The 1,153,433-nt window shown below is 37.4% G+C and overlaps 20 protein-coding genes and 1 long non-coding RNA gene across 51 annotated transcripts; 8 read left to right on the plus strand and 13 right to left on the minus strand.

The window, feature by feature from the left end:
* Nucleotides 1–67,807: 67,807 nt before the first annotated feature.
* Nucleotides 67,808–126,201, plus strand: LOC137234039 (kelch-like protein 5). Its single transcript, XM_067757704.1, has 8 exons — nucleotides 67,808–67,938; nucleotides 67,992–68,127; nucleotides 68,202–68,559; nucleotides 68,620–68,991; nucleotides 100,854–101,155; nucleotides 125,522–125,723; nucleotides 125,810–125,899; nucleotides 125,969–126,201. Exons 2-8 carry the CDS (start codon nucleotides 68,003–68,005, stop codon nucleotides 126,167–126,169), a joined length of 1,650 nt encoding a protein of 549 aa, XP_067613805.1. The 5' UTR covers nucleotides 67,808–67,938; nucleotides 67,992–68,002; the 3' UTR covers nucleotides 126,170–126,201.
* Nucleotides 126,202–231,859: 105,658 nt separating this feature from the next.
* On the plus strand, nucleotides 231,860–232,783 carry LOC137252773 (charged multivesicular body protein 1b-like). 2 transcript variants are annotated; one of them, XM_067788864.1, is made up of 3 exons: nucleotides 231,885–231,923; nucleotides 231,988–232,078; nucleotides 232,143–232,783. In XM_067788864.1, exons 1-3 carry the CDS (start codon nucleotides 231,902–231,904, stop codon nucleotides 232,264–232,266), a joined length of 237 nt encoding a protein of 78 aa, XP_067644965.1. In that variant the 5' UTR covers nucleotides 231,885–231,901; the 3' UTR covers nucleotides 232,267–232,783. The 2 variants fall into 2 exon arrangements, 1 of the variants encoding a protein (XP_067644965.1); XR_010953659.1 differs by having other exon boundaries at nucleotides 231,860–232,082.
* A 9,885-nt stretch (nucleotides 232,784–242,668) lies between these two features.
* LOC137233839 (charged multivesicular body protein 1b-like) lies at nucleotides 242,669–244,070 on the plus strand. The gene is made up of 3 exons (XM_067757313.1): nucleotides 242,669–243,100; nucleotides 243,184–243,649; nucleotides 243,713–244,070. The coding sequence occupies exons 1-3, from the start codon at nucleotides 243,079–243,081 to the stop codon at nucleotides 243,834–243,836; spliced, it is 612 nt and encodes a 203-aa protein (XP_067613414.1). The 5' UTR covers nucleotides 242,669–243,078; the 3' UTR covers nucleotides 243,837–244,070.
* On the minus strand, nucleotides 243,911–244,680 carry LOC137233840 (uncharacterized). Its single transcript, XM_067757314.1, has 2 exons — nucleotides 244,484–244,680; nucleotides 243,911–244,429 (listed from the first exon to the last, which is right to left on the minus strand). Exons 1-2 carry the CDS (start codon nucleotides 244,582–244,584, stop codon nucleotides 244,063–244,065), a joined length of 468 nt encoding a protein of 155 aa, XP_067613415.1. The 5' UTR covers nucleotides 244,585–244,680; the 3' UTR covers nucleotides 243,911–244,062.
* A 1,390-nt stretch (nucleotides 244,681–246,070) lies between these two features.
* Sgf11 (SAGA associated factor 11kDa) lies at nucleotides 246,071–247,208 on the plus strand. The gene has a single exon (XM_067786755.1). It carries the CDS (start codon nucleotides 246,192–246,194, stop codon nucleotides 246,843–246,845), a length of 654 nt encoding a protein of 217 aa, XP_067642856.1. The 5' UTR covers nucleotides 246,071–246,191; the 3' UTR covers nucleotides 246,846–247,208.
* Nucleotides 247,209–253,163: 5,955 nt separating this feature from the next.
* On the minus strand, nucleotides 253,164–255,156 carry LOC137253492 (cilia- and flagella-associated protein 45). The gene has a single exon (XM_067790489.1). It carries the CDS (start codon nucleotides 255,085–255,087, stop codon nucleotides 253,426–253,428), a length of 1,662 nt encoding a protein of 553 aa, XP_067646590.1. The 5' UTR covers nucleotides 255,088–255,156; the 3' UTR covers nucleotides 253,164–253,425.
* A 4,065-nt stretch (nucleotides 255,157–259,221) lies between these two features.
* Nucleotides 259,222–295,737, plus strand: LOC137253793 (gram-negative bacteria-binding protein 1-like). Of its 4 annotated transcripts, none has more exons than XM_067791255.1 (5): nucleotides 259,222–259,472; nucleotides 281,379–281,958; nucleotides 286,296–286,483; nucleotides 291,312–291,616; nucleotides 295,340–295,737. In XM_067791255.1, exons 1-5 carry the CDS (start codon nucleotides 259,340–259,342, stop codon nucleotides 295,592–295,594), a joined length of 1,461 nt encoding a protein of 486 aa, XP_067647356.1. In that variant the 5' UTR covers nucleotides 259,222–259,339; the 3' UTR covers nucleotides 295,595–295,737. The 4 variants fall into 4 exon arrangements, with proteins under 4 accessions (XP_067647356.1, XP_067647355.1, XP_067647357.1 ...); XM_067791254.1 differs by lacking the exons at nucleotides 281,379–281,958; nucleotides 286,296–286,483; nucleotides 291,312–291,616; nucleotides 295,340–295,737 and adding exons at nucleotides 267,121–267,733; nucleotides 275,948–276,117; nucleotides 276,186–276,562; nucleotides 279,905–280,169; XM_067791256.1 differs by lacking the exons at nucleotides 281,379–281,958; nucleotides 286,296–286,483; nucleotides 291,312–291,616; nucleotides 295,340–295,737 and adding exons at nucleotides 267,121–267,733; nucleotides 275,948–276,117; nucleotides 276,186–276,485; nucleotides 279,905–280,169.
* Nucleotides 295,738–300,329: 4,592 nt separating this feature from the next.
* LOC137233739 (zinc finger protein 706-like) lies at nucleotides 300,330–303,735 on the minus strand. Of its 2 annotated transcripts, none has more exons than XM_067757067.1 (3): nucleotides 303,549–303,735; nucleotides 301,394–301,546; nucleotides 300,330–301,330 (listed from the first exon to the last, which is right to left on the minus strand). In XM_067757067.1, the coding sequence occupies exons 2-3, from the start codon at nucleotides 301,535–301,537 to the stop codon at nucleotides 301,241–301,243; spliced, it is 234 nt and encodes a 77-aa protein (XP_067613168.1). In that variant the 5' UTR covers nucleotides 301,538–301,546; nucleotides 303,549–303,735; the 3' UTR covers nucleotides 300,330–301,240. The 2 variants fall into 2 exon arrangements, with proteins under 2 accessions (XP_067613168.1, XP_067613167.1); XM_067757066.1 differs by having other exon boundaries at nucleotides 301,394–301,576.
* Nucleotides 303,736–309,623: 5,888 nt separating this feature from the next.
* On the plus strand, nucleotides 309,624–322,642 carry ssp2 (short spindle 2). Of its 5 annotated transcripts, none has more exons than XM_067790119.1 (8): nucleotides 309,624–309,729; nucleotides 310,021–310,212; nucleotides 310,289–310,386; nucleotides 312,221–312,291; nucleotides 315,534–318,362; nucleotides 318,428–318,469; nucleotides 318,676–318,873; nucleotides 318,956–322,642. In XM_067790119.1, the coding sequence occupies exons 2-8, from the start codon at nucleotides 310,166–310,168 to the stop codon at nucleotides 319,187–319,189; spliced, it is 3,519 nt and encodes a 1,172-aa protein (XP_067646220.1). In that variant the 5' UTR covers nucleotides 309,624–309,729; nucleotides 310,021–310,165; the 3' UTR covers nucleotides 319,190–322,642. The 5 variants fall into 5 exon arrangements, with proteins under 5 accessions (XP_067646220.1, XP_067646221.1, XP_067646224.1 ...); XM_067790120.1 differs by having other exon boundaries at nucleotides 310,058–310,212; XM_067790121.1 differs by having other exon boundaries at nucleotides 309,663–309,729; nucleotides 310,064–310,212.
* A 13,943-nt stretch (nucleotides 322,643–336,585) lies between these two features.
* NUCB1 (Nucleobindin 1) lies at nucleotides 336,586–339,801 on the minus strand. Its single transcript, XM_067792383.1, has 4 exons — nucleotides 339,395–339,801; nucleotides 338,819–339,317; nucleotides 337,913–338,250; nucleotides 336,586–337,844 (listed from the first exon to the last, which is right to left on the minus strand). The coding sequence occupies exons 1-4, from the start codon at nucleotides 339,638–339,640 to the stop codon at nucleotides 337,164–337,166; spliced, it is 1,764 nt and encodes a 587-aa protein (XP_067648484.1). The 5' UTR covers nucleotides 339,641–339,801; the 3' UTR covers nucleotides 336,586–337,163.
* A 2,095-nt stretch (nucleotides 339,802–341,896) lies between these two features.
* Nucleotides 341,897–343,859, minus strand: LOC137234036 (CDAN1-interacting nuclease 1). Its single transcript, XM_067757702.1, has 4 exons — nucleotides 343,264–343,859; nucleotides 342,888–343,164; nucleotides 342,597–342,808; nucleotides 341,897–342,535 (listed from the first exon to the last, which is right to left on the minus strand). The coding sequence occupies exons 1-4, from the start codon at nucleotides 343,545–343,547 to the stop codon at nucleotides 342,310–342,312; spliced, it is 999 nt and encodes a 332-aa protein (XP_067613803.1). The 5' UTR covers nucleotides 343,548–343,859; the 3' UTR covers nucleotides 341,897–342,309.
* A 2,098-nt stretch (nucleotides 343,860–345,957) lies between these two features.
* On the plus strand, nucleotides 345,958–959,771 carry LOC137252482 (uncharacterized). Its single transcript, XR_010953569.1, has 3 exons — nucleotides 345,958–346,209; nucleotides 756,163–756,348; nucleotides 959,514–959,771. It is a non-coding gene; the product is annotated as an uncharacterized lncRNA (long non-coding RNA).
* Nucleotides 358,968–387,973, minus strand: meru. Its single transcript, XM_067787633.1, has 5 exons — nucleotides 387,834–387,973; nucleotides 368,365–368,704; nucleotides 366,397–366,556; nucleotides 365,691–365,818; nucleotides 358,968–360,868 (listed from the first exon to the last, which is right to left on the minus strand). The coding sequence occupies exons 2-5, from the start codon at nucleotides 368,680–368,682 to the stop codon at nucleotides 359,906–359,908; spliced, it is 1,569 nt and encodes a 522-aa protein (XP_067643734.1). The 5' UTR covers nucleotides 368,683–368,704; nucleotides 387,834–387,973; the 3' UTR covers nucleotides 358,968–359,905.
* pHCl-1 (pH-sensitive chloride channel 1) lies at nucleotides 435,088–676,693 on the minus strand. Of its 14 annotated transcripts, none has more exons than XM_067756708.1 (16): nucleotides 674,170–676,693; nucleotides 576,624–576,736; nucleotides 516,005–517,771; nucleotides 513,006–513,026; nucleotides 508,782–508,870; nucleotides 500,838–500,912; nucleotides 500,396–500,460; nucleotides 500,083–500,303; nucleotides 495,617–495,699; nucleotides 492,382–492,519; nucleotides 486,981–487,133; nucleotides 473,439–473,653; nucleotides 468,614–468,664; nucleotides 459,910–460,707; nucleotides 446,265–446,402; nucleotides 435,088–445,209 (listed from the first exon to the last, which is right to left on the minus strand). In XM_067756708.1, exons 3-16 carry the CDS (start codon nucleotides 517,759–517,761, stop codon nucleotides 445,063–445,065), a joined length of 3,951 nt encoding a protein of 1,316 aa, XP_067612809.1. In that variant the 5' UTR covers nucleotides 517,762–517,771; nucleotides 576,624–576,736; nucleotides 674,170–676,693; the 3' UTR covers nucleotides 435,088–445,062. The 14 variants fall into 14 exon arrangements, with proteins under 14 accessions (XP_067612809.1, XP_067612808.1, XP_067612805.1 ...); XM_067756707.1 differs by having other exon boundaries at nucleotides 446,265–446,375; nucleotides 459,910–460,752; XM_067756704.1 differs by having other exon boundaries at nucleotides 459,910–460,752.
* On the minus strand, nucleotides 697,755–820,325 carry sff (sugar-free frosting). 6 transcript variants are annotated; one of them, XM_067788246.1, is made up of 17 exons: nucleotides 820,223–820,325; nucleotides 819,577–819,622; nucleotides 757,392–758,415; nucleotides 752,847–752,941; nucleotides 736,041–736,267; nucleotides 732,789–732,939; nucleotides 711,567–711,782; nucleotides 708,159–708,358; nucleotides 705,456–705,680; nucleotides 704,505–705,115; nucleotides 702,110–702,268; nucleotides 701,880–702,046; nucleotides 701,669–701,773; nucleotides 701,518–701,593; nucleotides 699,382–699,551; nucleotides 699,176–699,312; nucleotides 697,755–698,946 (listed from the first exon to the last, which is right to left on the minus strand). In XM_067788246.1, the coding sequence occupies exons 3-17, from the start codon at nucleotides 757,477–757,479 to the stop codon at nucleotides 698,862–698,864; spliced, it is 2,712 nt and encodes a 903-aa protein (XP_067644347.1). In that variant the 5' UTR covers nucleotides 757,480–758,415; nucleotides 819,577–819,622; nucleotides 820,223–820,325; the 3' UTR covers nucleotides 697,755–698,861. The 6 variants fall into 6 exon arrangements, with proteins under 6 accessions (XP_067644347.1, XP_067644345.1, XP_067644344.1 ...); XM_067788244.1 differs by having other exon boundaries at nucleotides 820,180–820,325; XM_067788243.1 differs by lacking the exon at nucleotides 819,577–819,622.
* On the minus strand, nucleotides 838,000–971,692 carry Pka-C3 (Protein kinase, cAMP-dependent, catalytic subunit 3). Of its 4 annotated transcripts, none has more exons than XM_067788249.1 (10): nucleotides 971,378–971,692; nucleotides 962,022–962,237; nucleotides 929,971–930,594; nucleotides 882,848–883,016; nucleotides 879,630–879,739; nucleotides 879,147–879,392; nucleotides 870,260–870,441; nucleotides 866,022–866,045; nucleotides 851,327–851,404; nucleotides 838,000–838,251 (listed from the first exon to the last, which is right to left on the minus strand). In XM_067788249.1, the coding sequence occupies exons 3-10, from the start codon at nucleotides 930,521–930,523 to the stop codon at nucleotides 838,126–838,128; spliced, it is 1,488 nt and encodes a 495-aa protein (XP_067644350.1). In that variant the 5' UTR covers nucleotides 930,524–930,594; nucleotides 962,022–962,237; nucleotides 971,378–971,692; the 3' UTR covers nucleotides 838,000–838,125. The 4 variants fall into 4 exon arrangements, with proteins under 4 accessions (XP_067644350.1, XP_067644349.1, XP_067644348.1 ...); XM_067788248.1 differs by having other exon boundaries at nucleotides 962,022–962,386; XM_067788247.1 differs by having other exon boundaries at nucleotides 962,022–962,652.
* Nucleotides 971,693–997,215: 25,523 nt separating this feature from the next.
* GXIVsPLA2 (phospholipase A2 group XII) lies at nucleotides 997,216–1,000,042 on the plus strand. Its single transcript, XM_067792184.1, has 2 exons — nucleotides 997,216–997,595; nucleotides 999,226–1,000,042. The coding sequence occupies exons 1-2, from the start codon at nucleotides 997,346–997,348 to the stop codon at nucleotides 999,696–999,698; spliced, it is 723 nt and encodes a 240-aa protein (XP_067648285.1). The 5' UTR covers nucleotides 997,216–997,345; the 3' UTR covers nucleotides 999,699–1,000,042.
* Nucleotides 1,000,043–1,000,513: 471 nt separating this feature from the next.
* On the minus strand, nucleotides 1,000,514–1,005,005 carry LOC137254044 (keratin-associated protein 19-2). The gene is made up of 2 exons (XM_067791721.1): nucleotides 1,001,029–1,005,005; nucleotides 1,000,514–1,000,914 (listed from the first exon to the last, which is right to left on the minus strand). Exons 1-2 carry the CDS (start codon nucleotides 1,001,333–1,001,335, stop codon nucleotides 1,000,832–1,000,834), a joined length of 390 nt encoding a protein of 129 aa, XP_067647822.1. The 5' UTR covers nucleotides 1,001,336–1,005,005; the 3' UTR covers nucleotides 1,000,514–1,000,831.
* A 143-nt stretch (nucleotides 1,005,006–1,005,148) lies between these two features.
* On the minus strand, nucleotides 1,005,149–1,018,936 carry LOC137254043 (kelch-like protein 5). Its single transcript, XM_067791720.1, has 7 exons — nucleotides 1,018,565–1,018,936; nucleotides 1,018,112–1,018,469; nucleotides 1,017,691–1,018,059; nucleotides 1,011,750–1,012,048; nucleotides 1,010,189–1,010,399; nucleotides 1,005,528–1,005,614; nucleotides 1,005,149–1,005,456 (listed from the first exon to the last, which is right to left on the minus strand). The coding sequence occupies exons 1-7, from the start codon at nucleotides 1,018,720–1,018,722 to the stop codon at nucleotides 1,005,253–1,005,255; spliced, it is 1,686 nt and encodes a 561-aa protein (XP_067647821.1). The 5' UTR covers nucleotides 1,018,723–1,018,936; the 3' UTR covers nucleotides 1,005,149–1,005,252.
* Nucleotides 1,018,937–1,050,262: 31,326 nt separating this feature from the next.
* LOC137233617 (glutaminyl-peptide cyclotransferase-like) lies at nucleotides 1,050,263–1,052,195 on the minus strand. Its single transcript, XM_067756782.1, has 2 exons — nucleotides 1,051,848–1,052,195; nucleotides 1,050,263–1,051,317 (listed from the first exon to the last, which is right to left on the minus strand). Exons 1-2 carry the CDS (start codon nucleotides 1,051,947–1,051,949, stop codon nucleotides 1,050,400–1,050,402), a joined length of 1,020 nt encoding a protein of 339 aa, XP_067612883.1. The 5' UTR covers nucleotides 1,051,950–1,052,195; the 3' UTR covers nucleotides 1,050,263–1,050,399.
* An 18,616-nt stretch (nucleotides 1,052,196–1,070,811) lies between these two features.
* On the minus strand, nucleotides 1,070,812–1,072,679 carry LOC137251740 (glutaminyl-peptide cyclotransferase-like). The gene is made up of 2 exons (XM_067786529.1): nucleotides 1,072,387–1,072,679; nucleotides 1,070,812–1,071,866 (listed from the first exon to the last, which is right to left on the minus strand). Exons 1-2 carry the CDS (start codon nucleotides 1,072,486–1,072,488, stop codon nucleotides 1,070,949–1,070,951), a joined length of 1,020 nt encoding a protein of 339 aa, XP_067642630.1. The 5' UTR covers nucleotides 1,072,489–1,072,679; the 3' UTR covers nucleotides 1,070,812–1,070,948.
* Between the last annotated feature and the right edge of the window lie 80,754 nt (nucleotides 1,072,680–1,153,433).

Raw genomic sequence — 1,153,433 nt, forward strand, 5'->3', positions numbered from 1 at the left:
GTGCTGTTTCACTGGAGCACTCTATGTCCGTACAGAAACTTTTCCATGAGTTTCTCTTCGCCCTGGTAATTTCACGCTTGTAGATCCTCAGTAGATCCCTGTACTCGTCCCGACACGCTTCGCTTTCCGCGGTCTTTGCGAGTTTAAACATTTCTTTTACCTGTCTTCTTAGAAGACTCAGCTCATTGCTCCACCATGGCGGCTTTGCTTTTCCTCTGAATCTTCTTAGAGGGCAAGCTTTGTTATACGCAGTCATAAGCGTCCTTGTTAGGAATTCATTCGACTCCTCCAGTTCCTCTACATTAGCAACCTCTTTGGGTTGTCCCAGTTTCGTTTCTACATGTTTCTGGAATTTAGTCCAATTCGTTGCCCTAGGGTTTCTAAAGGTTCCTCCCTTCTCTACCCTCTTTAGTGGGATGCTGAAGCTTATATACGCATGGTCGGAGAAGGATGGTCTATCGAGAACCATCCAATCATACCTTGATATATCACGCTCGGAGCTCAATGTAATATCCAGAACATTGCTGGATGTTGGACCAATGTATGTAGGAACATTTCCCCTGTTGGCTATCTGCAAATTGGTTTGCAGGATGTAACAAAAATAGAGATTCGCCTCTCTCGTTCGTATCTGCTCCTCCCCACGCTTTGTGGTGCCCATTTTCATCTGCGCCTATGATCAACCGCCCTTTGCGCCCTTCCTCCTGTACTAGCCTTTTGCACTCCATCGGTGGAACCTCCGCAGCATGGGCCATGTAGCAGGACGCCAGGATAAATGCCTGCTTATTCTTTTGCTCAACGGCCACCGCTACGAGATCCTCGGTGGTGTAATTAGGCAGCATATATGAATGCAGCTGTTTCCTTACCATTACTACAGCTCGCACCCGTCCTTCCGTTTGTGCGTAGTAAACGCCAAACCCGCGCGCGCTAAGTCCAGAAACCTTTCCTCCCGATGAGAGCCACGGCTCCTGGATCAGCGCCACGTCAAACGAACCCTCCTCAAGGGTTAGGAGGAGTTCGCTCGACGCCACTTTACTGTGTTGGAGGTTTATCTGTAGGACTCGCAGCACCATTGGGCTGTTTGTCCCCCTCCAGCACCTTCGTCTTGACGTCGTCGTCCTCCTCTTGCCCTTTTGGTTTAGAGTATTCGAGGCCCCCTTCAGCCCCTCGTGAATGTTGTGCCGTGTGTAACTACTTCTTAAATTTCAGTTAATTTAATTGAAGGAAAAAATATATGTCCATAAATGAGCCCTTAAAATGCAAAACAAGCAAGTACGCTCTTGACTTAAATAAATTAACATAGCTAAAAAATAATTAAAAGGTGTGGTAGTTGAAGCAACTTGATATTTTTATGCCTGTAAAAGAAATCCTTTACTAATTTTCCATTCATTTGCGTCAGCACAAAATTTTATTGGCTTACATAGCAAAATCGTGCGACTGACTATACTAACAGTATATATTGGCCAAAGCATTTTCTTAAAATAATATATCAAAAGAAACATAAAAAAACATCATGACTGAAATGATTAAAAGCTTTCAATTGAATTAAAAAAAAAATCTGCATTTCATTCAAACTTTCAAAGCTAAAATTTGCCTGCTTTTTATTAACGAAAGTATTTTTAAGATATGAGTATGTATTTAGGACGGTACCAACAAAAGTTCGTTAAGTCCAGAAGTCTGCATTCCATAGCATATCCATATCAGTAGCGCGATAAATGACGCCACTTGAGAGCAACAAGTGAGATCAAGTCTCCCCAACTTACTTGTCTCTTTAAACTCAAGTGAATACTTCGCCTTCCTCTATAGCCAAATACGAGTGTCAATTGTAACACTTTCTATGGCATATCAATACCTAGAGCAACTTTCATCCGGATATTTTCACCTAAGTGGATACTTTTGCACCGGATGTGACGAGCTATAAGAAATTCTACGGGTAATCTATAATCTGCCATTTTCAGATGTGTCTCACGTTAGCCGAATCAACGCAGGAAAACACTTCCTATAGCAACGTTCCATATTTTAGCGAGTAAGCAGAAGTCATATCATATAAACTCAAATCGTGTTAAAATACATCGTCTAGTCATATCATATTATACTTAACCAAGTCACATCGTATCAAACCAAATGCTATATCATATGGCATCAAATTATATCAAATTAAATCATATTGTATTATACCATATCACATTGTACCAAAAATTGTCATATCGTATAAAATGATATGAATTCAAGTCATACTTACGCGATATCCCATCATATCAGTCCGAGGAATATCATATAAAATCAAAATAATTCACATTATATAACATCATATAAGGTCACTACGTAATATATCATATTTTGTAAATTTAAAACGAGTATATCATTTGAAGTCCTTTCACATCACATCCACTCAAAACTTGTTATGCAGGGTAAATCTAAGCAATTCATATCATTTCGAATAAAATAAGTTTACCTGGCACCATGTCATACCAAATCGTATCATATGATACCGCATCAGATAGTGGCATATCATATCGTATGCAATCACTACGAATAAAATCATTTAATATGACATTATACTATATCAAATTGTGTGATATGATATCGCATCAGATAGTGGCATATCATACCTAATACAATCATTTCGATAAAAATCATATCACAGGGTATCATATCATATCATATGATATCAAAAATTGTGTAAATATATGAAGCAAGAGGAAAAGGATTAAAAATGCATACAAAATCAAAGACAGAGCTTTTGTCTATTCTGTTGAGGCGACGAACTCTGCTGGAATGCGAGTTCGAGCTCCGCTGAAAGCAGACAATTTTTTGGAAAAGTTTACAGGCTATAATCAGAAAAACGTTCATCACCTTGACCGTCCAGCTGTTGTTTTTTGCTAAAAATGTTTCACAAAAATATAAAAGCTAACTTTTGTTAGTCTCTACGCATATTCGAGTATGAATGCGCGAACACTTCGCAAAGTCTGTTACGATGGGGCGTTCAAAGTTTATAGTTACATTTTTAGACGTTGTTGCTGTTGTTGTCTTCACTATTTGTTAGAGATAGCCTCCGTTGTTTGTTCGTAATTTTCGTAAAACTACTTAAATGCCTGCAAATATATTTACAAAAATAAATATTTGCCAGCATTTGCTATTGTATATATGTATGTGTTAGTGTATATTTATGCTTAACTTCGACGACTTGTATGTGACGTTAGAGGCGTTCTAACGTAACGCTAAAAGTTAATGGCCTAGAAATGTTACTTTAGCTTTTACTTTCCCCCCCATATTACACATATATACATATACACATGCATAAAATACAGCTGCGGTTGCCTATTTTCGCAAAACGTTTCCCTCTTTGCTATTTCAATCAACATTTGCTATCAGCATGCCATAGAAGCATGCGGTTCCCCCTTTTTTTTGATTTTCCACTTTCATTTTCTTTTCAATTTAACAAAATCTTCTTCATTTTCTCTTTATTATTCTCGGCGTAGCAAGAAGAATGTTTCCTTGTTAGTTGTATATTTCAAGGCGTTTCCTTCTTGCGGTTTTCTTTCCGTTTTACGCTAAGTGTTTGCTGCTGCTTTTGTATTGCTATTGTCTCTAAAACCGTTATACACTTGTACAGTTGTATGCGTGTTGTTGGTTGAATCGACGTTGTTAAATGGCGTTGCAGTGCTTTAAATTACAGCGCTACTTAAAATTCATCAGCTCCATTATTCATGACCAAATGCCGAGAAGGTCATGCGAATGCATACAAAACCATAATCATCATCGTCATCAACGCCATCACAAGCAAGAAATGCATAATGAAAAACAAAAGTTTTCAATTCAACTAAATTTAATTCAATTCAATTGAATAGAAAGTGTATCAAGGTTATTTGAGTGTGTGTGTGCCATTATAATCAATGAAACATGAATACTTCAAAAGCATTTTGTGCAAATAATCCATGTTGAATGAACTGGCTCTATTGGTATTGGTATTGAAGTGTAAATTTATGTAGAAAGGAAATGGATTTTTTTAAATGCAGAGGGAAATAATTTTTTTCATTCAACTTTAACTAACTTGTTTATGAAAAGCTAACAACTATTACATTCATTGGAAATTTCAAATGCTTAGTATTTTGTTGTATTTAGTTAACATTGAACATGTAAGAGATGAGTTCCATAGCTTTTTCTTTCTTTTTTCGTTCTCCTTCTCGCCTTGTATATCCACTTCTACATTTTCTTTCCCTTCTTCCTCTACTTATCCTTATCCTTATCCTTATTCTCACTGTGAAGAATTTCGTCTACTTGGGAACCAACATTAACAGCAAAAACAAAGCCAGCTTAGAAATCAAATGGAGAATAACTCTTGCCAACAAGTGTTACTTTGGCCTGTGTGGGCATTTGAAAAGTAAAGTCGTCTCTCGACGAACAAAATCACGTTCTACAAGTCGCTCATCACACCTGTCCTGAAGTATCGCTCGGAATAATGGTCGGTGTCGAGATAAAATGAGATACATCTTGAAGCGTTCGGAGAAAAGTTCTCCTGAAGATTTATTGTCCTGTCCGTGTTGCCGACGGTGAGAAGGAATTACAATGTATGAGCTTTTATCAGATATGACGATAATTCAGCGAATAAAAACCCAAAGGCTTCGCTGGCTAGGTCACGTTTAGCGAATGGACGAAGACTCTCCGGCCAAGAAAGTATTTAAGTCGACAATGCAGTTTGGACGCAGAGGAAAGGGGAGACCTCCACTAAGTTGGGAGAGTAAGGTGAAGGATGACTTGACCTCCCTTGATGCTCCTAATTGGCGTCAGTTATCGGCCAAAATCGCTAAGGCGTCAATTAATGATGACAAATCCTTAATTTCATCTACACGCTTATCTTTATTATCATAAAATTTGTTATCCTTAAACTTATCACTATCCTAATCCTTATACTTATCCGCATCCTTATCGTTATCCTTATCCTAATCCTAATGATCTATATGCTTGTCATTATTCTCATCAACTTTCTTATCCTTAAACTTACCCTCATTCTTATTTTTATTCTTACACTCTTTATTATCCTAATACTGCTTGGTAGCTTGTGCCAAATTATGTATTTAACATTGTAGTGCACACGAATTATACCGTTGCTTTTTTTCTTGAACTTAATTTAAGAACATTGTTCTTAATTTAAGAACATTGTTCTCATTAATAGAACATTTGTTCATATTTTAAGACCAGCCGTTCTCTTTTCAAGAAAATGGTTGCCAGTTCAAGAACAAGGTTGTTGTTTTAAGAACAGGTCGTTCGTTTTTCAAGAACAAAAAAGTAAGAACATGAAAAGCCTGAATTGAGTCCGGTGGTGCTGGATTTTACACGGCGTTTTTCTTTGAGTGCAACAGAGCCCAAAATGATCCCGAAATAGTCCCGAAATGACCCTGAACGGATCCCGAAAACCATCCAGAAATGATGCCAGAAGGGTCCCCAAATGATCCCGAATTAGCCCAAAAATGTTCAGAAATTACCCTGAAAACTATCCAGAAATGATGCCTGAAAGATACCGAGAATGTCCCGAAATAACCCCGACGTGATCCCAGATGGATCCCGAAAACTATCCAGAAATGATGCCTGAAGGATACCGAGAATGTCACGAAATAACCCCGATGGGATCCCAGATGGATCCCAAAAACCATCCAAAAATTATTCAGGAGGAATCCCCAAATAACCCTGACATAATCCCGAAAAGTCCCAAAATAATCCCGACGGATCCAGAAAACCATCCAGACGGGATAAAAAGTATCCTATGTTCGTCTCCTGGTTCTAAGCTACCTCTCGCACCAATTTTCAGCCAGATCGGTTCATCCGTTCGTGAGTTATAGTGTAACTAACACCACTTTCTTTTATATACATATATAGATTTTTCACGGCCAAATTCAACGGTGAAAAAATATTGGTTAAATAAATATAACTTTTTTTTTTCAAACTGAATCGCATATCAGATGAAGTGGTGAAAAATGCTTTCACTTCACAACTTCATAGAACGTGAAGTGACCCCCAGATTTATTTACCTTTTTCTGAATTGTATTAACTCGTGAATTGATTTATACTTTTCTGATATGCATTCTTCCTCTTCTAAAATTCATTCATTCATTTTCTGAATTTTATTTGTCCGTGCCCGACTCATGTTGTAGTATGACTAGTATGACCTTTTTTACAATATTTTTATTTCTTGCAAGTAACAAAAGTTCGTTAAGCTTTTGAAAAATTACTCTTACTTATTATACTAATTTGTATTTATTAATATTTTTTTACAAGCAACCTCTCAACCTTTTCCTATCTTCTTAAATACTTTCCATTCAGCACCCTCATTACTCATACACTTAATCTAAATTTCTCTACAATTACACATAAATCATTCGAAGTATTTGACAAATTGTCAATGCTAAGTATCCGTACATCATTTACGCTTCATATTTCCTTAGCTATGTATGTATGTATGAAAGTGTGCGCTCGATTACTTTGCATTGCTGCAGCAGTCGTCGTACGCTATTGCGTCATTGTAATCACATCATTCAACATCATATTTCATGATATCTTGTGACACGTCTTGTACTAGCGACAACTGTGTCAGGCAACCGCGCTAACCGATGTTTAACAACAAGCGGTAGCTACAAACAACGGAGAGGATGAGTGTGTGTGTGACATCTTGATAGCAAACGAGAAAGGGAATTTAACAACCATCTAACCAGCCATCACTTGCACATTTTCTTTTGCTGCACTGTTGCTTTTGCGATGCTATGTAAGCGAGTATGGCTATTGCCTGCAGCAATGAAATCATTATGCTCCTTAGACTGATGCACTAACAAAAATTGTATATGCTTAAATATGTCAGTATGCACACACACCCTGTTAGATAATGTGTTTCAAGAAAAAAATGTTGCACTATTTCCCACTACATTTCCACTAAATTTTCATTCATTTCTTATCTTGTCTGCAAGCAGCTTATACATCTAGTATAGTGTATGTGTTTATGTATGTGTGTAGTTCTTCATGGAACTTAAAACATGCGATTAAGCCACAACCCAATAGGGGACATTAGCAGTAGGCACACAATTTTGGCATTTCACGATGCATGGCAATTTATACATGAATACCGCTTTTATAAAACTAAAACAAAATTTATGAAACTTTTTGATATCATAATATAAAATATGGGTATTGCGGCCGCCAGCAGGGCCGTAGAGAGAAAATCCGGGCCCAGGACCAAACAATTTACGAGCCCCCTATAAAAAATTCACTAATACATTTGATTAACTTGAACTAATGACGTCTCATTCATGAATCATTATTGATGGATTACATCAAAAAAATTTTTGCTACATCACTAAATGATTTTTAAACTAAGAGCTGACAATAAAATTAACACAGAATATTTACTAGTTATACTATTTTATTGTAAAGTAGAAATAAAATTCTCTTTTAACAGCCACATATTGTTTCAAATAATCTTTTCTGGTTTTTTTTGTAACATTTTAATACATTTCTGCAAAATTTTTATAATAATATCAAAATTTAACTGTCTTGCCAAAACGGATTCAACACAGTGCGTGGCACTGAAACTCGCTCTTCAGATGAACACGATCTATGAAAGCTTTTGATTCTTGAAAGGACGCTGTAAGAACGTTCTGCACCAGCAAAGCAACACAAATGTTGGGGAAAATTGTATATAGATTTTAAACACAGATGGCATTTAGCAATTCCAATGGTGACGGACCTTTATCAAAATTTGCTTCGCAAATGTGTTTCAAGTGAAATATTTCGCTTTCTAAGTTTTGAGCAATGTCCGACCTGTATTTTTCGACAAATTTTGCTGCGCTCGCCCGAACCGTAGTTTCATCCATGTCTTGAAATTTCCACAAAAACGAAAACGTCTCGCTCAAATTTCTCATAGCTGCAAATCATTCAGTAATGCCAGTGATTACCGAATCAACGATCACCAAGAATGTATTGTTTTTAAAATCAGACTCTGGATCATCCGTATAGCTGGATTTCGTATAGCTTCTTCCATACCTGGAATTTCGAATATCCTCAGAACAAATTTTAAGTCGATTTAAAATATTGGTGCTGAATAGACGACATGGTAGGCAATAAAAAGCATTGTTACTGGCACTCCACACTAACCAGTCACGAGGTAGGAAATGCCTCGTCAGGACAATCACGTGGAAAAATAACAGTACACTTTTGATGACCTCAACGAATTATTTCGTAGACTTCTTCAGATCGCAAAACTCATTATTCACGGTACCGATATCGAAGTCGCTTAAATAATCTGGGCTTTGATACATAGTTGGCAGTATTGTTGGAATACTTTTTGAAGATGAACCTTCATCAGTGTCACCACGAAAACTTTACGATTTCGGATTCATGTAAACATACATTTTTGTTGGATGTTTTTTATATCTCCTCAGGCCCAGGCAAAAAATCATTATCAATATTCGTTGCTTTTTAAATTCGGCTTAAAATATGCACATGGAACAACCAAAGACTCTCCTGAATTAAAAAAAAATGTCTTAGTACCTCTAAATCGCGGGCCCCTAAGAAACCCCGGGCACGGGGTGAATCCCTCCCCGGGCCTGGCCGCCAGTATAGTTCTCTATTTCTCAAAATTCACTCTAAATGTATAATTCGGCTACATATTTATAACGCGTTCAACAAAGTTTAATCAAATTTGTTTTTGCTTATTTTAAATTAATTCAGTAATAACATCCTGTTTGGTGCCTCGGAGAGAGAGGAGAATATTTTTTATCCTTTTTGAAAAGCGAGCAAACAGCTTACATCAAATAGATTTAACGGCTTGGCAAACCCTTCGATTGCGTTTCTGCCATGAAAGTTTCTCAGCAAAAAAGTCATCTGCCTTAACAATTGCTTATGTCAATATAAACCGGAAATGAAACTAAAACCATTTGAATTATGTTTTATTTTAAAATGGATTACATCGGTGAGTATCATTCTACTACCATTGGGGTTAAAAATGCGCCTGGTACCTATTTGAGTACTTATTGAAACGAAAATGGACTAGTCTTCATATGTTCCCATATGGGTACAAGGGGAATTGGTCCTATCGATCCCTTTCGGGTATAAATGGGTACAAATGGTCTCTTCATAGGACATGCTCAAACAAAGGAGAACAGTTCAACTCTTATAAAGAGATCAAAACTGGCATTGGTCGCATAGTCCTTTGCGACTCATCCCGGATTCATCTTAGACTAAACGCATTTATTGCAGGGCACTCTTCACATATCCTTAGATAGAATAGTTCGTATGAATGTATATGTGTTTGTATATATGTATTTGAACTAAGCTCACTCTGCTGCTGACCCCAAAAAAAAAGTTACGTCATTACAATTACTCTATTAACATTACACGTTTCAGAGTGTATTAAATACTCATACATTTACATATTTATGAGTATGTTTGCTGTTTGCTCTTACATTCGTGTGTATGTATATGTAAGCTAGCATATATTTATTGCTACTTGTTTGCATATGGTTAAAGTTTACATATGCAATTACTTACCAAATTACACATATTCATAAATATTTATTAACAATTTCGAACTTTAGTTTTCCTGTGCAAAAACTATGTTTATATAAATTTTGTTAATATACATGTTTATACCAAATTTTTGCATGTGTAAAATGAGAGCCCTGTAGGGAAATTAATTAGTTATGTACTAATTTGTTTTTACCCTACGGATAGACAGGTGGAGATTTCCAAGCAAAATTATTATACTCAGCTGAGCAGAGCTCACAGAGTATATTAATTTTGTTTGCATAACGGTACCCCGTAACGGCATAAGCTAATAGATATAGACTTCTATATATCAAAATGATCTGGGCCAAAAAAGAAATTCATTTAGCTATGCCCGTCCGTCCGTCTGTCTGTCCGTGAACACAATAACTTGAGTAAATTTTGAGGTATCTTGATGAAATTTGGTATGTGAGTTCCTGGGCACTCATCCCAGATCGCTATTTAAAATGAACGAAATCGGACTATAACCACGCCCACTTTTTCGATATCGAAAATTTCGAAAAACCGAAAAAATGCGATAATTCATTACTCCTATTACTATATACGTTCAAGATAAAAATTAGCGAAGTCGGATGACGGACACTACCACTTAAAAAAAAAAGATTTAAGTCAAATTTTTACAAAAAATTTAATGTCTTTACAGTATATAAGTAAATTATCTCAACATTCAACTCCAGTAATGAAATGGTGCAACAAAATACAAAACTAAGAGAAAATTTAAAAATGGGCGTAGCTCCGCCCTTTTTGATTTAATTTGTCTATAATACTTTTAATGCCATAAGTCTAACAAAAATTTACCAATACATGAGAAATTTGGTAAAGGCAAAGTTTCTATGATGGTAACTGTTTTCTGTGAAAATAGGCGAAATCGGTTGAAGCCACGCCCAGTTTTTGTATACAGTCGACCGTCTGTCCTTCCGCTCGGCCGTTAACACGATAACTTGAGCAAAAATTGATATATCTTTACTAAACTTAGTTCACTTACTTATCTGAACTCACTTTATCTTGGTATTAAAAATGGGCGAAATCCGACTATGACCACGATATCCAAAATTTGGAAAAATGAAAAAAATGGCATAATTCTATACCAAATACAAAAAAGGGATAAAACATGGTGATTGGACTGGTTTTTTTACGCGAAATATACATAAATTTAGAAAAAACTTTGTAAAATGGGTGTGACACCTACCATATTAAGTAGAAGAAAATGAAAAAGTTCTGCAGGGCGAAATCAAAAGCCCTTGGAAATTGCAGGAATACTGTTTGTGGTATAATATATATGTATAAATAAATTAGCGGTACCCGACAGATGATGTCCTGGAATACCCTGGTCCACATTTTGGTCGATATCTCGAAAACGCCTTCACATATACCACTAAGGGCCACTCCCTTTTAAAACCCTCATTAATACATTTAATTTGATACCCATATCGTATAAACACATTCTAGATTCGTCCCTGGTTCACCTTTATGGCGATATCTCGAAAAGGCTTCCACCTATAGAATTAAGGCCCACTCCCTTTTAAAATACCCATCAACACCTTCCATTTGATACCCATGTCATACAAACACATTCCAGGGTTACCCTAGGTTCATTTTCCTACATAGCGATTTTCCCTTATTTTGTCTCCAAAGCTATCAGCTGAGTAATGTTCTGTTACATCCGAACTTAGCCTTCCTTACTTGTTTTTATTTAAATTTTTTTTACTAGTTTCCAGGTCAGCATATTCTTGGGACTTCTTCCGTAGAATTTAAGAATAATTTCGGAGTTTTAGTCGTTTTAATTTCGAGTTGTTTTCTGAATCGATTCAGGACTATTTCAAAAGGATTTTGCTCTTACCGCTACTACATATCTTATCGATGATTTATCGGCTTAATATCGACGCGTGATGGGCATGTTCTAGATTTCTTTTCAACAAATTATCGGTTCGCTATATGTAAGTGTGTTATCGATGGGGCATATACGAGTAATCGATTTATTATGGCAATTTTATAGCATGCTATCGATAACAAAGCTTATTGATGTGCTAATGGTCTTATCGAAAAGCTATCGATATAATATCAAAAGGTTTTTGATTTGTTAAGAATACTCCCCGAAGGATTTGGGGAGTATTATTGCCTTTGTCCGATATAGGTCTGGTACGTTCCGGTAGCAAACACCATTAAGGTACAAGCCCGACCATCTCGGAAACGATTTAATATGACCACACTGAACCGCCTGGGCCATACCGTCCCCAACCCCCTGTTCTGTGAGGAGTTTGGCGTCGCCATAGCCTTGCTTGCTAAAGAAACAGGACTAGCCACAGGTAGGTGAGTTAGAAAATTGAGTTTAAAAATCTATAAATTGCGCTGGCAACTCCTAGAAAGGTTTGCGCTACACAAATCCATTGAATCCTGCGTAAGTGAAGTCACTAACTGTGCCCTAATGTGGGAACAATAAACGTGGTAAAGTTGTTATGAGAGAAACGGTTTTGATAACGGTATGGTATCGAAGAGTTATCGGTGTTGTATAGATGGGTTATGGGCGCGTTGTCTATTTCTTTTCAACGAGTTTCCGGTTTCAGGAGTGTTATTCCATAGAGTTATCAATTTGTTATCGAAGTATTATTTCTGTCGATAACAATGCTTGAGCTACCAGTTTATTATCGATTTATCGAAAAATTAATGATTTATTAATTATTTAAATTTTTCGACATTATATCAAATTGTTATTGATTTGCTATCGAAAAGCTGTCGATTTATTGTCACAGCGTTAAACATTTTTTGCTGGTATGAAATCGATTTGCTCTAGAAAAGTTATCGATTTCTTATCAAAAAGTTATAAATATATTATCGACATAATACCGAAAAATTAGCAAATATTTATCGAAAAGTTATCGATTTCTTACAAAAAATTTATCGACATTTTATCAAAACGCTATCGTTTTTTTATCGAAGAGCTATTGATTTGTTATCGGAGTGTGATCAATATGTTTTCAGCGTATTATCGATTTGCTATCAAAATTTTTGGGCAAAATTTCGACTTACTATCAAAATAACGAAAAATTTGTTATCTCAAAGTTATCGATTTCTTATCGAAGTGATATTAGTCTGCTACATGCGACATCTAAGCTTGTTGACGTTTCGGAATAGTTTTCGAAGACATTTCGAGGCTTTGCAAGAAGCATATCGGAACCATTTCGAGATGGTTTTTAAAGTAATTTCAGGATTGCTTTCGAGACTTTTTTGAACAATCGCCGCATCATTCTGTGATTGCAATGAAACATTTCGAGGATATTCATAGCTACTGGAGCGGTGGCACAGATTTCTCAAAATAGTTAATGAAACTATTGATCGATCTAAGTAGTTGAAACAATATTGGTAGCCTCTACGTCAACCGATAAGCGAGCTCTACTCTGTGCCGACTTTTTTCGAAAGCGCCACTACTTTTTACTGTGGCCCTAGGCGATCTGGCTGACGAGTCGCAAAATTTTGTGAACTGTTTGATTAGTCTTATTTGAAAACTCTGTACGTTTGTTTTTGTGGAACTAGCAAACAGTATAAGATCATCATAGTTCATGTTTTTATTTTCCTACAGGGTGTACATTAAAATCAAGAGAAAGTGTAAGTGTTGAAGGGGTTTCTTCTTCTGTTTATATGTACTTTGCAGAAATGTGTAAAAGTTTGCATATTTGTAGATTTCTTGTAAAATACAAACTTGCTTTAGTATCGCACATAATTAACACGTTTTTGATACAAATATTCAATTATCCATTAGCACACCAACAGGTATATGCAAATTATATTAAACTTGCTAAAGTTGTATGATAGTATGTAGTTATATTAATTTTCGTTGTATATAGTTTTTGTTTGTGATAGTTGCAATTAAAAATTATTTTGTAGATAAATGTTTGATGTAAATAGTTCACGTAGATAGAAGTTCTTTCAGAAATCCCGAAATAGTTCTAAAAATATGGAAAAGTGATCGCGAATTTCACCAAAAATTGCATTGAAACGATCCTGAAATCAAAAAGGAATATTTTTGTAAAATCATATCGAAATTGTCCCAGAAGCAATCAAGAAGCGATTCATATATTGTCCATAAATAGTGCGAATAAATCCCGAAATGATTCCGAAGTGCCCAATTTGATTACGTTATTATCCAAGATAGTCTCGTGACTATCCAAAGAGCTCCGAAGTTAGCCCAAAAGGTACCAAAACTAAATGATCTGAAGCCAATATAAAACACGAGGGTGCCTCAAGTGCCCTTTTTCCATATTTTTTTAGATCATAGTTACCTAGATTCATAAAACCGTTAAAGTATCTAGTATAATCTCAGAGTTAGATCAGTTTCAAAAAAGAGGTGCTTCCGGGAGGATATAACATCCAGTTTTTCTAAATTGCCTAGACCCTGACCCATGTGACCCACATAAACTTTATATCATTGAACCGACCAATATACGTTAAGTTTCAATATTAAAAATAATTTAAAAAAATAACAAATAGAACTCTCCAGAATATCAGCTCTCTTCATTCTAAAGCTCGTGAAAATCGGTTAAGCGTGTGTCGTGATTAAATCACAAAAATGATAACAATGTAACTGTTTCCCAGGTGCGAGGGATCCTACTAGACTCTTGGCGATCAATTTTCATCTAAATTCGTTAAGCAGTTGTGGCCTGGTTGTGACCCTAAAACAAGCGCTTTAACAACTCCATAAACAAACAAATATTACACTGAAGATGGAATAATACCCTAACCGTTTTACTGGAAACCAAATTTGACAAGATTCAAACAGAAAGAAAAATTACACTGAAGATGGCATAATGTCTATAGCGTTTTGCCTTCAACACAAATTTGATAAGGATGTCATTTTCAGTTTGAACAGAACGAAAAACGGCATTGAAGTTGGCATAATGCTAAAACGGGTTGTATTAAAACCAAAAATTGACAAGGGATGTCATCTTCGGTTCCACTAGAACCGAAATGACATTGAAGATGGCATCATATTTAAACCAACCAACTTTGACAAGGGATGCCATCTTCAGTCCTAACAGATCGAAATATGGCATAATACCAAACTCAATATGCTTTAAAGTAAAATTTGAGAAGAAATGTCATCTTTGGTTTGCTTTCAAACCAAGCCTGACAAGGGATAACGTCTTCAGTTCCAATTAAACAGAAAACGGCACTGAAAATGCCATGATATTGAGAACGGCTTACCACATTTCACCAGGGATGCCAACCACATTTGCCATGAACAGAACGAAAAATGGTACGGAATATGGCGGAAAATGCACATTTTTTCTTTCCTTTGGTCTTCCACGCTGTTTCACAGTATTATAAATTTTCAATTGATTGCAACTTATATAATTTAAATTTAAAACAATTTAAATATAATTTTTGTTAGATATTTTACCAGTAAAATTTATTGCATATCTGAATTTATTAAATACACATACACAAAATTGATTTTAATAAACTTAAATTTATTATAGCTACCAGGCATGAAAAAGTAAGCATATACAGCTGCGAAGAGAAAAATAGCAGTGTTGATTTTTATTAAAATAAAATTTAACTCTTCTTTTTTATCTTACTTATTTTAATAAAACAATTCTGTGAGTTTTTTAACTGAGACTATGCAAACTAATCTAGAAAATATTTTCGAAAAAATTCGATAACTCGAAAAAATATTTGGAAAATTTCGAATTTTTATTTGAAGTTTTCAGAATTTATTTTAGTACGCAAATTGATAGACCAATCTTTTTTGGTTCTATAAAGCATAAGTTATAGGTTTCTCAAAATTGTCTGACAATTTTTGTCTCGAAGGGTGTTTCAAACTTTTTCCATATAAAAAATTATTAGCACTTTGTATGAAGCCAAATCTAAAACACTCCTCGGAAAAAAACAAGTCAAAAGTCAATGTAATTTTTGAAAACGCTTTCGAAAAATTTCGAAAACTCAAAAAAAATTTTGGAAAATTATGAATTTTTTATTTGGAGTTTTCTGCAACCTTTGATTGTGATTTGATTCCTAAAGCTCAACCAATTTTAGTCTAACAAAGTACAAGTTATAGGTCTCTCAAAATTTGCATTGGTCTTCGACCTCTTTTCTCCGAAGTGGTTTAGATTTTCTTCCATAAAAAAATGATTGACTGTTTATATGGAGAAAAATTATTTTTTTTTTTATTAATGAGAGTTTTGAAAAACGTTTCGAAAAAATTCGAAAATTTCAGACAATTTAACAAAAATGTCGAGCTTTTTATTTGGAATTCACTGCATATTTTTGAGTATGCTGTTTGGTAGCACAATCGATTTTATTCTATCAAAGAACAAGTTATAGGACTCTAAAAATTGACATTGATTTTTGACAATTTTTTTCCGAAGCGTTTTTCAGATTTTTTCATAAAAAAAGCTTATTGCCATTTTGTATGGAGAAAAACCTGAAACACCCTTGGAAAAAAAAATTTTTTTAAAAGTCAATGCGAATTTTGAGAGACCTACAAAGCAATATCATAAACGTTTAAAAAAAGTTCGAAAACACGAAAAAAAATTTTGAAATTTTCGATCTTTTTTTTAGTTTTTAAATTTTTTGAGTATGCAGATTTATAGCAAAATTAATTTTAGTCTATCAAAATACACGTTATAGGTCTCTCAAATTTTGCATTGATTTTTGAATAATTTTTTCTAAAGGGTGTTTCACATTTGCTTCCATATATGTACATATATAAGAAAAATTGTTCACACCTTGTTTGCAGGAAAATCTAAAACACCCTTCAGACAAAAAATTGTTAAAAATTATTGCGAATTTCGAGAGACGTATAACTTGCGGTTTATTGGAATAAAATTTATTGGGCTACAAATCTGCATACTCAAAATAATTCAGACAACTCAAATAAAAAGTTGGAAATTTTCGAAACATTTTCTGAAATTTTCGAATTTTTTTGAAAACGTTTTTGGGACTGGCTTTCACAGTTTTAGTTAAAACATTCATAGAAGTTTTTTCTTAAAATATCGAAAATAAAAACAAGAAGAATTTAACTGACGAAATTTTATGAAAATCGCCACTGGTATTTTTCTGTTCGCTGCTGCAAGTCAGTATATTGCCAATAAAAATGTTTGTGGTATATATGTATGCGTATTATTGATAAAATAATATAGTAAATAGTTTGGCATTTTTATCATTGATACCGCATATTTCACGCAAATCCACAAATTTTACTTAAATAACATCAACTACTAGACTAATCCAGGCAAACAAATTTAAAATATTTATAGCAATATATAGGAGTGCATATATGCATTTATGCATGTTTTTATGTACCTGCATGGTTGGAAAGCATATGACCATCTAATTTTATTAAATTCCCAATCATTTGAATTTCAGTCGTGCAACATGTGCCTCAATGGAATTAAATTATCTTAAGCGTATGTACATATGTGTGTAAGCTTGAAAATTTATGTAATAAATTATAAAATAAAGCAAAAATATTGTTTTTTCATACAATGCATGTAATAAAAGCAAGTAAATATTTGTGTTTCAACCTTTTTAATGTACACTTAACTCTTTTTTTTTCAAAGGCAAGTAAATATTTACGCGTTTACATATGCAGAAACAAGTGCTTATGTACGTATGTATGTATTTACATAGTTCAATGGCAAAGTTACACAAAAAATCGCGATTTACACATATATTAAAAATTGCAGTTTTGAATTTTAAATGAAATTATACTTTGAGCCTCTTTTCGCGCTCGTTGCACATGTAAGCCAGTTATACGGGCAAAAAAGTAATGCAATTACATACGAAAATGATTAACTTCTTTACTTTTTTATATGTTTTATTCTGTCAACATTATGCTTGATTAAGCGGTCAAAAATTATAGGAAATGAAGTAAAGTGGATTTTTTGAATGTTGGTTGATATTTCTGTCTAAATATTTCATGCACTTAGGGTACACCATGTCGTATGAGTAACTTTTTACTATGCAAAGGAATTTAAAAGACAATCGGATAGACCTAAGCAAAGTAGCATATTTTTAGCCTAATTTACTTTCAAGCAAATATTGATAACGTTTGCCAGCTACTAAATTCAGGGATGAATCAAAAAATTGTTGACTTGAGCGCAGAACTGAGATTCGTTTCGAAAAATTGCAAATTTTCCAACACAAGTGGATTTGTTCTGGAAAATTTTCCTTTTTCATATGTTAACATCTGATGTAGAGAAGATGAAGCCGAAGAAAAGAAGGGAGAAAAAAAACAGTATAAGAACAATGTCGATAATTATGTTGTTGAAAATAGCAATGCCTATGTTTGACGCCACGTTTGCAAAACTATTTCCAGGCAATAGAAGGAAAGGAAAGAAAAGTAAGGCAGGAGAAAGATTTGAAGTCAAAACTGAAGCCATCACCAAAATCGTACGGTGTGTTATCAATTTGTTTTCGAAGCATTAGCGAGTTGTTATCGTGCAGTTATCAGCTTGTCAAAGTTGTGTTATCGACAAAGTATGAACAAAATATCCAGTTGCTGTCGAAATGTTTTAAATTTGTTGGCGAATACAAAGGTTGTCAATGAATTAATGTTTTTTTACGACGAGTCATAAGTTTTTTTATTAAAAATTATCGATTTATTATCGAAAAGTTGTTGATATGTTATCGAAAAGTCATTGACTACTTATCGAAAAGGTATCAAAAGGTTACACAATTGGTGACAAGGAGTGATTGATTAACGGAGCATAGTCTTACGACGGGTCCAAAAAATGCTTTTAAGAGCTGATGTATATTGGAACGATTTTCCGTCATTCCTTGTCAAATTTGGTTTCGAGACAAACCGGTTCCAATATACATCATTTATATACCCTGTCGCAAAATCAATACACCAAATAAAGGCTTCTAAGAGCATTCTGCTTGTCCTGTGATTTAATTTTGTATAGGTATTGTTTCGAAGTCTTTACCTCGCCAATACTTCTAGAGCTCCTGGTCCTAACATCTTTGGTGAGTTTCGCTGTCCATCTACCTCGTTTTTCATTAACTTAGGAACTATGAGCTTAAAACTATTCCTCTTACAAAGTGTGCTTGCCCAGAGTTCGGAGACATGCAGTGACGTGGATAGGATGGTGTCTATCATCTTATGCTTGTTGCTTTTTGTCGCGAGTCTAAAATAGTTGACAACCCTCTTTGAGGTTATTTTCCTACTACTAACGATATGTTCTTTTTTGAGAGGTGTATCAACTCTGTTTTTGTATGGCTAGCTAGGGTTCGTGCGAGTGTAGCCACTTTTTTGAGAGTGTCATGACCTTTTGTGCTTTTTCTATATATCTCGGGCTGTAATGACTACGGCTATGTCGTATGCCTATCTGACTAAGAATGAATCACCGAGTATTTCTAAATTAAAAATTTCATCGTAACTGATGCTCTATAGGTCCGGATGCGGATTTGATCCATGTGCTGCTCCGCACGTGACTTTCATGGTCCTCGGGCCCTAAAGGTTTGCACATAAGGATACGATAATTGAAATAGCTTCTGATGACGCACAATAAATAGCATGGGGTTCGAAATCGCTGCTCTAAGAAATATCTACCCACCTCGCACTGTTGAACGCGTTTTTTGCGTCCAAAGCAGGACAACTCACTTTGATTTGGTAGTAACTTTCTGTGTTAATTCTACGCTAGGAGAGACATCTTCGATTTCACTATAAGAGCATTTTCCAAGTTTGAAACCAACCGCGTGATAGTCTTCCCACTTTTCTTATAGCGTCTGCGATACGTAGACTTAGAAGCCCTCCAAAAAGTCGTCTGGCTGTGTCGAGTATAGTGCCGGAGTTTCGGTGGCTTATTCGGGCTTCCATTGACTTTACGCTGCTGCTTTTTCCATATTTTGTGAAACAATACGTCTCCAATGCGTTTTACATACACAAACTGCCATCCTTCATAGCCTGCACTAGCCGTGTCGCAAGCTGGAGCTTGCTGCGGTAATGTAACAAAATCCAGGCCAAATTTCGTCAATCTCATCTTACCAAAGGCACCTTGGGAGAATATGATTGAATGGTTCCATTTTATCAAACTACACTCAGCTTCCTCATAGTAAAGCTATACCGAAACATGCACTGCCAAACGGAATTATCGAAGTGGCTAGATTATTCAATGCAATTGCCGGAATTTAAAATGATTTTTATAAATTAAGTTTTTAAAAAAAAAAATGCACAAGCCTATGTGAAAAATTATTTGAAAACTTTTAAATGCGTCAATCCAATGATAATTAATCATTTAATCCACTCAATCAAATGCACACTAACAAACAAATTCACATTTCTAGATTAGTTTCCAATTTCAGCAATAACAACTTAAAAAAAAAAAGCTTATGCAATATCGTTACTGATATAGTTCAATAACGAGCCTTTCATAAACACACGTATACAGCGGCGGAAATTTTTATCAAATTTGCCATTTAAATTGCCTTTTTTAAATTTCTATATTTAAAAAAAATCTTCCATGAATTGTTCAACTGATATCATGGAAATAAATCTCAAATACGTTTTCGAAAATATTGGAGAAAATATTACGAAATTTTTGAGCTTTTTATTTGGAGTTCTCTAAATTTTGTTTAGTGTGCAGTTTTGTCGCCAAATGAATTTTAGCCCAGCATAGTGCAATTTATAGGTCTTTCAAAATATCTACTGTTTTTTCAAATTTTTTTTTTTTCGAAGGGGGTTTTATAATTCCATCCATACAAAGTTTGAATTTATGGAAGAAACACTCTTGAAGAAATACTGCCGAAAACCAATGGGAATTTTGAGTGACCTATAGTGTGAAGAATTTAAAAGACGAAAACTGTTCTGTTTTCTGTTCTCTGGTACATGAGAGCTCAATTACACGCGCGAACACACACACACACACATACATGCATTCCCACAAAATCACACACATACTTTTAGGTTACTGAATTGCATAAAACTACTTTATAATTGCGTTTGAATAAACAATGGCCGCACACAAAATGTGATTAACATAAATACGAATTTTGTATCCAAAAAGTAGTAGAGGCAACAGACAAAACACATTTTTTGAGCGGATTTGAGTTACTCGTAAAATGGAAATTGTTGTCATTTCTAATGGTGGTTCTTGTTATTGTTGTTATTGATGGTGCACGTTAGTATCCGCTTTTTTATTGTGATTATGTAGGCAAGTGTAGTTAAACGATTTCCATATCATGTGAGGGCATTTTGTATTGCTACTAAATTTTTGTATACCCAGTTGTGATATTTATTAAAAAAAGTTTTTTTAGAGTATTGCCACCTGCTAGAAAAAGTAAGTATATTTTAGTTATAACCTCAATTAACACTTGTTGCGGAGATTCAGAGCAAGTAATTTCAAAGAAGCTTTATCTTGAAAAAAACAAAAAAATAACACCAAAGGTGTTGCCATCTGTTTCAAAAAATTTTAAAGTTGGGATAGTAAAAAAAAAATCTTGATTTGTGCTAAATAACCCAGTTATACCCAGTTGTGATAATTATTGGAAAATGTTTTTAAGAGGGTTGCCACCTGCTAGAAAAATTAGGCATAATTTAGACATTCCAGAAGAATCAACCCCAGAATATACACTTAGAGTTAGAATAAATATGAAACCACGTATCTTTCGAAAGAAAAGATGTGCAAAATCACTAAGACATTATGGTGTTAAACTTTTCAACAAACTTCCAGTTGAAGTTAAAAATGCAAGAAATGTGCGATGCTTTAAATTCGAGGTCAAACGGCTACTTCTTACAAATTTTGATTTTAATATCTAGATGCAAAGTACGTTCTACACTATATTTTTAATTATACTCATATGATATTAAATTATTAAGTTAAATTTTGGTTTTAATTAAATTTTAATTATTATTATTTACTTACTGTTGTCTTTCATTGTAACCTCTCATAACAATTGATAACAAATAGAGTAAAATAGAAATAAGCTATTTTCTCTCGCAAAAACTTCGCTTTTTTGAGAAATCCTGTAATAATTTTAAACTTTGTTGTCAATAAAGAAAAAAAAACTTAAATTAACACTTGTTGCGGAGTTTCAGAGCAAGTATTTTAATTGAAGCTTTATCTTGAAAAAACAAATTATCAAAGGAGTTGCCATCTGTTTCAAACAAAAATTTAAAATTGGGATAATCCAAAAAATTCTTGATTTGTGCTAAATAATCCAGTTATACCCAGTTGTTATAATTATTGGAAAAAGTGTTTTAATAGGGTTGCCACCTGCTAGAAAAAGAAGGTAGATATGATTTCAAAGTTCGGAAAATCATAAAAATTCTTCATTTTTGCTAAATAATCCAGTTATACCCAGTTGTGATAATTATTGGGAAACATTTTTAAGAGGGTTGCCACTTGCTAGAAAAAGTAGGTATATTTTAGGTAAAACTTAAATTAGCACTTTTTGCGGAGTTTCAGAGCAATTACTTTCAATGAAGCTTTATCTTAAAACATAAAGGTTCCAAAGGCGTTGCCACCTGTTTCAAAAATTTTTTAAGTTGGGAAAATCAAAAAAAATGCTTGATTTGTGCTAAATAACGCAGTTATACCCAGTTTTAATAATTAATGGAAACAGTTTTTTAGGAGGGTTGCCATCTCCTAGAAAACGTAGGTATATTTTGGTTTTAACTTATATTAACACTTGTTGTGGAGTTTCAGAGCAAGTATTTTAAATGCAGCTTTATCTTAAAAAAAGTATTATTACTATTAATGGAAACAAAATTTACCACAGGTGCTACCACATGTTTAAAAAAATTTCAAAGTTGGGAAGATCAAAAAATGGCTTCATTTGTGCCAAATAGTAAGTGTTGAACTATGTTTTCGTTCAAAACATTTTCCAAAGGGAATTTTATGAAAAAAAAAAACATTGTTTTAAAGTTAGTTGCCACCATTCACTGATTAAAATAAAATACACTACTGTGATGAGCCTAACTTCAAAAAAAGTTGCAAAGGAAATATTTAAAGCAGCAATAAAATCAAGACTTGGAAAGTGTAATTTATAGAGAAGTGGTTCAAGATATATCTGTTTTGGTATTTTCGAGAAGAGTTGCCACCTGTTTTATAACTAAAATCAAAAAATAAGGGGACACAGTTAAAGAGCTCAATATGGACAAAAAATGTATTATATTCTGTAAATTTTTGCATAGAAAAATAAATCTAAAAATAAATAGAACTACATTTAAAAAAGAAATAAACACATATGGGGTCTACTCTAGTAATCAGCTTATCTGCTTATGTGTTTATATTTTTAGCACAGTTTGTAAAAACAAAATACATTCGACGCAAATTATTTTTAAAGAGATTTTTAAAGAGATAATGAGCTGACGCGTATGCCCCAAAATTTTCTTAAGTGTTGCCACATTCTAAAATTAAATTCAGCCACCAAACTGTGGAATATATGTAAGTGGTCACTCAACAAAAGAGTTTGGAGTTACTCGTACGAAAATCGTACCAAAATGGTTAATTTGGGACTTATTCGAGAAACAATTATACTCAGTGATGCCACCATTTTAAAAAACTGCATTCAATGTATTTGATTTTATGTATCAAGCAGAAGAGAGTTTTGAATTAGTTTGAAGTGTTAATAGTAATTAAATTAAATTTCGGTTGTCATTCGAAAAATGATGAACGAACTTGTGTTTCGGGAAATACTGGAAGGAGAGTTGCCAGCTGTTAAAAAAATTTGTATTACTAAATTCGTCTGAGTGATGAAATATAACTTTATCAATTTGAACAATGAGGTTTATTATCTTCAAAATTAACTAAAATTGGTTCGAAAAGGGTTGCCATCTAGTTAAAATATAAATACAAACTTTTCATAAGAACAAAGTTAAATATGTATTACTTTAAAAATTTAGAGAAAAGAGTAGCCACCTGATGCGTTTCAAACGAAAGCTAATAAGGAGCTAAACCAAAGAAGGTTGCCACCTGTATGAAATTAATATAAACCTTTTATATTATTTTAGTAGTTAAGTCAAGTAATATATCAACTATTTATAGTGCAACCACACTATAAAAAAGTTTACATCGCTACCTCGAATAAAATTGGCCATGTACAGGAAGGCGAAAAACTGATGACTTGCTCATAAGCGCCAATGGAATATTTATTTCTAACCAAGGTCTCTCTGATTGAGTAGTGGTATTTATTAGTGTATACAGATCAGTAGGTATTGAATTGGGGAGCGCTTCAAAATTTCAGTTTTTTCACTAAGCTCCCTTATTACACATTCAATTTCGTAGCAATATTTCGGTCCAAAAAGTTTTGAAATGCCTATTTTGAAAAAATTAGCAAACAGAGTATCCACCTGCTTAAAAATGAACAAAAAAGTCTTTAATTAAGGAAATTAAATTAAAAAAAAAAAAAACGTGCAATATGGGTGAAAATTGGAGATGCTAAAGATAGCTAAACTTTGGAAATTTATTTATTTATTTATTCCCTTAGTTTAAAAATTGCTTACTGGTGATAAGTTATATAAATTAAAAGGTACAATTTACTTTTGGAAATTCTTCTAAAGAGAGTTGCCACATGGGTTAAATAAAAAAAAAAGTTTAATCACTCAATGTCTGTATATATGAAGTTATAAAGCAAGGAAGCGGTACTGCTTCTTAACTCTTACACACAATTTTGTTAATAAAGTTTTACAACTGGGTATAGCTTTTTTCATTATTGGTGAAAACAGTATTTTCTTGTTTCTTGCATATAAATATTACCTTTACTAGTTACGTAATGATATAGTATAGAAATATGGGGTTTAAATAAAAGAAAATAAATATGCGTAATTTTCAAAGTATTAGGAACAGTGTTACCAACTGCTCAAGAATAAATAGCTAAATTTAAAGAAAATTTAATTAAATTAATGTTAACAAATATCTTAAAGTATTAAAATAATTTTTGGTATATTTTCAAAAGGGGTTGCCACTTGTTTATAATTTAAAATTGACTTTATTGAAAGTAAATAAAAATTAATGAAATGCTCTAATATAGCAAGGTGTTTAAATAAGGTGTTTTTTTTTCTCTTTTAACAAAAATTTGTATAAACAATTTTGCAACTGGGTATAAACATTTTCGAATATACGCTGAACACAGCCTTTTTCACTTGCAGTTTCTCCATTACCGCTAATTCTAACTAACAATTATTTCAGCCACTACCAAAGAGTATATATTTGTTAAGAGGCGTCACTCGATACTTTTGTTGTTGCCAAAGCAACCCTGTCATGTCGAATGTGATTCTCAAGGAAGTTTTGTTTAGTTTTCTTTAACTGCATCCTATATATTTATGCGGTGAAGTGACTTTGCATAATTACAATTTTTGGAAAGAGAATTAATTAATTAATTTAATACAATCAATAAAATAAACACAAATACCCCACGAAAATATATAGAAGGCGTTTTTATAAATACATCTGACAAAAAAAACCAACGACTACCTTGAGAAAACATCGAGTAATTTGCTTTTGTAACAAGAAAAGTATCGAGTGACGCCTCTTAACAAATATATACTCTTTGCCACTACATGAATGCACATCATACACTCAAATCAACCAATGAATGCTAAAGCGCGTATTAATGTCATATAGTAAAATATGCAAAACAACACAGCGGCAACAAACGGCGGTTGGTGGCGAAGGCATAAATGGAAATTACAATGTTATAAATGTTACATACAAGCGGTAACGGTAGTGGTATTGTTGGTGATATTGTACAAACATACCGCAAAATAAACGGGTTTGTACATACACATACAAGTAAAGCACACATACACTAAAAACTCACATGCATTCAAACAATGCAACAACAAATTGGTATAAAATATTACAATCAGCTGCTTTTGAATTTGTGTACGTGATAGCAATGAGCTTAGCTGCGTATGTGAGTGGCGCTAGTGGTAAGTTAATGAAATATTGTTGTTGTTGTTGTAGCCTCCATTCATGAAATATTAAAAATGATCCGTTTTACTGCTAGCAAATACACACTGAGATTTGGCCTATTAGTCCCGCGCTCTTTATAAAAATTCTGAGCACGTTCCACATAGTTGCCTAGAATGCGTGAATAGAGTTGTATGCGCGCAATCGCGCTACTTTTCCGCATTTACCACATTTTCCGCCTTATTTGTAGTGGTTTACAATAGACTAACTGACTGTTTAGCTACGGCCAAATGAATGAAATTGTGTATGGAATGCATGCTGTTTTGCGCCTAAAAGTATGCAACATACTTTGTGTATTGCGCTATAGCTTTAACTACTAACGCTTGGAATGGCATTTGGGCGTCTTTATTTAAATGCCTTTAAATGTCTATTAAAAAATTCTGTGAATTTAACATGCGTATGACGTGTTGCAATTGCTCTCAATTCGAGTTAATCACCTAAGGTCGTTGTGAAGTTAAATCATTTAATCAGTCAGTCAGTGAATGTCTTATCTTTCTTTGTTGCTATTGTATATATTTGTGCGCATGTCTATATCCCGCCGTGAAACACTAGAGCTACTCTAGAACTACAATTTTCTGACTGCTATCGAACTACTCTGAAAAAGCTCGAGCTTGAAAGGAACTGTAAATCGAGTACTCAGACGACAAAACCGAACCGTTTCGATTCGCTTCCTTTTAAAAATAAGCAAGCTGCACTACATATCTTACAGCAACAGTATGTTTTTACAGTAACGGTATGTCTTTCGAAGTATTATATTCCACAGATTGGAAGATCCATAAGCCAAAACACTTTCTCCTAGGCTTTGCATACAGTTTGTCTGCATGAGACTGCTCACAATGCTGTCCAGCTGTTAAAAAAGTGTTTTAGTAAATCTGGCAAGCTTTGTTGTAGGCTTAGCTGAGCTGTTACCAATAATAGACTGCACTCAATTGCTACCCTCGTTAATAAGCTCAACAGTTCACTGTACTACCTATCCTGTCTCAATATTAAGCAATTTCTGAATATACTATCAATGCTAGTAGGTTGGTATTCCAATTTTTGAGGTTTAACCATACGACTTGGTACAATGGCGACCAGCTGACCCTTGGAGACAACCACAAAGGGTCGGAAAAGTTCCATGCCGCTAATGGCGCGGCGAGCCCTATCTTCAATGTCAAACATTGGAAACTCGCAACTGAAGAAAGCAGACTTCGAAGAAACATACGCGTCACTCTGGCACAACTTCGATCTGGATACTGCAACAGGTTGAAGTCTTACTTCTGCAGAATCAACCCCGGATACATATTGTATGTCCTGCATGTAATGTGTCTTCATATGACACGGATGGAACCAACGCTTCATACATAGATGTTTTGTGAGTGATTTCACTAATTAGATGGCGCGAAGCACTGCCAAAAGAAGAAGAAGAAGACTTTTACTAGTATCTACTGCATTTGAGGGCGCCATGCAACTTTAGGTAAAAAAGCTTTCCCAGTTGGTTACTTATCTGATATTTTATCAAGGTGCTTAGAACAGAGCTCAATAGTGTAAATTTTCATTTGTTTTAACAAACTCTAATGCGAAATTAATTACACTGTGAAAATACACTCATCAAGTGACCTAGCTAAGATTGTTTATCTAGTCAAGTGTAACACAAAACGGTATTTGAAAAATCCGCTATACCCTCAAATTTTTTTTTATTGTTAAAAACCCGTTATTCCATGCTTGTGGGCACATAAAAGTTCCTAGAGGGGCTATTTTGAACCGATTTCAATTTTTCCAACGGTTTCGGAAAGTTAAATAATGGTCTTCTTAATATATAAACAGCACTTAGTTAGTTTATAAGGTATAAGAAGAAATTTTTCCACTTAAATCTGAAATTTTCGTAAAATTTTTTCGTTTTTTCGAGTTCGACGCTATTTTTTTGGTACAATTCGAAAAACATGCTTTAATTACAATAAATATTATTGTTCTGCTATTAATTCTGAGTAAAACCAGACCTTATTTATTGAAAAATGTTAAAAGTTGACGAAGTTACAACGCTTTTTCGGAAACAAGAATTTCAACCTTTTTACCACCCACTTCATAGTAACGTATGGTTGGACATGCTTGGTCGACAGGTCGACCGGCCAGCGGTAAAACTGCATGATATCACCCCATGATAGCGACCTTTTCAGCACAACAACAGCAACAAGTGATTCCATTGATGCCAAAGGTATCATTGCCCTAAACGAAACTTTAAACGTTACTTCTTTTTCGGATGTTAAGCAGATACAAAGTCAATTCTTACGTTTAAAGTTTAAATAAATTAAGTTTTTAAGTAAAATAAAGCGTTAAGTGTTTCACTTAAGTAATACTTAATAAGCAACACGACTAGCTTAACTTGTGTATAGGTAAGGTATTAAGCGACCTAGCAGACATTGTTTATCTAGTAAAGTGTAATACGTTCTAGGTTTGAATATAAGTCATTACATAATAAGGTAAGATGTGTGATAAACGCAACAACTTTTGTTATGCTTGCGGTATATTTGTCGGTAGACAACATCGCGTAGGGCTGAGAAAAAATAAGGCAGTGATTGAAGCGTTCAACCTTTTTTTCAAATGCTCCTACGTGTAAAGTGCTTGGTTTGAACCCGAGGTTGTATGTTTGGCGTGCTCTATGCACCTTAAAAAATGGAAATCCGGTAAAGATAATGACCTGGGTTTACCATTTGTGGCTCCTATGGCTTGGCATTATCAAACATATCACAAGCCCAATGATTGCTACTTCTGCCAAACAAATATCGATGGTTACCGCTATAAATCTCGTCACTGCATAAAATATGCTATGTACTGTCTGATTCAAAACCAATTCTGAGAGTAAAAGTGGATGAGGAGACTGTGGACAGAAAACCAGAAAGTGTTTCTGAATCCAGCCCTCAATTTTCCAACGAACGAATTGACCAACCGTATATTCCAACTGGGACAAGAAGAACGGAACGTCATTTTGTGACCCATCAGGACTTTTGAGATCTTGTGCGGGATTTGGAATTGTCTACAAGGCAAACAGAGAAGTTGCCCTCTCGATTGAGTTACACTTGGCCGGGATAAAGAACTAACATGTTGTTGTAGCGATTAGGTTACTCCCCGAAGGCTTTGGGGAGTGTTATCGATGTGATGGTCCTTTGTCGGATACAGATCCGATACGCTCCGGTAACTCAGCACCATTAAGGTGCAGGCCTGACCATCTCGGGAACGATTTATATGGCCACATTAAACCTTCAGGCCATCCCTTCCTCCCCACCCCCAAGTTCCATGAGGAGCTTGGGGTCGCCAGAGCCTCGTCTGTTAGTGAAACGGGATTCGCCGCTCGAAGGTGAGGTTGGAAATTGGGTTGGAGAAGCTATATATTGCGCTACACAACCCCTTGAATCCCAAAGACCTAACATCGTTTGAACGAGTTTTCGATACTGATGATACCGACAATAATCTGGTGTATTGCGTTGATGTGGATAAATTGTTCGCCGCACTCGATCACGAGCATTGCGATTGTTTCTTGACGGTTTTTGCAAAAGTGACTATCTACTATTTTGTGTATGTGAGAGAACAAAAATCAAGTAAGTATCATTCGAAAATTAATTCCCAATTCACTAATATCATAGGCTTGAAAGCAGTATTGTTGCACAACAACAATCAGCTACCATCTGTTCCCGTAGCATACGCCACTGATATGAAAGATACATACCAAACAATGGAGAAGATTCTTCGATTAATTAATTACAATAAGTATAACTGGCAGATTGTTTCGGATTTTAAAGTCCTGACAATTCTATTCGGAATGCAAGCAGGCTACACCAAAAATCCATGATACTTTTGTGAATGGGACAGTCGTGCCAAAAATCATTATATGTGTAAAGATTGGCCATCGAGACAGTTTTCCAACTAGGCAGGAAAAACGTTCTCAACGTTCCATTAGTAAAGGCTGACGACATCATTTTACCGCCACTGCATTTGAAACTGGGCTATATGAAACAATTTGTCAAAAGACTTCACAAAGACAGTGAGGCCTTCCTATATCTGAAATTAGTTTTCCCTAAATTGAGCGATGCCAAGATTATAGAAGGTACTTATAAAGATTCTCCTCCCTTTACTATTTAAAAAAAAGTATTATCCAAATGTATTTATTACGATAATGAATTGCAGGCATTTTGTTGGACCACAAATTCGTAAGCTTATGGTAGATGAAGTTTTCGTTGAAAAATTGAACCAAGTGGAGAAAAGAGCATGGCTTAGTTTTATTTCTTTATGTAAAAACTTTCTTGGAAACGTAAGAAGTGCTAACTATGTTGAGGTGGTCCATGAATTTTTGGAAGCGTATGGAGAAATGGGATGCAACATGTCTATAAAAATTCATTTTTTGCATTCCCATTTGGAATTTTTCCCAGACAAACTCGGTCAATTAAGCGACGAACAAAGAGAACGTTTTCATCAAGAGATATTGACGATTGAAAAACGGTTTGCAGGAAAGAACTAAGTGAGGATGTTAGCTAATTACTGCTGGTCACTTATACGTGAAACCGATGATTCGTCATTTAAACGAAAAAGATCAAGCAAACATTTCTAACTCGAATCTATTTTGAAAAAGTTAAATTTTTCTGTATACAAAGAACAATGAAATCAATAAAACTAATATAATGAGGTGATATCATTCAGTTTTACTGCTGGCCGGTCGACCGGTCGACCAAGCATGTCAACCATACGTTGCTATGCAGTGGGTGGTAAAAAGGTTGAAATTCTTGTTTTCAAAAAGCGTTGTAACTTCGTCAATTTTTAACATTTTTCAATAAATAAGGTCTAGTTTTACTCAGAATTAATAGTAGAACAATAATATTTATTGTAATTAAAGCAGGTTTTTCGAATTGTACCAAAAAAATGGCGTCGAACTCGAAAAAACGAAAAAATTTTACTAAAATTTCAGATTTAAATGGAAAAATTTCTTCTTATACCTTATAAACTACAAAGTGCTGTTTATATATTAAGAATACCATTATTTAACTTTCCGAAACAGTTGGAAAAATCGAAATCGGTTCAAAATGGCCCCTCTACGAACTTTTATGTGCCGACAAGCATGGAATAACGGTTTTTTAACAATAAAAAAAATTTGAGGGTATAGCGGATTTTTCAAATACCGTTTCGTGTTACACTTGACTAGATAAACAGTCTTAGCTAGGTCACTTGATGAGTGTATTTACTTTTTTTTGTAGCACTGTGTTATGAATGCGGATTCGAAACCGGAGAGAAGGAAAACATTAACCATTATAAATTTTAAGGAACAAAGTGGGAAAAATTGCAACCGATTTCAACACACTGGAGCGAAAAAGTCAAAAACTATCTTAGTTTTGGGGAAAGAAATAGGAGTTGAAACATCTTGCAACACGAAACCGGTACAAAGTCGAAAACTATGCTAACCTGCTGGAAGTAAATATAAATTGAACGATACCGGAACGTACTCGAAATCAAAACTAATTTTCAAAAACTAGACGTAGGTGATGCCGAAATTGATATTCATTCGGAAGAACGAAAACTTATTTGGAACAACGAAGCCAGAACGGAAGAACTGTGCAAAATCAAAACTGTTTTTTAAGTTGAAGAACAAAGCTTGAGCGAATGCGGAACCGGGACCGGAATTAGTTTTGAAGAACGAAAATGATTTAAATACGAAATTGGTTTCAAAGAAAGAAATGGGAACGAAGCTAGAACTGATATTACTTTTGAAGAACGATACCGGAGCGAACCCGAAATAGAAACTAGGTTACAAGTACTAGAACTGTACGATGCCGAAATTGATATTTGTTTGGAAGAACGAAACCGGAACGAGTTCTAAGCTATATCAACGGAACCGAAACCACAGAGCTGTGCAAAATCAAATATGTTTTAACTTTGAAGAACAAAACTGGTGTAAACTCGAAGCTAAAATTAGTAGAAGGAAGCTGTAAATATACCGAAATCGGTACTAATTTTCAAAAACAAAATTGTTAAAAATTCGAAATAGATATTAATGTAAAAAAATCGACCAACCAAAGAAACTCGTTTAAAAGATGATTTTTGAAATTTTATTTTAACCTTGTTTGTTTAGACCCTTCAATTGCGCCGGAGTTTCTGTGAAAGCCGTTTTCTCACTGTTCGGTTAACGTCAGCCGGCAGATTATTTGACAACATTTATTTGGTTTGGTGAGAACATATACATATGTATGTAAGTTAAGCATGTTACATTATTGGTTAGTTAGTTACATAGTCATTGGTCTTTCTATTTGGTTAGCCCATGAGCTCTTCGGATGGTTGGTTGACTTAACGTTTAGTTTCAGCGCTTGCATACAAATGCGTCCTACTCACTGGTGGATACTTATTTCCTTTCGTTGTTGCTGCCATGAAAAATTTTGCTGTTCAGCTGAAATGTGTAGCGCATAGTGGATTATATCAACTGACAGCGTGACATGCCGCAAGCTTGACAAAGCGATCACTTTGTATTTTTTGTAACTGACAGCACTGAGCTGCGAGCGGAACAACAATCATATGCGTGTATGAATATGTAGCACAATTGGTGATTTGTTAAACAAAAGATATATATTTAAAAATAAACACAAAGCATGTTTTTCATGCACGGACCTGTAAAGTAATATGTATGAACTTGTGTTGATTGTGCACTGTCGATGGGGGTGGGGAGCGGAACTTTGAAGTAAATCGTATAAATTTGAAATGTATATGAGTTGAAAATTCTACCAGTGCCAACAACCAACTCATAATTTGCAAACAGTTGGCAAGGTTGGGTGACATAAGGTCAAAGGCCGTAATGTCAGATGATCGTATATCCACTTCAAATGGCCACAAGGTCAGTAGGCCTTATGACCAGTTTAAATGGTCATAAGTTAAACCGACTGTATGACCTTTTTAAGTTTAACCATTTAGGATATTTTCGCTTGACCTTATGACCATTACGGGAAACAGGAAATAACCTAACCAAAGCTGGAATTACGAATAAAACTCTAAATTTAAATGCTCAAATGGTTCTTATTTCGAAGCCTCTCTTAGCCGGACGTACTTTTCAATCAATAAATGCACAATATTGAAAAAGCAGCACCACAAGAAAAAATTTTAAATAAAAAATTACGCGATTAGAAATAGTAAAGCTATGTATGGTTATGGCCCTTTACACCATAGTGGTCATAAGGTCAAAGAGAATTTTCTTGAATGGTCATTAGTTGAAGTTTAAAAAGGTCATAAATTCAATTGATGTTATGGCAATTCAATATTACCATCAGACCAACTGACTTCGTTACCATCTAGAGTGGACATAGGGTTAACTGATCCCATTGCGATTTCAAGTGGAAAAAAGATCAACTGACCGCATGGCATTTGACCTTATTCACCCCAGGAAGTGGCACCCAATTGACTTTGTTGTCATTTAAAGCGGACATTATGTCAATTGACTTTATGGCGTTTCACCTTATTCACCCCACGAAGTGGTAACCCAATTAAAGTGGACTTAGGGTTAATTGACCCCATAGCGGTTTCAAGTGAACAAAAAATCAGTTGACCTTATGGCGTTTGACCTTATTCGCCCAACGAAGTGATAACCAAATTAGCATCCAAGAACGCCGTCAGACCAATTGATTTCATTGTCATTTAAAGTGGACATTATGTCCATTGACCTTATGGCCTTTGAACTTATGCCACCCACCAGTTGGCAATACAATTAAAATCTAAACGCCGTTTAAATTAGTATCAGTTAATTTTTTTACTCTATGTTTGAATAAGTAGACTTCAAGTACATCCCCAAAGCTTTATGTCGCAAGATATAAATGCGGGCATACTTTGAACTCGTCTGTGAAAGCGGCCGCCGCGTTGTAGAGGTAGTGTATTGGATTAACTAACCACAGTAGTAAGCAGGTCGTGTTTGAAGTGGTGTCCTTGGACTTTCCCTCCTGAAGCGCATATAAATTAATTTTTTAACTTTCCCATGTTCCGTTTTCAGTATATCTTCCGCCTGCTTTTAGTGTTTTAAGGTTGTTTTCCTCGGGACTTCTGCTCGCGAGGCAAAGAGTTGGGTTGGAGATTCATCTGTAAGACCCGCCACATTAGGCTGTTTGTCCTGCTCAAACATATTTGATGTGACGCCTCCGTCCTCCTCCTATCCCCTTCTTTTACGGTTTATGAGGTCCCTTTACACCTCGCCCGCTTCTAGTGTGTTGGGATTATTTTCATTGGGAATTCGCACATAAATTCTGCCTGTGCCAAAGGATCGAGATGTGATGTTTGGAGACCGTAGTACTGGCGCTCCACCGTAAGTTGAGATACATTCCTGTGCCTGTATATTCAGATTTTGGCCCTCAAAAACGCAACACATCCACCAACTTTATCACGCTTGTGGTAGACACTCAGACCTGTAGTATGATCTGAATCAACCACCTTAATCCGTATGCTCGTGTTTTGCCCTCGCATGTTAGAAATAACTCCTTCTAGCAACCTGAAGCTAGCGATAATGTTGCACGCCATCACCTTAACACCATTGCACTACTTCCCAGAATCAAAGGTTGCCTAAGGGTTTACTCGCTTCATCTTAAGCATAAGCCCTATACGTATCTCCATTTTTTGGTAGATAGCTGTCCGAAGGGACTGCTTTTAATGAATCAGCGCCAAAGTGAGGACCTGCTTCGTCGCGTCACTCAACCTCTCGGAAACAGCCGGAGGATTAATTTTACCTCAGTTTTGCCTCTCTGAACAAGCTGGATTCTTAATGTGATCTCCCGTTGCCTAATCACCCTCTTCCACATCTGTGCCTTTTTTTGGTATACCGTCATATTTTCTCCTCTTTCTGACTTGGAGCTTTCTAGCTAGCTGCGTTATTTCCCAGTTATTGAGGTCCCTCTGTATTACAGCTTCATACTCAAATCTCTTGTCGGCACTGAGAGCCTGCCTCAGGCTCTTTGATTTGGTTTAGGGTTACGGATTATTATTTCAAGAGGTTTATAACGCAATTTACAGCTTATCGTCACCCTCGTCAACGCGGTCTTATCAAATCGTTTCTCCGATGACGCTATTTTCCGAAACGCACCGGAAATGATAAACGATGACATCTATAAAACTCCGAAAAACCGTAGAGAAGTTTCCTTATCGTTACAAGAAAGTAGGCTTATCAACTTCACAAGATTGCTCATTCTTTATTCTGCCATAAACTCTTTTCTCAAAGTAGCGGTTGCAATACCAACGGTTTCTAGTAGCACTTACGAACGGACTACCTTTGACCTAATTCTAAGCCAAAACCTTACTCTAATTCTAACCAAGTGTTTACTATGAGAAGGCTACCCTACTCTCCTTAATTACTCTCTTGCTTGTCGGCCTTTTTTTTCCTTTCAGATTCACCTGCTATGTCATTGACTTTCTGCTACTTTCATTTAAGCCCGACCCATCACTTGAAATCCACTTATCTTCCCTGGCTTTCGACACTAGTCTTAATGATAATAGTTAATGACATAAGAATGAAGAGAAACAGCAAAAAACAGGAAAAAGTAGAAAACAAATTTAGAAATTTTTAAACGGAATTTTACGAACGAAAAGGGGCAGCCAAATTTAAATCCGCTTTACACAGTCTGTCTGCAACTTTAATGATTTAGCTTTCCTATGGCGCCCAGTCGCCAGCACTAGCTGATTCCCAAGTAAAGATAGATTGGAATAAAATACTTTGTAGAAAGTTAAAACAAACACTTTTGTAAACTTTGTAATTTACATAATTGAAAAATGGATTTCATTTAAGACATTTGCATATTTTTAGGCGCAACATTCACCCCTGAAGCTGGCCTGCGTCACACACTTCATTTATCAATTCCGCAGCGACGGAGTAAAGGTAAATAAATCAAAAAAGCCGCACAGCAAGATGTTGAGAGAGAAAAGCAAAAAGAGCAGGGAAGTAGATATAACGAAATGCGCTGAGGAGATGCGCAAAAAAGGAAATGAAGCTAGAAATGGATATAGCGTTAATACCACTAAAATATGCAGAACATCAACAACCGAAATCAATGTCAATGAACCAATTCATTGCCAAACAAATCGAAAAATATACCAACAACTTTGGTTTGTTGCTGACATCAACTATATTTAGCCAAAAAGTTCATTTTAAATGCTAACACGGAAATCTATTAATCATACTGATTTTGTTTACGAAATTGAAATCTTTGTTTACTTGCCTGCTGGTTTGGCTTAATACGTGATTTTTTTATTTTTTATTTTTTTTTTGCTTTTTTTTATTTTGCTTTTGGATAGCAATTTAGAGACGCAACATTGATTTGAAGTAAATATTGAAAATAAATAGCTTACATTAAAATAATCCACAATTAAATCGATTAATCAGATTAAAACTTTCAAATAACGTTTGAAGTGATCAATTATACCTAAGTTATTGCATAAACAACGTTTGTGTTATATCCTAGTAACTTAAACCTTAAAGCCATGATGGCTCTCATTTTGTTAAATGATTCGCCATCAAAGCCCTTTTTCTAAATCACCATAACTCTGCAATCATAAATCGAATTAATGACTTATGTGAAGTAGTGAGAACGTGTACTAAGTTTCACAAATAGTTGGATACCTTCATATTTATTGTTTCAGTGAAACAAAAAACGAAAACGAAAAAAAATTGGATTGAGCCATGTCCGTCCGTCCGTCCGTCCATCCGTTAACACGATAGCTTGAGTAAATTTTGAGGTATCTTGATGAAATTTGGTACGTAGGTTCCTGACCACTCATCTCAGATCGCTATTTAAAATGAACGATATCGGACTATAACCACGCCCACTTTTTCGATATCGAAAATTTCGAAAAACCGAAAAAGTACGATAATTCATTACAAAAGACCGATAAAGCGACGAAACTTGGTAGATGAGTTGAAATTATGACGCAAAATAGAAAATTAGTAAAATTTTGGACAATGGGCGTGGCACCGCCCACTTTTAAAAGAAGGTAATTTAAAACTTTGCAAGCTGAAATTTGGCAGTCGTTGAAGATATCATGATGAAATTTGGCAGGAACGTTACACTTATTACTATATGTACGCTTAATAAAAATTAGCAAAATCGGAGAAGGACCACGCCCACTTTTAAAAAAAAATTTTTTTTAAAGTAAAATTTTAACAAAAAATTTAATATCTTTACAGTATATAAGTAAATTATGTCAAGATTCAACTCCAGTAATGATATGGTGCAACCAAATACAAAAATAAAAGAAAATTTAAAAATGGGCGTGGCTCCGCCCTTTTTCATTTAATTTGTCTAGGATACTTTTAACGCCATAAGTCGAACAAAAATTCACCAATCCTTTTGAAATTTGGTAGAGGCATAGATTTTATGGCGTTAACTGTTTTCTGTGAAAATGGGCGAAATCGGTTAATGCCACGCCCAGTTTTTATACACAGTCGTCCGTCTGTCCTTCCGCATGGCCGTTAACACGATAACTTCAGCAAAAATCGATATATCTTTACTAAACTCAGTTCACGTACTTATCTGAACTCACTTTATCTTGGTATGAAAAATGAACGAAATCCGACTATGACCACGCCCACTTTTTTGATATCGAAAATTACGACAATTGAAAAAAATGCCATAATTCTATACCAAATACGAAAAAAGGAATGAAACATGGTAAGGTAATTGGATTGTTTTATTGACGCGAAATATAACTTTAGAAAAAACTTTATAAAATGGTTGTGACACCTACCATATTAAGTAGAAGAAAATGAAAAAGTTCTGCAGGGCGAAATAAAAAACTCTTAAAATCTTGGCAGGTATTACATATATAAATAAATTAGCGGTATCCAACAGATGATGATCTGGGTCACCCTGGTCCACATTTTGGTCGATATCTGGAAAACGCCTTCACATATACAACTACCACCACTCCCTTTTAAAACTCTCATTAATACCTTTAATTTGATACCCATATCGTACAAACTCATTCTAGAGTCACCCCTGGTCCACCTTTATGGCGATATTTCGAAAAGGCGAACACCTATACAACGAAGGCCCACTCCCTTTTAAAAATACTCACTAACACCTTTCATTTGATACCCATATCGTACAAACAAAGTCTAGAGTCACCCCTGGTCCAGAAAGGCCCACTCCCTCTTAAAATACTCATTAACTCCTTTCGTTTGATACCCATATTGTACAAACGAATTCTAGAGTCACCCCTGGCCCACCTTTTTAGCGATATCTCGAAACGGCGTCCACCTATGGAACTAAGGATTACTCCCTTTTAAAATACTCATTAACACCTTTCATTTGATACCATATCGTACAAACGCATTCTAGAGTCACACCTGGTCCATCTTTATGGCGATATCTCGAAAAGGCGTCCACCTATAGAACTAAGGCCCACTCCCTCTTAAAATACTCATTAACACCTTTCATTTGATACCCATATCGTACAAACAAAGTCTAGAGTCACCCCTGGTCCACCTTTATTGCGATACCTCGAAAATGCGTCCACCTATAGAACTAAGGCCCTCTCTCTCTTAAAATACTCATTAACTCCTTTCGTTTGATACCCATATTGCACAAACGAATTCTAGAGTCACCCCTGGCCCACCTTTATGGCGATATCTCGAAACGGCGTCCACCTATAGAACTAAGGCCCACTCCCTTTTAAAATGCTCATTAACACCTTTCATTTGATAGCCATATCGTACAAACGCATTCTAGAGTCACCCCTGGTCCATCTTTACGGCGATATCTCGAAAAGGCGTCCATCTATAGAACTTAGGTCCACGCCCTTCTAAAATACTCATTAATACCTTTCATTTGATACCCATATCGTACAAACGCATTCTAGAGTCAACCCTGATCCACCTTTATGGCTATATCCCTAAATGGAGTCCACCTATAGAACTATGGCCCACTCCCTCATAAAATACTCTTTAATGCCTTTCATTTGATACACATGTCATACAAACACATTCCAGGGTTTCCCTCGGTTCATTTTTGTACATGGTTATTTTCCCTTATGTTGTCACCATAGCTCTCAACTGAGTATGTAATGTTCGGTTACACCCGAACTTAACCTTCCTTACTTGTTTTCTTTAATTTTCTCAATTTAATTCTTTCATTTTCGATATATGCACATATCTTAGGAAAAAATTTTTACGAATTTCGTAACTGAAACTATGCAAACCAATCTCAAAAACAGTTTCGAAAAAGTTCGAAAACCTTACAAAAATTTCACACTTTTTTTTGGGAATTTTTTCGAGTATGCAATCATGTTGTCCAATTAATTATAGTAAAACAAAATACAAGTCACTTGAAATTGGCATTAAGTTTTAAGAAATTTTTTCCAGAGTGTGTTTCAGATTTTCTTACATTTAACGCAAATCTCTCATACTTTGTATGGAAAAAAATTGTCAAAAATTAATTCGAACTTGGAGAGACCCATAACTTGTACCTATTTCATTTGACTATAAAACTACAAAGCAACATCAAAATTTTGGAAATATTGTTTTTCAATTAAAAGAAAATTTTTCTAAGCGGGGTTCCCCCTCGGCAGTGTTTGGCAAGCACTCCGAGTGTATTTCTGCCATGAAAAGCTCTCAGTGAAAACCCCTCTGCCTCGCAGATGCCGTTCGGAGTCGGCATAAAACAAGTAGGTCCCGCCCGCCAATTTGTAGGAAAAATTTAAAGGACACGACGCGATTTGGAAGAGAAGCTCGGCCCAAAATCTCTTCGGAGGTTGCTGCGCCTTAGATTTATTTATTTAGTTTTTTATAAAACTACAAAACTGCATACTAGCAAAAATTTAGAAAGCTCCAAATGAAATTTTTGTAAAATTTTCTCGAGTTTTCGAATTTTATTGAAAATATTTTTTGAGATTGGTTTTAGTTACAAACATCATAGAAGCGTTTTCTTAAAACATCGAAAAATAAACAAAAAAAGCCCCTGAGGATGCCAAGGAGCTTGGCGAAACGTCGGGTTTATAAGTGAAGTTTAATCTTGCACTGTTCAAATATCTGACCATAAAAGCCTATAATAATTTTGAATTTAAAAATGGATTTTATTGGTGGAATTTGGATTAAAAATTTGCCACTGCTATTTTTCTGTTCGCTGCTGTACCTAGAAATATTTCAAAAGCAAGATTCTTTTTATTTATTTTTTTTTTTTTTTGTTTTAAATTTTTAATGCATAGACTACGTTGTTTGATAAAGTTATGGTTTGTCTTCAGTTAAGGACGAAGGTGCAAAAATTCGTATTTGGCACGTAGCAACCATGGAATGCTCCACTAAGTAAACATTTTTTAATCATATGTACGTATGCATTTTTATGTACCTAAAAGAAAATGAAATGGAATATTTTGCTGCAGGTCAATTGGAAAATAAATTGCAGGTATAGAATAGAAAATATTAATAATAATAATAATAAGAATATTAATTGATTGTGAAGGACCGAGAGCCTGAATAATTGTGCAATAAAGATGCTATTTCCTTTGACGTGTTCACGTATGTACGTAAGTGATATGTAGAATGTTAAGATTTTGAAAGCAAGTTGATTGTGTATAAAGCAAATGTAAATCCCAACGAGGGGTGGGAAGTATGGAGTACCTTGACATCGACGGTTAGGAATGCTAGGAAAAATAAGCGGATTTGGTGAGGATATACAAACCGAAAATTAGCAGAGGAAAGAACTTTAAATGAAGTCCTATTCGAGGATCGAGGTTCACCGGGCGCGTCCTGGCGAAGGCAATAAACGAGTCTGTGTGCATTTTGCCTAAGCCCTCTTGTGCTATTCTTAGGAGCGGGACTAGATAAAGCAGTTCTTTGCTAGAATTGTCCAGGTTTGTGACAATTAAGCAAAAACTGTTCGTTCAGCATTTTGTTACGCTCTCTAATATTGAGCCCTTTAGCCTCGTTATGTAGGAGATGTTCAAGGGTCATAAGGAGACATCTTGTGGCGGTTCAGAATACAGCATTTTGACAGGCCTGCAGACTTTTCTGTGCCTTTTTTAGACCAGGCGACCAAACTGCTGACGCAACGTTTCTTTATCATTTCCTCAAGTGCTGTCGGCAAGCGGGAGATGAAACGAAGCGGCCGATACAGAAAACATACTTGCTTACATTTTGGTCTCGGAGCGAAAATAGAATATTCACTACTATCAATGCCTGGCGAAAAAAACGTAACATGGCTGAAAATAGTATTTGATCGGTGGATAGGATTGAATAATGCCCGGCACCCTTGGAGGGGAATGAAAGTTTTTTAAAACAACTGTTATTTTCCGACCAATATAAAAAACTCAAAAAATAACTCTTATTTTTGGACCCAAAATAAATGTATTCAAAACAAGTAAGGAAGTCTAAGTTCGGATGAAGCCGAACATTACATACCCAGCTGTACACTTGAAATGATATTGTTGTTTATTTTGTGTGCTTAACAGGTATGGTTCTATTCTGAACTAATTTTTCTTCGAGTTATGGCTCCCGAAACATAGAAAATTGCTTAGTCATAAAGGGGCGCTGCCACACCCATTTCTTAAAATTTGAAGTTTTTCCTATTTATTGTTATAACTCCACTTGAAAAATGAAATACCATTGATATAAAGCTTTTTTTTGCAAATATATAGCTTATTTTATTCGTCCAAGAACCCTTTAAAAATATTTTATATAAAAGTGCGCGTGGTCCTTAACCGTTTTCGTTAAGGACCAAAGCATTCCTTATAGTAAATGCATCCTCTCTGCCGAATTTTGTTACGATAGGTTTATCGATTTTTGATTTATGATTAATAATATTTGTAAAATTTACTTTATCACAAGTGGACGGTGCAACGCTCATTTTAAAATTTTTTTTCAAATTTTTATCAAGAGTCTAAATATCAGTCCACATGTCAAATTTCAACATTCTAGATGTATTATCTATTATTTTGTGTTTTCCAAAATTTTATATATATAAAAAGTTGGCGTGGTTATCATCCGATTTTGCTCATTTTCAATACCAATCTATTCTGGGTCCAGATAAGGTCGTATACCAAATTTGGTGAAGATATCTCAATATTTACTCAAGTTATCGTGTTAACGGACAGACGGACGGACGGACATGGCTCAGTCAAATTTTGTTTCGATACTGATGATTTTGATATATGGAAGTCTATATCTTTCTCGATTCCTTTATACCTGTACATTGTACAACCAACCGTTATCCAATCAAAGTTATAATACCCTATGTAGAAATACAGCTGGGTATAAAAAGAGTCTTTGATGGATGGATAAGATTGAATAATGTCCGGCACCCTTGGAATAAAAATAACTGCTATTTTCCGACCAAAATAAAAAACTCAAAAAACAACTCTTATTTTCGGACCGACACCCTTTGAGGGAAATGAAAAATTATAAAAATAACTATTATTTGCCGACCAATATAAAAAAAAAAAAAAACTCAAAATATAACTTTTATTTTTGAACCAAATTAAATTTCTTAAGAAAAATTATTATTTTCCAAACGAAATAAAAGATCCAAAAAATTCAAAGTCTGTTTAATTGGTGTACTTCTTATGTAGGTGGAAAATGAGATTTTTACGGCCTCAATTTTGACCAAGAACAGTTATTTGCAACCGCTTATTCTAAGCTTCTCACGACAAGTGTATACCGTTACAGTCCAGCGTAAAGTGATTAAGATATTCGTAAATTAGCATGGCCCCTGCGCAAGAATGACACACAAAATCGTGAAGCGATCCACAAAAAACTGAAGCGAGCTATTGAGGCACCCTGTGCACACTTACACACAAATCGTTACTAACCTAATTTTGAACTTTAAAGCTTTGTAGTAAAATTATGTTAACGTTGTCTAAGTAATATAGCCTTCACTGTACTTGTGAGATTAATTTTACTTTCTTGCAAATTTACAAAATCTACTTGAAATGGTAAAAAATAGAAAATGAATTTTAAAAACTTTGCCAATTTCAATTGAATAACATTCAAGTATAAAATTTGTATGATTACAAACTTGCCAAACAGAAATATCCAAAATTTGGCGGTCAAACTAATGCAATTTGAATTGCATTACAATGGCAAAGAGAGAGTGAGAGCGAAAAGAGGGAGCAGGAGTGAAGGAGAAGTTTGTGTGTTGGTAAAGTAACTTAAAATGTTCAAGTAGTTGCATCTACTTACTAAAATGGTAAGATGCACTTTTGCAAAATACTTTTAATCACTGTGTAAATGGGCAGCTGGAACATAGTTTGAGCGAAAATAGTTGGGTATACACCTGCATTCACTGCTTTATAACAATTTTTAATATGATCAAAATGTTGCCTAAAATGTGTGTAACCCTTTAAAAGTTTAATAAGTTTACTAAAACGAGATGGCACTTCAAGTTTTTCAATTTGTTTACAAAGTGAAAATTAATCAAAATTTGACTTGGGCAGGCTTTGGTAATAAGACAAGTTGAGCTAAAATGTTGTTAAAATTAGTTGGACTGACTTGGAGAGGTTTTTCTTCGAAAGATACTTAAATTTTCCTGATGGTGTTAATACTTGGGGTTTGTCAGAAAAAGGTTGTGACACAAACAAAAAATTTTTAATTGACCTTAATAACAGAATACGGCAAGGTCTTTTGCTGGCATAATTTAAAATATTTTGCTTGTGGATGAAGTTTATAAGTGAATAAAAAAAGGTTGAAGCACTTCATTTTATAAATGAATATAAAACACAGCGAAATATGTGTCCCTGAAGATGATGAATTTTTATTTGGAAACTGTGGAGCCCAAGAAACGCACGGCTCGCCACTTTCTTCTTGAACCCTGCTGTTTTTAGTATGTGCTCCGTTCAGAAAGTAATAGCTATCTAATTGTGCCATCTTCAGTACCATTTTTTGTTCTTTAAAATGTATATCGCATCACCTTGGTTCTTTTTTTCCAAGTCGCAATAGTGACTTTTGAAGCACACTGATATTGATCAACCAGAAGTAAAGCAATTGAGCCTTTAATTTGATACGCACCTAATTCGGTCAAAGGGAGACCGTGGCTTACAGAACTGGAACGATTAAGTTCCCAACCAACAATAACGGTGGGAGTTATCTTGTCACGCGTTACCAAAAATTGGAGCGGTAAGCTTCCTGAAGATGAAGGGAATTATACTGTAGCAAATTTGAAACCGTTTCAGCAAGCTATGCTAAAAAAATACCAAGACTCACTGCACCTTCAAGCTTATCAACAATATGCGCCTATGACAGTACCTGTGACCAGCTGTTTTAATCTGCCCAGATATTAAAACTTGACGAAATAAATCTAGCAAAGAAAGATGTTCACCAAATGTCAATCAAATTCAGTACCTAAATATATAATCCTCTAAATTGTACCTTGACATATACAAATTGTATTAGATGAACAAATTAAGCTCTTACCCACCTGTTACCAGCTAATCAAAAGAGAGTGTGCAACACATTTGCAGTACTTAGACAGGTCGAAATAAGTTTTTTAAATGAATCAATCAACTACTGCTGTTAATGTGTGGCTAACCAAAGGTTTTGTCTTATTAAACACCAAATTAGTTGCTCTAATTCACCCAGCTGTCAAGACAATATGTGCACTAGACTGGGTCGATTTATTAACCGATATCGCGCCATCGACTTTTCGATAGGATTTGGGCTCAGGAAAAAAGTTCCACTACGCATACCCAAAAAAATAATTTTCGAGCCTGCGAAATTTAATTTTTTTTTTACTTTTTTTCGTCTTTGATTTTTAAAGTTTTTTTCATGACCTACTAAAGAAATTTTATTTGATTGTAAAATTTTGATGTATACCCTGTCCGACCCAAAAATGTCCGCTAAACACGTTTTGGCGATAACAATTTTTAGTAGGTCATGATTATCATCATTATTTTTTTGGATATGCGTAGTGGAACTTTTTTCCTGAGCCCAAATCCTATCGAAAAATCGATGGCGCGATATCGGTTAGCTTTCGTCCATACAAATCGACCTACCGTAATGTGCACGACTGTGAACAAAAGCCAAAGGAGCCAATTCATAGAAACTTTATTGTACATTTGGACTTAAACGTATACGTATATACTTACTATACATACATATATACAACGGCGAGCTTGAAAATAACAGTGGTCGTTTATACCAAATTTAATTAGCTAAATTTTTTATTTTCGATAATTTAAGAAAATTTATTCAAGTATTTAAAAATGTCCATGAATTTTGTGAAGGGAACTAGGCAAACCAATCTCAAACCCATTTTCGAAAAACTACGAAATCTCGCGAAAATTTTTCGAAATTTTCGGAATTTTATTTACAGTTTTCTGAATTGTTTTCAGTAACAGTAACCCAATCAACTTTAGTCCTACAAAGTATAAGTTATATGTCTTTTAAAACTCGTATTGATTTTCGACAATTTTTTTTGGAAGGATGTTTTATTTTTTCTACCATTAGAAGGACGCATATATAGCTGGAGTATGGAGTATGTAGCTTTGTGGTACAATCGATTTTTGTCTAACACAATACAAGTTACGTGAACCAATCTCAAAAAACATTTTGGAAAATTTTCGAAATTCCGAACAATTTTTTTCGAAAATTTTAAACTTGTTTTTATGGTTTTCAAATTTTTTTAAAAAGTATTTCAAGGTAGCGTGCTCCGCCATTAACATCGAAGGTTTTAAAAACAAGTTTTTTCAATTAGAAGAAAATGTTTCTAACCTGGGTCGCCCCTCGGCAAGCACTCCGAGTATATTTATATCATGAAAATCTCTCAGTGAAAACTCATCTGCTTTGCAGATGCCATTCGGAGTCGGCATAAAACAAGAAGGTCCTTCCCCCCCAATTTTAAGAAAAATTAAAAGGAGCACGAAGCAAATTGCTGCTCTTCCAATCGGCCTAAAATCTCTTCGGATCGCGCCTTAGATTTATTTATTTTTAAGAGGCAACTATTGCTTCTCCAAACCAATTGTCAACCTCACGTATCCATGACAAATCATGTATTTAGGAGACGAGCTCTGGCGACCCAAGTTCCCCGTGATATTAGGGAGTGGGTGGCGGGATGCCCTAAAAGTTTCAATGTGGTCATATTAAATTGTTCCCGAAATGGAGCTTGTTACCGGATCTTACTGAATCTATATCCGGCAAATGAGTATCAACACCGATAACACTCCACAAAACCTTCGGGAAGTGTCTTTGTCACTACAGCAACAACAAAAAAATATCCCCCATACCATAAGAAAATATGTCTACTCGTAAAAAATCACTACATAGATTTTTCGTAACTTTTCAAAAGCATCTAGAATGTAATTTAAACGCCTTTGAAATAGGAATTCCATTGTAAATATATTGAAATTATAAGAAATAACACACATACATGGTTGAAGCATTTCCCTATTATGTGGGCTATACATGTAAGTAAATTCGGTATTGTATTGTATACATTCATAAAAAAAATTCTTCACATTTACTTGCATTAAAGGCAATGACTTTGTTAACCTCTTGCAATTAATTTCATTATTCATGCACACACACACACGCCTTCAAACGCCTATACAATTATATGAATGTCATCATAAAATAAGTATATAAGTACAAAGTGTATGCAGAAGTACAAACAATATGAGTAAGTAAAATATATTCACTTATAAAGCAAAACGTGCCACAGATGCCTCATTTAAATAGACACTCAATCTTTGTCGCTTCAAAGGCTATAATTTGCTATGGCAGCCTCCTAGAAATTTTGCCACCAACAAAGTGTAACGTCCAAGTAGCAAGCGACAAGGTTGCTGTTGTGGCCAACAAACAACAAGAACTAAGCAGTCAAATAATTTATTCATACAAATGCTTCTTCATATTTTGCATACAATCAAACAAGCAACCGACCGTTCATTCATTCAAGCAAAATCTAATATTTCTAGCAAACACCTGTGTTCTTTTTTAGTTTTTTTTGTTCTTTCTTTCATACTTGGTTTTTATAATCAGCTGCACAAATTTTTTTAGAACTTTGTTCTTCTACATATCCATACATATTTTTTTCATACATCTATATTATTAGGACAATTATAGAAATTGATTGAATCATAACTGTTTCTCTGTTACACCCTGTATTGGCCACGCCCACATTTTCGATATTAAAAAAAAATTAAAAGTGAAAATAATGTATAAGAGCTCCTTATTACCCTACCAAGAGATAGAAATAATTACACCGTCCCTCCTAATGGAAACTATTCCACCATGAAGACTAGCACATTTCCTTTCAACGGCCACGTTCCCGATTCTTTCCATTTGTTTTGCAATCTGTTATCGTCTCAGCGGTCAGCTGGCCGCCATTTGTTACCGTAACGATCCTCTCGACTGCTCACTATGATCATGAGATGTTTTAGTTGTTCGAACACTAAATCGATCGCTGATATTTTTACTAAAGTACTCAGCCCATCGTATACTGATAAACCAGGTCACCTCACTCTCCAGCTATTCTTTTGGTATGCTTTAATTTAGTGGGGTTTATGGAAACTCTACTTGACCCTGTATTGATTGAAAGCTACCTCAGTCTTCGACAAAACTTAACTCATAAATGGGTCCCGAACAGGCACAGTAAAAGACTGAAATATGAAACCCTGACCACAAAATGTTGGCCTGCGTTGGAGTAGTAAAATGCGCTAATCTTCCTTATTAATCCTCATTCAAGGCATTTGAATCGAAGGTTAAAAAAACTTAGTTGAAACCGAAGGGTCCCGACTAGTGGCTAGTAGAACCTCTCAAGGAGGCGTAATCTGAGGCAACCTAAGAAGGCTACCTGTGCTGAAAGATTTCACAACATCGTAGCGAAGACGTTGGTGAGAGCCTACAATAAATCCTGACGCCTGAGGATATCCAAGTGCATATTAAAGCCGCCAAGGTGACGCAAACAGCTTGGAATTCTCCAGAAACATAGATGAATATTGTAAAGCTAGCAAAAGTCGGGTACCATGAGGAATGATGGGACAAATTTGTTGAGGATCTAAAAATGGAAAATTGGCTAAGTAAGGAAAATTGGCTACGAAAAACAAATGGTATCAAGTCCCATCTAGAGGCGAAATAGTTCAGGGACGGATGAAGAAAGGGCATGCAACAGTGGAAAGCTCCTTTAAGGGATAACCGATGCACCTTTTCCATGTTAAAAACAGAGTTTGCAATTTTACCAAAATCGAGCGGGTTTTGGAAAATGTTTCCCCAATTTTAAATCGTAGGGTCCAGATAGAATATTCTCTGCTCTGAATCATGCACCGCCACTTTCGAGAACAAAATTTTGAAGCGTCGGTAACAAACACGCTGATAACAAATTGCTAACACTACAGTGAGATGTCGATAACTTTTTGACAACATCTGATAACGACTCGATAACGAATCGATAACTTTTGTTTAACAAACGGAAACTTTATGATAACACATCGACAATAAATAGTTAAAATCTATAGATAGATGTTTTGATAGCAAATCGGTAACTTTTCGAAAATAAATTTATAACCTTTCGATAAGACGTTGGCAAGAAATTGGTAAAAATTCGATAAGAAATCGATAAATTTTCGATAACAGTTCTATAACTTTTTGATAATATATCGATATTTTTTCAATAAATAATATTTTTTAATAATAAAAATAATAAATAATTTTTTTTTAATCGACAAATTTCGCTAATAAATCGATTATAAATCGATAACTGGTTGTAAAGAAATAGATAACTCATCGAGAACCGATAGAAAATATATAACAACTCGACTCCAAATCGATAACTTATCCGTAAATTGTCTATACATCGTCAATAACAGACCAACATATAACAAACCGTTGCTTCATACAAAAAAATGAGTTTCTCTTCTATTCGCAAGTTCTAAATACTACAAAGTTACACCTGCGTATAGGGTACTCTATTTCACCCTTACTTAGTTTCCTTAATATTTTATATATTGTCGTTTTTGATTATTTATTTCTTTCTTTAAATTATGCCACCTTTTTTATGCCTTTATATGGACAAAGGCAGTTTCAGGCAGGCAAATGACGGTTGTGCTTGCTTCCAATACAAACATTATAACGCAAATATGTACATACATACATACATACAACTAATATTTGCATTTGCATATATTACATATATATATAATCTACATCTAATAGGTGTGACTATGTGGCAGTAGCAAAGCACAGCACAGCTAACACAATCGTAGCACTTGCTTAGTAGCTTGTTTGGTGGCCAACAGGGCGTATGAGAGCCGAGTTTACGACCGCAAAAGCAATGCCAAAGAGCTGAAGGTTGTCTGGTTAGTTACATATTTGGCTGCCGCTTGGTTTTAGCTGCAGTTTTTGCTCCTCGGTTACGGTTGATGTTGCTCAGCTTTGTTTGTTTGGCAGGCTGGTCGAGTTTAGCTTGCTTACTTGGCTACTGGACTAGCGCACATTGGCTGACTGGCATACACAGTGGCCCCATTTGTTTTCATCATCATAGTTAAAGGTTGAATATTATCGCATTTATTTATCGCATCATTTCACTTTACATACTTTGTATGCCGCAGACGTTTAGCGGTGAGCAAAGCTAGCTTAGTTCTTTTTTTGCACGAAAGTCGGTTTCTATGTTACTTTGTGTGGTGTGGTGTGGGTGTGTATGTGCATCACATGCAAAGAAAAGCATGTTTGCTACGATAAGCGAAAGTGCGCAATGTTTGTTTAAGTTATTACATATTTCTTTTTTTTCACATTCTCAAACAATGCAATCACCTCCGCCTACTTGGAAATCAGCGGAAAGTAAAAATATGCAAATGTTACTATAAAAATATTTTATTAGGAATTATTTAAGTGAAGTAATAGATTTTAAGTTAGTTTCTTTGATACATCTTAAACGAAGGATATGGCTTGTTTTGGTATATCACTTTACTAAAGTGGCGACTTTGCATAATCGCAGAGCTCGCAACAAACAAACAGGCTTCACTGCATAAAAAAATGTCCCTGCTCGGGCGCCACTCATGCTTTTAGAGTAGCGATTTGCAATTGTGCAAAAAACCAACATGTTTCATTCACCGTCAAACTATCAGTTTTAAGCGAAGAAAACGTTTCCTGAAACAAAAGTCTGTCTCCCTTTTCGGGCGCCAATCAAATTTATCGCACAGTGATTTTGCACAGTAAAACAAAACAAGCAATTCATAGTTTGAGTCAAAAGATGAAGGCGTTTCTGAGTATGAAAACTGTGCCTTGACAGACGTAGTTCAAACTTTTCGCGGAGTAATTTTGCATTGTCAAAATAACAAACAGGATATTCTCGATCAATACTGATTCGTGTCAAAAGAAGAAGTTTGTAGCTATAAAAGACTGTTCTCTCGTGGGCACTACTCAAACTTTACCGGAATTATTTTGCTTAGTCAACGGAGTTATTTTGCATAGTCGAAACAACAAAAGGATTCATAGCCAATCGTGATTAGTGCTAAGAGAAGAAGGAATTTCTGTGAATTTAAGACTGGTCCTTTTCGGGCCCCACACTCTATCAATCCTGATTTGTGGCTATAGAAGAAGACATTTCCAAGTATCGAAGAGTGTAGCTGTTCGCCGTCAAACCTTATAAATGGTAGGTGAAGAAGGCAGTTATGGGTATAAGAGACTGTTCCTGCTCGGACACCACTCAAACCTTATGAATACTTATTTTGCGTTAGAATAACAACAACAATATAAAAGGTCAGAAAATTGCTTTTTGACCTCTACTGTTGTCTTTATCCGAACGCCGCGTCTGATAACAAGCGCAATGCTCGAATTGAAAAACTTTTGAGGAAAACTACTGTAGTAACTGGCATTCAAACCAATGGGCATATACTGTGAGATAGCGGAAAATCATTCCAATATAATTCTGAAAAAAGTTCAAACCTGATACTATTCTCTGTACTCTAAGTTAAGACGTTGTCTACTGACTCGTTCGCAAGATTTCCCCATAAGAAATGTATGTTACTGTATCTAGTCAGCGTAGCGAACGGACGTGTTCTTTCGCGCTCTGAGTCTTTTTCTATTCTCGCATTTTAAAGGTTTTGTTTACAATGAAAACGTGTCTAAAATGTAATACACAGTGTTTGCAAGATAACCATTTTCAATGTGGTTTTTGCAAGTCTAAAACTCATTTAAAATGTGCAAACATATCGGCAAGTTCTTTAAATTTGTTCAAAAACAATAAAAATATAATGTTTAGATGTGACAATTGTGCCATTGTGTTCTCTCAATCAAAAATCTATAAAGCTCTTAGAAATATCAGTGCATTAGACACATTTTTGAAATTGTTTAATTGCGGTGAGTGCCAGCAAGAGGACAATAATGATTATCTTACTGTAGACGGCGCCATGGTGACGCGCTCTAAGGCGAAGGTTATTGAACCGAAATCAGCAACGTTGCAAATCACTAATCTCCCGTCAAATGGTTCATCTGGTATGGCTGTCACAGAGAGCCATTCTTCTGCTAAGCCAAGCTCTCATAGCAATATTCAACCACCAACAATATCATTAGATGACAAAAATGCAAATGTCAACGCTATCTCCAATTCGTCTAACACACCGAGTGTTTCACCTCGCTCTTACTCTGATGATGCTGCCGCCGGTGCTGCTACTGCTGCGTGCTCTAAAGCTATCTCCAATTCGTCTAACACACCGAATGTTTCACCTCGCTCTTATTCTGATGCTGCTGCCGCCGGTGCTGTTTTCGCTGCTACTGCTAATGCTGCGTGCTCTAAAGTTCTTAACAGTCATAACAAAAATTTGAGAAAGGGTGATAGTGATACAGCTGATGCCAGCTCTGCCGATCTCGGCATTAAGAAAAATATGGAGAAAAGCGCAACAAAGAATGCAAAGAGTCGTAGAGTTGTTGTTGGATGCAATTTAAGCGAAGAACTTGCTGTTGCTTCTCCCATAAAATGGTTACACTTGGCTTCTTTTAAACCGTCAGTGACTGTATGATATAGTGGAATACGTCTCCAAGCATACGTCAATTAAATCATCAAACTTATATTGTAATGCGCTTATTAAAAGAGGTATCGATACTAACTCTTTAAGAAGAGTAAATTTTAAACTTGGAACCTCTCCTATACTTTGCGATAAGCTCTTACACTCTAACATTTGGCCAGCCAATGTAACAGTGCAGCCGTTTAAATTTTTTCAAAACGGGGAGAGGCAGCAACAATAACATAAATGTTGTGGTGCCGCAAAATATCAACGTATCAATTAGCTCAAAATACTCTTTATACTATCAGAACGATGGTGGCATGCGCACCAAAGCGGGCCAAACTCGTCGCGATACATCATTGCATGAATATGACTTCGTGGCTATTACTGAAACTTGGCTAAACTGTGCCATATCTTCAAGCGAATACTTCGATGATCACTATAATGTGTACCGAAAGGATCGGGATGTTCTAGCTACTGGGCACGAGAAGGGTGGTGGTGTTTTACTGGCTGTAAGAGCACATTTGTGCAGTAACGCAATCAGTCTTGATTTATCCGATGGGTTGTTAGATCAAATCTGTGTTAGAGTTAAATTTACTAGCAACAAATCATTAATACTTTTAGTTTCTTATATTCCTCCTGGTAGTGATATAGAAATGTATGTAAAACATTTAGAAAATGTGATTGCCATCTCAAATTCTCTAAAGTCTGGTGATGAAATTATTTTCTTAGGCGACTTTAATCTACCCAATATCTCTTGGGAAAATCATAATAAAACTTTAATACCGCATAATCTCAGCTCCAGCGTCGAAATCTATGTCGTAAGCACTTTGCTCTCTCATGGTTTCCTGCAACGTAACGGAGTTCAGAACGACAATAATAAAATCCTAGATCTAATATTTGTTACTACTAATTTAAAAGTATCATGCCATGAATGTCTATCTCCAATTTTGAATAATAGTTTTCACCATAAGGCTATTTTTCTTAGTATTATGTTTTATAGTTTCGATACCGTAAAAGATGAACCACTAGCTCGGCGTGATTACATGAGTGCCGATTATGAGTCTATAAATAATTTTTTGCACTCTTCCGATTGGGAGTTTCTGAAAAATTCCGGCTGTCCCAATACTTCTTACGAGATATTGTGTTCCATTTTTTCTGAAGCCATCTCTAATTTTGTTCCCCTAAAAAGATGCGCAGTTAAAAACAAGCCACCTTGGTTCAATGTAAGACTCTCTAACTTGAGAAATAAAAAGAATAAGGCTTTTAAGAAGTTCAAGAATAATAGTTCTGAAATCAATCGTCTTAACTTCATTCATTTAAGAAAGGAGTATGATCATCTTCATAACTTCTTATTTAGGCACTATATGTATACCGTTGAAACGAATTTAAAGTCCAATGCGAGAGGATTTTGGAAATTCATAGATTCCAGGAGGAAAACAAATGGATTTCCAACGAACTTGGAATATGATGGCGCTATCTCTGATAATCCTGTCGAGTCCTGCGACTTGTTTGCAAAGTTTTTTCAGAAAGTTTATGAGAAGCATAGCATTCCTATATCGCCTACATTTCATTCCATACCTTTACCTTCTATAACCTCCTTTTCAATCGCCGAAGAGGATGTACTATCCGTTATTTCATCGCTAAAGTCCAGTTCCAAACATGACTCCGAGGGATTTGCGCCTGTATTTTTCAAGCGTTGCTGCTATACTTTAGCTAATCCCATATCCTAGCTTTTCCAGCATTGTATCAATAAGGGTACTTTTCTCGAACAGTGGAAGTTATGCCACATTGTTCCGGTCTTTAAGTCTGGTGATCGTAATGATGTTTGTAATTATAGGCCTATCGTTATACAGGGGACACTGCCCAAATTGTTCGACTACATAATCCAATCAAAGTTATTTGACCATGTTCGGGATTTTATCTCTAAAGATCAACACGGCTTCTTTCCTGGAAGATCAACCTGTTCGAACTTGACCCTATTATCGAATAGTATAGTGAGTGCGTTCGGAAAGCAGGCACAACTTGATGTGATTTACACAGACTTCTCCAAAGCCTTCGATAAGGTATGTCATACCATACTTTTGCAGAAGTTACGAAGTTACGGAGTTAGTGGCATTCTCATTAATTTCTTCGCTAGTTTTCTGTCAAACAGGAAACTATTTATTAAGTTAGGGAATACAACCTCAAGACTATTTATCGACGCGTGGTCAGGTATACCTCAGGGTACTCACTGCGGACCACTGCTATTTCTTTTATTTATTAACGACCTACCGAGTTGCTTTAAGTTCGCTAAGTGCCTAATGTTCGCGGATGACGTCAAACTTTTTTGTACCGTTCGTGATGCAAGTGATAGCCATAAATTACAAGTCGATCTCAATTCACTGAATCAGTGGTGTACTTTGAATTGTCTCAAACTGAACATCAATAAATGCTGTGTTGTCACCTTCTCTAGGAAGTCTAACAACATAATATTTAGTTACAATATAGACAATTGTGCTCTAGCTAGAAGTACCAAAATGAAAGATTTGGGTGTTATTTTCGACTCAAAGCTAACATTTTCTCAACACATTGACTTAATAGTATCAAAAGCTTTTTCTATGATAGGGTTCATAAGAAGAAATTCAATGGATTTCAGAGATCCTTGCACTTTAAAGGCTTTTTACATATCTCTTGTTCGAAGCAGACTAGAGTATTGTTCTCTAATATGGTGCCCATACTATGAAACCCACTCAAACAAAATCGAAAGAGTTAAAAAAGTTTTCACGAAATTTGCTCTAAGAAAGTTACCGTGGCAAGGTAATCTTCCTTCTTATATTGGTAGACGGAAACTAATGGGCTTGCAGTCCCTATATGATAGGAGAATATACTTCTCAATACTTTTTATTTATAATGTCATTAATAATAACATACACTGTGACGACTTATCTAATTTGGTCAATTTATATGACCCGCCTCGTAACTTAAGAAATAATCGCTTATTGGTAGACACATTCCACTCTACTAATTACGCCATGAACGAGCCGATTGCTAGGAGCGTTAGATTATGCAATACCTATGCAAGCGTTATTGAGTTTAATGATAGTATAAGTATATTTAAATTAAAATTATACACTATTTTTAATTGATTAACTGCGTACTATATCTAGTCTGTAAGAATTAAATTCTGTAGACTGAACTTAAATAAATGAATAAGGAGAAGCTCTTCTTTACCAGTGCGTAACCACTCCTCGTTTTTGCACAAGACTTTATATGTAACTTACTGATTTCCCTTTTTTTAATCTGCAAAAGATTCCTATACTTGTCTCAGCCACCTCGCTTTTCGCAAACTTCTGCGACCATAAACATTTCCCTAACCTTTCTTTCGCAAAAGACTGACCTCCCTACAATACGGGCTTTGCCTTCCGCTAAATCTTATTAGAGAGATATTAAACGTTACTTTGCGTCCTTTTTCATCCGCAAACTAAATGTTCTGAAGAAGATGAGGTGGCCTCTAAATAATTATGTCCCTGCTCTTTCCCTCATTCGATGGCTACCCCGCTAGGCTTTTAGTTATGAAAATGGATATGACTCCTGTATCAGCGTTACATCAAACATATCCTAATAATGATTGAAGAGGGGTTCCTTCGATACCATTTTACTGTTTTGAAAGTTTATCAATAAAACTCGCACAATCATTGAACTGTTTAGCTTATTAAACTATTCTACTATGACTTACCTTTTTTTGCCGCTAATCGCTGTATTATAATTGTTGTGCTTAGAACATCTTTTCGCAAACTCTGGCTTTTGATATCTTCTCAACACTCTATTTTTTCATCTCATTGCTTACCACCTGAAAAATTATTAAAATCAATATTTGAACTCTTTTTAATGTTGGAAATAAATATATAATAAACTATTTGATAATATCTTTTAAGAAATTTATCAAAAAAAAATCCGAAATTTTCAAAAATTCTTAGCTTCTGATTAACTTACAAAAAGATTTTGCTATCCATCGGTAGAGTGTGTTGATATGGCATGTCCCATACACATTCCAAAGCGTTATAACCCCGACCAAAAAATACAAATTCCACATATTTGCATATTTTCCACTAATTGTACCTACTAATCTCATTTTTGGTATGAATGCTCAACTCATATTACAATACGACTTTATATATTTTAATATAAAGCTTCTTATAATTACTAAATATTCCAGCGCATTTTGACAATGCAACACGTTGCAAGCAAATATATTTTCGGAATATGGAAATTTATTGTTGTAAGCATAGCTATAATATATATAGAGCATTTGTATTTTTTTTTTTTTTTGACATATGCACAAATGCGTGCTGGCACTTATACAAACAAATATGTATATGCCAATCCTTTATAACTTTCGTATGTGTTGGTGAATATAAATGCCACAGTTAAAATTGTTGTGCTTTGCAATCAGATTTTCTACGTAAATTTCATTATTACTGACCACACATAGTAATTTAAATTTATTTACATATTTACAACATGCATTCGAAAACCTTTGTCATTCCCACTCATAAACAGCAGCAAAAATGTTCACAAACTTCTTCATAATTGTATATATGTAGTGATCAGAAATGGTATTGCTGTGGGAACGAGGATTGGAGTGGATGTGAGAGTTGGAGTGTGAGTGGAAGTGAGAGTAGAAGCTAGAGTTGAACTGGGTGTGACAGCTCGATTGGGAGTGGGAGCAGTAAAAGAAGTGGGAGTGGGAGGAAGATAACTGGAATAGGGGTTGGACAAGAATAAAAAGAAAAATGGAGGATAAAGTACACGAGAATTCTATAGAGAGAGAAGAGGGGAAGCGAGGCTCACTTTTTGAATATAGACAAATCAATTTTCGGGCGGACAAAATCTGCCGGGTTCACTTGTCAAGCATAATTTAATTGCAATTGACCACAAGTAGTAAAATTCCGTCGCAGATCAGCCAACTTACGTTCACACCTTCATTACATTTCGCCGTTCACAATAAAGCTATTCACCAACACTCTGTTTTAAACTGATCTTTTATCTACCTCTGTGGAGGTTTTTCATTTTATTGTAATTTATTTCACTTTGTTTCATTCCATTCTATTTTTATTTATTTTTTCATTTTTTTATTTTATTTTGTTTTGTTAAATTTTTTTTTATTTTATTTTATTTTTATTTTTTTAATTTTTTTAGTTTTTTTTTTTCTTTCTTTTATGCAATTTATTTCATTTCGTTTTTTTTTTATTTTGTTTTTATTTATTTCATTTAATTTTATTATATTTTATTTTATTTTATAATTTTTTTTGTTTTATTTATTTTTTTCAATAATTAGGGAAAAATTGAAACAACGTGACATCAGGACGGACAAGGCGACAGCTGTTTCGATTATACCTTGTAAATCTCTTCAAAGCCTTTTCTCCCGGGAGTGGGATTTGAACCCGCACTCCTACGATGGTTGAATTGTTACAAGCGCATTCAGCCACGTCATGCCTTAGTTGTTGTAAACCAGGCATGCTTAACCAACGAAACGATATCATTTCGTTACAATAATCAACGTTAATAAACGGAACGAAGTCATTTCGTTTCGTTTATTAACGTTAATAACGTCAAATAACGTCACATTAACGTTGATTATCGTAACGAAATGATATCGTTTCGTTGGTTAAGCATGCCTGTTGTAAACCTTATCCCTATTATATTTTTTATATAATTATATTTTATTTTTTTTATTTTTATATATATTTTTTTTGTAATTTCATTTATTTTTAAGTATTTCATTTTACGATTCAAAGTTCGATTCGAGCTCAAGGCCAGAACAATAATTTGTTTCAAATGATAATTATTGTTATTTTTTAATTTTTCTAAATTTGAAAAATTGTATTTTGTTTTTTGGAATAGTAAGTAGAAAATTTTTCAGACAACCTGCCATAGCTGCGCAGATAGATCCATTTCGAAGGGTGCTAAGCCTTCATCATCAGTACGCTTGGTAAAAAGGAATAGAAGTAGCAAATTTGCCAGTCAAACAAACCACCGCTGTATAGCTAAATGGTTAGCGCAGCATGCAATTCGGCACGCAATATATAGATTTTTAGGTAAAATAAAACATTCTTCAAGTCAAATGAAGCTTTTTTTAAAACAAATTAAACTTTTTCCAGTCAAATTAAACCTTTTACATATCAAATTAAACCTTTTTCAAAAGAAATGAAACTTTTTTTCAGTCAAATTTAACCTTTTACATATCAAATTAAACCTTTTTCAAAACAAATGAACCTTTTTTCGTTTCAAATGAAAACATTTTTCAACATATGAGATCTACAGGATTTTAATTTCGCTTTTAAACACAAAACCGTTTGTACTATTAAGAGTGGACTTTTGGTATTTTCATATATCGTCCGCTGAGGAGAGTATCACCCTTCATCGGCTGTCGCTCTGTCTCAGAAAACTTTTGAAAAACGCACAATTTTAGACACGCCCTCTGAATTTTCTCTAAACTACATTTTTTACACACTCAAATATAAGTTAGCAAACATGCGAATGGACGACAAATGAACAAATACAAGCAAGTTGTCAATGTAAAACAGTATAAAGTGGAATTCTTTTTCTTGTTTGTGCATGTCTGATGTGAATGTCTACACTCTGAACAACCAACTTAATTGGCAGACAGTGCAAACAACATTGATGACTTAGTTCACTTTTGATGATGCCTCAGCTTCGTAGTTGCAATGACAAAGTGGAGCCACTCAGGCTGTTCTTATTGGAGTATAAAATATTGTGTATGTGTGTGTGAGTGTATGCGTGCGTTAAACAATTTCATTAATTTTGCTTTAACGAAGTGTTGAATGAAACAACCGCGAATGTAACATTAAAACTGAGCAAACAAAACAAAATGTGATAAAGTGGTAAGCATTTGCATCAACAACTTTCTTACAAAGAGCGGAAGCGCGCACAAGTGCCCTACATACGAGAGCGTATGACGTTTGTAAACAAATGTGCATACAAATGACGGTCCAAAAGCAAAAAAAAAAACAATACATACATATTCGATACCAACAACAAGCACTTAGTCATCTATGCAATGCAAATAAATGTTGTCATTAGTATAGATTTTGTATTACAACAACACTTGACAAAATATGGTCGAAAATGAAATGCACAGTGGCGCAAGGTGGTTAATTCGTACGCTGGAATTAATGTAAGATGCCAATAAGCAACCCGAAGGCGATATATTATGGTACCAGAAGTAAAACTAGCGGCCGCCGTTGTGTGATGGTAGCGTGCTCCGCCTGCCACACCGTATGCCCTGGGCTCGCACCCCGGGCAAAGCAGCATCAAAATTTTAGAAATATGGTTTTTCAATTAGAAGAAATTTTGTCTAAGCGGGGTCGCCCCTCGGCAGTGTTTGGCAAGCGCTCCGAGTGTATTTCTGCTATGAAAAGCTCTCAGTGAAAACTCATCTGCCTTGCAGATGCCGTTCGGAGTCGGCATAAAACATGTAGGTTCCGTCCGGACAATTTGTAGGGAAAATCAAGAGGAGCACGACGAAAATTAGAAGAGAAGCTCGGCCTTAGATCTCTTCGGAGGTTATAGCGCCTTACATTTATTTTTTTTTAGAAGTAAAACTAGAGTCGGTAAGTGGAAAATACTTGACACCACAATAGATATTGAGATCAAAACAGAAACTGGAACCAGCATCGAGACTGTAACCGAAACGGATACATAGTATGCCGAAAGCATATATAAAGCCGAAATGCAAACTGGAATCGTAAATATAGCCCGTATAAGAAACATAACTGCAACCGAGGCCGCAATCGAAACTAGAATTGAGATCGTGAATGATACTAACATACTACTAATGATCCAAAAACATGGTTGCAACGATGTTCAATATGGCTACTTTTTAGCGTTTCGACAGGGTGTTCAATATGGCGGCGCATAGGGCCGACTATCTTCAGTGGATGATAGAAAGAGATACAGAATGAAACAGCGATAGTCAATTACAAATCAGGTGATCCAATTACTTTGGAATTTTGACATCCATGCAGAAGATATCACACTTAGTTTGATTCACAATGGGGTATGCAGCAATGCTTTGCGTATGTATATTTTTAGTGTAATTGGCATCATCGACATTCGTGCTCACTGTGAATTTCTACGTGTGTATGAATGAATTTACAATGTTCGCGAAAGAGAGAAGAAGAGAGAAAGAATAACAGTAGATAAAACGAACTAAAAGAACAAATAGAACCGAAATCGAAGATCTAGTTCACTTGTTCAGTTGAGAGACCCGGTCAGTTGAACAAGTTCAGAACGAAACGACCCAACTCTAGCCACTGCTTTGCTTCATCGTTTTTATGCGCGAGCGCTTTTCAGTTTACTGAAACGTCATAGTACATGTACCCCACTCATGTATGCATACATACATACATGCATAGTTAAGTAGTAGATGTACTCGGTATACGAAAGTATATAAATATCTATGTGAAAACCAGCCCTGGCATTGTCGCTTTAGCCGCACAAAACACAACAATACTGCATTCACATTGTTATACAGCAATTGGAAGAGCAGTAGTGAAGGCGGGCAGCGGCTGAAGAGGAAAGATCGATTGAAGTAGCCGGAGTTCATTAATCCCAATATTGCGTGCGTCTGTTTCCGTTTATGTGTTTTGCCTGGAGCGCGAAATCAACGCTTATCTTGTATATGCGAACGACTACGTACAAGTGAATGCACAAACTTTCGTTACAACACGCCTCTACCCCTCTTCTTAACACAACACACCTTCGCGTGTATATATATGAGTATGGTTGTAAAGCCTTACGCATGTTACGTATGCACATTTTGTCGATAAACATCAACATACGCTACAAATAAATGACAAGCAATGAGTTAAGAGATGCCCGGGCGTATACGTAACATCCCAACATTGCTTGGAACAAGTGACTGAAGTAAAAAAAAAAATATGTATGAATGTGTGCGTTTGCGTTCGTAATATGTCTACTGTTGATTTTGTTGATGTAATGAAACGGATGCATTGCTGACACAGTGGGACAAGCGCCACTTGCTCCACTGAGCAATAACTTGACCCCATTGTAGCATTTATTTTGCTTTAGACATTAAGACAAAAGACTTGCCTACTTATGTGCGTACATTAGGACGGTCCTTAAAATATCAAATTTACGATCTTTTTCAATCTCTTACTTACTTACTTACTTATTTAATTGGCGCTTAACCGTCTAAACGGTTATGGCCGTCCAACAAGGCGCGCCAGTCGCTCCTTCGCTCCGCCAACCGGCGCCAATTGGTCACACCAAGGGAGTTTAAATCGTTTTCCACCTGGTCCTTCCAACGGAGTGGGGGCCGCCCTCTACCTCTGCTTCCATAGGCGGGTTCCGATAGAAACACTTTCTTGACCGAAGCATCATCTTTCATTCGCATAACATGGCCTAGCCAGCGCAGCCGCTGCGTTTTAATTCGCTGGACTATGTTGATGTCTGCGTATAGCTCGTACAGCTCATCATTAAATCTTCTTCGGTACTCGCCATCGCCAACGCGTAGAGGTCCATAAATCTTTCGAAGAACTTTTCTCTCGAACACTCCCAAAGCCGCTTCATCTGCTGTTGTCATGGTCCATGCTTCTGCCCCATATAGCAGGACGGGTACGATAAGTGACTTGTAGAGTATGATTTTCATTCGCCGAGAGAGGACTTTACTTTTCAATTGCCTACCTAGTCCGAAGTAGCATTTATTGGCAAGATTGATTCTTCGCTGGATTTCAGTACTGATGTTCGTGCTAGTGTTGATGCTGGTTCCCAAATAAACGAAGTCATTTACTATTTCGAAATTATGGCTGCCAACAGTAGCGTGGTTGCCAAGGCGCATATGCGCTGACTCATTGCTCGATGACAGCAGGTACTTCGTTTTGTCCTCATTCACCACAGGACCCATCTTAACCGCTTCTTTTTCCAGTTTGGAGTAAGCAGAACTAACAGCGCGGGTGTTTAGGCCGATGATATCAATGTCATCAGCATATGCCAGTAATTGCACGCTTTTATAGTATATTGTTCCAGTGCGGTTAATTTCTGCAGCTAGTATAATTTTCTCCAGCATCAAATTAAAGAAATCGCACGATAGGGGGTCACCCTGTCTGAAACCTCGTTTAGTTTTGAACGGCTCGGAGAGGTCCTTCCCAATTCTGACTGAGCTGATGGTGTTGCTCAACGTCATTTTGCACAGCCGTATAAGTTTTGCGGGGAAACCAAATTCAGACATAGCGGCATATAGGCAGCTCCTTTTCGTGCTGTCGAAGGCGGCTTTAAAGTCGACGAAGAGGTGATGTGTGTCGATTCTCTTTTCACGGGTTTTTCCAAGATTTGGCGCATTGTGAAAATCTGGTCGATGGTAGATTTACCAGGTCTGAAGCCGCACTGATAAGGTCCAATCAGCCGGTTCACGGTGGGCTTCAATCTTTCGCACAATACACTTGAAAGGACCTTACATGCGATATTAAGAAGGCTGATTCCACGATAGTTGGTGCATTTTGCAGTATCACCCTTTTGTGGACTGGGCAAAGAACACTTAGATTCCAACCGTCGGGCATGCTTCCGTCCGCCCATATTTTGCTAAGAAGCTGCTGCATGCGCCTTACCAACTCCTCGCCGCCGAACTTGAATAGCTCCGCAGGCAAGTCATCAGCGCCCACGGCCTTGTTGTTTTTCAATCTGGTTATTGCTATTCTAACTTCGTCATAATCGGGCGGGGGGACATATACTCCATCATCATCTCTTTTATAGAGTTGTGCTCTTTCGTTCATTTCAGAGATTCGAATCTTTCGTTCTTTTTCTGATGAACGAACAAGTTGTTCTTTTTGTTCATCTGTTCCTTTTTTTAAGCAAATTTGTTCACTGCTGCTCGCACCACTCACGAAAATAGCCAACAAGTATAGATATAGATGGGGGTGTGTATGCAGCAATGCTTTGTGTAGGTATATTTAAATGTGTTATGAATAAAGTAAGTTAATATATATATATGTATAATTAACTTCAAAAAATTCACAAATTTCGGAAGACCCAGGAAATTGAAAGAGTACAGACACAAATTGGAAATATGAACTTTTCAAGTTTAATAAAAGTAATAATTAGTTTCTTACAAAACATTCTTTCATAAATAGTCCATACATATATTGTTGTAGCAGTGCCACACACAAAGATGACCACAAATATCTTTAGTGTAAGTGGCATCATCGAATTTATGCTCACTGTGAATTTCTGCGTATGTATGTATGAATTTACAACGGTCGCGAACGAGAAGAGAGAAAGAATAACATTAGATAAAACGAACTAAAAAAACAAATGAACTAAAAGAACAAATAGAACCGAAATTGAAGATCTAGTTCACTTGTTCAGTTGAGAGACCCGGTAATTGAACAAGTTCAGAACGAAACGACCCTACTCTACTCTTTTAGTTTGATTTCGATGGTCGTACAGTAAGGAAGTGTTGCACGCGCGCTTAAAACAGAGTGCCAAAGAGTGCGTGTGGCACGTGTTCACCGTTCAAGCCATTGTAAATTTTACCAAGTAGCGCAACTAACAGCTGATCGGTGAAAATTCGCACATTCACACGCACAGTTCTCGACTCAGTTTCAAAAAAAAACTTTAGATTATTTAATTCAAATTTTAAGGTGAGATAATCCTTGCCAATTTATGTATACAGAATATATATGGCGTTTTTGTTGTTATTAAAACAATAGTTTTATTTATATTAAAGCTTTTATCATTTTTTTTTTCACTTTGAAAAAACTCCGAACACCATTCCTTCATTATATGACATTCGACTGCCTAGTCCATTGCCTTCCACTCTATTCGCAACATAACCTCTACTTAAGCTGCCAAACTATATAGTAAACAATGGTTCAAGCATTGAAATCAAACTAAATAAAGCCGGAGTCATTGGTGCCGTATGTCGTATCGCTGTATCCGTATCCCTAACGTAATCAGCTGTTTATCGTTACGACGGTAAACCAAAACCCAATTGGTTGGCTACAATACGGTTACGACCTTAGCGGCACCAATAATCGATTGCATTGATTCTCATAAGGTTGGTCGAATCAGCTGTTATAAGGTTACCGATACGGTTACCGATAAAGCACCAATGTCTCCAGCTTTAATAATTGATTTTGCTTTCGTGCTCGCATGGCGGAACGATACAAGGTGGCGGCATGGGACAGCTGATTATGATCTTTTTTTATTTGATTTGATACATCAAGTTCCGGTGCAGTACGATTTTGACATTTGTCCATCGAATTTACAAAAACAAAGCACAAGGAACTTTTATTTATGTTTGTAGGTACGTCACCATGCTGCCACCTTGTATCGTTCCGCCATGCGTGCTCGCTACGCGTTCGTGTTTACTAACACATTCTAAATTTGGTAACCGTGTAAATATAGTGGTGCCCACCGCTGGTGATGCGCATCACCTTTATATAACAGCCACGAGCGCGTACAAACAAGCCAAAATCACAGCAAGCGGTGTTCCTCACACGCTTATACAACCAAACCGTTACGCGGGCACTTCGCCAGACGGACATGCAAAAAGGGTTTCATTGCAGCACACCAACTATGTGAAATACTTTGAAAGGTGAAAGTGGTAGACGGGCAAAATGTAGATGGCAGGAATAACAGAGGAGCATGCACATTTTCTCGCGCTAGGGTAGGACACCACACTGAAAGAAAAATACTGGTAGATCAACCGAAATACGGGTCAATTCAACCGAAATGTCGGTTAATTTTTATCCATCGCAACAAGACGGTACATCAATTACGCACAAATCGTTGATTCGTAATTGACCGTTTTAGTAGTCAAATGAACAAAAAAAGTTGTTGCGACAGCTTTGTACGAAAGTACCTATGTTGCCATATAAATAAATAAATGTAAGGCGCGATAACCTCCGATGAGATCTAAGGCTGAGCTTCTCTTCCAATTTGTATCGTGCTCCTCTTGACTTTCCCAACAAATTGGCCGAACGTGACCTACATGTTTTATGCCGACTCCGAACGGCATCTGCGAGGCAGATGAGTTTTCACTGAGAGCTTTTCATGGCAGAAATACACTCGGAACGCTTGCCAAACACTGCCGAGGGGCGAACCCGCTTAGAAAAATTTTCTCCTAATTAAAAAACCTTATTTCTAAAATTTTGATATTGCTTTGCCTGGGGTGCGAACCCAGGGCATACGGTGTGGCAGGCGGAGCACGCTACCAGCACACCACGGTGGTGCTTACTAACCGAACGTCAATTGGGCTTACATCAAATATGCTGGCACACATTAAACATCATACACCTTATTATTTTGTTTTATTAAACGCACTTTCCCCAAATTTTATATTTTATAATTTATTTAATTTATAGAAATGAAAATAGTAGGCACAAAACTGATTCTCAATTCTTTCGGTTGCAGCTCAGCTCATTCTCAATTTCGTCTCTCGCATGTAGTTGCCAAACTTGATTGTTTCGAACTTGTAGTAAAAATGTTTGACATAACATCTTAAATAGAGAACTTGTAAGTTATAGAAAAGTAAAGGATCAAATCGCTAGAAGGTAATTCACCACTGGAGTAACTTTACATCTAACTCGGCAAGTTTAATTTTGGTAACACTTGGTTGGAACGATTCCAAAACAACTCAAACTTTTATGTTGTCGGAAACATCAACATTAAAAAGGATGTTTTTTTATTATCTTATTAAATTCGACCGCGTAAGTGAAAACGTTACTAACTTTGGCAAAATCCTGTTCGTTCAAACAAAACTTTTGCAACAAGAGGGCGCAATTTTGCATTTCGCTTGGAGGAGAAGTTGCAAAATTGTACCCGATAAATAGGTGTCCCGGTATCTCATAATTTTTTGCACACTAAATTCAAAAAAGGGTTATTCGTTTTGTATTTTTAACTGAAAAACTAGTTTTTTGTTGTTTTCCCATTTTGTGTGTTTTTTCGATTTGGTGGTTTTCTTATTTTGGTATTTTTTTTTTTTTTAACAAGTGGCACCATTTTCTCATGTATTGACTGTTGATCGCTCTTGAAATGACCAGTGAGATCAGTTGTGTTAACAGAAACATCAGTTAGATTGACCAGGAATCTGTCAATTTTACAGAATTTTATTAACTTAAGGGCGACAATTTCTCTTCTGTTGAAATGACTAAACTAATTTGTTCGTTTGACAAAGAACTCGATCGAATTAACCGTGATTCGATCAATTTCACCGAATCTCCGTTAAGTCAAGAACAACAGAGCCGATTTGTTGATTTTACTGGCACCATTTCTTTCAGTGCAGTGGTGCTACGGCAATTAAATGGTAAGCTGCCAACCTTGTGGGAAAGAAACTCCATGGTTTAAACATAACTTGAACTTCTCATTGAGTGTCTAGAGCATGGGAATGAAATCTCTAGCAAGCCTCCAGCAGTATGAAAATCAGGTCGTTATATAGGGACTTAATCTTCTAGTATAGCAACGCCATAACTCAGCTTAAAAAACGAAATCGGGTAAGTGAGGGGTTTAGTGGCATAAGGACAACGGCCATAACGTCAATTGACCTTATGAACACTTCAAATTACCACAATGTCAAGCAGTTATGACCATGTGAAATAGGCACAACGTCAAATTTGAAAGGTTAATGCAAATGGAAAGAAACGAAAAACCAAAGTAAAGTAAGGCAAGGTGCACACGAGACTATGCGTCATAGACGCTGCAGGCGAAATTTGTACGCTTTGATGCCGAACACATGTATTTGAATGGAGAGCTGCATACGAGGCGTCAGCTGCATGAAAGCGACAAAGCATGAAATTTTCGTTAGCTAAGCGTACAGCAATGTTGGTCGCTGAGCGTACGTACGCTTGAAAAAAAGGAAGAACTTCTAGAGACAAACTTTAAAAACGCCTCTGAAATTGCTGCGCATAAAATATGTCCTACTAAATTTCAATACGCATTATACTCAGATGTAACTGAAATATGTGTCTTTGTTTCATCCTCTACACTAATTCTATGTATTCTATGTGTGTCCACAATTCATCGTAACTGATTCAGCTATATGTTATACCCTATGGCCATCAGAGGGTTGTGTCTCCGCTTCTCTGTACACCCTGTGCTGTAGCTGTAGTTATTTAACCACGAGGATAGGCGTTTTTTTTTTCACGCGCAAACGTAAACGTATACGTGCGTGAAAAAAAACACGGCTTTTGTATGACACCTTGGCCGACGTCTGAGTTGATTGGTTTTCATAAGGTTGGTTGGATCAGATGTTTTATTTGAATATGGCAAGCTTTCCAGGGCTTTTAGTCATTGTGAATCAAACTAAGTGTGATATCTTATCTGTCAACTGCCTGACAGGATGTTCAATATGGCTACTTTTTAGCGTTTTGCAAGGTGTTCAATATGGCGGCGCATAGGGCCGTCTATCTTCAGCGGGTGATAGAAAGAGATATAGAATGAGACTTATTTACTTACTTAATTGGCGCTTAACCGTCTAAACGGTTATGGCCGTCTAAGAAGGCGCGCCAGTCGCTCCTTCCCTCCGCCAACCTGCGCCAATTGGTCACACCAAGGGAGTTTAAATCGTTTAAATCGGGTTCCGATAGAAATACTTTCTTGGCCGGAACATAATCTTTCATTCGCATAACATGGCCTAGCCAGCGCAGCCGCTGCGTTTTAATTCGCTGGACTATGTTGATGTCTGTGTATAGCTCGTACAGCTCATCATTAAATCTTCTTCGGTACTCGCAGTCGCCAACGCGTAGAGGTCCATAAATCTTTCGAAGAACTTTTCTCTCGAACACTCCCAAAGCCGTTTCATCTGCTGTTGTCATGGTCCATGCTTCTGCCCCATATAGCCCCATATAGAATGAGACAGCGATAGTCAATTACAAATCAGGTGATCCAATCACTTTGGAATTCTGAGGTCTATGCAGAAGATATCACACTTAAAGTGCGTGCACACTAAGCGGTGCGACATGTAGCAGCGGCGCTTCACATTTTTGCCTATTTGATCAACATTGCCGCTCATGGCCGCGCCGCGCAGTGCTGCTGCCGCTAGGTGTGAATTGATCCATAAGAATACATGCGAAGAATATTTTTCAGCGCAGTGTAGTGCAGCTCAGTGTTGCCTTAGCTTTAGCTTATTATTTTAGAAGTCCGTTTCCCTTAAATTTAGTGATAATTATTGTCTCAACACGCCGTTCATAAAATAAAAATTCTATCACTCAACTGACGGAAACATGAGTGCAACGTATCAACAAGAATTCTGGTCGCTGAAAGCGCCCAATGTCGATCAAGTGAGCAAATTGAGGCGCCCTTGCCGCTTTATGTCATGTCGCTTAAAGTGCACGTTCTTTTATGTAAATGCACCTTTATACGGGATTTACATACAACCGATATCGATAAACAATATCTCCATTCTAATCGCTGATCACTAATGTTTTGAAAAGAAACGTATACACTTTTTTTATCTCGATCGGTCGATTCCTGGATATATTGTAACTACTTCCAAAACGTCGTTAAATAAAACAAAAAGAACCTTCCGAATAAAATACATACACCACGGAGTATCCGAGTATGTAATCTAACATCTTAAAATTCAAAATTGTAAAAAAACTATACTTCCAGACGCAATAGAAATGGCAGTATGTAACATGACTCGGCAACGCCTCTTGGAGGTAATTCCAGATGGAGCCAAGTACTTTATTGAAAACATTTTGAATTTAGTTGACGTATCATTCATATTACCAAATCCACCTTCCTTGTAAGTAAACTTTCATTTGAATTAACTCTATTCTTTGTTCACATACATTAACTACGCTTGTAATATATTCACAGAATTACAGCTCATCGCCTAATTCTATCGGCGGCAAGCCCTTATTTACGTAAACTGCTCGAAGGTGACGACGGGATATGTCGACTTATAGAAATCACCGATATCGACAGCGACACTTTTGAGCGCTTAATCACCTTTTGCTATACCGGCAAAACGCTCGTAACCATTGACAATGTAGATCGGATGTTAAAAGCAGCTTTAATACTACAATTGAAAGGCGCTGTTGCAAATTGTGCTGATTTTATCATAGAGAACATAACCGATTTTACATTGCAGCGAGCATATAGCCTGGAAAAGGAGACTCAGTGCGAGATACTAAATGAAAAAATGCTGGCTTACGAAACACGAAACTTTATGCATGTAAATAAACTTGTGTAGTGCTTGTTTGCTCATTAAATTTATTGTTGTATGATCTCGCAGGTAACGCAAAGCAGTGAATTTTTAGATTTCGACGCCAAAAAGATGCAAGCAATTATAGAAAGAGACAATTTGCATGTACGGTGCGAAAATGATGTTTTTAATGCAGTTAAACGTTGGTATGAACATAATGCCTCTGCGCGTAAACAACAACTACCAAACGTAGTTGCCTGCCTACGACTAACGCAATTTGATATTAAATTTATTATGACTGATATTTACTCGTTGCCGGGTTGTGAAAACTTGGCAGTAACGGCGGTAATGTGGAAAACCTGCCCATTGGTTCGTTCTAAGCTAACATTGAGGTATATAGAAAAACGTGATGGTCAGATTATGTTTCCTGACGAAGAATCACTTTTGGCGCTTAACCTGCAGGTAAATAATTCTGGGATATGACTCTTTACAAGTTGTTTATGATATTATTCGTAAATTTCTAAGGTAGAATCAACATACAGCCCAATTCTAAATATTCCCTCGGAATTTTGTTCTCGCGGATTTTTTTATTCCCGCGGAAAAATTCCTCCATTCTGTTTTCCTAGGGAGAACAACAATTGGGGAATAGGAATTTCGAATTTTCGAAGTCAGCTGTTTTATAAATTGAAATTTCGTTGCGTATTTCTTATTTTGCTTCAAAAATAGAAAAGTTTAATTATTGTTGCGAATTTGTTTGAAATTAAGAAATAAAATTTAAGCAATGCACAGTATTGCATTTCATGTGGTATTCACTGAAATGAGTAATGAATTGATGCCACAGCAACATCAACAGAGGAGCATATGTAAGAAGAAGAAGACAGCCGGATAACACAAATCCGCCGGGGATTCAAGGTGTTGTGTAGCGCAATATATAGCTTCTCCAACCCAATAGTCAACCTCACCTTCGAGCGGCGAATACCGTTTCACTAACAGACGAGGCTCTAGCGACCCCAAGCTCCTCATGGAACTTGGGGGTGGGGATGGAGGGATGGCCTGAAGGTTTAATGTGGCCATATAAATCGTTCCGGAGATGGTCGGGCCAGCACCTTAATGGTGCTGTGTTACCGGAGCGTATCGGATCTGTATCCGACAAAGGACCATCACATCGATAACACTCCCCAAAGCCTTCGGGGAGTAACCTAATCGCTACAACAACAACAACAACAACAAATCCACCGAAGTTGCCTGCTTTTCATTCAGCAAAGCAATTTTCTGGCGGCCAAGTCGAATTGAGTTCGCCGTTCGCCATATGCCAAAATCTATTTAAGCCTTCTTAAAAAACCCTTGCGCAATTTCTGCAGGGCTGCATCAAATATACCAAGAGCTCTTCCGTTGCTTATGATATACTTTTGACTTAAGCTGGAGTCATTGGTGCCGTTTGTCGTATCGCTGTAGTCGTATCCCTAACGTAATCAGCTGTTTATCGTTACGACGGTAAACCAAAACCCAATTGGTTGGCTAAGATACGGTTACGACCTTAGCGGCACCAATAATCGATTGCATTGATTCTCATAAGATTGGTCGAATCAGCTGTTATAAGGTTACCGATACGGTTACCGATAAAGCACCAATGCTTCCAGCTTTAAAATAAAGAATATTGTGGTTGTTGTATTAACAGTGAGTGTTGAAGTCACTGTAACAAACATCGCTTTATTGTGATGGCACAACCTAATGTAAGTTTCCCTTACGCTTATATGTATCTAATATATAAAATTCTTCTGACACGGTTTTAGAGGCTTAACTCCTCCGAAACGACTGAACCGATTCTCATGAAATTTTGTGAGCATATTGGGTAGGTCTGAGAATCGGCCAATGTCTACCTTTTTTTCGCTACGTGCCTAGGGTCTTGAGATCAAAACGTGGGCCCGGGTACCCCTAGAATGTGTTTATACAATATGGATATCAAATGAAAGCTGTTGATCAGTGCTATAGCACAGGATAATTTTCATACCCCTGGGTGACTTGGGTTTCGATATATAGCCCAAAACGTGGACCCGGGTACCCCTAGAATGTGTTTATACAATATGGATATCAAATGAAAACTGTTGAAGAGAGCTATAGTACAGGATAATTTTCATACAACTGAGAAGCTAGGGTCTCGAGATATAGCCCAAAACGTGTACCCGGGTACCCCTTGTTGTTGTTGTTGTAGCAGTGCTTCGCCCCACCTAACAGCCGCGACCGATCACAGATTGCCATCAATATCCTCGAACGGGAGTCCAAGGAAACTTGCTGTTTCAACAGGACCATAAGGAAAGGGGTGTTAGAGGCGTTGGTTCCACATTACAATTAAAGAGATGGTTGGTGTCATGTGGGGACACATTGCAAGCGGGGCATACATTTTGTATGTCGGGGTTGATTCTGGATAGGTAAGAGTTTAACCTGTTACAGTATCCAGAACGAAGTTGAGCAAGAGTGACACGCGTTTCCCTGGGGAGTATGCATTGCTCTTCCGCGAGTTTTGGATACTTTTCTTTGAGTACTGGATTCACCGGGCAATTCCCGGCAAAAAGGTCCGACGCCTGTTTGTGGAGTTCACCAAGGACCTGCTTGTGTTTTTTCGCTTCATACGGCTGGGTTCTCAGGTGCCGTATTTCCTCAAAATGCTTGCGGAGATGACTCCTTAAGCCCCTATGCGGTGCTGGCTCATCAATCAGATGTCTGTTGGCATGCTCAGGTTTGTGGGTATTCAACAGGAACTGTTTGGTCAGCATCTCATTTCATGTCATATGGGTGACGCGTAGCACGTAATCGGCTGGCTAATTGCTTTGTATGTAGTCATGAGCGTTTCTTTATCTTTTCCCCAAGTACTGCCAGCGAGTGATTTGAGGATTTTGTTACGGCTCTGAATTCTCGGAATTGCGGCTGCGTGCTCACCAAAATGTAGATCCTGGTCAAACGTCACATCCAAGATTTTGGGGTGTAGGACAGTCGGTAGCGTAGTGCCATCGACGTGGATGTTCAAGATGGTCGACATTTGGGACGTCCATGTTGTAAATAAGGTCGCGGAAGATTTAGTCGGTGATAATTCCAGGTTTCGCGAGGCGAAAAACTGGAGAGATCAGGGAGGTAGCCGTTTATTCTATTGCATAGCTCATCCATCTGTGGGCCTGGGCCTGTGGCCATTATTGTGCAGTCATCGGCGTAGGAAACGATTGCGACTCCTTCCGGTGGTAAAGGTAGCTTAGATATGTAGAAATTAAACAAAAGTGGGGATAGGACACCACCCTGTGGCACCCCTTGTTCAATTCTCCTTGGTTTTGATGTTTTGTTTCTAAATTGCACCGATGCCTGCCGACCACCCAGGTAATTTCCGGTCCACCTTTAAGACATGGGGGAAGGGTAGACCCTTCCAGGTCTTGCAGTAACGAGCCGTGGTTGGCCGTATCAAAAGCTTTTGATAGGTCTAGCGCTACGAGTACTGTTCTATGGTGGGGGTTTTGATTTAAACCGCAATTTATCTGGGTGCTAATGGCATTTAGCGCGGTGGTAGTGCTATGGAGTTTTCTGAAGTCATGCTGATGAGAGGCTAGCTGCAAATTTGCTTGGAAATAAGGGAGCAAAATGGCTTCAAGCGTCTTTGCTACTGGCGATAGGAGAGATATCGGACGATACGACTCTCCTATGTTAGCTGGTTTACCAGGCTTTAGTAGCGGGACCACCTTGGCCATTTTCCATTTCTCGGGTATGACAAAGGTGGAAAGAGACAGGTTGAAGACATGCGCTAAATATTTGAAACCCTCTTTCCCTAGGGTACCCCTAGAATGTGTTTATACAATATGGATATCAAATGAAAGTTGTTGATGGGTGCTATAGTACAGGATAATCTTCATACAACTGGTAGGCTAGGGTCTCGAGATATAGCCCAAAACGTGGACCCGGACACATATAAATTGCTTTTACGTTATGGGTATCAAATTGAAGCTGTTGATGAGTGCTTTAGCACAGAGTAAGTTTTACACCGCTGGGTGACCTCGGTCTCGAGATATAGGTCAAAACATGGACCCGGATACACCTAGAATGTGTTTTTATATTATGGGTATCAAATTGAAGCTGTTGATGTGTGCTATAATACGGAGTAAGTTTTACACCGCTGAGTGACTAGGGTCTCGAGATATAGGCCAAAACATGGACCCGGATACGCCTAGAATGTGTGTGTATTATGGATATCAAATCAAAGCTGTTGCTGAGAGCTCTAAAGTTCATTGTATTATTCGATTTAATCGCATCAACCTGGCAAAACTGATAAATATGCATGCGAAGCCGAAATAAAGACAAGTATTAATAATACCCACATACCTATTTACATACGTCCTATTCGATTTGCCTGAAATTTCGTATATAAATTTGCCTATATTAGTATCAGTGTTGCCAGGTGATGACAAAACAAGAAGCTAGATTGGTAAAAAAAAAGGTTAGAAAAAGCTAAATTTAGAAAAAAAAGAAGCTAAAAAACCGCCAGAAATTTTTTTGGTTAATTCATTAAATTTTTTTTTTACATTTGTAAATAAAAACTTATAAACATAACTTAAACATAACTTCTTGTTTCAAAACATATCAGGCACATTTTCCTTGACTAGTACATGGAATCACTTTAAATGATTGCATATGTGTATATACATAAAAAAAAATATTACAAACTAATTATTTATATAAAATATTCCCCGTCTGAAGAATCAGAAGAGCTTAAGTCTGCGTATAAAGTTTGGCTATTTACCATAAATATGAGATCATCGGTAATTTCAAAATCCTTCTAACATTTAGATAAGCGTTTTAACGAGCATCTAATATTAAGCAGCGCATTAAGCATTTTAATTTTTAATTTGTTCTTTAATTTAGTTTTCAGAATTTACATGCCACTAAAAATTCTTTCAACCTCCGCGTTACTGAGTGGTAATACTAAAAAACTAAATATGATTTCGACAAGTTCTAAAAAAGGAGGTTCGTTTAATGCATTTTTATGTTCTCGGACTTGCGACCAAAATTCCATGGTGGAGTGTACATTTTTCCATTGTATTGTTATAAGTTTTCGCCACTGCAGCTCTATTAATGCTATTTGACTTGAAGAATAACTATACTTCTCTTTTTCAAAGTAAGAAAATACATCTGGCTTTGAAACTTTCAACGAATTTTCAGCAGAAAAAGAATTAATCTTTTGTAGAGAACTCATATTATTAGGTATTAGGTGTTCACAGGAACTATTGAAATTATTTTATTTTAGAAATTGTTAAAAATACATTCGGAGTAAAAAAGGCGAGAAGAAAGTCACGAAGCTAAACCCAAAATTTCGAGGCTAAAGGCAAAAAAAAAGGCTAAATCTAGCCTCGAAAAGGCTAACCTGGCAACACTGATTAGTATTTACGATGCTTTTTTCCGGGAAGTATACCAGAGACGGACTGGGACTGGGATTAGGAGTAGGACTGGGACTGAGACAGAGACTCGGAGTGGGACTGGAACAAAATACATACCACCCTCTGGGACTGGCAATAAGAGATGAAGAAGAAGGAGAAAAACTTGAGAGAAGGGAAAAGAGAGGGGACTGAGAAAGAGATAGAATGAGACGAAGATGGAGATGAAGCGAAAAAGGAAGGAGGAGTGAATAAAAAGACTAGGGAAAAGTGTAGAGGGGTAGGGCAGAGTTAGACGGAAAAAGCTTATTAAAATGTATGCAGATTGGCCAAATTTAGGGCAGAGCAACGTCTGCCGGGTCTGCTAGTATTAATATAAATTCATGTAATATGTACACATATGTATGTGTGTGTTTGTTGCTGTGTCATACAAAATGAACAAGACTAATTGCTTTGGTTAAAACGAGATAGCTTGTATTAATACATAGTAGGCTTTGACTTTATGTATACATATATATGAATTATAGCAGGACTTATGTTCTTATTTCTTTGACTTAAATTTGATTTTTTCAGTTAAGACGCGTTCAATAAGTATATGATTTTCTGCGGCGACGGGTCGTAAAAAGAAAATAATTGAAATATAAAAATTGCTGAAATATAAAAACGTGGCGGTCTTTTTATTTATGAATCGGAAGCTGTTGAATTTAATTAAATATATTAATAGTGAGAATATTGTGGTGAATGTACATATTTATTTTAGCACAGATTTGTACAAATAAGTGTTCTTTCTTAAAAGAACCAATTTGCTTTAACTATTTTGATGCATTCCCTTTAATTTAACAAGTGAGAAAACTCTTATGAAATGCAGAGAAATCTCCCTCTCATTCATAATCAGAGCTGTCATGGGATCCAATTGTTGTCGGAATCGGATTTAAAAACGACAAAATAATTGCTTTGGTGTCATGAAATCCAATGTTATATGTTTAGTGTTCGAATTGGAATTAGTGTCGGTTTTAGGTGTCAGAGACTCCGATAATATAATATCGGAAACAATCCAATCAGTTAAATGCTGGGATTAAATTTTTTCCTAGTAGTATTTCTCTTGCAGTTGAGTACATTGTGAATGATGCCTAAGTGTGATATCTTATCTGTCAACTACCTGACAGGATGTTCAATAAGGCTACTTTTTAGCTTTTTGACAGGGTGTTCAATATGGCGGCGCCTATCTTCAGCGGGTGATAGAAAGAGATACAGAATGAGACAGCGATAATCAATTACAAATCAGGTGATCCAATCACTTTGGAATTTTGACGTCTATGCAGAAGATATCACACTTAGTTATCATTCACAATGGTTGAGTATTTTCTAAAAATGCAAGTATATAAAAGTTTATTTTATAAAAATAAATGTAAATTTATATATATTTTCATTCTTAATAGAGGAAAACATAAAAATTCAATGCAAAACAGTATTTTGACTGAATTTATGGATAAACATCCAGATATTGCGAAGGGCTTCACGAAGCACATAATCTAAAATCGTGACACCGTGCTTCTACCTACACTCATGCTAGAATCCTTGCTAACTGATCTTTGATAGGGTCCTCCAGCTAAAAATCGTAACGTAGCTACTAATTGCAGCACTGGCAGAACTTTCGAGCGAGTTAAGCGTCCTTCAATGGTGTCCAATACCATTAGGAAAGCCTCTTTGTTTATGCGATAGTATGCAATGTAACTGCAAGTACACTATAAATATTTAGAAACCCACATTAAGAAATATTTTTAAATACGCTGTCTCTGGCAACTCAAATGGATTGCTGCGATCTCTCCAAATTTTCCTTTTGACCTTCTCGCAACTTTCTTCTTCCAATAATATAAATGCTACAACTGCTGATTCCATTTTGATGTCAATAAATTTGTTTATTTCTGTTTAAATGCACAAAACAACTATTTTATAAAATTTTGCCAAAAAAATTAACATCAAAATTGCCGGTGCACCGCAAAACAGCTGATTCGAATATCGCTTTTATTTACATTCGAAAAGAGCAAAACCAATACGGTTTTATGACACCAATTTAAATCAATATTGGTTTGTAATTCCGACAAAGCGCAAAACCGACTTGGATTCCATGACAGCCCTGAATACCTACTTTTCTCCCATAACCGGTTTCCGCTTTTTCGAACATTTTTGAGAATAGGAGGAAAGGGAGAAGTGAAAAAACTCACAAGGAATTTTTATTTAGAATACGAGGAATGGGACAAGAGAAAAAACTCGCACGAAATATTTGTTTAGAATTGGGCTGATGGTCGATTTTAATCACCAGCATAAGAATAGCTTCCCGCTCGAGAACTATTATCTGCTTATATATATGATCTTAGTTATTATTTGTGTATCGCCTGCTGGCACATTCTCAACGTGTACGTTCCATTTGTACTAAAACAGTGTAAAAAGGTCTAACTTATCATTTGTATCATAGTTGGGGGTAGTGTACTAAATTTTGATGGCATTACACTTTCGTTAGCATGACACTGTATAGCAAAAATTTTAATGCGCGCTATTTTTTGTCACTACAGCCATTTTATTGTTTCACTACCACTCAGCTGATTGAAAAAAAAAAAATAATAATAATATTTATGTATATATAACAGAAGAAGAAAAGTATATATATTATTCACCGAAAGCCTGCCGGTAATAAAAATTCTGTATTACATCATAATTTCCACAACAATAAAGAACAACATAGCCGAACCATGAAGAACTACTACAACCACATGAAATATAACTATGGTGAACATATTTGTATGAATCTTAAGCATTTCAGTAAACAGAAAATCAACTCCACACTTCAAGGGAAACACAACAATATAATACTCGAACTTTTCAAGGGGAAGCACATTAGCCTAAAAGATAAACAACAATTAACCAGCACAGCAGCTACAACACCTCGTTTATATGGACTGCCAAAAGCTAGAATATCCCTTACGTCCGATTGTCTCGTCTGTCAATGTTCCATGTTATCACTTGTCCAAATACATAGGAACAATTCTTAAGTCGTTGACCTTATATAACATTAAAAACTCGTTTGAGTTAAAAGAACGACTGCAAAATTTAACTATTCGGGATGATGAGTTGTTAGTGCGATGGAATAAAGGAAAATACGAATATACCTAAGAGCAAGTTTCACAATATTTTAAAGTTCTGCTTAAAAGACAACAATTACTTCGCGCACAACAGCAACATATATACACAAACATGGAATGCCTATGGGCAACCCCCTTTCCCCAACCATTGCCGATATAATAATGGATGACGAGCTTTCATACACTTTTATTGAATTACAAAAACAACACAACCCAGAAATAAAATTCCTAGTCAAATATGTAGATGATATTTTCGCCATCATCCCAAGAAAAGACACAAATACAATATTAGATGTTTTAAATAAATATCATAATCGACTAAAATTTACGATCGAAAAAGAAGAAAACAACAACATCCCCTTTCTAGACACCCGTATACACAGGCTCAATAACAAACTAATATTGGATTGGTACTCGAAACCAACCTCTTCTGGGCGCCTCATAAACTTTATATCTTCACAGCCTTTCAAATACCAAATAAATGCGGCGAGGAACTTTATAGAGAAAATCAAGGTTTTCATGACGCAAATAATAGGAAAATTAAATTGACGCTTAAAAAGAATAATTATCCGGACCATATATCAAATTTAATAAATCAGGAACAAAACCAGACAAAGCGATACTTCAGTGTCACATAGATTCCTAGGCTCACAGGAAATTTCACACATCACCTGACAAAAACATCAAACACAAACACTACACTAGCATACAGATCAAACCATGATACAAAAAATGGAGGTAGTTCCATTTATTGTGACGTCAGCCACTTGACTTTTGCGGGGACAATGACAATTTCACCAAAAACAAGCTACCAGATTGAAAAATGTTACGAATTTTTCTAATTTTGATGGATTTCATATTAACGAATACGACTAAATTACTTTCGTAGTTATTTTAAATAAAAAAGAAAAAACAAGTCTCATGCCTTGGACATATTTTAATACGAAATATCAGCCTAGAGAAGAAGGTTTTTAATAAGTTTTTCGAGCTCCCGAAAATTGTTTTGGTGGAAGAAGCATGCATCGAAGTATGCAAAGTAAGGGAATATAGCCCGTATGTCTGCCCAGAACATTTTGACAAAACATACACGTTTGTCAATTGCTTGCTCAAAGGAGGTCCTTATAAACCAACACCGCAATTTCTTGATAAATTCGCTTAATCTTTTTATTTATTGTATAATTCAAGCGTTGCGCTTTAGGAGGGAATTGTTAAATCATTTTTTAGGGAGAACATTACCCTGTAGTTCTGCAGGTTAGCCACTAGTTATGAGAGTGTTTTTGACCGTTGTGCCAGGGGTCACCTTGGGGCAGCCCCGCCTATACACATTGTGTGCCCATTGACATATATGTGCAGACTTTGGAGGTACACTTTTTCTCAACATGCCTTTGAGAAATATCCACTATATAGGCATGATAATAGGGCCATGCTAGAACAACAGGATTTTTCGTGTATTTTTTTTTTCTGTCTAGGAGTCAAGCTGCCATAAAGATACGAGACATTAACCAATGTATGAATCATTATTCACTATTTTTCAATAAAATTGCATGGTTTACTGTATTCTCAATCGATATGTATGCACATAAATCGTACTTAAGCATATTATTATTGTCTCATATTACCATTGCGTTTTTATCCTAAAGGAAATTCCCATCCTGAAAAACCACAATTTCGCCTTAAACAGTAACGGTATGGCAACGCTTCAGGTAAAACAACTAACATTATGAAACTTCAAAAATCCCCAAATACGTCAAAAAATTTTGAGTGGAACTACCTTCTTTTTTGTATCATGGATCAAACTGCACTTGCTTTACAAAAACAAAAACACCCATAGATCTCCAACAACGTAGCAATGTAGTTTACGAAATTCAATGTAAAGGGAATGAAGAAGATAGCTGCAATAAGGTCTACAGTGGGACACCGAAACGGGCGCTCGGCACGCGGGTAGCTGACTACGAAGCCGATATACGTAAACAAAAACAAAGCACAGATTTGGCACAGCATGCAATAGAAAATAAACACAGCTGATTTTGAAAACAAAAATAATAGACACCGAAAGGAGAGAAAATGCGCGTTACACCTTAGAGAGCCTTAGAATTTCGCAAAAAAGAGGAAACACAATAAACAAAAAAGAAGATACAGGCAATATCGCCGCCGCGTACCTATTATGTTTGTAATTTAGTTTTTAGTATGACAAGTTTACCGCTGTAGGTGGTATCGATTTTTTACTTTATTAACTTTCGACAATTTTTTAATATTCAAATGTTTAAATGTTTTAGTGAAAATTGTGGTTCTCGTTAATTTCCATCATTGTAAGTAAGAAAATACTTTTTGTGCAATCAATATTTACTTGCAATATTTTAAATTAAAAATCTATATGTATCTGATTGTGTTCTTTGTTGTTTTTTGTTTTATTAAATAAATATAGTGTCACGCTCCTGAAGATGCCAAGGAAAATTGGCGAAACGTCGAGCTGAAAGGTGGAATAATCTTTGTTTTATTTGCACCCAACTGCGTAGCTTAAAATATACACAAATAATATTGGAATTTTTCTATGTGCAACTTAAACGGTCAACCTTCTTTTGAAAATGACAATAAACTATGGATATTATGAGTACGAATTGTCCCCATCTCAGTTATGTTATTACTCTGCCTCACCATCTTAAAGCTATTGTGATTTCAAAAAACGCGAAATACACGATCGTTTGAGTGAAAACAGTTTGCGATCCGTGATCGTAAAACACGATAAGGGCTCTGAGCTTCACTTCCACTATAGCTGAGTGAGGCCGTTTTTTTTTTAGTAAAACCAGTGAACTGAGTGAAGGCTGGTGCATCAGTGCACGACCCCTAACTCTGATATGTATAAACGAGGCTTAGGTATTGCAACCTCAGTAGGGCAATGCGATACTGTAGGCACTATAGAATAATAACTAAATGTGTTCAGATAGGCGGTAGCCCACATAGCCAGTTCTATACACTGGGAAGACTGTTAAAATTTCAATATAATCCTGCTTAGATTGTCACATTGTATGCCAAAAATATTATCGCTGCAGTAGCTTAAAGCAGCTGCAATGCTCTGTGCTCTCCTAATCCTGGCTTTAGTGACTCAAAGAAAAAAGCTAGATAGTGTTCGTTCGTATTCGGTTCAATCAACCTTATGCAACAGGATAGGCGATGGAACGAGTTTCTTCGGTGTTGCAAATGGCACCACCGTACAGCTTGTATGTTGATATACAGATATGAAGCCTATCTGTTGGCTTCCTTTAGCAATCTTTTGGGGAACGATAAATAATTCCACGACTGTCGGGCACTGACAGATAGTGGTAGTCCCAAAGCTTTCACCAAATCCACCAAAAGATTGCTCACATAGGCAGTGCTCCTAAACCACGTGCGTTATCTTAGCCATTACTAAACCAACAGTTGACCGATTCTGCAAGAACTCACCTCCTCCAAAAGTACCCGCACGTTAAGTCTCAGCAATATGAAAGAAACTCATCTTATACCAATGCGTCTGTATTCCTTCTTTTGTAAAAGGAAAGTTGTCTAAACCAGAGATGATATCGATAAGAATTTTGAATTAAGCTTGTCTAGAACATAAGTATCTAGTATCTACCAATTTCTGTTATAGTTTTGAGAGAGCGGTTGAGCTCTACAAGTTTGACAGAATTGAAAATACAGTTTGGTCATGTGCCAATGCGTGTCAAATTGTAGTAGCGATAAAAACTATAACCGAAGGCTTCGGGGAGTGTTATCAATGTTTATGGTCCTTTGCACCAAAAGCACCTTTAAGGTATAAACTCGACCATCTTAGGGTACGATTTAATATGACCTTCTATGCCATCCTTTCGGAGCGATATTTTTTTGTAGTACGTTCGCCTACCGTACAGAGGTTCAAGTTCATAAAGAAGCAACATTAAAATACTACATTTTGTCTAACGGAGGTTTCAACTCGGCGAGTGTATTTTCACCATTTAAAAAGTCTGAGTCGGTATAAAACATGTAGGTCCGCCCGATTTGTAGGGAAAATTTAAAGTAGCACGCCACAAATTGGAAGAGAAACAAGGCCTAAATATGGTTGAGCAAAGTGGCGATCCATAAATTACCTGACGCCCATTTTGTTGCATTTCAAGCCCCCCTGCATCTCAAATGACGAATTGTGTAGCTTGATTGCTTGCCTCCGTGATATAGCATAAAGTTGGCCTTAACCCCCTCCTCCCCAAGGCATTTAACGTAATTTATGGACCGCCCCAACTTTATTAATATTGTTTTAATCCTGGATGTTCCGGAGATTAGACCCTTTTGTCGTGGGAACGTCTTGACCTGAGGCCCGTATCGTGTTTTACGACCAGTCTTCGAAATCCATTTTCTTAAATCACAATATCTGCGAATTGGTGAATCGGATGAATTACATACGTACTCTTTAGATCCATAAGGCCGAACAAACGAATATTTTTGTTGTGTTAACAGTGCTTTGCCCCATTCAATGGCTTCGACCACTCACAAATTGTCATCAAAGTCCTCTTAACAGGAGTCCAAGGAAACTAGCAATTTCAACAGAGGTGGACCATAGTTAGAAGCGTAGGTTCCACATTACAATTGTAAATATGGTGTCTCGCTTGGTAGTATGCTTTCTTCTTCTGCAAGAGTAGGATAGTGTATATTGATAGAGGGTTTCACCGGGCGGAACCTAGCAAAGGCGTTTAGCGATTCTGTTTGGGGTTTGGCCTCCTTATGCCTGTCTGGATCAAACGACTGTGTAGACAGGTGTCAGATGACATCATAGTGCTTACGGTGATTTTCTTTATCCCTCTTGGAGGCGGGGTTAGATCAAGCAGTTTTTTGCTAGGGTGTCTCTGTGTGTGACAATTTAGCTATAACTAAATGGTCAGCATTTCGTTATGCTCTTTAATGTTGACCTTTTTCGCCTTAGTATTTAGATTGTGTTCAGCGATCAGACATCCCGTGGCAGCTCTGAGTATAGCATGTCGGCAGGCTCGCAGTCTCTTCCAGTGTGTGTTTTTAAAACCAAACTGATGACGTGTAACACATGAGCAGCCGGGCAATTGCTTTGTATGTGGTAAGAAACGTTTCTTTATCTTTTCTCCAAGTGTACCGCAAGCGACTTGGGGATTTTGTTGCGGCTTTGTACTTTATATACAATTTCGTTGATATGCGCCTTAAAGGTGACGGTGTAATCGAACTTTACCCCTAAGACGTTCAAAATTTGCGTTTATTTGTTCGGTGAAAGTACCAGGTCGTGCGAGCTGAAGAAACCAGAAAGTCTGGGAGGATAGCAGTTTATTCCAGAAACTAATTCGTCTATTGAAGGGCCAGGTTCGGTTGCCATTATCGTGCAGTCGTCGGCGTAAGAAACAATAGTTGTTGTTGTTGTTGTAGCAGTGCTTCGACCCATCCAATAGGTGCGACCGATCACAAATTGTCATCAATACCATCTAACGGGAGTCCAAGGAAACTTGCTTTTCATTGATTCTGGATAGGTAAGAGTTTAACCTGTTACAATATCCAGATCGAAGTTGAGCTAGATTGACTCGCCTTTCCCTGGGGAGTGTGCGTTCTTCTTATGCAAGTTTTGGGTATTGTTCTTTGAGTACAAGATTCACCGGGCAATTCCTGGCATAGAGGTCCAACGCATGTTTGAGGAGTTCACCGAGGACCTGCTTGTATTTTTTGGCTTCATACGGCTGTGTTCTCAGGTGCCGTATTTCCTCATAGTGCTTGCGGAGATGACTCCTTAAGCCTCTGGGCGGTGTTGGCTCATCAATCAGATGTCTGTTGCGATGCCCAGGTTTCTGGGTATTCAACAGAAACTGTTTGTTCAGCATTTTATTTCTCTCCCTGGTGGGGAGTACTATCGTCTCATTATGTAGGTGGTATTCTGGTGACATAAGAAGACAACCCGTGGCGGTTCTGAGGGCAGTATTTTGGCAGGCAAAAATTCAAACAAGAAATAAATTTGTTTATGAAATAAATGCAGTAAATAAGCATGATTTTCCTGCGCTATTTTCATCAGTATTTTGTGAATAATTTTGAACGAAAATAAAAAAGTTCTAAGTAAACGATAACATGCCGAAGCCGGTTAATTTGTGGCAATATTTTTGGTACATTGGAAAATTGTTGTTGTAATTAGACGTTTCGGTAAATTTTCGCCAGTATTTCAAGCTTGAAAGTATATACAAATTTACATGTATTTTTTTGTTTTGTTTACAAGTTTTTTTAAGTTCTATTTCCGTGAAATGTGCTTTATTTGTGTTTACAATTACATTATGAATTGTTTTGTACAAATGCAAACTGTAGCTATTGTTTTCTTGGAAAACAGATCTACCAACTTTACCACTATTTTAATTTTTCGTCTACCAACATTTTCTTTTTAAAAGTCCGTGCACTGCGTCACCCAAGATTTTGGGGTGTAAGACAGTCGGTAGCGTAGTGCCATTGACGTGGATGTTCAAAATGGTCGACATTTGGGACGTCCAAGTTTTAAATAAGGTCGCCGATTATTTAGTCGGTTATAATGTCAGGTTTTGCGAGGTGAAGAAACTGGAAAGATCAGGGAGGTAGCCGTTTATTTTATTGCATAGCTCATCGATCTTTGGACCTGGGCCTGTGGCCATTATTGTGCAGTCATCGGCGTAGGAAACGATTGTGACTCCTTCCGGTGGTGAAGGTAGCTTAGATATGTAGAAATTAAACAAAAGTGGGGATAGGACACCACCCTGTGGCACCCCTTGTTTAACTCTCCTTGGTTTAGATGTTTCGTTTCGAAATTGCACCGATGCCTGCCGCCCACCCAAATAATTCGCGGCCCACCTTTTAAGACTTGGGGGGGAAGGGTAAACCCTTTCAAGTCTTGCAGTAATGTGCCATGGTTGACCGTATCAAAAGCTTTTGATAGGTCTAGCGCTACGAGTACTGTTCTATGGTGGGGGTTTTGATTTAAACCGCAATTTATCTGGGTGCTGATGGCATTTAGCGCGGTGGTTGTGCTATGAAGTTTTCTAAAGCCACGCTGATGACAGGCTAGTTGCAAATTTGCTTTCAAATAAGGGAGCAAAATGGCTTCAAGTATCTTGGCTACTGGCGATAGGAGAGATATCGGGCCATATGAATCTCCTATGTTAGCTGGTTTCCCAGGCTTTAGTAGCGGGACCACCATGGCATTTATCATTTTTCGGGAATGACAAAGGTGGAAAGAGACAGGTTGAAGACATGTGCTAAATATTTGAAACCCTCTTTAAAAAAGTTTATGAAAGTGCGTTTTTCGGTGACGATGAAGTCGGCGGTTCGCTCAAGCGAAATAAGTGTAGGCAGGTTATCAGATGCCAATTTTACCATCGGCTGCCAGTTGACGCAGTTTACGAGTCCTGCGCTCACGATTTATGAATCTGGCGAACTGTGATAGCTTCCTACCAAACGAGTGCGGGCGTCTCCGTTTATTGTGCAGGACGGCGTTTCTTCTATTTGATCCGCCAACATCTCACCCCTACTCTCCGCCTGCAGGTTTGAATGCCATAGATCGTGATGGGCACTGAAATCGCCTAAGATAATGCGATTATCGCCAGTGAGTAGGGCTCTGATATTAGGGTGGTATCCAATAGGGCAACAGGTGGGAGGAGGAATGTAGATGTTGATGATTTCTAGGTCCGGGATTCCGTCGGGGACATTTCGGGATCATTTGGGGACCCTTTCGGCATCATTTCTGGATGGTTTTCGGGATCCGTGAGGGATCCCATCAGGGGCATTTCGGGACTATTAGGGGATCATTTGGGGACCTTTCCGGCATCATTTCTGCATAGTTTTCGGGATCCGTCCGGGATCCCGTAGGGGTCATTTCCGGACTATTTCGGGATCATTTGGGGTACCTTCTGGCGTCATTTCTAGATGGTTTTCGGGATCCCGTCTTGGTCATTTCGAGACTTTTTCTCAACTGATACGGGATCATTTGGGGACCCTTTCGGCATCATTTCTGGATGATTTTCGGGATGCGTCCGGAATCCCATCAGGGTCATTTCGGTACTATTACGGGATCATTTGGGAACCTTTCCGGCATCATTTCTGCATAGTTTTCGGGATCCGTCCGAGATCCCGTAGGGGTAATTTCGGGATCATTTGGGGTAGCTTCCGGCATCATTTTTAGATGGTTTTCGGGATCCCGTCGGGGTCATTTCGAAACTTTTCCTCCACTGATGCGGGATCATTTGGGGACCCTTCCGGCATCATTTCTGGATGGTTTCTGGGAACCGTCCGGGATCCCGTCAGGGTCATTTCGGGACTATTAGGGGGATTATTTGAGGACCTTTGCGGTATCTGTACGGGAACCCATCGAGGTAATTTCGGGACTTTTTCGGGCCTATTTTGGGATCATTTGGGGACCCTTTCGGCATCATTTCTGGATGGTTTTCGGGATCAGTCCGCGATCCCCTCATGGTCATTTCGGGATTATTAGGGGATCATTTGGGGACCCTTTCGGCATCATTTCTGGATGGTTTTCGGTATCAGTCCGGGATCCCCTCAGGGTCATTTCGGGACTATTAGGGGATCATTTGGGGATCTTTCCGGCATTATTTCTGCATAGTTTTCGGGATCCGTCCGGGATCCCGTAGGGGTCATTTCCGGACTATTTCGGGATCATTTGGGGTACCTTCTGGCGTCATTTCTAGATGGTTTTCGGGATCCCGTCTTGGTCATTTCGAGACTTTTTCTCAACTGATACGGGATCATTTGGGGACCCTTCCGGCATCACTTCTGGATGTTTTCTGGGATCCGTCCGGGATCCCGTCAGGGTCATTTCGGGACTATTAGGGGGATCATTTGAGGACCTTGCGGTATAATTTCTGGATAGTTTTCGGTATCTGTACGGGAACCCATCGAGGTAATTTCGGGCCTATTTCGGGTTCATTTGGGGTATTTTCAGGCATAATTTCTAGATAGTTTTCGAGATCCGTCCAGATCCCGTCGGGGTCATTTCAGGACCTTTTCGGGATCATTTGGGGTACCTTCCGCCATCATTTCTAGATGGTTTACGGAATCCTTCCGGGATCCCCTCGGAGTAATTTCGCGACTAATACGGGATCATTTGGGGACCCTATCGCCATAATTTCTGGATGGTTTTCGAGATCCTGGGAGATCCTCAGGGTCATTCTGGGACTATTTGGGAACCTTTCCATTCTGTATTGTTTCCGGGATCCGTCGGGGATCCCGTCAGGGTCATTTCAGGACTATTAGGGGATATTTTGAGGACCTTTCCGGCATCATTTCTGGATGGTTTTCGGGATCCGTCCGGGATCCCATCAGGGTCATTTCGGGACTATTTCGTTATCATTTTGGGTACCTTCGAGACTTTTTCTCAACCTATACGGGATCATTTGGCGACCTTTCCGGCATCATTTCTGGATAGTTTTCGGGAGTCGTCCGGGATCCCGTAGTGGTAATTTCAGAACTTTTTCGGGATCATTTGGGGTACCTTCCGGCATCATTTCTGGATGGTTTTCGGGATTCGTCATTTCGGGACTTTTTCTCGACTGATATGGGATCATTTGGGGACCCTTTGTGTATCATTTCTGGATTGTTTTCGAGATCCGTCCGGGATCCCGTCAGGGTCATTTCGGGATCATTTTGGGATACTTTCGGAATCATTTCTGTATGGTTTTCGCGATCCGTCTTGGATCCCTCGGGGTCATTTCGGAACTTCTTCTGGACTATGTCGGGATAATTTAGGAACCCTTCCTGGATATTTTCTGGATGGTTTTTGAGATCCGTCCGGGAGCCCGTCAGGGTCATTTCGGAACTCTTCCGGGACTATTTCGGGATCATTTTGGTACCCTTCAGGGATCATTTCTGTGTGGTTCTCTGGATAAGTCTATAATCGTGTCGTTGTCATTTCGGGTTTTTTGGGACTATTCCGGGAACTTTTGAAGAACCTTCCGGGGCATTTCTGAATGGTTTTTGGGATCCGGCCGCTATATCGTCGGGTCATTTCGTGGATTTTTTTGGATAATTTCGGGATCATTTGGGGATCCTATCGGGTTATGAGCTCATTTAGATATTTTTTTTTACTCAATTATAAAAATTAAATGCATTAGACGCGCCGTAGGGCACGAGCAGCAGCGAGTACTTGTTATGGCTTGCTGAGCAGCGGAGCTGCTGGAAGGTATGGGGGGGATCTAGCCCAGAACAAGCTGTCCGATGCAACCATCCCTTGCACGTGACACACTGACAAATTAAATGGGGTTACACTGAAATGACAGCCCTTGGTCGGGAAAAATCCCGAGTCGCTCCGGTACATAGAACCGGCTGCCTTGGAAGCGAAACTATTGTAACTGGTTCTGGTGGCAAATTCAGCTTTTATATGTAGAAATTTAACAGGAGCAGGGATAGTAAACTAACCTGAGGAACCCCTGTTTAATTCTCCTAATATTTGAATCGACGTTTGCCCACCGTTCAGATAATTTCACCCTTTTACTTTTTGCCGTGGGAACTCCCTGACCTCGTCCCATATTATGTAATACGATCCGTTATCGAAGTCCATTTTTAAATCACAACAGCTCTAAAATGGTGAGTCGGAGTAATGACATACAATTTGCCTTGTCCGCATATTTCTTCAAAGGTCTAGACGTTTCACCTTCTAGAATCTCCTGCTTGGTTACCAGCTATATGCGTGTGTATGTGTGAGAACCAACTTCGGCTGGTGACTACATGTGTGTGCGTGAGTTATTCTTCGGTGCCTTTTATGTACGTGTGTAAATGGATTACCACAACAGTATATGACAGATATCTTCCCCAGCGGGTTAGGGGGATTAGAATATACCCGCGGTAGGCCTGTCGTAAGAGGCGACTAAAATACCAAATAGATTCAAGAAGTTGTGTAGCGCAACCCTTCAGGTTGCCAGCGCTATATATAGCTTCTCCAAACCCAATTGTCATCCTCACCTATCCGTGGCGAATCCTGTTTCATTAACAGCCCATGCTCTGGCGATCCCGAACTCCTCGTGGATCTATGGGGTGGGAGGGCGGTATGGCCTAGAAGGTGGCATGTGGTCATAACAAATAGTTCCCGAAATGGTCGGGCTTGGAACGTACCGGATCTTCATCCGGCAAAGGACCATCAACATCGATAACACTCGCCAAAGCCTTCGGAGAGTGTCCTTATCGCTACAACAACAACAACAGATTCATATTAAATATAATTTGAGTGAAATTGGCTTTTCACTCTTGTTTGTATAATGCGACACGGGTCCTGCTATGAATATTAAAAAATACAAGTATATCGACAGCCCCACTGCAAAACCCTGTAAGTCACTATTTTTCCAAAAATAAGGTTCTGAGCCTTCCCCATGGATTGTGGACTTGCGCGCATTAAAATGCAGCCAAAATGGGGTTACAACTTCCCGTTTCTTTTCAGTGGTGAAATGTAATAACCTGTAAGTTTGAAACCTTCAAATCACAATGCAAATCCCTATAAGTTATTGCGACTGAGATGAAGCAAGACCTTGCCTCGAAAATATGAGTATTTTTGGTTTTCTTTGTAATGTAATTATTCAGAACAGGGTTCCCTTCTATTCTACGTCACACTCATCAATTGGGAGTTGTTGTAACACTGGAAAATGAGCTGGTAGTAAGGTGCCTACTGATAAAGAAACTAATGAGTAAAACTAGAGAAGTTATACCGATAAACAAATTATATGAGATATGAGAGAGTAAATAGAGTAATGATAAAAGTTGTTGGTAGTATGAGTATTATTATATGACTATATGCTAAAAAAATACCTCCCTCTTTTCGCCCTGCAACGAAAGAAAGGAAGAAACATTGTAACTAACGTTTATTGCAATCTTACACACTTATTAGTTTATACACTTTTTACATACATATTTACGTTACCGCTTCCTGTGGCTTGCTAGTTAGAAAAATGTTAATTGCTCCTACCTCAGTTCGATCTCCACAGTGGCGCGTTTGATCCGCTATATTAATAAAGTTTATAACTTTTTAAGTTTAAATTAAGTTTAATAATTGTTTTTATTAAAGTTGTGAATGAAAAAAAAAAATCATTTAAATTTTGAAAATGAGTAAAGTTCCTGTGTCATTCCCTTCAAATGAGGCCCTCTCTGTCGATGGAGGGGCTGTCATTGACGATCATAACCACGATTTGAATGAAGAATCCATTCAAGGTGCTACTGTAGATGATTTCGACACTGATTTGGATGAAGAGTACATTCCGGTAGAAACTGATAGTAGCCAGTCAGGTTTGGAAAAGGTTGATGAGCCGGGAGTGACTGGAGCTGAAAACGCAGAAGCTCACCAAGCTCAAAGTGGGCGTGAATTGGCAGTCGAACCAACAGAAATAAAGATGAGAATTTCAAAAGAAACTGCTAATGTAAGGATAAACCAGAAAAAAAGAAGAGAAATGGGTGAAAGTTACCACGGAATCAGAAAAAATAAAGGAGAAAACTGTGGATGGGACTGCAAGGTTGAGCGCCCCTCAAAACAATTACAACCTCCATAGAACTGCAAAAGAAGTTTGGAAGATAAAACGCTCCAGTGCCGCCGATTTTCTGAAGATGATAGGAAGAAAATGCGTAGTAATTTTTGGAAAAGCAAGACATGGGGAGAAAAGAGAACTACTTTTTCGTCTCTGGTGGATGTTGTTAAGCCATTGCAGATCTCTCATCGTAAATACCCTGAAAAAAGTAGAAGGAGCCGAACGTTGTACTACCACCTCAAACTTCAAGAAAAGAGAGTTCGCGTTTGCGCCAAACAGTTCTGTCAAACTTTTGATGTAACCTTTTTGTGAACAGCGATATTGACGAAAATGATCAAAATTTTGCAGACAACAACGAAGAAGTGGAAGTTGGCGTAGCTGAAGAAAGAGTTATCTCCTCAAAAGCGAGGCATAAAATTCCTGCAATGAGAGCAAAGGTTGATAATCTCAATAACTTTTTCAGCAGATTGCCTCGCATGGAGTCGCATTACTGCCGCAAAAATACAACTAAATTTTACCTCGAGCCGATATTCCAAACCAAGAGGGATGTCTACAATCTCTACAAAAGTGAGACTGGGGCATGTGCACTTTCTTACTCAAAATTTGAACAATCAACAACGTCTTTCTCGAAAAGATCAATGTGATCTTTGCGTGAGTTTCAAAGCTGGAAATATTTTGTTGTATGAAGCTCATCAAAAGCGGAAGACAAAATGAAGTTCTGCACGCACAATATCACGGTGTTCAACAACAAGAATCATCATGTTCTATGCTACGTGTGGCATAAGGCTTAGCGTGGAATAACGTCCAACGAATTTGCGACTCTCTTTATGAAATACATCCGTCGGATAGCCCCCACCCTCTCGGAAGGTCAGGACGTGATCCTATGGAGCGATTGAGCAGGATACCAAAATAGGAACCAGAACCTATCGAATGCTCTACTGAAACTAAGTGGTGAGCTCAACATGAATATTATTCAAAAATATCTCGAGGTTGGTCACACTCAGATGGAGTGTGACTCCATTCACGCTCAAATTGAACGCAAATTGAAAAACAAAGTGATATACACACCAGCAGACTATCTGTAAGTGATTCAAAATGCGCGAACCAACCCCTGTCCATATGAAGTTGAGTACTTGGACCACACCTCATTCATGGACTTCTCTAAATTGGGACCAATGGACTCCATCCGACCAGGCCGCTCGACTGGATACTCCAAAGTTTATGACTTGAGAGCCATTAAATACACGCCATCTGGGCAATTTTTTTACAAACTCTCATCCGATGAAGAGTGGACTTTGCTTGAGAAGAGAAGCAGGAAGAACTCATTTGAAGGGATCGTTAGAAGACTGTACAATTCACCATTGAAAATAAAATAGGAAAAATTTAAAACACTTACAGAATCTCAAAAATATGATTCCAAAAGATTATCATGCGTTCTATGACAATCTTAGTCATTAGATTTGAAAAGAGGCACAAACTAGACTTACGGACCTGCTGAACTTTTGTACCTCCAGTTATATAAACTTGCTAGTTTCTTTTTTTGATGAATTCATTAAGTTCGAATAAAGTTTAAGTACGTTAATAAGTGATAACTATTTATTCTCCAATGCGTGCAAATACCCGTAAGTTTGCAATAAATCTGGTGTATATTCCTGTAAGTAACAAAATTTAGCGTAGGAGGCTTATTTGGGTAAATACATAAGCAACATTGGCTCCAGAAATTGCATCGTTGCTTTTAATATGGCATTGAAAAAAGTTCGGTTCATATAATAAAATTATCACAGTTTTTTCTCTCTCCTGAAAACTTTTTGGTTTTGAACATACAGGGTTTTGCAGTGTGGCTGACGATATATTTGTTTGCATTTATTTTAAAATAAAAAAATTTTGCAGACTGGAACCATTTATCAATATTAGAAAACTGAGAACTTATGGCAGAAGTGGGTTGATATTAGCATAAATTTTGAAAGTTTTGGAGTAATTTTTATCGGTGAGAATTCAATTTTTGTGGGTGGTTATCGTGACGGCCATCGCGTTAATGAAGTACGCATCTGGAATTTCAAAACAAAAACATTTAAACAGTTGCCAGGAATGAATTTACCACGATCCTATCGTTGTGTTCCAATATTAAATGAAAAAATCTATGCAATTGGTGGATGTTCTGACGGATTTGGAATTTCAGGATCAGTAGAAATGTAAGTACGTTTTTGACAATGTTAACATAAAACGAATCAAAGCTAAATTCGTACGGAGGAAGATCGCTGTCGAAGGCAAGCGAGTTTTTGCTATATTTAACTATTCCGCACATCATACTTTTTCAGGTATTCCGTTTCTAATAGATGGAAGTCAGTAAGTAATATGATTACACCACGTTTTGGCGCTTGCGCAGTTGCTTTCAATCACAAAATTTATGTAATGGGTGGATATAATGGAAATAAATTGAAATCTGTTGAATGCTATGATCCCATGACGAACTGCTGGACTCACTGTGTTGATATGAATGAAAGACATCATTTTGCTAGTGTAAGTGCAAAAACAAATAATAAATTGTTATATGTACATGTATACATAACTAATTTCATATAATTACTATCTTCAATATATTTTAGGCAACTGTGCACAATGAACAAATATTTGTATTGGGAGGATACTCTGGCGCAGTGGAGCGTTACGACCCACAGATTAACAAATGGACCGAGGTTAATAAAACATACAAATTTGTATTGCAATTTTAAAAATCTTAACGCACATCAACCTCTTTTTTGTAGATTTGTTGTTTGAGCAACGAGTCTTGGCTAACTGGTCCCATTTTTATCGACAATCAATTGTGGGCTGTGGGTGGCGTAGATTCTAATTGTGTTTCAATTTACTATGAACAAAATGATAAATGGATCGTTAAGAGCAAAATACCTCAAAAAGACGAATACTATTGTTTTACTGTACCAAAAGTTCTACTTAAAAGTGAATAATAATTGTGAAAGTTAAACAAAATATACGTAAATACTCACACAAATTATTGAAGGTGATGTCTCATTTCTTTGTAAAAAACAGGTGATTTTCCGATTTTTAAAAATATTTCATATCGGGTTACACTTTCCCTAAATACTTCACATTTTTCATTTGAACTTTGAAAAGTCCACAATCGATTAAATCCGGGGAGGGCGTCAGATGAATTTCGACGACGGGCAACTATTTTTATTATACCACCCTTTTTAATTCGAAACTTCGCATTTTATGAACGAACGTGCTGACTTAGGAGTGCGAAGTACACAAGTTTCAGAAAAACGCACTTTCATAAATTTAAAAATAAAACTTTGAACTTATGTATGTGCGCCAAAGTATTTTGATGTCACTTCTACCGGACTGTATGTAATATTTGTTCAATGAGCCAGACAAGTACGAGTTTTTTGAATATCTCAATTCTTGCGGCACCTAGCGTGAATTTTTTTTACTAAAGCGGTTTCTATTTCTGTATGTCATATATGTTTTCCAAATATGAGCCAAATCGGACCCCAAATACGATCTTTTGACTATCTCGATCCCTGCGCCACCTGGCGGCGATTTTTTTCATGTGTCGCTTTCAATTCATGTATGCAATATGTGTTCCAAATATGAACCTAATCGGAGCACAAATACTATTTTTTTAATATCTCGATCCTTGCGCCACCTGGCGGCGATTTTATTTGTCGCTTTCTATTCATGTATATAATGTGTTACAACTATGAGCCAAATCGGACCCCAAATACGAGTTTGTTAAATATTTCGATCCATGCGCCACCTATCAGAGTTTTTTTTTTATTATGTATCGCATTGTCATCGGGTTCTGAACTATATTCCAAGTTTCAAGCTTGTAGCTTATCGGGAAGTTAATTAAATTTCAATTACAAAATTCGTAACGCTCGCTACACAGAGTCAAGCTAAACAAGTATGAGTGTCCAAGCTCAGGTGTAACCGAACATTATATAATCAGCGTGAGCTTCAATTGTACAGTTAATTTCAGATAAATTACTTTTCTATATAACACGTGGCACCGCCCATAAAAAAATTGTCTCCCTCTTACAATACAACTTGGTAAGTGAAATATCATTGACACAATACTATTTTTCGCCAAGATATAGCGTATTTAATTATTGTTAAAATTTGGCTTTACCTTTTTTTTTTTAGTGGTCGTGTTCGTCATCCGATTTTGCTAATTTTTATTTAGCACACATATAGTAACAGGAGTAACGTTTCTGCCAAATTACAGCTTGCAAAACTTTTAAATTACCTTCTTTTAAAAGTGGGCGGTGCCACGCCCATTGTTCAAAATTTTACTAATTTTCTATTCTGCGTCATAAGATCAACCCACCTACCAAGTTTCATCTCTTTATCCATCTTTGGTAATGAATTATTGCACTTTTTCGGTTTTTCGAAATTTTCGATATCGAAAAAGTGGGCGTGGTTGTAGTCCGATGTCGTTCATTTTAAATAGCGATCTGAGATGAGTGCCCAGGAGCTTATATACCAAATTTCATTAAGATACCTCAAAATTTACTCAAGTTATCGTGTTTACGGGCAGACGGACGGACATGGCTAAATGAATTTCTTTTTTCGCCCAGATCGTTTTAATATATAGAAGTCTATATCTATCTCGATTAGTCTATGCCGTTACGTGAACCGTTATGAGAACAAAATTAATATACTCTGTGAGCTCTGCTCAGCTGAGTATAATAAAATAGTTTAAAAACAACAAGAGTATACCGATTCTGCAAGAACATAACTCCCACTAAAGCAAAGGATTCTACAAGTTGGTGCGCTACTCAAATTTCGACACCTTTTAAACCAGAAAAAATTATTGTAGGTTAACATCACCACCAACAACAACCATAGGTTCATATGCAAAGATGATTATTCTGTTATAAAAAGGAGTTCCAACTTTGATGGGCTCTACCGCCTATATATTAGGGTTTATTACTTAGTTATTTAGATTAAATACCGATATACCCACAATCTCACCTTACACTAATGTCACTGTATTCCTCCTTTCAGAAACGGCAACTTGTCTAAACCTGAGTTGATATCGATGAGAACTTTTAATTTAGCTTGTCGAGACCATAAATATCTAGTATCTACCAGGAGCCGTATCGTCACTTCCGATCACGGATCGAAGACTATTTTCGATTATATAGAAAAATAAAAAAAACAAGAAAGGAAGGCTAAGTTCGGGTGTAACCGAACATTACATACTCAGTTGAGAGCTGTGGAGACAAAGTAAGGGAAATCACCATGTTGTAAAAGGAACCTAGGGTAACCCTGAAATGTGTTTGTATGACAAATGTATGAAATGGAAGGTATTAAAGAGTATTTTAAGAGGAAGTGGGCCATAGATCTATAGATGGACGCCATTTAGGGATATCGCCATAAAGGTGGACCAGGCCTGACTCGAGAATTTGTTTGTACGATATGGGTATCAAATGAAATGTGTTAATGATAAGTTCTATAGGTGGACGTCTTTTCGAGATATCGCCATAAAGGTGGACCAGGGTTGACTCTAGAATTTATTTTGTACGATATGGGTATCAAATAAAAGGTATTAATGAGTATTTTAAAAGAGCGTGGGCCTAAGTTCTATAGATGGACGCCTTTTCGAGATATCGCCATAAAGATGGACCAGGAGTGACTCTAGAATTTGTTTGTACGATATGAGTATCAAATGAAAGGTGTTAATGAGTATTTTAAGAGGGAGTGCGCCTTAGTTCTATATGTGGACGCCTTTTCGGAATATCGTTATAAAAGTGGACCAGGGGTGACTGTAGAATTTGTTTGTACTATATGGGTATCAAATGAAAGGTGTTAATGAGTATTTTAAAAGGGAGTGGGCCTTAGTTCTATAGGTGGACGCCTTTTCGGAATATCGTTATAAAAGTGGACCTGGGTTGACTCTAGAATGCGTTTGTACAATATGGGTGTCAAACGAAAAGTGTAATAAGTTTTTTAAAAGGGAGTGGGCCTTTGTTCTATGGGTGGATGCCTTTTCGAGATATCGCCATAAACGTGGACCAGGGGTGACTCTAGAATGCGTTTGTACAATATGGGTATCAAATGAAACGTGCTAATGAGTATTTTAAAAGGGTGTGGGCCTTAGTTCTATAGGTGGACGCCTTTTCGAGATATCGCCATAAAGGTGGACCAGGGGTGACTCTAGAAATTGTTTGTACGATATGGGTATCAAATGAAAGGTGTTAATAACTATTTTAAAAGGGCGTGGGTCTTAGTTCTATAGGTTGACGCCTTTTCGAGATATCGACATAAAGGTGGACCAGGGGTGACTCTAGAATTTGTTTATACGATATGGGTATCAAATGAAAGGTGTTAATGAGTATTTTAAAAGGGAGTGGGCCTTAGTTCTATAGGTGGATGCCTTTTCGAGATATCGCCATAAAGGTGGGCCAGGGGTGACTCTAGAACTTTTGTGTACGATATGGGTATCAAATGAAAGGTGTTAATGAGTATTTTAAAAGGGTGTGGGCCTTAGTTCTATATGTGGACGCCTTTGCGAGATATCGCCATAAAGGTGGACAGGGGGTGACTCTAGAATTTGTACGATATGGGTATCAAATGAAAGGTGTTAATGAGTATTTTAAAAGGGCGTGGGCCTTAGTTCTATAGGTGGATGCCTTTTCGAGATATCGACATAAAGGTGGACCAGGGGTGACTCTAGAATTTGTTTATACGATATGGGTATCAAATGAAAGGTGTTAATGAGTATTTTAAAAGGGACTGGGCCTTAGTTCTATAGGTGGATGCCTTTTCGAGATATCGCCATAAAGGTGGGCCAGGGGTGACTCTAGAATTTTTTTGTACGATATGGGTATCAAATGAAAGGTGTTAATGAGTATTTTAAAAAGGCGTGGGCCTTAGTTCTATAGGTGGACGCCTTTTCGAGATATCGACATAAAGGTGGACCAGGGGTGACTCTAGAATTTGTTTGTACGATATGGGTATCAAATGAAAGGTGTTAATGAGTATTTTAAAAAGGAGTGGGCCTTAGTTCTATATGTGAACGCCTTTTCGAGATATCGCCATAAACGTGGACCAAGGGTGACTCTAGAATGTGTTTGTACGATATGGGTATCAAATTAAAGGTATTAATGAGGGTTTTAAAAGGGAGTGGCCCTTAGTTGTATGTGTGAAGGCGTTTTCGAGATATCGACCAAAATGTGGACCAGGGTGATCCAGAACATCATCTGTCGGGTACCGCTAGTTTATTTATATATGTAATACCACGTACAGTATTCCTTCCAAGATTCCAAGGGCTTTTGATTTCGCCCTGCAAAACTTTTTCATTTTCTTCTACTTAATATGGTAGGTGTCACACCCATTTTACCAAGTTTTTTTCTAAAGTTATATTTTGCGTCAATAGACCAATACAATTACCATTTTTCATCCATTTTTTCGTATTTGGTATATAATTATGGCATTTTTTTCATTTTTCGTAATTTTCGATATCGAAAAAGTGGGCGTGGTCATAGTCGGATTTCGGCCACTTTTTATACCAATACAAAGTGAGTTCAGATAAGTACGTGAACTGAGTTTAGTAAAGATATATCGATTTTTGCTCAAGTTATCGTGTTAACGGCCGAGCGGAAGGACAGACGGTCGACTGTGTATAAAAACTGGGCGTGGCTTCAACCGATTTCGCCCTTTTTCACAGAAAACAGTTATCGTCCTAGAAGCTAAGTCTTTACCAAATTTGACAAGGATTGGTTAATTTTTGTTCGACTTATGGCATTACAAGCATCCTAGACAAATTAAATGAAAAAGGGCGAAGCCACGCCCATTTTGAAATTTTCTTTTATTTTTGTATTTTTTTGCACCATATTATTACTGGAGTTGAATGTTGGCATAATTTACTTATATGCTGTAAAGATATTAACTTTTCTTTTAAAATTTGAATTAAAAAAAATTTTTTTTTAAAAAGTGGGCGTGGTCGTTCTCCGATTTTGCTAATTTTTATTAAGCAGACATAAAGTAATAAGAGTAACGTTCCTGCCAAATTTCATCATGATATCTTCAACGACTGCCAAATTACAGCTTGCAAAACTTCTAAATTATCTTCATTTAAAAGTGGGCGGTGCCACGCCCATTGTCCAAAATTTTACCAGTTTTCTATTCTGCGTCATAAGCTCAACTCACCTACCAAGTTTCATCGCTTAATGCGTATTTGGTAATGAATTATCTCACTTTTTCGAAATTTTCGATATCGAAAAAGTGGGCGTGGTTATTGTCCGATATCGTTCATTTTAAATAGCGATCTGAGATGAGTGCCCAGGAACCTACGTACCAAATTTCATCAAGATACCTCAAAATTTACTCAAGTTATCGTGTTAACGGACAGACCGACGGACGGACGGACATGGCTGAATCGAATTTTTTTTCGATACTGATGATTTTGATATATGGAAGTCTATATCTATCTCTATTCCTTTATACCTGTACAACCAACCGTTATGCAATCAAAGTTAATATACTCTGTGAGCTCTGCTCAACTGAGTGGACGGTAAACGTGACCGCCATCGCATATTATTAATTCGAGTCACCATTTGAGAGATATTGTGATTTTAAAAATGCCTTTCGATTACGGATGTTGTTGTTGTTGTTGTTGTAGCGATTAGGTTACTCCCCGAAGGCTTTGGGGAGTGTTATCGATGTGATGGTCCTTTGTCGGATACAGATCCGATACGCTCCGGTACACAGCACCATTAAGGTGCTGGCCCGACCATCTCGGGAACGATTTATATGGCCACATTGAACCTTCAGGACATCCCTCCCTCCCCATCCCCAAGTTCCATGAGGAGCTTGGGTCGCCAGAGCCTCGTCTGTTAGTGAAACGGGATACGCCGCTCGAAGGTGAGGTTGACAATTGGGTTGGAGAAGCTATAGGTTGCGCTACACAACCCCTTGAATCCCTTCGATTACGGATCGTACATTATTGTATCTACTATGACTATAACTATGTTACTTTTAATAGTTGTAAGAGAGAGGTTGTGCCATTTAAAACAAAATTGAAAATACAGTTTGCTCATGTGAGGTTTTTGGGAGTGTAATCGATGTTGATGGTCCTCTGCCTTATTCTTAGCCCCCAAACCCACTGGGGGTAAGGCGTGTCATTGTTGTTGTTGTTGTAGCAATGCTTCGCCCCACCTAATAGCCGCGACCGATCACAAATTGTCATCAATATCCTCTAACGGGAGTCCAAGGAAACTTGCCGTTTGTAACAGGGGTGGACCATGAGGAAAGGGGTGTTAGAGGCGTTGGTTCCACATTACAATTAGAGAGATGGTTGGTGTCATGTGGGGACACATTGTAAGCGGGGAATACATTTTGTATGTCGGGGTTGATTCTGGATAGGTAAGAGTATAACCTGTTACAGTATCCATAACGAAGTTGAGCAAGAGTGACACGCGTTTGCCTGGGGAGTATGCGTTCCTCTTCCGCGAGTTTTGGATACTTTTCTTTAAGTACTGGATTCACCGGGCAATCCCCGGCATCAAGGTCCGACGCTTGTTTATGGAGTTCACCAAGGACCTGCTTGTGTTTTTTCGCTTCATACGGCTGGGTTCTCAGGTGCCGTATTTCCTCAAAATGCTTACGGAAATGACTCCTTAAGCCCCTAGGCGGTGCTGGTTCATCAATCAGATGTCTGTTGGGATGCTCAGGCTTCTGGGTATTCAACAGGAACTGTTTGGTCAGCATCTCATTTCTCTCCCTGATGGGGAGAGTCATTAATAGCCTGTTGTTGTGACATCAATAACTCTTGGACATTTTTGAAGCGCTTTTGAAGGGACATTTCTTAGCGCGCTCGCCTACCCTTATTCTTAGCCCCCAAACCCACTTGCGGTAAGGCGTGTCATTAATAGCCTGTTGTTGTGACATCAATAACTCTTGGACATTTTTGAAGCGCTTTTGAAGGGACATTTCTTAGCGCGCTCGCCTACCCTACCGAGGTTCAAGTCCCTAAAGAAACAACAGTAAAATACTTTAGAAACATATTTTTCTAAACGAGGTTTCAACTCCGCGAGTGTGTTAAAAAGTTATATGCGAAAATTCATCTGCCTTGCGTTTACTTTTCGGAGTCGGTACAAAACATTTACATAGGTTCGGCCGATTTGTAGGAAAAAATTAAAAGTAGCTCATGCTTGCTGCTTTTCAACCCCCTCCCCCCAGCGTGACGTCACGTAATATTAGGATCGCCGGCAAGTTATTAATATTATATTGTAGCGAATTTTCACATCACTAAATAAATGCACAACCACAAAAACATTAAAGCAAGCTACATAAACACATTAATCATCATTTACCCACATACATACCAGGCAACGAAGAGATAACTCACACACAGATGTCATCAGCCGAAGTCGTACTCACATATACACACGCATATGGCTGTGCGAGAGACTATAAACTACAAATATACATGCACATATATGGCTGGTAACCAAGCATGAAGTTCGCGAAGTTACTAGACCTTAGGAGAAATGGATGAACGAGGCAACAGAGAGCATAAAAGCAGCGAGATCTGAGTAGTCAGTAATCAGTTTTGATTTAAGCACGCTATTGGTTGTGAAGTATAAGTGTTATTGTGAAGTACTTTCAAAGTAGTCTAATAAAGACCATATTGCATTATTGGAGATTGGAGTTATTTATTCAACAGTTTAGCGATTCGAACGTTTGCAGAAGGTGTAAAATAAGCGGAGTTTCCCAACATTTGGTGCAATATTATCCTGGTTGTTCCGGAGCTTAGATCGTTTTTCCGTGGGAATGTCTTGACCTGGCGCCCGTATGGTGTTATATGATCCGTTTTTGAAATGAGTTTCTTTAAATCACAATAGCTTTGAAATGATGAATCGGATAAATAGAGCTTCTCTTCCAATTTGCGTTGTGCTCCTCTTGATTTTCCCCACAAATTGCCGACTCCGAACGGCATCTGCTAGGCAGATGAGTTTTCACTGAGAGCTTTTCATGGGAGAAATACACCCGGAGCGCTTGCCAAACACTGCCGAGGGGCGACCCAGCTTAGAAAAGTTTTCTTCTAATTGAAAAACCTTATTTCTAAAATATTGGTGTTGCTTTGCCCGGGGTGTGAACCCAGGGCATAAGGTGTGGTAGGCGGAGCACGCTACCATAACACCACGGTGGCTTTTCATTCGTGTTTGTATAATACATACGTTATGGGTCCTTCTCTGAACATTTAAAATTACAAGTATATATTTGTTTGCATTAATTTTAAAATAAAGAAAAATTTACAGACTGGAACCATTTATCAATATAACAAAACTGAGAACCTATGGCAGAAGTGGGTTGATATTGAAATAAATCTACGCGACTATGCAACAATTTTTATGGATGAAAATTTAATTTTTGTGGGCGGTAAACGTGACCGCCATCGCAGTAATGAAGTGCGCAGCTGGAATTTCAAAACAAAAACATTTAAACAGTTGCCAGGAATGAATTTACCACGATACCATCATTGTGTTACAACATTAAATGAAAAAATCTATGCAATTGGTGGATGTTCTGACGGATTTGGAATTTTAGGATCAGTAGAAATGTAAGTACGTTTTTGACAAGAAAATGTTAACATAAAACGAATGAAAGCTAAATTGGTACGAAGGAAGATCGGTGTCGAAGGCAAACGAGTTTTTGCTATATTTAACTACTAGCCTTTACCCGCGGCCCCGTCCGCAAGGAGAAAATTAAATATATGGGATATTCACGTTAGCCTGCTTATCAAGTTATCTGTTTAAAAAGATGTTTCTGTCTAATACATTTTATTTTTGTAATTGAGTAAAAAAAGAACTAAATGAGCTGATAACCTGATAGGATCCCCAAATGATCCCGAAATTATCCAGAAAAATCCACGAAATGACCCCGACGCTATCGCGGACAGATCCCGAAAACCATCTAGAAATGCCACGGAAGGGTCTCCAAAAGTTCCCGGAATAGTCCCAAAAAACCCAAAATGACAACGACACGATTCTAGACTTATCCAGAGAACCACAAAGAAATCATGCCTGAAGTGTACCAGAATGATCCCGAAATAGTCCCGAAAAAGTTCCTAAATGACCCTGACGGGCTCCCGGACGGTTTTCAAAAATCAACCAGAAAATATCCAGGAAGGGTCCTTAGGGGATCCACGACGGATCGCGAAAACCATACAGAAATGATTCCGGAAGGGTCCCAAAATGATCCCGTAATAGTCCCGAAAAAGTCCTGAAATGACCCGGAAGGGATCCCGGACGGATCCCGAAAACTATCCAGAAATGATCCGATACCAGTCGATAAAAAGTCCCGAAATAACCCCGACGGGATCCCGGACGGATCCTCAAAATCATATAGAAATAATGCCGGAAGGTACCCCAAATGATCCCGAAATAGTCCCGAAATGACCCTGGCAGGATCCCGTACGGATCCCGAAAACCATCCAGAAATGATGCCGAAAGGCTCCCCTAATTATCCCGTATTAGTCCCGAAAAAGTCCCCAAATGACCCCGACGGGATTCCTGACGGATCCCGAAAAGCATCCAGAAATAATGCCGAAAGGGTCCCCAAATCATCCCGTATTAGTCGAGAAAAAGTCCTGAATTGACCCCGTCGGGATCCCGGATGGATCCCGAAAACTATCCAGAAATGATGCCGGAAGGTATCCCGAAATAGTTCCGAAATGACCCTGACGGGATCCCGGACGGATCCCTAAAACCATCTAGAAATGGTGCCGGAAGGTACCTCAAATGATCCCGAAATAGTACCGAAATGACCCCGACGGGATCCCGGACGGATCCCGAAAACCATCTAGAAATGATGCCGGAAGGTACCCCAAATGATCCCGAAATAGTCCCGAAATTACCCCGACGGGATACCGGACGGATCCCGAAAACCATCCAGAAATGATGCCGGAAGGTACCCCAAAGGATCCCGAAATAGTTCCGTAATGAACCTGACGGGATCGCGAACGGATCCCGTAAACCATCTAGAAATGGTGCCGGAAGGTATCTCAAATGATCCCGAAATAGTACCGAAATGACCCTGACGGGATCCCGGACGGATCCCGAAAACCATCTAGAAATGATGCCGGAAGGTACCCCAAATGATCCCGAAATAGTCCCGAAATGACCCCGACGGGATCCCGGACGGATACCGAAAACCATCCAGAAATGATGCCGAAGGCGTCCCCAAATGATCCCGTATTAGTCGAGAAAAAGTTCCGAAATGACCCCGACGGGTTCCCGGACGGATCCCGAAAAGCATCCAGATATGATGCCGAAAGGGTCCCCAAATGATACCGTATAAGTCGAGAAAAAGTCCCAAAATTACCCTGAAGGGATCCCGAACGGATCCCGAAAACCATACAGAAATGATGCCGAAAAGCTCCCCAAATGATCCCGTATAAGTCGAGAAAAAGTCCCGAAATGACCAAGACGGGATCCCGAAAACCATCCAGAAATGATGCCGGAAGGGTCCCCAAATGATCGCGAAATAGTCCCGAAATGATCCCGGAATAGTCCCGAAAATGTCCCAAAATAATCCCGACGGAATCCCGGACGGATCCCGAAAACTATACACAAATGATTCCGGAAGGGTCCCAAAATGATCCCGGAATAGTCCCGAAAAAGTCCAGAAATTACCCCAGCGGGATCGCGGACGGATCCCGAAAACCATCCAGAAATGATCCTGGAAGTGTCTCGATATGACCCAAACGGGATTACAAATAGGGTGAAGATAATTATAAAACCATGTTAATAAGGCAACAGGCGCGTTGGAGCGAATGAAGAGTTACAAAGAAACATAAAGGTAAAGCTAACAAAAGGGTGCTAGTAAAAACAATTGAAGGAGGGAGGATGGCGGGAGGAGGAGAGTACCACTGATCGTTTTTCCAAAATTGTTTAGACCTCGATCTGTATGAGCCAGATACCAAAAATTATTGATTTTAGGACAAAATTTACATTGAGTTATAACAATTTATAGATTTTGCACGAGAGGGGAAAGGAGGGGTGGGGGGGGGGGGGGGGGGGGTGTATCACTGCTCACTTTGTAAGCCCTCGACTTATTTCACCCATTGAGTTTGTAATATTGGTGAAGGTCAGTATACGTAAAGTTATAATGTGTAAAAATTGTTAAAAAGTAATTATTCGAAGGGGTCGTCCCCCCCTTTCCATGTTCGAAAAAAATTTCGCCAGTAGCCTATTATCTCTGTCCCAAATTTCATCAAAATCCGTGAAGCCGTTCTGGCGTGATTCAGTCGCAAAGACAAAAAAATATAATAATTAAATTATAACTGTTCCTAGGGGGCGGAGACCACGCCCCTTTTGAAAAATATATAGCTAGTAGATCCTTCTAGACTATTGGCTATATGCATGCCAAAGTTCATACAAATCCGTCCAGCCGTTCTTGCGTGATTGAGTCACAAAGACAAACGTCTGGACAAACATCCAAACATCCAAACTTTGCCATTTATAATATACTAGCCTTTACCCGCGGCCCCATCCGCAAGGAGAAATTTAAATATATGGGCTATTCGCGTTAGCCGAAATGGCTCCTACGGCATCCCGGACGGATCCAGAAATTATCGTGGAAGGGTCCCCAAATGATCCCAACATGGTCCCGAAATGACACTGAGGGATCCGGCAAACCATCAAGAAATTATGCCGAAAGGGTCCCAAAATGATCCCGAAATAATACAGAAAGTCACGAAACGACCCCTAGAGGAGCCCCAAATGATCCCGTATTAGCCCCGAAAAGGTCCCGAAATAACCCCGACCGGATCCCGGACAAATCCCGAAAACCATTCAGAAATGATGCCGGAAGGAATCCCAAATGATTCCGACGGGATACCGAACGGATACCGAAAATCATCCAGAAGTGATGCCGGAAAGGTCCTCAAATGATCACCTAATAGTCCCGAAATGACCCTTAAGGGGTCATGGACGGATCCCATAAACCATCCAGAAATGATCCCTATATATTCCCGAAAAAGTCCCGAAATGACCCTGACGGGATCTCGAACGCACCCCTAAATGACCCTGACGGTATCCCGGACAGATCCCGAAATCCATCCAGAAATGATCTTGGGAGGGACCCCAATTGATCCCGAAAAAGTCCCGAAATGACCCTGACTGGACCCCGAAAGGATTCCGAAAACTATCCAGAAATGACGCCGGAAAGGTCCCCAAATGATCTAATAGTTCCGAAAAGACCCTGACGGGATCCCGAACGGATCCCGACAACTATCTAGAAAAAGTCCCGAAATGACCCCGACGGGATGCCGGACGAATCCCAAAAACCATCCAGAAATGATGCCGGAAGGGACACCAAATGATCCCGAAAACGTCCCGCAATTATTCCGACGGGATCCTGAACGGATACCGAAAACCATCCAGAAGTGATGCCAGAGAGGTCCTCAAATGATCACCTAATAGTCCCAAAATGACCCTGACGGCATCCCGGACAGATCCAGAAATCCATCCAGAAATGATCTTGGGAGGGTCCCAAAATTATCCGGAAATAGTCTCGGAAAAGTCCAGAAATTACCCTGACGGGATCCCGGACGAATCCTGAAAACCAATCTTAAATGATGCCGAAAAAGTCCCGAAATGACCCTGATGGGACCCGGAAAGGATCCCGAAAACTAACCAGAAATGATGCCGGAAAGGTCCTCAAATGATCTCCCAATAGTTCCGAAAAGACACTGACGTGATCCCGAACGGATCCCGACAACTATCCAGAAATGATACCGAAAGGGCCCGCAAATGATCCTGTATTAGTCGAGAAAAAGTCCCGAAATGACCCCGACGGGATGCAGGACGAATCCCAAAAACCATCCAGAAATGATGCCGGTAGGTATCCCAAATGCTCCCGAAATAGTCCCGAAATTACCTCGTCGGCATCCCGGACGTATCCCGAAAATTATCCAGAAATGATTCCGGAAAGGTCCCCAAATGATCCCTTAATAGTCCCGAAATTACCCTGATGGGATCCCGAACGGATCCCGAAAACCATCCAGAAATGATGCCGAAAGGGTTCCCAAATGATCCCGTATTAGTCGCGAAAAAGTCCCGAAATGACCCCGACGGGATCCCGGACGGATGCCGAAAACCATCCAGAAATGATGCCGGAAGAGCCCCCACATGATCCCGAAAAGGTCCCCAAATGACCCCGACGAGATCCCGAAAACCATCCAGAAATTATGCCGGTAGGTATCCCAAATGATCCCGACATAGTCCCGAAATGACCCCGTTCGGATCCCGGACGGATCCCGAAAACTATCCAGAAATGATGCCGAAAGGGTCCCCAAATGATCCCGTATTAGTCGAGAAAAAGTCCCGAAATGACACCGACGGGATCCCGAAAACCATCCAGAAATGATGCCGGAAGAGCCCCCAAATGATCCCGAAAAAGTCCCCAAATGACCCCGACATGCTCCAGAAAAAGTTCCGAAATGGCTCCGACGGGATCCACGACGGATCGAGAAAACGATACAGAAATGATTCCGGAAGGATCCCAAAATGATCCCGAAATAGTCCGGAAATGAGCCAGATGGGATCCCGCACAGATCCAGAAATGATTCCGGAAGGGTCCAAAAACTATCCCGGAAAAGTAACAAAAAATCCCGAAATGGCTCCTACGGCATTCCGGACGGATCCAGAAATGATCTCGGAAGGGTCCCCAAATGATCCCAAAATGGTCCCGAAATGACCCTGTTGGATCCGGCAAACCATCAAGAAATTATGCCGGAAGGTCCCCAAATGATCCCGAAATAATACAGAAAAAGTCACGAAACGACCCCTAGAATCCCCAAATGATCCCGTATTAGCCCCGAATAGGCCCCGAAATAACCCCGACGGGACAAATCCCGAAAACCATCCAGAAATGATGCCGGAAGGGATCCCAAATAATTCCGAAAAAGTCCCGCAATGATTCCGACGGGATCCCGAACGGATACCGAAAATCATCCAGAAGTGATGCCGGAAAGGTCCTCAAATGATCACCTAATAATCCCGAAATGACCCTTAAAGGGTCCTGGACGGATCCCGTAAACCATCCAGAAATGATCCTGATATAGTCCCGAAATGACCTCGTCGGCATCCCGGACAGATCCCGAAATCCATCCAGAAATGATCTTGGGAAGGTCCCAAAATGATCCCGAAATAGTCCCGAAATGACCTCGTCGGCATCCCGGACGGATCTCGAAAATTATCCAGAAATGATGCCGGAAAGGTCCCCAAATGATCCCCTAATAGTCCCGAAATTACCCTGATGGGATCCCGGACGGATCACGAAAACCATCAGAAATGATGCCGGAAGGGATCCCAAATGATTCCGAAAAAGTCCCGCAATTATTCCGACGGGATCCTGAACGGATACCGAAAACCATCCAGAAGTGATGCCGGTAGGTATCCCAAATGATCCCGCAATAGTCCCGAAATGACCTCGTCGGCATCCCGGACAGATCCCGAAATCCATCCAGAAATGATCTTGGGAAGGTCCCAAAATGATCCCGAAATAGTCTTGGAAAAGTCCCGAAATTACCCTGACGGGTTCCCGGACGAATCCTGAAAGCCATCCTTAAATGATCCCGAAAATGTCCCGAAATGACCCTGACGGGATCCAGAAAGGAATCCGAAAACTATCCAGAAATGATGCTGGAAAGGTCCTCAAATGACCCCTAATAGTCCCGAAATGACCGTGACGGGATCCCGACAACAATCCAGAAATGATGCCGAAAGGGTCCGCAAATGATCACGTATTAGTCGAGAAAAAGTCCCGAAATGACCCCGACGGGATCCCGGCCGAATCCCAAAAACCATCCAAAAATGATGCCGGTAGGTATCCCAAATGATCCCGAAATAGTCCCGAAATGACCTCGTCGGCATCCCGGACGGATCCCGAAAATTATCCAGAAATGATGCCGGAAAGGTCCCCAAATGATCCCCTAAAAGTCCCGAAATTACCCTGATGGGATCCCGGACGGATCACGAAAACCATCCAGAAATGATGCCGAAAGGGTTCGCAAATGATCCCGTATTAGTCGCGAAAAAGTCCCGAAATGACTCCGACGGGATCCCGGACGGATCCCGAAAACTATCCAGAAATGATGCCGAAAGGGTTCCCAAATGATCCCGTATTAGTCACGAAAAAGTCCCGAAATGACCCCGACGGGATCCCGGACGGATCCCGAAAACCAACCAGAAATGATGCCGGAAGAGCCCCAAATGATCCCGAAAAAGTCCCCAAATGACTCCGACGAGATCCCGGACGGATCCCGAAAACCATCCAGAAATGATGCCGGAAGAGCCCCCAAATTATCCCGAAAAAGTCCCCAAATGACCCCTAGGAGATCCCGAACGGATCCCGAAAACCATCCAGAAATGATGCCGAAAGGGTTCCCAAAAGATCCCGTATTAGTTGCGAAAAAGTCCCGAAATGACCCCGACGAGATCCCGGACGGATCCCGAAAACCATACAGATATGATGCCGGAAGAGCCCCTAAGTGATCCCGAAAAAGTCCCCAAATTACCCCGACGAGATCCCGGACGAATCCCGAAACCCATCCACAAATGATGCCGAAAGGATCCCCAAATGATCCCGTATTAGTCGCGAAAAAGCCCCGAAATGACCCCGACGGGATGCCGGACGAATCCCGAAGACCATCCAGAAATGATGCCTAAAGGGACCCAAAATAAGACCGAAAAAGTCCCGTAATGATCCCGGAAACCATCAAGAATTTATCTCTCGAAGGTATGCAAATTATACCGAAAGTACCCCGACGGGATCCAAGACAGATCCCGAAAACCAACCAGAAATGATGCCGGAAGGGCCCCCAAATGATCGCGAAATAGTCCCGAAATGATTCCGGAATAGTCCCGGAAATGCCCCTAAATAACCCCGACGGGATCCCGGAAGGATCACGAAAACTATACAGAAATGATCCCGGAAGGGTCCCAAAATGATCCCGAAATAGTCCCGAAATTACCCCGGCGGGATCCCGGACCGATCCCGAAAACCATCCACAAATGATCCCGGAAGGGTCTCGATATGACCCTTACGGGATTACAAATAAGGTGAAGGTAATTATAAAACCATGTTAATAAGGCAACAGGCACATTGGAGCGAATGAAAAGTTACATAGAAACATACAGGTAAAGCTAATAAAAGCGTGCTAATAAAAACAATCGGAGGGCGGATGGTGGGAGTAGAAGGAGAGGACCACTGATCGTTCCTCTAAAATTGTCTAGATCTCGATCTGTATGTGCCAGATACCAAAAACTATTGATTTAGGAGAAAAGTTATATTGAGTTATAACAATTTATAGATTTTACACCAGAGGGGGTGATAAGGGGGGGGGGGGCGGAGGGTGTCACTGCTTACTTCGTAAGCCCTCGACTTATTTGACCGCTTGATTCTGTGATATTGGTGAAGGCCAGTATACGTAAAGTTATAATGTGTAAAAATTATTAAAAAGTAATTGCTCGAAGGGGTCGTGGGACCCCCACCCCTCTTTCCATGTGCGAAAAAAATTTCCCTAGTAGACTATTGTCTGTGTCCCAAATTTCATCAAAACCCGTGTAGCCATTCTGGCGTGATTCAGTCGCAAAGACGAAAAAATATAATAATTAAATTATAACTGTTGTAGGGGGCGGGGACCACGCCCCTTTTGAAAAATATATAGCTAGTAGATCCTTCTAGACTATTGGCTATATGTGTGCAATATTTCATCCAAATCGGTCCAGCCGTTCTTGCGTGATTGAGTCACAAAAACAAACGTCTGGACAAACATCCAAACATCTAAACATCCAAACATCCAAACTTTGCCATTTATAATATATATTAGATACTAGCCTTTACCCACGGCCCCGTCCGCAAGGAGACGTTTAAATATATGGGCTATTCGCGTTAGCCTGCTTATCAAGTTATCTGTTTAAAATTTTCTGTCTAATGCATTTTATTTTTGTAATTGAGTAAAAAACAGAACTAAATGAGCTGATAACCTTATAGGATGCCAAATGATCCCGAAATTATCCAGAATAAGCTACGAAATGACCCCCACGCTATCGCGGACGGATCCCGAAAACCATCCAGAAATGCCATAAAAACCAGAAATGACAACGACACGATTCTAGACGTATCCAGAGAACCACACAGAAATTATCCCTGAAGGTGTTCCAAAATGATCCCGAAAAGGTTCCGAAATGACTATGACGGGCTCCTGGGCGGATCTCAAAAACCATCCAGAAAATATTCAGGAAGGGTCCCTAAATTATCCCGACATACTCCAGAAAAAGTTCCGAAATGGCTCCGAGGGGATCCACGACGGATCGCGAAAACCATACAGAAATTAACCCGGAAGGGTCCCAAAATGATCCCGAAATAGTCCGGAAATGACCCAAATGGGATCCTGCACAGATCCAGAAATGATCCCGGAAGGGTCCAAAAACTATCCCGGAAAAGTAACAAAAAATCCCGAAATGCCTCCTACGGCATCCCGGACGGATCCAGAAATGATCTCGGAAGGGTCCCCAAATGATCCCAAAATGGTCCCGAAATGACCCTGATCGATCCGGCAAACCATCAAGAATTTATGCCGGAAGGGTCCCCAAATGATCCAGAAATAATACAGAAAAAGTCACGAAAGAACCCCTAGAGGATCCCCAAATGATCCCATATTAGACCCGAAAAGGTGCCGAAATAACACCGACGGGATCCCGGACAAATCCCGAAGACCATCCAGAAATAATGCCGCAAGGGATCCCAAATGATTCCGACAAAGTCCCGCATTGATTCCGACGGGATCCCGAACGGATACCGAAAATCATCCAGAAGTGATGCGGGAAAGGACCTCAAATGATCACCTAATAGTCCCGAAATTACCCTTAAGGGGCCCTGGACGGATCCCGTAAACCATTCAGAAACGATCCCGATATAGTCCCGAAGAAGTCCCGAAATGACCCTGACGGGATCCGGACAAATCCCGAAATCCTTCCAGAAATGATCTTGGGAAGGTCCCAAAATGATCCCGAAATAGTCTCGAAAAGTCCAGAAATTACCCTGACGGGATCCCGGACGAATCCTGAAAGCCATCCTTAAATAATCCCGAAAAAGTCCCGAAATGACCCTGACGGGATCCCGAAAGGATTCCGAAAACTATCCAGAAATGATGCCGAAAGGGTCCGCAAATGATCCCGTATTAGTCGAGAAAAAGTGCCGAAATGACCTCGACGGGATCCCGGACGACTCCCAAAAACCATCCAGAAATGATGCCGGTAGGTATCCCAAATGATCCAGAAATAGTCCCGAAATTATTCCGACGGGATCCTGAACGGATACCGAAAACCATGCAGAAGTGATGCCGGAAAGGTCCTCAAATGAACACCTAATAGTCCCGAAATTACCCTGACGGCATCCCGGACAGATCCCGAAATCCATCCAGAAATGATCTTCGGAGGGTCCCAAAATGATCCCGAAATAGTCTCGGAAAAGTCCAGAAATTACCCTGATGGGATCAAGGACGAATCCTGAAAAACAATCTTAAATGATGCCGAAAAAGTCCCGAAATGACCCTGATGGGAGCCCGAAAACTATCCTGAAATTATGCCGGAAAGGTCCTCAAATAATCTAATAGTTCCGAAAAGACCCTGCGGGATCCGTTCGGGACAACTATCCAGAAATGATGCAGAAAGGGACCGCAAATTATCCCGTATTAGTCGAGTAAAAGCCCCGAAATGACCCCGACGGGATGCCGGACGAATCCCAAAAACCATACAGAAATGATGCCGGAAGGGACCCCAAATGATCCCGAAAAAGTCCCGCAATTATTTCGACGGGATCCTGAATGGATACCGAAAACCATCCAGAAGTGATGCCGGAAAGGTCCTCAAATGATCACCTAATAGTCCCAAAATGACCCTGACGGCATCCCGGACAGCTCCCGAAATCCATCCAGAAATGATCTTGGGAAGGTCCCAAAATGATCACCTAATAGTCCCAAAATGACCGTGACGGAATCCCGAACGGATCCCGACAACTATCCAGAAATGATGCCGAAAGGGTCCGCAAATGATCCCGTATTAGTCGAGAAAAAGTGCCGAAATGACCTCGACGGGATCCCGGACGACTCCCAAAAACCATCCAGAAATGATGCCGGTAGGTATCCCAAATGATCCAGAAATAGTCCCGAAATTATTCCGACGGGATCCTGAACGGATACCGAAAACCATGCAGAAGTGATGCCGGAAAGGTCCTCAAATGATCACCTAATATTCCCAAAATGACCCTGACGGCATCCCGGACAGATCCCGAAATCCATCCAGAAATGATCTTGGGAAGGTCCCAAAATGATCCCGAAATAGTCCCGAAATGACCGTGACGGTATCCCGAAAGGATTCCGAAAACTATCCAGAAATGATGCCGGAAAGGTCCTCAAATGATCCCCTAATAGTCCCGAAATGACCGTGACGGGATCCCGGACGGATCCCGAAAATTATCCAGAAATGATACCGGAAAGGTCCCCAAATGATCCCCTAATAGTCCCGATATTACCCTGATGGGATCCCGGACGGATCCCGATAACCATGCCGAAAGGGTTCTTAAATGATCATGATCCCGTATTAGTCGCGAAAAAGTCCAGAAATGACCACGACGGGATCCCGGACGGATCCCGAAAACCATCCAGAAATGATGCCGAAAGGGTTCCTAAATGATCCCTTATTAGTCGCGAAAAAGTCCCGAAATGACCCCGACGAGATCCCGGACGGATCCCGAAAACCATCCAGAAATGATGCCGGAAGAGCCCCCAAATGATCCCGAAAAAGTCCCCAAATGACCCCGACGAGATCCCGGACGGATCCCGAAAACCATCCATAAATGATGCCAGAAGAGCCCCCAAATGATCCCGAAAAAGTCCCCAAATGACCCCGACGAGATCCGGTACGGATCCCGAAAACCATCCAGAAATGATGACGAAAGGGTTCCCAAATGATCCCGTATTAGTCGCGAAGAAGTCCCGAAATGACCACGACGGGATCCCGGACGGATCCCGAAAACCATCCAGAAATGATGCCGAAAGGGTTCCTAAATGATCCCTTATTAGTCGCGAAAAAGTCCCGAAATGACCCCGACGAGATCCCGGACGGATCCCGAAAACCATCCAGAAATGATGCCGGAAGAGCCCCCAAATGATCCCGAAAAAGTCCCCAAATGACCCCGACGAGATCCCGGACGGATCCCGAAAACCATCCATAAATGATGCCAGAAGAGCCCCCAAATGATCCCGAAAAAGTCCCCAAATGACCCCGACGAGATCCGGTACGGATCCCGAAAACCATCCAGAAATGATGACGAAAGGGTTCCCAAATGATCCCGTATTAGTCGCGAAGAAGTCCCGAAATGACCCCGATGGGATCCCGGACGGATCCCGAAAACCATTCAGAAATGATGCCGGAAGAGCCCCCAAATGATCCCGAAAAAGTCCCCAAATGACCCCGACGAGATCCCGGACGGATCCCGAAAACCATCCAGAAATGATGCCGAAAGGGTCCCCAAATGATCCCGTATTAGTCGCGAAAAAGTCCCGAAATGACCCCGACGGGATGCCGGACGAATCTCGAAGACCATCCAGAAATGATGCCTAAAGGGACCCAAAATAACCCCGAAAAAGTCCCGTAATGATCCCGGCAACCATCAAGAATTTATCTCTCGAAGGTACGCAAATGATCCCGAAAGTACCCCGACGGGATCCCGGACGGATCCCGAAAACCATCCAGAAATGATGCCGGAAGGGTCCCCAAATGATCGCGAAATAATCCCGAAATGATTCCGGAATAGTCCCGAAAATGTCCCAAAATAACCCCGACGGGATCCCGGACGGATCCCGAAAACTATACAGAAATGATCCCGGAAGGGTCCCAAAATGATCCCGAAATAGTCCCGAAATTACCCCGGCGGGATCCCGAAAACCATCCAGAAATGATGCCGGAAGGGTCCCCAAATGATCGCGAAATAATCCCGAAATGATTCCGGAATAGTCCCGAAAATGTCCCAAAATAACCCCGACGGGATCCCGGACGGATCCCGAAAACTATACAGAAATGATCCCGGAAGGGTCCCAAAATGATACCGAAATAGTCCCGAAAAAGTCCCGAATTGATCCCGGAAGGGTCTCCATATGAGGTGAAGCTAATTATAAAACCATGTTAATAAGGCAGCAGGTGCATTGGAGCGAATGAAAAGTTACATAGAAACATACAGGTAAAGCTAATAAAAGCGTGCTAATAAAAACAATTGAAGGAGGGCGGATGGCGGGAGTAAAAGGAGAGGACCACTGATCGTTCCTCCAAAATTGTCTAGATCTCGATCTGTATGTGCCACATACCAAAAACTATTGATTTAGGAGAAAATTTATATTGAGTTATAACAATTTATAGATTATACACCAGAGGGGTGATAAAGGGGGGGCGGAGGGTGTCACTGCTTACTTTATAAGCCCTCGACTTATTTGACCCCTTGATTCTGTGATATTGGTGAAGGCCAGTATACGTAAAGTTATGTGTACAAATTATTAAAAAGTAATTGCTCGAAGGGGTCGTGGGACCCACACCCCTCTTTCCGTGTTCGAAAAAAATTTCGCTAGTAGTCTGTGTCCCAAATTGCATCAAAATCCGTTTAGCCGTTCTGGCGTGATTCAGTCACAAAAACGAAAAAATATAATAATTAAATTATAACCGTTCCTAGGGGGCGGCGACCACGCCCCTTTTGAAAAATATATAGCTAGTAGATCCTTCTAGACTATTGGCTATATGTATGCAAAATTTCATCCAAATCGGTTCAGCCGTTCTTGCGTGATTGAGTCACAAAGACAAACGTCTGGACAAACATCCAAACATCCAAACATCCAAACATCTAAACATCCAAACTTTGCCATTTATAATATACTAGCCTTTACCCGCGGCCCCGTCCGCAAGGAAAATTTTAAATATATGGGCTATTCGCGTTAGCCTGCTTATTATCTGTTTAAAATTTTTTTTCTGTCTAATGCATTTTATTTTTGTAATTGAGTAAAAAAAAGAACTAAATGAGCTGATAACCTGATAGGATCCCAAATGATCCCGAAATTATCCAGAAAAAGCTACGAAATGACCCCAACGCTATCGCGGACGGATCCCGAAAACCATCCAGAAATGCCCCGAAAGGGTCTCCCGAATAGTCCCAAAAAAACCCGAAATGAGAGCGACACGATTCTAGACGTACGTAGAGAACCACACAGAAATGATCCCTGAAGGTGTTCCAAAATGATCCCGAAAAGGTTCCGAAATGACCCTGACGGGCTCCCGGGCGGATCTCAAAAACCATCCAGAAAATATCCAGGAAGGGTCCCTAAATTATCCCGACTAACTCCAGAAAAAGTTCCGAAATGGCTCCGAGAGGATCCACGACGGATCGCGAAAACCATACAGAAATGATTCCGGAAGGATTCCAAAATGATCCCGAAATAGTCCGGAATTGACCCAGATGGGATCCCGCACAGATCCAGAAATTATCCCGGAAGGGTGCAAAAACTATCCCGGAAAAGTAACAAAAAATCCCGAAATGGCTCCTACGGCATCCCGGACGGATCCAGAAATGATCTCGGTAGGGTCCCCAAATGATCCCAAAATAGTCCCGAAATGACCCTGATGGATCCGGCAAACCATCAAGAAATTATGCCGAAAGGGTCCCAAAATGATCCCGAAATAATACAGAAAAAGTCACGAAACGACCCCTAGAGGATCCCCAAATGATCCCGTATTAGCCCCGAAAAGGTCCCGAAATAACCCCGACGGGATCCCGGACAAATCCCGAAAACCATCCAGAAATGATGCCGGAAGGAATCCCAAATGATTCCGTAAAAGTCCCGCATTGATTCCGACGGGATCCCGAACGGATACCGAAAATCATCCAGAAGTGATGCCGGAAAGGTCCTCAAATGATCACCTAATAGTCCCGAAATGACCCTTAAGGGGTCATGGACGGATCCCATAAACCATCCAGAAATGATCCCGATATAGTCCCGAAGAAGTCCCGAAATGACCCTGACGGGATCTCGAACGCACCCCTAAATGACCCTGACGGGATCCCGGACAGATCCCGAAATCCATCCAGAAATGATCTTGGGAGGGACCCCAAATGATCCAGAAAAAGTCCCGCAATGATTCCGAGGGGATCCTGATCGGATACCGAAAACCATCCAGAAGTGATGCCGGAAAGGTCCTCAAATGATCACCTAATACCAAAATGACCCTGACGGCATCCCGGACTGATCCCAAAATCCATCCAGAAATGATCTTGGGAAGGTCCCAAAATTATCCCGAAATAGTCTCGGAAAAGTTCAGAAATTACCCTGACGGGTTCCCGGACGAATCCTGAAAGCCATCTCTAAATGATCCCGAAAAAGTCCCGAAATGACCCTGACTGGACCCCGAAAGGATCCCGAAAACTATCCAGAAATGATGCCGGAAATGTCCTCAAATGATCACCTAATAGTTCCGAAAAGACCCTGACGGGATCCCGAACGGATCCCGACAACTATCTAGAAATGATGCCGAAAGGGCCCGCAAATGATCCCGTATTAGTCGAGAAAAAGTCCCGAAATGAACCCGACGGGATGCCGGACGAATCCCAAAAACCATCCAGAAATGATGCCGGAAGGGACACCAAATGATCCCGAAAAAGTCCCGCAATAATTCCGACGGGATCCTGAGCGGATACCGAAAACCATCCAGAAGTGATGCCGAAAAGGTCCTCAAATGATCACCTAATAGTCCCAAAATGACCCTGACGGCATCCCGGACAGATCCCGAAATCCATCCAGAAATGATCTTGGGAGGGTCCCAAAATTATCCCGAAATAGTCTGGGAAAAGTCCAGAAATTACCCTGACGGATCCCGGACGAATCCTGAAAACCAATCTTAAATGATGCCGAAAAAGTCCCGAAATGACCCTGATGGGACCCGGAATGGATCCCGAAAACTAACCAGAAATGATGCCGGAAAGGTCCTCAAATGATCTCCCAATAGTTCCGAAAAGACCCTGACGGGATCCCGAACGGATCCCGACAACTATCCAGAAATGATACCGAAAGGGCCCGCAAATGATCCCGTATTAGTCGAGAAAAAGTCCCGAAATGACCCCGACGGGATGCCGGACGAATCCCAAAAACCATCCAGAAATGATGTCGGAAGGGACCCCAATGATCCCGAAAAAGTCCCGCAATTATTCCGACGGGAATCTGAACGGATACCGAAAACCATCCAGAAGTGATGCCGGAACGGTCCTCAAATGCTCACCTAATAGTCTCAAAATGACCCTGAGGCCATCCAGGACAAATCCCGAAATCCATCCAGAAATCACCTTGGGAAGGTCCCAAAATGATCCCGAAATAGTCTCGGAAAAGTCCAGAAATTACCCTGACGGGTTCCCGGACGAATCCTGAAAGCCATCCTTAAATGATCCCGAAAAAGCCCCGAAATGATCCTGACGGGATCCCGAAAGGATTCCAAAAACTATCCAGAAATGATGCCGGAAAGGTCCTCAAATGATCCCCTAATAGTTCCGAAATTACCGTGACGGGATCCCGAACGGATCCCGACAACTATCCAGAAATTATGCCGAAAGGGTCCGCAAATGATCCCGTATTAGTCGAGAAAAAGTCCCGAAATGACCCCGACGGGATCCCGGACGAATCCCAAAAACCATCCAGAAATGATGCCGGTAGGTATCCCAAATGATCCCGAAATAATCCCGAAATGACCTCGTCGGCATCCCGGACGGATACCGAAAATTATCCAGAAATGATGCCGGAAAGGTCCACAAATGATCCCCTAATAGTCCCGAAATTACCCTGATGGGATCCTGGACGGATCCCGAAAATCATCCAGAAATGATGCCAGAAGAGCCCTCAAATGATCCCGAAAAAGTCCCCAAATGACCCCGACGATATCCCGGACGGAACCCGAAAACCATCCAGAAATGATGCCGGAAGAGCCCCCAAATGATCCCGAAAAAGTCCCCAAATGACCCCGACGAGATCCCGCACGGATCCCGAAAACCATCCAGAAATGATGCCGGAAGAGCCCCAAATGATCCCGAAAAAGTCCCCAAATGACCCCGACATACTCCAGAAAAGGTTCCGAGGGAATCAACGACGGATCGCGAAAACCATACAGAAATGATTCCGGAAGGATCCCAAAATGATCCCGAAATAGTCCGGAAATGACCCAGATGGGATCCCGCACAGATCCAGAAATGATCCCGGAAGGGTCCAAAAACTATCCCGGAAAAGTAACAAAAAATCCCGGAATGGCTCCTACGGCATCCCGGACGGATCCAGAAATGATCTCGGAAGGGTCCCCAAATGATCCCAAAATGGTCCCGAAATGACCCTGATGGATCCGGCAAACCATCAAGAAATTATGCCGGAAGGGTCCCCAAATGATCCCGAAATAAAACAGAAAAAGTCACGAAACAACCCTAGAGGATCCCCAAATGATCCCGTATTAGCCCCGAAAAAGTCCCAAAATGACCCTGACGGGATCCCGAAAGGATTCCGAAAACAATACAGAAATGATGCCGGAAAGGTTCTCAAATGATCCCCTAATAGTCCCGAAATGACCGTGACGGGATCCCGACAACTATCCAGAAATGATGCCGAAAGGGTCCGCAAATGATCCCGTATTAGTCGAAAAAAAGTCCCGAAAGCACCACGACGGAATCCCGGACGAATCCCAAAAACCATCCAGAAATGATGCCGGTAGGTATCCCAAATGATCCCGAAATAGTCCCGAAATGACCTCGTCGGCATCCCGGACGGATCCCGAAAATTATCCAGAAATGATGCCGGAAAGGTTCCCAAATGATCCCCTAATAGTCCCGAAATTACCCTAATGGGATCCCGGACGGATCCCGAAAACCATCCAGAAATGATGCCGAAAGGGTTCCCAAATGATCCGGTATTAGTCGCGAAAAAGTCCCGAAATGACCCCGACGGGATCCCGGACGGATCCCGAAAACCATCCAGAAATGATGCCGAAAGGGTTCCCAAATGATCCCGTATTAGTCGCGAAAAAGTTCCGAAATGACCCCGACGGGATCCCGGACGGATCCCGAAAACCATCCAGAAATGATGCCGGATGAGCCCCAAAATGATCCCGAAAAAGTCCCCAAATGATCCCGGCGAGATCGCGGACGGATCCCGAAAACCATCCAGAAATGATGCCGGAAGAGCCCCCAAATGATCCCGAAAAGTCCCCAAATGACCCCGACGATATCCCGGACGGATCCCGAAAATCATCCAGAAATGATGCCGGAAGAGCCCCCAAATGATCCCGAAAAAGTCCCCATATGACCCCGACGAGATCCCGCACGGATCCCGAAAACCATCCAGAAATGATGCCGGAAGGGTCCCCAAATGATCGCAAAATAGTCCCGAAATGATTCCGGAATATTCCCGAAAATGTTCTAAAATAACCCCGACGGGATCCAGGACGGATCCCGTAAACTATACAGAAATGATCCCGGAAGGGTCCCAAAATGATCCCGAAATAGTCCCGAAAAAGTCCCGAAATTACCCCGGCGTAATCCCGGACCGATCCCGAAAACCATCCAGAAATGATCCCGGAAGGGTCTCGATATGACCCTTACGGGATTACAAATAAGGTGAAGCTAATTATAAAACCATGTTAATAAGGCAGCAGGCGCATTGGAGCGAATAAAAAGTTAGATAGAAACATACAGGTAAAGCTAATAAAAGCGTGCTAATAAAAACAATTGATGGAGGGCGGATGGCGGGAGTAGAGGAGAGGACCACTGATCGTTCCTCCAAAATTGTCTAGATCTCGTTCTGTATGTACCAGATACCAAAAACTATTGATTTAGGAGAAAATTTAGATTGAGTTATAACAATTTATGGATTTTACACCAGAGGGGGAGATAAAGGGGGGCGGGCGGAGGGTGTCACTGCTGACTTTGTAAGCCCTCGACTTATTTGACCCCTTGAGTCTGTGATATTGGTGAAGGCCAGTATACGTAAAGTTATAATGTGTAAAAATTATGAAAAATAATTTCTCGAAGGGGTCGTGGGACCCCCACCCCTCTTTCCATGTTCGAAAAAAATTTCGCTAGTAGACTACTGTCTGTGTCCCAATTTCATCAAAATCCGTGTAGCCATTCTGGCGTGATTCAGTCGCAAAGACGAAAAAATATAATAATTAAATTATAACTGTTCCTAGGGGGCGGGGACCACGCCCCTTTTGAAAAATATATAGCTAGTAGATCCTTCTAGACTATTGGCTATATGTGTGCAAAATTTCATACAAATCGGTCCAGCCGTTCTTGCGTTATTGAGTCACAAAGACAAACGTCTGGACAAACATCCAAACATCCAAACATCCAAACATCCAAACATCTAAACATCCTAACATCCAAACATCCAAACATCCAAACATCTTAACATCCAAACTTTCCCATTTATAATATATTGCCATTTATAATATATATTAGATATTAGATTAGATATGTATATTAGATTAGATTAGATATTAGATACTAGCCTTTACCCGCGGCCCCGTCCGCAAGGAGAAAATTAAATATACGGGATATTCACGTTAGCCTGCTTATCAAGTTATCTGTTTAAAAAGATGTTTCTGTCCAATACATTTTATTTTTGTAATTGAGTAAAAAAAGAACTAAATGAGCTGATAACCTGACAGGATCCCCAAATGATCCCGAAATTATCCAGAAAAATCCACGAAATGACCCCGACGCTATCGGGGACAGATCCCGAAAACCAGAAATGCCACGGAAGGGTCTCCAAAAGTTCCCGGAATAGTCCCAAAACACCCGAATTGAAAACGACACGATTCTAGACTTATCCAGAGAACCACAAAGAAATGATGCCTGAAGGGTACCAAAATGATCCCGAAATAATCCCGAAAAAGTTCCGAAATGACCCTGACGGGCTCCCGGACGTTTCTCAAAAACCATCCAGAAAATATTCAGGAAGGGTCCTTAGGGGATCCACGACGGATCGCGAAAACCATACAGAAATGATTCCGGAAGGGTCCCAAAATGATCCCGTATTAGTCCCGAAAAAGTCCTGAAATGACCCCGACGGGATCCCGGACGGATTCCGAAAACTATCCAGAAATGATGCCGGAAAGGTCCTCAAATGATCCCCTAATAGTCCCGAAATGACCCTGACGGGATCTCGAACGGACTCCTAAATGACCCTGACGGTATCCCGGACAGATCTCGAAATCCATCCAGTAATGATCTTGGAAACCCAAAATAATCCCGAAACAATATCTGAAAAGTCCAGAAATTACCCCGACGGGATCCCTCACGGATCCCAAAAACTATCCAGAAATGATGCCGGAATGTCCTCAAAAGATCCCCTAATAGTCCCGAAATGACCGAAAACCATCCAGAAATTATGCCGGAAGGGACCCCAAATGATCCCGAATACCATACAGAAATGATGCCGGAAAATACCCCAAATGATCCCCAAATAGTCCCAAAAAAGTTCCGAAATGACCCGGAAGGGATCCCGAAAACCATCCAGAAATTATGCCAAAAGGGTCCCCTAATGATCCGATACCAGTCGATAAAAAGTCCCGAAATAACCCCGACGGGATGCCGGACGGATCCTCAAAATCATATAGAAATGATGCGGGAAGGTACCCCAAATGATCCCGAAATAGTCCCGAAATCACCCTGGCAGGATCCCGTACGGATCCCGAAAACCATCCAGAAATGATGCCGAAAGGCTCCCCTAATTATCCCGTATTAGTCCCGAAAAAGTCCCGAAATGACCCCGACGGGATTCCTGACGGATCCCGAAAAGCATCCAGAAATAATGCCGAAAAGGTCCCCAAATCATCCCGTATTAGTCAAGAAAAAGTCCTGAATTGACCCCGTCGGGATCCCGGATGGATCCCGAAAACTATCCAGAAATGATGCCGGAAGGTATCCCGAAATAGTCCCGTAATGACCCTGACGGGATCCCGGACGGATCCCTAAAACCATCTAGAAATGGTGCCGGAAGGTACCTCAAATGATCCCGAAATAGTACCGAAATGACCCCGACGGGATCCCGGACGGATCCCGAAAACCATCTAGAAATGATGCCGGAAGGTACCCCAAATGATCCCGAAATAGTCCCGAAATGACCCCGACGGGATACCGGACGGATCCCGAAAACCATCCAGAAATGATGCCGAAAGCGTCCCAAATGATCCCGTATTCTTCGGGAAAAATTCCCGAAATGACCCCGACGGAATCCCGGACGGATCCTCAAAACCATATAGAAATGATGCCGGAAGGTACCCCAAAGGATCCCGAAATAGTTCCGTAATGAACCTGACGGGATCCCGGCCGGATCCCGAAAACCATCTAGAAATGATGCCGGAAGGTACCCCAAATGATCCCGAAATAGTCCCGAAATGACCCCGACGGGATCCCGGACGGATCCCGAAAAACATACAGAAATGATGCTGGAAGCGTCCCCAAATGATCCCGTATTAGTCGAGAAAAAGTCCCGAAATGAACCCGACTGGTTCCCGGACGGATCCCGAAAAGCATCCAGATATGATGCCGAAAGGGTCCCCAAATGATCCCGTATAAGTCGAGAAAAAGTCCCGAAATGACCAAGACGGGATCCCGGACGGATCCCGAAAATCATCCAGAAATGATGCCGAAAGCGTCCCCAAATGATCCCGTATTAGTCAAGAAAAAGTCCCGAAATGACACCAACGGGTTCCCGGACGGATCCCGAAAAGCATCCAGATATGATGCCGAAAGGGTCGCCAAATGATCCCGTATTAGTCGAGAAAAAGTCCCGAAATAACCCCGACGGGATCCCGGACGGATCCTCAAAATCATATAGAAATGGTGCCGGAAGGTAACCCAAATGAACCCAAAATAGCCCCGAAATGACCCTGATTGGATCCTGGACGGATCCCGAAAACCATCTAGCAATGATGCCGGAAGGTACCTCAAATGAACCCGTATTAGTCGAGAAAAAGTCCCAAAATTACCCTGAAGGGATCCCGAACGGATCCCGAAAACCATACAGAAATGATGCCGAAAAGGTCCCCAAATGATCCCGTATAAGTCGAGAAAAAGTCCCGAAATGACCAAGACGGGATCCCGGACGGATATCGAAAACCATCCAGAAATGATGCCGAAAGCGTCCCCAAATGATCCCGTATTAGTCGAGAAAAAGTCCCGAAATGACCCCGACGGGATCCCGGACGGATCCCGAAAACCATCTAGAAATAATGCCGGAAGGTACCCCAAATGATCCCGAAATAGTCCCGAAATGACCCCGACGGGATCCCGGACGGATCCCGAAAAACATACAGAAATGATGCCGAAAGCGTCCCCAAATGATCCCGTATTAGTCGAGAAAAAGTCCCGAAATGAACCCGACTGGTTCCCGGACGGATCCCGAAAAGCATCCAGATATGATGCCGAAAGGGTCCCCAAATGATCCCGTATAAGTCGAGAAAAAGTCCCGAAATGACCAAGACGGGATCCCGGACGGATCCCGAAAATCATCCAGAAATGATGCCGAAAGCGTCCCCAAATGATCCCGTATTAGTCAAGAAAAAGTCCCGAAATGACACCAACGGGTTCCCGGACGGATCCCGAAAAGCATCCAGATATGATGCCGAAAGGGTCGCCAAATGATCCCGTATTAGTCGAGAAAAAGTCCCGAAATAACCCCGACGGGATCCCGGACGGATCCTCAAAATCATATAGAAATGGTGCCGGAAGGTAACCCAAATGAACCCAAAATAGCCCCGAAATGACCCTGATTGGATCCTGGACGGATCCCGAAAACCATCTAGCAATGATGACGGAAGGTACCTCAAATGAACCCGTATTAGTCGAGAAAAAGTCCCAAAATTACCCTGAAGGGATCCCGAACGGATCCCGAAAACCATACAGAAATGATGCCGAAAAGGTCCCCAAATGATCCCGTATAAGTCGAGAAAAAGTCCCGAAATGACCAAGACGGGATCCCGGACGGATATCGAAAACCATCCAGAAATGATGCCGAAAGCGTCCCCAAATGATCCCGTATTAGTCGAGAAAAAGTTCCGAAATGACCCCGACGGGTTCCGGACGGATCCCGAAAACCATCGAGAAATGATGCCGAAAGAGTCCCCAAATGATCCCGTATAAGTCGAGAAAAAGTCCCGAAATGACCAAGACGGGATCCCGGACGGATCCCTAAAACCATCTAGCAATGATGCCGGAAGCTACCCCAAATGATCCCGTATTAGTCGCGAAAAAGTCCAGAAATGACCCCGACGGGATCCCTGATGGATCCCGAAAACCATCTAGAAATGATGCCGCAAGGTACCTCAAAGGAACCCGTATTAGTCGAGAAAAAGTCCCAAAGTGACCCTGAAGGGATCCCGAAAGGATCCCGAAAACCACACAGAAATGATGCCGAAAGGGTCCCCAAATGATCCCGTATTAGTCGAGAAAGGGCCCCGAAATGCCCCTGACGGGATCCGGACGGAACCCGAAAACCATCCAGAAATGATGCCGAAAGGGTCCTCAAATGATCCCGTATCAGTCGAGAAAAAGTCCAGAAATGACCCCGACGGGACCCGGACGGATCCCGAAAACCATCCAGAAATGGTGCCGAAAGGCTCCCCAAATGATCCCGTCTTAGTCGAGAAAAAGTTCCGAAATGACCCCGACGGGATCCCGGACGGATCCCGAAAACCGTCCAGAAATGATGCCGGAAAGGTCCCCAAATGATCGCGAAATAGTCCCGAAATGATCCCGGAATAGTCCCGAAAATGTCCCAAAATAATCCCGACGGAATCCCGGACGAATCCCGAAAACTATACACAAATGATCCCGGAAGGGTCCTAAAATAATCCCGGAATAGTCCCGAAAAAGTCCAGAAATGACCCCGGCGGGATCGCGGACGGATCCCGAAAACCATCCAGAAATGATCCCTGAAGGGTCACGAGATGACCCAAACGGGATTACAAATAGGGTGAAGATAATTATAAAACCATGTTAATAAGGCAACAGGCGCGTTGGAGCGAATAAAAAGTTAGATAGAAACATACAGGTAAAGCTAATAAAAGCGTGCTTTTAAAAACAATTGATGGAGGGCGGATGACGGGAGTAGAGGAGAGGACCACTGATCGTTCCTCCAAAATTGTCTAGATCTCGTTCTGTATGTACCAGATACCAAAAACTATTGATTTAGGAGAAAATTTAGATTGAGTTATAACAATTTATGGATTTTACACCAGAGGGGGAGATAAAGGGGGGCGGGCGGAGGGTGTCACTGCTTACTTTGTAAGCCCTCGACTTATTTGACCCCTTGAGTCTGTAATATTGGTGAAGGCCAGTATACGTAAAGTTATAATGTGTAAAAATTATTGAAAAATAATTTCTCGAAGGGGTCGTGGGACCCCCACCCCTCTTTCTATGTTCGAAAAAAATTTCTCTAGTAGACTACTGTCTGTGTCCCAAATTTCATCAAAATCCGTGTAGCCATTCTGGCGTGATTCAGTCGCAAAGACGAAAAAATATAATAATTAAATTATAACTGTTCCTAGGGGGCGGGGACCACGCCCCTTTTGAAAAATATATAGCTAGTAGATCCTTCTAGACTATTGGCTATATGTGTGCAAAATTTCATCCAAATCGGTCCAGCCGTTCTTGCGTTATTGAGTCACAAAGACAAACGTCTGGACAAACATCCAAACATCCAAACATCCAAACATCCAAACATCCAAACATCCAAACATCCAAACATCCAAACATCTAAACATCCAAACATCCAAACATCTTAACATCCAAACTTTGCCATTTATAATATATATTAGATTAGATTCCGCACATCATACTTTTTCAGGTATTCCGTTTCTAATGGATGGAAGTCAGTAAGTAATATGATTACACCACGTTTTGGCGCTTGCATAGTTGCTTTCAATCACAAAATTTATGTAATGGGTGGATATAATGGAAATAAATTGAAATCTGTTGAATGCTATGATCCCATAACGAACTGCTGGACTCAATGTGTTGATATGAATGAAACACATCATTTTGCTAGTGTAAGTGCAAAAACAAATAATAAATTGTTATATGTACATGTATACATAACTAATTTCATATAATTACTATCTTCAATATATTTTAGGCCACTGTGCACAATGGACAAATATTTGTATTGGGAGGATACTCTGGCGCAGTGGAGCGTTACGACCCACAGATTAACAAATGGACCGAGGTTAATAAAACATACAAATTTGTATTGCAATTTTAAAAATCTTAACGCACATCAACCTCTTTTTTGTAGATTTGTTCTTTGAGCAACGAGTCTTGGCTAACTGGTCCCATTTCTATCGACAATCAATTGTGGGCTGTGGGTGGCGTAGATTCTAATTGTGTTTCAATTTACGATGAACAAAATGATAAATGGATCGTTAAGAGAGAAATACCTCAAAAAGGTGAATACTATTGTTTTACTGTACCAAAAGTTCTACTTAAAAGTGAATAATAATTGTGAAAGTTAAACAAAATATACGTAAATACTCACACAAATTATTGAAGGTGATGTCTCATTTCTTTGTAAAAAAACAGGTGATTTTCCGATTTTTTTAAATATTTCATATCGGGTTACACTTTGCCTAAATACTTCACAGTAGAGCTGCAAAGGTATCGATATAAATATCGATACATCGATACCAGGTTCGTGGTGCGATTATCGATGTTTTTTTCTAAATGTCGAGTGGTTTATTCCCATTTCTTATTCCTTTTTATAGCGGCAGAATTACCAGCGTCTAAAACTTTGGTAAGACAAATAAAACATGAATAAATAAAATTACATATGTACATTGTGCCAGATTTGTGTTTATTTTAGATGAATACCTAACAAGTTGGTGGCTCTGAATATTGAAAAATTCTTACAAAAGTTCAATGTGAACGTTACGTTATTTTTTCTCATATTATATACACATATATACATGTATTCGTATATGTAGATATACACGCAACAGAAGACATCATTGATTTTGAAGACGAAAATTGTGTTTTCAAAAAGCTACGAAGTACAAAGTCAAGCATTTGGACCCATTTTGACAAAATCAGTAATACTATTGCAAAAAATGTTATACAACTAGTGTTTCACCATCTAGAACGATCGCATAGAACTGCAAATTTAGATTCGCCAAATAAGATTAATTTTTATATGAAAAAATATATGAAGATCCATCATCACGTAAAAGGCTTTTTCCAGCACCCTACTGGGGTTTAGCCACCGCACACGTTCGACCTTTTCCCATAGTGGATGACAAAGGGTGTCGTAACTTTGTATATACCCTCGCTTCGCTGTATAGGCTACCATCGCGGACAACTTTGCAGAATGTGTTTTATGATCATTTCGAAGTTATGAAGACAATATTACATATATATATATATATATATATATATATATGTATACATTATATTTACATAAATGTCTGATATATACCTGATATTGCTTTTAAATTGAGTAAGCGCTTTTAACTATAACAAAAAATTCGATATATATCGCGATATATCGATACCCTCCCTCTTAAATATCGAGTATGCCGAATATCGATACTTTTGCAGCTCTACTTCACAGTGGCTAACCTGCAAAGCTACAGGGCAATGTTCTCCCTAAAATATGGTTTAACAATTCCCTCCTCATAAAAATTGCGTTTAAGTATGCTAAACTCTTTAGAAATTGTGGTGTCATCTTATAAAGACCACCTTTGGGCAATCAATTGACTAACTTGTAGGTTGTGTCAACGTGCTCTGAGCAAACGTACGGACACTTAAGGAGGCTATATTCCCTTGCTTTGTATACTTCAAACGATGTTTCTTCCACCAAAGCAATTTTCGGGAGTTCGAAAAACTTCTTTTCTGGGCTAATATTTCGTATTAAAATATTTCAAGCGCATGTGGCTAATTTTTGTTTTTTTTTTTAATAACTATGAAAGTAATTTAGTCGTATCGGTTAATATGAAATCCATCAAAATTAGAAAAATTCGTTACATTTTTCAATCTGGCAGCCTGCTTTTTGTGAAATTGTCTTTGTCCCCGCAAAATTCAAGTGGCTAACGTCACACTAAATGGAACTAACTCCATTTTTTGTATCATGGATAAAACATATTAAAATTACAAAGTTCAAAGTAACTTAAACACAAAGTTAAATAAAAATAATAAGAATCCTACATACATGAATAGAAAACGACATATGAAACAACTCGCCGCCAGGTGGCGCAAGGATCGAAATATTAAAAAATAGTATTTGTGGTCCGATTTGGCTCATATTTGGAACACCAATTAAAAAATTGCCACCAGGTGGCGCAAGGATCGACATAGTCAAAAAAATTGTATTTGGGGTCCGATATGGCTCATATTTCGTACTTGTCTGGCTCATTGGACAAATATTACATACAGTAGGGTAGAAGTGACATCAAAATAATTTGGAGCACATACATAAGTTCAAAGTTTTATTTTTAGATTTATGAAAGTGCGTTTTTCTGAAACTAGTGTACTTCGCACTCCTAAGTCAGCACGTTCGTTCATATATATTTTGCAATAAAATTGCGTGTGTTACTGTATTCTAAATCGATATGTATGCACATAAATCGTCCTAAGCGAATTATTATTGTCTCAGAAGACCAATGCATTTTCATCCTGAAGGAAATTTCCATCCCGAAAAAGCACAATTACGCCTTAAACAGTAACGGTATGGCAACGCTTCTAACAAAACAACAAACATTATGAAACTTCAAAAATCCCTAAATACGTCAAAAAATATTGAGTGAACTACCTTCTTTTTTATACCATGGTTTTATCAATATTTTAATTGCCAATAATTGTTTTTGTTTTTTTTTATTTTGTTTTTGGAATAGTAAGTAGAAAATTTACTTACTATTCCATAAACAAAATAAAATTTACTTACTATTCCAAAAACAACATAAAAATTTTCAATTATCGAAAAATTAAAAAAACAATAATCATTACAAAAAAGTATTGTTCTGGCCTTGAGCTCGTTTCGAACTTTGAATAATTTTCAATATTGATTTTTGAATTATCAAAAATTTTCATGATATAAAATTTGGATTCGAAAGAAACGATTTTTTAAATAAATATAAAAATATATTAATCAACCACGTTACTCGTATTACTACAACTGGCGATCCCGTCTATACACCTAAAATTGTGCTATAAAAATTAATGTATTTCATTAAAAAAAATAAAAAAAATGTATTTCATTAGTGCGCCTAAAATCAGGTAAAAGAACAATTTTAAATAGTGTTGTGCAAAATATAAACAGTATTAAAAAAACATATTTTAACAACATCTACAATAACAATATAAATCAATATTATCAACAACTCCAAAAACTGCATTCCTATTGTTGTTGTGGAAGCCCTCAAGTCGGTGTTTATTGTCTTGGAATTTGTCAGCAGTATCAATTTTTCGTGCTTGTGGTTGAAGTTAATAATTATTTGAATAGTGTTCTATTGAATTATCAATGTGGAATATCATCGATCAACTTTTGCTGTTGGCTGTTATTTAAAAACTATGTTTTTACAAGAAGACTTCATTTATTATTAAACTGCAATTAGCTTCTTCATTCATTCGTGATGTTCATCAACAAAAGTAAAAAACTGAGGTAAAAGCAATACAAGGCAAAGCAAAATAAAGTACAAGAAAAAAATTAAAAACAAAAAATAACCAACTGTGAATAGCTTTTCATACAATAAGTCGCTAACACCGAAAGCGCGATCAAGTCAACGATTATTAAGTGCTGTGCGCTAAATCAAACTCTCAGATTAAAAATTTAAATACAACGTCAGCAGTAGGAACCAGTGAATATAATAAAGGTGTACAACAACATCAAACTCACGAGCAATCTGACATAGCATATAGATCATCTTATTTATATCCACATTTGTCAAATGCAAATGCTTAAAATAGTGGGACAAGCATCAATCTATCTCTCAGAGACTCAATCCCTTCTAAAGCCATTGCATAATTTCTTCAATCAATTTTAAAGCCATTGCATAATTTCTTCATCATATACCATGTTTTTTTTTTTTTTAATTAAGAGGCTACTAGTAACAGAGTGAGTAAAAATGTACTGTATCAATAAAAATTAAAATGAAGACGAGCGATCATCCAAACAAAATTACGGTCCTACATATCAATGAAGAAAATTAAATCAAGAAAAAGAGACGACGATTGCAATTTTAGAAGAAGAATTGAGCGATTTTTTAAAGGGGCGAATATTAATTTAATTTAAATTATATAAATACATTTTATTTATTTTAAATAATTATGTGTCATTCTCCACCACATAGCACACATACCTCTACACCACTGGCGCGGATCTACGGGGGTTCAGAAATTAAAATATACACTTATTGAAATCATTCTACGTTCGGAATTGTTCATGCCTATTATCTATTTTCAAATTGTTAGCTTACGATGATTTGACAAACAAAACGAGAAAATCACGAAACATCATACATACAGTGAAGACTATTTCCGCGTCTCCATGTACAATTAATATTATAGAAGATTTGAAAATTCGATTTTCTCCAGAAGTTTTGTCTGGCTTTCTGTTATGTTCATTGCTCCCGAAGAATATAAAAGATACGACAACGAGTGAAATTACAAATTTAATCGAATGTTTAACACAGCGGTTCTCCACACTTTTGAAGGAATCCGATAAGCTTCTTTACTTCAGACTTCAAGGAGAAATTACTCATTGGCAATATTTTTGGAAGCAAAAGACAGCCGAAAATTCTCAAACAACCTCTAGTATACCAACTAACGCTGTGGAAACTTTGGAGTTTTGTAACAAAGATGTATACCCAACCATCCATGCTTTGCTCAAAATTTTATGTACGATGTGTGTCACGAATGCAAGCGTCGAAAGGTCTTTTTCAACATTGCGTCGATTGAAAACGTGGCTCAGAACGACTATGCTTCAGCAAAGATTGATCGGTCTGGCGTTGCTGAATATACATTCAGACATTGAAGTGAAACCAGAAGATATCGTGGAACGATTCGAAAATTTCTGAAAAGGATCACCTAAAAACGTGAATTTTTGAGCAACAGAAATATTATTTGATAGCTGTCGACAATACAAAAAAATGCTTATCTTCGATTTTTCCAAACAAATTGTGTCCTTAATAATTGCCATTTCAGTTTTTTGTCCTCTTTCTTTTGAAGTTGAGTAGCAGCCTATAGGCTTCACCGATTTTGACAATTCAAACACCAATTTGTAATTAAAAACTCTTTAAGAGCACATTTTTTATTTCTGTGAAATAAATTTCTTTTTTTTAAATTGTTGCAAAAACCGTGCAAAAAAAATTGTTCTGGAGCACATTTTTGCACACAAGGAAGACCAAATACGTAAAATTTTACTCTATGATATTCCGTTGGGGGAAAAAAATTACCCGCAGTATTGATACTAGGTATTTTCATTTGAACACCTTGGACTTGAAGAATTTCCATACAAAATTTTATTTTTCAGGAACTTACCTACAAATTGGTGTTTGAATTTTCAAAATAGGTGGAGCGTATCTGCTGCTAATCAACTTTAAAAGAAAAAGGACAAAGAAAATTCAAATGGGGATAATTAAGGATACAGTTTTTTTTTTTTGGAAAAATCGAAGATGAGCATTTGTTTGTATTATCGATAGCTATCAAATAATACCATTGTTGCTCAAAAATAAATTATGACGTTTTTCGGTGATCACTTTCAGACATTTTCACTCTGTGTCTTTAAACATAACATTTTTATTATTACATTGTTTTATTAAAATTATATAAGCATGAAATGTACACACCCAGTGATGATACAAGTACCAAATAAAAATACAACAAGTAAGGAAGGTTAAGTTCGGGTGTAACCGAACATTACATACTCAGTTGAGAGCTATGGTGACAACATAAGGGAAAATAACCATGTAGGAAAATGAACCGAGAGAAACCCTGGAATGTGTATCAAATGAAAGGCATTAAAGAGTATTTTATGAGGGAGTGGGCCATAGTTCTATAGGTGGACGCCATTTAGGTATATAGCCATAAAGGTGGATCAGGGTTGACTCTATAATGCGTTTGTACGATATGGGTATCAAATGAAAGGTGTTAATGAGTATTTTAAAAGGGAGTAATCCTTAGTTCCATAGGTGGACGCCGTTTCGAGATATCGCCACAAAGGTGGACCAGGGGTGACCCTAGAATTTGTTTGTACAATATGGGCATAAAACGAATGGTGTTAATGAGTATTTTAAAAGGGAGTGGGCCTTAGTTCTATAGGTGGATGCCGTTTCAAAATATCGCCATAAAGGTGGACCAGAGGTGACTCTAGAATGTGTTTGTACGATATGGGTATCAAATTAAAGGTATTAATGAGGATTCTAAAAGGGAGTGGTGGCTGTTGTATATGTGGTCGCCTTTTCGAGATATCGCCATAAAGGTGGACCAGGGGTGACTCTAGAATGCGTTTGTACGATATGGGTATCAAATGAAAGGTGTTAATGAGTATTTAAAAGGGAGTAATCCTTAGTTCCATAGGTGGACGCCGTTTCGAGATATCGCCATAAAGGTGGACCAGGGGTGACCCTAGAATTTGTTTGTACAATATGGGTATCAAAAGAAAGGTGTTAATGAATATTTTAAAAGGGAGTAATCCTTAGTTCCATAGGTGGACGCCATTTCGAGATATCGTCATAAAGGTGGACCAGGGGTGACCCTAGAATTTGTTTGTACAATATGGGCATCAAACTAAAGGTGTTAGTTAGTATTTTAAAAGGAAGTGGGCCTTAGTTCTATAGGTGGACGCCGTTTCGAAATATCGCCATAAAAGTGGACCAGGGGTGACTCTAGAACTTTTGTGTACGATATGGGTATCAAATGAAAGGTGTTAATGAGTATTTTTAATAGGGAGTGGGCCTTCGTTCTATAGGTGTTCGCCTTTTCGAGATATCGCCATAAAGGTGGACCAGGGGTGACTCTAGAATGAGTTTGTACGATATGGGTATCAAATTAGAGGTATTAATGAGAGTTTTAAAAGGGAGTGGTGTGAAGGCGTTTTCCAGATATCGACCAAAATGTGGGCCAGGGTGACCCAGAACATCATCTCTTGGATACCGCTAATTTATTTATATATGTAATACCTGCCAAGATATTAAGGGTTTTTTTATTTCGCCCTGCAGAACTTTTTCATTTTCTTCTACTTAATATGGTAGGTGTCACAACCATTTTATAAAGTTTTTTCTAAAGTTATATTTCGCGTCAATAAAACAATCCAATTACCTTACCATGTTTCATCCCTTTTTTCGTATTTGGTATAGAATTATGGCATTTTTTCATTTTTCGTAATTTTCGATATCGGATTTCGTTCATTTTTCATACCAGGATTAAGTGAGTTCAAGTAAGCACGTGAACTAAGTTCATTAAAGATATGTCGATTTTTGCTCAAGTTATCGCGTTAAAGGCCATGCGGAAGGACAGACGGACGACTGTGTATAAAAACTGGGCGTGGCATCAACCGATTTCGCTTGAAAAAGTTTTAAATTACCTTCTTTTAAAAGTGGGCGGTGCCACGCCCATTGTCCAAAATTTTACTAATTTTCTATTCTGCGTCATAAGTTCAACTCACCTACCAAGATTCGTCGCTTTAGCTGTCTTTTGTAATGAATTATCGCACTTTTTCGGTTTTTCGAAATTTTCGATATCGAAAAAGTGGGCGTGGTTATAGTCCGATATCGTTAATTTTGAATAGCGATCTGAGATAAGTGCTCAGGAACCTACCTACCAAATTTCATCAAGATACCTCAAAATTTACTCAAGTTATCGTGTTAATGGACGGACGGACATAGCTCAATCAAATTTTTTTTCGATCCCGATTATTTTGATATATGGAAGTCTATATCTATCTCGATTCCTTTATATATGTACAACCAACCGTTATCCAATCAAACTTAATATACTCTGTGAGCTCTGCTCAACTGAGTATATAAAGTATTTAAAAACAGAATACATACATACTTTCGAAAATACTTTGAAATCGAAAGCTTACATTTTGATATTATTAAGCGTTGTACGCAGATCAAAAGAAAAATTTTTCATTTTTCTTGAGCATGAAAATAGCAGTAGGCACAAAATTTTGGCAATTTATACATTAATACCGCTTTTATAAAAATAAAACAAAATTTATGAAACTTTTTGATTTCATTTCCCCCCACAGCCAAGCTCAGGATCCGCCACTGGCACCAACACAATGAAACAGAATGATTCGCTTATCGATTTACAAAATAATAATTTTCAAGATGAATTGATAAAATCCATATGCGAATCAGAACAGTAATGAAATTTTTGCAACATCAATTAAACTTCAAAAATTTTGGACGAGTTGCCCAGAGGCATGGTTCATCCATGCCGAAATGCAATTTAATAGAGAGAATATAACTCAGGAAGTAACACAATATGAATATGTCATAACTGTGCTTCCTCAAGATGTAATTATAACAATTTTAGATTTTGTTCAAAATCCTCCTGAGACAAATAAATTCTCTGCATTAAAACCCATTTTGATTGAACGACATTCTTTAAGTGAGAATGCCAAATTAGATAGGGTTTTATCTGATTCTGAGGTGGGAGATCGCAAGCCATCTGAATTTTATCGGTCCATGGTATTACTCTTTGTTACTAACTTCAGCCAATAAGTTCTTAAGAAACTTTGGATGAGAAAACTACCAAATAATTTAAATGTAGTTTTAACTAGTTCAAATTCTAGTGACATAAATGAATTAATAAAATTAGCTAACATATGGAGATTATCAATTTAAATTAAATTAATACTTCGTGGCTATTACTGAAACTTGGCTAAACTGTGCCATATCTTCAAGCGAATACTGGACACGAAAAGGGTGGTGGTGTTTTACTGGCTGTAAGAGCTAATTTGTACAATAACGCAATCAGCCTTGATTTATCCGATGGGTTGTTAGATCAAATCTGCGTTAGAGTTAAATTTACTAGCAACAAATCATTAATACTTTTAGTTTCTTATATTCCTCCTGGTAGTGATATAGAAATGTATGTAAAACATTTAGAAAATGTGATTGCAATTTCGAATTGTCTACAAGTCTGGTGATGAAATTATTTTCTTTAGTCTACCCAATATCTTTTGGGAAAATCATAATAAAATCTTAATACCGCATAATCTTAGCTCTAACGTCGAAATCTATGTCGTAAGCACTTTGCTCTCTCATGGTTTCCTGCAACGTAACGGAGTTCGGAATGGCAATAATAAAATCCTAGATCTAATATTTGTTACTAATAATTTAAGAGTATCATGCCATGAATGTCTATCTCCAATTTTGAATAATAGTTTTCATCATAAGGTTATTTTTCTTAGTATTATGTTTTATAGTTTCGATACCGTAAAAGATGAACCACCAGTTCGGCGTGATTACATGAATGCCGATTATGAGTCTATTAATAATTTTTTGCATTCTTCCGATTGGGAGTTTCTCAAAAATTTCGGCTGTCGCAATACTTCTTAGAGATATTGTGTTCAATTTTTCGGAAGCCATCTCTAATTTTGTTCCTCTAAAAAGATGCACAGCTAAAAACAAGCCACCTTGGTTCAATCTAAGACTCTCTAACTTGAAAAATAAAATGAATAAGGCTTTTAAGAGATTCAAGAAAAATAATTCTGAAGTCAATCGTCTTAACTTCATTCATTTAAGAAAGGAGTATGATTTTCTTCATAACTTCTTATTTTGGCACTATATGTATACCGTTGAAACGAATTTGAAGTCCAATCCGAGTGGGTTTTGGAAATTTATAGATTCCAGAAGGAAAACAAATGGATTCCCAACGAATTTGGAATATGATGGCGCCATCTCTGACAATACTGTCGACTCCTGCGACTTGTTTGCAAAATTTTTTCAGAAAGTTTATGAGAATCCTAGCATTCCTATATCGCCTACATTTCATTCCACATCTATACCTTCTATCACCTACTTTCAATCGCCGAAGAGGATGTACTATCCGCTATTTCCTTGCTAAAGTCCAGTTCCAAACATGACTCCGTGGGATTCGCGCCTGTATTTTTCAAGCGTTGCTGCTATACTTTAGCTAGTCCCATATCCCAGCTTTTCCAGGATTGTATCAATAAGGGTACTTTTCTCGAACAGTGGAAGTTATATCACATTGTTCCGGTCTTTAAGTGTGGTGATCGTAATGATGTTTGTAATTATAGGCCTATCGTGTTATAATACACTACAGGCGTTTGGTTCATAAAAAAAATTATATGTGGTTGCACAACAACAAAATTTCGATAATTTCAGGCAAAACCTGAACAAATACTTTCCCTCTAATTTCACGAACAAAAAGAAGATAAGTTCTTTGTATACAGAAAAGAGGTTTACGCCGACGCCGGCGGCGTAGGCTCTATTATATACCGGCGGAGGCGGCGTAGGCGGCGCGCCGGCGTACGCCGGTGTTCTTACTTTAAAAGCTTGATTTTTCTATTTAAAAACATAATATTTAGGAAAGGTTTTGTTTGTATATATTTAAGGAAATCAATGTTTTTTTGGCCATTTGGAAAGATCCGGGGGTTTTGCATCAAGATCTCGCAGACCGTTCAAACATTTTCACGAGTAGCTCCTTGCGAAGGGATTGTCCCTCGTTCGCTTGCTCCATGTCTTTGGAATTGGTACTGCTGCGTCTTCTGAAAAGAAATAGAGATACATAAACTAGTCACACTTTTGCCTGTATATCTCGTGCAAAGCGTAGTTTCACGTAGGGTTAATAATCGTCGCGAACACAATTTCTTTAAATCATTTGTCGCTCCTTGGCGGTCACGCATAAAGGCGATTTAGGGTTGCTATTAATGGTCTATTAATACTCATGACTCTCGTGGCACAGGGCGCCTCCAGTTTTTTCGGCTGATTTTAAGAGCTACAATTCCCGATGTGCGAACAGTAGGAATCCCTACCACCAGTCGCTACCACGCCTCCTGAGCCTCACACCACATGGCAGTACAGAAGCTATAGGACTGCGACTTCGAACTCATACCTTCGTCGACGTCACTTTCCTAGAAGCTCTAGGTGTAGCTCCGAAGACTTTCCAACGGATGCTTTTGTCGCGCTATGCTGCCGAGCTACACCAGAGAAACACCTTGAAACGTTAGGGAGTGACTATTTGGCCAAGGATGCCGCCCTCAAAATCATAAGCAGTCTAAGTGGATGTCATTGCGACATGGGTGAAAATCGTATAATCCTCGGCGCATCTACATAATTAAAATTTTACAATGACCCTGGATAAAATTTTTAAAATGTAGACCAAAGATTGCAGACGTTTGTGTTCACAACATTGATTTCAATAGTCTTCGTTAAATTAAATTTAGAATGAAAGTCGACAGATATTAAGTTGAAAGTTGTTAACTACTGTTTTCCGGCCTTACGATATTGGAGCTCATTATAGATGACCGCGTAGCTTCAGTTTTCACACAAGTTCGACTGTCCACTACGTTGGGGTAGTATCACACACGGTCATTAGTTCCACTGTCTTGGGGAAAGCTTTTGCTTCACCACTTTGAGTATTCTTGCGAAGGACAAAGCCTCACCTGGTAGATAGATGTGCCTACGTATTCACATTTGTAAAAGGAGCCGTAACGTGTAGGTGATATTTAAACTTGGTTGATAGGCTATAATAAATGTGATTCACTCCAAGGGACTAGTTTTGGATAGGGCCGCCAACTTTACGAAATGTCAAACCGGGAGACTAGGGTGTTGAAGGATGAAGTGTGAAAATCAAAATTAACATTTCAGACGCTATTGTATAGTTTCACAAATAAACAACAGATGTTTGAATGTAAGCCCAAGTGATTTTTCAAACCCTTCTCATAAGTACATATATCCTCAACTTAAGTATGAGGTAAGAATAATTTCAAAGGAGTGTTTATGCCCCTAGAACCTACCAAAGGATTTTGCATCACTGATTTCGCTTATTCTTGAGGACAATTTAAAAACATGTTCGCCTTGGGTCATTTTATTTGAATTAATTATTCATTATTAATTTTTTCAAAAATGCAAAGTGAGCATATAAATTTATTATATAACTTGTCTTTTAGTGTTTTGTTTTAATGACTTGCTGAATTGGGTGATGCAAAGTCCGTGTTAAGCTGACATCGAAAGCGCCTGTTATTTTAAATAACTTTTGAATAGTTATAGAGTTAGATTTCGCAATTAGTTTCTTATAACTGGCAGTGATGTGCATCCGTTGATACCACTTTCGACCATATCCGACCAATTTTCGACATGAACAATAAATGGCCTAAACAGTCTTAAACGAGTAGAAAATATAGTAACGCGCCGGACGCCGCGCCGCCGATATTTTTGACACTCGGCGGCGGCGTGCGAAAAACGACCAAAATCGGCGCCGGCGGCGGCGTTTATCGGCGGCGTATATCTCTAATACGGAATTGTATCTTGCGGGGTTGGTTAAGATGGCTTGGGTTTCGGCATCTCGACGACCAGGATTGGAGTTACACCTGCCGTTCCTGTGAGTATAGCTCAAGCGAACTCTATTAAAAAAAAGTATTTTTGGATATAAACGATCAAATTTTTCATGCTACGCTGTTCCTCATAATGACTAACTAGCGGTCTTGGGTGATCATTGCGATCGAAGCAACTTACTTGATTTTATCCAATAAGGCCTTCGCATCTATAACGGAAACTATCCTGACAAAAAAATGCTATTCAATGGAGTTATGGAGTGATGCGATGCTAATAAGCATGCAAACGTTAGATAGTTATGCCATCGAAGGGCTATTGATAAGGTTGGGTGATGCGATTACTTTGCAATTACGGATGCAATTGTGTTTCACGAGGTTCGTGTATTCAAGCCATCTATAAGCCAGAGGGTCGCATCCCCCTAACCTCTTTAGTAACGACTTTATGATGTTATTAACTTGAAGATCGAAATTAATTTATAATGCATGAGTACAGATGGAATTTGTAAAATGGATTTTCATTGCCTTCTGATTACCTGAAGCGAAAATTACTACTCAATCGCGGGCGCCATTTTCAATCTTCGGCGCTTTGTTAGAATTTCGTGGATTTCACAACATAAAGGATTTTGGGGTTATGTCACATGTCTCTAAAACTGGCTTGTTTATAACAGTTAAAATCTCACGTTTGGGGGTAGAAATCTCGCGTTTCAGTTTAGGGCGCCATTTATTGTTATATATCTTGTCGTCAAATATGTGTATGAGCACTTATTTACAACACCCCTTTTACTAGTCCCAATATGTACGCCCTAGCTAGCTCAGTATTTCGGGTCGGGGTTTTTAACCCTAGGTACACATTGAGATAGGGCACATATAACATAGTCGCTCTAAGTTTGCGTTCGCTTGAACTTACCGTTAGGAAGCCCACCCTACCTTGGACCGCTCCTTTTTACCGAACCATACTTACGCGATCCCCTTGGTGTCATTCCAATCCTGAATGTTCACCTACGCTTCCCTTCCCATCCTTCCCTTCCCCTCAAGAAATATTCAGTTTATACCAACATTACGTTCACGTTCAAAACAAAGACAGACAGCTTTATTAATAACAATATCTCGATTCAATAAGCTACTATACATTCATAGCCTTTTTCCCTTTTGGCTGCTCTTGGAGCTCCCTCACCAAAGAAACAGAGACCCTACGCCCTTCGGTTGGCGATCTGCTTCACAAAACAAAACTTCTAGGCTACCTGAAAGAGCTCTTTAAGTTTGGGTCAGGGAACCTACGCTCGGTGTTTCTCATGCAAATGTGACTATGAATATAACCTATGACTGTAAAATGACTAGTCAAATGACGTGGATTGACGCGAGCGTTTTTGCAGGGTAGTGTTTTGAAAAGGAACGTATACACTTTTTTTATCTCGATCGGGCGATTCCTGGATTAATTGCAACTATTTCCAAAACATCCATAAATTGAACGACAACCTTCCGAACTAAATACATACGCAACGGAGTATCCAATTAAGTAATCTGGCATCTTAAAATTCAGAATTGGAGAAAAGCTCCAGGCGCAGTAGCAATGGCAGCATGTAACATCACACGGCAACGCCTCTCAGAGGTAAATCCAGATGGAGCCAAGTATTTTTTAGAAAACCTTTTGTTTCAAATATATGAACACTTCGACGACCAGATTTTAGTGGATGTAACATTCAAATTAACAAATCCATCTTCCTTGTAAGTAAACACTGATTAATGCTATTTCAGCGTGTATGTCACATACATTACCTACGCTTGTGATATATTCACAGAATTACAGCGCATCGCCTAATTCTATCGGCCTCAAGCCCTTATTTCCGTGAACTGTTCAGAAGTGACGCCGGGATTTGTCCACTTATAGAAATCACCAATATCGACAGCGACACTTTCGAGCGCTTAATCACCTTTTCCTATACCGGCAAAACGCTCGTAACCACTGACAATGTAGATCGGATGTTAAAATCGGCTTTAATACTTCAATTGGAAGGCGCTGTAGAAAATTGTGCTGATTTTATCATAGAGAACATAACCGATTTTACATTGCAGCGAGCATATAGTCTGGAAAAGGAGACTCAGTGCGAGATACTAAATGAAAAAATTCTGGCTTACGAAACACGAAACTTTATGCATGTAAATAAACTTGTGAAGTGATTATTTGCTCATTAAATTTATTGTTGTATGATCTCGCAGGTAACCCAAAGCAGTGAATTTTTAGATTTCGACGCCAAAAAGATGCAAGCAATCATAGAAAGAAACAATTTGCATGTACGGTGTGAGAAAGATGTTTTTAATGCAGTAAAACGTTGGTATGAACATAATGCCTCTGTGCGTAAACAACAACTACCAAACGTAGTTGCCTGTCTACGACTAACGCAATTTGATATGGACTTTATTATGACTGATATTTACTCGTTGCCGGGTTGTGAAAACTTGGCAGTAATGGCGGTAATGTGGAAAACCTGCCCATTGGTTCGCTCTAAGCTGCCATTGAAGTATACAAAAAAACGTGATGGTCAGTTTATGTTTCCTGACGAAGAATCACTTTTGGCTCTTAACATAATGGTAAATAATTCTGGGATATGACTTTACAAATTGTTTATGATATTATTCGTAACTTTCTAAGGTAGTATCAACACAGTCGATTTTAATCACCAGCATAACAATAGCTTCCCGCTCAAGAACTACTATCTGTTTACATATATGATCTTAGCCATTATTTGTGTATCCCCTGCTGGCAATTTCTCAACTTGTACGATCTATTTGTACTAAAACATTGTCAAAAAGTCTAACGTATCATTTGTATCATGTTGTTGTTGTTGTTGTTGACCTTGTTGTTGTTGTAGTGATAAGGGTGCTCCCCGAAGGCTTCGGGGAGCGTTATCGATGTGATGGTCCTTTGCCGGATACAGATCCGGTACGCTCCGGTAACACAGCACCATTAAGGTGCTAGGCCGACCATCTCGGGAACGATTTATATGGCCACGTTAGACCTTCAGGTTATCCCTCCCTCCCCAACCCCAAGTTCCATGAGGAGCTTGGGGTCGCCAGAGCCTCGTCTGTTAGTGAAACAGGATTCGGCGCGGATAGGTGAGGCTTTGGAGAAGCTATATATTGCGTTGGCAACCTGAAGGGTTGCGCTACACAGCCCCTTGAATCTGGTATTTTAGTCGCCTCTTACGACAGGCATACCTACCGCGGATATATTCTGACCCCCTAACCCGCTGGGGCCATTTGTATCATAGTTGGGGGTAGTGCACTATTTTGATTGCAATACACTTTCCTTAGCATGACACTATATTGCAAAAATTTAAATGGGCGCTATATTTTGTCCCTACAGCAATTTTATTGTTTCAATACCACTCAGCTGATTGAAAAAAAAAATTAGTAATAATACTGGAAATTTTCTGTGTCACTTAAACGGTCACCCTTCTTTTGAAACTGACAATCACCTATGGATATTATGAGTACGAATTGTCCCCATCTCAGTTATGTTATTACTCTGATTCACCATCTTAAAGCTATTGTGATATCAAAAACGCGAAAGACACGTCTTCGTCGTTCCGCGTCTTTTGATAACTCACTTCGGTGGGTACCGTAAACTGCACTATTACCCATCGGCGTTATATTAGCCATTACTAAACCAACAGTTGACCGATTCTGCAATTACGCACCTCCTCCACAAGTATCTAAGTCAAAAAGGATTAGACACACCCACTGTATTCCGCACGTTAAGCCTCAGCAATATGAAAAAACTCACCTTATACCAATGCGTCTGTATTCCTCATTTTGTAAACGGAAAGTTGTCTAAACCCGAGATGATATCGATAGGAATTTTGAATACAGTTTACTCATGTTCCAATAAGTGTCATTGTTGTAGCGATAAAAACCATACCCGAAGGTTTCGGTGAGTGTTATCAATATTTATGGTCCTTTGCACCAAAAGCACCATTTAAGGTCTAAACTCTAGGGAACGATTTAATATGACCTTCTAGATCATCCTTTTGGAGCGACATTTTTTTGTAGTGTAGTGCGTTCACCTACCGTACCGAGGTTCAAGTTCATAAAGAAGTAACATTAAAATACTTGGGAAGCAAATTTTTTTTTTAAACGAGGTTTCAACTCGGCGAGAGTATTTTCACTATTTAAAAAGTCTTGAGTCGGTATAAAACATGTATGTAGGTCCGGTCGATTTGTAGGGCAAATTTAAAATAGGACGCCACAAATGGGAAGAGAAACAAGGCCTAAATATGGTTGAGCAAAGTGGCGATCGATAAATTACTTGACGCCCATTTTGCTGCATTTCACGCCCCCTTACATCTCAAGTGACGAATCGTGGAGCTTGATTGCTTGCCTCCGTGATATAGCATAAAGCTGACCTTAACCCCCTGTTGTTGTTGTTGTATTATTTATTTATTTCAGTCATCGAAACAAGATTTCTTACAGACTATGATCATGTTTACATATTTAATTAAATAGTGCAAATAGGCTTAACTTAAAACAATAAAGGTTGTCGTTAAAGTTTATTTGCGGAGCGAATGTGTTACACAGGCGAATGATTCTGGCTATCGGTTCATTAAAAGAATAAAGCGACTTATGTGAACCCTCAGTAAACTTTCTGGGATTTCTGAGATTAATATTAGATTCCTTTACTCGAAACAGAATAAATATATCTGGGCAGTCAATATTGCCAGATAAAATATTGTAGGCAAATAACAGCGACAGATATGACCTTCTGTTCGCAAGAGATTGTAAGCCAAGGAGTTTCCTCCTTGAGGCGTAACTTGGAATGTCATTTTCGATAAACACTTTTTTCATAGCAAATCTGGTAAATTTCCTCTGGATCATCTCTATTTTATCAGAGTACTTTGTGTAGTATGGGTTCCAAATGATCGCCCCATACTCTAAAAAACTCCGTACCAAAGCAATATAGAGTGTTTTCAGAGTCATAGGGTACTTAAAATCTTTGGTGTTCCTGATTATGCAACCCACCACTGAGTACGCTTTAGACGAGACTAGATCAATATGTTTAGAAAAAGTTAATTTAGTGTCAAAGATAATTCCTAAATCCTTAATTTCGGATTTACGCAACAAATCAACGCCATCCAGAGAATAGTTGAAAGTATAGACATATGCGCAGCGGCAATATGAGACAACGCAGCACTTGCTAATGTTTAGGCTTGAATTATTGATGGTACACCAATTTAAGAAAATGTTTAAGTCTTGCTGAAGTTTTTGGCAGTCGAGAAGGCTTTTAATATTGAGGAATATTTTGACATCATCTGCGAACATTAAGCACTTTGACGATATGATATGCGACGGTAAGTCGTTTATGAAGAGTAAGAATAACAGAGGGCCAATGTGAGTTCCTTGAGGAATACCCGATGTGGCATAGACTTCAATGTTCGAGCATATTGAGTTTATTCTCACCGATAATTTCCTACCAAAAAGAAAACTTCTGAAAAAGCTCAATAAAGTGCCGGAAACACCAAATTTATTGAGCTTCAGTAAAAGAATGTTATGGTCTACTTTATCAAAAGCTTTTGAGAAGTCGGTATATATGACATCGAGTTGCGAATATTGTTCCATTGCAGTGATAATGTTGTTTGAAATAAGAGATAGATTAGTGACTATTGATTTACCTGGCAAAAACCCATGTTGGCAGCTAGTTAGGGCATGCTGAACATGTTCCAGAAGTTTTTTGTTAAGTATGTGATCGAAAATTTTTGGAAAGACCCCCTGCTTTACTATAGCTCGATAGTTGGAGATGAGGCTTTTGTTTCCAGATTTGGAGATGGGTTCAATTGAGCATGACTTCCAACAAGCAGCAAAGCGGTTGTCTGCAAAGGATTTGTATTCGTCCCACTTTCCTTTTTTAAAGTTAAGTGCGTTTTTCTGTGACGATGAAGTAGGCGGAACGCTCGAGTGAAATAAGCATAGGCAGGTGGTCGGATGCCAATGTTACCATCGGCTGCCAGTTGACGCAGTTTACGATTTCTGCGCTCACGATTGAAATATTCGGCGAACTGTGGCAGCTTCCTACCATACGTGTGGGGGCGTCTCCGTTTATTGTGCAGAACGTCGTTTCTTCTATTTGATCCGCCAACATCTCACCCCTACTGTCCATAAGTTTGAATGCCATAGATCGTGAAGGGCATTGATATCGCCTAAGATAATGCGATTGTTGCCAGTGAGTAAGGCGCTGATATTAGGGCGGTATCCACTGTGGCAACAGGTAGCAGGAGGGATGTAGATGTTGATGATTTCTAGGTTTGCATCGCCTGACCGGACAGATAAGCCTTGACGTCCTAAGACACTGTCCCTGCGGTCGATGTCGGGATCAAATATATGATATTGCACAGAATGGTGTATGATAAACGCGAGGCCGCCTCCGTTTCCGCTCTCACGATCTTTTGTGTAGACATTATACCCAGAACAGGTCTGCAATGCAGATCTTGCTGTGAGTTTAGTCTCTTGAATCGCAGCAATGCGGATGTTGTGCCGCTTCATGAAATCGACCAACTCCGTGATCTACCCAGTTAATACATTACAGTTTAATTGCAGAATTCTGAAGTGCATAGGGGTAGACATCGTCACACTGGTGACGGGTGACTACGCCTGGGTTGTGGAAGGCCAGGACGCGACTGCTGTTGTGGCCCTGGGACTGGACGTCCTTGGGTAAGCATTGGGGTACCCGGTGTATTTGGGTATGCGGCCTGGCAACATGGCGCAATGAAACCCGTCGGGGGGTTGCCGTCGCGGAGACCAGAACATCTAGGAAAGTGGTACCGTCCTTAGCAGGAGCTGCATTGGGCGGATGTCGCAAACATATATATTCTGTGATGGCAGACGGTGCAACTGCTGCCGGAAAAGGGGGGCGAGAAGACGGGGGCAGGGGCTGATGCTCGGCATTGAGTTGGTGGCGCCACGGGACGCGAGCGGCACTTTCCTAGATGTTCTGGTCCCGCGACGGCAACCCCCCGACGGGTTTCATTGCGCCATGTTGCCAGGCCGCATACGCAAATACACCGGGTACCCCAACGCCTAACCAAGGACGTCTAGTCCCAAGGCCTCAACAGCAATCGCATTCTGGCCTTCCACAACCCAGGCGTCACCCGTCACTTACTCCCAGAGAGACGACGTCCCCCCCTATGTACTTCAGAATTCTGTAGTTAAACTGTAATGGATTAACTGGGAAGATCACGGAGATAGTCGATTTCATGAAGCGACACAACATCCGCATTGCTGCGATTCAAGAGACTAAAATCACAGCAAGATCTGCATAGCAGACCTGTTATGGGTATAATGTCCACGGAAAAGATCGCGAGAGCGGAAATGGAGGCGGCCTCGCGTTTATCATACGCCACACTGTGCAATATCATATATTTGATCCCGACATCGACCGCAGGGACAGTGTCTTAGAACGTCAATGATTATCTGTCCGGTCGGGCTATGCAAATCTAGAAATCATCAACATCTACATCCCTCCTGTCACCTGTTGCCCTAGTGGATACCGCCCTGATATCACCGGCGTACTCACTGGAAACAATCGTATTATCTTAGGCGATTTCAATGCCCATCACGATCTATGGCATTCAAATTTGCGGGTGGACAGTAGGGGTGCGATGTTAGCGGATCAAATAGAAGAAACGACGTTCTGCACTATAAACAGAGACGCCCCCACACGTATGGTAGGAAGCTGTCACAATTCGCCGGATATTTCAATCGTGAGCGCAGAACTCGTAAACTGCGTCAACTGGCAGCCGATGGTAACATTGGCATCCGACCACTTGCCTATACTTATTTCGCTCGAGCGTCCCGTCGAGTTCATCGTCGCAGAAAAACGCACTTTCATTAACTTTAAAAAAAGGAAGTGGGACGAATACAAATCCTTTACAGACAACCGCTTTGCTTCCCTCCCTATCCCAACTGATGCCCGCCAAGGGGAGCGTGCTTTCCGCAAGGTCATGGAATCCGCCTCGGCCCGTTTCATTCCCGCCGGTAGAACTCCCGAAATTCGGCCCCACTTCCCGGCAGAGGTCGCAAGTTTAGCGAGAGAACGTGACCTTATAAGACAGTTCGATCCCGGCGACCCCCAAATAAAATAAGGGATATAAACCTACGCATCAAATTGCTTGTGGATGAACACAAGCGGGCGAAATGGGAGGAGCACCTAAGCGGTTGTAACCTCTCTGCCGGTGTAGGTAAACTTTGGTCCACTGTAAAGTCCCTATCGAATCCGTCTAGGCACAATGACAAAGTTTCCATCGCCTTTGGCGACAAAATGCTGTCGGATGCGAAAAAAATGCGCGAGTGCTTTCTGCCGACAATACATAATGCATTCTACGGTCGACCAAAATAGACGGAGGGCCAACAGACACGCACGCAAACATAAGTTAGCTCGTCACCAATTACTATCACCGCCAAAGAGGTTGAGGATGCCATCGGTCATGCTAAACCATCCAAAGCAGTGGTCCCAGAAGGCATAGCTATGCCGATGCTTAAAAGCCTAGGGAAAGAGGGTTTCAAATATTTAGCACTTGTCTTCAACCTGTCTCTTTCCACCTTTGTCATACCCGAAAAATGGAAAATGGCCAAGGTGGTCCCGCTACTAAGCCTGGGAAACCAGCTAACATACGAGAGTCATGTCGCCCGATATCTCTCCTATCGCCAGTAGCCAAGACGCTTGAAGCCATTTTGCTCCCCTACTTCAAAGCAAATTTGCAGCTAGCCTGTCATCAGCATGGCTTTAGAAAACTCCATAGCACCACCACCGCGCTAAATGCCATTAGCACCCAGATAAATTATGGTTTAAATCAGAAGCCCCACCATAGAACAGTACTCGTAGCGCTAGACCTATCATAAGCTTTTGATACGGTCAACCATGGCATGTTACTGCAAGACTTGGAAGGGTCTACCCTTCCCCCGTGTCTTAAAAGGTGGACCGCAAATTATCTGGTTGGTCGGCAGGCATCGGTGCAATTCAGAAACGAAATATCAAAGCCAAGAAGAATTAAACAAGGGGTGCCACAGGGTGGTGTCCTATCCCCACTTTTGTTTAATTTTTATATATCAAAACTACTTTCGTCACCAGGAGTTACTATCGTTTCTTACGACGATGACTGCACAATAATGGCCACAGGCCCGGGCCCACAGATTGATGAGCTTTGCAACAGAATAAACGGCTACCTCCCTGATCTCTCCAGTTTTTTCGCCTCGCGAAACCTGGCATTATCACCGACTAAATCATCCGCGACCTTATTTACAACTTGGACGTCCCAAATGTCGACCATTTTGAACATCCACGTCGATGGCACTACGCTACCGACTGTCCTACACCCCAAAATCTAGGGTGTGACGTTTGATCAGGATCTACATTTTGGTGAGCACGCAGCCGCAATTATTCCGAAAATCCAGAGCCGTAATAAAATCCTGAAATCCCTTGCTGGCAGTACTTGGGGAAAAGGCAAAGAAACGCTCATTACCACATACAAAGCAATTGGCCAGCCATTTGGGTGCTATGCGTCCCCTATATGGTCGCCAAGCCTAAAAAATACCCGCTGGAAGAAGCTACAGGCATGCCAAAATACTGCGCTCAGAACCGCCACGGGCTGTCTTCTTATGTCCCCAGAACGCCATCTACATAATGAGGCGAGAATACTCCCCATCAGGGAGAGAAATGAGGTGTTAACCAAACAGTTCCTGTTGAATACCCAGACCCCAGGCATCCCAACAGACATCTGATTGATGAGCCAGCACCGCCTAGGGACTAAAGGAGTCATCTCCGTAAGCATTTTGAGGAAATACGGCACCTGAGAACTCAGCCGTATGAAGCAGAAAAACACAAGCAGGTCCTTGGTGAACTCCACAAACAGGCGTCGGACCTTAATGCCGGGAATTGCCCGGTGAATCCAGTACTCGGGGAACAGTACCCAAAACTTGCGGAAGAGGAACGCATACTCCCAGGGAAACGCGAGTCACTCTGGCTCAACTTCGTTCTGGATACTGCAACAGGTTAAACTCTTACATATCCAGAATCAACCCCGACATACAAAATGTATGCCCCGCTTGCAATGTGTCCCCACATGACACCAACCATCTCTTTAATTGTAATGTGGAACCAACGCCTCTAACACCCCTTTCATTATGGTCCACGCTTGTCGAAACAGCAAGTTTCCTTGGACTCCCGTTAGAGGATATTGATGACAATTTGTGATCGGTCACAGCTATTAGGTGGGGCGAAACATTGCTACAACAACAACAACATTGATTAAGGTTAATAAGGTTCTCCTCTTTTGTTATTGGAGTCGGAACCCCATAGGGGGCTCCATGCGTTCATATCGCCTACGATGATGACATGGCCATTTACATTGCGAAACATGTTTTGGAGATCAGATAGATTAAATGCTTGATCAGGTGGGATGTACACGGATATGATGGTAAATTTTATACCGAGGTTGATTTCAATAGCTATTGTTGCCAATGGAGATTGTAGGTGGATATGATTGTGCGGAATATCTTTGAGAATGATAGCAGCAATTCCTTGCTTATTTGAGTTGTTCTGTGGTAAATTTGAGAAATAACTGATATATCGGTTTGATATATGTATAGATTTATTGAAAGGCAAGTGTGTTTCTCGCAAAGATATGAAGGAAGGATTGTGTTCGTTGATTAGGAGCTTAAGCTCGTTAAAGTTGTTATTTAGTCCTTTCATATTCCAGTGCAAAATGTTCAATGACATTGGAATATTTGTAGATCAGGGACTAATTACTGTATATCAATATCGGAAACCTGAGATTCCGTGTTTTTAGTATAATAATCACTATTTTGGATTAGTTGTTGTGTAAGAGAAGAGATGGGAGAGAGAAAATTTGATAATGAAGACAGAGATGTATTATCTGCCGTATATAATAATGAATTTTTGGATGTCTGGAGAGGCGTGCCTAAACGTTTGCTTGTGGTTGCTGAGGATATTGTAGTTGTGGTGTCGGTGGGGGTTGTAACTGAGTTGTTGGTTTGATTTACCATCGTGATGGATGGCGTTGTTTTTTCGCTGGCTAGGTACGTAGCCGCTGGTCTTGTGCTGCTTATAGCAGCAGTTTTAGTAGACTCTTGAGTCTTTGGGTTGGTGGCTGGAGCAGCCATTCCGGCATAGGATGAAGTTGATGATGTACTTGGGAGTTGTGACATATAGATGGACTTTGCTTGCTTCATCGAGCATTTTTGTTGGGTTTTGATTTTAATAATCTCTTTTTGTTGGATGTATTTGGTGCATTTATTACTATTTGATGGATGCTCCTCAGCGCAGTTTGCGCATTTAGTACGTATACAGTAGGGCGGGTCGATTTAAAAATCGCTCATTGCTCTGTGAAAATCGTATTCTAGGGATCAAAATAAGAAACTTTGCCGAAGGAACCATACCTCTAAAACGAATTCTGATGTCTTTTTCTTCGTATGCCCTAGTATTTGACATGATTTGCAGCGCATTGGGTTGGGGATGTATTCTCTGCCACTAAGTTTATGCCATGATACTTTCAGCGACTCGGGTAATTTATAGAGATCGACAGTCAGTAAAATGACCCCACCTTCCTTTTGTTTATTGTCAATGAATTTCTTGTATTTATAAACTCCTACTACTACTCTACGTGGTTCAGGAAGGGAGCATAAATCGTACCTTTAATAAAATTCAAGCTATCGTGCTATTTGCACTCTATTTCGCAGAGTCCTGCTAGTTGCTTGGAAGAAATGAATTTTTCTGCAGCGGTTTTATTGCTAACAAGAAGCAAGAGGCTACCGTCTCTTAGTACGGACACGCTGATGATTTCTTTGCTAATTAATTGGAGGGAATTTTCAACCGCAAAACATGATAGGTGTGATAAAGGCTTATCTTTGTTTGTTGCCGAGACGACTACAAATTTAGGGTTAGGTGTCACTACTGTTGGCAATGGGAGCTTTGGAAACTCTTGCTGAATTGGTGGTTCTGGACCGGATTTGCGTTTTTTCTTTTTATGGGGACTGGTAGCTAACAGAGAGTACCTATTGTCCCCGAAAGTAAAAGCCCCAGGGGCCATAGTTAACTTCTAATCAAAATCACTTGGTGAGTTACACGTGCACTTGACGTATGCACTGAGAGTTTGATTGTTTCTGAACTCAGAAACATATTTTTCTAAACGAGGTTTCAACTCTGCGAGTGTATTTTCACCATATAAAAAGTTATATGCGAAAATGCATCTACCTTGCGTTTGCTTTTCGGAGTCATTATAAAACATGTACATAGGTCCGGTCGATTTGTAGAAAGAAATTAAAAGTAGCACGCCACAAATTGGAAGAGAAACGGTCTACATATGCTTGGAGGTATATCTCAAAGGAACGATCCACAAATTACCTGACGCTCATTTTGCTGCTTTTCAACCGCCTTCCTCCCAGCGTGACGTCGTGTAATTTTGGGACCGCCGGCAAGTTATTAATATTATTTCATCCTGGTTGTTCCGGAGCTTTGATACTTTTGCCGTGGGAATGTCTTGACCAGGCGACCGTATTGTGTAATACAATCCGTTTTCGAAAAACGTTTTTTAAATCACAATAGCTTTGAAATGATGAATCGGATAAATACATACATACTCATTAGATCCACAATTTAGTTTAATTTTCATAAGTAGTATTCATATTAAATATCATTTGAAGGAAATTGGCTTTTCATTCGTGATTGTATAATACGATATGGGTCCTGCTCTGAACATTAAAAATTACAAGTATATATTTGTTTGTATTCATTTTAAAATAAACAAAAATTTGCAGACTCAAACCATTTATCAATATAAAAAAACTGAGGACTTATGGCAGAAGTGGGTTGATATCGAAATAAATCTAACCGACTATGGAACACTTTTTATGGATGAAAATTTAATTTTTCTGGGTGGTAATCGTGGCGGTCTTCGCATTAATGAAGTACGCAGCTGGAATTTCAAAACAAAAACATTTAAACAGTTGCCAGCAATGAATTTACCACGATCATATAATTGTGTTGCAATATTAAATGAAAAAATGTATGCAATCGGTGGATGTTCAGACGGATTAATTCCTTTAAGATCAGTGGAAATGTAAGTACGTTTTTTACAAGAAAATGTTAACATAAAACGAATGAAAGGTAAATTGGTTCGGAGGAAGATCGTTGTCGAAGGGAAACGAGTTTTTGCTATATTAAACTATGCCACACATCATACTTTTTCAGGTATTCCGTTTCTAATCAATGGAAGCCAGTAAGTAATTTGATTACACCACCTAGTGGCGTTTGCGCAGTTGCTTTCAATCACAAAATTTATGTAATGGGTGGATATAATAGAAATTATTTAAAATCTGTTGAATGCTATGATCCCATTACGAACTGCTGGACTCAATGTGCTGATATGAATGAGAAACATAATTTAGCTAGTGTAAGTGCAAAAACCAATTTAATAATAAATTGTTATATGTACATATATACATAACTAGTTTTATATAATTACTATCTTCAATCTATTTTAGGCCACTGTGCACAATGGACAAATATTTGTATTGGGAGGAGACTCTAGCACAGTGGAGCGTTATGATCCAGAGATTAACGAATGGACCAAGGTTAATAAAACATAAAAATTTGTATTGCAATTTTAAAAATCTTAACGCACGTCAACCTCGTTTTTTGTAGATTTGTTGTTTGAGCAATGAGTCTTGCCTAACTGGTTCCATTTCTGTCGAAAATCAATTGTGGGCTGTGAGTGGCGATGGTTCAAATTGCGTTTCAGTTTACGATGAACAAAATAATAAATGGATCGATAAGGGAGAAATACCTGAAGATGGAGAATACTATTATTTTACTGTACCAAAAGTTTTACTTAAAAGTGAATAATAAATGCGAAAATTAAACAAGATATTAATACTCTGTAACTTCTATCTTGGATGGTTAATAGAACAGCAGAAACGTCCGGATTAATTAACTTAGTACTTTATTTTTCAGTCTTCAATCCAATAATGAACCGGAAGTCCACCATCTTCTCTTTCTTCCATTTCTTTCCTTTACAGTGATGTATTTTTGCTTATTCTATTAATTAGTTGACATGGTTGCATGTATGATCTTACAACTCGGCCAACCTGAAACTGTATCGACCGCGATACATTATATTAATTTCTATTTTCACTGTCGTACATTTCTTAATCTAATACAATTCGCTATTTATGTTCAGAGTTACAGCTCGTACTGTATTGACCTTGATACATTATAACGCAATTTCTATCTTTCTTATCGTACATTTCTTAATCTAATACCTAATCTAAATCTAATACATAATCTAATACAATTCGCTATTTGTGTTCAGAGTTACAGCTCGGCCAATCTGACACTATAATCGACCTCGATACAGTATAACTTAATTTCTAACAAATATTAGGCTGGTTCTACTGTGAAATATTTTCTTTGAAAACGGCTCACTAATGCCTTCAACTCATCAAGTGTTTTGGCCGGTAACAGTAGATGTGTATTTGGCACTACATTGTCTATCCCGTCTATTATGAAATCGATGATTTCTGTTTCGCATATGTTTGCCCGTTTCCCTATTGCCTGCATCAATAGAACGTAGCAATGTAATGACTCGCTCTTTTTGTCCCACTTGCTTCTTGCCAACATTTTATAAACTTCGTTCCTCTGTATCGGCACATCAAATTCCATCGTAAGGGCCTTTTTTAACTCGGCATAGCTTAACGCTTTGGTGGTGGTAAGGAAAACTTTGGCTGTTCCCACCAGGCGGCGACGAAGAGCCAGCAATTTAAATCGTTCGTCTACTCTTGACGACTTCATTACTTCTTCGAAGTCTTGAAGAAAATGTCCCAACGTCACTGATATATCATCACCACTGAACTTGGAAACAGCATGCTCTATATCGGCAAAATCCAGTCTACGTTGCTGTTGTACCCCGGTACTAGCTCTTAGCTCGTCGATTTCCTTCATTAATTTTAACATCTCTATACGTTTTCGTAGCGCCACCAATTCGTCATCCACACTTATGGTCGTGGCTCTTTCGTCAATTGGGGCAGAGTTTGATGGAGCAGCAGCAAAAACATCGTGTACGGCAGGTGTTGAATTGAATTCAACCAAAACATCGGTAGTAGAGGCAGTTGGAACTGCAGTGGCGGCAGAATAGATGGCAGTGGCAGCAGCAAAAACATCGTGAACGGCAGGTGTTGAATTGAATTCAACCAAAACATCGGTAGTAGAGGCAATATGAACGACGGTGACGGCAGAGCAGACGGTAGCGGAAGCAAAATAGACGGCAGTGGCGGCAGCAAAAACATCGTGAACGGCAGGTGTTGAATTGAATTCAACCAAAACATCGGTAGTAGACGCAGTTGGAACGGCAGTGGCGGCAGAGCAGGCGGTAGCGGCAGCAGAATAGACGGCAGTGGCGGCAGAGTAATCAATAGAAACGGCAGCGTTTATCTCAATCATTTCGTCCGGAATATTCTCCGATGTATCCGTGTTCGGAGCGGCATTCATTGTACTTGCGGAGCTATTATCTCCCACGCCAACCACATTTTTCAGTATCTGCGTAATTGTATAATGTTGGTAGTAGGAGGGAAATCCACATTATTTTCAGTTAAAATTTTGATAATGCCTTCTCGAGCATCCATTTTACAAAATAGTTGTTTATAATAGTGCTAGAGGTTCGTTAACACACCTGAGATGTAACTTCTATCTTAGATGGTTAATAAAACAGCAGAAACGTCCGGATTAATTAACTTAGTACTTTATTTTTCAGTCTTCAATCCAATAATGAACCGGAAGTCCACCATCTTCTCTTTCTTCCATTTCTTTCCTTTACAGTGATGTATTTTTGCTTATTCTATTAATTATCCCAGCAAAAATCTAGTGACCGAAAATGGCGACCAACAACAAAATGTCCCACATTGTTCCACAATTGTTTGTATGAGAAAATGAGATGGCCTAACTGCAATATCCGATCCATATTAGTGAGCTGCAATTATTCATGTTTTAAGGTTATTAGTGAACTAACCAAACAATTAGTATTAGTGCGTACACAAACAAAGAGTATCAAGCACTTATATCCACTAAAACACATTTACATAGTCATGCTTCGTAAAATGAATAACCGCTCATAAGCCACGAAGCAGTTCAGTACTCAATTGTCTTATTGAGCAAGAAAGTCAACTGTGTTATACGAAAACACTAATTTGAATCAGTATGACTAACAGTACAATAAGATGAATATAGTCATATCAGTCTTCTCATGGCGGAACGATACAAGGTGGCAGCATGGTGACATACCTACAAACATAAATAAAAGTTCCATGTACTTTGCTTTTATAAATTCGATGGACAAATGTCAAAATCGTACTGCGACGGAAGTTGATATATCAAATCAAATAAAAAAAGTTTATAATCGGCTGTCCAGTGCTGCCACCTTGTATCGTTACGCCATGAGTCTTCTGACGTTAGCAACACAACGATGTACACGAAACTAAACTGAATACAGCGCTAAAGAAAAACCGATAATAAACGAAGTATACAGTGTATTACACACGAAACCAACATGCTACTGAGTTAAAGCGACTATGATTTCAGGTTATACTCAACAATGTCATATATGTATGGGACATATGTGTTGCGGGCCACTCGTATGTATTGTAACGAATTTGCTGCAAATCCTCTTATTTGCAATCCTCTGCTAAGTTCGAATCACTAAACTGTTGAATAAATAACTCCAATATTGAATAATGGAAAAATGGCCTTTATTAAAGTACTTCACAATAACACTTATACTGTGCAACGAATAGCTTAATAACCAAACTGATAGCTTAAAGGAAACTGACTTTCAAAATAATAGTGCTATTGCTCGCTAGATATCGTCTTACTCGTAACTGCTTGACAATTCAAATCAAACTGAATTTCTTCTTACTCGCCTGCACCGCTTTTATAGTTTACGCTGCATACTTCTAGGCTCTTCGATTTCCAGAAGTTACTAGTTGTTTCGGCTACAAAATCGCCAGCCACAACTACGTGCACAAATTATTGCCCTCTCTTGTGACCACTGAGATAAGATATATGCATGTGTTTGTGCATTGCCGCTCCGCTGCTCGTATACGTACATATGTGTAGACGCAATTATTTATTCGTTTATGTAAACACATAAAGATTGAATTACTGATGTGAATGTTTGCAGTTTACAGTCTCTCGCGCGCACATAGCCGTATAAGTAAATACATCTGTGTGTGACATCTCTCTGTGCTGCCTTATATATGTGTATACTTGATTTGATTATTAACGTAAATACTGCTTGGCATGGCCTTAGCATCGCCTTAGTGATGGGATAACTTAGGGGTGGTAATATCCGTGACAGTATTTTCTATTTTATGTGCTAGTCACTCATAGTATTTGTCTGTACTTGACTAAGTACACATTTACGGCCCGATTCTTAGCGTTACCGGTAAAATAGTACCCAGAACATTATGTAACCGACAATCGTTACCAGTTGTTTTATTGGCGATTCTGGCCAAAGTGGTAACGCTGTCATCACCGAAAAACTCATCAGCGTCTGTGGTGAAATTTAAAAGTTGGTTTTCTTCGCTTTACCCATGGCGGAACGATACAAGGTGGCAGCATGGGACAGCTGAATAAAAACTTTTTTTATTTAATTTGATACATCAACTTCCGGCGCAGTACGATTTTGACATTTGTCCATCTAATTTACAAAAACGAAGTTCATGGAATTTTTATTTATGTTTGTAGGTATGTCACCATGTTGCTACCGTGTATGGTTCCGCCATGGCTTTACCGACGGTGTGTCACTCGTAGATACGATGTTAACGAATAAACGGGACGATGTATATATACATATGTGCATACATGCATACGTTTTTACATAGCTATATTGTAATATATACTGTGAAAGTACATGGAAACAAATATATATAGCAAGAGGCAACACTTTTTTACTATTATGTTTACTTATTTGCGCTCACAATTCTTTATTTTTCGGTATTACCTTTTTCTAAACAGCAGCTTTTGTGTGGTTACATCGATGTTACCACCTATTTTAGTGGGTAAACAATTATCCGGCTACTTTCGTGGGCAGAATACCAAAAGGGCACAAAAGTTACCACATGAAGAAAGTTGCCGTGGTGAAGAAAGTTGTTACCACATTAGAATCAGGCTGTTACACACAATTTTTTGGCTCATGACTAAGTGCACTAATTTTATTAGTACTCAAAGCAGACCTCTGATCCATATATGCTTGCCTTTTCTTACATGCTATGTACCCTGAAATACGTCAAAAAGTTTTCTGCAAGTCCGCCATTTCTTTTCAGCTTGAAACGCCGCAGACGTACCGCATTGAAAAAGTTGCAAATTTCCAAATAAATAGAAGGAAAAGTGTTTTAGGTCTGTATAAAAATTAAAAGTGTACATTTTTTATAAAGAAACATAATTCACAACAATATCAGCAAAAGCAATCTCCAAATTTGGTGCTGTAACGTGTGTTTGTATCTAGAACCAATTCTGCGAAGCCGCCATTGCTATTGAGAAGTAAATTTTGAGCACAGACAAGCGTGGACCTAATTTATTATAATTATTAAATTAAGTGCAATTATAAAACTGAACTAGAATAACCAAAGAAGTGTTAATAATACTTGCAAAATCAGGATCTTAATAGCTTGGTAAGTGCGTGGAAAACAACAAAAAAATGAATGAATGGATGTGTAGCGATATTGGAAAAGCCATTTTCTGGGAAATCTATGATGTCACTATGATGATAGATTTCCCAGAAAATGGCTTTTCCCATATCGCTACACATCCATTCATTCATTTTTTTGTTTAGTTTTCCACGCACTTACCAAGCTATTAAGATCCTGATGTTGCAAGTATTATTAACACTTCTTTGGTTATTCTAGTTCAGTTTTATAATTGTACTTAATTTAATAATTATAATAAATTAGGTCCACGCTTGTCTGCGCTCAAAATTTACTTCTCAATAGCAATGGCGGCTTCGCAGAATTGGTTCTAGATACAAACACACGTTACAGCACCAAATTTGGAGATTGCTTTTGCTGATATTGTTGTGAATTATGTTTCTTTATGAAAAATGTACACTTTTAATTTTTATACAGACCTAAAACACTTTTTCTTCTATTTATTTGGAAATTTGCAACTTTTTCAATGCGGTACGTCTGCGGCGTTTCAAGCTGAAAAGAAATGGCGGACTCGCAGAAATTTTTTTGACGTATTTCAGGGTACATAGCATGTAAAGCGCCAAATACACGACACGAACATTTCCGCGAACATTCCCGTTATGTCATGTTTCTGCGACCTTTTCTGTCGTGTATGGTGGTGTTTGCCAGTTCGCGCAAATGTTCGCCAAAAATCAAAATATTTTAATCTTTGGCGAACATTTGCGCGAACTGTTTGTGCGTGTATGGCGAAATAGCTCATAATCGTAGTAATTTCTGAACGGAACAGACGTGCGCGGAAAAGTAAAATGGACAATAAAAAATTTCGGAGTGAATTTATTGAAATGTATAAATCTTTGCCATCATTGTGGCAAGTAAAAAGCAAAGATTATTGTAATAGAATTAAAAAGAATAATGATTTTGCGACTTTAATCGAAAAATTAAAAGAAGTAGATCCTGATGCTATCAAAGCTATTGCCACTAGCTAGAAAGCGCAAAGTTAAAGCAAGGCGGTGATGAGGGGGAATCGCTTCTCTCATTATTGTATCCCGTTTCGTTATGAGTGGCAAAATTTTTTGTAAAAGTTGGTCAAATGTTGCCTTGCTCATACGAACGTAACTTTTAAAATCATTTTGTGACGTGAATTCCAGTTCTTTAATAAGCTCACTTTGTCCAAGAACTGCTCGTTTTTTAAACCATTCTTTGCACCAAATTCTTTTTTTGCGATCTTCTCTCTTTTTTTTACGCTTAATTGCCACAGCGAGCAATATTGCTGCAGCACAATTGTTGTCCGTATTCATAGCTGTCTGAAAGAGAACTAATGTTCGGCCAAAAGTTCGTATGGTGTATGGCCAAAGCTGCGAACAAGATTGCGGAATGTTCGTGGAAATGTTCGTGTCGTGTATTTGGCGCTTAAGAAAAGACAAGCATATATGGATCGGATATTGCAGTTAGGCCATCTTATTTTCTCATACTAACAATTGTGGAACAATGTGGGAAATTTTGTTGTTGGTCGCCATTTTCGGTCACTAGATTTTTGCTGGGTAGTGACATGGTTGCATTTATGATCTTACAACTCACAAAAATTATTTAAGGTGATGTGTCATTTCTTTGTAAAAAATAGGTGATTTTCCTATTTTTTTAAATGTTTCATATCGGGTGACACTTTGCCTAAATACTTCACATTTTTGATTTGAACCTTGAAAAGTACACAATCGATTAAATTCGGGGAGGGCGTCAGATGAATTTCGACGACAGGCAACTGTTTTTATTATACAACCCTCTTTAATTCGAGACTTTCCATTTCATGAATGAACGTGCTGACTGAGCAGTGCAAAGTACACAAGATTCAGAAAAACGCACTTCCATAAATAAAAAAAAAGAAAGTTTGACGACTAAGAAATATACTGACAATCGATTTTCTGCCCTCCCAACCCTGACCAATGCCCGGCAAAGGAAGCGTGCTTCCCGCAAGTTCATTGAATCCGCGGCAGCTCATTTCATTCCCGCTGGAAGAATCCCGGAAATCCGGTCAAACGTCTCAGCGGAGGCCGCAACTTTAACCTTAGAAGACAGTCTCAAAAGGTGGACTCCAATTAATCTGTCTAGTAGGCAAGCAACGGTGCAATTCAGGAACATAACATCTAAATGCAGAAGAATTAAACAAGGGTATCACAGGGTGGTGTCCTGTCCCCGTTACTGTTTAACTTCTACATGTAGATGCTACCTTCAGAAGGAGGACCGAAACAGTGAATGGAGCCGCTCCCACCAGAGCAGTTGGTCAATATTCATAGTGCGCCATATATTTCTATCGTCAGCCCACCATACGCTTCGTTGACTAAGGCCCTATATTAATAATTTTTACTGAGCACCTACCTATTCCTCCCCCGCTTGATTGACCGGCCGATACCACTACCTCCGAACGCCAACCTTATTTAAGCCTAAAAAAGCGAATTGGAGCGGCTGAATTCGGAGAGATCAGAGGCTTCTCGACCAAATATAAAAGAACCAACATGAGTGTAGTATATTAAGAACTATAACCTCTCTCCTGATGCAGTTAGACTCTGGTCAATCTGACGTCTGAAGTCGTTGTCAAACCCGACAACACATATCCACAAGATATCAACCGCTTTGACGAAACAGTTTTATTTGATCCAGCTTTCTGCTGGAAATTCGTGATGCATCCTTCGGTTGAGAATACCAGTCGATGAACTAAACGAACGACGCATTAACTCAAAACAACATTGCGCCTATTACCATCACGACAACAGGCCGATAAATATTTGAATAATAATCTTTGTCACACCCGATTAATTATATCGAAAAAATTTAAATTTTGGCGATAAAGTCTTGTCCGATCCGAGAGATAGCCGAACGCTTTTAGTCGGCGTATTTGTTGTAATCTTGGGTCGAGACGAAAACTTTAAATCAAGATGGATTGAACTGGGTTTGCCGCAAGATGGTGTCCCATCCCCACTCCTGTTTAATGTTTAATTTCTACATACTCTTTTCCATATTAAAAGAAGTCACAATAGTGTCCTTCGCAAGTATATGCACAATAAAGGCAACGAGCCCCGGCTTATTTATATATTACCTATGCTGCAAAGTAAGAAGTTATTCAGCCTGTTCGTTAAGCTTTTTATCTTGCTGAAGGGGTGGGGGCGTATCAGCAAGAGATGGGGACTCTCTTTATGAGGCCCAACTCAGCAAGGGTTGGGTGGACACACCTCTTGCAGGGTAGTAAAATCCTTCTTTCCGGAAGTGGATGATGGGAGGTCTGCCGAAATTATTGGGTTCAAATGCTCATCTATAAATGGTCTTTGGGTTTTGACAGTACACTGGGGATCCATGCGGCAGGTCTCAATATACTGGAAACCTCATCCTGCTGCAGCTGTATGGAGGATGATGAGGTGGAATCATCAAACCACTTTATATTTGACTGTCCAACTTTTGTCAGAATTAGGCTTACTTGGATCTCCGGAGGATTTATCCAAGGCTAAGATCGGTCTCATTCGAAACAATATCATTGCTACGCAATTACTCTCTAAGTAGCTATAGCTTACGTCACTATTATTTTATGTGGTATCATGCTATCCATGCTATCCAAATTAGTTGCCTCTACCAGGGCAGCTGCCAACTAACCTAACCTATAGAAAAGTTATCGATTTGCTATCGAAAAGGTGTCGATTTGTTTTAAAAAAGTTATCGATTCGTTACCGGAGTGTTATCATCGAGTTATTTTCTTGTTGTCAAAAGATTATTGGTTTGTTATGAAACAGATACCGATAACACTTCAATATAAAATGGGCACATCATCGGTAACAATCCGATAAAAGATTAATACCAAACCCAACTAAAACAACAGCACTTGGCGCGATTTACCTTCGCGCAGATTTATGCCGAGCTTCTTTTCTAATTTGCGCCCTTTTTAATTAACTTTTACTACAAATTGGTAGGACGCGAATTACATGTGGATTCCGAACGGCAACTGCAATGGCTGGCGAATTTCCACTGAAAATCTTCTCATGGCAGAAATGCACTTCTAGTGCTTGTCTTACCACTGCCGAGAGGCGACCTCGCTTAGAAAAACTTTTTTCTAAATGAAAACAACTTTTTTGCAAATTTTTGTTGTTGCTTTGCCCGGGACTTGAACCCAGGACCTTCGGTGTGGCAGGCGGAGCATGGCAGCATGCTCTCCATCCATCGGCCCGAAGCAGATGCAGTACGAAAAACGGCCGCTGGTACTTTTTGCTTTGCATCTGTAATTAAATATGTGTATAAACGCCTACCACACCGTATGCCCTGGGTTCACACCCCGGGCAAAGCAACATTAAAATTTTAGAAATAAGGTTTTTCAATTAGAAGAAAATTATTCTAAGCGGGGTCGCCCCTCGGCAGTGTTTGGCAAGCGCTCCGAGTGTATTTCTGCCATGAAAAGCTCTCAGTGAAAACTCATCTGCCTTGCAGATGCCGTTCGGAGTCGGCATGAAACATGTAGGTCCCGTCCGGCCAATTTGTAGGCAAAATAAAGAGGAGCACGACGCAAATTGGAAGAGAAGCTCGGCCTTAGATCTCTTCGGAGGTTATCGCGCCTTACATGTATTTATAAACGAAATTTAATATGAGCAATACACGAAAACGTAAACTAATGAAAGAAGACCAAGGCGAATCCTGAATTCGCCTTGAAGAAGACAAAGAACAAAAAAAAAATATGTTGAATGCATGTGTAGGTGATGCGCATCACCTTTATCACAGCCATGAGCGCGTACAAACAAATAAGCCAAAATCACAGCAAGCAATCATATTTCAAACATGACTTGAACTTCTCATTGAGTGTTAGAAGATTGGAATGGGATCAGTTAATCTTCTAGTATAGCGGCGTCATAGCTCAGCTTGAAAAAAAAAACAGATAAGAGATAAGAGAAGACCTTACGACCACTTCAAATGGCCACAAAAGTCACAAAGTTATGACCATGTGAAACGGCCACAACGTCAAATTTGAAATGTCAACAATGTCATTGAAATACATTACTTACGAAATGGTTATAAAGTCAGCTCTTTTTGTCTCAAGTGGTCATAAGGTCAATTATTTAGATTCGAACCTCCACGTACTAAAATTTTAAAAATCTTGATTTACAATTATGTTTTATTGTTTTCACTATATTTTTGTTTTTCGTATATGGCGCTCCTTTTCCGATATTTTGGACCCGTTCAAGTAAAAATTCGTGCAAAAAACTGGCCCAGTGAGGTCCACTCTGAGATAGTAGGAACTTATTGAACTAAAATTTTAGAGAAAATTTGAAATAACCCGCCCCCATTTTTAATAAATCTGATTAAAATCTTGGCCGATGAGAGGATTCCTTCGAATTAGAAAGAACATATTCAACTAAACGTCTCATCGAAGTTTTTGTTTTTGTGCTGATCTTAAATTGCTGTATATGATTGGCTCTGGGATTTTAGCACCCCATTTCTGGAATTTTATAAAAAAACATATGCCAAATAATTGGTCACTAATTGGTCAGCAGGTTTCAGTAATTGGTCAGCATTAGAAAAAATTGTATGGAAATCTTAAAATTTTCTTGGTCGGGTCTGGGATGTTAGCACCCCATCGGTGGATTTTCAAATCGAAAAGTATGCCAAATAATTGGTCACTAATTGGTCATAATTGGTCAGCGGGTCCCACTAATTGGTCAGCCATAGAAAAATTTTTATGGCCATTTAAAGTTTTCCAAGGTAAAAACAATTTTCCTGTCTAGATACTCTGTATACATAGATTTCCCAAAAAAATCCCGGAACGAGCCCCGAAAGATCCCGTGAGTACCTCGACGGAGTCTCAAAAACCATCCCGAAATGACCCCTTAAAGTCCCCGACCTACAAAAGGGAGGGAGTCCCGAAATTACCCCAAGATGAACCCCGAAATTACCACAAAACCCCCGGGAATACTCCCCAAAATCATCTCAATATTACCCTAAGAAGCATCAGAACTACATGCGCACTGGTTACGCATATGGGTATATTTTCAGGGCAACTCGAGGGCTTATTTTTTTATTTTTGAGTAACTGAATAAAAATTCAAATTTTATTGTTATTCCATATTTTTTAGATAATGAATACTAGCTCAACTCTTTACTCAAAATTTACAAAAATAAGAATGAGCGGTTATCATCAATCAGAATATTTTGAATAACGAAAAAACGCCCATTCCTGCACTGAAGTACAAAGACCCAAAGGTTCCAAGGATCAAAAAAAGGTTGTAATACCTGACGTGGTGGTGATGCTAATCTGTACGCTGGGCGTCAACTACTGATCAAAAGAATTGGGTCAGATGATATTAGCCCAGCGATTGCTTGAAATTGTTCAAATTTAAGCAGAACTGTTTATAAAGATGACCTTATTCCGCACACAAGACCACAAGAGTTCTCCATCCTACTAATGCCTGGAGGATATATGATAATTTAACCTAGCAACTGGTGCAGACTCCAGTCTACATTTTTTTCCAAGCAAAAATCAGAGATAAGTAAGAATTCGGCCGTCTTTATGGTTTAGATCCGGTATCACCAAACCTCTACCTTAAGATTTCATTACAGCTTGTTGTCAGGTATGATTCTGAACTATTTAACTATGTCTGCCAGTACCAGAGAAAATCTTAATTCCTCTTCTTGTAATGATAAGGAGACTCTCCAAAAGTTTTGGGGAGCTTAATCGATGTTGATGGTCCTTTCCGAATATTGATTCCGCACGTTCTGGAAAATAGCACCATAATTGTGCTAGCCCTACCATCTCGGGAACGAGAGGTAATGTACCAATAGAGACTTACGTGTAGCCACAATGATACCTCCTCAATACCAGGTAAGACCGGAAGTCATGTTCGGCAAAGGGATGATGTGTTGGTAGGTTAGAGACTCCAGAAATGATCGTTTTTACTGAGTTAATTGATTTTGCCGAGGGACTCTACCAATTATGACTTTTATAATAAAAGTCTCAAAAAACGGAAGGGAAACGAAAGGGAAAGAAAGGAAAGGAAAGAAAAGGAAAGGAAACAAGAAAAGATAAGAAAAGTGAAGGAGTGGAGAGGAAACGAAAGCCTGAAATGAAACCGGACGGCAGGTTATTAATTTGTTATCCATGTGTTAACAGTTTGTTAACGAAAGGATATGGGCGTGCTATCAATGTATTATCAACGAGTTATAGATAGTATTATAAACTTGCTAAGAACGAGTTCCCGGTTTGCCATCGAAAATTTATCGATTTATCTTCAAAAAGTTGTCGAATATTTATCAAAAAAGTTATCGATATGTTTCAATCAATTATCAATTTGTTATCGAAAAGTTGTCGATTTGTAAAAGCAATGCTACCAATTCGCGATCGGCGCGTTATTGAAAAGTTATCGATTATGTTTGAAGAGTTATCCGATTTTTTATCGAAAAGTTATGGATTTATTATCGAAAAGTTATCGGTTTTTTATAGGATAGCTATCGATATGTTTTCAAAATTAATCATTTTTTAAATTTTGCAATCGTGGTGGAATGAGAATGTATTGGCTTATTCTCCAAAGATAAATATGTCGACTCTGATGCCCCTTGCTGTTGTTGTCGCTGTAGCAATAAAGACAACCCCGGAAGGTTTTGAGTAGTGTTATTGATGTTGATAATCCTTTGACGAATATATGTAGAACCCGTACGTTCCGACAACAAGCACCATAAAGGTACAAGCCCGACCATTCCGGAAACGATTCAATATGACCACATTGAAACTTCCAGCACATCCCGCCCCAACCTGCTAGTTCCATTAGGAACTTGGAACCGCCAGACCCTCGGCTGCTAAAGAAACAGGATCCGCCACGTGTAGATGAGGTTGACACAATTGGCTTGGATACGCTAAATATAACGCTGGCAACCCTTTGAAAGGTTTGCGCTACACAACCCTTTGTATCATTTGGATATTTCAGTCACCTCTCGTGACAGGCATACCCGCCGCAGGTTTATTCTAAGCCCCCAAAGCCGCTGAGGGAAATATCGCCCAATGTCGTTCAAAAACGTTCTATCTCAGGAAAAAAGGGCCAATTTTATAAATTCAATACATTTTGACGCTAGATAGGACATTGATGAGAAATATTCTGAGATATGTCATTCGCCAGCCTGAAAAAGGACGTTTACGTCACCAGAGATAGGGTGATATTCCACTCAATAATGTGATTTAGTTACGATAACCGTAACAATTTTTGTTCGTCGTCAGTGTGGATTTTGTTTTTGTAGATCGCTCGCAAAACCTAGTTGTTTCTTGTCCTTTTGGGTATTTCAGTTTTAATATTAAAGTTGTGCTCATCTTTATGCAGTCTTCATACATCAACCGTGCTTTTATACCTCCCATATGTACATATGTATGTAAAACAGCAGGCAGGCATATACAATGTACTCGTATGTATGTATAAGTGCGCATTTCTGTAGCACACTTCTGCTGGTGGCGTACATGTTGTGCCGCCAACACTTCAAAGGGTTATCTAATATATAAAATTCCTCTGTCACGGTTTTAGAGGCTTAACTCCTCCGAAATGGCTGAACCGATTCTCATGAAATTGTGTAGGTCTAAGAATCGGCCAACGTCTAACTTTTTTTCGCTACGTTCCTAGGGTGTTGAGATCAAAACGTGGACCCGGGTACCCCTAGAATATGTTTATACAATATGGATATCAAATGAAAGCTGTTGATGAGTGCTATAGTACAGGATAATTTTCATACAACTGGGAGGCTAGGGTCTCGAGATATAGCCCAAAACGTGGACCCGGGTACCCCTAGAATGCGTTTATACAATATGGATATCAAATGAAAGCTGTTGATGTATGCTTTAGTACAGAGTAAGTTTTACACCGCTGGGTGACTACGGTCTCGAGATATAGGCCAAAACATGGACCCGGATACCCCTAGAATGTGTGTGTATTATGGATATCAAATGAAAGCTGTTGCTGAGAGCTCTAAAGTTCATTGTTATATTCGATTTAGTCGCATCAACCTGGCAAAACTGCTAAATATGCATGCGAAGCCGAAATAAAGAGAAGAATTAATAATACCCACATACCTATTTACATACGTCCTATTCGATTTGCCTGAAATTTCGTATATAAATTTGCCTATATTAGTATTTACGATGCTTTTTTCCGGGAAGTATACCAGATACGGACTGGGACTGGGATTAGGACTAGGACTGGGACTGAGACTGAGATTCGGAGTGGGAATGAGACTGAGACTCGGAATGGGACTGGGACAAAATACATACCACTCTCTGGGACTGACAATAAGAGAGAAGAAGGAGAAAAACTTGAGAGAAGAGAAAAGAGAGAAGGAGACTGAGAAAGAGGCAGAGTTAGACGGAAAAAGTTTATTAAAATGTATGCAGATAGGCCAAATTTAGGGCAGAACAACGTCTGCCGGGTCTGCTAGTAATATGTAAAAGTGTTTTAATTAAAATCAACTTTGATTGAAATATAGGCAGTATGTAAATATACCAACAATCGCATATTTTCATATGTATGTACATCTGTCGTGTGTACCTATAGAATTAAAGTTGTTTGTATAATTTTGCAAATGTTTACAAACATAAATTAGTTTTATATTTTATACTGAAAAAAAAACTTTCAAAAATGTTTATATTTTTCAGCTCTACATCCGAAATATAATCTGACGGTTTTTGTCTAGTTTTTAAATTTTTTACTATAAATGAGGATTTAGTTCCAAGCTTAAGAGTTTTTAAGATTTCCAAAAGTTTCAGAGATAAAATCATCGAGTTGAGTTTCATTTTTCGCTCGGATCTAACAATTATTTTCGATTTTTCTACGAAGGAATGTAAAGGAAAGACAAGGAAATATTTGTTATAAAAATGTTATCGGAAAGTTATCGATTATTTTTCGACAGTTTATCGAAAACTTATCGATTATTTTGTAATATGTTCCCTAAAACTGTCGACTTTTTAATCGGAGTGTTACGAAATTGTTATCGAAGTTTGCTATAGATTATTTTTCGATGACTCCTAAAAATTATCGATTTTTATCTCTTATAGAAAGTTATCGATTATTTATGGATAAAAAATCGATTATTTATCGAAAATTTATCTTTATATTACCATCAAAAAGTTATAGGTTTGTTATTGGAGTGTTACTAATTTATTATCGGCGTGCTAAGAATTTGTTACCGAAAAGTTTTCGTTTATTTTTCGACATCTTATCAAAATACTATAGATTTGTTATCAAAAAGTTTTCAATAAAAATAAATAATTAAACGTAAGGCACGATAAGAAGAAGAGATTTTAGGCCGAGCTTCTCTTCCAATTTGGGTCGTGCTCCTTCGTGCAAGACGGGACCCACTCGTTTTATGCCGACTCCGAACGGCATCTGCAAGGCAGATGACTTTTCACTGAGAGCCGAGGGGCGACCCGCTTAGAAAAATTGTCTTATTGAAAAACCTGGTTTCTAAAAGTTTGATGTTGCTTTGCTCGGGGCATGAACCGAGGATCTTCGGTGCGGTAGGCGGAGCACGCTGCTATCACACAATGGCGGTCGCCAATAAGTTTTCGATATTTCACCACAAAATTATCGATTATTGATAGAAAAAATATCGATTTGTTAACGGAGTGCTATCAGCTTGTTATCGACGTGCTATCGGTTTAAGGCCGAATATTTATCGATTTCTATGGAAAAGCTATCGTTTTGTAATCGATTCATGTTCGAAAAGTCATCCATTATTTATTACAAAAATATCGATATACTTTAAAAAATGTGCTCCTTCGTGCAAGACGGGACCCACTCGTTTTATGCCGACACCGAACGGCATCTGCAAGGCAGATGACTTTTCACTGAGAGCTTTTCATAGCAGAAATACACTCAGTGTGCTTGCCAAACACTGCCGAGGGGCGACCCGCTTAGAAAAATTGTCTTCTTATTGAAAAACCTGGTTTCTAAAAGTTTGATGTTGCTTTGCTCGGGGCATGAACCGAGGATCTTCGGTGCGGTAGGCGGAGCACGCTGCTATCACACCATGGCGGTCGCCAATAAGTTTTCGATATTTTACCACAAAATTATCGATTATTGATAGAAAAAATTTTGATTTGTTAACGGAGTGCTATCAACTTGTTATCGACGTGCTATCGGTTTAAGGCCGAATATTTATTTATTTATTTATTTATTTATTTTTATGGAAAAGTTATGGTTTTGTAATCGATTGATGTTCGAAAAGTTATCCATTATTTATTACAAAAATATCTATATATTTTAAAAAATGTATCCGTTATTTATCAAAAAAATTTTATTTGTTATTGATAAGTTATTGATTTGTTATCAAAAAGTTATAGAGATGATATCAAAAAGCTATCGATTTGTTATCGGAGTGCTGCCAATTTAATGTCAGCGCGTTATCGATTTGTTAACGACGACACATCGGTTTGTTATGAAACCTAAAAAACGTTAGTATAAAATCGTTGACCATCTGTAAACCGTCGATGACAAACCGATAAGAAACTTATAATAAACCAATGACTCTGTGAAAAGAAGTCGATAAATTACTGATAGCGCGACGATAATAGTTCTCTATCGATAATAAGCCAATAATGAAACAATAACTTGTCGGTATCGATTGTTACCGATAAGAAGCCGACGAAGCTTTTACCAGGAGGCTCGAAATTATTTGTTTCTGTCGAAGTTACCTCAGCTCTGGTTAATTTTTAACCCCTGTGTGGGCTCTAGTTTTCTGGACGTATGTATGCTGGTATATTTTCAAATCGAACTCCACAAGTACTTGGTACTCACGCTTTTTTTCATACGTTAACACCATCTTATCATACCTCTGAAGAGAGAAGACTTAAGGCTCACGATGGGCATACTGACTGGACACTGCCTTCTGGCGTCACTGGCTTATAAGTTAGGCCTCGTCAGTAACAGCAAGTGTAGGAAGTGTGAGCTGCAGGAAGAAACGTATGAGCACGTTCGCCCGGTCAAGGCTCTAGCTATTAGGGGCGGCAGAGTTGCCAGATCTCGAGGCAGCAATTAAGCTGGGTCCTCGAAAACTGCTAGTATTTGCCAAGAGGACGGAGTTATTCTATAACATATGTCCTGGCACCTGATTGGGGTTCCTCCGTTTGGTCGTCAAACAAATTCTGGTAACACTATGGACACATTCAGTCTATGTGAGGTCTTTATTGACCGGCCAGTTCAACCTAACCTAACACCATCTTATACAAAAATAGACAAATGACTGCTATTGTCCGAGTGAAATAAAAAAACTCAAACAGTAACTGTTACGATCCCTGCATAAAACTCATCTTGTCCAGGTTCAGAAAACAAGAAAGACATTTTTTTCTTAAATTTAGTAAAAACCTCCCTTTGAAACTAAACTACCTGCATGCTCGCACAAGATCCAATTTGAAAATCGTACGCTTTATCCTATTCATCAAACGGCAGGGCAGCACGTTTTTTTTTTGTCGATACCAATAGTACCATCAGCTGTTCACTTTCTGCCAGGTACCTGCCTGAGAGCATACGACGCACAAAGAACTCTTCAATCACGCTTGAATTGTTGCTACAACAAAAAAATGTACTAATGCCAGAACATGGTTAGGAGACAGCTTTAAGCAGAACAGCAAAGAATATACCCCAAAGCAATCCACTTAGGGGATGGAAGGCGGGCAATTGACGAACAAAGTTTCTAACAGTAAAAAAGCTAAAAATATAGACGTTAACAAGTGGAATGATTGAAACAAAACGTGCGCTCCAAATAAATGTTTGTTTTACTTTGCCATGGACTGCAGTGTGATAGCTGCCGGATTGACGGACTTATTGTCTTCGCCTGTCGTGCGTATGCCATTTTGATTGCTGCAACTTCACGATTGTCACAAGTGTACATTAAATGGTTCGCAAATCGGCAAAGACTTACAGTACCTACAACTACATTTGAAAAAACTTGATCGCATATATAAACATACAAGATGTTTTCCTGTAGTGACTCTTCGAACTAGTCAGTAATAATTTCAGTTCAAAACTGGAATTCCCTTAGGGAAATGCAACTAGTACGAAAATTACAGAAATCTGAGGACACCTTAAGGTTATTACTTCAACGGAGCGTTAATTTTCTCTGTGATCTTCTACTTGAGCAAACCAATATACTAGAAGCCTTAGGGTTATCGGAAGTTATACCTGCGAGCTATGAAAGGGCAATCTTTAAAACCAAGTATATTTCAACGGTCTTTTTCAGCTCTGTGCTCATGTATTCATATCACTGCTTAGGATGATAAACTTTGACGTTTTTCTAGGGTCCCGTCGACACAATATAACGCTAGCAATGTCTTCCCCGCTGTCTCCTCGACGTATGGTTTCAGGGGAAATCCATTGTTCTAGACGACCCCAATTTATTTCACCTTTTGAAAAATATATATGAGATCTCTTGAAGATTTTCTACTGGAGCAAATAGCTCACAGTCCGTTGAACATTTAAGTTCCTTGTTGTAGAGGCTTTCAAGGAAATCGGAGGAACCCAACGGCAGTCAAAGTCTTTGACGTATTCTCCAAAAAATGTCTTTGCCTATACACTTCGATGACATAGCCGCCAGACTTAGGTTAGGTTACATTTAGTGGTAGGTGTCCAGTTAAAGGATATATACTTGGATCCTTTGTGTTACAACAGACTCTAACGGCGATACTGCCTTCCTTACTAAGAGTATCGCTAGTTGACAACAATAAAGTTATCAATAAGGCATACATCGTTCTTGTTTATCTTTCCCCAGGAGAGTTGAAAACGTCATATACGAGTTTTCTACGCCTCGTCCTCGCAAGGGCTGCGTAGGTGCGTCCTTATATAGCTAACACAGGTGGCCCTGTCAAATATATTAAGGCGCACTGCATGGACTCCCATTGAGCATAAATACTAGAAAACATGGATTGTTGAACTTTATTGAACACTAAAAGCTCCACCGTTAGCCCAGCGCTAGCAAAGCTGACTCGAGCCCCACCTGTCTATAAGCATGTGGGGAAATGGGCAGCGGAAACACAAATATTCAGTTGTAGTTCCAGATTTAGCTTCACAGGGCCTGCAAGATATCAGCCTGACAGTTGCCAAGATACGCTTGAGCCCTGCTGCCAGTTCATTTCTAGCAAAAAGTAAGTAAAAGCCAATGCAAGGAGAACGCCAGGTCATGTGGCATACTCCTCACGTTTCCTTGGGTCGTCGTTCCCACCCTTAACCCTCTCTTCGAGCCTGGATCCATTCTCGAACGGATTCACCAACCTAGCGTCCCTTTTTTATTGCCCACCCCATTCCCTAAACGAGGGAGCATTAGTGGTAAAACTGAAAACAGGAGTGGGAGCCGCATAACAGTTTCTGCCAGGAATGAAGTCTTTCAGGGCAGCTTACTGTCAAGAATAATCTAAGTTACTTAACCCTCCCATACATCACCAGCGGCACTTCTAAATTGAGGGTGGTCTGAATTCAGGAAGTAGGTAAAACGAGCTTGATGCATGGCAAATTTGGTTAGGTGGAAAATCGGTTTTCGGAGAATGACACTAATGATAGCGTAACGGTGAAACCGGTTTGCCTCCAAACCATTTCGACAAGAGATAATGGAAAATCGTTCCAATATACATACATACATCACTTAACCGCACCGTCGGAATATCAACACAACGAAACTAGAATGAGCTTCCCTTTGCTAGCGCTGACAACTTATCTACGTGGCCGCCATCCCCAGGTAACCCTGTAAAAAGGCCGTCAGTGTATTCAGAAATTTGTCAGGACATCGGCACAAGCTCGCACAATGCAGTCCCTACCCATGTGGCATACTCCTACTCACCTATCTCTGAGCCTTCGCTACTCCCCAAACCGCCGTTACAGCTCTGCCACTCAGCAATCTACTGATAAATTCTATCAGAGCCGAGGGCCCATTTTATGTTAGGTGGGCTCTTGCAATGGCTGGATGGTAAGACTTACCAGTTATACTCAATTCTGCCAAAAAAAAGTTGTAGGACAGTGAATGATAAAACGGGCTCTAGGCCCCTTGATACAGTTTGAGCTGTTTCCAAAATGTCCACCCTCGTTTCTCTTTCATCCCCTTATTACTTGGGAGTAAACTCGTTGTAGTTTGAAACTAGTTGGTTTGAATACAGGAATACTGTAGAACCATATATTGACCAATGAATGCCTGTACAGAAACGCACATCCTTTTGTGCCAAAGCAAATGCAGTGATAACTCTTGTTGGCAATTGTCTCAAGCAATATACGTTTGTTCTTATACATGTACTAATATGTGTATGTGTTTGTGCTTCAGTATCACATTCTCATGCTCCATTTATTTCTTTGCTCTGTTGAGTTTTTCTAACTCGCTGCTACCTTTCGTCCATTTAACGGTAGACATCTTTGTCCATTTTATTCTCAATTTCAATTTCTAACTGTACATATAAATTATGTGGCGTAAAGATAGACACTGCAATATGACGTCACAATGATGTGTTAGTTGAATGGTATCTTAGACATTTGACGTTGGGATTTCATGTACAGAGTCAACCATCATAATTTTTGAAAGCTGAGTAACTTTTGAATTCAACAAAAAGTCCATCAAAAATTTATTAAAGTTTGAAATGTTCCGCAGCAGTCACAGTTGTCATTCAGTTCCTTTTGCATCACGTCTGCTTTTCAAAAGTTTTCGCCAGTTTATAAGTGAATATTTTCATTTATGGAAATATCTGCAGGCGAGTTGCACTTCGTTCTCTTGGATTTTATGCATAATTGGATTATGTTCACCTTTGTGCTTTCATCTCATGCCTGCACATAAGGGTAGGTCGGTTAACATGAAACCAAGCTTTGAAGTCGACTTACCCTTCCGGAACTAGCATTAACACTAACAACAACATCAGCTCTGAAATCCAGCGAAGAATCACTCTTACCAATAAATGATACTTTGTACTAGATAGGCAATTGAAAAGTAAAGTCCTCTCTCGGCAAACGAAAATCATGCTCTATAAGTCACTTATCGTACCCGTCCTGCTATGTGCTGCAGAAGCATGGTTCATGACAACATCAGACGAAGCGGCTCTGGGAGTATTCGACAGAAAAGTCCTTCGACAGATTTATGGACCACTACGCGTTGGAGATGGCAAGTACCGAAGAAGATTTAATGATCAGCTGAACGAGCTTTACGCAGACATCAACAGAGTCCAGCGAATTAAAAAGAAGCGGCTACCTTGGCTAGGCCATGTTATGCGAATGAAAGATGAAGCTTCGGCTAAGAAAGTGTTTTTGTCGGAACCCGCCTATGGAAGCAGAGGTAGAGGTCTGCCCCCACTCCGCTGGAAGAACCAGGTGGAAAGCAATTTAAACTTCCTTGGTGTGACCAATTGGTGACAGTTGGCAAAGCGAATAAGCGACTGGCGCGCCTTCTTGGACTGCCATAAACGGTTAAGCGCCAATTAAGTAAGTAAGTAACTAAAGCCCAAATTTTTGAAACAACAACAGTCTCTTTCCTTTTATCCCAGTATCGTAATTTGTAACAACATCAAAGTAAGACCAAGCTCGCCTTTTCCATAGGAAACAGATAGCTGTTGACTTATTTTCAATAGCTATAACTTAAGTATACTGACCTTGACTAATTATATTAAGTCTATAGGCAATATAAATCGAGGTCTAACAATTTTGAAAAAGTGTGGAACCGTTTATTAGATTCGGTATAACTCTTCACTTTTATGCGTAGACCAATAATATTTGCTACGTAACTTGTTTAGGTCGACGACTAAGCAATTCTTTAAAAGTAAACATTAACACTATGACACTATTTTCACATTGTGTTCGGAATTAACTATTTCGAGTCTAGTTTGGATCGTTTTGGAATTGTATTTGTGACTTTTGAATTTTGAAACTGCTTTCAGAATGCTTTTTGAACCATTTCGGGATTATTTGGGAATTGTTTTTGGAATAAGCACCATTCAGACCTGTTTCGAGATGTTTTCGAAAATTTCAGGAAACAGTTCGAAATCATTTCGGGATTGTTTCAAGTATCACATCGTAAATAATTCAGGATAAATTTGGGATGGTTTTTGGATTTTTCCGATTTTCAAGTTCTGGCATCATTACTAAACTATCTTCAGGGCATTTTACGATTGATTAGGTATCATTGCAAAACTATTTCGGAATTACTTTCGGGACCATTTCGGGGCTAGTTTTGCGACTGTGCCGGAACTAGTTCGGTAGTTAGTAGTTACTTAGTACTCAGTATATGAGTTGACTCGAAATATGGGAATAGACACATATGTATAAGATTAAATAGGAAGCAAGTTTATTTCTAATGTTAAGCTAATAAGAACAACACCAACAACACAGCTTTCTTGATGAGAACATACGCGAGTCAGGATTTGCACGCAGCTAGAGGAGAAGCAATGTCACGCTTCTAGTTTTACTTGGTCTGCTCATTTTCCGTTATCGCCAATTCATCGGCACAACAGTACCCAATTACGCCACAGAGATCTAAGAACCCATCGCACTACCGTAGCAAACAGAGAGTCCATTCGTTAAGCTTATGACTGCAATATATTGCTACCGGTTCAGGGATCCTCAAGTTTTGACAATTTTTGTAAGTGTGCGTATGAATAAGCAAAACGGGCCACTCATTAGGCTGGATAGAGGCCGCCGCATTCCTGATCTGGCCCGAATTCTGCCCTGAAGTACTGTCAAAGTAAATTGGTTCGCATTTTTTGATAGCAGCCATCGAGCGTTATTCTTATGGCTATTTATTTTACCTAAAAGACGCTGCAATGGCTTAGCAGCGCAAGGAAAGATTGTTTTGAAAATACTTTTTTTTTTTTTGGTTCTGTCCTCGAAATTTTTTTCTAGTTCGGTTTTCTTTCTAGGGTAACGCCGAACTCAAGATGACATTTTGCATCACCTGGTAATGAAACCATTTCAGTATCCACGGTATAGTCTTTGAGGCCGGTTAATGTGAAAAGTTCTCCACGAGATTCAGTGCGTTCTGCAGCTTCTCATCTAGAGTTTGAAGATGTTTACAGGTTTCCCTTATAGTTATGTCATCTGCGTAAGCCATGGCTTGGCAACTATTTCTTTGTAGTTTCAGTAATAATGTTCTCACCGCTGGGTTCCATGGAACTTAAGGACTTAGAGGGATATCACACCTCTTTGGTGAAGACCACTCTTCCAGACTTTATTGCATAGTTCTCCTTGTTAGAGATTGCTTTACTAGTTTCAAATGTGACCGATCTAGCCCTCAATTAATGTAGTAAGAACTCAATTATGGCTTGCCGATACTCCTTGTTAAACGCTTCTTCTAAGTCTATAAAAACGTTTAGTGTAAACTTCTTGAAAAAGCCCATTCTCTATTTAGCACGAAGAGCTGTCATAACGTGCTTGTCTTTTAGGGTATGCGTATTGAGAACTCGAGAGATTATGGATTCGAAAATTATTTCTAACTGTTGTACGCGGCAGAATTTGTGCTACCTGAAAATGGGTTTGCCTACATTTAAAAAGTGAACCTAGCTGGAGTGGGAGTGAGATTGCAAGTGGGAGTGGGAGTGGGATTGAGAGTGATAATGGGAGTGAAAGCGAGAATAGGAGTTTGAATTAGATAAATGGAATTGGACAAGTATGAGAAGAAAAATGGAGGATAAAGCAGACGAGAATAGGAAGTTCCCATCTTCTCCCATTCTCGTCAACATTATCCTCTATTTATACTCTTATAGATGGGATCTTCTTTCTCTATAATATTCTCGTCTACTTTATCCTCCTTTTTCCACTTATACTTGTCCATCCCTAACTCCATTTATCCCACTCAAACTCCTATTTCCACTCGCACTCTCACTCCCACTCCAGCTTTTACTCTTGCTCCAGTTCCTCCTCCAACTTTAATTGCCACTCCCATTCCCAGTCTTTAAAATATTGAAAATCTTCTTCAACTAATTACGGTGATGAAGTGAATTTAAGTTTTTCCTAACAGACCCCCCTTTTTTCCCAAAAAAAAAGGTTTTACAATCCTTGATAGCACTGGACAAGGTATTTGACTTTCCATTTGTAGTTCTGCTAGAAAAATATTACCAGACACCGGATATGTAAATGCTGCACGATGATTAAATTTCCAATGGAGTTTCAACTAACCGTAGGAGCTGTAAGTATTTCTATGGTGCAGCCGGGAAGTGCTTGTATATTAGAACTTCTAGTATTTCGCCGCTAACCTTGCATAGCCTGTTTGCTTATGAGTTTCCTTTTATGTCATAACAAAAATATTTCCTTGCGTTCCTTTGGGCCTTCTTGACTGCTTTCCTGAAGATTTTTAAGTGATCTTGCTTGACTTGTTTTAAAATCCTTCTGCTATTTTCCTGAGTGAGGTCAGTGATAGCAAATGTAGGAAATGCGGGTTGGAGGAGGAAACGATCGAGCACGTTTTGCGCTCGTGCCCCGCTCTTACCAGTCTAAGACTCCAGCTATTAGGAGTGATTGATACAGCTGTCAGATCTAGAAGCAGCAAGCGGCTTAAGTCCTAGGAAGCTTCTAGTACTTGCGAAGAGGACGGCGTTATTTTATAACATAGGTCCTGGTTTTTGATAGGGGTTTTCAGTTTGGTCGTTAAAACAAACTTCTGGTAACACTACGGACCCATTCAGTCTATGTGAGGTCCTCATGGACCGGCCAGTTCAACGTAACCTAACCTTCGTGAGTGAGAAAATTTCGTAGCTCCATCATGATTGTTTCCGTTTTCTTAGATCGGAAAACAGGGTTAACTGCAACATAATGAAACTCTGGGACTACCTCTACTGCTTCGTCCATTTCTAACGATGAATTGCACTCCCCGGGTGAAATTGACTTGTTTCCAGAAACTTTTTAGCATAATTTTGATTAATAATTCTGATCCTTCCAAAAATTACTTTTGGATTCCGAATGAATCCGGTGTCTATAAGTTTCTTGTCGTATACAGAAAACCCTGCCGTTCTTCCATTTGCGCTTCTTAAACTCTATAAACAGCTCCTGTAAGGGCTAACAATTACAACAACGTTGCCGCAAATAATCTTCTATTTATAATTGAAAACCATTTGAATACAACTTTTGTGCCAACAACAAATTGTATAATATAGAACATATAATATTTAACAGCAATATTTCGCTTTTATTAAAACACATTAAAAGGGATACTAAACATTGAAGTTCCATTAGATATGAAAACTTAGTTACCACCATCTAGCACCAGATATGCTCTTAGTGGGCATAAGTATATAACATAACGGTATTAGCGTAGTTGCCATAGCCGCTGCAATGTACCACAAATTGACAACAAAGAATGTTAAGGCAACTTAGGAATTTTGTTGTCTCTGTGGCTGCTTTGGCTCGATGGTCCAAGAGACACTTGTTAATCAAAGTTTGCTTCTTTCTAGATGAACTTTTTTATCTGCATACAAGTATTTTGTAAGAAGTTTTTGTAGTGTAAGAAGAGCGAAGTACTTAGAACAAGAAGCAGAAGAAACAGAAGATGCAAAACGAGTTGAAGTGGGTAAAATTTACATAAAAAAACGTAACATTTTTAATTACAAACATAACTTTAACGGGTTGAGTGGGTGGTCAGCACTTCCTGGTTGTTGCTCTTGTTGTTGCACTCTATTCTCAGAGTACGCACTTGTATTTAATATTAAGCTATGATTTTGTATATGTATACGTAAGTTAGGGCGGGTCGACTTTTCTTTAAAAAAATCCATGTGCGAAAAATGATCGACATAGCACGCACCAACGTGGATGAAAACCTGCTTTCCACAACACAACATCCGTACACCAAAGGCAAGTCGGTACTGCGTAGAGTGGTTATCAACATAAAGAAAGCTTTCCAATATAAGGATATGCCTTGGGAGTTTTATTCTTCATTGTCAGGGCTTTCAAAAAATGTGTCTCTAAACGGGCGATCATGGATGGTCTTAACTACATGGAAGTATATCCAGCCATAACCAGATGGATCGGCTGCATGCTTGATGGCAGGGAGATTACTTCGCAGTGGGGACTGTATGAGGCCACAAAATCAATGTACAGTAGCACAGAGGTATAGACTAGTGTAATATCACACCTGCTGTGGACGCTGGTCAACAATCAACTGCTCAGGTGGTTCGTTGAGGGACCCGTCAAACTTATGACATAGATAGATAGATAATTAATTGAGGATCGCACTGCGACCAATGGTCTATTGTACCCACAGCTGCTTCACAGCACCTCATCCAAGCCGACATCTCTGATGAACACTAGCAGTTCGCTTGGCTTGAGGGCTTTGATGTGAGAATGCTCTTGCTATTGTGAGCCCATAAACTTAACCCTACGCCTTGAGGTTGTGTCACACTCCAGGAGGATATGGTCCGCCGTCTCCGCTGATCGATCACAAAATCGGCATGTGTTGTTCGATATTATACCCAGCTTTTGCATGTGACTGTTCAGTCTACAGTGTCCTGTAAGAATAGCTGCTAGGATTCTTAGGTAATCTTTCGAGAGGCCTATTAATGCTCTATATCGAGTTGTGCTGTAACCCCCTAACAGTAACTTAGATTGTATCAGGCCTGGCATATTGCGCCAGTATCTTCCCTCTTTTCTCTTTCTTCTACTAATAGACGCCCCCTAATAATCTGCGGGCCTACTGGCAGGAACAGCTCGGCAGCAATAGGTCGTATCGTTGCTGCCTCTCTGACAAGGCTGTCCGCCTGCTCATTACCCCCAACTCCCCTGTGGCCAGGAACCCAGGCTAACAGTAGTCCCGTGTGTGCTCCAAACTGATTTAGCTTTTCAGCGCACTCCAGGACCAGTGCTGATTTTATTTCAAACGCCGAGATCGCTTTGAGGGAGGCCTGACTGTCACTGAGTATGGCAATTGTTTCATTGGAGTATTCTCGCTGAAGGTTCAGGTCAGCGCACTGGCTTATGGCGAATACTTCCGCTTGAAAAATGATCGGATATGCTCCAAGGGGTATTGATATATTGGCTCTGGGTCCAATGACTCCAGATCCAATCCCCTCTGGCATCTTCGAGCCATAACTTATGACATACGCGATTGACAAGAGTGGAAAGCGTCTTCAACGTGAATACACTAAATTGTGAAGATCTACTACCATAGTAGTGCTGTTAATAAAGACCATTTTACATAAAGAATATTTGAGTATTTTTATTCGACAGTTCAGTGACTGGGACGATAACAGAAGGCGCAAAATTAACGAGAATTTCCTAAGATTCGCTACAATATTTTGACATTCAAGCGAACCATTTTTGCTTGATCCCAAGGAAGAAAAAAGTTTCTTTACCGTCCTAATGTAACTATAAGTATATGTATAAATATTACATATATATTTGTTTCTTATAAAATATTTTGCATTGGTATAACTCATATTTAATGATCATATCGTAAGTTTTAATGACAATAAGTTATTGTTTTCAAGTTTTGCTAAAATTTATGAAACACTCATTTAATCTGCAACTTGCCGCACACAGCTTGCAACTTGCTACTTATAAGTTGTGAATGCGATTTTGCAATTTTAAAGCACTACATTCCCCTTGCAGACCTCTTAAACCAAAGGGGATATCAGCACGAGCTCGCTCTCGTTGTGTATTTGTCACAAAACAGTTATTGCTTGGAGAGATAAACCACAATAATTTCTCCTATGTTGTGGGAAACTTCACAAAGTATTTGCCACAATTTATGTATTTTGTTGTTGTATTTCTACATTTGAATGAAATCTAGTATGAAATTAAATGATAAAATAATCTACAGGAAACTTAAGTTTGTCCGTAAACAGTGCTCATAACCTACAAAAAGAGCCTTTTCTGAAACCGTGATCTGCTTATGCGCAAGATATTATACTTAGCTTGGCTAGCGCTAAATTGAATGCGCCTAGTTGAGTTTCTCAGAGGCCAAAGCACGACATGGAGAAGCCATGTGAAATATTACAAAAAATGGATCCACCATATTGCCACACTACTAAGGCCCGTGCGATCTAAGAATACCTACTTTGAGTGCGTTATCTTCTCTCTTCCCATCCCTGCGTGGTTCCAAAATTATATTTTCAATTGAAGCAAAATACCTAGGGGTAACCCAGAACAGTATTCTCAAGTGGAAAACTCATCTAGATGCTGCCTTCAATAATACAACAAGAGGTTCCCGCAGCGGGTTAGGCGCTCAGAATATACCCACGGTAGTTATGCCTGTCGTAAGAGGCGACTTAAATACCGGATTCCATGCGTTTGTGTAGCGCAGCCCTTTCAGGTTGCCAGCGCAATACTTAGCTTCTCCAAACCCAATTGTAAACCTCACCTATCCGTTGTGAATCCTGTTCCATTAACAGCCGAGGCTCTGGCGACCCCGAACTCCTCATGGATCTAGGGGGTGGGAGGGCGAGATGGCCAAGAAAGTCGCATGTGGTCATAACAAACGAGATGACGCTTGGTACCGGAACGTACCGGATCCCGGATGCAAAGGACCATCAAGTCGATAACACTTCCCAAGGTCTTCGGGGAGTATCCTTATCGCTACAACAACAACATAGGGGGAACAGTATTCTCAAGTGGAAGACTTATCTAGATGCTACCTTCAATAAAATAACAAGAGCTTTCTTCGTCTGCAGCTGACTATAGCTATCTCCCAAAATGGTTAACTGGATATTTACCACTGTCTTCACCTATGTTCATGGCCGAAGTCCACGCGAAGAAACAAAATTAAGCAAACTCCATCGACTAGTTTGTATTGGCATAACGGTTGCGATGAGAACGTCCCCTGCTGCTGCATTTTGTACCTTAGTGAGAGTACTTCCCTTCGTGTTTCTAATAGAGAATAAGGCCTTCCAAATATCTCAGAGAAAAAGAACAAAAACTTTACAGGGTATATTACAATAATAAGAAAATTCATAGAAGATCACATATTGCAACTACGTGATGTAAAAGCGCCTACGCTCATAATCTCACGGAATTTTGAGGTGTTCATTATGGACAGAAATCTTAGAAAAACTGGGAATCTATATATTGATCCAGACTGAGAGGTCTAGTTAGCGGATGAATCAACATTTTATGACGAAAAAACAGATGCTGGTACATACGCATCTACATACGACTTCTAGAAATCGATACCAACGGGGTGCTACCACACTATTTTTCGGGCAGAAATATACAAGAATGTCTACGATGAGGCTTATCCTCTAGGAGTATCCTCATTATGTCAGATAGCCAGCCAGCCTTACATACCTTCCAATTTTACACAATTGCTGCTGAGCTAGCGGATGAATGCGTTGAAGTCCGATATCATCTGGGTGCCAAAAACAAAATTTTGTTAAGATGGGTTCGCGGACATCGGACATGAATGTAATGAACAGACAGACTACCTAGCCATGCAGTGTGCTTTAGTAGCAATCTACGGTCCAGAGACGTTCTGTGGACTCTCAAAGGCACACACTAGGGAAACCATAAGTAACTGGGAAACAAAGCAGTTCAGACAACACTAGACTGAATGCCCAGTGCAAAGCAGGCCAATTTGGTTATACTACCAGCAACGAGAGTATCAGCTAAACTCATTAATCTAAGTAGAAAGGTCCTACAAATTCTCACTGGGTACTTTACGGTATAATTTTGCTAACCTAAAAACATAAGGTTTCTAGACGTACACCGTCTTGATTACACATTGAACTCCACGAGTACTTGATACTCACGCCTTTTTTATTTCCTTATCTTCTATGGACTAGACTCCTATCTGAAGCCGTTACTGTCAGGAGGCGAATATTGTTGTTTTTATAATTTTTTTTTAATTATTAAATTGATTTGAAATTTTTTCATTTTTACATTTCACTGTGGTATATTTTCAGTTCATCGCCTCTGAAAATTAACCAGTAAAGCAATTAGCAATTCCATTTTTCGTGGAATACTCGTATAGTTAGCTTAGATTTTATATATAAACGCATAATATATTTAGAGCAGCAGCAGATATAAACATTCACTTATAAACTATAAAAACTAATTAAAAACCTCTTTATGTTAATTGCACGAGCTCACAGAAAATTGGCAAAATTAATTGCAGAAATTTTGATTTGTCATATCATTATTTATCTCATATTGAAATTGTATTTTCTTGAGAGCTTCCTAATTGACTTGGTGTGTAGTTATTGAAATTGTTGCGCTATTATCGTAAGTATAATGGAAGAATTTTGTATATGCATGTACATTGTATATAGACATACTAAAGCTAATCACCGTTTACTTTTAATAGAACGTAATTCATTTTTCAGTTTCCGCACAAAAGTAAAGAATAACAAAGCAAAACCACGCAATGATGTTGTTGTATTATCGTAATTGAATGTAGAAGCATGAAATGAATTAAAATGTTGCTATTGTAACAACTTGATTATGACAGCCATTTATGGAAAATAAATGATATTTTAAAATAAGTTTACAATAATTAATCGAAAGATGTTGAATAGTGTAGAATGTCCATGCGGACCTTAGCGATTAACATCAGGGCCGAATTAATAAGTAGGCAGAATAGGTAATTGCCTGGGGCCCCCGATTTTAGGGGGCCCCCGAAAACTGAAAAAAAAGACTTCTAAAATTTTCTTACAAACATAAAATTCTAGAGAGTGAAAGAAAAATATAATCAGAAATTAAAATAAATTTTATTCAAATAAATAAAACTCAATTGACCCCATTCAGAAGGCGACGGCCGACGAACTAGACAAAGTTCCTAAAAAGGAAATTTCCGACAAATTGTATGAGCGTGCAAAGAAGTGTATCGAAGTGAAAGCAAAGTATGTTGAATAATAAAATAGAATAATCTCAAAATGTACGCTGGTTGTTTTTATTTTGAAAAATTTCGGTTATTTTTGGAACAGAGGGTGTAGAAGCCTTCATGCGGAAATTTCAACTAGAATAATGAATGAGTGAATGATGTATGACAAATAAATGAATGTATTGTAACAAATTTTGAGATTTCCTGATATTTTGCACCTTCTGCTAACGTTCGTATCGCTCAACTGTCGAATAAATAACTCCAATATTCAGTATTGTTATATGGTCTTTATTTAGTCTACTTTGGGACTAGTACAATTAAACTTCAATATCGCGTACTTCACAGAAGCGTGGTTAAATCAAACTGATTACTGATTCCTCAGCTTGTGCTGCTTTTATACTCTCGATTTTCTCGTTCACCCATCTCTACTAAGGTCTAGTAATTTCGCGAACAGTTGTAAGTCATGCTTGGTTACCAGCTATAAACATGTATATTTGTAGTTTATGCGTGTGTATGTGTGAGTAACTATTTCGGCTGATGACTACATGTGTGTGCGTGAGATATCTCTTCACTTCGAGCTGCTGGTTATATTTGTGGAATGTTCTTCGTTGACTTGTACATAAGTGTCGCTGCTTGCTGTGTTTTGTTGTTGCCATTATTACTAACAGCTTATTGATGCTAATATTCACCACAAATCATTTAGTATCATTTGACAAATACCTTTTCGTTCATGTTCGAGAATCGAAGTTAATGAACAGGGCGAGAATATCCGAGAACAATAAATGACTGGAATTTTCGATAATATTCTGAAACATTTGAATTTGTATATAAGACGGAGAATTCGCTGTTCGGGGATAGTCCAGTCTGAGAATACTCACCCTAAACAATTACATAGTGTAAAGTGAGTAAGTGAATAAGTTATCCTTGTTATTATCACGTAAAAGTCCGCGTTTTTTCTTTACCGTAGTGAGACCATCATTTTTCGGGAGTGATCGTTAGTATCTTAAGTTGTTATTATGTAAAAAAAATGTATTTTTTTATTGAAAAAAGAAGGGAACGGACTTGAAAAAAGGGGCCCCGAATTGATGGTTGACTAGGGCCCCGTTGAGGGCTAATCCGGCCCTGAGTAAGTGTTAATTTAATTAAAATTACTTTTAGCGTAATAAGACAGGTTGCAACCAGGGACCCAAACTGTTATTCTTTTTATAGTAAAAGTACTTCAGGAGGAAATTTAAATTCGGACTTTTATTTTTTAAATACAGAATAAAAGTCCGGCCCTATAACTATGGAACGGCTCATCCAAATGATACAAATTTTCGTACAGAATCATTCTAATTTCAACAGAAAGCAGTGTATCAACTTCCAAGCAAAAATCTCAATTGGATCAAACTTTATGGCGAAAAACTAGGTGCAAGTTTACTATGGAAAATTATAAGTATAGTTATATGAGATCTGGCTTTAGTTTTTCTATGACAAATTTCTGGTATTACTAACAAAAAATTTTAAACAACCATAAAGGTTTCAAATCTGGACACTTGGAAGAATTTATTGGTAAGAAATTCGTTTAATTTGGATGAGCCGTTTCCTAGTGGTAGGACCGTCTTTATTTGTCCTTAAAAAAAAATAAAAATCTGAATTTAACTTTTACTTTTGGACTTATAAAGAGCCAGAATGTCTCAATTGTGTTGTTAGTGTAGAAATGAGATAAACTGAAATAAGCAAGGAAACAAATACAAGCAGGATAGCCTAAGTGGTTAAGGCAACTGCAGTTTCACCGTGTGATTCGCGGTCCGAATCCCGGTGAAACCTTTGATAACATTACGAAATTGCCTGATGATGAATTCGTGGCGGTGTTCGAAATGGTACCATCGCAATATGCCAGTAAATGTTTCTTTCTTTTATTTTCAGTTTCTCTTAGAAAAACATAATAATTGAAAATTCAGTTATTATAAGCCGGTGTTAAGCTCATGAATTCTTAGATAATAAGTATAAAAACAAAAACTTATAAAGTAAAAGTCTGGATGTTACTTTTATTTGTGGATTTTTCTGAAACAAGAATCCCAAAAATAAAATTAATGCATAATTCGTCATGAAAATGCTAATTCTCGGGACACCATAAACTTTCATCTTGAACCGGATTTTTTAGACTAAAAAAAATACTAAAATGGCCCCTGATTGTAACAAGAGGGGATAGATGAAGATATAATACACATGAATCAAGCAGATAGACATTTAAAAAAATCTTTTGTTTTGTTTTACACGGTAGTGGCTTCGTTTATTGTTTCCACCGAAAGAGATCGTAGAAGCTATCCGAAGGCGGAAACTTAAGGTTTTTACTTGTTAAAAAGTGATCAGCGAAAACCCGTTTCATGGGGAAGTCTCCCAGGCAAAAAATATGTTTCGTACAGAATAACCAAGGACTATGTAGCCAGTATTAGACCAACGTAGGGTTGTTATACTTGGATACCTCATACGAATATTGCGGCCCAAATGTCGATGAGTGTCATAAATTGTAAACCTTATTTAGTAGATGGTACAACTTTGCATGAGGTACCAGAATGCAGGTTTTTACCACGGTATCAATAATCCAAAAGCGGAAATTAAAAATTCAATTTATTTGTTATTGTTCTTCTAAATATAGCGCAATGCAAACCCTGTTTACAAAGAATATGCCAAAAAAAATCAAAGTATGTACTGTACCAAGGAAAAAAAAAAACAGCGCAGAAGGCAATTGGGAAGAAGTTGTACAAAAACATGACGTGACTTTGGTCGTGTTTTTTTTTCAACAGATCGATCACCGCAGGAGTGCGGTTTGGAATGCCACACCTGAAAGTAAAGGCTTTTAGAGGATTTGCGAGCGATAATAGAAATAGCTGTCAAGGAAAAGATTGAAACCTACCGTGAATCGGCTGATTGGTAAATCTACCATAGACCAAGTTTGTTACCATACGCCAAATCTTGTAAAAATACCTCAAAAAAAGAATAGGCACACATAAACTCTTCGTCGATTTTAAAGCCGCCTTCCACAGCACAAAAACGAGCTGCCTATACGCCACTATGATTTCGTTTTCCTGCTAAACTAATACGGTTGTACAAACTGACGTTGAGCAACACCATTAGCTCAGTCAGAATTTGGGGAGAACCTCTCCGAGCCGTTCGAAACTAAACGAGATTTTAGACAGGGAGACCCTTATCGCGTTATTTCTTTAATTTCATTCTGAAGAAAATAGTACAGGCTGCAAAACTTAGCCGCTCCGGATCAGTATTATATAAAATCTTGCAATAGCAATATCAATCAGCCTATGCTGAATCAAGGAGTTGTGTAGCGCAATATGTAGCTTTTCCAACCCAATTGTCAACGTCACCTTCGCGCGGCGAATCCCGTTTCTTAACAGACGAGGCTCTGGCGACCCCAAGCTCATCATGGAACTAGGGGGTGGGGAGGGAGGGATGACCTGAAGACTTAATGTGGTCATATAAATCGTTCCCGAGATGGTCGGGCTAGTGCCTTATGATGGTGAATGGGAACAAAACGAAGTACCGGCAGTCATTAAGCGAAGAATTAGGGGCACTTGAAAAGTAAAGCCCTCCCTGGTCAAACGAAAATAATGATCTACAAGTCACTCACCGTACCCGTCTTGCTATATGGAAGAAGCTTGGACCATGAAAACATGGGTGGTGGCTCTGGGAGTTTGCGAGATAAAAGTTCTTCGAAAGATTTTCAAACCTCTACGCTTTAGCCACGGCGAGTACCGAATAAGATTTAATGATGAGCTGTACGAGCTTTACGCAAACATCAACATAGACCAGTGAATAAAAATAAAGCGGCTACGCTGGCTAGGTCGTATTATGCGTATGAAATATGATACTCCTAGGTAAGGTCAAGAAGATATTTATCGTAACCCGCCTATGGAAGCAGAGGAAGAGAGCGGCCCCACTTCGCTGGAAGGTCCAGGTGGAAAACGATTTAAATTTATGCGCAGAACACTATATTTGGGCCCAATCCTTTCCACCAGAACACTTTTCTGCATAGGTGTGTGTATGTACAACAAAAATATCGAAAATACAACGACTTTATGAAAATTTTAAACTATGTTTTGCTAATATATTTCGACAGAAGCAAATTTTTTAATTTGCATATTTTTACCGAGGCCATGGCTTAGCTATTTGATTTTCATGTAAAGTTTGACACAAAACCGACAAAATTTTCAGTTCTGCTCTCGATATGTACCATATGATTAACAGCTATGATTCAAAGGTCATTTCTCGGAAACCAACTGAGAGACATTAAGCTCTAATTGCTCTTTATCTACTTTTTCTTCCTCCTCTTCTTCTCTTAATTCTCCAACCTCTTCCACTGAGTATTATTTTACCCTCTTCTCAGTCTTATCGGTCTCTACCTTTATATATAAAAATAGATCATTAACTATCACATTCTCTGTCTCTGACTACTTCTCCTCCTCAGTCAATACATAGCAAATTTCAATGTACTCTTTCTCCAGAATCACAGCTAAGGCGGGTTAATAGTATCCTGGGAACCGCTTTCTTGACAAATATATCAACCTGCTAATAAAACACCACCCTGTGTTGTATCCCTCCACTATCTGCAAGCTCGTGCTTTATGATATGGGAACTCAGTTTTTAGTTGGGTGTTCAGTACCCAAAGCATAAAGATCATATATATTATTTATAATTGCTGTTTTTATGTACGGGTACTTTTTTCGCTCTTATTTGGAATCCAAATCTGTAAATAAAGTTTTGGTTGTTGTTTAAGCGACTTAAACTATGACTTTGTTTTCTTTCGTTTGTTTCATTAGCCATTGAGTGTGCTTGTAATTCTCAACTTGTTAGTGAAATATTCTAAAGACATGGTTTACATTTTTTATCCCAAAGCGGGGTTTTTCAAAGCAAAACAAGGTGGCTCATCCCGCAGCTAATACCTTGGAGCCCCCAGTGCTCGCCCCCAATGAATAAATACAAGCGTAATAGGGGTTTTTCAAAGCAAAACAAGGTGGCTCATCCCGCAGCCAATACCTTGGAGCCCCAAGTGCTCGCCCCCAATGAATAAATACAAGGTGTAACAGGTACATAGTGACCTCTCTCTAAGTAAAATAACATACAGTCCATTAAAATAATAATTTATAAAATAAAAAAAGATAATAAATTTAAAAAACGCTTGCTGCAGTGGGCTTTGAACCCGCAACCCCAAACGTGTGAGTCGGGTACGTCATCCACTGTGCCATGACTCATACGCCTACAAGCGCATCAAATTACTCCCTTATAACTCATAGTAAACTGCTCGCCCTCAACTGCCCCACGCTTAGCTAGTTGTAAAGATGTAGATTCGGGCTATTAGCGAGCTTTGGGCATTTTTGTTCGTAGTGCTTTTGTTAAGCTATATTTTGTTAAAATAATTTATTAAAAATAAACGATTGTGAGCATACAAATAAATCTATTTGTACTATGGCACTATTGTGAATATTTGCTCTGCATTACCGGCAGTTGCTACCATATGCCAGATGGCAGCGCAAAGCTGTAAGTTTTAATTGATTAATAGCACAGCTGATTTCTGTTGATATTTGATATGAGACTTTTATATTGGTTGCGCAAGATGCGCACGGGTCCGACTCGTAATCTTTTATTTGTGTGGTGTGCATTTTTTTTACATAGCGCTGCTACAGTATATCCACCACTGTAACGTTTACGCACACCAAGAAATTTCATCGAATATAATAAAAACCCATGCCTGCATTTTATTTCGCCACCGCTTCATATCCTTGAGCTCCTTTAATATGCTCTACTGTTTCTGACGTCGCTTAATGTACCTCAGCTAATATTGCTCTGATACTATCAAAATTTGAACTACGCTGTCCCCTGTATTTATATCGACTGCTGAGTGGAATATTACCCTATCTCTGATGCCGCTTCGAAAATGCCCTATATCACAAACAATTGGAATATCTCTCTTTGTCTAAAGCTAAAGATTTAACAGCATGTCTGACACCTCTACGTGACCTTGCCTTGTATTGATCGCTACTTGCAAAGTTAATACTTTCCCTTGAGGTAAAGCCCCATTTTCCCTTATATTCAAGAAGCAGTAAACGTTTCAACTCGTGCAATGGGTTTCTTGAAATAACTCTGTCTTTATGTTGGCTTTTTGCTCCATTTTGTAGTAACCAGACTCATTCTTACAACAAATAGCTAAGACTATATCATACTCTCCCCGGTTTATCGAAGTGCCTAGCCATATATTTAACATTCTCAGCAACACATTTTCCAACCCACTGTATTTATCCACCTGAGCTTCAAAAGCTATTAAATACCCTTTAGCAAATATCATTTTAAATCATTACATACCATATTAAAACTTTGTAAAAGCAAGCTATGTAAGCGAGTATATCTTTTTTAGCTTTGTACACGCGGCAGAGCAACGCCTACTCCCCCATCAACGCTTGTCATATTCAATCTACTCTCATATTTACAATCTGGTTAAGGTGCGTCCCACTCTCCATATAAGCTATGAGCATAAGTCAATTTCACTTTCAATTTTATGTTGTTGTTGCCTTAACTTACATTTTCTTCGCTTACGTTCTCGCTTTTGATTGCCAATTAAATTGTCGTTAATTAAAAATTATGTTCACTCCATGCGAGAGATAATAAATTTCTAACATTAAATGTAGGTTGCAAGGGAGCGCAAGGCATCAGTAGGCTGTAAGTAAGGTAAAGCAACGCTAACTGTAGCTAAACAAATTGAAATGTGTAGCATTATAACCAAAAGCTAACGTACATAATATAAGCCTAACCTACTAATGCATATTTGAACGGTGATATCTATATGGGGCTTTCCACGCTATATCTCCTTAAGCATTCTCGGAGCGCTCATTAATTAGGAATCCAATATGAGTCCGGAATATATGAAAAACGAGCCGAAACCGTGCACATCTTGCACAACCAATATAAAAGTATCTTATCAAATATCAGAAGAAATCAGCTGTTCTATCAGTCAATTAAAACTTGCAGCTTGCGCTGCCATCTGGCGTATGGTAGCAACAGCCGGTAATGCAGTGCAAATATTCACAATAGTGCCATAGCACAAATAAATTTCTTTGTGTGCTCACAATCGTTTATTTTTAACAAATTATTTTAATAAAATATATATAAACAAAAGCACTACGACCAAATTGTCCAAAGCTCGATAATAGCCCGAATCTCTATCTTTACAACCAAAACTTTATTTATAGATTTTGATTCCAAATAAGAGCGAAAAAGGGGCTCGTACATAACAACAACAATTGGAAATAATATATATGATGATATGAGCCTCAGAAATATGATCATAAAGAGCCTTTTATGACTCCGATGTGATGAAAATTATGAGCTATATGCGAAAAGTGTTCAGCGTATAAAGCAACTTTTTGAAGAAATATTCAAATTTAGGCTGTGTGCGAGTTGACCTAAATTTCTACCTAAATAGAGAAAAAACCTGAACCACTGGAAACTGTCGGTAAGGCAGTGCAAAATACAAATTTAGAATTTTTATGAGCATACTTTTCAACCTAAATTCAAATCACAAATTTCAAAAACAAAAATATTAATTTTTCAATATTGTAAATGCAAATAAATGGCTCTTGTCCATTCAATTTAAGTAAATCATAGATCATAGAGCGATGATCCCTGCTGCGATTAAGGTCCGATCGATTGTACGTAATGGTGAGCTCAATTTTGTTCAAGCTGATGTTGGCGACACAAGATGGATCCTTCTCAAATATGAACCGCAATCTGAACATATTTGGCAGCGAAGTGCACTAATTAGCCTAGAGAAGTTATTGGAGACGTACCAGCATCACAGTATTGAATTCGAGATTATGAAAAAGGTCATTGTGCACGTGCTCCACTATGTCCGAAAAAAAACCTTATAAAACGGAGCCACTGCATTTTCTTGAACTGCTATCTTGGGATAGGTAGTTACCGCGGACCCTAATTGACCTCTGTTCTTTTTAAGCGTGAAAACGCATCAAAAATACCAAATTTCCCGTATTGTTATTATATTCTCAGCAGAAATAAATAATTTAGGTTTTCAAATCAACTCGCACAGTTTTGACAGCTTTTTCCTAAATTATTGCAGTGCTGGAAAGTTCCAGTGGAATATTAGTTTAGGTACCTAAAATTTAGGGAACTCGCACCCAGCGTTAATTTGAAAAAGTTTTCTTTATACAACAACCACATGTAAATTTGAACCGATTCTTTGCTTATATCTAATCATCTCCGTAATGATTGGCATTTTAACAATGTAAGTATTTCAAACAAAACTGCGTGCGTGATATGCCCTGGTCGGTCTGTCGAGCCTCTCTTCAGTTAGACATGCCGTCGGTATGCCCTAAATTTATGGGTTTCCTCCAAAATTTCTGTTTTTAAACAAATATTGAGGATATTATACCCCATTTTCACATGCCATATGTCCAAAATCCGCTCTGATATAACCAATCTAATTCCATATATGCGCCACATACATGACTCCGAAAAGAGTCATAAAAGAAGAAAACTATGAACGGCATATGAGCCTATTAGGAGTCATATCGGACTCTTATTTAGGCACATATAATGTATGAAATTAAGCTCATATCGGTCGACCATGGCAAGAAGGGAAATACTTCTCTTTGACCTGAAGACTCAAAATATAAATTTTGGAAAATGGACGTGACACCCCCCCACATTTAGAAGACGAAAACAGTTTTTTAAACTCAAAAACTACTGAAGATATCATGATGAAGCTTGGCATGTGGGTTCTTCTCGCTAATATATGCACTCCCGAGAAAAATTTACATAAACTGTTGACGACCACGCCCATCTTTAAAAACAGTTGATATCAAAATTTCGAGGTATGCAAAAAATACGATCTTTCACTAGCAAAGATCGATAACGCGATAAAACTTGATACGTAGGTTGATCATATTGGAATTAGGCACCGAGGTTATTTTTTCTAATATATGCAATCATATTTTGAACTGCAATGTAGAACAAGCGCCTCTAACACCCATATATTTTTGGTCCAACCCTTTTGAAACTACAATTTTTCTCCAACTACCGTTAGAGAATATTGATGACAATTTGTGAGTGATCGCACCTATTGGATGGGGCGAAGCACTGCTACAACAACAACAACGACTGGAGAGATACCCGCGGTAGGTATGCCTGTCATAAGAGGCGACTCAAATACCGGATTCAAGGGGTTTGTGTAGCGCAGCCCTTTCAGGTTGCCAGCGCAATACATAGCTTCTCCAAACCCAATTGTCAACCTCACCTATCCGAGGCGAATCCTGTTTCACTAACAGCCGAGGCTCTGGCGACACCGAACTCCTCATGGATCTAGGGGGTGGGAGGGCGGTATGGCGGTATGGCCTAGAAGGTCGCATGTGATCATAACAAATCGTTCCCGAGATGGTCGGGCTTGCATCCGGCAAAGGACCATCAACTCGATAACACTCCTCAAGGCCTTCGGGCAGTGTCCTTATGCTACAACAACAACAACAACAACTGGAGAAGTTAAAAATATCTTGCAACCTCTAGACTTTGCTCAGTTAGTCTTTACTCTAGTACTTTTTTCCACATAACAAATTTTAGTATATGCAAGTCTATTCTCAATCGGAGTTTCAATTATAAAAAATAAAAAAATAAATGTAAGGCGCGATAACCTCCGAAGAGATCTAAGGCCGAGCTTCTCTTCCAATTTGCGTCGTGCTCCTCTTGATTTTTCCCTACAAATTGGCCGGACGGGTCCTACATGTTTTATGCCGACGCCGAACGGCATCTGCAAGGCAGATGAGTTTTCACTGAGAGCTTTTCATGGCAGAAATACAATCGGAGCGCTTGCCAGACACTGCCGAGGGGCGACCCCGCTTAGAAAAATTTCTTCTAATTGAAAAATCTTATTTCTAAAATTTTGATGTTGCTTTGCCCGGGAGTTGAACCCAGGGCATACGGTGTGATAGGCGGAGCACGCTACCATCACACCACGGTGTAATCCGATTGTGAACTAATGGCTTTTCTGTTCCGTTTGTGCTTCAACATGCAGGACACAACCTTTACAATATTTTATCCTTTCACACAAAAACCATTCATTGAATTTGTTCTTACCTTTATTAGCCGTAGCGTGCTATGCTATTTAAAATGAAACATTATTATTATTATTATTATTATTGTTGTTATTGCCTTCCGTTTCTCTTATCTACACATATTGTTTTCATTTATGGTGGCTTCATAACTTTCTATTCGGGTAGGTAAGTATTTTAGAAATGAGTTTCCGTCTTTAAGCAATTACGAAGTCATAATGGAATATTCTAACTGTAAATTCCCTCCTCCCTCATTCTTTCTCACACATAAAATAGAAGAGTCGAAATAAAGCCACACATCTTTGTACCTACTAGTGCTTTAATATATGTATATAAGTATATAAGTACTCACTCATTGATTCAACACACAAATTGAATTTGTTTGTCCACCCTGAGTTCGTATAGTTTAAGAACTTTAAGTGGAAACGTATTGCATAGTATCGTTATAAGTCACACTGTAAGAACAACGTAAAGGAAAGCCCTTCAGATCAATATTGATATCCTACCCTTGCAACTAGAAGGATACTGGGCAGCGGCATCGTCAGCCCTCGCTGTTGATTGAAACATTTCCGGATATACATACCGACGGTTCTAACAGCTCCGACGCATAAGCAGTTTTTCATATAGATGAGTTTAACACATGCTTATGCATTATGAGTAGATTGCACGTATTTTTATGGAGAATGGTAGAATGAGCGACACTAGGGCCATCTGATATTGAAAAGTAGCCAACTCCCCAATTTTGTTCCAAGCAAATCATAAGAAGACAAATTTGACATTTGCTTTGGCTAAAGGTGTTGGCACACTTTGCAAGTGAAATTATTTTTCCCACTGGTTGGTAAATTTTCTAACATTTTTCACAATTAAAAACTGCAATATAACCATCGAATACGACACAAAATATGTATGTTAGCAAGTATTCTTGTTGTATAGGGAGAATGTTTACAACAGTGCTTCGCGAAATTTTGTATGTGAACGGGCAAGGCGTAATAAACTTCAATTGCCAAGTCTGAAGTTCCTTCATATTTGCAAACGCAACATCTTGGTTGATTGTGGCGATGTTATTGGAATGCATAAGCTTGTGTTAAACGCATCTATATGAAAAATGTCATTGTGTCACCGCCTTAAGTTCAATGGTAATGTAGGAAGAGAAGTATATTCAAAGAAGAGAGACATTCAACTCTCTTTCAGACTATCTGATCACTATAGTGCCTACGAGTCAGAAGTATTAACTGTCATGGAAACCGCAGTTTGGATAGGAAACCTTTGTTTTTAGCGACAGCGAAACGGTAATCAGACTCCTTGCCTCTTTCAATTCTACAAGAGATCGCCCAACAGAACCATGTACACCTCACATGAGTCTCGCGATACAGGGACATAGAGGGAAACTGTGATGGAAACTGTTGGCAGTGCACGGCCAAGCAGATTCCTGCTGACAAAGAACGGTTAAGCGTCAGCTTTAGCACATGCAAGCTTGCGCTAAAAGAGTGCATCTGCTTTCAAGCCAAAGATATATGGCTACAAGTCCCAGTGTGTCGGACAACTTAGCAAATCTGGATAGGTCACGTTTACACCCTAACTAGGAATACAATTTCTACATTTGTAAGAGTACTATGGGGGCACTGACCCTTCGGTAGGTATACAGAAAGGCTAGGAGTGCCGTATCATCGATGCTGTAGGAAGACGACGAAAGACACCAAATTGGAACGATTTTCCGTCATCCCTTGTCAAATTTTGTTTCGAGACAACTCGGTTTCGGTGTTGCGCCATCATCAGTGTCGATTTTCGTTCTCTTCTTCTTTGCCAAACCGCCGCCATGTACTAGAAAATTGTTTTACTACTACAAGTTGTGTGGAGGGTAGTGTGCTAACCCTGCGTATGACGATTCGCTAACTGCGGAATGGACAAACTCAAACCATTTACTCGCGACTGTAGAACAATTTCATATCCAGTGCCGGATCTGAGGAAAAAGAGGTGACAGAGGAGATAACCGAAGTTTTGTTACTACAAATAGGCAAGAGTTTTTAGACCAAACGCTTGTTGCTATAGAGTTGGCCTTCCGTGTATATTGCTGGGGAGTGCTGCCTGAGTATTTATTTTCTGATGGTTTTTGCGTTTCTTTTGACGAGTTACATCTCCATAAAATATCTTTTAGGAATCCCAGACGAACTAACTGGGAGTTGCAGAGTTCTTGAACTTCGGCAGAAGCGAAGCTTTCCGAAACCGTTGTGTATGTCGTGTTTAAAAATGTAACTTTGGCATGTAGTAGTGTCTTTTATCACTCCTGTCCAATGAAAACTTATGGGAGCAGGGGTAAACCTCTGTGATGGACGACGACATTTGGTGACCTGAGGGATTCCAGCAGGTGGCAATTCAACGAGGCCAAGAAGAGTAAACTACCTTCGTACTATGAGCGATACAACGTGGGATTTGGATTTTTTAAATGAGATAAGGAGAAACAATCGGGAATCCTCGTTAAGCTTCTGAAAATACGTGGGGAGATGAAATGAGTTCGCGGAGCTGAGGAATATGCTCTCGAGGGATCTTGCTCCATTGGGATACATAAGAGATGTGAATGATGGCTGGGCGATGAGATGTGAGGAATCCTTTGGGTTTGAATTGGACTCTCATTTTCCGGTGATTAACAGCTTAAAATTGAGGAATGTTATCCATTTCCCTTGGGGAAACCCAACATGAATGAGCCTTTAACTCGTTTGAACCCTAAAGGTTACCGTAGGCAGATGGAATAATTCCTGCGCAATGTCAAAGATCTACGGGGATTTCCTGCAGTTGGCTAACTACAATTTACGCCAACTCTCTGCGATTGGGCTATGTCCCGGTTTTGGAATATGGTCAAAATTACCTTCATCGCAAAGGCGGGGAAGAGCTCTCAAATCTTTTCCAAAGACTTTAGACCAAGCAGCCTGTCCTCGTTTCTTTTAAAAACAGTGGAATGCTTGATTAATTTTTACATAGAGAGCAGGATTTCACGAGAGTGGTTTTCACATCTTAACACGCTTGTTGTGAGGGCAGGTGTATGGAAAAGGTTCCTCATTCGGTTGTCAAACCAATAGAGAAGACCATCAAAAGCAAATAATTTGTGCTGGGTATCCTTTTTTGATGTCGAAAAAGCTTTCAATAATATCCTCCCAGGGCCCTTCTAACACTGACAATTTCTGGTAGAATTCGTCCACAGATTTCGGAGTGGCAGAACTGAGACGGCGGAGTTCTGTAAGATGGTTTAGCGCACTTTATAAGTTAAATGAAGCATTTTTCAAGAGCTTCTTAGTACTTTAGAATAACTATTAGTACTGGGGAGCTTGTCAAATATTTCATATTGTATTGTGGCGAATGTTCACATCACTAGGATGTTAGTAAATAATCACGCAACAACAAAAACATGAAGCAGTCACACTTGTGTACATGAATACATCAGTCATTATTTACACACAAACATACAAGGCAGCGAAGAGATATCTCACACACACATGTGGTCATCACCCGAAGTAGTTACTCACACATACACACGCATATGGCTATGGGAGAGGCTAGACTACAGATATACATGTCTATAGCTATTTACCAAGCAGGAGATACAAGAGTTCTAGAAGGTGAAACATCTAGACCTTTGGAGAAATATGCGGACGAGGCAACAGAGAGTATAAAAACAGCGCAAGCTGAGTAATAACTAATCAGTTTTTATTTAAGCACGCTATTGGTTGTAAAGTATAATTGTGAAGTACTACTCCCAAAGTAATCTAAATAAAGACCAGTTTGCAATACTGCATACTGGAGTGATTTATTCAACAGTTTAGCGATTTGAACGTTAGCACAAGGTGCATAAAAATCGTAATTCGCTAAATTCGTTACAGTGTAATACTTTTGTTAATATACGTACAATACCATGCCACAGAAAAGCGATGTTATCTAAGCCAAACATTTTGGACCAAAAGCAAACAATGGGCTCGACGGCAACTGACAGTTGATATAAGAAATGCATGGAGGAACTGCAACTCGCGCGTCCTTGATATGAACCAAATGAATGCAACTTTCAGCACAAATTGTTGTTTCTTCTGTGTTGGATGGCTACCAGCTGAGATATGTAAGAGTATAGCAACAAAAACTATGAAATTTTTTTATTAAGGAACATCAGCTGCACATAGCGCGCAAAGCGTTGCGGCAAGCCTTCACAATGCAATTGCGGTGCGTGAGGTGAATCCATTCAAAATCGAAGCAAGCACTTCATCTATGAACGAGCCGAGTGTTCTAGCTGCAGTAGAAGTCAGTAGGACGCAAGGTGTTACTCTCCACACAATCGCACTTTTCTTGAATGCTGATGCCAACTGCAAGATAACATAAAAAGAATCAAACACAAGATCTCCTTCTAATTCCAAGGAATTGGTGGCCCATTGCTTACAAATACACACTAACAATCCGCCTGAGAAAACACAAAAACTGCAAAGGAAACAAGTAAGGAAGGCTAAGTTTGGGTGTAACCGAACATTACATACCCAACTGTACACTTAAAATGCTGTTGTTGGTTGTTTTATGTGCTTAATAGTGTTACAAGGCTACGCAACAATACATATACATATGGTTCTATTCTGAACTAATTTTTCGTAGCACGCCCATTTTTTTAAATTTGGTCTATCTGCATACATTTTAATAAGCTTTTTCCGTCTAACTATGCCCTCACCCCTCTACACTTTTTCCTTATCACTCCTCCCCCCGTATTTTTCGCTTCATCTAACTCCATCTTCGTCTCATTCTATCTCTTTCTCAGTCTCCTTCTCCTTCTCTCTTTTCTCTTCTGTCAAGTTTTTTCTCATTCTTCTTCATATCTTATTTCCAGCCCCAGAGGATGGTATGTATTTTGTTCCAGTCCCATTCCGAGTCTCAGTCCCAGTCCCACTCAGAGTCTCAGTCCCAGTCCTAGTCCTAATCCCAGTCCTAGTCCCTCTCTGGTCTACTTCCCGGAAAAAAGCATCGTAAATACTAATATAGGCAAATTTATATACCAAATTTCAGGCAAATCGAATAGGACGTATGTAAATAGGTATGTGGGTTAAGCTGGGTCGATTTATTAACCTTTCATTAACATTTCATCAAGATATCTCGAAAATTGAGGGACTAGTTTGCGTTCAAACAAACGGACGGACGGACGGATAGACGGACATGGCTAAATCAACTCAGCTCGTGCTCTGATCATTTTGGTATACCTATTGGTGGGTCTGACGGAAACATATACATAAAAAATGATTTGGAGCCTTGAAAATAAAAAAATCGATTTCAACCAAAACAAGTCCCAAAAATCAAAAAAAAAATTTTTTTAGAAACTGTTAATGCCAAGGTTTTTATCGCATAATTTTAAGTGGGATAGAAACTATGAGACAAATTCGTTTTCATCGGCAACACTTTTGCACGTTTCTGAAGAAACCCTTGAAAAAAAAATGGCGAAAAAACTAATTTTTTCACCAAAACACTCCTCAAAACCCAAAACTATTTTTTTTTTTTCAAAAAACTGTTATCGCCACAGTTTTTAGCGGACAATTTTGAGTCGGCCAGGGTATACATGAAAATTTTAAAATCAAATGAAAATTTTTTAAGTAGGTCATGAAAAAAACCTTAAAAATGAAAGAAAAAAGTCAAAAAACTCAAATTTTGCAGGCTCGAACATTATTTTTTTGGGTATGCTTAGCGGAACTTTTTTTTCCCGAGCGCAAAACCTATCGAAAAATCGATGGCGCGATATGGGTTAACTTTCGTCCATGCAAATCAACCCAGCTTAATGTGGGTATTATTAATTCATGTCTTTATATCGGCTTCGCATGCATATTTATCAGTTTTGCCAGGTTGATGCGACTAAATCGAATATCACAATGAAAATTACTTTAAAGCTATCAGCAAGAACTTTCATTTGCTATCCATAATACACACACATTCTAGGGGTATCCGAGTCCATGTTTTGGCCTATATCTCGAGACCCTAGTCACACAGCGGTGTAAAACTTACTCGGTACTAAAGCACACATCAACAGCTTTCATTTGATATCCATAATACACACACATTCTAGGGGTATCCGGGTCCATGTTTTGGCCTATATCTCGAGACCCTAGTCACACAGTGGTGTAAAACTTACTCTGTATTAAGCACACATCAACAGCTTTCATTTGATATCCATAATACACACACATTCTAGGGGTATCCGGGTCCATGTTTTGGCCTTTAAAATCTCGAGACCCTAGTCACACAGCGGTGTAAAACTGACTCTGTATTAAGCACACATCAACAGCTTTCATTTGATATCCATAATACACACACATTCTAGGGGTATCCGGGTCCATATTTTGGCCTATATCTTGAGACCCTAGTCACCCAGGGGTATGAAAATTACCTTCTAATAAAGCACTCATCAACAGCTTTCATTTGATATCCATATCCTATAAACACATTCTAGGGGTACCCGGGTCCACGTTTTGGCCCTCTAATAAAGCACTCATCAACAGCTTTCATTTGATATCCATATTCTATAACCACATTCTAGGGGTACATGGGTCCAAGGTTTGGCCTATATCTCGAGACCCTATGCGTCGATCCTGAATTTTCTTTGCTACAAACCTCACGGAGACCGATACCTTTCCAACGAATGCAAAACCGTGGAAATCGGTTCGTGAGTTCTGTAGTTATAGCGTCAGGAAGGAAAACCCGACTTATTTTTATATTATAGACTAGCAGACCCGTCAGACGTTGTTCTGCCCTAAATTTGGTCTATCTGCATACATTTTAATAAGCTTTTTCCGTCTAGCCCTGCCCTCCCCCCTCTTCACTTTTTCTTAATCCTTTTATTCTCTCCTCCCTCCGTCTTTTTCGCTTCATCTATCTCTATCTTCGTCTCACTCTATCTCTTTGTCAGTCTCCTTCCCTCTCTTCTCTTCTCTGAAATTTTTCCCATTCTTCTTCATCCCTTATTGCCAGTCCCAGAGGGTGGTATGTATTTTGTTCCAGTCCCATTCCGAGTCTCAGTCCCACTCCGAGTCTCAGTCCTAGTCCTAGTCCTAATCCCAGTCCCAGCCCGTCTCTGGTCTACTTCCGATTACAGTACCTTCTTGGGCGGAGCATCATCTTTCATTCACATGGCCTAGCCGCTGTGTTTTAATTTGCTGAACTATTCGCTGACTCTTTACTAGAAACAATAAAGCTTCGCATAACTAAGCTTGAACCTGGAGATCCGAGTGAACATCTGGACAGTCAACTATGAAAAGGCTTAATGATTCCACCTCATTTCCCTACATGCTGTTGCGGTAAGAGGAATTTTATAATATGTCAGGAAGCACCGCATGGACTGCCATTGGAAAGTGACGCGTCAAAGCTCCAATCACTATTGCTAAATAAGCTTTGGTGAGCCCAGATCTGGCGGCAAAGCGTTTGCCATCCACTTACGGCTTGAAGGCTATCGCTACGCATCAAGCGGTACTATGCGCTCGGTGTTTGCTTAGTTAAATCTAGACCCATCTACACTGGATCAGACCGCAGGTGGCCTCAAGTGAGCTGCGAATTCAAGTTCAGTTGCACCAGCGCGCGTAAAGAGATTATTGTGAGAGTGTCCTGGGATACTGCTAGTGCGCTGTACTTAGTAATCTTAATCTTAGAATAGTTTAACGCAATCGCAAGCGGGGTAAAGACCTCTCAGACCACCAAAAAAAAAGTCGAGTTCATTGCTCGTTAGCTATCCGAGTAGATGTTTTTATACCCAGCTGTACTTGTACACAGGATATTGGATAACGGTTGGTTGCACAGGTATAAAGGAATCGAGATAAGATATAGACTTCCATATATCAATATCATCACTATTGAAGAAAAATTTGATTGAGCCATGTCCGTCCGTCCGTCTGTCCGTTAACACGATAACTTGAGTAAATATTGAGTATATGTATATTGGTATAAGAACTTATCTGGACCTAGAATAGATTGGAATTGAAAATGAGCGAAATCGGATGGTAACCACGCCCACTTATTATATATATAACATTTTGGAAAACACAAAAATCTGACTATTTAGTAAATAATACACCTAGAATGTTGAAACTTGATAAAAATTTTAAAACATTTTTTTAAAAGGGCGTGGCACCGCCCACTTGTGATAAAATCTATTTTACAAATATTTTTAATCATAAATCAAAAATCGTTAATCCTATCGTAACAAAATTCGGCAGAGAGGTTGCCTTTACTATAAGGAATGCTTTGAAGAAAAATTAACGAAATCGGTTAAGGACCACACCCACTTTTATATAAAAGATTTTTAAAAGGGTCGTGTACGAATAAAATAAGCTATATATTTGCAAAAAAAAAGCTTTGTATCGAAGGAATCTCATTTCTCAAGTGGATTTATAGCAATAAATAGGAAAAACTTCAAATTTTAAAAAATGGGCGTGGTAGCGCCCCTTTTATGACTATACAATTGTACATTGATGGGGGCTTAGACAAAAATTCACAACTGGGTATGTAATAATACAACGGCGCACGAATTACTTCATTTCGCTCAGCTTTATTTTTTTTTTCACACAATTTTCTCTTTCTTCTTCTTGATTTGCTTTGATGTGGTACGCTTCGTATACGTAATATTTGGTTGCCAAGTACAATTGTTGGGTCTCACACGAACACTTACTTGTTTATTGCACAATACCGGAACAGAGCGCCTTCTGCAAGCGCTACAAATATCGAAAAGTGTATCGAAAAGAGCAACGTTGCGAATGATTGCTTTGATGGCGTTGAAAAGTGTATGCTAAATGAAAATGGTGTTGCCGTTACTGTTGGCGTTATCTAAGAACCAAAAGTGACTTTTCTGCTTATGGCATTTGCAACACAGAATTATTTTGTTTTGGGCTGGTGTTGACGGTGACGCTGATTGTTGCTATTACAGAAGCGCATTGCTGTATATGAAAAATATTTAGCATTCAATGCCACATGTGCTTGCTTGGTTACAGGCCCGTCGAGAGGGGGGGATTCCCTGGGCCCGGGGTTTCTCGGGGGCCCGCGATTTAGAGGTACTAAGACATTTTTTGGACCTGAGGAGACAATAAAAACATCAAACAAAAATGTATGTTTACATGAATCCGAAATCGTAAAGTTTTCGTGGTGACACTGATGAAGCTTTATCTTCAAAAAGTCTTCCAACAATACCACCAACTCTGTATCAAAGTCCAGATTATTTAAACGACTTCGATATCGGTACCGTGAATAATGAGTTTTTGCGATCTGAAGAAGTCAACGAAATAATTCGTCGAGGTCATCAAAAGTGTCCTGTTATTTTTCCACGTGATTGTCATGACGAGGCATTTCCTACCTCGTTGTTAAACAGAATCTTGCCAAATGGAGAGAAAGTGGAGCGTGACTGGTTAGCGTGGAATACCAATAGCAATGCTTTTTATTGCCTGCCATGTCGTCTATTAAGCACCAAAATTTTAGTTCGATGGGCGGATATTCGAAATTCCAGGTATGGAATAAGCTACACGATAAATTGCCATCACACGAAAATACTCTAGGTCACATTAAATGTTATATTCAATGGCGATCTTTACAAAATCTAATTCAAAAGGAGCCTAAAATTGATACACTTATCAATGACCAGCTAATCACTGAAACTCAAAAGTGGAAAGAAATTTTATATAGAATTTTGGACACTATTTTATTTTTGGATGAAAGATGCCTAGCTTTCGAAGGCGAAAGTATATATCTTGGTGATCGAAACGATGAACATTTTGTAGCATCTAAGATCTCATAAGCCAATATGATCCGATAATTAGAGATCATTTGGAGAAAGTTAGGATTTCACAACCGCAGCACAAACGTTTACAAGTTCACTATCTTTCCCCAGACATTCAGAACGAGTTTATAGAAATTTGTGCAAAGCACGTGAGTGAAACTATATTAGATCAAGGCAAGAAAGCCAAGTATTTTGCTATTATCGTCGATGCTATGCCTGATGCTAGTCACGTTGACTGCGTTTATTTTGCGCTAACTCCATTTCAATTCGAAAGCAACAAATTTTACAATTCAAGAACGGTTTTTGGCTTTCTTGAATTGTAACTAAAAAACTGGTCAGAAAATCGCTGATCTAATTAGCCATACTCTAGGTAAACATGAAATCCTATTAAAAGATTGTCGTGCACAAGTGTACGATAACGGCGCTAATATGAAAGGAGCTTACAACGGAGCACTACGTCACATTCTCGACAAAAATTCGAATGCTGATTACTCGCCTTGTGCAACCCATAGTCTCAATTTATGTGGTGTTGATTTTGCAGAATGTTGTACGGCTGCAATTACTTTCTTCGGAGTTGTACAAAAATGTTTTACTATTTTCAGCGGCACTCCACAATGATGGGACATCCTCAAAAAAAAATGTACCGAGCTCTCTTCATAGTCTTTCAGCCAAAAGCCAAATTTGACTGCGCACGCATACGGAGATGTTACCAGCATTCTCAAGTATATCTACAAGTTATGTATCTTGCTGTCCTCAATTTGGTTCAAAATACTGACTACCATTAATGAAAGAAACGTGGTCCTCCAAGCTAGAGACGCCACCATAGATGTGGAGGTCCGACATCTAGATGCCTTATTAGCTGATTTAAAGTTGATCAGGAACCAATGGAAAACAATTTTAAACGAATGCAAAGCAGTTGCTATTCAATTGAACATCTCGCCAAAGTTTCCGGACATTCGAAAGAGAAAACGCAAACGACGTTCTGAAGATAATTTAAATGAGATGATTACGGATGATTCAGTCTGATTTTCAAAACAATATATCCCTGGTGATCGTTGATTCGGTAATCACTAGCATTAGTGAACGATTTGCTGCTATGAGAAATTTGAGCGAGACGTTTTCGGTTTTGTGGAAATTTGAAGATATGGATGAAACTACGGTTCGGGCGAGCGCAGCAAAATTTGTCGAAAAATACAAGTCGGACATTTCTCAAAGCTTAGAATGCGAAATAATGCACTTGAACACAAATTTACGCAGCAAATTTTGATAAATGTCTTGCACCATTGGAATTGCTAAATGCCATCTATGTTCAAAATCTGTATAGAATTTCCCCCAACATTTGTGTTGCTTTACGTATCTTTTTCACTATACCTGTCACTGTAGCTGGTGCAGAACGTTCATTCAGCGTCCTTTCAAGAATCAAAAACATTCATAGATGGTGCTCATCTAAAGAGCGAGTTTTAGGACTGGCCACGCTTTGTGTTGAATCCGTTTTGGCAAGACAGTTAAATTTTGATATTATTATAAGAAATTTTGCAGCGAAAAAAGCAAGAAAAGCCACTCTTTGATATCCGAATTTTCTATATTGCATAATTAAAATTTATAGTCATCATTAAAATCAGAAATGAATTAAAATGTTACCAAATAACTAGAAAAGATTATTTGAAATAATATGTGGCTGTTAAAAGGGAATTTTATTTTTTGTTCGCATAACGGTACCCCGTAACGGCATAAATTAATCGAGATAGATATAGACTTATATATATCAAAATGATCTGGGCGAAAAAAGAAATTTATTTAGCCATGTCCGTCCGTGCGTCTGTCTGTCCGTGAACACGATAACTTGAGTAAATTTTGAGGTATCTTAATGAAATTTGGTATGTAAGTTCCTGGGCACTCATCTCAGATCGCTATTTAAAACCACGCCCACTTTTTAGATATCGAAAATTTCGAAAAACCGAAAAAGTGCGATAATTCATTACCAAAGACGTATAAAGCGATGAAACTTGGCAGGTGGGTTGACTTTATGACGCAGAATGAAAAATTTGTAAAATTTTGGACAATGGGCCTGGCACCGCCTACTTTTATTAGGAGGTAATTTACAAGTTTTGCAAGCTGTAATTTGGCAGTCGTTGAAGATATGATGATGAAATTTGCCAGGAACGTTACTATTACTGTATGTGTACTAAATAAAAATTAGCAAAATCGGAGAACTACCACGCCCACTTAAAAAAAAAATTTTTTTTAAAGTCAAATTAAAAAAAAAAAGTTAATATCTTTACAGTATATAAGTAAATTATCTCAACATTCAACTCCAGTAATGATATGGTGCAACAAAATACAAAAATAAAAGAAAATTTCAAAATGGGCGTGGTTCCGCCCTTTATCATTTAATTTGTTTAGAACACTTTTAATGCCATAAGTCAAACAAAAATTTACCAATCCTTGTAAAAATGAGCGAAATCGGTTGAAGCCATGCCCAGTTTTTATACACAGTCGACCGTCCTTCCTCTTGGCCGTTAACACAATAACTTGAGCAAAAATCTATATATCTTTACTAAACTTAGTTCACGTACTTATCTGAACTCACTTTATATTGGTATTAAAAATGGGCGAAATCCGACTATGACCACGCCCACTTTTTCGATATCGAAAATTTCGACAAATTAAAAAAATGCTATAATAGAATACGAAATAGGAAAAAAGGGATTAAACATGGTGATTGGATTGGTTTTTTGATGCAAAATATAACTTTGGAAAAAACTTTGTAAAATGGGTGTGACACCTACCATATTAAGTAGAAGAAAATAAAAAAGTTCTGCAGGGCGAAATAAAAAGCCCTTGGAATCATGGCAGGAATACTGTTCGTGGTATTACATATATAAATAAATTAGCGGTACCCGAAAGATGATGTTCAGGGTCACCCTGGTCCACATTTTGGTCGATATCTCGAAAACGCCTTCACATATACAACTAAGGGCCACACCCTTTTAAAACCCTTATTAATAGTTTTAATTTGATACCCATATCGAACAAACACATTCTAGAGTCACCCCTGGTCCACCTTTATGGCGATATCTCCACCTATAGAACTAAGGATCACTCCCTTTTAAAATACTCATTACCACCTTTCATTTGATACCCATGTCATAAAAACACATTCCAGCGTTGCCCTAGGTTCATTTTCCTACATGGTGATTTTCCCTTATTTTGTCTCTAAAGCTCTCAGCTGAGTGTGTAATGTTCGGTTACACCCGAACTTAGCCTTTCTTACTTGTTTTCTTTGAGTTTTTCAAATCATTATGCAGGTTTTCTCTTTTGTTTGAGATGTAGTTTTGGCATTTATGTAGTACGAGTATGCAGTACATGTGTGTCTGTGTGTGTGCATGTGTGCTGAAAGCATGTGCGTTTTGTTGAAAATTTGATTGGTGCATTTATTTGAAATCAGTTGCATTGAAAGAGCGTTTATTTGAAAACGATTTGAAAGCTTTTGTAGCTTCTGTTTATTGTGACATTTATGATTGCACTTGTTTACAAAAATTGATTGAGCTCTTAGTCTAAAATTACATACATGTGCATGTGTGTAGGTGCTGCAAACATATTTGAGGTAAAAATATATTGTGGTGGATGAAAGAAAGCAGACACTTCAATGCCTATGCCAGGTATCAACAATGAACGTGTTTGCGAACGCGAAGGCGATGTATGGAAAATTATCAACAAGGCGAATTCATTACAGGTGGTGTTATCCCATCAGCTCATTGCTTCTTCTTGATAATTTTCCATACATCGCCTTGTACTACAACATGTCAGTTAATCGAAATCAATGAAAATTTTCTTTAGACTTGACATTCTTCCGCACGGCAAATTGGTTGAATTCGCTTTGCCACCACCTAGTATAGATTCGCCTTGATTATCAAGAAGAAGCAATCAGCTGATGGGATATCACCACCTGTAATGAATTCGCCTTGACTTTATATGCCGTGGAAAATGAAATGTCAACTCTGTGACGAAAACGTCTTTGAGTGTTTTGAATTATAGCAACAACATGTTGTAGTGATAGTGTACAATAAGCATATCAGTTAATCAACGAACCGGCCGCTGATCAGAAGTGAGTTCATCAGTGCAGTCAGCTGGTTACGGTATCAGCTTCAAGCTTTGGCATTGACATCTGACAGATATTCAATATGCGTAAATGTTGATATCGCTGTTAAGCTGAGTGATTTATGCATTTCATTTGCATGCCAAAAGGATTAAGTATGTATTTCTTCTATGAATATTTAACTGAATGTAATTATGTGTGTATGTATGCAAAATATATATGTTAATATATTTCTGTGCGTATATAAACGAAGATTTTATATACAATCGTTAGCAATTTGAAAATCAGGCGTCCTTTGCTATTAAATTTATTGGCATCCTTCTTACGGAATGTCTCCGTATAATTATATGTCATTTACACAGGTACGCGTGTGATATTTATGTGTATATATATATGAGTGTATGTTTATGTTTGTAAGTAATATGTTAACATATTTATTTATAACAGCCTCACAAATTTGTATATAAACAGCAGGTGTACGACATTACTGAGTTTGCTGGAGGTTTCATTTTTGACGGCTATACATCTGGGGATAGACTTGAAATAGTATGTAGGATCTACTGAGATTTTCGTTGTGAGACAAATGCATTTGTCGAAAAATAGGAAAATTACAGGATCTGAAGACTGTATGGCTTGTGTGATCTGTCAACACTAATGGCATCACAACAGACAGTTTGATATTGTGACGAATATTAGCAGTTTTATACATCACTATGCTGCTAGTAAATAAATGTACAACAACAATAAAAAAGGAACCACACTTATGTACATGTACACATTGAAGCAGTGGCCGTCAGCTAGCGAAGTAATTATTCGCGCTCACTTCACACACACTATTATTCTCTTTCGTTTAGTATTTGCTGAACAAGCAGAGTAGCAACATCAACGCGTTTCCAAACAGATATTTTACGAGGTAACCGAGAGTATAAAAGCAGCCCAAGCTGGGGAATCAGAATCAGTTTGATTTAAACACACTGTTAGTGAAGTATAGTTGTGATTGTGAAGTAGTACTCCCAAAGTAGTCTAAATAAAGACCATTTTGCAATACTGAATATTGGAGTTATTTATTCAACAGTTCAGCGATTCGAACGTTAGCAGAAGGTGTATAATTAACAGGAATTTCCCAAAATTCGTTACAATATAAATGGAGGTATCGTTATGCCCCCAATAATTGTGTTAAGGAATGCAAGAAGTAACGGTCACTATGGTTCAGTATATTTTCCCCGTAAATTATCGTCTTTGCAATATATGGTCGGACATGAAGTCAGTAATCATTATTTATTGCTTTTCCTAACCAAAGAGAAACAAACAAAAAAATATCAAAACAAGGCAAAATTTTGTCAGCTTCCGTTTTTCTGCATTAAGATTCAAATTTCGTTATAAAAAAAGTTTTGACAAGTTCATTTAGATTGTATTTGGAAGCAATATGCTGTGAACTTGTTTGTAAGTATTCTTCCTACCAACAACAACAATTGCTAACAACTCACAATTGCGTACTCATCAGTAGAATAATTTCATTTTGAAGGCTAATTAGCAACGTAGACTTTAGACGAATATTACAAAAAAAATTTTTAGCAATAAAAAAGGAAACAAAAAGAGAAAAAGAATGAGCAAACAAAACAACAAAAGTGAAAAGCTGCCCAATTTACATAGGTCATTCGTTATTTATTAGGGTCAACAGCTAAGGACAACGTAATAACTGTGAACAGAAACAAAACAAAAGTTTTAATGCTAAATTTGTTAGACATACATACGCACGGTACGTACACATAAATTAAAATTAATTTACAAGTTCAAAAGTTAAGCGGAGTTGTTAAAAATTCAAAATAAAAAGTTTTAACAAATTTCCTAATAAATTCAAATTTTTTTTATTCTTTGACTAGATTTGGTAGTGTTCATAGAAATATTTGCATGTAAATGCTCAGACTTACAGCAAGATGCTGGAAAGATAGCGATAACAGTACTAGCTTTTTATATTTCGATAATGTGACGTCACACTTAGATGCACTCTTGCCAATATCGTAAATTAACAAATAATGGTCGTGATCTAAGCTTAATCTTAAATCAATTAGTTTTACCTCCATCGCATAATCACCAAATTCCGTTACAGAAGAGTTTAAAGATTTTCATAATCATCAACAGTTATCGCCTGACCTGGAAAATGGAAAACGGAACTGGAGCTGGGATGTACTCAACACGTCTACAGTTAAGCCAATCATTCCGACTTCCTGACGCATGCAGTGTATTCCAAGCCGAGGTCTATGCCATAGACAGAGCGGCAAAGCTGCTCCAAGATAGTGCGGTCTCCAAAACCGACGTAACAATCTTTGTTGACAGCCAAGCTAGAGTCCAACATGATAAAATCGGACATCGTGCGGAGGTGTAGAGCCTCTCTGGCTTCCATAAGTCATCTCAATGTATCCCTTTGCTGGGTCCCTGGGCACAGCGGCATTTAAGGTAATGAACTCGCGGATGAGATGGCTAGGAAAGGTTCCGACTTAGACATAAGTGAGGCGGGAGAATCGACGAATTTGAGAACAGGGCAACGGACTTGCTATGGGCCAATAGGGTTGACTGCGAAGTCTCAAGGTCCTTATGGCCATGCTTGGATAGAAAAGGCACCAGCTTCCTTCTCAAACTGAGCAAATCTGCGGTGAGGGTACTTACGAGTGCCATCACAGGTCATTGTGCTATCGCACCAATGCGCCGACGGTGGCGAATACCAAAAAGCTCCCTCTGCAGAAGCTGTCAGGATGAAGAGGAAGAGGAGTCGATCTACCACTTTCTCTGCCGATGTCCTGCGCTTCAAAGAAGAAGGCTCAGATTTCTGGGCTCACGCTTATTCGACAGCCTGGCAGAGGTTGAGAAGGTGGACGTTGTTGTTGTTGTTGTTGTAGCAATGCTTCGCCCCACCTAACAGCCGCGACCGATCACAAATTGTCATCAATATCCTCTAACGGGAGTCCAAAGAAAATTGCCGTTTCAACAGGGGTGGACCATAAGGAAAGGGGTGTTAGAGGCGTTGGTTCCACATTACAATTAAAGAGATGGCTGGTGTCATGTGGGGACACATTGCAAGCGGGGCATACATTTTGTATGTCGGGGTTGATTCTGGATAGGTAAGAGTTTAACCTGTTACAGTATCCAGAACGAAGTTGAGCAAGAGTGACACGCGTTTCCCTGGGGAGTATGCGTTCCTCTTCCGCAAATTTTGGATACTTTTCTTTAAGTACTGGATTCACCGGGCAATTCCCGGCATAATGGAGTTCACCAAGGACCTGATTGTGTTTTTTCACTTCATACGGCTGGGTTCTCAGGTGCCGTATTTCCTCAAAATGGTTACGGAGATGACTCTTTAAGCCCCTTGGCGGTGCTGGTTCATCAATCAGATGTCTGTTGGGATGCTCAGGTTTCTGGGTATTCAACAGGAACTGTTTGGTCAACATTTCATTTCTATCCCTGATGGGGAGTATTCTCGCCTCATTATGCAGATGGTGTTCTGGGCACATAAGAAGACAGCCCGTGGCGATTCTGAGAGCAGTATTTTGGCAGGCCTGTAGTTTCTTCCAGTGGGTAATTTTTAGGCTTGGCGACCATATGGGTGACGCGTAGCACGTAATCGGCTGGCTAATTGCTTTGTATGTAGTCATGAGCGTTTCTTTATCTTTTCCCCAAGTACTGCCAGCAAGGGATTTGAGGATTTTGTTACGGCTCGGAACAATTGGGGCTGCGTGCTCACCAAAATGTAGATCCTGATCAAACGTCACACCCAAGATTTTGGGGTGTAGTACAGTCGGTAGCGTAGTGCCATCGACGTGGATGTTCAAAATGGTCGACATTTGGGACGTCCATGTTGTAAATAAGGTCGCGGAAGATTTAGTCGGTGATAATGCCAGGTTTCGCGAGGCGAAAAAACTGGAGGGATCAGGGAGGTAGCCGTTTATTTTATTGCATAGCTCATCGATCTTTGGGCCTGGGCCTGAGGCCATTATTGTGCAGTCATCGGCGTACGAAACGATTGTGACTCTTTCCGGTGGTGAAGGTAGCTTAGATATGTAGAAATTAAACAAAAGTGGGGATAGGATACCACCCTGTGGCACCCCTTGTTTAATTCTCCTTGGGTTTGATGTTTCGTTTCTAAATTGCACCGATGCCTGCCGACCACCCAGATAATTTGTGGTCCACCTTTTAAGACATGGGGGAAGGGTAGACCCTTCCAGATCTTGCAGTACCGAGCCATGATTGACCGTATCAAAAGCTTTTGATAGGTCTAGCGCTACGAGTACTGTTCTATGGTGGGGGTATTGATTTAAACCGCAATTTATCTGGGTGCTAATGACATTTAGCGCGGTGGTAGTGCTATGGAGTTTTCTGAAGCCATGCTGATGAGAGGCTAGCTGCAAATTTGCTTGGAAATAAGGGAGCAAAATGGCTTCAATCGTCTTTGCTACTGGCGATAGGAGAGATATCGGACGATACGACTCTCCTATGTTAGCTAGTTTCCCAGGCTTTAGTAGCGGGACCATTTTCCATTTCTCGGGTATGACAAAGGTGGAAAGAGACAGATTGAAGACATGCGCTAGATATTTGAAACCCTCTTTCCCTAGGCTTTTAAGCATCGGCATGGCTATGCCGTTTGGCCCACTGCTTTGGATGGTTTAGCGCGACCAATGGCGTCCTCAACCTCTTTAGCGGTGATGGTGATTGGTGACGCGCTGAATTTGTGTTTATGTGCGTGTCTATTGGCTCTCCGTCTATCTTTGTCGACCGTAGGATGCATTGTATATTGTCGGCAGAAAGCGCTCGCGCATTTTTTCGCATCCGACAGCACTTTGTCGCCAAAGGCGATGGAAACTTTGTCTTTGTGCTTAGTCGGATTCGATAGGGACTTTACGGTGGACCCAAATTTACCCACACCGGTAGAGAGGTTACAACCTCTTAGGTGCTCCTCCCATTTCGCCCGCTTGTGTCATCTACAAGCAATCTGATGCGTTGGTTTATATCCCTTATTTGGGGGTCGCCTGGATCAAGCTGTCTTATAAGGTCACGTTCTCTCGCTAGGTTTGCGGCCTCCGCCGAGAAGTGGGCCGGATTTTGGGAATTCTCCCGGCGGGAATGAAACGTGCCGAGGCGGATTCAATGACCTTACGGAAGGCACGCTCCCCTTGGCGGGCATCAGTCGGGATAGGGAGGGCAGCAAAGCGGTTGTCTGTAAAAGATTTATATTCTTCCCACTTTCCTTTTTTGAAATTTATGAACGTGCGTTTTTCGGTGACGATGAAGTCGGCGGTACCCTCGAGCGAAATAAGTATAAGCAGGTGGTCGGATGCCAATGTTACCATCGGCTGCCAGTTGACGCAGTTTACGAGTTCTGCGCTCACGATTGAGATATCTGGCGAACTGTGACAGCTTCCTACCATACGTGTGGGGGCGTCTCCATTTATTGTGCAGAACGTCGTTTCTTCTATTTGATCCGCCAACATCTCACCCCTACTGTCCGCCCGCAAGTTTGAGTGCCATAGATCGTGATGGGCATTGAAATCGCCTAAGATAATGCGATTGTTGCCAGTGAGTAAGGCTCTGATATTAGGGCGGTATCCACTGGGGCAACAGGTGGCAGGAGGGATGTAGATGTTGATGATTTCTAGGTTTGCATCGCCTGACCGGACATATAGGCCTTGACGTTCTAAGACATTGTCCCTGCGATCGATGCCAGGATCAAATATATACTATTGCACAGAGTGGTGTATGATAAACGCGAGGCCGCCTCCATTTCCGCTCTCGCGGTCTTTCCTGTGGACATTATACCCAAAGCAGGTCTACAATGCAGATCTTGCTGTGAGTTTAATCTCTTGAATCGCAGCAATGCGGATGTGGTGCCGCTTCATGAAATCGACAATCTCCGTAATCTTCCCAGTTAGTCCATTACAGTTTAACTGCAGAATTCTGAAGTGCATAAGGGGAGACGCCGCCACTCTGGGGGTAAGTGACCGGTGACTACGCCTGGGTTGTGGAAGACCAGGACGCAATTGCTGTTGTGGCCCTGGGACTGGGCGTCCTTGGGCAAGCATTGGGGTGCCCGGATGATTTGAGTTTGCGACCTGGCAACATGGCGCGATGAAACCCGTCGGGGGGTTGCCGTCGCGGAGACCAGAACATCTAGGAAAGTGGCACCACCCAAGGCAGGAGCTGCATTGGGCAGATGTCGCAAACCTATATATTCTGTGCTGGCAAATGGTGCAAACAGAGGTAGGGACTAAGAGTCTGTTTCCCTGACCTACACGATTGCTGCCGGAAAAGAGGGGGGGAGAAGACGGGGGCAGAGGCTGATGCTCAGCATTGCTACCGACTCTACTACGAAGGTAGTAGTTATGAGTGGTAGCAGCTGTTTGAGTTGTTGGCGCCGTGGGGCGCGAGCAGCAGCGTGTACTTGTTGTGGCTTGCTGAGCAGCGGGGCTGCTGGAAGGTAGTGGGGGGCGCTTAGGCGTAGACTACGGGACGCCCTTGGGCGTGAACAGCAAGAAGCCACAAAAGATTTATAAAAGTTACGTGGACGTCGGGTTTTGGGATCAAGCCCAGAACAACCTGTCCGATGCAACCATCCCTTACACGAGACACACTGAACAGAGTATGACCGTCCTAAAAAGATTCTTTTCCGGCCGATGCAGCAAAACCATTTCTCAGGACCAGGGTCAGGAGACGGACCCGGATTGGATTCGATGCCTTCCCGGAGTAAGAGAATATGGAGCAACAAATTAAATGGGGTCACACTGAAATGACAGTCCTTGGTCGGGAAAAATCCCGAGTCGCTCCGGTACATAGAACCGACTGCCTTGGGAAGCGAGAAGGTGGACGTCTCGCTTCTTCTTGGGTTCATCAGGGAAGGAAGTGGTTCGTTGAGGACCACTAGGAGGTAATGGTGCTAAACGAATTTGCCGCCACCCTGTACAATGTACAGTGTACATACTGAGGGCACTCACAATGGACAAAAATGTCTCCGAGTGGAAGTGTGGGTAACACTCACGCACGCCCTCTTAACCTAACCTTAACATAACCTATCGCTTGACCGCTTAAAAGGTCACATCAGTCATCACTGTTTCGCGATAACTAACGCAAATTGGAAGCACCAAGGGATTACGCGTTTACCTTTACCTGTTCGTCCCAACTCAACAGGGGTTTCCGCTTCGTCTGCTTGCAAACATAGTTGATGAAACAAATACTTTTTTAGGCCGCAGCTTTTTTAACGATTGCTAACTAATGCCCTGGGTTCACACCGCGGGAAAAGCAACATTAAAATTGTAGAAATAAGGTTTTTCAATTAGAAGAAAATTTTTTTAGCAGTTAGATGAAGTCCTTCGTCTTTTGGAATTTATATCTTTCAGCAGTGTTAAATTTATTTGTAATAATATATTGCACCCTGGCGGCATAGATCTTCTGCTGGGATTAACTTCTCCACCATCAGGGTAGAGAAATCGAGCGATAAGTAGTCGGCCTATTTGTATCGTAGTTGAGTTTCAAAGGGTTTGGAGCGGTCTTTCTGTTCCGTTGCAAAATTTTTTCGAGGGGTGTACGCAGGTCATGTTTCGATTCGATATTTGGACCTCGAGGAAAGCGAACATTCCAGGACACTTGAACTATGCCTGTGTTGTCGATTACTGCGTGTTTCGTTTTTCTCGATAAAGATACATATAGCTCATCTTTTTGTACTGAAACAACGACAATATTTCGGATTGTAAGACTAAAGGTCCCTTCCTTTACCCACCCTGAGGTTCAAGGCTTGGGTTGTTATGGCCGGCTTTTCTACCGGGGCACAGATAAGCATAAGTTGAAGAATCTCGCCTTGATACGCCTCGCGGCAAGACACTCACTTAGGTATGCCTGTCGTAAAAGGCGACTAAAATACCTAAACGATTCAAGAGCTTGTGTAGCGCAATCCGTATCTTGGTGGCAGGTCAGCAGAGTTTCCAAAGTCTAGGCAATGAATATAGATAAAATAAACAAAATGCAATCATGCATTTCGAAATGCTGGTTTCACAAGTATGATGTTTTTTTGTTGCTGTTGTTGTTTTTGTATTCACTAAAACTATCCGAAGGTTTAGATAGTGTTACGGTACTAGCATTTAATACTTCGTGTCACGTCACCTTGTTTATCCGTTCTCCAAACATGTTTCGAATTAACAGTGCCACCAAACTTAAAACGAAGCAGGAGGTAGTAAGAGGTGAGAGGTATCATATCCTCGGATCGGCCATTGAGCTGCAGGTTGCCACCCATTGCGGTACCTTCATAAACGTTGTTACTGTTGTATCGTACCTCCTTGTATGTACACAATAATTTATCAACAAGTAATTGAAATCCTTTCATTACCTGCAAACTGAATGCTTGACTGCTTAGGTAATTGGTCTGTATCATGTCGACTTTGAGTTGAAAACATCATCCTTTGAGAAGCACATATCCGTTATGATGATAAAGAGTGTATTAATGTCTGTACGCATCAGTATTAGTTGGCTTCATTTGGACGTGAAAAAGAGATTACTTTGCATGTATGCTACATTGCATGTTCCCATTTCCAAAGACAAAGCGAAGCTATGCAAGAATTGGTTTGAAACGGGAAGAATGAAAAAAAGCCTTGAGCAAAGAGCACTACTACAAAAAAAAAAAACAAAATAAGATATGGCCTATTAGAAGGCTCTTGCTAGTGAGAGGGAGCGGGAGGTGGATAGAGAGAGCTAGAAGGGGAAGGGAAAGGGGGGGGGGGGGGGGGGGGGCAGAGTGAGGTCGAGGTAGAGTTAGTGGGAGATGAAGAGGAACAGGAAGAGGAAGAGGGCGAACAGGGAGAGGAAGGAGAAGAGGGAAAGAGAGTGGGAAATTGAGAGGGGAAGAGGACCCAGAACGGGAGAGGGAAGATTAGGAGGAAGAAGAAGAGGGAGAGGGAAACCGAGGGGAGATTGAGCTGGTGACGGAAACTGAAATGGAAAGGGTGAGGGGAATGAGAGAAAGAGAGAAGGAGGGGATAGAGGGAGAGGAATGTGGGAAAAGGAGGGCGGAAAGTCTTTAAATGTATGAAAAACAAAGTTCGGTATAATAAGGTTTGTCGGATCCGTTAGTTTATAGCAGGAACATTTACAATAGATAAATTTATAAGTTATAGATTAGATAGATAGCCGTCCGCCGTGGTATGGCCGTAGCGTAGCAACGAAGGTCCTGGGTTCGAGTCCCGGACAAAGCAACATCAAAAAAATTTTGATAAAAGTTCTTCTAATTAGAAAAACGTTTTTCTAAGCAGGGTCGCCCCTTTACAGCTCCCTTTCGGAGTCGATGTAAAATATGTAGGTCCCGTCCCGCCAATTTGTAGGGAAATTTAAAAGGAGCACGACACTAATTGGAAGCGAAGCTCGGCCTGATTCTCTTTGGAGGTTAATCTCGCCAAGTAATTTTTTTTATAAATTATTTGAGTATCGAATCAACGGTTTTCTGCAATTGGCCGATGACATTCTAGAAAACTCAATAACTTCGTTATCAACTTAGGAAAATCTCCTGCGTAATATTAAAGCTAGCCCAAAATTCTTTCGGTATAATTAGTGATAATAAAAAAAAGTACCTGGGCGACCCAGCTTTGCTCGGCAACATTTCGTTGTGCTGGCAACGTTTCTTTTTTTTAATTTCGAATAGGTGGCAACCTTAAATGGCAACTCTGCTCAAAAATTACCCTATTGTAATGACGAGTGAAATACCCTTCGTTTGATACCCATATCGGTATATCTCATCCAATTTTTTTTAATTTCGAATAGGTGGCAACCCTAAGTGGCAACCATACTAAAAAATGCCACTATTGTAATGCGGAGTGAAATACCTTTCATTTGATACCCATATCGGCATATCTCATGCAATTTTTTTCATTTCGAACAGGTGGCAACCCTACACGTCAACCCTACTCAAAAATGTCCCTATTGTAATGCGGAGTGAAATACCTTTCGTTTGATACCCATCATATCGGCATATCTCATGCAATTTTTTTTTAATTTCGAATAGGTGGCAACCTTGTGAAACATTCTGAGTGGCAACACCAATGCAAAAAGTCTTAGAAAGTGATACATTATCTCTGTGCCAAATTTATTTTAAATCGGTTGAGCTGTTCCCGAGATCGTTCGGCTATACAAACAAACAAGAATTGCTCGTTTAAAGTTATAAGATATTAACATCCCTATAATTTACATGCATTTGCTTATTAGTTGCCTACTTGAATCTCTTGCAGTCATTTCACGTTTGCTCATTATACTCGTAGGAGTTCTTTGTCACTGTCAATGGCTTAACGCGAATTTGTTAGCGGCACTTTTAATACAGCTGATGTTAGTATTAGTGTTGAGCAGAACCGTTAACTCGAGTCCTCTAAATTCGTCTTAGGAAGATGGAAAAATGATTCTCAATTAATCGAAATACGGGTTACAAATGACTCAAGAAGGGTTCAAAGAGTTGGCGATGTATAAATCAGTAATCGTGATAATACTGTTTCACTGAATCAATGGGCTGACCTTTAAAATATATATATTTTCTGTTCTGACGAGTACGAGTACCGGAAATCGGTCTTAAGATGTCGTTGACTTTACTTAGCCTAATAGGTACAATGTGGTCCTTTTAAATCGTTCTCGAGATGGTCGGGATACCGGAACGTACCGCATCTATGTCCGGCAAGGGACCATCAACAAAATCAATAACACCCCTCAAAACATATGGGGAGTGTACATATCTCTACAACAACAACAAAGTTAATTTGACTTAGCTACAAAAGCCGAATATAGCAGCCAACATTTATTTTAGCTAAATAGTTTTTTAAAAGGATCATGGCATCACCAACATGAGTATAGAAGCCGGAGCCGTTTACCCATCTCCTCTCGGTACTGTGTTCGACGAAACCGAAATATCCGAAATCGTACATCACTAACGAGAGTACCAATCAAGGAGATAAACCAAAGCCATGAACGTTTGAAACCGTTTCCCATTTATGATAACAGGTGGTGTCTGCCAAGTAGAAACATGTGTTTCTTCTACTCGAAGAATCTACGAGGCAATAATTCACACCAACTTCTTGAGCATTACAATGACTGCCAAGCGAAGATATATGTCATTGAGCGAGCATGTACATATAATATAGTAGACAAATGTAATGATCCTTCTTGACCACCACGCTGCTTTAAATATATTAGGTTGGAGTTTCGCTGACGATCTTAGCACTTCACAACATCTGCCTTTGTTGGGTCCCCATACACAACAATATTCAAAGAAATTGAATTTACGCATGTGATGGTCAGTAAAGATTCCGAATTGGGTATAGTAAATCAGGTGGACGTCTCATTACCGCTAGGTCTCTCTCTTGGGAAAATCAACGACGTTAGAGCAACGAACTTGCCTTGCGGATAATCAACGGGGATGATTGTTAGGTCTTAAGGTCCATATTTGGATATGAGAAAAACGAAACGACTTATTAACAATTTAAAAAAAAAATGCAATGAGATGCTTCCACGAGGGCTCTAAGGATGAGGGGGAAGAGAAGCATATTCATCACACTATCTGCCAATGTCCAGGTTTACAGACAAAATGAGACAGATTTCTGGGATGTCTCTGGTTTGACGAATTTGCAAAATATCTCTTTGTGAAAGTGTGAGAAGTTCCCATCCACGCCCTCACTACCTAACCTAGCCTATAATGCTTTTAGCCGATTTCTTGAACAAAAAATAAAAATAAATACGTGAGCCTTCCTTCCAATTTGCATCGTGCATCGTTTTAATTTTTCGTACAAATTTTTTGCCGACTCCCAACGGCAAATGCAAGGCATATGGATTTCCACAAAGAAGCTTTTCGTGGCAGAAATACACTCGGAGTGTTTGCGAAACCATTGCCAAGGGGTAGGTTGGACAGGCCGGTCCATGAGGACCTCACATAGATTGAAAAATCCGTAGGGGTAACCCCGCATAGAAAAACTATTTTCTAACTGAACAACTTGTTTCTAAATTTTGGATGTTGGTTTGTCCGGGACTTGAACCGAGGACCCTCGGTGTGGTAGGCGGAGCACCCTACCACCGAACCACGGCGGCCACATTCCATTGCTCAAATATTCAAGAATAAATGTGTCTTACTGTGCTTAGAAGCGTGACTTCATTCATTTTTCGAAGTATCTGGTCCCCTACAAGAAATTATAGACTTGCCGAGACCCTTATATAAAGAAAAATTTTCCACCGATAGTATAGGCTGGACTTACAAGCCACTAATATTGCACCTTAAACCCCTGAAATCGTCTAACTCACGCTTACGTAAAATAATTGTTAGCTCCCAACTTCAGAAAAGCTCTCATTTCACTTACCCTTCGATGGTATGTAAACCGTGAAATTACCAAAGAAATCAGGCAAAGCGGTTTAGTTTGCAGCCCACATCTTGAAGTGCAATTATAGTTCGGGACTAGACAACTTTGGCTTCATTGCCTAACGAGCTTATATTCAGTATAACATTCACTCCAGAGTTGGTACTGTATGAAGCGTACCCCTGACTCCAAGCAAGCACATCCGCTGCAAGCTTTTGAGCCCCCATATAATTTGAACCGCATTACCAGAACTGATAAAGAAAGCGACACACTTTACTAAACCGGGACTGGAATTTTATTTTGAATCGTTTTCTTTTTTGGTCGTCAGATGCTTATAAATAAGGCCACGTTAGAGCTGGATTCGATTAGATTTTTTGGAGAATCGATTTTTTCGATTCTCAAAAAAAAAATCGATTTGATCAATTAAATCGAGCTGCAAATAGTTGAGCTCAGTTGTTTACCAAGGTTGTACCACTAAAAAACCTCGCCAGTTTCTTTCTCATTACGCTGACTGGGGCTCTTTGGCAACATCAAGGAATACCACAGGGTTATTCACGGGTTCCTCCCATCGGAGTGAGATTGATAGTGTATTCCATACCTAAATATCATGCTTTCTGTGTTTTTTCTAGATATTCCAATTTTGTGCGCAGACATTTCTTCAGTTAGTTCTGCCTTCTCTGCAATGTTAGCTTAGAAATCACAAGAACAAGTTTTGGCTATAACCCTCCATTAATCTCTCATCATTGCTGAGGTATCATCAAGAGTCGATGGCATGGCGAAAATGAGAAAAGTCATGCCGGTGAATTGTGATCATCGCCGTCGAACCAGCCGATAAGTCTTGTTATGGGAATTCATGAAAAGTTTCGGCACAGCAAGTGTTCCTATCGGCATCCGTAATTGGAAACGACGAAGCGGAAGACTTCCGCCAAGAAGACTTGATCTCCCTTGGCGCTCGCAATTGGTGTCAGTTATTTATTTAATAATTTGGGAAAAAATTAAACAACAGGACGGGCAAGGCGACAGCTGTTTCGATTATACCTTTTAAATCTTTTCAAAGCCTTTTCTCCCGGGAGTGGGATTTGAACCCACACTCCTACGATGTTTGAAGTGTTACAAACTCATTCAGCCACGTCATGCCTTAGCTGTTGTTAACTTTATCACATTTGCCTTCCTTGCATATTTTATTCTTTTTGCACAGTACATACTTTGTATGTAATCAGAGAATTTATACACAATGAGAAGGAGTTTTTTTGGCATCCACTGCTTACGATCAGAGAATTTATACACAATTGTGTATAAATTCTCTGGTAAAGTTTACAATGCTTATGTTGAAGCCGGGATAGCTAGGCTGACTTGCGCAACTGCAATGACAAAATCTCCTAGCCGACAAAGCGCCAATTGTTGGTGATGATAAAATTTCTTCATATTTCTCCTTTTACTCACAGCCACCATCATAATGGCGTACAGTCATAGTATTTTTTTTTTAAGCCGAGCTTTGTGAAAATTTAAACACTATTTTATTTGGTCTGTGAATACGCGCCAATAAAGCTAAATTTATAAAAAATTACAAAAAATATATTATCTGCACGTTTTTTCAATAAATATGAAATAGGTACAGTTGCTGAAAGATGATCAAAAGGGGCTAAAAAAATCGAGCGATTCTAAAAAGAAAATCGATTCTTCATTTCTTAAAAAAATCGATTGAATCGATTAAAAATCGAATCGAAATCCAGCTCTAGGCCACGTCAGTAACAACGGCTGTAGGAAGAACGGGCTGCAAGAAACCCAGTTCCGTGTTCATGTCCTGCTCTTGCGAAATCCGAGCTTGGGCTATTGGTATGCAATTACATCGCATTCTTATAGTATTTTGTAAGAGAACGGAGGTATCTTATTATAAAATTCGTGTTGTATAATTGCTATGTTCCGTTTGGTCGCCAAACAAATTGTCGTAATACTATGAACGCATACAGTCTATATGAGGTCTTCAACCTTATAGCGCGTATAAGCTTATATCTAGCGTACACTGTGGGAAAGACTGAAGCCCAAAGTTAACGAACTTATTGGGCCTTATAAGTGCGGCTTCAGACCTGATAAATCTATTTCCGGCCATATCTTCACTATACGCCAAGCCAAATCCTGGAAAAGAACCACGATAAGAGAATCGACACGCACCATCTTAATGTCGACTTCAGAGAAGTTTTAACAGCGCAAAAGGAGCTGCTTTTGTCTGAGTTAAAGTTATTTGCCTGCAAGTTTAATAAAACTGTGCCGAACGATGTGAAGCAACTCCTCCCAGTCTCAAGACTGCAAATTATCTCTGCGGTCGGCAAGCATCGGTCCAGTTCAGGAACATAACATCAAAACCCGGAAGAAGTAAACAGAAGTACTGCAGGGAGGTGCCAAACTTTTGTTAAATATTTACATATCGAAGCTCCCTTCCACACCAGAAGTTACCATTGCGTCGTACACCGATCTCTGCACGATAATTGCGACAGGTCTTGGCCCCTTGCTGTAATATTAACGACTATCTCCCTAGTCTTTCCAGTTTTTTCACCTGGCGTAATTCGGCTATATTGGTCATCCACGTCGATGGCATTACGCTAACGACTGTCTTACATCCTAAAATTCTTGGTGTGACGTTCGATCAAGACCTACATTTTGGCGAGCATGCAGTCGAAACTGTACCAAAAGTCCAGAGCCCTAAGAAAATCCGCAAGTCCCTCCCAAAAACCTCGGTATGCCAACAGATATCGGATTGAAGAGATCCCGCCTCCCAGGAACTGAAGGAGTCATCTCCGTAAGTACTCTGAAGAAATTCGAAACGAAAGAATTCTGCCGAACAAACAAAAAAAAACCGTAAAAAGGCCCTCAGAGACATACACAAAAAGTCGGAAAATTATTATGCCAATACATGGCCGGTGAATCCCGTTCTCAACGACCAAGTGCCGAAACTCGCAGTAGTGGAAGGCAATCTCTCCAGGAAATGCACGTCACTGTTTCACAACATTGATTTGAACTTGAACCAGGTGACCGTGGAAGGCGGGATTCTTGAGTACCGTACTGAGAGTCCCAGTGTTTAGCTCTTAGTAGTGGTTTGAAAAACCCTCCGAGTATATTGGGAAACCTTCTCAGCGAAAATTCGTTTGCTTTAGCAGTCCATATTCGTAGTTGTCTAGGTCCTATCAAAAAAATATTATACGCGATGTAGCGTAAAACCTCCTAGTCCTAGTTCAAAGTTGTAGACCTACATCTCGTTTGCTATACTAAACTTTTAATAAATTGAATCAAGCATGCATGCTTAAATAGCTCTCATTGATATCCTATCCGAACGTTTTTTAGGAGAACCATCTCATATTGAGACCTCGTGATATTTACTTTCAGAATAGGAAGTATCAAGCCCCTTGAAAATTACGCGTCTCTATTAACTCAATAATCTCATTTTCTTACTGGGAGTAAAGTATATCAACTGTTTGTTTGTATAGCCGAACGATCTCGGGAACGGCTCAACCGATATAAATGAAATTTGGCACAGAGGTAATGTGTCACCTTCTAAGACTTTCTACCTAGGTGCTGCCACTCAGAATGTTTCACAAGGTTGCCACCTATTCGAAATTTAAAAAAAATAGCATGAGATATGCCGATATGGGTATCAAACGAAAGGTATTCCACTTCGCATTACAATAGGGACATTTTTGAGTAGGGTTGCCATTTAGGGTTGCCACCTATTCGAAATTAAAAAAAATTGCATGCGATATGCCGATATGGGTATCAAACGAAAGGTATTTCACTCCGCATTATAATAGGGACATTTTTGAGTAAGGTTGCCATTTAGGTTTGTTTAGGGTTACCAATTAGGGTTGCCACCTATTCGAAATTAAAAAAAAATTGCATGAGATATGCCGATATGGGTATCAAACGAAAGGTATTTCACTCCGCATTAGAATAGGCACATTTTTGAGTAGGGTTACCATTTAGGGTTGGGCTAGTTAGACGAAATAGTACTCTACTTGCTCATATTCTATTAAAGCTTTAAAGGAGAACATTAAAGTTAAAAATCTTACACATGATTCGACTTAATTTTCTAAATTTCATACACGCTAATAAAATTGAAATGCAATATCGACGCACCGTGGCAAATTCTAGCAAAATATATTTAAATGCATATTTTTGGCAAATATGAAATGAATAACTGCAATTTCTCACAGATTACTATTAGACAGATTTCTCACCGTAGCAAAAAGATATCTCACCAAGGTAATTTTCTACCGTTGAACACTAGAGGCATATGTTCAATTTGAAAACGACATCTAACCATTTAACTGATAGTTGTCATTCCTAAAATTTACAAGTTTTTGGAATGTAATAAAATTAGAATGTAATGAAATTGTGAGACTTTCATAGTGTCGCTTCCCAAGGCAGTCGGTTCTATGTACCGGAGCGAATCGGTATTTTTCCCGACCAAGGACTGTAATTTCAGTGTAACCCCATTTAATTTGTTGCGTCCCTCCCACAAATTGTCATCCTCCCAGCAGCTCCTTGCAGCGGGACTGCTCCATATTCTCTTGCTCCGGGAAGGTATCGAACCCAATCCGGGTCCGTCTCCTGACTCCGGTCCTGCATCTGCCAGAAAATAATCTTTTTAGGACGGTCATACTCTTGTCAGTGTGTCTCGTGTAAGGGATGGTTGCATCGGACAGGTTGTTCTGGGCTAGATCCCAAAACCAGAAGTCCATGCAACTTCTATAAATCTTTTGTGGCTCCCTGCTTTTCACGCCCTAGGAAGTCCCGACGTCTCCCCCTATACACTTCAGAATTCTGCAGTTAAACAGTAATGGATTAACTGGGAAGATCACGGAGACAGTGTCTTAGAACGTCAAGGCTTATCTGTCCTGTCAGGCGATGCAAACCTAGAAATCATCAACATCTACATCCCTCCTGCCACCTGTTGCCCCAGTGGATACCGCCCTAATATTAGCGCCTTTCTCACTGGCAACAATCGCGCTAACTTAGGTGATTTCAATGCCCATCACGATCTATGGCATTCAAACAAGCGGGCGGACAGTAGGGGTGAGATGTTGGCGGACCAAATAGAAGAAACGACGTTCTGCACAATAAACGGAGACGCCCCCACACGTATGGTAGGAAGCTGTCACAGTTCGCCGGATATTTCAATTGTGAGCACAGAACTCGTAAACTGCGTCAACTGGCAGCCGATGATAATATTGGCATCCGACCACCTCCCTATACTTATTTCGCTCGAGCGCAACGCCGGTTTCATCGTCGCAGAAAAATGGACTTCCGTAAACTTTAAAAAAGGAAAGTGGAGCGAATACAAATCCTTTACAGACAACCGCTTTGCTGCCCTCCCTATCCCGACTGATGCCCGCCAAGGAGAGCGTGCTTTCCGGAAGGTCATTGAATCCGCCTAGGCTCGTTTCATTCCCGCCGGTAGAATTCCCGAAATTCGGCCCTACTTCCCGGTGGAGGCCGCAAGTTTAGCGAGAGAACGTGACTTTATAAGACAGCTCGATTCCGCGATCACCAAGTAAGGGATATAAACCAGATCATCAAATTGCTTGTGGATGAACCCAAGCGGGCGCAATTGGAGGAGCACCTAAGCGGTTGTAACCTCTCTGCCGGTGTAGGTAAACTTTGGTCCACCGTAAAGTCCCTATCGAAACCGTCTAGGCACAATGACAAAGTTTCCATCGCCTTTGGCGATAAAGTGCTGTCGGATGCGAAAAAATGCGCGAGCGCTTTCTGCCGACAATATATAATGCATTCTACGGTCGACAAAGATAGACGGAGGGCCAACAGACACGCACATAAACATAAATTCAGCGCGTCACCAATTACCATCACCGCCAAAGAGGTTGAGGATGCCATCGGTCATGCTAAACCATCCAAAGCAGTGGGCCCAGACGGCATAGCCATGTCGATGCTTAAAAGCCTAGGGAAAGAGGGTTTCAAATATTTAGCACATGTCTTCAACCTGTCTCTTTCCACTTTTGTCATACCCGAAAAATGGAAAATGGCCAAGGTGGTCCCGGTACTAAAGCTTAAAACCAGCTAACATAGGAGAGTCATATCGCCCGATATCTCTCCTATCGCCAGTAACCAAGACGCTTGAAGCCATTTTGCTCTCCTACTTCATCAGCATGGCTACAGAGAACTCCATAGCACCACCACCGCGCTAAATGCCATCATCACCGAGATAAATTGCGGTTTAAATCAAAACCCCCACCATAGAAAAGTACTCGTTGCGCTAGACCTATCAAAAGCTTTTGATACGGTCAACCATGGCACGTTACTGCAAGACCTGGAAGGGTCTAGCCTTCCCCCATGACTCAAAAGGTGGACCGCAAATTATCTGGGTGGTCGGCAGGCATCGGTGCAATTTAGAAATGAAACATCAAAACAAAGAAGAATTAAACAAGGGGTGCCACAGGGTGGTGTCCTATTCCCACTTTTGTTTAATTTCTACATATCTAAGCTACCTTCGCCACCAGAAGGAGTTACTATCGTTTCCTACGCCGATGACTGCACAATAATGGCCACAGGCCCAGGCCCACAGATCGATGCGCTTTGCAACAGAATAAACGGCTACCTCCCTGATCTCTCCAGTTTTTTCGCCTCGCGAAACCTGGCATTATTACCGACTAAATCCTCTGCGACCTTATTTACAATATGGACGTCCCAAATGTTGACCATTTTGAACATCCACGTCGATGGCACTACGCTACCGACTGTCCTACACCCCAAAATCTTGGGTGTGACGTTTGATCAGGATCTACATTTTGGTGAGCATGCAGCCGCAATTGTACCGAAAATCCAGAACCATAACATAATCATCAAATCCCTTGCTGGCAGTACTTGGGGAAAAGACAAAGAAACGCTCATTACCACATACAAAGCAATTGGCCAGCCGATTGCATGCTACGCGTCCCCTATATGGTCACCAAGCCTAAGAACTACCCACTGGAAGAAGCTACAGGCCTGCCAAAACACTGCTCTCAGAACCGCCACGGGCTGTCTTCTTATGTCCCCAGTACACCATCTACATAATGAGGTGAGAATACACCCCATCAGGGAGAGAAATGAGATGCTAACCAAACAGTTCCTGTTGAATACCTGGGCATCCCAACAGACATCTGATTGATGAGCCAACACCGCATAGGGGCTTAAGGAGGAAATACGGCACCTGAGAACTCAGTATGAAGCAAAAAAACACAAGCATGTCCTTGGTGAACTCCACAAACAGGCGTCGGACCTCTATGCCAGGAATTGCCCGGTGAATTCAGTGCTCAAAGAACAGTACCCAAAACTTGCGGAAGAGGAATGCATACTCCCCAGGGAAACGCGAGTCACTCTAGCTCAACTTCGTTCTGGATACTGTAACAGGCTAAAGTCTTACCTATCCAGAATCAACCCCGACATACAAAATGTATGCCCCGCTTGAAATGTGTCCCCACATTACACCAACCATCTCTTCTTTAATTGTAATGTGGAACCAACGCCTCTAACACCCCTATCATTATGGTCCACCCCTATTGAAACAGCAAGTTTCCTTGGACTCTCGTTAGAGGATATTGATGACAATTTGTGCTCTGTCGCAACTATTAGGTGGGGCGAAGCACTGCTACAACAACAACAACAACAACTTTCATAGTGTATAACTAAAAAATGTTTGAAATTAATAATTCGACGCATGAAGATACTCGACCTAAATAACTTAGGTATCGATTTCACTAATTGTCATAACAATCCCTTATACTATAGGCTGGAATTACCCATTTCAAATTTTTCATTCCAGTTCATTTTGCGGTTAGTGTTTGATATGTTTTTGAAATCTATTTTTAAGGAAATCAAATATTGGTAAGTTAAAATATATAATATACGTGCATATAAAATAGTAGAGTTTGATTAATTATGACATGTAGAACAAAGTAAGTTATGCGGCATACTCGAAGATTGCCGAGCAAAGCTCGGAAGCCAGGGTACTATGTATTTTATATTCACAACGTCAACTTTTTATTCATGCAACAGCACTACAAAGGATATGCGTCTCAAAAATGTTTTTTTATTTCCTTGACTTGAATCCATTGTTATGTTGTACTCAAACTTGATGTTCCTCATTGTATTCATATAATTGGAAATTGTTGCTGTTGTAATCTTTTATTCATATGTAGTATTTGTCAGTTTCTTAATATTAGAACTTCTTTAAATATGCCCACCTCCCTTCTTTGTTCTTTCCTTGTATATGAACTTCTTTCATATCACGATGTAAAGATAAAGTCAATTTAGTTTCTTTGCTAAATTTTCTTATTCCTTTTTCCTTCTTTAGAGCATTTCAGACGGAAGTAATCAGCAATATGTTATAGATGAAAGCAAAACAAAAGCACTCAAAAAGCCTTATGAGGATATCGTAAAGTGGAATATGGGAATTGGAATGACACTCTTAGGGGTTGATAAGAAATGTGGTAAATATAATTTATGTACAATAATCAAGGAGCAACAAGCTTTGAAAGATTTTCTAATCAAAAGTCAAGTAAATTTCTTCATATCCTGAATCAAATGTCTTAGACTGTTTTATACTCGTCTTAGTACTTCTTATCGTTTTGGTCGCAGTCAAATTAAAAGTGCGCCGCACGTGGCTTCTGTTGCTACGTTTGTTTTCAGTATGAACAACTTAATAAATCTATTGATATTGTAACGAATTTAGGGAAATTCCCCTTATTTGAAACCTTTTTCGTAATGCAAAATGGTCTTTATTATCAAACTGCTTCGTCATGCCTCAGCTTGCGCTGCTTTTATACTCTCGGTTTCCTCGTTCGCCCATTTCTCCTAAGGTCTAGCAATTTCGTGAACTTCATGCTTGGTTACCAACCATATACATGTATATTTGTAGTTTGTAGCTATATGCGTCTGTATATGTGAGTAATACGTCGACTGATGATGACATTCGTTTGTGAGTATCTCTCCGCTGCCTTGTATGCATGTGTGTAAATGATGATTGATTTTTTTACGTACATATGAGTGGCTGCTTAGTATCGGCTTAGTGACGATAATATACGTCACAATGTTGAAGATTACTTCACAGGTCAGTGTCTAGTAATTGTGGTTGCAATTCAATCTTTCGCTGCTCTCCCCATTTCGACTGATGTCCGGAAAGGCGATCGTGCGTTCCGCAAAGTAATCACTTCACCTTCAGCACAATTCATCCCGTCCGATAAATAACTGAAAGCATACCTCATGTCCCGGCTGAAGGTGCAAACCTAGCAAAGGAACGTGACCTAGCGAGACAGCTCGATCTTGGAGACTCTCACATTAAGCACCCTAACGCCAATGCACCTTGGTGAAGAGGGAGTAAACTACCTGACGCACGTTTTCAGTTTGTCGTTAAAGTCCTTTGTCATTTCATAACAATGGAAAATGACAAAGATAACAATACTACTACTAGCACTACTTAATCCTGGAAAATCAGCTAACGATGGTGAGTCATATCGACCGATTTAGCGAAGACAGGGTGGTTTCCAAGGTCTTCGCTATTACTGCGAATCTTTGCTTAGCCACCCATCGGCATTGCTTCCGCAAGATGCATAGCGCTACCACCGCGCTAAACGCCATAAACACCCAAATAAATTATGGACTAAACTAAACTAGCGAAAGCCCCATAAAAAGGCGTTGCTCGGCCTACTGCACCTGTCAAAGGCTTTTAATATAGTCAACCACCGCCACGCTACAACAAAATCAACAACAACTACAAAGAAGTTCAACAATTTCCCCTTGCCTAGAAAGATGGAGAACCAATTATCTGAATGATCGCAAGCGTCGATTCAATTTAGTAACGAAACCTCAAACCTTCAGCACAATTCATCTCGGCCGATAAATAACTGAAAGCATACCTCATGTCACGGCCGAAGCTGGAAACCTAGCAAAGGAACGTGACCTAGCGAGACAGCTCGATCTTAGAGGCTCTCACATTAAGCATCCTAACGCCAATGCAGCTTGGTGAAGAGGGAGTAAACTACCTGACGCACGTTTTCACTTTGTCGTTAAAGTCCTTTGTCATTTCATAACAAATGACAAAGATAACAAGGGATTCAAGGAGTTGTGTAGCGCAATATATAGCTTCTCCAACCCAATTGTCAACCTCACCTTCGAGCGGCGAATCCCGTTTCACTAACAGACGAGGCTCTGGCGACCCCAAGCTCCCCATGGAACTTGGGGGTGGGGAGGGAGGGATGACCTGAAGGTTCAATGTGGCCATATAAATCGTTCCCGAGATGGTCGGGCCAGCACCTTAACGGTGCTGTGTTACCGGAGCGTATCGGATCTGTATCCGACAAAGGACCATCAAATCGATAACACTCCCCAAAGCCTTCGGGGAGTAACCTAATCGCTACAACAACAACAACAACAAAGATAACAATACTACTACTAGCACTACTAAATCCTGGAAGATCAGCTAACGATGGTGAGTCATATCGACCGATTTAGCGAAGACAGGGTGGTTTCCAAGGTCTTCGCTGTTACTGCGAATCTTTGCTTAGCCACCCATCGGCATTGCTCCCGCAAGATGCATAGCGCTACCACCGCGCTAAACGCCATAAACACGTTGCTCGGCCTACTGCACCTGTCAAAAGCTTTTAATATAGTCAACCACGGCCACGCTACAACAAAATCAACAACATCTACAAAGAAGGTTCAACAATTTCCGCTTGTCTAAAAAGATGGAGAACAAATTATCTGAATGATGGCAAGCGTCGATTCTATTTAGTAGCGAAACCTCAAAACTTAGGAGAATTCAATAGGGGTGCCACGGAGTGGTGTTTTATCCTCAGTTCTGTTTAATCCGTTCAAAGCTTCCTTACCCACCAGAAGGAATTACTATAATTTTCTATGCCGACTGGACAATAATGGCAACAGGACCTGGCCTTTCAATTTACTTACTTACTTACTTAATTGGCGCTTAACCGTCTAAACGGTTATGGTCGTCCAACAAGGCGCGCCATTCGCTCCTTCGCTCCACCAACCGGCGCCAATTGGTCACACAAAGGGAGTTTAAATCGTTTTCCACCTGGTCCTCCCAACAGAGTGAGGGCCGCACTCTACCTCTCCTTCCATAGGCGGGTTCCGTAGAAACCCTTTCTTGGCCGGAGCATCATCTTTCATTCGCATAACATGGCCTAGCCAGCGCAGCCGCTGCGTTTTAATTCGCTGGACTATGTGGATGTGTGCGTATAGCTCGTACAGCTCATCATTAAATCTTCTTCAGTACTCGCCATCGCCAACGCGTAGAGGTAGTTTCTAAAATAAATAGATATCTCCCCAGAAAATTCTAAAAGATCTTGCTGAGGATATTTATGGAACATTTCCCCTCAATGCTATATAGCAAGGGAGATTACTAACCCAATCCCGCCACCCGATTGTGATGAAGATAGAATGCCATTACCACGTTTAAAAATATAAAAAAAAGAACCTGAAACGATCATGTATCAACTCTTATAAAAGATATGATCAGGCCTAAAATTTGAACATGCTCTGTCCAATCAAAAAAGAAGGTATTCCCAAAACCAGCAGTTTGCTTAGTACCGTATATGAACGCAACGACAGAAATCGCCTGGTAGGTTAAGCACAAATTAATAAATTTAGGCTATTTTGTTTAGCTTCTCCAAAAAGAAGAGCACGATATAACGGTAAGAGCGCAAACGCCGGTATTAATTTCATATTTAATAATCAAGATTTGAAATTGCGTGAACTGCAGATAATAGTAAGATAGTTACTTAATCTGCCATCTAATAAGTAATCTAAGGCGTGTCTGGACAATGTTAAATCCGCCATGCATAACACACAAGCTTTCATTCACGGAGCACGCAGCTTGCTTATTTGGAAAAAAGTAAGTCAAGTTTACATTTAGATAGGAAAGATGTATGGAATGGCGAGTTGTAGCGGTAGCACTAGCTTTATAGCTACTCTGGATATCCAATCCAATTGTGCACCTAGCGCATACCAATACTGTTAAATATTTGTATGTATACGCATACATACTTAGCAAATAAGACTCTGGAACGAAAGGAAGTGGAAGGATGACGTCCTAGAACGTTCGACGTGGATATGTGTGTGTACACTTGGCAAACAACTGTCATCACCTACATATAACACTTCTTAAAACTTTGCCTCGTCATGGATCAGTTCTTGGAGTCACAGGCGGCGTAGCAGATGCTTAAAAATGCTGCATTGGCACCATCAAATTGTAAAACGTTTCTTTGGTATAAACGCACTTTTCGAGAGACCCTCAGACAACAAGAACATCAGTTAGGGAAATTCGCAAATAATATATACTCGAAGCTGAAAATAATGGTGGAGCATTCTTACCTTTACTTTTAAAATATTCGCAAACCATGAGTTGTGAAATCAAGGCGCTGCATTTATTTGCTTCTTTACTTATTTAGCGCTAAATCAACAAACTACAACAACAAACCACACAATTTCATTTTTTAAACACTTTGAACACTCAACACTCTTTGAAACTTTTAAACGGAAGCCAATTTCATAAATGTTTTCACTTTGAGCAGCAAACAAGTGCGAAACTGTGAAACGGAAGCCAATTATAACTGTTTGTCAAAAAATTTGTTAAACAGGAAATAGCAAAGATACAACGCGTGTGAGTTCACAATCGAACATTTGCGTTCACAGGGTGAATTCTGTGCTAGGTTTTCTCAACTTTTATCAGTTTTGGAACAATTTTTATCCAAATAAGAACCAATAAAACTGAATTCGCTCATAAAATATTCATGTATTGTGAATGTCTCGAGCTAAAAGTGCGTTTTACAGCATTGTTTGCCATGAGCTGGCAGCTGTCAAGTGAAAGAAAAGAAAAAAGAAAAAAAAATTTGAAATGCGAATTAGCGCAAATTTTGGTAATCGTATCCCCTACTCCACTTAAAAATACACAAATCAATTTTTTTCCCATCACTATCCCAGAATATTTCTTCAATTTGAAGTTTGCTGTTAAGGAGCTCATGCCTCAAGTAGATGTTGATAATCTGATACAGCGGGTGGCATTCGAAGCTGGGTAGGTTGGTTGCGTACAAATTTGTGGAGATTATTATTAAATTCGTACCATTTGCACTTTATAGCTTGGAGCTGAGTATGGAACTACCCAGTGGTGTTCACAGGCCAACTATTGGCGCATCTACACAAGTTTCGCAAGGGCAAGATGAGCCGTCACAACGACTGGCACGTTTGCGACAAGCGGAATAATTGTAGAGGCATTTTTAAATTGAATTTGCTGATGAGATAAGATGAGTAAAGATTCCGAATTGGGTATAGCAAATCAGATGGTCGTTTCAGTACGACTACGGCTAAGTCTCCCTCCTGGGAAAATCGAGGACGTTAGAGCAACGAACTTGCTTTGCGGAGAATCAACGGGGATGATTGTGGGGTCATATTACGGTCCTTGTGATCATATTTGGATATGAGAGAAACGAACTACTTATTAACAATTTAAAAGACAATATGCAATGAGAGTATTGAGTCGATGTTTCTGCGAGGGCAGAAGTTCTAAGGATGAGGGGAAAGAGAAGTCTATTAATCACTATATATGCCAACGCCCAGGCTTACAGACAAAATGATTCAGATTTCTGGGATGTATCTGGTTGGACGAATTTGCAAAATATCTCTCTGTGAAAGTGTGAGAAGTTCCCATCCACGCCCTCACTACCTAACCTAGCTTGTAATGCTTTTAGCCGATTTGTTGAACAAAAAATAAATATAAATACTTGAGCCTTCCTTCCAATTTGCGTCGTGCACTGTTTTAATTTTTCGTACAAATTTTTTGCCGACTCCGAACGGCAACTGCAAGGCATATGAATTTCCACCAAGAAGCTTTTCATGGCAGAAATACACTCGGAGTGTTTGCAAAACGCCATGGGGTGACCTCGCATAGAAAAACTGTTTTCTAAATTTTGGGTGTTGCCTTTTCCGGGACTTGAACCGAGGACCCCCGGTGTGGTAGGCGGAGCACCTACAACCGAACCACGGCGGCCACATTCCATTGCTCGAATATTCAGGAATAAATGTGTCTTACTGTGCTTAAAAGCATCTGGCTCCCTACAAGAATGTGTTGACTTGCCGAGACCCGTAAGTAAAGCTAAATTTTCCTCCGATCGTATAGGTTGGACTTGCAAGCCACTATTATTGCCCCTTAAAAACCCTGAAATCGTTTAACTAACGCTTACGTAAAATAATCTTTAGCCCCCAACTTCAGACAAGCCCTCATAACACTTCTCCTTCGATGGTATGAAAACCGAGAAGATACTAAAGAAATCAGGCAAGGTTATTTAGTTTGCAGCCCAAATCTGGAAGTGAAATCACAGTTCGGGACTAGACAACTTTGGCTTCATTGCATCGACCTTATATTCAGTATAACATTCATTCCAGAGTTGGTACTATATGAAGCGTACGCTTGACTCAAAGCAAGCACATCCACTACAAGCTTTTGAGCCCCCATTACCAGAACCGATATCGAAAGCGACACACTTTACTAAAGCAAGACCGGAAATCAAGCGGTTTCATTCGTTGTCGTTAGAGTCTCCAACAACTTTATATCATGTACCAATCTTGATGGTTTATGGCTTTGTATATTTGCATTACTTTCTTGTACCGAATTTTAACTTCATTTTGTCTATTTTCTTTCTACAATAATGAAGGAGCAACAAGCTTTGAAAGATTTTCTCATCGAAAGTCAATTAAATTTCTTCATATCCTGATTCAGATGTCTTAGACTGTTTTAAACTCGTCTTAGTATATCTTATCGTTTTCGTCGCAGTCAAATTAAAAGTGCGCAGCACGTGACTTCTGTTGCGACGTTTGTTTTCAGTATGAACAACTTAATAAATCTATTGATATTGAAGATTCCTTCACAGGTCAGTGTCTAGTAATTGTGGTTGCTATTCAATCTTTCGCTCCTCTCCCATTCCAACTGAGCGAGCGTGCGATCCGCAAAGTAATCACTTCACCTTCAGCACAATTCATCCTGGCCGATAAATACCTGAAATCATACCACATGTCCCGGCCGAAGTTGCAAACCTAGGAAATGGACATGACCTCGCGAGACAGCTCGATCTGAGAGACTCTCACTTTAATCATCCTAACGCCAATGCACCTTTGTGAACAGGGAGTAAAGTACCAGACGCTTATTTTCAGTTTGTCGTTGAAGTCCTTTGTATTCCAGAACAATGGAAAATGGCAAAGATAACAATACTACCGCTAGCACTACTAAACCCTGGAAAATCAGCTAACGATGGTGAGTCATATCGACTACCCCAGAGGGTAAGGGGATCAGAATATACCCGCGGTAGGTATGCCTGTCGTAAGAGGCGACTAAAATACCAGATTCAGGGGCTGTGTAGCGCAACCTTTCAGGTTTCCAGCGCAATAAATAGCTTCTCCAAACCCAATTGTAAACCTCACCTATCCGCGGCGAATCCTGTTTCACTAACAGACGAGGCTCTGGCGACCCCAAGCTCCTCATGGAACTTGGGGGTAGGGAGGGACGGAATGGCCTGAAGGTTTAATGTGGCCACATAAATCGTTCCCGAGATGGTCGGGCTAGCACCTTAATGGTGCTATGGTACCGGAGCGTACCGGATTTGTATCCGGCAAAGGACCATCACATCGATAACACTCCCCAAAGCCTTCGGGGAGCAACCTTATCGCTACAACAACAACAACAACAACAGTCATATCGACTGATATCACTTCTTTCGCAAGTGGCGAAGACGTTCAAAACCGTCCTGCTCCATCAATTTACTGCGAATCTTCGCTTAGCCACCCATCAGTATTGCTTCCGGAAGATGCATAGCGCTACCGCCGCGCTAAGCGCCATAAACAGCCAAATAAATTATGAACTAAACAAGCGAAAACCCCATCATAGGACGGTGCTCAGCCCACTGCACTGCACCATCAGAAGCCTTTCAAAAGACGAATTAGTTCCTAAAATAGCTATCTCCCCTGAAAATTCTAACAGATCGGGCTGAGTATATATATGGAACCTTTCCCCTCAATGCAAGGGAGATGACGAACCCAATCCCGCCACCCGGTTATTATGAAGTGAGAATACCATTATCACGGGTAAAAAAACGTGAAACGACGGTCTACCGGCTGAGCTGTTCAAACATGGTGATGAGTTGGTAGAGATAATGTATCAACGCTTATAAAAGATATGATCAGACCTAAAATTTGAACATGCACTGTCCAATCAACAAAGAAGGTATTTCAAAAACCACCAGTTTGCTTAGTACCGTATATGAAAGCAACGACAGAAATCCCGTGGTAGGTTAAGCACCAATTAATAAATATAGGTTATTTTGTTTAGCTTCTCCAAAAAGAAGGCACCGATATAACGGTAAAAGCGCAACCGCAGGTATTAACTTCAAATTTAATAATAAGGATTTGAAATTGCGTGAACTGCAGATAATAGTAAGATAGTTACTTAATCTGCCATCTAATAAGTCATCTAAGGCGGGGCCGGACAATGTTAAATCCGCCATGCATAAAGCTGGAGTCATTGGTGCCGTATGTCGTATCGCTGTATCCGTATCCCTAACGTAATCAGCTGTTTATCGTTACGACGGTAAAACAAAACCCAATTGGTTGGCTACGATACGGTTACGACCTTAGCGACACCAATAATCGATTGCCTTGATTATCATAAGGTTGGTCGAATCAGCTGTTAAAAGGTTACCGATATGGTTACCGATAAAGCACCAATGTCTCCAGCTTAACACGCAAGCTTTCATTCACGGAGCACGCACACTCAACTTGACTTATCTATGTATATCTTGCTTATCGGAAATAAGCAAGTGAAATTTACATTTAGATAGAAAATGTGTATAGAATGGCCAGTTGTAGCCGTAGCACTAGCTTTATAGCTACTCTGCATATCCAACCCAATTGTGCACCTACCGCATACCAATACTGTTAAAAATGTGTATGTATACGTACACATACTTAGCAAACAAGGCTCTGGAACGAAAGGAAGTGGAAGGGCGATTCCCTAGAACGTTTGACATGGATATATGTATGTACATTTGGCAAACAACTACCATCATCTACACATTACAATCTTCTTAAAGCCCTGCCTCATCATAGATCCGTTATTCAAGTCGCAGATGCATAAAAATTCTGCAGTTGCACCATCGAATTGTAATACGTTTCTTTGGTATAAACGCATTTTTCGAGAGACCCTCGGACCACTAGAACATACGCTAGGGAAATTCGCAAATAATGTATACTCGAAGCTGAAAATAATGGTGGAGGATTCTTACCTTTACTTTTAAAATACTCGCAAAACATGATTTGTGAAATCAAGGCGCTGCATTTATTTGCTTCTTTACTTATTTAGCGCTAAACCAACAAACTGCAACAACAAACTACGAGATTTCATTTTTTTATCACTTCGAACACTCAACACTCGCGAAAACTTTGAAACTTTTAAACGGAAGCTAATTTCATAAATTTTTTCACTTTGAGCAGCAAACACGCGCGAAACTGTTAAACGGAAGCCAATTATAACTGTCACAGCATCAGTTCTCAAGAGATTTATGGAAGTGGAAATAGCAAAGACAACAATCGAAACATTTGTTTCCACTGGGTAACTCTAAGTATTTGGTTCATCAGACCATTTTGACAAACCGAGGGTGGAGGTTGCTCCTAAAATTTAAAGCAAACCAAGTGCAATTAATTAAGACATTTTAAGTGTGTATAACAAAAATTAAAAACACCAAATATAAATATAAGTGTATGTAAAAAGAAAACTTGTATGTGAAGTGCGCAGTCCAGCGTGAAGGGAAAATTACATTTTAACTGGTAAGTTTCTCATCTTATGACATACGCAAGTGCAAATTTTACATTAGACGTTTCACAAACATAATGGCCGACGCCACGGCGTCTAAAGGCCCTGGCGAATCCAACGCTGATGAAAAGCCTGACGCAAATTGGTTTGAAGAAGGCCGAAGTCAGAAAAAGTTAGAAAACCAGAGGAAAAGACAACTAAAAACCAAAAGTGAGAGCAATGAAAATTACAGACGCACCAAAGTAGGTACAGATGACGACCCGAAAAGAACAAAAACGGACGACACTAAGAATATACAAATACCATTACAAGGCATGCTAGTGCCGAAAGGTACTTTTGCCAAATTGGCGGCAAACGCTCAAGTTTTGGCGGCAAATGCAAAGACATTGGAAAAGTCTAACACAGACACAAACAAAAAAAGTGCGGAAAATGAAAAAAACATGGAAGTAGAAGCAAACGGCAATGTAGTGACTAGCAATACTAAGACGGCTAACAACACAGAAAACTTCCAGTCAAAAAATAGAAGAATATAATGCGAAGTATACAGAACTACACAGAGGTGATTTCTGTGTCCTAATAGACACATCAAAAAGCTCGCTGTGTAACAATGAACGAATGAAAAATGGCCTATTTCTATGGCACAAAATCCAAAACTTTGAAATAAACGGCATTAAAAAAATAAATGCAATAGGAAGATTCCTTTACAAAATATACTTTCACACCTTCGAACAAGCAAACCAATGTCTAGAAAATCCCAACTTAGACAAAAATAACATGAAAGCCTTTATACCACGGAACTTAGTGGAAACAATGGGGGTTATTAGACAAGTTCCTCTTGAGTTCTCAGAGGACGAAATTTTAAAGAATATTATATCCAGCATTCCGGTAAAATCAGTGTGTAGGCTAATGAGGAGGGACCCCGACGACAGGACAAAGTTTTTACCAACCTTTACTGTGAAACTAGGATTCGAAGGTAGCGATTTACCAGAATCTATTGAGCTTTTTTGTGGGAACCTGAAAATAACTCACTTCATACCCAAAGTGCGGCAATGTTTTAACTGTGGTAGACTAGGGCATACCAGGGCAGGATGCAAAGGAAAAAACAGATGCATAATGTGCGGGAAGGAGGAAGGCTGCAGCAGCCAATGCAACAAGACAAACAACTGCATTCTATGTGGAGAAGAAGGGCACAACTCATTGAACAAAAACAAATGCAACGTATGGCAAAAGGAGGAAAAGATCATCGAAATAATGACAATTAAAAAAATTTCAAAGAAAGAAGCGCATGACATTTATAATCTATCGAACGACAGCAACAACCGGTTTGCGATCTTAGACAATTATGAAGAAAGTTTTCCGCCGAAAAGCCGAAAAACAACACCGACAATAAACAATGATAATATTGTCAACAGGAAAATGACAACAATCAAATATAGTCGGGTGGCACAACAACCCACACAAACCACCACAAATGAACCGAAACCAAAAACTCCGCGCGCTAAGCCACAACCGGTCTTCCTCAACCCCAACTGGGACAAGGTCTCAGAAATAGAAAAACTAGTCACACTACTAGTAAAAAAATTCGAAATAGATACTGATGAACCCCTAGTCAGGCTAATAGGGAACATGTGCAAAAAAAATCTAAAGGACAGAATCGATAACAATATCCACAATCATGATGATGCAAATACTTCAATATAATATACAAAGTTTTAAAGCTAACAAATCATATATTGATCAATTTAACAATTTAAACAACATTGATATTGTTTGCTTGCAGGAAATCTTTTCCCACGACGAGCAAACAAATAATCAAAAACTGATTAATTTCAATCTTTTAAAAAAAAACCAGAAACGACGGCTACGGAGGCGTAGCCATTGGCTTCAGGAAAGGCATAAAATTTACCAAAATTAAATATACTACAAATCAAGATATCATTATAGCAAAAACCACCAACCTTAGCAACAACACAATAATTTGCAATGCTTATTTTCCACCAAGCATGAACAACAGAACATTTGAAACTGAAATCAATAAAGTTTTGAATTTTCTCAGCAATCACAACAATGTAATCTTATTAGGCGACTTCAATGGACGCAACTGCAATTGGGGCGACAGTATCAACACACCCAAAGGAAGCACACTGGAGAAGGAAATCGAACACACAAACTTAAAATGTCTAAACGACGGGACAAAAACTTACAGTATCGGAAGCAACAATGGTTCAGTACTGGATCTAACGTTTACTAGTCTACCACAGGATAACATTAAATGGGAATGCATTCAAGTAAGCATAGGAGGCAGCAAATACTATCCTATTAAAATCAGCATAAACAACATCCAGAAAAGTCCAAATATCTTCATACCAAACAGCATGTTACTAAATAAAATAAACTCGATTACTTTCAGTGACTTCAACAATCTACAAAAAGACATACAAGCAATCAAAAATACAATCAGCATTGATCTCAACAAAACTAAACGAGAACCCAAAGCATGGTGGAATGAATCACTCAACAAACTATACAGACTACATATTGCCAAAAGGAAAAAAGCAAATAAGACAAACTTAATTGTTGATATGAACGAAGCTATAGAAGCCAAAAAAGAATGGGTCAAGGCTGAGAAAGAGGCGAAAAAGGAAAGCTACACCAACAAAATAGAGGAAATAAACAAATGTTCCAACACCAGAGATGCCTGGAACTTCATTAACAATGTAAAAGGCAAACAAAATAGCACCAATGACTTGGCAGAAGAAGATAATCAAACATATTTAGAAACACTCAAAAATCAAATAAGTACAACAACTGCTCCCATAAGGGTTAATTACACCTACAATAACAACGACAACTGCGAGTTTCAAATAGACCAATTCATCAAAACTCTGAACAAGAAAAAATCGACAGCCGGTGGATGTGACAAAATAACCTTCAACATGATCAAACACTTGTCGTTCGAATCAAAAGAGGCCCTTTTGAAAGCCCTCAGTACACAGTTCAACAACAACGAAGTTCCTGACTCGTGGAGGAACATACAAATAGTTCCCATACCAAAGGCAAACAAGGATCTCAACGATATTAAAAACTTTCGCCCAATCTCCCTAATTTCAGATCTCGCCAAAAGTTTAAATATGATGGTTAAAGACGCGTTAAATAAAGTCACTGAAGAAACCAACATAATCCCTCCAAAAAGCTTTGCATATAGGAAACACAGATCGGCCACAATGTGCTTAAATGAGATGCTACACCTAATAGCCACCAAAAAGAAAAACAAATACAAAGTCTTTCTCTGCGTACTCGACATAACCGATGCGTATAATTGCGTAAATATCGACATCCTACACAATATACTAATTGAGTTCAACATCAACACAAAAATAGCAAATTGGATACACAATTTTTTCTCCAAACGAAGACTAACCCTGGGTAAACAGGTCGTCGAAGTAAATAACGGACTCCCTCAAGGAAGTTGTTTGTCGCCCACACTCTTTAACATTTATACGTCCAAGCTAAACAGCATTAACGACCGAAGCACACAAGTTTTCCAGTTCGCAGACGACATTGCCATAGTCGTGTACGACAACAACATTAACACGGCGAAACTTAAGCTTGAAACAAAAGTCAACGAAATTCAAGCAATATGCAACTCACTCAACCTAAAATTTAACTTCAGCAAAACGCAATTCATGTACATGGCCACAGGGAACAACAGAAATCATAACGTCCAAATCAACGGAGAAAACATTCAGCAGACGCAAAAAATTAAATGGCTCGGACGAACTATCAATGCAAGCTTATCAATCAAAGATCACGTAAAAAACATAAAAAACAACACCAAATCCGCAAAGAATTTACTCAACAGACTCACAACAATAAAAGCCGGTCTAGCACCTGCAGTTGGACTAAATATCTACAAAACCTTTATCAGATCCAAAATGGAATATGCCAGTACCAGCTATGCGAATGCACCAAAAAGCTTCGACAAACAATTGCAAATGAATCCCTAAGACGAAGTCTAGGGGTCCCTCCCAACACACCCACACTAGCTAGATATGCCTTAGCATGCGAATTACCCCCCATCTACAGGGCCACTTGGCTAACTTCAAAAGAATTAATAAAACAATGGTACATCAACTCGGAACTCAAAAATGATCTGGAAAATGGAACCCCCATCAACTCCAGTTACAGTCATACATACAACCAATTTAAACACATAATCAACAGAATCAACACCAATGTGTCATTTACCATACACAACAAATTAACGCTTACGGAATCGGAACTTGGAGGATCCAAAAACAACATAACAAATGAACAACTCAAAGGTATATACTATGAAAAATTAACAAAACTACACAGCGAGGATAACATAACTATTTCAACGGACGCATCAGTCAGTGATACCAATACAGGCCGCGCCGTATATGATATAGCCAGAAATGTCTCTTTTCTATTCAACATCAACGACAAACTTTCATCAACTACAGGCGAACTAATAGCAATACTACAAGCAGTCGAATTAGCCCATAAGAACAACTGGACAAAAACAGTAATCTTCACGGACAGCCTCGCTGCCATCAAATTACTCAAAACAGCCACAACACAAAATTACATTATCGCCAATATTCACAATCTGGTAGCACACTCTAACATTCAAAAGCTTACAATTACCTGGGTTCCAAGTCATGTTGGAATCAAATTTAATGAAAAAGCAGATATAGCAACAAAAACTGCAACAACTATAGGCAAAAACTTAACAATCGCACTCACGCCTGATGAAGCTCTTATGAAGATGGAGAAGGAGCTTTGGACGGCAACCAAACAGGAAATAAAAACAAAATGAACTAATTGGGATGACAGTACCATTGATTGCATAGCCACCAAGATAAAGAAACCCTGGTTCAAAAGCAAAAAAATAAACATGGAACCGTACGACATTAAACTACTGAACAGAATCATCATCGGACGCACATACAACAAAACCTACTTTGGACGTTTTCACAATAATGTCACTGATATATGCAATACCTGCAATGTCACAGAAACACCGAAACATCTCATCTTTGATTGCGCAAAACATAGGTCATTGAGAAACTACTATAGCATTTTTTCCAAATTTAAAGACATTAAAGAACTCATAAACTCAAAAGACATAAAATCTTACAATGAACCAATTCAATTCCTGCACAAAGCTAAACTGGACTGCGCGCTATGAAATTACCAAATTGTCATATACATATATAAGCATTATACATCGAAAAAAAACCCCTAAATAAGAAAGGGTTTCGGAAAAAAAAAATTTTATACAAGTACCTTATATACTAAAGTACAAAAAATGTGATTTAACATATCATTATCTCAATACAAGACTGATACTACCAGGTAGTAACAAATTAAACTAAAAACACTAAAGGTTATATACCTATGCATATATTAAACATTAACAAATTTCACACCTTCATTTAATTTTAGATACGTAAGTCACTAGTTATCTAGTCATCACTTAATCTTTCATGATTCATCACATTTAATCAATATCATTGTCAAAACAAAAAATCCATAAAAATCTCATTCAATTGTAACTATCAAGTTGTAAAATACAATATCGTTTTGTAATTATCTGTAAATATATTACTTTTTGCACCTCCACCCTAATATGGCAGAAACATCACAATAAAGCAATCAACATACAACCAAGGAAATACATCACTACCCAAGTACAACCTGGTGCTATAGCGGACACATAAATATCCGTGCCATCATCAATACTCACAAAACGAGTATTCAAAGCCCCAAAAAAGAAAAAAAAAAGTATTTGGTTTTCTTATTTTAGCTCTCTATGGTTTTGCGTGGAAATATTTCGCATGCTCATAGTTGAAATTATTCAGTTAATCAACTTTAATCAGTTTTGGAACAAATTGTATACAAATAAGAACAAATAAAACTGAATTCGCTCATATAATGTTTATGCATTATGAGAGTGACGCGCAAAAAGTGCGTTTTGCAGCACTGTTTGCCATGAGCTCACAGCTGTCAACAAAACAGTGAATCATATAAGTGAAAGAAAAAACAAAATAATCAGAATTGCGAATTAAAATAATTTCTTGCAATAAAACTCAAAATCTGCAGTTTAACAAAAGCCAAACGAACATTTACCTAACGCAATCGATTTTTTAACTTTGTTTTTATATTAATAAGCCATCAAACTGGGTAACGAAATGTCTGCCGCTGCTATGGAGAGTAAGCGCAAATTTTGGCAATCGCGTCCTCTACACTCCACTTAAAAATACTCTAAACAATTTTTTTCCCCATCACTATTCCAGAACATCTCTTCAATTTGAAGTTTGCTGTTAAGGAGCTGGAACGCAATTCCAAAAAATGTGAAAAAGAAGAAAAACTCGAAAAAGCCAAAGCCAAGAAGGCCATACAAAAGAGTAACATGGACGTGGCACGTATACATGCTGAGAATGCTATAAGGCAAAAGAATCAAGCAGTGAATTATTTACGTATGAGTGCGCGTGTAGATGCGGTAGCAAGTCGTGTACAATCTGCGCTGACCACACGCAAGGTCACTAGCTCAATGGCTGGTGTTGTAAAAGCTATGGATGCTGCAATGAAGGGTATGAATTTAGAAAAAATCTCATCACTTATGGAGAAATTCGAATCACAGTTTGAGGATTTGGATGTACAAAGTTCGGTTATGGAGAATGCAATGTCAGATACATCTACCACATCTGTGCCTCAAGGCGATGTTGATAATCTGATACAGCAGGTGGCCGATGAAGCTGGGTAGGTTGTTTGCGTACAAATTTGTGGCGAAATTATTAAATGCGTGTTATTTTCATTTTATAGCTTGGATCTGAATATGGAACTACCCAGTGGTGTACAAAGTTCAACTATTGGCGCATCTACACAAGTTTCGCAAGAGCAAGATGAGCTGTCACAACGTCTGGCACGTTTGCGACAAGCCGAATAATCGTATAGGCATTTTTGACAAATCATTCTACACGCCCTAACGCTCTTTATAGAAAGCATTGGTATTACAACAAGTTGTTTATATGTATGTGAAAAGGAAATTTTTTTATTTCTTTTTTCCATTTTAATTTGCGCATCTTAAATATAAATATGCTATAGAAAGTTTTAAAAATCAAAACACATTCTAATCAAACATATTAGTAAGTTTATGTACCTATAGCCAATATTCAAATGTCTTGCTTGTACTGCACAAATTGTTGCTGCATTAGTAATTGTTGCTCTTGTTGTTCACTAAAATGCTGTTGTGGCATTTGTTGCATCAACGCCTCAGCGGCTGCCATCTGCGACATTACATTCTTCTTGGTGCGCTGTTTGCGTACTTTCTTCACTTTGCCCTCCGCTGTCGGGGTTTGCTGTTCTTCTGTTGGTATCTTTGGTTTTGGTTTGGGTCCACGTTTTTGTTCGATCTTTCGCTTGGGATGTGGTGCCACCATTGGTAATTGCCGCCATATATCATTGTGCTTGTCAAGTCGTCGCTTCAGTAGCTCCACATCGCGCGTTCGTCGCCTCAAAAGCTTTTTCATTGTGTTTATTCTGCATAGAATATGAATTATACTCAGGATTTAAATAAGCGATTTCAATACTTACCGCATCACACAGCGTTCATTTTCAGTTTGCAAATCCTGACAGCGCTCAAATACCTTTTCGGCAAGAATTTTATACTTTTTAATTTTTTCGTCGAGCAACATTTTAAATAAATAATTTCTTTGTTAAAAATAGGATATTGCAACGAAGTTTTTCGCTATGTAAACAATTAAATGAAAGACCTTGATGACAGCTAACAGAGCTGCCTCTTCTTCTTCGATGATTTCCAATCACAATGGCACAAGCTGCTGTCATGCTAAAGGGCGAATTAAACTTCCTTAACCCTAACGCCATAGTCGTAACCATACCCATATCCAATGTGATCGATTAATGATACCTTAAGGGTCAATTACTGATACTTAGCATAGACTTGACTTGACCTGGGGTAAACTTGGCAACTTAGCCACAATTATACTCCAATTAACGCATACAATCTGGCATCATAATCAGCTGTCATTTTATTGTGAAATATTTGTTACAAAAAGTGATGGTTTTTAAACAAAGTTAATTTTGAGTACTACAATTAATTTATGAGTGTAAAATTTAATAAATAAAATAAAAATAAATGTCAATTTATATGACAAAATGTCAAAATGAAATGGAAATAAACAAATGGCATCTCAAAATGAAAACTTCACTTAGAACTTACATAGAAAATCAAAATCCAACAGACTTATAAGTCAAGTTAAGTGTTACTAAGTTTTGAGTAATCAGCAACATGCAATGTTCATTTAACAGAACTTTAAGTGACAGTTCTCAAGTCAAGTCATGTCTATGCTAAGTAATGCGCCCTTTAACCTAAAAATCGTTGAAATTTCATAAAAATTAAGAAAACGCAAAAAATTACAAAAGATATTCCACAAAAAATAAGTCTCTTAGTCGTAATGTATCGAGAACAATAATCCGAAGGCGGAAAAGAAAAATGTTATCTCTGTCCGAAGATATTTGCAATTGAATTTGGCGATTTTCATGTGGTTGTTGTTGTGGTGTACCCACAAAAAAAATTGTGCATCACCGTGGCTGTAGCCACGGTTATACCACACACCCGGCCTTGGCATGGCGTAGCCCAGCGCGCGCCAAAGGCCGCCAACGCAGAAAGGTGTTCTGCGCAAAAAAACTATGGATCCCACCCCCGGTTTCGGAGTTACCTGATGGTATTTTTTCGGTTTTTCGTTAATATCTTTTGAACGAGTCAAAGTTTTTATTTTCCGCCTTCGCAGACGCGTCGTTTGACACCTCTCTCGATATTTTTGGTAGCGTATTGGCAGTCGACCCCTCAACTAGACTATTACCATAAAATCTACAAAAAGTTATTAAATTCACCAACTCAAATATTTTTAGGTTATGGATATGACGAGAAACCAAAAACTAATTGGTTGGCTAGCGTATGGTTATAGCGTAAGCGTTATGGTATGGCACCATTAATTGATTACATTGATTTCCATAAGGTTGGAACGACCAGTTGTTTTATCTGGTTATGGTTATAAGTCACCATTAATTGGCCCTTTACTTGGTCTTTCAATGCCGGTAGCCGCTTCCCCACCTTATTACACTCATTCACAATGAAACAAAACTCACACAGGTGATTTTTGTTTTACTACTCGTTGCTCATTGTTTTTGATAAGCAGAGTGTGGAGAACGTAAAAAGCCGACAAAACACAAGAAAAAGCTCAAGGACCAATCGCATTGCTACTGCATAGTGTAAGGCGTTATGGCCTCTTCCTCCAATCCACCATTGTCGAGCACCAATAACGGAAGTAGTAATGAAAAAAGCATAAATCTCAGCAGCTCAGGAAAATCATCATCGACTAATAAATTGACTGTAGCAACCATACAAAAGTCCTTCCATGACATTGTCAAGGATCCAAAGAGCTTAGATGAAGCTGCCCTCTATTTGTATCAATCACTGTTGGACGATGCTGTTGTTGGTGTATTTCTGGAAATACATCATTTGCATAAGACTGGTAATATAGAAGCATTAGATGGTGTGCCTGAAGAAGGTACTGATGCTTCCTATCGCATCGTTGATATGCCAAACTATGACATTTTCGGTATATCATCGGTGAAAAAACTAATGGACTGTACATGTCCCAACTGTGATAGACCCGTATCGGCGTCCCGTTTTGCAACGCACCTAGAAAAATGTATGGGCATGGGACGTAATTCGTCACGTATTGCCAGTAGACGCTTGGCCACCAAGGAGGGTACTAGCGCTAGCTCATCATCATCATCATCCTATTTACAAACAACTATTGGTACCGATGATGAAGATGATATTGATTGGTCATCGGAGAAGCGGCGAAAGAAGAATAATCAAAGTAGTCGTAATAATGGTTCGAAGAAGAATAATGGTAAATCATTTTAGATGATTGTTAGGCGCACCAACTAATTTATAATAAAGTTTGAAATATCCTTTCATTCTGCATACGTTCTAAGTACAGATAGATTGTATATGTATGTATTTGGTTTTATATGTGCAAAGAATACGAATTTTTGTAATTATTAACGCATATATATAATTATGTAGATGTATGTAATTATTATATAAAATCTTATGCTGTGCAAAGGATTTCATTTCCTTTGTAAAATATTGTTTTGTATTTGAAGTTTTAGTATTATAATTTTTTTTTTTTCAAAAAAAATATTGTATACTTTCGATTTATTAATGCGAATGATTTAATTCTCAAAAATGGAACTGCCGATAATAAAATTTAAACTATTAAATATTTCTAATAACTATCAAAATTGTATAAAGGCTGTTTAACTAACCTGATTGCATAGGCCAAGAGCTAGCAAAACTAGTGATGCTGATGCTGAGCAACCAGTGTTCTAGGGATACAAGGATCTTACATACTCCTCAAGATGCCAATGGCCACCTACACTACACCTTTTCCAGTTTAAGTTCAAAAAATTACAATTCAAGTTCAGAAATTTACAATTCAAGTTCAGAATTTTCAATTCAAGTTCAGAAAATTACAATTCAAGTTCAGAAATTCCAATTTAAATTCGGAAATTTACAATTCAAATTCAGGAAATTACAATTCAAGTTCATAAATTCCAATTTAAATTCAGAAATTTCCAATTCAAGTTCAGAAATTTCCAATTCAAGTTCAGAAAATTACAATTTAAATTCAGAAAATTTTAATTCAAGTTCAGAAAATTACAATTTAAGTTCAGAATTTTCAATTCAAGTTCAGAAAATTTGTCGGGTATTTTTTTTTTTCATCCAATGGAAATAAATGTATGTAAGATGGTATCTATGTGTTAAGAAAGCATAGGACATCTTAACTCGTTTAAATCAAGCATAGGACATCTTTACTCGTTCAATTAAGCGTCTACACTCGCGGAAGTAACGTATAGGTACTGTCTGCATAGATCGTGGCGCCAAATGTCAAAATATCTCAACTTATCCGCCATCATCACCATTCATCATGAATTGGCACTTAATCGCAATTTTGGCAGTTTGTAACAAATCATGCCAGCTTTCCCTGCTTCGCGGTAACTGACGGCGATTGGGAGCACCATGAGAGGTCAAGTATTCCTCCACCTTGCCAACTCTGTGGAGGTCTCTCCCTTCCACTGCTTCCAAACTGCTGTTTTAACTGAAGTACTTTCTTGGCCGTAGCGTCATGATGGACTTGTTGGAAAGAATTATCCTTCATTTGATTTCAAGGTTCGGGATGTACACACCTTGAAGAAAACTTGGGGTGCACTATACCCAAGCCGCCATTTTGGCAACATGGTCAACGAAGCATCAACACTTCCGCAAGTAACATATAAGTATAAAATTAGTTAATTAAAATAACTTTTGAAAATTAACACCCTACTTATAAATTTTTGAATTCGAACTGTAATTTTCTGAACTTGAAATGTAATTTTCTGAACTTGAAATGAAAATTCTGAACTTGAATTGTAATTTTCTGAATTTGAATTGTAAATTTTTGAATTTAAATTGGAATTTCTGAACTTGAATTATAATTTTCTGAACTTGAATTGGAAAATCTGAACTTGAATTGTAAATTTCTGAATTTGAATTGTAAAATCTGAACTGGAATTGTAAATTTCTGAACTTGAATTGTAAATTTCTGAACTTAAATTAGAAATTCTGAACTTGAATTTTAATTTTCTGAACTTGAATTACAATTTTCTGAACTTAAACTGGAAAAGGTGTATACGTGGAGTATGGAAAGTGAGTTGCGTGGACCTGCTGCTTATATCAAAAAAATCACCAAAAGAGAAATAGCGTACGATGCTCTATTCACCCTGAATTCTTTTCGGAAAGATTTCGTAGTTACATGGTTTCTGCAAATCAACGATTGATCTTACCTATATGAGATGAATCGTGTTACAATTATGAATGTATGCATACAAATATTAAACAAACAAGGTTCTTGCGTAATGGGAGAACGGCATGTCCTAGACGGTTTGGTGTGGCATATGAAATGTTTGGCACGGACACTATGGTTGTATGCCGACTTTGAACGGGTGTGTTCATGTTGGAAGGAGCTCCGAAAATTCCGTTGTTGTTGTTGTTGCAGTGATAAAGAAACTCCCCGCAAGGGGAAGTGTTATCGATGCTAGTGGTAATTTGCCGGATATAGATCAGGTACGTTTCGCTAACAAGCACCATTGCGGTACAAGCCCGACCATCTCGGGAAGGATTTAATATGACAATATTGAACCTTCTAGGTCATCCCGCCCCACCTCCTAGTTCCGTGAGGGACTTGGGGTCGCCAAAGCGGCTGTTAAGAAACAGGTTTCGCTACAGGTGGGCGAGGTTCACAATTGGGTTGGATAAGCTATAAACTGTTGTGGCAACCCTTTAAAAGGGTTGCGATACATAACCCCTTGAATCATTTGGGTATTCTAGTCGCCTCTTACGACAAGCATATCTGCCGCTGGTGTATTCTAAGTCCCATAACCCGCTGTGCGCCCGATTCTTCTTTATGGTGCCTTGGTCTGGTGGCCTGCACAGCTAAAAGTACCTATCATAAAATGCTTCAAAACGGAGTTCGGAGCTCTGCATTACCGGTGCCCTCGGCTCCACTCAACACACTGCTATACCTTCCACCTCTTGACCTGGTGGCGAAGGAAATAGCGGTCATCGCCGCTCTACGCATAAGGGAAACAGGTCTCTGGTCAAATGGATCTATAGGACATGCAACAATCCTGGGCACGAACGCCCCAGTCCCAATACCGGTACGCACTGACTACTGCACGCCAAAGAACGTCTTTGTTAAAAACTAAAGTATATATATACCATCGCGACAAGACTGGAATACCAGACAACATACGATACCGGGTGCCATCAACATATTCGCGGATGATTCTAAGCTTGACGGGAAGGTGGGAGCAGGCCTCTTTTCAACGGATCTGGGTCTAGAGGTCTCTTTTCGCCTACCAGATCACTGTAGTGTTTACCAAGCTGAAATACTCGCAATACACAGGGCTGTGAATCATCTCAGGTCTATGCCTAAGGATGGTAAACGGGTGTTTATTTTCTGAGACAGCCAGGCCGCATTAAAGGCCCTGGACTCATTCGTCGACAACGCAAAGTCGGTCACTGAATGCCGCAGATCTCTTAACGAGATGGCTCAGCACTTCAGTATCAGCCTTATATGGGTACCTGGGCACAGGCATATTGAAGGCAACTGCAGAGCAGACGAGCTGGTCAGAAGAGGCACCACCGACCATATCCTTCCGGGAAATGATTCGGTAGGTATACGCATGGCCACTTTCAGGCTTCGTGTGAACGCAAGCACTATAAGAATTGCAAATGGACTATGGTCAGCGATATCATCGTGTAAGACATCCAGGCGAACCTGGCTCTCATATGACAAGGGGCGCACAAGATCGCTTCTGATTTTAAACAAATCAGTTCTATCATCCCTGATAAGGGTTCTAACAGGGCATTGTTTAATAGGCATGCATGGTGCTAGAATGGGGGTAACGACCTTCCATTATTGATGCAGCTGCAGATGTACAGAAGAGGAGGAGAGTGTCCAGCACCTTCTCTGTCATTGTACGGCGCTTAGTAGGCGTAGGTTGGCCATCCTTGGTAAACCTTTTCTACATGACCATGCTGAGGTCTTTAGCTGTGAAGTCAAGGCTCTATCAAAATATATAAATTCTAAGAAGTGGTTTGACCCGCTTTAGGCTGGGTAGGCGTCCTCTTTGAGACCGTATAGGGTATTACATGGGCCCATTGGTGGCCTAAATGGTGAACTGTGAGGCTCTTTGTATATCTAATGTTTATCTTGAAGCTGTGACTATAGCATCGAAGGTCGCGAGGCACAAACGCTTGTTAAATAACCAGTTTAGTGTATTTGTCTTTGATAACAGGGCTCACCGGACAATCCCTGGCATAGGATGATTCCTAGGGCCTTGTTATGCTCTTTTTTCATACGGCTGAGTTCTTAAGTGCTTTTAAGACTTCTTACGGAGTTGATTTCTTAAGTTCCTGGGAGGCGGAATAAACTGTTTGTTCAGCATATCATTTCTCTCCTTTATGGGGAGTATTCTCGCCTCACTATGTAGATGATTTGGAGACATAGGAAGACATCCCGTGACACTTCCAGGCGCGGTGTTTTACAGGCCTGCAGAAGAAATTATCATCGTTGAGATAGGTATTGCCGATCACATCTTTCACAAGCCCAATGAAACCATCTCATCTAAGCAAAAACGACAGCAACGATGAAACTACCGTTATATTATTTAATTGACATCTCAGAGGTTTTCTTCCAGCGCTTGCTAAAATAAAGCGGTTTTAAACCATATTCTGACATATGGCGTCCTGGCGCTCTGGCATTATTCGAAAAAATGTGTACTTGGAGGTTAAACTCATAAAGTTTTGAGGAATTAAAAAATTTTGCAGAGGTAACAAGTTCTAAAGGGGGCCCGCTTTCCAAGGACTTAAGAAGTCATCTTCGCAAGCATTATGAGGAAATACGGCACTTGAGATATAAACCGTATGTAGAAGAACACAAAAATGTCCTCAATGATATCCACAAAAAGCCGTCAAACCTCTATGCTAGGAATTTTCCGGCGAACCCCGTTCTTAAAGATAAATACCCTGAACTCACAGAAGAGGAAAGCAATCTCCCTAGAGAGACGCGCGTCACACTAGCTCAACTTCGATCTGCATACTGCAACAGAAATTGTCATAAATATAGTCAAATGGGAGTCCAAGGAAACTTTCGCGCGTTACCCTGGGGAGTTCGTTTCCCTCTACTGCGAGTTTAGGGTATTTGTTTTTGAGAACGGAGTTCATTGGTCATTTATTGACATAGTAATTTGGCGACCTTTTGTAGATGTCGTCCGCTTTAGTCTTTAGTTGAGATGAAAACTATCCAGTAGCTTAAATTGGCTCAAATTACAGGCGCTTACCAAACTTAAAGATCATACTGAAGGAGTAACGCCGCCTGCATGCATAAGAAGTTCACCTAGTCTTTTCGATATATGGATTTTTAAACCTTTCAAGAAAACGATATGGATATTAAGTTTGGTCTAAAATCGAAAATTATAAGTCCTAAAAGGAGAAGAGATAGATCCACCAGAGAGTATCCCGAAATAATCAGGACGACGAGCTGAGTCAATTTAGCCATGACCGCCTGTCGTGTCTGTTTGCCTGTTTGAACGCAAAATAGAGCATACATTTTCGACAAATTTTGATGAAATTTTGTGAGCTGGTATAATTTGGTTCCCGATTATACATTTGAGGGAACCGAGAGGATCGGATGAATAAAGCATGTATCTTCTATGCAACAGATTGTTCAGATAAAAGGGCTTTCGTCTTTTCTTCCACATTTTTACAGGTAAAAGCTTCATCACGTGCTTACCTATAGCGTGCAAATGCGTGAAAATCGTCAAGATCGGTGGTATATATAATATATCGCACACAAACTACAAAAGAGTTATAACTTAAAATTTTTCAAAATCGGCTTTTTTCCATAAACCAATTCACAGTACACATCTCTAACTGCCCCTTAAATTTCGTTGTCAATATTTTCTTCTTTAATTGGAAAATTACCGTTATACCAGTTTTGGTGTTGATTGCATCGCTTGCGCTGTAATGAGTACTATTTTTAGTTGTTTGTGTCAATGTGCTTAAGAACAAGTGAACAGTATTTTTACGCATAAAGCGTATTATTTTAAATTCTGACTATGCAAAAAGTCAGTGCTGTTCGTACTTGCTTAGTTTTTTTATTTTTTTTATAAAAATTTAAAATAATTATTTCGCTCGGAAAATATATATTTTTTATATATAAACTCAAAAAGTAATTAATAAAAGGCGATTTTTATAATCAAACGATCCCAAGAATAAAAATTAAGTAAACACGATTACATCTAATAGTGTATACGATAATAGTTGAAGCTCATTACAAAAATTTGTGAAGTAAACCATTTTAAAAAAGATGTTAAGGCCCAATTTTTCAATGCTGGGTTAAGCACTTGACCGGAATTTATTTCACAGATCATTGAAAGATTTGTGTTAATCAAAGTTTCACGAAGTGTTACCCAAACTTTGAGAAAAAGGTTTAACAAATCTCTTTATCGCTCAAATCAGGACCCGTATTACGTGCTACGATCCGTGATCGAAACTCGTTTTTTAAATCACAATAGCTCTGAAATGGTGGATCGGAATAAATGGCATATGCGAACTAGCGGCAAATAGTACTCGTTAGATCCATAACTTATAATATTTTTAGAAATAGTTTGACAATTGCATAGTTATCGCTTGATTGAGATTGGTTTTCAGTCACTGATCGTAACACGTAATACAGGCCCAGTTTTCTCAAGTCCTGATTAAACTAAGATTAGCTTATTTAACTGTGAGAAAATGGTCCTAGCGCGTATGTCGTATTCGTATTGTTGGCGCACAAAACTAGCCCTCAAATATATTAAATCATTATTATTATGTTAAGTCTAAAATATTAAAATTTTAATCATTTGTTTTTGGACGGCAGCGCTTTTGGACCCCTTATCTTTACCAACTGCATTTCCACTTCTTTGACATACCGCTCGGGTAGGCAAGCATCACGCATGGCAGCCAATTTAGCATTAATAACAGTTTGTATATTGCGATCACGTTGCCGTTCACCTTCACGCCAATCTAAAGCTTGTGCACGATCCAAATCCAACAAGCGACGCCGCTCAAATTCTTTATCATTCATTTGCTTTATTATAGCCTGACGATAGCATTGATTCTGTTTTTCACGTTGTGCTTCGCGCTGTTTTTGTTTTTCCTCTTCCAATTTAACTTGTGACATCAATGTATCAAAGTCCTGTTCGGCGCGTGCGATTTGTAGCGCTTGCCTATGTTTAGTATCACGCAGTTGACGCTCGCGCGCCTCAGCCAAATCCTGCTCAATTTGCTTCTTACGTAGAGCGGCCTCTTTCTCTTTGCGCCTATATTCACGTTCTATACGCTCCTGTTCGCGCATATAATTCAACTCTTCGCTTGCCGACTTCGCCTCCGATACCTTTTGGGCTAATATATAAATACGTTGGCGTTTACTTTCAGCGGCCTCAATTGCCAACTTCTTTTCCATTGCCAATTCACGTTCCTTCTTTTGCTTTTCACGAATGTAGGCCGCCACACGCATATCCGCTTCACGTTCTTGCTCACAAAGCATTTTCTTGAAGAGTGCTGCCATTTCGGCAATTCTATTTAGCTCTTCACGGAATTTTAATTTTCGTTCACGTTGCAATTTCGCCTGACGTTCGTCCTCTTCACGTATCAATTCGTTGGCTTTGCGTATGCGTTTGGCCTCCTCTTCTAAGCGTTCGGCTTCGAGAAAGCGTAAATTCTCACGTTCACTCAATTGATTACGTATTTCACAGGCATACTTTAGTTTTTCTGCTTTCTTACGCTCCTCGTTGGCGTCCTCTTTTTTGAGCGCACTCGTTGCACCCTCTAATACCATACGATCTATGCGTATCTCTTCATCCCGCAAATCACGTTGGAAGTCCTCCTTCTCTTGTATTTGTGCATCACGTACTGTTTGGCATTTAGCGTTCAATATAATGCGATTGACGCGTCGCACCTCCTCCTCTTGTTCGTGCTTGGCAAGGAATGCACGCTCTAGCACTTTAACCTTTTCGCCAGCTCCGAAGAGATCTTCTTTTACAGCGTTCTCTTCCAAAGCTTTTTGACGAGCATCATCAATTTTCTTAAAACGTAAACGTAGCTCTTCAGTTTCCTTTTCCATACGATTTCTTTCCTCTTCCTGCCTCTTTAGATCTGCGAGGCGTTCTTCTAATGTAGGCACTTTGGACGCAACTTTTAAACGTTCCAATTCTTTTACCGTCAACATCGCTTGATTTCTAGTCTTTCCCGATTTTCTGCCTGTCGCATGTTTGGTCAACGTTTGTGGTGCATAACCCATTACCTTAAGGAACTCGGTACATTCTTTGGTCATCTTTTTCCTACTTTGTTCAGCTATGTCCGCTTTCAAAGATGCATTCAGCTCCGCGGTGGTGCCTACTGCAACATTTGTGCTGCTACTTTGTGAGCGGTGTGTGGTGGCAGTTTTTGCACGCTTCTTCCCAGCATTTTCCAGGTGGTCTCGCACGAGACGCAAGTTCGAGGCCGTGAAACAAGGCATGAGTGGTTGTAACTAAATATATTTATGTGCTTGGTATTGTAGTATTGATATGTATATATATATGCGTATAACTTCCTTTAGTTTATATAATAAAATAATAATTAAAATAAAAATTCTTTCAAAGGAAAAATTTTGAAAGTTATTGAAGTGTATGACTTGTTTTGAAAACCGAAATATCCACTCGTTTGGTTATGTCGCTTTGAATCAACGATTATTTTCATAAACAGGAAGTCGTCATAGAGATGTGAGCGTTGCGCATGCCAACGATAATCGATTTAATATTACATTTATTTTCAGCTTCATGCTAAACTAAAATTCTGTGCTTCTGTGTTTTTTCCCTTCTCCTATTCCTCGTATTCTAGATGAAAATTCCTTGTGAGTTTTTTCACTTCTCACTTTCCTCCTATTCTGAACAATGTTCGAAAAAGCGGAAACCGGTTATGGGAGAAAAGTAGGTTATGAGGGGAAGGGAGATTTCTCTGCCATTTCATAGTTTTTTCACTTGTTAAATTAAAAAGAATGCATCAAAATAGTTAAAGGAAATTGGTTCTTTTAAGAAAGCTTAGTTATTTGTAAAAATTTGTGCTAAAATATGTATGTATATACATTCTACCACAATCTTCTCACAGTTACAACAACAAAAACCACAATATTCTTTATTTTAAGTCGAAAAGTATATAATAAGCAAGGGAAGAGCTCTTGGTATATTTGATGCAACCATCCAGAAATTCAGCAAGGATTTTTTAAGAAGGCGATCTTCTTCTTCTTATGCTCCTCTGTTGATGTTGCTTTGGCACCATCTCATTACTCATTTCAGTGAATACCACATGCAATGCAATACTGTGCATTATTTATATTTTATTTCTTAATTTCAAACAAATTCAATTTTTTCTATTTTTTAAACAAAATGAGAAATGCGGAACGAAATTTCAATTGACAAAACAGCTGACTTCGAAAATTCGAAATTCCTATTCCCCAATTATTGTTCTCCCTAGGAGAAAAGAATTGGAGGAATTTTTCCGTGGGAATAAAAAAATCCGCGAGAACAAAATTCCGAGAGAATATTTAGAATTGTGCTGTTTGTGATGGCAGGTAGCTAAGTTTGTTTATTGTTACTTTAGGTATGCCCTTTGAGCCCCAAACAAACAAAGAAGTAGCAGCAAACAAAGGAGGACGCTGATTGCAGTTTTCTGCCCTTTCCATAGCAAAAGAACTAGCAAACGAAAAAGAATTTAAAAAGATGTTCTCTTAAGCCAATGAGAGGTGTTTTTTTTAGGACGATTTGCTAAATGCGCTCAAAATATGCTTTAGTCGAGCAATGCGCTTAGCTTCACTCCTTCAGAACTGATTTCAAGCCGGTTCAAAGGATGGTTCCCACACCCGGTGGCCGTTACTTCCCCTCTAAGTAGTTTGCTGAAATCAGACCAAACCGACTGCTTTACCTGCACCAATTTAAGATTGTCCTGCTGGGTTCTCACTAGACGATACACCCGAACAAATAACTGCTTACAGACCAATATGGGCACATCTTCCAAAGCTCTACTATGAGATCCCACAATACATAAAATAGTCGTTTAAACGGGCGGTATATTTGCAATACGTAAATACTTTCATCTGCTCGGCGAGCACCTTAATCAGTGCTCAAGTACAACGAAATTTGATTCACACTGAGTCCGATTCGATACAGTTCCTGTAAAACTCTTATCTTACGATACTAAACCCAAACTTAACTAACGTGTGTTCCGCATTTGAAATGTTCCCGCCGGAATCACAAATAACAGTTAAAAAAGAGTTATTCAATGACCACTCTTTAAATAACTGCCAAATGCGAGTGCTGCTGGTTTCACTTTCTCGCAATGAACCACCATTTTGGTAGCGAAATAAAGGGTGACCATTCTCTGAGTGACCATTGTGAGCGAGATAAAACCGATTACTGGAAAAATATATATCATGCTCTGTTAAGCGTTTTCGATGAATTTCCGGTTACCGGTTACCAGAATACGTATCATTAAAATAGGTGGAGTCCGTAGGAATCAAGCCTGAGTAGAGGTCATGTGACCTAGACTGGCGTGCACTTTCGGTGTTGTTATCAAACTCTTTTCGAATCAATTTTTCTAGTACTATTGGAATACTAAGCTTGAGCGATGCCTGGGAGAAGTCCGACTGGGGAATCATGTTAACACTTTCGTAAATGTTTTTCCACTTTTTGACCCAGTAGGAACCTTGCCTTACTGCTTCCTCTGCTACAACGTGGGGAGTCTGTTTGGAATCAAACTTAAACAGCGTGAAATATAAAGCATGTGTGTACGCAAAGTATGTATGAATAGGGAGCATAAACCTGATTCTAGGTGTATCATATAATTTGGTGGGACTGCTTAATAGTACTGGCAGAAATCTCGTTCGTCTCTTAGCTCTTTCTCCCATACTATATGCCTAACAATACAAAGTTCGAAGAACCGACAGGAGACTCCACTATAATTTTTTGTGCGCTTATTTAATGTTTGTTACGATTTGGCAAGGACTTCGGGTTTGTAATGATTTCGCCCGACATATGCTCTGGTAGAGGCTGAATTTTACTGCGAAGCTTTTCACGGTGAATTTGCACTGGAAAAGTTCCCAGCTACTGTCCACCTTTCGGCTATGCCCACCTCTGCTATGGAAAAAATTTCTTTGATATATTTTAATTTTTTAAATTATATGCCTCTCTTATACCTATAGGGCTATCATCGCAGGCTGATCCGGCCCAAAAAGGTTTTCTTATCGGCACCCACCTAGGGAAAACGATTTATGTTCCCTTGGTGCTATCAATTGTCGCCAGTTAATGCAGCAGAGATGCGACTGGTGTGATTTTTTGGTATTAAAACTAAGTTCTCTCCTAATTAATATCATTAGCAGTGCACGGACTTTACCACTTTATTGGTATATCTACCAACTTTTTAGCCCATTTTCATTTTCTACCACTTCTACCACCAAAGCCCAAAAATCTACGAACATTTGCCTTTGTAAGGAAATTAAGAAACGATTGAATTTCGAAGACGAAAAGTTACACCTTTTGGAAAATTTTGATGAAAAAAATATTAATTCTAGTCAAATGACAATGATTGTTCCCTTACTTAAAGCTTTTCCATTTCACAAGACTTCTATAGAAATTCTTAACAACGAATGGCGATCATTAATGTTATATGATAGGGAAATATTAGAAATAATAATAATAATAAAAGAAAATATGAGTGAATAAATGTGCTCCTTAGCAATATTACCTCACAGTAGTGCAGCCGCAGAAAGGTAAAAATTTCAAGCATTTCCAATCAAATATTAATAAAAGGGTATTGTATCGGACGGACTTTATTTCAGCCTCCAATTAAATTAATAAGATTTTATAAAAAATTTTACTTTGTAGAAGGTGATTTTGTTCCTTGTATTTTGTTCCTTGTACATATGGCACTAGATTTTTCTTTTGTTTTTTCTGACAATTTTTTTTTTTGTTGAAAATTCGGTTTTTATTTTGAAAAATTTGTGCGCAATTTCAAACAAGAAATAAATTTGTTTATGAAAATATTTTCCTGTGATATTTTCATCAGTTTTTTATGAATAATTTTGAACGAAAATAAAAAAAGTTTTAAGTAAACGATAACATGCCAAAGTCGGTTATTTTGTGGCAGAAAAATACTGGTACATTGGAAAACTGTTGTTGTAATGAGACGTATCGGTAAAGTTTCCTCAGTATTTCAGGCTCAAAATACAGGAAAAAAGCAAGTATGATATAGGCATATGCTATGATATACAAATTTACATGAATTTTTTTTGTTTTGTTTACATTTTTTTTAAGTTTTATTTCCGCGAAATGTGATTTATTTGTTTTACAATAAAATATGAATTGTTTTTTGCACAAATATAAAATGTAGCTATTGTTTTCTCGAAAAAAAAAATAAAAATCTACCAACTTCTACCACTATGTATTTTAATTTTTCGTCTACTTTTTAAAGGTCCGTGCACTGATCATTAGATTGCGCTCACAATGTTTCTCATTACCAGTTTTAACATAACACGTGCATCTGCTTTTGATCTTACCTCTCAAGTTTTGATTAAGAACAGATCACTGCTGTTGCTAAAATCAAATCTAAAATCAGTTTACTGCAATCACTTGATGGTAACAGTGCGGCAATATTTCTTGCTCTTGTGAGTTCTAAGTGTTTTATTTTGCATTCTTTTTAGCAGCCTTTCATACATACATAAATACGCACAAGAAAAGATGATGCGCTATTCCATTCTGAGTTTATTTTTGGCATGGCTCAATTATTATGGCTACCAAACCGTGATGTGCTATAAAATACCACAAGTCAAACTCGAGTTATTAGAGAATGGGTTTCGCGTCTCGATACCGCGTGAGTACAAAAAAAAAAAAAAAAACTTTTATCTTAAGTGCCGTGTCGATAAATGGGTTTTTTTGTTTATTGTGATGGGGGAAGAACCTTGCGGTGATGGATTATGCCAACAATAACTATCTTTCTTAATTGAAAATATCTTTAATATTGTAATCTTCTTGAAAATGCTTTTGGTATAAGCTTGCGTACAAGGCATCGAACCGATTTAAAACAATATTTTTGAACAATTCTTTTTTATACTCAGTTGAGCAGAGCTCACAGAGTATATTAACTTTGATTGGATAACGGTTGGTTGTACAGGTATAAAGGAATCGAGATAGATATAGACTTCCATATTTCAAAATCATCAGTATCGGAAAAAAATTCGATTGAGCCATGTCCGTCCGTCCGTCCGTCCGTCCGTCCGTCTGTCCGTTAACACGATAACTTGAGTAAATTTTGAGGTATCTTGATGAAATTTGGTATGTAGGTTCCTGGGCACTCATCTCAGATCGCTATTTAAAATGAACGATATCGGACTATAAACACGCCCACTTTTTCGATATCGAAAATTTCGAAAAATCGAAAAAGTGCGATAATTCCTTACCAAATACGGATAAAGCGATGAAACTTTGTAGGTGAGTTGAACTTATGACGCCGAATAGAAAACTAGTAAAATTTTGGACAATGGGCGTGGCACCGCCCACTTTTAAAAGAAGGTAATTTAGAAGTTTTGCAAGCTGTAATTTGGCAGTCGTTGAAGATATCATGATGAAATTTGGCAGGAACGTTACACTTATTACTATATGCCTGTTTAATAAAAATTAGCAAAATCGGAGAACGACCACGCCCACTTTTAAATTTTTTTTTTTTTTAATTCAAATTTTAAAAAAAAAGTTAATATCTTTACAGTATATAAGTAAATTAAGTCAACATTCAACTCCAGTAATGATATGGTGCAACAAAATACAAAAATAAAAGAAAATTTCAAAATGGGCGTGGCTCCGCCCTTTTTCATTTAATTTGTCTAGGATACTTTTAATGCCATAAGTCGAACAAAAATTTACCAATCCTTGTGAAATTTGGTAGAGGCTTAGATTATAGGACGATTACTGTTTTCTGTGAAAAAGGGCGAAATCGGTTGAAACCACGCCCAGTTTTTATACACAGTCGTCCGTCTGTCCTTCCGCTCGGCCGTTAACACGATAACTTGAGCAAAAATCGATATATCTTTACTAAACTCAGTTGACGTACTTATCTGAACTCACTTTGTATTGGTGTAAAAAATGGCCGAAATCCGACTATGACCACGCCCACTTTTTCGATATCGAAAATTACGAAAAATGAAAAAAATGCCATAATTATATACCAAATACGAAAAAAGGGATGAAACATGGTAATTGTATTGGTCTATTGACGCAAAATATAACTTTAGAAAAAAACTTGGTAAAATGGGTGTGACACCTACCATATTAAGTAGAAGAAAATGAAAAAGTTTTGCAGGGCGAAATCAAAAGCCCTTGGAATCTTGGAAGGAATACTGTTCGTGGTATTACATATATAAATAAATTAGCGGTACCCGACAGATAATGTTCTGGATCACCCTGGTCCACATTTTGGTCGATATCTCGAAAACTCCTTCACATATACAACTAAGGGCCACTCCCTTTTAAAACCCTCATTAATACCTTTAATTTGATACCAATATCGTACAAACACATTCTAGAGTCACCCCTGGTCCACGTTTATGGCGATATCTCGAAAAGGCGTCCACATATAGAACTAAGGCCCACTCCTTTTTAAAATACTCATTGACACCTTTCATTTGATACCCATATCGTACAAACAAATTCTAGAGTCACCCCTGGTCCACGTTTATGGCGATATCTCGAAAAGGCATCCACCTATAGAACTAAGGCCCACGCCCTTTTAAAATACTCATTAACACCTTTCATTTGATACCCATATAGTACAAACAAATTCTAGAGTCACCCCTGGTCCACTTTTATGGCGATATCTCGAAAGGGCGTCCACATATAGAACTAAGGCCCACTCCTTTTTAAAATACTCATTAACACCTTTCATTTGATACCCATATCGTACAAACAAATTCTAGAGTCACCCCTGGTCCACCTTTATGGCGATATCTCGAAAGGCGTCCACCTATAGAACTAAGGCCCACACCCTTTTAAAATACACATTAACACCTTTCATTTGATACCCATATTATACAAACGCATTCTAGAGTCATCCCTGGTCCACCTTTATGGCGATATCTCGAAAAGGCGTCCACCTATAGAACTAAGGCCCACGCCCTTTTAAAATACTCATTAACACCTTTCATTTGATACCCATATTATACAAACGCATTCTAGAGTCACCCCTGGTCCACTTTTATAACGATATTCCGAAAAGGCGTCCACCTATATAACTAAGGCCCACTCCCTTTTAAAACACTTATTAACACCTTTCGTTTGATACCCATATTGTACAAACGCATTCTAGAAGCAACCCTGGTCCACTTTTATAGCGATATTCCGAAAAGGCGTCCACCTATAGAACTAAGGCCCACTCCCTTTCAAAATACTCATTAACACCTTTCATTTGATACCCATATAGTACAAACAAATTCTAGAGTCACCCCTGGTCCACCTTTATGGCGATATTTCGAAAAGGCGTCCACCTATAGAACTAAGGACCACGCCCTTTTAAAATACTCATTAACACCTTTCACTTGATACCCATATCGTACAAACAAATTCTAGAGTCACCCCTGGTCCACCTTTATGGCGATATCTCGAAAAGGCGTCCACCTATAGAACTAAGGCCCACGCCCTTTTAAAATACACATTAACACCTTTCATTTGATACGCATATTATACAAACGCATTCTAGAGTCACCCCTGGTCCACCTTTATGGCGATATCTCGAAAAGGCGTCCACCTATAGAACTAAGGCGCACGCCCTTTTAAAATACTCATTAACACCTTTCATTTGATACCCATATCGTACAAACAAATTCCAGAGTCACCCCTGGTCCACCTTTATGGCGATATCTCGAAACGGCATCCATCTATAGAACTTAGGCCCACGCCCTTTTAAAATACTCATTAATACCTTTCATTTGATACCCATATCGTACAAAATAAATTCTAGAGCCACCCCTGGTCCACGTTTATGGCGATATCTCGAAAAGGCGTCCACCTATAGAACTTAGGCCCACTCCCTTTTAAAATTATCATTACCACATTTCATTTGATACCCATATCGTACAAACAAATTCTAGAGTCAGGCCTGGTCCACCTTTATGGCGATATCCCTAAATGGCGTCCATCTATAGAACTATGGTCCACTTCCTCTTAAAATACTCTTTAATACCTTCCATTTGATACACATGTCATACAAACACATTCCAGGGTTACCCTAGGTTCTTTTTACAACATGGTGATTTTCCCTTACTTTGTCTCCACAGCTCTCAACTGAGTATGTAATGTTCGGTTACACCCGAACTTAGCCTTCCTTACTTGTTAATTTTATAAATTTATGCATCGTTAATTTCTATTATGTATTTATCCATTCAGTTTATTGTTATTTAACATTAAAACATGCTTAAACTACTTTTGTGTAGAAATATTTCATAATTGCAGCTGTTTTTCCTTGAAATCACTTGCAGCCATATCAATAACCCTTAACTTACTAGCGTATCGCACACCGCAATCTAAAGAGAGCTAAGTCAAAAATCTGAATACTTGAAATTTGTCATACCACAGAGTTTCCCAATTAAATAATACACTACACGCTTAAAAATGTGTCTCTAAATCTGACATTTTTTCGAACAAACTAAATTTGGTTTAAATTTTCAAGCCCAGATGCTCTAGATCAGGGTCTTGTCCTCTCTTTACTAACAAAATATTCCTACGAACAAATTTTTGAGATGCCTTTTTTATTCCCATAGAAAAAGTTCCACCTCTAGAGTGTAATCTCTAATTGGAAGCACAAAATAAAATAGAAACTTGAAAATTTGATGAAATTAGGGATGGGAAAGAGGTAAATACCCAAATGGGAAATACCCGGTAAATTGGTTATATATGGTAAAAATGGGTAAATACCCAAATATTTAGCCAAAAGAAGGCTAAAAATTATCTTTTGGAAAATATGGGAAACAAACACACTAATTCAATCCAAAATGTACCCAATTTGTCCTATATTGCTGGGTAGTTATCTATTACGCTATCGGTTGAATTAGTTTTAATCTGTAATCTAGCATTTTTCAAAAATATTTAGCCAATAATGCATGCCGTTGCAAAAATTTAAGTTTGCCCAGTCAACATTTTAAGTCAAAAAAGAGTCGGAAAAATATCTAAATTGCAGCGTTTACAGTCGGGTATGTGCTCATTTGGGAGGCCGAAACCAATGTATTTCCCTTCTTGCAATGGTCGTGCTATATGAGCCTATTAACGTATATCATTTGAGCCTAAATAAGAGTCCGACATAATAAACTCTGATTATCTGACACATATATGGCCTATTTATAAGGCATCGTCAGCGCTTATTGGGGTCATATATAGTTCGACACACCTGGACAGAGCGTGGCAGCTTTGCGGTCACATTAGAAATGTCGAGAAGCGTCCATGAGCGGAAAAACGTCGTTGCTTATACAAAAAAATAATAGCAATGGTAATGAAATTCATTTTGTATGAAAATGAAAATTGTCGTAACAAAGTTTCAAAATTTGTTCCAAACTCGCTGTGACGTACATAAATAGTTGATAAATGATAATTTTTGCATGCTAGGTTAGGAGCTTTTAGGTCGTTAAATAAAAGGCAGAAATTAAATTTTCTCTTACCCTCCTATGCGTTTTCGCTTTTTCCTACATTGCCTACTTATTTTGGACTCGTTTCGGATTCTTAAATTATGAGCGCAGTGAGCATGTTTGAGGGGTAGCTTTGTTTGCGTAAATATGTGTATTCATTCTCTTACAGAAAAATATCAGCTTCAAAAATGCTATCACCTTAGAGCCTTTTATGACTCCAATTTGATGAAATTATGAACAAACGAAAAATATTAAAATCAGTAAACTATGCAGCTCCGGAATAAAAACTCAGAAATTTTTCTGCGACAATTTATTCTAAATAAATAATTAATTCAAATAATACTTTTTACATTTCTATCTTATCCTCACGGGAGTTTTATCACAACAAATCTCTCCCCTGTTTTCCGCTGCGAATTTATGTCAAAAATTCTTCCTAAAAGCCCTGAAGTAGTGTCATTAAAAGACTCAAAATTAGCAGTATATGACGCCAATAAGGCTCATATATGATATCGGAAGGAGGCCTGTATAAGACTTATGTTAGAGGAAAAATATGAGCATATAGCATTAGCTTCAGGCTCCTAAATGAGTTCATAACGAGTGCAAACGATCCAAAGTTTGGACTCCTTTCAGACTAATTGTTTACTCCGAATGTTTGCTGGGTTGTTTGTTTAAAATCGAAACTAAAATTTTTTAATTTCAAATGACGTATAAATTTAATTGCTGAATTGTAATTCCAAGCAGCCTCGATTCAAATGATTTTTAAATACCCAAAAAAAGATACAAAAAAGGAATATTCCGGGTATTTTCCTGGTATTTACCCATAAAAATGGTAAATACTTGATAGAATCCCAACTCTGCGCACAAGTTATTTGGTTTTTTTTTCGACTTTTGAAAACTTTCATTATTCTAGATACGTTATTAACGCAGAAACTGAACGGGCGGCAAATTTTTCGCGAACATAATGATTTTTTCACTTGATCGCTGTTTAGATCTTCTAAGTATGTGATTTGTAGTACCTACACATTTATTTCAAATTCTTGATAACACATTTTTTGCATCTAAAAGTTTTTATACCCAAAGCATAAATGCACTTAAGGCTCAACTAAATTACGCTTGAACTTATTGTGCAGTTTTTCAGAAACTCTACTTCCACGTCTTAACTTTAGACGTCATTAATAAAGTCGTGTCTCAGGAGACCGGCTTGCTACTTGGTTTCATTGGAAACCGTTTTGACGTGGCAGGCCGCAAGCCAAGCACAGAACGCATAAACCGGAGTTGGATTTTAGTCGCATAGGCATACCTACCGCGGGTATAGTGTAAGCCCCCATAACAGGACGAAAAGAAGCTGCTTGTATTATGCTACATATGTCTGAATTTAAGTTCCTTGCAAAAATAATCAGGCTCTGCCCAGTGACGTTGAGCAACACCAACAGCGCCGTAAGGATAGGGAAGAGCCTCTTCGAGCCATTCGAAACCAAACGAGGCTTAAGACAAGGCGACTCCATTTTGTGCGATTTCCTTAACAAAATGCTGGAGAAGATAATTCTAGCAGCAAAAATAAACTGTGATGGTATAATCTATTATAAGAGCGTACAATTACTGGAGTATGCTGATAATATTGATATTATTGGCCTGAACAAACGCGCTGTATTAGATAAAGCGGCAAAAAAAATTGGTCTTGCGGTATATGAGTACGAGATGAAGTACTTTCTGTCATCCAAGAAATAATAGACGTATTCGCGCCTGTACAGCCACGTCACTGTTGGCGGATATAAATTCGAGACTATGAAGGATTTCGTCTATTTGGGAACCAGCATTAACAGCAAAAACAAGGAGGATGGAGATCTCCACTGAATCGGGGAGGCAGGTTGAGAAAGACTTGAACTCCCTTGGTGCTTCCAGTTGGCGTCAGTTATCGCGAAACAGCTATAGCTGGTATGCCTTGTTACGAAACGGTCAAAATCGCGTAGGCAGTGATGATGATAGCTTTTGTCTCGAATGGCTTCCTAAAACTTGACTTTGTCATTTAACCTTATATTTATGCCCGAATATCGGGTGGTATTTGATTCTATATTTTGTATTTTTTGCTGAAGACTAGTCCGAGGGTTTTCCGGTCATACCAAGACATACATACCATTTTATCTCATCTTCCTTAAAGAGCAGAGGTTTTGAGAGAACTTTCCCGGTATAATAACCAAAGTGTAGTGCGCAACAGCTATTAATTTACCTCCATTAATATTCGGAAGAGTTGGTTAACAGTCACCATCCAAACTATTGGCGATAAAACCCCTCCCCGAGTGGTTTCATCTACTTACCAGCCATGAATCCATCTAGCCCTGTGGAGGTCTAGCTCTGCGCTAAACCTCTAAAGAGTTTAAGCTCGAAGATATCCTCTGTGTGCTATGCTGTTTTTGACTTGTCCGATACATGGATGGAGCCTACCTACAGCTAGTATACCTCCTCTGAACAGCATCTGTTGAAGGAAGTGAGTTTTTGCTTTTCATGTTTAAGTTTTAGGCTTTTTATGATAGAGATATACAATGCAGTATTAACCAATCCCTACCGAGCGGAGATCTGGTATTGTCTGCACTTTTCTGAGTGATCTAAACTGTTTAGTATTCGCTGTCACCAAAATCGGAACAGGAAAATTTTGTATGATGCCCTAAGGGCATAATTTTTTTCATAGCCCATTTGGGATCTTAAATTAGTCGATAACCTTCGCGCCAGTGATTAATTCCTATTTCAAGTGCGCAAAAAGGTTAAATTTGAGTGAACAAAGTCATAGTGCTCTTATGCAAATACATTGGATGTAAAAAAATATATCTTCATACTACTTTACCACTATTACTTATATAGATGAGTCTGGAGTCGAAAATGTGGCTTTCAATATAAATAGAAATCGACCATTCAAAGCCTTTGAACCGGGAGAATTCTCAGATCGAATACGTACTCCAGCAAGTGATAACCGTTGGTCTTACGAAAGCCGACGTCGTCTGCAAGATGATGATGTGATTTATATATGGACCGATGTACAACATTATAAAATGAGATATCGAAGTATGTCGCCACCAATCAAAGTTAGGGAAGCTTTAAATGGAGGGTCAATTGATGAACTTAATGAGAATAATCCAACATACGACAACAACGATACAACAACCACTACCATGGAATCGTTTGAAATAGATCCAAGATATGATAATTGTGAAGAATCAGTGACTATCATGAGTAATCGTTTGGTACAATGTAAAGGTCAACTAATATTCGAAGATAATTTCGATGGTACTGCATTGGATATGTCACGTTGGCGGTATGAAGTACGTCTTCCGCTTGATACCGCTGATGCGGAATTTGTTTTATATGATACAAATGCAGAACTTTCAAATGGTTTGCTAAAAATTGAGCCACATCTATGGGGTAATGATAGACCCGATGCGGATATACGTAGGGGAGAGCTAAATTTGGGCGCTAGGTGAGTATTATAAAAATAAGTAAATACATACAAACACACGTACTTATCTGGGATGATCGCGGTCGTGAATGATCACACAATTTTTAAAGTTTCTTGTTGTTGTTGTTGTTTTTGTTGTTGTAGCGATAAGGACACTCCCCGAAGGCCTTGGGGAGAGTTATCGAGTTGATGGTCCTTTGCCGGATGCAGATCCGGTACGTTCCGGTACCAAGCTCGACCATCTCGGGAACGATTTGTTATGACCACATGCGACCTTCTGGGCCCTCCCACCCCCTAGATCTATGAGGAGTTCGGGGTCGCCAGAGCCTCGGCTGTTAATATAACAGGATTCGCCACGGATGAAATGAACTGCTTAAAGCTGTTTCTACTTTTGTGAAGACCAAAAAAAGAGCCTTAATTCTCTCTGATGTTGATGAGATTGGCTATGGGAAAATTTTCGTGCATGAGTGTTTAACCAAGCGAAACAGAGAGATAATGCACCACGCAACACAGCTGAAGCGCCAGGGTTCATTAGCTTCTGCTTTTAGCATTAGAGGCAGAGTATACGTGAGAGTGCAGAGAAAAACGGAGGCGAAGCTGGTGAAAAGCAGAGAAGATATAAATGCTCTTGTCAGCGAAGGCAAACAATGATGACGAATTTCTACAACGACGCAAGCATGGGATTAATATTTATGTTTATTACTACATTTACTTTTTTGTCTTTCTCTCTTTTTCAAATATGTATGTTTATCATTTGCAAATTCCTCTTTTCTTTATTACTTTCAATTCTACAAACCAAAGCCCATTACGCAGCGCTAAGTGCATTAATCCTAATGATCAGTGAAAATGAGTATCTGAGTACTGACAACGAATGTCTCAAGACCATTTTAACCCTTGTAAGCAACAGTCATGCAGGTTTGCAGCTTTGCCACATAAATGCACGCAGTCTTAATTTACAGAAACTTGATTACATGAACCAAATTTTGCAAAATACAAAAATTTACATACTTTGTGTGACTGAGACTTGGTTTAGAGAGGATATTGAGGGTGAATTTTATAAACTACACTCTTACACATTGGCACGGAATGATAGGAAAACCGGGGCAAGAGGTGGAGGTGTTGCCATATATTGTAAAACATCGCTGAGACATCAGGGTATCTTCAAATCCAACGAAAATGATCCTGTTGAGTACTTGATTATAGAAGTTAGTGATACATTAAAGAAGTGTTTAGTTGTGTGTGTGTACAACCCCAGTAAATTCCATAAGCTAGACAATTTTTTCCTAAAATTGTCTGAATTTATATGCAAATATGAACATATTTTGGTCTGTGGTGACTTTAACACAGACCTATTAAACAATGACTTGAGGTCAATGACATTAATGGATAATTTGTATTCCGCTGGCTTAGACGTTGTCAATAAATCTCCTACTAGATTTTCACCAAATTGCAAATTTAGCTTGCTAGACCTGATATGTACCTCGGACCGTTCCAGTGTACTTTATTTTGACCAGTTCTCAGTTGCGGGAATATCGGATCATGACATGTTGTTTATATCGTATGATATAGATTTTAATTGCAATACCGAAACACAATTTTATTATAGGGATTTTAAGTCAGTTAATATCTCTGAACTAATGTGCGAAGCTGATTCTTTACATTGGAACCGCGTATGGATGTTTTCAGATATTAACCAAAAACTCAGTTATTTCATGTTTCTTTTAAATTACCTATTTACTAAATATGTATCTCTAAAGGCGGTAAAGTCCCAAACAAATAAACAGCCGTGGTTCACAAAAGAGGTTCTGCTGGCTGTCAAAGGTCGTAGTAAGTCTTACAAAATTTGGAAGCAACATCCCACAAATGAAAACTGGCAATATTATCGTCTGGCCAGAAATCATGCTACACTCACATTAAGAAATTCTAAAAGACTTTTTTCAAACAAAGCTTGACACTAATTTACCAACCAAGAACTTGTGGAAAAATCTCAAATCAATAGGGATTGCATGTAAAAATGATTCGAAATGCGATTTGGACCCTGACTCCATCAATGACTTCTTTTTAGAGTCGAGTAGTTATATAAATAATCAAAATTTCAAACTTAATGAAAACGTGATGTACACACCAGATAATAACAAATTTCAATTTTTCGGAGTTACAGAGGATGATGTCATAAGAAGTATATTCTCAATAAAGTCCAATGCCGTTGGTGACGACGGTATAAGCCTTAGATTTGTAAAACTTATTGCAATCAACATTGTTTCAACGTTAACACATATTATTAACTTTTCGATAACGACTTCAACTTTTCCCGATGCTTGGAAGATAGCAAAAGTTATTCCTATTGCTAAAAAGCCATTGGCTGTTTTGCCAATGGATTTTAGGCCGATAAGCATATTACTAATATATATATTTCTAAAATCTGGGAAAAGTTAGTGGTGGCACAAATCACCGAATACCTCAATAAGAACAACCTTCACTCAGAATGCCAGTCTGGTTATAGAGCGAGCCATAGTTGTGCGACGGCTTTACTCAAGGTAACTGAAGACATCCGCCCTGCCTACGATAGGGGTGATTTGACTGTGATGTCACTTTTAGATTTTTCGAAAGCCTTTGACACAGTAGATCATTCCATTCTCTTAATGAAATTACGACACTACTTTGGATTCTCTTCTAGCGCTTCAAGATTGCTCGAAAACTATCTTACAAATCGTTGGCAGAAGGTAGTAGTTAAAAGTGGTTGCTCTGAGACGAAGTGCCTGTGCTCGGGGGTGCCTCAGGGATCTATACTTGGACCAGTTTTGTTCAGTATGTTCATTAACGATATTACTCATTGCTGTAAAAGTGTTTCAATACATCTATATGCTGATGATGCACAAATATATCTATCTCGCCCTATTGGCTTATCTGAAGATTTGGTTTGTAGGATGAACGAGGATCTCGGAAGCATCTCTTCGTGGTCGAGTGATAATAATTTAAATCTAAATGCGTCTAAAACAAAAGCTATTTGCATTTCGCACTCTCCGCAACTAGTAGAGAATTTGCCATCGGTTATACTACAGGATATTACCATTAAGTATGAGTCGGTCGTTAATAGTTTAGGGTTCAAACTAAATTCCAATTTTAACTGTGTTGATCATATTAACTACGTTTTATCAAAAATTTATTTTGTGTTAAGGAAATTGTGGTACACAGCTTCTTTCATTCCTCCAAATGTCAAATTAATGTTAGTCAGATCACTAATAGTTCCTTTCATTTCGTTGGGAAGGTTAGTGTTTGGTGATATAGACTGCAGGTCTAGAAATGAGCTACAACTTGCATTGAACAATTGTGCAAGATATATCTACTTGAAGCGTAAATTTGACCACATATCAGAGTTTTCGTTTAAAATACTTGATTGCAGTCTTACTACCTTCCTAAACTATCGCAATCTAATTTTCCTGAATAAATTAATTTATAAAAACAACCAGAATACCTATTCCGAAATTTATGCTTTGCTAGATCTGACAGAACCTGTAACCTCATCGTTCCACGCCATAAATATCTCTCATCATCAAAGACGTTCTTTGTCAGTACTATCAAAGTATGGAACTCATTACCTAATTTTATTAAAAATGAGCCCAATGCATCGCGCTTTAAATTGGCTTTGTCTAAATTTTTTGATATACGAAAAACACTATTCTAGCTATTTTCTCGAACCTACATTGTCTATTTCTGTTATTTCTTTTATATTAATATAAATATTGTTATACTCACATTATTATATTGTACACATATCCAAATATCGATTTACTTTAAGAGACAATAGTCTCACTTGTACAAATGTGTTAAATAAATTGAATTGAATTGAATTGAATTGAATAGGTGAGGTTGACTATTGGGTTTGGAGAAGCTATGTATTGCGCTGGCAACCTGAAAGGGCTGCGCTACACAAACCCCTTGAATCCGGTATTTTAGTCGCCTCTTACGACAGGAATATCTACCGCGGGTATATTCTAACCCCCTAACCCGCTGGGGGATTTAAAGCTTCTTAATCTGTTTAGCTGCTTAAGGCCACCTTTGATGATACAAAAGTTGAGTAGATAGAACAAAAGGGAGTGTCTTCTCGCTCTACGTGATGCCCTACGCTCACAAACTCATTGAGTTATGAGGTGTCTATCGTGGAAAGAACTTTTTTGGGAAACAGGGAATCCTTATACTAGCCTACGTCTGGTTCGCGGATGGATCAAAATTTGATAATGAAAAAGTTTGAGCTGGCATCTATGGCCAGAACAAGGGACATGATGGTATTGTGCTTTAGCTGCCTTCTATGGTCCTGAGCCCTTCTGTGAGCTCACAAGGGCACGCACTAGGGAAGCCATAAATAACTGGAGAAGCAGTTCAGGGGAAAGAAAAAAGTCACCCAAAGTCTCATAATAAAACCGAGGCACCTTCTCCACCAGCTCAGCGGGAATCTAACCCTTGCTCTGCCTCCTAGGCCGAAGCATTTTTAATCGAAATCCTCCTATATCTGTCAATAGTGGCGTGGCTGCCAAATCACGAATGGGACGATTCTTTTTATGATGATATCAAAAACTTCCGCTTATCCTCGTCACCGTAAAACGAACTTTTTTTCACGCCTTTAACCAGGCCAGAGATGGTAAAATTTTTTGCGCTTATGCTACGATCACTAGTATAAATATCTTGGGACTTCTACAGGATTTGGCGTATCGTGAAAATCTAGTCAGTGGTTTTTTTATTTGGTCTAAAGCCGCGGCTATGTCCGACCGATGCAACATAGCATTGACCAGACTGATTTCGGGGTAAATGGTATGTTTTGCAGGATCACGGTCCCTCTGGACCCCAGAGATAGTTGGGCTCGTTTGACCATGCATTTAACTAACTCTTCATCTCCGCATTTTTATACTCAGTTGAGCAGAGCTCACAGAGTATATTAAGTTTGATTGGATAACGGTTGGTTGTACATATATAAAGGAATCGAGATAGATATAGACTTCCATATATCAAAATAATCAGGATCGAAAAAAAATTTGATTGAGCCATGTCCGTCCGTCCGTCCGTTAACACGATAACTTGAGTAAATTTTGAGGTATCTTGATGAAATTTGGTACGTAGGTTCCTGAGCACTCATCTCAGATCGCTATTTAAAATGAACGATATCGGACTATAACCACGCCCACTTTTTCGATATCGAAAATTTCTAAAAACCGAAAAAGTGCGATAATTCATTACAAAAGACAGCTAAAGCGACGAAACTTGGTAGATGAGTTGAACTTATGACGCAGAATAGAAAATTAGTAAAATTTTGGACAATGGGCGTGGCACCGCCCACTTTTAAAAGAAGGTAATTTAGAAGTTCTGCAAGCTGTAATTTGGCAGTCGTTGAAGATATCATGATGAAATTTCGCAGGAACGTTACACCTATTACTATATGTACGCTCAATAAAAATTAGCAAAACCGGAGAAGGACCACGCCCACTTTTAAAAAAAAATTTTTTTGAAAGTAAAATTTAAAAAAAAATTTAATATCTTTACAGTATATAAGTAAATTATGTCAACATTCAACTCCAGTAATGATATGGTGCAACAAAATACAAAAATAAAAGAAAATTTCAAAATGGGCGTGGCTCCGCCCTTTTTCATTTAATTTGTCTAGGATACTTTTAACGCCATAAGTCGAACAAAAATTAACCAATCCTTTTGAAATTTGGTAGGGCATAGATTTTATGACGTTAACTGTTTTCTGTGAAAATGGGCGAAATCGGTTGATGCCACGCCCAGTTTTTATACACAGTCGTCCGTCTGTCCTTCCGCATGGCCGTTAACACTATAACTTGAGCAAAAATCGACATATCTTTAATGAACTTAGTTCACGTGCTTACTTGGTATGAAAAACGAACGAAATCCGACTATCACCACGCCCACTTTTTCGATATCGAAAATTACGAAAAATGAAAAAAATGCCATATTTCTATACCAAATACGAAAAAAGGGATGAAACATGGTAAGGTAATTGGATTGTTTTATTCACGCGAAATATAACTTTAGAAAAAACTTTATAAAATGGTTGTAACACCTACCATATTAAGTAGAAGAAAATGAAAAAGTTTTGCAGGGCGAAATAAAAAACCTTAAAATCTTGGCAGGTATTACATATATAAATAAATTAGCGGTATCCAACAGATGATGTTCTGGGTCACCCTGGTGCACATTTTGGTCGATTTCTGGAAAACGCCTTCACACCACTCCCTTTTAAAACTCTCATTAATACCTTTAATTTGATACCCATATCGTACAAACTCATTCTAGAGTCACCCCTGGTCCACCTTTATGGCGATATCTCGAAAAGGCGGCCACCTATAGAACTAAACCCCCCGCCCTTTTAAAATACTCATTAACACCTTTCATTTGATACCCATATCGTACAAACAAAGTTTAGAGTCGCCCCTGGTTCACCTTTATTGCGATACCTCGAAAAGGCGTCCACCTATAGAACTAAGCCCCACTCCCTTTTAAAATACTCATTAACTCCTTTCGTTTGACCCACCTTTATGGCGATATCTCGAAACGGCGTCCACCTATGGAACTATGTATTACTCCCTTTTAAAATACTCATTAACACCTTTATTTTGATACTCATATTGTACAAACAAATTCTAGGGCCACCCCTGCTCTACCTTTATGGCGATATCTCGAAACGGCGTCCACCTATGGAACTAAGGATTACTCCCTTTTAAAATACTCATTAACACCTTTCTTTTGATACCCATATTATACAAACAAATTCTAGGGTCACCCCTGGTCCACCTTTATGCCGATATCTCGAAAATGCGACCACCTATACAACAACCACCACTCCCTTTTAAAACCCTCATTAATACCTTTAATTTGATACCCATATCGTACAAACACATTCTAGAGTCACCCCTGGTCCACCTTTATGGCGATATTTCGAAACGGCGTCCACCTATAGAACTAAGGCCCACTCCCTTTTAAAATACTCATTAACACCTTTCGTTTGATGCCCATATTGTACAAACAAATTCTAGGGTCACCCCTGGTCCACCTTTATGGCGATATCTCGAAACGGCGTCCACCTATGGAACTAACGATTACTCACTTTTAAAATACTCATTAACACCTTTCTTTTGATACCCATATTGTACAAAGAAATTCTAGGGTCACCCCTGGTCCACCTTTATGGCGATATCTCGAAACGGCGTCCACCTATGGAACTAAGGATTACTCCCTTTTAAAATACTCATTACACCTTTCATTTGATACCCATATCGTACAAACGCATTCTAGAGTCACCCCTGGCCCACCTTTATGGCGATATCTCGAAAAGACGACCACCTATACAACAACCACCACTCCCTTTTAAAATACTCATTAACACCATTCGTTTGATGCCCATATTCTACAAACAAATTCTAGGGTCACCCCTGGTCCACCTTTGTGGCGATATCTCGAAACGGCGTCCACCTATGGAACTAAGGATTACTCCCTTTTAAAATACTCATTAACACCTTTCATTTGATACCCATAACGTACAAACGCATTCTAGAGTCAACCCTGATCCACCTTTATGGCTATATCCCTAAATGGCGTCCACCTATAGAACTATGGCCCACTCCCTCATAAAATACTCTTTAATGCCTTTCATTTGATACACATGTCATACGAACACATTCCAGGGTTTCCCTCGGTTCATTTTCCTACATGGTTATTTCCGCTTATGTTGTCACCAGAGCTCTCAACTGAGTATGTAATGTTCGGTTACACCCGAACTTAACCTTCCTTACTTGTTTTTATTTGGATCAGATTTTTGCTCTTTCCCTTCGTTATAACCGCTAACTGGAATTTACTTTTCTTTCTTCGGGGTTGAGGTATCATAACTCAAGCGGGAGCTATGCGTCGGTTACAAGGTCGCTGGAGAACACTTCAGCTAGCTAACAGAGCTCTATAAATGATAACGTCTAGCTGGAATGTGCTAATTGGTCACACAATACCTTAAAGCTGTCGTGTGGAAGGTATGTGTGAATGCTTGCCAGTTACTGTGGTCTCCCACACGCTCACTTTGAATAAAGCTTATCCTCCATTGCTAGAAAATGCCTGGATATAAAATAACGTTTAAAGCCTACCATTTCACATTCGACTTTTCATTCAGAACTGTGACAATTCGATCCCAGAAGGTATATCCTCAGCATATATTTTGTAAGCACTATTTTACAGATGTACCGCTTATCAGAATTCTGAAATGGAATGCCAGCGCCATCCCTTCGGTCGAGTAGTGCTGCCTCCAGTGGTCACAGCACGTATCAATACCAAACATGCTTTCAGCTTCAAATATGGGCGCATAGAGGTGCGAGCCAAGCTTCCAAAAGGCGATTGGTTATTCCCACGTAAGGAGTCAAAAAACGATTACAAATTCTTAAACATAACTTCTTATTTAATTTTCTTCCGCATAAAGTTCTGCTGCTTGAACCTTTGGTAAATTATTATGGTCAACATCCTTATGCCTCGGGTCAAATGCGCGTCGCATTCCAACGTAGCAACGTAAATCTCGAAACAAATAATGGCGCTAATATCGGTGGACGTGTAATACATGGTGGCGCCGTACTTCGTCTAGAATCAAGATATCGTGATATATTTATGGTGAATACCAATCGGGATGCACATTTTGGTGACACATTTCATACTTACTCACTTACATGGAGTGAGCGTAGTTTGAGCTTGGATGTAGATAATAAAAATTACGGTATTGTAAATGGTGGGTTCGCACAAGATGCCGATGGGAATAGTAATGCTTGGGAGACTGGAAGTTTTATGGCACCATTCGATCAAGAGGTCAGTTATGTGTTTTTATACTCAGCGTGCTTTGCACACAGAGTATATTAACTTTGATTGGATAACGGTTGGTTGTACAGGTATAAAGGAATCGAGATAGATATAGACTTCCATATATCAAAATCATCAGTATCGAAAAAAAAATTTGATTGAGCCAAGTCCGTCCGTCCGTCTGTCCTTTAACACGATAACTTGAGTAAATATTGAGATATATTCACCAAATTTGGTACACGAGCTTATCTGGACCGAGAATAGATTGGTATTGAAAATGAGCGAAATCGGATGATAATGATAACATTTTGGAAAACACAAAAACCTGATTATTTAGTTAATAATACACCTAGAATGTTGAAATTTGACATGTGGACTGATATTGAGACTCCTGATACAAATTTGAAATATTTTTTAAAATGGGCGTGGCACCGCCCACTTGTGATAAAATCAATTTTACAAATATTATGAATCATAAATCAAAAATCGTTAAACCTATCGTAACAAAATTCGGCAGAGAGGCTGCCTTTATTACTAGGAATGCTTTGAAGAAAAATTTACGAAATCGGTTAAGGACCACGCCTACTTTTATAAATATGAATAAAATAAGCTATATCTTTGCAAAAAAGAGCTTTATATCAATGGTATTTCATTTCCCAAGTGGATTTATAACAATAAATAGGAAAAACTTCAAATTTAAAAAAATGGGCGTGGTACCGCCCCTTTTATGACTAAGAAATTTTCTATATTTCCGGAACCATAGCTCAAATAAAAATGAACGGATCGTAATAAAATTGGGTACACAATTTTTTCCTATAGCAGAAAATATTTCTAGTAAAAATGGACGGGATCGGGTAAAGACCACGGTAACTTAGATATAAAACAAATTTAAAAAGGGCGTAGACTAGAATAATAAGCTATAACTTAGAAAAAATAGTTTTGAATCAATGATCACTTCCAAGTTTTATTGTAAGAAGAAATTGGGAGAAATTTTTTTTAAAGAGACTATGCCACGTGTTATGCAGAAAAGTAATTTATCTGAAATGAAATGTACAATTGAAGCTCACGCTGAGTATATAAAGTTCCGTTACACCCGAACTTAGACACCCTTACTTGTTTACTTTGTATTTTAGTTTATTTGTGTGTAGGTGAAGTTTTGATTATCTGCGGAAACGAGCATTACTCTGAATGAGGGTATCATAGATAGACGCTTTAATACGCATAATTAAGCAAAATGTTACAAGGCGATAACTGTCAGAGAGCTCTTGTTTACAATTGACACAGGCCGGCAAAATAAAAAAAATGCTAGAGCCAGAAATCAGCTAATACTAGATTTTTATTTTTAATTTGGTTTTCGAGATATTCTTGCATAAAGTTTCGAAAATCCCTTTTTTGGCTGCGTTCAATGCGTAGTTTTGCAACGAAACCCAATTTTCATTAAAAATCTACATTTGGAAACGCAATAATTTCCCTCCTAAACCCTTTTTACATTTTTTCAGAAATTTAATACACCATTTTCAGTTTTAGTTCAAAAAGTTGCAACTGAGGCTGAGAAAGTCAATTTAAGTTCAGAATTTTCGATTTAAGCTCAGAAATTGCAATTGAATTTCAGAAAGATACAATTGAAGCTGAGAATTTTCAACTTAAGTTCAGAAATTGCAATTGATTTTCAGAAAGACACAATTGAAGCTCAGAATTTTCAACTTAAGTTCAGAAATTGCAATTGAATTTCAGAAAGATACAATTGAAGCTCAGAATTTTCAATTTAAGTTCAGAAAGATACAATTAAAGCTCAGAATTTTCAATTTAAGTTCAGAAATTGCAATTGATTTTCAGAAAGATACAATTGAAGTTCAGAATTTTCAATTTAATTTCAGAAATTGCAATTGAATTTCAGAAAGATACAACTGAAGCTCAGAATTTTCAATTTAAGTTCAGAAATCACAATTGAATTTCAGAAAGATACAATTGAAGCTCAGAATTTTCAATTTAAATTCAGAAATTGCAATTGATTTTCAGAAAGATATAATTGAAGCTCAGAATTTTCAATTTGAGTTCAGAAATTGCAATTGAATTTCAGAAAGATACAATTGAAGCTCAGAATTTTCAATTTAAGTTCAGAAATTACAATTGAATTTCAGAAAGATACAATTGAAGCTCAGAATTTTCAATTTAAGTTCAGAAATTGCAATTGATTTTCAGAAAGATATAATTGAAGCTCAGAATTTTCAATTTGAGTTCAGAAATTGCAATTGAATTTCAGAAAGTTGCAATTGAAGCTCAGAAAGTCAATTTAAGTTCAGCATTTTCAATTTAAGTTCAGAAATTGCAATTGAATTTCAGAAAGATACAATTGAAGCTCAGAATTTTCAATTTAAGTTCAAAAAGTTGCAATTTAAGCTCAGAAAGTCAATTTAAATTCAGCATTTTCAATTTAATTTCAGAAATTGCAATTGATTTTCAGAAAGATACAATTGAAGCTCAGAATTTTCAACTCAAGTTCAGAAATTGCAATTGATTTTCAGAAAGATACAATTGAAGCTCAGAATTTTCAATTTAAGTTCAGAAATTGCAATTGATTTTCAGAAAGATACAATTGAAGCTCAGAATTTTCAATTTAAGTTCAGAATTTGCAATTGATTTTCATAAAGATACAATTGAAGCTCAGAATTTTCAATTTAAGTTCAGAAATTGCAATTGTTTTTTAGAAAGATACAATTGAAGCTCATAATTTTCAATTTAAGTTCAGAAAATGCAATTGAATTTCAGAAAGATACAACTGAAGCTCAGAATTTTCAATTTAAGTTCAGGAATTGCAACTGATTTTCAGAAAGATATAATTGAAGCTCAGAATTTTCAATTTAAGTTCAGAAATTGCAATTGAATTTCAGAAAGATACAATTGAAGCTCAGAATTTTCAATTTAAGTTCAAAAATTGCAATTGAATTTCAGAAAGATAAAATTGAAGCTCAGAATTTTCAATTTAAGTTCAGAAATTGCAATTTAATTTCAGAAAGATATAATTGAAGCTCAGAATTTTCAATTTGAGTTCAGAAATTGCAATTGAATTTCAGAAAGATACAATTGAAGGTCAGAATTTTCAATTTAAGTTCAAAAATTGCAATTGAATTTCAGATAGATGTAATTGAAGTTCAGAATTTTCAATTTAAGTTCAGAAATTGCAATTGAATTTCAGAAAGATACAATTGAAGTTCAGAATTTTGAATTTAAATTCAGAAAATTACCATTGAAGTTCAGAAAATTTAAATTGAAGCTCCGAAAATTACAATTGAAGTACATCCACTCAGAAGTCGATATGTATTTTCTTTTTCATTTTCATTCTCATTATAGTTTTACATCACACTCGGTGTAGCCGCTGGCGGCCATGGAGATTTCCCGGATGTATGCGTCTCGAAGCCCTGGACGAATACCTCACCAAAAGCTGCACTACAATTCTGGCGTGATCGCAATAATTGGAAAACAACTTGGTCGAGTCCAGCATTACAAGTCGATTATGTGCGAGTTTATGCGATTTAAAAATGATTTGTTTTTCTATATTGATTACACTTAAATTTACTAAAGTTTTCTAAATAAAAATAAGGAATAAATCATCATATATATTATTTCTAATTGCTGTTTTTATGTACGTGTCCCTTTTCGCTCTTATTTGGGATCCAAATCTATAAATAAAGTTTTGGTTGTAAAGATATAGATTCCGGCTATTTTCGAACTTTGGGCAATTTTGGTCGTAGTGCTTTTGTTTAGCTATATTTTATTAAAATAATTTGTTAGAAACAAACGAAAGAAATCTATTTGTACTATGGTACTATTGTGAATATTTACACTGCATTACCGGTAGTTGCTACCAAACAAACCATGGGCGTGGTGCGCTCCCCTTTAACTCAGTTACGAATTTATATTTAGCTTTGTTCGGTGAGCTTGTACCAATTTATTACAGATTAACCAGCAAACATGAACGCATAAGAATGTACAACAACTGGTATATGAGTTTGTACAAACTGTCCGCTAGGACACACGATGAGGCAATACTTTCAATCTGGATCACATATTTATGCCTCATCTCTGCCATCCCCATTAGACTGGGTCGATTTATTGACCGATATCGCGCCATCGATTTTTCGATAGGATTTGGTCTCAGGAAAAAAAGTTCCACTACGATACCCAAAAAAATAATTTTCGAGCCTGCGAAAAAAAAATGGCGAAAGGGTAAATTTTTCGACTAAAACACTCCCCAAAACCCAAAAATCATATATTTTTTTAAACTGTTATCGCCAACGTTTTTACAACAGTTTTTTGAGAAAAAAAAATATTTTTTGATTTTTGGGGGGTTTTGGTAGAAAAATTTACCCTTTCGCCATTTTTTTTTTGCGGGCTCGAAAATTATTTTTTTGTGAAACTTTTTTTTTCTGAGCTGAAATCCTATCGAAAAATCGATGGCGCGATATCGGTTAACTTTCGTCCATACAAATCGACCCAGGTAAATCCCCATACACCTCTTTGCGAACGTGAGCATTTTTCTAATTTCTTTAAAAGAGTGAAAATATCTTTTCTGATAGAGAGTGAAAATATCTTTGGAAATGCCATGTTTAAAAGTAATATACAACAGTGATCAACATATTTTACCTCAAATGCTGCGAACGCATGCGAAAATCGAATTTTCGTATTTACCACGGCAGACTTTGACTTTGGGAGATTTCAAAACTCACCACACGTCCAAGCTCAGAGGTGTATGTTAACATTTAAACTTGTCTAATCTACACATTTTCCATGATTATTTTTAATGCCAAATCAACTTTTTTTTTAGATGAGTTCGGCATTGAGAGCGTAATTTTTAATATCGAAATAAATCAGCAATGCCCCGAAATATTTGATCTCATAACTGAACACAAGGGTAATTTGTGGATCAGTGAACAAACTGCAAATAAATTGAAAACGAATGATGAATTACTTATCAATGTGGTAACCCAACATGATTATGGCCTATTTGCGCGTACTGACAAAGTACAAATATCCAGCAATTATGAACCAACATATCAATCTGTCAAAGAGAGTGATCATACGATAGATGCTTGCAACATGAATACTTGGGATGATTATGCTCCCAATACGGATGGTCGTAGTATGTCACGAGCTTATTTTAATAAGCATCTATCAAAAAGGTTGTATAAGCCGAACGAACTATTATTTGAAGACAACTTCGATAAATTGGATACAAAGGTATGGAGTTACGATATGTTCATGTATTCAAATAAGATTGGTGATAATTCTGAAGAGTTCACTATGTTTACGAATGATAAAAATAATATAGCAGTAAAAGGTGGCGAGTTATTGATAACACCAACATTATCAAAGAGGCGCATCAGTGATTCATTTGATATTTCTGGGTAAGATCGATTTTTAATTTGTGAAATATAAGATATCACACTTCATAGTTGAGTTGAAATGCACGCTTTTCCTATAGTCATTTTAAATGTGTAATATTTTTACTTAGTGATTTTAGAATAGGTTAGAAAAAGGTCAATCATAGGATCAAAAAACGCAGTTTGGGTATATACAGTAAAATTTTACAAGAAATAATTTTTTAAAATATTCTAACTAGTGGTGGGATTATTTTCGAATTATATTTGAATAAACTTTATTCGATAAACAAATAAAATTATTCGTTTCAAATAATTCGAATAATATTTATTCGAACTTTTTATTCGTTTATTAGTACTTCCACTACGCATACCCAAAAAAGTAATTTTCGAGCCTGCAAAATTTCATTTTTTCAACTTTTTTCGACTTTGAGTATTAAGGTTTTTTTCATGACTTACTAAAAAAATTTTCATTTGATTGTAAAATTTTCATGTATACCCTGTCCGACCAAACAATGTCTGCTTTTTTTTTTTAGCGGACATTTTTGGGTCGAACAGGGTAGACGTGAAAATTTTACAATCAAATTAAAATTTTTTAGGTCATGAAAAAACCTTAAAAATCAAAGTCGAAAAAAAGAAGTAAAAAAAATGAAATTTCGCAGGCTCGAAAATAATTTTTTTGGGTATGCGTAGTCGAACTTTTTTTGCTGAGTCCAAATCCTATCGAAAAATCGATGGTGCGATATCGGTTAACTTTCGTCCATACAAATCGACCCACCCTAATACATACATATGCATGCTCATATGTACAAGCGATAAGCATAGGATAAACATAATTTTTTCATTTTACTATTCGAACTATTCGAATAATAAGGAAAGTAATTCGAATAAATGGAAACGAATAAACAAATAAAAAGTTCGAATAAATATTATTCGAATTACGAATACCTGGCGAATAAAAAAATTAATTATTCGAATAATTTCTATTCGAATAGTCCCACCCCTAATTCTAACCCGTTACTTCCGCCAGGTTTTTCGGCTCCTTATGTATTTAAAAAGGTATACAAAACTATTCCACTAGCGGTAATTTTCCGCTTTGAAGTATGCAACAATTCCGTAAGCTTTATATAATTGCGATTCGTTTCTACATACATTGCTCGTATGTTAGTTTGATGCATAGCTGCCTACCACACCGAAGGTCCTGCGGTCACGCCCCGGGCAATCAAACATCAAAATTTTAGAAACAAGTTTTTGCAATTAGAAGAAAGTTTGTCTAAGCGGGGTCGCCCCCTACAGTGATTTGGCAAGCATTTCTGCCATTAAAAACTTATCAGTGAAAACTCGTCGGCCTTGCAGATGCCGTTCGGAGTCAGCATAAAACATGTAGGTCCCGTCCCGCCAATTTGTAAGAAAAATTAAAAGGAGCATGACGCAAATTGGAAGAGAAACTCTGCCTAAAATCTTTTCAAGGCGCCAATTTACTTTTTTACTCTTCTCCCTATCCTTTCAGAATCATTTCGTCCGCGAGCACCATTAATGAAATTTTTTCTGCGAATAAATTTCAAGAGCATTTTAACCCTGTGCCGACTTCCGAAATAAGATTTCATTCCTACTGCCCAAAAAGAGGGTTCGATGGCCGACGCACTGCTAAGAGAAGAGATGATATTTTGTGAAATATATGTATAAAGTAATCGGCCATCATTAAAATGGGCGCCGTAGTTGAGGGATGAGTACAACGATACAACTCTGCTAGAATGACGTACTCAGAACTGTCGCGAGATGTTTCCTTATGACTTCTGAATTTTGTGTTAGCGAAAAGGAATATCAGCAGCGGAGCATGACGTCGTGGGTTAAGTAATTAATAGGCTTTCAATTGTAAAATTAGTTTTGCGGTTCATGAGGAGTGCCTCTAGATCCGTAGCAGTACTTCGCTCCATCCAATAGGTGCGACCGATCACAAATTGTCATCAATGTACTCTAACGGAAGTTCAAGGAAACTTCCTGTTTCAACATGGGTGAACCATAATGAGAGGGGTGTTAGAGGCGTTGGTTCCACAATACAGTTAAAGAGATAGTTGGTGTCATGTGGGGACACATTACAAGCAGGACATACATATGTTTTGTATGTCGGGGTTAATTCTGGATAGGTAAGAGTTTAACCTGTTACAGTATCCAGATCGAAGTTGAGCTAGGGTGACGCGCGTTTCCCTAGGGAGAGTGCGAGTTCTGGGTATTTTTTAAGAACTGGATTCGCCGGCAAATTCCTGGCATAGAGATCCAACGCCTGTTTGTGGATATCACTGAGGACGTTTTTGTGTTTTCTTCAAACGGCTGTGTTCTCAGGTGCCTTATTTCTTCGTAATGTTTACGGAAATTACCTCTTAAGCCCCTAGGAGATATTGTCTCTTCAATCACATGTCTGCTGGGATGCCGAGGTTTCTGGGTATTCAACAGAAACTGTTTGTACAGCATTTCATTTCTGGGGACATAAGAAGACAACCCGTAGCAGTTCTGAAGGCAGTGTTTTGGCAGGCCTGTTGTTGTAGCGATAAAGACACACCCCCAGAGCCTCGGCTGTTAAAGTAACAGGATTCGCCACGGGTAGGTGAGATTGACAATTAGGTTGGAGAAGCTATAAATTGCGCTGGCAACTCCTTGAATCAATTTGGTATTTTAGTCGCCTCTTACGACAGGCATACCTGCTGTGGGTATATTCTAATCCCCCTGACCCGCTGGGGTATCTGGCAGGCCTGTGTTTTCTTCCAGTGAGTAATCTTTAGGCTTGGCGACCATATCGGGGACTCGTAGCATACAATCGGCTGGCCAATTGCTTTGTAATTGGTAATGAGCGTTTCTTTATCTTTACCCCAAGTACTGCCAGCAAGAGATTTGAGGATTTTATTGCGGCTCTGGATTTTCGGTACAATTGCGGCTGCATGCTCACCAAAATGTAGATCCTGATCAAATGTCACACCCAAGATTTTGGGGTGTAGGACTATCGGTAGCGTAGTGCCATCGACGTGGATGTTCAAAATGGTCGACATTTGGGACGTCCATTTTGTAAATAAGGTCGCCGATGATTTAGTCGGTGGAGAGATCAGGGAGGTAGCCGTTTACTTTGTTGCAAACCTCATCGATCTGTGGGCCTGGGCCTGTGGCCATTATTGTGCAGTCATCGGCGTAGGAAATGATAGTGACTCCTTCTGGTGGCGAAGGTAGCTTAGATATGTAGAAAATAAACAAAAGTGGGGATAGGACAGCACCCTGTGGCACCCCTCGTTTAATTCTTCTTGGTTTGGATGTTGCGTTCCTGAATTGCCGACCAGACAGATAATTTGCGACCCACCTTTTAAGACTTGGGGGAAGGGGAGACCCTTCCAGGTCTTGCAGTAACGTGCCATGGTTGACCGTATCAAAAGCTTTTGACAGGTCTAACGCAACGAGTACTGCCCTATGGTGCGGGTTTTGATTTAAACCGCAATTTATCTGAGTGCTAATGGCATTTAGCGCGGTGGTTATGCTATGAAGTTTTCTAAAGTCATGCTGAGGACAGGCTAGTTGCAAATTTCCTATGAAGTAGGGGAGCAAAATGGCTTCAAGCATCTAGGCTACTGCCGATTGGAGAGATATCGGGCTATAAGAATCTCCTATGTTAGCTGGTTTCCCAGGCTTTTGTAGTGGGACCACCTTTCCCATTTTCCATTTTTCGATAATGCCCCGATTTAGATAATGCTGCTATTATCCATCAGAATGCAGTTCAGCCCCCATCATAGCATTGGCTCGACCACCGCCCCTGAATGAGAATTATTAAAAGCTTCCTCTCTGACGAAGAAGATTCTTTATACAACAACAACAGAATTTTCTTTTGATAACCCTGGCGGTTTCCATTTGATATATTCACCTATTCGTCTCTCTAGACCTTTTAGGAGAGAGTAAATTGAGTTAGATAGGCCCGAAGTCCTTTGGGAGTTATATTGTTGTCGACACACAAGGTTTTAGGGAGACGTGAAGCGTTCTAGGTCGTCTTACGATGTTTATCCGTTCATCGAGAAAATATTTGCAGTTAAAAGAGATACCTAACTTGCAGCCTTGTGTTTTTAATACCTCTTAATTTCGTTCTGGAATATTAAACTGCTTATCCCGCATATTTAAATGTACTAATCAATCAAACAACAAAGGCCGTTTAGTAGCTTCCAGCTGTCATGGTTGATACAGCCCGGAAATTTCATATCCATCAAAAACCTGTGAAATTAGCTCGGAACAGTTGTACTCCGAAGAGTCTCCCCGTAGTCCATTGGCCTCTGAGTTTTCTTCAATATGTATACAAGAGCTTTTATTAAATTTCATTTCATATTTATTTATAGTTGCAAAGCTCCTACCTGCTATGAAGACCGCGCGGAAATGTGCAGTTATAAAAAGCAGAAAGATAGTCATTTTATGCGTCCAGCACCCGTAGACTCGGCTAGAATTACCACAAAAGATTCTTTCAGTTTTTCTTATGGTCGTATTGAAATTAGTGCAAGATTACCCGAAGGCGATTGGTTAATACCCTGTAAGTACAGCCCTATTACTAAAATAAGATGTGTATTGTAATTGTAAATGTCCTCAGCCGAGCCCTTGCTATTGAGTCTTCAATTTCAAATAAAGTCGTTCTCTATAAATATAAATATTAAATAGAGTTGGTAAGAAGGAATAGAAGTAGCAATTTATCAGTCAAACAAATCACCGCTGTATAGCTAAATGGTAAGCGCAGCGTGCCCAAAGCGTACTGATGATGAAGGCTTAGCACCCTTCGAAATGGATCTATCTGCGCAGCTATGGCAGGTTGTCTAAAAAATGTTCTACTTACTCATGGACAGGCCAGGGTAATTTTTATAAGCTCGGCTGAAGGCCGCAAACGCAACCCGGGGTCATTTTTCGGTTTTTAAACGGTTTTATTTAGCTTGACTTGACAGGCAGGCCGCACGGCCGCATGCACGGCCGTTGTGAACAAATTTTGTAATTGAAATTTAAGTAACTTCCCGATAAGCTACAAGCTTGAAACTTGGAATATAGTTCAGAACCCGATGACGATGCAATAACGCCGCTAGGTGGCGCAAGGATCGAGATATTCGCAAAAATCGTATTTGTGGTCCGATTAGGCTCATATCACATACCTAATACATACAAGAATAGAAATCGACCTATGAAAAAAATCGCCGCTAGGTGGCGCATGGATCGAGATATTCACCAAAATCGTATTTGTGGCCCGATTTGGCTCATATTTGGAACACGTAATACATACAAGAATAGAAAGTGACCTATGAAAAAAATCGCCACTAGGTGGCGCCAGGATCCAGATATTCGCAATAATCGTATTTGTGGTCCGATTTGGTTCATATTTGAAACACATAATACATACAAGAATATAAATCGACCTATGAAAAAAATCGCCGCTAGGTGGCGCATGGATCGAGATATTCACAAAAATCGTAATTGGGGTCCGATTTGGCTCATATTTGGAACACATAAAAGGATAGAAAGCGACCTATAAAAAAATCGCCGCTACGTGGCGCAAAGAGCGAGATATTCAAAAAAATCGTATTTGTCGTCCGATTTGGTCCATATTTGGAACACATAATACATACATGGATAGAAAGCGACCTATGATGTCCGATTTGGCTCATATTTGGAACAAATATTGCATACAGTCCGGTAGAAGTGACATCAAAATATTTTGGAGTTGGAGGAGGGACAAGCATACGTGGCGCAGAGTCGAGTAAAGTCTTTGGAAGGATTATGTATTAAAGACTTAGGTTGTAACAAATTGTCAGATATGATTCCTTGTAATAATGAGTCACTAAATGACCTAAATAGAATGAGAAATAATAGGCAATTAAATAAAGACTAAAAACTTGAAAATAAAATAATTTAAAAAATTTTTTAAGTTAAACGGTTTTATTGAAAACAATACTTACATGAAGTAATAATAATACAAAAAGCTAGAAAATAATTAGGTAGGTCCTAGGTACTAGTCATCACACTCCTTATCAATCTATAGCGTTGATCAGACAATTAAATAAAAGCGTTGGACGCGTCATATTTCTATTGATAATTATAAGTAAAACCAACTGAACCTTAATCAGGTCATACTACGCCTCACATTTTTAGAAATTTCGCGTCTTTTGACTCGATATTTTTGGGCGCGTATTAAAAGTCGACCTTCTGTTCTATTAATTCCGTATGTTCGGAACATTCGTCTCCATTTAAGAATTTGGGAAATCGGTTTATATTTGGAATATTTTGTGTATACTTATTTGATATATTCGGATCTCGTGAGGTAGTATCAAATGAACGTATTCCGAATATTCTAAATTAACGGTTTATCTGGAACGCTTCCATGAATACTTAACGGAAAAGAGCTTTCCGAAATTTCAGAATAAAAAGATGAATACTCCCTGTGTAGCAGTACCGCACAAAAGCTTAACTCTTCTGTCAAAGTCAAGGTAGGAATATAAAGTTCTAAGACAATAAGCCATTTTCTTTTATTTTTGTTTTTGACAGTTCATTGCGGCTGCTGAGTAGCGTATCACCCCATGTCGGCTGCCTGTTCAAAATCCTGATATCTCAAAATATTTTTCAAAAATTTCCCAATTCAGGATTTGTCACAAAACCGCCCTATATTAGAGTTAGATTGAAGAACGCTTCATCTCAGAATGCTTTTCATTAACTCCCTCTTCTGAAAAATTGCATTGAACTTATGCTCATATAGGGACTTTTTTTTGTATTGACTGTAATGAAGTATATAATACTAATCTATTAGTAGTGTAATTTTTTTTAAATATATATAAAGAGAAGCTCGGCCTTAGATCTCTTCGGGGGTTATCGCGCCTTACATTTATTTTTTGTTTTTTATATATAATAATAACGCAAAAGAGGAAGAAAAGTTAAAAATTAGTAAAAATCCGTTGTGTAAGACACTACTATGTAGATTAGTATTATATACTTCATTCCAGTCAATACAAAAAAGCATTATGAGGAAATACGGCACCTGAGAACACAGCCGTATGAAGCAAAAAAAAAAAACAACAAACCGGTCCTCAGTGAACTCCACAAACAGGCGTCGGACCTCTATGCCAGGAATTTCCCGGTGAATCCTGTACACAAACAACAATACCCAAAACTAGCAGAGGAGAAACGCACTCTCCCTAGGGAAACGCGAGTCACTCTAGCTCACCTTCGATCTGGATACTATAACAGGTTAAACTCTTACCTATCTAGAATCAGCCCCGACATACAAATCATATGTCCTGCTTGTAATGTGTCCCCACATGACACCAACCATCACTTTAACTGTATTGTGGAACCAACGCCTCTAACACCCCTCCCATTATGGTTCACCCCTGTTGAATCAGCAAGTTTCCTTGGACTCCCGTTGGAGGACATTGATGACAATTTGTGATCGGTCGCACCTATTGGATGAGGCGAAGCACTGCTACAACAACAACAACACCTTGATAAACTAAGCAGAAAAGGCGTATAACCAAGACCGGGCTCCAATAAAGCTGGTCTTATGACTAAAACAGAGGATTCGCGATGGGCTGCGTTGTGTAGTTTAGTTCACAAATCTTTACCGCCCTTCTCAGACGCTTTAAGTTGGTGCAAATGTTTTTCATTATAGAAACATTTTTAAGTAGGAAATGCTGATGTTCCCTAAATTCAGCTAAGCAGTCCAAGTTTATTTTGATGTAGGAGATCCGAAATCGAAACCACATATCTATATATATAAAAAGAAGTGTACATTTTGATTGTCACTCCATAACTCGAGAACAGATAGAAAGATTGCCATGAAATTTTTAGGAAAGATACAGGAAGGAGAGATGATGGTTAGTTGATTTTGAAATCCCAAATCGGTTTAGCCATTCTTGAGTTATGATTTTTTTTTAGAAAGAATTCAATAGGTATATAAAATTCTTCAGTCACGGTATTAGAGGCTTAACTCCTCCGAAACGGCTGAACCGATTCTCATCAAATTTTGTGAGCATATTGGGTCTGAGAATCGGCCAACGTCTACCTTTTTTTACGCTACAAGCATAGGGTCTTGAGATCAAAACGTGGACCCGGGTACCCCTAGAATGTGTTTATACAATATGGATATCAAATGAAATCTGTTGATGAGTGCCATAGTACAGGACAATTTTCATACAGCTGGGAGGCTAGGGTCTCGAGATATAGCATAAAACGTGGACCCGGGTACCCCTAGAATGTGTTTATACAATATGGATATTAAATGAAAACTGTTGATGAGTGCTATAGTACAGGACAATTTTCATACAACTGGAAGGCTAGGGTCTCGAGATATAGGCCAAAACGTGGATCAGGGTAATACTAGGATGTGTTTTTACATTATGGGTATCAAATTGAAGATGTTGATGTATGCTTTAGTAAAGAGTAAGTTTTACACCGCTGGGTGACTACGGTCTCGAGATATAGGCCAAAAAATGGACCCGGATACACCTAGAATGTGTTTTTATATTATGGGTATCAAATTGATGCTGCTGACGTGCGCTATAATAAAGAGTAAGTTTTACACCGCTGAGTGACTAGGGTCTCGAGATATAGGCCAAAACATGGACCCGGATACCCCTAGAATGTGTGTGTATTATGGATATCAAATGAAAGCTGTTGCTGAGAGCTCTAAAGTTCATTGTGATATTCGATTTAGTCGCATCAACCTGGTAAACTGATAAATATGCATGCGAAGCCGAAATAAAGGCAAGAATTAATAATACCCACATACCTATTTACATACGTCCTATTCGATTTGCCTGAAATTTCGTATATAAATTTGCCTATATTAATATTTACGATGCGTTTTTTCTGGGAAGTATACCAGAGACGGACTGGGACTGGGATTAGGACTAGGACTGGAGCTGAGACTGCGACTCGGAGTGGGAGTGGGAGTGGAACAAAATACATACCACCCTCTGGGACTGGCAATAAGAGATGAAAAAGAAGGAGAAAAACTTGAGAGAAGAGAAAAGAGAGAAGGAGACTGAGAAAGAGATGGAGATTAGATGAAGCGAAAAAGACGGAGGGAGGAGTGAATAAAAAGATTAGGAAAAAGTGTAGATGGGTAGGGCAGAGTTAGACGGAAAAAGCTTATTAAAATGTATGCAGATAGGCCAAATTTAGGGTAGAACAACGTCTGCCTGGTCTGCTAGTTTTTTATAAAAAAAAGGCAATAAGCGACAGCCACAGTTTCGCGGTTAGACTACTCCTGTGTTCGCGATATAGTTTACCTCAGCTTCTTGTCTCCCGGACATGGGTTCCGGTTGTAAGCCTCACCATTTCCCAATACGGACATTGTTTCTCAGATTATTATTTTTTTTTTTTTGCAGATGTAATGCTTGCACCAGACAAAATGAATTGTTCGATGCGTAAGCAGATTCGTATAGCTTATGCAACGTCAAAAGACGTGAAACAATCTCGTATTTGGGGTGGACCAGTTGTGTTGACCCCCACAGTTAATCCCTCCAATCAAAAAATAATTTTCGAACGCACCAGTCATATGAACTTTTACCCGAATGTTCCACCAAATAAATATCATAACTTCACACTAATTTGGACACCAACACAGATCGCTTTGTATGTTGATAAATATAAATATGGCTGCATTTCAAACCATCATAAGTATGAAGAGTCAGTAAGTATAAGCTAAAAAGGAGGCAAATACGGAGGTCTAGGTAATATACTTTTAGCATGCGAAAAGTTGTCGAAGAAGTAATAATTGCACAAAAAAAGAATGATCCAGAGCCGAAGCATCAGAATTGAAGACCTTCGTAGCAATTTAGTTACTCATGGAACTTGGGGGTGAGGAGGGAGGGATTGTGTGCAGGTTTAATGTGGCCACATAAATCGTCCCCGAGATGGTCGGGCTAGCACCTTAATGGTGCTGTGTTACCGGAGCGTACCGGATCTGTATCCGGCAAAGGACCATCACATCGATAACACTCCCCAAAGCCTTCGGGGAGCAACCTTATCGCTACAACAACAACAACAAGACCTTCGTAGACTTAACAATGAAAAGGAGAGAACGGGTTAGCGTATAGTTGGATCTGAGCAGTGGATTGGCCAGAATTGATATTCGGAGGATAGCTGAAAAACAGTTGGACACAGAACAGATGAAATCGTCCCAAAGGCGTAACCGTTCATATGCGTTTAACTTTTGAAGGCTCGCAAGTAATCGTGTAACCGTTTAAACCTTTCATTTTTCAATACCGAAATCGTAACTGATAAACGGTTTTAATTTTCTAAACCGGAACCTTGACCGCTTATATCGGTTGCATTTTTCTAGTGATTGGTCCAAAAGCATAAACACGATTTCCCCATTTTTCACGTCGTCCTATAAAACGCAGCTATTGGCTTTCGAAGCTCCAAATTGGACCCCTCCTAATATATTTGCATAATGTAATTAAAAAAACAAAAATATAATGGTAATGTCACAACTGTGTTTCCATGCGTTTTTTTGTACTGAATCCGAACCTACCAACGGGTCTTGGTTCGGCCCTAACCGAAAACAAGTAAGGAAGGCTAAGTTCGGGTGTAACCGAACATTACATACTCAGCTGAGATCTTTGGAGGCAAAATAAGGGAAAATCACCTCACCATGTAGGAAAATTAGCTTAGGGTAACCCTGGAAAGTGTTTGTATGACAAGGGTATCAAATGAATGGTGTTAATGATTATTTTAAAAGGGAGTGGGCCTTAGTTCTATAGGTGGACGCCATTTCAGGATATCGCCATAAACGTGGACCAGGGGTGACTTTAGAATGTGTTTGTATGATATGGGTATCAAATCAAAGGTGTTAGTGAGTATTTTAAAAGGGAGTGGGCCTTAGTTCTATAGGTGGACACCTTTTCGAGATATCGCCATAAAGGTGGACCAGTGGTGAATGTGTTTGTACGATATGGGAATCAAATGAAAGGTGTTAATGAGTATTTTAAAAGGGAGTAGGCCTTAGTTCTATAGGTGGACGCCTTTTCAGGATATCTATTTTACAAAGATTTTTCTAAATTTATATTTTGCGTCAATAAACCAATCCAATTACCATGTTTTATCCCTTTTTTCGTATTTGGTATAGAATTATGGCATTTTTTTCATTTTTCGTAATTTTCGATATCGAAAAAGTGGGCGTGGTCATAGCCGGATTTCGGCCATTTTTTATACCAAGATAAAGTGAGTTCAGATAAGTACGTGCACTAAGTTTAGTAAAGATATATCGATTTTTGCTCAAGTTATCGTGTTAACGGCCGAGCGGAAGGACAGACGCACATTGGGGACGAACTTTTCAAAACCATCTACATATCACAAATATGAACCAATTTTAATCATTTTTGTACAGAAATTTTTGTAATTGAATTCTCACATCGCCCGATTTTTAAAATTAATTAGAAAAAAAAAATTTGAAAAAAAACAATTTTGCAAAATGTTCTTTAAAAAATTGTTTGAACAAATTAATTTTGCAAAACGAATGTCAATTAGCAATACCTACTATCTCTTAAAGTGTATATCATTCTCTTAAGTATTGAGCAAAAATTGTATGTCACGAAAGTGATACATACATAAATACGTATTATAATATAAAGTTCTGCAAAGGATAGGCTATTTTGCAACAAATTGTTTAATAAACAAATTAATTTGAAGAATCAAGCGATGTGAGTCTCTTCAGAATTCAATTACGAAAATTTCTGTGTAAACATTGGTGCAATCGGTTGATTTTTCGAACCTGTAAGTGGTTTTGACGGCCACCGTGGTGTGATGGTAGCGTGCTCCGCCTATCACTCCGTATGCCCTGGGTTCAACTCCCGGGCAAAGCAATATCAAAATTTTAGAAATAAGATTTTTCAATTAGAAGAAAATTTTTCTAAGCGGGGTCGCCCCTCGGCAGTGTCTGGCAAGCGCTCCGATTGTATTTCTGCCATGAAAAGCTCTCAGTGAAAACTCATCTGCCTTGCAGATGCCGTTCGGAGTCGGCATAAAACATGTAGGTCCCGTCCGGCCAATTTGTAGGGAAAAATCAAGAGGAGCACGACGAAAATTGGAAGAGAAGCTCGGCCTTAGATCTCTTCGGAGGTTATCGCGCCTTACATTTATTTTATTTTTTAAGTGGTTTTGAATGAAATTAGTGCTTAATCCCCAATGTAAGACGGCCGACTGTGTATAAAAACTGGGCGTGGCTTCAACCGATTTCGCCCATTTTCACAGAAAACAGTTATCGTCATAGAATTTATGCCCCTACCAAATTTCACAAGGATTGGTAAATTTTTGTTCGACTTATGGCATTAAAAGTATTCTAGATACAATAAAGGGCGGATCCATGCCCATTTTGAAATTTTCTTTAATTTTTTTATTTTGTTGCACCATATCATTACTGGAGTTGAATGTTGACATAATTTACTTATATACTGTAAAGATATTAAATTTTTTGTTAAATTTTGATTTAAAAAAAATTTTTTTTTTAAGTTGGCGTGTCCTTCATCCGATTTTGCTAATTTTTATTTACCACATATATAGTAACAGTAGTAACGTTCCTGCCAAATTTCATCATGATATCTTCAACGACTGCCAAATTACAGCTTGCAAAACTTTTAAATTACCTTCTTTTAAAAGTGAGCGGTGCCACGCCTATTGTACAAAATTTTACTAATTTTCTATTCTGCGCCATAACGTCAACCCACCTACCAAGTTTCATCGCCTTATCCGTCTTTGGTAATGAATTATCGCATTTTTTCGGGTTTTCGAAATTTTCGACATCGAAAAAGTGGGCGTGGTTATAGTCCGATATCGTTCATTTTAAATAGCGATCTGAGATGAGTGCCCAGGGACCTACATACCAAATTTTATCAAGATACCTCAAAATTTACTCAAGTTATCGTGTTAACGAACAGACGGACGGACGGACATGGCTCAATAAAAATTTTTGTTCGTTACTGATGATTTGGATATATGGAAGTCTATGTCTATCTCGATTCCTTTATACCTGTATAACCAACCGTTACCCAATCAAAGTTAATATACTCTGTGTGCAAAGCACGCTGAGTATAAAAAAAAAACAGGAAAAATCACTTGCGGTTGAGTGTTTTTTTGAATCCGCTAACCAAATTTTGATATTGGATTCTAATTAAATGCATCAAAAGGCATGGGAATACATATATGGCATTACATTTCCGCCAACTTCTTCCATCCATTCCGAGCAGCACGGAAATTGAGTTTACATGAGTGTCTTCAATGTATCACAACTATTCGAAGGGCTTTTGAGACGACATTCAGCATGTGAAAATGAAGGCACATACGAAGCGTATTATCTACACTTCCGTATTGATTAGCATAGATTTCTCTTCTTTTTTAACTGTCTGTGTCTGCTTAGTATCACATCGTTTTCGGAGTCTCAGCTGGAGGAAGTTTGGAATATCAAGATTCTCCTTACAAACCATGGTCAAATGGATATAATAACGCATCGCAAATCTTTTACGACAGTTTTAAGGGTTGTTGTAGTAAAGGTATTAAAGATTTAGGTGATTGTATTGATGCTGAGCCACGTAAAAAATGGAGGAAATGTAGCAGACCATGGGGTACACAATCAACTATGGCAATTGAGTACGTAAGGGTGTATGCTGTTTAAATATAAATAATAAAATATATTTGCGCTATTTATAAACATAAGATTGGTATACATGAATTGTAAAATGTTAAGACAAAATTTAATGTGCAGATTTTATCAACTCTAGTTGCATCAATAAACCTACTACATATTATATAGAATAATTTTGCAAAGAATGAATGAAAGAGAGGATTGGTTGGATGTGGGTGCTGCTTTCAAGCTTAACTTTCATGATTCTAGTATATGGAACAAAATCTTTCAAATGGTAATAACCCACTCAGCATTTAGATGATTAAATTTAGAATTTTACTACATATCAATACAATGTGATTACTCTTTCTGACTAAATAATGAGATATCATACAATTGAACAAAAGAAATAATCAAATATGAATACTTTTGATGATCAAAATCTGAAAAGCATTTTTCGATCACTTTGTGGAATCATTTTTGAAGTCCTTTGATGATTAAATTTTAATATTTCATAAAACCCGACAAAAAGAATAAACAAATACTAGTATCGCCTGTGGTCGAAATTCGACCAACTTGTATTTTTTTCAACTCAGTATATGCATCCAGTGTTGAGTTCATTAAAATTTTGAATTTGATCAAAGACGTTGTACTTTTTGATTGTATTTTCTTAAATTGTCTACAAAATTTTCAAATGTAATTATAACGTTTTGGTATCGAGCTCCTTAAACAAAAATATAAAAAATATGTAAAATCAAATGAAATTGACATAGAATTATGTTGAAATGACTTGAAATTGAATTGAAAAATAGCTTTTTCCACACCACGCTGGAGGTCCACGTTGGGGCGCTACCGAAGTTAGTTTTGGGTGCTCGGTTCCACAGTAGGCCTATATCACCCATATACATATATCGCCCATTTACTTCAATAGTGTCATAATTAAAATAACACGAACTTTTAGTAAAAACGAAGACATGTGCTAAAGGAATTTAGCCTATTTCACGCCACCCGTTAGGTATGCAATTAGCGCTTTACAGAGTTTAATTTTGTATAATGTAACGAATTTAATGCAATTCCTCTTATTTGCAACCTTCTACTAACGGGCGAATCACTAAGCTGTTGAATAAATAACTCCACTATTCGATAATGCAAAATTGCCTTTATTAAAGTACTTCACAATAACACTTCTACTGCTCGACAGATAGCGTGCTTAAATAAAACTGATTACTGATTGCTCAGCTGGCGCTCTTTTATAATCTGTGCTGTGTCGATCACATACTTCTAGGCATTTCTATTTCTAGAATCTACTACTTATTTACCAGCTATAAACTTATCAGCTATAACTACAGATGCACGCCTATAGCCTCACATATGCGCGTGTATATGTGAGTGATACTTGCACAAATGATTGCCTACTTCTGGGAGTATCTCAGATATATGCATATGTTTGTGCGTTGCTCTCAGCTGCTTGTATGGACATATGGGTAGACATAATGATTGATTTGTTGATGTGCATACAAGTCACTGCTTAGTATTGGCTTAGAGATGATAGTATCCTTTAGTGTTGCTAATTTTCGTCACAATAAATACATATGTAATATGTAAGTGTGACACAAAACGAAAATTTCGAGTAGAATAGAGGATATCTTCATAAAAAATAAAATAAAAATATGAAAAAATTATGTAATGAGAAAGAAGGCAGTTTACTAAAAAATTTTAAATGAAAGAAAAAAAAAATAAAGTACTTAAAGTGCGAAAAAATTAAGTGAAGTGAATAAACAGTTCCATATAAAAACGCAATAAGTGCACTTAGACTTTTTTCCGGGTTTTAATGTTATCATTGTGGAAATATGAAGATTCTAATATTCGGATATTTAATGTTGGGATAATATACAAATTTTAATGTTATATCTTTGTAGCAAATTTATTTATTTTTTTTTTCAGTATAAGACGTGCTATATATAAAATGAACATAACATCTGGAAATGCAAAAAACATTTTGGGTCAAATTTGCAATTAATTGTTATAAATAAATAAATTTAGTGAGTTTGAACAAAAGTTGACTTATTATTTGTCCAAAAAAATGGACCGGTTAAGTTATTACTTTTCTTTAAAAATTTTTGTGCGCTAACAATTATTTTAGAACAATGTTTTAAGGATTAACTGAAATTGAGTGAGGCAGTAGTTCTCTCACCGTTTGGCGCTTACGTATGTATATGTACATATGTAGGTGAAATATTTGAGCAACGCGACAATGCAGCTTTTGGAATTTCGAATTCAGCGGGATTTGTGTCTTAGAGCACTAACATAAGGGGTCCTATAGATGGCAATTTCGATATTTGCACAGATTGTTCGAATTTGCAAAAAACTGATTTATATTAATTATAAACAAATAAAGTAATATTTGCTAAAAAAAAAATAGGCCTATGCACTGCGGCTGATCCATACGAATCGATTCATATAACTTTTATCTGATTTTACGTATGGTAAGTATGCGAAACAGCCTGTCAATTGATTGTATGGAAATTTTGTTAGCGTATTAGTATATAGATGCTTACCTTTGATGATCAAAAACTGAATATAGTTTTTCAATCACATTTTGAAATCATATTTGAATAAAATTTGTTTACTTTAGGTGATAAAAAATTGTTAATCATTTTTAATTCAGCTTTCTGAATCTTTACTGACTATATTTGTTGACTGAATAATGAATTTTATACTTGTTAAAATTTTACTTTTCATTGAAAATCTTATTTTTTCACATACACACATTTTTTCAATCATGAAGTTCAGAAAAAATATGTATGTACATATATAAAAATTTTATTATTATATTCTTCAAGACAATATAATGCAAATGCTGCTCGTAACCGAAGATTTCCCCAAACCATTTCTCCACCTTCGGCTTCCCACAAAATACATAATAGTTTGACAATACAAAGGTTGTGAGCTATGTATTTGAACCCCAGGTAAGTGAAACTATATTGACATACATATGTACCTGGATATGTCTTCAACATCCCGTAACGTACCGTATTTTAAGATATTGACGATCATAGCTGATGTTGGATGTTGTAGTTGCAGGTGTAATCGGTCAAGTTTTTTTGCGATGACCTGTGGTTCAAATAGCTCACTTCCGCTTGCTTTCTTCCCCTGATGAAATGAGATTAGTATGTAGTATCTTATTTTGAATGAGATATGAAGAATGAATGCATCATAATCGCATTCAAAAATGATTAAAAAATCTCAACCAAAACGATTGAAATACATATGTTCACGAATATGATCAGAAAATGACTGTGAAAAGCAGTCAAATATTACTCTAAAACAATTAAAGCTCAATTTTACAGTGATATCAAATATGAATAAAAAGCGCTTCGAAATAGGAATCATAAATAATTATTCAAGAATAATCATATTTAAGGCACATTTTTCTCCCGATGATACATTAATTTTCGAACAGAGTGGTTTTAAATTTGAACGTTTTTAATCATCTTGGGGTATGATATTTAAATATTTTTTGATAAAAATTTTCAAAAAATTCTGGCTGGGAAATGGTTCAAAAATTTAAATTGTTGAATATGTATTTGTATGAAATAAAGAAGTTCGAATTTATGCGCCACGTGCATGTTTACTTTTTTAATAGTTCTTCCTGGTTGTTGTAGCGATAAGGACACTCTCCGAATGCCTTGGGGAGTGTTATCTATGTTGATGGTCCTTTACCGTCGCCAGAGCATCGGCTGTTAATGTAACAGGATTCGCTACGGGTAGGTGATGTTGACAATTGGGTTGCTATAAATTTCGCTGGCAACCCCTTGAGAGGGTTGCGCTACACAACCCCTTGAATCAATTTGGTATTTTAAGCTGCAGACATTGGTGCTTTATCGGTAACCGTATCGGTAACTTTATAACAGCTGATTCGACCAACCTTATGAGAATCAATGCAATCGATTATTGGTGCCGCTAAGGTCGTAACCGTATCGTAGCCAACCAATTGGTTTTTGGTTTACCATCGTAACGATAAACAGCTGAATACGTTAGGGATACGACAAACGGCACCAATGACTACAGCTTTATTTCAGTTGTTGTTATTGTTGTTGTTGTAGCGATAAGGTTGCTCCGCGAACGTTTTGGGGAGTGCTATCGATGTAATGGTCCTTTGCCGGATACAGATCCGGTACGCTCCGGTACCACATCACCATTAAGGTGCTAGCCCGACCATCTCAGGAATGATTTATGTGGCCACATTAAACCTTCAGGCCATCCCCTCCCTCCCCACCCCCAAGTTCCATGAGGAGCTTGGGATCGCCAAAGCCTCGTCTGTTAGTGAAACAGGATTCGTCGCGGATAGGTGAGGTTGACAATTGGGTTTGGAGAAGCTATATATTGCGCTGGCAACCTGAAGGGTTGCGCTACACAGCACCGTGAATCTGGTATTTTAGTCGCCTCTTACGACAGGCATACCTACCGCGGGAATATTCAGACCCCCTAACCCGCTGGTGTAGCTTGCTTCTAATGAAATCTAAAGTGTGACTCAAATGCTGTCATTTCAGTGTAACCCCCTTTTAATTTGTTGCGTCCTTCGTCGCACCTATTGGATGGAGCGAAGCACTACTACAACAACAACAACAACAAAAGCTGGGTTCATCTAAGAAACTTCGTCAGTATGATGAACTATTAATTAATTGCACATTGTAGAAAACAGAAGTGAAGTAGGCTATGTGGTACAATTTTTTAACAGTAGAGCGTGAAATTCCCATGTCCCTCAAATCTTCCCTGTAATAGCTTTTAATATTTTTTTTTTCATTCAAATCATGTTTATTGAATTTCATCATACATCAATTATAACATAGTTATTCTACTTTTAAAATATGTAATGTGTGTCTGTTTGCAAATTTACACGATAGGAAAAGAATCAAATTAGCCAATGTGTTGGTTGGTAGTTAATTGCAATCAGAACTTGATATACAATTTACATAGTACAAAAAATGTATTTTCACGTTTATTTATTTATTAAATGTTTTTTATTTATATTCTTTCGTTAAGCTTTATTTTACTACTCAACTACATATGAATTTTTTCAACAATTGGGATGTGAGTGGGCTTTATAAAAATCCGTAGCAAGAATTACAGACAAATGTAATCTATGAAAACGAATAGTTTTGCAAGCATTGCCGAAAGAAAAGTTGAAAAATTATATGTGTAAGTATATATGTTTTTATGTATGGATGAGAGAATTATGTATTACATTTTATAAAAAAGCGAATACAATAAAATTGCTTAATAAACAATGCTAACAACTACTGATTTGCTTGATTTTTCGAAGTTGATGATGTATCCGGAAGTAAAGCAGCGGCAGCGCGGCAGTAGCGATAGCGTCGAATGCAGCTATACTGTTTATGATCAAATTTCCGTCATCAAAATTCATATAAATTGTGTCGCAATTTTTTTTTTTGCATCACAAAAATTACTGCTAAATAAATTACCAAAAATAATAAATAAAAAAATCTGCTTTGTCATTGCAAGAGTAGATCATTTGTGTAGCTGCTCTAACTATAACAAGAATATTTCGTCAGTTAAGTAAATGTAATTGTCGTTAGACTGTTGCGCGTTTATTGAAATTTCATAGAAGCTTTTGGCGATTTTTAAATAAATGAAAAACTGCGCCTTGTGACAACTACATCAGCAAAATGCATCTTACACATCTTTCAAATCTGCTGGCATCTCATTTTTGGGATGTTTGTTCTCGAAATGTTGTTTATACGTTTTTGGATCTGGCATTTGAGACTATAAATAAAAAAAAATTCAATATTGAACGTTATAGTTATATAAAAGCATTTATTATTGTACCTTGCAAACTGCGCACACATGAACGAGCGCCTTTTGTGCTGCCTTTTTCTGATCAGTTGCACTATGACCTTGCTGCTTCTTTAATTTTGCTTGCTTCTCCTGTGCTTTAGCTTGTGATTGAATCTTTTGATGTCCTCGAGCCATTTTGTTGTTCTGTTTTTAATAAATCGTTTAGAATATTAACTGCAAACAAAATAGTACAACAATAAACCAACCGGCGTAAACTTTTATTATGAATGATGTATTTTATTATGAAGTTGGCGGTGAATGGTTGGTATAATGCGAATATGGAGGATCTGACAAAGATGTGATGATGGTGCCAACATACATACATATATGATTAAAAAAGAGACGTGAAGATGTGCAAGGGTGGTTGATGTGGAGTAGGGACGCCCTAAATAAACACTGAACATAAATGTCATTGCACAAGTCATGCCAAACGCGTTTGGAAGTTTTGGCCGTTGAAATTTTTTTGTTGCAGAATAGAAAGCGAACCGACTTCAAATATAGCGCTATACTGTTACTTCTCTCTGGGCGTTGTGACCAAATCGACTCTTACGTAGACTGTCCCCTGATATACCCTTTGCTTGTCCGGTACATTAAATATTCATTCACGATTTGTAATTTCATACATATAGCATTAAAGCATTCGTCGAAACTGTGATCCCAGAGTTCCTGCGATGTTGATAACATACCACTGCTAACCTTTATGTTGTATTGAATTATTTTAGCTCTCTCACAAGGGAAGACGTCCGCAAAGCTCATTAGAAGCAATTTGGCTCTCCCCCAGCGGGTTAGGGGGTCAGAATATACCCGCGGTAGGTATGACTGTCGTAAGAGGCGACTAAAATACCACATTCAAGGGGCTGTGTAGCGCAACCCTTCAGGTTGCCAGCGCAGTATACAGCTGCTCCACACCCAATTGACGCCCTCACCTATCCGCGGCTAATCCTGCTTCCCTAACAGACGAGGCTCTGGCGACCCCAAGCTCCTTAATGAACTTGGGGGTGGGGAGGGAGGGATGGCCTGAATGTTTAATGCGGCCATATAAATCGTTCCCGAGATGGTCGGGCTAGCACCTTAATGGTGCTGTTACCAGATCTGTATCCGACAAAGGACCATCACATCGATAGCACCCCCCAAAGCCTTTGGGGAGCAACCTTATCACTACAACAACAACAACAACCGGAAAGCTCGACGTACCTAGCAAATCAGCGGGCTAGTACCAAGGTCGTTAGAACCGCATATAGATCTTGCAAAGGACTGTCCACATCGATAACACTACTCTAAGCTACAACAACAGCAATAATATCAGTCAATACGTTAATCTCGACAACAGGTTTTCGTAAAATTTCCCTCTTTCATATATACATGTGTACATGTGATTGTATATTATAAACTTTTAAACCTAATCAAACGTGGCAGTCAAGTCGTAGATTGCAAACTGTGAAAACCCCAATAATAACATCATGATATCAACAAAGCAAATATTTAACTACGTACATCACCTAGATCAAAACAGCGATCAACTCAAAGAATAACAATGTTCAGAAAACGCGAAAAACTGACTGCACTTTCCACATGAACCAAATGAATTGGTTCCATTAGAAGGTACTCATAACATCGAAATTTGTTTTTTGAGTTAGCTGCCATTGATCTAGGTGTACGATAGGCACATCGAACCGTAGCCAGAATTTATCCGAATACAAATTTTCATTGCGCATACATTTTCATATACATAAACGTCATTTAAAGCAGGTATAAGTTACTTTGAATTTGTACCTGATTTATTTACGATTCATATGAAATTCAGAAAAATTCTTTCTTTTTCTGCTTTCAATGGAATCCCTCCGTTTAAGTCAAACATTCAGCAATATAAAGGGAAAAATATTCGCAACGACCACCTTCATCACAGCAGCGATAGTCACATTTTTCGCAATGTTCATTTACATACAAAAACATTTACCCCACCTGATGCTGAGCGACTATTTTTCTTGCCTTTCCAAAAAACATGCATTAAAAGACAACATAACAGTAATTGAAACATGTTATAACATAACTTTTCCGCAATCACAAAAGAAATTGCATGCACGAATTGAATCATTCACTGTAACGCAGATGCTACCAAACATGCAATACATCCATTAAAACTTACTTGATTTTGGTTCCTTTGCAGAAAATATAAATGTATTATTAAGATAAAATGCAAATACCGTAGCGCACACAACACTTAATTTAAATTTAGTTTTTATTATATCCGAAATTATTTCTAAATCAATTTTTATTACTCTGCTGTTGCTGTGCTTATGTTTTCTTCCTCTTTACAATTAATGAAATCGAGGATTTTGGAACCTACTGAAAAATTTGAAGAAGAAGCAATAAAAACAGTAGCTAATGTGCCAAAAGAGAAAGGCACAATTGCAAAATTTTCGCTGATTTAATATCGTATAAGGAGAGTAAGCGAGCAAACACTATTCTCGAATGTGGACTTTTTTGTGGATCTCAATCAGGGTTGCTGTTTCCTTTATTTAATGCCAGACTTACATAGGCTTTGTTGCGACGCTTCGCCTGACAGCCGACCTTAAAGTCGGAGTCATTGGTGCCGTATGTCGTATCGCTGTATCCGTATCCCTAACGTAATCAGCTGTTTTTCGTTACGACGGGTAACCAAAACCCAATTGGTTGGCTACGATACGGTTACGACCTTAGCGGCACCAATAATCGATTGCATTGATTCTCATAAGGTTGGTCGAATCAGCTGTTAAAAGGTTACCGATACGGTTACTGATAAAGCACCAATGTATCCAGCTTAAAGCGGGAGTCATTGGTGCCGTATGTCGTATCCCTAACGTAATCAGCTGTTTATCGTTACGACGGTAAACCAAAAAACAATTGGTTGGCTACGATACGGTTACGACCTTAGCGGCATCAATAATCGATTGCATTGATTTCCATAAGGTTGGTCGAATCAGCTGTTATAAGGTTACCGATACGGTTAGCGATAAAGCACCAATGTTTGCAGCTTAATGTATAGCCCAAGGCGAATCCATACCAGGTGGTTGCAAAGCGAATTCTATCAATTCGCCGTACAGAAGAATGTCAAGTCAAAAGAAAATTTTCATTGATTTCGATTAACGCCCCGATTCTAGTGTGGTAACAACATTCTTCACCACGGTAACGAAATCATGCGGTAACTTTTACACCCTTTTGGTATTCTACCCGCGAAAGTAGCCGGATAATTTTTGACCCACAAAAGTAGGTGGTTACATCGAAATAACCACACAACAGCTGTTGTTTAGAAAAAGGAAAAACTGAAAAATAAAGAATTGTAAGCGCAAATAAGTAAAGATAATAGTAAAAAAGTGTTGCCTCTTGATATACATATTTGTTTACATTATATACTTTCACAGAATAAATTACAATATACCTATGTAGAAACTTAACATGCATAATATGCATTAACACATCGTCCCGTTTATTCATTAACCTCGTATCTACAAGTGAGACATTTTCGGTAAAGCGAACACGGTTGCCACACCATGTTTTCACTTGGGGCCAAAAAATACAATAAAATACAAAATTTTAGGATGTTTCCATGTAAAACTTTACTAAACATAGTGAAGGCTTTCCTTTAATTCAAGCTGAGCAAACAAATATATGTGCATGCAACCAAAAATGGTACTACATTTTGACATAGGATAACTCTATGTCTTTCACCAACCAAACGTTGTGAACCTAGGTTTGGTCACAAAGCTTTTGGTTCTAGCATTATGTTGTTGATTACAATGAAATAAAATGTATAGTGGTGCAGTTAGGTTGTAGTAAGAAACGGTTCAAAATTTGCGTTCTGGTGTTGCCGAAATATGTATGTGGAAAACTCAGTAAACCATAAATGAGACTAAGCAATTTTGTTAGTGCTATTTTTATAGATGTTTACTTTTTCCCTTAACATTTAAGCTAAATATCAGAGCCTAGATTGACTAAGTGTGAGTTTTGACCCAAGGCCTCAGGGGTTCTGCTAACACCTACGGGAATAATTTTATACAAAACATTTCTTCCGAAATCAAATCTATTTTGCATTTGCTTCCTTCTGTCTTCGAGTTAAAATATTTCTTGTGCCAAGATACTTAGTTTTCAATTACCTTGCGTGGCTTAAGACCACAATAGCCCTGAATTCCTTAAACTCATTGAGCTGGGTGAGAAAAATTTAAATATCAACGTGCCAAACAAGAAGTAATGCATAGAATTTCTTTGTATAAGTTTTGAAAGTGTTAGGCTCACGGCAGAGTGCTCGCTATAAGCTATGCTAGGCGAGAAGCAATTTTTATTTTCATATATTTACAACAGTATGGTATAACCGATCGAAATATCTAGCCGTTATTAATATTATCAAAGAGGATAAATATAATAAGAGTCGTCACTCGTTATTTTTTAGGCATTTAATCGATGTAAACTATGAGGTAGTCGCATCTTTCGACACTTTTCTCAAAATTTTAGGATGTGAATTAAGAGGTTTTGGCTAAAGAAAAGGATTGCCAAAGTTGAAATATAATAGTTAAAACAAAATAAAGAAAAGGCCGTAAATTGAGCTCATCCGGGCTAGGCCCACATTAAGTCGCTGTTTCTACACAAACATTTTCGTAGCTGAAAGTGGAAGGGTACCGAGCTCCAAGCTCCTTCTGCTCGACGACTTGCTTTTTTCTGTTTTTCTTCCGTTGTCACACTCTGGTTTTTGTGAATTTTTTTCCGATTGAAAACTCTTTGTTTATATTGAAGACAATTTTTTTATCAGTCATATTTCTAAAATTTCCTAATTATTTTTTGAATTTTCAATAAATAAAATAAATTTTTAGAAATAATTGAAATGAAATGACAAAATGCTGCTTACGCAACACCAAAAGGAAGTTGCTCAGCAACAAGACTTTTTCCTCGTGTTCCATATGGTTCACATTTGCCGTCTTTCAGTGAGTTCCAGCTCACGCTCAATTCTCACGGGAATGCTCTGGATCATTGAGAGACTTGAGAAGCAGATGTCGTGAAATTTTCGCACACGTGAAATGTGATAGGCAGATGTCGCCGCTGTTTTTCATTTAACTCATACGGCGAAAGGCTAAGCGGCGACATCTATTTTTGAAAAAGTAGGTATACTAAAGGCTGTGTTGCCAACCTAAAAAGAAGTAATTTACAAATTATCTGGCTCACAAATTGAACCAGACTTCTATCTGGATTTATATGGCTCAAATCGTTGTTGTTGCATTTACATGCAAAATTATTCATCTGGCACAGGATTTTGCTACCGAATGATAGCTATTTTTGTTGCATTTGCATGTTAAATCTTTATCGGTATCTGGTTCATGTACCATTGGAACACGAGGGTTGTGTGTCAAATCACGTTTCTCTTTTATTTCGTGCTTCGAAATAGAGATTACACTTCAGAGGCGGTATTCGTTCATTATTGCCGATTGTCGAAGGATTTTTTTTATTTGAAATCTAGCTATTTAAACTACGATTAGAAGTTATGTTCAAGAAAATATATATAGAATGAGAATATATATTCACAGATAATATATATCTATTCTCTTTGGATAAAGCTTAATAATTGCAAAGTTATCGTTTGACTGAAAGTGATTTTTAGTCACTGATCGTTAAACATGATACGGGTCCAGGTCGTTGCAAACAACTAGTTCACCGTGCAATGATAAGCGTCCAATGGTAGGCGTGTGGTCACACTGGTTCGCTTTGAAGCTTTCACAGTGCCTTGAGAAAACTTTGAAAGAATTTGCAGCTTTCTTCAGCTACCGAAGCGTTTTTGTTAAGGGTTCAGGGCTAATTAAACTTCCTTAACCCTAACGCCATAGTCGTAAACATACCCATATCCATATCCATCTCCAATGTGATCGATTAATGGAGCCTTAACTTAAAAATTTTGAAAACTTCATAAAAATGAAGAAAACGCAAAAAATTACAAACATATTTCACAAAAAATAAGTCTCTTAGTCATAACGTATCCAAAACAATTAATAAAATCTACAAAAAGTTATTAAATTCACCAACTCAAATGTTTTTAGGGTAAAGGGCGAATTAATGGTGACTTATAACCATAAAGCCAAAACCAGATAAAACAGCTGATCGTACCTACCTTATGGAAATAAATGTAATCGATTAATGGTGCCATACCACAACGCTAACTCGATTACATTGATTTCCATAAGGTAGGTGTGATCAGCTGCTTTATCTGGTTATGGCTTTATGGTTATAAGTCACCATTAATTCGCCCTTAAGGATATGGCGAGATACCAAAAACCAATTGGTTGGCTATGGTAAGATTATGGCGTTAGCGTTATGGAATGGCACCATTAATCGATTACATTGATTTCCCTAACCCTACAAGAATACTGACTATCAAATGACAATCATCTGATGGTCAGCAATGTCAACCTAACGATCAGCGTCTCATACAAACTTTCTATCACAAACTTAAGGGGACTTGCGCAAATGTGATGTAAACAACTGTGTACGTGTGAGTTTTTGTCTCCTTCTTATACACCAACATGGCCTACTGATTAAGTATATAGCCGTACTGCTCACTCTCATTCATTTTCCTGGATCAGTGCTGACACTCTAACTATCAAAAATTGTCATAAATGATATTTTACTGTAGATATCAGGTTTGACTGTTATAGTATCATAAATGACCATTGTTATATTCCGCCAAAAATGAAACAATGCTTTTTGCTTTTTATTTGCTTCATTTCATTACGTTTTTAATTTTGTACGTGATAAAAGCATACGTGTTTCTTATTTGTTTAAAATAAATTGTTTTATAAGAATTCGAGTTCAGAATGTTCAATTTATATTCAGAAAATAACAAAACAACAGAAGAGCGTTTTCCTCATGCGGAAACACATTTAAAAATGAATCACCACTAACCACTATTATTTTTCGCGTATCAATTTTTTGAGTGCGCCCCACATATTCCGACAGCTTTTGGTATTTTTTAATATTATTTTCGATTTTTTTTCTTTTAGCATGGAGCTTTGAAATGCTTTCTTTTTCATTTTTTTAACTTATTTTTTATATGGCTTTCGTCGGTTGAAAATGGCGGAATTTAAAAAATAACAAAACAACCGTGATAATCATTTGATTGTCATATGACAGTCAGTAGTGACAACATGATTAATTCGGATAAACTGTTCTCGCATACCTAAAATTCCGTTGAGAATTATGTATCTGTCTCACATGCATAAAAGCCAAATTAAACTTCTTTAACCCTAACGCCATAGTCGTAACCATACCCATATCAATAACCATCTCAATGTGATCGATTAATGGTGCCTTAACCTAAAAATCGTGAAAATTTTATAAAAATGATGAAAACGCAAAAAATTACAAACATATTCCAAAAAATAAGTATCTTAGTCATAACGTATCCAAAACAATGAAGAAAATCTAAAAAAAGTTATTAAATTCACCAACTCAAATATTTTTAGGTTATGGATATGGCGAGAAACCAAAAACCAATTGATTGGCTAACGTGTTAGCGTTATGGTATGGCACCATTAATCGATTACTTTCCTTTCCATAAGGTAGGTTCGATCAGCTGATTTATCTGGTTATGGCTTTATGGTTATAAGTCACCATTAATTCGCCTTTAATGGTATCTGCTGTATGTTCTTTTGTTCTGTACCAGGTGTCCGAAGCTCTCCCAGTTTGAGTCCTTTTTCTTGATTATAGGCTGTCGTTGGGTACATGCGGACATGCGTGAGCGATCAAACGAACATACATAAATTTGAGTATCAATGTTTACGTCATCGCAGGATCAGCATTGTCAATTACAAGTGTGAGTGTATTAGTAAAACTACCAGCGTTTCTTGTAGGGTAAGGTAGGTTCGATCAGCTGTTTTATCTGGTTATGGTTTTATGGTTATAAGTCACCATTAATTGGCCCCACAAATCATACAAACAAGATTGCGCATTGCGCATGTAAACCAAAGATCAGGTGTTTTTTCATGCGCAATTTTTACGTCATTTTCATTTAGCTCTTGTTTTTTTCTTTCTTTCACTCGCTCAAGCAGTCAACTGTGACGTATATGCGCAGAACGAAGCAATTTTGAACTCGTGAATGCCAATCTTCCGTGTGTAATTTGTGAATTGTCCCTTTAATCCGCCTCTACAGCTATTTTTTCGACTAGCAACTCTAAAACTCGATAAAATTTTGGTAGAGGAATTTGGCAAATTTCACCCATCTCTACTTAGTTCTTTGTCATCACCCAAACAAGCAGCTGCATAAAAATTTGGAAAAAGTTGCATATTTTGTATTTTATTTATTAAAATAGGTGAATAATTGTTTTCAAAATTAGAAAATCCTTTCATCTTTACGTACAAAATAAAAGTGGAAATAAAAATTGCATAATTTTCGTATTGTGAATGAAGAAAAAGTATAGCACGTCTAAAAAAAGACCTAATAAAATTGGCTGTTTTTTTTATACTCTTTTCATAATTGGCATTTGAAGAAACTGAAACGGAGAATTGGAGTAACGCATATTATTCCAGTTGAATATTTCTATAATTCCGTTTTTATGATTTATTATACAAATATTTCGAAGAATTTATCTATCTTATTTCAGCCTTTTTTCCTTTATTCAATACATAAATACATATTAGACACAGTAGGAAAATCCCTCTACTGAAAAGCTGGCAACGAAGAGGTGGATGAAAGTATTGAAGACACAAAAGTTCAGCACGTAAAGCAAATTTCGCAAAAGTATAACTATGGACATTTTGGACATCGATGAAGCGCTAAAAGATGATTCTTTTATGTATGTAGATTTTGGGCAATTAGTAACGCTTTTGTTTTGCTTTGCATATTTTTATTGATTTATAACTTATTTGCAGTTGTTTGGAAGACAAAACACACGATGATGTTTCAAATATTTTACAACAATGGAAAAGCAACAATTGTCTTCTGCCAGCGCAATATCAACAAGAACAAGGTACTTGATAAAAACTGGTAAAATCTTACCACACCAGAAGTGGCTCATGACTTCCGTAATGTATACTTGATTGTATGTACATTACTACAAATATTATGCTGTCACTGTAGTGACAGCATGCTGTTGCGATAAAGATATGCGCCGTTTATTTTGAAAGTGGTATTAGTCATTTCATGTCGTTTAAGTTCAGGGGTAATTTGTTGGTATCTCTCCTCGCCTCCTGCCAATAGCCAAAAGATGCAATTCTTATTATTAGTATATAGTTGTAGAACCATCTATATATGCATTCGTTTAGAAATAACAATGCGTTTAAGACCATGAGTTGGAAATGACATACCACTTTCAAAATAAAGGGCTCATATATGTGTTCAATAATGCATAAATTCTTAAATTTGAGGGTATTAACAAAAGTTCGCTTGGTTGTTGACTTTTCAAGATTTTAGACGAAACATTTATAGTTCGAGCCCACAAATAGACCTAAATCTTCCTCTTATGATGACAATATAGACGAAGTCTCATGATTGCCACAATAACTTATTGGTGCATGGTCATAATCAAGTTCAGCTTTTTGACCTAATTAAATTTAGAACCTATTTTATTTTGACATTGATTATGAGGCATTGCTATTTATGATATGCAATCATAACATACCTAATATATGGGCTACAAGAAGAAACCTACTGGATGTGGTCAAGCTTAAATAAGTTTTAAAAAGTGGTTCGAGTTCCATTTTTTATCATTTCCGCTAAGGATTATCATTTACATGGTGTCAATACGGTGCAGTCCAGCAAGACTGCCGTGGTTACCCCCCAGCGGGTTAGGGGGTCAGAATATACCCGCGTTAGGTATGCCTGTCGTAAGAGGCGACTAAAATACCAGATTCAAGGGGCTGTGTAGCACCACTCTTCAGGTTTCCAGCGCAATATATAGTTTCTCAAAATCCAATTGTCAACCTCACCTATCAGCGGCGAATCCTGTTTCACTAACAACGAGGCTCTGGCGACCCCAAGCTCCTCATGGAACTTGAGGGTGGGGAGGGAGGGATGTCCTGAAGGTTTAATGTGGCCACATAAATCGTTCCCGAGATGGTCGGGCTAGCACCTTAATGGTGCTGTGTTACCGGAGCGTAAGGACAATCGATTCGATAACACTCCCCAAAACCTTGGGGCAGCAACCTTATCGATACGACAACAACACTGCCGCGGTTACAATGTTTTGATTATATCCTTACCCTACAGACATAAAACCTTTCGGTTTCAGTTTATTACAAAAAAGAAAATAAATTTCAATTGATGGTATCACAAAGCGAGTTAATAAGAATAAAATATATTTTTCTTTTTTCTGATCAACTGCGCGAACTTGGGTTAGTCTCTCATAGGCACATATCTCGTTGCATTTACGCCACAACTGCCTCATGTGGCATGATAAAATGAGAATAGAAAATAAGATCTAAATGAATGACTCATTCTTTATAGCTTACAAATTTTGTTAACCATTTTTTCTTCAGTAAATCTTTCGTTGCTTGACCATGAAGCCCACGCTCTTTTAAGCCTTTTACTCAAGTCGCAATCGACAAATAATTTGCAATTAAATATGCATATGTAGTTATGTACCCACAATTGAAATCATACAAATGAACATATACGTTTTTATAAATAATGGTCTCCATTTTCCTGTCTGTTTAGTGCTGTACCGCATTGCTTGAATGTAGCGATACTCAATGTCATTCACTAACGAATATATCTTTATTTGTATTTTTCATTTTACCTTCATAACTGTCGAACGCTCTACGTATGGACAACACGAATAAAATATATGTCAAACGTATTATTAGCCTACAAACTCAATTCTCGAACATTTACACGTCCACGCAGAAAGCCAGCGCAAAATCTAGAACAACATCTTGTAAGTATACGGCCTAGCCTTAACTTGTACGTATTCTTGTAAAAAAAAATACAGTCCGTTTGGGAGCTGTATAAGCTAGAGTGCGTTCATGTTGGAGCCTAGATAGTATCACAGATGCTGAGTGCAGGTGATGCGTTTTATACCACCTTTAACACGATATTTCTTCTATAATTTTCGAAGCTCTACTGACAGCTAGCATTGAGGCTATAACATGAACACACTCTTAGACTCAGCATTTATATATCCGAAATTATACAGTCAAGCATAACAGAATATCTATAGAATCTTAGGACATACGCATACAAATGTAGGCCGTATTGGACATCCCCGTCGATGGCATTACGCTAACGACTGTCTTACACCCAACAAGTAAGGAACGCTAAGTTCGGGTGTAACCGAACACTACGTACTCAGCGGTCAAATTACAGCTTGCAAAACTTTTAAATTACCTTTTAAAATTTCACTAATTTTCTATTCTGCATCATAAGGTCAACCCACCTACCAAGTTTCATCTTTATCCGTCTTTGGTAATGAATTATCGAACTTTTTCGGTTTTTCAAAATTTTCGATATTGAAAAACTTTTAAATTACTTACTTACTTACTACTTACTTAATTGGCGCTTAACCGTCTAAACGGTTGTGGCCGTCCAACAAGGCGCGCCAGTCGCTCCTTCGCTCCGCCAACCGGCGCCAATTGGTCACACCAAGGGAGTTTAAATCGTTTTCCACCTGGTCCTTCCAACGGAGTGGGGGCCGCCCTCTACCTCTGCTTCCATAGGCGGGTCCCGATAGAAACACTTTCTTGGCCGGAGCATCATCTTTCATTCGCATAACATGGCCTAGCCAGCGCAGCCGCTGCGTTTTAATTCGCTGGACTATGTTGATGTCTGCGTATAGCTCGTACAGCTCATCATTAAATCTTCTTCGGTACTCGCCATCGCCAACGCGTAGAGGTCCATAAATCTTTCGAAGAACTTTTCTCTCGAACACTCCCAAAGCCGCTTTATCTGCTGTTGTCATGGTCCATGCTTCTGCCCCATATAGCAGGACGGGTACGATAAGTGACTTGTAGAGTATGATTTTCGTTCGCCGAGAGAGGACTTTACTTTTCAATTGCCTACCTAGTCCAAAGTAGCATTTATTGGCAAGATTGATTCTTCGCTGGATTTCAGTGCTGATGTTGTTGCTAGTGTTGATGCTGGTTCCCAAAACTTTTAAATTACCTTCTCTTAAAAGTGGGAGTTGCCACGCCCACTGTCCCAAATTTTACTAATTTTCTATTCTGCGTCATAAGGTCCAACCCACCTATCACTTTTCATCGTTATCCATTTTTGGTAAAGAATTATCGCACTTTTTCGGTTTTTCGAAATTTTCGATATTGAAAAGCTTTTAAATTACTTTCTCTTAAAAGTGGGAGTTGCCACGCCCACTGGCCAAAATTTTAGTAATTTTCTATTCTGCGTCATAAGGCCAACCCATCCTCTTTATCCGTCTTGGTAATGAATTATCGCACTTTTTCGGTTTTTCGAAATTTTCGATATTGAAAAACTGAGCGTGGTTATAGTCCGATTTCGTTCATTTTAAATAGCGATCTGAGTTGAGTGCCCAGGAACTAGCATACCAAATTTCATTAAGAATCAAGTTATCGTGTTCACGGACGGACGGACGGACGGACATGGCTATATGAATTTCTTTTTTTCGCCCAGATCGTTTTGATATATAGAAGTCTATATCTATCTCGATTAGTTTATGCCGTTACGGGGTACCGTTATGCGAACAAAATTAATATACTCTGAGCTCTGCTCAGCTGAGTATAAAAATACGGAGTGTTACGTTCGATCAGAATTTACATTTTTTCGACCATGCATCCGCAATTGTACCTAAAATCCTTTGTCTCTTGCCGGCAGCGCTTGAAGTAAAGCTGACAATACGCTCATTACCAATTACAAAGTTGGCTGGCCGCTAGCATACTATGCGCTCCCGATATGGTCGCCGAGCCTAAAGTTTTTCACTGGAATAAAATACAGACCTCCAAAACACCGCTCTCAGGGCCGGTACTGATTTTATGTCCCCAGAACACCATCTACACAATGAGGCGAGAATACTCCCCATTAGGGAGAGAAATGAAAAGCTAAACAAACAGTTTCTGTTGAATACCCAGAAACCTGCGCATCCCAACAGACATCTGATTGAAGAGGCCCTCCCCCCCAGGGATCTAAGAGGTCACCTCCGAAAGCGTTATGAGAAAATACAGCACCTGAGAACTCAGCCGTATGAAAAAAGCATAAATAAGGCTTCAGTGAGATCCACAAAAGAGCTTCGCACCTCTATGCCAGGAATTGCCCGTTCCAAAGACAAATACCCTGAACTCGTAGACTAAACACGCGTCACTCTAGCTTAACTTCGATCAGTGTAACCCCATTTAATTTGTTGTTGCAATGTGAAACCAACGCCTCTAGCACCACTCTCTCTCTGGTCCACCGCTGTTGAAGCTGTAAGTTTTCTTCGACTTCCGTTAGAGGATATTCTTGAAAATGTTTGAGTGGTCGTATCTATTGGATGCAACAACAACATATCAAGAATCTTCTGCATATCGATAAAGGTTTGTTGTTGTTGTTGTAGCGATTAGGTTACTCCCCGAAGGCTTTGGGGAGTGTTATCGATGTGATGATCCTTTGTCGGATACAGATCCGATACGATAACACAGCACCATTAAGGTGCTAGCCCGACCATCTCGGGAACGATTTATATGGCCACATTGAACCTTCAGGCCATCCCTCCCTCCCCAGCCCCAAGTTCCATGAGGAGCTTGGGGTCGCCATAGCCTCGTCTGTTAGTGAAACGGGATTCGCCGCTCGAAGGTGAGGTTGACAATTGCGTTGGAGAAGCTATATATTGCGCTACACAACCCCTTGAATCCCTCGATAAAGGTTTCTTCCGAACCCTTGAAATGTGTATGTCTTCTCTCATGAAATGCTGAGCTTTTATTATAACCAATGGACGAGAAACACGTGAACTAAGGATATTTAGAAATCTCTGAAACTGATTATGGGCAGCTTTTAAACTTTTAGAGAGCTGCTACAAGGCACTGTAATTTGAGACTGCACGTTTCCAGCTCGGTCTTGTTTAACGCGGAAAATATTTCGTAATTTGAAACTTGTCTTTTATATGAAATTAATAAAATATATTCCGTATGATTGTATTCCTTCCATTTCATGTTCTAATGAGATTTTCACTTGCAGCCATACACTTCCGACAATAATGAACCACAAACTCCACTTTCAACACGACCCCAGCAACAAACACAACATCAACAAAAATTCACCATTGCAACACCACAACCAATGTTCGATTTGGAAATTGGCGGACTTGTCACCACAATGCATAAATCATTTTTGCAAGACACCTCTCCACCCCCTTCTATATGTTCCTCCATGGAAGTGTCAATGGATCGAATGAATAACTCCTTAATAACATCAGCTGATTTCAGTAACATCAATTTTTTACAATCAACTCAAAGTCTCGATTTTAATGAGCCAGTGCTAAATGGTGGTGACATTTTCAATTTAGCAAATAAAGCAACAAGTGATGGTTACACATTAAGCGATATGATACGTGATAGAAAAGCTCTAGAATCCTTAACTTTATCAGGTGATGGGACGCTTATAAAAGATTCACACATTGGACAAATTGATGATATATCGCTGGCTTTGAGTAAGACTGCCTCTGGTTATAGTACTATGGATAATTCTACAGAGAGCATGCAAGATGAGCAAATGCAACAGCGTAACGCCACAACAACAACGATGACAAATACAACAACAGTGACTGGTTTGGCGGAAATCAAGTGCAACATAATGCATCGTACAATGTTGCTTAGCGATGATGTGATCAGCGATACCACATTCGAACTAGTTGAAAGTAGTTTATGTGAAAGCAGCGATAATGGCATTGATGTCGCAGCTGTTACATCATTGGCAAAATCTGGCAATGAGACATTCAAAAAACCCTGGCCTATGGATGAAACGGTATGTCTTCCAACAGCAAAAGCAAATGCAACATTTGAATGCAAACAATTAACACCCGATACACGTCTAGAAACAGAAACACGTTGTGAAACGCCTGAAAATATACATGAAAGTAGAGGTGATACACACAAATTATACGAATCAACACCACATGCTGCTGGAATCAGCAATGGTGCACAGCAACACACACCAACTACATCAAAATTAGCTGGCGATGATGAGGCGAATTTTTCGCCAATCGTGTGTGCGGTGGAACAATTGAACGCCACACGCGTCTTAAGTGACACATTCAATCAAGATTTGGGCGTAAAGAAAGTGAATAGTCAAACATTTTCTGGCACTCTACCACGCCTCGAAAGCATTGAGAAAATGCTGGATGATATTGAAAATCCCAATGAGACATATGAAAAATGTTGCGCGAAAACGCAAGAGCTCCAGCTGCAACAACAAAATGCAGATGCCTTACAAATGCAAAATGTTTTAGACTTGGCATATGCAGAGGAAGAACTATTGGCTAGTAATAATGATCAAGAATTTGAGGATATGCTTGAGGAATTTAGTAAAGTGGAAGTGAATGCTGAACATGTAAAAATGAAGAAATCGTTGGAGACAATAAAACGGCGTTTTAATCGTGATACCATTACTTTGACAAAAGCGCCACCTTTACAACACGATGGCGAAATTGATGAGCTACATGAGACGCCAGCGGATATGCAACTCGATGATATGTTGAGTGTTGAGCGTAGTAATGGTAGTTATACAAGAGCAGATATTAACGCAAGCACGGAAAGCAAGCGCACACTTTTGAGCGACATTTCGGCGCCCTCTGGTCTATCGACACCAACACCAACAACAGCTGCTTCGCTAACTGCATCATCTGCGGCAAATTCAATAACGACCAGTACCGGTGGTGGTGAACGTTTACTTAGTCGACGTAGTCGCCTTTATGATAATATAAATTTATCAACAATTTCCAGCAACAACCATCATTCACACACTTTGGGTGCTTCATTTACTGTACATAAACCTGAGGATAACGATCCAGAAAATAGCGGCGCAGTTAATGTTTCGACTGAGGCATTGACAAACTATGAGACTGAATGTAAAAACGGTGAACAAGATGAAACGAGTTTTAGAAATACTGTTGAGGGAAAGAATGGTCCGTTATATAGTAATACAGCAGCAACGGTCACAAACAATTATAGCGGTATTTGCACTTACAAACTCTCTGAGAGGCGTGAACGTGATCGCGATCGTTTTAAGACAATAAAAATTGTTAAAGGCCGTAATACGTCGAGTGATGGTTTAGTTCCGGTGAATGTGCCTTGCATTGATGATGATTACATAACTTGTGTAGAAAATGGTGAAGCAACGGAGAATGCCGCTGGTGCTGCAGTCTTTTATAATAAATCTGATATCGATACTGAAATTGAAAATTCTGTGGCTCAAGTAAATCATGGCCAAGATAGCTTAAACAAACCGGCGGCGTCGAAGACATCAAAACTCAATCCTAATTTCCTAACTTATAAAAAACCGAAAGACAAACAAACAAATATTGATAATTTGCCAGAGATAGCCGCACCGCCGTTGACATTGGCAGGCAACGAAAAACTGGAGAATGTGAAACCAATAGATGCACCGCCAAGCCGGCTCCGTTCTCGTTCACGTCCACGATACATTTCGGGCTTACAAAAAATGACTGTTATTAAAGCTACCTCAGCGGGCGATTTAGATCGTGCATCTGTTGGGCTGAGGGGTCCTAACTCAAGCATTAGCAATGCAGGAATGCTCGATTGTCCTGAGACCAATGTGACGATTGGGGCGGTTGTTGTGTCTACTAAGTTCAGTCGCAACGTAGCAACGCAACCAATAAAGAAAACGGGTGAAGAAATTAAGAGTCCTATGGGCACCAAATCAAAGTCTTTCCACAATTTATCCAGTAATTTTGGTTTTTATGGTAATGGCAATAATGGTTTACCTGGGACACGTACGACTAGTTTCGGTTTGAAGAAACCCACCGTCTTGGAAAGCAATAGTACACAGGTAATTTAATTGGGCTTATGCTGATCCTTACTTGTGTAATAAATGAGGTTTCATTCTTCTTGCAGCCCGTAGTGAATGGGGGACCTACAAATGCGTCAACACAACAGGTATGCAACTTAAATGCTCTTAGTATAGCTTGAAATTAGTGTGCCCTAAGGGAAAAATGAAGCGAAATGGTCATGCTGAATCCGCAGTGCTATACTGACAATGTTCCAGTTTTTCCAGTCATTCAGCTTCTATTCAAATGAATATCAAATGTTCTTCTTTTTTCACATGTCTTATTTCTAATTGAAATATATCTTTTAATTTTTAGGCTGACGACACTGTTTTCAAAGTTCCCAAATTGATGTCAGGTCTACGTGCGCCTGGTGTTAAACGGGCTGGACTTGTGCGACCCTCTTCCGGTTTTTACAGTTTGAATAGTTTGGCAACCAAAGGTATGCCACCGCTGCCACAAGCGCCATTATCCAATGATACGGACTCAGATGGCGGCAGACATTCACCCTCAGATGTTAGTTAACTTTAACTACTTATTTACTTAATTGAATCTTGTTAATTTTTGCTTTAACGCCTATTTGTTTGATTATACCCAGAGTATGTCCTCAGCTTCGTCTCGTGGTAGCTTACACAGTGGCAGCAGCGTGGGTGTTGGTAAGCCTGTCGCAACGAAGTCAGCCACAACAGCGAATACAAACACATTACACTTGACTAAGATAACAACAGGTTCAACAGGTATACCGAAGCCATCAGGTTTGCGACCGCCAACAACGACTACACTAAAACGCAGTGGTTTGCCTAAGCCGGGCACTGTAATGGGGCGACGATAAATTTCTAACACTTTATTACAATACATTAGTTTTCTTACGATTATATCAACATGCATATATTACATGCCAAGCGACATCTATGTATGTATGTATAAATATTTACATATTGGGTAAATCCAATAGTGAAATCAAAATGAAAGTTGGCAATGTAACTACAAAATTAATTCAAAGGAAATGTGATGGAAAAGCAGCGACATTTCTTTGTGCTTTCTACATACATGGGGCACATATATTATTTTTTTAAAATCGACACGATAGAACGAAACTGAAACTACATATGTATTACATAGAATATTGTGTGTAAATTTGTATACGTATATTAATGTTATTATCTGATAAAAGATCAAATTCGAATATTTAGCAATGCATATAATGAATTTTGTTTCTTAACAGAAATTATTATAAATTTCTATTATATGTATATGCCTTTATAAAATTTAGAACAAATTTAAAACAGGAAAACAATTAAATATTTAAGAAAAGCAAACGTAGGAAAGCTGCGTGAAAGATCTCTATATCTCGGCTGACGGTTCGTATCCAAGCAAATTATTTAAGAATGTTGTTTAAAGGGTTTGCTCAAAAAATCGAAAAAATGTTTTAGAATGCCGCTATTATGTACCAATAACTTCAGCTCAATACCAAAAGAAGAACATTCTTCAATTATTTGCGGAGATGAAACCGATTGTTTTCGCACCGACAACCGAGATAGGTAGATATCCCACTTTGCGGGCGGCATATTATGAAATTGAACGAGCTTGTTATAAAAGCTAAACAGAAAACAAAAAAATTATGAAATTTATTAGCGTTACATAAGATTGCATTTACACGCTACTCCAATTGCGTATATAGGGGAAACAATAACCAAAAAGAGGAATGCCTTAATAATGCACAGTGGGTATGTTTTGGTAGCAATTTGCGTAAAAAATAAATCGTACCAATCAGAAACAATTTTAAAGCGCAAATATGAATATGATTATTACAAAATCGCAAAAGAAAAAGTATTGAGAAAAAAAAATTGTTTTCGAGATGAAAATCGCTTTTGTTAAAGACTTGGAGAAGCTGAACTGTCAACGACAACTTTGAGAAGCTGAATTCGAAACGGCAAGAACTGGTTTACAAAAAAAGCAATACTGCACGAAAACCTCACAAAATATTTTGAAGAGCTAAAAATGTGAAAAATTTCATAAAATCTCATAGAGAATTAAATTTGATTCGGAACTCGAATAGCTGGATTGATTTACCTTGAAAGGAAAAAAAGCACTCACTTTATCCTGCCTATAAGTGAATTTTCGTTTGCTGATGATCTTTTTAAATTACCGGGCGGAAAAATTTACCGGCAGCTCATCTGCCCTTTTAAATTTATTCCTAGGTTTAAATTAAAGCATATCATGTCAAGCCTAAATGTATGCAACAAAAAAAGTAGCACACTTTTAACGTAAACGTATTATAGTTTTCATATGACGTTACCGTATCTTCATCAAATGCAAGGTTTAATTTACAGGGCAGATGAGAAAATGAAAATCGTTAAAGTTGACTTTAAAGTGAGGAATATCTTATCTTCCCGGTAAGTTAATTGAGCTTTATTGGGTGGATGAGGAAAACGGCCCTAAAAGTGAAATCTCGAAATAAAAGCTGTAAGAAATTTATAACCGATTGTAAATTCTGTCTTGCTGTTTTACGTAGAAGAAACTACATATTCGAATTCGAAATCCCGGAATTTTGAAATGAGATTTTCAAATCGATATATCTTTCCTATAAATTTAGCTACAAGACACAAATTTTCAAAACTAATCCACTATGTGCCGTACAGTACTGGACGCGCAATAAGCGTACGGAAAGATATTAGGAAAAGCCGTTTACTGTAAAAAATTATGTCCTAGTTTATATGTAAAATGTGGTTGTTAAAAACTATTTAACATAAACACAAGAACTACTGCTCATTTCTATTAAAAACATATAAGAAAAGGGTAATGAAAAAAATAAAAATAGTAACAGTACTATATTTAAGCATAAACACGCTTAAAATAAAACTACAAAAAAAAAAAAAGAAATAAAATAAATGTATGCTCTTTTGTTGCTAAACTATGAAAAAACCGATTTGTGCTTATTATAAAATAATTTGTTATATATATCTGTTATATATATCATACATACATTCTATTGCATTGAAAATCACAATTGCTTATACTCGTTAAATGTATTTAGGGCTGGGACTATCCGCATATTCGAATATCCGGATATCCATACGGATATCCGTTGATACGGATAAAATCCGAACGGCATGAATATCCGGTTAATATTCGTTTGAGAAACTATTCGGATATCCAGATTTATGAAGATCCGGTTAACAACCATATTTTTGGATATCCAGTGAAAGCAACAAATTGATGTACATATGTTTATTTAACGTTAATAACAAAAAAAAAAAAATGGTGATTTTTGTAAAATTGTAGCTTTTTTATTTTATATATATTAATAATCTACAAACATATTTTGTGATATCCGGACATACGGATATCCGGATTTTCCGTTTACGTATCCGGATATCCGAACAGCTGATATCCGGATTTTCCATTTACGAATCCGGATATCCGGATTTTTTGCTTAGCTATGCAGTTCACAGCCCTTAATGTATTGTCATTTTTTTGTACTGTCGAAACGCAAAATTGTTTAGTTCCATATACATACTGCATACATACATACACACATACGTTTATTTTGTTATAAACAAATTTTGTGCCAATTTCAATTACTAAATTTGTTCATTGTAAGCCAGGCAACAAAACTAACATTTACTCTATTTAATGGTGCCCTTAAGAAAATTGTAATTATAATGTACGTATACATATACCGCTCATTTACTTCAATAGTGGCATAACTCAAAAAACACAACTTTGGAGTTAATAACATATAAACGTACCCAATATGATGATCTATGTTGAATAAAAAAATCTTTGTGATCAGTTTAAAATTTACCACGTACTATAAAAATGAAAATATGCCTTTATTTGCGCAACATATGGCAGTTAAAATCTTTGCATTGCTCTCCTGGAAAATTGTGTTTTTTGAGTTATGACACTATTGAAGTAAATGAGTGATATATGAAAAAAAAATTTAAGCATGTCTGTAGGTATACGCTAACAAATCACAGCAAATACATATATTTTGATGATTGCTGCTTCATTCTTACTATTATTATTATTACTACTATTACTACATATGTATATACACACAAACATATATACACATCTTTACATTTTTTCTTTTTTGCCAAGTTCAAGGTTGCTTCTACGCAGAAAATTATCAATGACTGCATAACAAGAGGTTACGTCAATTCGATAAGCATATACATATGTCCTCCTTCGATACTTCAAACATACATACATACAACATCTAGTATTTATTTAGTATATAGTACATGTTTATTATATATAAAAAAATATTTACACGAAATGTGATTTGTTTGCTCGTTGTTTTTTTTTCGTGGCAAATCATATTATTTTGAAAGAACGTTAGGGTGAATCAAAATTGGAAATAGATAAATACTATAAGGAATAGAGGTGGACGGTTGGCGCAAGGGTGCTCAAATGGCGGACGAGACGATACATGTGTACACAGATAGTTCCAAAGTAGTGGAAGGAGTAGGGTCTGCGGTATACTGTGCTGCCGGATTACTGTAGCGTTTTCCAAGCGGAAATAGTAACCGTAACCCAAAGCAGTAGAAACCCTGGAAGAAAAGAGCCCAAGCTGCCATCGTGTAAACTTTTATATTGACAGTCAAGCAGCAATTAAGGCAATAATCTCGCATAGCACAGCATCTAAATGCATGTTAGAGTGTAAGCAGTCCCTGGGGAGAATCGGGACAGGGAGAAGCATACATCTATATTGGGTCCCAGGGCATATGGGAATAGATGGGAATGAAAAAGCGGATGAACTAGCTAAAAAGGGCGCATCCCTTGAAGCTTGCTCCGTAGACGTCCCAATTAGACTGGGCGAGATTAAACGAAGGCAAGAGGTGCACATGATGACCAAGCAGGAAAGGCGTGCGTTCAAGCGCGGGCTGTAAAGTGTCGAAGATTATGTGTAGATGTTACAATCTTAGACTAACAAAGTTGCTTCTATCATTAAAAAGAGAGAACTGTATACTCATGACGGGTATTCTGACTGGACACTGCCTTCTGGCGTCACATGCCTTTAAATTAGGTCAGTGATAACAACTCTCGGCAACTCTGTTCGTGTGAAGTATTGTTTAAAAGTGAGCGCGTAAATAATTCAAAAATTTAATCATTTCTGTCGAGAATTTAAGATAAACTTTCAAAAGTATCAAAATCTCTAGCAACTCCCAAAGTGTGGAGCACGGAGTGCAGCTGAAACTCATAATTTGTAGTGAATTTAATGAGAATCACAATTGTCATAATACAATAACAACAGTGGTACAACAAAGAAAGTTTGATAATATACATAGCTACCAACAACTGAAAATCTCCCACCAATTCCTGTGCAGAAAGCTTTCAGTAATTCAACAATCGCATTCGCGCCATCTATCGGTTGATAGCCTAAAATAAATTATACCATCTACGCCTGTGCTGCCACCTGGTTCCAACTCATCTATTTTTTGGAGTATTTTTTTGGAACACTATGTCACAAAATTCTGGAAAGCGTCGTGGCGAGACCTTGGGCAATGAAGCTGAAACAATTAAAAAGGCTCCTCGTCTAAGCGATACATCTCCTAACCTCATCCGTACAATCGACCAACGACTCATAAAGTACAATGACTCGTTGTCCAATAAAATAATGGAAGCAGAAAAGCGTATGATGGAGTTTACATGCAGAAAACTGGAAGATAAATTTGAAGGCCTGAAGAAGGAGTTAAACGAGTTAAGTGGTAGAATTAATCGCATGGAGGGTATGTTTGAGAGGATTGGGCACCTCGAAAATGAAATAGCCACACTAAAACAGAGAGTATGTAAGCAGGAAAACTTTATATCCAAGCAAGAACTCCAAATTGCTGCATGTGACGTCCGAGTTCATGGGATTCCCTTCGAGGAAGGGGAAAACTTACAAAAGATTTTCCACCACCTCTGCTTCACGCTAAACTTACAGCCACCCCCCCTAAAAAGTGTTTTTCGGCCGAAACGCAAACTACCCCACGGTACGGTTGATCCCGCCGTTATCATTAAATTTTACACACCTGCGGACCGAAATACGCTGTTGAAAACGATTGCGAGCTTCAGGCGCCACAACAACACCAAAGGGCTGCGACTCGTGCATGTGGGAATAAATTCCAATGAGCCTATCTTTGTTAATGCATCGCTGACCAAAAACAACTATGAGATCTTCAAGGCTGCGATCCATCTAAAGAAGAGGAAAAAGGTTTCATCGGTGTTCACAATGCGGGGTGTGGTGCATATAAAGCGAAAATTCGGCGACCGACCCGAAGCAGTCCCCAGCCTGAGTTTTCTCGAGAGTCTCGACCTGGAAAACAATACTTCCTTTCGTGAAGACGTCACGCCGGTTGCGAAAAACGCCCTGGAGGGCCACCAAAGGCTTAACTAACAGCCCCCTGCTAATAAATATTTCTCTTTGCTCTCTTCTAATCTATTCCTTCTCTGTCTTTTTCTCCACCTACAACATCACAAAATCATTAATTATGTTGTTAGCCAAATTCAGTGTAAATCATTCACTTAATTATTTTTATAATGTTGGTCTGCGATAATGAGTCCCCGAGTTCCAAAGACTGTCTATCTACTTTGTTGCGCATAGTCAGTAAAAAAGCCAACGGGCTGAAAGTTATTCATATCAATGCGCAAAGCCTTTATAAAAAGCTTGACGAGTTGAGGTTTCTGTCAGAAGGCTCCGATATTGATGTCATATGTGTTTCAGAAACATGGTTTTCTTCGTTTCATAGAAATGATATGGTGAAGATAAATGGCTACCAACTTTTCAGATTTGATAGAAGTGGTCATGGTGGTGGTGTTGCGATATATGTAAAAAGTAGTGTGTCCTGTAAATTGTGTTGTTGTTCTAGTCCAGGTGATCCTGTGGAATATGTGTTTGTTCATATGTTTTCTGATAATAATAGTAGGCTTCTTATCGGCTGTGCATATAGACCGAATCGACTAATAGATTTTTCCGCGTTTATTGAATTTCTTCAATCGTTACTATTAGACTATGACAATATTATCATCGCTGGAGATTTTAATAGTAACCTACTGGTGGATGCCACTTTAAAACAAAACATGGAATCTCTGGGACTTTTTCCCACAAACTGTGCTATTCCAACGCATTTCACAAATACTAACTCTTCTCTATTAGATTTATTTTTTGTCAATGATCTTCATAAAATGATTCACTACACGCAACTATCCGCCTCCTGCTTCTCAAAACACGACCTGATATTCCTAAACTACAACTTCCAAACATCATGTAGGCCAAGTTCGTTCGCGTATCGCGATTACAGAAGTATAGATTATTATTCCCTTGCTGAGTCCGTTGAGTCGGTTGAATGGAGCTTGATTCGTACGTTAACATCGGTTGATGACCAGACAAAGTTTCTGCAGGATAATATAAATAAGTTATTCGATGATCACGTTCCACTAAAAATAAAAACACTTAAATACAAGAAGAGCCCTTGGTTCAATGCTACATTAAAACACCTTATCCACCTTCGTAACCAAGCCTACTCACGGTGGAAAAGGTACAAAACAGTCGAAGCGCATAGCTGCTTTAAAACAGCTCGGCTTATTGCAAACAAAGCCATAAGGCTGGCCAAGGCAAATTATTTTAAGTATAAGTTTAGTTCTGCTTTGAATACAAAGGAAAAGTGGAACAAAATCAAACAAATAGGAATTGGTAAGCCCAAAAGTGACCTGTCTCATCCCCCTGATGTCGACATCAACGAAATAAATAATACTTTTGTAAGACTACCAAACTCAGCCGACAATGTGTGTATTGATAACTACTCCGTGCGTGTTAATGTTGACACTAGCCCTTTCGAGTTTGTTTGTGTCGATAATTGTGATGTTATCCAAGCCATACTTTCTGTGAAGTCTAACGCAATGGGGCTTGATGGTATATGTTCAAAGTTTTTAAAAGTCATTCTTCCCAAAATCCTTCCCCACATTACTTACTTGGTCAACTCAATTTTGACGACCGGTGTCTTCCCAATATACTGGAAAGCTGCAAAAGTTATTCCAATCCGTAAACAAAATAATGAGTATCGACCAATAGCCATACTCCCTTTCCTCTCTAAGGTCGTTGAACGTATTCTACATGGGCAAATCGTATCATATGTACATGAATACAAGCTCCTGTCAGATAGTCAGTCCGGTTTCAGGTCAAAGCGGAGCTGTACAACGGCACTATTATCTGTGACAGAAGAAATTCGTGAGCGAGTGGATGAAAGTTACATTGCCTTCTTAACACTTCTTGACCACTCCAAAGCTTTCGATTCTGTAGACCACACTCTGCTCTGTAGGAAGCTGGAAAACCTATTTAACTTCTCTGGTCATGCAGTTGCCCTTATAAGATCATATCTTGGCGATAGGACTCAAGCAGTATGTATAGATGGTGAAAAGTCTGACTTCCTTCATGTCTTAAGAGGCGTCCCTCAAGGCTCTATCCTGGGTCCTCTGTTATTTGTTCTGTACATCAATGACTTACCCGATGTCCTTAAGTATTGTAATGTTCATATCTACGCTGATGATGTGCAGTTATTTACGTGTTGTCCTCGTGATCAAACTAGCTTGTGCATAAGTAACTTAAACCACGATTTGAATCAAATATTTTCATGGGCTGCTATGAATGGCTTATGTATAAACCCGAATAAGTCAAAATGTATTGTTATTCATAGAAGGTCTTTTCCCACTAATGATTTAGAGAATGTAGTGTTCGACAATTCCGTTATAGAATACGTAGATACGGCGAAAAACTTAGGTGTAATTTTTAACAAAACATTGACATGGAAAGACCATATTTTTAGAACGGTTGGGAAAGTGTATGGAATGCTTCGTACACTATGGTTAACACAGTATTTCACGCCTTTGCACATACGACTACTTCTGGCTAAAGCGTACTTAATACCTACGCTACTCCATGGTTGTGTGATTTACTCAAACTGTGACTATCTGTGCAAGAACAAACTAAATGTTGTTTACAACAACATTGCTAGATATGTTTATGGGTTGAAAAGATTTGACCACGTATCTCAACATGCTGAAAGGTTGCTAAACATTTCTTTCGAAAATCTTTTAAAAGTCAAAACACTGTCCTTCCTCCATAAATTGATACACACGAAGGAACCTGACTATCTATATCGTAAGCTTATTTTTCTGCAATCATCAAGATCGGTGCTTCTTCTTAAGCACATCAGATACCGCTCGCTAACCTCTAAGCGCCAATTCTTTGTTACTGCAATACGTCTTTGGAACTCGCTACCTACTAGTCTTCGACTCTTAAGTAATGCTCTGCACTTCAGAAAAGAGCTAACATCATTTTTTAACGACTCTTAAACTGGATCTCAAATTGTTGTTGTTAAAATGTTCATTTCTAAGTCCTTTTCCTTTCTCTGTGTCTTCTTTCTTTGTTTGTTAAATACTATTCAATCTATAACCAGCCTAAGGTTATCATCACTACTGCTGTCTTTTAATATTTATTAACTACTTTTCTTTAGTTTTAAGATTTACATTTACATACATAAATATTTCACTATTGTCCGCTATATTTAATTTAATTTGATTAATCTAATTTATTATTATAAATGTTCAATTTGTATAGCTCATGCTATTCATGACTAGCACTGTTAAATAATTTGTCAAAATTGTTGTGCTAGGAACAAATCAGGGATGCACCTTAACGTTAAGCTAATCGTTTATCAAAAAATTTCCACCGTTTCCGTTGAAACACTTCGAAATATTATCGATAAAGAAATTATCAAAATAAATTGTATCTCGTTTTTAACTGAAACGAAAAGCTTTCGTTAACGTTAAAAACGTTAACAAAAACGTGATACTTTATGTTTGAATTGTGCTGGCAATGCTATAGGAATGGTGTAGCCGTAAGGTGGCAACAACGAGCGCACATACACACACAAACTCTATGTAATTTGTTTGTGTAATTCGTTGGTGGTAATGTCAAAAATACCTTGAGAAATGTTCGTACTGTCAAAATTCATGAGAAAAGTTGCAATCAGCTTGGCTAATGCTTTCACCTTTAATGACTCCGCCATCAATCAGCTTTGCCAGCATAGTTTGAAATTAAAAATCAACATAAACGATTTGATTTCGTTTTGATATGGCAGAAAACGAAACGAAATCATTTCGTTAATTTGACGATCTTAACGTTAATAAACGAAACGAAATGACTTCGTTTCGTTTATTAACGTTGATTATCGTAACGAAATGATATCGTTTCGTTGGTTAAGCATGCCTGGAACAAATTTTCAAATAAATACATACATACATACATAACAGATGTAGGAAGTGCGGGCTGGCGGAGGAAACGATCGAACACATTCTGTGCTCGTGGCCTGCGCTTGCCAGGCTAAGATTCTAGCTATTAGGAGTGATACAGCTGCCAGATCTAGAAGCAGCAAGTGAGTTAAGTCCTAAGAAGCTTCTAGTATTTGCCAAGAGGACGGAGTTATTTTATAACATAGGTCTTGTTTTTTGATAGGGTTTTTCACTTTGGTCGTTAAAACAAACTTCTGGCAACACTACGGACTTATTCAGTCTATGTGAGGTCCCCATGGACCGGCCAGTTCAACCTAACCTAACTATAAGGAAACAAGGTCCGATCAAGTCCGTTCTCACGACAATGGTGTCTATGTACCTGTCACTTTGATTTGTAGTAAAATTATCTTTTCTCTTTTTCTACAACAAAAATATGAACTATATCACCTAGCTTATTGTGATGAGATTCTAAGTTATCAGCCCCTTCTTCTGCGTTGAAAAAACGACCGATTCAAAATTTAAACTGAAAGTGGAAGACAAGCAAAAGAACGACGTAACATCGACGCCTGAATAGAATATCACACATATCACGGCTGCCAGTTCGAAAACTTCGTATCTGAGAATTGGCTTGCAGAACGCAATTACTGAATCTAGTTCTGAAACAGGACAATATTCAATAAAACTCTTAGGTAAGGCCCTTTATATATTTAAGAGATCGAACCTCGGCCTTTTAACATAATTCAAAAAATTATTTATTTGGTAGGCGAGCCTACTAACTCCACTCGTTTAAGGGGTTGTGTAGCGCCACCGTTTCAGGTTGCCAGCGCAATATATAGCTTCTCTAAACCCATTTATCAACCTCACCTTCGAGCAGCTAATCCCGTTTCACTAACAGACGAGGCTCTGGCGACCCCAAGCTCCTCATGGAACTTGGGGGTGGGAAGGGAGGGATAGCCTGAAGGTTTAATGTGGCCATATAAATCGTTCCCGAGATGGTCGGGCTAGCACCTTAAGGGAGCTGTGAGAGCAGAGCGTACCGGATCTGTATCCGGCAAAGGACCATCACATCGATAACACTGCCCAAAGCCTTCTGGGAGTAACCTTATCGCTTAAACAACAACAACTAACTCCACACCGGTTGCAATCAAAACCTTTTTTAGAATTGGTATTTTTGGTAAAGCATCTATTGGCCTCATGTTTTTGTTGTTGTAGCAGTGGTTCACCGCATCCAATAGGTGAACAAATTCTTATCAATATCTTCTAACGGGAGTCCAGTAAATACACACTTTCAATAGGGTTGACCTTAAAGATAAGGGCGTTAGATGCGTTGGTTGCACATTACAGGCGGGACATACATTGCATATGTCGGGGTTGATTCTGGATAAGTAAGAATTTGACCTATTACAGCATCTAGGTCGAAGTTGAGCTAGAGTGAAAACAACATCAGTTTTCGTTAAAAACATTTTATATTTTAAATTTTTTTTATCTCGAACCACCCTAATAAACACGTGTACCGACCTTTATACCTAAGCATAGTTTGTGTTTGTCTCAGTTGATATTTTTGCATTTGTTTATAACACCGTCCGTTGTATGTTTCTGTACCACTTATTTCGCTAAATATGTAGGTATGGTTAGTTTTGGTACGAAATACACATGCAAAGTGGGGCTAAGAAGTGGTTGAACTTATTATACTTAGTTGTGCAAAGCATGTTTATTAATTTTATCTGGTTGACGGTACATTTAAATGGTATAAAGGAATCGGAAAAAATTTAGACTTCCATATCCCGTCGGTCAGACTGAATTGAACGAGATAACCTTAATAAATTTCGAGATATCTTATTGGTATTTATTAGTTGGGTTCTTTGAATGAGTGCCTATTTAAAATGGCCAAAATCGGAAGATAACCACGCCTATTTTATATATGTGTATATTTTTCAGAAAATCGAAAACTTTGATTTCTCAATAAAAATTGCATCTATAAATTCTACCTAAAACATTTTGAAATATTTTTAAAGGGGTGTGGCACGGCCCACTTGTGTTAAAATCATATTGGTCATAAATCAAAAAATCGTTCAAGCTGTCATTACAAAGTTTGGCAAATAGGCAGTTTCTATGCGAAAAATAATTATTAGGGCGGGTCAAATTGTATGAAAAAAATGGGGAAAAAAACTTCAGGTGCACATCCAGTTTCTGAATCTATGGGTCATACTGAGTAATATTGTCCATGGGACCATAGGTCTGAAATGAATTTCGAGCCTCCCTAATTTTGTTAGAAAATTTTATATCCCAATCCGAATAGCGGCTCTCACAAAAAAATACATGAAAATAAATGTCGAATTCGGATTGGGATATAAAATGTTCTAACAAAATTAGCCCAGCCAATCATTTTTTGAAAATTTTGATCAAAAAATATTTAAATATCATACCCCAAGATGATTAAAAAGGTTCAAATTTAAAAGCATTTTCTGTTGGAAAATTAATGTATCGTCGGGAGAAAAATGTACCATAAATGTGATTATTCTTGAACAATCATTTATGATTCATATTTCGAAACGCTTTTTATTCATATTTGATATCATTGTAAAATTGAGCTTTAATTGTTTTAGAGTAATATTTGACTGCCTTTCACAGTCATTTTCTGATCATATTCGTGAACATATTTTATTCGTTTGGTTGAGATTTTTGAATGCGATTCTGATGCGTTTATTCTTCATAACTTATTCAAAATAAGATACTACATAATAATCGTATTTCATCAGGGGAAGAAAGCATGCAGAGGTGAGCTATTTGAACCACAGAACCGCAAACAAACTTGACCGATATACACCTGCAACTACAACATCCAACATCAGTATTATCGTCTGCATCTTAAAATACGCATACGATACGGGATGTTGAACACGTATCTAGGTACATATGTCAAGATAGTTTCACTTACCTGGGGTTCAAATAGCTCACAACCTTTGTATTGTCCAATCATTATGTACTTTCTGGGAAGCCGAAGGTGGAGAAATCGTTGGGTAAATCTTCGGTCACGAGCAGCATCACATTATTTTTTGTCTTGAAGAATATCTTTTGCATAAATAATAAAATGTTTATATATTTTTTCTTACCTTCATTGAAAAAATATGTGTATGAGAAAAAAAATGAGATTTTTAATGAAAGGTAATATTTCAACAAGTATAAAATTCATTATTCAGTCAACAAATATATTCATAAAATATTCAGAAGGCTGAATGAAAAATGATTATAAATTTTTGATCACCTAAAGTAAACACATTTGATTCAAATATGAATCCAAAATGTGATTGAAAACTATATTCAGTTTTTGTTCATCGAAAGGTAAGCATATTTGATTATTGTTTTTGTTGATTTTTATGAAATATTAAAATTTAATCATCAATAGACTTCAAAAATGATTCCAAAAAGTGATCGAAAAATGATTTTCGGTTTTTGATCATCAAGAGTATTCATATTTGATTATTTCTTTTGTTCACTTGTATGATAACTCATAGTTAGTCAGAAAGAGAAATCAAATTGTATTGATATGTAGGGGAATTCAAAATTTAATCACCTAAATGCTGAGTGGGAGGGAGGCTTGAAATTCATTTCAGTATGGCCCCATGGACAATATTACTCAGTATGATCCCAGCGGGTTAGGGGGTCAGAATATTCCTGCGGTAAGAGGCGACTAAAATACCAGATTCAAGGGGCTGTGTAGCGCAACCCTTCAGGTTGCCAGCGCAATATATAGCTTCTCCAAACCCAATTGTCAACCTCACCTATCCGCGGCGAATTTTCATGGAACATGAGGGTGGGGAGGAAGGTAATGCCCTTAAGGTTTAATGTGGCCACATAAATAGTTCCCGAGATGATCGGGCTAGCACCTTAATGGTGCTGTGGAACCGGAGCGTACCGGGTCTGTTACCGGCAAAGGACCACTACATCGATAAAACTCACCAAAGCCTTCGGGGAGCAACCTTATCGCTACAACAACAACAACAACTCATAGATTCAGAAACTGGATGTGCCTTTTCAACAATAAATTCGACCCACCCTAATAATTATATATTTTAACTTTCCAAAGTCTCATAAGAAGTAATGCGAAAATATTGCAAGCTTGGAAATTGGTTCCTTTTTCACGAGCCATAACTCGTGACACATATTTTCTTCATAACGCGAAATATTTATAATAAAACTGTGCACAATGAGGTAATAACCGCACCCACTTTTTATACTACTTGGTGTCAAAAAAGTGAAGCCAATTGAACCCACAGCTGAGTACATGTATTATGTTCGGCTACTGCCAGAATAAGACTCGCCTATTTTTTTAGCATTGCTTTTTATTTTTGCTGACGCCTATTATTTATTTAGAGTAAACGCTTCGTTAGTGAAACGATACATACATACATACACACATTTTTTTTGAATCAGGTGGCCTCACCTTACCTTCCAGAGTTAAGCATTATTTTTAAAACAAGTAAGGAAGGTTAAGTTCGGGTGTAACCGAACATTACATACTCAGTTGAGAGCTATGGTGACAACATAAGGGAAAATAACCATGTAGGAAAATGAACCGAGGGTAACCCTGGACTGTGTTTGTATGACATGGGTATCAAATGAAAGGCATTAAAGAGTATTTTATGAGGGAGTGGGCCATAGTTCTATAGGTGGACGCCATTTAGGGATATACCCATAAAGGTGGATCAGGGTTGACTCTAGAATGCGTTTGTACGATATGGGTATCAAATGAAAGGTGTTAATGAGCATTTCAAAAGGGCGTGGACCTAAGTTCTATAGATGACGCCTTTTCGAGATATCGCCGTAAAGATGGACCAGGGGTGACTCTAGAATGTGTTTGTACGATATGGGTATCAAATGAAAGGTGCTAATGAGCATTTTAAAAGGGCGTGGACCTAAGTTCTATAGATGGACGCCTTTTCGAGATATCGCCGTAAAGATGGACCAGGCGTGACTCTAGAATGTGTTTGTACGATACGGGTATCAAATGAAAGATATTAATGAGTATTTTAAAAGGGCGTGGACCTAAGTTCTATAGATGGACGCCTTTTCGAGATATCGCCGTACAGATGGACCAGGGGTGTCTCTAGAATGTGTTTGTACGATATGGGTATCAAATGAAAGGTGTTAATGAGCATTTTAAAATGGAGTAATCCTTAGTTCGATACGTGGACGCCGTTTCGAGATATCGCCATAAAGGTGGACCAGGGGTGACCCTAGAATTTGTTTGCACAATATGGGCATCAAACGAAAGGTGTTAATGAGTATTTTAAAAGGGAGTGGGCCTTAGTTCTATAGGTGGACGCCGTTTCGAGATATCGCCATAAAGATGGGCCAGGGGTGACTCTAGAATTCGTTTGTGCAATATGGGTATCAAACGAAAGGAGTTAATGAGTATTTTAAGAGGGAGTGGGCCTTAGTTCTATAGGTGGACGCATTTTCGAGGTATCGCAATAAAGGTGGACCAGGGGTGACTCTAGACTTTGTTTGTACGATATGGGTATCAAATGAAAGGTGTTAAAGAGTATTTTTAAAAGGGAGTGGGCCTTCGTTTTATAGGTGTTCGCCTTTTCGAGATATCGCCATAAAGGTGTACCAGGGGTGACTTTAGAATTTGTTTGTATGATATGGGTATCAAATGAAAGGTGTTAATGATTATTTTAAAAGGGCGTGGGGCTTAGTTGTATAGGTGGACCCCTTTTCGAGATATCGCCATAAAGGTGGACCAGGGGTGACTCTAGAATTCGTTTGTGCAATATGGGTATCAAACGAAAGGAGTAAATGAGTATTTTAAGAGGGAGTGGGCCTTTCTGGACCAGGGATGACTCTAGACTTTGTTTGTACGATATGGGTATCAAATGAAAGGTGTTAATGAGTATTTTTAAAAGGGAGTGGGGCTTCGTTCTATAGGTGGCCTTTTCGAGATATCGCCATAAAGATGGACCAGGTGTGACTCTAGAATGCGTTTGTACGATATGGGTATCAAATGAAAGGTGTTAATGAGTATTTTAAAAGGGAGTAATCCTTAGTTCCATAGGTGGACGCCGTTTCGAGATATCGCCATAAAGGTGGACCAGGGGTGACTCTAGAATGAGTTTGTACGATATGGGTATCAAATTAAAGGTATTAATGAGAGTTTTAAAAGGGAGTGGTGGTAGTTGTATATGTGAAGGCGTTTTCCAGATATCGACCAAAATGGGGACCAGGGTGACCCAGAACATCATCTTTTGGATACCGCTAATTTATTTATATATGTAATACCTGCCAAGATTTTAAGGGTTTTTTATTTCGCCCTGCAGAACTTTTTCATTTTCTTCTACTTAATATGGTAGGTGTCACAACCATTTTATAAAGTTTTTTCTAAAGGTATATTTCGCGTCAATAAAACAATCCAATTACCTTACCATATTTCATCCCTTTTTTCGTATTTGGTATAGAATTATGGCATTTTTTTCATTTTTCGTAATTTTCGATATCGAAAAAGTGGGCGTGGTCATAGTCGGATTTCGTTCATTTTTCATACCAAGATAAAGTGAGTTCAGATAAGTACGTGAACTGAGTTTAGTAAAGATATATCGATTTTTGCTCAAGTTATCGTGTTAACGGCCATGCGGAAGGACTGACGGACGACTGTGTATAAAAACTGGGCGTGACATCAACCGATTTCACCCATTTTCACAGAAAACAGTTAACGTCATAAAATCTATGCCCCTACCAAATTTCAAAAGGTTTGGTTAATTTTTGTTCGACTTATGGCGTTAAAAGTATCCTAGACAAATTAAATGAAAAAGGGCGGAGCCACGCCCATTTTTAAATTTTCTTTTATTTTTGTATTTTGTGCACCATATCATTACTGGAGTTGAATCTTGACATAATTTACCTATATACTGTAAAGATATTAAATTTTTTTTTAAAATTTTACTTTAAAAAATTTTTTTTTTAAAAGTGGGCGTGGTCCTTCTCCGATTTTGCTAATTTTTATTAAGCGTACATATAGTAATAAGAGTAACGTTCCTGCCAAATTTCATCATGATATCTTCAACGACTGCCAAATTACAGCTTGCAAAATTTTAAATTACCTTCTTTTAAAAGTGGGCGGTGCCACGCCCATTGTCCAAAATTTTACTAATTTTCTATTTTGCGTCATAAGTTCAACTCATCTACCAAGTTTCGTCGCTTTATCGGTCTTTTGTAATGAATTATCGCACTTTTTCGGTTTTTCGAAATTTTCGATATCGAAAAAGTGGGCGTGGTTATAGTCCGATATCGTTCATTTTAAATAGCGATCTGAGATGAGTGCTCAGGAACCTACATACCAAATTTCATCAAGATACCTCAAAATTTACTCAAGTTATCGTGTTAACGGACGGACGGACATGGCTCAATCACATTTTTTTCGATCCTGATTATTTTGATATATGGAAGTCTATATCTATCTCGATTCCTTTATATATGTACAACCAACCGTTATCCAATCAAACTTAATATACTCTGTGAGCTGTGCTCAACTGAGTATAATAAAATTGTCCTTTTACCATTAAAAAATTTCAATTCTAAAAAAAATTTTATTTTTTTTTTTTTGAAATATGGCTTTATATAAAAAAATAAACAAAATAATTACAAACGTTTTTTAAATAAAGTATTTAACATTCATATATCTGAGTTTGAATCCCTAAGATGCATTTTCTTTATTTAAAAAGGTCACGGTACTCATCTGTAGAGCCCAAATGCGTTTGCAATGGATTAGTAACCTATATATAAATAGTCCCCAAAATTTTGGTTTGATAATTTAATCAGATTTCTTATTGGTCTATGAATCTAGCAGGCATTTTAAATGTCATCCATACCTCCATTGAACACGTTACGTGTTCTTTGCAGGCTCACCACTTATATTTCTATTTTGTTACACCGGACAAAAAACAAAAATTTCGTTTTTAAGTGTTTTTATTTTAAATTATCTCGAAGAAATTTACATAAATTCAATAGATCAAGTACAAAATATATTTCGATTAAATTAGAAAAATTTCAAAGTAATATTTACAATATAGAAATACGGAATCGATTAATAAAATCATAAGAATCAATTAATTAATGTATTGTTTCTAATATTTTTAACGCACTAAAAATTTTCGGTTCATATACAAAGTTTGATATGTGAGAAAATTCGAAGGAAACTGCAATAAGAAATGCAAATTTGTCATGGATGTAGGTACGTACATATGTGCAAATATTTATGTAGTGCATAAACATACTTAAGAGTTATTATTGCACATCGATATATGGAATTTTGTATGCGTAATATACCGACTGACATATTGACATAATTGGAGTTGGTTATGTAACACACGTACCAAAAAGAAAGTGCTCCATACATAGGTACATGTAACGTAGTGAATGTATGGGGGGTAAGGTTTTGAAAGCATACATTTGTTTGTGTTGTAAATAATTGCAGTTTTTTGTAGCTAATGTGTTACGTTAGCTCAATTTTCAAATGCGTCATTACCTTATTTATTTGGTGGAATGTTTTGTTGTTGTTGAGCAGGTTTTACGACACCAGCAACTGGTTGTTGCTGCTGTACTACTTGCGGCTGGTGTGCTTGTATTTGAGGTTGCTGAGCTGCTACTGGTAGCTGCTGCTGTACTGGAGCCGGTGCCTGTGGTTGTTGCTGCTGTAACTGTGGTTGTTGTTGCTGTAACTGTGGTTGTTGTTGCTGTAACTGTGGTTGTTGTTGCTGAACCTGTGGTTGTTGTTGAACTTGTTGTTGTTGCTGCTGCTGTTGAAATTGTGGTGCTTGAGGTGGCACTTGCTGTTGATATTGTTGTTGTGGCATTTGTTGCAAGTGTTGTTGCTGCTGTGGTGGCAGCTGATAATGTGGAGCTTGTTGGGGCACCTGCGCATATTGCTGCGGTGGCATTTGCTGGTGTTGTTGTTGTTGTCCATTTACCACTTGATATGCTTGGTTAGGATTAAGTTGAATTGGTTGTCCTTGGTATTGTTGTTGCATATATTGCTGTTGCTGCTGTGCGTATTGTTGCTGCTGTTGCAAATATTGTTGTTGTGGTTGCTGATAATGCAACGGCTGTTGGCCATGGGGAATTTCATTATTATGTGCACCACCCATTTGATAGGCATCATGTGCGCCGTTAGGATAATAGCCTTGTGGCATATTTGGATGTGGTGGTAACTAAGAAAGTTATAATTAGGAAAAAGAAAAGTTAAAATAAAAATAACTATAAAATAATTTATAAATACCAATCCTTGTGCAATCATACGCTGAACCTCTTCTTGCCGACGACGCTCAAATTCCAAATACTCTTCATGTGTATACTGAGGTTTCTCGTCGACTGTCTCCCATTCGGGATCCTTATTCCATTCATCACGTTTAGTTTGTTCCAAAAATTCTTTATAACTTATTAGGCTATCTCTATTCGTGTCTGCCTCTTCGAAAACATGTTCACGCATACGTTCCATTTCTTCAGCGCGTTCACGCATATCATCTTCAGGTAGTCCAGCCTGGTAAACTTTATCTAACTCCTTGACAAAGAGCGCTTTCACCTCCACTTCATCCCAGAAACCATTTCCGTCTACGTCTGCGAAGAGTTTTAAGTTTATTAAATTTTTCAAGAAGCTAAATTCAAATGGTTAAGAGGCAGATTGGTAAAATGAAATGGTTAAGGCGCAGGTAGGCTAAAAAACATGGTGAGTATGTTTTTTGACAGTGTCATGTAATTTCTGCTGTTGTTGCTTTGTACAAATCAACAGGAAGCATGATATCCCTAATAAAATTATTATTGGGTACTCCGAGGGTGCACCCAATTGTCAACCTCACCTGTCCGCGGCGAATCCTGTTTCACTAACAGACGAGGATATGGAGACCCCAAGCTCCTCATGGAACTTGGGGGTGGGGAGGGAGGGATGGCCTGAAGGTTTAATGTGGCCATTTAAATCGTTCCCGAGATGGTCGGGCTGGCACCTTAATGGTGCTGTGTTACCGGAGCGTACCGGATCTGTATCCGGCAAAGGACCATCACATCGATAGCACTCCCAGAGGCCTTGGGGTGTAACCTTATCGCTACAACAACAACAACCGGGTGCACAGCATACTGAGTAAAAACAAGCAATACATACAGACACCACAATAATCGTTGTACTACTTACCATGCATCATGAAAAACGCGTGTGGATCAAAATCTTTTCTATCCATTTGATCTTGCTTTTCCCAAACCTCCTCAAACTGCGCTTTATTGCCTGGATGATGAACTTTTTCGTGTTTTTTATGCTTCTCTTGCTTTTCCTTTTCCTCTTGTTCAAACTTTTTCCGTTCCTCCTCTGGCAGTGCTTTTAATTTGGTTTCCTTTTCAAATTCTTTTTGCATTTCGTATTTCTTAAATTCTTCACGTCGCTTACGGTCTGCTTCAGCTAAATCTTCAGAAGTTTTCTTAATCAACTTTTCAAGATCTTCGATTTCGAATGTATGCTGATTATCATGATCCAAATGTTCGGGTATTTTTAGATGTTCGCGATCGATTTCATTTTCTAATTCATATTCTTGATTTGCCAATTGGCGTAAACGTTCAATTTCACGGCGTTTAATTTCATCTAATTTAGTACGTACATGATGATTCACATATTCCAATTCTTGTGCGATTTTTCCATTCTAAATATGTGTGTATATATTAGGTGCGTCAATTAAGATCTTAATTCAAATTACAAACACAACACATTTTTACTTACACGTATGTCAGCTTCAGGAGCTTTATCCAACTTTTTGCGAAATTCGGGATCGCTTTCTAGCGCATCTACAACTTCTTTCAAGTATCTTTCATATTCCAATGCAGTTTCAACATCTGTTGTAGCAGATGTGCTAGAAGCTTCCTCCTTTTCTTCAGGTTTATTTTTGCTTACGGGCAGTGCCAGCGTAAGCTGAAACAATGCAGCTACACTAACAAATATTAATAACCATTTTACTTTCAGCCTCATTGTGTATGTTGTGCTGCTTTGTAGTGCGGCAAGTTGAAATCTCTATTAATCGAAAAAGTATTCAAGCAAAGCTATTTTCTAGGGTTTTTATTAAAATTTGTAAAACAAAATATGACGTGTCAGTAAATTGCATGTGCGTCTTCTTATTAATCAGTCACAATAGTAATGTAAACAAAACAAGTGTACAGCTGGCTATCGATAGCAAGCCGTAGTCGGTAATGTTTGAGTTGGAATATACTATGACGATTATTAGCAAATTCCATACATCACTACGACGATAGTAAATAAATGCTGCGCTCAAACAGCCACAGCAAAGAGGATGTATATAAAGCTGCTGACATTGGTGCTTTATCGGTAACCTTATAACAGCTGATTCGACCAACCTTATGAGAATCAATGCAATCGATTATTGGTGCCGCTAAGACCGTAACCGTATCGTAGCCAACCAATTGGGTTTTTGTTTACCGTCGTAACGATAAACAGCTGATTACGTTAGGGATACGACTACAGCGATACTAATAAATACATAAAACCATAACCAGATAAAACAGCTGATCGAACCTACCTTATGGAAATCAGTGTAATCGATTAATGGTATCATACCATAATGCTAACGCTATAACCATACCCATGGTTCAATTATGTACAGGTTGGCTCATCTCATCAGCTGATTTTATTTATGTCATTGCATGGTCGAAGGGATTGTCAAAAGGAGATGGCAAACTCAAAATGAAACCAACACATTGGCAACATTTTACTTACACATACAAAAACTGCTAAGTTTTATGTTTCCATTCCATACCATTCGCACCAACAGCAATACACAGATTTTGACAATTTGAACAGACATATTTTGTTGCTTTACAGATGAGCCAACCTGTATATAGTTGAACCATGATCCATACCATAGCCCACCAATTGGGTTTTTGGTTTCTCGCCATGTCCATAATCTAAAAATATTTGAGTTGGTGAATTTAATAACTTTTTAAAGATTTTATTCATTGATTTGGATACGTTATGACTAAGAGACTTATTTTTTGTGGAATATGTTTGTAATTTTATGCGTTTTCTTCATATTTATGAAATTTTCACGATTTTTAGGTTAAGGCACCATTAATCGATCACATCGGAGATGGATATCGATATGGGTATGGTTACGACTATGGCGTTAGGGTTAAGGAAGTTTAATTTGGCCTTAAGGAAGTTTAATTGGCCCTTAAAGGTAATTTTGCATACAAATCGCTCGAGATAATTAATTTATTTGACCGTTCAGTGATTCGAACGATAACATACAGCGAGGAGTAATCGAGAAACCTTGATATGCCTAACAGTACATTTGTGTATCGTAGTTGAAAGTTTCGTTTAAATTACGTTTTTGGTGTTATTTTAATGAAACTGTACATAAACAATATTCAGCAAGTAAGTATAAAACTCTAAATTAGCAATTTACAACACGTTCAAAATGGCATCAGTCGGATAAAGATGCCCCGGTCAAAACGCGTATTTTTCACTGCTCCCGCCGCTTTTTGGATTTGTATTAGCAGTTTACCGCTGTTGGAAAGACTTTATGTCCCACTGTACTTAAACAAAAAGATCAAAGAACTGTTTTCTTCATATTTAATTAACGCTGGCCACTAGATTAGCAAAAGTTTTCGTAGTTTTTTTTGTTTTGAGATTATCAAGGATTGTCGATGGTCTTTCAAAACAGCTAGATAGATAGTTGTGAGGTGATGCACTGCTAACTAACCAATACGTCTTTGTGCTCTCATTCTCTTCACAGAACCTCATCCAAGCCAAGCTTCCTGAATAAATTCAGATAGTGATTGACTTCAAAGAGTTTATATGCTTATTTTCCAGTTGTAATGCAAAGGTTGTTTTTTCTCGCGACGGCATCACATTCAAGAAGGATGTGTTCCGCTGCGCTGTACCGACAGAAAATATTAGACCACAGTTCGTGCATGTGGTTATTTGGTCTACAGTGACCTGTGAGAATGCCTGTCAAAATTTGAATGCTGCTTTTTGGTAGGCTAATCACGGCGTTACATCGCTTTCTGATATATCCTCCTAGCAGTGCCTTTGGCTGCCGGTGTGCTGGAATTCCACACCAGTGTCGTTTTCTGAGGCGTGCCTTCTCAAGCTTGAATTCTTTAATCATATTGTGAGACCGGCTAGCCGTCCGCTTCCTCGTTTCCATCCAGACCTCTATTTGCATAGAAACAACCACTTGCTGTAACTTTTCTTACGCAGTTCCCTATTTACCTCTTTAATTGCAGGGATACACTTTTGTTTTACTTTTTCCGATAACGATAGATGTTCATCCTTGCCGGTAGCCTTAATTTTATTTTAAAACTCTGGTACTTTAACTAATCTAAAATATAGTTAAGGAGAATGTGTTACGTAGAAAAATATAGTAAGCTAATAAACATAAAAGAATGAAATAAATGCAGTATTGTATAGAAATACTTTGTCACCAGATCTCTTATATACATAGGTAAGACGTACATACATACATACACACATTTAATCCTATAATAAATACGAACCACTAAAATAATTAACTAATTTGATTAAATTTAAAGAGTATTTAAAATCAACACAATTGTTGTAATGATGATGACAGTGTACTCCCGGAAATATTGGGGGCAGATGCCAAATATGAATTCCGACAGTTAGACCTGACTACCATCATTGATTTCCATTTTATTTAGTTTTACTTCTAAAGCGCTGGCAGATGTAGGTCCTATGTACACGTTATCATCATCGGCTAGATTGAGAAAAATCATATCTTCGGTAGATGGAAATTCAGCCAACACAGTAATGCCTACATTATTATCAGCTATATGAGGAGTCTCTTCATGATAACCAAACCAATAAATTACAATACCCGCACCAAATCTGTTTGGATAAATAACGATCAAAACAAAATGCTACATTTTGGATATGCAATTAAATGTACCGATTACAATAGCTATTTAACTGCTGTTGTATGTACCACTTATGTGTTTTAATATCGCCAAAACAAGCCTTGCTCTCAATCCAATTAACCACTTCACTTTTGTACAGGAAAGGCACAATCATTTTTATATCCGGAGTCTTATCGTAGCCCAAGCGGCGTAAATCGCTCTCCTCATGGTAATGCATGTTGGCAGCTTGAGCCATTTGTTTAAGCTACAAATAGTACAAGTGATTTGTATCATATAATGTGTTTTTGTACTTTACTGTATAAATGTATATACAAAAAACTCACCTTAAACTCATATTCTTCGCCTAAGATGCGTCGACGCAAATCAACAAGTGGCCCATCTTGTGAATCGCTACACATACATTGCGCTACATTCGCTGCTAACTTTGCGTCATCAATGAGATATGGATATTTTAGCAGTCTGCTTAGCTCTGATTTATGTTGAAATTTGTACTTTTGCTGTAGTATTAACCGACATAGTGTCATGGGACTAATGGCTTCCAGGCAGGCGATTTTCAAAAGTAGTGTCGGTAAAGGATGCGTGGCCACTTGATCTTCAAAGCTACAAATATATGTAAGTATTTAAAAAATAAAGTTAAAGGATTTATGTATATATATAACTAGTTTTCCGCTCGAGATTCATTGTACAAGTAACACTTACGCTTGCAGGTACTTTTTAGCTTTCGCTTCGTAATTAAAATGTTGCGATCTAAGACGTGTGTTTAATTCAGTCTGTTGTATACTTTTTAAAGTTTGTTTATCAATGTCCGTAAAAATACGTTGCACCATTTCCATTTCACAGTCAGTTGCAAGGCCATGATAATTTTGTATGTATTTACAAATGCTTATATACTCAGTAGCATTTAGTATACGCTTTTTGTTCATTTTTATCTTGTTTTCGCAAGTTTTTGTGATGGTTTTCTCGGCTGAAGTGCAGGCCGCCATGTTTTCACAAAGTGTTATGTAAGCCTTTTGTTTAGCATTAATGCGATTTATGCATCCAGTGCATCGTTTTGGTTTTGTGGTATTTTATTCAATTAATCAGCTGTTCAAACTATTAAGTTTGTAAACAAATTTCTTCTTCTTCCACCACGGCCCACAATAGATGTACAACAACCACCTTTGTTTAACATTTTTGTTTTAACTTAAACAGGGTGAACACCCCGTGGTTTAATCTGTAGTTGTGAATATTTTGTGGAGCAAATCACAAACGCGTGAGCTCCCGAAAAGTCGAATGTCTTTGTATCTTTAATGCTCAAAATTTACTAGATATTTGTAAATATTGTTGTTAGCAGCAGTAAGGCTGAGTAACACAGCACTGTGTTGTGTTATTGTGTTAACACTCAGTAATGTGCGGCACGCACACGCACACTTATCGATTAATTTATAACACAGTGGCACACTCGATGGCACAAAGCTGACTGTGCAATGCCGCTCAAACTGGTAAATGCTCAGAATACAGTAATACGCTATATAGCAGGGCTATTCAAAACTGAAAGTGCACCTGTATTAGTGAGAGCGCAATCGTCGCGATGATCGTGCGGATGAATTGATTTTTCATTTAGTCGCTTACTAGCAAGCAACGAGCTAACAATAAACATGTGCATCGCGCATAATTTTTCATACATATTTTACACCGATCAGCCAATACCCATAACCGATGTTGCTACCATTGTACAGGTTTACAAGTATGATATGTATGAGAGGGAGACAATTTCTTTCCCTTTCTAACACACGGCAGTTTGACACTTCGGTCAGTGTCAAACTAGCGTGGAACCCAGTGGAACCTGCGTGGAACATGAGTTTTGACACTGAACGAAGTGTCAAAATTACCGGGGTTGCTTCGTCGAAAGCGACACAGGGAAGCAAAAAAGGGATCGGAATATCAGATATGGGTTGCTGTGATGGTAAATTTCTTTTAACGAATTTAGTAGGAAATTTTAAGTGCACCCATGTGGGTCCTTCAGAAAATTATAAAAAAGTCTTCAATTGGGGTATCTGAGGACGCGTAGTTATTTCAGTATTAAGAATACAAACACGGGAGTTAAGTTTTTCTACCCGTTCAAAAGTTCTCCGCGAAAAACAGTTTGAAACCGTCGTCGACTGCAATAACCCGTCCAAAAAAGCGGAAAGAAAAATGAATAGACGCGTTTTGTCCTGTTGTCAATAGTCCGAAGAGAAAAAGTATTCGAATTATTGGAAGCGAGGCAAAAACGCGTCTATTAATACCTCCCCCGACGGTTTTGGTCGTGTTTTAGCAATCGTCCCCGTAAAAAAGTATTACAATTTGTTAATTAAAATTGTCCAAAATATATGGTTATTAAAGAGAGATGTAATTAAGTGCTCGTTTGAAAGTAAATAAGTATATTTCTTTGTAATATAAGAAAAAAAAAATTTTAAGCAGTTTTCGATAGCAGCTGCTAAACTCTGTTTGGTCCTAAGAAGTACAACAGTGCCAAATAGCATCCACAAAAAAAACGAACAAGAACAAGCATTTTATCAGGTGAGCGTGGCTGTGTATGTGCGTGCTGCTACATATCCTACTTGTAGACCTGTACAATGGTTGCTACGCCAAGTGGCAAGCGACGACTAACTCAATTAACGACGACAGAGCGAATCATATGCGTGTGAATTGAGAGGGTACAATTGTGCTATAAAATGAATAGCCCTGCTCTATAGCACAGAGAATGACACTCAGATCGTAAGTGCACATACATATATAGTCCATTGTGCTTGTGTGTTGATTGTATTGCCTTCCAATGACACTCCACTCAAAACATATTTAAACACATGATACAAATATTACAAGATAAAACCGGTGAGAGGATAATGACATTTAAAAAGATTTTAAAATTCTCACTGCGCTCTCATAATTTTTATTTTATTTTGATTTTTTCATAAAAAAATGGTGTCCACAGTGGCACTTACTATCCTCTTGATCAGATGATATGACTTTGAAAAATTGGAGTATGAAAGAAGATAAATGTTGCCATGATTTACTCTTCTAAATGGCGTCAAACGTGGCGTTAGAGGTAAGTAACACATTACTGTGCTCTGATATTGTGCCTACACTCATATCGACTTTCGATAATCAGTTATAACACAATTGTGTCAACACAATGTGTTAACACTGCAAAGTGTGCCTGTGCTACTGTGTTAACACTCAAAACATATTGTCATTACCCACCACTAAGCGGCAGTTCGTCACTAGAGGCGGGGCGGGAGGTCTTTCCATATTGTTGTGCTGTATTTGACGCGGTACCATATCGCTGACCAGCGTTCATGTCGAATTTTAGCGAATGCCTTTATTATCGGTAATCGGTGATCACTAGTTTTAGTTCATGAAATTCAAATTTCTAACGCGTGCAAATTTAGTGGAGAAGTTTAGTAAAATATAATTGTGTAATGCCTTTATAATAGTTGTAAAGAATAAGATTCAGTGTGCTTTTTTAATTAGAAAATCGATGAAATATAAAACGCGAGGCTTAATGAGTGTAAGTTGGCCGATGTACATCTTACAGGTGATTTAACTGGTTTTTGATTTTGCGATTTATTCAAAGCAATCAATATTTAGAAATTGGCGCGAAAAATGCAACATTAATTAAAGGTGAGAATTCGCTTGAAATGAATGTGATTACGTGTAGAAGCCGACATTTAGCGGGTTCGAAACTAACACGTAATCAATTTTGTAATTATTTACAATGTATATATGAACATATGTATGCTTGTGTAATTAATGTCGATTCTATTCCGCTTCAGGACTGTAATAACGCACCTTTAGATCAATAGCGAACTAACTAAAAAATCTGATATAATCAAATTCGTTACATGCCGAACTGTATACTCGATTTGCTTACAGCTCCAGTAATCAACCAGAAAATACTATGTAAAATATATAAAATGCTTTCGCGCATATGGGGAAAACCGTCAGTTTTTGCATTTACTGAAGATTGAGATGTTTGCGGTTGATCGCTATTGCTCGTTAAGATTTTTAAAGAAAGCTTCAAGCTGAATATCGTCTACCGGCAGTTCCTTTGCTAGTTTCGGTTGGTTTAGGTGTATGTTGTTCACAAAACCTCGCCCATTGTACTTATTCCTTTGTTGTCGTTGTTGTTGTACTTATTCCTACCTAACGGTGTTTGAATATTGAAACTTCACTACGACTGAAAATAACCTAACTGTATATAACTTCAACCGATAATTGAGAAGGAAGAACGCTAATATTTTACAAGACGTTGCACCACCTATTTTAAAGATTATCAAAAGGATATCAAAAGATGCATTTTTTACCTTCGATTGTAAAATCTGAATGCAAAAAATTAAAAATTTTATTTCTGTCAGTGCAAATTTTCGTGCGGTTTGTATTTTGTTAGGTTTTCTGCTCTTCAATAAAGAATTAACAAGTTTCTATAATGACCTAGACAATTAAAATACTGATTTCTTCTAAGCAAATGTACTCTATCATTCGTTTATTTTATTTATTTACTATTTATTAAATATATTATTTATTGTAACCTTTTCTTAGCCATAGTCATTAGCTTTAAGTTTCAAGTTTAAATTGTTCCTATTTTATGCCTTTTACCGACTAGCACTATAAAATAATTTTTGCCAAATTGTTGTGCTGGGATGAATTGCCTAATAAATACAAATACAAATACAAATACACACACACTAATTCAGAAAGAGGGTTTGCGTGGATATAATTTTGATCACAAAACGTTGTTGAATACACCCAGGGTTGTTTTTTTTAAATCGCGGCCGACAACAGACGGGTAGCATTTCCGGTTTTTTGCAAATATCTGTTCACAAATCAAATTTTTAATTTCCACTTTTGGTTCACAAAATCGGAGGACGAAACATGTCCTTTTTCATAATTTTTAAAACGTTACCAAAAAAAAAAAACTTAGGGATGTTATTTGGTAATAACGTACGCTTTGTTAATCGACGCAACCACTCACTGTCAACAAATTAAATGGGGTTGCACTGAAATGACAGCCATTGGTCGGGAAAATCCCGAGTCGCTGCGGTACATAGAACCGGCTGCCTTGGGAAGCGCTACTTCTACACCAACAAATAATTATGGATAAGTAAGAGTTTAACCTATAACAGTATCCATATCGAAGTTGATCTACCTGCGTAGTTTGCTTTCCTCAACTACAAATTAAGGGTATATGTCTTTAAAAACAGAATTCACCGGGTAATTTTTGGCATTGTAGTCCTGCGCCATTTGGTGCTGCTCTTTTTCTTCATACGGTTGAATTCTCAAGTACCAGATTTCTTAGGAATGCTTACGGAGATGACCTATTCCCCAGGGCAGCCGGTTCTATGTACCAGAACAAATGGGGATTTTTCCCCACCAAGGGCTGTCATTTCAGTGTAACCAACTGCTACAACAACACCTTGAGTTTCTGGACGTGGATGTCCAATATGGTCGACATTTGCATGCCCATGTAGTAAATAAGGTCGCCGAGGATTTCATCAATGACAATGTTAGATTTCGTGAGGGGCGAAAACTGTAAAGATTAGGGAGATAGTCGCTGATTCTATAGCATAGCTCATCGATGAATTGGCCGGGGCCTGTTGCCAATATCGCGTAGTCATCGGCGTGGTTGGGATATGACACCACCGTATGACACTATTTGCTTAATAATTCTGAGTTTCGAAGTTAGGTTTCAGAACTGTAGCGACGCCTGCCATCCACACAGACAATTTGCGGTCCATATTTTTAGATTGCTGCGATTGACTGTATCACAAGCTTTTGATACGTCTAGCCCTACGAGTACTGTGTGTTGAGTCGGTTTAAAAAAAAACTATTCCAAAAGTTCAAAATATGGTTCACGGCATGGAATCTTGGGCTAAACAAATTTGCGCTACGGAGAGCCCCAAAGCCTTCGGGGAGCAACCTTATCGCTACAACAACAGCAAGGCTTTCGGGAGTGTTATCGATGTGATGGTCCGTTGCCGGATACAGATCCGGTACGCTCCGGCAACACAGCACCATTAAGGTGCTAGCCCGACCATCTCGGGAACGATTTTTATGGCCACATTAAACCTTCCCTCCCCACCCCGAAGTTCCATGAGGAGCTTGGGGTCACCAGAGCCTCATCTGTTAGTGAAACAGGATTCGCCGCGGATAGGTAAGGTTGACAATTGTGTTTGGAGAAGCTGTATATTGCGCTGGTAACCTGAAGGGTTGCGGTACACAGCCCCTTCAATCTGGTATTTTAGGCGCCTCTTACGACAGGCATACCTACCGCGGGTATATTCTGACCCCCTAACCCGCTGGGGCGACATATTTCGTTGTTGAATAATTCTGTAGCAACTTCAAAGAAATCAAAACTGAATTGTCGGATATGTTTAAAAGGAGTTTGTAACATTGTATAGCAAAAAAAAAAAAAATATTTAAAAGAACTACTGGCAAAATTTAGGATAAAAACTTGTCATTTTTTTTTGTCACGGGTGGGACAAAGCTAATACTGTTTGATTTATATTATAAAATTTAAGCTGATTTAAATTATAAAAAATTGTGATCGAAATCCCCAAAAAAAGTTTTTCAATAAAAAGGCAAAAAAGAAAAACCAGAGGCCGAATCGTAACATACGACCTGTGATCGAATGCCGTTTTTTAAAACACAATAACTCCGAAATGGTGTATCGGATTAATGAAATATGTGAACTAGGGACAATGCGTTACTCACTAGATCCATAATAAATATAGTATGTTTTTAAAAAGTTGCATAGCCTAATATGTTACGCTTGAGCGAAAATAGCTTTCGATCCGTGATCGTATGTTACGATTCCATAGCAGAATTTGAAAATAAGAGAAACAGAGCACAAAGCAAGTCGCCGAGCACCATGATTCAATTACTAGAGGTTTGTTCTCTAATCACAGCAGAGCTGTGACACTCCCAAGATATAAAATCACGACGGGTTGCTTTTACGTAGTAAGAAAAACGGGGAAAATGCAATCCCCTCCACGAAAATTGCAGCAGAAAAGTATCTTAAGTAGTATATTAGTAGTGGTAGTAATTTTGTAAATGCCTACAGGTTTTGGGGAAATTAATCATTTTTTACCAAATAGTTCGTGAAATGATGAAGAGTTAAACGCTATTTCATTATTTGAAAGCTTGTTTGAAGAAAGGTGTGCTTGAGAATTTTATTCAAATAGGCACGCATTAATTATCTACTACTAATATTTTTCGAAAAATCGCGAAGAAACAACAACGTTAACGGATATCAATTCGATTTGGGACCAAAATGGCTCCATTTGTCAAAAAATTTGTCAGCCGCGCAAACATCTTGTTATTGAATCATGACCGAGCACAAAAAACTCGGTGCCCGTTCGCTTTCCTCGTCCCTTTTTCAAGTATGTATCGAGTTTCAGAAACAAAAATATTAATACGTAAACAGCGACCAGAGCAACGTTTGTATCCACTTTGTCTCCGGTTTTATAAGAAAAATTACATATTTCCAAGGTCCACTTACTCATGGAACCTCCCATATAAGGTGTTATGAGATTGTAACGAATTTTAGCAATTTTTTATTATTCTGCACCTGATTTTATAGTTAGAATCTCTGAACTGTCGAATGAATAACTCAAATATTCACTATGGCAAAATGTTGTTTATTTCCACTACTTTGTAGTAGTACTTCACGATTACAATGTTACGTATTTAAATCAAACTGATTGACCATCGCTTGGACTGCTCTGCTTTTATACTCTCAGTTCGATAAGTTCACCTATTTCTCCCGGGGTTCTAGACTTTTCGCGAACAGCCGTCTCGAATAGTTGCTTATTTATTTCTCGTTTATGTACCTCTTATTGGCTTTGGCTCCATACATGAACACCTGTAGTTTATGTAAGGTCATATGCGCACTTTATTGCCATCTACATGTGTGTAAAATATTCTTTGTGGCATTCTATATATGTGTGTATATATCAGGCATGCTTAACCAACGAACCGATATCATTTCGTTACGATAATTAACGTAATGACTTTGTTTCGTTTATTAACGTTAAGAACGTCAAATTAACGAAATGACTTTGTTTCGTTTATTAACGTTAATTATCGTAACGAAATGATATCGGTTCGTTGGTTAAGCATGCCTGGTATATATGGACTACTGTTGTTGTGTAGCATTCATTTACTAGCAGCGCATTGACGCATTGAAATTGCTAATTTTCGCCACAATATGTTGTCTTACAAAGATATAATAGCTCCGTTGTTGGAGCAAGCTACTAGAAGCCGCGGTGTTTCAAATTCAGGCCACCGCCCACTAGATTTTTTTTCTCTAGTTTCAAATTGAACCCCAGTTCTGCGTGGTAATTTTCAGGAAAATCGGTATAATCAATATTTTAAACCAAATTTAGATTGGTAATATTTGTAGTACAAAAAAGCTGCAGATTTAAGTTTAAAATTTTAACTGTTTATAGAAATATTTTAGATTTGAGCGCTATGCAACACCCCTTAATAGCCCCCAACCGCGAATTAAATGTATATGGGCAAATCCCAAAAACTTTTACTTTTTTGGATACTCGGGTTTTATACACGGGCAAAAAACTTAAGGGCAGAAAAAAGTACTCGGACATTAATTTAAGTTTGACCTTTTGACTATCCGATCTGATGATTTTAAAAATTCAGAAAGTTGATAGTAAGTTTTTGCAGAACTTCGAAACGTAAAAAACGTCGAATTTTACACTTTTTCAAGCGATACCCTTGATTTTTTATTTTTTTTATTTTTTCGATAAAATTTTGAGGTATCGCTGAAACGCTATGGAATTTAAACTTAATGCTGTTTTTTAGACGGAGATTCTAAAAGTATGAGCAAAATTAATGTGCCCCTCCAATACTCAAAACTATCATCAATCAAAGTAGCGATACCTTTTTTGTTTGTCATTTTCAATATTGACAGTTTTTTGCTTATAGCTTGTTGAGGCAACTGAGTATTGAAATTTGGATTATGCCCGATAATAGCCTATCAGGGACTAAAAACGCCTAGGTCTTCAAATTCGATGTGCCCTTTCACTTTTGAAGGCAGCGGCAGAAAAGTGGAAGCGATTGGTTGCGTAAATTTTTTTCACGAGCATGTTTTTTTGTGGGCACAGCTACAATTTTACTTTTATCACTTCATACCCGTTTGTTAATTTTTTCTCTACACCACCATCTTGGAATATTCACGCAAGGAAAGTTATTGATGTTTGTACATGGGGAAAATATACGAAATTTTCGACAAAAATTGGAATTGTCAAAAAGTGTAGACATTTTTTTTTCTTTTAAACCAGGTTTTATTAAAAGTTAATGAAGAGAAAAACAAATTTGGTACAAAAATTAAAAAAAAAAAATCCTTCAAGATAAAGAAAATAGTAGAACAATGTATGAAGTATGGCCCAATTATGGACCTATATACTTTTGCTTTATAATAACTACTCAAGTATTTTTTTTAGCTATTTTACCTGTTATATAATCAACATGGCCATCAAATTTTAGTTTGCAATCTATTTGAATGCCGAGATATTTAATCATCTGCACCTTTTCAATTTTAGTATTATTTATTTTAATGAGCAATATTCTTCCTAGTTATAACCATGTATTTAGTTTTTTCAATATTGATTTTTAGTCTGTTATCACACATCCAAATATAGAGAGCATCTAAATCACTTTGCAGTTTTTCGCTTATTTCATGTTCATTCCTACCATTTATGGAAATTAGTGCACCATCCGCAAATAGTTTTATGGTACTGAATTTCAATATAGACTTAATATCATTAATATAAATGTTAAATAAAATTGGAGCTAGCACAGAGCCTTGGGGTAAACCAATCTTAACGTCAACTTCGTCCGATAATGCTGAACCAATTATTGCTCTTTGCTTACGATTTGTTAAGAAATTATCAAACCAATCTAATTCAATATCTTTAATACCAATGCTTGATAATTTTCCTAATAATATTTTCTGATCAATAGTTTCAAAGGCTGTTTTGAGATCAATGAAAACTGCAATGATCGACTTTTTGTTATTAAGTTCTTCTTTCCATTCAGCTATAACCATGTTTAAAGCTGTTTCGCAAGTATGATTCTGTCGAAATCCTGACTGTTGTGGTATAAGTATCTTATTATTTTCTAGATATTGAACTAATTGATTTTTAACCACCAGATCTAAAATTTCCTCATCACTGGCCAAAGTATTTATTGGTCTCAGCTCCTCTGCTTTAATAGTATTTGCAACTTTTTCTATTGGGACTATAGTCGAGGTTTTCCAAATGGTTGGAAATATGCCACTGCTTAAACTTTCATTTATAATTTGAGCATAGAAAAAACCTAAATATGGTATTACATCTTTCACAACACCATCTGCTAACAATTTTTTTCCACCTCTTTTGGCTTTAAACTTACTGACAATTTTTACGACGTCATCCGCGCTAACTTGGTCAAATTTAAAAACACAATTAGTTAGACTAGGTATATTGGCATCTCTATCAAATACTTCTATATTGCTATAAATCTCTTGAACGCTATCCACAAAATATTTATTTAAATTGTTGGCAATTTGCAATTCATTATCATATATTAATTCATTTATTACTATTTTCTTTATTGATGAAGTTTCCTTTCCCATACTTATTTCCTGTTTCAAATGTTTCCACATCTTTTTACTATCATGGCTATTGCTATTTATTTTATGTTTCATATGTTTAATTTTTTTAATTTTCACAAGCTCTTTGTATTTTTTTTTATGTTTCTGTACTCATCCCATTTTCCTGAAGTTTGCGCCAGTTTATACAGTTCAAATTTATATTTATTCATATTGGCTAACTCATTGTCATAACATTTATTCATTAATTTTAATTGAACAACTTTTTCATAAGTTAGATTTTGCATAACACTCAAAATATTGGTATTAATGATTAAAACTTTATTATCCAAACTTACTCTGTCAAAATTGCTAAAATCACATATGCGCAATCGGTTTGTAAGTGATTCAATATTATAGTACTCCCATGACGTAATTTTTATAGGGCTCCTCATTCTAAATTTAGGGCTTATTTTTATCTTAAATTGTATTGTTTCATGATCGGAAATTTGGTGATCATCTAACTTTTCACACACTATGTCTTTAGTATTCGAAAAAAGTAAATCAATTTTTGTTTTGGATACATCAGTTATACGAGTATCAAAATCAATTGTTTGATACATACAGTATGATTTAAAAAGTTGAACTAATTGTATGCTATATGTTGACATATTATTTAAATTAATATTAAAATCGCCTACAAGAATGTTATTTATAGACAGCTCACTAGTACTACCTAAGACGGTACGCAAGTACTTTATGAAATCCCCATCGCTTGTGCTAGGTGAGTGATAAACCACACCGATTTGCTATTTTGGGTTAAAATGCTTCAATTTAATAAAAATACACCACATATTTTTGGCTATTGCTTTATTATACTTAATGCTATATTCGATGGAATCATGCACATACACCAGAACACCACCAGTATGCCTACTAAGTGAATCATATCTGACTAGGTTATAAGTTTGTATGCTCAACTCCTGATTCGTTATTAAATTTGTGGTACATGTTTCAGCACACAGTATTACAGCTGGATTTTTAATTTCAATCAGTGTTTCTAATTCTGCTTTGTTCCCTAAAATACTATTTATATTGAGATACAGACAAATTAGATTGCTCCTATTTGATTGCTACTTTCTAGTTTTGGTTTTAACCTGAATGTATCTTTTATATGCTGGACATTCTTTACTGAATGCAGCATGGTGTACATCCGTCTCTAACAGTTTTTTCTGTACAAGTTCGCAACAATTTACACAATTATAAGCAATTGATGTACAATCTTTGAAGTCGTGATTACCTCCACATTTACTACAACCTTTTTTGTTAATACATTCAACAGCTTTATGATTGAAACCCAAACATTTAAAACACCTAAATACTCTTTCATATTCAATAGATATACAAGAGTCCCACTCTACATTGATTCTCTTTTGTTTCATGATATTTTCATATGTTTCTCTATCTGTTTCAACAATAGCATTAAAACAATCTTCTCTTCGACTAAAATTTTCAAAAATCTTTACAACTTTAAATTGTTTACCCTCACATATACTATTTTGCTTCGTAATACATTCTACTAAGCGCTCACTACTAAGTCTCTCAGTTAACCCAACAACTTTAAATAGTTTTTTCATCTCCCTTTTATCTTTAGTTTTTTCCATCTCAAGTTCATTTCCAATTTGTTCAGCTATCTTTTTCTGCAATAGTTCGCATGATTCCTTGTTCTGGCTTACATTACTTTTTTCATGTAATAGCCTTAAGATGTGGGAATATCGATATGACAACTACAGTAAGTTAAATGTCTTTAAAATACCTTTTGTTTGATATCCATATTGCCGATATCTCTAAAACCGGGTTTCGGGTATCAACAATATTTTACCTAAATATACCCCACATAGATATGTACATTAGGGTGGAGTGAATTTATTTTTTTTCGAAATCGCTTTTGGCTGACCTCCAGAAAGTTGCCTTTCTATACCAGAAATAAAGTTGAAAATTTTTATTTCACTCATCGTTTTTTATTTTTTTTTTGTCATTGATTTACATTCGCTTGTTACTATTATGCTCATTGATTTCAAAGTCTAGTAATTTTCATGGCTTAGTATGTGCCAGTAAAACTTTTACTTATACACTTGATTAGAAACATACTATTATCAACAAAAACTGTAAGACACCATTTAAAATTTGTCGTTTTTAGTTATAATATGTAATTTTACTAAAGTTATGTATATTAAAAAAGAAATAAAATAAATATATAAATAATGAACTTTGTAAAATCGCGATTATTTTGCTCAACTTATTGGGGCTGGGGGCACCTCAAAACGCCATCCTACGAAAATAATATTTGGTGGTTTTGGTTAACTCTTATAAAGACAACTTTTCATTGCTAGGCCATTAAAAAAAAAAAAAACAAAAAAAAAAATCCAAAGGGTATCACTCCACCCTAATGTACATCCTGATACAATTTCAACACAATCGGTTAAGAAGTGTTTAAATAAATAAAAAATTTAAGGTTTTCCGGGTTTATATTTTTATCAATATCTCCAAAACCGGATCTTGGGTATTAAAACTTTTTTACCTAAACTTACTTCGTTCACATATCTATATTTTTTTAAAGTTTCAAAAGAATAGGTAGAAAGGTGTTAAAAAAAATATTTGGCGGTTATTCGGTTTTATATTTTTACCGATATCTTCAAAACCGGGTCTCGTGTATCAAAAAAATTTTACATAACTAAAAGCTGCATATATCTCCATATTTTGTTAAAATTTCGATATAATCGGTACAAAACTGTTGAAATGAATGTATATTGCGACCTCAATTTATATATATTTTGCTCGATCTTTTGACTATATCTTTTTGAGGCATTATGTAAGACGAGTAACGGCGATGCACTATACCTCCAATTTACCCCTCAATGTTGCTAACAAAGAGATATTTGTATGGTAACACAAAAAAAAAATTTTTTTTCTCCAAAAAACCAAAGTTTGGCGGATTTCCCCATATGTGTTAAGTATCTTCGACATTCGTCTTCCCGAGTTGGTTTATATGGCTTTTATGCGTAGATGTCTTATAGTTCATTTATTGTGAATTTTTCTATAATATATATTATCTTTATATATTTAGTAACAAAATCTGTAATACTATTTGGTAAAACCATACAAAATACTTAATGCTACTAGAATTATTGTCATAACTTAAGTAAATTTTACAAAATATTTGGGCAATTCACAATAGTGTCGTATTCTTGCAAAATTTTAAGATTTGAATTGTCTCCATTGTTTCCAATATAAAATTTGATCAAAGCATACCACACATGGCGAATAGGAGACCTTGTGAATGGCCTAATTGCCTTATATTTTAATAGTTAGGCATATTATTAACTATACACTCGAAGGTAGTTAAGAATATTTCAACTACCCCATAGAAATAAAGGAAACATACCGTAGGCTTATCTTCAATACCCTCTATTAGCAAAAACCCAGTTTTTCAGGAGAGCAAAAAAAAAAAAAGCGGATTGACAGCTATATTGAAAATTCCTTATAGTATGAAGTACCCTATTGGGTTATCAGAAACCCTTGGGGTATTAAGAACAGTTTTTTATTCCAAGCTCACTTTAATTAAGTTTATAAGACAGATAGAGCTTTTTGCTATTCGAATAAAAATTATTTTTATAAAAAATATTGCTGATAGAGGTTTTTGCAGAGCAAAAAAAAAATTTATCGTTTTTTGAATGTAGGGTTTATGTTGAGCAATAGTTTAAACATGAAGCCTTGTAGCAAACGCTTATGTTAGTTTAGTTGTCTTACGGCGGTACGCGAAGTACTTTAAATAGGAACAAGTAAGGAAGGTTAAGTTCGAACCCAACATTACATACTCAGCTGAGAGCTTAGCTGCGTTGGTTTCGTAGGGTTTCGTAGATGGTTTATAAGTAGGTTTTAACTCCATATCACATACGTTTGGGAAATATCGACCAAATTTTAGACGAAAGGTGAAGTTTTTTGGAACGATTTTTCTTCATCCTTTGTCAAATAAGGGAAAATCTCCATGTAGGAAAATGAACCTAGGGTAACCATGGAATGTGTTTGTATGACATGGGTATCAAATGAAAGGTATTAAAGAGTATTTTAAAAGGGAGTGGGCCTTAGTTCTATAGGGGGACGCCTTTTCAATATATCGCCATAAAGATGAACCAGAGGTGACTCTAAATGTGTTTGTACGATATGAGTATCAAACTAAAGGGGGTTTTAAAAGAGAGTGGCCCTTGGTTGTAAATGTGAAGGCGTTTTCGATATATCGACCAAAATGTAGACCAGGGTGACCCATAACATCATCTGTCGGGTACCGCTAATATATTTATATATGAAATACTACGAACAGTATTCCTGCCATGATGCCAAGGGCTTTTGATTTCGCCCTGCATAACTTTTTCATTTTCTTCTACTTAATATTTTTAGGTGTCACACCCATTTTACAAAGTTTTTCCTAAAGTTATATTTTGCGTCAAAAAACCAATCCAATCGCCATGTTTCATCAATTTTTTCGTATTTGGAATAGAATTATGGCATTATTTTCATTTTTCGAAATGTTCGATATCGAAAAAGTGGCCGTGGTCAAAGCCGAATTTCGCCCATTCTTAATACCAAGATAAAGTGAGTTCAGATAAGTACGTGAACTAAGTTTAGTAAAGATATATTGATTTTTGGTCGTTATCGTGTTAACGGCCGAGCGGAAGGACAGACGGTCGACTGTGTATAAAAACTGGGCGTGGCTTCAATCGATTTCGCCCACAGAAAACAGTTATCGTCATAGAAGCTTTGCCCTTACCAAATTTCACAAGGATTGGTAAAGTTTTGTTCGACTTATGGCATTAAAAGTATTGTAGACAAATTAAATGAAAAAGGGCGGAGCCACACCCGTTTTGAAATTTTATTTTATTTTTGTGTTTTGTTGTACCATTACATTACTGGAGTTGAATGTGGACATAATTTAATTATATGCTGTAAAGATATAACTTTGAAATAACCTTCTTTTAAAAGTGGTTATAGTCCGATTTCGTTCATTTTAAATAGCGATCTGAGATGAGTGGCCAGGAACTTACATACCAAATTTCATTAAGATACCTCAAAATTTCCTCAAGAAATCGTGTTTACGGACGGACGGACGGACAGGGCCAAATGAACTTATTTTTTCGCCCAGATCATTTTGATATATAGAAAACTATATCTATCTCGATTAGTTTATGCCGTTACCTGTACTCCGCATGCGAACAAAATTAATATACTCTGTGAGCTCTGCTCAGCTGAGTATACACATTTTTATAGTGCAATCTAAGTTAGTGTATGGATATCTGTCATTTGGAATCCCATGCATTACTACACACCATAGGCAAGAATTGAAAGGGCTCAACGCAAATTCATTCGATTTGCTCTTCAAGCTCTCTGTTTTGATAATCCCTTGCCTCCCTATACTTCGACGTGCATGCACATCAACATTTTGTACTCGAAAACGGAGACTCTGTTCAAAATTTAATGTTTATTTTCGACATTATCGCTGGTGTAACTGCCCAACTCTACACTCAGAAAAAACTTGAATGAAATGGCACTTAAGAAATTTTTTCCTCTTCGCATGGCCAAAATTTCTACAAAATGAGGAGAAATTCCTCAATTTGAAGAATTTTTCCTCATTTTGAAGAAATTTGGCCATGCGAATGAGGAAAAAGTTTCTTAAGTGCCATTTCATTCCTATTTTTCTTTAATCAGGAGAAATTTTTTTCTGAGTGTACTTCGACAAATATGTTTTAATATTCGTAATAGAACTCTCCGTTCTTATAAAATATATTACACAGAAGTTCGGAGCTCTAATTATCTTAACGTTGCCCCTTTTTCTTTGCATTTGAAAAAATATTTCATTGCTGATAGTGAAATTTTTGAAATGAGAATTAATAACTTTTCAGCTAAGTTTTGAGCCTGGAGTTGATGTCATATATGAAAGGTCAATCAGAGATCAATTTGCCATCTAAAAACCATTTTCGTTAAAATTGCTGATGGAGAGTATTGAATATAAGCCGACGATATGCTACATTCTATAAAAACTAAATATAATTTGAACAGAATTTGTATATTCAGCAGGATTAAAAATATGTTTCTGTTAAAATTTAGGCACAAATGGTGTTACCAAAAAATGTGTAGTAAATAATATTTCCATTAAAAACAAGCTCTTAAAAATTGCTTGCTGCTTCAATAAAATGTGACACAAATATTTGCTAAAAGTTGTGTACTAGTGAAGTGACGCGTGAAATTTAAGTTGAGATGAGGAAATGCCGTATAAATTTAAAATTTGATTGGGTACTTAAGAACCTTATAGGCTCGACACACAGCTTTTGATGAACAGATTGCATGTGTTTGCATGGGCGTCGGCAAATAGCGCATCACCAGCACCATCTGACATGCAAAAGTAGTCAACTTTCAACTTTTGTTGCAAGCAAAGCAAAAGAAGAAGAATTTTACCTTTGTTTTTTGCTATGAGTGCTTTCAGACTTTACAAGTGAAATTATTTTTCCCACTCGTTGATACTTTTCCAACGTTTTCACAATTAAAAACTGCATTTAAACAAATTAATAGGAGATACAACTTCGCAAAATTTTGTATATGCATGGGCAAGGTGAAATTAGTTGCACTGCTATGTAAGTCTGAATTGCTCCAGAAAATCCATTGTGACGACGCCATTAGTTATACCAACATGCTTGCATTATTATCACAAAATTCATAAATATTATCAACAAATTGCATTTCCATATTAGTCGTACCGCCAGATTTTCGCTGTTGTTGTTCCACATTCTTCACTGCTGCCTGATCTAACTCACATTCCAGAGGCACTCCACAATCATTTGCATTATCCTCTCCATTCATCGTTATACGTTTCAAATTATTTACAATCGATATATCCTGTTGTATTTCATTTTTTAATTCGAGTAATTCATTTTCGGTACGTATAATTTCTTCAGCATATTGCTCTACGCTTCGTTGTATTTGTCCAATCGAGATTTCCAATCTTTGATCAGCATTTGCGTATAAGTCATTATGTTGCTTATAAAGTTGGCATTTATGATTTAAACGTCTTGTTAATTCGTTTTCACGTTTATAGAGTGTATCGATTTCGCTGGTCTTTTGTGCCAACTTATGACGTATTGAGTTACGTAAGGGCGCATCTTTGCGTCGGCGTATGCAATTGCTCGCTTCAGTCGATTTATTGACTGGTGGACTTTTAAAACTAGCTGTAATTTTCTTTTTTGACATTCTTCTATTACGTTTTTTTTGTCGCATGGAGTTACGTGTCTCGGAGAGGCTGTAGAGCTTACATTTGAGCATTTCGGCTTTTGTGTTGCATTCATTTGTGTGGTTGGTAGCGGGCGCATGTGAGGATTCACGAAATTTGGAAGGATCTAATAAATTGTCATATTTGTTATCGGGTAATACTATAAAGACAATTTCATCGGGAGACGACGACTCTTCTTTGATGGGTAGCAGATGTGTTTGCTTCTTGTTTGTATTAGATGGCGGAGTTTTGTTGCCACGTTTCGGAAATTTAAACAGTTTTGCAAGATATCTACGTATGGACTGTAACCAGTTGTTACGTTGTTTGGGTGGTATGGGTTCTGCGACGTCTTTGTAATGCTTCATGCTTAGCCGTATCTGAAATGTGAATTAATTTTTTTTAGTCTTCGGCATTGTATGGAAAGTGATACAGTTTTGAACTATGTTTGTTCAAAAAGTACATAACATAGGAAGTTTTATAGTAAGCCCTGAAAAGTTATTCCGCATGTTCACATTTCCCTACAAGCAAAATTGATTCATATGGATTACAATAGTACTGCATTTGCATGTAACATTTTTATTGGAATCTGTCCATTAGAATGCACTTATTAAGTGTCTTGAATTGCACGGTATACACGGCACTGCATTTGTTATAAACATAGGCAATTGCCGGGGTTTTCAACAATATCTCTAAACGAGCAATCCAGGAGCATCTTAAGTACAATGAAATACATCCAGCCCTAACCAGATGGATCGGTTGCATGCTCAATTGCAGGAAGATTACTTGGAAGTGAGGGCTGTATGAGCACACAAAATAGGTGGGCAGGGGCACGGATATGGTCCTGTTTACTAGAAGTTATAAGGTACCGAATTGGTCTAGGCCTATCTAGAAGCCCCTGTAGGAGAAACACAGTACCAAATATCTAGGAATCTTTCAAGGCAATAAGTTGTCGTGGAAGCTCAACGTGGCGGATAGAGTGAAGTAGGCCTCGACGACACTTCATGCATGTAAAAGAATGCTGGTGTGTACGTGGTCTATCGCCGTCTCTCTGTCATTGGGTTGTAAAGCGTCTCCTATACTATGGAGTACTAGTTTGGTGCACGTCCACTCCAAAGAGAGCTTACCTAAAAAATTAGATTAAAAATTAGAAAATTAGTAGGCTATCAAGGCTTTGCATAACGGGAGTCCTAAAAATAAGCCCGATGGCTGCACTGTATGTCATTCTGCACATTTCACATGTCGACCAGGTGGCGAGGAACATGGCAACTTGAGCGCAGACCATACGGTAATATTACTATAGTGTCATCAAATATTGGACGGACATACTACCTAGTAACCTTTCTACGCCTCGATAGTTCTTTTAGAGCCACGATAGAGGTGGAAATTTGGCGCAAATGCGCTCAAAGGGCTGACGAGGCGATACACGTGTATACTAATGGTTCCAAAGAAATGAAAGGAATAGGGTCTGCGGTATAATGCACAGATCCGAAAATAAACAAATACTACAAGCATTTAGTCGTGACTAAAGCAGTAGAAATATTGGAGGAAAATAGCTTAAATTGCAGCCGCGTAAAATTTTACATTGGCAGCAAAGCAGCAATTAAGGCAATAATATCTCATAGCCCAACGACTTAAACTATGTTAGAGTGTAAGCAAACCCTAAAAAGATTCGGGTTAGGCAGAAATGCACATCTATATTGGGTTCCTGGGTATATGGGAATATATGGAAATGAGAAAGTGGATGAGCGGGGCGCATCGCTCGAATCGTGTACCGTAGACGTTCCAATCTTATTGGGCGAGGTTACAAGAAAGCGAGAGCTGCACATTGTCGACCAAGCAGTAAAAACGTTGAACTAAGCGCCGGGCTGCAAAGCGTTGAAGATCATGTGTAGGTATAAGAACCTTAGGTTAACTAAGTTACTCTTTTATCATTGAAAAGAGGGGACTGTAGGCTCATGATGGGGTTTTCTGATTGGACACTGCCTTCTGGCGTCACATGCTTTTAAATCGAGTTTTGCCGATGATAGCAGATGTAGGAAGTGAAGTGTGAGTTGGAGGAGTGTCTAGTTAAAGGAATTGCATTTAAAACGATTACAGAAAAGTTGCTTGTGGTACTTTGCGCCGCAAACATTTGTTGCAGATTATTAAGCTTTCTATATATTAAGTTATGCTATACGATTTTCGAAAAATTAGCGGGGTAAAAAGTTTTACTGTTCTGAGAGCAAAGAAGAAGCCTTATTATCATATACATTATTTCTAATTGCTGTTTTTATGTACGGGTCCCTTTATCGCTCTTATTTGGAATCCAAATCTATAAATAAAGTTTTGGTTGTAAAGATGGAGATTCGGGCTATTAGCGAGCTTTGGGCAATTTTGGCCGTAGTGCTTTTATTTAGCTATATTTTATTAAAATAATTTGTTAAAAATAAACGATTGTGAACACACAATTAAATCTATTTGTATTATGGCACTATTGTGAATATTTGCACTGCATTACCACCAGTTGCTACCATACGCCAGATAACAGCGCAAGCTGTAAGTTTTAATTGATTGATAAAACAGCTGATTTCTGTTGATATTTGGTAAGAGACTTTTATATTGGTTGCGCAAGATGCGCACGGATCTGGCTCGTGTCTTATAATACCAGAGGCCACTTTGAACCGATATGTTTCTAGAATTTGTTGGAAAAAAAGCAAATGCAATAAATCAATTTGATTCAAGTTCCATATGTATTTCAAAACACTTTTTGAATTCGTTTCTGATTGCGTGATTTTTCTTGCTACTACTGTTATGCCCTTTTCTTAGCATTGCGTGCGGCACCATTTATTATTTCATTACCTGTTTTTCTTTTGTAGAATAATATCATTATATGACTACGATATATAGACAGGTTCTTTGCTAACACATTGCTACCGTTACTAATAATATATATAACATTACATTTAAAGCACAGTTTGATTGACTATACTTAATAAAAAAGTATGTGCATTAGGGTGGGTCGATTTATTAACCGATATCGCGCCATCGATTTTTCGATAGGATTTGGGCTCAGGAAAAAAAGTTCCACTACATATACTCAAAAAATAATTTTCGAACCTGCGAAATTTCATTTTTTTGCCTTTTTTCGACTTTGATTTTTAAGGTTTTTTTTCATGACCTACTAAAAAAATTTTCATTTGATTGCAAAATTTTCATGAATATTTTTTTTTTCAAAAAGCTGTTATCGACAACGTTCGTAGCGGACATTATTGGGTCAGAGAGGGTATACATATGAAAATTGTTTTAGTAGGTGATGAAAAAACCCTAAAAATCAAAGTCGAAAAAAAAGTAAAAAAAAAAAATGAAATTTCACAGGCTCGAAAATAATTTTTTTGGGTATGCGTAGTGGAACTTGTTTTCCTGAGCCGAAATTCTGTCGAAAAATCGATGGCGCGATATCGGTTCACTTTAGTCCATACAAATCGACCCACCCTAATGCGCTTAGCTTTTGCAAAATTTTTATGTACATATTTCCTTTATATAAGAAACAAGTAAGGAATTCTAATTTCGGGTGCAACCGAACATTACATACCTAGCTGTACACTTTAAATGCTGTTGTTGTTTGTTTTGTGTGCTTAATAGTGTTACAAGGCCGCGCAATAATGCATATGGGGTATTCCATCCCATTTCGACCAATTTTGAACCCGACCCCTTTAGAATTGGCTGAAAGTTTTTCTTCTTTTTCTAGCTTACGAAAGACGTTTTTCAGAATTTTTTCAAATTTTTTCATCCAACTCAAAAAAAGTTATGAATTTTTAAAAAAACACCGTTTTTGTTTTCAAAATGCTATAACTTTTTCAAAAATTGACCGTTAGGGATCTTTTTTTTTTTAAATTTGTTTTTAAATGTACTTTTCGGAAAAATACAAAAAAAAATTTTAAAGTTTTTTTTTGTAATTTTTCAGTTTTTCGAGATTTTTCGAATTTCGCCATTTTTTTTTTTTTTCATAAAAAACCAGTCAATTCTGCAATCATCCCCACTAATCCCGGAGTGGGCCCATATTTTTTTTTTTTTTATTTAATTGAAAAAAAAACTTAAAATTTTTTTGTATTTTTTCCGAAAAGTACATTTAAAAACAAATTAAAAAAACAAAGATCCTAAACGGTAAATTTTTCAAAAAGTTATAGCATTTTGAAAACAAAAACGGTGTTTTTTTAAATATTCATAACTTTTTTTGAGTTGGATGAAAAAATTTGAAAAAATTCTGAAAAACGTCTTTCGTAAGATAGAAAAAGAAGAAAAACTTTCAGCCAATTCTAAAGGGGTCGGGTTCAAAATTGGTCGAAATGGGATGGAATACCCCATATACATATGGTTCTATTCTGAACTAATTTTCGTTTAAAAGAAGCAATAAGGATACAGAGGCTAACACCAATGACCTTGAGCGGGTAGTAATGCAGTTTTCCTTCAGATATGGGGATTTCCTTACTGTTTATTCTAAAATAAAGATATGTTCCTGCTATAAGGAAAATATGTGCACCCAATTTTGTTACGATTTGTTAATTTTTTTTCGAGTTATGGCTCCCGAAACATAGAAAATAGCTTAGTCGTAAAAGGGGCGGTGCCACGATAGGTTAAACGATTTTTGATTTATGATTAATAATATTTGTGAAATTGATTTTATCACAAGTGGGCGGTGGCACGCCCATTTTAAAAACTGTTTTCAAATTTTTATCAAGAGTCTCAATATCAGTCCACACGTCAAATTTCAACATTCTAGGTGTATTATTTACTAAATAATCAGGTTTTTTGTGTTTTCCAAAATGTTATACATATATATAAAAAATGGGCGTGGTTATCATCCGATTTTGCTCATTTTCAATACCAGTCTATACTGGGTCCAGATGAGCTCGTATACCAAATTTGGTGAAGATATCTCAATATTAACTCAAGTTATCGTGTTAACGGACAGACGGACGGACGGACGGACATGGCTTAATCAATTTTTTTCGATACTGATGATTTTGATATATGGAAGTCTATATCTATTTCGATCCTTTTATACCTGTACAACCAACCGTTATCCAATCAAAGTTATAATACCCTGTGTACAAGTACAGTTGGGTATAAAAAAGTATGCGCATAGCTTTTGCAAATTTTTTATGTACATATTTCCTTTATATAAGAAAAAATAAAAGGACAAATGTTAGTGAATATTACCTCATTGTGCACACGACTCCAGGCCTTCCAAACGGGCAAAATCGCCATATTGCCATCATAGCTGCGTTCGATACCGCGCCAACTTTCCGTTATAACGTAATCGTTGCAGTCACGCGATGCTGCGCCATCTATTTGTCGCATTGTTTTTATTGTTGTTGTAAGGCATACACACATATGCACGCACATATATAAAATGTTTAGCGGGTGTCAAGCAGCGTCAAACAACACCCAACGCCAAACAATAACGGAAGTAAGTCCATAGTTCGAGGAAAGCACCGGAAGCATAGTTCATGTATATAAAAATAAAAAGCCGGCATGCAGGTAGCAGCGCGCAGTTTAGTGTAGCCCACGAAAGTCATCAAGTTATAAAATGCAAAGTGTTGTGGGTGGTGTAAAATTTGTGTATTGTAGGAAAATGCCCAAATGAAATCAATAAAAATTACAATAAATTGTATGGTTAGTATTTACATATTTTGTATTTGATGGTAGCTATCAAGCATTTTTGAAGCAAATATTTAAATTTCGAAATCGAAACCGTATGATTAGTAAAAAATTGTGTGTTTGTATGTAGTATGAGAGATAAAGAGAGAAGCGGAAATGAAAGCATATTTCAACAGCGCTTGTCTTTCTTGCATTTCCCACCCTCATAAAACCTCAACTTATATCCACTAAAAATAACTATTACTGCTTGTCAGTTGTGACTTACATTTGTTAAGCTTGGCAAAATAGCTCTCATTGCCTCCATTACGGATTTCATCATCAATCAAAGCTTTGATAATGTCATTGCAGGTGGTGCGACTATTTACGCCGGACACGTAACGCGGCTCCTCGCCCAACCAAATTGGTATTTCCTTATGGCCTTGCTCCTGTAGTTAATGAAAAAAATAGCAAGAAGATTAAGTAATATTGTAAATTGAATGAAATAAATTTTTTGTATAATGCTTGTATGGATATATGTATATATATATTTTTTTTTTTTGTCAAAATATAAAATCAAAAAAATTTTATATTGAAGTGCAAATCACAATACATATACAAAATTATATGTACACTGAAACTTTTTTAAATTGAAAAAAAAAAATAAAAATAAAATAAAATAAATAAAATAAAATTTATTTTAAATGTTTAAAGAATTTTTTAATGAATAAATTTTAAATTAAAACTTTTCTTAGTGCTACAATATTTTTGAAAAATTGTTTGTTGTCAATTTGTTAGAGGAAATTTGAGTATCATACCGAAGTGCCTTGGGTTCATATGGAAGTGCGTTTTCTTTGCACTTTCATATGAAATTTAGGCACTTTCATATGAATCGAATTTATGTATATGTGAGGGCATATGGGAGTGCTATGCATTCAAAGTGTGAATTTGAACAAAAGAAAAGTGCTATAAGTGTATAAAATGAATGCGTGTTTTTTAAATTTAAATCGGACTTACAACAACTCAAAAGCATGTGACACCAGATGGAAGTGTCCAGTCAGAAAAACCCATCATAAGCTTACAGTCCCCTCTTTTCAATGATAAGAGTAACTTTGTTAACCTAAGGTTTTAAGAACGACACTTTAAAGCCCCGTGCTTGGATCCGCGCCTTTCCTGCTTGGCCGATCGTTTGCAGTTTTCGTTTTTTTTTTAATTTCGCTCAATCTGATTGGAACGTCTATGTTGCAAGCTTTGATCGATGCGTCCTGTTTAACAAGCTTATCCACTTTTTCATTTTCATTTACGATTAAAGGTTCGATTCGAGCTCAAAAACAATTTTCATTTACATATTTCCATATGCCCGGGGTTTCAATATACCTAGATGTACAGCGAAGTAGGTAGTCTGTCCGTCCAATATTTGATGCCGCTACACTACTAGTGCCGTATGATCTGCGCTCAGGCTGCCCGAGGCATTGGGCATCATTGCAATTGTTAACGCAATGTTCTTTGCCACAAGGTCCACAGGTGGAATGTGTGGAATGGCTCCCATTATGCTAACCATTGATTTTGATTTGTGTATGGCTCCATAGTATAGGATAGGCTTTACAATCGCTGTAAACACCCAAAGACAGAGGGAGGGCTATATACCCCACGTACACCCCAGCATTCTTTTACATGCATAGAGTGCCGTCAAGGTCCTCTTCACTCTCTCCTCCATATTCTCCTGCAGCTTCAGCCCTCTCAGTATATGTCAGGTCCAATTTGGGATCTTGTACCTCTTAGTAAATAAGACCATATCCGTCTTTTCCTTGTTGGCGATCATACCGACATTTCATGCATAGGTATGTTTATCCCTAAGCGACTGATCCATCAAAGAGCTAATTGTTGGAAGGCACTTACCGCTTGTGCTAATTGCAACGTCTTCTGCGTAAATCTAGTTTGATCAACAGCAAACCCCACCCTGCGGCGTGCCACTGTCCACTGATTTCGTAGCCTCATACAACCCCCACTGTGAAGTTATCTTTATTTTTAAGCTAACATGCAGCCGGTCCATTTTTTATGGCTGGATGTACTTCAGTTTAGTTAAAACCATCCATGATCGCTCATTTAGAGACATTGTTGAAAGCCTCGGCAATGTTTAAGAAGATTTCTAAGGTATACTCATAATATTCCGTCGAGACTTAAGAAAACATAATTTTGAATGAAAAAAGCACGCAAAATGTATACGAATCTGACCAAACTTTTTGTTCACACTCACCTCTGTGCTATTGACGCCGCTAAGTGACACCGTGCGACTACGACTACTCCTTCCACTGCAACTACTACCAGCATAATTACGTTTTAAATCATTACCGGTATATTTTCGGTATTTGTATATATTTTTAATTTTATTATCTAAAATCTGGTGATTATTGTTATTACCATCAGATTGCTGTTTATTGTATTTCGTAGCATGTATTTGTTGCTTTAATGGCAGTATTGGGCTATAACGACTTAGCTCTTCAGGTTCCTTGAGCAAAGAAGGACATTCATCTACATTATCGTAGATAAGTGTTGAGTTCTGTTGTATGGCCATGAGGAAGGGAAATGTGTAGCAACTGAAAACACAAAAAAAAAATATTATTGATATAAGCTAAGTTGGATTAAAACTATAAATAGACAACTAAGTGTATAGTTTTTTCGACTGTGCGACACCACTGTCAATATTCACCGTTTTGCGATTAATCTTACTAGATCATTTATCATCACTAACATTTTTGTATTTTCAGAAGTTTTTTTTCGTTGAAATTATTAGTTGGAAAATGTGGATTAAATACAAGAAAGCACGAAATTGCTTCGATTACATATAAATCAGAAGTGGCATATATTTGATACGTCTGAATTCAGAGCTATTATCGAGCGACCTGTACTGGATTCTAGGAAGAAAAGCTATGTGGTCATATATGTATGAGGCATACGCTAAAACCAAAACTTCATTTCACTATTCATTCCCCTCACAAATAAAATACGCTTGTCTTGGAAGTGAGGCGAAATTCTCTTACAAATATTTGAACAACATAGGAATAGATTACCCCCAGGGGGTTAGGGGGTTAGAAATACAGGCGGCAGATATGCCTGTCGTAAGAGGCGACTAAAATACCAAATATATTCAAGGGGTTGTGTAGTGCAACCCTTTCAGGTTGCCAGCGCAATATATAGCTTCTTGTCAACCTCACCTTTCCGTGGCGAATCCTGTTTCATTAACAGCCGAGGCACTGGCGACCCCGAACTCTTCATGGATATAGGGGTTGGGAGGGTGGTATGGCTTAGAAGGTCGCATGTAGGCATAACAAATCGTACCCGAAATAGTCGGGCTTGGTACCGGAACGTACCGGATCTACATCCTTAGGGGAGTGTCCTTATCGCTGCAACAACAACAAATTCGTATATATACTGGCAAAAAAAATATCCTTTTCAGCAAATATATGAATTGCACTTATTCTGGCAGTATATATAGCATATGAGTAAATACCGTTATTCAGCAATAAAAGCATAAATGCTACGTTGGCAACTTTGAACATCGTGTGGGGAGTCTAACGATCAATTTAGATTTGTTGTAAGCGATAAAATAAATTATCCCTGTACAATAATGCCGCGCCATATTGGCGGTGCCACCTGAAAATACAAATTTCCATAAAAAAAAAAAAAAAAAAATTACAAAATATTAAATAAGGCATGAATTGCGTTTTTGTTTCACACAAGTGCCTAGTAGCTAAATATATAGGCAAGTATACATCATATGTGCACATTTTGGGTGGTGAAGTTGATTGGGTCTATAACGGTGAGTGTACCCGTTGGTGTATTTGTTAGTTCGAAAGAATTTTTAAGCAACGCTCACACGTAATGCTGACGTGCAAATATGCATTGCGCGGAATTTCCGTGACTTGTACTTAGCGGAGCAAGTTAAATATATTTTTCTACATACTACATGTATCTATGGTGCCTATTTTGCATTTACTAACAATACAATTACGACAAAATGCATGGTTAGACTGTTTCATATGAAGCCAAAATGGTTCAGCTACTATGGAAATGTACAGGGACTATCAAAATTTTCCATAATCAAAAAAAAAAAACAAATCACCAAAAATTGGTGCAACATTACGTTGCATACATATAGGCGCACTAAGCTGAATTATGTAATTGTTGGGTATTGTCAGGTCGTAGTGTTGTTTTTGCTTTGAATTTGCTGAAAGGATGAAAATGCTTTCGGTTTTCCGCAACAGCTTAACTTGTTTTACTTCTAACACTATGACCATATTAGGAAACATTGTGCAATTTCGCCAAAATGTATTCGTCCGAAGATCTACTCCCTCGAAAATGCCAGGGTCATGCCATCTCAGATAAAAATAAATAAATACAAGGCTCGATATACCTCCATGCAGCTTTAGGCCGAGCATCTCCTTCGATTCGCGTCTTGCTACTTGTTAATTTTCCTGGAAATTGGCAATTCCAAACAACATATGCCGCTGCATTTTTGCTGAACGTTTCACACCTGCCGAGAGATTTTTCTGAAGTAACCTTCGGAGTAGTAGACGAGCACGGCCACCACCACTCCACGGCGTTCGCCGAGTTAAAGAGCGTAATTTTGAAATAACAGACCTTAATCCGTTAAAACCTGAGTCATTTCGCCACGTAGACCCGACTGTAGTTTGATTATGTTTTTCTTGGATCTACTCATCTATATCATCGACATTTAGCAATAACTTAACTACGCTTTGAAACTAGGTTACAAGGCCTTGAAACCTTATGCGATCTGGTGAATTTTCGCTTCCTTTTAAATTGAGAATTATTACTAATACCAGCATCTCAAGCCCCCCTCATAATTTCCGGCGCCCTTTCTTCTCATAGCACTTATTCTTTACTCGATCCCTCTTTTTTCTTATTTGCTATATAAAGTGTATAATATGCTGTTACTTCGTTCGGCCAGAGATCATCAGATTCATGCGATTTTTGTCTCAGACTGTTTGCTACAAATAAGTTTGCATCTTGACTTCAATATGCTGTGAGTGATTATTGTGACCTCGGCAGTTGTGCACACTCAGAACACTGGCCTTATGTCTCTTGTCAATCAGCCAACTAAATATATGTATTTCATACAACGCGTAAAACGTTTAGCCACTTTGCCTCGGAAGATGCTACATAACGAAGGCTGGTTTTCCTAACAATTACTATTGACTAGCATTGTCTTGATTGGCGGTGCACGCTTTTATATGTGCTCTCAGTCATCTCTAAGTTGTCTTTCAATTCTATGACCGTCTCGTTATTCTTATACGTTACGGCATGATGAAATAGTTCACTTTTCATAGCTTGAGCGTCAGTCTTTCATCAGAACTGCGCTTTCTTGCTTGGCTTTTCTTGTAGATGTTATTTGGTTCCATCCCGTCCATTGCTACCTTTCTTTTCACAATAATCTTTTTATATCCGAGGTCCCAAGCACACAATTCGTTTTACTGTGATTGAGTTTACTTGAAACGTTTGTTCAAAGACTGCCTGCAGTAAGCGAAGCTAAACACGGGGTGTACAACAAACTCTCGGAAAGGTTTGTCAAATATTTCGGGTCATCACCTTCTCACTTTAGTTTATAATCTACCCGATGATCAGTGGCTGAAACGACGAAATGCGCTTAACGTCGTAAGCTGCTGGGAGCTCATGCAACAGAATCGCCATTTTCTCATTTTCTGGAACTTTTTTGCTAGTTTTTCTGCACTTTTATTTAAAGTCGAATTCGCTCCAATTAGTTTTTAAATTTCAAAGTAATATATTTGGTTGACAATAAACTAAAAACTGCTTTAGTTTAACTTTAATAAAAACAAACATTTGTATATCCTTATAATCCTTTAAGATTTTGTACACCAAAGTAGGCATTTCGTTAAGAATATTAGGGCGACCAACCCAGACTACCCGTAAATGTAGGATATTAAAATATATATGTATCGTTTCGCAAGATATTAACTCCTAAAGATATGATTCGAGCTCTAAACGGCATCTGGATGAAATAGTTTGCCTGCTAAGTTTCATGCTGTGTTGCTGTAGCAGCGCTCCGTCTCATCCAATGGGTGCAATTTTCATCATTATTCTTTAGTAGGAGTCCAAGAAAACTTGCAGTTTTAATAGGGATGGACCAAAGAGATATCGGTGTTAGAGGTTAGAGCTCCACCAAGGAATTCTCTACTTAAATCACTACCTATAGAATTTGGATAAAGGCAGAATAGTTAGGACCAATACCCATTCGATGAGGAAGAAAAGTCCACATGAACAAGTTTTTCGCAGGATATTTAATATTGTTGGCACAACCCTAATATCTAGTGCGTGTGTATGTCAATTGTACATTTCCAACGACTCACTTGCCATGAATTGTACACAATTCATTCTCTATTTGACATTCATTTATATGAATTATGGTCACGTAATTACATTTGAGCTGATTTAAAATGCAAATCAGTTGAGTGTGTCCTGTGGCAGGCAGGTGGTCGAAGACTCTAATAGAGTGAAATCGTTTCAACAAATTTATACAAAAATACTGTTAGGTAATGCTTGCGGCACATTATATACCCTGTAAGAAAATCTTCAGTTTGGAACTGGCACGCTTTCTCGTTTCCATTGCATTATCGTTTTATAGTTCCGAACTGTTAAAAATAGGGTTTGCCAAAAAAATTATACTAAAATTGTAAAAACGCCTATAGAAGATAATGATTGAACTGATTTTTCCTTTTATAAAAATAATGAATTGAGTGTTTTAACAGTCAAGTAAACAAAAAAAGTTCATCAAATGAAATATAATGACTGGTAAAAAAAATTAAATACAATAATTGCTGGGCGACCCAGTCCAGAAATTATTTCTAATTGAAAAACTTTTTGTCTAAAAATATTGATGTTATTTTCACAGGCCGATAACCCAGGATTTTTGGTGTGGTAGGCATAGCACGCTTACCACCACGATGGTCGTCTGCTCCGCTCTGTTAACTAACAATTATTAGCGTTACCCTAAGACTACCAATGAAAACTGTGTTAAAATAACAGGTGTTCGTCAACAGTGGCTGTTAATATGACAGATATTTCGGTGGTACGATAATCATAAGAGCAAGGTAGTAAGCGCGCGAGCGTAAGTTTCTCCTTAAAATTAGCAGCAACGTTTGCATATTACTGACAGTTGTTCGCTGTTGAAGTGACCAGTGAAATCAGTTATATTAAAAGCAAAATCAGTTAGATTGATTGAAAATCTGTAATTTTTACAGCATATTGTTAGTCAAAGAATAAAAGTTTTTCTTCTGTTGAAATAACAAAACAAATTTGTTTCATGACGAAAAAGGTCGGTTGCGGTAATGCGATCAATTTTACTGAATGTCTGTTAATTCAAGTACATAAAACCTGATTTGCTGATTTTACTAGCTTCATTTCTTTCGGTAAAGTATTTCACAGTTGGTTTGACTACAGGGTATGCATTACAGTGAATATGAACATTTTCGATGAAGGTGGGTTAAGTAATTGGTTGTATAAACTTATGGCGTTGGTGTGGTCAATGCCGTATGCTTTTTTATGTGCTCCCGTGGAATACGCAGTAGAACCAAAATAACACTACGAAGTATTTTTAATTGATTACTTCTTCGAAGACCTGAAATGCCCCTGTGTTCCGCCCATCTACTTAATTATCGAAATATTACGGCTGTATAACTATAAGAACTCTATGTTATTGTAACGAATTTAGTGAAATTCCGCTTATTCCAAACCTTCTGCTAACGTTCGAATGGCTAAACTGTTGAATAAATAACTCCAATATTCAATAATGCAAAATGGACTTTATTAGACTACTAACTCTTACTTCACAACTAATTGCGTGTTCAAATCAAACTGTTGAGTTATGCCTCAGCTTGAGCTGCTTTTATACTCTCGGTTTCCTCGTTCACCCATTTCTCGTAAGTTCTTGTAATTTCGTGAACTTCATGCTTGGTTACCAGCTATATACATGCATATTTGTAGTTTGTAGTCATATGCGTGTGTATATGTAAGTCCCACTTCGGATGATGATGACATGCGTTTGTGAGTATCTCTCTGCTGCCTTGTATCTATGTATATCAGCATTCAAGTTGATATTTTAAAAATCTTTTATTTTGATTTTAAGTATAAAAATTTATTTTTGTTTATTTTTGAATTTAGATATTTTCCAACTAATTAGAATTTTCTTTTTTTTGAAGTTATTCAAAAATTTTAAGTTAACACGAAAACTCAATAAAAATTATTTTTAAAAATTAAAGTAAAGAATACAAAGTAGTTAACACTATATTTACTCCCCCTCCAAGAAAATTTGAAACAAACAAATTATTAATTAATATTAAATGTAACCTTTTTTTGTTTTTTGTTGTTTAATGTATTTGTATTTAAATTAGTGTTAATAAGTATGTTTGCTGGTTTAAGTAAATCAATTGAAATATTTTTAATAGTATTTTTGTATTGAATTGTAAATGTTTTATGTTTCTTAGAGATAACTTTAAAAGGTCCTTCATAAGGTGATTCTAAATTAGATTTACGAAGAACTTTAACAAAAACATACTCACAATTTTCTAATTGTTTAAGAACGAAAAAATTTTCTTTATTATGATGAAACACTTTAGAACGAACAAGTGAAAAATATTCTTTTATTTTATGGAGAGCGTCATTAGAAAAATCATGTTCTTTATTACTATTTGAAATAATTAATTCACCAGGTATTCTAAGTGTTTGGCCATAAACAAGTTCAGCAGATGAACATTTTAAATCTTCTTTAATAGAAGTTCGTAAACCAAGTAGAATGAATGGTAAAATGTCAGACCAATGAACCGAGTCGTTTGATGCTATAATTGCTGCTTTTAAAGTTCGATGAAATCTCTCTATCATGCCATTTGCTTGGGGATGGTAAGGAGATGTATGAATTTTATGAGAACCTAAAAGTTTAGTTAATTCCGTAAAAAATTTTGAGGTGAATTGTGAACCTTGATCTACTGTAATATTCAATGGTATACCAAATCGTGGTATATAATTTTGAATAAAAGTTTTTACTATAGTATTTGTTGAAATATCTTTAAGTGGATAAGCTTCAGGCCAACGTGAAAATCTATCAATAATTGTTAAAATATAACAATTTTCATTTGAAACTGGAAGAGGTCCAACAATATCCATATGAATATGTTCAAAACGACCTGATGGTATTTGAATTTTTTGAATAGATTTAGTATGTCTTGAAATTTTGGATTTTTGACAATTGATGCAAGATGAAGTCCAATCGTTAATTTCTTTACGCATGTTAGGCCAATAATATTTATTTTGAATTAATTTTCTAGTTGTTCTTATACTTGGATGAGATAATGAGTGAATTTTGTCAAATATAATTCTTCTCATAGAATGTGGAACATAAGGTCGAAAAGGTTGTAGAGAAACATCACACCATATGTTTACATTAATAACTGGAATATGAATTTCTTTCAAATTATTTTTAGAATTTTGATCAGAAATGGTTTTTGTAAAAATGTATCAGTTTGTTGCTCTTTATATAAAGTTTCTAAATTTATATCTTGAATTGAAATAGCATTTATTTCTGGAATACGGGAAAGTGTGTCGTCAACTATGTTGTCTTTTCCACGTATATATTGAATATCATTTGTAAATTGAGCAATATATTCAAGATGACGTAGTTGACGAGGAGATCTATCTACTTTAGAATTTAGGACATGAATTAAAGGTTTATGATCAGTATAAATTGTAAAAGTTCTACCTTCAAGAAAATGTTTAAAATGTTTAATTGAATTATAAATTGCCAAAAGTTCACGATCAAATGTGGAATATTTAGTTTCTGTTGTAGTTAATTTTCTTGAAAAATAAGCTAAGGGTTCTAGTATATTATTGCTAGCTTGTTGAAGAACTGCTCCAATAGCAACATTTGATGCATCTACTGCTAATGATAAAGTACCATTTTTGTCGAAATGTGTAAGTAAATTATTTTTAGCAAAAAGTTTTTTAACATTTTCGAAAGCTGTTCTGGTTTCATTTGTCCAATTTAATTGTTTGAGTTTGTTTTTAATTGCATGTGTTAACATTTCATGAAGAGGACTAAGTTCTGTTGCTAACATTTTAATATATCTGTGATAGTAATTTATCATACCTAAAAATTTTTGTAATTTATTTATAGAAATTGGTTTTTCAAAATTTGTTATGATTTCAATTCTATCTAAAGATGGTTTAATACTGGAACGATTTTCCGTCATCCCTTGTCAAATTTGGTTTTGAGACAAACCGGTTTCGGCGTTGTGCCATCGTCAGTGTCGATTTTCGTTCTGATCTGTTGTTGTCGTTTGTCCTGTATTTATAGTTCGTAGGTATATGAGCAGGTATTGTCAAATTGATGCTTGTGTATATTTAGTTATTTGTATGTGCTGTGTGTTCATTTAGAATCGAGGGTGGTTTACTAATCGATTTGTGTGGCTGACTGGGGTAGGTAGAAATCTGTGATTTTAGTCGTTTGACCTTCTTTGTCGATTTTTTGTTTTGGTGTGTTAATTGTTTTGTGTTTATTTGTTGTTGTGTGTTTGTCTGCTGTACCTGTGTGATTAAGTTGTTTCCTGTAAACAAGTTTTAAAGGCTCAAATATTGTGTCAGAAATTGTGTTTATCTGTTCGTTTATTATTCTACCGTCGAATGTTTTCTGTTTGTAGATTTCCATGTTTTCGAGTACGTTGAGACGTCGGCCCTTTTCCTGTATGTGAAGAACCCTAACTGTTTTATTGATGTTTGCTGGGGAACATTCATTCTCGACCATGTGATTCGCGAAGTTAGACTCGGGTATAATGTTTGGATTCCGAATTTTTTTGTTGTAATCTCTAATATGTTCTCTGAACCTTGTTCTTATTTGCCGTCCTGTTTGTCCTATGTAACTATGCTGGCATCCGCAGGTGAGCTTGTATACGCCGTGGCTGCTAAACCGATCCTCTGAGTTAATGTTAGTTCTTAGTTTTCGCCCTAGATTGTTCGATGTTTTGAATGCTGTGTTAATGTTGTATTTTTTGAAGAAGTTTGCCAATTTATATGTTGCTTTTCCAGTATATGTCATAGTCGTCCAGCTATTATTTTCCTTTTCATTATTTCTTTTTGGTTCTCCATTTGTCCTTCTGAGCTTGTCTACTAGTGCTTTTTTATATCCGTTGTTCGCAGCGATATTATATATGACCTCAAGTTCTCTCTTATATGCCTCTTGTGTAAGCGGTGTTCTTTCAAGTCTATGTACCAAGTGCTTTAATGCTGCATTTTTATGCTGTTGAGGGTGATTTGAGGTATTGTGTATTATTGTATCGGTGGCCGTTGACTTTCTATATATGTCATAGTTAAACCTTTTAGCTTCTTTATCAATATTTATCGTGAGGTCTAGATAGTTGATTCCTCCGTCTTTTTCGGTTTCCATTGTAAATTTTATATTTCCGTGCTGCTTGTTGAGGTACTCCAGTACAAGCTCTTCGTTATTAGTAGTTAAAACGCATATTATGTCATCCACGTATCTAGCATAAAATGACACGCCTAATTTGGACTTCAGCTCCTGTATGTACTTTCCTTCCAGATTTTGCATGAAAACTTCCATAAGAATTGCTGATGTGGGGCTTCCCATTCCAAGACCGTTTGTTTGTCTATATATTTTATTGTTGAATTGAAAATAGTTTTGAGTACCTCAACAAGCAGCACGGAAATATAAAATTTACAATGGAAACCGAAAAAGACGGAGGAATCAACTATCTAGACCTCACGATAAATATTGATAAAGAAGCTAAAAGGTTTAACTATGACATATATAGAAAGTCAACGGCCACCGATACAATAATACACAATACCTCAAATCACCCTCAACAGCATAAAAATGCAGCATTAAAGCACTTGGTACATAGACTTGAAAGAACACCGCTTACACAAGAGGCATATAAGAGAGAACTTGAGGTCATATATAATATCGCTGCGAACAACGGATATAAAAAAGCACTAGTAGACAAGCTCAGAAGGACAAATGGAGAACCAAAAAGAAATAATGAAAAGGAAAATAATAGCTGGACGACTATGACATATACTGGAAAAGCAACATATAAATTGGCAAACTTCTTCAAAAAATACAACATTAACACAGCATTCAAAACATCGAACAATCTAGGGCGAAAACTAAGAACTAACATTAACTCAGAGGATCGGTTTAGCAGCCACGGCGTATACAAGCTCACCTGCGGATGCCAGCATAGTTACATAGGACAAACAGGACGGCAAATAAGAACAAGGTTCAGAGAACATATTAGAGATTACAACAAAAAAATTCGGAATCCAAACATTATACCCGAGTCTAACTTCGCGAATCACATGGTCGAGAATGAATGTTCCCCAGCAAACATCAATAAAACAGTTAGGGTTCTTCACATACAGGAAAAGGGCCGACGTCTCAACGTACTCGAAAACATGGAAATCTACAAACAGAAAACATTCGACGGTAGAATAATAAACGAACAGATAAACACAATTTCTGACACAATATTTGAGCCTTTAAAACTTGTTTACAGGAAACAACTTAATCACACAGGTACAGCAGACAAACACACAACAACAAATAAACACAAAACAATTAACACACCAAAACAAAAAATCGACAAAGAAGGTCAAACGACTAAAATCACAGATGGTTTAATACCTTCGCCTGAAATTTCGTAACTTAAGAAATTTAATTTATTTACACCGAGAGTACATTTTGAAGGTTTAATATTTAAATTATATTCTTCAAGTCTTTTGAAAACTGATTTTAAATGATTTATATGTTGATCTTCATTATCACTGGCAATAAGAATGTCATCAATGTATGTAAATACAAAATCGAAATCAGAAAATACTTCATTAATAAAGCGTTGGAAAGTTTGAGCACTGTTTCGTAAACCGAAGGGCATTCTTACGAATTCAAACATTCCAAAAGGGGTAGTTATTGAAGTTTTATGAATGTCCTCTTCTGCCATTGGAATTTGGTGGTAGGCACGCACAAGATCAATTTTGGAAAAAAATCGTTTGTTTTTTAAATCAATTGTTAAATCGTGAATATGTGGTAAATGATACCGATCTGGTGTAGTAATAAAATTAAGTCTTCGATAGTCTCCGCAAGGTCTCCAATCATTTGGTTCTTTTTTAGGAACGAGATGAAGTGGAGATGCAATAGGAGAATTTGAGGGTCTGCATATACCAGTTTTAACTAAAAATTCAAATTCAGTTTTAGCAATTTTAAGTTTGATTGGATCAAGACGTCTGGGTTTCGAAAATGTTAAAATACCTTTTGTTTCTATCCTGTGAACCGTATGGTGTTTAACTTTTTTATAATCTGGTTCGCAGGTAATAGATGGAAATTCATTAAGTAATTTTGAAAACTTATTTTCGACAATAGGAATTTTGAGTGAGAAAATATCAGAAAATCCAGAAGATCCAGCAACTTTAATTTTTGTAGTAGAATCCATTATTTCTTTATTTTTAATATTGACAATAATTCCGAATTTTTCTAAAAAGTTTGCTCCTAAAATTGGTGTATCAATATACGCAATAATGAATGGAAATTCAAAATCTCTTCTTAAACCTAAATCAATTTTAAGTAGTTTTGTACCGAAAGTTTCAATTGAAGAACCGTTTGCTGCAGTCAAAGTAAGATCCGAATTTCTTTTATAAATTTTAAATTTAGAAAAGGGAATAACTGATACAACTGCACCGGTATCGATAAGAAAATTAAGTTTATTGAATTTATCAAATATGAATAGGCGACGAGTAGGTTTAATAATAGTTCCATTATCCGTCACCGTCATAATGGATCGTTTCAGTTTAAATTTTGTTCGTAATTTGAATTATGATTTTGATTAAAATTGCATGGGGGTATACATTTGAGAGCGTTATTCTTAAATTTTTTGTGATACAAACAAATAGGTGTTTGTGAATTAAAATTACGATTGTTTGAAAAATTTCTGGATATTGAAAAATTTAGAGATTTAGATCTATTTCTATCTTTAGATCTTGGATGCATTTGTAATTGATTAATATCATTAGAAATTTTATTTAAATTTTGAAAAATAGCCGTGGTTAATTCAGTTAAATTTTTAACGCATTGTTCTAAAATATTATTATTTATACTCGAAGCTATAGGAGATTTGGAAGAATGACGTTTGTTGATTAAATCAAAAAGTTTGTCAGCTAAAATAATTACTTCATCTTTATTTTGATTGTTACTAGAAGTTAAATGGATTTGTATTTCTTGTGGCAATTTACGAATCCATAATTTGAAAAGTAATTCTTGACTTACAATGGAGTCAGTACCTATAAGTGATTTCATAAATCTGAATAATTCAGATGGTGAACGATCACCAAGTTCAGTTTTTGAAAATAATTGTTCTAATCGTTTTTCTTCGCTAAGAGAAAATCTTTCATATACATTTTTTTTGATTGTATCATATTTATTGAAAAGAGGAGGAGGGTTAATAACGTCAAAAATTTTAGAAATAGTATCTCGTTGAAGGGTAACTAGAACATTTTGAAATTTTAAACTATCATCAGTGATATTATTAATTTCAAATTGTCCTTCAACAAGTAAAAACCAGGCATCGGGAGATTCTTGCCAAAATTGTGGTAATTTAATAAATTTAGTAGAAGAAATATTTGTAAAGTTATCTTGTGTTGAAGTATCTTGTGTTATATTAGAGATGTTGTTTTTTGTTGTATTAATGTTAGAATTTTGAGTTGTATTGTGAGTCATGATGTTATTTGTATGGTTGTTATTTTGATTTTCACAATTTGTAAAATTACGAGTTCGTATTGGTGAATGCAGAACCATATGAAAAAAAAAAATTTTAATTAAAAATTTGAAAATTAGGAAATATTTAAGAATTTTTTTGGAAAGGGAGTTAACAACTTAAATAAAATATTTATTTTTATATAAAAAAAAAGTAAATTTAAATAATTTATATAAAATTGTTAAAATATAAAAATAATCTTAAAATAAGTTTGAAAATTTAATTTGAATTATAATTGAAAATTTTAAATTTAATATTAAAATAAAAATTATACTTACATAAAATTTAATTTAATAAAAAAAAAAAAAATATTAAAATTAATAAGTAGTTGATTGAAGCGAATCAATTGCGTTTTTTTGACGTGATGATAATTAAATACATCGTTGTTGTTGTCTATGCAATGGCTTTGTTGTTTTGCAATGGCATTTATGATTTTGTTGCTCAATAAGTGAAATAGAATGTGAAAATTGATTTTAAAATACAGCAGTGAATGACGTAGATATCTATCTAGAGATGAGGAAATTATTTTGTTTGTGGATGACGTTTCAGTTTTGTTTTTTAAATCTGCACTATGATTTTTGGTTTCTGTTCAATTTTTTAAAAATTTAATTTTTTTTTTTTTTGTTGATTTTTATTTATCTTTGTATTGTAATCTCTTAAGATAAATTTTGTTTAAATGATAAATTTTTATTTTTTTATGTTGGAATTTTAGGTAAATTTAAGGAATAATTTTATTATAAATTATATTTCTTTGTTGGTGCAATTTCATTTTGTTATTGTCTATGTCAAGTTGTAAAAAAATTAAGTTTAGCACACGTTTTGATTAGTATATATATAACTGTTTGTCTGGTTACAAAACTTTTGTTATGAGCTTTCGTATATATATATATATATATATATATATAATTAAGCGGGAAAGTTCGGTTTAATTATTCATTTTGTTCATGTATTAAATGTGCTACTTCGCAAACTACACTGGTTTGTCTTCATTTTTCTTTATATATTTTTAAATTCTGTTGAGCAATTCATGATCACTTGAACTAAATATGTCTTTTATATTTTAGTTTTGCATTTAATATTGACAAGGCGACTGTTTAAAATATATTGAAACTTCTTATTAGCTTCTTTTAGAAGCTACTTTCAGTTAGATGGGAAAAATTGGGTGCGCGGAAGAATTACACCACTTTTGTCAAAAAAGATAAAATATATTGTTCTTGAATTTATTACGATTTAATTGGTTCGATTGAGGATCGCCAATATATCAACATTCAAGTTGATATTTTAAAAATCTTTTATTTTGATTTTAAGTATAAAAATTTATTTTTGTTTATTTTTGAGTTTAGATATTTTCCAACTAATTAGAATTTTCTTTTTTTTTGAAGTTATTCAAAAATTTTAAGTTAACACGAAAACTCAATAAAAATTATTTTTAAAAATTAAAGTAAAGAATACAAAGTAGTTAACACTATAGTATGTGTGTACATGATGATTGAATTGTTTGGGTACATACGAGGGGCTGCTTAGTATCGGCTTAGTGATGATGGTATCGCTTAGTGATGATAATATTCGTCACATTGTTTTAAGCATGCTCAAGCTCAGCTCATTATCTAACCCTTATACTTGGTTAGGACATGTGATGAGATTACTCAATTTCAAGCCTAACATTGAAGTGTGACGTTCTTTGATCCACGTTCAGCTTAAACTATTTCATTTGGAACTTCGTTATGTCATTTCTCGAGCACATTGATGCATATTTAACGTGTGGCAACACGAACTTCCGCAAAATTATGCCCATAATACTTTTTTAGAGCTTGAAGCTCACACCACTTGAGAGGCACCCAGACAGAAGCACTTCATGCCATTCTGTACATTTCCTTCCCAAATAAGTGCATTCGAACACAGTGTTTACAACTGCAACAAATCCAAGGACCTGGGGTAGTTTGAGTGCAAGCCGTATTGTCATTATTTGGCTACAGCTTAGAACAATAATAGATGTAAGCAGGCGCGTAGCCAGAAAAAAATTTGGGGGGGGGGGCGGAGGTTTTGGCTAAAGAGTCAGTAAATAATAATTACCTGTAAATATACACATATATATTTTTACATATTACATATTTATACTTTTATTTATTTGAAATTTTTCTTTCTTTCTACAAAACAATATTTTTCTTGTTTGTTTTGCCATTTTGTTTAGGATTTCTTCATGAGTTACTTCAATAGTAGAGTGGATGTTGAGTAGAGCCAGCCCATTCATCCTCTCCTGGCCCATTGTATTTCTTAGATAAGTTTTTAACCTTCGAAGGGAAGAGAAAGAGCGTTCGCTAGGAGCAACGGAAACTGGAAACGTCGCAGCAATTTTTATATATCGATGTACCGTAGGGGAAAAAAACACGGAACAATTATTTAATACATCAATGAACGTGCTTGGTCGCTCCTGTTGTTGTTGTTGTTGTAGCGATAAGGTTGCTCCCCGAAGGCTTTGGGGAGTGTTATCGATGTGATGGTCCTTTGCCGGATATAGATCCGGTACGCTCCGGTACGCTACTGTACCACAGCACCATTAAGGTGCTAGCCCGACCATCTCGGGAACGATTTATGTGGCCACATTAAACCTTCAGGCCATTCCCTCCCTCCTCACCCCCAAGTTCCATGAGGAGCTTGGGGTCGCCAGAGCCTCGTCTGTTAGTGAAACAGGATTCGCCGCGGATAGATGTGGTTGACAATTGGGTTTGGAGAAGCTATATATTGCGCTGGCAACCTGAAGGGTTGCGCTACACAGCCCCTTGAATCTTGTATTTTAGTCGCCTCTTACGACAGGCATACCTACCGCGGGTATATTCTGATCCCCTAACCCGCTTGGGTCTTGGTCGCTCCTCCTTTGGGATTGTCAAACAATGCCCGAAAAAGTTTTGCTATGTTTTTTATTATGGCGTAATACAAAAAAATATTCTTGATCATATTTTCATTTGATTTACTTGATGAGAGATTTCTTTCTTTGCATTTTTATTGAGAGGTGGGTAAAGCCGCGTCAAAACCGCACATATTTTTTTTAATCGATCTCTAGAATTTCAACAAAGAAGCAAAAATGTATAGGTAATGTCGATACAAAATTACACTTTTCGAGACTCCCCTTCGTTTGCAAGAAAACATTTTTTTTAATGGAACATTTTAGTGAAAAGTTAATAACTCGCCTGTATATTCTTTTTGTAGACAAAACATTTGCCTACTCTCAAAAAAATTTTATAGATTTATTGCAAAAAGCCTGCGAGTTATTAAATTTTCATTAAAATAATCCTTATTTTTTTTTTAAACACTGTATCTTGCAAACGAAGCGGAATCTCGAAAAATTGCTCAAGTGTATTTTTGTATCGACATTTCCTACATATCTTTGCAGTCTTTGTTGAAATCCCAGAGATCAATGAAATTACATTGGCGGTTTTGACGTGGCTTTACTCAGGTGAAACATACGAAAATGAGATGACTGAGCATGAAAATAATGCAAAATTCGATATTTTAAAAGGAGCGACTACCAATAACTTCTCTCAGTGTGAAATATTATTTAATTTTATTCTTTCGCATTTTCATTATTGCTATTAATGCTATTTTCTTAACAGGGGTTTTGAAGGTGAATAGAGTAATTCTTCTAGTACAGACGTATATTTTTTAATTTTCGGAAATGTAAAAGTACTACCAATAATATCAATGAATTATTTTATTAGCTTGAAAGTACAATTAAATTCCCTCAAATGTTGACGTGTTCATGTATGTTCTTTCGGCAAATTTTTAGTTGCGTGCAGACTAGCAATTAAAAATTTAGTAATGAGTGGCACTGTAAAAAAACGCCCAAAACTTACGTTAGGCAGATACTTACATACCAGAGTTCCCAGGCTCAAAAACCACCAGGACACTTGGGCGTCAAAAAGTTTTAGTAGCAACAAGTAAGGAAAGCTTCGTTCGGATGTAACCGAACATTACATACTCAGCTGCCAAATTACAGCTTGCAAAACTTTTAAATTACATTCTTTTAAAACTGGGCGGTGCCACGCCCATTGTCCAAAATTTTACTAATTTTCTATTCTGCGTCATAAGGTCAACGCACCTACCAAGTTTCATTGCTTTATCCGTCTTTGGTAATGAATTATCTATAGCACTTTTTTGGTTTTTCGATATTTTCGATATCGAAAAAGTGGGCGTGGTTATAGTCCGATTTCGTTCATTTTAAACAGCTATCTGAGATGAGTGCCCAGGAACTTACGTACCAAATTTCATTAAGATACCTCAAAATTTACTCAAGTTATCGTGTTAACGGACAGACGGACGGACGGTCGGACATGGCTAAATGAATTCCTTTTTTCGCCCAGATTATTTTGATATATAGAAGTCTATATCTATCTCGATTAGTTTATGCCGTTACGAGGTACCGTTATGCGAACAAAATTAATATACTCTGTGAGCTCTGCTCAGCTGAGTATAAAAATTTGATCTCAAAAAACGATCGATTTTGACGAAACAAAAATTGAGTTTGGACCCAAAAGTTCGGCAAAGTGAGAGAAGTTTTGAGCCACTAAGGTAGTTTTAGAACCTTTTTAGGCCCTGGCATACTTGACATATCCATATCTAATTAAACTGCGTAGCAAGAAGTAGTCAAAAATTGCCTCGCGATGCTTCCTTCGGAGAATTGTACTCATCCATATCGAGATAGTTTGCACTTTTGTCATAACAAAAGCTAGTCACTTTAAAACGCAATTATTAGGTTATTTAACCTCATCATGTACCCTCCAACATAGCTGGGGGTTTTCAAATTATTGCAGCTCATCGCATGAACTCCCGACACAATTCCAATCAAAAGTAGAGGTTAGCCTTAGTGAACACTATTAACTCCCACTATTAACAACCGCTCCAAATGTAGACACCTGACAAGAGGTGATATCAGGCTATTGCTTGCTTAGTTAACACGAGGTTCTTCTATCCAGAAACAGGCTACAAGTGGCCAGTGCAGTTCCAAAGTCCCTACTAGCAAAGAAATTTGCATGATTGTTGCGAGGAATGTCACTATGTTCTTACATCCATATAACATTGGCCATGAAGTAGATTGAGGCGATTGCGCCCCAGGTTAGGTACGCGCCGACCACCCTAGACTGCTCTGCCCGACTATCAGAGTAGGCGTTAGACTACCTAACAATTAATGCACTGAATATCATTCCGTTCACCACAGCCGAAATAGCCTGAAACATGAAGCAATATCTAGTTTCCTAAACAGTGCACAGAAATTTGTTTTGCTACGAATGAAGTCGAAGCTGGGAAAATCAAGAATCGCGTACATACCCAGCCTTATATTAAATACCACAGTCGTTGTTGTAGAAAGGGTCCACGAGGTTTGCAAGCAGAGCAGTGTATAGTACCACCGTGGCTAGATGTGATTCTTCAACGTATATTTAGGGAGGCGACCGCCGGGTTTGATGGTAGCGCCTACCACACCGAAGATCCTGGGTTCAACTGCCGTGCAAAGCAACATGAAAATTTATAAAAAATTTTTTCAATTAGAAAAAAGTCTTTTAAAGCGGGGTCGCCTCTCGGCACTGATTTGACGAATAATACCAGTGTATTTCTGCCTTGAAAAGCTTCTTAGTAAAATTTCATATGCCTTGCAGATGCCGTTCATAGTCGGCATAAGAAATGTAGGTCCTGTCCCGCCAATTTATAGAAAACATTAAAAAAGCAGCACGACGCAAATTGCATGAGTAGCTAGGCCTAAAATTTCTTCGGTGGTTATCGCGCCTTGCATTTATTTATTTTATTTACCTAGGGTATCTAAATTTGTAGATCGACGCACTCGGAGAGAATGTCAACCCTCGTTTCATCTTCCAGCTCACTACTTAGGTGATATCGTAGACTACAGCCTCGCGAATAGTACCCAGTGAGAGTTCATAGGTGCTCCCTGCTTAGATTAATGACTTTGGCTGATACTTTCGAGTATAAACAATTAAGCCTGCCTCTGCCCAGGGAATTCAATCCAATGCTGTCTGCACTGCTTTGTTTCCCAGTTATCTCCTACTTGGCAAGGCTGCCTGTCTGTTCTTTAACTTTATGTCCGAGATGCCTGCGATCCCATTCTAACCAAACCTTGTTTTTGGCTCTCAAATCATTAAAGGACTCCAATGCATTCATCCACCAGCTTAGATCATAGATAAACAACCTAATGGCGTACCCTTCTTGCGTGTGTAGGCTGTGTCTGCTTAAGGAATGCTTCACTGTTTTCAGGTGCTTAATTAAGCGGCTTTCAAATTCAAACAAATATTTTTTTCTCATTAAATATTTTGACGCGAGTTTGACGAGTGATCAACACACTAAGATTTGGCACCCAAAGAACCACAGATTATCGTTAAAGCCAACTGTGAATTCTCCCAGTGCCAAGAGTCAGCATGCGATTTTGTTTGTGAAAATATATTTTGCCTAAAAAATACTTTAAATATTTATTTTTATAAAATTGTATTAGCATTTCAGATGACCAATTTTTTCGCTTTTCTTTGTTATTGATATTAGAAAAAAATTACAAAATTTGCACAAGGCAATCGTTACTAGGACATATGTATTTCTGGCTTTCAGTTCCTCATCAGCTAGGGTTTCGGTAGCTGAGTTTTGAACTTGAAATCTCAAACATTCCGAGTTCATATTGATGATGTTCTTAATCCAAATTGTGTGGAATATTTTCAGGCGCGTTCAACAGAACTGGCGTCAAACTAAAAAATAGGTTTAGTATGCCATATTGCGATAAGTTGAAATCGGTTATACCAAACACAATTTTTTTCGATATAGCTTACTTAAAAAAAAAACTATTAAAATAAATATTATAATAACACTTTTATAAAAAATAAAAACTTACCTAAAACGATATTTTATTAAAATTTCCAAGCGCTCTTATGTTACACAAAAAAAAAAAATAATAGTCTTTTCAACTCTTGACACACAAATATTATATAATCGTTTTATTTTGCTAAAAAATAATATTCACTTTTTCACAAAATAAAAAATGCGCTTTAAGTATTATGCAGCAATCCGAAAAAAAACCAAATAAGAAAAAATAAAACAAAACTGTTGATCCTTTTTGTTGCGTTGGTGGCGCAGGACTACATGTTAAGCCTACGAATGCAAGTATTTGACTAAATGACTGGATACGAAATGTACATGTACAGACTAGGCTAGCTAAAGCCAGGCCGGCTCTGACTGACAGACTAGCGCTGCTACTAAGACGGTTGCAGCAGTAAATTCAGCTATTGAACGCGCGAACGAGGGAGGGATTTCCTTTCGTTAGCTTTACTGTTGTTGTTTTGTTTGGCTAAGGTGAGCGTAGCGCGGAACGCATAGGTAAATGAAATGTTATGTGTGTATGCGTGTAGACATGTGTGTATAATATCGACAAGAAATGGAATTGAAACAGAAATTGCGCTATAAACCGGAAGTGAGTATAGACGTTAATGTCAGCCAAAGGACTCACGAGCGTAAGGAGGAATAAGAACGAAAAATAGTTAAATGAAAAATGATATAAAGTTGAATTTGGTAACTTGCTTGTTTTTTTTAAGACCTGCTGCTATTGTTGTTGTAGTGCTAGCTAACGCTAGTCAGTTAGTTAGATAGCTGTGTAGGGCATTTCCGCTGACGTAGGATGGATGTAAATTTTAACGTATGTTTTGTTGCGTATATGTATATATTGGATATGTATGTATGTATATGAAAATATACTATGTGCAAATGCAGGAGCGTACGCAGGCTGTGATCAAGGTTTTTTTTTGATGGCCCGTTCTAACATAAGGAGCAGGAAAGGTGAACCTGCTTCTATGTTAATACCTTTGCAATTACTGCTTCATATCAATTTAGAGAACCTGTGGGACTTCAAGCAGTATGGAGATTGCAAAAGATGAAAGGGGAAGATTGTATTAGGCCTGCTACCTTTTTCTTATTCTCAATTATCTGGATAAATATATCAAAACCTCTGCATACGTTATACTTGAATAAACCGTATCATTCAGAGATTGAACGATATTCGAGCTGAAGTTATTTAGTGTAGCTCTCAAAAAAGCTGCTGAATTTAACAAGGTATTGCAAGATATTTCAAATAACCCGACCCACTGAGAAGGGAATTCAAAGGGTTGTGCAGTGCGACCCCTTCAAAGGGTTGCCAGCGCAGTGCAAAGGTTCTCCAATCCAATTGACAAACTCAGTTAACTATAGCGAAGGCTGTTTATTTAGTGGCCGTGGCTCTGGTGGTCCCAAGTTCTTCAAGGATCCGTCCAAGCCCTTATCCTTGGTTTAACATATCATGTTAAATCTTGCCCGAGGCGGTCGGGCTAGCACTTTAATAGTATTTTTTTGTACTCGTGCGGTATCAATAACCGGCAAAGAACCATCAACATCGATAAAACTCCTCAAAACCTTCAAGAGGTGTGTTTATCACTACAGAGGAGAGAAAGTACTATATTTTTGAAATCAGGAAGCACGCAGAGGCGATGCTATACCCGCGCCAGAAGACCGAGGAAATCCTATATTTAGAATTTGGAAAATGGTCCTGGAAGTAGTAAGGACAATAAAGCGATATGCGAGAGGTATACGAAGTTGGAAAGTACCTTATGGGTCCTAATGTAGCGAATATAATGTGTCGTAGTGGGAAAAGAAGATGCTTGAGTTCAATATATATAGCTTCCCACAGCATCAACAATTTAAATTATCAGCCTTACCTACATAACGCGAATCTGGCTATAAATTTGTATAAATATGTCTACATATACGCATACCAGGCTCTGGAGACAACAAGATCAACGGAAGAAGCGGTAGGAGAAGGGAAATGGATGACATGGAAGGCTCGACGTGGTCATATCAGGCTAGCACCTTATTGGCAATAGTTTCCAGAATCGCGATGAGTACCACAGCAAGTTTAGCAGAGTTGATACATATGGAAGCGTCGAGACTCTACATTTTAAAATTCTTTAAAGTAGCAACTCAAAGACCAAGCAACATGAGAGGGTAAAACAAACCCTTTACAAACTATTGGAATTCATAGATTGGAAAATTGGGCTACACAAAGCTTTTTCCACTGTAGTAGAGTTGGAGAGTTACAAGAAAACTACAGCTCCCATACCAATAATTGCTGGAAGGGATCAGGAAAATTAACATATGGCCAACATTGTTTTGGTAACACATTCAGCATTGTGTTTCGAGGCAGCGCTCATATGGTACGCACTGATCCGCTAACTGCAACCAGCGGTATTCGCACAGGAGATGGATTCGTAGAAAATATGCAATTCCAATATCTCCTCTAAAAATAACTACTTTCTTTCCCAAGCTTAAAAAATTGTCGGATTATTACGGTTGTCATCTTTGAGCTCTGTACTATCTGTCTGATGTTTCGACGATCTTGTATACAAATAAAAATCTGCATAGCATATGCCAGTATGAGAAGGAGAATTAGTGAAGCTATCACCTTCTTGGTCGGTGTTCAGGATTGCAGTTAAAGTAATTCAGATTTCGGTAGCCACTTTTCTGGATACTCTTAACAAAACTGAATGAAGTAGACCTTTGGATTCTACTAAAATTTATAAGAGATATGCAATGGGTTCGAAGTAAGAAATATCTGGTTAGAAAATTGCACTCTAACCAGGCACTCATTCAACCTCTCCTCAAAGGTGTCTTTGCACCTTATATATTTCAGTCCTTCACAGGGATAATAATGATGCCCACACTTTTGGGTGCTTAGTAACCTCTTCTATAGATGGGTATGAAAAAGCAGATGAACTAGCTAAAAAGGGCGCATCCCTTGAAGCTTGCTCCGTAAGAGAAGACGACAGGTGCACATGACCGACCAAGCGGGAAAGGTGTGGGTCCAAGCGTGGCGCTGTAAAGTGTCGAAGATTATGTGTAGGTCTTACAATCTTACACTAACAAAGTTGCTTCTATCATTAGAAAGAGAGGACTGTAGATTCATGAGGGGTATTCTGACTGGACACTGCCTTCTGGCGTTATATGCCTTTAAATTGGGCTTGGTCAGTGATAACAGATGTAGCGCTTGCCAGGCTAAGACTCCAGCTATTAGGAGCGATGCAGCAGTAAGATTTAGAAGCAGCAAGTGGTTTAAGTCCTAGAAAACTTCTAGTATTTTCCAAGAGGACGGAGTTATTTCATAACATAGGTCGTGGTTTTTGATAGGGTATTTCAGTTTGGTCGTTAAAATAAATAAACTTCTGTTAACACTACGGACTCATTCAGTCTATGTCAGGTCCTCATGGACCGGTCAGTTCAACCTAACCTAACAAATAAACAAAGACAGCAAACTCGGAGATAGGCGATCTCGTATTAGAGAGTGCCACTATCATAGCTTATCGGATTCAAACCCGTGAAAGAACTGCTCTAATTTGTAATATACCCTCAAATTTCACGAGAGTGCCTTTGCAGTTACAACAACAACAAACGCAAAAGTATATCTCACGTTTCAAGTTCAATTAAAACATTTTGGTGGTTTTGGTAAGTAAGTGGCCCTACTTAAACCCTCCCTCTGTTCACGTCCATGTAAACATGTATGTGTGTGTATGTTATTGGCTTCTGACTTACTTTTATGCACTGCACTTCACAGGATCAGCGAAAGGTGGATATTCTTAAACTTTCGCTTCTTCTTTTTCCTACAGAACTGCGAGAGCGGTGGTTTAAGCTTCTATGCGCCTTTAGCGCTTGTTTTTGCTTTTTTAATGTGCCGTTAAAAATCTCGATCATTGTTTGAGCATTTTTTACTGTTCATATTTAGTAATTATTTTCTATTGCGATTTCACGTCTCAGCCGCGGCATTGTTGCTAGTTTTTCGGTAACTAAGCCAACCAAGCTAATGACGGGCGGTATACGACGGATTGTTGGCGCCTAACTAAATTTTCAACATTAATATTTACAATAACAAAGTTAAATTAGAAAACAAAGCACCAACTACAAAAAATACCGATAAAACAACGGAACGAAACGCATCGTATCCTTGACGACGAATGACTAACTAAATTCTTATTTGCTACCACAAAACTTGATTACAACAAAGTTAAAAAAAGTAGAAATAGAAACAAAAAAAATTAAAAAAATTACAAATACGAATAAAAAAATATAATAAACAAGTAAGGAAGGTTAAGTTCGGGTGTAACCGAACATTACATACTCAGTTGAGATCTATGGTGACAACATAAGGGAAAATAACCATGTAGGAAAATGAACCGAGGGAAACCCTGGAATGTGTTTGTATGACATGTGTATCAAATGAAAGGCATTAAAGAGTATTTTGTGAGGGAGTGGGCCATAGTTCTATAGGTGGACGCCATTTAGTGATATCGCCATAAAGGTAGATCAGGGTTGACTCTAGAATTTGTTTGTTGGGTATCAAATGAAAGGTGTTAATGAGTATTTTAAAAGGGAGTAATTCTTAGTTCAATAGGTGGACGCCGTTTCGAGATATCTCCATAAAGGTGGACCAGGGATGACCCCAGAATTTGTTTGTACAATATGGGTATCAAAAGAAAGGTGTTAATGAGTATTTTAAAAGGGCATGGGACTTAGTTCAATAGGTGGACGCCTTTTCGAGATATCGCCATAAAGGTGGACCTGGGGTGACTCTAGAATGTGTTTGTACGATATTGGTATCAAATTAAAGGTATTAATGAGAGTTTTAAAAGATAGTGGGGGTAGTTGTATATGTGAAGGCGTTTTCCAGATATCGACCAAAATGTGGACCAGGGTAACCCAGAACATCATCTGTTGGATACCGCTAATTTATTTATATATGTAGTACCTGCCAAGATTTCAAGGGTTTTTTATTTCGCCCTGCAGAACTTTTTCATTTTCTTCTACTTAATATGGGAGGTGTCACAATCATTTTACAAAGTTTTTTCTAAAGTTATATTTCGCGTCAATAAACCATCCAATTACCATGTTTCATCCCTTTTTTCGTATTTGGTATAGAATTATGGCATTTTTTCATTTTTCGTAATTTTCGATATCGAAAAAGTGGGCGTGGTCATAGTCGGATTTCGTTCATTTTTTATACCAAGATAAAGTGAGTTCAGATAAGTACGTGAACTAAGTTCAGTACAGATATGTCGATTTTTGCTCAAGTTATCGTGTTAACGGCCATGCGGAAGGATAGACGGACGACTGTGTATAAAACCTGGGCGTGGCTTCAACCGATTTCGCCCATTTTCACAGAAAACAGTTAAAGTCATAAAATCTATGCCCCTACTAAATTTCAAAAGGATTGGTAAATTTTTGTTCGACTTATGGCATTAAAAGTATCCTAGACAAATTAAATGAAAAAGGTCGGAGCCACGCCCATTTTGAAATTTTCTTTTGTTTTTGTATTTTGTTGCACAATATCATTACTGGAGTTGAATGTTGACATCATTTACTTATATACTGTAAAGATATTAAATTTTTTGTTAAAATTTTACTTTAAAAAAAATTTTTCTTTAAAAGTGGGCGTGGTCGTTCTCCGATTTTGCTAATTTTTATTAAGCATACATATAGTAATAGGAGTAACGTTCCTGCCGAATTTCATCATTATATCTTCAACGACTGCCAAATTACAGCTTGCAAAACTTCTAAATTACCTTCTTTTAAAAGTGGGCGGTGCCACGCCCATTGTCCAAACTTTTACTACTTTTCTATTCTGCGTCATAAGTTCAACTCATCTACCAAGTTTCATCGCTTAACCCGTATTTGGTAATGAATTACCGCACTTTTTCGATTTTTCGAAATTTTCGATATCGAAAAAGTGGGTGTGGTTATAGTCCGATATCGTTCATTTTAAATAGCGATCTGAGATGAGTGCTCAGGAACCTACATACCAAATTTCATCAAGATACCTCAAAATTTACTCAAGTTATCGTGTTAACGGACGGACGGACGGACGAACATGGCTCAATCAAATTTTTTTTCGATCCTGATGATTTTGATATATGGAAGTCTATATCTATCTCGATTCCTTTATACCTGTACAACCAACCGTTATCCAATCAAACTTAATATACTCTGTGAGCTCTGCTCAACTGAGTATAAAAAGGACATGCTCACTATCCCTTACCACTGCAAAACTAGCTAACGCACAAATACACAAACATACATATATGTAGCTTTTATTCCTGTATTTAAATAAAATTATACCAATAAACACAAAAGCGAGGATGATATCGTTTTGAAATTTCGGTGATTCGCACAAATTGGATTTTTAGAATAAATTTTTTCGAATTTGATACGAGTTCGAAGCATTGAGCAAATAAATTTTTTGTATCGCAAGGTTGAGTTTCTTCTTATAATTAGACCTCAAATAAAAGTATTCTAATTTTGTTCGAAACAATTTTTCGATTTGAGAATCGTGAAAATCGAGAAAGTGAAAATTCTTCCAATGTCAGAGACTTCAATTCAGCAATGATACAATCTCTATTCGTAGTTGACACGCCTTGAAACTCGAATTCTGAACACGGCGAATCTGTCGTGCTTATTGGGATATGGTTGAGCTGTGATGATTAAGAAGAAGAGCAACGTATGAAGAGAAGAACAAGAAAATTATATTATTGGTAACGGCCAACAAAGCGTCAGAACGAGCGAGGGTTGAACAAAAAAAAAAAAAAAAAAAAAAAACCCACGCAACGTTACAAAACAAATTATTTTGAAATGTTATATTCAGGTGGAACTGAGAATTTTATACCCGATAGTGAATTTTCCTAATTTTCAATTTTTTAGTGTGAGACGCCTCTCTGGGTAGGGAAATTTCCCCCCTTGGCTACGACGAGGGATATGCCTACTTTGACGCTGGTTATTCCCTCACTTCTTTTGTTTGAGCCCTTACGTATCAGCTCATTAGCGATCTCATTCCTTTGCTTCCTCTATTTTCGGGAACCCAGACAATAAATATTTCCACTGTGTCGGTTATAGCAGGATGCCCTACTTGCTTTGAGCTTTGAGTGTTTGGTGCAGCTACCGCCTTTAATGCTGGGTTGTCAAAAAAAGTTAAATAAGTTGCCAGATATGTTCCGTACCGCGCGTGAAGCAAGCCTGCCAAACCTTCCCAGTGAAAGTAATAGATCCGTTGTTGTTGTAGCAATAAAAACACTCACCGGGTTTTGTGGAGTGTTATCGATGTTGATGGTCCTTTGTCGTATATGCACAGATCCGGTACGTTCTGGTAACAAGCACCATTGAGGTACAAGACCGACCATCTCGGCAACGATTTAATATGACCATATTGAACCTTCTAGGCCATTCCGCCCACCATTTCCCATGAGGAACTTGGGGTCGCCAAAGCCTCGGCTGCTAAAAAAACAGGGTTCGTCAAGGGTTACCGGCATACCTGCCGCGGTTATATTGGAAGTCCCTTGTACCGGATTCAGCCTAAGCCCACATCCCTGTGCCAACGTTCTTATAATCATAATTTCTTTAACGCTGCGAAATAGACCTGTAATTCGGATCGCCAAATCGTCAGCGTACGCCACAAACTACGCACCATTTCTGTCGAGTTTTGTTAGAATATCGTTTATTGTAATGAGTTATAGCAGAGGTGACAGCACCCATTTTGTGCTGTGCCTCTGCGGAATTTGGGATTTTATATCTGCTTCGTGCAAGTTCGCCAACTAATGTATTGTTCTGTTTCGGACCGGCTTCAGTGCTGACTCAGCACTATTCTATCCAGCTAAAGTTTGTCTGATCACATTTTTGAATACTAATCAAAGCGAACTCTGCTTGAGTATGCTTTCCGGGTCCTTAATAATGTACTTAATGGACTTTTTCTGAACCATGTATTGATAAAGGGCTGACCCTAACAGATTAGTTTGTTAAGCTGAGAGGTTTCACTAAGTGCTAGAAAGACGCTTCTTTATGGTGTTGAGGAAAAATAAACTCCGCTCTAATGATAGAAGAACCATGCTTCTAATTATTTTTTATCGTCTCTCCGACTCAGACCGACTCCCGACTGGTATGAGTATTAACAGCGTTCTGAAGTACATCGGACGGTGTGCTAAAAGAAAACCAAAAGTACAGCCCTCGTTTCTTTCGAAGACGACGTGGCAGCTGTCATAACAGCACGAAGCTGCAAGATGGCACAGCTTAAACTAAACCATGCGTTTAAGCTGGCAACAGCAAAAACGGAGATCATTATCCTTACGAAAAGGTGAAACCCCGAAACTTCAACGAAATACCTGAGGATGAAACTAGATAGCAAGCTTACCTTCGCTGATCAAACCTTAGGGGCCTGCGAAAGCGAATAGCGAATCGGAGTAGATGAATGACAAATACAGACTGTGCAAAGCCATTTACAAGGAAGCTGCTTGCATCCGCTTCGAATTATACATAGACTCGTATACGATGCAGAAATCTGGGTGGACACAATGAAACAACGCAAGTAACATCTTTAGAAGCTTTATAATCCCTTTTAATGTCCGTTTGAGCTATGGAAATAGGGACGTAGTGAAAATGACTGCAGAGCTGAAAAGAACCTCAAAAGATACTATAGAGCTTCTCAAGACCAAAACCAAAATACGAACGTCAAATGCCTATGTTACAATAAAATCAGTAACGACTATGCCGAGGACTTCATACCTTTCATGAATGGGGCGGAACAATAATTTTATCCCATTCGTAACCTCCAAATAATCGGATGTATAAGATAAAAAATATATAGTGAACCAATGTACACACCTAACCCATTTTTAAGATAAATAAAAAATAAATAAATAATAGTTTAAAAAAGCTAAAAAAACACGGTTTTATAGCTAACCGAACTAAAAAATAGAAAATAATTTTCAATTAAAAAGAGTTTATATAACAGTAGTAGAAGGTCAAACAATCATTTATAGTTAATCACCTCAAAATAAAATTATTAAAAAATTTAAGTTATTAACAGAATAATTTAAATCAGATTAAAAAGCGTGGGGTGCATTTGACTACATTTCATATCTTTCCTCTCAGATAGTTGCCAATAGAATGATCGTAACATTCAATATGAAGCACCCCACGCTTTTTACTGTGAATTAAATTATTCTGTTGATAACTTAAATTTTATTATAATGTTATTTTGAGGTGATTAACTGTAAATGATTGTTTGACCTTCTACTACTGTTATATAAACTCTTTCTAATTGAAAATTATTTTCTATTTTTTAGTTCGGTGAGCTATAAAAGCGTGTTTTTTTTAGTTTTTTTAAACTATTATTTATTTTTAATTTTTTAGTTCAAGTAATTTTAAAAGTTTTAGTCGAGAGTGATGAAACCTCGAAACGCCAGCGGTCCATGGATGAATCCAACCCCACTGTACCGAAAAGGGCCAAGACGCAGGGAGGCTGGACACGGTCTTTCGCCGAAATTGCCAAGGGTCGGCATATCATTGGCATTATAGACGAGAGCAGCGAAGATGGCAGGATACCGAAACAACAGTGGAAGTGGATCGAGGCCGCGATCGCTACGATGGCCGTTAAGGATAAGAAAGACAACCCTGGTCCACCGTCATCTTACACCGATGCAGGGTGGTTCCAGGGCATGTCAAGCTAATTGCCTGTGACGACGCCAGGTCGGAAAACCTCTATAGGGCCGCCGTCACGCTGATAGGGGTGGTATATCTGGGCGCGCCTCAAGGTAGTGAGGGCGCGTGATATCCCCTCACGACCAAGGGATAGAGCCTGGGTTCCAGTGACGCCAACGGCCCCAGCTGACATCCTGGAGCTGCTCTAGGAGTACAACCCGCCACAGGTTTGGAAGCCAACCCGAATAAAATCGAGCTTGTCCTCTTCACTAGGAGGTACAAAATACCAAATCGTACACCGACAAGAATTGGGTGTACGTTCTTAGCGTTTAGCGATCAAGTCAAGTATTTGGAAGTCATTCTGGATAGGAAGCTATTATGGAGTGACCATATAGTGGAGCGATCCAAGAAGGCAGCAGCAGAGCTATTCACCTGCAAGAGGGCAATTGGCACCTCCTGGGGATTCTCCTCTAAGGTGAACTACTGGATTTACACAGCCATTGTGCGCCCGATTCTTCTTTATGGTGCCTTGGTCTGGTGGCCTACACTAGCTTAAAGTACCTATCTTAAAATGCTTCAAAAGTTGCAACGGAGTTCGGAGCTCTGCATTACCGGGGCTCTCGGCTCCACACCAGATTCCGTAACATACATACATGGATACATAGATACATAGATAGATACAGGCCAAGCTAATAAAAGCGTGTTAAAAAGGGCTCCAGTATGCTTTTTCGTAGATGTGCTATGCATCCACTTCTATCATTAATAAAGGAATGCGTTTTTCGCATTATGTGCAAGGTTTCAAATCTATGGCCATTTGGGGTGGTCATAAGTTCAATTGACCTTATGTCACCTCACCATCACATTATTGTATTGTCTTCGAGCCTTGATACGTGTGCAAAGTTTCAATCATACTTATGGGCTTTCAAAGTGGTAATAAGGCCAATTGACCTTATGGCCGTTGACCTTATGTCACCACACCATCACATTAATGCATTGTCATCGAGCCTTGATACGTGTGCAAAGTTTAAATCAAACTTATGGCCATTCAAAGTGGTAATAAGGCCAATTGACCTTATGGCCGTTGACCTTATGTCACCATACCATCACATTAATGCATCGTCATCGAGCCTTGATACGTCTGCAAAGTTTCAATCAAAGTTATGGCCATTCGAAGTGGTAATAAGGCCAATTGACCTTATGGCCGTTGACCTTATATCACCACACCATCATATTAATGCATTGTCATCGAGCCTTGATACGTATGCAAAGTTTGTAATAAAGCCAATTGACCTTATGGTCGTTGACCTTATGTCACCACACCATCACACTAATGCATTGTCATCGGTCCTTGATACGTATGCAAAGTTCCAAATTAATCAGACTTCCAGAAACCGGTGAAAATTAAGCTCAAAGATTCAGTTACATACCTACATAGATACAGGCCAAGCTAATAAAAGCGTGTTAAAAAAAGGGCTCCAGTATGCTCTTTCGTAGATGTGCCATGCATCCACTTCGATCATTAATAAAGGAATGCGTTTTTCGCATTATGTGCAAGGTTTCAACTTTATGGCCATTTGGGGTGGTCATAAGTCCAATTGACCTTATGTCCGTTAACCTTATGTCATCCCATCATCACATTATTGCATTGTCATCGAGCCTTGATACGTGTGCAAAGTTTCAATCAAACTTATGGCCATTCGAAGTGGTAATAAGGCCAATTGACCTTATGGCCGTTGAACTTATGTCACCACACCATCACATTAATGCATTGTCATCGGTCCTTGATACGTATGCAAAGTTTCAAATTAATCAGACTTCTAGCAACCGGTGAAAATTAAGCTCAAAGATTCCGTTACATACAAGCCAAGCTAATAAAAGCGTGTTAAAATAGGTAGGTACTTTGTGTGAGGATGCAAAGTTTCACGTTTTTTGTGGTTTGGAATGAAATAGCTATGACCATGAATCACTTATCTCAACAATATATGACGTAAACGTAAGTCTTGAAGAAATTTGAAGCTACTAGCCGTTAAAAAAGGGGGCAGAAATGACAGTTTATATGGTGTATATAATATATATACCACGAATCTTTGATTTTTTCAGACAAAAATGCTATATACGTAAGCATTTCGTGCAATTTGAAGCCTCTAGCTGTTAAAATGGGCAGTAATTTCGAAAAGCTTCTTCTCTGAACAATCGGTTGTAGGGGATATATGCTATAAACACGACCGACCTCTTAGAATTTTTCAGACAACAATATCTGCAATATACGAAAGCATATGGTGAAGTTTAAAGCTTCAATCTGATAAATTGAGGAAGATATGAAAAAAATCCTCTTTTCTGAATAATCGGTTGTATGGAGGATATATGCTATAGTGGTCCGATCCGGCCGGTTTCGACAAATGTCTAATTGGGCACCGCTCACCAAATTTTATCAAGATATCTCAAAATTTGAGGGACTAGTTTGCATACAAACAGACAGACCGACAGAAGGACATGGCTAAATCAACTCAGCTCCTCATCCTGATAATTTCGGTATACCTACTGGTGGGTCTATCTATTCTTCTTTTCGGACTAACAATTTTGAGATTTGTAACAAAGCTAATATACGATTTCATTTTAATGAAATGTATAAAAAATGCTAGGATAAAATTTTTTAAAAAAAACAAAAAAATGTTTCCAAGACCCTCAAAGTTTCTCATCAAAAGCTTAAACTTTTGTAAATTTTTCATTTCGTTTGGTTATGAACCCAGTCTAGAGAACATTGTAAAGTGCCGCGGAGCCCCCTAAACTTTTCACTACCAATCATCCGAATTCGTTCTCTCTGCAATTACTGGGTATAACCCTACTAAAACGGAAACAAATGAAATGTTCAAAGAACACGGGCGTTGAACGCATAATGTTGAACACACATAGCCACGTATTACCATTATATATTTGTATTAACAAAAATTGGTAAGAAGGCCACGACAGCGTGGCATGTGGCTATGTTTGGCAGGAGAGTAAACGAAAATATATCGTGCAACTATTGCTCCTGCTGCCACTTCTGCTGCTGCTGCTGATGATGATGATAAGGGCACATTGCGCTGCCAGCGTTGGTAATGGTTCATAGTGGTGGAGGTGGCAACATTTTTAGTTGCACTGATAGTTCTAGGCAAAGTTAATAACAGAAACAATAATAATAAAGAATAGTGGTTGTATTGCCGACAGCGGCAGCGACGTTTACGCAGGTGATACACAAATGTGGGTAATACATACATATGTATTTATGTACATATGTGTGCATTCAAATTTATTCATTATAAAAAATTGCGGAGTCAGGTGTGCGCGAACCAGGTGAAATGGTCACAATGATCGTTGCAAATGAATAATGCCTGTATAAATACTCACATAAATATGTCAATTTGTGAATGCGTTGTTGTTTGGATAAAAAAGAGTGTGAGAAAATAAAAAATCAGTCAAAGAATAAAATATTATTTATGCGGAGCACAATATATACTCATGTTTGCTAAATTACAATTTGATGCAATGACTAAGTAGTTCCAATATTTATTTATAAATTAAATATTAGTTTGGCGACCTTTCTATTTCATAAATTTTATTTGCCGGCTTGAGGTCTGATGTTTTGAAAAATAAAACGCAGATGTTTTAAATTTTTTACCAATATATTTCGATAACCGGTTATCGTGCATAACCGAAATATATTGGTAAAAAATTTAAAATATCTGTGTTTTATTTTTCAAAATTTATTTATAAATTATTTAATATATATAACACCGTTACCTACATATTCCGAATCTCCGAATTTTCCATCTATTTCTTACTAATAAAATCTTACTAACAGAACCGCAGATGTTGTCCTTTATGAGAATTGTCTTTGCCATTTGTAAACATTTGCGCATTCTCACCTCCTAATTCACTGTGCTGATACGGAAATAAGCAGATCCCACAAGCTGCCACATAACTGGAGCATTTTCCAAGCGGAAGTATTAGCCGTAACCAAAGCAGTAGAAACACTGGAGGAAAATAGATTAAACTGCAGTCGTGTTAACTTTTATATTGTCAGCCAATCAGCAATTAAGGCAATAGTCTCGCATAGCACAGCATCTAAATGTGTGTTAGAGTGTAACCAATCCCTGGAAAGAATCGCGACGGGGAAAAGCAAACATCTATATTGGGTCCCAGTGCATATGGGAATAGATGGGAATGAAAATCGAATGAACTAGCTAAAAAAAGGCGCACCCCTTGCAGCTTACTCCGTGGACGTCCCAATTAGATTGGTGGAGATTAAGAGAAGGCGAGAGGTGCACATGTTCGACCAAGCGGGAAAGGCGTCGGTCCAAGCGCGGTACTTAGACATAATAAAGTTGCTTCTATCATTCAAAAGAGGACTGTAGACTCATGACGAGTATTCTGACTGGACACTAGGAAGTGCAGGTTGGAGGAGAAAACGATCGAGCACATTTTGTGCTCGTGCTATGCGCTTGCCAGGTTAAGACTTCGGCTATTAGGAGTGTTACAGTTGTCAGATTTAGAAGCAGCAAGTGGCATAAGTCCTAGAAAGCCTCTAGTATTTGCCAAGAGGACGGACTTATTTTATAACATAGGTCCTGGTTTTTAATAGGGTTCTTCATTTTGTTCGTTAAACAAACTTCTGGTAATACTACAGACTCATTCAGTCTATTGGAGGTCCTCATGGACCGACCAGTTCAATCTAACCTAACGTCCTAATCCCCTGCTTGTTTTTCCTCCGCACCTCCATCACCCGATCTATCTTCCTCTTCTCATTTCAATCCTTTTCTAATAATCTACCTCTCACCCTTCCTCAGCCTATTCTTATTCCAATTCCTTTTCTTATTCCTTTTCCTATTTCTATTCCTATTCCTTTTCTTATTTTTATTCCTATTCCCACTCCCATTCCTAGTTCTATTCCCATTCCTATTGCTATTCCTATTAATATTCCTTTTCCTACTCCCATTCCTATTCCAATTCCTATTCCTATTCCCACTCCCATTTCCATTCCATTTCTATTCCTATTCCTACTCCCATACCTATTCCCATTTCTAAACTCATTCCTATTCCTATTGCTAGTCTCATTCCTATTTCTGTTCCCATTTCTTTCCTATCCTAATACTATTCCTAATCCTATTTCTATTTCTATTTCTATTTCTATTTATATTTCTATTTCTATTCCTATTCCAATCCCTATTCCTATTCCTATTCCTATTCCTTTTCCTATTCCCATTCCTGTTCCTGCTACTATTCCCTTGGTATCTAATCATACCTGCTACATTGTTCTCTTATCATACCTGACCTGATGTATTGCTCCGAATCGTGTAGTATCAAAAAAAGATGGAGTGGCCTTTAGAGTATTCAAGAAAAAAATGTTTCGACAGATTTTTCGTTCTCTTCGAGAGAGTTTTAAGGATGATGTAAAGATGGCATGGCCCTTGAAGTATTTGAAAGAGAAGTGCTCCAGAAGATCTACGTTTCTGCTCGTGTTGCCAACGGCTTGATTCAAAGGCATTTTAATTTTAAGATGCATGAGCTTACTTTATATATTAAAAGCCTTTTCATTTTTTTCGGCTTGAACGTAGGCTAATCAATAACCACTGCGCCGAAACATCAAAGGTGCTTGTAAACCATTTGCCCAAGTTCATAGCAGTCGTGCCATTGCGTGTCTGTCGTGCGGCGCCAAATCTGGCAACGTGGTTATAATGTTGACGCCAATGAGCTAGTTTATTGTTGGTTAAATAAACTCACTGGCACGAGCGTATACATAAATATTGAAACAATAAAAATAAACAAATGCTAATAAACCAACCATAAGAAGGCAGAGGGTTTCCCCCTTCTATGCACAGGGCTTCCATCTTCCATTATTATATATGGATGTATGATCTACTTAACTATGTGGGTCTATTAAGATATCTACGAAATCGATCTATATTGAAACAGTTCTCTGTAATTCCTTGTCAAATTCAAACTGGTTTCAGCGTTGTGCCACCTTCAGTGTAATTTTTCGCTTGAAATTATGCGCCTAGTCTCCTCGGCCTAGACGTTACTCCTGTTTACACCCGGCTGCAGAGGAAGGGAGAAAATTTGATCTCGGTTCGTGCGTCTAATCGGCGCTAGTTATCGCTTAAGAGGGATGATCGGCGTACTTTCAAACTTTTCAATGACCAAAGTCCTCAAAGCGGGTGTGTTCCAATTAATGATGATGAGTCAACATCGGCTGTCTTGTCCATTGTTAATTACAATGAAGCCATTTTTTAAATACTTACACAGGCTCGTGAGCTATGATGAGTCGTATTGAGAATAGTTGGTTAACCTGCCTCCTCGAAATCAATTAAAAGCTTAAATAATATAAACCATTTTATTTGTTCAGAAAGTATGCCAACCATAAAGAAACTAGAACAATAGATCGAAAAGTGTCAATCCGGCAAAAAACAACAGGGAAACCAAAAACTTGCTTACTTTCAATCTGACATTTGATTACAATCTGTTAATGTTCATTAGCAGTCCTTGTTGTTGTAATATTAAAATGTATGAGTGCCACACCTTGTTTATGTACCCCAGTAGAAAAAAGAAATAGCAAGAAGCACCCGTTTTCCTTTGCTAAAATAAATAAACACTTGGCGCGACTTATCGTCGAGCAGATTAAGGCGGTGCTTCTCTTCCAATTTCTGTCATAAATTATTTTTAAGCTGAACTCATTTACCAACTTGCAATAATCTTATACAGCACTTCATCAAAAAGCGTTGTGGAATGCGAAGAAACATTGGAAAAATTTCGCTCAGGCCTTACATCGATACTGGGTTCCCGGTCATAAAGGGATAGAAGGTAATGAAAAGGCCGATAAGTTTGCAAAGGAGGGTGCAACACTCGCTGAAACGACAATAGACGTCACAATCCGTTTGCGGGAAATTAAAAGAAGACAGGAGCTGCTTATGATCCATCAGGCAGGAAGGCGTGAACAAAAACGCGGGGCAACAAAATTTCTAAGATCATGTGCTCACAAAGTGGCTCAAATCTCTGAAGAGAGAAGACTTAAGGCTCACGATGTGCAAACGAACTTGACACTGCATTCTGGCGTCACATGCTTATAAGATAGGGCTCGTCAGTAACAGCAGGTGTAGAAAATGCGAGCTGCAGGAAGAAACGCTTGCTCACGTTCTGTGTTCGTTATATGCGCTCGCCAGGTCCAGGCTCCAGCTATTAGGGTCGGCAGAGTTGGCAGATCTCGAGGCAGCAGCTAAGCTGGGTCCTAGAAAACTTCTACTATTTCCCAAAAGGACGGAGTTGTTCTTTAATATAAGTCCTGGCATCTAATTGAGGCTCTTCCGTTTGATCGTCAAAAGAATTCTGGCAACACTATGGACACATTCAGTCTATGTGAGGTCTTTATTGACCGGCCAGTTCAACATAACCTCACATAACCAGTGTGCTCCAAGTTCGTGATGGGTTCGTTCTGAGCTTAAGAAACGTGTAATATTTGACGGAAAAGTTCTTCAAATGAGGAGAGTTACTGTCGGTATTTCATGGAGTTAATAGGTGAAGTCTTCAACAGAGTGTGGAAGATTCTTGTTTCAAATAAAGTTTCGAATTGACGTCATCATCATCACCGCCTAGGCGGTTTTGGCCTTTTCGTAACACGTTACACCAGCTACCCCTGTTTCACAGCCGATATGAAATCTTTCTCCACCTGTCTCTCACAACTCAGTGGCGGTCTTCCCCTTCCTCTGCTTCCTTTCGATAGTCGTCGTTGGCATCACGCATAGGACCATTAATCTTTTGGAGAACTTTCCTTTCGAAAACTATAAGGGCAATCTCACCTTGTCCCGACAACGCCTATGACTCCGAGTTATACATCAGGACAGGTATGATGAGCGACGTGTAGAGCGTGATTTGTGTTCGGGGAGTGGGGAATTTACTTTTTAGTTGGCTTGTCAGTTCACGGCACCACTTGTTGGCTACGGTTATATCCTGCTTGAGTTTCTATGCGATTTTTTCTTGAATGATAGCAATTACTTCCACTTGTCCTCACTTATGACATGTCATCTAATATCATCGCATTCCCGATTCGGTTGATTTCCATATGTTGAATTCTCTTAATCATGAAGCTCCTTTCGCGGTCAATCCCTGCACGAAAATACTTGTGAGGGCATCAAGTGAAACGTTTCATCTAACCTCTCCGGAAGAGCGCTGTTCACTGCACCTGAGATACTCAAGCATGTCTAGAGGCTTTCACAAGACAAGAACTTCATATGTTAGTATCGATCCAATGACTGTATTCTACATGCCATGAATGATATGCGGAGACAGTCCTCAGTTCCTGCCGAAAGCCCTTTTGCAGGTTGCAGGTCTTTGATCTCACCTCAACTTTTCTCTTCCAGCTTTATTTGGAGTCGAGTATTATACCAAGACAAATGGCTTGAGAAAAGATATTTGGCTTCCTCGTTTCTACTGCCCTAAAGATTTCTAGAATGACTTTAACTATCAGTATCCAAAGAAGGGGCGACAGCACGCCGCCCTCAGGTGTGCCTCTGGTAGTCAATTTATAAACCAGCCAGCCAGCTCACAAAGTTGTTTTGACGACCCTACTCCAGAGCATAGAGTCGACCCATGCAACTATAGAGTCTTGGGTACCATGTCGTAAAGGTACCCTGCAGCTGGCCTGGGTTTGAAAATTGTTGAAGGCATCCTCTTGAGGAAGGCTATGAAGTTGCAATGATCTTGAAATGTCCTTTTCAAATGATTCTCATTTATAAACCATGTTGCAAATTAACGCTTGAGAGGAGTTTGAGAAAGCGTTTAGACGAGAATCCAAAAAACTATTCACATTTTCTTAAACCTTTGAGAATTTTAGTTCCATTGTTTTTTGTTGGGTATGTAAATGCACAAACGTTATTCTTTGATTGCGCTTACTTATTTGTGTTTATATGGTTATGTTTGTATTAGTTTTGTTGAGTTACGTAAGATTTTGTTTAGTTGATAGAAGGCAAATACCAGGTATCCGTCACAAAAATTTATAAATTCGCTTTCATGCATATTTGCTTAGAAACGTTTGGGAGAAGGAAATAAAAAAAAAACCTGCTTGTATGGAGCTCGGTATGAGTGTAAATATGAATGTGTATTGGGTACATATTTTTATAGGAAAGTAACAAGGCCGTAGTCGTTGACCTAACTCCTTTTAAAAAGTTCCTATCACCTACTCATATTTGTCTCTCGCTCCCCTATTCCCGACATAGCGATTGTCAAGACAGCCAGTTCTATGTACCGGAGTGACTCGAGATTTTCACCGGCCAAGGGCTGTAATTTCAGCGCAACTACCACATTTAATTTACTGCGTCCGTCCCACACATTTTTCGGTTCCTAGAGTCACTTCATTTATATGGAAAGCAACATGAGCATCGAAAACATTGTCAGGCTAGAAATTCAAGGAGAACTACTCTCGCCAAGAAGTGTAACTTTAAATTTAGAGTTATTTTTCGATGTAAAACAAAATACCTTTTATAAGCTTCTTATCAAAACTATTCTTATGTATGGCTCGGAATTGTGCTCGGCTTCGAAAGAAATGTGACGATGCGCGTTCGACTGAAAAGTTCTCCAGAAGAAGTATGTTCTTTTTCGAGTTGCCAACTGCGTGCATTTAAGAAGATTATTTCTAAGCTGTATGAGCTTTGGAAATATATGGTCAAGGAATATAAGCCCGAAGGCTCTGTTGGGGAAAGGGAGACAATTTGCGTCGCGATGACTAGTGTAATTGGCTACTTAGGTAAGGTTGAACTGGTCCGATCAGCGAAGGAGGGTAGAAGAGCTACTTGGCGACCTATCCTCGGGCAGTGTCATCAATAACATGACCTGCCGAAGAGACAGATGGAATGCGGTCACCTCATATGTGAGGCATATATGTATATACTTATCAGTAAACGAGAAGACGGATGCCTAGCCCATTAACGTGAGAGTAGCCATGGAGCTCACCTAGCGCGCACCCGTTCCCGAAGTAATGCTAAATGCGGTCCAAGATACGGGGATTTGCGCGGGCCATGGGAGCTTAGGTTTTAAATCGGAGAGTCTCGCAGTGAGGCTTAAATATCCCGGTCAGTGCATAAAGCATTTACTCCTTCCACAAAACAAAAAAAAAAAAAAAGTTGAACTGGTCGTGTCCATAGTATTACCAGAATTTTGTTTAGCGAGCAGCGGAAAAATCCGACTAGGTAAAAGGGGGTATGTTATAATACAACTCCATACTCTTCGCGAATACTAAAGGTTTTCTCCGACCCAGTTATATTGCTGTCTCGATATGTAATAACTTTGGCACCCCTAGTCGCCGGAGCCACGCAGAACGTGCTTAACTGTTTCCGCCTGCCACCCGTACTTTCTTACTGATCTGCTATCACTGATGAGGCATAATTTACATATAAGCTTGTGACGCCGGAAAGCAGTAAGTCTCCTGCTAGTACGTCCATCATCAGCCTCAAGTCCTCTCTCTTTGATTAATGGAATATCGTAAGATATGCACACGATCTTTAAGATTTCGTAGTCACTTCAATCGCTTCAATCCCAGTCTTTTCTGCTTCATTGGTCCTATGCAACTCATGTCTTCCTTTCATTTCTCCCCAATAGTTTGGTAATCCTGTCATATATTACCTTCTAACCCTTATGAACGGGAACCCAGTATGAAAGTAACATCCGCTTCTGTGCGAATTCTCTCTGATGCTAGCTTCAATTTCAGTACATTTTAGGGTGAAGATTTATGTAAGATTAGCCGGTTCCGTGCGCATCTTGCGCAACCAATATAAAAGTTTCTTATCAAATATAAACAAAAATCAGCTGTTCCATCAATCAATTAAAACTTACAGCTTACGCTCCCATCTAGCGCATGATAGCAACGGCCAGTAATGCAGTGCAAATATTCACAATAGTGCCATAGTACAAATAGACTTATTTGTGTGCTCACAATCGTTTATTTTTAACAAATTATTTTAATAAAATATAGCTCAACAAAAACTCTACGACCATAATTTTCCAAAGCTCGCTAAAAGCCCGAATCTCTATCGTTTCAACCAAAACTATATTTATATATTTGGATTCCAAATAAGAGCGAAAATGGACCCGTACATAAATAATATATATGATGATTATTGCCTTAATAGCGGCTTAACAGTTTGAGAATGCTTCCCCCAGTACTTCTGCTCCTTTTGTCACGTCTAAAACTTCGCACACTACATGATCTGGCAGTTTTAAAGGTTTGTTCATGTCTTGATCAGTTATTTCGAAGCTAAGAACCTTGATCATATAGTATGTTCTTACTGTGTGAGAAGACGTTGTAGTACTATGAGTATGACCACACGGCTTGCACTAAAGCTGCGCCACGACCTTGTTGTTGTCAAAGCCATACTCGTGGCCACTGGGTCTGCAGGTGGGACATCCTGTTGTGGTGGCTGTCCATCAAACAGACCGTATTTAAGAAGATGAGCTTGAAAATCGCCGCCAATGACAGTGCCGAAGATACTTTCTTCTTCCTCTCCTCATCTTGGGGATTCCACGAAAATGTACTGTTTAGTAGTATTCCTAGATATTTTTTAGCAAAACACTCGCAGTTTAGCAGCAGTCCAATTAATCGCCTTATATCTTCTAGTATCCAAGATTAGATCCGCTTTTTCCATATAATTCCTAGGCGTACCTCTCTACGCATACGATGTATGATAATGATTGAATTGCATACGCCTTGAATTTAATGTATCGAACCGGTTTAGCATGATGACCAGCGTCCGCACTAGATGTGATAGTAGCCTGCGGCAAGCCTCTTTTCGTGGCCCCATATATCCCCTTTTGTGAAGAAATTCTTCTAAGCTTAAACGAAGCCGATACATGCTGTTAAGGCGGGATTTACTACAATGAAATTAAGACTATCTAGGATCCATAGCCTCGGCAATGTCTTTGAATATATTCAAAGCAATGTTCCAAGGCTAATATATGTGCATTAGACTGGGTCGATTTATTAACCGATATCATGCCATTGATTTTTCGATAGGATTTGGGCTCAGGAAAAAAAAGTTCCACGACGCATAGCCAAAAAAATAATTTTCGAGCCTGCAAAAAAAATGACGAAAGGGTAAATTTTTCGACCAAAACACTCCCCAAAACCCCAAAAAAAAAATGTTTTTTTCAAAAAACTGTTATCGCCATCGTTTTTGCAACAGTATTTTGAAAAAAATTTTTTTTTTTGGGGTTTTGGGGAGTGTTTTGGTCGAAAAACTTACCCTTTCGTCATTTTTTTTGCAGGCTCGAAAATTATTTTTTTGGGTATGCGTAGTGAAACTTTTTTTCCTGAGCCCAAATCCTATCGAAAACCCGATGGCGCGATATCGGTTAACTTTCGTCCATACAAATCGACCCAAGTTAATGTGCATAACCCCCTTCTGACGTGCTTAACGACTTGCGCGGGTGGCAGACAGCTTTTTGGAAAATGTCTCTAACAAATCGAAGTTTCAGCTGTTTTTGTTGTTGTAGTTGTTTTAACCCCAAAGGCTAATGGAGTTTTACAGATAAGAGGACTACTCTTTGCCGAATTGAACTCGAAACAATCCCGCACCAGCACCATTTGGTACTAGACCGTCTGCCCGGGGATCAATATTCTTTTATAGCTCTAACCGACAAGTCCCTGGAATCTAGGCGTCTCTTATGACAAACATTCCCATGGCGGTAAATATTGTAAGCCGATAGGAATCTATGCGCCATGCAAGCACCATATCTTTTCCTCGAATAAGTTTTCTTTCCTTTCCTACCAAAAAATAGTTGCAATATTTATGCAGAGTTAATTGTGACCTATACGTCGTCCTGTAAAATCCCATTGTTAATTATAATGATCCGCACAATTCATTGGCTTTGTTAGGCAAGACGAGACGACGCGTCAAGTGTAACGCGCCTCTACAGCTGTTAGTGATTGTGGTGGAGACACAAAACAAGCGAAGGCGTGAGCAAAGTGAAATGAAATGATAAGTCAGACTTAACAACAAAACACACATCGACTAAGGGTGCTGAGGATATCGAAAAAGGCGCGCAACTATTAACTACCAACAGTCGGCAAAAGTACTTTAGGATTAATTACTTACCTGTGCATTCTTTAAACCTGTAAATATAATTCATACAAGATGTAGTACTCGCTGAACCTGCTGTGTTGGTTTTGTTATGGTTGTAGCCAGCCAGACTGTCGACTAGTTCTTTGACCGATCAACAGGGGTATAGGGGTTGCATTGATAAAAGATAATAAGTGGAAAGACGACAGCAGGTGGCAAGCAATGAGACGCTATAGTAAAGTGAATCTTAATTCAAGATGAGCTCGTGTCGATTGTTTACAAGCTGTAAAAGATCTATTAGCGTGACTTGAGTTGTCTTTAATAAGACAGAATCTTAATCGAAGTATGAGCCCAGACGTATATTCGGAAATTTTATAAAGGAAGTAGTCATTAATCATAAAGGTTGTTGTTGTTGTTGTAGCGATAAGGACACTCCCCGAAGGCCTTGGGGAGTGTTATCCATGTTAATGGTCCTTTGCCGGATACAGATCCGGTACGTTTCGGTACCAAGCCCGACCATCTCGAGAACGATTCGTTATGACCACATGCGTTTGTGTTGGCTTAAGCAAGACCTGACTACTGACAATAACTTCTGAATCCGGCACCGCCCCGAATGCCTCTGTAACGATTTTTTTTATACTCAGTTGAGCAGAGCTCACAGAGTATATTAACTTTGGTTGGATAACGGTTGGTTGTACAGGTATAAAGGAATCGAGATAGATATAGACTTCCATATATCAAAATCATCAGGATCGAAAACAAATTTGATTGAGCCATGTCCGTCCGTCTGTCCGTTAACACGATAACTTGAGTAAATATTGATGTATCTTGACGAAATTTGGTACGTAGGTTCCTGAGCGCTCATCCCAGATCGCTATTTAAAATAAACAATATCGGACTATAACCACGCCCACTTTTTCGGTATCGAAAATTTCGAAAAACCGAAAAAGTGCGATAATTCATTACCAAAGACGAATAAAGCGATGAAACTTGGTAGGTGAGTTGAACTTATGACGTAGAATAGAAAATTAGTAAAATTTTGGACAATGGGCGTGGCACCTCTCACTTTTAAAAGAAGGTAATTTAAAAGTTTTACAAGCTGTAATTTGGCAGTAGTTGAAGATATCATGATGAAGTTTGGCAGGAACGTTACTCCTATTACTATATGTATGCTTAATAAAAATTAGCAAAATCGGAAAACGACCATGCCCACTTTTAAAAAAATTTTTTTTAAAGTCAAATTTTTACAAAAAATTCAATATCTTTACAGTATATAAGTAAATTATGTCAACATTCAACTCCAGTAATGATATTGTGCAACAAAATACAAAAATAAAAGAACATTTCAAAATGGGCGTGGCTCCGCCCTTTTTCATTTAATTTGTCTAGGATACTTTTAATGCCATAAATCGAACAAAAATTTACCAACCCTTGTGAAATTTGATAGGGGCTTAGATTCTGTGACGATAACTTATTTCTGTGAAAAAGGGCGAAATCGGTTGAAGCCACGCCCAGTTTTTATACACAGTCGACCGTCTGTCCTTCCGCTCGGCCGTTAACACGATAACTTGAGCAAAAATCGATATATCTTTACTAAACTCAGTTCACGTACTTATCTGAACTTACTTTGTATAGGTATAAAAAATGGCCGAAATCGGACTATGACCACGCCCACTTTTTCGATATTGAAAATTACGAAAAACGAAAAAATGCCATAATTTTATACCAAATACGAAAAAAAGGATGAAACATGGTAATTGGATTAGTTTATTGACGCAAAATATAACTTTAGAAAAAACTTTGTAAAATGGGTGGGATACCTACCATATTAAGCAGAAGAAAATGAAAAAGTTCTGCAGGGCGAAATAAAAAACCCTTGAAATCTTGCCAGGAATTCTGTTCGTGGTATTACATATATAAATAAATTAGCGGTATCCAACAGATGATGTTCTGGGTCACCCTGGTCCACATTTTGGTCGATATCTGGAAAACGCCTTCACATATACAACTACCACCACTCCCTTTTAAAAGCCTCATTAATACCTTTAATTTGATACCCATATCGTACAAACACATTCTAGAGTCACGTCTGGTCCACCTTTATGGCGATATCTCGAAAAGGCGCCCACCTATAGAACTAAGCCCTACGCTCTTTCAAAATAATCATTAACACAATTCATTTGATACCCATATCGTACAAACAAATTCTAGTGTCACCCCTGGTCCACCTTTATGGCGATATCTCGAAACGGCGTCCACCTATAGAACTAAGGCCCACTCCCTTTTAAAATGTTCATTAACCCCTTTCATTTTATACCCATATCGTACAAACAAATTCTAGTGTCACCCCTGGTCCACCTTTATAGCGATATCTCGAAACGGCGTCCACCTATAGAACTAAGGCCCACTCCCTTTTAAAATGTTCATTACCACCTTTCATTTGATATCCATATCGTACAAACAAATTCCTAAGCCTAAGCGATTTTGGCCTTTTTGTAAAAAATCACGCCAGCTACGCCTGTTTCGTGATAACTGACGCCTGTTGCGTGCACCAAGGGAGGTCACATCATCCCCCATCTGCGTTTCCCTACTCAGTGGAGGTCTCCCCTTCCTGACAGCGATTTCGATTGGAATACTTTCTTAGCGAGAGTGTTTTCGTCCATTCCTTTGGGCTTTTATACGCTGCATCATCTTCATATATGCTTAAAGCTCATACATCTCATCATGATGCCTCCTTCGATACATGCCGCCAGCATCACGGCAAAACTATAAATCTTCTTGAGATCTTTTCTCTCGAAAACTCGAAAGAGCCATCTCATCTTGACACCGTTCATGATTTCGGGCCATACATCAGGAAAGGTATGACGAGTAACTTGATAAGCGGGAACTCACTTCTGCCCACTCAGTCTTGTTAGCAAGAGTTATTCTCCGGAGGTGCTTAAAAGTGCAAATATTCTGCAAGCATTTTGTTGCCTTTACAGTGTAAGGTTAATTGCCAGACGGGCTTTCATATTTGCTTATCCCGTCAATGGAAGCCGGGCTGGATGGCAGAATGCAATGCGGACGTGAGCTTAAGTTGATTAATAAGCTCAGGGGGGGGGGGGGGGCCTTTGTCACTCTTACAATCCGACTATTTTATAGGGAGCATATTATGGTCACCCGGAGAGGTAAGGAATAACTTCCTAATAAAATTTTCCCTGCATTGCATTGATATTAAAGCCGTCGTAAATATTTCACTAATAAAGGGCTACTAAGGAAGTTGAACCTAAGACACGTACCAACATTTCGTGAAAGAATTTTAGGCCCAAATTCCGGTATCTAATGCTCTTGAAACAATAACCAAGATATGGCATCTAGTGAGTACCAGACTCAAGTAGTGGGAGTGATAGGTATCTTGGTAGAAGTAGAGAAGCGAAACTTTTTTGTCTAGTTCGTCAAATGCCAGACAGCATACTCCGAGGTTAATCGACGATTTTACCTAGCCATCCCCAAGCAGCTAAAGTAGGAAGGGGTTTACAGTATATAGAAACTGAATGAACTGTCATTGGAGGGTGAGAAGGCCCCAGTTAACAAGAATAAATAAACCTCAGCGAACTCAATGATTTTAGCAAGCCGGCTGACATGCATTACCTGCCAAAAGGATTCATTACCCAGCAAGAGATAATAAATGTCTAATATTTGATTTCATTTCGTTTTGTTCCTTTTTAATGGCATCCATCCAGGCTAATAGATCTGCGAAGCAGAGCACGAAATATAACTAGCCTTAAACTATTACGAGGCACATCGCAATATCACCTCGATCGCACCATAGCTGAAGTGCTCACAGAAGTAGAGCGATATATAAGTTGTTACCACAGGATCCCAACCAATTTATTTAACTTCGAAACTTAACAATGTCATCTTCTAACTTCAATGACACCTTTGACATGACATGGACTAACGACTCGCTCTAGGAATGCAAGTAGGCGTAAATCCGCCGTCATAAAGTCTTATTCCCATGTGCACATACACAACCACGATTGCTATAAAAATACCGTTACTAAATCGGAGCCACGAGGGCCAATGACGCTTAACGTGATCGTTCATATACGAATTTGATAATCTTTTTCAGTGACTAGGGAGCTCCTTTGGGAATTTCGCGGTGTCAAAACAATCGTTCCCATTATAGTCGTGCTAGTACCAACGTACAATCACTGAAGCGTTCCGGATTATTATTCGATCCAAAACTTCGGGGAGTATTTTTGTCATTACAACAACAAAAACTACATTGAAAAAGGATTTAAGAGATTGCCAGCGCAATTCATAGCTTTTCCTACCCAACTGTCAACATCACCTACCCGGGCGAATACTGTTTATTAAGCAGGCTCGCCTGAAGACCTAAAGTTCCTAGGGATGGTTGGGCTAGTAGTTTGTCGGTGCTATTTTCTGGAACGTGCCGTATCAATATTCGACAAAGGACCATCAACATCTATTAAATTCCCCAAAACCTTCGGAGAGTCTTCGCTACAAGAAGAAGGAAAGGCATTGAAAAAGTAGGACGTACCATCATAAAACTTGAGTTTATTACTAAAAGTTTATTGACACCAAAGAAAAAAATGCAAAGATTTCTGCTGCCTACTGATGGGCAATGAAAGTATTAAACTATTTTTATATCATAAAAGTAGGCAAAATTGGCGGGCCATTATAATAAGAACTCACATGATTGCCACAACATTGAAAGATTTTGTTGAGCACAACGTTTTAAATTTACTGTTGTTGTTATATATAGCAGACTGAGTTTGTTGATTGAAATGCCAAAGGACCGCCCTCATAATTATTAAATGTCCATATTTGTGATTTGCATGTGTTGGGCTAATTTTCTTACGTACGTCAATACAAACAAACAAACATACATGCAACAAAGCAAAGTAGAAGTGAATAATCAAAACTAGTATTGAAATGGGTAAAATAAAAAAAAAAATAAAAAAATATACAGGGAAAAATTACAACGCGGAATAATAATCGCCACCAAGTTGGACGTCGTCACTCAAATAGAAAGGAAGTTATTTATTGTACGACTTGACGAGTAGGAGCAGGGCGCATGAGAGAAGTAGTAGGGCAGTAGTTATAGTGGCTATAGATATTAATAAAATAGTGAGAACGCTAAGCGTCGGATGGCAGCGTTAATGGTATACCCAGCGGTTTAGTGGGCTTAGAATATACTCGCGGCAGGTATGCCTGTCGTAAGAGACTACTAAAATACCAAATTGATTCAAAGGGTTGCGTAGCGCAGCCCTTTCAAGGGGCTGCCAGCGCAATTTATAGCTTCTCAATCCCAAATCTCAACAACACCTACTCGTGGCGAATGCTCTTTTCTTTAGGAGCCGAGGCTCTGGCGACCCTAAAGTTCCTCATGAATCTAGGGGGTGGGATGGCGTTATGGCCTAGAAGGTTTCATGTGGTCATACTAAACCGTTCCCGAGATGGGCGTGCTAGTGCCTTAATGGTGCTTGTAACCGGAACGTACCGGATATGCATCCGGCAAGGCACCATCAACATTGATAATACTCCAGAAAACCTTCGGGGAGTGTGCTTATCGCTACAACAACCACAACGATAATGTACCCAGTAGAGAGTACTTTGGACTGTGTAGGTAATTTCGAAGTAAGACGCTCTCTTGACAAATTAAAATTAAGCTTTACAAGAGATATTTAATTACAGCTTGAAATTGTGACTTACGTTAAGCTCCTGACAGAAAGCACCCACCAAACTTCTTCTCCAATTTCGACAGACCATGGAACTACCCACCTGGGATAAAGTCAAAGGTGGTAAACTTGCTGGACTGCTTGAGGTCAGAAAGCACATAGCCCATATCGCGCAGCCTGATTAAAACCCAGACCACATCGTCCCCATTCTCAATATCCACCAGATGTATACTCATTAATTATGATATCAATTCCAAGCTGGGTATTGGTTGAAAAGCGCAGCCGATGCTGACCAGCTCTGTCCGTTGTGATTCATGGGGTTGCTGAGCGTGAAAAAAGTTCAACAGCTTCTTCAGATTAATTTTCAGCCTATTCAAAAATATGAATATGCACCCTCAGCAAAATGGTGACAATTGCTCTAACAGTGAGGTTGAACTGGTGAAAATTGAGACGATTCTAAAATAGTGTTGAAATGATTCCGATCCCAAAGACATTCCCGAAGCAGTCTCGAATGGAACTTGAAATCAATCTGAAAACGCTTACAAACACTTGAGGAATTACCCTAAAATTAACCCAAAAATAAATCCGAAGATATCCAGGAATGTTACCGAGTTGACCTGAAACAGTTTTGAAATTTACCCTATAAACAGTGATAACATTTTTCTGAAATAGTCCTGGAATATTTGAAATTACCCCAAAATTTTGTCGAAACAGGCCTGAAATAGTCCCAAAAATATAACATTTGTCTACAGGGTATATATTTATCTATGTATAGATCTAGTTATCAAGAAGGAGACAATTTAGAAGGTTCGACGTAGTATCACCTCTTGATAGAAATAGTCGGGTTAGTACCTTAATGTGCTCATCTTCAAACGTTCGGTAACTATGTTCGGCAAAGGACAAGCTACATGGATAACACTTACCAAATCCCTTATGGAGTATTGTATAGATACAAGAATTTTAGTGATGTTGTTGTTGTAGCGATACGGACACTTTCCGAAGGTTTTGGGGAGTGTTATCGATGTTGATGGTCCTTTACCGGATACAGATCCGATACGTTCAGATAACAAGCACTATTAGATACTAGCACGACCTTTTGGTGTACAATTTCATATGACCACATTAAACCTAGGTCATACCGCCCTCCAACCCCCTAGATCTATGAAGAACTTTAGTCGCCAAAACTTCGCATGCGCATTTCTCTGCGCTCCCTTTCAGCATGCGTCAAATGCGTCATAACTATAAAAGCCATCTTGCTCACAGCAGTCCAACCATCTATTTGTCTGCACATTCGGGGAACTAAATTCCTAATGAAAGGATCCTCTCCAAAAACTCTGTGTATAGAGATACTTTCGCCGTGAAAACGAGAGCAGTAAAACATTACATGTTCTGTGCTTTCCAATTCGGAGTGACAGTGTGGGCAGAAGGGATCCTCCTCTATCCCACGCTTATGTAGATACTACTTAAAGCCGCCATACCCGCTCAATATCTGTCTGAGGTGGTAATTTAGTTCGCCGTGTTTTCGCTCGTACAATTCCGCTATATTGCGAACTAGCATGAAGGTCCAGCACTTTTTTCTCGATTCTTCCCGCCGTTCTTGCCACCTAACTATTGTTCGTGACCTTGCGCTTTTCTTAGCTATTCGTATAGCAGTAATACGGTAGCTGTTAGTATATCTTTTTGGTGGACCAAGTTAGAAGTCTGCCATACTGGTGCTGCATATAATATTATCAAGCTGTTTAAGTTAAGGACGGGTAGCTTCGCCTGGCCGCCGCTTTTGGGCATTATTCGCATGAGAGCTCCACTAATTCTAGAAACTTCCTCCACACCGCCCTGAAGTGCTCCTTAGAAGTTAGTTTTGAGTAAATGTTTACTCCTAGATGTTTCAAGAAAAGCTTTGAATTTATTTGATAGTCTCCTATGCCACAGCCCGCTTTGAGCTCACCAAAACCACTTCTATCTTATTCCTAGCCATCTCCAGCCCCATGTTCGCCAGCAAGTGAAACAGGTCCTAGAAAGCTTCCAGTATTTACCAAGAGGACGGAGTTTTTTCAGTTTGGTCATTAGACAAACTTCTGATAACACTATCTACTTATTCAGTCTTTGTGGTGTACTCATGGACCGAACAGTTTAAACCAACCTAACGTGCCCACAATGTTGGTTTCAAGTTAGTCCTTCTTTTATTTAGACATTGTGTGTACAGGCTTGTACATATTTCCATACGCACACACACACACACACACACAGCCTTCGTTAATTATTCAGCGTTGGCAACGGATTACTATGGGCGCCAATAACCACACTGGCAAATCAAAAATTAATGTACATATACCATGCATTTCCCTAATGCGTTTCAGGTAATTGCGGGAGGTGGATTTTTTATTTGCCCATATTACCCAACAACAACAATACCAACATGCATGCTTATAAGCTCACACAATGAATGCGCTTGCTTCGATTAGGTGAACGTGTGTGTGTGTTTGTGTGTGTTTGTTTATGTGTGTGTGTTTGTGTGTGTACGAACAAAGCTTAAATACGCGCCCACACTTGGGAAGTAATTAGTCTACGATTTGGTTGTGTTAAAAAATTGCATTTAATTGATTTTTGATTGAAGAGAAAAATGGTGAAAGCATAAAATTGAAATATTCGTAAGTAAGTAATGATTGTTTGACATTAATGGGTTTCTTACGAACTTAGATCTACATGGGTAGTTTTGTATATACTGCGTCGAATGTTGTTTATGTATGCCTAATTTTGTCCGTTCTTAATTGCCAACAATAAAGTCATCCCTTAATCACGCCACCACCCCACTCCAACATCACCTCAGCATTACCGTTAAAAAAAAAAGAAAAAAAAAATCAACTCACTCCTTTCTGCTTTTACCGCTCGTCCTCCATCCTTTGCCGATTATTCTAACTCATTCTCACCTTTCCTTGAATGCCTTTTAACCTCAGCAGGTGCACATACATACCTACTAATGCTGACCATTTGTTCACTTACACTCTTGCACGCTTAGTAATGCGTCTGACACGAAATCAATCATTCATTAACATAATTATACTTGGATTGTGGCACACGTCGAATACAGTTTACGATTGGCACCGAATAAAGCTATTGGACAACACGTAATTTTGATAAGGGGGTTTCAATTTGGACGGTTCGGTGTTGTAGTGGATAGCTGTGAAACTCTTTTTACAGCTCGGCGGGCGTCCGGCTCTACAGAGGGACAAAATCGAAGTAGCCCTCTTGATTGTAAGGCACAACTTCCAATGCTTGAAACAATCTAGGAGACCTTAGAGGGTTTCTTCAACTAGAGTTCTCGAAAAATCATTAACACTCTGTTGTTTTTGTTGTTGTAGCGAAAAGTACACTCCCCGAAAGCCTTGGTGAGTGTTATCGACGTTGATGGTCCTTCGCCGGATGCAGATCCGGTACGTTCCAGTAACAGGCACCGAACATCTCGGGAACGTTTTGGTATGACCACATGAAACCTTCTAGACTATAACGCCCTCCCACCCCCTAGATCTATAAAGAACTTGGGGTCGCCAGAGCCTCGGCTGTTAAAGAAACATAATTCGCCACGGGTAGGTAAGGTTGACAATTGGGTTGGAGAAGCTATATATTGCGCTGGCAACCCCTTGAAAGGATTGCGCTACACAACCGCTTGAATCAATTTGGTATTTTAGTCGCCTCTTACGACAGGCATATCTGCCGGGGGTATATTCAAAGTCTCTTAACCCGCTGGGGATTCATTAACACTCTTTTTGCAGACAGTGTGGGAAATATGCTGTTGCATAGGGATAGGGTACACTTAGGAGAGCGACATTAGGCCCATTGTGATACCACGAAAAGACACGATTACCTTTCCGCTTCGTTAAATTTTGAGGAACTGGTAAACGCTACTAAACCCTTGGAAGCCGTACTCCACGATCTACCTCAGATTATACAGAAATGGAGCTCCCCTGCAAACACTGCTTTGCACCACTTAGCGCCGTGCAGTTGCAGATGAGATTAACCACCGTTGACTCTTCGTCTTCCTTACAGCTACTGCTACAAAACTGTAAAGAGCACTGAACAGCTAGTGGCGAACTTATGGACTATGAGTAATCTAAATTTTTATGGATGCTAATAGTTATATAAACAAAATACTTGGCGCGATTAACCACCGAAGAGATTTTAGGCCGAACATCTCTTCCTATATCTTCCTATTTGCGCCGTGCTCCTTTTTTTTTTAATATTTCTGAGAAATTGTCGGGACGGAACCTACTTCCGAACGGCAGATGAATTTTCATAGAGAAGCTTTACATGGCAAAAATACACCCGGAACGTTTACCGAGGAGCAACCGCGCTTAGGCAATTTATTTTCTCATTGAAAAAACTTTTTTCAAAAATTTTCGATGTTGCTTTTCCCGGGACTTGTACCCAGAACCTTCGGTGTGGTGTTTAGGGCAGTCGATGGCTGATCTTGTCGCCAAAGCAGTGTTAAAAGAACTGGCTTAGCTGCTAAGCTACACTGTCCGTAAAAATTACTGATACGTAGTTTTTTTCTGTTATCTGGTTCAGCAAGGCTATTTCATTTGACCAGAACTTGCGATCTTCTACCGAGAAGTTATAACGAGCTGTGACGATTATGGGAAAACTATTTTCGGCGCTATGTAACCTAGGCTGTTATGCCAACGTTGCCGCTTAAAACATCTGCCGAGTTGCTGCAGCTAGCAACAGCCTTTGCGAGGGCGAAGTTACTAGAGAAGTTGTTGTTTACAAACTTTGTGCTCTGTGCCAAAAATCTCAAATTTTCCAAGAGCTGTCATCTAAGATTGCCGAATCCGAAATTCATTTAATTCATATTAGATGAACGCTTTGTAAAATATTTGTGGACTCTGACCAGAGCTAGAAACAAGGTAGCTAAAAAATCTATACAGAAGTCTCAACTTGAAATACCCTTTAAATAAAATGAGTATAATTTAACTGCGTAAAAATCGTATCCTGTCGCTCTTTACTTTATTTAATGGGAGCAAATGGAAATTTGTTGACGTGTTCTTAGCCGTTCATGCATTTTTGAGCAAGTTATGACGTAAATTTATAAGTAAACAAATCGATCTACGTAGTTCGAAGTTTGCATTGTGTACAAATCCAAGAGGAGGCTTTCTTTTTCTTGGGCTAAATTTGACTTCTCCTCTTAGTTAAATCGCCAAAAGGCCGGGATAAACTCATGTTAATTGAAACAGTTCACAATGTGGACAACGTACAGAATGAGTTGGTTGTTTCTCATTGGAAACATTAGAAGTCGCAGAAAGGGATGATCTAGCGCCCCAGCGGGTTATGGGATTAGAATATACCCGCGGTAGGTATGCCTGTCGTAAGAGGCGACTAAAATACCGGACTCAAGGGGTTTGTGTAGCGCAGCCCTTTCAGCTTGCCAGCGCAATAAATAGCTTCTCCAACCCCAATTTTCAACCTCACCTATCCTTGGCAAATCCTGTTACATTAACAGCCGAGGTTCTGGCGTCTCCGAACTCCTCATGGATCTAGCGGGTTGGAGGGCGGGATGGCCTAGAAGGTCAGCACAAATCGTTTCCGAAATGGTCGGGCTTGGTACCGGAACGTACTGGACACTGGCCTTCGGGGAGTGTCCTTATCGCTACAACAACAACAACATCTAGCGCCACTTCATGAGTTATATGTATTGATTCTGTCGTCTGAAGCTACATTTTCCCATACCGGTTTAAGTGCCGATTTGCCTTCGGCGTTCGCTCTGCATGTCTGTTAGGTCGACCATCTTTGCTTCTGAGTGCTAGACAATTCTTAATGCCGCACGGTACTCGGAAAGGCTTTATTACTTTCTCTGATTCGTACCCTTATCCAATATTCTTTGATTGTATTCAGGTGCCGTTCCATCACTGAGCTCGTTGAATTTCAGCTTATTTTGCTGTCCGGGTCCGAAGCATCGCTTGTAGCGCTTTGTTTTCTTATGCTGTTGGTGCTAGTTCACAGATAGAAGAAGCCTTCACAGACTCGAATTTAAATCCATCAATAATGACGTGGCTGCAAAGGCGCCGATTCTTTCTGTTCTATGTCATCTTCAGTTTCTAAAGATAAAGCAATTCAAAAAGCAACTTCTACGACTTGCTAAACAGCTTCGAATATTTATTGATGACGGCTTGAGGGGGTCCAGTTGCAGTTGCTTATCCCGTATAATGAAAAAGGTTGCCACGGATTGGTTTGGTTAACGTTAACGTCGGAACGCGTTATCATATTACACAGTCGTCTGCGTTGGAACTGATAGTGACTTCTTATATTGGGAAATTTCTAAATATGGAGCGTTTCCATAATTAAGCCAACGCAGATAGAACTTTCTAATTTCTATTGTCTTCTCTACAAGCGACAGCAGAGGTACAGGCATTTGACCATAGCTTATTTATCCTTGTCTCAAGTGATGTTGCAGGTCTTAAGTTATGCTTCGCATCTGTATTGGTAAACTAACCATCGGATTTCCACTTAGAGATCCCTTATGCGGGCATTACTTGTTGTTTAGTGCCGAACTTGACAACGTTCTCTCACTAGCTAGCTTGGAAAACAGGTATGAAGCGAGTGCGAGTCCTGCAGAGCTCAGTCAGAATGTGGGGGCCAGCATTAAGCCCTTATAAAGCCGTTTTGATACATCCAAGTCAGCTGATCATTTGAGAGGATTCTAGCAAGGTGTTTGGACCCTATCGATTCCTATCCTAAGCTGTCATAGCTCATCAAATATTTGCATTGTCAGCGCTGGACTTTAAAACTGCGCTGGCTGCCAACCGCTAGATTTTTTTTTTTTAATTTATAATTCCTTTCTATTTGTGAAAATCAAAGAGCTGGCCATAAGACTATAATTTTTTTCACAATAAGGCTAGACGTACATATACTATTCACAACAAAAAACAATCCTGAAAAGACACAATAAAACATTGACTGGCTGCATCTAAGGAGTTTGGCGTCTAATGTCGATTTCGGAGGGGGGCTTGCTTGTCGCGTAACCAGCGTATGGTCGTCGCTTATTATGAATTTCCTCACTTTATTCTTTATGACTCGTTCATTTGCAGGGACTCATCCGCCCAGGAATCCCACTAAAAATGCCTTCACCCCAACTCCGAAGCCAATCATCAGTCAATTCATCAGTCAAATACTGATATTTTTCTGGCCCCTGGTGCAGAACCTCCTTTATAGATTGCACTCTATTCTCAAATGGAATGGCCCTTCGGTCAGGGTGATGCGCCGGTTAACATCGTCACAAATGACGATGTCAGGTCTTAAACCGCTGGCGCTATCGTGTGAGCCCTCTTATTTTCTACTTACACTCACATTGCAAGACATATTAGAGTTTGGATCATTCAGCCTTGGATGTCGCTGTTGGTGCCGCTGTCTTTTTGGTGCTCAGCTTCAGGGGCATGGATTTGCCAGTCTAGAAAAAGTGGTGGGATACAAGGGGTTTCCTCGTCTTTCGATGGCTTCCTGGTATTCTAGCTAAGTCCCCTCATATCACTACGCCATGCAAAATCGCAGCAAATAGATAATGCGCTTAGCATTTCCTGGCTCGACAATGGTGAAACCAGTAACGCCAGGTTAGTCACAGTGGTTCTAGAACTCCGACTGCGATGGGGACGATGTCCATGAATACTTCGATCTGGTTGTTAACTCCAGGCGAAGCAGGTCTTTTTGTTGCATAGATACCCCGCAATATTCATGCGGCATGCCGGATTTTTATGCTTTTTTTATGCTGCCTTAGCGATGATACCGCCACGTTAATTACTACAGGCTTGGGCCACGATGAACAGGTCTGTCATGTCGGCCAGAGATAGCAATCCCCACTTCCCTTGTGGAGCGACATAAAAATAAGTTTGGCGCTAGCACGTTGAGGCATGTTATCAGCCACGTTAGGCTACTCTATCCACGTCTGCCACTTGCCGCAGCGTCTTTCTTTCTGCCACGGAGGTCTTGAGCGGTCTAGCACACGCACATCGAACAGCAAGCCAGCTATGGTGCTTACCAGAGTATGCCTGATATGTAAGCCAGTAGGTACTCCTGGGGGAGCAGAATGTTCTCCTGGCTCCAATGCCCTGAACTAGGAAATGCGTAGCTGTTGTATTGTTGCCCCTTGCCGATATGTGGAGCCTTGCGCATTTGGTTGCAATAGCCTCCAGGAGTTTTCTCATGTTTTCTGGAGTATCGGCATTTAGAACCACACCGTTAACGTAGGCCAAATTATTTATAACGGCGTTGCCCATTTCTTCAGCAACAGAGCGAATGGCGACCTCCAGAATCAACACTATAGGGCTCAGAGGGCACCATTGGTGTACTCCCGCCTACATGCTTATGAATAAGGAGATGTCCTTGGCAACCATTAGCTAGAAGTGTGGTACGGAGGTAAACTCTTTGGGGGAAATCGAGCCACGCGACCTTTACTTTTTTCCTCTTATTGACGTTGCGTCATACTTCCTGCAGGACATAGTTGTGTTCAAAACACCTCTCAAATTCTGAGAACTACTTCTGGACATCTATTGCCCATTGATCAGTCAGCTCTCATAGCTCGGTAGATATTTAAATCGTCGCCTCTTAATTAATTTTAATGATTGGTCGCATGAATATTGTGTCAGCTTTTAGCCCTGGAAGTCCCTGTCTCCCACAAACTAAAGGCATATCCAGTTGCAAAACATCAGGTCCTCATGCTGTAAGTCCACGGCTACCTCGGCAAATGTGTTTGTCCTTTGTGGGGGTTAGTATCAGCACTTCTGTCTGCTAGCATATTTTTTGAATATTATGACATTGGTATCGACATACGATTTTATAGAGCGATTATTATTAGGCCTGGAAGCACTGCGACATTTGTGTAGATCATTGTGCAGTACCGTTCAGCCTAATTTTGTATGTGGAGGCTTTTGATGTAGCTAAGTACCTCTTCAGGCTTTTTACTCCATATCACATAGGGATTAAGAGTCACACCACCAATATGGGAGAGTATCTGCCTTGCCAGAGCGACGCATTCGCAGAGAATGTGAACCAGCGCTGCATTATCCAGCTTGCAAAAGCGGATGATTTGTGTATCGGAAAGATGCAACTTACTTAGGTGATATCGTAGACCACAGTGTCCCGTGTAGTACCCAGTGAGAGTTCGTAGGTGCACCCTGCTTAGATTAATGAGTTTGGCTGATACTTTCGTTGCCAGAAGTATAAACAGTTTGGCCTATCTTTGCCCTGCGCAGTCAATCCAGTGACGTCTGAATTGTTTTGTTTCCCAGTTACTTATAAGTTTCCCTGGTGTGTACTTTTATGGTCCGCTCTGGATCATAGAATGCTGCTGTAGTACCCTGCTTTGCTAGGAAATCTGCATGTTCATTACCTTCTTGTTCCTGATGTCCGGGAACCCATCCTAACAAAACCTGGTTTTTGGCTTCCAGCTCATTAAGGATTTCAATGCAGTCATCCAATAGCTTAGATGTAACTGTGTAGGTTTCCAAGGAACGCAGGTGCTCTTTTAGGATGAGCCTCGCCGTATACATTATCTACCGCAAACTTCTTTGTAGAGCGATACTTACACTGGATACTGTGCCCTCAGAGAAATTCTTTAATTAATATTTTTATTTTTCATGCTACTGCCGATTACATAAAATTATCGCAAGTCATTAAACCAAATGCCGCTGAATGCATTTAGTCGACACTTGCCGCGTTAAAACGGCTACGTTAGCACGTGCGTCTGTCTAACAGGTGCATTGTCCAAACGAACTGCATGCGAAACCAAGAGGAAACTACCTACCGGGTTTGTATGTATTTATCTCATGCCGAAATTAAAAAAAATAACAATAATATAAAAAATGAGATATACAACGATCAACAAAAATGGATAACAACCTGCTACGCGCAGCTGTGCCAGACAAAAAGGCATGCAGTCAGAAGAGACAGGTTCCTCAACTTGGTCAACTGAGTTTTAGGCAAATTCAAGCCAGCTACGCGCAATCGCATTGCACTTGTTTTGGGTGAGTTGAGCGCATTGAGTTTGGCGGCAGGTCGCACTGTAATTATAGGTCGTCGCGTTTGTAACGGCTGCACAGAGCAGGAACTTGATGCAATGAGGGGTGAATATTACGTGAAGTGAAATGTTTTGTGTATCTATGCATTCCCAAATCATTTGAACCTGTTGTCTTGCCGGTTCGCCGGCGCATAAACATATTTACACACATATATGTAGGTACATGTATTGCTGAAGACTTCTACCCCTGCTTTGTGGTTGTTGACCTTAATTATTTTTTGTAATTTGACTGACGTGAACTTGGTTGTGGGGAGAGCAAGCATATGTATGTGAAATAACCGTTAAATTTTGGCGGGAATATGACCAGCACATATGCAATAGTTCACATGCAAGAAGTAAAAAAATTGTTTATGTGATATTCACAGTAGGGTGGGTCAATTTGTATGGACGAAAGTTAACCGATATCGCGCCATCGAATTTTCGATAGGATTTTGGCTCAGGAAAAAAAGTTCCACTACGCATACCCAAAAAAATAATTTTGGAGCCTGCGAAATTTCATTTTTTGACTTTTTTCGACTTTGGTTTTTAAGGTTTTTTTCATTACCTACTAAAAAGATTGTCATATGTATACCCTGTCCGACCCAAAAATGTCCGCTAGAAACGTTGTCGATAACAGTTTTTTGAAAAAACAATTAAAAGAATTTTTTTAAAAATCAAAGTCGGAAAAAAGTCAAAAAAATGAAATTTCGCAGGCTCGATAATAATTTTTTTTAGGTATGCGTAGTGGAACTTTTTTTCCTGAGCCCATATCCTATAGAAAAATCGATGGCGTGATATCGGTTAATATATCGACCCAGTCTAATACACAGCTTTTGTTTGTTTAATTGCTTCCCACTAAACAGCGGCACAACAATTCTCAAAGGTTGGAAAAAACGTTAAATATCGATTTGATTTTCGACATTGCTTATCGTTTGAAATTAAACGTTTTTTCAAGTTTTACTTAAAAGTTAATTTTCAACTTGTTTACTATTTGCGAATCATTTGAGAAGGATATTTCGTTTATTGGTCGGAAAATATTCGCCGCTAGTCTAACCATATTCGGCCTTTACACTTACCAGGTGTTGTTATCACAACAGCTGATTGCTTCTTCTTGATTATTTCCCATACAACGCCTTGAAGAACAATATGTCAGTCAATCGAAATCAATAAAAATTTCTGTTTGACTTGACATTCTTCTGCACGGCGAATTAGTTGAATTCGCTTTGCCATCCATTCCATTTCCTTCCGGCTATGTGTGAGAGGTGGTTGAGAAAATGAGACTGCTCAACTTGAGAAATAAAGTAATACCATATAAAAAATTTGTTTTAGTTGGAAAGTGCTATCAGCATTTATATCAGAATTTACATTTGAGAATAAGGTTAATTCTCAAATGCATTTCAAATTGAGATTGATCCGTGATCACACAAACGTAACAGAAAAGAGAGTCGGACTGTTATAAGTGCGCATTATTGCATGTTTTAAGTATAACGAACAACAGCCCTTGCTCGATTCTTAGTTCGTTTGGTGCTGATCATATTTTGATTCCGTCTGGACATAGATACTTTAAAAGATGCTAATGAGCACTAAAATAATTGGAGTTTTATCGCTCAAGCGGTCATATAGATTGGAAACCCGAAGTGCATGCATAGTATTGAAGAGGTAGACGATGTTGAATAACCCCAGCGGGTTAGGGGATCAGAATATACCCGCCGTAGGTATGCCTGTCGTAAGAGGCGACTAAAATACCAGATTCAACAGCTGTGTAGCGCAACCTTTCAGGTTGCCAGCGCAATATATAGCTTCTCCCAACCCAATTGTCAACCTCACCTATCCGCGGCGAATCCTGTTTCACTAACAGACGAGGCTCTGGTGACCCCAAGCTCCTCATGGAACTTGGGGGTAGGGAGGGAGGGAATGGCCTGAAAGTTTAATGTGGCCACATAAATCGTTCCCGAGATGGTCGGGCTAGCACCTTAATGGTGCTATGGTACCGGAGCGTACCGGATTTGTATCCGGCAAAGGACCATCACATCGATAACACTCCCCAAAGCCTTCGGGGAGCAACCTTATCGCTACAACAACAACAACAAAAACAACGGGGTTGAATATGCCTTCTCCAGATTAGCTCACGTTGGAGCCAGTACAACAGGCAAATGCTCGGACAATGTCATAAAGTAGTCCTGAGCGGCATAGAAGTGTGACACCAGTAGCAGCTTAGTGAAAAACGTACTGAGTGTAAAAGGGCGGAAATTGAGAAACAACAGCATCTTGAGAAATTAGAAATATGCCTTTGGCGTGGTATCAGCGACAACAAGATTTTTGATGCATTTGGAAATTTTTTGGGACAAATTTACAGTAAGCCTGACTGAATTATTACTACTTCTGTCAGATAGAATAAGTATCAGATTTACATTGGAACTGATTACTTTTTGGAACCGATAGATTTTGTAACGGGATACTGTTGCGGGAACTAGAGAGTTTTTTGAACCAGTTACTACTTAAAAGATTCGGTTACTTTTGTAGATAGGGTTACTGTTTTGGAACCTGTTACTTTTTGAAACCGCTTACATTTTGGCGCAAGTTGCTTTTTAAGAAGCGGTTACCTTTATGTTTTTGCAACCAGATCATCTTTAGGATCAGGTGCCTTTGTGAGAACAGTTAGCTATTTTTGAAACCGGTAATTTTTCGAATGAATATATTTTGGAAACCGGTTGGTTAGGTTGTACTGCCCGGTCGGCTAGGACCTTATGTTGACTGAATGATTTCATAATGCTACCCGAAATATCTCCGTCTTCTTGGCAAATACTAGAAGCGTTGAAGTTTCTCAGTTTCACAAAATTTGTATTTCTTAGAACTCCAACTTTTTTGGTGTACGCTAGTATGCCTTGATAATTCTTTGGATATTAATAAATCAAACAAATACTTTTTTATTTTCGGACTATATTTTCTCGAGGTTACGTTTTCTAGGTTCGGCTTTGTGCCATATATGAAGACTATACTGAAATCTGACTAAGTTCCTTCTTCTTCAATTAAAATGGAATCTAATAAACCTTATTCAGTTAGCATAAAAATGTAAATAAAAACAAGGCGCGATATGAATCCGAAGAGATTTAGGCCGACCTTCACTTTCGATTCGCGTCATGCTACTTTTTAATTGTTCTTACAAATTAGCGGGACCTGTCCCTACTAACATGCTTTCTGCCGATGAATTTTCGCTGAGAAACTTTCATGGCAGAAATACTCTCGTAGTGTTTGCCAAACCACTGCCGAGAGGCGACCCAGTTTAGAAAATTGTTTCTCTAATTGAAAAAGCTTTTTTCCAAGGATTTAATTTCCGGACCATGAACCCAAAACCTTCGGTGTGGTAGACGGGCACACTACCACCATACCACAGCCGCTATAAAACTAGCATAGCCATCAAACAATTCCAAGATGACTGAATCAGTATTTAAGTACAAGAGAGCTCGTAATAAATGAAGTATTGGAACGTACAGGTTGCATGTTTTTGGCTGATGTGGGGCTTAAAAAAATGTCCCTTTAAAAAGAGATCGTTTCAATAGATCTTGAAGATCACATGCCCATTTGTCTTGGAACTCCTCTAAGGAAGAATGTAATTAAGATCTCGACAATTCTTAAATACTTCTTGTTTGGTTGGTTGCTGTAATGCCCGGCGGGGAGTGACCGCACTCAAACAGGGCTTACGACGCAATTTTGATGCACATTCTCCTGGAACCAATTACATAATGTATCCTGCCTGTGCTTCTTCGAAAAATATGGTTAGATCAATTAACGTACTGATGTTTTTTATGAAGCATTTTGACTGCGTCCATAGGTCGCGGAGCACAAAACTGCCTAGAGCGCGGGATATCATGTTTGCTAGTGCTAGGCAATCGCAGAGGAAATGGGTGGCTGTCTCCTTACAACCAGCCGCACTTGCGATCCTTCACCTGTCGTTGAAGGAGATTTCCATTCTTTCCGCGTATGTACCAAACAGCTAGTGTCCTGTTATAGTAAATATGATCCCGAGTATCTCTTTCATAGGCATATTCAGTAGAGACTCTGTTCTTCTGTGGTTGTGCTCAGGCCTTTGTTGCTTGATTTTGAAGGTATGCGTAGACTATCAATTGCAAATTACGGTTTTCCTGAGATTGATAATAATATCACTATTTATTGATGAATGTGGCCGGTGCACCGTGACTGTCTCCGCAACTGTTCTCATTGACGGCAATCTTCCTATGATTGGGTATATAAGCTAGTGTGATGCGCGAAAGGTTTGCTTACCCGAATGTCTAACAGGGAAATATAGGCCATCTCTATACATAATATCCCTGTTTGGAAGATACTAGCTGAGTTTGGAAGACGGGTGCATATTGCAACTTTTAGCTGTAGAGGAGAAAACCCGCGCACCAACACCGCAGGCCATTTTGTAAACTTTGTCGCCTGTTCATGAGGTACATCTCCCCTTAAAATCCTTGTCAAAGTTCAAAGGTAATCTGTTGTCGCATCCACATTGGAGTGCATAGTTGGGATACCGCTGCGGCTATACAGCTTATCGTTCCAGCTTCTACACTTCCTTAATCTGCTGTCTGAGCTTGCAGCTGTCAGATGTATGTGGAGATCAAATGGCAGCTGTTTAACATTTAAAGCCTGCGTTGGAACCGACCTAAGTTAAGTTTTATAATGTACTGCTTGTCCAATGCTGTTCATTACACTAATGCTCCGTCCGCTAGGATGGGTCATATGACCGCTGTGTAGAGCCACATCATAAACTTTGACCATAGGCCCCAGCTCCTGCTAACTATTCTCTGACACGAGTAGTATGCAATGTATGCTTTCTTTACTCATACTACAGTCGATATTCTATTTCGGCGGTATTTAAGAAGAGCTCTTTATATCCTTCGTAAACATATGTCAAATGATAAGACTTCGACATCGTCGTTCGCCAATTCGAATTCAGCTAATTTTTTCAAGATTAAGAATCCAATTCTTAAAATTGTATTCAAAATCTCAATTTTTTGGTATGTCAAGTTTCTTATTCACGGTAACAATTATACTCACGTTTCTGTTCCCTCAACTTTCAGAAATCAGGTGGCGCTATAATGTTGGCATGTTGTCTTCATGCCAAACTTATTCTCTTGATTCCAGGCTTACAACCACTTTTTGATACACCACACCAACTTTCAGTAACCACCTGATTGCTTTCCTGAGGGATAGTTTAGATGAAATTTGTGTTGCTTAGCTACTGGGCTCCATACTGTTTACTACTATTTTAATTTTGGCTCGTTTATGTGTAGAGATAATAGTCGATACCTTACTTAGGTAATTGGTGCTTAACCGTTTAAACGGTTATGGCTGCCAACAAGGCGCGCCAGTCGCTTCTTTACAGGGCTAGCTGGCGCCAATTGGTCACACCAAGGATATTTAAGTCGTTTTCCACCTGGTCCTTCCAGCGAGGTGGCGTCGTCCTCTTCCTCTGCTTCCATAGGCGGGTTCCAATAAAATACTTTCTTAGCCAGATTGTCATCTTTTATTTGCGTAAAGCTCGCACAGCTCATTATTAAATCTTCTTCGATAATCGTCATCGCCAACGCGTAGAGTTTCGTAAATATTTCAAAGAACTTTTCTCTCGAACACTTCTAGAGTCGCCTCATTTGACGTTCCACGCTTCTGCACTATATAGCAGGATGAGTACGATAAGTTACTTGTAGAGCATGATTTTCGTTTGCCGAAAGAGGACTTTAATTTTCAGTTGCCTACCTAGTCCAATGTAGCATTTATTGGCAAGAGTGCTACTTTGCTGGATTTCAGAGCTGGTAAAAACGGCATTTTGTTAGTACCATCGGAAGTATTTGTCTGAAATTGATCGTATTTGCAACTTTTTTCCTAAAGTTTGATCGATTTTGCTTAATAATACGCTGAAAAATCGGAAATTAAATAAAAAGTCAAACATTTTTGTGGTATATTTTTTGATTGAGACGATTTTATTTTCCCATTTTTAATAAACTTCCATATTTTATTTTATTTTTTATCCTGCCAAAGCTCTTTTTTCGACTTTTATTTACAAGATTTATAAACTATGTATATTTTTATTTATTTTTGCATGGCATACATACTATTGAATCGATGAGAATTTGAAGTTGAGTTTGAAATTTATTTTAGCATTCCTATATATGTTATTTTCACTAATTTTGCGTATTTTTTTTTTGTTTGCTGCTATTTTGGTTTTAAATATTATTTAGTTTATGAATTTGCTTGCTGCCATTTGCATACTTTTTTTCTTTTTGTTATTTATACTAATAATTAATTTAATAAATATTTAAAATTTATAAAATTTTCAAAATTATCTAATCGATTTAACAACAAAATGAATGGCAACGATATCTTACAAATATAATAAATATTTATATTCGAACAATTTGAGGCAAATTGCCGACTTGTGTGTGTATGTGATATTTTTGTGCGTTTGTGTGAGTATTTAATACGTGTTTGCTAAAAAAAAGAAAAAATCACACAACTAACGATATTTTTTTTTTTTAAATTGAGTAAGTTTAAAAAAAATTATTATTTTTTTAAATATAGCGCTTTACTCGTTTTAACAAAGTTGTTTTATGTAGAATAAATATTAATATGAAATAATTGTAAATAAAAATTTTGCTTGATGATGAAGATGTATGCAAAGTTTTACTGACGATGTACTTAAAAATATATATATTTTTTTAAAGAAATTCGGTGTTTCTTAAAATTTTTTATGTTATTACAAAACTTTTTATATTTACTCAATAATTCAGTAAAAATTTAAACAACGTGACAACAGATCGAAAAAGTGACAGCTGTTTCGATTATATCTTGTAAGTCTCTTCAGTTCTCATCCTTTTCTACCTGTAGTGGGACTCAAACCCGCGCTTCTGCGAGGATTGAACTGGTTTTAAGTACTTTCAACCAAAGCCATGCCGTTGTTGTTGTGTAACTTTTCCCAAATGGCTTCTTTTGCATAGATTTGTTCTTTGTACAGTTATATTTGGTGTGCTTGCTTGTACCAAAGCTACGCTTTTGTTGTTGGTGGTTCATTTTAAGAACAGGGTTTGCTTTGTTCTACTTATAGAAATACAAAGCATAAATCAGCGCTGTCTGTTTACCTTATTAAGCGAGCAGACAACGTGACATCACCACGGACAGTGCGACAGCGATTATACCTTGTAAATCTCTTAAAAGCCTTTTCTCTCTCTCGGAAGTAGATTTCGGACCCGCACAACAACAAAGGCATGGCTTTGGATCAATGCGTTTGTAAACTGTTCAATCATCGTGGGAGTGTGAACTCAAATCCCACTACTGAGAGAAAAGGCTTTGAAGCGATTTACAAGGTGTAATCGAAACAGCTTTCGCCTGGACCGTCCTGATGTTACGTTGTTTAAAATGCTTCCCAAATTGTTAAATAAATAAAAACTTAAAAAGTGCTTCAAAAATATGCGCACGCGTCGCTTAATAATACAAAACTTTTTATATTTGACATATATTTTTATTGAACTAATGTAATACGTAGTTTATATAAGTAATGAAACATAATCTTTAGAAAATTTTTCTGTTAAAAAAATTATATTTTATGAACTTGGTTTTTTTAAATTTTTATGCAGTAATAATTTTGTGTTTTTTTGTATGTAATTTGTATTTGTGTTTTTAATAATGTAAGTACGGATTTGTTATTATTTACAACGAGTTTACTATATTTTAAAGCCTTTTGAAGTTGAAAACACTTAAAAGTTTTCATTTTTTTAAGTTCTTATATATATTTTTTTCATTTATTCAGTAGCTACTGTTTCTTTGTTGCTTATTATACCTATACATATAGTATTATCTGATTTGAATTTTTTTTTCAATTTTTAAGTTTTTTTATTTAAAAATTTTTATTATATTATTATTTTCACATTATTTTTATAAATTAGAATTGAAAGTGTCATAAGCTCTGTGCCTTAATATTAATTTCAGCATATTTATTTCTTTAATATCGTTTGTATGCATACTTAAAAGTAGAATACGCCGAAAATTTCAACAAAATTTCACTCCCTATGAGAAATTAACATGCTTAACCCACTATGGTGAATAACTATAAGTATACCACAGTGTTGTTTGAAAGCGCGTTCAATTCTATTTGTTTCTACTTTATCTTTGGCGCGTGTTTTTTGTTGTATTTGTACGTGTTTCATTTAGAAAACGATTTCGATTACTTTTAAAAAATAATTTTTGTCTTTTGCGCTAAATTATTTTTTATTATCTTATATTTCTACTTTAAAATGTGATGACAATTAAATACATATATAATGTGTACTTATATTGAAAAAAAAAAAAATCATGAAACGCAACAATTTAAATAAAATTTAAGATAAAAATTAAAAATTTTCATAAACACAAAATCTATGTTTATGGTCTGCAACTAAAGCAGGAGATACATATATCAGATGTTGAGTGGAACATTACACACACATCACGCGCAATCTCAAAATATTTCTTAAAAAATTTACTCTCTCGAGATTCGGTTCTAGAACCATATCTGCGGTATTATTTTTTGCAACAAATACTGGTTTCAAATGCATATAAAATGAGTTTATTTGAGAGAAAAGCTGAGATAGGGTGTTTTCGATCGTTTGCTATGATAGTTTCCCTTCGAATCAGACCTTTGTCATCTTTAATTTTTATTCTATGATAGATAAACAAATTTGATCTGAATGTGGGCACAATCTTTTCAGATTAATAATCATTGAAACATTTTCTTAATATTTATGTTTGTTTCTTTTTAATGGTGTGTTCAATTTGTACTTATTATTTAAGAATTCTTGAGCTTAACATCGGCTTACAATAATTGAATATTCAATTATTATGTTTTTCTAAGAGAAACTGAAAAGAAAGAAAGAAACTTTTACTGGCATGTTGCGATGGTACCACTTCGAAAACCTCTACGTAATCATCATCGGGCAATTACGGCGGTTTTCGAAATGGTACCATTGCGATATGCCAGTAAATGTTTATTTCTTTTCAGTTTCTCTTAGAAAAACATTTTTGGAATATTTTTGTTGAAAATTTGAGTTTGCATTGCAAACGATATATGAATAGTCCTAGATATTTTTTCTGATATTTGACATCGACGACATCTATACGTGCGAATTGAAAAGGTGTTATAGAAAGTAGTTGAATAACAATACCTTTTAAAGGCGCAAACCAATTATTTTACGACGAAAGACCCTACAAACACTGAAGTAAGATAAAGATTAGAGGAGGATTAGATAACTACCCTTGTTCTCGAATCACTAATGTTAGAGGACGACTCGGGAACACTGGACTGGAGAAACATAGCGTTCTCAAACTAATTAAGTCCCAACTATCAATCGAACTCTGATTTGAAATTGCAATAGTTCTAATTATTCTGGACTCGACTACTGGTCAAACAAATTTCTCGTGTAGAGATTACACTAGTTATGTGGAATATACAGCTTTGATCTCTTTATATGGGTTGGGAAGATCCATTTTGTTTGAGCATGTCATATGAAAAGCCAATTGTAACTGTTTATGCCTCAACGGGTAGTGTCAAACGGGTAATCTATATAATATATAGTATATATCCTTACGGGTGCTGTCGTACCGATCCTTTTCTACTCTCTTTTATAACGGATACAGCTCGAAACGTTCTCTTTGTATCCCCTATTTGATAGTGTCGGATAGGTTCTCTTGGTATCGCTACGGGTACTGTCGGAGAGTTCCAATGTGTTTTGTCGGGCAAGTCCGCTTTCTACCCGTAAGGGTAGACAAATCAGTCGCAGCCCTCTCTTAAGGGATTAATAATGTAAGTAGTGATACAAAATTCTGGATCAAAATTAGACCTAAAGCAGCTACATTTCGAACGCCTAGGAACTCGCCAGTGGACAACAGTTTGAGGACAAAGGTGAAATGATACACAATGCATTTGAAGTGCATCAGTTTAGATCTAAATGTTTTCCCTACAGGAAAGTTACAAAAGATTCCTTCCATCTGTCAAAATGTCAGTTTAACAGTCGTTATTTGCTATGATTACCCAACGAGCCAAATGAATTGAGAGCAATCACAGAAAAGCTCAAATCAAAAATACCTATTAGGCTTTAAATAATTTTAGAAATTTAATGAAAAAAAGTGTATGTATGTATTATGCGTGTTTTTGCTTTTGTTTTACGTGCTCCGGTTAAGGTGGGACTATAAATATTTAGAATAGCCGGTGCATATGCATAAGTATATATGTATATATTTAAGCAGTTTTTGACAATTCCCATTAAATATTTTGGACGGGCTTAGAAGGATCAAAATAAATTAAGCAAGCAAACAAACATGCTGTTAAAATACATTTTTTTTTTTGAATTTCAATAAATACATTTTCTTATTTTTGTAGTTGTTTCTTCATTTCATAACGATTGTCTTTTCGGTACAGTTTTGGTACAATTGTTATAAATAAATTAACAAGCTTGTGTAAATATATATGAAGTCTTAAATAAGTAAAGTTTAATATAATATTCCGCAATTTATTCAAAGACCAAGCAAACTCATACAAGCACTAAGCGCCGTTTACACCATCGCTAGTTAAGTAAGAATTTAACTAAAAGATAGCAATCCTTTAGATAGCTTCATTTGAAATTTTCGTTTTTACCAATATAGTGTTACTAACTCCCAGTTAAATCGATAACTGTGAATATTTTGTAGTACGGCTCGTGAATTATCAATGCACGAAAACCAACAAAACAGCTGACTTTTGTTTACATTTTTGCATTGAATATAACTGACATTGGATGCATCAGTTAACATGGAGAAATCGATAATTTCGATAGCTAATAGATAAGGGCCCAACTGAAGATGGTGAAAAAGGCCCTAAATAACATAATCTTTTGCATTGCTTTTGAGTGCCCTGTTTGTGTCCATTTTTACGATCTCCAGTTGAGTTAGATTTTACATGGAGCATAGCAATTTATCAGATAGCTTTATTTGATATTTTCGCTTTCACAAACACAGAGTGACCAACCGCCAGTTTCGTATTTCGTAAAAAAATCTATTGTCACAACACGAAAACTAGCCAAACAGCTGACTTTTGTTTACACCTTTTACTTGAACTTAACAGAGACGCGAGGCTTTAGTTAGTATAGAGAAAATTTCGATTATAAGTGACTATCTTTAGATGTTGAAAACGGCCCTAAAAATATTTAAACTTTAGCAAAATACTCATAAATTTGTATGCATGTTACGGTGGCAAATATTTGTTATATATATTTTGTTTTTGGGATTGTTATTAATTAAATGTAAACATATAGAAAAGCATACATACATACAATTATATACATAAATTTGTATATCAATAAAAATATATATTCTTCTAGTTCATAATTGTTTGCGCAGTTTTTCAACAACAAACTACTTACAAAATTTTGTATTACAGGTATATTAGCCCCTAATACGTAATCTCAAATGTGTGATTTCAAAGTTGTTATATTGATGTCATTCGAATTATGTTAAATCCACTTTACCATGACTTGACTGACACGAAACGAACACATTGAAAGATAATTGGTTAAAAATGTGTTATATATAACACAAATGATCACACGTTGTTTAACCATAATGTTCCTACTGGGTGATTTTACGAAATGTGTTTTGAAAAAATGTCATAACTTGTATCGAATTTGCTGACAAATGCGTTAAAATTTAATCAAGAACCTATGTCAATCGGTAACACAGTACTTTGTATTAGAAATATTTGATAGATATGAGGTGAATATGATTTTATGTTCATTGGGTATAATTCTCCGTATAACAAAATGCTTTCTCACCACAGCCAATCGCTACCGATTGACAAAAGCCTCAAGTGAGTAATTTTGAAAATGTGCCAATTAGAATTTTCTACCCGCAATGAATATGAAAACAAATATTGTTCGAACAAAAGTAGGAAAACATATTTATAACTTCAAAAAAAAAAAAAACAAAAAACAAAATGAGTGATTTAGAACTAATTTTCTCGGCATGGCACATGCGTTTTTATTTTTGGTGTTACAGTGCATTTTATTTTTTTACAGTTTTGAAATTTCAGAATACTATTTTCAAAATGTTTTTCATGCACAGTTTTCGTGCATGATTTACCCTTTGCAACATTCCTAGTTAAGCTTTTGAAAATAAATTTTCTAAAATTATGCGGCGCTGATATGTATTTGCTCTTTATGTGTTTTTTTTTTTATTATATCCCTTTTTCGCTTCAAGCAATCTGTGAAAATATGTGTTTTCAAAAATAACTTGAAAACAATTTTTTTAAAATTTTTATGGATAATACTTGTCGGCAATTCATCACGACAGGTTCACTATAATTCCTATTTTCATTAAAAAAATTTGATAAATGGCCATTTACCTACATATCTTAATTCATTTTGTCATTAAAATCTACAATCTGTTAGAGTTCGCACATTTTTGTATCGTTTTCTAACCTAAGTGTTTGTTGGGTTAATGGGTGTGCGCTCAGTGCTCGGACTATAAGATTTTGATTAGTGATGGGCTTGAGAAAACTGTGGTAGATTTCGGTTCAGCAATTAATATTAAAATGTGTGTTCTTAAAGACAGTCCAATACTAAGACTCCCATTGTGAGACATAATGTCTTGTACTCTCTCTATTTGAACAAAAAGCTTTTTAAAATTCATCACCACTACAACAGCATCTTGATGATCTGACTTTTAAAAATGTTTCATTATCATCATCAGCGGCGAAATATGAAACCATATAAAAAGATGCATTCGCAACGGAGATTCGGAAAAAAGTTTGACTATAGCCATAGCAGTTGTTACGAAACATACAAATAGGCGCAGATAGCCATTCTTTGTGCCCAAGACAGTCTACTGTTTTTAGAAAATGGACGTTGGGAGAACGTTTCTTATACAATATTTTTTTAGCTATCTAATAATCTAAGTTTAGGTGAAATAATGCCCATGGCGATAACTAAAAAAATTAACTTTGCTGGGTGTTTGACCTGGCAGCTCATTAGTAAAGTTGTTTCGTCGAAGTTTCGAAATATTCTGAAACCACAGAACAAAGTTAGTTAGGAGTACCAGTGAAGCAACACCAGAAGGCATGAAATCGTTGAAGGCCTAAGTACCACTCGGTATACTACAAGTATAGATCACCCTTTTTGGAATATTTTAAACTTGCGTGTTAATCTAAACTCTGTTTTGAGCATTTTTCTTTGGCTTGTAGCCTTATTATTACTGTGCTATTCTTTTAAAATATCATATTCAAAAACATAGACTATTTGCTTTTATTAACTACGAGTTACATCCTTGCCTTTATCAAATACGAACTTACTGGACAAATATGCGTGAGCGAAAAATATAGTTTAAATGGGTTTGATGTTTATGGAACGATTTTCCGTCTATTTGACAAAGGATTACGGAAAATCGTTCCAATATACATCAATCCACCCTGTCGGAAAATCAAAAAAACAAGATGAGTCAGTTAAATGGATATCTTCGTCCGCGTCGAAGTGGTGAGTATGTATTTTCGATATTTCTTGCGATATTCATATCACTAGCTCCGAAGGTCGTGATAGTATACATACGATAAAAAGAAAATGAGTGAAGTTCGTTTGTTTGTAACTGATTTGAATTTTTTGTTTTTTAATAAATTTTTTATTTTATAGAAAAAAAAAAACCAGAAGTGGAAAATTTTCAAAAAGTCAGAAGGTGAAACTGGTGGAAATTATGATGGTCAATACAAAAGTGGCAATGAGGACTTTTAGCGGTCCTAATAGTGCTAAAAATGGATTGAGTCTTCGAATGTTTGAATAAAAACTTAAGGTAGCACGATCACATAAAACATTTTGTATTACTTAATTTTTGTTATTATACCTTTTTCGCTATTGATGACAGATCCTATGTTCCATTTCGATTGTTCCATCGATATGATAAAAACTCACCACTATTATATCCCAAGGTGAATTGAGTGTGTTACAGAAACACTTTTTATATCGAAAGCAATACGAGCCTTGCGATAGCAAATCGTTCGTCATTATAACGAAGGTTACAGAAACGGGCTAAAGGTGGTGAAAAATGTGGTAGATTCAGCAGTACGAACACTACGCGTTATTTTGTTGGTTTGAAACTTCGCTATTTATTAAGGCCAGTTATGTAACACATATAAACTCAGTTTAACATTTAATCGGAAATTTAATTCTTAATATGAATTGAAGCTAAGCTAGAATGTAAACTTGGTTAAATTTAATCAGGTTTCTGATTAAGTTGGAATTAACTGGAGTATAGCAATCAGATAGCTTCATTTGATATTTTCGTTTTCACCAACGCAGGGTGTCAAACCGCCAGCTGAATAGATAATTGCGAATATTTTGTAGTAAGAATTGCAAAATTCTATCGCGAGTACACAAAAACAAAAAACGCAGCTAACTTTTGATAACCTTTTTCTCGCGTTCAACTAACAGTCGATGCCTCAGCTGGTTGGAGATAATGGGAATTTCGATAAATTATTGATAAGTGACTAGCCAAAGATGGTACAAACTGCTTTTAATTTAGCACATATTTTCACAGAGAGTTAAATACTCATGCCGTTTTCCTTGTGTGACTTTTTATTGAAAATTTATTTTCATCACACACATTTTCTTTTGTAATTTCTCCAAATGTAAGTTAATCTGATTTTCCATATACTGTTTTGAAGTAGTAAAGCTGCTGTTAAAGATATAACTAACTACATATATATTTTATATAGTTTTTTTATTTTTGTCTCATTTTTAATTTACTACTTGTTTCATTTTTCTGCAGCCATAAATTCTGTATTTGAAGTAAATATTGTTTTTTTATTCTTACGATTTATGTTTAAATTTATATTTCTTTTATGGTTTTCTTTCAGCAGTTTTAATAAAACTACTTTAAAAAATCGTTTGTTTGCTATTAGCTTTCATAATTTTCAATTTTTAAAATTAATTTACTATTGTACATTTATTTTTATAATTTTTTTCATCATCTTTAAAAAAGGCAGTCAAAATATTAGTTTTTGTTTTTTTGTTTTGTGGTTTTTGGTATTTTGTTATTTTTTTTTGTATGCAATCAATTTCGAATGACGGGTTTTAATTACATACATACATTTTTGACTTCGGAAGTTTTTTGAATTTTTAAACTTAATTTAGAATGTGAACTGATTTTTTTTTTTTTTTTGAAGTCTGACCATTTGAAGGTATACCTTTTCAAATTTTGAGTTATTCTCTTTTCGCTTAAATTTAAGTTAAATTTAGTTTTTTACCTTTTTTAATTTCAAAAAATTCCTTTGCTTGCACTTTTTGCCATTTGTATTTCCAGTTTGGTTGCATTGCTATATTTCATTTATAGTTCTTTCACATTTTTCAAATTGAGTTACAAAAAAAAAACAAAAACTTGATTATTGAGATAATTAAAAAATAAGGTAAACTTTTGGGGGAAGAAAACACTACAAATCCCATCACTAACGACGCCGACGGAGACAACGATTGAGGTAAAGGGTAACCAGTGAAAGATACACGACCGAATATTCAAGAGAGGTATAGAGTTTCTGCGGAGGAGAGCTATTGCACTGCCAGACTATAAAATCGTTTTCGCTTGAAAGCGCCATGAACTGAATTACGGTTAATCTGAGAGGTTTACTCGAATTCGATATGAAAAGTTGTTCAGAATAAAAACGATATTGTTGAACCAGGAATTCCTTCACATTCTCCGAAGGCAAACGGAACAGGCCTTGAAAAATGAAAGGCTTCGACTTTAAATGATTTAGAGACAGTTTTACCATGATATAAATGCATACCTTGTCCCGGTTTCTAAAACGAGAAAGTTACTCCAATTAAATTTGAGAAATTGTTCGGTCTTTCAAAAACAAAAGCAGATGTGAATACCCACCGAAACGAACACCATAAAGGCGTTTTAATTCGCCAAGTATTAAGTCTTTCCCATTATATGAAACACCTCGAAGGACTTTTGACCATTTTGACTTGGAGTGAAAGCCAGGTACGTTTTACAGAGCCAATGACAAAAAAAGTTCAAGAAGCTATCAGTGATGCGATCACTGGTGCTAATAAATCCTGGCTTTCGAAGGCGGCTGAAGTTGATATGAACTGATCGAAATTTTTTTTTTGGGGAAACAGCATACCACAGTGTTCCAGGCAGCGGGAGTTTGCGAGAGTTAAAGACAAAGACTTCTAGTTCGACCTCTTAAGGAAACGTTGTAAATAGTAAAGGAGATATGCTGGAATGTTATTTTTTTATTTCTCGGCAACATTTTATTATTATTATTCTTCACTACCAGGGAGTTTCGATATGACAACCCTGTAAGTAGTAAGATATCATTTAAAGTTGCATCATTTCATTAGCTGACTTTTTTTATTGCTTTTGCGTGCCGGTATTCAAATTTGTCTAGCAGAAGGCCGCATTTTCAACAAGAACGTATTTTCAACTTCATGCATGACTTTCGGTGACCATCCCTGCAATTCTCTCAACCATACCTTATCTCTCGCAAATTTAAATTTTTTCTTTAAACAAATCTAAATTTTGACATCGATTGCGTGTGTTCCTTTCAATTCTAACACTCTAACCTTTTTGGGGGATATTCCGTTGGAGCCACATCAATCGTCCGTGAAGATATACAATAGTTGCATGGTGGCTACCCTAGTCAAATATTCATCATAAGAAATAACCGAAAAAACACGTTATGAACTTTGTGCATGACTTCCGATATTCAGTGACCGTTCTTTCTAATCAGTTAAACTCGCAATCATCCTTTAGCTTTTTCAACTTGACTTATATATGTTTTGATTCTTATGGTTTTCTAGCGAGGTTATTTTTTTTATAAAACTATCGCTTTGGAGCGAACCTCCGTGTTCAATGCCACATTAGTGAGCCCAACGTTGGGCGCAATTTCAAAAATTAGGCATTTCGAACAAGACTCAAGGTTGTGTTTCCAAGCAACACGGAAGAGAGATATCTTACTAGAGACTATATGAACACTGCATTACATATCTAAAAATATATATTTTTAATAAACTCGCGAAGAGGATATTTCTTAGAAATAAGATATTCTTAGAGAGGTCCTAAAGTGAAGTTTTTTTGAACACAACAAATGTTTTTGTAGTCCGAATCTTCCAACAAGTATCATATATATTATTTATAATTGCTGTTTTTATGTACGGGTCCCTTTTTCGCTGTTATTTGGAATCCAAAACTATAAATTTATATAAAGTTTTGTTGTAAAGATGGAGATTCGTGCTATTAGCGAGCTTTGGGCAATTTTGGTCGTAGGGCTTTTGTTTAGCTATATTTTATTAAAATAATTTGTTAAAAATAAACGATTGTGAGCACAAAATAAATCTATTTGTGCTATGTACTAGTGTGAACATTTGCACTGCATTACCGGCAGTTGCTACCATACGCCAGATGGCAGCGCAAGCTGTAAGTTTTAATTGATTGATAGACCAGCTGATTTCTGTTGATATTTGATAAGAGACATATTGGTTGCGCAAAATGCGCATGGGTCCGGCTCGTTTTTTTTATTCAAAATGAGGATTTTTGGCCACTTCCTATAACAACACTGTAAATTCGTAAATAAAGCTAACGTGCTATTTTACATATTATCAGCCCAATATTCGTATCTCAAGAAACGCTCACCTGAGCACATATCTGGAAAGGGGCTTTTGGATATGTGCTATTGGATTTTAGCTCTGGGTTGTTGCCTTTGCTGTGACCTTTATTACAAACAACATACTGTGTTCATGTGCCCTAAGATGATCAACAGGATCGTGTATTTAGTAAAGAAAGGCTTATTGGATTGGCAAAGACCTCTGAGTTCATCGTCAGTCATTTAATGACAAAGCAAGTGTAGATCTCCACTGAAACAAAAAAAGACCATAAACTTCAATTTTAGCGTTTTACGCGCTTAATACTAAGCCTACGATCGCGTGAAAGGATTTTTAGACCACTTCCTCTAGCAACACTGTAAGCTCCGCAATAAAGTTCTTTTAGTGGGTCCTATGTTGGCTGTCATTTGTACCACGTTAGGCGTATCGAAAAGTATTAAGCTTGTCACGACTCATAAACAAGAAGAGAATAAAACTGCCATAATTGGCACAGCGCATACAATTTTTGATGCCACAATTTTGATAAACGCAGTAAGAGATTTAAAAACCGAGTATTTTGAACTGGAAAAAGTTTCAAAAAAGTGATTGCGTAATTTTTGCAAAAAAAAATTTTTGGAAACATTTTTTTCAGATTTTGGTTATCCTCGGTACCCTGTGTTTAGTAAACAGTTTCACTTTTCGGACAATTCAGCCTGTCTTATAATATAAAAACGTAATAATATAATGTGAAACAAATTTTTTTTTATTAAAATACTTGTGTCATAAATTATTTAATTACATATCAGTGCTTCGAATTATAATTTTTGCGCTTGATTTTAAAATTTTATTAATTAATTTATTTTATACTATTATGCGCCTCATTTGCTTTACATTCAACTCCTTTTTATATCTTATTATAATATCATTTGTTTGCTTTGTTTTGCTTAAATTAATGCTATGAATTTTTTTTCACTAATTAATTTTAATTTTACTAATTAAATTTGCTAATTCGCTGTGTGTATGTATGTTTTTATGTATAGGTGATTTATAAATTATATGCAATTGTAAATATGTATGTTAAGGTGTATATATATTTGTGTTTGTGGTGTTCTTTGTAAATTATGAATTAGTTTACTAAACGATTGCAAAGCAATAATTTTTATGAAAATCCTTTATAATGCACGAAGAAAAATATTAGAAAAATTGCGTAGGCAGTTGGAAATGTAATACGAGCTATGACATCGATTGTTTTAGCTATACGTATAGGGTGTGGCGGTTCCTTTTTACGCACTTGAACGAAGCAAGTCTGAAAGAGAGAGAGATACAAATTATGAATACAAAATTTATAAAAAAAAAAAAATTACGTCAAAATGCATTTATTTAAGAAAAAGAAACTAAAACAGGGTGGCGCATATGCTTATTAAACAAATATTTCTTATAAAATTTGCCCTTTTTGAAATATTAAAATATTTGGCGCTTAGTGATTTTATTTTCTTCAAAACTTGTATCATTTATAAAAAATTAATTGCGTAAGTAGTACCGGGTACATTATATGTCTAATTTTTAAACAAATTTTGAATTCACATCTAAACATTATTCCCTTTAAGGGGAATTTCTATTCGCTGCAAAAGTTGTGTGATGCTGAAGTTCTATGCGTCAAGCAAAATTTATTCTACTTCTCATAAATACTCATGCATTATTTGGCATTTGTGACGTATGAATACAAATACTTATATGAGTTGTTATGTGGGTCAACTTCTTTGGTGGCGTATGAATTCCGTCATCATAGCAGCTTCGAAGCACTTGACAAAACGAACGTGACTGAAATTTTTAGTCTTTTTGTGCGTTTTGCAGTTTTGTAGTACCCCACCATATTTTTTTTAGCCCTAATCCGATTTGATGTTTGCATGCTAAAGACAATGACGCACGTTCAAAATCCATAGGGAATAAAAGAATTTTAAACTTTGAATGCTTTGTAAAAATTTCGTGGAAAGTGGAGTGGAGCAATTTTAAGTTCATGCTGTTATTATAAAGCGATAACATGATTGTTAAGTACAGGGTGGTTGAAAGAAAATGTTACCAAAAGAGTCTACAATCAAAGTTTAATCTGATTATAGACTTTTGCGAACTTTTTTTTTATCCAAACTCGCGTTATATGCTTATTATTACGCTCAAATAATTTGGTCATGCTTCAATCGCAATTTTTTATGAGTTTTATTCTATGAAATGCATATGCCACCCTGTGTTATAATCAACTCATCCATTTTTAGTTCTAATAGCTACCTTCTGTTAACTTAGTAAATACCGAATTTAACAAAAAATTTTTATTTACATTCATATAATCATACATTCCCAATTTACCTCTGTTGCGCATCCATTATTTGCTGAGTGCGTACACGGGCTGCTGCTACCGCCACAAGTCGTACAAGCAACAATCTCGTTGGGGGCGCGTACATCGCGTCGCTTCTCACCCTGATATATGGCAGTAAATTTGAAAAACTTTTTGTGTTACAAATTTGGAATTTTGAACAAAATTTTACATAATACAATTTTATAAATTTACGACATTGATTATTTATTGAAATTTATAACGAATGCCAAAAAAGAAAATAAAAATTTTTATTTTCAAAATTTATTTAAAAATCAAGCCAAAATATTTAAACGTATAAACGAAGGAATCAAGTTTGCAGCAAACGTGGCAGTTATTAAAAAATATGTAAAAAAACATTGATTAATTAAAAAGTTTATTTAATATTTATATATAAGTTTGTATAACAAGTAAAAATAAAACGCAAATCAACATTGATATGCAAGCATTAACTTAAGATATTAACACATTAGAAGTTGCGCAATTTTAACATTTACATAGAAAAAATAGGCGTTAAAACTAAACATATAACTCGCATTTGACGCTTCGAGTGACTCATGAACGATTTACTGCCTAAATTGAGGCGCTGAAAATAAAGCAGCTAATTGCTTTGATATGCAAGCATTAACTTAAGATACTAACACATTAGAAGTTGCGCAATTTTAACATTTACATAGAAAAAATAGGCGGTAAATCTAAACATATAACTCGCATTTGACGCTTTGAGTGACTCATGAACGATTTACTGCCTAATTTGAGGCGCTGAAAATAAAGCATCTAATTGCTAACAATTTTTTATAAACGTAGACGCTTCTCACGCTCAAATGATGCTGAATTGGAGTTCGTTGCTGTTTGTTTTGCGACATTGTGTGTGACATCACATTATCAATTCTATCGCCAAGACTAAAACGAGAGGATGCCTAATGCTCTCACAATATCCTTTAACAAATACACCCCAGTCAGTAACTATTAAAAAAAATTCCTCTCCTTAATGGAGCGTCGAAGTCAGGAAGCTAAGATCAAAAATACGCAAGTTATGCAATGAGTGCTTCATAAATAAGTCGTGACAACCAAACAATATAGCACTCACTAACTCAAGAAGGTAATAAGGAAAGCTAAAACCGAGTCTTGCCATTCCTTTGCAAACAGCTGTGTGTTTTCGTGACTAAGCGAGGTTCTGTCAAAAGAACATCATAGCGGACACTTCGTTAAACGAGAAGATCGTGTTGAATTCCGAACTCTGCTGAAGAATCAGTAAACATAGCTTATTTTACTGAATATGGTAGCCCACCAGCTAATCAGATTCTTCTGATAGACTGTTGTAATCGGTCAATGAGAGGGAAGAAACTAAATTCGATATCAACAGTTCCTTCCATTATAAATCACCAGACCCTGACAGTGTCACTTCAGTGATTCTTCGAGAACAAGCCAACATGGGTTCCGTAACAACCACACGACGCGTATGAAGTGGGACTCCCAATTGATTAGTTCTCTAACCGATTCTTTGGGTAGTCGAATTGGATGGGATTCTTTTAGAGGTCGTTTAGCATACAAGTGGCTACGAGCGTTTCCTTGTCTTTGCCCCGGGTGCTGGCGGCAGGAAACTTGACGATTTAATTTGGCTCTGAACTTTAGGTACAATTGCGGCTGCATGCTTATCAAAATGTTGGTCCTAATCGAGAGTCACACGCAGCATTTTTGGGTGTAGGAAAGTCGGTAGTACTCTCGGAGAAAAACGCCGTTCTAAAATCCAGCACCACAGAACTCAATTGAAGCTTTTTCAAGTTCTTATTTTTTTGTTCTTGAAAAACGACCGACCTGTTCTCAAAACAACAACCTTGTTCTTGAACTGACAACAATTTCCTTGAAAAGAGAACGGCTGGTCTTAAAATATGAACAAATGTTCTATGAATGAGAACAATTTTCTTAAATTAAGTTCAACAAAAAAGAAACGGTACAATACGTGTGCACTACAATGTTAAATACAACATTTGGCACAAGCTATCAAGCAGTTGTAGTGGCCCAGCGGCTATGATGTTACGGTTGCTATCGTATGGCGCGAATTCGATCACCGTCAAACTGTGAAGTTTTTTAAAACTATTTTTTTATATTCTATTTTTTTTAACTCTTATTTTTATACTCAGTTGAGCAGAGCTCACAGAGTATATTAACTTTGATTGGATAACGGTTGGTTGTACAGGTATAAAGGAATCGAGATAGATATAGACTTCCATATACCAAAATCATCAGGATCGAAAAAAAATTTGATTGAGCCATGTCCGTCCGTCCGTCCGTCCGTTAACACGATAACTTGAGTAAATTTTGAGGTATCTTGATAAAATTTGGTATGTAGATTTCCGGGCACTCATCTCAGATCGCTATTTAAAATGAACGATATCGGACTACCACGCCCACTTTTTCGATATCGAAAATTTCGAAAAACCGAAAAAATGCGATAATTCATTGCCAAAGGCTGATAAAGCGATGAAACTTGGTAGATGGGTTGAGGTTATGACGCAGAATAGAAAATTAGTTAGATTTTGGACAATGGGCGTGGCACCGCCCACTTTTACAAGAAGGTAATTTAAAAGTTTTGCAAGCTGTAATTTGGCAGTCGTTGAAGGTATCATGATGCAATTTGGCACGAACGTTACTACTATTACTATATATGTGCTAAATAAAAATTAGCAAAATCGGGCGAAGAACACGCCCACTTTTTAAAAAAAAATTTTTTAAAAGTCAAATTTTAACAAAAAATTTAATATCTTTACTGCATATAAGTAAATTAAGTCAAAATTCAACTCCAGTAATGATATGATGCAACACAATACAAAAGTAAAAGAAAATTTCAAAATGGGCGTGGCTCCGCCCATTTTCATTTAGTTTGTCTAGAATACTTTTAATGCCATAAGTCGAACAAAAATTTACCAATCCTCCTTAAATTTGGTAGGGGCATAGATTCTATGACGGTAACTGTTTTCTGTGAAAATGGGCGAAATCGGTGGAAGCCACGCCCAGTTTTTATACACAGTCCACCGTCTGTCCTTCCGCTCGGCCGTTAACACGATAACTTGAGCAAAAACCGATATATCTTTATTAAACTTAGTCCACGTACTTATCTGAACTCACTTTATCTCGGTATAAAAAATGGCCGAAATCCGACTATCACCACGCCCACTTTATCGATATCGAAAATTACGAAAAATGAAAAAAATGCCATAATTCTATACCAAATACGAAAAAAGGGATGAAACATGGTAATTAGATTGGTTTATTGACGCAAAATATAACTTTAGAAAAAACTTTGTAAAATGGGTGTGACACCTACCATATTAAGTAGAAGAAAATGAGAAAGTTCTACAAGGCGAAATCAACAGCCCTTGGACTCTTGGCAGGAATACTGTCCGTGGTATTGCATACATAAATAAATTAGCAGTACCCGACAGATGATTTTCTGGATCACCCTGGTCCACATTTTGGTCGATATCGCGAAAACGCCTTCACATATACATCTAAGGGCCACTCGCTTTTAAAACCCTCATTAATACCTTTAATTTGATATCCATATCGTACAAACACATTCTAGAGTCACCCCTGGCCCACCCTAATGGCGATATCTCGAAAAGGCGTCCACCTATAGACCTAATGCCCACTCCCTCTTAAAATGCTCAGTAACACCTTTCGTTTGATACCCATATCGTACAAACATTCTAGAGTCACCCTTGGTCCACCTTTATGGCGATATCTAGAAAAGGCTTCCACCTATAGAACTAAGGATTACTCCCTTTTAAAATACTCATCACTACCTTTCATTTGATACCCATATCGTACAAACACATTCTAGAGTCACCCCTGGCCCACCCTAATGGCGATATCTCGAAAAGGCGTCCACCTATAGACCTAATGCCCATTCCCTCTTAAAATGCTCAGTAACACCTTTCGTTTGATACCCATATCGTACAAACATTCTAGAGTCACCCCTGGCCCACCCTAATGGCGATATCTCGAAAAGGCGTCAACCTATAGACCTAATGCCCACTCCCTCTTAAAATACTCAGTAACACCTTTCGTTTGATACCCATATCGTACAAACACATTCTAGAGTCACCCCTGGCCCACCCTAATGGCGATATCTCGAAAAGGCGTCCACCTATAGACCTAATGCCCACTCCCTCGTAAAATGCTCAGTAACACCTTTCATTTCATACCCATATCGTACAAACATTCTAGAGTCACCCTTGGTCCACCTTTATGGCGACATCTCGAAAAGGCGTCCACCTATAGAACTAAGGATTACTCCCTCTTAAAATGCTCAGTAACACCTTTCATTTGATACCCATATCGTACAAACACATTCTAGAGTCACTCCTGGCCCACCCTAATGGCGATATCTCGAAAAGGCGTCCACCTATAGACCTAATGCCCACTCCCTCTTAAAATGCTCAGTAACACCTTTCGTTTGATACCCATATCGTACAAACATTCTAGTCACCCCTGGCCCACCCTAATGGCGATATCTCGAAAAGGCGTCCACCTATAGACCTAATGCCCACTCCCTCTTAAAATGCTCAGTAACACCTTTCATTTGATTCCCAAATCGTACAAACACATTCTAGAGTCACCCCTGGTCCACCTTTATGGCGATATCTCGAAACGGCGTCCACCTATGGAACTAAGGATCACTCCCTTTTAAAATACTCATTAACGCCTTTCATTTGATACCCATATCGTACAAACATATTCTAGAGTCACCCCTGGTCCACCTTTATGGCGATTTCTCGAAAAGGCGTTCACCTATAGAACTAAGGCGCACGCCCTTTTAAAATACTCATTACCACCTTTCATTTTATTCCCATTACGTACAAACACATTCTAGAGTCACCCCTGGCCCACCTTAATGGTGATATCTCGAAAAGGCGTCCACCGATAAACCTAAGGCCTACTCCCTCTTAAAATGCTCAGTAACACCTTTCATTTGATACCCATATCGTACAAACAAATTCTAGAGTCAGCCCTGGTCCACCTTTATGGCGATATCCCTAAATGGCGTCCATCCATAGAACTATGGCCTACTCTCTCTTAAAATAATCTTTAATACCTTCCATTTGATACACATGTCATACAACCACATTCCAGGTTACCCTAGGTTCATTTTCCTACATGGTGATTTTCCTTATTTTGTCTCCATAGCTCTCAACTGAGTATGTAATGTTCGGTTACACCCGAACTTAGCCTTCCTTACTTGTTTTCAGTTCCATTCAAATATGCACAGGTAATGCTCAATCTTGTTATGCAATGTTTTAAATATATATTCAGATTGCATCATCAAATGAGAAGAATTTCTCAATAAGAGAAATATATGAAAAATGCATATTATGCGTTTTTTCTAATCTTTTGGAATTTTAATAATAATTTTTTGTTTGTTATTAATATTTTTTTGTGACTGACAAAAAAATTATTTATTAATAAAAAAAAAACAAATAAATGGTACCTTCCCATTCCCACCAATGATCAAGCACAAACTGTTCTTGAATTGAAACCCAAAACTGCTAAATCGACCACAAATCGTTCTCGAAGGGTGACAAACGAAAAATCTTGAATCAAGCCGTAGTGCTTGAAATGAGCACAGAATGCTCACACATCAATACCAAAAATACGAACGGTGTGCTTGGAAAAACTGATCTTAAAACAAGCCCATCTGTCACGAGTTAAGAAAAAACGTACTTAACAGGCTTTTGTTAACGAATGTTCTTAATTTTAAACTCTTTTCGTTCTTTTTAGAACAATTTTTTTCTCTGAGTGTAGGTAATACCATCGACGGACGTGAATGTCCAATATTCCCGACGTTGGCCACACCCACATTGTAAATAAGGTCGACGAAGCTATGGTCGGTAACAGTATTTTTCGGTATCTTTTGAAATTAAAATTTTCTCCTTAAATTATTTATGCATAATTTTAGGCACCCTTAAAAGCTCAGGGTTGCCAGCCCATTAAAATATCTCGGTGAAATGTTGTATGGGATTACGAGTTAAATGCTTAGAGATAAAAAAAAGCATCAACTATGCTAATTTTTTACACTAAATACAGATATTTATTAATCTAGAAACATACACATTTATATACATATTTGTATATATTACTTACCGGCTTTTTGAGTTTAATGTACAAGGCGGCAGCATTTAAAATTTGAGAATTGAAGAATTTATAAGCTAATTTTAGTTAATTGTTTAAGGGTTTTTGTAGTCATGATATCTATATATATTTTTGCCAATTTGCTTCTTTTTTTGTTGCATTTGAAATTCCAAATTTGACACATGTACATGTCGAAGGCTTAGTGGAAGAATGGCTTAACTTAGTCAAATTTCAATAAATATGCAGCCCGAAATTCCAGCTTTCGTTAAGCTAAAACTGCAACGTCAAAAATCTCGACAACAATAAAGTGCGCAGAAAACTATGCAACATTTAGTACCATATGCTCATAAGCTATAGTTCTATCAAATACTCTCTAAATATAAGATGGTACATTGTAGAGTTCTAAAGCTTTGTGGAAATTGTGGGACGGCTGCACCAGGAATTCACCATACTTTTTGCTATGCTGTCCGCCTCAACATAGCTGATTTTATAAGGCTGTTTAACTCTGTAATCTTTGCTGTCATTTTTTTTGCTTTTGGAAAAATGACCTATTTGAAATAAGCTGGCCGAAAAATATTGGCATAACAGCTTAAGTTAGATCAACAATGGAAAATTTGAGCAGATGTGACAATTTCGCACGTTCGTTGAACGAAATATTGACAATCTATAGATCATCACTAGGAAATTAGCTACATTCCATCAACTCAGCAGCACTTTAGCAATACTCTGTTATTATTTGGCTGTTCAAACACACCCATATTAATTGTGCATTAAATCTAAAATATAAAACTCAAAAATGACTGCTTGTTATGTCCGCAACATTTATTTAGTTCAAAGTTACAGTTAATTTACACGGGTCATCAGTACTTTCTCTGATTCAAAAGCTGAACCACCAGCGCTACCGTCATCAGCTCAGTGTCATCATTGCCAGTAGCGCCAATAACACCAAACTCGTGCCTGACACACAAAAATCGTTTCACTCAAAAGCGCAAGTGAAATGTACTACGCACTCACTACTAAGTAGCGCCAAAAATTCGCTTGGAGTCATTGCGTGAATGAGCTACCATTGAGCTGGCACCGCATTGGCGCTGGCGCCATGCAATTTACATCACTAAAATTGCGCGAATACCCAGGCTCATGACTTTTTTAATCCCGATGGTGAAAACGAAAAAGGGGCAAAACGTATGGTGTATTCCTGGTGTAGCCTTAAAAAGTCAGCTATGTTGAGGCGGACAGCATAGCAAAATGTATGGTGAATTCCTCGTACAGCCGTCCCACAGTTTCCACAAAGCTTTAGAACTCTACAATGTACCATCTTATATTTAGAGAGTCTTTGGTAAAAGTATCTGAGTTAAGCTGTTATTGCTTATGACCATATGGTACTAAATGTTGCATACTTTTCTGCGCACTTGATATTGTTTTAAAGATTTTAAGCGATGCAGTTTAGCGTAGCAAAATCTGGAATTCGGAGGCTCGTCAGTTGCGGAGTTCATCAACTAATCTCTGAAATAGTTAGAGCGCTTTTGAAACGTTTTCGAAACGAACTCTGAGTTGTGACATTCTTTCACTCAATCGTCGATGTACATATGTGCAAATAATTAAAACCGAAATTAGTACAAAAGCTAATAATTAATATTAAATTTTTTATTGATTACAATTATTTATATTAATTTTGAATGAATGAGCTTCAATTGGGTGGCATTTTAGACAACGAATATTATTTGGCGCGCTTTTGTTAAAGTATTTTGCAACCAAATTATTCAAAACAATTTAGAATTTTAAAAACATATTTATTTATTTACTAATTTAGCACGAACATTTACTTTGAAATGAGGGCGTGGTATGTGTTTTAGCAGAGGAGCATTTGGTGGAAAGGGTGCATGATTAGATGAGCGCATTTCTTTGTGGCTGTATAAGTGAGGCTGGTGGATTGTCTATTGCGTAGTATGGTACTTTTGTTTGTTGTGTGTGAATGTGGCAACGCTAAGTGGTTAGAGAGAAATATATTTTTGCAATTGTGGTCAGCTTTTAGGCGCGATAACTAAGCTAATGATGCTGTTTATGGTTATTATGTTATGTTCAAAAGCAAAAACTGCGTTTTGCTATTTATGCTTAAGCAATATTTGAGTAAAAAATTTAATACTAAATTAAAGTGAATTTGTAAAAGAAAATATTTCATAAGATAGTTCTAATATGTATATAGGTACCAAAGCAAATCTATACAAGGTGATGGCAAAGCGAATTCAACTTAATTCGCCGTGCAGAAGAATGTCAAGTCAAAAGAAAATCTACATTGATTCCGATTAACTGTCATATTTTTGCACTAAGGCTTTGTAAGGTAAATAATCAAGAAGAAGCAATCAGCTGTTGGAATAACAACATCTGGTGTACTGAATTCGCCTTAGTAAATACTTGATAGAACTGAAAGATTTCTAAAAATTGAAAATGTCAAAGGGTACTTAATGAAAAACAAATCATTTAAAACAAGGTGTTGACTGTGAATTTTAAATGAAATAAAACCTAAATAATTTTAACAAAAAAATTAAATTCGCGAAACCTACGCATAGACACTACTATACACTGCGCTACTACTACATTAAGCAGTACAAAGGCATAGAAATCAAATCTTTTTAAACATTTATTTTATTTACAAGAAATTTAAAAAAAAAAAAACCTTTTTATGAAAGGACGAAAACTCAAAAGAAATTTTATATCATAAAGAAAGAATAACTTTTAACGCCATATCAGGTATTTAGATTTTCGTTTTCTCAATGAAAACTGATGCATCGACTATCACTAGTAAGAGCAAGGCAAAAGTGTAAACAGAAGTCAGCTGTTTTATTGATTTGCGCGATTTCTACTGCAACATATTCACAACTATCGATTCAACTGAGTGTTGGTCACCCTGTGTTGATGAAAACGAAAATGAATGATCAATGACATAAACCATTGTAAAGGCAATATGAGCAAAGCTCGCTAATTAAATACATATGAAAATGAAGCTATTCGAAGAATTGCTATTAATATCCCTAAGAGCCGTTTTCACCATCTTCAGTTAGTCACTTATCTATAAGTTATCGAAATCAACGTTTTTTCTCTGCTTACTGAGGCATCCACTGACAGTTAAGCGTAAGACAAAAGTATAAACAAAAGTCAGCTGTTTTATTGATTTTCGGATATTCACAATAGACTTTCGCGATTTCTGCTACAAAACACTCACAATTATCGATTAAATTGAGGGTGGGTCGGTCACCCTCTGTTGATGAAAACCGAAAATGAAGCTATCTGAAGAATTGCTATTAAATGTACTAAGTTTCGTTTTCGAATCTTCTGTAAGCCACTTATCTTTCAGTTATCGAAAATTTTGTTTTTCTACATGCTAACTGAAATGGGCTCTCAGTTAAGTTTAAGGCAAAAGTGTAAACAAAAGTCAGCTGTTTTGTAGGTTTTTTTTTATTGACAATAGATTGTTGCGATTCCTTCTACAGAATATTCACATTTATCGTCTTAATTAGGAGTTCGTAACATTGTGTTGTTGGAAACAAAAGTGTCAAGTAAAGTTATCTGAAGGATTGTTATTCTCCAGTTAATTTCTAACAAAACTAGAGATGGTGAAAACAGCCCTAGTAGCCTAACTGGGACTTGCAGTAGTTCACTACTTTGTTCGCCAGATTCCCTGTCCACCCAGCTTATCTTATTCAATCGCCATTAGTTTGGCAGCAGCATATCTAAAAATGCTTCTTTTAGAGCTGCCATATTTTTTCTAACCATACTGCAACTTCTTCAAATAATGCCCAATTCCATCATTTAAAAAAGTAATTTTGATTTCGATGAATTTCCCACAAAACATAGAAATTATCGATTTCAGCTTACCTTTGGTCAATTTTTGAGAGAGAGCTGAGAACAGTGCATTAGGAAAGGGGGAAATTCTAACTTTTGCCGCATATGTAGGAGCTTCGTATGAAATCCCATGACGATTTTAAAAGATTTTGGGTTGGTGGTCTAATTTAGGAACTTTGTCCAGGGAACGATAGCAACGTCCTAGAAATTCCACTATGGTGGCGGTGTACGGATTGAATAAGGGGGAGGGGGAGGTTTGGGGGTTGTAGTCTTGCTATCTATTTTTGAGAAGACTCGAAGTGAGCTGCAGAGTTTAAAGCTTATCCATATTAAGTTTGGGACAGAATGACAATGCAGTCCCAAAGAAACTATCGAGACATATAAAAATTCATACGAAATTGGAAATTTTGGTGAGCTATGGATATTCGGGTTATGATCCAAACACCGTCGACGATGTAACAAAGGAAAAAAAAATGTTACGTGACTCACAGTTGAAGGTTATTAAAAAATTGTACGGGATTTGGAACGATGCTCACAGGCTATTAATATTAATGGCCTTAACAAACGCGCAGTAAGTTCTCCCTTTTGTGGATTATAAACAGTGGCTAAAAGAGTGGATCTCACGGTAAATGAGGACAAAATGAAGTACTCAAGAAAGAATCTGCGCTTTTGCCCCTTAGCAGCCACGTCACTGCTGACGGATATAAATTCAAGACTGCAAAGTACTAACTCTTGCCAAAAAGAGGTACTTTGCACTGATTATGCAATTGAAAAGTAAAGTTCTCTCTCGACGACTAAAAATCACGCTCTACAAGACGCTCCTCTGTCCTGATGTGTAGCTCGGAATCATGGACGGTAAACGAGTTAAGATGAGATGGCTCTTGGAATGTACGAAAGAAAAGTTTTCCGAAGCATTTATGATCCTGAGCGTGATACTGACAGCGAAAATCAAAACAGGTATAATGATGGGATGTATGAGCTATCCATCATGAAAGTATTTCAATCGAAATGGCAGTAAGGAAGCAGAGGAAAGGGAGATGTTTCCACTGAGTTGGGAGCGAAAGGTGGAGGAAGACTTGATCTCCATTGGTGCTCGTAATTGGAGTCAGCTATCGCGAAACAGAAATAGCTGACGTGACCTGTTACAAAACGTCAAAAGTCGCTTAGGCAGTTAAGCACCAATAATTGAGGATGATGTCCACAAGCTGATGGTGGCGAATACATTTATGTGTGTGAACCTGTGAACAACCGCTACGACTCCTTTTTTAAGTTTGGCTGTAAGTAAACTGATTTAGCTGACCTGCATAGCTAAAACGTGTGTTCCTACTGCGTACTACGCAAAATACCTTAAGATATTCCTCATCTTAAAGTCGGAAATATTCGAAACATTTAAAGACACTTCAGACATTCATAAATAAGCCTTTGCTACAATTGCTCTCTGACGGATCAGGCGCTTCGGGATGTACACTCCAAGGCATCTAAGGTTGGATTAACCGCCAACGGCGAAAACCCTGATCTAGTATTGTTTTTCTAGGAAGGGTATGATCCAGCATAAACAACAGCTTCAGGAGAGCTAGGGTGCATGCATTACCCTTTATTTGTACTGTTCTCGGTTGCAAAAGGATAGAAGGTCGGTAAAGTAGAGCGCAGAACTCGATGCATCTACGTAGACGTCCTAGCCGGTTTGGGGTAATTATACATATGTGAACTGAACCGCTGGGCTGCAAAATCTCTAAGTTCAGGCGAATGTCATGTACACGCCTTACCATAAAAGACTTACAAAGCTCTTCCCACTTCTATAGGGACAAGACACAAGGTGCATGAATGTCGTAGTAATGGTGCACAGGTTTCTGAAGTTGGATCCCGCGCATGAGAAAGACAAAGGTAATGGATTGACAGATCATCTTGTTAGCATTTCATGAGGTGTGTTCTTCTTTTATGACTATCAATAACATGGAGTTTTGACAATCTGGGCTGACTGGATGCACGGGCCAAATGCAGGTGAAGTTGTTACTACTTAAATTCAAATGGACATTAGCCAAACTCGTGAATATGAGACGAACTACAAAAACCGGCAGTGCACTCAGAGAAAAACGCCGTTCTAAAATCCACCACCACCGGACTCAATTCAAGCTTTTCATGTTCTTACTTTTTTGTTCTTGAAAAACGAACGACCTGTTCTCAAAACAACAACCTTGTTCTTGAAAAGAGAACGGCTGGTCTTAAAATATGAACAAGTGTTCTATTAATGAGAACAATGTTCTTAAATGAAGAACAACGTTCTTAAATTAAGTTCAAGAAAAGAAACGGTATAATTCGTGTGCACTACAATATTAAATACCACATTTGGCAAAAGCTATCAAGCAGTTGTAGTGGCCCAGCAAAAAATAAATGGGTATTACTTGAAAAAATTACCTCCCTCCAAAGATCAAGCACAAACCGTTCTTGAATTGAGACGGAAGAATGTTAAATCGACCACAAATCGTTATCGAAGCGTGAGAACGAAAAATGAAGCCCAAGTAATGCTTGAAATGAACACAGAAGGTTCACACATCAATACCGAAGTGGTCACAAAATACGAACGGTGTTCTTGGAAAACTTGGAAACTGTTGTTAAAACAATCCCATTCGCCACAAGTTAAGAAAAAACGTACTTAATAGACTTTTGTCAACGAATGTTCTTCATTCTGAATTTGTTTCATTCATTTTAGAATTATTTTTTCTCTATGTGTGGATACAGGAGTGGAATTTTTTTGGTGTGCATTATCTCCTAATATGCTTAAAGTTCATTCACAATATAACATCTTGAAAAAGGTCACAACATTTTGTATAAGGCGTAGTAAAGAAGCTCTCCAGCTCACTCAAAAGATAACATAGCTCAACTGGACCCTAGATTCTTTAGACCGAAATGGTGAAACTTTTTGCAAAAAAAAAAAAAAAACAGCTAGCTGGAAGAACCGATAAAACCATTACGGTTCTTCCTCACTGAAAAGAGCTCTGAGTAACATTTAGGGGTTAAGCTTAAAATTTGTCGACTTTTTACTCTAGTTAGTCGCAGTTCTCTTATTGTAATGAAAAAAAGCGCTTTAAGTTAGTCAATCAGCTACTATGGCATTGAATTAAGCTGCTCTATTGTTCTCATTTGCTTACCTGCATCCGAAGACAATTGACATTCATGTACGTCGCATACCCTCTCCAAGCTTTCAAGTTTTAGTTTACAACTCACTCATTGCCTTTATCTCCTTCACTTGACGGATAAGCACTTAATTCTTCTGTTTAAGCGTCATAAAAGTCAACAATTGCTTGAAGAATGAAATAACAATGGTTTCTTTTGTTGTTTACAATTTTAAATGCCACAAACACACTAACAAAATAAGAACGATTGTTGTTGCACATAGACTTAAGTGGTAGGATAAGAGGATATTAACGCTTAATGCTGTTTGTTTTTGTTTTGTCAAGCAGCGCAGTTGATTTCTTTGCGGTTGCAACTTAAGTCGTTATTTACATAAATCAATTAAGCATCTTATGCATCTTAATCCACGGGATTAGTCTTATTAGTAAGCATTTCTCATGCGTAAATCGCACAGAAGTGCAAACACTTAAACTTTTTTGTTTTTTTTTGGGTCAGCATACACAAATTTGTTAGTTTATTCAATAATGCACTTACAGTTTCGTCTGCGTAAGCGCTACGCCCATTTGCAGCGCTCTCCTGAATTTGCTCGTATAACGGTGCTGGCGAACTAGAACGCGAACGCTTGCGACGCGGCGGCTTCACTGGTAAATGTCCACTAGCATCTGCGGCAGTATGAGCGGCTTCCGTTTGTGTTGCATCTTTTTGAACAGCGTTTGCTTGGTCTAACGTATTTTCTGTTTCTGTTTTTGCAGCATTAGATGTTTTCTCCTCACGCTCTGTTGGCTTAATAGTACTCGTAATCAGTGGTGGTGTATTAGTTGAGATTGTACGACTACGCTGTTCAGTTGGCGCTGTAACATCTACCGCTTCAGGCGCCGTTGGCTCCATTTCAACAGTCACTGTAGTATCACGTTGTCCAATGGACACTGCCGTCTCGAAAGTGGGCTCATGATAGACCGGCTCTACAACTGGTGACATAGATGTTCTTCCTGTGCGTCCAGTTTCTGTATCCGCATATGAATTTCCTGCCGATGTTACGGAACCTGGCGATCGTGTACGTCGACGTATAGAACGTGCGCGTAAATTTTGCATAGCGACGCCTATTATACCGCCATGTTGCTCTTCCCAGCGTATACGTGGTGCATCAACCGTACTCACACCAGTTGACGTTGTCCCATATGATGTGGGTGGTGGTGGTGGTGGTGCTGTTGGTGCCCATTGCTGCTGCTGCTGTGTATGCGTCTGATAGGTATGCATCATATGCGGTGTTGGCGTAACTGGTATACTCGTGCCGGCATTTGTTGAGCTGCTGGATGCGCCTTGTGTAGCAGCCTTTTCAGATGACAAAGCAGCAAGAAATTCTCGTTCGATTATACCCTACATTTTGGTACTATTACTTGGTAGACGCACATGGTATTTCGATATTATGTATGTATGTAACAGTAGTAGTAGGTATATATACCATACATACTTATTAATTGGGTATAATTGGTTTTGAATGGACTTCATTTCACAATTGATTGAATGTTGTGGAATTTTGAGTTAAAATGACTTTAAAGCTGCGGTTGAGGCTGCATAAGGGGCGTACATACATTGATACATACAAATAGGTATGTACGTAAGCTCTGAAAACTGGGTAATAATGTTTAACGTTAAATTGTGAAGATGCGTCGGAGCATAGCAAGCATTTGTGAGTGGTTTCAGGGGGGTTAATATGGAAGGCCTACTTGGTTATTAGGTACGTTGTACAGGTGGATAATGTTATGACACATATTATAGAACTAATATATAAGTTAACCAAAACCAGAAAAAGCTGGGCACAGCTCGAGCACGTACATATGTATGTACACATCACAGAAAACGTATGTAGGCGTCAAACACACGATCAATCAGAGGGGGTTAAAACTCCAAGAGTGTTGAATATTGTGCACAAGAAGAAGTGTGATATCTAACTGTCAAACTGAAAGGCAGGATGTTCTAGCTGCAGTTTGATAGCCTTTGATAACATTTTGACAGGGTGTTCAATAAAGCGCACATATGACCGGAAATCTTCAACGAGTGATGGAAAGAGAGTAACTTAAAATTTTGTGGCGAATATTAGCATCACTGATGTTAGTAAATAATCACAACAACAAAAAAAAGCGAGCAGCCACACTTATGTACATGTACAAAATAAAGCAAGCAGCCACACTTATGTACCTGTACAAAATAAAGCAAGCAGACACACTTATCTACAAGGCAACGAAGAATATTACACACATATAACCAGCAGCTTGAAGCAAGAGATCATTTCACATATGCATATGATGGTACCAGCTAAGAGCAGTTATTACACACACACACACGCATATAGCTAAATAACTAAGTATGAGATATGACTGTTCCAGAAGACATGTTCGTAAAAAGTCCATTACCATTACGAGAAATATGCGAACGAGGCAACAGAGAGTATCAAAGCAAGCGCGAGCTGAGGAATAACTAACCAGTTTGATTTAAACACGCTTTTGTGAAGTACGTGATAATTTTGAAATAGAGTTGTAAATAAAGACCATTTTGCCATACTGAATATTGGAGTTATTTATTCGACAGTTCAGCGATTCGTACGTTAACAGAAGGTGCCTAGTAATCAGAAATTCGTTACAATATCATATCGATATCTCACTTATGTATTCACAGTGGTGTCGAAAGGAAAGTTCTGTTTAATGTTAGATGGTTGCTGTAGATTTTCGTTATCTTTATGAATATTGTTTTTCACTTCGATGATTTTAAATCTTGCTGAAAAATCTTTCCTCTGAACTCTATCGATACTTATATCAAGGCTTAGTTATAAGCACTTAAGGAAACATGAGAAGTATTATTAACAAAATCCCGAAAAAGCTGTAAATGACAGATGATACAAATACATAAAGAGCTCAACTCAGTGCCCCTTGAGAAGCTATAAAGGCCAGATTTGCATATAACGCTTTGCTTCACTTTGACAAGTTCATTGTATGAATGAGGTGCGTTCTGGCTACCCCGTATTTCTGGAACGTAAAGCGAAGCAAAAAGTGGAGTTATTTTTCATGCATGATGCGCTTATTAGTAAAAGCGAAAGCTCTTGGCAAGGCTTTCTATGTTAATTCGCCTCAAGACCCAGTTTTTTCATAGCGAGTATAATCTACAGTTGAAGTAAACCTTATAAAATCAATAAAATGTAAATCCAAGTTCAAAGGGGCATAAAGGACCTCGTGAGTTTAAGGAAATGATGGCTCAGTGATAGAATACATGTATAAAGTGTAGAGTAATCCCACTTGCTAACTGGAGATATGCACTAGGGTTCTTCAAGTAAAACTTCTCATTTTTGATGGCGGCCGATGCAAGAGAACTACAATTTACGCGCACGTACTTCGAAAGTACGAACACTCTTAGGGGAAGGTAGCGATGTGCAGCTGTTCCTGTCCTCATCAGGGTAAGGGGGGGGGGGGGGGGTAACATCACCGCAATACAATCTAACTTTTATTTGTGCGCCAGCGACAATAGACGACGCTAGCGGCGAGGAAAAGGATTCTTGTACTAGAAAAGACATGATGACTGCCGTCGCCATTATATCGAAATCTCTGACAGCAAAATATACGTTCCGCGACCTGGCTGACCAACTGACGGCATATTCCACTAGAAATCCGATCACGCAAACTACTCTAAGCAGTTTTTTTATAGCTCAAAACGGAGTTGCCTATATACTGCTATGTCTAAACATAACTTTCCTGTGAATGTAATAAAGCTTTGCCAATTAACGTTGACCAACACCCATAGCTCCGCGAGGTTGGGCAGGACCTCGATAAACCATTTGATTTGAGACAAGCCTACTCCTTATGTGTTATTTTTAATCTGGTGCTGAAAAAGATAATTCTAGTAGCAAGTCAAGAAGACAATCTAATATAACGGCTGTATATTGTTGTTGTTATTGTAGTGATGTAGACACTCCTCGAAAGATTTGGTGAGTGTTATCGATGTTGATCGTCCTTTGCCAGACATAGATTCGGTACCTTCCGGTAACAAGGCACAATCTTAACCATCTCGGGAACGATTTAATATGACCAAATTGAACCTTCTGGGCCATTCCGCTGCCCCACTTCCTAGTTCCATGAAAAACTTGGGGTCGCGGCTGTTAAAGAAACAAGATTCGCCACGGGTAGGTGATGTTGACAATTGGGTTACCCAATTTGGGTATATTAAGCACCCTGTATATGTTTCTATTAAACGGTATTTCATATTTTAAAAAGATAAGTTCTCTTTCGTCGCCGACAGTGTGTTTGCGCTGTAAACGCATTTTGCTAATTTTCAGTTTTTTCGCTAGTAGTGTTGGCCAAAAAGCGATAGTATAGATAGTCGGAAACTATAGCCATCATCGATACTTTAATGTAACTATGGATAATTTTTTTTGTTTTTTATCTGGGCAAAAGAGCATTTTTCTTATGCCTTGTTGCTTTATTTCGATTTGAGCCTCCCATCGAGAGCGAGGCATAATATTTCTGATTGGCTGGCAGCCATATTGGTTTGTGTTTGAGAAAAAAAAATAGCAGTATGGTTGCCCGGAAACTATTTCACTATTTTCACGTCATACATATCAGCTTAAGATAAAGGCGATCCTATATATATTGTACGATTTTATTTGTCTGCCTGGGAATGTTTTTTTCGAATATGTCTGGACCACTAAGTTCTGCGTAAGCAGCGTAGTTTTTCTAGGAGTGGTGTTGTGACCGGTTTTCGACTGCGCCCCCATCTGTTTTACTTGTCTGCACAGTCCCTAAAACCAACGCTTGATGTAACACCAGCCTACCAAATGTCTTTTTTCTTCCTAACTTTCCTTGCTTTTCCTTAGGTACTGCAGAAAGGTTACTCAGCCCAGTTAACCTAAAATAAAAACTATTGAAAACTATCGGCAGTCAATTGAAAACTATCGCAAACTATCAAGAGCATTGACTTTTCATCAATTATACATCAGTTGTGGGAACGTCAACTATACAAAATGAATTGATCAGATAGATTAAGACTGAGCCCCAATCAAAAAAGTATTAGCAAGAAAATATCTATTTGTTCTGATGAGTAGTGAAACTGAGAATTTTCCGTACTATTTCCGTCTCTTGTTAGTAGATTAGTGCAGTTTTACATGCAAACAACCCTTGCTTTATTTGTATTTCAATTTCTTTGTTAGTGTAATTACTGAAACTACGTGAGAAGAACATAAATATAGTTTAAAATAACTAAAAAACACGCCCTAGCACAGAGGTTCGTGTCTACGCTATTAAGCACAACTCCTTTTGTAGCGAGTTATTTAACCACTGCCGCGAGTCTTCAATAATTGCCGCTAGATGGGTCTAACTATCTTTTGCACGCCTAGCCTAGAGAGTTACAAACAAGCAAACATATAAGTGAAGCTTTTATAAGCGTATTAAAAACGAGCCAGGGACTGTTAAGAGTATTATGTTAAGAGTATTCAAAGCTTCGCACTTATCGAAAAAATGCTTTATAAAATGTGTACTGCTTTCATTCTCTCACGAAAGAATTTCTACAACATTTTTTAAATTTTTATTTACATTAGTGTACTATATCTAAAAGCGTGTTAGAACAAAACTTAAAAACATATGCAAACTAGAGGCAATCAAGGGCGATAAATGAATATTAGAAGCCAATTAGTATACACAAATAATATATATCATAATTAATCTGAAATAAAAATGTTTACGATTAGGGAATCAATAAATACTATGCTAGACTATACTAAAGAGCTACGTTATAGCTATACGTGTTACATTTTATACGCCGGTTTTAGCCGCTCATTCATAAAAGTAACAAAAAGTATATGGAGCTTTTCAAACTGATATTTTCAAACAAATTTTCAATTATAAGAGCTTTATTAACCGATTTAGTTGTCTTTTTTATGAATAAGGCAGTCAGTCTACAAAACAGTAAGAAACACTTACTTGACAAGAATTTGGGTATCATTTTGAATATTTTGTTCAACACCTGAATTGAGATTTGTTTCATATCAAAAATTTGAAGTAACTATTATGGAAATATGGTATTGTATATTTTAAGCAATTAGGTTGTTTTTGTGCCTTATGCTACTTTGGTGCTATAAAGGGGTTTTTGAAGCAAACTATTTTCAAAGGAAGAGATACCTCGTAAAAAGCGCTTTTTACTATACGTAAAAGCTTGGCGCTTTTTTGTCGAATAATTTCTTCGAAGATTCCATACTCCAGTTGTAATTCTAAATATTTTATATTGACTTTAATAACGTAAACACACGGTGCGGTGCGTCTGGCTCGCGAGTCATCTGTGTAGTTGTTGACTCACTGCAATATCAACTTCGTTTTCATTTTCACGAGTTAGCCAGAGCCATGTTATGTAACGAATACTACAACATTTTCACAAACACAACGAAACTGGCGCTGGACTCAGACTCGTCGTGTGTAGACCCTCAAAGTGGCTTCACATTTTATTATTATTTTTTCTCAAAGAACTCATAACATTTTTCCCAATTATAAGTGACCTTAAAGTGTGTTTTTTTAAATCACTATTATATACTTAATGCATATTTTAGACCTACAAAATGCAATTTAATGTGTGACACGATAGTTACTTTTACAAATACCATAGTTTGACATTTGAAAAAAATTAAATTAAAAATTGATTTTTGGAAACGAAAACCTAAGTATGAGGGCCGTTCTCACCATCTTCAGTTAGATCTTTTTTTCATGCTAACTACAGCTGTGCGTCTCTGTAAAGTCCAAGCAAAAAGTGTAAATAAAAGTCAGCTGTTTGACTAGTTTTTGTCTATTCACAATAGGTTTTTTTCTATTTGTTTCACAAAATATTCACAATTATCGATTTAATCACGGTCACTCTGTGTTGATGAAAACGTCAAATGTCAAATGAAGCTATCTGCTAGATTGTTTCCTATTGATAAAATCTAACTTAACCGGAGATGGTGAAAACGGGCCGTTTTGTTAAGTGGCGTTGTAATCAAATGAAAATTAAAAATATACCAAAACTTTAAAAGCTGTAATTTGTTAACGTAAAAATGCTAAAATGCACAAAATGTCAAGAACTTTGAATTGAAGACGGTAGAAAAAGCGTCTAGCTGACATCGAAAGCGTGCAACTACCAAGTGATTAAAAATGCGTAAAACTTTAAAACTTAAATGGAATAAAATGAAAAGAATGTTGCTGGACTTTGCCAACAGTAAAGAAAATTCTTTTTCGAAATTAACTTAAATCAAAAGAAAACCAAACGATTAAAAGTTTTTGTTAGGGGGATTCGCTTTGTCGCGCAAGGTGCACATATTGCACGGATTGTTTATATCCTATGCAAAACTACGAAAGCACTCTATTGCGCAGTTATCGTATGTACTAGTAACAAGCGTCAAAATATTGACATAGAAAATATCAAAATACCACGACAAATCATAAAATACAAATATTTAATACCGTTCAAGCAGGATTGCGTTTGCAGTTACTACAATTCTTGGGACGTAAATATACCTAGTCCTGAGCATAGCATAAATTGCATGGATTGCATAAAATTTGTGCGCGTATTTTGTAGTTGTGACCTTACAATCTGTGCAATCTATGCATTCCGTGCACCGTTTGCAAGGCAAAGTGAATCCCCTATTGAGTATGCGGTAGCGAAAATTACATGCCACTTCATGGAAGGAGGGCAATTTTTTTGTGAATTCGAATTGTTTTTGTAGTTGAAGTTAAGTGCCAAAGGTTATATGCATAATGTAGATGACGGGTATAAAAAAAAAATTACAAGTGAGTGGCAGATGCAAATTTATGTCTGTTGTCTGCTCATTGTTGTGCTGCTGCATGCCGTAACGCCGATGTCAATTGATAATGTTGATGATGCAAGAGGATGATGACTTGATATGGTGATTATGCTGTTGAAGATGAAGAACGATTTTTATATATATGTATGTACTTTAATGTAGATGAGTTCGACAATGATATAGGATTGGTTTTGTTGTGGTATATGCATTTGTTGTTGTTGAGTATGTTGTAGCGTATGTATACATCAAATACTTTGATAAAATTTAAATTTTTTCGTCAAGCGAAAAAAAAACAAGCTTTGTTGGAATGTAATTTATTTGTAAAATATTTTGATTTGATAACAAGTACCAAATATATTTGAACGTTCTTAAACTTAAACAGCCAATTTTACGAAACAAGTTAAAATAAAAATATTATAAAGACTGCCGAGTGGAATATTATCGGATCGGATACCGTTTCTAAAACGCCCTATTTTAGAACTGGTCTCAAAAATGCCCTATCTTATAATTCGGTTGAAAAGCGCCCAATATCATAATTTGTTTCAAAAACGTCCTATCTGAGCTCAAATTCAATATATTTTGAGATTAAATGGGGCGTTTATGAAAAACATTATGAGATGTTAAGTTCCTCAACTGAATTCTGAGACAGGACGTTCTAAAATAGGAAGTTTCTTAAAAGTTTTCTGAGATAGGGCGTTCTCGAAACGGCAAACGAGATAGCGTGATATTCCTCTCAGCAGTTCTTATGATGTAACTAAAAAAAAATAACTTTTTGATTGATGTTTTTTACATGAAACTGGCTGTTATTATTTATTTGGTAATGAAGCTTTCCAAGCGATCAAATGAAGACAAAATAAAGAGTTTTTTTCCTTCTGCGCGTTTCTCTGAATTGTTTCTATCTTAATCGGGAATACTATATATTTTAAAATAACAAACAGGCTCCCTGATGGAGATGGAACAAATTTATCGAAACGCGTAGGAGGAAGAGGCAACTTTTTATTTTATCTTCTTTTGGTTATTGATGTGGTTATGTAGCTTTTCGGCCAATCAAATCAAGAAAAACAAATTTTTTCTGTTCCTTCTACGCGTTTCGTTAAATTTTTTGCATCTTCATCAGGGTACTTGTATATTTAAGCAAAACATACAGTATCCCTGATGAAGATGGAAAATATTCCATGAAGCGCGTAGAAGGAAGAGCGGAATTTTTTTTACCTTCATTTGCTTGACCAAAAAGCACCAATAAACACGAAAATAACCCAAATTAGGCCCAGAATAAATATAATTATAACTTAGTTTTTACATTTTTAGTTTTCTTGCTTTCCAACGCTTGTTGTTTTGCTTTTTATTTTTAAAATTACTTTGATGTAAAGTAAACGAGAGATGAAGTTTTTGTGTATATTTTGAATTTGTTGTTGTTTCATAGCTTACCAAAGGACTTGCAAGAATTACTCCAATCCTGCTTAGAACCGCTGGAAGACGCTGTAAAAATTTACACAAAATAATTCGAATATTCATACTAAAACACACTTTAAGTTTGATTTTAAATTAGTTTTAATTATTTAAAAAAAAATTCACTAAAACTAGTTTATGTAAAAAAAAAAAACTTTCAAAATGCATAAGGAGTATTTCTAATGGGGACAAAATATTTTGGATTAATTGAAAAATTGTTGGTTTTTTTAAGCGCACTTGGTCTTATGCAATTGTGTGTGCATGGCTTTATTAACAGCGTTACTCAATGCTTGGATCGTTTATTTTTCTATTTGACTGCTCATAATACAATTAATCACGAAAATTGGGAACAATGTTAGTTCTGTTTATGATATTTTAGTTTTGGTTTTTTCTGCACTTCCTGCGAATATTTTATATATGCATCATTTCTTTGCTAGTATGTTGAGTTCAATTATTTTTGTTGTTTATAAAGGCTATGCGGGTTGAGAGAGATTGGGGAAATTTTTTTGTACTTAGGTTATTTTTTCGTTACATGTGAAGTGTTTCCATAAGTTTTGAGTCATTCAATTTCGTTTTTAAATAGCCATTTTCAAGCAAGTTCAACCCTTTTTAAATTCTTAGATAAGATGAATCCTCCTGTCAAAATATTTTTGAACTCCATTTGACCCGAATGTCATGATAATGGAAGAAGTGAAGTTTTGTGAAGCATTGAACAAGGCATGTGAATTGCTACATATCCTTAAACTCGATTAGCTGGGCTTTCAGTTGTGCCTAACCCGTTGAATGTCGTCTTTTATTCGTGACAAAAAACAAAAACTAGCTTTTAAAATCGCATAGCGGCCTCTTCATCATCTTCAGTTAAACAATTGTGGCGAATATTAGCAAAGCCGACACATAACTATGCCTCTATATACTATAAATGCTGCACAACTACAACAACAGTGTAAACAGATGACACAACAAACGGCTACGCACACAAGCACACAGCAGCTTAGAGCGTAGGCGACGTTACACGCACATATACACAACAACAAAAAAAGATAAACCACCATACTCATTGAAGGCAACTGTGAATGTGAGAGGCAGAGAGATGAGAGATGTAAATAAGCACTAATCGAGAAGGCTGTACGCGAAAAATCTAGAACCTGTGCGAAATAGGTGAACGAGGCAACGTTTATATTAGCACGTTGGAAGTGAAGTACAATAATAACTTCAGTTGTGTGGTATACTGAAAATTTGAATTTATTAGTTCGGCAGTTCCGTTATTCGAACTATGGCAGAAGGTACGAAAAAATCGGGAATCCTTAAGATTCGCTTGCAGGACGCAGCTCTCAAGAAATTTCTACTCAGTTCACACGGCAACTCGGGCTTTGCCAAAACGCAATTTCTTTAAGAAAATGTTAAATTTTGGACGGCAAACAAATAAATAATATTAAAAATTCATTAAAATCCATTAAAACTCAATATTATATGCGTATTGTGCATCAATCACCAGGTGCGGCCAAACGTTAACAATTATTGGCTCACTATTTCTTTGCAAACAAATTAATTTAATCTACTTCATAAGCGTTTAACATGGCGCCCCTTAACTGGAGATGGCGGAAACGCTTCTTAATGTCATTGATGTTTCTTCTTGAGTTCCTCAAGTTAGTGTGCAAATTTTCGGTTGGTTGTGTTTTTAAAACCCTCATTTAAGCACATATCGTTTTCCGTACCCGAGTTTCAGCATTAAAAATCGGTTAGTTCTTTGCTGTAATTTCTACCCAATAATATTTATTATATCTTCTTTTAACAAGCATTTGTACACATAGAACCTATACTCATTCGATTTTTACATAGATGCTGCATTTTTCTCTGTAGCTGGGGAGTTGTTGATCTCGGCTCTCAACAAACCTCTGTACTTTCACCGAATCGTTGAAAGGAAAAAATCATGCCCTACATTTTTACTGAAAAAATGCAGTTATTATTATTATAATTTGAATTCTCAAATCAATGAATCTTCTTTTTCCTTTGTTGTCATTCGCAATCGTTATTTTCTCTTAATATATTTTGCACTCGAATCTCATGGAAACACTTCTCTTCAAATTGGGAATCCCATATATATTTTTCATAACAGGAATAGGAAATTGTTAATCCTATTTTGAGCTGATGATCGGCAGCTGTTTCAGAAGGGACAAGCTAGTTTTTGGTTATATATATTTTTTTGAAATTCATGCATACATCTATCAAGTTATCTAGTTGTTATCTGTTGCTAAGATTTTTATATGTACCTAAAAATAAAATTCTGTATACACTCATTTCAACTAGGGAATAGTATTGCCTTCATTCTTATAACATGATTTTTAGTTACACAGTGTTACAAAAAAGACAAAAGTGACAATAACTGGGAAGTGATGCCATTGTAAATCTTGAAAATCTAAGGATGACTGCATATAAGATTTTCCCCGGACACCTTCAAAATAGTGTGTTACGTATAAAAAACCGGGTTTCGTAGCATTAGACCCTTTCGAGCCTATAACCTTGTGTGTTATTAAACAATTCTCAATTCCTTTCCGGGTCTTATAAAAGTGTGTATGCCATTTTAGCGAATGAAGTTTTTTCTACCCAAAATTGGTAAAAAGCTTAATATCGGTTGAGAACATCATAAGTTACAGTCATATTATACAACAATTACCAAGTATACATTTCTAAGTCGTTTTGTTACAATTTTATATATATTTTTTTTTCAAATTTCGTTTTCATGAAAATTTGGAGATCCCAGTCAGTTTTGAGTATATTTAAGAAAATGAATACTCATTGAACTCATAATTAGTTTTCAATTCTGATGCAAGTGAGTGTTGGTGCAGTCTGCATATAAATTAGTGCATGCAGATAGCACCTAAGTTGAGAAACCCCGAAAAAGGTGAACAAAAATTTGGTTCATTGGGAAAATTTTCGCTGTTATGTTATGTGTTCCTGTTGATATGTATAGCGTTGGAATTTCTTCTTATGAGATCCGTAAGTAAGCTGACAATCGGTTTATAACCAACATAAGTTATAGACTCGTAAGGGTCCAAAGGTACGAAAAACTGTTTTTTTATCCGTAACTCACGGTTTTGGAGATGTCCGGGAAAAATCTTGTATGCATACATTCTTAGAACTTCAGGATCTATTAGAAAAATGCTTTCACTTTTCAGGTACCGTTTTGGTGTTATATAACAAAATTAACGATATAATGATCTCACGATGTTGAGAAATAATAAAATGCAGGATAATGTACAAAACACATTCAACTAAAATTTAGGAGGTAAACATTTCAGTTAGAATTCAAAAAAATGACAGTAGGGTCTCACACAAGACTGGTATCAACACATAAAAGACAAATATGATATAGCAAACTTTTCGTGTTTTCAAATATGATAAAAAATCAAGAGTCAATTTAACAAAGAGAGGTTTAAAGAAAAATAACAAAAAAGTGCTAACATGGACGCTAAATTTAAAAATTATATGAAAAATAATATAAAAAAATATATATATCAAAAGCTAACGCAGATAAGGTATGTTGTGGTAGAAAGAAACTCGAAAAATTATTGAGAATGCGTTTTTAGGTGAATTGTTTAAATGTCAAGAAACCTTCTGGGGTTTAACGTATGTATATTAACCTGGGTCAATTTGTATGGACGAAAGTTAACCGATATCGCGCCATCGATTTTTCGATAGGATGTGGGCTCAGGAAACAAAGTTCCACTACGCATACCCAAAAAAAAATAATTTAAATTTAATTGTTATCGCCAACGTTTTCACAACAGATTTTTGAAAAAAAAAAAAAATAATAATAATAATAAAATATTTTTGGGTTTTGCGGAGTGTTTTGGTCGAAAAATTTACCCTTTCGCCATTTTTTTTCGCAGGCTCGAAAATTATTTTTTTGGGTATGCGTAGTGGAGCTTTTTTTCCTGAGACCAAATCCTATCGAAAAAGCAATGGCGCGATATCGGTTAATAAATCGACCCAGTCTAATATATACGAAAGAAAAAGAGACAATACTGTGTTTTTTTTTTACATCTATATATATATGCACTTAAACTTTATATGGAAAAATTAGTAAATTTCGTTATCTAAGTTATGATAAGCGTTTTTTTTTTTTGTAACCGCAAATGTAGATGTATATACATGTAAAAAAACACGGCTAATAAAGTTTAAAAAGTCGCGCCTATGCTCTCTTTTCTAAAATATAAATAGAGAAAAGATAGCGTTTAAAATGGAGAACAATGCTGAAGAGCGTGTATATAGAAAGAGACAGACTAAAGGCTAAAAAAGGCACCGAATAAGAATAAGTATGAGAAAACAAAAATTAGTGGTAAAATGCGATTGTAGAGAGTATAAAAAGAATGCTGGTTTGTAAGAAAAATTATTTGGCGCGAATTTTCAAAAGAGTATGAACAAGAATGCATATAATGAAATTCTTATAAAATTTTAGCACTTTTCCTAAATAACTTGATTGTATACTTCTGAAATGAATCAAAACTTTATTCAACGCATTCTTTAATATAGTTAACATTTAACAGCTTCTGATTATTTGTCAATGAAAAATTTACAGTAAACTAAAGTTTTCATGCTGTTTTTGCTTTTTTGCGCAAGTGACAGCAAAAGAGTAGAAAAGTAAATTGTGTGTTTTAAAATGTATGAATAATGAATGATTGAATGGTAAGAGATATAATATGACAAAGAGAAAGAGGTAAAGAGCGGGACAGATACATAGATCGAACACGAAAAGGATATATAAAAGAGATTTGTGTACATGTGTGTGTGTGTTTTTTATTACCTGTGTGACTGGATTCTCGCCTGGTCTATAGACAGCATTATGTTGCGGTCTCTTTCGACCCATATAATTAACGCATACAAACTCCAGTAGCGAGGCATAGATGAAGCACATACAAACACCGTCCCAAACATTCATAGCGGTAAGGTTGGAAACGACGGGTAATGTGCTGCGGAAACCGTTGGATGTTGTGAAGAAATTCAGCATTGTTGTTACACCTGTTTTGAAATTTTTAATTTTAAAAGAAAAATTTTAGAAAAATATATTAATATAAGTATTAAATATGTGTGAAATTTTGAATGTGAGTATGCATATTTTGTTTTTCTTGTATTTCTTGTTTGCAAGTGAAAGTGTTCAAGATGAATTACACGGAAATAAAATTATATACTAAGTATAAAGAATATATGATGTAGTTGTTATATATTTATATATACTAAAACTTAAAATTGTATTTACAAAACTGGCAACTTCAAAAAAATAATTCAAAAACTGTGCTTATATGAAATTATCTATTTATTTGGCTTAAACCACTAAATCAAAAAAATTTCTAAGCCGATGTGACGAAAAAGGGATTTAAGCGTGCTTTAACGGCAAGCAGCTAGCGAAAATTATATTTGTTTATATAGAAAATGTGTATAAAAATATTTGGATGGTTTTCTTGTATTTCTAACAATTTTTAAATTTGTGTTCGCACTGCTAAGATAAATCGTCCCCTGGAAATTTTTTTTTGTATTGAAAATTATTAAAATTAATGAAAGCCTCAACGTCTAACACATCACACGTTCCCATGCACACATTGGCCAAATGGCTACACATGCACGTATCAATTGGGACAGCACATCACTCACATCATAAGAACATTCTTACACCGAAGGAAACAGGGTGCTATAGCAGCATTTTACGGTCAGAAGCCCCTCTGTGGATTCACAAAGGCACACATCAGAGAAGCCATAAGTAACTGGGAAACAAGGAAAACATTGTATTGAATTCCCAGCAAAAAGCAAGACCAAATTGTTAATAATCTCAGCACCGAGAGTATCAGCTAACCTCATTAATCTAAGTAGAGAGAACCTACGAACGCTCACTGAGTACTATGCAGTTCACTGTAGTCTACAAAACTACCTAATGCAACTTACATCTTTCCGATAGACAATTCTTCCGCTTTTGTGAGCTGGATAATGCAGAGCTGGTTCACATTCTCTGCGAATGCGTCGCTCTGGTAATACAGTGGCACTGTTTCATCTAGATGGCGTGACTCTCAATCCCTTTGTGATATGGAGCAGAAAGCTGGAAGGGGTATTTAAATACAATAAAAGCCTCCACATAAAGTAGTAGGCTGAAAGATCAAGCACCATGATTATAAATAAAGGGCGCAGTGCATCGAGGGCTTATGTTAACAGGCATAATACAATGAAAGTAATGATGCTTGTAAAATCAACAGAAAGTATTTGTTATTCTTGAATTAACAGACATTCGGCAATATTTATTGCAATTATGGTTAATTAAACCGAGTTTTTTTGTGAAGATAATAAAAATGTATAGTCATTTCACAGAATAGAAACTGTTGGCCTCAAGTTAACAATATCCTGTAAGATAAATTCTCAATGAATTGAACTAATTTTGCTGTCAAAAGAACTGATCTCATTGGCCATTTCAACAGCGAATAACTGTCAATATTATGCGCAAATACATCATCAAATTTTAATGACCAACTTACGCTCACGGCTCTCATTACTCTGTTCTTATAACCATGGTGCCGCATAAAGCACTCTGTCATATCAACAGCCTTACTGATTTCTCATGTTGATGTAATTATGTTATTTTAACAGTTTTCATTAGCATTTCCATATCAGCAAGCATCATTCCACGTAGCTATTATAAGCTATAAGATAAACTGTTAACTTTATTTTGATTTTCCTCAAACTATCTTTTCGGTTTACAAACATTTTTATAACTTGTTCAAATAAAAAAATGAAATGTAAAGAATACATCACAAACCACAAAACCAAATTTTGCTTCTCTTTGACAGCGGAAGTGATAAACCGCAGCATTGTAGTGTGGTTACAGTAAAGTTCCGGCCACAAATAGGTTCCTGTTTTTTTGAATGTAAAAATCGTTGAATGAGGACTATACATAAATAAATATGAGTAAAAGAAATATGTGTTATACTTTAAACAAATTTACAATAAATAACACACATTTTTGGTAGAGTTTATATAGTAGATCTTTAAAAAGGGTAAATGAGTAAGGTTATCACGGGTTGATTGAAAGCAATCCTAACTGAAAGTTTCATTTATCTCGATAAAAAGTTCGGCCTTTCCGCCAATTTGACCGTACAAAATAGGGTCGTTTTTGATCCTTTACATAAAAGTGCGTCAAGTTTGAAAGCACCATGAGTATATACTCGGATCTGGATGCACTACCCTGATATTTGAGAGTGTGTTATGTGGGAGTAGCAAAATCACGCTTACTAATCGCCATGCTTCATTAGCTTCAATATCTCAAAAGGACGTGTTAGTAAATTGTCCTCGGATATGGTGATGCATGAGTCTGGCTAACGTTTTTAGAGGGAAATATGAAAGGTTCGTCGAACTTAAAAAGTGTGGCTTATAGTGAGGGTCTTTTCCAGCTATCGCATGGATAATATTACTCATATCTTTCCAAGTGATATGACATTTTGCAATTATGACATACAGGCAGTTTTAAAGATCACATCATATTCCATAGTGCTGTGATTTGATTCAGCAGAAACATTGATGAATTTTAACAAGTGCGCTCGTTGTGACGCGCTATTATATGATTTGCAATAGCTATGGTAACATTTGATGTAATGAGATTGCATCAAATGATATCACAGCTAAGGCAAATCAAATCAAAGCGCATCAGAACAAGCTTATGTGTCAAAGTTTAGTACTGTTTCTGTCGAATCAAATCACAGCACCGAAATCAGTCCACTTACTTCCTATGCCATTGTGCTCATCAGATATATGATATCGATTCGATGCTCTTCTTTGACTAACATAAATCATATCATGTATATCGTATATCAATTTATATATTACCTATGTCATATCAAGCCGCATTGAAGGCACAAGCGAAATACATTTCATCGGATATCAAAATAATTTATTATCAAAACTGGTATAAACACTTCAGAAGCAATTAAAGGTTCATATGCATGAAAATTGAGAAATGGCTTCTCCTTAGATCCTTTGTATCCTTTTTGCTCCGATCAGCCCATAGCAGTGCGTGATTTTGTTTGACATTGCAGCTAATAGCCAATATGTTACTACACATTAGATCGAAGTTTATGACCATAAAAGATCATATCACTCATCAAAACGTCATATTTTAAACTTAAATGTTATCACATAAAATATCATATCATATGAAAACATCACGTCACATCAATTTCAGGCATATAGCATCATATGAAAGAAAACACATCACATTCAATCAAATAATCTTATTTGACACATTCAGACGAATAAAATCATATGAAAACACATCACGACACACAAAATTCAGACATGAAAACACATCACCTCATGTCACATCACATTGAAGCAAACCACCGTATATAAAATCATATCTTAAAAAACCCATCACGTTACTTCATAGGACTTACGTTATCTCAAAAATGTATGTTAACGCAAATGCCTATATTTGCGATTTAAAGGACATTTTAGCCAGCTAGCTAAATCACATCACAAGAAAAGCCATCATATCACAATACATCATTTATCAAAATATCACATCATATCAATTATCATCCTAAAAAACGAAAGTCAAAACTGATGATGGCGCAACGCCGAAACCGGTTTGTCTGCAAACCAAATTTGACAAGGGTTGACGGAAAATCGTTCCAATATACATCCCGAAAAACGCTCAGAAGGGAAATCTGAGTAGCTTTATTTTTTTGTTGCTTTAAAAAGTTTAATCAAGCATTCCACTACGCATACCCAAAAAAATAATTTTCGACCCTGCGAATTTTTTTTTTGTTTTGTTTCTGATTTTTAAAGTTTTTTTCATGACCTACTAAACGCATTTTCTTATGTATACCCTGTCCGACCCAAAAATATCCGCAAAAAAATATTTTTTTTTTTTTCAAAAAACTGTTATCGCCAACGTTTTTAGCGGACATTTTTGGGTCGGACAGGGTATACATATGAACATTTTTTAGTAGGTCATAAAAAAACCTTAAAAATAAAAAACCCAAAAAAAAAAGAATCAAAAAAATTTTTTCGCAGGCTCGAAAATTATTTTTTGGGTATGCGTAGTGAAACTTTTTTTCTGAGCCCTAATCCTATCGAAAAATCGATGGCGCGATATCGGCTAATAAATCGACCCAGTCTAATGTAAGTAATGCATTACCATCATTAAATCCCGTCCACGCAATATCTCATCTACGCTAGCACATCATTATGTCGAGCAAAGTTTCACAGGAATTGGAAAGTGCATAAAAAGAAAGTGCATGAAGAGGAGAATTTACGAAATGTAATGCACTTTGTTATTAACTTTGCTTTTTGCTAATCAAGTGCGTTCCTACACTTCAGCATATCTGACAAAATGACGTAGCATGATGATATTTGTTGGTGGTGACTTTGCTCTATTTCAATTTGATTGTGCTTCAGCTGATGTTGGCAACGTTTTGTGGTAATTATGTTATGTTGTCAACAGTTTCAGCTCTCAATACGCGAATATTTGCACTGCATTGCGATACAGTTAAAGCAAAGTGTATGCTAGTAACGTTTTTACTCACTTGCAAGAGCTTAATTGTTCTGAAGTGTGCTCTTGAACTTTTTGAAAGTGTGAAATGCGCACAAGAAAAAAATCTCAAACTGAGTGCTCTAAAATTAAAAGTGTGGTGTGCGGCAAGTACATAAAGACTTTCTAGTTAAAGGGTGTTGTAATTGAGCGGCATTGATGGTGACCAGTTGTACGGCCACGCAATATCGTACGCATATATGACGTCATCATAGTACTAAAGTCACTAGGAATTTCACAAAAATTGCATTATCTTTAAAAAAATTCGCCTTCGTGCACACCTTGCGCGTTGAAATGAGGTCTACCCTTACACATAAGTAAGCACTTTTGAAGATATTCTCTGTTATAAATTTGCCTTTTTTTGGAACCCTTGTGCTTCATTTGTGCCAAGACTGTCCACGTTATTACATTCTAATAACGTCGTTCTCACAAATTAAATTCACACCCCTTCAATTCAACTCACATCAATTCTCATGATCTCTCAGCATACAAATATCACCTTATGAAATCCCATCATAACATGCAATACTGTAACAATCCCGCCTAATATAACGTTATAAGGAAAATGTGGTAACACTTTATTAAGACATAATCCTCTATGAATCTTACTAAAATTTTAAATTGCATTGGCTTAACAATATGCAGCAGTGGGAGGCTTCATATTTGATCTCACCAAGTGATGTGACTTTCCGCTCTTATGTCATATTATATCATTTAAAAAAAATCAGATGAAGCCATAAGTTCTTTCTCTACCAAGAAGAATCCTGCCATGAATATACTGTATAGCCCAATTTATTTCTTTTCTATTTTTCCCTAATGAACAGCTTTAAAGATCACATCATATAACTTTGCATTATTTCGCATCGCTTGATATGATATACACTTTTAATACTGTCACTACGATTCATAGCATGTCCAAAAACTAATATCACTACTTAAAATTAAATTCAAATCACATTAAACCAAACTGTTTCAAAACCGAAAGGTGTTATAACTCATCAACATGTCATATTTTCAAAAATTGTATCACATCACATCTTGTCATATAAAAACACATCACACCACATAAAATTCAGACGAACAGCAGTTATCGACATCCATCACTTACATACTTACTCAATTGGCGCTCTAAGGCCGAGCTTCTCTTCCAATTTGCGTCGTGCTCCTCTTGATTTTCCCTACAAATTGGCCGGACGGGACCTACGTGTTTTATGCCGACTCCGAATGGCATCTGCAAGGCAGATGAGTTTTCACTGAGAGCTTTTCATGGTATAAATACATTCGGAGCGCTTGCCAAACACTGCCGAGGGGCGACCCTGCTTAGAAAAATTTTCTTCTAATAGAAAAACCTTATTTATAAAATTTTGATGTTGCTTTTGCCTGGGGTGGGAACCCAGGGCATACGGTGTGGTAGGCGGAGCCCGCTATCATCACACCACGGTGGCCGACACTCATCACGTCGCATCGAATTCAGGCACATAACATTATATGAAACACACAATTTCACGTCGCACTATATTGAATTAAACCATATGTGTATCCGCCTAGGATCATACAATTACATTACCTCTTATTGTGTAATATCATATCATAAAAAAACATCACACGTTATGTATAGAGGAATAACATCAGATGAATACACACAACGTCACATCAAGTTCAGGCACATAGCGTCACACGAAAACATATCATATCACGTCAAATGACGTTATATAACATCACATCATAAGAGAATCCATGACATCAAAACATATGAACGTATAACATCACATTATAGGAAAATCCATGACATCACATCACACTATTGCAAAATTATTACTTTGTAATCAGTTCAAATCGTAAAATATTGTATAATCACTTATCAAAACATCACATCATATCAATTAAAATAAAAAAAAAATAAATGTAAGGCGCGATAACCTCCGAAGAGATCTAAGGCCGATCTTCTCTTCCAATTTGCGTCGTGCTCCTCTTGATTTTTCCCTACAAATTGGCCGGACGGGACCTACATGTTTTATGCCGACTCCGAACGGCATCTGCAAGGCAGATGAGTTTTCACTGAGAGCTTTTCATGGCAGAAATACAATCGGAGCGCTTGCCAGACACTGCCGAGGGGCGACCCCGCTTAGAAAAATTTTCTTCTAATTGAAAAATCTTATTTCTAAAATTTTGATGTTGCTTTGCCCGGGAGTTGAACCCAGGGCATACGGTGTGATAGGCGGAGCACGCTACCATCGCACCACGGTCGCATATCAATTATCAACCTAAAAATAAATCAAGTAGAAAATCTGAATCGTTTTATTCTTCATATTTTAAAAACCTATATCACATGACAACATGTTATATAAAATCCAAGCGAGGAACATCATATAAATACACATCACGTCTCATCAAATTCGGGAAACAAAATCATACGAAAACATATCATGTCAAGTCAAATCACATTATATAACAACTTGTGGGACTTTGTAATCAGATCAAATCATAAAAAATTGCATCACATCATATCCCGAACCATCACGTCATCTCAATTGCCACATCATTTATCTCAAAACATCACATCATCTCAAATCATAAAAAATTGCAACACATCATATACCGTACCATCACGTCATCTCATCTCTAAAAAGCCGAGCGAAAACTAAATCCCTTTATTCTTCATTTACTTTACTTCCCATTGCCTTTAAAATTTGCCTCCACTTTGCAATTTGAATTTGTTAACAAGAAGTTTGCAACTTATGGCAAGCTGTCACTACCAACCAAATTCAGTTTACGTAGGTGTGAGAAAATTGTTTCCAGATAATGTTGCGCGCCCTAGCGTTGTATTAACATTTTCCTCTTTCTTAAATAAATGTTTAATGCAGCATCCAGCGCGGAGTTACTTAAGATTTAACCATTTTCAGCAAACTTCTAGAGGCTTATGGTTCTTATACGTGTTTGAGAGAAACATCTATGGAAGCTCATTATGAAAATTAGGGAAAAGAGAATATTGCGAAAAGTGGAAATATGCAACTGATTTGGGGTGCAGAAATTTTGTCTTATTTCCCGCAGAAAAAAAAAAATAGCGTGCTCTAATTTTGTTTTCGTTAGACGTATTAAGGGCTAAATGCTTAAGTAGAAGTATCTGCAAACCTAATGCATATAAAAGTGCAATATGTTGGTGGCAATGTGTATTAAACTAAATCCTTTTGATTTGCATTACGCACGTGCAAACTCAGCGGAGAGTTTATGGTATATTACATAGAGTCTTATGTCGTATATGTCACTCACGTATTGCATGTATATTATGTTTGCAAATTTTTGCGTTGATACTAATATGTGAGATTATTTTAGTATGACATGTAGAAAAATATGTCATGCACTGCAAGTTTTAATTATTTTTATTCGTCTGCATTCATACTGGTGTTAAGGAAGATGCCTCTCTTCACTATCTATTGATATAATGGTGAACGGAAGCATTGTTATTAGCAATGTTTTAATGTCTTGTGTTTTAATTTAAGCCACTTGTTAAGTTCTGTTGAACGCGCCGAAAAATATTCCATACAATTTGTGAGCAAAACAAACAAGTGTCTATAAAAGGAACAGCAACAAAAATGCAAATGTAAGAGATAACAAAGCGAGCAGTGGGGCACTCAAATGCCTGAGTTCATAGAAGCATCTGCCTTAACATCAGTATGAATGCAGGTGATCTCGACCTCAAAACTTAGCAAATAAGAAGTGATGCATATCATTAAAGCTAGCATTTCAAGGAAAATTGTATGTTTCGGTAATTTTCTAAATGTTTTCCTCACTAATTTTTATTGCCAATATATAATATAATATAATAAATTCGATGCTTTAGATATCCACAGCACTTTGTATAAGAGATGAGGAAATTGAAATATAAAACTGAATTTCCTACGTATCCCGTAGAACGAATTTTTCTGTAAAGCTTTTAATTTTTGTTGAAATAGATATAATGGTATTTTTGTTGTTTTAGTAAACTTTCATGCAATACATACATATATTATTAATTTCTTTGAAATACCATAATCCAGCCGCGTGGTGTGATGGTAGCGTGCTCCACCAACCACACCGAAGATCCTGGGTTCACGCCACCAGAAAAGCAATATCAAAATTTTAGAAACAAGTTTTTTCAATTAGAAGAAAATGTTTATAAGCGGGGTCGTCCCTCGGCTGCACTTCGAGTGTATTTATGCCATGAAAAGCTCTCAGGGAAAACTCATCTGCCTTGCAGATGCCGCTCGGAGTCGGCATACAACTAGTAGGTCCTGTCCCAACTGACGCAAATTGGAAGAGAAGCTCGGCCTAAAATCTCTTCGGATGTTATCGCGCCTTACATTTATTTTTATTTTTATAATCCAGCACCATGGCGCACTGGAGCTGTCCCTTAGTGTAGATAAGGTTAAACAGGTCGGTTCGTGAGGAACTCACAGACAGATTGAGTCCACAGAGTTAACAGAAGTTTGTTTAGCAGGGGCAACCCCTCCTCTATACAAATTATTTGGATTTTTAACACGGGAATGTCATTGGAGATGGCGGCTTGCCACACGTAGCAAATTAAGGGTTTTGAGATATATCTCACCCGTGCCCTTACACCTGCCACATTTCTGCAGGCTTTATGATAGTTTTTTTCTCAGCATCCCCCACAAATTGAAGTTAAATGCATTGAGAAATATCCATCACAAAGACTTGATAATGTGCGTGGCAATATGGCATTGGGAAGAGCTTACCGAATTGGAACGCATGCCACTTCTAAAGCATTAAAGTTATGCTGCATCAATTAAGGAATGCTACATACATACATCTTTTTTACTTGTCATTTACTAACACACACATGCATACGTATTTATTAATTTTACGCAGCCACGCGATCCCATTTTCCCCTCTGCCATATTTTCCACTAAAAAAATTTGAATAATTAATCAACTGCGAAATTAAAATAAATATGTTAAATTAATTTTTGCATATAGTATGTATAATATTCATAAGCAAAATAAAATGTATGATGTTTGTATGTATGCGATTTCGTGTCGTGTTGTGCGTTGGCCCATAACAAATTAATATAATGTACGTGGATTTAATATTCACCCACTACGTGGAAATGTAATTAAAAACAAAAAAATGTTCATGCATATGGAGCGAGTGCTAGGTATGTATGTAAATATTAAAAAAAAAAGTCAATAAGGGGATTTTTAACAATTTTTAAAAGCGGATCAGAGGATTCTATTAAGTTGAGTATAGCTACAAGGTTTATTTAAAAATTTGACTTAACTCCATTATGTAAGGTCTAACTATGATGCTGAACCTAAAATTATCAAAGGAACTTCTTAGAACTTTAACTTGCTAAATTAAACAACAGCTTATTTTTAAGGCCTACGCGTTTTATGCATTAACCATCCCTCATCAGGGAGTCTATTTTGCTTATACAAAAAATTTAAAGTAAAATAAGTCCCTTCAACGCTTTTGGTCGGTTGTGGTACTTTTTGGACCTTAAGATCTCTCAACAAAAACTGGTAAAAAAAATTGCATTTTAAAATAATCAATCATGAATTCTGGCGATTACAGGTATAATAAAAAACGAACTTCTAATAATTCCAATACTATTTTTTTATATATATAAGAAGCTGTTTTTGTAGGCTTTGAGTGACTTCAATATCAAAGAAAATGAAACACTTTCTGATGCATCGAAAAGATGTCGATGTGATATTTCTAGTAGTGCCGGCTTTAAAATATTAAAATTATAATAAAAATAGATTTCGATAAGAACAGGAACTGTGTCCTGCGAGCTTGTAATGCTTCAATTTTCTGACGACTGTTCGAGTTAACAAAACCAGGCGGTACCCGGATAGGCTCGAATCCTGCCAGAAGGCGAACAAAATATTTCTTCTTTGAAAATCTGATTGTATTTTAACAATTTTTGATGAAGGAGTCCAACAAGTTCACCGAAGCGTTGTTAAACTATAAACTGTTAGGATAACTGGAATTGATATTAAACCATCGAGTGCACCATATAACCATTTATGTAGAAAGAATATATATAAAAACGGTGTCATTGATATTGAAAATAAGAAAAAAAATTATATGAAGGTATTAAATTGATTCGAATGTCAAAATTGTGAACCTCGAGTGATGTTTTCAAAGGAAACATATTAGCTAGATTTCGTTGAGATGAGTATGCTTCACTCTAGCCAGATAGACACAATTAAAGCTTTTGGCCTTATCATCTACCTTTCCTTACAATATCCCTGCTTACTTAGCATAGTGTCTTTCTCCGCTTTCTGCAGAGCGGAGTTCAGCTAGGCAATCGAAGAACCATTGGTCTAAGAACCGATATGCGATATTGCGCACTCACAATGGAAGTATTTGATCCTCTCTATCTCATTATCGTTGATGCAATGGAGGCAGCAGTCATTTGGAATTAGTGTCATAAGCTTTCCAAGTTTCCTCGAGCCTGTACTCACAAGTATACTAAGGAGGACGTAGATTGATTGATGTCTGGTAGAACCACGCCTTTTCTATTAAGATCGTCCATGTATAGTTTCTAGGTGTGAATATGACTGTGTCCTAACGACACATTATGAGTTTAAGAGAGAATAATTTTGGGGTATTGTCTCCACCGGTATAAATTCCTTGCTATACTGATGGGGCTATGTTCGACTCGTGATTAATAATATGTCTTCAAGAGTGGTATTTTGTGCAGAAAAATCTTTGGCTTGGATGATTTAAGTTGAGTTAACCACTTTAACAAAGAATACACAATCTGTAGGATTTTCTGTGGTAGGTCGCTAAAAGTTTAGATATGCTTCCAGGTTGTTGTCAGGAGTAAACATCAATAGGTGTATTTTTTTTCAAGCGAGCTTGAAGAAAACGCTTCAACTAGCTAAACAGTTTCATTATGCCAAAACCATACAGATTGTGGAGGTTTATAAGCTAATTGTTACTTTTTTTCGCTGCTACTTTCTACTTCTAGCGCAGTATGTTTTTGACACTCAACCAGAGAATTACAAAAACAAAATACATGAAATGCGTGTGTTTGTTTGTATGTATGTCACCCTGCCGCCACGCTGTTATTTTGTTTATCTGCACATTCGTATGTTCATTTCATTCGCTCGTTCACAATAGTGCCCTTTTTTTTGAATATGCAACACTATACAACACTATCAATCGGGTCGACAATTACCTAAGCGGTTTCAACTGAAAGCGCTTAGCCAACTCAACTCGATTACTTTTTATTGTTGCTTTCTATGCAATTCGGTAAGCTAGCTAGTGTTTTAATTGTACTAGTTAGTAACGAAATACAGCTAATGTATTGTAAATATTTGCCGTAACTCTCCTAACTAGAGAAGGAAGGACGGCACCATGAGGAAAGCCTTAAGATGCATACATTGTGAGGATAGCTTCCTACAGGCTTGAAGTAATGATTTTGTTTTCTATAATAATGGTTTTGTTTCCATCAGTATTCTTATCCACCAGAGTGATACATGTGCTTTAAATTTTTGCTTGCCTCGGCTTTGATGTGCGCTATCTATACTTTTTTTACTCAATTTGTACTTTACTTAGCGGGTCCGGTGGACTTTGTTCTGCCAGAACTTCGGCTTTCATGTATTTAACAATTTTCCAAAGTTCCCTATCTCTTCTTCGCTCATACTCATTTTTATTGGCCGTATCCCTCCCCATCTTCTTCTATTTGCTTAGGAGGTGCGATGGTTCCTTGTTATATAGAAATTATTTATAGCCCATGTCCATATCTGGAAGACTTCCGATGGGGTTTTATATTCGGTGGTGATCAGTCAATTCGCTTAGGGTGCAACTGGGGATATACCTACAAACACCTATGAACTGTGTGAACTCTGAAAACGGATTTTCGCAGACCACAGGACGTATAATGCTTCATTGAGGTCCATGTCTGAACAGAGTATTTTCTTTATCAAAATTTATTACCTAATATCCTTATTAGTACTGGATTTTGATATCTAAGTAAAAGGCCGATATATCTTTCCTAGTTTCTGCTCTATCATTTTTGATTTGTACCCGATTAATTTCTCTACACAATTCGTATTTACTTTTATAACAACCAGCGTACACGAAAATAGCAGTGACAATTTTGATCAATTTAATTCTTCAATTTTTTTATTTTCGATATAACCTCCATGAATTTTGTAAAAGAAACTATACAAACCCGTCATAAAAATTTTTTCGAATAAATTCGAAAATTCAAGAAATTTGTTTCGAAAGTTTTTGAACTATTTATTTAGAGTTCTCAAAATTTTTTTAAGTAGACAGTTTCGTAGCCCCATCAATTTTAGTCAAACTAAGTACAAACTATAGGTCACTGAAAATTTGCATTGATGTTTGACAATTTGCTGCCGAACAGTGCCTTAGATATTCCTCCATACAATGTGTGAACATATTTTTATATGGAAGCAAATCTAAAACAACCTTCGGTATAAAAATTGTCAAAAATGAATGCGAATTTTGAGTGACCAATAGTTAATACTTTGTTGGACTAAAATTGATTGGGCTAAAAAACTATAGACTAAAAAAAAAAAATCAGAAAAATAGTTTCAGTTAAAATGGAGAGTTCAATTGACGAAATTATATTGAAATCACCACTGCTATTTTCGTGTGCGTTGCTGTATCAATATTGGACACGAAATAGCTAATCTACCTAATCTAAGGCTGTGTTATCTTTTTTTGTTAATTTCATACGTGAATATTTTTTAAATTTTCTAACTTTGTAGTAGTAGTAGTTTTAATTGAATTTTTTTTACATACCGATCATAACTCTGGCTGGTACAGCATTCCACTCCAGCCAAAATGTGATAAATGACGATGTCACCAATATAATGCCAGGTATAAAAACAGTGGTGAAATAATATGCACGATCTCTGGTAAAAGTTAACTCGACTTCTAGGCAACTGTAATTACCTTTAGAATAAAAAAAAACAAATACAACAAATAACATAATACAAAAAGGCCAATTTGGCTTGAGAAAAAAAATTTTTTTGTAAAACTAGTTAGGTAGCTATTTTGAACTATACTAAATTTGTTTTTGGTTTATGGTAAAAAAACAAAAAATAAATAAATTTTAAGTATTTTAGAATCACTAAAATTATAACAGTACATATTTTCCACATTTAGGACAGACTATTAACGTACTTAATATATAGTATATGGTTTTTTTTTTTACATTTCTTTGTAATGCAAAAGTTTAGACGATATAGAGAGTGAGAGAGTTGGACAAGCGACAGACAAAGACAAATGTACTTATAAACATATTTTTTTTCTTAAATATAAATAAAAATATAAACGTATATAACTTGGACGTATACAACGAAACGAAAGCGCTGTTTTATATAATGCATAGCGAGAGCTTTCACCAATGAAAGCGCGCTGTGGTGAATTAAAAGCACACTGTGGTGTATAATAGGTTTATATAGAAACATTTGTTTTTGTATTTCATATGCTGTTGTAGACTTAATATTAAAAGAGTATTTTCTAACTCGAGTTTCCTAAAAGCTCGCTAGATCCTACTCACTATACGTCATCCTAAGCTTCTTATGCCTAAGGGCTATATAAATTTGTCGAAGGGAAGAACGGGTTTAAACAAGATTTATTTCAGCGTTTTTATTACTTTCAATTTGGCATCACTCTGCGTGGAGTTTTTCTCGGAATAGGGGAGGAGTTACTGTTTTGTAAAATTTAACTTTGGGAACTTCGAAGTGTTCATGTTAAAAAAGTCGCATGCAATAAAGTTTGTTGATTTAGCATAAAAGAAAAATTTAAAAAATGAAGTAACTAAAGGCAAGTTGTTCAATTGAAAAATTAATTTAGTAAATAATTTTTTATTTAGCATTAGCATATATGAAAGAGTAAAATGCGTGTGGACTATTTTTATTTAGCTTGAATAAATAACTTTTACGCAGTAATAAATTAAACGAAATTTATGTTTTCAAATTATCTTTACAATAAATTATTAAAATACGAATTTATTATAAGTTTCAAAAAGGCATTCATAAACTACAAAATTATTGATAAGTTTATTGTAAATGCGCTACAATAACAACAGCTTATACTGTGGTGAGTTTCAGTTGTGGTGAAATTAGGGCTGAAAAATGTTTTGCAAGAAATGCACTTATTTTAGGGTATACAAAATCAAAGACGTATGAAATTTAAGCTCAAAATTTTTACTCACGCAAAAGCAAAAATATATATGTAATATTTGATAAAGTTTTAAAGTATAAACGGAATTTGCTATAATAGAATATACGACAAAATTTAAATTGTTTAAATGATGGATTTGTTTTTTTTTTTTGTTTTTGTCTTTTTTTTTTAAATATTTTTTATTAGTAAATAGTGATGGGTTGTTGTTGGTAGTATGTATACTTTAATTAATGGTTATAATTCTTTTTTTTTTTGTTATGTTTGGTTACCTATCATCGATCTAGCTGGCACTGCATTCCATTCTAGCCAGAATGTTATAAATGATGACGTCACCAATATAATGCCAGGTATAAAAACGGTGGTGAAATAGAATGCACGATCTCTGGTAAAAATTAGATCGACCCTAAGGCAGCTGTAGTTCCCTATGTTGTTTGATTGGCATTAAGATATATATATATGGACAGTGGTTAAGTTTTATTAACATATTTGTTACAGTTATTTGCATTCAAAAAGAAAACTAGATAATTTAATTTCTTCTAACTGCATACTTGCTACTTGGGCTAGAAAAACTTAAAAAAAAAAAATATGAAATAAGCCTTCAAGCGTGACGAGCAATTCGAAATCCACGAAAATATATATAGTAATATCCTTTCATAAATTCAAATTCAAATAAAGCATCAGAACTTGTTTCTTTTGCAATTCGTACATAAAAAAATTATGAAACTACAAACGAAATCTTGCCATTAAAAAAATTTACATATTTAGCATACATACTACAGCAGCGAACAGAAAAATAGCAGTGGCAATTTTTATAAAATTTCGCAGTTAGGTTAGGTTGAACTGGCCGGTCCATGAGGACCTCACATAGACTGATTGAGTCCGTAGTGTTACCAGAAGTTTGTTTTAACGACCAAACTGAAATACCCTATCAAAAACCAGGACCTATGTTATAAAATAACTCCGTCCTCTTGGCAAATACTAGAAGCTTCCGAGGATTTAAGCCACTTGCCGCTTCTAGATCTGACAGCTGTATCCTAATAGCTGGAGTCTTAGCCTGGCAAGCGCAGGGCAAGAGCACAGAACGTGCTCGATCGTGTCCACCTCCAGCCCGCACTTCCTACATCTGCTATCACTGACCAAGCCTAATTTAAAGGCATGTGACGCCAGAAGGCAGTGTCCAGTAAGAATACCCGTCATGAGTCTACAATCTTCTGTTTTTAATGATAGAAGCAACTTTGTTAATCTAAGGTTGTAAGACCTGCACATAATCTTCGACACTTTACAGCCCCGCGCTCGAACCCACGCCTTTCATGCTTGGTCGATCATGTGCACCTCTCGCATTCGCTTAATTTCGCCCAGTCTAATTGGGACCTCTACGGAGCAAGCTTCAAGGGATGCGCCCTTTTTAGCTAATTCATCCGCTTTGTCATTCCCATTTATTCCTATATGCCCTGGGACCCAATATAGATGCATGCTTCTCCCTGTCCCGATTCTCTCCAGGGACTGCTTACACTCTAACACGCATTTAGATGTTGTGGTATGCGGGATTATTGCCTTAATTGCTGCTTGACTGTCAATATAAAAGTTAACACGATTGTAGCTTGGGCTGTTTTCTTCCAGGGTTTCTGCTGCTTTGGTTACGGCTACTATTTCCGCTTGGAAAACGCTAAAGTAATCCGGCAGCCTGTAGGATCTGTTTATTTCCGGATCAGCACAGTATACCGCAGACCCTACTCCTTCCACTACTTTGGAACCATCTGTGTACACATGTATCGTTTAGCACAGTATATCGCAGACCCTACTCCTTCCACTACTTTGGAACCATCTGTGTACACATTTATCGCCTCGTACGCCATTTGAGCACCCTTGCGCCAACCGTCCACCTCTATTGTGGCCTTAAGATCGCCCTCGAAACGCAGATAGGGAATCAGATAGTCTGTTCGTCTTGTGATTAATGACGCTACTATGGCCATACGGTCGGCGCTCAAGCTGCCCTCAGGCACCGAGCAGTAAAATACATACATTTTTCATTTTAAGTATGTGTTTAATTAGCGAGATAGGCTCATAGTGCCCTATATAATATTCTTTTGATATTGATATTAGTGAAAAATTACAAAATTTGTACACCGTGATGGTTACTAGGACATGTTTCTGAATTTCACCCCTACATTCATGGTGTAAAGGCACATGCCTCTTTCCACTCAGCCATCTGAATATACTGCTATAGGCTTTGTAATTTCGTACACACAATTAAGTACATTTATACGACATGTTTTTCATACAAATTGTGAGGAATATTTTTAGGCTCGTTCAACAGAACTTGACTAGTGACATTTGGATTTAAGTATTTAAAAAATAAAAAGGCCTATGAATTTTTTAATTAAAAATTTGCAAACCAAACCCAAAAATGTTTTCGAAAAAATTTTGCGAAATTTGGAACTTTTTATTTGGATTTAGTCTAAAAGAGTACCATTTTTTTTTTAATTGGATTTTATAGCTCTCGAAACTCACGTTGATTTTTAACAAATTTTTTTTCCGAGTGGTGTTTTATATTTGCACCCATACAAAGTGCAACACTTTCTTTTTATATGGAAAGAATCTGAAACACTTTTGCGAAAACCCATAACTTGTACTTTATCATACGAAAATTGATTGGGCTACAAAACTGCATACTCAAAAAGTTCCGGTATTTCCAGTTAAAAAGTTCAGTTGAATAATTTTCTTCCGATCAGTCTATCATATGTAGAGATTAAGTTTCTTTAAGCTATACTGATCTATTAGGTTATAGTGCGAATAAAAGCAAGGTTTATTCCACCTTACGGCCCAACGTTTCGCCAAGTTTCCTTGCCATTCTCAGGGGCGCAATTTTCCATTTATTTTATTAATAAAAGCAACAAGAAATACAAAATTGTTACAATAGTAAAATTTTTTTTTAAAATTGTAAAGTTCAAAACTTTCGTTAAATTTTATAGAATTTTCAAATGTTTTTGAAAATATTTTAGAGTCATTTTTAGTTACAAAGTTCGTAGAAGTTTTCTCTTCAAATATCGAAAATAAAAAATTTACCGAATTTTAAAAATAGCAACTGCTTTTTTCTGTTAACTGCTGTATATTAAGTTATTCAACTAGGAAAGCACTAAAACAAATAATTAAAAAATAAGAATAAATATAAAAATATCTGAGAGCTATCCGCTAACGCTTAACGGTGGTAACTATAACAACTTCAGACCTACGTAGGTAAAAAAAAAAAATTTGTATAATAATTTGGGAAAACGTGATATCAGGCCGACAAGGCCTTCAACGCGCGGGAGTGGGATTTGAACCCTCACTCCTGCAATGATTGAACTGTTCGGAAACAGATTCAGCCAAAGCTATACATTTGTTGTTGTCCAACTTTTCCCAATTGTCATAGATTTAATCTTTGCTCAGTCATACTTTGTATGTTAGCTTTGCCAAAGCTACGCTGGCGGTTCGTATTAAGTACTGGCTTGCTTTGTTCTATTTATAGAAACAAAGATTTAACCAACGATGTCTATTAGTATTATTAATTGTTGGAGCTTCTTGAGTCTTTTGTGGCCTTTCATAGAGATTTTGTCTTATAAAAAAATAAATATAATACATTTTTTAGTATTAGAAAATATGTCAATTTTTGATAACTAAATTTAAATAGTAGGAGAAAAAAGTAGTAACTAACGAGTTCGCTTAAGGAAAACAAAAAAAAAGTAAAATTTCTTGCTCTCATCTTTACAAAGACAAACTCATAAATCATTTTACCTAGAACGAACACTAGAAATATTTCTAAAATAAATCATCAAAAGCACAAAGTGAAAATAGCATAGAGACAAGGACAAAACAATATTATTTACTACATAAAGAAAAAAATGTAATCTATTGCTTAACATAGAACAGCATATCCGAATACTACATACAAAAACAGCTACATAATTTTTGTAAACGTAAAGTTTATAAAATAATGAAAATAATTGTATTTTATAGTTCTCGAATAACTTACCTCGCCAACTGTTTTGGTCGCAGGGTGTTGTTTGATTTTTAATTAAATATGCATTTAATGTTGTTAGAGAAGGACTCTTACGCAGCGTATCCTCATCGTTTTTCCAAACATATTTGATTTGCGCCTCCTCATAGGAAACTGTGAAGGAAGTGCAAAAGATGAATTAAAAATTTTAAAGTCTAATATTTTTTTAAAAATACTAGCAACAGCGCACATTCATAGGATGTTTTCCAAAATTTAACTAAAATTTTAAAGCGCCTAAATGTATGTTAGGTGTTTTTTAGAGTAGTGCAGACATTCAGAGGATAAAACCCAATTCACTGCAGCTAAAGGCTCTACACCGGCCACATAAAATAACCCACATTTATTGAGAATCGCAGATTTTTACCCGCGTATTTTTGGCAGGTTTTGTTGTTGCTAATAATTAAATGATGCATACTTTAAGGCGCATATAGATTAAACTATTTTTTGGTTAGCATTTTTGTGGAGCATTAACAGTATTTACTGCGGGGAGTATAATTTACTTAACACTTCTTTATTACTGACAGAAAAAGAGGTTCGTATCGAATCATTGTATAACTTTAGGCGTACATTATATATATCTAAACGTTCTTTGGTGTTTCAGTGGCTAGTGGGCTTCCAAAATGTATCATTTAGTTATATTCTTTTAATACTACCGTAAGTAATCGCCTAATTTGAATAAATTTGTTTTGCATACTTTTTGGCGCAATTCTTATTAGTTTTGAAATATCTGGATATAGTTTCTAGCATCAGTTAGAATTGAGCTGTTCATCATTACTCCTTTGAACTTGCGAAACAAATTAAAAAAAAAAAAAAACTGTCAAAGAGCCTAAAAGCCAATAATAATATCTTGCTGCGCGCCTAAAAGACGCATAGGGAAATGTTGACTCACATTAATAGAAGGAAAAGCAATGAAAAAGCAAAAGGATAGCGGAATCCAGGCAGAGTATCCTACAAGTCTGTTGATGAAAAATCTCGTAAGAGCTCTACGCCTTACTACTGTGGTTGTCCACAAAGTGGAATCAAAAATCGTTTCTTTTGTTAAAAATCTGGAACAAAAGAAGCTCACTGTGCCTTGTGCTGTTATTAAGCTGCTATAGTTCACAATATACAATTATACAGGGTCCCAAAATAACAACTAACGTAGACGTGGATATGCCTACTAACCTTTTGTCCAACCTCTTTTCTGATGGCGTATTGGACTTCTGTTTTGGTAGTGAAGCAGTACATGCCAAGTACCTCCAGCTTCATCCGCTTGGAGCACTCTTGTGCTTCATCGACCTCTCCTACTGCACTACCGATGGTTTCTCTAAAGACTGGCTGGTTGTTTCAGTGCGCTCTTTCTATCAGTACGTTACCAAATTTGGTTTTACCTACTGATCGTATTACCGTTCCTGTATCTGGGCGTAGTTTTTTTCTTCGATACAAGTCGTCCCGAAGTAAGAGATATTTATGCTTTAACCGTAGAAATAGTTGGAAGCTATATTTCAGGATATATCATAATCTTACGACCCAATGGATTGCCCACCATATCCTTCTTGATGATGAACACCATATTTAGTTTTTACGGACTTGAGTTGGTAATAATTGTGTCAGCAGAAGAAAGTCCAAGGATATTGTAATGTCACAGCTAAGTTTCTTTCAAACACCCCAGATTCTCTGAGTCTCAGTGCAGTTTGTCACGATGTGCCGTATAAATGTGAGACAATTGGAAACAGGTGTGAATGTGATCCACAGCAGCTGTTGTCAGAGTCATTCATTCAGATCGTTAGGCACAGTACACAGCTTAATAGCTTCAATGTTTCTGCAACCCAACTGTCAAGGTTTGAAGAGGGTACATAAAATCTTTCCCACGATAGACGGGCCAGTGCTTTGAAGTGATATTTCCTTAACGTACCTCATCTATATTCAGCAAAGTACTATACATATAGATGAGCTGCATACTTTCGGATACTTTATCGCTACTATAACTGCATGAGCTGCGCACCACGCTATCTAGCCATAAGGTGTCATCATTGGTGCATCTTTAGTTCCATCTTAGCATTGAGACATTGATATTTGCTAAACATGAATTTACAAGATTAGAAAACAATGAATGCAGACTTTCGCTTTTCTTTTGCAGTAGCTTGATTCCCTCAAAATATTTTGTACTGTACGATAAACTTAGTTGTTGACCGTGTAAGCGTGGTAGCCTGATATAAGATGGTCATGGTGAATGGAAGTTGGACCTAGACCCAATATCTTATTTTCCCTCATTGTCCTACCCAACTAGCATCGTCTTAATAAATACCTCCTTTTGGAGAGTAGCGAAAGAAGTGACAATTGCTTTCCTCCAAGTGTCTGGTATGTGGTTATGGCGAATGTAAGCATTACAGATTTATTTCAGTTCCTTTACCGATAATTTTTCATCAGAGTTAGAGTTCGCATTCTCGCATTTTTTCCACGTTTACACAAAAAAGGGACTTGTATATTATCTCTCCTGGTGGTCTACTGGTTTTATGCCGACACTGAACGGCATCTGCGAGACAAATGAGTTTTCACTGAGAGCTTTTCATGGCAGAAATACACTCGGAGTGCTTGGGAAACACTGCCGAGCGGCGAGCCCGCTCAGAAAAATTTTCTTCTTATTGAAAAACTTGTTTCTAAAATTTTGATGTTGCTTTACCCGCGGCGTGAGCCCAGGATCTTCGGTGTTGTAGGTGGAGCACGTTACCATCACACCACGGCGATAGCCGGGGGAAATTTATATGTTGCAGAAATAAAGGTGCAATTTGAAAAAGTGAACACTTATTCTCGTGCTGAAATTTACCACTCGCGCCATAACTGCTTAAATGAGAACTTGGTTGAGAGTTATTGAAGAGCACAGCATATGAAAGTAAATTTGTTTGACAATACAGACATACAAGCAAATGCAAGGCTGGCCATGAGAGCATGAGAAAATGAAATGAGTTGTCATTCCCAAGTCACCTTTTAAACGGTGATGGCTACTGGATTTTTGCTTTTGTTTGGTTTCGGTTTTAATTATTGCTTTCCTCTCTTTCTTTCATATTAACAAGCAATTTACTATTTATTGCTGGCGCTAAACTTTAATTAATACTGAACAATGCATTGCTTTCAATCAAAAAATGAACGAATGCATTAAAAAATATTGAAAGTTGAACGAAAAGCGGTAAATAAAAAAAATAATGAAACGTGTATGTATGTAAATACTTACTGCTCTCCATGGAGAAGGAGCACTTTGGATCATCGAAGGGGAATATGTGTAAGCTACCTTGGCAGGATAAGATTAAATGACGTCTGAAAAGAGAAATTGAAGAAATAACATTGTTATTAAAAATATTGTTTTAAAATTTATCAACAATTATAGGAATTGAATTGTTGCGTTCTTTGCTGATGGAGGAAGGTTTATTGTGGTCATATTAATCGTTCCCGAAGTGGTCGAGCTAGTAACTTAATGGTGCTTGTTACCGGAACGTATGTGGTCTATGTCCGGCAAAGGACCATCAAGATCGATAACACTCCCCCAAACCTTCGGGTAGTGTCTTTATGGTTAATACCACAACAACAACAACATTAGGATGAAAAAAGTAATTCATCACGCAAATTGCGTCCGTTCGTCTATAGACGATAATTTGAGTGAATTTTGAAATATCTGGCTGAAATATGATATGTGGGTTCCTCGATACAAATCAACTATCACTATTTAATATGAACGAAATCGAACGATAACCATGCTCAATTCTTGATATATAAAATTTAGGAACATACAAAAAACGTGATTAATGTATGTTTGGGTTAAGACTTAGGTTTCGGTCCGATTTAGCTACCAGTTTCAGTTCAGGCTGCCAATTTCTATTTAAATTCCAGTGTCACTTCTGATTTTGGTTCGGGTTGAGGTAAGGGATTGGGTTTCACATCCATTATATATATAAGTCTTGTTTTTGTTATGGCTGTTACAAGGTCTATTCCTTTTGTTGAATATAGATCCGCTACGTTCCGGTAACATGCATCATTAAGTTACCAGCTGGACCATCTCGGGAACGATTAATATGACCACAATAAAGCTTCTAGGCTAATTTTGTTGAAAATATCTTAGCATAAAACACTGAAAGCTGAAAAGTGATGATCACAAGTGCAATTATACTAAATATAAAAGCTCGATATTAGTGTTATTGAAAAGCTTTTGAAAATTTTAAAAAGCTTTGTTAGCTAAATATTCTGCCGTGAAAAAATGATAAAATCCAATAGTTTTTTTTTAAAGCTTTGAGATTTTTTCACGATACTGTTCTGTATCTAATTTTTATAATAATTTAGAAAAAACGAAGCTCTAGCTGTGAAGTCTTTTTTAGTCATTTATATCTAAAAGCTTCACTAAAGAGTTAATGAAATTTTCTAAAAACGTCTTAAGCTCATTTGGTGAGCAAAAATTGAAAAAGCTCATAGCAAGCTGATGTGAAATTATAACTTTAGCATAAAAGCTTGCTAAGAGCTTTTTATAAAAGTGTTTGGTAACAGCAATTGTTTTTTTTAGAAAAAGCGAAGTTCTCGCTGTGGTGCCGTTTTTTAAGTAAGTTACATCTAAAAGCTTCACTAAAGAATTAGTGAAATTTTCTAAAAACGTCTAAATAGCAATCTGCTGTGAAATTATAACTTTTAGCATAAAAGCTTGCTAAGAGCTTTTTATACTCAGTTGAGCAGAGCTCACAGAGTATATTAACTTTGATTGGATAACGGTTGGTTTTACAGGTATAAAGGAATCGAGATAGATATAGACTTCCATATATCAAAATCATCAGTATCGAAAAAAATTCGATTGAGCCATGTCCGTCCGTCTGTCCGTTAACACGATAACTTGAGTAAATTTTGAGGTATCTTCATGAAATTTGGTATGTAGGTTCCTGGGCACTCATCTCAGATCGCTATTTAAAACGAACGATATCGGACAATAACCACGTCCACTTTTTCGATATCGAAAATTTCGAAAAATCGAAAAAGTGCGGTAATTCATTACCAAATACGGCTTAAGCGATGAAACTTGGTAGATGAGTTGAACTTATGACGCAGAATAGAAAAGTAGTAAAATTTTGGACAATGGGCGTGGCACCTCCCACTTTTAAAAGAAGGTAATTTAGAAGTTTTGCAAGCTGTAATTTGGCAGTCGTTGAAGATATCATGATGAAATTTGGCAGAAACTTTACTGTTATTACTATATGTCTGCTTAATAAAAATTAGCAAAATCGGAGGACGACCACGCCCACTTTAAAAAAAAAATTTTTTTTAATTCAAATTTTAAAAGAAAAGTTAATATCCTTACAGTATATAAGTAAATTATGTCAACATTTAACTACAGTAATGATATGGTGCAACAAAATACAAAAATAAAAGAAAATTTCAAAATGGGCGTGGTTGCGCCCTTTTTCATTTAATTTGTCTAGGATACTTTTAATGCCATAAGTCGAACAAAAATTTACCAATCCTTGTGAAATTTGGTAGAGGCTTAGATTCTAGGACGATAACTGTTTTCTGTGAAAAAGGGCGAAATCAGTTGAAGCCATGCCCAGTTTTTATACACAGTCGACCTTCTGTCCTTCGGCTCGGCCGTTAACACGATAACTTGAGCAAAGATTGATATATCTTTACTAAACTCAGTTCACGTACTTATCTGAACGCACTTTGTATTGGTGTAAAAAATGGTCGAAATCCGACTATGACCACGCCCACTTTTTCGATATCGAAAATTACGAAAAATGAAAAAAAATGCCATAATTATATACCAAATACGAAAAAAGGGATGAAACATGGTAATTGTATTGGTCTATGGACGCAAAATATAACTTTAGAAAAAAACTTGGTAAAATGGGTGTGACACCTACCATATTAAGTAGAAGAAAATGAAAAAGTTTTGCAGGGCGAAATCAAAAGCCCTTGGAATCTTGGAAGGAATACTGTTCGTGGTATTACATATATAAATAAATTAGCGGTACCCGACAGATGATGTTGTGGATCACTCTGGTCCACATTTTGGTCGATATCTCGAAAACGCCTTCACATATACAACTAAGGGCCACTCCCTTTTAAAACCCTCATTAATACCTTTAATTTGATACCCATATCGTACAAACACATTCTAGAGTCACCCCTGGTCCACGTTTATGGCGATATCTCGAAAAGGCGTTCACATATAGAATTAAGGCCCCCTTCTTTTTTAAAATACTCATTAACACCTTTCATTTGATACCCATATCGTACAAACAAATTCTAGAGTCACCCCTGGTCCACCTTTATGGCGATATCTCGAAAAGGCGTTCACCTATAGAACTAAGGCCCACGCCCTTTTATAATACTCATTAACACCTTTCATTTGATACCCATATCGTACAAACAAATTCTAGAGTCACCCCTGGTCCACCTTTATGGCGATATCTCGAAAAGGCGTCCGCCTATAGAACTAAGGCCCACGCCCTTTTAAAATACTCATTAACACCTTTCATTTGATACCCATATCGTACAAACAAATTCTAGAGTCAGGCCTGGTTCACCTTTATGGCGATATCCCTAAATGGCGTCCATCTATAGAGCTACGGCCCACTTCCTCTTAAAATACTCTTTAATACCTTCCATTTGATACACATGTCATACAAACACATTCCAAGGTTACCCTAGGTTCTTTTTACAACATGGTGATTTTCCCTTACTTTGTCTCCACAGCTCTCAACTGAGTATGTAATGTCCGGTTACACCCGAACTTAGCCTTCCTTACTTGTTATAAAAGTGTTTGGTAACAGCTGTCTTTTTTCTAGAACTTAAGTTAGGCGATTTATTTTTTCTTATATGAATACTTGGTTGACCACACATTATGTGATTATTGCTGTATTTTTTAAGTTATTAAGACAGTCGCAAACTTTACAGCTTTTACGCGTGATTTAATTCTGAAAGCACTTTTTTAACTTAACCAATTATATTTCAAATTATTTTCCACATCAATTCCTCTTTATCAAAAAATTTAAGTCACTTTTTTTTTATCTTTTGCTTCAACTTTGATGTGATTTTAAGTGATTCTCATGTGAAAACCATTGGCTACACTAAAGCTCTGATCTAACAACAAGGTGGACAGTTAAATATAACCAACATCAACATTTGCATTTTTGTAAAATGATACACACACATATACATATGAATGAATTTATTTATTCATAATTTTAATTCGTGACTAAAAAGAAAACGCGCAGCATGGGACAATGGCTACCCAGAGGTGAGCTTCCATCAAGCATTGTGTGTGTTTTGGGGGGAAAAGCTTATCAGCTATTGTAAGCGAGTGCACGCGCTTGTCCAGTTGGCATACTAATGAAATGGCCTTCTGTGTGGTATTATTTTCATACTAGTATGTTATTTTCTTCTTTTTTTTTTATTTTTTTTTAACTTGAAAAATTCTGTATTAAAAATTTACATTTTTCAAACATTTCGTTGCAAGTTTTTGTGTCGCCATTGTGACGCCTGCCATCAACCATCAAAGTGGGTGTAGAATATTTTTGAATTCATTTTATCAAATACTGGAAAAATTATTATGCAAAAAAGTACTTGAAGAAAGCGTAGAAAATTGAAGTTTACATGAGCATGAAAATATGCGTGAAAACTTTGCTATTCATCCTAAAAATATGCAACACTGTTAAACATACACACCTCATTGCGTACGTAATGGTCCCATTACGATATATTCTTAAAGCGAAATGCATCGGTATAATGGGATCCTTAAAGTCGCCGTGCATAATGAAATAGGTGTCCGGAGTCCAGATGCTGTCGTGATGATGCAACGCATTTAAAAAGTCATAATGCGATTTGTTGCCATATTGTAGACGTGGATCGTTCCATTGTTGATTGAGTAGAAATTCGACTTCATATTTCTGAAAAACGAGTGAATTGAGGGTTGATTTTATTGTAAAAAAAATTGCAGAAAAAAAATATTTTGTATTTAACAAATTTTTTAATAACTCACCAAACTACTCTCATCGGGCGAGGCTAAACTGAGCAGCAATACATTCACATTGACTGTTAGAGTACCTGCGCGAAAATGTATGATGATATTATAAGAAAAATTTAAATTTTTTTGAAACAAAATTTGTTTTACGTAACACTGAAAAATTAATATCAGACACTATATGCGATGAAACAAATGAAGTTAAAATTATATAGAAGAATTGAAAAATGTAATAAAAAAATTATTGTATAAATTTGCTCGTGAAAGTCTAAAAATAGGCTTCAAATTGAAAATTTTTAAACTAAGTTGCATATTCGTACTTAATATGAAAGACACAAATAAATAAATCTAATACATATCTCGAAACATAAGTGAATTTTAGTTTTTAGAAAGTCATAACTTCGAAAAAAAAACAATATATATAACAGAGATATATGCAGCTAAATTTTGTAGAACAAACCGCGATTATGTGGCCTCCGTGAGTTGCTGACTTTAGCCATATCCGGTGAAGACAAACCACAGCAAAAATCCTCATCTGTAAAGTGATAATATGATATGAATACGATAATTTCCATGGCGTGACACAAAAATATGAAGATACTCCGTGGACACAGTGAAAGAATAGACCGCGAATTAACTCGCTTAAACAAAATGTGATGATAAAAGGAAATAGCATACTTTCGGGAGCCCGTATACTTCATGATAGAATGTTTAGAAGTATTATGACAATATATATATGTCTTTATTTGAATGCGTAAAAAGAGTCCAACATCATTTGACTTATAAAAAAACTCGTACTCAAGCTGAACCGTCTAACTCACAGGGTGACACATATCATTTATTTTTAAAGAGTCTTATTTAAAACTTATTGATCTTTTCTAATTGCTTGAAGGGTATCTTGATGTAGGGTCTTTCAGACGTTTTTTAGTTCCAAGTCTCTTGTTACAGAGTGACATCCAAAAATGTAAGCAAATACTCCTACTAGCAGATTAGGTATTCAAACAACGGTCAGCGCCTATAATATTACCATATTTAAGTTAACAACTTCTTCGCAAAGTATTTTACACAATTTCGATAGCAATCTGATGCAGAAAGTAGCATGATTCAAGTTGCATTCACAGGGTGACACAATTACTAAAAATAAATTGTTGTTGCCTTTTGAACATTGTTTTTTATTAAAAAACTTATTTATTTATTTAATTCATTGATCTTTTCTAATTGCTGCAAGGGTATCTTTCAGCCTGTTTTTTGATTTAGTTTTAAACCTCTTGTCACAGGGTGATTTCTAAAAAAGTAAGAGAAACGTTTGTTATTAGCATACTTATTCATCACTGCTCAGGTCCCTTATAAATAAAATTTTTCAAACTTACAACTACTACTCAAAGTATTTAACACAACTTCAAACCTGATGTAGAAAGGTCGCCTCATTCAAGTTGCATTCACAGGGGGACACAATTACTAAAACTAAATTGCTCTTTCCATCTGAACATTGCTTTTTACTGAGAAAATTACATATTTATTTTATTTAATATTCTTTGATATTTTCTAATTGCTGCAATGGTATAAAAAAGCATACAATTTTTGTTAGTGTGTTTTTCGAGATATTCTAGAATTTTCAAGCGTTAATAGAGTGAGTCAGACGCTATATGGCAGGAAATTTCCTCTGTAAACTTCGAGCTCTTCGAAAAATTTACCAAAAATATTTTCATGAAGATATTACTTTGGCTCGCACGAAGTTGGTGTGATGGTCTTCTGCAAATGTTTTATTTCCATTTGGACTGACCCAGTCTATGAAACATCCATATTACGTTGAATACAACTATATAAAGTCATTATGTGCCTAAAAGTAGACAAATCCGTGAATAAATTTCTTATAGCGCAATGGAACTTTTCAAACAACAACATCTCAAGCTGTAAAGGGGCAAGCGGAAATAAATGGAATTATCAGAGAAACAAGTTGATCCTTTCTGAAATATATGTTATTTTAAATTGAAAAAAAAAAAAAATTCCTGACGAAAAATCCTGGTATAAAAAAGTTTTTTGGCAAATATCTCGAGGACCATACAAAATAAGGAAATCTCACTTCAAATTTAGCTTTAACTTGTCGAGAGTCCTATGAAGGGTATAGGCTCGGCCAGTGCATTCAAATAAAAATTGTTTTTGGCACTGAAGTTTTGAAAATATTGCGCTATCATTCATTTTCGAATTTATTGCCTACTTTTTGGCGGTTCCCACAGCATGAAACATTAAAATATTATTAAAGTCATTCAGCTTTGACGTTGACATTGCGCTAATGGATATAGCTTAAAATTAAATTGATCTTCTCTGAAATTCCGTCAAAATGTGTAGTTCATAAAGGTTCTGAAACAATGGGGGGATACTTAATTTTATTTCAAACAATTACATATTGAACTTGAAATTGAAATTAAGCATGCTTTTTATTTCGAACTAGTCGCAGGCGATCGTATACAAGATATCTTGCCTAATTTTAGGCTGATAATACAGGGTGATGCTGCATTATTGACTGCAGGTTACTTTTTTATAGCTTTAAGCTCCGTTTAAAATTTCATTACATTTTTTACAACTTTTAATTCTTGTTTGTCTGTACTTATTATAAAACTAAAATATTAGTGATTTCTTTTTATCTTACAAGCAATTACCATTTACCGACAGATATTCATTTAATTTGAACATATATATTTTTGCAAGTAAACAATTTTGCAACTGGGTCATTTATTTTAATGACAATCTTTTATGTGAAACAATTTCAAAAAAGTTTTCAAATGCTCTTACTATACGTGTGCATGTGAAGCATTGGCAACGCCCCCCATGTAAACGCTTATATTCAAAAGTGCTGTAGAGCTTATAAATATTTAAAAAGTTTTAGTAAATGCAGTGATGTGCAAAAATGAAAATATTGATATTTTAAAAATACTATAAAAAACAATTCTTCATCTTCAATAAGTTCATCTCAGAACAAAGGACTTAGATCCGTTGAGTTTTGTCATTATCATTTTTGTTTCAATTTATATAGCCAGAGGGAATGTTCAAAAAATATTTTGCCAGAAAATCTGACTAGAGGTGCTTTCAGAGAAAATCCTTAGTACAAAAAACGTGGAAGACTACTGAGATTACAAAAGTAACTTTTCCGCCTGAAAGTATGCAACAATGTTGTTAACAAAGTCTAAATGAATTTGAATATAAATATGTCCCTAGTGGAACTGGTTTTTCAACAACACAAGAGAAGGAAACTACTTCCATCATTATGGAAATCTGATATAAAAAAATAAATGTAAAGCGCGATAACCTCCGAAGAGATCTAAGGCCGAGCTTCTCTTCCAATTTGCGTCGTGCTTCTCTTCAGTTTCCCTACAAACTGACCGGACGGGACCTACATGTTTTATGCCGACTCCGAACGGCATCTGCAAGGCAGATGAGCTTTCACTGAGAGCTTTTCATGGCAGAAATACACCCGGAGCGCTTGCCAAATACTGCCGAGGGGCGACCCCGCTTAGAAAAATGTTCTTCTAATTTAAAAACCTTATTTCTAAAATTTTGAAGTCTGATATAATGTATATATATATGTCACAAGGGACATACCTCAGGGTGGCTCATTGGTTCTATGGAACCTTGTGGCAAACTGCATATTAAGAGATGCAAGTTGGGGCCGGGAAGATTGTGGCATATGCTGATGAGTCCCCTTTTGCTTACTTAGGGAAATTTCCTCAAACTTTGAGTGACCTGATGCAGATAGCTTTGCGAGAAGTTTCTTTGGGGGCCTCCCGATGTGAACTCAGCGCAAATTCCGATAAAGTGGAAATTGTCTCATACACTATCACTATCAGGCCAAATTTCTATGCGTAGTTCTGGACAAAAAGCTTAACTGGAAGAATAATGACAATCAGCGTAAGAAGAAAGCGAATATTGCATTATACACGTGAAAAAGAGCAATTGACAAAAAAGAGTGACTTACTCCCAGTGTATTTGATTGGATTTATACCGTGATTAGTCGAACAACATTGCTGTATGAGGTAGTTGTATGATGACCATCCCTCATAAAGACGTCAAGTCTAAATTTGCTGTGAAAAGTGCATAGATATACTATGATCAGCATAAGTGGTGCTCTAAGAATGCCAAACGAAACTTTTCGCTTGGATCTAGTAGGACACCAAGTATAGCGACAACGTCAGCCCTACGTTTAAGAGATTCGTACAGTTAAAATACTAAAATCATAGGACATTCTAATCAATTCAAGGTTTCTTTCTCGAAGCAAAACCCGCTGTGAGACCACAACATTCGCCTACTACAACTTTATGGTAAATATTCCTCGCAGGGATGATTGGATGGAGGCGGATCGGTGTTTCGCTGCTCACGGCAGCATTTCCGTATACACCAACGGTTCTATGTTAGACTGTAGGGTTCGAGCAGGGGTTTCTATCTTTCAGACTACCTGATCATTGCAGTGTCTTTTAAGCAGACGTATCATATATCATGGAGGCTGAGGCTTGGATAGGAACACACACTATCGGCAAGGAAATAATTATTTTCAGTGACATCCAAGCGACTATCAAACCCCTGGATTTATACTCTTTCAATTCTGAACTAACCAAAAATTGTCGCGGAGTTATTCAGGAGATGACCCAAAAAAATCGTGTACACCTCGCATGGGCTCTGTGACAAGGGTTATTGAGGGGAACTGCATTGTAGACGCAATTGCGACATAGATTCTTCTCGGAAAATGCTTAAAGGTTCATTTACCGTCATGCCAATAATAAATGTCTACAAATCTCCAGGGCATCGAGCATGTAAGGAAGCCTGACCAAAATGGGATCGCAAAAGATCCCGTCACGTTTATACCTTAAGTAGAGACACAAATTCCACTCTTGTTGGAACACTTAGTGGGAATTGAGTTATTGGTAGGCATGAAGAAAGGCTTAGGCTGACGGCAGAGTGCTCGCTATAAGCTATGCGAGGCGAAAAGCTCTTTTTATTTTCATATATTTTACAAGCTTGAAGCGTTTCCGGCATTCCGAAAACTTTTAGAATTTTCCAGAAGAAGTTATTTTCTGAGCTTTCTATCTTTATATTATAGTGACGCCTCTCAGCCTTAGAGTATCCTATTGACCAGGGCTGTTCAAAAATTTTTATATTGTGCAAATCACAATACATATACAAACTTATAAGCACACTGCATTTTTTTAAATTGAAAAAAAAAAAATTATTTTATATGTTTAAAGAATTTTGTTGGTCTCCTTAATAAATTAATATTGAATTAAAATTTTTCTCAGTGCTACAATATTTTTGAAAAACTTTTTGTCGTCAATATGTTAGTGTAAATTTGAATATCATACCGAAGTGCCTTGGCTTCATATGGAAGTGCTTTTTATTTGCACTTTCATATGAAATTTAGGCACTTTCATATCGAATCGAATTCATATGTGAGGGCATATGCGAGCGCTAGGAAATTTTTGTTTTATATTCAAAGTGTAAATTTATATCTATGCCTATTCTTCAGGGCAAAACAAAAAAAAAAGTGGAATAGTTGTATGGGGCTTGAGCAGCTCTGCTATTGATGAACCTGCAGGAGTTGTAAAGATGACAAAGTTCATCACCTCAAGTGTAACGGTCCGGTCTTAAGTAGTGCGGAATAGCACTACCTTGGACCTCCCTTTCTAGAGGGGTCAGGTCGTGGTGTACGACTTCAGGGAACCGTTTCGAAGACAGATTTTCATATAAATCGAGATATTTTTCACATACTTTTTTCTTTCCTATACAAATTGGCTTATTTTTATATTTGTTTGAAATCCTTCAAAATCTGCTCAAATTTCAACTAGCATTGTAGCCCATTTTGCCATATTTGTTTTTTATTTTTCTGTAGCTCACCGGTTGTCAATGAGCACTTCGGGTTACACGGTTTTGCATTTTTTCATATGATGCGGTTTAGGTAACAAAACCAACAAGCTACCTATCCTTTGAGCACCCTTTTTCAAGCGCTTTGCATCACTCTTGAGTTCTTATGCGTGTAAGTCTGATAGAGTATGGCAAACAACACATATTCTCACAAAAAATGCTTGTAACGATGTTTGCACAATTTCCCAGCTGAGTAAATGGTCACGCAAAAATGGCATACAAACACTAGAATATGTTTTCATTGAATTTTATAGATACCTGTAGGGAAATCACTACTAAATGACTAACATTTTTGGTAAAAAAACTGGGGCAGCTATGCGAGAAAGGGTATATATGGGTTGCCTGTATGAGAGTGACCAGACTATTTTTAGAAAAGTGCAAAATAAAATTCAATTGGCATAAAAAGTCTCATATTTTACAATTTTGTGACCGAGCAGTGATAAATAGCAATAATTTATAGTTTGCTTGTCCTTAATCGCGCATACTAATATTAGTCAAAGCTCAAATCACAGAATTACAAAAGCAATAAGGTACTATTGTATGAATAAATTAAGTCGTGATTTTTGTTACTCTCTACCTGCTAGATGTCGCAGTAAACTTCTACAAAGATGACCATGCAAACGCTCTGAAGAACAACTTTCCAAGACAACTGGCAGCTAAAAGCAGCACAAATCACAGATTTTTTGATTCATATTGTCGAAGCTAAGCTACGAACGGCCTAAGTAGAAGTTGGGTGTAGAGTCTAGCATTAATAACAGTCTCCTTCAGTTTCTATTGTCGGGGCTAATTGTCTCTGTGATAAATCTGTTGGGTTTGTGCTAACATTATTGGTAAGTTATTTTGCGTCTGCGATGAAAATGCCGTCATTGTCAGACAATCAGGCCAATTTAGCCGAACATTTTGCTGCGATTTAGTGTGATTTTTAGTCGCTGCATAAACTCACAGCTAAATGAATATTTCGTGACTCTTAGGCTCACTTGCAGAACGGAACATCTTTTTTTAGCTCAGGGTTAATTTGAAAAATTTTTCAAAACTGTATGAGTTTAACCCCTCATGTAAGGTTAAATGCCTTTATTTTTCGAACTTTTTGCATAAATTCCACATATAAAAGTAAAATCTGTACTTTTATTTTTTGAGTCCGATGGGACTAGTTAAATTCGGACTTTTAAAAATAAAAGTCCGGCTTGATAACAAAGAAAGAGCTTATCCGAATTGAAAAAAAGTTTTATTTCGGATAAGCCGTTTCTTTGTTATCAAGCCGGTTTTTTATTTTGGCCTTAAAAAATAAATGTCCGGATTTAACTTTTATTTCCCGACTTTTATTTTTAAAAGTCCGAGTTTAACTAGTTCTCGGTAAAAAAATTCGAAAGTCATTTTTATCTTGATCCAAATATATTAATCTGGCCACTTCCATCAATCTTCTCTTATGCTCGGGTTTCTGGGTGACTAATTAACTCAGGGTACGTTTCCTTCAGCATTTTCTGTGTCTTCTAATGCAGTACTGGGATTAGGGATGTTCAGCTCGCATTACCGAGTTATCGCAGGTCACAATCGCGGTAGGTCCTTTTTTATCGACTCGTCAACGTTATTCATCCGTCGATATTCTGCTACTCTTTCACCGCTGATGCTTGTCTCAATCGCTCGACTGTTGCCGTTGTAGTCTCTTAACGCTCAATTATTTTCGCTTCATATATCATTTCCCGGAGACAAAATCATCACCTATTAACTAATACGTCGCTCGTATACTGTTAAATAAAGCAAGCTCTGTTAAGACTCCCCACACCCTTTCCCACGTCCAGAGACACATTTCGCAAAAATATAAGACTTGTAACACAATAAATTCGTCCTAAATAAATTTTCTTTTCAGACGAATTTTGATTGTGTTACAAGTAGTGCTGTGCATTTATGAGATTAAACGCGTAAGGTAAATAATCAAATGCCCAGTTAATCGATTAGTTGATTAATGCATATTTCGATTAGTCAGAGCAAACATTACTTAATGCAATTAATAAGCAATGTTGGAAGGGCAAAGCTGATGTGTGAATGGTACTAAATACCCGAATAATCACTTTATTCAAACTGTAATTACTCGATTAATATGGTTTTTGATTAATCAAAACATTTAATTAGTCGATTAATTGATTATTCTCAAATCATAAATTTGCGTAATCGACTAGTTTGATTAATGCAAAGATATATTTAATCGATTATTTCACTGGTTTAATCGCACAACGACAGTGACAAGACATGTATGAATACTGTTCTATGTTTGGGTTAGTCAGGCATCTACTAGATCTTGGATTTATAAAGCGCTATCTCAGCCTTTAGAGCATGTCACAAATGGTTTTGGGTTGTTATGAATTACATTTGTCTACTTCTTAAGTTTAGTTAGAAAATGCGTATAAATCATCCCTACAGGGATGCCCCATAAATACATAATAACATCCACTACACTTACAACTACATTTATGTAAATCAAATTGCTCCTACTCACCGTTAACTGGCGGCAGTAGACGTTTATCGTAACGTTTCTTTTCTAGCAACAAGTCCAAAATTTCCTTGTCCGAGCTGGACTCGTCGAATCTGTGAATAAAAGAATTGAGAAAGAATGGAGGTCGAGAACGCAAAAAACAAAAAAAAAAAAAAAAAAGTAAAAGAAAATAATAATAACGGTAAATTCAGGATAATGGTTATATAGAAAAAAGTTAAATGTTTATATCCTAAAAATTAGAAAATCTTTTATGTAAACGAGGCAAGAGCTTAGCTAAGTAGGTAATGCATATATGTATGTATCTGCTTTAATGTATATACATATGTATGTAGAATATGTATATACGAGTATGCATGGCTGAGTTTATAGGGGTATAATACGGTTTCTTTGTGTGGCTAAGTAGGGAAGCTTAATAACACAGGTGAATATGTGTTTGTGCTTTGTGCATACGAACACATTCACGTAGACATGCGAATAAAATGGATAGAATAGTGGTTTGGATGTGTGTTTTTTACCATTACTTTTCATTATCATAATATCAACAAAATTTGTATATAATGCGAATAGAACAAATAGTACACATGTATGTAGGTAGTGACTATGAAATTCAATTGAGAGTGTATTTTATATGTGGCATTTGCTTAAGTGAAAATTAAATTACAAATTTATTTACATATTAGGTGCCCTTTGAAAAGCTATGCTAGTTGCCGACCATTGTCTTATTTTTATTTTAAAAGAAAATTGATTTCAGAGCTAGCGATGTAGCCGAGCAGTGGGAGTACTTCGCTTGGCAGCTAATTATATTTACCGAAGTGTTTTGGAATTTTTTCGGCGACCAAGGGTTGTTATTTCAATGTTACTCTCTGTGCTCTGTTGGGCGTTGAATTTCGTAGTTGGTCGAGCATATTTCGGGGCCTCTTTTGAGATAATTTCAGGATCACTTCATGGCGAAAGTCTTTGGGACTACTTTGGGATTGTTTTGAGGCTATTTCGGATTCACTTTGGGATCATTTGGGCCTTTTGGGATCTGCAATGATTGGCTGAAAATCATTTAGTGATTTTACCTAGATCCTTCCGTGGTCACCCCGTTAGAAATTTGGTGTATTTTTGTGATGATTTTGGGAACTATTTCGTGTTCCTTCCCGTGTTCATTCTGGATTACTTGAGGCACGTTTTGGATCACTTCGGGGTTTTATGGGGTCATTTAGGGAAGGTTACGGAAACTATTTGTGCGTTCATTTAGGATAATTTTCTCATGATTTTGGGGACTATTTCAAGGTCTTTCCCGAATCGTTTCAGAATCATTTGAGAGTCACTACGGAATCGATTTGGGGTTATTTCGAGATCACTTGGGATACTGCTGCGTTTTGCCGGTAAAATTTATATTTGTGGACTCAATAATCGCCTAAGTTCTATTCTTTTACATGGGACTTAGGAGTTTATTGCTTATGTCCACAGCTGTGTCTCTAAGATGGTCAGACTTGTAACAGTGCAACTTGTGCAAAGGACTATTGCACCGAACAGGTTGCACTAGGCTAACCGCCAACACTTGCCGTCCCTGAAACTTCTTCTAAACTGTTAACGCTCTAGCGCACTACCGTCCCTCCAACGCCAATAAATGGTCACTAGTCCCGTGGCACAGCCTCTATGACTAGCTGAAATGCTGCTCAGCAATTCAAACATAAGTCCTGCTGTTGCTCACTCCAAATGGCGCCTGTAACTCGCGCGACCGCTTGTCGCACCTATAATTTCCGTTTAGCGAACAAGAGCTATGCTGAACATTAGCAGTCTTCTTCTAGAGCCAGAAAATCACCGGCATTGAGGACATCAGCTCTTGGCCCGTCATATTGTGTATACCGTACGTAAGTACTTATTACATTCGACCACTTTATAAGCCCAATGCATTTTGTACTTAGGGCTTAGTAACGGCAACTCTTGGGCACTCTCGATCCGATGCCTTCGTTGCACCAGAACTGCGGCGGCACACATGAACTAGCCTTGCACCATCTAGTTAGCCTAATTCATACCTGAGCACTGAGTTTCACGCTGCCGTCCAGCTCAGACTCCGAACGACATCTGCAAGGCAGATGAATTTTCACGGAGAAGCTTTTAATGGCAGAAATACACTCGGAGTGTTTGTCAAATCACTGCCGACGGGCGACCTCGATTAAAAAAACTTGTTTGAAAATTGAAAAAACTGTTTTTTAAATTTTTGATACTGCTTTGCCCGATACTTGAACCCAGGACCCACGGTGTAGTAGGTGGAGCAGGCTAACCCCGCAATACGTTTATCAGCATATCAAAAGATTAAGCTAATATAAAGAGGGTCTTCTAACTTATGAAGGTCATATAATCGATATGAAAGGTCGTGAGAGTGCTAATGCTAGCTCCAACATACACCACGACCACTTCTAATTTGCTTGCCGCTTGTAGGGGATGGGATCTTGCAAAACAAATAGCTAATACGGCATGAAGGGCGGTGAATGGAAATGCCCCATCAGTGTCGTAGGAAATTGTCAAAGTTTACAGACATCTCCATAGCTTGAAGCCAACACAAGCAAGCCAAATGGGAAGACCTCTTCCAAAATTTAAACCTCTACGCGTCAATCGCTTTTGGTGAGGAAGTTAGTCCGAACCAAATTTGAGCGGGCGCTTTTTGCAAGCAAAGGTAGATGCCTTGAAGCCTTAAAAAGGCCAAGCTCAAAAAAAGAAGGCCCACTCATAGTCATGCCGATATTAAATCACGTGAGAGGAAGGTATTTAACTCATCTTTTAAAATTTTTCATTTACGAAAAATGAAAACATGCAAGCGTGGTCCGCTAAAGCCTGCGAAGGCAGTTTACATCTCAGCGGGTTAGGGGGCTTACAATATGTCTGCAGCAGGTATGCCTGTCGTAAGCGGCGACTAAAATACCAAATTGATTCAAGGGGTTGTGTAGCGCAACCCTTTCAAGGGGTTGCGAGCGCAGTATATAGCTGCTCCAAACCCATTGTCAACCTCACCTACCCGTGGCGAATCCTGTTTCTTTGACAGCCGAGGCTCTGGTGACCCCAAGTTCCTTATGGATCTAGGGGTGGGAGGGCGGTATGGCCTAGAAGGTTTCATGTGGTCACACCAAATCGTTCCCGAGATGGTCGGGTACGTACCTTAATGGTGCTTGATACCGGAACGTACCGGATCTGCATTCGGAAAAGGACCATCAACATCGATAACACTCCCCAAGGCCTTCGTGGAGTATCCTTATCGCTACAACAACAAGCCAGTTTACAGAGGAGAATACCGACCATTGTTGCCAGTAGCGAAGACACTTGAGACAAAAATCCCCGCATAATGTTACGCATACCTACTACCAGCTTATCAACAGCATGTGTTCCTTAAGTTACATAGAACTACAACCGCGAGAAATGTTTTTCATGCTGAGATTAACGACGGGCTCAATAAGAAGCAAGAACATAACATCCTACTCCAAGAAATATATAAGTCAGATACTACTCTATCAAATAACTGCCTGTAACTATCGTCTACCTGTTTAAAAAGTGAGTGTTTGGCCACACAGCCGAAAAAAATTAAGCTTTACTTATTCCTTTGTTCCAGGGAGTTTGGACGCAAACCCAACCGCCACCCTCCCAAACTTGCCACAACTGAACTATGTAATAGAGCATAATTTTAGGTGCGTATTCAGTGCTGACAAAATGAAGTGTAGTCTTAATATAATAACTATGCCTAAAAGTATGCTTCACATTTCTTGCGTTCGAATGACGCACTTTCAGAGCTAATTTTAAACAAGTTATGGTAGTTAGAAATATAGTGCCCTGAAAATATTAAGCCAATTATAGATTTTGGTCGGTTAGTGTACCGGGCATTAAAATAGAATTTGTCAATGCATATATAATTTTGAGCTATATATAATGTAAATTTAACAAAAACATATATGAGTAACGGCCAAACTATTTGCATGCATTTAACTTGAATGTTTGTCAACTTTTAGGCGTAAACTAAAAACAAAACGAAACAGTTTAGGAAAGAGAGATAATACGTAGGTTTTTAGTAGGTAGTAAGCGCTGCATTTTTTGATTAGTTATTTCTTTGCCAATTTTGATTTTTTCCCAAAAATTTTAAAAAATTGTTCTAAATACGTTTTGTTTTAATGTTAATGCCTTTAATAATTGCACTAAAAATTTTAAGCATAATTTTAACGTTCGAATTATTTTGTTGAGCGCACTTACTTTGTCCAATCAATGCCTCGACTGAAAGAAAGAAACAAAGGTCAAAGAAAAAATGTAAGAAAACGAAATTATATAGGAGTTTTATATTTAATATTTTTTTCAACATAAACTTAGAATTAGTTAATAATTTTTCGTAAGCATAGTTTAAAAAAGTCAATACTTTGAATAAAAAAATATGTTTATAAGAAGAAAAAATTTATAAAAATAAAAAATGAATGTATGGCGTACGCATACATAAATAACAAATATGCTGGCGAGTGTGTGTGCGGATTAAATATTAATGCACTTTTATGTAGTGCACATTTAGGCGTTGTAGTGTTTTTACTACAGTATGTATGTTGTCTACTGTTTTTATGTGCTTTTAAAAAATTTATTACTTGTGCTAACATGTATGGATATGTATGTGCAAATGTGCATGCGTGTATGTGTGTGGTATGTTGTAGTGTATGTGCGCTTATTTGCTCTGTTAACTGCCTGTGCATACGCAGACTACCTTTAAGTATTTTGGCTATGCTATTCTCAATCCCTTTACCTACATATCACTCTCACCAGGGTTAGAACTTTATAAAGTTTGTAGTAGATTTACTACGTTTTTTGAAAAATTTAGAAATCTACTACGAAAAATATCGCAATTGTGGTATAATCTTTATTATATTACATTTTTCAATTCTTATTATCCACATATGTAATACTCCTATATTGCTAAGAGAAAATGCTCGCAATGTTTTTTGAATTCGAAATCAAAACAAGACAGCCTATAAAATTTTTGTGATTGTACCAGCATAAATGTGACAGGAAAAAATTTAAATTTAGGTATATTCGATTATTGAATACAAAAACAAAAACGTTTAAACAGCAATATATCGGCACTCTTATGTTTGGGAATGTACCTAGCCTTTTGTAGCAATATAGGAGTATTACATATATGTTTTTATCATATTTATCAGAAAGCTTCAGTTCATTTCATTTCCTCGTACCTAAAGTTGAACAATGAGTCCCAAACTTTTTCATTTTTCAAAACCGAGTAATAGTGGAATTTTTAAATAAATTTCTACCTGAACTTTTTATAGTGCAACTTCATAATTCCATTTTCATTCAAGTATTTTTGCGGAGCATTAAGACAGTTTTATCTGAGCCCAAAAGAAAGGACTTTGAATTTTCTTTTACGCGTTTTGCTACTATTCGTACCTTCTTCAGGGGCCTACACTATATGACAAAACATATAACAAAAACATGTACAAAAACTAGTCTATTTTGGCTATTAAGTCACTTAAGCTCTTCATGTATTCACCATCTGTTGAACTCCAGGGATTCCTGTGGATTTTCTGTATCTTTCCGATCTGCTTGAACTTGTCTCCGTGTCTTGGAATAACGTCAACATTACCATTATTTCAAAGACCAGAAAAAAATCTCAGGTCTCGCTTGAAGGACTTTAAGATAAAACAGGATTGTAAAACGGATAATAGGGTCATTCGAGCGTAAGGAATTCATTGACATCGCTGAAGCTTTCTACAATGGTTCGTCGATGGCTATAGAAAGAGCGGTGGAGATGTCATATTAGAAGGGAAAGTGGCTTCGGCCATGCAAAATTTTATTAGGAGCATACTTTCTATACACCGAGGGGCGTGAACTTGTTCCATTACCTTAAAGCTGGGCTATATCAATTGGTTGGTGTTATTGATGTAGTAGCAGTGCTGGTTGGTTGACAGGTTGAGTAATGGTTGGGATAGGATGGGATATATGGGACTGTGCTGAAATAATAGCCTCTGGTTTGGTAACACTCCAAGTCTTACGCTGACGATCCGGAAATTCTGGTCATCGTTTGGCAGAAATATTTGGATATGGTTAGTAGTTGGTCCGAATATTAGCAATCTGGTTGACATGAGCTAGTTTGTTTAACATCGGCGCTACAAGATATCTAAACTCAACTTTTCCTCAATTAGGGAAGTACGTTTTAACTGATCATCATTCACCGTCTTAGCAATTTTGCAATTATTCGATCTCAACGACTGCTGACGTTAATGATGAGCACTGAGCGAGTTCGAATCTTTCTCTACGCGTTTGTTGTAACTCTGTGGGGGCTTACCTTCCGATATAGATAGGAATACATTCTAATACTGATTAAGCCGGCGATAGGCTAATTCTTGACATCGCTTGCTGTCTCTCCCAACTCAGTGGAGGTTTCCACCTGTTTCTGCTAATAAATACGGGTGTCGATGGGAATACTTTCTTGACAGCATGTCGCATGGCATGACCTCCTTTTTGGCTGCTTTTCGTTGCACTGTGTTCAAATCTGCAAAAGGTCATAGAGCCCATCAATATACGACAATATCGTCGATATTACTGCCCGTAATTCTCCCGACACCGCCTATGATTCCGAGCCATACATACATTGGACGTAGTCTGGTGAGAGACTTATTAGAATGATTTTTGTTCGTCGAGAGAAGAGTTTACTTTTAAATTGCCTATTTAGCCCAAAGTTCCAATTGTTGGTAAAAGTCATGCTCAATTTCGTTTCCAAGTTTCAGCAAAAACAATGTCAAGTTTACTGTTGGGCATGTAGTCCCGGTCGTTCGATTACGAGCGGTAGCCAACCTGCGAGAAACCTAGGGTCGCAGAACGATAGGAGAACTGGGACACACTTCGTCTCATGTTCCACTGCGGTTCAGTTCACCATCAGATGCGGCTGTGCGTTGGTCTTGAGACCCGCTTTTTAAGAACCAATTTGCGTTAAAACAAACAACTCTTTTTTTCTGATTACGACAGCTACACATTTTTTTAAGTTTCCGATATCGGATGAAAAAAACGAGTCATATAAAAATAACATCTACTACTTTTTGCTCATGTAATACGGTTACTCTTCTACGATTATTTACTATTTGCTACCTTTTCTACTACCGTTACTCTTCTACGATTGTTCTAACCCTGTCACTCATTCTGCTCACCAATTTTTGTCAAACTTAGCGCTCATCTACTTATTTGTTTGTGTATTTACTTACATGGGATGCCTATCGAATGGCGCCTTCTCGGGCGAGTGTGTTGCTCCTGTTGTTGTTGTTAAATAACAAAGTACCAATATAACGCTCGATGCGGCATAAAAGCTAATTGAGTTGCCCAGTAGATGATAATAATTGTGGCCGATATAACTGAAGGCGCCATAAGCGGCGGCAGCCATTGTTTGTATGCCGCGGCGTAAAAGATGTCGTTGTTGTGTTTGCTGTTGCTTTTGTTGTTGTTGCTTATGAAGTTGTAATGTTGGTTTTTGTAGCAGCAGTTTTTGTTGCTGTAGCTCTTGTGCGGAATGCTGTTCTTGTTGTTGTAGTTGCGATGCTTTCGTTTGTGTTTGATATTTATTATAAGCTGGCATTTGTTGCGGTTGTTGTTGTTGCTGCTGAACTTTTGGTTGTTTTAGCTTTTGGTGGTCGTTTTTTTGTTTTTGCTGGCAGTAAGTAATCGCATTCTGCTGTTGCTCCACTTTTTGCTTTTTTGTTCGACGTCGGCAACCCTCAAAGCGCAGCTTGTCATTTCGTTGCTTTTGTTTTTGTTGATTCTCCATACGCTCGCTCACATGCTGCCGCCTTTGCTTGTATGCCAACTGCAATGGTTCTATCTTCCAACATTCTTGCCGTTGCTGGTATTGCCCGCGCCGTTCGCAACGCGTCGCTGCAACACAAGCGTTTGCACTGCCATGCATTTCTTCCTCTCTCACTGTGTGCACATTTCTTACCGCATCTGCGTATAAACTTATGTCATCACTCAGCCCCACTAAACGCTTGGTTAGGGCGTTACGCGCTTGTAGCAAGAGCTCATGCACGCTCTGACTTTGCTTCTTGTGCACAGCAGCCGCATCGTCGTCTTTGTAATTGTGGCACGCCTCCAAGGCGGTGCTGGTTGTAGACTTGTCTGCATCCATTTCCGTTGATGCCGGCAGTACGCCAACACAGGTTGTATGCCACAGTTCATCTTCTGCCGCTTGCGTTTGTGGTTGTGTGTCATGTTCTTGTTCATCCTTTTGCACTTGCGGTGGCAGCGCAACACGCGCTTGCGGTAGTTGCTCTCGTGCGAACTGTCGGTGACAATAATAATTGCTTCCGCTGGTTGTGCTACAAAAGTTTTGAGAAGTGTTGTATTCCTTGTTGTTGTTGTTAGTATATTTCTTGCTTGTGATTTCCTTGTTGCTGTTAGTGCTTCCCTTCTTGTTGAAGTCCTTGCTATTTGTATTGCTATTATTATTATTGTTGTTGTTTATATCAATCGCACACGCACAACAAATCTTACAAGTAGCACAAAACTTACAGCGTTCGTCGGCGCGTTGGGTTTCTTCAACCAAAACCTCAATGATTTCCACCTCAACGCTTCTACTAATGTTGCTGCACTCGCTTTGTGTTTGGATTTCAGTCTCCCTTGATGCACAACTTGCTTCTTCTCCGTCTCCTTGCTGTTGCTTTTGTGTCTTTTCAATTTCTTTTACTGTGGTCTTGTCTACTTTACGTAGTCGGTAGTTATTATTATCTTTTATAATTGTTGACTCGTCCTCGCTGTCTGAGTTGTTTTGACAGATCAACTCTGAACTCAATAAAAGTAAGTTATTGCTGTTGGTAGTTATATAGTTGTCACAACAGTTGTTGTTATTTTTGTTGATTGTTTGACTATTACTGTGGGTAATTCCTGCTCCGATGTTCTTGTTGTAATGATTTTTATGGCTATTTATTCTACGCTGTTTCCTCTTTCTGGCAGCTTCAGAGGAACAGCCCATGTTATGGCATCTGTAAGAAAACAAACAAACAATAAATAAATAAGTAAACAATGTATAATAAACAATAGGAGCTATTTTATAAAATAAATTACTTTACAATGAACAACTACATTTATATATAATATAACACGTTCAGCAAATGTAAACGTACAAAGGACAGTGTGAGAGTAGACAGGGGAGGAGTATCCTTATTGCTACAACGACAACAAGGTAGTCGCGCTGTCGCCGCATTATTTTTCTAATTAAACATATATCCCAGGTGGCGCCCGAGTAGGAACCAGTGGAAAAGTTTGTGAAAGGGGATGGTTTGTGGTTTCATAAAAACTTAATTTCTTCCTGTTGGGGTAGTTTTCCTAAGCAGTACGTCATTGCCTTTGTTTTAGTAATTTTGTTTGGCTTTATATTAACATAAGTCAAACATTCCCAAACGACTGAGTACTGAAACTCTCATATGTGTTGCTGTTCAATATAATCTACCCCGATTTCTTAAAGGCCTTGGAAAGCAAGATTACACAAACAGTTTTAGGTTTGATGTAACGCTGAAATACATGTTTTTGCATCTTAATCCTATACTACACATGCAAACCAATTTTAAAGTGTTCGTCATTGAATCGCTTCCTCTCAAAAATATTTGAAAAAGATATGTTTTTATGCTCTAATTTTAATCCAAAGTTCTTATTCCTCTTCGCCCTCCCACTCCCCTTCCTCTTGCTTCGTCATCGTTTCAACTTCGTTTTCTTCTTCCTCTCCCTTTTACTCTTGCTCGTCCTCGCCCTCTTCTCCTCCTGTTCCTCTTTCTCTTACTTTTACGCTGCCTTTTACTCTTTCTTTCCCTCTTCCTCTTTCTCTCCCTGTTCCTGTCCTCTTCCACTTCCTACTCTTCTCTCTCTTCCTCTTTCACTCCTTTATTTTTCCTCTTTCAGTGTAATTTCTCTTCCTCTCCCTCTCTCAAAAACCCTTTGGAAAAACAAAATTTTTAAAAATCAGTGCGAATTTTGAAAGGCCTATATTTGTATTTTGTTAAGCTTAAACTGATTGTGCTACAAAACTGCATGCAAAAAAATTCAGACAACTCCAAAGAAAAATTTCAAAATTTTTGTAATTCTCGAATTTTTTCGAACAAGTTTTTGAGGTTGGTTTGCATGTTTCAATTACAAATTTTATAGAAGTTAAATTTTAAAATATCGAAAATAAAGAAATTTATCGAACGAAATTTTATCAAAATGGCGACCGCTCTTTTTCTGTTCGCTGCTGTATTTTATGTATAAGTATTTTCAAATGTCAGATTTCAAAGTTATTACATATGGCAACCCACATAAATGAGAGCAGTAAGTGACCTCTGTACAAATTTGCATTGTCCTGCTGAGCATTATTAATTTTTTCATTAAAACTTTAGTTTAGCAAACTTAATCCCCTCGTAAATCTCTCATATTTGCATTAGCAAACCATTTATAAATTTGTATGTAATGAAAGCGACTAAAAATTGCAAATTAGATTCCAGACATAAATAAAAGTTCAAAATTAAATTAAGTGCAAACAAAACTTTTAATCAACTAGATATAAAATAGAACATGATAGCAACAAGAAAAACCACACTTGTACAAAAGTTTTATTTGTTCCCAAGCCACAAAATTGACTAAGTAATGGAACTTGCATTGCCAAACTTAATTTTTTTGTTATTGTAGGCTTTTTTTAGTATTTATGTATATGTACAAGTGTATCAATCAATAGTTTAGCATTGACAGAACAAACTTTGATAAACTAGGCAACTACAATACAGACAACAGTGACAGTGACTGTGACAGCAGTAATGTACAAATGTGCCGCAAGGCGTATATGGCTAATCCGTTCAAACCAGTCAAATTATTATTGGCACGGCATAAAGAACGCCTGTATCAGATAAAAGGATGTTTAAGTGGTTAAGTTATAAATGTCTTAATAATTTGAATAATCGATATCAAATTATGGTGTAGTCAGACGGTGAATTTGCGATTATTGATTGATGTATCAGTCGAAAAGAAAAACTGTGAAATAGAAAATTTTACTATGGGAGCTCGTGTCGATTTATAGTTTTCGTGTCTCTACGATGCGACCCTGAAAACGGTAATATAAAGTAAGTGCTACTAGAAGTACGCAACGTTTAGAACCAAATTTATATTTATTTATTCGTAAAAGACGTTGGACCTACCCGATTTTGGATTTGCTGAATGCTTCCCCATTCTACAACAAACTCCACCTCACTAATGGTGCCCGAGCAGGATTGGAAAAACTTGTTCGAAAGCGTTTTTCGCAATATTGTTGCAGACCAATGAAAGTCTCAAAGAGAATACCGGAAAATAATTCTCTAAGCGTAAAGTGGCTATTTTTGATAAAAAGTATTTTGTGGTAAAAAGAAGCACTGTAGGAACAAGTTTACATGTGCAGAAAAGAAGACATATGAAGCAAAAAATACCCCAAACTCCACTTGCTGACACAGAATAGCTTAGAGCATGGAAATATACAAAAAAAAAAAAAAAAAATCACCAAAGCAAATGTGTGCCGTCCCTGCTCGGGCATCATTCATGAAGTGGATTTCGTACACATAGCAATACGAAGCCTAATAGAGATCCCAGATCCCCTATTAACGCAAATACGGTAATTTGTTTGAAGAGTTATCAACTAGCCTCTTGCGATGAAAGCATGATGACAAAAGGACCGGTAAAATGGGCTGTTGATGAGCTGATTGATGGGTACCGAAAATTACACCAGCAATCGGTAGTGTGTCAATCATTCAGCAGTTGGCTGTTGTTCTAAAGAACCGATGATTACGAAATATTGAACAATAACTAAAGAGACCGAGGCTGGTGGATGGTTTATAGTTCATTGTTCGTGGTAATTGACGGTCGCTGCAAGGTGAAATGGCCAATGATGTCAATACTTTTTACCACTAGCATGTAGCATGAATGAAATTTAAGGCTGAAGGATTTTCATATGGTGAATGGTAATTGTTTTATTACCGCTAATCGATAGCGACAAACTACTATCGATATCTCGGTTTGTTTTTGATTTGATAACGCCGGGTGTTCGTTTTAACGCCGAGTGATCGTTTTTTTTTCAGATTATAGATGTGTAATCTATTTTACATTAAAGTTTTATGAGCGCGGTTTTCGTAACAAAGCAAATAGCATGCGGATAACAAATTGGTAACTAACGAATCGAGAACTTTTTGACAACTGATCGATATCCGATCGATAACTTTTAGAATAAAACCGACAACTTTTTGATAACATGCCGTTAAGAAAATGGTAAAAAATCGGTTAACAAATGAGTTATTGATTATGAAATCTAAAAATTTTGTGTAACATATCGATATTTTTTCTATAAAAAATCGGTCAGTCGTCGTTAACGTTTCCATAACTTGTTGATAACATTTATATAACTTTTCAAAAATTAATCAATGTAACGCCGATAACATATTGGTAACACTCCGCTAACAAATCGACAACTTTTCGATAACAAATCGATAAATTGATGTTAACATTTTGATAACTTTTCGATAGATGATCGATTGTAAATCAATAACTTTTCGATAACTCTGCGACGAAAATCGATAAGTTGGCGATAAACTTTGTTCTCTTTATCATCGAAATTATAACATTTCGATAGCAAATCAATATAGATAGCATATACCTCGTCGTAAACACACCTACAGCAAGTAGATAAGAAATGGATAGCACGCCCATAACCTGTCGGTATCAAACCGAAAACTCGATAAATTGATGATAACATATTAATAACTTTTCGATAGATGATCGTTAGTAAATCAACAACTTTTCGATATCTCGCCGACGAAAATCGATAACCGTGCGATAAACTTTGTTATCTTTATCGAAATTATAACATTTCGATAACAAATCTCCTATACCTCGTCGTAAACACACCTACAGCAAGTCGATAAGAATTGGATAGCAAGCCCATAACCTGTCGGTATCAAACCGAAAACTCATCGATAAAAACCCGTTAATATTTCCATAACAAATTGATAACTCGCCCTCCGGTTCGGCTTGCGTTTTGAATAATGTAACGAGCATGAAAATGCTATTTGTACAGAAGCGTGTTAAAGACTTCCATCATACGTCATTTGCATTGAAAATGTAATTTAACAAAATTACCACTCACTCACTCACTCGCTCTCCACGGCAGATGCCAAGGCTCCCCAGGTATCAAAAATCTTGTTTCGGTCGTGTAAGAAGCTATCCTCTTGACGTGCTGCCCAGCTGCACAAAGTTGAACTATGTAGTATACGTAACTCATCTTTAGACGTAACAACGAGCTGTCAAGCTGTCATATGCATAATTTTAGTTGCAAGAAAACAGTAACGGTTAGTTGGCGGTAGTACTTGTGGTGCTTGTAAAATGTCCGTTGCAACTCAGGTATGTAAGCAGTAAAATTTTTTTTCATTTTGGTAACTCAAATATTTTTACAATAAAACCGTTGGTACCACAAGCTCTTGTGCGGACTTGAGAAGTTGTCACGAGCTGAATATAAAATTAGCCCGCTGAGGCTGATGCGCAAGTGTTGGATTGGTGTAGAGTTGGTGAAAAGTAAGCTTCAAAGGTACACGTTTTCTCAGTTTGCTTAATTGGAAAATTTTCAAATTTTGTGATGATGTGAGTTACATATATATATTGCTAATATTCGCCACAGTATTTTATCGAGCTACAGTTTTTTGATCGATTTACGTGAAGTTTTATTGGCATCTGTTTTGTTACAAAACGATGAATCCTCGATAACAAAGTGGTGACATTCCGATTAGAAATCGATAATTTTTAGATATAAAATTGTTAATCTTTTGAAAACCAATCTATAACTTTTCGAAAAAATATTGATATTTTGATTGACCTTTTGATAATGAATTGATAATTTTTTTGATAAAAAGTCGATAACAGCCCGATAACAAATTGATAACAGTCTGACAACAAACTGGTAACCTTCGAATAGAATTTAATAAATTTTCGACAAAAAATCCTATTACTCGTCGATAAAATATCTGTAGCTCACTTCTTACTTAAGTTCTCGATAGCAAATTTATAACACTCTCACAGCACTCACTTATTCCACGTCGATAAAAAAAAGTCAAACAAACCGATAACTCGATAAACTACAACAAATGTAACTTTAAAAAATTTGATTCGGGCTTTTTAAGAGGAGCTTCGTCGGCTTCTTATCGGTGACAATCGATACCGATTAGTTATTGATTTAGTTTCGGCATATTATCGATAGCAAATTACTATCGACTCGAGTTATCGGTTTACTATCCTATCGGCTTGTCTCCTAGTCATAGGCTTCTTAAAGGTATTTTATCGAACTACAGTTTTTTCGTCGACTTACATAAAGGTTTTTTTGGATCTGTTTTGCATTAAACCAATGAATCCTCGATACCAAAGTGGTGACAATCAGATTAGAAGAGAATTCAATAAGTTTTCGATAACCAATCCCATTACTCGTCGATAAAATATCTGTAACTTATTTCTAACTTAAGTTATCGATAGCAAATTTATGATAACATGTTGTTGACGCATTTATTCCACGACGATAGAAAAACTTATAACAAACCGATAATATATGGATAACACGCCATCCGGTATCGCTGCCGGCTACATCGTTTCCGCAATACATTACAGTGTAGAGACTACATTTACATTCTTACATTCTGTTTTCCCCCATACAGCATACCAATCCAATTCACTACGCCTACAGTTAGATTCCCCTATTAAGGATATCATTTCCAAAGACTACGCATACGTTTACACTTACCTTTCGCTAACCTACTGGATGCCCCTATACAGTGATGTTTACATATCAAAAAAGATAAGAACTAAGTTCTCCCTTCAGAACTAAACACAACATGTTGTGGTTTCTCAAAGTGTTTGCTTTGTGGGGAAAACAAATATTTAAGATATAAATGGATTGTAATAGTTAACGGTGTCTTATTACCACTCTCCCTTTAACTGATTTAAGGCAACAAAGCTTTTCTAAGATTGACTTCGTCTGCGAGTATGACGTTTTCTATTTCCTTACACAAAGCCGAACTAATATTTGCCTTACATTCATCACTTTTTTTTGGTTATTATTCCATTAATTAATGTGTCAGATTTGTATTATTTTAGTAAATATAACAATCGTTTTCACATATACATATCCATATATAAAGTTATTTTAATGTACCCTCTTGTTTTTACATCTGTAGTTAATGTCATAATTGCACGTTTCAATTTTTTTTTAGTTCATTCAATTGCTTTGACTGCTACAAAACTTTTTACATTTCTCACATTTTTATCCTCAACAAACTGTATTAGTAGTATGTATATGGCGGTTCTGGATCACATTTTGAATGGAAAACTGGGAGAATTTCTCACCCTAAAAACTCTTACTTTTGGACAATCTGTCACCAGTCTGGTCTTAGGAATGGGACCCGTTCATTATTTTCGGACCAGTCTGGGTGAGTCTGATCGAAGGAATGAAACCAGGTCTATATTTATCTCAAGATAATATATATATAAATAGATAATATATATATATATATATCTAATGTATAAAATTCTTCTGTCACGGTTTTAGAGGCTGAACTCCTCCGAAACGGCTGAACCGATTCTCATGAAATTTTGTGAGCATATTGGGTAGGTCTGAGAATCTTGAGATCAAAACGTGGTCCCGGGTACCATTAGAATGTGTTTATACAATATGGATATCAAATGAAAGCTGTTGATGAGTGCTGTAGGACAGGATAATTTTCATACAACTGGGAGGCTAGGGTCTCGAGATATAGCCCAAAACGTGCACCCTGGTACCCCTAGAATGTGTTTATACAATATGGATATCGAATGAAAGTTGTTGATGAGTGCTATAGTCCAGGATAATTTTCATACAACTGGGAGGCTAGAGTCTCGAGATATAGCCCAAAACGTGGACCCGGGTACCAATAGAATGTGTTTATGCAATATGGATATCAAATGAAAGCTGTTGATGAGTGCTATAGTACAGGATAATTTTCATACCCCTGGGTGACTAGGGTCTCGGGATATAGGCCAGAAGGTGGACCCGGTACCCCTAGAATGTGTTTATACAATATGGATAACAAATGAAAGCTGTTGATGAGTGCTATAGTGCAGGATAATTTGCATACCCCTGTGTGACTAGGGTCTCGAGATATAGGCCAAAACGTGGACCCGGGTACCCCTAGAATGTGTTTATACAATATGGATATCAAATGAAAGCTGTTGATGAGTGCTGTAGTACAGGATAATTTTCATACAACTGGGAGGCTAGGGTCTCGAGATATAGCCCAAAACGTGCACCCTGGTACCCCTAGAATGTGTTTATACAATATGGATATCGAATGAAAGTTGTTGATGAGTGCTATAGTCCAGGATAATTTTCATACAACTGGGCGGCTAGAGTCTCGAGATATAGCCCAAAACGTGGACCCGGATACCCATAGAATGTGTTTATGCAATATGGATATCAAATGAAAGCTGTTGATGAGTGCTATAGTACAGGATAATTTTCATACCCCTGGGTGACTAGGGTCTCGGGATATAGGCCAGAAGGTGGACCCGGTACCCCTAGAATGTGTTTATACAATATGGATAACAAATGAATGCTGTTGATGAGTGCTATAGTGCAGGATAATTTGCATACCCCTGTGTGACTAGGGTCTCGAGATATAGGCCAAAACGTGGACCCGGGTACCCCTAGAATGTGTTTATACAATATGGATATCAAATGAAAGCTGTTGATGAGTGCTGTAGTACAGGATAATTTTCATACAACTGGGAGGCTAGGGTCTCGAGATATAGCCCAAAACGTGCACCCTGGTACCCCTAGAATGTGTTTATACAATATGGATATCGAATGAAAGTTGTTGATGAGTGCTATAGTCCAGGATAATTTTCATACAACTGGGAGGCTAGAGTCTCGAGATATAGCCCAAAACGTGGACCCGGGTACCCATAGAATGTGTTTATGCAATATGGATATCAAATGAAAGCTGTTGATGAGTGCTATAGTACAGGATAATTTTCATACCCCTGGGTGACTAGGATCTCGGGATATAGGCCAGAAGGTGGACCTGGAACCCCTAGAATATGTTTATACAATATGGATAACAAATGAAAGCTGTTGATGGGTGATTTAGTAGAGGATAATTTTCATACCCCTGGGTGACTAGGGTCTGGAGATATAGGCCAAACGTGGGCCCGTGAACGCGTAGACAATGTTTTTACATTGTGAGTAGCAAATTGAAGCTGTTGATGAGTGCTTTAGTACAGGGTAATTTTCATACCTATTGGTGACTAGGGTCTCGAGATATAGGCCAAAACGTGGATCAGGGTAACACGAGGATGTGTTTTTACATTATGGGTACCAAATTGAAGCTGTTGATGTGTGCTTTAGTACAGAGTAAGTTTTATGCCACTGGGTGACTAGGGTCTCGAGATGTAGGCCAAGACGTGGACCCGGATATACTTAGAATGTGTTTTCACATTATGGATATCAAATGAAAGCTGTTTCTGAGAGCTCTAAAGTTCATTGTGATATTCGATTTAATCGCATCAACCTGTCAAAACTGATAAATATGCATGGGAAGCCGAAATAAAGACAATAATTAATAATATCTACATACCTATTTACATACGTCCTATTCGATTTGCCTGAAATTTCGTATATAAATTTGCCTATATTAGTATTTACGATGCTTTTTTCCGGGAAGTATACCAGAGAAGGACTGGGACTGGGATTAGGACTAGGACTGGGACTGAGACTGAGACTCGGAGTGGGACTGGGACTGAGACTCGGAATAGGACTGGAACAAACTACATACCACCCTCTGGAACTGGCAATAAGAGATGAAGAAGAAGGAGAAAAACTTGAGAGAAGAGAAGAGAGAGAAGGAGACTGAGAAAGAAATAGAATGAGACGAAGATGGAGATGAAGCGAAAAAGACGGAGGGAGGAGTGAATAAAAAGATTAGGAAAAAGTGTAGAGGGGTAGGGCAGAGTTAGACGGAAAAAGCTTATTAAAATGTATGCAGATAGGCCAAATTTAGGGCAGAACAACGTCTGCCGGGTCTGCTAGTATATATATATAATTTATATGCTGTCATGTTTACGGTACAGCTCTGCTAAAGGTAAAAAGCTCTAAGCTTTTTCTTATACACCACTAAGCTTTTTCTTATGCGCCACCTAGCGGAAGTTAGCCAGAACACGCCACCTAGCGGTGAGATCAGCCAGAACACAAACCGGAAGAACGGATGCGACACCTAGCGGATTGTTGAATGATCTTGAGAGGTGGTAAAAATTTCAGGTTAAGATAAATATAGACCTGCGTTCATTCCTTCGATCAGACTCAACCCAGACTGGTCCAAAAATAATGAACTGGTCCCTTTCCTAAGACCAGACTGGCGACAGACTGACCAAAAGCATTGAGTTTTTAGGGTGAGACATGCTCCCAGTTTTCCATACAAAATGTGATCCAGAACTGCCATATACATACTACTTGTATTTTCGTTTTCATGTTGTTTTATTGAATGACTTGAACTATGTGCTGTGCAGCATCATTTTCCTCATCATTTGCAACACTCAAGCTTTCAGTTTTCATTTTCTTTCACAGAAGCAGCAGGCATCAAAATCCGCTTCTGCCACACCCTTTGGCATAATTTAATTTTGTGAGTCAAGGGAAGAAGTTTTCATGTTTTATTTGAGCCAACATTATGACTGCTGTTGCTGCTATTGTAACATGAATAGTTTTGTATTGTTATTATTGTAACCTTGTTTCTTGCACATTCACACTAGGACTCCCCATCCATTTTATGTTCGCCGTAAGTTTATACTGCCTTTCCAAAAATAATTATCAAAAAACTTTTTCGTAATTCATAACTCTCGTGCCCTACACTCCTTTCTCTACTTTGATGAGCACTTAGTCGGCTCCCTAAATTGTTTATTCTTGTTTCAATTAATGACTTTGCGCACGAAATTTATGCAACATCTTACTTTTTGTTGCCTACTTTTTGGCGCATCAATTATATTCCATATGGCTCTGTCACAATTTGAGTTTTTAGAGTTTTAAGTGTTAAAAATCTAATTATCGGCGTTTTTTAGCTCAACTAACAATGTAATTGTTTTTCAAGAAAGTTATTTATAATATCACATCTAGTTGAAAAGAACATATGCTTGAATGGAAACATTTCAAGGTAGTCAAATTTCCTCCAAGACAGTCTTTAGCAGTCTAAGCCAAAACAGACAAAGCGCCACGCGGATATAAATTTTATGTGACTCAATATCAAAAATCTATAAAATAATATTAGGGGTAGTCTAAAAACATTAATTAGTTATTAAGGGGAGTGTCATTAATCCTAAAAGAGCCGCAGGTTGCATACTTTTAGGCATCGTTTATATTTTTTAGGAATATGTTTTGGCATATATAATTAAAGTAAGGTTAAAACTCGAATTAAGGTATAGCCAGTCGTACGGGCATCCAGTGGCTGTCGTAAAAGACGAAAAAAGTTTATAGAATACTCGCTTTCAAGGGACGTAAAACTCTTTTCCAAGGCAGTCGTGCTTGTACAAAAACGAGTTGGTCCCGGATGGTATCGTATTCAAACCGACAAAGAACTACTAGTATCCGCAATACTCCCTAAACCTTCAGGGAGGAGTGTTTTTGCGTTTAAGGCCCAGTTTTTCAGTGCGACTCCAGTCGAAGTTGACTTTAACCCTGCCACTTCAGCCGCTTAAGCTGAGATGAGCAGCAAAATTGTATGTTATCAAACCAAGTGACAAGGTTAAACTCAAGTGAACTTTAACTAGAGTTTAAACTCGCACTGAAAAACCGGCCTAAAGCAATAATAGAGTTTCCTTCTCAAAAGATTCTGCGTTTCGGAGAACTTGAAATTATAGACGATTTAATACATAGATAGAATATACTACTATATGTGCCATTGAAGTCGCCTCTAAAATTCTCGTAGTATGAAAGAACATAACCAAACCTTGCATACATTTAGGCGCTTATGAAATTCTTTTAGCAGGTATATAGAGATTTAGGCATTCCGATGCACACAAGAGTATTTTGGCTGGTGTTGTGCATCTACAGCTGCTATAGAAGTCATATTATGATAATCTTCTCGATTACCTTTCTTTGTGAAATTAAACATAAGCCACATCAACGTGACCAGCGATCACTCGCATAGGTGTCTGCTAAATTGTCAAGTAAATTTATACAAGCCTTATATATAATAGCCTTATAATTAAAGAGGGATTAAGATCTTCCAAGTATACACTACTGCCCATACTGTCATTTAATTGGGAGAAATCTGTGTAGAAGGCATGGTTTAAGGTTTATATATCGTCCCAGAATTGGTTCACTACATTTGTGGCGCTCCTCGAGCAAAAACCCCTAACTTGAAAAAAATTTTTGAACGATTTTTTCATATTGAAGCTCGTTTTAGAAATTGAGGGGATCGATATTTTTTTTTACTTTTTGAGTTATGAACAGTCGAAATCGACAGTATTTGTACCATATACGGGCCAACATGCGAAAGCTCGCGCACAAGACCCACCTGTACCTGTAAAATCAACGGCATTCGAGTTAGACGCCCCTTATCGCTAAGCGTCACGTATACGCTTTTGGAGTCTTCAAATAGTATACAAAAATGTATTATGTACTACCGAGAGGCTTGGCGAAACCCAATTTTCTCCACAGCAAATACTATGAAAAATTAATTTTGCGAATCATCCTATCTCTACTTAGGCGATTATGACTTGTGACAACAGAAATTATAAGACAATTTTGAAATTTTTTGTACTCTTTTAAGCGTTTCGGCACGCCTTCGACTCTTCTTCAGGAAACCAAATTAATTAAAGAAAGACTCTCTGAGGAAGTTGCGTAGTCGTCAAAGCGCGTAAAAGTATTTTTTTTTTTGTAAATTTTTTAACAGTAAATACTTTTTGTCGGCACACTGTAAGATACAAATTATTTGTGTTTTGTAAAATATTTTAATTTAGAATTTTATAAAATTTTTTTTTAGAAAGACCTTTTGTGAAATTTCTAAAAAAAAAAGAAAACATTTTGATATCATTGAAAAAAAAATTATTAAAAAATTGATTTCATTGATTGATTTTTCTTGAAAAATTATGTAAACAATTTTGTGAACTTTTCATAAATAAACCTTTTCTAAAATCCTGAAATTAAATGGTTTCTCTTGACATACAAAAAATAAAATAAATAATGAATAATAATAAAAATTAAACTCTTTTTTCTCCTTGACAAAAGAAAACAGATTTTTGAGAATTTGAAAACACATTTTTTGGTTGCTGTAAAATTTTTTTACAGTTTTTTTTTTTGAAAAAATAAAAAATATTTTTTAGAGTTACTTTTTTTCTTTTGACATTTGTGCAAACCTGTTTGAAATCAATATGTTTTAAAAATATTTTGTGAAATTTTCGTTAAACAAGTATTTTTTTATACAATTGCTCTACCATACAGTTTAATACATTTTGTTGAAATATGTCTATATGTTGTCCTTGAATAGATATTTCCTTTGATCATTGGCATATGTTTAAAAAGGATTTTTGTGGGAAAGGAAATATTTTTATAATATTTTGAAAAAAAAAAATTGGGAAATAGGGTTTTCCTTTTATATAACTTTTAGAAAGCAATTTTTTTTGTTCCTGTAAAACTTTTTGAAAAAAAGAATTAAAAAAAATTTAGAAAATAATTTTTTTGGCATATGCTTAACAACTTCCCTGTACAATGAGTCATATGTGACTCACAAGAGCGTATTGAAATAAGTTCATGAGTCACATGTGACTCATTTTTTATACAACTTAAAGACGCTTTCTTGGTATGAACGTGTCATTATATATTTGTGAATTCTATGTGAGCGTATATCAAAAGACCTAAACTTTAGGAAAATTAAAGAAAATTTCGCAATTTTTTTTCTGATACCTTTTTCTCATTTTCTTTAATTTTTGTATATACTTCTAACTTCAATTAAACAAAAAAGCACACTAATACACGCTTTTCACATTTATATATCAATTTACCGTTATTGTGATTCGAAACTTAAATTATTTCTTAAGGTCCTATATGTTCACATGTGACTTATTGAACGCTGTAAACAAAATTGTATTTGCTACGTTCAGGAGTCACATTTGACTCACAAAATAAAACAGCCAAAATAAGGTAAATATATGTCAAATTATTTACAAAAATAATATTTTATAATATATATTCATATTATTCAATTAAGCAATACAAAAAAATAATGGGGGTGGGGCATTCTCAAAGCGCTGTATGGGGACAGGGAAGTTGTTAAAAAAGATTTGTTATTTTTTTTTAAATAAATATTTTTTAAACTTTCTTAAATATTTATTTTGGGCATACCTTTCGTGTAGATATTTAAATTAAATTGGTGTGCGGGTATATTTCGATGCTTGATAATAATTAGCCGAAAACTATGGGACTGAACCAGTATGGCATATATCTTCAATTATAGCTCAGATAAGAAGGTTTTCGCCATTACTTCGCTCTACGCGTTTTGACGCTTGCGCGGCTTCCTCAGGGAGTTGAGTTACATACAAAAGTTCCTCCTTAGAAAGACGCAGACGGGGTGTAGGAAAACTTAAATTTTGTCTTATAATATACCGTTTATATATATCTCCGCCACAGTTTATACAAAGGTCATCTTGATTTTCGAAATGTTGCCAGGTTGAGTTTACTCAAATGTTTGTATGTAGCTTGAATAAATTGCTGATTCTAGTTTCTTTGATTGTATCCGTGAGAAGGTAAATTAATTAAAAACTCTCCGTATTCCCTTCAGGGGATTTAAGCTTTTGCTTAGATTCCAAGGAACAAACTGCACACACATTTTTAAGCTCTTCAAATCAGCAATCCTTGATAGGATTTGAAGTGAAAATGCATTAACGATAACTACAAACCACAGAAGCCATTTGCCAAATACAAACACAAAAGAAATTTGTTGGACAACGCAAATACAACATTTTCAAAAGGTTACAACAATTTAAAGCACAAAAAAATAAAATAAAATAAAAACAAATAAAAGAAAGATTGCGACAGAAGAAAATGTAGAAAGGGTTTTCTTATAAGAAATAATACGAACAAAGTTATGTGAATGATATCTAAAACCATTTGCAGATTTTGTTAATGGCACTGCACATTTATGAAAAAAAAACTTAAACGCTTATGCTGAGCTAGAGAAACTAGAGAGGGCAAAAAGGAAAGGAAAAAAGCATAAACAAAGTTAAAAAAAAAAGTTGTTCTAATGTGAACATTATAATGCAAGCAATCAGCATACAATTTATTGTTTTGCATTTATTTGCTTTTCACGTAATGGCAAAATTAAAAAAAAGCAGATAAAGCAAGTAAAAAAAACAAAAAATGTATAGAAAAATAAAACACAAAAGTTCAACCAAAACCAATGTGAGAAAATTGCTGAATTGTGTGCGCGAGTCGCGGTTGGGCGTACGCCGAGGCGTATAGTGCTGCGCGATATGCAAGGAAATATCGATATATGCATGTATTCGTGCTAGTGGGTGTAAAACAACAGTTATGGAAAATAAGCACCACTTTAAGCGCATAAACACAACATGCAAACACATTCACACACATACAAGCATACAAAGAAAAATATATAAATTAAATGCGGCAAGCAGGCGACGTTTGGTGCGAGCTTTTAAAAGGGCAAACAAGGATGCGAGAAGCTATGAACAACTATGAACAGATGTAAGGAATCACACACACACACACACACCCACACACAATGTGCACTTTAACTTTAAGGAAGATAAAAGCGATTTTAAGTAGAAGGGGAAATGAATAGAAGAAAGTATGATGTGAGAAAACCGAACAACTTTTAAAAGTAGCTGGCTTTGAATGGGTGCAGTTTTGTGTAGGGATTTAAGTGCGAAATAAGAAAGTAAAATAACATGCAGCTGAACGAAGATGAGAAATAAAAGAATATGTAAAGAATATGACATTTGTTTGATTAAACCAAGATAAGTACATCCAAGTGTGTTGCTTGTTGGAAGAGGAATGTGTTCGTATGTTATACAATTGAAATATACATATGTATGTATGCAGGATGCAATAAATGAAACGAAGAGAGAGATGGAAACCACAAGAATAGAAAATGTCAATGGTTGACACATGTTTTATGTTTGAGCGTTCATATTTACTTGTAGATATGAGCTATTCTATGTCCAAGGGCACAACGCAATCATAACAATAGAACATTTCTGATTTTCCTTTTATTTCAGAAATATTTAATTTTGCTATATGTGCGAATTCCGAAACTTCCCGATTTTTTCGAATTTTATTTTGAATATGTTGAATGCTTAATAAATATACATATACATAAATGAAAATTTAGGTGAAGCTTTTTCATATTACAAAATGAGCTTCTTGAGAAACAAAAATTAAAACTTCGAGGGCATGGATAATTTCGTGGCTATTGGCGGATCATTTCACTTCTGGTTGTTTCAAGGCCGTTTTGGGGCTAATTCTGGATCACTGCGGGACTATTTGAGCTGATTTTAGATTCAGATTTTCGTGATAAATTTGGGCCAGTACAGGACTGTATTCGGAATAATTTCAGAAGAATTTCTACTTTTCTCCTGAAAAAAGCCGCAACCATTTCGAGATTGTTTAAAGATCTTGTCGGGACTTTTGGGATACAATTTTGGGAATAGTTACGGGATTGTTTTTTTTTTTCATTATTTCGGATTGTTTTCTGGATCGATTTAAGAATTTTTCAAGATGATTACGATTATTTCGAGACTATCTCCGTATTATTATGGGAGTGTTTTCGTAATAATTTGAAATATTAGATTCCTCTTGAATGTTAGCTCTCTGTGATCCAAGCTTAATCGAAATAAATTCATCCGTTTTGGCGTGATTGAGTTAGAAAAACAGCATCTATCCATTCCGACATCGAAACATTCCAAATCTCCCTTTAATAATATATATATGTATATATATATCGTCGGTTCAATGGAAGATTATCACTTTTCAAATTCCAAATGAAAACTGTGCTAGTCTTCCAAAGGCATAACGAACTGTGCTAGTTTTCCACGCGAAGAACAGAAAAGTGATAGGCTTTAGTGGAACCGATGATAGGGCTCCTGATTCATGTAGATTTTTGTCTAAATAATAGTGAAAAGGTTGTCCGTTTTCAGAATATTACAGAAGCCCTTCGAGATCCTTCCGGGAGTATTTCCAAATTATTTCGAGGTCATAAGTTTATCACTCACAGCTTTTCCGGTGTTGTTTCGTGGTCCGTTTATGGCTTTTTTGAAATCACTACAGGATTAATTCGAGAAAATTGTTAGACTACTTCGAGGTAATTTTCAGATTTTTTTATGGAATGACATCGTGGCTATTGTGGAACCATTTCGGGAATACTTCGAGATTTGTTAAGGATTATTTCGAAACCGCTTCGAGTTTGTGCTCGGAATCGTTTCGGAACTATTTGTACATTGCTCAAAAACAATTTAGGGTCCATTGCGAGATTGTTTTACCAACCATTTCGGGGCTGTTTGAAGATTTTTTGTCCTATTTCCAAATATTCTCGGAACTGTTCAGGATTAGTTTCTTTGTTATTTTCATAATAATATCGCCGAGACCATTTCGTGACTATTTTCGCGTTAACTGCGTCTAGTTTTGTGATTATTTTCAAAATAAGTTCGGGACTATTTCGGGCCGTTTTGGAAAGGCTTTCGGAGGCATTTCGAGGCTGTCTGAGAATCATTTTGGACGGATTATTGCCGAGTAATTTCTACATTGTTTTCAGAACTATTTTAAACCGTTTAGAAATCATTTCGTAAAAAGAAATATTTCAGAGGAGCACTGGACCCCATTTTTTTTTAAAAATCCGGTTTACTTTTCCTTCTATGGATCATTGTGCGTTTATCTCCAGACGATTTAGTTATTATGTGCGCCGCATTATGGCGGGATCTTTTTGGGACTTTTTTTTTGGACTGTCGCGGAACTGTTATCAGTATAACTTCGCGATGTATATCGCAATAATTTTATGTAGTATTTTTTTTTGTGCGAACTGGGCCATAGATACTTTTTAATTAAACAATAATTTATTTTTTTAAATATTCTATAAAGTCTTCAACAGCTAGCTTCTCGGGAGTTGAGTATTGAACTTGAAATCTCCAACATTTATACTTTATACTAGTGTAAAGGCAGATACCTCTATTCACTCAGTAATACGAATGCCCCCTTGCACGCTTGCTAATTCTAACTTGTCACTTAGTGTTGCCTTTTTGGTTTTCTTCATCCACCTTTTAAACCGCTGAACGGTAAAAGAAAATTTTTGGGAAATAAAATTAAGTTTGCTTTATGAAATGTATCGATCTATTGTGGCATTACCCATATATGTACATTAGGCCGGGTCGATTTGTGGGGAGGCAAAAAAATCGCCCATTGCTCTGTGAAAATCATATTCTAGGGACCAAATAAGAAACTTTGCCGAAGGAACCATACCTCTAAAACGAATTCTGGTGTCCCCCAATTTGGGTCGTACTTTTGGGTAGGGGCAAATTTTGAAAAATCCCACTTTGACCCATTTAGAGTGCTCCAATCGAGTCCAAATGTATGACCGACCCCCACTAACTTTGGAGGCCCGACCCACCGATGCCAATGGTACACCCCCTGGAACCCCCCTGGGGGTTCACCATACAAACATTTCAAAAAATCGCTGGTTTTGCACTTTACATGAAAAAATCACCACAAACATATCCATACCAACTGAGAAGAGGTGCCCCACTGCGTATACGTAACATTTTATTATTACGTATAAACAAATAAAAAAATTTGCAATAAAATAATTTGAAATGTTTGTATGGTAAACCCCGAGGGGGTTCCAGGGGGTGTGCCACTGGCATCCGTGGGTCGAGCCTCCAAAGTTAGTGGGGGTCGGTCATACATTTGGACTCGATTGGAGCACTCTAAATGGGTCAAAGTGGGATTTTTCAAAATTTGCCCCTACCCAAAAGTACGACCCAAATTGGGGGACACCAGAATTCGTTTTAGAGGTATGGTTCCTTCGGTAAAGTTTCTTATTTTAATCCCTAGAATATGGTTTTCACAGAGCAATGATCGATTTTTAAATCGACCCGCCCTAATGTACATATGTATGCATAGCAGCAGAAATTGTATTGCAAAAACGTGTCACCACTGCACGTAGCTTATGCTTTCAAAGCTACTCAGCTCTACGGAGATCTCCCTTGTCACGCATATAAATGAAATTAAAATTTCATATTTTAGATTTGTGAAAATTGGAAAATGTCGTTTTCAAACTGAGCATTGTAAATCCATTCGTTACGCCATGAAACAATTTATTTAGCAACTTTCACACATAAAAGCGAGCAAAAATCTATAGCTACATTTGCTTCGCGTAAATTAAACGGTCGGCGACCGCTGTGGTGTGATGGTAGCGTGCTCCACTTACCACACCGAAGATCCTGGGTTCACGCCCCCGCCAAAGCAACATCAAAACTTTAGAAACAAGCTTTTTCAATTAAAAGATAATTTTTCTAAGTGGGGTCGCCCCTCGGCAGTGTTTGGCAAGCACTCCGAGTATATTTCTGCCATGAAAATCTTCTGACTGAAAACGCATCAGTCTTGCCGTTCGGAGTCGGCATAAAATAAGTAGGTTCCGCCCAGCCAATTTGAAAGCCAAAACTGAAAGGGACACGACGCAAATCGGAAGAGAAGCTCGGCCTAAAATCTCTTCGGAGATTATCGCGCCTTACTTTTTTTTTTTATTAAACAGCGTTAGGAAATTTGAAGCGAATATTCCAAAAAATTATGCTGGCTACCATAAACTTTATTGCGTTAAGTCTAATATTCTCGCTCTTTATCTTTGATGTTTGAACTTATTAACTTTTTGCTTTTAAAATGTTTCGCTTGAAATTTGCGAGCTGTTATGATTCTTGCTGCGCTGTAATTTGACTGCATTATTGGAGATTGTGTGTATATGTGTGTGACTGTTCTCCGCGTTGTCTATGTATGCAGCAAAATGAAGTAGATAATGCAAGATATTTTGGCAGTTGCTTTTGTAATGTAATTTATGGACTTTATTTGAGTAATTTAGTGCATATTTTGATGCAATTTTCAGTTTAGCGTGAAACTTCGACGGGTGGCCTTGCAGAGAAAAATGCAACATGAAATAACAAATTTATTTCTTTTATGAGCAAAATTTGGCCGATTACATAAATTTATGAAAAATAAAACACAAGGTTAGATTATGAAAAGAAATCTGGGAGTTGTAAATATTTGACTGCATCCAAAGGTCAACAAAGTAACAGTCGAAAGCTTAGTTTATTTTTCGCTTGGGTGTGAGTGGACAGCGTTGATTGGCTAAAGGTTGGACTTGCTTATGATTTCTTTCCTCAATATGTAGTTTTGAAAAGATTTAGCTACTCATTTCTGGCTCCTGTGTACATTTAGGATACCCAATCCATTTGAGGCACAGTTTAGACCAAAACTCAAATTCAGATGTAGATTTTGATTAAAGAGGAAAGATTTCAGGAGAAAATGCTTTTACGATGGCAACAGGGCCAACCACTTCAAATAAGCCAATTTACAGTGGGTTATTACGTACTAAAAATGTGTTTAATGTAAACTCAAAAAATTATTAGAATACTTCCTGAAGAAGATGCGGAAGCACCGAAATGCGTAGGACGGCAATATTAATTTTGCTTTATAATTACCGACCGTAAAGATCAAATTTGGTATATAGTATGTATAAACTGGGCCAAAAAGTAGTTATAATATTTCTACTTAAATTTACTCCATGAATTGGGATCAATTAAAAAACTAAGCCTCATTTTAACCACTTCGCTGAAAAAAACGCATTTCAGGGAGATATACAAAAATGGCGAAGTCTTGCTTAAGGTTAGATTTAATACATGCAAAGAAGTACAATTTTTGAGCACGGACATATCTTTAAATTCGAAGGTCACTTATTATTCGAAGAGGCAGATATATAGAGCTATAAGAAAACGTATATACAGACCAATGCAGGTATAACTTCGAAGGCGAATTTGAGGGCATTGGTCCAGAGGAAGCCAATCTGAAACGTGAAAATGTATACTAAGACAGAGAAAAGACAAAGTGGAAGAAATTCGATCAAGTAAGAGACGAGCCACAAGAAAACATAAAGATGAGAGAAGACAATGAGCAAAAAATAAGCTGAGGAGGGTTCAAAATTAAGGCAAAAATAAATCAATAGAAGGAAGGATGAAGGTGAGGGCGAAATCAAATTGAAAATACCGTCAAGGGCTGTGGCCAAGAACAGAGCGAAAATTGATATTCAAGCAGCAATTTAGCTCTTTTCATTTTTACTACTAGAAAAAGACGCTGTATTGGTCGAAATAGTTCCACTTTGTTCTAAAATGCTTCATTGCAAACAAAGGTGGGGTAATCCAGTACCTCGCCCCATCCAATAGGCGCGCCCACTCAGAGGCCCTGGTTCTACATTGCAATTAAAAACATGGTTGGTGTAAGGGTGTTTCTTCTTAAGAATGGGGTTCGCCGTGCAATATCTGCAAAGTGGTCCGACGTCCTTTATGGATGTTTCTCAACGGATATTACTTCTTAAGTTCCTGGGAGGCGGGGACTCTTCAATCAAATGCCAGTTGGGGTTTCCAGGTTTCTGGATATTCCCCAGAAACTGTTTGTTCAGCAAGAAGAGAACTTTATAGGAAGCATCCTCGCCTCACTGTGTATGGAATGTTCTGAGGGCATAAGAAGACATCCCGTGGCAGTTATGAGCCCGGTGTTTTGACAGACCTGAAGTTTCCTCCAGTATGTTGCTTTAAGGCTCGACGAACGACCAATTGCTTTATAGGTGATTAAGGGGAAGCAGTTTTCTTGCTGCTGCAGCTATCTGAACGAAAGGTTAGAAAATTCATCATAATCTCCGATAGCCAAGCGGCTATTAAAGCTCTAAAGTCAACTGTGTGACAATCGAGGAAGGTATGGGAATGCCCAGGTTGCGGTAAGCTGTTTTTTGGTTAAGATCAACTCGGACCCAATTCATAGCAACCTCCCTGGGAGGTAAGACCTTTCTGGCCGGAAGTTGATAGCAAGCGGTCTGCTGAAATTATTGCGTTCACCAAGGTTTCAATGGTGATTAAAGGTTTGACGCATCTATATCCTCATTGGAATCATTGAGGCAGTTTATGCTTGACTGTCCAGCCAGAACTAGGCTAAAGTAGGATAGGATAAAATTAAAAAAGGTACTAACGAAACCAAATCATATCTGCCCAAGGAGCGCTATAAATTGACTCACCTTTTAGCTACAATTCCACAGAAGCTGGATTGTTCGTTTTGGAAACTATACCTCAAAATCTTCTCGCTTGGGAAAGGCAAGGAATTAAAGACTCTGAGACAGAAGTAAGTTCAGTAGTTACTAACATACAAGTACGAAAATAGTTAATCTAGCAGCATTAGAGCAGCAGTTTTGCGGAAAAGTGGTTCAGCAAATCAATACTCGAGTTGGATCCTTCGTTGAAGCGACCACAGGGAGAGGTTATCTTATAACTAACACTATTCTTAACCCTACTTGATTACTTTTGTAAATATCTTCACAGGATGGGAAATGCTGAAAATCTTAACTCCGTTTATAGTGGAGGTTTAGGCGTCTTTCGCTATACCTTTGCTGAGCTAAGAAGGAGGAAAAAAAACATTTGTGGACCTATCATCAGTATACCTAAAATTAGACGGAATTTGGTCAGAAAGTAGACTTTATTTCACAGGATCATTTCTGTAGCCAGTCTTCATTTACGTGAGGGGCAAATGCTTCTCATAAAACAAGAATATCGTTGTCTTATCGATTAACTTGGTGTGAATAGAGTACCACACTCCGAGTGGCTCGCTGGCGGAACATCTAGTAGCAAGACATCTCAGAGAGTACATCAGTCCTCGTTATATGAAAAAATAGACACAGGCCTGCAGTTGCCGCTCTCTCAGACCTTTCTTATTACAGATACGTAAATAATTTCGCAGTTGTAGATACACTTAAAAGGATGCATCTGTAGTCAAATTAATATCAAATATATCTGTTGGTATAACACCAACAAAAAAAATAAAATAAGCATACAATATTTAGACAACGTTAGAAACAACAAGATGCACGACTCAGTCCAAACAAGGCTAACGTAAATTACTGTCCAATTACTGAGCTTAATGCCAACACAAGCTAAAGTGGAGCATTGCGCTCTTCAAGTTAGACCCTCGGAGATTGGCAAGAGATAGTGCAAAAGTGCAAAAGTATAAAATAAGAAATTGTGCTATTTATATAGAACAACTCATATGAAAACAAGTAAGTAAGTGTGTGTGCATGTATGAAATTTCATACACACACATACACGACAAGAAAATATTTTCATACAAAAATATGCATATTTGTATTGCATAAATGGCTGGAGGCTGCTTAGAATTGTAACAGCATGCATGTTTCTTGGAATTTCTTCGAAAAATTACTAAGATATCTAAAAACAAGTAAGGGTGTCTAAGTTCGGGTGTAACCGAACATTATATACTCAGCGTGAGCTTCAATTGTACATTTCATTTAAGATAAATTACCAAGATTTTGTTACCGATCAGTTTGTTTGATATGCAAACATTTTTATTTTTTTTATAAGCTTTTCTGATCTGATTGTTGATAGTGCGAATAAAAGAGTCTTATTCCACCTTTTAAGTCAACGTTTCGCCAAATTTCCTTGGCATCATCAGGAGTTAAGATATCTCTATTTATTTAGTAAAAGAAAGCGAATATTACAAAAAACATAAATAAGTTTTGTGTGTATTTATACTCAGCTGAGCAGACCTCACAGAGTATATAAACTTTGTTCACATAACGGTAATCCGTAACGGCATAAACTAATCGAGATAGATATAGAATTCTATATATCAAAATGTTCTGGGCGAAAAAAGAAATTCATTTAGCCATGTCCGTCCGTCCGTCCGTCCGTCCGTAAAAACGATAACTTGAGTAAATTTAGAGGTATCTTGATAAAATTTGATATGTAGGTTCCTGGGTACCCATCTCAGATTGCTATTTAAAATGAACGAAATCGGACCATAATCATGCCCACTTTTTCGATATCGAAAATTTCGAAAAACCTAAAAAGTGCGATAATTCATTACCAACGACTGCTAAAGCGATGAAACTTGGTAGGTGGGTTGACCTTATGACACAGAATAGAAAATTAGTAAAATTTTTGGACAGTGGGCGTGGCACCGCCCACTTTTAAAAGAAGGTAATTTCACAGTTTTGCAAGCTGTAATTTGGCAGTCGTTGAAGATATCATGATGAAATTTGGCAGGAACTCCTCCTACTCCTATTACTATATGTGTGCTAAGGAAAAATTAGCAAAATCGGATTACGAACACACCCACTTTTAAAAAAAATTTTTTTTAAAAGTCAAATTTTAACAAAAAATTGAATATTTTTACAGTATATAAGTAAATTATGTCAACATTCAACTCCAGTAACGATATGGTGCAACAAAATACAAAACTAAAAGAAAATTTCAAAATGGGCGTGGCTCCGCCCTTTATCATCTAATTTTTTTAGAATACTTTTAATGCCATAAATCGAACAACAATTTACCAGTCTTTTTGAAATTAGGTAGGGGCATAGATTTTATGACGTTAACTGTTTTCTGTGAAAATGGGCGAAATCGGTTGAAGCCGCACCCAGTTTTTATACACAGTCGTCCGTCTGTCCTTCGGCTCGGCCGTTAACTTGATAACTTGAGCAAAAATCGATATATCTTTAATAAACTTAGTTCACGTACTTATCTGAACTCAATTTATCTTGGTATAAAAAATGGCCGAAATCCGTCTATGACCACGTCCAATTTTCGATATCGAAAATTACCAAATATGAAAAAAGAGATGAAACATGGTAATTGGATTGGTTTATTGACGCAAAATATAATTCTAGAAAAAACTTTGTAAAATGGGTGTGACACCTACCATATTAAGTAGAAGAAAATGACAAAAGTTCTGCAGGGCGAAATCAAATGCCCTTGGAATCTTGGCAGGAATACTGTTCCTGGTATTACGTATATAAATAAATTAGCGGTACCCGACAGATGATGTTCTGAATCTCCCTGGTCCACATTTTGGTCGATATCTCGAAAACGCCTTCACATATACAACTAAGGGCCACTCCCTTTTAAAGCCCTCATTAATACCTTTAATTTGATACCCATATCGCACAAACACATTATAGAGTCACCCCTGGCCCACCTTTATGACGATATCTCAAAAAGGCGTCCACCTATAGCACTAAGGACCACTCCCTTTTAAAATACTCATTAATACCTTCCATCTGAAACCCATGTCATACAAACACATTCCAGGGTTACCTTAGGTTAATTTTGCTAAATAGTGATTTTCCCTTATTTTGTCTCCAAAGCTCTCAGCTGAGTATGTAATGTTAGGTTACACCCGAACTTAGCCTTCCTTACTTGTTTTACATACATATATATACAGATATGTAAGAAGACGGTGAACATGGTTACACATAAAACAAAAATTGCACACTTGACAATAATGTTAATTTTGCACTTACATAAAAATGTGTTGATTTAATTATTACAATATGTAAAAACAACAATTTTTTTTTTTTTTATTAAAATTAAATAAAAATCGATACCATCGTTTTTTGAGGTAAACTTATCACTTAAAAGTTATAAACATAATAAATATGAAGCGGCAATATTGTCAGTGTCTTCTCTTCTGTTAATTGTCTGTTCTCTTTTTTGAAGTATTCGGAGGCTCTCTATGGTGTATCGCGTTTTTTTTCTTTTCTCTTTGTCCAATATTCTTGTATTTGCAAAGTCAGCTGTGTGGTTGTTTGTTACCGCGTGTGGAGATAAAGCTGTATTTTGTTTTTGTTTGTGCATGTCGGCTTCATAAAAATTTTTTTTTTTTCAGATAAATTACTTTTCTACATAACACGTGGCATCGCCCGTTTAAAAAAAAATGTCTCCCCATTTCCTCTTACAATAAAACTTGATAAGTGAAGTATCATTGATACAAAACTATTTTTCGCTAAGATATAACTTATTATTGTAGTCTACGACCCTTTTGAGCAACTTTTATGTAAATGTGGTTGTGACCTGTAACCGATCTCGTCCATATTTTATAGAAATATTACCTGCTACAAGGAAAATATATGGACCGAATTTCATTATGATCTTTTTTCGAGTTATGGCTCCTGAAACATAGAAAATTGCTTGGCCATAAAAAGGGGCGGTGCCACGCCAATTTACAAAAATTTAAATTTTTTTCTTTTTCTTGTTATAACTCCACTTGGGAAATGAAACACCATTGATATAAAGCTCTTTTTCGCAAAGATATGGCTTATTTTATTCGTCCACGACCCTTTTAAAAATCGTTTATATAAAAGTGAGCGTGGTCCTTAACCGATTTCGTTAATTTTTCTTCGAAGCATTCCTAAAAGTAAAGGCAACATCTCTGTCGAATTTTGTTTTGATAGATTTAACTGTTTTTGATTTATGATAAATATTTTTAAAATTTTTTTCAAACGTTTTCAAACATTTTTTTTTTAATTTTGTCAAAGCTCAGTATCAGTCTACACACCAAATTTCAACATTCTAGGTGTATTATATTCTACATAATCAATTTTTTTATGTTTTCCAAAATTGTATGTATGTAAAAAGTGGGCGTGGCTATCATATGAATTCGCTCATTTCAAATAGCGATGGGAGATGAGTGCCCAAGAACCCATATACATATTTTCAATAAGGTATCTCAGTATTTACTCACGTTATCGTGTGCACAGATAGACGGACGGACATGGCTAAATCAATTCCTTTTTTCATCCTGAGCATTTTAATATATTAAAGTCTATATTTTTCTCGATTCGTTTATGCCACTACGATCAACCGTTATGTTACCAAAGTTAATATACTCTGTGTGCAAAGAAAGCTGAGTATAAAAAAATAGCCAAAAGCACTGCTTCGTTAGTATTCAATGTGGCCAGATTTGCGAAGTATTTTACTTTTTGCTTAGTTAATTTTTCCCCACCAATCGCACTGCCATCTAATGCAATTGCAAGTATTTCTCTCCGTACATACTATAGCTTAAATAAAAATAGAAATAAGCCACATATGCTGCAATGCCTAAGATGCAAACAAGAATGTATGAATGGCAAATAACTTAATTTTGCTGTCAGTGGTTGACTTTTTACATTTCTAACCAACTGCAACAATTTAAGATTTAAATACAAATTGTTTTACTTTCATATATACCAATACAGCACAATTCTTCCAAGCACTTCTTTTGATACCGGATAGTGGTGGCTCCACCATTCAACCACATTTTGCCACAAGTGGACACGAATGCAAATTGAGTTTGTGGTGCGGTGCTGTAAGTTGGGGAGAATTTGTTTAATGTGATATAGGGAAGAGTATTGTGCATTTTATAGTTAGCAGTAAAAGCAAGTCAGGATAGCGAAATTAAATTTTTAGCAACAGTATATTTATCTTTATGCATAAAATGGGATACGAATAAATTCCAAAATTTTACTTAATTACATAGTGGATAAAAGCAAAAGTAAGTGAAAGTTATCGCTCATACGCCACGTATTATCTGCTTAAATTATGCTGTTGCTATCACTGTGCTACAGCGCTGCGAAAAATCGTGCGACTAATTTGTAAAGAGAGTGGTCTGCGATTGATCTCTTTTGTCTACATTGGGGCATAATTGATCCCTTATAGTCCCGTTTGGGTAAAGTTGGGATCAGTCAGTTTGAATTTTATGTAGCCAGAATTAAGGAAAAGTAAAAAAACCGCAACGGAATGCGTAAAAAAATGAAATGGAATTGAAAGGAACGATTTAAGAAAAAGGCGGAGCCCTATACCGAACCTAAAATACTACAATAACTACAGAGAAAAAAATTAAAATATTTTATTAGAATTTACAAAATGATAAAAAACGGTAGGATTTTCCGTACAGATAGAAAGAGGGCTTGTGCGACATTACACAAAGGCTTCTTGTTTGATATTGGTCGTAGAGCTACGAAGGGGACCTGTCAGGCAATATACCAAGAATACCTATCAACACTACCTGTAGGGGTACAAAGATAGTGTCGAACAATATCCTTTATGGTACAAAGGAGAGTAGAAAAAGGACCCGTCCGACACTACAGGTTCAGGCATAAACAGATACAATTGGTATAGCCATGTGATATACTCAAATAAAACGGATCACTCCTACCTATCTTTTGTGGTTAGTATGCTTGTATTTTTGGAAACCCAAAGTCGGGGAAATAAAACGCATTCTATGTACATGCTTCTAAGTTTTAAAAAGAAAATTTTGAGGCATATACTATATCTTTACTCACGCTATGGGGTTATCCAGAATGTCAGCGTAAGGTACATCAGTGAAAGATCGGGCATGGTGTTCGGAAGTGTTATGTTGTATAGGGGAATACAGAATTTAAAGGCATGTGTAGTCACTACGCGGTAGCGTAAATTAGGGACAACGTAGAATTGATGTGAGTTATGCGATTTTTAATGGTGTATTTAAGACGTGGCATAGACAAGTGGTCGACTTGTTATCGAAGTGTTAATAATTTTTTAACAATAACAATGTTCATTGATGAGTTATCGATGCTTTCAGCCGAACTATCGGTTTATTATAGAAACGTTATTTTTCTTAATGATAATTTATTTACATTATATACAATGTCAATATGATGTCAAAAATTATCTATTTGCTATCGCAAAGTTATCGTTTCCTTATGGATTGCTACAAATTTGTTGTTGGGGTGTTATCGATTTGTTATGAGTTCTTCTATCTTGTTATTTGAAAAGTAATGGAAATGTAGTTAAAAAGCTTTTGAATTGTTATCAAAAAGTTATGAAAATGTTATCAAAAATTATTGAATTTTTATAGAGGTAATATTGAACTGTTATCGATTATTTTACGAAACTTATCGATTTTGATATCGAGAATTTATCGATTCCCAGTTGAAAAGTTGTCATGTTCCTTATCGGAGTAATACTAATTTAGTGTCGGCGTATAAGCGAAAGAACCTGAGAAAGGCTTATCTGCAAATAAAATATGATAAGGGATGATTCATTCGTGGTATTGAGCAAACGAACGTTCAGTTTGACACTAGATTATGTGGTTCAGACCGATAGTTGTTGGTAAAATCGAAACCACGTCTATTTCGATTATTATTACTAGTTGTAAGCATCACTTGAATAGCAAGAATAACTTTGCCTATTTTGAGCTGTGATTGAAGACGATTGTAAACACGCCCGTTCCAGCCTTTCCGAATCATGCTAGAATATGCGCCACTATTTTGCCGAAGACCTGGCAAAGTATGTGCTCTCAGTTTTCCCATATAATCATAGTAAGATTGAAGAGTTTATTAATACTTATTGCGGATTTCCCCAGCTAGTTCTTTTTCCGAGGTTTTGTCTAGTTTTTTTATCGATTGGCACGACTAAAAAAGTCTAGCTGGTTCCTTGACTATTTGTAAGTGCCTTCTGTGGGCGACCGGCGCTAGTGTTATATTCTAGCCACTATCGGAAAAGACTAGGTAGGCGCTTGATAGGGTACTTCTGCTTTATTGTTGCCCTTCCCTTTTATCGATAATTTTGCAGGTATTTGAAAAAACTAATCACAATAAATGGTTCAAACTAGTCAAAAATTCATCCCTGATCAAGGTGTATCTTGCTGAGTTTTTACTTTTAAGACTTTGATAATAGGTAAAGAAAGAAAGACCGGCGTACCACCTACATAAAATTTTATGTTTAATTAGCGTCTATAATAATCTAAACGACATCTAGAATAATGTAGGCATATGCCGCCTAGTACAAGTTTGACAGGTTTTTTATTAGTAAAACAAATAAGGCGCGATTTTTCCAACAAATTGGCGAGCCGAGACCTACATGTTTTACGTCGACACCGATACATCCCAAAACACTGTCGAGGGGCGACCTCGTTTAGAAAAACTTTTTTCTAATTGAAAAAACTTGTCTAAGTTTTTGATGTTTCTTCGCCCGAGAATTGACCCAGGATCTTCGGTGGGGTAGGCGGAACACGCTATATATAACCCTTACGGCACTAACACAGAATTTTCTACTCAGGCAACTCATAAAAGAATCTAGCAATACCCTCTGCAGATAGGATCAAGTAGGCTGACTAAGCCCACGCAAGAGTTATCTGTCATAGAGCAGGCAGGGTCCAGGTTCTGTACAGATATTTCCATATTAGTTTCTAGTCAAGGAATATCACCTAATCGCTTTGTTGTTGTGCTATTTGCCCTCTTACAAAACGGTGGCCCGGTCCATTCTATTTGTTCATTTGTTACTCGCCTATAGCTCAGATTTAAGTTTTAGTTTTCATCAATTTTATACATAATTTATTTAACTCTTTTTACATTCTCATAAATCAATATTACTTCTAAGCACAAATAATAAAATTAAGTGCAAAATAAAACAAGTAAGGAAGGTTAAGTTCGGGTGTAACCGAACGTTACATACTCAGTTGAGAGCTATGGTGACAACATAAGGGAAAATAACCATGTAGGAAAATGAACCGAGGGAAACCCTGGAATGTGTTTGTATGACATGTGTATCAAACGAAAGGCATTAAAGAGTATTTTATGAGGGAGTGGGCCATAGTTCTATAGGTGGACGCCATTTAGGGATATAGCCATAAAGGTGGATCAGGGTTGACTCTAGAATGCGTTTGTACGATATGGGTATCAAATGAAAGGTATTAATGAGTATTTTAAAAGCGCGTGGACCTAAGTTCTATAGATGGACGCCTTTTCGAGATATCGCCGTAAAGATGGACCAGGGGTGACTCTAGAATGCGTTTGTACGATATGGGTATCAAATGAAAGGTGTTAATGAGCATTTTAAAAGGGAGTAATCCTTAGTTCCATAGGTGGACGCCGTTTCCAGATATCGCCATAAAGGTGGACCAGGGGTGACCCTAGAATTTGTTTGCACAATATGGGCATCAAACGAAAGGTGTTAATGAGTATTTTAAAAGGGAGTGGGCCTTAGTTCTATAGGTGGACGCCGTTTCGAGATATCGCCATAAAGGTGGGCCAGGGGTGACTCTAGAATTCGTTTGTGCAATATGGGTATCAAACGAAAGGAGTTAATGAGTATTTTAAGAGGGAGTGGGCCTTAGTTCTATAGGTGGATGCATTTCGAGGTATCGCAGTAAAGGTGGACCAGGGGTGACTCTAGACTTTGTTTGTACGATATGGGTATCAAATGAAAGGTGTTAATGATTATTTTTAAAAGGGAGTGGGCCTTCGTTTTATAGGTGTTGGCCTTTTCGAGATATCGCCATAAAGGTGGACCAGGGGTGACTTTAGAATTTGTTTGTATGATATGGGTATCAAATGAAAGGTGTTAATAATTATTTTAAAAGGGCGTGGGGCTTAGTTCTATAGGTGGACCCCTTTTCGAGATATCGCCATAAAGGTGGACCAGGGGTGACTCTAGAATTCGTTTGTGCAATATGGGTATCAAACGAAAGGAGTTAATGAGTATTTTAAGAGGGAGTGGGCATTTCTGGACCAGGGGTGACTCTAGACTTTGTTTGTACGATATGGGTATCAAATGAAAATGAGTATTTTTAAAAGGGAGTGGGCCTTCGTTCTATAGGTGTTCGCCTTTTCGAAATATCGCCATAAAGTTGGACCAGAGGTGATTCTAGAATGAGTTTGTACGATATGGGTATCAAATTAAATGTATTAATGAGAGTTTTAAAAGGGAGTGGTGGTAGTTGTATATGTGAAGGCGTTTTCCAGGTATCGACCAATTTGTGGACCAGGGTGACCCAGAACATCATCTGTTGGATACCGCTAATTTATTTATATATGTAATACCTGCCAAGATTTTAAGGGTTTTTTATTTCGCCCTGCAGAACTTTTTCATTTTCTTCTACTTAATATGGTAGGTGTCACAACCATTTTATAAAGTTTTTTCTAAAGTTATATTTCGCGTCAATAAAACAATCCAATTACCTTACCATATTTCATCCCTTTTTTCGTATTTGGTATAGAATTATGGCATTTTTTTCATTTTTCGTAATTTTCGATATCGAAAAAGTGGGCGTGGTCATAGTCGGATTTCGTTCATTTTTCATACCAAGATAAAGTGAGTTCAGATAAGTACGTGAACTGAGTTTAGTAAAGATATATCGATTTTTCTCAAGTTATCATGTTAACGGCCATGCGGAAGGACAGACGGACGACTGTGAATAAAAACTGGAAGTGACATCAACCGATTTCGCCCATTTTCACAGAAAACAGTTATCGCCATAAAATCTATGCCCCTACCAAATTTCAAAAGGAGTGGTTAAGTTTTGTTCGACTTATGGCGTTAAAAGTATCCTAGACAAATTAAATGAAAAAGGGCGGAGCCACGCCCATTTTTAAATTTTCTTTTATTTTTGTATTTTGTTGCACCATATCATTACTGGAGTTGAATCTTGACATAATTTACTTATATACTGTAAAGATATTAAATTTTTTGTTAAAATTTTACTTTAAAAAATGAGCTTGAGTTTTGTTGTCCCCACATATACCTTCTCGCATACGCGGGACCCGTCGCCGTTGCATGGGATTCGATAAACTACGTCAGATTTCTCGAACTTGGGGATCTTATCCTTTATGTTATTAAAAACTTGCCTTAGTGTATTTTTGTACGTGAACGCTAGATTATACAACAAAACTCAAGCTCATGACAAGGATTTCCGGTCACAGGTCAAACATAAAATTAAGGAACAGTTTTTCAGGAAATAAGACGGCCCTATCTGCCCACTGCAAAGATACAGGACATCACCCTGATTTTGAGAACGTAAATATATTGGAGAAGGAAAAACATTACCAAAAACGCTATACCTTAGAAATGCTACATATATTGAACACTCCTAGTGAAAAACGAATTAATTTTAAAATGGACACTGCCCACTGTGCGAGTGCTTATCGCAATTTGATTTTGAAACAACAGCAACATACACCGCGCTCACTTAAATAAGAATATTCAGCATCCAGCATACTTCAAGACAACAACTAAGCAAAAGGGGGTTGATATACATACTAAGTTATGTCTAATTATTACATGTATTTTATTATTGTAAAATTTTTGTTTATACTTACTGTTCTTGAAAATTTGTTTACATTTGCGGTATTCTGTACATTTGTTTATTTTTCATACTTTCGCTTTTTGTACCTTCAACACAGATTTTTGGCCATTGCTAATTTTGCTTGCAAAACTTTTAAATTACCTTCTTTTAAAAGTGGGCGGTGCCACGCCCATTGTCCATAATTTTACTAATTTTCTATTTTGCGTCATAAGTTCAACTTATCTACCAAGTTTCGTCGCTTTATCGGTCTTTTGTAATGAATTATCGCACTTTTTCGGTTTTTCGAAATTTTCGATATCGAAAAAGTGGGCGTGGTTATAGTCCGATATCGTTCATTTTAAATAGCGATCTGAGATGAGTGCTCAGGAACCTACATACCAAATTTCATCAAGATACCTCAAAATTTACTCAAGTTATCGTGTTAACGGACGGACGGACGGACGGACGGACTGACGGACATGGCTCAATCAAATTTTTTTTCGATCCTGATTATTTTGATATATGGAAGTCTATATCTATCTCGATTCCTTTATATATGTACAACCAACCGTTATCCAATCAAACTTAATATACTCTGTGAGCTCTGCTCAACTGAGTATAAAAATTCAGGCAAGCAGATATTTATATGTAGTCAAAGCGCACTCATCTATCGAAATGAATACTGAAAAAAATGTTGCGTATACGCCACGTATGCCCGTAAATGTGTATGCGATGTTTAACTTTAAGTTTGCTAAAATTGCTTTTGGGTAGTGCATACTCCGAAGATTTTTATACATACGTATATTCTGGATAAATTGCAATTGTTGCTGCAGGTGATAAAAGCTTTTTCGATTATTTGAAGGTTGAGCAAATTTACAAGCAATTTAGGTGAGCGAAGATATTTATAGAATTGTGTTTAAAAATTACTTGAAATTAATTTGTTTTGTATATAAATATGCGTGTAGTCTGATGACATTTTAATATAATGTATATCTTAAAGCCATTAAATAATAATGTATTTCAAAATGCTTGATGTGAAACGCAATTTTGATTTATAATTCATTTTCGATTTTCTTGACGTGCTCATTAGTAGGAGGATCAAATTATAAATAAAAAAAAAAAACCTTAGGAGCCTTAGTTCTATAGGTGGACGCAATCTATCGCAATAAGGGTGGACCAGGGGTGACTCTAGAATGTGTTTGTACGATATGGGTATCAAATGAAAGGTGTTAATGAGTGGGCCTTAGTCCTATAGGTGGACGCCTTTTCGAGATATCGCCATAAAGGTGGACCAGAGGTGACTCTAGAATGTGTTTGTACGATATGGGTATCAAATTAAAAGTATTAATGAGGGTTTTAAAAGGGAGTAGCCCTTAGTTGTATATGTGAAGGCGTTTTCGCGATATCGACCAAAATGTGGACGAGGGTGACACAGAACATCTTCTTTCGTGTACCACTAATTTATTTATATATGTCATACCACGAACAGAATTCCTGCCAAGATTCCAAGGGCTTTTGAATTCGCCCTGCAGAACTTTTTCATTTTCTTCTACTTAATATGGTAGGTATCACACCCATTTTACAAAGTTTTTTCTAAAGCTATATTTTGCGTCAAAGAACCAATCCAATTACCATGTTTCATCTCTTTTTTCATATTTGGTACAAAATTATGCCATTTTTTTAATTTTTCGTAATTTTCGATATCGGAAAAGTGGGCGTAGTCATAGTCGGATTTCGGCCATATTTTATACCAAGATAAAGTGACTTCAGATAAGTACGTAAACTAAGTTTAGTTAAGATATATCATTTTTTGCGCAAGTTATCGTGTTAACGGCCGAGCGGAAGGACAGATGGTCGACTGTGTATAAAAACTGGGCGTGGCTTCAACCGATTTCGCCAATTTTCACAAAAAACAGTTATCGCCATAGAATCTATATCCCTACAAAGTTTCATAAGGATTGGTAAATTTTTGTTCGACTTATGGCATTAAAAGTATTCTAGACGAATTAAATGAAAAAGGGCGGAGTTACGCCCATTTTGAAATTTTCTTTTATCTTTGTATTTTGTTGCACCATATCATTACTGGAGTCGAATGTTGACATAATTTACTTATAAACTGTAAAGATATTAAATTTTTTGTTAAAATTTGACTTAAAAAAATTTTTTTTTTAAAAGTGGGCATGTTCGTCATTCGATTTCGCTAATTTTTATTTTGCACACATATAGTCATAGCAGTATCGTGCCTACCAAATTTAATCATGATATCTTCAACGACTGCCAAATTGCAGCTTGCAAAGCTTTTAGATTACCTTCTTTTAAAAGTGGGCGGTGCCACACCCATTGTCCAAATTTTTTCTAATTTTCTATTTTGCGTCATAAGGTCAACACAACTACCAAGCTTCATCGCTTTATCCGTCTTTGCTTATGAATTATCGCACTTTTTCGGTTTTTCGAAATTTTCGATATCGAAAAAGTGGGCGTGGTTGTAGTCCGATTTCAATTTCGTTTTTAAATTGCGATCTGAGATGAGCGCCCAGGAACCTACATACCAAATTTCATCAAGATACCTCAAAATTTACTCAAGTTATCGTGCTTACAGACGGACGGACATGGCTAAATGAATTTCTTTTTCACCCAGATCATTTTGATATATAGAAGTCTATATCTATCTCGATTAGTTTATGCCGTTACGGATTACCGTTATGCGAACAAAGTTAATATACTCTGTGAGCTCTGCTCAGCTGAGTATAAAAGGTGATTGGACTGGTTTTTTTACGCAAAATATTCATAAATTTAGAAAAAAATTTGTAAAATGGGTATGACACCTACCATATTAAGTAGAAGAAAATGAAAAAGTTCTGCAGGGCGAAATCAAAAGCCCTTGGAAATGGCAGGAATACTGTAAATAAATTAGCGGTACCTGACAGATGATATCCTGAGTTACCCTGGTCCACATTTTGGCCGATATCTCGAAAACGCCTTCACATATACGACTAGGGGCCACTCCCTTTTAAAACCCTCATTAATACCTTTAATTTGATACCCATATCGCACAAACACATTCTAGAGTCATCCCTGGTTCACCTTTATCGCGATATCTCGAAAAAGCGTCCACCTATGGAACTAAGGCCCACTTCCTTTTAAAACCCTCCTTAATACCTTTAATTTGATACCCATATCGCACAAACACATTCTATAGTCACCCCTGGTCCACCTTTATAGTGATATCTCGAAAAGGCATCCACCTATAGAACTAAGGCCCACTACCTTTTAAAACCCTCATTAATACCTTTAATTTGATACCCATATCGCACAAACACATTCTAGAGTCACCTCTGGTCCACCTTTATGGCGATATCTCGAAAAGACGTCCACCTATAGAACTAAGGCCCACTCATTAACACCTTTCATTTGATACCCATATCGTACAAACACATTCTAGAGTCACCCCTGGTCCACCTTTATGGCGATATCTCGAAAAGGCGTCCACCTATAGAACTATGTCTCCTCCCTTTTAAAATACTCTTTAATACCTTCCATTTGATACACATGTCATACAAACACATTCCAGTGTTACCCTAGGTTCATTTTCCTACATGGAGATTTTCCCTTATTTTGTCTCCAAAGCTCTCAGCTGAGTAATGTTCGGTTACACCCAAACCTAGCCTTCCTTACTTGTTTTTATTTAAATTTTTTTTAATAGTTTCCAGCTCAGAATATTCTTGGGACTTCTTCCGTAGAATTTAAGAATAATTTTGGAGTTTAATTTCGAATTGTTTTCTGAATCGATTCAGGACTATTTCAAAACGATTTTACTCTTACCGCTACTACATATCGTATCGATGATTTATCGGCTTAATATCGCCGCGTGATGGGCATGTTCTAGATTTCTTTTCAACAAGTTATCGGTTCGCTATATGTAAGTGTGTTATCGATAGGGCATATGCGAGTAATCGATTTGTTATGGCGATTTTATAACATGCTATCGATAACAAAGCTTATTGATGTGCTAATGGTTTTTATCGACAATTATCGGTTTGTTACCAATTTCTTATCGAAAATTTATCGATTTTTTAACATAATATTAACAATTTTCTATCGGCGTGTTATCGGTTTGTTATGAATATGTTGTTTTTAGGTTCGTTGTAGCGATAAGAATACTCATCGAAGGTTTTGGGGAGTATCATTGCCTTTGTCCGATATAGATCACGTACGTTACGGTAGCAAACACCATTAAGGTACAAGCCCGACCATCTTGGAAACGATTTAAAATGACCATACTGAACTTTCAAGGCCATACCGTCCCCAACCTCCCTGTTCTGTGAGGAGTTTATTATAAAAAAGGTTAAATATAAACCATTTGCTTGAAGATTATAGCCTTGTTATCTAAATGTTATTGATTTGTATCGAAGTGTAAATACGTGGTTTCGGTATACTATTGAAAAGTAATCAATTTCTTATCAAAAAGATATCGATCTGTTTCGAAAAAATTTCGATTTAATTTCGCAAAACTATTATTGAAAAGTACCGACTTATTATCAGAAAGCTGTCCACATTTGCCGGATTCAAGTGAAAAATAAGTCGCATGTACGATTATCGAATTGACTAACGAATTTTACTATTTACCTCACCAATTGTCTTCAAGCGACTCAAGGTAAATAGCAGAAAAGGCTTCTTTTATGTAAGATGGTATTTTGCCTCAAATGTCTGCCAAGATATTAGTCGTTTTATTTGATTAAGTGGCATTAAGTATGTAGAGAAAGAGACCCAAAGTCAGAAAAGTAATAGAGGTTAGGTTAGGTCAATAACGACTTCGCATAGACTAAATGTGTCCATATTGTTATCAGAATTTGTTTGACGACCAAACGGAAGAACCCCAACCAGGTGCCAGGACTGTATTATAGAATAACTCTCCTATTGGCAAATACTAAACGTTTTTGAGAGCCTATCTAATTATTGCCTCCAGATCTGGCACTCTGCTGCCCCTAATAGCTGAAGCCTTGACCTGGTGAGCGCGGGACACGAACACAGAACGTGCTCAACCGTACTTTACTGCAGCTAGCACTTCCAACATCTGCTGCTACTGACGAGGCCTAACTTATAAGCATGTGAGGCCAGAAGGCAGTGTCCAGTTAGTATGCCTGTTGTGAGCCTTAAATCTTCTCACTTCAGATCAGGGATGCACCTTAACGTTAAGCTAATCGTTTATCAAAAAATTTCCACCGTTTCAGTTGAAACACTTCGAAATATTATCGATAAAGAAATTATCAAGATAAATTGTATCTCGTTTTTAACCGAAACGAAAAGCTTTCGTTAACGTTAAAAACGTTAACAAAAACGTGATACTTTATGTTTGAATTGTGCTGGCAATGCTATAGCCATGGTGAAGCCGTAAGGTGGCAACAACGAGCGCACATACACACACAAACTATGTAATTTGTTTGTGTAATTCGTTGGTGGTAATGTCAAAAATACTCTGAGAAATGTTTGTACTGTCAAAATTCATGAGAAAAGTTGCAATCAGCTTGGCTAATGCTTTCACCTTTAATGACTCCGCCATCAATCAGCTTTGCCAGCATAGTTTGAAATTAATAATCAACATAAACGATTTGATTTCGTTTTGATATGGCAGAAAACGAAACGAAATCATTTCGTTAATTTGACGATCTTAACGTTAATAAACGAAACGAAATGACTTCGTTTCGTTTATTAACGTTGATTATCGTAACGAAATGATATCGTTTCGTTGGTTAAGCATGCCTGCTTCAGATATATGATCCACTTTTTGTGTCTAATTTCGTAGGCTTTGCACATGATCTTAGAAATTTTGCAGCGCCGAGCTTTTGTCTAGGCCCTTCCTCCTTGATGGATCGCATGCAACTTCTGTCTCTATTTGATTTCTCCCATACGGATTCGGACGTCTATTGTGGTTTCAGCGAGTGTTGCACCGTCCTTTGCCAATATATCGGCCTTTTCGTTACCTGATATCTCTATATGACCGGAAAACTGCATACATGTATATATGAACCAGCCTGAGCGAAGTTTTTCCAATGCTTCTTTATGTATGATTTGTGGCTAGAATTATGATATTTTGCCAACTTATTACCCTCGGCATATATTTTTGAGTGATAGAGCACGTCCCTATATACATATCCCCAATAGCTACATACATATTCCCAATAGCTTCAATATAAAACAAATTTAAGTGGCTGCCACCAAAGCCATGGACGGAGATAAATACGGAGGAATTTTTATGATCATTTTTTAGATTTTTACAATTACGAAACTAATTGAGATACTCTTAGGCTCATGTGAAATAATTCACCTCTCCAAGCTCATGGCATATTTATCTTAAAAATTTGTTTCCTCAATTGAATTTTAATCACAGAACCAAACAAATTGTAGGCTCATTTTTTTTTTTAAATAATTTATGCATGTTTACAAAATATGATTTGTCACATTCGATGAATACTGCTAAGCAATTCAATTTGCTTTATCACACAATATAAATTGCAGCTATTAATATGCCCTCATGCTAAACGATTAGTGAATTAATATACGCATATTAATGATATAATTGTTTATTTGATGATACAAAAAAAAAAAAAAAAAAATACACATTCATACACACTCATTAATATCAACAGCAAAATATGCTTCGGGTCAACAAATAACTCGAATGAATGCACTCAAATATGACAAATTATGTAAATAATCATTGTTTCTGTGAAGTGTAAAATTGTAAGTACGCACACACACACACACAAACAAATGCAGTTTGCAAATTTTATACAATTTTTGCAGCTTATTATTTTTGTATTGAATAGTTTTGTTTTTGTTGCTTGTGTAGTATTTTGCAACACAAAACAATATATCCATGAAATTGTTTTAGTAAACTGTTGTTGTTGATTATTTGTCATGCATACAGATATTAATATATATAAAGGAGAAATAAAAGATATAAAGACAGAATTAATGTTGCATTTTTATGTGCAAATTTGTATTTAAAAATAAAAAAAATTGTAAAGCATCACTCGTTTGCATTTAATGACATCATTGAATTGCATACAAATTGCAAAATTAATTAAATTATAACTAAGAGGGACGAAAAATCATTTTCAGTATATTTATTAAATGGTTGAAGGTATGTGTGTGCGTTGTTTACTGAATACAAATGAAAATGACAAACACTAAGTGCTTATTTAAAAATTGAGCGAAATTAAGTACCGCGTATTATTTTATTAATAGCTAAGTAGACGCTTTAGTTTCATGAGCACTAAATATATAGCTTTTGCCAGAAACTAGAGAAGATTTTTAATGATATAAAAAAAGAGAAAAAAAAATTTCAATGACACCATCCAGGGCTTAGCAGAAGTATTTTCGTTTAAAATGAGGCACTTCAAATTTTCCAACTGATTATGATATTATGGTTTGCTGCGATATCACATCAGTTAAACCCATGCATCATCCTCCCCAGCGATTATTGAAACTCTAAGGTTTTTTAACATACCTTTTTTATGCTGGTAACAAACAGCCAGATGCCTAATTTCCACGGGCTCCAGATTTTCCGAAAACAGAGAGTAGAAAAAATGCGTTTTAGTAATGTTTAGGAGACCCTGGGGAAAACTCGGCGGGTGATATAAAATTTTGCATTGGGTTTGGTAGAGATCTTGGAGGTAAGACCATATACAAATTGCACTCGAAATCATATATTTGTACTCATTGATATGTTAGCGGGAAAGGCCAAACAAACTATTGACCCGTACATCAACAAACGAGAATGAATAAAGATGTATATTGGAACTATTTTCCGTCATCCCTAGTCCAATTTGGTTTCGAGACACCATTCTGACGCAATATTTGAGCCGGTAAAACTTGTTTACAAGAAACAAAGTAATCACAGAGTTACAACTGAGACACATGAACAAATCAACATAAAAAAATAAACGTACCAAGGCAAAATACCCACAAAGAAGGGCAAACGACTAGAATTACTGACTTCTACCTGTTTCAGTCAGCCACACAAATCGATCAGTAAAACCCTCGGCACATGCTCATATATTTATACGAACATCCATTTTGACAAAACCTGTTAATGTAGCTACGAACCATAAATACAAGACAAACAACAACAACAGATCAGAACGCACTGATGATGGCACAATGCCGAAATTGGGTTTTCTCGATACCAAAATTTGACAAAGGGATGACGGAAAATCGTTCCAATATACATCAATTATCCACCCTGTTGGAAAATCAACCAAACAAAATGAGTCACTGAATAAAGCGTACTGTGACAAATTGGTGGGAGTGGGTATGGGTTTGATAGTAGAAATGGGTTTGGAAGTGACAGTGGGAGTAAGAGTAGGAAAGGGAATGGAAGCGGGAGTGAGAATGGAAAGGGCTTTGGTATAGGAATAGTTCTCGGAGTGGTATGGGTAAGCACATAAGTAGGAATTAAAGATAGAAGGAATAAGGGTAGGATAGGAATACTAAAAAAAAAACTAAATAATATTTAGTGCCAGCAATCATGGTAGACGTTCTCCTGCCCTGTATTAAAAAATTGGACTTCTTTTCACTTTATCACTCTCTATATCATCCAATAGACTTCAATTATTTTAATTTTTCTTCCATTTCTCCTTATTATTCCTGTCCTTTCTTTATTGCTTTTATCTACATTCCCTTCTCATTCTAAATCTCCCTTTCACTCCCAATCCCATTCCCACATCCACTCGCATTTCCACTCCCACTCCAACTCTTATATCCACTCCAGCTGTCTCTCCTATCTCCACTCTCACTCTTACTCTCTCTTCTACTCTCTATCCCTCCCATCTAAATTAGTTCACATATGGAATCTATAAACTAAATATTGAACTTACTTACTTACTTAATTGGCGCTTAACCGTCTAAACGGTTATGGCCGTCCAACAAGGCGCGCCAGTCGCTCCTTCGCTCCGCCAACCGGCGCCAATTGGTCACACCAAGGGAGTTTAAATCGTTTTCCACCTGGTCCTTCCAACGAAGTGGGGGCCGCCTTCTACCTCTGCTTCCATAGGCGGGTTCCGATAGAAACACTTTCTTGGCCGGAGCATCATCTTTCATTCGCATAACATGGCCTAGCCAGCGCAGCCGCTGCGTTTTAATTCGCTGGACTATGTTGATGTCTGCGTATAGCTCGTACAGCTCATCATTAAATCTTCTTCGGTACTCGCCATCGCCAACGCGTAGAGGTCCATAAATCTTTCGAAGAACTTTTCTCTCGAACACTCCCAAAGCCGCTTCATCTGCTGTTGTCATGGTCCATGCTTCTGCCCCATATAGCAGGACGGGTACGATAAGTGACTTGTAGAGTATGATTTTCGTTCGCCGAGAGAGGACTTTACTTTTCAATTGCCTACCTAGTCCAAAGTAGCATTTATTGGCAAGATTGATTCTTCGCTGGATTTCAGTGCTGATGTTGTTGCTAGTGTTGATGCTGGTTCCCAAATAAACGAAGTCTTTTACTATTTCGAAATTATGGCTGCCAACAGTAGCGTGGTTGCCAAGGCGCATATGCGCTGACTCTTTGCTCGCTGACAGCAGGTACTTCGTTTTGTCCTCATTCACCATCAAACCCATCTTTACCGCTTCTTTTTCCAGCTTGGAGTAAGCAGAACTAACAGCGCGGGTGTTTAGGCCGATGATATCAATGTCATCAGCATATGTCAGTAATTGCACGCTTTTATAGTATATTGTTCCAGTGCGGTTAAGTTCTGCAGCTAGTATAATTTTCTCCAGCATCAAATTAAAGAAATCGCACGATAGGGGTCACCCTGTCTGAAACCTCGTTTAGTTTCGAACGGCTCGGAGAGGTCCTTCCCAATTCTGACTGAGCTGATGGTGTTGCTCAACGTCATTTTGCACAGCCGTATAAGTTTTGCGGGGAAACCAAATTCAGACATAGCGGCATATAGGCAGCTCCTTTTCGTGCTGTCGAAGGCGGCTTTAAAGTCGACGAAGAGGTGATGTGTGTCGATTCTCTTTTCACGGGTTTTTTCCAAGATTTGGCGCATTGTGAAAATCTGGTCGATGGTAGATTTACCAGGTCTGAAGCCGCACTGATAAGGTCCAATCAGCCGGTTCACGGTGGGCTTCAATCTTTCGCACAATACACTTGAAAGGACCTTATATGCGATATTAAGAAGGCTGATTCCACGATAGTTGGTGCATTTTGCAGTATCCCCCTTCTTGTGGACTGGGCAAAGAACACTTAGATTCCAGGGAGGTGGGGCCGTGTGTAGAAGTCCACGAAAGTGGGGAAAGCTTCTGACCGCCATTCACCTGGGAATGGCCAGAGCGATTCTTTTGCATGCGGTTCAAGCAGCTCACTACTGCCGGTCGCTTGCGGCCAAGTATCCTCTGGGTAGCCGCTAAACACGCGTTTAGCGGTGAGCTAATGTGAGAAGGCGACAACCTGGCTAGGCCACTCTGACATAATCGGTTTAAGGGCTAGCCGGGGGAGATTTCATCGGCAGCGTCTGTACACCTCTAGGTGCGGCTGCAAGCGGGCGTCTGTCTTGGAGAAAGCGGCTCGCTATATAAACGTGCCAAGTAATAATTTCACCCCCGCTGAGCGGGTTGTGCGCTGGGCTTGGGACCCGCCACGTAAAACCATACTCCAATGAAATATAACAACAAGCCTCGGAAATATTGAACTCCCCCTTCAAATAATTACAGAGGCATTGAGAATAAATTTGTTGCTTCATTTACACACACACATACAACAATTTATATTTATAAGATATATATTTCGTATATGAGGATATTTGAGTAGAAGATTGATTGGAAACGGTAGAGTGAATAGGAATAACCTTGGGAGCTGAATAAAGAAGTATTATGAGAGGAGGAGTGGTAATAAAGAGAATAACGGAAGGACAGGAATAAGAATGAGGAATGAAAGCAGAAGTAGTTGAGGATGGCCCAGAGAGTCGTAGTGGATTTTTGGAAGGAGTTTCCTGAAAATTCTGTAGCGTCTTACTGATGTTAATAGTCCTTTGTCGGATTTAAAACAATTACAACCACAGCTATCTAAGGCTCTAGCCCGAATGTCTACCAACTCCTACCCTAAGTGTCATTGGGTCACCTGCTTAATATTTGTTTGTTGTTAAATCATTCACCTCGTATAGGTGAAGTGGTCAGTGCAGCTTTAGCAGCTAGGGCAGCTTTCAAGCTACAAAGCTTTGTGTTGCATTAAGAAACCTATCGAATCTCATTGGTCTTGCATTGGTACTCGTTATCCCGACGTTTTCGTTTAGTAAAAATAGCAGTGCTCTCAAAAATAGCGTAGCGAAGTTATGTTGACCCATTGACTAAATTAAACAAATTTGAAAACGTGTACTTTAGGAAACATTGGCCGCGTTTGTAGTACATAAAGCGGAACATATACAAATGAAAAATAATATGTAAAAACAAGTAAGGAAGGCTAAGTTCGGGTGTAACCGAACATTATATACTCAGCTGCGAAATTACAGCTTGCACAGCTTTTAAATTACCTTCTTTTAAAAGTGGACGGTGCCACACCCATTAGACTGGGTTGATTTATTAACCGATATAGCGCCATCGATTTTTCGATAGTATCTGGGCTCAGGAAAAAAAGTTCCACTACGCATACCCAAAAAAAAATTTTTTTTTAAAAAACTGTTATCGCCAACGTTTTTAGCGGACACTTTTGGGTCGGGCAGGGTATAAATATGAACATTTTTTTAGTAGTCAACCCACCTACCAAGTTTCATCGCTTTATCCGTCTTTGGTAATGAATTATCGCACTTTTTCGGGTTTGAGAAATTTTCGATATCTAAAAAGTGGGCGTGGTTATAGTCCGATTTCTTCATTTTAAATAGCGATCTGAGATGAGGGCCCAGGAATTTACATAGCAAATTTCATTAAGATACCTCAAAAAACTCAAGTAATCTTGTTCACGGACAGACATGGCTAAATGAATTTCTTTTTTCGCCCAGATCATTTTGATATATAGAAGTCTATATCTTTCACGATTAGTTTATGACGTTACGGGCTACCGTTATGCGAATAAAATTAATATACTCTGTGACCTCTGCTCAGCTGGGTATAAAAATTTGAAACAATTACTCAATAAAGCTTTCCTCAAATCCTCCCCTAATTCCGCTACATTCCAAAACACCACTTCCAATGTTTTGATAAAGTAAAAAAAAACAAGTAAGAAAGGTTAAGTTCGGGTGTAACCGAACATTACATACTCAGTTGAGAGCTATGGTGACAACATAAGGGAAAATAACCATGTAGGAAAATGAACCGAGGGAAACCCTGGAATGTGTTTGTATGACATGTGTATCAAATGAAAGGCATTAAAGAGTATTTTATGAGGGAGTGGGCCATAGTTCTATAGGTGGACGCCATTTAGGGATATAGCCATAAAGGTGGATCAGGGTTGACTCTAGAATGCGTTTGTACGATATGGGTATCAAATGAAGGGTATTAATGAGTATTTTAAAAGGGCGTGGACCTAAGTACTATAGATGGAAGCCTTTTCGAGATATCGCCGTAAAGATGGACCAGGGGTGACTCTAGAATGCGTTTGTACGATATGGGTATCAAATGAAAGGTGTTAATGAGCATTTTAAAAGGGAGTAATCCTTAGTTCCATAGGTGGACGCCGTTTCGAGATATCGCCATAAAGGTGGACCAGGGGTGACTCTAGAATTCGTTTGTGCAATATGGGTATCAAACGAAAGGAGTTAATGAGTATTTTAAGAGGGAGTGGGCCTTAGTTCTATAGGTGGACGCATTTTCGAGGTATCGCAATAAAGGTGGACCAGGGGTGACTCTAGACTTTGTTTGTACGACATGGGTATCAAATGAAAGGTGTTAATGAGTATTTTTAAAAGGGAGTGGGCCTTCGTTTTATAGGTGTTCGCCTTTTCGAGATATCGCCATAAAGGTGGACCAGGGGTGACTTTAGAATTTGTTTGTATGATATGGGTATCAAATGAAAGGTGTTAATGATTATTTTAAAAGGGCGTGGGGCTTAATTCTATAGGTGGACCCCTTTTCGAGATATCGCCATAAAGGTGGACCAGGGGTGACTCTAGAATTCGTTTGTGCAATATGGGTATCAAACGAAAGGAGTTAATGAGTATTTTAAAAGGGAGTAATCCTTAGTTCCATAGGTGGACGCCGTTTCGAATTCGTTTGTGCAATATGGGTATCAAACGAAAGGAGTTAATGAGTATTTTAAGAGGGAGTGGGCCTTTCTGGACCAGGGGTGACTCTAGACTTTGTTTGTACGATATGGGTATCAAATGAAAGGTGTTAATGAGTATTTTTAAAAGGGAGTGGGCCTTCGTTCTATAGGTGTTCGCCTTTTCGAAATATCGCCATAAAGGTGGACCAGGGGTGACTCTAGAATGAGTTTGTACGATATGGGTATCAAATTAAAGGTATTAATGAGAGTTTTAAAAGGGAGTGGTGGTAGTTGTATATATGAAGGCGTTTTCCAGATATCGACCAAAATGTGGACCAGGGTGACCCAGAACATCATCTGTTGGATACCGCTTATTTATTTATATATGTAATACCTGCCAAGATTTTAAGGGTTTTTTATTTCGCCCTGCATAACTTTTTCATTTTCTTCTACTTAATATGATAGGTGTCACAATCATTTTATAAAGTTTTTTCTAAAGTTATATTTCGCGTCAATAAAACAATCCAATTACCTTACCATATTTCATCCCTTTTTTCGTTTCGGATTTCGTTCATTTTTCATACCAAGATAAAGTGAGTTCAGATAAGTACGTGAACTGAGTTTAGTAAAGATATATCGATTTTTGCTCAAGTTATCGTGTTAACGGCCATGCGGAAGGACAGACGGACGACTGTGTATAAAAACTGGGCGTGGCATTAACCGATTTCGCCCATTTTCACAAAAAACAGTTATCGCCATAAGATCTATGCCCCTACCAAATTTCAAAAGGATTGGTTAATTTTTGTTCGACTTATGGCGTTAAAAGTATCCTAGACAAATTAAATGAAAAAGGGCGGAGCCACGCCCATTTTTAAATTTTCTTTTATTTTTGTATTTTGTTGCACCATATCATTACTGGAGTTGAATCTTGACATAATTTACTTATATACTGTAAAGATATTAAATTTTTTGTTAAAATGTTACTTTAAAAAATTTTTTTTTTTAAAAGTGGGCGTGGTCCTTCTCCGATTTTGCTAATTTTTATTAAGCGTACATATAGTAATAAGAGTAACGTTCCTGCCAAATTTCATCATGATATCTTCAACGACTGCCAAATTACAGCTTGCAAAAGTTTTAAATTACATTCTTTTAAAAGTGGGCGGTGCCACGCCCATTGTCCAAAATTTTACTAACTTTCTATTTTGCGTCATAAGCTCAACTCATCTACCAAGTTTCGTCGCTTTATCGGTCTTTTGTAATGAATTATCGCGCTTTTTCCGTTTTTCGAAATTTTCGATATCGAAAAAGTGGGCGTGGTTATAGTCCGATATCGTTCATTTTAAATAGCGATCTGAGATGAGTGCTCAGGAACCTACATACCAAATTTCATCAAGATACCTCAAAATTTACTCAAGTTATCGTGTTAACGGACGGACGGACGGACGGACGGACGGACATGGCTCAATCAAATTTTTTTTCGATCCTGATTATTTTGATATATGGAAGTCTATATCTATCTCGATTCCTTTATATATGTACAACCAACCGTTATCCAATCAAACTTAATATACTCTGTGAGCTCTGCTCAACTGAGTATAAAAAATAGGAAATTTAAAAAGCGAAAATAAAACCCCAAAACGACCGTTGAATTACTGTCACAACGGTCTTGTAGTTTCCCACAACCCATTAATGGTGGCAAATTTTGCATGTTTCTGCAATTTCGACAATGTAAAAAAGGTCTGACGACTTAACAAGCCCAGATAAAGAAGAGTAGGAGAGTGAAACGCAGGTTGGAAATAACAAGCAATGTATGATATTTCCGTGTCCAATGGTCGCTTTGGTAGACTGATTTACCGCTCTGGTGGGAATTTTTTCACACAAATATGTACATATGCAGCTAAATAGATATCTAGGTGTGTGAGTATGTAATAAAAAGCTATATAAGTGTTTATGTATGTGTTTTAAAAGCAAGTTAGTGTAAAGCAGTAAATTAGGTGTGGATGGCTAACAGAAAAGCGACCTATGTGAACTCGTGCAGCTGCGTACGGAGGTCATTCCTGTAAACTATATATATATTATTGCAGTTATAAATGTAAAAAGGTTCATATGTATGCGGTTTATATTGTAGAGTGAATAGAAAATCGATATTCGTCCAACTATTTCTAATTCAATGCGCCTTACATTCAACTAGCAAGTAAATAAATCCCTTTTGAATACCTTCGTTGGCATTTGTAATGAAAATTAACATTTTTCATTTGTCTCTCAAATGGAAAGTTGTTGAATGCGCTGTACTTCTGTATATATGTATGTGAGGTGCATTCGACTTGTGCTTCCTGTCGCGGTGGGCGCATTTGGTTTCAAAGTAACAGTAATAATGTTGAAATCGATATTTATGCAACTGTTGAACTGTATATAAGAACCAAGCAGTTTTTCAGAACCGGTTACTTTTTAGAACCTGCTACTTTTTCGGATCTGATTACTTTTCCAGAACTGGGTACTTTTTTTTAGAATGGGGTACTTTTTAGAACCGGGGACTTATTTAAACCAGTTAACTTTTTGCAACCAGGTACATTATAGAGCCGGATAATTTTTTAATGCGGGTACTTTTTCGGATCTAGTACATTTTCAGAACAGGGTTCTTTTTTCAAAACCGGATGCTTTTTAGAACCGGTTATTTTTATAAGTTACTTTTTTCCACCTGATCCTTTACAGAACCGACTAATTTTTTGTACCAGGTACTTTTTCAGAATCGGGTACATTTTTATAGCGGTTACATTTTCTGAACTTGGTACTTCTTTTTAACTTGATATTTTTTCAGAATCGTAGGTGAGGTTGATAATTGGGTTGCGGAAGATTTGAAGCTAAAATGCTTGTGTCGAGCACCATTTCTTTGTTAACAATATTAATATTTCTCCATATTCCTTTCAAATAAAAGCGAAATTATGTAATATTATTTTATGATATTGTGGCGAATGTGTAAAATAATCGAGCAGTTCATACGAACCGGTTACATTTTTAAAACCTGCTGCTTTTTCGGATCTGGGTACCTTTTCAGAACTGGGTACTATTTTTTAGAACCGGGTACTTATTTAAACTAGTTACTTTTTTGAAGCGGGTACTTTTTCTGATCTGCGTACATTTTCAGAAATGGATACATTTTAAGCACTGGGTAATACTTTCAAAACCGAATACTTTTTAGAAGAGCGGTACTTTATAGAGCTGGATAATTTTTTGGACCGGGTACTTTTTCTGATCTGGGTACGTTTTCAGAACTGGTAACTTTTTTTTAAATCGGATACTTTTTTGAAACGGTTATTTTTACGTTACTTTTGTCAACCTAGTCCTTTATAAGAACCGAGTAATTTTTTGTACCAGGTAGTTTTTCAGAATCGGGTAAATTTTTATACCGGTTAAATTTTAGATCTGGGTACTTCTTTTTAATCGAGTATTTTTTCAGAACCGAATACCTTTTTAAACCTGGTATTTTTCCATTATTTCCATAATCATTTGTAAATGGGTACCTGTTAAGAACCGGGTAATTTTTTAGATCTGAAAACTTTTTTAGAATCGGATACTTATTTGAACCGGATACTCTTTAAAACAGAGCACCTTTTTGAAACGAATATCTTTTTTGAAGCCGTGCCCTTTTTGATCGGTACCTGTTTTGAATATTTTATGGCCTGGAGCTTCTGCATCAATTAGCATAACATGACCTCTTCGGCGGAACCTTTGTGGTGTTATTTGTTGCGCTCAACTCATATCTGTGTAAAGCTCATAGAGTTCGTCGTAAAACTGTTTACGGCACACCCCGTTGGCATCACGAAAGGGTCTGTAAATCCTCACAACTGAATTTCGAGCTTCACATCAGGATTATACCTATCGCAAATTTATAGCGAGCACTTTCCTTGTTGCGAGAGTTGTTCTCCATTCGGTTTCTAAGCTGACGTTGTTTATGCTGCTAATAAACAAAATCCTTCACATTTTTGAACTTATATCAGTTACGGCGCGAATACGCCGATTCTTTGTTTGAAGACAGCGGGTACTTCGCCCTCGGCCACTCACTACGTACATTAAAAAACCTATTCGCTCGAAGCTATATGCCATTATTCTAGTCACGTAAAGACTAGTGGTTTGAGCAATCGCATAGTCTAGCCGAAAGGCTAAATTCAGAATAACTAATAGAATATGAACCATTATGAACTATTACATATCACAATATGAGGGATTAGCGTGGGTACAGCGCGGTATTGCTAAGAGGAGTTTAAGCATTTCAGATCCGGGGCTACACTGAATAAACGTTGTGTGATAACTCGCTCCTCGTATGGCATTTGATTATAAAAAAAGTGTGTTTATCGTCACTGCAAATTCATTAACTAGATATATATTCGAGGCATCTGGTTGTGTCAAACATACAGTCGCATTTATGAGAAAAAGATTAAAGGATCGCAGGTATAAGATTCTGACAACATACAGGCTATTTAAACTAATGAAACACTTACTCTTTGAGGCCCATCGGCATAGTTAAGGCAGTGTAATGAAATGTGGTACAATAGGTTATTCCTTTGAAGTGGAAGCACTCCAGTGATAAGTCCATCAATTACATAAAGAGGTTTTAGATGACTTCCCAACTGTATTTTTGAGGCTATTCCAAATGCGGCGCGACTATATATTGTGTTGACCAACTTGTGTTGTTGTTGTGAAGTGACTAAAGAATGAAGAAGTGTGTGATGGTTTAAGAAGAGCTATACTGAGAAACCATACCTCTTTAAAAACCCATCAGCGTTAAGGGGGTTTACCTTGGGGATTCATTCAGCCCCACCGAAGTCTTACACATAGGTCTTGGCCGCTTTCTAGAGGTCTCACATGAATCGCAAAAGACAAAATTTTTGTATAAGGAACCTAATAGGTCATTGTTGTTGGTGTTGTATTAACGATAAAGACACTACCCGAAGGCTTTGAGGAGTGTTATCGACGTTGATGGTCCTTTGCTGGATACAGATCCGGTACGTTCCGGCAACAAAGCACTATTGAGGTACTAGCCCGACCATCTTGGAAACGATTAATATGACGACATTAAACTTTCTAAGCTATCTCGCCCTCCCCACCCCCTAGTTCCATGAGGAACTTGGGGTCGCCAAAGCCTCGCCTGTTAAATATATGTATGACACACTCATATTTGTAACTGGATTCCCCTCGCGTAGGTGAACTTGACAATTGAGTTGTGGAAGCTTTGAAGCTATAAAGCTTTGTACTGCGCTTATCAACCCCTTCAATCCCTAATATGTGCCAGAGAGCAACATTTCTTTGTTAACAATATTAATATTTCTCCATATATATATTATGTTGTGCCCTGAATTTTTTTAATTTTAGTGCTTAATTTTATTTTTCTTATATTTCTTCCTATATAACAGTGTAATATTTTATATTACGTTATGTTGGGTATTGGTATTTGGTAATGTCGTACTATGCTACGATATTCTATAACATCATTATTTGCTATGACATGATATACTTTGCTATGTTATCTGTGTTGTGTTGTATGTCGTGTTCTGATATGTAATGTTTTGTGTCATGTTCTGTTATGTTATGTCATGTTATGTTACGTTATGCTATGTTATGCCAACTTATGCTGTAATTTTACTTATATTATGCGTGTTATGCTTTCTTATGCAGCTTTATGTTATATTGTGTTATTTTGCCTTAGCTTATGCGTTATTTTATTTAATGTTATGTTATATAATGATATGTTATGCTATACCACGCAATTTTGTGTCATGTTATATTGTTTTATGATAAGTTATACAAATGTTATATATTCATAGGCGACGAAATCAAGTGAACCTTTGTTGCACGGTGTAAAACGATTACTTTGCTCGCTTCCTACTAACCCACAATTCACACACACTCCGCTGGAGCTTTTAAAAGTACAAGTAACTGTGCGGAAATCGATGAATTGCCTGCTGATTGGTAAATGTCAATTGCAATTGCCTGCGTATGTGTGAGTTCAGTATAGTTGTTGTTGCTGTAGCAGAACGTGCATTTGCCATATTGAATTAATGATAAGCACTAAATGTTAGTGTACCAGTTGCTGCTAAAGCAGATCATGTAAGTAAGTCAGTGGCTGTGGTAAGTGCAAAAGTGGGACGCATACAAATAAATAAAAAAAAGAAGTGAATGCAATTGTAAGAATGTACGCTTTGAGTAGCCTTTAAAGGTGCGTTTCAATTATGGCAAAGGTACAAGAGGCGCATTGTCACAAATGAGTTACTTACATGCATTTATACCCAGCTGAGCAGAGCTCACAGAGTATACTAACTTTGTTCGCATAACGGCAATCCGTAACGGCATAAACTAATCGAGATAGATATAGACTTCTATATATCAAAATGATTTGGGCGAAAAAAGAAATTCATTTAGCCATGTCCGTCCGTTCGTCCGTCCGTCCGTAAACACGATAACTTGAGTAAATTTTGAGGTATCTTGATGAAATTTGGTATGTGGGTTCCTGGGCGCTCATCTCACATCGCTATATAAAATGAACGAAATTGGACTGCAACCACGCCCACTTTTTCGATGTCGAAAATTTCGAAAAACATAAAAAGTGCGATAATTCATTACCAAAGACGGATAAGGCGATGAAACTTGGTAGGTGGGTTGACCTTATGACGCAGAATAGAAAATTAGTAAAATTTTGGACAAGGGTTGTGGCACCGCCCACTTTTAAAATAAGGTAATTTAAAGGTTTTGCAAGCTGTAATTTCGCAGTCGTTGAAGATATCATGATGAAATTTGGCACAAACGTTACTCATATTACTGCTTGTGTGCTAAATAAAAATAAGCAAAATCAGATGGCGAACACGCCCACTTAAAAAAAAAATTTTTTTAATCAAATTTTTTGTTAAAATAAGTAAAAGTATATAAGTAAATTATGGCAACATTGAACTCCAGCAATGATATGGTGCAACAAAATACAAAAATAAAAGAAAATTTCAAAATGGACGTGGCTCCGCCCTTTTTCATTTAATTCGTTTAGAATACTTTTAATGCCATAAGTCGAACAAACATTTACCAATCCTTGTGATATTTGGTAGGGGCATAGATTCTATGACGATAACTGTTTTGTGTGAAAATGGGCGAAATCGGTTGAAGCCACGCCCAGTTTTTATACACAGTCGACCGTCTGCCCTTCCGCTCGGCCGTTAACATGATAACTTGAGCAAAAATCGATATATCTTTACTAAACTTAGTTCACGTACTTATCTGAACACAACAACAAAAATTGTGAACTCACTTTATTCTGGTATAAAAAATGACCGAAATCGGACTATAACCACGCCCACTTTTTCGATATCGAAAATTACGAAAAATGAAAAAAAAAATGTCGTAATTCTATACCAAATATGAAAAAAGGGATGAAACATGGTAATTGAATTGGTTGGCGATATCCCGAAATGGCGTCCACCTATAGAACTATGGCTCACTCCCTTTTAAAATGCTCTTTAATACCTTCCATTTCATACCCATGTCATACAAACACATTCCAGGGTTACCCTAGGTTCATTTTCCTAAATGGTGATTTTCCCTTATTTTGTCTCCAAAGCTCTCAGCTAAGTATGTAATGTTCGGTTACACCCGAACTTAGCTTTCCTTACTTGGTATTTATATTTTTATAGTTCATTACACAATACTAAGTGCGTGGTAATCAAGCGCGCTGTGTTAAAGGTAGGATGCTAATTTACAAAATAGGAAACTGCGTGTTTTTTTAAGTAGCCAGTATATGGCATTGTGTGCTGTCGCTGGGTAGGATTACCTTGCTTTTTGGGTCATCTGGTCAAGGTGAGTGGCTTGCTTAATCAGTTGTGGCTTATGGCTGTAAGCTATGCAATATTTGTGCTAAATATACGTGGGAGATTTGAAACGAAAAATGCTTGTGAAAAATTAAATAATAACTATTTTCATGCATTATCTTGTTCTTTGCTCAAATTGACTTTAATATGTTTATACTCAGCGTGCTTTGCACACAGAGTATATTAACTTTGATTGGATAACGGTTTGTTGTACAGGTAGAAAGGAATCGAGATAGATATAGACTTCCATATATCAAAATCATCAGTGTCGAAAAGAAATTTGATTGAGCCATGTTCGTCCGTCAGTCTGTCCGTTAACACGATAACTTGAGTAAATATTGAGATACCTTCACCAAATTTGGTACACGCGCTTACCTGGACCCAGAATAGATTGGTATTGAAAATGAGCGAAATCGGATGATAACCAAGCCCACTTTCTATATATATAACATTTTGGAAAACACAAAAAACCTGATTATTTAGTAAATAATACACCTAGAATGTTGAAATTTGACGTGTGGACTGATATTGAGCTATATCTATATCTTTCCAAAAAAGAGCTTTATATCAATGGTGTTTCATTTCCCAAGTGGATTTATAACAATAAGTAGGAAAAACTTCAAATTTAAAAAAATGGGCGTGGCACCGCCCCTTTTATAACTAATGACAATTTTCTATGTTTCGTAATAAAATTGGGTACACAAATTTCCCCTATAGTAGAAAATATTTCTAGTAAAAATGGACAGGATTGGTTAAAGACCACGGCAACTTAGATATAAAACAAATTTAGAAGGTTTAAAAGGGTCGTAGACTAGAATAATAAGCTATAACTTAAAAAAAAAATAGTTTTGAATCAATAATATTTCACTTATCAAGTTTTATTGTAAGAGGAAATAGGTAGACCTTTTTTTTAAACGGGTGGTGCCACGTGTTATGTAGAAAAGTAATTTATCTGAAATGAAATGTGCAATTGAAGCCCACGCTGAGTATATAATGTTCGGCATGTCACTGGATCTGGAGCATGCAGCATTTTCAGAGCGGCACTCGCTGTTGCAAAGGCCAATATCTCAACTCAATAGTGATTGGTTTTATCCAAGGCAACCTAAACCGGAGCAGGCTTGCTGATGAGCTACTATAACAGTTGATCCTAAACCATAAAGCTAACTGCGTTGTCATCAGCGAACCTTATAGCACCCGCAATGATTGGCACATCGAGAACACCGGCACCGCCGCAATCTATATGGCAGATGCAAACGCCAATATTGCGAATCATGTTGCCGGACAAGGCTACGTCCGCGTAACTACGAATAAATAAATAAATTAATTAATTAAAAATACCACAATAGTAAGCTGCTACTAGTCCCCGAATGATCCCATTCAAACGTTGAGGGTCAAGCTTGAACTTATTGAAAACGACCTGAGGGATTTAACTAGTAACCTGGTTGGCGGGAGACTTTAACGCAAGAGCCGTCTAATGGAGAATACCGCAGACTAACACCCGTGGAAGGTTAGTCCTTGAGATGGCAGCCAGGGTCGGTTTGAACGTGCTCAACACTGGCACGATCCCTACATACCGACGACCAGGCTTTGGATACTCGAACCCCAATATAACACTAGTCTCAGATAGCCTGCTGCTGACCGCTGCTGGATGGAGAGTCATAGCTACATCATTTTCCACCTTAACGATCCCGGTCAGTGGCAGATTACGAACGGGTCACGCAAAACAATAGCATTGGATGGATTCAAAGTCGACTTCACCACGTTCTCCGCATCAGTACTGGCGGATGCCCGACGAATAATCAACAATTCCAGTGCGACGGAAGAGACGGTTGAAAAGACAATCAACTGTCTTCGCAACTCTTGCAATCTCTCTATACCATGGAGAGGAAGAAAGCAGGAATACTGGCGGAACAAAGAAATCGCGGAGCTGCGGAAAATATGCCAGAGGATGCGAAGGATAGCACCCAGTTCGCGCGGCAAGCCTCAAGAAAAGTCGGAAGCATACAAAGGAAGCAAAGCAAGCTCACGTGCTGGAAAGCGCTTTGGGAAGAAGTGGATCGAGACCCCTGGGTGTTAGAATATAAGATAATAATGAAGAAGTTCTTTTTGTAGGTTTTAATAGTGTTTGTCCGCTTGATTCGTGTGATTGTGCATTGTGTGTTTTGACTTTTTGGAAAACATCTCTTGTTGATATGGATCGGTTTTTCTTTATTAGAGATAGAACATCATTTTTCTACTGGCCGTCTGATGATCCCTTTGGTTGGCCACTTCTTGCCTTGTCCTTCTCTAAGCTTTCCCTGAAGTGCAATACCGTTCTTGGAGCAGTGTCATAGGATAATCCTGTGAGTTTTTTCAACTTCAAACTTTCAAACATTTTTTTCTCATTACTCATTACTTTCTGTACCAGTCCTTAGACGTTCGAGTGCCACCATTGAATATATACCTGGGTTCAAATATCAAGAGCTATAAATCTTTACAAAACTTTTTTAAGAAAACTAACAAATTAAATCAGAATGTTTTTCTATATACGCTTAATTAATTTCGTTATAAAGCATCCGGTTACTCACATTAGCACTATTCACATACGTGATAATTACATTCAAGTCATTTGAGAGCTTACCAAGCACATTATAATTGAACGAAAGGGCAATGCCATTAATCACGTCTAAACAGAATGCAAAATCAAAAACATTTTCAGACAAAGGCATTGAAAATTAAGCAAAACAACTAAGGACGGGACGGTCTTCGGCTGTGCCGAAGATTTCATACCTTTCATGAATGGGGCTTAACAATAATCTTATCCCGTTCGTAATCTCCAAATAATCGGATGTATAAGATAAGAAATATATAGTGAACAGATGTACATACCTTATCTAAACGATCGGTTGTATGGGATATATATTATATATATCTCCGATCGAAATGATTTTTACAAGAAATCTTCTATGATATATTATAATATATATCACCAAGTTTAACGTTTTTATATTGGAAATTAAGGGAGAAATTGCTAAAAATCGTTCTATCTGAACGATCGGTTTTATGGATATATACTATATATAGCTCCGATCAAAGTGACTTTTTCAGAAAATCGTATATGGTATATTAAAATATATATCACCGAGTTTCACGTTTATACTTTCTAAATTAAGGGAGAAATGGCCAAAAATCTTTCTATCTGAACGATCGGTTGTATGGGATATAACTATATATAGCTCCGATCAAAGTGATTTTTTTAGGATATCTTCTATGATATATTAGAATATACATCATCGAGTTTTACGTTTATAATTTCTAAATTGCGACAGGAATGACCAACATCGTCTTATCTGAACGATCGGTTGTATGGGAGATATATGTTATAGTGGTACGATCGTACCGGATCCGACAAATGTCTAATATAATACAAAAATACATCCTTGTGCCAAATTTCATTGAGATATCACAAAATTTGAGGGACTAGTTTGCGTTCAAACAGACAGAAGGACGGACAGACGGACATGGCTATATCAACTCAGTTCGTCGCCCTGATGAATTCAGTATACTTTATGGTGAGTCTATCTTCTATATTTCTCAACGTTACAAGCATCGGACCAAAGTTAATATACCATTTCATGTTCATGAAAGGTATAAAAAGATCGTAAGCCAACAAGGAGCAAGGAGCAGGGAAGAGAGAGCATAGAGCTAAAGAGCAAAGTGCACTTGCAAATTAAGTACATAAATTCAATTTCAATGCAACAATTAGGGGGTTTATACAGCAGTAGTTGTTGTTGTTATTGGGGGAATGTCAGCTAATTTATTAAAGCCAATATATATCATTAGATGTGTGCATGTGTGTATGTACATATATGCAGTAGTAAACCGCTTACCATTGTTTGTGTCATAACATCAATGTGAATACAAAGAGACAATAATTTATATGTACATATGTAGGTAAAGTTGTCTGACCGCTGATATTAGCACCACGAAATGGCGTAAACATAATTATTTAAATTAGCATATATGCGTGAATGCATATAAAGGAGTGTGCGCGCGTGTGTGTGTACGCGTTCAAAACATCATACGCTAAATGCCTGTCGTACTACGTAAGGCTCTATGGAGCTGGCATACTTACAGGCGCATAACATAGGCAAATTTCTATCTACGCACATTTGTGGTTTTATAGTTGTGATAGAATATAAATTTATAACCAATGTGAACTATAATTTGAATACATATCGCTTTATGTTATTTATTGTATAATTGTTGCTGTACTTCAGTGCATTTGTGCACGCTTTATTGTGATGTCATGTCTCTTTGGATTTGTTATTACATTAATTATTTGGCACTGAATGTGTTAAAATCGAATTAATGGCACCACATTCAAACTGATAAATTCATAAATATGTAATGAGTTGTCCACCGGGGGCTTATTTATTGAATGTAAGTGTGTGGATGCAACAAAAGTGAATTATCTAAAGATGGATATATATAAAAATTTAAAAGCAAAAATAAAATTAATTTCAATATTTGAAGTTTATCCCTTTTGACTGCGACAGAAATATAATAACTAGAATAAAGAAAAATTTGTTCACTACTAATTCCCGCTACGCACCTACGAAGGGAAGTGTCCACTTCCTACTGTGTAACGTGAAGTTCGTGGAGGTGGTGTTGCTTTGCTAACCTTGTAAGTCGGTAGGTAGTAATCCTGCTAGCCCACTATTGAGGACGTGATGCCGTCATGGCGTAAGCCAACCGCGATTTTGCATGCAACACGAGGCTGACGCCTTTAAGCTATTTATCACCCTGTCTCCCCTTTGAGGTGAGGAGGGTATCGTTATTTTTGTAACTGCACCACACCTCCGCCTCAGCTGTGAGCACCAGGTGTTTTGGAACGCCGTTCGGGCGCATTTCCCTTCAGAACACGAATCGGCACCACCCTGTGCCTTGTGAGTACCTTCCATATAGCGTTAGTTTCAGCATTTTTTTGACTATGAATTTGTGCCTGTGTTTTTGTCCAGTTGGGTTTTGAGTGACTTCTACTTGAGTTCAGATTGGTTTTAAGGGGTTGCCAGCACAATTTATAGTTTCTCCAACACAATTGCCAACGTCACCTACCTGTGGCGAATCCTGTTGCTTTAGCAGCTGAGGCTCTGGCGACCTCAAGTTCCATGGAGCTAGAGGGTCGGGGAGGGATGGCTTAGAAATGTGGTCATATTAAATCCTTCCCGAGATGGACGGGCTTTTACTTTAATGGTGCTTGTTACCAGAACGTACCGCATCTATAAACGGGCAAAGAACCATCAGCATCGTTAACACTCCCCAAAACCTAACAGCAACCAAAAATGTAGTGAATTTCATATTTCACAAAATTTCTCGTCTCTTATTGACCTTTTTTTGTTATCGCACGCTCATTTGCGTTCATAAAGCGCTAAAGTTATTTTTAATATCCAATTTTAATTGAGTTCATCGATTTATTGATTTTAATCGCGCTTTCGTGACTTTTTGTCAGTGAGTAGCTTTTGCACGCATCAAATGAATATTCTACGTTTAACACAAATATACATACTTAAGCAAATACTTATGTACATATATATTCATTCATATAATTTATGACTCTTTCTACTTACCGAAGTGGCCGCACAGCCCAGGCAAGTCAAGCTTTTGAAATTGGCTTTAGGGTGGTACTACAATAGACATCTGCTGCAAGTTTGTGGTGAGGTCGTTAAAGAAAATGAGTGAGCTGAAAATATAGGAGAAATATGTATATATTATTTAGTTTTGCAACTTAATACTTGTAGTTAGTCGGATTAAACTAGAAAATAATTTAAGAAAAATAAAAGAAAATATATAATTTTTATACCCAGCTGTACTTGTACACAGGGTATTATAACTTTGAATGGATAACGGTTGGTTGTACAGGTATAAAGGAATCGAGATATATATATATCAAAATCATCAGTATCGAAAAAAATTTGATTGAGCCATGCCCGTCCATCCGTCCGTTTGTCCGTCCGTCCGTCTGTCCGTTAACACTATAAAGTGAGTCAATATTGAGATATCTTCGCCAAATTTGGTACACGAGCTTAGCTGGACCCAGAATAGATTGGTATTGATGAGTGAAATCGGATGATAACCACGCCCACTTTTTATATATATAACATTTTGGAAAACACAAAAAACCTGATTATTTAGTAAATAATACACCTAGAATGTTGAAATTTTACGTGTGGACTGATATTGAGACTCTTGAAAAAAAATTTTAAATGGACGTGGCCACCGACCACTTGTGATAAAATCAATTTTACAAATATTATTAATCATAAATCAAAAATCGTTAAACCTGTCGTAACAAAGTTCGGCAGAGAGGTTGCCTTTACTATAAGGAATGCTATGAAGAAAAATTAACGAAATCGCTTAAGGACTACGCCCAATTTTATATACACGATTTTTAAAAGGGTCGTGGACAAATAAGACAAGCTATATCTTTGCAAAAAAGAGCTTTATATCAATAGTATTTCATTTCCCAAGTGGATTTATAACAATAAATAGGAGAAATTTAAAATTAAAAAAAAATGGACGTGGCACCGCCCCTTTTATGACTAAGCAATTTTCTATGTTTCGGGAGCCGTAACTCGAAGAAAAATTAATTCAGAATAGAACCATATGTATGTGTATTATTGCGCAGCCTTGTAACACTATTAAGCACACAAAACAAACAACAGCAGCATTTCAAGTGTACAGCTGGGTATGTAATGTTCGGTTTCACCCGAACTTAGACTTCCTTACTTGTTTCTCTTAGCTTTGATAGGACTCTAATAAGTGTTAGCCCTATGAATATTCAAATCTAGTAAATCATACCCAATCAAACTACTTCTTAGCCCTACCCATCATTAATATGTACACACTGCAACGATCATATTATTAAAAAGACGAAGTTTGTATCTTTTAAAAATTGAAAAACAATTTTCTAAAATTAGGTTGGATTAAGAGGGAATTTCCACGCGGATACATTTTTAACCATTGTGAGTGCCGGGTGGCGGCATGTTCGTCCAATCAGATTACATCTTAGCGGCCCTCAACAAACCATTTGAAAAGTTGTAGAAAATTTTGTCTTCTGTAATAATGAAAACCGAAAAATTTCCAAAAAGTCGATTTTTGTTACTTTAGTTGTTGACAGGCGCCGACAATATGCAATATGTAGCTGGGTATCTCGAGTTCCAATATTCATACAGTATTTTACCTAAACTTACTGAACTGTATAACGAAGACATTTTTTTTTAACAGGGTTGCATTTCGGCACACATCAAGTAGGGAAGTTCGGCCATTATCTCCTCGTTTTTATTATTGATATTTTTTCCCTCACTATTAACAAATAAATAATAAAAATTCATTGTTAAAGGAAGTATGTTCATTGTTAAGTAAGTTAAAGCCCAGCCTTCAATAATGCTCATCTCACAGATGGCGCCCGAGTAGGAACGCTTTAAAGCTTAGCCTCTCGTTCACTTTGTTTATCTATGAAACAAGTGATACTGCTAAGGATTTGTTGTCAAATAAATGCATAAAATCGTGACAGTCAGTTAAAATAGAACGCAACGCAATGGTGGAATTCAGAAAGGTATCTGCGATTCCTGAATCACTTGCAAACTTTAGGAATGAGGATGCAGAAATACATTACAAAGTGAAGCTGAGGCTGCAGTTTCAACTTGCTTCTTGAAGGCGCCTTTCGAAATGCCTACAGAATTAGAAAAATTTTTCTTAATTTAACATTTAAAGAAAGTTTTTGTTCTTAAGAGCCGAAAGAATAAATCAAAATCTATTATCTTCGAGCACCGTCTTCTGTGTAGTTTCACCTTTTTTAGGGCAGCCCGATTTTTCCTCCTCACTCCCTAAATAGAAGGGGCGCGGCCGTAGCGAGGATAACCTTTCCCCTTACCGTCCTTATACCCAACCCGCTTGCACTCAACTCAGGAAAATGGCTCTCGTACCCTAACATCTCCTAACATCTCAAAGCATGTGCGTGTGATCTGAATTAAGCATATAAATACCGCGTGTTTATTCTTTTGGGGGTTTGCCTAAGCCTTCGACAAAACCCACCCGATTTGACTAGATTTACGTGACAACATTAGACACAACAACTTCTGTACCTTATAGCTACTGCCGCTAAAAAAAATGGGAGTACTAAAATAACCAAAAGCAGCACTACATACCGCTCTGCTGAACGGACTACATGGCCCCGTTCGCGAGCTTCGAACGGTGTGTATACCAATGATTTCCAATAAACGAGAAGGGACTGTTTACTGTGTTGATCCAGATACACGCTGACAGATCATTGTAGCGTCTTTCAAGCCGCTAGTATAGCCGTGATAGTCGAGCGGCAATTACGGCAATAATCCCGCACAGTACTTCAACAAGAAGTGTTCTGTAATGCAAACAAGCATTTGAGAGACCTTGCTTAGGAGTGACCATACAAACATACTGGGTTCCCGGTCATAGAGAGATATAAAGTAACGAAAAGGCCGTTGTTGCGTCGACGGTAGACGTCAGATTTCGCGTCAGCATTTTTTTACTGGGTCCTAGAAAACTTCTAGTATTTGCTAAGTGGACCGAGTTAGTTGATAACATAATCCCTTCTACCTAATAATGGGTTTCCCGATCGGTCGTCAAACTCATTCCGATAACACTATGGACACATTCAGTCTATGTGAGGTCTTTATAGGCCGTCAGTTCAACAATACATAAAGGCATAAGCGAACGCTTTCTACTGGCAAGAATTGTATGGTTGAATGAAGGCTTTAAAAATTAATTGGTAATATATCCAACTTATTTATATCCTGACCTTGTCGGATAATACCAGCTTGACCGAAGACTTTGAGAAGGTTCGCCCGTCTTAAACTAGATTATGATGGTACTTTTGCACAAAATACAGTTAAGCCTTCACAAAGCAAGCAACAACAATGGGTTTAAATTAATTAAATCAGAAGATTTAATCAGCAATAAATTTTTGAGAAACAATCACAAAATTAATTTCTGGAATTTAATCTACAAATACCTTTGATTGTTCTAATATATTTGAATTGCAATCGATAGTTCAAATATTTACAAACTCATGTATGAAATTTTGCTTATCTACTCATCCGTAAATAGTATATGTAATATGATGCTTGTAATAAAAGATCTCGAAATCCAATACACATTTTCATTTCGTTTGTTTCGTTTCTCGTATGGCAACTGTCAATATCAACACAGATAGACAAATACTATTGAGTACATAGCAATCTTATGCACGGGAGTTAGATATGAAAGGAAATATAGATATCGAAATTGAATTCAGATAACGTGACGTTTGTTTTAAGATCCCGAAATTGGTCTCAGGTATGTTCGATGTGATTTCTATTTAATTAGAATAAAGTCAACAGCAGTGGGTTCATGATCTGCCTTCTCCCTTCATTTAAGGGGAAAAATCGGTACACTTTTGATTTCACGAGTCCCGATATCTTAAGTCACTCTCTTCTATAAATATATGTGTAAACATATTAGATGACAATTTGTTTGGTACTTTGTTCTACTCTACAGCTTCCGCCATGTTTTATCATAGCTTTCATTGCCTTGCCATATAAATCTCTATTGCGTTCTGCATACGAAACATCTAAGCTTTTAGACTATTTGCATGCCACATTTTGCACATGCTTTCTCACATACACACTTACATAAATACGTACAAATATAAGTAGATACAAGTGTAATTTCAAAGATTAGTTAGTTTGTCACTTTGTCGATTTGTCACCTTGTTGGTTTGTCAGCCTTAAACAAGGATAATACATTTGTATGTGTTTCTGTGCATTGCAGCAGCATTACACATCAACGATTGCTCACTTACGTTGCAGGAAACTGACAGAGCTCATAGTCGTATACGCTTTTACACTAAGCTTGAGGCAAAACAAAACCAGTTGACTCCCAAATGATTTTTTCTTTTGTTGAATAAATCACAAAATTGCATCTTACGAATGAGATGACAAAACAATAAGCTGCATGTACAAAAATAAGTATGTATAATTACGTAGAGACATAAGCAGTTAGATATATGAATGTACAGCAGCGATAAGAAAATAGTAGTGGCAATTTTTATGAAATTAATTTTTCATTTTTTTTTATTTTTATTTTATTGTGTGAAAAAACTGCTATAAATTTTGCTTTTGATACATTGCAAACCAGTCTCAAAAACGTTTTCAAAAAAATGCGAAAAATTGCTAAAATTTTACCAAAATTTCGAATTTTTGATTTAGGAATTTAGGTTTGTTAGGAATTTTATGCTAACAAAATACAAGTTTTAAATCTGACAAAATTCGCATAGATTATAGGAAAATTTGTTTTCAGAGGGGGTTTCCAGGTTTCCTTTTTATGTTTTTGTTTTTTTGTTTTTTTTTTTTTTATGGAAGAAAATAAAAAACACCATTCCAAAAAAGTTGCCAAGAATCAAGACGAGATTTGAGATGCTTCTATTACGTAGAAGCATAAGCATATGAATGTACTCAGCGAGGACGAAAATAGCAGTGTCAATTTTTATAAAATTTATTTCTAAAATATTTTTATTTTCGGTGATGTAAGAAAAATCTGTTATTAATTTTGCTATTGAAACGATGCAAACCAGTCTCAAAAACGTTTTCAAAAAAAAAAAAATGCGAAAAATTGCTACAATTTTACCAAAATTTCGAACTTTTGATTTAGGGTTTTCGGAATTTTGTGCAGCAAGCAGTTTTGTAGCGCAATCAATTTTACCCTTATAAAGTACAAGTTTTCGATCTAAAATATTCGTATTAGTTTATATAAAATTTCGGAAAGTTTTTTCATTTTCTTCCAACATAAATTTTTTTGTTATGGCAGAAAATAAAAAACACCACTAAAAAAAAAAAACAAAAACAAAATGCCAAAAAAGAATCGAGACGAGATTTGAGAGGCCTCTAACTTATGCTTTGCTAGACCAAAATTGATTGGACTTCACAATTGCATACTCCGAAAAATACATAAAACTCTTAATAAAAAGTTCGAAATTTTTTTTTAAAATTTCGAATGTTAAAATTTTTTTCGAACACCTTTTTGAGTTTGGTTTCCATAGTTTTGGTTAGAAAATTCATGAACGTTTTTTCTAAATTTTTTTCCAAAAAATTCAGAAAACTCAATAAAAAGTTCAAAATTTTTTTAAAAATTTTCAATTGAAATTTTTTTTCAAACACTTTTTTGAGTTTAGTTTGCATAGTTTTAGTTACAAAATTCATGAACGTTTTTTCTAAAATTTTCGAAAATAAAATAAGAAGAATGCTATTTTTTTGTTCGTTGCTGTGCAAAAATATAAATATATGAACTTTCATATACGTTGTACGTATGCAAATAGTAAGCAAATGCAATATTTTTATTTGCTCATATGTATACATATTTATGTACGCAAGTTTTGTATGTATGCTGAAAATTCAAGTTCGAATATTAAATTCCAGCATAGCAAAGTTTAAAATAGCAAAATTTTGCATGGAAGCTGCATAAAAAAAATCTGAAATTCATATTGTTGCGGTAAAATACCAGTCTCAGGATATCATAATATTAATATCTAAAAAAAAATAAATGTAAGGCGCGATAACCTCCGAAGAGATCTAAGGCCGAGCTTCTTTTCCAATTTGCGTCGTGCTCCTCTTGATTTTGCCTACAAATTGGCCGGACGGGACCTACATGTTTTATGCCGACTCCGAACGGCATCTGCAAGGCAGATGAGTTTTCACTGAGAGCTTTTCATGGCTTGCCAAACACTGCCGAGGGGCGACCCCGCTTAGAAAAATTTTCTTCTAATTAAAAACCTTATTTCTAAAAATTTGATGTTGCTTTGCATACGGTGTGGTAGGCGGAGCACGCTACCATCACACCACGGTGGCCGCCATATTAATATCTATGTTGGAAATAATTAGCAGATGAATGGACCTTATTCTGCTCGTACTTTATTTTCACATAAAATTTGTTCGCATAAGTGGACCATTTGTTGGTCCGATTCTCGTAAGACGGCTTACTAGTTTGATAGTTCAGAGGACGAGTAGTGAACTTTCTATATATCTTAATTGTGATTCTGAAAGGACATGGGGGATATGCATCTTTTACACCTTGTAATGTATAAAATTGTATATGAGCACTTGCGGCTCCGAAGAAAAAAACTACCTTGCTGTAAAAACCCCCGAACCGAAACCATGGACTAGCCAGCATAGGCACTGCATTTCAATTCGCTGGATTATGTTGATATCTACGTAAAGCTCGAGGTGCGTAAAGAGGTTCGCAAATCTTACGAAGAAATTTTTTCTCGAACACTTCCAGAGCCGCTTCATATGCTCTCCTTAAGCTAAGGATATCTAATAAACTCTTCGGGGTTGTTCTTCTGATCAAGTTTAGCTAAAATGTTCACTTTTCCCTGTTTTTGCTTTAAGACCTCATATACATACGAAATATTACAGTTTATATATCGATTGCTCTTTTTTTTATTTTCTTTCACAATTTACATCTTAACTGTGTTCCAAGTCATAAGGACATAGGAAAAAAGTAGACGAGCCTGGTTGTTAAGGCATGAATCTGTCTGTTAGAGATAAATTATAAAATAGAATATCATATGCAAACAGCTTTTCGAAGAAGCAAAATGCAGCAAGTTAAAATAACATTCAATTGTTCTGTTTATTGTTTCACTTCCATTGATTGTGTAGAAGAATTTCCTTCAAATGCATGTAATTAATTCTTTCTGTTGAATTTCTATTTTTATTTTTTTTTTTCACACCAATATCAACTTAAGCGCAATGCTAAAAAAATTCATATGTTTAATATAGCACTTGTGTAAAGTGTTTTCTTGCTTCCTTACTTGAGTAAAAACCTTCCATACTAATTTCCGGCAGTTCAGGAATCATTAATACTAATTGCATTTGAAGGATATCCTTCTACACACTTCCGTCTAGATCATTAACCACAAATATGGGTTATAAACTATGCTGGTAATTACTATAAGTTTTTTACGAAATTATGCTTGTACAATAGAGCGTGGTAAATTGGTAAGGGATGGAAAATATAGATATCGCATATGCGAAACAACTTTCTACGAACCTTTCTGAGCAACTTTGTTCATGACATTACGGGTTTGAAACTAATTTCGACTCTGCTTTTGTTTAAGTTAGAAAATACTTGTCGGATTTTGTGTTTGGTTAGATTAGGTTGGGTTGAACTGGCCGGCCAGTAAAGACCTCACATAGACTGAATATGTCCATAGTGTACTAGAATTTGTTTGACGACCAAAAGATATAACCCCAATTAGGTGTCAGGACTTATGTTATAAAATAACTCCGTCATCTTGGCAAATACAAGAAGTTTTCTAGGACCTAGCTGTTTCGAGACCTGGCAACTCTGCCGCCCATAGTAGCTGAAGCCTTGATCTGGCGAGCGCAGAACACGAACACAGAACGTTCTCAACCGTTTCTGCCTGCATCTATCACTTCCTACATCTGTTGTTACTGACGAGGCCTCTAAAGATCTCGATCTCTCTATTTTATCCTAAAGATTACAAAGTAATAAAACCCGTTTAAAGTTTCAGGTCACTGGGTTGTTGGGAAGTTCGTTAAAACTTGCAAGCCCAATTTCCAAGTTCGAACGATTTTTTTAATTTTCACGATCCCTGGACCACCTAGCAACATTTTGTTCCCCTGATGTTGCGTTGTTGTGGGGTTCTAAACTATGTTCTTAGTTTCAAGGATCTAGCTCCACGCGAAGTTAGTCAAATAGGTGTCCCCAAATTCCACATTTTGTAAATAGATTTTCTAATTAGCTCTAAAATCTCGATCTCTGCCTAATCTAGAAAACTGTTTCATTCTAAACATTTCAACATAATAGAGGCCAAAGTTTCCTTCAAGGTATTCAGGTCTCTGGGTTATCGGAAAGTTCCTTAATACAGTAGAGAAAAATTTTCAAGTTCTCGGGAGGATGTAGCAAAATTTTTTTCCTTAATGTTGCATTGTCATGGAAGGGTTACTTCTTAGTATAGGGAAGTTTCTGAAATGGCGGTAGCAAGATGCCTGATGTTGTAAATAGCCTTTCTAAATATCGGAATAACCCGATCCCTGTCTAATCTAGAAAATTATTTTATTTTAAATATTTCAACCTAATAGAGCCCAAAGATTATCGGAAGCTCCTTAATACTCGAAAGAAAAATTTCCAAGTTCCGACGATTTTTTGAGTTTTCACGATCCCTGGACCACCTAGCGACATTTTTTTTCGCTGATTTTGCAAGTTACTCAAATAAATATCTAAATATCTTGATCCCTGTTCCATCTAGAAAACTCTTATCATAAATATTACCACGTAATAAAGCCCGAAGATATATTCAATGTTTCATCGGGAAGTTTCTTAAAACCCGAAAGCAAGTTCTTACATTTTTTTTTTTAATTTTCGCGATCCCTTGACCACTTAGCACACACTTTATTTTGCTATCATGAAATGTTGTCATCGGAAAGTTACTCAAAAATGTAAGATTCTTCAATTTTGTATGGTAATTGGTGAAAAAACTATTTCGAGTTCTTTATTTGGAGTTCTTCGATTTTTTTTTGCTGGGAGCAGCCCAGGCTCTTTCAGTCTTACAAGATATAATTCTATCAAAAATCGACTTGATTTCGAAAATTCTTTTTTCGAACGGTCTTGTAGATTTTCTTCCATACAAAAACAAAAATTTCATACCTTGAATGCAGAAAAAAGACGAAATTCGTAAAAAATGCCACTGCTATTTTTCTGTTCGCTGCTGTATATGCTTAGGTTAGGTTAGGTTGCAAGGGCTGAGCTGGACACTATGGTAACAGTCGCTACTTAGGCCACCAGTGGGCCCATTGTAATACCCTATACGGTCTCATAGAGGACCCCTACCCTGCCTAAAGCGGGTCAAACCACCTCGTGGAAATTACAAATTTTGCTAGAGCCTTTACTGCATAGCTAGAGACCTCAGCTAGGTCGTGTAGAAAAGGTTTACCAAGGATGGCTAACCTACGCCTACAAAGCGCTGGACAGTGACAAAGAAGGTGCTGGACATTCTCTTCCTCTTCTGTACATCTGCAGCTGCGAAAATAGTCGAAGGTCGTTGCCCCTATTCTAGCACCATACGTGTCTATTAAACAATGCCCTGTTAGAACCCTTATCAGGGACGATAGAATTGATTTGTTTAAAATCAGAAGCGCTCCTGTGCACCCCTTGTCATATCAGGGCCAGGTTTGCATGGATGTACCACACGATGATATGGCTGACCATAGTCCATTTGAAATTCTTATAGTGCTTGTGTTCACACGAAGCCTGAAAGTAGCCATGGGTATACCTACCGAATAATTTCCCGGAAGATATGGTCGGTGGTGCCTCTTCTGGCCAGCTCGTCTGCTCTGCAATTGCCTTCAATATCCCTGTGCCCAGGTACCCATATAAGGCTGATACTGAAGTGCTCAGCCATTTCGTTAAGAGATCTGCGGCATTCAGTGACCGACTTTGCGTTGTCCACGAATGAGTCCAGGGCCTTTAATGCGGCTTGGCTGTCTGAGAAAATAAACACCCGTTTACCATCCTTAGGCATAGACCCGAGATGGTTCACAGCCCTGTGTATTGCCAGAATTTCTGCTTGGTAAACACTACAGTGATCTCGTAGGCGAAAAGAGACCTCTAGACCCAGATCCGGCGAAAAGAGGCCTGCTCCCACCTTCCCGTCAAGCTTAGAACTATCCGTGAATATGTTGATGGTATTCCAGTCCTGTCGCGATGGTATATATATACTATAGTTTTTAACGAAGACGTTCTTTGGCGTGCAGTAGTCAGTGCGCACCGGTATTGGGACTGGGGCGTTGGTGCCCAGGATTGTTGCGGGTCCACTAGATCCATTTGACCAGAGACCTGTTTCCCTTATGCGTAGAGCGGCGATGACCGCTATTTTCTTCGCCACCAGGTCAAGAGGTGGAAGGTATAGCATTGTGTTGAGTGTTTCAGATGGAGTGGAGCCGAGAGCCCCGGTGATGCAGAGCTCCGAACACCATAAAGAACAATCGGGCGCAAAATGGATGTATAAATCCAGTAGGCCACCTTAGGGGAGAATCCCCAGGAGGTGCCAATTGCCCTCTTGCAGGTGAACAGCGCTGCTGCTGCCTTCTTGCATCGCTCCACTATATGGTCACTCCATAATAGCTTCCTATCCAGAATGACTCCCAACTCCTTGAATTGATCGCTAAACGCTAAAAACGTACCCCCAATTCTCGGCGGTGTTAGATTTGGTACTTTATGCCTCCTCGTGAAGAGGACAAGCTTGGTTTTATCCGGGTTGACTTCCAAACTTGTGTCTGTGGCGCAGTGCGAAATTTTGGATAGTGCCCCTTCCATTAGGTTGCAAAGAGTTTGGGGAAATTTCCCCCGCATGGTGACGCAGATGTCATCTGCATACGCGATCACTTGTTGACCTTCTGGGTCCATGAGGCGTAGTAGTTGGTTGACGGTAACCACCAAAAGTAGCGGAGAGAGAACACCTCCCTGCGGAGTGCCCCTGCCGACCGGTCTGCGGATCACGCATCCACCTAGCTCAGTTTTAATCTGCCTACGCGTAAGCAGATTGTATATAAACTCCACCAGGCACGCGTCCACCCCCAAATCGGTCAGCACCGAGGTTATGGCCTCCGGGAGAACGTTGTTGAAGGCACCCGCTATATCTAGAAATGCCACCAATGTGTATTCCTTGAGGTCTAGTGACCTTTCGATAACGGATACCAGTGAGTGCAAGGCCGTATCAGTTGACCTGCCCTTAGTATAGGCATGCTGAGCTTGCGAAAGAAGCGACGGCTCAATCCTCCTAATGATGTAGTCCTCTAGGAGTCTTTCGAGTGCTTTAAGCAGAAAAGAAGATAAGCTGTATATGCTTATTAAATCAAAAAAATTCAGAGCATTTTCGTTTGATCTGTGCAGTTATATCTGGTGAGTTTTGCATATGGAATATCAAGAAAAATAATTAAGTGGATTTATTCTTCTAAACTATAGAGAACAACATAAACTAACCTTTTTATACCTAACACTTCTAATGGACAAAATTTGTGGCTGCATAATAAATAAGAGGTATATTTCCTTTGATATAGCCATATGCATGTCACTCTGCACGCATGTGTGTTGTTGCAGGTGCAGGTGCATTGTGAAGTATATTTTATATGAAAGCCATATAAAGCTCTGGCTAGCTGCCACTTGTTTCCATAGTATATTAGCAACAATAGACGTATGTGTAACTCACTTACATATATGCATTCGTGGTAACGACTTGGTTCATTTTTTTGTTTTGTTTATTTTCCGACAGGGTGGATAATTGATGTATACTGGAACGATTTTCCGTCATCCCTTGTCAAATTTGATTTCGAGACAAACCGATTTCGACGCCATCATTAGTGTCAATTTTCGTTCTAATCTATTGTTCTTGTTTGCCTTGTAGTTATAGTTCGTAGGTTCGTGAGCAGGTATTGTCAAAATGGATGGATGACCAAAGGTGATCTTTACTGATCGATTTGTGTGACTGAGTTAGGCAGCTAAAACCACAAAAAAAAAAAAATGTAAGGCGCGATAAATGGCAAAGAGATTTTAAGCCGGGATTTTCTTCCAATTTGCGTCGTGCTCCTTTTAGTTTTCCTACAATTTGGCAGGACGGGACCTACTTGTTTTGTGCCGACTCCGAACGGCATCTGCAAGGCAGATGATTTTTCACTGAGAAGCTTTTCATGCCAGAAATACATTCGGAGTGCTTGCCAAACACTGCCGAGGGGTGACCCCGCTTAGAAACACCACGGCGGCCGCCAGAGTGAGCCAGGTAGAAATCAGTAATTTTAGTCGTTTGAGCTTCTTTGTGTGTTTGTTGTTTTGGTGCGTTTATTTGTTTTTGTGTGATTGTCTGTTGTACCTGTGTGATTACTTTATTTCTCTTCAACAAGTTTAAAAGGTTCAAATGTTGTGTTGGTCTGTTCGCTTATAATTGTTTTTGAATACGTGGACACGTTGGTATTTTGCTTGTATGTGAAGGGCCTCGACTGTTTTATTGATGTTTGCTGGGTAAAATTCATTTTCGACCATGGGATTCGCGAAGTTGGATGCTGGTATGATGTTTGGATTCCGTGTTTTTTGTTGTAATCTCTAATGTGTTCTCTGAACCTCCTTCTTATTTGCCATCCTGTTTGTCCTATGTAACTGTGTTGACATCCGTAGGTAAGCTTCTATACGCCGTGGCTGCTAAACGGATTCTCTGAGTTAGCGTTAGTTCTTAGTTTTCGCCCGAAATTGTTCGATGTTTTGAACACTATATTAATGTTGTATTTTTTAAAAATTTGCCTTTATTTTTATTGAAATAAAAATTTACAACTTGTAGTTTATGGTATAAGATGTGGGTTAGATTGTGTCATTTGGAAGAACTTCTTCGTCTCAGACTTCGACATTGACAGATAGGCAATATTTATCTTTCACTCTAGTTGCCAGTTTCTCAAACTCTTCGTAGTAAACATGTACCGAAATCATATGTACAATTTATGTACCAAAGTCAAATTCTGGACTAAGAATTTATTGCATATCCGCCATTATGTCACTGAAGTAAATAAGCAGACATTGCGCCAAATGTGCTCAAAATAATATTGCTTCAGCTCATTCGGCATTCCTCTTGCGCATTATATATATTTATGCCTTGCAGACGTATGAGCCTGAACCCATAAAACCTTATCACATTAACACTTTATATGGTTCTATTTATGCGCGATAATCACTCACAAAGCTACTTAATTATTCAAACCTACCCTACTTACATATATACATACAGATGAATGAGTGTTTTATACAGATGCACTTATATGCTTTATTATCATCCGCAACGACCGTTATTTGTTTTATGTTGCATCATTAAACAAGCATAAAAACGTGAACAATTCCACTGTACGCTACATATATATGCATATTCCCAGTCAGAAGTGGTAATGTTAGTATATCAAGTCTTCACCTCATTGTGACCGACTTGCTTTAGTATCCTGAGAATAGGAGCTGCCAATTGGCGGCTTATGACCAAACTACTCTTGTTGGTGAAAATTCAGGGAAATAAAAGGACCTTTTACAGAGTCATTCCGATATCATGACCAGGTGATCGTAATCATGTGAATCAATTATTGACCCTAGCACGTTTCTACATTCCCGCATTCCCTGGTACTGTCTGACATGGTTGAGTACTTTGGGACAAGAGGCTATCGTGTGAACTTTAATGTGGAATATAGGGTTAGAGATTCTTCGTCTGCATTGTTGTGCTGTATAGAGGCCGTGGAAAATGCTAGAGCACACACCAAATATGGTACATTGACAGAATGTTGGTTGTTGGCAAAGCCCGTTACCTTCTGTGTAGTTCTAGTTGTTGTTGCATGCATAGGCGATAGCTGGAATAAGCAGGTCCCTCTTACAACAAATACACTGCAATAAATGCTATGTTGAACCTGTGGTGTGTTGGAGCTGCGGGCAAAGTGGTCGCATGATGTACGGCAATAAGGCATCGAAATGCGGCATATAAATTTGTGAATTACGGTCAGTCCAGGATTCTAACCGGCTTCGACTTTGTTTCTAGTAGGACAAACTAACGTGCGTCGTCTTTCACCATTCATATTTCCTCTGGCAAGGAATTGCTGGGAGTTAGTATCGTATGGGAGTCTGATGAACATGTTCATGTGTAGATCCTTATACGATGTACGGAGTCACCTGCAGACGTGTTTTTGGATGACTAAGCATATAGACTGAATAATAGTGACGTAATTCACCGCTGATCGGAGCCTACAGTAGAGGCTTCGACCGCAGTCTGCTCCGCGTGCTATAGCCCAAGCAGTTGACAAAAAAAAAAAAAAAAAACAGACAAAAGAACAAAACTAGCATGATATCGGGAAAGAGCCCTGCGTTTGGAGGAATGACTCAACATACTTTCATTCGACTTTTGATTTCCCCAGAGAAACCGAGTTCTCGAGTTTACCGCAGTTTCAGAAAGTTTACCGGCGCTGTGAGGCTCGTTCCGTGGACGGATTCCTCTAAAGACGTTTTCCTGAATTATTAATCATATAGACCGAACCGATAGCCACTTGATTCACCCCTGTCGGTCCCTACAACATCTCGGTCCCTACAACATAGGCTGAAGCCTGCAGACTGCAATCTGGCCCTCGAATTTTAGGTTACAAAGTTCACCAATACAAAGTTTGTACGTTATCTGGATTAAGCCACGTAATCAGAGAGACCTTTCAATATAGCGTCCGACTACTATTTACTTTCAAACAAAACAGAGTTATCGAGGTAACCGAAATTTTTGAAAGTTTACTGGCGATGGGAGAGCCGCCTTCCCAAACTTTGTTCTATTAGATCGACGCTTACGCAGACTAGTTATAAGCGGCAGAAATAGATGGAACATTTAGTACCATTAAACCAATCCATGCATTAGGCAAGCTGTGGCGGCTTGTAATAATAGATACGCGCTTGTCGATCTGCTTCGTACTCAGCTCAATATGCCTCCCTCCCTGAAGAGTGCTCGGTATTAAGTGCGCGTCAAATACACAAAATGCGCAGAGTTTGTATTAAGTATGTTCTCAAAAAGGCATAAGGCTCAAAACCAAAGGCTTATAACTTCAACGTTATTTTTATTCTAAAGAATTTTGATCTTGCCAGTACAGAGTTCCTCACAAAATTGTTTCAATCTGTGCTGGTTGTTGACGTTGTTGTTCAAACTGCGTAAATACTATCTGAAGGCTTAGTTAATAAGGGTAGTCTTTGTAGCGACGGGAACGCACATGATGCAATTTCCCACTGGGTATTGATTTTTTCTTTTTTTTTTGCTCACACGCCTCGATGTCTACATGCTTCAAAATAGCTTGTCATTCGTCATTTTTTTTTCGCTAAATTTCACGCCATCTATTCACTCAATTGATGTTATCAATCGTGTGAGTGTTTCGGCTCTTTGATTGATAAGAGTATATGAATTTTTTATATTTTTGAATCATGAAAAGCTTGTTTATGGAATTTATGGGAATATTCAATATTTTTTTATGAGCTTGAGAAAAGCTTCGTTGGCTTGCTATCAGTAACAACCGACAAGTTAGTGTTTTAATATTGGATTATTGTAGATAGCGAATTATTATCATCGGGCTACAGTCGTGTTATCGATTTTTTACTGCAGCCTTATCGGTATCTGTTTCATAACGAACCGATGAGTCGTCGATTACAAATCGATAATATGCCGATATCAAATTGCTCACACTTCGATAAGAAATCGGTAAATTGAAGATATCAAATCGATAACTTTTTGTTAACAAATCGATAACAAGTCATTAATTTTTCGATAAAAAATCTATAGGACGCTTGGTAGCAAATTAGTGACACTCCGATAACAAATCGATAGCATTCCAATAACAAATTGGTTACAGTTCAATAAGAAATCGAGAAATTTAAGATATCAATTAGATGAATTTAAAATGTTAAATCGTAAACTTTTCGATAAAAATAGAAATTTTGAATTTTAGATATTAACTGGTAAACTTTTCGATAAACAATCGATATTTTTTTTTATAACAAACTGATAACTCGTAGATAGCATTTGTGACCGATAGCAAACTTATTACACATCGATAATTCGTCTACACCCCGTCGATATTACACTTTTGACAAAGCCATAACTATCTATAACACGCCCATAATCCATCGATAACAAACCGATAACTGTTCATTTAAAAAAGCCATGCAATTTGCAAATTTTCATCGCATCTCTCTCCACCTCAACTGCTGATAGTTGACAAAAAATTGGTCCATTTTACCTCTGTAATAAAATATGCCAATACTATCAAGTAACCCTGCTGTGAACTTTAACTTTTATGAAATACCATTTTTAACAGCATTTTCCTCATTCTTTGTTAAACCCAACCCATACTTTGCACTTTGTACAAGGGAGTTTCCATCACGGCACCTTTGGCATCACTTCTACTTTTTCTCTGTATATTTTTACAATTAAATATTCTAAAAGCTTTGTTTTTCCATTCCGCCCAGCATGAAATTGTAGCTAATTGCAAGAAAATGAAGGACTTTCTGTGAACTTTGCTGATATTTTAGCTAGCAAGACGGGGGCGAAGAGGATGGCAGACAAAGAAAGAGAAAGATAAGCGCGCGCAACTGTTATTTTATTTTTTAATTGTTCCAAGAGTTTTGTTTTCCAATCTCTGTTTTCAATTAAAGCTAAAGTTTACATGCTGGTCGTTTATAAAGTGATTGGAACATTTTGTGGTTAAGATATGTTTGGATTTAATTGCTGTCAGTTTAATTAATCATTGTAATATCATTTTGCTCACATACATATATTTGTATATAAGCATACAATTGCGTACGTGTGTGTAAAGCAATTGAAACGAGAAACTGAATTAATGACTGTGACTTATATTCTTCGTCTCGATTAATTGCTTATGCAAGGTTTTTATTGTATTATTTGCAAGCGAATATTTGATAGAAAAAATATTAATGCTAAATTTTTTAGTATGAATATGTAATTTGCATTTACACAGACATAGTTGGAAAATATCAATTTAAAACGAAAAAAAGTTGTTTGAACAATTAAAGTTGTGGTGCACCGTGTCGTATGCGCAACTTTTTCTTTTTAGCTATACAGAGTCTATACTAAACTGGGTAGGTTGTCATCTTACACACAAATAAAAATAGATGTACGTATATGTGCCCTATGGATGTCCAAAATCAACGAATCACAGTAGGTTCTAGTGTGGGATTTGGCAAAAGTGTGCGGCGCTACTCCCCTATTAAAATATTTGTATGTATATTCGCTAACAGCACATGCCAAATTCCAAGGAAAAATTTGACATTATGTTACTATACCAGAGGTGAGATAATCTCTACCTCTTTTCTAGGAATTTCGCCCCTTGGAAACATTAAGTGGCACCTTGAATACCTTTTCCTGTACAATTTTACTTTTGTTGGTTACACTAAAGTTGCTGTTACAGCTCAATATATATTCACAATTATTTGAAGCAGATATCCAGGTAAAGAAATTCCTTATGTTGGGAAGTTGAGGTAAAAGAGGTTGCGGGAGTGGAAGTGAAATAGAGAGTGAAATTTACAGTGATAGTAAGATCGAGAGCGGTGGTGCCAGTATGAGTGAGAGTGGGAGGGATAGTTATAGTGAGGTTGGGAGTTCGAGTGGAACTGGATGCTATAGAGAGACGGGAAGTGCGAACGAGAGTAGATGTGGATGAGCGATATAGAAACGGAAAACTAGAGTTAGGTTTGCAGGGGGAGAGATATATGTAATAAGGGCAGGACGTGAATAGAAAGAAGCAATTAAAGAAAGACAAAGGAGAAGATGATGTGAAGGGGAGTGAAACGGCTGGGAGGAACGAACACTTTTCAAATGTAGGCAAACCAATTGACGGGCAGTACAAAGACTGCCAGGTGTACTAGTCCTATATATAAAATTTAATGTTGTCTCCTTGTACGTATTAAAAAAGTATTTTCCGAACTCTTCTTCCGATCACAATAAAACTTCATCCAAATATTGCTTGCACTACGATCATAGTAAAATGTTTTAAATAAATTGACCTTCCATTAAATCAAAATCTTTAATATCAAGAATAATTCTATAAAAACGTTTCTTTCCTGAAAGGGACCAAGAGCCGCTCTACTCTACAAACTTCTGGAAATGATTTCATCTAAACACTTTTTCCAATAAAATGTACTATCATCATACTGACAAAAACGTATTTATTTTCTGAACTGCTTTGCTTTGGAACATGGGGGTATGAGTTTTTTGTCGGCGAATGAAGCAGCAATAGACCTAGTCCAATTAATCGAATTTACAGATTGAGAGAGAGAAAGAGAGGAGATAGGAATAGAGAGAGTGAGAGAAGTAGCGACGAATTATCGCAAAGTAGTTGAAAAATGGAGAGGTAAAGGGAGCAGAACGGGGACAAAGAGAAGAAGAGGTTAGAGGAGTGCCACGAAAGCAGACAGGCGAAGAAGTGAAGTTAAAGAAAATGTAAAGACGGCAAGGATAGTGACGAGGAAATGGACCGTGGCAGGGACGAGAAGAGGGAGGCATTTAAGGGGTTGATAAGCGCAATACAAAGCTTTATAGCTTCCAAGCTTCCGCAACCCAATTATCAACCTCACCTAAGCGAGGGAAATCCTGTTACAAATATGAGTGTATCATACACATATTTAGCAGGCGAGGCTCTGGCGGAAAGGGCGGGCCTAGAAGGTTTAATGTGGTCATATTAATCGTTCCCGAGATGGTCGGGCTAGTACCTTAAATATCCTTTGCTACCGGAACGTACCGGATCTATATCCGGCAAAGGACCGTCAACATCGATAAAACTCGCCAAAGCCTTCGGGCAGTGTCTTTATCGTTAATACAACAACAACAACAACAACAGCATGTATAGTGCAATGCCTCCAAGATGGAGGGGGTAGGGGAAAACATTCTGATTTAGTCCTTTGATCCCTAAAACAATTCCGAGTTGGTAAAACAACAACACATTACGAAATTATTCTCAAGTAGGTGCGAAATATTACTGAATTAGTCATGAAACCACGCGAACTAGCCCCAAAATGATCTTTTAAACAACTGTTCTATGAAACCCCCAATAAAATACCCCTTAAACCGAAAGAACTCTGACATTCTTTCAAAAGGTTTGGGAAAAGGCGAGTAGATCTCAATGCATACTTCTTGAAAATTGTTAGATCCCATTTTATGTGAAACATAGGCTTAAAACCTTTGTTTAAGTTCAATACACTTAAGTTATAACGATTCAAAAATAATGGAAAAATAACTGTTCCCAAGGGGCGTGCAACCTCCCAAACCCTCTTGTTGATTTTTGTTTTAAAAAGAAAAAAAAAAATCAAATGGTTTCATTTTATTCACGCTCTTTCGATTAACATATATAATATACATACTTTTTTAAACAAAAATAAATTAAATACACTGAAAGAAAAAGACTGGTAAAATCAATCTAAATATGGGCCAATTCAACCGAAATTTCTGTCAATTTGTATCCATCGCAACAAGATGTTGAATCAAATGCGCACAAATAGTTGATTCGTAATTGACCGTTTTAGTAGTCAAATGAACAAAAAAAGTTGTTGCGACTGCTTTGTACGAAAGTACCTGCGTTGCGTCATTTGCAAGGCAGATGAGTTTTCAGTGAGATCTTTTCATGGCAGAAATACACTCGGAGTGCTTGCCGAACAGCGACGAGGGGCGACTCCGCTTAGGAAAATTTGCTTCTAATTGAAAACCTTATTTCTAAAATTTGTATGTTGCTTTGTCCGGGGTGTGAACCCAGGGTCTTCGGTGTGGTAGGCGGAGCACGCTACCATCACACAACGGCGGCCGCCATATACATACGTAAATATGTGTATACATATAGTACACAGCATACATAAGTTTTGTACTTATGTAGAGAGCGCAGTGAGCGTAAAATTCTCTTTGAAATTTGCTCATGTATTGACTGTTGATCGCTGTAGAAATGACCAGTGAGATCAGTTGTGTTAACAAAAAAAATCATTTAGAATGATTAGGAATCTGTAAATTTTACAGAATTTTGTAAACATAAGGGTGCCAGTTTCTCTTCTGTTGAAATAACTAAACTAATTTGCTCGCTTGACAAAGACTCGGTAGAATTAACCATAGTTTGATCAATTTCACCGAATCTCCGTTAAGTCAAGAACAACAGAACCGTTTGTTGATTTTACTAGCACCATTTCTTTCAGTGTATATAACCATATATATTAAAGTGCTCATACATACATACATACCTACTTAAGTGCTTATAGCGACAACATAATGAATTTAATTATACAATTTTCCTCAACACCTGTCATAGAGAGTCAAGCAACACATAAACTTGCACAGATTTAAAAAAAAACTAGGACGTTTGTGTGTGTGTGTGTGTGTGTGTGTGTGTGTGTGTGTGTGTGTGTGTGTGTATATATTAATGCACTGCCGCACACAAAAGCTAACTATGTTAGGAATTTTTATTTTTCGCCTTATGCATGCAAAGTTTTGTGAAAAATGAAAGGATGCTGAGTGCACTTAGATTTTTTTTTCCAAAATTGTTGATGCTATTTACAGCCACCCTACATTATGTTGCGAAAGCTTTCACTTTGAAGCATATAGCTTTATATAGGGTTTGCAATAGCAACAACAAACAACATAGTCGCACGCCGCCATCAAAGTAAGAATTGCTAGTAGATTGCGGTATTGCCCGTACTGCCGCGGGTTTTGCATTGGCTTTAATCTATTTATGTATGGCCACCCTATTGTACAAAAATTAAAGGTTGTTGTTGTAAATTCGTTTTGTGGCGTAGTATGAGGGTGTGTATGCCTTAAGGTGTTCATGTGTTCTAAAATTATACGATTTAGTGCTTAACACCCTGCAGCTATACGCAGTAACTATTTTGATACGTTGAACTCACATGTTTCAGTTGCAGGAAAATGTTTACTACATTGTTTTTCTTGTTTGTTGTTGTAGTTATGCCTAGTTTGCAATGTGTTAACTGTTTTAGTAAGTTTCATTTCATTTTTGCTATTCTGCAAGTCATAAATGCAAGTGACCATAATTGTGTGCCAGCAATTTTCCAGCTCGTAACGTATACGCAGTGTAGCACCAAATAGCGCGTGATGATAAGCTGCGGTTGGTTAATTTGAAATGCTTTAGTTTAATCGCTAAATATGATTAATTGTTTAGTTTTTTTTTTCATTTAAAACTTAGAGTCAATTTAATTTCCTAGTTCACGTTTAACATTTCATATTCAGCAAAAAAAAAGGGTGTGAGTACCAAGTTTTCGTGCTTCAAAGCAAACCGATGGGTCCCTGATAACAAATCCATAACACGCCGTTAGTAAATTGGTAGAACTCCGGTAAGAAATCGATAACTTATCGATATCCGATCGATAACTTTTTGATAGATAGGATGGTAAATATAATGGTTAAGTTCCAGGTCGACAAAGTAGCTAATGAAAAGCCGTTTTGATGCCATAAAGCTCGTTGTTATTTTTGTTGTCGACTTAACTTACTGAGTATTACATCGGATACTTACTACCACCAGCTTGAGTTTTTTATAAAATTAAGAATATCGATCAAATCAAGAATAAAGATCTAATTCCGACAAACTACCCAGACTTTTTCGAAATGGGCTTTCAAAAGATTTTTGAAGTGCTCTCGCTAGAGCTGGTCATAAACACAGAAAGTGCTCAACAATCGGTTTGGTAGTTACGCCGTTACAACTTCTGCGGTAGTGATTATGCAAAATACCCATATTCACTGGTATCATTATAAGTTTATGGATATCGACTGTAGATCTACTCAGTATATTTCTTGCCCTTTTGTCGTTGTAGTCTGGTCACGTAGCTCTTGAAATTGCGTAGCTCGAACTTTGTACATTTGTACAAATTTTGAATTTCCCTCTTGGCTGCTCCTATGGGGGCACGCTAGTTTTTCCCCTCCTCCTTCCACGGAGCCCGTACTTGACAGCTCATCAGCCATCTTGTGTTCTTCGATTAACCTGTGAACCGAAACCCAGATAACGCACATACTTATCTAGAATTTTCGTTAATGCAGCTGGAAGTTGCTTCCACGCACCCACTAGCTTTAAGCTTGTGTAGGGTGAAGTTAGCGCCTTCAGTGCTGCTCGGCTATCAGAAATGATAGATACCATCCCAGCCATGCTCCGGAGTGCTCTCGAGTGATTTGCATGCTTGCCAAATCGTGATGACCTCGGCTTGAAACAGACTACGGTATGACGGCAGTTTGACCCCAGCTGCCAACCTGAGTCTATATTAATATTAAAGCTGTCGGTACTCTGATTTGTATACCGCTATTACCTGGAACCGCACTATTCTTTCAATCATCCCTACTTGGAATGATAGTAAGGATACTACTATGTCCCTTCTGAGTATCCTTCTAGCACCCAGATTCCCGAAGTTTCAGTGCGGCTTGTGCCGAAGCTCAAAGTATATACATGTCTATCGAAAATAGATTTAATATGAGGTCTAAAGCCATCGTGGAGTAAGTGCTTTAGGCCCTGGTAGCACCAACACTCACAGTACGCTAATCTTTGTGTAGGTTGGTGAGATTGTAGTTCTATATAAAGGGCTTCCCACCACGCTATAGAGCATACGCCAGCACAGGTTGCACCACTGTCTCCATAGTACCATCTTGGGCCAAAGATCCCATTTTATACCGAGCGTCGGCTCACAGGATTTTTGACAACATATCGATATTTCTTAGATAACAAATCATAGCTTTTTGATAGCAAAACGATGCGCTTTTCATATGTGGTTTTTTGATAGTATATCGATAATAATCGATGACTAAACGACGTCTTTTAGATAACATATCAATCACATTTTGCTAACAAATCGATAACTTTTCGATAGCAAATCCATAACTTTTCGATTGCAAATCAATCACTCTTTGATCCATTATCCATAACTTTTCCATATAAGTCGATAACTTTTCTATAACAAACCGATACTTTGAAGATTGGTAACTGATAATCAACTTTTTATCCATAGTAAATTTATAACAAATCGATAATTCGTCGATAACACACCTATAACTAACCGATAACTCATAGATAAGAAATGGGTAACACGCTTCCCAAGGCAGCCGGTTCAACGTACCGGAGCGATTTCAGTGTAACTCGATTCCACTGCTACAACAACAACAAATGGATAACACACCCATAATCTGGCGATGACTGTTGACTCATCGATAGCAAACTAATAACACATCGATAACAAATTGATAACGCGCATTAATTTGCCTTAATTTGCGGTTATATTGGCAACTATGCTTGCTTTTAAAGAAGTGCTTAAATTTTATGTGAGCCATTGACTTCAGTAAAACAAATAACCCAAAAATGCATTCCAGCTGTCGCCTTTAAATCGTTCTGAGAAGAAAAGTACACCTAGAGCACATCCCTCAACCCAGTCGATTCGAGCAAATCCATTTCCTATTCCCCAAAGCTGCGGAAAACCACAGAAGGAAGCCGAAACAAAAAGTACTGAATGAATAGAATTGTTCTTGCTTTAGAAAACAATACAAAGTTCAAATGGCCTGCGTTGCTTAGTGCTTTTCAAATATCACCATCAATTGTTTTGTTTTGTAGCTATTGCTATTGTTGACTTTTCAAAATTGTTCCATTTTAGGTTTTCTTTCTTTTGATGGGGGGAGAGGGGGGGGGGCTGTGTAAATATCAATGGCTCCAATAACATTCGTTGCACTTAATACATGCAGAAATGAACTGCTCGAGACTATAAAGCAGGCGCTGTGAGATTAAGGATTTTTAGTGCCAGTTTAAGTTAACTAGCGTTTAACACTGTCACTTTGGTTGCTTACTGTGATAAGCAGTGAACTTTATACAAACAGCCAAAGTGGCAACTGAAAACCGGGCATAACTTGCCTAATCATATTTTCTACTAATGACTTCAATGATTTAGTCGAGGAACTAATCCTTAGCAAATTTTATAAAAAATTCGTTCTTTATTTTACTAATCACTTGCTTGAATAAAGTGTTAGTTCAGAATTATTGCACATACAGACTCGGTTTGTTTAAATAAAATTTTCTTAAGACCAATGATTGAGAGGAACTTAAGAACAAATTAATAAGACTGCATGATTGATTAAGTAATTACTTAACATTGACTTTTCAATTCACATTTCAATTCACCAATTTGGTAATTTTCTCAATCAATCATTATTGTAGCAAATAAGTGGAATAACTTAATTAAATATTGGAAATGCTTTAGTGATTGATAGTTTGAATGTAACTGACATGACATTATAAAATAAAATAAAAAGGCTGTGCCCTTACAAACAGTTTGTCTAATTCCACATTTAATTCATAAATTAATCAATTCATTTTAGTAATTAATTTTAAACTAAATAAAGTGCTTATTCATATTTACTGTGCCTCCAATTTCTGTTTGACTAACAAAAATTTCGAGTAATTAGTGCAGCAATTGATCATTCAACTGTAGCAATTGATTATTTATTTGTAGTCTATAAATCGAATAACCGCACAGTTCTACTATGTAAAACTATTTAAGAAATTAACGTTGTTGTAATATTAATTCGATTAATTATTGGAGCAATGAACCTTTAGTCGATAATTGATTAAAGGCACATTCCCACTACCAAGTTTTCTTCGATGATTGAATATCTTGTTAGAAACGACATATTTAAAATAATTTTTTGTTTAAAAATTGTTAATCCCAATTAATCAATTCATTATTTTATTAGTAAGTTTTTTGGGGATTGTACTAGGCACATCTTTATTATTCATTTACCCCATTCAGTCTTCTCAATTATATATTCAAAATCATTGTAATCAAATAATAAAGTGATTAATCAATGGTTCAATTGTTGAGATTTGTACAGTTATACACTGTAAATAGTTTTATGATTACTGACATATTTTCAATTGAAAGTAATAATTGACGATTAAAAAATCCTACAACTATGCAATCGGTCAAAAACTACTGAAATAAAAGTTTTGAAAATTAATCACACTATTCAGTGAAACTATTAGTCAATGTTTTAGTGTTTTCAAACTTGGTGTTAAGTGACTGTATATTAAGATTAAAAAATAAAAAAGGTTCTGAAATCAGTTGACTGCAAAAAATTGTTTCTCGAATTCAGATTAATTGATGACTAAACTCTAGAATAATCTTAAATTATGCAACTAATCTTTTTATTGAATACAATTTTTTGTTAGTCACCTGATAAAAACTATGTATATTTCTTTATGAAATTGCTTCAGCTTTTTTCTTGTAGCTATGTCTCCTTGATCTCTTTTTATTTAGCTAAACGTGCAGCTATAATAATGATTTCCAAATAATTATTAATGAAATTCTTAATCTGTATAAATTTGATATATTTGGAAATATGCGCGCACTCGAGAAATTGCAAAGTCAAATAGGAAACACTATAACAAGTTGAACTACTGCAGCTATCATCTGTCGCTTATGAGTGAAACATTTGTAGAATGAGAAGAGGAAATGCGCAAGCACGGAGTTAAAAAGTAAATACCCGCCAATTTGCAAGAAATCAGAAATCAACGAAATTGAGCAGCAAATTAAGGGCATATTAGAGAAAATCAATGATAGCCAAGCCTTGAATATTTACGAAAGTAAATAAAACATACTAAAAAAGGAAAAAGGAAGTAGGGCAAAGTGTGCCTGAGTTGTGAGCTTAAAAGAACGAGTACTGCCAAAAGTCGTTGGAAATACAAAAAAAAAAAGAAAAAAAAATGTAAAAAAAAAAAATCTTTGCAGGAAATGAAAGGTAGTTATTATTACATTAGTTGCAGAAGTTTGGTGGCCATATCGAAGGCGGAAAAAAGGAAAAAGCGATAGGGTAGGAACAAAGCAAGAACGAATACATTAAGCTAGTAAATGTGAGATATTTTGTAGGCAGCACGGCAACAAAAAAATATATAAGAGTATGAACAAATCAATGGTCGGCTGCACCGGTTTCTAGCTTATGCGACCAGAGATCCGGTTACAGTTTTGAGTAATAACGGTTTAGAAGGGCTAATAATGGCTTTGGTTGTAAATTTAAAAAACTAAGTAATCTCAAAATGATAACGAGCACAGATTCAGTTTCAATTTCGAAAAATGTAATGGTGTCAAATATTATGAGTATGTATGTTCCGATTTTGAAAAATGAAGCGGTTTTAAGCGGTTACGAGTACTAATTTGGCTGCAGTTTTGAATGCTTAAAATGTCCTAAACAGTTATGAGTTTCTAAAGATTTACCAGTTTCGAGCGATTAAGTATACCGTTAAGGCTTAAATTTTGAAAAACGAAACGGTTAAGGGTGTCCTAAAGGCACAGGTTTCAGTTTTCAAAATGATACAGTGTGAAGCCCTTGCGAAGAACGTTTATTTCTTAGTTTTAAAAGATAAAACTGTTTTGAAAAAGACACGAATTAAAACGGTTAGGAGTTCGGTTCATTTTCAATTTTGAAAAAAACTGTTACAAATAAAGATTCGGCAACACTTCTGAAAATTATACAGATGAAACGGTTACGCGTACAGATTCGACTACACCTTTCAAAATAAAACGGTTTACCAGTAGTTACAGAATCAGTTCAGGTTTTGAAAAAAAGCATACAGATTATTTTCATTTTACTCACTTAACTTTACGTTGTGGCGACATAAACAAATAAAGTAAAAACGCACTCGGTTTTAAAATAGTTTTCGGTTGAAATAAGTACCCGGGTCTTAAAAAGGAAAGCGTTCTAAAAAAGTACCCTATTCCCAAAATATAGCCTGTTCGAAAAAAATTCCAGATTTTGGCAACGCATTGGGATCTAAAAGTGTCCGGTTCTTAGAAAGTACCCTGTTTCTAAATGTGTCAAGTTCTGGGAAGTACCTGGTTTTAGAAAAGTGACCGATTCTGAAAAACTACCCGAGTTATGTCAAATTGCCCGGATCCAAAAAGGAACCCGGCTTTGTCATAGAACCCGGATGCGCAAAAGTAACCGACTAAAAAAAAGAACGTACTTAAAAAAGCACCATAATCAGGCGAATTTATTGAACATTTTGGAAAATATTAGTGAGATGAAAAAATGCATCTGCATTGGTCGAATATGATGGCTGAAATCCGCAATTCTTCTGGCCAAAATTTCTATAAATTCTTAAACATGGATATGCCAATATTGATACCCATATATAAAAAATCTATTAAGCTGATATAGCAAAGTGAAACTGTACCAAATTACAACAAAATATACCCGAAGATGCCCAAGTAGTCCCGACATCAATCAAAATATTATCCCGCTGTGTGGTTGAAGTGATCTCAAAAATGGTCCTGAAATTAACCCGAAATGATTGTGAAATAGTACCGAAGCGTTTCCCAAATAAGTCCCAGAAAAGTGGAGAGTAGACGGCAAATAACAAATTTTTTGTATATAAGACGTAAATAACCTTTTGTTTGATATTCATATTTCGACTGCTGAACAGAATATCACTCTATCTCGGCTGCTGTTTCGAAATGCTCTATAAAAAAACTTTTGATTAAAACTCAGAATTGTGTTGAAGAACGATCTATCTCAGGGTTTGTTTCAAAAACGCGCTAACTGAGCTCATATTCAATAGGGGATAGGGGCTTCCTCAACCGAATTCTGAGGTAGTGTGTTTTTGAAGCATATTCTGAAATAGGATGCTTTTAAAAAATATTCTCAAGTATAGCGTTTTCCAATTAGCAGCAAGGATAGGGTGATATTCCACTCAGTCGTCGAATGCAGTTATTCTTTTATTAATTTAAACAAGAAAGCATTATTGCTCATATGCTTTGTGTAATAAATATAGTTTTGTACTTTTGTAACATAAGTCTAGTTTTAACTTTTATTTTGGGCTTTTATAATAAAAATAAAGTTTTAACACTTATTTCTGACTGTTACAGTACAAGTAAAATTTTAAGTATTATTTTTGATTTAAAAAAAATATAATAATGACTTGTAGAAAAAGTTGGATTTTTACCATTATATGTGACGTTTATAATTAAGGTCGTGTTTAGGCATTATTTCTAATTTTTACAATAGAAGTTATTTTTAACCCTTGTTTATAGCTTTTATAGCTGTTACTGATAATAGAAAAAAAAGTACCCAGTTTTCAAACGGCGATGGTTACTACGACATGCTTCTGAATTTCACTTCTTCATTAGCTAGCTTTACGGGAGCTGAGTATTGAACTCGAAATCTCGCGCTTTGCAATTGGTCTCTGAGCGTTGCATCTTTGTTGCTATTCCTTTCTTTACCATTTAGGTACATACTTATGTATACGCTTTTTAATCCTAATTGTCTGGAATAATTATAGGCGCGCTCCAAGAGCTTAGTAACATTGGGTTTGTAGCATTGCTTTTATAAGCAGTACTTCCGCTTTTCATTATTATATCAATTTTATTATCCGTATTTAGGTAGCGAGACATGCTCATATTGATTTATACAATTGTTTTTGTTATTGATATTAGAGAAAAGTTTCAAAGTTTATAAACGCCGATGGTTACTAGGAATGTTTACTATTAATTTGACTTTTATGTTTACTATTAATTTGACTTTTAAAGTAAAAGTCATATTTAACAATTATATATGACTTTTATGATATGATATCATCGGCCTAAACATCCGCGCTCTTAGTTCTGCTTACTCCAAACTGGAAAAAGAAGCGGTAAAGATGGGTTTGATGGTGAATGAGGACAAAACGAAGTACCTGCTGTCATCGAGCAAAGAGTCAGCGCATACGCGCCTTGGCAAGCACGCTACTGGTTGCAGCCATAATTACGAAATTGTAAAAGACTTCGTTTATTTGCGAACCAGCATCAACACTACCAACAACATCGGCACTGAAATCCAGCGAAAAATTAATCTTGCCAATAAATGCTACTTTGGACTAGGTAGGCAATTGAAAAGTAAAGTCCTCTCTCGGCGAACGAAAATCATACTCTACAAGTCACTTATCGTACCCGTCCTGCTACATGGGGCAGAAACATGGACCATGACATCAGCAGATGAAGCGGCTTTGGAGTCTTCGAGAGAAAAGTTCTTCGAAAGATTTATGGACCTCTACGCATTGGCGATGGCGAGTACCGAAGAAGATTTAATCATGAGCTGTACGAGCTATATGCAGACACCAACATAGTCCAGCGAATTAAAACGCAGCGGCTGCGTTGGCTAGGCTATGTTATGCGAATGAAAGATGATGCACCAGCAGGAAAGTGTTTCTATCGGAACTCGCCTATGGAAGCAGAGGTAGAAGACGGCCCCCACTCCGTTGCAAGGACCAGGTAAAAAACCATTTAAACTCCCTTGGTGTGACCAATTGGCGCCGGTTGGCGGAGCGAAGGAGCGACTGGCGCGCCTTTTTGGACGGCCATAACCATTTAGACGGTTAAGCGCCAATGAAGTGAGTAAGTAAGCATTACTTTTATAAAATTGTCAAGAAAGTGCCTCAAGTAAATTGAAGAGACAATACATCAGAAACTTACACCACACCACTTTTTAAATTTACAATGTTACTCAGAGGGGATGAAATATAAGCGTCTTTATAACAAAATAAGCACGAATAACGCGAAACGCAAATAAAAATGTAACGCAATAATTTATGCCCACAATTCCAATAAACTACTCAAGAATGTATTAAGGTAAGAAAACAGCAAAATTAAAGCGATGCATTCGAAGTTGAAAAATGCATTCAATAATAGAATTTAGTACCGCATAAATTAACTCTAAATAATTGTTAAGCCGATGCATGCGAGAACGTTTAAGGCTGCGTTAGAACCCACCGCTTACGTGAAGTCTCAATGCCAACAGAAACTTGATGTTGTAGTTCAATTTTGCTTCATATTGTTAATGCAACGCTGTAACGGTACCTGAGCGTTACGACAGAATGTCGATGCGTAGCAACATTGCACTTGTGTATGTAGTCACATTAATTATTCATGGGGCACATAGCGAGGCATATGCAATAGCTATATGAACGTAGGCGAGTGAATATTTCGCGTAAACTAAATCTCTTTATTATTAATGAGTCTAGTCAAATACTACTCCTTTTTAGGGAATATAACTGCAGGAGACATTTTTGAGATTTCTTATAAAGTAAATATAAATTTTGTCTTCTTTTGCACATAATAACAATACAAATCTTCTTGAAATTTGTGCCAGCAAAAAAAAAATATCAATTCGATTCGCTACCAAAGCTTACTAAGTAAATTCTCACCATTTTCGGCGTGTATGAATTTCCACTGGGTACATGCATATTCAAACATATGTGTGCACAACTTACCGACATAACATTGAAAACCGTTTTCGATTGCTGTCATGCGGAATTTATTATCTATTAAAACTGTCACAGCCAGTCATAGATGGAAAGCTCATAAAACTTTTGAGTGATGTTTTGCAATGGTGTGCCTAGTTCGAATGAGTGGATAAGAAAAAGAAGTAGTTGGTAGAAGTTGCAGCCATACAGGTACGTACATATATGACCTACATAGTAAGAGTTAATTGAGCGGTGTGAAAACAGACACTAACTCGCTATAATCAAAATGGATATCGTAAATTTATCCAGAAAACTTTTAGCGTAACTTTTTAAAGCACGTTTTGCGCCCGTTGTATAGCCAACAGTAGTAGTGTTTCTTACGCAACACAACCTTAGACCCTAAAGTGCTTTTTGACAAAATCCTGGACATTGTTCTCTAACAGCCAATCTATGTAAGCTCTCTTTCTCACAACCTTTGACACAGAAAAAAATTTCAGCAGCTAGAACGGACACACGTATTGTGTTACCACATTAATTTCAAATTTTATGGTACATACTTACAAAAATTGTTGGAAAAAGTAAGCGTTATTCTTTCTCATGCTAAGCTCATCCGACCTGTAGGGCAGAGTTATATGTAAAGCAGCAAATTTTAGCCCTGACCGATGAAACGTCAGCTACGATGCAATTTTTCATTCGATAATTTTTAATGTTACCTTCTAATTTGGATACAAAGACAATATTGCCATCTTCTTTAACATCCCAAACATACATATGAACAAGGCGATGAGTTATCAAAACTAGAAGCAGCAAGTGGCATAGGTCCTAGAAAGCTTCTAGTATTTGCCAAGAGGACGGAGTTATTTTATAGCATAGGTCCTGGTTTTTGATAGGGTTTTTAAGTCTGGTCGTTAAGCAAACTTCCGGTACTCATCAATCTATGTGAGGTCCTCACTAAGCGACCAGTTCAACCTTACCTAACCTAACCTAGACTTACACCTGTATGTTAACACAACGAACTTCACGGGTATTCGGCGCTCACGTCAAGGACACAAATCAGTTAAAAAATGGAAACGAGCATATAAATATTTATGCACATGTGTTATGTTGTACACAATTTTATGTAATATAAATAAAATGTTATTACATTAACAGATATCAATCGTTCTATACATAGGCATTCCCAAAGCTTTGCTTAGTCTTTCGCAACAACACGTACCGATAACTGAGAAATAAAGTACATTTTTATTGCCCCTATATGCATACGAACACTTCTCAATCACGTGCTTGGAAAAAAAAAGAACAAAAAACAATAATAATTGCTATAAATTCTGCAATTACCAGCATCTAAAACATATTCCTTCAGACAAGCAGGCGTCAGCGAGCAAAGCGCATGGCAATGTATGCCTCAGTCTTATGGCTGCGTCGCAATGAATTTTCTCATATTCATATGTATTTTGATGAAGATAGCATTTCAGACTTTGTAGTTTAAATTTATTTCAGCTTGCACATTCACATAAAAAAGCATTGTTAATAAAACACTCTCACTATACAAAAAAAAATACTTACTAACATATTTTGTATCCTGTTCGTATTTGTTGAAATATAGTTTTTAATTGTGAACATGTTAGAAAAGTAGCAACGCGTGACAAGAATAATAAAACTTGCAAAGTCTGAATGCACTCTCAGCGAAAGATAATATCAAACTCTTCTTCTTACGCTTTGTTTGCAACAAACGTTGAAAGTTGTCGACTTTTGCATGTCAGATGGCGCTGTTGATACGCTATTTGTCACTCGCCTTGCAAATATATGCAATACACTCATCTGCCAGCGCACAATGCTGCATCAAGTATCGTATGTGACTGGCCTTTCACAGTATGCGTGCAAGAGTCCACGAACAAAGCGGCTGTATTAGCTGAGTCCCAGAACGTGTCATAATAGTACAAATTTGCATCGTGAATGTGTGATGGTGCACAAAGAAGGAAACGAAAATGAAAATAAGAGATGAACATGTTTGTAAACGTAGTCATAAACATGGTAATTTGAGCGCAGTTTTTATTTGGTCCTAAAGCTCTTAAGGCATCCAATATAAAAAATATTTTCAGCACTATAAAAGGATGTGGGGATATAATATGAGATATACAATACAATGTATGCACAGCCGGTTATGTTGCTCACCTTTTTTTGTTACATGCATACTAACGGTTTTTGTGCTTTAATGTAGAGAGCTTTATAACTTCTCTCAAATATTTGCTAAAATAGAAATTTGGTGAATAGTTTATGCTAGGCTTTATATAGCAAATATTTCACTTAATCACCACTGTGTTTTCAGGCGCTATTAATTTGTTTGCTGCTATTTGAGATTTGTCGAAAAGAAAACAATTTAATTGTGTGGGGAATTCCGTAAAAAACAAAATGGAATATTTCGATAATGAGCAAAAGGTATGAAGATGTACGTTAACCTTGGCGGATTTGCATGGACGAAAGTTAACTGATATCGCGCCATTGATTTTTGGATAGGATTTGGGTTCGGCAAAAAAAGTTCCACTACGCATACCCAAAAAAATAATTTTCGAGCCTGCGAAAAAAAATGGGGAATGGTAAATTTTTCGACCAAAACTCTCCCCAAAACCCAAAAAAAATATATTTTTTTTAAACTGTTGTGAAGACGTTGGCGATAACAGTTTTTTGAAAAAAAAAAAAAATATTTTTTGGGTTTTGTGGAGTGTTTTGGTTGAAAAACTGACCCTTTCGCCATTTTTTTTCGCAGGCTCGAAAATTATTGTTTTGGGTATGCGTAGTGGAACTTTTTTTCCTGAGCCCAAATCCAATGAAAACACGATGGCGGGATATCGGTTAATAAATCGACCCAGTCTAATGTACATCCCTAATCAGTTATACATATCTACGTTTCTTTTGAAATACCCACACCCACACAAAAAATCTTAACATGACCAATTGAAAATAAGTATAAAATTCATTGCCAAGAATTGTAACGAGAGTGCATTTCCGCCCAAAAACAATCAACCGAAAACAAGCAGTCCAGAATTTTCATGGGAAATACAAAAATTGGCATTCACCGTGTAGCCAAAAAAGATAGATGAACTTGTAGTAACTACAAATTGCAAAATTGTGAAGAGACGCATGAGTACTAGGGTGGTCATCATGAATCAAATTACCTTTTTTTCGAGTTTCACGTCTTCAAACGGTAATATCGTAGGCAAAAATATCACACATTGATTTTCAGGAATTTTCTACTGTTGTAGTATAACTTCACAATTATATTACTCGCGTATTTCACTGATAGCGGGTTAAAATCAGACTGAGTGAGTATGCCTCAGCTAGCGCTGTTTTTATAGTCTGAGTTTCCTCGTTCACATATATCTCCTAGAGTCTAGACCAGTGGTCGGTGCGTTAGAGCTCAATTGAGCCAAACTTGCTTGAGCTGCGATTATTCGAAAAATCTAAATAAATCAAATATTTAATAGGGAAATTCGATTAAAAATCGTACAAAAATCGATTAGTCGAGTTATGCGTATTAGACTGGGTTGATTTATTAACCGATATCGCGCCATTGATTTTTCGATAGGATTTGGGTCTAGGAAAAAAAAGTTCCACTAAGCATACCCAAAAAAATAATTTTCGAGCCTGCAAAAAAAAAAAATTACGAAAGGATAAATTTTTCGACCAAAACACTCCCCAAAAAATATTTTTTTCAAAAAACTGTTATCGCCCACGTTTTTACAACAGTTTTTTGAAGAAAAAAAAATTTTTTAGGTTTTGGGGTCGAAAAATTTACCCTTTCGTCATTTTTTTTTGCAGGCTCGAAAATTATTTTTTTGGGTATGCGTAGTGGAACCTTTTTTCCTGAGCCCAAATCCTATCGAAAAATCGATGGCGCGGTATCGGTTAACTTTCGTCCATACAAATCAACCCAGGTTAATACGTATATTTCTAAGACCCTAATTGAGATCTTTAAAAAATTGTAAAAATTTTGGTCAAAATTAAGGGTGAATTTTTAGAATGAAACGAGTTTGTTAGTAATGAAGACCCTAATTTATATGCCCAAATGATTTTTATAATTATTTACATATGTATTTGATATATATATAATATACAAATGTATTTAGTAGGCATCCGCCGCAGTGTAGCACATTTCATTCAACAAAAATTTTAAATTAGATGTGAATGAATGTTGTAAAAAATGCGAGATTTTGTTGCTGCGTTTGAATCTTATAAATATTATTCAAAGCTTCAACGTTCGCAGAAATGTAGTAGTTTCATGCATGTTTGAATTAAGTGTATATTTACATCCTTACATACAATAAAATGTCGAAAATCAAAGCATTTGAAAATACTTACACAAAACCTTCTTGGCGCAAAAGCTCATCGACGAGTGTGCCAACAAATTCAGTATGTCATTAGCCATTTGTCAAATAAGCAAACAAATGCAAAATGCATACAATGCTAATGTTTTCATTCATATACTCTTTTCTATTTAATTTATTTGTTTATTTATGCACAAAATGAATGCAATATACTTCCTATATACCAACAAGCATGTCAGTGTATGTACTTTGAACTTGTTAGGCAAGATTCGCTTGCAGTAGAACAAATTTGAGTTGTTTTTTTGTTTATTTTTTTGTTTTTATAAGAATTTCCTACACCCTCAAGCAAACAACGTGGCAACATTGGTGCTTGAAAACATCGAATGTCACAGTCAACAATGCCATTTATTTTGAAGACATTTCTATAGAATTACTAGAAGACCCGGCAGACATTGTCCTGCCCTAAATTTGGCCTATCTGCATACATTTTCATAAGCTTTTTCCCTCTGACTCTGCCTTCCCCCCCTCTCTTCACTTTTTATTTTTATTCACTCTTCCCTCCGTATTTTTCGCTTCATCTATCTCCATCTTCGTCTCATTATATCTCTTTCTCAATCTCCTTCTCTCTTTTCTCTTCTCTCAATTCCTTCTCATTCTTCTGCATCCCTTATTTCATGTCCCAGAGGGTGGTATGTATTTTATTCCAGTCCCAGTCCCAGTCCCACTCCGAGGCCCAGTCCCAGTCCGTCTGGATAATATATTGCTCTGTACTAAAGCACTCATCAACAGCTTTTATTTGATATCCATATTGTATAAACACTGCCTAGGCATTCACTGGCCCACGTTTTGGCCTATATCTCGAGACCCTAGTCACCCAGGGGTATGAAAATTACCCTCTACTAAAGCACACATCAACAGCTTTCATTTGTTATCCATATTCTATAAACACATTCTAGGGGTACTCGGGTCCACGTTTCGGCCTATATCTCGACCCTGTACGTCGATCGCAACCAAACCTATGTAGTAACCACCGCGTGAGGTTTACGCAACTTGTGTGAAAGTTTGAACAAAGTCGACCGACGCATCTCTTCAAACACCGGGGACTAACTAACACACATTTTAGCCTTTCTTTTTATATTCAAAGTATGTTTGAGCTCTAGGCCAATATATACATATGTTTATTAAAATACAGCAAATGTGTTTAAACAATGTATATTTATTTGTCGAATGGTTTGTCTTGCCAATATTTCGACTTCAATCCGAAGTCATCTTCAGGAACTTATGACTGCACCTGGTCGACCTTTCGTTTTATATATATGGATTTTTATTTTTCATACTTCACTATAATATTAAGATGAAATGCAGATTTTCGTTGCTTTTGAAATTCGGCTTAAAAATTGCACATGGAACAAGTAAAGACTCTCCTGAATTAAAAAAAAAATGTCATAGTACCTCTAAATCGCGGGCCCCCTGAGAAACCCCAGGCCCCCAGGGCCTGGTGATATGCTATACTTGATATCATTCGCTATAATATTTATTATTGATAAGCACGTTGTTTAATTAAACTCCAACCAATTACACGGAAGTATATCCGCACCACCTGAAAATGTGAGCGCCGGTGCGTATACGTAACATCTTATTATTACGTATAAACAAACAAAAAAATTTGCAATAAAATAATATTGAGACTATAGACTAAGGTATAACCTATCCTATATTTCTAGTTAGATCGAACTACACACGGGGTGCAAAACAAATTCAAAATCGGTTTAGTAGTTTAGGAGTCCATCGCGGTTAAACATAGTGAGACGTGATTTTTATATATTAAGATTTATGTTGTTTTTTGGTGTATGTAGGTAGTACATTAATCATGTAAAGAGATGTGTATATTAGGGTGCTTTCAAAAAATAGTTTTATGCGTAGTTACTGAATTGGTATATCAAGAGCAGAGCATCACGCAAAAAAAAACAGACAGGGGTATTAAACAAGTAAGAAAGTATAAGTTCGAGTGAAACCGATCATTACATACCCAGCTGTGCACTTAAAAATGCTGTTGTTGTTTGCTTTGTGTGGTTAATAGTGCTATGAGGCTGCGAAATAATACATATATGATTCTATTCTGAACTCATTTTCGTTCAAAAGGAGGAAAAAGGATACAGAGGCTACCACAGTTGTAGCTATGAAAAAAATGTTTATGCCAAATTTCGTTTGGATCGGGAGATTTTTTTTCGACTTATGGCATTAAAAGCATTTTAGAAAGAGTAACAAAAAAGGGGCGGGTCATGCCCATTTTAAAAATGTGTTATCGGTTTTTATTTGTATCGATAACAAGCAACATTGGCGAGTTATAATATTGTTATTGACTTGTTATTTAATTATTTGATTTTGTTATCAATAACAACCTCTATCTGTTTAATATGGAAGAGTTATCGATTTGTTATCGCTGAGTTATCGTTTTGTTATCAGCTTTTTTAACGATAACAAACGTTAAAAACTGAAAAGAAAAAATCTTGTTAAGATTTGACACACGAGTTAAAATGAAAATTCATAAACCTGTGCATTGGGGTGGTAGGAACTCCTGTCACTCAATGTATTGACGGTGTTCAAATTAAGCACGCGTAGGTAAAGATCAGTTGGCGCAACGAATACTGACTTTGTTTTTGGATTTCAGCAACAGAAATGCAATTCCACCTCATGATTTGGATTACCGGTTAAGATGGCAGTACTTAAAAGTCATAACAAATACCTAATGTGGGGAGCTTAGATGGTCACATTAAGGCAGAAGGACTGATGTGTTGGGTTCTGTAAAATTTGTTGAGGGTGTATACCTTTCTCAGTGGCGGGTATGTATGTACTGCCCTTTCTTCACCATTTTTAGCGTAGCAAGACGTTTAAATAGATGTACCTTAGAAGCTAAGTATGTAAAATCTCAACAAGTCTTACAGAAACAATATTAAGAGGTCTCAACCCAGATAAACAAAAATATAATTGTAACAAAATTCCAACAGTAACCAGACAAATACTGACTACTCGAAATGCCGTTAAGAGACATACCAAATAAATTTTCTATAATATTTGAAAGATGAAAATTTTGTGGAAATTTAACGGTTTTCTGTCGAGATTATATACGTCGGGAGATAGTCATATCTACACTATTAGTGGCCGGGATTTGTTAGTGTCTGGATTATGTTTAAGTGGGGATTATGTCATGTACCCCTTTAGTGGTCGAAGACCTGGCGGTTTTGTCATAAAAATATATTGAAGCAAGGATGTATGTACATATATCCAGGTCAGGGTTTGGTTCAACGGTTTCATCTTATGCGAGGTAGTAAGATGGTAAATTGTGCACAGGACGCAACAAGTTGTGCCAAGATTTGTCTTCGTGCCTAAAAATTTTGGACAATTTGATATATCGAATTTAGGGATCCCATTAGAAAAACAATGTTAAGTTACGTTGAACTGGTCACCTCATATAAACGGGATGAATCCATATAGCTACCGGAAGTTTGTTCAATGACCAAATTCTAACACCCTAACAAAAATGAGGATTTGGGCTGTAAAATATTTCCGTCCTCTTGGGAAACACTTGCTACTTCTCGAGCTGATAACTCTGCTACTCCTAACAGCTGGGGTCTTAGCCTGGCGAGCGCATCCGTCTATTGCTTTATCTATTTTCGGTCGGAACTTCTACTGTTTTGGCCACCGCTACTTTTACAGAATAATGGATTTAATTTTATAGTAAACAAAAAACAAAATGATTCGATTTGAAATTTGATTGAGAAAAACAAATCCGGAAAGCCAATATCGAAATATGACAAAGTTTTTTAAAATAAGAATTTTCAGAACAGGTAGCTATTAAGTCATAGAAACTTGGAGTGGAGTCAAGATTTTCACTACCTGTTTTTAACTTTATTTGCTCTTCTGCAATCCATAGGATTTATCAGTCTTATGCAAACTTTCTTTTAGTCACACTACCCTGACTTCGATTTGTTGTCCCCAATATTCATTTAAACTTGTCTTGGAAAAAAGGATTTTATTGCTATCCAACTTGTTTTCATCTAACTTAGCGCATGCAATTAACTTAATTACTAAAGCTTTGTATTTTTTTTTTCTTGCCTTGAACACCGATCTCAATCTATTGACAAACTTAGTGCTTTATATGCTTCGCAGTGAATCAGTTAAAGAATTTTTTGAGTTTGTTCGCGTCGCATACCAAGTAAACAATTTTATTGAAATATTCAAAGCAAAGTGCAAAGCAGAATGCTTCCTCACTAAATTGCAGGGGATGAAACTGTTATTCCTTTTATGATATTGTAACGAATTTACTGCAAATCCTCTTATTTGCAACCTTCTGCTAAGTTCGAATCACTAAACTGTTGAATAAATAACTCCAATATTGAATAATGCAAAATGGCCTTTATTAAAGTACTTCACAATACATTTATACTTTGCAACTAGCTTGCTTAACAACCAAACTGATTGATAGCTCAAATGAAACTCTACTATCCAAAATAATACTGCTATTGCTCGCTAGATAGCGTCTGAATCGAAACTCTTCTAGCGCCTCTACCGCTGGTGCTTTTATACTCTGTGATTTCCTCGTGGCATCTTCTAGGCGCTTCCAGAATTTGCTTAGTTGCCGTCATATAATTATAACTACAGATGCACGTATATAGCTTCTCATATGCGTGTATTTGTGAGCGACATTTCAACAATTACAATTTCATACTTTTGGGAGCATCTCTTCTCTGCTGCGTGTACGTACATATGTGTTTTATTCGTTTATGTAGATACATAATGATTGATCTATGGATGTGCATGCAAGGCGCACCTTAGCATCGGCTTAGAGATGGCAGCACTCCTTAGTTTTGCTAATATTCGTAACAATATTATTTACTTCGAAAAAAGTATCTTACTTTATTTAACTTGAGAGCACGCAAAATGGGCTATACAAGAACTTTTGCTATTATCATAATTTTAATATAATTTTTTTTGCACTTACCTAATAACTTTCATCAAGCGATCTTCTATCTTTTTTACTTTTCACCTTTATACTTGAAGAAAGAAATGCAAAAAAAAAAAAACCAAAACAGAATTAAAAGTTTCGAATTATTTTTACCTCACCTACCACCAAAAATTGTGCTGAAAATACTTCAAAGAATCGTGCGCTTGTATGTGTGCATAACTTTTTTATAAGTAATATTATAAATAAGTTCAACCTGAAGGTTCTTATTTAAGTAATGACGTGTATATATGTACTATATATATTTTTTTATACCTTTGTGCTTTCAGCTCCCCCTTTATGCATAGCAGTTGCATGCACACCAAATTATATATTTTTACTTTTTTTTTTATTTGTGCGCTACTAAATATTTTAGTTGCCCAACCTTCCATACAACTTTCAACACCAACACGTTGGCTTTGCTAGTTGCAACTGTTTCAAGGACATAACTGTATTAATTTTAGTAACAAATATGTATATATGTAAGTGTGTATGTATGCAAGTATAAGCAAAAGTAATAAAATGTTAAGATGGCCAAACATGTCATGACATTGACGTTGGTCGCTGTTGATTGGTGGAAGCGTGTTGAATGTAGTTCATGGCACTGATTGCATTACTATATACATAGTTATTACAAACATTGTTGTTGTAATTTTGTTTTTGGTACTATAGTGCTAGCTTAATTTTAGCAGCAGCAAAGCACCAGATATTGCTTTGAGTTTTTTTCGATAGTTTTTGTTTATCCCTCTTACTATTTTACTTGATACATTTTTTCTATTATTGCTGCTCATGAAAGTTTTATACAAAAACATATATCTATAACCACTACATATGCATAGATATACAAATATGTGTATATGTTTATGTACTCGCAGTCATCTATCATTTAAACAAATATATTACTCATACGCCATTTGCGCCATAAATTTTGTACTTTGGCAGTTGGTGTTTTAGTGGTTTTGTTTAATATCTAAACTCGTATAGTTACTTTCTTCCCCTTTTTTATTATAATTTTTCCACTTTTTCTTTTATTATCTCTCCCACAGCTGCTTCCCCTCTATAACTTTTTAACTGCATTTTCCACTATATTTAAAAGTTTATTACTTTGTGTTTTACTTGTTGTTGCTTTCCTTTTCACATCAAAGTTTTTGTCACCCCAACGTCATATGCAATAACGATAGCAAAAGTTACTTTATTTAATATATGTATTTTTTATTGTTGTAGTTGTGTTAGTGAAGTGAAATATGCATAACAAAACCAAAGTTGTCGAAGTGAAGGTCAATTGTGTTCCATGTTAGTTGGTTTATTGTTTTTTCTACTTTTGTGTTTACATACATACATATAAACATATAACTATATGTTTTTTCGTTGTTGTAGTAACCGATGGTTGAGTTTTGAGGGACGTATACTCGTATATAGAATGGCTAAAAGCAACAGTGCTTTTGTATCATTATTGTGGAATAGAATTTTTAACCTGGTAAGCCTTTATTCACTATTCAATATGACCTAAGGTTGAACAACGCTGTAGGAGCTGAAATCGCAGAAATATGATGTAGTTTTTCCCCTGTTATTTTGTTTGTATATTACCTGCTCACTCTAGCTCAACTTCGATCTGGATACTGTAACAGGTTAAACTCTAACCTACCCAGAATCAACCGCGACATACATAATGTATCTCCTGCTTGCAATGTGTCCACACATCACGCAACCATCTCTTTAATTACAATGTGGAACCAAAGCCTCTAACACTCTAACTCTCACTCTGGTTCACCCCAGTTGAAACTGCAAGTTTCTTTGGAATCCCCTTAGAGGATATTAATGAAGAAGACCTGCAGCTGAGCGCATTAGTTCTGAACTAGTACAGAAATGTCGCGTTTGGAGACAGTATTATTATTCTGTCCCCTCTCAGTGCTTTCAACTGACACTTAACTGTGATGTACTATGAAATGACAATTACCCCATATGCAGTCATTTTATACGCATTCCGAACCATTTCAGTCGTAGGTGGTTCTAAAAAAGTCGCAGCCCTTGGTTGATTAATTTAAATACATATACCTCAGCGATGTGTTGCTACTAACTGTTACACCCTGTATCCGATTTGCGCCAGTCCGGAGGTGTCGCTTTGTAGAACTGTCGCTTTGCGTGACTATCTCCCGCGTTCTCTACAGAGAGGATATGGAAAGCAAGAAAGATAACATGACATCAAGAGCTAACGAAAGTCTAGGCCAAAGCTAATTTGAAAGCTTAGGGGAAAAGCCTTGAGCTGAGGCCTTCTCAACCGAATCCTGAGACAAGCCATTTTTTATAGAAATCATGAAACAGAAAAATTAAAAATGTTTCCCCTAATTATTTTTTTGTGTGACATATGTATGCAGCGTAACGAATGTCAGGATTCGGTTGACGATCGGTCTATCTCAGAACCGTGCCCAATTTAACTTCAAGATAAGGGCGTTTTTGAAATACATTCAGAAATGGCAGCTTTTTCAAAAGTTTCCTGAGATAAGGCATTTTCAAAACGGCAACCGAGATAGGGTGATATTCCACGACCGATATGCTATATTCAGCGACCGATATGCTATTGAAAGAGGCTACGAAAATGGAGCTAAGTATTCGACAATGTAAACTTATGCACAAGTAATGAATACTTTTTGTATGAATATACAAATAGAGTGAATAAAAATTGCATACTTATATTTCTACATTAATACATATTTATGTTCTTGAAAGCATCTTCCGATTCGTTGTGCATGCACCTTTAAGTTATGGATTAATAATATTTTTACATTCATTCATATACATTTATTTATCTGTATGCTTGTAAATTTTTGCTGTGTATGTTGGAATGCCTATGCATGAAATGGTCAAGGGCATATCGTGTAATAAGACACCAAATGACGTCATTGAAAATATTTTAGATAAAATTGTAACAGAAAGAGAACATCAAAAACGAAACTTATAATTTGATGCATAAACATAATATATTTTACAGTTAGTACTCCTTGGTTGTTGCTGTTAACAGAGTTGCTGTCTTCTAAAGTAGGCCGCTGCTGTGTGATGGTAGCGTGCTCCCCCATTCACACCGAAGATCCTGGGTTCACGCATCGGGCAGCAACAACAAAATTTTAGAAACAAGTTTTTTTTTAACTAGGAGAACGTTTTTCTAGGCGGGGTCGCTCCTCGGCAGTGTTTGCAAGCACTCCGAGTGTATTTCTGCCATGAAAAGCTCTCAGTGAAAACTCATCTGTCTTGCAGATGCCGTTTGTTGTCGGTGTTAAACAAGTACTTTCTGTGCCGCCAATTTGCAAAGAAAATTAAAAGCAGCACAACTCAAATTGGAAGAGAAGCTCGGCCTAAAATCTCTTCGGAGGTTATCGCGTCTTACATTTATTTTCTTTATCTTGTTTAACCGAACAATGAAAAAAAACGACGTCGCCGATGACAAGGCATATTACTTTGCAAGAATTCGATAAATTAATCGATAGCAGAGTTATAGGTAAAGATTTTTTTTCACAAGGGAATAACAACCTAAGTCGTCAAGAACGCAGGTAACTTCGCTTTGTTTGTGTATGCAACAAACGTAGAAGTTAGGCTGTTATTCCTCAATGTTGCATACTTTTTGTTGCATAATTTTCTGCGCACTTGATTTTGTTTTACAGGGGTGACTTTCCGTATTTCGATATCGATCAAGAACGAGTATAAAATAATCGTTTTCGCTTTTCGTAACACAAATTGTTTTTTGTTTGACGCGTTTTGTCGAACGCTCGATACAAACTGTTCGATATCAAATTAGGTGTCGAATTGCTTTTTTGAAAGTTACAATTTTATGCTTTGGTGATTATTTAGGGAATGATTTTTTCTTCAGAGATTAAGAAACAAACGCTATTTATAAAATAAATTATTTTGGTAGCTCCAGAAAGCTTTCTAAACACACTTTGAAATCTGCAAACGAAAGAGATCATACCAAGATACGGGAACTAAAATGGCATCATCGAGCGTTCGATATCGACTTGAAGTATCGAATCAACGAGTGTCGACTATCGAATTACGGAAAGCCACCCCAAATTTTTGGCGATCACGGTTGCCACTTTGGGTCCAGTTGGACCAAAAATGGTCCCTTCCAAACCCATTTGGTCCACTGTTCCATTTTCTTCAATTTTGGCCCTTTTTAGTGAGTTTCCACGTTTTTGGTACTTTTTTTCTTTTTCACTCAGGTAAAAATTCACAATATTGCCCAAAAAATTTGCAGCACATTCGTTAACCCACATATAATTTTGAATTTATTTGAATGGATTTCTCACCACAAAAAATTGCTCTGCCAATAAAAATTATGAGCCCGGTGACATTTCACCTAGGAAATAATTTAGGCGAGGCATTAAAAAGAAAAGTTTTGGCAAACACACTGTCGTTAATTGTTGATGAAACAGCCGACTTATGAAAAAAAATATTTCCATCGGTTTTTAAACACTTAGTGAAAGATTTTTGTTACTAGTAGAGCTTAAAGTATGTATTTCAAATGCACTTGCGCCTCTAAGAAATTTGACAAGGCCTGCAACTGATGAAGCGTGGAGTTTAATGAATTGACAACTAAGTAAAAGAAAAACTAATTTATTTTTTATTAAGTGTACTTGTCACTTACTTAATTCAAGCCTACCGAGAGATATTGAGAGTTTGTGAAGGCACGTCGATATTTAAATCGTTTTCACCCAGCACAAGGAATATTTTAACTGAAAGGCAGAAATGCTCCTTGAAGGCGATAACTTTATAAATGTACAACGAATGCGATTAAAAAAATTTATTTTTATATTCAGCTTTTGAAGCAAATGCAAAAGAGATTTGATTTTGGAAGAAATATTTTGTGTAAAATTATCACCGTAGGTGCTAGCATTAACCCCTGATGCCAGGTATCAAAACTCACACTTACTGAATCTAGGCTATGATATAAAGTTTAAACGTTAAGAGAAAAAGTAAGCATCTATAGTAATAGAAATAACAAAATTTCTTAGTTTCATTTATGCTCTACTGAGTTTTCGACATATTTCCACCAGAAAGCAAATTTTTGAACCCTTCCTTATTAAAACTTAACTGCGCTATACATTTTATTTCATTGCAACCAACAACATAATACTGGAACTAAAAGCTTTGTGAGCAAATCTGGGTTCACAACGTTAGGTTGGCGAACGATATACATCTATTCTAGAAATGTGAAAATATAATACCATGAACTACATTTTATTTTTGTTTGTTCCTTGAATTTAAGCAAAGTATTTATTATGCCCAGTAAAAGTTTATATAGGAAACCATGGAAACATCCTAAACTTTTGTATTTTCCAACGAATATGACCCCCTTATATACCAATAAAATAAAACAAAACTTTTGTCCTTTTTTTTGAGATTTGGTCCTTTTTTCCGTGAATTTTGGTCCCAAATGAAGACGCGGAGTGGTAAACTGAACGCGACATAGGCAAAGTCAAAATAAATTATGATTTTAAGTTAGTTAACACTCGAATAGAATAACTTGACTGTTTAAAGTTGACTTCGAAGAAACCTTGTAATGTTAATGCATTAAAAGAAATGGATAGGATGAGAAACGTTACAAATAATTAAGTAAAGATTACATAACTAATTTAAACAATATTTTACCCTACTAAAAATTAAAAAAAATTCGTATTTAAATTAAATTTAACAAACAAGTTTTTCCAAGAATAAGCTTCTATTACTTGTTAATGAAGCGAACTAAAAAGTAAAAAATAAAATTGAAGAAAAATAACTTTTTTAAAAATAAGCTTTTATTATTGGTTAATAAAATTAACTAAAAAGTAAAAAATAAATTTTTTATTAGAACAATTAGGACTGTGATATAAACTGTAAGATTTAATAATTTAGGTGTAAAGTTTTAATGTTAAAAATATATAATTATGTACAATAAGGAATTTTTTTGTCCCAGACGAAAAAGCCTAATTATCGTTAAAGGTTACAATGAACTTATAAAGTGTTATATTTCCTTACAGTCAATTTATTATTTATTTTTTTTTTTTAATTTTATTAAACAATAATAAAAGCTTATTTTTAAAAAAGTGGTTTTTCTTTAATTTTATGTTGAGAATACTATTGTCAAATAGCCAAAAAACAATACAAAAACAAAATTAACAAGAAAAGTATCCGGTCTTATAAGCTCGTTGTTGTTTTAAATGCCGTTCTTGTTGTTACTCTTGCTGTATTTTGATATTTTCGATGTTCTTGCCGTTCTTCTTGTTGTTAAATTTAGTATATGCTTTATCTATTTCTGTTGTTTATGATGCTTCTACGCTTTATTTTGTTTTTCATTATTCTGTTTTTTGTAATATTTGTTCTTGTAGTTTTTTTTTCTGTACTTATTGCAATTGTTTTTGTTGCTCTTGTTGTTTGTGACTGTTGTTAATTTTACTTGCTTGCTCTTATTATTTCTATTCTTAATTTTTATTGTTTAAATTGCTCTTGTTATTGTGGTTGTTTCTTGCTGTATAAGTTTGTTATCTTTGTTAATTTACTAGTTGTTTTTAATTTTTGCTGTTTGTTTTACTTTTGTTCCTATTAACGTTTATTTCATGTTAATTGTCGTTGCTTTGTTGTTCTTTAAATTCCAGTGCTATTGGTGTTGTTCTGGTGCTGGTTGTTGTTGTTGTTATTGGTATCCGGTTTCGTGTTTGTCTGCAAATTTTATCAGAAAATTGGGGTTTTGAGTAACTTCCCGCGGGGATAGAGCCTTGAAACTTGGAACATATTTCAAAACCTGAAGACAACGAAACATGAAGAGGAAAAGCTGTCGCTAGGTAGCGCAGGGCTCGTGATTTTCTAAAAAACCCGTCCGCTCTTGGAAACATTGCGGTCGAGTTTCAAGCAACTTTGCTTTGAGCTTGGGACTTGAAACTTTGAAGCTAGCTTAATGTTCTCTCAAAATTAATTAACTTGTATGACATTTTTTATAGATGGGCCAGCAATTGAGTTATATAAGGATCTTTAGAAAACCCTCTCACAACAGGTGGAATCTTGCGATTGAAATTTAGGAAAATTCTCATTCAGTATTGAATCTTACACTTAGATCATGGCATCGTTACATTGAAACAAAATGAGAGAAAGTTCCCGCTAGGTGGTGCACGGTATATATATATTTAGGAAATTGTTCATATTTGAGATACTTCCCTTTGTGCTACGAACCGACTATCTTGCATCCAATTGAGAATCCGTTGACAGTGCATGAAATAAGGGGAACGACTACTACAGGTAGCGGCCGGTGCGAGATATTTAGAACAGGGCAATCTTCCAAACAAGTTTCAAGAAGGTTTAATATAGTCATGTTAAATCGTTGGTTAGTCAGGCTGCTACCTTCATTGTGACTCTCACCGGAAAGTACCGGATCTATTTGTGGCAAAGAACGATTGACATAGATAATACTTCTCATAACCTTCGAATGGATGGTTCACGGGTTAAAATAATAGAAATCTTCGCAGTAAGCTAGAGACTTGAAATATTAAACTTATTACAGAGGCTTAAGGGAGGAAAATTCATAACATAAAAAAAACTTCATCAAATCATCCATTATACACCTTTATTGGACATCAAATCCCTAAGCGAAGGGGTAACTTCAAATAGCAGATTTTCCTAAATAAAAAAATCCCAAAAGGAAAATAACTGCTCTAGTCTTGATTTCAAAGTTAGTTGTAAGAAAATTAGTTCACTTAAATTGTCCATTTGCGGAAACTCGCAAAAAAGGAATATACAAAAACACATCCCCTAAAGTAATAAAGTTTTATCTAGTTACCCCAATGAGATGAATATGTCAATTTTCACCCTTTGCACCTGCCAAATGCTTCAGCCTCACTTAAGAAACTCGTCCAACAAATAACTGCAAGGGAAAACAGCATACAACTACATAAATAAAAATGTAAGTAAAAACTTACAAAAGGTTTGATATCGGTGAAAAATGGCAAGGCAATAAAAAATTGAAAACGAGTTGGTCAATTTCATCTAAATCAGCCACTTCAAAATGAATTCCCTCGTTATTTGCATTGGAAAATTGTGCTCTTCCTTTTTTATTTTTGTCTTTTTTTGTGGCTGAGGGAAAATATTGGTTCACTATTAAATGCAAATGGCGGAAATACGGCGGCAAAGCAAAGGAAATTGTGAACGCGCTGGCTATTGGACATTTTGGTATGTAGCGAATTTTTATTTTTTCTTTCTGCTTTTCGAATATTGGTTAAATGTAAGCAAATAAATATTTGAAATCAACAAAGCAATTAAAATTTGACATTTTAAAACGAGATAGGAAAAATGTATTAAAAAATATTTGAAATAGCCAGCAATCAAACCAAATTGAAACAGTCAGCAATCAGATTAAGTAATCACAGAGTACCACACAATCTAAATAAAGTGAACTCCAAGCTCTACTAGTGGCCAACCACTCTATTTTTGGGCAAGCAACTGGTTACTAGATTTAGCTGACATGAGTAAATATTTTTTGCTGAAATTTCTTGTGGGGCTGGCATAGGCTTCGCATTGGGAAGGAGGCAATGCCATTACAACCCACATTACCGGAATAATAAAGGTTGCCTGCAATTGCATGCAATGCTTTCTACTAATGTTAAAGCATGCACAGATGATTTCTCTTTCGACAATTTACCGATGAAGGACGGCTTCGCAGAGCGCAACAGTTTCCGATATTGTAGCAAGGTTAGCCTACCACAGCAAGGGACGCTACTGCGGCAATTGCTTTCTTTCCCCCATGTTTAATATCGCTGATTTGGTCTTGTAGGACAGGTGGTTCGATGACTAAGTTGATTCACTCAGAAACTTATCAGGTATATAAGGAGGAGAAAAAATGGATAATATCGTCATTAGCAATGGAAGATGAAATCCCGGCAGTCGATAAACTGAATCTGAAAAGCGAGAGTGATGGAAAGTCGTGAGCTGAGTGATATAGTCCCACATGCTGTGAATAGGAGAGTGCTGGATAGCACGGGGCAGGGAGAGTAAAAAAGTACTTTTATGTCACCGGGAAACGTTTATATTTTTCCAGCGCTTTAGAGCCGTGGTCAAGCCAGAAGCCTGAGGAAGAGAGAGAGGGATTGGAATAGGGTCGTGATGCCACAGAAACAGTTGGAAATGTAGCTTTCTGACCAGCGCTTTGGCGCGAGAAACCCTCCAAATGCAACTATTATGAGAAGCAAGAATCTGCGGGCGGAATCAAGAGGCAACGATTGGCTGAAAGCACAATAAAAAAGTAAATGTAATGAAATCCATCCCACTTTGAATGAATTCTCTAAGCGGCCTTTTAAGAGGCGAAAACGACTCATTCCCAGGGACGTAGCCAAAGCTATCAACAACCACACAACATGTGGATCAAAAACTGTAGAACAAAGGGACCTAATTAGCGAAATTGCAAACACACATCAGAAATAGTGGACAAATATTGGCAATATACCTACAATGGAGAGTGCGGCAGTCGAGATTCGTGCTGACACAAAGAAAAGTATCATCAAGACTCCTAGTTTTTCGAAAAAGCCAAGGGTGTTTAGCGTTGACATTTCTGAACTGATTGATCGTACCAATTTATTTTCTACCGAAAGGAAGAGATCTATACAAAGGAGTACCCCAGCTTCTTGTCCAGATGCGTCTGAGGGGACCAAGTGTACCAATTTTAACCTCCGATTATTCCAAAGTTATCCGAAGTTAATGGCATGCAACAATATGACGACATTGAGGTGATAAGAGGGAGTTTTTTTTAGATAGTGTATAAAGATCTGACCACGGTGGTAAAAAAAAAGCACACGATATTGATCTCATACGTAGTGAAGTACGAAGATGTGCGCCTCCTTCTGCAGTATGACAAAATGGATCTAGAGTCAAAGTGTTTGGAGGAAATATTGTACCCAGAGAACTTGACAGCTTTAAAATAATAAAACGCTGACTTCAAATTGGTAACACTTCGATTAAAAACATACAATTTTTCGATAAAAGACCGGCCACTTTCTTGTAAAAATTCAGTAACTTTTTGATGACAAATCGATAATATGCGCAAAGCAAACACTTCAAATTGGTAACACTGCGATAACAACTGGATAAAGTTTTGATGGTATAATGATAACTTTTCGATAAAAATTCCTTAGCTTTTTGATACAGGATTTATAACTTTTCGATAACAAGTCGATAACTTTTTGATAATATTTCGGATAACTTTTCGATTGCCTTTCTTGGCAAATTTATAGCGCTTCGATAGCAAATCTATAACTCGTCTATACCTTGTCAATAACACATAGATAACAAAGGGATAAATTGTTCATAAGAAATGGACAACGCGAAAAAACCCTTTCGATAACATACCGATTACTCGTTGATAACAAACCGTTAACACTGTCTTTCTCTCCTTGCCTTTCCTTTCTATGCCTTGCCTTGATTTGTAGTCTGATTTTGCTCATATCAAATCTATTACGTATACTGTTTCCACACTACGCCAGAGTGTGCTGACTACTCTTACGCTTTCATTCTGTATTTACGCATAACGTGATCAAAAATGTAGATATTGTAACAAATTTTGGTAAATTCTGCTTATTTTGCACCTTCTGCTAACGTTCGAATTGCTGAACTGTCGAATCAATAACTTCAATATTCAGTATTGCAAAATAGTCTTTATTTAGACTAGTTTGAGAGTAGTACTTCACAATTATACTTCACTAATAGCATGTTTAAATCAAACTGATTAGTTATTTCTCTATACTTTTAACGAACTAGCCTTTTGGCTTCGAGCTGCTGGTTATGTGTGTGGAATATTCTTCGTTGCCATGTACATAAGCGTGGCTCCTTGCTTTTTATTTTTGATGTGATTATTTACTAACATCATAGTGAATCTATAATATCAATGAACAATGGTAAAAAAACCAGCATAAAAGGATAAAAACAAAGCGCAAAAATAAATTTATGAGATTTTCCGACTGAGTTTTACTCACGAATAGGGACAGCCACACAAAAAATGCAGTTACAAGATCAAATTTCAATATGAACCAGAATCAACCAGAGGGCGCCATGGCGTATGAGTAATAATTTTGATAAACTGAAATTCCATTCGCATGCCAACTACGTACACGCTATCAAACCTTATTTTTATACTCAGCGTGCTTTGCACAGAGTATATTAACTTTATTGGATAACGGTTGGTTGTACAGGTATAAAGGAATCGAAATAGATATAAACTTCGATATATCAAAAGCATTAGTGTCGAAAAAAAATTTGATTGAGCCATGTCCATCCGTCCGTCCGTCCGTCTGTCCGTTAACACGATAACTTGAGTAAATTTTGAGGTATCTTAATGAAATTTGGTACGTAGGTTCCTGGCACTCATCTCAGATCGATATTTAAAATGAACGATATCAGACTATAACCACACCCACTTCTTCGACATCGAAAATTTCGAAAATCCGAAAAAATGCGATAATTCATTACCAAAGACGGATAAAGCGATGAAACTTAGTAGATGGGTTGATCTTATGACGCAAAATAGAAAATTAATAAAAGTTTGGACAATGGGCGTGGCACCGCCCACTTTTAAAAGAAGGTAATTTAAAAGTTTTGTAAGCTGTAATTTGGCAGTCGTTGAAGATATCATGATGAAATTTGGCAGGAGCTTTACTACTATTACTATATACTATGTGTTAAATAAAAATTAGCAAAATCGGATGAAGAACACGCCACTTAAAAAAAAAAATTTAAAGTAAAATTTTAACAAAAAATTTAATATATTTACACTATTTCAAAATGGCCGTGGCTCCGCCCTTTTTCATTTAATTTTTATAGAATACTTTTAATACCATAAGTCGAATAAAAATTTACCAATCGTTGTGATATTTGGTAGAGGCATAGACTCTATGACGGTAAATGTTTTCTGTGAAAATGGGCGAAATCGGTAGAAGCCACGCCCAGTTTTCATACACAGTCGATCGTCTGTCCTTACGCTCGGCCGTTAACACGATAACTTGAGCAAAAATCGATATATCTTTACTAAACATAGTTCTCGTACTTATCTGAACTCATTTTATGTTGGCATAAAAAATGGCCGAAATTCGACTGTGACCACGCCCACTTTTTCGATATCTAAAATTACGAAAAATGAAAAAAATGCCATAATTCTATACCAAATACGAAAAAAGTGATGAAACATCGTAATTGGATTGGTTTATTGACGCAAAATATAACTTTAGAAAGAACTTTGTAAAATAGCTGTGAAGTAGAAGAGAATGAAAAAATTCTGCGGGGCGAAATCAAAAGCCCTTGTAATCTTGACAGGAATACTGTTCGTCGTATTACATATATAAATAAATTAGCGGTACCCAACAGATGATGTTCTGGGTCACCCTGTCCCACATTTTGGTCGATATCTCGAAAACTACTTCACATATACATCTAAGGGCCACTCCCTTTTAAAACCCTCATTGATACTTTTAATTTGATACCCATATTGTACAAACCCATTCTAGTCACCCCTGGTCGACCTTTATGGCGATATCTGGAATTGCGTCCACCTATAGAACTAAGGCCCACTCGCTTTTAAAATACTCCTTAACGCCATTCATTTCATACCCATATCGTACAAACACATTCTAGAGTCACCCCTGGTCCACCTTTATGGCGATATCTCTAAAAGGCGTCCACCTGTAGAACTAAGGCCCACTCCCTTTTAAAATACTCATTAACACCATTCATTTCATACCCATATCGTACAAACAACTTCTAGAGTCACCCCTGGTCCACCTTTATGGCGATATCTCGAAAAGGCGTCCACCTATAGAACTAAGGCCCACTCCCTTTTAAAATACTCATTAACACCTTTCATTTGATATCCATATCGTACAAACACATTCTACAGTCACCCCTGGTCCACCTTTATGGCGATATCTCGAAAGGCGTCCACCTATAGAAGTAAGGCCCACTCCCTTTTAAAATACTCATTAACACCTTTCATTTGATATCCATATCGTACAAACGCATTCTACAGTCACCCCTGGTCCACCTTTATGGCGATATCTCGAAAAGGCGTCCACCTATAGAACTAAGGCCCACTCCCTTTTAAAATACTCATTAACACCTTTCATTTGATATCCATATCGTACAAACACATTCTACAGTCACCCCTGGTCCACCTTTATGGCGATATCTCGAAAAGGCGTCCACCTATAGAAGTAAGGCCCACTCCCTTTTAAAATACTCTTTAACACCTTTCATTTGATATCCATATCGTACAAACAACTTCTAGAGTCACCCCTGGTCTACCTTTATGGCGATATCTCGAAAAGGCGTCCACCTATAGAACTAAGGCCCACTCCCTTTTAAAATACTCATTAACACCTTTCATTTGATATCCATATCGTACAAACACATTCTACAGTCACCCCTGGTCCACCTTTATGGCGATATCTCGAAAAGGCGTCCACCTATAGAAGTAAGGCCCACTCCTTTTTAAAATACTCATTAACACCTTTCATTTGATATCCATATCGTACAAACGCATTCTAGAGTCAACCCTGATCCACCTTTATGGCTATATCCCTAAATGGCGTCCACCTATAGAACTATGGCCCACTCCCTCATAAAATACTCTTTAATGCCTTTCATTTGATACACATGTCATACAAACACATTCCAGGGTATCCCTCGGTTCATTTTCCTACATGGTTATTTTCCCTTATGTTGGCACCATAGCTCTCATCTGAGTATGTAATGTTCGGTTACACCCGAACTTAACCTTCCTTACTTTTTTACTTATATATATGTTTTTATATTCTCTTATATATATTTGGTCTTGTGTGTGTTTGTAGAAAAAGTGTGCGATTTATTTTGCGTTCACGTTAAGCGTGCTTTACATTTAAACTACATATCTGTAAGTTGCTCATACGCCGTGTGGTATTCAATTAAAGTGCCTTAGTACGACATAAGCAATTACAGGTTTGCAGAGTAGAGATATTTATGAGGTCATTGCTGTACGCATGAATATAAATTATATGAAATGCTTGGCCATTTAGATGCAGGTCAGGTACATTTAGCATGGTGGGTGAATAAAACTTTCTCGATACGATAGTTTTTTGTATCTGCGTCTGTAAAGCTTGAGATAGTGTAAACAACCGATAGGCAAAAGAAGATCGCTAAAATTGTAAGTTATTTTCATTCCGCCAGTCGAATGCGGGGAATTTAATTTAACACCTGAGTAAAGTAATCATTTTTTCCCTCCTCATATCACAATCGTTTTGCGAAGTATATTTAGGCTGTTTCGGTAAAAAAATTGTATTACCAAAAAAAGTTCTCAAACTCAAATTTAAAAAAATTTAAAAAATATGGTAAATATTAAAAGAAGTACAAAAATATAATTAAACTAGTTAAATTTGATCAAATATATACTATGAAGAAGGAAAAAAGAAAAAAAAAATTATTTATTAAAATAAAACTATTTTGGATTCAAGGTTCGTTTCGAGCTCTCTGGCCTGGAATCGAATCGATTTTTATGATAATTATTGTTTCTTTTTTAATTTTTCTATAACTGAAAAATTGTATTTTATTTTTAGAATAGTAGGTATACGATTTTACAGACAACCCGCCATAGCTGCGCAGATAGATCCATTTCGAAAGGTGATAAGCCTTCATCATCAGTACGCTGTCTTGTTCTGCCCTTGAGCTCGAATCGATCCTTGAATCATTTATCAATAGGCCGATAAAACAAAAACAATTGTTAAAATAAGACTATTTTTTTTAATTAATTCATTCAGAGATTTTTTTCTAAAGTTTGAAAAATAATCACTGAAGTATCTATTTTATAAAATAACTACACCTTTTCCAGTTTAAGTTCAGAAAATTACAATTCAAGTTCAGAAAATTGCAATTCAAGTTCAGAAAATTACACTTCAAGTTCAGAACTTCCAATTCAAGTTCAGAAATTTACAATTCAAGTTCAGATTTTCAATTCAAGTTCAGAAAATTGGAATTCAAGTTCAGAAATTGAAATCTAAATTCAGAAATTTACAATTGAAATTCAGAAAATTTCAATTCAAGTTCAGAATTTTCATTTCAAGTTCCACGAATTTCAAGCAAATCGCACCCTAGATAGAATTATTTTGAATAGGTCGGTTACAGGTTCACTTCCCGGTAAGGAAAGTCCTTCAATTCGCTTAATAAAAGGGTAATCATGTACCAAATCTCAAACAAATCGCACCATAAATTATATTTTTCTTGAAAGAGGTCGGTCCCTTCCTTGGCTGTCTGCTGAGAACAGTTTCTCTAGTTTAAAGACAGCCAAGGAAGGTACACCTGTACGAAATTTAAAGAAAATAGAATAGGTCTCCCTCTGGTTCATCTTCCGGAAAAATTCATTGTGAATCTAAAGCATTACCAAATCCCTCACACATACACACTTTCATCAAAATCGGTTCAGTCGTTTGATCTGAAGCGCTTCGGTGCCAAATATAGTGTACAAAATGGAAGAATGTTAAGCACTTTAGACGAGATAATTCTAGTTATTTTAATCCCTCATTTTCCAGCAGAGCTGGGAACCTCTGATTATCCTTCAATTCTTTCCGCTCTGATTGCTCAAACACTTTAAAAAGGCATGAGCATGTGGGATAAACACTCAAAGTTGCTTTATGGGTAGCTGTGAATCTTGATGATGCTTTTTAGCTTAAACGTAGAGCTTGAGATGGATGATAACCAGCGATATGCGTGAGCATAGCACCTAAGCTAAGCTAAGTGGTAAGAGTACAACGTTAATTTGTTAAAATCAGCAACAAATCACATTTATTTTCGCTACCCATATAGTAAAGAAGTGTCGCATGCAATCTTCCTAAGATTTCTAAAGAGTACGACTGACACGTCCTCACGGTACAAGCGCCGCCATCAAACCAAATAAGTAATTTATTTTGCTTTCGTGCTCGCTATACGTTTGCGTTTACTAATTTCAATTTTGTAACCGCGTATATGTAGAGGTGGCCGCCGCTGATGATTACCACCTTAAATATGCACTCAATTAAGCTTAGACTGTCCACGTAAGTCCTCATTTTTAATGATGCATTTTCAGGTCGTTAAAGAAGTTATCTCAACCTCCCTTTCAGGTAAACAAGCATAATTTCGATATCATACAGATGTAGCGCTTACTCTTTCGAAAAGGGCTACAGAACAGAATTTTTCTAAAGTCAATTTCAGTTGAAAGGCAAAATGGCGGGCAAGCACCACCAAACACATTTCGCACTGAAAGTAGGCGCAAAGCAAGATATTTACCTTTACTAAGGGCAGTAAATAAAAATAAAGGAAGACATATTGCTGTAGTCGTAGCAACATGTGATCCCTCGGTCAAATAGTAAATCACCAATTCACCAGTTCATATTTGTTTATTTGCTCTGCTACACTAATTTATTTTCATTTTCCCCGTGGCATACTTTTAGGCGTAAGGCGTCATATATCTACATATATTTGCGCAGGCAATGTCCCCCAAAGCGCAAAAGGGCAAGTTGTTTGCCAACATAGCACAGTTAGTAGCATGACATCACATTGTATTGCATTTTTCACATCATCATCATCATCGTCATCATCAACAAACAATCAATGACAGCGACAACAGATGCTACCGTGCTCTGCTAATATTTACACTGCTGATGAGCAAGCCACTCCTTGCATTCCCCCCTCCTTTTACGCTGATTGCATTTTTTGTAGCTGCTAAAACGAGTGTTTCGCGTAGGTAATCTAAAATGTATGCAGGTATATATGTCAAACTGTCTGCACTTGAATAAACCTCTAAGCAATTTACAGTTCATATGTTGGTGCGCCTGAAATTATGCTATCCGCTGTGTTGTTAGTGGAAATTCATATATGGAGAGAATTTTTTTTTTTTTAATAAATGCAAGTCTTTGTGTGGATTTTCACTTTCACGCTTCTTTGATGCTGGCTCATAACCGCTAAAGCTGGTTTCAGAGAATATCATAGGCGCTCAGTCACCACCGTAGGTGTGGTTTGCTTTCATTTTCTTGCTTTTGCTATATTACACTTCTTGTGTACGTTATGTGTGTGCCATTTTGCTTTGTAGCGCTTTTCCATAGTCGCATCACTGTTAGCGACAGATTTGAAATTACCAAAATAAAAACTGAATTTTTGTTTGGTCAAAGGTTCAAAGGATTGTTGTTTACGTAGCTGCAGCACGTTTGCGCATTCAAGTTATTTTGTTGGTATACTTTTAGGAGCTGCATACCTACAAACACAATAGCAATATGATACAGATGATGACAGTTATTTGATTTTAGGATTGGCGCATAGAGATTACATTGAATTGAAAAGAAAAATCTATTACCTGATGTAATTGAAAATAGTATCATAAATTTCGAAAAAAAATGGTTTCTTCATTATTTGAGCTCCATGATACAAAGAGCAGCAAATGTAGAGCAATGATATATTTTTGTCGCCACTTCGATAATGTCGCTTTGAAATCCATTAATAAAGCATTGAAGCTACACAATGGCCTTTTACATTTCCTATTAAAACGCTTTTTTTGTAGAATGAGAGCAAGCTGGCAATTGTATAGCATAATAATTGAATGCTGATATTTTCGTGGAGATTGGTTTTAGATATTCTGCTACCCAACTTATTAAAGGCACATAATTGCAATGCCAGTATACGTCAGCCGCCGTGTTGTGATGGTAGCGTACTCTGCCTACCACACCGAAGATCCTGTGTTCCCGATCCGGGCAAAGCAACATCAAAATGTTAGAAACAAGGTTTTTCAATTAGAAAAAACATTTTTCTAAGCGGGGTCGCCCCTCGGCAGTCTTTGACAAGCACTCCGAGTGTATTTCTGCCATAAAAAGCTTTTCAGTGAAAACTCATCTGCCTTGCAGATGCCGTTCGTAGGAAATATTAAAAAGAGACGCAAGTTGGAAGAGAAGCTCGGCCTAAAATCTCCTCGGAGGTATCGCGCCTTACATTTTATTTGTAATATGAAAATTGTCACTTGAAAAGCAATGGTCTCCGACCTAAATGACGGGATAACTAAAGTCAAAGTATTACAGATTTTGTTTCTAAGACGGTGGTTTTGCAACCCCTTTGTGTATATTTTCGAAAATTTTCAGAACAAATTTCATTTGCCTTTACAGTTATTGTTCCGAGTCAGCATAAGCCCTGCATTTCCTCTGATTTATAGGAAAAATTAAAAGTTAGACAAACACAAATCGGAAAAAAGCTCCACCTTTGATTCCAGTCAGACAAGTCAATATCGACAATTTTGTCGGGTCTCCTATTAGGGATTGTAGAAGCCAATGAAAGTATTTGTATACGAATCTAGAGTACCCGGCAGTTCAAATCTTACCCGAGAATTGGTTTACATACTCTTAAACAAAAAGAGTTTCGCTTCCCCTATTCCCGCTTTAATCAATTTTCTTACAATTTATCCCCTGTTTCTGCGTTTTATTTTTGTCCACGCCTATTTAGATTTATCTCTGTCTCACTCACATATCCTTCCCATTCCTCCTTCCACTCCCAAACCCCTTCCCATCCGCCCTTCGACTTCCACCTCCTCCCTCAACATCTCCCGCTTATACGTATATGGAATCAAATATTGGATACCAACAACAATAACCCCAACTTTGGGCCAATAACAAGAAAAGGTAAGCGGGAAAAATACTTCGCCGCCAAGTCTCGTGGTACCCGGCTTTAAAGGAGCATCGAGCAGATCCTTGCCCCGCTCCAACAAAATAACAATTTTTGACAGATTTCTCTAACGAGAAATTAGAAAACTGGTTATAGTCGCATACTTTCTTGCGCCTCATCCCGTATTCATCCTAGACTAACCGCATTTTTTGTAGAGTAATAAAACCATATAGCTCAGACTGAAGTGCTGTGGTTACAGGTATATATAAAAAGTATCTTTGATTCGTCTGAATAATCAAATAATAAATAAAAAATATTTTTTGTTTTGGATGAAGTTGGATTTTAAATCAAAAACCCTGTTATGGAGTGAATACTTTGCTCCATTCCTAGCCGATTGTGATAGTCGAAACGCTTTTCGCTCAACATACGTTCCACTATTCTTCTACGATGTAGTATAAAGAGTCTCGAGGTACCCAGAGCCGGCAGAATTTCGACCGAGCTATTCAAACACGTTGACAAAGACTTGTAAAAGCGAATGCACCAATGTTTCCACAAGGAAGGCAATCCCCAAATGGCCATTTTAATATTGCATATAAGTATCTGTTTAGATTTTCCCTCAATAATTTTTTATAAAAATATGTAGATAGATAGATAATTTATTGAGGATTGCACTGCGACCGTTGGTCAATTGTGCCCTTATCTCTTTCACAGCACCTCATCCAAGCCGATTTCCTTGATTTCCTTAGCAGTTCTCTTGGCTTGAGGGATTGGACGTGGGAATGCTCTGGCCATGGTGAGCCCATAAACTTAGCCTTGCGTCTTGAGATTGGGTCACATTCCTGGAGAATATGTTCCGCCGTCTCCGCTGATAACAAAATCGGCATGTGTTATTCGATAATATGCCCAGTTTCTGCATTTGGCTATTCAATCTACAATGTCCTTAAGAATAGCTGTTAGGATTCTTAGGTTATCATTTGGCAGATCTATTATTGCCCTATAGCGGGTTGTGCTATAACATCCTAACACTAATTTACATTATCTCAAACCTGGTATATTGCGCCAGTGTTCTCTCTTTTTAGCTCTCTCGCCAGGTCAAGGCTCATGCTATTAGGGGCGACAGAGTTACGTGATCTTGAGGCAGCAATTAAGTTGGGTCCTCGAAAACGGCTAGTATTTGCCAAGAGGACGGAGTTATTCTGTAACATATGTTCTGGCACCTGATTGGGGTTCTTCCGTTTGGTTGTCAAACATATTCTGGTAATATTATGGATACATTCATTCTATGTGACGTCTTTATTGACCGGCCAGTTCAACCTAATCTATCCTCCCTCTCTTCTACTAATAAATGCCCTCTAATTTCCCGTGGGCCAGCTGGCAGGAACGGCTCGAGTGCGATAGGTCCTGCCGTTGCTGCCTCTCTGAAGAGGTTGTCCGCCTGCTCATTACCCTCAACTCCACTATGGTCTGCTTCTAGTTCCTAGTTCAAAAAAAGAACATTTAGGGACATATGATGTATTTCTCGTGTGAACCAGAATTCGTATAACATAAGAGCATTAATTCACCTTAGTGAGTCAAAGTAAAACTGATTGCCTTTTTGCTATTTTTAGTTGTTAGTGTTGTTGTAGCCATCACGATACTCCCCGAATTCCTTGGAGAGTGTTATCGATGTTGATGGTCCTTTTCTGGATGTAGATCCGGTAGGTTCCGGTAATAAGCACCATTAAGGTACCAACCATCTCGGGAAGGATTTGGTATGCCCACATGAAACCTTCTGAGCCATACCGCCCTCCAACTCCCTACATCCATGAGGTAATTGGGGTCGCCAGAGCCTCGGCTGTTAAAGAAACAGGATTCGCCACGGGTAGATGAGCCTGACAATTGGTTTGGAGAAGCTATGTATTGCGCTGACAACCCCCTTAAGGGGTTGCGCTACACCACCCCACTGAATCAACTCAGTATTTTAGTTGCCTCTTACGACAAGCATACCTGCCGCGGGTATTTTCTAAGCCCCCTAACCTGGGTGAATTCTAATTGCGATTGTTAGTATTATATAGTGGTGAATGTGAATGCCAGTAAGTGCGACGCAATGTCACGGCGTCATACATAATCTGGCCCTTATAATCAAAAATCGTAGCGACGCTATATTAACCGTGAAGGGAAGATATGTTTCCTATTAATGATAATTTTGTTTTTTAAAAATTTTTAATTCAAAGAAAGGGGGAAATACGACTAGAATCAAAAGTAAAAAAAAACAAAAATATATGTGCCACAACAGAACAACAAATGCAACTTTAACACCACGACATTTCATCAATTGACTAGCAAACAAAAATTTGCTATTTTTAGCAACGAAGACCGAACAGAAAGCACACAAAGAAAAGCAATAAATCTAAGGCGAGAAAAACCAAAAAAATAAACAATGCGACAACAAGACTGAAGGCCAAACAAATGTGCAGACGAAACGGCAGACAAACGGACGCGCTGAAAAGATGGCAACTAAGTAGCGTAGAGCACAAATTTTAGCAACATAACAACCAAGCAATAAGATATGATATACGCACACACACACACCTTATTGCTTGTTTATTGGTTATGTCAAGTACGGGTAATTTGTTTGGTGATCGTTGGCGCAATATAAGCAAAAAAAAATTGTGTAGAAGAGAAATGTGTTTGGACATTTTTTGTTATCGCCAAGTCCTTAGGCATGGAAAATGCATGAGTCTTAAGTGTTGATATCTTATCTGTATATATATGACATGTATATACATTTGCGTACGTTTATACAATAAAAAAAAAAAAAACAAATCTGTGATGCTTGATATAGGAAAATGGCTTTAATATGATCCCTGAACTTGCCTAATGTTAATCATTCAACTTTTTGACTTGACAAAATAGCCGCTAGCTTAAAATAGAATCATTCAGAATGATTTATAGAATATCTTAAACCTATTTACCGCTACAATGTGTGTACATATTCCAAATAGCTGCCTTGATCTTTCGCCATAAACATGATGACGTGATTCGTTAAGCTCGTGTGAAAATATTTAATGCATTATATTGGAAATTAGATGGCATTTTATGAGGAATACTTTAGTTAAACTAAAAATATAATATTTGCCAGCATATGAGTTTATTAAATAATTTATGATTCAAGGTTCGATTCGAGCTCAAGACCAGAACAATAATTTTTTTCCTAATGATAATTATTGTAATGATAATTATTGCAACACTGAATAAATATAGTTGGTAAAAAGGAATAGAAGTAGCAAATTTGCCAGTCAAACCAAACCACCGCTGTATAGCTAAATGGTTAGCGCAGCATGCCTAAAGCGTACTGATGACGACGGCTTAGCATCCTTCGAAATGGATCTATCTGCGCAGCTATGGCAGGTTGTCTGAAAAATTTTCTACTTACTATTCCAAAAACAAAATACAATTTTTCAAATTTAGAAAAATTAAAAAATAACAATAATTATCATTAGGAAAAAAATTATTGTTCTGGTCTTGAGGTCGAATCGAACCTTGAATCATTTATCAATTGGCCGATAAAAACAAAAACAATTGTTAAATAATTTATGCAAAACTATTAAAATATTGTAACGAATTTTTGGGAGTTCCTGATAATTATGCGCCTTCTGCTAACGTTCGAATCGCTGAACTGTCGAATAAATAACTCCAATATTCAGTACTGGAAAATGGTCTTTATTTGGACTACTTTGGGAGCAGTGCTTCACAAATTCACTTATACTTCACTACTAGCGTGCTGGAATGAAACTGATTGACTTGCATCGCGCTGCTTTTATACTGTCTGTTAGACTCGTTCGCCTATATCCCCTAAGATCTATACTTTTCACGAATATGCCTTCTGAAGCAGTTGTATCTCATACTTGGTTATTTAGCTATATGCTTGTCACATATACATGAGTAACAACTTCTGCACTTAGCTGATAACTACATATGTGTATGTGAAAAAATCTCTTCACTTTGAGCTGCTGGTTATGTGTGTGGAATATTCTTCGTTGCCTTGTCCATAAGTGTGGCTGCTTGCTTTTTTATTTTGTTGTGATTATTTACTAACATCATAGTGATGCTATATTCGCCACAATATTTATCTCTCTATCAATACGTACAATATAAAGTTATCTTTTTCTGGTTACGGGCCATAGTCTGAAATTCAAAGTATGAATATTTCCGGTAAATGCAATTTTAAATCATGAGAATATCAGTGCACAAAAAAAGTTGAATAGACTTTCCAAAAATGATTTATAGAGTTCCAAGGCTTTTGGAACTCAATCTCTTAAAGGAACATTAATTAGATTCAAGAACTAAAAGTGGGTTTAGAAGAAGAAGTTAGGCTAGACTAACAAGAACTAGTAGCTGAATGAAGACAGTGACAGAGGAAGAGAGAATAATGCTTGTCTTGTAGAAGTTAAGTGATCTGCGCGTTTTTTAAAACATTTTTTTTCTTATATATGGGGGATTTGTATTAGGTTAGCTTTGGCTATGGCGGCTACCAGAATGTAAAGCAGAGGAACACATCAAGGCCGGCTGAGCCATTGTGATACCACTGAATGTGCTAACTTTCTCTCCCTTCAAATGAGCAAAAGGTTGAATTAATATATTCATCAGATCCAAAGTCCTCTTAATATTCAGTGAAGTGAATCTCCTGGTCAGATGAGGGTATCGTTGTGAGCCAAAACAACACCTTTTGAAGTTTCAGTACTGAATTTGAAAATTCCTATGCTATTTTTATCAAATTTTGTTATATTTTTGTATTTAGTGAATAAACAAGCTGCATGTCAAATTGCCTTTTAAGATAATAATCATAGTTATTAACAAGTTAATAATTCATGTGTTTGCATGTATGTATATCAAATGTCACACAGTCTCACAGGGCTTAACCTCAACCAACTCATTTAATGCAATTTCATTGCTTTGCGCTCTACTAATTGAGGTAATTAAAATAATTTGTGGCACAAGATAAAAAAACAAAAAATGAAGAAAATAGCACAAATGAGCCTCCAACTAAAAGCAAAAAGTAATTTTTCTGCCCTTCATTAGCTGTTATGATTTTTTTTATATTTTAAATAATTAAGAGTAAATTAAAATACTGCATATTTCTTTGTTAGCTTGTTATAATTTTGAGTGATGTTACTGTTGTTAAGCTGCATATTTGTTGCCTTCACAATTTTTACAAGCTATATTGCATGCTTGTTTCATATATGAGATACAGATATACCCAGTAGTAAATGTATGCTTGAAACATAGATATTTGAGACATGAATCTCTCTATTGATATTTGAGCTTTGTATGCCTGCACGTTTATTTTTTTTAACACGTCTACTTTTTCAGGGAGCATGCATACTCTGTTTCGCCCTTTGTACTACTTCTGTATGCATATGGTTGTATTAATGCCGAATGCTTACAAAAGCATTCGAAAAACTTGCATACATCCATACTTATGTTTCATACGTATGAAATCACTATATCTCCATTGAGCAATAGGAATTTATTCTACATATTGTGTCGAATATTAGCATCACTATGCTGTTAGTAAATAATCAAAACAACAAAAACAGCAAGCAACCACACTTATGTACATGCACACATTAAAGCAAGCTGTCACACTTACATAGAAGGCGACGAAGAATATTCCACCCACATAACCAGCAGTTTAAAGCAAAGAGATTGTCTCACTTACACAAATGTAGTCATCAGCTAAGAGCAGAAATTGTTACTCATACATAAACACGCATAAAGCTTAATAACCAAGTGTGCGATACAACTGTAACATGTTCGTGAAAAGTATAGACTTTAGGAGAAATAATCGAACGAGAAACAGAGAGTATAAAAACAGCGCAAGCTGAGGAATAACTAATCAGTTTGATTTAAACACGGTATAAGTTGCGAAGTACTACTCCCAAAGTAGTTCAAATAAAGACCATTTTCCAATACTTAATATTGGAGTTATTTATTCGACAGTTCAGCTACTCGAGCGTTAGCAGAAGGTGCAAAATAATCGGAGTCCCCCAAAATCCGTTACAATATTTAATTACAATAATAATAACATTGATATGATGGGAGATGACGACAAAGCATTCTAGCCCAAACGGTCTGCGGTCGTCACTAATCTTCGATATATTAAAAGTATTTTGACCAAGTTGCCCAATCTCATATCAGTTCCTCATATCCTGAAGTGAATATTGCATACACATAACCAGCAGCTTGAAGCAGAGAGATTATTTCATATACATATATCTAACCGGCAGCTAAGAGCAGAGGTTGTTACTCACACATACACACGCATATGGCTAGAAGAAAAGCATAAACTACAGATATACATGTATATAGCTAAAAAACCAAGCATGGGACACAACTGTTCTAGAAGGCATGTGCGGGAAACGTCTAGACCTAAGGAGCAATGGGAAAACGAGGTAACCGAGAGTATAAAAGCAGCACAAGCTGAGAAAGCAGTAAGCAGTTTGATTTAAATAAGCTATTAGTGCAGTATAATTTTTACTACTCCCAAGTAGTCTAAATAAAGACCATATTGCAATACTGAACATTGGAGTTATTTATTCGGCGGTTCAGCGATTCGAACGTTAGCAGAAGGTGCAAAATAATCAGAATCCGCCAAAACTTGCTACAATATGAATAAATTTTCCGAGACAATGCACAAAAGTCAAAGAGTCGTAAATTCTATACGTGCAGACAAAATTGAGAAAAGCGTATTTTTCCAAACATGCATGTTTCATGCATGCATAAAACTTGTTCCTCTCGTGCATCAATGAATTGTTCATACTTTTTCACTAATACAGCACTCATACTTTTTGTATTATTAAATATGTTTTCAATTCAAAAAATATAAATCTCACATACTTATTTATGCAGAGAACTACCAGAACTGCCCCCACAAAGCCCCTCATCAACGGAGGAGCTAGAGGGTCTGGCAGAAACCTTCACATCGGCATTCTCAAACGCCTTATAACAGGCTTGTTCATTGCCAAAACCACGCAGTAAGCGTAAACCTCACTGGTGGTCCCATGATCTGGACCTACTTCGTAAATCCTGTAGAGAACAGTTCAACAAATCCAAATTCTTTGATAACGGGTCACAATGGCTAGAATGCAAGGACAAACTAAAGACTGTAACGAAGCTTTTTCGTACCCCGTTGCTTCTTTGATATTTGCTGGGGTATACTCGCCGTGCCCAGGGTTCGTTTACAATAAATTTGTATTAAAGGGGCACCTTGCAAATCGATTTAATATAAAAAACTTCACTCTCTTTTTTGGTTCTAAATTCTATAATATAAAATAAAACGTGTTTGTATACTTCATTTTCAATTTCACTTGGATTATCTTGCGGTATCCTTGATTGCGGTGGCGGGCCTTAGCGGTCCGGCCGTATTCCGTTAGCTGGGTCCCGTTAGTATGTGGCGTCGGTGCCTTGACGCGCCTTATGACGGCGTCTCTCTCTGTTGCGGTGCTCTGTCGCGCCTTACGTCGGGGTCTACTTGTATTGCTGAGGCGATGCTCTGTCGCCGTGTTCCGTTAGCTGGGTCCCGTTAGTATGTGGCGTCGGTGCCTTGACGCGCCTTACGTCGGCGTTTACTGGTATTACTCTGCTGCGCCTTGCGTCGGCGTCTATTTGTATAGCTGGTTGCTGGGTGATTCTCTGCCACGCCTTGCGTCGGCGTCTACTTGTATTTGCTGGGCGATACTCTGTCGCGCCCTACGTCGGCGTTTACTTGTATTGCTGAGACGATGCCCTGTCGCGCCCTACGTCGGCGCTTACTTGTATTACTCTGTCGGTGTACTTCTGCTGCGCTCTGCCGCCGCGCTTGGCGCTGGCTTACCCTGGCTGCGCTATGCGTCGCCGCGTTGACGTGACCTCTGTCGGCGTACCTCTGCTGCCGCGGTTCCCGCTGGCTTACCCTGGTTACGTTGTGCGTCGGCGGACCTCTGCTGCGCTTTGCTGCCGCGCTCTGCGCTGGTTTACGTGCGTTGCCGCTCTGTTGCGGCCTCTGCCGGCGTACTTCTACTGACGGAGGTGAGCGGGTGTCACCTGTCGCGGTTGCGCGTTACTGTGGCGGGGCCTTTGGTCGTTGGGGGTGATGCGTAGAGAAGGTCAACCGCAATCACCGTTCCACGACTCGCTCCTATGAAGTGGATTCCTATTGCATAGAGAAGGTCAACTGCAATAGGGAAATACTTCGCTAGTAGCTCTGGTCACGACCACAGCTCCGTGCTGACTGACTGCTGGTTTACGTGCGTTGCCGCTCTGTTGCGGCCTCTGCCGGCGTACTTCTACTGACGGAGGTGAGCGGGTGTCACCTGTCGCGGCTGCGCGTTACTGTGGCGGGGCCTTTGGTCGTTGGGGGTGATGCGTAGAGAAGGTCAACCGCAATCACCGTTCCACGACTCGCTCCTATGAAGTGGATTCCTATTGCATAGAGAAGGTCAACTGCAATAGGGATATACTTCGCTAGTAGCTCTGGCCACGACCACAGCTCTATGCTGACTGACTCCTGTGCTGCTGTGTCGCTCCTTTTGTCGCTTTGTTTGGTATTGCTGGCTCAAATGGTTGCGTTGCCATGGTTGCTGTTCGATGTTGCGAACGCTCGCTGCGTTGCTGAGATTTGTTAGTTTGTTGTGTTGGCACTAAAGTGTTGTGCTTGCCCGTTGTGTTGCTGAGACTTGTTGGTTGGTCTGCTGCTATAGCCTTTTGTGACTGGCGGTTGTGTCAGTGCTGTATTGAACTTGTTGGTTGGTCTGTTGCTATAGCCTTTTGTGACTGGCTGTTGTGTTAGTGTTGTATCGATTATGATGTATGCTGTATTGAACTTGTTGGTTGGTCTGTTGCTATAGCCTTTTGTGACTGGCTGTTGTGTTAGTGCTGTATCGAATATGATGTGGGGTCGCTTTGTGTGGCCAAATTAATGGTGTTATATGTGGTCCTCAAACTCCCCCCCCCCCCCCCCCCCACTTCGGAGAGTGAGCCCCCGGTATTCAGTAGTCGTATGTGGGCCCTGCCTTTTACCACCGTGACGGTGTATTCCCGTGTGCGAAAACTTACGCGGGAGCGTCCTTTGCCTTCGGCGATGCGTCGGAAAATGTCTCGCACGCTTTCTGCAATTTTCGGGAATTGGTTTAGCGTTGGTCCATCCGCGTCGTGGGCCTCGATTATCACCTCTTGGTGGCCTGCTGTTGTTGTTGTGGCTCTGTTTCGGCGTCTGGTGCTACCGGTTCAGTGTTGTCTTCCAGGATTGGTTGTTTGACTGTGTAAGGATTGTATGTGGTGGTTATGGTTTGCGTAGTCTTCGTGGACTCTCGACCGTTCCGTAGAAATCGGTTCAACATTTCCGTGCGCTTCTGGCTCGCCATTTCCTCGGTGAACGGCTGTCTGCACAGTCCGGGTACTCCTTCTCCGCTCCCTGTGTATCGCAATACCCTTTCCATGTTCTCGGCTACGTATACGCCACAGTCGTTGTTGTTGCATTGTTGAGGGACCTCGAGTACTAGCTCCTGGGCCTTAAACCCGTCATACCCGTACCGCTGTACATACTCCCACCGAAGGAAATCCACCAAAGCCTGTGTTGCGTGCAGAACTTTTGCACTGTGCATCGATTCCGCTATCCATATGTACCGCTCCCGCCAGCATTCCGTGTCAGTGATGTGGTGTGTGACTGCTGCATTCGCCAGGCCGAGTAGGTACCAGTGTTTGGCTACGTTGTGGGGCGCAAGGATCACGCTCTTGCCAAACAGGTCGACGTTCCGGACCCAGCGGTGTATGCGTCGGTAATTTTCCTCCGTGTTCCTCTTCTGGGTCAGCTGCCAGATCACGAAAGGGCTGAGAGTCGTAATGTGTTGTCCGTGTTGCTCTTCCAGTCCCTTTGCCCAAGCGTCAATGACGGTATCGGTTAGCCATCTAGATCCCTTGAGGCCGTTGAGGTCAGTCGCGTAGAGTGTTATGTCGCCTGGTCCTGCCGGGAATATTGTTTTGGTCGTTTCCCTCTCTGGTGGGGCTGTGTCCTCATTTGCGGAGAGCTCAATGATCGATTGCTGTTGTTGTTCCGGTGGGCCTGTGTCCTTGCCAGAGGAGAGCTCGATGGCTGCCGGCAACTGCCCTGCCTCCACGTCTATCCTACCCAGTGTGGCTGTTAGTGGTGATGTGCTGGTCTTGTTGTGGGCCTTGGCCGCGACTTCCTCCCATTTAGATATGCGCGTGGTGCGTGTCACGAGTTCCGTTGCCCGTCTGGCTGCTTCCGCCGCGCGTCTGATGTTGGTGCTGGCATAAGCTGCGGCTGCGGCTGACTCGGTGTTCGTGGTGTTGGTGTAGGTGTCTGCAGTGTTTGGTGATGTAATGGTGCGTGCGACGTCAGCGTACGTGTTTGCATGTGTAGTTGCACGCATGTTGTTGACGTCGCCGCCTGTGGTGTTCGGTGGTGTGATGATACGTGCGACGTCAGCGTACGTGTTTTCGCGCTTAGTTGCACGCGTGTGGCTGACGTCGGCGCCAGTAGCGCTTGGTGGTGTAACGTTGCGTGCGACGTCAGCGTACGTGTTTGTACGTGTGGTTCCACGCGTGTTGCTGACGTCGGCGCCGGTAGCTCCTTCCAGCAGTACTACCCGGGGGCGCTTTGCTTCCTCCTCCTCGTAATGCTGGCGCATACGCTTGACGCTGTTGTTTGGTTTGGCGTTATGGCTCTCCATCTTAGGTTGTTGGTTGTTTTTTTTGTTTTTTTTTTTGGAAAAGAAATTCGTAGCAAAAGCACGTGTTTTCACCTCGGTGGTTTTGCGATAGAATGACCGGTTGTCGTTGTTTTGCATAATGCCGTCGTGCTTGAAGTTACTGTTGCTCGGTGCTGTTATACTCGGAATGGTTCCAGATGAGGCTCCAGGGGTGTCGTACCTGGCGATATCCGTTCTGGCTGATGGTGTACTTTGAATAGTCCCAGGGCTGTCGTACCTGGCGATATCCGTTCTTGATGATGTTGAATTTTGAATAGTCCCAGGGCTGTCGTACCTGGCGATATCCGTTCTGGCTGATGGTGTACTGTGAATAGTCCCAGGGCTGTCGTACCTGGCGATATCCTTTCTTGATGATATTGAACTTGGAATAGTCCCAGGGCTGTTGTACCTGGCGATATTCGTTCTTGATGATATTGAATTTGGAATAGTCCCAGGGCTGTCGTACCTGGCGATATCCGTTGTGGCTGATGGTGTACTGTGAATAGTCCCAGGGCTGTCGTACCTGGCGATATCCTTTCTTGATGATATTGAACTTGGAATAGTCCCAGGGCTGTCGTACCTGGCGATATTCGTTCTTGATGATATTGAATTTTGAATAGTCCCAGGCGCGGCTCCAGGATTCGGTGTGTGCTGGGCAAGGGGTCTGGTTAGCACGAGGTGGCCTTCTCCACATGATATGGTGGCTCCCATGCTTCCTAGCGTATCTAGGCCCAGTATGATGTCGTCGATCGCTCCGGGCATGACGTGTAAAACTGTGTGGAGTGACGCTTCTCCTAGGCGTACCTCAGTCCTTATGGCGTCGAAGATGGTTTTGCTAGTCCCATTTGCCATCGTTATTTTGATGGCCACTCTCACCATTTCTCCGCTTTCCGAGTTCACCACACGTTCTGCTAAGCTGCTCGAGACGAAACTTCTTGATGCCCCTGTGTCGATGACCGCCTCGGCTGATTCCGCGCCGAGCTTGGCTACGGCGTAGAGGCGACCATGCTCTTGGTACATTGTTACTGCCGTTTCGGCGCTAGGTCCCTGACGTCGGTGGCAGCATTCGATGGTTCGTATATCGTTGCGGCCACATTCCCAGCAAAAAATTTTCTGTGGGTTTCGGCACCTATTGGTGTCATGTCCTCGTTCGCCGCATCTCCTGCATACGCCGTTGGGGTCGTATCTTAGATTGCCTGGAGGCGTGCGGTTCGTTAGATTCGGTGGTGGTGGTGGTTGTGTTGCAGGTTTTGATGGTGGCACCCGGGTTGTGTCACTGGCGATGTGTCGCGTAACTTCGCGGTGATGTCCGCCTGATGATCTTCGATAGTCCTCGCGTATGTTCTCGTATTCTTCGGCGAGTGTTAGGAGCTCTGCGAGATTAGTGAAGTCCCTCCGACGGATGTAAAGCTGGTAATCGGGGTGGCTGTTACGGAAGATTCGTTCCAGCCGCTGTTCGCCGGTGTACCCTGCGTGTCTCATCAAGCTCTGTATAGCTAGCACGTAATCCTTGTACTTTTCCTTGTTATGCTGCCTTCGTTGGCGTATGTCGTCGTCGAGCCGCTCGAAGTACCTGCCTGGTAGGAAGAAACGTAAAAAATCCTTTTTGAAGCTTGTCCACTCTCCCCAGTGCGCATTGTTATTGCGGTACCATTGTTGCGCGGCGCCCCCTAGTAGCTCGGGCATGGTTTTTGGCAGGAGGTCCACGTTTAGTGCGTATACTTCGGCTAACTCCTCTAACCGTTCGATGAACGCTAACGGGTCCCGTCCCCCTTCATACTTTACGGACCACTTTCTTACCTGGTCGATGATGGGCGCGAACACCACGGTCGGTGCTTTAGTTACCTGGCATGTATAGTTCATGGCTGGTGCCGTCATTCCCGCTGGTAAGTACGGTTGCGTGGGTTGATATGTTCCGGTTGATGGTGCCGTAATTTCTGATGGTACGTGCTGTTGTGTGGGTACTGTGCTCCTGGGAGGTGCCTGAGATGTACCGTTGGGTGGTACCGCTATTCCTGATGGTAAGTACTGTTGTGTGGGTACTGTACTCCTGGGAGGAAACGCGAATTGAGTTTGTTCTACTGTTGTAACGGCGACCTTCGGTGTGCCTCCTCCGTTCGACGGAGTCGTTGTCTTAACCTTATTTACGTCGCTCAGTTGCGTAGTTTCCTTTTAGGTGGCTTGTAGGGATACAAATTTTTCGTGGATTTCCGCGTCAACATTTGCTTTCGAAGCCAGAGCTACTATGCGCTTTTGGATCTCCCGGGTGGTGCCTGTGTGCTCAATACCCAATTCCTGTGCGATTGATATCAGCTGCTCCTTTGAAATGTTGTCTAACCACGTGGTATCAATCTGGTCGGCCATTTTTCGGTTAGGTTTCTAGTCAGGAATGTTCCTTCTGACGTTGTACGATTTGCAGGGTCCCTGCTCGGGTGCCAATTGTAACGCAGCTTTTTCGTGCCCCGTTGCTTCTTTGATATTTGCTGGGGTATACTCGCCGTGCCCAGGGTTCGTTTACAATAAATTTGTATTAAAGGGGCACCTTGCAAATCGATTTAATATAAACAACTTCACTCTCTTTATTGGTTCTAAATTCTATAATATAAAATAAAACGTGTTTGTATACTTCATTTTCAATTTCACTTGGATTATCTTGCGGTATCCTTGATTGCGGTGGCGGGCCTTAGCGGTCCGGCCGTATTCCGTTAGCTGGATCCCGTTAGTATGTGTTGTCGGTGCCTTGACGCGCCTTATGACGGCGTCTCTCTCTGCTGCGTTGCTCTGTCGCGCCTTACGTCGGCGTCTACTAGTATTGCTGAGGCGATGCTCTGTCGCCGTGTTCCGTTAGCTGGGTCCCGTTAGTATGTCGCGTCGGTGCCTTGACGCGCCTTACGTCGGCGTTTACTGGTATTACTCTGCTGCGCCTTGCGTCGGCGTCTATTTGTATAGCTGGTTGCTGGGTGATTCTCTGCCACGCCTTGCGTCGGCGTCTACTCGTATTTGCTGGGCGATACTCTGTCGCGCCCTACGTCGGCGTTTACTTGTATTGCTGAGACGATGCTCTGTCGCGCCCTACGTCGGCGCTTACTTGTATTACTCTGTCGGTGTAATTCTGCTGCGCTCTGCCGCCGCGCTTGGCGCTGGCTTGCCCTGGCTGCGCTATGCGTCGCCGCGTTGACGTGACCTCTGTCGGCGTACCTCTGCTGCCGCGGTTCGCGCTGGCTTACTCTGGTTACGTTGTGCGTCGGCGGACCTCTGCTGCGCTTTGCTGCCGCGCTCTGCGCTGGTTTACGTGCGTTGCCGCTCTGTTGCGGCCTCTGCCGGCGTACTTCTACTGACGGAGGTGAGCGGGTGTCACCTGTTGCGGTTGCGCGTTACTGTGGCGGGGCCTTTGGTCGTTGGGGGTGATGCGTAGAGAAGTCAACCGCAATCACCGTTCCACGACTCGCTCCTATGAAGTGGATTCCTAATGCATAGAGAAGGTCAACTGCAATAGGGATATACTTCGCTAGTAGCTCTGGTCACGACCACAGCTCCGTGCTGACTGACTCCTGTGCTGCTGTGTCGCTCCTTTTATCGCTTTGTTTGGTATTGCTGGCTCAAATGGTTGCGTTGCCATGGTTGCTGTTCGATGTTGCGAACGCTCGTTGCGTTGCTGAGATTTGTTAGTTTGTTGTGTTGGCACTAAAGTGTTGTGCTTGCTCGTTGTGTTGCTGAGACTTGTTGGTTGGTCTGCTGCTATAGCCTTTTGTGACTGGCTGTTGTGTCAATGCTGTATTGAACTTGTTGGTTGGTCTTTTGCTATAGCCTTTTGTGACTGGCTGTTGTGTTAGTGTTGTATCGATTATGATGTATGCTGTATTGAACTTGTTGGTTGGTCTGTTGCTATAGCCTTTTGTGACTGGCTGTTGTGTTAGTGCTGTATCGAATATGATGTGGGGTCGCTTTGTGTGGGCCAAATTAATGGTGTTATATTTGGTCCTCACAAGACCTTAGAAAAAGTCCTGAGACAAGCGAAGAGAACTTCATGGAGAAATTTCTGCACTGGAGTCGAAAGTGTCGTTGACACATCAAGGCTACGGGCGTGCTTTCTAAGACGCAAACAGCTATTAGCTTTCTGCGGAGACCGAATGGTACCTGGACCAGCACAGAAGGGGAAACCTTAGAGCTGCTCCTGGGAACATATTTCCGGTGAAATATGACCAACGCACCGGAAGTACCTGCAGCAAACCAAGCTGTGAATATACCCATCACTGAGGAGAAGATGAGGTGGCCAGTTAAAAGTTTTAAACCTTTTAAGGCTGTTGGACCAGACGGGATTGTCCCCGCTCAACTTATCTACTCTTTGGAGTTATCAGACAACTGGCTGCAGCACATATATATCGCTTGTTTGGCTCTGATCTATATTCCGTGTGCATGGAGGAACGCCACGGTCATATTCATTCCTAAGACAGGCAAAGCCTCTTACTACGAGCCGAAGGACTACAGACCTATCAGTCTTTCATCCTTCGTACTCAAGACCCTAGAGAGAATAGTTAGCGATTTTCTCACTACAAGCATTGATAGGAACCTAATTTCGGGCTATCAACACGCGTTCGACAAAGGTAAATCTGCGGAGACTGCTCTACACAGCCTAGTCTCTACTATAGAAACATCCTTGTTCGAAAAGGATTATTGTCTTGTGGCCTTCCTAGACATTGAAGGAGCATTCAACAATATAAGTCCAGACGCCGTTAACAATGCTTTAACTGATCTGGACGTAAATAGACCCCTAGTGGGACTGATTGATCAACTGCTCAGGGGAAGGAAAGTGCTTTCCTCACTGGGGAAGGTTGATATAACACGATTTGTCGCAAGGGGCACGCCCCAGGGTGGTGTCCTTTCCCCTCTACTATGGAACCTAACGGTAAACTCGCTGTTAAGAAATACTAGTTGTGGGAGCGGGAAGGTTGTGGCTGACTGATGACTTAGCGGTTGTCTACAGAGGCAAGTTCCCTCAAACTTTATGCGACTTGATGCAGGTAGCATTGCGAGGGGTTTCCCTGTGGGCTTCCCGATGTGGACTCAGCGTCAATTCCGATAAAGTAGACCTTGTCTTATATACCAAACGATACAGAATACCATCGTTAAACCTACCAGAACTAAATGGGGTGCGCCTAAGCCTGGCAGATAAAGCCAAATTTCTAGGCGTAGTTTTAGACAAAAAGCTGAACTGGAAGGACAACGTTATTTAGCGACAAAAGAAAGCGTACATTGCATTATATACGTATAAAAGAGCCATTGGCAAAAAATGGGGACTCACCCCCAACATATGCAGATGGATTTATATCGCGATTATCAGACCCATACTGCTGTATGGGGTAATCGTATGGTGGCCAGCCTTGAGCAAGGCGTCAAACCTAAACTTGTTGGGTAAAGTCCACAGATCCAGCATGATATGCATAAGCGGGGATCTAAGAACAACGCCTAACGAACCTCTTCAGGCCATTCTTGACATCCTTCCATTGGATCTAGCTGGTCATCGAGCAGCGGCAACCTCAGCCCTGCGTCTAAGGGAGTTGTGGTGTTGGAACAACAATACCACAGGACACTCAAGTATACTAGACAAATACAGTTTTCTTTCTCCTAGCACGGATCGCTGTGCGACCACAACAGTTGCGGAAACCAACTTTAATATAAACATACCCAGCAGGGATGACTGGACGGAGTCGGATAAGTGCCTTGCTATGAGCAACAGCATTTCCATATACACGGACGGCTCCAAGCTAAACGGTAGAGTTGGAGGTGGAGTATACTCAAGGGGCTTTGACCTCCAGCTCTCATTCAGACTACCCGACCACTGCATTGTATTCCAGGCAGAAGTTGCAGCCATAATGGAAGCCGCAGTTAGGATAGGGACATACAATGTCGGCAAAGAAATTTTTATCTTCAGCGACAGCCAAGCTGCCATAAAATCTCTGGGCTCCCACTAGTTCAATTCTGAACTAGCACTAAACTGTCGCCGATCTCTTCCAGAGATGGCTCAACAGAACCGTGTACACCTCACATGGGTCCCTGGACATAGGGATATCGAGGGAAACTGCATTGTAGATGAACTCGCTAGGCAGGGTACAACCAGGCAGGTTCTTCCTGGACAAGAACGCTTGGGTATGCCCCAGTCCACATGCAAGTTAATGCTAAAAGATCACATCTACCGTCAAGCCGACGAAAGATGGCTACAAACACCGGGGTGTCGAACATCGAAAGAAACCTGGCCTAAATGGGATCCTAAAAGATCTCGTCACGTGTACAACCTAAGAAGGGATACAATTTCCACACTTGTAGAGGCACTAACGGGTCATTGTCTCATAGGTAGGCATGCAGGAAGGTTAGAAGCGCCTTATCGTCGTTGCTGTAGGAGTTGTAAAGAGGATTAGGAGGAGGAAACGGTGGTTCACCTCATTTCGAACTGCCCAGGACTAAGCGGAGCACTGCAGCGCTTTCTGGGAGCTCCATTTCTTGATAATCTGAGCCAGGTTGTGGAGCACGAAGTCAAGGACCTGGTAGCTTTCATCAGGTCTTCAAAATGGTACGAAGAGGAAAGGTAACGGTGTTTTTCGTGGTATCACAACGGGCCTAATACTACTGGCCTAAGTATGCCCTCGGGCAGCCATCCTAACCTAACCTATTTATGCATTTAGCATTCATACATTCTGTATGCATACAATTCCTTTCAACTGGGTACATACATACAAATAAGCGTATCTGTATAGTTAGTTGGCACTGTTTTGTTTTGTGGACATGCAACGACTATATTATGTCAAACTGTTCGTGCGAGGTTAGTTTTCTTGGACACTTCGAATAAACATAAAATTAAGCGAAAGTCCTGCAGCAATCACACGAATACATTTTCATTTTTGCTTCATTTCCTGCGTTTGTCTCACTGTTTCCACTTTGGCTATTATTATACATGTATGGTATTATTAAAAATTGTTGTTGTTGCTGTTTTTTGTATTTAAGGCTAGCTGACTTAATTTGCTTGCAGCTATTTTCGACACGCACGCGCACATGTGCACGCGACAATCATGATGTGCCACACACACACATATACGAGTATCTGTTAGCAAACACACTTACACATATATGCGGAAAAAACTGAAATAGCTTGAAAACACGTAAAAGTTCACTTTACAGCGGTAACATTTAGATAATAATAATAATAAAAAAATAAATAAAATATTTGAATGAGTTGAGTTGAGCTGTATGTATGAGTACATGCTCTTGGTCAGCTTACGTTTGTTGTATGTGTATCACTTCGTGTGTCAATTGTATGGTCAGCTACTTCGTAACTGAAGCGTTACTTGAATAAATCTTTTTTTACACATTTTATATATTTATGTATACATGTATATGTATGTGTTGGTGCATAACGTTCGTGTAGCAATGTTGAACTTTTTTATATATAAATATAATTATATACGTTTATACATTCCTTTGCTTGACCTTTCCTGTTTTTTGTTCGATTTTCCAAGCGATTTATTTAGTACATACTTCAATATTCAACTTTTTCTTAATAAACAATCAATGCCTTTACATGATTGTATTGCCCTTAATGATTATTTTTCCTACCTTTTTTATACATTTGCATGAGTTTTCTTATTAACCAGATTGGTTGGCGTGTGGCTGTGCTCCTGGTCAAACAGTGCAAGTTGTGCCGAAATATTCAATCCTGCTTCTAATTTCTATAGATTCTTGATGCCTGGCCTTCTCGCTTGGGTCGTACCTACTTGCTCGTTCGCGCTGGTCAAAGTAACTGATATAGTTGCGAGAAAAGAGCTATGGTTGCGGAACAAGACGAAGCAGAGGCAGAGGAGTATGCGAAGCGCTCCAAGTCACCCAACTTAAATGCTCCTCGAGGTATTCTGGGTTTGCTCACTAAGAGGTGCAGATGAAAGTTGGCGCTGTTTTTGATCAAATCACTCGTTCCACAAATGCTTAGCTTTCTGACACTCCTTATTATTGTTGTAGCTATAACGACAGTCTCCGATGATCCTTTGGCGGATATAAACACCGCTACCATTAAATTACAAGCCCGACCATCTCGGGAATGATTTATTATGACCACATCGAACCTACTTGGCCATTACCTCACAACCGCTTGAATCATTTGAGTTGTTAGTCCCCTTTGCCAACAGGCATACCCAACGCGGATGAATTTTAGAACCTCTAGCTGCAGGTTAATCCTGTAGCCAGATTGCACTTGGAACCCGATAAACAAACAACAGTTCCAATAAAAAAGCACAACTCTCAATCCTCTCACTAAACTAAGTTGAAAAAATGCCTCGGGCTCGAAAAATTCAAAAATAAGTAAATAAATACTTGGCGGGATTTAACTGCGAAGAGTTTGAGGCCGAGCTTCTCTTCCGATTTGCGTCGTGCTCCTTTTAGTTTTCTCAGAGATAAGACCTAAATGTTTTTTATGCCGACTCCGAACGGCATCTCGTGTTATTCATACGACGTGGACGCTTAAAGACTATCTGTACATTAGGCCGGGTCGATTTGTCGGGAGGCAAAAAAATCGCCCATTGCTCTGTGAAAATCATATTCTAGGGATCAAAATAAGAAACTTTGCCGAACGAACCATACCTCTAAAACGAATTCTGATGTCCCCAATTTGGGTCGAACTTTTTGGTAGGGGCAAATTTTGAAAAAATCCCACTTTGACCCATTTAGAGTGCCCCAATCGAGTCCAAATGTATGATCGACCCCCACTAACTTTGGAGGCCCGACCCACAGATGCCAGTGGCACACCCCCTGGAACCCCCCTGGGGGTTCACCATACAAACATTTCAAAAAATCGCCGGTTTTTCACTTTACTTGAAAAAATCAGCGAAATGCCTATGTTTTTTCTTTTTGGAGTTTATTTTTCTCTTTAGAAATTTATTTAGTCAGAACATATGTAAATGAAAAAATGAATTTAACTTAGTAATAGAAAATAAATTAAAAAAAATTATTAGAAATGAGCGTTTTTACAACCCTTTTAAAACCAAGGCATCACTGTGATGCATTTGCATGTCGTAAACATAGTTGTGTGGGTTTTTTATTCAACCGTTTTAAAAAATTAAGGTATCACTGTGACACAATTGCAGATCGTAAAATTGCTTGTGTTGTTTTTTTTAAGCCACCACAAGACACAGCAGGTAAAATTGAAATTACCATTTCATTCTTATTACTTCGTCTCGTAGACCATATATAACGCAACAGTTTTTGTGAATGCATTAAGTCGTTGTGAAGAACTCAAAGTGTGAATTGCTAATTTCAGATAAAAAAAATATTTCAAAAAAAATAATAAGTGAAGTGACCGTTCCAAATCAAAAAGTTTACAATGAATCCACCATCCTCTACACCGCAAGATGAAGCAACTACATCAACAACTATCGAAAATCCAATGAGTCATATACCCAAGCATGATGTTACTGTTTTTGGTGTGTCTACCGATTTAACTGATCTTAATTTACCAACCCATCTGGATATCTTGAGATATTATTTTTGCTTAAGCGAACGTGCTAAAACAGAACAAAAAAAGTTTTCCAATAAATCATTCACTATTCAAGTACAAGATAAGTTGATTGGAATTTGGGAAAAACTTGGTATGGAAATAATGTTGAAAAAAAGTGTTTTTAATAAATTGAATAAATTGCTTGACAAGCATCAAGAGCAAATCGAGAGAAGAAACGATAGATAAAATTGTTGTGAAGTATCATACTAGGATGGTAAAAGAACCTCATCTTGTTATTTTGAGAGAATCCAATTCTGAATTGATTGGTTACGTAAGACTGGAACATGAAACCGCTGAATACAAAAAAACCAAATTAAATGGTTTTTTCAACGATAAAAATATATCACTGGATGCATTAATTGGAATATGCACTGACGGTGAGCCAACAAATACTGGCCCACACGGTGGAATTATACGACGATTCGAATTGCTGTTAAAAAGACCATTGCATTGGTTCGTTTGCCTTCTACACTTCAATGAACTTCCGTTTCGGCATTTGTTTGAAGCTTTGGATAAATCAACCAGGACTGGACCAAGATCGGCAACCGGAAAACTGAGCCGTCAAATCGAAACTTGTGAAACTCTTCCTGTAAGTTATTGCTATCACTCATTTATTATAATTGCCAACCATTTTTAATTATTTTATTATTATATATTTTCGGGTGGTGGACGGCTTCCAGAAAAAATTGAATTTTCCACCGATTCGAAGTACTTATACGACATGGCCCATGCAATTTCTAGCGGCGTGGTTCCGGTGGATCTGGCTAACATCAAACCAGGGAAAATTGTACATTCTCGGTGGCTCACCAAGGCAGCTAGATTATTGCGATTATATGTGACAACGGAAAATCCAGATGCAAATTTAAGAATTCTGGTTGAATTTATAATTAAATGTTATGCGCCAATGTACTTCAATATCAAGTATTACAGCTCTGTCGTGTACGGCAGTGCATTATTTTTCAAGTTCATTGGTTGGTCACGATTTCTAGAACCTCGTTTACGCAAAATTGTCAATCAAGTAATTAAAGATAATTCATATTATGCGCATTCGGAAAATATATTGTTATCAATGTTGTTTGATGATAGCAAAGAAAAGCGCGACTGTGCCATCAAGAAAATTCTACGCTATCGAACCGATGTTGACGAGCCAATGGAACTTAGAGTTTATAAAATACCAGATATAAACTTTTATTGCACAAGTTATACGGAACTTATCAATTTGAATGATATAAATATCGTATTTGAATCACCATTCACGCGAAGCATTCCGTACAATACATTGAAAGAATATTTAAATCAAGATGATCCACCGTTTAATGATCCAAAAATTCCATCACACATACAAGGAACGGAACGACATGTTCAATTGCTAGTTAGCGTTTCCAAACGGGTTATACCGGAAAATATAGAGGCTGTTATGGCGACGACATTAGAGAGCCGTTCGAAATTGCCCAGACTTGAAAGTAAAAAAGATTTCAAACAAAAATTTTTTTTAGTTTCTTTTCTATAACTCACTTAAATTAATTTTTTCATTTACATATGTTCTGACTAAATAAATTTCTTAAGAGAAAAAAATAGATATTATTATAAATAAATAATAAATATTTTTATAAATAAATAAATAAAAATAAAGAAAAAACATAGCCATTTAGCTGATTTTTTCATGTAAAGTGCAAAACCGGCGATTTTTTGAAATGTTTGTATGGTGAACCCCCAGGGGGTTCCATGGGGTATGCCACTGGCATCGGTGGGTCGGGTCTCCAAAGTTAGTGGGGGTCGGTCATACATTTGGACTCGATTGGAGCACTCTAAATGGGTCAAAGTGGGATTTTTCAAAATTTGCCCCTACCCAAAAGTTCGACCCAGATTGGACATCATCGTTTTAGAGGTATAGTTCCTTCGGCAGAGTTTCTTATTTTGATCCCTAGAATACGATTTTCAAAGAGCAATGAGCGATTTTTAAATCGACCCGCCCTACTGTACATACTACAACAAGTAAGGAAGGCTAAGTTCGGGTGTAAGCGAATATTACATACTAAGCTGCCAAATTACAGCTTGCAAAACTTTTAAATTACTTACTTTTAAAAGTGGGCGGTGTCACGCCCATTGCCCAAAATTTTACTAATTTTCTATTCTGCGTCAAAAGGTCAACCCACCTACCAAGTTTTATCGCTTTATCCGTCTTTGGTGATGAATTATCGTACTTTTTCGGTTTTTCGAAATTTTCGTTATCGAAAAAGTGGGCGTGGTTATAGTCCGATTTCGTTCATTTTAAATAGCGATCTGAGATGTGTGCCCAGGAACTTACATACCAAATTTCATTAAGATACCTCAAAATTTACTCAAGGTATCGTGTTTACGGACAGACGGACGGACGAACGGACATGGCTAAATGAATTTCTTTTTTCGCCCATATCATTTTGATATATAGAAGTCTATATCTATCTCGATTATTTTATGCCGTTACGGGGTTCCGTTATGCGAACAAAATTAATATACTCTGTGAGTTCTGCTCAGCTGAGTATAAAAATTAGTCGCTAAGTTCGCTAGTTCTTTATTAGTATCTTCCTTGAAGTACGAGAAGAGTTCTTACGAAGAGGAAAATTCTTTCCGGGAAGTGGACCAGGGACCAAAGAATTTGAATTAATTATAATCAGGGTTCGATTTGCCTGAAATATGGTAGCCCTTTGTCTAGATTAGTATTTAGGACACTTTTATTTCTGGGAAATGGACCAGGGATCGATCTATTCGATGGAGTTCTATTCATCGTTCGATTTGCCTGAAATTTGGTAAATAGGTAGCCCATTGCCTAGATTAGTATTTACGACATTTTTATTTTCGGTAAATGGACGAGCGGCCGATCTATTCGAACAAATTCCATTCATAGTTCGATATTTGGTATATGGGTGGCGCTTTGCCTAGATTAGTATTTACGCATATTTTTTCCGGGAAGTGGACCATGGACCGATCTATTCGAACAAATTCTATTCATCGTTCGATTTGCCTGAAATTTGGTAAATAAGTAGCCCTCTTTGCTTAGATTAGTATTTACGAATATTTTTTTCCGGGAAGTGGACCAGGGATCGAACTATTCGAACAAATTCTATACATCGTTCGATTTGCCTGAAATTTAAATGAAATAGATAGCCCTTTGCCTAGATTAGTATTTACGACACTTTTATTTCTGGGAAAAAGACCAGGACCGACTGGGAATGGGACTGTAACTAGAACTAGGACGGGGACTGTGGCGGAGACTGGGAGCCGGACTGGGACTATGACTTGAACTTGGGCCGAGGCTGTAACTGAAACTGGGACTGGGAATAAGTGATTGAGAAGAATAAGAAGTACTAGAGAGAAGAGAAAAGAGAAAAAGGAAGGAGAAAGAGGCTGAGAGAGATAGAGTTAGACAATGATTGAAATTTAGGGATAGATGAAGCCGAGGAGAAGTGGGGGAAAAGACGAAGGGGAAGAAAGAGAAAGGCAGAGGGGAAGTGAATTAAAGGATAAGGAAAAGGGGAGAGAAAGAGGGAGACTAAGAGGTAACAACTTTTTAAAAGCTATGCATAAAGACCACAGTTAACAGAGAACCACGTATAGTTATAATATAAACCTGATTTATGAAATAATGAGAAAAAGCTTGCCTAGTAATATCGTTCACTTAGGTATGCGCCAGTTTGATTAGAGAACCAAGCTACCAAATTTCAGATTAATTGCACTAATCATTTAAAACAATTTAAGTCTTGTAAGATTTGTGTGTATTTCGACACACAGTGCGGTTAGTATAAGGTACATATATATGTTACCACCTACTACTTACATTACTTTCAAGGAAAAAGTGTCAATATCAAAATCAAATTGATCTTGGCCCATGAAAATAACTCGGAAAAGATTTAGCTGAGCGGCTAGACTACACAAAATTCTTTACTACAATCAATGTCAACCTTAAATAAATACAAGTAAATACAACAAAATACAAAATACAACGAGCATGTAATTACAGCAATAAAATTGTACTTAAGGCAAGAAGAGAAAAAAGTGCGATATAAACTTTACGAATTCGAATTGAAATGCAAATTTTTTTTGCAAATATCTACAAACAAACAAATTTTTTGGCAGTTGTATGCATGAATTGCTAGTTGAGAAAATATACACAAAAAATGCTGAAATCGAAGAAGAAAGCAAAATCACAGAAAATAATTAAAAAACAAAAATTAAAAAAAAAAAATTTTTTTTAAAAAAATTCCTAGAAAGTGCTAAACTTTGCGTTGTCGCATTTCAATAACAAGACAAATAGCTTTTAGCTCGAAAATGGCGGTGTAGAATGACGCTAAAATGTCATTGACGCTTTGACAGACAACTGAGCAGCTAAAATACTAAAAAACAAATAAAATAAGAAGAAAACAAACAAACAAGAGGTGCAAACAAACCAAATGGATGTTGGAAAAGCAATAGAAAAACAAAAAATATCTTAAATAAACACAAACAATAATAATAACAATAAAACAAAGCCAAGTCAAGCGCACACAAGTGCCTTTTGTGTGTGTGCTTTGTTTTGTTTTTTATTACCTTTATCATTGTGCTCACTTAATGGACGCCTAAACGTGAGAATAAGGCGGGGTTGCCGTAGTTAGTGCGGTCATAGACGCGGTTGATGACAACATACCGTGCAGGTGGCAGCTTTTTTTGTTTTGTTTTTTACCCCATTACGTGTGTGTATATGCCTGAGTTTTTGTTTATATATTTTTTTTTTCAACTATATATTTGCACTTACACACACAACATATTTCAACGTGCCTCATGGGAATTGCTTTTATATATATTTTTTGTTTGTTTTTTTGTTGATATGACATTTGTGTATTTTGCTTTTAGGCATAAACTATTGCTCAACCAAAAACTGTGCGCTACAAACGATGAGAGAAGAAAAGAAATCGGCAATTTTTTTCATTTCATTCCGTCGCTAATGAAAAATCGTGTATATAACTTCTTATTTTTTCCTATAATTTTTTTTTTTTCTGGCAGGTTGTTGGCGCCATGCTGCTCCTCATCATGATCATCGTTGTACAAAGGCTTGGCATCAGCTGGTCTTTGTTATGTCTGCCTTCAACATTCTTCTCTTGCCAGCTTTCGCATTGTGGCGTGAAAATGCGAAATATTTTATGTTTTTATTTTTTTTTATTCTATTTTATAAGCTTTTTGACAATCCTCAGACGCCTGTAGTTATTCGTTTGAGAAATCGCAAATGCTTTTCACGGTTCATCATTTAGCTGTGCTGAAATTCACTTGAAAAGAAGCTGATTAATATTTTTCGTCATATTGTCATATTTTCTTGATGAAATGAACAGCGTCGGGTACCTGGCGTAAACAGTAAACAGCTGATTTCTGTTATCTGTTGTGTATATTTTTTTGATGAAAAAAGGGAAGACAAGAGCAGCCGAAACCGAACGGCGTGTTAATAATTTGTTATCGAAGTGTTATCCCTTTCTCTCTTTAATCGATGAGTTATAGGCGAGTATTTGTTATCGAAAAGTTGTCGATTTACTATTGAAGAGCTATCGAATATATATCGAAAATCATATGTTATCAAAAAGTTATTGAATTGCTATCGAAAACTCACTGATTTTTGTCGGAATGCTATCGGCGTATTGTTGATTTGTTATCTAAAAGTTTTTGATTTTTTTCAAAGTTATCGATTTCCTATCTAAAAGTTATCGATTATTTATCGAAAATTTATCGATATGTGATCCAAAGTTATTGATTTAACATAGACAAATTATCGATTTATAAATTGATTTTGGAAGTTATCGATTTGTTATATAAAGGTTATCATATATCTAAATTTATGCATTATCGAAGTGTTACCAAATTGGTATCAGCGTGTTATCGACGACCCGTCGTATTTTTCTCAAACAGATAGCGCTAAAACTTTAACACGAAAACTTATCGATTTGTTATCGGAATGTTACCCAATATTATATTTTCGAGTTATCGGCGTATCATCGATTATTTATCAAAAATTCATGGATTTCTTATCAAATTTTATTGCTTTACTATTGAAAGTTTATCGATTTGTTATCAAAAAGTTATGATTTGCTATCGACTTACTATATAAAAGTTATCATTTATCTACTTTTTTTATTATCATAGCGTTATCGATTTGTTATCGGCCACTGGATGATATTTTCTGAAACGAATATCGATAAAACTTTAACACGAAAACTTATCGATTTGTTATCGGAATATTACCAATTTCTTATGGGGGTTTTATAGAAAAGTTATCAATTTATAATTGATTTCGATTTGTTTTGAAAGACTTATCGATTTGCTATCGATTTGCCAGGCCGGAAACCCAAATACGCTGGGTACCCCAATGCTTACCCAGGGACGTCCAGTCCCAGGGCCACAACAGCAATTGCGTAGTAGTGGTTTCGTACAGAAAAGTTATTCAGTATTGGAGTTTTACGAACTTTATATCGGCGACCCGTTGGATAGTTATGAAACAAGGGGTTCAAATGACTGTGCAGCGCAAACCTTTCAAAGGGTTGCCTACCCGTGTCCTGTTTCTTTAGCAGGCGAGGCTCTGAGTTAGGGGGTGGGAGGCCTAGAAGGTTTATTTTGGTCATATTAAATCGTTCCCGAAATGGTCGGGCTTGTATCTTAATGGTGCTTGTTATCGGAACGTACTGGCTATATCTGTCCTACAACCTTAGGGGACTTCGATATTGTGGTGCTGGTAATTATAAAAAGATATTTCCTGAAGCGGATTTAATTCAATATGATACAGCTCAAGAAATACAATGCTTGTAGCGTAAACTTACCAACATGAGCTACTTTGGATAGAGTAAGTAATTGAATAATAAAGTCCTCACTGAAAAAAAAACAAAACTCCCGCGCTTTGAGTCACTGGCCATATATAGGCATATGTGGCTCGGAATCATAGGTGATATCAAGATAAGTTGTGATGGCTATTAGGGTTTTCGAGAAATAAGTACTCCTGCAAATATAATGTTCTTGCTTCAGATGGCAGCGGAGCACATTATTGTTATTGCTGTAACCGCAGAAATACTAAACGAAGGTTAAGATTGATGTTGTAGGTGTAGGCAGTTCTTTGCTTGGTGCGCTCCGAAAATTGCACTTTCTGGTATTACTTTGACTGCCTCAAATCTTTGGGTGTGTGAACTTCATTCTTCTCTTACGACAGGCATGCCTACCTTAAGAATATACTTAACCCACTCAACCTCAGCTTATCGAAGGAGGTTTAGCGATGAGATCTATGTAGATTTAGACTTATAGCAGCGCAAATAGTTCGAAGGGAACAAGAAGCTACATTAGCGGCATTCTTAGTTTCACGATGTTAGTTGCTGGCAATAAATTAAGCTTGTACCCAAAACTTTCAAAATTCGTACGATTTTTTGAATAATGTTTTCATAATCGTAGACCATGTTGTTTCAGTAAAAAATTTAATATATTCGCATATACACTGAAAGAAATGGTGCTAGTAAAATCAACAAATGGGTTCTGTTCTTTTTGACTTAACGTAGATTCGGTGAAATTGACGGTTAATTCGACCGAGTTCTTTGTCAAACGAATAAATTAGTTTAGTCATTTCAACAGAAGAGAATTGGTCGCTCTTAAGTTAACAAAATTCTGTAAAATTTACAGATTCCTGGTCAATCTAACTGATTTTTCTGTTAACACAACTGATCTCATTGGTCATTTCAACAGCGAGCAACAGTAAATACATGAACAAATTTCGAAGAGAATTTTACGCTCACTGCGCTCTCTACTTTGTACTTATGACGAGGGTGCCACTTGTTTAAAAAAAAATACGAAAATAAGAAAACCACCAAATCCAAAAAACACACAAAATGGGGAAACAACAAAAAACTAGTTTTTCAGTTATCAATACAAAACGAAAAACTCTTTTTTGAATTTACTGTGCAAAAAATTATGAGATACCGGGATACCTATTTATCGGGTACAATTTTGCAACTTCTTCTCCAAGCGAAAATTGCGCCATCTTGTTGCAAAAGTTTTGTTTGAACGAACAAGATTTTTACAAAGATAGTAACATTTTGTTCAAGTTTTTGCAAATTTCCACTCACGCGAACGAATTTAATAAGATAATAAAAAACATCCTTTTTAATGTTGATGTTTCCGACAACATAAAAGTTTGAGTTGTTTTGGAATCGTTTCAACTTAAGGTGTTACGAAAATTAAACTTGCCGAATTACATGTAAAGTTACTCCAGTGGTGAATTACCTTCCAGCCATTTGATTCTTTACTTTTCTATAACTTACAAGTTTTCTATTTAAAATGTTATGTCAAACATTTATGCAAGTTTTCTTCGAAACAATCAAGTGTGGCAACTACATGCGAGAGAAGAAATTGAGAATGAGCAGCGCTGCAACCGAAAGAATTGAGAATCAGTTTTGTGACTAATATTTTCATTTCTGTTTGCAAAGCGACGTTCATAACTATAAATTAAATAAATTATAAAATATAAAATTTGGTGAAAGTGCGTTTAATAAAACAAAATAATAAAGTGTATAATGTTTAATGTGTGCCAGCATATTTGATGTAAGCCCAATTGACGTTCGGTTAGTAAGTACTACCGTGGTGTGATGGTACCGTGCTCCGCCTGCCACACGGTATGCCCTGGGTTCGCACCCCGGGAAAAGCAGCATCCAAATTTTTGAAATAAGGTTTTTCAATTAGAAGAAAAATTTTCTAAGCGGGGTCGCCCCTCGGCAGTGTTTGGCAAGCGCTCCGAGTGTATTTCTGCCATGAAAAGCTCTCAGTGAAAACTCATCTGCCTTACAGATGCCGTTCGGAGTCGTCATAAAGCATGTAGGTCCCGTCCGGCCAATTTGGAGGGAAAATCAAGAGGAGCTCGACGCAAATTGGAAGAGAAGCTCGGCCTTAGATCTCTTCGGAGGTTATCGCGCCTTACATTGATTTATTTATATGGCAACATAGGTACTTTCGTACAAAGCTGTCGCAACAACTTTTTTTGTTTATTTGACTACTAAAACGGTCAATTACGAATCAACGATTTGTGCGCAGTTGATTCAATATCTTGTTGCGATGGATAAAAATTAACAGAAATTTCGGTTGAATTGACCCGTATTTCGGTTGATTTTACCAGTTTTTCTTTCAGTGTATCTACTTGAAATACCAATGCATTTACAAGCATACATATAACATTAAGTAAATAGTTTTGATATACAGACAAGGTGACTGGCGCCTATTGTTTTACACAACTACAATTACAACTTTTTGCCAAAGGACGTTACACTTGAAAACTTGGCTGTTGTTACCAAAGCAATGATAGCTCGCCACAGGCTAGCAGCGGCTTAAGAAATGAAAAAGTGGGTGTTTATACGATAAGTAAGAAATCGAATAAATAGCATGACATTTCACAAATACATTTCAAAAGTTTTTATTATGCCTTCAGTTTTTACTATACTTTGCTTTGCTCTGCTTTTTCTACTCTCCTCAACATTTATTTGTCTTAATAAAAATTTAAGAATCTAGTTGCTAACGCCAGCAAAGCTCGCATGCAATCTATAATTTTTTTTATATTTTTTTATATTTTTTTAGTTATGTGGGTCATGCGTCTTACAGTGCGGCGCACGCATTCTACGCGTAAGGCTAAGACAAAAGCTAAAAAAGCATCAAATAATTATACAATAACAACAAACAGAAATACTACATTAGTTTGAGCTTTGCCATGTACTTTACATACTTCATAGTTAACGGCAAAGTAATGCCCCATGATAGCGTCATACCGATCTACTTGTGTATGTATGTATGTATGTGTACAGCTCACGTTGTTGTCAGTTAGTCAAGCACACACTTGTGCTTCTCATTAGTAACTCATACGCCTAGTAGGGCGTCGGCTTATAACGTGCTTTTGAGGGTAAAGGTAGATAAAACTTAAATTAATGCCTAAAGGGTTGATGGTATATGAATTTGGATCTTTATTTTTATTTCATTTATATTTTAGTGGCATATATACATACGTACAAAGACACTTGTCTAGCCTGTGAAGTGGTTTTAGTACATTCTACAGGGATCTCAGTCTTGTGAGTTGTGACAAAAAAATATTGTTACTTATACACTTTTCTATTCGCGTTAGCCACTGCAACAAGGCTTAAGGCCACGAGGCAGTTGCAGTGCAGGCCGTATGGCCATAGCATACGCCATCGAATATGGGGCAAACGGAATATATGCTCCCCTGACTGAGCTTCGAAGGAGTGTTAGCAGTGTTATTAGTATAGTTGTTTGGCGGTAGCGCTTATCTATTCCACCACTCTCCAGAAGTTTTATTGTTTAGTGAAACTTGAAAACTAAACAATGTTGGCATTCCCTCGTCCTTTTTTGGTTTCGCTGGTAGAAAGGAGCTTTGCATGACTTCAGAAGTATTTCTGTAGTAGTTGGGAATTTTATTATTCCTAGACTGATATATGTATGTAGCTTACATGCTTTATTCGACAAAACTTCAAATAGAATAACTTTCTTTGAGCGTATTAACATGTGAGAACGCAATCTCAAATCAATAGTTTTTCATTTGGTCTTCATTCTAGATATCACGGAAAAAAAAATAACCAAAAATTAAATTGTCTGTAATAAATCAACAAATTCCATTTAGAGACTCGACAATAGCGCATATAACTTTCAGTTCTAAATCCCTCTTGTTGTTGTCGTTGTTGTTGTAACAGGGCTTCGCCTCATTCAATAGGTGTAATTTCTAACGAATCGCCATCAATGTTCTCTAACGGGAGTTCGAGGAAACTTGTAGAAAAAGTTGATATCCTCTAGTGCGAATTCAAGTTATTTGATTTTAAGAACGGGATTCACCAGGCAATTCCTGGCATAGAGGACCGACGCCTTTTTATGGATATCACTGAAGACCTCTTTGTGCTTTTCTTCTACATACTACTCAGCTCTGAGGTGCCGTGTTTTCTCATAATGCTTGCGAAGATGTATTCTTAAGTCCCTGTGCGACGAGGCTTCTTTAATCAGATATTTGTTGTAATGCCCAGGTTTCTGGATATTCAACACAAATTGTATTTTCAGCATTTCATTTCTCTCTCTTGTGGGGAGTACTATCACCCCGTTGTGGTGATGGTATTCTTAGGACATTGTGGGCTCCATTATATCTAAGGAAAATCTTTTTAGATTTTCTCAGATTGAAGGTAAACTAATCTTCGACTACTTATCTACACGCCACACAGACATCTCTAGGCTATCACAACTTCTGGCAACGGCTAGATGCCTAGCTAAAATTATTGAAAGACTTCGGAAATAAAGTTATAAACTATGTGAGTTCAGGTAAAATGTTTTGCCTCAGCATTCACGTAAAGAAACGGATGTTGAAAAAGTTAAGCTCGAAATATCTTTTTAGAAGTCAATTGCAGAATCAACTTAGTGTGCGATAAGCCCTACAAAATTATACCAACATAAGGAAGATCGGGTACGATTTGGAAATTATAGGTAAAGCTTATGTTGTATGCTCTTCTTCTACATTGATTTAAGGACAATTTATTGAATTGTCCTCACATTTAACATGAGAGGAGTTAACTACTCTGAAAGGTACGATGTCTTATTCAACATCTGGAGATACGATATGAAATTTTCTGTCGGGGAAAACATAAATTCCTACATTCCGCTATTCCGCTATTTTAGCCAGTACTTCCTTACTCTACTCCGGCTGCTTGCGGTTTATTAAATACCGCTAATTTTGGTTGGTTATTTTGCTGTGCCCCCTAAAAAGAACCGGTTCCAAGTAGCGCACATGGCTCCATGTTTATAAGTTTTATTTAAAAGCTTTGACTCGTTGTTGTTGTTCATTGACTAACGTTTCGCTCAAACTATTCACTTCTACCAAAAAACTCACTAATGTCTTTTATGGAGTATTTTGAATTATTATTGCTGCCAGGCAACACAAACCTGCCCAAGATCTTGTGCGTGTTATTCGATAAGCTATGGTAGCTTTAAAGGAAGTGAATGGATGTCACTTTGTTGAATTCAACGTTTCACTTCTTGCTTTCTTTACTGATTTGGACTGCCATTCTATCAGCGTATTAGCCCAGCGCTTAGTGCTTCGAAATTGTCCGATCTTCTGCTGACTGTACTGCTCTCTCACAGTCGCTGAGTGTATAATCGGTGTGTTCCCTCTCGTGCTCTTATTGTACATTCTAGCAAGGTATATCAGGTTCTGTCGATACCAACTATTTTCACTTGGAAGTTGTTAACTTACGTATCTACTTGAGTAATATGTCAGATTTTTTGACAAAGAATATGGAAATTTTTATCTCCTTCATCCCTCCTATGGACTTTAAATAGCTGAAAATCTTCCAAATACTGACGTTGTTTAGTTCTGAGATGCTTTCGAAAAACGATTTTTTTTTTCATTCTTCTGACTCAGTGTTGTGGGTAATCGCATGACCATATGAAATGGCCACAACCTTAAATTTCCCGTCACAACGATGTTGATATTATGACTATCCTAAATGGCCATAAAGTCAATTTTAGAAAGGCCATAAAGCTAAATGAGCCTAGGACCATTTGAAGTGGTCATTAGTTCAGTGGATTTTAAAATGGTCATAACGTCAATTGACCTTTTCACCGTTGGCCTTATGTCATCTCGCTGCCCTCTCCTCCATTTTAATAGATACTAGAAGACCCAGCAGACGTTGTCCTGCCCTAAATTTGGCCTATCTGCATACATTTTAGTAAGCTTTTCCCGTCTGACTCTGCCCTCCGCCCCTCTGCACTTCTTCCTAATCCTTTTGTTCACTCCTCTCTCCGTCTTTTTCGCTTCATCTATCTCCATCTTCGTCTCCTTCTATATCTTTCTCAATCTCCTTCTGCTTCTCTCTTTTCTCTTCTCTCAATTTCTTCTCATTCTTCTGCGTCCCTTATTGCCTGCCCCAGAGGGTGGTATGTATTTTATTCCAGTCACAGTCCCACTCCCACTCCGAGTCTCAGTCCCAGTCCTAGTCCTAATCACAGTCCCAGTCCGTCTCTGGATAATATATTACTCTGTACTAAAGCACTCATCAACAGCTTTCATTTGATATCCATATTGTATAAACACTGTCTAGGCATTCACTGGCCCACGATTTGGCCTATATCTCGAGACGTCACCTAGGGGTATGAAAATTACCCTCTACTAAAGCACTCATCCACAGCTTTCATTTGGTATCAATATTCTATAAACTCATTCTAGGGGTACCCGGGTCCACGTTTTGACCTATAGCTCGAGACCCTAGTCACCCAGGGGTATGAAAATTACCCTCTATTAAAGCACTCATCAACAGCTTTCATTTGATAGCCATATTCTATACACACAATCTGGGGGTACCCAGGTCCACGTTTTCCCCTATATCTCGAGACCCGAGTCACCCAGGGATATGAAAATTACCCTCTATTAAAGCACGCATCAACAGCTTTCATTTGATATCCATATTCTATAAACACACTCTAGGGGTACCCGGGTCCACGTTTTGGTCTATATCTCGAGACCCTAGTCACCCAGCCACCTATCCTATATTTCAAGTTGGATCAAACTACACACCGGTTGCAAAACAAATTCAAAATCGGTTCAGTAGTTTAGGAGTCCATTGGCCTCAAACCTGTGACACGTGTTTTTTATATATTAAGATTGAACATAGTACCTTTTTATATTAATAAGAGCTTCTTCTAGTGTTTTTTGGTGGACTGCGTATGTTCGCGCCTTTTATTTGTCTCATTAAGTCCAGTTGCGCTAGGATATCGCCAATTCAAATCAACCAAATTAAGAAAATGGTAAAGCGATTCGGCAATCACGTTACTCAACCTCTAAAACTCAAACATTCTATTTACCTAACTCAACAAAGGCAGTGCTTTTAAGTTGTTTTTACCACTCAATATCTAACACTTGAAATAATCATTCGCAAATCATGCTTATGAAATCTTTTTATTTGCTAACACGTTGTTAAATTTGATTACAATTTTGATTTGTGTACTATCTTATTTTGAATGAACGAGTATTTATTTATATGTGACTCGTACTAGCGCACATGCACTTCACCTTGACACAATTTTTTTTTCAATTTTGATGGTTCTTTGGCCTTTTTTTCAAAATTTCGAAAGTGTTTTACAAAAAAATCATAAAAAATTTGCACATTGTCACCGCATCGTACAGTCCACTCACTGTCTGTAAAAATAAACGTTTGCTTTCAAGTTTCATTAATACTTTGCTTTATTTTCGTACTCAATTTTCGTATCTTTGCAAATTTTATGGCTCTAACATTGCACTTACATGCGTACTTTTCTTTCTTTTTTCTTTGTGCTGAACAAAACTATGTATGAGACATTCATATATTACATATGTTTCTCAAATTTTTCTGTTTTTATACTCAGCTGAGCAGAGCTCACAGAGTATATTAACTTTGTTCGCATAACGGTAATCCGTAACGGCATAAACTAATCGATATAGATATAGACTTCTATATATCAAAATGATCTGGGTGAAAAAGAAATTCATTTAGCCATGTCCGTCCGTCCGTCTGTCTGTCCGTGAACTCGATAATTTGAGTAAATTTTGAGGTATCTTGATGAAATTTGGTATGTGAGTTCCTGGGCACTCATCTCAGATCGCTATCTAAAATGAACGAAATCGGACTATAACCACGCCCACTTTCTTGATATCGAAAGTTTCGAAGGACGAAAAAAGTGCGATAATTGATTACCAAATATGGACAAAGCGATGAAACTTGGTAGGTGGGTTGACCTTATGACGCAGAACAGAAAACTAGTAAAAAAAGAAGGTAATTTAAAAGTTATGCAAGCTGTAATTTGGCAGTCGTTGAAGATTTCATGATGAAGTTTGGCAGGAACGTTACTCCTGTTACTATATGTGTGCTGAATAAAAATTAGCAAAATCGGATAACGAACACGTCCACTTTTTGTAAAAGTTCTGCAGGGCGAAATCAAAAGCCCTTGGAATCATGGCAGGAATACTGTTCGTGGTATTGTATATATAAATAAATTAGCGGTACCCGACACATTTTATTCTGGGTCACCCTGGTCCACATTTTGGTCGATATCTGGAAAACGCCTTCACAAACACATTATAATCACCCCTGGTCCACCTTCATGTCGATATATGGAAAAAGCGTCCACCTACAGAGCTTAGGCCCACTCCCTTTTAAAATATTCATTACCACCTTTCATTTGATACCCATATCGTGCAAACACATTCTAGAGTCACCCCCGTTCCACCTTTATGGCGATATCTCGAAAAGGCGTCCACCTATAGAACTATGGCCCACTCCCTTCTAAAATATTCTTTAATACCATCCATTTGATACCCATGTCATACAAATATATTCCAGGGTTACCCTAGGTTTATTTTCCTAAATGGTGATTTTCCCTTATTTTGTCTCCAAAGCTCTCAGCTGAGTGTGTAATGTTCGGTTACACCCGAACTTAGCCTTCCTTACTTGTTTTTTTTTTTTTGTTGCTTCTTTGAGACACTTTTCGGGCATTCTCACTTGCTTTATATGAATTGCTTGCAATTTGCACGTTTCTATTTTGTTTTGAAAATTAAAACGTATAATCGAAATTTGTATACGTATTTATGTACATACGTATATGCATGTTAATATGTATAAACATCTAATGCTAAGCGATCAAGGTGAAGAAGAAAATATTTTTTAAAATTTCTTGTTTCGTTTGCTGGTGTTATTTTTAGTTATTGGGCAAAAATACAAAAGACAATTGTTTGCAAATTTGTTGTTAGGTGCTCTTTTTGCGAGATTTAGGGTTTTCTGTGTTTTATTATATTTTGCTTGATATTTCTAATATCTTTTTTGGCTAATTGGTCATTTGATTTTACCATCTATAATTATTATTTAATTAGTTTTTTAACTTTACTAATCTGTTAAGACATTAAATTAATGCCATCATCATCGTCATCATTAATTAGTCCTTAAGCACCCATGCGACTTTAGCTGTTGCTTGTCGAAAGCTTAAGCTAGTTGCGCATACCGAGGGAGGTCAAATCGTTTACCAGCTAGCTGTCTTTCCCAACTCAGCGGAGATAGTCCCCTTCTTCTGCTGCTCAGTTCGAGCGTGAATAGAAATACTTTCTTAGCAGGAGCGTCTTCTTTCATTGGCATACGATGACTTAGCTATTGTAGCATTTGGATTTTTATTAGTTGCACTTAAGTTCATCTGGTTGTGAGCTAATTAGCCGGTTCTAAAGCAGCTCTGATGAACTATAATTGTTGCGTGGGATCTCAGTCTTTAGCGCTATACCATTGATAGAATCGTATATGCTATATTAACCTGTGCGATTAAATTTAAAGGCGCAAAATTTTCTTTAAGTCATGGTTTTAAGCGCAAACAAAATTAGAATTTTTTCATACATTTAAAGCAATACGGGCAATCCCCGACTAACTCTTACGAACAGACAACATTTGCTTAATTCGCTGTAGTTCTATAAATAGAACAAAAACAGCAACAATACCAGCTTCTCTGAAACCGCCTTACAAACATGCATAACTTCAACATAATTACATACGAAGTATGTGATGTGTAGAAGATTAATATATGCAAAAGAAGGCAATTGGGAAAAACTTTACAATAACTAAGGCATGACGTAGCTGAATGCGTTTGTAACCATTTCAACTATGGTAGGAGTGTGGGTTCGAATCCCACTCCCGGGAGAAAAGGCTTTGAAGAGGTTTACAAGGTATAATCGAAACAGCTGTCGCCTTGTCCGTCCTGATGTCATGTTGTTTAAATTTTTCCCAAATTATTAAATAAAAAAATTAGTTTTATATTAGCTCTACCAAATGCTTTAGAAAGCATAAACAAATTTTTGGGGGCTCGAAAAGAAGCAAATCGATCTCAAATAGCCATCGATCTGAAAAAGTATCATAGATTCCAAAATTATTAAGAGCCAATTTCACGGTGAAGTAGTTTTTATACCAGGCGTAACCATAATGGCAACAATTCTTTTCAAATAGACCATGAAAAGAGTTTAGTATATGCGTTAGTTTCACTACTAAGGCCATTTGGAATATTTTTATTAAATTAATATTAAATTCGTCCTATTTAATATGAGCATTGAAGACAAAGAGTACAAGTAAGGGAGTTATTAAAAAGTTCTTAAGGCAGATGTTGGTATGTAGGGTTAATTCAGAATCATTGCTGAACGAAATAGAGCTTCCCCATATCTAAATAGGATCCTTTGGGATAACTTAACGTTGTATTTCGGATCATACGAAAATTGTAAGGTGATCAATACGGGATCACTCTCATGATGATTTCGGTACCATATCGATACGATCTGGATCCGAAACATCAATACAAATTTTGTGCAGGAACATAATTTAAAATATTAGCTTTATATAGAACCAAGCTCTATAATTTTTTTGTTATATAATCAATAACTAAACGGGGTTAGACAGCCTAATCCCAAACTCCCCGAAAAACTAAAATTCAGATACTTTGTTCAAAGTACTACGCATACGAAGTTGCCGGTTATAGCTAGTTTGTTATGTAAATTTTATCAAAAGCTTTAAGACTGCACCAATTTCTAGCCAAGACACACATTGCATACTATATTAATAAATAAATCTTAAAATAAGTCAATTGCAGTATTAAAGCCGGACACCGGTGCGTATACGTAACAATTTTTATACCCAGCGTGCTTTGCACACAGAGTATATTAACTTTGATTGGATAACGGTTGGTTGTACAGGTATAAAGGAATCGAGATAGATATAAACTTCCATATATCAAAATCATCAGTATCGAAAAAAATTTTGATTGAGCCATGTCCGTCCGTCCGCCCGTCCGTTCTTTAACACGATAACTTGATTAAATATTGAGATATCTTCACCAAATTTGGTATACGAACTTATCTGGACCCTGAATAGATTGGTATTGAAAATGAGCCAAATCGGATGATAACCACGCCCACTTTTTATATATAAAACCTTTTGGAAAACACAAAAAACTTGATTATTTAGTAAATAATACACCTAGAATGTTGAAATTTGACGTGTGGACTGATATTGAGACTCTTGATAAAAATTTGAAAAAAAAAAATTTAAAATGGGCGCGGCACCGCCCACTTCTGATAAAATAAATTTTAAATATTATTAATCATAAATCAAAAATCGTTAAACCAATCGTAACAAAATTCGGCAGAGAGGTTGCCTTTACCATAAGGAATGCTTTGAAGAAAAATTAACGATATCGGTTAAGGACCACGCCTACTTTTATATAAAAGATTTTTAAAAGGGTCGTGGACAAATAAAATAAGCCATATCTTTGCAAAAAAGAGCTTTATATCAATGGTATTTGATTTCCCATGTGGATTTATAACAATAAATAGGAAAAACTTCAATTTCTTAAAAGTGGGCGTGGCACCGCCCCTTTTATGACTAAGCAATATTCTATATTTCGGGAGCCATAACTCGAAGAAAAATTAACATATCGTAATGAAATTTTGTACACATATTTTCCTTATAGCAGAAAATATTTCTAGTAAAAATTGAGGGGATCGCTTAAAGACCACGCCCACTTTTATACAAAACAAGTTTAAAAGGGTCGTAGACTAGAATAATAAGCTATACCTTAGCAAAAAATTAAAGAATTAAAGATATTTCACTTATCAAATTTTATTGTAAGAGGAAATGGGGAGACATTTTTTTTTTTAAACGGGTGGTGCCACGTGTTATGTAGAAAAGTAATTTATCTGAAATGAAATGTACAATTGAAGCTCACGCTGAGTATATAATGTTCGGTCACACCCGAACTTAGCCTTCCTTACTTTTTTTTTTTTTTTTTATTTTTAGTTCATTACAAAAATATTTGATCGGCCGTATTGATATTTGAGCTATAACAGCGTTTATCTGCAAGAAGAACTGTTGGAACTATTGGAAGCTTCATTTTTATAAAAAATAATAAGTGAACGTTAAATTAAATAATATATATGAAGTATGTAAATAAATATTATCTCATATATGTGTGAAAAAAAAAAATTAATTCCCTAATCTATACTTACATACTTAAATGTTGCGGAACAATGTTGGTGAATTTTTTTTTTTAATTTGCCGCGAGCTATTTTTTTTAGTTGTTCACTAGCAAATCAGTGCTTTAAGTGATTTTTTCCTTTAGAACTGTATCAGATCATTTTCTCAAAATTGCTTGAGTATATTTTTATTCTAAGTGCATTTTTTCATATTAAGAAGAAAAACATTATATGATTAGTGGCAAGTTTTGTTATATTCATCATTTAAGTGGGCGCACTGTATATCCTCTATATCAATAAATTCTTATTTTCCTCTTCTGGTCAAGTATTTAGTGCATTTTATAACAGAAAAATTGGCTTGGTATAAAATTATTTTCTTTATTCATTTATTTACATAAGTGTGCACTGAATGATTAATATATACTTGTACTTATGTTTTTCGTTTGCTCATTTTATTTTTTATGCTTTTATTCATATTTGTTTTATAAATTTTTTTCGGAATTTTGTTTAAGTTTTTTGTTTGTTTGTAAATTATTTAATATTTTTCCTAAATGCCCTTTTTAGTTCTTCTTTTGTTTTATGTTTATTAGGATTTTTATAAATCCTTTTTTTGATTTCATTTTTTTTCTGATTTTTCACTTTATTTTGTTTTTTCTTAATTTATTTGAATTTTTATTGATGTTTTTTGTTGTTCTTCAAATTTTTTTACTGCTTTTTTGTTTTTTTTTTTTTTATTTGAATTTTTAATAAAGTTTAATTTTTGTATGTTTACTTTTTAATTTTTTCTTTGAATTTTTTTTTTAAGTTTGTGTAAGTATTTTTTATTTTTCTTAAAGCTCTTTTTAGTTTTTCTTTTGTTTTATGTTTATTAGGATTTTTATCAATCCCTTTTTGATTTCATTGTTTGCTGGTTTTTCACTTTATTTTGTTTTTTCTTAATTTATTTGAATTTTTACTGATATTTTTTTGTTCTTTGAATTTTTTTATTGATTTTTGACTTTATTTCGTTTATGATTATTTGAATTTTTAATAAAGTTTAAGTTTTGGTTGTTAATTTATTAGTTTTTTCTAAGTTTGTAAGTATTTTTGTATTTATCTTAATGCTCTTTTAAGTTTTTCTTTTGTTTTATGTTTATTTGTATTTTTATTTATACTTTTTTCTGGTCTTAATTTTTTTATTGATTTTTCACTTTATTTTGCCTTTTAGATTTTCTTTTTTCCTAATTTATTTCAATTTTTATCGTGTTTTTTTTTTTTTTTTGTTTTTTGTGCTTTTAATTTTTTTATTGATTTTTGACTATATTTCGTTTATGTTTATTTAAATTTTTAATAAAGTTAAATTTTTTTGTATTTTTTTTTATTTTTTTTTGCTGATTTTTTTAACTTATATGTATATCTGAAGTTTTTAAAATTTTAATTACATCTATTTTTGTAGTTTGCCTTTTTTTGTCGCACTTTTGAATGTTCTAAATACGTATATTTTTACTTACAAGTCGCTTTTTTCAGCCTTATGCTTGAAAAACTTGCTTACTAATCAACTTCGATTTTCACATTTTACATAACCAAGCAGCGCCTGCAAACACGTCTGACTCCAAAAACACTGCACTACTAACACAGAGCAGCGTAAACACACTCACGCTTACGTACAATTTTTTGTTGTTGCCACACTGCAACTTCAGCTGTGATGAGCTGAGTCAAGATAAGTAAATTGGCCAAAGCTAAGTGGCGTAATGTCACAAATAATGATGTTGCAACAGAAATTTGTTGTTAATGTAAATGATATATTAGAGATGATATAGTAAACTTTTTTCAAATTTATACATTTTAAAATTTAAAATTTTTTTTTTTTTTTGCGTTAAACTTTTTTTTCTTTCACATTGTTCACAGTATTTGTATGTAATACAGTGGTCACTCGGGATCTTTATTTTATTTATTTTATATATAGCTCTTTTATTTCTTATTTAGTATTTATTTAGTACTATTTATCAAGCATTAAAACTTTTTCACTACAAAAAAACCTTTCGTGCGAGGTCTCCCACCTATTACAAAATCGCAAAATTCAACGTTGCTTCATATCATCTATAATATATGCATAACTTTTCAACGATTTTTCCAAACACACAGCAACTTTTAAACAACTTCATTTTAATGGCATCATAATTCTCATATATTTTTTATTAAATTGGAATTAAGTGAAAAATTTTTCACCTCAAATTTATATTTTTAAAAAATATTTTCAGCTCTTGAGGCGCATCTAGTATAATCGCCTGTATTCGAAATACTTGTCATCTACCTCGAAGCTATTCATACACATCACTGCCACTGTCGCTGTTGTTGCCAAGAAACCAATTTTTCATGCGCGCACACCTTTATATGTAGGAAGATTTTTTTTGTTTTTTATACACAGTATTATATATGTGATTTGTTTATATTATTTAATATTTTCACAATTTTTATTTGCTCAATATTATAACTTTTGTTATTATAAATATTTAATTATTTCACACGCACTATATTCACCATATTACCGTTCTAGTTAGTGTTGTTAAATTGCAAACCCGTCTCGAACTGAACACTCAAATAACAGAATATTCCTTTTCATGCACATTCAAAACCATCGTCGTCGCCAATTCACGACGTTGATGTCGTACACATAATTCGTAGATGCGCGCTACGAGGAGAGCTCTACGTTTATCTAATGCGTTTCGGTATGTGTGCATGTGTGTATGTGTGTGTGTTGTGTTGTTGTTAGCTTTTTCGGAATACGAAAATTTTAAAATTTAAACCGTTACATGCAAAATGGGTGGTTAAAGCTGTTTTGTGAAAAAGTATGCGTCATCCTTTAGCGTATTGTTGTACATGCATGTGTGACGTGCTTGGTTGTATGTGTGGCATGAGAAGCTTTCGATTCAACAAATGACTCAAAGGAGTAAATTAAATGCTAAAAAGAGCGTGCGCGTAGCTAACAAGTGAGTGAGCGCAAAAGAGAGTGTTTGGTGTGTGTGTGTAAACGAAAGCTAAGCCAAATATTGCCATAGTCATTTGGCATATCCGCATGGCATATAAAGCGAGCACAACAAACTGATGATAAATTTGGCTATAGCGTGAATGCGAAAAACGAAATGTCAACACATGATTTTAGATGTTTTTTTGCATGAATGTACATAACTAAAAGCAGGCAGTTGACAGTTGACATTGCTAATGAACGGCGTCAATTTTCTATTCGTGTGGCTGCGATATTCGGTGTTAGCTTGAAATTTGAATTGTTCGAAATAATTAAACAAATTACTGATTGCTAAATTAAGCAAATTATTGATAAAAGAAAAACAAGATTCTCCATACGTCTGTCAAAAATCTTTTCGAAGAACGTTTTTTCAATTGAAAAAAGTTTTTCTAAGCGTCATCGCCCCTCGGCAGTGATTTGGTTAACACTCCGAGTGTATTTCTGCCATGAAAAGCTTCTCAGTGAAAATGCACCTGCCGGAGTCGGCATGTAGGTCCCGTCCCCGCCAATTTGTAGGAAAAATTAAAAAAAGAAGGGCACGACGCAAATTGGAAGAGAACCTCGACCTAAAATCTCTTCGGAGGTTAGCGTGCCCTGCATTTTTATATTGTTTAGTTTCACAGATATCGAAAGCCAATATAATTTCTTGAACGACGTCTAATTTTTAGAATCTTTTTCGGGGATATCTGCAGGACTCAATGTAAACAAAAGTGATGCAAAAAATTTCAAATACAAAAACTAATTTAAATGTATAATAAAAAGATGATAAAAAACTTTTAAGGACTACCTTTATATAAATGGACCAAAAAAATAGAAGGCAATTTTTCTTTTAATACAGACATAGTCTTGTTGAATTTTGACTAAAAAACTTTAACAATAGCTCTTGTCAGAATTTTCGGATTTAAAACTATAAAATTAATTTTCCTAACATCTCGATCCATGCTCCACCTAGCGGCATTTTTTTGGGTTTTTACCCACGGCCCAAGCTTCAAGTTTCTAGCTTACCGGCAAGTTACTCAAAAATCGATCGCAAGATTCCCCTCGTTTTTCAGGGATTTGTAGTTATCTCAATTAGCACGCCACCTAGCGGAACTTTGTTTTCAATAAAATGTATTGTCGCCGGGTCACGAATTATGTGCTAAGTTACAAGTCTCTAGGTAACCGGGAAGTTAGTTAAAAATGGATTGAAAGATTCCCAAATTAAAATTAATTTTCCTACTATCTCGATCCATGCGCCACCTAGCGGAATTTTTTTAATGAAATATTGCATTGTCACCGGGTGCTGACTTACGGCTCAAGTTTTATATCTCCAGCTCACTGGGAAGCTACTCAATAAACGATTGCAAAATTCCTTGCGTTTTTTCACGGATTTTCGTTTATCTCAATTCGTCTGCCACCTGGCGGCATTTTGTTTCCCACGAATTGTAGTGCCATCGACTCGCAAACTATGTGCTAAGTTTCAAGCCTCTGGATCACCGAGAAGTTAGTTAAAAGTCGATCGCAAAATTTCCATTTTAAATTAATTTTCTGTATATCTCGATCCGTGCGCCACCCAGCGGTTTTTTTTTTCACTTGCATTGTAATGTCTCTCAGATCTCAACTATGTTCTAGGTATCAAGTATCTAGCTCAACGGGAAGTTACCGAAAAAGACTTTTCCGTGGGTCAAAAATTCGTATGGAAATGAGGGGACAAACATGAAAGCGACTTAATATAAAGGTAAAAAAAATTTAATTTTTCTTATTGCAACAACGAAGCTAGCGCTGACAAAACTTCAACGACTGGCGTGTGTATGTATCACGGGAGCTATGCGCACATGCCTCACAGCATCGCTTGAGGCTATCTTTGACCTAACCACGCTACACATAGCAATAGAGCACTTAGCCAAGCGAATCCTCCTAAATATCGCCAAGGAGGGCTCGGGCAAAGGTAAAGCTATCTCATCCCAGATCATGGAGGAATTGAGAGAGAAGATCCCAGTGTCTCAACTCCCGAGGGATGGTATCCACAGGCGGGGAGTTTTTGTGAAAAGGTACAAAGTAGAATTGGGAGACAAGACTAAATGAAATGAAAGGAAACTGGAGAGCATCCAACGGCTACACAAGATCGTATGGTATACATATGGCGCGAAGATGCCAAAGGTGTTTGGAGCCGGAGTCTACGGTGGCATTTGTTGTTTGGATAGCTCTGAATATATATGCTCCTTTGGGCACCATTTCGTAATGACTTATTAAGGATTGTTTTTGGTTTCGAATTTTTTTGCAATAATTTCGGATGGATAATTTTGAGTCTATCTCAATATTGTTTCGTGATGGTTGGTGTTTCAGTACCCTTTTGAGCTTCGGGTCATCGATATACTCTTTTTTCAGTACGTGATGATATACATTTGGCCTATCAAATACACATTTCTATAGTTTTTAAGTCAATTTTTTTTTAAGTAAATTTTATTTCTTTATGTATTTATTTATTTATGTCTAAAAAATACAGCAGACACTTAAGATTAAAGTATATAAAACGATAGTTAAAGATTGCTTAAAAAATAAGTTTTTAATTATAAATGAATTACCGATTTAGAATAGGTTAAATCTAAATCTAAAAAATTTGAGAAACAGTTATATTCAGACAGCGTTCTGCACAATGGTGTATTGGAACCATAAACTGTTGTATTAACTCCAACACGAAAAACGTCAGAATTTCGTAAGTTTCTGCACGGCACATTAAAGTTAATAAGCTGAAGCTAGTCACAAGGTCAACTATAAAAGATATTGACAAGAGCGATCTTCTATCAGATAAAGATAATAAACCAATTAATCTGCAACGAGCAACGTACGACGGAATCGGGTCAGAAAAACTTAGAGAGGGTAATGCAAAACGAATAAAGCACTTCTGAACCCTCTCCAATCGATTTATATGGACTCCGTGGTATAGTCTCCATATGTACGCTGCGTATTCCAGCTTGGAACGAACAAAGACAGAATACAAAGTCTTGAAAGTATATGGATCTGAGAAGTTAGAACAGTGGCGCCTGAGAAAGGCCAGTGTTCTGAATGAACTAGAAATTATATAATTTAAATGTGTGCTGAAACTAAGTCTACTATCAAATTACACTCCTAGATCCTTAATTTCACTAACCTCGGTTAGGCATGAGTCCGCTAAATAATAGCACATCTCCAGCGGTGTAATCATCTTCGAATAAGACACTTTGTGGCATTTATTTATATTAAGAGAGAGTCTGTTCACAACACAATAATCAAAAAAGTTATTAAGCTCCCCTTGGAGCACTAACGAATCATGTGATCCACCTATCATGGAGTAAATTTTAAGATCATCTGCATATAAAAGATATTTATACGTTTTGAAACAAGAAGATATATCATTTATGAATAAGATGAATAATAAAGGCCCTAAGATACTACCTTGTGGTACACCAGATTTAGCACAGAATGGCTCTGAGAACACACCGTCTATAGCAACCGTGCAACTCCTGCAATGCAGGCAGGACTTGAGCCACTTAAGGAAACTAGAATGAAGACCCATTAAACTGAGTTTTTCAATGAGAATACTATGAGAAATTTTGTTGAATGCCTTGGAAAAATCATCTAAGTGCTTTTGGCCTGAGAATTGGAAAGGTTGCAGTCCGTTTCTATGAAAATCATAGACAGTTGGACGCGAGTTGTATATATTTCTGCCTGAATATCACTTAGCCTTATTTTATACTTCCGCTCTTCATATATTGGGTGATTTATGAAATATTTAACCCATTTCAGCTTTCTTTGCATTATCGTAATAAAACTAAAATTTTCAATACTTTTAAATATTTTTATTTATAATTAGATTACTTATTTGCAATTGAATTATTCATTTATTCAATATCATTTAATACATTAGTATCAATATTTTATAATCATAATTTGTGTCACAATTTACCGCAAACAATATCAATATTTTTTAATACGTACATTTAACCTAATAACAAATATCGCTTATAAAATAATTAGTAGTAATTACATTTCTATTTATGCAGTAATGCAAAAAAAAACATAATTTTTTTATATGAGAATAAAAATGAAATATATGCACATAGAAACCGGAGAGAGCTTATAAAATATGCAAAAACAAAAATAAAATAAAAAATTTTGCAGTCTACACAGTAATCATATTTTTTTTATTTTTTATGGAATTACTTATTTTTATATAATTAATTTTACTACTTAAGTAGGCAATCAATGCGCACAAATACTTATTAATTGCTAAATAAACAAAATAATACATTTTTTTATATGTAATCATATCATAATAAAGCCATTACACACTTTTTCTTTACATACTAATTTTATATTTTAATTGCTGTTTTTAATTTTGTATTTTTTGGTTTTTTTTTTGTTGTTTTTTTTGTTTTTTTTTTTTGTTTTTTGTTTTTTTTTTTTTTGTTTTTTGTTTTTTTTGCTTTTGTTTTTTCAAGTAGCCGATACTTTGTATGATATCATTCATTCAATTTACCTTGTTTCAATTATTAATGCATTACTTTGTAATCAAATATCTAAAAGTAATGCATTTGTAATACTCTCTTCAGGGTTATACTATATACTGTTTTTGGGGAGTATTTCTTTTTGTAATTTCAAGCGCTGCTTTGCATAAAAGTATCTAAACTACATAACAGTTTTTTCTTTTTTTGAAGGAAAGGAACAGCATTCTAGGGTGCAAATAGAAAATTTTTTTTAAAAATATTTACCAGTAAACTGAAATAACGAATTAGAAGTTCAGCAAAACAAACGAATATTCAAGGCGGGGGTTGGCGTTATTTGTTAGTAAAAAGTTGTCAACAGAATTGATAGACATAATATTATAACTGTTTTGTTTTGGCGTTAAAAATAGTGTCTTCTATAATGCATTTTGAAATCTCTTTACTCTCTTTCTACATTTATTCATATTCTCTAGCGGTAAGCTGCCAAAAAAATTAGTGTTGGGAACAAGTTGCAAGATTTGCAGAAAATTATTAAGACCTACCACAATTAAGGAGAAATTTCATCTTCAATGCAATCTCTTTGAGTGCGCTAACACGTCGTAACGTCGAAAGCTGAACAGCGTACGAGGTTATACCACTAAAGTGGTTTATTTACTACGTTTTTTCCTCATTTAGATACTCTACTTCATGTAACGTGATTCTCAGAACTACTTAACTTACTCTGAGGTACCACCCATATAAAAAGGGGACAACCGAGCAGAACAGGTGACCCGTACTTCTATGAACATTCAGCTGCAATTGAGAATTAAGAAACCATGCTAACTATCTATAAAACATTTGGCCAGGCGCTTATGTGTTATGCGTCACTGATAAGATCGACTAGCTTAAAGAAATTAACTTGTGAAAGCTTCAGACGAAATACCGGGTTCTGAGCATCACTCGCTGAAAGATAGTGGCTAAAACACTACTTGTAAGGGATATAAATAAAATGCTGGACAAAAAATGTCTATAGCGCTCAGAACCTAATCGTCCTAACTTACAACTGATAGATACAGACTTGCTTCTCAGGTCTACAAGGAGAAATTTCCGTAAATAGCATGAAGAGATCTAATACATAAGAAAGCAGCCGTTTTCTATTGTAATGTGGAATCACATTTTCTAACTCCAATGTGCCTTTGGTCCAATCCTGTTGCACCCGTTGCAATAACAGACGGTACTACTTCTAATTCTGGCTCCCTCACAGTACTTTTAAATCATACTTTTAACATTGTGATGCATTGCAGACCATCTGGACGAGTTCTCAACTCTTTATAATATTCTCTGCCTTTGCTTGATTAAATTCTGCATCTTATTAGAACCAGCTTGTAGGCTCTCATTAAACCTTTAGTGCGAAACTTTCGCTTTACATGACTGTCTCCTATTTTCACTGCAGGGTAGATACACTACGATTTGAAACACTAGTCTTTCAGTTTTAGTAACAATCCAAGCTACTGCGCTTTGGTTAAAGTCTTTAAAGTGAGTATGCCAACACGAGGCAACTAGACAACAATCTGTTCAAGATGTAACCAACACATTCGTCGTTGGAAACTCTACACCGAACTTCAGTCTACAGAACTATTACCACTCTCCGACATTTGCAGCGTATACTAAACTGAAACCCAAATTACTTTAAATCATGTGGCGTATATTCCCTAAGACAAAGAGCGGGTACATTTCTTCCAGAACATTCAGGTAGCACTAAAAACTTTGGACACATTTGTCCTTAATATGGTAGAAATTACTGGGAGTGTTGCGGACCATTGCTGAGGAGCGCCTCCCTTTTGAAGCATTTTGGTTCTGTATCGTTTGCTCTGAAATGAGATAAATTGCAAAAAACCCAACATTTGTGTAGAAATGGAATGGTGAGGGGCCAACCAGATCCCGAGCCTAACGCGACATAACTAAGCTTAAAGTGTCATTTTTCAAAACACTTTTATGTTTTAACCTCAAGAATACATCTGGCTAGAAGGTGTTTCACGATATGACAACCTATGTCCGATTTGAAGATCTGACGATAGCTTCAATTAAAAAACATATATCCCGAAAACAAAACGACATCATATCGTAAAAAATCTTGACATACTTTCAGGCTGAATATTTGGAATGCACTGAAATGAACAGTTTGAGGGCCGTCAACTGTTTGATAGACTTTAAAGCAAGACTAACATAACATTAGCCGTGTTTTTTTTTTTTACAAGCGTATACGTTTACGTTTGCGCGTAAAAAAACGCTTATCCTCGCTTGTAAAATGCTTAGGATACCCATCTAGCGGCAGCGGTTAAATAAATAGCTACAGAACTGGTTGTACCTTAAATCGGAGACACAAACCTCTGGTGGTCATAATGTATAACATATAGCTGAATCAGTTGCGATGAATAGTGGACACGCACCATTTTAAGAGGTGATACATTGAATTAGTGTAGAGGTGAAACATAGACACATATTTCAGTTGCATCTGAGTATAATGCGTATTGAAATTTGGTTGGTTGGTTGCTGTGCTGCCCGGCTATGGAGCCGGGCCCAAGTAGCGCTCTAGGCGCATTTTGATGCACTTCCTCCTGGAACGAATTACGTTTTGGATTGATGTACCCTGCGCATAATTTTACTCAAACCACTTGGTTAGATCAATAAATCTACTGATGTCCTTGATTCGGCAGTTTGACACCGCCCTTAAGTCCGGAAACACATAACTTCCTAGAGCTCGGGACCGAAAATTCGCGAGGGCTGGGCACTCGCAGAGAAAGTGAGTAACCGATTCCTCGACACCCTCCTGTCTACAGCTCCTACACCTCTCCCTGTAGGGGATAGCCATTCTATTCGTGTGTGTGCCAAACGGCCAGTGCCCTGTAATAGCGGCCTTGATTCTGTATATTTCATTCCTAGACCTATTTAGTAGGTCATCGGTTCATTTCTGGTTGTAGTCTGGCCATATTAATTTGGTGATTCTACAGGTGTCCGTAGAGTACCAATCGCGGATTGCTATTTTCCTTAGATAGGTGAGAATGTCTCTTTGAACTGATGTGAGTGGTCGATGCACCGCGACTGCTTCCGTGATGTCTAACGATGCTCTTTCATTTGCTATTTCATCCGACTTTTCGTTGCCTGGTTGGCTGCTTCACGTAGCACCCTCTTACAGTTATCGATGGCTTTGGAGGATGTGTATGGTGATTCTAGCGCTTTGAGTGCCGCTTGGCTGTCGGAGTATATAACTACTTCACCGTCTATCCGGTTCTGCAAAAGGAAGACGCAGGCCCTCTCTATTCCTTGCAGCTCTGCTTGGAAGATGCTGGCTGTGTTTGGAAGACGGATGGGGATTGCGACTTTTAGTTGGTTGGAGTAGACACCTGCATCGACGCCGCAGGTCAGTGTAGATTGAGGTGGCCTATTCCCTGCCAACTCTGTCGTCCGACCCATCCGTTCTAAAGGGTATCTGCATCCTGTAATTTTTGTCGAAAATCAGTGTCTTTGAGAGGTAATCTGTTGTCGAATCCACATCGGTGATGTCGGTTAGGATGTCATTGTGGCCATAACCTCTTTCCAGCATTTAGACTCCCTTAGTCTGATGGCTGTGCTGATCGCTGTATATCTGATGTGGAGGGTCAGTGGCAGCAGGTTAAGTATAACTTCCATCGGGCACGATCTAAGTGCACCTGTTACCCCTGCGCATGCTGCCCTTTGTATTTTGTCTAGTTTTTTAGTGTTGTATTGCTTATTCAGGGCAGGCCACCATGCTATGGCTCCGTGCGCCAGGATGTGCCTTATGACCGCCGTGTAGAGCCACATCATAAGTTTTGGCTTTAGCCCCCAATTTCTGCTGACTATTCTCTTGCACAAGTAGTATGCAATACACGCCTTCTCTTTTTTCGATATTGGTTTTCCAATTTCACTTGTCTATTTCGACGCCTAGGTACTTAACTCTAGTAGAGAGCGAGAGTTCCGTTCCATCTATTGAGGGTAGTCGAAAAGTTGGTATTTTTGTTCTGTTACTGAACAGTATCAGTTCTGTTTTGCTAGGGTTGATGTTGAGGCCGCACGATGTTGCCCAGGTGTGCAGTCTGCTTAGCGCGCCCTGAAGGATGTCGCTTAGCGTGGAGGGAAAAGCCCCCGAGACTGCAATGACCGCATCGTCTGCGCATGCTACTGCCTTAAATCCATTCTTGTCGAGTTCGAGTAGTATCTCGTTCAGTGCAATGACCCAGAGTAGTGGCGGGAGGACCCTGCCCTGGGAAGTACCTCTACCCACTTTGCGGGTCATTGTCACTGAGCCCATATCCGCTTGTATGGTTCTGTTTTCCAGCATTGATTGAGTCTATCCACAGATGTGGTTGTCAACTCCCGCAATTGTACCGGTGTCCATGTTGTTGAAGGCGCCTTCTATATCTAAGAAAGCTGCTAGTGTGAATTGTTTGTAGTGTAGTGATCTTTCCACAAAACCCGTTAGCTCATGGAGGGCGGTATCCGCAGATCTACCCTTCATGTAGGCGTGCTGTGCTTTTGACAGATTTGGTCCTGTTATTATTGATCTAATATAGATATCCAGAAGCCTCCCAAGTACCCTGAGCATGAAGGATGTGAGGCTTTTTGGCCTGTAGTCTTTGACGTTATCGTGTGTGCATCTGCCCGCTTTTGGCAGAAAGATTACTTTTGTTTTTCTCCAGCTTTGCGGAATATAGGTCAGGGCGATACTCGCTCTTTATACCGTTTCCAGCCAGAAGATCATTGGATTACCTAGTTTTTGTAGCATTACCGGGATAACACCATCCAGACCGGGCGATTTGAATGGAGAGAAGCCATTGATAGCAAACCTGATCTTTTCGCTGTCTATTATCCTGTCCCTGCAGAGATTCTTTTACTGGTGAAATTTAGTAGTACAAATTTTATGCGCAGCAATTTCAGAGGTGTATATAAAGTTTGACGCTTAGCATTACATATACAGTTTAAGCGTAAACGTTTATAGGTGTCAAAAAAAACACAGCTATTATTGAGATGTGCCTCTTCTACATAGATGCCACTTTTATTACGATTATGAGAAGGCTAAACGCATTAACAATTAATTATAAATATATATTTGTTTGTTTTATGTGGGACTATAGCTTCAATTAAAAAATATATATCCCGAAAACAAAACGACATCATATGGTAAAAAATCGTGACATACTTTTAGGCTGAATATTTGAAATGTACTGAAATGAACAGTTTGAGGGCCAGTCAACAGTTTGATAGATTTTAAAGCAGGACTAACATAACATTACTAAGGCTTGAACGCATATACATATATGTGTTTGTAGTTTTTTGCGGGACTAGACTAAAAGTAGATAATTTTTCAAAAAAGCTTTAACAATACAATACTTGATTAGGATAATGATATTTAATGTTGATAATGATGATTGTATATAATGATTGACAATGACAATGACTTAAGCGTTTATGATTATGAATGACAATGACTATCTATGCAAAATGCCGACATTATTTAGTTATTTTAAATTGATGTATGTATGTATGTACTATATGTAACTTTTTTGTATGTATATATGAAAGAATATGTATGTTTGTATGTATAATTAAATATATTATTTTTTGCAATAAATTGTATTTAAACGGTTGCATGATTTTAATATATTTCATTACATTTGTTTATATAAATATAGATTACAAGCTTTTATGTTTAATAATTTTTTTTTTTGGTTTAAAGCATAAGATGATTTGGGGGAGCGTTTAGAATGTAGTGAGCGAGAGATAGGCGTAAAAATTTGTAGCTTAATTTAAAGCAATTTGGTGGCGTTGAAAGGTTTTTATTATTGTTTATTTCTTTTATTTGTTTAATTTTTTTTAAGTGGCATTAGTTTTTTAGAAGAATTTTTCAGAAATGTATGAAAATCTTAAACTGTATGTAAATGTAAATGGAGTGTTGTGGCGAATATTAGCAATTCCGATCCAACACTGTGCCGCTAGTAATTAAATGCTGCAGATCTAGAACAGCAATCTAAGCAGATGCAACAACAACACTGAAAGAAAAAAACTGGTAAAATCAACCGAAATACGGGTCAATTCAACCGAAATTTCTGTTAATTTTTATCCATCGCAACAAGATGTTGAATAAACTGCGCACAAATCGTTGATTCGTAATTGACCGTTTTAGTTGTCAAATGAAAAAAAAAGTTGTTGAGACAGTGTTGTACGAAAGTACCTATGTAGCTATATACATAAATAAATTTAAGGCGCGATAACCTCCGAAGAGATCTAAGGCCGAGCTTCTCTTCCAATTTGCGTCGTGCTCCTCTTGATTTTCCCTACAAATTGGCCGGACGGGACCTACATGTTTTATGCCGACTCCAAACGGCATCTGCAAAGCAGATGAGTTTTCACTGAGAGCTTTTCATGGCAAAAATACACTCGGAGCGCTAGCCAAACACTGCCGAGGGGCGACCCGCTTAGAAAAAATTTCTTCTAATTGAAAAACCTTATTTCTAAAATTTTGATGTTGCTTTTCCCGGGGTGCGAACCCAGGGCATACGGTGTGGCAAGCGGAGCACGCTACCATCACACCACGGTGGCACTTACTAACCGAACGTCAATTGGACTTACATCAAATATGCTGGCGCACATTAAACATTATACACTTTATTATTTTGTTTTATTAAACGCACTTTCACCAAATTTTATATTTTATAATTTATTTAATTTATAGTTTTGAACTTCGCTTTGCAAATAGAAATGAAAATAGTAGTCACAAAACTGATTCTCAATTCATTCAGTTGCAGCTCAGCTCATTCGCAATTTCTTCTCTCGCATGTAGTTGCCACACTTGATTGTTTCGAACAAAACTTGTATAAATGTTTGACATAACATCTCAAATAGAGAACTTGTAAGTTATGGAAAAGTAAAGGGTCAAATCGCTAGAATGTAGTTCACCACTGGAGTAACTTTACATGTAATTCGGCAAGTTTAATTTTGCGCAATTTTGCATTTCGCTTGGAGGAGAAGTTGCAAAATTGTATCAGATAAATAGGTGTCCCGGTATCTCATAATTTTTTGCACAGTAAATTCAAAAAAGGTTTTTTCGTTTTGTATTGATAACTGAAAAACTAGTTTTTTGTTGTTTTCCCATTTTGTGTGTTTTTTGGATTTGGTGGTTTTCTTATTTTGGTATTGTTTTTTTAACAAGTGGCACCATCGTCAAAAGTACAAAGTAGAAAGCGCAGTGAGCGTAAAATTCTCTTTGAAATTTGCTCATGTATTGACTGTTGATCGCTGTTGAAATGACCAGTGAGATCAGTTGTGTTAACAGAAAAATCAGTTAGATTGACCAGGAATCTGTCAATTTTACAGAATTTTGTTAACTTAAGAGGGACAATTTCTCTTCTGTTGATTAGTCATTTGTTCGTTTGACAAAGAACTCGGTCGAATTAACCATAATTCGATCAATTTCGCCGAATTTCCGTTAAGTCAAGAACAACAGAACCGATTTGTTGATTTTACTAGCACCATTTCTTTCAGTGAAGCAGTTACGTACACACAGCAACAAAGAGCGCAGACGATGACGGACATAGAAGTTGGGTCCAAATATCTGCACAAACGTCCACAATGTGAGTAATGTCGTCTGCGCTCTTTGTTGCTGTTTACATGTGTGCGTAACTGGTTGTTGTCGCATTTGCTAAGATTAATGTTGTGGAGTGAAGCATTTATTTACTAGCGGCATAATGATGGGTCGTCGGAATTGCTAATATTCTCCACAGTATGCAGGCATATGTGTGTAGTTGTTGATTTGGCTACAAAACATTTATTAATGATTTACCGAATTTGAATTGTTTCCTTTTTATAAAAAATATTTTTTAATTTTAAATATTTATTCTAATAACTTGAATGTTTTTTTTATTTTTACACCAATTTATAAATGAATTTTTAAATATATAATTTTTTTTAAATTTACATTGTTTTTAATAAAAAATGTAATAAGTAAAATAAATAAATTTGAATATGCCTAAAACTGTCCACTTTACACTATTTATATACCTTTTTTTTTAATTTTTAGATAAAACAAATCTTTACGTTTTTGTTACATGTATATTAATGTGCTTTACACTGCATTTTTCTGTTTATGCAAATTGTTCTTTCTATTTACTTTGCTCGCCATTATTTATCGGTAATGATGTAAATGAGTAAGTACTTTAATGTATTTTGGCTTAGTATGTGTGAGCTGTTGTTATTTTATTACACATTATTTATTTTTCATGTTTACACAAGTATAAATACATGTTTATTTATTTAAGTATACTTATACAGCTGTGTGCATAAAAAACAGCAAATTAGTAAAAAAATGTTTTTTTTGTTTACAACAAAACTTTTTCATAAATCCTATAGCGAAAACTTAATGTTTTTTGCATTTTAAAATTTGCAAAAGAATTTATTGCAAAGTAAAAGTGTATATACATAGTTTTCAGCAACGTTTAGCCCAGTCTTTTAAAATTTTGTTTAAACAAAGGTGGAAATTTAGTGCCGCTTGTTTTTTTGTTTTTTTTTGAAGTTTATTATATCTGAAAATTATCACAATATATTCTTCAATCATGCAGCTGGCAAAATCTTTGCAAGACTTTTGCTGCTTGTTTTATGCGCACAGCTGTAGTTATGAATGCGTTTCTGTAGTAGCGAACACGAAAATTGCAGATAAAAATTTTAACAAACTTTGACAGTTGAATTCTGAGTTTCCTGGTTTTAATACTTTAAAAAGGCATTTCTATGAATTTTGAAACTCAAACTATGAAATCCAATGCCGCAAACGTTTTCGAAAAAAATCGAAAAAGTTCAAAAATTTCTGCATTTTTTGGGGTATGTATTTTTGTAGCTCAATCATTTAGGCAGTGCTGTTCAAAAATTTTTATATTGAAGTGCAAACCACGATAGATATAACAAATTATATGTACACTGAAACTTTTTTAAATTAAAAAAAAAAAATAAACAAATTTATTTAAGTGCTTAAAGAATTTTGACGGTAATAATTGAGCCCTTTATTTTGAAAGTGGTATAAGTCATTTCCAACTCATGCATTGTTATTTCTGAACGAACGCACATATAGATGATTCTACAATTATATACTAATAATAAGAATTGTGCATCTTTTGGCTATTGGACTCTAACAAACAGGAGGCGAGGAGAGATACCAACAAATTACACCTGAACTTAAACGACATGAAATGACTTATACCACTTTCAAAATAAACGGCTCAATTATGAATAAATTTTGTATAAAATTTTTCTCAGTGCAACAATATTTTTGAAAACTGTTTGTTGACAATTTGTTAATGTAAAGTTGAATATCATATTGAAGTGCCTTGGTTTCATATGGAAGTGCTTTTTCTTTGCACTTTAAGATGAAATTTAGGCACTTTCATATGAATCGAATTTATATGTGAGGGCATATGGGAGTGCTATGAAATTTTTTTTTTAATTCAAAGTGTGAATTTGTATCTGTGCCAATTCTTCAGTGCAAAACAAAAACAAAAGTGCTATAAGTGTATAGGGGTTGAGCCGCTCTGATTTTCAGTCTAGCATAGTATAAGTTATGGTCGCTTCTGTCCCATATAGCAGGACGGGTACGACGAGTGACTTGTAGAGTATGATTTTCGTTCGCCGAGAGAGAACTTTACTTTTAAATTGCCTACCTAGTCCAAAGTAGCATTTATTGGCAAGATTGATTCTTCGCTGGATTTCAGTGCTGATGTTGTTGCTAGTTTTGATGCTGGTTCCCAAATAAACGAAGTCTTTTACAATTTCGAAATTATGGCTGCCAACAGTAGCGTGGTTTCCAAGGCGCGTATGCGCTGACTCTTTGCTCGATGACAGCAGGTACTTCGTTTTGTCCTCATTCACCATCAAACCCATCTTTACCGCTTCTTTTTCCAGTTTGGAGAAAGCAGAACTAACAGCGCGGGTGTCTAGGCCGATGATATCAAGGGCAGAAGCATGGACCATAACAACAGCAGATGAAGCGGCTTTGGTAGTGTTCGAGAGGTAATTTCTTCGAAAGATTTATGGACTTCTACGCGTTGGCGATGGCGAGTGACGAAGAAGATTTAATGATGAGCTGTACAAGCTATACGCAGACATCAACATAGTCCAGCGAATTAAAATGCAGCGGCTGCGCTGTCTGGGCCATGTTATGCGAATGAAAGATAATGCTCCGGCCAAGAAAGTGTTTCTATCGGAGCCCGCGTATGGAAGCAGAGGTAGAGGGTGGCCTCCACTCCGTTGGAAGGACCAGGTGGAAAACGATTTAAACTCCCTTGGTGTGACCAATTGGCGCCGGTTGGCGGAGCGAAAGAGCGACTGGCGCGCCTTGTTGAACTGGCATAACCGTTAAGACGGTTAAGCGTCAATTAAGTAAGTAAGTATAAGTTATATGTTTTTTTTTATTTTTAATAACTAGGATTTTTATAGACTAAAATGGATTGAGCTACAAAACGGCATACTCAAAAGAAATTTTGAAACTCAAAATAAAAATTTCGAAAATTTCTCTAATTATCGAATTTTTTCGAAAACCTCTTTGGGCTTAGTTCGAATATTTACAGTTAAAAAATTCATGAAAATTTTTTCGTAAATCATCGAAAGTAAAAAATTTAATTGATAAATTTTATAAAAAGTGCCGCTACTATTTTCGAGTTCGCTGCTGTAAATGTATTTATGAGTTATTAGCACGAAAGCACAATATGTAATGATTTTATGTAAATATAGAGTAAATACAAAAATATTTTTTTAATTACATGTTACATATGAATAGGTATCTGTATATGTAAGTAAGCATGTTTGTATATTTTTATGTAATTTTCTATGAACAGTGAATGCATTTGCACATGATTGCAGGTAAAAATGTATGTATGTACATATATATATATGATAAATGCAAATTAAGTTTTTTGTTGATACAATAATTTTGTTACATAAACATACTATGATGAGAATTTGTATGGTGTATGCTTTTTATGATTTTGATGATTTAATAACTTTTTCATATGTATAAATTGGTAATGTCCTTTGTTCGGTGAGATTAATGTTGTGGCATTTTTTTGCTTTAACGTTTTGGAAATGTTTATTCAATGTTTATTAAATGTGACATGAACTTTAAATCAGAGAAAAAGGCCATAAAACTTATCTAGGAAAATAGAAAAATCGAGTTGTCCTTCAAAAATATATAAGATTGAAATTAACTCGCAATATTTTCCAAAAAGGCCCCGTAATGGTCCCAATATAATGGCGACAAAAGTAATCAAATGGTACTAGAAGAGTTCTTGAAACCGTATAAAGTTTTTGGAACCGTATAAAGCGAACCAATCACAAGTGACAATTGATATTCACAAAACAAAAAATGGGAAATAACTACCAAATTAACTCGAAAACAACCCCACAATCAAGCAAACTGATATATACACTGTGTCAAAGTTATTGAGCAGATAAACCGAACTCATATTATAACGGCACCAAGGGGAATTGAAACAAGGACCTTCAGTGTGATAGGAAAGCACGTTATCTTCACACCCTCACACAACACCGAGTGTTTAACTACCATGAGAAGCTTCTCAGCGAAACTTGATCTGCCTTGTAGACGCCTATCGGGGCCGATATAAAACATGTAGGTCCCATCCCGGAAATTAGTACGAGGTATATTGCCGAGCTATTATTATTATAAAATATTTTCAAAGTGATCCGGAACTAATATCAAAAACCGTAGCGAAGCCATTTTGAACTTTAGTTGACTGTTTTGAAATTATCGCAAACACTTTCTAAAAGAGTACCGCACAAGTTCTGAAAACAGAAGGAAAAATATTAAAGAATTGGTCCTCAAATTGTTTTTAAATTGTTGCTTCTATTTACAGCTAAAGAAAAGCAACACAAATCCGAAATGGCAGCGACGTAACTGAAGAAGAAAGCATAACAGCTTATACAATGAGATATGTCCTACTATACTACTACACTTGGATAGGTGGTTTCTCAGGTTTTAGTAGATGTAATCACTCTTTGCATATTTCAGTATGATTTTCGCTTTTAAAATTGCCATAAGCAACCGCTACAAAGAAGCGACTGCCTCAGTCAGCCTAAAAAACCCCCTAGCCATGCGAACTAGTGCAAAAAGGTGCTAGTACCGGCATATACCAAATACATATCTGACGGCAAAGAATTGATTATATCCATAGGATTTGCTATGAGTGTTTCAGTAATACTATGCCAAGGCAGCCTTTAGATCAATTAACAACCAGGCGATTTACCATACCAAGTTATATGCACCCATATCCCACAATTTTTGGTAAACTGTGTACCGCACCATATGTACGTATTGCTCAACTGTGTTTTTAGATGCTAACTACACCTTTCATTGGGATCATCACCTCTCTTCTCAACCAACCCGCTCTTATAGTACTAAAGAGTGTGTGTAGGTTGATCTTGGCAAACAAATTACTGTAGTTTATTTCAGAAGAGGCGCCCGAGTAGGAACCTGTTTTATCAGATGACAGTAACTAAAAATACTACTAAAGAGGTTCTTCGTACAAATAACTAGAAAATTTAACAAACATTGCTATGAGAGTATCACAACCTCGAATGCCAGCTTACAAATTTGTATTTATAGAAGGAAAAATGGATGATAGCAGAGGAGAGAAACACAAAAACAATATCCAAAATCTCCGTAAAACCGTAGATATGAGCCAGCAAAGAACCGGAGAAAGGACAATGGTCTCAGTATACCCAAAAGCAAGCAGAGCGTTTGCTTCTTAAAGTGGGCTCTCTGGTGGAAGAAACTCATTGAGAGATTAGTACATATATGACAAATCGACTTGATATTCATAGTTTGTATTTTGCTATTGTTAAGAATATAATTTTTTACTAGCTCAACAGTTTCTTAACTACATTATTGGCTATCCGTTATTTTGCATTTAGTAAATAATCTCGGTTTTAGTTACAAATATGAATCAGTTCAATACTAAACAGTCCATTTCATTTATCAAGCCTTTCTTATAGAAAGTAGAAATAAATTTGAGAAAAGTGAGAATGTGTTTCAAGAGAATAGTCCAAATGTGAATTTCTTCCCTCCGCATATATTCGTTTGGACGTTTTAGAAAACTGATTTGTTTCTTTGTAATACCATGAAAACATTTTGAATTATTTTTCGGTTTCAAGTGTCAAGAGAAGTTCTAATTCCTTTTTACACATAATATCAATTTTCCTCGCTAATGCAATGCCTTATTATTTTTCTTAGTTTTATCATGCCTAGTTTGAATCAAAAATTTTAAATGTACACTTTTACAAAAAACATAATAATACTTTTGCAATACAAATTGAATTTTTATTTATTTTAGTTTTGGACGGTTATATTTATTTTATTTGTGGGGTTGGTATTCGTGCAACTGCGCTTAGTCGGGAATTTTATTTACCAGTTTATAATGATTGACTTTTATGATAGAAAATTTACTGCATATACTTTTCTTAATTACATCAAATGTGGACTTCATAAATTATAGGCAAGAAGGCAAAAAAAAATCGTGCACTGTTTTCGGTGGAGCTGGTTAAATTGTTCATTTGTCTTTTTATTATATAAAGCTACGAGAAATTATTGAACATATAAACTTATAAGGTAACTTATTTGTAATCCCAGTTTAATTGTAATCATTATGAGGGCTGCTTAATTAATTAATTATTTAAAGGTTTGATTAACGGCTTTTCCAGTTAGTCAATTGCTTGAGTTATGTTGATTTTATATTAAAAAAAAAATAATCAATATAATTTTCCTTTTTTTTTGATAATCACAAGGCAAATTGATTAGTCAGTCATATTTTCGCATAAAGTGAATTGTAGGATTTGCTGCATGTTCGAAAAGGAAATATAACAAACTTCAGGATGTGACACTAATAAATTAACTAAATATGATTACGAATCGAAAATGGATAATTTAACTAATCACAAATTAATCAGTTGATTAACTTCAACATTAATCAGAGAAAAAATTGTGTAATCTTATTTTTTAATGAAAACAAATACAATTAATCAGCTGATTAACTTACATTTTAATTACACTTTTGTAAATCGAAACATAATTAATTTGATTAAAAAGAAAATTTATGTCTATTTATGCATTTTTTTACCAATCTCACAGTCATAAAAATTATTTATTGAAGATTTCTTAACTTTAGTGCGCGAAGTCTTCAATTAGTTATTTTGGACTAAGCAGTAATCTTAAAGGATAATGGCGAAAATATGATTAATCAGTCTTTTTGATTAATAAGAAAAATTAATGATTAAATGATTTTAAACTGTTAAGCCCTGTCTCTCCTTGACTTGCTCTGCACGTTAAAAAGAAACATAAATTTAATTAATAAAAAATGTATTATATTAACAATGAAATTCAAAATGAAGTTTTTTTTTTAATAATTGCAAATCAATTCGAATAATCGTTAAATAAACTAAACAATTTTACAATTAGAAAGAAAAAAAAAATTTATAAAAAATGGGTTAATCAATTGATTATATTAAGTACGAAAGTCAATATTTTAAATCAAAGATATTATCTATTCGGCAATTCAAATATTTTAAACGAACTGAAAATGATTTAACTAAACGCGCAAATATGTTTTATATTATTTGGTAATTCAAATATTTTGAATTAATTGAAAATAAATTTAAGTAATCATTGAATTAACTAACAAAGCAATTTTTCATAAAAAAAAAATAATAATTAAAAAGTTAAAACAAAGTTATTTTTGATATTATACATGCAAGTGTAAGTTAAAAATAAACGATTTATGTTCATCAAAAAAAAAAAAAAAAAAAAAAGTTATAATAATATACATAAATACATTTATTAAAAATAATTAAAGTTGTTATTAGATCATATTGAAATAAAGGTAATTAATTGTTAATTGACTAATTATTCTTTATAAACACAATAACTCAAAAATTACTTATGACACTGTACGTTGGAGGTCTTCATAAGGGAGGCGCGATTATTTGTTTAATAAAAATGTTGGATTAATCTCTTTTCCAGTTTTTCAACATTAAGCTTTTGTATTTAAGTTTAAATCTATCTAAGTTTACGCAATTAATCTTACATTCCATTCATCAAATAGCAAAATAATTGTGTAATCACATCCCTAGTCAATTAAAAATTAGATTATTTTTTAAATTTATGAATAATCGATAACGTTGTGTTAAGATTAATTTATTTAAAAGAAATTTAATTGAATTAATAACTTTGAATGGTTAATAAATTATTTTAAGAAAATACATAGAGTATAAATCTTTTAAAATGTGAAAGCAATGAGCTTTAGTTATTAAATGGTAACTTGATTATGACAAGTCTTTATTAAAGGCTCTACGATCAGTTTGTTACTCGAAATATGTGATAAATCACAACAACGTAATTTAAAATTTTGAGCTATCCCAATTCCAGCTTACCCTATTAACCACAGATTCGATATATTAATTTGCAAAATAATCGATTAATTATTTAAATTTTCTGTATAATCGAGAACGATCTTTTTGGATTAATCAAAAAGATATTTATTTGAATGAATTAATAAACGTTATTCATCAACTAATTATTTTTAAAAAATGCATAGACTATAAAGAATTAAAAAATGCAAGCATTGATTTTTAAACATTAAAATTGAATTAGATTGATTAATTGAGCAAATATTTATTCAGCTAACTTTATTAAACAAATGAAGACGCAACCCTAATCATAATGATTACAAATAATTAGTTTACAGTTATGGTTAATAGGGATTCGTTATATAAATTTTTGAAAACTCGTACCAATGCGCAAGCAGAAAAGGAAGCAAATTTTGCCGACTACCTTTACCATTTTAATGCGCTTATATAAAGCTTTACAAACCATTCACTTTCGTCAAAAAATACTGCATATATTTGTTTATTTATTTTATATAACTTTATAATTTTTTTTAATTTAAACTAGTTAGCAATCTAAATTTCATTTCATTTAATACTATGCTTTCATATATATATATATATATATAATTACAAACTTTCGTTTCTATGCAGCTTTTTCCTCTATGGAGCTTTTCAGTGTAGATTAGTCAATTCATGCTTTTTAAATTTTGTGATTTGTTTTTTTCACTTTCCAATAGTTTGAAAATTTCAAACTTATTCTAATGCATGAAGCTTTAAGTAACATTACAGCAACTATTGATTTTCTTACGCAGTGTGCTTTTGTATTAAGTGAAATTCTGCTTAACATAAAATATCAGCGCGGCGGCAACAATGTGTGTTTTGTATGTGGTTAGAGGATAAATTAAAAATAATATTTTAAACACAAATTTGAGCAGCTTTGGTTTTTGGAAATTAGGAAAGCTTTTACCGATGTGAAGTCTAAAAAGAAAAAGTTGGTTGATTCGGAAGCATTCAACGGTAAAACTTATCCCTATTAATAAGGAGTAGGTAAGAAAACCCATTTCATATTTTGTGGAGAAGTAATGTTGTTGCCCTCTCTGTTTATGTTGAAAATTCTTGAAAGCTTTGAAAGAGCTTTTTAACTTGAACTTTGTCTCATAAATTTCAATGTCTGAAAACTTCGCTATTTATGGCCCATAGTAGTAACAACTTTTTTGTAGACATTTTACATACATGTGCATATATTTCCCACACCGCTACAATGATGGCAGTTTAAACACATTCTGCCCTTTGTTTGAAAGCTTCGAAAACTGGATGGTGAAAGCTCATTTGCCGTTTTTGTTTGTGAAATTTCACCTTTCGCAAAAGTTTCCGTTTCTACATTTTTTAAAGAAAGCAGTTTAAAATTTCCAAATTATGAAGCTATATAAGCTTGAAAGCTTCATAGCATGAAAGCTCCACAACTTATTAATTCAAACCATCAGTTTTGTAAAAATAATAAAAAGCTAAAAAAGCTCTGAAAGCACAACACATGAAAAGTTGAAAAACTGCATGAAAAAAAGAACCAAATAAGCTTAATCTTAATTTGTATAGCAAAAAATTCAAAGCTTTTTCCTCACTACCAATTCTGTTATTATCACATACATAATTTGAATCTAATTAAGTGTCGATTTAAGTTGTATTTAAATTTATTAAATAATACTATTGTTAAGTAACTCGTAATTGTAAGACTGTAGTATCGTTAGTTTTATTGTTTCTTTTTTTTTGTGTTTTTTTGAACAAAATTACTTTTATATAAAAATGTAACTAAATCAGAGAAATAATTCTCATGCTATTGCACTCCCTGACATTGTTGCCGCCTGACGATCACTCTGCAAATCACGATTGCGTTCGTGCTGCTCAGTTTCGGAACTGAAAAAATTAAAAGAAAAGATAACACAAATTAATATTTGTACTCTTGAAATATTATAAATCAGGAGCAAACGAGAGCTAAGAAAGAGAGATAGAGAGAGTTGGGAGTGTTTTTACAAAAAAAAAAAAAAAAAAAAAAAACAATTTTAAAGAAAGGGATAACCCTACTTTGCATCAATATTTTTTCTCCGCTATTCTCTTTCTCTCTGGTAACACCCCTTTTACTTACTTTGAGCGCACTGCTATTGGACTACTGGGCACAAGATCTACCGGCGGTGCATTGTTATTATTTGTAGTTGATGCCCGACGACCATTGCCCGATTTGAAAACAAATATCGAGTCATTTTCAATTTCATTTTCAATTTGCTAAATAATGAAATACACGATTGAAGTTATATTAATTTATAAAAAGTACCTTTAATATTTGTAACTTACTTGACGTTTATAGGATAAACGTTCACTAGACACCGAACCACACGACGAACTCTCCGATACGGCTTGCGTAACAGTGGCCACTGTCGGTGGACTACTCGGTCCGGGAAAACGCTTTGAACAAACTTGGGATTGTATGTGTTCACAGATGCGACGGAAACGGCGTATGTTACCTGCAGAAGAGAAAAAATGTGTTTTAGATTAACGAGATGAGCTATCTTTTTTAAGAGTTTCAGTATTCCCTCGTGTGCTTAAGGCTTTAGCAGGCATCGCTCAGTTATTTTTTAGATATAAAAGTTGGAGAAGGAGGACAAAAGTTAATACATATTTAGGCATACGGCTGTGCGCGATCTGGCATACGTTTTTTGGAGATACGTGTGTACCGAGACCGGATTTCTTTCGATTTGTTCTGGAAAAATCTGAATAGGTAATCATGTAATTACCGGATGGATGCTCCTCATCATCCTCGGAAATAGGTTTTCAGTATGTTGAAAAGCGCCGCGTGGACTCCCATTTAACATTGTTATAACCAACATCAATAGAGATGAATGATCGTTAGGAAAATCAATGTGTTCGGGAGGTCGCCATCCATGCACTTCTGCTAGAAGATGCTTGTTACCAAACAGAAGGTAGTGTCCACCACCAAGGCCCATCTGTACAAGAGCCGACTACTGTTTGCCAGGGAAATTTCGTACTCCGCACAGACCGCAATGTCCAGTGCACCAGTGACCGCTCTAGCTTAAATATTCGCGGGATCGTTTTTCAGGATTTTGCTACATCCCTGGACGCAGATCAATATTGCAAGATAAAATATTGCGAGACAATCTAAAGCAAGGTGAGGCATTCTGAGACCAGCCTCGATCATACCACTGTTGAACTTAGTGCCTTGACGGAGGCTTCGCTGCCTAGTAAATGTTAAATTCAGCGACTTCCGTTTGCGAGTCATCACAATGATCCATAAGTTGGAAATTGTTGTTTAATTCCAGCTCCTGATAGAAAATCTCACAACAAATTTGTCTTTCAACTACGGTCCATCTTTGAACGGGCCAACAGTCCACTTGCCCAAATGAGCCTTCCATCTCATTTCTTTCTCGAGAAAATAAACGTGTAGGGGTTTCATCTCAATGGGCCTAATGTCACTGGCCTATACCTGCTCTCGCGGCAGCCACTTCAATCTTCAAATGTCCTTCAGCATTTAGAGCGCTGCTGTTAGCAAGGAGCGCTGACTGTTGTTCAGGGACCAGCCTTTGGGTAATGCGAACCGTCTCCGGTGCTTCCCACCTGACGAAAACCCCACAAAAGTGTATCGGTTTAGCTGAGCCCCCCATGTAGAGGCCACTCCCCTTAGCTATGTTACGTATGCAGGAAAAGATGACCGAAGCTTTTCTATTACTATAGGTCGTATTAATTTTCCAGGAAATATTTATTCCTATCAGTACCAGTATTCCCAAAATAGAGGAAGTCGCATACAAACAATTTTATCGCAGAACGGAATTGCCAGGTCACTTGTGTAGCCAACCACTCGCAGCCTCTGGCCTCGATGATCGTCAGATGTTCCTTTCCTACAACTCACAGTATATGGAGGAGACAGAGCCCTGACTTGTGGCATACCTTTGCAAATTCTTCTCGGTATTGAAAACCTTCCCCCTTTCGCTGCGACTTATTTGTCGGACAGGAGTTTGTTGCTGAATCCTACCACAACACCCTCAACTACTAAAGCTTTTCTATTTATAACCTCAGTCATGAGATTGTTAAGCGGCCCTTCGATGACTGAAAAGACTTCCAATTCAAACTCGTTGTGCTCAAATCAGCACTCATGTGTTTAAAATTGAAATAGGGAGACGTTAACAAACTGTTTGTTCTTATGGGAGCTCTTTATATTGTTTCAACATCTATTGCAGAGACTTTTCCGTGGACCTGCTCCTGCTCCAAAAATCGAGCCCCGTAGGTTCTGTATGGTGCTCCTACATTTCTAGAAGAAACGACATGGGATTGTTTGAAGGGCTTAAAAGTGGGGTGAGCTCAAACTCACATCATGCTAGTGAATGTATGTCTATGATACTTTGTGGAAGTTTATTTGTTCATAAAACTGTACAAACGAAACGAGCTTTCATAAATAAACATCTAATAAGTACGTACCTGACAGTAAGGTGAATGTCAGAGCAAACAACATATCCGATATATCACCCTGTTTACATATTGCACTAATGTCCACCTGAAATTAAAAGAAAAAAAAATTTTAAACTCGGAAGCTTTACTCACGTACAGCTAGAAATTTGACGTTACTTACCTGAAATTTGACATGCCGCTGAAACATCACAGGTCCATTGCTATTACGTTTATATTCTACACGGAAGGATGTGGGTGACACTACGCTATGTGAAAGCTCAGCCATCTGAAAAGGAAATGCGAGCAATTTTTAATGTTACTTATATTTATGACCACAGAAGTGAAAGCTTCATCTTAGAGCTTTCGATCTGACTACAGCTTTTCATACTCACCGACAAAAAAGCATGTATCAGATGTGCTTTAACAGTCGCTATGGGTTTGCCTTTCACTAAAATCGTAAATGTTTCGTCCTTTTCCGTTGTTATGAGATTACCAAACCAAGAACGTTTTGTGAGCTCAGGCGAGGATTCTGGCGTTAAATGTACCTCATCTGCGGATACTAAAATAATGAAAATTTTAGTTAAGTTATAAATGGATAGGTATGTTATTACATGAAGCTTACCTTGTAACTTTCTTCGATGAAAACGTGGACTACCCAAAAAGCTATTTTTAATATTTGTTAAGCGTGTCTTCCAAAGTTGTCCACCGGGCGCATTGCATGGCGAACCGGACATGACTGGCGAGCTGTTGTTCATGAGCGGTGGTGTTGTAGGATTCAAAACTGAAAAACGAGAGAGAAACGTATGTAATGTATTTCTTTAAAAATTTTAAGAGCACGTAATTAAAATTAACAAAATTCATTTTTAAAATCGCAGCTTTGACTGAAAATTACTTAGCAACTGGCGTGATAATATCTACGTAAGCTTTCGTGGCTTTCATTCTTCTTGAAATAAAGCCTTTTTAATTTCGTGCGAAAAATTAAAAAAAAAAAAAAAAAAATACCGGTTTAATTACACCAGATGACGCTGTTATTAAAAATTAAACCGTCTTATATTTAACTCATTTCGAACAAGAAATTTAAAAGTTTACTGTTATAAAAACGAAAAAAAGGAAGATTATTTTCAGCTGAGCAAAGCTTTTTTGTTTTAAATGGATTAGTTTTTCAAAAGAAACAACTTTTAGGAAATAGTAGCTCGTAATAAAAAGATGATAACAAAATTTTAAGGACTACCTTTATATAAATGGACCAAAAATAGAAGGCAATTTTTCCTTTAATACAGACATGATATTGTTGAATTTTGACTAAAAAAACTTTAACAATAGCTCTTGTAAAAGAATTTTGGGATTTCAAACTATAAACTATTTGGGATTTCAATTTAAGGCAAACCATGTTCTGGGGATTAACTAATTGATTATTTAAAATTTAAGCACGCGCTCCTTTATAATTTTAAATCCCAAAATTCTTTTACAAGAGCTATTGTTAAAGTTTTTTAGTCAAAATTCAACGAGATTATGTCTGTATTAAAGGAAAAATTGCCTTCTATTTTTTAGTGCATTTATATAAAGGTAGTCCTTACATTTTTTTATCATCTTTTTATTTTCACTTTTTTAGTGCTACCTACAAAAAGGCATTTGGAATTTTGGGTTTTGACTCACGGCCCAAGTTTCAAGTCTCTAGCTCACCGGGAAGTTACTTAAAAAGCGATTGCAAGATTCCCCTCGTTTTTCAAGGATTTGCAGTTACCTTGACTATGGCGCCACCTAGCGGAAATTTGTTTTCTCTAACTAAGTGCCAAGTTTCATCTCTCTAGGTAACCGGGAAGTTAGTTAAAATGGATTGAAAGATTCCCAAATCAAAACTAATTATCATAATATCTCGATCCATGCGCCACCTAGCGAATTTTTTGACCAAATATTGCATTGCAACCGGGTTCTGATTCACGACCCAAGTTTCAGGTTTCTAGCTCACCGGGAAGTTACCTAAAAATCGATCGCAAGGTTACCTACATTTTTTCAGGGATTTTCGTTTATCTCGATTCGTCTGCAACCTGGCGGCAATTTGTTTTCAACGAATTGTAGTGCCATCGACTCGCAATCTATGTGCTAAGTTTCAAGTCTCTGGATCACCGAGAAGTTAGTTAAAAGTTGATCGCAAATTTTCCATTTTAAAATAATTTTTCTGTATATCTCGATCCGTGCGCCGGATTTTTTTGTTCACTTGCATTGTAATGTCTCCCAGATGTGAACTATGCTCTAAGTATCAAGTGTCTACCTCAACGGGAAGTTACCGAAAAAGACTTCCGTGGGTCAAAAATTCGTATGGAAATGAGGGGACAAACATGAAAGCGACTTCATATAAAGGGAAAAAAACTAGATTTGCCTTTGTTTCATTATACTAAATAATTGCACGAAACTTAAGCTGGAAAGTTCGGACCAGCGCCATCTAGTGTGCGATTTTAAATGCATTTCTGTTTTACTCATGTTTTAGATAAAAGCCTTTCAAAAGCTTAACATGAACATTTTCTTTTAATTGTCCAAATAGTTTTTCGTTACATTCGGATATTAAATGGAAGCTTTCCATAAGCTCATCTTCGATATTTTCGATCAATCTTTTAAGAATGTGGTAATATATAATAAATTTTTTAAGTTGTGCTTTCAAAAAGCTTTCACTTAAGAGTCAAACTCTCAAATTCTTGAAGCTTTAGCGTACTACATTGGTAAAATACAATAAAATGTCTAAGTTGAGCTTTTGAAACGTACTTGTAGGAGTTCTGGAGCAAACGTGTTCTTACATTTCTTCAGTGTATAAAACCTTGAATAATATTTTCCCTATCATCAACTATTTCCTAAAACTTGGCCCAAGAATCGGCTCACAAAAAGCTCGATCTAAAGCTCTATGAAGCAAATGCACATGCGTAACAATTTTTCGAATCGCCAACTTTAGTTAGTTCTCAATAAATTTGTTTCCAAGGTAAAACTATTTTCATTTCTACAATTTGATTTCAAAGATTTCTTACCACTATTCGCTTCTGGATCATGAAACATGCTAATCGCTATAGTTGGTCCCGAATTGGCACGATGATGCACTGTTGAACTACTACTGCCACCACCACCTGGACTACCGGGCACAGCGATACAGCTTGACTGTATGCACGCTTGACGTTCACTACGGGAATCTCTGCGTTCACGCGCTTCTCGAGCCTCACGCACTGCCACCACAACATCATTACCAGCACTACCAGTGCTAGTAGTTCTTTCATTTCTATCGCCACTACCTGTATTAGCAACACCACCACCACTACTTCCAGTACCAGCACCGCCACCACCACTAATAATACCTTCAACACCGCTTTGTGACGAATGCGACGGTGTACGACTCACAGGCGGATGATGTTGCACCGATGCGGAACGTTCACGACACTCACTCGAATAGGTGGAGTGACGTGAAGAATGTCCGGCGGACGTTGCTGCTGGCGAGGATGGACGTGATATTGCGTTGACTTGTTGTTGCGCCGAGTTAATGGGCGAATTACAACGCGTAGGACTGTGATATGATGATGAACGCACCGAAGAAACCGATGTGGGTGAACGACGTTGATGATTACGCGAACTGCTATAGGACCGGAAGCTGTAATTCATTTGAAGATTTTTTTTGGTATTGGATTTTGTAAGGAATGAGCGCATTAAAGCCATAACCAATAGCAAGATGATTTAATATTTTGAAGTAGGAACCAGCGGTTGAGTGTAAGCATGTGTGTTTGTATGTGTGTGTGTGACGTGGGAGCAACAGCAGCAGCGTTAATGAATGAAGCGCAGACATGCAAGAAATATATAAAAACAAATTGTTAAAAGTTATGCCTCTTTCTCGTAAAGAAAATATTTTCTTAAATTACTAAAAAAAACAACAGACCGGTTTTGTATAATCAACATCGAGCTATGCACTACTACATTGAAACTTCTCTACTTACTTGAATGCTTGCCGTCGTGGTGTTAACGGCGACCCCTCCGATATTTGTCCATAGCTGGGTGAATTCGTTCCATTTATACGGCAAGTATCCAGTCGTTTTCTGGGCGGATCCACTGCATCCAATTCACTACGTGATTTTTGAGCGATTTCTTCATCATCTTCTAAGGCGGGACGCCTTCGTTTGCGATCCAGGAGTAGAAAATAAATAACCTTCTCTGTGTTGTGACTGAAAGAGAAGCAAATTCGGTTAAAGTTTGGACAAAATTCGTACTATTAGGAATTAGACAAAGTTAATACAATAGAATTTTTTTCAAAAAAGTTTGTAATATACAATTTAGCTAAATTTCATGAGCTAAGTTTTTTCTAGGCTTTGTACGTTGGACTCAGTCGATCTAAAGCAGTGATGCACAAAGCTAGCAGAGCTTCGTATACAAACGCAACATTTTTTGTAGTAGTATCTGTGTAAATGAAAAATGGTGAAAAAATGTCGCTAAGCTCAAACGAACGTCGAATAAATTTTCGACGCTCCTCGAAGCTCTTGAGGTCCCACTTCTCGTAACCATGTTATGGTCTGATGGATTAGTCGGTCTGGGATGTGCTCAACATCAACAATATCTCAGCTTGTCCAAGAAACAAACATACAGCCGCCTTTTCAATAGCACAATGGCAATCCGATTCACGAACTTACATGTGGTATTGTGATCACCACATCATTTCTGTTTAAGTTGTGCAGCATGAAGATATTCAGCCGTATTATAATTATCGATAAATGGGCGTTTCGTATATAAGTGTCTGCATCAAGGCTGGGTAGTTTGGACTGCGAATTTTCGAAGTACGTATGGAATTGTTTACCAAAATGTAAGTGCGAATCAGTCGCGGGTACTATGACGAGGTCGTCTTTCCTTGTTTGTCGTCCGTGTAAATGTATAACCGAGTGCGCCTTGATCTACATGACAAATCTTGAAGCTCAGTGTAGTGGACTTTCAGAATATTAACAAGCCAGCTGCCGCGCAGCTTAGGCCTGAGGATGGCACATGGTGCGCGCCAGACCAACCACATCTAAAACTTCAACTTTTCACACCTGTTATATTCATAGAGCTGTCCAATTGGCTAACAGCAAAGACACATAGCTGTGGCTATGTCAAGCAGAAGCCCGATTAATTCGTTTTCCGCCTATCTAAATTACTCTCTCTCTGCATGCACTTATTTAAGTCGAACTTTTCACATTGATTCCACCAGCTACCTTTAGGAAGCAGAACAACTTTCATATTGACTTTGTCCATTGTACTAGAATTGAGCTCAACTACTGCGCTAGTTAAAACGCCCACTGGAATGACCGTGAGAGACTTAATAGCCTCGCATTTATTCCCCGTATTTTTGTACGATATCGTCTAGTTAAGTGCCTCGTTTACCCCAGACCCTTATCCATTACGCATCACTAAAATCGTTCGCTGGACGGTTTTGGTAAGGAACTCAAATTTGAATGTGAAAAAGCAAAACAATACTATACGACCAGCTGACTTCGGCGTCTCTAAACGGCGAGACTATCAATTCCACGAGGGAGTCTTCTAAAGCTTACATGGAGCATTATTGGCGCATTTTCGTTTATAGCAACTGGTAGTATTGTGAAGGCAACAACTGGACGGGCGTACTGGATGGCACCAGTTGAGTAGCGAAAGTTAAGCGACGAAGCGCGTATCAGAAACCGGGCCGGAGTTATAGGATTATCAGCGATGATGCAGGATCTTTGGAAGTAATTGCTCTAGTTTGTCGCACTGGCTGATCCTACAGGGCTAGTTGACGGTAGGTACAGCATTGTCACGACAATTACAACTGAAACAAGAGCGCTAGCGTTTCCAACGGTTTCCTAACCTGCGGCTCAGAAGTTGGTACTATCTCGCTCGGCGGATATAACCCATCCCATGCTTGAACACTAATTTAGGAAGCGGGGCGTTGAAGCGTGCCCGAAAGTCAACGCCTATGTGCAGCTAAGGAACCGACTCTTAGGAGAAATCAACGTACGGCTAAGGTGGCAATGACAAGACCAAAAAACAGTGCCTTGCCTGTTAAGAAGAAGATTAAAAGTGTCTCATTCACTCAGCTGGCTACGTGAAACCAACTCGTTTGCCTTAAGTATAAAAGTAATCGATTTTTCTGACCAACGTATAAGAACTGAATATCCAACATTAAATGGTTTCTTCTTATATGCCGCTTAAGGCTACGCGGCAGCGAAACACAACTTTAATGCGGCACTGCAACGAACTGCTATCGACGGTGGTCGGTCAGCTGATGCTGCTTTAGAAGAAGTTGGTTGCCTGTAGCCCCGCTAGTCTATGTTTGTCATGCTGTCGTAAATAATGTGGTTTAGACGCAAGTGAAGTTACAGTGGGAGTCAGACTTATGCAATGCTACGTTACAACAGTCCTACCGTAAATGAGAACAAAATTATTGGTGCTTTCCGCTATCATATTGTGGTAATTTTACTAAAACTAAGAATTTACAAAATCAGCCACGTAAGCTTTGATTCGATCAAGATTTACATTCGACTATATAAATGTGTGTTCCTCCTTAAATCGCAAATACTCAAAGTGTCTTTGACTGATGTCATAACACTATCACAATTTACCAAGTCAACAAAATAAAAATCACGTTAATCAAAGTTTGTGGTTGAACTCAACCCACATACACACACAACAATACTCACTTCGCACTCAATAGCTCTTGTATGAGTTTCTCTTTCTCCTTGAAGCAACCTAACGAGCAAATCGCATTTAAAACATCCGGATCCACAGCTGAAGCGGAAGGTATAACATGTGTTTGCACCACCTCCATCATAGGTAACTCCAATTCCAATTCACCTTTACCACCGGCCGTAACCCATGGATGACGATTTATTTCGGACAACTGCAATGAGAGAAAGGTTAATGCTAGGTTAAAGAGTTGTACGTATGTGTGTTAAAGATGAATTTGAATTTTATTAGATTGAAGTATTTGTAAACATGTATTTGTGTGTAAGCACAAAGTTGAGAGGAATGCACGTTTTGGACTGTGTGGTGCGAGTATGTATTTGTATGTTTGTGTATGTATATTTAGGTGAGGGATTTAGAAATGTAAATGCAAATATGTGAATAAATCAAATGCTTGAACTGTTTGACAAACGAGCCAAATTGTAAATTCACTGATGACAAAGGCAAACATATGGATGTATGGTACATCTGCTGAGGTTTATGTCAGGGCGCAAATGGGGTCGCTATTTCATCAAGGGTTGGGGCCGACATTGCATAAAAGTAATGGCGTTAAAAAAGCTGGATAATATCATTTGTAACTCAAGGATGGGTTAGCAAACTAACTATCGAGTATGCGCTAAGCTTCTGCGGGCGGGTCAATCATTTCCTGATTCCAGAGGTGCAGTGGTGTCCAGGAGTTTAAGTATAGTTCCTAAATCAAGATATTAGTCCCCAACAGCCCAGCTGGCTTAAACGTGTTAAGATCGAAGGAGAAAAGAATATAGATCAGTGTCGGTGATGGCGGACCTTCTCAGGGCATTTTCATGATTTTGGCATTAAGAATAAGTTCTATCACTACAAAATATCAATAACTGACCCATGTTGAGATTGACTTAGAAAATCCTTCTTATCGAATTATTAGTAATTAGTAATGGATTGGTATGTCGAGTTTTTTCAGATTCGACTGTGCTGTTTTGAAAGCGGAGCCCGTGAATTAGCCCATGAAAAATATTTGTAGTCGACTCTCATGGTGCCCACTCTATATTGGATAGTCATATTTCATGTTATCATCGCTGATTCAAGTGCATGGAGAGCTATCGGAGAAAATTACGCTACTTTGTCGATACTGTTTGTACCCATATCTCTTGGAGAGCGAAGACCTCGAACTAAAACACGCTAACTGAGTCAGAGAGACTCCGCGCTATAAACACCACTAGGAATATTGCAAATATTTCCCCTACTACTCCACAGACTATTTTTGCCTCCCTCGTGAAAACTGAGATAAATATCTGAGTAAGCCCTCCATCCTTCCAATACTGTTTTTAGCAAGGCCTACCATGGGACCAATATATACTACTTTTATGATATAGAAGACTTTAGTGTTCTGCAAATAACACAGTGTCTCTTTCCATAATCCGAACTTACGTAGTCTAGCATCATCATGGAATTCCGTTTTCATGAAAAATAAATTGATTGGAGGCTTCGCAGCGTTTAACCGTATCTCCTATGTTATTCTCATATTCTGCCGTCCACCTCACTTTTCTCTGTACATTGGTATTCGCCGATTAACAGTCTTATAAATCGATTCCGCGAGCTCTACTGTTCTGCTCCCAGACCCCGTTCCTTGTCTAGCCATATTTGCCAAGCATGCATTCAGATAGGACCGTCTGACTTTATGATCTGTGAGTATAGCTCAAGTTAAGTACTGCGTAAAATCATAAAGACTTAAGTCTTTGGCTATTAGGGGAAGGTATGTATGAAAAAACGTGTGTTTTTTAACCTAATGATAAGGAGTCCTAGTTATGTCTATTTAGCGCTTACTTTCATCGGTGGCACATGTTCCCCCAATTTATCTCTATCCATGTCCATTCTTAAACCACAATCCTTTTGAGTTTACGACGTCGGCTGCAAACATTGTAAAGGCAGAGCAGCGGTGGCGGGATATTAGCAAGGATGTGATGTGACCTCAATAGCTCCCTTTAAGCCATCGAGCAGATACTATTTAAATGAAAATAGATAGTATCTGCTTGATGGCACACACAGCTATTATTGAAAGCTCTATATATGCCAGAGAATGCTCAAGGGATAACTTAACCATGAGGGGTATGCATCCTATTATACAGGCTTGATCGAACGGCTCTTGATCTAAGCATGTTAGCTCCCGTGGTAACTAAACCAAAGCCAATATTGAAGTACAAAGTACAACGACAAACGTACCTGAAACTATTTTAACTTTTAATGATCAATTTTCTTCTCCTTTAGAATGAAGACCACTCTGCTTCGTTTCCAGGTAATGGAAGTAGAACTGGAACTTCTCCCAAAAAACCGTGCAATTAACTTTTAAGCTAAATACATGTATGTGCGAAAAGTATCGTAGAAAACAAAGAAGGTGGATAGTTTGATAGAATGGTGGTAACTGTAGTAAGCGGCTCAGGCTACGTCATTGTGCAAGCCTTTTGATGAAAACAATCTTACATCGCGACGCATTGGCATAGTGCTTTATAATACTCGCATGCCCTCACACTACAACACATGGAATAAAGATAATTGATTGCTTGGAACTATAAGACAAAATTAGTCTGTGTTCCGTGCGATAGTCGCAATTACAGCCATAGCCATAGTCAAGGAACTCAGTCGTTGACCACCCGGAAATTTCTCCTGTACGATCGCACCAAAGGAGAGTCAGTGATTAACGGGCTACTGTGGATAAAACTTTAAAAGGTTTGAAAGGGAAATTTTTGTACCACATCCAAGGTTTAAAGTCAATCCTCTGATAGGGGGATGAATGCGGTATGTCTAAGTAAATGTATCAGTACTTTATTAGAACGCATTCGGAAAGCAGCCATGGAATCTCTTGTTAAATTTGGACAGATTTAATACCACTTTGACGCAGTTTGACTCGCATAACGTTAAACCTCAGAGCGATATGATCTTAATCTGAGATTCCATCTTCTAAGGTTACTATTGTACGCATGAATTGATATCCGGTGTTCTCAAAGCTTCTACACCTTTTTTCAACGGCCAATTACGCCCGGCTTACATATGTGCGGCTACACACGCAAATATATTTACATTTGATTTCCTGGGATGTGCAACTATCAACCAATCATCCAACGAAGCCAATATCTCTATGAACAGCATACAAATACTTGCATACACACAACATTGATGGAAACATCTATACATTTGAACCGGCAATACAATCAGTGTAGCTGTCAACAACTGTCGTTTTTATGACAGACTGACTAACGATTTATTCACTTTTTGTTATTGTTTTCCCTTATTTCCCTCCTCGCCTTTGGGCCCTTAGGATGTAGTGGAGTTCATAAATTATCAAGCGCATTTATGTGTGTGTTTATTTTTATTTTTATTTATGTATGACTCACCGTCAGTCGTCGATCCGGATTCACCTCAATCATACCACGCAACAAACTTTGACAATCGGGCGGCACAAAATGTGGTATGTGAAACACTCCGCGCTTCACTTTCTCCAACAATTGTCGTAAGTTGTCGTCATCGAAGGGCAATGCGCCCACTAATAGCGCATACAGGATAACGCCACAGGACCAAACATCCGCTTTACGTCCATCGTATTTTTCACCCTATTTTTAGAGACAAAATTTATGTGAATTCAATTAAGGCGTCGGATGGGGGAAGAAAGAAAATAAAAGAAAATAGAGCAGTTAGTTATTTTTGTTGTGAAATCATCGTTATTATTTTACTAAAGTTCTGTGAATGTTAGCAGACAATTTTTAGAACATACGAACCTTGTGCGTAGAGTATTTATAATCATGATTTCTTATTATTAGGTAAGATCGTACGCAAGCAGCAAAAAATTATTTTCATTAAATAAAAAATGTGTGGCTCACTTATTTTATTTGAACGCGATAATGGTTAGAAGTGGTTTTTATAGAACCTACTTTGGGGATAAGCTACCTCTGTAAACCTCGAAACATTTCTTCGATTTGATATCACATGAATACGTCTTGATGTGAACTGATGTCAAATGATCTGGTTTCACCAAACTTCACCTGAATCACATATTTGTTGTAAAGTTACATATTTCAATGTGATTATCGGTGAATGATATGTGATATCGTATGCCCTGATATGATTTGATCTTTTTAGTGCAATATGATGTTATTGAGTTTGACCTGGGTTTAAAGCTTTTGACCTGATATGATATGCATGACAATTTGTTACAGGATATTTATTGATACAATAGACAGATGAGATGCTATATTTTATCATATATGTTTTAATACAAATTTAACACCAATCAATAACTTAGGAAGCATTAGAGTTCTACCACTAGCTATAATGTGACATCATATGAAAATTAATTTATATGAAGTGGTGTGATACCATTTCACTTCACCATAACTTTTCTTTAATAGTTAATTTTTTTTAAAGCTCCTTTATGAACCGGGGAACACGAATGTATATGTCACTATTAAGTTTAAAACTCAATTCAATATGAGCAATAGTGCCTCGATGCGATGTGATGTCATGTGTGGAAACGATTTTATAAGAGGAGATGTGATGTGATCTGATTTTACCAAATTCCACTTGAACTGCATCTGCATAATGTATTATTACATCTTTTAAGTTCAAAGATTGTCATGTGATTTCGTGTGCTTTGATTTGATTTACTTTGATATGATGTGATTTTGTTTGACTTGGTTTTATAGCTAATACGATGGTATGATATAATTAACCATAAGTTACAGTGATGTATATTGACATACTATCTAATCTTGCTATTTTTTTGATATATAGCCTGTGTTTGCAATGAATCAATCAATAATTTAACAATTTTTGTTGTTATGTCGGCCTACTGATTTTAAGATCGCGGGTTCGAATCGAGCTCAAGGCCTAACAATAATTTTTTATCATTATTATTGTTATGATAAATTTTTTCTTAATTGAAAAAATTTTTAAATTAGAATAGAAGAAAGAAAAAATTTTTAGACAACTGCCAAAGCTCGTTGTATAGATCCATTTCGGGAACTGCTAAATTCCTTCATCGGCAACGTTTAGGCGCCGCTGCTATAACCATTCAGCCACCGCAGCGGTTTATTGTTTGTCTTCATTAATCCTACTTCCATTCTGGTTCGTGCCAATTGATATTCACAACACTGCGACATCTGTTGCAGAATAGCTGTGAAAATTGGACTTGTTTGTTGGCAATGCTGCCATAGTGTCATATTTTATTGACACTTTTTTCCCCGTGCTCTGGGATGTATTAACAATTTTTGTTGTTATGTCGGCCTACTGATTTTAAGATCGCGGGTTCGAATCGAGCTCAAGGCCTAACAATAATTAATAAACGTTGCCGATGAAGGAATTTAGCAGTTCCCGAAATGGATCTATACAACGAGCTTTGGCAGTTGTCTAAAAATTTTTTCTTTCTTCTATTCTAATTTAAAAATTTTTTCAATTAAGAAAAAATTTATCATAACAATAATAATGATAAAAAATTATTGTTAGGCCTTGAGCTCGATTCGAACCCGCGATCTTAAAATCAGTAGGCCGACATAACAACAAAAATTGTTAATACATCCCAGAGCACGGGGAAAAAAGTGTCAATAAAATATGACACTATGGCAGCATTGCCAACAAACAAGTCCAATTTTCACAGCTATTCTGCAACAGATGTCGCAGTGTTGTGAATATCAATTGGCACGAACCAGAATGGAAGTAGGATTAATGAAGACAAACAAAAAACCGCTGTGGTGGCTGAATGGTTATAGCAGCGGCGCCTAAACGTTGCCGATGAAGGAATTTAGCAGTTCCCGAAATGGATCTATACAACGAGCTTTGGCAGTTGTCTAAAAATTTTTTCTTTCTTCTATTCTAATTTAAAAATTTTTTCAATTAAGAAAAAATTTATCATAACAATAATAATGATAAAAAATTATTGTTAGGCCTTGAGCTCGATTCGAACCCGCGATCTTAAAATCAGTAGGCCGACATAACAACAAAAATTGTTAATACATCCCAGAGCACGGGGAAAAAGTGTCAATAAAATATGACACTATGGCAGCATTGCCAACAAACAAGTCCAATTTTCACAGCTATTCTGCAACAGATGTCGCAGTGTTGTGAATATCAATTGGCACGAACCAGAATGGAAGAAGGATTAATGAAGACAAACAAAAAACCGCTGTGGTGGCTGAATGGTTATAGCAGCGGCGCCTAAACGTTGCCGATGAAGGAATTTAGCAGTTCCCGAAATGGATCTATACAACGAGCTTTGGCAGTTGTCTAAAAATTTTTTCTTTCTTCTATTCTAATTTAAAAATTTTTTCAATTAAGAAAAAATTTATCATAACAATAATAATGATAAAAAATTATTGTTAGGCCTTGAGCTCGATTCGAACCCGCGATCAATAATTTAAGTAGCATTAAAATCGTATGAATAGCAAATTACTTAATATGAAATGGTGTAATATCTGATATCTGTGACACGAAGTTATTTGGTTTGACTACGTGTTACATCTTATGATCTGCTTTAATTGTATATTGTCTGCTTCTATAGAAAATCTAACAGTATTCAATAACTCAAAAAACAGGAGAGTCGTGCCACTCGCTATTATGTAACATCGTATGATAACTACTTTATATAAAGTGGTGTGATATGACCTGATTTCACCAAGATTTTGCCTTAACTATTTCATGCAAAATTACCACTTTACCACTTTCAATGTGATTAACAGTATATTGATGCAATATTGTGTGATTTACTGTACAACTGATTCCATATGATCTTGTTTAGTTGAATATATATGTACTTGCATAGGTTATAAAGTGATGTGATAAAATAAATATTTTGTTATATGATATAGCTAAATTTAAAAATCTGATGTAATAATATTTGAAGAAAATTTTGTCTGTATTTAGAACAAACCTAAAATCAATTAATAACTCAAAAAACGTGCGAATCGTACGACACGATGTGATGTGATATCATAACTGTATTGGTATTTAATAAAATGGTGTGATATCATCTTATTTCCTAAAATTTTGTGTGATATGAATTTATTTGGTATATTGTGTATTATATTTGAAGTGGCATGTGCAATAATTTAGATTTCGTGATGTGATATGGATGAATGAGACTCATGCAATTGAACAGACCCTCTGATTTGAGAGAAACGAAAGGGTTTGTATTCGTAACAAGAACAAACCAGTCATATTATTTACAAATTACACACGGGGATGGTTACTAGGACTAGATCGGGAGTTTCACTTCTTCTCTCACTTATTGTGCGCTATGTGATATGTTTACATATGATGTGACGATGCTTTAGTTAGGCTTGATGTGAAAGAATTTGAAGTAGATGATTTTTTTGGACGCATCATTCATGCACATTTTAAAAACTGGATTTATGTGGATTATGAAGGCCATTTTTTATTTCTAAATATGCGTGAAATTTTTTTCAGCCCATTGACCTAGGGTTTCTAAACGTTCTTCCCTTCTCCACCCCCTTAAGCGGAATGCTGAAGCTGATACACGCATGGTATGAGAGGGATGGCCCATCAAAGGATCTCCAATCATATCTTTATATAACACGTTCAGAGCTCAATAGCATATCAAGAACATTGCTAGATGTTTGACCAACATATGTGGGAACACTACCCCTGTTGGTTATCTGCAAATCGCTTTGCAAGGCTCACCTTTATAATTTGTATAGTCTACTCCTCCCCGCGCATTTGCATCCGCTCCTATGCCCAACCGCCTTTTGCGCCCTTCCTCTTCCTCTAGAATATTTCAGTTCCCGGTGATGCCTCCGCAGTAGGGGCCATAAGAAGCCAGGATACATGCCTGCTTGTTCTTCTGCTCGATGGCCGGCCACCACTATGAGGTGCTCAGTAATATAATAAGGCCGCATATGTGAGTACAACTTTTGCCTTACAACGACTTCTGCCAGCACCCTTTTTCCGATTGCGCGTAGTTAACGACAGATCCGCGTGCGCTGAGCCAACAATCTTTTCCTACCGTTGAAGCCATTGCTCCTGGATCAGCTCCACCTCAAAAGAACCCTCCTGAAAGATAAGGGGGAGTCGGCTCGTCGTCACTTTACTCTGAAGGAGGTTTATCTGTAAGACTTGCAGCACCATTGGGCAGTTGGTCCCCCTCGAACAACTTCGTCGTGCCGTCTATGTCCTCTTCTTGCCCTTTCGGTTTAATGCTTTCGAGATCCTCTTCAACCTCTCCCGCTTCTGGATTGTTACGCTGGTTTTCCTCGAGGCTTCTCTTTTCCAGGCATAAATGCTGTTTCGCATGTCCCTCTCTACAACTCCCAGCACTATTTGGCTGTTCGTCCCCCTCTTTCACCTTCGTGGTGACGTCCGCGTTCTCTACCTGTCCCCTTGTTTTGAGGTTGTTGTTGTTTTGGCAGTGATTCGCTCCACCTTGCAGCTGCGACTGATCACAAATTGTCATCAATATCCTCTAACGGTAGTCCAAGGAAACTTGCTGTTTCAACAGGGGTGCACCATAATGAAAGGGGTGTTGGAGGCGTTGGTTCCACATTACAATTAAAGAGGTGGTTGGTGTCATGTGGGGACACATTACAAGCGGGGCATACATTTTGTATGTCGGGGTTGATTCTGGATAGGTAAGAGTTTAACCTGTTACAGTATCCAGAACGAAGTTGAGCTAGAGTGACTCGTGTTTCCCGTTCCTCTTCCGCAAGTTTTTGGTACTGTTCTTTGAGTACTGGATTCACCGGGCAATTCCTGGCATAAAGATCCGACGCCTGTTTGTGGAGCTCACCGAGGATCAGCTTGTGTTTTTTTGCTTCATACGGCTGAGTTCTCAGGTGGCGTATTTTCCTCAAATTGCTTTTGAGGTTGTCGAGGTCCTTTTTAACTTCGCTCGCTTCTAGCGTCTTTGGATTTTTCTTCTTGGAACTTATTTTCCTGAGTAGCATATAATTGTTGTCTGTATCCCAGGACATTTTGTCAAGCTGCGTGTACAATATATCCGTCGATGTACATGTACTGCTGACCCTCCTTCATATGTCAAAATACAGCGAATCCTCCGACTTCATCACGCATGGTATCCGTACCTTAACATCGGGTGCTTACCATTTTATGCAATTGCAAATCGTCCCACTCTAATGCGCATAAATTACCAACTTTACTGACACTAAGTGCCCATTTGAACTTTGTACGATCTCAATTTCAATTGAAGCAAAAAAGATTATATTACAGTAAGTTATTGTATATTGAAAAGGAAATTTAGTAAAAAGTTTATATTTGTTGTTATAAAAATATGCCATCAGAAATGCAGAAACAATCTTACAATTTCTACACATCAATTCATGATAGTGATTGGGTGCACGACCCGTAAATATTCAAGCAAAAAGTACACTTTTCATACAACAAGCAAAAGCGAGGGACGTGGTGAAAGAGTAGGAGGTTTTGATAATGAAGAAGCTTCTACAGAAATTCGAATATTAATTCCTTTTACATGATGTGAATGTAAGGAAGTGAAGGCTTTATGAAGGATTGTTTGGTTGCAATGATGGGGGTGTATAAAATAAAAAGATTTTGAAGTGTAAACACAGCGCATACCAACACATATATAAGTACTCTTATATAAATGTGTGTGAGTACTCAGTTAAACTCGAAATTGAAGGGTGTGTCTTGTTAATGTATTTATTTATGCGTTGCATTGCTTTTTCTATTCAATTGGGCGTAACTTAAGGGATTCATGCTTTCAAACAAATATAACAAACTGTTAAAAGCTTAAGGGAATGAGAAATTAATTTGAAGTTTCTTATGTATGACTCATATTACAAAGAGTTCATATAGAATCAAGAAACAAGTTGATAGTAATTACAAACAATGTGCGTAGGAGTAAGAACAAGAAGCTAGTGAAGATGATCAAGTTTGACAAGGTAATGTATGTAGTAAACATTGTAGCGGTTTATTGTCTGTCATGGTATATCAGAATTTATAAATGCGTAAAGCGAGTGAAAAGTTTGAGTAATTGATGTAATGTGCAGCGATTGTTTGAATGGCGTGAAAAGCAAATACAAGTCGAGGTACACGATTAGTTAGCAAAACGAAAAAAACGGCTTCAGTATCAGGTGTTGTATCGCATGTCATTCATCTTTATGGTTTAGATCAGCTTTCAAACTCTCAAGTCTTCAAACACTCATTAATACCATTAAACCACATGTGTCATTCTTGTTCTTGCGAAAACTGTGAAGTCTTCCCTTCCTCTAGACCCAAAGTCCGATTTTTATAGGAAAATGCTTAAGACTGAAGAGTTAATAATAATCATTTACTTAAACCACACTAGCATCATCTGACAAAAAATCTAAGAAAGCATAACCCTTAATATGCTACCTTCTCCATTTTTGACAATATCTCCAAAACCAGTTGGCCCAATAGTAGAGTAACATTTAGTTTATATTTTCCAAGCCAATTAAGACCTCGTCGTGAATTGATACTCATATTATTCGCAACACATGTGTGGCCTCTCATATTGGAAGATATTTCCGAAACCGTTCGAGATATCAAAGTCAGAAATGGTCAGCAATTGTCGCTGCAAAACTCATTAGCGCCTTTTGTTTCATACCCATATTATACAAGCCGACTTTGGATCAATCTGGGTCCATATTTCGGCAAATATTTCATAAATCGGTTGAGATACTCAAAAGTTAGGCACAGCTTACTCTAGAACTCATCTTCGAACCTCGTTTGGCACGCATATGCGCTAATGGATTTCTCCCCGCCTCTGTAATTCCGGCAATATCTCCGCAACCAATATCAAATACAGACTTGATAAACATATTGTACAACCAAACTTGGGTCCCCTTGTTGGTCCATATCTCCAAAACTATTTGAGATATCTTGCAGTTGGGCTAACATTTTGGGCGGTATCTCCGGAAATTCTTAAGAAAACAAGATTTTTTGATGACCATATTATAAGATACAATTTTGGATCTATGTGAGTGGCGGTTTGCCAGAGGTAACAATCATTGCAGATGTCATTATCTGCTTTCGTATCGTACCCAAGTTGTGTAAACCGATTTAGGGCCAATGTGAGTCAATATTTTGGTCGATATCTCCAATATGGCATAACGCAGGTGAGAAATTCAAAGCTGAGACTCAGCTTGCTGTATAACTCATTAACTAGCCTCGTTTGGGCCTCTCCGGATTTCTATATTTTAGGCCTCTCCATCTTCGCACTTTTGGCGATGTCTCCGAGATCTTTATCAGATATCGATTTCATAGACACATTGTACATATCGATCATTGCCTTCAACTGAATCCCCTTATTAATCCATATCTCCAAAACTTTTTGAGATATCGCAGTTTTGCGTATTCTGCACTTACAAAGGTTTGCAATTTTTTTTTTAATTTATACATGTATTTGATGTCCATATTGTATAAAGTTTAGCGATATATATGCCAATTTGTGTCAATATCTCATAAACAATATAAGACATTGAAATAGCATGTCCAAAATATCACTTTCTGCGCTACTAAAAATAAGGGTACATAATTTTCGGGAAATCGGTCTAGTAGTTTAATCGTGAAACCGCTTCAGATATACTGATTGGAATTTCAAATCCATGGAAAGAATAGAAAAGAAACATAACACATTGGAAAAAAGTATGGCCTTAACATCATCGGAGCTATACAAAGTCAAAATATTTGTATTGTAGCGAAAATTGTGCAATTCTATTTTCAGCTTCTGTTAACTCAAATATTTAGTATATCAAAACGTTGTTTATTTAGACTACTTTGGGAGTAGGATTTCACAGTTACAATTATCGCGTACTTCACTCATAGCATGTTTAATCAAACTGAGATTATCGCTTGCACCGCGCTGATTTTGTACTCTCAGTTAGCCTCGTTTATCTATTTCTCCTGAGGCCTCTCAGTTAGCCTCGTTTATCTATTTCTCCTGAGGCCTAGACTTTTCACGAACATGCTATATCAACATTCAAGTTGATATTTTAAAAAACTTTTATTTTTGTTTGTAATATAAAATTTATTTTTGTTTATTTTTGAGTTTAGATATTTTCAAACTAATTAGAATTTTCTTTTTTTGAAGTTATTCAAAATTTTAAGTTAACACGAAAACTCAATTAAAATTATTTTAAAAATTAAAGTAAAGAGTACAAAGTAGTTAACACTATATTTACTCCCAATTTTCGTAATCATTACAGTCATTAATGAAATAAAATATTTGCGCAGGATCGTTGGTAGGATCGCCAATATATCAACATTCAAGTTGATATTTTAAAAAACTTTTATTTTTGTTTGTAATATAAAATTTATTTTTGTTTATTTTTGAGTTTAGATATTTTCAAACTAATTAGAATTTTCTTTTTTTGAAGTTATTCAAAATTTTAAGTTAACACGAAAACTCAATTAAAATTATTTTAAAAATTAAAGTAAAGAGTACAAAGTAGTTAACACTATACATGCCTTCTGGAATAGTTGTATCTCATACTTGATTATTTAGCTATATACATGTATATCTGTAGTTTATTTTTACTTCTAGCTATATGCGTGTGTATGTGCAAGAAATAGCTTCTGCTCTTAGCTGTTGATAACGTGATGTGTGATTGTTTCTCTTTTTTCTTCACTCATATCAGCTTACTACATATGTGTATGTGAAATAATCTCTTCGCTTCAAGCTGCTCGTTATGAGTGTAAAATATTCATGTTGTTGTTGTTGTAGCGATAAGGTTGCTCCCCGAAGGCTTTGGGGAGTGTTATCGATGTGACGGTCCTTTGCCGGATACAGATCCCGTACGCTCCGGTAACACATCACCATTAAGGGCTAGCCCGACCATCTCGGGAACGATTTATGTGGCCACATTAAACCTTCAGGCCATTCCTCCCTCCCCACACCACAGAGCCTCGTCTGTTAGTGAAACAGGATTCGCCGCGAAATAGGTGAGGTAGACAATTGGGCTTGGAGAAGCTACATATAAATTCCACTAGCAACCTGAAGGGTAGTGCTACACAGCCCCTTGAATCTGGTATTTTAGTCGCCTCTTACGACAGGCCTACCTTGTGAAATATTCTTTGTTGCCTTCTATGCATGTGTGCAAATGGCTTACTGTCGTTGTGTTTAGTTACTCACAATATGTGACCCGCCCTATGAAAAGGTAGCTCATGACTCAAGAAAAAAAGAAAACTACTAAGAAACTGAAGAAATGCATTGTTTATCTTTAAAACTGTTTCTCGCAATTTCTTTTTTGAGTCATAGGCCGGGTCACATATAGTGATGTTAAAAATACTAATATTCGCCACAATATAATTAATATATTCGTATCAGCGTAAAGCTACTGTGGCTCATCTTGAAACTTGTTTCGATACTTTCCTCTGGTTTCACAGGAAGGACCTCTACTATCAAGGCGTTTGGGATTCGGGACTTTAAAAGCGTGATCTTTGTTCGGCGAGAGAAGACTAGCCTTCCAATCACCTACTCCAAGAAGTTTTCGTGGGCAAAATTCGTTCCTCATATCTTTTATCACTGACAATAATTTTCGCTATTAGCAAAAAAGGGACGCCGTTGTCAAGGTGTAAGAAACCATAAATTTTTTTGATGATAGAAATTATTTCGCCTTCAGTTCTGTACTTACTTTTTCTAAAATACTCTTTATAAACTGGCACCTGAGCAGGAACTTCTTTCACTGACTAGGATTGCTACTTACAGTATTAATTTAAAAAATTGAGAAACCTAAAATGCGATTTTTAACTTAATGGATCAATTAGTAATCCGAGCTCCCAAAAAACCTGCTCGGGCGCCACCTTATTACAATATATTTTAAGCAGTTCAAATAGTTAATAGAGAGCAATTTTACAGCAAGCGATCCCGAGTTTGTCATGAACCACGACTAACATAAAAAGAAATTGTTTAAGTTACCCCACCTCACTCCATAAATAGGTCAAGCTAAAAAATTTGTTTTTGCTTAATAACTGATTTTTTCCTGACCGTAAATATTCATCAGTATGTATGACATTTTCAGCAAAGTACCCATTTTTTAACTCAATTTTCCTGAAGTGTACCACTTTATGAAGAAATTATATCAAAACCTTCTTACCTCGTATTTTACTGTGAATATGTATGTTTGTGCATTTACATGTGAGCCAGTGTTACGATTTTTGTTGATTGCAAATATGTTTTATACAAAAATGCTTCTGATGTTCTCTACTTTGCAAAAACATACATTGCAGCTTGTTACTGGCTACCCTTTCTCTTCATTATGCTGCGTTCACTTTGTTGCCTTACATTGGCCAAGAATGTCACTTGCTTGTTGCCGATTTGTCCTGTCGTTGTCATACTAAACATACTCTCTTAAGGAACACATACATATACGGTACTGTTATGTACGGTTATGTACTAATTTGCTCAAAAGTTAACCCAACAAACAAGATTTTCTAATATGAAATGAAATCACCGAGCAATGATATTTTCCAAGAAAATCACGCGGATGATTTTTTGATTATGTGACGTCACGTCACGTCAAAGAGCATATTGGCATTATCACAAAGAAAAAAGTTGCGGCCGTTTACAAAGATAAATCTAAACCTCTTTTTCTTAAGTCAAAAAGTAGTATCCAATAATATCGTCACTTACATTAAGCGCTAGGTGAACCTCATAATTGGGGATGTGTTTGATTCTGCGTAACAGAGATTTTATTGTTCAAATACAGCCTTCGAAGGTATCTAAAGAGGTTGAGCATCCTAAGGGCGCTGATGTACTTCTGATCTCATATTTAAAATAAGAACCAGTTCTTTGCATAAGTCTTTTGCATCACAGTCCTCGACACAATCTATCGGAATGACTCTCGCCATAAAAAAAAAAATAAATAAAAAATTATAGTGGGTGAAACGTTTTGTTTCAAATGGCTCGAGGAAGTCGGCTTTAACATAATCGAAGTAGTGATATGTGCAAATTCTTTTTCCTGAGATTTTCACAAAACTTGACTCATCAATAATCCGGTTAATGACAGATTTTCCTTTTATGTATTCAGACTGAAAAGACCCAATCAGTCGGGGCTTTTATCTTTCGCGCAATAGGCTTGAAAGGGCCTTATATTTATTTGATATATTCATATGGCTTAATGTGTGATTTTTAGCGTAGTTTACAGGTTGAATTGGGCAAAGGGAATGAACTCCTCCGACTATATTCTATCTCGCCTTAGTCGGGACAATGAATGTTAATTTCAATGTCTTCAATTGTGGGCTTTATTTAAGCTGGGTGCTTCATTGTCGTTCCCGCTTAATAGGGCAAAGATTATAATTTTTGTCTCATTCTTGTTTACTTTAAGTATATTCGGGCACTGTTCATTTCGGTTTTTAGCTTAAACTCTGCTCACTCATGCCTTTCAGCATATACAATTTGTTTCTGAAAAGACGCCTAACTTCTCTATTTAACTTAGAGTAGTCTATACATACACTTCTCCTTACATTCAAACTTAACGCTACTCTGCAAGACAGCTTATCCTGGATTGCTGTACGAAGTGCTCTGGACATATGCTCCTATTGCTTACACAGTCCGCCCGGCGAGGTAATTCGATGTCGGGGCCTCGAATCATGAGCACATTTAAAACACTGTAGTAATGCCGTTACTCCGTCGCAACATGCGCGATATGTAGCGTATATTTTGAGATCGGGTAACATTCATGTAGCTCATGGGTGTTTAATGTTTCAACTGGAGTTAGATAATACCATGTTTAGGATACTAACTAAGTCTATCAGCCGCAGTCCGTTAGTTAATGACTAAAATTGTTGTTTATGTTTGTATGAATAATGACCACTTTTCGACACATATTTAGTACTTGTTATTAGAACAATTTCGGCTCACTATATGAACCATTCGACCGCTTGTTCGTATATTCCTATTTATCGTTTGCTTTCCAATCATTTTCACAGGCTGACAATGATCTGTTGTTAGGAGTATTGTGCAGGTTACATTTTTCATTGGCATTTTTTATATTTGTCAATTTTGACATTTCCACGTGCTCTCTGTTGAATTTATTTGTCACTTTTGACATTTGTCAATTTTGACATTTCAGGGTGCTCTCCGTTGAGGTTCTTTGTCACGTCTGACAATTATCAATTTTGACATTTCCGCACTCTCACTTTCCATATAAGTCTGTTTTTTCTGCAAATATTTAATCTCTTATTTCTATTTTGTCTTCGCTGGTGGCAACAATCTTTATACAAGATCATTTTGGTCGTTGGTTTTTCGTGTGCTATTTCCGGTGTTTTAAACTTGTATTTTTCTCGTTCTAAAAGCGTTTACATCGTGCATTATACATCGTGAAAATGAAAATTTATTTCTTCATTAGTAGCTGGCCATTGTTGCGCGGAATGAAAGGTAGTTGATTTACTACGCACACCATAATACGTCTTTCCGCTATATTACTGAATGCGCATTAGTTCGAAGCATTGATGAGCGTAATGTAAAAAATTGTAAAACTTTATTCTTAAATATTTCAGAATTCGATGGGCTAGTTATTGCTTTGAGTAGCTTTCATTTTAGAGTTAAATTTAATAATATTTCTAAAAACGTTTCATTCAATCTTCAGTACTGCTCTAAAACATCTTATAGACTTATTAGGCACGCTGGGCAATCATACGTAATATTTTACAAGCGAAACAACACACAAAACTTGGCAACAACACAACTATGGCTTAAACTTGTCATTCGCATGCCATCAAATTGGTACAAAAATGTGTTGCTATTGTTCATATTGTTATTGTATATAGCCTGTAGCCTTATTGCCCTCCAGCTAAAATGACCTGCTTGCTTAGCCGGCATGCATGAGTAGTTGTACATATATACATGTCGGTAGTAATAAGTATACTTGCGCGCATGTATATGTGTGTGTATGGGGACATACAATGCTTGAGATCTGCATATGAAAGATGGCGCTTAGTCCTCGCTCCCTCCCCATCTCAATGGCTATGCTTTACTTACATCCTCTCTGTTTGGCATTTTGCCGGTACACATCAATGTCAGCAATGCATGCCGTCGTTCGTTTATAGCGAATGTACTTGACTTCCTTCCACACATCCTTCCTGCGTGTCTTTTGTAAATATTTGTGATTTTATAAATTTTTTGTTTTTACATTCATGCGTGTACGCGAACTCAAAGTTGCGTACTAAATTTCAGTAATGCGAATGTCATCTCGCCCATCAACCCCCGCTCGCCATCAACGCCTGACAGTGCTCGTGGTTTCGGGTGCACCTACTTAGTTGTACTTGTATGCCCTTCATCAAAAATTCCTTTATAACTTGTTTTCGATTTACCGCTATGTCTGAAACATTTGCAACATCTGTTTGCAGGGTTTTTGTTGAACAACTGTTCGCTCCTGAGTTTTGTTGATCCGTTTTTGATATCGCATATTTTTGCAATGCAAATTTTTATATTTTATTCTCCAAAAATAAAAAATAAACTTTAATATCTTGTTTGTGTCTACTTCATGTTTTTTCAATTTCATTCCGCATATTTTTGGCATTTATAAAAGATTTATGAACTTTCCGATAACGAATTATTCAAATTTTGAAAGCAATAGCCAGAATTAGAGATGAGGTCGATAAAAATCAAATTACATATGCTTGTATGTGTGACGGCTATAAAATTTGCATGTTCGCTATAAAAATGATGGAGAGATGGATTGTTTGCACTTCAGGTGAGATAGTGAGAAGATTCGTGAGGAGAAATTTCTTGCACAGCCAGGCTATGAAAGCGGTTCATAAGTAAGAGAGGGAAAAGAAGTACACTATGAACTTAAAAGAGAGAAAGATTCCAGTCCAATTGAGGAGCGAGAAGAGAGAACGAGAAAGTAAATGTCTCCACTAGCCAGACTATGAAAGCGATGTAAGACTAAAAGGTGACATCAGTTTTATTAAAAAGAACTATATATTGAGACTGAAGATGGAAAACGTGTTTTATAAGCTCCTGAATTACGAACAGCATTCGGATCGAATTCAACTTCATGTCTGTCTTTGCAGGAGCAGGAATAGGAGAACCGGATGAACAGATGAATCCTCGAGTCATGTAAGTGCTAAGGGCTCATTTGTGCAGCGGCATTGGAGTGTTAATAGGGTGCCACCCAATGAGAACCCAACTGTGTTAGCTGTATGGAGGACGATGAGGTGGAATCATCCAGCCTTTTATCTATGCTTTGTAACAGATGGCTTCTCGATCCAACTAAAGGCTTATTTGTGCATCGGTATTGGAGTATTAACAGAGCGCTACCCAATGGGAGCCCGAACCAAGTTCAACTGAAAGTCTCAGATCCACGACTGGGAAAACAATTTTGACAGCTGCTTAGCACATACTTAGCTGCCACGATCTACTTTTCGAGAGGTGCCCACTAACAGTGGCCAGCTGAGTTCCAATACCCTTTCCGGCATCTACTAGATATAAAACTCATAAATACAACTGACCTCTGCGTGAGAAGTGTTGTAACAAATAAGTAAGCTAAATGTTGGCTAGCTCCTTCCTTCTTGTAAGAAGTTGGTCAGATTTACTCACTGTTCAGTAACAGTAGAAGATAACACGATGCAGTGTGAAGTGATTAATGGTACCTTTGTCTCATAGAGGACTCGCTCCATTTTACTTAAGACCCTAGCTGGTTCACAGGACTAAGACCTCCATTGGTTATTATATCCAAGTATGCCTGGAAAAAATTCCGCAGTGTTCAAAGGTTTCGCCCTGTTAGCCTAGATCACCTCTTGACAACTCTTACATCCACCTCCTTGCTGTTTACTCTTTCTCAGCTCAACCGCCCACTTTTTCGTTGTGCCAGTCCTACTAGTTAGTAGATTATTGATGATTATAAGCCGATTTGAACCGATTAACAATGCTTGTAAGACTTTGACTAAAGCTATTATTGTTGAAGGCTCTTTTGGAGTAAAGCAAAGCGTCTTGCATGAAGTCTTGGCGCACCAGTGATCCTTCTATCGGATTAACAACCGAATAAACAGCTCTAGGATCTATCTTTACAATATTCAGGATGCAGTGCCAATAATCACTTTTGCGAAATCTTTCCCAGTGTGAAGAGATAACTCAAACGTTGCGAGGTGCTTCATAGGAATTAGTAAAAATAGATTAGTATGAAGTTGTTGTTGTTTTAACCGCAGAAACCATCCCCGATGCTTTAGGGTGGGTTACGGATATGTGTAGTTCTTTGACGAGTTGAGTCCAATACACTGCTGTACTAGCCCGACTGCGGCGGAAACACTTTTTGTTTTCACTCAAACTATGCGGTCTATGGATTTGAGTAGCCTCTTATGACAGCTATACTAAACAGCTAAATAGCTATGCTAAACTACACTTTTCAGGTTTGTTGGTCAATTTGATAGGGTCACTGTCTACATGCGCATTGTTAAAGCTCATAGCAAGAAAGTTCATATCCAGGAGAGATGGTGCACTGAAAGAAAAAGACTGGTAAAATTAACCGAAATACGGGTCAATTTAACCGAAATTTCTGTCATTTTTTATCCATCGCAACAAGATGTTGAACCAACTGCGCACAAATCTTTGATTCGTAATTGACCGTTTTAGTAGTCAAATGAACAAAAAAAGTTGTTGCGACAGCTTTGTACGAAAGTACCTATGTTGCGGCATTTGCAAGGTAGATGAGTTTTCACTGAGATCTCTTCATGGCAGAAATACACTCGGAGTGCTTGCCGAACAGTGCCGAGGAGCGACCCCGCTTAGGAAAATTTTCTTCTAATTGACAAACCATATTTCTAAACTTTTTATGTTCCTTTGCTCGGGGTGTGAACTCAGGGTCTTCGGTGTGGTAGGCGGAGCACGCTACTATCACACCACGGCGGCCGCCATATACATACGTAAGTATTTGCATACATATAGTACGCAGCATACATAAGTACAAAGTAGAGAGCGCAGTGAGAGTAAAATTCTGTTTGAAATTGGCTCATGTATTGACTGTTGATCGCTGTTGAAATGACCAGTGAGATCAGTTGTGTTAACGACAAAATCAGTTAGATTGATTAGGAATCTGACAATTTTACAGAGTTTTGTTAACTTAAGAACGATAATTTCTCTTCTGTTGAAGTGACTAAACTAATTTGTTCGCTTGACAAAGAACTTGGTCGAATTAACCATAATTCGATCAATTTCACCGAATCTCCGTTAAATCAAGAACAACAGAACCGGTTTGTTGATTTTACTAGCACTATTTCTTTCAGTGTGGTCTTGAAGATGTTTCTGTTAGGAAACATTTCTCTGAATACAGATTCCATTGACCTTAAGTAGAACTTTTAAGCTTCATACGTCTTAGTATTTAAAGAAAAAAAATTGGAAGATGAGACAATCTGAAAGGATCGATGAGATCAAGACAAATTTTAACTTATTTTCTTTAAAGATCGAAAAATATAAGGCGTAACTCTCGTGTAAATTTATATAACACTTTTTTAATGGATTAACCTAGCAAAACTTGTATTTTCAGATCAATCTTCTAAACCTCCCATGGTTTGCAAAAACCATCCCCTATTTCATTTACTCACAAAATAATCGGATATTTTCATAATATCCGTAACAATTTAATTTCCCATCAGCGAGTTAATTAATTAATTAACAACACGAATAGCAACATCATCTCACTCTAACTAGTCCAGCAAATAGTATTTAGGTGAATTTAAGTGTTGACTATACTTGCCTATAGCGCGGATGATGGAGGAGGCAGCCCTAGGACATAGGCAATATCATCACCGGAATTAGATTGTGAGCTTTAATAGTGATGCCATCGGCAGAGTAGAAAAAATTCACACGAAATATGAACACATATACACACTAACATATGTAATAATCTGTAGATAGGCAAGACACTTTTCCTCTCATTTGGCATGCTGCAATGGCTCCAGCCACTTGTCCTTGCCCGCTCATCACAATTGCTGAACGCTCAGCGCGCCGCATCGACTAAAGTACGTATTTGCATACTTTGCTTATGCATACAAAAGTAGTTAATAAATGAGTGATTCCATGATAAATCGACTTACTATTTTATAGCATTTTCACCTTAAATGATATTTTTTCAAATCAAATGAATTTTTTGTCAAATCAAATTAAACTTTTTTTCAAGTAAAATGAAACTTTTTTCAAACCAAATTAAACTTTTTTTCAGATAAAATGGGGCTGTTTTTAATTCAAATGAAAGTTCTTTAAGTCAATTTAAACCTCTCAAAGACATTTTTTGCAACTCAAATTACACTTTTTTCAAATTATATTAAACTTTTTTCAAATCAAATGACAATTTTTCAAATTAAATTAAACTTTTTTCAAATAAATTTAAACTTTTTTCAAATAAATTTAAACTTTTTACAAATCAAATCTATTTTTTTTTTTTTTCAAATAAAATGAAAGTTTTCAAATCAAATTAAACTTTTTTCAAATCAAATAAAACTTTTTTAAAGTCAAATTAAACTTATTTTAAAATCTAATGGGACTTTTTTTTATCAATTTAAGTGAAACTTTTTAAAGTCAAATTAAACTTATTTAAAAATCTAATGGGACTTTTATCAATTTAAGTGAAACTTTTCTCAAATCATATGAAACTTATTTCAACTCACATGGCACTTTATTCAAATTAAATTAAACTTTTTCTAATCAAATGTACCTTTTTTTCAAATAAATTTTAACTTTTTCAAATCAAATCAATTTTTTTTTTTTCCAAATAAAATGAAAGTTTTTCAAGTAAAATTAAACTTTTTTTAAATTAAATTAACCTTTTTTAAATCAAATTAAACTTTTTTCAAATTAAATTAAAGCATTTTTCAAGTAAAATTATTATTTTTTTTTTTTCAAATTAAACTTTTTTCAAATCAAATCAAATTGTTTTCAATTCCAATGAAACTTTTTTCAAACCAGTTGAAACTTTTTTCTAATCAAATTAAACTTTTTTTCAAATCCAGTTAAACTTCTTTCAAATCAAATGAAACCTTTTTTCATTAAAATGAAACTTGTTCAAATCAAATTAAGCTTCTTTTCTAATTGAGTTTTACTTTTTGAAATTTACAAGAAACTTTTTTCAAATCAGTTGAAACCTTTTTCAAGTCAAATAAAACTTTCACTGCGAATGAAACTTCTTGTGAGATCTACAGATTTTGAATCTTACTTAGTTATACCCAAATACTACTGCAGTTTCAAAGTGATGTGCTATAATATCAGTAGAATTAAAGAGAATTGATATTATTTTCCATTTGAAAGCGAATCAAATTCAAGTTTGTCTTAGACGCTTGCCGCTGACCAAGCAAAAAGTGTAACGGAATAAAAAGACTGTATAGAGCTCTGCGGCTGTTAAAGCCGTAAACAAATTTTCGGATCTACCATAAATATATACTTCCCATGCTCTGAGTTTGTTCCCGCACTAGCTTATGAAAGTGCGCTACACTTGGCTAAAAAGGTGTATCCACAATTTACCAAAAGGCAAGGAGAGGAAACCACTGCCGATCTGGACCCGGTTGTACGCCTAGTATCTTTATCTGGTTCAGGGCATGGCGAATCAAGATATAATAGCTCATTTATATAATTAAGGGTTGGGGTGACCCTCGCCATGGGATCATAAGCTACTGAATGTGAGTTTATCAATAAGTTTTCATCCCTAATTCGGCGTTCATCATATTAAATGCGTGTAGGTGGACAGGGAGCATCCTTGATTGTTTTGTATGACAATTTCAAAAGCACTGGAATCTAACACGCGATGACAGACAGTTTAAAAGCACTGGTTAATAGGTTATCTTTAAATGTAACGTTGCGAGCAGTTGAAAATTCACTGTATATGACAGCTAAGAAAACCAGTGTTGAGTAGAATAGTTTTTCGTCCATGCTTGAATTTATATTCAAATCTCATACCCTTTCTTAGGTTTAAGCAGCTCGTTAAGCCAATAGGCTTGCAGTCTTTGAGACACCTTACCAAGACTGATTTCTCCACTTTTTCCACTTGGATCAGCTCCTCAAGAGCAAATTATCTTCAGCTATTTAACTATTCCACTAGCGTTCTACTCGACAGTCGTAGCATAGCAAGGAACGTAGTATTAATTCTTGATTATTAAACTAAGGGGAAAGTCTTGTTGTTGTTGTTGTTGTAACGATAAGGTTGCTCCCCGAAGGCTTTGGGGAGTGTTATCGATGTAATGGTCCTTTGCCAGATACAGATCCGGTACGCTCCGGTACCACAGCACCATTAAGGTGCTAGCCCGACCATTTCGGGAACGATTTATGTGGCCACATTAAACCTTCAGGTCATTCCCTCCCTCCCCACCCCCAAGTTCCATGAGGAGCTTGGGGTCGCCCGAACCTCGTCTGTTAGTGAACCAGGATTCGCCGCGGATAGGTGAGGTTGACAATTGGGTTTGGAGAAGCTATATATTGCGCTGGCAACCTGAAGGGTTGCGCTACACAGCCCCTTGAATCTGGTATTTTAGTCGCCTCTTACGACAGACATACCTACCGCGGGAATATTCTGACCCCCTAACCCGCTGGGGTAGGGGAAAGTCTACATCGTCTTCGATCTTAATATCAAGATCCAAACAACTATCCACCCCGTTGTCGGAGGCTTAGTTTTGTCTACTAAATCATCTGCCAATAGAAAATGTGCTTCGGGAAGCGCCTCTGTTCTATTTCCCTCTTTGTTCGCATATTACATCTTAGGAAGTTGATATACCTCAGCATGAGACTAATGCTGTTTCGCAGGAGCTCTCGATGTAAATTAAACCCTTGATTTCCAGCGGATCTTACGTTTATGGATCTTGAGCAGAGACTTATACTCGTCCCAGAACGTTCCGTTTTCTGCTACTTTTTCCAGCTTTAATATCGCTTTTATCTACCTTCAAAGAAGAATCACCTCCTTACTCGATCTTGTCAATTTTGCTTTGCCCTAGAATTTTCTTAGGAGCCAAACTCGGTCATATGCAGTCAATAGCGCCTATAATAAGATGTTATGGGAAACCTCCACTTCCTCTCTAGCCTCAACTTATTTGAGTTGCCCAAGTTTTATTCATATATATTTCTAGAATTTGGTATATTCCGCCACCCTCCTCTTTTCTACACCCTCTTTAAGTGCTTCCTGAAACTGCTGTTTGCATAGTCTCAGAAGGATGGATAAACATACATATGTAGGGCCTCTACTTCTGTTAAATTGACATAGCGCAATATGTGCAATTTGACATAGCATGTCCCCATAGTTGCTTAGTCTGCCTGCAGCTATTGCCAAAAGTGGTAAGCTTATGCGGTAATAGTGTCATATGAATATATACAAACGTATGAAAGCAAGTAGCTGTGTGTGTGTGAATATTCGTAATTCTGCTGGACTGCTAGTCGAGCAGCTTGTATTATGAAAGTTGTTATTAATCTGTGTGCTTTAATCTCAGCACATAAATAATACAAACACTAAAGTACTGGCGCTGACTAAAACGATGGACTTTGTCATCATAATCATCAGCGTCGTCATCACCATCACAATCATGGACACTATCACTAAAGCAAGACAGAGCTTTGCTTATCGAGCGAAGAACAATCAACGTATTTTCTGAGCACTTACATTTACACATCTGCATGTTTAACTTATATATAGAACACTTACCCTTATGACCTCTGGACATGCATAATGCGGTGATCCACATGAGGTTTCTAACATTGAACCAGCTGGTTGCAGTGAGGCCATACCAAAATCGGCAATTTTGATGTTGTTCTTTTCATCTAATAGCAAATTTTCGGGTTTCAAATCTCGATGACTGCAAGAAGAGAGATGATAAGTTTGTATGTATGTGTGAAGAAATACAGACTTTATATGTATGTATGTATGCATATACATTTCGCTTCTAGATGTTGTTAAAAGATTAGGCGGTAAAGTTATTTAATGCTTGAAAACGTGCTAAATTGGCTGAGCAGAAAAGTTTCGTTGGCAAAGTCTGTAGGCCACAGAGCAGAGAATAATATGCACTTAGCAGGGGAATTTGTTGTTGAATAAAACAACAACAAAATTATAAGAAGAACAATAGGCAATAACCATATGAAAATGTATAGAAATATGCTTTGCATTTGAATTTAATTAAAGCAATGCGGTTTTTGACGTATTTTATAGTGTGCCCAATAAAAGCGTACTCTCAGCTCTCATCGCCGCTGATGGGCCGTACACGTTTGTACTAAAGTTGTTAAGCGAACATTTTGTGTGACAAAATATTAGGTACTAAATTAGAAATTTAAAAATGCATTGAATAAACTATTAAAGCCTATGTACTAAAAATTTAGTACTAATTTTTTAAAGTGAAATCTAAGTTAAGATATTTTCTTCGAAAGCCATCTTAAAAATGAGTGATAAATTCCATTCCAAAAACATGTGTAGATGTCAGTTAAGAAAGCTTTGTATTTCAAACTTCAAATCAATTTGAAAATATGAAATTTTGAAAATAAAAATTTAAACAACTCTTTCCTTTGTACAAAACAACATCTAACCAAAGTTCTTAAAAATCGACGTGTGTGCCCAAAGCCTGTGTGGTAATTGGTTTGTATTAAAGAAACATAAAAACTAAGTTAATGTTGGTCTAAAAATTAAGCACCTGGCGAAAATCGAGTCGGTTTAGAAATAAAAATTTAGTACTAACGCAAAACCATTTTACTACACCCAAATACTAAACAATTATTATATATCAATAAAAAATATGTGATTATGTACTAAAACTTTAGTACTAAAGCCTTTTTTCTCAATGTACCCGAAGCCAGAAATGCCCATCATTTCATATGATTTTGGAAACATTGCATATTTATATTGATAAAAGGTTTGTACTAAATCCTAAAGAATAAAAATAACCTAAAAGTTAAACAAAAATTATTTAAAAATTTTTTTACTAGCACAAAAAATAAGTGACTTGCACTTAAACATGAGTACTTACACAGAAACGAAGTAAATTTGTGCAGCAAAATTTCGTATTTCATATTTTTTTTATTTTATTCTATGGTACTAGTATAAAAACTAAGTGACTTTTGTACTAAAAATTTAGTACTACATTTTTTTTTTCTCAAACTACCCGATCAATGACTAGTGGTGGAAACATTTTATGTGTGGATCCATCTAGTTAGCTGAAAAGACTCACATAATTATCTTTCTTCAAGCATGCTATCAAATCTTTTCAACTTGAATTGTAGCGATTGAACTAAAATATTTCCACTTAACTATTTTATACATAATGCCTCAAAATATATATATACCTCGAACTTAGTGTTGCTGATTTTTTGTACCAAAAAATCGCTTTCATGAGCTGTTGAAATAATCCTGAAACAAATCTCATAACTGCTGAAATAGCGCCAAATTTTTGTACTAAAAATCTCTTGAAACAACCCCGAAAAAATACCTTAAACGACTTTGAAAATCTTTGTAATAAAATTTTTTTTTTTTCAATTTCTGGAAATAGTACCGTAAAAGTCTTAAACATTTTTTGCTCTTCACATCTTTGGAAATAATCCCGTAATGGTCCCAAAAATTTACCTTAACTGTGTTAATTTTTTTTGCCAAAAAATTCTCTTTCAAAATTATTTGAAACAATCTTGAAAAAAAAGTACCCAATATCACCAACAAAATTTAAAGTTTTCTACGAAGAACTTACTTTAAAAATCGTTTAAACTTTAAATTTACACCAAAACTGACAAACTCTCTGTACTAAAACTTTCCTTCCACATCTCTTGAAAAATTCTCATACAAAATTGTACTAAAAAAATTTGTTTCAAACTCATCATTTAAAATGTGTACTAAAGCCTTTATATTGCAACTTAGAGGTGAGAATACCCTCGCGAACGCGTTGGTATGTAAGGAGGATGTCACCTCACTATTCACTGAAGTGTCCAAAATGGACTGCTGTGTTGGTGCGGGGGTCTTTCCCGAACAGCTAGTAGTCGCACTCTCAATCCTCCTTCCAACCTCAACTAGTATCTTCTAAGTTGAAATACTTGGAATAGAAAAGGCATGTTGTTTTCTTGGATCGCCAAGAATGTGGCCAAAACAGGGGGCTTACTAAAATTGTCTAAAAAAGAAATATTAAGGATGACATCCAGCGGGTTAGGGGGCTTAGAATATACCCGAGGCCTGTCGTAAGAGACGACTCAAATACCAAATTGGTTCAAGCGGTTGTCATTGCAAAATATAGCTTCTCCAACTCAATTATCAATCTGACCTACTCGTGGCGTATCGTGTTGTTTTAACAGCTGAGGCTCTGGCGAACCCAAGATCCTCATGGATTTAGGAGGTGGAAGGGCGGTATGGCCTTGAAGGTTTCAAGTGGTCATACTAAATCTGTCTCGAGATGGTTAGGCTAATACCTTAATGGTGCTTGGTACCGCAACGTACCGGATATGCATCCGCCAAAGTATCATCAAAATCGATAACATGACACCCACAGTTGAAAGAAAGGGATCCCCTTAAACTACATGCGCAGGAGTAGAGTTGAACTCAAAAAGGTTGTAAGGAAACGATCACCCATTTAATCTGCTGATGTCCAGCACTGCCAAATATCATATACCGTAATCTAGGTGGTTTCTTGCTAGCCCATCCAAAAGCGGTATTAATAACATCAGCAGGTTCATTGAACTAACAAAATGGTTGTAGTAAACCAAACTCATTAAACAGCAATTTAATACACGTATACGTAATGGCACCTAGAACTCCACTTATGCCAGTTCTCGCCGGCCGAGCAGCACAGCAACCAAAAACCGACCTTAATATAAGATATATGTATTTATGTATCTAGATTTGTATACATTTTTTTGCAATTCATCTACAAGCACATATCATATAAGTACATACACCCTTCCATTGCGTGCCCTTAGTCCCAATTAAACTTACCATATTGAATGTGAATGGCAAAAATCCAGCGCTGATATTATTTGACGAAAAAACTTTCGTGCTTCCTTTGGCGTTAATCGTCCTTTCTTCACAAGATAATCGAATAACTCACCGCCGGATACATGTTCTAATATTAAATATAAATATTTCTTATTTTCATAAACTTCACTTAAGCCCAAGACGTGTGGATGATCAATCAATTTCATTATTGCAATTTCGCGTTCCACCTAAAGAGAGAAAAAGAAATAAATGATTTAAGGAATTAACTTGAAGTGAATGGATAAAAAAAATGATTATTTCATTTTATTAATTTAATCGATCGCTTAAATTGTTGTAGCTCATAAGTGCGATAAACGTTAAGCTTTTAAGTAAGTTTTGCTTATAATCATAACAGTTTAGTTTGTTAATAAAAATAACACGTACACATACGTGATTGTATATACATACTGTTATCCACTATTTAGCTACATGTATTGGATTAAATACGTTATTTCAAATAATGTTTATAAATATCCAATTATCCACACATACGTAACTATTCCCAATGGCCTTCGCATATGTCCAGTTAAATACCTTAGTTATACTATGTTCAAACAGAGAAATAAATTGAGGCAATTTTGATTTAAGTTGAGTGGTGTTCATACCACTCAATTTACCTTACACAATAGTATTTTGATAGCCGGTTGGCTTAACTCTACAGCAACAACATACCTTTGTTCAGATTGTCAAAATGTGCGTGTTAGTATTAGGCGAATGGAATGGAATGAAAACATAAAACTTAGAAATTTTTGTTTGTTGTAAGAAAATGTGTTCAATGTTTTGGTTTCATTGTGATTTTGCCATGTTCTTTTGACAATCCCGACTCCAGTGAAATGAAAAATATAAAATCAGCAGATGAGATGAGCCAACCATATAGTTGAGCCATGCGTAACTAACGTCCAAATCTACTCACTAAACATATTTTACAAGGTTGCATTTGCGGTTTGAAACAATTTATTACGCAATTTTTTTTTAAATTGGCAATTTATTAATTATTACAATTTACTGTATGATAAATTATGTAATAAATTGCTAAAATGGTATAAATTGCCAATTTGGTGTGTGTTTGTACATAGTATTACACTACATCATTGGAAAGTGGCTTATTTTCAGGCTCATTTAATACAATTAGCGTCTGCTCAAATATATAACTTTTCAATTGCAATTAAAATGATATTAAATGAACGTGCAGGGCTTATAATAAATAACAATGTTTTTTACTTTACTATTTTAGACACAGCTGCAGTTTAAAATTAGTCAACTCGGCCCTTAAAGAGAGGTATTCAGCACTTATGGAATAGCCAGCTGAGACTCTGTTCAAACTACACTATAAAATTATTAGGTGTTTATAAATATGTATGTCTTATGGGTTATTAGTACAACAACATTAACACAGCATTCAAAACATCGAACAATCTAGGGCGAAAACTAAGAACTAACATTAACTCAGAGGATCCGTTTAGCAGCCACGGCGTATACAAGCTTACCTGCGGATGCCAGCATAGTTACATAGGACAAACAGGACGGCAAATAAGAACGAGGTTCAGAGAACATATTAGAGATTACAACAAAAAAATACGGAATCCAAACATTATACCCGAGTCTAACTTCGCGAATCACATGGTCGAGAATGAATGTTCCCCAGCAAACATCAATAAAACAGTTAGGGTTCTTCACATACAAGAAAAGGGCCGACGTCTCAACGTACTCGAAAACATGGAAATCTACAAACAGAAAACATTCGACGGTAGAATAATAAACGAACAGATAAACACAATTTCTGACACAATATTCGAGCCTTTAAAACTTGTTTAAAGGAAACAACTTAATCACACAGGTACAACAGACAAACACACAACAACAAATAAACACAAAACAATTAACACACCAAAACAAAAAACCGACAAAGAAGGTCAAACGCCTAAAATCACAGATTTCTACCTATCCCAGTCAGCCACACAAATCGATTAGTAAACCACCCTCGGTTCTGAATGAACACACAGCACATACACATAACTAAATATACACAAGCATCAATTTGACAATACCTGGTCATATACCTACTAACTATAAATACAGGACAAACGACAACAACAGATCAGAACGAAAATCGACACTGATGATGGCACAACGCCGAAACCGGCTTGTCTCAAAACCAAATTTGACAAGGGATGACGGAAAATCGTTCCAATATACATCATTTATCCATCCTGTCGGAAAATCAACCAAACAAGATAAGTAGGTTATTAGTACATTTACATATACCAGGAGACACAGAAATGTTGTTTGTGGTCTCACTACTAAGACAGTGTGTTCTATGCTCTTTTCTGAATCTTCCGTATTCACTGGCGTCTAAAATTATGCTTCCAGTAAAAGCTATTTGAGCTTCTTTCTTGTGCTGTGCCGAGTCTTTTCGCGATTTGTTAGGAACTAAACCTTTTCAGTTCTAAATGAAAAAAGCGTCAGATGTAATTGTGCAAGCGTCATATTGTAGGAAATTAGTAGATTTATTTGAATAATATCCCTAACCCGCGGCTCTGGCCGTACGAAGAACATAAAACACGAAGTTTAATTTGACCTAAAAATCCTTATTTTTCATTGCCAAGTTTCAAAACTGCTTGGATTTATATATATTTTGGATTTTGGATTCGTGCTATTAGTAGCTTTGGGCATTATTGGTGCTTTTGTTTGGCTATATTTTATTAAATAATTTGTTAAAAATAAACGATTGTAAGGACACAAAGAAGTATATTTTTACTATGGCATTATTGTGCATATTTGATTAGAACTAACACTGCATTATCGGCATTTGCTAACATTCGCCAGAAGGTAGTGCAAGCAGATGTAAGTTTCTATTAATAGATGATTGATTGATAGACCAGCTGATTTCTGTTGATATTTGATATAAGACTTTTGTATTTTGTTGCGCAGGATGCGCACGGATCCGGCTAGTATTCGCTAAATAGTAATTGAGTGATCTCAAAATGGTCCCAAAATATCCCAAATACAATCCCTAGTACAACCTCGAAACGATCCTGAAGTTGTCACAAAATTATCACAAAAACTATCTCGACTTAGCTCCGAAGTTATGCCGGAATGGCTCCACACTAGTACAAAAATGTTCCCGAACAAAATCCGCCGCAATGACCGCCGTGAACAGTTATCTATAAAAAAATCAATTGACGGCTCTCCCGAGAAAGCCCTCAAATTATCTCGAAACCAAGCCCTAAATAATTTCGAAAACGAACTCGAAACTATTTCGAACGCTTCCCACGGCAGTTAGTTCTTCGTACCGGAGCGACTCGGGATCTTTTCTTTCCGACCAAGGGGAGTCATTTCAGTGTAACCTCGTTAATACAACAACAATCTATTTCGAAGTCATACTGAAGTAGTCTCGAAAAAAAATTTTACAATCGCACAAAAGTATCGATGTTATCTCAAAACGGCTCCCAAATATTCCAAATAAGATAACGAGCACATTCCCGAAATAATACCCAAAAAGTTGTAAAATGATTCCAAAAACAATCCCGAAGCAGTGCAAATATGATACCGAACACTATCCGAAATGGCCTCGAAATGGTACAAAAATGATGCCATAGACAATCCGAAGCTAAATAATAGAAAAATGGTATCTTCAAAAACAATTCCGAAAGCGTACCTGAAATTATCCCAAAAGGGTTCGTACATTTTCTAGAAATATTCCCGAAAATACACACGAAATAGTTAAATCTAATAAATCGATCAATCCCATTTCCACATCAACTCATAGTAATTATAATAAATTATTAGATAGTTGCTTCAAATATTTGCGGAAGTATAAAGAATTTAACTTTCTCTCCACTTTTTCAAAACTCTGGACATATTGATATATCGAATGCTGAGTGGAATAGAAATCTATATGAGCTGTGGTTTCGATTCGAAAACTCCCTGCCTTAGAAGACTTTAGAAAAACGTCCTATTTCAGAATGTGTTTGAAGGATTCAAAAAGGCCTTACTTAGAGTTTAATTCAATAACGCCCTATCTGAGCATAAATTCAATGCATTTTACATGAGATAAGCCGTTCATCAACCGAACTCTCAGAGTTTTTCAAATAGGCCGTTTTTGAAACATATCCATAGATAGCATAGGCTGGCAGCCGTGATAGGATGATAATCTAATCAGCATTCAATATAAATACAGCAATTTACTCAAAAATTGAACTGGTCTTGAAAAGCGAGAAACTGCCTGCCTACCTCTAACAAAGTATTTTCTCGCTGTTGTTTTTGGTAAAGACACTCCCCGAAGGTTTTGTGGAGTGTTAGACATGTTAATGGTCCGTTGCTGGATATAGATCCGTTGCGTTTCGGTAACAAGCACCATTCAGGTACTAGCCAGGTACCATCTCTGGAATATTGGAGATATTAGTACATCAATTATAAAGTTTGATAGGTATTGAATTTGGAAACCCGGATGTACTCATAACTTGAAAATTTCAGATTTCGCTCCATATTGATATAAGTGTGCGATATCATTAACATGGACTAAATTAACTCAGCTTTTTGGCAGCTTCCTGATCCTGCCTACGCGTCCAAAACATTATATTGCCCTCAAAATTACGGCTGATGACATGAAAATTTCTTCCAGATCAGATGATAACTAAATTTGGGGACCTATAAAACCTACTTACACACATATATAAAATCTAGTGCTAGCCAATCTATCTTTTCCCTCGAAACAAACTTACTCTTGTGAGGTATTTTTTAAACAACACTGCTGTTATTCCATCTTAAATCGACCCATCTGATTAATATTTCTAGAATAAATTAAATAAGTCTGTTTAAGCCTTCAACTCATCTCATTCGCAATTCTTCTTAAGCTTCATAATATACTATTAATAAACTCTAAGCCTTCTTTTGCTTTGCACATTTAGCTGGCTTTATTTACTAATTAACAAGTAAGGACGGGACTGTCTTCGGCTATTCCGAAGACTTCATACCTTTCATGAATGGGTCTGAACAATAAACTTATCCCGTTCGTAATCTCCGAATAATCGGATGTATAAGATAAGAAATATCTAGTGAACAGATCTACATACCTAAACGATTTTTAAGATAAATATAAAATAAAAAATAGGTAGGTACTTTGTGTGAGGATGCAAAGTTTCAGGTTTTTTGTGGTCTGCGTGTAAAAACTATGACTACGAATCACGTATTTCAACAATATATGACGAAAACGTAACTATTTGATGAAATGTTTTGAATTTTGAAGCTTCTAGCCGTAAAAAAGGGGCAAAAAAATACAGTTTATATGGGGTATATGTACCACCGATCTCTATGATTTTCTCAGACAACAATATATGCTATATACGTAAGCATTTGGTGAAATTTGAAGCTTCTAGCTGTTAAAATGGGGAAGAAATTGCGCAAAGTTTCTTATCTGAACAATCGGTTGTATGAGATATATACTATATATACAACCGATCTCTATGATTTTTTCAGACAACAATATATGCTATATACGTAAGCAATCGGTGAAATTTGAAGCTTATAGCGGTCAAAATGGGGTAGAAATTGCGAAAAGTTTCTTATCTGAACAATCGGTTGTATGAGATATATACTATATATAAAACCGATCTCTATGATTTTTTCAGAAAACAATATATGCTATATGCGTAGGCATTTGGTGAAATTTGAAGCTTCTATCTGTTAAAATGGGGAAGAAATTGCGCAAAGTTTCTTATCTGAACAATCGGTTGTATGAGATATATACTATATATACAACCGATCTATATGATTTTCCCAGACAACAATATACGCTATATACGTAAGCAATCGGTGAAATTTGAAGCTTATAGCTGTTAAAATGGGGTAGAAATTGCGAAAAGTTTCTTATCTGAACAATCGGTTGTATGAGATATATACTATATATACAACCGATCTCTATGATTTTTTCATACAACAATATATGCTATATACGTAAGCAATCGGTGAAATTTGATGCTTATAGCTGTTAAAATGGGGAAGAAATTGCGCAGTTTCTTATCTGAACAATCGGTTGTATTAGATATATACTATATATACAACCGATCTCTATGATTTTTTCAGACAACAATATATGCTATATACGTAATCAATCGGTGAAATTTGAAGCTTATAGCTGTTAAAATGGGGTAGAAATTGCGCAAAGTTTCTTATCTGAACAATTGGTTGTATGAGATATATACTATATATACCACCGATCGCAATGATTTTTTCAGACAACAATATATGCTACATACGTAAGCATTTGGTGAAATTTGAAGCTTCTAGCTGTTAAAACGGGGAAGAAATTGCGCAAAGTTTCTTATCTGAACAATCGGTTGTATGAGATATATACTATATATACAACCGATCTCTATGATTTTTTCAGACAACAATATATGCTATATACGTAAGCAATGGGTGAAATTGGAAGCTTATAGCTGTTAAAATGGGGTAGAAATTGCGAAAAGTTTCTTATCTGAACAATCGGTTGTATGAGATATATACTATATATACAACCGATCTCTATGATTTTTTCATACAACAATATATGCTATATACGTAAGCAATCGGTGAAATTTGAAGCTTATAGCTGTTAAAATGGGGTAGAAATTGCGCAAAGTTTCTTATCTGAACAATTGGTTGTATGAGATATATACTATATATACAACCGATCTCTATGATTTTTTCAGACAACAATATATGCTATATACGTAAGCAATCGGTGAAATTTGAAGCTTATAGCTGTTAAAATGGGGTAGAAATTGCGAAAAGTTTCTTATCTGAACAATCGGTTGTATGAGATATATACTATATATACAACCGATCTCTATGATTTTTTCATACAACAATATATGCTATATACGTAAGCAATCGGTGAAATTTGAAGCTTATAGCTGTTAAAATGGGGTAGAAATTGCGCAAAGTTTCTTATCTGAACAATTGGTTGTATGAGATATATACTATATATACAACCGATCTCTATGATTTTTTCAGACAACAATATATGCTATATTCGTAAGCAATCGGTGAAATTTGAAGCTTATAGCTGTTAAAATGGGGTAGAAATTGCGAAAAGTTTCTTATCTGAACAATCGGTTGTATGAGATATATACTATATATACAACCGATCGCAATGATTTTTTCAGACAACAATATATGCTACATACGTAAGCATTTGGTGAAATTTGAAGCTTATAACTGTTAAAATGGGGAAGAAATTGCGCAAAGTTTCTTATCTGAACAATCGGTTGTATGAGATATATACTATATATACAACCGATCTCTATGATTTTTTCAGACAACAATATATGCTATATACGTAAGCAATGGGTGAAATTGGAAGCTTATAGCTGTTAAAATGGGGTAGAAATTGCGAAAATTTTCTTATCTGAACAATCGGTTGTATGAGATATATACCATATATACAACCGATCTCTATGATTTTTTCAGACAACAATATGTGCAATATACGTAAGTATTTGGTGAAATTTGAAGCTTCTAGCTGTTAAAACGGGGAAGAAATTGCGCAAAGTTTCTTATCTGAACAATCGGTTGCATGAGATATATACTATATATATAACCGATCTCTATGATTTTTTCAGACAACAATATATGCTATATACGTAAGCAATTGGTGAAATTTGAAGCTTATAGCTGTTAAAATGGGGTAGAAATTGCGAAAAGTTTCTTATCTGAACAATCGGTTGCATGAGATATATACTATATATACAACCGATCTCTATGATTTTTTCAGACAACAATATATGCTATATACGTAAGCAATGGGTGAAATTGGAAGCTTATAGCTGTTAAAATGGGGTAGAAATTGCGAAAATTTTCTTATCTGAACAATCGGTTGTATGAGATATATACCATATATACAACCGATCTCTATGATTTTTTCAGACAACAATATGTGCAATATACGTAAGTATGTGGTGAAATTTGAAGCTTCTAGCTGTTAATACGGGGAATAAATTGCGCAAAGTTTCTTATCTGAACAATCGGTTGCATGAGATATATACTATATATACAACCGATCTCTATGATTTTTTCAGACAACAATATATGCTATATACGTAAGCAATCGGTGAAAGTTGAAGCTTATAGCTGTTAAAATGGGGTAGAAATTGCGAAAAGTTTCTTATCTGAACAATCGGTTGTATGAGATATATACTATATATACAACCGATCTCTATGATTTTTTCAGACAACAATATATGCTATATACGTAAGCAATCGGTGAAATTTGAAGCTTATAGCTGTTAAAATGGGGAAGAAATTGCGCAAAGTTTCTTATCTGAACAATCGGTTGTATGAGATATATACTATATATACAACCGATCTCTATGATTTTTTCAGACAACAATATATGCTACCTACGTAAGCATTCGGTGAAATTTGAAGCTTCTAGCTGTTAAAATGGGCTAAAATTTGCGAAAATATATATATATACTATATATATACTATATACCACCATATATATACTATATATACCACCGATCTTTATAATTTTTTCAGACAACAATATATGCTATATACGTAAGCATTCGTTGAAATTTGAAGCCTCTAGCTCTTAAAATAGGGCAGTAATTACGAAAAGTTCCTTATCTGAACAATCGGTTGCGGGGGATATTTACTATATATACGACCGATCTCATCAATTTTCAGGCAACAATATGTGCAATATACGAAAGTATATGGTGAAGGTTGAAGCTTCAATCTGTTAAATTGGGTAAGATATTACAAAAATTCTTTTTTTCTGAAAAATCGGTTGTATGGAGGATATATGCTATAGTGGTCCGATCCGGTCGGTTCCGACAAATGTCTAATCGGACACCCAAATACACCCGCTCACCAATTTTTATCAAGATATCTCAAAAATTTAGGGACTAGTTTGCATACAAATAGACAGGCGGACAGACGGACATGGCTAAATCAACTCAGCTCTTCAACCTGATTATTTCGGTATACTTAATGGTGGGTCTATCTATTTTCCTTTAAGGACTTACAATTTTCGGTTTCGTGACGAAATTAATATACCATTTCATTTTCATGAAAGGTATAATAAACACCTATACATATGCAGGCATGTAAGTACACTCGCGCACATACATACGATGAGATCCATCTCCTGCTGCGAAACTCTCAGGGAATATGAATTACTGCTTTTCTGTTTATAAATGAAAGTTCTTCAGTGACCTGAATAAACAGTGCCGATTACACTTTCATAACTTTTTGAATTATATACACACATAACATATTCAATTTATGTATAACTATATGCCTTTTTAGATATATGAATTGATTATATGAATGGAAAATGAAAATTGTATCTAGAATTTCAATGTGCCAAATACTTAGTACACAATTAATCTTGAGCTTTTGCAGATTGTTATAGGCTAAAGCGTTATCCTCATTTTTTACATACATATGTCAAAAGGATTTGCTCGCTCAGTCTTAAAAAATGCTAGAAACGAAACAAGCATGACAGCGTGCCCACTTTGATTACCAAGATCGTGGAGCTCTTCCAATTTCGCTGGGTTTTATTTACTTAAAAATTTCGAACTTCCCCCTTAGCTTAGGGGTATGCCTATTTCGACACTGGTTGCTTTTCGGGATCATTTGGTACTTTTTTGTAATCATTTAGTCAATGTTCGGAAAAAATATTTTATGAATACGAACATTATCGGGACTTTATCACTTGTTATCGATAACAACAGTTATCGAAGAGCTATCGGTTTATTATCGGCTATTCATCTATCTATATATTTATATCGAGAAAGTATCGGTTTATTGTCGAAAAAATATGAATTTTTTATCGATATTTTGTCGATTTTTTATCGAAAAGTTTTGACTTGTTATTGAAAAATATCGATTGTTTAATCGAAAATATATCGCCTTTTATTCGAAAAGTTATTTATTTGTTATTAAGGAAACACAGATTTTTAATCGAAAAAATATCGATTTGATAGCGGAGTTTTTCTGATATGTGTGTAATCCTTAGCTTCCCGGTTTGTTATCGAAAAGCTACTGCAAACGTTCCTAAAATGATTACCAAAATGGTCCTGGATGATGCCATTTTGGGTATTGTTTGCCAGAACAATGGACGTTTGTTGCAGAAACTTCTTCTACCTGTAGGGATAAAGACACTCTCCGAAGACTTTGGGAGTGGTGTTATCGATGTTGATGATCCTATGCCTAAAATAGATCTGGAACGTTCCGGTAGCAGTGACCACTGAGATAATAGCCGCACCATATCGTAAATCATTCAGTCAATTCCGTTGAGAGTTTCGGGCCGCCTGCTAAATATATTATAACGAATTTTGTGAATCCTTGATTATTTCGTGCCTTCTGTTATCGAGTCGCTGAATTATCGAATAAATAACTCAAATATTCAGTATAATGAAACATTCTTTATTGATAGTATTGACAGTATTCTCGAACAATTGCATCTCATAGCAAGGTTTTTAGCTATATACATGTATATGTGTGATTTATGTCATCTTAGCTCTCTTAGCTGATGATTACATGACTGTTTTTCGTTTTTCTTCGATCTTAGCTGCTGACTACAAGTTTTTGTGTGAAATGTTTTCTTAGCTTCACTGTTTTCATGTATGTGTGGCTGCTTGTTTTGATGATTGCATGTATATGAGGCTGCTTGCTTTGCTGTTGTTGTGCAAGAACATATAGCGATTATTTGGAGACTACACTGAATACCTCACATTCTTTTTAGCCGCTCTGTATCTTACTGAACTTCTTGAAGGTCTTCTTTCTTTTATCTTCTACCATTTTCGTTCCTTATCTACCAAATTTTTTCTTCCTTCTTGTCCTTTTGTCCCGCTTTCTTTCAGTCAATTATCCTCTCTATCATATTGCTCTTCTTCCCATTTCATTTGCCTTATCCTTTCTTCCTTCTCTGAATTAAACTTCTTCTTCTTAAAAAATTTGCCTTTCAAGTATATTTAGATAGAGATATTTAAAGGCAAAAGGCTCAACCCTGGTTAAAATTAGAATCATAGATTTCGCAGCAGATTTTGCGGATTAGCTTTAGAACTCCAAACACATTTTTTTCACAAAAGGTCATTAAACCCAAAACATGGATACGAGTTTTATCCTTTGTATTATATGGGCTACATAAAAACGATGTTCACAAATTAAAGCTTATTACACACATACATCTGCGATGCGCTAGCTTTTGCTTTTGATTTGTTTGTTTTTATAATTTTGCTGTTCTTTTTTACTTTATTCTCAATCCTCAATTTTAGTTGGTCGACAATAACAAAACGCGTGTCACTAATGAAAATTTATATCCGTTTCCAATAAAAGCAAACACTTAGGGAAAAAATAACAAAAATAAAAAAGTAAAAAAAAAAAAACAAAGAACAAAGAAAAGCTCAGCAAAATAACAACTGAAAATGTTAGCAGACATAACAAACGAATAATACATTTTTGTTTGCCCAAAATACCCTTGAGAATAGGAACAAAAGTTTTAGACTTTTGGGTGCAAATACGTATGTATGTATAGCACACAAATACCAATATATAAAAAGAATTCATATGAACCTTTAATAATAAAAAAGGAACAAAACATTTAAGCGATAATCGAAAAAATTAGCTGAATAAAATTTTTTTTCTGGAAAAATTTCGCTGTCAAATCACAGTCAATTGTTTGAGTTTACGAGGTGTGGCAAGTAAGTTCCGCGAATTCGTACAAAAAACAAAAAACAAGAAATTTCAGTTTTACGAAAAATTTTACTCTCGATCTTCACAATCGTCTTCCTCTAACTCCATACAACGATACGAACATTTCTCTCATGATTGGAAGCTGCCTTGCTGGTCCTTCGAAGTAAGCCCGTTAAGCACCACGGTTATAACTTCTTGTAGCTTCTGCTCGCTGCCATGATAAGCTCGCTTGAAGTGCGACTTCATCTTGGGGAATAGAAAAAATTCGCAGAGAGCAATATCGGTGCTGTAGGGTGGGTGAGGCATGGGGTGCCTTATTATGCCCAAAACTCATGTAGAACGAACGAAGAAAAAGTAATTTGTCATGATACAAGATCCAGCTACCTTTAGCGAGTTTGGGTTGCACACAAAACAAAAAACAAAAAAACACGTTCCCGCAGCCTCTCCAAAATGATAAAATATAATTTTGCAGTCACTGTTTGGCTAGCTGGAATGCATTTACGATCAACAATGCCAAGGATGTCGAAAAAAAAACAACATTGACATAATTGTGACTTTGACATGCTCGCTTTCGTTGGCCGCCCCCAACCCCTTTTTACACCTAGTGTTGTCTTTGTTAACGCATCTCAGGGTCATACTAAAATATCCAAGTCACATCACCAGTGACTACCGTTTTGGGTTTTTCGCCAAGTTTTACTACAAATTGAATCACAACACGTTGCTTGTAAGGCACGTAACACATTTTCACTACGTCACTAGTAAAGTTACTTGCAAAAAAAACGCATAAAACATAAACCAAAGGTGCTAGCTACTTTAACTTTGAACCCTGCACCTAAAGGAAGATCCACCCTCTTAGACAGATGATGACGAATGAAAAAAGTGTTGACAGTTTTTAAAATTAAATTTCCGGAACTTAATGCTCATACCTCGTATCTGCATGTGAGTCAAAAACATGTAGTTGGCGTGAGACTGCCAATTTAACCAAAGGAGCAGCCAAGGTATTAAGCAGTTAAAAGGCAGTTTGGTGAAGGCCAAAGAATTTTTGTATAATTTTGTTTTTCGGTTTTTCAATACGAATGGAACAATAAATAAAACAATGGATTCGGGCATGTGCGCATGTAAGGAATCTGATTGCGAAGCAATTATATTTTTGTATTGATTAAACGAGTAGGCGACTGTTTTGAATAATAAAAGTTTTAACGTGTAGAGGATAAATTGAAAAAACGAATACTGTAATGAATTCCAAGGATATTGTTATGTATAAATGTGTAGAAAACTCCATTCCGGTACTATATGTGAACTGATCAGATTATTGAGAAAACAGTTCTCGATAAAACCAAGCTCTACTTGGTTGGTTGCTGTGCTGCCGGGCGGGCGAGACCAAGTCCAAGTAGTGCTCTAGGCGCCATTTTGATGCATTTTTTTCCATGAAATTATTTCTACGCGAACCATTTTGTTAGTTCAGTAAACCTGCTGATGCCATTTATGGAGCATTTCGATACCTCACTTAGATCGGACATCACAAAACTGCACAGAGTTTAGTACCTGATATTTGCCAAGGCTGGCCACGCGCAGACGAAATGCTTGGTCGTTTCCTTATAACCTTCTCGGTGGTACCTCGTCCAAATGTCATTGAAAGGGATTCCCATTCTTTTCTAGACAATTTTAGTAAATCCTCCTTTGTTTATTGATTGTAGTCAGCCCAAATTCTTTTGGTGATCATACGTGAGCTCGTAGAGTACCAGTTTTCTTGAAATGGGTAAATATGTCACATTTTATTGATGTAAGCGGACGATATACCGCTACTGTTTTAGTGATATATAACAATGCACCGGTCTTTGCCAGTTCATCCGCTTTCTCACAGCCATCTATATTCCTGCGGCCTGGTACCCATGTGAGTGTAATGGTTATTGAGTTATCTGGATTGCGCTGCACCTTCTTACAGTTATCGAGGGCCTTAGAGGACATAGGTGGTGAGTCTAACACAATCAGCGTTGCTTTATTATCTGAGAATATGCATACCTCTCGCCCAGTTACAGAGTTTTCCAACAGGAAGCAACAGGGTTCTCTGTTATTCATTTCGGACTAGCCCGACTGCATTAAGCCCGACTCAATAGCACTAAAATTAGATATGGTCATCGAATCTCTGGGCTAGGTTTTCGCTCCCATTATGTAAATGTGACTACAACTGATCTGTGGGATTGCTGATAATCACTTCCCAAAATATAAGCCCTTAACTGTGTTTGTCTTTAAAGGGCTTAGGTTTACAGAGCATAGGTTTAAAATAGACTACAGTGAACATGAAAACAATACAATGGACGATATGTAGTCCAAACGTTGTTTTCTGTACTTGTCGCTTTGCAGTTTCAAGAAAAAAACTAGCTTCGAATCTTAATACTTCTCAAATTTCAAATAGGTGGCAACTCTTTGGAAATATCGTACGTATCAGCATCTTAGTAAGAAAGCTAAGAAGTAGCACGATTCCTATATGCGAGATTTGGTCCAAATGGATCGAATAAATATAATAAAGTTAGGTGGCAACAGAAGTTGCATATGATCCGTCAAGCAGGAAAGGCGTGGACTAAAGCGGGGGCTGCAAAATTTCTAAGATCATGTATAAAGCCTACAATGTTAGAATCACAAAGTGGCTCATACCTCTGAAGAGAGGAGACTTAAGGCTCACGATGGGCATACTGACTGGACACTGCCTTCTGGCGTCACATGCTTATAAGTTAGATCTCGTCAGTAACAGCAGATGTTGGATGTGCGATCTGCAGAAAGAAACGGTTGAGTCCGTTCAGTGTTCATATCCTGCGCTCGCCAGGTCAAGGTTCCAACTTTAGGGGCGGTAGAGTTGCCCGATCTTGAGGCAGCAATTAAGCTGGATCCTAGAAAACTGCTAGTATTTGCCAAGAGGACGGAGTTAATTTATAACATACTCGTATGTCCTGGCATCTGATTGGGGTTCTTCCGTTTGGTCGTCAAACAAATTCTGGTAACACCATGGACACATTCAGTCTATGTGAGCTCTTTACTGACCGGCCAGTTCAACCTAACCTAACCTAGGTGGCAACACTGTATGGTAAAAATAGTGACAAATATTTTTGTTTGATACCCATTTCAATATACTTTACTTAGTTTGTTTAAAGATGTTAAATAAGTGGCAACTTTCTACAAACCTGCTAATCCTCAGCATCATAGTGAAATAAAGTTGAGGAGCAAGCCTAGGTGGCAGCTCTACCCAAGAACATTTTTATTAAAATATGGCTTAAAATATGTGAAAACATTTACGCAAAAGGTCTTAGAAGGTATAAAGCGCTATCTATGTACCAAATTTCATCCACATTCAAGCTGTTCCGAAAGAGTAGTGGATATAAAACCGAATATATATATCAGATGGTAACCCTAGGTGGCAACTCCCCATGCATATCAACTTATATAGAGCTAAGTGCCACATTTGTCCATTTGTAATCGATTGACGGACTAACTTTGAAGGGTATGCACTTGTATCGTACATGCTTGAACATTTTGGAAGTACTCGGCACTGTTTTGTCAATGTTTCGGGATGACTGCAGAAACACTTCGGGGCTATTTTAAGGACCATTTTGAAACAATGTTTGGGGCAATTACAAGATCACTTCTAAATTATTTTTGTAATCACTTCGAGACTGTTTTGGAACAAATTCAGAATAACTTCGGGACTAGTTTAGATATATATAATTTCGACACATTTTCTGCATAATTTGGAAACTATTTCGGAACAGTTGCAGGATCACTCCAGGATCGCTTCGGGGCTTATTCCCGAATAATGATTTTGAAGTGGTCCCATAGATGTTCCGAAATTAGTTGGAAATAATCTCGATATGACCTGGAAGTTGTCCTGATAACTGAAATTGTCCTGAAGTGATTTTGAAATTGTTTCAAATTGTGTAACAGTCCAAAAATGGTCTCGACATATTCTCGAATTGATTTGGAAAATCATCCAGAAGTGATTTTGAAATTAATCCAAAGTTACATAGAATAAGTTTCGAAATATTACTCTACATAATCCCCAAATGTTCCTGTAGTCATCCCAAAATATTGACGTAGCAGTCCAAAAGAGGTCCCCTAATTACCAATTCTATTGAAAAAAAAAATACCGCTCATCAAATATTTAAATACTGTAACGAATTCTGGGAAATTCCTTCCTGGGAAATACACCTTCTGCTAACGTTCGAATCGTTGAACTGTTGAATAAATAACTCCAATATTCAGTATTGTAAAATGGACTTTATTAGACTACCTTGGGAGTAGTACTTCACAAGTATACCTCACTAATAGCGTGTTTAAATCAAACTGATTACTGATTCCTCAGCTTAAGCTGCTTTTATACTCTCGGCTTCCTCGTTCGATCATTTCTCGTTATGTCTAGACGTTTCACGTACATACCTTCTAGAACAATTGTATCTCATGCTTGGTTATTTAGTTATATACATATATATCTGTAGTTTATGCTGTTTTTCTAGTCATATGCGTTTTTATGTGTGAGTAACAACTTCTGCTCTTAGCTGCCGGCTACATATATATATGCGAAATACTGTTCCTGTTTCAAGCTGCTGGTTGTGTGTATGGAATATTCTTTGTTGCCATGTACATAAGTGTGGCTGCTTGCTTTAATGGGTACATGTACATAAGTGTGGCTTCATGCTGTTTTTGTTGTTGTGATTATTTACTAACAACATATTGATGCTAATATTCGCCACAATACCAAATAAACTAGTTTCCCTCGATGGCTCAATTAAATGCCGACTAAACCAAAAATAGTTTACACGTGCCATAGTCCGAGTATACAAACACAAAATATTTTTGAAATTTATCTACTTAAAACCAAACATCCACTTCCAGTTTCTGTTGTTAAAAATAACTAGAAATGCCCACAAAAATTTACTATATGTCCTTCCAACTAATGACTTATATCGTTAACACTAAAGCTGTCTTAACCCATCTGTAACTTACAACAATCCATTTACTTACTATATTAAGATCGATTTTGCTTTCTCTGCATAGTTTTCTATACATTTTTTTAAGTTTTCAACTTACCTTCATTAACACCGATTCGCTGAGCTTTTCACGATTGATTATTTTAATGGCCACCTTACGTCCGAGCACACAATGAACGCCCAGCTTAACGAGTCCTGTAAATGGTAAAATTAAAAGGAATATAAATCTATATGACTGTTGTTGTTAGCATGTGTGTGGTTGAATTTATGTGAGTTGAGTGAAGAAGGTAAACTAAGAGTTAACATCATAAATAGAAATTTTGAAAAGCAATTTTTATAAAACTAAGGCATACATAAATACAATCAAAGAAAACGTACGCAGTGCCAATTCCTATCGATTATACAAAATGACATCCGTGCATACGCTTAAACTACTTATTAGGACGGTTAATTCTGTTTCAAGAACAAGCCGGTGGTTAAAAGTGCTAACAATCATTTTGAGAATAGATATTGTAACGAATTTTGGGGAGTTCCTGATAATTGTGGGTCTTCTGCTAACGTTCGAACCGCTGAACTGTCGATTAGTAACTCCAATATATAGTATTGCAAAATGGTCTTTATTTGGACTACTTTTGGGGTAGTACTTCACAAATTCAATTATACTTCACTACTAGCGTATTTAAATCAAAACTGATTAGTTATTCCTCAGCTTGCGCTGCTTTTATACTCTCTGTTGCCTCGTTCGCATATTTCTCCTATAGTCTAGACTTTTTACGATGTTACCTTCTGGAACAGTTGTATCTCATACTTGGTTATATAGCTATATGCGCGCGTATGTGTGAGTAACATCTGCCCTTAGCTGATGACTACATAATATGTTTTATGTGTATGTGAATTATCTCTTCGCTTCGAGTTGCTGATTATGTGTGTGGAATATTCTTCGTTGTCTTGTACATAAGTGTGGCTGCTTGCTTTAATGTGTACATGTAAATAAATATGGCTGCTTGCTTTTTTTCTGGTTATTATTTTCTAACAGAATAGTGATACTAATATTCACCACAATATTAACGAGGAATAATTTTATAGAGATTTTGTGTCACTCATGAAGGAATGAATCGAGGTCGCTGCAGGGTAAATATTTTCATAACATTTGTTTCATGAGGGATCTAATAGGCTAAATGTTCTGCACAATTATTTCTCGTCAATTTTCACTACATATATTCACCCCGAGTCTGGGGAATGCGAACAGTCTGGATGGGACATACGGTATCTAGGGTCGCGGTAGAAAGAAGGGGAGAATCAGGCCACTACGTCATATTCAGTTTGAGGCCGGATTTAGATTTGCAGGATGCCTAGCTGAAAGTAAGTGTTAGAATTATTGCAAGCGACTCGCCTTATATGTAAGGGGTAATAACTTTATATGTAGCCTAACCCTGTTTTGCGGTAGCCAGCCCGGAAAAAGACTTGAAGTAAAGACGGGAATGAGGCAGTTAGGGAAAGAGAACCGGACAGTATTGAACATTTTTCAACACTTGAACGCAGCGCGTAATACTTTGCTGCGAGCATTCCTGACTCTCTATCCGGATTTAGTACAAAGGATCATCTAGCAGGAAAAAAAGACAGCAGTCAGTTGAGTGTGCTTTTAGGATACTGATGTGGGAGGAGCCGGGGTGGCAGCCCCAGACCAGTCAGGGAAGCTAGCCGCAGTAACACGACTCACACCTCTAGATATGCAAAGCAAAGCAAAGCAAAGAGGGATGTCTCAGTGTCGAAACCCCCGTATCTCAAAAGTTTCAAAAAGCAAGGAGGACTCCAACTTACTCGGCGACTCTTATGGAAGCTAACGATGCGACTTCAGTTTCTCTGTCTTAACTTTGGTCTATCTGCATAACTTTTAAAGATATTTTACTTCTTTCTCTCCCTCCTCCTCGCCCCTCGCCCCTTTTTCCTTATCCTTTTATTCACTTCTCCCTCTTCCATTCTCTTTATCTGCGTCTCCCTCCCACTCTGTCTTATCCCTCACCCTGGACTTGGAATAATCCATTAACCTTTTATCTAAGCAGCTTACCCTCTTAGAAGATTCAGGGGAAAAGCAAAGCTGTCATAGCAAGGAGATGAGTCGTTCTTGAGTTTTTAAACAGGGAAAAGTTTAATGCATTTGCAAGAGTGCGCCGAGTATCGGGATCTATTGAATATCTTTTTAAGTGAAATCTGGAGAACGAAAAGAGTCCCCCTGACATTTCTTTGCGGACATATAATGCTTGGATGATGATGCGAAAGAGTTTGGAAACAAAATGTAATGACCGATAAAAACTTTTCTCAAGTTTTAATTAACGGGTTCAAGTTTTATATTCCCTGCTATGTTGCATATGAAGGCCGCGACGGTTCTGGTTTTTTGTAAGACTGTTCAGTTTGGTGGAGTTAACTTCGCTATGGACATGTTCAGTCTATGTGAGGTTGAGCTACCACCTAACAATTCCCTGGAGTTTACTGTACAAGTTTTATCTTTAATCTTCAGTGGGCGGCACTCTGCCCCTAACAACTGTATTATACCAGTACGCAAACATACAACCAGAAGCTCACTGTCTTTGCTCCAAATTCTTTTGATGTCTATAGCCGCTCTCATATCGATTATTTGTTATCGATAAGAAACTAACATATTTTCAACCTACAAATGCGCAAATGTTCAAATGGCAAAGAGCTAAGTATATTTTTACAGTTCACTGCATGTTTATACGTGTGTAAGACTGCACATGGTTGTGTATGGGATCTTATGTATTTATGTACGGTTTATGGCAAACATTTAACTTTAACCATATTCTAGCATTTTTTCTACTTTCTTGACTTCTTCGCCTACTTTGTTCGCATTCGTTTATTCAGTACTAACTTATGTATGCATTCTGGCATGTATAGTTGCGAGCACGAAAATAGCAGTGACAACTTTTATCTATCTTAAATATTTGTTTTTTTTTTTTATATCGAAATTAGTCCAGAAGGATCTAAGAGCCACAAAAACCCGGAGGGTCTGCGTAAGGGTGCGGAAATGACAGAACATACAATAAACATGTATATGTGATGTTTCCATGGGCGGCAGGGTTGCCAGATCTCGAGGCAGCAATCTAGCTAGGTCCTAGAAAACTTCTAGTATTTGCCAAAAGAACGGTGCCTAATTGGGTGTTTTCCGGTTGGTCATCAAACAAATTCTGGTAACAATATAGACACATACAGTCAATGCGAGGTCTTTATTGACTGGTCAGTTGAATCCAACCTAACCTAATCAGTAGATATGATTTTTGAAAATTTCAGAACTTTTTGATAAATTTTTAAAAAAATATTATTATTAAATAATTTATTACAAATTTTATTATTAATTATTTGTTTCAAAGTTTTAACATGGATTTCAATATTGTTTTAAGGTGCTGAGCATTAAGATGGCTAAACGCAGTTCTTCCAAAGACTGCTGATAATGGAGATACCAAAGTACAAGTTATGAATCAGAGTTTGAGAAAATATCATGGGGTGTGATCAGTAAAATATCTACGCCTTAAATAAAGATGTTCTAAGCATAACAGAGGATCTGGATAACTTGAAATTAGTGAAAGGTAAGTGCAATGGCATAACAGTTTTAGAGACTTAGCATTTCAATGATGGTTGGTACGATTTTTATTGATGAACTTTCAAAGCACAGTAAAGTGGCATGGAAAGAACACCCCTTAATTCATGAGTAGGAGTAGGATAAGTTTGATACAACGCTGATGTAACAATCATATTCATTTCTCAGCACTAAAAGCCTAGCGGGGAAGAGCACGGCCGTTTTTTTTAGAGACCACCCCAGCTTTCCTAGAAGTTTTATATGGCGGATGATGAAGGGCACAAATTACGGCTTGAGATCTTTCTAAAAAGATTCAGGGGAAGATAATGTTGGTATTGTGGGTAAAGTAGCTTAGTATTTTGCGGAAGAAAGGTAAAGGGAGATTTTAAAGTAAGCAGAAGCTGCAAAAACAGAGGTGGCTGAGACACGTATATGAAGTAAACATGTCCTTTATTGGGATGGAGTGGAAATTAAAGCGTCCCAGCAACTATTTTAGCTAGAAATATTTAAGTATTTTCAGCCGATATTTGGTGTGCTGATCGCAATCACTTGCATTCCGACAACATTAAAATAATATGATTAAATGTAATGTAATGTAAATCCAAGCTAACGCCAAATAAAAGTTGGAACAGGGGAGAATTGGACACACGACTTTTTGAATCTTCCCATATATGTTGAGCTATGCTGATCCAAATCTACATGCACTCCGACAACGTCTATACTTAACAAAGTAGTAGGTGATTGGAAACACGTTCTTTCCAACATCCCAAAACATGTTCAGCTGTGTTGATCGGAGACTCATACATTCAGGCAGCATTAAGTACCAATATAATTGAAAAATGTATATGTATATGTGTTTAGGCCACAAATTTTGTTACATTAAGCTGGGAGCAACGAAGGATTGGAAACGCATGGTTTCGAACCTCCCTTAAAAGAGTGGCTGCCACACTCAAAAAAAATCAAGATTTCATGTACGTTTTTTTCTCAAATTAATGAACAACTATATGTGTGTATGTATATATGCATGTAACTTGATATATATCAAACACTCACCCGTTTGTCCTTTGCCCAATGTCTTCTCCAGACGGTATGGCCCCACAAATTGGCAATTTTCCGCTGTCGTATTATTTTCCTTCTGCATTTTGTTATTTTTATTGTTTGTTGTTGTTGTTGTTGAACTGGTTTTTTAACGTAATCCAGTTTTTGTTGTAATATTTGTTGTATTTGTTGCTGCTTTTTAAGTATGCCGCCTGACCGTTTATGCCACTTCAATATAATTTCTACTACACTAACACTACTACACATATGCTGATACGCTCGTATTTCCATATATGTATGTATGTTTAAACGTCCTCACGTAATCACACACACACACACACACACACACCTACAAATACTTGTTTATGAGCAACTTTATCAAAGATTTTTTTTCACTCTACTTTTTGCACTTTTTTACTGCCTTTCGTTTATTTCTCACTTTCGCGCTTTTTTTTTGCTTTTCGCTTCACTCCTCTCCACCCCTCCACTTCACCCTTGCTGCAAAATCTCCATGGTTTTTGAAGAGTTTCTTTGTTCCATTTGCACTAATATTTTATTTACGTTGGTTTGCATTTTCGTTTGTTAAATTCTGTTTTATGTAAGCATGTTTGTTTGTTTGAATGTATGTGTGGCTCGTATGTGCCCACCTTCTCGCCCGGGTACTGCTTTAGTGTGAAATATTTGGGTTTTAGTTCGTTTTTAATTACTTTTTCACTATACTTCACTTTACATTGTTGTTGTTTTCGCTGTTTTTATAGCTTTTTTTATTATTGTTGATTTGTTATTGCTTTTATAGCAAATCGTTGACGTTTTCTTAGCTTTTTCCTCTTTCATTTCCGTACTTGTAGTTGTATCTAGCAATTGTTGTTGGTTTCATTGCATCTCTCAATTTTTACTTAGCAGTTGAGTTGAAGTTGTTGTTTTTTTTTTGTTTTTTGGTGCTGCTGCAACTTTTACAATCGTATAATTAATTGGGTTTGTGAAAAAATAGCTTCATATAAAAGCTTGTTTCGGCTGGGTTTATATTTCGTTGCATTATCTGAAAAAAAAATTTTTTTAAATTGTAATATATAAAGCGTAAAGCAGAAATTATTTTGATTATAAAACTAGTAAAATTTCAAGCTGCACTACACAACAAAGCATGCGTACACCAAAGGCAAGTCGGTAGACACCGCATTGCATAGGGTGGTAATAAGCATAGAGAAATCCCTGGAATATAAGGAGTATGCTCTAGGAGTCTTCTTGGATATTGCCGGGGCTTTCAATAATGTTGCAAAATGGGCGATTATGGATGGTCTTAATTACATTAAAGTACATCCTGCCTTAATCAGATGGATCGGCTGCATGTTAAATTGCAGAAAGATTACATCACAATGGGGATGGTACGAGGCCACGAAATCAGTGGACAGGGGCACGCCGCAGGGACGCTGGTCATCAACCAACTGCTCAGGCAATTCGATGAGGGACCCGTAAAACTTACGGCTTACGCAGATGACGTTGCAATTGTCATAAGTGGAAAGTGCCTTCCAACGATTAGTTCTTTGATGGATCGGGCGCTTCGCGATATTCATACTTGGGCATCTAATGTCGGGTTGAAAGTCAATGCGGAGAAGACGGATATGGTCTTGTTTACAAAGAGGTACAAGTTCCCAAATTGGACCAGGCCTAAGTTAGGAGGGGTAACCTTACACGAGAAACCTTGTACAAAATATTTAGGAATCATCCTAGACAGTAAGCTGTCATGGAAGCTCAACGTAGAGGAGAGGGCCAAGAAGGCCTCAACGGCACTATATGCATGTAAAAGAATGCTGGGGTGTACGTGGGGCCTATCGCCCTCTCTTTTTCATTGGGTTTTTACAGCGATTGTAAGCCCTATTCTATATTATGGAGTTCTTGTTTGGTGGAAAGCCACACAAAAAACAACATACCTCAAAAAATTAGAGGGGGTATGCAGACTATCGGTGCTTAGCATTACGGGAGCCCTGAAAACAACCCCGACGGCTGCACTGTATGTCATTTTGCACATCCCACCTGTAGACCTGGTAGCAAAGAACAAAGCGTTAATGACCGCAACCAGGCTCGGTGCTTCGGGGCAGCTTGAGCGCCGACCATATGACCATAGTAGTATAGCGTCATCAATCACAAGACGAACAGACTACATAATTCCCTATCTGCGCTTCGAGGGAGATCTTAAGGCCACAATAGAGGTGGACGGTTGGCGCAAGGGTGCGCAAATGGCGGACGGGGCGATACATGTGTACACCGATGGTTCCAAAGTAGTGGAAGGAGTAGGTTCTGCGGTATACTGCGCTGATCCGGAAATAAGCAGATCCTATAGGCTGCCGGATTACTGTAGCGTTTTCCAAGCGGAAATATTAGCCGTAACCAAAGCAGTAGAAACCCTGGAAGAGAATAGCTTAAGCTGCAACTGTGTTAACTTTTATATTGACAGTCAAGCAGCAATTAAGGCAATAATCTCGCATAGCACAGCATCTAAATGTGTGTTAGAGTGTAAGCAGTCTCTGGAGAGAATCGGGACAGGGAGAAGCATACATCTATATTTGGTCCCAGGGCATACGGGAATAGATGGGAATGAAAAAGCGGACGAACTAGCTAAAAAGGGCGCATCCCTTGAAGCTTGCTCCGTAGATGTCCCAATTAGATTGGGCGAGATTAAGCGAATGCGAGAGGTGCGCATGATCGACCAAGCGGGAAAGGCGTGGGTTCAAGCGCGGGGCTGTAAAGTGTCGAAGATTATGTGTAGGTTTACAACCTTAGACTAACACAGTTGCTCCTATCATTAAAAAGAGAGTACTGTAGACTCATGACGGGTATTCTGACTGGACACTGCCTTCTGGCGTCACATGCCCTTAAACTAGGCTTGGTCAGTGATAACAGATGTAGGAAGTGCGGGTTGGAGGAGGAAACGATCGAGCACGTTCTGTGCTCGTGCCCTGCACTTGCCAGGCTAAGACTCCAGATATTAGGAGTGACACAGCTGTCAGATCTAGAAGCAGCAAGTGGCTTAGGTCCTAAGAAGCTTCTAGTATTTGCCAAGAGGACGGAGTTATTTTATAACATAGGTCCTGGTTTTTGATATGGTTTTTCAGTTTGGTCGTTAAAACAAACTTCTGGTAACACTACCGACTCAATCAGTATATGTGAGGTCCTCATGGACCGGCCAGTTCAACCTACCTACCTAGTAAAATTTCAATATTTCTAGGTTAGATTTACTTTCGATGCTCTTAAGCTCGAACTTCTTCTCATCATAAATATCGTCCATCATCATCATTATCAGCAGTTGGCTTTTAGCCGCGTACTCGATTTTAGCCATCTGGTACAAAGCCGCACCAGCCATATTTGATGCGCGAGATGCCAATTGGAAGCATCAAGGCAGATCAAGTCTTTCTCTACCTGCTCCTCTCAACTCAATGGAGTGTTCCCCTTCATCTGCTTTTAATTCGGTTGCCGACTGGAATGCATACATACATATGCATATAAAACCGCACACTTTCTAAGACTGGATATATCTTAGTACCGGATACTTGTTTGAAACCGGATATTTTTCCAAAACCGGATACTTTTTTAAAACCGGCATCTTTTTAGAACCGGATAATATTTTGAACCGAGTAGGTTTTAAAGCGGTTTACTCGTTCAGAAGCGGATACTTTTTCGGATCCGGGTACATTTGTGAACCGGGTAAATTCCGGATCTGTGTACTTCTTACTTTGTACGACCTGCAACTTTTTCAGAAAGAGGTAGCTTTTTATAAACGGGGGCTTTTAGGGTAGGGTAAACCACTGTTAGAGATGGGTAAGCCTCTCGGCCAACGAATGCACTTTCAAGTGTTAGGATGTATGCACCAAAGTCAATAGTTCGTCTTAGTCCAACGAAGAGTACACATCTTGAATTGGAAATAATTTTATTTGAAGCGCAAATCGCATCTCCTAATTTTTCAATTCTTTCGATATTTACAGAGATGTGCTCCGCTAGGTGAGGTTATATTGGGTTGGGTGGCCACCTTTCCACTGACACTGACTTCTGATCATTAAGAAAATCGGTGCATAGCAACGATATATGCGTACACATTTTTACTGAGATACTTACGTCTTGTCCTTGTAAAAGCTGGGAAACAGTAAGGCATAAATTCATTGGATGAATCCACCTCGTCATGCTGCGTACAACTAAAACAGTAGCGGTTTTCCAGAATACTTAGCGGCACCGCATAGATTTGTGTACAGCAGTGCCTCATCAGCCCTCCAATAACCTTTGAGTGGTGGACCTTAATGAACTCTGGAAATGTCACTGAACGTTTGTTATCAAGAACCGAACAGAAAGATATCAATACTCGGAAAGAGAAGGCGTCAGCCCAACGCGTACTTATCTGACTTCAGACCCATTTTCTAGAAGCAGGCTGCAAGTAGTGAGCGATGTACCGAAGTCCCTGCTAACCTTCTCCTGCAGATCATACGTACCAACTCTCACTCAGAGTACGCGTTACTATTGCCAGGGATTTCGCTATGCCCTGGCAGATAAATAATCTTTATTGCATAGTAGCTTGATGCTTTGATAGCCGTCAGACTGTCCACATGGATGCAAAACTCCTTAACATTGAATAGGATTCTGCGCTCCGCATCCTCGGTAGCGGCGACTTTCTCTTGGAAGACGCTGCAGTAGCCAGGCAGCCTTAACTGTCGGCTGACTTCAGGTTTCTGACAGAATACCCACCTCCCGTTTTCTTATCCAGCTTTGGACACATGCACCACCACATGTTTCCCTCGAGGCTATATAAGTTTTAAAGTTGACACCCGGAAAAAAACCTGGCGCACAGTATTCGTTCTTGCTAGGGATGAAGTCGAAGATAGCAAGGGTGCTGGAGAACCCATTGTCACTAAGTCTGAATCCTTCGTTTCGGAACCCGCTGATTTCAATCAGTGTCATTCGTTGCATAGAAGAGTATCAGCTTGGTCACCATGTACCTCACTGGCAGAGAGCCCTCAACGTTTGACAATGGCTCCATTGCAGCAGTAAGAAGCAACTGAGGTTTTCCTATATTAAGCTTCTATAACAGCTTCATACCAAGTTTAATACCAAGCCACTTAAACGTGTTAGATAGTACCAATGACACTCCGTCATTATTGGCTGATCTGAATATAGTCTTAATACATCTTGACTAAAAAAAATAAATAAATGTAAGGCGCGATAACCTCTGAAGAGATCTAAGGCCGAGCTTCTCTTCCAATTTGCGTCGTGCTCCTCTTGATTTGCACTACAAATTAAACGGACGGGACCTACATGCTTTATGACGACTCCGAACGGCATCTGTAAGGCAGATGCGTTTTCACTGAAAGCTTTTCATGGCAGAAATACACCCGGAGCGCTTACCAAACACTGCCGAGGGGCGACCCCGCTTAGAAAAATGTTCTTATAATTTAAAAACCTTATTTCTAAAATTTTGATGTTGCTTTGCCCGGGGTGTGAACCCAGGGCATACGCTGTGGTAGGCGGAGCACGCTACCATCGCACCACGGTGGCCGCCGTCTTGACTATCCTATTAAATAGAACTAGCTCAGTTTTATTGTGGTTTACAGCTAGTCTGCAGTACACAGACCTCCTGGCCAAGGTTTCTGGGTGTTTCGTCCTAAGCAGGATTGCTAGGTTGTCAGCATAGGCCACCACTTGGCTATCTCTTGGAGTTGTTCGTTTCCGACAGCCAGGAGTAGAAGTTAAACCACAGAGCGCAGCTTTACCAGAAACAAATAATTTGACGTGTTTCGAGAAGAACATCGTCCGCTTCTTATCCGTAACGACCGATATCGACAAACTATTTATTATTAGCTTATTATTGGGAGCTAATTATCGCCAAGTTATCGGTTTATTGGCGGGTTCACGCCCGGGCAAAGTCATATAGAAAATTTAAGAAAAATAGCGGGATCGCCTCTCGGCAGTGTTTGGTAAGGTGTATTTCTGCCATGAAAAGCTCTCAGTGAAAACTCATCTACCTTGCAGGCGTCATTCCGAGTGGGCATAAATAATGTAGGTCCTGTCCCGCCAATTTGTAGGCAAAATTAATAGGAGCACGAAGCAAATTGGAAGAGGAGCTCAGCCTTAAATCCCTTCGCAGATTATCGCGCCTTATATATATTAATATATCGGTTTATTTCGCCAAGTCGTCAGCTTTTTACCACTTTCTTTGATATCTGTTTCATAACAAACCGATGAGTCGTCGTTGATAGAAAACTGGCCAATAACAAAGCGGCAACACTCCGATAACAAATCGACAACTTTTCGATACTCAACCCATTATTTATTGATTAATTATCGATGATTTTTCGATAAACAATCATTCAGAAATAAATCGACAACTTCTCGGTCTATTTTCGATAACAATCGGATTACTCGTCGATAAAGAGGCAGTAACTGATTTGTAACTTTTGTTCAATCATCTTTGACCAGCCGATATGAAATTTGATAACACGCCATCCGATTTCGGTCTCGGCTTTGCTATTTGGATATAGCAGAGCAGTGGGAGCACATTGCTCACTTTATTAATGGGTTTGTTGAAGGAAGAAAACGGAGAGTTCGGGTGAGATGCGGGTATAAGCAAATTTCATATAATCTTGTTTTATAATCAAATATTACATAAAAAGGAATCCCTATGCACTCAATTAAACTTATTCTAAGCATAAATTAATAATCAAAAAGGCATCTGCGTTCCTTTTGTATGAATTATAATGCATAATTGAGCCTTCTGAGTTAACGCCAGCTCAGCGTTAATTCCTTTCACAGTTTAATAGGAGACAATGGCCATATTGCAAACAAAAGCAAATACAAGAAAACGAACTTTATTAATAAATGGCCCTTTTAATAAATTTAATTAACTGAAATTAATTTATGCAGTCATGGAGGAAAAAAAGCTACCTACCGAAAATTCTTGATGATAAGCGTACAACTTGAGAGTGCGCGTCAACGATTGGAGGCTAAATCAAATTCTAACGCAGCAAAATGAGCTGCCAAGTCGGCAAAATGGCAAAACGAATGCTGCAGAGATTTTTTGAATAAAGAAAGGAAAAAGTGAAACACATAAGGATGATATCCATGTCATGAAAATGTTTGCGTGCATGAAAGTAATAAAATGTTCGTACACTTCAAGATAAGCCTGATGATGGCACAAAAAATTTGTGTATTGAAAAATATATAACATAAAGAAACAAATATGCAGAGACTAGCGAGGCACCGAGCCAAAATTAATGTAAACCTTAAGAAGTTGAGCAAAATTACGTGGGCAAAGCAAGGTAGCGGTGCGCAGTAAGACGCAATGATTAAACACAGTTTTCTGCAGCAGCACATAAAATATTTCTGATGTTGAACAAGTAAACGTCCTATACTACACCCTCTCACTCCATCCTCCAGTAAGAGACACTCTCAGCTACTCTCTCAATCACTCTCTATTTCAGTCCCTAGTTGCTTACTCACTGTGTCTCAACATCTCTCTCTCCCACTTTTTCTCTTATTTTTTCCGTCTCAAAATATTTTGATATCATTTCTTTACGCCTCGCTCTCTCTTTTCTTACAACTGGTTCATATCTCAGTCTTAACCTTTCTCTCTTTTTCTCCCATTTTTTACACTTTCTCAATCTAATAGCTTCCTACTTATCAGTTTTTCTTTCCCTGCGCTTCAATTTTGTTTAATTTATACCAAAATTTGTGTAATGCGCTCCATCTCTCAGAGAAAATCGAACTTGCTTAATTATTTATCTGCAGTTTGTGCGCCATCTATGGTTAGAAACTTGAAAAAAAAAAGTAGAAGCGTACTGTAAGATAGCTTAAGTTTAGTTTTGACCACACAAAATATCGGTAGCCTCACTTTACAGAACCTTCACTTTGTAGCACTAATTTCTTCAATTATGTTGTTGGTCTAAATTAATAAACTCTTTGAGAATGAGAAGCGACGAGAGAAATTGAAGTGGATATAGACATGGGTAAGAGAGAGAGACTACAGAGGAGGTCAAGAAGAAGATGGAGATGAAAAGTAAGTGGATGAGATGAAACTAGAAAGAAAGGGAGTATGGGTATGAACTTGGGAAAGGAGAGAGACTAGTAGGTAGGAAAAGAGTAGTATAAAAGAGGGATATGTACTTTGGGAGGGAGAGAGACTAGAAGGTAGGATAAGAGTAGTATGGTAATGGAGAATAAGTAGGAAGCGAAGAAAGTAGAAATGAATGTAGTACTAGAGAGAGGCAGGTTTAATGGGAAGGAGAATGAGATAGAAAATGATGAGGGAGAGAGACTTAAGGGGAGGACGAGAAGCAGATAGAGATGGGGAGTAAGTGGGAGTGATACAAATAGAAAGAAAGGAAGTGAGAGAATAGCAAAGGGAAAGGAAGGAAAAATCAGGCATAGAATGAAGGTATAGGCAGAGTGAGAGAGTGGGACTGGAACGGAGTTCGAGAGGAAGATGGAGATTCAGTGGGAAAGATAAGAGCAGATAAAAAGAGTATGAGAGAGAATTGAGACTGTGAGATTGAGTGTAAATGCAAGAGATAGAGGGAGTGAGAGACAGTACAGAGAGTACAGGCGAAAATAATCCTTGTCTCTAAATTATCCAACCTATTGTCTTTTTATGTCCCGGAACACCATAAGTACATCACACAGTCACTTTCTCAAGCGTTAGGATGCTCGGCTATCTTTAGTACCTCTAAAATATCCTTCTATACCTGAACTTGCCCCTGTATGCAATCAATTCCAGCGCCAGTCGTGCTTAGTCGGTTTTTGTGTTCGAGAATGGAAGAAAATGTATGACTTCTCACGCGGTCGGGCCACACAGGTTCTTTAGACCATTTCTTTCATAAATTCTGTTACTAAATCTGCAGTGTCGACTTTATATGGATACTTGGTTTGGATACTCAAAAACTCTAAAACATTAAAATTTTCATACAAAAGTGTTCGTTAGTGAAATTGCCCCACTATGCGGTACGGAGTTTGGAGTGGGAACACAAAAATGCCAGAAGTGCCTGTGAATAAACTGAATTTTATCTTAAAATTCATACAATCTAATGGAAAACAAGTAAGGAAGGCAAAGTTCGGGTGTAACCGAACATTACATACTCCGATGCCAAATTGCAGCTTGCAAAGCTTTTAAATTACCTTCTTTTAAAAATGGGCGAGCCACGCCCGTTGTTCAAAATTTTACTAATTTTCTATTCTGCGTCATAAGGTGAACCCACCTACCAAGTTTCATCGCTTTATCCGTCTTTGGTAATGAATTATCGCACTTTTTTCGGTTTTTCGAAATTTTCTATATCGAAAAAGTGCTTGTGCTTATAGTCCGATTTCGTTCATTTTAAATAGCGATCTGAGATGAGTGCCAAGGAACTTACATACCAAATTTCATTACGGAGAGACGGACCGGCGGACATGGCTAAATGAATTTCTTTTTTCACCCAGATTATTTTTATATATAGAAGTCTATATCTACGTCGATTAGTTTATGCCGTTACGGGGTACCGGTACAAAATTAATATACTCTGTGAGCTCTACTCAGCTGAGTATAAAAATTTCACTAACATTCAAAAGAAGTAAATAAAGCGGTAATGTGTGCATATGAAAGATTGTTGTTGTTTATTTGACATTTCCTTATATGTGTGTGCATATGTGCGTGAGAAAAATGTTTGTTAATTTAAAAGAAAGTCAATTTGCGTATACACTGAGAGCAACTGGGTCGCATGTGATATGTTAAAGTAAAGTTGTAGATGTATGTGTGACACATATACATTTGCGATTATTTAAATATGCCCACACACATATGTATATATGTGACTACTTTCCTTTAGTCGAACAGTCATACGTGCAGTTGCAAACAACGCACTACTCCGCCGGAAGGAAGTAAGCAAGGTCGGAAGGAAGAAAGTAAGGCGAGACGAAGAGGGTCAGACGAGTTTACGGAAATTCGTCCGGAAAGGCGGAAATAAGTAAGTAGTGCTATTAAGTGAGCGTAAAAATATGCATTAAAATGAAAATGAAATTAAAAAAAGAACCACAAGTAAAAATAAATGAAAAATGTAAATTAGAACTAAAAAATTAATTGAGCGGAAGCAATTAAGTGGATTTAAGAGGAGAAAATTAAAGATAAAGAATAGAATAAGAAAAGAAAAAATGTATATTACGATTGCGATTTTTTAGCACCCACATACATTTTTATCCATTATGAATGTCCTCAGTGAGTGCTGGGTGGCGGCGCATTCGTTCCACCAGATTACGTCCCAATAGTCTTCAATGTAGCAATTGCTTTCTCTGATAAACTTAAGTAGGAGCGAAAGATCCAACTACCCAACCTCTGCCGGACTGTCGAAAAATCGTGGTTCCAGAGTTCTGGGTCGTCTTGTTTGCAGTTGTTGTTGTTGTTGCGCTGAAGATACTCCCCGAAGGTTTTGGGGAGTGTTACCGATGTTAATGGTCCTTTGCCGGATATATATCCAGCATGTTACTGTAACTAGGACCATTAAGGTACTAGTTCGACCAACTCGGGAACGAGCGAATTTGGAAAACTTTCCTGGCTATCCTTGATTTTCGTTAGTACATAACCCAAAAATCGTCGTATGGAGCTGAGAACCATGGGACCTCGCAATCGTCCTGGTTGGTTCAGGTTAAATCCGTTGTCCTGATCTCATATTCCTCGTTTTCGTTTAGGATATAACCCAGCAGTGATCATACATATATGTCCCCATTGCTTATACTCTTTGCGGAATCTTTCCTGGCCATCTCATCTGCAAATTCACTCCCTTCTGTATCGCTGTGCCCAGGGACCCAGCAAAGAGAGATATTGAGATGCCTTATGAACTCCAGCGAGGTCAACACCGCCGCACCATATCCAAACTTTGTCATGTTGGATTCTACTGCTTTTAAGGAGGCCTGGCTGTCCACAAAGATTGTTACATTGGTCTCTGAGACCGTACTGTTCTGGAGCTTTAGTTATTGCATTGAGCTGCGCCTGGAATATATTGTCTGAGCTAGGACGTCGGTACGACTGATTTGCCTGCATGTGCCTGGAGTACAGTTCCAGTCCAGTTCGCGTCACTCTGGCACCACTTTGGTCTGAATACCGTAATAGGTGAAACTCTCACTAATCCAGAATCCACTCCGATATACCCAATGTATGTAACACTTGCAACATTTCCTCACATGACAGCAACCATCTTTTCAATTGGAATGTGGAACCAATGCAACCCTGTTAAAACTGCTAGTTTTCTTAGACTCTCGTTCGAGGATATTGATGACAAATGATGAGTGATTGCGTCTATGTGATGGGGCAAAGCTTTGCTGCAACAACATCAACAGTTGCCCTTTCCATTTTCGAGCCGTCTGTGTAGATTTTAATGTTCCTAACACTGTTTAAGTCTTCCTACCTCGGAGGAAGGATGTTCTGAAGCAAGAATTCCACAACAGCCTTGATACGGTCGCTGTCGGACGTTAGTTCAGCTGTGGTCCCTTTTGGTCATCCAATACCAATGCCGCATTCGATTGATTTCCACACTTTGGATTCTCTGTGTGGAAGAGCCCCTTTGGCTGCCAAACCCTGCACAAACTTCAGGGCTCATATTAATATGCTAAAATCTGTAGTTCTTTTAAAGCAATGCGGACGCGACTGTGGAATACATGATTTGAAAATGGTATTGGACTATTGATAATAGATTATCGAAAAAAAGCCAAGTGGTGTGGTGAGAAAACTAAAGCCCAATAGGATCCAACGGTTGCAGTGGATTCCTACCACAATGGTCTAATCTATTCTCTTCTATTCTACCATAGATAGAACCGACCGGTTCATAGTGTCCTTACACTATTATACTATAATAAATAAAGAAAACTTATGACCCAGTATGAAATTGATTTCCAAATAAACACATTTATTAAAAATTTACTAGGAACTACTTTATTTGATCGACTGACAGATAGCTTACATGCCAATAGTTCAGCAGGAGGTGAAAAGAAAAAACCAAAAACATGACTAACAACAATTTTCGCATTTATTGCTCTTAAACACTGTTCCAAAGTTTAACCGACAAAGAGTAATTTGCCTGCGAAATGAAAAATGTGTGTTGAACGCCTAAAATTATGCAATGCAGAAATGTGCGCTCTCATACCAACTGAAGGCCTTTTATGGATTTGTATGTTAAGCTTTGAAAATAAACTCATGAACACTACATGGCACAATTTGAAAGTATTTATCTGCCACGCCCCTTTCAACACTGGCGCCAACAAGCACCACACTTCACACATGACATTCAGCAATTTACGAACAACAAAGTTTTAAGGCAGTAACAGCATACCAACAACAGCGGCAGCAGCACGCCATAGCATGGAACAGGCAAAATATATCATTTTGTTGGCAATAAATACATACAACCAGCATAGACAAGGAGCTATGAAGTAGACACAAGGCTTTGGTGAGAAATCAATAAGGACTTGCAGCAAATTAAGTGGTGTGAGTGTGCGTATGCGTGTTATACTTACACATACATGAGCATGTGTATGTATGCAAATGTGTAAATAATGGCAGCAGGTTTGCTTGAAATTTGCGAATTTTCTAAAATTTATACTGATGGTTTTTTTCGCATACAAAAGCAAAAGTAAACACTAAATGAGCACAAGAGATAAGTAGAGGTAGAAGTCAATGGGTTCAACGGGAAGGAAGGAAGTGAAAAAAATGGTCGTTGAACGAAAACTAAAACGAACAGTGCACAAATGAAAGCAAGCAGGCAGGGAGACTTTCAAATCTACATTGATGTTGGCACCAAAAAGCAGCAACCGAGTCCGAGTTATGCGAGTCAAGGCAAATTATTTATTTTCACATTTTCTAAGCTTGCTTTTTACAATTTATTTTCAAAGTAATCGGCCTACATCACCGCATGTCCTTTGCAGCTTCTGACCGCTACATATATATAGTTATTTACTATATGTATGTATAGTCTGTTGGGGTTGACCTCTTTAAACACATTAATAAGCCATTTTGTTCTTATGAATATGAATTGGTTTACAAACGAGCCAACAAGTAACACATAATATTTCTTCCAGTTGTAGGTTTTTGAATGAATATATGAATTTGAATTAAAGGTCCTTTCACACGAGATCACATCCATATGTACATATGTATGTTTATCTGTGCTCTGTGCTTTTTATACCCAATGTTTACCTGTGCCCAAAGATATTCAGACCAATTCAAATATTCCCGCGGAATTTTGTTCTCGCGGATTTTTTTATTCCCGCGGAAAAATTCCTCCAATTCTGTTCTCCTAGGGAGAACAATAATTGGGGAATAGGGATTTCGAATTTTCGAAGTCAGCTGTTTTGTCAATTGAAATTTCGTTGCACATTTCTTATTTTGTTTAAAAAATTGAAAAGTTTAATTATTGTTGCAAATTTGTTGGAAATTAAGAAATAAAATATAAACATTGCACAGTATTTATTGCATTTCATGTGGTATTCACTGAAATGAGTAGTGAATTGGCGCCACAGCAACATCAACAGCGGAACATAAGAAGAAGACGGCCGCATAACACAAATCTGCCGGAGCTGCCTGCTTTCATTCAGCAAAGCAATTTTCTGGCGGCCAAGTTGAGTTGAATTCGTCCTTCATCATATGCCAAAACCTATTTAAGCCTTATTAAAAAATCCTTGCGCAATTTCTGGATGGCTGCATCAAATTTGTATACCAAGAGCTCTACCGTTGCTTATGATATACTTTTCAACTTAAAATAAAGAATATTGTGGTTGTAGTTGTTGTTGTATTAGAAGTGAGAATATTGTGGTAGAATATAAATACATCTTTTAGCACAAATTTGTACAAATAAGTGTTCTTTTTTAAAATAACCAATTTCCTTTAACTATTTTGATGCATTCCCTTTAATTTAACAAGTGAAAAAACTCCTATGAAATGGCAGAGAAATCTCCCTCTCCCTCACATTCATAATACCTGCTTTTCTCCCATAACCGGTTTCCGCTTTTTCGAACATTGTTCAGAATAGGAGGAAAGGGAGAAGTGAGGAATTTTTATTTAGAATACGAGGAATGGGAGAAGGGAGAAAACTCGCAAGGAATTTTCGTTTAGAATTGGGCTGATTATATATATTTTTTTTTGTTTTTTGGTATTCAATATGGGCAAAACCAACTTTTACCACGCGCACTTTTTCGATATCGAAAATTTCTAAAATGGAAAAAATGCGATAATTCGCTTTCAGATCGATAAATGAGAATGGCTGAACTGGAACTATAATCGAATTTTTCGAATAAAGGAAAAATTTGTTACAGTTAATTTTACAATTTTACAAATTTTACAATTGTTCGCATTTTTTCCGTTTTTCGAAATTTTCGATATCGAAAAGGTGGGCGTGGTGGTAGTTCGATTTTGTCCATTTTTAATACCACTTTAATCTGGACCATAACTTAATGAAGCAAGATATAAATTTAATTTAATTAAAAAAAAATGGGTGTGGCACCGCCTACGTTGAAAAGAAGACAATATTTAAGTTATGTAGGACAGTTGTCTTTAAATATTGTTGTTTAAATATCAAGTGAAAATGGCTTCAATCGGTTCACGACCACGCCTACTTTAAATCCAGAATTAAATGGTTTTCAATATGGGCAAAACGAACTTATCGAAACGAACGATATCGAAAATTTCTAAAGTCAAAAAATTCGATAATTCACTTTCAAAGATCGATAATCTGATATAAATAGAATGGCTGAACTAGAACTACAACCACGCCTACTTTTTCAATATCGAATTTTTAATTTAAAGAAAAAATTTGCCACAGTTAATTTCCTAAGACCGATAAATTTTACAAATGTTCCCATTTTTTCGGTTTTTCGAAATTTTCGATATGGAAAAAGTGGGCGTGGTGGTAATTCGATTTCATCCATTTCGATTTTGTTCATTTTCAATACCACTTCAATCTGGGTCAATAAAATTTAAAAGAAATATGGGCGTGGAAACGCCAACATTGAAAAGAAGACAATTTTTAAGTTATGCAGCGCAGTTGTCCTTGCCATTGTTTAAACACCAAGTGAAAATAACTTAAATCGGTTCACGACCACGCCTACTTCAAACCAAGAATAAAATGGTATTCAATATGGGCAAATCGAATTTATCGAAACGAAAGATATCGAAATTTTCTAAAATAGAAAAAAAATTCAATAATTCACTTTCAAAGATCGATAAATTGTTATAAATGAAAATGGCGGAACTCGAACTACAACAACGCCTACTTTTTCAATATAGAATTTTTCGAAAAAAGGAAAAATTTGTTTCAATTAGATAAAGCGGGGAAGTTGTTTTGCCAACACTTCGAATGTATTTCGGCCACATCTCAGTGAAATTTCATCTACCCTTCAGCTGCTTTACGGAGTTGGCATAAAACATTTAGATCCCAGCCCGCCAATCAGTAGGAAAAATTTAAAAGGAGCATCACGCAAATTGGAATAGAAGCTCGACCCAAATCTTCTCGGAGGCAGATCATGCCAATTTTTTTTTTATTTTTTATATTTAATGTTCCAGACATTTCTTCAAAAATGTTATTAAATATATATGAGAACAAACAGTTGGGTATATAATTTTCAATTTCGCTCGAGCTTGAACTTCCTTTTTTGGTTCATGTTATGTTTGCTCATATGAATGAATGTGCCGTTTTGAAAAGGTTGATTTATTTTTTAAATATTTATTTAGTAAGCGCGTGCTTAGGTAATTAAAATACCTCAAAAGCTATTAAATTATAAGTTTCTATGTAAAGTTGTTAATGAAAGAAAAATTCTATGAATTAATTACAGCAATTAACTTTGTATTTGACTTACGTTTTCTCAAAAGCTCAATTTTGCATATACGTAGTAAGATTGTACTGAGATATCCTCTTGGTAGTATAAGCAGTAGATAAAAGGATTAGTTTTGCAGTTATGTACATACAGTGATGAACGAGGGCATGTTAAAAACATTATGAATAATCTATATCCCCCATTTACATAGAGAGTATGGGCCCGCTTCCTAAGAAGGCCGCAATGTCGACCAATCCCACGAAAAACAGCTTAAAACAGGCGTGTGTAGCATGAGACCTAGAGAAGCTGTAGCTCTTGACAGTTTACCCGCGGCCGCAAGTAGGCAAGCTGCAAGTAAATGCCTGAAGCTTTACTGGCATATGCTGATGACATTGATATCATCGGCCTAAACACCCGCGCTGTTAGTTCTTCTTACTCCAAGCTGGAAAAAGAAGCGGTAAAGATGGGTTTGATGGTGAATGAGGACAAAACGAAGTACCTGCTGTCATCGAGCAAAGAGTTAGCGCATATGCGCCTTGGCAACCACGCTACTGTTGGCAGCCATAATTTCGAAATAGTAAAAGACTTCGTTTATTTGGGAACCAGCATCAACACTAGCAACAACATCAGCACTGAAATCCAGCGAAGAATCAATCTTGCCAATAAATGCTACTTTGGACTAGGTAGGCAATTGAAAAGTAAAGTCCTCTCTCGGCGAACGAAAATCATACTCTACAAGTCACTTATCGTACCCGTCCTGCTATATGGGGCAGAAGCATGGACCATGACAACAGCAGATGAAGCGGCTTTGGGAGTGTTCGAGAGAAAAGTTCTTCGAAAGATTTATGGACCTCTACGCGTTGGCGATGGCGAGTACCGAAGAAGATTTAATGATGAGCTGTACGAGCTATACGCAGACATCAACATAGTCCAGCGAATTAAAACGCAGCGGCTACGCTGGCTAGGCCATGTTATGCGAATGAAAGATGATGCTCCTGCCAAGAAATTGTTTCTATCGGAACCCGCCTATGGAAGCAGAGGTAGAGGGCGGCCCCCACTCCGTTGGAAGGACCAGGTGGAAAACGATTTAAACTCCCTTGGTGTGACCAATTGGCGCCGGTTGGCGGAGCGAAGGAGCGACTGGCGCGCCTTGTTGGACGGCCATAACCGTTTAGACGGTTAAGCGCCAATTAAGTAAGTAAGTAAGTCTTGAAGAAAGCATCTTCCCAAATAAATGGAAGACAGCACACATAAAACTTATTCCAAGTAACTCTAAGCCATCTTTCCATGTGCATTGGGCATGCAATCACATCGCTTCTGCAGCGACATCCGACGCAGCAATAAAGGGTTGGGGAGAACTGTCTCGCCAATAGCATAATTTCCAGTGAAGACACTCCCCAATAGATGACACAAACGAAGTGAAGGTTGCAACTAAGAAAGCCGGTGGGATAGAAGCAATACCGCTAGTCTTGCTGGGTACGCTGAACGTCCTGAAGGACTACCTGATTTCTACGAGGTACCTAACGTTCCAAACGAGTCACGGTAAATGAAGATCAGACATCACATTTCTCAGTCGATGTGGCTTCTGAATTGACAGCAAGAACTGCGAGGATGGCACAGCTTAAACAAATTGTAAATGGACGTTGTTCAACCTCACGAAGAGGTGGACCACCACTATCATTGGTTTAACGGTTGCAAAAAGTTTTTTGGAGAAGAGCTTGTATGATTAGGTTCATGAGCTTCGATAACGCAATCAAGATTTTTGAGATGTGCTTACTGAAATAACAACAACAGCGTGAAACTATTTTGAAAAAAATAAAAATTGTTTTCTCTCCACGTGCCTATCATCCCCATCTTCTCTTTCCGTCACTTCTCACTTTCCCTTCCCCTTTCCTTTTTACTTTCCCCGTCCCTATCCATTACTCTTTCTCCTTCCCTTTTCCTTGAATTTTTCCATTTTCTTTCCACTTTCCTGTAGCTTTCCCTTCCCTTTCCATTTCTCTTTCCTTTCTCTTCCTATATCACATCCTTTTTCGGTGGCTGAGGCACGGTAAAACGAAACCTTTCATGTTAATGATATTGTATTTTTCACCTTGTGTTGCTTTTGTTGTTACTGTAGCGGTTCTATGTAGCTTCATCTATGTACCGGAGCGACACGGGGTTTTTCCCGACCAAGGGCTGTCATTTCAGTGTGTCCCCATTTAATTTGTTGCGTCCCTCACTTCGTAGGGCTCATTGTGTTTTGTTGATCAGTAGTCAGGACCCTCCCAAAGAGGAACCCATAGAATAGAAAAAAATGTTGTACTTAAGAAAGATTAAGATATCACCACTTTTTCTATGATTTGAAACATAAGTAAAGGGGCTTCGTCTAAAGGAATGACTTACCAATTTTTAACTACGAAACTTGTTTAAACAAAACGCAGGCCACCAAAACCTTACTCTGCAAATCTGCGCTGCTTTGTCTGAATAGGAACAGATTTAACTAAAAAATAAATGTAAAGCGCGATAACCTCCGAAGAGATTTTAGGCCGAGTCGTGCTCCTTTTAACTTTTACTACAAATTGGCGGGACAGGACCTATTTGTTTAATGCCGACTCCGAGCGGCACCTACAAGGCAGGCGAGTCTTCAATGAGAGCTTTTCATGGCAGAAATACACTCGGAGTGCTTGCCAAGCACAGCCGAGGGGCGACCCCGCTTAAAAAAGCTTTCTTCTAATTGAAAAAACTTGTTTCTAAAATTAGGATGTTGGTTTGTCCGGGTCGTGAACCCAATTTCAAAATTCTCATTTATGGCTACAACGAGTTTGATGACTGGTGCTCAAGCTAAACTTTCTATAAATAAAACTGCCCAACATTTGCATGCTCAAAAACACCGCCAAGACTACACCTTCCCCTAGCCATTAAATTTCCTGTGGCGAAAGCGCAAACCAACCATGAATACCAATAGCTGGCCAATTAAGAATGCAGTATTCGAGATGACACAACGTAAAGTCGGCATATAGCCCACGGATGCCTTAAACGGTAATCACATTTTAATCTAATAATAGCAGTGAAATGTAAAATTGCATAGGGTTTATTTCTTACCCTCTAAAGATTATCTGTTTGATTTTTTTTATGTTTCTTAGCTTCCCTTCACTTTTTCGCTCAAATTCGAATCGAAATTGACACGAATTTACGCTAAATGAACAGCAAGTGGAGCGCAAATTTTGAATAGCTTGAAAACAAACCATGGCGAAAGGGCTTGTAAGTGTGCAAAGAAGTGGCGAAAGTTGTGATGGTAGTGGTTTGAATCATGTCAACCTGTTTAAAAAGTACAGAAGCACTCACAATTGGCAGCATAGCTTTGATTGCTTTTAAATTCGCATATAAACTCAGTCGCATACTTCCCTATAAAAATGCGTTTAGTCTAGGATGAGTGGCAAGGGAGTATGCGACCAATGCCAGTTTTGATCTCTTTGTATGCGTTGAACTGTTTCCTTTTGTTTGATCATGTCATATGAAGAGACTATTTGTACGCATTTATACCTGAACGGGAACGATAAGACCAATCTCCTTTGTAAAAATGGTTAGTTTTCGTACGGTACGTGGTTATGTAATATGTTATGTGTTTTAAACGAAATATTAAAACTTGCAAAAAATTGTTAGATATAACTATGTAAAAAAATGATTAAGTCGCCAACTCATTTAGGTTCGGTATAGCGCTATCACCTATAAACTTTTTTATTTAACTCACTTCATCGCCGCTTTTTTTGTCTCTTAAGATGGGCTAGATAGATTTCAACCTGAGCCCTTCGCATCATAGAGAGGTGGTGCGACACCAAAGGATTGTCTATCAATCCTAACAAAACTGCCTTTCACCCGGAGAAGGAAAGCATCCTTCCCCGAACCATCCCTGGGTGGAACAAAAATACAATTCTCAATGCAGGCAAAATACCTAGGGGTCACACTGATAAAACCCTCACGTGGAATACTCATTTGGATGCTATCCTAAACAAAGCAACAAGGCTAATAGTCACCTATGGCCACGCAAAGAACGGCAACAACAAAACTAAGCAAACTGCTTCGACTAGTTTGCATTGGCATAATGGGTGTGATGAGAACGTCCCCTGTTGATGCACTTAGTGCTTTAGTGGGAATACCTCCCTTCCCTATTCTGATAGAGAAAGAGGCAAATATTTCGGAGTTAAAGCTAGGAAACATGATAGGGCATATGAAAGTAATTCATAGGAAATCCCACATTACAACTGTTTCAAGTAATGTCCCCTAAACTCAGAATCTCACGGAACTTTGAAGTGTCCGTTGTGGACAGGACCTACTGGGAAACAGGGAATCCATATAAAGACCCTGAATCAGAGGTCTGGTTCACGGATGGATCGGTATATATGGGCCGAACTTCAAGAAATCGATACCAATGGGACGCTACCCCACCATATTTCAGGCAAAAATCTATGCAATAGAATACTGTGGTAGAAAATATCTGCGGAGGGGCTCAACACCGAAGAGCATCTGCATTATGTCGGAGAGCCAGGCGGCCCTGTGTTCCTTTGCAATCCTACACAGTTACATCTAAGCTAGTGCGTGACTGCACTGAAATCCTTAGTGAGCTTGGGAGCCAAAAACAAGGTTTTGTTAGGATGGGTTCCCGGATATGAAGGTAATGAACATGCAGATTACCTAACAAAGCAGAGTGCAATAGCAGCATTCTATGGTCCAGAGCCCTTTTTTGGACTTACAAAAGCACACACCAAGAAAACTATAAGTTACTGGGAAACTAAACAATTCAGATGTCACTGCACAAAGACAGGCCAAACTGTTTATACTTCCGGCAACGAAAGTATCAGCCAAACTCATTAATCTAAGCAGGGAGGACCTAAGATTTATCACTGGATACTATACGGAACACTGAGGTCTACGATATCACCTAAGTAAGTTAACAATTTTTGTTGTTATATCGGCCTACTGATTTGTAAGATCGCGAGTTCGAATCGAGCTCAAGGCCTAACAATAATTTTTTATCATTATTGTTATGATTTTATTCTTAATTGAAAAAATTTTTAAATTAGAATAGAAGAAAGAAAAATTTTAGACAACTGCCAAAGCTCGTTGTATAGATCCATTTCGGGAACTGCTAAACTTCTTCATCGGCAACGTTTAGGTGCCGCTGCTATAACCATTCAGCCAACACAGCGATTTTTTGTTTGTCTTCAGTCAGTGTATAAGTAAGTTAAATTTATCCGATAGCCAAATTTGTCGTTTCTATGAGCTGGAGGATGAAAAGCCGGTTCGCATTCTCTGCGAATGCGTCGCTATGGCTAGGCAGAGACTCTCCCATCTAGGCGGTGTGACTCTTAGTCCCTATGTGATATGAGGTAAAAAGCCCGAAGAGGTACTTAGATACATCAAAAGCCTCCAGATACAAAATTAGGCTGAAAGGTTATGCGCAATAGATCTGCGCAAAGATCGCAGTGCTTCTAGGCCTAGTAATAATAATAATAATAATAATAATAATAATAATAATAATAATAATAATAATGTCTCTTAAAATGGGCTACATAGATTTCAAACTGACTAATCCCAGCTGTACCCAAAAAGGACTAGAGGGGATCAATTATGCACCAATGTAGACAAAAGAGATCAATGGGAGATCGCTCTCTTTAGGGATTAGTCGCACTATGTTTTGCAGGGTTACATACATATGAACACTGAGCTAAAATATATGTAAGTAGACTGACAGCTCGTGACGGCTTTAGCAGACTATAGAATGACCATAACGAAAGCATATTTCATGCTAACAAAATTTAGTTTCATTTTTTTTTTTGTCTGCAGATGTACGTACATACTTAAAGCATCCATCATTTTTTCTTCTATATCTAGTAATTCTCTGGAACATTTTTTTTTTTCACTTTTGCAATGAACACTTTTCAAAACTCAGACATTAATGAAAATTTTACAGCTCTTGCACGTGGTCTTACAATGACAGCTTGTTCAATAATAGTAGAACAAAGTACTAATAACAATAATAGTAATAATAAAGTAAGGATGAGAAGACTCTAAAATTGCTTTGGAAAAGTGTGGGCAGTGTCTTTCTATATTAAGCTTGGCCTGACCGGTGCTACGCTGCGTATACGTAATTTTTTTTTTGTCTGAAATGCCCCAAGTGAATTAGTGTTGGTTTATCTCCCGCTCTTATTCTATATACATACATACATATCTTTGCATTAACTTTCTTTTAAGTTACTAAAACCCAATTACTGTAAAGTTTTTGTTACTGAATAAGTACAACAACAATATTGTTGAATTTTCTTCTTTTGTTGTTGATGTGTAAAATGAAAGAAAATACAATAAGAAAATGGATTTCTTAATCAGTGATAATACCTTTAATGAGAGAGCAGATTTTATAACAAAGATACTTGCAATTTTTTCTGTTTTAATATAAGCATTCGGTTTTTTTTTTTTATATCACATTTTAGTGCTTTGTTGGCGATCATCAAAAACCACCCTGTCTTCTCTTAATTGTAGACAGCCAAAGATTACACATGAATGCCTTAATCGAGAACGGTTTTTCCAGGGTCCCAGTGTCGCGGAAGTGCGCACATTGAGACGTCTAAGTATCGACTTGAACCATTTCTATTTAACGGGCAAGATACGCAGACGAGGTTGTGACATTGCACTCTCTCGCCTGCCTTATCGCTAACGTATACTGACCCTATAGAGTTACTGGTTATTCATTTGGGAGTAGGCGAGCTAACGTGTATTTCATGACAGCTGTAGAGATCTTTAGTGCATTAATTACAGCTGAGTGGCTAATATTCTCTTGAGGTGTTTTAGAATTGTATCAAATCACTTAAATTGCAAAGAAGAGGAAGAGTTTTCACATCTCTTCCAAGGATTTTCGATCTACAAGCTTATCAGCGTTGTGGTGAAAAACGTTGGGAGCAAGCCTGCTTTTATGGGTTTCATGGCAGTTGTTGAGTACTCAAGGGTAGATATTACTTATTTTTCGAAGTGTTTTAGAATTTTATCAAAGAGACTTGAATATCAAAGGTGGGGAATATTTTTCACATTTCCTCCAACAACTTTCGAACTACCAGCCTATCCTCCTTGTAATGAAAAAATGTTACATTACCTGAGAACGATTACTGGCGTCTTAACATGTCTTTTGAAAAGACTGGTCTACTGGAATAGCTCTCCAATTGTTCATCAAGCTTATAGAAAAATCACTCGCACGCAGAGATTCATTGCAGCGTGCTTTTCTTACCACCGAGTGGACTCTTAATGACGGCCCTTTGGTATGAAGTGTTGCTGTTACTATCGCATAGCCCTAAATACCGTCGAACTATATTTTACGGCATGCTGTAATGGAAGCTTATGCTGTTCCAGTAGTCCCCTTGTCATAAGCTGGGGACTCTGTCAAAGGGTGATGCACAGGTTTTAAGGCATTCGAGTTGCAGGGCACTTGGCTCAACACCAACTCTGTCTTTGAATGCAATGTTAAAAATGTACGCTGGGTACTTTATTGCGGGAGTGGCCGCAGACCAGACAGTAACTGGTCTTTGAGACGTGGAATATGTACATAAAGACAATGGGCTCTTCACCAAGAGTAACAAATATGTCCGTTTCTGCCCAGGAAAGCTTATCTCCGGAAGGGATATGAGGAGCCTGTTAATGGACGAGTCTTAGCAGGATAAATGGGAAGGTTTGGAGGATAAGGAATATTCTGTCAGAAACTCAAAATTTCGTCAGTGTCTGAATTAACTCGCAGAAGAATAGAGACACTTGTCGATTCAAATTTTCTCGGTACTAGGGCATTTTGACATCTCTAGCAATTGTTACGCGGATCTCTTAGTCCGAGGTATTATTTTGGTGGTGGATCACAGCAAGGACTTTTGAACACTGCTGTACCCTTGTAGCCTTTTGTTCGCAAGCTGTATCTCTGATAAGCTTAGCAAACGTTGGAGAGTCATTGATTTCAAGCACGCAGTGGAACGAAAAAGTCTCACTAATGCTTGTTGCTATTTGGTGAAGGAAGTGGTGAAAGGGCACTTACCGATGAGAGTTCGTGCAGTATGACTGATTAATCTGGAAAACGCCTGATGAGTTTTTTGAAAGTAGTGACTACAGAAACCACGAAAATATGCAAACGCAATGAAAAATTACTTTAAATATAACAAACGTGAAAAGTTGATCAACAAAATTCGACTGTATACAATTTTTAAAGAGCTGCTGGTATTTATTAATGATGCAATCAATTTTATATGCAGAAGTTAATTAAAAATTGCTTTCAAACAAGTTTCACTCACTCCCATTTTTCCTTTGAAAATTTTGACTAAGGAAACCAATTAAATATTAACCCATCACATAAATTTTAAATAATGTTTCGTATCAAATGTAAACAAACAAAAGAAAAAAGTTATTCAACAACCGGGCTGACTTCCAAGAAAAGTCGACTGCATGCAATTACTTCCACTTTCTTTTGAGAAGCTTAATTATTTAAATTTGCTTCCTCCTTTCCTAAAGAGCTATTCACATTGATCAATTTTAAAATCAATTTTAGTTGCATACGACTTTTAGTTGCATAGTCGGCTGCTCTTTATCGAAAGTTAACTGCATGCAGTTTATTTCCCTTATAGAATACCACTACAATGCGTATGCATATATTTCTTTCCATTTCTGTTTGAGGAACAAAATGTGTTTACATTTTCCCTAACCACCCAAAAAAAAATTTAAATTGGTCAATTTTGCAATCAATTTTATATGGATAGATATCAAAAAAAAGTCCACCACATGCAATTATTGCACTGCTTACTTCCAATAATAAATTTTCAAAAATTTGTAAAGTTATTTAAATGTTTCCTTTTCCCTTCCTACAGAGCTGTTCACACTGATCAATTTTGAAATCAATTTTAGTTGCATACGAATTTTAGTTGCATAGTTGGCTGCTCTTTAACAAAAGTCGACTGCATGCAGCTTATTACCCTTCAGTCTGAGAAGCAAAGTTATTTACAAGTTTCCTTTTCCCTTCCCACAGAGCTATGCACATTGATCAATTTTGAAATCAATTTTAGTTGCATACGAAGTACATCCATTGATCAACAATAGTCGGCTGACTAGCACCACAAGGCGGATGCATGCAATTCTATTCATTTCAGCTTGAGGAAAAAATTTGTTTACGTTTTCCCTACCCTCAAAAAAAATTTTTTTTAATTGATCAATTTTGCAATCAATTTTATACCGTTAGCTACCACAAAAAAAAAACAGTCGACCACATGCAGTTATTGCACTGCCCACTTACACTAATAAATTTTCAGAAATTTCAGTTGAAATTTATTAAAATAAAAATTTTAAATTGTTAAGTCATAATTTCGAGAACTTCACATGCTTTGGTTCGATGGGCATTTATGTATGTACCCTAATATAAACAAACTCATACACACATGTATATATTAACAGCTTTTTTACTCTTTCACGAAAATTGCAACAAACCCAATGGGTCTTTATAAACAAAACGTAATTTGGGAAGAGGGAAAATGTGAAAAGGTCAAGGTTATGGTGTGGTATTGATGGAAGAATGGGTGCGGTCAGTGATAACAAATGAGTGTTGGAAATGATAGTGCTATTTGTTACTAAAAAGAACGAAGTAGCATTTTATTGCTGCACAAATAACCAGATGAAAAGCAAACCAATAAAATCAAATTTGTATTCAAATGCGTATCTTAAGTATGAGCAAACTATTCAAATGTTTATTGGTGTGCGCCGCAGCTGACGTGATACAAGAAAATTTTGAACAAGAAGAAGAAGAACCCAAAATGCCATTGCAAAACTTCTTTAACGATTATTTCTACATTACATAGCTTTCACCTATCTTATGAAATGTTAGATACTTTGCAAAAAGCACAGCTGCTGCCAGTACATGGAAGACATGAACGTTTTGATAGAAAACTTTACTTGCTTCACGTGCTGCTTGATTTGAATTGCAATTTTGCGAAGTATAAAGTGCTTATACTTGGTTTGTTTAAGTCAAAATTTTACGACGAAAGAAAAAAATCAATAAAATAAAAAGTAAGTAAACAGAACAAACAATATACTGGATAATGCCTCTTCAGAGCTGCAAATTTCTTCGTTTCACAATATTTTCATTCAGGCAAAGAATTTGATTTAACAAAGTGTAAAAAAAATAGGTGCGTTCAGTTCAGTTTAAATTTTAAATACGATTTATTACAATAGACCGGACCCTGGTCTACTTTCCGAAAAGAAAGGATCTAGCCGGATTCCTAATTTCAAGCAAATCGCACTATAAACTTTTTAATGTAGAATATGTCGGCCCCTGCTCCACTTCTCCGGAATAAAAAGTTTCTCAAATATTTTCCTTATCATAGATTTCTTGGAATAGGTCAGTCCCAGGTCCACTTCCCGGAAAGAAAAATATCTCAAATAATGAGCTCGTTTCGGAAGTACCCCTATATGTTTAATGTAGAATATGTCGGCCCCTGCTCCACTTCTCCGGAATAAAAAGTTTCTCAAATATTTTCCTTGTCATAGATTTATTAGATTTCTTGGAATAGGTTAGTCCCTGGTCCACTTCCCAGAAAGAAAAATATCTCAAATAATGAGCTAGTTTCGGAAGTACCCGTATACTAAATTTCAAGCAAATCGTTTCTCAAATATTATCTTTGTCAAAGAGGTACCCCTGTACCGAATTTCAAGCGAATTGCGCCATAAATAAGATTTTATGGAAAAGGTCGGTCCCTGGTCCACTTCCCGAAAGAAAAATGGCTCAAATAATGAGCTAGACATGAAAGTATCCCTATACCAAATTTTAGGTAAATCGCACTATACACTACTCGGTCCCTGGAGCACATCGTTTTGTCGAAGAGTTACCCCTGTACCGGATCTCAACTTAGATATTAACCTCCTTTGCAGGTCGGAATACGGCGAAAGAAAAAATCGACCTGTGGTATTAATTGGCTGTTTTATGTTTTTTTGTGTCCCATATTTCGCCAAAGGGCAAGTTTGAGCGAAGCAATCACCTTTTGGGCTGTCAGGTTGGGCGAGCAGGTCAGGATACGGCGAAAGAAAATATCGACCTGACGTATTAATTGCATGTTTTATGTTTTTCTGCATCCTACATTTCGCCAGGGGGCAAGTTTTAGCGAAGCAATCACCTCTTGGGGTGTCAGGTCAGATGGCGCCCGAGCAGGAACTAACTGTGAAACGTTTGGTTGTGATTTTTTTCATTAAATATTTTCGGCCTTACTGTGCATAAAAATTTATAGCGTCATAGGGAAACGCCGCTTGGTAGTTTGGAGTCCGGTAGGAGAGTTTTGACAAAGTTCAACGAATAATAGTCAAATGGCCTCACATACTAAGAGCAGATATGAGAATGTAAGAATAAGCTGCTGATATATAGCTATGAAATTCACGAGCCACTATTTTACGGAATTCCTGAGAAACTGAATAAAATTAAACCGAAATATTACTGAGTCAGAAAGTACTTTTCAAATAAATTTGTTTAGTAAGAAAAGTTGTGTCATCTCAAACCATATTTCCGAATTTTTTTAGGATTTCTGAAGTTACTTCAAAATTGCAAGAAAAATTCCCAATTCCCCCTTCATATCATAATAAACCCATCTTCCATCTAAACACCTTTTACAAGAAAAAGTATTTTCATCTTTATTTACGATTACATGTAAAGTTTTTATTCGATGGTCATTAAAAGTTGCTGAAAGTTTTCAATTCTCTTTGTACATGCTCTGCATTGTTGTTGCAAGCAATAAGACAAATATACCGCAGGTAAACTAAATTGACAGTTCCATTTTTGTTAAAATCTGACATCTACAAATTGTAATTGCTGGCACTAACAGAACATATTTATTTACAAGTGCATATGTAAGCATTATTAGTAAAGTTTTTACCCTGTTGTATAAACCCAAAATGGTCAGAAAAAAAATTCAAGTGTTGTAAGACATGCGAATTTTTCTTTCCTAAGGAAGTTTACTTTTATTAAGAGACTTGTATGTTATGCTACAAGTCTTTACTAACGTTATGGAGCAAATCCCGAATGTAAGCGAGAGTCTGTATAAGCGCAATCTTTGTAAGTGGTATGCTATATCGGTGGTACATGTGGAAGGTAAAAGCAGGCGTAATGTGTGGAATTGGTATGATGTATGGATTACTACAGAATGTAAGCGTAAGTGTAGTCCCTACACTGTAGGGAACAAGGTACGTGGTCGAGTTGATATGAGCGGAATCACAAAGAAACTCAACACGTCACCTGTAAGTTAGGGTGTACGAGCATATGAAAATTTTTATGTATGCAAGTGCTCGAAGAGATGTATACACTCTGCTGTTTTGTTGAAAATAAAATAAAAAAGAGATAAAGTAATATAAACTAAAATGAAACGAAATAAAATTAATTTAATAATTTGCTTCAAATAAATGTTTTCATACATTTAAAGCAGAATAACACTATGCAAAGAAGGCAATTAGGAAAAGTTGCACAACAACAAAAGTATGGCTTTGGCTGAATGTGTTTCGTCAAAAGTACAAGCAACAGCAAATCAGCAGGAGTGCGAATTCGACTCCCATTCCAGGGAGAAAAAGATTTAAAGAGATTTATAACATGTAATCAATATAGCTTTCGCCTTGTGCGTCTTGATGTCACTTTGTTCCAATTTTTTTTTCCAAATTACTAAATAAATCCTGGTTATATTAGAAAGTAATCAAACAATTTTCGAAACAGAACGAACGTGCATAAATATTTGAAAGTTCAGTTGCCGTTATGAAATATTTAAAGCGAGGGATTCGGTGTTGATTTCTTCCACATTTTAGCAATTTGCCAAGGCTCTGTTATAAATTCCTTCACATTCTATCAGAATTAAACATCTCACATAGCTAAGCTTTAAAATGCAGAAAGCTGCCTTCGAATCGAAACTTTCTATGCGAAGTTATTACATTAAATCGATATTACCGATTTCATTTTATAAAATGTATAGAAAAAGGGAGAAAGCTATGGGAGCAAATAAAAAACATCATACGGAAAAAAAATGTTGAAAATCAATGCTAATTTTGAGATACCGATAACTTGTAATTTGTTAGACTAGAATTCATTAAGCCAGGGCTATTCATTTCATAGCACAATTGTGGCCTCTCAATTCACACGTATATGATTCGCTCTGTCGTCGTTAATTGAGTTAGTCGTCGCTTGGCACTTGGCGTAGCAACATCGGTTATGGATATCGGCTGATCAGTATAAAAATATGTATGAAGAATTATGCGCGATACATATACTTGCTTTTTGCTCGTTGCTTGCTAGTAAGCGACTAAATGAAAAATCAATTCACCCGCACGATCATATCGACGATTACGCTCTCACTAATACAGGTGCACTTTCAGTTTTGAAAAGCCCTGTATTAGGATACAAAACAGGCTACTCAAAACAAATCATAAAACAATTGCTTTTGTTTTTATCGGCCTTTTGATAAAGGATTCCTGGTGCGAATTGGAGCTCAAGGCGTGTGACAGTAATTTTTATTATAATTATTGTTGTTTTTTTTTTTTTTTTAATTTTTCTTTTCGTGATCGCACTGTATGCCCTTACTTAAATTTAACTTTAAATAAGTAGAAAATAACTCAATTTGTTCGCTGCTGCTCTCCAAACACATTTAAGTAAATACGAACAAATCCTTATGTAGTATAAAATTGCTTGTTATCCGTCGAGTAAAATATACCAATGACTTTGGTTAACCAAAAGCTATAAAGTTCTGGTGAAAACATAACACATAAAAGTGAGTTAAGATGCATTTCGTGCAAACTTGATTTTCCTCATAAATATGTTTTATAGCAAAAAGCCATTCGGGGCTCGAACTGTTTTCACCAGCCGCCTTCGTTGTAGCCGCATGAAATGAAAGCTTATGCCGTAAATTGCAGGTAGTAAAATTAAATTAATACAAGTTAAATGTGCAAATACCGCAAGTATAAGTAAAATGCATTTATGTCTATATATATGTGTACATATATACAGTACAGTCGGAAAGTATTAGAACAAGATGAAAAAGGTTGTTTTTGTCAGTTTATCGTATCATTTATTAAAATAACTATTATTCACATATTCGCAGTAGTGAGTATGTTACTTTAAGCGATTTTCTTGAAAATGGCCACCTTTTGACTGCAGCGCATAATTTCGGCATTATTTTGATGAGTTTTTGAAGTATTTGATGTGGAATATTATTCCACGCTTCGTTCAAACAATCCAAGAGCGCAGGAAGGCTTGTTGGCTTTAGATCTCTCACACGACGATCCAATTCTTCCCCACAATAGCTCAATGGGATTTAAATGGGGGGATTGTGGCGGCCACTCCATTGTATCAAGTTCACCTGCGACTTTTTTTCGTTCTTAATAAGAAGTAAAAAGTTTTGATGTATGTTTAGAATCGTTATCTTGTTGGTAAATGAATCCACGACCAATCAAATTAATGCCAGATGGTTAGAGATGGGAAAGGGGTAATTACCCAAATGGAAAATACCCGGTAAATTGGTTATATATGGTAAAAATGGGTAAATACCCAAATATTTACCCAAAAGAAGGGTAAAAATAATCTTTTGGAAAATATGGGAAACAAACACACAAATTCAATCCAAAATGTACCCAATTTTTCCTATATTGGTGGGTAGTTATACATTACGCTATCATTTGAATTAGTTTAATCTGTAATCCAGCGTTTTTCAAAAATATTTAGCCAATTATGCACGCTGTTGCAAAAATTTAAGTTTGAGCCTAAATTAGAGTCCGACATAAGTCTTAAACCGCGTTTAAACATATTATACTCTACTGGAACTCTCCGTCGTCATTTTTAAACCTTTTTTTTTAAATAAAAAGTATATCCAAATTAGGAGCTATTTAGGTGCTTTTTAGGGCCACAAAAGATAATTTAGGTTTTCATTTCGTTTTCGAGATATTCGCAAAAAGGTGTGGGTCTGCTAGGTTTACGTCAAGCTAGCAGACCCACAACTTAAATTTCATTTCATTTTAAATAAAAGATATATCAAAATTAGGAGCTAATTAGGTGCTTTTTAGGGCCACAAAAGATAATTTAGGTTTTCATTTCGTTTTCGAGATATTCGCACACTTTTTGCGAAATTATCTTTTGTGGCCCTAAAAAGCACCTAAATAGCTCCTAATTTTGATATATTTTTTATTTAAAATAAAATGAAATTTAAGTTGTGGGTCGGCTAGCTTGACGTTAACCTAGCAGACCCACACCTTTTTGCGAATATCTCGAAAACGAAATGAAAACCTAAATTATCTTTTGTGGCCCTAAAAAGCACCTAAATAGCTCCTAATTTGGATATACTTTTTATTTAAAAAAAATGAAATTTAAATTTTGGGTCTGCTAGCTTGACGTTAACCTAGCAGACCCACACCTTTTTGCGAATATCTCGAAAACGAAATGAAAACCTAAATTATCTTTTGTGGCCCTAAAAAGCACCTAAATAGCTCCTAATTTTGATATACTTTTTATTTAAAAAAAATGAAGTTTAAATTTTGGGTCTGCTAGATTGACGTTAACCTAGCAGACCCACACCTTTTTGCGAATATCTCGAAAACGAAAAGAAAACCTAAATTATCTTTTGTGGCCCTAAAAAGCACCTAAATAGCTCCTAATTTTGATATATTTTTTATTTAAAATAAAATAAAATTTAAGTTGTGGGTCTGCTAGCTTGACGTTAACCTAGCAGACCCACACCTTTTTGCGAATATCTCGAAAACGAAATGAAAACCTAAATTATCTTTTGTGGCCCTAAAAAGCACCTAAATAGCTCCTAATTTGGATATACTTTTTATTTAAAAAAATGAAATTTAAATTTTGGGTCTGCTAGCTTGACGTTAACCTAGCAGACCCACACCTTTTTGCGAATATCTCGAGAACGAAATGAAAACCTAAATTATCTTTTGTGGCCCTAAAAAGCACCTAAATAGCTCCTAATTTTGATATACTTTTTATTTAAAAAAAATGAAGTTTAAATTTTGGGTCTGCTAGCTTGACGTTAACCTAGCAGACCCACACCTTTTTGCGAATATCTCGAAAGCGAAATGAAAACCTAAATTATCTTTTGTGGCCCTAAAAAGCACCTAAATAGCTCCTAATTTTGATATATTTTTTATTTAAAATAAAATGAAATTTAAGTTGTGGGTCTGCTAGCTTGACGTTAACCTAGCAGACCCACACCTTTTTGCGAATATCTCGAAAACGAAATGAAAACCTAAATTATCTTTCGTGGCCCTAAAAAGCACTTAAATAGCTCCTAATTTGGATATACTTTTTATTTAAAAAAATTGAAATTTAAATTTTGGGTCTGCTAGCTTGACGTTAACCTAGCAGACCCACACCTTTTTGCGAATATCTCGAAAACGAAATGAAAACCTAAATTATCTTTTGTGGTCCTAAAAAGCACCTAAATAGCTCCTAATTTTGATATACTTTTTATTTAAAAAAAATGAAATTTAAATTGTGGGTCTGCTAGCTTGACGTTAACCTAGCAGACCCACACCTTTTTGCGAATATATCGAAAACGAAATGAAAACCTAAATTATCTTTTGTGGCCCTAAAAAGCACCTAAATAGCTCCTAATTTGAATATACTTTTTATTCAAAAGAAAAAATGAAATTTAAATTTTGGGTCTGCTAGCGTGACGTTAACCAACAGACCCACACCTTTTTGCGAATATCTCGAAAACGAAATGAAAACCTAAATTATCTTTTGTGGCCCTAAAAAGCACCTAAATAGCTCCTAATTTTGATATACTTTTTATTTAAAAAAAATGAAATTTAAATTTTGGGTCTGCTAGCTTGACGTTAACCTAGCAGACTCACACCTTTTTGCGAATATCTCGAAAACGAAATGAAAACCTAAATTATCTTTTGTGGCCCTAAAAAGCACCCAAATAGCTCCTAATTTTGATATACTTTTTATTTTAAAAAAATGAAATTTAAATTTTGGGTCTGCTAGCTTGACGTTAACCTAGCAGACCCACACCTTTTTGCGAATATCTCGAAAACGAAATGAAAACCTAAATTATCTTTTGTGGCCCTAAAAAGCACCTAAATAGCTCCTAATTTTGATATACTTTTTATTTAAAAAAAATGAAATTTAAATTTTGGGTCTGCTAGCTTGACGTTAACCTAGCAGACTCACACCTTTTTGCGAATATCTCGAAAACGAAATGAAAACCTAAATTATCTTTTGTGGCCCTAAAAAGCACCTAAATAGCTCCTAATTTTGATATACTTTTTATTTAAAAAAAATGAAATTTAAATTGTGGGTCTGCTAGCTTGACGTTAACCTAGCAGACCCACACGTTTTTGCGAATATCTCGAAAATGAAATGAAAACCTAAATTATCTTTTGTGGCCCTAAAAAGCACCTAAATAGCTCCTAATTTTGATATACTTTTTATTTAAAAAAAATGAAATTTAAATTTTGGGTCTGCTAGCTTGACGTTAACCTAGCAGACTCACACCTTTTTGCGAATATCTCGAAAACGAAATGAAAACCTAAATTATCTTTTGTGGCCCTAAAAAGCACCTAAATAGCTCCTAATTTTGATATACTTTTTATTTAAAAAAAATGAAATTTAAATTTTGGGTCTGCTAGCTTGACGTTAACCTAGCAGACTCACACCTTTTTGCGAATATCTCGAAAACGAAATGAAAACCTAAATTATCTTTTGTGGCCCTAAAAAGCACCTAAATAGCTCCTAATTTTGATATACTTTTTATTTAAAAAAAATGAAATTTAAATTGTGGGTCTGCTAGCTTGACGTTAACCTAGCAGACCCACACGTTTTTGCGAATATCTCGAAAATGAAATGAAAACCTAAATTATCTTTTGTGGCCCTAAAAAGCACCTAAATAGCTCCTAATTTTGATATACTTTTTATTTAAAAAAAATGAAATTTAAATTTTGGGTCTGCTAGCTTGACGTTAACCTAGCAGACCCACACCTTTTTGCGAATATCTCGAAAAGGAAACGAAAACCTAACTTATCTTTTGTGGCTCTAAAAAGCACCTAAATAGCTCCTAATTTTGATATATTCGTTATTTAAAATAAAATGAAATTTAAGTTGTGGGTCTGCTAGCTTGCCATTAACCTAGCAGACCCACACTTTTTTGCGAATATCTCGAAAACCAAATGAGCACCTAAATTATCTTTTGTGGCCCTAAATAGCACCTAAAATGCACTTAATTCTCAAACAACTTAAACTTATTTTTGAGCACTTGGGTCTGCCAGCTTTACGCACGTTAAGTTAGGAGCTTTTAGGCCGTTAAATAAAAGGCAAACAGTAAATTTTCTTTTACCCTCCTACGCGTGTCGACGCTTTTCTGATTCATACATTGCTCACTTATTTTGGACTCGTTTCGGATTCTTAAATTATGAGCGCCGTGAGCATGTTTGAGTGGTAGCTTCATTTGCGTAAAAATATGTGTACCCTATAAACATTCTCTTACAGTTCTGGAGTTCAATATGGGTCCAAAAATATGAGTTTCAAAAATGCTATCACCTTAGAGCCTTTTATGACTCCAATTTGATGAAATTATGAACAGTAAACTAGGCAGCTACGGAATAAAAACTACGACAATTTAGTCTAAATAAATAACTAATTTAACTAATACTTATTTCATTTCTATCTTATCCTCATGGGAGTTTTATCACAACAATTTTCTCATCTATGTTTTCCGATTCGGATATATGTCAAGAATTCTTCCTAAAAGCCCTGAAGTAGTGTCATTAAAATACTAAAGTTAGCAGTATATAACGCCAATAAGGCTCATATATGATATCGGAAGGAGGCCTGTATAAGACTTATGTTAGAGGCAAAATATGAGCATATAGCATTCGCTTCAGGCTCCTAAATGAGTTCATAACGAGTGCAAACGATCCAAAGTTTGGGACCCCTTTCAGACTAATTGTTGACTCCGACTGTTTGCTGGGTTCTTTGTTTAAAAGCAAAACGAAATTTTTTTAATTTCAAATGACGTATAAATTTAATGCTGAATTGTAATTCCAAGCAGCTTCGATTCAAATGATTTTTAAATACCCAAAAAAAAAGATAGAAAAAAGGAATATTCCGGGTATTTTCCTGGTTTCCTAGAATTCCAACTCTACAGATGGTATTGCATTGCGTTGGAGTATACTGTGATACTGCTCTTTTTTCATAATTCCTTCAATTTTTTTTTAGTTGACCAACGCCAGCGTAGCTGAAACAGCCCCAAGCCAACACTGAGCCAACGCCTTGTTTCACATTTGGCACAATGCAATCTGCTATGAATCTTTCATTGTCGTTTCTGCCAAAATATTGACGCCTATGTCTACCGAAAAGTGCGAATTTTGATTCGTCTGACCACAAAACCGATTTACACTGATCAATCGTCCAGTCAATATGTTATTGAGCAAACTTCAGTCTTTTCCGTAGAAGTGGCTTTCTGACAGCAATGCGTCCAATCATACCTTTTTCTTCAAGCCGTCCTTTGACTGTCGTGAGCGATATTGATGAATCTAAGTCCTCACTGATTTCAGCACGAATTTCTGATGCAGATTTCCGTCGAATCGCCTTACTTGTTGCATATATTTTGTTGTCGATTCTTTTACTTGTCTTTCAGATCGTTTTCTCTTAGTATTTTGTCCAGTTATATTCTAATGGCCATACATATGAACGGAACACAGAGATATTTTCAAAAGTTTTGCTATTTCTCTATAGTTTCCCCTGTTTTTTTGCAAAATAATGATTTGGGCTCGTATTTCGATGGATATTTCCTTTCGCTGGACCATTTTCAATATGGAATAAAATAACTTAAAAAAAATTTAAGTTAAACGCCTTTATTGAAAACAATACTTACATTAACTAATAATAATATTAAAAGCTAGAAAATAATTAGGTAGTTCCCAGGTACTAGTCATCACACTCCTCATCAATGTAGGGCGTTGATCAGACAATTAAATAAAAGCGTTGGACGCGTAAAATTTCTATTGAAAGTCACATATAAGACCAACTGAACCTTAATAAGGTTATGCTACGCCTCACATTTTTAGAAATTTCACGCGCCCTACGATTTTATTTAATTGTCTGATCAACGCCCTAGATTTCTGAGGAGTGTGATGACTAGTACCTGGGAACTACCTAATTATTTTCTAGCTTTTAATATTATTATTACTTAATGTAAGTATTGTTTTCAATAAAACTCTTTACCTAAACAATTTTTTTATAATTTTTTTTTCAAGTTTTTAGTCTTTACTTAAGTGCATATTATTTCTCATTCTATTTAGTTCATTTAGTGACTCATTATTACAAAGACTCTTCCCTGACAATTTGTTACAATCTAAGTCCTCAATACATAATCCTTCCAAAGACTTTACTCGACTCTTCGCCACGTATGCTTGTCCCTCCGCCAACTCCAAAATATTTTGATGTCACTTCTACCGGACTGTATCTATGTAATATTTGTTCCAAATATGAGCCAAATCGGACATCATAGGTCGCATTCTATTCATGTATGTATTATGTGTTCCAAATATGGATCAAATCGGACCACAAATACGATTTTTTTTAGTATCCCGATGTTTACGCCACCTAGCGGCGATTTTTTTCACAGGCCGCTTTCTATTCATGTATGTATTATGTGTTCAAAATATGAGCCAAATCGGACCACAAATACGATTTTTAATATCTCTATCCTTCCGCCACCTAGCGGCGATTTTTTTCATAGGTCGCTTTCTATTCCAAAGCGTTCCAAATACGAACCAAATAGGACCACAAATACGATTTTTTTGAAATATTTCGATTCATGCGCCACCTATCGGAATTTTTTCTTATTATTGCATTGTCATCGGATTCTGAACTATATTCAAAGTTTCAAGCTTGTATCTTATCGAGGAGTTACTTAAATTTCAATAATAAAATTCGTGCCGGCCAGGCTCTTGTTCTAATACTTTCCGACTGTACTGTATATAAATTTGTATATACAATCAAAGGTAGTAACTATGTCGTTGCATGCAGATAAGCAAAAAATATGTTGGTGTTGAAGTCTTCTTGCTTGTAAATGGCGTCATACCGCAACATTTAATTTCCTTTGGCATAAAAGCGGATTGTATGCGTTTGGCGTATAAACTCAAATATGCATATTCCTGTATTTGCGTATGAATGTGAGGTATAACCTCATTTCGCACTCGCATTAAAGGTTCGCTTATAATCGCTAACTAAGCATTAAAAGCAAAGTTGCTTTCCACTTAAGTTTCGAGATAAACGAATTTTTTAAGGTTGGAGTGGGCTTCGGCGGATTGTAGTTATAATTGAGCCTTGACTCTAGCTCAGCTTTTTCTAGGTGTTTTCTACAGTAAGGTGGATAGACTAACATAAAGGCAACATTAGAAAGTATATCCCTCAATTTTGTATGTATATCAATAGAATAGATGATGGACACCCACCATGGGGCTCTAGTATACACTAATTAAGGATCGAAGCAACTGTGTTAATAAAATTTCGTAAAATTGCAGTTTATTATACAAATTTGGATTGATAACAAAGCCTTTCCAGCAAGCATCTGATATCTGCTTTAGATTTATCGCAGACCAATTAGTATATCTACTGTAGGTAAATCGGCTTCTGCGCCACACATTTCCAACTCATCGGCCGGCATAGTCGAAGTCTCAATGCAAGGTCCTTTTAGCTTCTTCGAGTAATAACGAGCTCAATTTCCCTATTAGCTCATCAGCCACTTAATCCACCTAACACAGAATAGGTACTTGGCACACCATGACCATGATAGGATAGGATAGGTTAGGTGGTAGCTGCCCTGATAAGGATAGCTCACTTGGACAACACGAAGGTCCGTTGTGATACCACATACACCAAAAATAACGGTGACCTAGATCCAGCTACTTAGAGAATCGTTGGGTAGCAACGATAAAGCTCCGAATGATACCGATCTCAACTTTGGATATATCCTCGGGAGATGCAAGTGAGTCGCGACCGAAGTACTTTCGCCTAATTCTGGCAAAAGCTGGACAATCAAGCATAAAGTGATTTGGTGATTCCACCTCATCATCCTCCATACAGCTGCAGCAGGATGGAGTTTCCAGTATATTGAGACGTACCGCATGGATACCCATGGGACAGTGCCCTGTCAAAACCCCAATGACCATTGATAGGTGAGCCTTAGTGAACCCAATTATTTCAGCAGACCTCCTGCCATCCACTTTCGGCCAGAAAGATCTTGCTACCCTGCAAGACGTGGTATCCGCCCAACGTTTGCTGAGCTGATTCGAGGCCCAGCTATGGAGGAGCAATCCACAGGTGGCCAGCGGGATCCCGAAGTCCCTACAGCCATCTTCATCCGGTTCGGTTGTACCGATGCGGGCTAAGAGATCCGCTTGACAGTTACCCGGGATATCACTATGGCCCGGGACCCAGATAATCTTAATTGTAAAATAATTCGATGCAATCGCAAGCGAGGTCAGGCACTCCCAGACCACCCTCGATCGCACTGTAGTTGAGCTCAAGGCATTGATAGCCGATTGGCTATCAGAGTAGATGTTAAATTCCCTAACCGTGGTAGAACTGGATAGCATTCCATCCACCGCATCCTTAATCGCAGCAATTTCCGCTTGGAATACACTGCAGTGATCAGCCAACTTAAACTTGCGGCTTAAATTTAGCTCTAGACAAAAGACCCCCCCACCAACCTTTCCGTCCAGCTTTGACCCATCCGTGGACAAGTTAACCGGTCCCATGCCCCAGATAATTCCTCTTCCCCAATCCTCTCTCTCTGGAATAACTGGGGTGAAGGTTGTATAGGGAGCTGTTATCGGCATACAGTAGTCCGTTCTGTCCGGGATGAAGTCGAAACTGGTAAGAAGGCTAGAGTGTCCGCGGTCAGAAAGTCTATATCCCATATCACGAAGCCTGACCAACGACCTTGCCGCGGCCGCCTTTCCCGCAATATCTACTGGGTATATGTTCAGCATGACGTTCAGTGCCAAGGTAGGCGTTGTTCTGAGAGCGCCACTGATACCGATCAGCGCCGTCCGTTGCACTGACACTAACATTTTGGAGGTGCTCGCCGTGTCCAGTGCTTTCCACCAGACCAGCACCCCATATAGCAGAATCGGTTTGACCACCATCTCATAAAGCCAGTGTACTATTCTTGGCGAGAGTCCCCATCTCTTTCCGATAGCTACTCTGCAGCAGTACAAGGCAATGGCGGCCTTCCTGGCCCGATCTTCCACATTGGGTCTCCAGGACAGTTTCTTGTCCAAAACAATCGCCAAATATTTAACCCTATCAGAAAGTACCAACGGTACCCCTCCAATCGAGGGAGTTCTGAAATCGGGCACCTTATATCTTCTTGTGAAAAGGACCAATTCCGTTTTTCCCGGGTTGACCGCCAATCCACATGATTCAGCCCACCTAGCCACAGTATCCAGGTAGCCCTGAAGAACATCGCGCAGGGCGCCCAGAAATTTGCCTCTGACTAGGATAGCGAGGTCATCTGCATAGGCAACCACCCGACAACCATTGGCTTCCAGCTCCACAAGAAGCTCGTTGACTACCACAACCCAGAGGAGAGGAGATAGGACACCCCCCTGTGGCGTGCCCCTGCACACCTTCCTCTTAATTATGGCCCCTCCCCACTCCGCTGCGACAATTCTGCCGCATAGAAGTTTGCTAATAAATTCAACCAGAGCCGCCTCGACTCCTAAACCCACCAGAGCTCTTTCGATTGACCCCGGTAAGACATTGCTAAAAGCTCCCTCGATGTCTAGAAAGGCACCCAGAGCATACTCTTTGTGTTCTAGGGACCCCTCTATTTGCTTTACAATCGAATGGAGAGCCGTTTCCGTCGATCTGCCCTTGCAGTACGCATGTTGTGAAGCCGACAGTAACCCCCGAGGTATCCTTTCCCGTAGGTACAGGTCAATCAACCGCTCAAACGTCTTAAGAAGAAACGACGAGAGACTGATTGGCCTGAAATCCTTAGGTGATACATGAGAGCTTCTGCCGGCCTTCGGAATGAAAATAACCCTAACCGTGTGCCAAGACTTCGGGATATAGTTAAGCCTGAGGCAGTTAGTATATATGATGGCCAACCAGCGGCAGGAAATCCCCAAAGACCTTTGAAGCTGCGCAGGAATGATTCCATCCGGGCCCGGAGACTTATAGGGCTTGAACGACCCTATAGCCCAGGTTATCTGACTTTCCCGTATTGGAATGGCACGCACTTCTGCATGGCCAACGACCGCCGACCATGCAGGCGAAGATCCCTGCGCAACTGGGACATCGGAAAATGATTGTCCAGTAAAAGCCTTAGGGACTGCTCGCTACTCATCGAGCAGTCCCCACCATCATCTCTCAGATACCCCAGAGGAGCGGGGTTCCTAGAGAGTATTTTTCTAAATCTCGCGGATTCATTGCAGCCTTCTACGTTTTCGCAGAAGCTTCGCCATGCATCTCGCTTGGCTATCCTTATTTCATATGGGCATTCAATGGGCAGGACAGCTGAAAGGCGCTATTGCTTGCCGAGGTGAAGTTTTCCACCAGAATGTCTATCTCAGATTCGGACAGGCCCGAACTAATGATAGGCACCGCAGGCAGTAGCTCTCCCAGCTTCCTACAATACAAGTCCCAGTTAGTACTTTTAGGGTTCCTAAAAGATATTTTACCGGGACGTTCTTCGTTCACTGAGAACTGAATATATCGGTGATCAGAGAAGGAGTGCTCGTTGAGAACCCTCCATCCAGATATCCGACCTTCCAGTTCTCTACTAACCAGGGTGAGGTCCAGGACCTCCTCCCTTAACGCAGTAATAAAAGTCGGGTCATTCCCCCTATTACATATACAAAGTCCCTCATCTACAATAAAAGTAAATAAAGACTCACCTCTAGTGTTGGTATCCGAGCTTCCCCAAATGCTATGATGGGCATTTGCATCGGCACCGATGATCACGCCAACAACTCTACGCCTTGCTTCAGCGGTGATTTCACCCAGTATCGCAGGTGGTGGTCCCACTACGTCCCCGTGGGGCATGTACGCTGAGACCACCCACATTTCATTACTTCCTCGCTCGAGGCAGACCGTGGTTACGCCAGCATTGCTGAAATTAGAGAGAATAAAAGCTTTAATCTCTTTTTTAATAAGCACACAGGATCTAGGCCTACTTGCCTCCCCATGCACCAAGGTGTTGAATTTTCCAGTCCTTAATCCAGAAATCTTACTGCGGTTACTACTCAGCCACGGCTCCTGGACAAGGACTATATCCACTCCGCCTTTTTCAAGGCAGAGCAACAAATTTGCGGAAGCCGCCTTAGAGTGCTGAAGATTGATTTGACGGATTTCCATCAAAAGCGCTCTTCTTCCGCACCCCATCCTTGGCGGATTCGTATTAGTATTGTCCATTCTAAAAAAGTCCCCCCTCAAGGCCGCTATCCGGAGCCGATTGTGTAGTCGCCCTTTAACGATCTCGTGGTTATCTATGCTACGCAGGGAGGCCACGCGAGGGTTGACGCATTACCTTATGAGTAATGCGTTCAGAGCCAGACCGGACGCGAAGCGGGAAAATCTTCAACCGCACCTACACCACCAACTTAACGGCGACGGAGCCGGAACGTACCTTGAGGCCCGCCACGGTTTTAACGGGACGTGGGCAGGTGCAGCATTAGCCTACCAGCCATTTTGGTAGGGTTTCACCCCGACCTACTAAAGTGGCAGAATACCGCACCTACCAGCCCAATGTCATCAAGTCAAAATGTAAAGTGAAATCAAAGTCCTAAAACAGTCCAGTTCGTCACCGTTGTGTACCGATCTTGACTCTCCCTCCCCTGAGCTCGGCACAATGACTCAAGGGGTGCGGGTTTTATCGAGTTGTCCTCTCTAGATCCGCCATTATCAGTAGAAGCAGGGGCACCTCGTGCAGGACGTGATAACTAATCACGCGTGACATTCGTCACTATGGCCGGTCTAAGACTGATATCAGTCCCTGATCCAGAGCCTGAAACCACTTATGATATCCAAGCCAAGTACCTTAGCCCCATGACCATGACCACTCTTGCAGCATTTTGGCTACTTGGTTCGTCGCTATACCGTGATTCTCCATGTAGCTATCTTGTCGCTTTTGAGCCGTATTTCTTGTCATGCCGACTGACTTGTTAAAGATCAAGATTGCTGCCTTTACACGATCGCTGGCTCTATTTTGTGATAACGAGAATAGCTCGAGCAAAGATCTTTGCAGCAACCTGTCTTCATTTTCTCATGCGCTCCTGCTTCCAGTCATTTGACCTGTGCGGGGCATTGCTACCATATATTGTGATAGAGCTGTTGATATTGTAACGATAAGGACACTCCCCAATGGGGAGTTGATGGTCCTTTGCTCTTTATAGATCCGGTATGCTCCATTAACAAGCGCCATTAAGATACTAGCCCGACTATCCCGAGAACGATTTAATATGACGGTATTGAGCCTTCTAAGACATGCCACCTTTTGTAGCGATAAAGAAACTCCCCGAAGGTTTTGGGCGGTGTTATCGATATTGATGGTCCTTTGCCGAATATAGATCTGGTAAGTTCCGGTAACAAGCATCATTAAGGTACAGGCCCGACCATCCCGGGAACGATTTAATATGAATGATGATTAAACCTTCTTCTAAGCCATAACGCCCCCCCACGCCCTAGCTCCATGAGGAAATTGGGGTCGTCAGAGCCTCGGCTGCCATAAACACAGGTTTCGCCATGGGTAGGTGAGGTTGAAAATTGGGTTGGAGGAGCTATATATTGCGCTGGCAACCTCTTGAATCATTTCGGTATTTTAGTTGTCTCTTACGACAGGCATACATGACGTGGGTATATTCTAAGACTCCCTAACGCGCTGGTGTACCTTACCACCTCCCACGCCTTAGTTTCATGAGGAAACTGGGGTCGCTAGAGCCTCGCCTGCTCAAAATGTGAATGTGAATGATAGATTCAAATTTTGTAACAGGATTTTCCTCGTCATGCCAAGATATATATATCGCGCTTACAAACTCCTTGAATCCCTGTGAGGGAACTATTTGAGAGATGGCATGTAGAAGGTGTGTAAGCTTCGTAGAGGTTTGGAGGGGGTTAAGAATTGGTGGTTAAAGTTAAGCAGTAATTGTGCGACACCACATGCGGCAAATAAGGAACCACTGGTGAATAACAATAGTTTTAACATACAGGAAAACCCCAGACTCATCTAATGGGAGATCCATGTTATATATCTCGAACACCTCAGTACTATTCCAAATGATGAAATCCTGTCGTAAGAAAATATTTAGTATTACCCGTAAAGCTAAATAACTTTTGCGCTCACCTTAGTACAAAAGAGATAGAAGAGAATTATCAACGATAAATAGCTTTGTCAGCCATTTGACTTTGAATGAAAGTCCCACAGGACAGCCATGTCATTTACCTCAAAACAATGTAAGCATATAATAAATAGACATTTACAAGACGCTAGGCGAAGCGTAAGGACAACATAAAACTAACTGGATTAGCATACGTGCATAGTAGGATCATACAAATGTACAATTGTGTGTCCAAATACTTAACCCTTAAATGCATGAGGTCAGCACCAAATTTGGAGACCCAGTTTCACCTATGTAAAACAACCCGCTGAACACGTTATGATACGCTATGCATTGTGAGTGAAAAATGGTGAATAATTTTTATAGGCAAATTATATTTCAGTGTTTTCAAATCAAAGGAAATACGTGTACATATTTACATAAATAAAGTCAATTAGTGAAAATACTTATAAATATGCTTCGTATAATTATTTTATTTTTTATTTTTTATGATAAGCAAGAAAACAATTACGTTTATCATTCAGCCGGAGATGTACGTTACACTTTTCACATTTGAATATAGATCTATTGTTCACATTCTTATCACCAATAATACACGTTTCGTTTGTGCATTTGGCACGACCTTCAATGATGATGCCGTCGAAACGTAAAATTTTTGGGAGTCCACGTTCATCTTGCGCACGAGAGGCTTTTGTGTATACACCAGACCGGTTTTGGTTTGTTCCCATATTCCGCAGCATGTAAGATATTTCAAGACGGAACGCCTTTTGAGCATATATCCAATAGGTGATAAAATATTCTAAGATACCAATTTCGGCTTTCAACACAATTTTTAAGCGACCAAGGTGGGAATCCATAAGATTCACACCTCCCATATGCATATTGTACTCTTTAATTATTTGGGGGCAAGAGATATTAATCACTCTCTTCTCTTTCTTATCCTACCACTATTATAGTTTGATCTACAACATTATCAGTATGTGGACTTAACACCAATTTCATCACAACGAAAGTGGAAACAAGGTTAACTACCCGATTATCCTTCCCTGATATAGATATTATTAGTATACAATGTATTGTGTTTAAGAACTCTGCTGATACTCCTCGATTCATTTTCATCATATTCTTTGTCTCTGGAAGTTTGCAATTTTTGATCCTATTTCGGTTGATAGTCCCAATACTGTGTATACCTTGGGTTCGTAAATAAATCAATAACGGTATGGAGGTATAATAATTATCCATGTAAATAATATAAATTTGGAAATGTGGAACCCCACGAGTCATGCGCACAACAATATTAGCCGAGGCCTTCAAATCTGGTTCTCCAGATAGTAAACAATAAGTTTCGCCGGTGTAAATTTCGAACTTGTATATAAAAGCAGATACGTCACAAAGGGCAAAGAGCTTGAACCCCCATTTCTTGGGTTTGTTGGGGAGATATTGGTTCATAAAATGACGTTCACATCGTCATTGTTCATTTTTTTTAATGAGTCACTAATCGAATCTTCTTCCAACAATTCATAGTCGGTTTCGGCTTGATTTCTAATTCGTTTTGGTCCTGGTGTTTCATCCATTAGATCATCGAATGCATCTTCGGGCTCATATTCATCAAAAGACACATTTCCGTTTTTGGGTATATCTGATCATACCTGATCTTCGAAAGCATCACATAGCATATTTGCCTCTTCATCTGCATTATACCTCTTTCCTCCAATTATATATTCATTCATGACTGAAATAAAAGGACGTACAAAGTGCAATTTTTTATTTGGCTTATATGCATGAAGTACCATATATGGTACATACTTAAAAAAAGCCAATAAACTATAAATACCGTTTCATTTCATTACATTTCATTTTAATTCGCTAATAATAGACACTAATGTACTTACCTGGTATATTTATTTAACACTACATAACACAATATATATTTTATTGAGGTATAAAATTCCCACTTTGATTTTATTGCAAAATTCACGTCCCTTTGCCACATCTGCTCACCGACAACTAACTATAAATTTCTGAAGGCTGTTATAATATTTACAAAAAAGCTAGATTTTTTAATTCCAATCTAGACTAAATAAAAATGCAGTACATGTTAATTTGAAGGAGATATGATGAAGTAAAAGGGCGTACCTTATATGGTACGCTATGCATTTAAGGGTTAAGTTGCATACGACTGATTTGATCTGCTTGGCTCGTTTATGACTACCATACGTTTTTATAGTAAGTCACTTGCGTGCTTGAATGCATGAATATTTATTTGCATATTTCTCAAAAATTTTTTGTAGCAAGTATTAGGGTGGTGCCCAATATTAGGATTAGCTCTCCAAAAAACTTTACTGTAAATGAGTCCCTTCGGAAATTTCGTGCATTCTATTGAATGCATAAGACTGAATCATATTCCGGACTCTTGGAAAACAGCTCGTGTTGCTTTCCTACCAAAGGAGGAGCAAATCGGTCATATGTACCCCAAAGACTTCAGTCCCGTTAGCTTAACATCTATTCTGCTCAAACCATTGAGAGGCTGATAGATGTGTACATATAGTTCAAAGTGGATAGAAAACTGCTCTCCACAACACAACATGCGTACACCAAAGTCAAGTCATAGGGTGTGAATAAACATAGGGAAAGCCTCAAATATAGAGAGTATGCCTTAACAATCTTCTTAGACATTAACGGAGCTTTCAGCAATGTCTCTTAATGGGAGTGCACGGATGCTCCAAACTACATGTAATGTGGGGTTTACAGCCAACACATAGTCTTACGTGCGGTTTATCGCCCTTTCTTTCTCTTTCATTGGGTTCTTACAGCGATTGTTAAGCTTATCCTCTACCATGGAGTCTTCGTTTGGTGGACAGCCACAACCTACCTCACAAAATTGGAGGAGATATGCAGGCGGCCGCCGTGATGTGGTGATAGCGTGCTCCACCTACCACACCAAAGATCCTGGGTTCACGGCCCGGGCAAAGCAACATCAAAATTTTAGAAACAAGGTTTTCAATTAGAATAAAATTTGTCTAAGCGGGGTCGCCCCTCAGAGTATATTATGAAACTCATCTGTCTTACAGATGCCGTTGAGAGTCGTCATAAAACAAGTAGGTCCCGCCCCGCCAATTTGTAGGAAAAATTAAAAGGAGCACGACGCAAGTTATAAGAGAAGCTCAGCCTTAAATCTCTTCGGAGGTTATTGCGCCTTACATTTTTTATTTATTTATGCAGGCTATAAATCCTAAGCATTAGGAGAACCCTGAAAACTACCCCGATGGGTACACTGTATGACATTCTGCACATCTCACCTGTAGACCTATTAGCAAAGAACATAGCGTTAGCAACTGCAACGAGACTCAGTTGCCCCGAGCACTTGAGGGCAGATCATACGGTCATAGTAGTATAGGGTCATCAATTACAGGACGAACAGACAACCTGATTGCGTATCGACTCGCAGAAGCTCCTAGGGCCACAATATGGGGGATGGTTGGCACAAGGGTGTTAAAATGGCGGATGCGGCGATGCACGTGTATACCTATCGTTTCAATTGAGTACAATCTGCGGTATACTGTGTTGATCCAGAAATAAACAGGTCATTCAAGCTCCCTGATCACTGTAGCATTTTTTCAGGCGAAAGTAGTAGCCTTAACCAAAGTAGTAGAAGCACTGGAAGAAGTTTAAGATGCAGGCCCGTCGACTTTTATATTGACAGCCAAGCAGCACTTAAGGCAATAATCTCGAAACTCGCATAGCACAGCATCTAAAAGTGTAAGCAATCCCTGAAAGGAATTAGGATAGGGAAAAGCATACATATATATAGGGTCCCAAGTCATATGGGAATAAATGTGAATGAGAAAGCAGATGAAAAAAAATAAAAAATTTATAAAAAAGTTACATCCCTCAAAATTTGTTCCGTCGACCTCCTTACTAGGTTGGGCGAGCTTAAGAGAGATCGATAGTTCAACAAAGCGGTAAAGAAGTGGACCAAAGCGCGGGGCTGTAAATTGTCGAAGACGATGTGTGGGTCTTACAACCTTAGACTAACAAACTTGCTTCTATCATTGAAAAGAGAGGATTGTAGACTAATGACGGGTATTCTGACTAAGCATTGCTTTCTGGCGTCCAATGACTTTAAATTAGGCTTGGTCAGTGATAACAGATGTAGGAAGTGTGCGTTGGAGAAGGAAACGATCGAGCATGCTTTTTGCTGATGCTCTGCGCTTGCCAGATACTGAAGCTATTAGGAGTGATATAGCTGTCAGATCTAGAAGCAGGAAGTGGCATAGGTTCTAGAAAGTCGTTAAACAAACTTCTGATAACACTACAGACTCATTAAGTTTATGTGAGGTGCTCCCAGTTCAACCTAACCTAACCTTATATAAATTTACATATATTTATGTGAACATACATATGTACTGATATATGTATAATTTTTTTACTCATTTATTGTCGGATTCAAACTATGTAGTTATGTTAAATGGCATGCAAGTTATCATTTGAAATTCCCAATAGCACAACTGCTCCAGACACAATCATTCATTGTAGAAAAAAACGCTCAGCAATAACAACAAACGATAAACGTCAAATACAGCGCAGAGCATAGACATCAAAGTGCAACAAACTGGAACATCAAAAGTGCTATGCAAACTACCAACAACAAAAAACGTAGCGTATGCATGAATGCAAAACAACTAAATGAAGGTGAACAAGAAGTGTACGAGGTGACAGGTGGTGGTCACAGCTAAACTCACACGTCAGCGCTTGAGGATAATGCGAGCGTAGAGAAGTCGTAACGTTCTACGCAAAACAACGCAGCGGAGATGGAAATTTGTAAGTTGTGCGCGCATAGCAAGACAGCAAAATGTGGTGCAAACGAAAAGCGAGTAAGGAAGTATAAGCTCGAGAGCCATCGAAGTCTAAATACACTGGTGTCGATCTTAAAAAACTGTGGATGCTTAAATGGGTAGCAGTAGCTTGGAGGACATCAAAAGTTTTTTCCCGAAATGTATTACTTGTCTAAGCGATTTTGGCCCTTTAGTAGCAAGTCATGCAAGCAATGCCGATTTCGCAAAATCGGGTGCTAATTGAAAGCTCCAAAGGAGGTCAAGTTTTCCTCCCCCTGCCTATGCTAACTGAGTGAAAGGTTAGGCCTTCCTCTGCTTCCTAAAGAGCTTACTTCGTCCATTCGCATATTATGACCTAACCACCGAAGCCTTTGGGCTTTTATACGATGTAATAGTTTCATATCTGCGTTAAGCTCATAGAACCAAACAAGATAAGTCACTCATACAGCTTATTATCATACATCCTTCGCTACACGCCTTCGGCATACACCTCCGAAGAAACATTTCTATCGAATGCCAGGAAACATCTCAACTTTTATCGACACCGTGTATGATTCTGAGCTATATAACAGGACTAAATGAGGAGAAACTTGTAGAGCGTGCGTTTTGTATGTCGAGGAGGACTTTACTTTTCAACTCAAAGAAGCACTAGTTGTAAGAGGAATTCTTCGTTCGATTTTTAAGCTGAAATTATTTTCGGTATTGATGCATGTTCTCTGTCCTTCGCAGTCTCTTATTTATATCCGTCAACATAGAGTGGCTGCCAAAGCGCGAATTCATCAGATTCTTTTTTGGATGACAGCAAGTTTTTCGCCTGATCCTTATTTGCCGCAATACCCACTTTTTTGTCTCCTTATCTAATTCAGAGAAGTCAGAACTTACGGCGCGTTTATTAAGGCCAATGATATTGTAACGAATTTACTGCAAATCCTCTTATTTGCAACCTTCTACTAACGTTCGAATCACGAAACTGTTGAATAAATAACTCCACTGTTCAATAATGCAAACTGGCCTTTATCGAAGTACAATAACACTTCTATTGCTCGACAGATAGCGTGCTTAAATCAAACTGAATCTGATTTCTCAGCTGGCGCTCTTTTGAACTCTGTCCTGTGTCCCTCGCATACTACTAGGCGTTTCTATTTCTAGAATCTATTACTAATTTATCAGCTATAACTACAGATGCACGTCTATAACCTCTCATATGCGCGTGTATACGTGAGTGATACTTGCAAAAAATTTTGCCTACTTTTGGGAGTATCTCGGATATATGCATGTATTTGAGCGTTGCTCCCAGCTTCTTGTATGGACATATGGGTAGACATAATGATTGATTTGTTGATGTGCATACAAGTCACTGCTTAGTATCGGCTTAGAGATGTGAATATCACTTAATAAAGTAAATAAACAAAAATAAATAAATATAAGGCGCGATAACCTCCGAAGGGATCTAAGGCCGAGCTTCTCTTCCAATTTGCGTCGTGCTCCTCTTGCTTTTCCCTACAAATTGGCCAGACGGGACCTACATGTTTTATGCCGACTGCGAACGACATCTGCAAGGCAGATGAGTTTTCACTGAGAACTTTTCATGGCAGAAATACACCCGGAGCGCTTGCCAAACACTGCCGAGGGGCGACCCCGCTTAGAAAATTTTTCTTCTAATTGAAAAACCTTATTTCTAAAATTTTGATGTTGCTTTGCCCGGGGTGCGAACCCAGGGCATAGGGTGTGGTAGGCGGAGCACGCTACCATCACACCACGGTGGCCGCCAGTGAGTATCACTTAGTGTTACTAATATTCGTCACAATATCAAATAATCAACATACGCCAGGAACTGTACGCTCTTATAATAGACTAGCTTTACCCGGCGTACGTTGTAACGCCCGTGATCGAATGAATGTTGCGTTATTTTTTCTGTTTTGTTTTTTGATAATTTAGTTTATTGTTCTGTAAATTGAATTGAATTTTGTACGCATAGTTGGTGAAATTTTCGTTTAAAACATAGCCGGCCATGGGAAAAGCACGGACTCTCTAAATTTAATCCTGCAACAGTAAGCGATTGTCCTTGTGCTTTGTTGATTGTAATTGCAAAAGCAAGGCGTACAGGAAACTGTAAGCCCTTAAAATTTAATGGCAAATCTGTAGGAATCATTAGGATCCGTGGTATGAGCACATCTTCGCCTTCGCTTTTACCGCTGATGATTGTTGCTTCGATTAGATTCGGCAATAATTTCTTAACGCAAAGTCTGGTTCCATTGCACAATTTTGGTGGGTCTAATTTCCGAAGAAGCATGATTGGTGAGCCAATTATCAAAGTCAATATATCCGCAGGCATATCAGGAGGTTCTAAAGAGTTTAGAAATTCAACTGGATACTTCACAATTTGATCTTCATCTGTAGCTGTGCCAATCTATTTATATTTCGTCACTTCAACTTGTTTTTGAATGCGATCATTGATTTTGTTAACATGATCATTTTTGGGTGCAAAGATTGCTCGTTCGCATAGCCAAAAAAAAAATTTTATTTAAAATTCTTAATTCTGAAATGTGAAAAACCTTCGTCTTGATCAAAGGAACATATAGCCAAAATTTGGTGATGATCGAAGTGTGGGAAATACGTTTCCGTAGGCAACACACACAGAATTTGACTTTTATAAAAGATGTAAATAGATTGAAGCTAAACAATTTTTTTAACGGCGGCACATTACTAAACGCCCAAAATGAATAACAGCCAAACTCAACAATGCAGTCAAACTTTAGGTGTTTAAAATCCCATTTGCAGGGATGGTGTCACGCCCCTTTTTCCCATTTCCACATTTTACTGGAGGTGTTAGGACTTAACGTCATATAGCTCCTTGCCAATTTTCATTATCCTACCATTACTACATCCAGAGATATGCAGTATGATATATTCCTTTTGTATGGGAGGTGCCACGCCCCCTTTTTCTCAATTCCACATTTTTCTGGTGGTGTTAGGGATTGACCTCATATAACTCCTTACTGAATTTCAATGTTCTGGCATGTATACCTTCAGAGTTATGCAGTACCAAAGATTCCATTTGTATGGGAGGTGCCACGCTCCTTTTATATATCGAAATTATTTTTAGCCTAAAACCGTTGTGGTGATCGAAGGAACTTATAGCCAAAATTTGGTGATGATTGAGGTGTGGGAAATGCGTTTCCATAGCGAACACACACACACACACACAGAATTTGATTTTAATATAATATATGTGACCCGGCCTATGAAAAGGTGGCTTATGACTCAAAAAAGAAATTGCGACAAACAGCTGTTAAAGATAAAAAAACTATCGAAACCAGAAAAAAAGTGGAAATTTTTTTAGTCATAAGCCACCTTTTCATTGGCCGGGTCACACATATAGATTGTACTATCACGGTTTAGTTCTGCTTCTAGAATTATCCTCTAAAGCGCTAGAATAAATAAATCGCACGAAAGGGAGTCGCCTTGTCTGAAGACTCGTTTGGTTTTGAATGGCTCGGAGAGGTCCTTCTCAAATTCTTACAGAGGTGGTGGTGTTGCTCAACGCTATTTAGCAGGGCCTTATTAACTTTACAGGGAACTTAAATTCAGGCATAGCAGCATACAATCAGCTTCTTTTCGCGCTGTCAAAGGCTGCTTTGAAATCAACGAAAAGATGGTGTGTGTCGATTCTCTAATCGTGAATCTTGTCCAGGAGCCGCACTAATAATATCGAAAGAGTTCGTTGACTTTGGCTTTCAGTTTTTCGTACAGTAGGCCAAATAGAACCGTATACGCTATATCAAGCAGTCTGATTGCGTCGTAATATGCGCATTTTGCGGGTTCGCCTCTCTTGTGGATTGCCCAGAGCACACTTCAATTCCAATCTGGAGGCATGGGCTCATCTGAACATATTTGCAAATGTGGTAATGCGTGCTCTTTACTTACTTTTCGCCTCCGTATTTCAACAGCTCGGGGGTTAGACCCACGTTATCCAGCGCTTATTTATTCTTAAACAAGAACACAGTCAGTCTCACTTCGTCAAATTCGGGTGGTAGAACGTGTTTTCTATCCTCGGGCGATTGGGTATTGAGTTCGTTTTCTCCCTACCTAGCTAGCAATGAGGAGAAGTGCTCTCACCACAACTTTCGCATACTCTGTACGTCAGTAACCACCTCGCTGGTATAATTCCTGCAGAAATCAGTCTTGATCTTAAAATCTTCCAACATCCGTTGGATGCTTGTAGAATTTTCGGGCATTATTACTATCAGCCAGCACCTGAAAGTCCATGTACTCACGCCGTTCGGTCTCACGTTTTTTTTTTCTTTTAAATAGGTCTTTCTCTTCATTCCTCGCGTCACGATAACGCTCCAAGCATGGCCCTGTAGGTAGCATTCTTCTATTCGAGGCAGCGCGACCCAAATTTCATCACACCATACTTATTTCAACGAAACTTACATATTTTGTCAGCAGTCGCAGTATGCACTGAGAGTTAAATATACTCCCACTGCTCGGCATACATCGTTAAATTGAAGATTGATTGGGGGGAGCAGGTGCGAGACCAGACTGGAAGTTTCTTGGGCTCACTTCTTCATAAGCAGCTTTCGGCGGCAAAATTTCATTGTGTCACTGTGGGGACTTTCTTTGCTGCACAGAAAAGTGCACGAATCTCGGCTGGCACAAGGTAGTGGTTCGAGTCCTTATTTGAATCTCGTAGAGTGCTCACATCCAGGACATTGAAAATATGGCTGTCGTCGATAAATTTGGTTTCGTGTTTTTCGATCAGGAGGCAGCCAAGTAGTTTGGTGTATCTTTCTGCTCTAAGCCAATTAGCCTCAAGCCATTGGGAGGTATTACATCGTGGAAGCTAAATTTTGCTATTACAATAACAAGAACAATTATTGCAAGAACAACTAAAATAATATAATCAAATACAAATAGCCATCTTGTAACTTTAGACTGCCCTCATTTTTTAAGAACAAGTGAGATACGACGTTAGTATCATCGACTCTTCAGAAGACATGTCGTCAAAGTTAGTCGTTGAGCAACCATAAATTGGCATTTTCTGAGCAATCTCCGCTATTCCTAGAACATATGACCTTTTTAAACCCTTGAACGTTTCGATTGATTGTGCCCGCAACTTTCGCAACTGGGTATACAAATTTGCTTGAAAATAAACAACCAAACATTGCATTCAAATCACGTTACGGAATGTTGTTGAATGTTTCATTCTTAAACGCAAGTCAATTATGCCACTGACGGCAATAATAAAAACAACAACAACAAAAATAGTAAAATGATATTCGATATCTGGACGATGACGTTGACTTGCACATGAATGTTAGAATGGACGTGAATGTGGACATGTGGCCGTGTTTTTGCATTCATACAATTTGATAGTCCATTACTTTGTCATGCAAGCGGCAAACAATAAAAAAGAATACAAAAGAAAATTAAAAAAGAACCAAAGCAGGAAATTCACCACAATGCAGAAATGTGGAATTTTTGTATTGCACAAATGTTTGTACGTAAAAGTGCAATGCAAACGCATGCGCGTGGGTGTCACTTTTTTGCAATTCACACCCACACACATATATATAAGCATACATACAAACGCTCAACCAGAATTTTGTTTTGCACAGCTGTAGCTGTAGCTACAGAATAGCCAGCACAGTGGGAGCGTAGCTAATAAAGGAAACAAACACACCCAGTGGGTGATTTCATTTTGCGCTCAATCAACACACAACACACACCTACATACGTACACACTTGCATAAACAAAGTTGTTTCCTCTCATACATGCACGCTACACATTTCTTTGGCTTAGGGTTGTTTGTTAGAGAGCATGCTTTCATATCCTTCTTTGAGTTACACTCACCCACAGGCATATTTGTTTACTTGGTTCATAAGTTGCGTCAAACCTCTTTCGACCCCTTTTTATCCAACACTTTATACGCAACTATCGCTTAAACAAAGCGCTAGAGCGCGCGCGCTTGTTCACCTTGAAATGCTAGCCAAATAGTATTCATACGCGAGTGCAATAAAGAGCAAGCAGACAAATATAATTCATATCTTGTTGTTTTTTTATTTTTACAACATTCATTCTAGCTTACCTCTCACGCCTACGAACATATGTATGTGTTAAAAAAAAATAAATGTAAGGCGCGATAACCTCCGAAGAGATCTAAGGCCGAGCTTCTCTTCCAATTTGCGTCGTGCTCCTCTTGATTTTTCCCTACAAATTGGCCGGACGGGACCTACATGTTTTTATGCCGACTCCGAACGGCATCTGCAAGGCAGATGAGTTTTCACTGAGAGCTTTTCATGGCAGAAATACAATCGGAGCGCTTGCCAGACACTGCCGAGGGGTGACCCCGCTTAGAAAAATTTTCTTCTAATTGAAAAATCTTATTTCTAAAATTTTGATGTTGCTTTGCCCGGGAGTTGAACCCAGGGAATACGGTGTGATAGGCGGAGCACGCTACCATCACACCACGGTGTGTTGCTTTTCTTTAATGTACCAGTTATGAGCAGCTCATTTTAAACAGAACTAAATCAAATTAAATATCGTGTATCTGTGCGAGGTGTAAGTGAAATATGAGCTCTTGCATTTATGTATGAAGGTATGTAGGTAGATGTGGGAATATTTGTTTGCTCTATGCATTTCGAGATCAATTTTTCTTCAGAAATAATATGCAGGCGATAAATTGCAGAGCTGTTCTCTGCAAATAGATTGCTGCGTATAATATATTGTGTGCACCGGGATCAAATGTGAATTTTATTCTATTTATAATATCATATTGCATTGCAAATATTAAAGCAGATTTTAACAGGTATGGGTGGCTAAGTTCGGATATTATATACTCAGCGTGGGTTGTACAGCTAATTTCAGATATATTACTTCTCCAATCTTACTGAAACACATTTTTCACAAAAAGTATTATCAAAAGAGTAAGTGGCTATTAAATAACACGAGACGGACCCGTGCGCATCTTGCGCAATATATATAATAGTCTCATATCAAATATCAACAGAAATCAGCTGTTCAATAAAAACTTACATGCGCTTGCACTGCCATCTGGCGAATATTAGCAACTGCCGGTAATGCAGTGTGAGCTCTAATCAAATATTCACAATAGTGTCATAGTACAAATAGATTTCTTTGTGTGCTCACAATCGTTTATTTTTATACTCAGCGTGCTTTGCACACAGAGTATATTAACTTTGATTGGATAACGGTTGGTTGTACAGGTATAAAGGAAGCGAGATAGATATAGACTTCCATATATCAAAATCATCAGTGCCGAAACAAATTTCATTGTGCCATTTCCGTCCGTCCGTCCGTCCATTAACACGATAGCTTCAGTAAATTTTGAGGTATCTTGATGAAATTTGTTATGTAGGTTACTGGGCACTCACCTCAGATCGCTATTTAAAATGAACGAAATCAGACTATATCCACGCCCACTTTTTCTATATCGAAAATTTCGAAAAACCGCAAAAGTGCGATAATTCATTACCAAAGACGGACAAAGCGATGGAACTTGGTAGGTGGGTTGACCTTATGACGCAGAATAGAAAATATCAGTCCACACATCAAATTTCAACACTCTAGGTGTATTATTTACTAAATAATCAGGTATTTTGTGTTTTTCAAAATGTTATACATATTGTAACGAATTTAGTGCAATTCGGCTTATTTGCAACCTTCTGCTAACGTTCGAATCACTAAACTGTTGAATAAATAACCCCAATATTCAATAATGCAAAATGGTCTTTCTTAGACTACTTTCAAAATAACACTTCTACTTCTCAACAGATAGCGTGCTTAAATCAAACTAATTACTGATTACTCAGCTTTAACTCCTTTTATACACTGTGATGTCTCGTTCGCATACGTCTAGGCGTTTCTATCTTCTAGAATTTACTATTTGTTTACCAGCTATAAACTCATCAGCTTTAACTACAGATGCACAATTATAGCTTTTCGCATAGCCATATGTGCGTGTATATGTGAGTGATACTTTCACCGATGATTGCCTACTTTTGGGAGTATCTCAGATATATGCATGTGTTTGTGCGTTTCTCTCCGCTGCTTGTATGGACATATGTGTAGTGTGTAATTTGTTTACGTACATACAAGTGTGGCAGCTTGCTTTATTGTTGTTGTGGCTTTATTTACTTAGTATCAGATTAGTGATGTGAGGATCACTTAGTGTCACTAATATTCGTCACAATATATATAAAAAGTGGGCGTGGTTAAAATAAAAGAGTTTTTCAGATAAATCGAAATTTTTGGTGGGGTGGCATAAGGTCATCGGCTATAAAGTCAATTGACTTTGTGACTCCTTTAGACGTAAGATCAGCGGTCATAAGGCCCATTTTAAATAGTCGTAAGGTCAAATGACTTCGTGACCTTTTTAAATTGGATGTAATGGCTACTTGGAAGTTACGAAATATATAGTTGTTGTTGTTGCTATAGCAGAGCATTACCACGTCCAAAAGATGAGATCACTCACATATTGCCATTAAATTCCTCTAACGGGATTTCAAGAAATCTTTTATGTTCAACAAGGTTGGGCCAAAGAGATATGGATGTTAGATGCATTGGTTTCATTTACATTACAATTGAAAAGATGGTTGGTGTCATGTGGGGACACGTTACACGAAGGACATACATTAAGTAAGTCGGGGTTCATTCTAGATAAGTAAGAGCTTAACCTATTACAGTACTTAGATCGAAGTTATGTAATAGTGGCGTACGTCTCCTTGGGGAGATTGCTTTCCTTAAACTGTGAGTTTCAGATATTTGGCATTTAGAACGGGGCTCACCGGACAATTAGCGGCGTAAACCTGTGTTTAGACCCTTCTTATGCTAAGTCGAACTGCTGAGTTCTCATGAAGTTGACTCCTTAAATCCCTGGAAGGTGGAGCCTCTTAAACCAGATGTCCAGGTTTCTGGGTTTTCACATAAACTGTTTGTTCATTGTTTCGTTGCATTCCTTTGGGAGTGTTCTCGCCTCGCTGTGTAAATGGGGTTCTGGTTCCATAAGAAGACATCCCTTGGCAGTTTTGAGCATGACGTTTCGTTGTCTTTGTCGCATGTGCTCCCAGCGAGGAACTTCAGGATTTTGTTACGGCTCTGGACTTTAGGTAAAATTACGGCTGCATGCTCGCCAAGGTACAGATCATTATCAAACGTTTCACCCAAAACTTTTGGGTACCGGATTATCAGTAGCGTAATGGCATCGACGTGGAAGTCCAATACTGCGTACATTCGCCGGGTCCAAGTTGTAAACAAGATTGCTGAAGATTTGGCCCGTAACAGTGCCAAGTTTCCGGGGTAAAAAAACTGGAAGGACTAAGGGAATAGTTTTGAGCAAAACTCACTAAAACTAATAAGAAAAGGAAAATAATGCAAAGGAAAGGAGGGGAAGGAAATGGAAATGAAATGAAAGAAGAGGATGGAAATGAAACGGAATGGAAACGAAACGAAACGAACTCCAGGGAAAAGAAAGGAAATAAGAAAAAGAGAGGATGGGAAAAGTAGTAAGTCGAAACCGAAACCGAACGGCATGTAATCAATTTGCTATCATCAAAGTGTTGACGGGTTGTCGTCGATAAGTTATCGATTTATATCGATCAGTTATCGCATTTTCATCGAAGAGTTATCGATTTATATTGAAAAGTTGTCGAATACTTAAGTCAAAGCTAACGATATACTTTATCAAAATGTTATTAACATGTCATTGATTTTTTCCGTAAGGTTCTCGATTTTTTATCGGAGTGCTGCCAATTTTTTATTAGCATGGCATCAATTTGTTTTCGAAAACTTATCGATTATTTATCAAAATGCTATCAATACATTATCGGAAAGTTGTCAATTTGTCATGAGCGTGTTATTAATTTCCTGTCGCAAAATTATAGATTTGTTATAAAAGAATATCGATATGACCTTCAAAATTTAGCGATTTGTAATCCAAGTGCTATGAATTTCTTATCGACTTAGTATCGATTTGTTATCGACGGCTCATGCGTTCGTTAGGAAACATATGCCGATACAACTTCAATCTAAAATCAATGACAGTATTTATTAATATTATTATTATTATTATTATTATTATTATTATTATTATTATTATTATTATTATTAAGCCTTAAAACACTGCGATCGTTGTGTAGATCCATTGTGCATGACCCTTCAGCCTAATTTTGTATGTGGCGGCTTTTGATGTATCTACGTACTTCAGGCTTTTTGCTGCATATCACACCGGGATTAAGAGTCACACCACCTAGATGGGAGAGTCTCTGCCTAGCCAGATTTGAGTATCGTGGAGACCACAGTGTCAGTATAGTACTCAGTGAGAGTTCGTAGGTCCTCTTTGCTTAGATTAATGAGTTTGACTGATACTTTCGTTGTCGGAAGTATAAACAGTTTGGCCTGCCTTTGACCTGGGCAGTCAATCCAGTGACGTCTGAATTGTTTTGTTTCCCAGTTACTTATGGTTTCCCTGGTGTGTGCTTTTGTGAGTCCACAAAAGGGATCTGGGCCATAGAATGCTGCTGTAACACCCTGATTTGCTAGGTAGTCTGCAAATTCATTACCTTCATGTCCCTGATGTCCGGGAACCCATCCTAACAAAACCTTGTTTTCGGATCCAAGGCGTAGGATTGCAGAGCACGCAGGCCGCCTGCTGTCCGACATAATGTAGATGTTCTTCGAGGAAGAGCCTTTCATTAGAGATTCTCTACCGCTAACTGCTACTGCATGGATTTCTGCCTGAAATTTGGTAGGGTAGCATCCCATTAGTATCTATTTCTTGCCCACAGATTCCAGCTCCTGCTCTTCCGTCATCGAATTTCGATCCATCCGTGAACCAGACCTCTTAGTCAGGGTCATTATAAGGATTCCCTGTTTCCCGATGACAGTAAAAACCCTATGACTATTCAACTGATAAACCGACGATCATTTCACTTTCGATATAAAGGCAGCTTATGAGTTATCGGTTGTTGCCGATAAGAAACGAACGAAGGTCTTCTCAAATACCACCAAATTTTTTGTTTCTATTTGACCTCTGTTTTGGCGAGCTTTAGCTAATTTCAAAACATTAGTTTTCTAGAAGTACATCTGTGTGTTTACACATCGTTTATGTGTACTTGATATTCACTCCTTTTTAAAGTTTTTTTTTTGTATATACCGTTTTTTTTTCCTTCATATAATCTGTTATCGAATCAACCATACCAGCCCCATAATTAGCATACTGCTAATAAACATCATTCCATTAAGAGAAATGTAAGTTGCTGTAGGCAAAAATGAGCACCAGCTGTTTGACTAATTTTAGCAAAGCCGATAATAATGAAATATGCAGGTGGAAACCGGTATTTAACCAATATATACACAACAATGTGTCACATAGCGCCTGAAGGTATGCTACGATACCCATTTGATATGTATGAAGCGGTGGAGCGTGAGTGTAATGTCTGTAAGTGTACTGTAACAAAAATAATAGGATAAAAGACTTAAGCAAAGTGAGTAATAGAATTAGAAGTGACGGAATAAATACTAAATATTGTTGAAAATTTAATTATAAAATGTTATTTAAAATCGATATTGCCAATTGCTTTGAATTTATTGTAGCAATGACATATTTTCAGCCATCATGATAGAAGCAGGTTGCTTTTGCGAAACCCACGTGAAACCATATTTGACTTATGACTTTGCTGTGAATGAGTTTGCACAAATAAAATTAGCCTTATGATAAATGCAACACTGTATGCGCTGTATTTGTGAAGAATACAAGAACAACGAATGGTGCCAGAATAGAGTGCATGCGAGGTTGCTGCTATAAAAAATATATACCCTTGTGTGTATTAGTGAGTATGCTCTCTGCAGGTTGTCTCCACATACATATATGTAAGGATTTGTGTTTATGTTTTTAAAAGTTGCTATCGGTATGTTTGCTGTTTGCTGCATTTGTATGTGTTCCAGGTTTACTACACTTGCTATTGTTGTTATTGATGTTGGCGCAGCGCCATCTCTTTAGAGTGTTTAGTTTTATACGTTTCGATTGTTGTATATGAAACCCCACGAGAAATTCAACCAAGCTCACTAAGATCTTAGATCCCGATTTCTGCGGCGATAGCGTCATGATGTTAGCCGTGGGATTTTTTGATGTTCAAAACTTGAGATCTATACAGACAAACTTAACAATATGTGATATCACCTTTAGTTCGGTTCGTTACCTAACTGACTCATATATATGGCCAAGAAGAGTAACTCCAGCAGCATTCTTTCAGATTCAAAACAATTGATTTCTTGAGAATCATCACTCATCATTAACTGCTGCTTAACACCTAGGCGATTCTGCGTTGTGCGTAACAAGTTCCGCAAATTGGCCTTGGTTCTCCCTAACAGAAGCCTATCATATATCGGGAGCACGAAATGGGATCAAGTGAAGGACTTTACCTGCCTTTTCCAACTCAGTGGAAACCTCACTCTTTATCTACTCTGCCCTGCCGATAGAAATACTTTCTGATTCAGAGCATCTTCGGTTTTTAAACGTTATTGCCGATTCATCGGCTTTTTATTAGTTTCTTATCGACTTGTTATCTCACATCGATTTAAAATTGAAGTTTTATAGGTATCTGCCGGTATCTGCAGTTAACAATTTGGTTCAACCCGATGTGAAATCGATTACTTTTCGATAACACGTAAGTAAAACGTCCATAACAAATCGATCGCTTTTTGATAACATATCGATAACTTTACGTAAACTTCCCGATGCAAAATCAGTAACTTTTTGCTAACATATCGGTAACGTTTTGATAGTATCTATAACTTTTGGTTAACAAATCGATAATTTATGATATGATATGATACCAAACCGATAACAAATCGATAATTCGTCTATATTGCGTCGATAGCACTGTTATAGACGATAACTCGTCGATAAGAAACTATAAACGCCTTCATGTCACGTCGATAACAAACCGATAAATCATCGAGAAAAAGACCATTGAAATTTCTATAACAATATAACATGCTTCGGCTTCGGTTTTGGCTTCAATTTTGACTCATAGTTGTTGTTGTTGTTGTTGTAGCGATTAGGTTACTCCCCGAAGGCTTTGGGGAGTGTTATCGATGTGATGGTCCTTTGTCGGATACAGATCCGATACGCTCCGGTAACACAGCACCATTAAGGTGCTGGCCCGACCATCTCGGGAACGATTTATATGGCCACATTGAACCTTCAGGCCATCCCTCCCTCCCCACCCCCAACTTCCATGAGGAGCTTGGGGTCGGCAGAGCCTCATCTGTTAGTGAAACGGGATTCGCCGCTCGAAGGTGAGGTTGACAATTGAGTTGGAGAAGCTATATGTTGCGCTACACAACCCCTTGAATCCCTTTGACTCATAGTCTTTCCTTTCCTTTCCTTTTCTTTCCTCTCCAGTCCTTACCTCTTCTTTCCGTTCCTTCCCTTTCCACTAGTTTCTTTTCTTTTCAAAAGACAACAGTGTAAAAGTTTAAGGTTACAGTTATAGGTGGGGTAACAGGCTATGGTTATATCAATGGTTACTTCTACAGTTAAGGTTACAGTTACAGTAATAGTCACAGTTACGTTTTTGGTTATCAAAAAATTAACTGTTTTCCAAAACAAGCTTCAAAAGTTTTTCTATCCACGACTTTTTTTGCTAATTTGTCTACAAAAAATTCCAACTTGTGAAAAGCAGGCTGTGTTGTATGTATTGGTTTGCAAGTTGCTGTTGTTGGCTCTTGTTGCTATTGTTGTTGCTTGTTTGGAACGTCTGCATTGGACTTGGTTTGGCTGAAAATCGATATATATGCTGTGTATGTGTGCGCCTTTTGCTGTTTATATGTAGCTGCGTTAATGCATGGGATTTACGGTAATGGGCAGCTGGAAGCGTTTTTTGGCCGAGTACGTTAAGTTTGCTAACAAAATTCCCTACCAGAAAAAATGTTTGCGCAAATTAGAAATAATTTGTAAAATTTTTTATATATGTATCTAATCTTATGTTGGCCGCAAATATGCTGCGAGGTGTGATTACAAATTTTATTTTGAATAAATTTAAACCTTTGCCCCTGCTAAAAGACTTTCTCGAGCCTTCGTCTCAGGTAGCTGAGAATTCACTGTTAATACTTATTTAAATTTTTCATGATTTTATTTGAATTTTTCCATATTTTCGAGTTTTCTACGTACATAAATATTTTGCACAAATCCTTTTTTCACTTCACTTCGCGGAGCCCTAGAATGTTCATCAAACAAATTTACTAAAACACGACTGCCAGATATGTATGAAGATCTGAGGTCTCACATTCATTTGCCTAAACGCACATACCATTTATGTGCCTCCAAGCTTGCCTTTTACATATATACTATGTACTTATACATTTGTATGTATTTATATATGGGTGTTACATATTTTTCAACATTCGCGGCGGCTGATTATACAATAATTTTCAGCAATTTTTTTTTTGCACATTTGCAGACCGCTCATCTCCGCGTGCACCGGAAGTTGTCGCATGATTTCAGGGATATATTTTTTTCTTTATTCCTCTTCTTCCACTTTAAAATGTAGCGGCTTACACTTAATTATGTTTTCTTTGCACTCGCGTAATTGCTTTTACTATCAACTAAAAATACTAAGCAGAATTTTTTGCGAAAAGAAAAATCTCAATTTGAAATTTTAATTTTTTTCCATTGCTTCATTAGAATTTTCTTCTCTATATGCCTCTTCTTCTTCGTACTTTTTCTTACACTAAAGCTTGTCAGCAGCCCAAACACTTCTACATAAACACACACACTTAAAGGCGCGTGCACGCACACACACACACAAAGCGCGTACTCTCTCTCTCTTCTGCCGTTATAATCAGTCAAGCATTCCACCGTTTTTTATTATTTAATGTTTTGTACTTTCCCGAACTTGTAGTGCTAATGTCTTGCTTAGCTCAACGCGTAACTGCAACTGGCCGCAACGAGCCGCAATGCTCCCAGCGCAACTGGATTGTGTATTATGTTAGTTATGAGCGCGCATTGCACAACAGGAGCTTACCATGCATAGCTAGCATTCTTACACTCTTTTCTCTCTCTCTCTTTCTGCACGCGCATGCGCTTGTATAGTGGTTATAAGGATACCTGGCTGTCGTCTAGGATTCCCCGAGTCAATTCATAAGGGGCGTAGCGTAGTAAGTGTTGGAGCTGGGAGCAATCTTTTAACTTTAGCACAAGTGCACATAGAAAATGTATTTAAGGTAGGTCTTCTAAGATGTCCTGGTCTTGTTTATGTAAGTGTAAATCGGTGAGCAGTACTTAACAGTGAAACTTGTTATAACGTTAACCGCATGGGAAAGGGACACATTATGGCCGGCTGTCCCATTGTTATGCCACTAAAATAAGCTAGCAGATTATTCTTGAGCAGCAGAGGTTAGCTTATCCAAACAGTCTATGGACTTCTTGTTTAGTTATTCAATACGTAGCTTGGTCTGAGCTGGACATTTAAAAGGGAGACGTTCCACACTTTCTAACCCCTTCTCGAACCTAAAGCTGCGACGGGTATAATTCGGTGGAGTTCCCATGCAGCCAGCGTGTACTTCCCTATGACACTGGTCCGTAAAATATCTCAATCAGCGCACTAAGGTTAATAAGGAGTTGAGTTCAGTATTGACTACTTGGACTATGCAGTGTCAATCTTGCATTAGCCTTATAGATGAACCACGAGCCTATATTTGCATATGCCTTGAGGCGAAGTGCAGCCACACGGCCTGATTACTGGCCTTGCTATTTCATCGACAGTACAACAGTACAGTTTCCATGTACACAGCTATATCCTGGGACCCACATCTCTGCTGGGGTGTAAAGTGAGGCAATTCGTTAAGACAATGTCTGAAATCAATTGCTACCTCCGTCCAATTCTACCTGTCACGTAGGGCTTTGGTTGCAGTTTGACTTCCAGAGTAAATTGACATGAATGTCCACCCGAAAGACGGTCAACGGGGTCAGCAGCCTTATACCTTCAGCAGCCTAAATCCTTCGACTAAAGACTACAGTTCACTTCGCCATTTAGTTCGCATACATCAATCAACTCTGTGCTTTAGGCTTGTGATTCCCAGATAGATTTTTTTGTCTTAAAAGAAAACCGAAGAAGGCTGACGTTACCATATTTGAAGTCGCTTCCGCTAAGCACTACACTCAGTGCTTTACACCTTTTCTGTAGTTTGCTGAACAAGTCTATCGGAAAGAAGTACTACCTTGCATCTCAAAATATAGCTGTAATTGTTTTACTGAACCATACGACTTACGGTAAAAGGTAGAACCAATGAGTTGAACACCTACATTAACTTTTCACTGGATATCACCGTTCCCCCAACCCAACTTCCGATACATTTAAGATCTATTTGATAAATATAGTTTTGTGATGACTCCTGGTTCTGAGAGTATTCGAGAGAAAACTTCCCTCAAAGATTTACAGACCTCCATGCGTTGGCGACGACGTGTACAGAAGACGACTTTATGATGAGCTATACGAGCTTTACTCAGATATCAACATTATCCAGCGAATTAAAACACAGCGGCTACGCTGGCTAGGTCAAGTTATGCGAATGAAAGATTATGCTTCGGCTACGAAAGTATTCTTATCGGAACGTGCTTATGGAAGTAGATGAAGAGGGCGGCACACACTCCGCTTGAAGGACCAGGTGGAAAACGATTTAAATAATCACATTGAAGAAGTTTTGTGGACGGTCATAATCTCTTAAACGCTTACGCGCTTATTAAGAAAGCATGTAAGATTACTTCTGGCAGAAAAACGTTTAAAACACCTTTTAGGTATATGCTATTCTAAAGTCAAGCGTGAGCCAACGACCTCACTAGCCCCTTGCAAATATACGCCCTTCCTTGTGAGCGCCCTCGTACTTGGTCTTGTCACCGCTGTTGCATTGACATTTCTATGAAGTAGCTTTACGTCAAAGCCAAATGAGTGACGCTTGTTTTTATTGTTGTTTTTGTTCTCGCTATTGACCACCTCAAGTGTATCTAATGTTGTATGCCATTTAGTGAGCGTAGTTGTTGCACTTAGCAGGAATTCCCACACACACTGGCAAACAAGCTATATGACACCCCATGTTAGCCAAACCATGGTTACTATTACGCCATTAAACACCCTCTTAAGACTGAGCGCAGATTTGAAGGCACCATTTGCGTACGTCACCACCCTGAACTGACTGCACTCTCACTGCATAGGAAGTAAAATTAGTTGCAATCGAGAATGTGGTAAAAAATTCATTGATGGATAGCGCTCAACAGCTGAGCAGGTTAATTTGCTATCAGAGAGAGAAAGAGAGTGAGAGAGATACTAGACTGGAGATAATACTCCAAAAAGACATATTCTTATTGAACAAAAAAGTCAGGGGATATAAATAAAAATTTTAATAAGAAATTAAATTTTAGAAAAACATTGTTTATTTACACACAAAAAAGCTGAAACTTTTTTATTTAATTTTTTAGCGTCTTTGTTATTTTATTGCTAACAGAGACCTAGATAAGTTCTGATTTTAAAGGCGATTTGAACTGCATTGCATTACAGGGTGATATGAGCGAACCAAAAATATTTTAATTGGGCTAATTTTGCACAAAGGCGTTCGGCTTTGTGCTGCGTAATATCGTCAACAGGTGAAAAAATTACACTGAAGATGGCACAATGCGAAAACCGATTTGTCTCAAAAACGTCAAAATTTATGAAGAGGGGAACAAAAAATTGCTCCAACAACCATAACCCCCGAAAGCTTTAAAGCCCTCAGGACTGATCTAGGTCTATGTTAGCAAAAAAAAAGGTTTTAGAGACCCCCTCGGGTTAGGGGGTTAGAATATACCCGCGGTAGGTATGCCTGTCTTAAGCGGCGACTAACATACCAAATAGATTCAAGGGGTTGTGTAGCGCATCCCTTTCATGGGGTTAACAGCGCAATATATAGCTTCCCCAACCCAATTGTCAACCTCACCTACCCGTGGCGTTTCATTAACAGCAGAGGCTCTGACGACCCCGAACTCCTCATTGATTTAGGGGTGGGAGGGCACGATGGCCTAGAAGGTCGCATGTGGTCATACGAAATCGTTCCCGAGATGGTCGGGATTGGTACCGGAACGTACCGGATCTGCATCCGGCAAAGGACCATCAACATCGATAACACTCCCCAAGGCTTTCGCGAAGTGTCCTTATCGCTACAACAACAACAACAACAAGGCTTTAAATAATTTCGTTGAAGTGAAACAACTTTTTCACTTGCGCAACTACAGCGTTTTTGTTGTTGTTGTGTTGTCGATGTTGATGGTCCCTTGAAGGATGCGGATCCGGTAAGTTCGGCTAACTAGCACCATTAAAGTACCAGTCGGACCATCTCGGGACCGATTTATTATGACCACATGAAACCTTATAGGCCATACCGACCTCCCAACCCCTAGATCCAACCTATGCTACTTTTGGGTCTTTGAATCTTTGCCGCCTCTTCGGACACGTGTATCTTACAGAGGGTGTATGCTAAGCCCCTCAACCTGTACCCGTACACCGGCACCGGCTTCGGTTATCAAGCGATCCCCAAACACCATTCGTTTTCATTAAAGACCAAAAAAAAAAAACTTGTTTCAAAATTACTCTTTAAAATATGCCGTACTTACTGTGAAACAGAGAGCTCTTTCCTGCAAGAACCGTGGCACGAAATATTTAATAAAGTACATATATGATAAATAACTCAGTTCTTGGCTACTTGCTTCTAAAGCACAAAATGTTTACGATCTTTTCCTCCTCCAATCCGCACTCCGCGCAGAGGATAGTTTCCTTATTTTCTACTCCGTTCCTGTGGATACATTCAAGTTGGTGAAAAAATAAGAATGGTGGTCGTCGTGTGGCCGCTTTGGGTATACCTGTATCTCATCTCGGAACTCAGTACATTGTCTTCAGAAAAGTTGTTCCAAGGCGATTGATTGTTTGTGTATTGTTCTCGTGCATGTGTGGCAACAGCCATCTTACATTCTCCTGTTTTATTCACTATAAAGACACTCCTGGAAGGTTTTGGGGAGTGATATCGATGTTGATGGTCCTTTGCCGGATATAGATCCGGTACGTTCCGGGAACAATGCTCCGACCATCTCGGAAATGATTAATATGACAACATTAAACCCTCTAGACCATACCGCCCACCCCCTAGTTCCATGGTTTCGGTAGTGTTTTTATAGCTACAACAACAAATACCTTCGAGGGATTTCCAGCGCTAATTACAGCTTATCCAACTCAATTTTCAACCTCACCTATCCGTGGTGAATTTGGTTTATTTTGAATGCAAACCGTTCAGACGGTTAGGCGCATTAAGCAAGAAGGTAAGATGCGAGGCTCTGGATACCTCAGGTTTCTCACGGAAGGTGGGTACTTAAGATGGTTGAGCTAGCCTTAATAGTGTTAGTTTTTGGGAACGTCCAGCAAAGGGCCATCAACATCGATAAAACGTCACGTAAACCTTCGAAGAGTCTCAAATTGAAGAAGAAGAAGACGAACTTTCTTCGATGTGCATTACTTGTCCATGCCAATCGCTTACTCTTCTGTTCTTTTAGGTTTACTATGGCTTCTAAGCTCTGGACAAGTCTTTATACTGCATATAACTGTAAGTGGGCTCTCTTCGTCTCTCTGCTTGGTACCTTTCTATGCTCATCTTCTCCATTCTTCGGCTCGCTTGCAGCTCGATTACGGAGCTTATTGACTTTCGGGTACTTTCGCCCCCCAAGCTCGATTTAATGCCTGTATCGCTTTCATCCTACCTGGGTGTCGCATACTTTCTTGAAGTTGTGGCTTAATTCTGTAAACAAGCAAAGGAACGATTGTTATAGTTTTCTGAATCAACTTCGCATAAGCGACAGCTTCAACTTCTTCGGCTATCTACCAGTAAATATTCAAGCTGCTTTTTTCATGAGGTGCTTCTTACTTGAAGACGAACTTTTCTTGAACGCTTCGTAACGCCTTTGATAATTTCTCCTAAATTGTAAGTGAAAACTCACTCAAAACACCTCGTAGCTGCATCCACGGTACCGTTAATTTAAGAAGCAAATTCTGACAGTGCACAATCTGTTACTAAAATTCAAGGTCTCTAACTTGTGATCTTAGCTCATATGCTTTGATGACTGCCAAATGTGGATTAAATTCATAAACGTAAATTAAACAACAATTAAGCAGCAAATCACAAGCAATTAGCACTAAAAAGTTCTTACAAGCAAACAAACTTTTTTTTATGATGTTCTTGTTGTTGTAGTCGGTGTGGCAGCAAAAAATACAAACAATAAACACCTTAAAAAAAACCTCGCCTTCACCGTCAAAACGCTTTCACTGCTTGTTTTTGTTGCAGCTGCTGCTCACGCTTTATTGTTATTGTTATTGCATGCGCTTGTGGTGACAATTACCGAAAAAGCCTTGACTCGTGCTCAAAGCTTTGCTGTCTTACAAAGATATATTTATTACATGTGTACGTCAGTGCAGCGGGTCACACTTCCTCATATGTCACCTCATACCGATTGCGCCAGTTTTTATACTCAGTTGAGCAGAGCTCACAGAGTATATTAATTTTGATTGGATAACGGTTGGTTGTACATATATAAAGGAATCGAGATAGATATAGACTTCCATATATCAAAATAATCAGGATCGAAAAAAAATTTGATTGAGCCATGTCCGTCCGTCCGTCCGTTAACACGATAACTTGAGTAAATTTTGAGGTATCTTGATGAAATTTGGTATGTAGGTTCCTGAGTACTCATCTCAGATCGCTATTTAAAATGAACGATATCGGACTATAACCACGCCCACTTTTTCGATATCGAAAATTTCGAAAAACCGAAAAAGTGCGATAATTCATTACAAAAGACAGATAAAGCGACGAAACTTGGTAGATGGGTTGAAGTTATGACGCAGAATAGAAAATTAGTAAGATTTTGAACAATGGGCGTGGCACCGCCCACTTTTACAAGAAGGTAATTTAAAAGTTTTGCAAGCTGTAATTTGGCAGTCGTTGAAGATATCATGATGAAATTTGGCAGGAACGTTACTACTATTACTCTATATGTGCTAAATAAAAATTAGCAAAATTGGATGAAGAACACGCCCACTTTTTAAAAAAAATTTTTTAAAATTCAAATTTTAACAAAAAATTTTATATCTTTACTGTATATAAGTAAATTAAGTCAAAATTCAACTCCAGTAATGATATGATGCAACAAAATACAAAAATAAAAGAAAATTTCAAAATGGGCGTGGCTCCGCCCATTTTCATTTAGTTTGTCTAGAATACTTTTATTGCCATAAGTCGAACAAAAATTTACCAATCCTTCTCAAATTTGGTAGGAGCATAGATTATATGACGGTAACTGTTCTCTGTGAAAATGGGCGAAATCGGTGGAAGCCACGCCCAGTTTTTATACACAGTCCACCGTCTGTCCTTCCGCTCGGCCGTTAACACAATAACTTCAGCAAAATCCGATATATCTTTACTAAACTTAGCCCACGTACTTACCTGAACTCACTTTTTCTTGGTATAAAAAATGGGCGAAATCTGACCATAACCACGCCCACTTTATCGATATCGAAAATTACGAAAAATGAAAAAAATGCCATAATTCTATACCAAATACGAAAAAAGGGATGAAACATGGTAACTGGATTGGTTTATTGACGCAAAATATAACTTTGGAAAAAACTTTGTAAAATGGGTGTGACACCTACCATGTTAAGTAGAAGAAAATGAAAAAGTTCTACAAGGCGCAATCAACAGCCCTTGGAATCTTGGCAGGAATACTGTTAGTGGTATTGCATATATAAATATATTAGCAGTACCCGACAGATGATTTTCTGGATCACCTGGTCCACATTTTGGTCGATATCGCGAGAACGCCTTCACATATACATCTAAGGGCCACTCGCTTTTAAAACCCTCATTAATACCTTTAATTTGATATCCATATCGTACAAAAACATACCAGAGTCACCCCTGTCCCACCCTAATGGCGATATCTCGAAAAGGCGTCCACCTATAGACCTAATGCCCACTCCCTCTTAAAATGCTCAGTAACACCTTTCGTTTGATACCCATATCGTACAAACATTCTAGAGTCACCCCTGGCCCACCCTAATGGCGATATCTCGAAAAGGCGTCCACCTATAGACCTAGTGTCCACTCCCTCTTAAAATGCTCAGTAACACCTTTCGTTTGATACCCTTATCGTACAAACATTCTAGAGTCACCCCTGGCCCATCCTAATGGCGATATCTCGAAAAGGCGTCCACCTATAGACCTAATGTCCACTCCCTCTTAAAATGCTCAGTAACACCTTTCTTTTGATACCCATATCGTACAAACATTCTAGAGTCACCCCTGGCCCATCCTAATGGCGATATCTCGAAAAGGCGTCCACCTGTAGACCTAATGCCCACTCCCTCTTAAAATGCTCAGTAACACCTTTCGTTTGATACCCTTATCGTACAAACATTCTAGAGTCACACCTGGCCCACCCTAATGGCGATATTTCGAAAAGGCGTCCACCTATAGACCTAATGTCCACTCCCTCTTAAAATGCTCAGTAACACCTTTCTTTTGATACCCATATCGTACAAACATTCTAGAGTCACCCCTGGCCCATCCTAATGGCGATATCTCGAAAAGGCGTCCACCTGTAGACCTAATGCCCACTCCCTCTTAAAATGCTCAGTAACACCTTTCGTTTGCTACCCATATCGTACAAACATTCTAGAGTCACACCTGGCCCACCCTAATGGCGATATTTCGAAAAGGCGTCCACCTATAGAACTAAGGATTACTCCCTTTTAAAATACTCATTACCACCTTTCATTTGATACCCATATCGTACAAACACATTCTAGAGTCACCCTGGCCCACCCTAATGGCGATATCTCGAAAAGGCGTCCACCTATAGACCTAATGTCCACTCCCTCTTAAAATGCTCAGTAACACCTTTCGTTTGATACCCATATCGTACAAACATTCTAGAGTCACCCCTGGCCCACCCTAATGGCGATATCTCGAAAAGGCGTCCACCTATAGACCTAATGTCCACTCCCTCTTAAAATGCTCAGTAACACCTTTCGTTTGATACCCATATCGTATAAACATTCTAGAGTCACCCCTGTCCCACCCTAATGGGGATATCTCGAAAAGGCGTCCACCTATAGACCTAATGCCCACTCCCTCTTAAAATGCTCAGTAACACCTTTCGTTTGATACCCATATCGTACAAACATTCTAGAGTCACACCTGGCCCACCCTAATGGCGATATCTCGAAAAGGCGTCCACCTATAGAACTAAGGATTACTCCCTTTTAAAATACTCATTACCACCTTTCATTTGATACCCATATCGTACAAACACATTCTAGAGTCACCCTGGCCCACCCTAATGGCGATATCTCGAAAAGGCGTCCACCTATAGACCTAATGCCCACTCCCTCTTAAAATGCTCAGTAACACCTTTCGTTTGATACCCATACCGTACAAACATTCTAGAGTCACCCTTGGTCCACCTTTATGGCGATATCTCGAAAAGGCGTCCACCTATAGAACTAAGGATTACTCCCTTTTAAAATACTCATTACCACCTTTCATTTGATACCCATATCGTACAAACACATTCTAGAGTCCCCCTGGCCCACCCTAATGGCGATATCTCGAAAAGGCGTCCACCTATAGACCTAATGCCCACTCCCTCTTAAAATGCTCAGTAACACCTTTCGTTTGATACCCATATCGTACAAACATTCTAGAGTCACCCTTGGTCCACCTTTATGGCGATATCTCGAAAAGGCGTCCACCTATAGAACTAAGGATTACTCCCTTTTAAAATACTCCTTACCACCTTTCATTTGATACCCATATCGTACAAACACATTCTAGAGTCACCCCTGGCCCACCCTAATGGCGATATCTCGAAAAGGCGTCCACCTATAGACCTAATGCCCACTCCATCTTAAAATGCTCAGTAACACCTTTCGTTTGATACCCATATCGTACAAACATTCTAGAGTCACCCCTGGCCCACCCTAATGGCGATATCTCGAAAGGGCGTCCACCTATAGACCTAATGCCCACTCCCTCTTAAAATGCTCAGTAACACCTTTCGTTTGATGCACATATCGTACAAACATATTCTAGAGTCACCCCTGGCCCACCCTAATGACGATATCTCGAAAAGGCGTCCACCTATGGACCTCATGCCCACTCCCTCTTAAAATGCTCAGTAACACCTTTCGTTTGATACCCATACCGTACAAACATTCTAGAGTCACCCCTGGCCCACCCTAATGGCGATATCTCGAAAAGGCGTCCACCTATAGACCTAATGCCCACTCCCTCTTAAAATGCTCAGTAACACCTTTCATTTGATTCCCATATCGTACAAACACATTCTAGAGACACCCCTGGTCCACCTTTATGGCGATATCTCGAAACGGCGTCCACCTATGGAACTAAGGATCACTCCTTTTCAAAATACTCATTAACAGCTTTCATTTGATACCCATATCGTACAAACATATTCTAGAGTCACCCCTGGTCCACCTTTATGGCGATTTCTCGAAAAGGCGTTCACCTATAGAACTAAAGCCCATTCCCTTTTAAAATACTCATTACCACCTTTCATTTGATACCCATATCGTACAAACACATTATAGAATCACCCCTGGTCCACCTTAATGGGGACATCTCGAAAAGGCGTCCACCGATAGACCTAAGGCCCACTCCCTCTTAAAATGCTCAGTAACACCTTTCATTTGATACCCATATCGTACAAACAAATTCTAGAGTCAGCCCTGGTCCACCTTTATGGCGATATCCCTAAATGGCGTTCATCCATAGAACTATGGCCTACTCTCTCTTAAAATACTCTTTAATACCTTTCATTTGATACACATGTTATACAACCACATTCCAGGGTTACCCCAGATTGATTTTCCTTATTTTGTCTCCATAGCTCTCAACTGAGTATGTTATGTTCGGTTACAGCCGAACTTAGCCTTCCTTACTTGTTTTTTAATGTTTTTGTTTTTGGGTTGGCATATTGTCACTTTACTGCTTTGCATGGCAACAAACAGCCACACATTCTGAGATATACCCACAAACCCATATATGTATGAGCGTTCAGTCAGTGAAACAAATAATATTCACTTGGTAGAAGAAAATAGTGAAAATGAAAATACTACATTAACAAAAACAAAACAAGACAAATAAAAATCGAAAACAGCAACCATAAAAGAACCTGCTTACTTTTGTTATTGTTTATGTTTGCGGCTAAGGTGTGTTGGTATGAGTAATTGACAAATGAGGAAAACCGCATAAGGTGTCAATGTATGCATAATGTCGGTATTTGAGTATGTGTGTGAGTCTGCTTGTAGTCATTGTAATATTTTAGTGACGACATATCAATTTCATAAAAGGTAAGGAATACCGCAATCAAATTTCTAAATACAAAACTACATACAGCAGCGCACATAAAAATAGTAGCAGCAATTTTTAACAAATTTTGTCAATAAATAATTTTTTTTTATCTTAAACTTTGGAAACCAATCTCAAAAACTTTTCGAAAAATTTCGAAAATTTTAAGAACATTTCGATTTTTTTTTTATTTCTCTGAAATTCTTTGAGTATGCAGTCTTGTAGCCCAATCAATTTTTTCTCACAATTCGCCTTATTCGCACAATTTTTTTCCGAAACGTTTTTAGCTTTTCTTCAATTCTAAATACAAAACTACATACATCAGCGTAGGGAACATTTTTTAACAAATTTTGTCAATAAAATTATTATTATTTTTTTTTCAGAAAAAACTTCAATGAATTTTGTAACTGAAACTTTGGAAACCAATCTCAAAAACTTTTCGAAAATTTTAAGAAAATTTTTGTTTGTGTTCTCTGAAATTTTTTGAGTACGCAGTTTTGTAGCTCTATCAATTTTAGTCAATTTTAACAAAGTGGAAGTTACAGGTCTCTCAAAATTCGCATTGATTTTTGAAAATTTTTTTCCAAGGGGTGCTTCAGATTTTCTTCCATACAAAAGTGAAAAATTTTTTTTTAATTAAAGAAAAGCGCTTCAGAAAAAATATTGTCAAAAATCAATGCGAATTTCGAAGGACCTACAACTAATACTTTGTTAGACTAAAATTGAATAGACTATAAAACTGCATACTTAAAAAAATCTAGGGAATTCTAAATAAAAAGTCGAATTTGCCCTAAGATTTTATCGAATTTCCGAATTTTTTCGAAAAAAAATTTGAAATTGGTTTGAATGTTTGAGAAAATAAAAATAGAACAATTTAACTGACGAAATTTGATAACAGGTAGCACTTTAATTTTTTTTTTGTTCCTCGCTGTATATGTAGAAAATCCAGAGAATGCCATATAAAAAGTCCGGAATTTTCGTAAAATTTTATCGAATTTTAAAATTTTTTCGAAAAGAAATTTTAAATTGGTTTCAAAAGTTTCAGTTACGATATTCATAGAAATTTTTTCTTAAAATGTCGAAAATCAAAAAGAATAACAAACGGATGAAACAGTGTCAATATTGTCACCGCTTTTTTTGTTCGCTGCTGTACATGCAAATAGAGTTAAGTATTCATTATATGGGTGGGGACTAACGAAAGTCAACAAAATCGCAAATTCAATTTACTTGAAGTGACTGATTCATAAGCAAAAAAGTGATTTCACTGTTTTTCGAAGTTAGCCGCGAAAACGTAGATGTTTGTTGTTGAAGCTTGAAATTATGTTTAAATTTTCTTGAAGTGACTGATTCATAAGCAAAATAGTGATTTCACTGTTTTTCGAATTTTGCCGCGAAAAAGTTGATATTTGGTTTCGAAGTTCGAAACTACGATTGCACTGTACAGCACTCGGCTGGATATTGAACAAATTAAATTTTCTTGAAGTGACTGATCCATAAGGAAAAAGTAATTTCACTGTTTTTCGAAGTTAGCCGCGAAAACGTATTTTTGTTTTATTATTATTATTATATATTATTTGTTATATTTGTTTTCAAAGTTTGAAATTATGATTACACTGTACAGTACACGGCTCGATATTGGACAAATTCAATTTTCTTGAAGTGACTGATTCATAAGCAAAAAAGTGATTTCACTGGTTTTCGAAGTCGAAGTGGCGAAAACATAGATATTTGTTTTCGAAGTTTGAAATTATGATTACACTGTACAATACTCGGCTGGATATTGGAAAAGTTCAAATTTCTTGAAGTGACTGATTCATAAGGCAAAAAGTGATTTCACTGTTTTTCGAAGTTAGCCACGAAAACGTAGATATTTGTATTCGAAGTTCGAAATTAGACTCATCCTTTTATATTTTATTGGCATGTCATGGGTATTGGACAAAACCAATTTGTTTTGTTGTTATGATTCACAAGCAAAACAGTTATTTCTCATTTTTTCGAAGTTAGCTAAGAAACAAAACCATTTTTTGATGTGAGGAGCAAACCAAGATCAGTAAGAACAATTCTAATTGCTCATTTGTCGATTTACCTAAATCGCCAGCATATCTTTTTTGTGGCTGTCGTTAGATGCTCAAAGACCTCGCATAGCAACAAAAAACAAAAGAACACTAGCGCTTAACGGGCCATTAAGGCGAGGGCCGAGTTTGTTCCATGACTGGTTATCGTTATTTGGGATAACTTCAGACTTTTTTTGGGTCCTAGTCAGACCCATATTAGAAGAATTTATTTTTGGGGTCATTAGCGGCATTACTTCGGTGAATTTCCAGGAGCTTTACTGTATCACTCCGAGGTTTTTTTCAGAACAATTCGGATGTATTTTCGGAATCCTTACTTAAGTTGCCACGATTTCAATGACTACACATAAACCGACTTGGTGATGTCCATCATTCCATCATTCTGGCCTAGTTCCTCTTCATCCCTGACAGGGCAGGCAGCTGTGTGCCGGCTTCCGCGTCTGCTCAAGGGAGGAATGAACTGGGGTATTAATATCAGACGGGAGTCCGGTGAGTTCGTTCAAGGATGGATTCAGTATAGACGGGACGATTGGGTGTAAAGTATTTGCTATGAGCTCGGTCTTAGTCGGAAATTTAGGCTGCTCGATCACTTCAGCGTCTTCAGGACATAGTTTGCCGCTATTCTGTGTTTTTGAAAAGGGCGTTTTTTTTTGAAACCGGGTACTTTTTCGGATCCGGGTACTTTTCAAGAATCAGTAATTTTTCGGAACTGAGTTCTTGTTTTAAATCGCGTGCGGTTTTAGCACCAAGGCTGTTTTTAAAACCAGTTTTTTTTAACCATGGTACATTTTTAAAACCGGTTTCTTCTTGAAACCAGGTACCTCTTTAAAACCAGGTTTTTTAAAGAAAACAATTAATTTAAAAATCGCGAACATTTTAAGAACCCTTTACTGTTTTATGAACCAGGTTTTTTAAGAAAAAATTTATTTAAAAATCGGGTACTTTTAAGAACACGTTCCATTTTTAACCAGTTTTTTTGGAACGAGGGTACATTTTTTAAAAACGTGTACTTTTTTGATTCCGGTACATTACAAGAACCTGGTACCGGTACTCGGATCCTGATTATCTTTAAAAACCGGTTACTTTGTTAGAACTTGTGTGTTTTTTTGGAACCAGAATACCATTTTAAAACCTGATACTTTTTGGAACCGGGTACTTTTTAAGAACCGGGTACGTTTTTAGCACCGGGTACTTCATTTTCATTAAATAAATTGGTTTCCCTCACATCAAATCTGCCATGTACATTGTTGCATAGTGACTACACTTACGCCTACGCCTGCCTTCCGCATTCCCCCATATCGTGAGCAAAGCTAATTGCACATCAAAAAATTTATAAATAGCACTAAACACATTTTGTGTAACTCGCCGAACTGTTATTAGTCCTTCTAAATTTATAAATGTTTGCTCTTCTTCACAAAGGCGACAGCAGTAATTAGTTGCCTGACAGTGCATTAATGCATGCTTTTACGAATAAAAAGAAAATCATACAGGCAGAGTAATATTTTTTACATCGGCATTAAAATATATGCGTATACATATGTATGTATGTGTGTATGAATTTACATATAAACTACTACAAAAAATTTACACAACAAAGTAATTCTTATGCATTTAATTATATTTTATGCTTTTTCCCATTCTCTTACATTTACATACATTTGTTTACCAAACATAACTTCCGCTTTAACATTTCTCGTCTCTTCCACCCCATCCGCATATCATACCACGCGTATGCGTGTGTGTCATCATCATCCCTGTTTTTGCTTTTGGTTGAGTTTGTGGTAATTCAAAACAGCCAGGAATGCGTCACGATGACGTCAGCTAATGTCAAAATCACGTTTTTCGTATACGCAGCACATATTTTTGGATTTTGAATTTGATTATGTTTGCGGCATGTGACAGAAGCAGCTGCCACCCCTGCTAACCTGGCTAACCATTAGCCTTGGCGCTTATCGTTTTACATATCTTTTTTGCTGGTGTGCGCTTGTTGTTGTAGCACTTCTGGTGTGCGTTTCTTTAGCGGTTTGTCTCTTCTATAGCGCAAGCGGCAGCAAATCATATCTCCTTCTCCCGCAACCCACGCCCTTCTTATATCCTAGCACTGAGTTCTAGTAAAGTAAATATTCACTAAAGTGCATTGTCCCACCTTTTTCCAATTTCATTAATGGGCCTGTTTCACAAAACGAAGAAATTTAGTTGTATTTAAAAAATGTATAGGTTTTGTGAAACAGCCCCCAGGTATTAGAACTCTGAATTTTTTGATATAGTTGAAGCAAAACATTCATGTTACAAAAGCTATCCACTTTTTTGCTTCCACAAGACCACTGTTAATAACATTTTCTTGCTGCAGAGCCTGAAGGTATGCAAAACGCTCGCGGTACATATATAAATGCGAAAGCTTTTGTGGATTGCAAGAAGCTTTCCAACTTTAGGATAGGATAGGAAGCAGATATGCGCGCGGAATAACGGATATAGATTCAAACTTTCGTGGACATGCTTTATATATAGGGTGGCTGAATATGTTGGAACAGTTATTTGAAATCTGTTACCCAAAACACAAACCCACCCGCCGTGGTGTAGCTGTAGTGTGCTCACCTATCACACCAAAGGTTGTGGGTTCAAGGCCCGGGAAAAGAAAAATCAAAATTTTTAGAAACAAGTCTTCTGAAGAAAGAAGCTCTGACGGGAGCGCTCCACGGCAGTGGTTTGATTAATACTCTGTGTATTTCTGATATGAAAAGTTTTTCAGCGGACATTCTTCTGATTGTAGATGGAGCGCAATGACCTGTGATGACACCCGTAAGTATTCTTAATGCGGATTTGTTTAGCTTGAGAAAGATGATAGTTCCTTTTATAACCAAACAGTGCCATAAAGACCTTTAGGCCTTGAAATCATCTTGGTTGGTCAAGCGAAAGTTCATTACCCTAATCGTATATTCCACGATGTTTCGCAATAGATAATCTAGCGGCAACTTTACAGAGCTGTCTGCCTCGCTTATAATCAATTTGGAATCTTTTCTGGCCATCTCGTATGGTGATCCATTACTTTAAATTTCACTGTGCCCAGCGACCCAGCAAAGGAAGATATTGATATTTTAGATAGACGCCAGCAAACTCGGCACTTCCGCATGATAGCCGACTTTGTGAAGTGAGATTCAAGTGCTTTTAAGGCGGAGTGGCTATAGATAAAGATCGTTACACTGGTGATGGAGGATGTGCTATCCTGAAGCGGCCTGACTGCTCTCTATGGAATAAACTTCCGCGTGGAAAGCACTGCATCAGTTAGAAAGCCAGTACGACTGATTTATCTGCAACTGCTCATTTGCTATACCCATAACGCAGTCTAGGCCTTCCTCCGATTCCTCCCTCTAAGGATATCTTATGTTCTGGAACTGTAAGTCAACAACCGCTCATGTCGGGCATTAGCTCAGTTATGATCTCGTTTAGTCGAGGCGATTAAGATTAATTATGAACCTTAATCGCCAAGTTTGTCTTGACAGTGGCAGACGAATATTGACACGTATCAGTATTTGCACGCAATTAGGAGTGGAAAAATATCATTTAGCCGGATCCACTCGGTTTGTTTTCTGTTCTTCCTCGTTGGTTCGCCAGTAGCACACTGGAGGCCAATACATTTACCGAACGTCTAAGTCTATAGGCATCTTTGATGGTGTGCTCTATGCACTTGAGTCATATTATTGAGGTTTGATTGTCAGATAAAACTGCCCGGGATGTGGGATACGTACACGGCAGGCAACGAACGACTGTCAATTCCGCCTGAAAGACGCTACAAAGGCTAGGCTACACTTTAGTTAAGGAGAGTGAGAAATCTTCGAAGTGGGCACCACTACTCCTACTGCCATAAAGTTTAGAGCCAATCATGAAGACGATCGAGGACTGAGTATCTTAAATAGAGATACTATACAAATCGTTCCTCTCTTAAGCTCTAATGTAATGTTGTTACCTGAGGAGAAGCCTTAAAATAATATGAGTCTTACGAGTACTGCACAACCATCAAAATATGTTATGGCTGCGTAGAAGGGCAGTTATAGCCATTTTGGCTTTGACTTCGACATGTTTGTTCCAGTTCAGATGATTGTCCAATTGAATGACATTTAATCTCCTTTTGGAATTTTAGAAACTCAAGAGCGGCGGCCTGAAAGATTATATTTTGTAGCGCGTTGTTAATAGAGTATGTTAGTTTGCACCGCAGAACCTGACGAGGATCATTTAATATACCCGCAGTAAGCATACCAGTCACAAGAGGCGACGAAAATGCACTTGGCCTCAGGTTCGAAAAGTAAAAGAACAAGTAACAGAATCTGCGGAGAGTATTTTTGCGCTAAAAACAGCAATAACGACAAACAGAAAAGCTTCTGTTTCCATAAAGTTCATGCAACTTGTTGACAATTACAACCGAAAAAAAAGCTTAACAGGAAAACTCTTCATATTAATTTAGCAATATGAGTGGTTCCAAAATGCACGTGCTAGAGAATGTTTTTAAGTTTCGAAAGAGGCACACCGTGGCGAATATTAGCAGTAGCAAGCTGAAGAATAACTTATTAGTTTGATTTAAACATGCTATTAGTGAATTATAATTGTGAAATACTACTCCCAAAGTAGTCTAAATAAAGACAATTTTGCACTACTGAATATTAGAGTTATTTATTATACAGTTCAGTGATGCGCCTTCTTCATAATAATCGGAATCCCCCAAAAATCGTTATAATATTATTACCTGACCTAATTGAGCAAGATCTCTTAACATTTTGACTAGGCCATATAAATTCAAAATCGAATTCCGCTAGACCACATCCTATGATCACATAACACTTTGTGTTGAATATTTTGAACAATGTCAGCAATCCGTAGATCTGCCACACCCTCAAGATGAACATTTGCCAAATGTATTTTCAAAAAATTTTCCCACAACTGACGCCAGTCAATCAATAAGCAAACCATAACAAATTAGAGTAGCTAAAAATTTTATTTTTTTATTTCAAAATTTGTACAATAATAGATTGTTATTGCTGGTTTTTCATGATTCATGTATTTTAACTGCAAAATTAAATAACATATTTATTTTGTTTACTATAATTTTTATTTAATTTTTTTATTTTTGTTATTATAATAATTAACATTATTAGGTAGGTAATAAATAATTTTTTAAATACAAACTATAAAACTAATTAATTACATAATTATTAAAAATCATTAAACAATTGCAAATCTCTTTGGTCTACTGCTCTGGCGGGTTTCCAATCCTTTTCGGCATAATCATCAAAATTGCTCGTATCGCCGTCGGATTGTACATCGGGTATTATCGGTGGCTGCAATTAAAAATTAAATAAAAATAAATTAGCTATAAAAATTACTATGTAAAGAAAATTAAATAAATAATGGGACAATAAAATAATTTTGCTGAAAGTTAAACATTCATATATGTATATAAAAAAAAAAAAAAAAAAAAAAAAAAAACATAAATTGTACTGTTCGAAATTAGGTTATGTACACGAAATGTGAGCAGTCAAATGGTGAAAGTTGTTGGCAATTTTCTAGATCGTTTGTAATATTTGTTTGCTAGTATATTTTGCCACTACATACGAAATCAGCTGTAGCGTCAAAATGTCAGCTGTTGATAGCCACTAGGTATGGCGATCCAGGGATACCGGTGTTTTTTAAGTCCCGCAAATACCGGTTAAACTTTAATCCCAGAATATGGAAAAAAGCATTTTCGTATCCATTTCAATAAATTAAAAGTTGTTTCTTAAATATTTCCCTTTTAGGAGCAAAACAAGCATTACATTAGCTTACGAAGAAACAAAAAAATCTGTGGCAAGATATTTGCTAATGGTTTCTAAAGTTTTTTGTTGCACAGAGCCTAAATATGAAGTCAGATTTTCCAAATTTGTTCAAGTTTTCAAGATATGTCTAAAATTGCAAAAAACGCCTTTTCTGCTATATTAGAGGCCGACAAAAGTGAAAATAAATTTTATAAACAGAAACAGAACTATACTTTCTCGAAGTTTTCAACGTGGTGCACATGAATCTGAAATTTTGACCTTTGACCTCGAATTACTTTTTTAGCTTAAATGGAATAGATGGGGAATTTTTTATGGTAAACTAAAGGTCCTCACCAAAATTTGGCTTTTTCGTAATTTTTGTTATCTTCATTGCCTAATGAATTTCCTTTTTTATTATAAGCTTTTATTTACTTTCTTTCACTTGGCTGTTGATTTGTATTCACAAGGGAATAAAAGCCTAAGTCCTCAAGAAATCAGGTAACTTCGCTTTGTTTGCGTATGCAACAAACGTAGAAGTTGGGCTGTTATCGCTAAATGTTGCATACTTTTTGTTGCATACTTTTCTGCGCACTTGATTTTGTTTTACAGATTTTTGGCGATGGAACAGAGCAGAGATCTGCAATAAGCAGTTGCAAACTGAACGCGACATAGGCAACGTCACAATAAAATATGCTTTTAAGTTAGTTAACACTCGAATAGCAGAACTTGACTGTTAAAAGTTGACTTCGAAGAAACCTTGTAATGTTGATGCATTAAAAGAAATGGATACGACGAGAGACGTTACAAATAACTAAGTAAAGATTACACAACTAATTTAAACAACATTTTACCCCACTAAAAATTTAAAAAAATTCATACTTAAATTAAATTTGAGGAAAAAGCTTTTCTAAGAACAAGCTTCTATTACTTGTTAATAAAACCAACTAAAAAGTAAAAAATAAAATTTAAGAAAAAAACTTTTTTAAAAATTAGCTTTTATTATTGGTTAATAAAATTAACTAAAAAGTTAAAAATAAATTTAGTTGTATTTTTGCGATCAGTTCGATTATGTACATGTATTTTTGAGTAGGCTAGTCTGATCTAATATTTCCTGGTACAAATAGAGATTTATTTTACCTTTCGCCCGACGTTGAAAATAGTGTAGCCCCTGAAGAGGCTGAAATATTCAGCGAAACGTCGGGCGAAAGGTAAAATAAATCTCTATTTGTACCAGGAAATATTAGATCAGACTAGCCTACTCAAAAATACATGTATATAAAAATAAATTGACTGTAAACTATAACACTTTATAATACTATGTTCAAACAGAAAAATAAATTGAGGAAATTTCGATTTGAATTGAGTGATGTTCATACAACTCGATTTAGCTTACACAATAATAATTTGATAGCTGGTTGGCTCATCTCTACAGCAAGAACATACCTTTGTTCAGACTGTCAAAATGTGCGTGTTGGTATTAGGCGAATGAAATGGAATGAAAACATAAAACTTTGAAATTTTTGTGTGTTGTAAGAAAATCTCTTCAATGTTTTGGTTTCATTTTGAGTTTGCCATCTTCTTTTGACAATCCCTACTCCAGTGAAATGAAAGACATAAAATCAGCTGATGAGATGAGCCAACCATATAGTTCAGCCATGCGTAACTGACGTTTAAATATACTCAATAATACACTTTACAATGTTGCATTTGCAGTTTGAAACAATTTATTACGCAATATTTTTTAAATTGGCAATTTATTATTACAATTTATTATATGACAAATTGCGTAATAAATTGCCCAAATAGTATAAATTGCCAATTTGGTGTGTGTTTGAACCTAGTATAAGTTCATTGTAACCTTTAACAATAATTAGGCTTTTTTGTCTGCGACGCTTTTCATTAGAACAATTAGGACTGTGATATAAACTGTAATATTTAATAATTTAGGTGTAAAGTTTTAATGTTAAAAATATATAATTATGTACAATATGGAATTTTTTTGTCGCAGACGAAAAAGCCTAATTATCGTTAAAGGTTACAATGAACTTATAATAAAGTGTTATATTTCTTTAGAGTCAATTTATTTTTTACATTTTAGTTAATTTTATTAACCAATAATAAAAGCTTATTTTTAAAAAAGTGTTTTTTTTCTTTAATTTTAATTATATTTTGTTTTGTACTGACAGTTGCTGATTTGCTTTTCAAGGTTGAAAAAAAAAAAATACTTCGGTTTTTGATGCTGCGTATTTGCAATGGCGTAGCAAATATGCTAGACCGTTCGCACAAAATCCTCAACTCCTTTAATATTAAGTTAAGGGTTGATAAATTTGAAATATATTGGCATTGAAAATTAATAAGAAGCATTTCGAAAATCGGCGCAAATTATGATTTTCCATGCAATGGTCGTACTATGGACTTTGTCATTGTACTTCAAAGCCAGGTTTTTATTCGCCACACGTAAGCAAAATGCGTTTAAGCACTACCGATCATGGCTACCAACGTGCCAAATATGAAATATACACTCAAAAAACTTCCTTAGAAAGTAAACATTGGAGGGACTTTTTGGCAAATATATTTTTTGGTAAATTTATTATATGAATTTTTATAATAATGAAGAAAATGTCGATGCATAAAAGATAGGTTGTTCTTTTGTTTTTAAAAAAAATTATAATAGGGGAGTTGAGGATTTTATGCAAATGGTCTAGCATCATTGCATTTGCAAACTGGTGTAGTATATTTACACAATATACCAACAAAATATTCGGCTTTTGTTTTTGCTACTTCATTGCAAATATGCATATCAAATTATGTAGTATATTTTCTCAACATAGAATAGCAAATAAGCAACTTTCGATCCAAAACAAACGGTGTAAAGAAAAAATTGAAAATTAAAAAAGTTGTTCACGATCCGTACCTTTTTTTGCTATTGTAAAGTTTCCAATACCAAATGCACAAAACTCTGAACTGCCTTATTGTTTTAAGAAGAAATTCCTATGGTGGAAAATCATTCCCATTTTGGAAAAAAAAATGTTGAGGTTAGAATTGATATTTGTGTCACAGATTTACAGATCGGTATCTATAACCGAAATTTTATTGCATAACGCTTTATTTCTGAACTTGGTTCTTGACCTCAACTTTTTTTCATAAAGGCCCCATCTCAGCTCAAAAGGTGCTCCCACTTTTATTTTAGAACACATAGATGTTTTATTATCAGATAAGATAGTCAAGGAGTAGCACTAAAGGCAGTTTCTAAAAAATGTCAACCTCCATACTTTTTTAGCCACCACTGTTTAGCGTAAAAATATTTAATAATTTTTTTCTAATAACGACGCTATCAAAGAACAAGAACAAAATTTTTATGGCTAACGCACGTGTGGTGTTTTTGGCAGCAATAATTGCTAAAATCAAATTGAAAGTTTATTGTTGATAATCTCAAAAATGTATCTAAATGTTTACACACGACATTTGAAGATAACGAAAATATAAGATTTTTTTTATGTGCATTGCTGCAAAATGTTTTCTTTGTGGAAAAAAAGTGAAACCAAAAAATTTAACAGACAAAATTTATATATATAATAATACAGAAAATAAATAAGCTTTTTTCTTACTCAAATGTCATTGATTTATTGTTGTTGCACTAGCAACATTGAGCTGTCAATGCGCAAGGAACCGTAACCCTATCAACCTACGCGAAATTGTTGAAAAATCTAGACATCGGGTAAAATAAAACACAAATTAATGCAATATTTTGTGCCTTATTGACAAGTTAAATATTGAAAAATTAGTAAAGCTTAATAAAATGACCCTATGAAAAGAATTGCTGGCTCTGCAAAGTATTAAACAGGATTAGAATATTTTATCAATATTTGGCTTATCAATTGCTTTTTTTTTTTTTTTTGAATATTTGGTTATGGTTTTGATCGCGTTGCATATCACGATGGATATGTACTTGCAATTCAATTCCGATGACAGTTGAGATCAATTTGTACCTAGACCAGGGGTGCCCTCAAGAGCTTCGTACAGTTACGGAAAACTATTCGGTATTAACCTACGTGTCATGTAACTGCCGCAACTGAGATTCAGAAAAGCAAGCAATGAACGGTATTGCTACAAGCTTAGAAAATAATGTATCGATTTCCAAGCAAAAAATGTATCAGGTACTATCAACAATATGTAACTGGTCAAGAAGTTCAGTACTCGGGATCGACCAAGAAAAAACTAAACTGGTCCTCTTCACATGAAAGTACAAACGACGAACATCATACCAACCCAAATTTGCAGCATAATACTGGCTTTTTAGCGTCTAAGAGTCATTGTGGGTAGGAAACTACTCAGAAGTAGGAATATAGATAGCCATAGCACGTAAAGAAAGTAGCAGCCGCGTTGTTTTCCTGTAAAAGAGAAATGTGTATCCCATAGGAATTTTTCATATACATTGGATCTATACAGCCCTTATGATCCATTATGAACCCAATTCGACGTTCTGGTTTGATGGCCGGTACTTACAAAGGCTGCAAAACTCAGAAAATTAATAAAATGTCCAGAGGACGTCGGAGCTCTGCATTAGTGGCGCTTTTGACTCAACTCTTGCTTGCACCTACCACCACTGCATTTGTTGACAAAGAAGATAGCAGCTATAGAAACTGGCAGTTGGTATAATGGACGAAGTGGTCATGCTACGATTTCGAGCATCAATACCCCAATTTCAGTCCCAATTCTCACTGGTGTTTGCTCTCCTATCAGCATGCTTATAAGAAACTACACAGTGTGCATTACTCACATCAGAAGCGTGGGCAAATAATCAACGTACTGTTAACCATGACTCTAAGCTTGATGGGTCGTCGGGGGTTGGGTCGTTTCACCAGGCCCAGAACTAGAGATCTCCTTTCGCATTTCCGACCATTGTAACGTAGGGATATTGAATGCAACTGTAGAGCTGACGAGCTGGTTAGTAGAGGTACGACCGCCCATTACCTTCCAGAAATTTATCCACTTGGTATACCTGTAGCCTCTTTCAAATTGCTTGTGAGGGCAACACTAAAAAGAAGGCAAATATTAAGTATATTGGAACAAAAAAATTACACTGAAGATGGCACAACATCGGTATCCGTTTGTCTCCAAACCAAATTTGACAAGAGATAACGGAAAATAGTTCCAATATACGCCAATCATCCACTTTGACAGGGTAAACATACTGCGGATAGCGCTTGCTACATGCGAGTCATTAAAGATGATTTGGCCTTCCTATAATAAGAGACGCACTAACACTTTTGTAACCACGAATAAGTCGCTGTTATCGTTTCAGATAAGTGTTCTTACTGGGCATTGTTTGAGAGGTTTTCACGCTGTTAAGATACGCATCGTGCACGGGAGCTGCTCGAGCTGTATTGAGGCTGCGGAAAGCATGCAGTATCTGCTGCGGCACTCTCCGACACTAAGTAGAATTAGGTTGCCTGCCCTCGGTCAACGGATTTTTAATGATCTTGCGGAGATATCTAAACTCGAAATAAAGGCAATAGTTAAATTTATTTGACTCCCAAGATCTGATTTGATCCGAGGTAGCTAGTACAGCAAGGGTTGCAGCCCGTTTTGCGCATCCCAGTGGCCCTATTAGTGACCTGTGTCAAGCTAGGAAAATTATTTCTCGGTCAAGCCTTTTCAATTTAACCTTACTTAAGCATCGAAATCAGGGTTGACAAGAACTCTGATAATCATTTTTAATTGCATTTAGAATTCCTACTGCTTGCTTTTTGGTTGCTCTAGCCCATAAAAAGTGCAACACTCCAGACTAAGTATAAATATTTTCTACTGAGATACGAAAAATAGAAGGTCCACCTCCCTTTTCTATATAGCATGGATAAATCTCCGAATTTGTTAGCCTAATTTGGTATTTTTAAGTGGGAAACTGGGCGAAAGTACAGGCAAACGGCCAGACTAAATAAAGATTAATATCCATAACTGACAGGGTATATCACTGACATATTGTGGTGCGGTTAAGGACACATTTTTACAAAGAAAACAAGCAAAAAATAAAAATAAAAAATTTTCTAGCCGGAACTGAAACCTGCGTCTGCTTGAACAAAAACAAAATACTAATCTTAGCTATAGAACACAATCGAGTTTACCCTACTCAATATTTCAACTCAATGGGAATCAGCTAGCTAATGCAGATTAACGCGCTGTATGTCAAGTCTGTAAGACTCTTCCAAACTCAGCTAATTGCATATGACGCCTATGAAAAACGTTGATATTTGCAATTTCTAAATTTACTTAGACTGTTGAGTAAAATAAATTGCAAATTTTCACCAAAAAATGTGTTTGTTAAGTATATTAATAGCGTTTATTTTGCTTTAAAATTGATTGCTCCGGCGAATACAAATTAATCAAAACACTTGCATCTTAAATAATTTAGCCGTAACTTTTTCAAAACATTTCGCTACACAACATTTAATGAAAAATCGAAAAAAGTCCACAAATGCTTTAAACTGATATTCTAATAAAAAAGAAAGTGTGGGTTTTTATTTTAAGAAAATAAATTTTAAGAAATTTTTGGTAATCCATCGTTTTACAGTTGATTTCTTTTAACTGTTAAGCATGTTGTTTAAAATTTGAGATTTTTTAAGTGAAGCGTGAAAACTTTGTGATTTATAGCAATTTAATTTGTGTCTACCTTATGGCTGCGTTTATTTATATTAGCGGAATAAAAATGAAAATTTTGACAACAAAAATGTAAAAACATTTATTATTTTAGTATAATTAAAATTTGTTCGCAAAAACTATTTACAAAAGTCATTAAGCCATATGCAGCTGTGTGACGTTTATATGGAAAATTTGCATGCACAGTGGGGAGTAATGGTGAGTGGTTGGTGATTTAATTGTTTTTATCTTTTTCCGGAAAATATTGTTTTTGTATCTTAAAATAGCAAACAAAATATGTTTGTTTACGTTTGATGAGGTTTTAGGACTTGAAAATTCGAATTTAAAATTTTTTCTTTTTTTCAAAATTAGTCTCAAGCATATTTTTTGTAAACCTGACTTTAATTTATTATATGCGAATTTGAAAAAGTTGGAAAATATACTATGAAAAGTTGCTTAGAAGCAATATTTTCATGGTCGTAATGGTAACACAGGAGAACTTAAAAGAAGTAAGGAAGGTTAAGTTCGGGTGTAACCGAACATTACATACTCAGTTGAGAGCTATGGTGACAACACAAGGGAAAATAAGCATGTAGGAAAATGAGCCGAGGGAAACCCTGGAATGTGTTTGTATGACATGTGTATCAAATGAAAGGCATTAAAGAGTATTTTATGAGGGAGTGAGCCTTAGTTCTATAGGTGGACGCCTGTTCGAATATCGCCATAAAGGTGGACCAGGGGTGACCCTAGAATTTGTTTGTACGATATGGGTATCAAATTAAAGGTATTAATGAGGGTTTTAAAAGGGAGTGGTGGTAGTTGTATAGGTGGTCGCCTTTTCGAGACATCGCCATAAAGGTGGACCAGGGGTGACTCTAGAATGCGTTTGTACAATATGGGTATCATTAGTATAGAATTATGGCATTTTTTTCATTTTTCGTAATTTTCTATATCGAAAAAGTGGGCGTGGTCATAGACGGATTTCGTTCATTTTTTATACCAAGATAAAGTGAGTTCAGATAAGTACGTGAACTAAGTTCAGTAAAGATATGTCGATTTTTGCTCAAGTTATCGTGTTAACGGCCATGCGGAAGGACAGACGGACGACTGTGTATAAAAACTGGGCGTGGCTTCAACCGATTTCGCCCATTTTCCAAAAGGATTGGTAACTTTTTGTTCGACTTATGGCATTATTTTGTTGCACCATATCATTACTGGAGTTGAATGTTGACATAATTTACTTATATACTGTAAAGATATAAAAATTTTTGTTAAAATTTTAATCAAAAAAAAATTTTTTTTAAAAGTGGGCGTGGTCCTCCTCCGATTTTGCTAATTTTTATTAAGCGTACATATAGTAATAGGAGAAACGTTCCTGCCAAATTTCATCATGATATCTTCAACGACTGCCAAATTATAGCTTGCAAAATTTTTAAATTACCTTCTTTTAAAAGTGGGCGGTGCCACGCCCATTGTCCAAAATTTTACTAACTTTCTATTCTGCGTCATCAGTTCAACTCACCTACCAAGTTTCATCGCTTTATCTGTCTTTGGTAATGAATTATTGCACTTTTTCAATAGCGATCTGAGATGAGTGTTCAGGAACCTACATACCAAATTTCATCAAGATACCTCAAAATTTACTCGAGTTATCGTGTTAACGGAAACTAATTTGAAAAACTTTAGAAAAATATTCAAAATTTTCATTCAAGCTTAAATATTTTTAGACGTTATGATATAAGTTTAAAATTTTTTTTTTTTTAAGTTTTCTACATTTTTATTAAAGTATAAGAAAAGTGTTAATTTTTTTTTTTTTCAAAACATAACAAAGTTATATGTTTTGAAATAAAAAATTGAATGTTGTTCTTAAAGGCCGAACTGGCCGGCCCGTGAGGACCTCTTCTCTCAATTTTTTCTCATTCTTCTTCATCTCTTATTGCCAGTCCCGGAGGGTGGTATGTATTTTGTTCCAGTCCCATTCCGAGTCTCAGTCCCAGTCCCACTCCGAGTCTCAGTCTCAGTCCCAGTCCTAGTCCTAATCCCAGACCCAGTCCGTCTCTGGTATACTTCCCGGAAAAAAGCATCGTAAATACTAATATAGGCAAATTTATATACGAAATTTCAGGCAAATCGAATAGGACGTATATAAATAGGTATGTGGGTATTATTAATTCTTGTCTTTATTTCGGCTTCGCATGTATATTTATCAGTTCTGCCAGGTTGGTGCGACTAAATCGAATATCACAATGAACTTTAGAGCTCTCAGAAACAGCTTTCATTTGATATCCATAATACACACACATTCTAGGGGTATACGGGTCCATGTTTTGGCCTATATCTCGAGACCGTAGTCACCCAGCGGTCTAAAACTTACTCTGTACTAAAGCATACATCAACAACTTCAATTTGATACCCATAATGTAAAAACGCATCCTAGTGTTACCCTGATCCACGGTTTGGCCTATATCTTGAGACCCTAGTCACCAATACGTATGAGAACTACCCTGTACTAAAGCACTCATCAACATCTTCAATTTGATACCCAAAATGTAAAAATATTGTCTAGGCGTTCACGGGCCCACGTTTGGCCATATTGTGTAAACACATTCTAGGGGTACCCGGGTCCACGTATTGGGCTATATCTCGAGACCCAAGCCTCCCAGTTTTATGAAAATTATCCTGCACTATAGCACTCATCAACAGCTTCCATTTGATATCCATATTGTATAAGCACATTCTAGGGGTACCCGGGTCCACGTTTTGGGTTATATCTCGAGACCCTAACCTCCCAGTTGTATGGAAATTTTCCTGCACTATAGCACTCATCAACAGCTTCCATTTGATATCCATATTGTATAAGCACATTCTAGGGGTACCCGGGTCCACGTTTTGGGTTATATCTCGAGACCCTAACCTCCCAGTTGTATGGAAATTATCCTACACTATAGCAGTCATCAACAGCTTTCATTTGATATCCATATTGTATAAACACATTCTAGGAGTACCCGGATCCACATTTTCGCTCATATCTCGACACCCTAGTCACCCAGGAGTATGAAAATTATCCTATACTATCGCACTCATCGACAGCTTTCATTTGGTATCCATATTGTATAAACACATTCTAGGGGTACCCGGGTCCACGTTTTGGGCTATATCTCGAGACCCTCGCTTCCCAGTTGTATGAAAATTATCCTGTACTATAGCACTCATCAACAGCTTTCATTTGATATCCATATTGTATAAACACATTCTAGGGGTACCCGGGTCCACGTTTTGGGCTATATCTCGAGACCCTAGTCATCCAGGGGTATGAAGATTATCCTGTACTATAGCACTCATCAACAGCTTTCGTTTGATATCCATATTGTATAAACACATTTTAGGGGTACCCGGGTCCACGTTTTGATCTCAAAACCCTAGGCACGTAGCGAAAAAAAGGTAGACGTTGGCCGATTCTCAGACCTACTCAATATGCTCACAAAATTTCATGAGAATCGTTTCGGAGGAGTTTAGCCTCTAAAACCGTGACAGAAGAATTTTATATATTAGATTTTAAAAAAATTATTTCGGAAAATTTAAATTTTTCATTGTATCATAGTTATTAAAATAAAATTTAAAAATGTGAAATTAAACTTTTACTCAATATATTTTTGAAGAACTTTATAAAAAAAACTTTTTCCCCGGAACATAATTTTCAAAATTAAATAAAAGGTATGAAAGCAAGTAAGATGAGAAATCTTTGATTTTTCAGAATTTTTATTAATTTTTATATAACTTCGTTGCTCTGAAAAAAATTTTTTTTCGAGTTATTTTTCAAGTTTTCGTAAAACAAAAACCTATTCAGCTTTTTCATAATATTACTAAAATTGTGTGAGCAATAAACATGGTTTTAAAAGTTTTTTTTTAACTTTTATTTAAAAATTAAAAAAAAGTATATGTTCAAATTTATTAAAAAAGTTAAAATTTTAAAAAAATTTTTTTTATATAAATTTTTATTTGTTGTTCATTTGAATAAGAATAAAAATATTAAATTTTTTGTTAATTTTTTAAATGTATAGGAAAATTTTTTAAACTTAGAACTTGAATTTTTTTTTTATAATTAAAAGCTAACATTAATAACAATAATACTAAAAAGATGTAAAATTTCTGAGAAAACAAATTTCAATAATTCTGTTTTTTTAGTAACCGAGAACTTATTTTTTAATGGCAGCGTTTTCTGAAAAAAATAAAAATAAATTTCAAAAAAAAAAAAAAATTCAAAATCTATTTTCTCCTGCCCCCTGTGCTTTTGGCTGAAGGTATTCACGTCAGCGGGCATTATTTGTGTGGGTTGTGAGCAAATGCTGAGACAAATTATTTTCTATGAAAATTTACACCACAAAAATTTTCTTTTATGACATAAGATTTTGGAAAAAAAAACACAAAGATTTCAATACCTACATAAATTGCAAATTTGTTGTGGTTTTTATTTTTGCATACATGTGTACGAATGCATGTACATACTATTAAAAATATGAAACTAAAATTAAATTTTTTTTAAACATAGTTTTTTGCAAATTTTTTTTATGAATAAAACCGTGAACTGAATTGAATGAATATTTTGGCAATAGTGAAGGTAAAAGTTATTTAGGTATACATATCTAACTTACGTATACACGTAGTATTAGGGTGGAGCGTGAACAAAAAAGAAAATATGAAAAATTTATTTGTGTTAATTAAGCGAGTATTGCCCTCATTGCTTTTTAGATGTATGAAAACATTTATTTGAAGCAAGTTTCAATTTATTTAAAAATTTTGAAAAAATTTAAACAACGTGTCATCAGGACTGACAATGCGACAGCTGTTTCGATTATACCTTGTAAATCTCTGCAAAACTTTTTCTCCCGGGAGTATGATATACTTGTGCAAAGAATCAACTATGCAAAGAAGACAACAACTAAGGCTGTATGTGTTTGTAACAGTTCAAGCATTGCATGAGTGCTGGTTCGAATCCTACTCTTTTTAGAAAGGGCTTTGAAGAGTTTTGCAAGGTATACCCGAAACAGCTGTCCGTCCTTATGTCTCGTTGTTGCAGTTTTTCTCAAATTATTAAATACATGAAAAATTAATGTTTTTGTTAAAAAAAAAATATTGTTTACCCAACTTCGAAAGGGCTACATTAATTTTCGATTTTCAATTTTAGCATTATTTTATTGTAAAAAAACTTTTTTGGTTTAGTAAGCGGGGATTGCCTTTTATTGCATTCATGTATTTCTAAATTTAATTTATTATTATTTAAGAATTCATGAGCTTAACACCGGCTTATAACAATTGCATATTCAATTATTATATTTTTCTAAGAGAAACTGAAAACAAAGAGAGAAACATTTACTGGTATATTGCGATGGTGCCATTTCGAAAACCGCCACGAATTCATCTTCAGGCATTTTCGTAGTGTTATCAAAGGTTTTTCCGAGATTCGAACCGCGAATCACACGGTAAAACTGCAGTTGCCTAGGCTATCTTGCCTGTATTTGTTTCCTGGCTTAATTCAGTTTATCTCATTTCTACACTAACAAGATAATTGAGACATTCTGCCTCTATAATTTGTGTGTTATATAGATTTTTTTTTTGGAAAGTAAAGTGAATATTCAATTATTATAAGCCGGTGTTAAACTCATGAATTCTTAAATAATAAGTATAAATTGAACACACCATTAAACAAACCAATATTTAGTTTATTATTTATATTTTTTCCCAAATTATGAAATATTTTTTTTTTTTTTTGTAAATTGAGAATAAAAATAATAAGATAAATGTGAAAAGATGATTCTTTTAAACGAAAATAATATCTTTGCATTGTGACTCAAGGCAGTTGATTACTTTGAATTTGTAAAACAAAAAGTTGTTGTTTTAAATTTTTTTAAGGTCAATTTTTTCCGTTCCTCCTTAATAACGCTACAAGTATATAATAAGTCAATAATATGTTAAGCTTTCCGCTTACCTTTAATTTTTTGTTGTAGACGTCATTCCAATTTAAGTGCTTAAACCATCGATGTCGCTTCACGTCATCAGCACCATTCTGTTGCGCCAAAATATAGCCCAATGGCAAGGCGAAACAAATCGCACACCGGCAGAAATTGAGATTCACATTGTGGATTTTTTTGTGTTTAAAAAGTATTTTTATTTTTTTTATTTTTTTTTTTTTAGTTATTGAAGTATTTTGTCAATAAATCGTTTGTTTTTGTTGTGCGCACGTACGTGTTTGCCATTTGTTAGAATTAGAATCCCATTCGAAGGTGTTGAAGAAAGCAAACATGAAAATAGAATAAAAAGAACAAACAAATAAATATATTAAAACAAAGTGGTCGCATTATTTGTTGGTATGAATTGATTATATAACTAATCGATAAACATAAATATGTTTACATAGTAAAATCATAGGCCAAATTAAACATGTGAAATCAATTTTTAAACACATTTACATTTTGTTTGTATATCTTAAACATAAACATAATTAATGCCAAAAATAGATGTACAGAAGTTCTGCATGCTGGGTGTCCGATTACCGCCAGTTCGGAGGAACGTGGCTCAACATCATAGTAGCACCGTGAATCTTGAGCTACCACGAAACGCGGTTAGACTTCGCTTTGCCAAATATTTCCTTTAAACCTTCAATTTCAAAAAGCTATCCATGCTGTAGAGCTAAATACAACTGAGGAAGTGCAATCCAACCTATGTTCATTCTTTATTTTTTTAATTCCTGGCTTCAAAGATTCAATAAGCTTTAGTTAGGCTTCTGTGAGCCTATTGTAGTTTCTCTTTTTCTCAAAAGAGCACCGCAATCATTAACTATAAGCATAACTACAAAGTGATCAGCTCCTAAGTTTATTCCTCTAAGAGGTTTTGTGTATATTTCAAAACATATGGGATCCAATGAAATCAGCATAAGTTGAACATAATTGAAGTAATATAATATAAACAGAAAACATTTCAAAGAGGCATATACACGAACAAACAAACACCGCGTTGGAATTTTTATTCGAACCTCGCAAAATTATATACGAAATATCCATAGGTAGTAAACGCGAGCAGAAAAACAGGAAATAAATCACCAGGAGGTAAACAAATTCGAATCACAGACCTCTACCTGCCAACGAATCATACACAGCCATAAACCAAACACCATCTTAACAAGCGCGCTTCACGAGAACACACGAACTGGCCTGTGAAAAACGCAAGGCGTATTTAAACGAACAGTTCCGTATCATGAAAGTCTATAAACACATACAACTAAACACATCACAATAGAACGAAATTGACCACTTAACTTGGAACAATGCCAAAAACACTTTGCCCCAAATAGTTGATAAGAAATGATGGAAAATCAAAGTAATCCCCACGCTTAAATTAGGCCTCGGCAGTAACAGCAGATGTAGCAAGTGCAGACTGCAGGACGAAACAGTTAAGCACGTGTTGTGTTCATGTCCTACGCTCGCAAAGTCAAGGCTTCAGCTACTAAAGGCGGCAGAGTTGTTAGATCTCGAGGCAGGTATTAAGTAATGTCATAAAAACTTCTAGTATTTGCCAAGAGGGCGGAGTTATTTTATAACATAAGTCCCGGTATCAAATTGGAGCAATTTCCGTTTGGTGGTCAATCAAATTCTGGTAACAATATGGACACATTCAGCGTATGGGCGGTCTATATTAATTGGCCAGTTCCACCGAACCTAATTCTAACTCTTACCTTGTCGGAAAAATCAACAGCTAAGGATTTCTCATATAACCTCAAAACCCGACGCCTTCTCTTTATAATCTATGCATTGACAGTTGCGATTGCCTTCGTTCCTGCATGCATGTTTGTGTGCAGTTTTCGATATCTCGTCATTACTTTGTCGTTGTTGCAGCAGCATTCGTTTAATAGTGGCGAGAGAAAGACTTGTACAGTTATATATTATTCTTGATAGCATTCGCCATAATGTAAAGCAGGAAAGGTCTTAGCAGAAAAAATTGCCTTACAGTAAATAGAAACCTGATTGCACATCTTAAGTGACCTAGAAGAGATGTCTGGTCTTATCGAAACAAGAGTTGCGCAGTTACTTGAACTTATGAATAGCCGAGGACACCATCCAAACACTGGCGCGCTGAAATACTTAAGTGTTTTAACTTCTGTAACAACAACACCAACAACAAAGGGCTTCAGTAGCCAAACCAACTCTCCCATTGCAACAAAAACTGTGCCTAAAAGCGAAGCGCGAGGACGAAGACGCTCAAAATGATTTCAGTCGACACCGCAGTTTAGAAGCAGGGGAAGGGGGAGAACTCCACTGAGTTCGGAGAGTCAGGTGGAGGAAAACTTGACCTCCCTAGGTGCTCGCAATTGGCGTCAGCTAGCGCGAAATAGATATAGCTGGCGTTACTTGTTACAAAATGACAAAAATTTCGCAGGCTGTTAAGCGTCAATTAATGATGAAGAATATAGTTTTACTTGGGAGCCATAAAGTTTCAAGAGCCTCCGATTTCTACGGATGCACCAATATTGTAATACAAATTCCATTTTGCACCCAAACTGTAAGATAAGCCTTACTGCAAACATATTCCGGGAAAGAAGATAGAACGATCTCCTAATCAACCCTCGTTGTACTATGCTTTCTCGCAACCTATATCAGTTAAGCTTTATATTTATACATTAAACGCAATTAATAAATATACATAAAATAATAAACAGCGCTCATATCACTGTGTTTTAGGCACAGTTGGGCATAGTGCACTTAATTTTCAATTACACTACCAACAATTTTTTAGTGGTGTACAAACATGATTGTTAGTTGCCGTTTCCGCACAGTGTATTACTTTCATGATCTAGAAAATATTAATTAAAAAAGTATATTATTGAATTTCAAAAATTCTTTTGAAATTCTATTTAGAAATACATAATTAAGTGAAAAAATAAAAAACAAGGAAATTTGAACTAAGTTGAATCGACTAATGTAGCTTTATTTGGAAGCATGTCAATTGGGAAAAAGTTTTAACTCGACTTTTTGTCATTGAATGTGAAAGTTTAAGTTGCTGGCCTGCTGTGAGTTATACTTCAATTGCTAAAATATAATATCGTGTTTATTTTCGGAGGTATGCTAATTTTAGTAGATATACATTTTTGCGATTTTAATTGAACAGGAATTAGTTTTTCATGTAATAGTGGGATAATGTTAAATTAAGTAATTTTTTTTTAATTTTTTGACTTTATAAGACCAGCAATCTCGTTATCCGCCTTTATCCGATTTAATTTTTATCTAAACTTGTTTGCTACTATTCGTAAAACTAAAATAGTACAACTTTAGCTGCAGGAAAATGCAGGTTTTCATGTAATATTTTGTTTTCAGGAAATATGGCAATTTCAAGGGACGAACTTTTCGAGATTCTGTATAAGTAAAGTGACGCAAAAGAAAGAATGACAGCTCAAAGTTGAATCCAATAAAAAAAGCAGTTTCAAAATTTGTGAGTGGAAAAGTTGCGGACCTATTTTAAAAGAAGAATAGATGACCAGTGATATCTTTTACGGAGGCTATCCATCAGTCAAAAAGGAAAAAGTTATCACATTTGATAAGAAATTCAAAAGAAGAGTTGGCTTTTGGAATTGCTTCTAGCTTGAGGTTATCAGGTCAGCGATATGCAGCATTAATGGTAGAAACCATCACAAAAAATTCAGCAACTAAAATATAACATGACGTTATTCGTCCAGCATCAGTGTTAGTTAAATATACTCCAGAAAAGGTGGTAGCTCTATACACAAAGCGAAAGTTTACAGTAAAAACGTATTTAGAAATACGATCTGGGGCTAAACAAAGACATGATGACGTTTACACATCATATGAATTCCTTAGAAAAGAAAAAAATGCATGCTATCCTCCAAAGGAATCGATTCTTATAACTGATTTGTCAGCGGAAGTCCACCTGCAAGCGTTGATGGACAAAACTCTTGAAGGAACGGAAACAAAGATTGTTGAAGAGAGAAAAAAAAAGATATATAAAGAAGACAAGGGGTTATTAGTGGATCTTCCAAAACAAAGCTTTGGGACGACCAATTATAGCAACACAGCCGGACGTTTTTTCCAATGCCCTTCAAATGCTGCGGAAATAACGGGAGTTGACGAAAATTTAATTAATCGATTTGCTGTCATACTTCAAACTATGTCATCTGATCTCGGCATTGATTCCGAAGCATTTCGAAAGTATGCCATTTTGACCACAAAAATGTTTGTAGATTTGTACCCATGGTATTACATGCCATCGAGCATTCACAAAATTTTGATTAATGGGGCAGACATTATTAATAAAGCAGTACTTCTAACAGCAAAGCTCTCAGAGGAAGCACTGGAGAGTAGAAATAAAGATTGTAAGAGCTACAGGCGAAATATTACAAGAAAGATGTCTCGTAAATGTACAATGGAAGATTTATTCAATATATTATTTTTGTCGTCCAATCCTCTAATATACTCTATTTCAGAAAAGAACTGAAATGAGTTTAAGGCAAATGGGGCATTCGATAAAAAAGTACTTACACTATTGTCAAACCCAGAAGCGAATTTTGATCACGGCTCCGATATCTCAGATCTAGATTAAGAGTTCGACTCCAGTTTCAGCTTAGATTTTTTATCGACTTAGATTTTTTGATTTTGATTACATTTATTTAATTTTAATTTAACTTTTATTTATTCTTCACGATAATACGTTTTCTCTAATGAATTTTTCTAACTTTGATATAATCTTTCTTGATTTAAATTTATTTAGCTCAATAAAAACGTAAAAAGTGGTGAAATAATAATAAATGTTTACAAATAATATATTTATTTTATGTAAAGGCCTGAGTTGTTGAGTAGAGCTAGAAAACTTAATTATTTATTCCAGTCGTGACTTTATATCAGCTAGATTGATGATATATCACACTGTGTGCCGGGTTGAACAAAATATGTAGGTGCGCCACTAAATTTTTAGTGATATATAGAATTAAAAATTGTGTGCACTGTGCTCATCTATGATTTTAAAACATATTTAAAATATAAAAATATTTATTATAAACAAATTATTGCCAAATAAATAGGCAACAACAAATTTAACACCAACAGCAATAAACACCCATTAAAAAAATAATAATTTATTTTTAATTTTCGTGAATATGAACGCCACGCCTGCAAAGTATTGTGCCAACTGTTCCTGCCTTTTTCTTTGATTACGCTTCCATTTGGCCTTCGCGCTTGCTGCTAACAGTCATAGCAAATCTTAACTAAAAAGTCTCAGTAGCAGTTTTTTGCACATTGAAAATCATTAAAGCTGCTTGGCTTTCAAAAATAGCCATCTAAATGTATGAATGTGTGTTACTTTGTTTTTTTTTTTATTTTTTTTTTTCCAATTTTCGTGGTTGAAAAGATGCATATTGGGATCTCATATGTTTCATGCTGCGTTTTTATTCAATGTTTGCCATATGTTGGCTCTTATACACAAACACACACACACACACACACTGATGTTGCGGCTATAATAATATTTCGAGTTATAATTTGATTATGATTGCACAAATTTTTGGTGTTGAATTAATTGGACGTCGAATTTAACGAGAGTCATCATGATGCATTATGCATTATGGTTTGTAAATCAAAAGAAAGTTGCACAAAATACAGCGGGGCCAAAGTAAATCACAAAATCGAAAGATGAGACCATCTTAAATCTCTTTCTTTGGGCCTACTTAATATTTTATGTCGACAGAACTCCGAGAAACACATTCAATTATCGGTTTTGTGTTAGATTTGTTTGACAGCGTAAAAGTTAAAATTAATTTTAAACGATTTTCCGTTATCCATTGTGCATATATATCAGTGATTGACGCTCCATAGCTCAATTGAGCCAGACTAGGGCTGATCACATTCAACACGGCGTCTACAGACCACAACCACATAAAGCAAAGCTTGACGACAACCGTAGTCAAGCATTGGCTTCTTGATTACTTTGAAAGCGGCAGCCACCAATTTAAATTATAGCAAACAGTAGCGAAAAATTTAGAAAAAAATATTAATTGTGTTTAAAAAATGTCCAAAATAATGATTTTTGCTTTTATTATCTGTTATTTACTTCTATTTTGGTTTTTATTGCCAAATAAAAAGGACGCCATTCGCTGTCGCTTCCCAAAAATAGAATTAGGTTTAATCTGGCTACAACGGCTTTCGTGATTGATTGTCGTGCTGCTCTGTCGCGCCCAAAATAACGACGCTCATAAGAACATGTGTACAAATAATATGACAGATGTGGCGGCTACACCGCCGTCGTGAATGAAGTCAGCCCTACTTGCTTAATACGTATTCTTATGCGGCAGTTACCCACGAACGTACGTAGAAAAAACGTGTCAGCTGACACGACCTATCTTATGAGTATGCAATGTAAACGAAAACTCACCGACGTGCAACGCCCGTACGTACGTAGCCCGGAACGTAGAAATCAAAACAATTTTGATTTTTTCCGTAAGAACGTGTCAGCTGATCGCTCTCTCACTAGACAGAGTTGCCTAGTAAACTTTTGTGCGCTAATTTTTGACCATTTGCAATTTTATGCAAAAACGCCTAATTAAAGTTTCAAAAATTATGGAAATAATTCGAAATAATTATGTAAAAGTGCTGATTATAAATATTTAATCTATTTATACTTATTTAATATGTATTCTGGCCTTTTACAATATCAAAAATTAAATTGGAAAAAGTTGATGTTTCCATAAGCATACATGCAAAATGGTCAATGGCAATAGTGCTTATTTGTAAACAATAAACACACAAATATGTTATGTACATGTACACAGACGTACACATTGATTCCTACGGGCTTGAGAGTTCGGTCAAACGTGCTTCGTACGACAAACGTCCTTACGTACGGCACACGTCGGTGGGTAACTGCCGCATTACTCTCCATCGTTCAGTCGTTAGCGAGACAGCCATAGTGTACCTATACAAGTGTGTCAACTAAGCGATAAACGTCAAAACTACAAACAGCCTCGCTCACCTGATGCAAATCTCAGGTCTAGAGTTGCATTTTTCGTACGCAAGAGTACTTCAAACTGAGTTGCATTTAATAGTTTAATAAAACTTTGTAGTATTTACACATGAAATAGTTGCATATATTTCCGCGGAAATAAGAATACTGGAAGATTTGTAGCCTGCAACGATGCGTAAACATACGGAAAGCAAAATTTATTTAAATTAAAGTCGAAATACAAAGCGTCACACGTGTAACATGGAATATTTTCATTTCTAAGGCTGTTTACACAAATGCATAAGGGCAAAATTATATAAACGCTTTGGTCGCTTCAAAGCAATGATACCGTACGGCGTTTCATTGTTTTTCGTACGGCGTTGTCAAAGCGTAGGCACGCAACCAAAGCATTTATGTAAATTTTTCGATACTTCGCCCGACAAATGAATTAATGAATGCAACACAGCCAAAGCGTCTATGTAAATCCGCCTTAATTTTTGTAGCTGTGAAAGTCTCATGCAAATAAAATGGTGCTGTAAGTGCAAACAAATCAAACTCCTATATGACACTACTTTATCTCCAGCTCACCGGGAAGTTACTATAAAATCGATTCCCCTCGTTTTGCAAGGATTTGTAGTTATCTCACTTAGCGCGCTAACTACCGGAATTTGGTTTTCTGTAGATTGTATTGTCACCAAGCCTCGAACTGCGTGCCAAGTTTCAAGTCTCTAGGTCACCGGGAAGTTAGTTAAAAATGGATTGAAAAATTCCCAAATCAAAACTAATTTTCTTAACATCTCGATCCATGCACCATCTAGCGAAATTTTTTTGATCAAATATTGCATTGCCACCGGGTTCTGACTCACGCCCAAGTTCCAAGTCTCTAGCTCACAGGGAAGTTACCTAAAAATCGATCGCAAAATTCCCTGCGTTTCTTCAGGGATTTTCGTTTATCTCGATTCGTCTGCCACCTGGCGGCATTCTGTTTTCCACGAATTGTAGTGCCATCGACTCGCAAACTATGTGCTAAGTTTCAAGTCTCTGGATCACCGGGAAGTTAGTTAAAATTCGATCGTAAAATTTCCATTTTAAAATAAACTTTCTGCATATCTCGACCCGTGCGCCACCTATCGGATTTTTTTTTCACTTGCATTGTAATTTCTCCCAGATCTGAACTATGATCTAAGTATCAAGTGTCTAGCTCAACGGGAGGTTACCTAAAAATACTTTTCCGTGGGTCAAAAATTCGTATGAAAATGAGGGGACAAACATGAATGCGACTTAATATAAAGGTATAATATAAAAACCCACGAAATACAAGAAAAAATACAAAGTAGTTCATTAAAAACAAACAAGACAGTTTGTATTTCGATAGGGTTTTTTGACATTAGGCCGTTTTTTCTTTATTTTTTCTGACAAATGAAAATTTTGTTTTTAGTTTCAATATTTTGTGCATAAAAACACGACTAAATTCAAAGTGTAAATTGTGTGTGCAAATGAGTTTTCAATAAGTGTACCTTTTTCAGTTTTTCATTGTTAAGGAATTGCCCTCCAGATTCTTGTGTTACACAAATATAGTAAACTTGGGTACAGAAATTCAAAGTAAAAAGTTTTTCACAATAATTAGAAAAACTCTACGTTTTCTCTGCTTTTTACACTTAAAGGAGTAACCCTCCGTAATAAAATAAACTTTTAATGAAATTAAATAACTCTGAACTGAACACTTTTCGCCATGATCTAAAATTAAAATGCTTTGGAACAGGAGCAACACTTTTGTGACTACATAAACCCTGTTTCAATCTTTTGCGTCTCTGCACAGAACCATATTTGACCGTTTTCAACCGAAACAACAATGGCAACCCAGATTTTCCCGTTATACTCACTTAAGCGAGTGCCTGTCAGAAAGAAGTCAACACATTTTTACTTGTACACTATGGAGACAGCAACGAATAAACACTACGCATGGCTGTCGCACCAGTGTTAAGATTGCCTGTAAGAAATACTATCATGGTGAAATGCAAAAGTAAGAAGGCCTTTCATAATAGACATATTGTTCAAAGATGTTTTGGTTTGGGCTTTTTTCCTTTTTGAATATGTTAAAGTAATAATATTTCAAATCAATGTGAATTTTTCATTTAATTAAGTATTTTAAAAAAGTTGTATCAGTTTAGGTTAGGATGAACTGGCCGGTCCATGAGGACCTCACATAAACTAATGAGTCTGTAGTGTTATCAGTAGTTTATTTAACGACCAAACTGAAAATACCTATTAAAAAGGAAGACATATGTTACAAGATAACTCCGTATTTTTGTTTTGTTTGTTTTTTTTTGTTGGAGGGTTGAAAAATGCCTAATGCACCATAATTGCTGCCGTCGAAGCAGCCGTGTGCCACTAAAAAACAGCCCTGTCTTGGAACCGTTGCCCACCCTGGTACCACTTTCGCATTACTTCAGGGTGGGGTTCCATATTTACTTAATTTTTTAAGAGCCTACTGTTACTATTTGGTCTAAGTGTCGATTTAATCGCCACTGCTTCGCCTGCGCTCCCTCTCAGCCTCCATCAGGCGTGCCATGACTATAAATGCCATTTTGCTCACTGCAGTCCAGCATTCCTTCCTGTTGCACATTTGTGATGCTAAATTTCTCGTGGTAGGTTCCGCCCCAAAAACTATGCAAGATGAGTCTTTCCTCGTGAAAACGGCGTCAGTGGAACATGACGTTTTCTGCGTTTTCTAACTCCGTGGTACATATTGGGCAAAGAAGATCTTCCTCTATCCTACGCTTCACTCTTTGAAACCACCATGTCCACTCAGTATCTGCGTGAGATGGTAGTTCAGTTCACCGTGCTTCCGCTAATTCCATTGAGCTACGTCCCAAACTAACGTGAAGGTCCAAAGCCCTTTACTCGACGCCTCCCACCGTTCTTGCCACTTGGCTATTGTTTTTGTCCTTGCTTTTTTCTTGGCTTCTTCAGATGAGCGCTCTTGGCAAATACTAGAAGCCTTCTAAGATCTATAACACTTGCTGCTTCCAGATCTGACAGCTGTGCCACTCCTAATAGCTGGAGTCTTAGCCGGGCAAGCGCAGGGTACGAGCACAAAACGTGCTCGATCGCGTACTCCTTCAAGTCGCACTTTCTACATATGCTATTACTGACTAAGCCTAGGTTAAAGGCATGTGACGCCAGAAGATAATGCATAATTGTTGCGAAATCCATCGATTTTTTGAGTTGACCTGAAATAACTGACACATCCGTAGATGTGAACTTATATATGAACTTAAGAAAACTTGAAATTTGTTTGCCTTATAACTCGTTTTTTTTTTAATCTGGCCCCATTGTGCGAAGTACACATTTACTAATTTGGTATGTGAATGAGTTGGTAATTTTAATTTGTTTTATTATATCGAAAAATTGTTTACACAATATTTTAATAAAGTTTTGTTTTAGTGCAAGTTTTTTGTTTTTGCTTAATTTTATATGAAAATAAACAAAGTCACAGACATATTAAGTAAATAATGCCAAAATATTGCACATTGAGCTAATCTAGTGCTTAATTTTACTTGTGGGTTCTGCTCTGGTGCTAAGAAACAAACAAGAGAATTCATTTGAAAATAAAAGAAAGTGTTTAATGAAAACAAGGTGACCAGCTGCTATGCACGCGTGGGTTACTAAACGAGAAGAAAGCGTTAACCTGTAAGTGTCTATCAGGGTCAGCTATGAACCCTAAATAATGATATCACAAATAAATTTAAACTAAAAGTGTTTTTTGTTTTTAAGTAGAAAAGGAATAATAGCTTAACATATCACAAGAAGTTTAGTAATCATGAAAATCGCAAACAGAAACAAAACTGTCAGTTCAAAAAAGAGTTAGTTGGAATGCTAAAATGGTCGAAATGTGCGATATGCAGGATAAAGACGGCAAATTTAAAAGGCGTGTGAACTTAACTGGTTGCTAGACATAGACTGAATTTTTTATCGGGATAGTCATGCCATTAAATTTAAAATCATAAAAAAGCACTTATTTAGATTGACATGAGAAAAAAGCTCTGTTGTTGTTGATGTAGCAATGCTTCATCCCATCCAATAGGCGCGGCCGATCACAAATTGTCATCAATATCCTCTAACGGGAGTCCAAGGAAACTTGCTGTTTCAATAGCCGTGGACCATAATGAAAGCGGTGTTAGAGACGTTGGTTCCACATTACAATTGAATAGATGGTTGATGTCACGTGGGGACACATTGCAAGCAGGACATACATTTTGTTTATTTGGATATGTAAGAGTTTAACCTATTAAAGTACTCAAATCGAAGTTGTGTTAGAGTGACGTTCGTCTCCTTGGGGAGAGTGCGTTCCTCTTCTGCGAGTTTTTTTATTTAAAGACCGGGTTCGCCAAGAAATTTCCGGCATAGAGGCCCGACGCCTGTTTGTGGATATCACTGAGGACCTGCTTGTGCTTTTTTGCTTCATACGGCTGTGTACTCAGGTGCCGTATTTCTTCATAATGCTTACGGAGATGGCCCCTTATGCCGTGGGGAGGGGGGGGAGTAGCCTCATCAATCAGATGTCTGTTGGGATGCTCAGGTTTCTACTGGGCGACCAAATCGGGGACGCGTTGCATGCAATCGGCCGGTCAATTGCTTTGTAAGTGGTAATGAGGGGTAAAGGACGGATCACTTTTATGCTGTTTAGGCATCATTTAGGCTGCCGAAAGATGCTAATTTAATTACTCAGTTTAAAAAGCGACTTCAGGCTTCTGAAAACTTATCTTGACTGTAAGTTATATAGAAATTGCAGGTCCGCAGGTCCTTTTCCGGAAGAGTCTTTTGTTTAAGCAATATCTCCAGTCGCCGGATTCTACTAAAGATGACCTAGGACCGTCATTTGTACGAAGGAAGTTTTTTCGGGTTTGCTCCTTGATAGTCTCATAATCTGGGATAAATGTGGTCATGTCCAGCAACTTCAGAGATTTGCACTGGGAGTCTAAGTTCATATGCCTTAATTTGCTATGGTGGTAATCCAGCTATAAGTGCAGTGCAGCTTAATGATCTTGCCGAGTTTTGTTACTTAACCGCAGCGCTTTACTTGACGCGATATAAATTCAGAAAGCGGTTATTTTTTTGAAATTAGTAAATTTCTTGGAATGCGTTATTTTTTTCGACTAGGTTAGCTACTACTTTTTTGAACCGGTAACTTTTATTTGAACCGATGCCTTTATATTTGAAATGGCTACTCTTTTTGACGAACCATTCACCGAACCAGTTCCTATGTTTTTGAAACGGTTGCTCTTTTTGAGCCGATTACTTTTTGCGAACCATTCACTTTTTTGGAACTGGTTAATTTTTGCAGAGCGGTAATGCTTTTAAAGCGATTACTTTTTTAAAACCGCTTACATTTTCGAAATCGCTTCATATTTAAGAACTAGTGACTTTCTTGGAATCGATTACCTTTTAAAAGTGATTCGTTTTGTTGTGTTGATTTTCCGTCAGGGTGATGGCGTTGCGCCACCAATGTCATTTTTTGTTATCGAAAACGCCGAAACCGGGTTGTCTCCGAACCAAATTTGGCAAAGGATGATGAAAAAATCGCTACAATGTACATCATTGAAAAGTGGGTACGTTATTCGAATCGGTTTCTTTTTTAGAAATAGTGACTTTATCTATTTAAAACTGGAGACTCTCAGAATCGGTTACCATTTTAGAACTGGAGTTTTTCTTGAAATCGGTTACTGTTGTGGAACTGCTAACTTGCTCGGAAGGGATTACTTTTTAAGAACTGGTGACTTTTACGGAACCAGTTATTTTTTGAGAACTGGTAACTTTCTTGAAATCAATTACTACCTCAGAGTTGGTGACTTTCTTGAAATCAGTCACTTATTTACAACTTTCTACGATTCTTCCTCAGAGTTGGTGACTTTCTTGAAATCGGTCACTTATTTAGAACTAATAACTTTCTACGATTCTACATTGGTTCCTATTTTAAAAGAGCTTCAGTGTATCGGATTTTTTTTTTTTAATTGGTGACGTTTCTGATAACTTTTTAGAACTGCTAACTTTCTTGGAATTGGTTCCTTTTTTAGAACTGGTGATTTTCTTAAAATGTGTTACTTTCTTAGAACTGATTACTTTCTTGAAATCGGTTACTTTTTTAGAACTGCTAATTTTCTACAAACCGTTAATCTTTATAGAACTGGTGATTTTCTAAGAATCTTTCATCTTTTTAGAACTGCTGACATTTCCATAGAACTGTTATTTTTTAGAACTGGAGACTAGAACCTTTACAATATTGGATTTGTAAGCTTTGTAATAAGCTTTGAACTTTCGAAACCTATTACTATTTTAGCACTGGTGAGATTTTGAAGCCGGAATCCGTTACTATTTCAGAACTGGTAACTTAAACATTTAACTATAAAGAATTTGAATGAGCCAGTCTTTGCCTTAGATCTTAAAACGAAACAAAATTACCAAAAACGTCAGCAAGTAATGTTCTACCTGTTTTTTAAAAAGTTGGTAACATAAAGAAAATCTATGATTCGTCATAGAAATCTTACGGCTACACCTGGGAACCAAAAGAACTGCTAAAAGTCCAGTGTTGCTAAGCTCTTGAAGCACGCCTATAAGTATTCCACACAATTTGGATCAAAAAACATATAGTGTACTAGTATCTACCTAATGGTGTATAAAGGAACAGCAACAAAAAAGGCAATACTAAGAGACCAATTGCAAAGTATGCAACATGGCATGCATATGACTGAATAGATAAATGCATCTGTCTTTGCACTAGTTGAAGTTTTCGAGTGCAGTACTCAGCTCCCGAGAAGCTAGCTTTTGAAGAAGTGAAATTCAGAAACATGTCCCAGTAACCATCGCCGTTTGTGAATTTTGTAAATTTAGTAATATTTCTAAGATTTTTGTTAAGGACAGTTTTGTGACTTTTAGTTTTTGGACTCAGAATAAAAAATAGAAAACAATTTTAAAGTGGCATAAAGCTACTGAAGAATGTTTCGTGAACTTGAAGCCGTACTAGGACTGCAAGAAAATATAAGCACGGACACGTTAGATACTACGTTTACGGACTATGGATTCATGAACTTATTTCCATAGGTGTTTCTTTAAGTGCATATAATTATGTATGTATTTCAATTATATGGCTCAACACCAATTTACTTTAAAAAAATAAATAAATATATTTTCATGCCTCGCAAATAATCTCACATTGGCCATTGACGGCAAATTCAGTAAAATATCAATCAATTGTCGAAAAAATTTAAACCAAAAATTCGCTTGCCAAAAAAATATCAATCAATATTTTAAATAATAAATAAATATGGTACATTTCACCTAGAATAACTGCAGACGCAATAACATGACGTCATCTTATCTATTTAGATTACAGACAGATAGCATTGAACAAGAACAGATTTTAACAATTGAAACAAAAGCTAAATTTATAAAATAAAAATAGTAGAGATGAAATTAGTAATATCAGCATATAATGTATGAATATATCTACTAAATATAATCTAATAAAATAATGAATAATGAAACATATATATATACAAATTTTTAAAACGCTGCATGGGGTCAAAGTACGTACACAATGAAGCATGATGAAACATATTTATAAGGTAAAACCACTTTCTAAATATATTTGTATGATTTTAAGCAATTTTGGCATTTGGCCTTACCTTGTAAGCTCTCTTTTTGGAAGGCTATCCGTATATTAAATATATAAAGAGAAGCAAAATAAAAAAAAAATTATTATTATTTGTTTTAAGGACGCCAATAGAAGGAGATAAATATATTAGAAAAAAGAATTTGAGTAGAGCAGCGATAGGAAGTCTGACGCAAAGCGGTTATACCCTATAAATAGTTTTCTCACAACAAAAGGCCTTGAAAAATTATGCAAAAAAAAAAAAACACTAAATTATAAAGTTCATTAATCTAACCACCCACCGTGGTGTGATGGTAGCGTGCTCCGCCTATCACACCGTATGCCCTGGGTTTAACTCCCGGGCAAAGCAACATCAAAATTTTAGAAATAAGATTTTTCAATTAGAAGAAAATTTTTCTAAGCGGGGTCGCCCCTCGGTAGTGTCTGGCAAGCGCTCCGATTGTATTTCTGCCATGAAAAGCTCTCAGTGAAAACTCATCTGCCTTGCAGATGCCGTTCGGAGTCGGCATAAAACATGTAGGTCCCGTCCGGCCAATTTGTAGGGAAAAATCAAGAGGAGCACGACGCAAATTGGAAGAGAAGCTCGGCCTTAGATCTCTTCGGAGGTTATCGTGCCTTACATTTTTTTTTTTTTAATCTAATGATTAAACACCATATGTCATACACCATCATATCATATATCATAAATTCGAAGAGCTACGACCGGGTTTATATTATTTATGTAGGCCAATCTTTTTACTCGATTTTATATTAGCTTTGAAATAAGACCGACTCTGATATTGAACGGTCGTACAATTTTTCTCTTAACTTGGACGTTGCGACAGCGCACGAGATCACGTCGTCGGACACCGTCCGATAAACACTTGCTCTTCGTATAGCAGTAATACGGTATGCTGCTAGTATATCTTTTTGGTGGGTAATTTTATAGCTGACGGTTAGGTTCGCCTGGACCGCCGATGTTGCGCATTATTCGCGTTGGGACCCCACTAACTCTAGAAACTTTCTCTCTTACCGCCCTGAATTGCTCCTTAAAAGTTAGTTTTTAGTCGATGGTTACTCCTAAATATTTCAAGAAGGCTTTGACCTTATTTGACAATCTCCTATGGTTAGGACTAGCTCATCCACAGTCAGCTTTGAGCTCACGAAAGCTACTACTTTCGAGCCCCATATTCGTGAGCCATTGCTTCATGCAGATCCAGTTTCTTGGTCACTACTACTTCGACAATATTATCTGCATACATGTCATAAACTTGGCTTTCGAGTATTTTATAGAAGTTCTACTCAAAACTAGTTAGACTTAAATACTATCTGCTAGCTTTTACAATCCTTTATATCGTTACGTTTGATTCTTTAAATTGTTGTTGTTATGTTCACAGTGCTTCGTCAATAAAGTTTCTCAACGGTAGTCCAAGGAAACCAGGAATTTCAACAGGGTTGGACGTGGGAAGTTGTTGAAAGAGGCGTAGATTCCACATAGTTAACAATTGAAAAGATGGTTGATGTCATGTGTGGACACATCACATTTAGAGCATACATTACGTACGTCGGGGTTGATTCTGAGCATGAAAGATGTTAAGCTGTTACAGTATACAAAACGAAGTTGTGCCAGAGTGACTCGTGTCCCCATTGGTAGTCTTATTACATTTTCTACAAGGGTTGGATAGTGTATATTAATAACGGGTTTCAACGGACGCGACCTAACAAAGGTGATTACCAATACTGTGGGAATTAGGCTTGGAGCCTGCTAATGGCTATCTGGATCAAACGGATGCATACGCAGGTGCCGTCTCTCATTATATTGCTTATGAAGATGCTCACTTAACCCTCTTAGAGGCGGAGATAGATCAAGCAGTTGTTTGCTAGGGTGTCCAGGTTTGTGACAATGGGGCAAAAACTGCCAGTTCAACATTTCTCTTTAATATTAAATCACTATGTAGATGATGTTCAGGGGTCCTAAGAAGACATCCTGTAGCAATGCTGAGTGCATCATTTTGCAGGCCTGTAGCCTTTTGCAGTGTGTGTTTTCAAGACCAGGCTTAGCACATGGCGGCTGGCCAATTGCTTTGTGCATGGTTGGCAACTTTTCTTTATCTCCTCTCCTAGTGCTCCCGGCAAGCGAATTGCAGGTTCTGTTGCGTGTTTGTTCTTTAGCTACAATTTCGAAGGCATGGGCCTTGAAGGATAGAGTGTTAGCGCACGTTACTCAAAAGATCTTAGGTTGGCTAACAGTCGGTAGCGTAAGCCCATCGAGGTGAACGTCCAATATTTGCGTCATCTGTTTCTTCCACCACGTAAACAGAGTGGCGAGTGTCCGTGGATTAGATACAATTTCGGAGGCACGCGCTTTGAAGATAGAAAGTTACCCCTAAGATCTTTGGGTGACTGACAGTCGGCGCCCAATATTCACGTCATCTGTTCCTTCCACGTCGTAAACAGAGTGGCCGTGGATTTGGTCGATGATAATACCAGGTCGCGCGTGGTGATGAAACCCAGAAATGCTGGGGAGACAGCTGTATATTTTTAGAAGCTAATTATCATGTAGTGGGAAAGGCAACTTTGATATGTAGAAATTAAACAGAGGTGTCACTTCCTGTTCAAGTCGTGTTCTGCCAAGTTGAGTTTTGCTGTTAAACCCCTTATATCACCCCAACAGCACGGGTTTGTTGCTGATAGGTCCACGGTTTCAAATCTTGCTGTTTTTGCGAATACTGTGTAGATTCTCTCTCTGCTGGACTACATGTTGATTGCATTTACACTGACTTTTCCAAAGCTTTTGATAGAGTTCCTCACACAGTTCTGATAAAAAATTAAGCTGTATCGGTTTTTATTCAACGTTTCTTTTGTGGATTCGTTCTTATTTAAGCAATAGACACTGCGTTGTTACCATTGATGAGAAAATGTCTAGTCCGTTCGTTGCGACTTCTAGCGTTCCCCAGGGAAGTATACTAGGCCCACTTTTATTTATATTATTTATTAATGACATCAACAGTTGTTTTTCGTTTGCAAAGTGTTTACTTTATGCAGATGACTTAAAAATATTCCCAGCTATTAAATCGCAAGAAGATGCCATAAAGCTGCAGGATGATACAAATAAGCTTCACCAATGGTTCCTGAATTCCTGTCTCTCTTTAAATACGCAAAAATGCTTCCAAATTGTTTATTCAAAATCCACTAACAATTTGTCTACAAAATACAGTATATCTGACTATGAACTTCAATGTGTTGATGAGACTAAAGACCTGGGTGTCGTTTTTGACAAAAGGTTTTCTTTCATTAATCACATTAACTACGTAACATCGAAAGTATATTCTATGCTCGGATTTGTACGGCGCAATGCTTCAAAATTCTCAGACCCCTATACCTTTAAGCTGCTCTACACGTCATACGTTAGATCTCATATTGAATATGCTGTCTTCATTTGGAGACCAAGCAACCAAACGGCCATTTGTAGAATTGAGAGAATTAAAAAAATTTTCCTTAAATATGCCCTTCGGCCGTTAAACTTTTCGGAGCCGATTCCTCCTACTCTGCACGTCTTTTACTTTTAAGCCTCAAGTCTTTGGAAAATCGTAGATCTATACTGTGTTTGTCATTCATGTATAATGTTATTAATGACTACATTGATTGCCCTTATTTGCTGGAAAGGATTCGACTTAATGTTCCCCAAAGATCTCTCAGAAATTCCTTTCCATTTTATTACGATTATTTCAGAACGAATTACGCTGGTAATGCTCCCATTACGCGTGCTATTCGGGAGCTTAACTCAATAAGTAATTCCGCTGATCTTGATTTTTCTATACAAAGGGCTGAATTTATGAATATTTTGAAGTCTGCTTTAAAGTACACCGATTACTTTTAGGCATAAGTATTTTTTAAATTTTCATTGTATCATAGTCTGTAAGGATTAAAATTCATAGACTTAAACAAATAAATAAATAAATAAAATATTTTGTAAATTTTGCACTGGAAATATTAGTAGAAAAATTTTATGAATAGTTTTAACGGCAAAGTTTTGCTGTTTGCTTAAAGCACAAATTTTGTATAAAAAAGAAACATTTATTTAAAATTTAAAGTGCTTAACTTATTTTATGTATCAATTAAAACAAAATTATTGTATATTAAATCTGTTTTTAAATTTATTGTTTTCCCATTTGTTTTTTCAAAATTTATTTTTTTTTTTTTTCAATTTGTCCTTATTTCTCAAATAATACCAAATTTCCCTCACAAAAACACACACACATTCACACTCACCTTCATATTGCCCAAGCGTTTGGTGCGATCATTTGTCAACAATTTCTTAACTAAATCTTTCGCAATTGGGTCCATGTGACGTGGCCACTCAATTTTGCCACTTAAAATTTTCTCATAAATTCCGAATGGATTTTCATCGTAGAAAGGTGGATAGCCAACGAGCATTTCGTAAATTAGTACACCTGTAGAAAAATATATAAAACAAAGCAAAAACATACATAAATTGTATTTAACAACAAAATAAGTCAAATGCAAAATAGATGTGAGGAAAGATACGTGTATATGTATGTATGTATGCATGCATATATATAAACTGTTCGTGCTTTTTACTAAACAAACATAACTTTGTTGTTTTTCAAACAAGCAAATGATGAAAGTAAATATATTTCTTAAAAAAATAACAAAAATCCAATGGAATTTTTTTCAATCAATTTTATTCTCCAATCAGTGACCTTTCTTATTTTGATTTTATGAAACCCTTGTAAAGATAATATAGCAAGCTTTCGTTATGCATATCTAGTACTGTATTTCGTTTTGACCGTCAGGCGTTTCTGATTTATACTGCTGCCACAAGGAAAACATTAGGCAAATTTGCAAGACGGATGAAAATTTTGTGATCGCGTGGATCGGAGACTATAATTTCATTTTGAACTCGTCTCTATAGACTATAATGGTAGCCTTCTTTGAAACTCAATGTATTCTAAAATATTGATGCCACAAAGATCGTGATATTCAAAAAACCCGTATTTTGTAGTCCGATTTGGCTCATATTTGGAACACATAATACGCACATGAATAGAAAGCGACCTAAGAAAAAATCGCCGGTAGGTGGCGCAAGGATCGAGATATTCAAAAAATCGTATGCGGTCCGATTTGGCTAATATTAGGAAAACATATTACATACATGAATAGAAAGCGACATATGAAAAAAATTTCCGCCAGGTGGCGCAAGGATCGAGATATTAAAAAAATCGTATTTGTGGTCCGATTTGACTCATATTTGGAACACATATTACATACAGAAATAGAAATCGCTTTATGAAAAAAAAAATCCTCTATGCGCGGCAAGGATCCATATATTAAAAAAACAATACAAGCATACGCGGCGCCGAGTCGAGTAAAGTCTTTGGAAGGATTATGTATTGGGGACTTAGATTGTAACAAATTATCTGGAAAGAGCCCTTGTAATAATGAGTCACTAAATGAGCAAAATAGAATGAGAAATAATAGGCAATTAAATAAAGGCTAAAAACTTGAAAATAAAATAATTATAAAAAATGTTAAAGTAATAAAAATACTAAAACCTATAAAATAATTAGGTAGGTTCTAGGTACTAGTCATCACACTCATCATCAACCTAGGATTGATCATACAATTAAATAAAAGCGTTGGGCGCGTGAAATTTCTAAAAATGTGAGGCGTAGCATAACCTGATCAAGGTTCAGTTGGTCTTACGTATGATTATCAATAGAAATTTGACGGGTCCAACGCTTTTATTTAATTGTCTGATCAACGCCCTAGACTAGTACTTAGGACCTACCTAATTATTTTCTAGCTTTTAGTATTATTGTTACTTAATGTAAGTATTGTTTTCAATAAAACCGCTAATTTTAAACTTTTTTTTAAATTATCTTATTTATGAAGAATTTTTTGTTACATCTGTATTCGTTTTGACTTATTTAGAACCTTTGGTATGTGAGTCAAACCCATTACTCTTTACAACACGGCAGCTGCACCTTATCTCCAGTTTTATTTAGCTCGAATGATAATTCGTTCATTGCAACAACAAGTAAAAGTCGGGAGAAAACTTTGTCTGGGAACATCTCTTTCTCACAAAGCGGGCTACTCGGGTTGTATATTGCACTTTAATAAGTATGTAGGTTCTGTGAGATTAGGAAGAGCCTTGATAATCGACCAGTCGATTAGTCGATAATAAAATAATCGATTGTTACTAATCGACTAGTTTTTGCATTCAATTAGTTACAGGTTCGTCTATTCGAATAGTTCTGTTATGTTATTTTTAAGGGGTTCTGAAATTCGTAGAGAAGTTATTGTTAACCATTTGCACTTTGGTTCTTTGGCATTCCTGAAACTAGAAAAGAAATTCCATACCCAGCTACGTTTTTAGATACTAATTTTGCAGCAAAAATTACTATGAAATTTCAAATTTTTTTAATTGTTTCTATAGTAATTCGGCCTTCTGAATAGAATTAAATAGAATTATAATTCCCTTAAATTTTGTTTAATAACATATGTGACCCGGCCTATGAAAAGGTGGCTTATGACTCAAAAAAGAAACGCATTTCTTCAGTTTCTTAGTAGTTTTTCTTTTGCATTATTTTTTTTGAGTCATAAGCCACCTTTTCATAGGCCGGGTTACATATATGTAATACTTCTATATTGCTACAAAAGGCTAGATACATTCCCAAACATCAGAGTGCCGATATATTGCGGTTTAAATGTTTTTGTTTTTGTATTCAATAATTTAATGTACCTTAATTTAATTTTTTTCTTGTCACACTTATGCTACTGCAATCACAAAAATTTTATAGGCTGTCTTGTTTTGATTTCGAATTCAAAACACATTGCGAGCATTTTTTATTAACAAAATAGGAGTATTACATATATGTATGGAGCCATAGTAGAGCTCTTGATAATCGACTATTCGATTAGTCGACAAGCAAAAGTTATTTGCTAAAATAATCGTTTGTCACAAATGGAATAGTTGTTGGCATTAAATTAATCGCAGATTGGACTATTCGAGTATTGTTTTTGTTATTTTGAATGAGTTCTAAAATTCGTAAAGAACATTTTTTCTTAATTTCCATGAAAAAAATTACAGCAGTTTTTTGATTTTACGAACACCATCGTTGCAGAGTTTGTTCGTAAAATCGAGTTCCATAACATTTTTCATATATTCTTGATTAAAATAACTAAAATAACTAAAGAAAGTACACCTGTTTTTTTAAATTTGTTTTACTCAAATAACAAATACAAAAAAAAGAACAAAAAGAAAAAAATCATTTCAGAATGGTTATCACCGTATAACATACATATTGCATATTTTAGCTTAGGTGTATGCTCAGAACAGTTGTCCGAACAATATCATGTGCTAATTCAGTAAGACAGTATTTGATGTTTAAAATGTTTATGTAAAAAATGGATTAATCATTGTTTGTTTGACAGGAATATATTGATGTAACTGTTTACTGCAGCTTCTTAAAGCTCCGTCAAAACAACCAAATTTGAAGTCTCAACATTGTTTTGCTTGGCCCACCAAATGCACGTGCCAAAACTTTTAATAGCCTCTGTATGCTTAACTTTTGGCTCTTCAATTAAAATTTTTTATGATACAAAACACAAAATTTGTTAGTTGTTCGTACCACCAAGTACTGTCGATGCACGTTTGTTCGTACTATAAAGTACTCAATGTAAAATTTCTTAATGTTCATAAAATCGAAATTTCGTAGAATCGAATGTCCGTAATATCAAGAAACTGCTGTACTTTGAAATCTAAAATTTTTTTAAGTGTTTTTATAGTGTTTTCGGCTTTTTTAATAGATCTTTAATTCTCTTACATTTTCTTTAATAACAAAAATTTAATTTAATTCGAATAATGTATAAGTCGATTGCTACTCGACTAATCGACTAGTCGATTTCATGAAAGTCACAAAATAACGGCTGAAAATAATTCGTGTTTTTGTTCGATAAATAAAATAAAAAATTCATTCAGATTAAGTTTAATCGATAAAATAAAAATTATAAATACAATTAATTCACTGAAATCATAAAAGACTAAGCATGATTGGAAAAAAGCTAAGTCACGGAACAACAACTTTTCTTCAACAATGAGTAAAAACAAAAAATTTGCGATGAAACTTGATCTAAAAACCATAAACAATAAATAAAGATTATTTTAGAGAAAACTAACAGAAATAAAAATCTAACGGCGACACTTGATTGAATAAGATTTAAGTCCTAAACTAATATCATTACATGTTACAAATATGGATTATATTCGACGTTATATCTAAAATAAAGACTAAAATGATTGCAAAAAATTTATTTAGTAAATTTCTTTGGTATATGTTTGAAAACAAAAATCACAAAAAAAATTTTAATCAGAAAAAATTTATTTGAAAACAAGGATTACTTTTTATAGACTCAACAGAAATCGAGAAGTAATGACTGAGCATGCATACATAAAATTTAAGTTAAAAACGATCATTACAAGTTACAAATAGGGATTATGTTTGACGTAATTAGTAGATATCTAAAAAAAGAACTACCTTCGATCGGAAACTAAAATCACGATATCATAAATAACGATTACTTTTTACGGAAACAAAAGAACTAAGAAATAACCTTTTAATTTTACTTAAAAGAATTGTTTTAGAAATAACGATTGCTTTGGACTCAGCAATCAAAATCACTATTGAATGCAATTGAAAAAATATCGATTTTTTTTTTACTGAATACTTTTTAAAAATATTTGAGTCTAAGTCTTTGATCAAGGTATACAAATACCAATACAACGATTGAATTTATTACAAAAATCGAAAATTATGTTATAACTTTGTGAGAAAAATAAACAAATAAAAATTTTAAGTCATAAAATAACGACTATTTCTGATTAAGAATACAAAACTCAAAATAAAGGCTATACTTGGTAAAAAAAGATCATTAAATAAATAATAATAATTAAAAAAAATAATAAATTAAAAATAGCAGAAATCACTAATCAACACCTAAATAACATTAACTATTATATTTTAAGCAGAAAAAATAATAACAAAATTCAAGGTGAAGCATATGAAAGAACTTCAAAATAAAATTTTTTCATTGAAAAATAAATAAAATTAAGATTAAGATTAAATAAAAAAAAAATCAGAAATGTCGACTAAACTTAAACCAAAACAAGTAAGGAAGGTCAAGTTCGGGTGTAACCGAACATTACATACTCAGTTGAGAGCTATGGTGACAACATAAGGGAAAATAACCATGTAGGAAAATGAAGCGAGGGAAACCCCGAATGTGTTTGTATGACATGCATATCAAATGAAAGGCATTAAAGAGTATTTTATGAGGGAGTGGGCTATAATTCTATAGGTGATATCGCCATAAAGGTGGACCAGGGGTGACCCTAGAATTTGTTTGTACAATATGGGTATCAAAAGAAAGGTGTTAATGAGTATTTTAAAAGGGAGTAATCCTTAGTTCCATAGGTGGACGCCGTTTCGAGATATCGCCATAAAGGTGGACCAGGGGTGACCCTAGAATTTGTTTGTACAATATGGGCATCAAACGAAAGGTGTTAATGAGTATTTTAAAAGGGAGTGAGGCATGGTTCTATAGGTGGACGCCATTTAGGGATATAGCCATAAAGGTGGATCAGGGTTGACTCTAGAATGCGTTTGTACGATATGGGTATCAAATGAAAGGTGTTAATGAGTATTTTAAAAGGGAGTAATCCTTAGTTCCATAGGTGGACGCCGTTTCGAGATATCGCCATAAAGGTGGACCAGAGGTGACCCTAGAATTTGTTTGTTCAATATGGGTATCAAAAGAAAGGTGTTAATGAGTATTTTAAAAGGGAGTAATCCTTAGTTCCATAGGTGGACGCCGTTTCGAGATATCGCCATAAAGGTGCACCAGGGGTGACCCTAGAATTTGTTTGTACAATATGGGCATCAAACGAAAGGTGTTAATAAGTATTTTAAAAGGGAGTGGGCCTTAGTTCTATAGGTGCACGCCGTTTCGAAATATCGCCACAAAGGTGGACCAGGGGTGACTCTAGAATGGGTTTGTACGATATGGGTATCAAATTAAAGGTATTAATGAGGGTTTTAAAAGGGAGTGGTGGTTGTTGTATAGGTGGTCGCATTTTCGAGATATCGCCATAAAGGTGGACCAGGGGTGACTCTAGAATGCGTTTGTACGATATGGGTATCAAATGAAAGGTGTTAATGAGTATTTTAAAAGGGAGTAATCCTTAGTTCCATAGGTGGACGCCGTTTCGAGATATCGCCATAAAGGTGGACCAGGGGTGACCCTAGAATTTGTTTGTACAATATGGGCATCAAACGAATGGTGTTAATGAGTATTTTAAAAGGGAGTGGGCCTTAGTTCTATAGGTGGATGCCGTTTCGAAATATCGCCATAAAAGTGGACCAGGGGTGACTCTAGAATGTGTTTGTACGATGTGGGTATCAAATTAAAGGTATTAATGAGGGTTTTAAAAGGGAGTGGTGGTTGTTGTATAGGTGGTCGCCTTTTCGGGATATCGCCATAAAGGTGGACCAGATGTGACTCTAGAATGCGTTTGTACGATATGGATATCAAATGAAAGGTGTTAATGAGTATTTTAAAAGGGAGTAATCCTTAGTTCCATAGGTGGACGCCGTTTCAAGATATCGCCATAAAGGTGGACCAGGGGTGACCCTAGAATTTGTTTGTACAATATGGGCATCAAACGAATGGTGTTAATGAGTATTTTAAAAGGGAGTGGGCCTTAGTTCTATAGGTTGATGCCGTTTCGAAATATCGCCATAAAAGTGGACCAGGGGTGACTCTAGAATGTGTTTGTACGATATGGGTATCAAATTAAATGTATTAATGAGGGTTTTAAAAGGGACTGGTGGTTGTTGTATAGGTGGTCGCCTTTTCGAGATATCGCCATAAAGGTGGACCAGGGGTGACTCTAGAATGCGTTTGTACGATATGGGTATCAAATGAAAGGTGTTAATGGGTATTTTAAAAGGGAGTAATCCTTAGTTCTATAGGTGGACGCCGTTTCGAGATATCGCCATAAAGGTGGACCAGGGTTGACCCTAGAATTTGTTTGTACAATATGGGTATCAAAAGAAAGGTGTTAATGAGTATTTTAAATGGGAGTAATCCTTAGTTCCATAGGTGGATGCCGTTTCGAGATATCGCCATAAAGGTGTACCAGGGGTGACCCTAGAATTTGTTTGTACAATATGGGCATCAAACGAAAGGTGTTAATGAGTATTTTAAAAGGGAGTGGGCCTTAGTTCTATAGGTGGTCGCATTTTCGAGATATCGCCATAAAGGTGGACCAGGGGTGACCCTAGAATTTGTTTGTATAGTATGGGTATCAAAAGAAAGGTGTTGATGAGTATTTTAAAAGGGAGTAATCCTTAGTTCCATAGGTGGACGCCGTTTCGAGATATCGCCATAAAGGTGGAGCAGGGGTAACCCTAGAATTTGTTTGTACAATATGGGTATCAAAAGAAAGGTGTTAATGAGTATTTTAAAAGGGCGTGGGGCTTAGTTCTATAGGTGGACGCCTTTTCGAGATATCGCCATAAAGGTGGACCAGGGGTGACTCTAGAATGAGTTTGTACAATATGGGTATCAAATTAAAGGTATTAATGAGAGTTTTAAAAGGGAGTGGTGGTAGTTGTATATGTGAAGGCGTTTTCCATATATCGACCAAAATGTGGACCAGGGTGACCCAGAACATTATCTGTTGGATACCGCTAATTTATTTATATATGTAATACCTGCCAAGATTTTAAGAGTTTTTTATTTCGCCCTGCAGAACTTTTCATTTTCTTCTACTTAATATGGTAGGTGTCACAACCATTTTATAAAGTTTTTTCTAAAGTTATATTTCGCGTCAATAAAACAATCCAATTACCTTACCATGTTTCATTCCTTTTTTCGTATTTGGTATAGAATTATGGTATATTTTTCATTTTTCGTAATTTTCGATATCGAAAAAGTGGGCGTGGTCATAGTCGGATTTCGTGCATTTTTTATACCAAGATAAAGTGAGTTCAAGTAAGCACGTGAACTAAGTTCATTAAAGATATGTCGATTTTTGCTCAAGTTATCGTGTTAACGGCCATGCGGAAGGACAGACGGACGACTGTGTATAAAAACTGGGCGTGGCATCAACCGATACAGTTAGCGTCATAAAATCTATGCTCCTACCAAATTTCAAAAAGATTGGTTAATTTTTGTTCGACTTATGGCGTTAAAAGTATTCTAGACAAATTAAACGAAAAAGAGCGGAGCCACGCCCATTTTGAAATTTTCTTTAATTTTTGTATTTTGTTGCACCACATCATTACTGGAGTTGAATGTTGACATAATATACTTATATACTGTAAAGATATTAAATTTTTTGTTAAAATTTTACTTTAAAAAAATTTCTTTTCTAAAAGTGGGCGTGGTCCTTCTCCGGTTTTGCTGTTTTTTATTAAGCGTACATATAATAATAGGAGTAATGTTCCTGCCAAATTTCATCATGATATCTTCAACGACTGCCAAATTACAGCTTGCAAAAATTTTAAATTACCTTCTTTTAAAAGTGGGCGGTGCCACGCCCATTGTCCAAAATTTTACTAATTTTCTATTCTGCGTCATAGGCTCAACTCATCTACCAAGTTTCGTCGCTTTATCTGCCTTTTGTAATGAATTATCGCACTTTTTCGGTTTTTCGAAATTTTCGATATCGAAAAAGTGGGCGTGGTTATAGTCCGATATCGTTCATTTTAAATAGCGATCTGAGATGAGTGCTTAGGAACCTACATACCAAATTTCATCAAGATACCTCAAAATTTACGCAAGTTATCGTGTTAACGGACGGACGGACGGACGGACGGACATGGCTCAATCAAATTTTTTTTCGATCCTGATTATTTTGATATATGGAAGTCTATATCTATCTCGATTCCTTTATATATGTACAACCAACCGTTATCCAATCAAACTTAATATACTCTGTGAGCTCTGCTCAACTGAGTATAAAGAACAATTTTACTTAACCACGGTTTTCATTAAAAAAAAGACCATTCTGCTACCTTTTTTGGGTAAATCAAAACAAATAGAAATATATATTTCTTCATAATCCACCAACCTAGCGCCCACCAATCCACCGCCTTATTATGTCCCTTCGATTGTATGATTTCGGGTGCCAAATATTCCGGTGTGCCACATAATGTCCATGTGCGATCGCGCAATTTCTTCGCAAAACCAAAATCCGTAATTTTCAAATGTCCATCACGATTTATCAGCAAATTCTCTGGTTTCAAATCACGATAAACAATTTGTAGCGAATGTAAATATTCTAAAGCGGAGACGATTTCAGCGGCGTAGAAATTGGCTAATGAACAACAAATAAAATGACAAAAAAAATATTAATTAATAATAATTTGATTTGATGTTGCAATTTTTATTATTAGATTTGCTTGTAATATTGCAATTTATGATTTGTTTACAATTAGATAATGTTTAAATTAGAAATATGACTGGCGCGTGTAATAATTATGTGTATATTTTATGTATTAGTAGTTATGTATTTATATTGTATAAATATTCCTTTGACGTTAATTTTACTTACAAGTTTGACTGCTGAAACGACCCGCATTTCGCAAATACGTAAACAATTCACCACCGCAAACATATTCAAAAATCATATATAAACAACAATCATCCTTTGTGGACCATTCTCTGCAAAAGAGAGTGAAAGAAAGGGTAGACATTTTGAAGACGGCTTTAAGATAATTGAACAATCATTTGTCTCTAAAGAAATATCAAGAATTTTTACCAAATAACTGCATGTAAAAAAACAAATACCTTTAAATAGAAATCCTACATTTATCTTCAAAACATAAATTAGCTGTGCTTTTTTACATGTGTATATACATATGCACCTAAACTTTATATGGACTGCTAAGTACATAACTTTATCAACACTTATGGAATTGTTGCGTGAAAAATTAGTACTGCTAAATTTCAGTATGCATTATACTCAGTTGCAACTGAAATGTGTCTTTCCATTTTATCTCTACATTATTATATACTTCTATGACCAAAAAGTGTGTGTATCCACGATCCATCGCAACCGATTCAGCTAAAAGTTATACACTATGACCAACAATTGTCCAATAATTGTCGCTAGATGGGTCTCCTAAATATTATTTAAGGGATGATAGGCGGTTTTTTTTACCCGCAAGTGTGGCTGTGTATACATATATTATCTAGACTACTTCTTCAGACCATGATGTATCTAAACATCGGAACGGTCCAGCTGAAAATGCGTTTCTATAAATCTGAGGTAACTTTTTAAAATTTAATATCTTACGAAATATGCAGCTTAAACTAAAATTAGAATTTACGGCAGTTTAAATATCTTTGGACAAGTCTTGAGTATTGTCGAGCTGATAATTGATTCCATTTAGCTATTTGCATTTGTACAAAAGAAAACTTTCCAATAGTGGTTGAAAACCACAAAATTAAATCTCTATTAATTAAAAATCCATTCGTTTTTCTCAAAACATCAAATATACATATTCGTGACTTTGGCATTGGACCGACGATATATACATTAGGGTGGTCCTTATAAATGAAATTTCTCGTTATTCCCAGTTTCACTACTTCAAACGGTAATACCAAAGGCGAAAATATCAAAGACACCCAACAATCTACAGTAGAACGCTTAGATCAAAACAATTCATTCTTATAGGGTCTACTACACACAGTGAGTCAGAGTCAAGATTCAGTTTCGATGTGTTCGTGAAAATATTTTAGTATAAGTTACACAGACATGATTCTGGCTGAATAGTAAAGATCAAAATAAGTTTGATTTTGACGGCAAGTTAACACGTACACAGCTGACTCGCGATTCAGACGCACCGTATGTAGACCCTATTACACAAATTTATTACGGATGTATTGATATACATATATTGTCGCAGCGCATTACTCTACTATGACGAGAGTGGGGATAACGGTTATTGGCAGGCGTTATTGTGAACGTAGATTTTGATCATATTGTGCTTATATTTTGGTTTAGTCACAATCATGACTTAGAAGTCGATTCTCAAAAATCGCGATATCTAACATCTCTAACTGCTTGCTTTATATCATCACACGAAAAAAAGTTGAAAGTTTTGCTCAAATTTTTTTCAAATTTCAGCTGGTTTTTAAGTCATATTCCTCTTCTATTACTGTTATATCGCAGGTGCATATACAAATCGCTGCGTCTGAGTTATAAAAGCTACAGATCACGATAGATGGCATCTCTGACTGCTTGCTTTATATCATCAAAGGGGAAAAGATTGAAATTTTTGGATAGTTTTCACATTTCAAAGCTTAAATTGAACGTTTTCACACTTCAATGGCTAAGTAGAAGAACTTCTTGATTGAAGTATATATTTTCGGAATTTTTTTTTTAATTTTGTTGAAGGGCTTTCTATCTCAGAACTTGACTCAAAAACTATTACCGCAGCTTAGTATTTAAATAATTTGCATTGCGAAGAGACGTTTAAACATCAATTTCTAAGATAAGGCATTCTTAAAGTTAAACGTTTTTCGAAGGTCTTAAGTCATTCGAAGCGGTAAGCTGTGTCTAAAAGTACTCTACTATAAAGTGTTGTTTGATCCAGCCCTGGATATATATGTGACTATCATTTGAACCATTTCTCTTCATCCTGATTGGTGTTAAAACTGCATGGTTGGTTTTTGCAGAGTTTACTTAAGCTCGTAAAGAAAATTGTGAGACTAAATGTGAGACAATATATAAATAAGTCAGTTTCGAGGAAACTAAGACTTAAGATCGCAAGATATTACTCAAACATCAAGAAACAACAAAGAACTGCTAGTATCAATCTAAAGCATATTATGCTCGTCCAAAATATATTGATATTGTTTTCAGAACTTATTCTCTCGATGTTAATCGGCATTGTTTATACTGTTCAGTGCAATATCTCGGCTACAGTTTCATAACCGTCCTATCTCAGCCATGTTTTGAAAGACAACTTTTATTGAAACTTGCATACAGAACGTCTCACTTCAGAAACTTTTTTAAAAGCACACCAAACAGCACAAATTCACAAAATGTTGAGCTTAATGAAACAGTTCTTTAAACAAGCTCTAAGATATGGTATTTCCAAAACAAATTCGGACAGAGAACGGCTCGATAGGGAAGCGGAAATAGGGCAAAACTACATCAAATTTATTTTATAAATGAACGGAAGTGCTTCAGGAGAGAGCAAAAGTGCTGGGAATTTGTTTGGCTAAAGACGACACAAATTTCAATATTTGTAGGGGAAATCGCGAAAAATGTTCCAAGCGCGAGTCATGTGTTTTAGGAAAGCAACAAAAAAGGAACCCATGATAAAGGGCAAAACAGCTTGTTTTGTATCTTTCTTCAGCTTTCCACAAACTATTATATAAGGTTATCTGCAAGAAGTCTCTGCCTGTAGAAATAAATGGCGCTTACGACGTTTTTCGCGATTACTCTGCCATTGTCTTTTTGATAAATGTGTTCTAATTCTGGGCTCTCTACTACTATCTTATCCATCTTATCTAACGAAATATTGCTGAATACAGCTACTGAAAATCCCACAAATAACACAAAGTTAGACGATAAATAATTACCCTCAATATTTCCAAAAATGTAAATCCATAAAATCACAGTTTTCTAATTACCGACACATATTCTACATAAACGTACTTTAAGAATTTTAACGAGTTTGCTAAATACCTCACATTGTTATAAACAATATAATGAAATTTTATGCATTTCAATTCCTTTCATTTTAGGTAAGTGCTTACAAATTAATCACAAATGGATGTCGAATTTCACGTAAAATGTTTCGCTCATTCTTCACATGTTCAGTTTGCTTTAAGCGTATCACATCAGCCATAGCCAATAATTTCATGGCACAGTACTTCTCCGTCACGCGATCGCGGCATAAACAAACGCGTCCAAATGTGCCAGTACCTGTAAAAGAAAAAAAGATATAAACTAATATTGTAGTGTGAAGCGAAATAGATCAAAGTAATTAATTGAAAAGGAAAATTTCTATTTAATAATGAGAAATTAGCGCTGCTTGCATACTTGTAGATACTTATTTGTACGTAAAACTATTTAGATTAGGTTTGACTAATTTGAAACAAGAGAACGGTTGAATAACCTAGAGTGTTTTTAGAACATTGGCTGTTATGTGGTCTATTGCAATCAGTTCAAGTACCAATCAGCGCTAACTGGAGATACTGAATATGGCTCTAGCAATAGATCTAACCTCAATCATTATAGCGTTATATCTCAAAACTTACTGAGCTAACCTTTGATTCTCGCATACTGTGTTTCTAGATATTCGCGATGGATAACAGCAGGTCCTTACTAGTTTCAGATAAAGATTTTCTTCGATTTAGAATTTGTTTGAGACACAGTTCTTTTTTTTTTAAGAGGGAACTGTTATCTTTGAAAAGCTCAATGTGATTTTACAGACTTTATGTGTAGAACAAAACATGAGACATAGTTACAGCGTAACCGTGAAATCAATTAGTCGTCTTCATACATATATTTACGTGTAGGTGGATGACGATAACGTCGTAATAGCTTTTACAAAACGCAACTATGACGAAAACTTCAATTTGACTTAGACATTTACATTTTACAATATGAAACAGAACTACAATCAGGAAGGGAAACAGAATAAAGAACGGAAACTGAAACTGAAACCAGAAACAAATCAACAACAGGGAACGGGAACTGAAACATGGCCAGAAACAGAACCACAACAAGGAACAGAAACACATACGGGACCAGGGACAGAACCAGAACAAGGAACAGAAACTGAAACTGAAGCAGGGCTAGAAACAGAACAACAACAGGGAACAGAAGTTGAAACATGGCCAGAAACAGCACCACAACAAGGAATAGAAACAGATGCAGGAGCAGTAACAGAAACAGAACAAGAAATAGAAACAACACCAGAACATAGACCATAGCAAGGTCAGAATCAGGAACTGACAGGCAAAGAACTGAACCAGAAACGGAACCAGAATTAAAAACAGTTCTAAATCAAGTGACAGAACTAGAACAAGTAATAGAACAAAAAGAATAAAGATGTATCAACAGAAAGAGAAGCAGAAACAGGAGGAAGGAACCGAACCAGAGAGGAAACCAGAATCAGAAACAGTTCCAAATCAAGGAACAGAACTAGAACAAGTAACATAGCGAGAACAGGGAAGCTATGTAAACAGAAATGAAACCAGAACTAAAAGCAGAGGAACAGGAACAGGAATAGAAAGAGAAACAGAGATACAGAAACATGAGCATAAACCGAACAGAAACAGAATCAGGACCAAAAATAGAACCAGATCATGTAACGCAAACACAAACCAAACAAAAATAGAAAAAAAAGAATGAGAATAAGAATGAAAGTGGAAGGAAGACAGGGAGATAAATATAGAGCTGGGAAAACTTTGTAAATATATTAAAGAAAAAGTTTGGTCGGAGAAAAAACATGCCCGCTAGTTTATTATAATAATAATTTAGCACGAGCAGAGAAAGGCCGTTCTGTTAAAATTATTTTGACGAGCTCTACAGTTTACAAAAAAAAATATTCTGCAATGTTTTGGTGATACTTGTCCCGTTATTTTTTTCGTGACTTAAAGTTTATGTCAAGCGTGTTTGACCAAATCTGTCGCTCATGGCCGCGGCGCAGTGCTGCTGCCGCTAGGTGTCAACTGCTACATAGGAATATATGCGCCATGCCAATTACTTAGTAGCAGTGTTTTATTACATGTATATACATATGCGTTTAAACTTGGACTATGGCAAAGTGCACAAATTTATCAACGTTTATGGAATTGTTGCGCAAAAATTAGTACTGCTAAATTTCAGTATGAATTATACTTAGCTGCAACTGAAATGTGTCTCTCCATTTTATCTCTACACTATTCTCCACTTCTATGACTGAAAATGTGTGTGTGCCTATGATTCATTGCAAACAACTCAGCTATCGGTTATACACTATGACCAACAGAGGTGTGTGTCTCCGCTTTTAAGCATTATCATTATTATTACTAGGCCTGGAAGCACTGCGACCTTTGTGCAGATGCATGATCTTTCAGCCAAATTTTTTTTTATCTGGAGGCTTTTGATGTATCTAAGACCTCTTCAGGCTTTTTACTGCATATCACATAGATGGGATAGTCTCTGCCAGCCACAGCGACGCTTTCGCAGAGAATGTGAACCAGCTCACAGAAACGACAAATTTGAGTATCGGATAGATTTAACTTACTTCGATGATATCGTAGACCACAGGGTGCCGTATAGTACCCAATGAGAATTCTTAGGTCCACCCTGCTTAGATTAATGAGTTTGGCTGCTACTTTCGTTGCCGGAAGTATAAACAGTTTGGCTTTTCTTTGCCCTAGGCAGCCAATCCAGTGACGTCTGAATTCTTTAGTTTCCCACACACAAGAGGGCTCTGGACTATAGAATGCTGCTATAGCATCCTGCTTTGCTAGGTAATCGGCATGCTTTTAAGCATAACCCGTTTTGTATCGGGTTATTTAACCACTGCCGCGAGTCTTCAATAATTGCCGATAGATAAATGTAAGTGCATATACATATAGAAAAAAACGGCTAGTGTGTCCTTAGCGTTACTCTCGTTCAACACACGTCCAGGCCAGTATAAAAGGCACTTATATCGCGCTCTTTGATTCTAGCTTGATGAACCACCGGTTTAGTTCTGCTACTCAGATTGTCTCACTCATTTTAAGCCAACAAAAAAGGCACTAAAATGAGTTCGCTTGTCTTAAGCAACGTTTGGTCCCAAATTAATTCGAATAGCTTAACTCATATTATATCATTTTAAGGCGCTCGATTATTTTTCAGCCAAGTGCCAATTACACTCTCCCAGTAAAGCTGTTTCGCTGTGTAATTTTTCCAACAGGGTCATCGATTTGTTACACCTAACTGACATACAGCTTCCACTTTTTCATTGTTGTTTTGCTTTTCTTTCGGTTTTGTTTTATTCGTGGCGTGTGAAAAATATTTATTAGCGTCTTTTCTTTTAATTTCAATTTGTAATTTAATACTCATTTGCACATAAAACGCCACACTTTCGTATGCATAACTAATTTTTTGTAAAGACTTAAATATGAGCAAAATGAAATCTGAACAGGAGCACGTAAAACATAAACATATTAAAGAATTAGGGTAAAGAGTGTGACAAAGAGGCCGGGGGAACTTTGGTTGGTTTGTATTTTCATTTACTACGGTTTTTTTCACGGTACTTGCCACAAACGATCATTTACAGTGTAAATTTTACACGAACAGCGGACGCGCTTGGCGGACACGTCAATTATTGGCGACGCTGGTTTTTATTATGATTTTCCAACTTTTGCTATTATTTGTGTGTGGTTTTCTTTATTTTCATAAAAAAAAATGACTTATTTCTAGTCAGAAAATAAAACTGAAGAGGTATTTGAAGGTCTATCTACACTTGTTTTGAAGGAGAGATTTAAAATTTTCCAATAAACTTTTTGGAACGTATCGTTTGTTTAATTAATTTTCGAAAAACAAGCAAAAGTGCAAACATATTTACTATATCTACAGGAGCGATCAGAATAATAGCAGTGGCAATTTTTTTTTAAGTTTGGCCAAGAAAATTCTTTTTTTTTTTATATATATATAAAGAAATAATATTATATATAAAGAAGGAAGTGTTATTATTTTTGTAAATGAAAATATGGAAACCAATTTCGAAAATAATTTCGAAAAATTTCGCAAGTTCGTTGAAATTTTACAAAAATTACGAAATTTTTCTTTAGGTTAGATTCAGTTGAAGTGACTGCCAGTGACATTAGGACCGCCGTGATACCACGAAAAGCCACCATTACCTTTTCTTTTCGAACCATTTAAAGGACCTGATAAAGGCTAATAACTTCTTGATGTCATACTCCACGACCTGGTGCAGATTATCAAGAAAATAAGCTCACTTAAACCACTACCTTGCGCCACTTAGCGCCGGGCAGTTGCAGATGAGATAAACTACCATTGCCTTCTCTTCATCCTCTTTACAACTACTGCAGCAGCGACAGTGATGCACTCCTAACCAACCTATAGGGCTGTGTCCAGTTAGTACTTTTATAAGTGTGAAAATTGCATCCCTACTTAAGGTGTGAACGTGAACTGATCTTTTTGGATCCCATTTTGGTGAGGTTTCTTTCGCCATCCTACACCCTGGTGTTGTCTGTAGCCATCTTCGGTTGGCTTAACAACCACGTTGGATGCGCTCTTTTATCAAAAGCTTGCATGCGTCGGCGGCGGCGGTGCGTGGTGGTATGGTGCTCCGCCTACCACACCGTATATCTTGGGTTCAACTCGCGGGCAAAGCAACATCAACAATTTAGAAACAAGTTTTGTAGGCCCCGTTTCGCCAATTTGTAGGAAACATGAAAAGTAGCACGATGTAAATTGGAAGAGAAGCTCGGCCTACAGTTCCTTCGGAGGCTATCGCGCCTTGCATTTATTTATTTTAGTTTTTTTGCATGTAGAACGGGACATACCTAAACTTTCTTGGTCAGAGAGAATCTGCGTGGTCATACCCTGTCAAGAAAATTTGTCTGGAATACCGTTTCCCTCGATATGTCAGTGCCCCGAGACCCATGTGACATACACACGGTTCTGTTCCATATCTTCAAGAGCTCGCTGACAGTTTAGCGATAGTTCAGAATTGAACGATTAAGAGCCAAGAGATTTTATAAGAGCCTGGCTGTCGCTGAAAATAAAGGCTAATATTGTGTGTCCCTGTTATTACTGCGGCCTCCGTTATGACTAATATTTCTGCCTGGAAGACACTAAAGTGATCGTGTAGTCTAGAGTAAAGTTGGAGATCTAGGTCCCTCGAATAGACTCCTCTTCCAACTTTGCCGTTTAGCCTAGAACCGTCCTATCCGACCGCAGGCAATCATTCTACTGAGAATGTCACCACAAAGCTACTTACCGCAACTGTTGTGGTTGCACAGCGATACGTGCAAGAAGGCAGAGAGTTTTATTTTTCAAGTATGATATGTCCTTTGGTTTTATTTTTCCAATCGTATAACTCTCTTAAACGCAGGGCTGACGTTGCCGCTGTTCGATAACCAGCTAGATCCAATAATAGGATATTAAGAATGATATGAAGGGCTTCGCTAAGCGTTGATCTTAGAGCACTACTTATGCTGATCATACTAGATTTGAGGACTTTACCCAACTAATTTAGGTTTGACGCCTTGCTCAAGACTGGCTACCTGACGTATATTTCATACAGCAGTATAGGTCGGGTAATCGTGGTATAAATACATATATTAAGGGTGAGTCCCAATTTTTTGTTCAATGGCTCCTTTATACTTAGATAGTGCAATGTACGCTTCCTTTTGGCAGTTAATGACTTTCTCCTTCCAGTTCAGCTAGAATTCGGCCTTATCTGTCAGGCTTAGGCGCACACCATTGTCGAAAATCAATACGAATTTTGAGAGACCCCTTACTTGTAACTTGCTACACTACAATTGATTGGGCTACAAAACTGCATACTCAAAAAAATTCAAAGAACTCCAAATAAAAAGTTCGAAATTTTCACAAAACTTTATTTATCCAATTTTCGAATTTTTTCGAAAACGTTTCCTACATTGGTTTGCATAGTTTTAGTTACAAAATTTATGGAAACTTTTTCTTAGATTATCGAAAATGAAAAAAATTAAAATTTGATTGAAGAAATTTTTAAAAAAAAATTCCCACTGCCATTTTTGTGCTCGTTACTGTATATACAATACCTATAAGCATGTGATTTCTTCAAAATATTGCGCGAAAACGGTTTCCGGTGTTTCTTAGCTTTTTTATATAATTTCCTTTTTCGATTTAATTTCACTTTAAATTCATGTAGAAACCAATGTACGCCACATCCTCCTGCCCCAATTGACGCCCATCTCTGTTCATGGCGTTGATGGAAATTCTACAATCTTTTAAATGCAATAAAATTTCAATTTTTCAAAAAAATTTGATAAAATATATTTTATGTATGTTATGTTAAAATCTTTTGTTTTGATATAAACATTTGATTGTGTATTTAATACCCCAACAAACTTTGATTTTTTTTTACTTTTTTTTCTAGTTATTACTTTATTGAATGCAAACAAACGAATCAAAATATTTGATTTTATATTTTTGTGAAATAATTTTTGCTGGCAGATGGTTTAAGTTTTTGCCAACAATCAATTTAAAATAAATTTAAATAAAATAAAATATGAGCAAAAATAAGGTCAATAAAGCAATAATTAAGAGTAGTGTTTTGAAATGTTTCCTTGTTTAATAGTTTAAAGTGGGCAGAGTTTCCATCGAAGGGCTGTATCAGATCTAGAAAAGTCGAAGGGCCATAATTTGCCCTTTTCTATAAAATTCGGTCCTTCAAACAGACTCCCTCCAATACTAAATGGGCGTGTAGTAGTCATCTTGCGTGCATACTTTTAGGCTGAATACTTTGAAAAGCGAAACCATAATGCTGGTGATATATTCTGCAGAGCCATACTTAGGTTTCAGTTTTCTCTTCAAGAATATCAAAAATGAAAGAATATCAATCAAATTCAATCAAAAATAGCTAATCTAGGCAATATGACAGCTTTGTCGCAAATATGTAGGTAAATGATGTAGAATTTTAGGCGCGGTTGCTTTTATATAAGTTTTTATCCCAGAGGAATTGTTTAATTCAATTTTTTGTAGTTCGTGGATTTCTTCAACCTAGTAATTTCTTTAGTATTGTGACGAATATTAGCAACACTAAGGGATAATATAATCCATAAGCCGATACTAAGCAGTGACTTGTATGCACATAAACAAATCAATCATTATGTCTTCACATATGTCCATACAAGCAGCGGAGAGAAACGCACAAACACATGCATATATCTGAGATACTCCCAAAAGTGGGCAATCATCGGTGGAAGTATCACTCACAAATACACGCGCATATGGCTATGCGAAAAGCTATAATAATCGTGCATCGTGTAGTTATAGCTGAGAAATTTATAGCTGGTTAACAAGTAGTAAATTCTAAAAATAGAAACGCCTAGAAGTATGCGAACGAGACATCACAGAGTATAAAAGGAGTTAAAGCTGACTAAGCAGGAATCAGTTTGATTTAAGCACGCTATCTGTCGAGAAGTAGAAGGGTTATTGTGAAAGTAGTCTGATAAAGACCATTTTGCATAAATGAATATGGGAGTTATTTATTCAACAATTTAGCGACACGAACGTTAGTAGAAGGTGTGGAATAAGCGGAGTTTCACTAAATTCGTTACAGTATGATTGCAATTTGATTTCTAGAAATTTGGTTGTGGTCGCTTTGTAGTTATTGTTTTCATGGCAGTTCCTGTATTAAATTAATTCAATAAGAAATTATAATCATTAAATGGTGACTTGACCTGCAAACGTTTTAAAGCATTGTTGTTGTTTGTTTTGCTCTAGCAATAAATATTTCTATACGCTTTAAACTTATTCAGCCACAAAATTAGTGTTTATTTGCTTTTATTGCAAGCAATAAAATCATTTAATAGCAGCAATATTTTTTCAGTTTGCTTTAGTCATTGTACATTAAAATTTGCACCCAAATGCAAAAAGTGCAAAAATGCCATGGTATAGTACAAAACGCACGTTTATACGTATAGGCTGCAGAAAACTAAAACAGTATGCCCTGCCTTTGCTGGTGAATGGCTGTGAGTAATGCCTGCGAACGTTTTCATTTGCCCCACTTTATTGGTTTTAGTAATCAATCCATAGATCCTCTAGAATGTTTATATTGCTATTAAATTTTTATAATTATTAGATTGCATTTGTAACTTATTTGTTTGGCTTTCTGTAATATGACCTGAACATATACTTATACAATTTTGTATTGCAGCTAATTTGGTATTGACGTTAATGTTTGCTAAAGGAAATGACTTTTCAGCTAACAAAAATTTGTATCAATTTAGCGATAGCGGTAAAATGTTGCATCAACGTAGAAAAATATTATATGAGTAGCTGTAAACCTTGAAATACTAATCATATTAGCTCTTTAGTTTGTTAAAAGCAGAGCTGCTCACCTTATACACTTATATTTTTATATATATATTTTTTTTTTTTGCTCTGAAGAATAGGCACAGATACAAATTCACAATTTGAACATAAACAAAATTTTCATAGCCCATATGTGAAGGCATATCCTCACATATAAATTCGATTCATATGAAAGTGTCTGAATTTCATATGAAAGTGCAAAGAAAAAGCACTTCCATATGTACCCAATGCAATTCGGTATGATATTCAAATTTACACTAACAAATTGACAACAAACAATTTTTCAAAAATATTGTAGCACTGAGAAACAATTTAATAAAAAGTGTATACATTGACGGTTGCATCAAAAGTCTTAAAATATTCAAAATAAGTTTTTTTTTTCAGTTTAAAAAATTTTCCGCGTATATATACCTGGGAAACAGAGCTTTGCTCGGCAACGTTTCGTTGTGCTGGCAACGTTTATTTTTTTTAATTTCGAATACATGGCAACCCTAAACGTAAACCCTACTCAAAAATGTCCCTATTGTAATGCGGAGTGAAATACCTTTCGTTTGATACCCATATCGGCATATCTCATGCAATTTCTTTTTCATTTCGAATAGGTCGCAACCCCAAACGGCAACCCTGCTCAAAATTGTCCCTATTGTAATACGCAGTAAAATACCTTTCGTTTGATACCCATATCGGCATATCTCATGCAATTTTTTTTTAATTTCGAATAGGTGGCAACCTTAAATGACAACCCTACTCAAAAATATCCCTATTGTAATGCGGGTGAAATACCTTTCGCTTGATACCCATATCAGCATATCCCATGCAATTTTTTTTTAATTTCGAAGAGGTGGCAACCCTATATGGCAACCCTACTCAAAAATGCCCCTATTGTAATGCGGAGTGAAATACCTTTCGTTTGATACCCATATCGGCATATCTCATGCAATTTTTTTTTAAATTTCGAATAGGTGGCAACCTTAAATGACAACCCTACTCAAAAATGTCCCTAATGTAATGCGGAGTGAAGTACCTTTCGTTTGATACCCATATCGGCATATCACATGCAATTTTTTTTTAAATTTCGAATAGGTGGCAACCTTAAATGACAACCCTATTCAAAAATGTCCCTAATGTAATGCGGAGTGAAGTACCTTTCGTTTGATACCCATATCGGTATATCACATGCAATTTTTTTTTAAATTTCGAATAGGTGGCAACCTTAAATGACAACCCTATTCAAAAATGTCCCTATTGTAATGCGGAGTGAAATACCTTTCGTTTGATACCCATATCGGCATATCTCATACAATTTTTTTTATTTCGAATAGGTGGCAACCTTGTGAAACATTCTGAGTGGCAACACCTAGGTAGAAAGTCTTAGAAGGTGATACATTATCTCTGTGCCAAATTTCTTTTAAATCGGTTGAGCCTTTCCCGAGATCGTTCGGCTATACAAACAAACAAGAATTGCTCGTTTAAAGTTATAAGATAAGATATGTATTGTGATTTGCATTTCAATATAAAAATTTTTGCACAGCACTGGTTAAAGGGGTCAGCTTTTATATGGCTATCATTTGTGCTCTAAAGATTTTACTCAGCGGTGGTAGAGCCCACACGAGTAAATATTTCATGCTCAGTTCTCTTTTAATATAAATAACTTACACATTTGTCTGTCAAATAAATTTAAGGTTTTGTTCTGCACGAAATTTTGTTTACAGAAAAATTCAATTATAAATAACAAGAGGTTTCACTCTCTCCGTGCTCTGCTGCTTTCTACCTCTTTCTCTAGTTGTTCATCCCAGTATCCCTCTACGTCAACACCGTTCCTGTATGCGTATTTTTCTCCGCCTCACTCTTTCTCTATAAGTTCTCCTCTAAATTCACAACTGTCACTATCTCTAGCTCTACATCTGGCGAATATCTCTTTATCAGCAACCCCTAACGATTAACGTTATACTCAACTCATTTCCGCCAATATTTGCAAGATATTTTCTCAGTTTGAACAAAATTGGTAGGTCAATAATACTTTTAAAAGATCTTGTTCTCAGCGCCACCTACTGAACACCACATCCAACTAACCGTAAAACAAAATTTTCTGAAGATGCTGAGATGAAAGCAATCCACATAGTTCATCTTCAAGGCAATATCTCCGGTGAAGATAAAGATATTAAAACAAATCATTTTTTTGTTGAAACCCACATTCATACACAGCTTTAGTGCGCTTGATAGCACAACCCGTGAAATATCCAATTAAAAATATTATAATAAAAGTGATGAATGTTTAATAGCCACGATAGGATTTCCTTTCTACTATACCTATATCTTCATTTTTTTCAGTTTTTGAATTGTTAGCCTCGTCGAGTCAGTGCGGCGATATGCTGCCCTTGATAAATCCCAGGTGTGCAAGCACCTCTTTCACTCCTGTGATTTCAAGAGCCGTCCTAAGTCGTACTTACTTACTATCGGGCATTTCGAACCCCTTCATGGTACGATGCTCCGACACCCAAATCAGGGAAACGCTGAAAACACGCTATCTATACTGCGCTCTACCTACTTCGCTAGCGAAGAAGATGGCTATCCTGTTGCAGGTATTATTTGTTTTCACTAATGTCTTACCTGACGCTTGGATAGCGAAGACCTCATATTGAAACACACTCTCTGAGTTTAGAAGACGCACTGATATGGACCTGGGTGGAAGTGTAGCAAAACCTCCCGCTCTTTCTCCACAAGCCATTTAGATCCTCCCTTGAAAACTGACCTCCCGAAGGGCCCTATCTTTTCAATGCCTCTTGTAGGAAAGAGATCACATAGTTTGTATTTAAAAAAGTCTTATGACATTTGTGAATCGTTTTTGTTTCAATATAGGAGTCATATTAATTGAACAGGATATGGTAGTTCCCGTATCTACGCTCTTGTGATGTGACTAAAATAACCAAATGAAGCGCTTTCAAGGGGTAACCTGCGCAATGTTTAGCTTCTCCAATCCAATTGTCAACCTCACCTAACCGTGGCCAACCTTGTTTCTTTAGCAGGCAAGGCTCTGGCGATGGATTTAGGGCGTAGGTGGCGGAATGGCCCCCGAGTCGTGTATATACCTTTATGGTGCTTGTTATCGGAACGTACGAAGTATATAACCGGCGAAGGACCATCAGCATCGATTGCAATCCCCAAATCCTTCGGTTAGTGTCTTTATCGGTACAACAACAACAGCATGCTTTTCATTGATAAAGGAATCGATTTGTGAAGTATATCATATCTTAGTTAAAGCTTGTGAGGGACAAACTCTTATCGTTCACCGACCGCCTTATACCAAGAAGGTTTTAGAATCGGTCCGAATAACCGCCTTGTACGTCCTTGCAGTGAATTTTAATCACAGACCGCACTTTATGCTCAACTTTTTATTTCACGAATACATAACCCCGTATATAAGCTTAAGGGTCAGAAGCACAGCCAGGTATCGACTTAGTGATGAAAAGTACTCCCAGTCCGCATCCTAATCGTCTACCACTATTATAACCAAAAATTCAATGTGTCAATTCCGTTTGCGCCAAGAGCTTGGAGTCGTTCTTTCTGACATTTTGATAGCTTCAGCTTGTTTAAGTATTTTACTTTGATTAAAAATGTTCATTAATACCCACAAGTATTGGTTATGGTACACTGAAAGAGAAAGACTGGTAAAATCAACCGAAATACGGGTCAATTCAACCGAAATTTCTGTCCATCGCAACAAGATGTTGAATCAACTCGGCACAAATCGCTGAATCGTTATTGACCGTTTTAGTGGTCAAATGAACACAAAAAGTTGTAAATAAATGTAAGGCGCGATAACATCCGAAGAGATTTTAGGCCGAGCTTCTTTCTCTTCCAATTTGCGTCGTGCTCCTCTTGATTTTCCATACAAATTGGCCGGACGGGACCTACATGTTTTATGCCGACTCCGAACGCCATCTGCAAGGCAGATGAGTTTTCACTGAGAGCTTTTCACTCGGAGCGCTTGCCAAACACTGCCGAGGGGAGACCCCGCTTAGAAAAATTTTCTTCTAATTGAAAACCCTTATTTCTAAAATTTTGATTTTGCTTTGCCTGGCGTGCGAACCCAGGGCATACGGTGTGACAAGCGGAGCACGCTACCATCACACCACGGTGGCACTTACTAACTGAACGTCAATTGGGCTACATCAAATATGCTGGCACACATTAAACATTATACAGTTTATTATTTTGTTTTATTAAACACACTTTCACCAAATTTTATAATTTATTTAATTTATAGTTTTGAATTTCGCTTTGCAAATAGAAATGAAAATAGTAGTCACAAAACTGATTCTCAATTCTTTCAGTTGCAGCTCAGCTCATTCTTAATTTCTTCTCTCGCATGTAGTTGCCACACTTGATTGTTTCGAACAAAACTTGTAGTATAAATCTTTGACGTAACATTTTAAAAAGAGAAGAGTTATAGAAAAGTAAAGAATCAAATCGCAGGAAGGCAATTCACCACTGGAGTATCTTTACATGTAATTCGGCAAGTTTAGTTTTCGTGACACTTTAAGTTGAAACGATTCCAAAACAACTCAAACTTTTATGATGTCGGAAACATCAACATTAAAAAAGGATGTTTTTATTATCTTATTAAATTCGTTCCCGTGAGTGAAAATTCGTAAAAACTTGAACAAAATGTTACGAACTTTGGAAAAATTCCTGTTCGTTCAAACAAAACGTTTGCAACAATAGGACGCAATTTTGCACTTCGCTTCGACGAGAAGTTCCAAAATTGTACCCGATAGATAGGTGTCCCGGTATCTCATAATTTTTGCACAGTAAGTTCAAAAAAGGATTTTTTTGTTTTGTATTGATAACTGAAAAACTAGTTTTTTGTTCTTTTCCCATTTTGTGTGTTTTTTCGATTTGATGGTTTTCTTATTTTGGTGTTTTTTTAAACAAGTGGCACCATCGTCATAAATACAAAGTAGAGAGTGCAGTGAGCGTAAAATTCTCTTTGAAATTTGCTCATGTATTCACAGTTGATCGCCGTTGAAATGACCTGTAAGATCAGTTGTGTTAACAGAAAAATCAGTTAGATTGACCAGGAATCTGTAAATTTTATAGAATTTTGTTAAATTAAGAGCGACAATTTCTCTTCTGTTGAAATGACTAAACTAATTTGTTCGTTTGACATAGAACTCGGTCGCATTAACCATATTTCGATCAATTTCAGCGAATCTCCGTTAAGTCAAGAACAACAGAACCGAATTGTTGATTTTACTAGCACCATTTCTTTCAGTGTACGTCAGCTGGAATATTTTTACCAACAGCTCAACAAAATGTATTAGAATCAGAAAGCGTTAGGTATCTGGGAGCCACAGCAAGAAGACGCACTAACCTAGCGTCATTCAGCCTTGAACATCTTACGTGTAACTCGCAAAAATTAATGGTTTTATCGAGTCTTCCTCTACAGTCCTAGTCTAGATCTGCCATATTTAGTAAAAGCAAAGGCGCTTTATGCGACCTAAAGTCGTTCTTGTACCCAAGATTGCCTATTATTCAGAGTAGCAGGGTTCAAGTTCTTCCAATAGAATTTCGAAGCTTTTTGCAACAATTGGGCCATTCGGTTGGATATAATGAGATCAGGAAAATCAACGATGCCATGAAAGAGATAATATGAGCTTCGGGATATTGATATACTAGAGTAAAGCAAATTCTAAAAGTGAAATAAGTCATTTTGCGCGCATTCTTAACTGAAAGTCCTGATTCGGGGTATATCGAGACCTTGACTCATGAGTCAAAATTTTTAAATACCAAGCAAAAACTTCAAAGAAGTAAATATGGAAAAAAACAAACTGAAACTGATCCGTATTATGGCATTAAATCTTTTTTTATTTCGATCGGCTTCTGCATTTTTTTTTTTAATCCGAAAGCAACAAGCAAAAGTCTCACAAGCGACAAGAAGAGTTCAAGTACAGCGGTTTATGTTGTGAAATTTCTTTTTAACAGCACAATGAATACAATTTAATTTAATGCAACAATATGCTGTGGTAGAGCTACAGGCAATTGAATTTTTTATTGCCACTTTCTTTCGTAGAAGTTTAAAAGATGAGCACGTTGCTGTTGTCTTTTTTAGTTTCTTCTTTACCATTATTTTATTAGCAATCTTTTTGCGAAGTTTGCTTCATTTTTTTCTTGCAACGCGACAATACCGAAGAAAGTTGTCGATATTATGTAAAATATGCTGAAAGTATTGCCGCAACTTGTGGCCACTTTTGTGCACGTCTTTACTACTAAAAAACAACAACAACAACAACAAAATAGCAAACATTCACCATTGACCAGTTAACAGCAGCAGCAGCAGCATCATGCAGATCAACAGAAACGCGCGAGACAAGTTATTCCGCCCCGAGCCCGACAGCTATTTAATATGGCAGATGCAACAAAGCTGGTTGCTGTTTTATTTACACATTTAATTTTATTGTTGCCGGCGGCTACTATTTTCTTTTATGGCTTGCTACGGTCAAACTAGTTTGCGTTTTGTGCTTCAACCACTCTTCCAAACTTCGCACGCCGCTCCATCGCATGTGTTCCACCAGTTTGTTGGCGGCGCAAGCAACTAGTACAATTGTTGTTATTGTGTGATGTAAACAAATAAAAACTAGTAAGGACGGGACTGACTTCATACCTTTCATGAATGGGGCTGAGCAGTAATCTTATCCCATTCGTAATCTCCAAATAATGCGCTGTATAAGATAAGAAATATATAGTGAACAGATGTACATACCTAAACGATTTTAAGGTAAATATAAAAAATGGCAAAAAACCCCCTTATCTGAACGATCGGTTGTATGGGATATATATTATATATAGCTCCGATAGAAATGATTTTTACAGGAAATCTTTTACGATATATTAGAATATATATCACCAAGTTTCACGTTTTTATATTGGAAATTAAGGGAGAAATGGCAAAAATCTTTCTATCTGAACGATCGGTTGTATGGGATATATATGAAGGGCTTCGAACCAAAAGGATGTAAGTAACATCGACGTTGAATTGAGATGATTAAGGTTAATGTAAATTACTTATTGTAAATTCTAGGTAAATGCGTTTGAAATGATTCCTGTCTAAATGAATTCAGGTTAGTCAACTAATTCAAAGGATGTTTACTGCAGATGGAAAATAACTGTAAATTTCCAAAACTTATTGCAAAAATTTCCAAAAATTATTGCAATAAAATTTCCAACGTTAATTGCTCGGCCAAAAGAACATGTAGAATTTTTTCGAGTATGCAGTCTTGTAGCCCGTTTAATTTTAGTATAATAAAGTGCTAAACTTAAGTCCGTAGGAAGTCTTGCTGATTTTTGGCAATTTTTTTCTGGATCCAAGCGCACTTAGACCCTTTTGGCTCCAAAAATTGTTGCAATAAAATTTCGAACGTTGAATGCTCGGCCAAAATAACATTTAAAATTTTTTCGAGTGTGCAATTTTGTAGCCCGTTTAATTTTAGTATAATAAAGTGCTAAACTTAAGTTCTTAGAATGTATCGCTGATCTTTGGCATTTTTTTTTCTTACGAGGATAAGGACTTTTTTCCATATAAAAAAAATTACGTTAAAAACTTCCTATGGGGTATAAGAAAAAATCAAGAAAAAATTGCCAAAAATTAGGGAAATTTTCTACAAAACTAAGATTAACTTACTTACTGGCTTCAAAACTGCTTACTCAAAGGAGTTCTAAAAATCTTGAGAAAAAAGTTGAAAATTCGGCAAATTTTCGCGAAAATGGCATACATTAGGCATAGTGACATTATATTATGTATTTACAGAAAATATACAACGTACAGTTGCAGTTCAGCAAAAATTTCGCTATTTTTAACAGTTTCATTTTATTTTATTTTGTCACTGCTATGCGATGATATATTTTCATGTAAGTGTGCTTTTACATTAGTCAAGTATTGAACCCAAGTCTACGGCACAGACGAGAGAGGGGAGAGGCTTCTTCACCTCTTTCAAATCAGCGAGACTTCCTACGAACTTAAGTTTAGCACTTTATTATACTAAAATTAAACGGGCTACAAAACTGCGTACTTGAAAAAATTCTGCATGTTCTTTTGGCCGAGCACTTAATTTTATTGCTTGGAGGAGCGCACTTAGATCTTTTTGGCTCCAATCATTAATGCAATAAAATTTAGTACGTTTTTGGCCTGGCAAATATATGGCACTAAAATGTCCTAAATGGCTTGGATCGCATTGTCAACAAATAGACACTATATTAAATATACAAATATGGGTATAACTCAATTTTAGAAAAAATGTCACTTAGATACTTTTGGTTCTGAGCCCTTCATATTATATATAGCTCCGATCGAAATGATTTTTTCATGAAATCTTCTATGATATTTTAAAATAAATATCACCAAGTTTAACGTTTTTATATTGAAAATTAAGGGAGAAATGGCCAAAAATCTTTCTATCTGAACGATCGGTTGTATGGGATATATACTATATATAGCCCCGATTAAAGTGATTTTTTCAGAAAATCTTCTATGGTATATTAAAATCACCGTGTTTAACGTTTATACTTTCTAAATTGCGGCAGGAATGACCAAAATCGTCTTATCTGAACAATCGGTTGTATGGGAGATATATGTTATAGTGGTCCGATCCTACCGGATCCGACAAATGTCTAATATAATACAAAAATACAACCTTGTGCCAAATTTCATTGAGATATCTCAAAATTCGAGGGACTAGTTTGCGTTCAAACAGACAGACGGACGGACAGACGGACGGACGGACAGACGGACGGAAGGACAGAGGGACATGGCTATATCAACTCAGTTCGTCGCCCTGATCAATTCGGTATACTTAATGGTGAGTTTATCTTCTATATTTCTCAACGTTACAAACATCGGACCAAAGTTAATATACCATTTCATGATCATGAAAGGTATAATAGTTGCAAATAATCACAACAGACAACATGTTTTTCTACATTTGGTTTAAACGCCTCCCAGACGGCCAATCGTTTAACTGGTCGCCAACTCCAGATGTTCAATGCACGTCAATCGCTATCAATCAATATAATTTATGAATCTCTTTAAACATTTGAAAGTATTTAATATATATTGGCAATTGAACTTATGCTCTTATACTGTAAATTACAAATAATTAGCTAAAATGCTTTTTACGAGGGTAGCCTCCAAAGAAGCAATATTATTTGTTTTTACCAGGATGCTTTTAAATTGTGAAATTTAATTAGCGTAATTTCCGACATTTGCCTTGAGTAGGCTTTTAGTTTCCCGAATCGCTTCCACTTTTTGGGTTACATAGTCGTGACCTCATGCGAGAATTTCGAGAAGGAGCCTAAGATGTGCGTATAGATGTGACATGTTGTTGTTGCAGTTGTATTAAGGATAAAAACACTCCCCGAAGGTTTTGTGCAGTGTTACCGATGTTGATGGTCCTTTGCCGAATATAGATCCGGTATGTTCCGGTAACAAAGCAGCATTAAGGTACTAGCCCGACCTTCTGGGGAACGATTAATATTACCACATTAAACCTTCTAGACCATACCGCCCCCACCCCCTACTTCCATGAGGAACTCGTGGTCGCTAGAGCCTCGCCTGCTAAATATATGTATGATACATTCAGTGAGGTTGAGGTGAGGTTGACAATTGGGTTACGGAATCTGTGAAGGTATAAAGCTTTGTATTGCGCTTATAAACCTCTTGAATCCCTGCCAAGGGCAGCGCTTAATTTGAATGTCAAGAAGCTCGCGAGCCTTACGAGTATTTCGCGTGAAACCACTCCCAATTTCTTTAGTCTCGAAATTATCGCTGGTGTTCGAGCAAAAATCGTAAGCTCTATTCGTAATACTGAAACTTACTTCAAACACGTCTTATATCAACATAAATTCAGTTCTGAGCGTTCTTGGAAAAATTTTGAAAAAGGCGTTTTCGAACCAAAAACCGATTGGTTAATAATCCACTTAACCCACACTTGGTATTTTTGTTAGTGTTGACATTTGTATTGACAATAATACTCGTTATCACCTCCATGGAGAAGTACGCACAGATGTTGCTGCCGTGCAGGCGCGAAAAAATTCTATCCGACGCTGGCAACAGCAATGGAGCTGCATTGCTGCAGGCAAGTGGACCAGGGAACTGATTCGCGAGCTGGAGCCATGGCTAGAGCGGCCACATGGAGAGGTCGACTTCTACATGACACAGTTTTTAAGTGGCCACGGCTACTTCCGGGAATATCTTCACAGGATGGGCAAGGTTGAAAATCCGAATTACTTATACTGTAGGCTCATAGACGACGCACGCCACATCTTTTTCGAATGCGATCACTTCACACAGCAACGGAGAAGACTAAGGCAGTGTCATACATAAAATTACCTGCGGAAGTGACAGATGGGACATGGTCAGCAGAGATGCAGGGAATATTCTCCTCGCTAAACGGCCAGATGGTTGCTTAGCCTAATAACGTGATAGTAGCCAAAGAGCTCACGTAGCGTGCTTCCGTACCCGAAGTTATGCTAAACGCGATCCTAGGTGCGGAAAATGCACAGGCCGCAGGAAGTTACGTTTTAGTGGAACGAAGAAAAAAGGGAGTCCTACACTCGGAGAGGCTCGCTGCTACAGATAGTAGCATCGAGGCTTAATAACCCGGTTAGTGCACAAAGCATTTCCCCCATCGACGTCACACAAAAAAAAAAAAAAACACTCGTATTCAGAGTGCACTCAATCGGTTCTTTATCTACAAATACTGCTTTCATATTCTAGTATTTGTATTAGCAATATTCGTACTAGCACTATTTGTAGTCGTATTTAGAAGTATTCGTACTATGGTCCCGTGCCAGAGCTTCGAAAGAGATGTTGCCACAATTGAGCCGGAGGGTTGGTGTCATGGTGCAGAAATGGCAGAACATACTATACATGTGCATACGGATGGCTGTAAATTAACGGAAGTGGTCGAGTTTGGTGTTTATGGTGTCGATTCAGAAATAAGTAGATCCTACTAGCTGTCGGATAACTGCAGCGTCTTTTAGGCGAAAAGTATAGCCGTGAAAAAAAAGCAGTCGCGCCAATATATTGTAACGATTTATGATAATTATGCACCTTCTGCTAACGATGGAATCGCAGAACTGTCCAATATTCAGTATTTCAAAATGGTCTTTATTTACACTACTTTGGAAGTAGTACTTCACAACTACAATTATACTTCACTAATAGCGTGTTTAAATCAAACTGATTAGTAATTCCTCAGCTAGCGCAGCTTTTATACTCTCAGTTATCCTCGTTCACCTATTTCTCAAAAGGTCTAGACTTTTCACGAACATGACTTCTGGACCAGTTGTATGTCATACTTGGTTATTTAGCTATATACGAGTACAAGTAATTACTAACAGCATGGTGCAGTTCGAAATGCTAATATTCGCCACAATATATATTGATAGTCAGGCGGCGATTAAGGCAATAATCTCACAAGCACTGGAGCGACGTTGCTTACGACGAACCATATATCAATACTGGGTTCCCGGTCATAAAGGGATAGAAGGTAACGATCGTGCGATAGGAGACGTCCCAATGCATTTGTGAGATATCAAAAGGAGACAGGCGTTGCATATCATCCAACAAGCAGGAAAGGCGCGGGGCTGCAAAATTTCTAAGATCATTTGCAGATCCTACGACGTTGGGCTCACAATGTTGCTTATATCTCTAAAGAGATATGGGTCTCACTATGGGAATATAAACTTTTAACTTAGGCCTCGGCAGTAACAGCAGATGTAGGAAATGCGACAGCGACGCAGAGAATGTGAAGCAGCGTTTCATCCTCCAGCTCACAGAAACGAAAAATTTGAGTATCGGATAGATTTAGCTTACTTAAGTGATATCGTAGACCACAGTGTCCCGTATAGTACCCATTGAGAGTTTGTAGGTCCTCCCTGCTTAGATTAATGAGTTTGGCGAATACTTTCGTTGCCAGTTGTAAAAACAGTTTTGCCTGTCTTTGCCCTAGGGCGGTCAATGGGGGTATGGTTTCCCTGGTGTATGCTTTTGTAAGTCCGCAAAAGGGCTGCTGTTGCATCCTATTTTGCTAGATAATCTGCATGTTTATTTCCTACATGTCTCAGGTGTCCGGGAACTCATCCTAACAAAACCTTGTTGTTGGCTCCTAGGTCATTAAGGATTTCAATGCAGGTATCCATTAGCTTAAATGTAATTGTGTATGATTGCAAGGTCCCCAGGGCCGCCTGACTGTCCGACATGCTGGATATACAACAATTTACAGCTAACTTATAGTTTCGCTAAGAAAGCTCGTAAAATATATCTTATTACTTTAAACGGGCAATTCTTGTTTGCTTGTATACCCGAACGATCTCGGGAACGGCTCAACCGTTTTAAATGAAATGTGGCACAGAGATAATGTATCACCTTCTAAGACTTTCTACCTAGGTGTTGCCACTCAGAATGTTTCACAAGGTTGCCACCTATTCCAAATTTAAAAAAAAATGCATGAGATATGCCGATATGGGTATCAAACGAAAGGTATTTCACTCCGCATTACAATAGGGACATTCTTGAGTATGGCTGCCATTTAGGGTTGCCACCTTTTCGAAATTAAAACAAAATTGCATGAGATATGCCGATATGGGTATCAAACGAAAGGTATTTCACTCCGAATTACAATAGGGACATTTTTGAGCCGGGTTGCCATTTAGGGTTGCATGAGATATGCCGATATGGGTATCAAACGAAAGGTATTTCACTCCGCATTACAATAGGAACATTTTTGAGTAGGGTTGCCATTTAGGGTTGCCACCTTTTCGAAATTAAAACAAAATTGCATGGGATATGCCGATATGGGTATCAAATGATAGGTATTTCACTCCGCATTACAATAGGGACATTTTTGAGGAGGGTTGCCATTTAGGGTAGTCACCTATTCGAAATTAAAAAAAAATTGCATGAGATATGCCGATATTGGTATCAAACGAAAGGTATTTCACTCCGCATTACAACAGGGACACTTTTGAGTAGGGTTGCCATTTAGGGTTGCCACCTATTCGAAATTAAAAAAAATTGCATGAGATATGCCGATATGGGTATCAAACGAAAGGTATTTCACTCCGCATTACAATAGGGACATTTTTGAGTAGGGTTGCCATTTAGGGTTGGGTAGTTAGACGAAATAGTACTCTACTTACTCATATTCTATTAAAGCTTTAAAGGAGAACATTAAAGTTAAAAATCTTCGTAAAAAAATCTTACACATGATTCGACTTAATTTTAAATAATTTTCTTTTAAATGAGTAATTGCAATTTCTCACAGATTACTATTAGAAAGATTTCTCAGCACATCGAAACGTTGTCGAGCAAAGCTCGGTCGCCCAGGTACTACATATTATATATATATATAAAATATATTTAAAAAATTTAAAATTTCTGCAATGCAATATTATTTTATACAATTTTACACTTTCCCTCGGTTAGTCTTCTATTTTGACATTACAAACATTCCGTCCTTCGAGGTCTGTCAATATACTCAATGTATTTATGTATGCATTAAAAAGGAAAAGTGTCAGTAAAATATTCAAATCTTTTAATTTTTACATCGTCATTGAGTTTAAACATGACAGCTACAATATGTAAACTGTAAATATTTTGAAATTACATTGTAATATATAAGTAAAGATAGGAGTATTATCGATTTTGGTCGCTTGATTTTCCATTGAATTCTTTTCCACCTTTGCTTTACCTCAGCAACAAAATATTCGTGGATATTAGTGGAGGAACTTATAACGATATTAATTGAATTGACTACATTGCAATTTATAACCACAAATATTTAGCTCATTAGGTTTCTAAAACTTGTGGTTTGATGGGCAAACCGTAGCTTCGCAGATCTTAATTGGCAGATTTTATGTATGTACCACAGGTATTCAATTTAATATCAAATGACTAGGTAGCTCTAGCAGATCTAGAATTTAAGTTTGGGAGCGCTATGTGTTCTGTAACCTTAACAAAACTACCAGAACCAATTTTTCCTGACCGGCAAGAGTTCAGATCTGTAGAAAACTCTAGAGTTAACCAGATCTTAGCTGTACCACAATCGCGATTTGGTATTTCTAATGTAAATTAGAGCTTTTATTGCTGTTGGGAGATTTGTTTTGACAGATATCAACGCAACAACGTAAAATTTGTCTATCATTAAATATCCCATAGCGTTAAATTTTATTCCGAGTTGTTTAGAGAATGTTTTCTGCTGTGATGCATTTAAAGCAGAGACCCATTTTAATAGTTATTTTCTTTTTTGAGTCGAAAAATTCCGGCTCAAGAAGCTGTGTTAGGCGAAAGTTTATGGATTTTGATACCCGTATCATTTGCATGATGAATCATGCATCCTTTTATTTCTCAAACTTATTTCGTTTCCTGATAAAAGTCCGAAATACATTTTTTCTGGAGGACTTTTATTATAAAGGGAATAACAGTTTGGGCCCCTACTTTAAAGTACTCCATATACCTCTTTGTAAACGTGGAGCTGTGGTGAGTATGCCGTCAAGCAATTCAGTTTATCACGGATAAAAATGGCTTTCTCGGAGCGATTTGTTTAGTCTAAATTTTTTCGGTTTTGCACAGTGATTATTTTTTATTTTCAAATGTTTTCTCACTATTTCTGGGATCGTTTTGTGGGATTTATTGCCAAAATCCAATTCTGGACTATTTCGGGATTACTTTAGAAAAATGTTTGAGAGAATTTTGGAATCATCTTGGGATCATTCCGGAACCATTCCGGGGCCATTTCGCAATATTTTCGGGATTATATTAGCGACTATTTCGGAATCATTTCGAGTTTTATTTTGTATCATTTTGGCAGGGTTTGAAGAAATTCATTTATGATTAACTGTTATTGTTATCGGATTGTTAACTTCATGTTATTGGTTTGTTATCGACTTGTTATTCATAACAACTGTTATCAAAGAAATATCGGATTATTATAAAAACGTGATTGTTGAGTTATCGATGCGGTATCGGTTTGCTATGGAAAAGTTATTTGTGTGTGAACGATTTGTTTCTCATTATTTAGGCGTTCTTACAGCCTTAGCTATGTAGTTGTATATCTAGAAGCAATTCGAGCATGCAATTTTTACTCGTCTAGGCATTCCTTCAGCTTTCAACCATATTTTATCTAGCATATCAAATTTTTTTCATCTTAACTTTTATAAACATCTGGAAAAAAGAAAATTTGATGATATCCATAAAAAATAGACTAAAAAGTCATGCAAAGGCGTTAGTTTTTGAATTCCTTTTGCGTTACTTTGGCGCTGCGTTGACTCGAGAAAAATACCGAGTTGCTCCGGTACATAGAACCGACTGACTTTGGAAGCGAAGTGTGTGTTCAAAGTCAGCGCAACATGAGCGCCAAAACGACGAAAAAGTTGAATGTGTTTGAGCCTTTAAAAGCTGAAAGAAATTATGTATCCACCTTATGGCTGATATAATCGAATAAAGAACAGTATGTGACGTTTGAAGTTTAAATTTAAATTTTAAATCATATCAGAAGTGAGGTAGACGTTACTGTCACTCAAAAAAAATATGCTGAGAAATAAGTCTCCCAAGATCTTGACATAGAAACAGTGCAGAAGCCATCCCTGTAGTTTAGGTACGCGAAGTACGCAAAAAAAAATATGCTAAAGCGCAAAATATTGTGAAATGTATCTACTTTGTATGCATACATATAAGCGATTAAAGATGGTAAAACCGGTTGCCTGTTCATTGGCAAATTTTACGGTCAAACATATTGTGACGAATATGAGTGACACTAAGTGATACTCACATCCCTAGTCTGATGCTAAGTAAATAAAGTCACAACAACAATAAAGCAGACAGTCTCTTGTATCTACATAATCGATTCAATCATTATGTCTACACATATATACGTACACGCAGCTGAGAAGCAACGCACGACCACATGCATATATCTGAAATACTCCCGAAAGTATGCAATGAGAGAAGCTGTAAAATCGTGCAATTGTAGTTACAGCTGAGAAATTTGATAGCTGATGGCCAACTAGTAGATTCTGGAAATGGAAGCGCCTAGAAGATGCGAACGAGGAAATCAGAGAGTATAAAAAGCAACAACAGTCGAGGCGCAAAAATTCAGTTTCGATTAAGCACGCTATCTGTCGGGCAATAGTAGAGTTATTTATTGTGAAGTATTTGAATAAAGGCCATTTTGCATTATTAAATATTGGAGTTATTTATTCAACAGTTTAGTGATTCGAACTTAGCAGACGGTTGCAAATAAGAGGATTTGCAGTAAATTCGTTACAATATTGATTGAATATTTAGGTAAATATCATTAGAATTGAACAAAAATATTTACAAAAATTCAAGAAATTCGCAATTTCACAAACGCGTTGGACAACATTTTAGCCCACATGCATCGCGCCATTGGGGGTAATTATCTACATATTAAGAACATACTTATGTATGTATCCTAAAAATATACATTCATATGAATGGTTGACGCCAATAAGTTGCACTATCGCCTATTTTAAATGCCATATTTATTATTATGATTTATTTATTTTTCTCACCACCACTGAAGTGTGAGAAGACAAAATTATAGTCGTCACAACGTCTGGTTTCTACGCTGAACGATAAAAAAATAATGACACTTTTTAGTGAACGTTAAAGCAACTCATTAAAACAAAGCAATTTGTGAAAAGGTGGTTTATGACTCAAAAAATTTTTCCACTTTTATTCTGGTTTCGATAGTTTTCGAGACGCTCTTTACGTGGTGAAAACTAGAAAATCCTAACTTGCTTAGAAGTGTACTAAAAATGTAGAGAAAGAAGAGGACAAATGAAAGACGATGAAGCCTTTTGTCCCTTCGATGCTACTTTGGTGGCTGGTGAAGCATCCTCAGATTTTTTGATAGCATTTTTTTCGATGGCAATGGAGCCAAAATATCGGTCAGGCACTGGTTTGTGCTTTGCCTTTTGGGCATGACTGTTCATAATGCAAAAGAAAAACTACTAAGAAACTGAAGAAATGCATTGCTTATCTTTAACAGCTGTTTCTCGCAATTTCTTTTTTGAGTCATAAGCCACCTTTTCATAGGCCGGGTCACATATACTGAAATTTGTTTGTATATTTATATAAACACATGTACTTACAACACTTATAACTGCATACGCTACGCTGTGTTTTGAGAAGAAACATGTAATTTTACGCTAATAACCGCAAATCTTGGCAACATATTTGGTATTACAAAAGCGCTAACCACAAATACTAAGAAACTTGTACTCATTTTATTGAAGTTTTTTCGATAATAAGTTGATAACATATTGATAGCTTTTTGATAACAAATCTATATTTTCTTAGATAACTTTCCGATAACAAATCAATAACTTTTCGATACCAGATCCATGACCTTTTATACCATAACTTTTCGATAAGTGATCATTATTTTTGTTTTGTAGCATATCCATAAATTTTCCATAAATAATCAATACATTTTATAATAAATCGTTAAATTTTTGAGAATATATCGATTACTTTTCGATAAATCGTCGATAAGTGTTCTTCAATAAAACGAGATATTTTCAATAACAAACACATTGAGAGCTTTTGTTGTCAATAGCTAATTGATAACAGATTCATAGCTAATCCATACCTCGTCGATAGCACACCTATATCACCCCATTAACTCATCGATAAGATGCCGTACCTTCCTTTCCTTGCCTTAATATTCAGTCTCATACCAACTCTACCACATTATTCTACAGTTGCTCCTACATTCTGTATTCTCCCATACAGCATATCTATGCCACACATTACGCCTACGCTGAGCTGATGGTGTTGCTCAACGTCATTTTGCACAGCCGTATGTCATTTTTGAGGAAACAAATTTAAACATAGCGGTATATAGGCAACTGCTTTTCGTGCTGTTGAAGGCGGCTTTAAAATCGACGGAGACATCACTATCAATTCTTTTTTCGCGGTCTTTTTTGCAAGATTGCGAGGATTATACAAATCTGATCGATGGTAGATTTACCAGGTCTAAAGCACAATCTTTCACACAATACGCTTGACAGATCGTTACATGGTATACTAAGACCGATGATTACGTGATCGTTGGCTCATCGTTGTGGGATCTGTCTTCTTGTGGACTGGACAAAGAACACATAGAATTCATTCCTCAGGCATGCACTCGTACGACCATATTTTGTCTTACCAACTCCTCGCCTCCATTTTTAATAGTTCTGCAGGCAATCCGTCAGCGCCCGCCGCCTGTTTTTTTAATCTGGTATTCTGACTTCAACCTACTCGTGTGGTGGGACATTAATTCCATCATCATCGATTTCGTATTCGCTTTAATTTTTTCTGCACTGTACATCGCTGTCTCCATTTAGGAGGGTAGAGAAGTGTTCCTCAATAATCATAGTTCTCTGTGGTCATCGGCTAAAAGGTCGCCTTTTTTGTTCTTACAGAAGTTTGGTCCGCACTTGAAATCTTTCGTTGGTCGCCGATTTTTTTTTTTTTTTTTTGAATTTGCGGGCGTTATACCTGTTAGCTAATAGCTAAAGCTCCTAAGTGCGAACTCACGCTTTTGTGAAAACACAGTCATATGTATATCTTCAAAATTTTAGAGGTTTCAATTGGCTACCTCTAGAAATAAAGGCATATACATTAGGTTGGGTCGATTTGGTGTCTGCCTTTATGTTCATCTCTTACACTAAACATTTTTATAATTTCTCAATAAAAAAAATTTGATGTTCTTCACATGAAAATCATTATACTAAAATATCTAAATTATAGCAAAATGCGTATTGTTTCGGAGCGAAAATGTACGTGTGGGTAAAACATATGTAATTTCGAACATAAATACTTTGCATCCGTTAAATTTTTTAAAATTATTTATATAAGTATAGTATATTAAGCAATTCATCCACCCACTTGACATTGTAAATTTTTTCGAATGAGTTCTTTCATGTGAAAGAAAAAACCAATAAAATTGCCTTGTCGTCGGAAATGGGCAATGGATAAGCATTAGGCAGCTGTGTTTCACGTGAGCGGCTTTTCTGTCGTAATTTTTTTTCCTACATGCTGAGTAGAGAAATTATGAGATTTTTTTTCTTCTGAGTTTATAGACTTTTGCTTATTTATTTTTATTTATTATAATTTTTTTTTAGTTTGATTTTTACTCTTAAACTCGTTTAAGACAAAGCTCGACACTTTTTATAGAAAATTAAATAAATAAAGATTTTCATTGTTTCAACAAAATTTAAGACATTTTTATTTAATTGCTTTATTTCTTTTTGAGCTTCGTTGTTTTGTTTCGTGCGTATCGCAGGGACTGTGATTTCAACTCGCATACGAGGGTGCTCACTCTTGGGAAAGTTGACGTTAAAGCATATTTAATGCAGTTTTTTCTCCGCTAAATTTAACATTAAGGTATTGTAACGAGTTTTGGGGAGTTCCTGTAATTATACACCTTCAGCTAACGTTCAAATCGCTGAACCGTCGAAAAAGTAACTCCAATATTCAGTATTGCAAAATGGTCATTATTTAGACTACCTTGGTAGCAGTACTTCACCATTACACTTCACTAATAGCGTGATTAAATCAAACTTTGTTATTCCTCCGCTTGCGCTGCTTTTATACTCTCTGCTGCCTCTTTCGCATATTTCTCCTAAGGTCTAGACTTTTCACGAACATGCCTTCTGGCACAGTTGAGATACAACTAAGTAATTTAGCTATATGTGGGGGTAACAACTTCTGCTCTTAGCTGATGACTACATATGTGTATGTGAAATAATCTCTTTGCTTTAAGCTGCTTATGTGTGTGTGTCGAATATTCTTCGTTGCCTTGTACATCAGTGTGACTGCTTGATTTAATGTGTACATATACCTAAGTGTGGCTGCTTGCTCTATTGATTGTTGTGATAACATCATAGTGATGCTAATATTCGCCACAGTATTCTCTTCGGAGTTATGCCATCCCTTCAGCTCTGAAGTTGACAATAAAGTATTCTTTGCGTGAAAGGCGAACCTTTCAACTCTCGTAATTAGCCGGCTTTTTATTAGAGAGTTCGCTCTTAAAGGCGCTGTCGCCAAGTTCTAAACTGGTTCTTTACCTATTCTAAGCTATCCATAAAATTTTTATTGAAATTAAATTTTCACGCTTAGAATGTTAATTTAACTCATGTGGACTTGTCGTTCAACCGGATGCCATTATCCAAGAAATGGAAAAGGCTTTAGTTAGACCTTGTACCTTACCAAGGTAAAACCTTATAGTCGTACACCCGATTACAAGTTAATTTGGTACCAACAATCGTGAAATATTTGGCAGGAACTTGCAGACTTCGGCAAGCACTTAAAACATATAATATTTTATTGTGCAAAGAAGAAATGTATGCAAAGAAGGCAATTGAGAAAAGCTGCACAACAACAAAGGCATGGCTTTGTCTGCATGTGTTTTTGAAGAGTTTAATCATTGCAAGAGTGAGGGTTCAAATCCCATTCCCGTGTGAAAATACTTTGCAGAGAATTTAATCAAAGAATTTAATTAGGCAAAATTCGGTCAATGCAAATCATAATCGTAAAAAAGTTGATTGCTGCTAAAATTAATTCCTTTGAATGAATTTCGCTTCAAACCTTTTATCAAGATTTGGTTTCAATTAATTTTCTAGCAAAAATTTAGTTCATTGACGTCGTATTCCTACTCACTCTTTGTAGTACATAAGAAAATTTCAATAGACTTTTTTTGTCAGACGACAAATTATTAATTGATCTTTCTTGCCTGGGTGTTTGGAAATAAATGTGTTTTAAAGAAAAAAACGAAATTATATACGTACTGTTACGAATGTTAGCAACACTAAGGGGTACTGCCATCTCTATGCCGATGCTAAGCAGTGACGTGAATGCACATCAATAATTTAATCATTTTGTCTACACCTATGTACGAACACGCAGCGGAGAAGAGATGCACAAACACATGCAGATATCTTATCTGAGATGCTCCTAAAGGTATGCAATTATAATTGTGGAAGTGTCGCTCACACATACAAGTGCATGGGGTATGAGAGAAGCTATAAAAATTATATATCTGTAGTTGTAGCTGAGAAATTTATAACTAACTAGTAAGTTCTGGAATTAGAAAAGCCTAGAAATATGCAACGAGGAAATCAGACAGTATAAAAAGGCGACAACAGTAAAGGCGAAGATCAGTTTCATTTAAGCTATCAGTCAGTTTGGTTATTAAGCAAGCTAGTTGCAAAGTATAAGTGTTATTGTGAAGTACTTTAATAAAGGCCATTTTTCCATTATTATATATTGGAGTTATTTATTCAACAGTTTAGCGATACGAACGTTAGCAGAAGATTGCAAATAAGAGGAATTGCAGTAAAATTCGTAACAGTACTTTTGTTTAATCACTTGAATTTTCTTGCATACCCACATACAAGAGAATGTGTGTATGTATGTATGGTATGTGTGTATGTGTATGGAAGTTTCCTTGAAACTTTAAACGATTGCTTTCAATAAAAATCTTTTATTGATATTTCACCATAAAAATTTCGTTGACCGAAATAAAAAAATTCGTTGTAATTTATAAAGAACAAAGCACAGCAAATATACTTTTTGACGTTTCAGATACTAAGACCTCAAATAATGTATATTTATTTAGCTTAGGACTGTGTATTAGCGCAAATTTTCGTGCGTTCACACATAATAACAGCGCCATGGCCAGTCAGCGTTGCCATATATTTTTTTTCCAAGTCGTCAAGCACCTCCAAAAAAATCGTCAAAAATCGTCATATCTATGGCAACAACCAAAGTTGAGTTAGGACAAAGTTGGGTTATTACCAGGGGACGTACGATTGTATTCACCGGAAACTAAAATGAGATCGCCGGATTTCATTCAACAATATTAACTTTAAAAGCGCTTTTCTGAAAATTGTCTTTGATTGTTATATTTGTTGCCACATACCACATATAAAATCGTTTTTAATTCATTTTATTTTATTTTATAAATAACAAAAACGTCTTAAAAGATAAATTTTGTATTACATACAAAAGGTACCTGTTTTCAGCAAGTTTAACAATTATTTTTCTTTTGTTTTCTTAGAGCTCGAATCGAACCTCGCATAAACTCCTATATTATTTTAGTTTCTTAGTTATAAAATTTCGCGTAAATTTTTTTTAGCGTATTTATTTGCGGTTCAATATTATGACAGGAAAAGTTATTCTATTTTAAATAATCAGTTTCCAGAGGGTTTCGGATTTTTGTTTTGTTTAAATTTAAAAAAATTAGAAAAAAATCAGAAAAAGCGTATGCAGAGTCAGCTCTTTTGATAGTAGAAATAGTTTTCCAAAAAACTTCTGAAGGAACCTTAGAAATGTCTTCAAAATATGTCTTAAGTTCTAAAAACTTCAATTCCCTATACTTGCTATCAATATCCTGCACAATTTTCTTATCGATTGTGTGCAACAAATGTTGTAAGACCATATGCAAAGAATCAATTTTTTTTCAGCAACTTCTTTGGGATCCATGAAACTTAAGTTGGCATATATTTTGTTAAAATCAAAACGCTTTCTAATTTGATCGGACAGTTCAATATAAAAAATAATACAATGTTTTTTAAATTTGACTTCTTCTTGCTCGGAAATGTTACAATGACATTTTTCATATAGATGCACTTAACACAAGCTTATGCATTCCACAATCAACCACGACGTTGCGTTTGTAAATATGAAGGAACTTCAGACTTGGCAATTGAAGTTTATTACGCCGAGCCCACTCACATACAAAATTTCGCAAAGCACTGTTGTAAACATTCTCCCTATACAACAAGAATACTTACTGACATATTTTGTGTCGTATTCGATTGTTATATTGCAGTTTTTAATTGTGAAAAATGTTAGAAAATTTACCAACCAGTGGGAAAAATAATTTTACTTGCAAAGTGTGCCAGCACCCTTAGCCAAAGCAAATGTCAAATTCTTCTTCTTATGATTTGCTTGGAACAAAATTGGGGAGTTGGCTACATTTCAATATCAGATGGCGCCAGTGTCGCTCATTCTACCATTCTCCATAAAAATACGTGCAATCTACTCATAATGTATAAGCTTGTGTTAAACTCATCTATGTGAAAAAATACTTATGTGTCGGACCTTTATGCTTATACATCGCATAAACTCCTATATAAATCTGGTCACTTTTAATTTAAAATGTTTTTATAATCTATAATTTCTATGTTGTCTAATGTATATATTCCGGCTTTACCAAATTATACAATATACTTAAACAGCCTTGTTATTTCTGAAAACATATTATACTTGAGGGCCCTCATTCTGGAAAATATTATTAACTTTATTAATATTTTGAAGGATATACTTCAGGATAGAGTGATAAATTTCATTCATATCATCCAAGTTATCATTTATACAATTATACTCATTGGGCACCAATGTTTCTACACTGCTGGGTAGCTTTAAGCAGGCATACGAAGAGCAAAGTGCCAAAAAATGACATATGTGACCTGGAATCATGAACGGGACCTATTGTGCGAAAACAAGTTTTCGAGTAAAACGTGTTTATAGTTTTTGTTTAGCTTGACTCTGTGTAGCGGCCGGCCATTGTGAACGAATTTTGTTATTAAAATGTAAGTAACTTCCCGATAAGCTACCAGCTTGAAACTTGGAATATAGTTCAGAACTCGAAGACAATGCAATAATAAGAAAAAAATCTCCCATAGGTGGCGCATGGACAGCAATATTTCAAACAATCGAATTTGTGGTCCGACTTGGCTTTAAATGCGAATTTTCTATAAGAATCTCTCAAAGAGTTAACAACGGTATTATCGCACAATCGTCCAAGCGTCATTCTAGTTGAAAATCGTCAAAATGACGACGGCGTCGTCAATCTGTCAACGCTTTGGCCAGTATCTATGCAACGTTCGAGCTCAATTCTAATCCAATTTATCCATCGCTTCCAAATTAACATTCAAAAGCAATTTTCTGTAACATTTTCAGTATATTACCATTGCCTCAAAAACTGGGCCATAAACTCTAATATACCCAAGCATAAAAACCATTTATTCATTCATCCCGTCACCGGCTCCACATGCAGCCATTCATTTGTGAAATATACCCATTTAAACAGGCAGTTAAATATTTTTAATTAACTCGAATGATGCAGCTGAAATCTTAAATCAAAATAGAAACTGTCGACATTTGTCGCCTTATGCGAGTTGGAGCAAACCAACCAACAACAACAGCAAAATGAGTAAATCTTGCTAAAAACCACTATGAAATGCAATCAGTGCAATGGACAATTTTAATAGACAAACCACAGATGACAACTGTGCGAAAACAACTACAAATAAGCACAAATCAAAGTTTTTATTGATGTTGTTAATGTTTTGTTATTGTAGCTAGCTGGTTTTATTGTTGTTGCTATTATTATTAACTAAGCGACTGCATTGGCGGCAGGTTGAAAAAGCAAAAACGTGTGGCTAAAAGTTGATGCAATGACGCGCTAAACACGACAGATAGTCACCCAATCACTTATGTACGTGCGTATGTGTGCTTATGTATTAATGTTCACTTGTAGAAAGGTACACAATTAGAGAGTCTGCAATTGATGCCAACTATTGTCGCCACGGGATCTCACTTAGATGATAAAATGATATTTATACAATAAATAAAACAATAACTGAGTTGTAGTAGATATATAGAGGCAATTTTGCACTATGGACTAGGCTGCTGGTTTCGTGGGCAAAAGTGATGCCAGACAATCCCATTCCTTTAAAAGAGAATATCTTATAACATAGCTACTATCTCCGAAACGAATCAACCGATTTTGATACGTGGATAGCGACTTCTTCCAGAGGTGCTGCCACTGGAGATATATCTGCAAAGTTGCCACCCATTTGAATTTCCTTAAAAGTTAAATGAGATATTGGGGTGTGTATATCAAAAGAAACGCCATATTTCACCAAAAATATTTCTAACTGCGTTTGCCATCCATGGTTACCACATAACCTTATTACATGTATGTGGCTACTTCGGGCGGTTTTCCAAGGTTTGAATTTTGTTTAAAAGTTTTATGAGATGTGCGAAAAAGTAAAATAAAGGTATTTTCGTCGTAATTTTTTTTTTTCCGACAGAGTGGATATTTAATGTATGTTGGAACGATTTTCTGTCATCCCTTGTCAAATTTGATCTCGAGATAAACCGTTTACGGCGTTGTGTCATTATCAATGTCGATTTTCGTTCTGATCTGTAGTTGTCGTTTGTCTTTTATTTATGATTCGTAGGTACATGAGCAGATATTGTCAAAATGGATGTTTGTGTATACTACGTGTTCATTCAGAACCGAGGATGGTGTTTACTGATCGCTTTTTGTGGCTGACTGAGCCGGTAAATGTCAGTAATTCTAGTCGTTAGACCTTCTTTGTGTGGGCTTGTTGCTTTGGTGCGTTTATCTTTTTGTGTTTATTTGTTGTTGTGTGTTTGTCCGTTGTCTGCCCATTTTTCACATATATACAATTTTAGAAAACACCAAAAACGTGGTAACTCAGTTAATAAAATAGCTACAACAACGAAATTTCGTGTGTAGGTTGAAATACCAATCCCAATTTTTTTTTTTTATTTTCAAAAAGGGGTATGGCCCATTTCTGGCCAAAATAAACTTTTCAAATATTAGCTAAAAATCAAAAACGGCCTACGTCGTCACCACAAAACTTGATTAACTGATTAATCTGTTATAAGAAATTAGTTTGGAAAAATTTACGGAATCGCTAAAGAGCCACACCCACATTTATATAAAAGATATTTTATAAGATCTTCGGCGAATGCAATAGCCAATACCTTTGCGAAAAAGCTTTTTTGAATCGCGATCTTACTTCTAAAGTGAATTTATAACAAAGAAATAAATAAATAAAAATATTTTAATGGGCGTAGCACCGCCCCTTTCTTAACAATCATTCTTTTATATTTCGGTAGCGATAACTTTAAGAATAAATAATTCACCTATCGTTGAAAAATTCGGTACATTTATTTCTTTATGAAGATTAATACTTCAAATAAAAGTATAAATATTAAGCTGGGTTGATTTCCATGGACGAAAGTTAAACAATATCGTACCATCGATTTTTCGGTAGGTTTTGGGCTCAGGAAAAAAAGTGCCACTAAGCATACCCAAAAAACTAATTTTCGAGCCTGAAAAATTTGATATTTTTGTTTTTTTCTTTGATTTTTAAGGTTTTTTCCATGACCTACTTAAAAAATTTTCATTTGATTTTAAAATTTTCATGTACACCCTGTCCGACTCAAAATTGTCCTCTAGTTAACGTTCAAACAAACGGACAGACGGACGGACAGACTGACAGACGGACGGATGTACGGACAGACGGACATGGCTAAATCAACTCAGCTCGTCCCCTGATCATTTTGGTATACTTATTTGTGGGTCTAACGGAAATAAAAAATAAAATAAATAAATAAATGTAAGGCGCGATAACCTCCGAAGAGATCTAAGGCCGAGCTTCTCTTCCAATTTGCGTCGTGCTCCTCTTGATTTTTCCCTACAAATTGGCCGGACGGGACCTACATGTTTTATGCCGACTCCGAGCGGCATCTGCAAGGCAGATGAGTTTTCACTGAGAGCTTTTCATGGCAGAAATACAATCGGAGCGCTTGCCAGACACTGCCGAGGGGCGACCCCGCTTAGAAAAAATTTCTTCTAATTGAAAAATCTTATTTCTAAAATTTTGATGTTGCTTTGCCCGGGAGTTGAACCCAGGGCATACGGTGTGATAGGCGGAGCACGCTACCATCACACCACGGTGGTCTAACGGAAACATATACATAAAAAAATGATTTAGAGCCTTGAAAATGAAAAAAATCGATTTCGACCAAAACAAGTCCCAAAACCCAAAAAAAAAAAAAAATTTCTAAAAACTGTTAATGCCAACGTTTTTATAGCATAATTTTAAATGGGATAGGAACTATGAGCAAAATTCGTTTTCATCGGCAACACTTTTGCACGTTTCTGAAGAAACCCTTAAAAAAATGGCAAAAAAATTAATTTTTTCACCAAAACACTCCTCAAAACCCAAAAAATATATTTGTTTTTTTTTTTTTTTTTTTTCAAAAAACTGTTATCGCCAAAGTTTTTAGCGGACAATTTTGAGTCGGACAGGGTAGACATGAAAATTTTTTAAGTAGGTCATGAAAAAAATCTTAAAAATCAAATAAAATAGTCAAAAAACTCAAATTTTGCAGGCTCGAAAATTATTTTTTTGGGTATGCTTTTTGGAACTTTTTTTTCTGAGCCCAAAACCTATCGAAAAATCGATGGCGCGATATAGGTTAATAAATCGACCCAGCTTATTAAATATAAATAATAAAAGTGGGCAAGATCGATTAATAAAAACGTCCACTTATGAGAAAAGTTTTTGTCAAAAAACTGAATTTAACAGATCTAAATGAAAGAAGTTCTAAGCTGATTATTTAACTTAGACTCCCTTTCTTGTTTTTTATATAGAAGAAGAAACACCCTTAGGAAAAACAACAAGTTAGGAAGGCTAAGTTCGGGTGTAACCGAACATTACATACTCAGCTGCCAAAATACAGCTTGCAAATTACCTTCTTTTAAAAGTGGGCGGTGCCACGCCCATTGTCCAAAATGTTACTAATTTTCTATTCTGCGTCGTAAGGTCAACCCACCTACCATCATCATCGCTTTATCCGTCTTTGGTAATGAATTATCGCACTTTTTCGGTTTTTCGAAATGACTAAATGAATTTCTTTTTCGCCCGGATCATTTTTATATATAGAAGTCTATAGCTATCTCCATTAGTTTATGCCGTTACGGGGTACCGTTATGCGAACAAAATTAATATACTATTTTCTGCTCAGCTGCGTATAAAAACAAATACTCGCAAAAATTTTGAAAACACAGTTTCAAATTTTTCATAAACTTTTTTCCAATTTTTGAAGTTTTAGTTAAAAAGTTCATGGAAGGTTTTTCTTAAATTATCGAAAATAAAAGAAAGGTATTTAATAGTAACTCCACAAAGCTTTCCAAAAATATGGTAATGTCATTTACAAAAATGGTATCCCAATTTTTTTTATATACATACAATATTCTGGAATTACGGGGTATATTTCTTAGAAAAAGATTCATACATAGAAAGCGAATCCACAAAAAACTATGACTGGTAATTATATAATACATATTTTTTAACAATTTTCTGATTGGTAAGCTTTGGGCAAAGTCGTGAGTTTCTAGTTGTTTTGTCCTTTCGGATGTAAGCGTTGAAAGATTAATATCAAAATTTCTATTTTGCAACTCCAAAATACATACACACAACTTCAAGCTAAACATTGTTTTTACAAAAAACTTAAGCATGGTGGCCCATTGTACTTTATAACATGCAGGGCAATCTTGGTTGTTTATTTTTGTTGTCCGGCCCACCTAGTAGTTTCCCCTGTTTGCACTTTCTCTAAATGCGCATTAAAGTATTTTATTTGATGTCATTTAAAGGCTTGCTCAGATGCCGTTTGATGGACGACGACGACCACGATGACAACCAAAAACATTTAATAAATTTTTTTATATTTCTATGACGACTTGCTGTTGAATTGTTATTAATATTCAATTTTATTGTTTTTGTTATTGCTGTTACATAAGTACATTTATTCATAATTGCCTTCAAGCAAAATCTTATTATTGTGTCTATATTAAGTTAATGAATTTTGACATAGACGACACAAATGTTAGCCAAATATGGCTAATTATCTAGAGCTTATGTGACAATATAAGACATTTCTGAGTGATTCAGATTGGTCTCAGCTGGTTGGTGAATGTGTTAAAATATGTGCAACGCAAAATATGAATCCTCTCATACACATAAATTTGTTGACATCAGATGCAATTTTGCACAAATATTTTTGCGTTTATTTTTTCAAAAAACAAATAAGCGTATTTACTTGGAATTATGTGCAGTTTATTTGAGATTTGAAAACAACATTAATGCCCCTATTACCGTTAACAACTCAACTCTGGTTGGGTTGAAATTTCGCAATTTGGTATTACAGATTACAACTCAACCTGTTAAAAAAAATGTCGGTTGAGTTGTCTAGTCTAACATCTTTTTGTGGCTTTACCGTTACAACCTTGTGTTGGTGTAGTTGTCAAAGACGTCAAAATCTTACAACTGATTACTAGCAGTTGTCTCATACAATTTTGCAGTTGTTTTGAAAAAAGGCAGCGTTTTACAAGACGCTTCACCACCTAATTTTTAACAAAAATTTTCAAAGTTGGTATCAAAAGACACGTTTCGACCTCCTATTTTAGAATCCGAAAACAAAAATTTAATTTCTGTCATATCATTTCGGTTCAAATTTTCATGTGGTTGTTGCATTTTACCAGATTTTTTGTACACACTAGTGCAGAAAGGCGTTGGACCCACCCAGGGTTATTTTTACAAATCGCGGCCGAAGGCCGCCAACGCCGAAAGATGTTCTACGCAAAAAAAAAAAAAAAAACTATGGATCGGGCCTCATATTTCGGACCAGCGGGCCATTTTGAGGGTTTTTGTAAATATTTTTCGACAGAAATAAAAATTTTTATTTCCCCTTTCGAATCCTAAAAACGGAGATCTAAACGCGTCTTTTGATACCACCTTTGATAAGAGTTAGATGGTGCACGGTCTCATAACACGTTACCGAAAAAAAAAAAACAAAAAATTGAGATCCGGTAGTTAAACCTTTTTTAATCAAACAATAATCAACAATTTTGTATAAATTTATAGAAAAAACAACGTTTAAACGATGGATTACATTGAATAACTTTTTGACTTTTTCGAGCGACATTCCGAAGTTGGACGAGGCTGGCCGCAGTTCGGATGCAGCCAAAATAGGTGAAATTATGCGAACGTGAGTCCCATTGGTACTAATCACTACTCCTGGGAATCCTGTTTTAGAGTAAAATACAATTTTTGCTGTTTGGGTTTTAATCCACTTCGCACAAATATGCTCCTCAATAATATGTAAAACCAGTCCAACACTAAAATCATTTCCACAGCATTTTTGATAGCTGCCATCGGCAAAGAATCTGAGCCGGGCGCATAATTTTAAAATAGGGGTAAAGACTTCCCTCGAACACGTTTGCGGAAATGGTCCTTAATTGCGTTTAGTAATGAGCAAAATGCTTCCTTTCAAATCTGCAAAATAACATCATTTGAAGTTCATCATTTGTCACTTAAACATTTTCTTACTTGGTGCTTGATAGTTCCGAGGGATTGGAATGAATGTTTCCGTATTCGCGACATGTCAATCGCTAACATTTTCGCCATTATAAAATAGATTTCATATCATATAATATCTTGTAATAACAAAATCACTTTTGCAAATGCTTAAATTTTTGTCACAAATTGATCAGCTGTTCATTTATCTGTCAAATCATCACTTTCTTAGGTTGGCAACACCAATTCAAATTCAACTGAAATAAGTTGTAATTCGTAATACCAAACATGAGTTGAGTTGTTTTAATTGCAACCCAACTAAGTTGAGTTGTTAACCGTAATAGGGGCATAAAATTGTAAACAGTTTGGGATTTTTTTCTTTAATGCACATCTTGAAATTTTAAAAACATAAACAGTAGGAAAATCACTCCAAAGTTGCAAATATTAAAAAAAAAGCTACATTTAAACATGTTATTTGCGTGTATGTAAAAGGAATCCCCTAAATTGATATATTAATTGAAATTCCAAAACCATTACTGTAATTGATTTGTTTGTTTTCTTTTCAAAAACAAATCCCAATTGTTTTGTTGATATTCGCTATATTATGCAAACATTTTTGTCCATTAAAAAGAAAAGCAGATATTATTGTGCTGAATGTTACCAGCTTATATGTACACTGAAAGAAATGGTGCTAGTGAAATCAATAAATCGGTTCTGTTGTTCTTGACTTAACGGAAATTCGGTGAAATTGATCGAATTATGGTTAATTCGACCGAGTTCTTTGTCAAGCGAACAAATTAGTTTAGTCATTTTAACAGAAGAGAAATTGTCGCTCTTAAGTTAGCAAAATTCTGTAAAATTGACAGAATCCTAATCAATCTAACTGATTTTTTTGTTAACACAACTGATCTCACTGGTCATTTCAACAGCGATCAACAGACAATACATGAGCAAATTTCAAAGAGAATTTTACGCTCACTGCGCTCTCTACTTTGTAGGTACTTATGTATGCTGTGTACTATATGTATGCACATATTTACGTATGTATATGGCGGTCGCCGTGGTGTGATGGTAGCGTGCTCCGCCTACCACACCGAAGACCCTGGGTTTACACCCCAGACAAAGCAACATACAAATTTTAGAAATAAGTTTTTTCAATTAGAAGAAAATTTTCCTAAGCGGAGTCGCCCCTCGGCTCTGTTCGACAAGCACTCCGAGTGTATTTGTGCCATGAAAAGATCTCAGTGAAAACTCATCTGCCGTGCAAATGCCGCAACATAGGTACTTTCGTACAAAGCTGTCGCAACAACTTTTTTTGTCCATTTGACTACTAAAACGGGCAATTAGGAATCAACGATTTGTGCGTAGTTGATTCAACATCTTGTTGCGATGGATACAAATTGACAAAAATTTCGGTTGAATTGACCCGTATTTCGGTTAATTTTACCAATCTTTTTCTTTCAGTGTATGTACAGTTCAAGTTCTTGAAATTGAACAAAACGCTGATCAATTAGACGTATGTACATAAACTTGAAAAAATAAATAGAAAAGATTTTCGTACGAAAACAAAATATTGTTCATCTTTATTATGTGAGTTTATGATTCGTTTTTTACTTGTTGTTCTACGAGTACTTAAACCCAAACTACCATTAATATTACTTATCTAGAATGCTAAAGAATTTGACATTCCTTCACACAGTGTGCTTTAACCAATTTACATCGAAGGTTGTATTACCCCCGGAATTATATGACCACGCCGGAGCACTTACCTATCAAAACTAAAATATGCGTTCGGGGCATTTTCGAGAAAAAACGGTTAAAGAATTAAGTTTTCGTATCTGAACGCACTTAAAGGCCTCTTGAGTTGTCCAGGTTTATGGCAAATTATTGACTCTTTGTATAATTTTTAAGGCCTGTCAATACAATTCCTGAAGCAGTTTTCTATTGGCGTGCGCCTTAAGTGGACTTTCCATGCAGTAAATCCTGCTAAGCAACTCATTGTGTTCTTTACCAATAACTTTCTTGGGCTCACTTCGCATCGGGGAATTTGTTGTCACAAAGTGGTATACCATGACCGTTCTGAGAGTGGTGCCCTTATGAGAACTGCAACTTCGTCTATTGTTTTTTTCTTAGAAGTATTTTTTTTTTTTTGTTCCTTTTATCTTCATCATACACTTATACTCAATATAACATTTTTGTTAGTGGTTTTATTGGTCATCTAACTAACTTTTTCGTATCTTCCCTAATCGCATTTTACAAAATTTTTTTTATGTCTTTTTTCTTTTTTTGTCTCTCATGGACATTTTCCAATATCTGCTTTCTATTATCCCCTTTTCTTTTACTTATTTTTCTCTTTCATTTATATTCCTTGAAATTTCTCTTATCTTCTATCTTTCTCTTTCTTGTTTCATTAGACTCGCTATCATTATCGATATGCTTGTTATCTTGCCTTTCGCAATTTCCTACTTCGTCTTGTCATCATTGTCTTGTTTGTCAATTTGTTTTGCTGATTTTACGTCTGCTGGATAATTGATTTGATGACTACTGAAACAATTTTCCGACATTTCTTGTCAAAATTGGTTTTTAAATCGCCGTTTGTGCCATCTTTAGTGTATTTTACGTTAAGCGTCGTTTGTATTGATATAACTTTATAGCTTTTATGTCTTCTTTCTTTCCTTTTCTATTTTTTGTTCTCAGTTCTCATTATATTCCCGTTTTATTTCAATGCCCTATTTCGCTGCTTTGGTTTTGCTTTATCTTCTATTTTTGGTTCATCTTTCACTAATTATTTTATTCTTGGTTTATTGTTTCGTCTTCTCATTTCACTTTCCATTTTTTCTTACTTACTTATTTTGCCTATCCTTCTCCGTAATCACTTTCTTTCTATTTTTTTCATTCTATATCTATCAATACTTAATCTTTTTATTCCTCAACCTTTCTCTGTCCTTTAACTTCACATCCGTCGCACCCGAGGTATTTGTTTCTGATCTCATGTTGCTGTTGTAGCGATAAAGACACTCCCCGAAGATTTTGGGTAGTGTTATCGATGTTGATGGTCCTTTGTGGGATATAGATCCGTTACATTCCGGTAACAAGCACCATAAAAGTACAAGCCCAGCCATCTCAGAAACGATTTCATATGACCACATTGAACCTTCTAAAAGGGAATCTGTCCTTAAAAGCGGCCAATTCTTCTGAACAAGGAGGATTCTGAGGTTTATAATCAATTATCGCTTGATCTGTGCCTTCATGTCTACTCCTTCCTAATATTTCAAGAGAGCACTGAAACCAATAACATATCAAATAAGTCCAAAGCGTTTGAAATATTATGACGACCGCGTAAACATATTACCGCTAGAATAAGGCTGATTACGTCGTTCCACGAATCCGCAAATCATCTAACTTACTAGCCAAACAGTCCAAGCGATTTTTCCTTAAGATATATGTATACAAAGCTCTTTATATACTAGACGTAATATGTAAATATTTAGATACGATTGTATAGAGATATGTAAGTAAACATAAGTCTAGCTACAACTATTTACAAATTGTGCAAGAAATTGTGTTTTTCCCTGAATGCAAAAGAAAAACTTCAGCATGAGTAAAGCAAAAGCTCAAAAAGTGCAAAAAGTGAGGAGAAGTCTTGCAGGCCGGGAGCAAGCTGTCAGTTGTTGGTTTCGCTTTAAAATAAAGCAGAGTTGTTTGATCTGCTTTGTGTTTACGGTCTGAGTGTGGTAGAGTGAACGACTTACGATTAAAATCTTCAATTCAAATACAATGCTGATCCCCAAATCAGTTACTAGCGCCCGGACTATCAGCCATATAATAATGTTCAAGCATTTTATGGATTTTTGTTTTTGGTAGTTGTGGCAGTATTGGGTCAGTGTTGTGTATATTTTATACATTTAAACGCGTCGATAGATAAAAGTCAAATGCTGCTGAATTATAAATGTGGTCCAGATAAATGTTTTTGAGATAAAAAAAGCGCCATAAAGTAAGTGAAGAGCAACGTATGGATGAGTCAATAAATTATACGTATTTTGCGTTAAGGATTTAGGATTAAAGAGAACACATTGGGAGGAGAAAGTGCTTATAAACACATAGATTAATATTTACCTTTTACCTTTGGGTCAAGTTGGACCCAAACTATACTATTAATATAATTAAAATCATGTAGAGTTTTTAGAGCAAAATAGCCGATCTCCTGGTATGATACTCCGAACGGCATCTGCAAGGCAGATGAATTTCCACTGAGAGCATTTCATGGCAGAAATACACGCGGAGTGTTTGCCAAACACTTCCGAGGGGCTACCCCGTTTAGAAAAATGTTCTTCTAATTGAAAAAACTTCTTTCTAAAATGTTGATGTTACTTTTCCCGGGGCGTGAAACCAGGATCTTTGATGTGGTAGGCGGAGCACGCTATCATCACACCACGGCGGTCGCTTTAAGGTTTACCAATAGGTAAATTGTTAGACCGTTTGAAGCGTCTGTGCTTAGAGAGTATCAACTATCCATTTATAATGTGTGTATGTATATCCATCAAAACTTACGAAGTATTGTTGACTGTAAGTAGCTATTTGTCTTCGATTTTCAAAGTCTATAAGCCTTTAAAACAGCTAAGTCCATTTTTGTTAAGTTTGATCTTCACGAAAGGTTGACATGTGATTTCCTAGAAATTTGATGCAATTGGACCCATAGACCTATTACGTCACAAATTTTGAATATCATGGAGATCATAAACCGGTTATTTAGTTCAACAGACAATCGATCACTCTCGCGGTATTATTCCATCAATTGAACGCGAATGAGTCATGCTCGTTTAGTGTGATTTCATTAGATATATGGTTTAATGAGCAAGAGTTCAGCACACGCTGCCTACGCAATTTAAATAAACAATTTTCACAAAAAGAAAAAAGAGGAACACAAAGAAAAACAAATGCAGATACAACTAAACCAGGGGATAATCATAAACGTGAATAAGCCGATTATTTACCTCTTTGATTATCATCTGGAATGAATCATTGTAATTTTCAAAATGAAAGAAAAAATAATAATAATTGGCTCGCGCTACCAATAAATAGTGGCGTTGAATGGTAGACTAAATTCTGTGTATGAACAGTTGCTCGCAAATAAAATGGGACTGTGGGTTTTATTCAAAAACGACTTTTTTTAATTTTGGTTAAGAACTCTTCCTTTTTCTAGAACTTGAAAAGTTTACAAATCAGTGTCGAAAATTTTTATCAAAAATGCTTGCATTAAAACAAAATAAATTTAAAATAGTAATTAAAAAAAATTTGTACGAAAAAATTTTTAAATGTGTATAAAATTTTCTTAATTATTTATACAAAGCTAAATTAAATAAGAAAAAAAAATATAGAAGATATTTTATGGAAATTTCTTAATTTTTTATGCAAACTCTAAAGAGATGAATTATATAAAAAACTAGCAGACCCGGCAGACGTTGTTCTGCCCTAAATTTGGCCTATCTGCATACGTTTTAATAAGCTTTTTCCGTCTAACTCTGCCCTACCCCTCTACACTTTTTCCTAAACTTTTTATTCACTCCTCCCTCCGTCTTTTTCGCTTCATCTCCATCTTCGTCTCATTCTATCTGTTTCTCAGTCTCCTTCTCTCTTTTCTCTTCTCTCAAGTTTTTCTCCTTCTTCTTCATCTCTTATTGCAAGTCCCAGAGGGTGGTATTTATTTTGTTCCAGTCCCATTCCGAGTCTCAGTCCCAGTCCCACTCCGAGTCTCAGTCTCAGTCCCAGTCCTAGTCCTAATCCCAGTCCCAGCCCGTCTCTGGTATACTTCCCGGAAAAAAGCATCGCAAATACTAATATAGGCAAATTTATATACGAAATATCAGGCAAATCGAATAGGACGTATGTAAATAGGTATGTGGGTATTATTAATTCTTGCCTTTATTTCGGCTTCGCATGCATATTTATCAGTTTTGCCAGGTAGATGCGACTAAATCGAATATCACAATGAACTTTAGAGCTCTCAGCAACAGCTTTCATTTGATATCCATAATACACACACATTCTAGGTGTATCCGGGTCCATATTTTGCCCTATATCTCGAGACCCCAATCACTCAGCGGAGTAAAACTTACTCTGTATTATACACACATTAACAGCTTCAATTTGATACCCATAATATAAAAACACATTCTAGGGGTATCCGGGTACATGTTTTGGCCTATATCAAGAGACACTAATAACCCAGCGGTGTAAAACTTACCCTGTACTAAAGCAACAACAGTTCAATTTGATTCCCATAATGTAAAAACACATCCTAGTTTTACCCTGATCCACGTTTTGGCCTACATCTCGAGACCCTAGTCACCAATAGGTATGAAGAGTACCCTTTACTAAAGCACTCATCAACAGCTTCAATTTGATACCCACAATGTAAAAACATTGTCTAGGCGTTTACGGGCCCACGTTTGGCCTATATCTCCAGACCCTAGTCACCCAGGGGTATGAAAATTATCCTCTACTAAATCACTAATCAACAGCTTTCATTTATTATCCATATTGTATAAACACATTCTAGGTGTACCCGTTCCACGTTTTGGGCTATATCTCGAGACCCTAGCCTCCAAGGTGTATGACAATTATCCTGTACTATAGCACTCATCAACAGTTTTCATTTGGTATCCATATTGTATAAACACATTCTAGGGGTAGCCGGGTCCACGTTTTGGGCTATATCTCGAGACCCTAGCCTCCCAGTTGTATGAAAATTATCCTGTACTAAATCACTCATCAACAGCTTTCATTTGTTATCCATATTGTATAAACACATTCTAGGGGTACGCGGGACCACGTTTTGGCCTATATCTCGAGACCCTAGTCACCCAGGGGTATGAAAATTATCCTGTACTATAGCACTCATCAACAGCTTTCATTTGATATCCATATTGTATAAACACATTCTAGGGGCACCCGGGTCCACGTTTTGGGCTATATCTCGAGACCCTGGTCACCAAGGGGTATGAAAAATATCCTGTACTATAGCACTCATCAACAGCTTTCACTTGATATCCATATTGTATAAACACATTCTAGGGGTACCCGGGTCCACGTTTTGATCTCAATACCCTAGGCACGTAGCGAAAAAAAAGGTAGACGTTGGCCGATTCTCAGACCTACCGAGTATGCTCACAAAATTTCATGAGAATCGGTTCAGCCGTTTCGGAGGAGTTAAGCCTCTAAAACCGTGTCAGAAGAGTTTTATATATTAGATAAATAATGATCAAAAAAAACTTTGCTGATAAAAAAAACTTAAATTTTTTAACAAACTAATGTTTTTTTTTAAATTTTCAGAAAAAATTCAAATTCAATCATTTATTGTACTTGGAGCAAAATAAAAAGGGCAAAATAAAATATTTTTTGAAGAATTTACTAATTTTCCCTAACTGTCTTATATAACATAGATCGAAATTGCATTAAAACAAAAAAAGTAATTTTTTATGGCAAAATTTTTTAATTTGCTATTTTTCAATCAAAAACTAAATTAAAATTAAAAAAGATAAAAAATTTTGTATTCAAAACTTTCTATATTTATTTATGAAAACCTTAAATAAAAAATGAAATAATGCAAATGCCTCAGTGCCCGCTTAAAAATTTTAAGAACCAAAAAATTTCAGTTTAAACCGAATTTTTCGAAAATCCCAAAAATAACGTAAATACGACTTTTAAAAGAAAAGCTTCACAATTTTTCATCAAAACAAATTTTTTTGCTTTATTAATTCTAAATTTAAATGTAACTCTTTAAAGAATTTCAACAATCTGTTTAAAACTTTTGAAAAAAAAACTGTGACATTTAAATAAAATTTTTCGAAAATTCAAGAAATTACGTAAACACTCCGATTTAAAATAAAAAATTTAAATGTGAAAAAAACAGTTTTACTATAAATTTTTTTGCTTCATAAATTTTAAATATGTATGTTTATAATTTTTGGGAAAGTTAACAAATTGTACGAATTTTTTTTATTTAATAAAAAATTGTATAAAAATTAAAAATTGTCTTAGTTTCTTTAAGCCATTAAACTTTAAACTTTATAAAATCAAAAAAAAAAACACATAGAAATTGTTTACATATGCTTATGTTTAACTTAAAAAACAAAATTCCAAAAAAAAATTAGCAATATACCGCAAAATTCTTTAATCAAAATGTTTTCCAAAATTTTTAAAGGATGTAACCTGTTTTGGTACTCGAAACTCAGGTGTGTGAAGTATTTACTGATTTGTGATACAAAATTTTTAAAAACCTTACGAATATTCATAAAAATTTTAAAACGTTGAAATATTGTTTTCTTCTTAGAAATAAAATATGCTCTAATACAAAAATTAACAACTAAAAATTTATAAAAAGAATACTCAGGCTATATAGCCAGTCCCATTTTGACTTTGATCGACTGTACTTATTTTCCTACGGCTATGCATAAGCAAAAAATCGTCTACATCGTGCGACGCGTGCAAATAAAATCGCCTACAAAACCATATTTCCAATGCAACAAATCACGTTATAAAAATTATCATCTTAGCACTATTTAGAATACAAAATTTTTATTGAACTCACCCACAGTCTTGATCATTTGAAAATCATCCAGATGATATTTACGTACACCTTTCGCCGTCTCAACGCTGCTACTCTCATCTGTTTCATCATCATCACCCTCATCGTCAGTCTCATTACCATCATCTTCCTCATCGGGATCATCTTCCTCCTCTTCGGGATCATCATCTTCTTCATCCAACTCATCATCATCATCTTCCGCCTCTCCATCATCATCATCTTCATCCGCTTCTTGTGTCGCTTTACGTCGCGCTTCATCGTCACCCACTCGTTTGGGTGTATCCTCAGATTCCTCCGTCTCTTCGCTACAATCTGATTCTAGCGGATCTGATGATTCACTGGAGCCTATACTACGATGTGCAGCGACTCCTCCAGCGCCACTACTCTGTACATGGAGTGTTGTGCGATTGGGGCGCGCAGCACCGAGTTTCAATGTGAATGTGGCTTCAGTAGCAGTGGGCTTTTTATCGAAAAATAAAGATGTGTTGGGTGCCATTTTGTTGCTAGAGCTGGCGCCTATATTGCGCATGCGTGTGTATGTAGTGGCCGCGGACATTTTACAGTGAATGTTTGAGAGTGTAGGGGGAGGATTTTTAAACTTTGCAGGCTCGCCTCAAGATATGTTGTCTGAAAAGAAGGAAAAACACACCTTTAAAATTAGTTTCGTAACCTGACACAAAAAAGCTTGAATTTGTACTAAAACGTATGTTCCGAAAATATTTTTCCCATAAAATTGCAATATTTGTCAACTTGAATCAGTATATCTAAAGTATTCTATAACACTATGTTTAAATTCTTTTTATGCAACATACTGTTCTAAAATGATTGTGCAAATAATTTAGCACTAAAGCTCTACACTTTTACTTTTATACTAAATATAGTTAGCATAAATATTGTGTTAAAAATGTGTGCTCACAAAAGCTATGCGCTTTGCAAAATTTGTACTAAAAATTATGTTCTAATATTATTGTACTAAAAGTTTGTACTAAAAATATATCATTGTAAATCACGAAAGGAAAGCATTTTATCATCATCACAGTTTTTTAATCAGTGTAGTGCAATTGTAGTACTAAGAATTTTGCTCTGAATTCTTCCTTCTTGAAGCCTGAAATGAACATTCTTTGGCGCCAATGCAAATTTATTTGTAATAAAAATGTATTATTGTAAATCATGAAGAGAAAACAATTTATCAAGATTGCTTTTTTTTAATCAGTATAGTGCAATTTTAGTACTAAGAATTTTGCTCTGAATTCCTTTTTGTTGAAGCCTGAAATCAAAATTCATTTGCACCAATGCAAATTTAATTGTTTTGAAAGTCTTTTCTTGCAGCTCGGTAGGTATTAAATCGAGAAGCCCGGAAGTACTCATAACTTCAAAATTTAAGATTTTTGAGTTAGCTCTCAATTGAAAATAACTTTAAAAAATGTTACGTATACGCACTGGTAGCCGTCTTGTCATGTGATGATATGGATATGTTTGCGTGTAATTCTATTTAAAAACGAACAGAGCTGTCAAGTTGAAAATATGGCTGTCAGAGAATGATATTGACAGACTAGGTATTACAATTTCTAATCTATATTTATTTTCAATTTTTATACTCAGCTGAGCAGAGCTCACAGAGTATATTAACTTTGTTCGCATAACGATAATCCGTAACGGCATAAACTAATCTAGACAGATATAGACTTCTATATATCAAAACGATCTGGGCGAAAAAAGAAATTCATTTAGCCATGTCCGTCCGTCCGTCCATCCGTAAACACGATAACTTTAGTAAATTTTGAGGTATCTTGATAAAATTTGGTATGTAGGTTGCTGGGCACTCATCTCAGATCGCTATTTAAAACGAACGAAATCGGACTATAACCACGCCCACTTTTTCGATATCGAAAATTTCGAAAAACCGAAAAAGTGCAATAATTCATTACCAAACACGGATAAAGCGATGAAACTTGGTAGGCGGGTTGAGCTTATGACGCAGAATAGAAAATTATTAAAATTTTGGACAATGGGCGTGGCAACGCCCACTTTTAAAAGAAGGTAATTTCAAAGTTTTGCAAGCTGTAATTTGGCAGTCGTTGAAGATATCATGATGAAATTTGGCAGGAATGTTACTCTATTACTATATGTGTGCTAAGTAAAAATTAGCAAAATCGAATTACGAACACGCCCACTTTAAAAAAAAATTTTTTTTAAAAGTCAAATTTTAACATAATATCTTTATAGTATATAAGTAAATTATGTCAAAATTCAACTCCTGTAATGATATGGTGCAACAAAATACAAAAATAAATGAAGAATTTCAAAGTGGGCGTGGCTCCGCCCTTTTTCATTTAATTCGTCTAGAACACTTTTAATGCCATAAGTAGAACAAAAATTTACCAATCCTTGTGAAATTTGGTACGGGCCTAGATTTTATGATGTTAACTGTTTTCTGTGAAAATGGGCGAAATCGGTTGAAGCCACGCCCAGTTTTTATACACAGTCGTCCGTCAAAAAATTTACCAATCCTTGTGAAATTTGGTACGGGCCTAGATTTTATGATGTTAACTATTTTCTGTGAAAATGGGCGAAATCGGTTGAAGCCACGCCCAGTTTTTATACACAGTCGTCCGTCTGTCCTTCCGTTCGGACGTTAACACGATATCTTGAGCAAAAATCGATATATCTTTAATAAACTTAGTTCACGTACTTATCTGAACTCACATTATCTTGGTATAAAAAATGATCGAAATCCGACTATGACCACGCCCACTTTTTCGATATCGAAAATTACGAAAAATGAAAAAATGCCATAATTCTATACCAAATATGAAAAAAGAGATGAAACGTGGTAATTGGATTGGTTTATTGGCGCAAAATATGGTAATGGGTGTGACTCCTACCATATTAAGTACAAGAAAATGAAGAAGTTCTGCAGGTCGAAATCAAACGCCCTTGGAATCTTGGCAGGAATACTGTTCGTGGTATTACATATATAAATAAAGTAGCGGTACAAGACAGATGATGTTCTGGGTCACCCTGGTCCACATTTTGGTCGATATCTCGAAAACGCCTGCACGTATCCAACTAAGGGCCGCTCCCTTTCAAAACCCTCATTAATACCTTTAACTTGATACCCATATCGTACAAACACATTCTATAGTCACCCCTGGTCCACCCTTATGGCGATGTCTCAAAAAGGCACCCACCTATAGAACTAAGGCCCACTACGTTTTAAATAATCATTAAAACCTTTCATTTGATACCCATATCGTACAAACACATTCTATAGTCACCCCTGGTCCACCCTTATGGCGATGTCTCAAAAAGGCATCCACCTATAGAACTAAGGCCCACTACGTTTTAAATAATCATTAAAACCTTTCATTTGATACCCATATCGTACAAACACATACTAGAGTCACCCCTGGTCCATCTGTATAGCGATATCTCGAAAAGGCGCCCACCTGTAGCACAAAGGCCCACTCTCCTTTAAAATAATCATTAACACCTTTCATTTGATACCCATATCGTACAAACACATTCTATAGTCACCCCTGGTCCACCCTTATGGGGATGTCTCAAAAAGGCATCCACCTATAGAACTAAGGCCCACTACATTTTAAATAATCATTAAAACCTTTTTAGCGATATCTCGAAAAGGCGCCCACCTATAGCACAAAGGCCCACTCTCTTTTAAAATACTCATTAACACCTTTCATTTGATACCCATATCGTACAAACACATTCTAGAGTCACCCCTGGTCCACCTTTATGGCGATATCTCGAAAAGGCGTCCACCTATAAAACTATGGCCCACTCCCTTTTAAAATACTCTTTAATACCTTCCATTTGAAATCCATGTCATACAAACACATTCCAGGGTTACCCTAGGTTAACTTTGCTAAATGGTGATTTTCCCTTATTTTGTCTCCAAAGCTCTCAGCTGAGTATGTTACACTCGAACTTAGCCTTCCTTACTTGTTGGATATCATTTTACCATAACAAAAGTCATCCAAAATTTAGGTTACTATGAAAGTCAGAAGGACAAAAGCTTTTTTGGTTCTATAATTGCAATGTTTATACCCAGCAAATATATACATATGTACATATGTCCCTACATATCTATATTTGCAAGCTATTTCACACTCACCAACATACTCTACAGCTCATGCAAATCCATTATTTTCAATATGTAATGTAACTATGCTTTCAATTAATACATCCATTGGCCCTCTTGACATTTCATTTTTACATTCATTGACTGTCAGTTTGTTACAATTTTTACCAAACACATACATACATAGGCTTATTTAATTTGCAATTGCTTTCATGTGACCTAATGACATATTAAATTTTTTCCAATTAATCCCTATCAATAGCTCTCAGCGGACATGAATACAAAAAGTAATACAATAAGTAATAAACTCATATTCACTTCCTCTACCCGCTTTACAAAACATTCACACTCTCAAAAGTACATTGGCACTATTTTGGTGCCAAGGAAGACTGAACTTGTCTATCTGTAAACATTCTTCCATTTTTCATTCGCTTATACACACTTCATTGTCGCCTTTTTGCTTGCTTTATATAAGCAATTTTTTATTCTATTTTATTTTCTTTTAGTAGACAATATTGTAAATAGCTTAAGTATGTACATATGTATGTGTTTGTGCACGCATGTGTATTGGTTCGTGCATACATATATAAGCTTAAAGCCAGCGGATAATTTGTGTCAGCAGCACTTAAATACTGGCCATCATTGTTGCCGCCCACATCAATCAATCAAATTTTGTTGACGAAAAAGAAAATTCATACAATATAGAATAGTCTCGGGCCGTGGTTGTGCAAGGCCTCGCCACGCGTCTAGTGTACACTTACGATCATTTACTTTGGGTTTGAAATATTTCATTTCCGTGATACCTAGATTAGTTAATTCATTTGAGCTCAAACTAAATTCACCTCACTGTTTCCGCCATGGTTTATGATTAAAAAATTTCACCCTATGTGGTAGCCCTAATTCTCCCTTTCTATTTTTCTGTTCTTTTTATACCTTTCATGAACATGAAATGGTATACTAACTTTGGTCCGATGTTTGTAACGTTGAGAAATATAGAAGATAGACTCACCATTAAGTATACCGAATTGATCAGGGAGACGAACTAGTTGATATACCATGTCCGTCTGTCCGTCCGTCCGTCTGTCTGTTTCAAAGCAAACTAGTCCCTCAAATTTTGAGATATCTCAATGAAATTTGGCACAAGGATGTATTTTTGTATTATATTAGATATTTGTCAGATCCGGTAGGATCGGACCACTATAACCTATATCTCCCATACAACCGATCGTTCAGATAAGACGATTTTGGTATTTCCTTCCGCAATTTAGAAAGTATAAACGTGAAACTCGGTGATATATATTCTAATATATCATAGAACATTTCCTGAAAAAATCACTTTGATCGGAGCTATATGTATATAGTATATACCTATCCCATACAACCGATCGTTCAGATAGAAAGATTTTTGGCCATTTCTCCCTTAGTTTCCAATAAAAAACGTGAAACTTGGTGATATATATTCTAATATATCATACATTTCCTGTAAAAATCATTTCGATCGGAGCTATATATAATATATATCCCATACAACCGACCGTTCAGATAAGGGGGTTTTTTGCCATTTTTTATTATATATTTATCTTAAAAATCGTTAAGGTATGTACATTTGTTCACTATATATTTCTTATCTTATACATCCGATTATTTGCAGATTGCGAACGGGATAAGATTTTTGTTCAGCCCCATTCATCAAAGGTATGAAGTCTTCGACACAGCCCAGGACAGTCCCGTCCTTACTTGTTTTTACTTACTTACTTACGTAATTAGCGCTAACCGTTTAAATAGTATAGAACATCCAACAAAGTGCACCAGCCGTTTCTTCGCTCTGCCAACTGGTGTCTATTGGTAAAACCAAGGGGATCTAAACGGTTTCTCATCTGGTCCTTCCAGCAGAGTGTGGGCCGCCCTCTTCCTCTGCCTCCCCGTTTTTTTCCAATAAGAAATACTTTTTTAGTCGGAGCGTCATCTTTCATTCACATGACATGGCCTAGGCAGGGTAGCCGCTGCGTTCTAATTATCTGGACTATGTTGATGTCTGCGTAAAGATCGTGCAGCTCATAATTAAATCTTCCTCGCTACTCGCCGCCGGCAATGCGTAGAGATCCGTAAATCTTGCGAAGAACTTTTCTCTCGAACACTCCCAGAGCCGCTTCATCTGATGTTTTCATGGTCTATGCTTCTGCACCATATAGCAGGATCTGGGTTCCAAATAAACGAAGTCTCTTACTTTTTCGAAATTATAGCTAGCAACAGTAGTGTGGTTGCCAAGGCGCAAATGCGGTGACTCTTTGTTCGATGGCAGCAGGTACTTCGTTTTGTCCTCATTTGCCATAAACCCATCTTTTCAGCTTCTTTTTCCGGTTTTGGAGTAATCAGAACTTACTGCCTGAACACCCCGACGATGATATCAATGTCATCGGCATACGCAACTCACACAAAGAACTAGTTCGTTAACCCAATAAGGGCAGTTGATTTACCACTCACACCATTACACATCTTTCTGTTACAGCGCTGATTCTGCAAGTTCACTATATATGATAGCCCCAATTGGCATTTTTCTTTACATTTTTTTATTATGCAACATAACTTCTTGAATAGGTGAAATTATTTCAACGAATGAGCGAAGGGCAGTTGATTTACTACTCACACCATTACACATCTTTCCGCTACAGCACTGGATTTTGCATTTGTTCGCAGCAATAGTGTAAAGCATTGTAAAACTTAATTCTCTTTCCAAAATTTAACACTTTCATTTATAATAAATAGATACATATAGTACACTATAGGCAACAATATGGAAAATTTTAAATTTGTCAACAAATTTTGCTTATTTTGTAAACTTGAATCTGAAAAGTTCACTGTACCTACGATTATAAATTGATTTTTTTGCTGACCTATGATCACACAATAATAAAATTGAATTAAACAAATTGCTATCGTATAAAGTAGAGTCAATTAAACTTAATGCATGTTTACATTTTTGTATTCCATTTAAATCACTTAACATATTTGTATGTATGTAACACAGCTATATATAGAGTCATAGTTATAGGGGTGTGATGGTAGCGTGCTCCGCCTACCACACCGTATGCCGCGGGCTCACACCCCGGGCAAAGCAACATCAAAATTTTAGAAATAAGGTTTTTCAATTAGAAGAAAACTTTTGTAAGCGGGGTCGCCCCTCGGCAGTGTTTGGCAAGCGCTCCGAGAGTATTTCTGCCATGAAAAGCTCTCAGTGAAAACTCATCTGCCTTGCAGATGCCGTTCGGAGTCGGCATAAAACATGTACATAGGTCCCGTCCGGCCAATTTGTAGGAAAAATCGAGAGGAGCACGACGCAAATTGGAAGAGAAGCTCGGCCTTAGATCTCTTCGAAGGTTATCGCGCCTTACATTTATTTTAATTATTTAGTTATAGTTAGATATGAGCATGTACATATATATTTTATCACATCTCATATTGGCTGGCATACCCTTTGACAAAAGTGGGTTATGAGCTAATGCATTTTTCTAGTTAATTGGTACACGACCATGTCAACACTAAAATGAAATATAATATAATGCTATAAAATACTACAAACAAATAAAAAAGTGCAAACTGAGTGAAACGAAGGTTGAGTAAACACAATTAATAAAATTATGCTACACAGCTACACCTTGCAGGCGGCGAGATTGAAATATCTCAGATTTTTAAGCAAACGGTTAAAAGTTTAAGCTTAAGTCAGACATTTTTTATACTCAGCGTGCTTTGCACACAGAGTATATTAACTTTGATTGGATAACGGTTGGTTGTACAGGTATAAAGGAATCGAGATAGATATTGACTTCCATATATCAGAATCATCAGTACCGAAAAAAAATTTTGATTGAGCCATGTCCGTCCGTCCGTCTGTCCGTTAACACGATAACTTGAGATTGGTATTGAAAATGAGCGAAATCGGATGATAACCACGCCCACTTTTTATATATATAACATTTTGGAAAACACAAAAAAGCTGATTATTTAGTAAATAATACACCTAGAATGCTGAAATTTGACATGTGGACTGATATTGAGACTCTTGATAAAAATTTGAAAAAAAAAATTTAAATGGGCGTGGCACCGCCCACTTGTGATAAAATAAATTTTACAAATATTATTAATCATAAATCAAAAATCGTTAAACCTATCGTAACAAAATGCGGCAGATCGGTTGCCTTCACTATAAGGAATGCTTTGAATAAAACTTTACGAAATCGGTTAAGGACCACGCACACTTTTATATAAAAGATCGTGTCGTGGACGAATAAAATAAGCTATATCTTTGCAAAAAAGAGCTTTATATCTATGGATTTCATTTCCCAGGTAGACTTATAACAATAAATAGGAAAAACATTAAATTTTAAGAAATGGGCGTGGCACCGCCCCTTTTATGACTATGTTTCGGGAGCCATAACTCGAATAAAAATTAACGGATCGTAATAAAATTTGGTACACAGATTTTCCCTCTAGCAGGAAATATTTCTAGAAAAAATGGACGATATCGGTTAAAGACCACGCCCACTTTTATATAAAAGATTTTTAAAAGGGTCGTAGACGAAAATAATAAACTATATCTTAGCGAAAAAGAGCTTTGTATCAATAGCATTTTACTCTCTAAATTGAATTATAGCATTAAATTGGAAAACACTAAAATTTTTGAAAATGGGCGTGGCACCGCACCTTTTATGACTAAGCAATATTCTATATTTCGGGAGCCATAACTCGAAGAACAACTAACATATCGTAATGAAATTTTGTACACATATTTTCCTTATAGCAGAAATTATTTCTAGTAAAAATGGAGGGGATGGGTTAAAGACCACGCCCACTTTTATATAAAACAATTTTAAAAGGGTCGAATACTAGAATAATAAGCTATAACTTAGCAAAATATAGTTTTGAATCAATGATATTTCACTTATCAAGTTTTATTGTATGAGGAAATGGGGACACATTTTTTTTAATTGGGCGGTGCCGGGTGTTATGTATAAAAGTAATTTATCTGAAATGAAATGTACAATTGAAGCTCAGGCTGAGTATATAATGTTCGGTTACACCCGAACTTAGACACCTTTACTTGTTTGTTTTACACCTTGCATCTAAAATGAGAGACAGTCAAGCAGCGTAATAGTTGCGAACTACAGGTTTAATGACTACCTTCGAACTGGTGCTAATCGGGTGCGGAGCGGGACTTATACCAACAGCGCTGAATGAAGTAGTACTTACATTAATTAGTCAAGAGCTACAGTTAAACCAGGAAAGAATCCGTTCAAAAGGTCTGCAAATGGTTGGCAATTGTCATTTCGTGGGGCATTACAACATTAAAAGTGTCAGTTGAAAGCACTTCGAGGGGTCAGAAGTAGAACTAGTACCGTCTCCTTATGCAACAACTGTGCGGAAGTTCAGAACTAACGCGGTTCGCTGCAGTATATATACTAAAATTAATCAGTCTAAAGACCACCACAAAATGTTGTGAAAAAGAATGATTTGAAATGATTTTCACAATGATTTTATTGAGATTTTCTTCGGTGAGTTTAAACGTCTTAGATTTGTTTTAAAACCAGAAGCGCCTCCTATTTTAAGTTGTTTTAAGCTTTTTGGCTTCCAATTCGGTACAAAAAAGTTTGAAAAACTTCTTAAGTTTTTTCCTAAATGAAAAATTCCAGATTTGATTATGTTGCTTGAAATGAATTTTCCGAATGCAATAATTTCAAACAGTTATGGTTTCGGTTTTGAAAAATTAAACGCTTTAAAATAGTTTTGGTTTCGGATTTGAAAAATTAGACGGCTTCATTGATTGCAGTTAAAAAAAATTACTAGTTCTGGTTTCTGTTTCGGTTTTTATGAAATGAAACGCATTGGAACGGTCACGGTTTCTGCCTTGGTTTTGACAAATTAAGCGGTTCCAGTTTAGGTTTGTGATTTGATAAATTACATGGTTTCAACCGGTAATGGTTCCAATTTCAATGTTAGTGGTTGGAATAGCATACGGTTAGGGATAAAAAATTATACGGTTTCAAAGGTTGCAGTACCCGCAGCGGCTTAGAAAAATCAGAATATCTGTTTTTACAAAATAAACTAAAATAAAAATTGAAAAAAATTAAACCGTTACAATACCTGTTTTGAAAAATAAAACGGTTTCAGTTTAGATTTCGGGTTTGACACGTGAAATGGTTTTAAGCGGTTACGGTTCCGCATTCAATTTTGATGCTTTGAATAGCATACGGTTCGGGAATGAAAATAAATCGATTTCACGTTAAAATACACGCTTCGATTTTGAAAAATGTAGCGGTATAGGTATTGGTTTTGCAAATGAAACCATTTCAAACGGTTACAATCTGGTTTTGTGAAATTAATCGGTTTCCAACGGTTAAAGTTTCGGTTACGGATTTGAAAAATTAAACGGGTTAAATGGTAAACCAGCTCTGGTTACTGCTCTAGTTTTTGAAAATGAAAGCATTTTAAACGGTTACCATTTCTATTTTTAAAAATGAAACGGTTTCAAGCGGTTTTGGAAAAAAGCCGTTAAGTTATCGGTTTCCCAAAATAAAACCGTTTTCAACGGCAACAATTTCGGTTATGTAAATTAAATAGGTTTAAAACGGGTTTAGCTTCGATTTCGGATTCGAAAAACTAAACGGGCTTAAACGGTTTGAAACTGTTACGATAACGGGTTTAATCTTTAAAACGGGTTTCTGCAGTTTCTAGTAATGTTTTGAAAAGTATAGCGACTGCGATTCCTATTTTAATTTTGAAAAATTTATTGGTTAATAAAAATGAAACGGTTTTAAACGGTTTATGTTCCAGATACAATTTTGAAAAACTAAATGGCTTAAGACAGTTACAGTTTTTGTGTTGGATTTAGAAATAAAACTATTACGGCTCCGGTTTCGATTTTGAAAAAAATTAGGTGGTTCAAGTTTTATTCCTGAACATTTTCCCACCAGCAGGCCCGCACTATAGGGTTGATCGAATGGACCGCGGACCAGAAGCCCTAGGTACCCTAAAATATGATAAATGTTAGAAATTTTCTGAAATGACCTACATTTTTTAAGTGTTTTAAAAAAACATTTTTTAAAGCAAGTCAATATATGAATGGTGTTATATGAAGTTGGTTCTGCTTTAATATTAAACTTTCAACTAATTCACCCTCCGTCGAACTGTAATTTTGAGTTTAGCCTTATAGAGCCTTAAGGCCATATTTTGTATGAAACAAAACTCATAATGCGGGCAACGAGGTAGCACTAAGAAACCCTGCAAAAATTATAAAACACAAAAAAGGGGGAATGATTCTTGTATAAAGAAATGCTCCCTTTAAATTAGCATGAGCGAGTTCCTTCGAAAAATCATTTTGATTTTACAAAAGTGTACCTATCCAAGTGCCGCTAAGTGTACTTACATTTACGTTCAATGTGTTAAAGTAAAAGTAGAGGAAGCATATGGGAAAAGTGTTTCGAATATATGTATGTAGATATGATTGCAAGTTCTTTACCCAGACATAAGTATGCCAACAATTGAATAAAAAAAAAAATTATGGAAAGTTATAGCCTTTTAAAATTAAGTTTGTACGCTGCAAAAGAGCAAAGCTATTAGCGCATGTTTTTTTTTTTTTAACACTTATTAAAAGTTTTTTTTTAATCATAATACAGCGTTTAATTTATATTGCTTAACCACATTTCCAAAATACCTTCATTCTTTTGTTTTTATTAAAAATAATTTCGCGCTTTAATTTCTTTTCAATATTGAACTTTCACTACTCTGTGCAAGACACCTCATTTTATACAACACCGTTGTTCACCCGTTCCTTCTGTTTCACAATATCTAATATTGGAAGAAATGTGGGACATAACTCAATATTTTTAATTCCATTGGGCAATGCATCGACGCACTCATTTAGATACTCAACATCTTATATGTATGTATGTGGCCTCTTGATGACGTTCAGCACAGAACATAATTCATCGGATTGACGTGAGTCGGGTGATCGTAACAAACATGCATATGTACATACGTATATAAATACTTCCTAAGGGGGTTTGTGGCGCTTTACTTGTTGTCAATTTTCACCTTACAAATAAATAGACGCCCACTTCAAACTGTTAAGCATCAACAAGAAACGAGTGATGTATTGTTCACTGTATTCACAGAACTGATTATGCCGAATACGGTACTAAAGGAATCTGGGTAACTGAACTGATTGTGCTTCTGTAACGTACATTTAAATTGAGCTAGGTGCTCAAATGCTCATTTGGTCCAATGTCTGTGAGTAACAGAAAGAAAATAGATAGAACCACCAATAAGTATACCGCTATGATCAAGATCATGAGCTGAGTTGATTTAGAGATGTCCGTCTGTCTGTCCATATCTCTGTTTGAAAACAAAATAATATCCAAATTTAGTAAGGATAACGGTGTGATATATATCAAGGTCTTCAGTTTGCTACGTGTGGTTGGATGTCACCTTCAATGACATGCCCGACCTGCAGAACTGCGGGGTACATATCAGATACAACTAATTGTTCAGACGTATTTTCGGAATTTGTTAAAATTTTAGTACAGCGCCATTTTTGAAAGGTGTAAGTTCAGGCCTTCAGCGTAGGCTAAGGCAGTCCCATCCTTACTTGTTGAATTGTTAAATAAGTACGTACTATTTATCGACTTAGGGCCGTTTGCGCATCTTCGGTTAGTCAATCTCTATCTATAAGCTATCGAAATTTTCGTTTTCTCTAACGAAAAACGAAGGGAAACGCCTATTTAGAAAGAAAAAGCGTGAGACAGAAGGGCGTGAGTGCGAGGAGCTTTAGATGCTGGCTGTTAGGAATAATTCCCAAAATTCTACCGAGGAATTCGGTGGATGACGCAAGGCTTCAAGGCCAAGGACAGGTTACTGCGGGAATGATAACGGCGACCTGCTGCAGACGTACAGAGTGTGCTTAAGTTGTGCGGGGAGAACTTCTCCTCGTTGCTGGCTAGCGAGAGAGAAGACGAACCCGACGAAAAACACACCCTGCCAGCCGATTAATACCAAGAAATAATAGCAGTATACTGGTTAAAGAATAACAAGTCGCCTGCCATAGACGCACTACCCGCCGAGGCGTTCAAACACGCAAGCCAAGAATTGTGTTCAACTCCAATGCAAAAAATAGTCGGATGAGCGCATGCATAAAGATTGGAATTTAGGTGTTCTCTGCTCAATCGACAAAAAAGTCATCCCGCAAGTCACGCCAAATATCAAGGAATCATACTTCCCATTATCGCGGTTCTATTTAGCGTCCTGTGCGAAAGACTGGTGGCCAAAGTCAACGAACTGATTCAATCTTATCGGCTTCAGACCTGGTAAATCTACTATCGACCTTGGAGAAGACTCACGATAAGAAAATCAACACTCACAAACTTTTTGTCGACTTCAAAGCAGCTCTTGAAAGCGCGAGTAGAATGTGTTTGTATGCTGCTATGCCTTAATTTAAGCTCCCTGCAAAGTTAATAAGGCACCACATCTCCTAACAAGCACATCTCTTTAGCAGTGTGACGAATTTTTTGGACGTTTGGAAGCTGACGCGTTATCCCGCTGTTAAATTGTTAATGTGAGCATATAAAAAATATAATAAACATAAGAGGTATACAGACCATTAACGCAAATGTATATTTAAATATATATTGTATTGTATAATTACTGCGAGTAAAAATTTAAGAAAAATATAATAAAATGAAAGACTTCAAGAAAATGGGATCAACTGTAATTAACACTTCGGCGTGTACACTAATTTATATAATATATGAACATACATTAAAATATACCTATAGCACATGTATGTATGTATTGAAAAATGTACTGTGTTGCATTGTGTACAGCAATTATAATGTAATAATGACCAAATTATATACATACAAAGTAAAAATAAATTACAAATGGAATCAAGCACAAACTTATTGTTATTTTAATTGTTACTTGAGTACATATGTACATATGTATGCGCCATTTAATTGCTAATAGCAAATGGCCCACTAATTCACAAATTATCTTTTTGAAATGTATTTATAATTATTAAGTACTAAGTTTTTGTTAACTTTTCGAAAATGAAAAAATTCTGCCCTTCTTTTCCTTCCCTTTCCTTTCCTTCCCTTTTCCTTTCCTTCCCTTTCCTTTCCTTTCCTTTCCTCTCTTTTCTTTTCCCTTCCATTCATATCCCTTCTTTTCCATTCAACTACTATCCTTTCCTTTCATTTCCTTTCCTACATTAGTTTGTCAATGATTCTTTGATTTATGCTTTGCCATCTTGATTTTATTGAATAGACATTCTCGGTTGACTATAGCTTACTGGCTTAGCGTCAGCAGAGAATTTCAGGTTCCAATTAAGTTCATACCTTTTGATCCCCGAAGCATCTGGTCCTCATGTCAATGTTCTTTATTTGGAGATATGAGCGGTTGAAATTTTAAACTTCATCATTTTTTTTCTACCTAAAGCTGCTGCTTCATGTAGGACATTCGGACATATTTCCAGTATTGTACTAGCTGAAGCGAGCCGATATCGAATAGATGATCGTGTAGAACACTGATTTTCCTTTACGAACTAGCTTTTCAAACTCCTTCAACTTACCCTCGACTCCCAAACAGAAGTGCCAGTGGTCAAAGTATGTGTAGAAATCAGCGTTGATTATTCAACTTTCGCTCAGTATTATATGTGTATTATAGAATGTTGTTCCTTCGATGGAGGAGACATCGATGTTAGGGTTAAATAGATTGTAATGCATAGTGTGATGGGTACTGAAATGCTCCTGCTTCCTCTTGTTTAAGATTGTCTCATGCCTTAAAGTCTGTGATTACCATGATTTTTGCAGTTAGTCGCTGAGTTCTTAGTCGCTGAGTTTAATAGTTCTTTGCGGCACCCTGGTCAGCATTGCTGCTGAAAATTGTGAAGGTACGCTGGGGCGCAAACCGCAGGATGAACTTTGATGTGAACAGCAAGGATTCACAGACGTTTTAAAGAAAATATGCTGAATGAAGGAAATGAGCTTTGCGATAACTTATGGATAAGTGACAACTCTAAATTTTCATTTTCACAATGCTAACTGAAGCATCGCTTCTCAGTTTAGTGCACGGAAAAAGTATAAATAAAACTCAGATGTTTGGAAAGTTTTCGTGTATTCACAACAGAGCAGAAGTTATTACTCACACATACATACGCATATAAATAGAAGAGAAACGTAAAAATCAGATACAAAAAGGAGAAATAAATAAGCAGCTGTTGACGAAAGGTCTAGACCTTAAGAGAAATGAGTGAACGAGGTAACCGAGAGTATAAAAGGAATAAGGAATCAGTTTGATTTTAACACGCTATTAGTGAAGTACGCGAGTATTGTAATTGCAAGTACTACCAAACATTGATTGAAGAATAAAGATGTTGCATGCGCGAACTTCAGTGGAAAGCAGCGGAGCTTCACCAAATTCTAGTAGGTCACTTCCACCACACCAAAAACTTTAACATAATTTAAGCACACAAAATACACTGATTGGAGTTCTAGAGAGTAAAAATTAAAATTCTGAACAGATTAGCTGAATAAAAAGTGTACAAATAATTGTTAAATAATAAATACAGACAATTGTAGTTTAACAAATTCTGCTGTGGTAAGTCGTGAATGTGACCTACTGGAATTTTGTGAAGCCTGCTTCACACTATTTTTCGTGCCTGCAACATCTCCATCTTCACACCCCGGGCCACGCAACATCAAAATTTTAGATATAAGGTTTTTCAATTAGAAAAAAATTTTTCTAAGCTGGGTCGCCCCTCGGCAGTGTTTGGCAAGCGCTCCGAGTGTATTTCTGCCATGAAAAGCTCTCAGTGAAAACTTATCTGCCTTGCAGATGCCGTTCGGAGTCGGCATAAAACATGTAGGTCCCATCCGGCCAATTTGTGGGGAAAATCCAGAGGGGCACGACGCAAATTGGAAGAGAAGCTCGGCCTTAGATCTCTTCGGAGGTTATCGCGCCTTACATTTATTTTATTTTTATTTTTTTATTTTTTTTTTTAACATCTCTATCTTAAAATTGTCTCTGGTAGCAGCATCAGCAAGAGGGTGGCAGAGAAGGCGGCTTATGTCTTTTTCTTTCATTTTCTTTGTCAGTTCTAATTAATTTTCGTTGTTAGATTATTATATAACAACGTATGGACTTTGGTTAAACTTTAATTTTTTATACCCACATGTCGGCTTGGTTAATATTATTATTCCAATTCTCTTAGCTGTGAGCTAGATTCAATATTTATTTTTTTTTTTTTTTGTTATTTTTAGAATAAAAAATAAAAAAAAATAAATGTAAGGCGCGATAACCTCCGAATAGATCTAAGGCCGAGCTTCTCTTCCAACTTGCGTCGTGCTCCTTTTGGTTTTCCCTACAAATTGGTCGGACGGGACCTACATGTTTTATGCCGACTCCGAACGGCATCTGCAAGGCAGATGAGTTTTCACTGAGAGCTTTTTCATGGCAGAAATACACCCCGAGCGCTTGCCAAATACTGCCGAGGGGCGACCCCACTTAGAAAAATTTTCTTCTAATTGAAAAACCTTATTTCCAAAATTTTGATGTTGCTTGTTGGGGTGTGAACCCAGTGCATTCGGTGTGGTAAGCGGAGCACGCTACCATCACACCATGGTGGTCGCCATTTTTAGAAATATTGGCTATAAATTTTGATGTCACCTCGTTGCATGCGAGATGTTAAACTTTTCCTTTTTAAATTTTCCTTGTATAAGTTAAGTGGTAGGCTCGAAGGAAGCCGCATTTCTTTGCCTTACTGATTTGTTTTTTTTTTTAACCTTTTTTTTCTTTTACAAAACTCACGTTGAGGTGTTTTTGCGTGCATCTGGGTATAAACCATGTATTTATTAACTTTGAACCAAAATTTCTCATTAGGGTCTCTCTTTCTTCGCACTTGATACCAACTGCTGGGAGAACAAGGTAAGTGAGAAAACCTTTTTATATCGTCATCTACATCTGTACATATGTAGAAGACGTATGCACAAGCAAAGGTACTAATTTTGGCTATTTTTTTTTTTTCATACTCAGTTGAGCAGAGCTCACAGAGTATATTAAGTTTGATTGGATAACGGTTGGTTGTACATATATAAAGGAATCGAGATAGATATAGACTTCCATATATCAAAATAATCAGGATCGAAAAAAAATTTGATTGAGTCATGTCCGTCCGTCCGTCCGTCCGTTAACACGATAACTTGAGTAAATTTTGAGGTATCTTGATGAAATTTGGTATGTAGGTTCCTGAGCACTCATCTCAGATCGCTATTTAAAATGAACGATATCGGACTATAACCACGCCCACTTTTTCGATATCGAAAATTTCGAAAAACCGAAAAAGCGCGATAATTCATTACAAAAGACAGCTAAAGCGACGAAACTTGGTAGATGAGTTGAACTTATGACGCAAAATAGAAAATTAGTAAAATTTTGGACAATGGGCGTGGCACCGCCCACTTTTAAAAGAAGGTAAATTAAAAGTTTTGCAAGCTGTAATTTGGCAGTAGTTGAAGATATCATGATGAAATTTGGCAGGAACGTTACTCCTATTACTATATGTACGCTTAATAAAAATTAGCAAAATCGGAGAAGGATCACGCCCACTTTTAAAAAAAAAATTTTTTTAAAGTAAAATTTTTACAAAAAATTTAATATCATTACAGTATATAAGTAAATTATGTCAACATTCAACTCCAGTAATGATATGGTGCAACAAAATACAAAAATAAAAGAAAATTTCAAAATGGGCGTGGCTCCGCCCTTTTTCATTTAATTTGTCTAGGATACTTTTAACGCCATAAGTCGAACAAAAATTAACCAAGCCTTTCGAAATTTGGTAGGGGCATAGATTTTATGACGCTAACTGTTTTCTGTGAAAATGGGCGTAATCGGTTGATGCCACGCCCAGTTTTTATACACAGTCGTCCGTCTGTCCTTCCGCATGGCCGTTAACACGATAACTTGAGCAAAAATCGACATATCTTTAATGAACTTAGTTCACGTGCTTACTTGAACTCACTTTATCTTGGTATGAAAAATGAACGAAAGCCGACTGACCACGCCCACTTTTTCGATATCGAAAATTACGAAAAAAGAAAAAAATGCCATAATTCTATACCAAATACGAAAAAAGGGATGAAACATGGTAAGGTAATTGGATTGTTTTATTGACGCGAAATATAACTTAAGAAAAAACTTTATAAAATGGTTGTGAGACCTACCATATTAAGTAGAAGAAAACGAAAAAGTTCTGCAGGGCGAAATAAAAAACCCTTAAAATCTTGGCAGGTATTACATATATAAATAAATTAGCGGTATCCAACAGATGATGTTCTGGGTCACCCTGATCTACATTTTGGTCGATATCTGGAAAACGCCTTCACACCACTCCCTTTTAAAACTCTCATTAATACCTTTAATTTGATACATATATCGTACAAACTCATTCTAGAGTCTCCCCTGGTCCACCTTTATGGCGATATCTCGAAAACGCGTCCACCTATAGAACTAAGCCCCACGTCCTTTTAAAATACTCATTAACACCTTTCATTTGATACCCATATCGTACAAACATATACTAAAGTCACCCCTGGTCCACCTTTATGGCGATATCTCGAAAAGGCGAACACCTATAGAACGAAAGCCCACTCCCTTTTAAAAATACTCATTAGCACCTTTCATTTGATACCCATATCGTACAAACAAAGTCTAGAGTCCCCCTGGTCCACCTTTATTGCGATACCTCGAAAAGGCGTCCACCTATAGAAATAAGGCCCACTCCCTTTTAAAATACTCATTAACTCCTTTCGTTTGATACCCATATTGCACAAACGAATTCTAGAGTCACCCCTGGCCCACCTTTATGGCGATATCTCGAAACGGCGTCCACTTATGGAACTAAGGATTACTCCCTTTTAAAATACTCATTAACACCTTTATTTTGATACTCATATTGTACAAACAAATTCTAGGGCCACCCTGCTCCACCTTTATGGCGATATCTCGAAACGGCGTCCACCTATAGAACTAAGGATTACTCCCTTTTAAAATACTCATTAACAACTTTATTTTGATACCCATATCGTACAAACACATTCTAGAGTCACCACTGGTCCACCTTTATGGCGATATTTCGAAACGGCGTCCACCTATAGAACTAAGGCCCACTCCCTTTTAAAATACTCATTAACACCTTTCGTTTGATACCCATATTGTACAAACAAATTCTAGGGTCACCCCTGGTCCACCTTTATGGCGATATCTCGAAATGGCGTCCACCTATACAACAACCACCACTCCCTTTCAAAACCCTCATTAATACCTTTAATTTGATACCCATATCGTACAAACACATTCTAGAGTCACCACTGGTCCACCTTTATGGCGATATTTCGAAACGGCGTCCACCTATAGAACTAAGGCCCACTCCCTTTTAAAATACTCATAAACACCTTTCGTTTGATACCCATATTGTACAAACAAATTCTGAGTCACCCCTGGTCCACCTTTATGGCGATATCTCGAAAATACGACCACCTATACAACAACCACCACTCCCTTTTAAAACTTTCATTAACACCTTTCGTTTGATGCCCATATTGTACAAACAAATTCTAGAGTCAACCCTGATCCACCTTTATGGCTATATCCCTAAATGGCGTCCACCTATAGAACTATGGCCCACTCCCTCATAAAATACTATTTAATGCCTTTCATTTGATACACATGTCATACAAACACATTCCAGGGTTACCCTCGGTTCATTTTCCTACATGGTTATTTTCCCTTATGTTGCCACCATAGCTCTCAACTGAGTATGTAATGTTCGGTTACACCCCAACTTAACCTTCCTTACTTGTTTGTATATCTTTTTTTTTTGTCGCCAGCGAAAGCCAAGCTGAGCAAACCGTAGCAGTGCGGTTTGTTTACTTGCTTACATACATACATGATTAGATAGTTTCGAATTATTAGCAAAGATACATTAGGTTGTCTGGTCTACTTTTGCTTTAGAACTTTTTTATAGGCGTAATAAGAATATCATTATGAGTTCACTAAGAGTTTATTTTCTTATTAATAAATTAAATGTTAATGAAACTGAATTCGTTTCTGGTTTGTGTCTTTATTTGGGCGGGTTGAAATAACTGACACTGGTAAGCCAAGTCATGGCTGAGTAGATCCTATCAGAGTTGGAGGTAGGTATTGGTTTTGGAAGGTAATGCTCGTTGGGGTCTGATCAAACCTGACTTTACGGACTTACACGATCTGATGACAAATTGACGGACGATTGACGAGATAGGGAGTGCTACCTAATATAACTGGAGCCTAGTGGCACTCATGGGTTCTTTGCGGCTTGCCAGAAAATGGGATGGGCGGCTTTCACCCGACGAGCTAGCTGGGGCCAGCGAGGATGCCTCCCCGTTCTGTCCTTAAATACAAAGCAACATAGCACTATCTCTATCTTCCTCTCTATAATCGTCTTTATCTTAATCTTTATATTCGTCTTCATCTCCATCTACATCTCAATTTCATTTTCAATCTTTATCTCCACCTCCGTCTAGATTTTTATCTCTATCTCCATCTCCATGTTCATCTTTGAACTAGAGGTTTACGCCGATCACTTTATGGGCGGCGGCGGCGTAGGCTATATTATATACCGGCGGCGGGTGCGTGGGCGGCGCGCAGGCGTACGCCGGTGTTCTTTCTTCAAGCTTGATTTTTCTATTTAAAAAAATAATATTTAGGAAAAGTTTTGTTTGTATGTATTTAAGGAAATCAACGTTTAGGCCATTTCGGAAAGATCCGGGGTTTTTGTCTGAAGATCTCGCAGACCGTTCAAAATTTTTCAGGAGGGATTGTCCCTCGCTCGCTTACTCCAGGAGAGGCTTCGAACCTAACCACCGTCTTTGGAATTGGTACTGCTGCGTCTGCTGAAAAGAAATAGAGATACATAAAATGTTCACGCTTTTGTCTGCATATCTCGTGCAAAGCTTAGTTTCACCTAGGGTTAACTCCTAATAATCGTCGCGAACACAATTTCTTTAAATCATTTGTGGCTCTTTGGCGGTCACGCACAAAGGCGATTTACAGTTGCCATTAATGGTCCATTAATACTCATGACTCTCGTGGCACAGGGCGCCTCCAGTTGTTTCGGCTGTTTTTAAGAGCTACAATTCCCGATGTGCGAACAGTAGCAATCCCGACCACCAGTCGCTACCACTCCTCCTGACCCTCACACCATATGCCAGCACAGAAGCTATAGAACTGCGAGTTCGAACTCATACCTTCGTCAACGTCACTTTCCTAGAATCTCTAGGTGTAGCACAGAAGACTTTCCAACGGATGCTTTTGTCGCGCTATGCTGCCGAGCTTCACCAGAGAAACACCTTGAAATGTTAGGGAGTGACTATTCGGCCAAAGATGCCGCCCTCGAAATCATAAGCAGTCTAAGTGGAAGTATTTGCGTAATAGGTGAAAACCGTATAATCCTCGGCGCATCTACATAATTAAAATTTTACAATAACCCTGGATAAAATTTTTAAAATTTAGACCAAAGTTTGCAGACGTTCGTGTTCACAACATTGATTTCAATAGTCTTCGTTAAATCAAAACGATATTTTAGAATGAAATTCGAGCGATTTTAAGTTGAAAGATATTAACTGCTGTTTTCCGGCCTTATGATATAAGAGCTCATTATGGATGACCGCGCAGCTTAAAGTTTTCAGACTAGTTGGACTATCCACTACGTCTTGGGAAAGCTTTTGCTTCACCACTTTGGGTGTTCTTGCGAAGGACAAAGCCTCACCTAGTAAATATATGTGGCTACGTATTCACATTTATAAAAGGAGCCGTAACGTGTAGGTGATATTTAAACTTGGTTGATAGGCTATAATCAATGCGGTTCACTCCAAGGGACTAGTTTTGGATAGGGCCGCCAACTTTAGGAAATCTCAAGCCGTGAGACATGGATGTTGAAGGAGGAAGTGTGAAAATCAAAATTAACATTTCGGACGCTATTGTTAAGTTTTGCAAATAGACTTCAGATGTTTGAATGTAAGCCCAAGTGATTTTTCAAACCCTTTTCATACGTACATATATCCTCAACTTAAGTATGAAGTAAGAATCATTTCAAATGAGTGTTTATGCCCCTAGAACATACTAAACGATTTTGCATCACTTATTTCTCTTATTCTTTCAGCCAGGAATTGGTTGATGCAAAATCCGTGTTAAGCTGACATCGAAAACGCCTGTTTTTATACCCAGCTGTACTTATACACAGGGTATTATAACTTTGATTGGATAACGGTTGGTTGTACATGTATAAAGGAATCGAAGTAGATATAGACTTCCATATATCAAAATCATCAGTATCGATAAAAAATTTTATTGAGCCGATGATAACCACGCCCACTTTTTATATATATAACATTTTGGAAAAGACAAAAACCTTGATTATTTATTAAATAATACACCTAGAATGTTTAAATTTGACGTGTGGACTGATATTGAGACTTTTTAAAAAAATTGTTTAAATGGGCGTGGCACCGCCCACATGTCATAAAATCAATTTTACAAACATTATTAATCATGAAACAAAAATCGTTAAACCTATCGTAACAAAATTCGGCACAGATGTTGCCTTTACTATAACGAATGCGTTGAAGGAAAATTTGCGAAATCGGTTATGGACCACGCCCACTTTTATATAAAAGATTTTTAAAAGAGTCGTGCACGAATAAAGTAATCTATATCTTTGCAAAAAAGAGCTTTATATTAATGGTATTTCATTTTCTAAGTGGATTTATAACAATGAATAGGAAAAAATTCAAATTTTTTAAAATGGGCGTGGCACCGCCTCTTTTATGACTAAGCAATTTTCTATGTTTCGGGAGCCATAACTCGAAGAAAAATTAACGGATTGTAATAAAATTGGGTACACAAATTTTCTCTATAGCAGGAAATATTTCCAGAAAAAATGGACGAAATCGGTTAAAGGCCACGCCCACTTTTATATAAAAGACTTTTAAAAGGGTCGCAGACGAAAATAATAAGCTATATCTTAGCGAATGGGAAAAAATTTAAATCTTGAAAAATGGGCGTGGCATTTCTCAACGTTTCTGGAGCCATAACTCGACGAAAAATTTAAAATTCTCAAGATATTCGTTTAATAGGGGGATTAAGAAGTTGTATACCTTTTACTTTAACTAGTTGGGTCGTGGATTAAAAAATAAGCAAAAACATTTCCTTCTAGATTCCAGGAATTTGAACAATAAAAACACTTCCGCATTTGAATTAAAGCAATTTATAGAACGGAAAATGTTTATTTTTTTGCCACTCAACCCATTTAACCTTAAGTAAATTTTTGGTTAGAAGTGTCTAATTAAAATTTCAACGCCCTTAATGATCAAAAATACAAAATATTTATACAGCTTTTTAAAATGGGCGTTTTTATACATAGTTGGGTCGTATGAATAACAAATAAGCAAAAGCATTTCCTTCTAGATTCCAGGAATATGAACAATAAAAACACTTCCGCATTTAGATTAAAGCAATTTATTGAACGGAAAATATTTATTTTTTTGCCACTCAACCCATTTAACCTTGAGTAAATTTTTGGTTAGAAGTGCCCTTAATGATGAAAAATAAAAAATATTTATAAATTTTTTAAAATGGGCGTTATTTATACAGAACTCGACGAAAAATTTATAATCCTCAAGATATTCGCTTAATAGGGGGATTCAGAAGTTTTATACCTTTTACTTTAACTAGTTGGGTCGTGTGAGTAAAAAATAAGCAAAAACGCTTCTTTCAAGATTCCAGGAATTTGAACAATAAAAACACTTCCTCATTTGAATTAAAGCATTTCATAGAAAGGAAATTCTTTCCTTTTTTCACTCAATCACAAGACGAACAGACTACCTGGTTCCTTATCTGCGCTTCGAGGGAGATCTTAAGGCCACAATAGAGGTGGACGGTTGGCGCAAGGGTGCTAAAATGGCGGACGAGGCGATACATATGTACACAGATGATTCCAAAGTAGTAGAAGGAGTAGGGTCTGAAGAGAATCGGGACAGGGAGAAGCATACATATGTATTGGGTCCCAGGGCATATGGGAATAGATGGGAATGAAAAAGCGGATGAAATATCTATAAAAAGGCGCATCCCTTGAAGCTTGCTCCGTAGGCGTTCCAATTAGACTGGGCGAGATTAAGCGAAGGCGGGAAAGGCGTGGGTTCAAGCGCGGGGCTGTAAATTTTTGAAGATTATGTGTAGGTCTTACAACCTTAGACTAACTAAGTTGCTTCTATCATTAAAAGTAGAGGACTGTATACTCATGACTGGACATTCTGACTGGAATTGCCTTCTGGCGTCACATCCCTTTATATTAGGCTTGAAGCGGCAAGTGACTTAAGTCCTAGGAAGCTTTTAGTATTTGCCAAGAGGGCGGAGTTTTTGATAGGGTTTTTCAGTTTGGTCGTTAAAACAAACTTCTGGTAACACTACAAACTCATTCAGTCTACGTGAGGTCCTCATGGACCGGCCAGTTCGACCTAACCTAACCTTCATGTTCGCCGTGTGACTTGCATTTTGTGTTGTTGTTGCTTAGGCAATAAATTGTGATATGCATACATATGTATGCGTATTGGTCTGTGTCAGTTTTAAAATTAATTCTCTTTTCGTTAGGCGTGTTCAAAATGTGGAGCATTTCCATGGTGGAGCGCTTATTATATTATATCTATGTCCAAGATGGAAATCGGGATAGTGGCCCATATCCTTACAATGGGCCGTTAATGCCGTTTTATTTTCCGAAGCGTTGCTCCCAAGTTTAACATGGGACTTATGGCCGGAAATCCTTGCTTTGATTTTAGTTTGGTTGTCCCCGCATATACATTAGAGCATAAATGAGGCCCGTCGCTGTTGCATGGAATTCTGTATATTATGTTGGATTTCTCATCCTTTGGAATTCTGTCCTTTGTGTTGCTGTAAATATCTCTCAATGTATTGTTCCATGTGAGCGCTATTTTGACCCTTTCTTTGTCATATAAATCCGATCTCTTGATCCTCTCTGCTATTCCTGGGACATAGATTATCGCTTTGTATATTATTTTATTTGCCAGTTTATTGACCAATGCACTTGGAAACTCATTCTACTCTAGAGTTGTTTTGATGATAGTCATATTCTTCTTGTGATACATTCTGTCGCTTATTGTAAGTACCCTTCTAATGAAGCTTTTGGCGGTATTTAATATTGTACTTTTTTCATGTTTTGAATAAAAGTTAATTAGTCTTCTCAAATCTGTGGGTTTTCTGTAACAGTCAATGTATAAGTTCTTGTTTCTCCTGCCGATTAACGTGTCCAAGTTCGGTAGTTGACAATCTTTCTCCACCTCTATTGTAAATTGTATGCTTCTGCTGTTGAGTTGAGTGAGTGCGTTTTCAATTTCTTCCGTTTTTACAATGGCAAATAAGTCAAAGACATATCTACTTTGTAAGTAGGCGTGGTTTGGTAGTAGCTTCCGTCTCGAATCTTGTTAGCACACTTAAACACTTTAAATGAAAATCGGTTCGGATGTATACATTTGGATAAGATTAAGTAACTTATAACAAAAAAATTAGTAAAATATTGCTAGCTTTCTTGCTAACGATGCAATATAATATTTTTGGGACACCGGTGTCGCATATGCGTGAAAGGGTTAAAGAAACGGTCATATTGTACACGTATCTCTTAACGTGAACTTAATACTACAATTCAGCTGTACAAATATAGGAAGTGAAGTTATATTTGTTATTTTGGTATATCAAAAGCTATTTGTTTAACTGATTTAGAATTTGTATTACGCTTGACGCATTAATAGTTTTGGCAGGCACACGGTAAAAACTTTAAGCCTAAATCTGAAACATTTTGGACATATGATCAAACCAAATTTTGTTTAAATATAGATTATAACGGTCTTTCTGAAAGCGAGTGCATAGAACTGGAGAAGTCTACACTTAAAGTTATAAAAAAAATTTGTGAGCGATTCCCTGAAATCCTTTCAGTCAGTAACTAGTGATACAAATTTCTGGTTCGGAACTAGACGTAAATTGCCAAATAAGTAAAAATTTGGGACTAACAAGATTTTACCCAGTTATAAAATCGAAAGCTTGGGTTTTTATATTTCATACTAGAAGACCCGGCAGACGTTGTTCTGCCCTAAATTTGGCCTATCTGCATACATTTTAATGAGCTTTTTCCGTTTAACTCTGCCTCCCGCCATCTTCACTTTTTCCTAATCCTTTTATTCACTCCCCCCCCCCCCCCCTCCGTCTTTTTCGCTTCATCTATCTCCATCTTTGTCTCATTCTATCTCTTTATCAATCTCCTTCTCTATTTTCTCTTCTCTCAAGTTCTCATTTTTCTTCATCCCTTATTGCCTGTCCCACAGGGTGGTATGTATTTTGTTCCAGTCCCAGCCCCAGTCCGTCTCTGGTCTACTTCCCGGAAAAAAGGATCGTAAATACTAATATTACTAATATAGGCAAATTTATATACCAAATTCCAGGCAAATCGAATAGGATGTATGTTTGATCAAAATCGACCGACGCATCTCTTCAAGCACCGGCGACCAACTAACACACATTTTAGCCTTTCTTTTAATATATATAGATTTTTATTTGTCACACTTCACTATAATATTAAAACGAAATGCAGATATTCGTTGCTTTTGAAATTCGGCTTAAAAATTGCACATGGAACAACTAAAGACTCTCCTTAATTAAAAAAAATGTCTTAGTCAAATCGCGGGCCCCCTCATAAACTCCGGGCCCCCCTCTCGCCGGCCCTGGTGATGTGCTATACTTGATATCATTCGCTATAATATTTTTTATTGATAAGCACGTTGTTTAATTAAACACCAACCAATTACACGGAAGTATATCCGCACCATCTGAAAATGTGAGTGCCGGTGCGTATACGTAACATTTTATTATTACGTATAAACAAATAAAAAAAAAATGCAATAAAATAATATTTCGACTATAAACTGAGATATAACCTATCCTATATTTCAAGTTTGATCTACTACACACGTGGTGCAAAACAAATTCAAAATCGGTTCAGTAGTTTAGGAGTCCATTGACCTCAAACATAGTGACACGTGTTTTTTATATATTAAGATTCAATTTGAGAATTGTTATCTACAAAAAAACTGCTACCAGCTTTAATTAACTTCGACTATGAGCATGATTTATTTCCCCAAACTTTGCCACTGGCTCGGAGGTATCGATAACTGCTCTAATAGCAGTTCGGAACCAAGGAAATAGTACCAAGAAAACAACAAGGCTGACATTTTAACACTAGTTCGGAACTACCGAATGATGTAGAGGGCGAAAAAGTAGAGGTTCCGAAAGTATTACAAACGCACCAGTTTTGAACTCGAGATTTTTCCTACAGCGTTGCTTTACTAAGGATAAGTTTTAAAACCAGACGTTCCTATTCTAGTTTATATTTTTATATTTTTGAAACCATTTGCCTTTATTTCAAACCCAGAAGTGACTACAAGTTTGTATTTTTTGAAACTTTTTTGGTTTTGTTTTAAAACAATTTAAATATTTTAAACTTATTATTTAAACAAGTTTTAAATTGAAATTGAATAAAATTAAAAAAGACAATACATATTAAATTGCGAGGTTTCCAATTTAGTAGCGAAATATTTCAAAAAGTGTTTAAACCGATTAATGATGAAAAATTTTGGCTCAGATTTCTAACGGTGTACTTGTACCCGGAAATTTCATCAGGCTTCACCACTGTATATAAATAGCGCCTACAAAACTTGTCTTGCTTTAGTTACTTTATACTTAACAAGCAGCGTAAAACGTCAGAAACTATGAATTTACACAATTATATCGTGATACAGGTTGTCGTAGTTAGCGGTCTTTTGACCCATATAAATTCGCAGACTGACAATTATTTGGTATGGTTATTTAAAGGGACAAAATATTTTTTCGCCCTGGCTCATTAGTCAGTTGGTAAATAGTGATCACAGCTGTGGCACACCTTGACGATGTCAGTAAAAATTCAATGTTCGTGGCACGTAGTGGAAAAGATTTTTGCGAAGCTTTTCGCAAAGTGAAGGATGTATTCTATGGAAATGATAATAATTTAAAATTACCGAAATATAAAGATATTGCTGCAATTGAACTGCAGGAACCCTTTAGTGAGAATGATGGACTTAACACAATTTCACTTTGCCGAAATGAACTTTTTGTGAGCAGAAAGATGAAAATTAGTGAGTGGATTGCACAATTCAGTGGCTTACACTATTATACACTCGTAACACATGACGTAACTATAGCAGCAAAAAGTCTATGTAAAGATTACCCCGAAGGAACAAATATGTTATGTACTCACAGTTGCGTAAGATTTTCTGAAGGAGAGATGGGAGCACCAGGCATTGCGAATGGAGAACTTTGTGCACTGGGAATATGTTCGGCTGGATATCTGAAACTTTATATAAATGTAGGTGATCCCAGAGTTAAGAGTTTCATAACAAGATTGATTAATATGCGCGCTGAGTGAATTATTGCTTTATATCGGCTGAACGCTCCACTTCAGTTTTATTTCATAAACGTCTCAGCTCATGTCAAAATATATTGAATTTAAACTGACATAGGGCGTTTTGGAATAAAATACTGAATGGAGGTTCCATAAAAAAATTAACTTTGGTGCGAGAAATATTTAACTTGTAAAACTGGGGATAGAATTTTACAAGTTAAATTTTTCTCGCACCAAAGTTCATTTTTTTATGGAACCTCCCTTCAGTATTTTATTCCAAAACGCCCAATATCAGTTTAAATTCAATATATTTTGACATGAGCTGAGACGTTTATGAAATAAAACTGAAACTGGGGATAGAGTTTTACAAGTTAAATTTTTCTCGCACCAAAGTTCATTTTATTATGGAACCCCCTTCAGTATTTTATTCCAAAATGCCATACATATGTATACAAGAAAATAAAATTAACCTTTAAACAATTTTCATTTTTTTTTACTCTTTTTAAAATAAAATGTGGTTTTAACTTTTTCAATAAAGTTGAAATAGTATGTTCTATCATACGGTTTGTCGTGTTTCTTTTTGTTATCGCTTGATGTACTTGTTGGTCCGTGTATTATGTTTGCGTTCGTCGTTGACGGTTTGGTACACCTTATAGGTAGGTGCTTGCGTTCTTTTGGTGTGTTCTCCGTTTCAACATTTTCAGTAATTTTTATAGCCTTATACGTTTACGTTGTGTATATTTTAAGAGCTTAAATTTTGGCGATCTTAAATATGCTGCTAGCGAAATAATTTCTGAACGCTTCTTTCTTTCATGCGCGCCGTGCGACTTGCATTTTGTGTTGTTGTTGCTTAACCCGAAATAGCCCACGATTACCAAACGCAAAAGGTGTCGCTGTATTTCAAGGAATTAATTTTAAACTGCATAACAAATCTACAAATGAATAACGGTATTTTATACAGAATGGTCGCGACTTTCCGCAAAACAAAGCTTTGGTCAGTCTGGGTTCAAATAGTGAAGCTATCGTTACGTCAAATTTAAGTGAGAAAAAGAAAAGTTAAAAATTCCCATTTTTCAATATGGCACGTCGGTAAGTACGCGATTATATTAATCATTTGTAAGAAAATTTGAATAAAAGCTTTACAAATCGGTAACTAATGAAATAAGTCATTATATTTAACTACATTTTTTTCTGGAATTATTTAATTTCTAGTTTTTTTTACATTTTATTTAAGGCGTTACCATATGGTAACCGTGGGTCGTCTAGGGTAGAGGTTTTTTTCTTCGTATTTCATGGGATTTTCTATGCTAGGGCACAGTTTTCTGCGCGTTTTAATGGCTTTTCTGTGCATTTTTGTAAATTTATCTGATATAATCTGCAGAATTTTTTAAATACTACGACTTTCAGAGGTTTATCGTTGCAACAAATACTTGATTACATTGAAGAGCTCGATGAAGCAGGAGATCAAGGGGTTTTGTAGCGCAACCCTCTCAAGGAGTTGCCATCGCATTATATTTATAGCTTCTCCAACCCAATTGTCAACCTCACCTACCCGCGGCGAATCCTGTTTCATTAACAGACGAGGCTCTGGCGACCCCAAGCTCCTCATGTAACTAGGGGGTGGGGAGGGAGGGATGGCCTTGAAGGTTTAATGTGGCCATATTAATCGTTTCCAAGATGGTCGGGCTAGTACCTTAATGGTGCTTTGTTAACAGAACGTACCAGATCTATATCCGGCAAAGGACAATCAATATCGATAATACTCCCCAAAATCTTCGGGGAGTGTCTTTATCGTTAATACAACAACAACGGCATTAAGGTTAACTTGCCGATATACCAACCACTCTTTATATCGAGCATCCTGTAGATGGAAACATATCTGGCGAAGATAATGCTGAAGATGATTGTGCTAGAGTCCCAGATAACGTATGCCCCGCTCAGTTAAAAGGGGGCTGTGAGGTAGTAATGGCTAGTGGACGACGTTTCGCTTATGCTCTAAGGGAACAGTTCGTGAAAATGAAATTTCAACAAGCTGTCCACTGATGCATTAAAAAACTTAAATTCAATGGAAAGAGGGTACTCGGAGTAAATTGAAATGAAAAGCATTGGCATATGTTTGGTAAAATGGAAAGATAACAATGTTGTGTGCATGTTATCTACCAGCTTCGGTGAAAATCCGAAATCAATGGCACAGCGTTAGTCAAAGGTAAGTGGAGCCAAAATGAATATAGCCTGTCATTGCGCGATCACGGAATACAACAGATATATATGGGTGGAGTAGATTTAGAGGTACTATGACTTTTTTTAATTCAGGAGAGTCTTTAGTTGTGTATAGGATAATTTTCATACCCCTGGGTGACTAGGGTCTCGAGATATAAGCCAAAACGTGGGCCAGTGAATGCCTAGACAGTGTTTATACAATATGGATATCAAATGAAAGCTGTTGATGAGTGCTTTAGTACAGAGTAATATATTATCCAGAGACGGACTGGGACTGGGATTTGGACTAGGACTGGGACTGAGACTCGGAGTGGGACTGGGACTGGGATTGGAATAAAATACATACCACGCTCTGGGACAGGCAATAATGGATGCAGAAGAATGAGAAGAAATTGAGAGAAGAGAAAAGAGGGAAGGAGATTGAGAAAGAGATAGAATGAGACGAAGATGGAGATAGATGAAGCGAAAAAGACGGAGGGAGGAGTGAATAAAAGGATTAGGAAAAAGTGAAGTGGGGCGGAGGGCAGAGTCAGACGGAAAAAGCTTATTAAAATGTATGCAGATAGGCCAAATTTAGGGCAGGACAACGTCTGCCGGGTCTTCTAGTTTAATAATAAATACAGACATTAGTACCTAGTTTAACAAATTGTGCTGTGGTAAGTGGTGAATGTGACCTACTAGAATTTTGTGAAGCTTGCTTCACACTATTTTTCGTCCCTGCAATTGCGATGTGTTCTACAAAATATTGATAGTTATCAACTTAACTGTGGGTGGTCAACCTGTGTCGGCGAAAATGTAAATGTGACAAAGCTATCTGATAGATTTCCATTCTACAATTAAATCTTCACTTAATTCGGCATCTCTAGGCTGAAAACAGCGCTCAGTCTTTATCGCATTCTTCTTTAAGAGAAAATTTTTAGTATTTTTCTAGCGCAAAAACAATACAAAAATCAAATGTGTTCGGGCCATAATGGTTTATATGTAAATAACTGAAAAAAAAGTTTCGAATTAAAAAAAAAATGTTTGCACTGATTTCTTCTAATTGCTAATGGCTAAGTGTGAAAAATTAATTAAATGGATTTTTTAATAAATTTTTATCGATTGCAAAATTATTTTATAAAATAATAACAAATGGTTATAAATTAAACTCACCCGGTTACGTTGCCAAAAAGTTGGAAAAAAAAGACGCCGCAGGAGCACGAGGCGTGTGAACTAGATACTGCTGTTGTTTTTGATTATTTTTGTTTTTTAAATTTAATTTTTTTTTATATTTTTGCAATATTTTTGCGCAATTAATTTTCCAATATTTTTTTGTCTTTTCTGTTTTCTTATTTCGTTTTTACTAGCAATTTTTATTCTTTTTCTTTACTTCACATTTCCGGCATGCATAAAAATTTAAAAATTATTTCTTTGTTTTTTTTTTTGAAATTTATTTTATATACACTTTTTCTCACTTTTCATACATTTGCTTGTTCTTTTTTTATTTTCTTCTTTTTTTTTTTGACGTTTTTTCTGTGCTGTTCGTGGCGACGCGAAATTTTTAAAAATAAATATTGTTCAAATAAATTTTAACAATTTTCAAAAATCAAAAACAAAAATTTTCCAAGCGTGCACTTGTGTGTGTGTTATAAATCATGTATACTGTGTATATGTATGTATGCGTGGCTGTAACAACTCGCGTATGGCTTGTGCGGCTATTATCGTATCGTTTTTCCGTTCTATGTCCGCTGTGCGACTGCTTGCTTGCGCTGTTGGCAGACGTTTCGTCTGTGATCTCAGTGTGCTAGAGATTAAAAGATTTTAAAACTTTGCTAATTGCTGTGGCTGCTTTTGAACTTTGGCGTACTTTTGCGACATCTACTTTATTATCGCCTACCTTATGTTTTGTATTCGTTCGCTGCTCTTAATGCGCGCCTCCTTCCTTTTAAATATTTTTTTTTGTATTTTGTTCTCTATTTTATATTTATGTTCTACTGATTTATTTTTTTATTTTGTGTTTTTTCTATATGCCTACCCCCTAACTCCACTTACTTTTTCTCCAAAAACACCGCAGTTTTCGCCATTTCACTCATCTATTTCGTTTTCCAAAAACAAAAAATCTTTCTCCCAATTGACTTGCCTTCAGTGCGTTTTTGTAATAAAAGTTCAGCCAGAAAATTTTCAAATTTTCACACAATTTGCATTTATAATTTGCTGGTTAATGGCGCGCTAATAATGGAACATGACGAAAAACATAATGTAAGAAAATGAACAAAAAATAATAATTAAACAAAATGTTGGAGCATCAACATTTTTTTTTTGGAAAGTAGATATTAAAATCTCAACAAATTATTTTAAAATTTTTCAAAAAAAAACTTGCTTTGGTTATTAAGCTACTTTATTTCTCTCATTTCTTTGCCTTTTTCATTCCTCATTATTTTTTTTTTATTTTTGCAAAAGAAAAATCGGTAAACTGCTGAGTACAAAAAAATTGTGCTTAATGATCTAGAATATCCGGTTTGTTTGTGAAATTTATTATGTGTTAATATGTATATCTGTGTATTTGTTTGTAAACTAATTTGCGCTGTTTGTTTTTCTTCGGTCCATAGTCTCAACTATTATTTTTTTATAAATATGTACGTATGTATGTTTATCTTAAGGTAAGTTGTATTGAAAACGAATCTGCCAACTATTGGTCTGCAAAAAGGCTTTTGACCTTAGTACTTTTGTAATAGTTTGACGAAGCACAGGGGCGTATTCGAACTAAAATATACCAATCAAACTTTTGGGGCGGTAAAGCAATCATCATTTTCTCGGCCGGTTAGAAAATTTCCTATGTCAGATTTTTTGTTCAAACCCACCTAATATTAGATTTTGTTTAAAAATGTCCTCTGGCATTTATTTTTATTTTTCAAAGTTCGACTCAAAACACTTAATCTCACATTTCTTTTTTTTTAATCACCCTGTGTCAACATAAATTGTCATAGTCAATGTTGTGACGAATATTAGCAACACTAAGGGATTATATCATCTCTAAGCCGATACTAAGCAGTCACTGGTATGTACATAAACAAATCAATCATTATGTCTACACATGTGTACATACAAGCAGCGGAGAGCAACGCACAAACACATGCATATATCTGAGATACTCACAAAAGTATGCAATCATCGGTGGAAGTATAGCTAACATACACACGCGCATATGGCTATGCGAGAGGCTATAAACGTGCATCTGTAGTTTATAGCTAGTAAGTTTATAGCTGGTAGCTAAGTAGTAAATTCGCCTAGTGAAACGCCTAGAAGTATGCGAACAAGACAGCAGAGAGTATAAAGGGAGCGAGAGCTGAGTAAGCAGGAATCAGTTTGATTTAAGCACGCTATCAGTTGCGAAGTATAAGTGTTATTGTGAAGTATTTTCAAAGTAGTCTAATAAAGACCATTTTGCATTATTGAATATTGGAATTATTTATTCAGCAGTTTAGCGATACGAACGTTAGTAAAAAGCGTTGAAAATAAGCGGAATTTCCCTAAAACTTTACAATATAAAATAGGCTCTATAGGGGTCATCTTCACAATCTCATATTAGTTTAACTGGAGGATAGCAATATTTCAGACAGCTTCATTTGGCATTGCATTTTCATCAACAAAGGGCGTCAAAGCCCCTATTTGAGTCGTTTATTACGAATATTTTGCAATACAAATCGCAAAATTTTATTATGAGTAAATGAAAACCAACAAAACAGCTGACTTTTGTTTATTCTTTTTCCATTTACTTAACTGACAATCCAGCCTTCAATTAGCATGGAGAAATCGAGAATTTTGATAACTTACAGATAAGTGACTAACAGTAAATGGTGTAAGCGGCCCTTAAGTAAGCAGCTGTATAATATAATTTCCTATTGTCTATCTGTCAAAAAAGCTGCAACTGAATAAGAAACAATTTTATTTTGACTTGCAATTGCCCAATGGTATGGCAAATTTGATATTAAAATTTCATTTTGACCTAATAAAAAGAAAGCATCGCGAAAACATTTTCAGACAGATGTTTTTAAGAGCAAATCTGGGAAAAATGTTCAGCGATGGTAATATTCAAAGAGCCTTTTTGAAAAATATTATACAATGTTTATTGGGAGTAAATATGGTAGTCCTTTGCCGCATTAGGTTAAAGTCAAAATTTAATTGACAATGGACATACTTCCCGAAGGCTGAGTGAGTGGATATAACAGTCCTTTGGTGGATTAAGTCTGGTATGCTTCGGTTCGAGCATCTTCTGGTACTATACTTACTGCCTCCGAAATGGTTGCTTTAGGCCTCTCGACTCATCTTGTATGTAGATTTTAGTCGCCTCTTACGACGGACATGCCTTGTCGTTGAGCATCTTCACTACGCTTGACGAAAGAAGGAGATTTCACCCCCCCACCAGCTATATCTTTCCTACCTTTGACCTGTTTTTATAAACAAGCTTTTGTATTCATTACCTGAGCATCTACACATATTTTCCGTCCAATAAAAATTTCTTTAAACGTTGATCTGCACATACACTTCACCTAGAGAAAATTGCATTCTTTATTGGAAAGAAGAATCAACCCCACTATGAGTAGTCAAATATCGTGTGAGCTTCACAATGTGTACGAAAGACTTAACGATATATCTGCACTGTATGCCATTCTGCACATTCAACCTGTAGACCTGGTAGCAAAGAACATAGCGTTAACAACTGCAATCAGGTTCAGTGCCTCGGGGCAGCTTGAGCGCCGACCATACGGCCATACTAGTATAGCATCATCAATCACAAGACGAACAGACTACCTGATTCCCTACCTGCGCTTTGAGGGCAATCTTAAGGCCACAATAGAGGTGGACGATTGGCGCAAGGGTGCTGAAATGGCGGACGAGGCGATACATGTGTACACAGATGATTCCAATGTAGTGGAAGGAGTAGGGTCTGCGGTATACTGTGCTAATCCGGAAATAAACAGATCCTACAGGCTGTCGGATTACTGTAGCGTTTTCCAAGCGGAAATAGTAGCCGTAACCAAAGCAGTAGAAACCCTGGAAGAAAATAGCCCAAACTGCAATCGTGTTATTTTTTATATTGACAGTCAAGCAGCAATTAAGGCAATAATCTTGCATAGCACAGCATATAAATTCGTGTTAGAGTGTAAGCAGTCCCTGGAGAGAATCGGGACAGCGAGAAGCATACATCTATATTGGATCCCAGGGCATATGGGAATAGATGGGAATGAAAAAGCGGATGAACTAGCTAAAAAGGGCGCATCCCTTGAAGCTTGCTCCGTACACGTCTCAATTACACTGGGCGAAATTAAGCGAAGTCGAGAGGTGCACATGATCGACCAAGCAGGAAAGGCGTGGGTTCAAGCGCGGGGCTGTAAAGTGTCGAAGATTATGTGCAGGATTTAATAATCGGGGATTGCCCGTATTGCTTTTTTTTTTTTTTTAAATGTATGAAAACATTTATTTGAAGCAATTTTTTAATTTTATAATTTATTTAATAATTTGGGAAAAATTTAAACAACGTGACATCAGGACGGACAAGGCGACAGCTGTTTCGATTATACCTTGTAAATCTCTTCAAAGCCTTTTCTCCCGGGAGTGGGAGTCGAACCCGCACTCCTACGATAGTTGAAATGGTTATAAACGCATTCAGCTACGTCATGCCTTAGTTGTTGTAAAATTAAAAAATTGCTTCAAATAAATGTTTTCATACATTTAAAATAAAAAAAAAAGCAATACGGGCAATCCCCGATTATTAAATCATACAAACAGATAAAATTGGTTAATTCGTTGTAGTTCTATAAATAGAACAAAAACAGCAACAAAACCAAAGTTTCTTTGAAAACCGCCGTACCAAGCATAGCTTTAACACATAATTGCATACGAGGTATGCAATGTGTAAAAGATTAAAATATGTAAAAAGAAGGCAATTGGGAAAAACTTTACATCAACTAAGGCATGACGTAGCTGAATGCGTTTATAACCATTTCAACTATCGTAGGAGTGCGGGTTCGACTCCCACTGCCGGGAGAAAAGGCTTTGAAGAGATTTACAAGGTATAATCGAAACAGCTGTCGCCTTGTCCGTCCTGATGTCACGTTGTTTAAATTTTTCCCAAATTATTAAATAGATTATGTGCAGGTCTTACAACCTTAGACTAACAAAGTTGCTTCTATCGTTAAAAAGAGAGGACTGTATACGCATGACGGGTATTCTGACTGGACACTGCCTTCTGCCGTCACATGCCTTTAAATTAGGCTTGGTCAGTGATAGCAGATGTAGGAAGTGTGGGCTGGAGGCGGAAACGATCGAGCACGTTCTGTGCTCGTGCGCTGCGCTTGCCAGGCTAAGGCTCCAGCTATTAGGAGTTATACAGCAGTCAGATCTAGAAGCAGTAAGTGGCTTAAGTCCTAGGAAGCTTCTAGTATTTGCCAAGAGGACGGAGTTATTTTATAACATAGGTCCTGGTTTTTGATAGAGTTTTTCAGTTTGGTCGTTAAAACAAACTTCTGGTAACACTACGGACTTATTCAGTCTATGTGAGGTCCTCATGGACCGGCCAGTTCAACCTAACCGAATCTATTCCGGTCCTAGACCTGTTTCTGAACCTACTTAAAGTTGTATGCCAGTGGGTTATTTGACTACTATAAAGAATTTGTTCAACCTATATGGTGTTAATCGGTCTGGTTGAGGCTATACAACACTACACATTAAATCACTGCAATCTGAATGCTTGATGGAAATTTTCTAGATATGGGCAGCATTAGAGACAGGGTATGCCTTTTCACTACAGTCACTTAATTATGTCTTACTTCTTGAAAGAAAGTGTGCTATCAAAAAACTGCGTTCGGTTTCAGCACCTACGGTCTGAGAGCATTTGTAAACGAACGATTTAAGAAGTGATGTAAGAAGTGAGAGCTCTACTCTGACTCATTGCGGACGTTACGTCGCTGCTACTCTAGCGAAGACGAAGGGCCTTGCGTACGTGGGTTAAAGTACATTATCGTGAGGCAAAAACAGAAAACGTGAAGTTGAAAGGCATAATTTGCAGAGTGCTTTAGAATACTACTCACGAATATTGCTCGAAAATGCAAAGAAATTGGATCAGCTTATTATTTTTTAAAAGATAAACCAATCGGGCAAGGAAAAAAAACATATCTACTCAAACTTTTACCCTCGGATATGGAATTTAATTAGCTATAAAATAGTGTGCTCCAATTTAATAAAAGCCTTGAATTTTTTTTTTTATTTTAGTATGTAAACACAAAATGTTTGTTCTTCTAACGTTTTGACATATTAATGCAATAGAAAAAACATTAAATTTTAAAAATGTCTCATTATATTTGAATTAAAACAAAATAAAAAAGAAATTATTTTTAGCATAAGATAAACACACTAACATACCAGCATGATTTGTCCCAGCAAACATTTGGAGTCAAACACGTGTCATAAAGGAAGCGCTTACACTCATTATGAGCTCATTTAAGAGCCGAAAATGAATGTATTTCCATTCTTACAATATTCATCCGGTAAAAGCCTGATTTCACACATTATATGAGCCTGAATAGAAGTCCGATCACACTGCTGTTACGCCTATAATTTGCTTCTTATGTATATACGGGAATATAATTATCCCATTCTGGACGGATGTTTGACGCTAGGCATTAAAAATTGGGTAGCATATTAGGAAGCCTTGTTAAGTACGATATTTAGAATGGAATCCTTTAAAAGTTTGGCACTTCGACCGAAGGCTGAATACTCCAAGCGGTGTACACCATCAAGGCAATTTGTTGTTGCCATTCAAAAAAAATCCAGAATACTTACAAACACTGTTAGCATGCGGATAATCAAATTATTGGGCTACGTGTCTATGAAAGAAAAAGCGTCCATACCAATTTACAAAAGAAAAAGCAAGACTATGTTTATATTCAAACTAAATTTGAACGAAAATTTTTCCAAAATAAAATAATATCTTTTCTCAAGTTGTTTTGTTTGCTGAATACTGAAAGTGGTGTTAACCCATTAACTGATTGCTTCTTCTTGATAATTTCCATGCAACTCTTTGGTACGACCAAGACTAATTCATACCAGATGGTGGCAAAGCGAATTCAACCAATTCGCCGTGTAGAAGAATGTCAAGTCAAAATAAAATTTTCATTGATTTCGATTAACTGACATATTAAAGTAAAAGGCGTTGTATGGAAAATAATCAAGAAGAAGCAATCAGCTGTTGGGATAACAATACCTGATACTGAATTCGCCTTAGTTTTGACGTTCTGTTGTACGTCGCATTGGGTTCAGTTCGCTTTGTCATTATTTTGTATAAATTCACCTTCACTATAAGTGTCCTCCATACTCAAGCGTTAAGTTTCGACTCAGTTAAATATTTGAGAAACATTTGAAAAGGGCATTTCAGTGATCGGATGGAAAGTATTTTCCTGGAAGTCTAAACTATATTATTTAATGATTTTACAATATACAAACCGACCGTCAACGACGGGAGTAGAAAAGCAATATATTCATTAAGAAATAAGAAAATTCGTCTTATTAGCTTCCTGAGTGCAATGCCACCCACACAGACTATTTTTTTGTGTAATAAAATAATTTTTTCATATAAAATTCTCTCTGAAACCAGTACATTCAGCTCCATTCGTATTTGAGATATGTTTAATAAAATCAAATTTTGAATAGTGAAAGCTCTATATTGAAAATGGGCTTTTTTGCTATTTCTCAAATGAAGAAATTTTATATTGTCCACCCCATCCCAAGCGTTACAAAACAGATTTATTTTGTAAAAATCTAATACTCTCAAATAAAATTCTCTCTTTCTGGTTTCGTTTAGTTCCGTTCATATTTGAGATTGGTTTGAGAAAAGAAAATTTCCCTTTTTGCTATTTCTCAAATGTAGAATTTTATATTTTCCATCCCATCTCAAAGGTTACAGGAACTGAGTGGAATTGAAATGACTCTACTGATAAACAATCTCGCACAGGTAGATATTTTTGCCTAATTGAAAATAAATATCTTTGTCAATCTTCGAAAACTTCCATTCTAAGGTTAATTGGGATATGCTATTTTAGCATTCGGTTTGAATCTAAGACATTTACATTCGAATTTATAGGTCAATGTCAATTTTACCGCAATAAATAATTATCGTTTCAATAAACATACTCTGTATACTAAAACAATTTTCATTTACAACTTGACATTTTTATTAATCACTTTCAAAAGAATAAAAATAAAATGTTCCCATTAAACTGCAAATTCAAGAATTGAACTCAAGGAAAAAAAAATAAAAGGTTAATCACCTCTTTGTTTAATTATAATTTTTTTTTTTTTTAATTTTTTTAAGGAGGAAAAACTTTATTGTTTTTACATTTAGTTACATAGATATATATTTTCTTTTTACTTTCTGATTTTATGTACCTATATGTATATTTTTTTATAATTTTTTATTTTTTTTATTTCTCCTGTGACCCCCCTACACATACTTTAGAACGCGTTCCAAATTGGTTCAGTCATAGATGGTCCTGAGATAGTCGCAGCCCTTGTTGATTAATTCAAATACATACACCCAGCAAACGAAGTCTCTAATGTGAGAGAATTATTATGTAGACATATTAGATAACTAACGTAATCTCGCTTCGAGAAAATTGTTAGAAAACTACACTAGTAATGGAACTGAGAATGATTAGAGAACTGTTGCAAAATCAATTTACATTAGAATCCCATTAGAGAAATACATTAGATTACGATTGGAGAACTATAATTTTTCTCGATTTTATAATTAGGTCCCATTTTGTTTGAGAACGCTATGTTTCCTCAGTGTTGCTCGAGTCATCCTCTAACGAGTTTCGAGCACGTGGATAGTTATCTAAACGTCCTCAAATCTTGATCTCACTTCAGTGTTTGTTGGGCAGCTTAGACTTAAGCGCCCGTTACTCATACTTAGCATAGGCTTGATTTGACTTGAGAACTGTCACTTAGGTTCAGTTTATTAAGCTTTGCATGTAACTGCTTACGCTGCACTTAGAAATACTTGATTCGACTTAGACGTCTGTTGATTTTGAATTTTCGACGTAAGTTCTAAGTAGCGTCGGCATTTTGTAATGCTATTTATGCTTTTCTAAGTGAAATATAATCAAGGCTAAGTTGCCAAATTCAGGTCAAGTCAAGTCAAGTCTATGTTAAGTAGGAGTAATAGAAGCTTTAAGCGCTGTTGGCACAACTGTGGCTGTCAACTGCCCCGCCCTGCATGTGATAAGCACCAGTTCGGTGGTAGTCATTAAGCCTCAATTGCGCGACTGTCTTTAATTTTCTCTGCAGGGTAGTGTATATACAAACATAAATAATGAGTGTAGTAGGGGTATTCACGTTATCAGGTTATATGGTTCTACATATTTTTACTTAACTAAGAAAGAACTGTAAATACCCAATCTGACGTGAATACCACAAGAGCATGCTGCATTTGGTTTTTACTTTTTTAGTTAATTTTTTAAATATTCACTTACACTTAAAAACTGTTTAATGCAATTTTTCACAATACTATGAGTTTTCGCAATTATTTAAAATATTGTTTCATATATGTATATTTTTAAAAATCACTTTTAAATTTAGTAAATTCACAAAAAAAAACACTTTCTAACTTTCGCACTCTGCCAGTATTTTCTTTGGAAAAATGCTTCAATTCATATTTAAACAAATTTCAATTTGCCAGCTATTTGCTGCCGCTATTACGAAGCGTTTACTTCCAAGTCTTGTACATAACTGAATCGAAAAGAAACGCGAAGTCGTGTAATAAAGAGCAGCCAAACAAACTGAACACATTCGTTGTTGTACACACCGCTAATGCGCTGGTGAAGATTGGCAGCCAACAGTCGGCGCGTTCAGAAAACAAACGGACTCAAATCTCCGACACTTGAACGCCCCGCAACAAATCATCCATAAACTCTGCTGCACACTATTCACCTCTCGTATCTGCGCCAACAATTGGCCAGGTTTTTGAGTGGCAGCAGCAGCAGCCGCGGCAAACATCATGCTTTGCCAGACTGTGTTTGTATTTCATTGCCGCTATTATCGCGTTGCTAGTTTTAGTTACTCATGCATTTTTATACTCAGCGTGTTTTGCACACAGAGTATATTAAGTTTGATTGGATAACGGTTGGTTGTACAGGTATAAAGGAATCGAGATAGATATAGACTTCCATATATCAAAATCATCAGTATCGAAAAAAAATTTGATTGAACCATGTCCGTCCGTCCGTCTGCCCGTGAACACGATAACTTGAGTAAATATTGAGATATCTTCACCAAATTTGGTACACGAGCTTATCTTGACCCAGAATAGATTGGTATTGAAAATGAGCGAAATCGGATGGAAACCACGCCCACTTTTTATATATATAACATTTTGGAAAACACAAAAAACCTGATTTTTTAGTAAATAATACATGTGGACTGATATTGAGACTCTAGATAAAAATTTGGAAAAAAATTTAAATGGGCGTGGCACCGCCCACTTGTGATAAAATAAATTTTACAAATATTATTAATCATAAATCAAAAATCGTTAAACCTATCGTAACAAAATTCGGCAGAGCGGTTGCCTTCACTATAAGAAATGCTTTGAATAAAACTTTACGAAATCGGTTAAGGACCACGCCCACTTTTATATAAAAGATCGTGTCGTAGACGAATAAAATAAGCTATATCTTTGCAAAAAAGAGCTTTATAACAATGGTACTTCATTCCCAAGTGGTTTTATAACAATAAATAGGAAAAACTTCAAATTTTAAAAATGGGCGTGGCACCGCCCCTGTTATGACTAAGCAATTTTCTGTTTCGGGAGCCATAACTCAAAGAAAAATTAACGGATCTTAATAAAATTGGGTACACAAATTTTCCCTATAGCAAGAAATATTTCTAGAAAAAATGGACGAAATCGGTTAAAGACCACGCCCACTTTTATATAAAATATTTTTAAAAAGGTCGTAGACGAAAATAATAAGCTATATCTTAGCGAAAAAGAGCTTTGTATCAATAGAATTTTACTTTCTAAATTGAATTATAACATTAAATTGGAAAACACTTAAATTTGAAAAAATGGGTGTGACACCGCCCCTGTTTTGTCTAAGCAATTTTCAATGTTTCGGGAGCCATAACTCGAAGAAAAATTTACATATCGCAACATCCTTATAGCAGAAAATATTTCTAGTAAAAATGGACGGGATCGGTTAAAGACCACGGCAGCTTAGATATAAAACAAGTTTAAAAGGTTTTAAAGGGGCGTAGACTAGAATAATAAGCTATAATTTACCAAAAAATAGTTTTGAATCAATGATATTTCACTTATCAAGTTTTATTGGAAGAGGAAATGGGGAGAAATTTTTTTTTAAACCAGCGGTACCACGTGTTAGGTAGAAAAGTAATTTATCTGAAATGAAATGTGCAATTGAAGCTCACGCTGCGTATATAATGTTCGGTTACATCCGAACTTAGACACCTTTACTTGTTTCTTTTTAATTCCTTTTATTTCTAACGTTTTGTTTATTTTTGCTCATGTTTAATGTTGCTCTTATAGTTTTTTTTTTTTGTGTTTTATATTTATTGTTTATTTTTTCGTTGTTACCGGCACTATGATTTCAAATGCAATCAGCTGTGTATGCGCGCGCAAACTGAAGTGCTGCCAGCTTAGCGCAACTTGAAATATACCATAAAAAAATGCTTGAATTTAGTTTCTGACGCTGTGCATGGTGAGTACTCCAAGCTGTCTGTATGTTGGGGTTGAGTTGTTACAGATGTCACAATAAAATACCTACGTCAAGCACTTGTGCAAGTATTTACATAAATATAAGTACTTGTAGATACCTGTTCACTACTGTTGCTGCTTTCTTGTCAAAAGTGCTACACTTAGCCTAATACAGCTACCGTTTACTGTGCCCCCTATTGGTGTTCTTTACTTCCATGCCATGCAAATGATTCGTTGAATTGTTTGCATCATTGTTTTGTTGACATTTACTAGTTCAAATATAACTGTTTCGTAATTTTAAGCAAGGTCGGGGACATGCCTTGTTATGAACGACTATTACTTGCTACATTGTGCATCTTCAGTAGGTTGGGAGGCGTGCAACAAAGGTACATATGTAAGTACAGTTGAGCTTGCGGATACTCATAGAAGTGGGTTTTAAAAATCCCTCATGTGACCTTGTGGGTGTGAGATGTCTCGCTTCAAATCTCAAAGCTATATAATATTAAATAATATTAAATAAGAAAGCTTAGATCTTCCGATGCCCCCTTCCACTACACTTATCATATATTTCGGCCATCTTAAACTATGCGAACACTAAGCGCCAACTTATAATGTAACTTTCCAGGGCTTATACTCCGTGTCCATAATACATTGAATATGCTCCACCTAAGTAAGCGGAGCTCCTTAATAATTAAGTGCCCTTTTTGTAAGGAAATATGCCAGGCCATCCAGGTAAGATTTTGCTTACAAATTGCAGGGCGATTCCCTAAGACTGTTTGAATATTTTGCATTATGCAGATCTCTTCGAGATTAGCCTCTTTGAAGGTTTTAGTTTATATAAACTGTTTTTACGTAGGCCTGTGCTGGATAAATAACCCGAAAGCTTCCGCTCGGAATGAACGCAAATCCGTCGTTCGGCGGATATTGAATAATATATTCTTTGTGTAGCAAATCGCTTATTTCAAGGCTCCCATTCGCTTTTTGCTGCACGTTATGGCCGATAGGTGGTAAAGAGAACGACCATGTAAACCTTAAAAAACATACTTCGGGAATAGCCTTGCCAGATTGCGTTTATTTGCAAAAAATGCGATTAGTCCAGGATGCATCCGAGATGTATCGCAAAGGAAGTGATCCCTTTAGTATGTCGGACGGGTCCTCTATATACTCCTATGGGTACTGTCGTTCAAATCTTTTTTCTGCTCTCCTTTCTACCGGTACGAATATCTACTGTTCGACACGACAGTACTTCTACTGACAGTGTCGGACAGATCCTCTTCCTAACCATACGGCCACTCGGACAAGTTGCGGTTATTTTTACGGGTCTTATAATTTTTTTAAACTAAATACCATATTTAAAATATATTTTCGTATTCGTATTGTAGAAAAATAAAACAAAAACTACAAAAATAAGACCTGTGGGCCTACTATTTTAGGTTTGGTATAGAACTATAGGGCGGCCACCGTGGTGTGATGGTAGCGTGCTCCGCCTACCACACCGTATGTCCTGAGTTCGCACCCCGGGCAAAGCAACATCAAAATTTTAGAAATAAGGTTTTTAAATTAGAAGAAAATTTTTCTAAGCGGGGTCGCCCCTCGGCAGTGTTTGGCAAGCGCTCCGGGTATATTTCTGCCATGAAAAGCTCTCAGTGAAAACTCATCTGCCTTGCAGATGCCGTTCGGAGTCGGCATAAAACATGTAGGTCCCGTCCGGCCAATTTCTAGGGAAAATCAAGAGGAGCACGACGCAAATTGGATGAGAAGCTCGACCTTAGATCTCTTCGGAGGTTATCGCGCCTTACATTTATTTATTTTTATAGAACTCTGAATTTTTCTTAAATTATTCGTTTCCACTTTCTTAAAATTTGCTTAATAAGTTTCAAGCTGACTAGTCCCAACTATACCCAAAAGGGACTGTAGAGGATCAATTATACCTCAATGTAGACAAAAGAGATCAATCGCTCACCACTCCTTTTAGGGATAAATCGCACGATTTTTGCAGGGAAGTAACAGAACCGCATCAATATCAACATAAAATACGAGTATGGCTGTATTAGTTTGGTCACTCCTGATACAGGATTTGTTACTTTCCAAAAAAATCTAATGTGGGGCAAGTTTGGAGTATTCAAAACGCTGTCAAGCTTTTCAGACCTGAAAGCAGTTCACTGAAGATGGCCTCCATCGCCAACCACAAAATTCTAGCAACGAAAATATTCTCAGAGTTGTCTCAACGGCTAATAGCAAAGCTGCAGAAGATTGTCATCACGACAAATTGCACTTTTTTCATTACTTTTAGCAGGTTGTAATTTTTAATGATTTGCAATTTTTTTGTTTTTATAGACAAATTTTGAGATTTATAAGAGAATTTGCGGGCCCTATCATTGAATTTTTGTGTGCAAATATCAAAGGATCTTGGAACATTTTTGGAAAGACGATTACCTTTCATTTTTCATAAATTACTCAAACTTTTCGAGCTTCAGCGTACTTGTGTGAGACGATATTCTGAAAATGCTTACTGCAGCAGAAGACCAGAAAACGGTTATTGGTGATGGACTCCAATTTCTTTCGCCCGTTACCGTACATTAGCATTACAGCAAAAAAATAGACAAAACTACAGTTAACATAGTAACCGGTGGCATCCGAACTAGAGTGATGGAACACTGGTACAATTCTCCTAATATTTGTTTTATATTTACCTACCTTCAGCAGCTCAGAATAGCGTCTCTGTCAACTTCATTAAGACGTCCTTGCGTGAAAAGTGATTTTTTGCCTTCAAAAGCTTTTCATGTTTACAATGGCTTCTGAACCTTCCAACTTTTTGTTTAGCATTCAAAATGTTTCATGTCATTAGAAAACGAGTAAAGTGGTCCTAAGGCTGAAGAACCTGTCAAATGATTGAATCTTGACTACCACAGAACTAAAAGGACTCACGCAATAAACCCCGCAACACATTCGCATATGCAAATTTTTTTCTAACTTTTTCTGAGAACTGTTTAGTAAACTCTGACTAATTTTGTAGCATGATTTTAGCTTTCTTGTAATACTTATTTTGAATACTATAGCTATCTATGTTTATAAAATTAAGCTGTACACACCCATCAGCTTATTTTAAATCAGTACTAAATGTTTATTTGTCTAGTTATCGAGTGTATATTTCCAAATAGCTAATAAAATGGTTATAAAAGAGGTGAATCACCTTATCTTGTCGAGGTGAACATTTTATCTCATAAGAGTGTGCTAAATGTTCCGCTTAGTGTTTTGGTATATGGCCGCGTATTTGAGTCCCCCTCGGAATTGCAGTCCATTTTACATCTCTAAGTAAACTCAGAGCCATATTGCTACATAATTTAAAAATAATCAAGGTGACTACAAGTATTTTACAGAACCAGTATATGATTTGGCTGATGGGTTCAATATCTTAGCGCTTTGTACTTTGCAGGAAGGAAGGTGCTGTGTTTACGTGTATCGATTTACGAACTGTAATGTTTATAAATACCTTTATAGGACTGCTGATTAACACCTTTGTAAAGTTTACATATTTTTATGTATATATTTTTATATACATTTATATATCCATTTGTACATAAACATATATTTTTGTGTGTGATTAATGAAGTTGTTTATTGTGTAATCATTCAACAGCTTATGGCATAGCCCCGTTGTAAACTTTGTCAAGGCTCCTTGTTCTTCACTCCCAACGAGTGATGCGATCAATAGAAGGGCAAACAAACATCATCAAATTGATTTAAGAACTTACATATGCAGAGGTTGATTAATGCTTTGATGACCTATTTTAAAATTATGACTGTTGATTTTTACTCAATATCTTTCTTGTTGATATTTTGAAAATTGATTTTCCAACTTTATAATCGGTGATATGACGCACTAATTGCGAATTCGTAGAAAATTAAAAAGGCATATCTATACTCAAAATAAAATAGGTTCTAAAGTTAATTGCAGATTTTGTCGAAACTTACTACAAGCTCCTCGAAAGTTTTGGTGAGTGTTATCGATATTCGTGGTACTTTGCCGGATATAGATCCGGTACGTCCCGGTAACAAGCACCATTAAGGTAGAATCCCGACCAACTCGGGAACGTTTTAATATAATCACATTAAACCTTCTGAGCCATCCCATATTCTGACCCCCTAAACCTTTGGCGGCCACCGTGGTGTGATGGTAGCGTGCTCCGCCTATCACAACGTATGCCCTGGGTTCAACTCCCGGGCAAAGCAACATCAAAATTTTAGAAATAAGATTTTTCAATTAGAAGAAAATTTTTCTAAGCGGGGTCGCCCCTCGGCAGTGTCTGGCAAGCGCTCCGATTGTATTTCTGCCATGAAAAGCTCTCAGTGAAAACTCATCTGCCTTGCAGATGCCGTTCGGAGTCGGCATAAAACATGTAGGTCCCGTCCGGCCAATTTGTAGGGAAAAATCAAGAGGAGCACGACGCAAATTGGAAGAGAAGCTCGGCCTTAGATCTCTTCGGAGGTTATCGCGCCTTACATTTATTTTTTTTTTTTTTACTACAAGCTATGAGTCAAAAGAGCCGCAACTAAAGTTAGAACCTATTCAATTTTGACTTAATTTTCCATTTTGCAAATAGACCTTAGTTCTTTTGAGCTAAGCGCAAAAGTAAGGGCTGTTACCTTCAGCTTACGTTAACGCTGCCTGAAAATTGGTTTTCCTATATTTCAAAAATTAACCTCGCTTCCCCTATTTACACCTTATTCCATTCTCTTCTATTTTGTTTTTCGTTTTATACTCATTCTTGGGGTGGTGCTAATTATTATTGTCCACTTTCACTCGCACACCCTTTTCATTTCCACTACAACTCCCATTCCCACTTTCACCTCCAATCCTACACCCACTCTCACTTTTATTTTCGCTCCCACTCCAACTTTCGTTTCCGCTCTGATACCCACTCCTACTTTCATTTCCACTCCCCCTACAACTCCCATTACCACTTCCACTCCTACACCCACTTTTGGTTCCACTCCAACTCCCATTACAACTCCCATTCCCGCTTTTACTTCATTTCCACTCCCACTACAGCTCCCATTCCCACACTCACTCCCACTTTTTTCCACTTCCACTCCCGATTCTACTCTCACTCCGACTCCCACTTTTACTCTTATTCTCATTCTATTTCCAACTCCTACTCCAGCAATCACACTCCCACTCCCATTCCGATTGCCACTTCAATTTCCTCATATATGGCATCGAATTTAAATTTTACTTAATAGGGGGCGTCGCACCCTGAAATTCTGAAGGAAACGTGCTTAAGCTCGAGTCGTGCCAATATGTACATATGTACATATATTTTAATAATAGCCAACCGGTCATTTAATCAAAAGCCTCACTGTACTTCATCAATAAACGCCCTGGAATGCAAGCAAGCATTAAAGAGACTTAGCTCCAGGCTAAACATATGTACATACCTATGTACTAGATTCCTGGTCATAAAGGGATAGATGGTAACGAAGAGGCCGATGAGTTGGCAAAGGTGAGTGCGGCACTCGATGAAGCGACGGCAGACGTCCCAATCTGCTTAGAAAAAATGAAAAGTAGACAGGAGTTAGACATGATATATCAAGCAGAAAAGGCGTAGATAGCAATGCGGCGCTGTAAAATTACTAAAATCATGTGATAGCCTACGATATTAAACTTACCAAGTTGCTCATATCTGTAAAGAGAGAAGACTTGAGGCTTATAATGGGCATACTAACTGGACACTGCATTCTGGCATCACAGTGTTATAAATTAGGTCTCGTCAGTAACAGCAGATATAGGAAGCAGGAAGAAACGGTAGCATGTTTTAACTCTTGCGAAGTCAATGCTGCTAGGGGCATCTGAGTTGCCAGGTTTCGGGGCAGCAATTGAGCGACGTCCTAGGAAACTTTTAGTATTTGTCAGAAGGTTCGAATTATTTTATAACATAACTTCTGGTACCTAATTTTGGGGTTTTGCGTTTGGTCGTTCTTGTAAAACTATGTTTGAACGCTTTCAGTCTGTGTGAGGTGAGGTCTTTATTGATTCTTTTAGCAGATGTTCACAAAAAGATGTAAAGCAAGCTGTAGAAAAGGCTATCATTAGGGAGTGTTTGGCAATTGGCACCGGTACAAGGGATTTTTTATGAATCGAAGTAAATAGCGGCTGTTTAAAAAAAATGTTACTCATACGCCCTGGCTTTATTTGGCGCTTAGCCGAACCAGCCATTAGAAAGACCAGAAGAGTTCCAGTTATCCTACTTCAATTTTTCCCAACGTAACAGAGGTATCCTTTTTATTGTGCAGCCACCAACTGGTACCTTCTATAGCAATAAGTTCTGAACCTATTCTATGTGCCTATAACTCTCTGCTGAAAAATATCTAGTTTATTCTGGTAGCTTTACCTTTATTATTGCCAGCATTTAGGACAGAGGTTTCAGGCGTGACGGTTGTCTCAAGAGACCTGGTCACTCGGATATCTGACTATTATGTTCTTTAAGAGTACTCTCTCTCTATTCATCGGTGCAAAGAGTTCTCTATTGGCGTGTTATATCCCACTGAAATCTCTTCTAGGAGTGCCAGACAAACCAATCGTGAATTGTATCTATTAGTATATGATGGAGATACTTCGGAAAGGACTGTTTCGGCGGAAACGGATCTTTCCGAAGTTGCTGTTGATATTAAGTTCATGCGGGCATGTTATTACTGCTTCCCAACGAAAGTATTCATGGCATATTGCTCTTCAATAAGGTCATGAGGTGTAAACTATCTTCGTACTGAAAACTCTATAAGGTGGAAATATTTAGGATACCTGAAGAATGTGAACGAATAAGAAGAATATCTTAGGTTGCTAATGGATCCTATTTTTCCGGATATCCCAGTTGCGCAAGAGTCGCTTCACTGTCGGCTATTGCCGGCATGAGAGAAGCACAATTCATCCCGCTTTTGGGCAATGGGTAACTTCGAAAATATTTTCAGATTTCCTCCATCGTCATACGGATGGTGTTCTTTCAACCCTGCTTTGAACATTCAGGCTGTCTGTTTAGTAAAGTGTCTGCCAGGCGTTTATGAAGAATGCGGTACATGCTTTACTTGTTAGGACTTTGTTTACATTCATTAGAAGCAATTAAGAATTGCGGTTTACATTCCCCCAGCGGCTTAAAAAAAAAAATAAATGTAAGGCGCGATAACCTCCGAAGAGATGTAAGGCCGAGCTTCTCTTCCAATTTGCGTCGTGCTCCTCTTGATTTTCCCTACAAATTGGCCGGACGGGACCTACATGTTTTATGCCGACTCCGAACGGCATCTGCAAGGCAGATGAGTTTTCACTGAGAACTTTTCATGGCTGAAATACACCCGGAGCGCTTGCCAAACACTGCCGAGGGGCGACCCCGCTTAGAAAAATTTTCTTCTAATTGAAAAACCTTATTTCTAAAATTTTGATGTTGCTTTGCCCGGGGTGTTAACCCAGGGTATACGGTGTGGTAGGCGGAGCACGCTACCGTCACACCACGGTGGCCGCCAAAGGTTTAGGGGGTCAGAATATGGGATGGCTCAGAAGGTTTAATGTGGTTATATTAAAACGTTCCCGAGTTGGTCGGGATTCTACCTTAATGGTGCTTGTTACCGGGACGTACCGGATCTATATCCGGCAAAGGACCATGAATATCGATAACACTCACCAAAACTTTCGAGGAGTCTCTTTATCGCTACAACAACAACAACAACCTTGTTTACATACAACGAGATTATTTTCATTTTGGAACTTAACTCCTAATCAGTAATTAAATGCTAGATTTTCCATATAAATTGTTCCCTTTTTCTAATTTAAGAAAGCCGCCAATTTTTTTCATAGACCTCGAACCATCTCTAGGGTTTTATCTATATATGAAAGCACGAAATAAAAGAGAGACGTGACAATTTTGCAGCTAATAACACTGGTTACCAGAGACGCCATTATGAAATTCCTATGTAAAGTCACCAGTAGGGTACTTGAGTATAAAATGGATATATTTACTTGAATGCTTATAACTTTTGTATTAGCCCTTGATTTTGTTGAGTGAAAGCTTATTTTTTATACTCAGTTGAGCAGAGCTCACAGAGTATATTAACTTTGATTGGATAACGGTTGGTTGTACAGGTCTAAAGGAATCGAGATAGATATAGACTTCCATATATCATCAGTATCGAAAAAAAATTTGATTAAGCCATGTCCGTCCGTCCGTCCGTCTGTCCGTTAACACGATAACTTGAGTAAATTTTGAGATATCTTGACGAAATTTGGTATGTAGGTTTCTGGGCGCTCATCTCAGATCGCTATTTAAAATGAACGATATCGGACTATAACCACGCCCACTTTTTCGATATCGAAAATTTCGAAAAATCGAAAAATTGCGATAATTCATTAGCAAAGAGGGATAAAGCGATGAAACTTGGTAGGTGGGTTGAACTTATGACGCAGAATAGAAAATAAGTAAAATTTTGGACAATGGGCGTGGCACCACCCACTTTTAAAAGAAGGTAATTTAGGAGTTTTGCAAGCTGTAATTTGGCAGTCGTTGAAGATATCATGATGAAATTTGGCAGGAACGTTAATCCTATTACTATATGTATGCTTAATAAAAATTAGCAAAATCGGAGAACGACCACGCCCACTTTTAAAAAAATTTTCTTTTTAAAGTGAAATTTTTACAAAAAATTTAATATCTTTACAGTATATAAGTAAATTATGTCAACATTCAACTCCAGTAATGATATGGTGCAACAAAATACAAAAATAAAAGAAAATTTCAAAATGGGCGTGGCTCCGTCCTTTTTCATTTGATTTGTCTAGGATACATTTAATGCCATAAGTCGAATAAAAATTTACCAATCCTTGTGAAATTTGGTAGCGGCTTAGATTCTAGGACGAAATCGGTTGAAGCCACGCCCAGTTTTTATACACAGTCGACCGTCTGTCCTTCCGCTCGGCCATTAACACGATATCTTGAGCAAAAATCGATATATCTTTACTAAACTCAGTTCACATAATTATCTGAACTCACTTTCTATTGGTATAAAAAATGGCCGAAATCTGACTATGACCACGCCCACTTTTTTGATATCGAAAATTACGAAAAATGAAAAAAGTGTCATAATTCTATACCAAATACGAAAAAAGGGTTGAAACATGGTAATTGGATTGGTTTATTGACGCAAAATATAACTTTAGAAAAAAAACTTTGTAAAATAGGTGTGACACCTACCATATTAAGTAGAAGAAAATGAAAAAGTTCTGCAGGGCGAAACCAAAAGCCCTTGGAATCATGGCTGGAACACTGTTCGTGGTATTACATATATAAATAAATTAGCGGTACCCGACAGATGATGTTCTGGGTCACCCTGGTCCACATTTTGGTCGATATCTCGAAAACGCCTTCACATATACAACTAAGGGCCACTCCCTTTTAAAACCCTCATTAATACCTTTAATGTTATACCCATATCGTACAAACACATTCTAGAGTCACCCCTGGTCCACCTTTATGGCGATATCTCGAAAAGGCGTCCACATGTAGAACTAAGGCCCACTCCTTTTTAAAATACTCATTAACACCTTTCATTTGATACCCATATCGTACAAAAAAATTCTAGAGTCACCCCTGGTCCACCTTTATGGCGATATCTCGAAAAGGCGTCCACCTATAGAACTAAGGACCAGGCCCTTTTAAAATACTCATTAACACCTTTCATTTGATACCCATATCGTACAAACTAATTCTAGAGTCACCCCTGGTCCACCTTTATAACGATATCCCGAAAAGGCGTCCACCTATAGAACTAAGGCCCACTCCCTTTTAAAATACTCATTAACACCTTTCATTTGATACCCATATCGTACAAACAAATTCTAGAGTCACCCCTGGTCCACCTTTATGGCAATATCTCGAAAAGGCGTCAACCCATAGAACTAAGGCCCACTCCCTTTTAAAACACTCATTAACACCTTTCGTTTGATACCCTTATTGTACAAACGCATTCTAGAGTCACGCCTGGTCCACCTATATAACGATATCCCGAAAAGGCGTCCACCTATAGAACTAAGGCCCACTCCCTTTTAAAATATTCATTAACACCTTTCATTTGATACCCATATCGTACAAACAAATCCTAGAGTCACCCCTGGTCCACCTTTATGGCAATATCTTGAAAAGGGGTCCACCCATAGAACTAAGGCCCACTCCCTTTTAAAATACTCGTTAACACCTTTCGTTTGATACCCATATTGTACAAACGCATTCTAGAGTCATCCGTGGTCCACCTTTATGGCAATATCTCGAAAAGGCGTCCACCTATAGAACTAAGGCCCACCCACTTTTAAAATACTCATTAACACCTTTCATTTGATACCCATATCGTACAAATTAATTCTAGAGTCACCCCTGGTCCACCTTTATGGCAATATCTCGAAAAGGCGTCCACCCATAGAACTAAGGCCCACTCCCTTTTAAAATACTCAACACCTTTTATTTGGTACCCATATCGTACGAACTAATTCTAGAGTCACCCCTGGTCCACCTTTATAAAGATACCCCGAAAAGGCGTCCACCTATAGAACTGAGGCCCACTCCCTTTTAAAATAATCATTAACACCTTTCATTTGATACCCATATCGTACAAACAAATTCTAGAGTCACCCCTGGTCCACCTTTATGGCAATATCTCGAAAAGGCGTCAACCCATAGAACTAAGGCCCACTCCCTTTTAAAACATTCATTAACACCTTTCGTTTGATACCCTTATTGTACAAACGCATTCTAGAGTCACCCCTGGTCCACCTTAATAACGATATCCCGAAAAGGCGTCCACCTATAGAACTAAGGCCCACTCCCTTTTAAAATACTCATTAACACCTTTCATTTGATACCCATATCGTACAAACAAATTCTAGAGTCACCCCTGGTCCACCTTTATGGCAATATCTCGAAAAGGCGTCAACCCATAGAACTAAGGCCCACTCCCTTTTAAAACACTCATTAACACCTTTCGTTTGATACCCTTATTGTACAAACGCATTTTAGAGTCACCCCTGGTCCACCTTTATAACGATATCCCGAAAAGGCGTCCACCTATAGAACTAAGGCCCACTCCCTTTTAAAATACTCATTAACACCTTTCATTTAATACCCATATCGTACAAACAAATTCTAGAGTCAGCCCTGGTCCACCTTTATGGCGATATCTCGAAAAGGTGTCCACCTATAGAACTAAGCCCCACTCTCTTTTAAAATACTCATTAACACCTTTCATTTGATACCCATATCGTACAAACAAATTCTAGAGTCAGCCCTGGTCCACCTTTATAACGATATCCCGAAAAGGCGTCCACCTATAGAACTAAGGCCCACTCCCTTTTAAAATACTCATTAGCACCTTTCATTTAATACCCATATCGTACAAACAAATTCTAGAGTCAGCCCTGGTCCACCTTTATGGCGATATCTCGAAAAGGTGTCCACCTATAGAACTAAGCCCCACTCCCTTTTAAAATACTCATTAACACCTTTCATTTGATACCCATATCGTACAAACAAATTCTAGAGTCAGCCCTGGTCCACCTTTATGGCGATATCTCGAAAAGGCGTCCACCTATAGAACTATGGCCCACTCCCTCTTAAAATACTCATTAACACCTTTCATTTGATACCCATATCGTACAAACAAATTCTAGAGTCAGCCCTGGTCCACCCTTATGGCGATATCTCGAAAAGGTGTCCACCTATAGAACTAAGCCCCACTCCCTTTTAAAATACTCATTAACACCTTTCATTTGATACCCATATCGTACAAACAAATTCTAGAGTCAGCCCTGGTCCACTTTTATGGCGATATCTCGAAAAGGCGTCCACCTATAGAACTAAGGCCCACTCCCTTTTAAAATACTCATTAAAACCTTTCATTTGATACCCAAATCGTACAAACAAATTCCAGAGTCACCCCTGGTCCACCTTTATGGCGATATCTGGAAAAGGCGTCCACCTATAGAACTAAGGCCCACTCCCTTTTAAAATACTCATTAACACCTTTCATTTGATACCCATATCGTACAAACAAATTCTAGAGTCAGCCCTGGTCCACCTTTATGGCGATATCTCGAAAAGGCGTCCACCTATAGAACTATGGCCCACTCCCTCTTAAAATACTCATTAACACCTTTCATTTGATACCCATATCGTACAAACAAATTCTAGAGTCAGCCCTGGTCCACCCTTATGGCGATATCTCGAAAAGGTGTCCACCTATAGAACTAAGCCCCACTCCCTTTTAAAATACTCATTAACACCTTTCATTTAATACCCATATCGTACAAACAAATTCCAGAGTCAGCCCTGGTCCACCCTTATGGCGATATCTCGAAAAGGTGTCCACCTATAGAACTAAGCCCCACTCCCTTTTAAAATACTCATTAACACCTTTCATTTGATACCCATATCGTACAAACAAATTCTAGAGTCAGCCCTGGTCCACCCTTATGGCGATATCTCGAAAAGGTGTCCACCTATAGAACTAAGCCCCACTCCCTTTTAAAATACTCAATAACACCTTTCATTTGATACCCATATCGTACAAACAAATTCTAGAGTCAGCCCTGGTCCACCTGTATGGCGATATCTCGAAAAGGTGTCCACCTATAGAACTATGGCCCACTCCCTCTTAAAATACTCATTAACACCTTTCATTTGATACCCATATCGTACAAACAAATTCTAGAGTCAGCCCTTGTCCACCTTTATGGCGATATCTTGAAAAGGTGTCCACCTATAGAACTATGGCCCACTCCCTCTTAAAATACTCATTAACACCTTTCATTTGATACCCATATCGTACAAACAAATTCTAGAGTCAGCCCTTGTCCACCTTTACGGCGATATCTCGAAAAGGTGTCCACCTATAGAACTATGGCCCACTCCCACTTAAAATACTCATTAACACCTTTCATTTGATACCCATATCGTACAAACAAATTCTAGAGTCAGCCCTTGTCCACCTTTATGGCGATATCTCGAAAAGGTGTCCACCTATAGAACTATGGCCCAATCCCTTTTAAAACACTCATTAACACCTTTCGTTTGATACCCTTATTGTACAAACGCATTCTAGAGTCACCCCTGGTCCACCTTTATAACGATATCCCGAAAAGGCGTCCACCTATAGAACTAAGGCCCACTCCCTTTTAAAATACTCATTAACACCTTTCATTTGATACCCATATCGTACAAACAAATTCTAGAGTCACCCCTGGTCCACCTTTATGGCAATATCTCGAAAAGGCGTCAACCCATAGAACTAAGGCCCACTCCCTTTTAAAACACTCATTAACACCTTTCGTTTGATACCCTTATTGTACAAACGCATTCTAGAGTCACCCCTGGTCCACCTTTATAACGATATCCGGAAAAGGCGGCCACCTATAGAACTAAGGCCCACTCCCTTTTAAAATACTCATTAACACCTTTCATTTGATACCCATATCGTACAAACAAATTCTAGAGTCACCCATGGTCCACCTTTATGGCGATATCTCGAAAAGGCGTCCACCTATAAAACTAAGGCCCACTCCCTTTTAAAATACTCATTAACACCTTTCATTTGATACCCATATCGTACAAACAAATTCTAGAGTCAGCCCTGGTCCACCTTTATGGCGATATCTCGAAAAGGTGTCCACCTATAGAACTATGGCCCACTCCCTCTTAAAATACTCTTTAATACCTGCCATTTGATACGCATGTCATACAAACACATTCCACACATTCCGTTACCCTAGGTTCATTTTCCTACATGGTGATTTTCCCTTATTTTGTCTCCATAGCTATCAACTGAGTATGTAATGTTCGGTTACACCCAAACTTAGCCTTCCTTACTTGTTTTGTAATAAACCAGAGCTTAGAGAGAAAAAAAAACAATCTGCAAAAAAATAAAAAGTTTTCGAGATCCTTACTCGCAAAGTACAAATTTTTTTATATTTTTACAAAAAAAATGGAAAAAATCCGTAATGATTGTTCGTTATCTTTGAATCTGCAGGGCCTAGCAAAAATGCACAGTTATAGCAAATTGTATTGCCTTTTAAAAGCTTCAAACCGTTTTGGAATTGCTCAATTCGTTCTTGAGATATGTATATATGATTCAGTGGACCCAATTTTTTTTCTTTTTTGGAAACCGTTATTCGTAAATATCTCAAAAACGTTACCATAGAATTAAAAATAACCTTGATTTTCGAAATCAGGGGTGCAGAAAAAAATTGGATTTGTTATCCAGTGTAATCTAGCTCCTAGGGATGGGACATTAGTGTACGCGTAGATTACCTTTTGGGGATTTATTGTAGATTGTTACATGTGTAAACGTGGTCTAAGGAGTTTCATATTTACTCAGTTAGTCAGGCTCCTAGGAAGGCGCTCAGAGACTGTTTGCCCTCATTGACAGTGCATTGAACTACTATCAAGCTGATACTTTGTCCCACGCAGGGGCTGGCAAACATATGTGGCTGAGGCTATATATTTTTGCAGACATGTTTTGTTATAAAAATAAAAAATTAAGCGAGAAAAATTTAAAGTTAGATTAAGTTAGGTTGCAAGGGCTGAGCTGGACACTATGGTAACAGCTCACTACTTAGGCCACCAATGGGCCCATTGTAATACCCTATACGGTCTCAAAGAGGACCCCTACCCTACCTAAAGCGGGTCAAACCACTTCGCGGAAATTATATATTTTGCTAGAGCCTTGTCTTCATAGCTAGAGACCTCAGCAAGGTCATGTAGAAAAGGTTTACCAAGGATGGCCAACCTACACCTACGAAGCGCTGGGCAATGACAGAAAAGGTGCCGGACACTCTCCTCCTCTTCTGTACATCTGCAGCTGCGACGATAGTCGAAGGTCGTTGCCCCCATTCTAGCACCATGCGTGCCTATTAAACAATGCCCTGCTATAACCCTTATCAGGGACGATAGAATTGATTTGTTTAAAATCAGAAGCGCTACTGTGCGCCCCTTGTCATATGAGGGCCAGGTTAGACTGGATGTCTCACACGATGATATGGCTGATCATAGTCCATTTGCAATTCTTATAGTGCTTGTGCTCATACGAAGCCTGAAAGTGGCCATGGGTATACCTACCGATTCATTTGCCGGAAGGATATGGTCGGTGGTGCCTCTTCTGGCCAGCTCGTCTGCTCTGCAGCTGCCTTCAATATCCCTGTGCCCAGGTATCCATATAAGACTGATACTGAAGTGCTGAGCCATCTCGTTAAGAGATCTGCGGAATTCAGTGACCGACTTTGCGTTGTCGACGAATGAGTCCAGGGCCTTTAATGCGGCCTGGCTGTCTGAGAAAATAAACATCCGTTTACCATACTTAGGTGTAGACCCGAGATGATTCACAGCCCTGTGTATTGCCAGCATTTCCGCTTGGTAAATATTACAGTGATATGGTAGGCGAAAAGATACCTCTAGACCCAGATCCGGTGAAAAGAGGCCTGCTCCCACCTTCCCGTCAAGCTTAGAACCATCCGTGAATATGTTGATGGCACCCGGTACCGTATGTTGTCTGGTATTCCAGTCTTGTCGCGATGGTATATATATACTGTAACGATTTTGCTGCAAATCCTCTTAGTTGCCCTTTTGCTAGGTTCGTATCGCTAAACTGTTGAATAAATAACTCCAATATTGAATAATGGAAAAATGGCCTTTATTAAAATACTTCACAATAACACTCAAACTGTGCAACGAATAGCTTAATAACCAAACTGATAGCTTAAATAAAACTGACTTCCAAAATAATACTGCTATTGCTCGCTAGATATCGTCTTAATCGAAACTGCTTGACAACTCAAATCAAACTGAATTCCAGCGCCTCTACATCTGCGGCCTTTTATACTCTCTGGTTTCCTCGTTCGCATCTTCTAGAATCTACTAGCATTGTCCATGAGCTCTCATACTTCTCAGCTATAACTAAAATTGCACGATTTTATAGCTTCTCTCATACCCCATGCTTGTATGTGTGAGCGACACTTCCACAATTATAATTGCCCACATTTAGGAGAATGACTCCCAAATACTTGACTTGATCTCTAAACGCTAAAAACGTACCCCCAATTCTTGGCGGTGTTAGGTTTGGTACTTTGTACCTCCTCGTGAAGAGGACAAGCTCGGGTTGTTATCCGGGTTGACTTCCAAACCTGTGGCTGTGGCCCAGTGCGAAATTTTGGATAGTGCCCCTTCCATTAGGTTACAAAGAGTTTGCGGAAATTTCCCCCGCGTTGTGACGCAGATGTCGTCTGCATACGCGATCACTTGGTGATCTTCTGATTCCATGAGGTGTAGTAGTTGGTTGACGGTGACCACCCAAAGTAGCGGAGAGAGAACGCCTCCCTGCGGAGTGCCTCTGCCGACCGGTCTACGGATCACGCATCCACCTAGATAGATAGATAGATAGATGTTGTGAGGTTAAGCACTGCGACCTATTGGTCTATTGTGCCCTCAATTTTCTTTACAACACTTCATCCAAGCCGAGTTCTCTGAGAAAATCCAGCATGGTTCCCGGCTTCAGAGAGTATATGTGACTATTTTCTAGTTTGGATGATCCTAGGATTCTAAGTCTTCGTCTCGCGACTGCCTCACATTCCTTCAGGATGTGTTCTGCAGACTCATCTTGGACATCACAGAATCGACAGAGGCTACTAGCTGATATGCCCAATTTATGCATATGGCTCGTTAGCCTACAGTGACCAGTGAGTATACCTGTTAAAATCGTAAGGCTACTTTCTGGGAGGTTAATCATAGCGTTAGTGCCTTTGCCTGCCTAAGTCCTGGACTTTCGTGCCAGTGTTGTTCTCTGAGGCACGCCTCCTTTTGTATAAAGTCCTCCCTAATTGTATGTGACCCTATTGGCACCATAGGCTCGGGTCCTATTGGCTTTCCGGCCGCTGCCAACTTGGCAAGCTCGTCCGCTCGCTCGTTACCATCCACTCCTCTGTGTCCAGGTACCCATGCCAGACGGATGGTGTTATTGACTCCTAGATTGTTTAACCTCTCCACGCACTCAAGGACTGTTGATGATTTAATCTCAACCGAAGATAATGCCTTGAGTGCAGCCTGACTGTCGCTGAGTATAGCGATTTTCTCGTTGGTATATCCCCGCTGTAAACTTATCTCTGCACACCGGCTTATGGCGACAACTTCGGCCTGGAAGCTGCTCGGATATTTTCCGAGTGGTAGGGATATTTTGGTTCGGGGCCCGAAGATCCCCGCTCCTATGCCCTCCGGTGTCTTCGAGCCATCGATGTACCATATTATAGTGTGTTCCTGGTGAAGCGCTTCAATCCTGGAGGTGTCCCACGTACATTTGTTCCCCAGCTCTATTTTGAAGCGCTTCTCAAACTTAATTATCTTCCTCTTATCATCTCTGGGAAGTTGGATAAGTGGAATCTGCTCCTGCAGCTTCGCCATGCTCCGTGACTGTATCACTTTGCCTCTTCGACATCCCTCTTTACCTATGTTTACTAAAGTACTCCTGGCTGCCTGCTCAATTATTATATGTAGAGGCGTTGACTCAAGCAGCACTTCTATTGCTGCCGTCGGGCATGTTCGCATGGCTCCCGTAATGCAGACACACGCTAAGCGTTGAAGCTTCGTGAGCGATTTTTGTACGGTCACCATGGTTGTTCTTGATGCCTACGCAACTGCTCCGTACACTATGATAGGTCTCACTATCATAGTGTACGTCCATCTCAGGATCTTTGGGCTGCATCCCCAGGATCTTCCTGCAATACGTCTGCACACCATTATTGCTCTTGTTGCCTTTGATATGATGTTGTCGACGTGTTTCTTCCATAAGAGCTTAGAGTCAAATGTGACTCCCAAGTATTTCACCTCAGACGTGTACTCCATCTGTACTCCATCCATTGTGATTTGCCTAATCCCTTCCAGTTTCCTCTTCCTGTTGAAGGGCACAATGGATGTCTTGTTAGGGTTGATGCTTAGCCCTACCTCAGTACACCATTCTTTCGTTAACCTCAATGCCCTTTGCATTATGTCGCAAATGGTGCTCTCAAATTTGCCCCCTACAATGATAACAATATCATCCGCGTACCCCTGACATCGGATTCCGTTGTCTGAGAGCCTCTGTAGAAGTTCATCTACTACCAGGCTCCACAGGAGGGGTAACAGGACGCCCCCTTGTGGACATCCTTTCGTTGTTTTAATCTCTACTGTACCGTCCCCACTTGAGGTTTCGGCAATCCTCGTACGCAATAAGGCGTTTATCCACATACGGATTGGACGCTTTATCTCACTTCTCTCGAGTACCCGATTCACACTTTCGTGTGTCGTGTTGTCGAAAGCCCCTCTATGTCCAAAAATGCGCATAGAGTTATCTCCCCGCACTCGAACGCACTTTCGATTTCTGTGGACAGCTGATACAGTGCAGTTTCTGTCGACCTGCCTGTTCTGTATGCATGCTGATCTTTATGTAGTGGCACTCTATCGAGAGCCTTTGATCTAATCTCATGGTCTACAATCTTCTCCATTGCTTTGAGAGCAAAGGATGTCAGGCTTATAGGCCTAAAGGACTTAGGACTGGAGTAGTCCTTTTTAGCCACCTTAGGTATAAATACCACTTTTGCTCTTCTCCACACCGTCGGGATGTATGCCAGTGCGGGGCTATCCCTCATAATCCTGACCAGGTGTGGGATCAATTCCTCGCCCTGCTGCAGAAAGGCTGGATATATACCATCCACGGTTGAAGTTATTAACTCTTGTCTCTAATTCCATAAAACTTGTTCCTCTGTTCCTACTATCTATAATAGAAAGATTTCCCTGTATTATGTTCCTGAACATGTCCCAGTTTGTGTTCCTGGGATTTCGCCTTGGTGGTCCTTCTATGGGTACAGCCCCGATGACGAACTGGATAATAAGATGGTCCGACATTGAGGGTTCAGAGGAAACCCCCCCATCCAGAGACCAGCTCATCTGCCAGATCGTTACCCAGGGTTATGTCCAGGACTTCTTCTCTAGACCTAGTGATGAAGGTTGGTGAATTCCCAACGTTGTATATGCTTAGGTCATTACTAATAATAAATTCAAGAACGGACTCACACCTCGAATTGGTGTCTGTACTGTTCCATACCTCGTGGTGCGCATTCGCGTCGCATCCCATGATCAACGGTAATTTTGCCCATCTGCAGTATTCCGTCAGTTTCTTCATACCCTCTGGAGGGACCTCGTAGTTGTCTCCCGCAAAGTAGGCCGCTGCGAAGACGATGTTCGCTGACTCTCCTTGTATTACCATCGTCCCCTGAACTGCTACGAGATCTTGACTCATAAACTCTGTAGTGCAAAAATAGTTAATGGAGTTGTTAAGCACTACACACGCTCTTGGTCTTTCTTGAGAAAGATCCCAAATTACCTTATTATTTCTCTCTTTTAAGCCTCTCACCTGACCTGTGTACACCCAAGGTTCTTTGATGAGTGCTATGCCCAGATCTTCCGAGGCAAACCTGCGTGCTATTACTGCCGAAGCAGCTTAAGCATGGTGCAGGTTGATCTGGGCAACCTTTGTGTATGGGCCGGTCAGTGCTGAAGCCTTACCGGCTCGTCCTCATCGGACAGCCGCAGGTTTTCCTCTCCTCTGTCCTCCAACCCAAGGTCTTCTAAGTTTAGGCTCTTTACCGGTGATTAACCCGGTTGTTGACCCTGTGGCTGACGAGACACTGATTGGGCACTGGTTGGATGTTGCTGCCCTGGATGTTGTTGCTGCCTCCTCGCTTTGCTCCCCAGTGCTCTGGACTTGTCCTGGAACGTGGGGTTGTTCCACACTGGTTGGGGCTTTTTGCTTCCAAGGTCTGACCGGGACGAAGCTGAACCGGTAGTTCACCTTGAACCTAGCTTCCTTTATTTTAATGAACGATGCCTCGTCAATTGTCATGTTTACCCGCAAGCCCCCCCCCCCCTCAGCACTGCTGCTGATTATACGCCACATCCCAACATTTAAGAAGGTGTTCTGTGCCTTCAGCAGTTTAAGTGCGAATTCTTTGTCACTACTTCTGGGGAGATACATAGTGACGGTATGCGTCGGCGGTATATCATCCCCTTTCCTCGTAATAAGGGCAGGGCCCTCCCAACTATGCAGAGTTGGTGTGACTCTGGTCAGCCATTCGGCTGTTTCCTCATCCTTGCAGTCTACAAGGAATAATCCTGGCCTAAAGTACACGCCGCAGAAAGCCAGAGATTGCTTTCCCCATCCCTTCGATACCTCGATCATTATCGTGTCTTGCAGCCGCGTCAGCTCTTCCTGGCTCAAGACCTCCACCGGGTATTGCTTTGGAAGCACCGCCATCCGTATGCCCTTTAAGGCATCCGAGTAGCCTTGCATTTTTGGCCTCCCCTGCGCAGTTGATGTACCAGGTGCTGGCAGCGGCGCATTCGCTCTTCTCGAGGTAGACGGTGTGGGGTAAGCTCTCTGTCGCCTGGTCTGTGTTGCGTCCTCCCGTCGTGCCTGACCTCTTCTCCGGTTGTCAGCGGGAGCGCTTTGCTTCTCATTACGGCTTCTTTGTTGATGCCCGCGGTGGTGCGATGCGTGCTCGCCTCTTGCCGTTTCCCTCTCACCCCGCCTTGATTTCCAGGCGGATGGGTTCTTCTTGCTCGGCCTCATGTGTTGCAGTGCCTTCTCGCGTGCACTGTCCGGAGTCCTTCCCTGCTTCAGGTATCGAAGGTACCACTTCTTTCCTGCTCCACTTAGCCCGATTCTTCTTGGGTCGTCGAAGCCACCTGCCTCCCCCAGTCGGGCCAGCTCGCACCATGGCGATGCTCTGTGCCAGAGTCCTCGAACGACGATGACCTTGCTCTGGCGTTCGCACTTTCCTTTGGTGATCGTCTTCCGAGTTCTAAACTCGACCTCCTCCTTCCTCCGTCACGGTCGGCTTTGTCGTCCCTTGACTTGGAACGTCTTCTTTCCCCTGGGTACTGGCGATCATGCACTTCACCCAGGTGTCTCTTGGCCACTGACTCCCTGCTACTATTGCGATGTCTCTCCCTTGAGGGTGAGCGTTTGCGGTTGTGTCTTTCCCGCTGCTCTTCCGTCTCCTCTATGGGTCTCCTTTGCCGGGTTTCGCAAAGGCTGTTGCTGGCTGCGCTTTTTGCCTCTGCCCGGCTTGGCCCACTGGTGGTGATTAACCCACCATGGTGTGGTTTGACGCTGCTCTCCGCTTTCGTGGTGCTCTGCCCACTGTGCTGCTGATTTCTGCTGGCTGTGTTATTCTTCACGGTGGTGATTAACCCACTGTGATGTTTGCCTTCGCTGTTCGCCTTGGTGGTGCTCTGCCCACTCTGGTGCTGGTTCTTGCCTGACGTGTCTTTTTTGACCTTCTTGACCGTCTCGCTTCCGGACGTTTGGTCATCGTCGTCCCTGGCATGCTCCTCAAAAAAGACAAGTTCTTCCGCAGTCAGGTTTAGTTGGCTTAGGGAGTAGGTTCTCTCGCCATGCTTTTCCCTTCGGCGTTTGTTGTTACCGCCACTCTTTGCGCTCAACTTGTTATCCCTCCCTTCATTTTGTTTTTGTTGATTTTTGTTTTTATATGTGTTTGTATTCATCATCTTGTTCGTACGATCACATGCCTGTCGTGGCAAGCGTAGTGATCTATTTAGTATAATAGGGGAACTCGCTTCGTCCACCGCGACAGAGCCCCTTGACGCGGTAAGGCCATAGTTACTCCCCAAGGTGGCCCGGTGTCAGGGAGGCGCCGTTATAATACAGCCGGTGTTGTAAACCTCCTGGCTGCAAACCAGTCCAATGGGCACGGTGTCGCATAACACCCTGGATTAGGAGGTGACAGTTCCTACTTACCGCTCGCATGCGCGACGAATCAGTCGGATGTGAGTAGCGAGGCTGCTCCCATCCGGCCAGCTCGCGACAACTTGTGATCGGCGTAAGCCCCTGCACCACTACAAGGTGCCTGTCCTCGCAGGGGACGCATCCACCTAGCTCAGTTTTAATCTGCCTACGCGTAAGCAGATTGTATATAAACTCCACCAGGCACGCGTCGACCCCCAGATCGGTCAGCGCCGAGGTGATGGCCTCCGCACCCGCTATATCTAGAAATACCACCATTGGGTATTCCTTGTGGTCTAGTGACCTTTCGATAATAGATACCAGTGAGTGCAAGGCCGTGTCAGTTGACCTGTCCTTAGTATAGGCATGTTCCTGATGTAGTCCTCTAGGATTCTTTCGAATGCTTTAAGCAGAAAAGAAGATAAGCTTATAGGCCTATAATCATTTGGTTAAGAGTGGGAGGTTTTCTCTGCCTTGGGGATAAAGACCACGTTGACTTCCCTCCACGATACTGGTACGTAATTGAGCCTAAGACAATCTATAAACATCCCCTTTTTCCAGGGCCTTATATGTTCGGAAGTATACTGTAGCTGAGCCGGAAAAATTCCATCCGGGCCCCGGCGATTTATAGGGCTTGAAGGTCTGTAAAGCCCAATCTATCCTTTTATCATCTGTGATTACGCTTATTAGCCGATCATTAGGTGACCCTCCGCTGACAATATTTGAAGACACGCCCGCGCTTGCTGGGAAGTGTGTATCCATAAGCAAGATTATGGTTTCAGCGCTGGAGTGCGTCCAGTGCCCATCCGGCTTTTGGACGTAACTTAGCTGAGTTGGAGATTTCGATAGCAACTTCCTTAACCGGGAGGCCGCGGATCTGGATTCAATCCTGCCGCAAAAATCCTTCCAGGAGGATCGCTTTTAATTTAAATTTAAAGTTAGTAATAATTAAAAGAATAACATGTTTATTTTTTTCCTTATGCATTAAATTGACTTTTTCGCGATTAATTTTATTACAATGGAATTAAGTTACACTAGCCGGATATCTTGCGCTATCAAATATCAACAAAAAACAGCTAGCTGTTCTATAAATCAACTAAAACTTACAGCTTGCGCTGCCATCTAGCGTATGGTAGCAACTACCGGTAATGCAGTGCAAATATTCACAATAGTGCCATAGTACAAATAGATTTCTTTGTGTGGTCACAATCGTTTATTTTTAACAAATTATTTTAATAAAATATAGCTAAACAAAAGCTCTACGACCAAACTTTCCCAAAGCTCGCTAATAGCCCTCCATCTTTACAACCAAAACTTTATTTATAGATTTGGATTCCAAATAAGAGCGAAAAAGGGACCCGTACATAAAAACAGCAATTAGAAATAATATATATGATTTATAAAAATTTCAGTCTCGAAAGTTGTAACGAAGCCTCGATGCATGCATGATTTCACCATCACTAACGAGGCAGTTTTGTAGCCCCTGAAATATGTATGCCCTGGCTATAAAACTGTTGCTATTTACAAAATTTGTGGAAAAGATGATAAAGCTGCCAATCTTATTACGAAATGAATTCACACACCTTATTTTATCAAACTATAGGATAAAATGCGAATTTCAACCAAAAATTATATTGACACGAAGCATAAATTCTGATCAATTATATCGTTCTGACTTGCTCAATTTGACAAACAAATCTTTTTCCAGTGCCTTCCAACATATGAAACGTAGTATGGTAATTCGCTAGTAAAATAAGATATGGCAGCTCTTTCAGAATTTGACAATCAACTAACATTGATGAATTCTGTGCAAAAAATTTTCTTTTTATAAATTGTTTATAATCGTCCAAAAGTGAACTAGTGAGCTCTCAATCTAATGAAAAATGCATTTTCCTTATATGAAAATTGCAATTTACGTGCTAACGTTCCTTACGTACGCCTACTCGGGTTATGGCTCTAGTACTCTTGGCCATCTGCGCGATGCCATTATAGCAGCGGAAGCAATATTCGGTGATGTTTTCAAAAATTTGGTCACAGTTGTTCGCAAGTTTCGTACAGTGCATGAAGTGTTCCACGCGGCGGTGGAAGAAGAGTGCATCTTCAAATGCTTGGGCCCAGACGGCAAACCCACAGGTAAGTTGCTTACAAACTTTGAAGAAGGCTGCAAATGGAAAGTCGGCCGCAGCCGGAAAATACGTAAATATAGTGCATATGCGTGCGCTAGATTATTTGCACCATGCTGGGAAAGTTTTAAAAAAGTGTTGCGTGTTACTCTTAACAAGGGCATGCATAATTGAAGTAATGCGTCAGATTTTTTGATGAGATTGTGAAACCAAAATAAAATTTAATTTGCTTTGTTTTTGTTTGTAGTACTACTAATAATCGAACAGCTGACTGTGACAAAGGACTTACTACTGGAGATTTCCACTGGAATACTGTAATAAAACACCAGCTACAGCTTCTCAGCAAAGCCCATTGTAGAATCGAAGCATCATTGTTTCAGTAACAGTGGCAGGTTTATCGGTACACGTGTACCAATCTAGAAAAGGCAACTCATCTTTGCTCTCGACTACGTACATTATCAATTAGATACAAATAGCACCAATTAATATATATATACATATTGACGTATCCCAACTCTGCATGCGAGCTTTTTATGTAACTTTCTGCTACTAGACTAAAGAGGACGCTGTGGAAAAGTACGAAATTAAAAGTTGTTAAGTTGAAAAAGAATAGTGTGCTTGCAGATACAACACAAGTAAAACAATCTATGTATAAGGATAAATGATGCCGGCTGGATCTTTGCTACACTTGCAATTTGAAAACAGCTTCAGGGTAGAGTGTTTGTTGTTATAATAGGAAAGTAGTATCCCCAGAAACACCCAGTCCATGGACTAAAGGATGTGTGCCGAGATGGTTGGCATGGTACATAAATGGTGCTTGTTACCGGAACGTACCGGAACTATATCCGGCAAATTACCACCATCCACTTCGGCAACACTCCCCAAAACCACTAGATGACTCGGGAGACAGCCCCCAGCGGGTTAGAGGGCTTAGAACATACCCGCGGCAGGTATCCCTGTAGTAAGAGGCGAGTAAAATACCAAATTGATTCAAGGAGTTGTGCAGCTCAATCTTTTCAAGCGATTGCCAGCGCAATATATAGCTTGTCCAACCCAACCTACCCGTTTCGAATCCTGTTTCTTTAACAGCCGAGGCTCTGGCGACCCCAAGTTCCTCATGGATCTAGGGGAGGGAGGCCAGTATACCTAGAAGGTTTCATGTGGTCATACCAAATCGTTCCCCAGATGGTCGGGCTATTTCCTTAATGGTGCTTGTTACCGGAACGTACCGGAATTTGCTAATGGTGCGGAAACTGTTCATTCTGCCTTCAAATAAGTTAAATCTTGATAAAAGTTGAGAATTTCCATTTCGGAAACTTCTTGCTTCGTTTCTGTAATAGAGCTGGATCAGAATTAACAACAAGAATGGAAGATGTAAAAATCCTACCCTTGGAGGGCAGCTCCAGTTTTGCGCACGATTTGATTTCGTGACATCATCAAACCTTCTAGATTTCCGGTGCATTCTTATATGAAGTAAAACAAAAAGCAGAATTGAAAGATTAGAGATATAGTAGCCGCAGATCAGATAAAAATTTCAGAATCTCATCACGCACGTTTTCCCCTTCGTCAAGTAATAGAAAATTGATGTATTGAGAATTTTTGCTGTATTTACTGATTTTTTATTTCCTTTTATTTTTCAGATGTCCGCCCCGTTCAAAATAAACTCTACACTCCTACAGCCGATGGATGTGGCTCGCTAGGCTTGCGGATCAATACCGAATACTTGCCTGCTATTGAAATGGAGCAATGTTGCAATGAACACGATATTTGCTATGACACCTGTAATAATAATAAGGATCTTTGTGATTTGGACTTTAAACGTTGCCTTTACAAAATTTGCGATTCAATTGACAAATCGATCGCCAGCGACTTATTTATGTCCGGGTGTAAAGCTGCTGCCAAAGTCTTATTTACAGGCACTTTAACACTTGGTTGTAAAGCGTATTTGGATTCACAGAAACGTACCTGCTATTGTGCGTCGCCTAAACAATCGTCAAGAAATGAGGGGCGTGGCTATAATAATTATAAAAATGGTAATAGCGATAAGTATTATAAACCACAATCTGGCGGCAAAAAGCAGAAATATGGCTGGAAAGATCCCGGTGATATGTAGTGCTTGCTACTCGTGAAAATGATAAACCTACCGCTACGAAAATTGTATTAAGCGTTACATTTGAAATATGTTTCTTGTTGATGTTATTATTTTAACGCACACTCATGTATTTATATTAGAATTAATATTTTACGCAAACGTTTTAAGAATGCCGCTAATTGAGAAAGACGCAACGCTAATTTGAAGTATTTTATTTATTTGGAATCTAATGAATTTATGTATATATTTAGATACATATACATTTTGCCCAACGAATTTGTGTCCAAACGAAAATGTGTAGACTATTCAAATAAAAAATAAAAATAATTTATTATTGACTAACAGTAATAATTTGGTGAAATGAAGCTCTTGAGTAATAAGTTTGTGTATAAAAGCAATTCAGATGATCTAATATCTATTTTATAAGAAAGTTTTTTGCGATTGTAAACTTAGTCCAACTGCAAATTAGGTCTAAGAAACTTTGTCGGTTTCTTTGAGTGGTTAAGGGTGGCGAAAATGTCAGATAGCGACTATGTTACTAATTATTGTCCAGTAGGCTAAGGCTACTTTATCAGTCACTGTGATACAGTACCATCAAGAGTTTAAGAATTGAACTTGAAATCGAGATGTTAGAGGCAATAATGTCCTACATCTTAAAGTTTACCTATGAAACCCTGGGGTCTATTTTGCGACCTAACTGTAATCACTGCATATTTAGAAGCGTTAAAGAATGCCTTTGCGAAAGCAAATTATAAGGTTCAAAGTAGAAAACACATTCAACCCTTTCCTGTTAGATGCGAAAATTGAAACAACGATCTTATAAATAAGAGCAAATATTTTATTTATTTATAAATAGTAAGCCTACTACAAATTTTGAAGGCCGAGTGTCAGATCGGTCTATCTCTACTGCCGTACCCAAATCAACAAACTTTTGAAGAATGCAGCTAATTGTTTCGGAGTTTAGTTGCAAGAATGCCTTTTCTCTGTAGTCGACTGAAGAACGTATGTAAAATTGTTTTGGTACAATACCCAGAAGGAAACTTGATTTTGTTGTATAGTGTTATGAGATATTGCGTTTTCGAACTCGCAACCGAGACAGGGTGATATGCCACTGAGCAGTCGAATTGAATTTAAATCTAATTTTCACCTGAAACTCATCCAAAAAAATTACCACGATAACCACTATTAGCTGATGCACTGGCGATTCCACCACCGCTGCTGCTCGCAAATGCCGTACCTACAGAAATATCAAAAGAAATAGCATGTCCAAAACACTTAATATAAACCTTTTGTAAACAAATTTTCTTCATTTGGCATAAGAGTGCAAGTCACCAAGTACTATTCCACTTACTCATGCCATTGCCATAAAACGGATAACCTCCAAAACCAGGATAACGGCCGCCACAGAAGTACCCACCGTAACACGGATAGCCGCCACCAAAGGAAGGAACTTGCTGTGGCCCCGTTAAGGTAGGATAACCACCAAATCCATAGCCGAGACCATAGCCCGCACCATTGAGACCACCACCAAAGCCGCCGCCGAAACCACCCAAACCAGGATAACCGAATTGAGCGTATGCGGTATGTTGGCACACAGTTAGTAAAATGAACAAAAGAATGCGCGGTCTCAGTGGGTGTAGGGCGATTGATTTTGACATGTTTTATTTTTTTAATGCGTGAGTGAAAATATTTTTTTAGTCCGTTTTGAACACTTTCTTTCTACTTTTTTTTCTAGAGTATAACTTTTAGAAGCCCTTTACACGAACGTCTAAACAAGCAACTGAGTGGTTCAATAAAATCTCTAGTCAGTTTTATATTGGCAAAAGAGTTGACCTTGCAAACAAAACAACTAAACAAATAATTATAACATTTAAATATCCAACAACATTAATCACCGATTATATAATTATGATTATTTTGACATTGAAATTTTAAAAATTTTAGTTTATCTCTTCAGAATCTTACCCTGAAAAGGTTATTGTAGCTAAGCTCAAAGCATTGAAGGTCACTACACTAATGATCCAAATTTTTCGGAAATATATGTCAATGAACTTTGTTCGGCCATTGTAGAATACCTTCTGAGAACATTTTGGTAAAATGTATTTTTAAAGGCAGGGGAGGGGGATGTATGTATGAATAGTATGAATAACTGTTGTTAACCAATGGAAACCCAAACTAATAACATTAATGGAACTCTCCAGTGTACACTCTTTTCCATTGAGGGCAGGTTAGATTAGGTTGAACTGAACAGTTCATGAGTACCTAACATAAACTGAATGACTTCGTAGTGTTACCAGAAGTTTGTTTAACGACCAACCTGAAAAACGTTATCAAAACCCAGGACCTATGTTACTAAATAACTCCGTCCTCTTGGCATATACTAGAAGCTTTCTAGGACCTATGCCACTTGCTGCTTCTAGATCTGACAGCTGTCTCACTCCTTATAGCTGGAGTCTTAGCCTGGCAAGCGCAGGGCACGAGTACAAAACATGCTCGATCGTTTCCTCCTCCAACCCGCACTTCCTACATCTTCTATCACTGGCCAAGCCTAATTTAAAGGCATGTGATGCCGGAAGGCAGTGTCCAGTCAGAATACCCGTCATTAGTCTACAATCCTCTCTTTTTAATGATAGGAGCAACTTTTTTTGGTCTAAGGTTGTAAGACCTACACATAATCTTCGACACTTTACAGCCTCGCGCTTGGACCAATGCCTTTCCCGCTTGGTCGATCATGTGCAGCTCTCGCCCCTTCTCTTAATCTCGCCATTCTACTCGGGAAATATACGGAACAAGCTTTAGGGGATGCGCCCTTATTATTTTTTTTTTTTTTTCATTTATTATTACGGTCTTTAAGACCTAGTTTAGGTTAAAATAAGATATTAAACATAAATACTCATGTCACATTTAGTGACGTACAATATAAAAACAATTTTTCTTTGAACTTACTAATATTTTCACAGTCTTTCAAATCAGAAGGTAACTCATTATACATTTTATACCCTAAATATTCAAGAGACCTTTTGGCGAACTCAGTTCTTATTCTAGGCAGTCTTATATTATTGCAATTTCTAGTTCCATAATTGTGGATTTCATGATTATAATGTATTTTACTACTCAGGTAATTCGGTAACATTCCTAACCTAAGTTTGTGTATAAATTTCAATGTGAAATAACTAACTGACTGTTTAATACTAAGCCAGTTTAATCTATTGAGCATTACAATTTTTGGCGTTCTTGGAGAACATTTTAAAATAAATCGCATTGCCTTGTTTTGCTGTATTTGAAGTTTCTTAATATATATATCATTACTTAATAGCAGAATAGTAGGACAATAAATAAAGTGTGGTTCAATAATTGAACGATATACCAATATTTTATGACTTTGACTGATATGTTTACATGTTCTATACATGAAGCCTGTTTTCTGTGCAATTTTCCTTTCCAGATAAGTTACATGCTCTTCAAAATTTAGATTATCATCAATCAAAACTCCTAAATACTTAATTTTGTCTACTCTTTGGATTTCCATGTCTTTTACCTTCAGCGTAATATTATTTAAACTATTGTTACTTATGATATTAGTGTTTTTATAAAATATCATGAACTTAGTTTTTTCGACATTTAATTTCAGTTTTCTAAGGCATAACCATTTGTATAGCGAGTCCAGGTCTTCTTGTACTTTCAGCATGGCACATTCTGCATATTTTTCACTTATGACAAGCAATGCATCATTCGCAAATAGATGTATTTGACAATATTTTAAGCATCTTTTGATATCATTGATATACAATCTAAACTATATTGGCGCCAAGACCGAGCCTTGTGGTAAACCAATGTTAACATCCACCATTGATGAAACCTCCTTTCCAATTATCGTTCTCTGTTTTCTGTCACCCAAATAACTCCGGAACCATTCCAACGCCTTTCCTCTTATACCAATTTTAAACATAACGTCCAATAGCTCAGATCTATCGACAGTTTCAAAATCCCGTTTTAAATCCAAGAAGACAGACACCGTAAATTTTTTTCCGCCATGTCTTCTTTCCAATCTGCAATTACCATATTCAACGCTGTTTCACAAGAATGGCTCTTCCTGAATCCCGATTGTTCTGGGATAATCACATTATGCTTCTCTAAGTATGCCACAAGTTGATCCTTCACCACTGTCTCCATAATTTTTTCAACTGTAGGTAACGTGTTAATTGGACGTAGTTCCTCAGGTTTCATTGTATTTTTTACTTTTTCAACAGGTATTATTGTTGAAATTTTCCAGTAACTAGGTACAATACCGCTGTTTAAGGATTCGTTAATTATGTCTTTGTAGAAATTAGCAGTATATGTCATGGCATCTTTAACGACACCCTCCGATAAAAGCTTGTCGCCGCCATATTTGTTTTAAGGTGATTTTGTGATAATAATAATATCGTCCACTACAATGTCAGTAAATTTAAATGTTTCCAATGGATTACTATGATTTACGCTTATTTCATCCCCATTTACAATTTCTTCGATGCTATCATTAATTTCAACAATACTTTGTATAAAAAAGTTATTTAGGGCATTAGCTATATCATATTCATTTTCCAGGCATTCACCGTTAATTAAAATTTTAGTGATATGTTTTTTAACATCATTAAGCTCGACGAGGTCTTTTAGACACTTCCACATACGTTTCATATCGCCATTGTTATGATTTACTCTATCTTCCATGTATTTCTTTTTTTTATAAATTATGGTTCTTTTATATATTTTCTTAATGACGTGATATTCGTCCCAAAATCCAGTATTTCGAGCAGTTTTATAAGATTATATTTTTCTTTTATGCAGGTTTGTTAATTCTCGGTCGTACCACTTATTTCTTATCTGTATTTGGGTCCTCTTTATATAAGTCAGTGCTTGCATAGCCTCAGTTAAAACTTCGTTCAGGGCTTTAGCTAGTTGATCCGCTTTTTCGTTGCAATCTAGTCCGATGTGCCCTGGTACCCAATATAGATGTATGCTTCTCCCTGTTGTCCCTATTGAGGGAAACATAAGACAGCTAAAAAAAACATACAAAGATCTTTGATAGCACTCTGAGTTAGAGAAAATCTTCTGTAGCATGATGGGAATCTCGAACGACTGAAATTAGCAGTGCAAGACGAAGGCGCATTGAAGGATTCTGATATGACCTTTTTCAAAAGTTTAATGAGAAAGTGCGTTTTTGGAAACGGCAGCCGAGATATGGTGATATTTCACTCAGCAGTCAAGCCTTTTTTACTGGAGGTGGAACATTGAACGATCTATTGGCAAAAATATTTATGATTTGAGGGAGAATGAGAGGAGAGTAAGTGTGGGAGAAGAATTAACGGGAGAGTAGGAGATCAAAACGTCTTAAAAGTTTCTTCAAACGAAGAAGGTAAACCACAGTTAGGATAGAACATCCTCTGCCGGGTCTCTCGATAATAAACACAAATAAATCAGAACAATAATAATCACATATAAGTATTAGATATTTATTTATCTATAGATAAAAGCCCATCGAGTACGATTTCAATATCATAGTCTCATAATCCTTTTTCTTCAATTTTCACACTTATTATTCAGTTTTAAGCAAAATCTTAGGTACCGCGAAAGAATAGTAAGGACCAATCATAGGCACTTGGCTCTTTGAAGTCCAACCAGATTTTCCATCGTATACGATAACATCATTCGTTTCATTGCCGCCTACAGCCCATAATTGCTTGTCGATAGAAATGAGCCCAATTCCTTCAGAAAAGATTCTGCTGGGACACTCACAAATCTACCAAAAACGATGGTTATGCGCATTAAGATTTGTGAAAGCGCAATAAAAATTTGTATCTTTAATTTTACCTTAGTCCATATGTTGCTTTGCGGATTATAATATTGCAATGTATAAGTTCCAGTTAATATAAATATTTGGCCATTGTGTACAGTTGCCTAAAATATAGAATAAACAAGTAAGGAAGTCCAAGTTCGGGTGAAACCGAACATTACATACCCAGCTGTACACTTGAAATGCTGTTGTTGTTTGTTTTGTGTGCTTAATAGTTTTACAAGGCTGCGCAATAATATATATGTATTGTAACGAATTTACTTGCAAATCCTCTTATTTGCCCTTCTGCTAAGTTCGAATGACTAAATTGTTGAATAAATAACTCCAATATTGAATAATGGAAAAATGGCCTTTATTAAAGTACTACACAATAACACTTATACTTTGCAAGCTAATAACCAAACTGATTTATAGCTCAAATGAAACTCACTTTCAAAATAATACTGCCATTGCTCGCTAGATAGCGTCTTAATCGAAACTGATTATAGCGCCTCTACCGCTGGTGCTTTTATACTCTGTGATTTCCTCGTGGCATCTTCTAGGGCTTCCTGAATTTGCTTAGTTGCCGTCATATAATTATAACTACAGATGCACGTATATAGCTTCTCATATGCGTGTATTTGTGAGCGACACTTCAACAATTACAATTGCATACTTTTGGGAGCATCTCTTCTCTGCTGCGTGTACGTACATATGTGTAGACATAATGTTTTATTCGTTTATGTAGATACATAGATTGATCTATGGATGTGCATGCAAGGCGCACCTTAGCATCGGCTTAGAGATAGCAGCACCCCTTAGTTTTGCTAATATTCGTAACAATATATATATATGGTTCTATTCTGAACTAATTTTTCTTCGAGTTATGGCTCCCGAAACAGAAAATTGCTTAGTCGTAAAAGGGGCGGTGCCACGCTCATTTTTTTAAATTTGAAGTTTTTCCTATTTATTGTTATAAATCCACTTGGCAAATGAAATACCATTGATGTGAGCTCTTTTTTGCAAAGATATAGCTCATTTTATTCGTCCACGACCCTTTTAAAAATCTTTTATATAAAAGTGCGCGTGGTCCTTAACCGATTTCGTCAACTTTTCTTCAAAGCATTCCTTATAGTAAAGGCAACCTCTGCCGAATTTTGTTACGATAGGTTTAACGATTTTCGATTTATGATTAAAAATATTTGTAGAATTGATTTTATCACAAGTGGGCGGTACCACGCCCATTTTAAAAATGTTTTTCAAACTTTTTTCAATAGTCTCAATATCAGTCCACACGTCAAATTGCAACATTCTAGGTGTATTATTTACTAAATAATTAGGTTTTTTGTGTTTTCCAAAATGTTATATATATAAAAAGTGGGTGTTGTTATTATCCGATTTCGCTCATTTTCAATACCAATCTATTCTGGGTCCAGATAAGCTCGTGTACCAAATTTAATATCTCAATATTTACTCAAGTTATCGTGTTAACGGACAGACGGACGGGCGGACATGGCTCTATCGAAATTGTTATACTCAGTTGAGCAGAGCTCACAGAGTATATTAAGTTTGATTGCATAACGGTTGGTTGTACAGGTATAAAGGATTCGAGATAGATATAGACTTCCATATATCAAAATCATCAGGATCGAAAAAAAATTTAATTTAGCCATGTCCGTCCGTCCGTCCGTCCGTTAACACGATAACTTGAGTAAATTTTGAGGTATCTTGATGAAATTTGGTATGTAAGTTCCTGAGCACTCATCTAAGATCGCTATTTAAAATGAACGATATCGGACTATAACCACGCCCACTTTTTCGATATCGAAAATTTCGAAAAACCGAAAAAGTGCAATAATTCATTACCAAAGACAGATAAAGCGATGAAATTTAGTAGGTGAGTTGAACTTATGACGCAGAATTGAAAATTAGTAAAATTTTGGACAATGGGCGTGGCACCGCCCACTTTTAAAAGAAGGTAATTTAAAACTTTTGCAAGCTGTAATTTGGCAGTCGTTGAATATATCATGATGAAATTTGGCAGGAACGTTACTCCTATTACTATATGTACGCTAAATAAAAATTAGCAAAATCGGAGAAGGAACACGCCCACTTTTAAAATTTTTTTGAAGTAAAATTTTAACAAAAAATTTAATATCTTTACAGTATATAAGTAAATTATGTCAACATTCAACTCCAGTAATGATATGGTGCAACAAAATACAAAAATAAAAGAAAATTTCAAAATGGGCGTGGCTCCGCCCTTTTTCATTTAATTTGTCTAGGATACTTTTAATGCCATAAGTCGAACAAAAATTTACCAATCCTTTTGAAATTTGGTAGGGGCATAGATTTTATGACGTTAACTGCTTTCTGTGAAAATGGGCGAAATCGGTTGAAGCCACGCCCAGTTTTTATACACCGTCGTCCGTCTGTCCTTCCGCATGGCCGTTAACACGATAACTACAGCAAAAATCGACATATCTTTACTGAACTTAGTTCACGTACTTATCTGAACGCACTTTATCTTGGTGTAAAAAATGAACGAGATCCGACTATGACCACGCCCACTTTTTCGATATCGAAAAATCCGAAAAATGAAAAAAATGCCATAATTCTATACCAAATACGAAAAAAGGGATGAAACATGGTAATTGGATTGGTTTATTGACGCGAAATATAACTTTTGAAAAAACTTTGTAAAATGGTTGTGACACCTACCATATTAAGTAGAAGAAAATGAAAATGTTCTGCAGGGCGAAATAAAAAACCCTTGAAATCTTTGCAGGTATTACATATATAAATAAATTAGCGGTACTCGGCAGATGATGTTCTGGGTCACTCTGGGCCACATTTCGGTCAATATCTCGAAACCGCCTTGACATATACAACTAAAGGCCGCTCCCTTTTAAAACCCACATTAATACTTTTAATTTGATACCAATATCGTACAAACACATTCTAGAGTCACCCCTGGTCCACCTTTATGGCGATATCCCGAAAAGGCGTCCACCTATAGAACTAAGCCCCACGCCCTTTTAAAATACTCATTAACACCTTTCATTTGATATCCATATCGTACAAACATATTCTAGAGCCACCCCTGGTCCACCTTTATGGCGATATCTCGAAAAGGCATCCACCTATAGAACTATGGCCCACTCCCTTTTAAAATACTCATTAACACCTTTCGTTTGATACCCATATTGTACAAACGTATTCTAGAGTCACCCCTGGTCCACCTTTATGGCGATATCTCGAAAAGGCGACCACCTATACAACTACCACCACTGCCTTTTAAAACCCTAATTAATACCTTTAATTTGATACCCATATCGTACAAACACATCCTAGAGTCACCCCTGGTCCACCTTTATGGCGATATTTCGAAACGGCGTCCACCTATAGAACTAAGGCCCACTCCCTTTTAAAATACTCATTAACACCTTTCGTTTGATACCCATATTGTACAAACGCATTCTAGATTCACCCCTGGTCCACCTCTATGGCGATATCTCGAAAAAGCGACCACCTATACAACTACCACCACTCCCTTTTAAAACCCTCATTAATACCTTTAATTTGATACCCATATCGTACAAACAAATTCTAGGGTCACCTGGTCCACCTTTATGGCGATATCTCGAAACGGCGTCCACCTATGGAACTAAGGATCACTCCCTTTTAAAATACTCATTAACACCTTTCGTTTGATACCCATATTGTACAAACGTATTCTAGAGTCACCCCTGGTCCACCTTTATGGCGATATCTCGAAAAGGCGACCACCTATACAACTACCACCACTCCCTTTTAAAACCCTCATTAATACCTTTAATTTGATACCCATATCGTACAAACAAATTCTAGGGTCACCTGGTCCACCTTTATGGCGATATCTCGAAACGGCGTCCACCTATGGAACTAAGGATCACTCCCTTTTAAAATACTCATTAGCACCTTTTTTTTTTGGTACCCATATTGTACAAACAAATTCTAGGGTCATCCCTGGTCCATCTTTATGGCGATATCTCGAAACGGCGTCCACCTATGGAAATAAGGATCACTCCCTTTTAAAATACTCATTAGCACCGTTTTTTTTTTGATACCCATATTGTACAAACAAATTCTAGGGTCACCCCTGGTCCACCTTTATGGCGATATCTCGAAAAGGCGACCACCTATACAACTACCACCACTCCCTTTTAAAATACTCATTAGCACCTTTTTTTTGATACCCATATTGTACAAACAAATTCTAGAGTCAACCCTGATCCACCTTTATGGCGATATCCCTAAATGGCGACCACCTATAGAACTATGGCCCACTCCCTCATAAAATACTCTTTAATGTCTTTCATTTGATACACATGTCATACAAACACATTCCACGGTTTCCCTCGGTTCATTTTCCTACATGGTTATTTTCCCTTATGTTGTCACCATAGCTCTCAACTGAGTATGTAATGTTCGGTTACACCCGAACTTAACCTTCCTTACTTGTTTTCGATACTGCTGATTTTGATATATGGAAGTCTATATCTATCTTGATTCCTTTATACCTGCACAACCAACCGTTATCAAATCAAAGTTATAATACCCTGTGTACAAGTACAGCTGGGTATAAAAAATAAATAAATAAATGTCAGGCGTGATAACCTCCTACTAATTTATTATTATAATAGATTTCTGCACTTACAATACAACGTTGAGGTGCTTCAATCATATCAGCACATTGAGTCCAACAATTCGTTATGGGATCATAACATGTAAAACATTTTGAAATGCCTTGTGAAGGGTGTAAGAAACATCCACCCACAACATAAATTTTATCATTTAAAGTAACTGCCGCATCACCACCACCTGGTTCGCACGTACTTACTGTCTTCCATCCATTCGAAACAGAATACCTAAATAAGTATGAATGTGTGCATGGGTAGAATAGTTAAATGTTGTTGTTGTTGCTGTACCGATAAAGACACTCTCCGACAGTTTCGGGGATGTTGATGGTTCTTGGTATGATTCAAGGCGTTGATAATCGCAAGATAAAGCTTTATAGCTTCAGAGCTTCCGCAACTCAATTGTCAACGTCACCTACGCGCGGGGAATCCTGTTATAAATATGAATGAATCATGCTCACATTTAGCAGGTGAGGCTCTGGCGACCCCAAGTTCCTCATGGAACGTACTGGATTTATTACCAACAAAACCTTCGAGGAGTGCCTTTATCGACCATGTTGGGAACGATTTCCCCTAGTTCCATGAGTAATTTGGAGTCGCCAGAGTCTCGTCTGCTAAATATGCGTATAATACACTCATATTTACAGCATTATTCGCCTCGGGTAGGGAGTTGACAATTGGGTCCCAGAAGCTTTGAAGCTATAACGGTTTTGAATTGCACTTATTAACCCCTTGAAGACCTATAGTAGTTATTACGTCGTTATAAAGGACAAACAGATTTTGGCAAATCATCATAGTTCGTTTTTTGCGTCAAGGAATAACACATTTAGTCTTCAACGCAATATACGAACTATGCTAGTTTTGTACATGAATAATATAACGTTAGTTCTTAAATGATTTGCCTTTCAAGTTTCATTTTGTTGCCATTATTGTGCAGTCATCGGCGTAGGAAACGATAGTGACTCCTTCTGGTGGTGAAGGTAGCTTTCATATGTAGAAGTTAAATAGAAGTGGGGATAGGGCAACACCGTGTGGCACCCCTTCTTTAATTCTTCTTGGTTTGGATGTTACATTCCTTAATTGCACCGATGCTTGCCGACCAGACAGATAATTTTCGGTCCACCTTTTGAGACTTGGTGGAAGGCGAGACCCTTCCAGGTCTTGCGTTCGTTGAATGAAATGTTGCCAATATATTGATTATGAATAGGAAACCAAACGCAACATTAAAAATTTCATTGAGCTCTTGTAGAATTTCCGACATATGCAGCAGAACCACAGCCTGGGACTGGGGTTTGGTTCAATACCTCCCCGGAGCGTAAGGGTATGGAGCAGTCCACCTACAAGGAGCTGCTCCGAGGATGACAATTTGTGGGTGGGACGCAACAAACTAAATGGGGTTACACTGAAATGATAGCCCTTGGTCGGGGAAAAAAATCCCAAGTCGCTCCGATACATATAAACGGTTGCCGTGGGAAGCGTTCATTGCGCTCTTGCAGCACGTCATCAGCTTTAGTAACATCAACATCCCATCAATTAAGTACCACTGTTACTACTTGGCGGCTTGAACACACCCGTACTTACATTTCTACTGATTTTAGAGGTCCGGACTGATTCCATCCTCCGATGGCATATATTTTTTCATGTAATACTACAACATTAGGATTGGATCGCCGCTGATTCATTGGAGCCAAGTATTGAAATAATTTAGTTTTGAAATTCCAGCTGCTTACTTCATTGATTGTTTTGTCTCTTCGTTTACCGCCAATGAAAATTAAATTTTCGTCCACAAAAATTACTCCAAAACTATGAATATCTAGTTCTATTTGAGCCCACTCCTTCCATGAATCTTCTGTTTCGTAATATTGGAAAATGGTGCCTTCCTAGAAATTTATGTAACATTAACATTAAATTTAAAATAAAAGTAAACAAGTAAGGAAAGCAAAGTTCGGGTGTAACCGAACATTACATACTCAGGAGTGGGCCATAGTTCTATAGGTGGACGCCTTTTCGAGATATCGCCATAAAGGTGGACCAGGGGTGACTCTAGAATGTGTTTGTACGATATGGCTATCAAATTAAAGGTATTAATGAGGGTTTTAAAAGGGAGTGGCCCTCAGTTGTATATGTGAAGGCGTTTTCGAGATATCGATCAAAATGTGGACCAGGGTGACCTAGAACGTATTGCTAATTTATTTATATATGTAATACCACGAACAGTATTCCTCCCGTGATTCCAAGGGCTTTTGATTTCGCACTGCAGAACTTTTTCATTTTCTTCTACTTAATTTGGTAGGTGTCACACACATTTTACAAAGTTGTTTCTAAAGTTATATTTTGCGCCAAAAAATCAATCCAATCACCATGTTTTATCCCTTTTTTCGTATTTGGCATAGAATCGTAGCATTTTTTCATTTTTAGAAATTTTCGATATCGAAAAAGTGGGCGTGGTCATAGTCGGATTTCGCCCATTTTTAATACCAAGATAAAGTGAGTTCAGATAAGTAAGTGAACTAAGTTTAGTAAAAATATAACGATTTTTGCTCAAGTTATCGTGTTAACGGCCGAGTCGACTGTGTATAAAAAACTGGGCGTGGCTTCAACCGATTTCGCCTATTTTCACAGTTATCGTCATAGCTATGCGCTTACCAAATTTCACAAGGATTGGTAAATTTTTCTTCGACTTATGGCATTAAAAGTATTCTAGACAAATTAAATGAAAAAGGGCGGAGCCACGCCCATTTTGAAATTTTCTTTTATTTTTGTATTTTGTTGCACCATATCATTACTGGCGTTGAATGTCGACATAATTTTCTTATGTACTGTAAATATATTACATTTTTGTTAAAATTTCACTTTAAAAAAATTTATTTCAAAGAGTGGGCGTGTTCGTCATCCGATTTTGCTAATTCTTATTTAGAACACATATAGTAATAGGAGTAACGTTCCTGCCAAATTTCATCATGATATCTTCAACGACTGCCAAATTACAGCTTGCAAAACTTTATTTTTATTATTACCTTCTTTTAAAAGTGGGCGTTACTATGCCCATTGTCCAAAATTTTGCTAATTTTCTATTCTGCGTCATAAGGTCAACCCACATACCAAGTTTATCCGTCTTTGGTAATGAATTATCGCACTTTTTCGGTTTTTCGATATTCTCGATATCGAAAAAGTGGGCGTGGTTATAGTCCGATTTCGTTCATTTTAAATAGCTCTGAGATCTGAGATGAGTGCCCAGGAACTCACATACCAAATTTCATCAAGATACCTCAAAATTTACTCAAGTTATCGTGTTTACGGACGGACGGACATGGCTAAATGAATTTCTTTTTTCGCCCAGATCATTTTGATATATAGAAGTCTCTATCTGTCTCGATTAGTTTATGCCGGGTACCGTTATGCGAACAAAATTAATATACTCTGTGAGCTCTGCTCAGCTGAGTATGTTGTTGTTGTTGTAGCAATGCTCGCCCCACCTAATAGCCGCGACCGATCACAAATTGTCATCAATATCCTCTAACGGGAGTCCAAGGAATCTTCCGTTTCAACAGGGGTGGACCATAAGGAAAGGGGTGTTAGAGGCGTTGGTTCCACATTACAATTGAAGAGATGGTTGGTGTCATGTGGTGACACATTGCAAGCGGGGCATACATTTTGTATGTCGGGGTTGATTCTGGATAGGTAAGAGTTTAACCTGTTACAGTATCCAGAACGAAGTTGAGCAAGAATGACACGCGTTTCCCTGGGGAGTATGCGTTCCTCTTCCGCGAGTTTTGGATAATTTTCGTTAAGTACTGGATTCACCGGGCAATTCCCGGTATAAAGGTCTGACGCCTGTTTATGGAGTTCACCAAGGACCTGCTTGTGTTTTTTCACTTCATACGGCTGGGTTCTCAGGTGCCGTATTTCCTCAAAATGCTTACGGAGATGACTCCTTAAGCCCCTAGGCGGTGCTGGTTCATCAATCAGATGTCTGTTGGGATGCCCAGGTTTCTGGGTATTCAACAGGAACTGTTTGGTCAGCATCTCATTTCTCTCCCTGATGGGGAGTATTCTCGCCTCATTATGCAGATGGTGTTCTGGGGACATAAGAAGCCAGCCCGTGGCGATTCTGAGAGCAGTATTTTGGCAGGCCTGTAGTTTCTTCCAGTGGGTGATTTTTAGGCTTGGCGACCATATGGGTGACGCATAGCAGGTAATCGGCTGGCTAATTGCTTTGTATGTAGTCATGAGCGTTTCTTTATCTTTTCCCCAAGTACTGCCAGCGAGGGATTTGAGGATTTTGTTACGGCTCTGGATTCTTGGAACAATTGCGGTTGCGTGCGCACCAAAATGTAGATCCTGATCAAACGTCACACCCAAGATTTTGGGGTGTAGGACAGTCGGTAGCGTAGTGCCATCGACGTGGATGTTCAATATGGTCGACATTTGGGGCGTCCATGTTGTAAATAAGGTCGCGGAAGATTTAGTCGGTGACAATGCCAGGTTTCGCGAGGCGAAAAAACTGGAGAGATCAGGGAGATAGCCGTTTATTTTATTGCATAGCTCATCGATCTCTGGGCCTGGGCCTGTGGCCATTATTGTGCAGTCATCGGCGTAGGAAACGATTGTGACTCCTTCCGGTGGTGAAGGTAGCTTAGATATGTAGAAATTAAACAAAAGTGGGGATAGGACACCACCCGGTGGCACCCCTTGTTTAATTCTCTTTGGTTTTGATGTTTCGTTTCTAAATTGCACCGATGCCTGCCGACCACCCAGATAATTTTCAGTCCACCTTTTAAGACATGGGGGAAGGGTAGACCCTTCCAGGTCTTGCAGTAACGAGCCATGGTTGACCGTATCAAAAGCTTTTGATAGGTCTAGCGCTACGAGTACTGTTCTATGGTGGGGGTATTGATTTAAAACGCAATTTATTTGGGTGCTAATGGCATTTAGCGCGGTGGTAGTGCTGTGGAGTTTTCTGAAGCCATGCTGGTGAGGGGCTAGCTGCAAATTTGCTTGGAAATAAGGGAGCAAAAGGGCTTCAAGCGTCTTTGCCACTGGCGATAGGAGAGATATCGGACGATACGACTCACCTATGTTAGCTGGTTTCCCAGGCTTTAGTAGCGGGACCACCTTGGCCATTTTCCATTTCTCAGGTATGACAAAGGTGGAAAGAGACAGGTTGAAGACATGCGCTAAATATTTGATACCCTCTTTCCCTAGGTTTTTAAGCATCGGCATGGCTATGCCGTCTGGGCCCACTGCTTTGGATGGTTTAGCACGACCAATGGCGTCCTCGACCTCTTTAGCGGTGATGGTGATTGGTGACGCGCTGAATTTGTGTTTATGTGCGTGTCTATTGGCTCTCCGTCTATCTTTGTCGACCGTAGGATGCATTATATATTGTCGGCAGAAAGCGCTCGCGAATTTTTTCGCGTCCGACAGCACTTTGTCGCCAAAGGCGATGGAAACTTTGTCTTTGTGCTTAGTCGGATTCGATAGGGACTTTACGGGATTCAAGGGGTTGTGTAGCGCAATATATAGCTTCTCCAACCCAATTGTCAACCTCACCTTCGAGCGGCGAATCCCGTTTCACTAACAGACGAGGCTCTGGCGACCCCAGCTCCTCATGGAACTTGGGGGTGGGGAGGGAGGGATGGCCTGAAGGTTCAATGTCGCCATATAAATCGTTCCCGAGATGGTCGGGCCAGCACCTTAATGGTGCTGTGTTACCGGAGCGTATCGGATCTGTATCCGACAAAGGACCATCACATCGATAACACTCCCCAAAGCCTTCGGGGAGTAACCTAATCGCTACAACAACAACAACAACATAGGGACTTTACGGTGGATCAAAGTTTACCCACACCGGTAGAGAGGTTACAACCTCTTAGGTGCTCCTCCCATTTCGCCCGCTTGTGTTCATCCACAAGCAATCTGATGCGTTGGTTTATATCCCTTATTTGGGGGTCGCCTGGATCAAGCTGTCTTATAAGGTCACGCTATCTCGCTAAGTTTGCGGCCTCCGCCGGGAAGTGGGGCCGGATTTCGAGAATTCTCCCGGCGGTAATGAAATGTGCCGAGGCGGATTCAATGACCATGCGGAAGGTACGCTCCCCTTGGCGGGCATCAGTCGGGATAGGGAGGGCAGCAAAGCGGTTGTCTGTAAAGGATTTATATTCTTGCCACTTTCCTTTTTTGAAGTTTAGCTCAGCTGAGTAAAAAAACGATTAATGTACGGAGCAAGTCGAAGATAATTTTTCACGTAGCTCACAATTGCTAAAATACGTCCAAAAATATAGGGGAGTCAAAAAAGACTACTTTTGAACCTATGGCGCGAGGTCGAAAGCGTAAATTAGAAGGGCAGCTTGTCAGAAGATATTCCCGAAAAGCCTAAAAATTACCCCGGACTGCTCCGAAACCGGTAGAATACTTTCTGCCTCGGTGATGTTCAGTCGCGGTTAAATTAATGAACCTTTGGTAGGTCGAGTATCGGTTTGGGGATAAAAATTATTTCCTCGCAGAACACCTTTCTGCATGATTGTGTATGCACAACAAAATTACAACAACTACATGAATAGTTTCAACTTATGCAAATATCTCTTGACATAATAATTTTTTTCATTTTGCGGTTTAGGATTTGCATCTTTCTGAAATTTTTGGTCTTGTAATAACAGTTGAGGGCTAAAGTAAAGAATTAAATAACTGATCATTTACCGCACCTTTTATTGTAAACAGATGTAATTATAACCTTTTTGTACATGAAAAAAGGGACGCGCGGGCATTTCTTTCATTCTTCATGCGTTACTTCCGCGGGCATTATTTCATTGCACCAGAATTACGGAGCTCCTTAGAGAAAATGACAGTTTTACTGAAAGGAACGTTTGACTCGAGATTGACGATATACGGTCCGAAGATCCACAATTGACGTATGCAAACCAAGCGTCCAGCGGCAGGGTAATTGAGCAGAAATAGGTGAATGGTGTAGAAAAGACGCATTTGGCTTATATATTTCTGCAAACAGTTCTGGCTAACTTTGGAAACATTTTTCTCTTACTCTTGCCCTTATTCATGTAAGTCTAACTCTACAACTCGTTTACATTATCATAACGTTGTTCTTACTGTTATTCTAACCTTTACTCTCACCCTCGCTCTTTCCTTTACTTTTGCGACAGCATCCGACTGCCTCTACTTTTCCTTCTCCATTTACTTTTTCTTTTGGCTTTTTTCTGCACAATGTAAGTAGTCAAAATAGTACCAACAATTTTCCCCACCTACTACTACTTTAAAATTCATGACCGGATTATGAGGGCCGTCAAATTTTACTTGTTGTACTCTGTCTTCACCTGTCTGGGTTTACATATTACGCCATGTCCCAAACTGCCAACTGGTGAGATTATGTTCACATAAGAATTGAATTTATTTTTGTAATAAGGCGTTTATGCATTTCCCAACAAATTTAAATTTTGAATTAAATGTTTATATACATACCCAACAAGCAAAGTAAATGGAAAGTATGTTTTTAACAAGAAATATTTACCTTAAGCTGTAAACTAAGAAAAGCTTCTTCGGCAATTATGATCTGTTCCTCTCTTTTTTTAGTATACTTCAACGTTAGTTTGGATCGGGTCGAAGGCTGACTAAGCCATGCTACTATCTTTACAGCCAAATGTTCGCAACCAGGCAACGAAAAAATATTAGTCATAAGGAAGTCCGTATCAAATTGTGTTAGCCGTAGACAAGCAATTATATCTGGCAGATGTCCCTTGCGCGTAGAAACATCATGTTCATACCAACGTTTTACCACTTCAAAAGCAACTTTCTCACAAGGTACATTAAGTTTTTCACTTTCGATGATTGTTTGCAACTTACTAGCCTCAAAATTTAAAAAGACATTGCTTTGGACTACCTGCAATGTCAATAGAAATGAAAGTATCAACAAAAAGCTCATTCCCACTTACACTCATAAAGTTCCGGGTCTCATATTCCATGATTTTTTTACTTAAAATTTCGCAATGAACCTCATGCTCTAGATTATATGCTCGCTGCAGTGTAAAATCGGCTATATGCTCAATTATGAAATCGACACAATTCTCAACAGCTTCGTCCAATTGCAGTATCAAAGCCGCTTTTAACATTTTATCTACATAATCGATGGTTAATAGAGTTTTGCCGGTGTAGCAAAAGGTGATCAAGTGTTCAAAAATGTCGCCATCTATATTGGTGATTTCTATAAGTGGACAAATGCCTTCTTCACTTTTGAAGAGTTTTCTGAAATAAGGACTAGCAGCCGATAGGATCAGGCGATGAGCTGTAATTCTGCAGATTGAAAAAGTATAGTTGACGTGTATAGGTAGGTGACCTACATCATATGTATGTATATATGTACAAATATTACTAATTCGTTAACTTACAGGGAACTCGGATTTGATAACTTAAATGTTATATCAACTAAATCTTGCTCGTCGAAGTGTGCATATATTTGATGAACAAGTTTTTCCATAAAATACTTCGTTTCTTCCGGATCCACTTCTGACAAGCGTTGACGAGTTGTACATGCTGCCATTGCCATTATGCTAGGAAGAAAAACTTGCCTTGAATAAGAGTGAAACTTTGTCTTAAATAGGGAAACTTCAATTGCCCTGTATGAATCCAACTCTGCAAATAGCCTGGATAAATAGTTAGAATTATGTTTGATTTCGCTGCCGATTTCAATAAATTTGAACGGGCAACAAGTTAAGACTGTGTAACGCTGCGATACGTTGCGTTATGCGCTGATAGTGTGGCGCCGCTGACGTTGAAATAGAATTTCGCAACTCCGTGGCCAATTGTAGATCGTATCATCGTTCAACTATAAAGTTGGATCATCTCTATGACCAAGTTTCCCTATAAAAATATTATTTTAATTTTTGTTCTTAACTCCCAACCGTTCAATAAATAACTGGATTTCCCATAGGTAGCGTTTTACTAGACGGCGCGCCACCTAATTTTTATTAAAAATTATCACGAGGGTATCAACCATATATGTAATACTCCTATATTGCTAATAGAAAATACCCGCAATGAGTTTTGAATTCGAAATCAAATAAGACAGCCTACAAAATTTGTGTGATTGTAGCAGCATAAGTGTGACAAGAAAAAATTTAAATTTAGTTACATTCGGTTATTGAATACAAAAACAAAAACATTTAAACAGCAATATATCGGCACTTTGATGTTTGGGAATGTACCTAGCCTTTTGTCGCAATATAGGAGTATTACATATATGGTATCAACAGATTCGCTCTGACCTACGTATTAAGAATCCGAAAGCGGAAACTAAAAACTTTATTTATCTCTGCCGAAACAGGAATGGAAGGTAGAGAGGGTCTGAGATACCGATACAGTTGTTTTTTTTTTTTTTTTTTTTTTGTTGCTCAAACATAGAAATTATTGTGCAATACGTCTAAAACTTATTAAGTTTTACGAATGTTATGTATCAACAGAAGATTAAATCCAAGATCAGAACCCCTTTCTGAATTGGCGGCGCTCGGCTTCTTATTATTGTTACCGCGTCTTTTGACAGCTCTCCCAACTTTTTTGGACGTTTTTAAGCATTCGACCCCTGTTGTACATTATTACCGTTGCCTTTTATATTTATCTGTAATATTAGCCGTTTTTTTATACGCGTATACGTTTCGTTTGCGCGTGAAGAAAAACGCCTATCCTCGCTTTGATAATGCTTAGGGGACCCATCTAGCGGCAGTGGTTAAACAACTAGCAACTAGCACAGGGTGTAGCGAAAAGCGGAGACACAACCCTCTTTTGTATTTCTGTGTATAGCATATAGCTGAATCAGTTGTGATAAATAGTGGACGCGCATAGAATATATAGAATTAGTGCAGAGGGTGAAACATGGACACATATTTCAGTTACATCTGAGTATAATGCGTATTGAAATTTAGTAGTACTAATTTTATGCGTAGCAATTTTAGAGGTGTATTTAAAGTTTGTCGCTTAGCAGTCCCTATAAAGTTTAAGCGTAAACGTATATAGACGTGAAAAAAAAATACAGTTATTGATTCGAATATTAGATATTTTGGTTCAACTCTTTGTAACTGCTATTATTCATTCCACTCCATTCGACTCCTTCATTCACTGCCTTCAAGGTCAAGTTAGTACGAAAATGTGTTCGTACCGAATCGTACCGGATTCATATTCTTCCAAAGAGATTTTTTGCGCGATAGAATTAGAACTAGTACCGTCTATTAATGCAAGGTTCTGCATTTCTTTCTTTCTTTCTTTCTTTCTTTCTTTATTTCACTTAGTCAATGGACTTAAATCCTTACAGACTATGATACAAACTAAAGTTAAGAGATAGTTATTTGAAAAATAATACATAGTACTTAGAAAGCAGATTTTAACATATTTAGCAGTTTCGCTTTTGGAGAAGAAAATTCTAGATTTACAACAGTACTGATAGAGTTAAACTCACGGAGAGCACGAGCAATTGGAGCATTACTGGAATAGAGGGTTTTAAAATTGTCACAATAAAATGTATAAAAACTGCGAAGACACCTCCGAGGAATATTAAATCGAATCCTATCCAATAAATATGGACAGTCAACGAACCCATTAATAATATCATACGTAAATGACAAGCAGAGTATTGATCTGCGATTATCTAAAGACTTAAGGCTTAAAAGCATAAGTCGCGCAGAGTAGGCGGGTATAGGATCAGAGAAGTTTAATGGACGAAGGGCATATTTGAGAAACATTTTTTATATTCTTTCAATTCTGGTAATAGCAGTTTGACTACTTGGTCTCCAAATAAATACGCCATATTCCAGATTAGATCTAACAAAAGACGCGTAAAGTAGCTTAAACGTGTAGGGATCAGAGAATTTGGTAGCATTGCGCCTTACAAAGCCAAGCATAGAATATGATTTAGAGGTTATGAAATTTATGTGCTTACTAAAAGAGAACTTATTGTCAAAGACAACACCAAGGTCCTTAATCTCATTAACATATTGAAGCTCATAATTAGAGATACTATAATTTGTAGTTAGAAGATTAATTGACTTCGAGTAGGTCATTTGAAAGCATTTGGACGGATTCAAAGAGATATCGGAATTCAGGCACCACTGGTGCAATTTATTAATATCATTCTGCAACATTAAGGCATCATCTGGCGTCTTAATGGCAGAAAATAGCTTTAAGTCATCGGCGTATATCAAACACTTCGCGAATGAAAAACAACTACTTACGTCATTAATAAATAAGATAAATAAAAGTGGACCTAATATACTCCCTTGGGGAACCCCAGAAGTGGCTACAAACGGACTAGACGATTGTCCATCAATGGAAACAACACACTGTTTCTTCGCAACTAGTGTGATCCACTGCAGCTTTTTCATCAGATTTCCTAAATTCCCCTTAACATCACATTTTGGAAGTATTAAAGCACTGCTGGGGGACAGAATTATAGGCCCGACCATCCGCTACAGGATTGACACGATTGCGTTAAAACAATGCGCTGGTACCGCCCATGGCGCTGATTTCAATGTATCAGCGTAAAAAAAACGTCTCGAGTACCCAGCCTTACCGATTACCGGTAACAAGGGGATTTCCTAAATTTAGTCAAGACTGCTGCTTATCGATTTGTGTATACCGAATTTATCACCACAAATCACACACACAAGATCACGCATTGCGCATCTAAACAAAAGATCAGCTGTTTTTTATGTGCAATTTTTACGTCATTTTCCTTTAGCTCTTGTTTTTTCTCTCTCTTTAACCTGGAGACATTGGTGCTTTATCGGTAACCGTATCGGTAACCTGATAACAGCTGATTCGACCAACCTTATGAGAATCAATGCAATCGATTATTGGTGCCGCTAAGGTCGTAACCGTATCGTAGCCAACCAATTGGGTTTTGGTTTACCGTCGTAACGGTAAACAGCTGATTACGTTAGGGATACGGATACAGCGATACCACATACGGCACCACCCTACAAAAAATTTGGTCACAAAACTTACCAACGCCCATGCAAATGTGACTATGAATATAACCTATGACTGTAAAATGACTAGTCAAATGACGTGGATTGACGCGAGCGTTTTTGCAGGGCAATGACTCCGGCTTTATTTCATTCTGGGTAGGTGATTTGTGATCTGTCACAAGAAAATGCCGTGACACAATAACATTTTTTATATATTGATGCGTTATAAACGAAACAAAGTCATTTCGTTTCATTTATTAACGTTAATTATCGTAACGAAATGATATCGGTTCGTTGGTTAAGCATGCCTGGATGCGTTTAACACAAGCTCATGCATCCCAATAATATCGCCGCAATCAATCAAGATGTTGCGTTTGTAAATATGAAGGATTTTCAGACTTGGCAATTGAAGTTTATTACGCCTTGCCCACTCACATACAAAACTTCGTGAAGCACTGTTATAAACATTCTCCCTATACAACAGAAATACTTGCTAACATATTTTGTGTCGTAATCGATTGTTATATTGCAGTTTTTAATTGCGAAATATGTTAGAAAATTTACCAACCAGTGGGAAAAATGATTTCACTTGCAAAGTGTGCCAACACCCTTACAGCTCCGACACATAAGCAGTTTTTCATATAGATGAGTTTAACACATGCTTATGCATTATGAGTAGATTGCATGTATTTTTATTGAGACTGGTAGAATGTGCAACACTAGCGCCATCTGATATTGAAAACTAGCCAACTCCCCAATTTTGTTCCAAGCAAATCATAAGAAGAAGAATTTGACATTTGCTTGGCTAAGGGTGTTGGCACACGTTGCAAGGGAAATTATTTTTCCCAATGGTTGGTAAATTTTTTTAAACATTTTTCACAATTAAAAACTGCAATATAACAATCGAATACGACACAAAATATGTTAGCAAGTATTTTTGTTGTTGTTGTTCGCAAAATTTTGTATGTATGTGAATGGGCAAGGCGTAATAAACTTCAATTGTCAAGTCTGAAGTTCCTTCATATGATGTTATTGGAATACATAAGCTTATGTTAAATGCATCTATATGAAAAATGTCATTGTGTCACCGCCTTTAGCCAAAGCAAATGTGAAATTCTTCTTCTTATGGTTTGCTTGGAACAAAATTTGGGAGATGGTCACTTTTCAATATCAGATGGCGCCAGTGTCGCTCATTCTACCGTTCTCCATAAAATTACGTGCAATCTACTCATAATGCATAAACATGTGTTAAACTCATCTATATGAAAAATTGCTTATGTGTCGCGGCTGAAAGAGAAATAAAATAATTTAAAAAAAATTTTAAGTTAAACGGTTTTATTGAAAACAATACCTACATGAAATAATAATAATACGAAAAGCTAGAAAATAATTAGGTAGGTCCTAGGTACTAGTCATCACACTCCTTATCAATCTAGGGCGTTGATCCGACAATTAAATAAAAGCGTTGGACGCGTCATATTTCTATTGATAGTCATAAGTAAAACAAACTGAACCTTAATCAGGTTATGCTACGCCTCACATTTTTAGAAATTTCACGCGCCCAACGCTTTTATTTAATTGTCTGATCAACGCCCTAGATTGATAAGGAGTGTGATGACTAGTACCTAGGACCTACCTAATTATTTTCTAGCTTTTCGTATTATTATTATTTCATGTAAGTATTGTTTTCAATAAAACCGTTTAACTTAAACATTTTTTTTAAATTATTTTATTTTCAAGTTTTTAGTCTTTATTTAATTGCCTATTATTTCTCATTCTATTTAGTTCATTTAGTGACTCATTATTACAAGGACTCTTTTCTGACAATTTGTTACAACCTAAGTCCTCTATACATAATCCTTCCAAAGACTTTACTCGACTGCGCCACGTATGCTTGCCCCTCCTCCAACTCCAAAATATTTTGATGTCACTTCTACTGGACTGTATGCAATATTTGTTCCAAATATGAGCCAAATCGGGCATCATAGGTCGCTTTCTACTCATGTATGTATTATGTGTTCCAAATATGGACCAAATCAAATCGGACCACAAATACGATTTTTGTGAATATCTCGATCCATGCGCCACCTAGCGGCGATTTTTTTCACAGGTCGATTTCTATTCTTGCATGTATTATGCGTTCCAAATATGAGCCAAATCGGACCACAAATACGATTTTTGTGAATATCTCGATCCATGCGCCACCTAGTGGCGATTATTTTTCGCAGGTCGATTTCTATTCTTGCATGTATTATGTGTTCCAAATATGAGCCAAATCGGACCACAAATACGATTTTTATGAATATCTCGATCCATGCGCCACTTAGCGGCGATTTTTTTCACAGGTCGATTTCTATTCTTGCATGTATTATGTGTTCCAAATATGAGCCAAATCGGACCACAAATACGATTTTTGTGAATATCTCGATCTATGCGCCACCTAGCGGCGATTTTTTTCACAGGTAGATTTCTATTCTTGCATGTATTATGTGTTCCAAATATGAGCCAAATCGGACGACAAATACGATTTTTGTGAATATCTCGATCCATGCGCCACTTAGCGGCGATTTTTTTTCACAGGTCGATTTCTATACTTGCATGTATTATGTGTTCCAAATATGAGCCAAATCGGACCACAAATACGATTTTTGTGAATATCTCGATCCATGCGCCACCTAGCGGCGATTTTTTTCACAGGTCGATTCCTATTCTTGCATGTATCATGTGTTCCAAATATGAGCCAAATCGGACCACAAATACGATTTTTGTGAATATCTCGATCCATGCGCCACCTAGTGGCGATTATTTTTCGCAGGTCGATTTCTATTCTTGCATGTATTATGTGTTCCAAATATGAGCCAAATCGGACCACAAATACGATTTTTATGAATATCTCGATCCATGCGCCACTTAGCGGCGATTTTTTTCACAGGTCGATTTCTATTCTTGCATGTATTATGTGTTCCAAATATGAGCCAAATCGGACGACAAATACGATTTTTGTGAATATCTGGATCCATGCGCCACCTAGCGGCGATTTTTTTCACAGGTCGATTCCTATTCTTGCATGTATCATGTGTTCCAAATATGAGCCAAATCGGACCACAAATACGATTTTTGTGAATATCTCGATCCATGCGCCACTTAGCGGCGATTTTTTTTCACAGGTCGATTTCTATACTTGCATGTATTGTGTTCCAAATATGAGCCAAATCGGCCCACAAATACGATTTTTGTGAATATCTCGATCCATGCGCCACCTAGCGGAGATTTCTTTCACAGGTCGATTTCTATTCTTGCATGTATTATGTGTTCCAAATATGAGCCAAATCGGACCACAAATGCGAATTTTGCGAATATCTCGATCCATGCGCCACCTAGCGTCGATTTTTTTCACAGGTCGATTTCTATTCTTGCATGTATTATGTGTTCCAAATATGAGCCAAATCGGACCACAAATGCGAATTTTGCGAATATCTCGATCCTTGCGCCACCTAGCGGCGATTTTTTTGTTATTATTGCATTGTCATCGGGTTCTGAACTATATTCCAAGTTTCAAGCTTGTAGCTTATCGGGAAGTTACTTAAATTTCAATTACAAGATTCGTTCACAACGGCCGGCCTGTCAACTCAAGCTAAATAAAACCGTTTAAAAAACAAAGAGCTAAAGGAAAATGACGTATGGATTGCCCATAAAAACAGCTGATCTTTTGTTTACATGCGCAAGGCGTGTGTGTGATTTGTGCGAATTTATAGTGGATCCTGATAAAAATTTAGCTTCTACCTTCCTTATCGCGTTCTCGCCACACATGTCGCCGTTCTACTAAGGTTCCGAATTTCTAGCGACAAATTTCGTTCATTCCGCCCTGCAATCGGCAAAAAAAGGGGTGGTGAATGTATGTATGAATTAATTCGATGGATGGTTAAATGGAATAACTGTTGTTAACGAATGGAAACCCAAACTAATAACATTTATGGAACTCTCCAGCGCTCACTCTTTTCCATTGAGTGAAGGTTAGATTAGTTTGAACCTGACCGGTTCATGAGGACCCAACATAGACTGAATGACTCCGTAGTATTACTAGAAGTTTGTTTAACGACCAGACTGAAAAACCAGGAGCTATGTTATAAAATACCTCCGTCCTCTTGGCATTTACTAGAAGCTTTCTAGGACCTATGCCACTTGCTGCTTCTAGCTCTGACAGCTGTCTCACTCCTTATAGCTGGAGTCTTAGCCTGGCAAACGCAGGGCACGAGTACACAAACCATGCTCAATCGTTTCCTACTCCAATCCGCAATCCTACATCTTCTAGTCTGAGGTTATAAGACCTACACATAAGTTTCGACACTTCACAGCCTCGCGCTTGTACCCACGCCTTTCCCGCTTTGTCAATCATGTGCACCGCTCACCCCTTCCCTTGATTTCGCCCAATCTATTTGGGACATCTACGGAACAAGCTTCATGGGATGCGCCCTATTTAGCTAGTTGATCCGCTTTTTCGTTCCCATCTATTCCCATGTGCCCTAGGACCCAATATAGATGTATGCATACAACGTTTTCTGATAGCACTCTGAGTTTTGAGAAAATGTTCTGTAGCATGATGGGCAGTAGTTATTTGGAAGAGAGTTCCTAAGGACAACCAACAAAACAACACTAAAAGCAGGAAAGCTAGAAAAGAACCTCGAAAAACTGAAATTAGCAGTGCAAGACGTAGGCGCATTGAAAGATTCAGATATGACCTTTTTCAAAAGTTTGTTAAGATAATACGTTTTTGGAAACGGCAGCCGAGATATGGTGATATTTCGCTCAGCGGTCAAAATTGGAGCCTTTTTTACTTGGAAAATTAAAAGAAACAAAAAAATTTAAACAACGAGACATCAGGACGGACAAGGCGACAGGTGTTTCGATTATTCCTTGTATATCTCTTCAAAGCCTTTTCTCCCGGGAGTGGGATTTGAACCCGCACTCCTACGATGGTTAAGGTGTTTCAAACGCATTAATTTTTTTGAAAAAGCATATCTTAACACATGATTACATACAAAGTATGTGATGTGCAAAAAAAAGAATAAAATACATATGCAATGAAGGCAATTGGAATAAAGTTTACAACACCTAACATGCCAACCTAATATAAACGCACGCAAGTCATTTTCTGTCAAAAATGTCTCATGCACATACAAGTTATATGAGAGCAACCCAAATTGAATTTGCTGCGTGAAAACCTAACTCGATTTCCAATTTTTGTTCTGCGTGACATTTAGATTTGAAGTTTGCACACATGCTTGACATTGTCGCAACGCATGCTTATTTGGGTTCGGGCAAAAAACGCCTGTTGTTTGCGTGCGCTAGAAACGCAGTGCGGTTTTATTAGGTTGGCATGTAAGGCATGACGTGGCTGGATTCGTTTGTAACACTTCAACCATCGTAGGAGTGCGTGTTCAAATCCCACTCCCGGGAAAAAAGGCTATGAAGAGAATTTACAAGGAATAATTGAAAAAGCTGTCGCCTTGTCCGTCCTGATGTCAAGTTGTTTATGATTTTGCTAAAAAAAGAAGAGGGTGAATGAGAGGAGAGTAAGAGTGGGAGAAGAATTAAAGGGAGAGTAAGAGATCAAAACTTCTTAAAATTTTCTTCAAATGAACAAGGTAAACCACAGTTAGGATAGAACAATCTCTACCGGGTCTTTCGATAATAAATACAAATGAATCAGAACAATAATAATCACATATATTAGATATTTATTTATCTATGTCTACAAAGAGCAGCGAGTTCGATTTCAAATTCATCGCATAATATTCCTCCTTCTTCAATTTTCACACTTGTTGATTCACTTTTAAGTAAAACTTTAGGTACAGAGAAAGAATAGTAAGGACTAGGCATAGGTATCTATTTCTGTCATAGAGTCCCAATCATCAGCATATTTTACATCGCATACCATAACATCATTCGTTTTAGTGCCGCCTACAGCCCAGAATTCCTTGTCGAAAAAAATGAGACCAATTCCAACATAAGCGTATTCGTTGAACAAATCTACCAAACACGAAGGTTATGTGCATTAAGATTTCTAAAAGCGCCATATGTTGCTTTGCGGATTGTAACATTGCAATTGATAAAGTAAAAATCCAGTTAATATAAATATTTCGCCATTGTGCACAGCTGCCTAAAATAGATTAGAATAAAGAAATGAATAAATAAATGTAAGGCGCGATAACCTCCGAAGAGATTTTAGGCCGAGCTTCTCTGCTCAATGAATTATTTGTGTATACTTATTTATTATTAAACTAGAAGACCCGGCAGACGTTGTCCTGCCCTAAATTTGGCTTATCTGCATACATTTTAATAAGCTTTTTTCGTCTGAGGGTAATATATTACTCTGTACCAAAGCACTCATCAACAGCTTCCATTTGATATCCATATTGTATAAACACTGTCTAGGCATTCACTGCCCACGTTTTGGCCTATATCTCGAGACCCTGTACCTGTAGTAACCACCGCGTGAGGTTTACGCAACTTGTGTGAAAGTTTGAACAAAATCGACCGGCGCATCTCTTCAAACATCGGCGACCAACTAACACACATTTTAGCCTTTATTTTTATATATATAGATTTTTATTTTTCACACTTCACTATAATATTAAAACGAAATGCAGATTTTCGTTGCATTGGAAATTCGGCTTAAAAATTGCACATGGAACAACTAAAGACTCTCCTGTATTAAAAAAAATGTCATAGTACCTCTAAATCGCGGGCCCCCTCAGAAACCTGAGGGTGGAAAAGGTGGATCATTTATTTAATCTTAGCGTAGTCTTCGTCACATGAAAATATATCTAACAACGAAACCATTTCTGAGCTATAGGTGTCTGTAAGATCTTTTTGTGATCTTACATGCCTCATGGATGATATGACTGGATCAGAAGAGATGGTCCTAGTTTTGTTTAACTTGTGAGATTTTGCAAGCGTTAGTACTTCTATATCAATGATCCAGAGCATTGAGCCTGATACGGAGCTAGAAAACTGACTAGATGGTGCTTATATTTCCCTTGAAATATAAATAATAGGAGATTTGTGGCTTCCAACAAACGTACGGAAAACAAAATCGATTTAAATTATAGTCAAAAAACCAGGAGAAACTTAATAATATTTAAGCGCCACACGTGTAACTTGTTAACCTCATGAAAAACTTCACACCTGGAGCTGTTTGCAGAAAAGCGGATTAATATAAACGCTATGGTCGTTTCATAGCAAAGATAACGGCTAAGCATAGGCACGCGCCATGATTCCAGAAGAATGTTGCATGTAACATCGGAGATATTAGGACGGCGATGACTACCTCATCAGCCTCTGTCGGTATTGTGCAGGCTTAGTTATTCTTCGGCACTAATTTCAATTTTCAATTTATTATTTAACACATATGTACAAGTGAGACTATTGTCTCTTAAAGTACATCGATATTTGGATATGTGTACAATATAACAATGTGATTATAACAATATTTATATTAATATAAAAGAAATAACAGAAATAGACAATGTAGATTCCAGAAAATAGCTAGAATAGTATTTTTCGTATATCAAAAAATTCAGACAAAGCCAATTTAAAGCGCGATGCATTGGGCTCATTTTTAATAAAATTAGGTAATGAGTTCCAATAAGGCCCAGGAAACATGCTGTTTCAACGAGATGGGTTTAGAATGATAAATTTTGATTTCGGGGACATGGAAGGGTTGGGTTATATAGTTCCATGAGGAACTTGGTCGCCAGCTAATGTAACAGGAATGAGAATGGGTAGGTAAGGTTTACAATAGGAGAGGTTATACATTTCGCTGGGAACCCCTTGAAAGGGTCCTTTGCCGGATAGGGATATGGATGAGTTACGTTCCGGTAACAAGCACTCTTAAGGTACGAACCAGCCCGAGCATCTGGGGAAACTTTAATGTGACTACGTTCAATATTCTAGGTCTAGGTTTGGAGTTACAACTAACGAGTTTAATAGAATTAACAACTGAATGCCTTTGTTCACAACTTTTGTATTCAGCAAGAATATTTATTATTTATTTATGGCTACATATTCTCATCTCTTCATTCACAAAAATTTAAATATTATTATTATTGCAAAGTCATATGGAAATGTTATTTTGAAAAATTTTATACACCTTTACCGTTAGTTCTGTGGATTATACATTCAGTAAATTATACCGCTGAGCAGGTATTCATTTGTAAATAAACGTATTATAAGTGATATATTTTCCGTAGCAGTGTAATCAGTTATTGACTCTTTATCTTTTTCAGTATGCAATTCTCTTGGCAATGCCTTTGGTGTTAGATGCAATATTGGTAGCTTCTCTTCTAGGAATGGTTTCTGATCACCCTTTAAATAATAAGAACGTATTCGATCAGTTTCAAAGTAGTGCTTTGGATTTCTGCAACGTAACATTTCGGCATTTGACAAGCGTTCTTCCAATGCTATAAAACGGTTAAACCATGCATCAGTATTTGCAAAGAAACTATAAAATGTCGTATCGGCTAAACCAATCATATCCAGTTCTACTAATATATCCAATTTATTTAAAGTACCATCCGCCTTCCAAATCCCAGCTAAATGACGCGCGCAGGTTAGCACTAGACACCGTTTCGCTTTTGGATTAAGTTTTGCTATTATGTTATGATAATGTACATCGCCCAAAATAGGCACTGTCGTATTAAATGTATCATACTTAAGAGACCATCCCATCTGATGCATACTATCACTGATGTATTCGCGTACTCGCGTATGCCCGTATTTGCCAACAACACGTGGTATAAGTATGTTTTTCACTGTATCACGTCTTTAAGTTGTCCATATTTTAACAATTCTTTATCAGATAGGTCGTCAACAGGATACTTTATCTTTAAGTAAATATTGTAGTTAGCCAGTGTCCTAATATAAATGGTAATATTCTAGAAAAGGGGTCGACTGCTAATACGCGTCAAAAAATATAGACAGAGAGGTGTCAAAAGAAGCGTATTGACCTCGACAACAATAATCCGAAGGCAGAAAATAAAAAAATGTAAGTCGTTCAAAAGATATTGTTACCTGTGTCGAAAACCTCGAACTTGAGTACGCTTGCAGCGAACGGCTCTGCTCGTCGGAGTGGGTGGGTTATTTCGGGCCTTCATCTCACAACGCTGACAATAAAGAAAAACAAATTTACGTACTCAATTCTAAGACGCGGAGTGTGATCCGCATCACCCTCAATTATCCGTAGCTTACCATGCACTGGAATCCATCGTTAATGTGCTGAATTGCCTCAATAAGGCTGACGAATTCGTCCCACCGTCCGTCTGTCCTAACTCCATAATAAGATTCATCACACACTAATTCTTCTTTAGCAATTCATTATTTATTATTCATACAATTATTGACAGCTTAATCTTTATTACAATTATGGGGTGTATAGATTTTGTGTGCCTAGAGTGAAAGGAGTTGTTGGTGCTCACATCATCGAGTATAGAACTTCAAAACGCTATCCGCAAACCAATCTCTTGAGACGTCTCTAGATCCTGGCTTGCCGAAGCTGAATAGGGCTAAACCGTTCTAGTTCCCACACTTCACTACCTTCCCCGCTCGTCACTCAAAACCCAAATTCTCCCGATACCGTTTGACTTATATCTACGAATTTTTAAGAAATTAATTCAATGTCACTCACGACTGAGTCCAAAATGATGAAAAACTTATGATATCCACAAATTAACTGATTACATAGATATGGAATTTATAATAATGGCTTACATCATGTGTTAGTTTGATGTTTCTATACGAAGTCTTACTCTATAATGTAACAGTTTTGCGAGGAGCTGACTTGCACCACTCGAAGTGTTTCCAGCACTAAGTGAATGGGTTATGACAAACGTATGGTGTTCTTCAATATAATAGTTTCGCGAGGAGCTGGCATATGCCACCCGAAATATTTCCAACAACAAGAGGCCGAATAATGATAAACGTATGATGTCCCCAAATTAATTTTTTAATATAATTGTCTTGCGAGGAGTTAGCTTGCACCACTCGAAATATTTCCAGCAGTAAGTGACTGCCGCCCCCGATAAATGCTCGATGCAACTAATCCCGATATTTTCGTGGATTTTATAGTGGCCATAATTTCGCATGTTCATTGCCAACCACCATTGAATTTTACCTGCGTCTCTTCGTTTCGATTTCACCAGATGAATGGTTGGATATGTCGAATTCCCAACAATTGGGACTTTATTTCACCGCCTTACGGTTTAACAACTTGGATATATAGCAAAGCACTTTATTGAACAATTTTATCGCAGCAAAACGTCAGTATCCAAGATAAAAGCAGCCGGAAAGAAAGATTCGCGACCATGGCTATGATTAGCTAAAATCACCAACAGGCGGTTCGAACAACATCCAGCTCTACGCAGGGCGCACAGAAATCTATTACTTTATGCATGTAGTAAAGGCTTTAGCATACTTTTTGGCGCAGGTCAACCGTGACAATATCTATAGCAATTTTGGGCAGAACATCTTCCTGCGTTGACGGCCTTCGGCAGCGCCAATAAAAATTTATCCTGGTCGGTCCACCAATGTTGTGGGATCAAAATTAAATGCGTGCAAAATCCCTTTGTATACAAAATTTTTTTCAGTGCACATTACAACAACCACATGGAAATTACCAGTGTCAATTGCAAATATATCCGAACAGAGATACAATTTTTCTTTTCCGCCTTCGGATTATTGTTTTCGTGATTAATACGCGTCTTTTAACACCTCTCTCTTTATTTTTTGACGCGTATTAGCAGTCGACTCTTGTTTTAGACTTTTACCAAAGTCTCAATGCAACATATTTCATTAAGTAGAGTTGTTATTTCATTGACAGGGGCGTCCCACAAGAAAGTCAGCACACAAATACTGTTTAACACATACACTGATGCTTAGTATGAAGATGATAAAATACGAATTGAGTGCCATATCAAAGCTTATTTGTTAAATAGCTTTAAGTACTTATTTCACAGTTTAAAATGGTTAACTAAACTTGCTATTTTCCTGTATTATATCAAGGTAGATGTTTGCCCCACAGAAGCAGCAAATCGTTTGTCTAGACATTTTTTTATTTTTCATTTTTATAACGTGTTTTTCTTCGTGTTCCTCACATGCCTGTTTACTTTTTTAGTATTCGTATACATATTATATATATGCTTGTTATCATTTCTTATGTTGATAGCTTTGTTCTTTAACACCGCTCATAGTGTACCACGTATCCGCAATGATACAGTTTGCTTACTATATCCAATTTTTTGGGAATGAAAATTGTACGTGTCCAGCATAGATTGGTGGACGGTGCAGCAGAAACAAGAAAATTATGCTGCCATGAACCAATGAACAGATATCACATTAAACAAGTAAGGAAGGCTAAGTTCGGGTGTAACCGAGAGCTTAGCTGCGTTGGTTTCGTAGGGTTTCGCAGATGGTTTATAAATGGTTTGTAATTCCATATCACATACGTTTGGGAAATATCGACCAAATTGTGGACCAAGGGTGGCGTTTTTTTCCTTCATCCTTTGTCAAATAATAATCACCATGTAGGAAAATGAACCTAGGGTAACCCTGGAATGTGTTTGTACGGCATGGGTATCAAATGAAAGGTATTAAAGAGTATTTTAAAAGGGAGTGGGCCCTTGTTCTATAGGTGGACGCCTTTTCGAGATATCGCCATAAAGGTGGACCAGGGGTGACTCTAGAATGTGTTTGTACGATATGGGTATCAAATTAAAAGTATTAATGTGGGTTTTAAAAGGGAGCGGCCTTTAGTTGTATATGTCAAGGCGGTTTCGAGATATTGACCAAAATGTGGCCCAGAGTGACCCAGAACATCATCTGCCGAGTACCGCTAATTTATTTATATATGTATATAATAACACGAACAGTATTCATGCCATTATTCCAAGGGCTTTTGATTGCGCCCTTGCAGAACTTTTTCATTTTTTCTACTTAATATGGTAGGTGTCACACCCATTTTACAAAGTTTTTTCGTATTTGGTATAGAATTATAACAGTTTTTAAAATTTTCGAAATTTTCGATATCGAAAAAGTGGGCGTGGTCATAGTCGCATTTCGCCCATTTTTAATACCAAGATAAAGTGAGTTCATGAAAAAGGACGAATCTACGCCCATTTTGAAATTTTCTTTTATTTTTGTATTTAGTTGCAATTTTGTGGTGCCACGCCCACTGTCCAAAATTTTACTAATTTTCTATTCTGAATTATAAGGTCAACGCACCTACCAAGTTTCATCACTTTATCCGTCTTTGGTAATGAATTAACGCAATTTTTCAGTTTTTCGAAATCGAAAAATTGGGCGTGGTTATAGTCCGATTTCGTTCATTCTGAATAGCGATCTGAGATGAGTGCCCAGGAACTTACAACCAAAATTTCATTAAGATACCTCAAAATTTTCTCAAGTTATCGTGTTTACGGACGGACGGAGATAATTTTGATATATAGAAGTCTATATCTACCTCGATTAGTTTATGCCGTTATGCGAACAAAATTAATGTATTCTGTGAGCTCTGCTCAGCTGAGTATAAAAATAAGAGAGCACAAAATTTATAGTTAGCTGTGAAATAAATTTTCTCGGCGTGACGTGACGCTTTCGGCAACATGTTTCATAGCTCATTTGTTTATGTTATGCCGCTACTAGTGGAGAAAACAGTTAAATAGATAGTAAATGATTTCATTGACGAAATCTATATATAGCGCAGGGTATCGGTTAGTTATGCATAGCATTTTGAAATTGAAATCAATGTTGACCGTCCCGATTGTAAGAGGGTAGGTACACATCCATGGATGTGAAAAAGTCTATTAATTAGACATTTATCTGCACTTTCAAACATTCAAGTTCTTCAATATAATAGTTTCGCGAGGAGCTGGCATATGCCACCCGAAATATTTCCAACAACAAGTGGCCGAATAATGATAAACGTATGATGTCCCCAAATTAATTTTTTAATATAATTGTCTTGCGAGGAGTTAGCTTGCACCACTCGAAATATTTCCAGCAGTAAGTGACTGCCGCCCCCGATAAATGCTCGATGCAACTAATCCCGATATTTTCGTGGATTTTATAGTGGCCATAATTTCGCATGTTCATTGCCAACCACCATTGAATTTTACCTGCGTCTCTTCGTTTCGATTTCACCAGATGAATGGTTGGATATGTCGAATTCCCAACAATTGGGACTTTATTTCACCGCCTTACGGTTTAGCAACTTGGATATATAGCAAAGCACTTTATTGAACAATTTTATCGCAGCAAAACGTCAGTATCCAAGATAAAAGCAGCCGGAAAGAAAGATTCGCGACCATGGCTATGATTAGCTAAAATCACCAACAGGCGGTTCGAACAACATCCAGCTCTACGCAGGGCGCACAGAAATCTATTACTTTATGCATGTAGTAAAGGCTTTAGCATACTTTTTGGCGCAGGTCAACCGTGACAATATCTATAGCAATTTTGGGCAGAACATCTTCCTGCGTTGACGGCCTTCGGCAGCGCCAATAAAAATTTATCCTGGTCGGTCCACCAATGTTGTGGGATCAAAATTAAATGCGTGCAAAATCCCTTTGTATACAAAATTTTTTTCAGTGCACATTACAACAACCACATGGAAATTACCAGTGTCAATTGCAAATATATCCGAACAGAGATACAATTTTTCTTTTCCGCCTTCGGATTATTGTTTTCGTGATTAATACGCGTCTTTTAACACCTCTCTCTTTATTTTTTGACGCGTATTAGCAGTCGACTCTTGTTTTAGACTTTTACCAAAGTCTCAATGCAACATATTTCATTAAGTAGAGTTGTTATTTCATTGACAGGGGCGTCCCACAAGAAAGTCAGCACACAAATACTGTTTAACACATACACTGATGCTTAGTATGAAGATGATAAAATACGAATTGAGTGCCATATCAAAGCTTATTTGTTAAATAGTTTTAAGTACTTATTTCACAGTTTAAAATGGTTAACTAAACTTGCTATTTTCCTGTATTATATCAAGGTAGATGTTTGCCCCACAGAAGCAGCAAATCGTTTGTCTAGACATTTTTTTATTTTTCATTTTTATAACGTGTTTTTCTTCGTGTTCCTCACATGCCTGTTTATTTTTTTAGTATTCGTATACATATTATATATATGCTTGTTATCATTTCTTATGTTGATAGCTTTGTTCTTTAACACCGCTCATAGTGTACCACGTATCCGCAATGATACAGTTTGCTTACTATATCCAATTTTTTGGGAATGAAAATTGTACGTGTCCAGCATAGATTGGTGGACGGTGCAGCAGAAACAAGAAAATTATGCTGCCATGAACCAATGAACAGATATCACATTAAACAAGTAAGGAAGGCTAAGTTCGGGTGTAACCGAGAGCTTAGCTGCGTTGGTTTCGTAGGGTTTCGCAGATGGTTTATAAATGGTTTGTAATTCCATATCACATACGTTTGGGAAATATCGACCAAATTGTGGACCAAGGGTGGCGTTTTTTTCCTTCATCCTTTGTCAAATAATAATCACCATGTAGGAAAATGAACCTAGGGTAACCCTGGAATGTGTTTGTACGGCATGGGTATCAAATGAAAGGTATTAAAGAGTATTTTAAAAGGGAGTGGGCCCTTGTTCTATAGGTGGACGCCTTTTCGAGATATCGCCATAAAGGTGGACCAGGGGTGACTCTAGAATGTGTTTGTACGATATGGGTATCAAATTAAAAGTATTAATGTGGGTTTTAAAAGGGAGCGGCCTTTAGTTGTATATGTCAAGGCGGTTTCCAGATATTGACCAAAATGTGGCCCAGAGTGACCCAGAACATCATCTGCCGAGTACTGCTAATTTATTTATATATGTATGTAATAACACGAACAGTATTCATGCCATTATTCCAAGGGCTTTTGATTGCGCCCTTGCAGAACTTTTTCATTTTTTCTACTTAATATGGTAGGTGTCACACCCATTTTACAAAGTTTTTTCGTATTTGGTATAGAATTATAACAGTTTTTAAAATTTTCGAAATTTTCGATATCGAAAAAGTGGGCGTGGTCATAGTCGCATTTCGCCCATTTTTAATACCAAGATAAAGTGAGTTCATGAAAAAGGACGAATCTACGCCCATTTTGAAATTTTCTTTTATTTTTGTATTTAGTTGCAATTTTGTGGTGCCACGCCCACTGTCCAAAATTTTACTAATTTTCTATTCTGAATTATAAGGTCAACGCACCTACCAAGTTTCATCACTTTATCCGTCTTTGGTAATGAATTAACGCAATTTTTCAGTTTTTCGAAATCGAAAAATTGGGCGTGGTTATAGTCCGATTTCGTTCATTCTGAATAGCGATCTGAGATGAGTGCCCAGGAACTTACAACCAAAATTTCATTAAGATACCTCAAAATTTTCTCAAGTTACCGTGTTTACGGACGGACGGAGATAATTTTGATATATAGAAGTCTATATCTACCTCGATTAGTTTATGCCGTTACGGGGTACCGTTATGCGAACAAAATTAATGTATTCTGTGAGCTCTGCTCAGCTGAGTATAAAAATAAGAGAGCACAAAATTTATAGTTAGCTGTGAAATAAATTTTCTCGGCGTGACGTGACGCTTTCGGCAACATATTTCATAGCTCATTTGTTTATGTTATGCCGCTACTAGTGGAGAAAACAGTTAAATAGATAGTAAATGATTTCATTGACGAAATCTATATATAGCGCAGGGTATCGGTTAGTTATGCATAGCATTTTGAAATTGAAATCAATGTTGACCGTCCCGATTGTAAGAGGGTAGGTACACATCCATGGATGTGAAAAAGTCTATTAATTAGACATTTATCTGCACTTTCAAACATTCAAGTCCATACGCGAGGTCAACGGAAATAGTTCTATTCACCAAACCCTTGTTTAGGCCATTTCCCTCTTACCGGGGGAACATTGTCTATAAATCAAATAAATAAAAAATAAATATAAGGCGCAATAACTTCCGAAGAGATTTTAGGCCGAGCTTCTCTTCCAATTTGCGTCGTGCTCCTCCGGGACAGGACCTACTTGTTTTATGCCGGCTCCGAACGGCATCTGCAAGGCAGATCAATTTTCACTGAGAGCTTTTCATGGCATAAATACACTCGGAGTGCTTGCCAAACACTGCCGAGGGGCGACCCCGCTTAGAAAAATTTTCTTCTAATTGAAAAAACTTGTTTCTAAAATTTTGAAGTTGCTTTTCCCGGGCGTGAACCCAGGATCTTCGGTGTGAATGGCGGAGTACGCTACCATCGCACCACGACGACCGCTATAAATCAAATTTGCACCTCCCGGCAGCTTCTGGAATCAATCAATCGGCAAGCGCTTTTAAGCTCAAATTTGTAAAACGAAAGCTTATATATATTTTTCAAGCTGAGCTCCATTTGGCACCAGCACTAACACCGGTTTTAATGTGATTTTTTGTTGCAAGAATAAGGCGGGTTAGGGAGGCATAAAATATACTCACGGCAATTATACCTGTCGTAAGCGGCGGCTAAAATACCCAATTATTTCATGAAAAAGAGTGTTTTGAGTTGGGTTTTGATATTGCATTGATTTTCTGCATTGAAATTAAAAGTGTGGAATTGCGTGCTTTGCACACAGAGTATATTAACTTTGGTAACATAACGGTTGGTTGTACAGATATAAAAAGGAATCAATATAGATATATACTTCCATATATTAAAATCATTAGTATCGAAAACAAAAATTTGATGAAACCATGTCCATACGTCGGTGTACAGGCTTATCTGGACCCAGAATAAATTGGCATTGATCGGTTGGTATCCATCGATCCTGGCGGCCACCGTGGTGTGATGGTAGCGTGCTCCGCCCACCAGACCGTATGCCCTGGGTTCGCACCCCGGACAAAGCAACATCAAAATTTTAGAAATAAGGTTTTTAAATTAGAAGAACCGCGCTCCGGGTGTATTTCTGCCATGAAAAGCTCTCAGTGAAAACTCATCTGCCTTGCAGATGCCGTTCGGAGTCGGCATAAAACATGTAGGTCCCGTCCGGCCAATTTGTAGGGAACATCAAGAGGAGCACGATGCAAATTGGAAGAGAAGCTCGGCCTTAGATCTCTTCGGAGGTTATCGCGCCTTACATTTATTTATTTATTTATCCATCGATCCTGAAGTGCCATCCAATCGATCCAATGTACCATCGCGAACCCTTCGATGTCACGATTATTTCTGGTTAGATAGATTTAGAACGATGTATGTTTCTAATTCTCAAATTGCTACGGCGATGAGGGAGTTTAATTTGCTGCATTCAATAGATATTGATTTTTCATTAAATAAATTTAGGTTTAAACTGCTATTGAAGGAAGTAATTTGATTATTTAATTTTTCTTAGTTAAGATGTATTTGTAAATAACCTGCAAGGGGGTTCTGATTGATACGACACTTTCATTGCAGACAATAAAAAATGTTTTTTGCTTTACATCGCATTTATTATAAACATTTATTTATAGATAACACTAAAAGAAATATCGTCATTTCGACTGCTGATTGAAATATTACCGTAACTCAGCTACCATTCCGAAAAAGCTTATCTAGCATAAATTCTATATGCTTTGACGTGAACTGCAGCGTTTATGAAAAAAGAGTTGTGAAATGGCGCGTTCAGCCGAGTTAGGGCAATTTTCCACGCAGGAGTCGATTTATAACAACACCCGAAATTATAAAGCCATTGCTTGAATTAAAAATTCCTAAACATCCATACTAGTTACAAATGTAAAAACACTCGGATATAAGATGTTTGGAATATTTGCTGCTTTTAAATTTGTTTATGAAGGAACAAAGTTACACAAAAAAAAAAAAAAAATGTCCTACTCTTTACGAAAAAACACTGGTGTTGCTTTTGCACTACACATTACTAATCGTACGTATGTTATCGTACATCGCATGACCACATTCGTGAAAGATTAAAATTAAACAGTTCTACATTTGCAATTATACTGCAACTTTAAAAGACCATACAATCTATGTTTTGTTCTTAAAAGCAATATCAATTCCAAATAAATTATTTATCCTATAGGACTGACTTGTCACATAACTCCCTTTCGTATGGTTGGCAATTAATGATCGTACGGTAAGAGCATAACCTCAGTACTTGGTAGCACTTATAAACATATCCTCATTGATCTAGGTGGTGGGAGGGCGTTATGGCCTAGAAGGTTTCATGTGGTCATACCAAATCGTTCCCGAGATGGTCGGGCTAGTACTTTAATGGTGCTTGTTACCGGAACGTACCGGATCTGCATCCGGCGAAAGACCATCAATATCGATAACACTCCCCAGGGCCTTCGGGAAGAGTCCTTATCGCTACAACAACAACATATTTAACATATTTTTTCCATTCTACAACCCATACATTTTAGCCTTGAGTTTGAAAACAAATTATTAAAGCGATAATGTAATTACATTATATTCATTTTAAATGATAACAAAAAACTATTTTTTATACAATAACAACAACAATACAAGAACCGAAACATAATGTGGAATTGCGCTTTGGCAAAGCTCCTGATAAAAGTAAAATTTTTAATATCAGTCTTGGGACGATAGTTACTTAGTTCAAAATGTTTCTTTTCGTAACTCTCCCGATATTTTTGGACATGTTTTAACTGCCGACCCACCCCTTTTTTAACTATTAGCACTCTAGATTTTTTTAAGTGCAAAATCCCATACAATTTTATATGGAAAATATATCCCATTTTCGGCACGTTTTAAAGAACTAATAATGCCAACTCTCAGAGTACTGAACCTGATCGTTCTAATGAGATTTGATCGTGATTCAGAGCTCGATGACTCAATGAAACGCTATTTGCTCAGTTTGCTGCTTTACGCTTTGTTCTTTTCATAAAAATATAAAGCTAACATAATAAGACATTTCTATAGAAGTGTCATTTTAATTAGGCACTTCAAACCAAATACTTACCTAAGGTAGAGTAAAAAAAAAGTTTGTTTTGTATAAATAAAAAGCTGTTCAAATATTTTGTGTTTTTCATCATTAAGAGCATTGAAATTTTAATTAGGCACTTCAAACGAGAAATTTACCTAAGTAGAGTAAAAAAAAGTTCGTTTTGTATAAATAAAAAAGAAAAAATAATAGTTTCCAATTTGCGTCGTGCTTGTTGTTAATTTTTCCTACAAATTGGCGGGACGGGACCTACTTGTTTTTAAAGCCGACTCCGAACGGCATCTGCAAGGCAGATGAGTTTTCACTGAGAAGCTTTCCATGGCAGAAATTCACTTGAAGTACTTGCCAAATACTGATGAGGGGCGACCCCGCTTAGAAAAATATTCTTCTAATTGAAAAACGTTATTTCTGAAATTTTGATGTTGCTTTTCCCGGGGCGTTAACCCAGGATCTTCGGTGTGGTAGGCGGAGCACGCTACCATCACACCACGGCGGCCACTGGGCCGTATCGTGTTATATGATCCGTTATGGAATAAAATTTTTCGAATCGCAATAAAGCTGAAATGGTAATTGGGATTGAGGTAATACGTGAAGTAATGGCAAAAGGTACTGATTAGATGCATTATGTATTATGATTTTTACTAAAAGCCTGACAGATTCGTATTTATCGTTTGAGTGAAATTGGTTTTTCATCCGTGATCGTATAACACGATATGGGCCCTGGTTTGAGAGAAAAAATAATACCAAAATTTTTCACAACCAATGGGCAGTCCGCACTTACAGAAATTCAAAACTTGTCTGAACGACCAAACCAATATTGGTTTAGAATCAAACTGTAAAATCTTTCTTGAAAAAGAGTGTTTTGAGTTGGGTTGTGATATTGCACTGATTTTCTGCATTTAAATTAAAAGTGTGGAATTGCGTGCTTTGCACAACGGCATAAACTAATCGATAAAGACTTCTATATATCAAAATGATCTATGCGAAAAAAGAAATTTATTTAGCCATGTCCGTCCGTCCGTAAACACGATAACTTGAGTAAATGTTGAGGTATCTTGATGAAATTTGGTATTTAGGTTCCCGGACAGTCATCTCAGATCGCTATTTAAAATGAACGAAATCGGACTATAACCACGCCCACTTTTTCGATATCGAAAATTTCGAAAAACCCAAAAAGTGCGATAATTCATTACCAAAGACGGATAAAGCGATGAAACTTGGTAGGTGGGTTGACCTTATGACGTACAATAGAAAATTAGTAAAATTTTGGACAATGGGCGTGGCACCGCCCACTTTTGAAAGAAGGTAATTTGAAAGTTTTGTAAGCCGTAATTTGGCAGTCGTTGAAGATGTCATGTTGAAATATGGCAAGGGCGTTACTCCTATCCCTATGTGTGTGCTAAATAAAAATTAGCAAAATCGGATAACGAACACGACCACTTTTTAAAAAAAATTTGTTTAAGTCAAATTATAACCAAAAATTTAATATCTTTACAGTATATAAGTAAATTATGTCAACACTCAACTCCAGTAATGATATGGTGCAACAAAATACAAAAATTATTTTCAAAATGGGTGTGGCTCCGCCCTTTTTCATTTAATTTGACTAGAATACTTTTAAAGCCATAAGTCGAACAAAAATTTACCAACCTTTGTGAAATTTGGCAGAGGCATAGATTCTATGACGATAACTGTTTTCTGTGAAAATGGGCGAAATCGGTTGAAGCCACGCCTAGTTTTAAACACAGTTGACCGTCTGTCCTTTCGCTCGGCCGTTAACACGATAACTGGAACAAAAATCGATATATCTTTACTAAACTCAGTTCTCGGACTTATCTGAACTCACTTTATCTTGGTGTAAAAAATGGACGAAATCCGACTATGACCACGCCCACTTTTTCGGTATCGAAAATTTCGAAAAATGAAGAAAATGCCATAATTTTATACCACATACGAAAAAAGGGATGAAACATGGTGATTGGATTGGTTTTTTGACGAAAAATATAACTTTAGAAAAAACTTTTTAAAAAACCATATTAAGTAGAAGAAAATGAAAAAGTTCTGTAAGGCGAAATCAAAAGCCCTTGGAATCTTGGCAGGAATACTGTTCGTGGTATTACAGATGATGTTCTGTGTCACCCTGGTCCACAGTTTGGTCGATATTTCAGAAACGCCTTCACATATACAACTAACGGCCACTCTCTTTTAAAACCCTCATTAATACCTTTACTTTGATACCCATATCCTACAAAACGTTATAGAGTCACCCCTGGTCCACCTTTATGGCGATATCTCGAAAAGGCGTCCACCTATAGAACTAAGGCCCACTCCCTTTTAGAATACTCACTAACACCTTTCATTTGATACCCATATCGTACAAACACATTCTAGAGTCACCCCTGGTCCACGTTTATGGAAATATTTCGAAAAGGCGTCCACCTATAGAACTAAGGCCCACTCCCTTTTAGAATACTCACTAACACCTTTCATTTCATACTCGTATCGTACAAACACATTCTAGAGTCGCCTCTGGTCCACCTTTATGGCGATATCTCGAAAAGGCGTCCACCTATAGAACTAAGGCCCACTCCCTTTTAGAATACTCACTAACGCCTTTCATTTGATACCCATATCGTACAAACACATTCTAGAGTCACCCCTGGTCCACGTTTATGGAAATATTTCGAAAAGGCGTCCACCTATAGAACTAAGGCCCACTCCCTTTTATAATACTCACTAACACCTTTTATTTCATACTCATATCGTACAAACACATTCGAGAGTCGCCCCTGGTCCACCTTTATGGCGATATCTCGAAAAGGCGTCCACCTATAGAACTAAGGTCCACTCCTTTTTAGAATACTCACTAACACCTTTCATTTGATACCCATATCGTACAAACACATTCTAGAGTCGCCCCTGGTCCACCTTTATGGAAATATCTCGAAAAGGCGTCCACCTATAGAACTAAGGCCCACTCCCTTTTAGAATACTCACTAACACCCTTCATTTCATACTCGTATCGTACAAACATATTCTAGAGTCGCCCCTGTTCCACCTTTATGGCGATATCTCGAAAAGGCGTCCACCTATAGAACTAAGGCCCACTCCCTTTTGGAATACTCACTAACATCTTTCATTTGATACCCATATCGTACAAACACATTCTAGAGTCACCCCTGTCCACGTTTATGGAATTATTTCGAAAAGGCGTCCACCTATAGAACTAAGGCCCACTCCCTTTTAGAATACTCACTAACACCTTTCATTTCATACTCATATCGTACAAACACATTCGAGAGTCGCCCCTGGTCCACCTTTATGGCGATATCTCGAAAAGGCGTCCACCTATAGAACTAAGGTCCACTCCTTTTTAGAATACTCACTAACACCTTTCATTTGATACCCATATCGTACAAACACATTCTAGAGTCACCCCTGGTCCACGTTTATGGAAATATTTCGAAAAGGCGTCCACCTATAGAACTAAGGCCCACTCCCTTTTAGAATACTCACTAACACCTTTCATTTCATACTCATATCGTACAAACATATTCTAGAGTCGCCCCTGTTCCACCTTTATGGCGATATCTCGAAAAGGCGTCCACCTATAGAACTAAGGCCCACTCCCTTTTAGAATACTCACTAACACCTTTCATTTGATACCCATATCGTACAAACACATTCTAGAGTCACCCCTGATCCACCTTTATGGCGATATCTCGAAAAGGCGTCCAACTATGGAACTAAGGCTCACTCCCTTTTAGAATACTCACTAACACCTTTCATTTGATACCCATATCGTACAAACATATTCTAGAGTCACCCCTGGTCCACCTTTATCGAAATATCTCGAAAAGGCGTCCACCTATAGAACTAAGGCCCACTCCCTTTTAGAATACTCACTAACACCCTTCATTTCATACTCGTATCGTACAAACATATTCTAGAGTCGCCCCTGTTCCACCTTTATGGCGATATCTCGAAAAGGCGTCCACCTATAGAACTAAGGCCCACTCCCTTTTAGAATACTCAGTAACATCTTTCATTTGATACCCATATCGTACAAATACATTCGAGAGTCGCCCCTGGTCCACGTTTATGGAAATATTTCGAAAAGGCGTCCACCTATAGAAATAAGGCCCACTCCCTTTTAGAATAGACACTAACACCCTTCATTTCATACTCGTATCGTACAAACATATTCTAGAGTCGCCCCTGTTCCACCTTTATGGCGATATCTCGAAAAGGCGTCCACCTATAGAACTAAGGCCCACTCCCTTTTAGAATACTCACTAACATCTTTCATTTGATACCCATGTCATACAAACACATTCCCGGGTTACCCTAGGTTCATTTTCCTACATGGTGATTTTCCCTTATTTTCTCTCCAAAGCTCTCAGCTGAGTATGTAATGTTCGGTTACACCGAACTTAGCCTTCCTTACTTGTTATACATGTTCTTATGAGTGTCGTTATTTTCAGTGCGACAGGGTTGCACGACAATCAATCACGAAAGCCGTTGTACCCAGATTAAACCTAATTCTATTTTCGGGAACGACAGTGAGTGGCGTCCTTTTTATTTTGTCAATAAAAGCTAAAATCATTATTTGGGCGTTTTTTCTAACATGATTAAAAATTGTTTCTTAATTTTTCGCTACTGTTTGCTGTAACTTACATTGGCGGCTGCCGCTTTCAAAGTAATCAAGAAGCCAATGCTTGGCTACGGTTGTCGTCAAGCTTTGCTTTATTGTGGTTGCGGTCTGTAGACGCCGTGTTGGATGTGATCAGCCCTACTATTACACACGATTCGGTGCTCAAGCAAAGAAGTGCCGATAACCTTGTAATTTCCCCAAAAGCAATTTAAACTAACAAGGCCGTCGGTCATCTTCGTAGGAACAGCTGACGGCCCGCTCAATTCGCGTCTACAAAAAACCGATTTAAAAAATCGTCTCAAATTCTTGATCGACACCGGCGCCGACATTTCGGTGCTACCCAGGGAAGTTCTCAATAATATTCCAACAAATTTAAAGAAACTGATTTCACTCTGTTTGCAGCAAATGGCTCTATAATAAGAACTTACGGCTTACACCAACTAACGCTTGACATTGGTCTGGGCCAAACTTTCAGGTGGCAATTCACAGTCGCAGACGTTGCGTATCCCATATTAAGTGCCAACTTCATCAAACATAAAAACCTGCTCGTCGATCAACGCAATAGGAGACTGGTGCACTCTAACTCAAACGTTACTAGGTCACAGTCTCCACGACCTCAAGCATCAATGCAATAAATGACGGCCGCAGACGTTACATTCGCCACTTATAACAGTTATGTGGAACGCCTCCTCCAGGAAATCGAGGGAATCACCAAACCGACTAATCCCCTCACGCCTAAGCATAGCGTAAAGCACCACATAACTACGCAGGGTACACCCGTCACAGAGAGGGCGCGTCGGCTCGCCGGAGAAAAACTAGCAGCAGCCAAAAAAGAATTCGACAGTATGTTAAAACAAGGTATTTGCGTTCCGTCAAAGAGCGAATGGGCTAGCCCACTACACCTCGTGCGAAAAAAGATGGAAATTGGCGCGCTTATGGTGACTACCGACGACTAAACAGAGTCACAGTGCCCGACAGGTATTCCATTCCATATCTCCGACACTTGACATACGTAATGCATAGCTGCAGTGTGTTCACAACACTGGATCTCACGGAGCATACTACCAGATTCCAGTAGCACCTGAAGTCCGACCGAAAACATCGGTAATAACACCCTTCGGCCTCTTCGAATTCAACGTAATGACATTCGGCTTATGTAACGCTTCACATTCATTTGAAAGATTGATGGATTCCATATTTCGAGACTTGCAGTTTTGTTATATTTACATCGACGATACCTTGATAGCATCTAAGTCCATGGACGAACACAAGAAACACCCAAGAATGGTGTTCGACCACCTCAGACAGCACAGCCTTTCAATTAATGCCAACAAATGTTCGCACAACAAGAAGTGATCTACCTCGGACATACAATCGACAGAGCAGGACTTAAGCCGACCACTCAGCGCATAGAAGCAATGCGAAACTACCCGAAACCACAAAAAATTGCTGAGCTTCGACGTTTTTTATGCTCATGGAACTTTTATAGGCTAAATATTCCTCAAGCTTCGGAAATTCAGGCTCCACTAATCGCCCTCACGGCGGGAGCGAAAAAGAAGGACAAATATCCGGTGGGATGGAATGAAACAACATCAAAAGCCTTTGATGACTGTAAAATGGCATTGATAGATGCCGTCCAGCTGGCATACCCAACAATGGAGGCTGCTTTAACTCTTCGCTGCGATGCATCTGATCAGGCAATAGGGGCGGCGCTGGACCAATCTATCAACGGTATGACACAACCTTTAGGGTTCTATACGGCTAAACTCAGTAAGACTGAAAGAAACTATAGCGCCTACGATGGCGCACTTTTAGCTATCTTCAAAGGCATACGATTCTTTAAACATCTGTTAGAGAGCCGAAACGTCACAGTTATTACCGACCACTGCCCACTCTCATTTGCGTTAGATCAAAACTCTGATAAATCTTCGCCCGGCAACAACGCCAACTTCAGTATATCAGTAAGTTTACCAGAACGATAGTACCTACACCGGGATATAAAAACACGGTAGCCGATGCGCTGTCGGGTATTAATACCATAAACCTCCATGTGAGCATATCAGCTAGAGAGATCGAAGACGAACAACATAACGATCAGGAACTACACTATCTGCTACTTTCAAGTTCAACATGTCTGAAACTACGCAAACTCAAAACTGATGATTCAGATGCCGAGTTGTACTGTGACGAATCGACAGGCAAGGTAAGGACATACATACCCTCCTCACTACGACGAAAGGTGTTCGACCTAATTCACAACATCTCGCACCCAAATGGACGAGCCACATAAAAGCTCGTAAGTCAACAATACGCGTGGCCGCATATGAATCGTAACAGTATCCGGTGGGTACGTACATGTTTGTCATGCCAACGTAGCAAGGTACACCGTCATGAAAGAAACATTCCGCAACACATCGAGGTTAGCGTTTCAAACACGTTCACGTCGACATCATAATCATGCCATTTTGCGACGGATATAGACACTGCCTGGCGATAATCGATCGCTTCACCCGTTGGCCCGAAGCAATACCGCTAAAGGACATCTATACAGATAAAGTAGCAAAAGCATTTTTCGTCGGGTGGGTAAGCCGCTTCGGAGCACCAGCTACTGTTACCAGTGATCGAGGCTCTCAGTTCGAGTCAAAATTCTTCAACACATTCACGCAACTCATAGGATGCAACCGAACTCGAACGACAGCTTTTCAACCAGCATCGAATGGTATGGTCGAGCGTTGGCATAGGTCCCCCAAATACGGTGCCTGGCCTCATCAAACTGGGTAAATATACTGCCAGTGGTGTTGCTCGGTCTTCGCACAAATTTCAAAGACGACATTAAAGCTAGCACAGCAGAAATGCTTTAGGGAACAACACTCCGGTTACAAGGGGCATTCTTCATAAACGTCGAAATGGGGCCTGAGCCACAACATTTTGTCGAAGAATTTCGAAACTTCATGCTTACAGTCCGCTCGTCACCTACCGCACATCACAATAGATCTCGAGTATTCAAACATTCTAGTCTTCATAGTTGTACTCATGTGTTCGTACGAGTAGACGAAGTAAAAAAACCACTTGAACAACCGTATAGAGGTCCATATGAAGTGCTCAAGTGAATATCAGACTATGTATTCAAGATTTACCTCGATGGTAAGGCAACCACAGTATCAACAGAATTTATTGAAGCAGAAAATCAGAATACGAATGGCACAAGTAACTCAACTGTAGTGCCATCAACGAACAATTCCAGGAGTCCAAATATACCACGCACATACTCCAGAAGTCGGCAGTGCAACGATCCGTGACTTTTCAGGTGCATCGAAGTCACTCCTGGGGGGCTACTGTGACAACATGCTCACTTTTCTGCATGACGGCAACCCGTTTTGGGCTATTGACAGATACTTAAGCTCAACGAACGACGCGGAAGAATTAGTAGAGGAAGAGCGTTTACACAGAAACATCCAAATTTCATTATTATTAGTTTTAAGAGTATTATATATTAAATGTTACGTTTGATCAACAAACATATTATCGTACGTGACTGCAGTAGTATCGATATGATCAAGTACACTACAGATGAAACACAACGGTGACATCTGCCTATCACAACTCATGTGTACAAAAATTTCACGACGTCTGCTTCTCAAGTCTCCCAATGATCCAGAGCTTTGAGCGTCATACGGAGCTAGAAAACTGACTGGATGATGCTTATATTTCCGTTGAAATATAAATAATAGGGGATTTGTGGTTTCCAACAAACGTACGGAAAGAAAATCGATTTGAACTATATTCTCAAAAAACCAGGAGAAACCTAACAACAATTAAGCGCCACACGTGTAACTTGTTAACCTCATGAAAAACTTCACATCTGTAGGTGTTTTACACAAGCGGATTTTTTGGAAGATTTTTCTAGGTTCAATAAAATGCAGAAGAGCGGATTAAAATAAACGCTTTGGTCGTTTCAAAGCAAAGATAACGGCAAAGCATGGACACGCGCCTTGATTCCAGTAGAATGTTGCATGTAACATGGGAGATACTAGGACGACGATGATTATCTCATCAGCCTCTGTCGGTATTGTGCAAGCTTAGTTATTCTTCGGCATTAATGTAACCAATAAGGCCCAGCAAACATTCTGTTTCGACGAGATGGGTTTAGAATGATAAAGTTTGATTTCAGGGTCATGGAAGGGTATAATAGTTCCATGAGGAACTTGGTCGACAGCTAATGTAACAGGATTGAGAATGGGTAGGTAAGGTTTACAATAGGAGAAGTTATACATTTTGCTGGGAACCCCTTGAAAGGGTTGTGCTACACAAACCCTTTAACAAAGGGTCCTTTACCGGATATGGATCAGTTACGTTCCGATAACAAGCACTCTTAAGGTACCAGCCCGATCATCTGGGGAAACTTTAATATGACCAAGTTCAATATTATTTATTTTGGAGACTCATGTTATAACTAACGAGTTCAACAGAATTAACAACTGAATGCCTTTGTTCACAACTTTTGTATTCTCATCTCTTTATTCATAAAAATTGAAATATTATTATTATTGCAAAGTCGTATGGAAATGTTATTTTGAAAAATTGTATACACCTTTACTGTTAGTTGTGTGGATTATACATTCATTGCATTATACCGCTGAGCAGGTATTCCATTGTAAATAAACGTATTATAAGCGATATATTTTCCGTAGCAGTGTAATTAATTATTGACTCGTTATCTCTTTCAGTATGCAATTCTCTTGGCAATGCTTTTGGTGTTAGATGCAATATTGGTAGCTTCTCTTCTAGGAATGGTTTTTGATCACCCTTTAAATTATAAGAACGTATTCGATCAGTTTCAAAGTACTGATTTGGATATCTGTAACGTAACATTCTGGCAAATGACAAGCGATCTTCCAATGCTATAAAACGGTTAAACCATTCATCAGTATTTGCAAAGAAACTATAAAATGTCGTATCGGCTAAACCAATCATATCCAGTTCTACTAATATATCCAATTTATTTAAAGTACCATCCGCCTTCCAACTCCCAGCTAAATGACGCGCCCCAACAGGGAATTCGGCCGGGTCGTAGTCATTTGGAGACTCGTGACCATCAAAGAAAATAAACATTAAACTGAGTTTTGTTGTACGAAAAGGATTAAGAGCTCTTTGTAAAACGTGCGCCATATTAAGTAGCATAGCGCATGGTACTGCGTCTAAAGCACCTGTAATTGTGTAATCTTGCTTATATTTGCCATCATAGTGGCAGGTTAGCACTAGAAACCGTTCCGCCTCTGGATTAAGTTTTGCAATTATGTTATGATAATGTACATCGCCCAAAATAGGCACTGTCGCAGGAAATGCATCATACTCAAGAGACCATCCCATCTGATGCATACTATCACTGATGTATTCGCGTACTCGCGTATGCCCGTCTTCGCCAACAACACGTGGTATAAGTATGTTTTCCACTGCATCACGTAAATGTCTCACGTCTTTAAGTTGTCCGTATTCGAAAAACGCTTCCTTAGATAGCTCCGTAACAGGATGCGTTCTCTTTAAGTAAATATTTTAGTTAGCCAGTGTCCCAATTTAAACGGTAATAGTCTAGAACAGGGGTCGACTGCTAATACGGAAAGTAAAAAATAAGTCGTACAAAAGATATTAACGAAAAACGGAAAAATTACGCCGGGGTGGGATGCATAGTATTTTTGCGCACAACACCTTTCTGCGTTGGCGGCCTACGGCAGCGCTAATAAAAAATTGCCGCCCTGGCCGCTTCACCAATGAGGTGGGATCAAAATTAAATGCGTGCAAAATCAGTTTGTACACAAAATTTTTTTCAGTGCACAACATTACAACAACCACATGAAAATTTCCAGCTTCAACTGCAAATGTCTCCGCACAGAGGTAAAATTTTTCTTTTCAGCCTTCGGATTATTGTTTTCGAGATTTATATGCATCTTTTAACACATCTCTCTTTATTTTTTGACGCATATTAGCAGTCGACCCCTGTTCTAGACTTTTACCAAAGTCTCAATGCAACATATTTCATTAAGTAGAGTTCTTATTTCATTGATTATTACCTGACAGCGGGGTCCCACAAGATATGCAGCACATAAATACTGTTGAACACATACACTGATGCTTAGTATGAGGAAGGTGATAAAATTTGAGTTGCCTGCCATATTGAAGCTTATTTTTCTTAAATAGTTTTAAGTACTTATGTCATAGTTTAAAATGGTTAACTAAACTTGCTATTTTCCGGTATAATATCAAGGTAGATGTTTGCCCCACAGAAGCAGCAAATCGTTTGTCTAGAAATTTTTTTATCTTTCATTTTTATAACCCGTTTTTCTTCGTGTTCCTCACATGCCTGTTTATTTTTTAGTATTCGTATGCATATTATATATATGCTTGTTATCATTTCTTATGTTCATAGCTTTGTTTTTTAACACCGCTCATAGTGTACCACGTATCCGCAATGATACAGTTTGCTTACTATATCAAATATTTTTGGTAATTAAAATTGTACGTGCCTAGCATTGATTGGTGGCCGGTGCAGCAGAAACAAGAAAATTATGGTGCCATGAACCAATGAACAGATACCACATTAAACAAGTAAGGAAGGCTAAGTTCGGGTGTAACCGGACATTACATACTCAGCTGAGAGCTTAGCTGCGTTGGTTTCGTAGGGTTTCGCAGATGGTTTATAAATGGTTTTTAATTCCATATCACATACGTTTGGGAAATATCGACCAAATTGTGGACCAAGGGTGACGTTTTTTGAAACGATTAAACACCCAATTATTTCGACGGGTTGTGTGGCAGAACCTTTTCAAGGGGGTGCGAGTGCAGCTTCTAGCTTCTCCAACCCGATTGTCAGCCTCACCTACTCGTGGCGAATCCTGTTTTTTAGCAGCCTAAAAAAAAAATAAATGTAAGGCGCGATAACCTCCGTAGAGATCTAAGGCCGAGCTTCTCTTCCAATTTGCGTCGTGCTCCTCTTGATTTTCCCTACAAATTGGCCGGACGGGACCTACATGTTTTATTCCGACTCCGAACGGCATCTGCAAGGCAGATGAGTTCTCACTGAGAGCTTTTCATGGCAGAAATACGCCCGGAGCGCTTGCCAAACACTGCCGAGGGGCGACCCCGCTTAGAAAAATTTTTCTTCTAATTTAAAAATCTTATTTCTAAAATTTTGATGTTTCTTTGCCCGGGGTGCGAACCCAGAGCATACGGTCTGGTAGGCGGAGCACGCTACCATCACACCACGGTGGCTATATCGGTATAGCTCAGATGAAGTGCCATAGCTTTTAAGCGCAATTTAACGCTTTTTCGGAAAAAAGTTTAGAACGGGGGTCGAGAGGTGGCAGTAAACGCGTATTCACTTCGACAAGAATAATTCGAAGGCGGACAATTTTATCTCTGTCCACAGGATTTTGCAGTGGAAATTCGCAATTTTCATGTGGTTGTTGTAATGTTGTTGTGCACTGAGAAAAGTTTTTTTGTACAAAGGGACTTTGTACGGATTTAATTTTGATCCCTCCCCATTCGTGGACCGGTCAGGTTATTTTTTTATAAGTGCGGCCGAGGGCCGCCAACGCAGAGGGTGGTCTGCTCAAAAATACCATTGATCCCACCCCCGGTTTCGGAGGGTCCCGGGGTCATTCTTCAGTTTTTCCTTAATATCTTTTGACCGAGTTAACATTTTTATTTTCCGCCTATATAATAGTTTCCAATTTGCGTCGTGCTTCTTCTTATTAGATTTATATAGATTTAGAACGATTTATGCTTCTAATTCTCCACTTGCTAGGGAAATGAGGGAGTTTAATTTGCTGTATTCAATAGATATCTAGGTTTAAACTGCTATTGAATGAAGTAATTTGATTACTTAATATTTCTTAGTTAAGATATATTTGTAAATAATCTGTAAGGAGGTTCTGATTGTCCTAGACTATAATATAAATAAATAAATAAATAAATAATTAATTAGTTTATTTCAAAACTCAATATATCGCTTGAAATAGGGTCAGATATCACAAGATGTTTGGAATATTTGCTGCTTTTAAATTTGCTTATGAAGGAACAAAGTTACACCAAAAAAAATTTCCTACTCTTTACGAAAGAACACTGGTGTTGCTTTTCCACTACACATTACTAATCGTACGTATTTTATCGTACATCGCATGACTAAATACGTGAAAGATTAAGATTAAACAGTTCTACATTTGCAATTATACTGCAACTTCAAAAGACCATACAATCTATGTTTTGTTCTTAAAAGCAATATCAATTCCAAATAAATTATTTATCCTATAGGACTGACTTGTCACATAACTCCCTTTCGTATGGTTGGCAATTAATGATCCTACGGTAAGAGCATAACCTCAGTACTTGGTAGCACTTATAAACATATCCTCATTGATCTAGGTGGTGGGAGGGCGTTATGGCCTAGAAGGTTTCATGTGGTCATACCAAATCGTTCCCGAGATGGTCGGGCTAGTACTTTAATGGTGCTTGTTACCGGAACGTACCGGATCTGCATCCGGCGAAAGACCATCATTATCGATAACACTCCCCAGGGCCTTCGGGAAGAGTCCTTATCGCTACAACAACAACAACATATTTAACATATTTTTTCCATTCTACAACCCATACATTTTAGCCTTGAGTTTGAAAACAAATTATTAAAGCGATAATGTAATTACATTATATTCATTTTAAATGATAACAAAAAACTATTTTTTATACAATAACAACAACAATACAAGAACCGAAACATAATGTGGAATTGCGCTTTGGCAAAGCTCCTGATAAAAGTAAAATTTTTAATATCAGTCTTGGGACGATAGTTACTTAGTTCAAAATGTTTCTTTTCGTAACTCTCCCGATATTTTTGGACGTGTTTTAACTGCCGACCCACCCCTTTTTTAACTATTAGCACTCTAGATTTTTTTAAGTGCAAAATCCCATACAATTTTATATGGAAAATATATCCCATTTTCGGCATGTTTTAAAGAACTTATAATACTAGTTATGAGTTTGATAATTTTATTTTTTTTTAATTTACTTTTTAGTAAAATTTTATGAAGCGATTCGGGGAAAAAAGTTGAAAATAACAGGCAAACCTATCATGTGTACGCATCGGTTGAGCGCTGCCAACTCTCAGAGAACTGAACCTGATCGTTCTAATGAGATTTGATTGTGATTCAGAGCTCGATGACTCAATGAAACGCTATTTGCTCAGTTTGCTGCTTTACGCTTTGTTCTTTTCATAAAAATATAAAGCTAACATAATAAGACATTTCTATAGAAGTGTCATTTTAATTAGGCACTTCAAACCAAAAATTTACCTAAGTAGAGTAAAAAAAAAGTTTGTTTTGTATAAATAAAAAGCTGTTCAAATATTTTGTGTTTTTCATCATTAAGAGCATTGAAATTTTAATTAGGCACTTCAACGAGAAATTTACCTAAGTAGAGTAAAAAAAAGTTCGTTTTGTATAAATAAAAAAGAAAAAATAATAGTTTCCAATTTGCGTCGTGCTTGTTGTTAATTTTTCCTACAAATTGGCGGGACGGGACCTACTTGTTTTTAAAGCCGACTCCGAACGGCATCTGCAAGGCAGATGAGTTTTCACTGAGAAGCTTTCCATGGCAGAAATTCACTTGAAGTGCTTGCCAAATACTGATGAGGGGCGACCCCGCTTAGAAAAATATTCTTCTAATTGAAAAACGTTATTTCTGAAATTTTGATGTTGCTTTTCCCAGGGCGTTAACCCAGGATCTTCGGTGTGGTAGGCGGAGCACGCTACCATCACACCACGGCGGACGCTGGGCCGTATCGTGTTATATGATCCGTTATGGAATAAAATTTTTCGAATCGCAATAAAGCTGAAATGGTAATTGGGATTGAGGTAATACGTGAAGTAATGGCAAAAGGTACTGATTAGATGCATTATGTATTATGATTTTTACTAAAAGCCTGACAGATTCGTATTTATCGTTTGAGTGAAATTGGTTTTTCATCCGTGATCGTATAACACGATATGGGCCCTGGTTTGAGAGAAAAAATAATACCAAAATTTTTCACAACCAATGGGCAGTCCGCACTTACAGAAATTCAAAACTTGTCTGAACGACCAAACCAATATTGGTTTAGAATCAAACTGTAAAATCTTTCTTGAAAAAGAGTGTTTTGAGTTGGGTTGTGATATTGCACTGATTTTCTGCATTTAAATTAAAAGTGTGGAATTGCGTGCTTTGCACAACGGCATAAACTAATCGATAAAGACTTCTATATATCAAAATGATCTATGCGAAAAAAGAAATTTATTTAGCCATGTCCGTCCGTCCGTAAACACGATAACTTGAGTAAATGTTGAGGTATCTTGATGAAATTTGGTATTTAGGTTCCCGGCCAGTCATCTCATATCGCTATTTAAAATGAACGAAATCGGACTATAACCACGCCCACTTTTTCGATATCGAAAATTTCGAAAAACCCAAAAAGTGCGATAATTCATTACCAAAGACGGATAAAGCGATGAAACTTGGTAGGTGGGTTGACCTTATGACGTACAATAGAAAATTAGTAAAATTTTGGACAATGGGCGTGGCACCGCCCACTTTTGAAAGAAGGTAATTTGAAAGTTTTGTAAGCCGTAATTTGGCAGTCGTTGAAGATGTCATGTTGAAATATGGCAAGGGCGTTACTCCTATCCCTATGTGTGTGCTAAATAAAAATTAGCAAAATCGGATAACGAACACGCCCACTTTTTAAAAAAAATTTGTTTAAGTCAAATTATAACCAAAAATTTAATATCTTTACAGTATATAAGTAAATTATGTCAACACTCAACTCCAGTAATGATATGGTGCAACAAAATACAAAAATAATTTTCAAAATGGGCGTGGCTCCGCCCTTTTTCATTTAATTTGACTAGAATACTTTTAAAGCCATAAGTCGAACAAAAATTTACCAACCTTTGTGAAATTTGGCAGAGGCATAGATTCTATGACGATAACTGTTTTCTGTGAAAATGGGCGAAATCGGTTGAAGCCACGCCTAGTTTTAAACACAGTTGACCGTCTGTCCTTTCGCTCGGCCGTTAACACGATAACTGGAACAAAAATCGATATATCTTTACTAAACTCAGTTCTCGGACTTATCTGAACTCACTTTATCTTGGTGTAAAAAATGGACGAAATCCGACTATGACCACGCCCACTTTTTCGGTATCGAAAATTTCGAAAAATGAAGAAAATGCCATAATTTTATACCACATACGAAAAAAGGGATGAAACATGGTGATTGGATTGGTTTTTTGACGAAAAATATAACTTTAGAAAAAACTTTTTAAAAAACCATATTAAGTAGAAGAAAATGAAAAAGTTCTGTAAGGCGAAATCAAAAGCCCTTGGAATCTTGGCAGGAATACTGTTCGTGGTATTACAGATGATGTTCTGTGTCACCCTGGTCCACAGTTTGGTCGATATTTCAGAAACGCCTTCACATATACAACTAACGGCCACTCTCTTTTAAAACCCTCATTAATACCTTTACTTTGATACCCATATCCTACAAAACGTTATAGAGTCACCCCTGGTCCACCTTTATGGCGATATCTCGAAAAGGCGTCCACCTATAGAACTAAGGCCCACTCCCTTTTAGAATACTCACTAACACCTTTCATTTGATACCCATATCGTACAAACACATTCTAGAGTCACCCCTGGTTCACGTTTATGGAAATATTTCGAAAAGGCGTCCACCTATAGAACTAAGGCCCACTCCCTTTTATAATACTCACTAACACCTTTCATTTCATACTCATATCGTACAAACACATTCTAGGGTCGCCCCTGGTCCACCTTTATGGCGATATCTCGAAAAGGCGTCCACCTATAGAACTAAGGCCCACTCCCTTTTAGAATACTCACTAACACCTTTCATTTCATACTCATATCGTACAAACACATTCTAGGGTCGCCCCTGGTCCACCTTTATGGCGGTATCTCGAAAAGGCGTCCACCTATAGAACTAAGGCCCACTCCCTTTTAGAATACTCACTAACACCATTCATTTGATACCCATATCGTACAAACACATTATAGAGTCACCCCTGGTTAACGTTTATGGAAATATCTCGTAAAGGCGTCCACCTATAGAACTAAGGCCCACTCCCTTTTAGAATACCCACTAACACCTTTCATTTGATACCCATATCGTACAAATACATTCTAGAGTCACCCCTGGTCCACCTTTATCGAAATATCTCGAAAAGGCGTCCACCTATAGAACTAAGGCCCACTCCCTTTTAGAATACTCACTAACACCTTTCATTTGATACCCATATCGTACAAACACATTATAGAGTCACCCCTGGTTAACGTTTATGAAAATATCTCGTAAAGGCGTCCACCTATAGAACTAAGGCCCACTCCCTTTTAGAATACCCACTAACACCTTTCATTTCATACCCATATCGTACAAACACATTCTAGATTCGCCCCTGGTCCACCTTTATGGCGATATCTCGAAAAGACGTCCACCTATAGAACTAAGGCCCACTCCCTTTTAGAATACCCACTAACACCTTTCATTTGATACCCATATCGTACAAACACATTCTAGAGTCACCCCTGATCCACCTTTATGGCGATATCTCGAAAAGGCGTCCAACTATGGAACTAAGGCTCACTCCCTTTTAGAATACTCACTAACACCTTTCATTTGATACCCATATCGTACAAACACATTCTAGAGTCACCCCTGGTCCACCTTTATCGAAATATCTCGAAAAGGCGTCCACCTATAGAACTAAGGCCCACTCCCTTTTAGAATACTCACTAACACCTTTCATTTCATACTCGTATCGTACAAACACATTCTAGAGTCGCCCCTGGTCCACCTTTATGGCGATATCTCGAAAAGGCGTCCACCTATAGAACTAAGGCCCACTCCCTTTTAGAATACTCACTAACGCCTTTCATTTGATACCCATATCGTACAAACACATTCTAGAGTCACCCCTGGTCCACGTTTATGGAAATATTTCGAAAAGGCGTCCACCTATAGAACTAAGGCCCACTCCCTTTTATAATACTCACTAACACCTTTTATTTCATACTCATATCGTACAAACACATTCGAGAGTCGCCCCTGGTCCACCTTTATGGCGATATCTCGAAAAGGCGTCCACCTATAGAACTAAGGTCCACTCCTTTTTAGAATACTCACTAACACCTTTCATTTGATACCCATATCGTACAAACACATTCTAGAGTCGCCCCTGGTCCACCTTTATGGAAATATCTCGAAAGGGCGTCCACCTATAGAACTAAGGCCCACTCCCTTTTAGAATACGCACTAACACCCTTCATTTCATACTCGTATCGTACAAACATATTCTAGAGTCGCCCCTGTTCCACCTTTATGGCGATATCTCGAAAAGGCGTCCACCTATAGAACTAAGGCCCACTCCCTTTTAGAATACTCACTAACATCTTTCATTTGATACCCATATCGTACAAACACATTCTAGAGTCACCCCGGGTCCACCTTTATGGAAATATCTCCAAAAGGCGTCCACCTATAGAACTAAGGCCCACTCCCTTTTAGAATACTCACTAACACCTTTCATTTGATACCCATATCGTACAAACACATTCTAGAGTCACCCCTGGTCAACGCTTATGGAAATATCTCGAAAAGGCGTCCACCTATAGAACTAAGGCACACTCCCTTTTAGAATACTCACTAACACCTTTCATTTCATACTCGTATCGTACAAACACATTCTAGAGTCGCCCCTGGTCCACCTTAATGGCGATATCTCGAAAAGGCGTCCACCTATAGAACTAAGCCCACTCACTTTTAGAATACTCACTAACACCTTTCATTTGATACCCATATCGTACAAACACATTCTAGAGTCGCCCCTGGTCCACCTTTATGGAAATATCTCGAAAAGGCGTCCACCTATAGAACTAAGGCCCACTCCCTTTTAGAATACTCACTAACACCTTTCATTTCATACTCGTATCGTACAAACACATTCTAGAGTCGCCCCTGTTCCACTTTTATGGCGATATCTCGAAAAGGCGTTCACCTATAGAACTAAGGCCCACTCCCTGTTACAATACTCACTAACACCTTTCATTTGATACCCATATCGTAAAAACACATTCTAGAGTCACCCCTGGTCCACGTTTATGGAAATATTTCGAAAAAGCGTCCACCTATAGAACTAAGGCCCACTCCCTTTTAGAATACTCACTAGCACCTTTCATTTCATACTCATATCGTACAAACACATTCTAGAGTCGCCCCTGGTCCACCTTTATGGCGATATCTCGAAAAGGCGTCCACCTATAGAACTAAGGCCCACTCCCTTTTAGAATACTCACTAACACCTTTCATTTGATACCCATATCGTACAAATACATTCGAGAGTCGCCCCTGGTCCACCTTTATGGAAATATCTCCAAAAGGCGTCCACCTATAGAACTAAGGCCCACTCCCTTTTAGAATACTCACTAACACCCTTCATTTCATACTCGTATCGTACAAACATATTCTAGAGTCGCCCCTGTTCCACCTTTATGGCGATATCTCTAAAAGGCGTCCACCTATAGAACTAAGGCCCACCCCCTTTTAGAATACTCACTAACATCTTTCATTTGATACCCATATCGTACAAACACATTCTAGAGTCACCCCTGGTCCACGTTTATGGAATTACTAGCCTTTACCCGCGGCCTCGTCCGCAAGGAGAAATTTAAATATATGGGCTATTCGCGTTAGCTTGCTTATTATCTGTTTAAAATTTTATTTTCTATCTAATACATTTTATTTTTGTAATTGAGTAAAAAAAAGAACTAAATGAGCTGATATCCTGATAGGATCCCAAATGATCCCGAAATTATCCAGAAAAAGCTACGAAATGACCCCCACGCTATCGCGGACGGATCCCGAAAACCATCCAGAAATGCCCCAAAAGCGTCTCCAAAAGTTCCCCGAATAGTCCCAAAAAAACTCGAAATGACAGCGACACGATTCTAGACGTATCCAGAGACCCACACAGAAATGATCCCTGAAGGTGTTCCAAAATGATCCCGAAAACGTTCCCGGGCGGATCTCAAAAACCATCTAGAAAATATCCAGGAAGGGTCCCTAAATTATCCCGACATACTCCAGAAAAAGTTCCGAAATGGCTCCGAGGGGATCCACGACAGATCGCGAAAACCATACAGAAATGATTCCGGAAGGATCCCAAAATGATCCCGAAATAGTCCGGAAATGACCCAGATGGGATCCCGCACCGATCCAGAAATGATCCCGGAAGGGTGCAAAACTATCCCGGAAAAGTAATATAAAATCACGAAATGGCTCCTACGGCATCCCGGACGGATCCAGGAATAATCTCGGAAGGGTCCCCAAATGATCCCAAAATAGTCCCGAAATGACCCTGATGGATCCGGCAAACCATCAAGAAATTATGCCGAAAGGGTCCCAAAATGATCCCGAAATAATACAGAAAAAGTCACGAAACGACCCCTAGAGGATCCCCAAATGATCTCGCATTATCCCCGAAAAGGTCCCGAAATAACCCCGACGGGATCCCGGACAAATCCCGAAAACCATCCAGAAATGATGCCGGAAGGAATCCCAAATGATTCCGAAAAAGTCCCGCATTGATTCCGAAATGACCCTTAAGGGGTCATGGACGGATCCCACAAACCATCCAGAAATTATCCCGATATAGACCCGAAGAAGTCCCGAAATGACCCTGACAGGATCTCGAACGCACCCCTAAATGACCCAGACGGGATCCGGGACAGATCTCTAAATCCATCAAGAAATGATCTTGGGAGGGACCCCAAATGATCCCGAAAAAGTCCCGCAATGATTCCGACGGGATCCTGATCGGATACCGAAAACCATCCAGAAGTGATGCCGGAAAGGTCCTCAAATGATCACCTAATAGTCCCAAAATGACCCTGACGGCATCCCGGACAGATCCCGAAATCCATCCAGAAATGATCTTGGGATTGTCCCAAAATTATCCCGAAATAGTCTCGGAAAAGTCCAGAAATTACCCTGACGGGATCCCGGACGAATCCTGAAAACCAATCTTAAATGATGCCAAAAAAGTCCCGAAATGACCCTGATGGGACCCGGAAAGGATCCCGAAAACTAACCAGAAATGATGCCGGAAAGGTCCTCAAATGATCTCCCAATAGTTCCGAAAAGACCCTGACGGGATCCCGAACGGATCCCGACAACTATCCAGAAATGATACCGAAAGGCCCCGCAAATGATCCCGTATTAGTCGAGAAAAAGTCCCGAAATGACCCCGACGGGATGCCGGACGAATCCCAAAAACCATCCAGAAATGATGTCGGAAGGGAGCCCAATGATCCCGAAAAGGTCCCGCAATTATTCCGACGGGATCCTGAACGGATACCGAAAACCATCCAGAAGTGATGCCGGAAAGGTCCTCAAATGCTCACCTAATAGTCCCAAAATGACCCTGACGGCATCCCGGACAAATCCCGAAATCCATCCAGAAATGATCTTGGGAAGGTCCAAAATGATCCCGAAATAGTCTCGGAAAAGTCCCGAAATTACCCTGACGGGTTCCCGGACGAATCCCGAAAGCCATCCTTAAATGATCCCGAAAAAGCCCCGAAATGACCCTGACGGGATCCCGAAAGGATTCCGAAAACTATCCAGAAATGATGCTGGAAAGGTCCTCAAATTATCCCCTAATAGTCCCGAAATGACCGTGACGGGATCCCGAACGGATCCCGACAACTATCCAGAAATAATGCCGAAAGGGCCCGCAAATGATCCCGTATTAGTAGAGAAAAAGTCCCGGAATAACCACGACGGGATCCCGGACGAATCCTAAAAACCATCCAGAAATGATGCCGGTAGGTATCCCAAATGATCCCGAAATGACCTCGTCGGCATCCCGGACGGATACCGAAAATTATCCAGAAATGATGCCGGAAAGGTCCACAAATGATTCCCTAATAGTCCCGAAATTACCCTGACGGGATCCCGGACGGATCCCGAAAACCATCCAGAAATGGTGCCGAAAGGGTTCCAAATGATCCCGTATTAGTCGCGAAAAAGTCCCGAAATGTCCCCGACGGCATCCCGGACGGATCCCGAAAACCATCCAGAAATGATGCCGGAAGAGCCCCAAATGATCCCGAAAAGGTCCCCAAATGACCCCGACGAGATCCCGGACGGATACCGAAAACCATCCAGAAATGATGCCGGTAGGTACCCCAAATGATCCCGAAATAGTCCCGAAATGACCCGTCCGGATCCCGGACGGATCCCGAAAACTATTCAGAAATGATGTCGAAAGGGTCCCCAAATGATCCCGTATTAGTCGAGAAAAAGTCCCGAAATGACCGCGACATACTCCAGAAAAAGATCCGAAATGGCTCCGAGGGAATCAACGACGGATCGCGAAAACCATACAGAAATGATTCCGGAAGGATCCCAAAATGATCCCGAAATAGTCCGGAAATGACCCAGATGGGATCCCGCACAGATCCAGAAATGATCCCGGAAGGGTCCAAAAACTATTCCGGAAAAGTAACAAAAAATGCCGAAATGGCTCCTACGGCATCCCGGACGGATCCAGAAATGATCCCAAAATGGTCCCGAAATGACCCTGATGGATCCGGCAAACCATCAAGAAATTATGCCGGAAGGGTCACCAAATGATCCCGAAATAAAACAGAAAAAGTCACGAAACGACCCCTAGAGGATCCCCAAATGATCCCGTATTAGCCCCGAAAAAGTCCCAAAATGACCCTGACGGGATCCCGAAAGGATTCCGAAAACAATCCAGAAATTATGCCGCAAAGGTCCTCAAATGATCCCCTAATAGTCCCGAAATGACCGTGACGGGATCCCGACAACTACCCTGAAATGATGCCGAAAGGGTCCGCAAATGATCCCGTATTAGTCGAGAAAAAGTCCCGAAATGATCACGACGGGATCCCGGACGAATCCCAAAAACCCTCCAGAAATGATGCCGGTAGGTATCTCAAATGATCCCGAAATAGTCACGAAATGACCTCGTCGGCATCCCGGACAGATCCCGAAAATTAACCAGAAATGATAACGGAAAGGTTCCCAAATGATCCCCTAATAGTCCCGAAATCACCCTGATGGGATCCCGAAAACCATACAGAAATAATGCCGAAAGGGTTCACAAATGATCCCGTATTAGTCGCGAAAAAGTCCCGAAAACCATCCAGAAATGATGCCGAAAGGGTTCCCAAATGATCCCGTATTAGTCGCGAAAAAGTCCCGAAATGACCCCGACGGGATCCCGGACGGATCCCGAAAACCATCCAGAAATGATGCCGGAAGAGCCCCAAAATGATCCCGAAAAAGTCCCCAAATTACCCCGAGGAGATCCTGGACGGTTCCCGAAAACCATCCAGAAATGATGCCGGAAGAGCCCCCAAATGATCCCGAAAAAGTCCCCAAATGACCCCGACGAGATCCCGGACGGATCCCGAAAACCATCCAGAAATGATGCCGGAAGAGCCCCCAAATGATCCCGAAAAAGTCCCCAAATTACCCCGACGAGATCCCGGACGGATCCCGAAAACCATCCAGAAATGATGCTGGAAGATCCCCCAAATGATCCCGAAAAAGTCCCCAAATGACCCCGACGAGATCCCGGACGGATCCCGAAAACCATCCAGAAATGATCCCGAAAAAGTCCCCAAATGACCCCGACGAGATCCCGAACTGATCCCGAAAACCATCCAGAAATGATGCCGAATGATCCCGTATTAGTCGCGAAAAAGTCCCGAAATGACCCCGACGGGATGCCGGACGAATCCCGAGGACCATCCAGAAATGATGCCTAAAAGGACCCAAAATAACCCCGAAAAAGTCCCGTAATGATCCCGGAAACCATCAAGAATTTATCTCTCCAAGGTACGCAAATGATCCCGAAAGTACCCCGACGGGATCCCGGACGGATCCCGAAAACCATCCAGAAATGATGCCGGAAGGGTCCCCAAATGATTGCGAAATAGTCCCGAAATGATTCCGGAATAGTCCCGAAAATGTCCCTAAATAACCCCGACGGGATCCCGGACGGATCCCGAAAACTATACAGAAATGATCACGGAAGGGCCCCAAAATGATCCCGAAATAGTCCCGAAAAAGTCCCGAAATTACCCCGGCGTAATCCCGGACCGATCCCGAAAACCATCCAGAAATGATCCCGTAAGGGTCTCGATATGACCCTTACGGGATTACAAATACGGTGAAGCTAATTATAAAACCATGTTAATAAGGCAGCAGACGCATTGGAGCGAATAAAAAGTTACATAGAAACATACAGGTAAAGCTAATAAAAGCGTGCTAATAAAAACAATTGATGGAGGGCGGATGGCGGGAGTAGAGGAGAGGACCACTGATCGTTCCTCCAAAATTGTCTAGATCTCGTTCTGTATGTACCAGATACCAAAAACTATTGATTTAGGAGAAAATTTATATTAAGTTATAACAATTTATAGCTTTTACACCAGAGGGGTAGATAAAGGGGGGCGGGCGGAGGGTGTCACTGCTTACTTTGTAAGCCCTCGACTTATTTGACGCCTTGAGTCTGTGATATTGGTGAAGGCCAGTATACGTAAAGTTATAATGTGTAAAAATTATTGAAAAATAATTTCTCGAAGGGGTCGTGGGACCTCCGCCCCTCATTCCATGTTCGAAAAAAATTTCGCTAGTAGACTACTGTCTGTGTCCCAAATTTCATCAAAATCCGTGTAGCCATTCTGGCGTGATTCAGTCGCAAAGACGAAAAAATATAATAATTAAATTATAACTGTTCCTAGGGGGCGGGGACCACGCCCCTTTTGGAAAATATATAGCTAGTAGATCCTTCTAGACTATTGGCTATATGTGTGCAAAATTTCATCCAAATCGGTCCAGCCGTTCTTGCGTTATTGAGTCACAAAGACAAACGTCTGGACAAACATCCAAACATCCAAACATCCAAACATCCAAACATCCAAACATCTAAACATCCAAACATCCAAACATCTTAACATCCAAACTTTCCCATTTATAATGTATATTAGATTTCGAAAAGGCGTCCACCTATAGAACTAAGACCCACTCCCTTTTAGAATACTCACTAACACCTTCCATTTGATACCCCTGTCATACAAACACATTCCCGGGTTACCCTAGGTTCATATTCCTACATGGTGATTTTCCCTTATTTTCTCTCCAAAGCTCTCAGCTGAGTATGTAATGTTCGGTTACACCCGAACTTAGCCTTCCTTACTTGTTATACATGTTCTTATGAGTGTCGTTATTTTCAGTGCGACAGGGTTGCACGACAATCAATCACGAAAGCCGTTGTACCCAGATTAAACCTAATTCTATTTTCGGGAACGACAGTGAGTGGCGTCCTTTTTATTTTGTCAATAAAAGCTAAAATCATTATTTGGGCGTTTTTTCTAACATAATTAAAAATTGTTTCTAAATTTTTCGCTACTGTTTGCTGTAACTTACATTGGCGGCTGCCGCTTTCAAAGTAATCAAGAAGCCAATGCTTGGCTACGGTTGTCGTCAAGCTTTGCTTTATTGTGGTTGCGGTCTGTAGACGCCGTGTTGGATGTGATCAGCCCTACTATTACACACGATTCGGTGCTCAAGCAAAGAAGTGCCGATAACCCTGTAATTTCCCCAAAAGCAATTTAAACTAACAAGGCCGTCGGTCATCTTCGTAGGAACAGCTGACGGCCCGTTCAATTCGCGTCTACAAAAAACCGATTTAAAAAATCGTCTCAAATTCTTGATCGACACCGGCGCCGACATTTCGGTGCTACCCAGGGAAGTTCTCAATAATATTCCAACAAATTTAAAGAAACTGATTTCACTCTGTTTGCAGCAAATGGCTCTATAATAAGAACTTACGGCTTACACCAACTAACGCTTGACATTGGTCTGGGCCAAACTTTCAGGTGGCAATTCACAGTCGCAGACGTTGCGCATCCCATATTAAGTGCCAACTTCATCAAACATAAAAACCTGCTCGTCGATCAACGCAATAGGAGACTGGTGCACTCTAACTCAAACGTTACTAGGTCACAGTCTCCACGACCTCAAGCCTCAATGCAATAAATGACGGCCGCAGACGTTACATCCGCCACTTATAACAGTTATGTGGAACGCCTCCTCCAGGAAATCGAGGGAATCACCAAACCGACTAATCCCCTCACGCCTAAGCATAGCGTAAAGCACCACATAACTACGCAGGGTACACCCGTCACAGAGAGGGCGCGTCGGCTCGCCGGAGAAAAACTAGCAGCAGCCAAAAAAGAATTCGACAGTATGTTAAAACAAGGTATTTGCGTTCCGTCAAAGAGCGAATGGGCTAGCTCACTACACCTCGTGCGAAAAAAGATGGAAATTGGCGCGCTTATGGTGACTACCGACGACTAAACAGAGTCACAGTGCCCGACAGGTATCCCATTCCATATCTCCGAAACTTGACATACGTAATGCATAGCTGCAGGGTGTTCACAACACTGGATCTCACGGAGCATACTACCAGATTCCAGTAGCACCTGAAGTCCGACCGAAAACATCGGTAATAACACCCTTCGGCCTCTTCGAATTCAACGTAATGACATTCGGCTTATGCAACGCTCCACAGTCATTTGAAAGATTGATGGATTCCATATTTCGAGACTTGCAGTTTTGTCATATTTACATCGACGATACCTTGATAGCATCTAAGTCCATGGACGAACACAAGAAACACCCAAGAATGGTGTTCGACCACCTCAGACAGCACAGCCTTTCAATTAATGCCAACAAATGTTCGTTCGCACAACAAGAAGTGATCTACCTCGGACATACAATCGACAGAGCAGGACTTAAGCCGACCACTCAGCACATAGAAGCAATGCGAAACTACCCGAAACCAGAAAAAATTGCTGAGCTTCGACGTTTTTTATGCTCATGGAACTTTTATAGGCTAAATATTCCTCGAGCTTCGGAAATTCAGGCTCCACTAATCGCCCTCACGGCGGGAGCGAAAAAGAACGACAAATGTCCGGTGGAATGGAATGAAACAACATCAAAAGCCTTTGATGACTGTAAAATGGCATTGATAGATGCCGTCCAGCTGGCATACCCAGCAATGGAGGCTGCTTTAACTCTTCGCTGCGATGCATCTGATCAGGCAATAGGGGCGGCTCTGGACCAATCTATCAACGGTATGACACAACCTTTAGGGTTCTATACGGCTAAACTCAGTAAGACTGAAAGAAACTATAGCGCCTACGATGGCGAACTATTAGCTATCTTCAAAGGCATACGATTCTTTAAACATCTGTTAGAGGGCCGAAAAGTCACAGTTATTACCGACCACTGCCCACTCTCATTTGCGTTAGATCAAAACTCTGATAAGGCTTCGCCCCGGCAACAACGCCAACTTCAGTATATCTTTCAGTTTACCAGAACGATAGTACCTACACCGGGATATAAAAACACGGTAGCCGATGCGCTGTAGCGGATTAATACCATAAACCTCCATGTGAGCATATCAGCTAGAGAGATCGAAGACGAACAACATAACGATCAGGAACTACACCATCTGCTACTTTCAAGTTCAACATGTCTGAAACTACGCAAACTCAAAACTGATGATTCAGATGCCGAGTTGTACTGTGACGAATCGACAGGCAAGGTAAGGACGGACATACATACCCTCCTCACTACGACGAAAGGTGTTCGACCTAATTCACAACATCTCGCACCCAAATGGACCAGCCACACAAAAGCTCGTAAGTTAACAATATGCGTGGCCGCATATGAATCGTAACAGTATCCGGTGGGTACGTACATGTTTGTCATGCCAACGTAGCAAGGTACACCGTCATGAAAGAAACATTCCGCAACACATCGAGGTTAGCGTTTCAAACACGTTCACGTCGACATCATAATCATGCCATTTTGCGACGGATATAGACACTGCCTGGCGATAATCGATCGCTTCACCCGTTGGCCCGAAGCAATACCGCTAAAGGACATTTATACAGATAAAGTAGCAAAAGCATTTTTCGTCGGGTGGGTAAGCCGCTTCGGAGCACCAGCTACTGTTACCAGTGATCGAGGCTCTCAGTTCGAGTCAAAATTCTTCAACACATTCACGCAACTCATAGGATGCAACCGAACTCGAACGACAGCTTTTCAACCAGCATCGAATGGTATGGTCGAGCGTTGGCATAGGTCCCCCAAATACGGTGCCTGGCCTCATCAAACTGGGTAAATATACTGCCAGTGGTGTTGCTCGGTCTTCGCACAAATTTCAAAGACGACATTAAAGCTAGCACAGCAGAAATGCTTTACGGAACAACACTCCGGTTACCAGGGGCATTCTTCATCGACGTCGAAATTAGGCCTGAGCCACAACATTTTGTCGAAGAATTTCGAAACTTCATGCTTACAGTCCGCTCGTCACCTACCGCACATCACAATAGATCTCGAGTATTCAAACATTCTAGTCTTCATAGTTGTACTCATGTGTTCGTACGAGTAGACGAAGTAAAAAAACCACTTGAACAACCGTATAGAGGTCCATATGAAGTGCTCGAGCGAATATCAGACTATGTATTCAAGATTTACCTCGATGGTAAGGCAACCACAGTATCAACAGAATTTATTGAAGCAGAAAATCAGAATACGAATGGCACAAGTAACTCAACTGTAGTGCCATCAACGAACAATTCCAGGAGTCCAAATATACCACGCACATACTCCAGAAGTCGGCAGTGCAACGATCCGTGACATTGCACGTGCATCGAAGTCACTCCTGGGGGGGCTACTGTGGCAACATGCTAACTTTTCTGCATGACGGCAACCCGTTTTGGGCTATTGACAGATACTTAAACTCAACGAACGACGCGGAAGAATTAGTAGGGGAAGAGCGTTTACACAGAAACATCCAAATTTCATTATTATTAGTTTTAAGAGTATTATATATTAAATGTTACGTTTGATCAACAAACATATTATCGTACGTGACTGCAGTAGTATCGATATGATCAAGTACACTACAGATGAAACACAACGGTGACATCTGCCTATCACAACTCATGTGTACAAAAATTTCACGACGTCTGCTTCTCAAGTCTCCCAATGATCCAGAGCATTGAGCGTCATACGGAGCTAGAAAACTGACTGGATGATGCTTATATTTCCGTTGAAATATAAATAATAGGGGATTTGTGGTTTCCAACAAACGTACGGAAAGAAAACCGATTTGAACTATATTCTCAAAAAACCAGGAGAAACCTAACAATAATTAAGCGCCACACGTGTAACTTGTTAACCTCATGAAAAACTTCACATCTGTAGGTGTTTTACGTAAGCGGATTTTCTGATAGATTTTTCTACGTTCAATAAAATGTAGAACAGCGAATTAAAATAAACGGTTTGGTCGTTTCAAAGCAAAGATAACGGCAAAGCATGGACACGCGCCTTTATTCCAGTAGAATGTTGCATGTAATATGGGAGATACTAGGACGACGATGATTATCTCATCAGCCTCTGTCGGTATTGTGCAAGCTTAGTTATTCTTCGGCATTAATGTAACCAATAAGGCCCAGAAAACATGCTGTTTCGACGAGATGGGTTTAGAATGATGAAGTTTGATTTCAGGGACATGGAAGGGTTGGGTTATATAGTTCCATGAGGAACTTGGTCGACAGCTAATGTAACAGGATTGAGAATGGGTAGGTTTACAATAGGAGAAGTTATACATTTTGCTGGGAACCCCTTGAAAGGGTTGTGCTACACAAACCCTTTAACAAAGCGTCCTTTACCGGATATGGATCAGTTACGTTCCGATAACAAGCACTCTTAAGGTACCAGCCCGATCATCTGGGAAACTTTAATATGACCAAGTTCAATATTATTTATTTTGGAGACTCATGTTATAACTAACGAGTTCAACAGAATTAACAACTGAATGCCTTTGTTCACAACTTTTGTATTCTCATCTCTTTATTCATAAAAATTGAAATATTATTATTATTGCAAAGTCATATGGAAATGTTATTTTGAAAAATTTGGTACACCTTTACCGTTAGTTCTGCGGATTATACATTCATTGCATTATACCGCTGAGCAGGTATTCCATTGTAAATAAACGTATTATAAGTGATATATTTTCCGTAGCAGTGTAATTAATTATTGACTCGTTATCTCTTTGAGTATGCAATTCTCTTGGCAATGCTTTTGGTGTTAGATGCAATATTGGTAGCTTCTCTTCTAGGAATGGTTTTTGATCACCCTTTAAATAATAAGAACGTATTCGATCAGTTTCAAAGTAGTGCTCTGGATTTCTGCAACGTAACATTTCGGCATTTGACAAGCGCTCTTCCAATGCTATAAAACGGTTAAACCATTCATCAGTATTTGCAAAGAAACTATAAAATGTCGTATCGGCTAAACCAATCATATCTAGTTCTACTAATATATCCAATTTATTTAAAGTACCATCCGCCTTCCAACTCCCAGCTAAATGACGCGCCCCAACAGGGAAATCGGCCGGGTCGTAGTCATTTGGAGACTCGTGACCATCAAAGAAAATAAACATTAAACTGAGTTTTGTTGTACGAAAAGGATTAAGAGCTCTCTGTAAAACGTGCGCCATATTAAGTAGCATAGCGCATGGTACTGCGTCTAAAGCACCTGTAATTGTGTAATATTGCTTATATTTGCCATCATAGTGGCAGGTTAGCACTAGAAACCGTTCCGCCTCTGGATTAAGTTTTGCAATTATGTTATGATAATGCACATCGCCCAAAATAGGCACTGTCGCAGGAAATGCATCATACTCAAGAGACCATCCCATCTGATGCATACTATCACTGATGTATTCGCGTACTCGCGTATGCCCGTCTTCGCCAACAACACGTGGTATAAGTATGTTTTCCACTGCATCACGTAAATGTCTCACGTCTTTAAGTTGTCCATATTCGAAAAACGCTTCACTAGATAGCTCCGTAACAGGATGCGTTCTCTTTAAGTAAATATTTTAGTTAGCCAGTGTCCCAATTTAAACGGTAATAGTCTAGAACAGGGAATACGGAAAGTAAAAAATAAGTCGTACAAAAGATATTAACGAAAAACTTAAAAATTACGCCGGGGTGGGATGCATAGTATTTTTGCGCACAACACCTTTCTGCGTTGGCGGCCTACGGCAGCGCTAATAAAAAAGTGCCGCCCTGGCCGCTTCACCAATGAGGTGGGATCAAAATTAAATGCGTGCAAAATCAGTTTGTACACAAAATTTTTTTCAGTGCACAACATTACAACAACCACATGAAAATTTCCAGCTTCAACTGCAAATGTCTCCGCACAGAGGTAAAATTTTTCTTTTCAGCCTTCGGATTATTGTTTTCGAGATTTATATGCATCTTTTAACACATCTCTCTTTATTTTTTTACGCATATTAGCAGTCGACCCCTGTTCTAGACTTTTACCAAAGTCTCAATGCAACATATTTCATTAAGTAGAGTTCTTATTTCATTGATTATTACCTGACAGGGGGGTCCCACAGGATATGCAGCACATAAATACTGTTGAACACATACACTGATGCTTAGTATGAGGAAGGTGATAAAATTTGAGTTGCCTGCCATATTGAAGCTTATTTTTCTTAAATAATTTTAAGTACTTATGTCACAGTTTAAAATGGTTAACTAAACTTGCTATTTTCCGGTATAATATCAAGGTAGATGTTTGCCCCACAGAAGCAGCAAATGGTTTGTCTAGAAATTTTTTTATTTTTCATTTTTATAACGTGTTTTTCTTCGTATTCCTCACATGCCTGTTTATTTTTTTAGTATTCGTATGCATATTATATATATGCTTGTTATCATTTCTTATGTTGATAGCTTTGTTCTTTAACACAGCTCATAGTGTACCACGTATCCGCAATGATACAATTTGCTTACTATATCAAATATTTTTGGTAATTAAAATTGTACGTGCCTAGCATTGATTGGTGGCCGGTGCAGCAGAAACAAGAAAATTATGGTGCCATGAACCAATGAACAGATACCACATTAAACAAGTAAGGAAGGCTAAGTTCGGGTGTAACCGAACATTACATACTCATCTGAGAGCTTAGCTGCGTTGGTTTCGTAGGGTTTCGCAGATGGTTTATAAATGGTTTTTAATTCCATATCACATACGTTTGGGAAATATCGACCAAATTGTGGACCAAGGGTGACGTTTTTTGAAACGATTAAACACCCAATTATTTCGACGGGTTGTGTGGCAGAACCTTTTCAAGGGGGTGCGAGTGCAGCTTCTATCTTCTCCAACCCGATTGTCAGCCTCACCTACTCGTGGCGAATCCTGTTTTTTAGCAGCCTAAAAAAAAATAAATGTAAGGCGCGATAACCTCCGTAGAGATCTAAGGCCGAACTTCTCTTCCAATTTGCGTCGTGCTCCTCTTGATTTTCCCTACAAATTGGCCGGACGGGACCTACATGTTTTATTCCGACTCCGAACGGCATCTGCAAGGCAGATGAGTTCTCACTGAGAGCTTTTCATGGCAGAAATACGCCCGGAGCGCTTGCCAAACACTGCCGAGGGGCGACCCCGCTTAGAAAAATTTTTCTTCTAATTTAAAAATCTTATTTCTAAAATTTTGATGTTTCTTTGCCCGGGGTGCGAACCCAGAGCATACGGTCTGGTTGGCGGAGCACGCTACCATCACACCACGGTGGCTATATCGGTATAGCTCAGATGAAGTGCCATAGCTTTTAAGCGCAATTTAACGCTTTTTCGGAAAAAAGTTTAGAACGGGGGTCGAGAGGTGGCAGTAAACGCGTATTCACTTCGACAAGAATAATTCGAAGGCGGACAATTTTATCTCTGTCCACAGGATTTTGCAGTGGAAATTCGCAATTTTCATGTGGTTGTTGTAATGTTGTTGTGCACTGAGAAAAGTTTTTTTGTACAAAGGGACTTTGTACGGATTTAATTTTGATCCCTCCCCATTCGTGGACCGGTCAGGTTATTTTTTTATAAGTGCGGCCGAGGGCCGCCAACGCAGAGGGTGGTCTGCTCAAAAATACCATTGATCCCACCCCCGGTTTCGGAGGGTCCCGGGGTCATTCTTCAGTTTTTCCTTAATATCTTTTGACCGAGTTAACATTTTTATTTTCCGCCTATATAATAGTTTCCAATTTGCGTCGTGCTTCTTCTTATTAGATTTATATAGATTTAGAACGATTTATGCTTCTAATTCTCCACTTGCTAGGGAAATGAGGGAGTTTAATTTGCTGTATTCAATAGATATCTAGGTTTAAACTGCTATTGAATGAAGTAATTTGATTACTTAATATTTCTTAGTTAAGATATATTTGTAAATAATCTGTAAGGAGGTTCTGATTGTCCTAGACTATAATATAAATAAATAAATAAATAAATAAATAATTAATTAGTTTATTTCAAAACTTAATATATCGCTTGAAATAGGGTCAGATATCACAAGATGTTTGGAATATTTGCTGCTTTTAAATTTGCTTATGAAGGAACAAAGTTACACCAAAAAAAATTTCCTACTCTTTACGAAAGAACACTGGTGTTGCTTTTCCACTACACATTACTAATCGTACGTATTTTATCGTACATCGCATGACTAAATACGTGAAAGATTAAGATTAAACAGCTCTACATTTGCAATTATACTGCAACTTTAAAAGACCATACAATCTATGTTTTGTTCTTAAAAGCAATATCAATTCTAAATAAATTATTTATCCTATAGGACTGACTTCTCACATAACTTTCTTTCGTATGGTTGGCAATTAATGATCGTACGATACGAGCATAACCTCAGTACTTGGTAGCACTTATAAACATATCCTCATGGATCTAGGTGGTGGGAGGGCGTTATGGCCTAGAAGGTTTCATGTGGTCATACCAAATCGTTCCCGAGATGGTCGGGCTAGTACTTTAATGGTGCTTGTTACCGGAACGTACCGGATCTGCATCTGGCGAAAGACCATCAACATCGATAACACTACCCAGGGCCTTCGGGAAGAGTCCTTATCGCTACAACAACAACATATTTAACATATTTTTTCCATTCTACAACCCATACATTTTAGCCTTGAGTTTGAAAACAAATTATTAAAGCGATAATATAATTACATTATATTAATTTTAAATCATGATTAAAAACTATTTGTTATACAATAACAACAACAATACAAGAACCGCAACATAATGTGGAATTGCGCTTTGGCAAAGCTCCTGATAAAAGTAAAATTTTTAATATCAGTCTTGGGACGATAGTTACTTAGTTGAAAATGTTTCTTTTCGTAACTCTCCCGATATTTTTGAACGTGTTTTAACTGCCGACCCACCCCTTTTTTAACTATTAGCACTCTAACTTTTTGTAAGTGCAAAATCCCATACAATTTTATATGGAAAATATATCCCATTTTCGGCATGTTTTAAAGAACTAATAATACTAGTTATGAGTTTGATAATTTTATTTTTACTTTTTAGTAAAATTTTATGAAGCGATTCGGGAAAAAAGGCAAACCTATCATGTGTACGCATCGGTTGAGCGCTGCCAACTCTCAGAGTACTGAACCTGATCGTTCTAATGAGATTTGATAGTGATTCAGAGCTCGATGACTCAATGAAACGCTATTTGCTCAGTTTGAAAATAAAGCTAACATAATAATAATATAAAGCTAACATAATAAGACATTTCTATAGAAGTGTCATTTAAATTAGGCACTTCAAACGAAAAATTTACCTAAGTAGAGTAAAAAAAAGTTTGTTTTGTATAAATAAAAAAAAAATAATAGTTTCCAATTTGCGTCGTGCTTGTTGTTAATTTTTCCTACAAATTGGCGGGACGGGACCTACTTGTTTTTAAAGCCGACTCCGAACGGCATCTGCAAGGCAGATGAGTTTTCACTGAGAAGTTTTCCATGGCAGAAATTCACTTGAAGTGCTTGCCAAATACTGACGAGGGGCTACCCCGCTTAGAAAAATATTCTTCTAATTGAAAAACGTTATTTCTGAAATTTTGATGTTGCTTCTCCCGGGGCGTTAACCCAGGATCTTCGGTGTGGTAGGCGGAGCACGCTACCATCACACCACGGCGGCCGCTGGGCCGTATCGTGTTATATGATCCGTTATGGAATAAAATTTTTCAAATCGCAATAAAGCTGAAATGGTAATTGGGATTGAGGTAATACGTGAAGTAATGACAACAGGTACTGATTAGATGCATTATGTATTATGATTTTTACTAAAAGCCTGACAGATTCATATTTATCATTTGAGTGAAATTAGTTTTTCATCCGTGATCGTGTAACACGATATGGGCCCTGGTTTGAGAGAAAAAATAACACGAAAATTTTTCACAACCAATGGACAGTCCGCACTTACAGAAAGTCAAAACTTTTTTGAACTACATTTATGACCAAACCAATATTGGTTTAGAATCAAACTGTAAAATCTTTCATGAAAAAGAGTGTTTTGAGTTGGGTTTTGATATTGCATTGTTGTTGTTGTTGTTGTAGCAGTACTTCGCCCCAACCAATAGGTGCGACCAAGGACGCAACAAATTAAATGGGGTTACACTGAATTGACAGCCCTTGGTCGGGGAAAATACCAAGTCATAGAACCGGCTGCCTTGGGAAGAGTTGATATTGCATTGATTTTCTGCATTGAAATTAAAAGTGTGGAATTGCGTGCTTTGGACACAGAGTATATTAACTTTGGTAACATAACGGTTGGTTGTACAGATATAAAGGAATCAAGATAGATATAGACTTCCATATATTAAAATCATTAGTATCGAAAAAAAAGTTGATTAAACCATGTCCATACGTCGGTGTACAGGCTTATCTGGACCCAGAATAAATTGGCATTGATCGGTTGGTATCCATCGATCCTCAAGTGCCGCATAGGGTTCAATGTACCATTGCGAACCCTTCGATGTCACGATTATTTCTGGTTAGATAGATTTAGAACGATGTATGTTTCTAATTCTCAAATTGCTAGGGCGATGAGGGAGTTTAATTTGCTGTATTCAATAGATATTGATTTTTCATTAAATAAATTTAGGTTTAAACTGCTATTGAAGGAAGTAATTTGATTATTTAATTTTTCTTAGTTAAGATGTATTTGTAAATAACCTGCAAGGGGGTTCTGATTGATACGACACTTTCATTGCAGACAATAAAAAATGTTTTTTGATTTACATCGCATTTATTATAAACATTTATTTATAGACTAACAGGGTACCCGACGTTGTTCGGATGCGTATTTATATTAAAGTGGCCCTTATTTTTTTTTTAAATATCGATATCTTGGGTCTTTAACTGAACAAATTTTAAAACATTTCTACTAACCTAAATCACGAAACCATGTGCAGGCTCCGTTTATATAAAACAATATTTATTTTCCCACATTATCCCTCCTCCCCTTTCATTACTTGGTCCATCCCACTTACTTTACTCTGTGCCTTTTTCTGGCGATCCCATTCTTCTTATCTCGCGCTCAACCTCTTTTCGGTATTTTCTTCACTCTTCCCCCACATTTCTATTACCATATCTTATTTTCAGTTCTTTTGTCTAAGCTTACCGCTAAAGCATGCAATAAAATCAGTAAATATTGCTTCAATCGGTTAAAAGTTATAAGCCGTAACTTACATACATATATGGATATATGTAGATACACATTCAAAATATAAAACAGAAAATACTTACAGATCCTGTTGATATACCAGAGAATAAAATAAAGTTTTTTTTATATATGGGTACATACGTGTTTATTTCGCTTGCAAAGACGTTGAGTTTGATAAAAAAAAACTACGTACACATTTTTAAAATTGTTAGTTTTTACAAATTAGGTCGGAAAAAATAATACTTTTTTGTTGAGTGAATAATATTAAAAGAATTCATTTTGATAGCTTTTTACGACTTTCTAATTTTTAATTGTTGCATACATTAAGGCGAATTATATAAAACTGTTATAGAATAACTTATGCGCATACATAAACATATATAGCATTATGATTGTTATAAAAGTGAATGCTTACATACTTAGCACACATAAAACAAAATTATTCCAAACTCTTCAGTGTGAATGTATGTGTATGTGTGGAGAGTTAACTTGTAATCAAAATTTTACATTTTTAATGCTTATTAAAAAAAAATAATTGTTTTATAATGCTTCCTTATAAACAACGTTTGATGTGGAAGTGTTAGGAACACAGACGATTAATTTGTCTGCTCACTAACACGTGAGAGCGCCACGTAAAGCTGGCCATGAGAAACGCAACTCACAGTCAGATCAACGCCCACAACACTCATCGTCTGGCCTTGTGCTTTGTTGATTGTCATAGCATAGCAAAGGCTCACCGGGAATTGAACACGTTTAAATCTAAAGGGAAAGTTGTTTGGTATAAGGGGGATACGTGGTATAAAGACTCTCTCTCCTCTGCCACTGCCTGTCAAAATTTCTGCTTCAATTATATTTTGTTTTAGAGAAACAACTTTAAGCCTCGTTCCATTGCACAATTTTGGTGGGCTTAGATTACGCAACAGAATAGTTGGTGCGCCGATTTTCAAAATAATTTTATGGGATGGAAGTCCAGGTGCACTAAGGCTATTTAAAAACTCCACACGGAAATTTGTTGAGTCATCTTGCTCCAAAACTCTGTTGATTGAAAAGTATTCGACCTCCTCTCCCTGAATATCGTTGAGTATATACGAATTGATTTTCAAAACCTGGCCATTTCGTGGCGTCAAGATAGCCCTCTCGCAAAGCCAAAAGTTATCATGACAGACTCCTAGATCATTATAAACAGTAGAAATTAATTCTTGCCAAGAATGTACGGTACGGCACAAATTATCGGGCAGTGTAATTTTCCCCTCTATTTCGGGGTATGTACCATTTCCAATGTGTAGCAAAGTTTCGGAGAAGTTCTGCGCATTTATGTTGCCTCCGATTCGAGCGCGCATATTTTCTGTTAAATGCATTCTTTTAATGTTACACCATAAATATGAGCTCTTCAAATACACTCGTATTTCATCTGCTCTTGTACCGCTTGGTATGACCGGTAGTATCTGCCGAAAATCTCCACAAAAGAGAAAAGTAACACCAACCATAACTTGGTCATTTTGGCGTATATCCCTCAGCGTTCTGTCCACAGCTTCTACGGCTGTCCGGTTCGCCATGGTGCATTCATCCCTTATTACCAACACACAGTCACAAATAACGCTGGCTTTTTCGCAATTTCTTGCTATGTTGCACATTGGATATTCATTGATATCTAAGTGTATGGGGATTTTGAACATGGAATGGGCATTTTTACCACCAGGTAATAAAGTTGCAGCTATACCAGATGAAGCCACTGCCAGAGCTATTTTGCCTTGAGCTCGCATCTTTGCCAAAACAATTTTAGTTAGGAAAGTTTTTCCTGTCCCACTAGGGGCATCTAAAAACAAAATCTCACCTACTTCATTATCGACACTATAACAAACGCGTTCGAATATTCCTCTTTGCTCATCCGTTAAACGTTGAATGCCATTACGTAGAGTGTCCGCAAGTTCTGTAGGATTATACGAAATTTCGCTTGCGTATTCCCTGTTCACACGTTCACCGTCTATAGATGGTTCAGGTAAGCCGTATTGGGATAGTAAATTATATCTTCACCACGTAATCTTAAAGTGGCAGTAAAGCCACCTTTTTCTGGGGACCGTCGCCGATAAGAGGGATATCCATCCTCTCCCGTTATGGTGTGTTCTATAAGTGCCCGTGGATAATCTTTCGAGCATCGGCAGTCCTGCATGCATGGAGAGTTGCTATTTAATATCCCGCAAGGACCATGTACGATGTATTTTCTTACTATGTCAAATAGTGTGGCATCTGTGTTGCTGTCTGGAAATTCGGCACTTATCACATTATCAATATCGTTAGGGCGTATTTTGTCTTCCAACGAGAGAAGTACATGTGCATGTGGTAGACCTCGTTTTTGCCACTCAACGCTGTACATAAAGCACAAAGCTGACCTAAACAGATTCTCCTTTGTAATTAGGCGTATTAGAGCTTTAAGTTTTAAGTGGAATACTCTAGCTATTATGTCGTGCCGATCGTATGCATTTTGACCAGGTAAAAGTTGCTGTGTAATTTCAGCCCACTTCGGATTTGTTGTCATCGTTATAAAGAGATCAGGCTTTCCATATTTTCTAACGTAGCAAAAAGCATCATGTGTACGTTCGTGCATGTATCGTGGACCTCCCGTAAAACTGGACGGAAGTATTACTAATCTGCCCAAATTTTCTGTACCTCCATCTTGTTGCATAGACCGATAACTCAGTTATTGATTAATTTATCTAAATATCACAAAATTCAAATTAAACCTGTGATCTTCCTCTATTGTTTGATGCCCATATTGTACGCATATTTAGAGGTTTTAGGTAACCTCATTTTAACCGATTATCGTAATATGGCAGCGTGAAATATTTTTTTTTTGGTACGCCACTGTATCTATTCATGAATTTGATTTTTAATTTATATGAAATTGAAAAAAAACTTTGCAAAGGCATTCTTTGATATTTGTTTGGAAACTAAGTGCATTTTCCTTCGTTTTTCAAAAAAAAAATCCTTAAAAGTAGCTTAATTATAGCTTAAACAACTATATCTTTTTTGTTTCTCACGCGATTTTAATGATATAAGTTCTAGATTCCCTTCTGGATTACAGGCTATCCATCTGTGAAAGTCTCATAAAAATCCATTCGCTAGTTTCCGAGATTATCGATATCATACAGACAAACAGACAAACAGAAAAAAAGTGGTGCCGATGGATTCTACGACATTCCAAACGTCAAGTACACTAATTTTTTTTTTAGAAATCTTGGATGTACAGACACGATTTTCTAGAGATTTATTATAGTATAGATAACACTAAAAGAAATATCGTCATTTCGACTGCTGATTGAAATATTACCGTAACTCAGCTACCGTTCCGAAAAAGCTCTATCTTAGCATAAATTCTATATGTTTTGACGTGAACTGCAGCGTTTATGAAAAAAGAGTTCTGAAATGGGGCGTTCAGCCGAGTGAGGGCGATTGTCCACGCAGGAGTCGATTTATAACAACACCCTGAAATTATAAAGCCATTGCTTGGATTAAAAATTCTTAAAAATCCATACTAGTTACATATGTAAAAACACTCGGATATAAGATGTTTGGAATATTTGCTGCGTTTAAATTTGTTTATGAAGGAACAAAGTTACACCAAAAAAAAATGTCGTACTCTTTACGAGACGTCACTGATGTTGATTTTCCACTACACATTACTAATCTTACGTATTTTATCGTACATCGCATGACCAGATTCGTGAAAGATTAATATTAAACAGTTCTACATTTGCAATTATACTGCAACTTTAAAAGACCATACAATCTATGTTTTGCCCTAAAAAGCAATATCAATTCCAAATAAATTATTTATCCTATAGGACTGACTTGTCACATAACTCCCTTTCGTATGGTTGGCAATTAATGATCGTACGGTACGGCATAACCTCAGTTCTTGGTAGCACTTATAAACATATCCTCATGGATCTAGGTGGTGGGAAGGCGTTATGGCCTAGAAGGTTTCATGTGGTCATACCAAATCGTTCCCGAGATGGTCGGGCTAATATGGTTACCGGAACGCACCGGATCTACACCCGGCAAATGACCATCAACTTCGATAACACAGCCCAAGGCCTTCGGGGAGTGTCCATATCGCTACAACAGCAACAACCACTCCACGGCGACAGCCTAATTAATTTTGTTTGCATAGTTAAATATATAATCTTTAAAAGGTGGATTAATGCCTCACGGCTCATACATATGCATGTCTATATATAAGATAAGGCTTTTCCAGAAATATTTACCACTAGATTTAAATTAAGAAACGCTTATTCGGCAATCATAATCTGCCCCTGTTGTCGTTCTACATACTTCAATGCCAAGTTTTCAAACCCTGGCAATGAATAAATATTAGTCATAAGGAAGTTCGTATCAAATTGTGTTAGCCGTAGATAAGCAATTATATCGCGTCAATATAGCTTGCGCGCAGAAGCATCATGTTCATAACAACGTCTTACCAGTTCAAATTCATCTTTCTCGCAAGGTACATTAAGTTTTTCACTTTCGATGATTGTTTGCAACTTACTAGCCTCAAAATCTAAAAATACATTGCTTTCGACTACCTGCAAAGTCAACAGAAATGAAAGTATTAACCAAAAAGCTCAACCGATCCCACTTACACTCCCAGTATCATATTCCATGATTTTTTTACTTAAAATTTCGCAATGAATCTCATGCTCTAGATTATATGCTCGCTGCAGTGTAAAATCGGTTATATGCTCAATTATAAAATCGACACAATTCTCAACAGCTTCGTCCAATTGCAGTATCAAAGCCGCTTTTAACATTTTATCTACATAATCGGTGGTTAATAGAGTTTTGCCGGTGTAGCAAAAGGTGATCAAGCGTTCAAAAATCTCGCCATTTATATCGGTGATTTCTTTAAGTGGAGAAATGCCTTCTTCACTTTTGAAGAGTTTTCTGAAATAAATATGTAGGTAGGTGATAGGAAGGTGACCGACATCATATGTATGTATGTATATATATACAAATATTACTAATTCGCTAACTTACAGGGAACTCGGATTTGATAACTTAAATGTTATATCAACTAAATCCTACTCGTCGAAGTGTGCATATATTTAATGAATAAGTTTTTCCATAAAATACTTCACTTCTGTGGGATTAACCTCTGACAAGCGTTGACGAGTTATAGTACATGCTGTCATTGCCATTATGTCAGGAAGAAAAACTTGTCTTGAATAAGAGTTAACTTTGTCTTGAATGTGGTAAATTCAGTTGCCCTGTATATTGTAATGGTTATCCTACTGGGTAGCTTAGAAAGCTCATCTGAAATACATCCACCTTTCCCCGTGTTACCCCACCGTATGCACCTTGCTCGATGTCCAGCCCGGAGTTTCAGCCATTGTCGTGGGAAAAGATTACAAATGGAGTAACACTGGTAGTTCTACACCAGCAGGCCAAACAAAAAAAATTATGTACACACTAATCGACTCACTTACAAAGTCAACAAGAAACAAGTAAGGAAGGCTAAATTCGGGTGTAACCGAACATTACATACTCAGTTGAGAGTTGGGGCGAGATGTTTATAAATGTCTTCTATACATTTTTATGGGGTATTTGTATTTATTTTTCCGACTGTATTTAATTATTTAATTCTCTTTCCAAAAATCACGTTTGGATAAAGTGACAACACCGCATGGATAAATGGGAGGCAATTCAAAAATGTCCCTCATAAAAAAAAGTAGCGACTACCTCACAGTTTACATCGAGTAAATGTCTAAAAAATAACGAGTGACGGCTCTCATTATATATATGCTCTTTGATTGTGGGTAAGACAAGTGTGATATCTTCAGCATATACGTCAAAATTACATATAGAGCAGATCACCTGATATTTAAACAAAATATCGTAGTCTCATCCTGCATCTCTTTCTATCACCCGCTGAAGATATCGGACCGCATCCGACACCTTGAACATCCTGTCAGACAGTTGACGGATAACATATCTTGTTTTGTCCACAATGTTAAAGAAACACAGCACAAATAATGTTTCCGAGCACAAGCACGTCGGTGCCCGTCCGCTTTTTTCGTCGCCCCCTCTTATTCAAGTAACGAGTTCCAGCAACAAAAGTATTTGTTTGTAAACAGCGTCTGAGCAGACATTTTTTTCGAAACATTCCTTCCTGACATGTTTATTCGGCGTATCTACGAAAATTGTGTTGGCTGAAAGCGACAAATGATACTCAAAACCATTGCGAATTCAAAGAAGTGAAGAATTCTTCTATATCTCCATTGCCATAACTACCTCTATGTAAATAATGCAATATACCAGTCGTGTACAAAAATGCTTAATAACACTTTTGAGCGAACAACGTTTACAACGTTTTTTCAAACATGCGTGACTTATATCAATTCACAATGCTCAAAATGTTTATCTCTTCGGCCATTTCACACTAGAATTATACCTTTCGGATAACTTTGTATGTGTCGGAGTCTCGTTAACCCATCTCTTATTTACTCTTTATGGTAATATTTTACCTTTCAGGCGATAACCTTTATATATAAAAATCACGTGTCACTATATTTGTCCGCGATGGACTCCTAAACTACTGAGCAGATTTTGAATTTGTTTTGGACCCCGTGTGTAGTTTGATCTAACTTAAAATTTAGGATAGGTTATATCGCAGCTTATATTCGCAATACTATTTTATTGCAATTTTTTAAATGTTTATACGTAATAATAAAATGTTACGTATACCCAGCGGCACTCATATTTTCAGGTGGTGCGGATATACTTCGGTGTAATTGCTTGGTGTTTAATAAAACAACCTGCTTATCAATAAAAAATATTATAGCGAATGATATCAAGTATAGCACATCACCAGGGCCATTGAGAGGGGGTGACGGGGGGGGGGGGGTGAGGTGATTACCACCAAACCCGTGGTTTCTGAGGGGCTCGCGATTTAGAAGTATTAAGACATTTTTTTTTAATTCAGGAGAGTCTTTAGTTGTTCCATGTGCATTTTTTAGGCGAATTTCAAAAGCAATGAATATCTGCATTTCGTTTTAATATTATAGTGAAGTGTGAAAAATAAAAATCTATATATGTGACCCGGTCTGTGAAAAAGTGGCTTATGACTCAAAAAAGAAATTGCGATAAACAGCTGTTAAAGATAATAATATATAAAAGGAAAGGCTAAAATGTGTGTTAGTTGTTCGCCGGTGTTTGAAGAGATGCGTCAGTCGATTTTGTTCAAACGTGGACCAGGGTACCCCTAGAATGTGTTTATAGAATATGGATAACAAATGAAAGCTGTTGATGAGTGCTTTATTAGAGGGTAATTTTCATACCGCTGGGTGATTAGGGTCTCGAGATATAGGCCAAAACGTGGACCCCGATACCCCTAAAATGTGTAGGCAATAAAGATATCAAAAGAAAGCTGTTGCTGAGAGCTCTAAAGCAATTTTCATTGTGATATTCGATTTAGTCGCATCAACTGATAGATATGCATGCGAAGCCGAAATAGAGACATCAATTAATAATACCCACATACCTATTTACATACGTCCTATTCGATTTGCCTGAAGTTTGGTATATAAATTTGCCTATATTAGTGTTTACGATCCTTTTTTCCGACCAGAGACGAACTGGGACTGGGATTAGGACTAGGACTGGGTTAGGACTGGGACTGAGACCGGAGTGGGACTGGGACTGGGACTGGAAAAAAGAGATAGACTGAGAGATATATAGAATGAGACGAAGATTGAGATAGATTAAGCGAAAAAGACGGAGGGAGGAGTGAATAAAACGATTAGGAAAAAGTTAAGAGGGCGAGGACAGAGTTAGACGGAAAAAGCTTTTTAAAATGTATGCAGATAGGCCAAATTTAGGGCAGAACAACGTCTGCCGTGTCTGCTAGTTTGTCATATAATGTCGAAAATGTCAATCGTCTATGTCCGCCAGGGTTTGCTCATTATAGTAGTAAATTTTCACACTTCAGTGTATATCGCGAAGTTCTTCAGTTACGAGAATCTAACTACTTTCTGCCGGTAGTTGATAAAAATCTCTTTTAATAAGTAAGTGTTAGTTTTTTTAAGCTTTTATTCAAATTAAGTAAGCTTCGAGTACACAACCTACATATAAAATTTGAATCTAATTGGCATTGAAAAGTCGCTTATTTACGGGAACTATTTGTTATATAGTAAAGGAAGTAAAAAGTGGGCGTAATTAAACGTCCATTACGTCCATTTGCAAAGGGAACCTTCCTCATGGACAGAAAAAATAGCGCGTCGTCTTCATTTCAATACCATGTGAGGAGGAGCTTTTGATGGATAGGTTACCGATTTTTGCTATTTTTATTGTGCATATAAAACGTAACTATTTGTTAACTTGCATACTTTTACCTGCTCGTACGTGTATGAGAATTGCTGCTTGTGTCTCTTCGCAAGTGTTTTTTCATGTCTATGTCCATTTCCATTTACTCTGACATATTTGTTGATGTTTCGTATATTTAACGAGAATTTGCATAACGCTTGAAAATGTTCACCAACACACTGAATTCGAAAATTTAAAGCGGTTATCGAATTTGACACAACATATTCGCATGCGAGATAACAAACAAAAGTATATAGGAATAATAATACAAAAATGTAACAAAAGTTGCATACTCATATGTTGTGTTACAATGAAGCGTGATCTAGATACGGAGAGAAATTTAACATGCTACATGCACGAATAAACAATGCAACAACAATGAGATCCATATGGATCTTGGAGAAGACACACGATTTGAGATTCAACACTCTCCATATTTTCGTCGACTTCAAAACAGCACTTCACAGCGCGAAAAGAAGCCAATTGTATGCTGCTATGTCTGAATTAAAGTTCACTGAAAAGTTAATAAGGCTCTGTCAAATATCGTTGAGCAACACCACCAGCTCCGTAAGAATTGGGAAGGACCTCTTCGAGCCATTCAAAACCAAACGATGCTTCAGAGAAGAGGACTCCCTTTCGTGCGATTTCTTTAACATAATGCCGGCGCAGATAATTCCAGCAGGAGAACTTAACCGTAACTGGACAATTATACGAGCGCACAATTACAAGCGTACGCCAAAGTTATAACACTCTTATAACATGCTGAGTATAAAAAAATCTACGATCACATACTTATTGAATTGTTAGTACAGTCCCTCTAATATAATACTTTACGCTGTTGATATAATACCTTATCGCTGTTGATTCGTAAAAGACATACTCTTTTTCGAAACGAAATTTCGCAAGATAGGTATTGAATCAGCTATTGCTGATGTCAAAAATTTCGCAAAGAAACAGCAGAAGAACTGGAGAAGCAGGCTGAATCCGTGTCACATATTGAGGAGGACTAGCCGCATATGGAACCAGTTCTTATTTAAACCTTATTTGCCGTGAAAGCGGAAACAACAATGCGTCAGCGCTCAGTAAAAGAGGTAAGCCCAAAGGCGCCGAAGATGGCCAAAACGTAGGGAGCATGCATATGGTCTTTCCAGGGCATAATTAAGAATTGGAATTATCGAAGAAATAGAATCCAAGCCGCTTAATTACAAGGGATTAAGCTGAAATTACAGTCCTTGGTGGCGAAAGGTCCCGAATTGCTCTGGTACATAGTTAGAACAGGCTGCCGTGGGACGCGTATTCGATTTTCAGGAGGCAGCAGTAGCCGTAACCAAAGCAGTAGAAGCATTGGAAGGAAATATCTTAAACTGCAGCCGCGTCAACTTTTATATTGACAGCCACGCAGCAATTAAGACAATATCTTATCTCACATAGCTTTATAGACGTCCCAATTAGGTTGGGCAAGATTAAGAGAAGGCGGAGATGCACATGATCGACCCAAGGACGGGGCTACAAAGTTTCGAAGATCATTTTAGGTATTACAACCTTAGACTAACAGGAGTAATTCATTAAAAAGAGAGTACTGTAGACTGATGACTGGTATTCTGACACTGCCTTTTGGCGTCACATGCCTCTAAATATGGCTTAGTCAGTTATAACAGAGATGTAGAAGTGCTGGTTGAAGGAGGAAACGATCGAGCACGTTTTGCGCTTGCCAAGCTAACACTCCAGTTTTTAGGAGTAATACAGCTGTCAGATGTCTAGAAGCAGCAAGTGGCATAGGTCCTAGAAAGCTTCTAAAATTTGCAAACAGTACGGAGTTATTTCATAACATAGGTCCTGGTTTTTGATACGGGTTTTCAGTTTGGTCGTTAAATAAACTTATGGTAACACCACGGACTAATTCAGTCTATGTGAGGTCCTCATGCACCGGTTAGTTCAACCTAACCTAAGAAGTCATCTCCGTTAGTATTATGAAGAAGCACTCAGGAATCAGCCGTATCAGAAAAAGAAGCACAAAAATGCTGTCAGAGTTGTCCAGAAAGAGTTTCGACGAATGCCGTTCTCAATGCCGAAAACCCGCAGTTGATGGAAGCAGACTTTCCACGTAGACGCGCGTCAGTCTGGCGTAACTTCGATCCAGATACTGTATAAGGAACAACTTTTACTTACTCTGTTTGCTCTGCATGAAATGTATCTCCACATGACACCAACCTTTCTTCAATTGTAATGTGGAGCTAACACCCATGTCCCCAGTTGATATTGCAACTTACATTGGACTTCAGTTAGACGATATCAATGTCAATTTTTGAGTGATCGCACCTACTGGATGGGTCGAAGCAATGTCACAAGAAGTAGATGAATCGATGCCGCTATAACGAATAATATTAATCACATCACCAGGGGCACAAACAGTCCAGTCGAGCTGTAAAAAGTCGCAGTTCAGGGAAGCGGTGAGGGGAGCGCGCCGCGAAGTTGTGTGCGATGCATCGGAGGTTTGACTTTCAGGGATGACGAGGATTGTCTGACTGTAAATACACCGTTGTAAATATATGTCAATACATAGAAATATCTCTGACAACTCTTATGTAAGTGTGAATAATATTATCAATGTACATAAGTACATACATATCTTAATATATAAAAAACACGTGTCACAACATTTTCGGCCGCGATCGACTCCTAAACGACTGAACCGATTTTGAATTTGTTTCGCACCCCGTGTGTAGTTTGATCTAACTTGAGACATAGGATAGGTTATATCTTAGTTTATAGTCGCAATATTACTTTATTGCAAATTTTTTTATTTGTTTATACGTAATAATAAAATGTTACGTATACGCAGTGGCACTCATATTTTCAGGTGGTCCGGATATACTTCCGTGTAATTGCTTGGTGTTTAATAAAACAACCTGCTTATCAATAAAAAATATTATAGCGAATGATATCAAGTATAGCGCATCACCAGGCCCGCCGAGAGTGTGGGGCGGTTTCTGAGGGGGCCGGCGATTTAGAGGTACTATGACATTTTTTTTTAATTCAGGAGAGTCTTTAGTTCTGTAGAGGGTAATTTCCATACCTCTGGGTGACTAGGGTCTCGAGATATAGGCCAAAACGTGGGCCAGTGAATGCCTAGACAGTGTTTATACAATATGGATATCAAATGAAAGCTGTTGATGCGTGCTTTAGTACAGAGTAATGTATTATCCAGAGACGAACTGGGACTGGGGTTAGGACTAGGACTGGGACTGAGACTCGGAGTGGGACTGGGACTGGAATAAAATACATACCACCCTCTGGCAATAAGGGATGCAGAAGAATGAGAAGAAATTGAGAGAAGAGAAAAGAGAGAAGGAGATTGAGAAAGATATAAAATGAGGCGAAGATGGAGATAGGTGAAGCGAAAAAGACGGAGGGAGGAGTGAATAAAAGGATTAGGAAAAAGTGACGAGGTGGGGAGGGCAGGGTCAGACGGAAAAAGCTTATTAAAATGTATGCAGATAGGCCAAATTTAGGACAGGACAAAGTCTGCCGGTTCTAGTATGAATATATAAAAAATATACAAACTTCATATATGCAGCCACGCTCAAAGCACATACAAGCATATTCCATATGCATATTCAAGTGTTGAGGTTGTACAGTTAACCCATTTAAATGACGAAAAATAAATCCAATATAAACATACATACAACGCAGGTACATATGTACCCTTCACACTAAGATATGCCAGAATTAAATATGTGACAAATATGCATTATGTGTGTAGTCGATAGCCACACAACATGGCTTTATATGTATGTATGTCAGTAAATCGGTCGGTTGACTCGACAGTTGTTACATCGACCAACCTTCAAAATGGATGGTGGATATTAAGCCTTTTCAATTAACCAACCCACGAGTCAACCAACAAGCCTTTTGGCCAGCCGTGCTGCTGCAAGTCAGTCAAAACGATGTTGGCCAAAAAAGCTTAATACAGCGCACAGTGCACAGCCTATTTGTTGCATTCATTTAACACACACACACAAAAAGTAAGGTATGAATATGTATGTATGTTTGCACAATATTATTGCAACAAGGACGATCGTTGGTGGAAGCGGCGCAACTTTCATTCATAAATATTTAATCGCTCGATGTGGCGCACGATAATTCAAATGGCAAAAACTGTCATCTACAACTGGCATTGTGTGCCGCCGACCGACCGACCGAAAACCCCATACCACCCTCACTTACCTCAACGCTTTCTCCCACATTCATTCACATACACGTTTACATGCATGCAATCATATATCACAGTCTACTCAAACTTACAGGAAACTTATTTAAAATTCAGCTTTTAGCTCACCTGCGCAACCCTTCCGGTGTACTTATAGTCCACCCTCTCCCCCATTCATGCTGCAGCACCGCTTTGTGTGTATTCTTCCTCGTGAACCAATTTATGCCTACAAATCTCATTACTCACTAACTCACCTATTCATACAACAATAATTTACTCAATTACTCATTCATTTTCAACTCCAGGTGCGCACAACAGCTCGCAGGTGAGCGCAACAATTTAAATGTTTTTTTGCGGTTGCTTTCTCATCCAGCCATGGTTGCCATACCAACAAATTTTTAGGCCCAAAATTTATAGGAAATATTTATACTTATGTAAATGTATAGCCTGAACATTAAATCTGCCAACGAAGTAGTTCAATTGTACTAAGGACTGTTAGAGAAACTTCTGCAATTTTAGAGCTCACTATAAGTTGCTTAGTAAACTATTTGTTTAATTGGCCGTTTCATGAAATTTTTAAAAATATATATTGTGACGAATTTTAGCATCATTACGCCGTTAGTAAATAATCACAACACAAAAACATTAAAGCAAGCCACACTTTTGTACATGAACACATCAATCATCATTTACACACATATATGGAAGGCGACGAGAAGTACATGTACACACATAACTAGCAGCTCGAAGTGAAGAGATATCTCACACACACACATGTAGCCATGATCAGAAGTTCTTACTCACACATACATACGCATATCACTAAATTACCAAGCAGGAGATACAACAGTTCTAGAAGGTGAAATGTCTAGGTCTTTGAAGAAATATGCGGACGAGGCAACAAAGAGTACAAAAGCAGCGCAAGCTGAGTAATAACTAATCAGTTTTGATTTGAGTACGCTATTCGTTGTGAAGTACTACTCCCAAAGTAGTCTAAATAAATAGCACTTCGCAATATTGGAGTTTTTATTCAACAGTTTAGCGATTCGAACGTTAACAGAATGTGCATAAATACCAGAAAGAGATGCGTAAAAAAGTTTTTATATATTTGGACGAATAATACCAAAGCTAGTTACAAAAAGTTGACGCAACTCACAGGACTATCTTATGACACAAGAACGGGTTTGCACTTCAAAGAAGGCTTAGTGAAGGACAAGCCAAGGAATGGTCGCCAAAAGAGATCAGCAGACGAACAGTTGGAGAAAAATATGCTATCCCTAATTAGGAAAAACCGATCCAGGGCAACGAGAGATATTGCCAAAATAGCTAAAACCAAACATGTGCAAGTCACACGAATCAAGCAGGGAAGTGCTTTTAAGCATGCAACAAGAAAAAAGTTCCAAACGAAGTGCAAAACAGATGTCAAAAAGCATATTCCTAGCACGTCAGCTCTATGAGCCCAATTTGCCAAAAAAATTTCCATAATAACAGGACGACGCAACGTACTCGAAAATTGACTTGACAAGTTTGCCAGGTATCCAGTTCTACTGCTTGTAGGTTGGTGAGCACATTCCTGTTTCGGAAAAAGAACACCTAAATAGAAAAGTTTAGCAGAAAGGTTCTGACTGACTCTAACCATTGTAAATTACATCTACATAAATGGGATAGCGTAGGGTCTACAGTAGAATTTTTGAGACAGGATCGAGAATTTAAAAATTCGTTTGGGAAAAATCCTTTTCAGTACTGTGAATAGCGTAAAACGAAGCAGCGTAATGTAAAGAAGGAATAGAAGTGCTGCCATGACTCTGTTATAACAAACGACCCCATTGAACTAATGAGCAATTCAAATATTTATTCGCATTGATCAGATGATGAAGAACACTTTTATATTGAAATATTTTAGGACTTATTTATGTATATAAATTATCTCACACATACTACCGTTATGTAGTTATACTGAGCACTGTAGTAATAGTAGTAGAAGAGTGGTCAAATGCTGGATTTTAAACAATTTTTATAAAACACATATTGCATCTGTACATAATTTTATTTATTTTTCATGAAATCGGAGTAAAAATAAGTTTATATTTTTTCACTTAATGTATGAAATATTTACACTTATGTTTTTTATGAAAAAACTGAATAAAACTCAAGAAAGTTACCTTAAATTTTTATTTTTTTTCTTAGACTTAGCAAATTTTTTGTTTGGCTTTTATTAGGTTGTTTTCGGTCAATCTAGCTTTCTTTTCTGGAAAAGTTCTGGCAACACTTCACCGAACGAACGAACATCCTTCAACGCTGACCAATATCGGTCGGTAAAAATGATACACAACCAAAGCATACTTCTTCGCACTCTTAGGCTCGAAGATACAAAAAGAAACCTGTTGCTGGCACTGCAAAGTTCTTCTAGAATTCGAGTTAGGGAATAAGATAAATTGGATGAAGTATTTCTTGAAAAAAATTTACCAGTGGTACAACTAAAAAAATGTACCAAAGTTGTTACAAAATTTACCAAACTGGCAACCGAGCATCCACCACATCTCTTCATCCTTCCTCATCAGTTTCTACCATGAAGCGACAATTTGTGGCGCATGCGTTCTCAAACATCATTTGAGTCACGTTTTTTTTTCTTTGAGTGTTTTATTTGTTTGTATTTGGTTTACCTCTTTGTCGTCTCAATTGACGCGGTCAAAAGACCAATTATATTTTCGGCTTAAAATTTCAGGTAGTTTGAGTTACTTAATATGCCAAATAGCTTTTGTGTTGTAGTAATTATTTATGTTGAGTTTTGCTGTGCTTGACATGCAAAATGCAACATTGTTGGAAATTTAAAGTAACAAAAATGCAAGCAATTTACAATATTAGATTAGTACATGTTTGTATGTGGGTTAATGGGCAATAAGGGCACAATATTTGCTAGTGGAATATTTAAGTTGCTTCTAAATAATTTATTATCAAGAAAGAGAAGACATTTATTAAGCTGTAATGGAGAATTTTCGTTATTTTGCGCAGAAATAGTAAGACAAATTTATGCACTAAAAGTTTGAGTGTAAATATTTGGCTAACCCTGGACCACCATCACCACAAAAAGGTTTCTTACACTGACGGAGTTCAACATGTGGACATCTATTGAATATGATCACGCAGCGATATAAGATGATATGACAAATGGAAACTGAAAACTGATCTCATATCTGGGAGGGGGGAGGAGGGTACTATATCACATCAGTTTTTGATTTCCAGCGATTGTTATTTAAATCTATTGTGCTTGACCTTCGAGCCTACGGGTATGTGTAGCCTTTTAACCTTTTTAGGTATTTTGCTCCAAATTAAGAGGGGACTAAGAGTCGCGCTATCTAGATGGAAGAGTCCCTCCTTTGCCAGAGCGACGCATTTGCAGAAACTATAAACAGCCGTTAACAAATTGATAAGACGCTGATAACAAATCGATAAATTTTTTATACTGATTCGATATCTTTCTGATAGATTATCGGGAACTATTCGCTAAAAAGCCGATAACAACCGCTAATAAGCCATTAAAAGACTGGTACCACTCCCATAACAAATCTATAACTTGTCGATAGCAAATTGATACAGTTTTGATAACATATCGGTAAAATTTTGTTAAGAAATCTATAACTTTTTGATTAAAAACTGATAAAAATCGATAGTTTTTCAATAACACGCCAATAAAAAGTATGTGATAAGAAATCGATATGTTTCCATTATCAAAGGGATAACTTTTGATAACAAATCGATATATTTTCGATAAATTATCGATATTTTTTCTATAAAGAAACGACAAATTTTCTATAGTACATCGGTAACGCTTTTGATGATAAATCGATAACTTCTTGGACACAAAAATCGAAAAATTTTCGATAATAAATAGATAGATTTTTCATAACACGCCAATAACAACTTAATAATACTCTAATAACAAATTTATAACTTTTCTATACTGATTCGATAACTTTTTGATAGAATATCGATAACTCTCCGCTAAATAATCCACAACTTTCCGATACCATGTCGATGAGAGATCGGTTATTCGTTTAATAACTTTTTTTATCGATAGAAAAGTCATAAATTATCGATAACTAATTGATATCACTTCATACACTTATGTGTTATAAGAAACCGAAAACTGGTCGAGAAGAAATGGCTAACACGTCTCTAATCCTTCAATAACAAACTGTTATCGCTTCGATGACAAACATGTAACACGCCGTCCGGTCCGCTACGCTCTGTTCCCTCACTTTGATTTCCTCTCCTTGTCTTTTCTTGCATTGCCTTGTCTTGATTTGCTGTCTGATTTCGTTCATATCAACTCTATCACTTACTTACATTGTTCACACATTACGCTGCAGTGTAGTGACTACACTTACGCTGACATTCTGTATTCCCCAAAAAAAGCCGAACATTCCCACAAACTACGCCTACACTTAACCACTTACCACTTCCAAAGACTACGCTTACCGTGAGAAAGGTTGTTTACACATCAAATTGGGGAGGAAGGATAGGAGCATAGAAAGAAAATGGTATGACAAATTATTTAATCAGTATGTTAAATATTAGCAAAATTAATCGACAATCGCAAAATTTTGCATGTAAATAGAAATATTGATTGATTGACTTTTACTCGAATTTCTCATAAAATTATTTGCACATAATTAATAATTTATAAAGCTTTGTTGTGAACCTCAAAGCAATTTAATACACAAAATATTGATAAATAACAAAAAAATTTACATAATACATTAAAATAAGTGCAAAGGTCTATTTAAATGAAAGCATCCGTGTTTATATAATAAAAATAATAAACAAAACAAAATGATTTGAGCTTCAAAACAAAAACACTCAAGCGCATACAAATGCAATTTCACTCATAAACAAATGAGCCATAAAAAGAAAGCAACAAAGCACAAAGTGGGAACAGAGCACAACGCGAGAAAACAAACACTCAAAATAGCGGCCGATTTTGTGCTCAAAACAAACGAAAATGTTGCTTATACGCCATGTGCGCTAACAAAAGCTAGTCATCTCGCTCTATCACCGATGCGAAGCACGAGCGACGAATGCCGCTCAAGATAGTGTAACCGGAGGAAGAGCAAACATAAAAGGGAAAAAATCAATTAAAATGCACTTGAGCGCCTTTACATACACATACATATATATGCATGTGTATGTATGTGGAAGCAAGAAGCGAATATGAAATCAAAAAGTAAGCCGTTTAACGGCCAGACAGCTCGCGATGAATTACAAAGCAGGTGGATGAGTGCATGAGTGGCTGGTGGGTGGATGGTTGGGAAAGTGGTGGTGCAATGCAATGTGCAATACTTGAGTAGACTAAAGACACCATAAACAACCGCAAAAGCTACCTGACTATAGATATGCAAACAACAAAAACAAAGTACGGCTTAGGGAGCGAGAATGTAATACAAAAGCCGTCTGGCTACCACCAACTTCCATTGTGCTGCTTGAACTGCAATCGCCTACCAAATTTAAGTGATATCGTGAAAATTTTTACAAATGAAATGCGCTGAAACAACATATTTTCAATGAATTTCCACATTTTTGTTTTGTTTAAACCCTCAGCCATTTAGAGAATATAAAGAATTCCGATGCCGAAAACAAACTGAAAAGTAGTCTGCTTAAACTAAAGTCCTACAATGGCAACATCGCCAAAAAATAAATAAATGTAAGGCGCAAAAACCTCCGAAGAGATTTTGAGCCAAACTTTTCTTTCAATTTGCGTCGTGCTCCTTTTTTTAGAATTTCCTACAAATTGGCGGCACGGGGCCTACTTGTAACGGCATCTACAAGGCACTGAGAAGCTTTTCATGGCAGAAATACACTCGGAGTGCTTGCCGAACACTGCCGAGGGGCGACCCTGTTTAGACAAATTTTCTTCTAATTGAAAAAAAACTTGTTTCTAAAATTTTCATGTTGCTTGGCCCGGAGCGTGAACCCAGGATCTTCTGTGTGGTAGGCGGAGCACGATACCATCACACCACGGCGGCCGCCCTCACGAAAACCTTCCATATAAATAAGAGAATGCGACTTTTGCGATGTAAACCACCAGATAAATAAATGAGAGCTTGCACGAGACTTTCAGCTGGGATTTCCCTTTATCTTATCATGATCATGGCAAACGTTTGAAGAACTTTGAATTAAGGGCTTATACTTGGAATGTGCGGTGCCCTTACAATACAAGTTGCCGCTACTCGGCTAGCTGATGTGCTTGTGAATGCAGAGGCTAACATCGCCTCTCTACTGGAAATGCGGTAAACGAAACAACGCTGATAGACTATCGGGCTTGGCGCCATCTAGTGGAATGAGCAGAAATAATAGTAAGATTTCGCCGCAAAGTACTGTCGTGTACGCCCAGGAACGAACAACTCACCGCGAATCACATCAAGACGAGATTGTTGTTTGCACCAATAGATGAGATGACCGACGCGAATAAGAACTCCTTTTGCTCCTAGCTCAAGGAACTGTGTAGCGCTGATTTTTTAAGAGATTGCCAGTGCAATTTATAGCGTCTTCACTTCAATTGTAAGCCTCATCTACCCGCTTGAAATCCTGCTTATTTAGTAGGCGAGATTCCTGTTACCTATGTTCCTCACGGAGAGAGGGAATTGGATGACCTAGAAGATTCAACGTAGTCATTTCAAATCGTTCCCAAGATGATCGGGCTAGTACTATGATGGTGCTTTAAACAGGAAGGTACCGGATGAGTAGCTCAAAAAGGACTATCAACATCAATAAAACCTTGGGAGAGTCCCGTTATCTACAAGAAGAAGAAGAAGGACACCTTTTGTAATTCCACTTTCAGTAGCCGCACAAGTATTGTCACGCCTCTCCGATGCACTTCATTCATCAACATCAAGCATTTCATTCATCACACACTTACCTATCCAAGATGTATAAACTTCTCCAATTGTTCATCATAGCTCTTACTTAAGTACACATATTTGCTCCTAAAGGGCGGTCAAACGCCTTCGAAGTGGTAGGTTTGCACCGTAATTCCGTGAGATGCATGCCATAGCATTACTAGATTAGCAGCATCGAATTACCTGTTATGGAACTTCGACTCACCGGTCATCAGAACACCATAATTGATTGTCACCGAATCACCAGCCATCGTTACACCGTTTGTTCGGTATCGTCTAACTATTCATGATCAATCTACCACCGATTCAAAGCTACTTGATTCTATTTTTTAATAACTTTGGGTATCCGACAATCGATTCACTGGCCATCTATTTCACCGCTTTCGCTTGGCCGCTTAGCTGCTAGTTTCTCGTTTCACTGATTCATCACACAACAATTCTGCTGGTAACTTTGGGTATACGGCAACTGCTTCACTGGGCACCCATATCTTAGGAACTCCTTGGCATCAGCCATTTGTTCACTAATTCCCTGTTCTCCAATCTTATTGTCTGCTTTACCATCGTCCTCTTAACTTGGTCGATTACTTATTCTGCTACTGCTTATCTCCCCACCATCCCGACTAGCTAAAATCTACCACACATACCCGTGACACTAAAACACCATCCCACCAACGTGCATTCATTTATAAAGGGAATAGGGATAGTTTTGGTCCGGATATTCCGAGTGCGCCCTAGGCTGTGACGATGATTACATCGAATAATATTAATACCAGTTGCCAACGCAATAGAATGCTCATGCGCATCTGTGCCTGGCTCTCAACCTGATCTCTGGGGTCAATCTCAGAACTCACGATGTGCCCGAGCTATGGGAACACTGTTCCCACTGACTACATACCGCAGATGCTGGATGATGTGAATAATGACCGACAGTTTTACCAGAAAATTCGGCGAATGACGAAAGGTTTTAAAACGTGGGTCTTTACAATGGGACCTGGTAATTTAGTCGTGGAAGAAGCACTTGTATTCGACTGGAAATGACGGTCTACTACCTAGCTACTCCAACTTTCATGCAAAATATAGGAGCGCGTACCTACTGCACTTAAGATATATTTGCCGACTTCAAGGCAGGTTTTAAAGTGCGAAAGGGGTTTTCTCGTACTACTTTGGGAAAAGATTTCCCCAAATCAGCTGAAACAGAACGATGCTTCAGACAAGCGCTTTGAAATATTTTTTGTGGTAGTATGTGTGCAAAAAGAGAATGGCGGAAACCGTGCACCAACTCACAATCAAAAGCAGTGGTCACCACAATTGAAACTGTGGCTGTGTTGGTATGAGTGAAATCAACGTAATGGTAGTGGCTTACTTACTTACTTAATTGGCGCTAAACCGTCTAAACGGTTATGGCCGTACAACAAGGCGCGCCAATCGCTCCGCCAACCGGCGCCAATTGGTCACACCAAGGGAGTTTAAAGCGTTTTCCACCTGGTCCTTCCAACGGAGTGGTGGCCGCCCTCTACCTCTGCTTCCACAGGCGGGTTCCGATAGAAGCACTTTCTTGGCCGGAGCATCATCCTTCATTCGCATAACATGGCCTAGCCAGCGCAGACGCTGCATTTTAATTCGCTGGACTATGGTGATGTCTGCGTATAGCTCGTACAGCTCATCATTAAATCTTCTTCGGTACTCGCCATCGCCAACGCGTAGAGGTCCATAAATCTTTCGAAGAACTTTTCTCTCGAACACTCCCAAAGCCGCTTCATATGCTGTTGTCATGGTCCATGCTTCTGCCCCATATAGCAGGACGGGTACGACAAGCGACTTGTAGAGTATGATATTCGTTCGCCGAGAGAGGACTTTACTTTTCAATTGCCTACCTAGTGCAAAGTAGCATTTATTACGATAGGGGGTAACGCTGTTAGAAAAATCGTTCAGTTTCGAACGGCTCGGAGAGGTCCTTCCCAATTCTGACTGAGCTGATGGTGTTGCTGATCATTTTGCACAGCCGTATAAGTTTTGCGGGGAAACCAAATTCAGACATAGCGGCATATAGGCAGCTCCTTTTCGTGCTGTCGAAGGCGGCTTTAAAGCCGACGAAGAGGTGATGTGTGTCGATTCTCTTTTCACGGGTTTTTTCCAATATTTGGCGCATTGTGAAAATCTGGTCGATAGTAGATTTACCAGGTCTGAAGCCGCACTGATAAGTTCCAATCAGCCGGTTCACGATGGGCTTCAATCTTTCACACAATACACTTGAAAGGACCTTATATGCGATATTAAGAAGGCTGATTCCACGATAGTTGGTGCATTTGGCAGTATCCCCCTTCTAGCTCCGCAGGCAATCCATCAGCACCCACGGCCTTGTTGTTTTTCAATGTGGTCATTGCTATTCTAACTTCGTCATAATCGGGCGGGGGGACATATATTCCATCATCATCGATTGCGGGATCGGGTTCTTCATCTCTGTGCGGTGAATTGCTGCCTCCATTTAGGAGAGCAGAGAAGTGTTCCCTCCATAATCTAAGCACTCTCTGGATATCAGTTACAAGTTCGCCCTTTTCGTTCCTACAGGAGTGGTAGTGGCTTAGTCCTCGATTAACGAGCAATGAGGTAAAACGTATACCTGTGTAAGGTTTCAAAAGAAAATACGTAGGTACTTGAACTATACGTGAAATGATTCAAGGGGTTGTAGTTGTCAATTGTCCGCCTCAAGTACACGTGGAGGGTCCTGTTTCTTTAACGGGTGAGGCTCCTCACCACCTTAATGGTGCTACTTTCCGGAGACTACCAGATCATTATCCGGCAAAGGACGACCAGCGTCGATAGAACGCCACAAAACCTTATCGCTATACGAAGAAGAACAACAAGAACTATTCGAGAGGTACGACGACACCTATAGAAGGAAGTCTAGTGTTGAGCTATGCGATCTTAACGCAGATGTTAACTTAGTTTGCTTCATCCATTTACAATGAAAATATCTTAGAAGCCCTACTATAGAAGATTTTTGTATATAAAGTGCAATTAACTCACCCTTTATCACCGCAACGAAATATTTGTGTATAGCTTACACACGCATCGCTACAAATCGCAAAAGCGGCAATGTTCAGCGTAGTGTCATGCCTGTCGATTAATTTATTTATTTACTTTCGTTTTAGTACCGAAATTTTATTTATTTATTTTCTTTGTAAAATTGTTTGCTTTCACTATACGAGTACTATGCTACACACTTTGCTAGATGCCAAAACTTTTTAACAAAAAAGAAAAAAAATATTAGCAGTTTGCATTTGACAAACAGCAACAGTATTTATTATACACACCGCTCAGCGCTCACCTCCTTCATAACCACCTTCAATTGCAGCTATACTTTTGGAGTACTCGTTCCTTCATTTTCGTTTTAGTTTGGTTTGGTTGAAGTGCTTCTTCGAGTGCTCATTTTATATCTAATTAGATGTGGCATTATTGGTTGGACGGTTTGTCGTCCGTACGCGGTCAATTCGAGACGTTGGTGGTCATTTATGCTTGCAGCCACTTATGCTATAGTTTCGATTCACTGAAATTGTATGCGGTTGTGTGTTTTGCTTGCATTTAAATATTTATGTTTGTATACACTTCTATGAATGTATGGGGGGGGGGGGGGGGGGTATTAGCTTGACATTTGGGCCATTTTCTACGCTGGCGGTTCAACAACATTTCCTACTACTTGCCTTGTACCACAAAATCAATGAAAGAGCAAACAAAAAAAAAACAAAAACAAGAAAACCATAGCAAAGCAGTACATTACTCAGGTACGTGACCGGGTAGCAAGCAATTTGGTTATGACCAAATTTCGTGGGCATAATGTTCTTTATAACAATTTATGTATGCCTATATGAAGGCATTAGTGTATGTATGTTACAAATTGAGCTGAAAGTTATGTGCATTGTTGGCCATAAAAATCATGGACGTAATAGCGAGAAAGGTTATTAAATATTAAAATTACATTTGAGCCGTTTATTTTGAAAGTGGCATAAGTCATTTCCAACTCATGGTCTTAAATGCATTGTTATTTTTGAACGAATGCATATATAGATGGTTCTACAATTATAAAATAATAATAAGAATTGCATCTTTTGGATATTGGACTCTAACAAACTGGAGGCGAGGAGAGATACAAACAAATTATCACTGAACCTAAACGACATGAAATGACTTATGCCACTTTCAAAATAAACGGCTCATTTTTTAAAATGAAAGTTTTACTATACGATACTGCATACAAGATTCAATGCATTAATGTCTCCGAAATATCTTGAGATCCTTATTTCAAACTCTCCTTTACTTAAAAGAATTAAGTTCACATTTCATATACTTTCTTTCTTTGTTGTTGCAATTCAACAGTCAATACCTGAATAAATTTTGGAATGATATTGACGTTCCGATTTTCGATCGCACAACACCGATTCCTTAGCAATTACGTCGATATTTGCGCATGATGTGATATAAAACTTTTTAATACGATGTGATACAACGTGATATGATCGTATATGATACCAAATTATATGATGTGATATGATATTCTTTGATATAATGTTTTATGAATATATTTGTTATGACGTGATATGAGATGATTTGATATGATGTGATATGAAACGTTTGATATGAAATGATATGAAACTATAAGATATAAAACTATTTGGTATGATACAATGTGGAACTATTTGATATGTGTGATATGAAATCATTTGTAACGATGTCATGTGAAACTATTTGATATATGTGCTGCGGAACTATTTGATATAATGTTATATGAACCAAATTGATGTGATAATATCACATCATTAGCCATATTGTTATATAAAATCAGATATTTGATATGATGGCATCTGAAACTAATAGATTTGATGTAATATGAATCTATTGAAACTATGATATGATGTGGTATGAAGTTATTTGTTATGAAACTATTTCATGTGAAATAATGTGGAACTATGATCTGATGTGATATGAAACTATTTGATATGATGTGATATGAAACTATATGATGTGATGTGATAGGTTATGAAACTGTTAGATAGGATATGATATACAACTATTTGCTACGATGCGATATTAAACAGTTTTATATGATGTGATAATCATCCTTTTGATATGGTGTGAATCGGGCGATTAGGTACAGAGTGATGTGAAATAATTTTATTTTATGTGATATAATGTAATATGGACCTATTTGGTATATATGTGATACAAAGGTATTTAAATGATGTGTTATGAAACTATTTGATATTATGTGATATGGTGTGGTGTGCTACTAATTGAACCATATTTGAAATTGTTGAAAATATTTGGCATGATTTGTTATAATGTGATATGAAACTCATTTGATATGATGTAATATTCTACTATGATAGTATTTGAAAGGATGTGATATCAAATTTGTGAATGCGAGTGATATGAAGTGTGCGATATGATACTATTAGATACGATGTGATGTGAGATAATTCAGTAATTTTCTTTATATAATTTTACCATTCTGCACGAATAATTTTTTTCTTATTTGACGGAAATATTTGTTCAATTGTTTTTTTTTTTTGTTTCGTTGTTTTTGTTGAGGCTTTCATTGAGATTGTTACGTTAGCGTTGCCGACGATTCTGTTGGCATTACTTTAGTTGCGAATGAAAGAGGAAATAATGATTCGTCCGAATATTCCGAGCGAACAGCAACCTCCCATAAAGTAATATGAAATGATGTGATTTGGAGTCATATCAGTTCATATGATTTAATATGATGTGATATGATATGATTTAACTAATACGTTGTGATATGATTTATATGTTTTGATTTGATGTTATATGAAATGCTCTGACACGATTTGATGTGGCATCAATTATTGGAATGTGACATATTTATTTATTTATTTATTTTGCGATAATACTTCCAATTATGTTATGTGATCGAGTGATTTTTTTTGTTTTATAGTGATCTGAATATTTTATTTAATGATATGTGATAGTTAACGCCATTCATAGGCAGAGAGACACGAAGAGGACGATATCTCTAGATAAAGAGTCAACAGCGGTCTTCACGGAGGGCTCCAAATTTTAAATATATTGGAACGATCTTTCGTCATCTATATGCATACGGCTGCTGAGATATTGCAGTGCCATTGGGGAAGATCTAACAATAATTATTGTATTAGAGGTGTGGGCATCAAAAGAATCGTTGTTTAGGTTTGAGGTGACTGCCGTGGAAGCACACATAGGCCTGTATCACTGGGCCCAGTGTGCTATCTAAGAATCTTTTATCCGTATCACATCACTCTGACAGTCAGTCAACGATAAAAGCCCATCAATTAAGAATAAGTCAGCGAACTGTCGCTAAGCGACACAACTCGCTGTGAATGGAAACAGTGATGCGGGTTCAAGGTCACAGTGGTGTACCTGTGAACTGTGCTGCTAACTAATTAGCAGCTACGGCCACTGGCCAGACCGAGTTAAAATAGTTAAGAACATAGCGCTTCCTTTTGAGAAAGCTACCACTGAACACTGATATTTCGCATCACGTCATCAGCTGCATCATCTTTATATGCACTGGGTCGATATAGATTGAGTTCACAGAGTTTGCAGCAGGTCACTTTGAGTTTGGTGATTCTTCCCTGCTGCCTACAATAATATCAAGCTGTGATAAATGTTGTTGCACACTCGAAATTTCCTCGAATTCAATTTAGTAATAATTTGTAGATTCTTTTAATATGCTGACATACACTTAACATTAATAAATTGATTGACATTATGTTACATATTTAATTAAGTGTCACAAATCCTTAAAATAATTTCAGTACAAACAATTACTTTATATATGCATATGCATAAGTATATGTCAATATTGTACACACAAATGCATATGAGCTCGTTGGTAAACAATTGCAACTAGCATACATATGAGCAGCATAATATCGCTTCACTGCAGGTGACTGACAGATCACGAGAATGAGGACGTGGACAAAACAAAGGCTGCTCAGATGATATGAAAGTATGAAGAAGTGTCATATGAATTTAATGTGCTCATGATGAAATTTCTTGTGTCACGGTAAGTAGATGACAAGCAAAAAAAAAATTACATAAAAATGTGCTAAATGTAAAAGATATAGCAAATGAGGAGAAATATGAAAGGATAAATAAAAAGGCAGAAAGAGCGAATAGCAGAAAGTAGTAAAAATGCGCTAAGAGAGAAAAGTGGAAGGTGTTGACTAACGAGTGGCGTGTCCATTGTGTAGGAGGATTACTTACAAAAATTTTTAATTTATGTTTGTGTGCATTTTTAGTTTTCTGTATATAAAATATGTGTTTGTGTAAAATCAACAGTAAAAGCAAACAGGCGTAAGCATTGTAATTAATAGCTGCAGGCGAAATTACTTATTTTTTTTTGTTAAACAACTGCATACATACTTTTTAACAGTAGATATATGTATGTGTAAATATTTTCATTATTTTAGCAAATGCGTATAAGTAAAACAAAGTAAACAAATAGTAATACCTGGATGTGAAATGTGAAAACAACAATAACAATACCGTTGCAAATATAATATATATTTTTGCTTTTTGTTTAAAAGCAAGTGTTACAGATTGTTACATTTAAATATTAAATTTTAACACATCACATATAGTGTATGCGACCATATATACGTGTGATGTGCGAATAATCATGTAGACGATGGTAGTAATGAAGGTTCGCTTAGTTCGTGAATTGTAAACACTTACCGAAAAATTCACAAGATCAAACCTCTTACCATTAAATGACGTGCCTCTTTTGATCTGAGATTTTTATGTGACTAAACTTCATTTCTAGATTCCGCAGAGTCGAGTTGGGATATTTTTGATTTGTAGACATGTTTGCTCTTGCCAAGAAGTGTTAGTTTTGAGCTGAGCAGGCAATTGAATAGTAAAGTCCTCTCTCGACGAACAAAAATCACGATCTACAAGTCGGTCATCATACCTGTGCTGATGTATGGCTCGGAATCAAGGACGGTGTCGAGAGAACATCATATGGCACTTGCAGTCTTCGAGAGAAAATTTCTGCGGAAGATTTATTGTCCTGTCCGTGATGCCGACAGCGAGTATCGACGGAGGTATATAGACAAGCTGTATGAGCTTTACGCAGATATTAAGATAGAGCAACGAGTAAAAGCCCAAAGCTTCGCTGGCTAGTTACAGTTATGCGAATGGACGAAGACGCTTCGGCCAAGAAAGTGTACCAGTTGACACCGCAATTTGAAAGCAGAGTAAGGGAAAGACATCCAGTAAGTTGGGAGAGGCAGGTGGAGAAAGACTTAACCTCCCTTGATGCAGGTATAGCTGGCGTGACTTGTAAGGAAACGGCCAAAATCACTTAGGAGTTTAAGCGCTCATTAATAATGATGATGAAACATCTTTGCCCACGGTATGTGGTGCGCAAATGTAATAACTATACTGTAGCGTAATGTGGGGAAAATGTAAGTAGTAGGGACGATATGATCGGAATAAGACAGTAAATTTGTTCAGGGAAATTAACGAAGGCAAAGACCGGAAAGGAGAAGAAAATAAGGATATTTAAAGAAGGTTCTGAGTGCAAGGCGGCGAAACCAACTCTTTAGGAAGAGGTTTTTTTTCAATTATACAACTTTTTTTTAAGCAGTGTCGCCCCTCGGTAGTGGTTTGACCATGAAAAGCTTTTCAGCGAAAACTCATATACTTACAGATAAGAGAAGCTCGGCCTAAATCTACATACATACAACTCGCATCATATATACACATATTACACCTTGAACTTATTCTTTATCGACAAAAATCGATGAGTTATGATTTGTTATCGAAAAGCTATCGATTTTATTGAAACGTTATCGAAATAATTATTTATCGAAAAATATAAATGTGTTAGTAAAAACATAACGATTTGCTATCGAAAATTTACCGATTTTTACCAAAATGCTATCGCTTATTTCTCGAATTGCTGACGATATGTTATCAAAAAGCTATCGATTTGCTATCGGAATACCTACTAAAAGTTTGCTTTCGTGGTGTTTTCAATTTGTTATCAAAAAGTTACAGATTTTTTATTGAAAATTTGTTAATTTTTTTATCGGAGCCTTCCGAATTTGCTACCGATATATTAACGACGTCCCATCGTCATATTTATTTAATTATTTATTTATTTATTTAATTTCAAAAATAATCTAAAGTTCTTACAGACTACTTGAGTTTGTACTTAAAAATACAGACCTTAGCAATACAATCAAACAATTATTACACTCAACAATGATTTGAAGGTGGTCTTTGGCAAAGAAAAGTCAATGGCCAAAGAATTTGAGATGGTATTGAACTCTCTCAGTGCTCTAAAAATGGGAGCGTTAGAGGCATATAGCAATCAATATAAAACATATCCCAATTTCGAAGTGATCTAGGGGGTATATGGAGACAAATACTCTTGAGTAAACGTGGTGAATCAATCACAGCATTAATAATATCATAGACAAAAGTAAGAGAAAGAATGGTCCTCCTACTTTGAAGTGATTGGAGGCTAATGAGTGCACATCTGGCATTGTAAGAGGGAATCGGCTCAGAAAAGTTCAAAGACCCCAGGCCAAACCATAAAATGATTTTTTGTACTCGCTCGAGCCTATTGATATGGCAGTCATGAAAAGGCCTCCAGATAAAGCAAGCATATTCCAACTTAGAGCGTACGAGAGACGTAAACAGCAACTTAAGAGTATAAGGATCTGTTAAGTCAGAGTCAAATCGCCGAAAAAAACCCAAAACCGAGTAGGATTTAGCAATAATCGAGGTTATGTGAGTGGTAAACGAAAAATGCGAGTCGAAAACTACGCCTAAGTCAGAAATCTCAGTACGTGTGAACAGTCGTGAGCCGTCAATATAATATGAAGTGGGAATTGTGCAACGAGTTAGAGAAGGTTACGTGAAAGCACTTACCAATATTATTACGGCACCTATCAGGAACGTTGTTCAGATCAGACTGAATGTTTTCTGAATCAGAAGGAGTAGAAACAGTTGTAAAGCAAAAAATTGGAATGCTGAAAGCAGGCTGAAATGTCATTAATAAAAATTACAAAAAGCAATAGCCCCAAAATGCTGCCTTGCGGTACTCCTGAGGATGCTATAAAAGGCTTGGCGTGAGTATTGTCAACAACAACTACACATTTGCGTGAGTGAAGGTAGGACTTAATCCAAGACAAAAATATAGAGTGAAAGCCCAATCTGGCTAGTTTGGAAATCAAGATTTGATGACTGACTTTATCAAACGCTTTGGAGAAATCCGTATAAACCGTATCGACTTGAAGACCGTTGTTGATGGCTGCAAGGCAAAATTCAGAAAAAATTGCTAAGTTTGAAACCGTGGATCTACCAGGCATGAAGCCATGCTATCACTAATTAATTGCTTGACAGCAAAACTAATTTTTGTTTTAAAACATACTCAAAAAGTTTGGAGATAGTAGATAATTTCGCAATTGGTCTATAGTTGGCAACATTGTTTTTATTACCACTTTTAAGAATGGGGGATATGAAAGTTAACTTCCAAGCATCAATGAACTCACCACACTCGAGAGATTTATTGAAGATTAAAAGGAGCGGGGTGGCTAGATTCAGAAAATTTTTAAAGAGATAAGACGATAAGCCGTCAATATCTGTCTGAGAAGACGACTTGAGGTTCCGCATTCCATCAACAATGTCATCTAGAGAAAGAGTAAGAGCCCCGAAGTTGATGGGAGAGTCTACCATTGAGGAGGACTCAGGAACACTAACTGGCTGAGTATCAAAATTGGAGTGAAAAAAGTCTGCAAAAAGGTTAACCGACTCCACAGGTGAAGAGGTATGAAACCCACTATAAAAAACTGACGAGGGAATACTCGAGGTAGCTTTCCTGGATTTTACATAATTCCAAAAAGCTTTATGGTTTCTTTGATATAAGATTCGAAGTTTCGGGTGAAATTAGTACGCAGCCTCTTACTCAACGCTTTGAATTTCTTGTTGTAGCGAATATACTTGATTTTAAACACCAAATGAGAAACTAGGGGTAGCATTATCTGGAACAAAGCTTTCAAAATTATGAAATTGAACAACCAAAGCAAGCGGGATATGGTGAATACCGGAATATTACAGTGGATCCAGACATTCAGTTAGGGAATAATTAATATTATCGTTAATAAATATAAGATCAAGTGTTCTTGCTAACTGATTTATGAAGCTATTTATCTGGAAGAGATTGACACTTAAAAGATTATGAGGAGAATTTCAGCGGAACTATTTACATTTTTAGGAAGTAGAGCGAAGTTATTGTCAACATATGACCATTCGATATTTGGTAAGTTAAAGTCGCCTAAGATACAAAAGTTACTACCATCCTGAGTATGTATTAAACTAACAATATTGTCAACATGCGATTTATATACAGAATCCGCACTAGATGGAGGAATATATGAAGTGCATGCAAACAATTTCGAGCTGCCTTGAATAGAGACGCAAAGCTGGTCGATCAACGAATCCATGTCATACAGGTCCAAAAGCGATGACCGAAAATGACGGCGAACGGCAATTAAGACTCCACCACCTCTAGAAAGTCCAGTTTTGCAGTAGTCACGATTTTTGCGGTAGACATTATATAAGTTGGGATCAAAGAATTCACCATCAAAAAAACTAGAGTTTAGCCATGTTTCAATTATAACGAATATATCATATTCCAAATGCGAGCTCATATCAAAAAGCAAGTTGGACTTAGTCCTAAGGCCAGAGACATTTTCAAAATAAATTCTGACATGCCTAGAAAAATGTTTGTCTGGCACTGCTGATTGCTAAGCATCACCACCGCCACCTTGATCAACTTTACGACGGTTTTCGAAAAGCTTAATTTTAACATCTGCCGGCCACAGCTTGGGATTTAAAACTTTATCCACTAGTGCAGCCGATACACCGAGCTTGAAATGAAATCATGTCAGATCTTTGATATCCGCGTCCTTTATCAAATTGGAGGATTATCAAATTGGAGGAGCGGGTCTTGCTTTGATGATTTACCCTTACGGAATCTTTAGGGGAGATTATGGATTCATGGTTAACTCCAGTATGCAAAGGTTTATTGATATCTTGCTTTTTATTTTTGCGACCTTTACACTGAACTTTGGTCCACTGACCAGACGAAGGCAAGTTTTTAGCAGTACCCGACGACAAAGGCTTTTGAAAATCGGCACAAAGCTGAGTCACATTGTTATTATTGCTATTAATAATATTTGACGAATGCCGATAGCCATTCAATATAAAGACAATAGCACGTCTGTAAATCGATGACTCGCCTGAAGGCGATGAGTCAGCGATAGCAAGCCGATAGCGAATCGGTATCAAGCCGATAATTCGCTATCGATAATAACACGATAATAACTTATCAGCATCGGCTGCTACCGATAACAATGTGGCGAAGCTTTCCCAAGGCGCCCGAATTTTTTTTTTCGGGTAAGGTCATCTCTGTTGGGTTACCTCTGGGCGAGCTGTAGTTTACTTTAAAACCTTAGTTTTCTAGAAGTTTACCTGTACACTTACACATCGAACTACTCACGTACTTAGTGCTCCCGCCTGTTTTATGTAGAGAATAAGCCGAACGAAGGCAAGTCGGTGGATGCTTTACTGGTGGTCATGAATATAGAGAAAGCCTTAAAATATCTACAATTCTCTCCAAGTGTGTTTCTGGATATTTCTGGACTTTTAAAAAGTTTCTATAAACAGGCAACTATGGGTCTTAACTCTAAGATGCAGAAATATTAATTCGAAATATCTTATATAAGAGGCATCAAAACCAATAAAAAGGGCTAAACCGCAATCGGGGTGTTATTATCATACTCTTTAACCAGCTGCTTAGATGGTGCGACATAAGACCAGTCAAATTAATGGCGTATGCAGATGATGTTTTAGTCATCATAAGTAGTCTGCCAATAATTAGCTCGCTGATGAATCAAGCGCATCGCGATGTACATGTATCGGCATCTGATGCCGGGTTAACCATCAAAGGGGTCCGGAATTAGGTTAGGCCTAAGCTGAGAAGGGTAACTCTGCCTGAAAAGCACAGCACAAAATAGCTAACTATCATCGGAAACTCTGTGTGAAGAAGAGCGCGAAGAAGCTTCCACGGCTCTTTAACATGCAAGGCGATGCTAAGGTGCTCCCGGGCCTATCGCACTCTACTTATGTACAATAAAATTAAAGAGCATGAGATTATCAAAGCTAGATAAAGCTGGAGCCTGGAAAGTATCCTGACAAAAAGCAGTCCAATACGTGAGCTTTGAGAGATATCTTGGAGCTAAAAAAGTGGAGGTTTGGCGTTAGGGGCTGTAGTCTGTCTACATAAAGTCGGCGCGAATAGGATAGAAGGTAATGAAGAGGCCGTTGAGTTTCTAAAGCACTTCCACAAAGTCAACCGGCATTACTTGGAGTAGTTTTATGTAGGTTTTCGTAGTTTCCACTACGCTGGAACCATTGGCACACATATCAAACCAATTCGTTAGCCGAATAAATGAAGGGAAGTTGATTTACTACTCACACTATCACACATCTTTTCGCTACAGTACTAAAATTACATTCGTTCGTAACAACGCCGCACGTAGTATGCAATTTTGAGAAATTTTATTCTTAAATATTTAAGAAATGAATGGCCTTGTTCTTTGTTTTTAAAGAAAATTTTCAAACCTAGTACGCCCAGTAGTGTTCGAGATTGTCGCCTTCTAAAATTTAAGACCTTGATTTATAATAAGTAAAGATAGATAGCACAAAAACCGCTGCGATTTCTAACTTGAGATAGAAAAAAAGAAACAAAAAAGAAATAAGTAAGCGAGCAGGAAAGAACTACTAAAGCGAAAGAGTGAGACAAAAGTGGTAAAAGTAGAATGATAGTTAGGAAACGAAATAGAGGTGAATATGGAGAGCCGCAAAGGTAGCAGAGCAAGAAAAAAAAATAGATGAAAATAGAGAAAGTGGGATTTAAAGAGCATAGGCTAAGCCTACAGTACTGTGAAGACTGTTCTGAGGAGTGGATCTATAGGATTTAAGTATGTTTTGCAATTTCAATTGTACAGAGGAGGTATACTAGGTGAATATAAAATTTAAAGAAAAATATTTTCTCTTGATCAGCTAGGCGAACTTTAGTCACTCCCTCCTATAACATATGTATGTTCTGCAAACACGTGTTTCCTAAATTACATGCACACAATTTTAAGTTCATACAAACGTTTTACAACACTTAATTTTTGCAACATATCCCTCTACTTAAGCTTAAGTGTGTGTCACATATGTCCCATATACACCAAACATAGCATAACATAACATAAGTAATTCTCGTCAACATTAAATGAATACAAAATTTTCTATAAATATAAAGCGAAATTGTTGCTAAGTCTTTAATAATATGATTGAATTAGAAAATGCAGTTGTTAAAGTTGTTTAAGGTTTGTTTGTAAATGTGTGAGTTTCCATGTGTTTAAGTAGCGTGTGTGTGTGCGCCAAGGTGCCATTGCCTTAACTAAAGAAACACAAGCGACAATGTATTACATTGCGCAGGACATGAGCCTGAATAAAAAACAGTAATAACAATAGAAGCAAAAGTTAAGAAGAGAAGTATAACAAAAAGAAGCAGAAGTAAAACAAGAAATGTAAGAAAAATTCCAAACCAACCGTTAACATTAGGAACAATTTAACTTTGTTCTTAGCGTCCTAGTTGTGCACTACTGCCGATTTGCCAAACTCTGCCTTAAATATTATCAAAGGAAAGGATTTTACCTTTAGAGTAATCGTGGAGGCGATTTGACTCTTTGGATGCTACTGTATCGGGCGTACTTAAGCGTATTCATATCTGCCTTTGTTTTTCCTCGTTCTACACAAAAACCTGCCGAACTGATGTTACTTTGCGTCTTCAGCTTCAGACTAGCATGACATATAAGTCTTGTTTACTTCGAGATGTAGGGTCTTCGCAAGATGCTTACCTACTCTTCACAACAATACTTTCGCCCAATCTACAAACAATAACAAAAAATAATATGGTAGGAAGAAGTTCTCGAATACAAAAGCGCGGATAGGAGCATTGTATATCTTTAAGACTATGTGGTGTAGGCAATCCTAAGGAGAAAGGCAAGCTTTTGCGAATTCTCGCGGTATCAGAGTCATAATCGAGCTTTTCGTTAGCAGACAAAAAGAGTAAGAGCTCAAAATGACTTACCAATGACGATGAAAGTCGATGCTCTTTCAGGATGGAAAAAGGGTTGAAGTCGAAAGACAATTTACGTTCCCTTACTGGAGTGTGGGTTGTCTTCTTGTGTGCAATGGAAGCTAACTTAAACTAAACGTAAAGCCATGCTAACTGTTACCTTGATTTCCTCATAGAGCCAGAACACTTTTATATCTGCTGGGAGCAGAAACTCAACCCTTATTTTGCTTTATTACCCGGAAATAGGCGTAGAATGTTGGAAGTCATATCCGGCATCTAGCGCCATGTTGTCTTCGACTCCAAAGGAATTAAGTTCCTAAAGCCTACCAGTCAAGGAGGATGGTATCAGAAGAGAGCCCAACTCCGACATACTGTCGAGGCATACGGATATTTTCTGGACGAATAGCTTATCTATATATCGGGCCTAATTAAACATTGCTCACACGTAAAGAGGACCGGCATATCGTCAAAAACGACCATTAGCATACGCCTTCAGAAGGAAAATGTTATGTAGACTCAATAGAAGTAAAATTCTGCACGATCTAGTCAGAAGGTGAAGGACGACAACATCGATATCGCTGATGCATCTTCTAGGCCAATCGATTTGGTTAGCTTTGCTAACATCTCGGAACTAGTACTGGATGTATACATCACAGACACAGAAGGTTGTTCGTGGCTCTCACAAATTACCAAGCGCTTATTGGCACCGTATGTGGAACTTTGCAGGGATACTTGGGACTAGTGGTTGAATCTAGCTCAGTAGTTCTATTTTTGAGGCCGCACAAGATCCCTGCACTAGGCATGGCGGTTAAAATTAAGTATCTTGGACCCAGAAAAACTTCCATCATCTTGTACTGCTATCGTGGCGGCATTGGACCTTTTCCAGCGGTGATGCACTGTAGGCTGTATCATATGTGCGTCAAGCAAATCCACGTCTATGGAGGGTTGATATGGCGGAACATACTATACACTGTTGTAATGTCAAAAAAGTGGAAACCGTGTCACGAATGGCCCTGATTGCAATCATCAAGATTGTTCGCAAAACACCAAATATGACTTTGGACGCAATGTCAAATATGTAACAGATGGAGATTGTTGGGAGAGCGCTCGTAGTTTGGGCTCTAATAACCTTTGTACAATGGGAACTTCATCATTTGTACCAGTTTCGACTAGCAATTACACAAACGCTATGGACTCATTCAGTCCATGTGAGGTCCTTACCGAGCGACCTATGGGAGGTTTTACCTAACCTAGCAACTTCACAACAAAACTTAACTCTTCACGGAGGAGTTACGTAGTAAACTCATCTGAAGCAGTATTATAGGGAGCTTTTTTACGGAATGATCAAAGCTGAATGAGAAGGTTGGGTGGGGCCAGCATTCTGTCCTGAACTCAGAGTAAATGTGAAGTCAAGGCTGCTGGGCCACTGTCGCGTCTTCCAAGCGGAAGTCGCCACAATCAGAAATGCATGCCTCTTGCAGTTTAACACTACTCGGACAGTTAGGCTGCTATTCTAGCACTAGGCGCTAAAATTGAACGGTCGCGATTGACTGGACATACCACTGTTTCGCGGATTGCTTACTCAGAGCTAGTACGTGCGAAAATAGATGCCAGTGGGATTTTGGAACACCGCTGGCCACTTGCAGTCTGCTTCTAGAGAGGTAGGCATCGGGTCAACTAACCAACCGCTAGGCAGACACCATATTTTTGCAGGTGCGATATTCTTCTGGCTCGTTATTGAAACAAGCGGTCAGCGGACCTTCTAGCGTTCACTAAAGAACATCTCTCAATACTACAATAACCATTGATAGATGGTCTTGGTGGATGGATTGGCGAAGCACTACTCGATGGTATAAGTATTCAAATAAGTCTGTTGAGGAGTATAGGAAAGGGATTAAAACAACGAAAAAAATATAAAATAGTGAAATACTTGTACTTGCGCTGACAACCCACACTACCTCAAAGGCGCCTTGCCAACATTCAACGCCCTTTGTATATCCCTCCTCGAGCTGTTGCATTCACTATTAGTCGCAGGATTGTTTCCATTTGCCTTGTATGCATCATTTGACGTCGATGCTTTCGTACTTCTGCTGCGCCTATCCACTTTTGATTACAATTCCTGCTACCGACTCTGCCTTTGCTGTTGAAGCTCGAGAATTGCATTTGCATAACTAAAAAACAGCAGACAAAAGCTGCAACAACCTTAAATAACAAAAGAGATGTAAAAAAAACAACAACAACTACAAACAAGAAAAGTTAAAGAATGTTGAACAAAAATAAATAAGTTGTATGAAAGAAAGAAAAAATTTCGTAACAAAAGATTTGCTTAGCTTTCTAGGCAAGCGTAAAATACAAACAATTATGCTCGCCAAGTACTTGGCTGAAGGACATGTTTGTCTGTATGGCTGAATAGTGAACTGGATGAATGGATGAATTCGTTACAAGCGCACTACATTACTGACGAGCTGTTTGACTTGCTGCTTGAATGGTTGACGCACTTACTAATTAGTTAGATGAGGCAGGCGGGTGTAGTGGGAGGTTTAAAAAGAAAAGCAGAAGTAACTGCATGACGTCGCTGGTAAATTAGCTATCTAACCGTTACCTAATTTTCAGCTCTGCCAAGGAGTAGGAGTATACAACTTGATCTATTTGACAAGTTTACTAATTTATCTTTGAACTGAACCTTATATTAATTTCTATAAGGAGAAAGCCTAGCGTGACTGGGAATATCAGGTGCAATGAACAGCGGGAGGAATAAGCATCATCGTTCAGAGAAATGCAATACGTGGAAACCAACCGACAACGAGCAGGCAACGATATTATATGATTTGAGATACAGCAACAAACTTATAAGGAAGAAGGAGATGCTGTGCGATATTTTCTTTCTTTTCGTCATAATGGTTCAAGGATGGGAGTTTTCACATTGACCGACACCGACACCGACACGATTTTTTCAAAGTACTTACACATTATAAACGACACGAAACCGACAGGCAGTGCGCGAAGAAATATAACAATGTAACAAATAAAAACAGCTTGTCGACGACGACACGAATGGAATGCTTGCTTCCAACCGACATGTCGTTGTCGACAACGGCATAAATCTGTCGTGTCGGCAAGTGTGAAAGCGTGCCCATATAATAATATGAATTTGTGTTCCCACTGTTATCGTTGTCGGTGTCGTGTCGGCTAGTTTGAAAACCCCCAATGGTTTAGAAAAACAAAAATTTGATAAATGGGAAAGGCCACGCCCCCTATTAGGAAATATTATAATTCGCTTTGTCCTGATATTTTTGGAAACAGGTATTCAATATTTGGTATAGATATTTCATAAATGAGGAAATTGAGAGTGGGAGTGGGAGCGTAAGTGATAGTGGTAGTGCGAATTGTGGTGGGGGTGGAAGTGGGTGTGGAGGAGATAAACGGAATAAAGTATGGATAATAAAAAGAAAGAAATAAAGAAAGAAAAAGGAATTGGGATAGAGAGCGAAAAGTGGAACCGGGGTACGCTTTTTAAATGTAGGCAACCCACTGGAAGTGGGAGAGCTAGTGGAAATGGGAGCAGGAGTGACATGTGGAATAAGGTATGGCGAATAACAAGAACCAAAATGGTAGATAAAGTAGGACAGAATAGGGTAGAGAGTGAAAAGAAGAAGTGGGGCTCGCATTTTAAATGTAGAGAAACCCAATTTCAAGCAGGACTAAGTCTGTCGGATACGCTAGCTTGATATAAAAGAGTTGAGTATGTTAAGATAAAGCAGCTAGGCGGCCCCAGTGCAGTACTGTCCAATTTATCAATTTTTGTTGGCAGCCTGACTAGAATCTTGTTAAAATAGACTAATAGAATGGCGTATCCCAAAGTCTCCCTTTACAAGGCCTCCAGGCGCAGCATTGAAGCGAATACACTGCTTGATAAGATGGTTATTAAAGGTTCCAAAATTTATACAAACGAGACGACCAGCACTGTATTATACCAATTACGGCAACCAAGTTCAGGTGGACCATCTGGGATGATTGCAAGATCTCAAGGCAGGCCTTATGCACATGTTTGGATAGAAAAGGAACGAAATTCCTTCTCATACTAAACTACTAAAATGATGATGTCCAATGATGTGACAACAAGCAAGTTAGCCAAATTTTGCGGTTTAATGAAGAAGTGGTTAAGCGAATGTGTTCTCATACGGCACTCACTGAAGGCATTCTCAATGTGCAAAAATTTCTCAACCTAACCAAAGGTTTTGGGGAGTGTTATCGATGTTGTGGTCCTTCGTCGGGTATATATCCGGTACGTTTCGGTAACAAGCCCATAAATGTACAAGCCAAGTCGGTAAAAACTCCAATGTCCATAGTTCATATCACGAAGCGTGCCCAATGATCAGACCGCGGCCACCTTTCCCGCAATATCTACTGGATGTATGTTCAGCATGATAGTCAATTAGGTGTTATTCTAAAAGCGCCGCTGATACCAACCAGCGTCGCCCGTTGTACTGACGCTAATATTTTTGGTGGTGCTCGTCGTGTTCAATGCATTCTACCAGACCAGCATCCCATAGAACAGAATCGGTTTGACTACCATCTCATAAATCTAGTGTACTACTCTTGGCTAGAGCCCCAATCTCTTGCTCTATCTTCCACGTTGCGTCTCCAGGGTAGTTTCTTGCCCAAAATAGTCTCTAAATATTTGACCCTATCAGAAAGTACCAGAGCCCTTTTGATGGCCCCAGGTAAGACATTAGTAAACGCCCCCTTCGATGTTCAGCAAAGCACTCAGAGCAAACCCTTTGTGTACTAGGGACCCCTTTATTTGCTTTACAATCGACTGCAGTGTCGTTTCCATTGATGTAACTGCCTTTACTATAGCCATGCTGCGAAGCCGCAAGTAACTTCTGCTGAATTCCTTCCCGTAGGTATAGATCAATCAAGCGCTCCAAAGTTTTAAGAAGAAACATGAGAAACTGATTGGCTTGAAATCCTAAGGTGATACATGAGAGCATCTGCCGACTTTCATTAAGAAATAAAATTTTAATTTAAAAAGTAGGCGCATCCATCACTCTCTACATTACTTTAATTAATTGTGGCTCATATTCTATTCAAACGCTTGTTTAGTACTATTTATGAAAAATTTAAAGGCACCCATTTATTTAAAATCCACGTGCTTAAAGCTTTTCGCTATGGTGTGTTCGGTCTTGTTACAACAACATTCTTTCAACATATTTCATTTTTACCTTTTTTTTGCATTTTCCTCATATTTTTTGTATTATTAAGTCTTTAAAAAGGACTATGCCTACCCAAATGCCTATGTTCTCATATAACACAATATTCTCGCTTATTCTTCTACATTGCTTTCCTTTCTTTCATGTTTCATGTAACTCGACTTTTCATTTCCAATGCGCGCAATGCCATTCATTCCTTTCACCATATTCAAATACAAATTGCACTAAACATATTGTCTAAGTCATATACTTTAACTAAGACGGCAGCGACGATGTCGTTGGCTTGTGATGCCTGATGTTGGCATTATCTTTACTGTTTTGTCGCACATTCCGCTAACCGTTATTGCTGCAAATGTTATCCTCATTCATTGACGCGCGCGCAAGCATTTCTTTTATATGTTCTTTGTATCCTTTTGCTCTGTTTATTTCTCTATGGCGGCGGGTCTTCTTTGCTGTGTTTATTCCTTTTTAAAAGTCTGCTAAAGCTTTGCTTGATATGCCTACTATGTTTGGGTGTGTGTGCGTTTGGGTATGCGATTCTATGGCTTGCGTTTTATCCTATTGAAATGGGTAACTTAAGTGCTACAGCCTACTGTAGTGAGTTTCGCAATGGGAGTCTGACTTGACGTTAGCATTTTGAAAAATTTCTATTTTTTGAAAATTTTAAGCTACCTATAAAGAGAAAATCATAAGAAGGCTAAAGAATACTTTAGAACATATGTTTGCTGGAGGCATTCAGTCGGAAAGCAGCTTCAGTCTTTTTTCCAGATTTTTAAATTAGTACAGGGTGGTTCAAATATAAAAGAAACTACACACCTGTATAACTCTGTACTTACATGATTTTTAGTATTCAAAAAAAAAAAAAAAAAAAAAACAAGTAAGGACGGGACTGTCTTCGGCTGTGCCGAACAATAATCTTATCCCGTTCGTAATCTCCAAATAATCGGATGTATAAGATAAGAAATATATAGTGAACAGATGTACATACCTAAACGATTTTTAAGATAAATATAAAATAAAAAATGGCAAAAAACCCCCTTATCTGAACGATCGGTTGTATGGGATATATATTATATATAGCTCCGATCGAAATTATTTTTACAGGAAATCTTCTATGATATATTAGAATATACATATATCACCGAGTTTCACGTTTATACTTTCTAAATTGCGGCAGGAATGACCAAAATCGGTTGTATGGGAGATATATGTTATAGTGGTCCGATCCTACCGGATCCGACAAATGTCTAATATAATACAAAAATATATCCTTGTGCCAAATTTAATTGAGATATCTCAAAATTTGAGGGACTAGTTTGCGTTCAAACAGACAGTCGGACGGACAGACGGACATGGCTATATCAACTCAGTTCGTCGCCCTGATCAATTCGGTATACTTAATGGTGAGTCTATCTTCTATATTTCTCAACGTTACAAACGTCGGACCAAAGTTAATATACCATTTCATGTTCATGAAAGGTATAATAAGTGGTTACATCAGAATCAGCTTAAAACTACTTTTAATGTGAATTTTTATGGTTCGAGCAAGCGTCTCAAGTGAAGTGTCGCTTGCTGTAAGGCAAAATACCAGCTTTTAGTTTATTCAAGCACAGCTTGAATTAAATCATTCCTATATTCATTCAGTTGCCATAAAGAGCACCTACAGTGGAACGCTCCACAGCTAACCGACAATACCAAAGTGGTGGATAAGACCATTAAAGAGACTGGCCCAGCGGATCAGGGGCCTTAAGATACGCTCGAGTACACGGCAACGGAAACCTTCCCAGCCAGCTTGCTTTCAAGAAGAATAATCAGAAGGTAATTAACCCCGTCAGCGATACTCCCTGAAAAGAGTTTGATTTAAATTTAGAAATCGGTAAAAGTCTAGTTGAGGGGTCGACTGTTAATACGCTACCAAAAATATCGAGAGAGATGTCAAACGACGCGTCTTGACATTATTAATAATCCGAAGGCGGAAAATAAAAATTTTAACGCGTTCAAAAGATGTTAAAGAAAAACCGAAAAATAACCCAAGGGTCCCTCCGAAACCGGGGGTGGTATCCATAGTATTTTTGTGCAGAACACCTTTCTGCGTTGGCGGCCTTTGGCCGCGATTACAAAAAATTACCCTGGGTGGGTCCAACACCGGTTTGGAGACCAAAACTATATCCGCGCAAAACACTTATGTTCACAATTTTTTTTGTGTGGGTACAATAACATTACAACAACCACATGAAAATCGCCGACTTCAACCGCAAATATCTACGGAGAGAGATACAATTTTTTTTTTCTGCCTTTGGATTATTGTTGTCGAGGTCAATACGCGTCTTTTGACTCCTCTCCCGATATTTTTGGTAGCGTATTAGCAGTCGCCCCTCAACTAGACTTTTACCTAGAAATCTTGTACCCCCACCTAAACTAAAACAGCTGCGTTTTGCTAGGATTGGCAACTAATACGCATGATTCGGACCACTTGAGCACGGCACCCAGGTCAAACGCCCCTACGCGTATGCGGAAGTTAGCTCCTGACAATAACTGCCAGGTCATCCGCATAAGCCATCTACCTTCAAGGTTGGTTCCAAAGCAGGGTATAAAGAAAACCCACCCGTGGCGTGCCCCTTCTCTCTAATTTTACCCATCACCCTTCAAAAATTAAACATCCTACTCACTATAGAAATGGTTGACACCTTTTTGTATATAATATACCCAATTATACTAGGTACAAACACACACCAAATTGGCAATTTATACCATTTGGGCAATTATTTGCGCAATTTTTCATATAATAAATTGTAATAACAAATTGCCAATTTAAAAAAAATTGCGTATTAAATTGTTTCAAACTGCAAATACAACCTTGTAAAGTGTGTTTATTGAGTAGATTTAAACGTCAGTTGCGCATGGCTCAACTATATGGTTGGCTCATCTCATCAGCTGATATTATTTTTTTCATTTCACTGGAGTAGGAATTGTCAAAAGAGGATGGCAAACTCAAAATGAAACCAAAACATAGAATACATTTTCTTACAACACACAAAAATTTCAAAATTTTATGTTTTCCATTCCATTCCATTCACCTAATTTCAACACGCACATTTTGACATTCTGAACAAAGGTATGTTGTTGCTGTAGATATAAGCCAACCAGCTATCAAATTACTATTGTGTAAGCTAAATTGAGTTATATGAACACCACTCAATTTAAATTGCAATTGCCTCAATTTATTTTTCTGTTTGAACATAGTATTAAGAAGAAAATAAATCGCCTGTCATATTCTCAAATACCTACAACACCCTGTAATACCAACAGCATTCAACGGATTTGACATTATTTGTGTGCCACTTGTCTTAGCTTGCATAATTTTCTCATTACAAAAAGGCTTTGTAATTATGAGAATTATGAGAGCTAAAATACATATGCATAAACAAATACTTACGAAACCTTACGGGAATCCCTGTAGGTACCTTAAATAACTTCAAATAAACTATAAACTAACTCTCAATTAACTACAAATTAGTTAGTAATAATCTAACTTGTAGTTAGTTGTATGAAATGTCTGTGGTAGATACTGCTGATCTTTTTAATTGCATCCTGCATCCACAGACAAAAAAAAACTTCCGCCATCTTTTGAATCGGCGCCCCTGAACCGCTTTTGCATTGCTTCAGTCTGGCGTCCCACATTTTTCACCCCTGAAGAGCGCTCTGTTGGGTCTGCATCCTGGTACAGAGTTTCTGATCGTAGTGTAGTTTCTACAAAGTCGACGATTTGCTGTCATACTTTTGAGCTGCTCGGCACTTTTGCTTTGGCATCATTGACAAAGATTTGGCCGGCTCTTTGCTCGAGCATTTTGTGCGATGAGCGCTACTCTCAGAGCTGCTGTATCGTAAAGATGTGAGGAGCTTACTGAAATTCTTGATCTTAACTCTGATAGGCCACAGTTCGTACTCGTCCATTAACGTGGATGCAGTGTTGTACATAAGCAGTTTATATTGGTTTATGTTGGTCATCCGATGGGTGGCCTCCAATTTGGTTAGCTGTAGTCAAGTTCTGCAGCGGGCTGAACTTAAGCCCAGCTTGTTCGTCGGGCATCTAATTTTGCATCAAAATTGTTAACTATATTTTTTGAGTGTTGAGTTTCAGAGACTGTGTAGCCAATCTCTAGCGGTATGTGGATTTTTGTAAGTATGTAGTATGAACTCTGTGTTTTCTGCCGCCAGCTAGAGTCTCCCCGAGAGTCCAGCCGGAATGTCTGTCCATTCAACTAAGAATGTCTCAACGGAAATACAGATATTGAAATTTTCATTGGAGATAACATTTAAGCCGAGAACTGTTTTCTAAGCTGTTTCCGCATATGACTTTCATAATCTACGCGCTCTTTGAACCTTGCTTTATGACTATGCGAGCTATAAGATAGTTTCTGATAGCGGGTTGTGGGAAAGCATCAGATTTGGAATCATTGCTGTAAGGCTATCATCATGTCTACCTATCTCGCGCTGCTGAAAGCGTTTCTTACGTCCAATATTCACTGGTATTACCTTGATGTGCTACTTCTAAGCTGGTACAGACATCTTCGAGGCCACATAAACGATATTTCACAGGTCTGAAGATGTGTTGCCTTGATAATAGCCCTCATGCTTATGATGTGTTGCCTGGATAATAGCCCTCGTGCAATAGAAATCCATCAGGGTTGCGCTTGTGTAGGGTTTTAGTACGCACATTTATACGTTTTTTACGAGAACACAACGAGTAATTTTTCATATACATATATACATATATTTCCTTTTTCTTAATTTCTTAGTTCCTTTCTTTAACCATATTTGTAGTCACGCATAAAAATTCTTACAAGTATTTAGCACAAACGCTCGCCCTCATCAACTGCCCTCTTTCGGCTCATCTCTTTTTGATGTCATTTTGGCATAAGGGTTGCTATCATAGCCATGTCAGCTTATCTATGTTACTCAGTATTAATGAACTCTGTTATGACGTCTATTCTTTAGCATATACTTCGTCATTACACCCTCGCATCCCTAAAGCTATCCACTTCGAATGTTCTACGCTCCAATCCATTGTTATGTCAGCTCACGTATACGTCTGCTCATAATTTGACTTAGTCGCCTAGAAAACAGCCACAAAAATGCCATCATACTTTACTTTAACATATTCTTTACATACTTCCATCAGCCATTAGCCAACAGTCGACTAGATGCCATGTCAAAAAAATCTGTGCCTAAGCCTGTAATTTTACTCATATTTAATTTCTTTTATTTCTTGGATGTTGTTTTTTTTTACGGCGTGCTTGTTATGTATCAAACAACCATTTTCCTCTACCCAGCTGGTGTACGTCAGTTTTGGTACCAACCATTCATAGCTTGTGACTACAGCTGTGTGTCAGGAAATGGAGTAATTTTCACATTTTTTTGAAAAACATTCGGTTTTGTAATCCACATACATATCTATATAAATTGGTAACTTACTTACTTAATTGGCGCTTAACCATCTAAACGGTTATGGCCGTCCAACAAGGCGCGCGAGTCGCTCCTTCGCTCCGCCAACCGGCGCCAATTGGTCACACCAAGGGAGTTTAAATCGTTTTCCACCTGGTCCTTCCAACGGAGTGGGGGCCGCCCTCTACCTCTGCTTCCATAGGCGGGTTCCGATAGAAACACTTTCTTGGCCGGAGCACCATCTTTCATTGAATAACATGGCCTAGCCAGCGCAGCCGCTACGTTTTAATTCGCTGCACTATGTTGATGTCTGCGTATAGCTCGTACAGCTCATCATTAAATCTTCTTCGGTACTTGCCATCGCCAACGCGTAGAGGTCCATAAATCTTTCGAAGAAATTTTCTCCCGAACACTCCCAAAGCCGCTTCATCTGCTGTTGCAATGGTCCATGCTTCTGCCCCATATAGCAGGACGGGTACGATAAGTGACTTGTAGAGTATGATTTTCGTTCGCCGAGAGAGGACTTTACTTTTCAATTGGCTACCTAGTCCAAAGTAGCATTTATTGGCAAGATTGATTCTTCGCTGGATTTCAGTGCTGATGTTGTTGCTAGTGGTGATGTTGGTTCCCAAATAAACGCAGTCTTTTACTATTTCGAAATTATGGCTGCCAAAAGTAGCGTGGTTGCCAAGACGCATATGCGCTGACTCTTTGCTCGATGACAGCAGGTACTTCGTTTTGTCCTCGTTCAACATCAAACCCATCTTTACCGCTTCTTTTTCCAGTTCGGAGTAAGCAGAAAGATTAAAAGCAAATGGGGAAAAAGGGAAGGTTTAATGAAAAATAATGAATGAAAAAAGTACTATAAAAATGGATGGAAAAGAAAAAGGCCAAATAAATGAAGAATCAAGAAAAGGGAAACTTAAGATGAAACCAAGCAGATATACTAACCGTTAAATATGAAGAAAAAGGGGGAAATGAAATGGCTTAAAAAGGGAATTAGAGTAAAGAAGTAACAACAAAACAAAAAAAATTTAAACAAACACCAACACCTTAAAAATACGAAGAGAACCAACAAATAAAAGAAAAATAAGAATAGAAGAAGAGGAAAAAATAGCTACACGAATGGATATTGTATTTAAGGCAAAAGAAGAAGAAGACGAAAGGGAATAAGGAAAAAGAAGTTTAAAATGAAGAAAAATAGGAGACAAGTAAACAAAGGAAAGGGAAAGGGGAATAGGACAAAGTCTTGCTGTTAAAAAGGATATGGTAATAAGAGTCTTACAACGGCAGGCGGGTTTGAAGAAGAGATAGAGGAAAGGGAGAGTTATATGACAAGCCAGGCAAAAAAATAGAAAATGGAGAGTAAGAAATATAAGGACAAAGATTTGCAGAAAGGAAGAAAGAGAAACGCGAAGAATAGGCAATAGAAGGAGGGTGAGGGAAGTAAAAGAGAGCAGGAGTAGCAAATGTAGATAAATATTGGCAAAGAGCGAGGGAAAAATAGGAAAGAGAGGAAACAAGAGAAAAGAAAGGGAGAGGCTGGAAAAGTGAGAAGCAGTGAAAATGAGAGAAAAAAATATGAAAAATAGAAAAGGATCAAACATGGAGACTGCATTTACATTCTACATGTATCTGGGAGAGGTAAAAATACATAAAATTTTTTTGCCGAAGATGCTATATGAGAAATGCCTCTCTTTACTGAAGGAGTAACTGCAGTTCAGGAGGAATATATATATTATCGGGAATGTGAACGTCTCAATTTTCTATCTATATGTTATATATTAAAATTAATGCAATTTCAAAAATTGTTGCGGCTTCTTATTCAAGATACGAGCATTCGATTTGTTATGAACTTGCTATCGATTTGTTATCAGTAGTCGATAACATTACGATAACAAATTGATAACACTCTCATAAGAAATCGATAAGTTTTCGATAACATATCGATACATTTTTGATAAAAAAATCGATAAAACGCCGATATCAACTTGCTTACACTCCGATATCGGATAATTCGTCCATTCAAAGTCGATTTAGTTAAATTTAATTTAATTTAATTTGGCTTGGTTTAATTGAATGTTAGTTTGGAGCTTTTATGCCGATAAAAACAAGTTTATTTTTGTATTTAATTCACATTAAATAACTAAATAAATATTTTGCCCAACTCAATTATTCAATTTAATTGAGTTCAATAAAATGTATTATTATTTCTCATATAATAAATTTTTTTTATTTTAACTTTATTTTTTTTTTAATTTAATTTTATTTTACTTTACTTATTTTATTTCACTTAGTTTGTTTTTTATTTAATAATTTTTTTTTACTTTATTTGACTTTGTTTTGATTTAATAATTTTTTTATTGTATTTTATTTTGCCTTATTGAAACCTATTTTTTATTTAATTTTGTATTATTTTTTTTTTTTTTTAGTTTTATTTTATTTTTAAATTTTCACTGAAAAGCTTTTAATAGCAGATATACACTCGGAGTGCTTGCCAAATCACTACAAAAGGGCCGACCCCGCTTGGAAAAACTTCGCTCTAACTGAAAAAAACTTGTTTCTAAAATTTTAATGTTGCTTTGCCCGGGCGTGATCCCAGTATCTTTGGTGTGGCAGGCGGAGCACGCTGCCACCACACACTATGCGTATACTTATATAATTCTCTAGTACTTCATATAGTACATATTCCAATATTCCCCCATATTGCATTTTTCTTAGAAAGACTACGCTAACGCTTACACTTACATTTTACATTCAGGCTTCATCCATACCGTGTGCAAATATGTTTAAATATCAAAAATGTATTCTTCCCAAAACGATTTTTGAATAAGCACTACCATATTTAGTTGCCCACCGCTGTATAAAAGGGAAAGCAACTAAAATCTTCCGCGGCGACCTAAACATTAATTCTCATCAACTCTTACGCAATTATTCACAATAAAAGTATGAACTCTATCAATATAACGGAAGGGTTACATCATATGATGTATTTAGGTACCCAGACATATTTCTATGCACATAATCATCTAAAAATGATTATTAACAACATTAGTATTCTCATCAGCAGCATCAACACATAAATAGCAGCTATCATGAATTACGTATTCCTAGTAAGACGTAGCATGAAGTTACTTATGTGTAAGAAGAGCTCGTAAATTTTCTTATTTACCTCCAACAGCAAACGTTGCATTCGGTTTTGGTTTTTATGTTCGTTCATTTCCAATAACAATCGACTTTATTTCGTTTGCACGAAACTCCAAATGCATAAACTTCGTCAGTATTTTGTTCTCGATTTATGTTTGTAACGTGTTATTTTATGTTTCCCATATTTTTATACCCAACGTGTACTTGTAATCAAGGGTATTATAAATTTGTTTGGATAACGGTAGTACATAATCTCATCAACGAATCGTGATAGATATAAACTTCTATATATCCAAATTACAGCACCGAAACGCATTTTGGCTGGATCATGTCCGGCCATTCGTCAGTCTGTTAATACGTCTTAAAAATTGATATATCTTTGCGAAATTTGGTATATTGGGTTATTTGGGCCCACTTTTTCGATATCGAAAATTTCGAAAATAGAAAAAATTCTTTAGTTCATTCCCAAAGACCGAAAACTGATGAAACTTGATATGTAGGTTTACTTTATGATAAGAAAAAAAAAATTTTGAAACATTTTGGAAAATGGGCGTGGCACAGAAAATCCGTTGAAAATAAGTTTGTTATTATAGCTGATGAAAACTAACAAAACCGCTTGGTGGCCACTGCCACTTAAAAAAAAATCTGTATTGAAATTTTGAAAAATGGGAAAACGTCCGACAAAGATACGAAATCTGATATCTTGGTTGATTTTATGACGAGAAATAGAAATTCAGTAAAATCTTTGAAAATGGGCGTGCCACCGCCTACAATTATCAGAAGAAAATTGTAAAGTTTTGCATGTTAAAATGTGGCATGCAGATTGTCCTTACTATTAGAAATTCACTTCATAAAAATTTACAAATTCGGTTGGCGAACACGCCCACTTTAAAAAAAATTGATTTAGAAATTTCAAAAAACGGGAAAAATGCTGTAATTGATTACTAAACACAGATAAGGTGCTGGAACATGATATTTTGGTTGACTTTATGACTAAAAAAAGAAATTTTGAAGATGGGGCGTGGCACTGCACACATTTAGAAGAAGAAAATTTAAAAGTTTTAAGCCGGTAATAAAAAGCGGTTGAACATTCATGTTAAGACTTGGCATGAATGTTGTACTAACTGTTATATATATACATTGTGTAAAGAACCGGAATCAGTTGGCGAACACGTCCACTTAAAAAAAATTGATTTCGAAATTTGGAAAAATAGGAAGAATGCGTTAATGCATTACCAAAAAGGTGCTGGAACATGATATTTTGGTTGACTTTATGACTAAAAAAAAAATTTGTAAAATTTCGAAACATGGGCGTGGCACTGCATGCGCTTAGAAGAAGAAAATTTAAAAGTTTTAAGCCGGTAGTCAAAAGCAGTTGAAAAAATTATGTCAAAACTTGGCATAGAGGTTGTCCTAGCTATTATATATATACATACACTGTGAAAAAAACGGCATCGGGTGGCAACCACGCCCACTTTGAAAAAAATCCTTATCGAAATTTCGAAAAATGCTATAATTCATTACCAAAGATCGATAAATTAATAAAATCTGATATGTGGGTTCAATTTGTGACGAAAAATAGAAACTTACGAAAATTTTGGAAAATGGGTGTGGCACCACACACATTTAGAGAAAGAAAATTTAAAATTTTGCAAGCCGTGAATAAAAAGCCATTGAGGATTTGGTATGAAGGTTCTCCTTGCTATTATATATACACCTTGATAAATTAACAAAATCTGTTAGCGACCACGCCCACTTAAAAAAAATGTTTTCAAAATCTAATGGTAACAAAAAATTCAACACAATTGGTATGCACCTAATTTTTTCCGATATTTCATCTCATTAGTGAAACGTGTAGCAAAGTAAATTTTAAAATAAAATAAAATTTTGGGAAATGGGCGTGGCTCCGCTCACATTTAATATAACCAAATTTGTATAGTTTACAAGTCGTAAACCAGAAGCCGTTAGTATCACTATCGTTCTTAGTATAATTTTGAGATCTGACGAAAATTAGTTAAAGACCATCCCGACTTTTTTTCTAGAATTATTTATGACACGTAAATACATAAAAAAATAAATGTAAGGCGCGATAACCTCCGTAGAGATTTTAGGCCGAGCTTCTCTTCCGTCGTGCTCCTTTTTAATTTTTCCTACAATTGGCGGGATGGGACCTACTTGTTTAATGCCGACTCCGCATGGCATGTGCAAGGCAGATGAGTTTTCACTGAGAGCTTTTCATGACAGAAATACACTCGGAGTGCTTGCCAAACACTGCCGAGTGGCGATCCTGCTTTGAAAAATCTTCTTTCTAAAATTTTAATGTTGCTTTGCCTGTGGCGTGAACCCAGGGTCTTCGGTGTGGTAGGTGGAACACGCTACCATCCCACCACTGCGGCCGCCATAAATACATAACCCTTTATATGTGTTAGTGCAAAGTATGTAAACTGGAAAAAACTCTGTAAATGGTCCAGGTTCGCACACAAAACTTTCAACGCCAAAGTCGTAGAAAAAGCGGCAAATTTAAACGAGATTAAGAACATTGTTGCTACGACAGTAACTGTTTATAGCTACTTAGGCTATATGAGACCTCACGTTGAGTATATGTTGTTGTTGTTTTAGCGATAAAGACACTCCCCGAAGGTTTTGGGTGGTACGTTCAGGCTAAACCAATCGTTGTGTATATAATGTTCGGTTGCGCCCGAACTTAGACTTCCTTACTTGTTTTATATTCCTTGGCTTGCGAAATTCTGACACGCCTTCCAATAAGTATCGTTTCATATTTGTTTTTTTTTTTTTGTTTTTTTGTTTTTCTTGTTATCGTTATCCTTTTTTCATTGCTCTCTCCTCATTCATCATCTACGGAAATAAGTACGTACTTAACGTCTCATAATTGCTAGCCATTAAAATATATTTAACATAAATCTGGTACAGGTATATCTAGAACATGTTCGTATTCTTCTTCTTTTCTCTTTTATTGTATATAAAAATTCCTTTTGATTTCCGCTTTGCATATTTATCGTTTTATAAAGCTCTATATCATATACTCAATGGTATAATCTCTACCTCAGAGTAAACAGATAAATTTATGTTGGGCAAGCAGCCGCATAAGTGGTTTTCAAAGTACTTACACATGTGGGTACATGGGTGGGTGGTAAGTATAAGACTTATATTTGTATATACCGTTATAGAATTCATTATTCGACGCATATCTTGTCCATTGAATGTTGTATAAATTGTTGTTAACGAGATAACCTAGAAGAATGTGCGTTTTATAAAAGCATTTAGATAATATACTTGATTAAGAGATTTGAGGTTATGTAAGTAATAAATTCACATATTTGTTTAGTCCATTTCAATGTTTATAGAATTGCGTAATATCATGAGATTATGTGCTTAACTCGTATAGGTGAATTGGTGTATAGAAAAATTCATATTTTATTACATCAGGTGGTATGTGCGAGATAAGACTTCAATCGACTTTGGCTGATGCGTAAATAAATTTCTTAGACGAATGCGCAATTTAAGTGAGGTTGAACTGTGGGATAGGTAAAGCTCTTATATGTATATGCAAAATAAGTTTAGATGTAGTGTTTTAGTGACGATTATATGAAAAATTCGAATGGTTCTTGTGAACAAAATTGTTGCTTAAAAGTCAAATAATAGTGCCTCCACTAATAACCATTCGTTTTCTCGACCTAATTTCTTAAAAAGGGCCTACAAATCGTTCCCAATGTGATCGGGCAGGTCCCTTTATGGGGCTATTTTTTGGGAACGTACCGGACCAATATCCAGCAAAGGCCCTCCTTATCAATAAAATTTCCCAAAACCTTCGTAGAGCCTCCACATTGTCACAAGAAGAAGAAGAACTTAAGCATACATTTAAGTGCTTTTGCTCTTGCTATAAAGACGAGTGTTGTCGATGTTGATAGTCCTTTACCGGATACTGACTCTGTTAATTTCGGTACTGGATCGACCGTCCGTCGTCGGGTGACGAATATTTTACCTCATCCTACCTTATCCTTTCGTAAAGAACTTAGAGCCACCAAAGCCTCACCCGACTAATAGCTACACTTATAGTGCGACTTGCTACCTCTACCTACTAGATAAGGAATAATTGAAAAAACTTTCTTTCTGGAAAATGGCCCAGAGATCGACCTATTCCGAAAACTCCAATTTTTTGTGCGATATCTTTGAAATTTGGTACAGGGATACCTCTTTGACTGGTTTAATATTTAAAATTTTTTTCCGGAAAGTAGACCAGAGGCCCAGATTTGGGATACTTTTTCTTTCGGCCGACCTTTTCTTGTGGATTATGCGGTGGTGAGGATGGACATTAGGAATAGAGATGTTCAGAGGAAGAAGAGGAGATAAGGATAGGGAGTGGCGGAGGGAGAGGTAGAAGGCATGGGTGTGGGAGAGTATTAATCACGAGCGTTAATTCACCAAACTGTATTTTTCAAATTAGTTCCTTATATACTTCCGATTCATCTTAAGAATGGGTAAATCGGTCATTTCTTAAACTGAGCAAACTTACTTATCGATATGACGACTACATGATAAACTATAGCGGACTAAAAGCGCTTCCAACTATTCTTAGCCTCGTTAAGCCAATGCTGAGAGATGCGTTTCTTTACGAGTTCCATCCTCGCTTTTGCTACATTAAGAGTCTATTCCCGTTGTGTAATATGTCGGCCATTTAAATGGCTTGTACGTTACGTTACCTAACCAAAGAAATCAGAGAAACGCTATATCGACTCAGAACATTCATGGCTCACTTTCTTCACTGAGCAAATAGACTTATAGATGCTTACTTGGGGGTCCCTAGAGCCGCCTCAATTTTATGTGATCGATAATATTTGTAGCCAGTAAGGCTTTCATGTCTCCTGCATAGCAAAAATCCTGGACTGATTTAAACTAACTGAGTTGTAAAGAAACATTGGTATAAGCGTTGCACATATCATTTTTGATCGACCTGTAAAAACGGAAGTATAAAATCTGTTAGTGAGTTGCCTTTCTTTTGAATTCTCTTTGCAGGAAGCAGAAGTTTATAGTTTATATTGAAGACCGAAATGGAATAAACTGCTTTTTTTTTTGAAAAAGGGGTAATTAACATTGAGCAGGATATTGGCGTGCCGGTATGAACGTTTCCGCATGATCTAATTGCCCCATTGATCGCACATCAGGCAAAGCTTTCCACACAGCTCTCAGCAATCTTTTCTTCAAAGAGTTTAACTGTGGGGATAAAGCTTTATTTTTCACTAATACCCCGACTGTATTTAACTAACGTCAAATACTTTGGTGCTGATTTCATTTATTTGTACAATCAGTGAGCTACTCAACCATAACTGATCAATTTCTTGACACTTCCCCGTATGGCAACTGTCTTATATTTCTTCACCCAGTTGTCCAACATTCGCTCCTGAATATTCCTTCTCTATGAGGAGGAGGTCTTCTATATAGGGGTAAAGTTTAAATTCACTCCATAACTTAGTCTTATGAAAGAAGTTTAATGATATAATCACGTGGTAAATATCACGCCCATATATTTCCAAGTAGTGAACTTGCACAGGTATTCTACATGTTTGTAGCAGACCAAATATCTACCGTAGTTCGTCAATCTCTAGTTGAGGTACAAGAAGCTCTGGTGTTGGAAGACAGAGCTTATTTCACTACAAAACTGCCGGAACCCCCTCAGACCGAGGTGTGTCAAAACATAAATATCAAAGCTTGGCATGTGTAGAGGCTTTCTTACCAGAAATGCCGATCAATGGTGATTACTGCTTTTGTTGAAGGAGCCTATTAAAAATAAGCACGTTGTTTTACTAAAAGCCAATCAATTAGACGCACATATATACGTATACCGCTGCGTATGCGTAACATTTTCGGTTTCGATTTTTGACAAGTAACCGAAGAAGTTCATCGAATTTATATCTACCTCTACGCGTTTGAATCCATTCTTTATAAGCGTCAGTTGAGCTCCTACTCAACGTCTGATCAACGTAGCTATCTTAAATCTAAAAGAGCATTAGTGCAATTAAAATTCTATTTTCCCAAATAATTCCATGCTCCCAATGTAACTCAGTAATTACTGATTAAACATCAAATATTTAATCCCTAATTTACAATGTTTAAATAACGGTATGCCAATATTTAAACATACATAACTACGTACTTACATTTATATACCTGCAAAAGCCAATAGAAAAGCAAGTAAGTATATGTATGTGTGTAGTTACGCATACATTTACATTGGAATGTTTTTTAAATGGCTTAAATGTCTTCTCTATTTATGGTGGCTGGAGGTTGCAAGGTAGATATTGAGGGTCGTAGTTTGTGGCATACAAATATTAGCAACATCACATCCAGGGCCGGAGTAACCGTCAACGGGGCCCTGACCATCAATTTGGGGCCTTTTTTCACGTCCGTTGCCGTTTTTTCGATTAAAAAATATAAACTTATATCTTTCATAAAAATTTTATTGTCACAATGTATCTTTGTATCTTATATAAAGATGAAAAAATGTGGAACCGTTTTCTGCTAAACTATAATTCTAAGGTATACAAATTATATATGTATTGATAGGAAATTTTGAGCTGTTATCCATAAATAAAAAAAAATTGAAAAATCATTTTAATATAAAAAATTTAAAATAAAAGTCACACCACTACACATGCATTTAATTCATACTGTAGACATGCTGTGTGTGTGTACTTACTTTTTGTGTACTATGCTGAATCGTGAGCATGGCCGAGGAGTTGCTTTGTACACAATAAAAATTAAACAAAAATACATAGCTGATCATGCATCAAGTCTAGTTCTTTTCTTTGCTTTGCTTTCCTTTCTTTTCCATTCTATTCTTTTATTTTCCTTTCCTTTGTTTTCTTTGCTTTCCTTTCCTTTCCTTTCCTTTCATTTCCTTTCCTTTCATTTCATTTCCTTTCCTTTCCTTTTCTTTCCGTTCCTTTCCTTTCCTTTCCCTTCATTTCCTTTCCTTTCCTTTCCTTTCCTTTCCTTTCCTTTCCTTTCCTTTACTTTCCTTTCCTTTCCTTTCCTTCCTTTCCTTTCCTTACCTTTTCTTTATTTTCCTTTCCTTTCCTTTCTTTTAATTTTCTTTTTATTTCCTTTCTTTTACTTTCATTTCTCTTCCATTCAAATTCCTTCCTTTCCTTTCCTTCTTTTCTTTTCCTTTCCTTTCTTTTCCTTTCCTTTCTTTTCCTTTCCTTTCCTTTCCATTCCTCTACTTTTCTTTTCTTTCATTTCCTTTATTTGCATTTCCCTGCTATTGATTTTCCTTTCTTTCCTTTCCTTTCCTTTCCTTTCTTTTCCTTTCCTTACCTTTCCTTTTCCTACCTTTTGTTTTCGAGAAGCAGATTGATTAAATCATACCCTTCCTGCCAGAGCAATATAAAATTTCCCTATTTTGAGCTTACTTATTCATTATATTATCCATCGAATGTTCCTGTTATTATATTAAAATAACAAATTATATTTCTTTTATTTTCATTTCCCTTCCACTGATTTTCCTTCCTTTCCTTTCCTATCCTTTCCTTTCCTGTGGTTGAATTTCACCCACTGCGCGAACTCTAGTATTAATAAAATTACTATCAACATTTTAAACATGTCGTTTTCTACATTTCTTTTCGGCAAATTCATCAACTATATCATCAATATCGATTTTGTTCAATAAATCAGACTCAATGCAAAGTATACCTAACATCTCGGGTCGCTCTTGTCGCGTTGTAGCTCTTTCAGCAGCTTTGATTCTTTGTAATTGCGAGAAGGATCGTTCGACCGAACAATTTGTGATCATTAATGTTAAAAAAATCCGAAGATCTATTTCTGTGCTAGGAAATACATCGGCTAATTGTTCTTCCATTAGAATCTTATACAAATTACTATGTGTTGTGCATTAGTGTATCTGGAATTCACGTAACTGTGGAATTGTTTCATTTCAATGAAAAATTCTTCCAAATCTCTAGAATAAAAACGAACTAAGTTTTTTATAGCTTCGTGGAGTCAAAATAGAGTTCCATAAAATTAACATGAAACCAAATTCGAATTTTTGCATTTTATTCACGGTACACGTCGCCTCATAACGAGTATCAGTATTTTGTGATTCATTCTCAGCAATGATTTCTACACTGAAAGAAAAAGACTGGTAAAATCAACCGAAATACAGGTCAATTCAACCGAAATTTCTGTAAATTTTTATCCATTGTTTTTGTTTTTATCGGCCTATTGATAAATGATTCAAGGTTCGACTCGAGCTCAAGGCCAGAAGAATAATTTATTTTCTCTAATGATAATTATTGTTATTTTTTAATTTTTCTAAATTTTAAAAATTGTATTTTTGTGTTTTTTTTTGGAATAGTAAGTAGAAAATTTTTCAGACAACCTGCCATAGGTTTTTCAAATTTAGAAAAATTAAAAATAACAATAATTATCATTAGAAAAAAATTATTGTTCTGGTCTTGAGCTCGAATCGAACCTTGAATAATTTTTATCCATCGCAACAAGATGTTGAATCAACTGCCCACAAATCGTTGATTCGTAATTAACCATTTTAGTAGTCAAATGACCAAAAAAAGTTGTTGCGACAGCTTTGTACGAAAGTACCTATGTTGCGGCATTTGCAAGGCAGATGAGTTTTCACTGAGATCTTTTCATGGCAGAAATACACTCGGAGTGCTTGCCGAACAGTGCCGAGGGGCGACCCCGCTCAGAAAAATTTTCTTCTAATTGAAAAACCTTATTTCTAAAATGTTTATGTTGCTTTGCCCGGGGTGTGAACCCAGGGTCTTCGGTGTGGTAGCCGAAGCACGCTGCCATCACACTACGGCGGCCGCCATATACATACGTAAATATGTGCATACATATAGTACACAGCATACATAAGTACAAAGTAAAGAGCACAGTGAGCGTAACATTTTCTTTGAAATTTGCTCATGTATTGACTGTTGATCGCTGTTGAAATGACCAGTGAGATCAGTTGTGTTAATAAAAAAATTAGTTAGATTGATTAGGAATCTGTCAATTTTACAGAATTTTGTTAACTTAAGAACGACAATTTCTCTTCTGTTGAAATGACTAAACTAATTTGTTCGCTTGACAAAGAACTCGGTTGAATTAACCATAATTCGATCAATTTCACCGCATCTCCGTTAAGTCAAGATTTTTGTTGATTTTACTAGCACCATTTCCTTCAGTGTAGGGTCTCTGATATGATATCAAATGAATCGTAAACTGCATTCGTCGCATTCGAATGTGCTTCCCAGTATGTAGTTGACAATGTCTTCAAAGTTTTCCCATTGTTTATGTTATTTTTTAAAACGCCCCAACGATAGGTGGAAGTGGAAAAAAATTATATAATGTCTGCATAAAGGCGAAAAAATCTACTGCATAAAAACAGCACTTCACAGCATGCTCTCCATCCAAATTAAGGGAATGCGCGAAACAGTGAACATAGATCGCATTCTCATTCAAAATCAATATTCTTGCTTGCACACCTTTATACTTCCCGGACATGTTTAATGCGTTGTCATATTATTGTCCTCTACAATTTTGAATATCTAAACCACAGTCTTGAGTAAGAAAGTTTAAAGTTTGATTCGCTAGACTTTCACCAGTATGACCTTGCAACTGAAGAAAAAATATAAACCTTTTTTATTATTCAATATACTCTCCTTTCACTTCGATACACTTCTTTGCACGCTCATACAATTTGTGGAGTGAGTCGGAAATGTCCTTTTTAGGAGCTTTGTCTAGTTTGTCGGTCGTCCCGTTTTGAATGCGGTCAATTCAGTTTTATTTATTTGATCAAAATTTATTTTCAGTTCTGATTATATTTTTCTTTCACTCTCGAAAATTTTATGTTTGTAAGAAAATTTTAGAAGTCTTTTTCATTTTTCGGTGGCCCCAGGCAACTGCCTATTCTGCCTACCTGTTAATCCGGCCCTGATCACATCAAGTCAACTCAAGTTAAGTCAGTCCGTCAGTCAAACATCCCAGGGCAATTATATTTTGTATACATAGGAATATTTTCACTATAACAACACAGCTACTCATATTATCAAAAATATGCCTCTACCCCCTGCCCACATGCATCAAAATTAACTTAAATATTTCAGTAATTACAAGGAGAGATTTATACAAAAGCGAGAAAAAGGGGGAAGGTTACGTAAAGTGTAAATTAAGACAGAACGGCTTTACAACCTTTTAAGGAATTCAAACAATGCCAAGTAAGCTCTAACTAACTTATATAAAATTCCATAGATTGTTATGTGATTCAAGGTTCAATTTCCACAATATATTCCGTTCACACATTGTTGTTGTTTTTAGTTATATAGGTTGTTGTCCTCAATGGATGCAATCTAATTTTCCAAAGAAATTTTATAGGATCCCGGAAGTAGAATAGAGATCAATATATTCCAAAAAATCCGCATTTATAGCTCGAGACCGAGAGGGAGAGGAAAAAGGAATGACAGTGGATAGAGAAAAGAAGAGGGAATGGAAGAGCGAAGAAAGGGCAGGGTAAGAGGAAAAGAATGGAAGAAAAGGCTGGGCAAGAAACAGAAGAGGGAAAGGAAACGAGATAGGGCGTGAAAAAGGGATAAAGTGACAAAAATAGAGAAAGAGAGAGAGATGGAAAAGTGCTTAAGGATAGAGTGAAGGAAGCAGAGAAGAAGAGTAAGTTGAAGAAAAGACATAAGTATCAAGTACTCGAAAGAAACGAGATAGGGATGAGAAGACGCTAACAAAGAGTGAGAGAAATAGAGAACGGATTTAGGATTAAGTGAAGGAAAGAGAAAAGAAGAGTAAGCTATCGAAAAAGCGTGATTATCATGTACTCACAAAAAATTTTATGTGAAAACATGCGAATGTACCTTAAATTAATAACAGCAATGCGGTAGAGCACATCCATGATTGTTATATAAACTTTGACTTTAGTCAATCGGCTGCAGTTCTGGTTTTGATTTGGGTCACATTTTTAGTGCTCGTTTCGGTTATGGCTTACTTTCTCCTTTCGAATCTGGTATCAGTTCGTAGTTTGGTGTCCGAATTCGAACACAACTTTATTCAGGTTCGGTAACGGTTTCAGATAGGTTTCGATTTCAGATTCAGTTTCGCCTTTAATTCCCAATTGTGTTAGGTTTTGGTTTCTTTAAAGCAGGTTTGACACCTTCAACGAAAGCTACCTTTTATTTCTGCCCCGAAAGTTCTTCCTCCTCATTTCGAATGAAATAAAGAGAGCTTCTCGTGGATAAACTATTGAACTGATCTGTAGCTTACCTAAGAGTTGGACAATTCTAAATGCTGTTCCCTGCTCCGTACCTCACTCCACTCTACTTCTCCGTTCTGATTAACTTGCCGTTCTAACACATAACACGTTGACTCTCCGCTGCTTTCCCTACATTCGAGTCCGATGCCTCGCATGTAGCGCTTTTGTCCTCCATGGCTTGCAACTCTTTTCTGTCACTCTCCTACTCCTTATCAACACAAGATTTTGAGTGATTAATCTTGATAGTACGACCATCTGTCAGACAAGGCGAGCTTAGCAGTATAATGTTAAATATGGGGAATAAAATAATACGCCACATTAGCTTTTCTTAGTGTGCTAATGCCACCGCATCTCCCAGGTGGCTCCATCGCAGATAGCCCTAAAGTCTTATTCTTATATGAAAATTGATGTCCTGTGGCTTTTTTGAACACTATGCCATCTACCTATATATATGAAGACTTTTATTCATCATAAAAAATTTGAAAACCTGTCGATATTTCTCTGCTTACTTTTTTTCCATCCTACTGAATATCCAAAATCCTTGCGGTTATCCAACTTACCTTCCGTTAGCCTTTGTATGCTATATTTCCTTCCTTCTTTACATACATACACACGTTTCAACCGACATAATTTTATACAACTCAGCTCACGTCAATGCAAAAATAATAGATCTCTTTAGTGCTAAAATATACAACAACACAAAATCAATAAAATATAAAATAATCGTAATAACTACAAAGGGTTTTCGTCTTCTATGAACGCGCGTAGCTCAGAGCCATGCTAAACTTTGAACAAATATTTTGCATGTATGTATGTGTGTAACGGCGTTTGTGTGAATGAGAGTGTGTGTGAATACAGCATCGGGAAAAATAAAATCCCAGCTTATGCATACAAAAGCTATCAATAAATTTGGTTATTTTTTGGCAATGGTTTTTTTTTTTGTAATTTCATTTTCGCGTTTTTTTCTTCGGGGAATAAGTAGAAGCAAGGAATATATAAACACAAAACAAAAGCCAGTTTCATGAGAATCACAGCTAGAACATGAGTATTTAGGCACGTCATTACATGATTGCGGAAATATGGATGTACATTAGAGTGTTTAAATTTTTACATAAGTGTCATTCAATTTGTTGTTTCGACCACATTCCTGGCAAATTTCTGAAAAAATGTAAAAGGCAAACTACAAAAAGGGCGCGAGTACCAAGTACTCGTGAAGCTCGATGCTTACGTCTAGAAAAGTAATGTTTTTAAATTGGCAAGTGATCGGCCAGAGGTTGAAGTTAAATCACAATGGTGGTTAATTTACCAGAAATAAATAATTTGAACTGTGTGGAAGAGCTTCGTCGATTTCTTATCGGCAACAACCGATATCGACAAGTTTTTGTTTTATTGTCGCCTTGTTATCGATAGCGTATTATTATCGTGAAGTTATCAGCTTATTATCCCCACGTCACCAGCTTCTTTCGAGTTACAGATGGTCTATCGACTTTATAGTGCAGTTCTATCGTCATCTGTGCTACCGATGTGTCGTAGGTAACAAATCTATAGCACGCCGGTATCAAATTGATAATATCGATATCAAATCAATAACTTTTTGATAGCAAATCCATATACTTTCGATAAAAAACGATAAACTTTCAATAAAAAATTGGTAACCGATACCATTAGATAACCTATCGGTAACTTTTCGATAAATAATCGATAGTTTTTCGATAGTAATTCAATAAGCTTTCGACAATATCTCGATAACTTTTTCATAGCAAATCGGTAACATTGTAATAACATATCAACCACTTCAATAACTTATCTATACATTTTTAATAAATGTGCTATACATTTTCGAAAATTAATCTCTTCGATAAAAACCAGTAACTCATAACCTTTGTTATTAATAGCAAATTTTGCAAACCGATAATTCCTCAATACACTGCCGATAACACACCCTTAACAAACCGTTATCGAATAAACAAACTGATAACAGTACGTGGGGGTTTGGCTCCATCTCCGCTTTTGGCTAAGGTTTTGACTTCTAATAGTTCTTTTCTTTTTCCCTTCTTTTCTACTTTCTTTTCCTTTGCTTGCCTTGCCTAGGCTTCGCTATCAGATTTCGGAGGGTCAGTTTACGATTCGGTTTCTATTAACACCTTTCTTACACTTTTTTAACTTTGGGGTCTGTTGATTTGGGACATCTTACTACAGGCATTACTATCGCGGAAAAATTTGAAGATCCTCAATCCACCGGGTGACAGAGTGCATGCGGAAAAGCATATTTAATACCTTAAGCTGCAGAGTTCAAATGTCTCAATAGACAAAGACGAAAAAGAATAACTACAAAAGTAAAGTCAACCGGTGCTTATGTTGATAGGCAAGGAGTCTCTACGCGCATTCGAATAAGGGCGAAATAGGCTAGGTTACTCCTAGGCCGAACCTAAGAAGTTGTACCGGAGCGACACAAATTGTCATCCTCGGAGCAGTTTCTTGCAGCTGGACTGCTCCATACCCTCCTGGAAGGTATTAAACCTAAACCCGATCCCAGACTGTGGTTCTGCTGCATATGCCGGAAAAGGATTTACCTCAGACCGGTCACATTCTTGCCAGTGTGTCACGTGTAAAACACGTTTACACCGTCCGGGTTTTTCTGGGTTAGAACCCAACCCCCCTGGAAACAACTTTGTCATCACGTCCAAGACATTGTCAGAACGACGGAAAGGGTAGAAAGTGCATGCCCTAATTTTGCAGCAGTTGAAGACGGAGACTTGCAGTGAGTTTCAAAAAATCATACGGAGAAGACTCAGCCTTCATGGCGTATTTGGGTCTGCAATGTCCAAACTCGCCTAGGTGTTTAAACATCAATAATGCGAATACTTGCTTTGCGGCATAACAAAGAATATTTACTAAATAAATAAGGCACACACTAATGCACATGTACAGCAGCGAAAAGAAAAATTGCAGTGACAACTTTTATCAATTGTCGTGAATTAAACTCCTCTTTTTATTTTATTTGCGATGACTTAAGAAAAAACTTCTATAAATCTGTGCGAACTAGTCCAAAAACGTTTTCGAAAAATTCGAAAAAGTTTTACGAAAATTTCGAACTTTTTAGTTATATTTCTCCGAAATTTTTTGAGTATGCAATTTTTTTCCTAACAAATTTTTTTAGGCTTTGCCAACCAATTTCAAGGAAATTTTCGAAGTATGTACATATGTTCGGAAATTCGGGAAAATTTAACGAAAATTTCGAAATTTTTATTTGGATTTCTGTGAATTTTTGTGAGTGTGCAGTTTCGTAACCCAAACAATTTTGATTTAACAAAGTGCAAACTGAAGGTCTCTCAAAGTTCGCATTACAAAAAACTAAAAAATTCTGGAGGCGGCTTTAGATTCTTCTCGATAGAAAATTAGAATTTTTTTTATATGGAAGAAAATTTGTCAGTTGTCAAAAATGCCAATTTGAAGAGACATATATTTTGTTCTTTTTTAGATCAAACTTGAAGGCGCTGTAAAACTGCATACTCAAAAAAATTCAGAGAAACCCAAATAAAAATGACTAGATTTTCGTAAAATTTTCCTAAAATTTTCGAAATTTTTCGAAAACCTCTTCGAGATTGGTTTGCATAATTGCAGTCACAAAATTCATGGAAGTTTTTTCTTAGATTATGAAAAGTAAAAATAAGAATATTTTAATATCTGAAGTTAAAAACAAAATTTTCGGTGCTATTTTTTTGCTCGCTGCTGTATATTAAGAAGTCTGTATGTGTCTGCTTTTAGTGAGTTCGAATATTTATAAATGTGTGAAAGTAAGTCCCTATGAAACAAGTGAAAATCGATGTAAGACTTATTGATGTCAAAATATATGGCCGAAAAACTGCACGACATTTCTATATTGCCATAAATACATACATACAACCACATACACTAATATAATCAGAGTAAATTTAAGTAGTGCCATAGAAGTGCTAAAATTGTGTTGTCTATCGAGACAGCAAAAACGTAGTCAAGTCAGGTCGATAAAGCAAAGTGTCGAACAACTAAGTGCTTCACACACAACAATAACTCAATTATTGAAAGTATTTATTTTATAGACAGGCTAAATACTCTGACAGCAAGTAAAGAGAGGCGCATATACATACATACGTTAGCAGAAGTATAGAAAATGTAGGTGAGTGGTGGCAATAAAGGGATTGACAATATTAAAAGTATAAAATACTTATCTAAGTTTGTATGTATGTGGAAGTTGCAGTGCACAGTGTTGGATTTTAAGATTTCGAAAGACAAAAAAGTTGAATAAAAATTGTTCTTAAACAAGAAAACATAGCCATCAGTAGCTGTGTTCTTTTTACATCTATATACATATATACTTAAACTTTATATGGACTGCTAAGCATTAAACCTTATCTACACTTCTCAAATGCTGCGCAGAAAATTATCACTCCTAAATTTAAATACGCTTTATACTCAGATGCAAGTGAAATATGTGTCTATGTTTTACCTCTACACTACCTCCATGTATTACCTCTACAAATGGTGTGTTGTCCACTATTCACCGCAACCGATTCAACTCTAGGTTATACACTATGACCAACAGAGTTATGTGTCTCCGCTTTTCGATACAACCCGTTCTGTAGCTAGTTATTTGACCACTGCCGCTAGATGGGTCTCCCAAATATTATCTAATTGCGGATAAGCGTTTTTTATCCGCAAATGTAGACGTACATTTTTATGTGAAAAAAAAAAAAACACCGCTATTATTATCTTCATGATTGACTCAGACCAAAGTAGCACCTACTGAAAGAAATTATTTTTCGCTTGCTTTTGAAACTAACATTGCTTACGCTGTTAGTGCTGGATTGCAGATAGAGAAGTTTTACACAGTCCCGTATTGATATATGCAAGCAATGACGCGGCTGCCAAGGCGCAACTCTTTCCTGGATGTCAGAAAGTACTTCGTCTTTTCCTCCTATTACGGATTGCATAGTCGCGATTTAGATCTGCTGCTAGAATTATCTTCTACAGCACTAGCTTTAAGCATCCTTTGGTTTTGAATGGCTCGGAGAGTTCCTTCCAAATCCGCACGGAGCTTCTTGTGGATTGAGCAGAGCACTCTTAAATTCAAAACTAGAGACATACGCTCGTGCGACCATTTTTTGCATAGGATTTGGTGCATGCTCTTTACCAATTCTTAGTGACCGTGTTTGAATAGCTTACCCGGGTAAGTCCCCGCCTTGTTATTCTTTAGCCGGGATCATGTCATTCTCACTTCATTATAGTAAGGTGTCGGAATGTGTTTTCCGTCAATAACGACTAGGGTAAGCTCACTCCCTATACCAGTTATCAAGTTTTCAACCGAAACTCTTAACTTAACATCGTGAAGTCAAACGATATGGCAATTTCACCCCTTTCCAGAGCCTTGGAACGCGTTCTCAACTGGTGCTGTGTAAGGAGGGCTTAAATTGAGCCTAACGTCCGTATACACGGACTGCTTCATTGACTATATATCTTATGGTGATTTGATTGCGCCTTATCATTCCTTGTGGTGCGAGTCTGAGCTCTAACTTTCGGCCGATTTTTGATTGCTTCCAACTAATATGTTCTCAACAGTACGAATTCTCAAGCTTTTCATCGTGTTTGCTGGGCATCTTTGTATCACTTTCGGCAAGTCGTGTGTTATGACCAGTTATCTGATCGTAGTAGTCCATTCTCTATGTAGTTTGTGATTTTGGGCTTGACCTTGTCGTAGTATTGTGTTCTCTATTTCTATATTGTAACGAATCTTTGAGATTTCTTGAAATTTATACACCTTTTGCTAATGTTTGAATCGCTAAGCTGTCGAATAAATAACTCTAATATTGTATTGCAAAATGGTCTTTGATAGACTAATTTGGGAGTAAACTACTTTGGGAATAATACTTCAGTATCACGTACTTCACAAAAGTGTGTTTAAATCAAACTGCTGCTTTTATACTATTGGTTTTATCGTTCATCCATTTCTCCTAAGGTCTAGTAATTTCGCGAACAGTTGTATCTCATGCTTGGTTACAAGCTATATACTTGTACATTTGTAGTTTATGCTTTTCTACTAGCCATATGTATGTGTATGTGTGAGTAACTGCTTCAGCTGATGACTACTTGTGTGTCTGTGTGAGATATCGCTTCGTTGCGCTGTACATAAGTGTCGCTGCTTGCTGTTTTTTGTTGTTGCGATTATTTACTAACAGTACCAATAGTGATTCGCCACAATATATTAATTCTAGTCCGCAAACAACTCCGGGTGCTACTTCAACATATAGTAGTCGTGTGGATTGTGGTGCTCCTTCTTGTATCTATAGCGCAAGCATATAAGCGTTGGCCTATGACATAACGGAAATGTAATCATTATATCGGTGTTGTGCTTCATATGCAAGCTTGGCGATGCTAGTCTTTATAATTTTATATGCTCCATAGGAGTAACTTTGCATGCAATGCTGATGGTAGGCTATGTTGGCTTCCCCCCGTTCGTTCCTTATTAAGTTCCCAAAATTCGTAAAATAATATTCGCCTTGTATGCGGGTTGCATATTTGCATCACATTTTCAAATACTTTTAAAACCGTAAAAAATTTATCAATCACCATAGTGAGGCAGACAGAGTCGAGCCATAACCTTCAAAAAGTCTTAAGCGACATACGGAAAATAGTGAATCGAAGAGTTAAGTTATGGGCTTATGGCTTTTTTGTCGAGAGAGTCAAATGCTGTTTCAAAAATGATTACATCACGCTTTGAGTTGCGCAAGTCCGTTGCTTTCTTTTTACGTTGTTGCCATTCTGTGATCTTAGCGGGACGTCACATTATCAGAAAACAAAAATGTATATAGCTTGCGTTTATTTTATTGACGAACAGCATTGTTAAATTTTCTCTTTGGTAATTGTGATAAGTTTATAGTGCACAAGTTAATTTGATAATGTAATATATTTTGCTGATATGATGTCACACTTAGAGAGCAGATTGGTTATGATCATATCACATAAAAAAACCTGGTTGTCAAACTTCATGTATTTGGGGAATTTAAGCTTAATGGGGACCTAACAACTATTTTTGCAGTATTTAAGCTAACATTTATCATGGTTGCTACTTTTGTTCCTCGTTGTTCGAAAATCGCACACTGTGACGCAAAAATTGAATTATTGTGGGTTGAAACAATTTCGACAAATGTCTCGCAAACTTTAAATTATTTAGCACGCTTGTGCAAAAAATTAAAAAATATAACAAAATCGAGAAGTTGTTGTATGAAAGGACATTTAAAAAGAAAATTTGAAACGAGATCGAGTAGTTGAAACACACACAAACACATGCACGCAGTATTTTGTTGCTCTAATCGATAATGTGTGCTAGAAATGCTACGGAAGAGAATCGAAATTTGAACTATTATTTACTTAATTACCTAATTGGCGCTTAACCGTCTAAACGGTTATGGCCGTCCAACAAGGCGCGCCAGTCGCTCCTTCGCTCCGCCAACCGGCGCCAATTGGTCACACCAAGAGAGTTTAAATCATTTTCCACCTGGTCCTTCCAACGGAGTGGGGGCCGCCCTCTACCTCTGCTTTCATAGGCGGGTTCCGATAGAAACAATTTCTTGGCAGGAGCATCATCTTTCATTCGCATAACATGGCCTAGCCAGCGTAGCCGCTGCGTTTTAATTCGCTGGACTATGTTGATGTCTGCGTATAGCTCGTACAGCTCATCATTAAATCTTCTTCGGTACTCGCCATCGCCAACGCGTAGAGGTCCATAAATCTTTCGAAGAACTTTTCTCTCAAACACTCCCAAAGCCGCTTCATCTGCTGTTGTCATGGTCCATGCTTCTGCCCCATATAGCACGACGGGTACGACAAGTGACTTGTAGAGTATGATTTTCGTTGTAGAATATGAACTATTATTTACAATATATATAAATGTAAGAACCACACATTTCTTAGGGCAAAACAGCCGTTTTACTGGTCCGATTTTTCCAATTTAATTCTTAAAATTCCGCACGTTTGCCGCAGATTTACATAGGAGTATTTTTCAATAGTAATTTTAATAAGAACCTGTTAAATAGTAAGGAAGGAAGTTGCATAACCCATCCGATTGACACAGGTGCAGCTTAGTGAACGATTTCACTCAGACTTGTGTTACCGAAAAGTTGAAACCAAAGTCAGAATAGCCCAAAGTCTAAATCAATCGAATGGTCCGACATGACGCATTCGTAAGCGAAGCTTCGCAACATCACTAATGTAAACGTGCACATTCATAGAAACATACATATGCAGTAACATCCTTGTATTTTTATTGACTTGTCAGCAGTAAGACTTTGAGTTGACTGTCATTCCGATCTCCCCTTGCGTGCTAGCGAATGAAATATTGTGGCTTGAAAGTTGTTAAATTAATTGGTGAAATGTGAACCGTTGTCTCTGGAGATTGCAGCTGCAGAGAAATTATTTGAAATTTTATTTTGTTGTATTTTTCATGCGTGCTTGTTTTTGTTGTTTTTTGTTTGTTAAACTAAAAGTTATTTAAAAAGTTTGACAAGTATTAGCTTAAATTTTTCTAGAATTTATTGTACGCGTCTGCAAATTTTTTTTTTCTAAAATTTTTTAGGTTTTTTGTTTGCTTTGTCAAATGATTGATTAAAGTAACGAAAATATTTATAATTAAGGATGAAGAACACATCTTAGCCGAATGGGTGTACAAATCTACATACATCCACCTGTGATAGTCAGTCGATGATACCAGAGTAAGGGATAGTAGCGAGTATGAATCGAGGAGCTGAAATACTCGACTAAACGTTGTTTTATTCGTACATATGTCCAAAAACGATATAGTTTTTAAATATCTTATATCCATAATGTGATTATTTAGCAAGGCGGCTATCAAGCCAAAGGAAACCACTTGGACGATAAGTTTCCTTGGCAAGGCTTCGCTTCTATGTCGAAGAAGCCGGGTAGATTTATCTGCCTCTGTTAATAAGAACATTCCTTTTAGGCTGCCGAGTCTGTAGAAGTCTAAAGCCTTCATGCAATGTGTCATACCGTCATTCTTTGAAAACCTTCCACAACTCAAGCTTGTCAGCTGTGTGTTGTGTATTTTCTTTCAAGAAACACCAATTCAACTTTTTAATGGTTATAAGTTAAGCGTTATAATGGCTTTAGCGCAAGTTTTCACACCTCTAGTCGTTACCACAATATACACTTCCACTGCAATGAACGATCAGTACGAATGCAGGTGATAAAGGCACATTGCCTGCATACATTTCGTTAGAGGCAATGGGTAACAACTTACAGAGCGTGAACTTCTTAAACGTTTTATCAAAAACTTGTATTTAAGTAAGTATGGTGATTTTCTCTTTATTGTTGACTTTAGTATCTAAGGGGTTTTAATGTGAATTAAGACATGCAGCGGTCAGAAGAGATGAGCTGCGAATCATCTAAGCAAACGTTCGGCTAACACTACCTTGTAGGCTGACACTCCCTTGGTGTTAAACTAAATGAGGTTGATTAGGCTATTAGCCTCAGCATTTAAACTCACTCACATAAAAACGGCCTGAAGGTAAGTCTTACGAAGACCTAAGTAGTCCTTTTCACTAGATTCTAAAATATACCACTTCCTAATCCACCTGTTTTAAGTTGAGTACTGTTAAACTATCAGAGTAGTTTAAATACCTCGGCCTTATTTTAGATAGTGAATTGAATCAAACATGCCAAAGACTTTCCAAGCTTAAAACACTTTTCAAGTTTCTGAAGCTAGCTAAGCCAAAATTGGTGGCTTCAACATAAGCTGATCGTATCTTATTCTGCATCACACTGGTCAGCCCTTGAAAGAAACAGGGTATGATTGCTGCGGTCAGGTGCAATTATTATTTAAGGTTGACTATCCTCCACACACACAAATTCTGTAGAATGCTAAATTTTCTCTCGATATAGCACGAACCTTAAGGCACTCAGTTTGACTGAATGCTGTGCTGAAATAAAACTATATCAGATTTGGCTATGCCGGTATTCTGTGAACGATTCCTATCTACTCGAAAGAATTTCCATTCTCCTCAAGTATAGTCGTGCAGAACTTATAGCCGAAATGAATGCCGCTTGATATGTACTCCCTAAGTTCCATATCCACGTCAGATAACTTTGCCACGCAAGCAGGGATTCAAGCCCATCAGAGCAATAAAACAAATTGATTTCATAGTACAACAAAACGGTGATGTGGGTCACAAGTTCAGTTAACCAAATCTGGATGATGCAACACTACATTAGTGCCAAAGATGCAAGTATCTTTTTCCTCCTGCGACAACAAGAGCCGATTCCCGTGGTACCGACTCGTCGGTCATCTCTTTAACCATTCTGTCAGTAATACTTTGGATAGTCTAAACTTCGGTTTGAAAGCCATGCTAAATCCGGAGGACACATAGATATGGCCATGGTCGAAAGTGTTCGAGTGAAAATGTGATGTTTAAGCTTTAAGTGAGCTTTCTAATATTTCCAATCCTTCCTTGTGGGAAAGACGTTCATTACGTTTGTTTTTCCTTCCCTGTCATAGCTTATTATGGTTATTTATAAGACTTGCAGTAAAATTGAGGTGTATGTCTACTTTAAAAACCTTCGCCACAACGCTTATGCTCTTGCCATTTGCGCTACTTTCAGGTCCCTTTCTACCTCCTTTAATTTTAGCGTATTGGGGTTATTTGTAAGACTCGCACTGAAGACACTAATTTGTTTTTCTGCTACCTGGAGTGCCCTCCGATCTTACGATACGTGATGATTGCTATCGTGCTTTATCCATAACCTTAAACCGTTCGCTTTCTTGCCTTTGAATGTTTGGAGCAACTCTCTTTAGTCATTAGCGTTATTGGTGTAGGACATCAGCTAAGCTCATTGTAACATCCCGATGTTTTGAGACTGCAGCGGTTTATTTTGTTTAATTGTTTCTGCTAATTTTAACGGATTTGGTTTATTCGCATATGCACTCTTACATTCTTGCGTATCTACTATACCCACATGCTTAGTTTTGAGATGATGAGAATAATCCCCACTAGTTCTAGATATCCAACCCCATCCACTAACTTGCATAGTCTCGCCCGGTACTAATTGCTGATCGCAAAGCAATATTGGCTTTACTGCATTATTCTCTTCAAATGATCCATCCACTTTAACCACAGCTATATCCATCGATTTTGTTGGTGGATCATAATCATGATCTATATGCTGCACATTGCGACGTTGCCCTTTCTTCTTTCGGATCTGCTGCAGCGGTGACGTAAATCGGTAACACCAGCTACAACGACGGGTTTATCTTGTTCTTCACTAATTACGCAATGCGCAGCTGTAACCACAGAATTCATATTGACTAAGGCACCAACGCAACCATAGTCCCCATCACTAAATATTGCTACCGAATGTGGGCTTTTCTCTATTCGTGGACGAACAGCAGCGTGATGTAATTTCGTGCTTTGCACACAGAGTATATTAAATTTAGGTAACATAGCGTAACAGCATAAACGAATCGAGATAAATAGGGTTCCTTGGCGCTAATCTCCCATCGGTATTAAAAATGAGGTAAATTGGATGGTAATCACTCCCACTTTTTACATATTGTGATGAATATTAGCATCACTAAGTTATACTCACATCACTAAGATTATTAAATAAAGGCACAAAAACAATAAACCAAGCTGCCACTCTTGTGTACATCAAATCAGTCATCATTTACCCACATACATACAAGGCAACGAATAGATAACTCACATAGAGATGTAGTCATCAGCCGAAATGTTACTCACAGTGTTACTCATACAAACGCATATGGAGAAACATTATAAGCTCAATTACCAAGCAGGAGATACCGCAGTTCTAGAAAGCGAAACGTCTAGACTTTAGTAGAAATATGCGAATGAAGCAACGGAGAGTATAAAAGCAGCGCAAACTGAGTAGTCAGAATCAATTTGATTCAAGCACGCTATTGGTTGTGAAGTATAAGTGTTATTGTGAAGTGCCCCCAAAGGTGTCTTATAAAGCCCATTTTGCATTATTGAATATTGGCATTATTTATTCAACAGTTTAGCGATTCGAACGTTAGCAGAAGGTTTGGAGAGGAATTTCCCTAAATTCGTTACAATATACAACATTTTGGAAAACACTTAAAACCTGATTATTTAGTAAATAATTCATCTAGAATGTTGAAATTTGATGTGTGGACTGATATCAAGATTCCTGATAAAAATGGAAAAATTCGACAGAGAGGTTGCCTTTACTATAGAGAATCTTCCGAAGAAAAATTTACGAAGGACTACGCCCACTTTTTTAGAAAAAGATTTTTAAAAGGGTCGGGGACAAATAAAATAAGCTATATCTTTGCAAGAAAAAGCTTTATATCAATGGTGTTTAATTTCCCAAGTGAAATTCCAACACGAAAATGGGAAAAAAGTTTAATTTTTGAAAATAGGAGTAGCACCGCCCTTTTTCATGACCAAACAATTTTCTTCGGGATCCATGACTCGAAAAAAACCAACGGATCGTAATAAGATTGGTACACATATTTTCCTTAAAGCAAGAAATATTTCTAGTAACATTGGATCGGTTAAAGACCACGCCCACTTTTATATGAAAGATGTTTAAAAGGGTCGCAGACTAGAATAATAAGCTAAATCTTAGCGAAAAATATATGTGTATCAATGATATTTGAAAGAAAATTTTTCTAAGCGGGGTCGCCCCTCGGCAGTGTTTGGCAAGAGCTCCGGGTGTATTTCTGCCATGAAAAGCTCTCAGTGAAAACTCATCTGCCTTGCAGATGCCGTTCGGAGTCGGCATAAAATCATGTAGGTCCCGTCCGGCCAATTTGTAGGGAAAATCAAGAGGAGTACGACGCAAATTGGAAGAGAAGCTCGGCCTTAGATCTCTTCGGTGGTTATCGCGCCTTACATTTATTTTTTTTTATTTATCAATGATATTTCACTTACCAAGTTTTATTGTAAGAGGAAATTAAGAGACATTTTTTAACGGGCGGTGCCACGCCCCTGTTCCGATCAAGCGCTATAAAACATTTCCAGAGCCCTAAAAAAAATAAATCCCTCGTAACAAAATTCGAAAAAGTTATTTATCTGAAATGCACTGTACAATGCCAACTGCCGCCGAGTATAAAATATTCGGTTACACCCAAACTTAGACACCCTTACTTGTTTTTGTTTTTTTTTTTAATTAGCTGAACAAATAGATTTTGCTCCATCAAAACAACAAATTAAAATGTATTAGTTGAAATTCTAACGAAATGAAATGAGCGCCGCTTTGGCAAAACATTTTGCAATACTTTTTCAAGAGAAAATTTCCTTGCAATAACTAACATTTTTGGCTTTCAGCAGTGTATAAACTCTTAATTGATTCTTTGACATGTTAGGGAAATCTTATAAAATATGACGAAAATTTAAATTGAGGTATCTCTTTTTTAATTTGTATAAACAAAGGATTATCTGAGGAAAATCTAAAATCAGTTCTGATTTCAACAAGAAGACACATGAATACACAAAAGAAAGCAGTACAAACAAGCTTGGATTTTTTTTGTAAATCTTATCTGCTTGAAAAAAAGAATATATATATATATTAGGGTGGGCGTACGGACGAAAGTTAACCGACATCGCGCCAAAAAAAAAATATTTATAAAAAATAATATTTTTTTCTCAAACAACTGTCATCGCTAACGGTTTTAGCGGACATTTGGGTCGGACAATCAAATGAAAATTGTTTTAGTAGGTCATGAAAAAAACCTTAAAAATCAAAGTCGAAAGAAGAAAAAAATGAAATTTCACAGGCTCGAAAATTATTTTTTTTTTGGTATGCGTAGTGGAACATTTTTTTCCTGAGCCCAAATCCTTTCGAAAAATCGATGGCGCGATATCGGTTAATAAATCGACCCACCTAATATATATATATATATATATATATATGACCCGACCTATGAAAAGGTGGCTTACTACTACTCAGAAACTGAAGAAATGCATTTTTTATCTTTAACAGCTGTTTCTCGCAATTTCTTTTTTGAGTCATAAGCCACCTTTTCATAGGGTCACATATATGTTTGTCGACTAGAAATGGTTAAATGGGAACATTTTATCCAAATTTCAATGGATTTGTTATATTCGTGTGTTTTTGAACGCAAAATTATATATTACCTCTTTAGAGTTTTGATTATTTTGTACTTTTGTTCTATTTCTCCTATGAAACTAACGTTTGTACATGGATAGAAGCACGTCCTCTATTGAATGGCCTAAAAATTTATAGAAGAATAAACAGAGGCAAAGTTATATACCAGTATACGTCTCCGCATATGAAAATGGTGTTTTGGCCCCTTAGCCCCTACTTTAAGGGCATATTCGAAATTCCAGGTATGCAGATTTTGTTTAATGGACTGGACCTAAAACTTGAGGTATGTCTCGCAAAGAATATATTTTCAATGTCATACACTCTGAGAAAAACCCGTTCTAAAGCGAATGAAACAAGTTCTAAATTAAGAATATTCGTTGACAAAAGCCTGTTAAGTACGTTTTTTCTTAACTCGTGACACATGGGCTTGTTTTAAGAACAGTTTTTTCAAGCACACCGTTCGTGTTTTATGACCAATTTGGTATTGTACTAGATTTAAGATTTTTCGTTCTCAATTAAATAACGGTTTCTGCTTGATCATTGGTGGGAGGGCGAAGGTAATTTTTTTAATAGAAACCCAGTTATTTTCTTATAAATAATAGATTTTTATTGAAGGCGCACTGATAAGGTCCAACTAGCTGCTCATGTTCTCTTTTATGCAGATTGAAATGCGTGCGAAGGTTGTGCCGTTACCAAGGACTTGCCCATGTGTATTTGCACAGTTGATTTGTGTTATTAAATGGATACGTGTACAATGAATGTATTTTTAATGAAAAGTGCAAACACTGAATTAGTTTTATGTGTTTCCAAGCTGAAAATATTCCATCGTACACTGGTACAAAACTAGAGTTGGGAGCAGTGCATAAAATTTTGAGCAACAACACTTACAACTTAAGTGGACTGACATAATCAAGGTCTTGCCTTAAGTATTAATGAGACGTTAATTTGTTATGGATTTAAACGTGTGTTCACCTTTCACATATGTATTCGATGCCTAGCGAGGGTCATGTCGGTTGACATTTGCCCATTTGGGTTGCGGAAAACTATTAGAGCCATAATCAGTGACTGCTTCGCAATTTCGTTCATTTTATTCTCGGTGAAGCTTGTAGGCTCAGTATTAGCTTCCTTTAATATCACCGAGTTACCTAGAGTCTGATCGTTATCTCCCTTTAACTAATAAACCTCATCGTCTTTTCTTCGTTTACTATAATTGCCTTCCCGTTTTATGGCTCTTAAGGGCGGCCTCTTCTTTCCACTCGGGGCTTCTTTCCCCTCGATACGATTGCAGAATCGAAGATTGCGCGTACCAAAGTCTTTGTAATGGAAATAACTTCGACATTCATAGAATATATGCAGAAGCACGACAGCGGCTGTTTATCGAAGCTTGTCACTTCTTAAATCAAGGACATTTTGAGGTACACCAACAATTGGTTTGCCCACCAAAGGATGCCCCTTTACTTTGCTTTCCTTGAGGCCTTGCTCCCCCTGGTGATTGTTGTTTTGACAGGGCACTATTTTAAACGAATTCACGGCTTCCCAAGTCTTGCCTATTCAATCACAAATTCTGTGCAAAACGATCCTTCTGCTCTAATTAAAGTCTGTGGGGACGTGGCGTATTAAGCAATCAAGCAACCAAGCAACCAAGATTTTGTGGTTGTCACATACTGCTTTAAGTACGGTTAGAGCAGTTCGTCGGCTGCTGTACTTAAAATTTATTTCAATCACTCAAAATTCACTTTAAGCTAGAACCTTTGCAAAAGAACTTTTAAATAAGATTTTCACTTATGCAACCCCTCAAGTAATGTCAAAATTAAAATACTCAGTTAATTTAAAATTTATTCTCCAGTGAAGGAAATGAATGACATTTTTTCAGGATTTTATTAGTCACTCTGTTTTTCATATTCAAAATGCTGCACAGCAAATCACTTATTTGCTCTCATAAAAAATGCAACATACCCTACATCCGAGTGCAGCGCTAGTAAGAGGGAATGATTGTGATGTACATATATAAAATCACTTCAGTGTGTA

The sequence above is a fragment of the Eurosta solidaginis genome, chromosome 5 (genome assembly GCF_040869045.1).
Source record: "Eurosta solidaginis isolate ZX-2024a chromosome 5, ASM4086904v1, whole genome shotgun sequence".
Classification (NCBI taxonomy): Eukaryota; Metazoa; Arthropoda; class Insecta; order Diptera; family Tephritidae; genus Eurosta; species Eurosta solidaginis.

Bases quoted from the DNA above. Each gene is read 5' to 3' on its own strand.
- LOC137254043 (XM_067791720.1), bottom strand. From the start codon at position 1,018,722: ATGGCAATGGCAGCATGTACAACTCGTCAACGCTTGTCAGAAGTGGAT. The intron at 1,018,060-1,018,111 runs GTAAGTGGGAAT...TTGACATTGCAG, and splicing joins AGACCCGGAACTTTATGAGT to GTAGTCCAAAGCAATGTCTT. The intron at 1,010,400-1,011,749 runs GTAAGTACGGGT...ATACTTATTTAG, and splicing joins CCTCTAAAATCAGTAGAAAT to GTATTCTGTTTCGAATGGAT.
- LOC137233739 (XM_067757067.1), bottom strand. From the start codon at position 301,537: ATGGCTCGAGGACATCAAAAGATTCAATCACAAGCTAAAGCACAGGAG. The intron at 301,331-301,393 runs GTACAATAATAA...TTTTATTTATAG, and splicing joins ATGTGTGCGCAGTTTGCAAG to TCTCAAATGCCAGATCCAAA.
- LOC137233617 (XM_067756782.1), bottom strand. From the start codon at position 1,051,949: ATGGCAGGCAACTCAAATTTTATCACCTTCCTCATACTAAGCATCAGT. The intron at 1,051,318-1,051,847 runs GTAATAATCAAT...ATTTACTTAAAG, and splicing joins TTGTGGGACCCCGCTGTCAG to AGAACGCATCCTGTTACGGA.
- LOC137251740 (XM_067786529.1), bottom strand. From the start codon at position 1,072,488: ATGGCAGGCAACTCAAATTTTATCACCTTCCTCATACTAAGCATCAGT. The intron at 1,071,867-1,072,386 runs GTAATAATCAAT...ATTTACTTAAAG, and splicing joins CTGTGGGACCCCCCTGTCAG to AGAACGCATCCTGTTACGGA.
- LOC137233840 (XM_067757314.1), bottom strand. From the start codon at position 244,584: ATGTTGCTCGACGAAAAAATTAAAAAGTATAAAATTCTTGCCGAAAAG. The intron at 244,430-244,483 runs GTAAGTATTGAA...TATTCTATGCAG, and splicing joins AATGAACGCTGTGTGATGCG to AATAAACACAATGAAAAAGC.
- sff (XM_067788243.1), bottom strand. From the start codon at position 757,479: ATGCAGAAGGAAAATAATACGACAGCGGAAAATTGCCAATTTGTGGGG. The intron at 732,940-736,040 runs GTAAGTTTAATT...CTCTTCTTGCAG, and splicing joins TGCCATTCACATTCAATATG to TCATCGAGATTTGAAACCCG. The intron at 699,552-701,517 runs GTACGTACTTAT...TCTCTTCTGCAG, and splicing joins GACATTCACCTTACTGTCAG to GTAACATACGCCGTTTCCGT.
- ssp2 (XM_067790119.1), top strand. From the start codon at position 310,166: ATGGACATTTTGGACATCGATGAAGCGCTAAAAGATGATTCTTTTAT. The intron at 310,387-312,220 runs GTACTTGATAAA...ACGTATTATTAG, and splicing joins GCAATATCAACAAGAACAAG to CCTACAAACTCAATTCTCGA. The intron at 312,292-315,533 runs GTAAGTATACGG...TTTCACTTGCAG, and splicing joins AAAATCTAGAACAACATCTT to CCATACACTTCCGACAATAA.
- LOC137233839 (XM_067757313.1), top strand. From the start codon at position 243,079: ATGTCTGCCGCTGCTATGGAGA. The intron at 243,101-243,183 runs GTAAGCGCAAAT...TCACTATTCCAG, and splicing joins GTCTGCCGCTGCTATGGAGA to AACATCTCTTCAATTTGAAG. The intron at 243,650-243,712 runs GTAGGTTGTTTG...TTCATTTTATAG, and splicing joins CAGGTGGCCGATGAAGCTGG to CTTGGATCTGAATATGGAAC.
- LOC137253793 (XM_067791254.1), top strand. From the start codon at position 259,340: ATGATGCGCTATTCCATTCTGAGTTTATTTTTGGCATGGCTCAATTAT. The intron at 276,118-276,185 runs GTAAGGAGTCAA...TTCCGCATAAAG, and splicing joins AGGCGATTGGTTATTCCCAC to TTCTGCTGCTTGAACCTTTG. The intron at 276,563-279,904 runs GTCAGTTATGTG...TTCTCATTATAG, and splicing joins TGGCACCATTCGATCAAGAG to TTTTACATCACACTCGGTGT.
- LOC137253492 (XM_067790489.1), bottom strand. From the start codon at position 255,087: ATGCCTTGTTTCACGGCCTCGAACTTGCGTCTCGTGCGAGACCACCTG.
- GXIVsPLA2 (XM_067792184.1), top strand. From the start codon at position 997,346: ATGCATTTTCCTTATATGAAAATTGCAATTTACGTGCTAACGTTCCTT. The intron at 997,596-999,225 runs GTAAGTTGCTTA...TTTATTTTTCAG, and splicing joins CCCAGACGGCAAACCCACAG to ATGTCCGCCCCGTTCAAAAT.
- Pka-C3 (XM_067788249.1), bottom strand. From the start codon at position 930,523: ATGTCCGCGGCCACTACATACACACGCATGCGCAATATAGGCGCCAGC. The intron at 879,740-882,847 runs GTAAGCACTTAC...TCTCTTTTGCAG, and splicing joins CATCCATTTGTGATTAATTT to AGAATGGTCCACAAAGGATG. The intron at 851,405-866,021 runs GTAAGGCCAAAT...TTGGCGCAACAG, and splicing joins CCAAAAAGAGAGCTTACAAG to AATGGTGCTGATGACGTGAA.
- pHCl-1 (XM_067756704.1), bottom strand. From the start codon at position 517,761: ATGGGCTGTTCCTCTGAAGCTGCCAGAAAGAGGAAACAGCGTAGAATA. The intron at 500,461-500,837 runs GTTTGTTCTACA...ATTTTCGCGCAG, and splicing joins ACGGAGGCCACATAATCGCG to GTACTCTAACAGTCAATGTG. The intron at 460,753-468,613 runs GTAAGCTATGAA...ACCAAAATGTAG, and splicing joins TAATTCTTGCAAGTCCTTTG to GGTATAATCGAACGAGAATT.
- LOC137254044 (XM_067791721.1), bottom strand. From the start codon at position 1,001,335: ATGTCAAAATCAATCGCCCTACACCCACTGAGACCGCGCATTCTTTTG. The intron at 1,000,915-1,001,028 runs GTAAGTGGAATA...ATATTTCTGTAG, and splicing joins GTTTTATGGCAATGGCATGA to GTACGGCATTTGCGAGCAGC.
- LOC137234036 (XM_067757702.1), bottom strand. From the start codon at position 343,547: ATGGCGGCCTGCACTTCAGCCGAGAAAACCATCACAAAAACTTGCGAA. The intron at 342,809-342,887 runs GTGAGTTTTTTG...TACTATTTGTAG, and splicing joins GCGAAGAATATGAGTTTAAG to CTTAAACAAATGGCTCAAGC. The intron at 342,536-342,596 runs GTACATTTAATT...TTATCCAAACAG, and splicing joins TTAAATAGCTATTGTAATCG to ATTTGGTGCGGGTATTGTAA.
- Sgf11 (XM_067786755.1), top strand. From the start codon at position 246,192: ATGGCCTCTTCCTCCAATCCACCATTGTCGAGCACCAATAACGGAAGT.
- LOC137234039 (XM_067757704.1), top strand. From the start codon at position 68,003: ATGGCAGTATGTAACATGACTCGGCAACGCCTCTTGGAGGTAATTCCA. The intron at 68,560-68,619 runs GTAAATAAACTT...ATGATCTCGCAG, and splicing joins AAACACGAAACTTTATGCAT to GTAACGCAAAGCAGTGAATT. The intron at 125,900-125,968 runs GTTAATAAAACA...TCTTTTTTGTAG, and splicing joins AGATTAACAAATGGACCGAG to ATTTGTTCTTTGAGCAACGA.
- NUCB1 (XM_067792383.1), bottom strand. From the start codon at position 339,640: ATGAGGCTGAAAGTAAAATGGTTATTAATATTTGTTAGTGTAGCTGCA. The intron at 339,318-339,394 runs GTAAGTAAAAAT...ACACATATTTAG, and splicing joins CTCCTGAAGCTGACATACGT to AATGGAAAAATCGCACAAGA. The intron at 337,845-337,912 runs GTATTTATAAAT...TAACTTTCTTAG, and splicing joins GTATGATTGCACAAGGATTG to TTACCACCACATCCAAATAT.
- LOC137252773 (XM_067788864.1), top strand. From the start codon at position 231,902: ATGCGAATTAGCGCAAATTTTG. The intron at 231,924-231,987 runs GTAATCGTATCC...TCACTATCCCAG, and splicing joins GCGAATTAGCGCAAATTTTG to AATATTTCTTCAATTTGAAG. The intron at 232,079-232,142 runs GTAGGTTGGTTG...TGCACTTTATAG, and splicing joins CGGGTGGCATTCGAAGCTGG to CTTGGAGCTGAGTATGGAAC.
- meru (XM_067787633.1), bottom strand. From the start codon at position 368,682: ATGGCCATACAACAGAACTCAACACTTATCTACGATAATGTAGATGAA. The intron at 366,557-368,364 runs GTGAGTGTGAAC...CATTAACTACAG, and splicing joins GCGGCGTCAATAGCACAGAG to GAGCAAGGCCATAAGGAAAT. The intron at 360,869-365,690 runs GTAATATTCACT...TTCACATTTCAG, and splicing joins GGAGTCGTGTGCACAATGAG to ATACGGCTAAGCATGAAGCA.